Source organism: Arvicanthis niloticus, chromosome 2 (assembly GCF_011762505.2).
Source record: "Arvicanthis niloticus isolate mArvNil1 chromosome 2, mArvNil1.pat.X, whole genome shotgun sequence".
In the NCBI taxonomy this organism is placed as follows: Eukaryota; Metazoa; Chordata; class Mammalia; order Rodentia; family Muridae; genus Arvicanthis; species Arvicanthis niloticus.
This window is the reverse complement of record NC_047659.1, coordinates 35809060-36955732: the sequence shown is the minus strand read 5'-3', so window position 1 is coordinate 36955732 and position 1146673 is coordinate 35809060. Positions and strand designations below refer to the sequence as shown.

The 1146673-nt window shown below is 41.9% G+C and overlaps 7 protein-coding genes, 1 long non-coding RNA gene and 2 pseudogenes across 39 annotated transcripts; 7 read left to right on the top strand and 3 right to left on the bottom strand.

Annotated features, from left to right (window-relative positions):
- The first annotated feature begins 10075 nt into the window (after nucleotides 1-10075).
- Itgb6 (integrin subunit beta 6) lies at nucleotides 10076-130456 on the top strand. 3 transcript variants are annotated; one of them, XM_034493539.2, is made up of 18 exons: nucleotides 10076-10301; nucleotides 59771-59853; nucleotides 60426-60477; nucleotides 60989-61064; nucleotides 61760-61839; nucleotides 65186-65390; nucleotides 65932-66178; nucleotides 74199-74364; nucleotides 75687-75848; nucleotides 79003-79098; nucleotides 96036-96125; nucleotides 101349-101483; nucleotides 101656-102073; nucleotides 109202-109424; nucleotides 112571-112665; nucleotides 117355-117474; nucleotides 123537-123703; nucleotides 128244-130456. In XM_034493539.2, exons 4-18 carry the CDS (start codon nucleotides 61004-61006, stop codon nucleotides 128340-128342), a joined length of 2364 nt encoding a protein of 787 aa, XP_034349430.1. In that variant the 5' UTR covers nucleotides 10076-10301; nucleotides 59771-59853; nucleotides 60426-60477; nucleotides 60989-61003; the 3' UTR covers nucleotides 128343-130456. The 3 variants fall into 3 exon arrangements, with proteins under 3 accessions (XP_034349430.1, XP_076784929.1, XP_076784928.1); XM_076928814.1 differs by lacking the exon at nucleotides 10076-10301 and adding an exon at nucleotides 26117-26221; XM_076928813.1 differs by lacking the exons at nucleotides 10076-10301; nucleotides 59771-59853; nucleotides 60426-60477 and adding an exon at nucleotides 60733-60881.
- Nucleotides 130457-166163: 35707 nt separating this feature from the next.
- Nucleotides 166164-288801, top strand: Pla2r1 (phospholipase A2 receptor 1). Of its 2 annotated transcripts, XM_034496575.3 has the most exons (30): nucleotides 166164-166426; nucleotides 188649-189029; nucleotides 192550-192723; nucleotides 200731-200904; nucleotides 207303-207416; nucleotides 207950-208090; nucleotides 216866-217060; nucleotides 219300-219457; nucleotides 223941-224039; nucleotides 227086-227198; nucleotides 235399-235562; nucleotides 250930-251132; nucleotides 254132-254277; nucleotides 256759-256843; nucleotides 260244-260376; nucleotides 260904-260939; nucleotides 261426-261583; nucleotides 264401-264465; nucleotides 265166-265269; nucleotides 267360-267496; nucleotides 275038-275155; nucleotides 275817-275947; nucleotides 276595-276742; nucleotides 280674-280912; nucleotides 281644-281812; nucleotides 283252-283392; nucleotides 284393-284509; nucleotides 285839-286015; nucleotides 288190-288222; nucleotides 288328-288801. In XM_034496575.3, exons 1-30 carry the CDS (start codon nucleotides 166309-166311, stop codon nucleotides 288615-288617), a joined length of 4461 nt encoding a protein of 1486 aa, XP_034352466.1. In that variant the 5' UTR covers nucleotides 166164-166308; the 3' UTR covers nucleotides 288618-288801. The 2 variants fall into 2 exon arrangements, with proteins under 2 accessions (XP_034352466.1, XP_076784926.1); XM_076928811.1 differs by lacking the exons at nucleotides 260244-260376; nucleotides 260904-260939; nucleotides 261426-261583.
- A 33058-nt stretch (nucleotides 288802-321859) lies between these two features.
- Ly75 (lymphocyte antigen 75) lies at nucleotides 321860-454812 on the top strand. Of its 3 annotated transcripts, XM_076928809.1 has the most exons (39): nucleotides 321867-322017; nucleotides 328917-329294; nucleotides 333729-333899; nucleotides 337575-337739; nucleotides 343635-343745; nucleotides 344818-344958; nucleotides 346629-346820; nucleotides 347677-347834; nucleotides 349240-349350; nucleotides 349866-349954; nucleotides 350084-350253; nucleotides 353625-353824; nucleotides 355198-355340; nucleotides 363641-363722; nucleotides 365354-365422; nucleotides 368676-368793; nucleotides 371091-371126; nucleotides 371888-372063; nucleotides 373132-373199; nucleotides 373474-373556; nucleotides 374175-374314; nucleotides 375800-375905; nucleotides 376318-376478; nucleotides 381924-382053; nucleotides 383553-383779; nucleotides 386852-387017; nucleotides 388941-389108; nucleotides 390863-390979; nucleotides 393435-393629; nucleotides 397431-397657; nucleotides 399057-399225; nucleotides 400933-401082; nucleotides 403416-403538; nucleotides 405151-405318; nucleotides 432065-432175; nucleotides 445640-445756; nucleotides 446617-446787; nucleotides 448358-448384; nucleotides 454333-454812. In XM_076928809.1, the coding sequence occupies exons 1-39, from the start codon at nucleotides 321924-321926 to the stop codon at nucleotides 454530-454532; spliced, it is 5628 nt and encodes a 1875-aa protein (XP_076784924.1). In that variant the 5' UTR covers nucleotides 321867-321923; the 3' UTR covers nucleotides 454533-454812. The 3 variants fall into 3 exon arrangements, with proteins under 3 accessions (XP_076784923.1, XP_076784924.1, XP_034352594.1); XM_076928808.1 differs by lacking the exons at nucleotides 432065-432175; nucleotides 445640-445756; nucleotides 446617-446787; nucleotides 448358-448384; nucleotides 454333-454812 and adding an exon at nucleotides 407468-409305 and having other exon boundaries at nucleotides 321860-322017; XM_034496703.2 differs by lacking the exons at nucleotides 321867-322017; nucleotides 328917-329294; nucleotides 333729-333899; ... (29 more) ...; nucleotides 403416-403538; nucleotides 405151-405318 and adding an exon at nucleotides 418513-418748.
- On the bottom strand, nucleotides 425382-426479 carry LOC117702733 (uncharacterized protein C14orf119 homolog; annotated as a pseudogene).
- A 2660-nt stretch (nucleotides 454813-457472) lies between the features above and the next one.
- On the bottom strand, nucleotides 457473-497372 carry Marchf7 (membrane associated ring-CH-type finger 7). The gene is given in 11 exon segments (XM_034494142.2): nucleotides 457473-458754; nucleotides 458756-458769; nucleotides 461311-461359; nucleotides 462907-463020; nucleotides 465527-465636; nucleotides 469723-469895; nucleotides 471471-472569; nucleotides 474074-474241; nucleotides 476637-476832; nucleotides 477566-477730; nucleotides 497137-497372. Coding segments are annotated over 10 exon segments (2121 nt in total). The 5' UTR covers nucleotides 477719-477730; nucleotides 497137-497372; the 3' UTR covers nucleotides 457473-458709.
- Nucleotides 497348-788649, top strand: Baz2b (bromodomain adjacent to zinc finger domain 2B). Of its 15 annotated transcripts, none has more exons than XM_034494127.2 (40): nucleotides 497348-497481; nucleotides 539076-539174; nucleotides 576719-577066; nucleotides 623706-623747; nucleotides 690269-690415; nucleotides 694585-694635; nucleotides 710914-711102; nucleotides 716140-716304; nucleotides 717130-717323; nucleotides 724311-724511; nucleotides 724716-725111; nucleotides 730239-730839; nucleotides 732739-733026; nucleotides 734313-734373; nucleotides 735176-735284; nucleotides 744760-744970; nucleotides 746887-746979; nucleotides 747092-747153; nucleotides 752883-752948; nucleotides 754370-754435; nucleotides 755911-755955; nucleotides 756196-756222; nucleotides 757443-757508; nucleotides 761266-761406; nucleotides 763058-763312; nucleotides 764198-764412; nucleotides 765724-765798; nucleotides 767306-767549; nucleotides 769306-769368; nucleotides 770295-770439; nucleotides 773900-774552; nucleotides 775073-775346; nucleotides 775518-775673; nucleotides 776198-776358; nucleotides 780421-780731; nucleotides 781119-781254; nucleotides 784948-785094; nucleotides 785995-786260; nucleotides 786361-786504; nucleotides 787223-788649. In XM_034494127.2, the coding sequence occupies exons 5-40, from the start codon at nucleotides 690271-690273 to the stop codon at nucleotides 787374-787376; spliced, it is 6576 nt and encodes a 2191-aa protein (XP_034350018.1). In that variant the 5' UTR covers nucleotides 497348-497481; nucleotides 539076-539174; nucleotides 576719-577066; nucleotides 623706-623747; nucleotides 690269-690270; the 3' UTR covers nucleotides 787377-788649. The 15 variants fall into 15 exon arrangements, with proteins under 15 accessions (XP_034350018.1, XP_076784910.1, XP_076784917.1 ...); XM_076928795.1 differs by having other exon boundaries at nucleotides 497358-497481; nucleotides 539073-539174; nucleotides 732739-733030; nucleotides 734317-734373; nucleotides 756196-756228; XM_076928802.1 differs by having other exon boundaries at nucleotides 497363-497481; nucleotides 716146-716304; nucleotides 732739-733030; nucleotides 734317-734373; nucleotides 756196-756228.
- A 14297-nt stretch (nucleotides 788650-802946) lies between these two features.
- Nucleotides 802947-831228, top strand: Wdsub1 (WD repeat, sterile alpha motif and U-box domain containing 1). Of its 3 annotated transcripts, none has more exons than XM_034493820.2 (11): nucleotides 802947-803152; nucleotides 806771-807189; nucleotides 808291-808475; nucleotides 811916-812008; nucleotides 813426-813519; nucleotides 819523-819556; nucleotides 820917-820957; nucleotides 821036-821142; nucleotides 822042-822218; nucleotides 825350-825490; nucleotides 830966-831228. In XM_034493820.2, the coding sequence occupies exons 2-11, from the start codon at nucleotides 806792-806794 to the stop codon at nucleotides 831121-831123; spliced, it is 1428 nt and encodes a 475-aa protein (XP_034349711.1). In that variant the 5' UTR covers nucleotides 802947-803152; nucleotides 806771-806791; the 3' UTR covers nucleotides 831124-831228. The 3 variants fall into 3 exon arrangements, with proteins under 3 accessions (XP_034349711.1, XP_034349710.1, XP_034349709.1); XM_034493819.2 differs by having other exon boundaries at nucleotides 802948-803141; nucleotides 822039-822218; XM_034493818.2 differs by having other exon boundaries at nucleotides 802948-803152; nucleotides 822039-822218.
- Nucleotides 831229-838249: 7021 nt separating this feature from the next.
- Tanc1 (tetratricopeptide repeat, ankyrin repeat and coiled-coil containing 1) lies at nucleotides 838250-1073006 on the bottom strand. 11 transcript variants are annotated; one of them, XM_034494291.2, is made up of 28 exons: nucleotides 1072861-1072999; nucleotides 1060732-1060807; nucleotides 1036928-1037035; nucleotides 983518-983597; nucleotides 959210-959398; nucleotides 928881-928985; nucleotides 915803-915933; nucleotides 914609-914795; nucleotides 900882-901145; nucleotides 895423-895545; nucleotides 894439-894720; nucleotides 893095-893246; nucleotides 890526-890757; nucleotides 888786-888952; nucleotides 886674-887281; nucleotides 880596-880704; nucleotides 879537-879659; nucleotides 868513-868749; nucleotides 866269-866454; nucleotides 863860-863938; nucleotides 850584-850717; nucleotides 849106-849229; nucleotides 848225-848400; nucleotides 846613-846745; nucleotides 844803-844894; nucleotides 842747-842893; nucleotides 842068-842168; nucleotides 838250-841247 (listed from the first exon to the last, which is right to left on the bottom strand). In XM_034494291.2, the coding sequence occupies exons 4-28, from the start codon at nucleotides 983576-983578 to the stop codon at nucleotides 839819-839821; spliced, it is 5571 nt and encodes a 1856-aa protein (XP_034350182.1). In that variant the 5' UTR covers nucleotides 983579-983597; nucleotides 1036928-1037035; nucleotides 1060732-1060807; nucleotides 1072861-1072999; the 3' UTR covers nucleotides 838250-839818. The 11 variants fall into 11 exon arrangements, with proteins under 11 accessions (XP_034350182.1, XP_076784902.1, XP_076784901.1 ...); XM_076928787.1 differs by lacking the exon at nucleotides 1072861-1072999 and adding an exon at nucleotides 1063864-1064345; XM_076928786.1 differs by lacking the exon at nucleotides 1060732-1060807 and having other exon boundaries at nucleotides 1072861-1073006.
- Nucleotides 1045183-1045588, top strand: LOC117702990 (protein MIX23-like; annotated as a pseudogene).
- An 8162-nt stretch (nucleotides 1073007-1081168) lies between the features above and the next one.
- Nucleotides 1081169-1093633, top strand: LOC143441141 (uncharacterized). The gene is made up of 4 exons (XR_013108364.1): nucleotides 1081169-1081315; nucleotides 1084051-1084229; nucleotides 1091061-1091128; nucleotides 1093462-1093633. It is a non-coding gene; the product is annotated as an uncharacterized LOC143441141 (long non-coding RNA).
- Nucleotides 1093634-1146673: the final 53040 nt, after the last annotated feature.

Genomic DNA, 1146673 nt, shown 5'->3' with positions numbered 1-1146673 from the left:
CTCACAAAAATCAATAGCCCTCCTGTATACAAATGACAAATGGGCTGAGAAGAAATCAAGGAAACAACGCCCTTCACAATAGCTTCAAATAATATATAAAATGTCTTGGGGTAACTCTAATGGAGCAAGTGAAAGACCTGTTTGACAGAAATTCCTAGACATTGAAGAAAGATATTTTTAAAAAATCAGAAAGATCTCCCATGCTCATGGATCGGTAGTTTAATATAGTAAACATGGCCATCCTACCAAAAGCAATCTACAGATTCAAAGCAATTTTCAAATCAAAATTCAAATCAAAATTCTAACATAATTCTTCATAGACCTTGAAAGGACAATTTTCAGCTTTATGTGAACACAAAAATTCAAAGTTAGCTTAAACAATCCTAGGAAATTAAAGAACTGTGGGAAGAAGCACTCTACCTAATTTCTAATCATGCTCCAGGGGCTGGAGAGATGGCTCAGTGGTTAAGAGCACTGACTATTCTTCTAGAGGTCCTGAGTTCAATTCCCAGCAACCACATGGTAGCTCACAACCATCACAGGCATCAAAATGTACAACAGAGCCATACTAATAAAAGCTAGCATTGTGTGGTATTGCACAATACCAAAAATATTAATCAATGGAATTGAACTGAAAACTCATATAAATCCACACACCTATGGACACCTGATTTTTTTTTTTTTATAAAGAAGCCAGAAACTGGAAAATAGACAGCATTTTCAACAAATTGTGTTGGTTAAACTGGATGTCTACATGTACAAGAATCCAAATAAATCCATACTTATCAGCCACACAAAGCTCAGCTCCAAATGGATCAAAGACCTCAACAGAAAACCAGATATACTGAACCTGATAAAAAGGAAAGTAGGGAATAGCCTTGAACTCATTGGTATAGGAAAAGGCTTTTGGAACACAATGTCATTAGCACAAAAGTTAACATTTAATAAATGGGACCTCATGAAACTGAGAAGTTTCTGGAAAGCAAAGGACATCTTCCTTTAGACAAAGAAGCAGCCTACAGAATGGGGAAATAGTTCACCAACTACATATCTGAGGGCTAATATCTAAGCTATATAAAGAACTCAGAAAACTAGATGTCAGGGGTAAGGAGAGATGGCTCAACAGTTAAGAGCACTGGCTGCTCTTTCAGAGGTCCTGAGTTCAATTCCCAGCAACCACATGGGGACTCACAACCATCTGTAATGGGATCTGATGCCCTCTTCTAGTGTGTCTGAAGACAGTGATGCTGTACTCACATACAGCTATAAATAAACAAATCTTTTTAAAAATCTAGGCATCAAAAAGTCAAATAGTCCAATTAAAAATGGGATGTAAATCTAAACATAAAATTCTCAAAAGAGGACATTCAAATGGCTGAGAAACACTTTTAAAAGGTTTAATCTCATTAGCTATTGGGGAAGCGCAAATTAAAACTATTTTGAGATTTCATCTTACATCCTTCAGGATATGGAATAAGAACATTCATCCATTGCTGGTAGGAATCCAAACTTGTACAGCCACTAAAGAAATCAGTGCGGCAGTTCCTCAAAAATATAGATATTGATCTACTTCAGGATCCAACTATACCTCTCATATACCCAAAGGATGCTTCATCCTCCCACAGAGACACTTGCTCAACCATGTTCATGGTTCTACCCATGATAACCAGATTACTAGAAACCACCTAGATGTTCCACAGCAGACAATAGATAAAGAAACTGTAGTTCATTTACAATGAGGCTTTACCCAATTTACAATGAGGCTTTTCCCATGAGAAGCCTCAAAGAACCCAGACTGTTGTGAAGACCATAGGTTGCCCTCCACAAAATGATGGCAAGTTCTCATTGCTAAAGACAACACCCACACAACTCACTGAACATGGAGATGTCCATGTTCTGGTGCCTTCATAGAGCCTTACATTCTAGTGTCTGAAACAGGAAGGTCCCCTGCATGCTATCAAAAGAAAAATGTAAACACTAAAAGGGAAATTCAAAAACCAAGTCAAGCACAAATCCTTTGGTTGACAATATTGTTCCAGCTGCAAGACACACCAGGGCAATGGTGAAACGAAGCTTGTGTGAATTAACCAACCAGGATCTGAATGGACTTAAGACCCACTCCATGCTACGCTGCTTGGGTGACCAATAACCTGAGACTAGCTAGCTCAGAGACCTGGGGTAAAACCAAATTCTACTTGTCTGAAAAAACAAAAATAAAAACATACAGCAATGAGATGACACCTAACGGCATTCTTCCATACTCACAGATCAGGGTCTTCTTCAGCCACCATCAGAGATGTTTTTTCCTACAGTTGATGGGAATCAATACAGACACCCACAGCTCGACATTATGTAAAGAGAAAAACACTTTAGGAACACTGGGCCCTAAATGAGATTTCTCTATCAAATTCCTCCCCTAGGGGCCCAGGGAACCCTGTGGAGGGGGTGAGGGCTGTGGAGTGTAAGAGCCAGAAAACAAAGCTCTCTAAATCAGCCTGAGCGAACTCACGGGGACTGAAGTAGCATGCAGCACAGAGCCTGCCCCGGTCCGTGTCAGGTCTTCTGTGGATATATTATGTCTTCCAGTTTAGTGTTTTTAAGGGATTCCTGAGTGTGCACACAAGTGGGTCTCTGATTCTTGTGGCTTCTCTAGGACCCTCTTCCTTCTGTTTGTCTTATTCAACTCCAAAATGCTAGCTATTTCCCTTTTTATTTTATTTTTCTCCCTCAGAAGCCTATTTGTTTTCTCTGTTGTTGTTTCCAACACAGGGTTTTGCTATGTAGCCCTGGCTGTCCTGGAACTCACTTTATAGACCAGGCTGGCCTCTTGTGTGCTGAGATTAAAGGTGTGCACCAGGAATGCTCAGTGCCTGTTTTTGAGATACGGAAAGGGGAGTGGCTCTGGATGAAATGTGAGATGAGGAGGAAGTGGGAGGAAAACGTCTGAAATGTCTAATGTCAGAGGCCTTCCATGGGGCCTGTAATCACCTTTCTATCTTTACTTATATGTGGGGAGAAAATGGTGCATTAACTTGACTTTTCTTCCTGATTCATCTTGTGAGTTTGGCCCATGGGCAGCAGTTTTTCTTTAGATTATAACAGCATTTGGTTGACACTGAGGAAGATGGAAATTTATTGGGGACTTTCAATGGAACCTATCTGTACAGCTGGTAGATGAGACCAGGAGGAAGCAAAGGGTGACTCAGTGCAGATGGCGCCCCCCTGTGTTTTCTCGGTAGCATAGCAATTATGACTTAGTGCCTCTCCTGTGTTTTCTCGGTAGGACAGCTGCTAGCTAGAACAGGCACAGAACCCAGGTATAAAAACAGAACTTAACCCACAGGTGACTTAGATCACAAAATGCTAAGCCACTCTCATCAAGTGACACATAGTAAATTCAGTCCATACCAATATAAAGTAGGCATATGACCTTAATAAGACAGTAGAGGCGAGAATGGGGAAAATATGGAACAATGTTATTTCGTGTTCCATTTTTTAAATTGTTCTGTTTAATTATCACAAAGTAGTGATTTAGTGGCCTACACATATGACTTACAAATATGTGTTGAAAATACCTGCTTAAAATCTTCAGCTGACTCTGATGGGCTATTAAAACTTAGAAACCACAGGGTTTGCAGAAAAGGAAGAAAGAAAGGAAGGAAGGAAGGAAGGAAGGAAGGAAGGAAGGAAGGAAGGAAGGAGGGAGGGAGGGAGGGAGGGAGGGAGGGAGGGAGGGAGGGAAGGAGGGAAGGAGGGAAGGAGGGAAGGAGGGAAGGAGGGAAGGAGGGAAGGAGGGAAGGAGGGAAGGAGGGAAGGAGGGAAGGAGGGAAGGAGGGAAGGAGGGAAGGAGGGAAGGAGGGAAAAATGTCTATGGACATCCAAGTTTTAGGTCTTCACAAATTATTCTATATTCAGTTTGACTTCAGAGAAAATAAAAAAATGGAATGTGAGGGCAAAGAGCCTTGCCAGAGTCAGGAGTGTGTACATTTGGTTGACTGCCACCTCTCAGAGCATTTTAGAAATATTTGGATGTAGTAGAACTAAGGGACCACCCACCGGTACAAAAAAAAAAAAAAAAAAGCCTTCCAAAAACAACAGGGGTCAAAATGACGGCCAGTCCCTCCCCATTTCTTCATGCTGGCCAGGCCAGGCTGGGTGTGACAGTGATCTTGTCCAACTCAGCTTGCATCTCAAAGGCATTCCTGAGTGTCATATTGGGCAGGAACCTTGGAAAAGAATGTTATCACAGCATGCAGTGCTTGGAGTTGACAGGAAACATTCCAAGCAGAGAAGAGCCACGCAGACTAGACAGGGGAAAGGCCTGGAGCTGGGATCCCTCAGCGTGCCCTTTCTCTGATACCTCCAGCAAAACAAGAGCTCAGCCTCAGGCAGAGCTGTGAGCTGTATACTTACTTATTGCCTGGATTTTCAAGCAAATGGCTATAAAAATACATTCATGGAGCCGAGATCTCATTATCAATAATAATTATTATTATTATTTGAAAGTGGAAGCTGTTTCCCAGTTGCTGCAGTTTTTCAAGATTTCCCACTGATTACAAATGGAAGGACTCGTAGAGATGTGGCATCTCCACGAAGGTATCCTGCTATCTCTATTCCCCTCGAAGGCAGGGCAAGTCTAAACCACCATCTTTGCCATGCTGAAGTTGTACCAAAGTAATTTCATATTCCTGTACAAGCCTCCAGATGACAGAACCCTTGAATAAGGAAACTAGCCTCCTCTACAAGGAGCAAGAAGAAACTGATGATGTCAGCAAGGCACTTCCTGCTACCCACATGCTGAACCATATCTTTGTAAATTAAATGCCTGTCAGTTGTTACCACTTGGCCATTTGTTTTGCTTCTTTGACTATCCATCGGGGCGTTGGATAAATCTTGCTTTTGAATCTCCTGGTTGGCTCACAGAAGACCATCAAGGCACTAAAAGTCTCTGGGTAAACACAAGTGCTGTGTCCTCTGTACCACAGCCACACTGTGAGGAGGAGTGTGAGCAGCTCTTGCCTTTTTCAGGACTGTGGATTCCAAAATGGGTTTACCCCTTTTCATGCCAGCGAATAAGGGAGCAGCCGAATTGTTCTCCCAAGATGATCTTCAAAGTGCACAGAGAACATTTGACATCCCCCAGGAGGTATCCTCTCTTCCATGTTTTGCCTCAGCCTTTGGCAAAGTCTGTCTGCCTCCTCACCCTTAAGGGTGACACATTCCTGTAACAGGTGATATTTAGAATACAGAGCCTGGTCCCTCTTGTTCATGGGCAGCCACCATGTTGCTCCTTGTTGTGTGGCGCTGGCTCTGCCAATCTACCACACTGTCCACAATGCTCGGCTGAACCCCAGACAATACCCCTCATCCTTGTGGTACCCAGTAGAATGAAGACTCTCAATGCTTAAAGATTATCCAATGGATTTATATATTTGGAAATGCTCAATTAACAAGAGGCCCACATAATTAGAATAGTTACCCAATATCTAACCTTAGATATAAGTTGCTACCCAGGACTGCTCTCAAACTGTTGGCAGCCGACTCATAGCAGAAAGCGGCTATCAGCTTTGCAGCCATCTCGAGCCATATACCCTGACATGAGACTTATTTTTCAACAGCCTACAACAGCTGAAGCACACTCTGATATCCCACATATTTTGTTTTGTTGTTTACTGCCCCCAGCTGCAAGGCAAACGTGGTATCCATGCCTGCAAGGCATGTGGTGCACTGCTATCCACGCCTGTAAGGCTTACGTCATATCCACACCTGCAAGGCACGTGGTATCCATGAGCTTACAAGACACATGGCAAAAGCGTATAAATACCCCAGATTTCCCTTCAATAAATGAGACTTGAGACTTGCTCAAAACCTCTGTCTTGTCTCTATTCTTCGCATCTCTTTCCCTTTATTCTCTCTCTCTCTCTCTCTCTCTGTCTCTCTGGCTCTCTCTCGCTCTCTCTCTCTCTCTTTCTCTCTCTCCTGACCCGCAGAGTGGTCCGGGACATTTTGGCCCACAAAGCCGGACAGTACTTTGACCCCCAATGTGGGGCAGAGTGGTCCTCAACTTCAAACCATCCGTCTTCCTCCTTCTTTCTCCTCCCCTTCCTCTCCTTCTCCCCTCCCAACTCCTTACTCTGCCTACCTTTTATACAGCCCAATCACCAAGCTTTATTGCAAATGTAGCAGTAGCAGGAAGTTATCCTGCTACACACACACACTTTTGTCCAGCTCTCGTTTTTTTAAGAGATAAAGGTGAAGTCTTGATTTCTTGTGACTTGAATCACACACTTGACAATTCCAACAGGTTCCTGGGACTTGAGGCATGTCTGTCATGTTTTATGGCTGGGGCCCGTTTCCATCTTGGCTGAAGAGCTGAGAGTGGAATTTTAAGGATGAATTTCCTTGTGTTTAGTAAGCTAAAGTCAAAAGGCCGTAGTCTGCTTTCCGATATGCATGAACAACTTCCAACGGGACTTACTCATGTGTATCTGAGTTTACCTAAAACACTCACACTCTTAGGCACTATTAAATAACATACCTAAAAACAAAACAAAAAACAAAAACCCAACCTTTTAAAAGTGCATATAGAAGAATATAGAAGGATGAAAAGGTATGAATAAAATAATCAAAACTGTTTACTCTTTTGGGTAGTGTTTGGTTTTCAAGAAAACAATTCCATTTGGTCATTTTTCATCTCTAGAGCAACCTGTCTCTTCCATCCTTACTCCATTCACACCTCCACCTCTCTGAGGTTGTCTTGAAAGGCTCCTTAGACTGGCCCCATGCTGTTACTTAATCGCTGGTGTGGTTTGGTAGAACACAACAAGTCTGGGTTCAAAAGAAGTAAGACCAAGTTCCTTTCTGACAATAGCTATATGGACTTGGGCAATGTGGTAGCTAGCCATCTATAAACTATTGGCTTTGCCATCATATAGTATTAAGAATTCAAAAAGGATGGATGTTCAACCTGTCCTTCTAATTTAAAACATGTTCAGATTCTTAAGGTTATTATGTGCCCTCCGTAGAGAGCAGATATTGGATGTGGGAGGAGATTTCTCAAAAGAATTTTCTTTCATCAGTTTAAAAAAAAGTGTGTGTGTGTGTGTGTGTATGTGTACATGCACACAGCATACACACATACACACACACACACACACAGACACATACACACTCATACAAACACACTTGTTCCTAGTAATAAAAATGGAGGTAGTATAAACAAATGTATCCAACAATGATTGGAGGACACTATGAAGCAACTCCTTAGGAAAGCAAACTCCCAATGAATATTGATAACAATGGGCACTGATTGTGTCTCTTTTGATCCAACATATAAAAGTTTCCTATAGGAAATTTAAAAAAAAAAATAAAGTAGAAAATAAGTATAGTAAACTTTATATAGAGACTTTTAGAAAGTGAGTGTTTAGGACTAGAAAGATGTCTCAGTGGTTAAGAGCACAGACAAGGTCCTGAGTTCAATTCCCAGCAACCACACGGTGACTCACAACCATCTGTGATGGGATCTGATGCCCTCTTCTGGTGTGTCTGAAGAGAGCTATAGTGGACTCATAAATAGAAATAAATAAATCTTTTTTTAAAAAAAAAAATGAGTGTTTAAGCTCCCTGCTACATATTTCTAGCAGAATGATACTTAAGTTAAATTCTTGTAATTTTAGATGTAGGTCCCATTTTGTAACAACAAAACTATTAAAAATACTGGAAAGAAATAAAAAAATTTTTTTCAGTGTTTCAGTTGTAAATGTTATAAGATACTTTGCATAGGATTCTATGAAGTATTGGATTTTTGAAGTATCATACCTTAGCTTAAGAAATATGTTTCTTAAATAACTTTCTAATTAATCAAAACTCTACCTCACCTTTCCCTGAAAGGAAAAAAAAAAAAAAAAAAAAAAAAAAAAAAAAAAAAAAAAAAACCAGTATGGAGACCCGTTCCTGGGTGTTTTGATCTTATTTTTGCATCCAGCTATCTCTAAGTGCATAGATATCCAGGCTAGTGCAGTTGGCATCTGTTCAAACAACAAATGCTTGGATTTAGCCCATGAGTGTCATGAGGCGCATCATCAAAGGAGCATTCAGTCACTGCACCCCTCAAACAGCACAATCCCTGTCACTTAAGCCTCAAGAATGTTGAGCAGCGAGTGACCTGTGTCCTGGTAGGAGAGCCAGTGTATGTTTCCATCAACTGGGCTGAGGGCGGGGATGCGGGGGATGCAGGAACGATGAGGGATGAAGTTGGTACACTCAGAGAAGATGGCCATATTCAGAGAAAGCCCATCCCATCCTCATGGGGCATTGAAGTCTAGACAAAAAGGAGGCTGCAACAAATAAAGAGCATTTATTAATTAATAAAAGTGGAATGAAACCCACAAATGAGCAGGACGGTGTGCACATGTGGCCTTTTAACCCCCTTGGAAGTAGCAGTACCTTCATATGAAAGCCAGCAAGAGTGGAGGTATCTGGTCATATTCCATGAACAATTGGGGAAGGAGGACTGGACGGATGCTGATGTTCATGTGTTGTCTCTGTTGTCAGCCCAGGACTCCAGAACATGGAACGGTACTTCCTACATTCAGAATGTTTTCCCTCCTCAGTTAAACCTCTCTGGAAATACCCAAACGTACATGTCCAGAGGTGTCTCTCCTGGGTAATTCCAAATCCAGTCAAGATGACAAGAAAGATTAACCTCCACAGATAATTTTTTTTCCTATTTCAGAACATCCTATGGCTCACATGTGGAACCTCATGCTCTGTGAGGTGGAGTCTTTCACCTAGGCAAAGGAAGGTCCTCTAGGTCAGGGCATATTTCCCAGGAAAGGAGCCAGACAGACAAGAGTAACGCTCCTGCGGCAAAACTGGAATCAGGTTTTGAATTTCAACTGGAAGTGTTTTCTCATACCTGAGTTTATTTAAAAGGCCAAATATGTGCTTCTGTGACAGGAAATTAAAAACCCATTAAGGCTCCCAGACTCAGGAGAGATGAAAGGTGGTTAGGAAGTCTCCTCGCACTTAGACCCTACCCGGCACACACACTTCTGATGAATAAGCTCAGATGCTAGGAGTTTTTCTAAAATCCCACAGCCAGTGAAGTCTGGATTCAAATCCAGGTCTCTCAGCTTTCTCTGTACTTGCTCCAACATTCCTCAAACCCTACAGAGGTTGCACGCTGCTAAACCATATCAACATGCCCACTACATGTTCAAACAGCAATGTAGCATGACTCAGAGGACTTTGGAGCCAGAAATTTTAAATCCTAAATCTCAGGGGCTGTGTAGCTCTGGCCAGCTCAACTAAGTCCTCTGAACAGCGGGTTCATCTATAAAGCAAGGACTATATGCTCTATCCCACGACTTTAGGATGGAAAATAAATGGACCAAGGCACATCGAGTGCTGGGGGAAGTTCTTGGCATGCCACACCACTTTCTTAGAGACCTGAACTTTCAACTTTAGCCTAGAAAGAACGGTCATAATAATTCACTCTTCTTGACAAACGCTGTTTGGACATTTCTGTTCTCAGCTGTGCCTCGCCAAAATAAACCTAATCCAATCTGGCCCAGTTACTGCTTGGCACCATTTTGAACACTAGTCTCATCAGTTGTTATTTTCGGTCTCTGGTTTACCCAAACAGGACATTTTTAGAGAGTAGTGAGCTTAAATCTAAGCTGCCAATAAAATAGATTTATCTTGAAAACAGCAGGGTCCTTCTGAAGGAATGTCAATATAAATACACCCAGGGGCCAGGGATTCTCCGCAGGCATTGTCACTGGCCTGGGTATGTGCTCAACTATGAACTCTCACCATTCTATTTTGGGGGAGTTCATGTCTATATATGTTTTACCAACCCAGCCATCAGCTAGGTTTGGATGTCCTTTAAGGGTGAATTTGATCCTGTTTCACTTCTGGTCTCCCTCCAGAGGAGCGAATGCGCTGGCATAGCTCTGCCATTTGTCAGCCAGAAGTCTGGCTACACATTTGCTCGTCAATCTAAACCTAACCTATTCTCATACGCGCACTGGGGGGTTTGTGTAAATCAGCCAGGCGCCCTGTCACTCACCAGTAGTATCTCTGCCTAGCGGTGTACACCCACATGCCTTTATGAAATGTCTCATTATGCCGGTGGAAGAAATAGTCCCATGAATGTGCTTTTTCAGGGATGGTGAAAACAGAATGTTTTAAGTCTATTCACTACCACAAGGATCAATGGCCCTTCTGCCAAAGTCTTTGCTCACGGGTACAGTAACGCATGTCAGCACTTTCTGAGATTAGAGGGTCTCCCGTGCAAGGTAAGTGGACCAAGTTTTCTGCATGGCTAACAAATGCAACCTCCTTGCCCCCTGCCCCCCCTGCCCCCCCAGTATTAGAGCTGAGTGTTTCCTGTCTGGCCACGGATCATTACAGACCAACTCTGCTTTGGGGATTCCTAATGTCATTTTGACTTTCTCAGCACTTAGGAGCCCATGAGTGTGACCCCAGGGTTTGTAAAAGAGCAGACCCTTTATTAGCTCAGTGTGCTTTATTGTGTCTCTTCCTACACTTAGACCCACACGTGCTTGAAATGGTTGCTTCAAAAAATTTGTAATAGTCAAAGGACAGTAATTCATATATTTATATTCATTTGATGTTTGGTAATATGTTTGGTAGCATGCTTTAATCATTAATTGGTTGGTCTTTTTAAAGAATATTTTAGGATGCTTGCTTCCCGTTGTAATTGTGATTTAAAAAAAAAAATGGATGATGAGACTAGATTTCATTGGTTCTTTCTAGCATTTCCAAAAGGCACAAATGACTGATCAACTGAGAATTTAAATATGTGTGTGTGTGTGTGTGTATACATGTCGGCAATGACATGCCAGTTAGGCAGGACCAGTTAACTTCAGTGTCTCCAGGTTATACAGTGGTGTTTTAATGTCCAGCTAATACATGAAAATCATGGGAGAAGTGGAAGTAGAAGGATTGCCACTCCTGGCTACTACAGAGCACGTTTTATTTCTGTGAGTGGAAAGCCGATTGTCATTGCCATTCACTGTGAGAACTCTAAGTAAAACCAATACTGCATTTTTAAAAAATTCAATATCTGTGAAAGGTTATTCATCTAAATAATGTATCCCCTAAAATTAAGGACTCTCAGACGTAACTATATTGTATTGGCTCTCAAAGTGTCTAAAATGGACAGAATATAGATTCCGTTTAGAGAGCATTAACTTTTTCCTCACTGCTGTGGATTCTAAACAGCTACAGCGGATCATAAGAGTTTAATACTGAATTCCAACCATGAAGTCAGTTGGTCACACTATAGGTATTAGTGTCTGCTTAAGTAAAATTGTGTGTCATAGTGAAATACAAATCCTGGCTTCCTGGAGCAAGCCCTTCCAGGGTAGCCTTTTCTCTCTTACTTCTGCCCTCTAGTGTTCCCAGAATGAAGTGCAGTCTCAAAAGTTCAAATTAGAAATATAATGGTATTTTTGCTGTCTCAGAATTTTCCCCAGACACTATATATTAAAGCAAACTTACAGCTAGATGCGCTGACTAGGGCATTATATGGTGGCAGGAAGTTTTCATCTGAGGATCCAAACCCAGTAGAATCTCAATCCCATCTTCAGACCCCTAAAGAGCCATTGACTTTGTATCTAGTTCTTAAGGTTTAAATCCCTCTTCTGCTTTGAATCCTTGCTTCTGAGTTTGCTTCTACCGTGATATGCAGAAACGTAACTGGTACTAGTAACTAAGGCATGCAATCAGGCACTGCTTTGACATGTTCCCCAAGGGAAAAACTTACATTCTGATTCTTTTAAGTTACCTAGGAGGTTCAAGGTTTTAAAATTTGACTCTAGAAAAAAAAAAGTGACTGATTTCTTTTCAGGCCTTCTAGAAAGCCCATGCATATTGACAGTCACAGAAGCCCTGAGTCAAACTCAAGGTCTATCCACGGGAAACGATATTGCTTTGATGACTTTTTCTTTACTGAAAACAAAATATGCTTCCAAAGCTGTCCATAGCTCTTACTGCTGCTGTGAAAATCAGCCACAGCTGATTACGAATGCTAACAATAGACCAAGGTCATCTGGGGACCTCTCCAGGCTGCTCACGTGGCTAGTACCCACGCCTAGCCACGGTGCCTAGATAGCCCTGCCACGCTAGCTAGGCCAGCCAGGCCAGGCAAGACTGCTATTTTCAGTTAGAGTTCCTAAGAGAAAGCCCTTGACTGCCCTTCAGGCTGCTGGCATTCAATTTGATATTCAGTCATTCTGAAATACTGTCTGTCCTATGCGTGATGACGTCTCTGGCTCACATTGTCCAACCTTTAAGGAGAATCCTCCAGCAGGTTCACAGGTATGTCATATTGTGATATTAAAATGAATCTTTTGTGTAACAGAAGAAAGCTCACCCACTCATGGCTCTGCTTCATCAAATTGCTTCACTTAGTGCCTGTGTAGGAAGCCTCAGGCTGTTTCAGACTCCCTTACAGGCCTGTGGTTCCAGGCTTCAGCCACTGCCAGGCCAGGCCTTACCCATGCAGATGGGCTATGGTCTGCTGGGGTCCTCTCCCATATTCGTGTCATTACAGGTCATCCTTTCTCCATGCCGCCAAACCCACCAACATCTGAGGACCTGATCTGGAATTATAACCTAGGTCTACTTTATAAAACAGGTTTGGGATTGTTTATCCCACTGACTGGGGGAGCTAAAAGATTAACTAGGCATTCTTGGGAGTGAGGAGTTAAATCAAAACGTGGAGGGAGCAAGGGTGTGCTAGGGGCTGGTGTTTGCTGCCTTGTGAGTACAGCCCAATGCGGCAAGATTTAGAAACCAAAGGGATATGAAGACAGAGACAGTAAGCCAGGGGTGGTGGTACTGTATACCTTTAATCCAGTCTCTCAGGAAGCAGAGATAAGCAGATAGATCTCTGTGAGTTCAAGGCTAGCCTGCTCTACAGAACAACTTCCAGGCCATCTAGGGCTACACGGTGAAACCCTGTCTTGAAAAAGCAAAAAAGCCGGGTGGTGGTGGCGCACACCTTTAATCCCAGCACTTGGGAGGCAGAGGCAGGCAGATTTCTGAGTTCGAGGCCAGCTTGGTCAACAAAGTGAGTTCCAGGACAGCCAGGACTACACAGAGAAACCCTGTCTCAAAAAAAAAAAAAAAAAAAAAAAAACCCCAAAAAACAAAAAAAACAAAACAACAACAACAACAAAAACAAAAACGAAAAAGCAAAATCCAAAACAACAAGAACAACAACAAAACCAAAACAAAAAAACAACAACAACAAAAAAAAAACAAACAACAGAGACAGCTACCATGTGCACCTCACACATGATATGCCTTCAGACTCGCTCATTTAATGTCCGTACACTTGGCTCATCTGGGCAAATTCCCAGCGTCAATGAAGGGTGAACCTGGAAAACTCGGCTTCCAGCTCTGTAACTAGCATTCGTCCTCCCACGGCTGTTCCTGGTGTGTGTGATCTAGCCCTTTTATCAGAGGCATCCAGGAAGGCTGACTTGGGGAAATTGGCAGACTGAGCTGGCCTTCTAGCCTTGCACAGGCTTCCTGTGGTCAACTGTAAGGCTAGGTAGTCACTATGAACTCAGCGTGGAACAGATGGGTGGGAAGCAAAATCTAGCCTCCGATTGAATTGCCCAGCAATTTGATTGCTCGGTATAGCATGTCCTATTCTTTCTTTCTTTCTTTCTTTCTTTCTTTCTTTCTTTCTTTTTTTTTTTCTCCTTTCAACCATCATTTATTTGCTCAAAATTCTTGGCAATTTGGGTTAGGTATAGTGGGTGTGGTTCCTTTGTAGGTCTCTTTTGGGTCCAAATTATCAGTGCAGGCTGAGGCTCCTGCATACACACGTCATGGAGAACAGGATGTCTGTTGACATGTGTCCTCAGCGGTGTGGCCCCACAAGTAAGTTTGACCTTATTTTCACCGTTGCCTCATGGATACACTGTAGCCGTAGCTGCAAGCCTCGGGTACGAGTTTGTACCAGTTTGCTAGAATCCCTTTGTCACACAGTCCAAAGTAGAATGAAGGAGCAGAGATAGATGGAAGAGTCCAGAGTGGCTGCGGTATACAAAGGCATGGGTTAGGGGCCATTTTTCAATCTACTGCAGAGACCATCTCAGGGCTGTCTTTCTGAAGCCAACATGTAAGTCTGAGGAGGTCTCTGCCTTCCTTAACAACCACCACACAGTACATGACACTCTATGTACGTCTGACTAGACACTGGGGAGAGGGTCCTGTCTGTCCTGATGAATGCTGAATAATCCCTGTCCAAACATTCTGTAGTAACTGATGAGCCCCTCAGAACTTACAGGAATGAAAACACAAGAGTCCAAAGAGCTCTAAGGAAGAGAAACCGCAACACGCCCTGTGAAGTGCAGGCAAACACAGTTGCAGAAAGTATTGAAGATGCAGGACATTACTGGGCTCCATTCTTACTCGGCAATGAGGCAGTGTGGCCCACACGAGCTCCCTCCCCTTAGCCACATGCCTGCCAACTGAATGCAGTCCTCATTGATTCCTTCCGGTATGTTCAGTTACCTCAACTACCTTTTAGAACTAAATGCAAGTGTTGGTTACCATTTGCCAGGCTCTTAACCCATTGTGTAGAACTGAGGACAATATGCTAGTCTCCATTAAAAATGAGAAAACTAGAGACACATTAGCAGGCTCTGAGCCAGTGAAGGAAAGAATATTCATACATGAGAAATATATGCGGAAACTGTATCTGAATAAAAAAAAAGGAGTACATTAAAGATGCTATTATATAACAGTGCCATCCACTGTCCATCTGTCCATTCACTTCCTCGTTTCTTCCCTCACATTGTCTACCCAGAATTCAATAGTCATCTGAGTTTTTTACTCTTGCTGGATGAATACCTTATTTCCCAAGCCAAGTCTTGAATAACCTGAAAGGTCTTTCTTCTTGTCACTCCCTGCACTCTGGGTAAAGTGGAGAGGGCATCAGTAAATATCTGGCTGATGAACTGGAAGCTTGGCTCGGAGTTCTGGAAGAGAGCACAAGGGAAGGGGAACCCCTTCTTCGTTTTGCCTGAGCCAAATGGCCAATTGACAGCTACTCGCTGCATTTTAACCAGTGACAGCTGGAGTTTGCGGCTTGCATCCCGCCTTCTCATCCTTATTCTATCTGTAAGGGCAGGAAACAGAAGGGCACCACACGCAACAGTCACAGACACTCATCAAAGACAAGCCACTGACGTAGAAACTGAACAAGAAAAGGCTTTCCAGGCTGGCGATGGGAGTTACAGTCAAGCGCATGCTCAGTAGCCATCAGCCGCCTCTGCCTTATTCTTTGTGGGTGAGGATGGAGAAACAAGTCTCCTTCCGTTTTTTCAACAAATGGCCCGTTTCTGGAAGACACGGGCAAGTTAGTGGTGTATCAGTCAGTGACAAGTCCCGCTGTGATGATGTTGGTGTGTCACGCTAGGGATTCTACCAGAAACCCCGCCTGGCTCTTCTCCATTCCTTTGTGGAAGACTGGAGTCTTATACCCGCAGGAGCAGCCATAGCTGCTTCAAGGGGGAGGCAGTCTGGAAGAAATTTCAGGGTTTCAGGACTCAAGTCTATGTGAGAAGGTCAAGTTTGCTATTTAGAACCAGGACATTCTGTCTAACTTGACTGTGGAGAAAGGCTTCAAATAGACTTGGGATTAGAATTTTGGACATCTAATATAATAATTATGACTTTTATGCCCATGAGAGTTAGCCCATGGTCTCAGTTCTGACCTCTGAGCATCCTCTAACTCTGAGAGGCAATTTTAGTAATGATCCAGTATATGGACTGTAATGTAATTGTATCCACTGTAATTTCTCTTTCTCATCCTGAGAACAATTATTTGTGACTCCAATAGGAAATAACACAAGGTCCTTCTGACCAAAGGATATTGTGGAAAAAGCTGGATCTGTGGGCAGGGTCCAGGTGTAGGTCCTACATTTTAATGACAGTGTGAAACTAGGCAAGTACCTTGACCTTCGGGGCCCTTTCCTTCTTTTTCTCAAATTAAGAAAAGTTATTCATTAAAGAAAAGGTGGAAGTTTTTTGTAAGGTATTAACAGGGCCGAGGGCTGAAGAGATGGCTCAGCAGTTAACAGCACACGCTGCTCTGCCAGAGAACCCAAGGTTCCTAGCACCCACAACAGGTGCTTCACAACTGCCTGTAACTTTACCTCCAGAGGATCTGACATTGTCTGGCCTTTCCAGCATATGCATATACATCATGTTTTTAAAATGACACAGGCATATACACATCAACAAATATAAGAAATCAATTTCGAGTGGCTGAATTAGAAACGGGGCTCTAGCCTACGGTCCGTTGCTCTAATAGAACAACTGAAGGCAAGTAATTTATAAAGGAAGGAAGTTGATTTTGATTCCTACTTCTGGAAGTCCAGCTGTGGATATCCGTTTAGCTTCTGGAGAAGCTCTCACCCTGTTCCATACATGTCACATAAACTGACACAAGGCCGGGACACTAGGGGACAGTCATGATGACTAGTGAATTCTTAGGACCCACATTAATCCCTTCAAGACAGTAGACCTGTGACCTGATTACCTCTCTTTAAGGCCCCCACCACCTCTCTATACCATTATGCTGACAACTAATCTTTAACCTGAGTTTAGCCTGGGACCAACCATAGCTAAACCACAGCTATATCACGGTGCAGGAGAGAACTGGCCAGAGTGACTCCACTAGCAGCTGCAGACTCAAGGCTAGAGCCTGGGTCTAGTGACAGCTTCTCTTCCCTACCTCCAACCCCCAGCAGCAGCTGGCTGGTGACTTCCCTGTGCTCAGGCTTACTCTTGACCGACACTCTGGACACTCTGGAGCAGAGCACAGCAGCTTAACGCTGTCTGCCTCTCAGGGCCCTTGGCTGTGTAATGTTCCAGCTTGGACCAGTTTTTGTTTTTGTTTTTGTAACTCTTAAAAAAATGTATAAACACATGCCAGGGCCCACCTGGCATTCTTCAATAGAAAGGATATAGAATGGGAAGCTATGGCCTGGTGGCTTGGCATGGAGGTGGCAAGGGATGCTGCACTTCCTGCATCTCCGCCCAAAGCACTCTGCAGGGACCTGGCCAGGACACTGATGTGTGATTCCCCTAAATGCTGTTGAATACGTCTCCCCACTCTCTCTCTCTAAGGTGCTCTCCCTGTCACATCCCCCCACGCCCCAGCATCACTCCGCAAAGCCCCTTATTCTGAGGACTGAGGAAGAAGAGTACGCACCCTTAGGGACATTGCTGAGGAAGCTTATTCTAGAAAAGCCTCATTAGTCGCATCCTTCCTAGGATCCACTCCTAACCACTAGGAAAGGAAAGCACCCAGAGGACTATTTAATGCAGATCACACTCTGTGCTTTGATGATTAGCATTTGGTAGACAAAGGAAACAACTCACTCCATTCAGTGTTTGAGTAAAGGAGCAGCCATTACACAACGCTTGTGAGTGCATGCAGGATGAACACGCTTGCAGGCTTCACACATACCTCAGATATGCTGAGGTGTGCCAGCCGACTCCTTCACTCTGTGAATACTTACTGAACTGGCGATCGTGCTTTAGGTTCTGGGAATACAACAGCAAACAAAACAGGTATGAATCCTGGCCTTGAGAGCTTGCAGTTTAACGGGAGGAGGAGGCGGAGGCTTAACAATAGGCAGGATTAATAAGGGGAATAGATGATGTGCTGTAAAACGAGAGAGGAAAATGCAGCAGGACAAGAATGGGGAGAGGACTCTCCTTTGCATGGCATATGCTCATTAAAGTGGTGACATTTTAAGCAACGTGTAAAGGGAAGAGAATGCACGTGGCTGTGAAATTAGGTTTCACTTAGCCAGTGCAAAGGCCCTGATGCACAGGAATTGCAGAGGGTCGATGAACAAAGGCAGAAATGAGGATATAGAGGGAACTGTGGCCAGTTGGGTAGGCCCTCAGAGACTGATGTATCAAGTCTGCATTCTTCTCCAGGGTTCTAGGAACACACAATGACACAACCCATCTTAGGGTTTAACAGGGTTCCACTTTGGCATTTATGGTGGGTTCCATTGTAGTTCAGATGAGACCACAAGTTCACTTGCATTAATAACAGCCACTTCCACTTCCTTCCTGGAAGCCACTCGGGATTGTCAGCCTTGGTCAGCGCCCGCTTAACTCTGCTGTGCCCGCTGTCACACATTTCTGTCTCCCAGGAACGAAGTCCTTTCTTCACATCCCCGTGGATCTCAGGAGTATATAGAGATGTCCAGAGAAGATGAGTCCCCTCATTCCCCCTGCAGACTCCCAAGAACTCAGGCTTCACCTAGCAAGATACATTAGCACTAATTAACGAGCTTCTTTCAGTGTCTCTTCCCTGTGATTAATTCTGGGTCAGAGACAGAAAGCCCGTTCCATTATGGTTCTTTTAAAAAATTATTATTATTCAGGCTTCTAATACTGGCATGAACTGCGGGTGAATTTCTGAAGTCATGTTCCCTAGCTGTCACAACGAGTAATAGGAAAATTCAATTTATAAAAAAAATTAGGCGAGGCAGGAGAGGCATGCTTTTCGGTCTAGAACAAAGAAGATCAATCCTGGCACAATGGCAGCATGACATTTGTGGACTTTGAAGATTCCAGGCTTCCTCTCCATTAATTAGAGAGAATCAAGAGTTCTGCTGGTTAATTATTTGCAGAAAATCGTGCGCTGCAAAAGCAGATGCCAACTCTCTGCAGCCTCAGCCAGCTGCAGCTCCCCCATGGTAATTAAGTACTGTGTCAGCCCCTGGCTACATCATCCTGTTGGCAACTATACACTCAGATGGCCACTTCCATCTACCACCCACTCCAGCCCCAATCAGGCAGAAGTGTGGTCATGTGCTAGACCAGCGCATTTTCTAGCACAGAGTTATCAAGTTAATGGTGCTCTGGATGGATGGCACCCACACTGGTAGATCTTTCAAATGCCAGCCACCATAATAAATGAAAGTTCAAAGTCACCCACTCTCTCAAAGAGTATGCTCAGTGGGTTAAAAGATTATCATGTCATGGCCAGTGGTTTCTCTTGCAGTGTTACAGTGATAATACACTGTGTTTATGATTTATAATTTAAATACACAATGATATATTGATGCTAAAAGCTAGGTTCCTTTTCAGTTGGGAAAGTAATAAATGCTCACTACATCAACAGTAAGTAATGTGGAAACAGGTAAGGTACAAATTGTAGTTTTTCTGTGAGCCTTCCCATCCCAGCCTCCTGAAATACAGGGGTGTCTTTCTAGACTGCCCTCAGGCATTTTTCCCACTAGTCAGATACTGACAGACAGGGCAGACACACATCCACGCTGCTTTTCTGTTAGTCCTCCTCAGCTTCTCTGGGTCTCCAAACCCAGCAGCAGATGCGACATCAGGCCCAACTTTGGAGTCTTGTTAATGGCTCTGATCGTGTGGTGTAGAAATGCAGAGACACTGGCATCTGCTTGGATGATTTGAACATCCAAGAGAACAAGAGGTAAATCCAATAACACCACTACTGGGTGAGCAATGTGGCCATGAGGCCAATCTTTTATGAGAGCACGCATAGTGCTGGGAAGAGCATGGAAGGACATTAACCTCATAAAAGCCACCAGTGCTGTGCAAGGCAACAGATGCTTGCGGTCCACTTGCACCTGCTGGAGAAACAACCAGGATACAATGTTACCACTCCAGAAATAGACAGCTCCTAAACTCAGCCCAAGCTGAGCCTGAGCAGCTTCTACCACAGGCAAGACAGCAGACAGCCCAGAGCCGAAACACTGAATCTGTCCTCTTCATCAGTTTCTTGGGGAATTTATCCAAAGGACCTCAGAGCAAGATCTAGACTGACCAGGGTATCTGATTGGCATTTAGAATCTTCTGGCAATGAGGCCAGTGGCTGCCTTACAGGGTTTTCCCCAAGGACCCAAATTGCCTGGGGTGTTTTGACATATGTTGTCACAAAGGCACTTGGGTCATTTCACAGCCCAGTTACTGAAAGTACTTTAAACTCTTTCTGCAGGCAACTAAGGTTGCAATGTTAACCTGGCCGACCTCAGATATGTTCTTAAGTTACTCAAGGCTATCTCATCCAAAATAGAAGTTTGTAACTCGTGCTCTGCCTGCTGGACTGTCTCTCTGACTAGAGATTTCTCTGTGTGTGTGGGGGGGGGGGGGGGGAGGGGATGGGGGAGAGGGTGTTGTCAGTGTTCGGATGGCCCATACCTGGCTGGAAGTGACACAGTGGTGTGAGCCCCGTTCTGTTTCTCAGCACTTTTGTGTGGTATCTGCTCAGGATTGGATTATTTGTTGGTGGTGAGTATTTTTTGTGACACAGGGCATGATTCTTAGCTTCATGTGTTCACTTGGCTGGGCTGGAACACCCGGTTATTTACTTAAACCCTGATCCAGATATTCCTGGGAGGTACTTTGTAGCTTTTACTGACATCTGCCATCAGCTAACTTTAAAGATTGCCCTTGATAGCCTGGGTGGCCCACATTCCTTCAATCAACTCAGGCCTTTAAAGCAAAGAGAAATCCCCACTCAAAACTATAGCACTAGCACTGAGACTCCAAGCTTTCTAGGCCCCTATGGAGTTTGGATTGGATGGCCTCAAGAACTGGATAAGCTAATTCTTTAAAACAAAACAAAACGAACAAATAAACCCAAAACACCAAACAGGCAAACAATAGAAAGAGAGAGAGAGAGAGAGAGAGAGAGAGAGAGAGAGAGAGAACAACACCATGCCCCACCCTCGCCCCTGCCCTAGGCCTCTATGTTTCTATCTAAGCTCACTGGTTATCTGTCAGAGAGCCCCGCCATGTATGGATAAACCCCTGCAAGTCATTCATCCCCTGATCTATGTGCAAGGCAGTGTGCTAAGTGCTAGGTGTAATGACTGAACATGCAGTCCCTGGTCTCGGGCAGTGGCTTAAGGCAGGAGGCATCCAAGGGCAACGGAACACGTTTGCCAAGTGTCCAGAGTGTGTAGGCTCTGTGATGCTGAAGGGTGAGGAAGCAAGACCAGGAGAGACACACCCTTGGGAGGAGAAAGGTGACTTTCTCCGGAATTCCCCTTTCTGGTGTGACAACATCTCTTCAACATGACCTCACTTCCTCTCCCAAAGGCGTGGGATTTCCCTTCAGCCTGGAAGCTTACGGAGAGGCCTGGTTTGGTTCCTTGCTGAACACAAACACTTAGAAGAGGCAGGGTGCCTAAGAAGAGGACTCTCGTTGCGAAGAGTCTCTCGAAGTGCCACCTTTCAAATTGGTTTCTAAACTATGTTATCTTGTTGTTTTAAATTTTTATTTAAAAAGAAATACAAAGAAAGCAGCGAAGAAACAAGACCATCCGAACTGTTGAAAGGAAGGGAAAGTTTTGTTAGTCTTTCAGGGAGGCAAGTTCGTACAGGCTCCACCAGGCTAAGACTGGCTGTCACCAGGGCTTTCTTTCTGAGAAAAACATGACCAATCCTTTCCTCTTCCCATGAGATGGGCAGATAGTGGCAGAAAGAGAAGAGCGAGCTCTGGTTAATCACCAAGACCTGTGTGTGCTGCCATAGTTCAGGCAAAAGGGACTGAGTCCACAGGGCACGCCCTTGGTGCATGGAAAACAAGAGTCAGTTTCCTCCCGGAGACTCAAAAATTTTCAGTTGCTATAAGACAGTCTTAATAAATACAATGCAAATCTATAATGAGTCTGATTTACAGATCACCTCCTAGAGTTTTGAAAGACATTATCGCTATTCTCCGTGGTCCTAGAACCATTTCAATTTCCAATTAGAAGCCCCATCATGGCAACCCTGTAGTTTCCATGATTTCAGAGCAGTTCTTGTCTGAGAACTTCCACAGTCTGCCACCAAATTATCTCTGCAGGAGCATGTTTTCTCCAATCTCTCAGGGACTCCCTCCCACCCATTGGCCCACTACAGGACCACATGAGTGATAGCTCTGACCAGATTGCTAAAATCCCACCCCAGCCTCCTTTCTCCTATACCCACTTCCTCTTCATCTCCCTCTCCCTCAGTCTGAGCTGACCTTTTGTAATTCAGGTGTAACGTCTCTCTACAAGTCTGTTGCTCTTCATAAGACTATAAACTACGTAAGATCCTTCAGAGCCATGACTTTTCCCCTCTGCAGCTTCTGCTGCTTCTATGTCACCAACATAAATATAGAAGGTGCAGCTGTTACAGCCGACATCTGGAGAAGCTGGTGGTTCTAATGGAGTCCTGGGCCTAACCCAGGTGATCTGACTTAGATAAAAGCCAGCTCATAAACTGCAGTTCACGTATTATAGCATACCACAGTCTAAACTCTACATGGGCATTTCAGTTGATCTTCTAAAATATTCTGAATTATTGTTTAGATATGAACTGCACAGTGTGAAAACCCAAGGCTCAAAGAGGGTGTGGCAGGATAGGAGGACTGCAGGTCAGACTGGCTCTGCTGGCTCCACAGCCTGGCTTTTTCTCATCCTTTCCAGGTGCCTCCAAACATATACTGGGGACTGAGCCTTACTCTGGGTCCATGTGTTTCCCAAAGGAGACTCAGTCTCCACAGCACCAGCCCTGATGCCCCTTGGAAGTCATGAGATGGCAGACACATACATCCATGCTAAACATCTGCCAATATAGTTTTAGGTCTTGCAAAAGTTTCCTGTTTTCACAATTCAGATATTCATCCATGAATTGCAGTTGGGTCCTCTGCTGAAAATTATCCACCTACTTTTTTGGGGGGCGGGGCAGTCCATCAGCCAGTAATGATGCCCAGCATGGTGGGGGGCAAGCCAGGTGACCCTATTTGTTCCCCCTTGAGGGGTTGTCAGTGATGCAGACACCTGGGAAGGCTCTGCCACCCACCACTACTCCGGCTATGTACTAGCCATGGATGACACTGCCATCCAGCAGCCTTCGTATTGAAGGCATAGACAACGAGGGGGTCAAGTGGCTTCATGCTTCAGCTTTTCACATTGCTAAAGCTCAGACCAGTGCTTTATAAAATAAAGGGTGGTGGTGGTGGTAGCTCACAGCTTTGGAGGCTGAAAGTCCAAACTCAGGTGAGAGACCCTTGGGTGGCCTCAAAACCTGGTAGATAGCATCACCCAACTCAGGTTATACTGGTACAGCCAGCAGAAGAGAAGTCATCAGGTGGGAGAGACTGAAGGAGGCCTAGGCCCCCTGGATATCAGCCGCACTTGTAACCAATCCAGTTAGAGAACTAGCTGGCTCTTACAGGAAAGTGAGTATAAATAATGCCTTCCCTCTCCAAACACAGAAACTGATCCTGTGTTGATGAGCAGTTGGGTGAAGGGCTTTCCCCACAATCCTTCATTCTCAAAGGAATCCCTGCAAAGGAATAACTATATGGAAGTCTTAATAGGTATCCCAGAGAGTGCTAATGGGTCCTATGACAATTTTTTGTTGCTATCAGGAATGGAAAGATAATGTAGAGAGAGACTACTTACTACCAAGGTGAATGAGATGTCAGTTACAACTCTTGCTCCGCAAGGTTGCCGAGGGCTTTGGGTGGAGCGCTGCATGGAAAGGGCCTGCTGCACTGTGCAACAGCCAACAATTACAAGGGTCCATGTGCCGTGTACCATCATGGTAGGGTTGCCAGAATCAGCTTGAAAAGGAGAGATCTGGGGCTGTGAAAACTTACTCACCACTTTAGTAGCTATGGGAATTTAGTGGACTCTTGGTCTGTCTATAGTAGGTATAATGGTTTGTATATGGTTGACCCAGGGAGTGGCACTGTTAGGTGTGGCCTTGTTGGAGGAGGTGTGGCCTTGTTGGAGGAGGTGTGGCCTTGTTGCAGGAAGTGTGTCACTGTGGTTGTGGGCTTAAGACCTTTCCTCATCCTAGCTACCTGGAAGTCACTCTTCCACTAGCAGCCTTCAGATGAAGATGTAGAACTCTTAGCTCCTCCTGCATCATGCCTGCCTGGATGCTGGCCTGTTCCCACCTTGATGACAATGGACTGAACCTCTGAACCTGTAAGCCTGCCCCAATTAAATATTGACCTTATAAGAGTAGCCTTGGTCATGGTGTCTCTTCACAACAGTAAAACCCTAACAAAGACAGTGGGATTGATAAGGGATGGAAAGTGGAGTGGGATTTGGGTCCAGTGTGTAAAGAACACACACACAGGTGACTGTACTTGCACGGTGGTGTATATGTCACTGGGTATTATCTCATCTCTATGTGCGTACACCATGATGCCTTCAGCAGGTCATTCCTCAACTTATGTATTTCACAAACATTCTTGTACATCTTCATCATGCATGAAAATATTATATAATCACACTCTGCAGATTTGAAAGTTTCAAATATATATATATATATATATATATATATATATATATATATATATATATATAATGATGCCAGGTGTTTTTCCTGAAGAACACCACAGACCATTTAACATGTGGAACACACTCTTGCTGGAATCTTTCCCTCACAGACCTGCTTCCAGGACCAAGGGCACCAGATACACTAGGAAGCACTAGCTTCAGTTCTGGAAAAAAGTTATTTAAGCTCAAGTCAAGGAGACTGTCTAGCTAGTTGTAGGAGTGTGAGCACTTCAGGCAAGGGGACTAATAACGGAGGAATTAGAAGGGGCTTCTTGGTGCTGCTGGAAGTGTTCAAGAGCAGAAAGCAAAGCCAGGCTAAAAAGAACTTGGCAGACCTTGCCCATGGAAGACAAAAGTCACACTGCTGTGCGTTAGCAACACCCACAGATCAATTAGCCTGCCACTCAACACAGCAGAAGGGAAGGTAGAACTCTTAGCTCCTAAGATGTAGAACTCTTAGCTCCTCCTGCATCATGCCTGCCTGGATGCTGGCCTGTTCCCACCTTGATGACAATGGACTGAACCTCTGAACCTGTAAGCCTGCCCCCACTGCTTCCTTTCTCCTAGCTCTGATGTCATTAAACACATAGGACACTAAAGGTACCATCCTGCATGCAGTAGACCTGGTGAACCCAAGATGTCAGTGCATTCACATATAGCGATGGGGACTGAGATGTGTAGGAAAGAGTAGACCTCTGGGTGGCAGGGAACGGGGGGTGGGGGGGAGGCACTTCAAGCGGATAACTAATAATTGAATGGCATCTGCTATACCAGACAGGAGAAAGAAGGGCATTCCAGGGACAAGAGTCCACCAGCTGAGATGACACTGTTAGAGGGTTGGGACAGTTGCACCGTGAATTTAGTCACAGTGTGTAAAGACAGGGGAGGTATTCTTAAGTTAGATCGGGGGAGTCTTGGAAACTTTAAAGGCCATCTGGCAGTCTCCATCCATCTATCCATCCATCTGTCTGTCCATCTGTCCATTCATCCATCCATTCATTATCCATAAATAATTAATGAGCATCTTAGTCAGGGTTACTGTTGCTGTAATGGAACATTATGACCAAAAGCAAGTTGGGGAAGAAAGGGTTTATTTCACTTTCTCTGCCACATAAGTCAGAACAGGAATTCAGAGCAGGGACCTGGAGGCAGGAACTGACACAGAAGCCACGGAGAAATTCGACTGGCTTGTTCCTCATGACTTTTTCAGTCTGCTTTCTTATAGAACCCAGACTATCCCCACCCACAATGGGCTGAACTGTCAACCATTAATAAGAAAATGTATTCCGGTCTTGCATACCTAGAGCTGGATCCTATGGACGTATTTTTCCCAGTTGGGGTTCCCTCCTCTCAGATGACTTTAGTCTGTGTAAAGACAAAGCAAAACAAAATAAAACAAAACTAGCAAGCACAATGAGTATTTTCCAGTGCACCAAACACTCTTCTACTGAATGCTAGGTACTTGAGGCTAGAACAGCAATACAATAGACATACTCTCATCTTTACAGAGCTTATAATTCTGATGTTGAGAGGAATAATAACTAAATACACAGTCAGCATCAGGTCATGGTAGGTGCTACCACTCAGGGACGGTAAAGAATGGATTCCATTCCAGGAATGGGGGACCAGGGATGGCTAAAGGGCAAGCAGGCATGAAGAAGGATTAGGTTCGATGAACACAGGAACCTGGGAGAGTTCCATAGCTGGGTTTTGAGCAATGAGGCAGTGTAGGCAGGGTGAGACAGCAGCAGATGGAGAGGATGGTGCTCTCTGGGCCTCTGTAGAAGTCGAAGCCTTATCCTACTGTGATTTACCCTGTGGGAAGGAGTGTCGAACCTGCCCAGGTAGGAGGGTTACAGAGCGAGAGGACATGAGTTGTGGTTGAGGGCAGTGTGCAGAAGGAAATTCTACATGAAGGCAATATGCCTAATTCTGATGGACAAGGGGCTTTCTTGGCGGGAGTAGGAGTCTAGGACCTCGTCTTCCTCTTCTTCCTCTTGCTGCCGTAGGTGCCTCCTGGAAGGGGACCCCTGTGGAACCCTCAGCATACTTGACACTGGGAAAGTGGCTTGGGATAGCAGTGTGTAGGATTGCTACAGACACTGCATATAGGACGGGAGTCCAAGGCTCGGGGCAGGAAAGGAACAGTATAACCGGGTGGAAGGAATAAAGCAAACAGCTAACATGGGCCAGTGGCTAACACTGGTGGCTGACACAGGCTGAGAAAAGCAGAGCAGGTAAGGAGGAGGCAACAAAGCAATTTGATACTTGGGTTTCTGGCTCTCAGCTCTTGTGTGTGGACTGGCACTCTCTGTAACATAGGGTGAACTCTGAGTACTTTGAGATTTGGGAGGGGTGTTTTCATTTGGATGCATGGTCTAGATGGAGACGAGGAAGGCAGAGAGCAAGTTCTATTTAGTGCTTGTTTTTGCAGGAAATTGCACCCAGGACCGTATACACAATAAGCTAGTGATATCTTCTCGGGCTGTATTCCCAGCTTTTTCTGTGTGATGACCGAATATTATCAAATGGTTGGGCTGGATTTCTGTCTTCTTTTCCTGCTAGGCATATTTATTTTATTTTTAAAGATGGAGTCTCACTATGTAGCCCTGGGTAGCCTAGAATTTGACACGTAGATCAGATTGGCCTCAGACTCGGAGATTCACCTGCCTCAGCTTCCAAAGTGCTGGGATTAAAGGCATGTACCACCATACCTAGCTTTCCTTCACACTTTTTGTCTATAGTATAACCTATCATATATCTTCAATAATTCATTGTCTACCCCTTTCAGGATACAAACTATGGGAGCAGAAACATTTTCCCATTGTATAGCTCAAACACAAGGAAGAGTGCCTTCAAACTTCAAAGTCTGGCTGACACTGTTTGGTAGCCTGTGGTCTCTTGCTTAAATGCCTACATAGAGAGGAATAAAATACCTTATAAAGAAAAAAATTTTTTCCTTCAGAGAAAATGAAACCTTTCTCATGCTCTTCAGGAATATTTGGCAACTATCAAAAAAAAAAATTCAATAATTTCTTTTTTGATTTTCTTTGCTTAGATTTTTAAAAATTCAATGTTATAATGGCTGAGATTTGGGAATAGGATCAATACAAGTATGGCGGATGTTTTAGTAAGTCTATCTTTCCTATGGACCCAATAAGGCTATATCATATTGCACCATGTTATAATGGAGTTGACCTCCTCTTAGTAAGGTGAGCTTGGAGGTCCTCGGAGCCTCCGTGCTTTAGGTGTAATAGGAGCAAACCTTTGGGGAGCTGGAGACGCTTTGATCTTGCCATCTAGATGAGTCACAGAGTTGGCCTCCTGGGACTCCACTTCTTTATCTTTTGAGCGTGAGTGATACTGCTTGTTCTTCTGACCTCACTAGGCAGTTAGCAGGACAGATAGCATCTCAGAAATGAAGCTACTCATAAGGATTAAAAACTCTAGACGGGTAGAATTTAGAAACTCCCAAGCAGTTACATCTGGTCATTTCCACCATGTTCATAACCTAGGTAACAGGAAACTTTCACCTTCAGACAGCACTCAGGAAAGTCACAGGCTGATGCAAAAGAAACAGGATCACTCTGGGACTCGCAGTTTTCTGGAATCACTATCAATAACATAAGTGGGCAGGCTCAAATCTGAAGAGCTCTAAAAGCTGTGTTTGCACAAGGAGAGGCCAAAAGGAACAAAGACCGTGTTGAGTGAGTGCTATATTTCTTATCTACGTTTTTCCCCCCTGACTAGATAAGGCCTTGTGCACTTTAGAATTGGTAAAGGGGGTACAAGCATTCAGCATATAACCCAGATCAAAATCTTCCTGTGTCAACTGCAGAATAAGGAAACATTCTCCCAGAGGGCCTGACTCAGGTAGCTGGAATGCAGACCTGTCTATAAATAACCCAGGTATTCGGCACTCTTATTATTTTTTTTCAGCCTGAGTTATTTGGGGATTTCGGTTCACTCTAGTAAATGATTAGTGCATGTCCTTGTAGAATAAATACTGTGCTGTGAAAGGAATTCATGAAGGATGTCAGCCATCTGTGCCATTCCCCTTGTCAGCCGGAGACCCATAGGCATGCTTCATCTTTTATTCTGAGACCCACCCCCCTAACAATGTGCTCGCCAAGGATTCCTCAAAGGCAAACCCAACTGACCATTGTTTTACTTAAATGGTGGTCACAAAAAGCAGGAGCTTGATGTAGCTGTCCTGAAGGATAGACAGTGTCGCTCGGTGAGCACTAGTCCCCATGTGACTCTACAGCACATCTATGTAAAGAGGGGACTTCCAGCCTTGAACACGCCACATGTCAAAAGCCAGCAACTGCCAGTCCAGTTTACCACATACCATCTCACCAAGCAGGCTGAGGCTGGGTCCCACACGGAGTCTCAGGCAGACTTTACAATTTACAACTTTACAGTGTATGTTCATAGGTTGTACTTCAGTGGGGTTCATCAATAGGGAAGCAGGTCCTCAGACACCCATGTGAACTCAAGGGGTCTGGCCTTTGGGCTCAAATTGGAACAAGTCAACAACTAGTTGGAGCTTGATAGTGTCTGCTACCTTTGTCCAAAACATGGAGATTTCTGTTTTTCAGTCTCTCCCACTCTTCTCTGGTCTCCACCTCCAGCTGGTGGTGAAAGGTCCAGGACTCCCCAGAAGGGAGGTCCACTTAAGTCACAGGATAGCACGCACCCAAAGGACACATGAGAGACCGTCTTGCTGTAAAGTACATGAGGTGGTTTATTAAATCAGAGCTCTGGGCCAGCCCATATTCCCATATCTCACATAGGGGATAGAGGGACTGACCCCGTGGCTCAGAGGTCTAGTGATTATATATGGGTGGGGTGGGGAAAAAGCAAACTTTGCACAGGATTGGTTGTTTTACTTTTTTTTTTTTTTTTGAACACTAGCAGGCCGTACCATGGGGGCAGGGTGTAGTTCCTCCCTTGGCCAGTCAGTTTCTGGGATGTTCTTAACAGGCCTTTGTCTTGTAACTCCCCCTCCTCTGTAACTAATTAGATGGGCCCAAACCTGCTGGCAGGCACTTTTAACTATTTAGGTTAGGGAAAGGGCCCTGTTATTATTATTAGTTTCGGCCTATTGTTTGAGGCTTGATTCACATTCACCTGGAATGTGTCCTGGGGGTGGTAAAAATCTTATATTCAGTTCCTCGGTCTGGAATCTGCACTTTTCTGCCCAAGGTCTAAGGCGAAAAATCTACACATATTTCATAAAATGGCCTTTATAATTTTTCACTCTACAGTGGCCTCCTCCAGATCTCTGTGGCCACTGGCAAGTCTCAGTAGCTGGTAGACAATACTCCCTGCTAAGAAAGTTTTCTTTAAAATCTGGTGAAATGGAGATAGATATGCAAATAACAGAGAGAGTGGGGGAGGTGAGAAGAGAGTTAAAACAAACACAGAGGAAGGGGGAGAGAGGGAGGGAGAGAAGGAGGGAAGGAGGGAGGAAGAAGAGACAGAGAGACGGAGACAGAAATTTTCATGCTAGCATGAAGTGGATGAACAGAACACCAGAACATCACTCCCCACTCAAGAAGCCATTAGCTCCTGACAGGGGGAGGAAACTGGAAGCCAAATGCACCTCTGGAAAGACAAAAGATTAGGCAAGGCAGTTCTGTCTAATGGGAAGATAACAGAAACCCCAAACCTGAGCCAGATATGCAAATGAACATTTTCTAGAAGTCAGGCCATAAAAAAGGAAAAAGAAACATGAGATACTTGAATTTCATTTGGACCAATTAAAAATGATTAGGATATATAATGTCCCCTTTTAAAGGTGGTCACATTAAACCTTTAAAATTCAATGCATAGCTGATACTTGCACATCTCCACTTAGACTCCTCACCTCTCATGGGCCCCGTGGTTGGTTACACATGGCAGTGGCATACTGAACAGACAGTAGAAGGGCAAGAAATGGTTGATCAACTTAAAAGTTTTGCCTAGGGATCTCCCAACCACTTTGGTGGGGTTCAGAAGAGAGGCACCCTTATTGAGTCCTAATTCTGTGCTATATAAAAATTTAATAACTTGTTTTATTGTAGCTTAGGCATCGTAGCCAAATGGTGGCTAAAGGGTAAATCTGATGACCTGGGCTCACGATCTTGCCTCAACTCCTACGGCCACTATTGTTTATGCTCAGGGCATTCTCAATCTGCTTTTTCACCTCTCAAACTCAGAATAACTGTCTAGCTTAAGATGCTTGGGGGCTGGGGGAGGGGGACTGGAGAGATGGCTCAGCGGTTAAGAGCACTGACTGCTCTTCCAGAGGTCCTGAGTTCAATTCTCAGCAGCCACGTGGTGGCTCACAGCCATCTGTAATGGGATACAATGGCCCCTTCTGGTGTGTCTGAATTGAGGAACAGTGTACCGATATACACAAAATAAATAAATAAATCCAAGAAGAAGAAGAGGAGGAGGAAGAAGAGGAGGAAGAGGAAGAGGAGGAGGAGGAAGAAGAGGAGGAGGAGGAAGAAGAGGAAGAAGAAGCAGCTATTGTGAGATTTATAAAAAATGCCTTATGAACTATAAGTATAAAAATTTAGCAAAAGGCAGGTTAAGTGTATATGTGTTTCACAGTGAGCTGGGTGCTTTGCTGCTGTATCTGTCTTCACACTTAGAGTGCTCTGAATGGCACTGTTATCCAGTCCTTGCAAGGTGGGAAACCAAGGCTTAGGAAATTAAGTATCAAGTCACACAAACGGAAAGTAACGGAACCAACCTCAACTTTGAAAATAGGTTTGCTTTTATTCATAACAGAGAGAAGATGAATCTAAATGTTCGCTCTCTGAGACATTTTCATATTTTAAAGATGAAGACACGGGGACTTTGTCATTGTAAGACCATACACATTAACAGCCAGAAGAACTGCTAATTGGGCACTAACCATTCATTGTGGTTTTATGTCCATTGAGCCCTCTTAGCTGAAAGTATCTCTTGACCATTGAGGCTTTTGGTTTTGTTCTGACAGAATCTCACAATGTGGTTCTAGCTGGCTTGGCGCTCACTCTGTAGACCAAGCCTAGAACTCACAGAGATCCACCTGCCTCGGCAGTGCTGGGATTAAAGGTATGTACCAGCACACCTGGCCTTAGGTTAATTTTAGGGTCTCAGATAAAAAGCTAATTCTTGAGACTGGGCCTTTTCAATGCACCAGACTATGGGTAAGTCCTTAGCTATGGATGATGATGGTACTTCAGCTGGCATGAGTGTAGTCCTCAATTCCTCTTCAGATTCCCTGGGGAATCTTTAATGAGATCTAGCTCCAGCCTGACTCATGCAGATAATAAAATAATGATAAAATGATTATGATTCCATAACAATACAATACAGAGTACAAGGTGCTATTGCCCAATATTGCTTCTACCTCAGCAAAATGAGTCTACATTTTTTTTCCCTGTCTCTGCCAAATCTTCTCACCAAGTAGCCTGATTGGTTGCATGAACACTTTAATGCTTCCCAGTGCAGTTCCTTGGTGCACACTGCTCCTGTTTCCGAAGTGCCTTGTTCCAGAGTGGCCCCCAGTCATCGCTCATGGCCCTTCAGGGATCATTCCTCTAGGTCAGGTTGATTACCTCAGGCAGGAGCTCTTCTGACCTCCAGCACGTATTATCTCACATGCCACCTCATCCTGTCATCAAACTACTTCAGAGATTTTGTTGTTGTTGTTTGTTTGTTTTTTGTTTGTTTGGTTTTTTCAGGGTTTCTCTGTATAGCCTTGGCTGTCCTGGAACTTGCTCTGTAGACCAGGCTGGCCTTGAACTTAGAAATCTACCTGCCTCTGCCTCCCAAGTGCTGGGATTAAAGGCATGTGCCACCACTGCCCGTTTAATCCAGTTACCCAAAGGATCCTTAAAGACAAAGCTTTTGTGGCTACGTGTTTCATCCAATGGTGTACTTAAAACATTTTATTGACTAAATACATGGATCTACTTCTGTGTAATTGAAGCCGGGTTCATAATAGACATTTGAGATATTTAATTAAATAATCGTGGGGTCTGAAAACTGCACAGAACAGTTCTCTTTGAGGCAACAAAGCTTTGTCATGGCTTGAAGATCTCTAATCATCTTATTCTCCCATCTTGGCTACATCTCTTAGACCTCGAACGTGAGTTACTCGGTCTTCCTGGATTTCAATGTTCTCTTTTACACCTCTGCTTATGAGTACTAATACTGCGTGTTATTAATATCCTCAAGCAAGAGAATGAGTTACCCTGCAAAGCCTACGCTCACAGTGATTCAGAAGGCAATCAAACTATATGGACACCAAAAACCTTGGCCCCCGGTGAAACTGAAAAAAATGAATTGAGAACGGTAACGCAGCCCTGTGCATCTCTCCTCATTCAGCAAAGCAGCACAGAATGTAGAGAGGCCATGAGGAAACTCTTCATGCCCTCGAAGCAATGAGTAACCATGTGTGAGTAAAGATGAGGAGAAGAAAAAAAAAAAAAAAAGAATGCTCCTGAGCCTAGCAGGCCAGGGGAACTCGCAGTTCTGGGAAAGAGGATCATGACATAGACTTGAGTCACTTCTGTGCTGTTTGTCAGTAAAAACCCCTAAGGGACGGTGTGGACTTTAGAGATAACTGCATGATGACATTCAGGGATTTGTAAGTTCCTTGGACTCCCAGAAGGTCCTGTTCTCTCTTCTCCACCCTTTCTCATAGAGTTGTGAAATTAGCTAACACAGCAGGCTCCCTTTGGAGTCTGGGTTTCAGGCCCTTAGAGAGTGGATCCCAGGTTTTCATGAGAACAGGTCCTTCCGGTTTATGCTTAAATAAAATGATTTAAGTTCTGATGTGAGACTACTATCAGAATGCATGCACACACACACACACACACACACACACACCCCAGTCGTCAGCCCCACCCTCAGCTGTCACCCTTGCTGCTTGCTACTGATAGTTCATCAGGGAAAACAAAACATTTGGTCATGTGAGTGTACTACACTCTCCTTGGGCTGCTTGCAAGATCTTTGACTTTCTAACATGTGGAATTAACTATCCTTTGCTCTTTAAGACTGTAATTTAAAATAGTTGAAACCAAAGGATTCATCCAACAATGAGGTTGGGGAGGGAAGACATCCTTTTCCTTCTCGTTGGACATACCACCGTCTAGACAGCTTGGTGACCACCTAGTCCAGAACACCTGAGCCTGAGCTGGCAGGAGCTTCTGGTGTCTGTTCTTGTCATGTAGAGATTCTGGGATCTTCTCTTTCTCCTTATGGGCATGTAAGTCCAGGGAGCCAGACCTGTGGAGGCCCCAAGGTTGTGTTCTCCATGATGGATATGACCACCCTGTACTACTTGCTGTCTTTCTTCCATTCAGCTGCAGCTGAGTCCTGCCTTGCCCTTCCCTAGACTCCATCCTCAGAGACTCCTCTGTCATAGTTTGAGCTGCTCCCAAACTACTTGCTCTCCATGCTCCTTTCTCTGGAACTCTTTTTCCTCTGAGCTCTGCCTGGTTGGATCTCCTTCAATCTAATTTTATCACTTCCTCAGGGATGCCTTCCTTACCTGGCATTGTGCTCTAAGGACTTATCTAGATACCCTTTGTTATATCACCCAAAATCAATTGTCTGCAGACAGTTTACTATTTTCTTATTGATCAATTTATTTACCACCCATCTTTTCCCATTCAGATATTAGCCAGAAAAAAAATTTCCTTGGAAATTATATATACCACTGTGGTCTAGGCTGGCCTGGGACTAAATGATCATGTAACCCAGGCTACCCTGGAACTCAAGATATAGCCTAGGCTGGCCTCAAACTCATAGCAATCCCCCTGTCTCAGTCTCCTGAATGCTGGAATGATTGGCATAAGCTGCCACACTTAACTCAATAAACATCTTAATGGTCAAGGGGCTACTGGATAATAATAAGTGCCATGGCTAGCAGCCATTCCACAGTATCTGTAGGGCATTAGATCAAGGTCTAACCTCTTACCACCCGGAATTGGCCACTTGCAGCAGTTATAACTTTCAACCTTTACTTTAGCTCATTCAGCTACCCTTGTGGAAAGCGTGCAGGACCATTTGAAAAGGAATCAATGGCCTTGCTGCAGAGACGCTGTAAGCTTCATTCTACCTAATGCTGGGAAAATGAATTCACTTCCTGGAGGGGCAAGGCTTTTCTTCTAGCAGATATACTGGGGGGTGGGGGGGTGGGGGGGAGAGAAATAAGACCCAGAAGCCTGGGATCCATCCAGTCTCAGCACAGCTGCCAGCGGGGTCAAGCAGTATCATCTTGTTTTTTAGCTAGTCAGGAGGATCTGGCAAGTGGGGGATGGGACCTAAGGAAGAATGAGGGCAGTTGGGGCAGGATTAGGGAAGGTGACCCAGCAGGACTTGGGCCCCAGCTGAGAGTAAAACCAGGGCCAGAAACCAAAGCCCAGCAGCTTTGGGATTCAAACTAGGAAAGGCAAGTGGGGTGGGTGAGGGTGCTTTTCCCAGCAGGTAAGAAGGTCACGGTTAGGGGAAGGAGGAATGCAGAGACCGCTGAGCTCTGCAGCAGGCACTTGGCAGCTGAGCCAAGGCTGAGGGTTAGCTTCATGCTGCTGGCAGATAGGACCTACATAAGAGATGTGTGGTGAGGGTTCGCGTGAGCTGTCCTGGTGCTCTGAACTGTGCAATAGTTTTAGCTCACTCAAAGCTTTCTCTCAGGTCACCAGTTCTCCATGTCCTCAGCACCCCAAAGCTCACGTGCTGATGGAAAGACTTAGCCCCAACAGAGGAACTGGGACACACGGTATCAACATAGTGACAGCTTCCGACGGCCAGCAAACTGTGAACAACCAAGATCTACAAACGGTTTCTGAGCATGTTCGATTCCTCCTGTGGCCTTACCCCGGAAGGAGAGACTTTGAGAAAGAAGATTCACGGAGGACTGGAGTTTCTCAGCTGCAGCAATCAGCTAGAAACATTTGAGCGCAAGTGAGGTCTAATTGGCCCCCACAGACTGGCGAGGCCCGGGGACATTTGGTTATACACCTGCCAAGAAGGCTCAGCAGACAGGTTCAGACTTACCCAGTTGGAATGCAATTAAGTATCAATGCCAAGGGGGAGCCAAAGGCAACAGTGGGCAGAACAACAACCCTGTTGTGGAGCCCAGCATCCCACAGGCTGTGGGCATGATGCTCCAAGCCCATCCCTGCTCAGCTTCTGCATTAAAATAGGCATAATTAATTAATATGAGCAGACTGTAATCGCTCTGCCGGAGGGCTGCAGTCTACACACATTTACAAAATATGGAAAAGAGCTTCCTTCCTATGGCACCGTAATTCCCACGGAAAAGATCAAAATATCTGTAGCAGTCAGGCTCCAGAGAGACTTGAGCTATGAAGTTATTATTTCAGAGTTAAATATGAACACATGTAACTTGTCTTTTATATTGTCAGTAAAGTAGTTTCCGAAAGGCGTATCAGAGGACAGAGGCTTTACCTTAGCTCCCAGTGTAGAGTGAAAAATTATAAAGGCCATTTTATAAAATATGTGTAAATTTTTTCGCCTTAGACCTTGGGCAGAAAAGCACCTGCCAGCAGGTTTGGGTCCATCTAATTAGTTACAGAGGAGGGGGAGTTACAGGACAAAGGCCTGTTAAGAACATCCCAGAAACTGACTGGCCAAGGGAAGAACTACACCCTGCCCCCATGGTACGGCCTGCTAGTGTTCAAAAAAGGTAAAACAACCAATCCTGTGCACCCGCGAGAAAGTTTGCTTTTTCCCCACCCCGCCCATATATAAGCGCTAGACCACTGAGCCACGAGGTCAGTCCCTCTATCCCCTATGTGAGATATGGGGATATGGGCTGGCCCAGAGCTCTGATTTAATAAACCACCTCATGTGCTTTACAGCAAGACGGTCTCTCGTGTGTCCTTTGGGTGCGTGCTATCCTGTGACTTAAGTGGACCCCCTTTCTGGGGAGTCCCGGACCTTTCACCGGTACAGTCTGGAAAGCCAGCTAGGATCTTGCACGTAGTAGGTACTCAGCATGTGTTAAGAATCAAACTGCAGCAGGAATTAAAGGCTTCTTCTGAACATGTGCTTAGCTCCAGGAGCAAAACCATGCAGTGTGCTATGACAGACTTGTTTACCTTCTGACACCCAGTGAGCTAGGTCCTGTTTCTTATCAGCCTTCTCAGGAAACAAACAAACACTACAATTATACAGCTGCACTGGAGACAAATAAGATGATGAAATGTCTCCACCTATGGCATGATTCAGCACTGTCCATTCTGCAAGAGTCACACATTTGGCATATTTATTGGGAGCCGTGTGTGTGTGTGTGTGTGTGTGTGTGTGTGTGTTCACATGTGCATGCATGATCTATGAGATGTGTATACACCTGTCTTTATATGCTAGGTTAACAGAATGGCAAATATTGTTTCAGTCTGTGGCCACAGGGGCGAGCATCACCCATGTCCCAGCTAAGCAGCTAGGATATAAGTTCTTAGGTATGCGAACTGTAAACTTAAGAATCACCTAAGGGCTTTGGGCAATGAGCACTTGTGTAGCCCTGTGAAGCAAGAGCTGTAAAAAGCGATCCTTGAACCGGTGCATGGGATGGGGGAGGGGCGAAACAAGAAGGGGAGGCTTTGTGACACACTGTTGCTGCACAGGCTACCTGTAGTCACTCAGAAGACGACCTATCCTTTAGGAAATACATCAGTCCTGAAATGGTATCCTACCTGACACCCTGACTTTATACTTGTAAGCTTTGTAATATTCACCTATCCGGGTGTTCTAAAATACCATCAATCTGAAGTGCTAAGAAGAACTTGAAGGTGGGCCTTGCTGGCTCAGTGCTTGCTTCGGGTTGGGAATGTGTAACGAAGCAGCCCTACTTTGAAAACAGGTTCTTTCCATCAACTGTTCTTTCTGAAATGGCAGTGACTCATGTGTCCCGGGCACATTAGAGCTAAAGGTGACTCATCAACAACACAAGAAATCCCTGTTTTGACCCTGAAGACACAGGTGTAGAACTCAAAAGTCAAGCCAGACATGCCAGGGACAAGCCAGCAGTCCTTAACACCCTCAACCAGAGCCGAGCCCTGCTAAGCTTCAAATAAATTTAATCCAGCTTTTCTTCCAGTGACTTTCATTTTTATTTATTACTACTCATTGGGCCAAGAGCAGAGTAGTCAAAACATTTCCGGGGATGCTTGAATTTTCAGGGTATTTACAGGCAGCCGGGAAACAGCAGGAAGAAGGGTTTGTAAGATTCGCATTATCAGACAGGCAATTTCCCAGCTCTCAGCTTTTGAACTTGATTTCAATTAAATAAATGTACAGGTGTTAATGAGACCAAATCTCTGAATCACAGGGGTGTTCGGGGGATGTTCTCATAAATCCAAATAAGAACCCAACCCCAAAGCATTGGCATCATTAGAGAGAACACTGCAGGTGGGCCTTCCAGACACTTAGTGGACGCCTGAGGGGGGGGGGGGGCACAGACCACAGAGGTCAGAAAGGATTGGATAGGTATGGAAGATGCTGGCACACCTAGTACCTGGCTACAAGGAGAGGATTTATACAGCATAGTGGGTTTTTTCAGTCACAGAGGTGCAGTATCCATGAGTGATTTTTTTTTTTTTTGAAAGAAACTTACTCAGCTTCAGACTGGCTATTGGTGTTCCTGTCTAAGCTAGGCTTACCAGCTTCAGTGCTAGTCACAGTGATAACAGTGGCTCTGAACTTGCTGTGTGCAAACTCCAAAACTGGCTGCTGATTTAAGAGCCATATCTGCACGCTTCGAACCAGTCCCTCATCTCATTTGCCCTCACTGTCCCCATACCATATTGATGGTTCCAGCCCTACTAGCTGATTTGCAGTTTCTGGCACACAAAGCCTCCTGACAGGCAACCCACATGCCCTCTCCTCCAGAGATGCTGCTTGCCTCTTGTTGGGCTTCTCCATTTGAGGTAGCTGCTTGACAGAACCACTGACTTTCCTAAATAAAACAGCAAATAGTGTCTCCTACTAAGCTAGTAACTACAAGGTGAGTGAATCAACAGGATCCCAAACTCCTCCAAGGTTCCTGACCTCTTGCTCCTCGGTTGTCTCTTAAACCTGGGAGGTTCCGAATGACACACACAAGCAGACTGAATTAGCCACACCTGTCATGCTGGAGTCCCATTGTCTGTGTTTGTGGTGATTAATCTAGTCTGTCAACTTGACTGGGGAGTGTCCCGAAGAGTAGCAAAGCACACTTCTAAGCACATCTGTGGGACATTTCCAGACTGAGGCTGGCTCTGAGTGCGGGTGTCACCACCCAATAGCCCGGTAGCCTGCCTTGGTGGACCAAAAGGAAAGAAGAGTGGTTCCCTTGGTATAGACCTTGCTTGTGTCTGCTTTCTGGTCACCCTGGTGAGCTGCTCTGCCATGATTTCCCTGCCGTCATGAATGGAAACCTTTTGAAGTGGGAGCTGAAACAGAGCATGCCTTTTTTCACACTGGTCTTCTCCGGCAAATGCCACGGGGCTGGAAAGTCTGGCTAACACATATGCCTGAGGAGCGAGCCCACCATCCTTGGCTACTATGGCTTCCTGCCTGGCTGCTGCTTCTATCTCTTTCCGTGAGCAGAAGAGCTCTGGAAGTTCTGTGGAGGAGAGCAGGGGGTGGCAGTGGTGGGGTCAGGGTGGGACTTTCCAAACATCCCACTGACAGGCTGCGAGGCAGTCCACTAGCTATTGGACACCTAAACCAAGAGGTGGTGTTTATCTACCTTGTCTATCCATCCAGTGACTCCAAGTTAGACTCTGTCCTGTTGAATAAAGAGGTAAAATCACAGCATCTCCCCCCATTCTGTCCCCTATGTACCCAGCTTTCTCCACACTCTTCCTTTCCAAAACAAATGAAAAAAATTGTTCTTGTCACTTTTTTTTTTTGTTTTGTTTTTTTTTGGTTTTTTTTTTTTTTTTTTTTTTTTTTTTTTTTTTTTTTTTTTTTTTTAACAAGGTCTCACACTATAACCCAAGCTAGCCTTGAACTTCTGGCACCTCAGATTATGGGCATGAGCCACCACACGTGACTAGAAAAGGCATCTCAGCTCTTATTGCTCACAGGAACCAAAAGATGCTCATGGAACTCAATGGAGCTGAGGGGATGATGGAGAAAGTGGTCTAAAGAGACCACTGGTGCGCGCTTCCTGCCTTTATGCAAATTAGATACAAAGTACCTTATGTATCAAATATCTGAGACAATTGTTATAATAAACGAACCTACAGTGCCAACAAGAGTTCTGTTTCCCCAAAGGTCCTGGCAGGCTATAATTACCTGGACTGAGTTTACAGCTTCCTCTCACAGAACACTGAGTAGTCGGTAAGTCACTAAGCTTTGAGCTTTTACTCAATTACAATATCCATCATTACCAGGAGCGCAATGAGCAAGCTGGCCCTTCTCACAGTTTTTACTCATCTGCAGATGACTGATCCTCTAGTTGCTCTCTAGATGTATGAATTTGGTACAAGGGTAATGTTATTGCCCCAGCCCTGCCTCCACTCACTCTCCAGGCGCACATCTGTTGTCTCTAGCCCAGAGCCAGCTGGAGGAAAGGGACTGGCCCAGGGCAGGCTCAGGCCAAGCCAAGCCTGCTCCCAACCAAGATTAACATTTTTCTCCTCTACTGAGGTCATATCACCCGGAGCCTGGGAAGGAGACAGACTGAGACCCCCTCCTCCCACATTCCACTAGGCAAGCAAATAGCGCAGGCTACAACATTAGACTCGCAAGAGGTGCCCAGGTCTGGAAACCAGTGGCCATGACAACAATGTACTTGTATAGTTCTGTTTTGCTTTCTCTAAATCCATTAGCCATGTGAAGTCTTAACTATTCTCATGCTAACAGAAAAAAACAAAACAAAACAAAACAAAAACAAAAAACAAAACAAACAAACAAACAAAAAAAAAAAACAACCCTGCAAGACAGAGAAATCAAGTAATCAATACATGACTAACACAAAGTTTATTGTATGCCTACTATGTGACCGGAACAGTGTTAGGTTCTCAAAGTGAAGAAATTGAAATATAATTGAGTTAAAGTATAAATGTCACAACTTCAAAATAGACCACAGTAAATCCCAAACAAGCAATATATTCAGGGATGTGGGATTCATATAGGACTGGCATTAGGACCTCAAGGTACAGTAAAGAGATTGGATCTTGAATTGAGTAGTTAAGAATATACAGTGTTTGTATCATCAAAGTTCCTCTGTGGGAATATGCAGATATTTCCAGCAAGGGAAAGGATATGCAGAGGGGTTGTTTTTTTTGTTTTTTTTTTTGTTTGTTTGTTTGTTTTTTTTTTTTTAATGGATTGTTGGGAAATAGGATAAAAATCTGTCACCAGGAAACAGTCTTCTGGGATAGCCTACACAATAAGTCAATGACAGACTGGGATAAAGCTCTGGGAGGCTCTGAAGAATACTAGGGTAAGGCCACTAGTTTTTAGATTTTGTTTTGTAGGTTGTGGGGTGTCATCACAAATTAAAAGTCCACCTGTAAGATCACTACAGGAGCCAGCTGTGTATGTCCAAGTGTGAGTACAGGCTAGGGAGATGAGACCACTTGAGCTCCTTGAAGTGGATTAAAGATACTGAAGTCACCTACAGGGGAATGGAGATCTTGATGGTGAGAGGCAGCTTTGGCTGAGGTGATAGAGATCATTCCATTAGTTTAAGATGGGTAACTGTCGTTTGTGGAGGTGGGCATTGAAAACAAGGAATTGTAAATATTATTAATTGTTTGCTCAAAATCACCCCGTTTTAATTTCCTGAAACAGATTTGTAAGATAAGGGTATAAAATTTGTTTTCCCAGGGGACATGATGGGAGGGGAGATTCTGTCTCAGAGAGTTAGAAAGTTTTGTATTTGCCAGTTCCCCAGCCCATGATGTGGTCTTCCTATTCTTTAAGAATGTCATACTTCTAATATGTGTGTGTGTGTGTGTGTGTGTAAAAATTTGTCCTTTTTTTCTTTCAGCAATACATCCATTATTCAATAGCAGAGACACAAGGCTGAATCTAGTGGTTTCCAATTTTGTGATCTTTTTCTTCTCATAAAGAGAAGAAATTTATTTGTCCCATCTAATTATTTAAAAAAAGACAGCAATAAAAACAAACAAAACAGATTTATTCAACAAAAAGCCCTTTTCCTGAACCTTGATGAATAAAAATGGTACTGTTCTCAGACAGAGGAGTGGGCACCCTCGCTGTGTACAATCAGAGATGTATACAAGTCAATAAGATGTTAATTTATCAGCTGGGCGCATGCCTTTAATCCCAGCACTTGGGAGGCAGAGGCAGGTGGATTTCTGAGTTCGAGGCCAGCCTGGTCTACAGAGTGAGTTCCAGGACAGCCAGGGCTACACAGAGAAACCCTGTCTCAACCCCCCCACCAAAAAATGTTAATTTATCAGCTGGTGTGTGGATATTTAAGTGTGAACTAGCATCAGTAATCAGTGGGTCATACTAGAGTGAAGGTAAGAAAGTTAAATAAAAAAGAATGAGCCCTTCTTTCATTAAAAGGTTTCTATTTTTTGTCTGTCTGTCTTCTTTCCTCCTTTTCTCTTCTCCTCCTCCTCTTCCTCCTCCTCCTCTTCCTCCTTCTTCTTCTTCTTCTTTTTTTTTTTTTTTTTTTTTTTTGATTTTCGAGACAAAGTTTCTCTGTGTAGCTCTGACTGTCCTGGAACTTACTCTGTAGATCAGGCTGGCATGGAACTCACAGAGATTCACCTGCCTCTGTCTCCAAGCACTGGTATTAAAAGTGTGTGCCCCCACCCCGACTCCCACCCAGCCAGGGGTTTCTATTTTCAACTTCAAAATTTTTGTCAGGACACATTTTTGTAACTTTTCAAACCTCGGGGTCTCTCTTAACTTTGTGATTCAGAAAGTTCTGGTAGTATTGGCCAAACTAAATATCACAGCGGGTCAAAAGTCAACTGCTTTTGGTTATCCTACAGAGAATTCAACAATTCAAGTATGTTAAGTAGGGAACAGTAATACAAAACCCCTTATGCTTGTGTGTGTGTGTGTTAAATATGCAGAGGCACTTCAGTGTTTCTTGTTACTTTTCTTTAGAAACGTTAGACCCTAATGGATGTGCAATACAAATGAACTGTGCCTGGAACTCACAGGCCTCAAGAGTTAAGGAATTTACTTATGCTAAAAAAATTTATTTAAAGAAGTTGACTACACCTTTCTAAATATGAAACACTACCAGCACCACATTATACCAAGTACTCTGTCCTACTCTGGAACTCCCTCAAAAAGGGTTTTTCAGTTTGTATAACTACTACCCTTCCCTAGACACCATTAACAATCTAATAAAAATGAAACATCTGTAAATTCTAAAATAAAATATACATCATAATAAAAGCCAACTAGTTACGGAAATATTGAAAAACAAATGTACATTTCTGTAACACATGCACTTCTTTAGTAGCACTGTGGATAACAGGTTCACTGCCAGCCCTAATGTCCTCTGTGATTTTGACAGGATGTTACGTGTAGACAACATTTTGAGTCCTCTGTATCAACTATAAAACGATGGGCAAAATACATTAGACTTCGCTTGGTGCCAGCTACAGGAACTGCTGTTTTAACAGCAGTTTGTTGTCATAATAGAAAGAGATATTTAGTTAGTTTCAAAGTAGGATTGTTGAAAACAGGATGCAATCTTTTCTTTCCTTCCAAAATCATAGCCCCAGTAAGTTCTGTCAGTAGTTAGCTGTCAGGTTAAATAAAAGCAGTTATGTTAAATTGTTTCTAGGTAAATCATAAGCTGTCAATGATTATTGGAGACTATACAAGCATCTACTCAGACTGAGAGGTGCATATCCATTGCCCTTTGAACTTACTTGATATATTGCATATTGCCTGCTGCCTAGGACGGTGTCTTGTGGGAGTGACTGTTTAATGCATGTCTGCTCAAGAAAGGAAGGAATGGAGAGGCAATGGAGTGGATTTAAGTTCTCTGCTTGCCCTGACATTCTAAGACTCTGACAAATGCAGAAGGAATTCACCCTAGCCAGCTCAGAATCCTGAGGCTGCCAGGAAAAGACCACAGAGACAGCAGAGGCAGTGGGTGGAGGAGCAGTGCAATGCAGTGGGGTGGAGACCAGCCTGGTGCTTAGTACAGGACTGGAATTCTGCCTCTCAGATAAAGATCCAGAACAGAAATCGGAAGTGCTGCAACCAGTGACCGAAGAGGCTATCCCAAGGGCGGGGAGCAGCTGAGCTGGCCAGCTGTTTTCCTGCAGCTTGCTGATCAGCCTGGGCAAGGGCAGGAAATGCATTCATCCTGCTCACTGGCTTGGTGAAGAGACCCTTTGTAAGCTTAAAGAGCTGTCCTCTTTTGGACAAATGTCCCTAGGAAAAAGTCTTGATGGAAGGTACCCTCTACCTCTCTCTCTCTCTCTCTCTCTCTCTCTCTCTCTCTCTCTCTCTCTCATGCACATGCACACACAAAGACAGAGAGACAGAGACAGACAGAGATAGAGACAGAAAGATGCTAGAGTTAGAACAGTCTTATAAAATTCCTAATAGAACTAAAAAAAAAAAAAAAAAAAAAATAGATAGAACCAGAACAGTAATGTTCACACAACAATAAGGTCACTGGTAGACATACTAACTAGTCACAGATGGGTAGCATGATTTTATTTGGGATATTCACCCAACCTAATACCTGTGTATTGTATTATACACAATAATAATCATAATAATAATGATAACAACAACAGCAATAATAACAATGACTCATTTTTAAACAGTCTTTCCATGCAGGTATTTTATCTAATCTTGTTTCATTTACTCCACCCAACAAGCCTATGTGAGTTACTAATCTCTGTAATGAGTTGAATAGTGGCGGTATCCAAAGGCTATGTCTAACTTTCTTATGTCTGTGAACGGAGTCTCATTTGGAAAATGGTCTTTTAGATATAAGCCCAGAAAAGATAGAACTAAGGATCTCCTTGAGAGGACAGCATCCTAGATCTTTTAGAGAGTCAGAATTTCAACGGCTGAGAGTCCATGTAGGAAGGAGATGCAGAGAAGGGAAGCCTGTGTAAAGGTGGCATCTGAGAGACACATCTACAAGACCAGGGAGCCAAGGGCTGCTGGGGGTCATTTGGAGCTACGGGAGCGGGAGGCTTACTGGGAGCCTCCAGAAGGAGAATCAATTTCTGTTTTATAAGCCTCCTGTGAGGGCCAGAAGCTCTTCAAGTCCCGAGAACCAGGGGCCTACTGTTCCATTGTTACAAACTCTCTATATGAGTGGTTTTTCTACTTCAGTGAAGCCACCAGGTCAGTTATGCATGCCACTCTGTCAACCTGCCTGCAGAACTGACAGAGAACCATGTGCTTCAACATGAAATCGCACCAGAAGGTAACAATACGTTAATGCACAGGTTAACCATACACTTATGCTGCTTGTATTTGAGGCCAGCATTCCCAATAAGGAGCTAGGAAGCTGTGGTGAGCTACTTATCCTCCATATGTGCCTCACCTGTTCTTCAGTGAAATGGGGAGAATCCACAAAAGGTCCTAAAGACATGACAATAAGTGTAATGTGACACGCTAAGAGGATTCATAGACAGAAAAGGGTAAGATAGAAACAAGGAAATCTGAATGAAGATGTCAGGGAACCAATGTACTGGTCTTGATTTCTTAATTGTAAAAACTACATTGTATAAACCAGAAGTTAATAATATAGAGAAATAGGGAATGTGGGAATGGGTTTTGTCAGAAATTCATATATGAAATCACTGAACTGAAAACATAACAGCAGACATCTCTGAGTGGGGAAATGTATGTCACCCTAGAGTATGATAAAGACTTAGAAGGTGCCCAGCACACGCTAAGTTAATGCAAAGGTTAACCATATGCTTGTGCCCAGACTGCTTGGATTTGATGCCAGTATTCTCACTAAGTCACTGTCAGCCACTGGCATTTCAGACTTATTTGCAGGACCTAGAATACTTCATGTCTTAAGACAGACTGTTGATTTTTTTTAATGAGATAAAAAATCATATTTGTGAAATAAATTACCTGAAAATATTGCTTTAATTGTAGTTTTGTCTCATTCCAAAGATAAGTAAAACTAAATGAAATACCTCAGTGATTCTTGGATATCAGATATTTTCAAATTGATGTCAGTACTACTATTTGCATATTGCTCAAAGGATTCAGATCTAGTTTGTCCTTTTTCTAAGGATAAAAATTTAAGAAAAGGAAACCTGCAAGTCACAAATATACCCTTGAACATGGTCTCACTTCCTCTTTGTTGTTGTTGGGTTTTTTGTTTGTTTGTTTGTTTGTTTTTATTTGTTTGTTTTTGAGACAGGGTTTCTCTATATAGCCCTGGCTGTCCTGGAATTCACGCTGTAGACCAGGCTGGCCTCAAACTCAGAAATCCACCTGCCTCTGCCTCTCAAGTGCTGGGATTAAAGGCGTGCACCACCACTGCCCAGCAAGTCTGACTTTTTCTTTACAATGACCAGTTACTGAATTCAATTAAAAAAACAAAAAAACAAAAAACAAAAACCACCCACATTATATCTTAAATTCTGCTTAGAAAACTAAGCAAAATAAGCTGTAGTGATCATTTCAACTGCTTGGAAGTCCAGTAAGATGGACGGACAGCACAGACCCTATATATTCACCTCGATTCCCACCGCAATGTGAGAACCTTCAATAAAAACCATGGCACTGTAGGAAAATGCCAAGATGAGACTGAACTGATGACAACCTTCAAAATTCAAGCAGTGATTGGTCACTGTAAGAAGTGAAGGTGCTCTTAAGAGAGCCGGGGTGTTTGTTGAGAGAAGAAACTAAGAATCAAGCAGAGTCTTCCAGCCTTGTGTGGCGAAGGCCACCAGCACCACAGGATTCAGATAGCGCAAGGAGAACAAGTATGAAATATAATCCAGCATCCTCACCTGGCAGGAGGGATCCGATTCTAAGAAGAGAAGGTGGTGAGGGAACTACTCTTCTGGATCCTCTGCAAATCAGATAGGTAGATGGATGGAAATGAGAACTTGATGATGTTGTGACTGAAAGGGTCAGGCTATAAGGACTGACACAGCAAACACTGGGATATTCTGTTTAGAGAGGGGGAAAGTAGTGAATAGCTTGGGGCCCGCTTCACAATGTCTGACCTTTCTAAACAGCCACAGTCAAGGCTTGGCTCTGAGCTGGAGATAGCTCAGAGGCCACATATGCACTATTCCTAAAATAGACTTGCCCTCTGAGCTTCTCTTAGAGAACTCTACCCCCCAGGAAGCCTGTCTGGGGAGTCTTTGAGGAGACAATGCATTCAGAAGACAAGAGTAAAGCTTCCTTATGAAATCTGACAGCTCTGTGGGCAACTTATATTGGACGCTGGGTTTTCTTGACAGTAGGCTCAGTAGAATCCCAGTGATCTCAGATACGGACTCTCTCTCCAGTAAAGCTGAGATTATATTAGGTGAAAGGGATCCAGGAATGCCAAAAACCACATGCTGACAAAAGGCTTTCCCCAGGAAAGCAGTTTCCTATTTAACTGTTAAACAAAGATTAACAATTTTCTTCCCTGTGGAGCTTTTTGGAGTGTTTACTAGATTAATGGGCACCATGACTTTCTGATGAGGGGATTTAATGGGCTATATTAAATAAACTATGGCACATTTCATCATGAGGGTGAGGATTAACAGCTTTCTTTAGGACACAGTTTGGGAAACCAGGTACTTCTATCAACGAAATTCATAAAATAAACCATTGTGTCTGTTTAAATCCCCTCCTCCTAATCTTGGGTTGCATAAAGTTTAGACCCTAAATCACTTCAAGACCAACTGATGCTGTCCAAAAGATGTCCAAAAATCCACCAACACCTGAGCTGGCCAAAGAACTGACAACCGTGTGCTTCATGCTATTGAGCCTTACTCTGTGAACACCTAAGATTTGTAATATTTCAATACATGGAAGGTACGTTGTTCTCACCCAACATTATACACACATCTTCCAAAATATTCACAAGTGAGAACTCTTTTCTCTCAGAAAGCATTGTTTGCTGTAACTTTAAAGTTTTAATGAACTTCTTGGTACAAAAATATTGTTACTGGGCATGCTGGGCACACCTGTAATCTCAGCATCTCGAGGATAAGGCAGAAAGATCTAGAGTTCAAGGCCAGCCTGGGATACACAACAAGACTTTAGCTTTTTTTTTTTTTTTTTTTAATCATGTTCTTACTTTAACGTTGAATTCCTATTGAGCCTTTGGTTGATTTATGCCTGGTTTCAAGAGCCTGTTGCTGTCTTGATGGAGGTGTTGAGAAGAGGGGTTTTAAATTAGGATAGAGAACAAGAGACAGGCCATACAAAACAGCCATTAGACAGCAGAGATCACAGAACATAAAGGTGCTTTTCAGACTCCCTCAAAGCCTCCCATAAATTGGGCAGTGGTAGCACATACTTTTAATCCCAGCACTCAGTAGGCAGAGGCAGGCAAATCTCTGAGTTCGAGGCCAGCCTGGTCTATAGAGTGAGTTCCAGGCCAGTCAGGGCTACACAGAGAGACCCTGTTTCAAAAAATCAGACACACACACATACAGAGAGAGAGAGAGAGAGAGAGAGAGAGAGAGAGAGAGAGAGAGAGATTTGAGTCTGGAAATATACTCTTAAATTCATTAAATTAGATGCCAGTTGCCTTGGCTTTTACTAGCCTCTCTTCCCTTCCTCCAGTGCTTGAGAAATGAATAGCTCAGTGGCATTTTGAGTAGCTTGTAAGAACAACATATGACTTAACCTGTTTGATGATTATATGGCCGCCTTACGTTCAGTTCTCTAGCCTCTTCCTTTGTGTGTAAGTGTATGGGTAGGATTCAATGAACCAGAAACTATCAGGAATCATAAAATGGCAATGGAAGTAATAAATCCTCAGTGGATCTCAGACACTCTGGCCACCATTTTTCCCACTTTTTAAAGGATAACAAGTTTTTGTCATCTCACAACTATATAAATTGTCTTTAAGGACAGAAGAGGTTTGAGTTTCTTCCATTTTGAATTTGTTTTAGCATAAGATTACCAACCTCACCTGCCTTATAGTGGTTTAATGAGGAACACATATATATTTACATAATTTTTAGTGTACATACTAAACAGATATTGACATATTAAGTAAACTTGCAGAGTATTTTCTATCAAAATTAATCCCTATTAGTCTACTAACACAGTCATGGAAGATCATGGGGCCAAAGGAATTTTTCAGATTTTGTTTTATTCTTCAGGTACTTGGGAAACTTCAGAACTGAAGACACTAGCTGATCTGACTTTTACAGCATGTGAACACTCTGGCCATGGAACTCTTGCCTATAATGTCTAGACTCTTCTAGCTCTGCCATGCAGTTCCCTTTGAAATGCTAAGTTCCTCATGACTCCCCAAGTTATTAGAATTTATCAGACCTCACCATGACTTTGATGATGGATGGGTACAACGTTGTTTCTCCCTAATCTAGAAAAATCTGTCACAGATGGTGAGGTTGCCTGGTAGGTCCTTCATAACCGTTCCAGCTCTTTTTGCTCACTTCATTTCTCTCCCAGCCATGAGCAATCATTTATACATCTGGTCAACCTTGGGTATAGATGCAGAGTGCAAACGCTCATCACTTTACTTCCACCACAATCCAAGCCAAGCACTCATCGCCTCTGGCTTCCACTGTTGAAATACCCTTCAGTGAGCTTCCTGGCTTCCATCCCTGCTAACTCTACCTATGGTCTGTGGTCTACTCAGACTGATCTCTTTAAAACACATCCAAGACTTCCCTAAAAGCTGCTGTTTTCATGCAAAATACAAATGCTGTTTCCTGACTGTGGCTCCTGGGCTCTTGGCTCCCTGTGGCCTGTCTTCCAATATAGGCTCATCCATAGAAACCACCCCAGCCTCACTTCTCTTCTCCCAGCAGTCTGGTCACAGTCTTACCATGGCAGCCATGTAACTCCTTCTTCTCTCTGGGCTCTGTCTAAATGACACCCTAGCAGAGACTTTTCTATGGCCTTCCTTTTAAGAACTCTCTGATCCTAACTCATTGCTATTTCCTTAGCTTTAACCACCCACCTCTTGTCTTTGTGTATTTATATTTGTCTCTCTCACTATAAACTCCAAGTGGCAGGTGCTTTGTCAGTTTTAATTTGCACTGTATTCCCAGAACAGTTCTCTGTGTGGGTCGCAATCTCAATAGGTAGCTGATGAATTAAAGAAAGAAGAAATAAACAAGAATCTATTTTTTTTTAACTCGGAATGCTTGGTCTATTGCAGTTTCAATAATAATAGATAATATAATAATAACATAATAATATATGTATGTATGTATTTCAAATCTATCTATCTATATTTCAAAATTGAAGAATTCTGATTCTTAGTTTGATTTATCATTTGGAATGAAAAGTATTGGAATGCCTATCATGTTTGCAAGCTGAGAATAAATCGTTTGGCTCTCAGTGTCTATTTGTTCATGTGAATTTCTTGCCATAGCAAACCATTTGGTAGAAAAAAAAATGGAGGTGGGGCAGAACTAGGGGAAAGCACATGATGAATCTCCTCAGAGGCCAGTCAAAATCAACTTCTACTCGTTGGGTTTTTTTTGGGGGGGAGTGAGGGTGGGGAGATCGAATCTTGAATTTATTTTACAAACAAAAAGCCAGAAAGAGCTCAGACTTCAAAGTAATATCTGATTTCTGAGGGGGAAAGCTGCTCAAACAGCCAGTGCTCAGCTCAGAGGGAGTGTCCCTGTGTGCCTGCTGGGCTCCAGAGTAAGCAGGTGGCAGGCAAGCACCAGGCCTTAGACATCTCCCAGCCCAGAAAGTTCCAGGCTGCACTCAGTGCCTGGCTGCCCACCAGTGGCTGCAGCTTCCCCTAAGAGGCCAAGCAACATGTTTTGTTTCATTTTGTTCAAGTGATTTGAACTAAACTTCAAACAGAGAAGGGCTAAGAAGGAGGTCCAGGATAGCAGCTTTGTCTCATTTTCAGTAGTGTAAAAGGCGCACAAGATGAAGAAAGCAAAGAACGGATGGGTATAGGTTGGGCCAGAGTAGAACAAGAAACCTCAGGACACAGAGGTATGTCTTAAAAACTCCCTTTTTGTTGATATCTCTTTTTGTGATACTCTTACAGATTCCATGAAGGTTTCTTATCTGCACAGTGATGCTGAGCTCTAGGGGTGGGAAAGGAAGTTGGGGGAGGGGGAAGTGACCTAGCTTCCAGTCTCTGCCCCAAGAGTAGCAGTAGCATTTGGATAGCTTCCCCATGTCTCAGTCTCTTTATCCAGTAAATGGGTGTAAAATCGCCTCTGTGGAACTTTTCTTTTTGGGTGCGAATAAGATGAAGCAAACTAATGAACTGTGTAGCTGGGTCTGGAATTTGGTAAGCATTCAATAACACTGGCTACAGTAGACACAAACTCTGAGTGAAGCAGATGGGGACTACCATGACATGGATGGAGTCTCAGCTCAGCCTGCCAGTTCACACAGGTTCCTGGAGTTACTTGGAACTGTAAGTGGCTCCAGATGAGGAGGGAGCAGATTCTAGGTAAAGACTTCTGGTGAATTGTCTGAGGTGATGCCAAGGAAAAACACAAACTGATCAAGAATGCTGCAGTATCCAAGCCTTTGGCAACTTGTCAAGACTTTCTTGTCTTATTTGTAATGAACAAATCCGTTCTTTATTTCCAGTTTTGTATTTCTTTCTTGGTGTTCCATAATTTCTGTCCCTACAAAAGCCTGGATCTATCTCAAAGCAGTATAAGTCAGTGTTCCCTGATATCCTGAAAGGTGAAAGTTATTTTTAGTTTATAATCTAGGTACTAAAGTGAGGAGATTCATCATCATCCCTACAGACAGACAGCAGGGCTTGGCAAGGCTGCGGTTTGATCCCAAGCTCCCTAGAGCTGACATTAAATTCTCCCTACTGCACCCAAGTTTCCCTCAGCACAAGCATCAGAAACTTAAAGTAGGCTCTGGACTCTGCAGGTACTTGAACACTAACATTCATTGCTCTGCCATTCACAAGAACCAAAAGCCAGAAACAGCCTAAAATTTTATTTCTAGCTTAATGGATCAACAAAATGGGTACAACAGAAGACCGACCACTCAGCCTTAAGAGACTGGATTCTGACACGGGCTATAACATCAATGAAAAGTCAGGACATTATGCTAACTGAAATAAGATGATCACAAAAGAACAAACAATTCCACAGAATGAGTCTTGAATAGTTAAGTTCAGAGATGAAGAACAGAACAGAGGTTTCTAGGTGATGGAGGCAGAGAAATGTTGTTGTCATTTAATGGTAAAGGTGATGAAAGAGGTCTTGAAGCAGATGTTGGTAAGGACTTTAGAGCTTGTGAAATGTACTTAATACCATTGTATTATAATTAATGTTTTATATTAATTGTACTTGATACCATTGTATTATAATTAATGTTTTATATTAATTGCCACTGGATATATACTTAGAAATGTTTCAAATGGTAGCTTGTTTGTCGCGTGTGTTCTACTGTAATTAAAAAATATATAACTCTTACCTCAACTGTATGGTCTATGTCAAGAGACAATTTTGTGCTTAATACATTGTAGACATTGTGCTCACAATGGCAGGACAGCAAGAAGTCTAAACATATCCCCCTTTAAAAACAATTTTCCTAAAAATCTTGAAATTCAAGACAAAAATATCCACTTCTAGATTCCGTGACTCTGTGTTACTCACACCCAAATGGGTCACAGACGTCTGCCAGCAATTCCCAGGCAGACCCACGCAGATGCATCCACAGCAGACCCAAAGACAACACCTTCATTTACACCCTCATCTTTTAACTTCTCACTATCAAATATTTTCACAGAAAAAAACAAATCAATCAATTAAACAAACAAACAAACAAACAAAAACACAAAGAGATGTGTCATGGGTACTTAAGTAAAGCAGATAACCAAGCTAGGGCCAGCCTAAGTCAGTGGTCATTATTAAGGCTCCCATGATCCAGTTGGTTTCCCCTTCCAGGTTAGCTCACATTTCCCAATCTAGGAGTATTTTCATGAGCACTAGGGCAGGCTACAGGTTCTAGATAGCCATTCTTTGATATGGATGAATGGCTGGGTCAAAGCTAAACACAGTGAGTCACACTAGTTAATACAGATTCCTAAAGTCAGAAACTTCCTTCTACCCCTTCCAAATAAAGACCAGCTGATGGCCTACCTCTTGGCTCATACTCTTTGAAGAGGGTCAAACTCTCAAATGTAGTCAGAGCCTCCAGGCTTGGCTCTAAGCAAATGCAATGGCCATGTTCTGTAAGCTTAACCACCCTGTCTGAAAGTGAAGACAGTATGGCAGGATCTTTGTAAGAAATACAAAGATTTAGTCACCTGCAATAAGTGCAGATTTGTTATTAAAGATTTACTGTTCCAGCAGAGAAAGGGTGCTTGGGAAAGCTAGGAGGAGCTGAGCATTAGTGAGATGAACCTACAAGAGCATCTGTGCCCACAGAAGCCTGGGTCATGACTTCCTCTCAGCGGAGTGAGCCTGGGGATCTGATGGCCTTTGTCCATGTACGTGGCTCTGTGCCTTTTACTACTGATGACCTCATTCTGATGCTCATCTCTGACTTGGTATTTTTCCTCTGCCTTTGGCTTCCACATAACTGTGGAATCTTTCTGACAGAGGCTTCTTCCCTCCAGCCTAATGAGTTCCTGCCTCTCTCCCTCTGGCCAGCTTTACCCCTCATTACAAGATTCCTGATCTCCCACCTACAGCTGCATATAGTATTTCCCCTATACTCACGCATTTATAGTTTGGCTTTCTAAGGTTCTAGTTACACACAGTCAACTGCAGTCTAAAAACATTAAATAGAAAATTCCAGAAATAAATACAATTTAAGATTTCAGTAGTGAACCATTCAGAGTAAAATCTTGCACCATCTCGTTTCTTCCCACCCAGGGCATGAATGACCCCTTTGTCAAGTATATCCATCTAGTATGTGATATTCAAGTATATCCATCTAGTTATATCTATCCCTCTTTGTTATATCAGCTTTCAGCTGCCATGGTGCTACTTGAATTGTATTCAAGAAATTCTTATTTTACTTGAAGAAAAAAAAAAAAAACCATGCCTTCGAAGAATACACATGGTGATGCTGGAACTTAGATATGCAAAGTGGAGCCATAAAGAGTTGCTTTAAGTAGAAAAAGTGATAATTCTCAGCATAGGGACAGAAAACTATTGTATGCCGTGGTAGCTAAAGTCTATGTTGAGAACCAGAATATCTGCAAAACTATGAGAAAGGAAAAGAAATCTGTGTGAGTTTTGTTGTTGCATCCCAAACTGCACCAGTTAGAGCCATGGAGTGTGTGCTTAAGACAGGGAAGTCATGAAATCTGGGGACTTATATACAGGAAAAATTATAGCACAGGGCATGATACCTTCATGATTTCAGGGACTGCCACTTGTCCCCTGAGGATAAGGAGGACCACTGTCTGAAGATACAGAGGGAAATGACCTGCTTGGCTAAGGGACAAAGTTTCCTTCAGGACACTTAAACTAGTGGGTTCTCTGCTTGTAGGATGATCAGGGAGGGCTGCATCCCTTCCCTTCTGAAGACACTGGGCACTGAATCTTCAGGAAGCAAGACCAAGCCTTCCCCATAACTTAGAGCTTTGAATACGACATTCAGACCACATCAATGTGGAGCTGGTGGAAGGGATATTTTCTTGAACCCCGTCCTACACTGTCTTCTCTTCAGTCCCTCCTTCATTTTCTGTTTTCCACATAAGAAACCTTTTGTCAGTTCTCATCACAACCCAAGCAGGAAGCATAATGTCCCCTTCCCCTGGCTGTATTCTGCACCCTCCCAAACAACCTATCTCTTCAGTGACTGCCCTGTCGCTGGTGAAACGATAGGCCATGAAAACACACATTCCATTACTCTGCCCCATAAACATAACTGACTACTTATGAAGTGCCACGCATTGAGCTGCTCACTGAGAACAAAAAGATTAACTAGATGCAATTCCGTTCTGCTGCACAGTAAGAGTTCAATAAATGTTCGTTATGTAAATTTATGCTAAAAAAACAAAAACAAAAAACACCCTCACAGTCTAGAGAGGGAGAGAGGTCAGTATTCAGAAAGTACAAGCAGCAGTAAGGGATACTCTGGACCATCCGTGGGAAATGAGAGACACAAGAGTCTCTCAGAGACCAAGAGCAGTGAGCCAAACTGGGCAGGTGGGAGGCAGACAAGGGCCTGCAGGCAGCAGGGGCCAAGTTGTGTGTGCCTGCAAATGGGGGACAGCATGAACACAAGAGGGTTACTATTGAGAACACAAAAATAAATATCCCGGGGTAATTGCAATTCTCCTGACCAGGATGGAAGTGTTTATATAAAAAAAGTCCAATACAATTCAAAAATACTCAGTTTCACAAGTCCAACAGGGTTTTCCCAATTTCCCCCCAGGACCTCAATGCTTGCATTTGATTGGAAGAAGGGCATGAAATACTGTGTGCTGCCCCCCCCTCACATCCCATTTGCAAGGGCAGTCACCAGAGCTCCTAATCACAAAGAGGCTGAGGAGTAGTAGTGCCACTGTCCTGTAAGAAGAAGAGGTGTTTGATGGCAGACGGAACCCCAGCAAAAAATCTAGAGACAGGGCAGTTGGAAAGCTGAGAAGACACCTGTGATGCCAATTCATCCACAGTGACTGACACTGACAAACCTGAGAGGTCTGAGAGTAGACAGTTCTGGAGCCTGGGATGCCTCTGGAGATGGGCATGAGTGTTCAGTCTAAGTCACGTGGGGCAACCTCATGGATGCGAGATCATTTCTCCCAAAGCAATGTTGAAAAGTCACATGTTTAGTGTGAAGATAGAGGTACAACTTGAAGAGATTGTCACAAACCAGGAAGAGCTGAAAGGCCTCTGGGGTTTCTATGTACTGCCAAGCCTGTCGTGGATTCCTGGGTACTGCCTGAGACACGATATGTTTGTGTCAGAGATAAAGGTCTTTATCGCTCACAGCCGAATCAATGGCCAGAGTGTCAGCGAGTTCTTTATCTATCTCTCAACCTCAGTTCTCCCAAGATGACACAAAAGGAAAGAGATGCCTACAGATGGTGTAGGCTGGGCTCCGAGACAGAAATCCTGGGTTAGAAGACCCAAGCCTTTCACAATGGGCAGTCAGCAAGCATGCCTGCTCTCTCTCATAACTTTGCAAGGCATAAGCACACTTGTCCCTTACTCTGGACAGAGACACAATCTGGAGCTTTCAAAGCCATAAGCAATTCCCCTTGGGCCTTAAAGAGACACTCTCTGTCTCTCCTCAGAAGCTGCTCACTTAAACATTCCTGAGGTGCAGAACTCTGCCAGCAAAGAAGAGTCAAAACATGAGAGATAGTCAGGGAATTGTTTTATAACAAGGACACTTCCTCCTTGGCAAGATGGAGTGTGTGTTAGCTGTTTCCTTTATTCTGCCCTCTTCACTGCTAGATCCAGCTAGGAGTGTGTGTTAGTTAGCAGATTGCTTTATTCTGTGCAGCCCCCTTCACTGCTAGATACAGCTAGGCTAGGCCCAGGGCTGTTCCTCACCCATGCCCACTTTCTTGGAGATCTTATTCAGACTCCTGTATTTGAATATCTTCAGCCCCGTAGCTGTTAGTCTACGATGATGTATCCAGTTCTATACTTTGTATTTTGATATCGGCCCAAGCTCCAGGTTTTGACATCTGGCTGCATTCATGGTATCTTCTGGGATCTCAAACAATCATATTCTTGATGCTTGTTTTCCATATGAAAGCTGCTTCCCCTAGCTAACCTCTCAGTCAAGAGCATTGTCCCTCAGGGTCTCTGGCCATAAATATTTTTTCCTTTCATATTCACATCTAATCCTTGAACACAGTCCACTTCCAAATCTATCCTGAATCCCAGTGTCTCTCTGCTCACATATCAAGAGCCTAGTCCTGACAAGCACTGTGTCTATCCCCATGGGATATCCTATTCCTAATGGGCAGTCAGCAAGCATCAGAAAAACCTCTCTTGACTTCCCTAAATAGGAGAGCCCACCCCTCTCACCATATACCCCTCAGCCTGGCTCGATGCATTCTAACATGCATGGGGCCATGGAATTTTTTTTTAAAGGAGGTGAAGCCATATCATTTCTTTTCTTCTAACCTTCCAATGAGATTTAAAACTATTTAGAATAAAATTTAAGTTCAGTCTCTTTTTTTATCGGTTATTTTGTTATTTACATTTCAAATGTTACCCCCTCCCCAGACCCCCCCCCCAAATCCCTCTATCCCATCTCTCCTTGCTTCTATGAGGGTGTTCCTTCATCCACCCACCCACTCCCACCCCACAGCCCTATCATTCCCCTACACTGGGACATCGAGCCTTCAGAGGATCCAGGGCTTCCTCTCCCCTTAATGCCAGACAAGGCCATCCTCTGCTACATATTGCAGCTGGAGCCATGGGTCCCTCCATTTGTACACTTTGGTTGGTGGTTTAGTCCCTGGGAACTTTGGGTGGTCTAGTTGATTGACATTATTGTTCTCAACTGAAGAATTGCCCATGGCTGAGAAGCACTTAAGGAAATGTTCAACGTTCTTAGTCATCAGGAAAATCCAAATCAAAACAACCCTGAGATTCTACCTCACACCAGTCAGAATGGCTAAGATAAAAAACTCAGGTGACAGCAGATGCTGGCGAGGATGTGGAGAAAGAGGAACTCTCCTCCATTGTAGGTGGGATTGTAAGCTGGTACAACTACTCTGGAAATCAGTCTGGTGGTTCCTCAGAAAACTGGACATAGCATTACCTGAGGACCCAGCTACACCACTCCTGGGCATATACCCAGAAGATGCTCCAACCTAAAACAAGGACACATGCTCCACTATGTTCACAGTAGCCTTATTTATAACAGTCAGAGGCTGGAAACAACCCAGATGTCCCTCAACAGAGGAATGGATACAGAAAATGTGGTACATTTACACAATGGAGTACTACTCAGCCATTAAAAACAATGACTTTATGAAATTCACAGGTACTAGATGGAACTAGAAATATCATCCTGAATGAGGTAACACAGTCTTAAAAGAACACACATGGTATGTATCACTGATAAGTGGATATTAGGAAAAAAGATCGGAATACCCATGATACAACTACAGACCATATGAAGCTCAAGAAGAAGAAAGACCAAAATGTGGATGTCTCAGTCCTACTTAGAAAGGGAAACAAAATAATCACAGGAGGTAGAGGGTGAGAGGAACTTGAGAGGGAGAGAGGAGGGGGAGGGTAAAAGAGGGGCAGGATCAGGTGTGGGAGGAGATGTACAGAGGGTCAGGAAATTGAACAGAGGTGTGTAACAATGGGGGATGGGGAACTGGGGGTAGCCACCAGAAAGTCCCAGATGCCAGAAAAGTGGGAGGCTCCCAGGAACCAAATGGGGATGACATTAGCTGAAATACCTAACAAGAGGAAGAGAGAACCTGTAGAGGCACGGCCCCCTGTTGAGAGATGGGGGTTACCCACCCTTCACAAAATTTTAACCCAGAATTGCTCCTGTCTAAGGGAAATACAGGGACAAAGTGTAAAGCAGAGACTGAAGGAAACGCCATCAAATTCAGTCCTGAGGATGTCCTGACCTCTGCCTCTAGATACAGTCATACTCCAGTCCCAGACTCTACCCCTTTCTCCTTTCCTTTAAAAACACCTGTTGGGAAGCTTCCACCAGCTTTGGTGCTTTGCTGTGTTTCCCAGCTCATCCAGGACTCTGTCAGATGGAAGAATCAGAAAACTCTCTTGACTTCCCTAAATAGGAGAACATACCTCCTTTACCATTAACCCAGCTTTATTACCGTCCACAGTCCCTTCCCTCACTGACCCACCCTAAAAATCTGCTGTCTGAAGAAAACACTTGTTTCGTTTTATTTTATTTATTTTCCTCACATAGCCTCTGCTTCAAGAATAATACCTTGGGCTGGAGAGATAGCTCAGTAGTTAAGAGCATTTGCTGTTCTTAGAGAGGACCTTGGTTTGTATCTTAGACCCACCTAAGACAGCTCACAACTGTCTGTAATTTCAGTTCCAAAAGATCTACTACCCTCTTCTGGGTTCTGCGGGTAGTAGGCACACAGTATATTTATGTATGTGTAGGCAAACATTTATATAATAAAATAAAAATAAATATTTTTTTTAATTTAAAGAACAATATCTGCATTGGGGAAAACAGTACAGAACTTTCTCAAAAACAGAAACTACCCATCTGGGGAGACAGCTGAGAAGACAATAGCACTAGCCACACAAGCCTGGTAACGTAATTTTGATCCCTGGAATCCATATAAAAGCTGGATGTAGTGGGGTGTATACACCTATAATCCCATCATGCCTGTGGTGAGATGCAAAGCTGGAGGCTCTCGGCCTGGCCAGCAACAGAAACTATGAAAGAGACCCTGCTTCAACAAGGAGGCAAAGAACCAACCCCCCAAAAAAGTTGTCTTCTTAGCTTCATGATATCACACATGAATACCAGCAGTTATTTACACACACACACACACACACACACACACACACAGGCACATCTACACACACGTGCATACACACACACACACAAAACGTGGTTGAGAACAAAGATGTAGCAAACAAGAGTATAGACAGAAAAGGATGAGAGGGAGGGATGGAGAGATGATGGTTACTAGGTACCAGGATGTCATTTGAGGAGGAATAGCATCTAAAATATAGCATTCTAAAACATAGCAAGACAACTTTGGTTGAAAATAGTTTATTATTTAAAAATAGCTGTCACAGAGGATTTTGAACATTCCCCAAAGAAATATATATATATATATATATATATATATATATATATACTCAATTTCATATATATGCATTGATATATATGCACTGATATACATTACACACACACACATACACATATAAACACACATATGTATGGTATTGATAGAGAACGTGTCTCTGGGGTAACAGATATGCCAGTGACCTGATCATGTTATATACAATTATTGATATCCCACACTCTACCCTAAGGATGCATTCAATTGTTATGTCAACTAAAAATAAAAGTATATCTTAAGAGAACGTATCTGGCACAAATGCTCAGAAAACATTTGCCGACGGGTTTTAAACCTGGCTGCAGTGTGTATCATAGGCAGAAGTCCTGGCTCCACCAGCCTTCAAATGCAGGCACACGTTTCACACAGTTTTCTTTCAGCTCTCTAACCTGGATTCTTGCTGAGGGAGTCTTTCTGTTTTCTTCCTGGGTTTTGTTTATGACAGAGTTGAAAACTGAATATAGGCTTCTGGAGAAAAAAAAAAAATCTGAGTAGCCTATAATTTGTTTTCTTCTCTTTCCAGGTTTCTCACGCTTGCCTGGAAACATACCTTCAAAAAGATAGTCTCCCAGGACGTGAGCCCAGACATAAAGGAGCCTGCCTAAGGTCAGATGGCTCAGAGTGACAGAGCATTTGATTCGTACCTGCTCACAGTTTCTACAAATCCCAAAGGTCCCTGAAGGGAGGGTGGGGGTGAGGGGGGGGCGAGGGATCCGAACCTCGAAGACTTACCTGTAGAATGTATTCATTTTTAGCTGTCATTTATATAACACATAAATGATTCCTATGTGTCAAGCCAGGAGCTGGAAGCCCTTTCTTTTATTTGCTTTACCTTGTTTTTAGTAATGTTTTGTTTGTTTTACCATCTTGGTACTTGATGGACCACAGGACCTTCCTTGTGCCCACCAACTGCTCTCCGTGGTCACCATCCTGGAAGAATGCCTGTAGAGACTGAGATGCAGAATCTTGGCTGCTCCTGTTTCTCTCTCTATTGTTTCTGTTGTGCTGAGGCTTTATTTTGATCTAGTTGATCTTCATATACAGTGCTTTTAATACACTTTCAAAAATAAAAATTCTAGGCATGTGGAAAATATCTCTTATATAATTCGATAGACAGTGTTTTGTTCTCCTTTGCCTAACTTCTAATTTGACTGTAAAATAATGTTTATATTTTTCAGAGCTCATTTCAATTCTCTGCAGAGGCTCTAACATGAAAACCAAAAATCTCAGGTATTTTCAGTTGTCTTTCTCTTTTTTTTTTAAAGCTTCCTTACACTTAGCTTAAGTTCTGGTGTTTTATTTCACATCCTTACGGCATTAAATTAAAACTGTTATGAAAGCCATACATTTAAATCGGCCTTTTGACAGCTCATTTCACTAAAGAGACTAATTTTCTCTAGGATACAGTGCAGCTAATAGAATTGACACACGTAAAAATGTCTCCTTCACCGAGTCTCCCCACCTTCCTGGGGATTGTACACCTGACTTCCTTATAAGGTGAATGAGGAAGTAAGCATGTTGAAGTTGCTTTTAAACACAGCTTTTCTGCTTTGCCTGTCCAGGTAGCTTCTGTTTTCATTTCAGTCTTAATGAAAGCTTTTGAATTTACAGCTCAAGTTACTTTTCAAAGCAGTGTAAGTAGTTTTACTTTTTTTTTTAATCACTGTAAGAAAGACTTTCCCGGCTTCCAGCTTTGGTCTTGTAACCCTGAAGGTAATTCATTTTTAATCTGTCTGCACAGTGAAAACTGAACCGAATGGGGATTGAGCTGGTCTGCCTGTTCCTGCTACTTCTAGGAAGGAATGATCACGTCCAAGGTAAGCCTGAAGCTCTCTCTCAGATATCGCTCTCATCGTATGCTTGACAAACTGTCATTTGGTTCAGAGAACAGACCGACAGTCGTCTTTCATTCGATCTGTCTGATGGCTCTCATGCCACTGAGACACTTTCACAAACTATAGGAGGCAGACGCAGGCATTTCCCCCGGTGAATGTTCTAGGTACAAGGTAAATAAATACAAAGGCTTCACGGGCATTTTAATGAGGAGGATTAGACAGCCTTTCTGAATAATGGGCGCTTGGGAGTGTCGTCCTGATAGCCACTTCGGAAGCTTTTCTGTTTTGTTGCACAACAAGGCCGCCCACCTGGGAGTCAATAATTGTGAGAGTGGAGGATTCAGAAACAGGAATGCTGAATGTATAAGAGAAACCTTTATAATGAGTACAGACAAGTTTTTGAAATTAAGCGGCAGGTGTTGAACAGGAGGCTAAATCCAATGATTCTGTGCTGAGCAGTTAGACACGGTTGTGGTCTGAGACACTGTTTACATGATGCAGATATTTCCAATGCGATAGGTCTAAGCTATAAACTTTGATGTGAGTTACTAGCCTTCGGAGGATTAGTCTCATAAAGTAAATTTTTATATAGCTTTGCTGGAGTAAGAAGGGTTAGCCCCATAAGCAGGATGAAGGAGAGTGCTTTAATCCTTGCCTGTTGCTGGCTCTGCCCTTAGGTGGCTGTGCCTGGGGTGGTGCAGAAACCTGCTCAGACTGCCTGCTCACAGGACCGCACTGCGCCTGGTGCTCCCAGGAGGTAAATCTCTGGCTATCACCCTGTTTCTAACGCTGTTTCCACATCCATTACTGATAATGTCCTGGTGAAAGCGCTTCTCTCTGTGAGTGAATGAGCAAACAAGATGAAGGGAGGGGCATGAGGCTCAGAGGATCAAAGTTGGATTCGTCTATACTTTGGAAACAACTCGCTGAAGGAAAAGATGTCAAATTGTTCTTTAAAAACTGAACATCCTTTATTACATCTAGACAATTCTCTCATTTAATTTAATTACTTTATTTATTTTTTATTTCTATTTTTGAGACAGGGTCCCACTACATAGCACTGGCTGGCCGGGCACTCACTATGTAGACTAGGCTGGCCTGGAACTCACAGATGTGTGGCTGCCTCTGCCTGACCAGTGTTGTGACTAAAGGGGTGCCAGCCATCTGGTTACTTCTCAGTTATACAGTCTTTCTAGCTGTTTGCTGTCTGGATAATTGGTGGCCGTGGAGATTTTGTCCACATTGAATGTTGATACAATGTAGTTGTGTTCCATCTGGGATCCTAGACGCATTGTGAGTCTGTGCTAAGTACTTCAAGAAGAGAAAACTATGATTCCGGTATCAGCCAATTCTTTTGCATAGTCATGAACAGAGGGGGCACAGTAAAGTTCTAAAGCGGTGGTTCGCGACCTAAATATAGGTCACAATCCCCATCCCTGTCTGGGTTGAATGACTCTTACACAGGAGTCGCCTAAGAGCATTAAAAAACACATAGATTTACATGACGATTTATAACAGTAGCAAAATTACAGTTCTGCAGTGTCAACAAAAATAATTTTCTGGTGGTGGGGGGGTCATCACAACATGAGGAACCCTATTAAAGGGTTGCAGCACTAGGAAGGCTGAGAACCACTGCTCTAAAGTATCCGTCCTTCTCTGGTCAGAGTGAAACTTGTGTGAAGTGTGGAGAGCGTGAGGACTACATAACAAGACAGACCAAGTCACAGCCTGCGCTGTGATGCAGAAAGCAATGTATAGTGCAAAGGATTCACAGTAAGAAAAAACAGCCTTGACTTTCTGGTTGTTTAAGTCCCACCCCTTGGAAAGAATCTAGGTGCCAATCAAGGCTTACAAACGCTAACAGCAGGAGCCAAGTGACATGCAAAGGGAAAGGAATCTAGACGCCTGGATCAGACCTGGGCTGTAACTATTAGTGTCCAAATTCCCTGTTTATTATGTATCTGTGGAGGGCTGTCTCACATACAGAAAGCATAAACCAGCCCGATCCTTCCCATCCACTGCCTTAACTGCTTAGGCCAAAAAAAAAAAAAAAAAAAAAAAAAAAAAAAATCAAGGCAGTTATTTTCTTTTAAGGTCAAATATGAAATGCAGGGTTGAGAATAGTCAACAAAGAACAAACGCATATACTCTTTGGACATAGTCTAGAAGACAATATTATTAGTTTCATGGCAGAGACATAAAATATTGTGTCAATCTAGAGTTTATGTTTACTTTGTGTGTGTGTGTGTGTGTGTGTGTGTGTGTGTGTGTGTGTGTGTGCTACCCATGGAGGCCAGAAGACAGAATCAGATCACCTGGAACGACACTTACAGGAAGTTGTGAGTTTCTTGACATGGATGATGGATGCTGGGAGCTGAACTTGGGTCCTTTAGAAGAGCAATAAGCATTGTTAGATGTTGACCTGTCTCTCTAGCCCACTAGAATTTGTAATTAAATTCATTTTTATATTGAATTTATAATTAAGTGTTTCCTAAGGTGATACTGAGGGTTTTATTTGTAGCTAGTCAAGCGACCATCAAGTTTTAAGGCCAGATCATTTTAGAGGCCTCTTCAACAATAAAAGCAGTCGTGAGTATGTTAGCTGTGGTAGACCGCTGTGTCCATCAGTGCAAAGGATGAGGAAAACTGAGTGTATACACGAACTTACAAATTGCTTCTCTCAGACTTTATTCTCTTTGTAAAGATGCATTTAGTATATTTATATGAGTACACCATAGCTGTCTTCAGACACACCAGAAGAGGGCATTGGATCCTATTACAGATGATTGTGAGCCACCATGTGGTTGCTGGGAATTGAACTCAGGACCTCTGGAAGAGCAGTCAGTGCCCTAACTGATGAACCATCTCTCCAGCTCTGCCTCCTCCCCAACTTTATTCTTTTGGCACAGGCTGAGCAGAGCTGATAGCTGTGTTAGGAAGCATTCTGAGGCCGCATGCAGCCAGTGTTTGCCTTTATTACATCATGGGAGGTTGCAGTTTGCCAGACCCAGGGTTATAGCTGTAAATCTGTATAGGTCTGATTGGCGGGTAACAAATTGTATTTTTGAAAGTCAATTTCAGAAGAAGTATAACTTTTCTAGTTTGTGAAAACAGTAATAATGACTTAGAATCCTAAGGGATAAGAAAAGACATGAGTATTAGTTTGGTTCTTACGAGGCACCAAACTGGCTTCCATGAGCAAATCACACACACACACACACACACACACACACACACACACACACACACACACACACATGTCCAAGGGCCTCAGGTCAATTCAGCTCAGGATCAGCTTTGCCTATTGGTAGCACCTGTTCTGTCCAGGCCTTGGCTCTGTCTCCCTACTCTGGGTACTGCAAGATCAGAGTTACCACATCTCTGTTGAGCCTTCCACCTCCCCACCTTCTTTCTGGATGGACCTGAAGGGCTGGGACTTTCTGAAATCCCAGACAGAATGCACACCTTAAAATCATCTCCTCTTTCAGCCTCCAGACCCAGGTGGTGGAGGGTGCTCTAAAGGACCTTGAACTAGAATCCTTTAAGACACTGAGCTTAAAGTCCTTGAGGGGTCAATTCAAATGAAGGAATGCTATAATTAACACACCATCCAATAAAAGCAGCAGAGTGCCAGACAGGGAGATGTTAGGTAGGAATCTACAGGAAACATCTCTCTGGGTTTGGTGACAGTCCTAGGCTAGAAATCCAGGAACCAGATATTCATCCTGAACAAATTCTCAGGAAAATATCAACTTTGGGAACTCAGACATTTAAAAGATATACTCAGATTACTGAAGAAATTTTATGACACGGGCTTTGGAAAAAAAACTTAGATGAATTAGACTGAATATAGTAAAAAAAAAAAAAAAAGAGGCTGAGGTTTATTAAAAAAAACAAAATTTCTGGCTAAATTCCCCAGTTATTCAGCTATCACAGAGCTCCATCTGCCAGTCACCCCCAGTCATGTGGAGGATGGGATGTCCCTAGCATGTACTTATTAGCATGTACTTATTTCACAAAGCACATAAAAATTTAATGTCTGGAATCTTACAAGGAAATGCAAATTTGTCTCTTTTTTTCTCATTGTTATTTTCCCCCTTTAGAATTTCACCCACCTGTCCGGAGCTGGCGTAAGGTGTGACACCCCAGTGAATCTTTTAGCCAAAGGATGCCAATTACCCTTCATCGAAAACCCTGTATCCCAAGTAGAAGTACTTCAAAATAAGCCTCTCAGCGTAGGTCGACAGAAAAATAGTTCTGACATTGTTCAGATTGCTCCTCAAAGCTTGGTTCTTAAGTTGAGACCAGGTATGGTTTCCTACTGCTACGTCTGTCCCTTGCTATCCAGTAATCCTTCTGGTACCCATCACACATTATTGGTTATTGGGATTTTCATTTCCCAATCTGAAGGAAATGGGGAATTGCTAACATGTCTCTTCGTCTCTTCATTGCATTCCAAATGTGTCACTGAAGACAGCTTCTCTGATGGTGACCATTTGAAGTCTCAAATGTCTACCACATTACTGCATATTTCTGCAAGGGCTGAAATATAGATTTAATCTTCCCTTTATTTGGTTCACCTTCTTCTAAAGCCGCACGCAGAAAAATGCAGCTTGTCTTCTATCTAAATGGATGCTACTTTTCCCAAGGAGATACAAGATATCCCAACATACATCTCCTTCAGTCCTTCAAAACTCACTGAGAGATTTGCATGGACGTATTCATTGATAAGTGATAGCACACAGTTCATGAGATTGCATGCGTCTTAATAAGGTCACACTGAAATAAACTAGCCAGCTAGCTCAAAATTGGTTAATTACAAAGAACTGCTGTGTTTACGGATTTGCAGGGGGTGAGCAGACTCTGCAAGTGCAGGTCCGCCAGACGGAAGATTACCCAGTAGATCTATATTACCTCATGGACCTCTCGGCCTCCATGGATGACGACCTAAACACAATCAAAGAGCTTGGCTCCCGGCTTGCTAAAGAGATGTCTAAATTAACCAGCAACTTTAGATTGGGCTTTGGCTCTTTTGTGGAAAAGCCTGTTTCTCCTTTTATGAAAACAACACCAGAGGAAATCACCAACCCTTGCAGGTAAGTGAGTGAACTCCCTGGCATCCCTGAGCACTGACTTGTATAGATGGAATCCACATACCCAGGCTGCTGTGCCAGCAGCTTGTTAAAACCCTGGCGTTCTGCCTCAAGATTGGATCTCAGCAATTCTCTGTGGCCGAGGTAGCTTCCAGCCAAGGTGGGGTCATCATAACTCCATGATCCTGTAGACCCTTCATCCTTTGCCAGGTTTGCAGGTCAGGATGGAGCCAACTATGTTTCCTGTTTATGGGCAAGGAGAGTTTGTCTTTCACCATTGACTACATAGGACACACATACCAGTCCCTCAGATATCTTCGGTTCTTAGTGACCACCACTTCCTAGGGCTATTTGAGACTAACCTACATTTTTTTTTTCTGAGTCTTTATATCAAAATAGCAATTTTTGCACCTTCCTCTGACGCATCTTGGGAAATGTGGCTTTCACTCATTGCTGACAGCAGCAGCCTTCACTGCAATTAAATTCAACAGGAAATGAGGCAGTGCCTCTGTTATAATATGCTATAATCAGACACTTAAAAACATGTATTATGCAGGTAATAGTCAAGGGCAAATTGTCTTGTGATGGCTTATCTGTACCATCAATGACATATTCAAAATCAAAGTATTTAATATTTTACTGGAAAAGAGCTACCAGCCTCTATACCAAATTCGCCATATACAAGATCTCATTCCATCCTTATAATGACGGTGGGCTAAAGCTGGTCTCCTGTGCATCCCGTGCTCAGAGGAAGAGACAGGGGACCCAAGAGGTCAGCAATTTACCCAAGGCCACATTATTAAGTAAAGATTTCTGAAAAGATCTGGTACGATCCAAAACCTTATCATTTTACTACAATCTCTCTCTGTCTCTCTCTCTGTGTGTCTCTCACTCTCTCTCATTCACACACACACACACACAGATATACACAATTTCCCAAATGTGTGTTCATATTTAATATTTTAATACATCAAAGGGAGACGTATATAAGAAACAAATGGTGTTATGTCAATTTAAAATAGTTTAATATAGTTCTCATAAGCCTGTCAGTGGTGGTGCATGTCTTTAGTTCTAACACTCGGGAGCAGAGGCTGGCAGATCTCTGAGTTCAAGGCCAGCCTGACCTATGAAGCAAGTTCCAGGACAGCCAGGGTTACACAGAGAAACTGTGTCTCAAAAAACTGACTGACTGACTAACTAACTAACTAACTAACTAACTAACAACAAACTAAGTAAATAAATAATACATGAAAAAAGAAAAGAAATTTAATTTAGTTCTCAACTTTAATCTAACACAATCCAAAGCAAATCCAAAGCAGTTTTAACTTGAAAGGAAATTCTTACTGATTATTATTCTTATGAATTGTGTTTGCTTGCAAGTAACAAAGACACTGGCTTAGGAGGAGAATTATTTCTCTCAGTTCAGGGTTAATTTAGCAGATACACACACAGGAATCCAAGGCATCCCTGCTGTCTGCTCAGCCATTATTGGTGCTTGGGTTTTATCTTCCTGGTCTAAGAAGACTGCTGGGGCACTAATCCTGTCTTTACTCCAGGAAGTAAGAAAGTAAAGTAAGCAGATCAATAAAGACCGAAGCTTGTCCCTCCTCTCTCTCTCTCTCTCTCTCTCTCTCTCTCTCTCTCTCTCTCTCTCTCTCTATATATATATATATATATATATATATATATATATATATATTATATACACACACAATGCACACAGGCAACAATGCTGCTTTATGAGATTTGGTAATTGAGTGTGGCAAGAAAATCCACATACCAGACTTGTCTTCCCCTCAGAAGGACTCTTCATGACCGAGTACAGTCAATTCTGCTTCCTCCGAAGCAACCACTTCCTAGTTTCTATTGCTTAGATTGTTTTTGCCTATTCTTGGACCTCATACAGATGTGAGCATGTGTAGTGTATACTCTTTGTGTCTGGCTTCTTTTGTTCAGAAAAAACATTTTTGGATTTCTTTATGATTTCGTTGTGCAAGTCAGCAGCCCGTCCCGCTTTGTTTTAGCACACAATCCTTATTGATCAGTTACTGTTTATTCCTCCTTCCACTGATGGACAGGACTGTTTCCTGTCTGTTGTATTGTTTCCACATTTTAGATATTGTGAACAATGTTGGTAAAACCACTTGCATATAAATCTTTTTAAAAATGTATTTTTTATTTCTCTTAGATGCATAGGTAGAATAGATTTGCTGAATTATCTGATAATTTTTAAAGTTTTTTTTTTTTTCAAGAAACAATCAGACTCTTTTGCAAAGTAGAGGTGCCGCCTTTTACTTCTAAGAATGGTTAGCAAGTGTTCTGCACGCTCACATCCACGGCACCATGAATTCGTGCTGTACTAGTAGCACCGGACTTATCAGATTGTCACTAAACAATCACTCCTTCTCATTTTAGGCATTGCTACAGGTTTGTAACGCTGTCTTGACATTGCTTTAATTTGTGTTTATTGATGAATGATGCTGAACATCTTTTCATGTGTTCTAATGTTTACATATGCTCTAAAAAACTAAAGCACACAGCCAACAATGCGGTTTGATGAGTTTTGGAAATTGAGTGCTAACGTCTCGTTTGGGGAAATACTTTTTCAAATATTTTAACTAGTTAAAATCTTTTATTGCCTTATTTATATTGTTTTATATGGGTTCTTTTATTTGATTGTATGTGAATGTTTTGTCTGTCCTTCCACCTCGTATGTTTAGTGCCCTTAGAGTTCAGAAGGTGGCATCAGAAACCCTGGAACTAGAGTTTCAGATGGTTCTGAGCCGCTGTCCTGTGCTCAGGACTCCTTTATACCCTTAAAAAATTAACACCTCTTGGGCCATCAACGGCCAGAAGTGCTTGCCAGACAAACCTAGCTCAATCCCTGGATCCCATGGTAGGAGAGATTAGACATAACACATATACACCAACAATGGAAAGCAATTAATACCTCACCCGTGTGTGGCATTGCCTGTTCTTAGCTCCAGCTCTCATTTGGCTGAGCCAAGAAGACCCCAAGCATAAGGCTAATGTGACCTACAAAGAGAGACATTGCCTATAATGATGTGACGATAGTGATGATGATGATAGTAGTGATGATGATGATGATGATGATAATGATATACCTCTAAGAAAACTCCAGTTTATGTGGGTTTTACCTATTAACAGTTACCTTGTTAGAATATAATAGAACAAATAAGGATCATTTTGTTGATTTAATAGTTATAATAATAAATACTGAATAATAACATATTTTAACAAACAATAACTAATTTCTCAAAAAAAATCAGCAAGTTTCTTCTCAAATAGAATGATAGTAGTTTACTTATTTGCAAACTTCTAAAGCATCTGGTTTAATGGGAGGCAACTGGATTACTATATCCACTTAGGCATTTAACCTTCTGCAGTGTTTTTGGTAAAAATCCACGAAGAAAGTCAAGCCTGACACAGAAATAGATTTGTCAAAGGAGACTCTCACCTGATAGCTATTTCCAATGACTGTGTTCCCTTCTCCGCTCTAACACTAGACTAAGTGACAGGTGACTCTTTCAGTGTAGAATCTGAAACAGTCTTAATGAACACTTCCTATTGTGTTACATTGCAGCCCACTGATCCGCCTGCATGCGAGTGACCATTATCCTTCATGATTTTGCAATGTGACACTTCCGTCATTTGTATGCTGTGAGTTCTGTGAATTCACTGAGTTACACGAGTGCTCGAGAATCCATGATATCAAGATTCACATGTCTTGGTATCACACACCAACCTTATCACATGTGTCTTGAAGGTCTGGAAAATGTTGGGAGCATTGTCAACCTCTCAAGAACCAAATGAGCAATTCCTCAATTCAAATATTCTAGGTACCTTGAATTTTGCTGTCGGCAGCAAATGCCAGCATTTGTGCTCTTGGGAATGACAGCCTTCCTTTGTTCATTTTTAAGAACGTGTCTGCCAAATATTCAAGTTGGATTAATTTAAGTTTAGCTGTCAATCATTTCTTAAGGTGAAAATGATGTTCCAGGAAAAAGGGCCAATTCGGCTCAATCATGCAAATGCTTCTTCCTCTCTGGATTTCATGGGCAGCAGAAGTGCTTTATGCAAACTCTCCATGTGTTGAAGAAAAACATGTATTCGGAGATGCACAGCTTATACGATTAGTGATTTGTAATATTCCCTCAAGGAAGATCAAGCGAGACTAGCATTTCCTCTTTTATTATGCCCAATGCTTCCTAAAGCCACCTATCAGGACATTGTGGAGCTTGATATAACTGCCTCAACATGTTGGAGGCCCCAGCCCCACTATTGTCCTCCTATTGGCAGTGGGCCATCACCCAGTAAAGCAAATGGCAGCTATAAAATGCAAAGATAAGAAAGCTGTGTGTAAAAAAAAAATCATTTCTGCCAGAAAAAGATAACTTTAAGAATATGTAAATATAGTCTTATTTTTATCAATATTTATTTTTAAAATTAACAAAATGTAAGTAGTACCTCTTTATATTGTGCCTTATAATTGTCCTGCAGGTCCTTGTGTACGTGTGTATTTGTGTGTGCTCTGCTCTGTGTTTATGATGGCAGTGGTCATGTCATCACTAGTAGGCCGCATTTCAAGGTACATCCATGCTTTATTTATTTTTATTTATTATATAATATTTTACTTCAAGATATAAAGAAACAAGTTAACTTATACAACGACCTTGGTGAGTCACAGAGTGCCGGCACCAAGTGAGAGAAAGCAGAGAGAGAATCACATGTCACTTGAATGGCAAAAACAGTCTGAGAGATGCAGTTTCAGGTCACAGTGCACATACCATAGACTGCTCTTGCTAATACCAGATATTATCACTCAGTATAACCCGGCAATGCAATTAAGAAATATAAAATGCCACCAGATTTTTAGAATGAAATTTCAGAAACAAATGATGCCCAAGGCAAGTATGAGATGCCTCTCAGCCATTAAAATTCGTTCTTATTCCCTTCCATGTTGATATAAAACAATTCTTCTTCATGTTTATATTACTCTTATAAAAGAAGGTCTGATTTTAGTGATATCATTAATCAAAACCGTTCTCTGTCCTTGGGTGCATGCTAGTCTGTGGGAAGTGATTCTGTGGGGACTGACACCACCTTTATAGCTCACCATGCCACACTGTTTAGCATTTTTAATCTCTTTCAAGTCCCACAACAACCCCGCCAGGTAGACATCGTGCATGGTCAGCACTTCAGTCTCAAAGAAAAACCTAGTGATAAAAGAAGAGAATTAAAATTGAATTCTGAGCGTTATAAATAAACATCACGAATCAGAAAGGACATAGAGAAAGTGGCCGGGAAACTCACACTTGCTCCAGTGTCTCCAAGCGGCTGAAATGCTGGTCAAACCTTGACTGTCTTGGGAGCACAGAGCAGAGCGGCACCAAGGCAAGTGTGGGCCACATTTCTTCAACGCTCTTGCCATCTTTCCAGATCCCATGGCTGCCAGGGATTCTAAAAACTCCCTTTGGCTGAAGAAGTAGAACAAAGATCAGAAGGGGGAGACCTTCATGACCAGAGCCTCTGTTCTGGGGATGGCTGTCTCAGGACATTGGAGCAGTGCCAGTCAGTGCTAACCTTCTACAGTGATCTTGTTTTTACGTTTGGGAACAGAGTCTGAAGTTCTTTCTACGCATGTCTACTAACCAAAAGATGACCATCTTCATGGACATCAACATTCTTGTCCTCATAAGATCCCCAGTTATTCAGTTCTGTGGACCACTCATGACTCTTGGTAATGATTGGTAATGATTGGCCTGCAATACACTGAACATTCCTCCACAAGGAGTTCGGTTCCTGTGAGGGTTTGTTTCAGTTAATATACTAACCAATAAGCACCTTTATTTTATGTGTATCTCGGTTTAAGGACATTTGATTTAATCAGTATTGCTGATGCATTACTATTTAACTGGAACATCTGAAAGAATTTCTACACAAAGTACATATAACAGCCTAGTTGCACTTAGGAACATTAGACAGCTTTAGTCGTCTTGCTTTATTAGTAACACAGTATTAGACATGTGAACCCCTTCAAACGATGAAATCATCAATAAAAATCAGAGAGAAAATGAAAAATAACCCAGATGGCACTAACAAGACTATCAGTGGGTCACTTGTCTGTTTGTGCTGTGTGTGCCTGGACTGAAGGAGAAGCAGTTCCTCACTTTGCTTGAATTCAGCTAGGAATTTGCATAGGGAAATCTTGTTTCCTCTCTCTGATCACATCCATGAATAAGAAAATGATATACACACTGGGTATAGGCAAATTGTTCAGCTACCTAGGAGGCTGAGGCAGGAGGATGTCATGTTCAACACGTGCCTGGGCTCCTCAGGAAGTTCAAACCCAGCCTCAGTTAGTTAGTAAGACCCTGTTTTTACCAAAGTAACAAAAGTACACACACACACACACACACACACACACACACACACACACACATACACACACACCTCTTGGGGTTTGGATATACTTTAGGAAGTAGGTGATTTGGTGAATTAAAAAAAAAAAATACAGAACCTAAAAATAATGAAGATCAAGGTCTACCTCAACTAGTGGATGTAGAAAAAAAAAAAAGCCTGCCTCTGGTAGACGACCTGTTGTTGGTGTGCTGACAGACCAGCTGTTAGACCTGTAGACAAGAGGCGTGGGAACTATGTGGGCTCCGTAGCAGTCAACCTGCTGTCCTAAGGCAGCACACCGCACTGTTGCTGGGGCTTCTCCTTGCTCTCTCTGTTCTTCTACTCAAAGCTGTAGAAGAAGTTCTATCAAAGCTTATCCTGCATCTGGAATGCTTAACACACACAGATTGCTAAGGCTGCCCTTCGGATTTCAACAGATGATCTGAAGTAGTGTACTAGATTTTTCATTTCCACCAGTGATCCTGGAGCCCCCAAAGTCCAAAGACAACCTGGGTCTATACCATCGGCTCCATTTTTTTTTTTTCTTCAAAGTAAAGCCCAAAGCAAAAAAGGGTTGAATAACTTTTCCGGATTTCCGTGCCTGGCGAGTAATTGGCTTTCAAACGCGCATGTGACTGAACCCTCTAGGCGCTCTCCTCATTTGCTGTGTTTCTTTGATGCAGGTTTCACCTACCAAGACAGTTTAGTTCTGGGCTGGTCTGCAGTGATAGTCTATCACTGTGGGGTTGGAAATATTGTTGCCTAGGGTTAGTCAACTTGGTACAGCTAGAGTCATTTTAGAAGAGAAACTCTCAACTGAGAAAATGTCTTCACCAGACTAGCCTGTAGGCAAGTCCTGTGGTGCATTTTTTTTTCTTGATAGTTGATATGGGAGCTCCCAGTTCACTGTGTAGGATGCCACCCCTGGGCCTGTGGTCCTGGGAACTATAAGAAAGCAGGCTGAATAAGTCCTGAGGATCAAGCTAGTCAACAGTGCTTCTCTAGGGCCTCGGCATCCATTTCCACCTCAGGCTCCTGCCTTGACTTCTCTGCGTGACAGCCTACAAGCTTTCTTCTTAAGTAGCTTTTGGTCATTGTGTTTTACCACAGCAATAGAAATCCTAAGACAAGAACCAAGAGCTTTTCTGCGGTCACTGGGCCCGTGGTAGACAGGGTTGGGAGCAGAGGAGGAAGGAAATAGTTCCTGCTATGGGATGACTCATGCTTGATAACAAGTCAATACCCAAGCACAAAGCAACGCAAAGCCGTTGTTATCAGGTAAATGTAACTTATCAGGTAGATTCTGGTTAGGTTGATAGGCGATAGGAAGAACTGATTCCGTGGCCTGGAATGAGGGTCTAGTGACTCAATTACCTGCTGCCCCAGTGCATGACAGTACACAGCAGCTTCAAGCAGATGTTGGTTAGTAACCAACTCAGAGAAGATGGCAGCCTCAGCTGAAAGATTAAAGGCCAAGTCACAGAGTGAGGCCCTTTATAAAATCAGTCATTATTTAAGGAAACGTTCCCAAACTATCAGATCTACTAACTGTACTAGATTGCATTTGAGATTATTATTTTTTTCTATATTCCTTTTGTAGTAGTATTCCCTATTTCTGCTTACCCACGTTTGGATTCAAGCACATTTTGCCATTGACTGATGATGCCGAGAGATTCAATGAAATTGTGAGGAAACAGAAGATTTCTGCTAATATTGACACACCTGAAGGCGGATTTGATGCAATCATGCAGGCTGCTGTGTGTAAGGTATGGTGTGGGGGGTGAGGGTAGGGGGTCAGTGAACCGTCTTATTAACATAAATCTCTGCTTTTATTAATAACTCTGCTTTGGAAAGTTAGCTAATTGACTTTCCTTTGATTACCATATTCCTACATTTGCTCTTTTTCTTAAAAGACAAGTTGTCTATTAAATAATTCTATTTTGTTGGAATGTTTACAATTTTTATACTAGGATGCTTTTATTTATTTGATTATTCAAATATCAGACATATAAAACATATTAAAATTTTGGCTCAGATTGGTTGTTTTTTAATTAACTATAGTAGGAAAAATTAAAAGCAGAACGTTAATAAACAAATTTAAAATAGTATACAACACATAGTTATATAACTTGGTTTTTTACCTTTTTTTTTTTTTTTCAACGCTGTGGGGCCTTTACATGCTAGGCAACCATGTAGGAACTCTACCCGTGAGCTACTTTTAGAGGCCGGGTTTGAGAATACAGCTGAAGATAAGAATCTATTGTTTTGAACTAATAAAATGGAGATCATAGGTCACACTATCTCTACAGCACTGCCAGGACTCAGCTCTTCCTTCACTATTGGAGGAGTACCAAGGAGAATGATTGTCTATCTAGACCTTAGTCCTTCGTGGGAAATACCGGGAGACAGGCAGGGCTGAAGCTCCCAGGAAGGCAGAAGGGTCAGGGAGTCAAAGGAGGAAGGAAAGGGATAGGTAGGTGAGGACAGACAGAATGACTTTTTGCTCAAATGTTTCCTAGACTTATATCAGTTCTGGGAAAGCTCTGCTGAAAACACAGATTGTGGCAATCTCAGTGGGCAGGACCCTGGGGCCATTTCAATCAGCAGCTCTTGGACTTGTGTTAGGTTTATAATTTTGAGGTGACATAGTTAGTAATATGTGCCTAAATGTTGGGTGACATTTTAATAAAACAGACTTACTTTATAACCAATTTGCATTGCGTTTAGCTTGAATTTGGAATGGCTGTGACCTTCCTCACCACCTTGTCTTATTCCCCCCCCCCACCCCCCACCCTCACTCAACATGAAGTGAGAACTGAACAATTAAGATCAATAGCTAGAAGTGGAGACAAACCCAACAGTACTGGAACAACTTTTTGTGATGAAAAAAAAAAAAAATCTGAAAGTTGTCTAGGAATACGCAAATGCTACAGGATTCCATGTCTCTAATAAACTATATGTTCTCTATGGATAAAAAGGCTAGAATGGCCTCTCCAGGCATTGCTCAGAATCCAAATGTGAGAAGCTTCATAATCCTCAGTTCGGGCCCGCCCATCTCCATGCAACCCATGGCTTCTTCTCACTCTAGGAAAAGATTGGCTGGCGCAACGACTCGCTCCACCTCCTGGTCTTTGTGAGTGATGCGGATTCTCATTTTGGAATGGACAGCAAGCTAGCAGGCATTGTCATTCCCAACGATGGGCTCTGTCACTTGGACCACAGGAATGAATACTCCATGTCAACTGTCTTGGTATGTAACCTTCGACGTCTTCAGTTTTCCAAGCCACAAGTAGGCCCACGCCGTGACAAAACTGCTATGAAGCCGTATGAAGTGACTCATACTAGATGAAAGTGGCATATTATTTTCTGCTTCAGGAGATAGAAATTGCTTTCTTTCACCTTACCTGCATTACAGTTGCCCACAGGAGCCAGGTGATCTCCACTAGGTAGGGGGTGGGCATATGTTGAGAGTCTGAACCTGCTAAGGCACAAGTGAGCCCAGATCCTCCCTAGCTTCTCAGAGACCCCGAGGCCAATGAAAAGCGGTGCAGGTAGCTCTCTATTCACAACCACGGTCCAGGTCAGCACAGTACCACGGAGGGCTTCTTGAGCATCATCAGCCTCAGTTCCGCCACAACCACGGTGCTGTTTGGAACAGCTAATCAAGTCCTCCTTGGTTGGTGCTTATTAACGAGTAGCTTGTTTCCAGTGGTTGAGAAATGCTGGTAACATCCTTCACAAAGAAAAAAACTTCACTGTTGTCAAACAAAGTAAAAATTTCAGAGGTCTTTGCCCCAAGTGGTCTCATCTGATCTTCAACAGGACTCTGTGTCCAACTGCTGCTTCTATTAATAAACCATGAGTCTACTATGCTTGGAAATGTCATTCCCTGTACTCAAGAAACTAAATTGCCCTTTAAAACCCAGAGAGCTCACTTTGACCTCCGCTAGGTCCCAAAGCAGTCACTTCTCATTTCTTTATTTATGGATGGCTTTGCGCCCATCTCTGTATGGAAATATGCTCACTCCCGTCTGCCTCGTGATGCTTTCCTCAGAGCCTGCGCTGGGTTCTTATCTTTGTTTCCTGACAGCTCAGTGGGTGCCAACAAATGTATGAGGTAGAATTAAAAAGCATCAACCTGGGCTGGAGAGATGGCTCAGTGGTTAAGAGCACTGACCTCTTCCAGAGGTCCTGAGTTCAATTCCCAACAACCACATGGTGACTCACAACCATCTGTAATGAGATCTGATGCCCTCTTCTGGTGTGTCTGAAGACAGCTACAGTGTACTTATATACGTAAAATAAATAAATAAATTATTATTATTATTTTTTAAAAAAGCAGCACCCTTTGAAAGTCATATTATATATATTTAACACAAGAGAAAGCATGGCTCAGAAAAGTTAAAGGGCCTTTCAAATGATGATTTATAGAAGTATGCATTGGAAGAAGATGGGGAAAACCCAGAATTCTAATGTCAATTGTGGGGGGGGGGGGGAGAGAGGCTATTCTATACAGGCTCTACTACTTCACAAATGTAAGCCATTCTTTGACCTAATTCTGGACTTCAACCTAGATTTCCCCCCTCTCTTTGAGTAGTTTTAGTCCCTGCACATACATGATCTCTAACTGCAGTATTTTCATGTGAGAATCCAAATCATTATTGCCATAGTTTATCTTTTAGTCAATGAGTTTCAGGAAAGGCTCCCGTTGCCATTAATTTATCAAATACCCCATAGTAGAGATCTCGGAACAAAAAGATCATAGAACCAAACAACACCCATTACCTAATATGTCTTTCTCAGTTAATAAATGTTTGGCTCAGTATTCTGAGTAGATTTCTGCGTAAGCACAGAAGCCATGGGCCATTTCAATCCCCCCGAATCCTTTGGATTTTTCCATGTGCTAAAAGCAAAGCCAGATTCCTGGGACCACCAAACATGAGCTGCTTCTAGCCTTGAGTTTTCAATAGAATTGTGAGCACTAAAGTAACAGATCTCACCCTGACAAAACACAGCATCCTATGTGGGCTGTGTGGTATGAGCCTGGTTCTGCATGAAGCGGTATACAGGTGTGCACCCATGGAGGTAGGGGAAGCACTCGAGGGCCTTGGGCTTTAGAGTGAAGGATGCTTAAAGTTTGGGCAATTGAAAAGCAGATGGCACTGAATGTGTCAGACTAAGGAAAAATTTTATTATCGGGTCAAGTGGGGGCTGGAGAGATGGTTCAGAAGTTAAGAGCATTGGCTGTTCTTCTAGACGATGTGGATTCAATTCCCAGCAGCTCCTGACTGACTGTAACTCCAGGGGAGCCAACACTTTCATACAGACATAAGTGAAAATAAATAAATCATTAGAAAAATAAAAATCTAAGTGCGATTAAAAAAAAAAAAGAAGAAGCACTCATAGCCTGAGTCACCAGTGGGAAGTTCCCTGGGTAATACAGAAAGAGAAACACCTTTTTCTCACCCTGAACCTTGCACCTAATGATAGTCTCAGACAAGAATACGCTAGCAGTCCTGAGAATGTAACAACGCCCTGCATCAGTGAACAGAAGGCTTCTTTACCAATGCTTTTCCTCCATTTGACGGACTACAGCCATGCCCATATTCCTAGTTTAATGTGCCACAGGCTCCTCTTTTCTCTGTGCCTCCCCTTTGTGCACCATCCACTTTGGGCATCATAGAGGAGGCAGGTGTGTTTCATGTTTTCTAGACTTGGAAAATAGACTCATCTGTAAACTTAATAATGAGTAATTTCTTTTATTTTATTTTTTTAATTATTCACCTTGCTTGGGAGTGAATGTGTCCATGGCAGAAGGACAAATTGTTTTCAGTCATGCTGTGTTTAAAAAAAAGAAAAAGATTGTAGGGTTGCACACCACCAATTTATGACAATGCAAAGGCAATAAAACCAACCTCGAGAACTGGTGTAGGTCTGTCTCAAATCAGACGGCCCTAGGAATTATAGTGAGCTATTTATCAGCACTCCATCCTGTCTTCAAGCTTCATGTTGCCTCGTCCAATTCCAGTAAGAGTTACAAGAGCCACCTCAGTCACATACATCATAGTCTACTCACCCCGCCCTTACATTCCTATCTGCTGCTGAGTGGCACTTGGGGAAGATAATATGGCACAGTAGAAGCCTTGAGATAAATTACAAGGGTCCTGCTTAGGAGTAAGATGGCATGGTGTGGCATACTGCCAGTCTGCTTTTAGGACTTCCCTGAACTTATAAGACTTGGGGACCATTCCTGAGATAAGAGAATAACACCAGTAATGTGTGTTTCCTGAGAACAACAGATAAAACACATGGGAATATCGACTTTCTCAACTGTGAAAGGAACATTTTTAAAATTTTACCTTCTTTTGTTAGGATGCTATTTTAAATCTATGTATTGATTTTAGGAGTATCCAACTATTGGCCAGCTCATTGATAAACTGGTACAAAACAACGTGCTACTGATCTTTGCGGTTACTCAAGAACAAGTCCATCTGTATGAGGTAAGCAAGTACAATCCGAGAGATCCCTTCAAGGAGATTGTGTGCCATGAAACTCTTCCGGGTAACTCTGTGACTCAAAGGGCATTCATTCACTGCTTAAATTTTAGATACCAAGCATGGAGACCAGTGGAAAGTGGAGACACCCATAGCAACAATGAGAAAGAGTTGGAAATGAAAGGTAGATGAGAGAGAGGGCAGATGAATGGAGGAGGGGGTCATCCACTGGCATTAAAAACAAGCATTTTGTCTGCCAAGGGGTTAACAGAGAACAGAGACACTGTTTGAGGGCAGTGACTGAATATTTGCAAACATAAAGACTCAAGCCAGAGGTGCAACCCAAGCTTTGGAGAGGTGGAAAGCTAAAAGGAAAACAGTTATTAATTTGGGCCAAAAAAATTTAATCACATGCCTCTCCTCCAATGTAATTGTGTTTGTAGTTTGGAGGAGGCACCAGTGTGTGGAGGAGAGCCTTTTATTAGGTTAAATGATGCTTACAGACCACCAGATAAACTGTAAAGTGCCTATGCAAATCTGAGATGTCTGTAGTTACTTTACAACCTAAGAGAAACAAGATGTCAAATGCTGTGTACTGAGATAACTGTGAGTGAGGATACAGAGATGCCTCATATGCAGCTTCGTAGAAAGACCCGGACTTCAGAAAATGCAGGCATTAGATGGTGATTTCTATGCAAAGGTGTCAGGTCCACCTAAATTCAGACTCTGATTCCCCATTCCTTTTGAAAGGACCTCTTAACGAGCTTGGTGATTTTGCAGGGCAAACTCCAATTATTTCCCAGAAGGCTTCGATAAAATGTACTCACAAGTCCAACTGGCGCAGACCGGGAACTTGCATCAGGTTCTATGGAAAGGATCCAGGAGGAGATGTTATCTTTCAGTTTTAATGAGAGGAGGGTATTGTAGTCCCAGGTGAGGGTGCCTTCTCTGCACTCAGGAAGTCCATTACGATGAAGCTCCATCCTCAACGCTTTTGTTTCTCCATTCACCTGATCTGGGCTTTTTTTTTTTTTTTTTTTTTTTTTTTTTTTTTTTTTTTTTTAAGTCTCCTTAGTGTGTGATACTGGTTTCCACTAGTTTTAAGTAGTAGAGTTGCAGTGAAGATAGATTATTAAATACCCTCAGTACAATAGTGAGTCTACCCTGCCTTTGATCCTAAAAGCTAACGTGAGGGGACCCAGTGGGTCACAACACCTCCTCCCCAGCAGGGCTGGGGCTTAGAAGCTGGAGGGGGAGCTGCACAGAACTTGCCTGCAAAATGGAGTCTGGGGACCACGATTGATGATCATGAACATAGACTCCCATTATTCACGTTGGAAATAGTCTTTAAGACTCACAACATTTAAACGCCTCCCCCAGTCTGTCATTAGGAAGACACAGGGGGATGAAAAATAACTGTGTGGCTAAATGGAATCTGTTGCATTCAAGTTAGTTGCACATGGTCCCTGGCTGCAGACAAAATGATCATTTCCAAGGAAAACACCAGATTATAGCTGCCTCTAATATAACAGCAGGACATTTGTTTTGTCTGCCTACTAATCTCATTAGAAGAAGAATTTATGTTCTGTCATGATCTGTAGTCTCTGCCATCCAGGTGCCACTAAATTCAAAAGGACGCTTTCAGAGAGCCACAACTCAGCAGCCCAGGTCAGCAGCCCACGCTATGACTGTGTCATTGTTCCGTTTTCCTCCTGATGGCTCATAGTGCCATCTGCATTAGAGGGCCAGGAGGCAGCTTGGTCTGCAGATAATGACAGCCACATGTTCTGACCTGAAGGTCCCACATAGCATGCAAATGCTGATCTATTGTTTTATTGATAACGAAAACAGAAAACAGGCCAATAATGGCCTGTGTTACTTTTCAATTTAAAACTCGTAGAACACACATTATGCGTGCTGGAGGCTGGGGCTACCCAGTATGGGGTGTACTTGTGAAATAAAGACCATAAGGACCAAAGAATCACTGAAAAATAAAGCCAGCCATGGGATAAATTAAGGAGCCAAGTGGTGAGATCTAATGGAAATTCCAGAAGGCAAATAATTTGCTTGAGTTATGCAGTAAGGATAGTTTTGTGCACGCACAGCCTGCAGGGGATGGGCGAGGGTCAATGGCGGCTCTGTCTTACAGCAAGTAAGATTTATGTTGTCCACTCATGGAATTCAGAAAAAATGACTGTTGTTTCAGTGAGCTGGGTATGATGCTCCGGACTGGTCAGGTTTGGGGGGGGGGGGAGGGCTGCTGCTGTGCAGTGTTGGAAGACTCTGAGCAAACAAAGGAAGGGATACAGTAAGCAGTTTTTTTTTTTTTTTTTTCAGTTTAGTATGACTGCATGTACACCCCAGACTCCAGCAAGCAGACAATTAGGAACAAACTTATTATTATAAATAGTTTCTTGTTCGTCCAATTACAGGGTCCAGGAGATAATGATAGATAATTGTCTGAGCACTAGGTAGTATATTATATCCAAGGACTAAATGCTATTTAAAAAATCAAGATTCGATTACCCAAGCTAAAGAAAAAAAAAAGTTTATACTTCATTCAGTCTGTTGTTTCTGAATGCTCACTCTTAGTTTACATTAAGATAGTATCAGGCTTAAAGTCTAATTGTCTAAGTTGAAGGGCCTTTCCTTCTTAGTGTAAAACAATTGCTACAGATCGGTATTTTTACTGTACCGTCAAATCACGTTATTAATTGCTGCATGTTATTTGCAAGGCTCTACTATATATCTGTATTTTCAAACTGTCTACAGATTGCTGGGAGGATAGACTGTGAAGGGCTAGCAGCAATGACAGTTCCGGGAGCTAGTGTTTATGGTGGGCTGCTGAGGTAATGAGTCCATCTACACCAGACCTCTCCAGGTCAGCCAGTCTACAGCCTCCCTCACTAATGTCCTGTGGTTACTAGGACAGAACGGCATGTCTAAAGTATGAGCACAGAGATAGAAACAGGGCCTTACATCTTCAGTGACCCCTTCCCTAAGAGACAGAAAGCTCTCAGTTACTAGATCTTTGAAGAGAATGTTGTCTTATATGGCTTTCTATTTAGGCCAAGCCTCAATGAAGTTGTTAAATGAATATAAAAATGCAATAAAAGTGGGGATTTAGGGCTTGGTGTGACAAATACTTGTCAGGGTTGAGGAAACCTGGGCACATAGAGCAAGTATGGGTCCTTGACCATCGCTAGGATGCTCTCCAGCCTAAGGTATCCCCGGACCCAGATGGCACCAGAGAGAAAAGCAGAGCCATTCCATCTGTCTCAGGAAAGACCTGCGGGAGAAGCTCTGCAGCCTCCCTTCTCACGGGGCCATAGCATGGAGACGCCCTGAGCAATTATCCACTGGCACACATTTGATCAAATAGCAAGTCTGAAGAGTTGCCGCGACATGCTGCAAGCCGTGTGTTCTTGCACAGCTCAGGATAATCACATCCTGTCTATAAGTGCCCATGTTTCAGGAATCAATAACCCTGGTCTTCTTTCTCCCTCTCTTCCTTTGACTATTCTTTGAGCTAGCCACTGTAGCAAGGGGGATCAGAGGTACAGAGAACTAGAGAAAGATAAAATAAAAATTGGACCTCCTTGCTGCCCATTAATTGGTTCAATTATAGTTTTGTTTTCTAATGTTCTTGTTGAAAAAGATCAAAACAATTTCAGTTCAATAGAAATCCCTTGATCTCTTTGGCCTCAGTATTTATAAAATAAAAAGACTAGGCCCAGATGACCTCTGTTTTAAACAGTCAGTGACCAGCCCCCGGAGCTGGCCGTGAATTCTGATGATCTCCACACAAATAGCAAGTGAGACTGATCTTAGGGTCTACTCTAAGAAGTTATTCTCCATCCTCTCAGTCTCATGTTATAATAGGATATTCCAAACTTGGGATTTTAATGCAAATAAAATCACCTGGGATAATTTTGTGATTATGTGACATGGCCATGGAGTTAATAAATTCTTCTCAATTGGAGCATAATATGGAAGATTTTTGATTTCTCCTTAATTGATGGTATCTAGGAACAGAGCCTGAGGAGAGCCAGCTGCCTACACTTTCCTCATTAACTGGAACATCACTCAAAAAGGGAGGATTTGGAAATAAAACTCATGTGCTCAGATTAGTGGACATCTACCGAATCAGGCTAACTAGTAAATCCCAACTCTGCCCCAAACCATCAATAGTCACTGTTAGGTAACACATAGGACTTTCCTCTTAAAGCAGCCAATGACTTGTACTCCAAACCATTAACATTAGAGAAGAGAAAGACACTGGTTTCTAATAGAGCCTTCATGAGATTCCCTTGTTAGGTCCTCTCATATACAAATAGGTGATCTTGTCATTACACAGGCTGAATGTCTGAGCACTAGAGTAACACCTAGGATGTCTAGGGTATCACTGGGCAATGATGCTGCCAAATACATAGTCTGCCACTCACTTATTCAGTCATCAGTTATCTCTTGAGCACCTCCTAGAGATGGGCCAGAGTATGACCACAAGAAAAGGGTACAATGTCTGCCTCAAGAAGTCTCGAACATCATTAACAGACTTGTAAGTCAATTATTAACCCACAAAAATAAGATGAGAGCACTGTAGAGAGCCAGGAGGAGGGGGGATGACATTCTTTGACAGACTTTTGCTAATGAGTTTGTATTTTCTCATTCAATCAGTGATTGTTCGGTTTTATTATCTATTCATTATCTTTGTTAGAAGAGGTAGCAGATTAGTTGATGACTATAAAACTGGTTTTGATGCCAACAGTAGCACAGTAGCACACCTGACCTTTTCTCTGGTGGGGGTGAAAGCTGAGGACACGGTGATGGCATACAGCAATGGCCGTGATGACACAGAGAACAGTGAGTGGCCACCTGGAGACTGAGAGTTTTGCACTCACTTTATCATTGAATCTCCATATATCACCAAGGATTAGCAAAGCAAGTTGTGTGGGACAGAATTTAGGCCCAGATAACCAGAGTCTGTAGCTGCAACCACTGGGAAAAGTCACAGTTGACCCCCATACCCAGGCTATGGTAGCGGCAGAGCACAGCAACTCATGAACACTAGACTGCCAGCCAAGAGCCTTTCAGTGCCAGCTTTAAACATCCCTGTAAAGGCACAGAGCCCGAGGGTGGGGCAGAGCTGTCTGACTCAGAAACTGGCAGAGAAACACTTTAAATGACAGTCCTTGAAGGCCAGGCAATCTTTGACCTAAGGTCCTTTAGTGTTGCCGTTAATTTAGGTGTATGGAGCAAGCTAAGGCTGTATAGACTTGAAGTATGCCCTGGGATTCTTCCCAGTGATGGAAAGAGGCCACATAGCTAGGAAGCATGATGTCCAAACCCGTTTCTCCATCTAGGATTCTCATTATTTCTGCTTCCAGTGACAGAAATAAAATGAGGACAGGGGTCAACAAAGGCTATGGATTTATTAAGTTGACACAATTTAAGCATGCAGAAAAGCAGGGTATGCATTGAACAGTGGCATGCCCACTACTAAGTTTCCCCAATCTAATAATGCCATCATATTGGCTCCCTCTAAAGAAGGAAAGCATCTCATGTGCAATTGCCCACTGACTAACCTCCGGTCTGTGTTCTCTGCCTTCCTTTCTGTGAGGCAACCGGGATGAACGTGGCATTCATCATTCTTACACTTGTTTTTATGCTATTAAAATATAGGTGCATCCATAACTGATTCTGTGTTAATGACATGCCAGCACATTTCACTGCGCACATTTAATTTCTCCCGTCTTCCTTTCGCTTGATTGAAGAACTGAACTCAATGACCTACAAGATTTAACAGCCAATGATTGATCCTGGGAAAGGAGGAATTCTAATAGCTTGAGGGGGACAGGGAGGTATTATATTTTCATATTGTGGTAAAAGGCACATATGATATAAACCTTTATTTTAATTCATTTTTCACTGCACAATTTTGTGGCCTTAAGCATATTGGCCTTGCCATGTTCAGCGGTCTGTGTTTGATCTAGAGAGATATCTGTAGTGTCAGGTGACTCCATCCACATCTTTCTGTAACTGGGGGCACTCAGTCCCATGCAACTCCGCAGCACTGTGGATGATGTCGCTGTGCCTATGTTTGCATTCTCCATCAGGGATCCACACATCTTTAAGTGAGGCCTTTGGGTACCAAGGAAGTGGCATCTTCAAAGTTACCTTTGTAGTTTGGACAACTTGCTCTTGTATTTGGTGCTGTCTTACCAGCAATGCACGATGGAAGCTAAGAAAAACCAAACCAAAACAAAACAAAGCTCCTCTTTTTCTAGCTACAAAATTAATGCAACATTTGCACAAAAGGGAGGGAGGGAATGAAATGCAGAAAAGCAGGAAAAAAAAATAAAAATCACTCATAAACCAAGCCCTCAGACAGAGCTAACCACAGTTGACATTTTAGAATAAGCTTTCCTTCCTTTTTCTTTGCATGTATTTACATATTTTAACATAATTGCTACTATACTGTACATATTAAGTATGTTCCCATTTTTAAATGAGTTTATATGTTTATAGTCTTAGAAAGGCATAAGAATTAAATTGTATGTGGTTATACATCAATCACTTTTATTAACAAGAATAACATTAGCTTGAAATCAAGGTTATCCTACAGCATTCTGAACCGATGGTTTTTATATTTATAGAATTTTTGGTTGTAAAATAAAAACAAACTGAGACACACATGGTGGCACAGGTCTGTATTCCCAGCTGAGTTAGAGGCTGAGGCAGGAGGGTCACAAGTTCAAGGCCAGTCTCAACAACTTTTAAGAGCTTGCCTCAAAATAAAAAAATAAAGAGGGCTTAGAGGTAGCCAGTGTCAACAAAGCCCCTGAGTTCAGTGCTTGATATTACCAAGAGTAAAAATAAAATAAAATGATGTTTGTTCCTTCCCACCATCAGCCCCTAAGCTGTACAAGTAAAAGTCACTTCTCTTCCAGCCTTACTTTTTCACATGTTCACGTGCTATGTGTTTTGTCTTTGTTTTTTGCATGGCCAAATTTTAACGTTTATAAACCCAACTAATTATTTTCAGTATGTATTTTCACATCCCTGACTGTGTCCCTGTGCTCGGGACTCCACTATCTGTGGACCCAAGTCTGCACCTCAGAGTGCTGTGTTATTCCCCTCTCTGCTTTCTCTGGTCATCCACATGGTTGTAATGGCTATTGTGTGTGTCACTGTTGAGATGGCCAAATCCCAATAATACATACAGGGCACTTGCCAACCACATGTAACAGTCTAACTGGTGTAAATGTAGTAAATTCTCTTCCACTCGTCAGGCACTGGCTTTTATACATTCAATGGAGCATCAACCCAAGAGGGCAAGTTAAACGATGGCCCACTGGACAAAAAGCTTGGGAGAGTTGTGTATTTTAATTGCATGCTCAGTTTTCAGAGAGAACCTAAGATGTGCTAAAAGGGCCTAATACTAACTGTAACAGCTGATTTTTTTTTTTTTTGTTGCCCCTACAATATTGAATCTTCAGAAAGTAAACAGAAAAAGTAAAGAAAAAAAAAAAAACCCCAACTTTTGAATTTGAATAGTTTGGGCATCCTTCATTCATTATTTCAGGGGCTGAAACACTTTATTTCATAGGATTGAAAATATTTTTTGTTCACAAAATGCAGAGTAGGTAGTTAAAATTGAACTTTAAATAAACAACAAATACTTTTCAGTAAAAGGCTGTCCCATGCAATACTGATGACATCTTAAATTAAAAAATGTTCGTTGCTCAGTGAAGCTCAACTATAACTTGTGTATTAGTTTCCTTTGTATCACTGTGAGGACAAATTCCTGAGGAAACATGTTACAAAAAGACAGAGTTATTCTGGCTGACAGTGTCAAAGGTTTTAGCCCATCATGGTGAGAAGGTATGGAAGAATTCCATGTTGTAGAAGCGTGTGGAAATGGTGTTCATGTCACAGAAGAGCAGGAAGCAAGAGGAGGCAGAAACCAGAGGCTGGCTATAGCCTTCAGAACCCCCTCCCTAGTGACTTACTTCAGCCACACTACACACCCTGTCCCAGCCGCTGCCATCTCCTACAGGTTCCACATCTAGACTCCACATCTAGACAGGTTCCATCTGCCAAACAGCGCCAACAGCTATAGAACAAGAGTTCAAAGCATGAGTCTGTCGGTCGGAGCCATCTAAGATTCAAACCGTAACAACTCAGCATGCTCTATTGTCTTTGGGAGCCTGTTAGTAAGGCTCAGATGGTCATCTAAGCCTTCTGAGTTATGAGCATACAACTCTACCATAGTATATGAAGATTCACGGGCTCCTGTTATTATAAAAATGGGTGACAGGTCATAGTTTGCTCATTCATTCATTTATTCATTCAATATTTTATGTGCTTTATACTTACCAAGCACTGGGAGAAAACAGAGACTAAAACACAGGTTCTGTCTTCGTGGGCTTAGTCTACTGAAGGGAAGTGGACAAAAAGTAACTACTGGAGAAATCACAAAGAGTGGCTTTTAAATGTGCTGCTGGGGGAATGGAAGGGAACGGTGTTCAGCAATGGAGAATAACAAGATGAAAAGACTGAGAGCTTTCTGTGGAGAGGATCTTCAGGGAAGACTCCGTCCAAGAGGGGTTGTGAAAGAAACCCCTCATGAAGAAAGTTGAGAGGCATCGAGAGAGGCACGTGCAAAGGCCCTGGGGAAGTAAACAACCCATACTCAGAATGTATGAGAAACAGAATAAGAACCTTCAAAAGTCAGTCAGCTTGGAGTGACCTAAGGTAGAAGGAGATAGGGTGAACAGCGCTGAAGGCAGGTCCACGGAGAGCGGGCACTCAAACAATGCCACCTTTGTTGCAAAGCAGAGACGCTTCCAGAAGCATATGACCGGCTGAATACTGAACACTTCATAGGACCCACAGAGCTAAGTCTTAAAGATATAATGTTCTTATTTTACAAGTCACAGACTATTGTTTGCATATGGTTCTCAATTGTTGGTGCTTATTAGACTGTCCTTAGGCAGCTTCTAAAAGCCACATTCTTGCTCAGGCCACATCCTGACCTGATTAAATTGACACCTTTGGACTCAGACACTGGGACTGGCATCTTTCCATTTCCTTTGTATATCCAACCAGTCTGTGCCTTATGAACACGCAGGCTCTGATTTGATATGTCTATGCCTCAGCCGTGTGTGACAAGCTCCAAGAAGATGCTGATGCCGTAATCCATCTATAGCACTTGGAGTGTGAAGGCTCATGGCTCTGTAGCAGTCCTTGCACACACTCTGCTTATTATCTTCTTGTCCCCTGTATAACCTTCCTTCCAGTCATTCTGCAAAGTTTTATTACCTGCCCATTGGTCTGCACAACACACAGGCTGTTACTGAAACCCATCTCCCCTTTCATTTTAAAAGGGCTTTCTAAAGCTTAGAGACCCTGGATGTTCACTCTGGAGCCAAGGCGTGCCCTCCATCTCTGAAAGCAGACTAATCTCATTCAGAGAAGCCATGAAGTGTCCTCGGTAACAAATGTTCTACATAGCCCCTCTGTTCTCAGAATCTCCACTCGGATGCCTGTGCGCATCTGTTTGTCTCGTAACAGTCTACACCATGGCTCCGTTCGTTTTTTTTCCTTATCACAGTGATTGCTCCAGAGTACTCATTCAGCTGTGTGCTACTGCTTCTGGCTGACAAGATAATTACATTCCGGGCAGACTGGGAGAAAGACAGGTAGTGCTCAAAAGTTCCGAGGCCGACTACCTAGTCATTGCTGGTACAGACTTCAAGATCAAGCACCTGATCTAATTAGCACACTCCCATCCTGCCTGCCTGCCTGCCTGCCCGCCTGCCCACCCGCTCGCTTGCCCAAGGAATGCTGACAATGGAAAGACTAAAGGCAATGCAGATATCATGCAACTCGGAGACAGACAGCCATGCCATCCTTTTTGCCAGAAACAATTACATGTTCTTCTTGGAATCTTGGGTGTCCTAGTAACAGAGGGGAGCCTAGGGGTAAATTTTTGCATAACACTGAGAACCCTGCATTTACGGATAATGAATATGAGAACCAGGGAAATAAAAACCCCACAAGAATGAAAGAAATGATTCTGTTCAACTCCAAAGCAGAAAGCCTTTGGAGTTGAACTCAGAATCATTTATGTAAGCAGGTCCAGGCCCCAGCTCTGGAAGAGTCACACGATTTTCCACAGAAGCAAGGCTTTACCACCAAAGTCCAGATAAATAACAGAGTTCTGGTTTCCTGGGAACCACGCCCACCCAGCCCCACCCCAGCCTTTCATTCCTCCCCACATTTCTTTTGCGCTGCAGCGTTTGACTTTGACATTCTAGCACTGGGTAGGAACATGTTTTAAGGTCTGAGTCGCTAAGCATACATAGAGGGCATTGAGATCTTGACTTTCTAATGAGACACCCTTGTTCATTTGCTCTTGGCATTTGTACCCATTCCTCCCACGGCATCCTAAAAGAAGACAGCGAGCATTGGCCTAGAGCCAGTCTGCCTTCACCACCTAGACCTCAGTGCCCGGGAAAGGTACCACCTGCCCTGATTCAACTAAAGGTGTAAGGCTGAAGTGAACAATGCATATACCCCTCTATTCTGCATCATGTCTCCCAGAAAGGTATCCAACTCCCATTACCAGAGACGCAACCTTATTGGGGACACAATTACCATGTATTACACACATGGACTCTTAATCTAACAGGAACAGTGTCCTTTTATGGAGGCACAGAGTGTCAGATGCTTGAGGCAAACACATCGTGGGACAATGGAGTTAGGGGACGGGTGTCTCTGGTGGCTCGGCATGGAGTGTACTTTCAGGTGCTTCTCTGCTGTCTGTGTGTCTTCTTTGGTGAGGTCTCTGGGAAGGTCTTCAACTCTTTTTAAAATAAGATTGTTTTCTTGTTGAGTTTTAAGTGGTCCTCATAAATAACAGAGCTCTATGTGATGCAACTTCTGTAAGTGTTCTCTTTCAGTCTGTGGCTTGTCTTCTCGTTCTTTTAAATTGTCTTGCACATATCAGAATTGGTTTTCCTTACACTTAGCTCATCTATCATCTGCCTTGTGGGTCAAATATTTTTTGGTACGGTAGCAAGATGTCATCACCCAAAGTCGGGACCATCTAAAATTTCTCCTGTGATATCTTTCATGAGATATGGTTTTCAGTCTTTCAAATAGGTTAGTAATCTACTTGGAGTTAAATTTTATGAAAGATGGGATGCACATACGTGCGTAGATTCCTGTGTGTAGTAAATGGTACTGGACAGTGGTCCCAGTACCATTTGCTGAGAAGACTGTTTTTGCTTCTTTGTAATGTTCTTACTCTTGGGGAGAGATTCATTGATTTTATTTATGTTAGCCCGTTTCTGGGCTTTCTGTTCTTTTTAATTGATCTATTTGTCGATACCATACTTTTTGAGTGCTGTAGCTTTATAGTAAGTCTTGAAGTTAGCTTCCTCTATTTCAGTTGACTATTCTGGGCTGTTTGCTGCGTCTTATAGACTTTAGCATCTGTTTATTGAGATCTACAAAATAACTTGATTGTACTTTGATGGGGATAACGTTAGATCTATAGATGGAATTCTTCCTTTGAAGTCGCACTCATCACTCTTTCTATGGGTGGTGATTTTTGTGTTCTACTTAAGACTTCCCCCTCCCCCCAAGCCCATGAAGATTGTGCTGGTTTAAGTGAGAATGTCTCCATACGCTCACGTACTTGAATACGTGGTCTCCAGTTGGTGGCATCATTTAAGGTGCTTAGGAGGTGTGGCCTTGTAGAGGAAGTATGCTACCTGAGAGCAGTGAGCTTTGAGAGCTTTGGGTTTCTTCCTACTCTTAGTGTGTATATGCTATGTGTGTGTTATAGAAGGATATAGGTTGGGGAGAATATCATTGGGAAGAAGTAAAGATAAAAATATGAGAAAAATCTTTGACAGATTAGATGAAATATCTGTGAGCAGATTAGATATGAACCAACATTCTTATAAATGCATTTCAGTAAACTATATTTAACAAGTATATTTTAAGGTCAGAAACACTGAGGTAGGCTACCAGCACAACACTGATTAAGTGTTGCCAAGATAAAAACCATGCTGAGCATAAGATAAAGTAGTGGTACCCGTGATATATTACTGAGGCTGCATAGAGAGGCGCAAGCAAGCACAGAGCCCAAAGGGAAGCCAGCAGTGGCTGTTCTAAGCATTGAGCTTTGTAAGTTGTTTATGCAACCTTCTAGTGGATATATGGAAAGTTGACAACTGATTTCATCCATTGAACAAGGGACATGAAGAGTGTGGCCACTAATAAACCATGGTCAATGAGCCTGGAGGTTGGTGAGGAGTCTTTGAGACTTTAGCAGGGTTACAAGAGGAGGATTTGTAAAGACCTAGGTTTGAGTCACCACCGTCCAGGGCAAAAAAGCAAGTCAGGATGGCCAGAAAGATGACAGTTAATACTAAGCTTCCAACTAGAACTCTTGAGAGTTCCTCAACAGGAAATGCACCAGAGCAGGAATGGACATCCTGTCAGGAGCTGTCTGTCCCTCGAAAGGCAGAATGTCAAGAGTCCCCCCACCCCAAAGCATAGACTGCTCACCAAGGTCCTCAGCCATTCTGTCAGGGGAGACAGGCACTCCCTGTCAGTACACAGGTGGCACAGGTAATCATACATTCCTCTGCCTCTTAGCCAAGCAAATGTGCCTACCTAAAACTGGTCTGACAGCTGTGCACTGGGCACCACGGAGTGTGGAGATGCTCTCTGAAGAGGAGGTCAGAGTGTGCCGTTATAAATTCGGGCACCGTGTCCTCTGATGGCTGCCTGCTGAGTGATCCCTCGCCACTTGCAAACGCACACTGTTAAACAAACAAGCCATCTTTTTTTTTTTTTTTTTTTTTTTTTTTTTTTTTTTTGAGATGAAAGCAGAGTGAACAAATAAATAAGAAAACCCAGGTGATCCAAAAGAGAGCATGCAGACAGGAACTCCTGGGAGGTGCAGCAGGGAGAATCCACAAAACTCTGTAATTAGGCTAATCCATGGGACGATAATAAGGAGTTTGTGGCCACACGTGAGACTTTGCATTTCTAATCAGCTCATGTGCCATCATGTCGCTGACACCACTGTCTTAGTCACAGGGCTCTAATCCATCAGCATGCGTGAAAAGCTTCTCTTCTCTAACTTCAAACATGTTTGACCACAACAATTTACAACACCACTTTAAGGTTTTAATGAAGGAAAGGCATTTGATAACATATTTACAATAATCATAACACTATAAAGATTTAAAGTGCAAGTTTTCACAGTGTTAGACCATTAAGCCAAATTGTCATGTTTCTAGTTAATTATTTGAAATAGTTTGGGGGAGAAATCAGCATCCAGAGATTAATGAAGAGTTTTCCTCCATATAATTGCCAGTGTCATCAATGGCTACTGCTACTGGCTGCCAGCTCCTTTGTACCCTGGCTCTAGTGGCAATCAGCAAGTGTGATTAACATTAACCACTTGTCCTAATAGCCAAATGCCAAATGTCATACCACATGCAGGATTGTAATTACACATTAGGAAGCGGATGGGATCAGCATCATTAGCCGAGAATTAACCCCGAATGCAGAGCCACTTGAACTGGTGCTTGCAAAAAATACAACATCTCATCCTTGGGGATACTAAAATGTCCTCCAAGAGTGACAATTCCGTACCCAGCTAAGAACCTTGAGATTCCTTTTCAAAAGGATCCAAACCTTTCTTTGTCTAGAACAAAGGTTTCCACAGATCAGGCAAATTTACACACATCCCAGCTCCACTCCAGCGGAATCCAAGTTCCTATGTAGGTATTTGCTGTTAACCACAGTCTCATGCTTCATGGCCCTTTGTGACATGTGTTTATTTGAAGAGGTGAGTCGGTGAGGCAGGGCCTTCCTCAGTTTTCACAGGCTTTCCCTTACTCTGGGAAATGCAAGGGGCCTTCTCCAACATGCTCTGATTGGAAGAAGTAAGATGAGAAGTGTCACCTGCCACCGCTGCCCTTGGCCCCCTTAATACTAAGACACAGCATCAAAGTGGCAGCAGCTGACACATCTGAGAGTTCAGATTTCAGCAACTTTGAACATGAACATGGGACTAAATGGAATGTTTCAAAACCCCCACTCAAAACTGAAGCCCATTGTTTCCATACTAGAAGTGGAGAGAGCTAGGGTTTCCCCAGATGCATACCCCTGACAGGTCCCTGGGGCCACCAGGTGCCTTTGCATTCTGACATTGGGCTGGCTTCAGGGCTTCTTTGCTTCTCTCCCTCCCCTGGGCCTGACTTCATATAGTCACTATTGGAATTAGTGATGACTATTCTAATCCAGTTCTGTGTATTTCCTAAACCACTTCAATTGTCTTTGGAATAAGAGAGAGTCTTAGTCAGGGTTATTATCACTACGACAAAACATCATGACCAAAAGCAACTTGGGACAAAAAGGGTTCATTTGGCTTATAAAGCCCATCACTTTAATGATGAAGTCAGGACAGGAGGAATGCTACTTACTGGCTGATTCCTCAAGGCTTGGTCAGCCTACTTTCTTATAGAACCCAGGACAACCAGCACAGAATTGGCAGCACCTACAATGGGCTGAGGTCTTCTGCATTAATCACTAATTAAGAAAACGTCCTACAGGCTTGCCTACAGCCTCATCTTATGGAGGTGTCTTCTCAGGTGAGAGATCACATCTTCTCTGATGACTATAGTTTGTGTCAAGTTGATACAACACTAGCTAGCACAGAGAGGGTGTTGAAATTTCCTTGGACCTATAGAGATGCCCTAAATGTATAACTTGATGGTGTTCTATGCCAAATTTTGGCTTCATCATCTGATTTCATGACCTAGGAATGTAGAAAACCACAGCTGACAGTGTTATCTCTTGTTACAGTCTAGCATAGTAAGGCTGCCTAAGAGACACTGAGTCCAGATTTAAATAAATAAGCCAGCAAATGAGTGTCTGGCTGCAACTGAGGACTTAATAAGAAGGTGAAAATATTTTAAGGCAAATACAAGGACTGGAAGCAACACAGTTACAGTCCCTCGATTTGAGAGTGGATTGTGTAGCTTTCTTTCCCTTTATTCTTTCCTTCCTTTGTTTTCTTAATTTTTGTTTTACTGTGGTTGATTTTGTCTTCTCTATGTGCCAAGCTGGCCTGGAACTTGCTGTGTAACCCAAGATGGCCTCAAATCAACAAAACTCCTGCCTTGACCCTTCCCAGGGTCATACAACCTGAGGCGTTTTCCACCATGCCTGCCTTCTCTGTGGATTCCAAAAGACTTTGATGATTGTAGAATTGTAGTTACTATTGAAAACATAACTTCATTTCCTTAAAAAGAAATAACACCAATATATTCTTGGGAGTCTGTTTAAGAAAGTAGGGATCAACAGTGTGTGCTTTAGAAAACTCTCCACCTGGGTTTTTGGAGATGGCTCAGTCAATAAAGGGGTTTGTTCTGCAAGTCTGAGTACCTGGGTTCAGATACCCAGAACCCAGCAGTAACAAACAAACAAATGAGGCCTCTAAGCAGCAGCAGGCACCTGTAATCACAACACTGGGAAGGAAAACCAGAAGAATCCCTGGAGCTTGCTAGCCAGCACAATCCAATCAGTGAGGTGCAGGTCCAGTGACACACCCTATCCAAAAAATTAGGTGAAAGGGCTGAGGAGAGGGCTCCTGAAGATCCCAGAATCCACATAAAAGCTGGGTGAACACAGCAGCTTGCTTTTAATCCTAGCAGAAAGAGAACTATTTAAAGAAGCTGGGTATCCAGAACAGCCAAAATGGCAATCTCTGAGTTCGATGAGAGACCCTGTCTGTGTGGATAACGTGGATAATGATTGGAGAAGATGCCTAACGTCAACTTCATGCCTTCACTCATACAATCACATACACCCCTTGCAGAACAATTCTCCCAAACTCATGCAAGCATGCATACACACACACACACACAAAACAATAAATAAATAAAGGTGGAGAATAGTAGAGAAAGACACTCAACATTGACCTGTAACACACATACACACACAGACACACATAGACACACACAGACACACAAACCAATAAATAAATAAGATGGGGAATAGTAGAGGAAGACACTCAACATTGACCTGTAACACACACACACACACACACACACACACACACACACACACACACACACACCAGAAAACTTAAGAGAGGATAATAGCCAGCCAGCTAAAGAACTTCTTCCTTGCAAAGCTTAATCTTCCAGCCACACTCCAGGCCTAGAATGCTTAACTAATAGTGGAAGTCCTCCCGGGGTAGAAAGGACATCCCAGGAGAAGTGATGTAAGTAGAGAATTCAGACTGGCTAGGATCGATTCTAATGAATCGTGATGCAGGTAGGAACAATTCCAACTAGTTCCAGGACTTATCCTAGCAGAAAGAGAACTATTTAAAGAAGCTGGGTATCCAGAACAGCCAAAACTCCCTACAGGGCTGCTCATCACAGGCAGAAGCAGAGAGTTAATGGAGAGTTGGAGAGTTAATAGCTAGAGTGCAAGTGTTCCCTCCCTTTCTCCACCAGCTGACTGCTCACTAAGAGCTCTAGACCCAAGTACAGTAGCAACCTCATTCCTTGCTTGTCTTCATATACACCAAAATGTGGTTTCTGCCACACTGGGAAAAGAAAGGGACATTCCTGAAGGCCTGCCCAAAACTTCTGGGCAAAGGGTGTTACATCAATATCATTAGGACTTGAGACTTGACTCTGACATGATATAAATCCCAGCTGTGAAATATGACAAACCTAGATTCCCCAGTGGCAGCTTAGACCCACCTGTAGCCTGCTTTCCTGGGGCCGGTTAAACAGAGGGTACCACAGACAGCAAGCTGAACTCTGCCCTTAGCATTTCTCAGTTATTGTGAACAGTCAAATGTTGACTTATTTCCTGTTTTGTTCTGTTTACAGAATTATGCAAAACTCATTCCTGGAGCGACCGTGGGACTCCTTCAGAAGGATTCTGGGAACATTCTTCAGCTGATCATCTCTGCTTACGAAGTATGCTATTTCCCCTTGTAAGCAGTTGGCTCCCTTTACAGCACCTCATTGCCATCCAGACACTAAGATGTAGGTAGGGAACCCCGCTTCTGTTTGTAGAAGGACTGCTCATCCAAAGAAAGCCCCTCTGCATTCATGCAGGTAAATTTTTATTTACTTATTTCACCCATCTTTCCAAAGGGAGTAGATGGTAGAAAAACCAAAGACCTCCAAACTGAGGTTGTTTTACCATAATAACCCACAAAAGCATGGCTTCCAGGAAAACTTTAGTACAACTGAAAAGACTCTGAGTCATGATTGAACTCCTCTCTGCTAAACAAACAAACAAACAAACAAACCAAAAACAAACAAATCAAACCAAACCAAAACAGCATAGATTGCCAGTGAGTTATGTGGGGATCTAACTCCACAGGTTCAAAGGGAGAAGATGAAACACAAAGAAAACTACAAGAGTTGACCACACATCCAAATGCCAAAAGCTCCTCAAGCGCTGGGTGTATCGGGTCCCCTATTTTGTATTTCCATCGGAGCAGAGGCCACTGTCTAAGCTTCTTCCGATTGCTCTGATAAAACATCCCGAGAAGAGCAGCTTAGGGGAGAAAGGCTTGTTTTCCGCTCACAGTTCCAGCTCAGAGTCCATTGTGGTGGGAAAGTCACCGAGCAGGAGTTTGTCAGGTGAGCAACAGAGTAAGGCAGGCTCTCCTCTAACTGCTGCATACCGTGGCCAGCCTCTGCAAGCTCGGAAGCCTTGACGACTCTGCCCACTACAGCCTGGAACTCTGAGCAAAAAGAAACTGTTCATCTCTTAGGTTATTTTTTGTTATTGTTGGTTTTTGTTTGGCTGGGGTTTGTTTTGTTTTGTTGTTTTGTTTTTTGCCTTGACTCGTTAAGAAATACTGAGGACAGGCCTGGCAGTGAGTGGTGGCGCACGCCTTTAATCTCAGCACTTGGGAGGCAGAGGCAGGCGGATTTCTGAGTTCGAGGCCAGCCTGGTCTACAATGTGAGTTCCAAGACAGCCAGGACTACACAGAGAAACCCTGTCTTGAAAAACAAAAAAACCAAAAACCAAAAAACAAAACAAAACAAAACAAAACAAAAAAACCAAAAGAATATAAGCAGTGTGATATTTGACACCACCTCACCAATTTCAAAACTTGTGCAACAATGTAAAAAGCAGTCTACCCTTCTCAAGACTCCATTTTCTTCAGAGAATGAAGTCCAGTGGTATCCACTAAAACTGTACTCCCTATAACAATGATCAGATATTGCAGTTTACTTAGCACTCATCAAAAATTAATCACCCTGTCAGCTCATCCTTAAAATTCTTCCAGTCAGAAAGACCTGTCAACAAAACACACACACACACACACACACACACACACACACACACACACACCATGCCTCCACTTTCTCATGCACTAATTAAAGTTCTAATGTGTAGAATCAAATAGAATCACAAATAGAATCCCTTCCCTGGATTATAACGCATTCCATTTTCTTTAGTTTTATACTCTGAAAAGTGTTGGCTGCTAACCACTTCAAAGAAAGTAGGCAAACAAGGAAACAGTGGTTGCCATCCTGTTTGCCAACCCCATCCACGCCCCTACTTGCTCTGTTCCAGGGATTGTCTCACTTAGAATTTCCAAATTGCTCATACAGTTTACAAGGTAGTTAAAACCAAGCCATTACACATTTGAATGGAATTTTGGGTCTTAATTTATTGCCTCAAAACCACCAAGGACTGAGCCGGGAAAGATGGCTCAGGGGTTAGGAGCACTGGGTACTCTTGCCAAAGGTGTGGGTTTGATTCTCCACACCCACATGGCAGCTCACAACCATCTGTAACTTCAGTTCCGGCGAGATATGATGCCCCTTCTCTGGCCTCCACTGGCACCGGGCACACACAGTGTGCACACATACAATGGCATACACACACACAGTATGCACACATTCACAGGCATACATACATAGTGTGCACACACACACACACACATAGGCATACATACACACAAAACACTCATTTACAGAAAAGAAAATAGCAAGAAGCACCCACTGATTTGCTAAGTTACATTATTCTGGAGTTCTTGTTGAAGCAATGTGATCCATGAGGTGACATGTGCAAAAGAATGTGACACTTGTTTAGTAATATTATTTTTTATTCTCTTATTCTTAAGTGCATTTGGAAAAGACTTTTAAATAGAGAAACCCATAGACAGCGTTTCTTCTTTAGACAAGAGAGAGGGGGGAGAGAAAGAGAGATGGAAAGAGAGAGAGATGGAGAGAGATGGAGAGAGAGAGAGAGAGAGAGAGAGAGAGAGAGAGAGAGAGAGATTGAGAGAGTAATGGGCTTATGATTAACTTCTAGCAAGGCAGAAGCAACTTGTGGCTACAAACATTAGCTAAATGTTTTAAAATGCTATTTGATATAAAAAAGGAAAACACTTAAAACTGGTTGTGTGCCCACTCATTAATTTCTTTCCTTCCCTTACTGCATACGAAAGGCTACTGAAGCGTGGCCCTGGGGGATTGGCTTTTCTACTGGAATTTTACCTCTAGGAAGGAATTCATTTGTGTTCTTTGCCCAGCCTTGTAGAAGATGCAATAATGATGATGATGATGATGATGATGATGATGATGATGATGATGATGATGGAATGATGAGAAAATAAATTTGCATTTATATCCTTTACTTGGGAAATACACATTATTAATATTCCCAGTAAAATTTGCACACTAGTGCTCAATTATCCCAGTGCTGAGATTCCCATCATTTAGCTTAGACAATGCCACTCACTAGTTCCTGTTGTCACCAGCACACACATTCCTTTTCTTTTCAGCTTCTGACTCACCCTGCCACTCTCTCCAGCACTACTTCCCCCTTAATTCTTGCTGATTTTAGCATAACACACTTTGGAGAGTTGTGACAATAGCTTGTTCAATAAAGCACTTACCTTGCATGCATGAGCACTTAAGTTGGATCCCAAGGATGCACACAGGAAAGCTGGCACAGGACAGACACACTTGCAATCCCATTGTGAAGGCCCAGACAGGCAGATCCCTGGAACTTGCTCGCTAGCTGGCCTGGCCAGCTTGGTGAGTGGAGGCTAATGAGAGACCCTGACTCAACAAACAAGATGGGTAGTCTCTGGGACCAACAGCAGAGTTGTCCTGTGGCTCCACACCCACGTACACAAATGTGCCCTCGTGTGCATATATACTCTCATATATGCACATACTAGACTTTGGAAGAAATAGAGTTATTGTCCCATGCAGTGGGCAGAATTATACTTCAGAAAAAATTGAAGCAAAATATGCTTTTACCCTGCCAAAATTGAGGAAAGGGGATATATGGTAGAGTACATTATACCCCCAGTATCATAGGTATATAGATGATAGATGATAGATGATAGAAGGTAGATAGATAGATAGATAGATAGATAGATAGATACATACATACATACATACATACATATACACACATACATACACATACATATACATACATACATACACATGCATACATACATACATACATACATGATACACACCAACAATAAAATAGGTATGAACTCAAAACCTTTTGGATGAATTGAAATATAATTCAACTTATAATATTTAAGTGGTTTTATAAGGTTTTATTGTTTGATATTTTTGTTTTGTCTCCTTATATATGTTATAAGTAACCAAGGAATAGAAAAGGCAAGTTGAGAACCTTTCAGAACAGAAATTCAGTCTTATCCAAGATCCGACTTGACACTTAAGGCATAATAATTCTCCCTCAAAACTTTAAGGTACAATTCCTCCCACATACCATACTTTAAAACCTCCAAGATTTTGGGGGAACTGGATATATAAATCATTGTTGAGTAACTGGGGTGGCATTCCATAGGTCCCATGTTTAATCCCTACTCATCATGTTAAGAAAACAAATATAGATCCATTTTGTAATTAGTGGGGTCTTCACAGCTGTCATGTGTCAGGTGGCAATAACGGTATTGTCTTCATCACAATTGCGATTATTGCCATTTCAAATCATCACATGCATTTTTGCTTAAGTGTTAAGTGTAGTAGCTGTTGTGAGATATGCTTGCAATTTTTGAACTATGACTGAACATTGAAATGGAAGGTTATCTCTGCAGAAATGCCCCCAACAAAGCAGCAGGATATAAATTTGATATCAGTGAAGCAAATGTTCATTGCTAGGGGATAAATGAGATTCTGCTCTCCTCCCAGAGCAGCATGGGCTGCGCTCTGAGAACCAAGAAGCAGTGATGCATACCAGTAAAGGGTACCGTCATCATAGCTGGACATCGGTGTATATGCACCACTGGTACATAAGCAAAGGCATTGACTTTTTGATACCAAGCTATGCAACCCAGGTCAGGAGAATTTGCTGAAGGCTTCAGAATGCATGAAACAACTTGCAGGCAATAATTGACTCCTATCTGTCACATGCTGTGCAAAAATACCTTCAGAAATATCATCATAGCTTATTTGCCATGAGATAGTGTATCTCAACATTGACAATGTCTGAAAAATATATATTTAATATATATTAATATATATCTATATATTAACTATGTATATATTAATATTCTAGTAATATACATTTTATATAGATATATTAATATACATATTTAATATATTAAATATGTATATACACACATACATATATAAGTATATATACATATATATGCACATAATATATACAAGTATATATGTATATATACACATATAGTGTATGTCACATATATAGTATACATATCACATATATATCACATTCTTGCTTGATTAATGAAATGATGAATTTTTATATTTAATTTAGCTTTATTAATTTATAGTTGTTTGGTTTGTCCGTGTGTGTATATCACATGTACATGCATGAGCACACTCACATACACCAGAGCATGCATGCACATGGGTGTTGGTTCTCACCTTTCCTCTTGTTTAAGATAGGGTCTCTTGTTTCTTGGTAATTCACTGCTACCTATGCCAGTAAGCAACCCAGGCTTCTCTTGTCTCTGCCTGCCAGCACATCACAGATTTGAAATTACAGACTTACAGTCCTGGGACCCTCTTTACATTGGGTTCGAGAATTAGAACAGGACCCCCCTTCCCCCCCCCCCCCCCCCCCCCCCCCCCCCGCATCAAGCAGTTTCTTCTTCCGGCTGGATTTCTTTTTACTTATGACTTCACTTAACCCTTTCTTGTTTACACTAAAGGAACTGCGGTCTGAGGTGGAACTGGAAGTATTAGGGGACACAGAAGGACTCAACCTGTCTTTCACAGCTATCTGTAACAATGGCATCATCTTCCCACACCAAAAGAAATGTTCCCATATGAAAGTCGGAGACACAGTAAGTAGATCCCCAATAGATCTTTAGAAACAACAATTAGATGGGCCGGAGGCTAGCTAGCTCAGCTTGCTGGAGCTGGACTTGTTGGCAAAGCCAGTCTCCACCAGCCTTGACTCAAATCCTGCAGGTTACTGGATGGAGGAAGCAGATAAACCAGCGTTTCCTTTTCCAGGCATCCTTCAATGTGACTGTGAGCATATCCAACTGCGAGAAACGAAGCAGGAACCTTATCATAAAGCCTGTGGGGCTGGGGGACACCCTGGAAATACTCGTCAGTGCAGAATGTGACTGTGACTGCCAGAGAGAAGTAGAAGCCAACAGTTCTAAGTGCCACAATGGGAATGGCTCCTTCCAGTGTGGGGTGTGTGCCTGCAACCCTGGCCACATGGGTCCTCACTGCGAGTGCAGCGAGGATACGGTGAGCACAGATTCCTGCAAGGAGTCTCCAGGTCACCCCTCATGCAGCGGAAGGGGTGACTGCTATTGTGGGCAGTGCGTCTGCCACTTGTCTCCCTATGGAAGCATCTACGGACCCTACTGCCAGTGCGACAACTTCTCCTGTCTGAGACACAAAGGCCTACTCTGCGGAGGTAGGCTATGGGCTTCTCCAGGCTTCCCACCTCTTACAAGGCAGCTGTTTGAGCCTTTTTGTTTTTCATTTCTTCTTCACATTCCTGGGCTTAGCAGTTGTTCTGTAAGTATTTGCTGGTGGCTTCAGTGGGTGAATCATTAGAACTGGCGTAGCTGGATGGTCTTGCATTTGTTGTCGTTTCTAACATTCCTGTGGGGTCAGAGCCCTGTCAACTGAACTTACGTTTACATTATATTTAAATTTCACTATTCCTTCAAGTTAAGTAGATAAAAGTTGGAATGTTGCCTCTCTAGTTGTCGCCCGGATTCCACAAAACCGCCTATGATCTGAATTCCACTGTCTGTCCGACCTCTTCTACATCAAGTTGCTGGGTTTGACCCGATTCTTGCATCTTTTATGTTGGAAAAAGTAAGCTAATAGAGATTGCCAAAGGAACAGAACCAAGAAGGCACAGAGATACTGAGTAGATCTGAGAGCCTTCTCTCCTCTCTCTCTCTCTCTCTCTCTCTCTCTCTCTCTCTCTCTCTCTCTCTCTCTCTCTCTCTCCTCCTCCCTTTTCCCCAACTATCTCTCCCTGTCTGTTTCTGTCTCCCTCCCTCCCATCCTCCCTTCTTAGATTCACAGTCTTCCTCTCTCAGTCTCTCAAGTGTTTATATTCCAGACCATTGCATCATGCTTAGCCCCTTTCTAAATGCTACTAAATCTAGTATGTTAGGTACGGGGTCGAGAAAAGTTAGAACACATACAAGATAAAGCCTATGGAAAGAATGAAAGTAGAAAATAGCTTAGAATTTCTTGAAGTTTTCAAGAAAAGTTTAATATTTTTATAGATGCTTTTATGCATATAAAAAACGATATACTTTAAGATTATACTATAGAAGCCAAGTGTGGTAGTGTATTTCTTTAGTCTGAGCACTTGGAGGCAGAGGTAGCCCAATCTGAGTTCGAATCCAGCCTGTGAGTTTTAGACCAGACAGTTTTACATAGTAAGATCTCCATATCTTTCTCAAAAACAAAACAAAATAAACATAAACAAACTAAGGTAATATATTACAGATGCTAGAAAGATGGTTTTGTGGTCAAGAGTACATAATTGTTCTTTGGGGGAGTTGAGTTTGGTTCCTGTACTCTTGACAGATGGCTTTTTACCATCTATAACTCCTACTTCATGGGCTCTGATGCCCTCTTCTGACCTTCATGGGCTCCCAAACATTTGTGGCATTCACTGATACAGACACATATACATAAATAAAAACAATAAAGTTTTAGGAGCTAAAGAGATGGCTTGCTGGCTAAGAGCACATTCTTCTCTTCTGGAGGACCTTAGTTCAGTTTCTAGCACCATGTCAGGGGACCCTCAACTGCCTATAACTCCAGCTCCAGAGGAGCAGAGCCTATGCTGGTACCTGCACTTGTGTGCACAGACACATATATAAAAGTAATGAAAATAGTTTAAAAGTAAATCTTTTAAAAAGAGGAAAAAGAATATGCTATGTTAAACATGACTCAAAATATTCTGATACACGTATTTAATTATAACCTGTTCCAACAGGAAAGACAAATATTAACACAGTTTTAAATGGTATAGACATAGTCCACAAGTGAAGCATGAACTGCCTGTAGACTAAGCCCAGACACCCTACTTATTACTGGATGTAAGCAGACATCTTATCAAAACACAATGGCATTATCTTTGCAGAAAATTAAGCAAGTTATATTTCTAAACCACTGTGTCAGAAATGTATAAAAGAGAATAATTTCCCCAGTGCTTAGGAGGTTGAAGTGTGATCAGAAGCAGAAGGTCATGTGACAAAACTTTTTTTAAAAAAAGAAGATAATAAAAAGATGAAAGGAAGAAACCTATTTTTAGGAAAAGGAAGGAGAAAAGGGAGGAAGGAAGGCTAAAAGAATGTCAAGTGTTTTAAAAAAAGACATGGAAGCATTTATCCCAAAGAAAATAAATTTCTTTTCCCTTTTCATTCAAAGATTCACTTTCTGATTTCAGTGTGTGTGTGTGTGTGTGTGTGTGTGTGTGTGTGTGTAAACCCACATCAATGTTTTTATTGGATTTAGGCAGGACACGACCTGTAGGTGACAAGAAGCTAATCAATGGCAAAGCCACCATCAAATCATAGGAAGGATGTAACTGCAGAATCTCACACTGCCTTTCTAGTAAAAACGCATGTTCAAAAAAATGCTTTCTGAAGGTCCCAAGTCTAATCTAATCTAATCTAATCTAATTATCTAATCTAATCTAATGGCATAGATATCATCCCAATATTCCAGCTCCAAAATTCTGGATAAAAATACCTAAAACAGCCAGAATTGCTAACTAATGTGCAATTCCCCCATTTCTTTCTTTCTTTTTAAAAATATGTGCAGGATATTGGGAATACACTCAACCTGTATATCATATAGTTAGGAAGGTCAGACAGTAATACTGCTCTTCAGATCAGATGCAGGAATCTCAAGAACCTCTGCTTAGAAATCTCTACCAGTGGCAAGTTCTTTCACACTTCAGCAAATGTAAAATAATAATAATAATAACAACAACAATAATAATGTACAGCCTGTAGCCTTCTCTTCTAATGTACAGTAAAAGTAACTACAAATCCAGTCAGGACTGGTGGAGTAGCCTCCCTATGTCTGGGACTGTGCTCAGTGCAGGGATGGAAACTACACCACATCGTGAAGAGATGCTGTCCTCCCAGCTGTAATTTGCCAAACTTACCTAATATGCCACTCACAACTTGCATGGATCTCACTTACTTCACCAGTCACATCCTGGATAGCATGGCGTCTTTTCTGAAAAGCTTTTACCCCGATGTTCTTTGTCATACGGCGTCTTTCATCCATTTGTAAGCACTCAGAGATAGAAGGCTCCACTGATTTTGTTTATCCTCTCCCAAATTCCATTAGTCTATTTTGATTCTAAGAGACTGGGAGCCATACCAGCCAAATGGTATTAGAGGAAAGCTTCTTGTGATTATGTACTTAGAGCTATTTTCCAGTGGCATTCCAGAAAGATCTGTCCCTCTGAAAAAGGTAAATGTTTCTAGATCTTGGGTTATCATCTTGCTTCTGCATGAGTCTCATATGAAGGTGCTGGTTTGGTGGCATGAACAGATACTGTAGATAATTTGTTGCCCAAGGACATCAATTGACACCTTCAGTGACCTAGCTGATGCTCCTAGAAGGCCAACAGAGTAGAGGGTTTCTAAGCTCTGAAAGGTGTGTTTTATAATTTTGCTGTGACAGTTCTTCTTTTTAATGTTTCAGGACAGGTTTTCTAAACTTCTGCCAAGGAATTCTTGTGTGCAGATATATATTGGGAAGCCTCAGGGCACCTGGAAGTGCACATTTATGCATCGAGTTAATTTTCAGAATAAATTACAACCTAGAGCTTTTTTTCCCTTCTGTAGATGTTTTCCCTTTCCTGAGGAAAGAAAAAAGAAAGAAATAAAGAAATAAAGAAAGAAAGAAAGAAAGAAAGAAAGAGAGGGAGAGAGGGAGAAAGAGAGAGAAGGAGAGAGAGAGACAGAGAGAGAGACAGAGAGAGAGAGAGACAGAGAGAGAGAGAGAGAGAGAGACAGAGAGAGAGAGAGAGAGAGAGAGAGAGAGAGAGAGAGAGAGAGAGAGAGAGAAATTGGAGTTTTCAAGATCACTTACACCTAAAAATTAATTCTTGGTTTTTACCCAAATAATTTACTATCCTTAGTTTTTAATTCTTTGGCTCAATTATGAATTACACAGGCTATGAAATACAGCTAAATGGTCTTACTGTCATGGGTCCAAATAAATTTAGATGCATCTTGAATCTGAAAAGTACGCAATTAAAGTACTATTCCATATAGAGAAACCCCATACACACAGAATACCAACACATCCCAGGAACATTGAGGATTGGAGCTGATGGAACATTGTATGAAGAACTCTTGCATTCTTGGTCTCTTGAGGCCCAGCCACAAAGCCAGAAATATACCTAACTACTTGAACCAAGTCTGCAAGAGAGACGGCAGTCTTCCATCCTGTGGCGAACTCACCAGCATCTTCCATGAGTGAACTCGCCAGCATCTTCCATGAGTGCAAGCATGCATCATTTATTTATTTTCGCTTTGTTTTAAATAAAAGTATAGAACTTTTATCCCTGATGACTGATTTTGCTTGCAAACTCTTACTCCAGATAGCTTTTAGAGATGATTCTACTAGGTAGGCCCTGTGGAGCTCAGTTATGGGCCAGGCACCATGGTAAATATGGGCACATGTTAACTTAGGTAACTGTAGATTTTGCTGGAAGAGCAAAGATGTGTGCAAGAAGCCTTAATGTGTGCCATCTTTTTCTTTTCTTCCTGAAGGAAAGTGTTTGTAAATAAATACTATTATATAAATACTATTTGTTTGGAACACCAAACGCTTGTTATAATTCTAATGGCAAGCACTAAAAAAATCTATGGAGAGGATACTTATCTGAAACATATTACCATCTGTAGAACATTTCATAAGCCATTTTGTGGCCTGATCCGAAAGGGAGCACTGCTCAGCCATCTGCATCATTGGCTCTGCCCTGTAGAACTACTATGGCATCACCTTCTTCGTTTCTCTTTTCTGGAATGCATGCATGCAACTTCTTCCTTCTATCTTTATCCATCCGAGTGTCTAGGCACCTCCTCCTGCATGCTGAGTCTGCTTTGGACACAGCGTTACTTCCATCTCCCTCCTCCTCTCCTGCAAGGAGCCTTTCCCCTGTTCCTGTTTTACAGGCTGATGTCTCCAGAGCTTGTGGGTGGTCTTGTGCTCTGACTGCTTGCCCTAGATGAGCTGATTCACGGCCACCTTACCTGAAGCCTTTTTCTAATTGATCCCAAGACCCTTCTCTATACTTTTCAACAGCTTACTAAGATGCCTAATAGTCCTTTCTCCTCCAAACTCAACAGAACCATAGAAACTCACTGTCCAACCCATCCAAAGCTGATTTTCCTTTTCTGCTTCAGAGTCATTCATTCATTCATTCATTCATTCATTCACCAAGTGATCTCCACTTTATGGCAGGTATTAGAGAACAGCAGTGACCATGAGCCAGCTTCTACATCAAGTCAAAAGGAAGCCATGCCACCAGAGGGCTATCCAGTCTGTTGACCTGTTGAGAATTCCGTCTCTCTTTCTTCATGCTGTGCTGTTACCAGTCTTGCCCTACCCTGAGCATTTCAGCTTACATTGCTTATCAGTTCATCTCTGTTCTCAAGACTGCTGCCATGGGTCAGGCCTCTGCTCCTACGAGATTTTGCAACTGCCTTTCCTGCCTCTCATTTGACCTTTCGGTGATGCCAAGATGTCTATACACATACCTGTCTGTTCAGGTCACTGCTTCATGTAAAATTTCATAAGCTTCTGGGAAAATATTCTTTCTGTAGCCTGTGGGCTTTTCATCGTCTCACTTCAGACACACTGTGGACTTTCCCATCTCCCCTTTGTCACAGACATCTGCACCACTGCCTCTGCGTTGCAAGTCTACTGTGTTTATTGTACACTAGTCCATCACCTCCTATGCTTTTCTCTCTCTGAAATGCATACAACTCTCTTCTCCCAAGCCCTATTTACTTTAGAAAGTCTTCCACCTTGCATCACAGACTCCGCATGCTATATTATAGTTAGCGCTGGTAGTGATAATTTGCCTGCCTCCTACACTGGAGGATAAATTCAGTAACCTTGTGCTGTCGAATTCTGCATCTTTGTGGCCAAATGCACTCAGGACTGGACAGATAATTGACTCTTAGTTTCCATTACCTACCACATTCTAAAGCTAAAAATCAACCCAAAAAATGGTGAATTAAATTAGGATTATTATAATTTGCCCCACTGGGAATGGGGGGGGGACCTCCCAATTGCTTTCTATCTTTCCTGGAACTAAGACCAGGGTTAGGTAGATTTAGTGATGAGCGATGTTATCTCTAAATTCTTTCCAGAGGGTGGTGGCTCTGCTTGCTATTGCTATTACCTTGGCTGATCCTACTCTCTGCATGGAAGGTCTATTATTCTGTCTATTACTGGACATCTTCCTGTCCAGTAAACTCTCTGGCACAGAGTATATGCTCAGTTAGAATCCACTGAGTAGTGAATCTGTCAGTGTTAACGGGATAGCTAACCAAGGGATGGAAAACTAGAATTTTTCATGTAGCCACACCACTGGAAGTAGATTTTTATCCCTTTATTTTATAAGGGAGTATTTTTCAATTCTCCGGTGTAGGCATAAATTTTTTGCAACCTCCTTTTAATAAGGGAAGAAACTGCCAGGCTTGCCAACCAGCCTGAGGCAAAGCCATGGAAGCAGCAAGCTGCCACAGGAACCTCACGAGCAGTTCTTGGGCGAGTTTTTCTCAATGTCGGAGTTACCACAAGTTGAGCTCAGTAACTCTATGTAAGGCTAAACAATGCATGAGTGTCTTTAGTGAAGAATAGTGAGGCGGAGCAAACCAAACCAAAGCTCAGTGCTCTTCTCCCACTGTCTGTGGGGTCATATTTATTCTTCTTCATCAAGCATCCTTTCATGTATCTGCTATATCCAAACATCCTTTCACCTGTGTCTGCTTCAGGAAAACATTCTTTCACGTGTTTGCTTCTTGCAAGACATCCTTTCATCTGTGTGCCCCAGGAAGCCATCATTTGACATAACTAACTTTCCAAAGAACTAGAAGTTTCCACTTTACTTCAGCTTGGGTGATATAGACGGATGGGTATCAATCCATGTCTGTCCTCTATCTCCATCCTAAAACCCAATGAACAAAATTCACCAAAGAGCTCCAATGGGCTTGTCTGCATGGTCTCATTTTGACTGATTGTTTATTCCATTTGCTGTAAGGGATTTTCAGCTAGGAGACAATTTAGTAAATACACATAGTCAGCAACATCTCTACCCCATCTGTTTCTCTGTCTCTCTGTGAGTCTGTCTGCCTCTCTGCTTCTCTCTTTGCCTCCTGCCTCTCCTGTCTCTGCCTCTTTCTTTGCCTCTGTCTGCCCCACCCTCAATCTCTGATAGTGTTTAAAGGTACTCAGAGAAGAGAAGATATTCACCAGCCTGGAAGTGGTTTGGGCCATAAGCAACGTTGTGTGTGTTTTATGTTTTTTACAGATAACGGTGACTGTGACTGTGGCGAATGCGTGTGCCGGGATGGCTGGACAGGCGAGTACTGCAACTGTACAACCAGCAGGGACTCATGTGCATCTGAGGATGGAGTGCTATGCAGTGGGCGTGGGGACTGTGTCTGTGGCAAGTGTGTCTGCAGAAACCCGGGAGCCTCAGGACCCACCTGTGAACGCTGTCCTACCTGTGGCGACCCCTGTAACTCTAAACGGTAATGTCTCTACTTCTTTATTCTCTTCTGTGGCTAGCTTTCCGTGCGATCAATGTTTGAATGACATCTCGTAAACTCAAACCTCTAATTGTGTCATCTGGGTTTTGGTCCCTGGCAGACATCAAAACTCATAGCCCAAGGGCCCCAGTCATCCTCGGCCTGGAACGTCAGCCTCTTACCTGCCTCTTTCTGGGTCTTGATTATCCAAAACCACCATGTCACATTTCTCTAGTGGCAGCTGATGTCCCAGCTGATAGTATCAGCTGGTCTCTCAGTCGAATGCCCTGGAGGTATCCTGCTGACACTCACAGGCCGTCAGTATCTTTTCTGGGGAAACAGACAACCATCTTCTGTAGACCCATCTAGGCTGACTATGCAGGATTTGTCCCCATCCTGGTAGACCAAAGGAGGCAGAAGCAGGGAGACAGTCTTAGCTTTCACTTCTCTTCACAATGCACCCTGGCACTTCTGTGTGGTTATCATTATACACACACACACACACACACACAGTGGTTTGTTTGTTTGTTTGTTTTTTTTTTACAATACTAAGACAATAACAACAACAATTAAATACACCCATATGTTTCTATTAAGACTGATTTCTGGTTAGCAGTTTCACTTTACATAGTTGGAACAATTTTTGTAGTTCTGAAGGTGGCCTTCACATGACTATTGCAGGGTTGTATCATCTCTGGTAAGCAGTTAATATGACCGAGCAGCCCATCCTTTTCATTGACTTCGATTCCTGGAATAATGACATTTGCATTTCTGTTGTAATCGAGGGAGAAAGTCCATTTCCCTCAATGGTTACCCACCAACCAGGTGTCAAAACTTTCCTGTCACTGTCCCTGGCAAACTGAGACACATGACAGAGCATGGAGCTTGATTCACAGGACTTAGATAAAATCAAATATAAACTTTCCACTGTAGTTTGGACAGAGTGATTGCCTAGCATCCATGAGTCTCTGGTTCAATCCCCAACCACCAACAAAAAACAGTAAAGTTTCTTCAAGATGTTTGTCTTAGTTAGGGTTCTACTGTTGTGAACAGACACCATGACCAAGGCAACTCTTAGAAGAACAACATTTAATTAGTAATAGTTTATAGGTTCAGGGGTTCAGTCCATTATCATCAAGGCAAGAATATGGCAGCATCCAGGCAGGCATGGTACAGGAGGAGCTGAGAGTTCTACATGTTCATCTGAAGGCTGCTAGGAGAAGACTGACTTCCAGGCAGTTAGAATGAGAGACTTACAACCCACACCCACAGTGACACACCACTCCAACAGGGCCACACCTTCTAATCCTGCCACTCCCTGGGCTGAGCATATACAAACCATCACAATGTTTCTTTCATTGCTTTTCTATTTCATCTCCTCTGTAACCATGGTTTACAAGATGTGATATTAACAATTAAAGTTGTTCCAGTTTGGGAACCAGCGTCATCTACTTGCTGTTGATGCTAGTTTTGAGATGTGTCTGTTCTTTCTTTTACTCAGACACATGCTCATTTACCTGACAAGTATTAAGCACTTGCTGTATGCCATGAATGGTGTCAAATCATATGCATGCAGTGAAACAGTTACTGTATCTACCTTCATAAGTGCTAAGGGCCTAAGGGAAAGATAGGATTTTATTCTTTGCCTATGTATATGTATATAGTGTGTGTATGCACATTTGCATGTGTGTAATACACATGTATGGTTGGTGCATGTGTATGGGTGTTATAGGCCGGGAGTCGTTCAACATCAGGTTTCTTCCTTGATCACTTTTCCCTTTATTTATTGAAGTGGGGTCTCCAATTCCAGATAATCTGGCCATGGATCCCCTGTTCTGCCTCCTGAGTGATGGGATTACAGGTGGTTGTCATACTTGCCTGGTTTTTATGTGGGCTTTGGGGATCTGGTCCTCACACTTGCATGGCCATCCCCTAATCCCATTTTTTTTCAAGTAATTAACAGAGATATGTGGGCTTCCAGCCACAGTGGGGATGTAGAAGATGCTATGGAACTACAGGGCAGGGGAGACCAGCATTGCTGGGGCAGTCACAGTTAAATGCACAAAAGCAGTTTGAAGAATGTCTACAGTATGTTCCAGGCCCCCACCCAGCCTGCCCAAATATAAAGCAGCTTCAAACAAGACTTGTGCTCCTATTCCCACATGGTTGCTGATCCAAGCCCTGCCTACAGAACAGGGGTTCTCAGCCTATGGGTTGAGATCCCAACAGGATCACATATCAGAAATATCATATATTTATGTTAGGATTCATAACAGTAGCAAAATTACAGTTGTGAAGTAGCAACAAGATAATTTGTGGTTGGGGGTCACCACAGCAAAGGGAGTCCAGCTTCAGCTGAGATCCACGGGCATGAGGGTCTCAGGCCCTTTGAAGACTGTCCTTTCCCAAGGCATGCTGCGTCCCCACAACAAGAAATGTTTGCAGATTTGTCCTACTCCAAACTGAATCTATTTGTAAAGTTATTTGTAGCACAAGATTAATTCAAGACCTACATTTTACTTTGGTCTACAGACATCTTTAAAGTAGTCTGGTTTCCTTGTATCCTTGGAAATATACTTTTCTATAAGCAGCAATCTTTTATTTAGAAGCCTGAATTAATGAAGATCTGGGTTATCATCCTAAGCTTTAAGAACCTACCATCAAGGCTTATACTTATTCAAAAGAGTAGCAGAAAATTGAATTTTAGAATCGTCGCATTTGACATATATTGAGAGCACTCACCATTTGTAGAATTCCTGCCGAGATGTGGATCATTTGTGTTAAGAAATTCATAACTTTGTCTAGACTCTAATCATATTTATGGATATAAACACTCCCTTATGTTGAAAATGTGAAATGAAAATATAGCTAAATCAAATACTGAAGTATTTTTTTAAACCAATCAGAAGCAATCACTACAGAAAAAACTGATGATAGATAGAGGCTGTTATCAGGGCTGACTTGGGGGACACTGATTATGGAGTTGAGATCAGAACGATTTAGCATCCTCCTAAAAGATGCCACTCAGTCTTCTTTCTGAAAGTATCAAGAGGTCAATGTCACCAGTGAGACTGCTTAGGGGAAGACATGCCAGCTGCTTCCTGTTCTCCGCCAACATGAGCTGACGAACTCTGTTGTCCTGCCCGCAGGAGCTGCATCGAGTGCTACCTGTCTGCAGATGGCCAGGCCCAAGAAGAGTGCGAAGACAAGTGCAAAGCCACTGGTGCCACCATCAGTGAGGAAGGTGCTCCTTGTCTTAAATCGCATAGTTCTTAAGAGGCAGAAACTGAGTGAGTCGGGGGACTCTTAGTAACCTGACTTCACTTGTAGCAGGAGCTAGACACCCAAGTTCCCTGTCTCCATTTAGGGAATTAATGCAATTTCTAAAGTTGAAGAAATGATGAGCTGAGGAACAAGCAACTTACAATCATGGCTAGTCTATTGGTCTCCGGCTTTGTTAGAGAGTTCACCTCTGTTTGACAGGGGCAACTGCAGAGAACTCTACAAGGCTCTATTTTCCAAACTACTAGGAAGAAAATTGAAAAAATGGCTGTTAGCGCCCACTGGCAGCCTGAAATTTTCCTTTATCTCGGGATTGCCTTATTTCAAGATAAGATAAAGTCTGAAGTAACAGTTGGCCTAACTGCACTTTTCAGATTCTGGAAGTATTCTGCTCAGTAGCTTTTACTTCTAGCCTCACAGCCATAGGCATTACATCACCATCCTTCTATCCCAGACTCACAGCCATAGGCATTACATCACCATCCCTCCATCCCAGCCTCATAGCCATAGGCATTACATCACCATCCCTCCATTCCAGCCTCATAGCCATAGGCATTACATCACCATCCCTCCATCCCAGCCTCATAGCCATAGGCATTACATCACCATCCCTCCATCCCAGCCTCATAGCCATAGGCATTACATCACCATCCCTCCATTCCTCACAGCCATGGTCATTACATCACCATCCCTCCATCCCAACCTCACAGTCATGGGTACATTACCATCCCTCCATCCCAGCATCACAACCATGGGGACATCACCATCTCTCCATCCCTCTGGACTCATTCTCTAGATCCAAGAAACCCCTTTTCTAACTGATAATCACATTGAGCTTCCATTTTTCATCTGTCGTGTCTAATTATTTAAAATGAGCATCTAGTGGCAAAGACTCATCGCAAATATTTAACACAACCGTGTTATAACTGGGCAGGAAAGGATAGTATGTGGCCTGTAGGACACATGTATTGAATGGATGGAGTTGGAATATGGAAACTAATGTACTTCCAAAATAGAATATAGAAAGACATTTATACGTTTTTAAAATACTTTGTTTCAAAATTGTTGTGAAGCTACAATTGAATTCCTGGGTGTGGCAGGACACCAGGAGGGCTCATAAAACCCCTTGTCTGTGCTTTTCGGGTGACCGCAGATAAATATGCCAAATAGCAGCAAGTGGAATGAGAGGCCGTGTGCTTTGTCTGACACCAAAGGTGAGCCACATTAAAGCACAGAGAAAGAGCAGCATTTGTGGAGTGTCCACATCAGTAACTAGTTCGCATCTCGGTGGGTCCTCCAGGCCCCTTTCACAGCAGTGGGGAGATTTACCAGCTGTCTCTGCGAAATGAGCAGAAATAGCAGAAAATGCCTGCAAACGACTAAACTCAGTTCCCCAGCAACATGGGAAATGCAGTGTGCTGGGGAGGCATGTCAGTCACGGAGGTGTGAACTGGTCAGTCGCCGCCCACCGTGTCTAGGTTCACAGTTTTCAGAGCAGATTGTCAAAAATGCTTGAGCTGGAGAGGAAGACTAGCGTGGGTGGCATTTAGAATATCGATGTTCTTCTTTTGTATTTGAACAAAGTATCTTTAAAAGAGAAGGATTAGTACTACGGTTTCTAACTTGGAAAATGAAAATAACCAGTGGACCAGTCACCCTCTCCAAACAGTAACCTGGACAAACCTGAGTGAGAAGTGATTTGTCTGACTGTGACTTTAAAAGGCACCTTTCTAACAGCCTCTAACGTCACTGTCACAGCACTCTGAAAAGATGACATCACATTTGCTCGGCTTAAGGTCTTTTAGCACCTACTTTCCTCTGCTAAGGACATGGAGCCATACTGTATAACTCACAAACTCACCCACCTTGCATGGGCGATGGAGGTGTGGTGTGGTGGGGGATGGGATGGGCACATCTGTCTTTATTAATTCTGTTTTAATCCAAGAGTCGTGCTTCTTAATTTATCCCACTATTCCAGACACTCAGATCATTGTTGCTCAATGTATGTTCCACCAAACACCGTCTCTGAGAAGTTCAATGAACTAAATCTTACACAGCCATATCTATTTTGGAAACGGGAAACTCAGGATCCCAGGGCTTTGCAAGTCTTCAGAATTGCTATGTACATTAAATTAAGCATGAGTGTGAGTCACCAGGAGAGGCACTAAAGTGAAAAAAAGATTCCCAAATTTATCTCCCCATAGAAGCCCCACCCCCAGCCCTCATCACCACCATCTTCTTTGGGAAACTGTTTACTTCCAGGACTTTAAGCTGATCGAAGAGCTGAAAGCTTAAAACTCAGGACTGTGAGTCAATAGTACAGACACTCATGTTTTCTACATTTTCCTTGGACCTTCCCAGACCTGCATCTCCACCTCCACCCCTCTATCCCACACTCCTTGGCGCTTATATGTCTTCCTTCTCTAAGCACAATTCCCCTGGCTGCCTGAGATCTTATTTTCCCTGTATTATTCAGTGGCAGCAATTCAAGTCTCACAGAGGAGGGGGCGGGGAGCGAGAAAGAAAGGGCCATTTTTCTATGAACAACAAAAAGAAAACCTTAGCAGCTAATTATGCAAATCGTTCGTTGAACATCCGATGATACTATTTCAACACCCAAACACTACCAAACAGGGCGTGTCTATCCTGCAATGGTCAAGAAAAGTAATTAAAGCACAAGGGGGGAGTTGTGGCTCAAAGGTCAGGTCTGTAGTTCCATTAAAACTTAAATAATCCTGGCCAAGGAAAGTAAGCCTCCCTATGCTTCGGCGTGGCTATTTAAAAGAAAAGAAAGAGGCAGGATTAATATTACTGTGAAATGAGGGTGATAAGCCATCCACATACTTTCAACCTGGAGTCTGATGTCCCATTACGGGAGTTCAAGAGAGCTGTAAAGCTCTCACTGCTGTGGCCCACGATGAAGAAAGAGATGCAAAATGCAAAAGCATACTGCCCAAGATTTCATGAATCTGAGTTACTGGAGTGGAAGGGAGGCAGTGGTGAAGGTCATATAAAAAGGACCAAACTACGGCTTCAGTAAGGGTGCCTGCCATTTACCCTCAAACACATGGAATAACCCTCATCCGGTTGCCAAGTATTTCCCAGATCTTTTCATCCAAGGCATCCAATTAGAATGCTTATTAAATCATCGCTTAATGCCCAACTCCTGTGCGTATCACAGACTCTTCCATTAAAACACCTCAGATAGGTTCCCAGAATTGGTATTTTCGAATTTCCCAGGTGAGTCAGATGGCCATATGCATATGGAAATGACCAGACGAGGGTAATTTGCATTTTAGTCCCCAATATTCATATGCACATAAATAGATGCTTCTAATGAGTCCGAAACTAGTTAGTTCACGTAAATCTATTGTACAGAATCTCATTTAGAATGCCGAATTGATTATTTACTGGTTCCTATTGTCAGGAATGATATAAGGCATATTAGTCACAGGTCCTATTGGGTTTTTCTTTTAAAAATTAAATGCAAGGATGACAAACAATGACAACTTAAATTTCCATATTTTATGATTAGCATTTCTGTGCCCTAAATAGCCCTAGATGGGCTGTTTTTATTTTTCTTGTAAGAACACACATATCACACACACACATGAATGAATTGTATCGTATTGGCATCTTTAAATCTTTAACATCTTAAACTAATGGGAAAAAAAAATCACAGTCTAGGAAGAGTAGGTCCAAGATTACCTGGGACAATTTGATTTCCATAATCTGTCTTTGCACACTAATATTGGCTCATATAGCATAGGAGTTTAGATTAAATGTTATTTTAATTACAGGTTTCTGAAAAACTGCAATAATGTCATCAAAAAATTCTAATTTAGAATGAGAATTATGAAATCAACTTATTTTGCTTTAATTCTGAAAATGCTAGATAATTTTGGTAAGGGTAGCTGGGACACCATAATTTTTGATGTGTGTCCTAGGAGTTTAAATTTATTATTAACAATTATTATCATGAAATTCATGTCTAACTTTTGAATAAGCTTCACGAGGAAAAACGTTCAATTTGAGGAAGGGTTCACCTTCTTGTTAAGAAAGAGGGTAGGCTGAACGCCGGACAGCTTTATCCTGGGTTCCTTCTAATCTGAAGTTTCTCTTTATCCTTTGGGTCTCTGAGCTACATGACACCTCTGCCTCAGTTTCCTGATATTAATTTCTTCTCCCCATGAAACAATGCAAAGCCTGAAGTCCTGGCTACTCCACTGTGAGAAGCCCTCTGTACTAGCATCAGTGTCTACAGTAAGCAGCAGTGTAATCTAGCCATTCTCCCAGATGCTCTGTGCTGAGAGGACTGTACAGGCCCCTCATTACCATAACCAAGGCCATTCTACTCCCCAGGCAGCTGTGGGCACCTGCTTCCAGCTACTTTCACTCTATTGAAATCTGCCTCCGTCAGATTGATAGGTAATTTTGATGGTCAGTCGTGATTGACCACATCTGGAGCCGTTCTTCTGGAACATAAGTAAAAACCAAAGCTCTCACTTGGTGGGAAAACCCTACACCTTTCATTTCCCATTCAACAGTATTGTAGATTCTGATTTGCATATTAAACTCAATACCACTTTGCTTTAAAAATTATCCCTTTTGAAATCTCATCTAACCTAATGAATGACTCTTTCATCTGCAGATTTTTCAAAGGATGCTTCTGTCTCGTGCTCTCTACAAGGAGAAAATGAATGCCTTATTACATTCCTAATAACTACAGATAATGAAGGGAAAACCATCATTCACAACATCAATGAAAAAGGTGAGTACTTTGTGCTCCATTACCAATGTCAAGTGATACCACCTGGTTGAAGGCATCCAGAAAGTCACCTGAGGTAACTTGCCAAGAAAGACGTTACAAAATTTGGGGTGAAGTGCTTCTCCAAAGGTTGAAAGATCCCATTAAAGCCGTTGCTGTGTCCCCATGTCTTTTATTAAGATGAGGTAACATGATGACTTTAATTTGGACCAGGCATCACCTCCCTGGAAGCTACCTCCTGGCATTGTAGAAAGGTTAACCAAGAAAAGGATATACTCAACAGGTGTGTCTTTTCAGAAAAACTAGCAAGAAGGACTATGATGGTATAAGCTTGGCCCAGGGAGTGGCTCTATTAAAGGTGTGGCCCTGTTGGAGTAGGTGTGTCACTGTGGGTGTGGGCTTTAAGACCCTCATCCTAGCTGCCTGGAAGCCAGTATTCTACTAGCAGCCTTCAGATGAAGATGTAGAACTCTCAGCTCCTCCTGCACCACACCTGTCTAGATGCTGCCAAGCTCCCACCTTGATGATAATGGACTGAACCTCTGACCCTGTAAGTCAGCCCCAATTGGATGTTGTCCTCATAAGAGTTGCCTTGGTCATGGTGTCTGTTCACAGCAGCAAAATCCTAACTAAGACAAGTTTAAGTGGTGGTTCAAATACTATTTTGTTGTGCAACCAGTCTCTGAGATTGTGGGATATACTTGTCTTCCCAAACTTCTTATTTCCTCATCTGTAAAATGGGAACAATAACGGCACAATCTTTTAAGAGGTGACTCAAAGAATAAGTAGACTAACAGGGAATGTAACACGTGTGCCAAAAATTGTCCTCGCAGCAATGGCCATCAGTGACGATGTTGGATCAGGAAAGACAAAAGACAACAAATAAGGATGTGGCCATAGAGGATGGCAAACTGCCAGGTCAGCCATCATACACCTATTATCCCAGTATTCAGGAGACTGAAACAGGAGGATTGCTTTGAGTTCATGGCAGCCTCAGCTCAGTGACACCAGATGAGGCCAGGCAGGGGTCCATTGCTTCTGTGCTACTGTGGGTTTTCAACCCTGTCAACACATGGAATCAGTTTCTATTCCATCTCCACCCCAGTAAAGGATGAGTTTATGTTACATCAGAAGAGAAACAGTAGAGAACTTAACTTTAAGAAGCTTTCAAATTGTGTGGGTATCTGACACTTCTGCAGCCTAAGATGATGCTTGTATCCTGAGTCAGCAGGCCTGTGGGCACCTAGTCTACATTCTTTCTTTCTTTTTTTTTTTTTTTTTTTTTTTTTTTTTTTTTTTTTTGCTTTTTCGAGACAGGGTTTCTCTGTGTAGCCCTGGCTGTCCTGGAACTCACTCTGTAGACTAGGCTGGCCTCAAACTCAGAAGTCCACCTGCCTCTGCCTCCCAAGTGCTGGGATTAAAGGCATGCGCCACCACCGCCCGGCCCTAGTCTACATTCTTACAATCTAATTTAGCACAGATGCTTCCAGCTCTCCTCACAGCCACTGTGCTAACAACCTTAACTGAGTTCTGAGACACTCACAGGTACCTTGAATTTTCTGTCTTTAGCAATGACCTATCCCTCCCTAAAATTTCCCCGAATATTAACAGATGCATTTTCAGGCTTCATCAGACTTGGGTTTGGCCCAGACAACAGCACCACATACAGGGTATAAAGAGTTTTGGTGTTGGTACTTGTTTTTCAGTGTGCTGGTAAATGTTAAATCCTGATTTTGAAACCAAAACTATCCAGTTGATATCACCCTAGAGGTTGAAAGCCCAACTAATACCAAAATATCTGCAAAGTAGGTGTAAACCTCGTGTTCTAATCAAGAAAGTGATGAGAGAAACATCACATTACTGTTCCAAGGGCAAGGCAGCTGGAGGTCAGGCATAACCCCTGAAATGTGGGGGTGACTGTAAACATGGTTTTGCTGCTTGTGGCGGGGAGCTCCTGTTGACAGGCACTTAGACACTCCATGTACTTGATTCTGAGCTATTCGAACACAAAAGGCATCTTGCAGCTATCAGTTAAGAAAACAGGGTGACCCATGCTCTGTGAGACCAGATTACTTCATAAGACAAAAATCCTACCGCCTTCTTATCAGCTTTGTAAAGTCAGCTTCTCCAGCTGCACCCCAACAGTGTGTTTCTAATTGCCATAGTGACTTTAGCGTGATATTCTGAAATCAAAGCTACCCCTCAAAATATTGATCCTATTGGAAAAACCTACCCCAGACAACAAAGCCGCTTTTTGTAGAAGGCCTTGCTTTCAGTGTGCAGGCTTTTGTGCTTGACTGGTTTGATTTTTTTTTTCCTTTCTTGTCTCTCCCCATCCACACCCCCACCCTCCACACCCATGGAACATGCCTTCAGCTGAGAAATACTGTATTGTTCCTGAACTGTTGTCTGTTCTTTTATTCTTGGACACAGTGTGAGTGACACACCATGCTTCAGATCCCTCACAGATGTCTGACATCTGTGTATATAGTATATATCTGTGTATATATACATCTGTGTATATAGCGTCTTCTTTATTCCTATTCTTTTGTAGTAATGGAAAGAGAAGAAAAAGCTATCTCACTGAGATTTCACTTTCTGATCTTCTGTCAGGCCCAAGGATACCTCAAATCCCCATTTCTGGATAGGCCTTCCAGAAGCTCCAAGGTGGTAGCCTACTCCCAAGAAACTGTAGTTTCTTCCTTCTGCAGCACTGAGACCTATGGCTCTGAAGGTAGACGCTGGGAGAAGGAAGGAGGCCAAATGAAAAACCAAAAAAAAAAAAAAAGGAGGGAGAGGTTAATGATTGCCAGCACCCTCTAAGCAAATTGAAAAGGGAGCAAGCTGGTCCAGGGTGCTCACTGTTGCTGAGGATGCAGGCACCGACAGGCCATCACTCATCTTCCTTCTTCTATCTGGATAGAAAGTCAGAGCCTACAAGCCTACATGCCAGAAGTAAAACAGACAAAAACAAAGACAGCCGAGCCTTCTTTGCAGAAAGAAGCCAATCACATAACTTGGTACAGGTTGAGCTTGCACGATCCATGCCCTTGCCTTCTGGGAGACACAAAAGGGAGGGGAATGCATTTGTTGTCATGGTCCCTTTGTGTATGGGGCCCTTACTAGTCCACGTGTTTAGTTCACATATCAGTCATCATGTTTTCTATGTGCTGATGTCACCGAGTATCCTCCACAACTCTATAGAGTGAGTATCAGTATTATTTTTGTTCTGCAGGTGAGAAAGTCAAGGCTTGGAAGCAAACACATCGCTAGGTCCCTCAGTGATTGAACATACATCTGTTTGCTTGAGGACCTCGAACAGCCTGGCTTTGAGCCCAGGCTCTTAACCACTGTAATACACTGCCTCCCACTGGCTACACAACTGTAATATATCTGAATCTAAAAGATGCCAGCATTGTCCAATAGGGACTGTTAGGTGAACCCTATCTAAAACATAACACTTCCTAGAAACCTCATTAAAAAGTCAAAAGAGATGGGTGAAGTTCAATTTCTTCACCACAGTCTCCAAAATGTTCTCATTTCAACATGAAATCAACACACACAAAAAAATCAAGGTGTTCTATATTTCCATGCTTAGACTGTAAGATAGTTCTTTAATATTTGTAGCACATCCTGATTTCGAAGTCACATTTCCAGTGCCCAATAGTCACGTATGGTACAGCTAACTGCTTAGACAGAGCTGAGAATTAGATATTCAAAACCTCAGCATCAGGTACAGCAGTGGCTCAACCTGACAGGCAACATTACACAGAGGAGTAGAGCTAATCCTCTCCTCCCACCTAGGTTTCTGTCTTCAGTGACCAAAGGAATCTGGAGAGCCTGAAAAGTTAAGAGTCTGTGTTCTGATACCTACCTTGGAACTTGGGCTAAATCTTTTCTTAAGAAATTCACAGAATCCAATGAGCCTAGTTTTTAAATGATTCTCTCTCCTAAGCCACGCCTCCCTGTTGATTCTCTACCTGAACACCCTCCTGATTCACCTTCCAGGTGTAGGTCCTAGCAAGCTACATTCTACTGAGACTAGGAAAATGCTCTGCCCCTGCCCAGATATTTCTTGGCCAAAGATCTAGCTGGATCAGTGTATTTTCTCAGGGACACAGCCCTACTTTGTTTGCTTGCTACAACGCAGCCTTCAGCTCTTGGCACTGTAGTAAGTAGGCCACTAGCAATTCTTATCTCTTCATAATGTCCTTATAGGGTTTTCTACCCAGGAAAAAGTGTGTGAGACGAGGCATCACGCGGTTAGCGGGTCATTAGTCCCCTTAGATTCAGGTCTGAAAAGCCAAATAATCCAGCCTCAATGTTCAACTCTCCCTTATTAACTGTCTAAGAGTAATATTATAGAGGCTAGGCTAAGCCTCATTCTTTTCTTCCCCAGATACTGCCAGGTTTTTGTCTCACCTCTGACGGAGGATGCAGATATTTAATGATCTTTTGATGTGGAATTTCTTCCCAGGGAAGCAAAAGAAGGACTTAATTATAATGCTTCATTAACAGAGTCATCATCTTGCACACACTGCAAGGATGATCAGTTGCCTTGCTGTCAACAGAGGAAGGTGCTATCTAACTGCAAAATTATGTTAATATCATCAATAGAGCCAAAATGGCCTATCATGGAATCTTCAAGTTGAGCCTGTCTAATTCCCTATACTTTCCTGATCATAAGAACAACTTAGATACTGTTGATAATGTATAACCCGTGGTATTACCCAAGACTTTCTGAAACAGAATATCCTGGGCCAGGGGGAGGTCTAGGAGGCTGTGGTTTTGATAAGCAAGACCACCTCAGCATGTTTCTGTCTAGGCAAGCAGTCCATACTTCCAGTCCTTGGTTTGGGTCAGGGTGTCACTGTGGAGCTCAAGTTGGCCTTCAACTTGCTTTGTAGCCTAGGCTAACATCAAACTCCTGCATCTGAATGTTGGGATTGCAGGCTTGACTAACCAGGCTAGATTAATAATTTTTAATATAATCCTGAGACTGTTCACAATTCAAGGAGATTCTTGACAAAATAATTCTATGTACCAAAGTAGTTGTGACATACTCAGAAGAGATTATTTTGGAAAATAAAATGTAGTATTTTTATGGTCCTTTAAATATTTCATGTATATTAATTGCCACTTATTAACATTTTAAAGTCAACCATCCATCTATAGCCAATTTTTCATATCTGCAGGACATTTAGGTCCAGATCCTTCTGTGCCAAAGATACCAAAACTTGTTAATACCGAAGGTCCTTATATGTACCTAGAATTTACACACATCTTCCCATCTACCTGAAATCATTTCTAGGTTACTTACAAAATGTGATATGAGAGCTGAAATGTAGCTCAGTAGGTAGAGTGCTTGCCTAGCGTGTATGAAGGCCTGGGTTCAATCTCAAGCACTAATCCCAGCATCCCAGCACTGGGGAGGTAAAGGCAGGAGGTTCAGATGTTCAAGGTCATCCTTGGCTATAGAGTTTGAGGCCAGCCTGTGATGGCTATTATTTAGACAGACAGAGAGAGAGAGAGAGAGAGAGAGAGAGAGAGAGAGAGAGAGAGAGAGAGAGCCAAACACAATATAACTGTTTGTCTCAATATTTATTATACTTACCATTTAGAAACTAACACCAAGGGGAAAGACAGGGCGTGTTTAATAAAGACATATTTATATTTTCAATCCATAGTTTGTTGGATCTCTGTATACAAAACCAAGAATATACAAGGCTGGTTATAAATTATTTTTGAATTGGTTTGAATCATTTGTTTTACCGAGAATAAATACAAACCTATCTTTAAACAAGTAACTCAGGTTTAGAAGAAAAAAAAATCCACCAGACAAGAAGGTATCAGTGTTTATTTCTATAGAATATATTTGAATAGAAAGTCCAATGAGGAAGGTCTTTCCTTTCCATGAGATGGCATGCAGCTTAGCAGGAGAAGAATTATCCAGTGTCCTGTGCTCTGGGTTCAACCCCTGCATCTCAGTGAGGGGTCAAAAAGCCTTCTTACAGCAAAATACTCATAGTGGCAGCTTCTAAAGATTATTTCATCTGCTCCCACAGACTGCCCCAAACCTCCAAACATTCCCATGATCATGTTGGGGGTGTCGCTGGCTATCCTGCTCATCGGTGTTGTGCTACTGTGCATTTGGAAGCTGCTGGTATCATTTCACGACCGGAAAGAAGTGGCTAAATTTGAAGCAGAACGATCTAAGGCCAAGTGGCAAACGGTATGTGAACTCGGGAGACCTGATGAGAATGATCAGGGACTCAGCCACCCTCTGTAGAGTTCAGACGTCACGTCTGCGATCGCTCTCGGTGAAGCCCCAACAACAGCTTTGGTTTCTATCTTGCTTAGAGAACAGAAGAAGCCATTGTCTGGACCCGGGTTGTTCTCATGATATAGGTGGGTGGGGTTGTAACAGCTGAAGAGGCTCATGAAACTCCAGCTATGGTGACTTGGTGCTGTGATGGAGGCAACCTTCTGAAGTGAAGCATAGGCACTGTATCTAAACATTTCTGTAAATTGATTGTGTTCTCTCTAATGGGATAATGTTCATGGATAGCATGACAGTTCATGCCAATTTCCATGGAAATACTTGTTACTGATGTATAGATTCAAAGTTGACAGGTCTTTTCAAATACCAGGCAGTATTTTCTGAATAACATAAAATTTAAGTAGCTACAAGAAATAAACCTCTAAATATGTGTGTTCAATAGACATAATTTAAATGTCGTCTCAGTAGGCAAACAGAAAACAGGACTACAATTTTCAGTGTGTTCTTTTTCACAGGAGAGATAATTATATTTCCAGAGACCCCTGGAAACAATTTCATGGTTTTAATTTCATCTCTCAATCTCTAATGGTGTGTCTAGCTATCTAATAGCAATTATCTTACACCGCTGATTCCAAAAACAGTGAGCTCACTGGAGAAAATGCAGGCAAACACAACTGTGCCTTTGGGTTCATCTGCCTAAATAAATTGATGTTAACACTATTTTCCCTAAGCCTATAGCAATATCCTCAGTTCTGAAAGCAAATGGAATTTTCCATTTTTTGATAATGAATGTTTATATTTGGGGGGAATGATTTCAAACTAATCATAATGTACATCACAGGATAAAGGCCAATAAAGATTGTAATCGACCTTATCTTTTGAGTAAAAACCATAATAAGCAAATGTGATCTGTGGGCCTTCTTTGAGTCCTGACTTGAAGAGTCCAACTGTAAGATTATATTTTTAAGACAAGTGGGAAAAGGTTGATACACAGAAGATACTTGAATGATAGCAAGGACGTATGTTTAATTTGATTAGGTATGACATAGGCATGGTCATTTACAGAATACATACATATCTGTACTTTTTAGTGCACCAGACAATTATGTAGAAGTAAATGTAAATGAAGGTAGGTTTGGGGTTAAAACTAATTTAGACAAAAGTTTGAGAGCTCCCAATGCTTTGGTACCTGTAAAGTTGAGCCCTGATTGTTAATTTATTCTAAGAACAGCCTTTGGTTGAAGCTTCTGAAAATAATAAGCAGGTATTCTGATTCTGCAAGCAAACATGTGGTTGTTTTGTGATGCATGTCTACTAACCAGCATATTTTAATGTTCTCAGACACAGGCATGAGTGCTGGAAAATGATTAATATCTTTAGAATAACGTTTTAATTAACAGTTAATTTCCTCCAAAATGTGAATTTTTCTCCCTCAGGAAGCTACACATGACTGAAATTCAAATGCCAAGGTTTAGCCATTTCTTCATCTAAAATGGGACAAAACCACGCATTAAACAGATAACAGCATAAATGGAAAATATTATTCCCCCGCTCAATTGAGTTTCTTTGAATAACAAATGTTTGATGTTCCCGAGTAGATGATGACTAGGTAATAATTATTCATTTGCATGCAAAAGAGGTTCAATTCAAAACTTCAGTGCAAATCTCACAAACATATCCTCCTCCTGGGACAAATGTATGCTTGGTGCGTACATTTAAAGGTCTTCAATTTAACTCATTTAAAAATCTAAAACCTATTTCTTCTCAAGGGATGAACTCAACTGATCTTTAAAACCCAGTGAGCTCACCTGACCCATTGGACCCCTGGGATGCCTAAGGGGACAGAGTTGAGAACAGATCCTGGCCCTGACCTTCTGAAATATTTTGTCAGGGCTATAAAGAAAGGTTATCTTATATTAAGTTTAAAAAAAAAAAAAAACAACAAAAAAAAAACAAAAAAAAAAAAAAAAAAAAAAAACTCTCAGCAATTTTCTTCTGAAAACACAAGTGAAAGATATTTAAATTCATCTTTAATTAGATTTTTTTTCTTCTTGGATGACAAATTATTAACTTGAGACAAAAAAAAAAAAAAAAAAAAAAAAAAAAAAAAAAAAAAAAAAAAGGTTTAGCCTGACATTTCTAGAAGTCATGGATTGATTTTGTTCTATGCTAAACAAATTGTGTCTGCAGTTGGCAGTTAGGTGATCATTAAAAAAGGTGTAAGTCATGATGGAGCTTTCTCGTTACTGCTTCTGTTCAAGCCTGAAAAATGTGCCAGAACTTTGCAGAATCCAGCTATAAGCCGTGGCCTTGATATTCAGGGAAGTCCACCTGGTCACCTTATATACTTAGAAACTGGCCTTGTTTAAACGTAACCTAAGTCTGAGTCTCAACCAGACATCCCACAAAGAGAGGTCAATAAAGAATAAGGACGACACTGGCCACTTCCCCTCCTGCTCCTGCTCACAAAGCCCAATGCTAGCATGCTCTCCTGAACTCTGACCATCAGCTGAGGTCAGTCCCCACCTCCTTCCTTCACCTCTGTAGGAATGCAGACTTGTTTCTTCTCCAGTTAACATCTCTTCCTACTTGAGTGGGCTCTTGGTCCATTGAACCCCTGCAAGGGATCCCTGAACTAGTCCAGATTAAAGGAAGAAGTTTAGAAGTAAGTGAGACCTGCACAAAAGTAGATAAGCAACTAGCTACAAAATAGCGTTGTATTGCCCTGTCTCATGAACCTTGAGTCATTCCCTTTAGAATTCCTATAAAATCTATTTTGTGGGGTTACTGGGATGCCTCAGTGGGTAAAGCATGCAAGAAAGAAAACCCGAGTTCATCTTCTTACCAACCATGTAAAAGCCAGATCCTGCAACTCCTATGTTGGAGTGCTTGGAAGGGGCCAGATCCTGGGGCTCACTAACCAGCCAGTCTAGCCAAAACAGTGACCTCCACAGCACCGAGAGCACATGTCTCAAAGGGAGTGGGGGGGTGGTGGAGCAATAGAAGATACATAGCATTGGCCTCTTGCCTCCTATACATGAGCATGCACAGGCAAGCATAGCTGCATACCCATCTTAACACACACACAATTCCATTACATATGTAGGTTCATTTTAATATGATTGACAGATATGGGGTAGGGCCTATGAGCAAGTACTAGCCCTGCAAAGACCTAAGCTGGCCTTGCTCACACTCATTTGTTTTTCCTATTCCATATCCCCTCCTCTCCCTTCAGTCCAGGCTTCAGCCATCATCCCTGCCTGCACCCCATGTTTTTTAATCTTGCCTCTTTAACTGATGACTTTATCAATAATTTCTAGTCCTTAAACTTCATAAAACTTCTTTTGAGTTTTATTGCAAACGAGACTTTACACCTACCTGAGACCATAGACATCTGTATTTACCTTTAAAGGCTCTTGCTGCTCGGGGCAGCTGGATTGACTACTCAGGTTTCTGTTAAGAGTGCAGACAACACAGTGAGCTGTCCTTCACCCACCAGGGAGCTCTAGCCTGGGAACTACTAGTTTTTTGCCCAGAGATGGCATCCGTCCTTCTAAAGTCACATGACCAAGAGCACTTGGTCAGAGGTTGGATCACTGGCTCAACGCAATATAGACATAGTTATAGGGGCGATTCCTGCTCAGAGGAAGTGTTACCACAAATCTGAAGGCAAGGGTAGGTGAATTTGCTGATAGCAAATACAATTTTGTTAAGATGTAGATGATCCCTGGGGTGTTGTAAACTACATCCCAAAAGTCCCATGGTAAACCAGGCACAATTCCACCAAAGTTCATTCTGGAGAACCACTAAGTTTATTGGGCTTTTTCACAGAGTGCAGGAGAGGGGTGACCAAGAGTATGTGGGTACTCCTTCCGTAAACAGCCTTGGAGACTGCTAGCCAGCCAGTCTATCCAAATGGGTGGGATCCTCCCACCTCCAGTATAGGAGGCAGGTGTGTGGGTGCTCCTCCCACAAACCTACACACAGCCCTGGAGAGCTAGCCAGCCAGTCTAGCCAAGCAGATGAGCTTCGTCCTGGCCCCACCCCCACCCCAGCCCCAGCCCCATTAACTCTTTCAGAGCATAAGGTGGAGGGCCAGTGAGCAGAGCTCTGAGGGTAATAAACATTGTGGTCAAACCTGCTGAACTCAGTTTGCTTCTTTGGACCTCACAGTAGAAGGTAAAAACTGGCTTCCAAGGTGCCCTCCACAGGCATGCAGCAGCACATGAACAACCTTCTGCTACATGAGTTAGTGTAACAAAATTAAAAGTAATAATCTTAGAGATATACATACACATGTACCACACAATAAATAAATGAGATAAAGGCGAATAAAATGTAAAATTTATCAAAATAAATTCAAATATCTTCCAAGATTGAGCTTGACTCTCCAGTTTGAACTGTAACACAAATGTTTTAAGATATGAAAACGGCATACTAACAAAATGTATCTCCTTTTCTTTGAACCGTTCCCCTCCCCCACTTTCTTTAGGGAACCAATCCGTTGTACAGAGGCTCCACCAGCACTTTTAAGAACGTGACCTACAAGCACAGGGAGAAGCACAAAGCAGGCCTTTCCTCAGATGGGTAGGCAGCCGTCCTTCAGCCAGAGAAAGTCAACTCTGCTTATGTTAAAGGTTATTGCACTGTATGATTTGTCTTTCTTTGTTGCTTCAAAAGGAGGTTGACTTAAGATAATAACAGGTCATTCAGAGATCAATCATTCAGGGCATGAAGGTGAGACATCGTGTGCAGGTTGGAAATAATCAAGAAAAGAATATCCCAAGCAAAGAGGTGAAGTCAAGATCGTTTGAAGGATATGAACTCTGTTGCATTAATGCCTCAAAAAAAAAAAAAAATCATCAAAATGATTCCCGGCAACTTGATTTGCATTTGAAAAATGTTCAGAATTAGAATCTCATTTGCTTCCTGAATCCACCTTCCTAAAGTCTTTGTCTCCAAAATATCCCAGAGTCCTTATGGCAGATTATTCTAGACTTGCAGAAAATCTCCTATTTCCTGAAGGAATTGTTTCTTTGTTTGGTTTTGGGGGTTTTGGTTTTTGGTTTTATTTTTTTCTTTTGTTTGCTTTGTTTTGTTTTGTTTTGTTTTGTTTTTACAACAATCTGCCCGTCTTTGCCTCCTGAGTGCTGGGATTAAAAGCATGCCACAGCATGCTCAGCGATCTTAACTTTCATGTATGAGAAATGAGAGTCTGGTTTCCCATCGACTGAAAGAATTCAGATCTCCCAGTCGTCTCCCAAGTGAGAGATTGAAAATTAAATGTTGATCATTGTCATGGGCTTGAACACTTAAGAGTCATGGATACACAAGTATTTTGTTTCAAAGATGAGGAAGGGGTAATTAGGGTTAGGTTATTACATTGCTAGTAATACTGAAGATACGGGTCCTCCATGCTCAATTGCCCTCTGGTCCCTACGTTTCCCTTCTATTATCCCATATTTCTCAATTATTACACTCAGCTACAGTCTTCAAAACTCCACAACTGTCAAACAAAAGTGTCCACTTAAAAATAATCACTTTAAGTTATTCGCTTATCAATAAGAGTTTCAGGAATAGAAAAGAAACCTGGGGTAACAGAATGAAAGGTCACATGGCTTTAGATCAAATGTGTCAAGACTGTGGAAGTCCCTCATGGAGTCTGCCCTTCCTGTAGGACATTTCTATCCCAGATTCACGGTGACCCAGCATGGACATCCCAGCTTCAGGGGGTGAACATGCCACCCACTTGCTCTAAAAGGTAAGACCACTTACAAAATCTACACAGGCAACGAACAAACCAGTAGCAGATTGGAGGGACAGTCTCTAGAGAGTTTCAGTCCTTATGGTTACTGTTGCATTGCAAAGCACTTTTGATCTCACTGGATCTCCACAGAGAAGCTGAGAGGATGGGCAGGGGGAGCTGGGTACAGACTCTCAATCTTTGTTCTCTCTCCTGCAGGAGACTCTTTTGTCAGTAAGATGATAGAAGGATTGTATTAGTTATGGTATAACTATCTTAGTTTGAAAGTATACTGACACAAAACAAATAGCAGGTAGGTCCCTGGAATGTGGGCCGGTTGCTGTATTTTTGTGCAGTGTGTATTGCCTTAACTGGGTATTAAGGTGAAGCCACTCCCTAGGTGAATGACTCCATGTTAGTGGAGGCTTCTGCCGCTGTCCGTTGAATTGTCAGCTTGGTCTCAAACCTCCTTCACTCCTGCCAGATAGGAATGTGTACGTTTTCACATCATCTAGATTCTTTCTATTCTGGTTTTTAAATAACTCAGGTAAACTACTCAGTTAGGGCGTACACAGGTAAATTGAAAAGAAAAATCTCAATGAATCTCCTTTGGATCCCTGAATGGTCCAGGACCCTGGAGTCTGGAGCAACCAATAGACACACTCCCAGTAATATGACGGCACTGCCGCCGCTACACGGGACTGTTTGTGCAGTTTTCTGTTATTGCTGAAATGGGATTTTAGAAAATAGAAGTTTCTCTCATGTGTGTATCAGGAAGAATTTGTTCTTTCTCTAATTACCGTTTTGACCCACCAAGGCAGGACCTTGAAAGGGCCAAAACATTAACAGTAGTGCTTCTGTTCACTGAAGAATTGTTACATGAAGATGAAATGGTTGTGTTTTTTTAAAGTGGTTATATTGTGTTTTGTGTTGGCATAAATAAATGTAATTTAAACAATGAACACTGGTTGGATGATAATGCCTTTTATTTACTTGGTGCAAACCCTTTTCTTACATTTCTGGATCTTTCTGTAAATTACTCTGACTTGCTTTGGTGATTTCGGTCAAGAACCAAGGAGAAGAACAGAACATTATCCCACATTTGATAAAACCAAGTTCTTTAGGATTGGTGTTATGGGTTTAAATATTTCCCCTGAATACTGCCCTTAAAGAACCATGTCTTAACCCCTAGACTGTAAAATTACAGATATAATCTTAAAGAGGCACATAAGTTTAAATGGGGTGACAGTGAGAGGCTCTAATCCAGGTGACCGATGTCCTTTTGAAGAAGAGGGGAGAGAACAAAGATGAACATTTCATGGTACAGGGAGAACACTGCCATCCATAAACCAAGGACGGGGACTTCATTGCTTACTTATGGTCCTTTTTATTTGTACCTATAAATGTCCCATATGGGTGAAATGGCAGTTCCACCCTCAAGGTTTTTGAGGAATGCCCATGTTCCTTTCTATCTTGCTGTAAAATGTAAATTCTCACCATCATCTGTTCCCTTTCTCCCACATTCACACCAGAGTTTGGTGTTATTTTTTCTTTATGGTAGCTAACATGACTATAGTACGGTAGACTCTTAGTATAGTCTTAGTTGTTGCTTGTACTTTTAAGCTACCTGCCTTTTACTCTGCACTCTGGAGCCCCTACCAGCCTTTTCTTTTGTACTACTCACCTTTGGTCTGGGAGGAGACCACACTACCAGCCCCCTCCTGAAACCCTTGACATACACACACAGTTTGTTATTTTACAACTTGCCTTCTAGGGATAATGGCTAGGCATTACTATCTCCTGCCTGGAAAAGCTTGCCCTTGCCAATTTATTGTCTCCGTCTCTCCACATGCCCTAAACTTCAGTGGCTAGTCCCACCTAGCCCCTGCCAAACATCTTTGACCACCCGCCTGTGGCAGAGGCCACAGGCCCCAGCTCTCCCTGAGATCTCACATGGTTGCTGCATTCTTCTTCCTCTAAAGCATGGCAGAAAAGCCCCTCTCTCCTTCCTTGTGTCTGCCTTTTTCCTCCTGGAACCCAGAAGTCCCACCTGTATCTTCTACCCAGCAATTGGTCCCCAGTCTTCTTTACTGCCAAATCAAGAACCAATTGGGAAACAGGACTTTAACATCAGAACCACCTCCTTCACTTAGTTTATATTTTCATGGTGACTAAAGATATTGAACAGTTTTTCATATATTTATTAGTCATTTACATATCATTCTTTAGAACTGTCTATTCACCTTATTCTTTCATTTATTGATTTAGATGATGTTGTTCTCTCTCTTTCTGAGTTTGTGATGTGTGTGTGGAGTATGTGGTATGTGTGTGTGATGTATGTGTGCATATAATGTATGTGTGTGTGTGATGTATGTGCATGAATGTGCATGTGATGTATGTATGCATGTATATACACATAAAGCCAGAGGTCTACATTGGGTATCCTGTTCAGTCAGTCTTCACCTTGTTTTTTGAGACAAGATTGCTCACTGAACCTGGAGTACACCAGTTGGCTGGACAAACTGGCCAGCTAGCCCTGAGATCCTTCTACCATCGTCTTTCCCCATACCCTACCCAGCACTGTGCTTACAGATACACCACAATGTCTGGCTTTTATATAAGCTTTGGGGATCTGAATTTGAGTCTTGATAATGCGCAGTAAACACTATACTAACTGAGCTATCCTCCCAGTTTGGGTTCTTTTAATCAAATTTTTTGAGTTCTTATATATTCTGGATATTAATTCTGTGTCAGATGAAGAACTAGCCAAGACTTTCTCCCATTCTGTAAGATGTCTCATTACTTGACAAACTATTTCCTGTGTTATGAGAAAGTCTTTTTAAAATTTCTTGCAGTCTCATTTGTCAATTCTTGTTGTTTCTTGAGTTCTTGGAGTCTCTTTCAGAATGACTAGATCTTTAAGTGTTTGGCTGCATTTTCCTCTATTACTTTCAGACTTTCTTTTCTCAGATTAAAATCTTTGATACATTTTGAGTTGATTTTTGTACAGATAATATTGAGGCTTCATTCTTTTTTTTTTTTTTTTTATTTTGAGGCTTCATTCTTATACATGTGGATATCAAGTTTTTCCATGATTATGTGTGGAAGAGGCTGTCTTTCTCTCACCATGTGTTTTTTGGCATCTTTGTAAAAAATCAGGTGGCTGTTCCTGTAGGGGTTAATCCTGTATCCGATACTCTCCTTCCTTGGTCTTCCTGTCTGCTGTGACAGAGCCATGTGGATTTGTTACTGTGACTTTGCAGTGTAACTTGAAATCAAGTGTGGTCATAGCTCCAGTCGTTTTCTTTTTGTTCAGGTTTGCTTTGTTTATTTAGGGTCTTTTATGCTTTCTTGTGAATTTAGAAATTGATTTCATTGCTTACATAGATGGCCATTAGCAGTGTGTTGTGATTGCATGTGGCAAGACACCTTTTTCCTTTACATTAATTCTGCCACCCGACTGAGCAGATCTTGGGTGGCAGCTCTGCCCCCAATCTCTAAGAACCCTAAGGAAATCTCTAAGAACCCTGAGGAAACAGGGCTCCCAGGGCTCTAACCTGGGCAGCATCCTGTCTACGATTGAGCACTGAGCAGATTCTGGGCCCCAGCGCTTACCCCAGTAGTTACGCCCACCCCACAAAGTTCTGATATAACCAAGATAATAGGAAAGACAGGCTCCAGTCAGGGACAAGGCAGATAGCACTAAGGAGATACAGATGGCAAAAGGCAAGCGCAAGAACGTAGGCATCAGTAACCCAGGGTACTTGGCATCATTAGAACCTAGTTCTCCCACACTAGAAAGTCCTGAATTCCCCATATCACAAGGAAAGCAAGATTCAGATTTAAAATCACTTCTAATGATGATGATAGAGGACTTTAAGAAGGACATAAATAACACTCTCAAAGAATTTGAGGAGAACACAGGTAAACAGGTAGAAGCCCTTAAAGAGAAAACACAAAAATCCCTTAAAGAATTACAAGAGAACACAACCAAACAGGTGAAAGAATTGAACAAAACCATCCAGGACATAAAAATGGAAGTAGAAACAATCAAGAAATCACAAAGGGAGACTACACTTGAGATAGAAAACCTAGGAAAGAAATCAGGATTCATAGACACAAGCATCACCAAGAGAATACAAGAGATAGAAGAGAAACTCTCAGGTGCAGAAGATACCATAGAAAATATCAACACAACTGTCAAAGAAAATACAAAATGCAAAAAGTTCTTAACACAAAATATCCAGGAAATCCAGGACACAATGAGGAGACCAAACCTAAAGATAATAGGTATAGATGAGACTGAAGATTCCCAACTTAAAGGCCAATAAATATCTTCAACAAAATTATAGAAGAAAACTTCCCTAAAGAAAGAAATGCCCATAAACATACAAGAAGCCTATAGAACGCCAAATAGACTAGACCAGAAAAGAAATACCTCTAGTCGCATAATAATCAAAACACCAAGTACACAAAACAAAGAAAGAATATTAAATGCAGTAAGGGAGAAAGGCCAAGTAACATATAAAGGTAGACCTATCAGAATTACACCAGACTTCTCACCAGATACTATAAAAGCTAGAAGATGCTGGACAAATGTGATACAGACCCTAAGAGAACAAAAATGCCAGCCCAGGCTACTATACCCAGCAAACCTCTCAATTACCATAGATGGAGAAATCAAGCTATTCCATGACAAAACCAAATTTACACAATATCTTTCCACAAACCCAGCATTACAAAGGATAATAGCAGGAAAGCTCCAATACAAGGAGGGAAATTATACCCTGGAAAGAGCAAGAAAGTAACCCTCTCCCAACAAATCCAAAAGAAGATAGCCATACAAAGATAACTTCACCTCTAATAACAAAAATAACAGGAAACAACAATCCCTGTTCCTTAATATCTCTTAACATCAGTGGACTCAGTTCCCCAATTAAAAGACATAGGCTAATGAACTGGATACATAAACGGGACCCAGCATTTTGCTGCATACAGGAAACCCACCTCAGTGCAAAGACAGACTCTACCTTAGAGTAAAAGGCTGGAAAACAATTTTTCAAGCAAATGGTGCTAAGAAACAAGCTGGCATAGCCATTCTAAAATCTCCAGCCCGAGAACACAAAGGGGTGGGAGGACTCATGGCTCCACCTGTATAGGTAGTTGAGGGTGGCCTTGCCAGGCATCAGTGGAAGTGGACAGCCTTGGTACCTGAAAGTTTGGATTCCCTGGTGTTGGGGAATTGCAAGAGCAGAGAGGCAGGAATGAGAGGATGGTAGGAGCACACCCTCATAGTAATTGGAGTGGGGGAATGGGGTAAGGGGTTAGGCATCAGTGGAAGTGGAGGGCCTAGGTGCCCAAAAGTTTGAATTCCCTGATGTTGGGAAATTTGAGAGCAGGAAGGCAAAAATGGGAGGATGGTGGAAGCACATAGAAACTCCCAGAATTATATGGATTAGACATGACAGAGGCAAGCTGCCAGAAGACTAGATTCCAGAATTCAAACAAACAATTATCTTGATACTAAAATTTGTTTTGAGAATTGTATATTGCAGAATACATAGCCTTGGTGTATCTACTCATCAGGCAAGCTGAGTAGACCTGCTCAAACCTCTGATGGCCTGAAATTCCAGCTGGACGCAGTGAAGACACAGTGTCAGAGGCTTATCAATTTACTCTTCCCCTAACCCCTCTTCTAATATCTCAACACCCATAATCAGCTTGAAAAGGTTAATGAAGAGTTGGCACCCCTATTCCCTGGGCTTGGGGACTGAGGTGGTTAATATTGGGCTGTCTTTCTAGGGAAAAGTAGTGGTTTTGTTGGAACAGGGCGGATTAGCTAGGTTTTATTGCATAGCCATAACCTACTGGTAGAAATATGTATAATTGTTATTAAGATGAAGTTATAATTTCTTAAATGGTACAAAATTTACTTTGATTTCAAATTTAAGGTTTTCATTGGTACGAGCTTCTTATTAATATAAAAGTGAAATGAATATTGTTACTATCATAGGCATTTTGCCTGTATAACACATTTAGGAATACAATGCTTAGACCCAGTCCTTCTTTAACTTTTTTAACTGATTTGGGATGGTTAGCCTGTGAGTTAAAGGCCTATAGCAAATTCATGGCTTTGGGTTTACTGTTAGAGTGTTTTCTATATTTTCTTTAGAAATAGCTGAGAGGAGTTAACAGACAATAGTACAGATTGCTTTACATAAATAGTTGGTTTTCAAAACATCAGAAATCCACAGAATTGACGTTACAAACATTTCTGTATTAATGTTCATTTTGATTAGAGACCTATCTGCTCCTGACAGCTTCCTATCTTGGAATCTAAGAAGAAATTGAGCATCTTTGGAGTTATTCCAATTATGGTGAGTCAGCCACTAGGCAAGAATTGCCTCTTTCCATCTACAAACAAATCACTGTCCAGAAAAGGACACACTTGCAGAATAGTCGACTGATTATATATCTGCCAAGGCAGAGTAATCATCCCTTAATAATTCTGCATCACTAGATCTGTCAGATGATCCTGGGCCAGAAGGCTGAAGATCAGATGCTCCAACATTCTGTAGTATAGGGACTGTCCAGGTGTTCAGCGGTCTCTATAAATTGGTTATGTTTTAGAAGCTCTGCTTTGTGCTTCCCATAATTTCAGTTAACTCAGTCATTCTGGATTTCTGATGGGGTTGAAAACTTATAGTCTCATAGCCAATCCCAGCTATTTACTTTGAGAGAAAAGATTTGAGAGGATGGTTTTCAGCTGACATTCATTCTAAAGCCAAGAAAAAAAAGCTAAGTTCAGAACTAAATCTTTTATTTAGGAGAGATGACAGAGGTTCTACTTAGTCAACAAAATGATGGACTGGGTATTAGGTCTATCTTGCACCTTACTGACATAAATTGGTATAGTTATGCTTTAACTGTATTTTGAGAGAAAAGTTTTAACAGGAAGGGTGATATGTAGGAGGAGCTAAGGTGGGAGGAGTAAGGAGAGGAGGAGAAGGAGAGGAGAAGGAGAGGAGGAGCTAGGTGATAAGAGAGAAAGAGAGAGGGGGGCCAGACATGGAGGCAAATGTTCACATGTCTCCACCAGTCAAAGATAGTTGATATATCTAGGTTGGGTATTAGGTTACACTTCTGATTGATATTGAGCATTACCAAATTTATAAAGCCATTGGTTAACATTAAAAAATTGTATAAAAGCAAAAAGGAGAAGGGGGTATGGGATAGAGGTTTTCTAGGAAGGGGAAATGGGGGAAAGGAGATGGCATCTGAAATGTAAATAAAGTAGTCAATAAAAAAAAAAAGAAAACAAAACAAAAAATTCTGCCAACCCATGAGTGTGGAAAGTCCATCTTCTAGGTTTTTTTGTTTTTTTTTTTTTTCTTCCTTCAGTGTTTTAAATTTTTCACTGTTAGAAGTCTTTCAGTGTCTTGGCTAAGTTTATTACTAGGATTTTAATGCAATTATAAATGCAATTGTTTTCCTGATTCTCTTCTCAGAATGTTCATTATTGGTAAATAGACATACCAGATTTATGAATACATGAGTACAGAGAATTAAGAAGAAGACAAAATGCTCACTAAGTCAAGATCAATCTCTCTCTCTCTCCATTCCTTAAAAAAATACAGACAAAAAATCAATCAGAAGTAGTTATTTCTGAGACATGCTATTTCTTTTTTAATTTTTTTAAGATTATAAGTTCATCATTTCTTCTTTCTCTTTTCTTCCTCCAAAGCTTCCCATATGTTCCTCTTTGTTCCCCTTCAAATTCATGGCCTCTTTCTTCTTTAATTATTGCTCTATACATGTGTGTGTGTGTGTGTGTGTGTGTGTGTGTGTGTGTGAGTGTGTGTGTGTGTGTGTGTGTGTACCTAAATACAACCTGCTCAGTCTATATAATGTCACTTGTATGTCTCTACTTTCAAAGCTGACCATTTGGTATGATATATTAAATTGATGTGTTCTTCCATGAGGAAGACTATTTCTCCTTCTCCTGGATTCCTTAGTTGCCTGTAATCTTTGTCTAGAACAACAGGTTTGAGGTCTCATGAACTTTCCCCCAACACATGCCTATTGGTGTCATCCTTGTTCAGGTCTTGTTAAGGCAGCCATGTTGAGACTTTATGAATGTAGCTTCTGACATTTCTAGGAGACAAAAGTCCACAGTGAGCTCCCTGTTCCTCTGGTGCTTACAATCTTTTTGCCTCCTATTCTACAGTGATCCCCGATTCTTAGGTGCAGAAAATGTATCAGTTGGGACAGGAATCCACAACTCTGTATTTTGATTGGTTGTAGTTTTCCATAATGGTCTCTATCTGTTACAAAGAGAAGTTTCCTTGATAAAGGGTGAAGACTAAACTTATCTTTGTGTATAATGATAAATATTTAGTCTATAATTAGGGACTGTGGTGTTTGAGTAAAGAGGCAGTTGTAGTTTTTCCTCAAGGATCCATGAGTTTGAGAGTTCTGGTTAGGTTTTCAGTGCCAGGCATGATTTCTTTCTTGCTGAGAAGGTCATAAGTCCAATTAGAAAGTCGTTGGTTACCAGCAATGTATGTGTGTCACTACTGTACCCTCAGGGTTAGAATGCTAAGTTAGTCATTATTGTAACTCATAGGAATCATTTCTGGGTAGTACTGTTGGTTTCTTCCCTCCTTTTGAAGCTGGCATAGTGCTTTTTGATACCATGAAAAATAGTCTTCAGAGAAGAGGCTTTCCAGTCAGTACAAGCTCAAGGGCCTCTGAGTCCTGTGACTGAAGTACATGGTGTCTTCCTTACTAGGGGTTTATCTTCTACCTCTGCAGAAGTATTTCTTACAGATTAAAGCTCCAAATGCTAGAAACTAATACCTGCTGTTATTTTGAATACCACTTAGAAAGTATTTTTCTTCTTAATTTTTCCATCTATAAGATGGTAACCATATTTGCCCCTTCTAGTTCCCTTTAACCCTGACACACAGTAAATTAATTCAGCAAATATTTATTTTATGCCTACTATATGTCCATTATTCTCCCTATGACTATGGATATACTGTGGGCACTGAACAAAACAATCTCTATACCTATGAGGGAGATAATAATACACAAGTAAGAATGTGGTATTGGGACAATAGACAGATTTCTGCTTATCTCAAGTCTACTAGGCCTCACCAGCCTCCCAGGTCCCAAATGCCACCATCCTCTTTGTAGTAAAACCCGGTTGCAGCAGTTCCTATAACATGTTCAGAGTAGCTTTGCCAGATGCTGTGCTAATGGACCACATAACACAATAAGACAATGCAGGAAAGCTAGCACCCAAAGGAAGCATGAAGATACCCCAAAAGTAGAGATAGGAAGGAATCAGAGCTGAGCCACCAGCAACAGTTTCTGGGACCAAGGTCACCAGGATCCTACAGCAGCATTGTGTGTTTGCTATCTCTTACTCCTTCCCACACTAATCTTTTTCCCTGGCATAGCATCTCCAAATAAAACATTAGCATAGAACTTTGCTGCAGGCCCTTGTTTTATGGAGAACCTGAACTAAGGTAGCCTAGCAGTTCTGAGAGCAATGCAGAGCATAAGACAGGACATAAAGCCATCCCACGATGTAGGAGAAAGCACCATCAGCCACAGTTCAAATTTTTGAGCAAGGACCTGTGTAAGAAGAGAGTGATCAAGTACAAAGGCCCCAGGGATCAACACCATCATACTTAAGAAAGAACCAGGTGAATTGGGGGAAGAAAGAAGAGAGACCATGTGTTGAAAAAAAAATGGAACCAGATGATTCAAATGGACCATTAAACCAAAACTACTATTTTTTGGATGTGATGCTTTTTTTAAGCTTTAAAATTCCCCAGTACTATTGCTCAGTGATTACAGTCACAGAAACACAGTTCAAATTAAATGCCAGATCAAAAACAAACAGTTCACTGTTGTTATTTAAGCAAAATACTTATCACACAAGGTAACCTGGTCCCTACTCACTATTGGACCTAGGAATTGACTACCAAAGGCTACATAATAACCTCAAAAATGACTAAGTATTCAGCTATCTTTCTTTTATTTTCTAGAGAAGTAATGATCATGGTTTATTTGGGATTTGTCGTTGTTTTAGTACTAGGGAGTAATGGCCATGGTAACTTTCAGAGGCTCTTGTAAAGGACCTGGCTAATGAGGAAATCACAGCTTTAAATGGAGAATGCAGTGCTAGGCCAATATGAATGCTATATTACTGAGCCAATGACAAGAGACGAAAGAAATAGCTTGTTTGGTGGGGGTTGGAGAAGTGGTGGTAAATTTAGGAAAAGGAAAGAAAAAAAAATCCTGCACAGGGGTGATGCTGAGAAGGAAGCATGGGAATGAAAGGTGGCTGTCCACTTATTTTTAATATACTCATTCTTTTGAGACAGTTATCTCCCGAGGACCCTACTCATAGGACCACCATCCTCTTGGTAGTAATATCCAGCTGCAGCAATTCCTAGTCTATGCTCAGAGTAGCTTTGCCAGCCCAGCCAGCAGGTCTAGCTCTGTGATAAGAGCAAAAAAGCCAGCTATCTGGGAATCTCGGTCCATGTGATGACTCTCAACTCCTCTTTAACAGCAGAAACAAGTGTTTCTTGAAATATTCTTCTGAACCTCCCACCCACAAATAACATGTCTGACCCAGAATAACCTTCCTGATTAAATGAAAGTCTTTTGATATATTTTTTTTCATCTTTCAACTGTCTATTTCTTCTAGAACTTCTTTCAGGCTCATGGCACGACAGAAGCTATCCCACTAACAGCAATGTTTAACCACTAAAGAAGGATGACCTTCAAAGCCTTTACTTAAATATTAACACCGGCTGGGGTTGTAGCTCAGTGATAAAATATTTGCTTAGCATGACCAAGGCCCTGGGCTCCATCTCTAATAACCAATTTCTTCCCCAAAATGTTGATGATTCATAAATATTCTGTATCATTCTTATAAATCTAGATAGAAAAATACACCTAGAGAGGAAAAACCAGTACTAAACAAAATGTAGTAAGTAGGAATACTTTCATTAAAACTCATTACACTGCTACAACAGATTCAGGTCAACACAGCTCAAAAGCAAGAAAGAGTGTTTGTGGTTTCGCCATGGCTCCCTTGACAACTCAGTTGGCTGGAGAAGTTCTGACACTAAATGCAGCAACTCTGCATGCGGCTCATACCAGAAGGGTGTTAGTGGTTGAGTGGACCATGGACCAATACGTTGGACGTTGGATTTTTTGCGTTGCAGACTACACAGGGCTGCCTTTGTGCTGGTGACCTCCCATGCAAAAACACTCTTCACTGAGAAAAGACTGGGCAACCTGATCTGTTTTACTCCTTCTCGCTGGGTTACACAACCAGCAAGAAAGAAACTGTAATCCATAAATCTTCCATCCCAGAAGCTTTCCTGTAATTATGTACTTAGTGTACTGGGAAAACAAGGACACAGGTTTGGACAGCTCACATTCTTGATAAGGTGTCATTGATAAGGACAAGATTTAACAAATCCCACAGAGGATCTTGGTACCTTTGAACTTTTGCAGTTTGCAAGAATGAGTTATGTGAAGAAATGTATTGCTCAGATATTTATTGGGTTAGTCCTAAAACATGTTGACATTTGTGGTTTGCATGCCAGTTGGTTGTATTCCAGGTCAATAGCTGCAAATACTATAATGAAACCCTATTGTTTGTCAATAATTGACTAGTTGAAAAGTCATGCCTATTTCTTTTATCCAGTTGACTTCGAGATGGGAGTGTGTATATAGAAATAAACATGTATGGAAGCAGAAGCTAAGAAAGTTAGAGAGATTTTCCCAGAGTTACTGAGTCTATAAATAGCTAAGGTGGGACCAGGATCTGAATCTGAATATGCCTGCAGACTCTTTAGTCTTCAGTGCCATGTTATTCTGATAGCCACAAAAATGGGACTCTCTCTCTCTCTCTCTCTCTCTCTCTCTCTCTCTCTCTCCTTTTGGCCCTTTGGTGCATGTGGAAGGTGTTACTCTTGAGCTGCTCTGTGGGATTTGTCTTTTAGCTCTTCTGGTTGCAATAATGGGTCGATGTAGACCTAACTATAGGATGATCATGAAATCCAACTAAGAAAATAAAGGCCTTTGCAGGTAATTGGTCATCTGTTAAGGAAATGGGGTGTGGGAGTGTCCTGCCCAGATCTCATTTTATAACCCTGCTTTCCACTCTTAAAATCAGACAAGGACAGGACCTCCGCACTGAACTTACATTTGCCTATCAAGTTTTCTTTCAGTATAGATGGAGGCTCAGATTGTTCTGGAGGCAGGGATTTTATATGGTATGTGAGCTACTTTTCTGTTGCTGTGATAAACTACTATGACCACAGTAACTTCTAGAAGGAGTTTATCTTTGAAGGGTAAGAGTCTGTCATGGTATGCAGGCATGTCAGCCAGAGTTGGAAGCTGAGGGTGCATCTCTTCAAATACAAACAGGAAGCCAAGAGAACAAACTTTATGTACCTGGGGGCTTTTCATCTCAAATATCACCTCCAGTAACATTCTTCCTGTAGAAAAGCCATGTCTCCTATACCTCCCCCAAACAGCACCACCAACTGGGGACCAAGTGTTCAAATACCAGAGACTAAGGAGGACTTGCTCATTCAACCAGTACACATGGCAGGAATCTACTCCGAGCTGCATGAAAGACAGGACATCCGCATAGTGTTTTATGTTCAAATGGATGGAATTGGTTGTCTTAGGAGATAGTCCCTACCTATACCATCATGCCTCAGTTCCTATGCTGCTACCCTAAGGCCTTCATAGCTCTGCTTCAGGGCCTGGTGCCAATGGAAACATGCTCTGAGAATCTGTCCTGCTTCACATGAGAAGCTGAAGGGAAGAGTGAGCAATGTACCCAAACCAAATGTTCCTCTTTGATGGTTGATGGACTGGAAGAGACAAACATGGGTGGGGGTGGGAGTTCATAGTAAATATAACTAGAAAAAAATGATAGGAATTACATATTAAGCTCTTCAATACAAGTCGTTCTGAAGCCCCTATCTTTACTTTCTCTTGTTCTGTCTTCCCAGGACTACTGGAGACAGAAATGGAAATGGATCTTTTCAAGATTTTTAATTACTAGGTGCTAATTTCTTTTAAAAGATTCTTTTGCTTTCCTTTTGCTGCTGTGGACACAGCCACGAGTACACTCAGGCTTTGAGAGTGGATTGCCTCTAGTGTCCTCTGCTCTGGTGAGAAGAAGGTCTGGTTGTACCCCAGTGACATCAGTGAAATCGCCAAGGCAACTCTCCTCAGCAGAGCTAGAAAAAGATCGAAGACCAGTTGACCATCCATGGGCCTGAGACCGTCCACTCCATGGCTCAAAAATGATAGAAAACACCTTGGGTCCATAGAAGGGAAAGCATATGCACTTAAGAAGGGCATAAGACATGGCCAATGCTCCAACACCTGTTAAAGTGACTCAGATGAGAAGGGCACAGATAGATCCTGTGTATGAGGGGACACAGTGAATCTAAGAGATTGACCACCATGTGTATCATACATAACCTGTACCTGAAGATGAAGCAGACTGTGTTCAAAACAAGCAGATTCTCATAAACACAGCCACACACAGAAGGCAGACAGGCATTGCAAGAAACTCTTGTTTGACCATTGCAAGCTGACTAAACACAAAAGCCTTACTCTAAGACTAAGAAAGTATGTAAACCCATGAAGAAAGCTTCCTGGCCAAGAGAGAGGAGATCATCAAGACTCTGCCCTCGAAGGAAGAGAAGAAGAAATGAAAGCTCTCTTCTCATGTCTGTACACAGTGGCCTCAATGACAGATCATGTGCATTAGTCATTAAAATAAAAAAAAAAAGACTTTGATCAGGGTAGGCGGTAGGGAGAGAGAGAGAGAGAGAGAGAGAGAGAGAGAGAGAGAGAGAGAGAGAGAGAGATCAGGGTTTTACTCACTGAGAAATGGCTCAGTGGGTAAAATACCTGCCATACAAGCATGAGAATCAGAGTTCCAATTCCCACTTGAAGGCTAGGTGAGGATGGAGGCCATCTGTAATCCCAAGCAGTCTAGAGGCAGAGCCGGGGCTCCTCCATTGGAAGCTGACTAAACAGAGATGCCAAGCTGAGTTCAGTGAGAAATTCTGCTTTAGTATATAAGACAGAAAACAATCAAATCTGACATCAGCTTCAGGCCTCCATGTGCCCAAACATGTCAACACACACACACAAACACACACACACACACACACACACACAAACACACATACATAGAATGAAATGAAAATAAAAGATCTTTTTAGTCTGTATTGTGTAAAATGCATGAATTCAGGTGTAACCACCTTTATGAAATGCCTTACAAGATTTTTTTTTTTGGAGCATTTTATACTATCAATAAACTTAATGGTTATTTTTATCATCTCCATGATTAACAAATATTTTATTAAATTTTTTCATGTTTCTTATTTATTCATTTCCTTCTGCAAATGACTATCTTCCCACAGCTATTGGCTTTCTAAACATTATAGTGGGATAATGAAAGTTTAAATTAAGTTAAATGTATTTTTTTGCTTACTTTCAATATATTAAATAACCACCTCATCAATTCAAGAAATGTGTCATATTTTAGAACCTTTTTTATGAAGAAGATAAAATTTGAGAAAATAGATATAAACAGCAGAAGATTGGAAACATTGGGCATAATAAAAGATATGAACTTGTTATCTAGACAAAAAAGAAAATATGCAATGTTTTTCTCTGAAGCTTCTTTGGTTTTAGTTATTTTGTGTTCAGTCTATGCTTGATACAATCAAATCTAATATTCATTTAAGAGATAACCAACCCATACTTTAATAAAAAATCTGTGATTCATTCAAAACCCAAAATGGTCTCAGTTGCAGAGCAACACAGAAAAGCAAGCACACATATAATTTTTATGCTGTAGTTGTAAGTCAACTTTCTCATCATACAGAAGATCATTTAATATCCTAGGCCTAAAAGGAACTGGCATCTGGTTGTGAATACTGATTGTTTCTTAGTGCCACACACTGAGAGGGACACAAGGGAAAAATAGCAACCCAAATGGATACCTGGCTCTGTGTTCTGTCTCCAGCCACTCCTTAGAGTCACTGTGAATTATATGTGAATTATATGGGGGCATTAAAGCCTTTGGCATAATAGACTCAAAGTGTTAGCTGCATTCATTATCTGAACGCACCCTATGTTCACCCTGTTAGAAAAAGGGCAGAAGACCTCAGGTTGGGGATTGGGCAAAAGAGAAAGAGGGAGGTAAAGCAAAAAACAAGAAACTGGAAAAAAAACAAACAAAAAAAAAAAAAACAAACAACAAAAAAAAACCAAAAACAAAAATCATGAAGCATGTGAAAAGCACTAGCTAGAAAGCTCTTGAATACTGCAAGAGGCTTCAAACCCTGTAAGTATCCACATATAGTGAATGCTGTCTACACAATCTAGGTCAAATGTTTAAAATACCTTATTATACCGCTGGCTATTAATGTTCAGAAAGTTTTGGGACTTCAAGTGTGGACATGTTGGCTATGACAAAGGAAAAACAACTTAAAGTCATGTTTCTCAGATGAGTTTTTATAGATTCTTGGAGGCCATTGCTCAGTTTTAAGAGTAATTGTGCAACAATGCATCTTACTCAGTTCTTTCTCTGGCTAGTCTTCCCAGAGGGACAGCCCATAAAACAAATCACAGACTCTTCTGAGAAATGGGACAGTGCTGAGAAAATTGTGGGGGACAGATTAAAGGAATGTAGGTCATAAGGACCCACAGGCAAAACTGATAATACCGATGGAAAGCAGATAGCCACAGCTATCTATGGAAATATAGAATAAAAGGGACGGAGTTCAAATTTGGGTTTTTTTTTGTTTGTTTGTTTGTTTTTTTAATATCTAAAGTTCAAGCATAGGAGTCAGGCCCAGTTCAGACTTGTGTTTAGCCCTTCTAGAAAATAATAGCTTTTACTAACAATCAGGGACTCACCTGAACAGAACTCACAAGTCAAAACACAGAAAAGATTTAACAAAAAAGTCACACAATCCCCACAAGGAATTCAGTTACAGGCCAAGGACCAGGGGAAGTCCTAGCAGGTGGAGTATTTTCATCACATCCATGGAGGAGTGGGATGGCTTAGGTGATACAGGTGTGCTTATGACCTAATTTAAGCACAGCTGACCTCAATCTGGCCCATAAAATGGAGACACACCAACCTTAGATGTGGAAATAAAATTTATTTTATTATAATAAATAATATTTATTTTATTAAATTTTATTTATTAAAAATAAATAAAATTTATTTTATTATAATAAAATTTAGAACATAAAAAGCCAACTGAAGTGCAGGTTGACATGATGCAAGTGGTCATCTTTGAACAGATGGCTGAAGATCTGGAACCCCACAAACAGAAGGGAGGCGACTAGGAGAAGGCTGAGATATTATCATCCAAAGATAGTATTGATGTTCATTGGCTGACTAGGCTGAGGAGAGGGGATCGGTAGAGAACAGGTGGTCTTCATGGGGCCTAGGAAAGGGAAAGAAGCCAAAGGCAAGACTTGGGACTGAAATTTAGTACAGGAATCAAGGCTTCATTGGTTATACAAAAATTAATTAAGAACATGTTGCCATATTGGCAAAAAAAAAAACCATTTGAACACCTTACAGATGCAGAAGCATTATTTGGAAAAATGCAACATCCATTCAGGATAAAATCTCTCAGCAAACTAGAAATAGGGTAGAGGGGTCTAGGGGAGGAGTGTTAAGTTAGTGGTGAAAGGTCAGGTGCCTGTGTTATCAAGTCACAAATAGGACAATGAATATCCATGTTTAACTACTTCCACTCTGTAGTTTTTAAAGGTTTTAGCCAATGTGATCAAGCAGAGAATTCAATGAAGTCTACAAAATTGCCATAAGGGGAAAAATGAGTAAATTTAGCAAGATTGCATATAGGATTTATATACAAAAATCGATTGTGTTTCTATGTACTGGAGACAAATAATTGAAGACTGAAAATTTGAAAATCAAAGCTATTCACAAAAGTCGGGGGGAAAATCTAGAAATAATTCTTACAGAAGATGTAAAAAAAAAAAAAAAGCTGGACACAAAGATGCTAAATAAGCTAAGAGATGCCTTGACATCCCATCATTCGGGGGGGTCTGAAGAACGCAGATCAAAAACTGGGGACAGCCTTGGGAACGTGATGAGAGACTACTCAAATAAAACAACAAACCAAACAAAGACATAGAAAACAACCTGTGAAACACTGCAGAGAAGAATTAAATAAATGTAAATAAATGGATAGGTCTCCCTTGCTCATTAGAACAGAAGTTTTAGTAGTGTTAAGACACCCTTTTATCTCAGATTGATCTATAACCCAATGAAATCTCAATTAAAAATCCCAACAAGCTTCGGGTAGAAACTAACAAACTGATTCTAAAATTCAAACAAGAACACAAACAACCTAGAATAGCTAAACAATGAGATGAGTGTGGAGGGCACCATCTAGAAATAGACATACACCACACATAAACCGTTCTCTCTCTCTCTCTCTCTCTCTCTCTCTCTCTCTCTCTCTCTCTCTCACACACACACACACATTTGTTTTTGTTTGTTTGTTTGTTTATTTGTTTGGTTTTTTTTTGAGACAGGGTTTCTCTGTGTAGCCCTGGCTGTCCTGGAAGTTGCTCTGTAAGCTAGGCTGGCCTCGAACTCACAGAGATCTGTCTGCCTCTGCTCCCCCAGTGCTGGGATTAAGGCATGTGCCACCACTGCTCAGTTTTAGATGGCTGATTTTTAATATGATATTTTATTTACTCTGAGAATTCCACACATGCACATAATGTAGTTTGGCCATATTCACTCCTCGCTTCTCTTTCTAGACCCTCACATACAACTTCATGTCATTTTTTTTGAAGCCTGCTGAGTCTAGCTTGTATTTTCTACACAAAGTTGAGCATGCAGCTGCCCACTGCTCATGATGAACCTATCAGACATGGCCCTCAGAGAAAACTGACTCTCTCTGCCCTAGGAGCCATCAACTATTACTCCTCAGCTAGGCCCCAGGGCTCAAGACTGCTCTCTGTTAATCAGACTTCAAAGGCCATCATTAAGTAGAGGCAGGATGGTCTGTTCAGTACGTGTGTCACAAACTTTGGGGAGTCATATGAAAAATGAAATATATATATATATATATATATATACACACATATATATATATCATGTACATGTATATATATGTATATATGTGTGTATATATATGTATATTATATATATATGTATATATGTATGTATATATGTATAGATGTATATGTATGTATATATGTATGTATATATATGTATATATATGTATGTGTATATATATATATATATATACCCCAAATAAACCACAAACCTAACGGTAAAGCAGTTAAAAAAAAAAGCCATAGGGGGAAATCTTTACATTCTTGGGCTGAAGAGTCCTTAAATTCAAAAGTATAAACGATAAAAGAAGGAATGCATAAACCATACTTCACCAAAAATGAACAACAAACTTACACTTTTCAAAAGTTATAAAGAGAAGAGAATATAAAGCTATAGACCATGGAAAATGCTTTCAAATTATATATCAAGTAAGGAACTTATATCCAGAATAAATAATAAAAAGTAAATCCCTTCAGAACTCAGTGAAACAACCCAACGGACAAAAGGAGGATTTTGAACAGATAACTCTAACAAAGATAAATATATAACAAATGACTACATGAAATTGTCTTCAAAATCATTAATCACTAAAGAAGTGTGCATGCAGGCCACAGGGAAATATCACTATGCACCTAGCAGAATGGTTAAAATTAAGAGCACGAGCCACACCCAGTGCTGGCATGTATATTAATTTCCTAGGCCCCCTCTCACAACCCATGTCAAAGAGGGGCTCAAACAATAGCATTAAATTGTCTCACAGTTCTGGAAGATGGCAATGCAAGGAAAGGGGGATGTCATGTTGAGGGTCTCCTGAGAGCTATGGGGGAGCCTGTTCTGAGCATCTCCCAGCTTCTTTCTAGTGAGTTGTGGGTGGCTGTTGGTTTCCTTTGGCTTATAGCTGCATCAGTCTCAATCTCTTACTTCATGTAAACTTGAGGCCCCCCTTTTTGCAAGTCTGTCTCTGTGTCCAAGAAGGAGAACTTCATTTTGTGTGTGTGTGTGTGTGTGTGTGTGTGTGTGTGTGTGTGTGTGTGTGTTGTATACTAAGGGTTAGCTGTCTACCTCAATCCTAGTTTTGAGTTGAGTCCCTCTCTGACCCTAGACCTACAGGGATCCTGGGTGAATAGATGTATGGTATGGATTCCGGCTTTGTGTGGATGTTTAGGACTGAACTCGGATCCTCATGGGTGCACAGCAAGCACTTTGCCAACCATGCCACCTCAGCTGCCTCCCAATTTGCCCTTTTTATAGGATATAGTCATACTAGATTATGGATCTTTGAGTGACTTCACTGTAACTTGAGAAAAGACCATATTTATAAACTTGCATTAATGGGTTCTCAGTGCTAGGACTTCAACATCTTTGGAGGGACACACTTCAACCCATAGAAGTAAGGGGAGGAGGGGCAGGAATTTTCATACACTATGGGCAGGAATGTAAAATGGTACCACTTTGGAATATGATTCAGCGATTTCTCAAAAAGTTAACCGTTAAACTCTATGATCGCGTCCTGGCACCCGTTCGCATTTGCTGCCGAAACGGTTTTCCATGTGAGGGTTTTTGCACAAGAATGTTCATAGCCACTATGTTTGTAATCACCCAAAGCTAAGCAGCACTCCAAATGGCCATCAGCAGAGGAGGAATGCATAAAACATCTGTAGTACACTCATACAACTCAGAAGTAAAAATGATTAACTAACCAACTCTTTCTGTCTACCCTCTGTGCCTATACTCTTAGGCAGTGGTCTCAACCTTCCTAATGCTGGGACCCTTGACTACAGATTCTCATGTTGTGGTGAGCCCTAACCATAAAATTATTTTCTTTGCTACTTCATAACCGCAAGTTTGCTACTGTTATGAACTGACCTGTAAATATCTTTGTTTGCCCGTGGTCTTAAGTGATTCTGGTAAAAGGGTCGTTTGACCCCTAAAGGGAGTCACAGCTCACAAGTGAGCTGCTATTATGGATTGGACCTAGAATCTTGCAAATGCTAGGTTCTTACTGACCTATGTCCTCAGTGCTTTTTAAAATTTTTTTTTTTTTGAGGCAGGCTTCACTAGGCTTTCCATGCTGACTCTGAATTCTCTGTAGCTCAGTCAAACCTTGAGCCAGTAATCTGTCTTTCTTAATGTCCCAAGTAGGTGAGGTCATAGGCGTACACCACCCACCTAAGAACAAATCATTGATGTGTGTAACAGCATGGCTGATAGAAGCATGCCAGAAAGAGTATTACTATATGAATGTATTCACATAAAACTCGAGAAACGGCAAGCTAGTCTATACTGGTGAAATAGCTGGATGATTGGCTGGAGGCCACTGTGGTGGGGAGGGGTGTGAGAAAAGGCTCACCCAAGAATACAGGGAACTTGCAGGGATGCTGGGTGTGTTGCTATCTTGAAGGTGGTAATGATTTCATGGATGTAAATGCAGGTCACAAATTTTCAGACCAAGAATTTATAGTTTAAATGAGAACCTATGCTTTAAATGTATTGTTTACTGTTTGTCATCAATAATGCTACAACAGAGGGCTGGTGCACTTTTTAATTTCACTAAAGATGTTGGTTTCTTCTTCTTTTTTTTTTCTACTTAATAGATCAGTCATTCTTTTAAAAAATGGAGATTACTGCCTCTCCATTAGCAAACTGGTTTTTTTTCCGGTCAAATATAAATAATGCCCTGATGCAGAGTGGCTGTATTGTATTGGCTGGTCATGAAGGGAAAAATTAAGTCATATTCATGGCTCCTGGGCCCTAAGCCATTCACACATTTTCTTACAAAATCTACACATGTGACAACACTGTGATTCCTACATATTCACACCCTCCCAGAGGATCCCTTGCACTTTGCACTCTAGCTACGTAAAGTAGGTTTGCAGAGTTCTTAGTTTTCTTTTCACCTAGCTTTGAAGATCTCCGATAGCTGCACTTAACTTTAATATTTAACCAGGACACGTGAAGACCTTTTATGTCCAAGTCTCTTGTCATAGTCCCAAAATGATCCGATGTCTAATCCACTCCAACTCCCTGACTCTGAACCTTAGTGTCCCGAACTGTTTGGAATAAAATTTCACCGAGTCACCAACCTTCTGAAGCAAGATGGGACAAGGGTAGACACATCACAATCTCTTTAGCTCCGATACCAAAGTCAAGTCTCCATCCAGTGAAAGGCTGTGACTGCACTCCAAGGGGAACACCTTGTGTCTGGCATTTGGCTCAGACCTTTCCTCATCTTACAATGACACTGCAAGGTGGCTCTTCATTGCTCCATGTGTAAAAGAGGGAAACTCAGCCTGGTCATGTGATTGACCCAAGAAGTACAGGTAAGATATAATTCTAAGAAGATAGTTTGGCATCCCATTCATTCCCTGCCACAATGGCCCAAGATGTCCTGAAAGCATTGCTTCCTAAAGTGGGGTTCCTGGAGCCAAGCCAGTAGCATCCTCCTGCAGTGGCCACACATCTGCTATGGCTTCCTATGCATTGTCCCACCCTAAACTCTGGGAGGTTTCCTGCTAATTCCATTTCTTTTCCATGCCCTAAGCATGAGCTGCTACCCTTCGCTATTGAGAACCCACCACAATCCACCCTAGCCTGCCCATAGAATCCATCACCTTCAGAGCTTACAAAAAGATAGTGAAGATATCGATATGCCTGATGTTATTGCCTGATGCTTCCTGAACTGGAATTCCTGGGGCTGAGGGACTGAGTGACTGCTGGTGGCCCTAGAAGCTCTGCACCATTTCTGGTCACTGGTAGAACTAAGCTCTACTGCACCTGTGTGAGCTTCAGAAACACATGAGGCTAGAGAGCATGGGTGAGTTCAACTTTTTCACTCACGTTGCCAAGCTGAGTACAGGAAGTTCCAGGTAGGGGTGGGGATGAGGGCATGATAAGCACCCAAGATACCCTGTGCACAACCAATCAAGACAGAGGCTTGCTTGGACTTCTGAAACATTTTTTTCTGGCTGAGCACCACGTGCTGGGAATGCTGTTAATTGAGTTAAATTGATACAGATTTCTGTTTGGACTATGGTTAAAAAAAAAAAAAAAAAACGCAAAAGCTCATTTGTTAATTTGCTGCTAAAACTGGCCTTCTGCCCAGTAAATTTTCACCTCTAAGTACTTCAGCAACTGTGGGCATTATGAAAGTACTGCAGTTCCTAAATCATAATATAAAATAATATTTTGAACACACCCGTAAGTGTTTAATAAATACTGGGAGAGATCTGTTAAGTATACATATTAAATAGGTTAGAAAACTTGTGTCTTATATAAACGAATATTTTCTTTCATCTATGTATAATTCTCTCTTAATGGGAGCTAATTATAGGAAGTTCGTGGGTTGTTCAGGGTAGGGCTTCAACCATATGCCTTGTGACCTCTTCCAGTGTCCTTATCAGAACAGGATGAATGTAACATTTGCGATTCCTTAATAATCACAGTTGCCTTTCACCAGCGCTCAGGACTCGCCAGGGAGTGAGTCATTTCCAGTGACCGTCGTAGACGTTAGATACTCTGTGACTACTATTTTAAAGGAGGAAAACTGAGGCTGGGCAAGGTGCAAAGACTGCTCACGGAGCAGATTCCCACTTAGCTGTCTAAACTTCTAACCACTACACTGCACGCACAGTACACATAAAGCCTGGTTCCCATGAGCCCTCTGTGAAGGGCTGCTGCTGAGAAGAAAGGATTTTGTCTGATGGCTTTTCTTCTCCACCCAATAAGACATCCCATCATACTCATTCTTTAATTTCCCAAAGATGCCTTTGTTAACTTTAAATTACAGCAACTCACAATAAAAACTACCTCTAGAACTGCAGTGTGCCTGTTACTGTAGTCACTGTTTGGGTATTAGTCTCCAAAGCAAGCCAAGGACACGGGCACAGCTATTGTTACTCTGACTTTACAGACAATTAACATAGAGCTTAATAACTTTCCCGTGTCACTGGACTAGTAAGCGATAAAGCCAGAACCACAAACTTGCAATCTTTCCCCCAGAGTCCCCTCTCCCTGTCACCACTAGTCTATTTGTGGTCATAGAGACAAGTGTTTCAAAATCCCAACTCAACCTCTTTCTCATGAACTCCTTCATCTCAGCCACATGCTTTTCCTGACTTGGTGATGTCATTCTGGAGAAGGCTACTGTCTACTTTCTCCCCTGCCTGTACCTGGGCACAGAATAGGGGTGAGAAAACACCTGAGCCGCTGTAAATGCCCAACACCACATCTCTCCTTATCCCCAGCTGATTTCCCTGGCTGTGTTCTCCACTCCTATTGAAGCCAACATCACCCACTGTGCCCCCCCACACACACACCTCAGGAGGAGGATGTGAAGGTCCCAGCTACTTTACAACATATGCCAAACATCTTCTCAAGAACCTTATTCTGAATTTTTGTTGATTTCTTCCTCTCTGGATCCTCTTCATCATTTAGACATGGTCAACAGGCTTGTCCAGAAACAACATAACATGGAGGAGACAGCTCAGTGGTACAGTGCTTGCTTCACATGCACAAGACTCTGGGTTCACTTCCAAGCACCTAAACAAACACACAATTAAATAATAAATAGACTACAATATGGGGTCGGGTTATAGTTCAGTGGTTAAGTATTTGCCTGGCATCTGTGAGGCTCTTTGTTGCATCCCTAGCACCAGAAAACAAGCAAATCTTCCTCAAGTCATACCTTACCTTGTCCTTAAGTTCAATGCATGAATTCATTGGCCTTTACAGAGGTTATGAAATTTGCTTTGAAGTACCTACCTCAAAGAGTGCAGAGTGCTCTATACCTACTCTCCTGTGACTCTAACTTCACCCCAGTCTGCTTCTAGAAGATGTCTATTTATCTATCTGCTGAGTAAAATTTAAAACAAATCTGGTCATAGTGAAACCATAGAGTGGCTTCCTGGTGGCTTTGGCACCAGCTCTTGTATTTAAGCTCTGTGCGATACTCACCCTGACTGCTGTGTGAGTTCCTCAAATGCATGGTATACATTCTCCCCTCTGCTCCCTCTGTTGGGGTTTGTGGTTATTACAGAAGACCTAGCAACTACTGGAGATGTCAGTTGTCCCCATGGTCATTACAAGCCTAACTTAATTCTAATCAAACTCAGATGAACTTGCCCAGTCCCTCCCAGCTCAGTTTTGTCTTTCCTGCTAGGATCCCATTCCTAAACCTAGACAATTAGTTATCTGATATCTGATTTATGTCGTTATACATTAACTTACATCCTCTGTGACTAATATAACAGGGCTATAATGTATACTGTCTTCTTTTGTCTAGTGTCATGTGTCATTCACTCAGCCTAATTTTTTTGAGGTTTAACTATATTACTGCATATATTAAAAGTTCATTATTTTGATTTTAGTGTGTGTGTGTGTGTGTGTGTGTATGTGTGTGTGTTTGGACACACCATAGTACACATATTGAAGTCAGTGGACAATTTGCAGGATTTGGTTCTCTCCTTTATCCGTGGATTCCAGGGATAGATCAGGCTTGGTGGCAAGTGCCCTTCCCCTCTGATCCAATATGCCAGCTTCAAGAGTTCATTCTTTTTTATTGCAGAGAAATATTGCCTTGTGTGGATATACAGTCAAGTGCACACAAATCAGTGACAGACCACATGTATGATAGGAGCCCTGTGATGGCTAATTTTCCTAATTTTCATTGCCAGCTTGACAAACTATGGTGTCATCTGAGAAGGGATGTTTTGATGAGAAAATGTCTAGAACATGATGGCCTATGGACATGTTCATGGATGATTTTCTTGATTGTATTAATTGACGTGAGCAGCGCTATTCCTTGTATTCAAATCCTCGACTGTATAAAAGTGAGAATGCAAGTGTTCTCTCACCAACTTTTGACTGTGAATGTGATGAGCTGTTTCAAGTTTCTGCTGTCTGGACTTCCCCACAATGATGGATGATAGCTAGAATTGCAAGCTAAAATAAGTTCTTTCTATATTAAGTTGCTTTTGTCAGGGTATTTTGTCACAGAAAATGGAAAAGAAACTAAAACAAGCCCCATAAAATGTCTCCTAGTTATATCACAGACATTTAGCTTGGTTATATTCTATAATGTTCACATAATGATAAAACTGACTAATGACACATTTCTCAGGGCATACTCCATGGTTCAACAAAGTACGACCTTACCAGTGTCTATTTCTTCATTCATTTGTTGATACAATTTTGTATTGTTTTTATTCTTTGATTATTTCTAATAAAGCTACTAAAAAGGACTAATGCACAAAGCTTGCATGAATACATGTTTTCATTATTTTTGAGCAAATATCCAGGAGCACATAAACTCGATCACGCAGTAGCTGAACTGATTGAATTATGTCCCCAAATCTGTCTATAGAGCTTCAGAGTATGGGGTTTTTGGCAGCAAGAGTCTTTGCAGATATAATCACTCAGGATGGAGCCACATCATGTCCGGATGCATACTAACCCAAATGACTGGTACTGTTATAGAAATGCCAAGTGAAAAATGCAGAGCCCCAGGGGAGAAGGCTAAGTGACAACAAATGCAGACATTGTCATTTACAACTATAAGCAAGTGACAATAGTGGCTGTCAGCAGCTACCTGCAACCCCTGAGGTTCAACCCTTTGAGACCTTGTACTTCAAACGAATTCCACATGTCATAGGCTAGCCTCTGCTATGACTAGCTATGACTTCTCCCTACCTCTTGCCCCCATGAACATGATCAGGGACTCCTGCTCTGTCTGCTCTCTATGGTAAAACAACTTTTTCGTCTGCCTCCCCAGACTTGCTGTCTACAGCACTGCACTATGTTCAGTGATATAGGGAGCTGACTTCTGTGGACCTGCTTGATTGCTGAATTCCTGTGGGGTTTGGCCAGTGGAAAGCCATCAGAGTAGGCAGACAATAGAAGCTCTTTGTTCAGTAAGTTTTTTCCCTGGCTGGGTCAGTTGTTTTCAGTTGGTCTGCTACCCTTCAGATGTCCCTATTCCAAGGACTCAGCTCTCAGTAGACTCCTTTCACAGTTTTCAACCCTGTTCTCTGAGGCCGAGCTGTAGAAATGACACAAGGTCCAGCGAGAAATGTGACACTTTAGTTAATTTTATCCCTTTTTTATTAGCTATTATAATTACATTTCAGATTTTATCCCCTTACCCTATTCCCACCACCACCCAGGAACCTCCTATCCCATCCCCCCTCCTCCTGCTTCTATGAGGTTCTGCTCCCACCTATCCCCCCACTCCCACTTCCCCACCCTTGAATTCCCCCAAACTCGGTGTTCAGCCTTCATGGAACCAAGAATCTCCTCTCCCACCAATGCCCGACAAGGCCATCCTCCCCTTCATGTATAGATGGAGTCATGGGTCCCTCGCTATGTGCTCCCAGGCTGGTGATTTAGACCCTGGGAGCTCTGGTTGGTTGGTATTGTTGCTCTCCTCATGGGGTCACAAACCCTTTCAACTCCGTCAGTCTTCTCTCTAACTTCTCCATTGGGAAACCCAATAGTTAGCTGTGAGCATCTGCCTCTGAATATGTCAGACTCTGGCAGACCTCTAAGGAGACAGCTATATCAGGCTCTTGTCAACATGCACTTCCTGACATCCACATCAGCATCTACCTTTGGTGACTGCACACGGGATGGATACCCAGGTGGAATGGTCTCCAGATGGCCCCTCCTTCAGTTTCTATCCCACACTTTGTCTCCATATTTGCTCCCTTGAGTATTTTGTTACTCCTTCTAAGTAGGACTGAGGCATCCAAACTTGGTCTTCCTTCTTCATGAGCTTCATGTGGTCTGTGAGTTGAGTCTTGGATATTTCAAGCTCTTGGGCTAATATCCATTTATCAGGGAGTAAATACCATGTGTGTTCTTTTGTGATTGGGTTACCTCACTCAGGATAATATTTTCTAGTTCCATCCATTTACCTAAGAATTTCTCAAATTCATTATTTTTAATAGCTGAGTAATACTCCATTGTGTAAATGTACCACATTTTTTTTTTGTAACCATTCCTCTGTTGAAGGACATCTGGGTTCTTTTCAGCTTCTGTCTGTTATAAATAAGGCTGCTATGAACATAGTGGAGCATATGTCCTTGTTATATGTTGGAGCATCTTCTGGGTATATGCCCAGGAGTGGTATAGCTGGGTCCTCAGGTAGTGCTATGTCCAATTTTCTGAGGAACCACCAGACTGATTTCCAGAGTGGATGTACCAGCTTGCAATCCCACCAACAATGGAGGAGTGTTCCTCTTTCTTCGCATCTACTATCACCTCAGTTTTTGATCTTAGCCATTCTGACTGGTGTGAGGTGGTATCTCAGGATTGTTTTGATTTGCGTTTCCCTGATAACTAAGGATGTTGAGCATTTCTTAAGGTGCTTCTCGGCCATTTGAGTTTCCTCAGTTGAGAATTCTTTGTTTAGCTCTGTATCGAGTTTTTAATAGGGTTATTTGGTTGTCTGGAGTCTAATTTCTTGAGTTCTTTGTATATATTGGATATTAGCCCTCTATCGGATCTAGGATTGGTAATGATCTTTTCCCAATCTGTTGGTTGCTGTTTTGTCTTATTGACAGTGTCTTTCGCTTTACAGAAGCTTTGCAATTTTATGAGGTCCCATTTTACAATTCTTGATCTTAGAGCATAAGCCATTGGTGTTCTGTTCAGGAACTTTTCCCCTGTGCCTAGGTATTCGAGGGTCTTCCCCACCTTCTCTTCTATTAGTTTCAGTGTACCTGGTTTTATGTGAAGGTCTTCTATCCACTTGGACTTGAGCTTTGTACAAGGGGATAAGAATGGATTGATTTGCATTCTTCTACATGCTGAACTCCAGTTGAACCAGCACCATTTGTTGAAAATGCTGTCCTTTTTCCATGGATGGTTTTAGCTCCTTTGTCAAAGATCAAGTGACCATAGGTGGGTGGGTTCATTTCTGGATCTTCAATTCTAGTCCATTGATCTTCCTACCTGTCTCTGTACCAATACCATGCAGTTTTTATCACTATTGCTCTGTAGTACAGTTTGAGGTCAGGGATGGTGATTCCCCCAGAAGTTCTTTTATTGTTGGGAATAGTTCTCGATATCCTGTTTTTTTTTTGTTTTTTTTTTTTTTTTGTTGTTATTTCAAATGAATTTGCAAATTGCTCTTTCTATCTCTATGAAGAATTGATCTGGAATTTTGATGGGGATTGCATTGAATCTATAGATTGCTTTTGGCAAGATGGCCATTTTTACTAAATTAATCCTGCCAATCCATGAGCATGGGAGATCTTTCCATCTTCTGAGATCTTCTTCGATTTCTTTCTTCAGAGATTTCAAGTTCTTGTCATACAGATCTTTCACTTGCTTGGTTAGATTCACTCCAAGATATTTTATATCATTTGTAACTATTGTGAAGGGTGTCATTTCCCTAATTTCTTTCTCAGCCTGTTTATTCTTTGAATAGAGGAAGGCTGTTGATTTGTTTGAGTTGATTTTATATCCAGCCACTTTGCTGAAGTTGTTTATCAGTTTTAGGAGTTCTCTGGTGGAAGTTTTAGGGTCACTTAATTATACTATCATATCATCCGCAAATAGTGAAATTTTGACTTCTTCTTTTCCTATTTGTATCCCTTTGACTTCCTTTTGTTGTCTAATTGCTCTGACTAGGATTTCCAGTACTATATTGAATAAGTAGGGTGAGAGTGGGTAGCCTTGTCTAGTCCCTGATCTTAGTGAGATTCCTTCAAGTTTCTCTCCATTTAGTTTGATGTTGGCTACTGGCTTGCTTGCTTTTACTATGTTTAGGTATGGACCTTGAATTCCTGATCTTTCCAAGACTTTTAACATGAAGGGATGTTGAATTTTGTCAAATGCTTTCTCAACATCTAGTGAGATAATCAGGTGATTATTTTTCTTTGAGTTTGTTTATATAGTGGATTACATTGATGGATTTCCAAATATTGAACCATCCCTGCATTCCTGAGATAAAGCCTATCTGATCATGATGGATGATTGTTTTGATGTGTTCTTGGATTCAGTTTGAGATAATTTTATTGAGTATTTTTCCATCTTTATTCATAAGAGAGATTGGTCTGAAGTTCTTTTTCTTTGTTGAGTCTTTGTGAGGTTTAGGTATGAGTGTAATTGTAGCTTCATAGAATGAATTGGGTAGTGTTCCTTCTGTTTCTATTCTGTGGAATAGTTTGAAGAGAATTAGTATTAGGTCTTCCTGGAAGGTCTCATAGAATTCTGCACTAAAACCATCTGGTCCCAGACTTTTTTTTGGTGGGGAGACTTTTAATGCTTCTATTTCTTTAGGGGTTATGGGACTGTTTAGATGGTTTATCTGCTCCTTATTTAATTTTGATACCTGGTATCTGTCTAGAAAATTGTCCATTTAATCCAGATTTTCCAATTTTGTTGAGTATAGGCCTTTGTAGTAGGATCTGATGATTTTTTTAAATTTCCTCAATTTCTGTTGTTTTGTCTCCCTTTTCAGTTCTGATTTTATTAATTTGGATACTAGCTCTGTGACCTTTGGTTAGTCTGGCTAAGGGTTTATCTATCTTGTTGATTTTCTCAAAGAACCAGCTCCTGGCTTTATTGATATTTTGTATAGTTCTTTTTGTTTCTACTTGGTTGATTTGAGCAGTGAGTTTGATTATTTCCTGCTGTCTACTTCTCTTGGGTATATTTGCTTCTTTTTGTTCTAAATCTTTCAGGTGTGCTGTCAAGTTGTTAGTGTATGCTCTCTCCAGTTTCTTTTTGTAGGCACTTAGAGCTATGAGTTTTCCTCTTAGTATTGCTTTCATGGAGTCCCACAAGTTTTGGTATGATGTGTTCTCATTTTCATTAAATTCTAAAAAGTTTTTTAATTTCTTTATTTCTTCCTTGACCAAGTCATCATTGAGTAGAGTGTTGTTCAGTTTCCATGTGTATGTGGGCTATCCATTGTTTTTGTCATTCTTAAAGACCAGCCCTACCTAGTCCATGGTGGTCTGATAGGGTACAAGGGATTATTTCAATCTTTTTGTATCTGTTGAGGCCTGTTTTGTGACCAATTATATGGTCTATTTTGCAGAATGTACCATGAGGTGCTGAGAAAAAGGTATATTCTTTTGTTTTCAGATGAAATGTTATATATATATATATATATATATATATATATATATATATATATATATATCAGTTAAATCCATTTGGTTAATAACTTCTGTTAGTTTCATAGTGTCTCTGTTTAGTTTCTGTTTCCATGATCTGTCCATTCCTGAGAGTGGGGTGTTGAAGTCCCCCACTATTATTGTGTGAGGTACAATGTATGCTTTGAGGTTTAATAAAGTGTCTTTTATGTATGTGGGTGCCCTTGCATTTGGGGCATAGATGTTCAGAATTGAGAGTTCATCTTGGTACATTTTTACTTTGATGAGTATGAAGTGTCCTTCCTTATCTTTTTTGATTACTTTTGGTTGAAAGTTGATTTTATTTGATATTAGAATGGCTACTCCAGCTTCTTTCTTGGGACCATTTGCTTGGAAGATTGTTTTCCATCCTTTTACTCTGAGGTAGTGTCTGTCTTTTTCACAGAGGTGCGCTTCCTGTATGCAGCAAAATTCTGGGTCCTGTTTATGTATCCAGTCTGATAATCTATGTCTTTTTATTGGAGAATTGAGTCCATTGATTTTAAGAGCTATTAAGGAAAAACGATTGTTGCTTCCTGTTACTTTTGTTATTAGAGGTGGAATTATGTTTGTGTAAGTATCTTCTTTTGGGGTTGTTGGCAGATTACTTTCTTGCTTTTTCTAGGTTGTAGTTTCCCTCCTTGTGTTGGAGTTTTCCATCCATTATCCTTTGAAGTGCTGGATTTGTGGTAAGACATTGTGTAAATTTGGTTTTGTCATGGAATATCTTGGTTTCTCCATCAATAGTGATTGAAAGTTTTGCTGGGTATAGTAGTCTGGGCTGGCATTTGTGATCTCTTAGGGTCTGTATGATATCAGTCCAGGATCTTCTGGCTTTTATAGTCTCTGGTGAGAAGTCTGGTGCAATTCTTATAGGTCTGCCTTTATATGTTACTTTACCTTTTTCCTTACTGCTTTTAGTATCTTTTCTTTGTTTTGTATATTTGATGTTTTGATTATTATGTGATGGGAGGTATTTCTTTTCTGGTCTAATCTATTTGGAGTTCTATAGGCTTCTTAGGTTAGGGAAGGTTTCCTCTATAATTTTATTGAAGATATTTACTGGCCCTTTAAGCTATGGGTCTTCACCCTCATCTATACCTATTATCCCTAGGTTTGGCCTTCTCATTGTGTCCTGGATTTCCTGGATGTTTTGGGTTAGGAGCTTTTTGCATTTTGCATTTTCTTTGACAATTGTGTCAATGTTTTCCATGGTATCTTCTGCACATGAGATTCTCTCTTCTGTCTCTTGTATTCTGTTGGTGATGCTTGTGTCTATGACTCCTCATATCTTTCCTAGGTTTTCTATCTCCAGGGTAGTCTCTCTTTGTGATTTCTTTATTGTTTCTAGTTCCATTTTTAGATCCTGGATGGTTTTGTTTAGTTCCTTCACCTGTTTGGTTGTGTTTCTTGCAATTCTTTAAGGGATTTTTGTGTTTCCTCTTTAGGGGCTTCTACCTGTTTACCTGTGTTCTCCTCAGATTCTTTGACAGTGTTATTTATGTCCTTCTTAAAGTCCTCTATCATCATCATGATAAGTGATTTTAATTCTGAACCCTGCTTTTCCTGTGTGAAGGGGTGTCCAGGGCTTGCTATGGTGGGAGAACTGGGTTCTGATGATGCCAAGTAACTTTCGTTTCTGTTGCTTACATTCTTGTGCTTGCCTTTTGCCATCTGGTTAACTCTAGTGCTACCTGCACTCACTGTCTCTGACTGGAGACTGACTGTTCAGTTATTTTGCTTGTGTCAGAACTCTTCAGGGTCCAGATGTCTCTGTGATCCTGTGATCCTGAGCTCCAGCTGCTCTGAGTATAGTGGCTCCTCTAGGATATCTCAGGATATGGTGTCTCCACAGTAGCAGACCAACTAGGTGTCTGCTGCTCTGGGTACAGTGTCTCCTCAAGGATGTCTCAGGATATGGTGTCCACTGCTCTGAGTGCAGTGGCTCCTCTAGAATGTCTCAGGATATGGTGTCTACTGCTCTGAGTTCAGTTGCTCCTCTAGGATGTCTTGGGATATGGTTTCTTTATGGGAGCAGACCAGGTAGGTGTCTGCCCCAGCCACAAGGACCAGGTGAGGAGCAGAAGGGGAGTGGTATTCCACAGGGGTGGGGGTTTTGGTGCCTGGTGGGTCCTGAGCACTCCCTGCTTCCAGTTGTTGCTCTGGGGCATAGGGTATTGGGAGGTTGTTATTACCTGATGCTCTGAGTTCAGTGGCTCCTCTAGGATGTCTCAGGATATGGTGTCTTCACAGGAACAGACCAGCTAGATGTCTGCCTCACCCACAAGGACCAGGTGAGGGCACTTTGGTTAATTTTTATTCTGACTTCTCTCGACCTTTCTTGCTGAGATCTTAATTCCTTCAGTGCTGAAAACAACTCATTATTTTTGTTCCTGACCATAGCCCGTGCACTAAGTGCGCTTTGAATACCCACATTTTCTTAGCCCATTTTTATTAACACAATTTGGGTTCCAAATGGTTTTCTCAATTTTCAAATGACTTCAAATACTATGCTCCTTTTAAACCCATCCCTTCATCCCTTATTGTCTTCCTTCCCTCCCCATCCCCCAGCCCAGACCCTCTCCTTCTTTTTCTTTCTTTTCTCCTTCCTTTTTATCATTCTTTGATAGTGTTAACAGTGGTCAGGGTCTAGACATGGTGTTTCTAGGTTCTGGGACTCAACCAAGATTGAAATAGAAGCTCATGCAGATTGAAAATTAGACAGAAAGCTTTGCTTAAAGCAGAGCAATGGTACAGATTAAAAAGGAATACAGCACAGTAACTGACAGCAAGCCACCCACTGAAGACACTCAAGGGGCCAAATTACAAAACTGGGTGGTGCTAGTTAGTGTGATGGTGAGCATTATGTTTAGAAGATAATTTACTGTGTTGAAAAGACTTGTAAGAACAAAATGTTTTTAGCTTCTAAGCCACGAGGAAGTTACATGTTAGCTAAGATGGATGGCTTCTCAGTGCAGCTGTGCTATTCTTAAAAACTGATGATTGCTGTAAACGCTTTCACTGCCTTGGCTGTTCTTACAAAATAATGAGTCACAAGATTCAGGGGCTTCCTGCTAAGTTTTACTCTCACATATCAACCACTTGTTTGTCTGAATGACTGAGGCATCTGCTGGACATCTGTTACAAAATCAAGCTCTGTCTGCACCTAACCAGGGTAGAGTTAATCTGTTCCCAAAAATTATAACTTTGTGAGTTTCACTTTTAAATTACTTAGACTAACAATAGTCAAGGACTTACCTAGAAAACTCTCTGGTTTGGTCCTGGCCAGTTTTGGTTTTGTTTCAATAAAAAGCCTCTATTTTACTAAAATTAAAACTCGAGTCCGACTGGTGAACCTGAATGATCCTAGGCACATAGCTTACTTACTACATAGAAATTTTTTCAAAGTCATTGCATCTTCTCATAATTCATTTTGTTTTAATTATTTGCACACTCAATTGTACATAGTCATGAGATGGTAAATAGGAGATTCTCCGTAAACATTTTACCTGAAGACAGTTTTGCCTTATTAACTCAAATCCAATTAGGTTTTCTGGTCTCCTGACTGGACAAAGGACTGGGCAACAGAACTGATCTAAGTTTGTTGTTGTTAAGGGAGGAGAAGCCTTTTTCATCGTATGTGTATGCATATTGTGTGCAAGTAAAGTCTCAAGCTGCCAAGTGGTTTTTATTATAAAGGGGTGTATGTGTCCACCTAAATAAAGTGAGGTGCCAGGATGCTAAGTTTATTCTCTATGTGTGCTTGCCTCAGCAGGAACTCTTGAAGTGCCTGGGAAGTGTGATGTCCTGGAGACTCAGAGAAGTAAAATATAGTCAGTTCTTTAAGGTACTCAGGGTCAGGTGAGACATACAAGTTAACAGATGATGGCCCAAAGTCAAAAGGATAAAAAAAAGATGTACAGAGGTCACAGGTGTAGAAACCTACCCGGGGTGTTCTTGGTGGGGGCAGGAGATAATCCCAGACATGCAGAGCACTGTAGCCTTGCTCTGAGTCCTGCTTGGAGCCTGCCCTGCTGGCCTGCTTCCTCCCGCCCCAAACACTCACAGCTCCTAGAGTGGATGTATACAACAGGGTAGACTGTGCTAAGTGCTTTGCAACCATTACTCATTTAATACATCATTCCAAACACCATCCCATAATGAGCTAATGTTTCTCTGACCCTTCAAAGACAAAGGTTTAGGGAAAGTCACAGTGCTGACAAGTTGCTCTCTCATTGCCTCAGAAACCTGAAATGGAATCCAGAATAAGCATAATGATTCTTCTTCTCAAAGGCTAAAAAACCCCACCCCAGATCTCTGTCTTGAAGCCGTAATGTTCTGGGAAGACATGAACAGGGTAGCTCTTTTCGAGTCTTTAATGTTGACTACGATATACAGTGCCATAGGCCAGGAAACTCTCCCCAGCCCTCTTCATTATCCTAATTGCTCTGAGGATGAAATATGACTTATTTCCCTCTCTTATCCTCCTCCTAGTCAGGGCTCTGCCACTTCAGAATATTTTTTGCATGGATCGGGAAAGCCTCCCTGCCTCATTATACAGAAGCTAAAATTGAGGCCCCAGCAAGTAAAAGACTAGCCATGTTGCCTGCTGTCCTAGGGTGCCTAGGACACATTGGATACATTGTGGATAAGAACAATGGACACATTGTTCCAGCAGGTCACACATCCTCTTAGATAAGTGCTTCATCCTAACCTTTGTTTCACACCACTTCCCATTTCAGCCAGCCTCTCCTTCCCACTGCCCATCACCCAGTCGTGGCATGACCGTGGCGTGACCATGGTGTGACCGTCAGAGCCCACTCCAGTTCCTCCCATCTTGTTCTCCTTTGGTCTTACTGCCCTGCTTCTCTCCAGAGATTAATATCAGCAACCAAGTCTGTTACCTAATTGGGCCACATGGATTGCACCTGCCTGCCACAACTGATGCCAGTCAGCTTAATCAGGGCTGAATCTTCCCACTATGGGCAACATTCCCATAGTTCTGTGGTTCAAGGCCAACAGAGAGAAAGTCGGGGTTGGTGATTGCAGACTGCGTGATCTGCAGTGCTCTCACAACATGCCTTCTCTGACTATTGTCAGGAAAGATGCTGATTTCTGCATATACCTCCATGCTGTAGACTCGAGAAGTACACAGAGTCTTCTCATCTTCTGCTCCAGCCTTGGTCCTTCCATTTCCTTCTTAGAGGACAACCAGACATCTTTCCTTAAGCCATGCACCTGATACCTCCAATCCCAGGACTTCTCAAGCCTCTCACTGTGGCTGAAGTATACACATCTTGCTAGCTCACAGAGCTCATTTATCCAACACTAAGGTTCAAGACTAAGCCCCTCTCTACCTCTGACATTCACTCCTGGATAAGTCTTGTAGGCAGAGGCACATCTCCGGAGTCTGGCACTGTAGTACCTGTAATTGTTGGTTTTGTTATTTGGCAAGAATACCTATGAAAGACAGGTCCTCCAAGATCCCACCACCTGTCCTCCTTTCCCCCAGGTTCCCTTTTGTTGTCTTCCCTCTCTTCTTCTGTTTTACCGGCTATGCCAAGGTCTTGCTTGGGCAAGGACCATGTGTATCCCCTATGTATCGAATGCTTCCAGTATAGTTAATGCTCATTACTTGGCGGGGAAGGTGGGCAGTTAGAAAGACTGCGACTGGTCACGGTTTGGGCAGGTTGATGTTTTGTGTTCATTTGTTGTTGTCTACTAATTTAGGGAGTAAGTTTTATTGCATTAAGCAGTAACCGAGATCCAGTCAGACGCCTTTCTGACTGGGTTCTTCAACTCTACAGTGTGGGATATTTGATTAGATGAAGATAATCTAAAAACAAACAAACAAACAAACAAAAAACCGGAAGGCTGGGGTTATTTTAAACGAGGATAAAGCTGGATACTGCTGATGAGTTCTAGTTACTCTGGAGCAAAGTTGGAGACCAGGTTGGGCCCCTAGGTGTCTCCTGTGCTCTGCATTCCAGAGGCGTCCCAGGCCTGAGTTCACCCTGCAGCCCTTTCCACTCATCTGCTGGCAGCTAAACCCTTGCAAATCCAGTAGGCAGGTTTTTTCTCATGGAAAGGACTAGCTCGCTCACCCAGGCTGCTGACGGCTGCACCGTCGTCAGCAGGTATTGCAGCAAACCCGAGAGAGAAGTGTGAAGGGGAGCCACGCTGCCGCCTTAGCCCAGCTTTCTCCTAACCCCAAAAGGTGGCAGAGTTTAAGCAGCACAGGGCCCGGCCCCTCTTCCTGCTCCCTCCCCAAGGCAGTGTGGGCGGGGCGGGGAAAACTCCGCTATTTGTGTCTCCACGCCCAGAGCCCCAAGTGTACACACTGTGGCGACAAGGGAGGCGAGTTCATCTCCAGGGCTCCGGGGTGGCGTGGTCCTCGAGAAGAGTGGTAGCTTCTTTTGCCTCCTGCACCCTAGTCCAGAGCAGGGGACACGGTTGTGGTCCCCGTGGGCGTCACCTAGCGTGCCTGATGGTGCAATGGTTAGCGATGCTGCAGCTGCTCTGGCTGCAGCTGCTGCTGCTGGGGGTTCACCAGGGCAGCGCCCAAGATTTGACTCACACCCAGGAACCGGCCCTCGAGTGGCGTGGTGAGTGTCCCCAGAGCCGAGGTGGGGGCAGATTGGCACCCGGGATTCGGGGCGGGAAAAGGGTAGGGATTGAGCAAGACAAGTAAGAACAAGGCCGAGTTTGTATTGTGGTTGCTTGTGCCCTGGCCCAGGGCAGATGAGACAGATACAGTCCGTACAGTCCCTTCCGCACAACCTCTTGGCCTCCAAATTAGGGCGCGGTGAGGGGCAGGGTCTTCCTTTCAAGGCTTGGGAACGTATGGGGCCTAGGAGAGTAGGAATAGCTTCGAAATGCAAACTTTACAAGAGTTGATTAAGAGGATCACCTCTCAGATAAAGCTGACAAGAAGATGTCTCATTTCATTCCCTTCCAAAGAGAGAACTTGGCTCATCGTGTGTACAACACTCTACAGATAACCCCCAAATAGGCCTGTCTGTTACGCCTCTTGGGGAGGCGAGGTACTGAGACCAATCTCTCAGTGGGGTGGACGGCGGTGGGATTTGTACAGACATTAGCTACCTTCTGCTCCTCGGTTTCTCTATGCTGAACAATGGATCTACAATATTCATGGAACCACTGAAAATTAAGTTTCACAGCCCCAGACACGTGTACAAACTGTTAAATCCAGCATAGGCTCTGTCCTGGGAATATGTTTGGAGGAGAGGCATAAAACAAGATGTAACCCGGTTCTTTGTTCTTTTATTTTCCCTTCAACAAATGCACACGTTTTTAAGAATCTCACACACACACACACACACACACACACACACACACACACACACATATGTGTGTGTGTGTGTATGTAAATATATGCACATATATATACATATATATATAATTTCTCAGTTGTACTTCGGAGCATGTTCCAGAGGTTTTATGTTCACCAAGGCTAAAACCACACTGGTTCTTCTTATTCTGGAGCAGCCAGAATATGCTCTTAGGTATTTTTCAGTTAAGTAAAACTCACTCTAAGTACACATGGGCAAGCATACTCATCCCACAGTTTGCCACTTTGTATCTTAGCATGGAGGTCTTGCCTGGGCTTAAGTGTTACAAAAGGGCAGCAGCTTGTGAGGCTAGCTGGGACTCAGCCACCGGAAGCATGATCCATGATCCTCCCAGTCAGGGTCAGAACCCACTGTGAGCTAATCCTTTCTATATTTGGCAGACCCAAATCCTGGGCTGAGATAGTGGCTAATGAGGCCTTCTTTTCCATAATCAAGGGCACTTTGAAAATTAGAATCACCAGCTCCCTGTCGTATTCTCCAGGTACAGCCTGCAAATCCAGAGCTCAACATCGTGGGCCCAGAGATTCTTCAGATGCAGGCACTGTGGTTTATGTGCTAAAAGTACAGACATTCTACACTAACTACCACGCAGACTCTCTTCCTGACCCCATCACCTACACCAGTGGAATTACAAGTGAATTGTAGACAGGCATGAAATCCAGTTTTTACTAGCAAAGAAGGGAAAACAAAAATATTCGTATTTGGGAAAAGAGTGGAGGCTTTTCTTGTTTCCTACACCCTAGGCCAGAGCAGAGGACACGGTTGTAGTTCTCCTGGGGGGGCGGGGGTTAACCTAGCATGCCTGATGGTGCAATGGTTAGCGATGCTGCAGCTGTTCTGGCTGCAGCTGCTGCTGTTGCTGGGGGTTCACCAGGGCAGTGCCCAAGATTTGACTCACACCCAGGAATGGACCCTCGAATGGCGGAGAAGTAGACAGTGTCTACTCAGTCTTAGGGCTTCTAAGGTTGTGATAAACACTATGAGCAAAAGCAACTTGGGGAAGAAAGGGCTTATTTCATTCACTTCACAGATTACAGCCCATCATGGAGGGAAGTCAGGAGAGGATCTCACGCAAAACAGGAACCTGGGGACAGGAGCTAATGCAGAGGCTGGAGAAGAAGGGGTGCTTTCTGGATTGCTCCCCATTGTTTTCTTGGCCTGCTTTCTTAAAACACCAGCAGTAGGGACTGGACAGCCCAGACAAGGGAGGCACCATCAGTAAGAAGGTGGGCTCTCCCACATCATTATCAGTTAAGAAAATGTACCACAGGTTTGCCCACAGGCCAATCTTATAGGTGCATTTTCTCAACTGAAATAACCGCTCCAGAAATGACTCTAGTTTGGGTCAAGTTGACACAAAACTGGCCAGCAGAAGCAAAGTTTCTATATTCAAGTGCAGGAACCAGGGGACAGCTATGATGTGCGTGGCCGTGTTTTGTGACACCTCCATTTCTCTTTCACTGCCTCCGCACTACTGATTGATTTACCTTTAGCCATGATTGGCATCCCTTCAGAGGATAATAAAATCACTTTAGTTGCATACTCACTAAGAATAGATTTATAGCAATACATAACAGGTTCCACACGCAATATTGTTCTGTGCATTCAGGTATCCCAGCCCTGGGAAGCAAACATGTTCTGCTGTTTCCAGTCATACATCAGTAATCTTTATGGGAAATCAGTACATGTTGTATCATATGGCTGCAGAGATCACTGAGCTTCAGGGACAGCCTGGATATGATATTTATAAGACCTTGAATGAGTTACCTAGTCTCTGTGCCTTATTTGTAAAACATCGAGCCTTATAATGGCATGTGTTGTCCGTTATCTGCATGATCTTCATGGCATCTTATTCCTCTGGCCATGACTATTCTGATAACCCTGTGTCCATCATTTCTCATCCTCAGCACTATCTTGCTGGATCCTGTCCTCCACTTCCATGTTGACTAAACCAAAGGCCTTTTGTGGTTGACTTTCCCTCAGTGAGTCTTCTAGCATGTGCTAAAATGTGCTAACACCACTGTTCTGGTTAGTTCTCTGATGCTCTGATCAAAAGTGTCTTGTGAAGGAAAAAGTTTATTTGGATTCTACACAGGTCACAATCCATCACTGAGGGAAGTCAAGGCAGGACCTCAAAGCATGGACCATGGAGGAACACTGCTTGCTGGCTGACTCATGCTCATGCTCAGCCTACTTCCTTATATGGTACAGCGCCATCTGTCCAGGAAATGGTATCTCCCATTATGGGCTCGGCCCACAGTTATCTAATTATCCATCATGAAAATGCCTCATGGACATGCCCACAGACCAATGCAATAAACACAGTTACTCCACTGAGACTCTCTTTTCAAGTGACTCTAGGCTGTGTCGAGTTGTCAGGTTGACCACTCCAGATACTGGGAAAGGGAAAATGAAGAGGGAGCAGGGCATCCTGGGAGGGAGAAAGGCAATGTTTTTGCTCAAGGAAGTTAACTGAGAATAAACACATGTGAAAGCACATCGAAGGCTAAAAGCCATAACTGTAAAAGTGGCTCTGATCAAGGCAGGATGAGTGTTTCCTCCCGCGGGGTCGGTTCCCCAGATGCACAAGTGTAATGTGCTCCGTGGGACTGAGGTGGCTCTCCTGGACAAGTAGCGCAAAGAAAAATGAGAGTGTCAGTGTCTGTGAGGTCAATACCTTGACTATGGCTCCTGCCTAAAAGAAAGCAGTGAAGGTGGGTGAAGGGAAGAGCAGTGAGTAATGGCTGAAGACCTCCCTGGTCTCTCTCTGATAATGGTATGTGCTCTTTCCCTGTGAAGTTTTGGGCCCGTCAGAAAGCAATTCCTGAGATGTCTATTGGAGTGCGCATTGTTTATTTAGGAGGCAGTTCTAGGAAAGCATGGTAAGGGGAAAAGGAAATGAGCAGAGAACGGAAGAAGGCCACTATGGGCAACCGAGGCTCAACTTCACGGGTCCCCATGAATTCTCAGTGGGCCCACAGATGGACAGAAAGCCGTGCTGTTTTCCAGCAACCTCCCTCCCCTTATTTATTGTCATTCCCCAGACATTCACTCTTGGGTGCTTCTGGCCTGCCTGAAACCTGGGTAGAAACAGAATCTGTCGGGTGAGTAGAACTTGTCTGCAGGTGAACACACACTGGGTTAGAGACCGTGAGCTCAGCCAGCAGCAGCAGCAGCCACATACCCCTATACTTCGAAGATAAAAATGAGAGTACTAAATGGCACTGTTGCCGAAAAAGCCAAGAGAGACAAACACAGACATGCAAACAACTGCAAAACAGAAGAGTAGCTGTTAAGACAGCGGGCAATGAGTGGAGGGCTGAGAGGAGGGACTGACCTGAGGAGCTGGAGGCCCGCCAAAGGGCTCTCACTGTCCTAAAGGATAAGTAGGGAATTGGCACATGGGAAAAGGTAGTTAGGGCACCACTCATATTTTATGTGACAGCCACAGAACCAAGCATCAGCCGCTGTCAAAGTTCAGTAAGCTGAAAGTTCCCGATGAGTCTCTTTTATGTGCAAAGAAAAGGGCCTGTTAAGGTCACTGGGGCAAGTGTGGGGCACATTGTAAGCTCTACAAGCATCTTGTGGAGACTCAAAAATACTGGCCACGGGGATGAAGCAACATCTGCCCCGTCCCATACCCGCTCAGTAAAGACCTCATCTAGAAAGTTAAGGTCGAGCTAAGTCAGTCTTAGCAGGAAGCATCAAGTGTGAATTTTAAAATATAGTTACTTTTTTTTCTTTTAATATGAGTAAGCAAAAGGAGACAAGAGAGATTTGAGTAACAGACAAAGGGAATCGACAGTTGGGGAAATTTAACCATTCTGGATAGTGGCGCCGAACATGATAGCTCTCAGGGCTTACTGGGACTATGTAGTCGCAGGAGCGGTCATGAAGTTGGACAGGAAGTGAGAGAGGAAGTGAGAAATACTTGAACCACGAGTCAAGAAGCCAACTGGCTAGAGCTGTACTAGGAGCCAGAGCAAAGAACCTAATATTCACAGAAATACTTCCCACCACAACGCACAGCAAATGTGGGATATATGTTTAACTAAATGTTTCATTTAAAAGATGCCCTTGCTCAATATATCACACTGTTTTTTCCCTACTCTATACTCTTTTGTCTATTCTGTTATAGTGGTTATGATACTAAATTCATTCCATGAGCTATATTAATAGGCATAGCCATCAGTAGACAAAGCACTAGGCTAGAGTATTGACGTATCAGTTTAGAAGTTACAGATTTTTCAGATGAAGAGAACAAAGAGGAGCCTGCTGTTGCCAGAATCATCCAGTGAGGAAAAGTGGTTCAGGGCAGTAAGCCCCAGTGAAGGAAGAGAAGAGAGACCGCCACCTGGGAGAGCTTTCAGGGAGACTGAGAATCTGGAGGGAGAGCTAGGGAAAGGGTCGGAGCTCTGACGTTCTCCCATTGTGCCATTTCTGATACAGAGGTTGAAATGTCTACTTTCCCGATCCCAGTAGTTCCCAACACTGGAGAGGACTCTGTGCCAGTTTACATGCACCCACAGTGAAAATCAGCACACCGAGGTAGTAATTGGCAAAATGTACTTTTCTCCTATGCCATATATGAAACGTGAAGTTCCATTTAGCCCTGGGATGATCAATAGGTCTTCTTACTGTCTGTGAGCCTTGCTCTCAAATCCCACATGTACAAGTGAATATTTTCATAAAGCAAAAATGTCCAATGTATTGGTTTACACACTGTTCTAGGCAACTCCTATGTCCGTAAGCAATATGCCATTCTTCTAATCTGGAGATTGGGGATTTAAACAAAAGCATAACCAGTCTGGTTTCAGCTGTTTCCCTGACCACAAATCACCCAACCCTCTGGACTTCATCTCTGTCCGTGGTCTCTCAGCATCTCTCCCTCCGTGTTTTTCTTGTTTGCCTCCTCTGATTGGCTCTTTACTGCACTCACTTACTTTGCACATTAGCATAGATTTCCAGTTTGCCTGGTCCTTTTAACTCTTTTTTACTGGATATTATACTGACATTTCAGATTTTATACCCTAATCCCATTCCCCCCACCACCCAGGAACCCCCTATCCCATCCCCCCTCCTCCTGCCTCCACCAGGGTGTGCCCCCACCTACTCCCCATTCCCACCTCCCCACCCTCGAATTCCTCCCCGCTCAGTGTTCAGCCTTCATGGGACCAAGGATCTCCTCTCCCACCCATGCCCAACAAGGCCATCCTCCCCTAGGTATACAGCTGAAGTCATGGGTGCCTCTCTTTGTGCTCCAAGGCTGGTGGTTTAGACCCTGGGGAACTCTGCTTGGTTGGCACTGTTGCTCTCCTCATGGGGCCACCAATCCTTTCAGCTTCTTCAGTCCTCTAACTTCTCCACTGGGAACCCTTGATCAGATCAATGGTTAGCTGCAAGCATCTGCCTCTGGATTTGACAGACTCTGGCAGACCTCGAAGGAGACAGCTGCATCAGGGTCCTGTCAGCATGCACTTCCTGACATCCATATCAGCATTTATCTTTGGTGACTGCACATGGGACAAATACCAAGGTAGAATGGTCTCCAGACAGCCCCTCCTGGAGTTTCTGTCCCACACTTTGTCTCCATATTTGCTCCCTTGAGCATTCTGTCACTCCTTCCAAGTAGGACTGAGGCATCCACACTTGGTCTTCCTTCTTCATGAGCTTCATGTGGTCTGTGAGTTGAATCTGGGCTATTTCAAGCTTTTGGGCTAATATCTGCTTATCAGTGAGTAAATATCATGTGTGTATTTTGTGTTCTTTTGTGATTGGTCTGTAGTTCTCTTTCTTTGTTGGGTCTTTGTGAGGTTTAGGTATGAGCATAATTGTAGCTTCATAGAACGAATAGGGCAGTGTTCCTTCTGTTTCTATTCTGTGGAATAGTTTGAAGAGAATTGGTATTAGGTCTTCCTGGAAGGTCTCATAGAATTCTGCACTAAAACCATCTGGTCCCAGACTTCTTTTGGTGGGGAGACGTTTAATGACTGCTTCTATTTCTTTAGGGGTTATGGGACTGTTTAGATGGTTTATCTGCTCCTTATTTAATTTTGATACCTGGTATCTGTCTAGAAAATTGTCCATTTAATCCAGATTTTCCAATTTTGTTGAGTATAGGCCTTTGTAGTAGGATCTGATGATTTTTTTTTGATTTCCTCAGTTTCTGTTGTTTTGTCTCCCTTTTCAGTTCTGATTTTATTAATTTGGATACTGGTTCTGTGCCCTTTGGTTAGTCTGGCTAAGGGTTTATCTATCTTGTTGATTTTCTCAAAGAACCAGCTCCTGGCTTTATTGATATTTTGTATAGTTCTTTTTGTTTCTACTTGGTTGATTTGAGCAGTGAGTTTGATTATTTCCTGCTGTCTACTTCTCTTGGGTATATTTGCTTCTTTTTGTTCTAAATCTTTCAGGTGTGCTGTCAAGTTGTTAGTGTATGCTCTCTCCAGTTTCTTTTTGTAGGCACTTAGAGCTATGAGTTTTCCTCTTAGTATTGCTTTCATGGAGTCCCACAAGTTTTGGTATGATGTGTTCTCATTTTCATTAAATTCTAAAAAGTTTTTAATTTCTTTATTTCTTCCTTGACCAAGTCATCATTGAGTAGAGTGTTGTTCAGTTTCCATGTGTATGTGTGCTTTCCATTGTTTTTGTCATTCTTAAAGACCAGCCCTACCTAGTCCATGGTGGTCTGATAGGGTACAAGGAATTATTTCAATCTTTTTGTATCTGTTGAGGCCTGTTTTGTGACCAATTATATGGTCTATTTTGCAGAATGTACCATGAGGTGCTGAGAAAAAGGTATATTCTTTTGTTTTCAGATGAAATGTTATATATATATATATATATATATATATATATATATATATATATATCAGTTAAATCCATTTGGTTAATAACTTCTGTTAGTTTCATAGTGTCTCTGTTTAGTTTCTGTTTCCATGATCTGTCCATTCCTGAGAGTGGGGTGTTGAAGTCCCCCACTATTATTGTGTGAGGTACAATGTATGCTTTGAGGTTTAATAAAGTGTCTTTTATGTATGTGGGTGCCCTTGCATTTGGGGCATAGATGTTCAGAATTGAGAGTTCATCTTGGTACATTTTTACTTTGATGAGTATGAAGTGTCCTTCCTTATCTTTTTTGATTACTTTTGGTTGAAAGTTGATTTTATTTGATATTAGAATGGCTACTCCAGCTTCTTTCTTGGGACCATTTGCTTGGAAGATTGTTTTCCATCCTTTTACTCTGAGGTAGTGTCTGTCTTTTTCACAGAGGTGCGCTTCCTGTATGCAGCAAAATTCTGGGTCCTGTTTATGTATCCAGTCTGATAATCTATGTCTTTTTATTGGGGAATTGAGTCTATTGATATTAAGAGCTATTAAGGAAAAATGATTGTTCCTGTTATTTTTGTTATTAGAGGTGGAATTATGTTTGTGTAAGTATCTTCTTTTGGGGTTGTTGGCAGATTACTTTCTTGCTTTTTCTAGGTTGTAGTTTCCCTCCTTGTGTTGGAGTTTTCCATCCATTATCCTTTGCAGTGCTGGATTTGTGGTAAGACATTGTGTAAATTTGGTTTTGTCATGGAATATCTTGGTTTCTCCATCAATAGTGATTGAAAGTTTTGCTGGGTATAGTAGTCTGGGCTGGCATTTGTGATCTCTTAGGGTCTGTATGATATCAGTCCAAGATCTTCTGGCTTTTATAGTCTCTGGTGAGAAGTCTGGTGTAATTCTTATAGGTCTGCCTTTATATGTTACTTTACCTTTTTCCCTTACTGCTTTTATTATCTTTTCTTTGTTTTGTATATTTGATGTTTTGATTATTATGTGACAGGAGGTATTTCTTTTTTGGTCTAGTCTATTTGGGGTTCTGTAGGCTTCTTGTATATTTAAGAACATCTCTTTCTTTAGGTTAGGGAAGGTTTCCTCTATAATTTTATTGAAGACATTTACTGGCCCTTTAAGTTGGGAGTCTTCACCCTCATCTATACCTATTATCCTTAGGTTTGGTCTTCTCACTGTGTCCTGGATTTCCTGGATGTTTTGGGTTAGGAATTTTTGGCATTTCATATTTTTTTTTTCGACTGTTGTGTCAATGTTTTCCGTGGTATCTTATGTGCATGAGATTCTCTCTTCTATCTCTTGTATTCTGTTGGTGATGCTTATGTCTATGACTCCTGATCTTTTTCCTAGGTTTGACATCTCCAGGGTAGTCTCCCTTTGAGATTTCTTTATTGTTTCTGCTTCCATTTTTAGATCCTGGATGGTTTTGTTTAGTTGCTTCACCCATTTGGTTGTGTTTTCTTGCAATTCTTTAAGGGCTTCTACCTGTTTACCTGTGTTCTCCTCAAATTCTTTGAGAGTGTTGTTTATGTCCTTCTTAAAGTCCTCTATCATCATCATAAGAAGTGGTTTTAATTCTGAATCCTGCTTTTCCAGTGTGATGTGGTGTCCAGGGCTTGCTATGGTGGGAGAACTGGGTCCTGGTGTTACCAAGTAACTTTGGTTTTTGTTATTTACATTCTTTTGCTTGCATTTTGCCATTTGGTTAGCTCTAGTGCTACCTGCACTCACTGGTTCTGACTGGAGCCTGCCTTTCCAGTTATCTTGCGTGTGTCAGAACTCCTCGGGGTCCAGATGTCTCTGTGATCCTGTGATCCTGAGCTTTAGCTGCTCTTGGTAAAGTGGCTCCTCTAGGATATCTCAGGATATGGTGTCTCCACAGTAGCAGACCGGCTAGGTGTTCTCTGCTCTGAGTGTATTCGCTCCTCTAGGATGCCTCGGGATATGGTGACCCCTGGTCTGAAGTCAGTGACCTCTCTAGGATGTCTCGAGATACAGTTTCCAGATGGGAGCAGACTGCAGCTGGGTGTCTGCTCCAGCCACAGGGATCAGGGTGAGGGCTCCATTTAACTCTTTGTCATTTAGCTTCTCATCTCATTTCCCATTGGTCATTATCTTAGTAATAAATGTCACCCAAAACAGGTTCTAAGCCAATGACCAGAAAGGTTAAGTCACTTAGGGAGCCCAGTTGTTCCCTCAGTTCCTCTTCTTTGACCATTTATTTATCTTGAGTGTCCTGAAACAACAGTGCTTTTGTGCTCTCTCTGAGCTCACCCCTAGCTAGCGAATCCTCATTCAATCTATCAGAGTAGCAGATTTGAGATAACTCTGTACCGTTCCTTCCAAAAGCTTTCAGAAACTGTCCTTGAAAGCTTTTTAGATGTTCCCGCACATAGCCGAGAACATGCCATAAATCGTGGCTTGAATTGATGGAAATAAAAAGAAATATTATACTTTAAAAAAGTGAAACAAACCAAAGAGCACCTTATAAATACTAGATTAACTACAGGATTTCTATGAAGTAAAGCCACTCAAAAAAAAGTGAGCTCCGTGGTAGGCCACTAAATAAAGCAAGAGCTGTCTATGTTTGTGAGTGGTCACATGACTTGTTAATTTATGATACTCTCCAGACTACTGTCATTCCAAAGAAGTATGTTATTAGTTGTTATTAGTATGTTATTATTATGTCATATTATTAGTATGTTATTAGTATATTATTAGTTGTTATTAGTATGTGATTAGTATGTTATTAGTTATTAGTTGCAATTAGAAATTGCAAGGACGAAAATAAACAGGAATTGAAATTCAGTGAGCACTGTCTTTTCTCACTGCCCTTACATTCAAAAGTTAAGATTTTGTTTTTAGTTTTATTAATGTTGTTAATGTGGAAGTGATCCATGTGACTAAGGATATCCCCATCAGGAGCCTGTGATGCTAGCACTAGAATGAACCCCATTCTGCAGTTGGGGAATCCAAGGCAGGTTCTCTCTGAGTCTCAAGCATGTGTTCTGTAGCCTGATGGGTTCATTTTTTCTCCCACAGCACTAACTTAGATCAAAGAAGATCAGGGAAGGATTCATGGGCGTGAACCCAGCATAGTTTCTTGAAGTTCCATATTCAGAAACGCTTCCAACATAGAGTTTAGCCCTATGGTCCCAGGTCCTAAGTTTTATCTTTGAGTTTATATGCATTATGTAAGTCTGATGGACAGGGGAGAACAAAGCAAGGGCTCAGGAGTCAGTTCTCCTGGCTTTTTCTCTCTGGGACAGGTTCCTGACCACGCCCTCCCTGGTACATCCACATGACCACTGCTGCTACCCACTTGGGGTAGCAAGCACATTGCTTGGGCCCTGAGAGTGGACTGCCCACTGGCCAGCAAACTCACCTTGTATGTTAAGAAGACTGAGAGCTGATCACCTATGTCCAATCTAGATACTAAGTGTGTGACAAGTGTATTATGGGATTGGAAATGTGATCCTTATGGGCCTGTGGGAAGGAGAGCTGTTTCTCTGTGGCTAGTTGGGGACACATGTTTTCATTTTCGCACTGGAGTCTGCAAATCATGTACTATGAAGGACAATATACTAGTTACTTTTCTATTGTTGTGATATAATACTATGGCCAACGGCAAGTTAAGGAAAAATGACTTTATTTGGTTTTATGGTCTCAATGGTGAGAAAGACATGGCAGCCGGAGACCAGAGCAGGAAACCACGAGATCACATCTTCAACTTTAAACAAAGGAGAGAGAGAGCAACCTGGAAGTGGGACACAGCTACAACCCCTCAATACTGGTCCCCAGTAACATGTCTCCTCCAGAAAAGCCACTGCACCCTTCTCCCCCCAATAGTGTCACCAAGTGTTCTAATACCTGAGTCTGTGTGGGGAGACATTTTTTATTCAACCTTCATAGGTAGGGACTGCTACATTTTGAAATGTGTTCTCAACCTCCAATCATATGGTAAAACCCTAATCCCCCAGCACCTCAAAATGAGAACTTATTCAGGAAAAAAAAAAAAGTTTCTCCCTCCCCAAGGGAAACAAGTTAAAGAGAGTTGGTTAGTCTGACTCTAACCTTATAAAGTGGTGTTCTCATAGTTAAGGGAATTTGGGGTGAAATATGTATAAAAAATAGAGATAGGAAGAGAGTCAGGAAGGTGACCTAAAGCAAATGGGAGAGGCTCCTTCCTTCCCAGACTTAGAAAGGCCCAACCCCCCCCCCCCCAGCCTCACCCTTCAGCCTCCAGAAGCAGGAAAAATAAATAAATTTCTGTTGTTTAGGCCACTCAATTTGTGGGGACTAATAAAGATATAAACAAATAGGCCACCTTAAACATTGTGCTGTATTTGCTTTCTAAAACACCTACCTCAAGTTTGCATTGATTTTTAAACAGCCACGTTCCTAAAGCAGTTCGGGATAGACAGCTCAGTGTTTGCCTTTAGAGAGGCCACGTGGTATTTCCTACTGATGGCGGAGCTTTTTCTGTCTGCTTACTAAGTTCAGTCTGTGTCATTTCCCCCAGGGCTTTCACATGCAAGCATTTGGGTAAGGAGTTTAACATGTCCATCTTACCATGTCCTGCCTTCACTTGCTTTCTTGTGACTGAGCTGGTATAGTTTCAATACACACAGGGCCCATAAGAAAAGAACAGAATCAGAGTGAACAGTGAGTTTTTACCCCAGCGATGTCAGCTGTGTACTTTCCAGTTAAATGAAAGCAAAACGATGCAGGGATAGACTGAGAACGAAAAGGACAAAACATGTTCCTTGCTCGTTTAAATCTTCATAGTAAGATACAAAATTATGGCAAAGAGCCCGCCTGAGGGGTGGGGGTGGGGGTGAGAACGGGCCTGGATGGCTGAGATCTTCAGAAGCAGTCTAAATGGTTAATGCACCTGCAGGGGTTGGTAAGAGGCAATTTGAAGCCTCACACAAGTGTGCCAGTGGGGCTGATTAAGCCGGGTTTCATTTTTCCCCACTTGTGACAAAGGGTATTGTGTGCCTCTTAGAGAAGCAGTGATTTGGGGAGATTAGAGAAAAAAGGGAACAGGAACAAGTAAAAGATTTAGCAGGAGGGGACCCATGGGCCAGGGGAGGGGGTGATAATTCAGGGTCACAAGCAGCAGGAGGCTAAAGACACCTCAGAATCAAGGACATGCTAGGACAATAGAAAGAAAAGGAAGCAGGACAGGAGGAGTTTTGTGGCTTGGGGTTTTTGGTTTTATTTTTACTTATTTATTAATGTATGTATGTATGTGTGTGTATGTATGTATGTATGTATGTGTGTATGTGTGTATGTATGTGTGTATGTATGTATGTATGTATGTGTGTATGTGTGTATGTATGTATGTATGTATGTGTATATGTGTATGTATGTGTGTATGTATGTATGTGTGTGTGTATGTGTGTATGTATGTGTGTGTGTGTATGTATGTATGTATGTGCTTTGTACTTAAGTAACTTTTTAGTTCATTAATAAAAGACAATAGACAGGAACCTAAGGACTGTTAAAGGTACCCAAGTGGTTTGAGATAAAATGTACACTTTCAACAGAAAGTTGGACAGGAAGGTCTCCCTCCCTCTTCTTTTGTGTATCTGTTCTTTGGAGGACCAGGTAGAGGCCCTTGCTGTGAGCATGGGCAGTTTCTCACTTCTGGCTTACAGAATCCTAAGGAAGAGAGCCAGATTTTCTATCACCGAGGGGGCAGGGGTTGCATCAACACCTTACAACACCCCTTTGTGCTACAGAGTCAGAATCATGCAGCTGCATCTGAATTCCTGTGTGTACTAAACAGGGCTGAGGACAAATCTAAATCCAGGAAGCTGATAAAGGGATTACATCTCCAGAGAGAAGCTTCCCACCTTTAGACTAGTTACAGGGAGATGCAGTCCCCACTAACCCCTGCACTCTCCTGTATTCAAACAGGAATCAGGAATCTTGTCAGAGGGGCTGGAGAGACAGGTTAACTGCTAAGAAAATTTCATGAGCAAGCATGAGGGACTGAGTTCAAATCCCCACATGAAAAGAGTCCGGTGTGGTTGCATGTGCTTTTGTAACTCCAGCACCAGGGGAGTGGGGTGGACAGGAACATCAAAAGGATCACTGGGGTTTGCTGGCTTCCAGCCTAGCTCCAGGTCAGTGAGAGACTCTTTCTCAAAGGAATACACTTGAGAATGACAGAGTAGGACACCCAATTCCTTTGGCCTCCATGAGTACCTGCACACACAAGAGGGCATGTGCACATGTACACACGTGTACACACACACACACACACACACACACACACAGACTCAAAGAGAAGCTGCAGGCTCCCTTTGAGGCCAATGGGTGATATCTGAGTGGATGGACTAAAAAGCCTCCAACTTAGGGAACTGGGAAAGGAGACTGACATTGGGCACAGTTCACAAGCTGTGACTTTTTAATAGTTTGTCTTAAGCATTGCACTAGATACGAACTGTGCACTGGCACTTTCTTTGCAGGGCCCTTGACACTGAGCACCACAGAGGCCAACTTCCTCATGGTGTGACCAGTTGAATACTCCGTACATGCCAACAGTGCTACCAGAGCATAGGACTGCTTTAGAATTCTGCTTGGTTACTTGCTACAAGTCGTGTTTAGTAAAAGTACTAAAAGGTAGTTGAGAGACAGAGAATTAACAGTTCAAAACCCGCCTAGCCACTCTATATCTTCAGGAGGTTGCCTCTAAGGGAAGAGCTGTCTAAAGCAGGAGACACTAAAGACAGGTAGAGAAAACCAGGAGGGTTCCAATGGAAGGGCCTTCAAGCGACACTTCCTACAGGTGACTCCAGTTGGCAGTAGGGGGAATCACAGCTGTACTTTAACTCTTGTTACTGCACAGTGGTCTGGATTGGGTCCATTTTCTCTGGTGGTTAAAGAATTAAAAGCCAGGTATAATCTCTTGTGTGATAGGCAACAGCTGAGAAAAATCTCAAACAGCCGTCAGTTGGTGAGGAAAGACTTTTATCAGGAGTGAGGGGGCCCCTCGAAGCAAGCACACCAAGACCCTCCTCAAAGCAGAGAGTCCTCCTTGAAGGCTGGAGCTTATCTAAGTCTTTGAAGGATCTTCTGCCCTTAATTTAGGGTTGGTCAGTTTGAAAAAAGACACTGTTAGGTAAACATGTCCTCATTCGCTTTGAACTTGATGGGCCAGTCCATAACAGAGGCCCTCCTGGCTGGGGGCAAAGGCTTTTGTTTCATAGTGCCACGCTATGGAGAAGCTAGCTATCTTGAAGGTTGACCATCTTTATTACATAGTCCTGGTCCATCTCCCTATCTGGCTGCCTCTCAGGGAATCTGTCTAACTTCTAGCCTCTCACGCTGACCTCAAGGGAGTTAGGGAAAATGAGGTAGACATTTGAGTCCATGAAGCCAAAAACTTTGCTAGTGTAAGTACCTGTGGATGTAAACATTCTCATCTGAAGGGGTCTAAGAGATAGTTTACTCTGGAGCTATTTTGAGTGACCACGGCCCCAGGAACACAGATTTAGATAACTGCAAATTCCATCTTCCAATATGGAAATGGTTTCACGTTTTTGTTTTTTTTTTAATAGTTTTACAGGACAAAGAAAGTCACATATCAGGGAAGGTTTAAAATACATTGGTGGATATGCCAGAGAAATGAGGGATGCTATTCTATAGGCCCAAGACACATCCTCAGCTCTTGGATTGGTGAATGCTAGTGTTGGGCTAAATCACTGGCTTCTAAGAGGTTTTTACTTAATATCTGAGGTGTTAATTCAGATACAGAGTGGAGCAAGGAATGGCTGTTCCAGAAGGCTAAAACTAGCCCAAGATAAAATAATTAGCCTCTGAACTACAAAATTCTAAATCTCTGCACAATACTGAGATTCCATCCAGTCCATCAGTCTATGCAGAAACAGAGACTTACCCCCCAGGAGCTGTTTTGTTCACAGCCAGACACAGCTTCTTCTCAGGAATCTCTGTTCATTTGCACTTCCAGAATCCTCATGTAACATTCAGCATTTTGTTGCTGCAATGAAATAGCCAAGGCTGTGCAGTTAGAAAGCAACTTATCTCATTAAGTTCACAGCTCTAGAGGTTCACCAGTGTTGTGTTTTATAACAATAAAGAGAGAAGGAATATTTGGTGGATGTGTAGTCAGGTGGGGGTGGGGGGGAGGGTGTGTCTCTGCAGGCCCAAGCTGAGGTATCCCTTCCCCCTGAGGAACCAGCCACACAACAGTATGTATAGAATAGAGTTTATTCAGGGCACGGGAGGGGAGTTGAAAGGGTAGTAGAGAGAAAGGCAGAGAGAGAGTAGAGGAGTAAAGGCCAGCCATGAGCACATGAAAAGAGAGGGAATGGGAGAAGAGGACAAAGTGGGAGCAAAAAGACAAGAGAGAGAGAACGTGGGCAAGCATCCCCTTTTAGAGTGCCTCAGGCACACTTGACTGTTGCCAGGTAATTGTGGGGCGGAGCCTATACAAGATGCTAACAACCAGCGCAGCACCAGCATCTGCTCCGGTTGTAGTGAGATCACTAGGTCACTGCAGATGGCTTCATAATGGCAGAAGGAGAGACACTGGCAAGTCAGGAAATCACGTGAGCCCTTGGAAGACACACTCATCCCATATCCATGCCACAGCACCTGCCTTCCATTGATAACCCAATTCTGCCATTTCCTCCCCGCTAGTGGTACTCCCTGACTTGCATGTATGTCTTCAATCTCCAATTCTGGACCACAGTTATAATTGTGTCCTCAAAGACTGTTCCTCAAACCCATTCATGTACCGCCTTGCTCCTCTGAATCAGAGCCTCTGAGGCAGGAGCTTGATTATTGGTCTGGGCACACAGAAAGTACACAACAAATATTTTCATTGACGTCTATTTGACTCTAGATCATCTTTGAAGCCACAGCCCCATCTGTTTCTTGTTCCAAAAGCTTCCTCTCATATACTACACTTAATTTTAAATAAAATTCAAGATCCTCATAGGATGACCCCAAAGCACAAGGAAGTCATTCTAACTTCACATTCTCCTGCTGCTATGATGACTATGCTGTCATCATTCAAAGGTTGACTGACTTCATTGTCTCTGAGCTTTAGTGGCACTCTCTGTGTCCTGGGTATGCCATTTACAAGCTTCCTCAGTTGGCCACCAGTGTGTCTATTGACTCATGCCCCTGCTATTCTGACACTATCTGACAAGCAGAGGCAGCTCTCCTCTCAGGGACCAGTGTAACCTGTGGTTACAAATATTAGGCACCTGGTCAGTATTTCTTGGGGGAAAATATGTGGACTGTGATTCTCTGATATTCAAGATCAGAATGAAGCCCTTTACCCCTGGCTTCTACCATGTTGGACTTCTGTGAGGTAAAATATAAACCTGGCCTTGAGTTATAAGTCACTTACTCCTGAGGGCAGCAGCACTGTGACTTAGATAGCCTTCCGTCTGCAGGTTCCCAACACGACACCACAACATGTATGTTGTTGAAAATTTCAAGTTGCCCACTTGAGCAATCTATTAATCTATCAGTTCTTCTTTCTAAATGTTTTGACAGGATGTATGAAAATAAATTCACAGTAGTGTACAGTCCTCAGTAAACTTTGAACTCGTGTCCTAAGAGAAAATTGGGTTTTTTTGGGGGGTGGGGGGAAGTAATGAATGGATGATTCAATTAAATAGTTTCTCCAGGCCTGTCTGGGCAAAGCTTGTCTCCCTACTGAACTCGAGTTCTACTCAGTGCTGTTCAGTTTATCCTCCCTGGGAGACGGGCAAGCACATGTCCACACATGCTCCCTACATGGGAGGCCATCTACTTCCTACCAATGGCAGTTGAAGGCTGAGTTAAGTGTCTTTTTACATGATCGGTTTTCTTGATCCTGGTTTTATTTTAATTACTTATTTTTTCACAGACTCATTTGGAGTGTAACTGCAATAATGTTTCTTCAGCACCGACAGGACTTCCTTCCTTCATTACATTAACTAAGGAAATTCTCACGCTTCCAGAATTCACAGGGACAGATAGTTAGATTAACAATTCCTTGGCCTCCAGGCCTGTCCCTCCCACACGGCTGGAACCAAAGAGTGCTTGCTGAATGAATGAGTCTGTGAATGTTCCAGCTGCAGTCATGAGAGCAGTACCTTAGTTTACTGAGTTTCTCACTTCTCAGAAACTCAGAAGCAGAGAGAGGGGACTAGTTGGCCTGTGTTTTAAAAGGATGTAAATTAGCTTATAAATTTCTTCAAGTAATCCATACCTCTTCCACACCCAAATTTGTAATTAGGAAGGAAAGAACATAACACTCGCCTGCAAAGAGATTTAGTAATTCTGGCAGTACTTCATTAATCACTTAATCACTGTTCAAGCAGAACTGATATCCTTGACATATATAATCAATCTTGATTCCTCCCACACTCGGTTTCCATCCTTTTTTAAACCCAGCAACTGCACGCACCAAGGATTAGTGCCATCTTTCCACATTACGGTGTTGTTAGGGGCAACTATTATGTGTGTACAGTAGCAACCAGAACAGCGATGCTTACAGTCGGTCTCTTTGTGGTCCACTGGAAGACTGTTTTGTTGTTAGTGAATTTGAGGAGATTGATGATGCTGCAGGCCAGGTAGCTCCCTGCCGTGATCCCCATGCTTTAGGCTAGGGCAGGAGGGAGTTCAGCACTAGCCTGTGGGACAGCAAGATTCTGCTTCTAATAAGTAGAGGGCTAGTTGGGCAGTCACAGAGACATGAAATATTAGGATCAGATTCTGATGTGACTTAATGGGAAACTGGCTTGGGTCCTTTGTTAGCTTGGCTTATTGAGAGGCAGCAAGTCTGTTCAGGTAGGTCAGCCAGATCTACTTTAAGATATGCACAGATTCGCTTTCCTGAAACTACATGCCATGGAGCTGTCATGGCTCCCAGAACTCAGCAGTGTGGCACACGCTAATCTAGTAGTATTTTTATACTTTGGAAAGGATTTTGGTTATTACCTATTATTTTGGTGATTCCACCATCCCTAATTCTACAACTCTTTCCCCTTAAATGTGTATTGACCTGTGTCTTAGTTAGGGTTTTACTTCTGTGAACAGACACCATCATCAAGGCAACTATTAGAAAGACAACATTTAATTGGGGTTGGCTTGCAGGTTCAAAGGTTCAGTTCATTTTCATCAAGGTGGGAGCATGGCAGCGTCCAGGTAGGCATGGTGCAGGAGGAGCTGAGAGTTCTACATCTTCATCTGAAGGCACTAGAAAAGACTGACTTCCAGGCAGCTAAAATGAGGGTATTGAAGTCCATGCCCAGAGTGATACAGGTACCCCAACAAGGCCACACCTCCTCCAACAAGGCCACACCTACTCCAACAAGGCCACACCTACTCCAACAAGGCCACACCTACTCCAACAAGGCCACACCTACTCCAACAAGGCCACACCTACTCCAACTGAATAGTGCCACTCCCTGAGCCCAACATACACAAACCATCACAATCTGGAAATATAAAACATTATTTTTTCACCTCAAATCCTGGTGATGTGCAATTTCTCTGTCCTCTTATTCATTCTGCCACCAATATACTGCTTGCTCATGTCATACATTTTTTTTTTTTTTAGTTTTAGTTTTTTTTCCCAGGTCTTGATTTTTATTACTTAAAAAAGTTGCATATTTATTTTGCTTTCTGACTCTGTGCTTGTGCCTTCAACACTTTGACAACGATTTTCTGCTCCTCAGTAAGGAATACACTCGGCGCACAGGGAACAACCATAGGCCCTGCTGACGGGCTTCTTTGTCTTAAACAATCTTATATGGACTTTGGGTCTCACAGCACGAACCCCTTGCAGTCTGCCTGGGCACATGCCACAGCTAGGTGCTTTCCCAACCTTCTTAGTGTAAGGTAAACAATCCTGTTGCCAGGGGTTCGAGACAGCTGGTTTTGTTAGAGGCTATACTGTAGGAAAGCCTATGACGGTATGTCAAACGCTGGACCATCCTGAGTGCCTCTAAGCACCGGCCCTGAGCTAGGTTGTGTTGTTGTTGTTGTTGTTAAGTTTCAGTATATACTTTACAGGCAGGAAGTGTGGAAGAACAAAACATAAAGAGTCTTAATAATAATTGTTTATGTGATTGAAAATATGAGACACGCATTTTTTAAAATCTGGTGCTTTGAAGAGTATGTGTCCTCTGTAGTCTCTCAGTATCCCTTTGCCCTCACTGGGTGTGATTAAAGCAAAAGTCAAAGTAAACATTTTACTATTGACAATGTTTTTAAAAAGAAAATAAGGCTTCAGCAGATGTTCAGAGTAGAACTCCACTGCCAGACCTATGGGTGTACAGTGGCCTCTGACACTCTGAATCGAGATGTCTGAGAAGTACTACAAAGTCATGCTTCCCAGGGTCTTCTTACTTGCTGTGGGAGTTTTGCATGGTTTATTTAAGAGACTGTCTTTCCCATCCTTCTGAAATTCATAGTGTACAGAGTTCCAGTTAAATAGGGAAAGTGAGAGACTGTCAGAGATCAAGTCATCAATCCAGAGATAAACAGCCAGTCTGTGGTGGGTCCACCTGTGTCCAGAGTTCTTACCCAGTGACTCTCTGTTTTCATCCCAGATGCATAAATTGAGGCCCAGTCAGTAGCAACCAGAGCTGGATACATTTGAATATGTACATCAGATAGAAGCTGAGCTACAGGATGATAGCAGTAGAATAATTATCCTTTATTGAAAAATTAATGGGACTGTGAGCTAGCTAGAAAGCAATTAGCAGATTACAGCAGAAATTAAGACTAGCATTCTGCCCAGGCATGAAAAGGTGAAAGGAAGGGTGGGAGGGGAGGTTGATGATTGAAATCCATATCACACTGATGAGGGGTGGATTTGATTTTGAATGGCTGTTACTAATAGCCACCCTGAGATGGCTTCCATTAGAAAAACAAATTTCCTGATCTAAATGAAATCTCCCCTAGAACCGTTCATTCTCCACCCACGCCATCGGCACTCCCTTCTCTTCTGCTCCGGTATATGTTAATCAAAGCATTTTCTGACCCCTAACAACTCCTCAAGCAAATGGTTATAAGAAAGGTTATCAGTTTTTAAATGAGGAATGGCTTTCACTGATACGTTGACAATGTTTTTTTTTAATATTGTTTATTTAATGTATATGAGTACACTGTGGCTCTCTTCAGACACACCAGAAGAGGGTATCAGATCCCATTACAGATGGTTGTGAGCCACCATGTCGTTGCTGGGAATTGAACTCAGGAAGAGCTGTCAGTGCTCTTAACCACTGAGCTATCTCTCCAGCCCATTGACAATGTTTTGGTTTTTTGTTTTTGTTTTTTGTTTGTTTGTTTTTTAACAGAGTTTTAAGTGACTTGGGTTGTTATAAGTCAGCTCCCAGTTAGTCTGATCAGTTTTGGAGGAAACCAAAAGAATTTTCCCCCAAGTGAGACACTAACCCATCAGCCCCATGTATTAGGAGGCTTGTTTGCACTGTTCCAAACCACTCTATGGATCTACCTGTCTCTGAAGTGCCTTTGCCATGACTCTTGCTGTCCTAAACCCAGTCATTTAAGGGAAACTAATAAGGTCCCCTCAGAGTTTTAAAGAATAAATGGGAAGTAGAATGGAATATGGGAGTTTGACTAAGGGGAGGACAAACGAACTTGTGGATGTGACAGGTGTCCTGAGATAAGGTCATCCTAAAGTCCAGCTGCCATGAGCTTTAGGACATGCTGACATGTCTGATCAGTGCCAGGCACTTACTGAATTTAGACCAGAGAACTAAGATAGCATTATTGTCTTTAGAACACCTGTGACAAAATGTGTGCATCGTTATGAAGTAGATGATTACTCAGCCACCAGGCAAGGGTTCTCTGGCTGGATCCTCCCAGCTTTTTCACAGGAGACTGATCCAAAGTAGAGAGACTCAAGGGAACAACCCATAATGTCCTGTGTCATTTTCTACTTCTGTCTCTGTGCTCCATGCATCATTTGTATCTAGGTATCAGGCATGCTCTTGATGCCACTGGCGGCATGCTTGCTAGGGTGCTCCTGATAAGAACATCAGTGGGTCCGCATTCACTCCCGATGAATCTAGACTGAAAGCAGTCTGCAGAAGCGATAAGTTCTCACCAGCACCAAATCCTATCTCAAAGAGCTGCAGAGAGGCACTTCTGTTGAAATCATTACCTCGTGGTTCTCTGCAGGGACATGAGGCTAGAGATGTTCACCTCAATGGCTCTTGAGTAAACTGTCATGTTCCAAACACTAAGGAATTTGTCTGAAAAAATAATAAATTATGGCCACACCCTGGACACCCAATGTCCCTCTTGTGTGTCACTGCTCTCTGTTTAAGTGTTATAAGAAGTCTGACTGTCAGGAAACCCTGGTCTTCCATGCCCAGGAGCCTCTCTGATCAGTGATCTCCCATTATTGCCAATAAGGACTCCTTTCTTCTGCTTGCTGGGAAACTATTTTATGCAAATGAAGACTTTCTGGTAGACTCTTATCCCTCAACTACAAAATGACTGGCAGCTGTGACTTATCACGGCTTAGATACACACACTGGGATCATCACAGCCCTAGCTAATTATATATGAAAATTGCATACCACGTCTTTCATTTATTCTGTTACAGATAAAGGAATTTTCATTATCCAGAGTGAGAGCCTAAAGACATGCATTCAGGCAGGTAAATCTGTACTGACCCTGGAGAACTGCAAGCGGCCAAATGAGTACATGCTGTGGAAATGGGTTTCTGACAACCACCTCTTTAATGTGGGAGCCAGTGGCTGCCTAGGCCTGAACATATCTGATATGGAGCAACCGTTAAGGCTCTACGAATGTGATTCCACCCTCATTTCCTTGAGATGGCACTGTGACAGGAAGATGATCGTGGGCCCACTCCAGTACAAGGTCCAGGTGAAGCATGGTAACACAGTGGTGGCAAGCAAACAGCTCCATAAGTGGATCTCCTACATGTCCAGTGGTGGAGACATTTGTGAGCATCTTCACAGAGGTAAATGCAGTTGTCAATGTATAGAATATGTAGTGTTTCATAAATAACTATATATTTATCTATAGGTAAATATATATGTGTGCATACATATGTGCATACATATATGTGAAGTATGACCTTATGTAAAAGAAACACGTGGGGCATGTCATGTTGAGACTTCTGGAAAATTTTAGTAGCTTCCTTGCTTATAGTAAAAGTAGTATTGAAATCTCGGAATGGATGCGCTAAAGAGATGACAATCTCAGAATTTAAAGATATCAAAGGAAAATACTTAACTAGCCTTGGGAATCAATACAAAGAAAAACCAACAAGAGAGGGGGGGGGGAACAAAAGCACACACCTTAAAAAGGAAAACGTAAGCACTGACAGGTATAAAGCACCCACACTTGGCACCGCTTCTCTGATTGTAGCCCCACCCTGGGGGCGTGTCTCTGGGGCATTCAGATGCCTTCTAAGCCTGGCTGTCATCCATATGACAGTCATGCTACAAGGTGCTGGAAGATAAATGAGACACTATTGTCAAGGGTTATTTGTTGCGCACCAAGCATGGATTGTGGGGAGGCATGATTTATAGGGGGACTTTCATTTTCTACAGTTCTGTTACTTTTTGGCATTTTTTTTTAATGGAAAAAGAATGGAAGATACAGAAATAAAGCTACATGGTAAAATGCTGACTCCCATGTTCTGTCCCTCCACAGATTTAGTCACTTGTACACTCATCCATCCTTCTGGCACCTTTTTTTTTTTTTTTTTTTTTTTTTTTCTTGAGCACTGACTATAGATCAGACACAGTGTGAGGCACTTGTACGGAGGCCAAGACAGACATGGTCCTTCTCCTCAGAGTTAGAAGTGTAGCAAGAAAGTCCTAAGTCCTAAGTCCTAAGGCAGGACCTTCTGTTGCTGATGTGAGTGAAGAGTCAGGCCCAAGACTAAGACATTTTTTCTGGGCTTGCATACTGCAATAAAGCAAGAGCTTTATCAGCGTGCTGACAACCACATGATTCTCAGGAAGAGCTTGATGCTTGCTTTCTGTTAGCATTTGAGCATTTTAACCTCTGCCCATACTGACAACACCCATGCTGTTGAGTGAAAAACAGGATACTGAAAGAGATAAAAATAAAATTCTGAAATATCTCGAATTCCTATAAAACTTGGCAATGTGCTTCAAACTCAGTCAGGCCCTTGTCAGTTGTGAGACAGTGTAGAAATCTCCATTGCTGACCCTCTTGTATAGATGAAGACCTGATGACTTCATTGACTATGGTTTAGATAGATGCCCTTCCCCCGACACCATCCTAGAACTCTCCAGCTGAATCCCAAGTGGCTTTAATTGCCACTATGGCCAAGGATGATGGATTTTTGCAGTACTCAAAGTCAACTCAAAGTTCTGCTCTGCATGGCCGTTTTGGTAAAAACAGGAACTAGAAACTGGTCAGGTGGGTTGAGGCTATGGTATCTGACTGATGAAGACTACGAGGAGATGCCTGAACACCTTGTGGTTGGGCAACTGGACTGACCAGTTCACCTTCCTCCTCTTACCTCAGCTCAGTTTCTTCCACAAGTCCTTCAAAAGGCCCAGACTGGCAACAGGATGGTACCTGATTTCCCAGGAGCCTTCCTGCTTTACAGCCCTGCCCACCACCACCACCACCTCTTAAGCCCTCACCTGTGAATCTAAAATCGGTTTCTAAAACTCTCTCTCTGTGATCCATGAATTTCATTCTTTGAATTCGGAAGACAAGCACTGTCTGAGAGAGCACTGGGTGAAAGCAGCTTTGCTGGCCATGTCCAAGATGCTAGCAACCCTAAAAGGACATTCCTGTTACCAAGGAAACCACAATATTGCTGTGGATAGAAGCTGACTCATTGGTTAGTCCACTTTGCTCTCTCCATTCTGACTGTCACAGTGTACCCAGTGATTTTTTTTTTTTTTTCTGTTTAAGAATGGAAGTCTGGTTTTGTCACTTTCTCATTTGAAACCTACCAGTGACTTCCCACCACCCTCAGAATAAAGATGGAAGTATGTAACAGCAATCTGAGAAACTGCTTCCGGGAGTCCACTCCCTGGAGTCTCCATTATTCCACAAACACTCCTTTCTTCAGCTCTTAAGACTTTATGTTCCTTCTGCAGGGACAATCACTTTCCCTCAAGCATCCTCAGTTACCCAATGTACTCACAAAGGTTTTACAACCATCTGATGCGGCGGGGGCACTACATTATACACATGATCTTCTAGTTCTATTTTATTCCTTCACGAGATTTATTATTACTCAAAACTCCATGTTTCTGTATTTGTTAGCACTTATTATTTATCCACCAAACCAGTTTGTTAGCAAAAAGCAATTTTTACAGTTCACTACCATATTCCCAGTGCAGGACATATTCAATGATCAATAAGTACTCATTTATTAACTTTAAAGGATTTATTTATCTTTATTTTATGTATGAATGCTTTACCTGCATGTATGTATGTTTACCACATGCATCCCTGGTGCCCACAGAGACCAGAAGAGGGCACTGTAGCCCCCAGAACTGGAGTTATGATGGTTTTAGCTCACCATGTAGGTGCTGGGAATCAAACCCAGATGCTCTGTAAGAAAAACAATTGCTAGAAAACATTAAGCCATTTTGCCAGGCCTCCTAAATATCTATTGGCTGTTGTGATAATTCTTTACCTGGGGAGACATAAACATCTACCCCCTACATAAGATCCCAATGACAAACCAACAGTCTTGGGAGACTACCAAAGTTAACTCTGAGGAAGCAATGCTTTGTTAGGCTTACTTATGCAACATGGGTGAGGGGGTATGACCTGGAGACCTGGTGGGCCAAAATCAGCCATACTGGAAGGTCTGTGCCTAACATGAAGGACAGTCCTACAAGGCTGCATAAATGAATTCCTTTCCTTTGGCCTTCCCCAGCCTATATATTCAAATGCCTCTGTGAGTCTCTCAGACCAGTTATACAAATTTGTATGCAAATGATGTGTGTTGGGAGGGGGGGGAGGGCAGCATGGCTAGATACTCAGGTGAGAGTCTTATGACCTTCCCCAACCCTTCCTTCTACCTGGGAACATCAACAGTTCATAGGCCCAAAGAGGACACTTCTGATGTGGTGAAGAAGACAGCTGTTTTGCTTACAGGACTGGGATCTACAATTTCAACCAAATGCAGGGATAGATGGCTATGAAACTGTTGAAGTCAGACAGTGAGGGCTGGCAAATACTTTAACAGAAAAACTTCATTGTGTTTTCCTTTTTATTTCATTCACAAATTTGCATGCTGCTGTGAGCAATAGCCATAGTAAACAGAAAGCTAGATAAACATAGGGGCAAACCATTTGCCACTGCTTCTGAAGGCCTGGCCTATCTGCACACACTACCTGGTGAGGCCCTAGGGGCTCGCAGAGCTTTTAACAAGTGTCTGCCTGGGGGGAGGCTTACTACCAGTAAAAATGCACTAACACTTTCCCCAGAAGAAACTGACACTGTATGTGACTGTAATTCCTTTTCTCTCCTAGATGTATACTCGTTAAAAGGGAATGCCCATGGGAGGCCTTGCATGTTTCCTTTCCAATTCAAAAATCAGTGGCACCATGAATGTATCCGAGAAGGACACAAAGATCAGCTGCTGTGGTGTGCCACCACAAGCCGCTACAACGAAGACGAGAAATGGGGACTCTGCCCAGATCCTAGTAAGAATAAATACGTCTCCATATGTCATGAATGAATCAAGGATGATTGGAAACTTACCTGTAGTGAAGGAAAAACACCAGGGCTGACAGGTTGATGTCTGAGTGAGCCTTCTGACCCCACCACTCTAGATTTTGATTTGAGGTTTGTTTTTGACTTGAAGAGGCAATTCTAATTCACAATCCTTTCCCCTCTACATTCAAAAGATGCCAACTAGCTCCTCTTCATTCCGTACATAAAAATGAAATTGTAATAGTCCGTGAACTTGCCAATGCCAGCTTCCCAGCAGGGTACTTTCAAACAACAAGAATGCAGACAAAAGCCATCCATCCTTCCAATCCAGCACCTCCTATGAGCCGCCATAATGTTTCTACATCCAGATGGCTTGTCTGGCCCACAGTCAAGTCCAGATATCAGCTGCCCCTTGGTCACCACAGTTACCCTCTTTACTCACCAACCACGAGGTCTCATCTTCAATTCTGACTTTTCCAACTCTTCCGTGTAGTCTTAAAACAGTTTCTCAAATTCTTAACCTATTTTTCAAGGTCCAGTGACATATATATATATATATATATATATATATGTGTGTGTGTGTGTGTGTGTGTGTGTATGTATGTATGTATATATTTAAAATATCACACACAATATAACAGCTACTTGTATGTTTTTTTAGGTAGTTCTTGATTACTTTTCTTTTTACTAAAAGATTTCCTGTCGTTTCTAAGTTTTGAGAGGTACTTATAGCTTCTGCTTTCTGTATTCTGCTTCTCTTACCTTGGCTCCTGAAAACCAGAGAATATGTCACCTCCTCTTCCTCCATGCCTGCCTCGCTTCCATGCATACAATAAGATACAACGATTAATAATTTTTTAAGTGTAAATTAAATAGCTAAGTCCCAATAGTGTGATTAAAAGTTGTCTGCAGAGTTATTTTCCAGTGTAAGAACCATAGGGTTCGGTAAATAGGAAAAAGTGGCGGTTTTTAATTTAGACAAACCAAGATAAGTCTAACTTCTTCTCAGCAGTGAATCTCTAGAAAGTGCCTCTGACAAAATAAATACCATAGCATTGCCTATTAGGATTATTGTGTTCAATCCGACAGTATATCGAAGACACCAAGAGCAGCGGGCGCTCAGTAAGCACACATGGGGACAGGCTATCACTATTCAGCACATGTTTTGTTTTGGCAGTGCTGGGTACTGAACCTGAAGGGTTTGTCAGGCCAAGGCAAGCACTCTGCCACTGAGCTCCATCCCTGTCCTTGCAGCATAGATTCCTTTACTTATGAATGCACGATTTAACCTCATCATGGCTGGTCCTACCACTAGACTAGGCATAGACAGTGGTGAGTGTTAAGAGTTTTAAAGCTTTGAATGTTCCCCTCAAAGATGGACAGTCTTGCTCTGTGCCAGAAAGTGCAGAAAATATTGGAGGTGATACACTAGAATTACCTGGGAGATGAGGCCCTGTGGTCCAGGATGTAGGACCCAGGCATCTGCATTTTTGACAAGTGCTAAGGTGAACCTGGAACATGTAATTCTTCACCAGGGAATCCCCTATGCAAGTTATTTCAGGCTTATTCTATCTACACACCAGGATGATGTGAAGAGTTTTTTTTTTTTTTTTTTTTTTTTTTTTTTTTTTTTTTTTTTTTTGGTTTTTCGAGACAGGGTTTCTCTGTGTAGCCCTGGCTGTCCTGGAACTCACTCTGTAGACCAGGCTGGCCTCGAACTCAGAAATCCGTCTGCCTCTGCCTCCCAAGTGCTGGGATTAAAGGCGTGCGCCACCACTGCCCGGAGATGTGAAGAGTTTTAAGGGCCATAAATTAGTTTAATTCTTATGGCATGTCCACAAGAACATAAACAAAGCAATTAGGGGCCAAAGGGTTTATTTGGCCCCTAGTCCCAAACACATCTACAATAAAGAGAAGTCAAGGCGGGAACCTGGAGGCAGAACTGAAGCAGAGGCCAGGGAGGAACACTGCTTACTGGTTTGCTTCTCATGGCTTGCTCAGTTTGCTTTTTTATACAACCTAGGAGCCCCTGCCGGGGTGCCCACACACATTAATCAAGAAACTGCTCCACAGACTTGTCTACAGGCCATACTAATGGAGGCATTTTTCTCAATTGCGGTTCCCTCTTCCCAGATGACCAAAGCTTGTGTCAAGTTGACAAACTGACCAGCACAATTTTCTTAAATTCTGTCACCCAACCCCCACCTCCCACCCCTGCCATTTGCAGCCAACTTCAGTTTCCCCCTTGGAGCTTGGTTTTCTTGAGCTTAGGGCTTTTTTTATTCCCCCAGGCTATTTGTTCAGCTGAGGGGGGGATGGGAGGTCGGGCAGTGCCAGGAGGTGATGGGGAGGAGCACTTCCTCAGCCCACTGGCTTCCTGCTCCTTGACCTCCCCACAGCAGCAGAGAACATGTTGATATGGTGTACATTAGAACCGTCTTTCTCCTTTCTCCCTTCCGTATTGCTTTCGGTTTCTGGTGGCCAACATAACTCAAAATGACGGGTCAAGGAATGCAATCCAAGTTGGCTGAGAGCCCTTTCCATGAGTCAACAAGTAGACAGGACACAGAGAGAAAGGAAACAAAGATTCACACTCCTGTGTCTCATCTAAATTTACAAGGAACATCTTTAAAATATCTGTGTGTAAAATGATGGCTGCTGTTAGTAAAAGTTGATTGTAAAGGAGCAAGATTTCAACTTAACACATGGACAAACATACTAACTCTAAGAGTGGAGTTAAACTCTGTTAGGAAATAGGCATAATGAGCAGGGTTCAACTCTGGCTTGTTTAGAGGCAAGTCTGGGCCGTGCCAGCTCTGTCTGGGTTGTATGCTGCCACACACAGAGAGAGAATTACATCTGGAGATATTTTTGGAATTCTATCCTCTGGGATGACCCAATTCACCCCAGGCTCTGCTCAGTTAATATAGTTTCAACCAGTAATTTGAATGATGAAACGGGATAGATTGGTACCAATCATAATCACCACCCTCACCAGAGTCCCTAAAATGGATCAACAATGTGTTATATCTCTCTTCATCAATAATTTAAAAAATAAAACAAAACCAAGAAAATGTGTGCTTCAAAGAATCCATCAAGACACTGAGAAGAGCAGTTAGGTCATTCAGTCCTTGCTCTGTGTGATTAATGCCCCTCGTTTTGTTCCCAGAACACTCACCACCAAAGATCTCCTTCAAATGGGAGAAAATATTCACAAGTCACTTGCCTTGTGGGGACACTGTAGCTAGAATATAAAAGGAATCTTGATTTTATGCAATCCAAAGGTCCCCAGGGGTGGTACCACCCCCAGTGAGCAAGCCCCTTGTCTTAGTTACTTCTTCTATTGCTGTGAAGAGACACCACAATGTGGAAACTTATAAAAGAAAGCATTTAGTTGGGGGATTGCTTACGGTTTCAGAGGGTGCACCTGTGACCATCATGGCAGGATGTGTGCAGTCAGGCAGCTGTGACAGTAGAGCAGTCCCTCAGAGCTTATATCTTACCTGCACAAGTGGGCTTTGAAACCTCAAATTCCATCTTCAGGGACATACCTTCCCCCAAACAGGCCACACCTCCTAATCCCTCCTAAATAGTTCACCACCTGGGTGTTGGATCCAAAAGCACTTCCAGTTCCCCAAACTACAAAAGGTTCTACAAATATCCAAAAGGAGCTCAACCTGAACTGTAGGGGGATTTCTGGAGGTTAGCTGTCTTCGTTCCTCAGAACTTGTAAAACCGGTTCCCATCTGTCAAATGGAGACAGGACTTTTCCCTTACCTCTGGGCAGAAGAGATGGATGGCTCCGTTGACATTGTGTATCAAAGCCCATACTAGCTTCCAGAATCCTCAGGATCATAAAATACCTGTTACAGATTTCAAAGTCCACACTAGCATCCTAGCTCCCCTCACCTCCTCCTCTGCCCTCAGTCCCTCCAGATAATGGGCTTCCCTCCCCCAGCTACTCATCTACCTTAGAACCTGTCTGTTCTCACCATATGCCCTCCATTCTCTGTCTCTGGTTATTTCATCTCCTCTCACAGAGAGCTCTGGTCATGTTCAGTCTACTTCTCTTTCTCTTCTCTCTTCTCCTCTCTCCTCTCTCCCCTCTCCCCTCTCCCCTCTCCCCTCTCCCCTCTCCCCTCTCCCCTCTCCCCTCTCCCCTCTCCCCTCTCCCCTCTCCCCTCTCCCCTCTCCCCTCTCCCCTCTCCCCTCTCCCCTCTCCCCTCTCCCCTCTCCCCTCTCTCTCTCCCCTCTCCCCTCTCCCCTCTCTCTCTCCCCTCTCCTCTCTCCCCTCTCCCCTCTCCTCTCTCCTCCTCTCCTCTCTCTCTCTCTCTCTCTCTCTCTCTCTCTCTCTCTCTCTCATCTATAATAAAAACTTTCCCCTTAACCATGACATGAAGCAGTCATGTTAGCAGTTTCTTTACTGTGACCCTTCAAATACTCCAGGAACCAAACATTCAAATATGAGAGCTTATTCAATCCACCATAGCCCTCCCGTGTCAACCATTAATCAAGAAAATGTCCCACAGACATGTTCACAGGCCAACTTTATGGAGACAATTCCTCAATTAAGGTTCCCTCCTCCAGCATGACTCTAGTTATGTCAAATGGACAAACTTCTAAGTATCATATTATATAATACATATTATTAAGAAGTAAAAGAAAAATGAAATACTGATACATGCCATAACATAAATAATCTTAGAAACATAATTTGAAGAGAACAAAGCCAGGCACAAAACAGCACATATTATATAATTTCAGTTATATGAAATGTATAAAAAGCAAATATATAGATACAGAAACTACATTAATGACTGCCATTGTAATACAATAAAGCTAAATGGGCTGGAGGCGGTAGGAATGAGGACCAAAAGGGAAGTGGGGAGTCAGGCCTCAATAGTGCTGTGTTTCTTCTTTATATAATTTAAACATTCTAAAACAATTATGATGCTTCCACACTCTTCTGACTATACTAAAGATTGAATTATGGAATTTCAATAGCTGAATTACATAGTGTATGACTTATGTTGCAATAAAAACTTTAGGAGATGGGGAATTACAGACAGTATGTGCATAAAAGTATATAGTTATTGAGATAGAAGGAAATAGCTAGGATAGGGAGAATAAATTAGGGAGATTTTTTTTTTTACTCTTTTTTAAAGACAAAAGATACTCAGCCATCTTGAAATGCATCTGGAAATGGGGTAACTGAGGCACTAAAGATTCAGGAAAGTGAAATCACTTCATGGCTTCAATGTGGTTTCTCAGAAAACAAAAGTGGGGTTCTGACCTACATTCACCAATTAACCTGTTTTAGACATAAGGGAAAATCTCAGTATGAGGATTAAACTGTTTACACAGAAGAGAAATTCTTAATAGAAAAGTCCAAGGAAGATCATAGAGTCCATGGTGAGAGAAAACGAGAAGGAACTGACCCAATGGCTGAGACCTTGTATGTCTAAAGATGTCTACAGTATTTTCTGGCTGATACATATATTTATAAATGAGTTCAATATTAAAATCAAAAGAAAACAAGATTGTCACCAAACAATATTTAAGGGAGGGGAAAGTAGGAAGAGAAAGGAAAAATTTTTTAGGAACCACTTTGCTGGGGTACCTAGAATATCCTCATTGAAATGGAATCCTTCATCATTAAGATGAAATCTGTCATTGTTGCCTTTAGGTCAAATGGCCTGAGATGGCTAATACAGAGTAGTGTAAACCCTAGATTGGCCATGCTCATCTGGAATGACCACTGAGAGACACTGTAACAAATTTTGTAGCAGAAAAAACAAACCAAAACAAAACAAAACCAAAAAAAAAAAAAAAAAAAAAAAAAAAGCAAGGTGATTCCCTGCTCTCAGTTTCTGGATCAGGTCTGGTTTGGGGATCAAGGACACACGTTTAAAACCTGTTCCTGGTTGTAAAGCAGATGTTTCCTGAAACAAGCACTAGGAAAGACTGTCTTTAAGGGAAAACGTCAAAGCCCTTCCATAAAGCAGGTATGTCTGAGTGGCCTGTGATTACTTGAGGGTGGTAACAGGCAGAGGTTAGTCCTGGGGACAGGGTACCTGCTGCTCACTCCTGACATGGAGAAAGACCTGACAGTAAGTCTGAATTATAATACAGACCACAGCCATGCACATGATAAGAAAAGCTGTCACCCGGGTTCTGTTTTTGTCAAGAGCTGGTCCTGCCCTTTCAATGTGATCTGATTTCAGGACTTCCTCAAATTCTCCATATTAAATAGTTGCCGTGAGGGTTTTGTGGGTGATACTTGTGGGCTGGGTATGCATAGCCGGGGTATGTTAGATTTGACTTGGGTTTATACTATCTGTGATGAGGTCTAAGATTATATAATAGAGAAACTTCAGTCAAGTGTTTGCAGTAGACACTAACAAGTCAGCTCATTTACCACTCACATTTGTTTAACTCAGCTGTTAGAATTTATAGTTCTGTGCAGGCAGCCCTGGGTGCTAATCTCCAAAGGGCTGCTTCTCTCCATGGGCTGCTTCTCTCCATGAGCTGTGTTACTCTCCACATCTCTTTTGAAAGCTTTCAATCAATGCCATGCCAGGGGAACGTAGCCAATCTAAAATCTAAACCCAGTGTATTGTCCATTCCAGGAGAAGGCCTACCTTCCATCGAAAGCCAATGCTGGATTCCATCTCAATGAGAGCGTTCTAATTATCCCAGCAAAGTGGTTTCTAAATTTTCCCCTTTCCCCCACCTCTTTTTCCCTCCCCTCCCTTAAATGTTGTTTGGTGACAATCATTTTTTTCTGTCTTTCTTTAATACTGAACTCGTTTATAAACACAGGTATCAGGCAGGAAATACTGTAGGTGTCCTTAGCTGTAAATTATTTACTAACTTCCAATGAACTAATTTGGTTCTTGAAAAAGTATGCAGTAACTAGACATGAAATCAAACTTCAACATTTCTCAATGGAGTTATCTAAGTATTCTAGGTTAAAAAAAAAAGAAAGAACACACAAAAGAGATTTCGTTGTCAAGTCAGTTGGATGTATATCAAATTAGTATTAATCAGGTTTCTTAAACACAGGAATCTAGGAGTCTTCGATGTGGTGGTATACATGATGTATTTGTAGAAGAACCCTATAGACATTATGTACCAAACTGTCTTGGGAAGTGTCCTGACGTCACATTACTTTAAGGGCTATACTTGGGAAAAGAACAGTCTAGACTGTAGCACATTGCCTGTCCGTCAGTTATACATATGCCAAAATACAGGTGACATTTTCTACACTTTGTAATTGTGTGACTGAGTTTGTGTTTGAGAATTAGTTCACCTCAGGTGTTGGTTAAGAATTTTAGCAAAAGCACACAACTAGGCCTTTGTTTTCTGTCATTTCAATAAACTTCAAATTTCAGATCTATGCTTCATACTCTATTAAATTTACTTTTAAGCACACTATGAAATCTTGACTGGTGCCTTACAAGTGGATTGTGTTTCTATTTGTCTGAAAGAACTACTTAATGCTGATATCATTATCCCTATGCTGGGTGAAACTGTGTTCATGTTTGACACATATAGATACTCCATCACGTTCACCCCATCTTGGGAGTTTGGAATTAGAAGAGAAAGGGTTTGGGAACAGTATTAAGGAGTATCCTAAGAAACTATTCAATTCCCAAGTTTAACATGGAATTCTAGATGCTTGCTTATTAAAGAATCAAAATATTATTTCCAAAAATACTTCATTTCCATTTCTTTCTCTTAAAACTAACTTCTCTTATTCCCTTGGATGTATCAGAGACTCTTTACTGATCATTTCTTGAGCTTCCTGAGGTAAATTTAGAACACACTTAACCACAAGATATCAATGGAAGAGCAATGCATATTTCTCATAAAGACCTAGTCAAGGCACTGAAGTTTCGGAGCTTGCAAGCTGGAATCGTTTTCTTTAAATGCATCTTAGATATCACTGCAGAGAGAATACTGCCATGAGTGTTTTTAACAAACTTTGTTTTCAGCCTCTACAAAGGTGTTCTGTGATGCTATGTGGCAAAGGGATGGTGATTCACACATTTGCTACCAATTCAACCTGCTCTCGTCTCTCTCTTGGAATGAGGCACATTCTTCATGCCTGATGCAAGGAGGTGCTTTGTTAAGCATTAAAGATAAAGATGAAGAAGCCTTCTTAATGAGTAAGTACAGAAATGGTGCACACTGATAATAATGTAACAAAAAGGCTCGTGTGGACAATTCTGTTCTTGGACACACACACAAAAATATATCCTTAAAAGTGTTTTTCTTTTCTTAATATAGCCCAAATTCTAATTCTGAAGTTTAAAACCTTAATTTTGTGTGTGTGTGTGTATGTGTGTGTGTACATACACGCATGCAGTTGTCAGAGGACAATTTTTTTAAGAGTCAGTTCTCTTCCTCAAGCATATGGGTTCTGGGGATCAAATTCAAGTTGTCATGTTTGGTGGCAAGTGCCCTTACCCACTGAGCCATCTTGCTACCCCTCTAATCCCTAATGTGTTTTCTATGAACACTGTACCATTCTCTTTCACATCTACTTATGCTTCAGTTTTCCCCTTGAGGAAGGAAATTTGAAGCTATAGCACGTGACCCAGGTGAGCGACAACTGGTGGAAGAAGCTCCTCAACTTAAATACCAATTCTCATCACCAGCAGAATTTCGACATTCAATTCCATTGGTAAATAATGAAATAGTCTACTCGTTGCTAGCTTATCCATCATAATATCCAGGCCATCAGAGACCCTTTTGTAAATTCCAAAACTTGGAAAATTTTCAAAAGTGAAAGAATTTAAAAACCCACCTGCACATGTAAGACAATGGTATTTCAAAGGGCCAGCAGTGATGGAGATGAAAAACAGCTTTACTTTGTTCCCACATTAGGCTAACATGGTCTCTTTCTCTTAGAAACCTCCATTCAAGCAAAACTGAGCTTTGACAAAAAAGATAATTTTATGGATATATAATATGATAGTGTTGGAGATTTATTAAAAGACAAATAGATCTAAGATATAGGGTCAAAATAAAGTTTAGAAGTGGCCATTTCTAGTACGTTTCAGCCTGGAATGTGCTGTTTGGGGAGACAGCTTTCCTATGGCATCTCAGACTGATCTCCTTAAGGCAACAGAATGCCTTGACATTGGTAAATCAGAGCTCATGGAAATGTCCTTCTAGATAAGCTACGCTTTGTTTTATCTGATCCAAGAATGGGATGTAGTCAATGCTAGGAGATTTTTACCTTCATTTCTAATAACACTTATTTTAATAAACATCAAATAGGTCTTTGGCCAGAAAACAGAAACAAAGAAACTAAGATAAAATATAAGCTGTGTTTATCAGAGCAGATCAGCTAAGGAACTGCCAATGAAATCCACCAATGATTTAGTTGAGTCCCAGACAAGCCCCCATTTAGCCCATTCTCTACATCAGCCTGAAGGGTTTCCTGTCTGTTAGGAATCTCTATTCAGACAAACCCAGAGTTTGTTGCTCAATGAACAACAAAAAAAAGAATATATGGATATGGGAGGCCCAATATAAAGTAGAATTAAAGATTTTGTAAATGACATTTTTAACATGATCTTAAACACAGGGGTTAATAGAGAAGCACCCAGGAAAAAATAGGGTAGACCCAAACACTGATAACAGCTTCTCAAGAGAGAGTCTATCTAGTTATCTTTGCAATAAATATTTGTAGAATTTTGCTGGACTCAAGTTACATCTCTAAAGATTGCTCAGAAATCATTCTTCCCCATTTCAGAACACTCCTCAGAGATATAGTTTACACCAATGCTAAAAGTTCAAGAATTTTCTTTTGGGGCTAGAGAGACCAAGATGACTTAGTGGTTAAGAACACTGGCTGTTCTTCCAGAGGACCTGGGTTCAATTCCCAGCATCCATATGGCAGTTCACAGCTGTCTGTAACTCCTGCTCCAGGGGATCTGACACCCTCACACAGACATACATGCAGACAAAACACTAGTGTACAAAAATAAATAAATAATTTTTTTTAAAATGATATTTGTTTTTTTTTAAAAAATAATATTTCTCTGAATAAAGGTATAAGGTGATTTATGAAGGGTATGGTTTAGATTTAGGAGTGGGAGGAGAATGTGGGGAGCTTGAAGTTCTATATAACTTTAGGCTAAAGTATACACAATTTGTTCTTACATTTGACAAGGTAGCTTGAGAAAAAAAAATTATATTGTCTCCGTAAACAATTTTGGCCCTATCATTGGTCAGTGGTACCTGAGGTTACCTGTCTCCATCAGCAGGACATATAAACCAGACCTGGGATAAAAGGCTTCCCCTCCCCACCCCCCGTGCTTTCCCTCCCATGTGTCCATAATTTTTCCTATCTTTGTTTCCTGCCTCAGATAAAATTGTGAAGATGAGCTGGAAAGTATGCGTCTTCCACTTGACAAGGTAGTTCAGTGGGTAGAGGTGCTTCTTCACAGGTCTGATGACCTCAGCTCAATTCTCGGATCCCAAGATGTGGCAAGAAAGAAGCAAGTCCTAAGAGTTGTCCATCCCCCCCCCCCCCATGCGCTCACCACTGTATGCATGCACCTCCACTCACATATTAATATTTCTTTAATAATAATTAATAAATTGAAACATTAAGAACTATCAAATTCATTCATTTGATTGAGTTTCAGACACAATTTTTTTTCTCAAATTTTACATCACCTGTAGTTATTTTAGCATTTGAAATTCAATCATACAGAAAGAAAAGCAAATGGAAAAAAAAATCTGCCATAGTTCTACAATTTAGGGATAACCATGCTCTGCCAAAGCAAGTAAATATGCGGCAGACATGATGCTCTGGTCGCTGAGATAAACACCATGACCAAGAGTTACTTGGAAAGGAGAGGGTTTATGGGTTTATTTCCTTATATACTTACAGGTAATAACTAGTCATCACTGAGGGAAGTCAGGGCAGGGACTCAAGGACAGAACTGAAGGACATGCCATGAAGGAGTGCTGCTTCCTGGCTTTGTTTAGCCTGCTTTTATATGCCACTGAAGACCATCTACCCAGAGGTGCCACCACTCACAGTGGCCTGGAGTCTCCCACATCAGTGATGAATCCAAAAAAAGCCCTACAGACTTGCCTACTGGACAATCTGATGAAAGAATGTTCTCACTTGAGGTCTTCCTCTTTCCAGATGACTCTAACATGTGTCAGGTTGACAACCACAACAAACAAATCCTAGCCAGTAGTATCTATAGAGATCGGTAAAGTATAAAAACACAAGGTGCCTGTGCAGTCCAGGTACTATCTAGTACACAGACAAAAAAAGAGAGAGACTCCTGTTTGTATCTGAAGCCTGCCACCACTACTTGCAGGGTTACTCAAGAAGCGATTTAGCTTCTTGACATTTCAGCTTTACCCTCTAGGAAGTGGAAATAATAATAGTAGCTAGTTGGTGGTATACAATGTATCTTATAATGCAAGGGAAGCCTTAGGAAAGTGTCTCACATGCATAACAAACAGTGCCGGGTGACTTAACGGTGGTGTACACATTTTTATAATCTGCTTATTTAATTTACCTGTATGTGTTCCTGTCTATAAAAGTAGATCTATAGTTCTATATTGTGTGTGTGTGTGTGTATTATATGTGTGGCATATGTACATGAGTGTGCAGATGCATATGCCCCTGCACACACACTTGGAGGGCTGAGTAAGATGACAGGTGTCTTTCTGTATTACTCTCTGCCTTATTCTCCTGAGACAGAGTCTTTCACTGAACCAACGTTTCACAGGTTCAGCTAGGCAGGCTGACCAGTCTTCCTATATTTGCCCCAAAAGGTTGAGGCATTTTGATGTGGGTATTGAGAATGTAACTTCAGGCCCTCATGCTGGCAGAGTGAGCATTCTTACTCACCAAGGCATCTTTCCCAGCCTACATCTCATTTTAATTATTACCGAGTAACGTAACTTGCAGTAACATATCAATCTACCTTTGGAGTAGGCAGATAAAATTACTTTGATATTTGTTTGTCACTGTTGCATCCATTCCCACACATAGGTATGTGCTGTGTCCCAGCTACTTTATCTGTATTCATGGAATGAGAGTCACTGGATGTGAACAAGGCAGGCTCCCAGCTTTACAAAGCCAGAGACATCTTCCAGAACTGACTGAGTTAAGTGGGATCACAGGGACTGCTCAGCTTTCCTCCACAGCTCTGCACAAGTGGGGAATTACCATCAAAACTAATTTGAATGAATCTTCTTGGAGTAAAATGACAATTTCCCAAATCATTACTAATGTGTAATGAGTCTTGTGCAAAAGCTTGCACGCCGTTCATGAATTACAGTTGTTATCTATCTTAACTGCCGTGGTTCCTCATGGGAGAATTTGTACCTATTCATCAAACTTGAATAGCAATTTAAAAAAATAAGATATGTCAATGGCTTTTATTTAAACATTTCAATTCTATAATTAGGCTTTCGGGATTGTTTGGGAAAATAGAAGTCTATTCATAAAGACAGAAACTGTCCTAAGCAAAATATTTTTAGTGGTGAGATGAGTCTAACATCTCTTGCTAGTCGCCAAATTGTGAGATAAAGAATTATCTAGGTTGTAATAAATGGCAAGAAACATCCAAAAGGATTTAGTCCTGAGTTTGTATTCATGTGCTAAGGGTAAACTTATAAAGGCAAATAGACTAGGGCAGAGGGGTTGGGTTGGTTTTTTTTGTTTGTTTGTTTTGTTTTGTTTTTTTGTTTTTTTTTTTTTTTTTCTGATTGTTTGGACGGATGATTTTGTTTTGTTTCTGTGTGTGTACTTTTAAACACTAATTACAAGTTGTATGATCCTTTTATGTATTTTCGTAAGCACAATTGCATGGTTTTGAGTACAATGAGTAATTCTAAGAATAACTAATATTTGAATTATTTTATTTACAATATCACTTCTCCATGCCCTGTCAGTGAATCTTCCAATCCACCCTGACCTTATGGGAAGGTCAACTGATTTAAGAAGAGACTGGATATAATGCCACAAAAACTTGGATATGGAGTTCATATACAATATGTTCTATTTAGTCTTAAAGCACCTTTTATTTTTTTTTTCTAAAGTGACTCCTTGAACTTCCACTGTTGTATTGAAATGTCCAATTGTTGAGGAACAGCAGCAGACTTACATGTTAATACACTCAATCCTTGCCCTGATAACCACATAACCTGTGGTCCAAACTGAGGAGCTTGGGAGAGTAGCGGGGCTGCAATTAATTACTGTTCTGAAACAATAGGAAGGAGGCAAGCCCAGACACTCACTCTCTGGACATAACCTGCCTGCAATTTCAGGCTAGGTCCCTGAATTTACAAAGAAGACAGACAGACAGACAGACAGACACACACACACACACACACACACACAGAGAGAGAGAGAGAAAGAGAGAGACAGAGACAGAGACAGAGACAGAGACAGAGAGACAGAGACAGAGAGACAGAGAGACAGAGAGACAGAGAGAGACAGAGAGAGAGACAGAAGAGGGAAACACAAATAGAAACAAAGACAAAGACACACACACACACACACAGAAACACAAAGAGCAAAACAGAGAGAGAGACAGAGTCAGAGAGACACATGGAGAGACAGAGTGATAAAGAAAGAGGCAAGGAGAGAGAAAGGGAAGAGAAGGAGAGAAAGGGAGTGGGTAAATTATTTGAAGCACATGAATCAGAAAAATATGGTTCCCTCTTTTACAGAAGACATGTCAAAACAGCAATATCAGAGAGGGTCACAAAATTAGCCATTTTCACTGAAAGTCATTGACATAGGTTGTTCCTCCTACCCCAATTTTATTGTACAAGTAGTACAGGTTCATACTAGAAAAAAAAAACCATTTTTCAACTTAGGCACACTAAAAGAAAAAACATACTTATACAATTTCTTTGGTCACATTGTTCTGTGCAAGCATGTCAGTCCTGTTTATTTACAGTTTCCGTGGAAGAGACATGATCCGATTAACTAGGGAGATGCTGCAGTACTGTGTTTAGAAGCAGGGACCAGAGAACCACAAAATCCTCTTCTCAAGTGTGTGGGCCCCCAGGCTGAGTCCCCCGTGCCGAGGCCTCAGAACACTGGGCTCCCGCACTATGGCACTATGATGCTTTTCTTCAGACAGCTTTCAGCAGCTCTGCTTGGTTTCAGTTCACCCAGGGTGAGCACTTGCTTCCCTTCACTCTGTGGGCGTGGCCATGGTCACCTCTGCCTCCACCGTCTAATACTGGAAGTGTGTGAGCTGCAGGAAATGGGAGAGCCTCATATTCTGGAACAACACACCTTCCGATAGACTAGAGCGGGGCGTTGCTTATTGCTGTCTGCAGGTCTTCAGGAGTTGGCTGTGTGACTACAGATGGCAGAACCCTGCTTTGTCTCACCGAAGCCCCAGCATGGGGGTCATGACACCTGTTTATATCGTAGTCTGGCATTACCTATGGCTTTAAGACACGACGAAATAGCAATTCAAGAAAGCAGCGGAGCCTTGCGTTTGGCTTTCTTTTTGTGTTGTCTATTCGCTTTTCTATTGAAACGCCGTGATTTTCTTTTCAGAGCGGTTGAGCCAGGTAGCTAAAGAAGTGTGGATTGGTTTGAATCAGCTGGATGATAACGCTGGCTGGCAGTGGTCTGATGGAACACCACTCAGCTACCTGAACTGGAGCCAAGGTACCCGCGGCACCTAATGTACCTTCAACATGCGGGGAATGCTACAGACTTAGACATAGCAGTCCCACAAAAAATATCTTATTCTGAGAGTGGTTAATTTTTACCCTCTTGAGTCAAGTTCTCTTGGGTTACCCAGGAAAGCCTGGACCTCTCAGTCTTTCTGCCCTGACCTCTTCAAGTGCTGAGATTGTGGGTGTATGCCACCACACCTAGTGGTTTATAAATATTGTTTTATTCTTCCTGACTTCCTACAAGGCGAGCTTTGCAGAAGGCAAAAGCCAGAAAGATAATCTATTCAGTTAACATTGCAGGTCTATGGGGGTCAAAGATAGACTGCTGTTTTCAAAATAGCAACAAATTGTAAAATATTTCCTCTACTTTGATACAACAAAAGTGGCTCTGTAGTCAGGTCTAGACTTGAACTTCAAAAATCACAATCACAGTGAGTGTCCTGTAGGGGGCGCTACGGAGGCAAAGAGAAAGGCTACCTTCGGTGCTGAAATTGCATTTTTTTTCTGTGAATTGATTTTCAGAGGTAGCTCCTGGGTCATTTGTTGAGTATCATTGTGGAACCCTGAAGGCTGCCTCAGCTGCCTGGAGGAGCAGGGACTGCGAGTCTACCTTGCCTTATATATGCAAACGGTATCTAAACCACACTGCTCAAGAAATCCTCGGTACGTGCTCCTACAATCAATCGTCCTTTGGTTGTTGACATGTCCCCTCCACCCCTTAAAATTTCTCTATTCTTGCAAATAATTCATAATTGGGCCTTGGAAAACTCAGGTTTATGGCTATATGAATAAAAATGTATGTGACCCCTGCCATCCTAAAGTACCATACCTACCACAAATGCATTTACACAAAACCAGAGCAAAAGGACACCAGCCAAGTCAACATTTCTGACCTTTCTTCTTTTTAAAGATTTTCACCCTTCATCATTCCACATTAGAAAACTGAAGTATGCTTTCTTTGATAGTTTTGCGTTTTACTTGTGGGATTCCTCAAACTTAAAGGTAAAAGGAAATATCTTAGCAGTACTTTCTATTACATTGATTTTTTCTTTTTGTTCGCCTTTTAATATAATAATTGTACACAATTATGGGGTGCAATGTGCTTTGCTCCATATGTGTTTTGCAATGATCAGCATACCCACTGCCTCAAATATTATTATTTCTTTGCAGGGAGACCATACCAATGCCTCTCTTAAGGCTATTTCAATCTTACAATGCACCATTTAGACTCTGGCCACATGGTATGCAACAGAACTCCAGACCTCTACTGAAGTGTTTTCATGTGTCTACCACATTTCAGATTTCATATTAATAATGTGGTCTCCCCACTAAAATAATGAACAAAATTTGGGTTATAATTAAAACAAATAATACCTAGTTATAAGTTAGTATAGTCCAAGTCTATCATTCTCACTGGTTGTTATTCATCTGTGTGTGTGAGTGTGTACTGACATATATGTTGACAGTGTCTAGTGTATGTACAAGATGTATACATGTGGCATATGTGCACATGTGTATGGGTGTGCATACCCATGTGAACGTTCTGAGGCCAGAGGACATCAGGTATCCCGCTTTCCCACTCTGTGTCTCTTTCCCCTGAGACTGGGTCTCTTACTGAACCTGGAGACAGACTGGCAGGCAGCAAGCCTCCTCTCTCTGCAGCTGCCTCCCATGCTAGGATTATAGACACGTGCCTGACTTTTTCCATGGGCTCTGGGGATTTGAACTCGTATACTCAGGCTTGCTCAGCAATCACTCTTACCCAGTGAGCCATCTCCCCAGCCCTAATTATATCCATTTCTAATGTCTATTACCTCATTTAGCTTCTGTGGGAACTACTATCTTAACTTAAAAGTGAAAATAACAGCAAAGCCAATTTTTAAAGAATTATTATAAGATAATTAAAATCAGCTCTAGATTTTAAAATACACTAAATCATAATTTGTAAACATTACCTCTGCCACTTGGGTTCTAACTGTTTCTTCCCTCCAACGGCAGCTGTCCTGGCTGTGCTAGAGAACTGGGTGTGGTGTGAGATGGGGGTGTGTGGGTGGGAACAGTCACTCATAATTGTATGGAGAGATTTTCCCATCATTCCAAGCATTTGCTAGAATTGCTTGCGGCTGTTATGCATGTTTACTTTACTTTCTGTTCTGTTCTGTTTTTCCTTCTTTATTTATTCGTTTCTTTCTTCATTTTTTGTCTCCTCTTCCTCTCTCTCTCTCTCTCTCTCTCTCTCTCTCTCTCTCTCTCTCTCTCTCCCCCCCCCCTCTCTCCTCCATCACCTTTATTTTCTTCTGTTTGACTTGCTGGTCTCATCAGTGGATCTAGTTAATGAATTGGTTTGATCATTTACTCCAGTAGGGTCACACTATGTTTCTGAGCTGCCAGGAATCTTTTTTGCTAAATGACACATTAAAAAATGATAATAATAAAATTTTAATGTGCTCGAAGGGTACAGAATTAATGAATGTATAAGAGTACACATTGTTAATTTCAATCAGGTGGAGTATACCTATGACCTCAAATGTTAATCATTAGTGAAAACCTGCATGCTTGTTCCCAGTTTCTTAATGCTCAGCCCATCACTGTCCCCTCCAGCTCACTGTCACCCAGCAGTGGGTAGCTTCTCCTCACCCCTGCCCAGCCTATCACTTCTGTCACCCTACTTCACAGTCTACAAAAGGATGACAAGTTAAAATTCTAACATCAAAATCCACGAAAACGTCGTTACATTCCACATGAGAGCACGTGGTCTATGTCTCTCTGTGCCTGACTTAATTTACCTAACGTAATGATCTAGGTCCACCCTTGCTGTCCAAATGACAGGATTTCACTCCTATGACTGAATAATATTTCATTAAATATATTGTGCATGGTGTAAGTATATCACATCTTTCTATTGTTTGCTGAGTGTCACTTCGGTTGTTTCTGTTCTTGACTATTGTAAATAATGCCATGCCACCGCTCTAGAGGAGATGGGACCTGGGAGAATGGAGCTGACAAATGAATGGACTAAAGTCCCAAGCAAAAGCCAATTTATCCAAAGCATCAGACAATTTATACTCTGGGGGCTAAGAAAGGTCACCCGAGTAATGTTCTCATTAGTTTAGCTGTAGACAATCACAGAGACAAGCCACACATGGCAAAAACATGTTTTTCCATAGAGGCATAGCAAGGATAGTTTAACCCTTTAATTGAATAGCATCAGCAAGCAATGAGTGACCTGGAGTAAAGTCACTCCTCTCTGCTTCTCCTGGGAGGGATACGAAAACCATTCCAAGAATAATTCCGTGTTTCGAAGAAATTGAGGTCACAAGACTTTTGCCTTGTTTTCTTGGAGCTTTCTCACAAGCATTCAAAATTCTCCTCACAGTTCTCAGACCCAATTCCAACAGTGCTACAATGGACATAGGAGTCCAGCTGTTCTTCTGAAGTACTGATTTCATATGTAGAAGCTTTCTTGTTTGACAATACTCATTTGTCTGATACTACTTTCAATTGCTGTGCTTCAGAGTCTTCTCTTTCAAATGATCCTCACCCATTTCAATATCCTGAAGTACTTGCCCCCTTTTCTTCAAACAGTTTCATAATTTAAGGTTTTTATGTAAGTTATAAACTCATTTTTATTTATTTTTATTTTTTTATTTTTTTGCAAATGCTGAACACAGCCGATTTTTACTTTTCGATATATGGCCACTCCGTTTCTCCACCACTGTTTGTTGAAAAGGCTCCTCTTTCTCCAGTCTGTGGTCTTATAACTTACCTTGAAGATCATCTGCTGCAATGCATGGGCTCACTTCTCAGGTTTTTTTTTCCTGTTCCACTGGTTAATGAGTCTGTCTTTATGCCAATCCAATACTCTTTTGAATACTAGAGTTTTGTAGCATGTCCCAGAGTTAAATTTTGTTCTCTTCACCTAAAGTGGTTCTCTTAGTTGGGGTTTCATTGGTGCAAAGGGACAATATGACCAAGGTAACTCTTTATAAAGGAAAACATTTAATTGGGGCTGGCTTACAGTTTCAGAGGTTCAGTCCATTATCATCATGGTGGGAAGCATGGCAGCGTCCAGACAGACATGGTGCTGGAGGAGCCGAGAGCTCTACATCTTGATCTGAAGGCTGCCAGGAGACTGTCTTCTGAAGGCAGCCCTCAGGGGGTCTCTCTTCTGTACTGGGCAGAGCTTGAGAACCAGGAGACCCCAAAGGCTGCATACACAGTGACACACTTCCTCTAGCAAGGCCACATCTATTCCAACAAGACCACACCTCCTAATAGTGCCACTTCCCATGGGCCAAGCTTATTCAAACCCACCACAGCAGTTTTTACTGTTTAAGCGATTTACCATTCCAGACAAAGTTAAGGCTTGTGTTTTTTAGTTCTGTAAAAAACATCATTAGTATTTTGTTAGGAATTGAACTGATATTGCAAATCACTTTGGGTACTGTGAACACGTTGACAATATGATTCTTTCAATCCATGCACAATAAATAAATAGCCTTTCAATTTTTATAATTTCCTTACTCTTTTCACTGTTTTATAAACTTCATTACAGAGATTTTTCAACTCATTGGCTACATTTATTCCTAGGAATTTTTTCTTATTCTATTTTTCAGTTGTTGTAAACAGGTTTTACTTCTATCTCAGACAATTCACTGTCAGCATATAGCAACAGTCCTGACTGTTGTTGTTGTTGTTGTTCTGTTTTTCATGACACAGTTTGTCTGTGTAACATCCCTGGCTGTCCTGGACCTCATTTTGTCTTCTCCTCACTTTGTAGACCAGTCTGGTCTTGAACTCACAGAGACCCTCCTACCTCTGCCTCTTGAGTGCTGGGATTAAAGGTGTGAGCCACTACTCCAGACCAAACAGTCCTTACTTTTGATGGGCTATATAGAATTCAGTTATATTTCTAATAGTTTTCTGTGACAATTTTGAACCCTCTTTTCTGATTTGAATGCTTTTCCTTCTTTTGCTTGATTGCTTTAGTGACTGAGCACTTCAGGAACTACTGGACAAAAGTAGTGAAAATAGTCCCCTTGTAATGGAACTCAAGGAGAAAGCTTTCAGCCTTTCTCTGTCCAGTTTACACTATGAAGCATTAAAAAAAAAAAAAGCAATAAAGGGTTTCTGGGTTCAACCCTAAGCACCACGTACACCACCAGAAGGTAGAAGCAGGAGGATCATGTCATCCTCGGCAGGAGCACCAGGCCAGCCTAGACTACATGAGGCCCTATATTTAACACCACCACCAATAATAACACTTCACAATACTCCTGAATGTAGGCTGGAGGGAAGAAACGGAGAGGGGGCATAAAAAATATTGCCCAAAAATAGAACAAAATTTGATGGATATATGAAGGGAACTAAAAAGTAAAAGCATAAAAGTATAGGGAGTTTGGAAGAGACAAGACTGAAATCATGGAGGAAAAGGAGGAGCATCAGAGACACTTCTTTCCAGCTCCCCAGAAACTAGCCACTGCCAGTTACAAGCATGGAGGGGTTGGATGGCTGAACCTGAGGATTCTTGCTGTCTTTGGTTTTGTTGTTGCTAAAACTGGATTGGACAAGTGTTAATGTCTGCCCAGTTGTCTTTATAATGGGGGGGGGGGGAGTTCCTTTTCTGCAATACCAGTGGCCTCTGCTGGCCAGGCTTACCTTTGTATTCTGGGGGATGGGGGGAGAGTTCCTTCTCTGCAATGCCAGTGGCCTCTGCTGGCCAGGCTTACCTTTGTATTCTGGGGGATGGGGGGAGAGTTCCTTCTCTGCAATGCCAGTGGCCTCTGCTGGCCAGGCTTACCTTTGTATTCTATGACTTGGCTAAATGTGCTCACCCTCCTCAGACTCCTGGTGATAGCCCCTGGGGGGAGGGGCTAATCTTTTACCTGGTGGTTGTCCCCCAAGTGCAATGGAGTCTATGGGAAGATACCATAGCATTAGGAAGAGCACAGGCAGAAAACCCATCCTCACACATTACTTTTTGAGTAATGTCTTAGCTACTTTTCTACCCTGTGACAAAATACCATAACCAAGGCAACTTATAAAATAAAGCAATTAATTAGGCTTGCAGTCATTGGATTAGAGCCTTTGGTGGTATGAACAGCTGAGAGTTGTCATCCACAAACAGGAAGCAGAGAGGGCACACTGAGAATAATAGGAGGCGTCTGAAACTTCAGAGCCTACCCCCAATGACACATGTCCTCCAACAAAGCCACACCTCCTAATCCTTCCCAAACACTAACTAGGGACCATCAACTAGGGACCAAGCATAAATTCTAGGGGGGGCCATTCTCATTCAAATCACCACAGAGTTAGTGAGCCTGCTGGAGGGATGGTGTGGTGGGTATCACACCTTCTGGACTTCAGAATTCTTAGTCTCTACCCCAGTGACTCACGGGTGTTGGCTTCAGAGCTCAGAGCTGTCAAACTGCAGCTTTCACAGAAGTAGCTTTTAGTCCACCATGTTACCCAAAGTGCCAATGTATTCCTTTCCATCTCCAGTTTCACCTGAACTTTTTTTTTCCCTTAGTCTGGCTAAGGGTTTATCTATTGTATTTGGAGAATTCTAGTAGCTTATTTCAGTGACCTTTTGTAATTTTTAATATCCATGTCATTCCTTCCTTCTCTGGTCTTTATTATTCTTCCCCCCTGCTAATTTGGAGTTTCGTTTATTCTTGTTTTGCTGACCAACCCCTTGAGATGCAGCAAGGGAATGGGTGTGGCTCTGGGTTGCCCCAGCCATTTCTATCTCTCACAGCTAAGCAGAGGATTGATATACACTTCCTCATTAATGCCATGTTTGCTTGAGCCCATACATTTTGGCATATTGTATCTCTATATGCACCTGTTTCAAAAGAATTTTTTTTTAATTTCTTAACTTATTCTTTGATTTATTGCCTGTTCAAAAGCAAGTCGTTTAATTTCCATGAGTAAGTATAGCCTCCTCTTTCTCATTTTTGAATTCTAGTTTTATTGCATTGTGTTGAAAAAAAAATAGTTGATGTGATTTCAGTTTTTGTCAATTTGTTAAGGCTTGTCTTGTGGCCAGCCACATTATCTGTCATGGAGAATAATTTATGCCGATGAGGAAAATTGTGAATTAGGCAGCTGTTGAAATGTAGATGTATGTAGGGGCCATTTGGCCAGGGGTGCAATTTGACTTTGCAGTTGCATGGCTGGCTCACAGTGTGGACAGTCTGTGTATCACTAAATATGAGGTGCAAATTCCCAACTACTGCTGTATTGGAATCTCTCTCTTCCCTTAAGTCTGCTAATATTTGCTGTGTGTGTGTGTGTGTGTGTGTGTGTGTGTGTGTGTGTGTGTGTGTGTGTTTAAGCCTAGTAAGCTTCTATAAAGCAGCTGTTTTAATTTCCATAGAAGCTCTAGAAGCTCTCCCAGACTGATGACTGGCTAGTCCACTTCTAGAACCTTCTTTTGACTACTGGATGTAGGCATGGTTTCTTGAAAACTTCCAATACTTATTGTCATACAGCAGTGTCTAGCCACTTACCTTGCATTTCCTAATCTAATTTTGTTTGTGCCAATCTTTCTAGAAATGCTAATCTGGACGCTTGTTTTCTCTAAGCCACTAGTCACCAGATAATGCCAGATAAAGTCCAGTTTGCTAAGAGCTTGGTATTGGCACACTGTCACTCTTATCAGGCAGCAATCCAAGTCAGCTTTCACCCAATGTAGTTAGTATGCTGTTAACTAAGAGAGTATCTAGAGAGAGAAGTCTGCCCCCACGAGCCTTTCCCCTAGCCAGGTACACCCAGATGCATCACTCACTGTCAGACACTGAAGGGTTCTGCCCAGTTCTAGACAATAGACCTAAGACATAGCTATGGCGACCAGACTGTGCTGCGATAGGAAGCTCTGTGCTAGCTTTCACTCCCTGCCCTCTAGCAGATGGTGTCCTGACCTCTGCCTTGCCTCCTTAAGGCCATTATTGCTACAGTCAGCTTTCTGGCCAAATGCAAGACTCAGCCCACAGTTAATAGCTTTGTGATAGGAGTGCAGGGCTTTGTCTAGCACTGGGTTTCACCATGGAAGCCCTGGTGCTGGGTCTCAAATCTAAGACTACACTGAATTCAGTCTTCCTCCCCTAAGTAAGAGGAGTCTGTGCTGTGGGGCTTGGAGGTCAGAAAAGGATCAAAGGCTTGACACAGACCTCTTTCCTTCCTGCTGTCCTCACCGTCTTCCCATGTGGTTATACTAAAGGGGGCCACTATAGCATCCTGTCTGCCGTTCTTAGCTCTTCTGAAGAAAGGCTGGTAAAAATCAAGAGAGAAGTTTTGTTTTTTATTGCTGGAGAATGGGAATTGAGCCACAGCCTGTATGTTAGACCAGCCCTCCAACAGCCTCCAACAGCACCTCACTGGGCCTCTCAGGCTGCCTTGCAGGTCATGACACTGCTCCCATCTCAGACACTCCTCATTCAACTTCTTTCTTACATTGAGAGAACAGTTTAGAAGAGTGTTTTTCCTGTTGTTCACTGCTTTTGTTTAGGTTGCTAACCGTTGTAATATCTAAATGTTCTAACACCCTCTGACTGTGATTCAGTGGATGCAGTGTCCTAAAAGTCATTTTGAAAGAATGAATTGTGTCTCAAAAAGTAATGAAATCATACCTAACCACACAAGTTCCTGATATCAATTAATAAAATACCCCCAAATGCAGGCACCACCCAGGGACAAGCTCTCCCACAAGATGAGAACTAAAACCTGACCTACACACCACCACCGTCTCCCCAAGTGTCTAAAATGTCATGGCAGTTGACCCTGGGAAACCTGATTCAGACTTCCTATCCATCCAGCGTGATGACACAGATACCACAGTGACCTCAGGAGAACGATAAAATGAAACTTCATCATCTGTGTTCTAAAGGAAGTGAACAGAATTTGAGGGTCTTTTAGCTCCAGGATAAGGACACCTACCCTGTATAAAATCCTTGGAATATCATTTAAATTATATTTCATAACAGCCCTTTTATACTATAAGAACATTTTTTAATTAGGCAAACCAGTTACAGTCTCTCTCTCCTCTCTCTCCACTCTTTCTCTCCCTCTCTCTCCCTCCCTCTTCTCTTTCCCTCCTCTCTCTCCACTCTTTCCCTCCCTCTTCTCTTCCTCTGTCTCCTCTCTCCCTCCCTATCTTCTCTCTCTCTTTCCTCTCTTTGTTTATATGTATATGTTTGTATGCATGCATTTATATATGTATGTGTGTGCTGTGTGTGCCCAGTGCTTATGTAACAAAACAAAAGGGCTCCAGATCCTCTGGAACTGGAGTTACAGGTGGTTGTCAGCCACTATGTGGGTGCTAGGAATCAATTTTGTGTTTTACTTACTAAAAGTAATCATACTGGTGACTATATAAAGGTTATTGAGTAACACCAGAAGTAATTGTGCAAATGCTGTTCTTTCTGTTGATTTATAAAGAAAAGGACTCCTGGAAATACCACACCACTCACTGTGATCCTGACTGGACTCCCTTCAATCGTAAATGCTACAAACTTAAGAAAGAAAAAAAGACCTGGCTCGGGGCTCTGTACTCTTGCCAGTCTAACGACAGTGTGTTGATGGACGTAGCTTCATTAGCCGAGGTGGAGTTTCTTGTAAACTTCCTTAGGGATGGTGAGTACCAAGACCTATGAAATAGTATAAGTAACTACTATTTAATCAGAGTTGGAAAGAAGTTAAACTATTTTAAAGTGATAATTTATGGTATATACTTATATGTATGATGTATGTACTAATACATATGAAATATACATTCACACATATAGTCAAAGGTTTTAAAAAATCTACAGAAACACAATTCACTGGTCTTTTGTAAGTCATATATTCAGAAGCTATGTAATATATTTACATTTGCCAAATAGATAAGATATGTTTGGTTTTTTTTTTTCCCAACCTATACAACCCAACCTATACACTCAGGCTCAGGGAAACTTATGGAAGAAGGAACAGACAGATTCTGAGTGCCAGAGAGCCAGAATGTCTGCTGTGAGATGCTGCTTCTAGATATGATAGAGGAGTGACACTCACGGAATCTTAACAATATTGCTGGCTAAATAAGATCTGTGTAATGGCAACACCAGTTGACATGCCAATGAAGATAGGGGAAATCTCACAGGGCCCTAGATGAAGAGCTATAGCCAATTAATGGCTGCAGAGAGAGGAAGGATCAGTTTTCTTCACAGATAAGATGTTATTCAATCCCAAATGGTCGGCCCTAAACACATGCACCTACAAGAAACACTAAATGGACTCAGTAGATGATAGATAGATAGATAGATAGATAGATAGATAGATAGATAGATAGATGATAGAGATACAGAGATAGAGAGATAGATATATAGATGATATATAGATATATAGATGATATATAGGTATATAGATATATAGATATATATGTATATAGATATATACATAGATATAGATATAGATATACATATATAGATGATATATATTTATATAGATACATATCTATATAGATATATCTATATAAATATATAGATATATAGATGTATAGATATATACATAGATATAGAGATACAGATAGATGATAGATGAATAGATAGATAGATAGATAGATAGATAGATAGATAGATAGAGATAGAGAGAAATATAGAGAGATAGAGAGAGAGCTGGAGATATAGAGATATAGAAATATAGAGATATATAAACTGAATTTAAGAGGGAGTACAATGGAACACAGAATAGCCATAGAGGAGGGTAGAAATGATATAAACATAATACATTAAATTCTCAAAATAAAAAAAAAAGCTGAAAAAGAATCTCAAGGGGTAGAAGTCATAAAGCCATTCCTTAGAACTTCTATCTGAACCCTAAACCCATAAATCAGCTTATGGCTGCTGGACAGCCAGTGTGCTGTGCTCTGCGGAAGGTCATTTCTTAGGTAAATAATTTGACTCCATTTGGCTTGGTGGTTTTCAGGCTGTGTGTCATACTCAAGGTTCCAGGCTCCTGAGCCTTCCCTCTTCCATTCCTCAGAGCAAGCCACCCCACCCACCCCCCATCCCAGGCCCCATGTCATACATTAAACATGGAGTCTTCAAAAAAAAAAAAAAAAAAATCCTTGAAATGATGGCTTCATTTTCCAATGTTTTAAAAATAAATAAAATGAAATGAAAAAAATATCCCTAGGCTCTAGTTGGTGACTTTGCGATGTTAGGTTTTAGTTTGCAAACACCAATACTTCTAGGTCATTTTCCTTAATCCTTTGCATTTGGGATTAAAAGAATCCTGCAGTGTCCCCTCTATCAACAAGGACACTTGAAGCCTCTCTGCTACCTTGCTTCTCACTGCATCCATGAGGCTGTGAGGCTTTGTTTGTATTTCTGGCAACTCCACTGTTCTGTGTAAGCCTTGGGGGAGCTTCTTCTTGTTTTATTGAGAGAGGCTGAGAAGGAGGGAGAGAAGAAAAACACACATGTTACACCATGTTAAAAGCATTTTGGTGGTGGTGGTGGTTTTAATGTTTCTCTTCCAAAATCCAGTTAACCTCTGAACTTTCCTTTTCTCTAGGCAAAAGAAAAACTAGATATTTCAGGTCACTTTGCACACAGTAGAGGAGCCCACATTCTGGACTCCCAGAACTCTGACTCATTCCAGCCAGTGCCTGCTTTTGGTTTAGCTAATATTCTGCCTTCCTTAGAAGACCTATATTGAGCAAACCTGAATATTAGGGGAGGAGAGAGGTCTGACAGGTATTTTATAGTGAGTTTCAAACAAGCTTTATCACGTAAAGAAATAAAAAGGATCACATGTGAAAGAGTATAGCTTACTAATAACCTGCAAGTGGCACAAAAATGTGCAAATAATATCTTATAACCTCCATTTCTTACAGAAAATGCATCAGAAACATGGATTGGTTTGAGTAGCAATAAAATCCCAGTTTCCTTTGAGTGGTCCGGTGGCTCCTCTGTCACCTTCACTAACTGGTATCCTCTCGAGCCTCGGATTCTTCCAAACAGAAGAGAACTGTGTGTCTCAGCAGAGCATTCTGTAAGTTGATTCATTTGATCAGAGGTCAGTTTTGTGACCCACCTATGCTAGGGACTTCTGTCATGGTTGAGACCAAGAGAGACAGTTCCTGCTCTTCCCGGGGCTTCCATGACTGCTACAATGCACGTGATAACAGATATGATCATTACTCTGAGGAAAGAAAGGCAAAGTTGGCATTAGAGTTGGGACTTCAAACAGGAAAGGGGTAGGAAACCTCTCTGAGCAGATGGTGTTTAAGTTAGGACTTCAAAGAAGCAAAAACCATTACACAACAGAGGAAAATCATTTCTAGAAAGACACAAAGGTAGGCAAAGCCCTAGAGAGTCCGCTGCTGCTTCCTCCCCTAATGCCACATGGGCACACACTGGTCTGAAGGTTGGTGAAGATCCGACATTTTCAATAGCCACACACATGACCGTTAGTGTGATAGGACATGGGACAAGGGGAGTACAAAAATACTGGCTTATATACCAAGGTATATGAGCCATCACAAGGACACAGTGGGAAAACCTGACTTGAAAATAACTTTGGTCATAACGTACAGAATGTATTGGAGAGGACAGAACAGAAGCAGAGGACTCATTTGGTGGCTATTTCATGGCTGACTTAGATAGTGACTATGCCAAGAAAAGGACAGATTCAAAGTGTCTCAAATAACACGTTTCATTGCTCACTAAATTGGATGTGGAGGGATTTGTCTGTTTGTTTTTTTACTTGAATGAACACTACTTTGGTAGACAGAGGTGGTGTAGACCATCCTGCTGGAGAGATGAAGAAGAGGAAGGCTGGAGGGTTCCACTGGAGAGTGATAGTTTTAAGGCTCCCTTAGCTTATAAACACCTCTTTGAAGGCTATGGAGCAATGGCAAATCTCACTCTCACACGACTGGAATGGAGCTAACGACTTTAGCATTGTGCACTCTCCTGGGTTCCCATTTTCCCTTTATCAGAAGACATCAGCTTTTGCAGAAGTAACTTTAGTCTGAGCCATCTGAATAGTCTACTAAACATTTTAAACAAATAGCCTCTTTTTGCTCAAACAGCTGTTGAGAGCCCAGGCTGAGTTTAAGGAGGCTCCAGGACTTGATGGGTGTCCTCATTCTTTCTAGCCACAGGATGTGGTGTCAAGTTCCCCCCCAAGAAACAGCTCATTAAATGCTACTTAGTTAGCTTGACAAAATAATTGTAGCAACCAGAAAAATTCAAAGTGCTTACTTTTATGACACTTTTCACTTCTGTGTCTTTTGAGACGTGCAGAAACATGTGCACTCATAATTATACATGCTACCAGTGTGTGTCTGAGTGGCATTTGGGGAGGAAGCTGCTGTCATAGATGCAGCTCTACTAAAACCTAGCAGTTTCAGGAGTTGATGGTGTTTGAGGCAGGGGTTCTGAGATAATTAAGATGGCCTCATTTCCTATTGTCTGGTGTGACTATTTCATGTACCATATTTATAGAAGGAAAGCTAACATTTGAATAGGGGTTGTTTTAATTAGTGTATATTCACTATATACTTTAATGGGTTTATCATGACTTTTTGTTCAAGCTTTGACGTACTTTAACCATGTCAGACCTCATTACCCTGTCATCTCCTTCTTCCTGATACTATTCCTCTCCCTTTCCCCCAACAGTCCCCATCTTGTGAGTGTGAGTGTGTGTGAGTGCATGTGAGTGTGTGTGTGTGAGTGTGAATACATGTGAGTGTGTGAGTGTGTGCAAATGTGTGTGAAATGAGTGTGTGGGTGTGTGTGATGTATGGTTGAGTATGTATGTGAGTGCATGTGAATGTGTGTGTGAATGTGTATGAGAGTGTGAATGTATGAGTATGTGTGTGAATGTGTATGAGAGTGTGAGTATATGTGTGTATGAGTACATGTGAGTGTGTGTATGAGTGTTTGTGAATGTGTGTGAAAGAGTGTGTGTATGGTTGAGTGTGTATGTGAGTGCATGGGAGTGTGTGTGTGTGAATGTATATGAGAGTGTGAGCGTGAGTGTGTGTGAATGTATGAAAGTGTGAGTATATGTGTGTGTGAGAATGTGTGTGGGGGTGTGAGTATGTATGTGAGTTTGTGTGTGAATGTATGTGAGTACATGTGAGTGTGTGTGAATGTGTATAAGAATTGAGTGTGTGTGTGAGTGTGTGCATGAGTGTGTGTGTGAGTGTGCGTGAGTGTGTGAGTGTATGTGTATGAAAATTGAGTGTGTGCATGAGTCAGTGTGTATGTCTGTATGTGTGTGTCTGTGTGTGCATAACACCTAAATTCCACATAAGAGAGAAACATGGAATAGTTGTCTTTTTGTCTTGGTTATTTTAATTGTGCTCTCTAATTCCTGAATAGAGGTTAATTTTAAGAAAACAAGGACAGATACTGATATCTGTGCTGCCTGTTTTTGTTTTGTTTGTCAAATTGACACAAGCTGAAGTCATCTGAGATGAGGGAACTTCAATTGAGAAAATGCCTCCGTAAGATCAGGTTGTAGGGCATTTTCTTAATTAGTGATTGATGGAGAAGGACCCAGTCCATTGTGGGTGGTGCCATTCCTGGGCAGGTGATCCTGGGTTCTATAAGAAAGCAGGCCTTGCAAACCATGAGGAGCGAGCCCTGAGCAGCAACCCCATGTCCTTTGCAACAGTTCTTGCCTCCAGGTTCCTGCCCTGTTGAGTTCCTGTCCTGACTTTCTTTGATGATGGCATGAACATGTAAGGCAAATAACCCCTTCCCTCCTCAAACTGCTTTGGTCATGGTGCTTCATCACAGCAATAGTAATCCCAACTAAGGCAATATTGTGGCCCGGTCGGAACAAGCATGCTCTGAGAGATTTTGCAGCCCCTCCTCTTTTTTGCAGCTTTCAAACTCCTTAAACAGTAAGCAGATGGAACATAGAAACTAACATTTACTTCCATCAAGTAGATCTCAGTATGAATATTATTATTATTATTACATGAATAAGTAATGATTATCACAAACTTCACATAAATCTATCTAACACCTAAATTTAAAGGTGAGAGCTATTCATTCACACATCTTCCCAGCAGATACTAAGCACCTGTGGTATGCCTGACACTGTCCTAGAGCAGGCAGTGATTTTCTGGCAGGTTCCATGGAGAGGCCTGACACTTCTCTTACTGGTGAGGATGTCAGCCCTGATGTACTATTTCCCTAAAGGCAATCAAAGGACTCCATATCCCCCAAAAATCCTGAACACCAAAGCACAACCTGAAATTTGAGCTGAGTAGTTTTCATATAATGATCTGTTTTGTGTTAGGATTTCAAGGTCTTCTGGGAAAATGGTGTTTTGGTCTGTTTGATATTTTATTGTTATCAGTAAAGGATCTGAGAAAAGTGTTAGAACAGTGGTTCTCAACCTTCCTAACACTGTGCCTCTTTAATACAGTTTCTCATGTTGAGGTGACTCCCAGCCAGAACGTTAGTTTTGGCTACTAATATAAAACATAATGTAAATATCTGATATGCAGGATATTTGATATGTGACCCCCACAAAGGGGTCATGACTCGTAGGTTAAGAACCACTGATTTAGGCAGAAATATGAGAAGACCTAAAGGGGTCTGTATATGAAGAGGAAGCTGGGGCTGGGGAGATGCCTCCATGAGTATAAAGTACTTTCTCAGCAAGCATGAGCACCTGAGTTCTGATCTCTAACATACATGTAAAAACATAGGCATGGTGCCATGTCTGTAACCCCAGAAGTGGGGAAGAAGGAGACTGGCAGGTCCCTAGAGCTCACTGGCAAACCAGCCTAGCCAAATGGTCAACCCAGGTTCAAAGAGAGACCATGTCTCAAAAAATATGGAGAAAAACCATTGAGAATACCATGCAATGTCAACTTTTGGCTTACACGCATGCATGCACACTCCCAAACATATACATATCTGCATACACATGAACATGTATATTCACCATATATACACCAAGAAAAAGAAAGAAAGAAAGAAGAAAAGAAAGAGGGAGGGAGGGAGGAAGGGAGGGAGGGAGGGAGGGAAGGGAGAAGAATAGAAGGATGCCCTAGGCATGTCTGTAATCCTAACCCTAGCATTTAGAGGGCCAAGTTAGTAAGATTATTAGGCTGAAGCAAATTTAGGCTGTATAGTGAGTTCTAGGCTAGCCTGGAACTGCATAGTAAGACCTATTCTCAAAAAATAAAAATATTTGATTAATTAAAGAGGAAGCTTAATGAGGAAGGACATTGGAGTTGAACATGAATTTTGACCCTGAAGACAAGTCATGGTAGTTTCTGGGTATTCTCAGCACTAACCAAATTGCTTCCTCACTCGGGTCTACCCAGCTCTGGACTATACTCAAGCTGGCACAGGCAGGAAGCAGCTACCAGGCCTTTGTGTGAGCACGAAGGGTTCTGTAACACCACCCGACTGGGAACACACACTATTCACAGCTCTGCTCGTGACTAAGCAACATCCTGTCCAGAGTCCACTCATCCATCCTGTGACACTTTTCCCTTTAGGACGGTCGCTGGAAAGTGAAAGGTTGTAAAGAAACACTCTCCTACATTTGTAAGAAAGAAGGGCAAGTCCTTGCTGATGAGGACTCTGAATGTCATGCGGTGAGTACAGCGAGCCCTGCTGTGGGGCACCGAGACTACAGAAATGTGCCCACCATGGAGTAAAGGCAGCCCCGCTTCTGAGTGAGAATGTTCCCCTTACAAGTCAGATTTCCTCTGAAGGTATCAGAATGCTTTTCGGCCCTCAGAAGGACATGTCTTACTATGTTCTTTGACCCAAAAAAACAAAAAAAAAAAAAAAAAAAAAAAAAAAGGTAAAGCTGTAAAGGAACCCATCATTCCCTCTATAAACAGAACAGTGATCACGTGGTGCCCCATCTCACATGCGGTTCTCACAGTTCTCAGGTGGGGCGCCTGGGAGTATGGATGCATTCTTCAGAGGATGGATGCATTCTTCCACGTTCTGCTGCTGGGATCCTTCCTCCCCTTTACCCTTCTCAGTCTTAAATGTTGGCAATGAATACAGCAGTGTGCTGTATGTTACACAGGAAATGGATGTTCCGTGTAACTGAAAAGGTCTTTTCACATTCTTTAGATAAAAACCATCACTTTAGCTTTAAATCTAAAAGCCAGAATGTTTCAAGTTTCTTTAATGCATTTAATATTTTTGCAGGAATGGTTTATAATTCTGTCAGTTTTTAGTCTCTTAGATCTCTCTCTCTCTCTCTCTCTCTCTCTCTCTCTCTCTCTCTCTCTCTCTCTCTCTCTCTCTCTCGTTTCCTAATCCACTTATTTGTAGTCCAACTAAAGGAGTGATCCATTTCAGTAGAAGCAGCACTTTTCTCATTAATCAGTGTGTATATACATGAACCACCCGGCACACTCCAGCTGGACAATACTCATGCCATAGCCAACAGGCCACCAGACAGTCCATCTAAGGACTGCGATTCCTGAATTAGTTCCAGCTGAACACAGACCTAAAGTCTACCTTTCTGTGCCTTCCATGACAAGCCAGCAGGTTTGTGAGAGCACAGTCCAAACAACTGCTGCGCCCTTTAAACTCTTTTCTGCTTCCTTACCCAGCAAGCACCACTAGTATTTATAGATTCCACATCCAGAGATTATTCTTGAGTTTTGTGAGAAATTTCCCATGCTTGGCATTTTTTTTTCCCTCATTGCTTCAGTAAAACTTGCAAGTGATTGGTACACATACAATTAGTTTATGAAATGAATCCAGACGCCAGGCATGTATTAATACTCAGGAAGCTGGGGACGATGATAAATTTGAGACCAGCCTGAACTCTACAGCATGTTCCAGGCCAGCCTAGCTACATGATAAGATCCCGTCTAAAAGACAAACCACAATAAAAACAAAATGAAACAAAACAAAACATTGATTACCTCAAAGGCAAAACAGTGATTTTTATTTCCCACTGTGTCATTTTGGGGTGTTGGGCGGTGTGAGCAATGTTTCTATCTTATTGGCCAAAAACTATTAAATAAGAAGTACTTTGTCAGGATATTTTTTTAAATATCGGTCACTCTTCCTCCTGGCCTTCCAAGGACAGCCCAGTGGTACCTGAGGGGCTCAGCCTGGAGCTTTTCCTTTGCGGCCTCAGAACAGAACAACGGGAGGAAAGCAGAGCAGACCGTAGGTGAACGGAGGAGCTCTGTGGTTGGCTTGTTTCCCCGGGGTGTTTTTTTAACTGAATTAGCCAATATCTAAAGTGTTCTGCAATTAACCACAGAAATATCCTAGAAATCATCTTGTGTATGATCAAAAGCTGGTGATCCCTGGCAGAGCACAAAATGTCGAGCATTTAAACTGGTGAGGAAGCAAACATGGACAGACGGAGTCTGTGACTTCAGGTAGTATAGGAAGCAGAAGTAACGTCAGGTGTGCTAGAATGAGAATTGCCACTTCACTCTATGATTTTAAGGGAGAGACCCACCGTTCCAACGGCTGACAGAGCTACAAATTGTCATGTTCATCTAAGTCCCCAAACTTACATTCTTACTCCCCAAAGGACAACCACTTAATTTTGGTGAAAAAAATCGTAGCCATATATGTGTGTATGTCTGTATTAGGGAGCTATTTTTTACTTGGAAGCACTATGATCCAAACAAGACCATCCTGGGGGTTGGGGCTGTAGTTCAGTTGCAAAGGACTTGCCAAGTGTGCAAAGATCCCAGGGTTCTATCCACATCATAGGGATATAAGACAAAACAAAACAAAACAAAACAAAAACAGTTACTTTACCTGGACTCAATGGCTCTTGTTGTCCTAACTCCTAGGAGGTTAAGACAGAAGGATCACAAGTTTGAGGATAGCCCGGGCAACTTAGGATGTGCCAGGTTAGACAAGTGTGGGCTACCATGACTTAAAACAACAGCAGCGGCAGCAACAAAAAAGAACCTCAAAGTACAGAACTCCATAGAACTTCAGTACAGACCCCGCTGATCAACCGGTTAGCAACTCCACTTAAGTCCAAAGGAGCCCAAATCAGCTGTCGTAAAATCAAACTGAAAACCCCACCACACCCCGCCCTACCCGAGGCCCGGCTTCACTGCTCCTCCAAGATTTCTTCTTCTACTCAAGGTCTCTCCTGCATTTTCTCCTTTGTTCCTTGGGACAGCCATGAACATTATTCTTGCCCTCAGTCCACAGATGAGAAAACTAGATGTGGAAAGATTATGTGTCTTAAAATGCATCCATTATTTATAAATAGAGTGGCTTACTGGGGAACCCAGAATTCAAACCAATGAGCATCTTCCCTCCATGGTCAATATCATATTTTAACCCACACATCACAGCCATTTGAAAGAAATTCTGTGAACCTAAGAATGAACGGTGGCTCTCGCGTGAGTGTCCCTTTATTGATTTGTCTGTTTTTGCAGTATTTCCTCTTTATTTTCAGTTTTGTTTGATTTTAAGGTGGATATATATATATATTTTAATGTAAACTGAGTAATTAATTAAATGTAGACGGGGCTGTGACTGGTGGCAATTCCTGACGGAACAAACAGAGCTCTGTGAAAACAAAAATCTGAGTCAGAAAAGAAAGCCGAGCAAGTGGGAAGGAGGGGATCTCTGGGCATTTATCTAAGTCACATTGTGTCCTTAGTTTCCCCGTTTTTTCCCCCTAAGGGCTGGGAGAGACATGGCAGATTTTGTTATAAAATCGACACAGTCCTGAGAAGCTTTGAGCAGGCTTCGAATGGTTATTACTGCTCTCCTGCCCTTCTCACCATCACTAGCCGGTAAGTGCCAACTGGCTAAGCTGCCTCTGCTTTGACAGGAATGTACGATGGCGGACATCTGTCCGCAGGGCTTGCCCACATCTAAAGCATGTGTGCAGTAGAATATTAACTAATTTTGAATATTTACTGAGAAGAATTGAAATCTGGTGTCATTTCTAACGTGATTAAAAAAAAAAAAAAAGGCAAACACCAAAGTTTAAGGTAGCTTTTACTTTCCAAGAACGTTTGTTCATTGGTTATCTAGCTTGGTTAACACAAACAGGTATATTTGGGTTTGTCTTCTGTTTGTAAGGAGAAGAAAACGTCATGGAGCAGTTAGTGTGATGGTTAGAAGTTGTGATTTGTTTCACAGAAGAGGAAATAGAAGGAAATTGAAGGTGTAGCCACATGCTTCTTAGGGGTTTTTATTTAAACTTAGATTGCTCTGTACAGGGATGTCTTCCTGACACTATCAGAGAGACTATGCCTGTTTTTCCTATTTAAAATTTGAAGCATGTTACAAATGTGTAAATGGAGTAAGAAATCTCATAACAAAGATGTGTCCATAGCAATGCCCAGGACACTGAGGGCCGGGAAACTGACTCTTCCATGCGTAAGAACATGGGTAGGCTTCTTCAGTGCTTCCATGGGAAACTGTATCAGCAAAGTGGGCATCTTCTGTGAGTTCAAGGCAAACCTGGTCTACACAGTGAATTTTAAGCTAGCCAGGGCTATATTTGAGACTCTGTCTCAAAATAAACACACAGAAACACACACACACACACACACACACACACACACACACACACACACGGGCACAAGCACCCTGATCTCCCTACTTTGGAAATCCACATTCACAGCCATTATCATGGTCTTTCCCCTCCCACTTTCTTCTGTCCATACAGTGCTTGTGAATATGCTCGTGCTTGGAAACAAGACTGACACACAAGAATGGACTGGAGGTGGTGTTTGGTGGGCTGAGTGGCCCTCGCTGGGGTACAGCAAAGCTTGCTGGTTGTCAGTGTTATTTCTAGGTCTCCCTTTCCCTCTCAGACACAGCTTCCAAACAAAAGGAGCCTCTCTCTCCTCAGCTCCCCAAAGCTCCAAGAGCACTCAGGGTCACAGGTCTCCCAGTTAGAGACCCAACATTGGACATTATAAGGAGCCTGCTCAATGAGACTAGTTTCCTTATAATTTCATTGAAAACCTGGAGTCTAATTGCTTCGTCTTCTTAATATCTCAGTTTTCTTTTCTGTTGAATATTCATTGAGTGTCTATCGCTGTAACATAAGTTTCTTCCCTTGGGGAGATGTAAACAAGGGCTACCCCTCCTCCTAAAGTCCCACTCACAATCACACAATCACACACAATCACAATCACAGAGGAACACTCTGCTAAAGCTCATTCTGAGAAGGCAGTGAGCTCTTACAAAGCAGAGGTTATTTACCAGAACATGGAATATTCCGTCCCCAACAGGCCACACCTGGAAATCCTTTGGTCAGCAGGGAAGAGGGCTCCCAGGTAGCTGCCTTGCTGGAGCCTCCTCCCCCTCAGTCTTTCCAGACCTAAATTATCAGGCAGTATAGAACAGCTAATATTCAGATGAGGGTCTTGTGGCCCTCCTCACTGCTCTATCCCTGGATGTAAAGAAGCCCAGCTAGGATAACTCCTTGACTGAGTTCCCCAACATGGCAATTGCTTGGTTGGTGGGACAGTCGTGAAAAACAGTCACATTCTCTCTCTCTCTCTCTCTCTCTCTCTCTCTCTCTCTCTCTCTCTCTCTCTCTCTTGGTTTTTTGAGACAGGGTTTCTCTGTGTAGCCCTGGCTGTCCTGGAGCTCAGCTCACTCTGTAGACCAGGCTGGCCTCGAACTCAGAAATCCACCTGCCACTGCCTCCCAAGTGCTGGGATTAAAGGCGTGCGCCACCACCGCCCGGCAACAGTCACATTCTCATACAGTGTTAATTACTTTTCACAGTTATCTGTCTGGCCATCACGTGTGTGTGTGTGTGTGTGTGTGTGTGTGTGTGTGTGTGTGTGTGTATCCTCATATATATTCAATAGTTTATTAGAAAATTACTTATTGACTACCAATTTTGTAAAGGATACCTATTAAACATTACACTCTATTTGAAGAAACACAGGTGGTATGGCTGAGCCTTCTGCAGCATAGAACTGAAGAGACCAAACATTACAGACGTGAAACAAGTCAAGGAGGTGGAGAAGCTGAACGACCAGGCAAGGATGTAGCCTTGCAGGTTGCTAAGAGTGCCAACAGGACCCACTCCAACCCAGAAATCTGTTAGAATTCAGATCTCTCATAGTCTATCTGCCTCATACAACTGTTACTGAGTTTCATTTCCTCCAAACTGGATACCAGAGAATTCTATAAACATTTGTGAGTCTTTTGTTTGTTTGTTTGCTTGCTTGCTTTTGTTTTGTTTTTTGTTTGTTAGGTTTGTGGGTTTTTTTTTCTTTGCAAACTATATTTAGCAGCCAACACTTAGGGACAGTCTGACTCTAAAGCAGAGAGAGTATCACACAATTTAATTTTTTATGTTAATTTCAGCTATGTCTTAGTTTGGATTAATACTGCTATGAGAAAACACCAGGACCACAAGCAGCCTAGGGAGGAAAGCGTCTATTTGGCTTACATGTCTTGAGTCACAGTTCACTGAGAGATGCCAAGGTAGGAACTCAAACTGAGTGGGAACCTGGAGGTGATGCAGAGGCCATGAGAGAGCTCACACTAGCTTACTCCTCAAGGCTTGCTCAGCCTGCTTTCTAACAGCATCCAGGACCACCAGCCCAGGGATAGCACCACCCACAAGGGCTGGGCCCTTGACCTCCAGTTAAGAAGATGTCCTGCAGACTTTTCTGTTTACAGCCCATCTTCTGGAGCTGTTTTCTCAATTGAGGATCTCTCTTCTCAGATGACTCTAGCTTATGTCAAGTTGCCATAAAACTTAGCCAGCACAACAAGCCATGTTGGCCCATCCAGGTTACCTTGTGCTGGCATGCCTCCAGTCTCCAATGGAGACAGTATGAGGCCAACGATGTGACTTCCTCTCAGTCAGTCAGCACCAGAACTCGCCTTCACAAACAAGAACACATCCAAGGCAGAGGCTCCACCATGGGACTCTCTGGTTGAGGAAAGTGGGTCCTCATTTCATTTAGACCCCATCAGGGAAGAAGCCAGGTGGTTATCAGTGCTGGAATGTTCTGCAGCAGGACTTGTCTGAGAAACATGGGCACTGTGAGGGAAGGCTTCTCAAACCCAGGAGCTCCGACTGACAGGCCTGGGAATCTCTGCCTCCATTACCGATGTTCTGTTTGAGTTACAGACTCTCCGTCACTCTGAGCACCTAGGCTTGTAGTTGTTAATTGGTTTTCCACAGTCTGCACAGTCAAGTGACAGGTTTGATGGGTGCAATTAGAACACCTGCTGCAAATGACTCATTTCTTTTGTTCTGGGGCAAACTGTTTCAGGTTTAGGACTTTTAAAAACTTCATTGTGGAATATAAAGGGGAAGAAAAACAGACCCTTCCATCTGAGTAACAGATTTTGATTTTTGATTTACTGGACTACTATTTTTTTGTTTTGTTTTGTTTTTTAAGAAAAGAAAGAAAAAAAGAAAGAAAAAACACTCTTCAGGTCTGGCCATTTTGCTTCTAGACAGAACAGGATGCAAAACTGGTAAAACTGAATTACAGTGATACTAGAGATTATTGTCTATATGCTTGATAGCTAAACAGATGAAGCATGAATCAGTCAGCCATACAAAGTTTTGTACAAAATAATGCAAATGATGCTTGATTTTTTAAATTTGCCCAAAAAAATGATACACTGCCATAGTTCACATTCTCCTGTTTTAAAAGCCATATTCTCTTAAACACAATTAGAATTAACTTGGTAAAATAGTCATGAAATAAAATGTACCATTGTCCTGATGTTAAGAGAGCATCAATGGTCTTAAATGCATTCACATCGCTGTGCATCCATCAGCACCATCTGTCTCCGGACCAAGGTTCTTCTTTCGACATCAAAACTCCATGCTCATTTAGTAATACTTCCGATTCTCCATCCCTGACCCACCCTCTGCTCCCAATGAACAGTTTTCTGTTTTCAGTCTCTAGAAGATGGACCATTCAAGGTATCAGATACAAATAGGACCATCTCATATCTGTGTTGCTACATGTGGTGGTCTGAATAGGTATGGCCCTTATAGATTCATGTGTTTGAATGTTTGGCTATAGGGAGTGGTACTGTTAGGACGTGTGACCTTATTGGAGGAGGTGTGGCCTTCTTAGAGGATGTGTGTCACTGTGGAGGTGTGGCATGGAGGTCTTAAATGCTCAAGCAACATCCAGTCTGAAACACATCCAGTCTCCTCCTGATGCCTTTGGATCAAGATGTAAAACTTGGCTCCTCCACCACCATGTCTGCCCGCCCACTGCCAATCTTCCCATGATGATAATGGACTGAACCTCTGAAACTGTAAGGCAGCTCTGATGAAATGTTTTCCTTTACAATAGTTGGTCATGGTGTCTCTTCACAGCAATGAAACCTTAAGTAAAACCCTGTACCTGGCTCACTTCACTTAGCGCAGTGCCTTCAAGTTTTATACACATTGCATCATATGTCAGAATTTCCTTCCTTTATAGACTAATATCCCATTGTTTGTGTGCACATTGTGTTTTACAACTTGCTCATCAACAGACATTTGGATTGTGTCTTAGCGTTTCCACTGCTATGAAGAGACACCAACACCAAGGTAACTCTTATAAACAGCATTTAATGGGGGCTGGCTTACAATTTCAGAGGTTCAGTCTATTATCATCATGGTGGAAAGCATGGCAGCATCCAGAAAAGCATGTGCTGGAAGAACCAAGAGCTCTACATCTTGAAGACAAGGCAGCCAGATGGAGACTGTCTCCCACAGCAGACAGCAAAAGGGTCTCTTCCATACTGGGTAGAGCCTGATCATAGGAAGAGACCTCAAAGCCCACTACCACAGTGAAACATTTCTTCCAACAAGGTCACACTTCCTCATAGTGCCATTTCCCCATGGGCCGAACATTCAAACCCACAAGTCTATGGGGTCCAAACCTATTCAAACCACCAAACATCACTTCCAGCACCTGACTACTGTAAATAATGATACTTTAAATAAATAAACAAAGATGGGTCCTTAGTTTCAATTCCTTGAGAATATAGTCAGAAGGGAGATTAGTGAATCATGTGATTTTATTTTTAACATTTTGAAAAATTGCAAGACTGCTTTCCATAATGGTTATAGCATCTTGTACCCCCGGCAGCACACAAGGAACCAGTCTTTTCACATTCTGGACTTTACTTCTTATCTTCCAGTCGTCTTCCTTTCTTCTGTTTTGATAATATTCATCCTACTAAGTATCTCGTGGTTACTGTGACTTTTATTCCTCTTGATAACTGTCAGTGTTAAATACCTTTTAATGTTTTTAATCTGCTTATTGGCCACTTGTACATTATCTTTAGAGAAATTTCTATTTAAGTCCTTGGCCCTTTTAAAACTTAGGGTATTTACTGCTGAATTATAAGAATTCTTCATGTAGTCTGTATATTAAACCCTTATCTAATATGTGATTGAACATAGGTTCTTCATTTTGATCTTTGATGTCCAAAAGCTTTTCATTGTGATGAGGCCCAGTTTATTTACTGTTTTATTGTTTGTCCCTCTCGTGTTGTATCCAAGAAACCATTACCAAACCCAATGCCATAAAGTGTTTCTTATCCCAAAAATTTTACAACGTTAGCTTTATCTTTAGGTCTTTGATCTGTTTGAGTTCATTTTTTTTTTTAACACAGTATAAGGTAAGGGTCCTGTTTTGCAAATGCCTATCTGGGTTTTCCAGCACCACTTGTTAGAAGAACTGACCTTCCATGTAGGATGTTCTTGGTGCTTTTGTTGAAAATAATTTGCCCGTGTATGCAAGGTTTTATTTTTGTGACTTCTTCTATCTTACTCCACAGATCTCCCATAAGTCAGTCTCGCAGAAGCACAACGTTGTTTTGATTACTGTAGTTTTAAAGTATGTTTTGAAATAAATAAATAAATAAAAAACCCTCCCAACTTTGTTCTTTTTCATGGTTGCTTTGGGGATTCAAGATCCCTTGAAATTGTACATAGATTTCAGAATTAATTTTTGTACTCTGCTAAAACAGATCACTGGAATTTTCAGTGACTGCATTGAATATGTAGTCCACTGTGTTAGTGTGGACAAGCTATTAGTAAGTTTTCTCAGTTATAAGTGTGGGATGTCTTTCTTTTCATTTTGTATATTTGGTATTTTTGAATTAGTAAACTGCAATTTTTGTTATTCAGTACTTTCTATTCATTATTTGTCTTTGTTCCTAAATATCTCATTTTGGAGAGGGTGCTATGATGAATGGAATTCTTTCCTTAGGTTCATTTTTGGATCATTTATTGTTAGAGATAGAAAGAGAACTTCTCTTGGTTCTAAGAATAACATATTGTATATACAGCGATCCTGATTTCTTAAGCCAGAGCTCAGAAAGAGAAAAAAAAAAAGTGAGCTTAGTCAGCAGTAAGTCTGAAAACATTCTAGGCCTAGATTAGATTGTACAGAGGCTAGAAGCTTCCAGGACTAGGCCTAGCTTAGCAGACTGAGGCAGTAAGCCTCCAAGATGACAATTAAATCAGGCAAATAAAAGGTACTTTTACAATTTAATAAACTAATGGAAGAACTAGTCACACCCTTGGACTTAGTAACAACACAGTAACTAATCTCTGGCTTGTAGCACAGCAATCCTAGGTAGCAGAGGGCATCATGCAGTAGTTCTTCTATTGTGACAGCACAAGCCAATAAAGAATAAGGAATATCACCACAGCATCTAGACAATAGTTAGCTTTATGCACCTTCCTCAGAGACAGGTATATGCAATGTTCTGCCTCTGAGGTGTTGCTAAAAGTAATGTTTCTTATTTTAAAAGTGTAAGATTTAGACTGTTGATAGGACATTGGCAGAGAGTATTTACTGAAGTCTGATGAAACCCACATGCTCTGCCAAAGCACTTCACTGAAATCCCCTGAGGTGGCTCTTAAGCACTTACTGTTCCACCTTTTGTCCTTCTGCCCTTCCCTCCCTGCTCCCTTTGAGTCTCCTCTTATTACACATGGTCTCCCTGCTTTTGCTCCCTGTAGCAAGTGAATAATGCATGCAATAAAAAGAATCCAAAAGTGAATGTTAAAAGTCCAATGCCCTTTCTCCAGAGGTTTCCCGAGTAATTTTACCAGGCCTTATATTTTCTTCTGACTCAGCAGATCTGGCCAGAAATCATCACCATTTAAGCAACCTTCTAATTTTATGTGCTTTGAAAGTAGTTTCAAACTAAGCTTTGAATTCAATGCTAGTTGAGTTTGGTATGCAGGCTTCATTTGCGTATGTGTGTGTGTGCGTGTGTGTGTGTGTGTGTGTGTGTGTGTGTGTGTGTGAGCATGTATACACAAGCTGTCTGCATCTGCTTTGGATGTATTTGTATTTGAAAGGAAGCATTGCCAACAATCATTGGGAGCAAATTCATTCAGCTGCTTGGGGGAAATGCTAGGTGGGCAGAATGCCTTAGATTTGTTGACATTTATCTTCAGTGAAAATACACATTTGGACACATTTGAATAAGCCAAAGACTCCATATGCCCGTGAACAGACTGATTTGGGAGGCATAGCATTGTTCCTCCATTCCCTTCTTACTACGCAAGTGTGGGGAGAGGGCATGTATGTGCTACATGGTAGAAAATGCACATTCAGAGAAGCATAATGTCATCCCTCCTCCCTTCTGTATCCCCTAACTCATGCATACATGTGTGGTGTGCAGCCTACACATAAAATAGACACCTTTCTCCAAGTAAGGCACTGCTGTGTGTGTGAAGGCTGCCATTTCACCGCAGAATCAGACCTGGACTTCGGGCCTCTGGACAGTTACAAGAGTTAAATCTCTAAGAGTCACATTCTCTACACTCCTGTCTCTCTGGCATTGCACTGATATTTAATGTCTATTGGCAATACGAAGGTCTTTGTGTTTTTCCTGGTTCTGTGTTCTAGGGAATTAACAAGAAATGCTAACTCAGACTCCATTCTGTGCACTTCATTATGCTTCAATGACATTTTTGATCGTCCAGAACCTTAGTATAACAATTTTCTTTTTTTTTTTTAAATCAAGATTCGAACAAGCCTTTATTACCAATTTGATCAGTGGCGTGGCAGAAAAGGACAGTTATTTTTGGATTGCTCTTCAAGACCTAAACAATATAGGAGAGTACACTTGGAAGACCGTGGGACAGAGGGAGCCGGTGCAGTACACACACTGGAACACACATCAACCCAGTGAGTAGTCCCCCTCAATACCAGCTCACCCCGCTCCCACCCTTACCCCTGCAAACTTGTTTCCTTGTCCCTGAATTTTCTCAACCCTTTGGCCATTTCTTCAACTTCTCCTTAATGTTTTCTTAACATTAAGTGTTACTATCATTAGTGTCACTAAACTGATCAAAACAGGTCTATGTAAGGCAACAAAGGATGGCCATTTTAAAGTTTATATGTATTGTAATGCTTTCAGGGATACAGCTATTGCTGCAGACCACACTTGCCTTAGTGTTTGCAAAGTTCTGTCCTCCTTCCATCTTTCCCTACAGACCCTCCTCATGGTCCATGAATCACAAGGGATTAACCAGTCTAGAATAATCCAGGTATAAGAAATGAGCCATCTAACCATTTCACAGTTGTGATCACTGGCATCCCTGGGGAATATAGGACCTTTACTGGAATCCTGTTCTAGTGTTGTCTTCATGGACTCCTGAAGTTCTAATATCAAAGCCATCAGCCCTATTAGTTCATCTAGGTCCCAGTGCACAAATTTGTGCCTGGTTGACCAGTTTCAGAGATGCTCATGGCTTTGGCCACATACTACAGTAGAACCAGTGTAAGAATAATTTTCGGGTGCTAGGGAAGCTTAGGTTGAAAGCCTAGACTATACATTCCTTCTTTATTTCAGCATAAACACACAAAGACTTGGTCAATTTCTTGTCTGTGATGTTTCATCAATACACAGGAAGCAGTAGATTTCCTCTGTATCTGAAGGAAATGTGTGAGAGGGCTCAAGCTGTATCCTCTCAGAAAGTCGTGGGATCTTTGTACAAATCTCTCGATCCATCCAGAAACCAAGCTAAAGAGTCTTTAGTAAACCAAAGAGAGATGAGTACGAGTGGAGTGTGAAATGGTATGAGACACCCAAGGAAAGGCTTACACAACATCTCTGTGATCCCGGCACTAGAGTGAAGCTGAAGCAGAAGACTCATGAGTTGGAAGTTAGCATGGTTTACATAGGAAGCTAGAGACCAGCTTGGACTATATAGAGATCATGTTTAAAAGGCTACATGATTGGGCTTTGTTTTGTTTTTATAGTGTGTGTGTGTGTGTGTGTGTGTGTGTGTGTGTGTGTGTGTGTCACAGAGCGTGTGTGGCATAGGATAACTTTAGAAAGATCACATAGGTTCCAGGTTGGCAGGGTTGGCAGCAGGTGTCTTTATCTATTGAGCCATCTTGCCATTGCCAGTCCTTCTCCCCACCCCTTCTTTATTTTTATTACTATTAAAAGTCTAGCCAGAGATTATTTCCTAATTTCAGCTCCAAAACAATAATAGGCAAAGTGTCACTGGTTTATAAAATTGAACGACAAAGTTGTCAGCAATTCTCACTGTGGATAACATGACTATACGTCGTGAGTTTCCCTGATCAGTTCCAATCTGTACCTATTATCTTGCATCAATTAAGCACACCTAGTTTTACTCTAGCCTTATCTGTTGAGATGAATCTATATGTGTTACATAGGTCTTTTAAGAAAAGAGAAGTACAGTAAGAAAAATGTAGCTGTTTGTCCTCTTCTTACCTCCCATCGCCAACACTGTCCACTGTTAACTGGTGTCATCCTATTGGTTTGTGTGTATGTGTTTACAGTTCTTTATTTCATATTTTGTGCACAGGTGTTTTGCCTACATATGTATCTATGAAGGTTTCTGCAAACACCATAGCTATCTGAGTGTCGATCCACAGTAGACAAGAAGACAGTTCGGTCCAACATGACTTAGTAGCCCATGTTGGTTCAAACTTCGAGAGTCTGAATCAAAGTAGTTTATTTTAGGCATATTTAAGTGCAGGACAATTTGGAAAAGGTTTCCCGGTGATAACCCAATCCCACATGCATAAAAAGCTTAAGATGTGATTACATCAAAACTCTTTGTAAAGTACTAGTGACCTCGTCCATAAAGATGAGTTCTCTAGATTAACTGAAGAAACAGGCTCAAGATAACGAACTAGGGAAGGACCAGTGTGCCCCACCCACATATACAGTGCAAAGGCCACCAGGCTACTGACTGCATCCACTTCCAGCCTTCTCGGCAGAAAACAGGTTACACATCTCCCCCTTTAAGAGACAATCCTCTGTGTTTAACATCCCTGGTTCCCCCAGTACTTATCTGTGAGCACAAGAACGAACATTCTTCCTACACATGTCCATCCATCATTTGCTTGACTGGTATCCACAGAAGGCAGAAGAGGGTTTCGGATCCCCTGTAACTTAAGTAAACAATGGTTGTGAGCCAGCACGTGGGTACTGGGAATTGAACCCAGGTCCTATAGAAGAACAGCCACTCCTCTTAAACACTGAGTCATTTTTCTAATTCCAGTCTTTTATTTTGTAACTTATGGTCTATTCTGAAGAACTTTCTAGACCAATGTTTGTAAGTCAGTACTTTCCGTATCTCAATAGATACTAGTTTCCAGCATGTCCGTTTTGAAAGGACATTCCCATTCAAGCCACAGCAATGGAAACACGTGGGATGAGTGCTGTATGAAATATAAAATACAGCATTCGAATGCTTAAAGCCAGGAAGATCGATAATGAGTTATCACAGGCCTCCATAGAGGAAGTACTGTTCCACCTCTAATAAAAAAGAAAATATAGTATAATTTGATATCTACGTAAATAGAATTTACTAAGTTTGAAAAAAATGTGGAGCCAAGGAATCATAGACAGTGCTGAGAGGTTTCTGTGATTCCAAGTAACTAGAGGGTAAGTTATATGGAGACAAATTGAGAAATATAGGGCCAAAGACAGTGAAACAACAGCTTAAATTTTTTTTTAAAAAAATTATTTATTTATTTTATTTATATGAGGACACTGTCGCTGTCTTCAGGCACACCAGAAGAGGGCATCAGATCTCATTACAGATGATTGTGAGCCATCATGTGGTTGCTGGGAATTGAACTCAGGACCTCTGGAAGAACAGTCAGTGCTTTTAACTTCTAAGCCATCTCTCCAGCCCCATAGCTTAAAATTTTAAGCTCAAGATTCTTCCCTTATTCTCTAGGTATGGGAAGCCTAGCAGTTTGGCTCAAGTAAATATTAAGATCAGAACTGCTTGGCTGTGGATATAGCTAGTGCTTGTCTAGCCTACATGAGGCTCTAGGCTCTGTCCCTAACACTAAAAATACTTATCTTCACTGAAGATGTTAGGATGAGACTAATAGCCACGAGAAATTATGTGGGGGATAGCTTAATATGTACAGAGTACCCACTACTGAGTCATACTCAGGGTGAGGGGATATTAAGAAAGTTACTTTCTCCATCTCTGTTTCTTTATGATTTAAGATAAAGGATTAACAGTGATAGTGTCTACCTTAATATGGTTTGTGAGGATCAAATGAGATTTTACAATGTCTGTTGCACTGTAATCTTAGCCCTTCTTATGACAATGTGTAATATCTCACTTAAGTCTAGAATAACTGGGTTAGCCTGTTAGGATTCCTCACCTACACACTCTAGATGTGTAAACTCTCAGTCTGGGATGGGCCAGCCACTTATATGAGCACTCTAGAGGACCATAAGACCCCAAAGGAAAGTCTGACTTAGTCTCTGTTTTTTTTTTAACACTTATAACCCAGCTTTAAATGTTTTTAAAACATTCCTTTAGACTGCCTGAATTAAAAAAAAAAAACATAGAAAGATTAAAGAAGGACATTTGTATTCTCTTTGTTAGCTACATGGTTTAAATAGCTGTACTTTCCAAAGACTTCCAGTTCCCAGCCCAGCATGTAAGAAGCTTAGAAGTGTCTATGCCAAAAATAAAAAATTGGATGCTTCTAATAATTCTTAGATCCATCAGAAAACCTCAGTCAGAGGACGAAGCCCTGCCCTCTAAACCAGCAGTTCTCAACTTATGGTTATAACCTCTTTGAGAGTCAAACAACCTTTCACAGAAGTTGCCTAAGACCATCAGATAACACAGAAACATTTTCTTTCGGGCGTTTCTTTTATTGAATTAGATTCTTTTTTTTCTTTCTTCTTCTTCTTCTTCTTCTTCTTCTTCTTCTTCTTCTTCTTCTTCTTCTATTATTATTATTATTATTATTATTATTATTATTATTATTACATTTAATCTTTTTTTACAGTCCGGTTGTTACCCCCTCCCAGGACTAGATCCCTTTTTCATACAATATATCTTAATTACGGTTTTCCCTCCCTCTCCTCCTCCCAGTTCCTCAACCACCTCACTTCCCGTTCACATATATCCCTTTTCTGCCTCATTAGAAAACACACGGTCCTCTAAGAGACAACAATAAAATAAAACAAGACAAGGCAAAGCCAAACACTTCAGAATAGGACAATACAAATAGGAGGAGAAGAACTCAAGCAAAGGCACGAGAAATATGTAGAGAACCGAAGACTCATTTGCATACTCAGGATCCCATGAAAACATAAAACCAGAAGCTATATAGATACACAAAGGACCTATAGGGTAATTAAAAGAGAAACAAAATTGAAAAATATTTTTAAAAGAAAAAAAGATCCAACATGACATCTGAGACCAGGAGCCTTCAAAGTCGGTGTCGAGTTAGTTTTCTGTTGGATATTTACTGCTAAACATGCAGCCTACCCTTAAGAGTAGTTTGTTTCCATAGTGACACTCCCTGGGAGAAAGCTAATCTTTCCTTTACATGTGGTTATCAATTATAGATGGATTAGGGATGGGGGCATGTGTCCAGACCCTTTCAGCTTTAGGACTCGTTCTAGTATAGGCCTATGTAGGCACCATGCATGCTGGCTCAGTCTCTAAGTTCATATGTGGCTCAGTCCTGTTGTGTTTCTGATGCCTTGTTTCCTTGGTGCCCTCCATGCCCTCTGGCTCTTATACTCTGTCTCCTCTTCTGTGGGGTTCCTTGATCCTTGAGGGATTTGATGAAGGTATGCATTTAGGGCTGACTGTTTCAAGGACTCTGTTTTTCACTTTGTCCATAAACACCAACTCAGTTCCAATGGATTACAATAATGTTACAATAGTGTCTGACTTGGTTAGTTATTATATTATAGAACCAATATCTGATTATAAGCAATCAGATATTGGTTAATTACTTCCAACCAATGGAGTTGGTGTTGGGTCACCATTGCACTAGCATATCTTGAGGCAGGATTGTAACTGGGTTGGTGTTTATGTTTCTCTTTTGGTAGTGTGCTGTTGCAGGATATTTGATCATGCTGTGAAACCTGAGATTGTGTTTTTAAAAATTGTCTCTAGTTGTGGTGAGGCTCAGCCCTTAGCACACACCTTTAATCCCTCTGGCTGGAATAATTAGTACACAGCTTTAATCCTAAACAATGAAGGTAAAATTAGTTTATTGAAGGGAAGCACTCATGTTTAAAAGTGTGTCTAGTTGAGTGGCAGACAAAGTGATGAACCAAAGAAAGATTTGACAGACTAGGATATGTCCTCACAAGAAAAGAGGAAATGGAAGTTACTTAAGAGGGAGCAGAGGGAAAGGGGGTAGCAGTTTTACCTGGAAAGTTTTTCAAAAACAGACTGAAGTGAGAATAAGCTAGACACAGGTGAAAATAGAATGAGACAGAAAATGAGAAGAAGCCAGAAGATTAGAATGAATTGCTAGAGTTAGTTGGAGGCCAAGCAGGAGAGGCAATTCGGGAGAGGCAGAGAGAGATTAGCCATATTGAATCTGTCATCTTGGAGAGTAGTTTGAGCCAGAATAGCTGAGCTGATCTTCCAGTCAGAGCTCAAAAAGAAATAGGAAGTGTGACCTTATTCAGTAATAAGTTTCAAAGGCTGAAAACATCCTAGAGCTAGATTAGATTGTACAGAGGCTAGAAGCTTCCAGGACTAGGCCTAGGTTAGCAGACAGGCAATATGCCTCCAAGACATCAGATGAATAAAAGGTACTTTTACAGTGTACAGAGTATCTTCTAGTACCAAGAACACTAACTCGCAGGGGTGAAAACTCTAGGTAGGCACCAGCTCACCTTCTCCATGTCCAGTGGGTTATATAGGGGTTGTCTTAAGCAATAGGGCCTTGTCAGCTTGTGGGGAACAATCTATAACCTTGGCAACAGGATGGGTTGTTTGGGGCTCCTATAGGACCCCTTTGGTCAACCGCACAGTTAGATACAACCCATGCCCAATACTGAAAGGCTCATTTGGTGACAAGGATGTCCAAATGGGGCTCTGTTTCCTCCATTATTAGGGGATTTAATTTTATTCACCTTCATAAATGTGTATATATTTTACAAAGCTTCAACTGTATTAGGTTTGCACACTGCTCCTCAATGGCCCTTCATTTTAGTTGTCTCTCCTATCCCCTCCCTCATCTTTTTCTCCTCTCCCACTCCCTGCTTGATCCTCCCATTCCTGCCCCCCCATCTTCCATCTACAGCTATCTATTCTACTTCCCTTTCCTAGGGAAATCTATTCGTTCCCTGTCCCCTAGTCCCTCTATATACCTAACATTTGTGGCTCTGTGGATTGCACCTAGATTATTGTGGTGGTTTGAATAAAAATGGCCCCCATAGACCCATAGAGAGTGGCACTTGTTGGAGTAGATGAGACTTTGTTGGAGAAAGTGTGTCACTGCAGTTGGGTTTCAAGGTCTAAGATGCTCAAGTCAGGCCCAGTGTCTCTCTCTGCCAGCAGGAAGATGCAGAACTCTCAGCTTCCTCTCCATGTCTGCCTGCATGCTGCTATGCTTCCCACCCTGATGACAATGGACTAAACTTCTGAACTATAAGTTAGCCCCAATCAAATGTCTTCCTTTATAAGAGTTGCCATGGTCATCATGTCTCTTCATAGCAATGAAATCCTAATTAAGACAGTTATCATTGATTTAATTGATTTAACATCTAAGATAAGCAAATACATATAGTATTTGTCTTTCTGAGTCTGGATTACTTCACTTAGAATAATATATATCATATATTATATATCAGGGGATATATATATATATGATATCATATATATATATATATATATATATATATATATATATATAGAGAGAGAGAGAGAGAGAGAGAGAGAGAGAGAGAGAGAGAGACAACTAAAATTAAGGGCCATTGAGGAGCAGGGTGTATATATATGTATGTATACATATATATATGTATATATATGTATACATACATATATATACATTTACCTGCAAATTTCATTATTTCAATTTTTTAAGAGCTGAGTAATAGTCCATTGTGTAAATATATCACATTTTCTTAATCTATTCTTTGTTAAAGGACCTCTAGTTGTTTCCAGCTTCTGGGTATTATGCATAGAGCAGCAATGACCATGGTTGAGCAAGTGTCTCTGTGGTAGGATGAAGCATCCTTTGAGTATATGCCTAAGAGTAGAGTATAGGCAGATGTTGAGGTAGATCAATTCCCATCTTTCTGAGGAACCGACACATTAATTTCCATAATGGGTGTACATTTGCACTCCCACCAGCAATGGAGGAGTGTTCCCCTTACCCCACATCCTTGTCCGCATGAGCTGTCATTTGTTTTATTGATCTTAGCCATTCTGACAGGTATAAGATGAAATCTCAAAGTAGTTTTGATTTCATTTCCCAGATGACTAAGAATTTACACATATCATTTTCAAACTTCAGATATAAAAGACAAAAGAGCCATAGTGAGAAAGCACCTTCCATGCCTTGGAGAAAAGATAAGAATTACTTCTGACTTCTCAGAAATCAAGCAGGCAAGAAGGGAGTGTGCGAAATCTCTGGTAAGGAAGGTGGGAGGGAAACCCCTAAGAGTTCTATGCTCTGTGAAATTATCCTCTGACACTGAAGGAGAACTATTTTTACATGATAAGAATTGAAGGACATTTTGCCAGCTGGCCTTGCCTTTGCAAGGAAAATGATATAGAAATGCAGGCCTGCATTTTCTCCTATAAATGAAGCGCCTAACAGAGATGAGAAGGAGCTCTGGGTGACTGCAGTGCGTCACCGTGGGTTCACCAGTTGTGACAAATGCGTCACTGTGGCATGACATCTATAGTGAGGGAGACTGTACAGGTGGCAGGAAGGGGTTGTATTGGGAATGTTCGCCATCCTGTTTTACTTTCTGCAGACCTAAAATTGCTATTTTAAATATTTAGTCATTTTTCTTTAAATTCTGATTTTTAAAGATACACGCAAAGTGGCATTACAACAAATTGGGTGGTGTGTCTGTGTGTGTGTGTGTCTGTGTGTGTGTGAGAGAGAGTGTGTATGTGTGTGCGCGTGCGCGTGCACGTGTGCATGCATTTGTGCACGCATTGCTTTAAGGACTCTGTTGACGTCACACAGCTCAGATACAGGAAGCAACACGGCCGGTGTTAAGGAGCAGTCCCCTCGTTCTGGGTTCTGAACACCACTGTGTCACTTTGTGTCACTGCGCCGTCAAGAAGGAGCCATTCAAGGATCATGTCTATATCCTGGGATTTTGTTAGGAGTGTCTATACCTGTCAAAATAAATTAATACATTTTGAGCTGACGAAATTTTTGGTTTTCCATGTTAACTTCCTCGGGGCATATTTAGATGTCTAAAATCTGGAAATGAAGCACAGCGCCCTGTCATTCATAAGTTTCTGCTGTAATTTATTTGAGTGGCATTACTTTCCTCTCTTTTCCCTGAAGCAAAAATAACGCTGTGATGCTCAGCGTGGCTGTGCGCACTGACTGACACTGAGTAAATTGTCTCTGAATAAGATGAAAATGTAAATTGTTTCTGGGGAAAATAGCAATATAAAAGGCCCTGTGTTTCCCCTTTCCTTTTAAATTGCAGCTTGTAGAAACACCACCTTAAATCACATCTCCTCTCCTGCCTGTCACAGAAGAATCCATTAGCTCAGGCCCCATGGCAGACTCTTAATCCAGCATAAACTGACTACCTAAATTGACCACTGAACAGGGAGGCAAAGCTTTTTATAAACTCAGCCAAGGCTGTCCTTAAGGTATACCTTCAAGATGAGCAACCCTTGATGATAACACAATTTGACCATTTTTTATACTTTGTCTTATGTTCATTAAATATTATAATGAACCATTAGCTAATAATTGAATCATGCTCAATGTTGTTTCAGTTCTAACCTCAGTCCTGTCCAAGTTTTTTCTTGAAACAATCTCAGACGTCAGAATATTTCATCCACAAATATTGCAATATTATAACTAAAATGTAAGGACTTCCCTGTCAAAAACATACTACAAAGATCACATTTATAAAGAAACTATAACTCTTTAATATAATAAATCTTTCAGTTAATGCTCAAATATCTAAATTAGATAGATAGATAGATAGATAGATAGATAGATAGATAGATAGATAGGCACATATATATTCTAACTACTATATAATATATTTAAGGTTTATTTGGATCAGGATCTAAATCACATTTACATAGTATAACTGATTAGTAAAGTCTCCTAAAGTTTGTTTTAACATCTAAGTTTGTCTATCCATCCCCTTTTCCTTTTATAGTATATTTACTGATGTAAGAGGGTTATTCATCCTATAAATTTTCTAAAGTCCATGCCTCATTGTTTAAGCAAAGACCTGATCAATATTGAGATTTATTTTACTTTAGAAAAACTACTTCTAGGTGGTTACTTGTTCTGTGCAGAGTATCAGAATGTTCAATTTTCTCTTTGTGACAGGGAGTTTTTGATGATCAACGTGTAGATTTGTTGATTTGGCAGAGTGCAGTTTTGTTGTTTGGTTTGGTCTGGGGACTAAACTCAGGGTCTTTTCCTGATGAGGAAGGGTTCCCCTAACAAACTACATCCCCTGGCCTATTCTAAGTGTCTTAATTTAGAGCCAGGATATTTCTGTAAGAAAGCAGCTCTTTGCAGTGAGTGTTTTGTTTGCTTTGTGGTGCAGAGGTTGTAGGATAGCCAGCATAGATGCTTCACACATTTCTCTTCTGAGTTCCCAAAAGGATGATTTCCTCACTCGTATTCTCCAACAGTGAGCAAAGCAAGGCTGAGGGGCTCCTCCAGCATCACTGTGAAGTAAGCACTTTAAGCATTGGTCTACCTCCATTCACTGCAACGGTTCCTAATGCTGATGTCCCATCTGTTGGATGGGAATGTCTTCAAGGATGCAACCCTTACAGTCTTCCACAGTATCCTTGCTGTCGCTATGATCAGATGTGAATTCCTGTGCCACTTCATCAAGAAACCCCGGGTTTTCTTTTAACGGGAAGTAATATAATTTCCACATAAATCTGGTCATAAGGGGGCTCACTGAGAGTTTGTTCTTGTTTATCAACTATTTCCTTGGACATGTCTGGGAAATGTGTTGCCTGTGTGTTTGCTTGCACTGCATGTGTGAAGATGAGATGCTTTTATTGGGTTCAAACCCATACTTTCAGTTTCAATCCAGGACTACAGGGTTATTGCTTAATTTGTCTTTTATCTGTATTTTCTTTTATGCCACAATTCTCAAGTCTCTGGACACCAGGAAATTCTGACATTTTTCTTTTTTAAAAACAGCAAAATTACTCCCCCAGCCTTAGTCTTTTGAGAGAAGTAGAACATTGTAAAACACTAAACATGGATTTGAACCACACTAGCCATTGCTACTGATTAAAGAGAGAGAGAGTAATGCATAGAAACAGAACTGTTCTTTGATCTAAGAGAACAGATCCAGTAAGTGGAGACATCTCTGCAGGGGCAAACAGGAGGTTGTCTCCTAGTTAGATGGTACAAAACTTTTCCAGGTTAAGTGTGTGCTTCAGATGTGTCCCAACAGATTAAAAGAACACTTGAGATCACTATTTCACAGCATTCTGTAACTTCAGCTCTGCATCAGGACCATTCCTAGATCCAGGGTATCTGGGCCCTAGTTCTTCCAAATCAGTTGAAACCTGCCAATTAAGGGCAACTGAATCCCAGCAAAGCCAGACAGACTTATGTGCTTAAAGGTGCCCTTCACAGAGTGAGAACTAGGAAACCTGTCACATCAATAAATCATGGTCAGCATGGTCAAGCTTAAGGCTCCTCTGGGTTTTGAAATGAAATGCCATGTACTGAACACGTGCTCAACCTTGTTTCTGAGCACATCTCCAGGTTTCTTCATAGCCAAGCAAGGTAACCAGTGACAGGACTTCTTCAAGGGAGTCTTGTGGCCACACAATGAAAAAACCATGCTGTGTCGGGGGTACCAGGGGTTGGTTGATACATAGGGCATGAACTTAGTGCAAGAGGAGGCTTGTTCTCAATAGCCTTTTCAAAACACTGACCAAAAGCAGCTTAGGAAGTGTAGTGGTTTGAATAGGTATGGCCCCCATAGACTCTCGTGTTTGAATGCTTGGCCATAAAGGAGGGGTGGCCTTATTGGAGTAGGTGTGGCCATTTGGAGGAAGTGTGTCACTGTGTAGATGGACTTTGAGGTCTCCTATGCTCAAACTCTGCCCAGTGTGGAATCAGAGGCCCCCTCCTGGCTGCCTGTGGAAGACAGTCTCCTCCTGGCTGACTTCAGATTAAGATGTAGGACTTCTCCAGCATCATGTCTGCCTGCATGCCGCCATGCTTCCTGCCATGAGGCTATGGACTGAACCTCTGAAATTGTAAGCCAGCCCCAGTTAAATGCTTGTCTTTATAAGAGTTGCTTTGGTCATGTCCCTTCACTAACTAAGACAGAAGAAAAGTGTTTATGGGGCTTCCATGTTCCAATCATAACATCCATCATCAAAGAATTCAAGACAGAAACCTGGATACAGGAACTGAAGCAGAGGCCTTGATAAAACGCTGTTTAATGGCTTGTTCGCTCTGGCTTGATGAGCTTTCTTTTACTGCCTAGGTCTACTTGTCCAGAGATGGTACCATCCACAGTGGGCTGGGACCTCCTGCATTAATTAGAAATCAAGAAAATACCCCCCACAGACATGACCACAGGCCAATCTGATGGAGGAAAGTCCTCAGCTGAGGCTCCCTCCTCCCAGATATGTGTCAGTTTATGTCAAGTTGACAAGACCTAAGTAGTAACACAGGGACCATAACCTCAAGGGAACTTGTTCCTCTAGCATCTGTGTACACGTCTCTAGGCCTCCCTACCACCTCACAGTCAGACTCTGATAAGTCTGATTTCCAGGCCAGGATCAAGTGCTCTAAGTCTGTGGCCTGTGGCAAGTCAGCACATCTTTGTGCCTTCGTTTTACCATCAGAAAATGTTTCCACAGTCTCCACCTCTGAGAGTTTTTTGAAATTAAACAGCAGAAAGACTGCATAAAGTGGCCAACACAGTGCTAAGCAGATTGGGGCATTCAGTGAAGTTTATCCTCCCTGTCCTGGAAGCTTTGTCTTGCTGTGGAAGAGGGGAGAGGGGAGAGGGAGGGGAGACAGGTAGAGACTTGAGAAGTGAGAAGGGAACTGAAAGCAACTCAACAGACCAAGTCAAATAACTCTCTAGAGACGCCATGGCCCAGCACAACTCCTTCCTTCCCCGAGACCACAATTGGCTTGATTTGGTCAGCTTATAGCTAAGGATTTGACCAGAGAGGTCAAAGTTGACAGTTTCCACAGTGCAATTCACTTCCTGTGAGTAGCTGTAGTCACACATGGGAACGTCTAGAATTACGAATTTGAATCTCGTAGTTACAGGAAGTCTTTCTGCTGGTGGTTTAGGGAGACGGTGATGGGGAGCAAGGTGGAATGGTGGGTCCAGAGAATGCATTAAAATGTGAGATTTGAGGTTCACCGATAGCGAGATGGATGGTATCTGTCCTTCTCCAATGGGAAGTGGGTTATCCAATGGAAGAGCAGTGTTTTGGGAGATGCCTGCCGCTGCCCCTTTTATCTATCCTTCCCTTATTATTTGGCTCGGCAAGCTTCTCCACAAACTGACTTGCAGATTCCACATTGTGTCTCCCTAAGCCCAGCATCCCTTTATTACACCAGTTTACTGCGGCTCTGGGGCTGAGATGCTAAAATTTGGGTCAAATGATACATTAAGTTAACCACTTTAGAATACCAATAACATTCCCGCAGCACTTTCCATCTTCATGGTAGGCCACAAACATCTCCTTCCTCACTAATGAAGATGACTTGAATATCCACAGTGTCTAAAACCATAGCTAGTTAATCACTGTCTAATGCGGGCAAGTGAGACAAAATGCCAAGCCAGCAAAAAAAGTATTACTGTAAACTTGCTGAGTCAAGCCTTTTAAACACTCTTGAACACACAGCAGAACTTGTGTCATAAAAAAAAAAAAAAAAAAATCCCAGTTTTGTAATGAAAATGCCCATAAGAAGTATAGAGATGGGGTTAGCTTTCTGTTTCACAGAGTCCGTGTTAATAATGATTTCACTTGATCTTCATGAAGACCCATGAGAAGAAAGGAGATTATCTATTTTCAACAAGACTTGTTGTGGTTAATTAATCCATTCAAATGTCGAGTTATTAAATATTTGTGCAAAGACTAGAATCCCAGACTTAAGGTTCCAAGTTAGAAATTCTTTCTAGAAGGGCCTCCTACCCATGCTCTGTGGTAAAGGAAAGTCCCCACCAGGATGCCTCAAAGGAAGGGTGGGGGAATCAGATGAGCTGTTTCCCACCAACTAGAACAGCCCAGTGCTATAGTATTATGTATGGGCCTTGCATCTGGGTTCCACAGTTCAACATAACTTCAGAAAGCACATACCTTTCCTCTCTTGCCTATGACCCAGCCGGGTTATGGGCCTCATCACAAAGTTACACTCACTGGACCAGAAAATGTTGTTATGAACTCCGTTGCTTACCTCCCCCCTGCCCCATCCAAACCCCATCTAAGTTCTAAGCAGTTGTCTGGGCCACCGTAGATGTCTGTTGGACTTTGTATGACTCTTCTTTGTTCGATGTAAGCCATGCATAGTGTATTTCGTACTTTACATCTGCTTGTTTCATCTTTGTGGGTCTTTTTGACCCATGAGCTTGTCTGTATACATAAGGACAATTCTAGCTACCTGATATCTGAAATAAAAAGTAGCCGTTTCTTCTAAGGGAAAATTAAACCAGATAAATACCTCCTTGTGCCAAACAACTACATAACCTTAAAATGCTTATATATCCAAAATTGTCACAAGGCTCCAGGTGTACCCACTCCTCCAGTGTCTCTTGATTTTTACAAGGCCACCTTGAAAACCCTTTCCCTTTTTCATCCTTCAAAACTCAACTCAAATGGCACCTCCCATAAACTCTTTGCTGACAGAGCTCTTCCGGCAGACTCTGTTGCTCCTTCTGAGCTCTCTCCCCACCCCTAAGGCCTTTGAGCAGACCCTATCCTGTATCCAGGCATGTTGTAGATGCATCCTTTCCTATAGTTGTTGAATGTCAGATTCGTTTGATTTGAGTGATCAGCCTGGACTCAAGGGGGAAAAAAAAGGAACAATGGCAATGTTCCTTGAAGCAACTGGCCAGACCAATCTCTGGTCTCATCCAGTTTTTAAAACAGGATTGTTTTCAACTAATATCCACTGAGGTGTGAAATGCAGGTTTTTAGTGGTCCTATAAATTGTATACATTTTGCACAAACTTAAGAAACTTCACTAAATGTAGACATTGTTTCAATGGGCCAGGCACAGTGGGTCCACACTTTGGTTTCAGGAGATGGAGAAAGGAATTTCACGGTTATGAGGCCCAGCCTGGACTAATTAGTAAAACCATGTCTCCAAAATCTTCATTAGGATTCTGAACACTTGTTTCTATGGAAAAGTATATTTCATGTTTAACACACACACAAAAGAACAAGTGAAGGTTCAGCTATAACTGAAGATGCTTTACCTCTAATATTTTACACAGTATTCACTGTGAGGTTGGTGTGCTCTGTGTCTCATTTAGAAGCCATCTCTCCCTTCATTTCCCTGATAGCTGCTGCTTCTCCCTTCAACCCCCTGAGATCCCATTTCAAGAGTTTATCTCATTTTCTCCATTCTTTCTGGCTTGTGGCTGAAGAGTTTGGGTCTTTGTTGTGTTTCTTGTCTGCCTTGAATCCATTATTCATGTGACTAGTTTGCCCTGATGCACCTTGTTCTCAGGGGATGAGCGCTCTGCACTTCTCATTGTGATCCTCGAAATGAGGTTTCCAGGCACGGGTAGGGCATTCTTCAGCTTCACACTGGAACTGCACCTCACTTCCTGTCATTCACCATCTGAGCTCAAAGCAGACAATGTCCAAATTTCAGGCTTCACGGCCTCTTTTCTCTCATGATCCTGTTTTCTGTTCTTCTCTCCAGAGATGAAGGGAAATGAGATAATTGTGCCAATGAGGCATCTTTTTTTCAAGTCTGTTGTTCTTCTCTGGTGCTTCATTACGATGTGTCAATTATCCAACACTCCAGAGAGCTGTCTTTGGAGCACAAGAATGCTATAATCATATTATACTAAGATGGCTTGTTTTTCTGCTTTTAGGCAATCGTGGTGGCTGCGTTGTTGTGCGAGGAGGAAGTTCACTTGGTCGCTGGGAAGTGAAGGATTGTAGCAACTTTAAGGCAATGTCTCTGTGCAAGACACCAGTCAAAACCTGGAACAAAACAAAGTTTGAAGAGAACTGGCCCTTTAACTCCTGCTATATGGATTGGGAATCAGACTCTGGTCTGGCTAGTTGCTTCAAGGTGATGTCAAAGCTATCTGCATATTCATTTGGTTCATGAATCCCACCCCCTCCTTTTTTTATTCTAAGCTTTTTTTTTTTTTCACAGTGCCTGGTACACAGCATATGCTCAGGCCCTATCCATTGCCTCTCTTCTGTGTTTATATTCCAAATAATTCTATTTTTTTTTTTTTAAATGGCAGCTATCCACAGAGTCACTGAAGGCAGAAATGCTATGTATCAGTTTTAATCTCAAGGATTACTTAGTTCTAAGTACTTAGTGCTATGCACTATGTAGGCCAGTTCCTAGAATTTTTGTACAATTTCACCTGCCAGAGTTCAAGTCCAGGATGGCAGACCACTCCCATAAGTCAGGCAAATCTACTTTACTGTTCACAGTTAGGCTGCAAGAAATAGTAGAATCCTAGGATCCTGGCAAGCTGATCCCTTGAGGCTCAGGACAGTTACCCAGGGTGGCAGATAGACTATATTCCCACCACAGCCCAGGGCTTGGGAAATCACTCTTTTCTGGGCTTTATGCCTCACAAACCCCTTGGGTCCACTGGAATAAAACACTGCAGGAATCCCTGTTCCGGGAGGGACAAGGACAGTTCCTCCTTTCCTCCGGGTGTTGCATTCTCAGAACATTCTGAACCAGATGTGTAATCACGAAGGAACAAAGTAAGGGCAGCCATGGTCATTTATGAAATTGTCTTTCTATAATAAGTACAAAGGCACCAGTCAATGCTGTCTATATTGCCAAGCATGTAACAAACAAAGGAAGCCAGCACTCAATAGGTATTAAAATTGTGTTGTTCTATACTGTTTGTAAGCCCACGCATAAAGTACTTGTTATGAAATAATTCTTATACTAAAGAAAGACTTTAAAGCCTGCTAGACACCTGAAGATCAAACAAGGTAATGCAGATGGTTGGTATGTATGTATATTTGTGTATGTATATATAAATATATACATATATGTTTATGTATATATTTACATATTTAAAGATATATATACATAATTTTCCTACAAGTTTATCTTTGTATTTACTTATATATTTATTTATTTATGTATATGAGTGCTCTGTCTCCATGTATGCCAGAAGAGGGCATCAGATCCCAATACAGACGGTCATGAGCCACTATATGCTCAGAACCTCTAGAAGAGCAGTCAGTGCTCTTAACCACTGAGCCAGCTCTCCAGCCCCTACATTTTATATATTTACATATATATAAATGTATATTTATATGTATACATGTAAATATTTAAAGCGAGAAGGTTTGGAGATTAAGGTGTTGCAATATTTACATATATATAAGGAGATATCTTGGGGTTGGGACTTAAGTCTAAATACAAAATTCATTTGTTTTACATACACTGTGTACACATGGCCCATAGGTCATTTTATGCAGTGTTTAGAACATGAAATGTTCTAGCCACTTATAACAGTCAGAAGGCAAGAATTACTACCACAGAAGTTTCAGATGTTAGAGTAGTTCATAACTTCAATTTCCAGATTAAGAATGTTCAGTTTATATGAGATGCATACATGATATACATGTGAAATCCGAAGAAATGTCTGCTTGCAAATCAGCTTTATATCTGTGGTTTAAACCAATTGTTACAACTGTCTTATTAGAAATACCCTTAAAAAAAAAAATTAGTCTTGGGTTTGGTAGTCTTCTCTTGGTTCATCTGATAGGGAGGAATTCTCCAAAACTGTGGGAAAAGTTCTTCCCTATCCACTGGGCACATCCAACATGGAGACAGACAGGAGCCCACAAACATTGCAGTAAGAATGTAGCAGGAAGCACAGCTGAATGTTCCTTGTTTAAATGTACACACTAGAAATCCCTACATAAAATGCATAAATAAAATGCATAAATAAAGGGCCCAGACACGACCTCATGGAGCAGTAAGTTAAACTTCAAAAATGAGTGAACCGAAGCCAGGATGATGAAGTGATTTGCCCAAGATCACAATTATTTATTGACAGAGTTGGAATAAATCCCTGGGTCTTGGGACTCCCAGTACAGTGGGTTTTTTTTTTTTTTTCTATCTGTCACCCTGACGTGTCAACAAATACAAGGTGTGCCTGATGCTCTGGTGGTGGATTTATGAATTTAGAGTGATTCAGGGAGAGGTTCCCGAAGGAGGCAAGGTTTGACATATAATTTAAAAGATGGAAAGGCTGTGCTTTGGTCCACAGAATTTGGAAAGACATTCATTCTGGTCTTGGCAACTCAGCCCAGTGAAAGCTGGCCAGAGATTGTAACTTGCACCATTAGAGGGTCAAGCTTAGTAACCTTAGTTACAAACAGTGAGGGTTCAGAGGCCCCAGACTGGGAGCTCTGGGTCTTTTGCCTCCTGCCAGATCTTAAAACAAAAGCAGATGCTCCAAAAGCAACTGCTTCCTGGTGCCACAACAGCTGATAAATGGCAGAGAATTTAGATACCATGGAGCTGCCAGCTCAGCGAAGAACCAAAGACCCTAGAAATAAACCTGTTCTAGGTCTTGGGCCTTGTTTATCCTTGCTTGCAATGGATCCAACAACGTCATTGTCATTCCTCGAATTCTAACTTGCCACAGGCAGACTGCCGGAATAGAAATGGATGGATTCTGGAAACAAGGTGTTCTGGGCCTGTGCCAGGTTATAGGTGTTCGACTTTACAGTATTCTTAATGTCTCTTGACCTGATTTTCCTTACGTATTGACAAACATTTATTAAGAGAAATCTCTATGTCTGTCATAAGAGGTCTAGTGAAAAAGACACCAAGGAAAGTAGAGGGAGCCGAAAGTCTTATAAGAACTGGACATGTTCTGGTGTGATATATGTTACTCCTTCAAATCAAAATTTCAATGAAGAATAAGAAAGGGGCAGAAGTCTGGCTCAGTGGAAAGAGTCCATGCTCAGTATGGAAGAAGTCTCCCTCTTTTCTGCCACATACCTCCCCCCCCCCCCCCAAAGAAGAAAGAAAAGGAAAACTCAGCAGCTTTGCTGTTTTGTGTTGCTCTACAGGTGTTTCACAGCGAAAAGGTCCTGAGGAAAAGATCGTGGAGAGAAGCTGAAGCTTTCTGTGAGGAGTTTGGAGCTCACCTCGCAAGCTTTGCCCACATAGAGGAAGAAAATTTTGTGAATGAGCTTCTACATTCAAAATTTAATTGGTAAATACTTACTAATTTTAAGAAGATTATAGTAAAAAATTGTCTCCTAATAGTGCCTGCTTAGAGATGAGTATCCCAGGTGGTTGTTTAAAAGATCAGTATTTGTTTCGCTTTTAAAAAAATAGCTAGTCACTGCTTGTGATAGAAATAATATTGTCCTCATAAAGTTTTGTGTTTGTATTGCACCAAGTTTACACTGCATAAAAACAAAGAACAAAGTGATCATTGTTTAGATATGAAAATCTTTTTTTGTGCCTTTGATCAGACTTTTTTTAGAGCTTTGCTTCCAACTGTATCTAGTGTGGTGGATTTCAACGTGTTGTCTGAGGATTCTGAGGGACTTAGATTAAATGGGACCATCTGGGCAGAGCTTTTGGTTCCTTGCTTGGGAGCCCCCAGAAAACACAATCCCATTCTACTGATAAGGGTTTTCTATAGATGAGAGTCCATTTAAGATTTTGTCGGGGAAGGGAATCCCAACAGCTTAAAACAAAATCCGAACCAGCTCTGTAATTGTAATGTGAAGAAACCAGTGTTCAACCATTAGTGTGCATCAGTTGTTAGAATGTCCGTACTCATGAAGTTATGGATGTAGTCTGGTTTTAATTGGTTGGTTGGCTGACCGGCTGGCTGGCTGGCTGGTTGTTTGGTTGGTTGGCTGGCTGGCTGATTGGTTAGTTTATTCATTTGTTTGTGGCCAAACCCAGGGAGGATATACTCTATACCACTGAGCTAAATTCCCAACCCTGTTAACTAAGTTTAAACTGGAAATAATCTAAAGGCTTCATAGGCTACTCCCATAAGTGAATGTGAACAACCATCAGATTATTCACCTTTAGTGTTTACAAAAATGATGCAGGTGATCTTAGAGTGGTTCCATATAAAAAGGATTCGGTGGAGGAGCTATTGTTATTGTTCTTTAAGAGGGGTAAGAAATATAGCATCAGAAGGATCAAATAAAACTAAAGAACAATGTACACTATTAGAAATATGCTATGAATCAGTATTATGAAGACTTCTAGCAGGAAGCACTTTCCCTACAAAATGGTTTTCCCTTGGAAATGAGCTTCTTAACAGCCCATGGAACCACGAGTTCCTAGGGGAACCACTGACCCAAGCCCTTGGTTTCCATCAGAGCCTGCATACTGGGCACCTTGGGACAGAGCCCTCTATGGCACCTCAGACTCTGTGAGGCTGGTATTGAAGAAGCTTCCTCATTGACTGGATTGCTTGTGAGCTCTGAGGGACAGCTTCCACTGTCATGCTCTGCTGTGTTTTGGTATTTTAACCCCTTGCAAGCCATGCTTACACATTCTGCCCATAGACCAGATCTGTAAACACTTTCCCTTTAAGATCAAAAGTAATGACATTCTTTCCGTCCATACTTACTTAAAGTTCGTAGTAGAATTCTGTGCCTCTTTCAAATTATTGATCTTTACCATCTGAACATGAAAGTTGTATGATTTATGCTTTATTTTTCCCCAGGCTACTGAAGGAATTCAGCTGTGTCAAATGTGTGTTATTTTAAAAATTACACAATTTAGGAAATTAGTGGAGAGAAATAAATATCAATTTGTCTTCTGTGAGCCAGTAGAACAAGGAAAACAAAGAACGGGAAAATCAGTGAGAATTAGACTAAATATTCCCAGTGTGAGGAGCGCGACACTGGTTCCTTGCCTGTGTCCTGGAGGTTACCAACCCTGGCCTGGCTTCTACAGGTCACCTTCATCTTCTTAGAAGTGTGACATCACTAGTAGCCACCCAGGCACCGGTGACCTCAGAGGCATTCCATTTAACTTGGACCTCTGTCCAAGTGAGAAGTGAGAAGTGACCCTGCAGAGTGAGCACGCTTCTCTGCAGTTAAGCATGAGAAAGCATCTGTCACGACTTCTGAGTCTCTTAAATCTTTAATTCTTCAAAATTATTCCCAGAAAATTATCTCAGTGAGATGGTTCGTCCTACAATTAGGCTTTATTGCTTGATTTATTGAGTACTCCACAAGCTGACATGTTTGTTCTCTGCCTGATAGGAGGGATGATGATTCTCTGTGAAGCTTCTCGCCAAGTCTAAACCAGTGGTGACTGCTCAAGTTAATCTTCCATGGCCCAGGCTGATTTGCCTCAGAGTTATTTGTGTTGGAAACTGGAAGAAAAAAATAGTCCCCAAACTTTCTGTGTCCCTTTTAGTAAATAGGTATGATGGGGATCACTTGTATAAAACACACAAACAGTTGATAAAGTATAGGTTTATTTCTCTCCCCATGAGCTCCGAGCAAGCCACACAGGAGCATGTGAGTCTAAACGCCTCCCCTCATTTCATAAATGCAGGATTTTGCATGTAAAAGGATGCCCAATCCGTTTATGTCTACTTGCCTGATCCTGCCAATTAGCATGGGTTCTTTCTGTTCACCGTCCCACAGAACCTTCCGTCTAATGCTGGGAATAAGATTGGAAAGAACACCCTTGTTTCTTCTCTTCCTAGGACCCAAGAAAGGCAGTTCTGGATCGGATTTAATAAAAGGAACCCATTGAATGCTGGTTCTTGGACGTGGTCGGACGGGTCTCCTGTAAGTCGTTTCACACTATATTCTGGAGATGTAGTCGAGCCAGGTAGTTCTGAACCAACTCAGTACAAAAACTAAGAGAACCTGGAAGTGGCTGTAGCACTTTGGGACATTTGCCCTAAGCCTTGGCTAAGACAGTGATTGTTCCACGGTCCTGAGAAATCTCCAGTGACCATACTGTTCTGAGGTCCCTATATTTCATCCTGAGAGGAAATCCAAATCTCCAAAAATACTGCCTTAAACTGCCTCCCATGATCTTTACAGTAATACCAGACTTCTAAGCCACCCTCCTTTCCTGCAGAATGCTGGACTGTGTGAGTACGTGGCCTTTCTTCATGTCACAGTGAGAAAGAAACTACTTAGTAGCTTATGAGAAAGCTTAATGGAAAGAATGCTTGCTCTGTACCCATGAGGACCTGAGTTCAAATCTCCAGTACCCACATAAAGAGCTAGGTGTAACTACATATAACTCCAGCATCCAGGAACTGAGACTGGTAGATCTCTAAAACTTGCTGGCCAACCAGCCTGGCCAGAATGGGGAGATCCTGGTTCAGTGAGAAGATCCTCTGTCAAAGCCATAAGGTAGAGAGGTCAACATAGAGAAAGACACAGGACACCATTCTCTGGTCTCTACCTCCCCAACACACACACACACACACACACACACACACACGGGGGGGGGTGGGGGGGAGACAGGCAGAGAGACAGAAAGAGAGACAGAGAAAGAGACAGAGAGAGAGAGAGAGAGAGAGAGAGAGAGAGAGAGAATTTTTACTCTATCTCTGAAAAAGGACAAATGCCATCAGCCTTAGAAATAGCTCAGACCAGGTAGTTCCAGAAGAAGCAGAGGCTTGCTTTTCAGTCCACCCCATACCCACAACCTCTGGGAACAGGAAGAAGGACCCGGATGGCCCATTGTTTTTCCAGGTGCACTAAGGAATTCTCAGATTTCTATCAAGGTGACAAGGAAAATTACAGGACACAATTTCAACTCTGAAAGGAGGCGGTTAGAACCAGCCTTCAGGGACCATTTGAGACAGCTGCTGTTTCCCAGACCTTCTTAGCAGCCTGTGCCAGTGGACAATAGAGCAATTAATCCACATAACATATTACACAGGGTAGCCAGGATCTGCACACAGGTTGTCCCACTTTGTACAATACCAGCAGCCAAGTATGGATAAAGACCAACTTGGGAGGGCGGGGGGGGGGGAGCCTATTCAGAAGACAGAGTTCAAATTCGTAGCTGAGAGGAGATTTAAAAGAAAAGAAAAACAACCAAACAAGAAAGCCTGTGTGCATCTACAGGGAACAATAATAACAGAGAAATGCTAGTTTAAACATGATACTAGCCACATTTTCCATGCCAACATTGCTTCTGTGAAAAAGGGTGTCAAGAATAAAGAGTGCAAAGAGACCGAGAGAGGATTTAGATCCCTCAGCTCTGCCCATTTCTTTTGCTAAAGAAGAAGCTGAGACCCAGAAACGGAAGGGGTGCTAAAGCCATTTTGCTCTTGGGAAATGAAATGTAACACATAGAAGTGGAAATACTTTGCTTTAGTCACACAAACTCACTCATAACAGAAGGACAGACAATTTGCCTAAGAACCAAGAAGACTAAGTGTACTGGTGTACTGATGTGCTCAGCACAGCCCACTGGACAAAATGAATTATAACTTATAACTCACGTGGCTAGAGAGACCCTGGATGAGTTGACACGTACCTTTGTGCATAGTTAAATAGTTCAAAGTGGCTTCAAATCATATATATATATATATATATATATATATATATATATATATACCCTAATTTCATCTACTTTTCTGTCAGGTAATCATTAAATAGTTGAAAAGGTTTACACCTCATTTAAAGGCATCTGTTGTGGGAATTTTCTATACTATGCTGTCACTCAAAACAATGCTAGTTTTTCTCTGGAGCCAGGCATGGAGTCACATTTCTTTAATCCCAGCACTTGAGAGAGAGAGGCAGGTAGATTTCTATGCGTTTGAGGCCAGTCTGGTTTATATCGTGAGTTCCAGGCCAGCCAACATTAAGTACTGAGACCCTTTCTCAAAAAACTAAAACAAACAAAAAGACTAGCTCTTAGACTTTAGTCCTTAAAACATAATGCTTAGCATTTAGTATAAATGCTTAGCAAATAAATGGCATCAAAGATGATACCAAACTCTGGGACATCCCTGAAACTCCAAGCTTACCCAAGACCCCAGGAAACAGTTGTCTTAGTCAACGTTCTATTGCTGTGAAGAGACACCATGACCACAGCAATTCTTATAAGGGAAAATATTTCACTGGAGCAGGCTGGCAGTTCAGAGGTCTAGTTCATTATCATATGGCAGAAAGCACAGTGGCACACAGGTAGACGTGGTGCTGGAGAAAGAGCCAAACCTTCTACACCCTGATTGGCAGATAGCCAATCAGGAGAGAGAAGCCTCCCAGCCTGGCTCTGCAACTGAAACCTCAAATCCCACCCCAGTGACACACTTCCTCCTTTAAGGCCACACCTACTCTACCAAGGCCACCTGTCCTAATTATTTCAAATAGTGCCACTCTACGAGCCTATGGGGGGGGGGTGCTATTCAAACCACTTCAACATTGCAAGCTCAGAATGAAGTGTACATCTGATTTCCTCTGGAGAAGACAATTGTGTGCTTGTGCAATTTTGCTTGGGTACATCTGCATGTGTGGGGAAGCCAGCAGTCGATGTCTTTCTCTGTCACTCTTTATCTTTTTTTGAGGCAGGACTCCCCAACTAAACCTGGAACTTAATCAGGCTGCACTGGCTGGCAAGCCCAGGGTCCTTACCTTCACTTCCACAGTACTGGGATAGCAGGCACATACTGACTGTCCTGTTGGATTTTTTTTTTCTTAATCTTCAATGTGGGTGCTTCAGATTGCGCCCAGGTCCTTATGCATGGCACAACAAGGTCGTTACTAGCTGCCTTATCTCCCCAGCCCCTCATGCCTCTTTGTAAGAAACAAAAGAAAAAAAAAATGTGAAGTACCCATTAGCTTAGTGTTTACAAATGTGGACCACTCTTACCCTGGAATGACAGGCAGACACTTCTGAAGATCCCTCTGAAGTCCCTTGAGCAGCAGTCCTCAGCATTCCTAACATTCTTACCCTTCAATACGTTCCTCATGCTGTGGTGACCTCCAACCATAAAATGACTTTCCTTGCTACTTCATAACTGTAAATCTGCTACGGTTATGAGTTGTAATGTAAATACCTGTGTTTTCTGATGGTCTGTGAAAGGGCTGTTTGACCTCCAAGGGGGGTTGCAACCTCCAGGTTGCCAACAGTACTTGCATTCATGGGTACCTTGAATCTTCCAAAACTCCTTTTGGGGGATCGTCATTAAGGAATAATGAACTTCGTCTGCCGCAGGTTGTCTCTTCATTTTTAGACAATGCTAATTTTGAAGAAGATGGGAAAAACTGTGCTGTGTATAAGGCAAACAAAACATTGTTGCCCTCGAACTGCGCTTCCAAACACGAGTGGATATGCAAAATCCCAAGAGGTACAAGCCCTTTGCTGTATGTTTGCATTTTAATGATACCCAGCAGCCCTTTCTCAAATGAAGAGTCCCAGAGATTCATAATCTCAGCACTAGAGCCCCGAGCCACACTGCCAACACCCTGCCTGATGAACCTAGCTATGCTAGCTTAGTTAAAGCAGGGGTCACAGTCAAAGTAGGGGCGACAGCGAGATACCCTGTGCCAAGGTCACCAGCTGACAGTTCGGGAGTAAGCACAGATAAAAGAAATATCCCTCTGACATCAAAAGCACACAAGAGCGCTGCACTCTGTGTAGATGCACCCAGCACAATGTCTCACTCGCAGTAGCCACCAGCAAGTGTCCATGTCCTTGCTTTAGGACTCTGGAGATGCACATTCTAACTCTTCACAGAGTCTAGACAGTACAGAATATCTGTCCTTAAACTTATGTTTTTGAAGGTGAAGAATAGTGTGGTTAGAGCTGAGGGAGTTCAGAAACTGTGCACCTGTGCAGAAGTCTCAGGTAACATGTTTTGCTTTTGCTCTGCAGATGTGAAACCCAATTTTCCAGACTGGTACCATCTTGGTAAGGGCCAACTTGGCAATTCTCTAACTTCTAAATCACTCCACGAAGGAGTTAATATTAGTGCCTTATCCAATCCTTCCACACACCCATGCTCTTATATATCAATCTGGGACTAATTAATTCAAATCATCAGATCAAGAAGGGCATAATCAAAGTAATAGGTACACTCACTACTCATTAAGTAGGGTTGGAATTAACATCATGCCTCCGTTTCACGGCATAGTATTTTAAAATACGGATCTATTCTTGACCTATGAAAACTGGTGAAGGAACCTCAAGTGGGGTAGACTAAGAAAATAAGTGAATTATAAGTGTGTGCACATGCACATCTGTGCGTGTATCCACACATACTCACACCCATTTTTTAAAATGCCAAATGACCACATTACAATTTAGGAGTCAATCTTAGCCCATGCTCCTTCAAGTCCCCCTTACATCTCTTGCTTGTCCTGAGAGCGTCCTCATGATCCTGTGGTTTCCTTGCAGATACGCTGTGGCAATTCTATCAGAACGCTGAGTATCTCTTCTACGCCCACCCCGGGGAGTGGGAAGGCTTTGTATTTGTCTGCAGCTGGGAGGGAGGTGACCTACTCACAATTTATTCCACTCAGGAACAAGAATTCATCCTCCGAAAAATCAGAGAGGTACATGAACGCAAATCACTACACAGAATTCAGTTTACACCTTCTTCTGTCCTTGGCGGAGGCAATATTTTTAAAATTTGATTCTACACATTCAAGTCTCCATAAAAGTCATGGCTTTTTTTTTTTCAGATTGTTTTCCTTCTGACTATACAGATTAATAGAAAATGATGGAGATGTGGATTTGTTATGTCCCTCTGTCCTTTGACTTCGGTTTGTTCTGTAAGAGCAATGGTGTTAAGTCAGATTTCATTTAGTGAGAGTCACTCTTCACTCTCTGGGCTCCATTTCACTAGGACACTAACTCCACTTGTGAGGGCTTGATGATTTAATCACTTATCAGAGGCTCTCATTTCCCAACATGTTGTCTTGTGAGTTAGGATTTCAACAGAAAAGCCTGGGGAGGGGGGGAGACATGTACATTCAGTGTGGCAGGATCTAGCTATAGATTTCCAAGCAATATTTATTTCTACCCACAATTGGTACTTTTGGTTGTCAGTAGTATGGTGATATTTATGGTGAGCGTTCGCATTTCACAAGTAAGACATCTCATACCTAGGAATATGCTTGCCGAGTGGGTGGATGCAGGAGAACTCACTAATTCTAGGATGAGGAATCAAACTCGGCAAAGGCGATACCGCTCACTTTTGAGGCATACCCATGCTAAAAACTTCAAAAAGTTAGAATAAGTAATTACTTTGAAATAGCAGGTTTTCATATCACTTTTCTATGAAGAATAATAACTAGGACTGTGAAAGGCAAAAATAACATTTATTTGGAGTGTAGAAGAATTTAATATGAGATGAGAAGCTGGGTACAGTTTTTCTAACAAAAACGATTTTTCTTTTGAAGAATGCTTATGTTTTCTCTCCCTCTCTGATAACATACCATGGGGTGTTACAGTGAACTTTGAATATTTCTCTTTTCTCCAATCCTCTTTTTCTGATCAATGATGAAAAAAATTAAAAGTTACAAGCACTTGAGAGTCAGAGGACATGATTGGCTCACCAATCACTTGTATCTGTGGTCTACAGTATTTGCATTTTTAAAACTGCAATTCACTATTTTAAGTTTTGTGTTTGTAAACACTTCCAAAACTATATATCAAATCTACTACTTCTTAAAAGCTGGCAGTTTAAACCCTTAAATTAATGCCCTTGCTCACTTTGGTAGAAACCTAGAAGATGACAGATTGCCTTTGCTCTAGAAAGCTGAGTAGAAGAACATTGTTGGTTTGTGTTTCTAGCTCACTGGAAAATGAACTTCCACATCAGTTAACCGTAAGGTTACTTGAGCATAACTAAATGTAGCTGATTTGCGAAACGCATGCAGTCTTCTTTCAAACACCTATATTAGGTTTCAGTTGTTATGGCTGCATACCTAGCTAACACTTAAAATACTCACTTTCCATACCGGGCAGGCTGTTCTATCTGGGCACCTTTCAGTTTGTCGCATGAAGGTCTCTACCACATACTTCAGTAAATACACCACTTAAGATACAAACATCGTAACTTCCCCTTAAAGTTCCGAAGCGGGGACAATGAGTGGTCAGGCCATGATTTTGACCACTGTTGCCCATGATGTGATAAAGTTGTTCTCTTCCCAGTGCATCCACGACCAATTGCAACAGAACCGTTCCAGAGTTTGAAAATGGGGCTCTGAACTCACATGTGGGAACATGCCCATAAAACAGTTCCTCGGGGATCTCCAATTATAGTGGTTCCCTCTTGCAGCAGTCTCAAATTGCTGATCTGGCGGACAGCCATGCTGTTTAAGAAGTAAAAGTATACTTGTTTCAAGATAAGAACGTTAGCAAGCTATCGGGTTCTATTGCACAGCGGCTTGAAATTCATATGGAAATAAATAATGTATCTTAAAATGTACCCCCATGCCTTCCCAAAAGGAAATAAAGGTACAAATTTAAATACATAAGGCCTTAACATTAATAGGGTTTTGGCATATAAAAGTTAATTTGAATTTTCATACACATACAGAGGGAGCAGATACGCCATCAAGCACACTGCTCGGGAAGGCTCAGTGAAATTTCATCTGTCCCTTCCGCTTTTATGATTAAGGAGAAGGCTTCAATTTCCTGGACCATAAGTCCACCATTATATATGCTGTGCAGTGTGCACATGTGTGGGCACCTGCATGTCCTTGTTTTTCAGTTTGATACTTCACTCTGCTTAGCCTGAGTGGTTAATAATTGGCTGTAGATTAATAAAACGGATAATTTTCTAGTTGCCAGACGTTGGAATTCTCTGTCTCTCCCTCTGTCTCTCTGTGTCTCTGTCTCTGTCTCTGTCTCTCTCTCTCTCTCTCTCTCTCTGTGTGTGTGTGTGTGTGTCTGTCTATCTCAATGTGGGCACTGTCTAAAGGTTCACAGATTAATATGCCTACACTCTAAATCTTTATTCTGTTAATGTCTTTGTACCTTGTTTGTCAAACAGATGTGACATCTGCAGTGAGCTTCCATAAATCACGGAGAGAAGCCACTAATTATAGTCAGGAGAAGCACCCGTCTCTCTTTTATGTTACGTGGCTTCTTACAGGGTTAGAAACCTTGCCTTTCAAGTCGAATGAAACAGAAAATATTTTCAGTGGTTCACTACAGTTCTCTTTCATAGTGAACAGGGAGTGCTTTGGAACAATTCAATTTCATGTTTTCTCTAAGCACTAGCCCTTAGTTACTCTTTATGTAACCGGGCAAACTCATAGTGATTAAAAAGCCAAATCGCATCTCCATTGATCCAAATACTGAAGAGATGTAAGCGAGAGCAACGAAGTGCTGACATTTTCTCTCTTCCTTCCCTTCAATAGCTGTCAAAGTATGGTGTGAACTGGTGGATTGGACTTAAAGAAGGGCGAGCCGGACATCAAACTCAGTATGAACCAAGATTAATCTGTCTGTATTTAACATCATTTGACAGGTTGTATGTGCCGAATGATTGGACTGGATTTTGATCAGTTCGCTGGGTAGCCCTCACCTGTTACCCTTAACTTACAAACTGTAATTCTTCTAACAAAAGGCATGAGTGCTTTTCAGTTCAGTACCAATGGAACCATCACCAGACTATCCAACAAACATACCCATTCCCCATGCAGGCTTCTGCCTGCTCTATTTTGTGTGTGTGTGTGAGAGAGAGAAAAACATAGCATAAAGTTAACTTTTAGAAAACTTTGTGAGTACAGTGCAGTATTAACTACTGGTAACAGGGTGCATGTGAGCAATTAACCAGATTGAATAAACTATTATACTCTAAGTCCATACCCCAGAACCACAAGGGTGGATGCAGATACTGAACATGCAAAATGAGACCTTAACTTATTTATTTTTTTTTTTAATTTTCCTGAGGCTGGAGAAATGGCTCAGTGCTTTAAAAAGCACTCGCTTCTCTTTCGGAATTTCATTCTGAGCCCCCACACTCGGGCGGCCCCTAACCTAACTCCAGCTCAAGGATATCTGACGCCCCCTTCTGGTCTCCACAGGCACCTGCACACATGAGGCACAAATATACACAAACACAGTGATACAACGCACGTGTTAAAAAAAATAATAATAAATCTCTTTAAATTTTACTACAGGTGGAGTAATGGGTCACCCATGATATTCCAGAACTGGGACAAAGGAAGAGAAAAAAGCGTGGATAGCCAGAGAGAGCAATGTGCCTTCATATCTTCCATAACAGGTTACATCACATGTCCGTGTTTGGGTTTATAAACTGCAACCACCTCTAAGGCTGCCGGTCTCCTCTGTGTGGTTATTTTTGTTTTCTGTTGATTGTGTACAGTCTCACTAGTTGTCAGGTTTCTGGAAGACCACTCATCCTGTGAAATTCATGCAGCCACGTGCCTATAAATAACTTACAGTTAAGTCCTCGAGAGCCGATAGAACCCAAAGGGAGCCTATGGAGACTGTTACAGACACACACCTCTGGCCCACATAGTGGTTCGAAACTATCTGTAACTCCAGTTCCAGAGAGTCAAATGTCCTCTTCTGACCTCCTATGGGACTAGGCACACGCATGGTGCACATGCATGCATTCAAAACAATAAAAATAAGTATTTTTAAAAGACAAGCATGCATTTCCCTATCAAATATAAACAAAAGAAATGTTTCTTGTCCCCACCCAAAACAATTAAAAACAATTAATTTGGACAGATATAATGGGGGGGGGAAACATGCCTTGTAAATGCTATTCTCTGTGAAACTTCAGTGGGGAGCTATTTCTTCATACAGCTCCACTTTTCTATTTATAAACTAGCAGACACTTTAATCTCTGTGAAATTTACTTCCGTTTTCCCTCACATCTCACATAAAAAAAAAAAAAAAAGAATCCCCTACATTCAGAGCTGGAGAGATGACTCAGCAGTTAAGGGGTTAAGGTACCCAGGTTCAAGTCCCAGCACCCACATGGAAGCTCACAACTGTCTGTAACTCCAGTTCCAGGGGATCTGGCACCCGCCTCACACAGACATCCATGCAGACAAAACATCAGTGCACATAAAATAAATAGTCTTTAAGTAAAACACCTACGCTCAGTTCACTATGTCATTCCCGTCATCTCCAGTTCTAATGATTGTTCATCTTAGAAGAGAGCCTGATCGCACATTGGATTCAATGGTACAGTGAGCCTAAGACTGGCTTCTGTATGTTCTAAGAACAGTGCTGCCTAGGCTGAGCCAAGCCATACTGGGGTGGGGGTGGGGGAGTGAGAAGAGGAAAGGAATGGGGGGAGAAAGGAAGGAAGGATGAAAGAAAGAAAAACAACAAGGAAAAAACATATCCATAACTAACTTGGTCAGGAAAGAAAGAAAGCAAGAGGTAATCCTCTGTGGGCGGGCCTCTGCAGAGTTAGGAGAAAGCTGTAGTTAATCTGCTTGCTTTACCAGCAGGTGTCACAACAGCCTATGGAAAGGGCTGTTTGCAAGAACTGGGGATCCTTGTCACAATCAGAGCCCAGCCCCACCTTAGAAGACCCAGTTTTTACTCCTGTTCTGATAAAAAGAAGCTAAACCAGCCTTGCGCTTGTCAGCTTCTAGTCAGGCATTTACTTACACGTGTCCTGTCACCTCTCCTCTCGAATTGCACCCCTTCTAAATTAAAAGACAGTTTGCAGGAGGCTAAGAAGTTGGGGATCTATCTTACAGAAGACAGGTTTCTAAGGGAGTCGGTCTTATTTAAGGGTCAAGACTGAGAAATCCTCCTTTTTGAGAAGTTCCTGATTTAACCTTTCTACATTAGTATGTAGGTTGAGAATCTTTTATCAAGTAAGATAAGAAGTGTTTTTGGAGTTTTCAGATTGGGGATGCTAAGAGGGGCTTTTTTTATATATATATACCAGTTTTAGAATTTAGATTAGGTATATCCAAGCTGCATCTTCTGAAGACATTTTATAAAGCTTAAAAATGTTTTTAAAATCTTTATAAATGACAATCTTGGAATTGTTTCCCCTGTATACTAGAGCTGGATACTTAAAAGCTATGAAGGTTTGTTTTGTGTCTCACGTGTGAAATATTCATAGGACTTTAATCCTGTTTCAATTTTAGCATTTGTTTACTTTTGTAAAAAGTTCTTGTATTACATTCTAATTACTCGGGTCTCACCTTGCCCAGGTTAAGTGTCACCAGAGATCTCTGTAATTAGTAGTTTGGTTCAGTTTCCAGACTTAAAAAATAAAATACAAAAAAACTCATAGCAGTCATGAAAAGGGAGCCATAAGAACTTGGGGGGAATTGTCCTTGCTCGTGAGACTTTCTGACCTGTCTCCTCCTGCAGGGCTCTGGGGGACTGAGAACTGTTCTGTTCTTATGCCTGGCATCTGCAAGCGAGAGAAAATATTCGTCCTCGAGAAGGAGAAGCGACTAACACAGCATGGCACGTGCCCCGAGGGGTGGCTTTATTTTAACTATAAGGTAAATTTCTAATTGTGAAGTCATCTTTGCTCTCTTTATTGAACTTCAATTGAAAGGTGATTAAAGGTGAGGGTAGGATTTTTTTTTTTTAAGCACCAGTTATCTGAGGGACCTGAGATGTCACTATCACATCCTAATGGTTTCAGAAGCTTCCCCTTTGGGAGAAAAAAAAAAAAAGATTTTGTGTAAGACGGCCATGCCTCCACACCTTGTCTTTAGAGGCAGTTTTACTAGTGATGTCTTTTGAGTCACGGGTTATGATGTGTGTGCTTGTCTGCAGTGTGTACACATGCATGTGTGTCTGCATGCCCATTTATCTAGGCCCTGCCTACAAATAAACCATACATTTAGAGGGTCCACACTCCATTCCCCTCCTCCTCCCTGCCCAGAACCAGCAGGCCTCCACCTACCTGTAAACAGATGAACTAATGTTGTAATTTGGTCAGGGTCATCTTGAGCCTCATAAAGCTGACACTTGGTGCAGAATTCAATTTAAGAGAAAAGGCTTGCCAGCAGAGACACCATCACCCAGGTTTATGATTTCTGAAGCCGCCTTCAATTAAGGTGGAAGGTTTTGCCTCTGCTCCTTATGTTTTGTAATAAAATAACTTTATAGGCCTTGGCTGAAAGTGATTAAAGCAAATCCCAAACTGTGGTTGTTTAGCTCTTAGAGGATTAAGAAATGAGATGGTGTCATAATTTCATACCCTAACGTGAAGTTGTTCTTCGATTGTGGACAGACAGTTTTGAATCTAAGTGTTCGGTCGCACCGGCTGGTAAGATCTTCTTCAGCATCCTAATGTCACTGTTAACTCAGGCAGGGAAGCCACCTGAATTCTGTACATATATGGCTAGTTATATATAACTAACTTAATTAGGGTGAAATACACACACCACAGAATTTTCTACCTTAATCGTTTTCAGTGTGTGGTTTGCATTGTTGTGTAGTACAGTCCGTCTCTGAGTCCTTTTTCTTCTTGCAGAACCAAAACTCTCCATTCATTAAATAATAATAATATCCTATTCTTTCTCCATCACACCCTGACTCCTGAAGAAATGGCTCCACTGTTTTTATTTCATGCCTCTCTGAGGCACGCTGTATAGGCTTGAATATATACTTATATTATACTTATATATAGCTTGTATAGGCATGCTGTATATACTTGAAATCATGAAGTATATTTATTCTTTGATGACTGGCTCACTTCATTTAGTGTGATGTCACATGTAACAGGATTTTTCTTTCCTTTTTAAGGCTGAGTAATATTCTATAGCATATGTGTTACCAAAATCTTTCCCAGGGGGTGATATAAGTCATATCTACCCCTATTCCTAAGGTTCTCAAAGACAAGCAAAGGTATTATTCTACAAAAGTCACTGAAGAACCATTTGGTTTGTTGGTTTCCTTACAGAACATAGGTGAAGGGTTGTTTATGGGAAAGTCTTTACCTAGCAGAGATGGTGACGTAGCCACATGGATGGGACCTTCTTCCCCTAGTCTTCCCCTTCCTATATACCCTAGCCCCTCCCCCAGGCCACATGCAGTTAGGGAAGAGTTGTATACAACAGATGGTATGAAGCAGCTGGATGAACTCATACTTGGATGAGGGTCTCCTGACCCCTTTCCTCCCAATGAGAGTAAACAGACCCAGCTGGGATAATCTTTTACAAGGTGCGAAGCTGCACTGAAGATGGCAGCTATTTGACTCAGGAGACAGTCCTATGCAATACGTGACTACTCTTTGACCACCTACCTATCCATCTACTGTTCTCACTTGGCCGATTGTACTGGGCAGTTTTATAAGCGTTTCTCATTTGACTAAGTTTTTAAGATATACAAAGTTATCATTCCAATTTTTATGTAGGAGAAGTCAGAGGCTTGTATAATTGTGTGACTTTTCTAAAAATACAGGTCAAATCAAAATTAAGCCTCGGGCTCAGTGTGTAAAGCACTTGGCTAAGCAAGCCTGACAACCTGAGTTCAGAGCCCTAGAAACCATGTAAACAGCAGATGCAGTAGTACACATGTATCTGATCCCAGCACTTGCTTCTACCTGGGAGGCTGGGGCAGGGGAAGCACATGGGCCATTTATTTTGTTTACGTGACAGTGAACAAGAGAGATCCTGTCTCAAACACGGTGGAAAGCAAGGTGTGAACCCAAGGAGTTCCTTTGACAAGACAGGTGTATGACCCTCCTACAAGCACACACAGGAACACACACACATTCACACACTCCCCAGCTTCTTTTCCCTGTTTTAAAGGTTGTATTAGATTTACTTTTCGAAGAATTGTTATTATTAAAATATCAACACAACTCAAAGCAATCTACGGAACCAATGTAGTCTTCATGCAGATTCTGCTGGCATTTTTCACAGAAATAAAAAAAAATATGCTACAATATACATCAGTGTATGCATTTCCAAGTCCCAGTTTTCATTCCCTTTGGAGATAAACCTAGAAGCACAGTCACTTCTTGTTTAGCTATTTGAGAAACCGACAAATGGGTTTTCCCAGCAAATAAACAATTTTAATTGCATATAGAAGAGGAAGTTTCATTCATATACTTTTTGGGGGAAGATGTTTAATTAAATCTTTGTCCATGTTTTAATTAAATCGTTTGATTTTTTTTAATGTTGAATTGTAGGAATTCTTTCTAATGTTATGTGTAGTGAATTCCTATCAGGTAAATGATCTTTACCTCTAATAATTATAATTATGTTCTCCCTTGTAATTATAATGCCCTCTGATGCACGCAGCTCTATAATTTTGATAAAGCCCAATGTATCTGCTTTTTTTTTTTTTTTTTTTTTTTTGCTTGTGCTTTCGGTCTGACACTTAAGAACACAGCCTCAAATCACGTATCATGAATACTTTTCCCCTACATCTTCTTCTATATGATTTTGGCTCAGATTTGGGGGTCTGATTAGTTTCTTAAGGCTATTAGAACAAGTGCATCCCAGAATTGGTAGTTATGGACAGATACAAACAACTGCCTATCTTATCTCAAAATTTTATTTTAAAACAGAATCAAAAGGCAAGTGTTTGTATCTTGAACTTACACCAGGTAGCTGGAAGGAGTAGACAGAGAAGCAGAGACTAAGGCGCCATGGTCCTTTATGAAGGTACACCTTAATTTCTAAGGCTTCTCCTTAGATTCCACCTCTTAAATGTCCACAGTATCTCCCAGCATGGCAACCTGTAGAGGAAGCCTTTAGGTGAGGGTCTTTCTAAGAACTGAGTAACTTTGATAAAGTTCCATTTATAAGTGAGGTGGGTTAAGAAACCATAGGGGCTGCAGAGATGGCTCAGCTGTAAAGAGTTTGTGCTGCCCCTGCAGAAGACCCAAGTTCAGTTCCCAGCACCAACATGGGGCAATTCACAGCTACAAACTCTATTCACAGCTATTAAACTCTAGTTATGGGCGTCTGACACCCTCTTTTGGACTCCTTGGGTGCCTGAACTAACCTACACATATTTAAAGAGTAAATCTTTAAAAAGGAAGAATCACAATAACCAATAATAAAATAAAATGATTTCCTATAACAAAATTAGGGAGTTACTCCCTCTCTATTCCTCTCTTTCCCATGCGCAGATCACAGGTTGCTCTTCACTTCCTCCTCTGTGGGTAATTGAAACTGATAAAGTGGAAACTATGGCTAAAGGGACCAGTGTTGATGGGTTAATCAGATGCTCTAATGCTGGTGAAGAAAGGATTGTTGCTGAGAGAAGCAGCCAGCACTGTTGGACCATTCCCCCCATTAACTCTTAAAGCTATAGAAAGGAAAGTGGAGGATACATTCTGAGCAAGTCTCAACACATTGTGGGCCAGGAAACTTTCTCGCTTCTTTTGTCAACTCTTTCAAGGACTGATTTTTATTACTTTAAAAAACTCAGCTGACAAGTCAATCACCTTCTTAGAGTTTTATAAGAACAAGATATCTGGAAGCTAGGCGTCCCTGTCCCGTGTCTCATTAATCTTCTCCATGTTTGATGAAGTCTCCTAATGATGTATGAGACGCCTGACACTGTGTCACCCTAGGAAGAGTCAACAGAGCCAAGAGGGAGGTCTTCTGTATCCTTTCTTTCTCTTTTTCTCCTCTCCTGTGTGTGTGTGCATGCACACATTTTACATATTTTTATTCCACACCCTGGTCCAGTGGGTCCTTTAGCAGCATCTAAGGCAAAGGTGGGTGAGAGAGTAAGGTTGTTTCAGCCATAGGCAATTAATTATTCCATTAGAAGAAAATTAATTATTCCACAGAAGGAAAACTGAGAAAAGACCAAATTTGAAGGAAATATTATAGATTCTATTGTCAAATGTTGACTAGAAATTATTTTGAAACACAGTTTTATTATTCCTAGCTCATTTGGAATATAACAGGCCCTCCTTAATTCACAATTACGATCAGAGATGCATAGAACTCAGTCACATTTTGCAAATTTGTCGGAAGATAAGTTAAAAATCAAGGTTGCCATCCTTCCTCCAGCTGTTCAGCCTCAATTATTAACAAGACTGTTTCAAAGAGTGTTAGTAAATATGGTCTATTATAAAAAAAAAAAAATAAGCCTGTGGTAATAGAAGGCCGTACTTCCACTGTCAAACTAATAAATCCTGGCTTCGGGAAACATGTAAGGTTGTGAGGAGAGAGAGTCTTCCTGCAAAGAGTGGAGCAACCTGAGCCAGCAAGAGTCACTGGTATTTAGGAATCGTTCATTAGTGACTGTCTGAATACAAGGTGAACTCACATTAAATGATAAGACTTCCCAATAATTAGTGTGTGCCACTCTCTGGGATTTGTAATTAGAAGAAAGAAGCAGAATAAAAAGGAACAGATAAAAGGGTGGTTGTTATAAAAAGGAAACACCTTTAAAGCCAATTCTGTTTCTTTGTGAAGCAAACAAGAAAAGGATGTGCAGGGGGGGAGCTGGAAACCCACCCCTCTCTTGATCAGTAATGCAGCCCACATCAGTTTCTGGGTTTTAATCCTAAAAGAGAGGGGATGGAAGCCCTGAAGTCCAAAAAAAAAAAAAAAAAAAAAAAAACAAACAACAAACAAACAAACAAAGAAAGCTCATCATCATCATCAGAGCTGAGTTATTGCCACTTCAGGTTGGATAATTCTTTGTTGTGGAAAAATGGTGGGAATACAGTTGTTCATGGCAGTAACTGGCAGCATCCTAGTCTCCGACCGCATATGTCCCCTAACAACTCTTTCTAGACTAAGAATAACTAAGAGTGTCCCTAGACTTTGTTGAAATATCTCCAAGGGTAAAAATCATGCCCTAAGAGAGCTGCCATGGTGACTCTAGAATGCCTGAGCTCCGCCATTGTGCCACTGATTGCAGGGAGTTGGGCTGCATAAAGAGAGCTGAAACAGAAATCCTGCAGGAGGTCAGAGAGGAAAGGGCCTGCTGCCTGTGTCAGTGACAGAGAGCACTGCCCCCAGAATGCTGCTCTCCTCCAGGAAAGGAAGTGTGGTGATCTCAGTAGAGAGTCTATACCTACTCGTCTGGAGAAGCATCTGATGGGCACATTCACAAGTGTGCTCAGTTCAGGGTTTTGGTTTAAGAAGGAAAGATAATGGACCCATTTCTGGACCTGCTCCACTCAAGATCATAGAGTAGTTTACAAGGTTAAGGTAGAGGATGTGAACATTTCTGGGCATGTTCAGTTCAGTGTCACGCAGATAGAGGACACAAATACTGGTTCGATGTTGTAGTGAGAGAGACAAGATTACTCTATGTGCCCAAAAGAATGGGTTATAGTTCCTCTGTGAGCTTAGTAATCTTGACTGATTTTTCTTTGTTTTTAAATGCTTCCATGTCATGGAAGTATATGTACAAGCGCTTACATGTATGTAAGTGCACAGGAGTATATAGTTGCATGTCATCGTGTCCACAGTGGTGTGGAGGCCCGAGGTTGACATTGGTTTTCTTCCTCAAATGTTCTCCACCTTATGCATTGAGGTGGGATCTGCTAGCTCTTCTACTGGCCAGCTTGCTCCAGCAATCCGCATCTCCACTTCCTGCTTGCTGGGATTACAAGTAGAGAACCCTGGTGTCACCTGGCTTTTAACTTGAGTCCTGGGGACCCAAATTCCAGTCACCAATGCTTTTCTGGCAAGTATTCTTCCACTGAGCCATCTCAACAGCCCTGCGACTGCGTTTGTCTTGTTTCCCCAAAAATGTTTGCAGTGGAAAAACTTTTTAAAAAGGGAAAGACACTTAAATGACATTTTAATGGAACAGTTCTGCTCAAAAGTTCCTGCCTTTCTTTTATCCCATGGATGATCTTTAGGGATTGTCTCTGGTATGATGCCTTTTGGCAGCTAACCATCTCTGCTTTTATGGAGTCATGGTGGTTGAGCAGAGGTGATAGGTGACAGATTAGAGATGAGAAGATAGAGGAGTAAGACACTATTCCAAAGAAAGACAGGAGAGCTAGTGTGCTCTCGCATTTGAGTTTCTGGGTCAACTGAGGTTACTTTGAAATTCTCTCCATAGCTCAATCCTGGGCTCAGAGCTGCCAATGACTAGGGCTGGCCATGTTTTTTGAGAAGAAAATTGTAAAGAGAAATTGCCAACACTGGATGGAATATCCCCTGAACAGAGTCTCCCCTACTTCTCTGGATCCTGTCCTGAAGTATTAGAGCCTTGATCTTCTTTCTCCCTCTGACTTACTCCAGCTGTCTCTAGCATGTTTGCATTTATTGAGCAAGATGGGCACACTGGAGCAACTGTGCCATTCATTCTGATTCTTATCCTATCTCATAGTAAGGAAATCCCTGTGATGATACAGTCACAGACCCACAACATGGCTCAGTGGGCAAAAGCACTTTCTGCACAAACCTGATGGTCTGAGTTTGACCCCTGGACGCCACAGCAGAAAGAGAGAACTGTCTCCTTCCAGTGGTCCTCTGACCTTCATGTGCGTGACATGATACAGAAGTTTTTGTTAAAGCAACCAATCTCATTGTGAGAATTCAGCCTGTATTTCTGTGTTCCATTTACCGTCGGTGGCGAAGTTGGTTCCTCAGTCATCTTTGTTTTTCTGTCTTCTTCTCACCTCCCTTACTGTTTTCTGTAACTTCCTGTGTGCTTTCTATGAAATGGCTGGCTTTGAGCTTCCAGTGAACTTAAATCCTCCAGGTCCTTTCATCTCTCACTAAAGCGAGAGATAAAGCTTAGCTAAGCTATTTCTTTCTTCTAAGTCCCCTACTGTAAGGCTTGCAGGCAGACCGGCTCCTTCTTAGGAAGAGTGCTTTTCTCCACTGAGCAGAAGGCACTGCTGTGACATTCTGCATGACAAACACACCCCTGCTTCTGCTTCAGCTCAGCTTCATGAGAATGAGACAAATCACTCCGCCCCAAAGCAGTGTCTCTCCTTGCTTCATTAATGCCTGCAGAGCAGGCAGAAGACAAATGAGTTCTCTGCCTAAGAAAATTATCATTTCCGAGGCTGACCTTCGGTGTCTTTGGTAAATTGTTTTAGTTCTCGTAGAACAGTGCAGGGATGAACACTTTGTGCTGTTATTTGCAGTGCTTCATGGTGACAATTCCCAAGGATCCACAAGACCTGAAGACCTGGACAAGTGCTCAGGAATTCTGCACTGCCAAGGGTGGGACGTTGGTCTCCATCGAAAGTGAACTGGAACAAGGTAGAGTCGGAGGGTTTAGCCAAGCCAAAATGGCAACCACCATTCAAGTCTTAAATCAAAACAGCACCTCAAACTTGCATTCACAAATCAGCACTTACAGCAATGTATTGCTAAGACACAGGAGATTTCAGTCTGAGCATCAGGGTTTTGGCCAAGACATCTGTGAGTCAGCAGGCTGCCTAGAAACTTCTGCCCTTGGAGGTTTGAATTAGATGGCTGCACTGAAAAGAAAAAGGACTCAACATGTCCTCTAAAATAGCTAAAATAGTTTCTCAGGGACATCGACAGTAGTTTCATGATAAGCTTTTTAAAGATCATTTTGAGTTCAGCCTATACATTTAAATTCGAAACTTGGGCAATTATATATCTCTGTTTAAATATGGTTCTCGAATCCTCCTTTGTTTAAAACAACAGTAAGTAAACACTGGAAATTGTTTTGCTAATGATCTGATGAAATCTCAGGTTATGCAGCTCGTTTAGGTCAATTTAAACTGAAACCCAAATGAAAGGCGCCGCGTCACAGGAACAAAGTACGGAATTCCTGTAACGGGTGCATAATGACATTTGCTGTCATTTACATATAACCATTTCTATGAACAGCATTTGATGACAACCCAATGGCTTGTGTGGTATTATTAGATAATGTATTTCTCTTTTCCAGCTTTCATTACTATGAATCTTCTCGGCCAGACCACAAATGTGTGGATAGGGTTACAAAGTGCTGATTATGAGAAATGGGCGAATGGGAAGCCTGCACTCTATTCTAACTGGTCTCCGTCTGATATAATAAGTGTAAGTTTCAAATTTACGGCCAGGCAGTGGTGGCGCATGCCTGTAATCCCAGCACTTGGGAGGCAGAGGCAGGCGGATTTCTGAGTTCGAGGCCAGCCTGGTCTACAGAGTGAGTTCCAGGACAGCCAGGGTTACACAGAGAAACCCTGTCTCAAAAAAAAAAAAAAAAAAAAAAAAAAAAGTTTCAAATTTACAAGTTATCAAATTTCAAGTTATCGGGGGGCAGGGTTTACTGGGATTGAACCCAGGGGCTTCTTCACTTTAACAATCGTGCTGTGATCTAAGACCCTTAAGATTTATTTTTTGACATCATTTTAACAAGAGATCATATCTGAGACTTATTGACTAAAATTTCTTTCTTCCCATATTTTGAAGCTATACATTTGTATTAGTTCACTGGTCACATGTTAATTTTTTAATAATGTAACGTTATAACAATTTCATGAGTATCACAAACACAATTACACTAATCATCATGATGAATATTTATCTTGAAGGCTATGAGGAGACTCTGGGTTGGTTTATTAGATGTAAATAAGAGAATAATGGGGTTTTACTTTTTAAAATTATGCCCTAAATAAAGATTTTCAATGTGACAATAATGTTACATGTTACCATATTTTTATAACATATGTATTTTTTTAAAGATTACAAGTTATAACACCACTGAAGCTCAAAAGCCCGTTCCTCTCTGTGCCCTAATGTCAAGTAATCCTAATTTCCATTTTACTGGAAAATGGTATTTCGATGACTGTGGGAAAGAAGGCTATGGATTTGTCTGTGAAAAAATGCAAGGTAGGAGATCACTGGGGCTTTATTCCTTTCATTTCCGACCTTTCTTCCATACCTGTTGTCTGCCAGCTTTGCTGCTAAGAACATGAGTGTCTTGTCCCCTGTATTTAAGTCTATTTAACCACATACCACCACCACGACCCCCCCCCACACACACACACATGTTGTAGGACTATGACTTTCAGCTGAGTTCTCAGGACTGCAGAAACCATCTAGCAAACGACCAAGTTTATACAGTAATCCTGGGACCATTAAACAGCCTTCCTCCTGTGTTCCAGGACTGTCTGTACCATTTTCCCACACTCTGATGACACTAGATTTAATAAAAAGAAAAGCACTTTTGTTTGGCTTCTGGTTCTGCTCCAAAGGCAAAGTGATGATGTCTGTTGAGGGCCATCTTCCTTCAGACTTCCAAGGTGGCACATTGCACAGCAAGAGACTGGCGTGAGCCATTCTCTTCCCTCTGTCCAGTTAAAGCCACAAAGATTCATCGTGGGACACTACAGCCTTACCGCCCTTCAAAGACTATGTCTGAACTTCACAACCAGATGATGTTTCTACCCACTTAATACTTCATAGTGAGGGTTAAATTCTACCATGTAACACTTTGCAGAGTACACTACACGAGATCTAAACATAAACTACTGTGGCCATTTTTTGTTTTGTTTTGTTTTGTTTTGTTTTCAATGAGACATTTATTAAGGAATTTTATAATACATGATATGGACAGATAACACTGTAGATATTATGAAGCCTCCAAGAAAAATGCCCTGTTACTGTGGCTATTTTTACAACTCACCCAGAATACTGGAAAGAAAAAAAAGAATACTTAACTTATACCTGTAACCCTTGCATTTGGGAGGCTGAAACACACACACACACACACACACACATACACACACACACACACACACAATCTTGTCAAGTTCAAGGCTAGCCTGGGTTATATAGTAAAACCCTGACTAAAAACAAGAACAGCAAAAGTCCTAAAAATAAACAATTCACATTCAATCCTTTTTCTTAAACTCCAAAAATAGTTTTATGGCTAAATAGGATGTTAAGTGTGTTTCTAGATCAGGAAAACTCCCTAAGGATTCCCAGAGTGTAATGTCAAAGCCATCTGTGATAGCTTTACCTCTCTATAACAAAATATCTGAAATAACCAACTTATTAAGAGAGAAAGTTTGTATCAGAATAGCAATTTTAAGGGTTCTGGCCCATGATTTAAGCAGACTCATTGCTCTGGGGCTGTAGCCAAAGAAGAACATCATGGAGGGATCAGGAGGCAGAACAAAGCCACTCAACTCATGACTGGAAGGCAAGAAGTACGGAAAGGGAGGAGTCTAAGCTCCCACAGTTCCCTTTACTGCAGGCCCACGGTGACCTAAGACCTTCCATTGGGCCTCACCTCTTAAATGCCTCATCAGCTCAGTGACACCACTCTGGGGACCACACTTTGGACACCCAGACTTTGGAGGACCTTTAAGATGCTAACTAAAATGTCACAGTGTCACAAATATCCAGAGAGACGAGATTGAGCAGTGTGGATGTCCCAGAGTGACCTTGAATAATAAAAATAGCAAAGACACCTCTTGCTTTCACTACCTGCTGTGTCTCCCTGTGCCTGGCACCATGCTTTGAGTTTATGTGCATTATGCCATAAAACCTTTAGGATCATTCCAGGAAATAGGTCAAAGTCTTCCCATTGTGTAGATAAGGAACTTCAATCTTGAAAGCAGAGTTTCAGTTAAATGTAGTAATTCTTTTTCTGCAATGTTACAACCTCTTCTCAAATTTACCCACTGATTACTTTCTCCATCATTGGGGACAAGCAATGTAGACACTCCTTTGGTGACATTGCATGTCAGAGGGGGGGCAGGCCTACTGTCTGGCCACACAAGCTCCCACTGCACCTCTGTAAACGGTCAAATGATTTATCCTCTATGAGCCTTGATTTCAATTTCTATAAAATGATGTAAGAACTATTTTATATGCACCTATATACATAAAGCTTAGCACAGTTCCCAGCATACGTTTAGCAAATGACAGTTTTTAAAAATTATTCCTGAAAAATATTATTAAACTTTAATCCTGGTTTCAATGAACACCCTACATTTTCCATATAAATATATGCTTATATTGGGCTTAAGTCAAAAATTACTACGTTCCTGAAAGAATAAAGATATATAAGTAGAAAAAGATACAAAGGCCAAGGAAGATTGCTCGGTGGGTGAAAGAACTTGCCGTACAAGCGGTGTGACCTGAGTTTGAATCCCCAGGACCCATGTAAAGGCCAGGTGTGTGGCGAAAGCCTCTGTAATCTCAGGAGGAGGACAGAGACAGGAAGACCCCTGAAGGTCGCAGACAAGCTGACCTGGCAGACACAGCAGAAATGCAACACCACAGACCTCGACTCAAATAAAGGGAAGAACCTACATTCATCACTGTCCCCTGACCTCCACATGCATGCCATGGTGCACACAGGCTTACATTCACATGCAAATCTATGTACATGCATGTGCACACACACATACACACATGCACACACATACATGTGTACACACGTGCACACACACACACATACATGAGCACACAGCAGTGGGGTTGGGGGTGGGGAGCCAAGACTGGACAGTTGGAAGTAACTCAGTTTCCATAGATATTTCTTCTCCAGCATAATGAATTACAAAGCCACATTACTCAAAGTTGGGTGTGTTTTGTTTTGAAACTTGGAAGGATTAATTGCACTGCAAGAAATTCCTAATGTAAAAGTGACAGTATACCCCGGTGGGAGGAAACAAGAATTCTCAGTTACATTAATTGTACTAATTATCATTTTAAAATAGGACTTTGGTATTATATGGATTTTGTATAACTAACTGTAAAGGAGGACCATAGGCCAGCAAACAGACTTCCAGGAAAGAACACACTGGTGACAAAGTACAGTCCATCACAAGCTAGCTAATAAGGAGGCTCACTTTATATGCGTGCTTAGATTTTACGTGTGTGCTTTTTAAATTGAGTAACAGTAGTAACAAAGGCAAAAGGAAACTTCCCACTTTGCCATTTTTATCATGGAGAACGTGACCAAAACAGGATATGGGCATCAGGGCCAGTATTTATCAAGTGTTTGATATGCCCAAGACGCAATCGCAGTGAATTCTACACACCCCTCTCTAAGGAAGATCTTATCAGTTCTTACAGACCTGAAATTTGAGCTTTAGAAGGATTAGTTTTCTCCAGGTCTCTTAGCCAGGTAGGGTCAGGGATGAGATAAATCCAGGCCTTCAGACATTTTCATCTCAGCATGACCCTTAATAAACCCAAAACCACTTACTGATTTTAGTTTTCAGCTTAGTATGCAAGAGAGATGCAATTCACTCTAGATCGGGTAGGGGAGAAAAGTTTACCTTGTTTTCTCGGTTTTGTTTTTCTAAACTCTGCCTGTTCTGTAGCTATAACATGATACAGGACAAAGAAGACAAATGCATATATATTAAAGTGAAAGTACACATACATACATAGAAAGAGAGGGGGCAGAGAAAGAGAGAAAGAGAGAGCAAGAGAGGGTGAAGGAGAAGGAGAGGGGGAGAGAGCACTACGTGGAAATGGCATAGCTTTTTAAACCTCAAAGCCCCCAATAATATACCTCCTCCAGCAAGCCATACCTCCTAATTCTCAAATAGTTCCACCAACTAGGGACCAAGCAATCAAATGTATAAGCCCTCAGAAGCCACTGTCACTCAAACCGCCACAATGTCCCAATTCCCTGGCATTACACACACTTCCAAATGTAAAGCCATTGTTTTGAATTCATCACTTCTGGAAGAAAAACACTGGTCAGTGTTGATGTTGGTGACAAAGATGCTTGTTAAGTTTGAAATCCTCCTTTCTACTCCAGATGCCACAAGTGATTTGGTTGATGTTCTTGTTCCAGATACCCCTGAACACGATGTAAACGCGTCCGATACATATGCAACCCCCAGTACAGTAGAATACGGAAACAGAACTTATAAAATAATCCGTGGTAATATGACTTGGTACGCAGCAGGAAAGTCCTGTCGGATGCACAAAGCAGAACTGGCCAGCATTCCAGATGCGTTTCACCAGTCCTTCCTCACGGTTCTCCTCAGCAGGCTGGGATACGCCCACTGGATTGGACTCTCTACTACAGATGTAGGTGTCCTCAGTCCCTCTGATCATCTTTGCAAAGTTTCTGTCTACTTCCTTAGTGATACAACCACTGAAATCAGCATGCAAAAACAATCTCCAGACACAATAGTAACATTGAAAATTTTCAAAAATTAGTTTATACAAAAACTACTGGGTTTTGTTTGTTTGTTTGTTTGGTTGGTTGGTTGTTTGGTTTTGAGATTTTGGTGGTGGTTGTTGTTTGAGAATCCCAAGGCTATAAAACAAGAGTATACATCTTACTAGGATAAACATGCACTTGCCTGATTCCTTGGGGTCCTTTGAAAATTCTCAAGCATCCATGAGTACTGACTCATTTATGCAGTGAAACACATCTCAAACTCAAGTACCATGTTTGGGTAATTTATTAGATTTCCAGAATCTCTATTTTAAAAAAAAAAGAAAAAAGAAAAAACAATTGCTGCTTTCTGCTCAGAGACTTTATTATTAATTAATTCATTACCCTTGAAGTATAACACATAGAATTCTGTTTGTGTGATTTTGATTTTTTTTTGTTTTGTTTTCTGTTTGTTTTTTCTCTTAAAAACAAGAGTATTACATACTTGAATTGATGAAAAATAAACTCTGTTTCTTCCATGACCTCTGATTCTTCTGGAAAGCAGGGTAAAACTTGGAAGAAATGGGTACTCGGGTAGTACTGGGTGATCCCAGCCACAGTCTTGGCAATGAAATGATGCTTCAAATGTCCTCTGCAGAATGGTCTGAATTTTGACTGGTCAGATGGCACCAAATCCCCTTTCACCTATTGGAAAGATGAGGAGTCAGCCTTTCTTGGTGACTGCATCTTCGCTGACACCTCTGGACACTGGCATAGCACAGCCTGTGAGTCATTTCTGCAAGGTGCCATTTGTCACGTACTCACTGGTAGGTGCGATTCTATTCAACCCCAGGTACGTGCCCTATGTTACTGCTGAATGCATGACTGTGCCCAGCAAAGATTACGAACATGAGTAATGAAAAAAAACATCTCAGCTTTCAGGAAGCCTACAGTCTCTCTGGTCTATCATATAAAGACAAATACCTGTCATGCCAGGCATGTCTAGAAGATGAGTCGAGAGAGGAATTATCAAGAAAAGAAAGCACTGTGTGTCCTTCTGATACTGTCCTCCCCACCACGGTCTGCGGTGTAGTCAATAATTATCTTGTTGGTGTTTTTAAAAGCATCCTATTTATTTGGGAAAAGATGGAAGGCTTCTTGAAGGACATGACAGTATATGCAGACAGAACATGCAGAGTGGATAGGAGTGACAGGCAACAGCATCACAGAGAAGTATTTGGAAGAGAGAAGCTTAGATAAAGACAGAGAGGTACGGGATGGGAAATCCATGCGGCAAAGCTGGTGTTGAGTTTGCCAGTATGACAGGTTGGGGTAAGAGAAAGATGGAAAGTTACATAAGAAAGGCATGCCACAGCTTTATGGTGAATCTGAACTATGAGGGTTTATGTCTAAGACACATCTGATAGATTATTGAACAAGGAGTGTGGTGGTGGCAGCTGATGCTGTTAGGACATTGACTATATGCCCTACCCCACACTTTGCACAATATCCTATTTACACGAAGTTCAGCTGGTCCAATCCCTTTACTGACGATGAAACTTAATTGAAATCATTCAACACATTTCCAAGGATCCATCTATCAACAGTGCCCTGACCAGAGGTTCTCTCTTCTCACCCTCTGTGACGCGTTTACCCCATTTCCCCAGCTCTCTTCTTGTTGCTCTCCTATGCTCTGAGAGTTTCCCCCTCTGATTTCCTTTTAAATCTCCCATTTCATAAAGTTGCATTAGTCACTTACATTCTGGATACTATTACCTATAGCACACATACTTTGCATGACTGCAGATGAAAACAATTCAGGATTAGACACAAGTGATGCATGTAGGCAGGTATATACAAGTAGGGGCTTTAGACATCTGTGACACTTATCCTTGCATAGGACACACATTATACGTTTAGACATCCTTTTTTCCAGCGTCATTCAGCTACCCCTTCCTCTATGCAGTGCGTCTTCCTGATGTCCCAACTTTAGGATGACAGTAGACAGCCACCTTCACCAGGCAGCACTCAAACTGACAAAACACTCTTTACCCACCCTTCCTGTTTAGGTAAAGAGTATTTCTAACAGAAATGCAAGAAGCTAACCCTAGTCTGTAATCATCATCAAATCCAGTCTTTGAGGTATCCTGATGAAAATCTTAATGCACACATTGGTTCTGGCCTTTCATGGAATGAGAAGATAAGGGTCATCTCAGTCCATGAGCCCAGTCTCCAGCCTGAAACCATACCTGGTTTTTCTCCATAGAAACAAAGGCATTCGAGCACCCAGCGCTGTGCTCAGAAACATCAGTTCCCTGGGTAAAATTCAAAGGTAATTGCTACAGTTTTTCTACAGTCCTGGACAGCAGGAGTTTTGCGGATGCTCATGAATTTTGCAAAAGAGAAGGTAATTTGTCTATGATGCTAAAAACACTTTCATGTACTCTCGACAGCTCAGTAAACAGTGTGCTTCCTCACACGCTGATTATCCAGTAACTTTAGGGGCCACGAGAACTACTGAAAAAAAAAGAAGAAAACTATTGAATTTGCTTATTAGGGGGACAGCTGTTCTAAGCAGTTCAAGTTCCAGTGCAGATTCTGAAAACCCAAGAGGGTGCCTCAGTGTGCAGCTTTCCCACAAAATTCCTCCTTCTGAAGCTGTGTGCATTATGAATTTTTAATGTTCTCTAAACTAGCCCATCGGTATTCTAACTTTTAAATGAAAGCTTGTACATTTTTATACTTAAATCACAAATCACATTTTAGGTGGATGTGGTAACACGGGGCCTTTAATCCGAGTACTCGGGAGGTAGGGAATGAGCGTTATGAGTTTAAGGGTAAAGTCTACATCGTGAGTTCCAAGCCAGCCAGGGGTACATAGTGGGTCCTTGCTTTTCATTTTGTTTTATTTTAAATCACCTTAAGAGTGTGTGTGTGTGTGTGTGTGTGTGTGTGTGTGTGTGTGTGTGTGTGTGTTTTGATACCAGTTGTCTTTTTCAACCAGTCTCCATTCTGTATATTTGAGTCAGAGTCTCTCTCTGAACCTGGCCGGCGACCCCACTGGACCCTTCTGTCTCTGCCTCCCCTCCCCTGCTCTTTACCTGAGTCCTGAGGAGCCAGACTTGGGTCCTTGTGTTTATGCAGCAGACACTTTAGTGGCCAAGCCAGCTCCTCGTCCACTCAATCACTTTTTAACGATAACAGTCAGGAGTTGGGGCTCCAGATCAGTGGTGGAGCTCTTGCCTACATGGCAAGGCCCTGGAGTTCTAGCCCCAGCCCCAGGAAGGGAAAATGTGTATTGAGTAACAGGACAATTGGTTTTCAAAGCCAGAGTTTCACAAGTAAGGGCTCAAAAACATGTCTGAGTCCCATTTACTTTGCTTATTGTCCGCGTGTCTGTTTTACAGGATCTAATCTTCTGACCATCAAGGATGAGGCTGAAAATTCATTTCTCCTGGAAGAGCTTCTTGCTTTTGGGTCTTCTGTCCAGATGGTTTGGTTGAATGCTCAATTTGATAATAACAGTAAGTGTTGAGGGTGCAGAGGAGGTGCAAATAAATCCGCAGTCTCGAAGGCCTCCGGGAGCCACAGAACTCTTCTGGAACACATTTGCTGTGGAATATAGTGTGAACCCTAAAGCCACCCCTCCCAAACAACACAAATGACCAGTTGACCTTCATGCGGACACGGAAGATGCTTGCTCCAACTCTCTTCCCAGGCTTAGTCATGCACAGGCCAGCCACATTGACTTGAAAACACCCCACTTTCTCAAGTGTTTGTCACAAAGCACAATGGAATGGGGGAGCTGTCCCAATGAACCCCTGTGCTTTTTGAATCCTCATAGGCACCAGTGTTAGTAATCGGAGGCACACTATTCTTTTCTTTATGTAACTGATGTTATTGGAAGGTACTTGTAAAGAAAAATATTTTAGTTGGCATGGAGAGAGTGTCTCCGTGGTGCAGGAGGGTGGGTAAGGAGCCCATCCTTGCAAGGAGTATATCAATCCTGGACACTGGATTTCTAGCTGATGGCAATAACCAAAAGCAAGCTGACGTGTAGTTCACTTTATTGTTAGTTGTAAATTCTTTTCAGACACCTTGAATACCACACACACACACACACACACACACACACACACACACACACACCTTATTAACCATATATGGACTGAAGTTTCCCACTGAACCACTTTCCATATAATAATGGCTTTAGGAAATGAACCTTTTTGTTAATGGTGTTGATGTTAGGATTTCAAGGGATTCTATGCATTAATTTTGTTTACTGTGTGATTTACTTAAATTGGTTAAAAATTTGTGAAGTGTTTTAAAACTCAAACCAGGACACTAAGAAATAATATATATATATATATATATATATATATATATATATATATATATATATATATAATCTCTAATAATAACTATTAATAATTTCTATTTATATTATAAATTATAATTTCTATTTCTTAGTGTTATTATTTCATATATATATGTATATATATGTATATATATATAAAAGAGGGTTGCACAGGAGGCAATTTAAATGGATACATACCTTTTTTTTCCCCCATACAAGGTTTTGTTATGTAGCCCTGGCTTCCTAGAAACCTCTCTATAGACCAGGCTGGCCTCGAGCTCATAGAGATCCACCTGCATCTGTTTCCCAATTGCTCTGACTAAAGGTGTATGCCACCACTGCCCGGCTGGATACATAACTTTTTGATGTTTTATTCATGAATATACTTATGGAATTAAACGTGTCTCCTTAAGTTTGGGGTCTGCTTTAGGATTTATCTTAGTCTTAGATTGGTAATCATATACTTAATTCATAATAAGTCAGCACTTTTCCACAGACAAAACTTTAAGTTGGTTTGACGGAACACCCGCAGACCAGTCTAACTGGGGCCTTCGACAGCCAGACATGAACCACCTCAAGCTCCATCCGTGTGTTGTCCTGAGGATCCCGGAAGGAATATGGCAGTTCACCCCATGCGAAGACAAAAAGGGATTCATATGTAAAATGGAGGCAGGTGTGTAAAGGGAGAAAAAAATTCTTCATATTGATTCTTCCCTAGTTAATGCAGACCCGCCACATCAGAGCACTTTTCAGATAGATTCTGGCACAATCATCTTGTTCTATGTCACATAAGTCAGAATGTTTCAGCTCCTTTAAGATGAAGGGAGAAAAAAAAAATCATTAATCATACAGATGAAATAAGACACACAGCTTACACCAAAAAGCTGGGCTGTGCTATGAGGAAGTTTAGGGTCATCTTTGGTTTTAGGAAATATCCTCTGTTTGTTTGGTGCATTTGTTGTGGTTAAGTAGGTGTAATTCTTGCCTTGTGAGTAGATTATGCCAAGAAGGTCATATGTGAGTCCATCCTGAGCAATCCAGTTTATGGAGATGGAAATTGGTTTTAGAAAGTGAAACCAGAAAATTCTAGCCGTTTGCAAACAACAGCTGAGGCTTCTGAGCTAGCCTGCGGTGAGAACCATTGGTGTTTATAATAATCAAACAGTTCCTAGATTTTTGCAAGAAGGAAGGTTGGTGTACCTCTGGGCTCCTGGATAAGGTTTCAGAGAATTAGACAGAGTTCTGAAAGGGGTTGGGGAATGGTTTAGAGAGCTGGAACAGAGAAGGAAAGATATTTTAGACCAAAGGCCCAACATTCCTAAAAGCAGCCATGGAGAATGCACTAGACTGGGGTACCCTAAGCATGGCGGGAGTTAAATTGACCAATGAGGCTGGATCCAGTGCTCCACTAAAGAGCTGAGATTCCCAGTAGACACCCACAGTGAGATACGCTTACTAGACGCAAGGGACAGCATTCCTGATTTGAATGAAGGGACTGAAAACACGGGGAGAAGAAGACTGACTAGACACTGGCAAAGAAAGAGAAAAAGCTGCCAGTGGGAACCGGGATACTTGAAACCCCAAAGAGTAGCAACATTGTAGCAGACATAAGGTTAGCAGCGAGCCCATATTTTCACTGCCATAAAAGCATCAAGAGCAAATCAGAAACACTACATACACATCGATGTTCAATTTTAAAATATAGCAACTTTTCAAGGTCCTGGAGCAGTTCAAACATACTCATCCTATAGGTGAGAAAGTGCCTGTCCAAACAGGCTGCACAGAAGACCAGATTTCTTTTTCTTTTGTTTGTTTGTTTGTTTTTAATGTAGCTTTCTGGAGTAGATCTACTCCGTTGCTCAGCCTAGCCTGGAACTCACTACAAAGTCCAGACTGACCTCAGATTCCTAGCAACCTTCCTTCTCTAGCCTTGCAGGTACCTCTACAGCTCCATGGCTCTCTCTGGATCCTTTTCTAAACCAAAAATTGCAGAGGTTGGTGCTTGAGATAGTCTTCTCAAATGAGAAATGCTCTTACATTAAAACGCCCTAAAACAGAGACTGTCACTTTGGAATGGAGAGTCCATGTATTCCTTTCCAGGCTCACCGGAATCACAGATGTAAAGGTGTTGACTGTAAAGATGTTACACACAGACAAGCAGGGCTTTTATTGCTGGGCAAACTCTCCATCAAATCCCAACGAAATGATGCCTTCCTGTTAGTAAGGAGCGTGTCTTACATATATCTCTGTTGTGATAGTGCTCAGACTATATGGAAACCTGTTGGCTTTAGTAAATGGGAAGGAAGGAGGGAGGGAGGGAGGGAGGGGAAGGGAAGGAGGAAGGAAGGAAGGAAGGAAGGAAGGAAGGAAGGAAGGAAGGAAGGAAGGAAGGAGAAAAAAGCACTTGTGTTATGAACACCAATACTTATCAATATAAATGGCTCATGGGCTGGCAATATGTCTCAGCTGATAAAAGCACTTGCTGCAAAGCCTGGATCCAAACACTGGAACCTACATGGTGAAAGGAGAGAACCCACAAGTTGTCATCTGACCTATATACACACATATACCATGGTGCATGCACTGTGGCATAAGAGCACTGTGCTCTCTCTCTCTCTCTCTCTCTCTCTCTCTCTCTCTCTCTCTCTCTCACACACACACACACACACACATACACACACACAAGACATGAATGAATGACTATCAGAGCGCCAATAAAACATCATTCATAAAAACAGTCCACCAGACATGGTATATGAGTAACAGTCTGATTCCTGCTTTGTTTGAATAATGACCTAACTTTACTGAATTTAAAGAAATATTTATTTGTTTATTATTTGATTTTAGACATCCCAGCTATAACAGCACATCCAGAGAAAGGTAGGTTTGGAAGGGAAAGAATATTTAGATATTTCTCAGAATTAATAAGATAGATGGCAGGCATGTGACAGTATCTGTTCTCTGTCTTTCTTTGTCTTCCTCCAGGACTAAGCCACAGTATCGTTCCTGTCACAGTAACACTGATGTTGATAGTAGTCCTGGGTATTTTCATGCTTTGCTTCTGGATATACAAGAAGAACAGTGTCGTTTTCCAGAGACTCACGGGGTCTAGGGGTCCTTACTATCCTACGCTCAGCTTCAGCACAGCACATTTAGAAGAGAACATTCTCATTTCTGAGCTTGAGAAGAACGCCAATGATGAAGAAGCTAGAGATTCTCCAGCTATGGGGAGCAAAAGAGGCCACAAAGGGCATCCTGTCTACATTTCCCCTTAACAAGATGCCACTATAATGTGAATTGCCACCTCTGTTTTAATTTATCTTCAAGCACTGATTTTGAATTTTAACCAAATCAGATGGGATTTAATGTATTCACTTCCTTTATCTGTGGCCCATTCTGGAAAGGGGCACTGGTTATTATTTTAAAAGACAAGAACTATTAAATAGAATTCTCAAACCAGTCTGGTATACATTCAGCATATAAGTACATTCAATACATTAAAGAAAAGGGGGGCTGTTCTCACTGAATATGACGGGAAGGTACTTCTGAGAATCAATGCTTGTTTGATTCTAATTCAACCATTTTTTAATAGCATGACTTGGGAAAATCCTACATTTTAAACTTCAGGTTCTGGGCCCCCAACTAATACTTTGGATGACATAAAGTTTTCTTAGATCTGATTCTCAAGCTAAATGGGAGAAATACCACCCTCTCCTAAATATGAAGATCTCAGTAGATAGACACTCTCAGAAACAACCACATGGTTTAAAATGTGCCATTAAGCCCTCACTTGTTATTACCTTGATTTAAAGGTGTAACTCAAACTTAAAGAGAAAAAAAATGAAGATCTGAATTATGCTCCCATTAGAACCAAACTAGACAGAATGTTTTAAAATACTAAATAAAATGACCCTGGAGTAAGTGTTTTAAAATAAACTGTCAATTCTGACTATCTCTTTTTTGTCTTGGATTAGTTGATCCCATTAGTTGGTTAATAAGAATTAAGAGTATGATATTTGGGGCTGGGAGACAGTTCAGTTGGTAAAGTATCTGCTGTGCCATCTTAAGGACCTGAGTTCAAATCCCCAGCACCCACATAAAGACTAGGTGCAGTGGTGGACATCTGCAACCCCAGCTCTGGGATGAGTATGGGAAAAAAAAAAAACAGGTGAGTTCCTCAAGCTTTTTCACCAGCCATTCTAGCCAAATTGATGAATTTCAGGTTCAGTGACAGATAGTGTCTTAAAAAGTAGCATAGAAAAAGACATCTAATGTCAGCCTCTGGCCTCTGCATGCCCACACACATATGTGCATGCACGTGCAAATTAAAATTTTAAGGTATACTTTCTGAATATTAAATAAGTCACAGATTTGATATTCCTCCATTTATTTATGATAAATAAAAGTGTCTCCATAATCAACATTGAGAGGTTACTTATCATATAAGTGTTTACTGAATGTCCTATTAAGACAGATTTTCTGTTTTAGCATCAGTCCTGGGGTGAGCAAGTCAGGGTGGTTTCTATGCTCATGACACATTATTACAGGAAAGCGATCTATACATAGATGACAGGAGGTGACTATGAAAATTAAGTGTGATAAGCCCTGTGATAAACACGGGCTTGCCTCAGTGTGCATTTCAGCCAGTACACTCCATGGCCCTGGTGCTACCAGGCACTAGTCACAAGGGGGCGCTCTGAGAAAAAGTATGAATGTGTTCTACATAGCAAACTGGGATCATTAGCAGTACAACCTGAAGACTAGAGTCCCTGTGGACTTAAAATGAACACCGCTTCCAGTCACAACTTCTTGCTGCTACTGTTGTGTAGCTGACACTCTGGGACATTCGACTCACATTTTTTTTCCAAGTCGTAGGACTTAACTTTTAAAAGAACATTATATTATGTGGCAGTTGTATAATTATGACTCAAAAGAATGATTGGCTTGAACTAACCTGACGGTATAGAAACTCAATTTAAAAATCTGTCAAGTGAAATTAAAATTCCTTTCATTATGGTGGATTTGATGAAGCCATGATCAATTAGCCACCCAGTAAGAGTATAGAGTCACACATAACAATTTGACAAAAGCACGTCATTGCAACTGTGGTTTTGCTGGAAGAGATAAGATGACTTGTCAAGGCTCTGTTTTGAGATCTGATATTGAGCCTTCCCTGCAGCCTGTCCCCAGAGAAGAGATTGTGTACTCCATCTTCTCATTGCTGAAATTTCAGAAATAAATAGTACTAAGGGCCTCGCTTTTTTCACAAATGAAGCCTTTAAAATCCTTTTTACAGGTCTGATTTTTCTTCTTTCATTAATTTAAAAGTATTTTCATACAGTATATCTCAATCATATTCTTTCTCCTCCCAGGTCTTTCTCATCTCCTTCCCTCCCAACTTCTTGTTCTCTCTCTCTCTCTCTCTCTCTCTCTCTCTCTCTCTCTCTCTCTCTCAACAAGAAAATTAAACTAATGAAATAGTAAGACAAAAAGAAAAAACCTAAACAAGACAAAAATCACACACATAAAACAACCCTTGACACTCATTTTGTGTTGGCCAACTGGTTGATATGCCCAGGATTACTCTATTGGGGAAAATTGATTTCCCTTTTCCCAGGAGCTATCAATTACAAAAAGCTTCTTGGTTAGGAGTGGAATGCACATTTATTTTTAACCAGAACTTAATTTCTCATTTATTTATTTACTTACTGTGAATTGGTGTTTTGCCTGCATGTATGTCTCTGTATAAAAATGCCAGATCCCCTGGAACTGGAGTTAGAAGCACTTGGTGGTCATGCGGGTGCTAGGACTTGAACCCAGGCTCTCTAGAAAAGCCCCCAGAACTTAATTTCATAGCTATATCATAAATATACTTAAAGGTAGTAGGATTAAAAACTCATTCGTGATTAATATTCACCCCTTTAAAATATATTATTTTGCTGAAGGGTCTTTGACCCTGGGTTGATCAAAATTTTACTGGATCTTGAGACTGCTCAAAAGTTAAAATATGTCTATATGTAAGTTTTTTCCCTGTGACTGACCTGAGTATCTTTTGAGATTCCCAAGGATTGGAAAGTCTTGAGTTCTTCCCATTCTAAGAGCTTTCACTCAAGTTCAATCTCTGATTATTATTATTAGATCTATACCTGAATGGTCTCTTTAGATGAATGTTTAGTTTTGAAGTCTCTTCACCTCTTTAAAATGGCCAAATTAATATATGGTTGATGTCTGGATATCCAGAACACAACCAAAGGAATGACATATATAGTTACCTTTACATTGTGGATAAATCCATATAAAGTCACTTTTTATACTGACTCACAGTTGATACTGGAGTGAAACAGAAGAGGCAAGTGGATCAGAAGAGACAAATGAATCTGGATTGCTCGTCATGTCTAACATTCAAATATTAACTCACATGAACAATTTCAGTATCATGCCAGGCATTGTATGACCAACATAATCAACATGTACTGTAATATAACAGCACACGTTCTAAGAAACTAAGGGTAATTGAAAATTAGAGCCTTTAAATGTTCTGTGCACTTTAGAACTATAGACTTAGCAACTGATAGCTCTCTTTAACCACAGTGGAACTCTGAGGCTCCTGGAGGGAGACTGCATAGCATTTACAATTTCATGTCTGATCTTATAGTTCAACATAAGACAACTGAAATTCAGTCTTGTTAATTCTTTATGTGGTGAAGCACAATCAAGCCATTTGTACGTGGTTTTTACAAATTCAGCTCAAAAGATTCAGGCTCAAAGAAAGTGCCAATGTTGTAGGCATACCTGAAAATAAATATGTAGACCATGTGTTTCGTTTCATAGGTCCAGCTCATTATTGTTAATACGTCTTCAGTGTTTTTTAAAAAAGAGCCAACAAAAGTGTCCAAACGTGAAGTTCTGGGTAAAGAAGTGAAAATCTGCACATGCCTCTAATCCCTGATGAGGGTCCTAATTGCAGAAGAGAATATCTCACTAAAGCCAGAAATTGAGCCCCATGTATGCCAGTGACCTTCTCTTCTCAGAGTTAATTAATACGAGCACTCGCTTCTTGCAGGGCACTTTGCTGTAATTTAGAACAAATTAAGGGAAAAAAAATCACTCAAGTGCTGTTTTACTTCCCGCCATGAAGTGAGCGTGATGGACCAGATTTAATGCATCTAAAATATTATCATCCGTTTCCTGAATTGATGGAAAGCAATGAATACCAAAATCGCTTTTGGAAAAGTATCCCAATCTAGGTTACTTCTAATGTTTCCTATTAATGAACATTGAGTTTCAAAATTAATAAATGTCACCGCTCCTATTAAGTCTCTTATTTACGTTTGATTCACTGTATGCGTTCCTGGATATTTTTTAAATAGTTAAATCTTAAAGTTAATATGACAACCAGTTCAAGAATCATTTTTGTTTCCTCTTGCCTCTTCCCCACCCCTGAAATTACAACTTCATCATCCCCCCCCCCCCCAGTGGTTTGTACCTTGCCTGGAGCTCCTCCCCTCCTCTCCCACCGCATGAGGGCGCGTCCCCAGTGGCTGTTTGAACTTTAACTTCTTGTAGGTGGGGCTTCATGGGAGCTGAAACTCTAAATCATAGATATGATTAGCTCTCTTAATTAATCAATTGCTTAATGCTTAATTAATGATTAGCTGTCTTTCCCAGTAGACCCTGGAACCTGCCAGGGGATCTGTGGAACAGAAGGAAAAACAAGGGAAGACTCACAGAAGTGGAGTAAGCCGGAAGTGAGCTCGGGATGCGAGAGCCACACTACAACTGAGCCTGGGGAGAAACTAGTTGGCTTTGGAGCAAGCCTTGATAGGTAGTGTTTACTCAAGCCACCCCCACAGGGAGTGCTTAGACAAGATGCCTCTGATGTGACTCTCACTCCACTCTGAATGGTACCTCAAAAGAAACAACAAAACTCCTAGTCTCTGCACACTGACCAGGAGTTTATGGGATGGAGAAGCTATTGCCTCCGACTGTAGGGAGGGAACCGAGAGCTTTGCGAAAATGGGGCGGACAGTAGAAGCTCCCTGGCACCGATAGTGTATTGGTGGGGGGGGATATTTTATTTACATTTCAGATGTTACCACCTTACCCCATCCCCACCCACCCCCCCTGCCCAGGAACCTCCTATCCCATCTCCCTCCTCCTGCTTCTATGAGGATGTGCCCCCACCTACCCCCCACTCCCACCCCCTACCCTCGAATTCCCCCACAGCGACCAGCCTTCACCGGACCAAGGATCTCCTCTCCCACCTATTCTCCCCTACATATACAGCTGGAGTCATAGATTCCTCCCTACATGGTCCCAGGCAGGTGGTTTAGACCCTGGGAGCTCTGGTTGGTTGGTATTGTTGCTCTCCTCATGGGGCCACAAACCCTTTCAGCTCCTTCAGTCTTCACTCTAACTCCTCCATTGGGAACCCCTTGATCAGATCAATGGTTAGCTGTGAGCATCAGCCTCTGAATATATCAGACTCTGGTAGACCTCTAAGGAGACAGCTATATCAGGCTCCTGTCAGCATGCACTTCCTGGCATCCACATCAGCGTCTACCTTTGGTGACTGCACATGGGATGGATACCCAGGTGGAATGGTCTCCAGACGGCCCCTGCTTCAGTTTCTGCCCCACCCTTTAACCCTCCCCAAAGAAGATTAGGAATAGAAGGCGTAGAGAGGAAAAAGCCCGCATCAGCATGTTAATGGTAAATGAACAGTACAGACTAATTATAGCTTGTTTCTGCTCCCACGTGGGGCTTTATGGAGGGCAGCCACTGAACTTTTCCCATGTGTTATTACTCACACTGCATATGATGCAGTGATACCTGACTCAGCTGTGACCTCACAGAACTTTTTTAAAAAATCAATTGTAAGAAGGGCAGGCGTGATCATTGGTAGATACACACTTAGCTAACACATGTATTTTCTATATTAGAACACACGCAGATGTGTTCACTCGTCTTTTGATGTAAGGACAACATCCGTCATTATACCATTCTTTGTAGTTGGTCTAATCAGGTTTTGTCCATAATCATCTGCTTCACTGTCGCTAGCAGGTAAATATTTACTGATGACCGTGGACCTGTTTGAGCACACCCTTTAAATCTCTGTAGTTTTCTCCCATATCCTAGATTCTCTCGATCAATAACAGAACATTTAGATATTCATTTTTTAATGCTTCACAAAGCTCTTGGTTTAGTTTTTATAAAAGAACTCCCATAGCCCCATTTTACGTTTCGGAATAAATCATATGTAATGTACCAAGAACCTGGTACATCTGGCGTAAGTGGGTTGGTGAACAAACAAGGCAGCCGGTGTTAAAGATGGGAAAGAATCAGTGGGCACAGCAGCAGAGCCACACCGTATTGCACCGAAGCCTTGGCTGAGTGAATGCGGTAGTTAAGTCCTTAGCTTTTGGGGTTCCGTGGTGCCTGAGGTTTTCCTCTAGATACAGGGAGAAGGCTTGGCTCGGAATGTAAACAAGCCAGAAGATGGAGACAGCTCCAAGCTACCTGTCCAGAAGATAACTTGAAACCTCTCTAGGAAGCGAGAATATGCTGATGAAGCAGACGTGAACTCAGAGGAAGCAGGCCCAGACAGGGCATGCGCAGCAGCCTGAGGTGTGGAACCAGGGCTTCTGAAGGCCAGGCTCTCTGCGACATTTGGGATTTCAATTCTATAAGGACATCCTCTGGTGAGATGGATGATCTATTAGGCTCGTCTTCTGCTGTGAGCATAATGACTTCATTTGTTTTATTTTCTTGCCTGCTAGTTAGAACTCCATCCTGAGGATGGGTGGGTTTGCCTAATACTGAGAAAACATGTGATCTCCCAGGCTTTAATTCTTAGCATCCTAGAAAAGTGATTATCTTTGCTAAAACACAAGCCAACAACAAAAGCCAGCAAAGGCTTATGGTTGCAATTAAATTTCACCTGGCTTACACAGAGGTATTGATTATGTAGATATTCTAGTCTTAAATGTCTTTGTGTGTGCGTGTGCATGTGCGTGCGTGCCTGCATGTGTGCATGTGCGTGTGTGTGTGTGTGTGTGTGTGTGTGCATACATGTATGTATGGGGGGTTGCATATGCACACATACTTGTGGAAGCCAGAGCTCAAGCTTAGCATCTCCTCAGTCACTGGTTTTTGTTTTTTTTTTCTTTTCTGACAGGGATGCTCAGTGGTTTAGGCTGCCAGGCCAGAGAGAATCAGAGCCCCGCCTGTTTGCTTCTCCCCAGCTCTGGGATTATAAGAGTATACCATCACACTTTCCTCCCGTTTCATCTTCATTTTATTTTTGCACAGGTTCTGGGAGTCGAACTCAGGTCTTTATGTTTGCAAGATTTTACCAACTGAGAGCCATCTCCCCAGCCCTCATCTTAGAGTCCTAGTTATCTGTCAGTACAGTTGACTTCATGGTGTCATCCTCAGGCTTGAGTATAGCTGGCTCTGTTGGGGCCATGGTAGCGCTGTCACGGTGCTACAGAAGAGAGGTATAGGCATTATCGGCTCATCGGAAAGGAAATCTAGATCCCAGTGCTGTGACTTCAAAACAACCATGCTCACTTAACTGGCATAGCCGTCACACCCTGATTTTAGTATATCTACCTCAGAGACTTCGGCTGCTTAACTAGAGTCAGCCAAGGCATTATACCCCCTTGTCTCAGAACACAATCTGTTTCTGTGACACAGGAAGCAATCCCTGAGACCAATGGCAATCTTTGGGATCAGGCCTGCCCCTACAGTGTCTTCTTTCCTAGAAAGTCATCGAGCCTTCCTAACGGATTACCAGTTCTCATCCTAACCACTTCAAGATAGTATTTAAAAGATCACAAACCTGTTGGGAACATCATCTTACAGGTGACAAAAGTAAGACAGAAACACTCCGTGTCATAGGTAATATGCAGCTGGACACATGGCAGGGTTGGAATCGATTACAGCTCATGATTCCAGTCCTGAGCTCTCATCAGTAGTCCACGCTGCCCGAAGGATGACTGATGTCCAGAGCACAGAGCAGAAGGCTGAGGTCAGCTGGAGTCACGTGACACCCCGGAGACAGTAAAAGAGAACTTGTTATTTGACCAGGAAATCAGAGAAGAGCAAACAGTCTCCTTACTTACCTCAGACTCCCAGGGAGGTAAGACTGTTGCAATTTTGCTTTGGAATCCCAGCTGACATTTGGAACAGGGAGGGAGTGCCCAGGAAGCTCTGAAATCAGGGTGTTAAACAAAGAAAAGCAGGGCGGTGGGATGGGAAACCCAGAGTGAATCTTGTGTGTGATAAAACTTTCTCTGAGTTTAGCTGGCACAGTAGTGAGGCATGCCCATTTCTGTCTTGGTCTGTACGCCTAGAAACTGATACACTCCAGGAAAGGCAGGTGAGGCTGCATTCCATCTTGACTACAATGCAAGATGATCGGCTCTGAAAGTTACACAACCTCAGGGAACAGAGAACTTTAAAGGAGTGCTTTTTACTTGTAGAGAGGAAAGCAGAATGTGGCAAGTCGAAATCAAGTCTGTAGAAAGAACACTATCAACCAACCAAACCCCTCAGAGCTCCCAGGGACTAAACCACCAACCAAAGAGTACACATGAAGGAATCCATGGCTCCAGCAGCCTAAGTAGCTGAGGATGGTCTTGTTGGTTATCAGTGGGAGAAGAGGCCCTTGGTCCTGTGTGGGCTCGTTGCCCCAGTGTAGGTGAATGCCAGGGTGGGGAGGCAGGAGTGGGTGGGTGGGTGGGTGGCAGAACACCTCATAGAAGTAGGGGGAAGGGGAATGGGATAGGGGCTTTTGAGGCAGGGACTGGGAAAGGGGATAACATTTGAAATGTAAGTAAAGAAAATATTCAATAAAAAAAAAAGAAATCAAGTTTGATCCTAATTGGTCGCATTTATAACAGATATAAATGAGGATTTTTTTTTTAAAGCATCACCGTTGTTAAATTTCTCCTTCCTAGCCTTGTGTAAGATAGCTTTTTTTTTTCTCCCAGTCTACACACCACCCTTCCACACCGTGCTTTTGTTTTAGGGTACCTAAATAGAAAGACTCCAACCAACCCAAATAAGTCAAACGGAGTCCTCCTTAACAGGCAGTGGGACTGTCCTGAGCAGATTAGCCGGAAGCAGCCTTGACCTCCAGTTGGTTTGAGTTTTTAAGTTTTAAGGTCAAAACGCAATTGTGACCCATACAGCAAGGCAGCTCTGGACATTACAAGCAGGTATTGTTTACAGAGGTGGAGAGATAAAAGTTACCTGGTTATGCAGTTAACCTTTAGCTCAAGGGTCACATTGTATAGGAACGAGGGGGCAGGTCCAGAGACCAGTTTACCTTAGGAATTTATGTCTGATCTAAGTGACCAGAGACTGAGATGCCCAGGATAGTTTTAGCACTTAAAGCATTTTTAGGAATACTTTCATGAGATGGAATGACAACGCTTCAGAAGCCTACTACACTATGAACCACAGCCATGTCCCTTAGATGACCTGGTCCTGTGACTTCAGTTAGGTCCAGCCCAATGGCGGCTAGGAAATAAGAATCAGTGATGGAGCCAGGGAAGTGAAGTTGGGTCTGTGGATTCCCTAACTCCCGTCTCACCTTCTGCAGCCCTACGGAGGCCACATTTTGTTCTAGGCCTTCTGCCTGTCACTTGTCTGCGCCACAGGAATCCCAGGTCCAAGACCACCAACTCCACAAGTTTATCCAGGCCTGGGATGGGGAAAGTTCTCCCAATGTGGAGATGGAGATAAACTTTAACCCCACACTTTTACTAAGCTGTTTTCAACTACCACTCCCAGTGAGCAAGTTCTCCCGGGGAGCCCTAAGGACAAGCGTGGGTGCCGCTTTGGATGTTGGAATGGTTACTATTTAGGAGACTGGATTCTCTAGGAGGGTTATCTTTTTTTTTTTTTTGTATGAAGGTTTTCCAACACAACATAAAAAACTCCAATTAAACACATGTTCAACTCTACTGGACTCCAAATGCAAGCATGGCAAATCATCCCCCAGTAAACCGTATTTGAACTCAAATAAGAGTGGACACCGTGGAGGGAGGAAAAGGTTATTATCAACTCAAACTGTTAAATTATACTTTCATGACTGAACACAACTGTAATCCATATTATTATTTTAGATTACACTATAAAATGCAGTCATTTATCGCCTTTCCAAAACCGAGTGGTAATATATTACCAAATTATCAAGGGCCCTTTAATAAAGCTCTTGAATTTGATTTATACTGTATGATGTAGCTTATCCTTGAGAATGAGCCACTAAAAGGTATCCTTAGTCTTAAACCTAGTGACATAAAATCTCCCTCTAATCAGCTGCCAAAAACCTTCCGCTTCGGTGCTTTGTTGACACTGGTGTCAGCAGGACATTAAAGCTTCAAGCTTTTTATGTTTGATCAAATACCAACATTACACTGAAGCAGAAGAATGAATTCAGAGCAAGGCTTCCAAAAAACCCTTATAGGCCTCCCTCTTCCTTCCTCCCCCTCTCCCCCCCCCCCAAAAAAAAAAGGTCACTTGAATCAGAATTTGGTGACAAAAGATTCTGTGAGTGTTGGAGGTAAACAGAGTGACTGGAGAAACAAAGGAGAGACAAACACTGAGCTGGTCTATTCTAAAAATGTCAGCCATGTCTAAGACTGTGGGATGAAACCCTGCCAGGGAGGGAGCAGGCGACCTGGCCTCTACTTCAGAAGGGGGACACCAGACAGGCCAAGAGTGTGCCCCAAGCTCTCAGCTAGTGCTTGGGGCTTCTGGAATTACTGTCAATCACACCACACACTGTAGGCCTTTCCTGAAGGAAATCCCTCAACGACAAAGAAATAAGAAGCATCCAATGTTAGACAGGAAAAAATTCTTTTCTCACCTAACTTTAGTTCCCCCCCCCCCCGCTGTGTTCTAAAACTCTCTGCGCCTTCTAAAAGAAACTTTTTATTATGCTGCCAGATTCACAAAAGCACTCAAAGGAACAGATTGACTTTTCAGTGTCTCAGAAATCATCAGGAAAATGTCAACAATAAAAACAATGCTCTGGGGAGATTATTTACACACAAGAACTCAAACTACTTAGACTGCTTTCTATGCAGTTGGCATAAGTGCTGACTTTGATCATCTTTTTTTTTAAACCTGGTTCTCTCTCATCCTTAAACACACACAAGCACAGCTAAATGCAACCTTACTTCCCCCACAGTAAGGACACTCACTGCTCAACCTTGGAGATGCCTACCGCCACCACTATGTCATTGATGAGAGCTGTCAGCTAAAGATCATATGAGGGGTCTTTCTCTGGCAAAATGACCGGAAAACAAATATCAGCTGCTACTTCAAGGTGAGAGAAGCTGAAGAGAAATTGCTGAACATAAGAAAGCACACAGTGACTGGGAAAGGGGGCAGGCATAGGAGGGGCCTGCTTTGGTTTGTTTGAAAAATTATGTGCTAGTGAGTTGAAGAAATAGAGTTTCTTGTTGGTGTTTAAAGCCACCGTCTTTGTAGAGGTTTGTTTCCCACTGGTAATTAACATCAACCCAAAGATGTCAGCACAGCACAGAGTCCAGTCTATAAGGGTGGCAGAGGAGGACACACAGGCTGGCACACACTGAGGGGCCGGGATTGAAGGACTACAGCATTCCTTCTAGTCGTGGTGAGTTCTCTAATACACGTTTACAAATTCCTTTTCTGTTGAAACTAGAAAGGGCTCCTTTTTGTGCAACTCAGAGCTCAGGTCATACAATTCCACTAGCATTGTCTCTGACATGTTGGGTCATCCTCCCATGCAACAGATCCCGGGTACTGTATTCTTTTCTCCTCTTGAATTCATCCATGAAAATGTGGTTGAACTGAGATGTATGAATAACCCTGGAGCAGAATTTAAAAGATGATATTGGAATCGTGTTCACTTTAATTAAAATAAATTCTTCATCACTGTTTTTATTCATCAAAGTCAATCCCTGTTAGTGAAATGAGTATTTTAAAAATTGTAGCATATTGTATGTGAATAATATAAACACCCTGCCTGGTGGCTGGCAATGGAGGTGCCCACCTGTGGTAACATCACTCAGGAAACAGAGGCAGGAAGATTGCTGCAAATTTGAAGTCTTGTACACATAGCAAGTTCTAGGCCAGCTGGGGCTCTATGGGAAATGCTGTTGCTCATGTGTGTGTGTGTGTGTGTGTGTGTGAGAGAGAGAGAGAGAGAGAGAGAGAGACAGAGACAGAGAGAGAGACAGAGAGAGACAGAGAGAGAGAGAGAGAGAGAGAGAGAGAGAGAGAGAGAGAGAGGGAAATCTTGCCCTGTGCTTTAGAATAAGATTGTGTTTCTTTTTAGGGCAGCGGTTCTCAACCTTCCTAATGCTATGGCCCCTTGGGTACAGTTCCTCATATTGTCATTTCATAACTGTAATTTTGCTACTGTTATGAACAATACTGTAAGTATTTGATATGCAAGATATCTTATATGTGACCCCTGTGAAAGGGTTATTCAACCACCAAAGGGATCGAGACCCACAGGTTGAGAACCACTGCTCTTACTCCAAGTGTGCTCCAAGAAACCTGCCCTGTCATCTGAGACCTTGTGAGGAAGACTCTCAGATCATCACTGAGAATGACTGAGCCAGAATCTGCCTTTCATCAGAGTGCCCATGTGACCCTTGTGTGTACTGAAGGTTGACCAGCCTTTTCCAAGGGGACAAGGTGGACCTTACAGAGGAAGTGGGACCAAGTTGTTACTTGGGTTTAACTAGAGAGAAAGACACCTCATATAATGAAAATATCCAGAGCAGGGGTATGAAGATGGGGAAGCACAGGACACCACAAGAGATCACGCAGTGGTTTTAAACCCTACACATAGGATAAGCAACTAGGGAGTAAGTTAAGAATGAACTGTGAGTGGTCACATGGGAGAGTTTCTACATTAACCCAGGGCTACTGGAGCTACAGGAAAGGGCAGGTGAGATGCTATGTACTCTAATCAAGTTCATTCAGTAAGCAACTAGAGACAGGAGACATATGGCAGTTGTTCAGACAAGAACTAACAAGTACTAACAAGTACTAACAGTGTAAGTACTAACAGTGTGAGGAAAAGGAAGTGTTACAGGTTACAGGGCAGGAAAAATAAATAGAACATAGGGACTATTTATTTGGCCAGGGATGTAAGGGATGAAGGAGGTTGAAATTTTACATGAAGAGTGTTCCGGCAGGAAGAGAGAAAGAGTGGTTATCGGGATGCAAGTTAACATATCTGGGTTAGTCTTGCTAATTTTGATATCAGGATCTCATCCTGGGGATGTGCACTTGATAACGGGAGATTAAAGCAGTCCTAAGAGAGAAGGAGAAACGTAGAAAAAGGCTAGAAGAAATGGTCACAAGGGGATGCATTTTCCAAAGGAGAGAGTATGGGTGTAGGCAGGCAGGCAAGAGAAGAATGTCCAGAAAACCTTCTCTTAGGAGCGAGAAAGAAAAAAAATGTGCTGGCCACATCTCTTAGGAGCAAACCACAACCCCCAACCCCAGCTCTTGCACCCCTGGGCAGAAAAGGGATTTGAGAGGACAGAAGTGAACACTAGAGAACAAAGATTAGAAAATGAGAAGGGGGGTGAGGATGATGAAGATGAAGGCAGCTGTGAGCAAGGACAACCTCAAGGAGGCCACAGAAATGGTTTGTTGAGACCATCATGTCTGTGATGGCTGCAGGGGGCGGGCACATCAGGGCTGATGCTACACTGTCTGCCTGAGTTCTTGTTTCATCTTCCTCCAGAGACTATTTCTGGTTGCCCCATACGAGAGTCTTGGCTGGTGGGATACCAGTTGGAGTCTAGTACTTTAGCAAGAAGGGTGGGGGGATAGACGGAAATGAGAACAGAAGAGAGAAGAGGAGGGGAAGGGGAGAAAAAAGGAGAGGAAAAAAGAGAGGAGAGGAGAGGAGAGGAGAGGAGAGGAGAGGAGAGGAGAGGAGAGGAGAGGAGAGGAGAGGAGAGGAGAGGAGAGGAGAGAAAGAGAGACAGAGAAGAAGAGGGAGAAGGAAGAGAGAGGAGGAGAGAGAAGTCACAGCCTCCATCCACACCCTCACCAATTCTGCCTATCTTCCCACTACTTCCTCAAACAGAGACAGGTCAGGACGTTGACAAATATCCACTAAGGCAAGGAGGAAGAAAGGCAGCAAAGAAATCCATACTTCAGTCTCATGGGAGAGGAGAAAGGTGTGATCACATGATCACTATATCAAACAGAATTTGGATGCCCAGGAGGATGTAGCAAAGGATGGTTCACTGTTAGCAGCTGAAGTCAGTCCAAGGGTGAGAAAGTAAAAGTCAGACTTTAAGAAAATGGTAGAGAGGCTGAGTGAGCTGACCACATGGTCTGTACTTCAACTACCCTTTCTGAAATGTGGAGGACAGGGCTGGGTGGTGGTTCAGAAAAGGTGCTGCCAGTGTTCTTGTTTGCCTGCTAGCATTGGATGGTAAGCCCTTACTGCTGAAGACACCTCACATCTAGGTCACTGAAATAAGACAAGTCAAGCTGTAACTGAGCTGGGAGCTTCCTCCCTACCTCATACTGTTGGGAGCTGCTATACAGGCTGCAGGGGACACTTGAATGAATAGTCATGTTCATCTGTGTGTTGTGTGTGATAACATTGACTATCCAAGCAACAGGGGCACACTGGACAATCATGGCATGGCTTTCCAATTGGATCTGAGGCCCACTCCACAGGAAGGGACTCATTTCTGTGACTGTAAACCTAGTCAAAAACCTACAGCTAGGGGAGTCATATGCCATTGTATGGAATCCACTGCTATTTTTCTACTAACTGGGAGTAAAGTGCTTCTCAAACTTGCCTTCTAAATATTGTTTGGCGCCCATGTAGATTAATACTGCTGTCTTCTGTGATAAAAGGGGCTTGTTTTCTAAGTGGGCAGCAGTTATTAGATGGTCAGGTGCTACGACTTAAGATGACTGTTGAATGGTGACCCCTAAGTGGGACATCTATATCAATACCCAAAAGACTCAGGGAACATCGTAGAAGTGGAGGTGGGAGGACTAAGGGAACTGATGAGGCAATGGAGCATTGTAGAGTGGCATCTTCCAGGCACGACATGGCTTTGTGCTCTTGAACTCTCCGTGTCTGTGAGTATAGAAAACACTCATGAGATTGAGCCTGTGGATACTCTATCAGAGAAGGAACGTGGACCATGAGGCTAGTCTTCCCCGAGGATAAAAATGCAGTTAGTGTTGGTGCGAGGAAGAGACATTTTCCTCAGTGGTAATGTACCCACACATTTTGCCCATGTCATAACTACAGCCTGCTGGGGTTCACTCTCAGAGCCTGATCCTCTGGCCTTCCAGCAAGTCTACAAACCTATGAATAGCCAGAGGCCTGCCTCCTAGGTAACAAGCTGACAATAAGACCATCACACAGAAGAAATGATCAGAAAGGAGGAGAGCAGTGGAATGGGGGCAGGGAAGAGACAAGAGATAAAGTTATGGGGGGGGGGGACACACAAATATGATGACAACACATGTACCTGAAATGTCATATTATAACCCATCATTATGTTCAATTGAGCTGAAATATACATCGTTTTAGAGCATGAAGGTAGATACAAGAATCCATAAGTAAGGTTGCCCAGGACAAAGGGACATTTGATTGTATTTCAGACCAGTGTGCAGGCAAAGGCAACTGAAAGTTCTAGGTGAAAGAGTGAAATCTGATCCTAGCCAGTGCAGGAGGAGTGTCTAATTAAAAAATAGGGATGGGTGGAGGGATGGCTGTACCGGAGAAGGGCATGGGGACAAGAAAATCCTAGAGGGGTTCGTTGATTTGGTTTAGCTGATGTGAGATATTATCTCAGGCAGATATTACACTGGAAGCTGCGGCATGCACAGACATGAACTGGAAAGGTCTCATGGTTTCTGTGAGTTGATGAGCCAGGGCCCATTAGATTAAATGACGGCTGGTGTTCATTCAGCCTCAAATGTGTTAGCGCTTTAATATTTTAAGCTGCAAATATCAATACAAACAAGTGATGATTTAATAAGACCAAACAAGATGCACGTTGTTATGGGAGTTTGGAGCAGAAAACAAATGCTTGTAGCTTCAGGGCTTCAAGGACATGGCTGAGTCTTGAAGGACAAGGAAACAAGAAGACAATGCATTCTCTCCCTCCCTCTCTCTCTCTCTCTCTCTCTCTCTCTCTCTCTCTCTCTCTCAACACAAACACACACACACACACACACACACAGGGTGTTAGAATAGACAATTATATGACTTGGGATATAGCTCAGTGGTAGACAGATTAAGTCGCATTCACAAGACCCTGAGTTCAATCCTTGACATCAGAAATGGAATGAAATGGATGTCTCTATTCATCCCCTTTCTCTGAGTCTTCTCCATCTGTATGACACAACTGTCACTCTACAATCTGAGTCTCAGAGTTGAATTCCATGTCCATATTCCCTGACACTTCAAGTAAAGACACAGGGACGTGGATTAGGTTTGTCAGATAAGCACATTTTCCTGGGTTCAGCAGGGGCTGTCACTACACCAGCTCTGTGGTGTGATTTTTGCCTGTGTCGTATCTACTACCTGCCAACGTTCATTCTCAGAGCCTGGCTGTCTACCCTTCCAGCAATCCTGCAAGCCTTCTGAAACCCTTTAAGTAAATTTCTTTGCATTTTAAGTTAGTTAGCTTTTCTTACGTTTGCGTGCAAACATTCTGACTCATAATAGTGCAGCCACAGGAAGCCCACATTCTAGCTTCAAGGAAGAACTAGGCAAATATTAGCCATGGCTGTCAGTAAAACATTCCCCTCCCCCCCCCCAAAAAAAACCATGCTAGATAAATAGTGGTTTGGTATAGGTGGTATAAGTGGTATACCCAATTGGCCCTGTCTCTGGAAAGCACAGAGGAACAAAGGTGAGGGGAGCCTCTGATGGAATTCAAGAAATAAAAGATGTGTGGACTACAGAAACCACTGTTAGAAACTTGTCCTTCTGTATCCCAGGTGGAAATCATGAGTGGTCTCAGCCAAGCTCATTCTTCTAGTATTGGCAGCTCCGCCATTAGCAGCGTGGAAGTACCCGAGTCATATCAATTCTATTCCCCCACCTCCTCATCTCACACTTCCTAGGCTATGGCCTGACTCCTACTCCACAGAGAAAATAAGGATCAGAAACTCGGAGTTTTCGTGTCTTCTTGCTCCCCGGGTCAGATCCACACACGCATGCATCCGAAGCTGCCTTTCGACTTGCCGCCTTTCTCTCTGTAGTGGAGGAGGCGGTCTCTTCCAGCTTACGACTTAACCTCCACGTATGTTCCTAATCCTGTGTGATTTCCTTATAGCTCTCTCATCGCCTCTCTTGCCTAGTTACTTCAAAGCATTTTCCCTCTCTGCCTCTCCATTCTCCGAGTGAGAATAGTCAACTCTCACACATTATGAAAATATTTTTTAATGGTGATAAGGATATAAGTACAGAGGCTCCTTCCTTAACTGTATCTGCACCCTTTGCATCTCCACCAGCTTCACACTGGCAGGCACTGCACACTACTCATCCTGTGAGACAGTCAGCCCGAACTCAAGCTCCACTAGTGTTACTTACGTAGCTGTGTGACCTAGAGCACTTACCCTCTGTATCTAGATTTGGAATAGTCATACCATCTAAGGGTTGTATGAAAAGTCCTTAGCACAGTGGCTACAGGCAGTAGGTGTGGATTGATGTAACCCATTATCATCTACGCCCCCAACCTCTGACACAGGCTGCCTTCCCTCTACGATTAAGCCTGCCCCACCAAGGCTTCCGCTCGCTGACTTTCATGTTGATAAAGCTGATGAAGATTGTTTTTAATATTTAAAACAATAATTTATTTAATCTCCTTGAGGTGTTTCAAGCTGCTTACTCCTGCCCCTAAAATCCAGTATCCAAAGTGGGACACACAAGATGATTGATCCACTTGGTTGTAAGAAAAACTCACAACTCCTACTGACTGAGAGATGAAGCTTTATGTATCACTCAGAAGGAGAAACAAGAGATGGCAGAAGGGGGCTTGCTGCCAAGGCTGACAGCAAGGCTGAGTTCAATCCCCACACTGTGGAAGAAAGCTCTGATTCCTACAAGTTGTTCTCCAATCTCCACATGTGTGCTGTGGCACACACATTAATTAATTAATTAATTAATTAAATGTGTAAAAGGACTCAAGAAGGAAAAGCAGAGCACATGCCTATAATTCCAGTAGAGAGAGGAGGTCAGGAGTTCAAAGCCTGTCTGAGCCACATCGAAAGTTTGAGACCAACCAAGGCTATGTGAGTCCTTGTCTCAAAAAGAAAGGGAAGACTAAGAGAGAAAAACTTCTTTCACCTTTGTCTAAGTTTACAAATTTACTTGAGCTTACAGGCAGTGGCAATATGATCATTGTGACTAAGCTCTTGCATGCGCGGCCTCTGATGGCATCATTGTAATAAGTCTCTAACAAAATGGGGAAATATGCATCTAAGGAGGGGATAATATATTTTGTCCATGTCTAAATTTTTAATAAATTTGTTTATTAGTAATTGCTATGTGGGTTGAAAATATATGCATATAATATATGCATATGTGTGCATATATTATATGCATATATATGAATATGTTGATTTGGTACAAAATTAAACAGGTATGGAGATGACTAATTTAGACCATGTTCCTGCAAGTGATGGTCTCTTGTGGTTTTCTTCCCATGCTCTGGCTTTTTCTCTGTAGCTACCTTCATGCCTCTTCTTTATTCTTTCTCTGACATGTTAGTACTCCCCAACTTCTTCATGGTTTGGACACTCATGTAATAATTTTATTTCCTCTGCATGAATACTGCTTCCTTAGTTCTGAAGGGATTGGTGATTTCTTTTCAGATTATATTTACATCATCCCCCACCCCCACCTTGTCCTCCCTCCAAATATTCCCATATGCCCCTTCTCGTTCTATTACATTAATGGCCTCTTTTTTCACTAATTGTTGTTACATGCCCTGCCTGGGCTTCTTCCTATCCACCTTGGCATGCCTGCCATGGTCCTTGTTCAGCTCCTCATTAGGTATTCCTGTCAGCGAGACTTTATGGATGAAACTTCTGGCATTACTAGGAGACAGAATCTCACAGAAAACTTTCCTCTGGCCCTTACAATCTTTCCTCCCCTTCTCCCACAATGTACCCTTAGCCTTAGGGTCAGGAGTTGATTTGTAGATGTATCCACTGAGACTGGGTTCTACAACTCTGTATTTTGATTGGTTCTGGCTTCCTGTGATGGTCTCTGTCTATAGCAAAAAAAAAAAGTTTTCTTAGTGAAGGATGACAGGTATCTGTGAGCATAAGGGCAAATATTTAGAATGTAGTTAGGGATTATGCTGGTTTAGGAAAGTGGCGGTTGTAGGTTCCCCTTCAAGATCCATGACTTCACTAGCCCTGGAGATTTGGCTAGGTTTCCAACACCAGGCATGTTTTCTCTCTTGTTGAGCAGGTCTTAAGACCAGTTAGCTATTGGTTACCACCGCTGTATGTGTGCCACTATTGCATGCTTAGAGTTACGGTGCCATTCTGGTTGTTGTTACAGTTCATAGGTGTCATTCCTGGGTAGGACTTTTGATGGCTTTCCTCCCTTGAAAGCCTGCACAGTGTTTTCTGATAGCCTGAAAGCTAGTTCTCAGGGGGAATGAATCCAGCTCAGGGACCTCTGGGCTGAAACACACGATATCTGCAGTAATAGGGGCAACCTCCAGGAGGCAACCAAGTGATATTTTTATCTATATGATGGGTGCCTAAAATTTATCTGTTCTGAAAAAGAACTGATCTGCCTTTACATCCTCCAACTCCTTCCTGAACTCTTTGTCATAGCTAATGGCTACAGCATTTGCCAGTTTCTCACTTAGAAGCCTGGGATTATCTCCATGTGCTATGATACTTTTCTTATAGCTGTAGAATGTCACCTACTCTCCCTTTCCACTGTTACCACTCTAACTTGGGCACTGGCTGAAACAGATAATATGTAATGTTAAAAGCCAACAGCTGAATCTACAATGTAAAATCTAAATGAAAAAATAATTTGCATCATTAGTTTATCATGCTAGAGTTACCAAGATAATCAAAATGGCCCCAAACAAAGACATCTGCTGTTAGGAAGAGTGTGCCAGAACTCAACACAATATTGTTTTAAGCCTATAATTACCTGGGATGCTGAATTGATTTTTTTTTATCTTATAATTTGGTGTCTAGTGACTTAAGTATCTGACTGTTAGAGAAAATCCCATTACTGTTTGGCAAACGATTCCAGACTGGATTGATTAGCCATGAAATGAATGCAAGCACTCTGTGCAGTTTAAATATGCACTTAATAGTTTAAATATGAGACGACAATGACAGCTTTCCAAATAGTGCTGAAATTCTAATGAGCAATTCACCAGCATCTATCAGTGCAATCCTGACATAGTAACGTTTCACAACCATTCTCTCCCATTCCGTTTGTATCTCAACTATATTTTTAATTCTTCATTGTGACACCTCTCGGGGACAATAGACTATCACAAGTATAGACACTATACTAGTTAAAACTACAATGGCTATCAAGAGATCACTGACTACTCTCCTCTTCCAATGCTTGCCATTTGAATGGGGACAATTCCTTTTTAGGTGGAGGCCATAGCAAATTGAGGCAACAGTTACGACAAGTTGAGGAACCAAAAGTGTTGTCTGTATCCTGTGTGGAAACATCAACATGTTATTTGCAATCTCGAAGCAGTATTTTAAATAGGAAAGATATACACGTTGGAAACAAACCCATGAAACTTAGCTTCAATAGAGAAAATACAGACACGAATACCAATATGCGTGTGTGCGTGTATATCCCGCCCTCAAACATATAAAAGCTCCAGAAATTCACCCATCTTACTGAAAGCAATGGGAAACTGAATCACACTTTAACAATATCCCCATAGTTTCCATTAACTCACAGGGGAGGTCTGACCACCCATGGGGAAGGAACCTATTACAGCTATTTACAAGGTGGCAAAGAGACACCTTTATTTATTATTGTGTTCTGTTTTATTTTTTTGAATTGTTAAGTACATTCTGCAAACTGCACAAAGTCACCTGGTAAGTGATTTATAGATTAAATTATTTTTTTCTATAAGAATAACAAAACACTTCAAATTTAATAGCTATATAACTCACAGAGAGATATCACAGTACACCGTCAGCACTATAAAACAGCCAAACGACAAATGAAATCACAAAGCTTACAGGTATCTTAGAAGAAATCAAAGTCAGAAATGCTGTTCGGGTTTTCTCTCTGTTGCCACAACCAAAGCAACTTGGGGAGGTAAGGTTTTCTTTCAGCTCACAGGACACAGCCGTAACGCAGGGAAGTCAGGGCAGGAACCTGGAGGCAGGAACTGAACTGGAAATCATGGAAGAATTCTGCTTACTGACTGGCTCACTCCCAGGCACATGTTCAGTTACCCTTCTTTTACAGTTCAGGCATGCATGCCCATGGATATCACCACTCACAGTGTGTAGGGCCTTCATGTATCAATCATCAATCAAGACAATTCCCTACAGATATAACCAAAGGCTGATGGAAGACAATTCTTCAAAGAAGGGCCCGTCTGCCTGGGTATGTCAAAATAACAACAAAACTAGCAAGGGCAGATAACCATAAAGATGCTGCCTACATTCCCTGTGGTGATGTCATAGAACACAGTGGTCCAAGCTAATACCCAGAATGGATACTGGAAAAGGAAAGTCCCATATCCATCAATGGAACAGGTGACAGTTTTTATTTTTACTCTTAGATTGGTATCCATCATTGACGGGCAATGCCTCCCTCCCTGCACTTGGCTCAGTAGGTGAAGGCGCTTTAACCAAGACCTGAGTTCAATCCCTGGGTCCTACCTGGTGGAAGAGGAGAAGTGACTCTCTCAAGATGTCCTCTGTCCTCCACACACCTGCCCTCCATGTACCCTTCTACCACACACTAACTAAGTAAATATGATGGAAAATTAATGATTATGCCAGGCAATAGAGAATAAAAATGTACATCTTTGTGACATCTACCACAGGAATTTATGCACAAAAGAAACCCTATAAGGCAGATACAATTTTAGCTGGTGGAATGAAGGCTGGCTTTATGTGCACTTCAAGGTAAAGTCAGATGGCCCAAAGACAAGGCCAGGGACATGATGTTCTTATCCATTGAGAAGCATTTTTTCTGAGCACAGGTTAAGGCAAGCCCCCCAAACCTTAGCATTTTCCCTCCTTTGTCCAACTGTCTTACAAGAGAAGCAGAAAGCTCGATGGTGTCTTTTTCTTACAAAAGAGAGTAATTAATTTCTGAAATGCTTCTCCAAGCTATCAGATCTTCATTAGCACCGCTACCACTAATGTTCAGACTTCTGTTATTTCCCTAGACCTTTATAAGATTCCTGATTGATCTCTCCATCAACCTCCAATCAAATTGCTACCACTCTCAAACTAATATTATCTCTATGAGGTTCTCATTAAGCCACCCTCTCCACTCAAAAATCTCTAATGAGACTCAAGCAATTACCAAGTCAGGCACATCTCCCCCAGCTAAGCATTCAGACCGATGAAAAAGGTGGCCAGAGTTTAAAAAAAAGAAAAAAGAAAATACCATGTTCACGAATTCATGAAAGGAAGACCAGTCTACTCCAAATGCAATTTCCCTCCAAATTAGTCCTTAAATTAAACACAGTTTCAATGAAGGCAAACTGGTTTTTTTTTTATTAAACTTGACACACAAATTCAAAATTCATAAACAGAAACAAGAGGACAAGAATATTAAAGATAGTTAAGGAAGGGAAAAATAAATCAGGTATAATATCTCATCTCACCTGAAATTGAGATGATTTATTCTAAAGATAGAATGTGGGCCTGGAGAGATGACTCTGTAAGCATAGGGTATTTGTTTGGATCCACAACACCCACACAACAAAGCCAGGCATGGCTGCTGGCAATGTTAACTGCAGCACTAGGGAGGGGCAGAGACAGGAGGATTTCTGGGGTTTGCTGGCTGCCTCACCAGTTTGAAGTTCAGTGAAAGACCCTGACTCAAAAGAATAAAATAGACAGTGATAGAGAAAGATACCCAACATCCTTCTCTGGCCTCTGTGTACACACAAGTGTGACTGAATGTGTGCATGTGAGCATGCTGCACACATGCATGCAGCACACATGCATGCACACACACATGCAGGCATGCACACACACATGCATGCATGCACACACATACACACATACACAAAATTTTAAAAGAAGTTGCAAGTCATGCTTATGCAGTGAGCTCAAAGGCATCCTGGGCCTCATGAGACTCATTCTAAAAATCAACTTGAAAAATAAAGATATAATGCACAAAAATGTTTTGTAACTACTGGTGCAAAGATGGAAATTTTTTAAATGAAGCTATATCGAGAGTCCTTATATTGCCCTATAAATTTTTGGGTGGGCTCAATACAGCATGGGCAGCAGCACAGGCAATATGGAAAGAGTGAATTTGGTATACTTAACTAAGATAAAAATATTATCTCTATTTCTCACCATATAGTCAAATATATAGTAGGCACCACAGTCTAGGGAAATGAAAATCTAAATGTGTAAAGGGGTGAGCAAAATAATGAATATCAGCTCACAAAGGTGGAAACATAGGCAGTAAACAGGAATGGGAAACCAATTGTTGGCCTCCACATAGGGTGATGGAAACTGGGAGCTTAAGTTGGTATAATTCTGGGAATGACTGGCAGCCTTCCTTCATGTTTGTCATGAAAATATCCAAGCATCTAGTTATTTCTCACCTACTTGTGTATCCCAGAAAAAAGAAAAGAAAAACCTAACATGTGCTCCCAAAGAGTCAAATGGTCACCAGTTTATTCATAGATTATTCAAATAACAACGTACCTTCACTGTCTTACATGATGTGGGCTTCCTTTCCTCCCCATCCTTTGGGAGTAAAGGTAATGAGGTGTACCAGTGGGAGGGACGGGTTTAGAACCCTCAAACGTGTCCTTGTACATAAGCATTTCGATTAAGAGAGAAGCTTCTGGGCAGCCTTTCCCTGACTTTGGCTTATCACTCTGCCACTGGTCAATCACCTAGTGTTGGGCAACTGGATCTCTCTCTGTCTCCTTCCCTGAGCCATATTGCTGCGATCTCTCTATTTGATAACAGGAGCATCTGTGGGAATTAAGACATAAGATAGCCACAGCCATAGCTTTAGATTGCTTACTTTATGGTAGACAATGCATAGCTTGCAATAATTGTATAAACTACATGTTATTATCTATTCTTTTACAAATGAAAAATGACCCGGATTAAGTCTCTTGCCTACCAGTGTATCTGGCCAGTTGTAGGGTTGGCTCAAATACACAGTCATCTAACTTCAGAACCTGCAATAGAAATAGAAACCAACTCAGCAAGAAGGAATACTCCCGGTACCTACTTCTGGTCTCTAAGTAACATTTTCTGCTAAACAGACAAATGGCTGATCTCAAGTCTGGGACAAGAAATGCACAGACAGTGACTGAAACGTTGTCATCCAAGTCACAAAGAAGCTGTGAGACTCCCGTGGCGGTTTCTCCCCTGAGTAAGCGTGGGACAGGGGCAGCATCAACCACTGCAGCAAGAGCAAGGGATCTGAGACACATCGAGTGTGTTTAAGCAATGAATAAAATATTAAAACCCATTGTTCACCTTTTGGGGATGCTGTGGGACCACCTCCTTACTTTCAAAATATATAAATAAAGGGAAATAACTAACTAATTTTATCTATAACCTTGTAGATAAAAGTTTCCCAAAGAGAAAAAGTCTCTCCTTAAAGAAGCATCCAGGTAATGAATGAAAAGTTATGGAATATCTATATTTTCCCATTTTTAACAGATGAATAGATTTAGGTCATTTATCAGGGCTGATAATATCATCAAATGAAGGGGAATGATGCGTACCTCCTGACAGGATGGCACAAAACATATGAAATAGTATTGCTAAAAATAAATTGAATTTAAACCTCCTAAGCCCAACACTAATTTATAAGAAATAGGAAGGTTAATGGCACACGCTGAACACTACAACAGCAGGTGCCCAAGATCCAAACCTCAAAGCCTTTCAAGAGCTGGCTTCTTTTCCACACAGTGAGAAATGTTTAAAAACAAGGTCCTTAAAGATAAAAAGATACTTAGATGTAGCAACTAATTTTAACTTGTAGAAATTTTATTTAAATTCTGAAACCCATTGTGAAAACTAAACAAGGCTCTTCTAAAATAATTGGAGATGTGCAAACATTGAACAGATACTTGACAGAATCAATGCTTTATTTATAAACTTTGAGTATGTGGGAGTGCGTGCAAGTGTGTGTATGAGTGTGTGTATGTGTGTGCTTGGTACGTGGGAGTGTGTGTCTGGTATGCAGGTGGTGTGTCTGTATTATCTGTATATATGTGTGAATGTGTATTATATTATGTGTGTGTATGTGTGTGTAAGTACATGTGTGTGCAAATGTGGAGGAGTGTCTTTATGTGCGCGTGAGTGTGTATTAAATTGTGTTTGTGTGTGTGAATGAGTGTGTGAGTGTGTGCATGAGTGTGTGAGTGTGTGTATGTGTTTGTGTGTGTATGTATGTATGAGTATATTGAGAGTCTGTGTATGTGTGTAAATGTGTATATGTGTGAGTATGTGTATATGTGAGTATGAATATGGTGTGTGGGCATGGTTTTTGGGTGTGTGTGTCTCTCTTTATGTGTGTGTATTAGATTGCGTTTGTGTGTGAGAGTGTGCATGTGAGTGTGTGTATGTGTGAGTGGTGAGTGTGTGTATGTGTGTGAGAGTATGTGTGTGAATGTGTGTGTGAGGAAGTTTGTGTGTGTGTGAGTGTGTGAGTGGTGAGTGTGTGTATGTGTGTGAGAGTATGTGTGTGAATGTGTGTGAGGAAGTTTGTGTGTGTGTGTGTGTGTGTGTGTGTGTGAGTGAGTGAGTGTGTGTGTGCAAGTGTGTGTATGTTTGTGAGTATGTGGTATGCTGGAGACAGAGCTCCTGACTTGATATGTAAGTACTCTACCACTGAGCTACACTGAGGCCCAGGACTCTTCACCTTTCGTCAATGCATTCTGACATATTTACAGATGAAACACTTTGCCTCTGAGATTGGCTTCAAACTGATCTGTCAGGAACAGAGTGTATCAGATAGTAGAGATGAAACAAAGGCAGCCTGCGTTTGTAACTGTTGAAGGGAGGTTCTGGGAGCAGTGAATTCATAACACCATTTTCTCTTGCTTTACTGTAGTTCTTAAAATTATACAGTAAAAAAAGCTAAAAATAAAAAAAAAAATTTAGAGAGGTCACAGGCCCTAGAACAGAATCAGTGATGTTCTGCTAAGTGACACTCTGTCAAACTGACTTCTACATATCTGTTGGTGCGCATATATTTGTGCTACTCTGAGCCGTAGCCAGAAAAGCTTTTTGCAGTGGATGGTGCTGAAGGCAGAAACTCATACTGGGTCAAAGTGATGAGAAGAAGTGACTGTTGAATGCTGGTCCCAAGTGGGGCATGTGTATGACTTCCCACCCCAAGGTTTAGTGAATATTTCAGAAGGGGTGGGTAGAAAGTAGGAGACAGAGGACACAGTGGAGTTCCATGAAATAGTGTCTATGGAAGTCGAATAGCCATTGTACCTGGGGACTCACACAGCAGTGGCCACCTGCACAAGATTGGGCTTTTCAACAATCCATCAGGATGGGAGGGGCTCATGAGGTCCCATCACCACCTGGGAAGCTAAAGGCAGTTAATTGTTGTTGAGGGTAGGAGCCAGTGTGTGTGTGTGTGTGTGTGTGTGTGTGTGTGTGTGTGTTATACACATGAAGGTAGTAACAAGAAGACAAGAACCAATGGTGATCATGATAAGTACAGTGATGTCATCATATATTTCTTGGTGCTAACATTTCTTAGTTAGAACCCTTATATCAAAATATCTCAAAAACAAAAATCAAGCACTCAGCATTATTAAACTTCTTCTGACCTAAGAGGTTAAATGGTCTTAACCTTGTTTCTGGCTCTCTCTCTCTCTCTCTCTCTCTCTCTCTCTCTCTCTCTCTCTCTCTCTCTCTGTCTTTCCCTCCTTCCCTCCGTCTTCCTCTCTCTCCCTCCCATCCCCCCCCTCTCTCATGATAAGGTTGGAAAAATATTTTTTAAGCACGATCATTTTCCCTAAAGAACCAAGACTCCTGGGATTTGACTGTTTATCCTCTTAAGTGTTGTTTCCTTGAGACAGATTTTGATGGTGAGTTCAGTTAGGAGAGACGTGCTTCCAATTGCAGACATAAAAATTAAACACACCACCCCACTTCCTAGCTCCCTGCCAAAACAGAAAACATGTGTCTGTCAAAATCAAAAGTTAATACTTCATCACTTTTCCCCTATCCAGGAAATTTTCTATACCTCTGAAATTGCTTTTATTATTATCATCCATGGCTTTCATATGTGCAACACATGCTTCTTAGAAAATACTAACCATTAGTGAGATATTGTTCTAACTAGAACACATTAGTAATACTTGAAATCATGCTTGAAATACTTGAATCATAAGTATAGTGTTCTCTTGATCTGGCCCATCACTCTAGGCCCTTTTGCTCGGTTAGGTAATTGGCTTGAAGGCTCTCTAGCCAGCATTTTTGGGACCTCCTAACTCCAGGAGTACATATCTAGCCTCTGATGCTTCTTGTATTCACATGGGCTACTGAATTCTTCAGGCCTCTGTTTCTTAGTCTAGAAAGCAACAGACCCCAAGATCTATTGCTCTCTGTAATTCTACAATCTTTGGTGTCCTTGCATGTTAAGCTAAGGAAGGTGTGGGTCTGTGTTCTTAACGAAGTGATTCTTTGTTGGAGAATTCTACAGTTTAAAACTTATTGAAGGAGGTTTTATTTATTTTTTGCACGCATGTGTGTCTGAATTATACCCTTATACTGGACCTTTCTGGTTTACCTACATCTTGAGTATAATCCTCGAGAGATTAGTTATGATCCAGAATAAAGGCAGATCTTCATTATGAAGGTGCCGTGGGAACTGTTTAAAATGTATTTTTAAACCAAACCCTTATCCAAATCCCCTGGGTCCTGCTTACGGCACCTGAGACCCTCTGTGGGCAGTTCAGATGCAGTTCACACTGGCTTTTTTATTACACAAGTAGTCATGCAGTTGGATATTTTTATATGGAGTTCTTCTTTTAATCTTCCTCCTCTTTCTCCTCCTCCTCTTCCTTCTCCTCCTTCTTCCTCCTCACATCTCAATTTTAGATGCTGTCTTAAGGAACTACTCTGTCCTGCATTGAATCAGTATTGTGAAGGTCCAGTAGAGCTTTGAAACATCCATCCTAAGTGCTTCAGCAGAAGAAAGGTAACATAAGGAAGCAACTTGTTACAGAACTTTCTAAAACATATGTTAAGGAAGCTCCCTAAACAGCATCAATTAGAAGGAGCTACAGTTATCTATTAGAAAAGAGGGCTAGGACTCACGACTACCCTGTGGGAGCTAAAGCCTCAGAGATTGGACCACACAAAAGGAGCAGAAGGTGTGGTAGCAGAAGTTTGATGAATCACAGAGTGCAGATCCCAGATAAGAGCTGGAGCCACAAAGAAATCCCAGCCCCAGTTAGATAGATGTCTTCCCACAGAAGAAGGGAAAAGAAAAAATACCCTTGCCTCTTCTGCTCTGCCCTCACCTCTTCTGAGGAAACCCCATTGGCTGAATCTAACCAGCAGGCAATTGGTAAGAGAGTCAAAAATTCCATGTAGCCTCTTGGGATTCAAACACAGAAGGGCACAGAATGGCTCAGGGAAAACAGGCAAACAATCTGCACAAAAATAGAGGGGAAAAAATCCAAGTAACCTCTAAGCATAGGAATTATATGTTCAATCTCATCAGTATTTAATTAAGGAAACACAATATTAACCCAGGAAAGTTTAAATGTTGATGACTGCTTAGCAATGGGAATGCTTATCCACAACAATGAGAGAGCAAGTTGAAGAACACACTGGCCACGTCTGACAGCGGTGATGTTGAGCACATCCTCGGCTCTGAGAGTTCTGAGTCCAGAAATACACCCTCAGGAAACTGAGCAATATGCACCAAGAGACAGCTATATTAGTATTGTGGACAGAAAACCCAGCTGGGGACTACTCAGATGTCCACCAACAGGACAGTGGATGGCATGTCTTTGATTCTTATAACAGAACACCAAGATGAATGAACTACAGAGAGACACCATGAAGGTCACAGGCATAATTTTGAGGGAAAAAAGGAAGAAGAAAGAAAGAAAGAAAGAAAGAAAGAAAGAAAGGAAGGAAGGAAGGAAGGGAGGGAAGGAAGGAAGAAAGAAAAGTATTAAAAGAACCTTCCTCAAAATGATATTTACAGAATTTTTTAAATTTTCAAAATTATATGCACTCTTTCCAGTCTGAGTCATACATCCATGGCAAAACTATAAAGAAAAAAACCACTGGAGAAGATAAGTTGGCTCAGGGGATAAAGGTATTTGCTGCCAAGCCTGATGATCTGAATTTAATTCCTGAAAGCCACAGAGTGGAAGGAGAGAACTGACTCCATGACTGCTGCAGTTATGCACACATGCACACACACGCACATGCACACACATGAACACACATGGGCACAAACACACTCACACACACATGCACACACTCACATACAGATGTACACACATGCACACACACACGTGTGCACACATGTGCATGCACACATTCACTTCATACACATGTACACACACATGCACACACTTATACACACACACACTCACACACTCACATTCACATACACACATGCACACACACACATGCACTCACGCATGTACACATGTGACTACAAATTAAATAAAAGTTATGAAAGAAACACCAGCCACCAGGAAAGGGATAATCAACTGGGGTCTAAGGTCAGTGGTGGAACACATGCTGAGCATGTATAAGGCCTTGAGTTCAATTACGAACACTGAAAAGAGATTGACTAAAGATAGATAAAAAAAATTCAGAGGAGTGGTTACCTCTGTGCAGTAGGAAAGGTGGACATGACCAGAAGAAACCCACAGTGCATAGACTATTAATTTTGAGGCACAGAATATTTTGTCATGAAAAGCAAGACTTTAGAAGACCCAAGGGTTCGTTTCTCCTCCTCCCTAGTTGTTCCTGGAAACTTATTTTATTGTACTTAATTAAATGTTATCTCTCACACTCAAGCAAGGTTTTTTTTTTCTTTTTTTTTTTTCTGAGATTGCCTCTGATATCTTCGCTTGTGGTTATTAACCTTGGCCCAGTTATCAATCCTTCATGTTACATTAGCCTCCACATCTGCAGAAAGAGGGTAGCAGAAATGCCTGCTTCATAGGGCAATTACCAAGTTGGACTGACTATGAGGAATGCTTAGCCCAGTGGGCTGGAAGCCAGGGGTCTGCAGATACCACACCAATCTCACCCTTGCTCTTCATACCATTGCCTTGGCTGGAAGTGTCCTTTCTCTCCGCTGCTCTTACTGACTTGACACAGCCACCGGAGGACATCCAGTCCAGTGTCGGAAGACCCTTCATCTTGCCCAGACTCTTTTCTCCTTCTTTCAAATATATGAACTCCTGTTGTCTGTACCATTTTATAAGACATCTGCTATCATTCATTCATTCATTCATTCATCCAGGAAACCATGCCAGGTACTCCAAACTTAGAAGTCAATCATAGTCACAATCACTTCCCCATGGCACTTGCATTCTGGAGGGTGGAGGAGGAGGAAGGAGAGAGAAGTGAGGTGGAGAGAAAAAGAGTGAAAAAGGAAGAAGAAAGGGAAGAGGAGAGGGGGGAGGATGGACGGGAGGGAGAGAGGGACAGAAGGGGGAGGGGGAGAAAAGGAGGGAAGAAGAAGGGAGGGAGGGAAGGAAGAAGAGAGGGAAGTAGAGAAGGAAGAGGGAGGGAGGGGCAGAGGGAAGTGGGTTGACAGACCATAATTATCTAATCCAGATGTGTCAGCTTCTGTCAGGAAAGGGTATGGGATGTCTGGGAAACTTGTTGCAACAGAAGGTCATCTATCCCAATCATTCCAGAAAACCAGATTTTTAAGAGAAGATGACAGTAACTGAGGCCTGAAGGATATAGCTCCCTCTAATGTCACCACCAACAATATCTGTTGATGTTTTGTAACCTCAGCAGCATATCCGCGCACAGGGACGTAAAGGGATAAATAGCATCCGGGGTTAGCTGCTGAGGGAGATGAACATACACTATTACGCAGATATTTGAAGGGAAAAATCCGAGGGCCTTTTATAGACGGGTTTAATAAAATGTGAATTCTGATCAGAGAGTTAAGAAAAGGATGGAAATAAGGCAGGGAGTGTGGGGTATCCCAGCCCTGCTGTGGAGCCACAGAGTTATTACTCTAGCACTCAGGAGTGTAAGGTAGGAGGTTTGCGAGTTCAAGGCCAGGCTGAAATGCATAGAAAGGTTTCGTATTTTTGAAAAGAAAGAAGAAGCACTTTCTCTTTCTTTTACTATATAAAAAAAATCATACAATGTATTTTGATCATATTTTTTCCTCCCCCAGTTCGTCTCAGCTCCTCCTCACCTCCCCTACTCCCCCACCTTTATGTCCTTTCTTTCTTTCTCTCCCTCTTTCAAACAAAAGAAACAAGAAACAACAATAAAAACAGAAACAAAAAAAAAAGCACAAAGCAAACAAACAAAAACTAAAAATCAAAATCATCAAAAGTTCAGTAAAACAAAGCACACACACACACACACACACACACACACACTCACTCACAAATGCCCAAACAAAGCAAAATGAAACAAAAAGTCCACAGAAGTGCCTCGGAGTTCATGCTGTGCTGGCTAAGTACTCCTTCCTGGGCATGGAGCCTACCCTGGAGTACAGTTGATAAGACTGGTGACACTCAGTTGGAAAAGCAGTACTTTGAATGTGAGTTTGGAAGAGACTGGACAAGACAAGACCAGTTCAGACAAGCTGATGAAAAATAGGAGGAAGGTAGTATGGGCGTTAAAGAGCAAGGGTCACATCGCAGAGGGACTTGCTTTATCTTAGATGCAGTTTTCTTTTGGTGGTCATTGCCTTCTTTGAAACTCTCCTGAAAGCCTTGAACCCTTCTCCTAAAGTTAAAAGGTATCTTTGTAAAGACAGCCACCGCCTTCGAGGAGCTTCAAGTCAGGTGGGCTCCAAAGGAAGCGCTTTGCAGCTGCAGAAGCAGCAGGTGCTGGTACTAATGCTTCCTACTGTCTGAGTCTTATCTTCAAAAAAGAAAAAACACTCCCCCCATTCTGTTCTCCCCTCCCACCCCTCACCTCTCTCTCAGTTAAACTGAACCACCAAGCTCACTTTGCATCCTTTGTGTCTGTTCTGTCATGTTTTCTTCCCTTATCCAGAACCCCGCCCATCTTTCAAGTTCCAGTTGATCAGTTACTTTTCTGGATGCTCTGTCTGATACTCCTGTGCACTTTGCCCAGAGTTGCTGTGTGGGTTTCATCTCTTCCATAAAGGCCAGAAGGCAAAGATGCTTCTCTCGCATTTAGCTCGAGGCGAGCCTCATTACTGTGATAAACGCTCTCTGTAGCCACTAAATGCAAAGGCATGGGAGGAAACTGGAAAGGATGAGTTTAGAGCCACCTGGGCAGTTGGAACTTGGAAAGTAGATCTAGACACATCCTAACGGTAATAGCCACCTTTGGGGCACAGGGATGGGAGCTATCTCAAGTATATATCCTCTACTCAATAAATATTTTAAAATATAAGACCTTCACCTCTAGGCAAGTTAGCTCATCTGGAACTTGTCCTATTTGTAATGGTAGCATTGTCCAAGGGACGGAATAAATGGGCCTGAATTTCAGATTCTGGGTACAGACTTTCACATTTCAAATAGATTATTACTACTACTAGACTGTTAAAGAAAAAGACTCTGCAAAGGTTCCTGTTAAAACTCCTTAAAAGTGGTAAAATTGCTGGAATAACTGTCACTTTTAATGTGATTTGACAACTTCAGGTCAACCCACAACGTGCCTTTATTCCACCTTTGTTCATACTTCCAAAATGACTACGATGTTGTTAAACACAACTGAGGTCTTTGGCTTGACCACAGGCACCACAGATCCAAGCGTGCACTTTCCCTCCTCTGTAGAGACCATGGTTGTGTGAACATTTTCAACCAGACGCCCTAGCTCACTGCCTTGTCTCCCTACTAGGAAGAACAAGTGCTAAACTGACAGAGCCGCACTTCCCCAAATTTGCTTAAGACGAGGGGGAGAGGACCCCCATACCCTGTGGTTTTCCTGTGCACTCTTCCAGCCTTCTGGAAGTCCCCGGCCCTCGCAGATGTGTGGGTGGGGGGACTCCTGCACGCCCCCGCTCGGCCGGGGACCGAAGCGGAGCTCTGATTGGCGGAGAGCTTCGGGGGGCGGGGTCTGCGCACCCCAGAGGTTGCCCCAGAGGCGTTGAGAGGCCGGCGGGGCTCACCCCTGGAGCCGGTGCGGGCAGCAGAGGCTTGGCACTGGAGATGGGGACGCGGTGGGCCACCCCGGGCCGGGCGGCTGGGCTGCTCGTTCTGTTGCTGAGGTCCTTCGGGCTTGTGGAGCCTTCGGAGCGCTCAGGTAACCAGACGGCCTCGACGCTGCTGCTCTGAGCATTTGCCTCCTCCGGGTCGGGTCGCGATCGCCTTGCTCTCTGTGTCTCTGGAGCAGACAAGCGGGGATGTCTGGCCTAGGAGGGCAACGGGCGGGGGCGGGGGGACGGGAGCATGTGGTGTGAAGGGACCCTAAGCCTAAAAGAGGCCCACACCCCTTTCCCAGAAGCTTTTTCTGCCCCTTGTTCCTCTACTGTCCCCTGAAATCATGCTTCTCCGGGATTCTCCACTTCCACTTACATCCTTGTCGCCCCTTGGAGGCTTGGAACCTCCAGGAAAATGATGAGACTTCACCCACACTGCAAGGACTCCCAGCCATCACGACTTCACTGTGCCCACTGAACAGGAGGAAAAGGAAATCAGGTCCTCAGAAGTCAGCCAGGAAGAAGGATTAGGATGCCCTTCCCTGTCACCTAGAGCAGAGGCGCTTCTAATCTGGTTATTACTTCCAAATTCTCCCGAACTCAAACAGCTGGCCCCAAACATAAGTGCAGCTCACTTCCTGTCAGTGAGGAAAGGATGCCTTCTCTAAAGCTCACCGGTAGTGCCAGCACCACCATCCCTCTTAGCAGTTAAATTTTTGCTTTTGCTTTCTCTTTTTGCTTCAACAAAGGGTGTGCCAAGGATCTTTTTACTTAATTGGGCTATACAAACGGCAACCTACGGGCATTGAACATTCACCGGCTACTTGTGCTATCTCACCAGCCATGAAGGAAGAAAAGGTGGTCCAGATGGGTTTTAGGAAGTTCTGAGTGTGCCTCTTGCTTTCTTTGGAGCTAAGCTTAGTTACTCTCTCATGTAGACTGTGTCCAGAGTTATGGGAAGAGTGCCCTGAAAGAGCGGGTGTCATCAACCTACCCTTTAATGAGTCCTGTCTTGACCGACTTTTCTCAGTGTTCCTTTGACTTTCTGCACTGGACCCACCAAAGAAACTATTAATAGTAAAATCTTTTATTGATAGGAGAGCTAAATTCTTTCTGTTGCGCCATCCAAGGACAGAAATCTACCTGCAGCAATTTCCAGCAGTAAGCATGTTAACTTCCGGTCACTTGTCTCTTGGTTTACATCTGGAAGTCCTGTTTTGCTTCCTTCACAGATTTTAAGATTTCCTTAATTTTCAAATGTCTAGGTTGGGTTTTTTGTTTATCGTCAACCTGACACAAGCTACTGTCATCTGGGAAGAGGAACCTTGATTGAGAAAATTCTTCCATCAGATTGGCCTATAGGCAAGTCTATAGAGGGCCCAGCAGACTGGGTGAGGCCTCCCCAGGACAGGTTGTCCTGAATGGTATAAGAAAGCAGGCTGGACGAGCCATGGGAAGCAAGCCAGTAAGCAGCACTCCTCTCTGGCCTCTGATTCGGTTTCTGCCTTAAATTCCTGCCCTGACTTCTTTCAAGGACTAATGCTGTGAAAGTGTAAACTGTAATAAACCCTCTCCTCCCCAGGCTGCTTTTGGTTGTGGTGTTCATCTGACTAGAACACCACCATCTCCACAGTCCCCATCCTGTCTCAGGGCCCCAAAGCAGAGAGTGTTAGGCTTAAGTTTGTTCCCATAAAAGTGTCTCCACAGGCATTTGTATCCCTTCTTCCTCACTTCTAACGGCTGCCCTGGGTGGCACTCTTTCATCTTCAGGCCAGGCTTGTAGCCTCATATTGGGGTGAACACATGAAGAGGTTTGAGGGTTTTATATTCTCTCTCTCTCTCTCTCTCTCTCTCTCTCTCTCTCTCTCTCTCTCACACACACACACACACGAAGAGGTTTGAGGATTTTATTCTCTCTCTCTCTCTCTCTCTCTCTCTCTCTCTCTCTCTCTCTGTGTGTGTGTGTGTGTGTGTGTGTGTGTGTGTGTGTGTGTGTGTGTGTGTGTGAAAGCCAGAGAAAGGGGTCCCATCTCCTCCTCCATCACTCTCCACCTTATACTCTTGAGACAGCGTCTCTCACTGAATCCCAAATTCACCATTTTGTCTAGGCTGGCTGCTATGGAACTCCTGGGATCTACCTGCTTCTGCTTCATAACTGTGGGGTTGCAGGAATTCAGGGCCATGCCCCCACCTTCTCTGTCTCTCTCTCTGTCTCTCTCTGTCTCTCTGTCTCTGTCTCTGTCTCTGTCTCTCTCTCTCTCTCTCTCTCTCTCTCTCTCTCTCTCTCTTTAATTTAATGTGGCTGCTGGGGTTTTAAACTCAAGTCCTCATGCTTGACTGACAAACACTTTTACCCACTGAGTCATCTCTCTAGCTCAGAATTGGAGTTTGAGCTTCTAACTATTCTATTAGCTTGTGTAGTTGTGGGTCAGATTCAGGGTGCTAGATTCATGGTATGCGCCGTGTCACGTGTATGCAGGGAGCTTGGGCAAGCCAGTCCTGGCCACCCAATTGCTGAAAAAGTATCTCTCTGTTCTTGGGGAGAGGCCAAGCTTGCTTTTTTTTTTTTTTTTTTTTTTTTTTGCTTCCTTGGAGATCTAACAGCGTGAAGCAATGTGATCCTTTAGGGCAGCATTTTTTTCAGCTTGGGGATTGGGGATGGGGGGGTCAAACGACCCTTTCAAACGGGTTGCCTAAGACCATCAGAAAACACAGATATTTATATTATGATTCATAACAATAGTGAAATTACAGTTATGAAGGAGCAACAGAAATAGCTTTATGGTTGGGGACACTATACCCCGAGGAGCTGTATTAAAGGGTTGCAGCATTGGGAAGGTTGAGAACCACTACTTTGGGGATTTCTGAGCGTCTCACCCACACCATCCAATCTGGAATTATTTGCTCTCTGATGCCTGGTTTACCGCCATGAATTCAGTTGTCTCTTCAAGACTTGTTTTGAGCAGCAAACCCACACTGCTGTGTCTCTCCTTCTATAGCTGTATGTTCTTTACACTTGACAGAGACTACACAACACTTAACAAAGTAAACCATAGAGATTCCCTGGGAATGATTGCTGCCAGCATCCTTGTTCTCTCCACTTCCCCGTGCCCTTTTCCTTCCGGTGGGTCTGTAGTTATAATTGATAGATGCTCATAACCAGTTTCTCTCCCAAGATATGCAGAGTTCTTTATGCAGGACTAAAATTTGAGCCTAGAGATTGGACAATAAGAAAATGTTAAAAGAGATGGTTTTCTTTGATAGAAATAAGAATGCAAAAAAAAAAAAAAAATCATTTCCAAGCCAGGCAGTAGTGTCACATGCTTTTAATTCTAGCACTTGGGAGGCAGATGCAAATGGATCTCTGTGAGTTCAAGGCCAGCCTGGTCTACAGAACAAGTTCCAGACAGCCAACATTAGGCAGAGAAACCCTGTACTAACCAACCAACAAAATGTAATTATGACAATGTTCTTTGGCTATTCCCCTAAACCTCACTAAAGTCTTTATATAAGATGAAGCATGTTTAAAAAAAAAAAAGACTCCAAGACGTGTTCATCTTCTTATCATCAGCCTCTGCCCTTTAGATTTGTCCCAAACACAAATTTGGAGGCGAATGTGAAAACTCTATTGAAGATTAGTGCAAAGACGGAAAGTGGACAAGATATAATATAAAGCTAGGGACGAAATCCAGCTTGGGTCTTGGAAAGAGCTCGGTGCAAAGACACTGCCCTAACATGCTCGAGGCACTGGGTTTGATGCATAGCACCACAGAAATATTCACCAAAATTTGTAGTTACCTTTCCAAAATGCAGTACATTTCTCAGGTCGTTTATAGGCCCTTATAAAATGATTTTCTAAATAAGAAATTATTTTTAGTTTATCAGTTTTCCTTCCCACTCTTCAATCTGCAGTCCCATAATGCCAGGAAACAGGTAGACTGAAGAGCTATTTATTGCTCAGGGCTAAGGATGATATAGAAAACTGTTATGAAAGAATAAAACTCTCCCACAGCAAATATATTATTATTTATTAATACTTACACATCCATTATACATGAAAGCTAATGACAAGTTTCTTACATTATTAATAATGAATAATTGTCCTAAGAAATCTCACTGGTGTGAGTATCAAACACTGATATGGATTACATACACAGTTCAAGCACAGGTTTATTCTGGCACACATATCTACATTCAAAAGCACAACTTACTTAAGACACTTAGACTCCTCCTTTGCCACTCCATGCTATGCCACATGTCACTGTAGTCTGGTTCCTACCAAAATGCTAAGCCCACAAGTGTCCTGGAAGTACTGTGTAAGTGTAGAAATGAAAAAAAAAAAAAAAAAAAAAGTAAAACTTTCTTCTGTCAAGTGTTGACAAAAGAGGACTTCTTGACTAACTCCATATGTTTGTTATAAATGAAATTAGAATGACTTCAGATGCTACTAACAGTACAGTGGTATGAGCTAGTACTGTGGCTGTCTGCAAGAACAAGCGATAACTTGGGCAAAGGTTCGTAAGACCTGGGGAGCCAGGACACTGTTACCTGGTGAAAGCATGGCAAGCTAGCTCTGGAATGGCTTACCTGCACTCCACAGCTTTCATCTGATATTAGGGATTCAAGGACCCTGGGAGAGGACGTAGCTTCCCCCTGTCTTCCATCGAACTGGTAATACGCATAGGGCTTCAGTCTAGGAACTCCCAATGCTTTCCCAATGCTCCAATACTGGCCCTCCCGCCACATGAGGACTTAGACCTAACCTACCGAGTTTTATGGAGAATCCTAAAAAATGTAGAACTTCAAAAGAAAGCAAAGCTTCTGCTTGCCCAGGTAACCTGTTCAGGGTCAAGAGTCATAGAGCTGAGTGTCCAGGAAAGACCACGGAGACTACAGGGTCAATGAGAGGAATTTGTCAAGAAGGGCGAGTACCACGTGCAACAGACGTCCCTTATCTGCTGTGGTTTGTGATACTTTGGAGATGTGGAAGACAGTGGGGGGAGGGGAAAGAGTAAATCAGGTATTTGAGGAGCGACTGACTATGTTGGAGGAGAGCGTTAGGGAAGTGTTCCTTTTGGCTCACCGTCCTCCCCACCTGGGACCATCAAAGAGTGAAAGAGGGTGTCAAGGAAGAAAGAAAGGACAGCTGCTGCTGCACCAACCCACCTAACAGCAGCTCCACACAATTTTTTTTTATTTGTGTGTATGTGTACATACACGGACACTGCACACTACACACCAACACACACACTACCACTAAAGAGGTCAGCGGACAACTTTGGGTGTTGGTCCCAACTCTCTACCTCATTCGAGACAGGGTTTCTTTGTTGTTTTCTTTTGTGGGGGGTTTTGTTGTTTGTTTCCACCATCTATGCCAGGCTAGCTGACCCATGAGCTTCTGGGGCCTCCTGCCTCTGCCTGCGTTTCCCGTGGGAACATTAGGATTGTATACCTCAAACCTCACATCAGCTTTTAAGTGGGTTCTGCAGATTCGGAGTGAGTTCCTCGGGCTTGCATGGCAGGTGCTTTCAACCAGCGACCCAACACCCTGTCATCCTGTGTGGTTCAAATTTGAAAGCAGAAATAAGTAACTGTCCCCTTAAGGGTTTCTTTGTTGTCTCCTATTGCTTTGTCTTGCTGCTGCTACTTGAAACAAAACAAAACAAAATTCCATCCAATGTCCACGTGATCAGATAGGATTTCGTAGCTATGACTTACACTGTGAAGTTTCCCATCTGGCCAATAGTGCCTGGCATGACAACCTTTAACTCTTTAACCTGTGACTTAAGAAAATTTCCCCTGTTTGCAAACCCAGTGACTGTGAAGCTGAACTCAAAATGAAAACACCTTTGTGGAACCAGAATCTTGAGCGCTGTTCTGCTGAACTCCGGTTCATTGACAATGCCTGTTTAAGCTTGTCTAAAATGGTCCAGCCTTCTGCTCATCAGCATGACCATCTAGGCCATGGGTTTTTTGGTTTTTTTTTTTTTTAAATTATTACTATTTTGTAAAAAAAGCTGGCCAAAGTATTTCACTGTGCTTTGCTGCAGTGCTGGGAGATCAGTTGAAGAGGCATCATCTCTAGTCCTTAGCTTCCGTGGGTTAATTCTCATTTTCTCTTGCTCACACATACAAGACATTAGGCCTGGTAGTGCAGGTTATTCCTGGAACCCAGTGTTTGGCCTCCTTTGGGTGATTTACTTGGTGAATTCCCAGCTTCTGTCTCTCCTGGCGGTGCTGCAGTGGGGCTGGCCACAGGTTCCCTGCCCTCAGAACCCAGATCCTCTATTTTCTCCTGTTTCTTACCCCCGGTTTCTCTACTCCTGCCTTCTCGGAAGTTTTCTCTCCCTTTACGTACACCTTTCACGGAAGGTTCTGGAGAAGTGGTTTGTATGTAGATTCCCCCTTGGCATGGCCACAGTCACCTGTGCTAAGCCAGAGGAACATAGATCCCTGCCTTTACAGTTGGTGAGGGGGAAGGAGCTGAAGTGAGAGCAGATTCTGATGGTCTGACCACTGTGCTGTGGAACCAAACTAGCAAGACAGAGGTGTGACTCAGGATAATTTTTCACTGGCCACAGGCCATTTGCGGAAGAAAAGGGAAAAAACTAAGTAGCTGCTCTATGAGCAAACCAGGGAACCTTTTAGGGACCAGCAAAATCACATACACACTCTCCTCTCTACTGACATGGATTGGCACATGCCAGCATCCTTACATCCACAGTGTGAAGTCGGTACAGCCTTACACAAGAGAAAACCGAAGCACAAAAGTTCAATAATTTGCTCTGCTCTCATAGGTAGCACAGCAGAGGCAAAGTTCGGGCCCAGACAGACTGGCTTTAGAGCACATTGAGACCCTCGCTCTTTGTAGAACTCATGAGTTTACCAAACCCAAGAGGGAGTGCAGTCCAGGGTTAATCAGACTCTCCTCAGCAAACAAGCAGGAGCAAGGTGCATTCGTCACGTGATGTGGAGTCCTAAAATGTCTTCCCTTACTGTCTAGGCCTAGGTAATGATCCATTCACCATCATCAATGAAAACACTGGCAAGTGCATCCAGCCTCTGTCTGACTGGATAGTGGCACAGGACTGTAGCGACACTAAAACCATGTTATGGAAGTGGGTGTCCCAGCACCGACTCTTCCACCTGGAATCCCAAAAGTGCCTTGGCCTAGATATTACCAAAGCCACAGACAACCTGCGAATGTTCAGCTGTGACTCTAACGCCATGCTGTGGTGGAAATGTGAACACCATTCTCTGTACACCGCTGCCCAGTACAGGCTGGCTCTGAAAGACGGATATGCCGTAGCCAGTACCAATTCGTCTGATGTCTGGAAGAAAGGAGGCTCCGAGGAAAACCTTTGTGACCATCCTTACCACGGTGAGTTACCAGAGAGGGACTTTGACCCTTTTGCTGTAATGTGTGTTTCATTTAAATGCCATGCCCAGCACGGCTTTGCCCTGGAAACCCGACCGGGGTGAGGGAGCTGTGTGCAGTCTGATGGAGTGGCACCAACTACTGCAATAAACCAGAACCTCAGTGCATTTATTAAGTATAGTGCAGGGAGAGTGGTTAGCAGGTCCTGGAGTCAGGTCTCTGTGGGTTAGCAATGTCAGGCTGTAAACATCCAGAAGGGAGCTGCAGTTTTTTACACACACTGGTCACTGGTTGGTAATCACTTGTACTTGGGCCATATCTTTCTGAGTCTGATCCATATGGAGAAGGCTTTGCGTGGTTCCTAGACATGGCTGTTCACTTGTTGGCAATGGACATTCATTCACTCGGTACTACTTCCTCGGCTCCCCACAACTGAACATGCATGACTCAGTTTAAATAAAGTCACAATGAGCAGTCACTGTAAGCTATAGTCTTACCACACCTAAGGGTACCCCACCCTTCCCCTTTGTAGACAGGGCTAGAAAAGCTTAGGTGTGTTATCAGAGGTCACACAGCCTTTTGGTGTGGTAAACACAGGACTTGAATTCCTATGCCTTGTTTATTTACCTCCTATGATGTAATTTTGAATGCTAGGAGAGAGGAATGCTATGCTGACAGGAAATATTTCATATAGGCTAAAGCCACATAATCTAATAATGTTGACTGAACCCTAAATTTAAAAATATAAGAAAGAAAAAAAGAGGTGGTTTATTTTTCATGCCTAGAAATTTTAATAGAATAGAAATATTTTTGAACATCTCACGGGTTTTTGTAATATTTTCATCTTTGGCATAGGTGTCCCATGTTGCTCTTTGTATTTCTGATTTGACATTCTAACTGTGAAGTTTTCTTTGGCCATTACCAAAAGCAAGTATATGAATATTGTCATGGTCTTTGTTCTTTGTTCTAAATTGTATAAAAAAAAAAAAAAAAAAAAAAAAAAAAAAAAAAAAAAAAAACCAGCTGGGCGGTGGTGGCGCATGCCTTTAATCCCAGCACTTGGGAGGCAGAGGCAGGCGGATTTCTGAGTTGGAGCCCAGCCTGGTCTACAGAGTGAGTTCCAGGGCAGCCAAGGCTACACAGAGAAACCCTGTCTCGAAAAAACAAAAATAAAAAAAATAAAAAAAAATAAAAAAACAAAGAAACAAAACACTTTACTCTTTGAGAATTTAACACAATATATTTTGATCATTTTTTTACTGCCAACTCCTCTTAATTCCTGCCAGGCCCACTGACACCTCCCCCCCCCCACCTTTTGAGCTTCCAATTTGATTTGATTTGATTTATTTATTTTAATAACTCATCGACTCTACTTTGTGCTTCCCATGTAGACCTAGCTGTGGGACCTTCTTCCGGAATGTGCTCAGCCTACCGACACAACCTTAAAGAAAACCAACTCTCTTCCATTGATGTCAAAGCTCCTCAGTTAAGGATGGGGGTTCAAAGACCCCTTCCCAGTCCAAGCTAGTGTGTTAGCTGGCTTGATCTTGCACACATCTTATGCAGGCTCCCACAGCTACTAGGAGATCATGAGGAGGGTGGTCCTGCCATGTCTATTAAACAAAGTTCACTCCCATGCTCCCAGACCTCTAGCTCTTTTACAGTCTTCCCATTCCCTCTCCTAAGATGGTTCCTGGGCCTTGGGAAGGGGGTGTGGTATGGGGGTTCTGTTTATGGCCGAGCACCCACTTGTTCTCTGTGCTTGGCCAGTTGTGAAGTTTTGTGTTAACTACCTCAACCACACAAAAAAAATTTTTTTTTTTTAGTCTGAGATGAGGTCTGAGAGCTGAATGAATCAACAGGTAGAGAGATATAAATTTAGATGGTTGTTTTTATATCATGTCTATTTTGTAGATAATAGTAGTAGGTCCACTCCTAGGGCCTGTGAGATCTCCAAACATAGGATCTTGACCATATATACATACCAGGCGTGTGTTTCCTCCTGTGGAGTGGTCCTTCAATGCAAGTGGGAGTTGGTTGGTCATCCCCATTGCATTTATGCCACTGTCCCATCCATGGTCATTTCTTGCCACACTGCTCATCATTGTAACTCACGGCATTCACAGCTGGGCAATGCTGTTGCTGACTCCCTCCCAGTCCCAGCAGACTGGAGAGCATCTTCCAGTACTCTGGAAGCTACCCAGCAAGGAGAAAACGTTCTTGTCAATACCACTTGATTACTCCATGTCCTGTGACCAGTATGTGTAGTATCTTCAGTATTAGGGTCTCACCATCAAGTTCTGATGGGCAACCAAGAGCAGTGTTAATAGCCTGATTGTTTGGGGGAATCTTTGGGACACCTCTGACCAATAAGTTGAGGGGAAGTATACTACACTTGGCAGTGGGACTTTCACTTAGCAACTTATGGCTTCTGGGAGGGGCGTTACCCCTGTGTAGGGTAACTCCAAGTAAATTCTTGAATATGAAACAACAGCAAAGGACAACTGAGAACAAGACGCTTCTGTTAGAGCATCGTTAGCTGCCTGTATCCATCATGGCTGTTTTTGCTCACTGGTTTACAGTATGCTGTGTGACACAGAGAACTGTGACAAACCATCTTTGAGCCATGGGTACCTTGAAACCTGCAGAAGCAGTGACTGGTGTAAAGTTGTTGGCAGGTGTCAGTGACTACTCCAAGAGGCTGTCCTTATCCCCGTGTTTCGCCATGAGCCACCCAATGTGTCCTTAACTACTTCTCAAAAGTGGGAATTTCACAGACAGCTCTGATCTCACAGGCTTGTGGTGAGGAACAAGTAGAGAAGTGTGTCTGAAATCACTTTGCACACAGAAATAAAAGGTTATAGAAAACCCTGAAGGTCGCAGCAGCAGCAGCAGCATTGCATCATGCTCTGGGATTGTCCTTCTCAGTACTCTCTGTCCTAAGGAAGGGAAATTGGTCATGCGCCTTGGGGACTTTTTTTTGACGTGGTCAAATCTGAAACCTATGTGATGAGCAGGCTTCTTATAAAACAAAAGGTCACCACACTCTTTAGCAGAATCATTCCCTTGAAAGCCATTTGTGTGGCATAGGGAAAGAAAACCAATGACCCACAAAGATTTTTTTTCTGCAGAGAAGCATCCAGATGATTCTTACTTCTTTTGCACTGCTGTGTAATACCTTCCAGACTTAAGTCTCTCACTTGGGCCTGTGAACACTTGAGGATGATGAAGGACATAGACAGAATTCTATGCTATCTCAAGCATCCTTTAAAGCAGATCCTTGAGTCTTTCTGAGGGACTCTAAAAGCCCAATGAAGGTTAATGAGATCTGACGACTGTGCTCTCCCTAATGGCCATTCTCTCATCGGGTAATAACCAGTTCTGAAGAAATTGAAGCTATATTTAAAAAGGTGACAGAAATAGATACACGGTTAGCTGCTCTATAAAACACGTTTTCAAGAAGACGGTTATTGACATACTATTGAGCACTTCCTCTGGAGTTCCCAGGCATATCTGCTTCCTGATAGTTTCCCAGTGCCTCTCTGGGGACCAGAGAAAACTACTAGAACAAAAGCTACCTCATTGGTCACCAGCTTCTCCCATGACTGCCCTGTTAAGGCCAATTCTTTTTCATCACCTGAATTGCCATGTCCTGACTCGCTCCACGCATCTACTCAGGGATCTAGCAGCTCTCGTCCTTCACTTCTTCAAAGCCACAGTCTCAATTCTGTTGGGCAACAATAGCCTTTGTCCATCTCTCTAATTGCATAAGTGGTTTCAGAGCTGACACATATGTCAGCGATGCAGGTTCACATAAAGAAATGGAGGTGATTCTAGCTGGGCTGCTTTGTCTGGCCTCAATGGAAGAGGATGCGCCCAGCCCCACAGAGACTTGATGTTCCAGGGTGGAGGGATGCCCAGAGGGACTCGAACTTGCTCAGAGGAGAAGGGGAGAGGAAAGGGTAGGAAGGATTGTGACGGGGACGGGGGTAATGGGAAGGATGTAAAGTGAATAAAAAAGAAAGAAATGAGGTGAATTGAATCTCTGTCAAGATACCCATTTTGAGGAAGTACCTAAGTTTTCTCCCCCTGCTGGAATCAGTCTCCTCTTACTTGATCAAGGCGGGGTCTTTCATTGCTTCCTTACATCACAGGAAAGAAACCTTACACTTTTGCTAAATACACAGTGGACAACCCTGGAGTTAAGCACTGATGGCCTCAGTTCGAAATGCAGAAACTATGCTTGCAGGAAACTCCAGCATTCAAAGTACAGACCAGAGCAGTCTGTCTCAGTGCTCTCTCCACAGTATATAGCCCGCTTAGATGTTGTAGTTCATAAGTGAAACCAATGCTCTTTCTTTAAACATTATAGAAATGAGCTACCCTGAGATGGCTGTTCAGCTCTGAAATGTCCTCTTCTTCCTCCCCATCCCACAGAGATATACACCAGAGGTGGGAACTCCTATGGAAGGCCTTGTGAATTCCCTTTCTTGATTGGTGGGACATGGTACCATGACTGCATTCATGATGAGGATCACAGTGGGCCATGGTGTGCCACTACCCCAAGTTATGAATATGACCAAAAGTGGGGCATCTGCCTACAACCAGGTATGTATGGGCTGGTGAACTATTTAATTGAAGAAGAGAGCAGTGTTTATAGGAGGGGAAGGGGAAAAGGGGGAGTTTAAGATGACTTGATAAATCTGCAGCCGATATCATCCTAGATAAGGAATCTGTGTTTGCAGGACTTCTTCCCTGAAGTCTGGTACAGCTCTGAATTTGCCTTGAGAAGCTGGTCAAGAAGAGAAGCAGGACTGTTTGTGGAAGATGGGATTGGGAGAGGGCACTGGGGAAGCTCAGCTACACATCAGGGGAAAGTAGAAAGGTGGGAAGTTGCAGCTTCAGGAGAAAGTGGGGCATGAGACACTGGAGCTTGACTAGAAGGACATCACCTTTGCGAGTTTCCTGAAGCAAACAAGAGCGACAGGTACAGAGGAGCTGAGAAGCCATATTTAGGATTGTGACACTTAAAGTAGATTTGTGCCCTGAAGCCAAGGCTGGAAGAGAAAGAGACACATGCCTTTGGCCCTCCCCGAATTAGTGACAGTGTTTGCTCCACCACGCCCATGTGTTGATCAGAGTATGTTTTCGAGTTGTTTCTCATTAGAAGAAAACTATCCAGGGTACTAAAACATTCATTCCTCTTTATAGAAATGGGCAGATCCAAGGAGTGCTTGTGTTATGGTCTGGTATAAAACAGAGAGAGTTTCTTAGCAAATGGGAAAGTATTACAAAGAAATCACAGTGACTGGCATGTGGTACATGCTAAGGAATATTGAACGACAAGTGTGATAGTTAACTCTTGTAACCTCAGCACTCATGAGACTGATCCTGGAGAATGATGAGTTTCAGGTCAGCCAGAGCTAAGAAGTGTGAGAATACTGTCTCAAAGAAAATTAATGACAACAGGTTGAAAGAGCCTATTTTAAAAAAAGAGAAAAAGAACTTCAGATGTAAATAATAATAGTATATGACCTCTTGTCTTAGTTTGGCTTTTTACTGCTGTGACAAAACACCATGACCAAAAAGCAAGTTAGGGAGGAAAGGGTTCATTTGGCTTACATTTCTGTATCACTGTTCACCATTGAAGGAAATCAGTACAGGAACACAAACAGAGCAGGAACCTGGAGACAGGAGCTGATTCAGAGGTCTTAGAGTGGTCTTCTTACTGGCTTGCTCCCTGTGGCCTGCTCAGTGTGCTTTCTTATAGAACCCAGGACCACCAGCCCAACATAGCACCACCCACGTAGACTGGGCCCTCCCCTATTCAAACACTAAGTAAGAAAATGCTTTACAGCTCTTTCTTGTGGCAGATCTTACAGCAGCATTTCTCAATTGAGGTCCCCTCCAGTCCGATAAATCTATCTTGTGTCAAGTTGACATAAGACTATCAGAACCCCACTCCCAGTATCAGGCACTGTTCTAAGCCTTCAATATCTATTATAACCATTCAGCACCCATAGCAACTACAGAAAAGCATAGTGAGGCCCAGGTGGACCACATAGTTGCATAAGGTCTTGAAGGTCCAAGAAACCTGGCTGTAAAGCCTTTGCCTCAAATGGCTCTACTCTCCGGCCCAGAGAAACGGCAGCCTGGTGGTATAGTATGCTGATCCTTCCTTAAGAGAACCTAAGCTTCTGACCAACTTGAAGAAATTAGACAGGGACAATGATTCCACACATCAGGGTGCACCAATCCCAGTTGGAGTGTTTGTTAAAACAGAGGGGGTACCTCCAAAGGTTCTGATTCATCGGTTTTGAGATGGAGCCTGGGCATCTGTAGTTTCATAAGTTCCCAGGTCATTCTGATGATGCTGGTCTGAGGACCTCTCTGTGAGAATTGCTCTTCTAGACCAAGGCCCAGACTTTTTAAACACCTGAGATCTAGTTAGAAAAATTTTTAAAAAATACACAGTGTTTGCTTCTTATAATTTATAACAAGTGAATTGTGTCTAAGAACATAACTGTTTCTTTTAACTCTCACTATCGCTTGGGTCAGAAATTTCAGGTTAGAATTTTCTCAGGTCGATAGAAGGTCTTGCCAGGGTCAGACCACATTTATGCGAAGGCTGGTGGGGAGGCCAGTATTCCTGATGCTCGTTCTCCAGTGTATTTACATGCTCTGCCTTATTGCCTTGTCTGGAAGCTGCCTGTGTGCCTAGTTGCCTTCTTGGGCAGGGGTGTTAATGCATTCGTGTACCTACCAGAGTTACTTTTTATGAAAGAAGGCCGAATTCTCAAATCTGAGGTTTGCTAAGCCCTGGAGGTAGTGTGGAACAGCAAACACACTGCCACCCCACTGGAAGCTTCTAGCTTTACAAAGAAGATGCCTTCACTGGTAATACGAATGTGCCTGAAATTTACCCTATTTTTCCTCTACCAAGTGGCATGATCTCTCTTGCTGTATATGCTACAGAAGACTGGGCAAGATGCAAATATTCCATTCAGAAGCCACAGAAATGAGGGTGTTCTGGTTGTACCATTGCCACAGACACCTGTGGGTCTTTGCCCCACTCTATGTATTCAGCAGTGGATAAAATCATGAGTGTACTATTTGGTGTGTAACTGGTAGTGGAAAGCCCCCTTGAAACTCACTGGATAGAGCATTAGGTAATATGATCCAGACTAAATTGGTTTTCCCTCTTTCTGGGATCACATAGGAAACTGAGTATATTTTGGACCAATTCAATTATCTCAAGATCTATATAACTGAATCATGGTACAACTTGAAGGTTCTTTATTTGAAAGACACATTTATATATCATATATATATATATATATATATATATATATATATATATAATACACACACACACAATGGAGCTGGGGACAGGGCATTAAGTAGGTAAGAGTGCTTGTTACTGGCACTCAAATTAAAAAATAGAAAGTTAGACATAGTTAAGGACACCAGCCAGTAACCCCAGTGCTATGGAGGTTGAAGACAAGAGGATTTCTGAGGTTTGCTGGCTGGCAACCTAGCTTCAGGTTAACCAATAGATCCTGTCTCAAGGGGAAGGAGAGAGATCCAGCAAAACACCTGATGTCTCCCTCCTGTCTCTGCTTGCACATTCACACACCAGCACAGGAGCCTGCTGCCATAAACATGTGCATACATACCACACTCTCACAGAGCATACACTATGGACCTTCTGTGTTGTACACTCATGTTTCTATGCCTATATGTGCATATGTAATGTGAGTCCTATATGCATATGTAATGTGCCCCCTACATCATTCTATTCATGTAGTCGATCATCTATTCAAATATTAAGGAGAAATTTGGGCTGAATTTCCAAAATAAAGAAGTCACTATGCTCTGTAGCTTAGCCATTTTAACAGCATCTCTATGCATACAGTGCTTTCTAGGCAACAACCCATCTTTACCAAGTTCAAGTGAGCTTGTTTTACATTGGCCCAGTGCTCCACATCTGCATATATTGAGACTTCTTTCTTCAGGCAAAGTGCATGAAGGAACACTGATACAAACATGGCATTGTAGTTGACAAGGCATGGAGGGAAAGTGGAGGTGTTTGCCCGCTCGAGTCATTTGCTATGCTCTGACTTCCATTTCAGTGAGTAAAGAAATATGCTCCATGCAGTGACAGCCTCCCTTTTGGCATGTCCTAAGCGGATGTAAATTGAATCGCGATCTTGTAGGCACTCCAAGTAACAGAAAACATAATCTCCTTATTTTATAATCACTCATTTATCTCTTTATCAACAGAAAACGGCTGTGAAGGTAATTGGGAAAAGAATGAGCAGATTGGAAGTTGCTACCAATTTAATAATCAGGAAGTTCTGTCTTGGAAAGAAGCTTATGTCTCCTGTCAGAACCAAGGAGCTGACTTACTGAGTATCCATGGTGCTGCAGAATTAGCCTATATTACGGGTAGGTTCAACTTGCCTGTGGTGGAGCAGACAGCTGGACTTGCAAAGATGCTTTCTTCTTCTACAATGTATAACCAGGCATGCTCTTTTGATAATATCCTTTCTGGCCCTCTTAAAATCTAAGCCTCAGCATTGAAGCCTACAAGGGGAAAAGGGAGGGGGGAATTGAATGTAAGCATAGTCCATGTGTTGAAATGCGTCTCATGATAGAAACTTGAGGGGAACCTGCTTAGAAAGCAAGTTAGGGCACAGGATGCAGTCAGTGCCCTAATCCCAAACGGACAGAATGGGGAGGAGAGGGCAGAACGCTAAAACCTCTGGACACCACAAAACAGAGAATTTGAGGAAGATAGAGCAGGTAGTGAATCATGCTAGCTGACCTCAGTGAAAAGTCTTCATAAGGGAGTGGAAGGCTCAGGGGCAAGGAGAGGTTTAGGGTTTTCTTTTGATGTTTTTAAAATAGTGTATGTATGCACACATGTACGTGCCTGTGTGTATGTGTGTTTTCGTGTGTGTGAAAGCTGTAGAAGGGCATCAGATCCTTTGGAACTAGAATTACAGACTGTTGTGAGTACTGGAAACTGAATACAGGTCATCTGCACCCCTAACCACGGAGCTGAGCCTCCGCCCCCGGAAGGAGTGTTAAAAGGCATGCTTAAATGGACAGGGGAAAGCACACATGGCCTCAGCTCTACACAAAGAATTATAAGCAACTAAAGAGTCTTGAGAGTAGGAGGCAGGAGCAGTCCTCCCAGAGGAAGAACACACTAACAGGTTATCCAGTACCAAATGGTCACCCCTGAAAGCATCCATACAAGCAACAGTATACAGGATGCATTTTTGTATTTAGGTGTACATATATAGCATGCATATATATATGTGTGTGTGTGTATGTGTGTGTGTGTGTATGTGTGTGTATGTATATATATATGTATATATACATATCAATACACACATATATATGCATGTAGGGTCAATCAGTGGAAAAAGAGGCTGTGAATTTACAAGAGAGCAGGGAGAGGTGTATGGTGCAGTGTAGAGGGAAGAAAGGGGATAGGGGAATGATGTCATTGTACTATTATAATCTCAAAAAAATAAAAGAAGCCATTTTTAAAAGAAAGTCCTAAAGTAAATGAATAGCAAGGATATGCAGAGTAGATTTTGTTTGGTTTTGTTTTGTCTTCAGAGTAGTAGAAATTCAAAATATTATACACATACATATATACATATACACATACATTAATATTTATATAACCATATATACATCATATAATATTTATAATATATGATATATTATGTATTTCATTAGTTATATACAATATATATTATGTATATGATGAAAATATCATTCCCCCAAAGCCTTTGATTTTAACAATCAGTGATTGATTGACACTGGGAATCTATTTCCAGAAACAGGTGAAGAGGTGACCCCTTTTGTGAGTCCCTCAAAATCCTAAAGAGTTTTCTTTTTTTTTCTGCCTGTCTTGCATCTACTTAGTTATATATTTTTTTAAAGTTTTATTGTTGTTGTTAATTCATAGATGGGGTGACAGATTCGGATTGTTTGTATTCATCATATGTAACTGAGTTTCTCAGGACCTAAAACCAACTGGAGTTCCCCTAAAACTCTGAAAAAGACCCATATGCCCTGTGCAGGAACATTTCCTAATTTGCCTTCACCCTGAGAATTTTTCCACCTTGAGCTACGTGACCTGCACCCCCATGGCTAGGATAGTTCCAGGTTAGGGTGTTTGCAAGTTAGGGCAGTTGCAGCCTTTCTGATGCAGCTGAAGAGTTCTTCTGTGGCTCAATTTAGGCCTATGTTATCAGGCTTATCATCACTCACTGTGGAAGAGAAGTACACAGTCAAACCTGGACAGAGGTCTCAGGGGCAGCCAAATGTGCCTCGGGAAATATTTATGAACTATGTACCTGGCATGGGGCTAATATTCAGAATTTGTAAGGAACTCAGAAAACTCAATAGCAAAGTTTGACCAAACAAGAGCTATAGGCCTAACTAGACAGTTGTAAAAACCCACAAAACTAGTCAAAGATAGGATAGAGTTTTAAATGCTCAAAATAACTAACCACTAGATAAATACAAGCCAATGCCACAGCAAGATATCACTTCTTTATTATTATTATTATAATAAATGCAAATGAGGACAAGAAGAAGGGAGAGCGCTTACACACAATCAGGAATACTGTAAAGTAGTATAACCATTGTGGAAGTCAGTATAGGTTCCTCGGAATATTAAAAAGAGGACCATTCAGCAGCTCCTGTATTAGGTGCACAGCCAAAGGGAAGGAAAGAGCATGCCAAGGAGATACAGAGATACCCACTCTGCCACACTGATGGCAGCTCTACTCACAGTGACCAACATAAATAACCAACAGCCATCGACAAAGATTTCTACCACCCAATGAGGTCAAGAAAAACTGGCATATACACAGTGAAAAGACATCCTAGCGTTTGTGACAGTTCAGGCATAGAAAGAGGGTTGCCACAGGCTGTCAGTCATATGTGGGGTCTAAAATCCTGACCTCGTAAGAGCTGAGAGGAGTGGGAAGGGAAGGCTGAGGAGAGCAGCAGGAAGGGAAGAGAGGGGCTTGGGGAGAGGTCGGTCAGTAGGTACAAAGTAACATTTACAACTGAATGGTGGTGTTCCATTGCACAATAAGATAACTGTAGTTGGAAGTCACACACTGTCTATTTCAGAACAACTGGAGAGGACTTGGACTGCCCTTATCACAAAGAAAAGATAAATGTTTAAAGTGATAAGCGTGCCCATTTCCCTGGTTCGATCACTATACGGTGCATCAAAGCTTCACACTGCCACCCACAAACACATATGGTTACTATGTGCCAATTAAATACAGACAAAAGACAGAAAAGGAATAAAGGACTTGCCTGTTTCTTTAGTCCAGGCTCTCTACTGCTGACCATCTGCAAGACAGGCAAAGTCTTACCTGAGCGCTAAGTAAAGAAAAAGCCCAGCTCTTGACGGTCCACATAAACTGTCGCTGTCCTTCATGTCCTCCTGTGCCCATTCTGTCTGTCCTTCACTTAGAATGTGCCCATTTCTCATTTACATCCACGGGTTGCCAGAATGGTAGAAAACTTAAATTCTTTAATTCCAGTGATGTCAGTACAAACTACAAAGACAGTAAGGAGACGAATCAGGGTCTTTAGTTCAAAAGATACCATTGTGTAAGTCTGTCCCTGCCTGCAGGTAACCACAGGGTTATACTGCAGTAATTACTTCCTATGAGGGGCTATCTGAAAAACCTTCACGGGAAGGATATGGCTGAATCTGTAGCGGATGGGAAGGAACTCCTAGTATCCTGCTTGAACCACGGCAGGAAGGTGGAAATGAAAACAAACAGCCTTCGAGACATCAGGAGACATGGTTAAGTCTGGAGCACCAGAAAGACTTCTTGGCTTCCAGGACTTCTTTTGGAATGCTGGGAAACCAACTCCTTTTACTAACAAGGGGAACTGTGCCTTAGATTGAGGCTTCAATGTGCGCTCGGTAGCGGTGCTGGCGGCTGTTACAGGAGCTGATGGGGTAAAAGAGAAGGAAGAATCCGAAGTTCTTGCCCAACCTCCTCAAGGCTTCCACACAAACACAGCTGCCCTCTCCTTACTTAATAAAGCGTCTCTGCCATCTACTTCCTGGAGGAAGGTGGAGCCGACTTTACGTTCTCACCCACATACTTCCATCTGTATCCAGATCATGCTCCCACCAGCTCCTCCGAAAGCTCCTCCTTTTCCCAAGACCTTTGTGTCTTACCAGCCATTCTTCCATCCTGATCACTACACTGACTCTTTCATTTGCCAACACCCTGTGTAAACATCCACCATTGAAGATATGCTTATTTCTGGGTCCTAGGAGCCTGTCTCCTTTCTTAACGAAGCTCCTTTGCAAGTCCCCAAAAGGCCTGCTTTACACGTTTGGCTTCTAGAGTCGTCAGGAAGGCAAAGATTATGTATAGTCAAAGTTTCTCTTGGAAAGTCCTCATAGTCTAAATATGGTTTTTCTCTGTGTAATCCCTATAGTCTATAATACATACACATAGGTACCTTATAGGGACATAGATAGGGACATGATGTAATAACATACATATTTTCCTGTGAGTAATTAGGAAACTGTTGTTAAGTCATTTTCAGCTGAAAATACCCCAACAAATTTATAAAGGTCCCCATCTTAATGTTTGTCAACCTCCCCTTGTCATTCATAGACCGTTTCATCAGTTGCTCTGTCTCTTCTACCTGGCCTTAATTAATTTTTCAAATTCTTCCCTCACGGTCTTGATAAAGTCTTTCTTTCCAGATTCATGACCTCCTGGATGATGATGGTTTAACTAATGTCTTAGTTAGTGGGGGTTTTTGTTTGTTTGTTTGTTTGTTTGTCTGCTTGTTTGTTTTTTGCTGTGAAGAGACATCATGACCAAGGCAGCTCTTATAAAGGAAGACATTTAATTGGGACTGGCTTACAGCTTAACAGGTTCAGTCCATTATCATCATGGTGGGAAGCATGGTGACATGCAGACAGACATGGTGCTGGAGGAGGAGCTGAGGGTTCTACATCTTAATCTGGAGGCATCCAAGAGGAGGCTGTCTTCCACACTGGGTGGAGCTTAAGTATAGGAAACCCCAAATCCCACCCTCATAGTCACACTTGTACTCCAACAAAGGCGACACCTCCTAATGGTGCCACTCCCTGTGGGCCAAGCATCAAACACAAGAATCTACAGGGGCCAAACCTATTCAAACCACCACAGTAAAAATCCTTACGATCATTTTTATTTTCTTCATGTTTTTCTCCATTATGTACAGACCCATACAAGCATGGGCACAACCATATTTTGTATCCACATCAGGTAACTAGTCTCACTGTTGAAATTATTTATACTTCTCTGTCCCCTTCCTTCTCTTCCCAATGGTTTTAATTATGAAATAATAAGATTGTATGATATGACTACAGGTGTGTGTGTGTGTGTGTGTGTGTGGTATTTGTGTATGTATAAAACTCTCATATCTAATTTAAACACACAACATAGTAGAGTCATGAAACCATTCCTATACATATTTCTAACCCAGAAATGCTTTTCTGTTTGAAGGGTCCCCAGATATTCCCCTCTGCTAAACTAAACTTTTTATGAGGGCAATACTTTATGGGTTTGATTTTTATATTTATAGATCTGGCAAATAATATAGGCTTTATGGCTTTGACCTGTCAGATTGGAATACAATCAGATCTCAAAATCTAGGCACAGGATGGAAACTGCTTTTGAGTAAGCCTCCTGCGTAAGGATTGAAAATACGTAGTGAAACTGTCACTCAGAAAATTCTATTACCACGGGGGTGGGGGGGCGGAGAACTGGACATTTGGAAAGCAGAATTGAACAAATTTATTAGACTTTGGCCTTCTCAAAAAAAAAAAAATGAAGTTTTGTTGTCCATTAACATGACCTGCCTCTGTTGTCTAGACATCCCCCATAGTGAGATTCCTGCTTCAGTTAAGACCTTCTGGTTTTTTGACTATCAGTTAAAAAGAAGTTTGAATTAAATAATTTTGTCATTGTTAAAAATTATGTAATTCCATGTATCTCTACGTGTGTGACTGTGTGTGTGTGTGTGTGTGTGTGTGTGTGTGTGTGTGTGTGTTTCTTGTGCTTTTTCTTTGGCTCTTTTTCTTCTGTTTGTTGTTTTGTCTTATTCTGGTTTCTTCATCCTGAGTTTTATCATCATTATTTTATATACTTGTTTTTGTGAACTTGGGTGGGTAGGGAAGGGGGGGATCTGGGAGGAGTCAGGGGAGGAAAAAACATAACCAGAATATATTGCATAAGAGATCTATTTTCAATTTAAAAAATTATATAATTTGTACAGGAAAAGAAGACATTGCTAGAATCGTTTGGCTTGGGCTGAATCAGCTCTATTCTGCTAGAGGCTGGGAATGGTCAGACTTCAAGCCACTCAAATTTCTTAATTGGGATCCAGGTAAATGCTCTTCCCCAGCAATGTATACAGAGTAAAGGCTTCAAAGCTAGGAATTTTTTATTCATCCAGAGCTTATAAAAGTTCCACGTACAGTCAGATCTCATGCTAGCTTCTTCAGAATTTTTTTCTGACATTCTTAACTGTGGTATTATTTTAGCCAAGTTAGCCATGTTGTAGGCAATGGAGCATTTGCTCCTAGGCTTTAGAGCCCCCCTGCATTTTAAAGTAATAACAGAATAAACCCCACAACATGGCCAGGAATCATTCTACGTTCCATAGAGTCCTGACTCCCAGTGCTGCACTTAGCCTGCAGGTTGCCTTTAGTGCAGAAAAATCCCTTACTTCCACATGGTACCACCCAAACACCAGGAACACAACAGATATAGCTTATTACACAAATAAATACATCAACGAAAATAATATTCTGTTTCACCAGAAGCTTTCTACAAAGAAAAAAAATGAGGAAGGAACCTTTTGAAACCTAAAATCTGATAAAGGCAAAACCTGAATAATAATGTGAATGACAGGGTTCCTTCCACCTACATAGAAGAGAAGTGCATTGAGTATTATAAAGCAACCATGATGTTTTCGTCAACGAAATATTTTTATTAGTAAACAAGGTGATACTCTACTGAGTCAAAAATAGACTTTGCGAGGCAAGTGCCCCACTACTGAGCTGAGTCCTAGTCCTTAAGTTAATATTTAAGGTCATAAAGGCAGAAACGCACAATAACGTTTCTGTCTGGTAAATATTTACCATAGAGTAAATTTAATATGCACTAAGAGGCTCTGGCCACAGGTGTGCACGGTGGAAGTAGCTCTAGAGCAGAGACGGGTTCGTTTCTCTGCTGTGAGTTAGCTCTCGTGGATCAGAATGTCCCCCTCCATCTTGTGTTTCAGAAGGACAAATGAGCGTGTCGTTGTTGCTTACAGCGGCCTATAACTTTTCAATTTAGTTGAAAGTTTTAACCATACCATGAGCCTCCAAAAAGACAGGAAATCATGAACTTTGAATAATTTTAAGACTACTCTGGCCCTAACCTCCTTCTGCCTCCTTGAAAATCTTTTTAAGGCACACCTGCTGCACCTGTGATTGGTGGGTCAAGCTGTGCAAGAATGGACACAGAGTCCGGGCTATGGCAAAGTGTTTCCTGTGAATCTCAGCAGCCTTACGTGTGCAAGAAGCCACTGAACAACACGGTGGAGCTCCCAGGTGTGCCCCTCACTTCCCCACGTGTACAAATAAGGCCAGAGTTTTGTGAAGTAGATGCATGCCAGATACCTACTTTCCTTTCCTTCACTGGATACTGCCAATGGCTGTTTGTTTATTTGGTTTTTTTATCCCCAGAACTTATGCTAAAATGCCATGGTTGTACATGTTTGTAATCCCAGTGCTGGAGGTGGGGGGCTGGGCAAGGCAGGAGAATCTTTAGGGTTGACTGTCCAGATATATGTTATATGTCTACAAATCCATGCCCAGATTTTTACAAAGGTGCTGGGGATCGGAACCCAGATTCTCAGGTCCCTATGCTTGCAGAGCGAGGGCTCTTACACATTAAGTCATCTCCCCAGCACTGAACTCTTATCCAAATAGGAATATAGAGCAATTTAAAAGGTATTTACATAGAATAATACGGGGAAATGTCTTATGATAATAGAAAGAAATGAACATTTATATTCCAAGTTACCGAATGTCTCCCATACAACAGAAAGCGTAATAGAGATGCCACATGAGGGAGAGAATACGAGAACTGATGATAGAATAAATATCTTGAAGTCGCCATTATTAAATAAATCATGGTGTTTCCATAATATGTGCCTATTACAATTGTGCCGGCAGGAAAATTCAAAAAGCAGAACAAAATGATATGCCTACCTGTCAACTGTAACTTTGTGAAAATATGCTTTTGTGGCGCTAAAGGCTAGAATGTGTGGTTGGTTGGTTGAGTTCATTTACATGTGGTTTTTCTCTCTGTTTCTTTCCATAATTGAAATATCCCATAGTAATAATGATGCCATTTAGAGCCAAAGTTAATTGAGTTATTATCTTGCAAAAACAACAACAAAAAAAAAAAAAAACTCCACATTTTTAAGATGACTGTGTTTGCTTGTAAAAAATAAATGTTCCAAGAAGGTCTGGGTAACTGAAATAACAAAACTGCTTACTAGTTTTGCTGACGAGAGTAATAGCCCTTTGTCTCTGAAAGGTTAGACTTCCCTTATGCACTTCATCATGGTCTGAGACTCACTGGTCTTTCAGAGCGGATGAAGGTGTCTAAAGAAGCCATTCTGTCCTTTCTCTGCCTCCTTTGCTGCCATCTCTCGAGGGTGTACTAAACAAATGCCACATCCCGCTCCTTAAATTTCTACCTGCCCTTTATTCAACAATCAGTGTTAATATGCATCTACTTACTCAACAATCAGTGTTAATATGCATCTACTTACTAAGCGGTCACACGAGAAAAGAAGGCTTGTGTCTTACTAATCTCTGACACGTGGGTGGGGGTGGCCTTCCGAATCTCAGACCTGGAAAAGGTGGTCCAAATCTGGCCTATTCCACCCCTGACTTCCACTTGTTAAGACTAAAGTTGTTCCCTTCCCCGACTGTGTCATGCCCCTTAAATAGTTTTGCCAGCCATGTGCCATATGTGTCTCAAAATAAGGACATTTTATACCTGAATCTCCTCAGGAGTTCTTATAATGCCAGATATGTAGTAAGCACAACATAAAATTCATGTCACTCTGATAGCTCATATCATGTCTCCCAGTTTTCCTGAAGCTTGTGACTCAAGAAAGACATTTACAGGGCTGTTGATTCAAAATGGATCTGTCATTACTAGAATATAAATCTCTGCTTTCTCCCCCCACCCCGGCCACCCCCAGATGTTTGGACGTACTCAGATACCCACTGTGATGTGAGCTGGCTGCCAAATAATGGCTTTTGCTATCTGCTGACAAATGAAAGTGGTTCCTGGGACACAGCACAGTTGAAATGCAAAACCTTCGGCGCTGACCTCATCAGCATTCACTCCTTGGCGGATGTGGAGGTGGTTGTCACGAAACTCCATCGAGGGGGTGAGCCTTTTTGTTTTGTTTTAAACATCTAGTTTTAGGGGTCTAAAGCATTTCAAGTCTCCCCATTTTCAGTAGGAGAGGCTTCTAGCCTCCCCAGTAGGAGGAGCACATCCAGGGACCTTTCGGTGGAAATAGGCGTGTCCCAGGCCCCGCCTTGTCCAGTGCTGTAACTACCACATGACGTTTGAGCTCCTGAAAGGTCGTTAGGAAAAATGAGGAACTGAAGTATCACTTTTGTATCACCTTTATTTCTCTGCATTACAGTTTAAATGGCTGCCTCTACCCAGCGGCCACTATTTAACTAGAAACTCTCCCTCTGCTCATAGTTATGAGCTCATCTTCAAGTTCTTCTAAAAATCTACTTGATGATCGTTTCACTTTTGTGATTATCTGGAACTAGACTGAGAAACAAAGACATCCTAGGTCCCACCCTCTTCCTAGAGGCAGGCAGTGGAGGTAACTGTTCTGTGCCAGCCGTGCGCTCACTGCTTCCCACGTGAAGACAGTAGCCATTTCAGTGCAACAGTGGACAAGAACTATTTCTAGTTAGAATATCTATGGCTGTGTTTATAGAGTTTCACTAATACCCATAAAGCAGAGTTCATGTACAGCAGTTCTGAGGGGCACTGAGCTAGCTGACCCTAAAGCAGCTCTTCTCCCTCTGTGTACTGTGTGCAGTATGAGAGCCATTGCAGGCCTGGAGACCCACCCACCCTACTCATCAACATCCTTAGTAAGCGACTAAAGAAGACCTCGAAGCCCCTCGAAACTGCCTACCAGCACATAAAAGTCAGTAACACACATATTATAACATACAACAGAACAAAATCAAACAAAGAGAACACTTTTCTTTTAGATGTCAAAGAAGAGATATGGACAGGCCTTAAGAACACAAACAACCCTGCTTTGTTCCAGTGGTCGGATGGAACGGAAGTTACCCTAACGTACTGGAATGAGAATGAGCCGAGTGTTCCCTACAATAAGACTCCCAACTGCGTTTCCTATTTAGGAAAGGTAGGACACCTCCTGTAGTTTATTTATAGCCTTTTTTGTTAGCGCTAATAATAATATTTCATTTTGCTAGGAAAGGGATTTGTGTGCAAACTGAGAAGGAAGAGGTAAAGTCCTGTAGATTGTCATCCTGATAGTTGATCGCTGAGTAAGCGGTCTGCTTGATGTCTGAGCACCCATTGCAGTCTAGAAAAGACACATGGACTCTTTAGAACTTTTGTGTCAAATGGCCTGCTTCCTACAAGGATCCAAGTCTCCATCAGCCTTTTTGCTCATTATGATTGATGTTTGGCAGGTAACCATGGCTCGGTCTGAGAGAGTCTGTCTTTTTATGCTCTGATTAAGTTTTGAATTAGTCATGATTTGAGGCTAACTGGAAAACGTTTTTTAATAGTTCAGTTTTTAATAAAAAAAATTTAAGTGGTTTTCAATATTTATATAAAAAGTTGGGATAGATTTGTTCAGAAAAAAAAATTATCTTCTCCTGAGATGTAGCTTGCTAAACAGTCATTGAGCATGCTCTGGTTAGGAGCCTAAAATAGGCTATATCATGCACAGAAGGACTTTAACACTTTTTTTTAGTTTTGTTTACATCGCTTTCCTATAGGCAGCTGTCTCTCCTGGTAATCAGGGTGACTGTTACCCAGACATCTAGGAGACTGTAAATGGAAGCATCAAACCGATTTCCTATTTAGAAGTGTCCGATCGCAAAGACGTGACTTAGAAGTGTCACACTCCGTGCCCTACTTTAAAAGCCAAGATGGCTCGGCGCATCATCCAAAGTGAAAGTGAAGAATGAAGGGAAGGCTTAACTACACAGCCTGCCTGAATTCAAAAGTGACCCTGGTGACAGTCAAGCCACCAATATTTACTTTCCAGAAGCAATGCAACTTAACCAATTAAGCAAAATCAATTTTATGTAGCGTATTTGAAAGAGACAGTTTTGATGTCTAGACTGGAGTAGAGTTAAAGGAAACCTTTGACTCTACACTTATTTGGCAGTAGCTCTTGTCACCCCCATCATACTTCCACAGATGAGGAAATGTAACCAGACTTTAGTTGATGTCTCCCAAAGATTTTAATCTGTGAACAAACATCAGACAGGTCACAAAGAAGCACCTAGAATCCCGGCAGCTTTGGGAGGGGTTCGTCTCACTTCGACTGCTTGTCTATGTGTTCTTTGGCTGTTTTATTGTTAAGCTTATAAGAAAAGAAACTTTGTGCACACTGTGTTGTAGAGATGGCAGGCTCAGACACTGCCTTTTCCTGACTCCCATAGTTACTGTGATTTAATTCTAAATGTTTGGCAAATTATTTGTTTGGTAAGGATTTGGTTGTTTTTTTTGTTTGTTTGTTTTTTGTTTTTGTTTTGTTTTGTTTGTTTGTTTGTTTGTTTTGTCTTTAAAAGTTAGGTCAGTGGAAAGTCCAGTCCTGTGAAAAGAAACTCAGATACGTATGCAAGAAAAAGGGAGAGATAACTAAGGATGCACGGTCTGATAAGCTGTGTCCCCCAGATGAGGTAGGTAAAACACCTCTGTTCGTTCCTGGAGCAGAATTATCCCTCTGTGGTTAAAGATGATATCTAAGCTTAAACGATTCAAACTTGGAAAGTGAAAGTACTGGTTTCTGTTCATACGTTTAAGGAAAATTGAGAAGGAGGAGAATCATAACACACAGGTGTTCTTACTGAAAGAAAAAGCTCACCTATTCACGAATTCCTACAAATATGTAAATATAACTACTGTCCTCAATGTCAGTAGTTAGATTTCCTCCAACAACAGTACTCTTCCTGAAAACTAATCCAAGCAACAGCTGCAATAGGGTGAATCAGGGAGAAAGGGCAAAGAACACAATGCCACATCTCAGTCATGTAGCGGTCACGTGACCTGTGAAACCGAGCTCCATCCTTCCCAGGTGAGGACAGTCATGTCCTCTGCTTCTTCGGGTTAGCCAATTTTGTCAGAGTCAGGGGGGTTGGGGGTGGGGAAATCATGAAGTCTCAAACCTTGTGATGGTGTTCCTCTTCTGATTTAGGGCTGGAAGAGACATGGAGAAACCTGTTACAAGATTTACGAGAAAGAGGTTCCTTTCGGAACGAACTGCAACCTGACCATCACTAGCAGGTGTGACCATCAGAATACACGTAGTAGAAAACTTCTAACTGACTTTGCCTAAACAGTCTCCTAAGAAAAAAGTGGGAGGGAGAGGGGCTTTTCCTTTCAAAACCTGTGAGAATGGTTTGTCCTCTGTAGGTTTGAGCAGGAATTCTTGAATGACATGATGAAGAACTACGACAAATCCCTCCGGAAGTACTTCTGGACCGGCCTGAGAGACACCGACTCCCGAGGAGAGTACAGTTGGGCCGTTGCTGGGGGAGTAAAGCAGGCTGTGACCTTTTCCAACTGGAATTTTCTTGAACCGGGTGAGTGTTTTATGAAGGGCTGGCAATGCTTTAAGACAGAGCTGACAGGAGGGCGTTGGGGTAGCGCTAAGCCCCACACTTTCACGTGGCACCAGATTTGCAGTTAGTCAGTCTACAAAGCTTGCTTGAGTCTGACTATTCAGGTTCCCCCCCCGGCAGACATAAGCATCCAGAAGGCCCCGTGGCACTAGGGACAGAGAAATGCAGCCACAGGAAGAGTGATTCACAGGGCGCCATGACTTAGCATCGTGCCAAATCTACCTGTGGTTCTGATTTTATGGTTTTTTCCCGAAGCTCGTTTGTGCTAAGGTGAAAGGCGGAGTGGGGAGCTTAGGGAAGCAGAAGCCATTCTCTTGCTTCGGATTGAGTAAATCTACTCTACATGCTGATTTGTTAGAGAGTAGTATGCTCATAGCACCTGGTTGCAGTGATGGACTGGGGGCAGAATGTGCCCAGAGAAGGATAATATAGAGAGAAAGATAAGAAGGCAGAAGCTCAGCTGGGCATGGTGGCACACACCTTTAATCCCAGGACTTAGAATGAAGAGGCAGGTAGAGCTCTGTGGGTTCGAGGCCAACCTGGTCTACATAGTACGTTTCAGAAAGCCAGAGCTACATGGCCTATAGGGGAAAAAAAAAAAAAAAAAAAGCACAGGCTCAGTAAAGCACAGAAGCCCTTGCTAACCAGATGCTTCACACTTCACACACACACACACACACACACACACACACACACACACACAACCGAAAAAACAAAAACAAAAAACAGATAAGCAAATAAAACAACAACACACAAAAAAAAAAAACTGAAGTGACATCAGTGAGTTCTGCATGATGCCCTGTCGACACCCACTTCCTGACAAGGTCCGAGAGGAGAAGGGGTACCATCCCTTCTAGTTTAGATTTGAGAGAGGGGTGGCATGGGGGAATGCCACCAAAGGAGTGCCAATTGCCTGTGAGGAAGCTCTCATTTGTATTATAAAGATGCTGCCTAAATTTTAAGAAGCAAAGTGGTAGACCGTAGAGTGGCGAACCACCGCATCTCTCCCGGGCGTGCCTTCACCTGTGCGTGGGTATAAGGGCGTCGGTGATGTTCAGAACTGGAGTCTGTGAACCCACAACAGAATCAATGCTTTCTTTGTCTCCATTAAATTCATGTGGATAATCCATTTCCAGAGCAAATGCCCGACTACCCAGAGCCAGCACCAGCACCATAAGTGTGAGGGTTGGGTTTATTTTGTTGAGTTGGGTTTTTTCTTTTTTTCTTTTTTTAGGGTGGGGATGTTTTACCCCCTCTTTTAATGTAAGTCTCAAATAAAATTTAAACATTTCCCATGAAGTATTTTACATTTTTTATCTATCTCCTGACTTCATCCTGCAGAATTAAACATGTATTTGAATTAATCTCCATGAGAAAAAATTAGGAAAGCCATGTAAGTTAGCATTTGTTTCTTTTTTGTAAGAATTATTTACTTATTTTATGTATGAATACACTGTTGCTTTCTTCAGACACACCAGAAGAGGGCATCAGGTTCCATTACAGATGGTTGTGAGCCACCGTGTGGTTGCTGGGAATTGAACTCAGGACCTCTAGAAGAGCAGTCAGTGCTCTTAACCACTCAGCCATCTCTCCAGCCCTAGCATTTATTTCTAAAGTTAGTTCATCTTTCTTCAAACAGCCCCAAGCATTGGTCATAATATACCATGGAAGCCACAAGAACCAATGTAGAAGTTCCACCTGGTTTTAGAGCTGGGAAAATACAGGCTTCAGTGGTTTGTTTAACAAAACATACCTGGTTATTGATCAGTAAAATCCATATCTCCTGACTTCCAAGCCAATGCTGTGTAGGCTGACTTGTTCAAATAAGATAGGAGTCACAGGTCATTCTGCTTTCCTCTTTTCAGATGTCTGATATTTTCTTGTGTTGATATAATGTGATCATTAAGATATTTCTCTATAGCACGGAAACTGTTACTCTTCCCCTCTGCCCATCTCAGACCAGGTGATAATGATGTGAAAAGACACTTCCCATGGCCTTCTTCCCGGTGGATCCCTGGGCTCAGGCCCAGCTGCACCTCTCACTACCCGTGAGCACGGACACTTCATTCCATCTGTGTTTGAAAAGATCTGATCATACAAACTACCTTTGAGTGTTACGAACAAATAAAATTTAGACGGCTGTAAGCCGAGTGGTGAATAAGAGTGTATATTCACAGGCTCCTTCTACTTTCAGTGCCATAGCCCTTCCTGTAGATCTGACTCTGGGAAGGTTTAGTTTTGAAGTTTACTAAATAGCTTTAGGATTTTCAAAGCTGTTAAGCTACACGGAGCCACTATCCTGAGCCGCTATCCTCAAGCATGGCGATTTCCCACATTGCCCTGGAAGCAGACTGCTTGAGTTCAAAGCGAAGGCCAATTCTTGTTAAGTGTAACCTTTAAGAAGTCACTTAGTCTGCCAGTCTGCATACTGGGTGCTATATGCTGGGATCTGAGGGGCTCTGGGCGGGCTGGAGAGGCCAAAGAGTTGCAGCTATCCGAGGGGAAGCTGGAGCCAGGTGGACTGCAAGGGTCGGGTGGCTAGGGGCCAGTGTTGGGGCCACCAAGCAGGAAGTGTCTGAGGTAGTCTCAAACACACAGCTGGTTGGGCCAGGTCAAGGTCCAGCGGCCTTCGGGAGAGAATACTCCTCCCTGGAGATAAGACAGGTCTCTCAGATGGTCTTTGGTGAAATAGCTCATACACTTTATTCCTGTGGATAGGACCTTATAAACATCTGGGGATGAGTTGGGATCTAGAGGCAAAAACTTCCTATTGGCTTGGTCTGGGATGATAGGGATGACTGTAACGTGTGGAAAGACTTCAGGTGCTATCCCTACAGGGCTTATTGTCACAGTCTTCTCAATGGGATGCCATGGCCACATGTTCCAGGACAGGAACCTGGTCAGGAGTAGATTTAAATGCCTGCCACTCTCCATTATGAGAATTGCCGGGCTTCCTGAATCTGTTTGACCTTGCCAAGTTTTCTGTCTGGTGGCCCGGTCCTCTGTCCCACATTCATCCTCACTGTACATCAGTTCTGACAATAGAACCCATCTGATAGGGGTTACTTAACAGGTCCCTGTAGAATGAAACCCCATGGCAAACACTTGTGTATGATGCCCGCTGCCCTCCTTGCTATTCTCAGCATCCCATTTCTTCCTCTCTCTCTCTCCTCCACTGTTCCGCCAACTCTCTCTCTCCTCTGTCTTGGCTCAGAGCAGATGTTTAAACTTTGAAATTTTTCATTTTTGTCTATGGCCTTGTGCCACCCTGACAGCACCTGATCTCCTCTTTAAGTTTTAATGTTTAATTAACCTTTCCGACCCAACCCCAGCGTCTCCAGGTGGGTGTGTGGCCATGTCTACTGGAAAGACTCTTGGCAAGTGGGAAGTGAAGAACTGCAGAAGCTTCCGAGCACTTTCAATATGCAAGAAAATAAGGGGACCCCAGGAGCCCGAGGAAGCAGCCCCCAAGCCTGACGACCCCTGTCCTGAAGGCTGGTACACTTTCCCATCAAGCCTTTCTTGTTATAAGGTAAAGTAGTGGTCTCATTCGACCTGTCCATGGGGTCATCTCTCTGCTATCCTTGTTCATGTCATTGTACAAATTATGTCCCTCCCTGTAGGCACACAGTCCCTCACACCAATGTTTGGGAGCATGGCGTCCTTAGCAAAGCATCATGGGTTTCTGGTGTCAGACAGCTCAACTCTTATCCACGTCTTGCCCTCAAAAGCAAGACTAAAGCCAGAGTGACCTTTCTCCCATGCTTCCTTCCCTCTGAGAAGTTGGGTGACCTGCAGCATGCTGATATTGTATGCAGGATTATCCTAAACCCCTAATTCTTCTTATCGGATTAAAATTCCTTCTTGTATAGTGAGAGCCAGTTCTTGTTGGGTTAAAAAACAAAACCAATTTGGGGTCTGTATCTTTCATGTAGTTCCATAAACAAACCTTTCAATACCACTCTCAAACTCCAAGGTGATCACATGTATAGATCTCTAGCTTAGGGTGTGACAGACAGGCTGTGAGTTCTGCCGGAGTTTGGTCAGCTGGCTGGGCTGTGATCTGGTGTCTGTCACCCTTCACTCTAGGGTTCAGGCTAAAGGGTGGCACCTGTCAGATTGTTTCTTCTCACGGTAAATTACTGAAGCCCAAGAAGAGGAGCCCAACCAAGTTGGTGTATTTCAGGCCTCTAGCCTCAGCATACGACATGGCCAGGCCCCGTGTGAAGGGAGAATCTTATTCCTCCTACCTGGAGTCATGGTTAAAGTATGATTGAATATATGACAGGAAGCTGAAGAGTCATGATCAATAATCCAACAATGGTGTTTTGTCTTCTCTGCCTGCTCCCCTGCTGCCTTCTCTGTTTTGAAATAGCTAGGCTCTTTTGGCGTAGCGTTAATCATCACAAATTAAAGAAACAGTCAAAAGTGCCAGGTTTTGATTTGGCACCGTCTGTCCATGTCCACACACCCATTTAGATAGCACGTTGATTGTTCCTGATCAGAAGGCGAACCCTGTTCTTCTGCAGGCTTCCTGTTTGATGCTCAGAATTACACTGTTGGCACATTTCTTTGCAAAAGACTACTTGCAGAATGTTCCTGGGTACTCTTTCAGCCTTGACTCTTAGTGTGCTTGCTCTTCAAGGTCCTAGGTTTGCAGATACTTGTTGGAGCAGTTCTCCAGCCTGGCTAGAGAAGGCTACTCACCTGGTGGTGTGGCCATCGCTGTGTGAGCCTCTGGTTCACTCTGGGCAGAACTTGTCTTGTTTGCTGTATGTACATTTAGCTGTGCTTCCATTTCCCCTGAAGGAATTCATGTCAGAGACCCACACATTTGATTGCAATCGATAAATCTATGAGTGTTTTATGATTATTCCAGAAGAACAATATTCTGTTTTTATTAAGGTGTTCCATATAGAAAGAATCGTAAGAAAGAGGAACTGGGAAGAAGCCGAAAGATTCTGCCAAGCCCTTGGAGCGCACCTACCCAGCTTCAGTCATAGGAGTGAAATTAAGGACTTTGTTCATTTGTTAAAGGAACAGTTCAGGTAATATTTCTAGAATAAGTGGTTTTGAGCTAAGCCTGATGTCATTTTGGTATTCAAGTTGTGATTTAGCATCTCAGGGGCCATTCACAGTCCAGAAGCATCCAGCACATTACTGCGAAATACCATAGAGCTTCAAAGCCAACCGAGGGATAGTCCGCCCCCTTTGTGTAGCACACCCAGCAGCTGGGATAAGAAAAGTGTGGCAAAAGTGTGGAGCAAAGACAAGGAGAGCCTGGGAAGATGCCAGAGGGGAGGGAGTGTGTCTGGTGTAATCAGGGCAAAAGCCATGAAGGAGGCTGATTCTTGAAAGGTACATGGTGTTTTGAAAGGTAAGAGAGGAGAAGGAGCCAGAGAACACAAAACAGAAACAGAGTTATGAGAAAAGAGTGGACAGCCAAGGAGCAAAGAACAACAGAAAGTGAGAATGGAGATGAAAATGGAACGGCTTGCTAATCAGGGAAGATGTTTGATCCTGAGGGGGTGGGGGGAAGTATCAAATGAAGTGAGTCTTCAAATAGTTTCGGCTGTGAAAAGGCTAGAAACCAGCCCTATGTTCCTGTAGACGCACACGTGGATAATTGCACAGACAGGGCCAGGATGTGGGTCAGAGGTGGCATGCTCGCCTACTGTCTGTGTGCTCTACGTTCTATCCCCACGAATGCAAAGAGAACACAGACTGGATACTCTCAGGTACTAGTTACTCAGTACCTGTTACTCTCAGTACTAGGTACTCTCAGGGCAACTAGTTAGAAAACTACCACAATGGCCCCCGTGGAAGCCACATGTAGTAAGGACAGTAAGAAAGGAAACTATCAAAGTGGCTATGATCATTGTGGTTGTAACATCATCATGGAAGGCTTTTCTGACCTGATTTTCCTGATGCCTCTCTGGACACCATAGAAAAATATGTAGGTCAGCTGATGCTTTTCAGTCATAGGGATTAGGGGTTTCAACACCACAAAATTACTTCTTCTTGACTTTTCTGAACACTGAAAGGTGTTTGTTTGTTTAATCAAGGTGTATTAGGATAAATAACTTTTTTAAAAAAATACATGAACATATTCTAGTAAATGTTTTCTCTATGACTGTGAATCCAACAAAAGCCCTTTCCCCTGAAATAAAAGTTTACTAGAAAAATGAGAAAAATCTAACCAGCCTTGGTTTTTTTTTTTTTTTTTTTTGCACATCATTAACTATAAAAGATGTGTGAAGATTGGTATCTAAAGCATATTAAGGTAGGAGACACTGGCTATGTGTTTAGTTCCCAGTTAATTTCATTTTTGAAGAGACTGATCTAAACTATGTATATTGCGCCCTTTGAAAAAACATGCCAAAGCCATACACGAGCTCAGATGTGAATTTAAAAAAATCAAGAACACTCAAAAAATAAGTAATTTATTATAAAAGAATTCAAAGCAAGAATATAGTAGACTTGATAGTTAATGTATTAAAGTATTCCTCTTAAAATAAAAAAAAAAAAATGTGTATGGGGTATATCTGTGCCATGGTGTGTGTGTGTGTGTGTGTGTGTGTGTGTGTGTGTGTGTGTGTGTGTGATGTGTGCACTCGCTGAGTGTACATCAGAGGACAACCTTCAAAGCTCACTTCTCTCCTTTGACCCTCTTGAGGCAGGGCGTGTCTTGTTCCTGGCACACTGCACACTCTGGACTAGGTGGCCCAGGAGATTCCAGCTATTTTTCCTGTGTCCACCTCCCATCTCAGCACAGTATAGCTATGGATGCATGCCACTGCATCTAGCTTTTATAAATGGCTGTTGGGGTCAAACTCAGATCATCAGACATGCTTGGCAGGTGCTTTCATCTGCTGAGCCATCTCCACAGTCCCTAAAACCTTCCTTTATTGTATTTTTCTCTTTAATAAATAACGGGTTTTTAACACACTAAATAAAAACCGGACTACAGAAACATAAAATAGTTGTGAAAATATGAAGGTATGATAAATTGCTGTCTTTTTCTGGAAACCGTATTTTAGAAACATTTAACATGCAGTAGAGTTTAAGAGTACATGCCCATAAATCAGACATATAAGGGGAGGGAAGCAGTGTGATGTACATGTGGAGAATTATAAGAAATGAAATAACGAAAGATTAATCTAGCATAAAATAAGATGGCAAAGGCCCAATTTGTACATTATCAGTTTTGATTAAGTCCAAGTTACAAATTTGTTCAATAATGAAATTCGATTCTGTTTTGCTAGAAAATACATAAAACAAATCTGTCCATTAGTGCTTGCCCAGCCCTGAGATTCTAGTATTGCCATCCTAGGTGGAAGGAAACCCAGAATGTTTTAAAATGGAGCATTTTGGTAGAGTAATTCTCTTTAAGTTTAAGGGGAGTGGTGATGTTTTGAGTACAGAGTGTAAGGGGCTCGCCAACATGGGTGTCACTCAGTTGCTATGTCCATGGCTTATTACGTTTTGATACATATTGCGTGCCTGTGCTGTCTGTGTGGTTGTCTTATGTTAACTCAAGCTAGATCATAAGCTAGATATTATAATAGGCACTGAAACTACATCTAGAAAAATGCCTTATCCATTTCTGGCTTAACATATAAATATATCATGTATTTGGTATGTTTAATTGCTATATAAATCTGTATTGCATTAGAAATGTAACACTGAAGTCAGTATCTATTACAATTAATGATAGAGCACTTTAAAATGCATTCTCATAAAAGACAGAAACAGGAAAGGATATCTATTACTGTTACTGCTGAGCTATTTTGTATATATTAAGATATAAAATGTTATTATGTGCAAACATATTGTCTTCAGAGAAGAAAAAGAAAGATTATAAAAACTATAAAAATATGTTATTTGCATTGGAAACTAGTCTGCAAAATACATAGAAATAATCAATGGGTATTACATCTAGCATTTTGAGTGATTTTTAAAATATTCCATTAGAATTTTTGGGTTTTTTTTTTTTTACCGTATTTCACAGGTTTGCTTTATCATAGCCTATACATACATACATACATACATACATACATACATACATACATACATGGGCACGATGACATTTCCTGAAATCAATCCTAGCGTTAGGTGATGAGGTAGCAAGAGGATCAGGGATTCAAGGTCACCCTTGGCTACATAGGGAGTTTAAAGATTGAACCCTGATTTTCATGAACACTAGGCAAGCGTTCTATCATTGAGCTATTCCCGACCCTCCTCATTTTTCTTCTGAGACAAAAGTCTCATGTAGCTCAGGCTGACTTCATTGATTATCTATAACCCATTTCTGAAATCATACTGATTAACAAACTTTAAAATTCCACTGATCAACCTGCTTATGACATTGAGAAGAAAAACCAAAGCCTTTGGTATCTCGTCGGATCAGAGAGGTCCTTGTGGGAGCTGCCTCCAGAATATGACCCATTAAATACACTGCCAATCTTACCTGAAGTTTGGATTTTGAACAAGGCAACCTAATGAGATCACAAGCTTCAAACACACACGAGCTTGTGTTCACACCTGCACTCGTGCGTGCGCTGCACACACACACACACACACACACGGACTCATACACACTATCACACCATCACACTATCTAGGTGAAACATTCTTAGAAAACATTTACAGAACAAACTCTCAATCCTATGCAAGGAGTTACTATCTCCAGCTGGAACAGGAAGCCATGGATAAATGCTGAGTGACAGATATATCTGTAGATATTTGAGAGGATCAATTAGTAGAAAACTGCCATAGTCTTACATGGTAGAAATAGCCATTCAGAACATCTATGGACAAAGTAGGTCATACAGGGAGACAAAGCTGTGTCAAAAAAATAAAAGGCTACTTTTATTGATTTGTTATCTTTTCAGCACTATTGAACACCCTCCTTAAAAATTGGTATGCGTTCATACATAAAACTTAGAAAGTATGTAAAAAAGTAATGAAGAAAATGAAAATCATTTCAAATATTGCTTATAGTGGAAATTCTCTCCATTTTCTTCCATTCCTATACACATTTTCATAAAAATGAAAAATACACTAATTAAATTTTTTTCTGTCTGCAAGAGTAATGCATATTGAAGTTGGAAAATAGGAAAGTGTAGAGCAAAGATAAATAAATAAATGAACAGCCCAATACCGTCACCTGTAGGAATTTTAATTGTATACTCCGACCAGCAGGCTGGCAAAGGCCAGATTAAGCAGGCTGTGCCATCTGCTTAATAAGAGCTCCATTATAAAGCTCAGGCCTTGTTTAGAAAAAGTGCATTCTTTAAAACCAAGATGGCCACAATAGTTGAAAGGAAAGGAAGGAAGCAGGGTCATTTACACTAGAAAATGATTATGAAGTTCACTCCTCTAACGTGTTAACTTTTATTACTGGAATTGATCTTCTCAGCAAGAAGCCTGCTGCCCACCCCAAATCTGTATCACTTGCCGCGGAGTTAAGACTGATGACTGCTTTATTTCTCAGTCGAGGTTCTATATCGCTGTTTGGATTTCAGTTTTAAAAAAAGAAACAAAGATTCATGATACACCAACTCATTAAGGCTCTTGGACCATTGCGACTCTTGACGGCATCCCAATGGGAAACCATTGTGGAGCCAAAATAGCCCTGGGCTTAGAGAAGAAAGCCTTGTTTGCGGCCATTGCAGAGGCATAAAATGGCTTTAGATATAAATCTAGGCTTTGCGGACTAAGAGCCCTCATCAAATAGTATTTATTGGGGGTTGTAGCTAAGATACTGTTTTCCCTAGCAACCAAATGTTGCAGGAAATTGGGCTGAGAGTCAGAATTTTAACACATTTACACTTACTAATCCTTTCTGCAGCGTCTCCACGTAGCCTTAGAACTATATGCTTAGTGTGTGGCGTAGAAACAGTTTAGAAAAAAAAAATGGGAATGTTTCGTTTTGATCTGATTCCCCAGTTATGATCAAGAACTTTTCTCTCTCTCTCCAGCTTTCCTGAAATCTGCATTAGCAGCAGTATGCAGCGAGTAATGTAGTTTCCAGCTTATTCTTTCCTTTATCTAGCAACAGCTAAGGAAGATAAAACTGAACAAGTTGTAATTCAGAAGTTACTTTCTCCTCCACTCCCACCCCCACACACACACCACACACACACACACACACACACACACACACACACACACACCATGAGTACCTACTGTTCTCTGTGTTTATAATACTCCAGGGAATCCCTTCAAATGAAGATGAAAACTAAATTCAGGGTAGAAATGGAGTTCATTCTCTGAAAGTAGTGATGATCAGAGATATTTTAGACAACTGAGCAAAGTCTATAAGAAACCACCCTCTAATCGTCAGCAAAGGACTCAGAAATAAACTTTAAAGCAGAGAAGTTTGTCAATTGGAAGATGGAGAACAGCTGGCTAAGAGGAGACTGGTGAGAGGCCCCAGGAGCCATGGAAGGATGGGGCAGACAATGGCAAAGCCTGCGGGTATTGGGTAGCTGTTTGAATCTAAGCAATAGGTGCGTTTTGGTCTTTCTTCCTAAATGAACTCAAAAGCATATGTTAGGGAATTTCTCAGGAAAAACTTGGAAGAAATAGTTATATTGTCATATGAGTTTGAGGGAAAAACTTAGACCAGGCTGAAGGGTGACCTGTGTGTGGTCACTGTCTAGACCCTGTGGTTTAGGGACTTGTGATACAGCAGGAAGGCTGTGGGAGAGCTGAGAGGCAGCTGACAATTGGAAATTCCTTATAGCTGCTGAATTTAAACTGGACTTAATTGCCTCCAGTAGATTTTATCTGGTCTGTGAACTGCTGGTTATTTTCCACAAATCTAACAGCATAGCAAATGTTGTTATATAATTCTTATTCTCTAAGTTAAACAAGTTGAAAACATGAGAAAATACTGACTGATATTAAACTATTGGGGAACGTTAAGAAAAGGAAATCATGTGGGGTTTTGTTGTTAGTTTTTGCTGGGGGTTTTTTGTTGTTGTTTTGTTTTATCTCGTCTTGTCTGTCATAAGATCTTGCTGTGCAGCTCAGGCTGAGCTGGAACAGGCTACCTAGCCCAAGTTGGCTTCACACTAGTCATCCTTCTGCTTCTGCATCTAAGTGCTAAGGTTATAGGTGTGTGTGACCACGACCAGCTGCAGTTACTTTATTAAAAAGTAAGAAGGTGGTATAAAGTTAGGTTGGTACTTCAAGTGACTAAAAATTGCATAAAAACATTCAGGCTTATACTTCTCAGTAACTTTATAGCTGTGCATTCCATATATTCTGTATATTCTATAAAACTAAATAGTACCAATTATTTTTGCATTTGGGTCCTACCTCTTCTGAAATACATATTAATATTATATTTATGTATATATTATATATGCATGTATATATTTTATGTGCATATTACATATGTGCACAATATATTCATATTGTATTTATGTATACACAATGTCTACATTTTATATTTATATATGCATATGTGTATATATACATATATGTATATATAGTTATATTATATTTATGTATATGTTATGTATGCATGTATATGTGTATATGTGTTGTCCCAACACAAAGTTAAATTAAAGGGATAGAATTTGGCTACTTATTTAAGCCTAAGAAGTCTAGATTTTAAGGAATGTTTTCTGTTGAAATTAGAGTCAGAGGAAGGTTTTGCAATTGGATCACTTGTCATATACATATATGCATATACATATACATAATACATATATTCCCCGATAGAGGGAAAGGTATCACTTGCATGTGTGTTCCTGACTTCATGTTTGTATATATTCATCTGTGAGGCATCTAGCTGCATTCTTCTGGAACATGGTAAGTGCTTGGATTTCTTGCTCCAAAAAAAAAAAAAAAAAAAAAAATATATATATATATATATATATATATATATATATATATATGCCATCTTTTGAAGACTTTTTCCTCCAACCTCAGGAAGTATTTGTACACTGCAGTCCTTTGTGACCTCTCTAGATGCTGTAGTTTGATAATGTTTAGACTTTATATGCTTCATTTGGTAACTCCCATGGGCTCATATGTATCATGTCTCCTTGGCTGTGATATCTTCTGTTTGACAGGAGGCATCTGATCTCATACTTCTCTGTGGCATCACTATACCCAGATCAATGCTATAACTTAGAAATATAATGCCAATGGTATTAAATATAATCGTGGAAGCGTTTTTTTATTTAGATTTTTAAAAATGACTACTTGCTCACTTTAAAATTACTGGAAAATGGGAATTAAAGTATTTTTAAATTTTTGTTTAGTAAAATTTTAACCAAATAGCTTATTTTGTATCATAAAGACATTTGATAGTGCTATAAAGACTGTGTGTGTGTGTGTGTGTGTGTGTGTGTGTGTGTGTGTGTGTGTGTGATGGAACCTAGGGCCTTGAACATTATAGGCATTGAACTACATCTGTAACCCCTAGACACTTTTTTAAAATGCCATTGTTGGAGCTGGGAACATAGGTCACCTCATCAAGAACCCACACAAAGCCCAGAATCCAAGTGCCAGCACCGAATAAGACATGGTGTCTCATGCCTCTAATCCCAGCCCTTAGGAGATAGAAACAAGAGGATGAGAAGTTCAGGGTCACTCTTGACTGCACACAGGGAGCTCAGGACCATCTTCAGCCACATGACCCCCACCTCCACCCCATCTCAAAAACAAGACAAGCAGCCGGAGCAGTGACTCGAGGTTTAGGGCACTTGTCGATCCTACAGAAGACCTGGCTTTGATATCCAACGCCAACATCATGGCTCACAACATCCGTAATTCCAAGTCTAGAAAAAGAAGACGGGGCGGACGGCCATTATTGCCACTGACTCTATCTGAAAATATTGCCTGGTAGGAAACATTACAGTAAGAACTTATAATGATAGTGGTTTCTGTTCAAAATCCAAAGCAGAATAGATCTTTTACCTTTCATATACAGAAAGTGACTTAAAATTTAGTTTTAAACATGTGGAACCTTAGGCCGGGCAGTGGTGGCGCACACCTTTAATCCCAGCACTTGGGAGGCAGAGGCAGGTGGATTTCTGAGTTCGAGGCCAGCCTGGTCTACAGAGTGAGTTCCAGGATAGCCAGGAATACACAGAGACACCCTGTCTCGAAACACCCCCCCAAAAAATGTGGAACCTTGTCTATGGCTGCTCTGGGCTAAGGGTTTGATTTTTGTTTCTTTCTTTGTGTAGCTTAAGGTTGTCTTTCCTGTTGGTTTTGAACTCATACACATACATGTCTCAGTCACTTTAGACATGAGAATGCTAAATATGTTTATCAAGTATTGTCCTAAACTTCTAATACTGCCTCCTTTTTTTTTCTAACATAGTGGGCAGCGTTGGTTGTGGATAGGTCTGAATAAAAGAAGCCCTGATTTACATGGGTCCTGGCAGTGGAGTGACCGTACACCAGTAAGTTATAACATTCATGTTGGGGAAAAAAAAAAAAAAAACATGGGAAAAATGTTTCTTTCAAATTCGTTGTTAAATAAAACATCTACATCTAAAATTTGTATGGAACTATGGAAGACCCTGGTTAGCCAAAGAAGTCTCCACCACAAGAACAACTCTGGGGATGTAGTTCCACCAAAGTATATCATTCTTTCTGAGAAAGCTACAGAATATTGATACTAGCGTGCTGAAACATGATACTGGGACAGATAGAGGAGGGGGAGAGGTTTGTCAAAAGATACAGAATCTTATTTAGATAATCAATAAGTTCAAAAGATCTATCTATTGTTGTGCCATATGGGACCATAGTTGACAACCGCACCCATTGTGGTAGCTGTCTGAGGAAATGCATATCCTGACTAAGTTCACTGGCTCGAAGTGTGTGCTCGTTAAAGCACTGTTAGGACACGAGCAGTTTCACCTCAATTAAAAAGACAAAAATCCATCTACAAACCGTGACATCCTTAGAATTACTCACACACACATGTGTTGAAATAGAAACAGATTTACTTACAGGGTATGGGAAGAAAGACACAAAGTATTCTTCTGTATTAAGCATAATAATACTCAAACTTGAATAATACTTGAGTGTTTACCTTATCTAAAGAGAGGTATTGCATTATATTTCTTGTGTGTGTGTGTGTGTGTGTGTGTGTGTGTGTGTGTGTGTGTGTGTGGCTGTGTGGCTGTGTGGCTGTGTGGCTGTGTGTGTGTGTGAATGTGTGTGTTTAACTTATTGGACTTTTACATGTTGCCAAGCTAGCATTACAAAATGTCCCTAGATATCAAAATTCTCACAGGAAAAAATAGGTACAAAATTTAGTATCCTAGGGATAAGAATTTCCTAGCTTTTCTTAGAGATTTTCTTTTTTCTTTTTGGTTTTTATTAATTGAGTTACGTATTTACATCTTGATCACAGCTTCCACTCCCTCCTCTGCTCCAAGTCCTTCTCCCTTGGCCCCCCTCATCCACCCCTCCTTCTTTTCTCCCCTTTCATGGGAGGCCTCCCATGAATGTCAACCAGCCTTGGCATATCAAGTTGCAGTAAGACTAGACAGTCTTCTGTTGAGGCTAGACAAAGGGATCCAAAGGCAGGCAACAGAACCAAGGACATGATTCTGCTGCTCCTGCTGTTAGGAGTTCCACATTGCAGGACACTTCTAAGGGCCCATTTCCCAGAGACTGTGTTATTTATGTCACTTCATTCTGTGTTCTTGCTAAATGACAGCATCCATACTTTTGTTTTCAAATTGAGGGATAGCTGAAATTAGTTAATCAAATATACCACATCTCAAATACTTTTTTTTAAAAAAAAAAGCTCTTTAAGCTGCTGATTCTGGCTCTGGGGGTGATTTGATGCCCCACCAACCCCACTTCTGAGACTGTGGCTTCCTGGGAAACTAAGGACATTTCTGTAGTCCCTGAGCCCTCTCATGACTTGGCATCCAGATCGTTCACAAAGTCAAGTCTGAAAATGTTTTCTTTCTGTGGCCAATGAGCGTGCTTGGACTATTAAGGCTGCCTAAACTGTTTGGAAGTTGCAAATATTGTATCAGCCTGCGACGTTCTCAAGGCTGACTTATCTTCTCAGGTATCTGCTATGATCATGGAGCCCGAGTTTCAACAGGATTATGACATCAGAGACTGTGCTGCTGTCAAGGTTAGTACCAACTGAAAAAACAGTATTAAAAATAAAATCCAAGGACTGCCATTAGAGCTTAGTGACAGAGGTCATGCTTAGCTTGTGTGAAGCCTTGAACTCGCCCCTCACACCACACCCAAATCTGGCATCATGTAAGGTCAGGCAAAACATCCCTAGAATACCTTCTGGTCATGCAGTGTGATGCCAACAGTGGTGGAAAGCATACCCAAGCAGTCTGACTTACACTTAATTTAAGAAAATAAAATTTATGTTCAAAAGCCACAGCTTTATCGTCATTATAGAGTAAGGTACACTTCAAGAGTGGGCTGAAGATAGCAGAGGAAAAGTCAAAAGGGGAAGTGTCGCTAAGATTTGTCCAGAAAGAGTAGGGATTTGGCCTTGGTCTCTAAGGATGGATAGAGTTTCTGCAGGGGCAACAGGGCAAGGCTTGCTAACGGGCAGTAATGCAAGAATACAATGGAAGTTTGATTGACAGTGAGAAGAACAGGATGTATCCAGTTTTATTTGAAATAATACTAAAAACGGTCCTTGGAGGATGGGGAGATGGCACAGTGGTTTAGAGTACTGGCTGCTCTTCCAGCGCTGTGGACCTGGGTTTCCACCTGATGGTTCATCACTCCAGTCCAGGAGATGTGTTGTCCTCTCTGACCTGCATGGGTACCAAGCACTCCGGTGATGCAGAAAAATGTGCAAGTAGGACCCTCACATACATTTAGTCAAATTAATTTTTAAGAAATGTTGGAAAATCAGATTGCCATCAAGTTAAGGTGCTTGGACTTCTGCGAGAGTTTTTGTTTGGTTGGTTCAATTTGGTTTATTTTTGATGGGAACAGGATGTTTTGAAAACTGAGAAAGGATAAGGTGAGCCAGGGTGGTGAATGTGAGCCAAGGATGTGAGGAAGATTTATCTTGAGAGATGTTTCCAAGATGCAGCAGCTAGGACTAGACGATATCACAGGCACATGAGGCGTCTTGTACAGAATCCATTCGCTTATCCATTTCATAAGTGATGGGTCTGGGAGGTTCATCAAGGTACTAGAAGGTAACAGTGATTGTGTTCTTCACAAGAGTCCAGCAGAGCAAGAGATAGACAGTTCAATAAGCTCTGATACCATTGGCTAAGGGCTCCAATAGGCAAAAGAGAAGGTATAGACTATGAGGAATCATTATAAGAACAAAAATGATATTGGTCTTACGATGGTAGTTATGGATCCTTTATGAGCCAGGCCCTGGAGTAGGCACTTAAATGTATACAATCTTGTGACATAGGTGCAGTTACCATATCATCAACTTGAGAACGAGATTCCAGCTTAGATGTGTCAGAAGTAAAACTTAAACCCACACAGGTTCAGGCCCATGATATTTCACCACTGTGCTATTTCCCCATGTCCTAGCACATCTGTCTCCGTGGCTGGACCTGGCTAAGGTGGTAAAGGAATGAAGAAAAGACAGACACACAGACATACAGACACACAGACACATATACAGGCTGGGAACAGGAGGACTGGTGTCTCTGCTGGAGAAACCATGGCACCCCGGGAGTTCACATTGTTTATTATGTAGACTGAGAGGCAGGGTTTTTACACACGGCTGAACAAGGAGACAGGCTCAGCTAATCCAGTAGGAACGGCCTCTGAAGGCAAGCAATCAATCCTCAGGCTGTAAATTTCCAAGGGAAAACGCTATGGCAGACATTTTCTGCACGATCAACATCTACGTCCATATCCCCTGGTGAAGGCTTCAGGAACCTTGGCATGGCTGCCATGTCAACAGCACACATTCCCTCAGGGCTTCACTCCCTCCGGGCTTCCTCTGCCCTCTATTCTACTGGCAAGTTATTCATTGAAACAGACAGAAAGCTGGGTACCATAGTGCATACCTTTAATCCCAGCACTCAGGAGGTAGAGGCAGGCAGATCTCTGTGGGTTCAAGGCCAGCCTGGTCTACAAAGTGAGTTCCAGGACAGCCAGGAGAGTAACACAGAGAAAACCTGTTTCAATAAAAGAAAGAAAGAAGGAAGGAAGGAAGGAAGGAAGGAGCAAGGGAAGGAAGGAAAGAAGAAAGGAGAAAGGGAGGGAGGGCAGGAGGGAGGGAGGAAAGAGGCAGAAGAAGCAGTGTTTTTCAAAGTGTCTGATATATTATGATTAACTAGTTAAATATAGCATAGGTGTAAGAGATATGTTAAGTTGAAATCTGTAGATCAGGGTTGAAAGGGGGAAACTGAATGCTTAAAAAAGCAAAAGGCCATGAAACAGTTTTGAGGAAACCACAGAAAGTAAGAGAAAACAAGGGATGAAGAGATATGTGTGTAGAACCTTCATCCCATAACCCAAGAAAGGATCAGAAATGTGAGGGGGATACAAATGAATATGAAAAGAACACTGTCTTCAGGGTAACTCTTCTCCTGAGCAGCTGTTACCACACTGGTTCACTTTATAGTATTTACAACTCAGCACAGAGAAGTTAACGTGCTGTTCAGAATTGTCTACAACACAGACACAATAAACTGTAATTAAAGGGTACATAGACCTACACATATGGAGAGATTTTAAATCTACCAAAAATAAAACAAATGAGTAGAAGAGGTGCCATCTAGGACCTGGTCTCCTGTCCAGAGATTCATGCCTCTCTCACCACAATACTCATAAATTTGGCCTTAAGAGAAAAAGAATCATAAAAGTGATGGAGGCTCCTCCCAGCTTGAGCCTTCACTGTTCCTTTCTCGTCCTAATCACACATCTTACAAGCGGAGTAGCAGCACCAAAGCCTGAGCCTGCACTGCTGGGCCCAGGGGTCACTGGCACTTTCTGATCTGCTCTGTTCTAGTCTGGCTTGGCTATGACTTTACTTGGATACAAACTTGAGAAGTACAAGATACTCAGCATATAATGTATACTAGCACAAAACTGTCCTTCTACAATACAGAACAATGAATGCATGCATACAAGGAAAAGGTTTCATTGTAATTTTTGAAAGAAATGGGAAAAATGTAAAATATAAAGTTTCATGTCAGCAAAAAGAGGACAACGATTACCATTTTGGACATAAATTCCACCTTTGTTTCCTTTGTCACTTGGAAAACCCTTGCCCAAGCTGTTAAGTTACTTTTTAACGTTCCGTTTCTGCATCTGTTCATTTTGCAAGTGTGGTAGGTGCTGGAACTAAAGAAGAGGTGGAGGCCATGACTTCCAGCGTTTGGAAAGAAATGCAACCTTTTCAGAATATTCTGCCATTTTTTTCCACCCCTTAGGTACTTGACACACCTTGGCGAAGAATGTGGCATCTCTATGACGATTGGAGGGACCATGCTTATTCAAAGCCTTTTGCTTGTGATGCAAAACTTGAATGGGTGTGCCAGATTCCAAAAGGCAAGTCACTGCTTTCCCAACTTTGAACACTGTAAATGCTGGGCCAGGAGGTATTCTGGGAAAAATGAAGCAGTAGTGAAGAGATCAGGATTGGGCAGGCCCTTGTAACATTTAGAAGCAATTTTCAGTGAACTCCAAGATGCTGATAGGTGATGTAAATTCAAATTCAAGAAACCCATTGAAAATGACAGTAGAGCCTGCAATGATAAGAGAGAAGAGAGGGAGGGAGGGAAGGAGGGAGGGAGGGAGGGAGGGAGGGAGGGAGGGAGGGAGAAAAAGAAGGAGCAGGGTGGAAGAAGGAAGTCAGGCATGGTGGTATGCCTCCCAAACTCAGGAGACTCTTACTCAAGTCTCAAGAAGTCACGGCCACCCAAAAATCGCAAGACACCGTACCTGGATGCAATCAGCAGAGGTTTATTAGGGAGAGTTGGCCAGCCAACGGTCAAACTGCTTGCCCAGGCAGGAGCAGATTTTGACAAAAGACCAGCAAGCTGAGGGGCTTTTTATAGCATGGGGTGGGGAAAGGGAGGAATTTTTGCGCAGTTACACATGATTGGTTGCTTTACAATTTTTGAACATCAGCAGGCTATACCAGTCAGTGGGGGCGGAGGGCAGTTACTGTAGGCGGAAGCTTATCTAGGTTAGCAGAGCATCTAGTTAGACTTAAATTACAGCTTTCTAGAACACTGGGAAGACCTCAAGTGTGTGTGTGGGGGGGGAGTAACCAAGGAAACATAACATAAAAATAGTAGAAAATACACTTATCTTTTGTAAGGATGTAACCTCGCACAACCATTCATCTTGTGGTCAGCCAGTTCCTGGGACCACCCAGATGACTTGCATCTTTCTTTGTAGTCAGGAATGTGTCTTCCTGCTTTGGGCCTTCCCCACCCACAGGTGGGTTCTCTTCCCACCTGTGGGTGGCTTGAGGAATGTTAATCCAGCAAGTGTCCTCTGGTTCAGGGATAATGTACTCTTCCCGGAATGTATCTCGGGGCAGTGAAGGCCTGAAATCTTACATTCAGTTCCGCTTTCTAAAACTTGCATTCTTTTGCTTAGGTCTAGGGGTAAAGAAAAAGCCTGTATATATTTTATAAAATGGTCTTTATAATTTTTCACTCTATGGGTACACACCTGTAGACTAGCACTTAGATTTCCAGACTTGGATTGCCTGGGCTCCATAGAGATACCTTGTCTTTGACAAAATTATAAACAAGAAACCATGCACAGTTTTGACTATCTTCCAGCACTCTTCTTGAAAACTATCCAAAATGAATAGAGCTGTCTCACCAAAAAAACTAAACACACTTGATGTGTAGGCAGAGCTTTGAGGAAAACCCGATGCTTTGGGTCCCAAGAACACATGAAATTAGGGCCAACAAATTTACCCTATAATTTCTAAGACTAAACAAAGTATGTATTTGTTTGAAATCGGTGTGACTGCAGCTGATATGAAGTGGGGTGGGAAGCCACTGGAGTTCTGTGAGGACCATTGCTCAGCTTTTGTGAGTAGAGACTCCTTTTTACAGAGTAGAAACTGGAGGCTCTGGAGTCAGGGATCTGATCTAGAGTATGGCAAAGGCAAGGTGTATGTGGACATCTGGCCAACCAATGCCAAAGCCCAGAATTCTACAGAGTATGCCATATTTCCTGTTTCCATCCAGAACTCCTGAGTGACTTTCTTACTTACCTCTCAGCTTGGTTTGGTCTTCTTTAAGAAGTCACTGCTACACCATTGCACGTTTCCCAGCCCCATCATAGGAAATGGTGAAAATCCACCGCAGGTGTACAGACCAGATATTCAGGCTCCTTTAGATGCATTGTTCCCTTGCTGCACTTCCCTTGGTGCGGGTATGTGAAGGCTACAGAATCTCATTTACTATTTTTTGCTTTCCATCTGATGGCCATATTTTTTTGTGTGTGACTTCTTTAATACAAGCTAAAAAAACAGCTAAAAAGTTGTTTTTTCTGTTCTCATCATGGGGATTGAACCCACGGCCTTGCATATTCAAGGCAACTACTTTACCATTGAACTGCGTACCCCAATGCCAGACTACTAGCAATACTTAATTAATATTCGATAGGCCTGCCTTTTTTAAAAGGTCAGTACTAAAGCAAGTGTTAGTATAAACCCAGAGAAATCCTACTCAGATGTTTCCAACTGGAAATGAAACAGTTTGATCCAAAATGAACAAGTCTCCACAATGCTTCGCATGGCTGCCTACTTGTCTCCATTTACAGGATGCATGCTCTGTGATCCCGGACTAACCATAAGCCATTGCTCTCTTCTCACACAGGTAGCACTCCCCAGATGCCAGACTGGTATAATCCAGGTAAGTTGAGCATCAGAATTTAGCCAACTCAACTTGGATCCTTTGGGATAATGAGTGTAGTTTGTTGTTAGTTGATACTTCTCATGCTGTCTAGTAAAATGCCTGCAGGCAGCAGAGGTGTCATGTGGGTGGGATGGGATGAGGTAACAGAGACAGCACTTCCTCCTCTGAGCACGGGATAGTCTAGCCACAGGTCCAGAAGTCTTTAGATTGTCACTGTCAGCACTTCTGCGGGCCAGACAGCCAGAGTTCTTAGTGGGCTGCTGTGTTAAATTAACTGAAACAATCACATTTTAAAAGAAAAGACTTTTTGTCTAACAACTTGGAAGTTTCCTCTGGTAGCCTATAGTGTTTTAGCCTGTAGTGATAACAATGCATCCTTAAACCCCGGCAGTGATACAATACATCCTTAAATGTCTGTAGTGATACAATGTATCCTTTACAAGGAGCCTGTGAGGTAATAAGCCACTAGCCTCAAGATGGCTAGACAATGAAAGAGAAAAGGGGGGTACCAGGGTCACAGTCCAGTATAACCAGACTTCCAGTATAACCAGTGTTACTAGGCCCTCCCTGTTAATGGTTCTTCTACCAGTCAATAGAATCTTGGGCAGGGAAGCAGCAGACCTTGGCGGGGGGGGGGGGGGGGGGGGGGGGGGCGGGAATCATTTACCTATAGTAGTGGTTACTGATTCATTTTGAACACCCCATGCTTAGCCATTTGTGTTTGATTATCACAGGTGTAACTCTGTTTTCTTCTTTAGAGCGCACTGGAATTCATGGGCCCCCAGTTATAATCGAAGGAAGTGAATACTGGTTTGTTGCTGATCCCCACTTAAACTACGAAGAAGCCGTCTTATACTGTGCTAGCAATCACAGCTTTCTTGCCACGATAACATCTTTTACAGGACTAAAAGCAATCAAAAACAAAATAGCAAATGTAATATAAACAAATGCATTTTGAGATTTTTAATTCTTTTTATTTTATGTATGTAGGTATGAGTGTTTGCCTAAACTGTGTTCCATGTTCATGCACTACCTGCAGAGGCCAGAAGAGGGCAACCCCTAGAACTATCCTCTAGAGCTGTAGTCACAGCTGGTTGTGAGCTCCAGTGTGTGGATGCTGGGAATTGATCCCTGATTTTCTGGAAGAGCTGCCAGTGCTCTTAATGACTGAGCCATCTCTCCAGCCAAACAAATGCATTTTAATTCTTTATATTTACATTTATTTCACATATTATTTACATAATATTTCTAAAGTCTATAAACCGGAAATCTTAGGCATGCATGGTAGTATATGTCTATAATCTTAGCCTTTGGAAGGCTGGGACAGCAAAATTGTAAATTTGAGCCAGATCAGCCTGAACTATAGAGCAAGACAGACAGAGAAGAGGTTGGGAGAAGAGGGTAAGGAAGGAGGGAAGGATACAGGGGGAGAGGGAGAGAGATTAAATTCTCATACAAAATACAGTTTGCTTCATAGAATTAAAAATCATGCTAGAAAGGCTAAAGAGAATTGCTTAATGTACTAAAATACAGGTGACTGAATCAATTTGATAGATATGTATCAGTAGAGAATATAATCTTTGTTCATTATTGTTTTTTTTAAGCTTTTTAACTTTCTGTTTCTATTAGTAGAAAATAAAATTAAATCACAAAATAGCCTTTGGGTGAGAAACTAGTATTAAGGTTTATAATTAACAATAAGACACTATATGCTCAATTAATATATACATATATGTATATTTGTATATATATATATATATATATATATATATATATGAATGGTTATAGCAGTCATTTTCTGTATCCAAAATATGACCTATGGGTATATAGAGTAAGATATTATTTTTGATGAAAGGTTCCAGTATATATTATTTTTTGAAACCAAGTAATGGAGTGTTTGGAGATTCCTGTGGTTTGTGGTTACAATAAAACAGAATACTTAAATGAAAAGTGACCTAGAATATCCAGCACATGTAAGGATGGGTGTGCGGTTTCTTTTCAGATATCTGGCGATGAACAGAAGTGGTGGGTGAAAATGAGCGAGAATCCAATTGATCATTACTTTCTAGGGTACGTAACACCTTAGATACCAACGCAATTGATCACAAAAGAAGCAGTCCTGTTTCCCTGTGTGAGGAGATTACTACTTCTAAACAGTTTTAAACATAGTCCATCTATTTGAGAAACCGAGTTTCTCTACATGTTTGGTAGAGTGGTTTAAAAATGATAATGTTAACATACGTTGATAATTAAGATGATTGAGAGTAAAGACTAAGAAGACGTGTAATTGTGCTGCAAGTTCTCAGATTCCCTCCCCCCCCACCCCCCCCCACCTTCCTTTCAGCTCTCCGCGACGCCTGTGGTACCGTTATCCCATGACGTTTGGAGATGAATGTTTGTACATGTCAGCCAAGTCGTGGATTCTTGGTAAACTTCATTCTGACTCCCCCATGTTGACCGTGTATCTGTGAACTTCATATTCAGTTACTGCCTAAATCTGTCTTCCTTCTGAGTAGTTTCTTCTTAATTTACCATTGATGACAGTAGCTCAGATTGCCAAGAGAAGTTCTTTCTAATGTGGATCTTTTCAGTTCTTTTATCTTCAAGCTATTACTTTTAGACTAAGCTTAGTGCTTTCATAGTTGATTAAGTGGACAGATAAGTTTGCAGGGGTGAACAGGCAGTAGCTGTGTAACCCCTTGTTAGATGTCCCTGCCAATTCTCCTCCTGTTTCAGCCCCTTTCTCTGGCTTAACATATGGTTGCTTTATCAAACATGTAATTTTTACAGGCAATATCACTATTGTATAAACCTCTTGACATGAATAATAGTAGAGGCAGAAGTCACCAGTAGAGACCAAGAATATATATTTAACTATCAGGAATGACTGCTTTAAAGAACTTCTCTCAGGGCAGAGGGTAGGCTTCAGATCATCCCTAGCACCAAAAACTGTATGGTAAAGGAGCCTATCTTTATTAGCCGTTGTTTTTTAAATGCACTCAATGAAAAATTCTCATCATCACAATCCCAGCTCTCCCTTTTCAGACTTAAGTAAACGAGCGGACTGTAATGACAAGTTGCCCTTCATCTGTGAAAAATATAATGTATCTTCATTAGAGACATATAGTCCAGACCCTGCAGCTAAAGTACAGTGCACTGGGAATTGGATTGCTTTTCAGAATAAGGTAAGAAGAGATTCGTTGCACTGTGCCAACTATGGTTGTTTTCCTGCTGCTTAGATGACCTGTAGTAGAAGGGCAGCCTCTCAGATGCTTCTCTGAGACAGCCTCCCACGTGGTCTCTGTTACCAGAAGCACAAGTGGCATGAAACTCATTTCTCAAGCTGGGATGCCTACAGGCCTTTGTATTTTATTGTTCCCAACACCAACATTGCTGCTGTTGACATGCCGATTGCTTTCCCCCGGCTGGTCACTAACCCCACAGCCTGGGGAAAACTGACTCCACTGAAGGGCCCTGCTTTCTTTCCCCCTTTAAAGGAGAAAAAGCTAAGTAGCCTCTGTCAATCAGCTCAAGTCAGAGACCACACAGGTGCTACAAAATACTTAACCTTGACTTTGCCCACACGGGGAGATGGATGATGCAGGAGGTCTGGTGAATGGTGAGTTCTGCACTTGCCTCTTTGGGATGCATGAGCCTTACTGCTGTGTGTGTTACACATTCATTGGGATGCTAGGAAGAAACTGTCACCTAATGTTAACACGTTCATTCTCTCACTTAGAAGAAGTGTAGAAGGATATAGTCTAGGCTGGTGTGAAGATCCCACAAAGCCTTCAAGAGCAGCAAGCTTCTTGTTTTTGCCCTACCATATTCAACACAGGGCATCTCTGTTACGGAGCAGTGGAGTCCTTCTGGGGTTGTTTCTGGAAGTCACCCAGTGACTTTGCATGACTCACCTTTCTTTCACCATCCAGTCTATAAAAAGGCCAAACACAATTGTAGAATGGTTCAGGGAACACGGTTTGAGACAAGCTGTCCCACCCTAACCTGTGTTCCTAATCACAGAGAAAGGAAGAGATGGATTTGCCAGCAGAAGGGCCTGCAGTCAAGCAGGGGCCATTTTGACTTCTGGATTGGGGGAGGGGCAGCAATGTAGCTCTATCACTGAGCCTTGTTCTCAGCCATGTTTTGACTTAGAAAAAAAAAAAAAAAAAAACATAGGATAATTTTTTTAATTCCTCCAAGGTGCTGGGACTATGCTGATTTGCATAGTGACATAAACTTGAATTAAAATGTCCTACCCAGAAGAAAAGACATGCATCAGGTATTGGGAGCGATGAGTAAGAGCCTTGACTTTGCTCTCGGATAGAACAGACTCGGATAACCACTTCGCCGCTCTGCAGTTACCTGGTGTCTGGGTCAAGTTGCTTGACTTGCCTCAGCTTTCTCATTTGTTCTGAGAGTTAAATGAGACAAAGAGATGGCTAACTGAATACAAAAACTGCAGAGCGAGTAAGAGACACGCGATGACACGTGTAATAAGTAACATGAGAACACTTCACCACACGTTTTTTATTGGAAGTATAAATTTGAAGTCGCATTCCTTTGCACGTCTCACATGTTGACAGGATCGCACTAAAGATGAGGCGATTCTGCTTCTGGGGTTTTCTTGTGTCTGGAGTCTGAGGCTCCCTCTGTGTCTCTGTTTACAGTGCTTTCTAAAGGTCAACTCTGCGCCCGTGACGTTTTCTCAAGCAAGCAGCATTTGTCATTCCTATGGCGGCACCCTTCCCTCTGTGCTGAGCCGGAGTGAACAAGGTACCAGAATCTCTGGGAAAGTGTGCCGTTGGTTTGTAATGGGGATAAACTAGGTCCTCAGCATAGCTTGGAAAGTGCTGTGTGCTGGAAACCTTGCTTTGTTCTGATTTGAGAGCCAAGTTAGTTTTGAGAGACTATGGGGAGTTAAAACAAAATCGTACAGTTATACTACGTTCCGATAGAGAAAGCAAAAACCGATACCTTGATAGATAATCCAAATGCCTTTTTACTTTTTTGCACTTGTGTGTGTGTGTGTGTGTGTGTGTGTGTGTGTGTGTGTGTGTTTACGTGCACATATGTGAAGATCAGAGAACAACATGTCATTCCTTTCTACCATATAGGTTCTGAAAATCCAACTCAGGTCCTCACATCTCTGGCCCTAACTGCTTTCCTAAAAATTTCTTCTTAACAGATTTTATTATATCCTTGCTCCCGGAAATGGAAGCCAGTCTATGGATCGGTCTTCGCTGGAGTGCCTACGAAAGGATAAGCAAATGGACAGATGACAGAGAGCTGACCTACAGCAACTTTCACCCACTGCTGGCCGGTCGGAGACTGAGCATACCAGCAAATGTGAGTGAGTTGTAAGTCAGTCATCTAGTGAGTGATGAGAGATGCTTGAGTCTCCAAAGGTTACTAGATACAGAACAGAAGCCTAGGGACCAGGAATGTGGCTCAATCGAGTACTGTCCAAGCAATCACAGATCCCAGTGGTTATCTCCAGCAGCACGAATAAACCAGGCAGCATGGTGCAAGCGTAATCCTGCACTTGGGAGACAGGGCCAGGAGAGTCAGCAGCTCAGTCACCCTTATCTATAGTGTATGTTTGAGACCAGTCTGGGATATATGAAACCCTGTCCCAAAACTTTTTTTAAAAAATAACAGAAAAGAAATAGCCTAAGGCACAGTTCCATTTATAAGACAGGCAGCTTACTTAAGAAAGCTAGAGTTGGGGGCTGGAAAGATGGCTCAGGGGCTAAGAGCTCTGACTGTTCTTCCAGAGGTCCTGAGTTCAATTCCAGACAACCACATGGAGACTCACAACCATCCATAATGGGATCTGATGTCCTCTTCTGGTGTGACTGGAGGCAGCTACAGTGTATTCCTATACAGAAAATAAATAAATAAATCTAAAAGAAGGGAGGGAGTGGGGGAGGGAGGGAGGAAGGAAGGAAAAAGCTAGAGTTAGGAGTAGTTTCCGAAAGCTAAGGAGTCTGGACAGAGGGTGACACCGTGGGGTACAAGGCTTCTTTTTAGAAAAGAGCAACTCCTCTAACACTGACTGGGGTGACAGCTGTCCACTCTGCACATGCACTCAAAACTCCAGACTGCACATGCTAACTAGGTGGCTTGCAGCTCAGTAAAGCTCTGAGAAGCACAGCCTCCAAGTGGGTGGGCCTGGCTTTCACAGCAGCAGATCCCCTGGCACTTAATTCACAACCTGTGTCCAGAAACCAATATAACCAATATAACGTGGGGACATGAGCGCTCCACCTCGTTTTCCCAAAACAAAAAGACAAAACAATGATGGGTGATAAGCCAGGCATGGTGGCACATGTCTTTAATCCCAGCACTCTGGAGGCAGAGGCAGGTGGATCTCTGAGTTCAAAGCCAGCCTGGTCTACAAAGTGAGTTTCAGGACAGCCAGGACTACAGAAAGAAACCCTGTCTAAAACAAAACAAAACAAAACAAACAAACAAACAAACAAAAACCCTATATGTGAAATGGCATAGATTTTATTTCTGGATGATATTATCAATAATAGGGAAATAAGGCCTATGGAGGGGGAAGGGCACTGTAGTGAAAGCAGTTCTACAGACATCTTGAGATTGTCACAGCAATTAAATTCCTGATGAGATTCTGTCCAAATATTAGGGGAAATACGACCCTTCTGTCTGTCACCTAGTTTGGAAATGTGGTGTACAGGATCTCCTCACTCACACTTCTGCCTTTAGGTCATTGTGAAATGTTATGTAATTCTAGCTTCCTCTTGACTGTCTTACTGACACCCATAAAGCTGTTGCCTGGGGATTTTTGTGTGATTTTCCTTTTCCCCATAGGCATCGGTATCAGTTACTTTGGGGTCAGGGTAACTGCAGGGTCTGAACTCTTTAGGAAGAAGGTCTATTGTGAACCCTGGTTTCAGGTTTCTGTCCATGGTGGTGGGAGACACTGTAAAGCAGAGAAGTCCACATTGTACTGGGCAGGGGTGAGGGGCATTGCTCTCCGGCTTTCTCCTCTCCAACTTTACCACTCATCACCCCCTTTTATAAGGTGTGGGCCCTCAGGCATGAAATGGTACCGCCCACATTCAGGGTGGGTCTTTCTCCTTAGGGTATTTCTCTATGAAATGCCCTCACAGGCAGCCAGAGAGGCACCACACCAGTCCTTTCCTTCTTGTTTTTGGTTGTTTTGTCTTGTCTTGTATTGTCTTGTCTCGTCTCGCCTTGTTTTGTTTTGTTGAGACAGGGTTTCTCTGTGTAGCCCTGGCTGTCTTGGAACTTACTGTGTAGACCAGGCTGGCATCAAATTCCCTGATCTAACTGCCTCTGCCTTTAAGCCCTGGGACTAAAGACATGCACCATCACTGCACAGAGGCTCCACCAGCTTTACTGGTTATTCTGAATCCACTAGTTAACAGTGAAGATTAACATGCATAGCATCCATCTTGGTAAATTTCTTACCACTTCTCTAGATTTTGTAAGTAGATCTTCTGGGGATTCCTAATTAGGTCATCTCTAATCTACGTAAGATGGTGGGTGACCCTGTAGCCTCTATAGCCTCTCCTCTCTTCTTCTTCTTGTACTTCCCCACACTTGCTAGGACTTCCAGAAATGGGGATACAAAGGGAATGATCACCACCACCGTAGACTTGATGGTTAGGTCTGGGGGTTAGCAGACCGACCAACCACTCTGCAAGCTTTTGTTGGTAACTTTGTGATGACTATGATGTAGCGTTCTGTTACAGGAGAATTTCCTATTTTCAATCAGGAAGAAGCATTAGATTTTCTAAACCTTGTTCCTATCATCTACAAAATATCACCGAGTTTTTCCCATCGGGCTGCCTGGCAGATGGCAAAGCACACGAAGAGATTACATTTCAGACACCAGATCTACTTGTTCTGAGTAGATTATTATTTATACCAACTTAGATTTGTTAGCGTTTCATTTGGGAATGCCTGCATCTCTGCTCATCCAGTTGATTTTTATTGTTGTTGTTTTTTAGGGGTGTTTGTTTGTTTGTTTGTTTTTGTTTTGTTTTGTTTTGTTTTGAGACAGGGTTTCTCCAGTTTTGATTTTTTTAAAGCTCTGTTACGATGTTTTTCTTCCAGTCATGCTGCCATCACAAAGTGACGCGTGCAGCTTTCTGTCTTGTCCCTGTTCTGGAATCATGACCCCACCGGTGCTAATGAAGGAACTGTGTACACAATACCAGACTCCTCCTTAATGATAAGGAGTCAAGGACCCAACCTCAAGGCCTCTGCCCGGGTTCAGGGTGCCTTTGGAAATTTATTTAGATCTTTCTAAGATCAATTTCCCACTCTTAAGTTCCAGTGCTATCATAGAGTCAATATAATAATTGGATAAACATCATTCATTTTGAGTTTTACTCCAGTACGCATAAGTATTTTTCAAAATCCACCAGTGTCAATTTTCAATTTTCTCTAGGCGTACTGGCACATTTAGGGGTTTGATGTTTCTCTATGAATAAAAGAAGTCATCTGTACCACTGACATTCTGAAGTGCATTAAAATAAATATGTGTATGGTTTTGCTTTTTAATCCTTGTAACTTAGTGGTTGTGCAAAACAAAATAGGGCACTGTGTAGTTTTAAAAAGAACCCATACTAAATCCGACTATTGTGCAGGCATCAGCAGTCATGCCTAGCCCCACCCCCACTCTCCCATTCCCTGCTACTCCCCCACCATTTCTCAGGGGATCCACTCCCTGTGGCTGGCCCACAGAATGCGAGCTACCACTCACTCAGCTCCCCTTAGCCCCGTGAAATGAAAATACTAGGGACTTCTATTATACCATTCAGATTTATAACAGTAAATCTCCAACCCCAAAATGCCTGTGCAAGGAACACAAAACTCAATTGATGTAAATATAAGCTGCACACCTAGATTGGGCAAATATACTCTATTGCCGGTCTATGAAATCCCTAGCTACCTGCGGCTCCTCCAGGCCATGTGAGTCTGCTCCATCTTCAACCTCTTCTTCCTCCATCTTCTTCCTCTGTCCTCCGTCTCTCTCTTCTTTCTCCTTCTCCTTCTCTCCCTTCTCTAAAACTTTCAGCTTCGCCTTTTCCTTCTACTGTCCAATTACAGGCTCTAGCCTTATCTGAACAATTAAGATTTCACCTGACCTCACCTGAGTACCTGATCTACTCCTCGTAGGGGCACCCCTTTTACGGGAGCAGGAAATACAAACAGCAATCCACAACAAAATAGGATGTCTGTCTTTGGTTCTTTGCACTGTCTCCAACATCCAGTACAGTCCTTTACTTACAGTGGTCAATACTACATCTATATTTTTTTTCTATTCTGTTTTTTGTAGAATTATCCAGTTTCCCATGTTGAATTCTTCATTCATTTTTCCCCTTTTAAAATATATTTAATAATGCATCTTTTCTCTATATAAGTTTTGATCCTATCCCCCTTTGATTATTTCTCATTATTTTCTATAATTATTTCTGTTTTCATTTAACAGTTATTTAGTGATTTAACTTTTTAATCTGTCACTCCTGGTCTAATCTTGTCTTTCTGTGTGTGTTTTTAAACATATGTTTATTTGTTTTGTATACATGTGTACATGCATGTTTGCATGTGGGTTTGTGCCACTGTACATATGAGAATATCAGAGGACAACCCGTGTGAGCTGGCTTCCTCTTTCCACCATGTGGGATCCAGGTGTGAAACTCAGGTAGTCAAGCTTGGCTTCAAGCACCTTTACCTACTGAGCCATCTTGCAGCCCCTTTTCTTAGTATTACATGCTGAACAATACTAGTTATAGAACTACATCTCAGTGTTTTTATTTTAATATAAAGGTTCCATAATGAGTAATGTAGGAGATGAACTTCAAGGCAAACTTTCTAGTATGCAGTACAGTTAATTATGATAAAATGTTTATAAAGGGGCTGGAAAAATGTCTCAGTGGGTAAAGGTCCCTTGCCATACAGACAGGAGGACATGAATTGATCCCCGAGCCTACATAAAAGACAGATGTGTAGCACAAGCCTATATCCCAGCACTGGGGAGGCAGACAGAGGGGAAATCCCTGAGTCTTGCTCTCCTGCTAGTCCAGTTGAGTCAGAGAGCAGCAGGTGAGAGACCCTTGTCTCAAAAATTACTGGAAATTTTTGAGAAAAAAAAAACAATATCAACCCACTTACTGTGAATATGCAGCCACACACATGCTCGTGAGATTACACCCAAACATGTACAGAGAGAGAGAGAGAGAGAGAGAGAGAGAGAGAGAGAGAGAGAGAGAGAGAATATCCACAGCTATTGAGTGAGTTAATTGTCTTTTGCTTAGTTGGGTTATCAAGACTGACTTCAGAGAGTTTAGAATTCCCATAGTTGTTTTTGTCCTGTTTCTAACAGGTTTTCTTTATATGTTTAATAAAACTATGTACATCTATGTGAACACTTTTTCATTTCTAAAGTTAACTGCCTTTTTCTAGACCCCAAATGTTAGTCATGTTTTTGTTTTTGTTTTTGTTCTTTAGAAATTCCAATGTAAGTTCTTTCATGAGTTGTGTTGGTTCTTTCATTATTGTTGTTTTGTTTTGTGTAGTTTTTGGGGTTTTGTTTTGTTTTATTTTTTGGTTAGTTGGATGGTTGGTTGGTTGGTTGGTTGGTTGGTTGGTTGGTTGATTGGTTGGTTGGTTGATTGGTTGGTTGGTTGGTTTGTATAGGGAAGAAGAAACATGAACTTAAAATCTAAAATTTTCTTTCAAGGATCTTCAGAATATCAGTCCCATGACTGTACTAATTTTTGCCTTTCTTTTTAGTTCTTTGATGATGAGTCTCACTTCCATTGTGCCTTGATTCTTAATCTCAAAAAGTCACCACTTACTGGGACCTGGAATTTTACTTCCTGTTCAGAACGCCACTCTGTGTCTCTCTGTCAGAAGTACTCAGGTATTATTAATCTCACCGGGCAACAGTAAGATCACTACCACCATTTTTGAAGCAAGCTTTATTAAATACTGGCCAGGAAGATGGACACTGGCCAGGTCCATACATAGGATTTCTAGATAATAGCCTCAAAATAAGAATATGTACTTCCTGCCTTTGTCCAACAGGGGTCGAGAACACATCCTGATGTACTTCCTGCCTGTGTATCACCCACCTACATGTGATTAAGCACATGCTGTGCAGTTGGTGCTACCAGCCTTGTTTATAAAAGTGAAAATATATGGCTTGCTATCTTATATGAACAGCCCCCAGCATTCAGGAAGTTATTTTGGACAAGTGGGGCTTACAAGCTATTACATGTTAGAGGCATATTTTTGTTGTTGTTGTTTTATAAGTCTCTTAAGCACAGTAATTAAAACTTAAAACTTAACTTTAGCCTTCACAGTATCATCTGTCAACTAGATATCTACCAATCTTTATGCTGTTAGATACATAGGGTTCCTTTTGCCAAAAGTCTTAACAATGAATTCATATCATTTTATAGTTATGTAGCTTACATTTTTAGCATAGATAAGTTCATATTGACACAATAAGGCAGATTATCTCATAAAGACTATGTTTTTTCCCAAGTATTATTGCCACAGTTAAATATAAATATTAAATCTATGGTGGAAGATGTTAATAGCTGCCTAATGAACGTCGTAGTTCAATACTATAATAAGCTAGGGTTCAATGTTCTTTCCATTCAGACACCTTGAAGATTTTAGTTTCTATGTGAAGAAACTTGCAGTACTATACAAGCACTGTTGAATTCAGCTGACAGGGATGATAGGCAACTCTACGGATGAAGCAGTCTGCACCTTTCCATAGTCATGTACTAGAAACCACCTACATTGGGTGGCACACTCCTTTAGTCGCAGCACTTGGGAGGAAAAGGAAGACGACTCTGTAAATTCAAGACCAGCCTGATCTACGTAGTGAGTTCCAGGACAGCCAGGCTATATAGTAAGAGAGAAAAAAAAAAAATGAAACAGAAACCATTCAGTTTTTTTTTTTAAATAATACATTGCATTAGTTTTAATTGACCATGGTAAGGTTTTAATAAGTATTTAAATAAAAGGTTTTATTACATAAGGCACATATGCCGTGTACCTTAGCAAAGCTTTTCTTGATAAGTTAATCTTTGCCCTTTACCCCACGCTCTCTAATGACTTCCTTATTCAGATAAGAACCCTAAAGCCGTATGTACCTCCTGGGTGGCTTCCTCCTCCTGAGTGAAAGCAACTAACCGAAAGTGTCCTGGTTTCAGAAATGGGAAGTTCCAAGTCAGACATTCCACCTAAGCCATTCAGCAAGATATGTTTAAGTCATTCAAGAAAAGGCTAAAATAAATAGTCAAGTGATGTCTGAAGTAAACCGGGAAGGGGTGAAATCTGCCAGACCTCCATGCCTTTGCACAGAGTGTGGGAGTAGCTGCTGTTCTTATTTTCTTTTACAAATAGAAACTGAAGCCGAACAGCCCTGGGAGAACACTTCGGAAACTGTGAGGTATCTAAACAACCTGTACAAAATCATCTTGAAGCCCCTGACTTGGCACGGTGCTCTGAAGGAGTGTCTGAAGGAGAGCATGCGGCTGGCAAGCATCACAGACCCTTACCAGCAGGCCTTTCTGGCGGTGCAGGCCACTCTGCGCAACACCTCCTTCTGGATCGGACTCTCCAGCCAAGATGTACGTTTCCCATTCCTCCCGTTAGCTCCTCCCGTAAACTAAATGAAAGCGGCATCTTAAAGTCTTATGCACTTAACTCTGTGAATGTCTATGTGCATGTCTTTTGATTCAGGTGAGAGACTCATTGACCACCTCTTTCTATTTTTCTTTGTTGACTGAGCTAGAATCAGAAGTTGTCAGGTCTCTAACACTAGTAGAGTTTGGTGTGGTAAAGTGCAGAGAATTTTCCATAGTTTTTTCAGAGTTAACAGAAAGAAGTTAGAGCACACAGGCAAACAAGAGACCCTGTCTCAGACAAGATCAAAGGTAAAGACGAGCACCAAACATTGCTTAGACCTCCATAGCCAAATCATGGCACATGTGTGCCAGTGCATGAACACTTACACACACAGACACATGGGCATCACACACCCAGACATGTGCACATCTCACACACAGAGACACACACACACAGACATGCACACATCACACACATATCGACATGTGCACATCTCACAGATACATATATACACACACACATGCACACCGCACAAAAACACATGCACATCACACACATACCTACACACACACATCACAAAACACACAGGGATATCACAAACACACATACATCCACATATCACATACACTACATGCACACACCATACACACTTAAAATTGTAAAATATAATAAATAAAAAAAAGAAAAACTAAAGTCACTTGTATTATAGTTACTGTTATCAAGGTGTGGTGACTTCATACTTGTAATCCCAACACTTAGGAGCCTGAAGCAGGAGGATTATCATAAGTTCAGTGCCAGCCTGGGCTATAGAACGAGTTCCAGGTGAGCCCAAGCTGTAGAGTAAAATTTTCACTGTTTAATGGAAAGTCAAAGTATCAGAAGTTTACACATGGTTTAGTATTTTACTGTGTATTCTTGAGTTACTGTATTAAGGATTTATTATTAAAGCAGTTAGAGTCATGTCTCATAATTTTCCTCATTTTCCACTTAATGATTGTAATATTTTCTTTAGTCTATTTTCTATTATTATTACTGTTATTGGTGGTGGTGGTGGTGGTGGTGGTGGTGATGGTGGTGGTGGTGGTGAGGGTGTGGGGGGGACACACATGTGGAGATCAGAGGACAACTTTGTGGAGTCTGTTCTCTCCTCCCACCTTTTTGTGGGTTGCTGGGAGGAAACTCAGCAAGTGTTCTTCCCCCTGAGCCATCTTGCTAGCCTTTCTCTCTTGACAAGTGGCTCTCTTTCCCTTCTCCCTTATGTTACGTATTATGTGTGTCTGTTGTCTATATGTCTTCATAAGCTGCCTTAAGTCTTTCCAACATAACAGGATTGTAACATTGTCTATCAAAAACAATTGAAGATTTTTAAACAGAATAGAAATAATGTAGAAATAAAAATTTGAGTAACATGTCCTTAGGGAAGTATAGACCAGGAGCATGGCTCCTGGAGTTATGAGGACAGTTGTTTTTATATACATTCAGAAGGAAATTGACGTTGGCCTGAAGTAAAGCATGCTCACTGTATCTCAAGTATAGCAATTCTGGGCTGCATGAAATCCAGAGCAGGATCACAGCATGGGTCATTTAAGTATGTAAGACATCCCAAAGTCAGTGATTGGGACAGAGTGATGAAGTATGACTCAGGACACTGTAGTGACTGTCAGGAAGGAGTAGGGGAGACAAGTCCTCATGTGAGAGACATGTCAGAGAGAGGCAAGGATCCTGGCAGTATGCTTGTATGGGAAAGGACATCAAGGGACATCAAAGGAGATAACGCCCACTGCCCCTCCTTACAGCCCTCCAGTTCTAAGAACAGAAGAAGGAACAGGTTTTCCTTATGCAGCTAAAAGCCTGGTGTTAGCATGGAAAAGCCAGGTTCAAATCAAGATCAATGAAAGAGCAAATGTTAAAAGCTTAGGTATTTATAGTCTTGATTTCACATTCAATACAGAGAGGTGGGACAGGAGGAGTTGTCTGTAGTGGAAGGAAGCTCCAAAGGCCATTGCCAGGGGCTGGTGGCAAGTGCAGCACAGAGGAAGAATGTAGGACAGTGTCAGCCAAAGTGTAGAGAAAACTATGTTTCCTAGCGGGCAAGATTAAAGCCCCACAGTGGCTTAGGGATTCACTGGTAGAGTAGTTGCCTAACACCCATGATGCCCTGGATTCAACCACTAGCATTACGAAAATAGTGAAGCATTTGGTAGTGCTGGGTTTGGCCGTTTCCTGGTTTGAACCTTCCCTTGGTCCTCAGAAAGACTCAACCCTTTAATGCAATTGGGCCAGCAATGGTTATTAAGGCCTAGTGCCCTGGTGGTACCAGGGAAAAACTTCATAACTATCCTGGAACTTCCATGTCAACTACATAAAGCCGTTCTCAAGAGAGATGGGTGATCAGGTCTTGTCAAGTTCTAAAGACAAGTGTTTAGAAGATTCTAGACTGATCTATAATACTGAAAGGAAAGCTGCCTTGTTCCAAAGACCAGTGTGAGCAGTAGTGTAAGATGCATGGGCTTGAAGAGTCGGGACTAAGGAATGAATGTTTCTGTAGCTCTGGGTACCAGCCTGCTCCTGGTTCTGCATTTTACACTAGTCTAGTCTTCTGTCTCAGCCACTTCACAGATGGAGGGCTGGAAAGTTGGAGGGTCAGTTTCACTAATCAAAAGCTTATAAGTGATTGGACCATGGTTGACAACAACACAGGCTCCTTCCTTTCTGTTCTTTCTAGTATGCCATGTTGTCTCCAGAGTATTCCATACACAGAGTTGTCCTTACTCCACCTGAGATTTCTGGTTTCCAACAAACAGTTCTGATGTCTGAGAACAGCATTATAGTTAGGACCAGAGTCTAGGGTCTAACAGCCTGAATGGGGTTCCAGCCGCATTCACTCTTAGTGACCTGTGAAAGGGCCATGATACCAAGGCTCTCTCAGATGGTTGTCACAAGGATTCCAACATTTAAGGCAGTGCTTGACACAGTACAAAATGCAACTAATAATTATTTGATATCCTGGGTTAAAATAATATAAAAGAGATAATGTCAATATTGACTCTGAAACGAATTTCTCCACCTCATAGGATGAACTCAACTTTGGTTGGTCAGATGGGAAACGCCTCCATTTCAGTAACTGGGCTGGAAACAATGAGCAACTTGATGACTGTGTGATACTAGACACGGATGGATTCTGGAAAACAGCCGACTGTGATGATAACCAACCGGGTGCCATTTGCTACTATCCAGGAAGTATGTGAACTGCAGCTGTTTTCACGCCATTACTCATCCCCATAGTAGAATTTTACCTGTTTGGTTTTGCAAAATTAAGGGATTATAAGAAAATCATTATCATGTCCTTTTTAAAAATGTATTTTTATTATGTGTATGGGGTGTTTGACGTGTATATGTATGGCGTGTCTGTGCACCATGTATATGCCTAGTGTCCATCAAGCCAGAAGAGGACATCACATCCCTGGAACTGGAGTCACAGATGTTGTGAGCCATCATATAGGTGCTGAGAATCAAACCAGGCCCTCGGGGGGAGCAGACATCTCTTAAGCACAGAGATATCCCCAGTTCCCACCATAGTCATTTTTTCCCAACAGAACTGGTGCAAGGATTCATACTCAGAATTATTGATTACAGATTGCTTTGTCCTTAGTTTGGAGTTTGTCTTTTGTATATCAGCTGACTGTGTTGATTGACATTGATTGACATACACAGTCCCATCTTCGCTTCACCTCAAGACACCTATAGTTTTATTTACAGTTTTATTTATATATAGTTTTATTACTTACAAAGCTAACTTATGGGGACTCTTTCTTAATTAATTCTTAACATCAACGACTAACATCTCAAGCCACTGTTAAAATTCCAGGTATGGTGGCACATACCTTTAAGCTCAGAACTCAGAGGTGGAGCAGAAGACTGGCCAAGCCAAGCCGAGCCCAGCCAGGGGTGCCAGGCAAGCCCCTGTCTCAGAAACAAACAAAGGCTCAGTGGATTATGTGGAGTCACACACGCTTGAGGCAGCTCCAGTCAAATGGGAATTTAGCACACTACCCTGCAAACAAGGACAAAACTCAACCACCAGGAGATGGGCTTCAGACACCCAGGTCTAGGGAGTCTCAGGCAGGGAGTTCTCTATGAGTGTGAGGCCAGCCTGGTCTACATGGGAAATTCCAGTCCAGCAAAGGCTACATAGCAAGACGCTATCTCAAAACACAAAAATAAAACAAACAAAAATCTCCGGAAACCAACAAGAAAACAGAAACCCAGAGATGTGCCCTGTGCCTGTCCTTGTCCTTTCTGTCTCTCTCTGCCTCTGCACTCTGCTCCTCGTCAACTTTCTGCTTTCTCTGTGCAGTAGCGGTAGCGGAACATGACTGCTCCCCAACTCTCTCTTCTGCCTCTCACTGGAGTGAGTGAATGATGTCTGAATCCCACTTTTCCAACTCCAGGATCCAATGGGCTCAGCTGAGTCAAATATGCAATCCCCATCCCAATCAGGGGTCCATGTCCCTGTGTTTGTGATAGAAAGAACACACTATTTCTGAGACAAAGGGATTTGTTGCAAAATGGGAGAAAAACTGCCCGATAGTCTCTAAGACATAATGAATCTGTCTGGGGTTATTTTGAGTTTAGCACCCTCTTGAGTATAATACTTTTTCATAGAATAAAAAAAAAATCAAATATTATAAAGGCCATTTTCTAAATGATACTTCTGTTTAATTTTGTTAAAAGAATAACTGTTTCATTAAAGTTATTTCATTAAAATTAGAGATATTAGCAAGCAAGAAATGCGAGAGTGAATCTCACGGTTACCATTAGATACCTGTTGTTAATTAATATGTTTATAAAGTCCCTCTGAGGAGGCTCCCGGCCCTTGACATTTAATAAGACAGGAAGACAGAAACTCGTGTAACCTAAAAACACCTCATTTTTTTTTCACATTCCTGCACTCCACAGCAGGAGTAAGAAAATTATGTCAAATAACTTCCTCACCACCGAGAGCCAGCATGCTTCGTGCTACATTCAAGCATAAACAGAGCGAGGCTGTTACTTCCTAACTTCCTGCGTATTCCCCACAAATCAAGTCTAATGACTGTGAACAGGATTTAACATTTCCATCTGAAATTAGAGTTCTCACCCTTAACTTTTTTTTCCCCCCAGATGAGACTGAGGAGGAGGTCAGACCACCAGACAGTGCTAAATGTCCGTCCCCCGCGCAGAGTACCCCATGGATACCGTTCCAGAACTCCTGCTACAATTTCATGATCACAAAGAACAGGCATAAGACGGTCACTGCGGAGGAAGTGCAGTCCATGTGCAAGAAGCTGCGTAAGTAGGCTCTGCTGCCACCGTGCATGGGACACACTCACTCTTCACATCACCTGCTATGACGAGCCATCCCCAAGTAGCACTGGTGACTAACTCTCCTAATTCTCACACTAGAGAACAGAAAAGTGGCCCTCGAGCTAGACTGATGGAAGACAAACAGGTCACGCCGAGTGGCAGGAAACTCACTTACACCACTAATTGGAGCCATGGTCAAAGATATTGACCTTGGTCTCGGACCTGGAGGAATTCCCAGTAAAACCCTGAGGGTTGGTAACTTTTGAATAGTGGAACAGAAGGAACCATGAGCTGTGTGCAGAGGTCCTACGGAAAATATTATGTCACTATCCCCCAAAGTGTGCTGCGTCTTAAGAGCACTTGTTTTTAAAATAAAATGAAGATAGGGTACGGTTTGAGGAACGCTAGACTATATACCCTCTGTATCAAGTACATCGAGAGTTCTTTAAGAAATGCTGGCATAACATATGAACTCACAGAAACTGAGGCAGCAGGTACAGGGCCTGGTAGGGTCCTGGAGCTGAAAGAAAAATGGACACACGCTCCCAACCCTAACCCGTGAGTTATCTGATTAATAACCACTTGCAAATGAAAACTTAGTTTCTCTAAGGGAGTCTCACTGGGGAAGGCAACTACTCTTCAAGGTAGACTGCATGCCCAGCGGTAGACAGCCAGCAAAAAAGGAACTCAAAAGCATCTATGGAGGTCCTCGTCTCTGAATGCCATGCAGGGATTTTTCTTTTAACTGTTTCTTAATTATTGTTTATTGTATCTTTTTATTTTTATTTACCCTTCAGGTCTTTTGTATATAGATCATGGTTTCTGGTTTTGTTTTTTATGGGGTTCCTAAACATGTGAATGAGTGGCATCTGTATCTCTTTCCTGTGTGTTTTCTTAGGTTCTTATCCTTCTGTTGGTTTTTATTCTGTCTTATTATGTATAACTTTATTACTATCCCTTAGATGCCTGTTCGTTTTCTAATAAGAGACAGAAGGGGGTTGTATCCAGGTGGGAGGGGAGGTGGGCAGAAACTGGGGGGAGTAGAGGGAGGAAAAACCATAATCAGAATATAGTGTATGAAGAAAAATCTATTTTCAATAACAAAAAAAAAATAAAATAAAGACAACAATAAAAAAAGAAACACTGGCATAAATGAACCAGCTTAACTCTGTATTTAGTGCTGCCAAATGTTTTATCCGTGTGTACTATTTCTGGGAAACCCCTTTGATATTTTTTCTGAGCAACTCATTTTGGAAAAACTAACTTTCTCTAACGCTAATGTAGCAGTAATGTCTAAGGAAGAGATAGGCCTGACTTACTATAGCCCATTATGAGGTTTAGAAGGAAATGATGTAATCATATTTAAGTTTAAAATTATGATAAAGTTTTGTTTATTACAGAGTAGTCTCTAACAGCATCCCATTAATAGCATGTGGCTTAGTGCCACCGGAAAGTGAGCTTTAAATGAGGGAGACAAAGTGGATGCCTTAAGTTCTCTGCTCAGCCCCTATGCTATGAGCCAGATATACAGCAGAACGTTTGAACACTGAAAGCGCATACAGTGTGTGTGTGTGTGTGTGTGTGTGTGTGTGTGTGTGTGTGTGTGTGTGTTTCTAGTATTCCTATACTATCTAAGTTTTAAAGGTATAAAACTGGGGAGTAGAACTTCCTAACTCTTTCAACCAAAACAGTATTCTGTACAAAGCAATTATTAAAACTGACCTCTTTTATTTTGACAGATTCAAAAGCACACAGTCTGAGTATTCGAAATGAGGAGGAGAACATCTTTGTTGTGGAGCAGCTTCTGTACTTCAATTACATTGCCTCCTGGGTCATGTTAGGAATAACCTATGAAAGTAAGTGGTAATGCAGGTTATTCGGCTAGCACTTCATTATAACCTATTTATCACATTGCAGAATACAGTCCTTTAGAGAATATGTTTAATGATACACCAGCATGTGTTATATATTTAACCCAGCATGTGATAATACCAGTAAAGTTTTTGTGTGTCTGCTCTGCCACTGGCACAGCCTTATCCCCAATCTTAGAATTATATGGTGAAGAGTAACTTCGCATCTTCACTCTTCCTTCTGACAACTCAAGACTAATTAAAAATGACCACAGTCTTATATAAAATCACCAATTGGTGTGAGAAGAACAAACACAGGGTCACATTTCTATTAATGCTGCCCCTTTGGGTTTATAGTATTGCCTTAGGGTATGTGTATGGCAAGCAACAGAAGAATAGCATTCAGAGTCTAACAGTGGGGTGGGATATTTGAAATTGGATTAAATACCATGTTTCCAAAGTATCGTGGATATGGACAAACCTTAAAATCCTGTGTCTAATAGGGAGTAAATGAGACCAATTTAGAAAGGAAATTAGAGGTATCCTGAAGTTCATGGAGGTGTTGATATTAGGGGGGAAATCAGTCTGTAAGCATGTCATGGAGGGTCTGGCATTTCTTTGCTTCTCAACCCTAGTAATAGACACAGCTCTTGAGCTCCCAAAAAAGAAAAATCCAAATGGACACAGTAGTAGACCAAGCTGCAGAAACTGCATTAGAGCAAAGAAGGAAGCAATACACCCTTTAGAGAAGGAGCAGACCCAGGCCTAGTCCCAGCAGGCCATGGCTCCTGGCTCTCCCTGCCCTGTCCTGTGCTTCCCCTAGAGTGGGCACTTTCGGAGCTGTGCTTCCCCAAGAAGCCCTTTCCACCAGAGTTCAGTCAGTCAGTGTAAGTAGATGTGCAAGATGTGGGACTATGTATAAGAAGTTATGTATTCTTAAAATTGACAAGTTTTCTAGGGTACGGTGCTCAGTGCTTGTCCCTCTGGAAAGGATTGTACAGAGCAGAAGAGGTCGAACTTAGGTGTAAACACTTGAATTTTACTTTCTGGGAATGGAATGCATATGACACAAAACCAGAAAGGGACTGTCTGTCATATGGGGAGGGAGACCAACAGGAGTGGCACAGGGGGCAGATGGCATGAGGATGACATCAGGAAGCCATTGCCTTCTGTGCTAACTTAGAAACTTAGTGAAATAAATTATATCTTCTTGCGTACTTTGTCATGGTATTATCAGAAACAATTGAAAAATATATTCTCTATGAAAACATCTTCAGATCTGAAGACTCCTATTAAGTTGCCCTAACTTCTTTTATCAAATGCATAACTAACAAATTCTTTTACTAAAGTATATGGACATCTGAGGAATGTATCTGAGGAATGTATAGAAAGTTCTTTTAAGCAAGTGGAGTTTAAATGTAATTCTTACTAATCTAATTCATATCTAGGAATCACTATTTTTGCTTATTTCAAAATATGTATAGAATATACAAAGTTTGGATTAATAAAGCTTTTTTTTTTTTGTTTTTTTTTGGGTTTTTTTTTTTTTTTTTTTTTTTTTTTTTTTTTTTTTTGAGACAGAGTTTCTCTGTGTAACTCTGGCTGTTCTGAACTCATTTATGTTCAGGCTGGCCTCGAACTCACAGAGATCCGCCTGCTTCTGCCTCCCGAGTGCTGGGATTAAAGACATGTGTCACCATGCCTGGCTGTGCCATCCGACTTTCAGTAGTGAAGCCATGAATAGAAGATGGTGATCAAGGAGAGAAAGGAGCAGGGTAGTTGGGGTGTGTGGGTGATGGTGACATAATTTTTAATGACAGTTTTTCAGACTCCTTATTGAGAAGCATTCCTTTGTCTACTCCAAGGCCACACTGAAAACCTGTGTTTCTTTTATGTGTACTCTAGTTTTTGCTCTTACATCTACATGTATGGTCTATTTTGAGTTAATTTTTTTATTATGGTGACAGCAAAGAGCTCACATTCATAATTTTTTATGTGGATAGCCAGCTATTCAGCACTGTTTGCTGAGAAGCCTGTTCTATGCATTAAAATGAAATGTGTTAAAAAATCTTTCATGAAATTGTGAAATATGCACAATTGTGTCCAGAGGAAATAATTTCTTTTATTAATTTTATAAGAAATGGAAAAAAATTTTTTAAATGTTATAGCCATTAATGTTACAGTTAAAAGTATATGTAAGAAAATGAATATTTGATGAAGAGTAGCAGGCTATTAAAGACTGGAATTATAGTTAAAAATTTCATATCATAATTTACATTTTCAAGTTAAATGAACACAATTTACTGTTACATTAGAAGATATATTTTAAAGGTATAATTAATCACACAACCTTTTAGAAGGTATGGAAAAGAGAAAATAAATCATTGATTTGAAATACTAAAATCGAAACTGAAATTTTGATTTAGACCCTTAAGCATAGAAAAATGTGTTTCTTTCCTAGACAATTCTTTGATGTGGTTTGACAAAACTTCATTGTCTTACACACACTGGAGAATGGGAAGACCGACTGTGAAAAATGGCAAATTTTTGGCTGGTCTAAGTACTGATGGCTTCTGGGATATTCAGTCCTTCAATGTTATTGAAGAAACACTTCGTTTTTACCAGCACAGCATTTTCGCTTGTAAAATTGAAATGGGTAAGAGTCTTAGTTACTTTTTTGTTGCTGTGATAAAATACCCTGTATTGTGGGGCTTTCGTGACTCCTGATTGGGGTTTTTAATTAACACACAGAAACTTCTCGATAGTTTGTATGCCTTTTGCTGAAGGAGTCTCTCGGCTAGCCCATCTAAACTTATTCTAACTTCTCCACCATCCCATCTCCACACGAGGTTCACGCTGCCTGCTTATAGCTCCGTTCTGTCTCTCTTCGGCTCTTTCCCAAGGCTCCCTTGGCCTCCCTGACCGGAAGTCCCACCCCTGTACTTCCTGCCCCAGCTCCGGGCAGTCAGTTCTTTATTACACAAAAGCCACATTCCAGTTTCAACCAGTCAGCAGCAAGACAACGCTTTATCCATCTCTTAGGTTGCCTTAAGTTATGGAGGGTTACCTGACCTTCATCATCTTTGGGCAGATGAAAAAGGGCAAGCATTTCCAAAAAGAAAACGGGTGATGGACCCGTGATTACAATTCCAACATCCTGCCAGCAATTAGCTCTCTGCCAGTACAGCAGTCAACAATTGAACAATTGAACACACGGGGACACACCTTCATACAATATAAGGGAAGGTTACCCCAACAGCACTGACAAAAACAACTTAAGAGAGGAAGGATTTATTTTGGATTATAGTTCTAGGGGATGTGGTCAATCATGGTGGGGAAGACATGGCAGTAGGCAGGGGTGGGGATTGATGGCAGGAGCAGGAGGCTGTCACATTGCCTCACAGAGAAAGTAAACAGGAAGTACAGCAGGACTATATAGCCTCCAGCTCACCCCAGTGACCCACTTTTTCCAATGAGGCTCTGCCTCCTGAAGGTTCTACAACTTCCCCAAACAGTGTCATCAGCCCAGCGGGGACATTTCATACTCAAACCACAGCAGTAAATCTGAGACTGTGTGGTCTCATTCCAGAGGAGGCCGTAAGAACATTAGTTCTGCTAGTGACATACATGTAACATCATGCATGTCTGCAGAGCTTGCTTTCCATTTAGTTGCACACACGTGTGGAACGGCAGAGGTTACAAAGAAACCAAAACCCTGGCCTTTGCAGTCCTGGTCTCAGACGATAGGGAAACATTGCTGGTGAGACAAGGTTAACTTTTTTATCCTTTGGAGGCAAGACTTAGATTATTTGGTAAACATGGCGCTCAATGAGAATTAGGAGGTTGTACTTCATAGTTGAGTCTTGAAAGAGGGATAAAACTTGAAGAAGAAGAAGAAGAAGAAGAAGAAGAAGAAGAAGAAGAAGAAGAAGAAGAAGAAGAAGAAGAAGAAGAAGAAGAAGAAGAAGAAGAAGAAGAAGAAGAGAGAAGGGAGGGGGAGAGGGAAGAAAAAGAAGAAAAAGAAGGAGGAGGAAGAGGAGGAGGAAGAGGAGGAGGAGGAGAAGGAGAAGGAGAAGGAGAAGGAGAAGGAGAAGGAGAAGGAGAAGGAGAAGGAGAAGGAGAAGGAGAAGGAGAAGGAGAAGAAGAAGAAAGAAGAAGAATGTGCAGATAGAATTTTGACATTCCAGGCAAAATGCTTATCTTACAGTCTTGTCTAATCCTTAAATAAACCTGTTTTGAAATATAAATTATGTAAAGTTCATTATCAGCTTAAAAATTTTATAATGATCAGCCTGCCCTAAGCCCTCTGCTGAGGTGGAGCCCATGACAGGGACACCCCCGTGGACCGTCTCTGCTCCAGGTGGAGCAGAGCAATGTGCTAGAGACCTGCCCCTCCAGTGTTCTTGTCTAGTCAGTCGCTCTGAGTTCTTATATGCTCTTAAGATGTTAAGCACCAGTCTCTCCTCCTAATGTCTAAGTTTCTCCCACTTTCTCCTTCTTTGTCATTGAACATCTTATCCTCAACTGTGTTGTTCTCTGTATGTCCAGCTAAGAATTGGTAGGTTTGTTTGTCTTCTTCTTGCCAAGATGGTTTCCATCTTTTAATAATACACTTTAATACAATATACATTTTACACTAGATTTAGATTTGCAGAGAAGTTGCACAATTAGAACTGAAAATTCTCACTACCCCACAACCAGTTTTCCTGTTGCTGACATTTTTAGTATTTCATTAGTGTGGTACAATTATCACAACTAATAAACCAACATTGATAGTGCATAAGAATTGACCAAAGCCTGGCATCATTCATATCCCCCCAGTTTGGGGCAGTTTTTGTTTGTTTAGGATTTTTGTTATTGTTGTTGTTGTTTGGTTGGTTGGTTTTGGTTTTCAAGACAGGGCTTCTTTGTATAGTTTTGGCCATTCTGGAACTTGCTCTGTAGACCAGGCTTGCCTTGAACTCAGATATCCAACTGCCTCTTCTTCCCAAGTGCTGGAATTAAAGGCATGTGCCACCAAGCCTGGCCTGTATCCCCATAGTTTTTACTTAGTGTTCTTTTTTATTCAGATATTTATTCAGGATACTGCATGAGACTCAGCCATGTTTCCTACTGTGAGGACATCTCTTACTTTTGATGACGTGACAGTATTGAGGTTATCTGGTTGTCTTATTTTCCCCGTGATTGAACTGTGATTTTGAGTTTGGGAGAAGGTGTCATTTTTACCATAGCCTATGAATGACAGATCAGCATCACTGCTGATCTCTCTGGTCAAGGCCGTGATGTTAATTTCTCAATTGTAAAATTACCGTTTGTCTTCTCTCCATGCTGTACTCTCTATAAAGATGTTACTAAGCAGAGCCCACAGTGACGGGAGGAGAGTGCTATCCTCCATCTTTGGGGTGGCATAGGATATCTATCTATGTGATTAGTTGGAACCCTGTACAAGATATTTATCCTCATTTTAAAATGTATTCAGTCTTTTATTTGTACACTCATTACTGTAGCTTTGTTGTTCAGTTACTGGTTTTATTTTTAGAAGTGTGTGTGTGTGTGTGTGTGTGTGTGTGTGTGTGTGTGTGTACGCCCTCACAGGCACATATATGCATGACTAGGAAAGGACAACTGTGTGGGGTTCATTCTCTCCTTCCATGTTCATATGGGATTGAACTCCAGTTATCAGGCTGACACAGCAAATGCTTTTACACATTGAGCCATCTCGCCAAGCTTTAGTCTTTCTTTTTATTCTTTTTTACTCTTTATTCTTTTATTCTTTAACTACTGTGGACTCTTAGGAGTTTTATACATCAAAGCCAGTGGTGTCTGTCTCTAATCCTAGCACTTGGGGACAGACAGGAGTTTCAAGAATTCAGAATCAAAAATTCAAGGCTAGCCTCAGCTACATAGTGATTTTATGGCCAGCCTGAGGCACCTGAGAACTTGTCTTGAAAACAAACAGACAGAAACTGGTACTTTGGATTTTTATCCAAAACATTACACAAATCACTGACATGCACAGAACAGTTCATTCCAGTTTAACCACAAGAAACTCCTTGGACTCCAGTGTCCCTGTGGGAATTCCATCATCTCTGTTTTGGTATCAATTTGCTTCTTTTCAACATGCCCTGACTCTGGCTATCTTCTTTCACCTTAGTCTTTATCTCCCCTACACTGCAGACCTGATTTTTTTTGTCAACCAATATTTCTGCTCCCCTCCCCCCCCCATGCAGGTAACTGTCTCCTTTACAGTCAGCCTCACATGTCCAGGTGGTTAATAACTTTGCCATCATGTCAAGCATTTTTTTAAGTCAACAAGACAACTATAATATTTAAGAGCCTTTTATATGTGCTGTGAAGATGGGAAAAGCCACATTTGCGTTTGGCGTCTCTCGTGTTATTGTGTTTATGTATTTGAAGCGTTCCACACTTACCAGCCCTTTTATTTTCGATGTTATAGTTGACTACAAGGACAAACACAATAGCACCCTGCCACAGTTCATTCCATATGAGGACAGCATCTATAATGTTATTCAGAAGAAGGTGACATGGTATGAAGCATTGAAAGCATGCTCTCAAAGTGGGAGACAGCTGGCAAGTGTTCACGACCCAAATGGGAAGCTCTTTCTGGAAGACATTGTGAACCGTGATGGATTCCCTCTCTGGGTTGGACTCTCAAGTCATGATGTAAGTCTCATTTTTCTTCCAGAAATTTTCCAAAACTGTAGCTTTGAAAATTAGAGATTTTTAGCCTAAGATACTAAGTCAAAATATAATAGTGGGTTAATTCCTACTGGTTTCTTGCCTTTTATAGCATGGAATAAATAAAATTATAGAATGCAAGTGGCCCAGCCATCTCAGGGGTTCAGTGGGTTAATAACACAACAGTCATTTATGCATTAGCTGATAGTTAATGAGTTATTTAAACTTTATAATCCTATTTCCTCATCAGCAAAATTCACTAATGGCATTTTCTTTCATATTTTAACACAAAATAACATATAACTGGCAATGAAAAATTCTTAATATGGTCAGGACCTATAGGATGAAAAGGTCTTGGATTTGGGAGGGGGGACACAGGAGGAGTTGGAGAGGGGATGGGCAGGGCTGGAAATGATATAAATACGGCATCCGGTTTTGACATTCTTTTTAAAAAGATCAATATGTTGATAACACACTTTTGGTATTGTTATTTGGATTCTGTATCTATATGTATGTACTTCTAATAATATCTGGCATACCAAAATAGTCATCCATTGAGTGCTACAGACCTAGTTAAGTAATCTTTAGAAAGAATGGTGAAAAATAAAAGGAAGAAGAGAAGGATAAAGGAAGGGAGGGAGGGAGGGAGGGAAGGGAAGAGAAAAGGAAGGAAGGGAAGAAAGGAAGGAAGGGAGGGAGGGAGGGAGGGAGGAAGGAAGGAAGGAAGGAAGGAAGGAAGGAAGGGAGAAAGAAAGGGTGCCATAAGTTCATAGATTAAGCAAATATTGTAAGTAGTCTCCTCATGTCCTGCTCCTTGGGGATAGTTGCCCTTTTCAGCCTCTGCTGTGCAATGGCCTCTGTAATGTACCCAGACACAATCCACAAAACTAAGGCACTCAGAAAACAGTCTTCAAGGCCAGGATACAGCTCAGTAATGATGGTATTTGTCTAACAGGTGAGCCCTAGGTTCAATTCCCAGCACCACAAATAATGAAAAGAGAATAGTGTTTAACAGGATATGATAATGTTTCAGAACAGTGCTTAAGAACAACATGAAGATTTTCAGAACAACAAGGTATTTGAGCTCTAAATCTTTAATTATGCTAAAGGGGTAAATGGAAGCCATTTGTGTGTGTTTCATAAATCCAGCCTTTAAGTAAACCCAGAGACAGAATAGAGTGACACTGCCTCTAAATGTAAAGTCCTGTTTGTTTGGCCCCAGATTACTGTATCAAAAGCAAGCCTCCAACGCTGCAGATAGCCCTATACTTGCAGTATTATGAGCATGTCATCAGCACTCAGCTCCTACCGTGTGTGCACTCTTCTTATGTTCTTTCTCAAGTCGTACATCTGAGCTCAGGGTGTCCACACTGTTCCCAAACAGGGAAGCGAATCAAGTTTCGAATGGTCCGACAGCAGTGCATTTGACTACATCCCATGGAAGAGCCTACAATCTCCCGGAGACTGTGTTGTCTTATACCCGAAAGGAATTTGGAGACGTGAAAAATGCCTGTCTGTTAAGGATGGTGCTATTTGTTACAAGCCTACAAAATGTAAGACTTGATTTTGAAGAACTGCATATTTACTGAAATCTGATATAATGAACGTACATCATTATTTAATGAACATGTTTATAGATTTAAATAAGGCTTGTCCACAAATTGTATAAAAACACTTCCTGATTTTTTTGTGATGGGTATACAATTCATGTATCATGTCAGGGAATTTGTTCTCAAGAACATTTATTATATCACAAGTTACATTTTACTTCAGAATTTGAAGGGTTTTTTGGTTTTGGTTGGTTGGTTTGGTTTAGTTTGGTTGGTTGGTTTTTTTTTTGTTTTGTTTTGTTTTGTTTTGTTTTCAAGACTGGGTTTCTCTGTGTAGCCTCGGTTGTTCTGGAACTCTCTCTGTAGACCAGGTTGGCCTGTAACTCACAGAGATCTACCTGCCTCTGCCTCCTGAAGCTGGGCTTAAAGATGTGTGTCATTACCAACAGGCAAATCTGAAGATTTTTGCTTTGCATAGAAATGAATCCCACAGGCTGTGGTGTTCCCTAAATGGCATCATCAGAACCAGCTCCTCAGTTGTTAGGCACAGAAGGAAAGGAAATGTTAAAGAAAAGTGTTGGAACACATGATATACAATAAAGCACACAGAAACAGGAAAATATCCGTTGGGCTCATCAACTACTTTCACAAAGTGGTAAAGGCAAGAACTGTCAGGTACCAGCTCCTTCCTCCAGTATCACCGTAAGGAATTCAATGGATGTATTTGGTCAACAGCAGTGGGGAAACTCACCCACTACTCCACCTGTTGAACTGGCAGGGCCTTGGGGAGGGGGAGCTCAAATAGGGAGCACTGAAAGGATTGATCCTGACTAACTAACAGAAGTCAGAAGTAGTAGGAACTAGTCAGCCCAAGGTTCTTGGTTTTGTTTTGTTTTGTTTTTCTGGAATCACAGAATCGACAAATAAGAAAAATCCCACCCACCTATGACATGCAAAAACCACAGGGAGAGGCTTAAAGTAGTATAGAAGGAACAACAGAGCTGAAGTCTGGGCTCAGCTCCCACCTGGGACAAGGCCAGAAATTTGATTCAGATGATCTGTACTTAGCTGCTCTACAGTTTTGTGTTCTTGAAAGCCCTAAGAGCCCTAAGAGACCCAACCTTCACTTCCTCGGGCTTCTAGCCTTACTCAGCTAAAACACAAAACAGGTTGAGTGGAAACCAGAAGAATCTATAGGAGCTTTAAAAAGATAGCATCCTTTGATTTGAGAGAGAGTTACAAATTGACAACTTTTTATTTGTGATTGTGTCTTTAATGTCAGTCTTTGTGTGTCTAGATAAATGGTGGTTTACCTTTTCACACTGAAAGGGAAGCCAAGGGAATGGATTTTAATTATTGGTTCAGAATACTTGCAGGCCTACCAACGCCTGTATCTGCTTTTGCCCCAGTCTGTCTACATGTTCTAAGCTGGTTGAATTCCATCCTCAAGGGAAAGCACTTCCCCCATCTACCATCGAGGTTTTGAAACGTATTCCAAACATAACTAGATTGTGTATCTGTAGGGCCCAGACTTGGGATTTTGATGGTGTGTCTGAGCTACAGGCTGCTTCTCCACATGCACAGGTTTCATGTGGGGGCATTTAATGAGGTTTGAGGGAAGGATTTACTTTCCTGTGTGCAGTATTACAGCTGTGTCTAACTTTTTTTTTTTTTTTTTTTTTTTTTTTTTTTTTTTTTTTTTTTTAACAGCTAAAGAGCTGTCCTCTCGTGCACAATCATCAAAATGCCCAGTGGCAAAGAGGGAAGGTGCCCAGTGGATCCAGTATGGGGGTCACTGTTACTCATCTGACCAGGCATTGCACAGCTTCTCAGAGGCCAAACAGTTGTGTGAAGAACTTGGTAAGTTAAAAGTCACTTGTTTTCTCTTGCCGAGATAACTTAACTCTTCACAATTTTTTGCCTTAAGAAAATAATGGGGGAAAATTACCATATCTTGGAAAGTGCTTTAAAAGCATTTCTATTTTATAGTAGCGTTACCACCTTATTGTCCGATAGTAGGGAAACAGTTAAGTATTTTACGCATAAGATCTCAATGGGATTTTTGCTATAATCATTTAAGATGATTGGTGGACTGAGGATACTGCTCAGTTGGTAGACCTATGTTTGTCTAACATCTGGGTCTAACATCTGGGTCTAATACCAGGGCCACATATACTGAGCTGTTGGTACATCCCTACAGCCCCAATACTTAGGAGGGTTTGAAGGCAGGAGAGTCAGAAACTAAAGGTCATCCTCAGGAATATAATTTCAGGCTAGCCTGGGCTACATGAGACCAGGATGTTCCCCTACGTATAGGTAAAGCCTTAAAAATAATAAAAATGAGAGTGAATACCTAAATAAGAGTAAACACATTTAAAGTAAAAATGGAAAGAAGTAAAAATGCTAAGTGATCTATTAATATTTGAGTATTTGAAGCAATAACACATGAAAAACGTTTAGATAAACTGAGATGTTTAGAAAAGGGGGTCAAGAGGCAAAATATAATTGACTCTGTAGTCCATTACTGAGTTTTTAATATTAAGCTTGGCCTAAAGAGGGTAATTAAATCAACTGATCATGTCCATCCATTCTGAATAGGATTGTCCCACATCTTAAGAGCCTAGATAAGGAACAAGACTTTAGACTTCAGATGTAGCCATTTCAGGAAAAAAAAAAAAATGTTCCAGTGATTGACTACCTCCTGTGAGGGACCCATTCATTGCCTTCAGTCATATTATAAAATGACCTCTAAGAAAGTCACCAATGCTATCTCAAAAATCAAAGCTATTTAGTTTCTTCCCTGGGTAACTATGCAGATAGCATTTAACTCATTTATTCTACTAACTATTGTATAGCTGTTGGCTGCTTAGAACACATTTTAGTTACTGCTTAAGTGCATACCAGGAGCTGTGTGTGGGAACCTTGGTGTGGTGTCCACTTTACACATGATGGGAACTATTAGAAAATATACCTATATGTTTACATATGTGGTCTGCCTCCCCTGCCTGAGGGAGAAGATAAGACCCGCTGTGTAGATGCAGCGTGTAAGCGGGTCAGGTAAGACATTTGAGCTGTTGAGGTAGACGGCCTTGTTCATTTCCCAGCTCTCACACACTCTCCTTAAGCGATGCTGTAGAAGGCATAGAGTTGTTTCTCTTCCTAGAGAGAGCACTGAGAATGAAAATAGTACCTGAGAGTCCAGAACAGTTGGGGGCAGCTGTAGGAATGAATGAAGTGGCATGAAGTTCGCACTTGTAGCACAGCGCCCTGAAGATGAACTCAAAACCACTCTTCTTTCAAAGGTTTCAGTCACTTTCTTAAATTCTCTAGCTGGCTGGCTCTGTAAGCCTGGGGAAATCACTGCATCTTCTTGACTCTCGGTTTTCCTCTCTGTGAGAGGCGATGATACCTCTGGCATTATCTCCTAGATTGCATAATGGTAGACATGTTCTATACAAGGCAAAGCCTCTCTTTCCTTTTAGGATGGATTTCCTAGATTACTTATTCTTTATTTCTATCTATCTGACGTTACTTATAACGCTGTTTTCTGTATGTGTTTAGGAAACATATTAAGCTTAAAGAATATTAACTGGTTCAATCCTCTGTCATTTTTGGGAACTCAGGCTGGTTATGAGCAGTCACAGTTTTGTGTGAGATACCATGGAAGGAGGGCAGGCGCTCCCTCAGGTCACAAGCCAGGCTTCTTTCAATTCTGTTTTAAACAGAAGCAAATTTAAACCTAAGTTATACAAAAATGCTGTTTTTGAGGCAAGTCCTAGAAATACATAGGTGGCATTTTATTCATCTGGTCACAAACCCCAGATGTCACAGCCAGCTGCTCAAACACAAAGGCCTTACTGATTTGACACTTCCACAACAACAACAACACTGCCAGATACTTGTTTCTAAATTATAAAACTTCTTCATGCAAAATTTAAATTTAAAAATGCTTCTAACTTCTTTGGCACTTTCTTTGCGGGAGCACATTTAATTTTTAACATAAATGCCAAAAGTTTAAAGATATTCTCTGAATGAAGTTTCAATTTCCCAATGGTCTCGTTCACAACAGATACTGGTTTTTGGTTTTGAGTTTTTTTTCCCAAAGGGTCCAGTTCAGAATCACTCACTCGGAGTTGCATTCTTTATATGGTTAACATGGAGCTAATCAAGTATAATTTGTTTTCCTCCAACAGATCATTCGGCAACTGTTGTCACCATAGCAGATGAAAATGAGAATAAGTTTGTGAGCAGACTGACGAGGGAGAATTACAACATTACTATGAGAGTCTGGCTTGGCCTGTCTCAGCATTCACTCGGTACGTGACACATCTGTGTGCTCAGGGCGCAGAGTTCTGAGGTGGAACGTGGAGGCCCAGACCTGTACTCTAACACTCTGAACAGTTTCACGGTAGTTCAAAATTAAGTCTTCCCAGTGACGGGTTTTTTTCAGACACGCTGAGTTAAATCTAAAGAGAATTTGTGGAAGAACTTTTCGGTAAAGAACAGATGCAGGGTTTGAAAGATGAGGAGGGAATGGATAAAGAGTGAGTTACGTACGTAAATTTGATAGTTTGTTTCACACTTTATGGTAAATCGAATATTAAATAATTAAATGTCAACTCTAAAATATCAAGTAATCTTCAAAACAATGAGTGCACTCAATATTGGCTGTCTAAATGGATTATAAATGGTGTTCGCACACTCATATCACACTGTGGGAAAACAAAAATGGGTTGGGGAGCAGGCCTGAGCCCTCCTAAGCCCCTCCTCCCCCAGTAGCATAGTTTTAATGACACATTTTCTTAAGGAATGGAGGGATCTCTGCAGATCTAGTTATCCCACAATAAATATACAAGCAAGCATCCTGTATCTTTATCAAACACATGTACCACTGTCTAATAGAACGCTCGATAAAGAGGAAAAGGGGCTCTTGAGAAATGGCTGAGTGGCTAAGGTTGCTTGCTGCTCTTACAGAGGATCCCTAGGGCTTTGTTTTGTTTTCTCCTGTACCCACATCAGGTGGCTCACAACTGTCTATACCTCCAGCTCCCATAGGTCTGCATCCATAGACACCTGCACTGACGTGTACAGAAACATACACCTACCCATAATTTAAAGTAATAAAAATACATCTTTTTAAAAAATGAAAATATTCTATGTCTCATTGTCCAAGCAGCAGTTACTAGCCACATTGAACAGTTTGCCTGTTGGGAGTAGCTAAGGGCTTAAAGGCTTTTGTTTATTTTTAATACATTTCACTGTATGTGTACATGTACATGTGTATGTATTTATATATAGGTCAGAGGTCAGCAGCAGATATCTTTCTCAGTTACTCTCCACCTTATTATTTGAGATAGAATTTTTCACTGAGCCTAGAGCTCACTGATTCAGCCAGGGTGGCTGGTGAATAAAGCCGGGGGATGCCCTCTCTGTACCTCACTAGTGCTGGGTTCATAGGCATGTGCCATGGTGCCCGGTTACTTTACATGGGTTTACAGGGGATCAGATGCATACCCTTGTGCAAGCACTTTACTGGATGAGCCATCTCTACAGCCTGTGAGGTTTTGTTGATTTTTAAAAATAATAGCATTATATAAAACAGTGGTTCTCAACCTTCCTAATGCTGCAACCCTTTAATACAGCTCCTCATAGTGTGGTGATCTCCAACCATAAAATTATTTTGTTGCTTTGTCGTAACTGTAATTTTACTACTGTTATGAATCATAAAGTAAATATCTGATATGCAGGATATCTGATATTCAACCCCCAAAACAGTTGTGATTCCCGGGTCGAGAACCACTAATATAAAATAACAACCTTCTAAGAAAATGGGTTATCTGAACCTCATGTGTTTTTTGGTTTGGGGGTTGTTTTTTAGCACTGTGATTAGTAGCAATAAATATAACTGCTCTTATCATTTGTCTTCAGATCAGTCTTGGAGTTGGCTCGATGGATTAGATGTGACATTTGTTAAATGGGAAAATAAAAGTAAGGCTGGCGATGGGAAATGTAGCGTTTTGATAGCTTCCAATGAAACCTGGAGAAAAGTTGAATGTGCACGTGGCTATGCAAGAACTGTCTGCAAAATTCCTCTGAGTAAGTAGGCAACCTGTCCTTACGGTAGCATTGAACAGAACAGGCCAAGAAGTAAATGGAGAGATGTTCTTGTAGCTCACTGGGAAAGCCCAGGCTTAGTGAGCATGGGGCCCTATGCTCAGTCAGTACTTCCAGTAAATAAATAGCGCATCTGTGTGCTTGGTTTTTACCCACGTGATCTTAAGTGTTTATAAAACATATCTCAAATGTTCATTAAATCAGAAGTGTTTTAATGATAGATATATAATATGTCTAGAATTCCAAAATGAAACTGTTAAAATAGCCAAATTCTGTATAAAGCTCCTCTAACTAAAAATGGGAGCTGCCAGAGAATTGGGGAAGAAATTGCTTTGAGAATGTCCTCACGGTGTGTTTTATTTTACGGTTTCCCTGTGTAGAAGTGTGAAGGTCTGTTTCCCGTTGTTGCTTAGAGAAGCAACTTGTGGACAAAGGGCTGCCCTTTGGCTTGAGCAGAGGGACAGAGCCCCCTGGTGCTGGGGAGGCATGGCAATGGGCAGGCAGAGCAGCAGCAGCAGGAGCAGGAAGTTGCCTGGTCACATTCCTATCCACACACAGAAAACAGCAAGCAGGACAGAAGTGGAGTAAGGCCACGCCCTCCAAGCCCCCCCATCCCCAGGCGTAGCTCCTCCAGCAAGGCCCCGCCTACAGAATGTTATGTAACTTTCCCAAAGGGGCACAGACTGAGACAGGGAGTCCAAATGTCTCATTCAAACCAGCACAACTAGTTTGCTGTCCTATAAAACTTTCATAATCAATTTTGTTTTTTTTTTGTGTTTTTTTTTTCATTTTTTTTTTTTTTTTTTTTTTATTTTGAGGCAGGGTCTCACTATGTAGTCCTGTCCATCCTGGACCCACCACAATGTAGACCAGGCTGGCCCTGAACTCAGAGATTTGCCTGCCTCTGCCTCCCCAGGACTGGGATTAAAGACATGTGCCACTACACCTGGCTATAAAGAATTTTAAAACCACCTAAAACTAGATCTAACTATTTAAAATATTCATGGTATCTGTATGAAACTTCAGTATGAACTTTAGTTTTTATCATGGATTGATACATAAAACAACGGTAAACATATTATTGAGCTTCATTTATGGAGAAAGGCTGTAAACCTTCCACATTAACATTTTAGAACAACTAACGTAGGCTTTCCATTTTGGTATATAACTATTAAAGATAACAGTCCAATTGCATGGTTTCCATCTATACATGCGTTGCTTTCTGTCTTCCATGATGAAATGCATCTGAGCAAGGCAGATCAGCTACATGTTATCACAGACTTTCCAGTTCAGAGAGGAAGATGGCTTAGTGACAAACAGGTCAAGTTTTTCTTTGAAGAGAAGAAAATAACAAGTAGTTAGAAACTCCGTGTGGTAGAAACCAAATGATGGTTATTATGTATGCTCTGGGAAGGGGGTGGGGGTCAACCAGTAGAGACGTTGAGGCTAAGTTCACAAAGGTCAGTCCCAACATGCTCGGGGACAGGCATAGCAAAGAGGATCCCATGGCAGAAGAAGCCACTGAAACTTAGAGAAGAGCTGGTGCCAGGGAGGCAGAGACCCATAGTAGGGCTGCAAACAACGGTCAAGGAGTCCTGGCTCTTTTCCAAGTGGAGTGGAAAGCAACTTGCACATTTGGAGGACAGTGAACAGCAATAGAGTGATTAAAAAAAAAATTACAGGGAGATCACAGTTCTTGTGTTGGCCGTTTTGAGTTAGAAATAACAGAAATCCATTATGGGAAAGTACATCTGCAGCTGAATATATTCGAGAGACGGATAAACAGCATAGGGGCAGCGTTTGGAATCCGGAGTGAGTGGGAAGGATGTAGCTTGGTGGGTGGGGTGTTTGCCTAACCTGTGCAAAGCCCTGAGGCCCAACACCATTAGGTGTGTGTGTGTGTGTGTGTGTGTGTGTGTGTGTGTGTGTGTGTGTGTGTAAAGAACAATAATACATATGTTAAGCTGATCTCCTAAGGAAGGTGGTAGAAGGGAGAAGGGAAATTCTGTCCTGGCTATGAACAATCTGTAATTTGTACAAGGCTTTGTGTCTTACACATAGTTTGCCGAATAGAATCAGAAACAAGGGTAACTTGCATTTCTCTTACAATGTCTCAATGTCTGGATTCCAGGCCCGGATTACAGAGGCATAGCCATCCTGTTCGCTGTGCTGAGCGTCTTAGCGCTCATCAGCGGACTGATTTGGTTCCTCTTGCAAAGGTCCCACTTCCGCTGGACAGGCTTCTCCTCGGTTCGGTATGAGCATGGAGCCAATGAAGACGAGGTGATGCTCCCTTCGTTCCACGACTAAGTTCTTCTGAGTTTGTTCACTGGCACTGGATGTTCCGGAAGCGAGATGAGCCACTTAACATTGTCCTGCAATCAGTGTTTACTATGTTTCTAAGTAGAAGTCGCAGCAAATGCGTTCAGTGGGTGAGTTGCCCAGGTGAAGCCCTAACCTCCAGCCGTGCTAATGAGTCAGTTGCCAGAGCAGAGAGGACTTAAAGCCAAAATGGATGTTCAGATTGTTTACAGAGAGATAAATTTAGCTAATGTGAATTTTCTCTGTAAGAATGCAGTTGCTAAGTAAATATGTACATATTTTAATAGCATTTTAACAGCCTCATAGAAAATTAAAACTGTAGACTCCACATCTACCTTTTATGAGCATTTGACCAAATGCAAAGTTAGTACCTCAGGCAAAAACTCAACTATAAATAAGATTGATAACGCTTCAAATTAGCATTGGGAAAAAATATAAAATAAGGCATATTTTTTACACAGAAAATGGAGCCTCTTGGAAGATGTTTCTTATATTATTTCAAAGGTATTTATACTGGTACGAATTAATTGTTACAGTTCTGTTTTTAATTACTTATACTCAGTGGGTTTTTTTTTTTCTTAAAGTTAATGTTTCCTAAAGTTGGGAATGTTACTGTTAAATTGACTAGGCATGCTGTATCAGTATGTCTGCGTGTGATAATTTTCTTTTTTACAAGGGTCCAATTACAGATGAGACTTAAACTTGCACAGTTTATGTATTTCACATAGGAGATCAACCTTTTGTTGGTGGTGGCAGAGTGTTTTGTTTTGTTTTGTTTTGTTTTGTTGGTATTTTGGTGTGGTTTGGTTTTTGAAATATGGTTTCTTTGTGCAACAGAGACCTGGCTGTCCTGGACTGGCTTTGTAGACCAGGCCGGCCTCCAATTCAGAGATTCCCCTGCCTCTGCCTCAGGAGTGCTGGGATCAAAGGCTGTGCCACCACCCCCAGCAGGCAGCATATCACCTTTTGATGAATGTATTATGTTGTTGCCTTTTTACCTGAACAAAAAATAAAAGTGATCTTTGAATAGTGTTGTTTGCTACTTCTGTATTTGAAACAATGACAGTTTCTAAGCCAGTGAAACTCAGAACTCTGTGATTCATGTGGAAATATTTAAAGCTTAAATGATTAGTGACACATTATTTTGTGAATATAATTTCTTTTTGAACACCTGGAATATATTTTTACTAGTAGTGTCCAATAAATATGGTGACTGTTTTATTCAGTGTTTCATATTTATACTTTAGAGTATTTTTGTACAAGATCCAGATTTATTTTGCTTGAGGTGTTTATACTATCATAAAGTTGTAAATAATTTTCTAAGACGGTTTTAATGTAATCTACAAATTTCCTAAAATATTTTTCTTGAGGTTTCTTTTAAATAATCACTAGGAGTTTCTTCAAAGAACTAAACGAATGCCATGTAACCACAGATGTGATTACAGCTGCTGCCATGGTAAAGTTGGCTTGACTTTTAGAACTGTTGGAGTTGACCCTGGCGTGCAAAATCATCTCTAAATTATATTTGATTGTATCCCATAACTAATAGGATGAGAAAGTGTCCAGCTATTGCAAATTAAGGTATTATTTAAAGACTTCGTGAGCACTTTTTAAAGAATAAATCTTTGTATCTCTAAATGATTTTAATCTCCTTGGCTCAGTGTTCCTCTTTTGTGGGTGGGGTATGTGGTGTGTCTGTGTGTGTGTGTTGGCGCGTGCACACACGTGCACACATGCAGCACATGTACATGAGTGTGAAAGTGATCCAAGAAGGACATCAAGTGTTTTCCACTATTGCTGTATGTCTGCTTATCTTGAAAACTGGAAGCTTGCCGTTTTGTCCAGGCGAGTTAGCCAGCAAGCTCCAAGGAAACACTTGCTTCTGCCCAGAAATGTTAGGGTCTCAGACATGCAGTCATGTATGTCTCTTCAAATGAGTGCTGGGGATTTGAACTCTGGTCCTCATGCTTGCATACCAAGCACTCTTAAAGAGTCATTCCTCAAGCCCTCAATGTGGCTCTTAGTATCTCTCAGCAGTGATTCCATCTGTGTTATATTAATCTTGCATTCTTTGTGCTCCTCTTAGAGGATCCTGTGTTCAAAAGCACAGTTCCAGGGATCCATTAGATGGTGAACTTGAAAGGCCTTCTCAACAAGGCCAGAACTGCCCCCTAGTGGTTCCTTTCCCCATTTCTCAGTCCCAGCTGTCTCAAAAACTTATGACTACCCTACTCATTCCAGCCTTCCCTGACTAACCCAGTTACTGCATAAGGTCTGTTCAAATTTGTCTCTTAAAGCCAGACCCCTAAAAACACAAGTCAGTAGAGCCAATAAAATCTCATAGAGAACAAATGTCAAAACGATCCTAACAGTCCCTCACTTCTTCCTCCCTTTCCCCAGCAATTCCCTCCCCCTTCCTCAGACAGTCTCTGGAAATTCTCCCTACCAAGTGGTTGCTGGGTTTACATGGGGTTGGGGGGGGGGGGGGGTTGGGGGCAGGAGGGATTTGTTTTTGTTTTTGTTTTGGCTCCATTTGTGTTTTCATTTGTTTGTTTTAAGACATGATTTCTTAGTGTAACCCTTTCTGTCCTGAACTCTATAGATTAGGCTAGCCTCAAGCTCAGAAATCCACCTACCTCTGCCTCCTGAGTGCTGGGATTAATGGCATGCGCCACTATGGCCAGCTAAAGAAAATGAGAAATAAAAACAAAAACAAAACAATTTTTTTGGCTGTTATACTTTTAGTAAGCCCCATGCCTGACTCTTGCTGAGATTTCCCGGAGACTGTTGGAGATCCCTAATTTCTCATCTTAGGCTGCTTTTAACACTAAGACCCTCTTGCCGGAGCAGAGACCTCATTGCTATTAGTTAATGCAGTAACTGTATCCTGCTTAGGAAGAGAAATTTGAATTTTCTCTCAAATGAAAGGCTTTATAAACTAAGTCTTTATGAAAGCACTATGTCATAAACACAAACAAACACATTTGTGTCAATGCACAATGTCAAACTGGATTAAATATTAAATCACAAGACATAGCAGTTTCGATGGCAACAGTTTGCTAGACATTTTCTGCTTCCTTCATAATTCTGTTTGAGGCAAACATGTGTTCATATATTGCAATCACAATTTTTTTAAAAATTTATTTTTATTATTCGTATGTATTGGATTATGCACATGGATGCAGGTGGCTGCAGAGGTTGGAACAGGGCCTTGGATTCCCTGGGCTTGGCATTACAGGTACTGTGTGCTTTCCAGATGATGCTGGGAACCAACCTCAGGTCCTCTAAAAGGGTAGCACACAACCTCTAAGCCTTCTCTCCAGCCCCTGAGCTCTGTTTGTTAACATGAACTCTTAAAACATCTGTCACTCATCACATAGCATATCTACATGTATGTATGTATGTATGTATGTATCCTAGGTTTTTGTTCTGTGCCCCTTCCGAGTCCCCTCGCCCGCAAGAGAGACACGGGAGGCAGTGTTCAGGTAATTACTACAACGAGGCTTTATTCTTGTATCAGCTGAATCGAAAGACCCCAAGCCCGGAAAAGGCACTGCTTATATGCACCCTAGAGTGGCGTGTTCACTTCTGATTAGCTGTTCACTCATCACCCCATATTATGCCCCGGGATGGGCAGTGACTTGGCATGCTTTCGCCTCTTGCACCTGCGCAGTTTAGTTGTTTACTTGTGGGAGTACCGGATGCCAGCGCCATCTTATAATGGCGAATGTTGTCACTGCTCGCCGCGGCTCCCTACAGGTTTTCACGGTTGAGAAGAGACCACAGCAACTCTTATAAAGGGATAACATTTAACTGGGGCTGGCTTACAGTTTCAGAGGTTCAGTCCATTATCATTATGGTGGGAAGCATGGCAGAGAGAAGGCAGACATGGTGCTGGAGGAGCCGAGAGCTCTACATCTGGATCCACAGGCAGGAGGGAAAGATTGTGTGTCACACTGGCCAGACATATATGAAACCTTAATGCCTCCCTCCAAAGTGACACACTTCCTCTAACAAGGTCACACCTCCTAGTAGTGCCATTCTATAAGTAAGTATTCAAACACATGAGACTATAGGGGCCATACCTATTCAAACCACCCCATTCCTCTCCCTGGCCCCCCACAGGCTTATAGCTAGCTATAACATAATGCAGAAATCAGTCCAATTTCAAAAGTCCCATAGTCTATAACAGTCTCAAACTTGTTTAAAGGTCGAAAGTTCAAAGTCTCTTCTGAGATTCATGCCATCTCCTCAATATAAGCCCCTGTAAAATAAAAATAAAAAAACAGATCACATACTTCCAACATATAACGGCACACGGTATGCATTACCATTACATATGGGAGGAGAGGGAGCACAGTGAGGAAATACTGGACCAAAGCTAGACTGAAAGTCAGCTGGGCAAACTCCAAACTCTGCATCTCCATGTCTGATGTCAAAATGCTCTTCAGATCTCCAGCTCTGGTTGACTGCAACACACGTCCTTGTTATCAGCTTTCTCAGCAGGTATCCCATGGCTCTGGCATCTCTAACCTTGTGTGGTATCTAAGGCAATCCAGGCTTCACCTTTATAACTTCATACAATGGCCTCTCTGGGCCTCCATGTGGGGACACCCCTGACACATGCCTGGTCTCAGTGACTTTCCTTAGTTGAAGCGGGAGACTCCATAACCCTTTTCTTCTATCCTTGACTCTAAAGCCAGGATCACGTGTCCAAAGCTGCCAAGTTCTGCTGTTTGCTGAGGCTGGAACATCGCCAGCTTTCTGTTTTACACAGTGTGGACTAACTTAGAGGGGGAATCTCAACAGCCTGGTCACAACATGAAACTGACGATCTGTACACTCGACTACAATTCCCTGCGTATCCGATTAAAACATTCTCATTATATCTCCACCCCCACAAACTGTGTGTTCATACATTTCTTTGTTTCTCCTGAACTAAGCTAATCACAAGTAGAATTTGAGAAGCTCTCCCACTTTCCCAACCAGTTATATTTATGCTAGTTAATATGAAGTAGGCATCATTTTGGGCTCCAAACTAGAAACCCAGAAGTCACCCTCAAATCCTCTGCAATCATCTTCCTAGTCCAACAATGTTCTCAGTTTTATCTGTACTTCTGACAAGGCGGGACAATATTGCCAGTCACTGACTGTCTTATTTCAGGTCTTGGTCATTTTTCTCCCTGAATCTAATGTAGATTGATAATCAGTCCTAGGTCAGGTTGATTTCCCCCGGCCAAGGAGCCTTTTACTAGAACATAGCCTCAAGGTGGTGTTTACGAAAGAACAGAGAGCTCAGACAGGAGAGTATGGCGATTGGGAAACCGTAAGTGAGACCAGCCAGTAGAAATCCAGTAGAGTGGCGCCAGAGTCCCCAGGGAGTGAGCCAAAAAGAAAGAATTTAGACATAGGAAATGTGAGATTTTGAGAAATACAGTATTATGAGAATATATTCTGAGAAAGTTGTTTGGCAAGTCTGGTAGAGATAAGCCACAGAGGGAGAAGGCTGATCCATAGCAACTTTGAGGCTTCCTTCCTTCCTTTCTCCTTCCCTCTCTCCTTCCTTCTCTCTCTCCCTCCCTCCTTTCCTTTCTTCCGCCTTCCCTCCCTTCCTTCCTTCTGAAAGGGATGGAAAGTAAGGGTTTGTTTCTGCAGTGCTGAGGACAGAGTCCTGGGACTCCCTTGAGCATGCTACACAGGTTCCGTTACCACTGAACTACAGCCCCCTGCCCTTGGTTTATTTGGACAGGGCTACTATGGCCTAGGCTTATCCTCCTGTGGCAAACCCCTTATCCCCCTGTTCTTAACTAATTGAATTATAAACATGCAGCACCAGGGCAAGTCCACGGGTTCAGAAGACAGGACGGGGACTGGGTGATGGTGGCTCACGCCTTTAATCCCACTACTCAGGAGGCAGAGGCCGGTGGATCTCTGAGTTTGAGGCTAGCCTGGTGTACAGAGAGAGTTCCAGGACAGCCAGGGCTACACAGAGAAACCCTGTCTGGAAAAACAAAACAAAGCAAAACAACAACAAAAAAGAAAACGGGAGGAGGGGAAAACCAGTCTCATAGAACAACTGATGCAGAGGAGATGAGAATTATCAATGGAAGACACTTTTTGGAGAAGATGAGACAAGAGAGTTGGTTCTCAGTTTACAAAAAGAGGAAGTGGGTTTGCCTAAGATGAGGAAGCACGTCTTCCTCTCTGAGGCTACAGAAGAGCTGCAGATATGCATTTGAAGAAGCTTGTCTTTAGCTGGTAATCAGTGGCCTCTGTTTTCTTGCTCAGCAGGATGCAAGACAAAGCCTTAATTCAATGGCAGTAAGAATGTATTTGGGATATACAATGAGAGGGATGGGAGAGGACAATAAGGTAAGAAGAAGAGGATTGCAGAAGAGACTCATGGGGCCCTGATGCTCCGGTAACAATTGTTGGGAGAATGGACTTTCTCTTGTGGTCCTTAGTTGTTGCAATATGGGGGTGGAGGGGGAGACTGAAGACCAAGGAAACTCAGGCTGAGAGCTGGGTGAATGGTGCAGCAGAAGAAAGGGATGGAGGCCAACAGGAATAAAAGAGAAATGGAGAAAATGTGGAAAATAAAGGTGAGAGATGGAGCAAGACCAGGGGGAGAGAAGGTGCAGAGAAAGAATTAAGGCAGGACTTATAATTAGAGTGGAAGATGCAGAGTGATGGGTTTCAGTAGGTGATACCGTCTCCCACAGAGGCAGTAAGTAATGACGTCTTATGTCTTAGCGTGGAAAAAAAAACGAGGCAGAGTGTACCAGGGCTACCTAAGGAGAGAATGTGCCTTTCTCTAATGATAAAACAAAAACCCCAACCGAAGTAGGTCACAGCTTAAATTAGATCAACTCATTAGATCATCGATTCTCTCCCATGTCTAAGATGTCTTTGAAAATTAGTTGAACATAAACCAATCCACATTTTTTTTTTTTTTTTTTTTTTGCAGTTGCCAATTAATCTCTACTCAAAACATCCAGCAGCGGCAGGGCGAGTTCCTTGATACCTCCCAATATTCTGGGTTTCTGGGTTCCTGAATGAAACACACACACACACACACACACACACGAAGCCTTATATTTTAATATGTCTTAAACGGCTTAGTGGCCGGGCTGCCCCCAAACCTTCGCGTAGCTAACACCTCCCCTCTGATATTCCTGAGTTATTACTTACTAAAATCTATATCCCATTGTTGTTGCCCTAGACACAGTCAGGGGTGGGGGCCCTGGAGCCTCTCTTCCCAGGCTCTTATGAGATTGCTATGCTCTCTCTTCTTTAGCTCTCAGGCCTGGCAGCCACTCCTTTCCTGGCATGGCAGCTCTATTCCCCCCTCCACTCCACCCCTCACCTTTCTCTCTGTCCCTTGCCCAGGAAATCCTAAAAGTCTCACTTCTGTCTCCCTGCCTAGCCATTAGCTCTCAGCAACTTTATTTACCAGTTAGAACCAACCAAGGGCAGGGACCCTCAGTGTCTTACAGTACAGATTCACATGCAATTTGGGGGACCCAATTAACATAATACAAGCGTTAGACCACATCCACGACACACATTAATAAATATGAAAAGGTGGCAGTGAAGAGAAGTTTGTCAATTGTATGATTCCACAGAAGTGCTGTGTAGTTAGGGGGCAAAAGAGCCCAGAATCAAGATGTTTCCATAGTTAAAGAGAATGCTTTTGGAAAAATTTGCTTTCAGTGTTTGTTTAACATATGAACACGTTACTGACAACTTACAAAGACTGAAAATAAATAATGAGCAGAGTCTTGAAACGTGTACAAAGAGGCTGAGCTTGGAGTGCAGTGAAAGAAGTGGCCCACGCTGTCACTAGCACTTCACGGTGGCCCTAAAGGTCCCTTTGGCCCAATGCATTCTCTATGCATTCCCACCAGCAATGGGCTGCTGCTCCTTAGCTTCCCAAGTGCATAGCTTCGTAATCCTCACGTTCGTTGGCCATCCTCTAATGACGTGACAGGGGACATCTCTTCATATGCTCTTTGCTGTCTGCTTATCTTCTTGAGTAAGAAGTCTCTTCCAGCTCTGCCTGTTACTTGTTTGCTTTGTATTGAGTTTGACTTGATTTTTTTTCCCAATAAGTCACAGCTTGTTGGGACTTTTTTATTTGTTCATCTTATGTATATGAGTACACTGTCACTGTCTTCAGACACACCAGAAGAGGGCATCAAATCTCATTACAGATGGTTGTGAGTCACCGTGTAGAATTGAACCACTGGTCATTGAACTCAGGACCTCTGGAAGAGCAGTCAGTGCTCTAAACCACTGAGCCATCTCTCCAGCTCCTTGACTTGATTTTTTTATACACCAATGATATGAGGCTTACCCAAGAGGCCTTGCTTGCTCTAGTTCCTTTGCCAGTTCCAGAACCCCACCCCAGGTTAAGTTATAGCTACACCATTTATAAAAGCATAGTTTGAAGAACTGGCCTATAGTCCCAGCACTTGGGAAATACAGGAAAGGGCCATGAGTTTGAGTCCAGAATGGCATGCATAGTCCTTATCACAGACAAACAAAATGGGCTTTAGAAAATATTTCATTAGTTCTTTGAGAATTCCATACAAGGTGTTTAGGTTATTGTCTAAATTAGGGTTTTTATTGCTGTGAGGAGACACCATGACCAAGGCAACTCTCATAAAGAACAACATTTAATGGGGGCTGGCTTACAGGTTCTGAGGTTCAGTCCATTATCATCATGGCAGGAAGCACAACAATACCAAACAGGCATCGTGCTTGAGGAACTGAGAGTTCTACATCTTGTTCTGAAGGCAAACAGGAGAATAACTAACTTCCAGGTAGCTAGAAAGAGGGTTTCAAAGCCCACTCCCACAGTGACACACTTTCTCCAACAAGGCCACGCCCCTCCAACAAGGCCACGCCTCCTCACTGTGCTACTCCTTGGGCCAAGCATATTCAAACCACCACAGTTCTATTCACTTCTCTGTCCCAGTTTCTCTCACACCCATCCACTCTTCTCCCTTTCCACCCAACTTGTAGCTTGCTTTATTTCATCCTTTCCATCAAAGCCCAACTGGAGTTGCCCTACTACTGTTCGGAGTGAAGCATGACATAGACTGTGGTCAACCAACTAGAGGGCTGAATCTTTAAAGGAAACTAACTTTCCCTTTCTCTGCACTATCAAATGCCAGTAACTCCTCATCTTGTGAGAGTCTGTGCCCAGCTGGCCCCCCTGTGGTGGGATTTTGTCTGGGTTGAGCTTTTATACATCTTATGCATGCCATCACAATCTCTGTGAGTTTACATGTGGTCTGCCAGGTTGTGTCTGGAAGACAGTTTCCTTGATGCGCTCCACCAGCTCTGATGATTATTATCTTTGTGACCTTTCTTCCTCAAAGATTCTTGAACCTCGAAGGGATGGGTGTGATATGCAAATCCCACTTAGGGTCAAGTCCTGCACGGTTTCTTATTTTCTGCACAATGACCAGAGGGAGCTCTCTATTAATTGCCGTCTACTGTAAGGAGAAGCTTCTCTGATCAGGGTTGAGAGATACACTTATCTATGGGCAAAGCAGTAAGTGTCTAGGATAACTTTAATACTATGCTCATTGAGCAGAATAATAGCATTGTATTCCCCCTTGGAGACTGTGATCTAATTAACCACAGGCTAGATCCAATCACAAAGTGGTTGGTTACTTTTACAACATTCATCCCACTACCACAGCAATAAGCATATCTTGTTGAGCCCATCGTTGCTGTAGCTTGCAAGGTTCATATCTGGGTGAGATAGAGGTGTTTGCTGTATACACGGACGGAGGAGAAAGAAGTTTTTCCTCCTGCATTCGTGTGTACAGCAAGGACTTCCCAGGGCTAACTGGTAGAGACGGAGCTTCCAAGTTAGTGCTACCTGGATTTTCCAAGTTATCTTACTCAGCTATGTGGTGTCTTCAGCAACGGGGGCTTGCCAACAAGTTCTGAAGATAGCCAAGACAATAACCTGTGATTCTTGGGGCTTTATGAGATTCCATTGGCAGCAACTGAAGAAGTACTCGTTCATGGTACTAGGGTTTTATTTGCTAGGTTGAGGTGTCTATCCTCTTTCCCGCTTGTAAGGTAACTCTGTTAAAATTTTCCTCTCTCCCTCCCTCCATCCCTCCCTCTTTCCCTCTCTCCTTTTCTCCCTCTTTCCCTCCCCCTCCCTCCTTTTGTCCCTCCCCCTTCCCCTCCCTCCCTTCCTCTCTTCCTCTGTCCTTCCCTCTTTCCCTCTCTCCTTGCCTCTCTCCCTCCCTTCCTCCCTTCCCCCACCATAGCACCCCCCCCCACCCCACCCCCGCCCCGTGGCTTTTTCAAAAGGCAATGTTAGCTGTCCCACCCTGTAGTCCTTCCTTTAACTTGGGCTTCCATGTCCGGTCCCAGTTATTCTCCTCTACTCTTGATACAGTAACTAGTTGCAGAGAACTATTTTCTGAGAGACATAGTCCACTGGGAGGGGATTGTAAAACGGGAGATTATGGTTGCTGACATCAGCTTCACCAAATAATCAAAGTCCGTCAATTTTTGTCCCTTCTTGTATGACTCTTGCCAAAAGGACACAAACAACTCTACCGAGAAGAAACACCAGATGAACCCAAATGTGCTTGTTCCTGGATTGGGTCCGAGAACAGAGATAATTGTCAAATGCCACAAGACCTGTGGATTAGTCAACAGTGCTCCACCAATGCTTGTTCCTGGTTCTGATCCTTGCACTGATGTTATGTAAGATGCTAACATTTAGAGAAGCTGCCCCCCCAAGGATTACGGGAAATTCTATTTTTGCAACATTTTAGAAAGTCTGAGATTATTTCAGTTCAAATGGGAAGTTTATCTTTAACGAAGAGAAGTTGGAGTCTGCGGCGTGCCAGCCCGTTGGGGATCTGAGCCTCCCAATAGTGCGACCCTGGGCTCCACTCCCCCGCCTCGAGTGGGAGGCGTCGCGGCTGAGCTGGGAGCTCCGCGCGCCCGACAAGCACCGCCCCCGGCCGGCTCTCCCCGCCGCGCAGTCATGCCCCACTCAGCGCTGTCCTCGCTCGTGCTGCTGAGCCTCGCCACTGCCATCGTCGCCGGTAAGCCGCCCCTGCCGCGCCCCGCGAGAGCGCAGAGTCCCCTCTCCCACCGCAGCTCGCACGCCTTACCCTCAGACCATCCCGCACCCATCTCTCTGGCTAGGTGGCTTCCGAAAGCCAGATCCGGGGCAAAGGCCAAAGCCGAGGAGGACCCCGTTTCCAGAGTGTCTGCATCCTCAGCTCAGACCCCCTAGACGGCTAGCTAGCTAGAGGGCAAAGGAACTTAGAGTCCTGCAATGGGTGGCAGCAGGAAAGGGGTGAGGCCTGGGGGCGGAGGGAGGAAACAGGCCCTGTCCCATGGCTAGTGGGCAAGTTGTTGAAACAGGAAAAGAGTTCAGCCAAGTAACCCCTGCCTCAAGAGGGAGGAAAAGCCAGGCTTGGATCCCACTACAAACACTACGGCTTAGAGTAACCTCTGGTCAACTGATATGCAGTGACATCTGAAAAATTAGACATAGTTAGTCACTTGCAAAATGACCTAACCCCCCTCTCACCCCCCACCCCCGAGGAACACGGACAATTCCACCGAGCTTGTGTTTTTCTTTAAACAAGCTTTCCGTGGAGGCACGTCAAAAATATGTTAATGGGGAAACCCTGGGGGAGATTTCCTTCCAAAGAACACTGCCAATCGAACCTTTCCGAGAATGAAAGCGCAAAGTAAGCAGCAGCTAAGTGGATACTTGTGTGGGCTTCGGTAACGGGATTGCGCAACAGATTTTTTTTTTGCCTCCTGGATTTCGCTGCATTTTAAAATAAATTTCTGTATGAAGCCTGCTGACAGCGGGGGGTATTTTAAAAGCCCTGGGTGTTGAAGACCTAACACAGGGAGCTGCTCAGAGCTTGCAAAGCTCTTTCTTTCCCTGGGTTCCTACAGAGCTGCACGGATGACCAGTTAGGTTGTCCGCTGCCTCTCCGAGGAACAGAAGCAAGATGTGCGATTTCACACCGTTCCAATTCGTACTTTAATTTTGTCTAAGGCTGGACTAGAGCTTCTGCGAAGTCTGGACCAACTCTGAACTCTTTCCTTAGGCTCCCCCTCGTTATCTGGGACACCTGAACTCCCTCTTAGCTCTCTCTCTACCGTGCCAGACTATTTTTTTTAAAAAAAATACTTCTTCTTGTTGTTGTTGTTGTTGCTGCTGCACCGGTAAGATGGCGCAGTGGGTAAATATGCTTGTTTTGCCAGCCCGGTGATCTTCGTTCATTCAATACCTGTAACCATGTAAATATGGGAAAGAAAAGATGCCATAAAGTTATCTCCATAGGTACACTGCGCGCGCACACACACACACACATGCACGCACGCACGCACACAAAAGCATACCCACACAATGATAGCCAGTTAAAAAGAAGAAAAATACATTCCTAGCCAATTTGGAAAGAGAATGAGTTTCTAGGTTTTGGTATCGCCTGTGAGGTTATTCTGGACACTGAGAGAGGACAAGTTTCATAAGGTTCACTTTTTTTTTGTTTTGTTTTGTTTTTGTTGTTGTTGTTGTTTTGTTTTGTTTTGTTTTTGTTGTTGTTTTTCGAGATAGGGTTTCTCTGTATAGCCTTGGCTGTCCTGGACCTCACTCTGTAGACCAGGCTGGCCTCGAACTCAGAAATCCTCCTGCCTCTGCCTCCCAAGTGCTGGGATTAAAGGCCTGCGCCACCACCGCCCGGCTAGGTTCACTCTTTTTAAAGTCTGGTCTGGATTCACTCTGACCGCTTCTCTCCCGTCGGGAGACTTTAAAGATTACAGTAAAAATGATCCAGCTCTTCCCACACTAGTTAGCCACCCGTCTGCCCTCCGGTGAGGTGGAGATGGTACTTCAGACGGCTGTTCTTAGTATCAAGCGAGAACTCCATCTTTCATACCTATTACAAGCCGGGAAATCCTGGTCTCCTTCCCTTTGCTCTTATTGTAAAACATGGACGGTATTGCGTCAACAGAAAACGTCCTGAGCATGCCATTCGACGGGCTGTCCTTACTGAGCACATTTACATTCATGATGGGGAGAGCTTATCAAGAATTAGAATTAGCTGAATGGCAAGACCTCAACACACAAAGAACCTCAGTAATCTAGCACAAAATATACATTTAATGCTGAAGTGGAAATCGCTCTTATTTTTTTTTTCTATTACGTTGGAGTGTGTCAGTAAAAGTGAGCATGTTGGTTTTGTTCTTTGCTCAAAATTCACAATGGCTATAACATCATTAAACTTAAAAAAGGATCCATGGCAGACTTGTATGGAGCTTTTTTTTTTTTTTTTTTTTGGTTTGGATTGGTTTGTTGTGGGTGCTGTTTGGGGATCTAAGCACAGATCCTCATCCTGATTCCCACTGGGCCACCTCTCCAGATCTAGAGCCTCTCTGTAACAGTGCCCTGGCTTGCCAGGATGTGCCTGGGACTACTGGATCAGTGACGTCTTCTGAGTGGTATGGGAGGAGTGAATGTATGTTCTCCTTCTGTGCCCATCCTGTGGGGCGGCATCTAGGCCTTGGATTTCGAGTGGCTGGTACCTGCAAGTGATGGTTTCGGTGCCCCTGCCTTCTTTCTGATGTTAACCCTGTTGTTAACTGAGTTTCTTCACCCTGGCCTTGTAGGAACCTCAACCTTCTGTTTCTTCGACATAGGCTGCTTACCTACTTGTTGGTGTGGTTATCCTTCCCCTACCACTTAGATCATCAGTGTCATGTGATAACCCAAGGCCTTCCCAAACACCTCAACTCTTGGTTACGGCTCCGTGTTTTATCTTCAGGGTCTATATGCTTACCCATCACTCATCTTCCCAGGAAGAGGCTCTTTAACAGCCGGAGCCTTGCTGTCTTGAAGAGCTTTGTTTTATAAAATAAAATGTAACGATGTGTCATTACATTTTATTTTATGATAAAATGATGAAAAATGGGATAGTTTTAAAAGTAGAGGGGTCAGCTGTATCATGATTTTTTTTCCCAATTATATCTTGGAACTTATAACTGAATTCGAAACATTTACAACCTTTAAATCCATCAAGGTCACTTTTTCCTGCCATTGTAAATGGAATTCTATTTCAGGGGACAGTATCTCAAATTAGATGTAAGAATGTTTTTACACAAACAGGTGAATTCACAAATAGTTATTATTTTGGGATTGCTTTCATTGTTGAGAAGCTTTTTAAGACTTTGCTGCTGTGTTGAAAAAAACCAATGCTACCACTAACGCAATGTGTTCCACTCTGCATGGCTGTGTAAAGTTACAGACCAAACCCACATATCTAATAAACGTATATGGCTGAAAACTCCTATGGATGGTTTCCAGCATGCTACTGCACAAATCCATTTGGACAATAGGAGTCGTATTTGGCTTAAAACAAGGTCAAGAAGAACACTGTCTTCTTGCATCATCTGCATCTGTGTTAGGTACACGATTGCTTTCATGAGTTATTTTAGATTTTAAGGAGAAGCCAGGAGATTTGATCCAAAAAAAAAAAAAAAAAAAAAAAAAAGGACCAATGGTGCCCAATGAGAAAGGGACAGATGACACAGTGTATCAGTGGATAAGTATCTTTGAGGCCAAAGCTAGAAGTGGAGACTAGGAAGAGTGATGTAGAAAAAGGACCAGGTGTCAGAGAAGCTTACGTCCCCTGGGACTCGGCAGATCTTGAAAGCTGTGTACAGCCATAGAACCTGTGGTTGGCTGATCATTTGAGATTCTCGCTCCTGGATTCATTACACATGTAGTAAAATAAACAGCCTCATTGCCCTCTTGTCTTGCCATGGTTGGCCTATGAAGTTGGTGAGTGAGTGCTAGCAAGGGAGCAGAGAGTATTACCAAACCTGGGTTAGTAATAGAAAATTACCGTAGAAAATAGGCACGTGATTGTGTTCTCGTGGGGATGCTTTTCATTCACCTTAGCACGTGATACATTTATCACAGTACATAATCTGTATGGAAACTTTTGGATACACACTGACCTGTAGCATCAAGGAGAGGTTTCCTTTTTACCAGAGGTACAGCTGATGCTGAGAGGAGCCCAAGGAGAGGGCGGCTGGAAGTTCTGGGTGTGTCAACACTGTATGTGTCACTTGTAGACGCTTCTCTTTTCTTCATTTTAATCTTGTCTTCCATCACAGAAGCCTTGGGTTTCCTATTTGCTCTATCTGACCTCAATCTCAAGTCTTTAGCACTTTGAAGTACCTGTGATTGACAGCCTCGGAGATGTTCCTGGAACTTCTTATCACCTGGTGTTCACTTGCTTGCAGCTCACTTCCACACTACATAGGGATGGCCTACTTAATTGTGCTGGCTGGTTTTGTGTATCAAATTGAGTGCGATGCAAATGGATGCTCAAACGGCTGATAAAACACTATTTCTGGATTGCATTAGCATTTGCGAATGTCTCCACTGAACCACTAAATGCTGAGATTAGCGTTTGTGTCTGGAAGGCTTAGTGAAGGACATCTCCCCTTTTCAGCCTGGGCTGGCATCATCGAGTCCCTTGAGATAGAACAGGAAGACTGGGGAAGGTCGAATTCCTCTCCTGCCTGAGCTGAGGCATCCATTACCTTCTGCCTTGAACTTGCTAGAGGCACACCTGGCTCTCAGGCTTTGGGGCTCAGGTAAGGATTTATATCATTGTAGCCCCTCCGTGACCCCATCCTCAGACTTTCAGACTAGCATTGAATAACGCCATCACATGTTCTCCAGCCTGCTGATGATAGATCATGAGTTGTTTTGTTTGTTTTTTCATCCATAACTGTGTGAGCTAGATGGGTAGATGGGTAGGTAGGTAGGGCAATGGATATATAGATGATGGATGGATGGACAGACGGATGGATGAATGGATGGATGGATTGATAAAGAAATAGATGATGGATGCATAGATAGATAGATAGACAGATGGCACATATTTCTTATATTAGTGCTGTTTCCCTGAAAAATTCCAATACTGTAGCTAAGAGGATGTTTCAGAAATGACTGAAAACCAAGACTAGATTCTGTAAAGCTTTTCTCTCTTGCCCTGTACCACAAATCCCTAACAAGACCTAAATATCTAACAAGAGTAACTTAGTGAAGCATGCATTTTGGCTCACAGTTTGAGAGCCATTATGTGGCAGGAATCTGTGGCCATGGCGACAGGAGTTTGGTGTTGCTGCCTCTCATATCTCGGCAGATAAGAAAACAGAGAAAAGACAGAAAGTGAGACCTGGTCATAACCCTCAAGCCACTCACTTCCTCTGGCTAGGCACCACCTTCCAAAAGTCTCACAATGCTCCAAAACAGAGCCACAGCTGGGGCTGAGTCTTGAAACACATATGTTCAAGCCAGGACATTCATACTTGGGTTTCCACTGAGCAACTTCTAGCATCCTTATAGAATTAACAATCCCAACGAGGTTATAAACTACAGGCTGCAAGTCCCTGTAATATTGTTTTCAGTGTACTGAGGCACAATGTAATTCTCGTTCGTAAAGGGAAAGTAGCAAAGAAATACGGGACCAAAGCAAGACTGAAACTTCACAAGGTCAATACCAAACCTGCGGCTCCATGTCTAGCAGCTGGAATGCCAACATCATGGCATCATCTGGGCTCCAGCAGGCTTGGCTAGCACTGTCCATCCAGCCCACAGCACAGATGACTGTTCCCTTGGATCACCTTGTCTTCAGCTTTTGTTGGTAGATGTTCTGTGTTTCTGGCATCTCACCTATCCTAAGATCTCTAGTGCATCCTAGGTTTCACCCTCGTAGCTATATATACCAAGCTCCAAGCAAGGAGTCTGAGCCTGTTGCACATTGCCTGGCTCTGGCAGCTTCGTGCAACAGTGGCTCAATCCCCCACAGTGTTTGCCCTTGTGCTTGCATCTTGTGTGTCTACAGAAACAGCACCACATAGACAATGGCGAGTTCCACTGCCAGATGATATCCTCTTGAGCCACATTTTTGGTTTTTCGAGACAGGGTTTCTCTGTGTAGCCCTGGCCCTGGAACTCACTCTGTAGACCAGGCTGGCCTCGAACTCAGAAATCCGCCTGCCTCTGCCTCCCAAGTGCTGGGATTAAAGGCAAGCGCCACCACCGCGGTTGAGCCACATTCTACAGTAACCTTTCTCTATCCCTGTCCTGATGAACACAACAAAACACTTCCAGCTGCCCAGAATGGTTTTTTGTTCAGGAGCACTATTTCAAGTTTTCAAGTGAAAAGTTATTGGGGTTTTTTTGTTTGTTTTGTTTTGTTTTTTTGATCTAGTTTTTATTTTGATACCCTCTCCCCCAAGTGAACAGTTTACTTTGTGAAGACGCTGCAGACCAGCAGCAGAGCAGGAACACTTGCCACTAGCCCCAAGGCTGGCGCCTACGCTTTAGAGGGGCTGCTCTTGTTTAATACTCATCTGATTTTCATTGCTGCCTGGAGTCAAACAATGTGAATAACGAGTAATTATTCCTTTCTCTCACTTTTCCTTAATTTAAAAAAAAAAAAAATCATCGCCAGGAAATCACATAATTCTTCTTGAGTTGGGTAAATGTGGCCAAAGCAGCCACATCTGGGCCAGCTGTAGGCTTGAGTTACAAGATACCGGTTCCTTTTAGTTACAGTAACAAAAGCAGTCATTAAATTGAGATTGAGACATCTCCTGTAAATAATCAGAGCTGGTAAAGTGGGAGAGAGTCCAGGTGACATACCGCTAGGGTAAAAACAGTGCTGGCATTCAACGGGAAGTTCATGCAAAAAAAAAATTTTTTTTTAAAGGTAGGGTCTCACTTTGTAGTGCTGGCTGGCCTGGAATTTGCTAAGTAGACAAGGCTGCCTCCTGGGTGCTGGAATAAAAGGCAGACCACTACCCTGGCAGTCCAGGTGAATCTTTACTTGCACTGAATCATCACTACGGTTATGGCCTTGGCTTGAACACGTGTCATTCTCTTCTTGATCTGAATGCCTGTCAGTCGTTACTAGCAACAGCAGCCACCCACCGCTTGGTAAAACTTCGCCATGAAATCTTGCTCACTGACCTCCAGCTGCCTGACTGCATTCCCGCTCAGCCCAACCTCGAAACCACTGATCCAAAAGAAAAACACTCAAAGATACAAGGCGGTTGATTTGCCGCAGACACACTGAGCTGTTTCAGACCATCCAGCAGTGGCTGTAGCTTTCTCAACACTGCCTTAGCTACCAGGTCTTGTAGAAAATGTTCCCACTGGGGACCTGACCAACTGGAAGCCAGTGAAGAATACACTTCATCTCCTGGGAAGTGATGTAAGACGTTGGAGGAGGGGAAGAGCTGGCAATGTCATCAGGCACTGAAGGTAACACAGAAGGGAAGCAAGGTGGCACCGATGTGGAAGACGATTCCAGTGACATCCTCCCATTTCCCCTCGGAGGGCGCCCAGAAATCACAACCGTCCTTCAGCTCCCGCCCCAACTCCCCCAGTCTCTTCCATGTTTCCTAAAAACCCTCTCAAGTGAAAGTTCTTAAAACCTGGTTTGCATTGTTATACCCTAGTGCTCTTGGAGTAGGGGGCAGAGTCTTGTTTTTACAGCATCTTTCTTACTGTCTCTGTGAAGTGTGTGTATAGGAGGCAGGGCTCTTGGATCACACGAATCTCATGACCCATTAACCGACACTACATCTACACCTGCCTTAATCTCAACTTCCAGCATCCTCCCTCCCTCCCTCTTTTCATTACCAAACAGCACGTTTTTTCATACCTGTTGGGCTTTACTTCCTGCTCACTCTCACTGGAAATCTGGCCAAGAGCAATCAGCAGTACAGCCATACTACAGAACAAACCAGCCCGTTAGGGTTTAATTCCCCCATACAGGTTTTCAGTACAAAGGTAAACTGAAGTCAGTTCTTTTGCCAGACTTCTTTACAAGACTGGTCCCTGAAACCTCATGATCCCAGCCTTCCTGTCTGTACATCTTTCCTCCTAACTCCTACTGGGCTCACCCCTTAAGCTCAGCTTACAGCCTTCTAGGGATTCTCTAGCCCCCAGGTCCAAATTCTTCCTTCTAAGAACCTATGAAATATGGTCAGGTTTCTCCCAGAAGTAACAATGACTCTAATTCTCAGGATTAATTTGGTGAGTTACTTTTCTCACTGCTGTGACCAAATAAATACCTGATCAGAACAACCTAGAGGGGGATTTGGTTCGGTTTGAGAGTATAGGCCAGCATGGCTGGAAAGGCATGATGGTAAGTAAGGATGACGCATGACTCTGATAGCGGGAGCATATGGATGCTTGTTCGTTCCTGTGGGCCAGAAAGCATAGAGGGGGCAGGAAAGGACCCACACAAAGCAATGCCACTTGCTTGAGAATTAAATGGTCCAAGCCCACAAGTCAATAAAAGGACATTTCGCTATCAAATCAAGACTTATAGGGACTCCCCAGGATTACTGCGGTGGTCACCAGCCACACCAACTTACTCTTAGGTGTACCTTCCAACAGTCCAACTGTAGTTGAGTGACTGCAGCCCTAGCCAGCACATTGACTGCATCTGCATGGCAAAACCCCAGCCAAACAACCCAAGAAAGCTGCTGCTTCCAGTTCTTAACTGGAGACACTAGAAGAGGCGGTGTTTCTTGCTTTAAGATGCTCACTTGTTAACATAGCAGTAGATTGCTAATACTACTCCATCTTAGATGGGCAGCCTCAATTTGACAGAATCTACAATTACCTGGGACAGGATCCTTTGGGGATTATCTTGACTGCATTGACTGAGGTAGGAAGACTTAATACCTATTGTGGGTGGTCCCGTTGGTTCTTTTACTGGGATCCTGGGCTGAGTAAGTAAAGAAAGGTCTGAGAAGTAGCATGGATGCATGGCCCTCTGCCTTCTGACTTGGATGCAGTGGACTAGCTTCTTCCAGCTCCTGCTGCCTTGAGTTGATTTCATCAGAATAAGTGTTTTATCACAGCAACAGAAAAGGAAGCTAAGACACTATTAATCTGTTCTTTGACTTCCATTGCTTTTGTGTGTCTGTCCCCACTAAATTATATGCCATAAGAAGACAGGGTTCTTCCAACCCTTTTGCTCACTGTGGACTGCCCAAGCACCTAGGCTGGTACTGTTTTCATCCCGGTTCTTCAAACAAGCTAAACTGGAACAGAGAAAGGCGTAAGTAGTAACCCTGAGATCATGTTGGGAGTCAGACTTTCCCTTCCAGGCAGAGTGACTTTGGTTAAAGTTGCTAGCCCAGAGCCATGTGTCACCTCACTCCTAATGTGTGTTTCTCTGGTTTGTGTTCCAGATAGCAGAGTAGCTGTTACTAATGTTATAATTAGATTAAGATCTGCTGACTTACTGTTAACAATCAAACTGTAGAAATAGGTAATACAATATAAAACCATACCGAATGTGTCCAAGACTTCAGATAGTAAAGGTAGCCTCTTTTGAATGAGAATGTTCGGCTATGGGTCTTTGTTGTTTGAGACAAACTCTTTTTAAGTAGCCCTCGCAGGCCTGGGGCTCACCTGACCTCTTGTATCTTATATGGTCTTAACTCTTAATACTGTTGAAACAGCAATAAAATTTCAACTAATTTCAGCATGAATTGTGGGGGTAGACATTAGAACCCTAGCATTCTCCAGTTCAGCTCTTTCTAGTGTGAACCATGCAGGGAAGGCTCAGTGAGACATTGCTTGTCATTGCTCTTAGGCTGGAGACTAGAGGATGTGCACATGTTCACCAATGAAGTGATGGATAAATGCATCCATAATAATGCATTTATGAAGTGATGGATAAATGCATACATTATATAGAAACGAGAACTAATAACCCACAGATACAAACAACAAAACAAGTGAATCTCATAAAAGAAACATTTATCAAAAGAAGCCAGGCACAAGAGTGTTTCTGATTTCCCTACTGTAAAACAAGAAAAGCTAATCTCTGGTATTCCTAGTTAGGACATGATTTCATCTTTGGAAGGGGCCGTGACCAAAAAAGGGTTAATATTCTACTTTTTCATTTTGCTGATGATTTGTGGGGGTGTATTTTTCATTTTTGAAAATTCACCAAGGTCTATAGTTACGGCTCGTGCTTTTGGTGTACACTGTGTTCCATGACAGGTGTACGTTTTAAAAAGTGTACTAGCGAGGTGTTAGCACTGGCAGTAAGGTCAATTTAGATAAAGTTGGAGATATCGAGAAACTAGTGAGTTTCCGAAAGGAACAGATGAACTCAAGGCAAAGCATTTGAAGATGATGGAAATAAATTAGCATATGGAAGTGAAGAAGAGGTTTATTCACTTAGCCAAGTATTTGAAATCCTTTGTGTAGGTCCCTGTCTATGGGGAGGAATGCAAGAAGAGCAATTGTGGTTGATAATAGCTACATATTCTGGGAATCTTGCTTCATATTAGAAGTTGTGCTGTGTGCTTGACAGGTCTTATCTATCTAATGTTAACAGCAATGGTCCAACTGTCTTAGTTAAGATTTATATTGCTGTGAAGAGACACCATGACTATACCAACTCTTATAAATGATACCATTTAATTGGGGCTGGCCTACAGTTCAGGGGTTTACTCCATCGTGATCATGGCAGGAAGCATGAGGGCATGCAAGCAGACATGGTGCTGGAGAAGGAGCTGAGAATTCTACATCCAGATCAGCAGACAGCAAGGAGGTGGGGGAGGAGAGAGAAGAGGGAAGCAGAGGAGAGACTGGGCCTTGCCTAAGCATCTGAAACCTCAAAGCCCACCCCCAGTGACACACTTCCTCCAAGGCCACACCTACTCCAACAAGGCCACACCTACTCCAACATGGCCACACCTACTCCAACAAGGCCACACCCACTCCAACATGGCCACACCTACTCCAACAAGGCCACACCTACTCCCAAAAAGGCCACACCTACTCCCAACATGGCCATACCCCATGCCACTTGCTATGAGTCTAGGGGGTGCATTTTCATCCAAACCACTACACACACAAAATAGACATTCATCCCTTTCTCCCCAAGGAAACACAGGAAACAAGATAAGCTGCCCAAGATGAAATTCTTTCTGTTCTAACGTCTAATGCTTGCTCTCCCTGCTCCTTTACATTGTCAATGGATGGTCGCTTACAAGAGAAAGATCTGTGTGGTATGATTGCAGGTGAAAGCTGGAATCGACTCCAGTGCTGATATGGGAGGGGTCAGGGAGCTGATACAGAAAAAGGCTCTGGTCTTTCCAGGATGAAAAGATAAAGAAAATATTCATGGCCTAGAAGTATATTTAAAGACATAAAAGCCTTTATTTCATTTTAACTTTTAATTTCAATTTTTTTCCTGGTCTTTCAAGACAGGGTTTCTCAGTATAACAAGCCCTAGCTGAACTGGACTTATTTTGTAGATTAGGCTGGCCTCAAACTCACAGAGATTTGCCTGCCTCTGCCTCCCGAGTGCTGGGATTAAAGCCGTGTGCCATGACTACCCTACAAAAGTCTTTTTTAAAAGGCCAGGCATTCATAGGAGGAGCAGAGATGGAGGGTAAAGGGGAGGACTGGGTGCTTCTTCTTGGAAAGAGAAGGCTCCTGGCTACTCTGGTACAAGCCTCCCACTAACTGCCTTGTTTTCAAGCCCACTCAGCTTTCCTCCTGTACAGATCTGTCATCCCCTCAGTCTTTCTGGATGTTATTGCTTTGTAAATCTTAGGATCATGCCGCCAGGTTGTCACAATGTGTAATAAAAGTGTTTATAGAACAGTAGAAATGGGGCTGGCAAGATGAGATCAGTGCATAAAGGTGCCTGCCACCAGGCCTGAAGACCCAGCCTGAAACTATGGACCTCCATGGTGGAAGGAGAAAGATGAATCCTTTAAGTTGTCCTCCTATCTCCACTTGTACGTAGGCATTCATAGTTACACACACACACACACAGAGAGAGAGAAAGAGAGAGAGAGAGAGAGAGAGAGAGAGAGAGAGAGAGAGAGAGATAAAAATATAGTTTTAGGTATATATAGGCAGCAGCAGGAGACTGTATTCTACAAGGGCAGGGCCTGAGCATACATATGAGACCTAAAAGTCCCATCTACACAGTGACACACTTCTTTAACAAGGCCACACCTCCTAATAGTGCCACTTCCCATGGGCCAAGCATATTCAAACCACCACACATGATATGAGAAACACTTTCCTTTCTTGACTGACTTCAACACTTTCCTTTCTTGATTGACTTCTGCTCACCCTTCATCTTCCAGAGAACTGGGAAATAATCTATTTTGGTGGCAGTGTTCTCTCTGCTGTCAGAGGTCAAAGTTAAGTACTAGTGATAACTTATGTCATATCTGAGCTCAGTAAAATTAAGAATGTTGAATTAATTGAGATTAATGTAGCTGGTCTCTCAGTTCTGATCTTTATAGGGCTGTTTGCTTCTATTCCTTTATATTAAATTATACCACATACAGAATTTAAAAGTAAAATGATATAGGTAAGATCTTGCTGATTTTATGTCCACTGAAATTAATAAATCCCCTTTTGTTCCTCCAATTTGTTTCCGTGAAATCAAGTTCCTACAGACTTCTTTTTGCATAGAATGCTAACTGATGATATTCTGGGTCTTGGCTTAAAAGTTTTGTCTTTATAATGAACAAAGAAATCAAGGTAGAGACAGAGATGTCTTTCCTAAACAGCAGGAGCAGAAAAGGTAAGGCTCGTGGCTTCATAGACTTACAGAATCTCTATTAATAAGATGTTAAATTAAGGTCATACAGGGCTTAAAAAAAAATAGCCTAGTGGGAGAGCAATGCCAAGTATACATGAATCCCTAAATTCAAATCCTAACCATCCCCCCCAACACACACACACAATCACACAAAGAAAAAAGAAAGAAGACATGAACATCAGTCCTGTTTACTTGTGTAACCTGAATATTCACATTCTAGATATGAGTTCTTGCAAAAAGAATTTGAACAAAAAGATTTTGCAAAGTTTGTAAGGCTTTTAAAATTATTATTATATATTATGAAGATAGCCTCCAGAGGCTTATTATGTAATTTACGTAATATTTTATTATATTTATATATAGGTTACTATGATTTCTTTTAACTGTGTTCCAAGAATTGATGGCACAAGCTTTTAGCTCTGACTAGTTCATTCCCTTGCAGGCTGGTTGGCTTCCTGATGGTGCTTAATTTGTGTGTCTGAATGGCTAAACATTCAAGAGACAGACTTATCACCACACTATGAAGTCAGAAGTGAATCACTGGCACATTTTTTTCCTACATGTAAAAAATAGAGAAAAATGAATTCATTTACACTGGTTGATCTGTTGTTTTAACAAGGAAAATGACTTGTGCGTATGCGTGGACTTTTTAATATTCAGTACCCTTAGCATCAGGAACTCATATTAATAGTATTTTTTTTCCCCAAATAGACTGCCCTTCGTCCATCTGGGTCCAGTTCCAAGGCAGCTGTTACACTTTTCTTCAAGTAACCATCAATGTGGAAAACATAGAGGATGTCAGAAAACAGTGCACTGACCATGGTAAGGAGCTTTAAAAACAGTGTTCCTAACATCTTTCAACTGTGTCCCAAGAATTGATGTCAGACAGTGGAAATAGACATATACTCTCTCTCTGCTTGGAAGACAGTTGCTGGATGGCACCCCCAAATCAGAGTGACAGAACCATAAAGCACACCATGTCTGTGTGTGCTGTGACAGTGTCACCTGAGGGACACTGACTGAGGTGGCTGATAACCCAGAGTGATGGTTCTCAACCTCCCAATGCTGTGACCCCTTAATACAGTTCCTCATGTTGTGTTGACCCCAACCATAAAATTATTTTTATTACTACTTCATAACTGCAATTTTGCTACTGTTAGGAATCATAATGTGAATAAATACCTGTGTTTTCTGATGGTCTTAGGCAACCGTGTGAAACTGTCAGTTGATGCCAGAAGGGGTCTCGACCCACCGGCTGAGAACCACTAACCTAGAGTGAACCTGGTCTCATCTGTTCACTTCTCTCCAACAGAGGACAGGCTTCAGGATTTCTTGCACAGAATGTCAGGTGTGGAATGGGAAGGAATGAGGAACTTTTTTCCTAAAGAATCTTTTACCCAAGTTTCCCAAATTGCTTTTTTAATTCTACTGACCCAGAGTAACACACACCACCTTAAACAGATGTCAGTGACCTACATCTCCACGTGTTGCTCGCAACATGTACTGTGTGGGTGATGAATTGCTTTCAACTGTAGCTTTTTTCATCAATGATATTAGAACTAAGTGTGCAATGTCTCTCTCTCTCTCTCTCTCTCTCTCTCTCTCTCTCTCTCTCTCTCTCTCTCCCTTCCCTGCCCCAGTCAGGAGACATAGGGAAGAATGTTTAAAATCAGAGCTATCCATTCAACTTAGCTCATAAAACCTTGAGGACATGGAGAGTCCAAGGCATAACAAGATTGATTATACTTTTTTTTTTAAAGATTTTATTATTTATATGAGTACACTGTGGCTGTGTTCAGATACACATCAGAAGAGTACATCAGATCCCATTTCAGATGGTTGTGAGCCACCATGTGGTTGCTGGGAATTGAACTCAGGACCTCTGGAAGAGCAGTCAGTGCTCCTAACCACTGAGCCATCTCTCCAGCCTAATTATACTTTCTTAAAACATTTATTTTATGTGGGTTTTTTTTGGTTTGTTTTTTGGTTGGTTGGTTGTTTGGTTTTGGGGGACAGAGTTTTTCTGCATAACCCTGACTGTCCAAGAATTTGCTCTGAAGACCAGGGTACCCTCAATCTGCCTGCCCCTGCCTCTGTAGTACTGGGATTAAAGGTGTGTGCCACCACTGCCCAGTTCTCTTTTTTGTGTATTAATGTTTTGCTTGTGTGTATATGCATGTGCACCACATGTGTACCTGATGTGTGACAAGGTCAGCATCAGATGTCGGGTCTCCAGGAACTGGAGTTACATATGTTTGTGAGCCACCATATAGGTGCTGGGAATCAAACCCCATTGCTCCACTGTGTTCTTAAATGAAAGTTAAATTTAAACAAGCTGAGTACTCAGTATGTAAACGGCCTGATTACATGAATTCAAATAACCTCAAAGCATATAATTAACTTGGTTATGAGGCTAGGTAAAAGTTCAGTTAGTGAGCGTAGACAACAAGTATTTTCTGGAAAATTCATTCCCACCGTATACCAAGTCTTAAGTACTTCATAGTTCACATGGCTTTACCTATCATAACAAACCTATCGCTATCATAATCATAACCGACCTATTGAGCTATTTATTTTTTCTTCTTTATTAAGATTAAATTCAGGTGTTTGTTCCAGATCACACAGATTAATAATAACAGAAGCCAAGATTTGGATCCAGGTCTGTGCTTGCATTTGCTTGTGTGTGCTGACTTGTCCTTGAACTGTCTCTGGCTCCTTCCCCCTCCCCCTCCCCCTCCCCCTCCCCTCCCCCTCCCCCTCCCCCTCCCCCTCCCCCTCCCCTCCCCCTCCCCTCCCCCTCCCCCTCCCCCTCCCCCTCCTCCTCCCCCTCCCTCCCCTTCCCCTCCCTTTCCCTCTCCTTCCCCTCTCCTCCCCCTTCCCTTCCCCTCCCTCTCCCCCTCTCCCTCCCCTCTCCCTCCCCCTCTCCCTCCCCTCTCCCTCCCCCTCTTCCTCCCCTCCCCCTCCCCCTCCCCTACCTTCCCCCTCCCCCCTCTCCTCTCCCTCTCCTTCCCCCTCCCCTCCCCTCCCCCCTCTCCTCTCCCTCTCCTTCCCCCTCCCCTCCCCCCTCCCTCCCCCTCTCCCTCCCCCTCCCCCTCTCTCCTCTCCTTCCCTCTTCCTGTCCCCTTCCCCTTTTTTTTCCTTCAGGATGGCCTCTCTTACAGTCTTCAAAGATGACTGCAAACAAACTTCCTAACCACTTACTTACACCTTACAGTCTATTTGCCCTCCTCATGACTCTAGGCTGGCCTTAGTGCCTTGCTTGCTCAATTCCATGTAACTTCCGGAGGACATCTGAGGTCTAGGCCTTAAGAAGACTAGTAAATTTTCTGGAAAGCAAGAGAAGAAATTGATTCAAGAAAGAGGAAGTAATTAGCTGTGAGGAATGCTGCTACCAGCTCAGGGGGGTAGAGGTCAGGATCTCATCCTTGGATGCCCCGTTGTGGATGTCATTTATGATTTACACAGAACTCCCTATGCAGCCCAGAGCAAATTCCTAACTGAAGCACATTCAAAAAAAAAAAAAAAAAAAAAAAAGCAGCAGGAAGAAAGGTTGGGAAAATGAGTATAGATAACCCATCTCTTGCTGAAAAATCCAAAGTCGTCAGAGGCAGCAATTACAGAGGACCAATTGTGTACAGCAGGGATGAGTTTTAAGGGGCAGGAAATAGCATCAGCTTGTCTTAACCCTTAACACAGTTCTACAACTTACTGACAATATCCACTTACTGTAAAACAAACAACCCCCTCCGAGGGATTCCTAAAAGCATAGTTGATGCCTGTTACATATCTTGGCAAATTATTCTCTTTGTATTCCAATTTCATAATATGTAACAAGTTTAGATGATTTTAATAACAAGCAGACAGAAAGTCCCATAAAAGCTCCAGCCAGCTTTGTTGTTCATGTCTGTGCCGTGCTGAAGACGGAGGAGAGTGTCCCGTGGGTCCTCGCCTTCCACCTCGCTCCACAGGGTCTCTTGTTATTCACTGCTTCATAGGCCAGGCTAGCTGGCTGTGGGCTTCTGGAGGGTTCTGTCTCTACCTCCCGTCTAGCCCCAGGAATACTGTGGTTTCATACGTGGTCTGTGGCATCAGTGTTAGTGAGTTCGGGCATCTGAATTCAGTCCTGATGTTTGCGTAGCAAGCATTTCACCCACCACACCATCTCCTCGGCTCTATAGTTCAAATTTAACAAGCAACATTTAAGACAGGCTCTCTTGCTATTTACACAGGCAGGTAGGTGTCAGCCTTCCAGTAGCTGGGACTACAGACATAATCTCACAGTCTCAGCAAAATGTCTTATTTAAAAAAAAAAAAAAAAAGACTGATTTTCATTTTTTCATTATGTGCATTGTCCAGGCTGGCCTTAAACTCTTTTCTCAGTTTCCTGAGTAGATAGAATTGCAAGCATTTGTCATAGGACCTCAACAAAATTTCTGTTGTTTTGAGTGTGCCCCCCCCAACCCCGTCCCAGCCTGCCCCTGCTACCCTGGGTGTCCTGGAATTCACTCTGTAGGCCCAAGTCCCCACATATGCATGTGCCTCACCAGTGAACTGCTTAACCATCCTTTGTTAACGGTGTGCTTGGAGTAGAGACAGCTTATGTGTCTGGCTCTGTCCCAAAAGACAAGCTTCTGTTACCCTATCATTGTTTTGACATTCCTTAGCTAAATCTAAAACCACCGGACCTCAGGGTGAAATGTGAGCTGGTGGGACTGGCCTTTAGTTCTTTAAAGGGGCTTTTACTTCTGTGGTAGAACTAAGAATCCACTTGATCACCACCCTCTTTTCAAACTCCCAACTCCATTACTTAGAAAGTCCCTCCCTGCCTTTGATCCCTGCACTTGGGAGGCAAAGGCTGGCAGATCTCTGGAAACTCCAGGCTAGCCTGGTGTGGTGATGCCCAGCTATAATCCCAGCATTTAGGAAGCAGAAGCAGTATGGTTGGGGTTTCAAACCAGCTGGGCCATCATGGTGAAACCCTGTCTCAAAAATAAATAAATAAATAAATAAATAAATAAATAAATAAATAAATAAATAAATAAATAAATAAATATAAGGGCTAGGGGCATATTTCAGCATTGAACTCAGAGTTTAGTCCCCAGTGTCACTGGGGGAAAAGTGAAAGCAGAAACAAAAGCCCACCATGATGGCTGGTTTCAGTCATCAACTTGGCTGGATTGAGGGATGCCTAGGATATTTGGTAAGTGACTTCTAAGGATGTTCATGAGAGTGTCCACAGGGGAGAAAGGCCTATGGAACCACAAACTATGCAAGCGCCCACCCTGGGAGTGAGTAGGTGTTATCTAGTCAGCTGGAACAAGTAAGTTGAAAGGACAGAGGGACAAATGCCCTCCCCCTCTTGTTCTCTTTCAAAAACAGATGTGGTTGCTGTATCCCTTGGACCTGATTCCAGCCTCTTCTGCCTTTGACTCTGGCTCTCACACTACTGTTAGGAGTATACCCGTCCTTCAGCCCCAGATGAAGGACCTGTCCCCAAGGCATGTTCTCCTGTTATAAGTTATCCTGTACTTAGCCAATATTAGCTTCCCTTGGCTCTCCAGTTTGCAAATGGCCGTTATAGAATTTCAACCTCTTTGATCATGTAAACCAATATAATAAATTCTCTCATTAAAAAATTAAGAATTAAAAATAAGAAACACAATTTCCAAAAAAAAAAAAAAAATCACGAGTAAAACATTTTGAAAGACTATAACATTTTCTACCTATATTTAATTAAAATCATATTCATTATAGAAAGGAATAAATGGATGTATAGCTTTATTGATTCTGTTGAACTAGCACATAGCTAAGTGTGGTTTTGACAGGCTTTCATTGTGTACGTAGGCTGGTCTGGAGTGCTTGATCCTCTTGCTTCAGCGTCTTGAGACCTGGGATTAAAAGTGTATACCAGGGGCTGGTGAGATGGCTCAGTGGTTAAGAACACTGACTGTTCTTCCAGAGGTCCTGAGTTCAATTCCCAGCAACCACATGGTGGCTCACAGCCATCTATAATGAGATCTGATGCCCTCTTCTGGTGTGTCTGAGGACAGCTACAGTGGACTTATATACATAAAATAAATACATAAATCTTTAAAAAAAAATTTTAAAAAAAAGTGTATACCAAGGGGCTGGAGAAATGGCTCAGTGGTTAAGAGCACTGGCTGCTCTTCCAGAGGACCCAGGTTTAATTCCCAGCACCCACATGGCAACTCACAGCTGTCTGTAACTCCAGTTCCAGGGGACCCAACACCCTCACACAGACATACATACAGTCAGATGCATATAAAATAAAAATAAATAATTTTTTTTTTAAAAAAAGTGTCTACTAAGACCTCCTGGCCACATTGTACATAAACGTATTTATTTCCCCTGGGAAAGTTGGTAGCTATTAAATGATGTTAGCATGTTGGCTTTGAGCGAGGGGGTGGGGAGGAAGACACAGTTTCCATTATACCAAGTTTATTTCAAGGAAAGTGAGCAGAATAACAATTTTGCTAGTCTTAAGAGATTTTTTTTTTTTTTATGAGCTGTCCTCAAAAACCATTTGTAGTCTCTACAACTGTTTCAAAACAAGGTCACACATAGTCTGGAAAGCCCGGGCTGGCCTCCAACTCTCCTCTGACTAATGACCCTCCTGCCTGCACCTCCCAAGTGCTGGGCTTATAGGGGCACACAGCCATGCCTGCCTGCTACTGTCCTCTTCCTCGACAATTTACAGTAGTTATAGTAGACATAAACACAGACCCCAATAACATAAACTATACTGGGGGTTGCAAGCCGTGAGAAGACATGATCCTGTGTCAGCTCATTGTCAAAACCTCTTGACCCTTTTATTACAAAATACAACCTATATATTTATCAGATAAGCAACTGTTTATTTTACACAAGCAAAAATGGCACCTGACTGGCTTCCTGTATGACTCGAATGTATTTTAGCGAATTGGGTAAAAATCGATTTTAAAACACTGGGCAGTTTTGCGCCCTGACTTTTGTTACTTGTTTCGAAGTCTGTGAACTCCTGTCGGGCTTCTTGTTGAAGCAGGGACCCTATTTGGGAGTTTTTAAATTGGTCTTGTGTTTAAATGATGTCTTTTTTCTGAGTTAAACGTGGACTGTCTTCAGGGCTGGGGAAACAGCTCAATGGTAGCGCTCCAGCCTCCGATGAGCAAGGTCATAGGTTTAATCCCAGCACCCACCCCACCCCAAAACATAAGGTCTTACTGATTTGATTTTTTTTTAAAAGCTCCTCATACATTTTTAATAATCCTAGCATTTCTTTAATAATCTCAGTGACTTTCACTCTACAAATTCCCATTTAATTGGCGAATTAGAAACTTAGTATTAGTATTCTTACTTTGGTCCACATAGTGTTTTGTTTAGACTCATGGGTCACTAGGCTTTCTGTTTTCTCTGCTACGTATGAACAAAGGGCATAAAGAATACTAGAATACTTAATTTGGAAAAAAAAAATACCATCACACAAAAGTCCTATCTTAACCCTGTCGTGGGGGAGGTTGCAGAGAACTGTATTTACCATTCTTCTAAGGCTTTGCGCTGACTCTATTTTGGCCAGTATTATTCATTTAGTAAAATAACTGAATAGAAATGGTAAGGACCGATGAGATGGGCAAACGGGAAAACGTACCTGTTCATCATGCAGGCCCGGCAACCGGAGGGCTGTCTCCAGAACTCATGGTACCCACAGTGGAAGGAGAGAACCAGTCCCAGAGTTGTTCCCTGTTTCCTACCTCCACATATGTGCCATAACACATGTGCACATACTCGTACACAGCGCTCTCTCTCTCTCTCTCTCTCTCTCTCTCTCTCTCTCTCTCTCCTCTCTCTCTCTGACACACACACACACACACACACACACAATTTTAAAAAATAAAAAGAAAACAATTCAAACTAAGCTGAAGTCTGCTCCATACACATCTATGTGTGGTTACATTCACTTTCGATTTACGTTTTGTGAGAAAAGGGGCTATGGCATTAGTCATAGTGAGAAGCAAACTATCAGATTAAATCTCATTAGGTGGTATTACTTAATAATGTGTTGTTAAGAAAAAATGTTTTGCCTGAGTACGTACATTCCTTGGGGAGTCAACTGTCATTTTAAGAAAAGTGTATCTTATTTGCCACATACAATAATTTAAGTCTCTATAGAATTTAATTGGATTATAGTGCTTAAAATACTAAAGTTCCATTGGCTGCAGAAAAATCAAAGAAAAGGAAGGGGAAAGACTCATTTCTGGATACTGAAGAATCCGCCTGCCTCCATCTTAGGCTTAAAAGCCATCGTCTAGTAATGACAAACTGGGTCCATTCATGTTTGAGATTAACCCTTTGTTTCTCAAGAATTAGACAACGGTCCACCTGTAACTTTAACTTTACAGTCAGATTTAGGAATGGAAATCATGTCTGTGTCTCAAGAAGTTGCTTGTAACCATCTTGCAACACTACCTTTGTTTCCAAAACTTCCACGATGACCTGTTGCGATGACTACCTGGGTCTTTGTGGCAGAAGTGACTAGCTTGTTATGATGTCCTGTTCCTGTAACCCCATCTATGTTGTCTTCCAACCCTCCCCCCCCCCCAATTTGGAAAACCCCTACCTCCAAACTATTAAAATCTTAGTCTTTCTTACAGCCAATTCGGACCTCTTGAACCCCACCCTAGGCAGAGGCAGCCCACGTACACAAATAAAAAAGCTTGCTTTAGTTAATTTGCTCCCTTTATTTAATTTGGCCACGATGATTTGGGTTGGCCTTTCTTCTCCCATCCATTGGGATTAACAATGCCTCTGTACTGACTGGTTTGTTTGTTTGTTTGTTTGTTTTGTCAACTTGACACAATCTAGAGTCACAAGAGAGGAGGGAGCCTCAATTAAGAAAATGTCTCCGTAAGATCCAGCTGTAAGGCATTTTCTTAATTAGTGATCAGTGTGGGAGGGCCCAGCCTATTGTGAGTGGGGCCATCCCTGGGCTGGTGGTCCTGGGTTTATAAAAAAGCAGACTGAACAAGCCATGAAGAACAAGCCAGTAAGCAGCATCCTTCCCGTGTCCTCAGCATCCGCTCCTGTCTCCAGGTCCCTGCCTCGACTTCCCTCAGTGATGAACAGTGACATGGAAGTGTAAGCTAAATAAGCACTTTCCTCCCCAACTTGCTGTTTGGTCATGTTTCATTGCAGCAATAGAGACCCTAAGTAAGACACCTGTATATGTTAAATATTTCTCCTGAGGATTTTTCTAGAGTAGCAGTTTGGTTACACTTTACCAGTAAGTACTAGAGTAGATAGTTATAAGTACATATGGCATTTACTAGACAGAAAGTGGTATCAGCTGGCCCTGATTAAAAACAAACAAACAACAAACAAACAAACAACAAGGAGCTGGAGAGATGGCTGAATGGCTAAGAGCACTGGCTGTTCTTCTGAGGACCTGGGTTCAATTCCCAGCCCCAACATGGCAGCTCACAACCATCTCTGACACCCTCATTCAAACATACATGCAGGTAAAACACTGATGTACATAAATAAAAATAAATTTTAAAAACTATAATTTTTTGTAGGTTGCTGTTATAACATTTATTTAAAATATTGCTATAGGTTAATAGAAATAGTAAAGAATCAAAGAATTAAAATGCAAGCTATGTACATAAAATCCCAATTAAAATTCACAATCACTAGCTAAGAGCTAAAGAAAGACACTGAACTCAATATAACAAAATATTACAAAATGGTAATTTTTAGTTATCAAAACTGTGTTTTGATTTCATATCAAAATATGAAAAATTTTTCATATTTTGTGTCCCTTTATCAGTAAAGACAAAACTTCTTGAATGTTATATTACATATGAAATAAGAAATAAATACACATTATAAACTTGTAACAATAGCTGAAAATGTAATATGTGTTTCTCAATAGGCAATCGGTGGGATATTGTCGTGTTTTGATAAGAATGGTCCTCATAGGCTCATATTTGAATGTCTGCTTCCCAGTTAGAAAGTAATAGGTGTAGCCCTGTTGTCACTGGGGATGGACTTTGAGGTTTCTAAAGCCCATGCCATTCTCAGTCAGCTTTCTCTGTCTCTTGCTTGTGGATCAAGAGGAAAGCTTTTAACTACTTCTACAGCAAATGCCTGCCTGCCTGCTGCCACTTCCCCCCATTGATGGTCATAGACTCTAACCCTCTGGAACCACGAGCTCCAAATTATACGCTGTCTTTTATGAGTTGGCCTGTTTATGGTGTTTTGTCAACACAATAGAAAAGTAAGGAAGACATTAGTTGGCACCAGAGAGTGGGTTATCATTGGGACAGGCCTGACCATGTGGGTTATTTTAGAAGAATATAGACTTTGGAACTTTGGACTAAGAAAGCAGTTGGATGCTAAGAGGAACTTAAGAGGTCATCCTAGTAGGTCCTGGAAGACACTTGTACCAAGAGCAATGTGGACTGTGGAAGTCTGCCTTAAGAGATTTGGGAGATGTACAATATTAGCAACAATGAGCTAGATGTCTTGTGACAGTTTGGCAAAGAATGTGGCTTCTTTCTCTCTTGTCCTAAGAATATGCCAGAAGCTAAATTAGAAAGCTTAACATACCAATTTCATTAGCAGAGGAGATTTCAAGGCAGTCTAACACTGACTTGGTCACAGGGTTATTAGTAATCACTCTTATGCAAGTCTACAATGAAAACAAGTAAGCAGGGCTATATATATATATATTCGAGATGTAAGCTCTCAGCAACTGTTCCAGCGCCATGGCTGGAACATGCCTGATGCCACACTTCCTCTCACTGATAGCCATAGAGGCTAACCCTCTGTAATCATGAGCTCCAAATTAATTGCTTTATTTTATAAGTTACCTTGATAAAGTTTGAAGAGGAAAAGAAAAACACCACCAGGAAATTCAATATTGGAGAGAAGAATTGTGCTGAAAGAGCTAAAGAGAGGTTTGATGTGAACCAGAATAGAGAGAGTGCTTCTCTCAGGGTGAGAACGGACCCAGCTAACCCTCAACTTGGAAAGCAAAGGCCTGAGGGGTTTTCTTATCCTAAAGAGCAACAATCAAAGCTTCTGTGCATGTAGTTCAGGGAGAGGACCAGGCCCCATCCCAATCGAGTAGCCAACTTGGCAGCATTTGCTGTGTGGTTCCGACTTGAGTCATGAAAGATGCACGCGTTTGTAATTTTCCTCTACTCCACAGCGAAGGAGGGCTGCTGAGGCCGAGTGAGTTGCAGGAGAGTCCCTGCACAGAGGCCCTTAGAGGTCATTGCTTGAAGCTGTAAAATGAAGCCTGGATTGCATCGGAGACTCTGGGATGTAGGCGGTGCCAGGGTGGTGGGAAATCTGCCAAGAAGAACTGCATGCAGGGAGTAGAGCCAGCCCAGGAGAGAGGCGTGTGTTGCAGTCAGTAAGGCTGGAAAGGGTAGAGCCTCTCAGCCCTTTGGAATCAGACACAAAAGTACAGGATTTGGAGTGAGCCCTGCTTGGCTTTGGTCTTACTTCAGTCCACTATTTCCTCACGATGCCCCATTCCTTCCGTTTGGAATGATGTATATTCTGTGCCATTGTATGATGGAAGTATGGAATTTACCTTTTGATTTTACAGAGCACGCAATTAAGAGATTTCCTTGAGTTTCGGAGGAGACTTTGGACTTTGAGACCATGCTGAGACTGTGACAAACTTTGGACACTTTTGAAGTTGGACTAAGTGTATTTTGCATTATGATATGACAAGCCTGTGGCAATCAGGGAGTGGTAACTTCTTAGTAGCTTTTTGGTTTCTGTGACAAAACACCATGGACAAGTTAACTCATAAAAGAAAGCATTTCATTTGGGATCTATGGTTCCAGAGGGTTAGTCTAAGACCATTATCGGAGAACACGGCAGCCGGCAAGCAGGCAGAGCACAGCAGCAGTAACCGAGAGCTTACATCTTAATCCACAGGCAACAGGCAGAGAGTTAACAGGGGATGACATGGTCTTTTGAAACCTCAAAGCCCATCAAGTGACACTTCTCTTCTAACAAGGCCACACCTACTAATCCTTCTCAAACAGTTCCACCAGCTGGGGACCAAGAATTCAAATATATAAGCCTATGCAGGGAGGGGCTTCTCATAGCTTCACCATAGCTATGGACGTACAAAGCATGAAATGCCTGAGAGATTAAGAAGGTGGATTTAGAAGGCCTTGCTGTATTCTGACTTTAACAGTGCGACTTCATTTTTAAAAGCCCTTTCATAATCACACAATAATTGTTATAGAGTATTTTAAAAAACATATGAAAATAGTTTTTAAAAATCAGTAAAACCTAAATTGGACCACCCTGAGATAATCTTTAATATTTTGGTAACTATAGTCCCAATCTGTTTTTTTGGGGGGGGGGTTGGGTTTTTTTTTTTTTGGTTTTTTTAAGACAGGGTTTCTCTGTGTAGTCTCTGGCTGTCCTGGAACTCACTATGTAGACCAGGCTGGCCTTGAACTCAGAAATCCGCCTGCCTCTGCCTCCCAAGTGCTGGGATTAAAGGCGTGCGCCACCACTGCCTGGAAGTCCCAATCTTTCAATATCCTGAAGGAGCTGTAGTGATCTTGCCTGAGAAAAGCAATGTGTGTCCAGTGCAATGTGTGACTTATCATTGTGCCTATTTGGAGCGGCAGCTAATGAGTAACACAGAAATGCTGTGAAGGAATGCTCAGAGAGTATGTGCCTTAGGTCTTACATATATCACCAAAATTTTTCCCAACAAATTGTTCTAATTTTTCTGATTGCCCGTATTAATCAGTTTTTAGTTTTCTATACCGAATGCTAAATTGGCTAGTCTGCACATCTGAAAGTTTCACAAAAGTTTCATCTTTCACAAAACTGTTACTTTTATGTTTTATGTGGATGTATGTTTATGGGAGCCCATCCACCACGTGCACACCTGTGTTCAGAGGATCTTCGGGAGTCGGTTCGTGCCTTCCACTTCACAGAGGCAGGGGCTGTATGATTTCTGCTGCTGCACTTCATACTCCAGGCTAGCAGGTCCACACACTGGCAATCAGTTCTCTGGTGTGCACCTCCCATTTCTATGTAGGCATGCAGGGATTACAGATGTTACCACATCTGACTTTGGATGAGGGTTGATGGGATTGAACTCAAGTTGCCAGGCTTACAGGGTTAACTAGCACTAGCTGAGACACCTCCCAGCTCCTAAACTTTCGTTTTCATACATTTCTTGTGTTACATTTTTTTTATGATAAATTGACTTTTTAAACACTATTTCTCTCTTTCTCTCTCTCCCTCTCCATTTTTTCAAGACAGAGTTTCTCTGTGTAGCCCTGGCTGTCCTAGAACTCGCTCTGTAGACCAGGCTGGCCTCAAATTCAGAAGTCTGCCTGACTCCACCTCCCAAGCACTAGGTTTAAAGGCATGCACCACCACCACCTCACTGAATACTCTATTTTTTTCTAAAGTGTTTGCTTTTATCTTATAAGAGTCTGCTCAGTTTCTGATTTTCCTCTTTGATAATATTGTGGTCTACAGGAGCCACAGGTATGGAGGTCAGAGGACAACTTGTAAGAGTCAGTGTTTTTTGCTGTAAAGGAACACCATGACCACAGGAACTCTTGTAAAGGAAACCATGTAATTAGGGCTGGCTTATAGATCAGGGGTTTAGTTCAGTATCATCATGGTAGGTAGCACACAGGCAGACATGGTGCTGGAGAAGTAGCTGAGAGTTCTAATCGAGACCTGTGGGCCACAGGAAGAGAAGAGCCACTGGGCCTAGCTTGGACTTTTGAAGCTTCAAAGGCCACCTCCAGTGACAGACTTCCTCCAACAAGGCCACGCCCCTAACCCTTCTCAAGTAGTGCCACACACTGATGACTTAGCGCTTAATCAATCATAGGAGCCTACTGAGGCCATTCTTAATCAAACCACCACAAGTATGTTTTAAGAAACCATTCCTGCATATGCATGATACATGAGTTCAGGTCTACAGGAGCCACAGGTATGGAGGTCAGAGGACAACTTGTAAGAGTCAGTTCTCCCCTTCCATCATGTGGGTCCTGGAGATGGGACCCAACAAGGCTGGGCAGCAGTTGCTGTCACCCTGCTGAGCCATCTAAGCTGGTCTATGATGTACTTTGATTTTTGGACGACAGACTTTTTCTCTTCTCTAGTTACCCACCCACGTTCCTGCCTACTTAAAAACACGTAAAGGGAAAATATAATTCACAGTCTTTACATACTTCATGATTTCAATTGATTCTTGAAGTTGCTTTTCTTTTACAATTATTTCAGGGGCAGATATGGTAAGTATACACAATGAAGAAGAGAACACATTTATACTGGACACTTTACAACAGCGATGGAAAGGCCCAGATGATCTCCTGCTAGGCATGTTCTATGACACTGATGGTAAGTGGTGTTTGCCCTGTGAGGCATGACTGGTTGGTTTTAATGTTAGTAAGACATAAAATGTTTGGTTCTTTAATTCCCTAGACCAGTGGTCCTCAACCTCCCTAATGCTGTGGCCCTTTAATACAGCTCCTCGTTGCGGGGATGCCCAGCCATAAAATACTTACTGCACAACTGTAATTTAGCTACTGTTAGGCTAGCCTCGAACTCAAGAGATCGGCCTGCCTCTGCCTCCCAAGCTCTGAGATTAAAGGAGTGCACCATCACCACCTGGCTATAAATTTTGTTACTATACAAAACTACAAAGTCTATCTATTTTATAGTATCTATATAATTTATATAGTAGTATAATATGTAATCATACAGACTGTGTATGTACCCACAGACATAGATATTAGTTTCATTTTTTTAATGTATATGACAAGTAGACTGTAGCTGCCTTCAGACATACCAGAAGAGGACATCTCCCATTATAGATGGTTATGAGCCACCATGTGGTTGCTGGGAATTGAACTCAGGACCTTTAGAAGAGCAGTCAGTGCTCTTAACCACTGAGTCATCTCTCCAGCCCTAGTTTCATTTTTTAAAAGTTGTGAAGGTTATTGATATTTAACTATTTTATGTTATTTCACCAAAATGTTTTTCTTCACAAAAAAGTACCTTTTCCAGAATCCCCTTAAAATCAATAATACCCTTTGATGATTATATATAATACGATATAGTGTTCCTTCTACAATGTTTAATCCTACAACCAAAAATTAGACCATTAAATATGTTATTAAGTTCCCACCTTTAATGAAAATATCTTCCTTTGGGTCTTAACACCTTTGAAAACTGTCATCATGTTCCTTAATTGACAGATGCAACTTTCAAGTGGTTTGATCATTCAAATATGACATTCGACAAGTGGGCAGATCAAGATGGTGAGGACCTAGTTGACACCTGTGGTTTTCTGTATGCCAAGACAGGTGAATGGAGAAAAGGAAATTGTGAAATTTCTTCTGGGGCAGGAACACTTTGCAAAGCAGCAAGTAAGTCTGACTGTCTTTTCTCCAACCTACAAGGAACGGGGAACACAGGGTTAGTTTTGGATACATTTCTTAGGCATACTATGTCTTACAAATAAAGGGATTAAAACCTCAGAACATAGCATGGGTGTGTGCTAGTCTCTTGAAAGTCAAGTAATTCTTTTACATTTCAAAGGAGGAGCCAATTCATGTGAAGCAGACACAATTTAATTCTATGTGCCTAGTCTTAGGAGTTCCTAAGAGCTCATAAATTTCTTCAGTGTTTCAAAAGAATTTCCATATTCTTTTTGCCTGTAATCTGAGAAGTAGTAAAGAATAATAATACATAATCTTAAAATAGTTACATACATTACTTTACAAAATGTATATATGTTTGTTTATGTAAACAAAATGGTATTAAAAGTTACATCATACTTCATGATGTGTTCTATATTAAAATATATTTATCTGATTTATTAAAGTTTATTTTAACAAAATTAACAAGTTCTACAATTTTCATGTTATTTGTTAAACCTTGAATGTAATTTGTTCTAACATTCTGAGTAACTATTTTCTCAGTAAGCAAATGTAAATACTTAAAACATAACTCAACTGGTCCCCAACTCAGAGTAGTTTCATAGAAGCAGCATCCCAACTTTAAACGCTTCTGTTTTCTTTTCTTTTCTTTATGTGTACGGGTGTTGTGACCTGGGGCTGCAGAGATGGCTCAGTGCTTAAGATCACTGCTGCTCTTCCACAGGACCCTGGTTTAATTCCCAGCACCCACATAGCAGCTCACAACTGTCTGTAACTCCAGTCTTGGGGAATCTAATGCTCTCTTCCGGCCTCCAAGGGCATCTGTGCAGAGATGTGCATACAGGCACAACCACCATATATAAAAATAAAAATCTAAACACCATTGTCTTCTGACCTCTACACTGTGGTAGGCAGATGCTCCCCCCACCACTACCCTCATACACACACATGCAAATTGCTTCTTGTCATTTACTGCGTTTGAGAGCGCCATGATACGAAACAAATACTAATTCAAGAATACCAGAAACAGAGGCTGGAGAGATGGCTCAGAGATTTTAAGAGCACTTGTTGATCTTGCAGAGGACCTGGATTTGGTTCCCAGCACATACACAGCCAGTCCCAGGCATTCTGGATATGTCTTCTAACCTCCACTGGCACTGGGTATGCAATGTATTGCATGTGCACCCACACAAAACACTCAAACACATATATGAACTCTCAAACTATTAAAAACAAAACAAACCACTGAGCAATTCCACTGGTGTTTAATTTTACATGTTTTCTACAGATCCACAACGAGAATTTTTTTCTCTCATTTATTATCATATTTTGTGACATGCCTTTATTCTTTTTCTAGTAACCAAGCCAATGCATTTGTCAGGCCTAGATATCTGATTTTTAAAAAGTAAGTTTGAAACAGGCAAGATAGAGACTTGATGATGCAATAAAGATGGGGATATTAACCTCATAGATTATCCATTTTAAAGAACTGTATATAAAGTAAATCTTATAAGACATCCTTAAAATTTTTAATTTTGATCTTCCTTTTGCATTTTAGTTCCATATGACAAGAAGTATTTATCAGGTAAGTAAGATTCAAATCTTAAAATTTCCACACATTAAAATACATATTTAAGGGCTGGAGAGATGGCTCAGTGGTTAAGGGCACTGACTGCTCTTCCAGAGGTCCTGAGTTCAATTCCCAGCAACCACATGGTGGTTCACAACCATCTGTAATGGGATCTGATGCCCTCTTCTGGTGTGTCTGAAGACAGCTACAGCATATTCATACAAATAAAATAAATAAGTCTTTAACAAAAAAAAAAAATACATATTTAAGGGCTGGGGAGATGGGTTAGCAGTTAAGAGCACTGACTGCTCTTCCAGAGGTCCTGAGTTCAAATCCCAGCAACCACGTGGTGGTTTGCAACTATCTGTAGTGGGATCTGATGCCCTCTTCTGGTGTGTCTGCAGAGAGTGATGGTGTATTGACATAAAATACATAAATCTTTTAAAATGTAAGTTAAAAAATCCTGTAACACTAAACACACACATTATATAATAATATATAATAATAATAATAATATATAATAATATATAATTCTGACATGTTAAGTAAGATACAACTGTAGACCCACTTAAAAATATTATATAACATAAAGAACTTTAATCAGAATATAGAAAAGTCTCTTAAAGTAAGATATCACATTTGGGGCTGGCAAGATATCATATTAGAGAAATGGTTCAGAGGTGAAGGGCACTGGCTGCTCTTCCAGAGGACCCAGGTTCAATTCCCAGTACCACATGATTATCCACAACCTTCTGTGACTCCAGTTCCAGGGGATTTGATGAGGTCTTCTGGCCTCTATGGACATCAGTCATGTGCATACTTCATAAACATACATGCAGTCAAAACACCCATACACATAAAATAAAAAATTAAATTTAAAAGACAGGACATTTAAGGTAAATTATGCATGTAATGACTGCTTTTGAATAATGTCTTTTTCTGTGGAATTAATGTTTTTGTGGGAAAGGACTATACACTGTTTAAAGGTTTCACTTCGTAGTTGTAAGTACAGTTCATAAAGAATATTTATGTTAGCCTTTAAATGCATTCTTATGACTCAAACCTGTGTTTGGGTTTTTGTTTGTTTTCAAGACAGAGTTTCTCTGTGTAACCCTGGCTGTCTTGGAACTCACTCTGTAGACCAGACTGGCCTTAGAACTCAGAAATCCACCTGCCTCTGCCTCCCAAGTGCTGGAACTAAAGGCGTGTGCCACCACCTCCTAATTTAAATGCAGTTTTAAAGAGGAGCATGATTTAAATTTCAAACCATATATGGCAAACACGGCCCCCATCTGCCTTTCTGTATCCTACCCTTAGTGGGCACCATTCTGTGCAATTTTTTCCTTAACTTCTTTTTTAAGCTGGAGAAGGATGCAGGGTATGCAAGAAGTTGAAATGTGACTTACTTTGCCTCTCTTATTCATGAATAGCTTAGTGACTTTTTTCAACTCAGTATCTATATATAAATTAGTTGGTCTGGGTTCCCTGCCAGTACTTAGATATATATTAACGAGTGTGAAACTTCCACTTGGTTGTTTCCATATATTTACTATTATAAACAATGCTTCAATAGATCAGTCACGGGGCTGGAGAGATGGCTCAGCGGTTAAGAGCACCGACTGCTCTTCCAGAGGTCCTGAGTTCAATTCCCAGCAACCACATGGTGGTTCACAACCATCTGTAATGAGATCCGAGGCCCTCTTCTGGTGTGTGTCTGAAGATAGCTGCAGTGTACTCATAAAAATAAATAAGTCTTAAAAAAAAAATAGATCAGTCACCTTGCACAAGTACACGTTTATCTAGAGGCTGCAACATTGAAAATAGAATCTGTAAATTTGATATATTGGTCTTGGTAGAGAGTTGTACTATTCTGCATTCCCAGTAGCAGTGAGTATCTGTTGTGAAAGTTTCTGAATTCCATCAATTAGTTACTTTTAACCTTTATGTCATTAGGTATAATTAATAAGGCAACATGCACTCTTGAATGCCATTTGATTCAATCCACCAGTAGAACCTGTCAGTCAAATTGAGATAGTTGATATTCCCACCAGCACATTCTCATCCTTCTCTCTAAAGGTCTATTTCACCACCCAGACACTGGAGTCTATGTTGTTATCAGTTGTACAGTTTTGTTGCAATGTCATTTCTAATACATGTGCATTGCTCATCGATTACAAATACTTGGCCTTTATACCCTTCTCTAGGCACCCCTGATTAGTCACTGTTCTATGACCCCCATGAATGCAATTTATCTGGCTAACTTCACTGGACACTTCCTCCCTACTCCAATGCCTAACACCAGAGTTCTTGAACTTCACTGAAGTCTGTATTCTGTGGATTTGTGTTTGTTTGCTGATTCTTTGTCTCGCTGTGTAGCCCTGGAATTTTATATGCAGATCAAACTGGTCATGAGCTAACACTGACCTACCTGCCTTTGCCCCTCCACTCCCAGTTACATCATGTATTTGTCTGGTTTTCACTCTGGAACTTTATGTTGATCTGTTTACATACACCCCTCCCCCCACTTGCTTAGCTATATGTTTTATAGGCATTTGCCATGGCTTTCTAATGTTTAATTTCTACTTTGGAATGAACATGAATAGAACTATCTATAAACATTCTTGTCTTGACCAACATTCTTAAAGTATACACCCCCAAATGCTCTTATGTCTTGTAACAGTCATGTTTAGTTAGAAACCATGTACATTTTCAGTGGCAAAGCTGTCACACTGCCATTAGTGAGGCACTGTAGTTCAATGTGTTTTATACTCACAGGATGGTAGAGTCCATTCCCCTGCCTTCTGTCATTCATGTAGGTGTATTTCTTATTTTTCTGATGTTAAGTCTTTCTATATTTTCTTTTGTGAAATGTTTGGTCAAATCTTTTGACCACAATTCTACTAGGTTGTTCCTACTGATGGGCAATTTTTAAATGAACTTTATATAAGAGCCCTTTATATATAAAACTTCCTTCATGCTCAGTTTCTATTAGTTTGCTATAATACAGCTATGTGAATTATCAAAAACTGTGAGTTACACCCTCAGTTTCCTATAGAAAAACAAAGGATGGCATTATTGTAAAAAAAATCCACATCACCCTTATTATCTGGCTATTAACAGAGAAACAAAGAGACAGTGGCTACGGTTAGCAGTGATGTGCAGAAATTACATTTGTGTTCTAACATGGAATATAAAGATGGCACAGCCATAGTAAAGGCAGACATGTATCTACCCAAGAAAGGCTGAGCCTCCACACACCTGTATTCATAAGATTATATTCATAATTGCAAAAGGATGAAAGTAACTCGTGTGCATATACCGATGGATGAGTAAAATCTAATATCACTCAAACCCAATGGGAAATCCTGACACATACTAGACACATGTCTAGAGGACACTACTGCAAGGCATTCATAAAAAGGCAACTGTGTCCTTACATTTGGTACTCAGAATAGTTAACTTCATAGACAAATCTGGAATGATTATACGTGTTTTTATGATGTCAGGAGCTAGGGAGAGGAGAGTTACTGAGTTCCAGCCCAGAGCATGTCTGTACAGGAATGGCAGAGACAGTCAACTTGACTGTACTTACTTTAAAAACAAAGCTAAAGGTTAAGCATGCTTGGAAACATGACAACTAACTAGCAGTTAATTTTGAGTTAGGGATTGAGTTGTGATATAGAAGCAGTTTTTTTTTTTCCTCAAAACCTTGTATTAGTCAGGGTTTATTTCAGTGGCTTCTGGGCTATGGTCCAGCTGGCCCAATAATGGCTGTCCACCAACGAAAAGTCTAGGAATCCAGTAGTTCAGTCCACAAAGCTGGACGCTTCCAATGGTCCTTAGTATACACTGGAATCCCAGAGGTAGGCTCTATTGCCACTGAAGGAACAAACTTGTCAGCAAGAGTGCAAGAAAAGAGCAAAAGCTTCTTCCACATCCTTTATATGGCCACCAGAGAGTGTGGCCGAGATTAAAGCTGCTTCTTCCTGCTTCAAATCATTTAGTTAAGAGAAAATCCTTGACAGGCGTGCCCAGCCCCTTTGGTTGTTTTCAGATTTCTTACAACTGTGTAGCTGTTGCTTTACTGTGTAGATATATATTTTCAACAAAGGAAAAAGATTATGTTGTTGACACTTTTGGAGAAAAAGAGCAGACGGGTCTATCATAGATCTCAAAACCGTGCAGAGAACAATGGGAAAGTCTGCACATATGGTTTGAGCATAATACTGTAGCAAAGCAGAAAGATTGGCAGGAAAAATGTCTGATGCATTGACAGGCTTTAGGAACACTGAGTTGAGGCGAGGAAAACAGAATTGGAACAGCAGTTTTAGTGAACAAGTTCTCTATGCAAACAAAAGAAGGCCTTCTTGAGGATGTTGTGGGGAAAGTGTAAGGCCACAGGGGGATGCACTTAGTGTGGTAAGCACACTACCATGTTAGCCTACCAGGTGATTCATAAAAGGTTACTATAGATAAACCAGGATAGCTAGATCTCAAAGGATTACGGTATATTACACAGGAGAGAAAGGCTATCCGGATGAATACAGCATCAAAGGATTGGAGCTTTTGTTGTTGCTTATTAAATCAATTTGGGCAACGTGCTTAAATCGTGCCCAGAATCAAACTCTACAGAGTAGACAATGAATAACTTGAAACTGAAGACTTTTAAATGATAGGTTGTAGTTCACAACTTTGGGGGAAAAAAACAAACAAGTTTTTAAAGTACTAGTCAACAAAAAGCCTTGTAACTCACTCACAGGCCACTTGCAGAATGTGAAAATATAGACGTATATACTGTGTCCCATCTAAATGCTTATACTTAAACTAAAAAGTTCTTTAATTTTGGTTAAACATGTGATTATATACCTATAACAATCCTAAATTACCTTGTTCTTCCAGCCTAAAAATTACTGTTTCTCTAACTGCTGTGATCATGTCACCATAATACACCTGATTATGTTACTGCACACCAACAACAGCCTCAGTGTCCACATGGGAAGTCAGATAGTAAACATGTTAAGGCAGTGTGAAATTAATGAACTATGCATACTATTTGAACTAACATTTCATTAGTCTTGTCTTGAGACATACACTTGGTAACTGAAGATGTCCTTTATGTTTTTGTACTACTGTTTTTCTTTCCTTTACAAGACATGTGGCCAGGTGTATCCCACTTGTCCCTAACCATTTTAGGTCCCACTTTAAGAAGCACCAATTGAAGTATTTAATATTATATATAAATAAAATCCATCTGCAGTGATGTTGTGAATCATTTGAACCCTTTATAACAGATGGTACGTCTATCATCCCACTTGCTCATTTGTTAAACTGCATTTCTATAGAAAGATCCTAAGAGTGTTGAGTGGGCAAGAACTGAAAGGCTGCACACATCTGTAAACTTCAGAAACCCACAAATACAGTGCTACTACTTTAAGAGAAACAACGCAGGCTACTGCACCTCTTAGTGCCACTTCTGTGAAGCAAATCACTAATATCAAAGCTAGATGGACCATCAGGTCCCACTTGATGGTCTTGTTTAAGACCACTCGTTGAAGAGAACAATAGATGTGAATTTAAAATCTTGGTTCAGTAAGAAAAGGGGGGGAAAAAAAAGGTGTAGGACCACAGAAAATGAGACTCAGTAGAACACAGAACTGAAATGTTTTAATTGAAAGTTTCAAGTATGGCTATTTTTCTAACAAATGTGAATAAAAAAAACAAAACAAAACTGTATACCATAGTATGCACATGGAGGTCAGAGGAAAACTTGCAGGGGTCAGATCTCTCCCTTCTACCACATGGACCTGGATTATCAGGGTTAGCAATTACTTCTACCCACAGAATCATTGTGCCTACCCAGGAGGTTCAGTCTCAGTAATAAATAATATGTAACTTTTTCTCATCAGTTGGGTAATTCTACATATAAGCAAACATGTATACCAATTTCCTGAATTTTTTTCCAGATAACCACATTTTAATATCGACTCTGGTGATCGCTAGCACAGTAATTCTGGCAGTTTTGGGATCGATCATTTGGTTCCTCTATAGAAGAAATGCACGCTCTGGCTTCAGCTCATTTTCACCTGCTCCACAGTCACCTTATAGTGATGGCTGTGCTCTGGTGCTTGCAGAAGAAGATGAATACGTTGTTCAGCTGGACTGAGAGTTTGGAAATATCAGACCAGCATATTGAATACTTTGACAATAATTCCCTGTGCAAGATTTTCATATCAAAGTTGCCACAGAGAACTGAAGCTTTTATGATATTCCTTATAACAATATTTTCATGTATTCAACGCGACAAAACATTAACCTGATTTAAAGAAAAAAAAAAATACAGGTTTCAGAAAAGGAGCAACCACAGATTTAACTTTCAAGTTTTCTTAAGTAGTTTTCGTTTGAGTAAATGACAGCTCCAAGTACAATAAAGCCGGTAAAGCGCAGCTCACTGCCTGGTCCTCTTTGTTACATTGTATCCTTTAGCAATCTCCTCCTTACTGAGACCACCCCCATCAAGCTGGACAGAGCGGGGTGTATAAGGAGCTAGCTGTCTTAATGGCTACCGTGATAATTTCTTTGGTATTTTCCCCTGTCAGAGGAAGACATTTTACAGATTTTGATACTCTATAATCCACACTTGTTCATAGTTTCATCCCTTGTATAGACCATTTGGGACAAGTAGTATTTAGTTATAATCAAATATGTTATAGATCCTTTAAAGGAAAGACTGCAGCTCTAGCTCCATCATCATGGAGATGATGGCCAGCCAGGTTAACCTGTGTGTCCCTTGAGCAAAGGTTTCCTAGACCACCCTTGTGTCTTTTCCTATACAAGGTAGACTCATTTGACTACGAGGGAAATTGCATCTTTTGATGGCACAAAACCACATGTGCCAAAACTGAGGGAGACCAAGTACAACTCTAGAAATGATGTTTGTGGTTTCTTTTGGCACCCTAACACTTTTCAAGAGTAAAACTCACGAAAGCATAAGAATGGAAGACTCATTTCCTCTGCAAGCTTTATATTTCAAAAACAGCCCTGGAAAATACTTATGTTGACCACATCAGAAATATCCCTAATCACGACTAGTGACACTAGTTATTTCAATACGTTTTTGAGACAGTCTATGTAGCACAGGGTAGCTTCAAATTTGCATCCCATCTGCTGAAATTACAGGCATGATATAGGTCATGATAGCTAATGGCACCAACCACAAACTGGTGATAATCTGCCAAGAGACGTGAGACTCTAAAACAAGAAATGTTGCACTAGTTTACACTAGCTGTAAGCATTCTGTGAGAGGTCTGTCTTGCTGACTGGTATTCAGAGTGCTGTCAGGGAGTAGTGGCTGGCCATTCCCCCCACTGGTCTGTTAGTACCTGGTATCAATCCTATTACCTCCCCAAAACTGATTCATGTGGCTATGTAAGTTAAAATTAAATGTATCCACTCAATTACATTAGCTGCATTTTAAGTGCTCAAATCAGTTTGTTATTACCATATGGAGCAGCATATACTGCAAAACATTCCATCAAAGTATCACCGAGCAGTGCAACTACAGAATCATCCTTTAGACAAGTACTACTACATGGTATTCTAAAAATTCACTTTAATTGATGTGTGATTTCATTTTTCAACTGGTATAGAGGAACCTGGTAGTAAATGCTAAATCTTAAATTATCTGTATGTTCAGGTATGCTGGTGTAACATTAAGTGTGCAGGGCAAGGGGGACAACCTTGATGTCATTCTTCGATTGTTGGGTTTTGTTTTTTGAGACGTGGATCTGTTGCCAAGTGATTTCTAGATAGGGATCTGCCTATCTCTGACCCCGACAGCACTGGAATTAAAAGCACATACCATGTGTCACAAAGATGACAAAGCAAATGAGCTGAGGGTCATGCTGTGCTGACTGAGCAATCTCCCTGACCCCTCTCTTTAGATACTGCGACACTTACCATACACAGGTAGAGACAGAGGAGCCTCTGAGCCATTATTTACTCTGCTTATTAGCCATTATCAGACAGCCTTATTCAGTGTGCTCAGAATAAAGAAACTGCTATTTTCTCCACACTGTTGCTAACCATCAATGGCAGTTAGAACCGGGGAAGAGGTATGGAGGCCAGGTCCTGGTACGCGCCAGGCAACACCACCATGGTTGAGCTATATATCACAAGTCCTGACAATGTATTTATTTCTGGATAGATATGCATACACAGAATAACATTTTAAGCTGTTTTCATTGTTTAGTCTCTTGTTTAACTTAAAACCACCAATGACTTTCTCTTTATTCCATTTTATCCTTTCTTTGGTGTGTGGTGTATAAACATGTGTATGCAGGTACATGTGCAAAGGTCAGAGCAGCACAGATATGGTCACTCTCTCAACTGAATCACAACCCCAGTATTCTTCCCAACTTCACTTCTCCACAGCACTGGGGTTTTACAGGCACACAAGGCCAACGCTTGGCTTTTACATGGGAGCCAGAGACTGAACTCACAGCAAGCATACTCTCTATGGATAGCCACTGCCTCTCCCAGCCCCACTACCCATCTTTAGATGGTCACATTTTAGCACCTATCAATCAGTGGCTAACAGCAAATCATGTATGAATCAACTGTAGAACATTTTTTTTTACCATGTCAGCATTTTGTAAATTAAGATCATTTTCATAATGAATTTTATAAAAGTACTTAATATTTCAAACTCAGTTCCTAAGGACAGAAAATATAAATTATTCTTAAATTTTGTGCTTTTGCTTAAGACAATGCACAGATAACAAATGTTGAAAGCATGTTCAGCAGCTGAAGAGATGGCTCAGGGTTCCATTACAAACACTTTTAGCAATTCAGCTCCCAACCATCTCTAACTACAGTTCCAGGACATCCAAAGCCTTCTTTCTCTAGCCTCCAAAGACACAGCATGGGCGTGGGCACGGCTCAGAGTCATATATGCAGGCAAAACACTCAGATATACAATAAGCTTAAGAAAATACTTCAGAACCATTGTATGAAATAAAAGTTGAAATTTTAATTAAATTCTTTCCTAAAGGGTTTAGAATTTCTCATTGAGGACCAGTTTAAAAGAAAAAAGTTCAAACTAAAATAAATCAATCAGTATCACTTTATTTCAAGCCAAGGTTTTACATTAACACCAACAAACTAAATGTAGGCAAACTTTTCATTCACATTTGACAAAGTACATGGTTTCTACTTAGGTTTTGAAAGTTGTTTGCTGCCACAGTATTGGACTGATCTGAAACCACCTGCAAGTGTAAATGTCTGTCCTAAGGGTGCTGACAGTGGAGATCATTACGCAAGTTTACACTGCTCAAGACCATAGTGCAAACTCATTGATGTTGAATAAGTAATTTGTTTTGCAAAGGTAGTGAAAAATATTAACAATCATCAAATAAATGCTCAGAATTATCAAGGAACACCTAAAAATGACCAGGATCCAAATAGGTTATTTATATTATATTTCTCTATAAAGAAGTGACAACACTAAAAACACATTGAAAACCAGTGTTTTAAACTTTGAATGTGGGCTTTAAAAAAATATTCTGTTAACTTGAGATTTTCAGTAATTTTTAACCAAGTATCATTTGACTGGCAATTCTGATATAATTTACAGCTGTAATATTCCTGAAAGGAATACCTACATACCATGGCCTATCAAATATAATCTGCATTTTTGCAAATCAATACAAAAGTTATCCATCATTACTACATCTTTTACATACTTTTTTCTTAAAAATTAGGTTTTATTGCTAAGTGGATTTAGAATTCAAATTAAATCTGGAAACCTAATGTAATAATGCTCTTCAAACTTCCCATTCTTTAAAAAAAATTTTTTTAAACACTGGAAGTAAATGATTATCAAAATGTGGCTGTAACTTAAGGCATTTAAAGAGGAAAACTAATTAGGTGCCATTGGCATTTTATTTCAAAAGTACATTTTACCTGACCTTTTTTTTCACTAGCAAGAGACTAATACACAAACATTTTCCATAAATATGACTACAGTAATTGTAACACAGAAAAAAGTTGATGAGCATTGCTTAGATATTTAAAACAAGGTTAATGCTTTCCCACTCACCCAAAGAAAAATGCTTTTGATTACATATTATAAACATGAGATTTGCTGGCCAGTGTTAAAAGGTCCAGCTCAAGAATTTCAGTTCAGCAATACTTGAGAATGAATATATATTTACATTTATACATGTATATATATTCATTTTATGTATAGTCAATCTACTAGACATTACCCCATGAAATTATTCATACGTAATTGCCAGTTTTAATAAACATGTTCACAGATCATCAATTTGTCTTAAATGAAGTTAGGCAATATCAAGCATTCTGTTATGGTCTCCATCTTCTTCAGAATTCATCCTCTGAAGCTGTTGAGAGAAAAACAGGATGATCAAGAATGATTTTTAAAGGGGATGATAATGATTTGTAAACATGAAGCCAGAACAGCAATGACTTGTAAAACAAAAATCCCAATTTAGTATATTGTTTGGTCAAAATGGTAAGTTATCATGATAGTGTTAGGGTGGTCTGATTGTGGGTGATACCCATTCACAATGTCCCCACCCCCCACTTCTTTTTAGATGTTATATAGTTTCCATATAATGAAAATGCTTAAAAATGTGGTTTAAGAGCATCTTTTTAAAAATGTTTTCTGAGACCAGCTTGTGTTCATAATAGCTAATGATATGTATATAAACATACACCAGAGGAAAAGTGAATTTAAGGCAAGTGCTCTCACACACCTGAGTAGAATCTGGCTTATTACCGCTGCATGTTTGATGCATCCGATGAGAATGAAAAAAAATGTACATAGAATAACAGGTTATGGATGTTCTTGCAAGTTACATCAAAGCTATGTCTATACAATGCCATGAAAAAAGCTCTATTGAATAAGGTAAGCTTTATATAGACACAGCCTAACTTAAAATAATCGGATTCAGAAAAAAAACAAAGCAAACCCAACAACAAAAACCCTGCTGTTGAGATCATCCCCATGTCTCCAAACTCTCAGAAACATCATTTTTGTAACATTTCTGACCTCAACTTATTCATGGCCATTAGTCAAACAAGCCCAGGTAATAAGAAGCTATTCGTTATATAATCTGCTTTATATGTTAGGAAAAAAAACTAACTTCTTTCAGATAAACATCTAACTAATCTTTTCACTATTATCAAGGGCAGATAAGCTTAATGTAAACCTTATGAAGGTTATAAAGTTAAAAAAAAAAAAAGCAAAAACAAAGACCACAGTGAACAGTAATTCCAACTGGCTTCTTTACTCTAGGATACTCGATCAACCCAGATAAAGAGCAGGAAAAACCATGTTAACATTATAACTGACATAAACCCTGGTGTTAAATCCACATCACAGATCACACTGAAGGGACTGATTCCATAGGACAATACAAATTCAGCTAGTTTTCAGAATACAGAAATACTATAGTAATCTGAGATCCATTCGAGGCACTGCTACCATCCATTGTTAGCTTGTGTAATTTTACCTCCATATTTCTTTTCTCTGACATATAGGGGAAAAGACCATGCTATATTTAAGAAATTATGTTTTAAATGGGAATATTTTTAAGTGAGAAATCTTAGGGAAAAGATAATGAAACAAATGGCCACAATATCTACCAAAACAGAAATTACAATTTTTAGAAACAAAAGATAAACTTTTGTATTAGCCAATGAGGTGTTTTAAGTTTTGTTTGGTTTGTTTGGTTTTTTCCAGACAGGGTTTTTCTGTATAGCCCTGGCTGTCCTCCCAAGTGCTGAAATGAAAGGTATGTGCCACCATGCCCAGCTCCAACAAAGTATTTTTATGGAGGTTATAAAGTTAAAAAAAAAAAAAAAAAAAAAAAAAAAGCAAAACCAAAAAACACAGTGAATAGTAATTCCAACTGTCTTCTTTACTTTCACAGATGATTAAAAAAAAAAAAAAAAAAAAACCCTGAAAAAGTGCTGTCTGAATTTATTTCAAATTCTGTTAAAGCCTAAAATTAGTACAGGTGTAACAATATTTCTAAAAGGCCAGGTCTTAAAATATCTAAGGAAGTAAAAGGTTTTGATGAGAATTGAACCCTTCTCAAACTATCTTCAAAGTATGCCAGCCTTCTAAAGGTAATAGTCTTAGACATCTTCTAGATTCAGGTATTCTGCAGACAGTAAGTGCATGACCAACATGTAAGACTACACTGGAATGGAAACTTGTTGCTCTGATGAAGAGTGAATAGTAAATAGGTACGGATCAGATAGGTACGGATCAGATGAGTTTAATCTTTCCCAGAAATTGTTCTAAAGCCCATTCTGCCCCTGCCTGGCATGAAGCCCGCAGATGCGCTGTACATTATAGACAACAGGCTGCACACCGCCTGTGACTTGGGCTTATGTGTCTTCTTCACTTAAGAGCCTGACAATGTGCTCCTAAAACCTCAGCTGCCAATGTGTTAAAGGTCCACACTGTAAATAAATGAAGAACAAACAAAACCTTTTTCTTATGGGCTCTGGCCTCTCTTCCTTATTTTCCTGGTACCAAACACAAGACTAAAGAAAATCTTTCATGATCTGAAACTAAATAAAAAGTAAAATTTTTTCATATATTAAAAATATAAGGCCTTAATGGATATGATTTAGTAACTGTTTTCCTTGTAATCATAAATAATAAAAATCAGTGGTTTATTTAAAATATTAGGTTAAAATTACCTCCTTCCACACCTTAAACATAATTAAAAAAACAAAAATTTAAAAAACTTAATTCTACAGTCCAACCCTTATCCAAATCAATAATCCTATCAGCCTAAAGCCAAAGTTCAATTTGGTAGAAAAGAATACACTTAAAAGTTTTTGTTCTGTGGGTTTAATTTGCAAAAGTACATTCAACAAGTCTGGGGAGGGAAAATTCCACCTACTTTCGAGATCTTCCATATGTGCCTGAAGAGTTCTTGCAAGGTTAATAAACTAGAAACAATGCAGAAAGAAATACAGTAGTTTAAATGTTGCAAATGGATCTAAAGAGAATCAGTATAGGAGATTTATTTCTACTTAAGTCAAACACCATTTTAATCCTTTAAACAATGGTCTTCCCCAACAACAAAAATTAAAACATTAAGGATATATCCTATTGTGCTCTATATAGTCATTTTTAATCATGGGGAAAACAGACCAGTATCACGAAATTGGGAGAAAATATGAACAAATAATTGTACCCAATAATACTGTCTTCCTAACAATTTCAAAAAAAAATTATTATAATCAAGGAGTATGGGGGAAGAAACGTTTTCTAGGCCCAAATGAACTGATGTTTGCCTGCCTAAACTTGATAGTTGTACAGACGTATTACTCAATGCTTGTATAATACTAAGAATGACTTCTACTATAGCTTTAGCATTTTCTAATTCAATAGCTTTACTTATATGCCTTATATGGTTTCTTCATTCAAAAAAGTTAACACACCATTTTAGACATCATTTTATATTAACTCCAGATAGCAGTATGACTTCTGAAGTACTTAAAAACAAACAGAAAATTTAAGAACATTCATAATTACAGCACATAAGTTTTTTAAAATTCTTAATGTAAGTAACTATCAGTTGGGTCACTTAAATATCCATATAATAATGAAGTATAAGAAAATAGTAACTTGTATTTTAAATTTTGAATTTACTTTCATATATGGTAATAAAAAACTGAAAATGTGCTATCTGAATTTATTTCAAATCCTGTTAAATCCTAAAATTAGTACAGGTGCAACAATACTTCTAATTTCTATTAGCATTATTTAGAATAGCAACATGCATTTTGTATTATACTTTTTATCATATTAAGATGAAGACATTTCATATTAACATGAATTCTAAGCTTTATATACTTAAGAATTATAAAAATGGTTAAATTTCACACAATTTACCATATTATGAACACATTTCAAGATAGGAAGCGTTCAGAATGTTGCAATAAGACAGCGATACACAAAATGGTCAAAACAACAGAGTGTAAAAGTTTCTTTGGATTCACTGAGCAGTGATTACAAATACTTAACAAAAAGCTAGCTTAAAGGTCCAGTTACTATTAAACATTATTTACAGTTCTTTTCTTAGTTGGTAATATCATTAGTGTAAGGGTAGCCCTCTACAGGATAACAAAGAAACACTCTCCCATATTCTTTTGGCCTCTGGCACAACTTCATGTTTCTAAGATGTGATGCTAAGAGTTTTTTTCTATACATTAAAAATAATGCATTTTTCTTGGTATTTCTAATTCTGATCCTGTTTCTCCTTGAAATATTTCACTTTCAAGAGCTGTACAACAGCTTCTTTCTTTCTTGCCTATGACAAAATTAGGGTGTTTGTCATAGAAGACAGCACTTTCCTTAAATATAGACTACGCTGTTAAGACATATTTGAAAGTAAGGCCTCCTCTAAAGGAATGAGGGGAGGAATATGATATGAACACATAAACAACTATATCGTACCCTCCCATCTTTCCCCAATGCCAGTACTACTTACTCGGACACGTGTGCTTGGTTCAATTGTATTTCCCATCATATCAGAAAAGCTTTGTTCACACAAGTGCAGTAAGACAACTAGGTAGAGACCAGAGCTGATAAACTCATACTCAGCCTTAAATGGGGAAGCAAAGAGAAGAACAGAGAATGAAATTAGGATTGTGACTGCTAGTCAATGTTTACTGATAAACTTAAAAACAAAAACTGTATTCAGACACAGCTCCTAGAAAGGTAGTCATCTATTAAAATATCAGGCTGCCTTACACAGGTTGTATCTTTCAGTCTATCTTCCTCTAATCACTTATATAACTTTGTCTTTCAAATCTTTTCCTGTGATAACATATTTTAGTTTTCTATATAAAACTCCTTAACAGATTTTCTTTTACAAATGACAAATAATTGTTTCAGTTTAATTTTTAAAATTATTGCACCTAATTCTGTAATGTGCACTATAATTTAGATATGTTTCCTGTAATCCAATTAATTAAAAGGTAACAACACATGCAAACACACACTGATATTAGCATCCCTTTTTTTTTGGTCATGTTGGGAATAGAAGACTCAGAAATTCTAAATAGTTTCAAACCTGTTAAGTATCCTCCTCCTCCTCATCTTTTTGTCTTCTTGCCTTTTTGGTGGTCCAGGAAAATGAACTTAGGCTCCTAGGAATACTAGGCTAGCACTTTACCAATAGAAACACAGCTCTGAACACAAGTTAAGATAGAGATTTTAAAACTCCAATCGGTTCCTTTAATTTTTACAGTGAAGAGGTCAATTGTACCTGCTTTGAATAATAAACACATTTGAAATTTAGAATTGAATGCTAATATTAATTCTAAAAACTGTTCATCAAATTCTTGAAATTAAATCTTTAAATGTTTAATCATTTTGACATTTTAACTAAAAAGGAAATCATGTATCAGAGAAAGATTTATTTTAGTTTTTTTTTTTTTTTTTTTTTTTTTTTGCTTTTTTTTTTTTAAATTTATTTACATGGTTATACTGGGCATAATGGCACAGACCTTTAATTCCAGCACTTGGGGGAGTGAGGGTGTGACAGGTAGATCTGAGTTTAAGGCTATCCTGGTCTATATAGCAAGTTCCAAGTCAGCCAAGGTTATGCTATGAGACCCTGTCTCAAAACAATTCAACAACAAAAACGTTTCATGGTTATTATCTTGCAAAAGATAAAATTTAAAAAGGAATAAAATTATATTAGTCACTTAAAATTAGGATTACTCTAGCCACTAGAATCCATGATTCACATAAAATAAGATAAAGCTAAGACTATTATTGCTTTACAATGACTATACCTAGTTGTGTAATACATCTCCATTATGTAAAAATGCAGTTATTAAAATAATTAAATAAAAATAAATACTTTAAAGAGAAAATGTGTGACAAGAGGTGGCCACAGAAAGTAGGTTTCTGACTTCTCCTGGTCTAAGACAACAAAATATTTATCTGTATCATTCCACCTTTACCTACTCTTTAAAATACCAATATTCAGGGGCCTACACAGATGCCTCAATAATTAGGACATCACTGTACTGAGTGAGTTTCATTTACACAACTACCTCATTAGGGAATGAAACATTCCAAATGGCAATATGTAATACACCAACTAAAGTTTCATTCTTCTGAACAGTGATTCTTAAACCTGGACCTAAGCAATTACTTTCAGGTATTAGTATTAGTGCATACTAAATTACATATAGAATTTATATTTGTATGCAGTAAGTCCAAGGATTTTATCAGATTTTTCAAATAGTCTGCTTATCTCATATTATGTTTTCAGAAGACTTATTTATATGTATGTAAATTTGTAAGTGGATAGATGTGCACATGAGTGTAAGTGTCCTCAGATATCAGAGTTGTGAGCTACCCAACAGCAACATTAGGAATAGAACTCAGGTCTTCAAAAGGCTGTTCACAAAAGTACCTTATATTGTATGATTTCATCAACATGAATTATCCCAAGCTGGAAAATCTATAAAGTACAACAGACAGGCAGTAATGGCGCATGCCTTTAATCCCAGTGCTTGGGGGGCAGAGGCAGGCGGATCTCTTGAGTTCAAGGCCAGCCTCATCTACAGAGTGAGTTCTAGGACAGGACTACACAGAGAAACTTTGTCTTGAAAGCTCACCTAACCAATCAACCACCCACCCACCAACCTAACAGCACTGGCAAGCAGATACCAGGGACTGAGAAGCAAGCAAGGAATGGTTGAGAAGTGGATTTATTTTTGTTTGGGTGAAATCATCCTCATACTCCCCTTGCTTCTCTCAGAATTCCTTCAACAAGGAAAAAAAACGAGGTTGTTTCTTCCAACTAGATCATTTAACCAATACAGGAGAGGTAAGGTTGGCAATGCCTACTTTGAGCCCAATTTCCTAAACTTTTATTAATTTTTATGTTTATTTGTGAAGCCTGACAATTTATCTTAATTTAATCTTTTATTTAAAGGGAATTTTCTAATGAAATTATAAACTTCTCATCTCATGAATTATAGCAAAAATATTATTAATTTAGGTTTTCTGACCATGACTTAATCTTTTCTTCAAGAGCTGTCCTTTAAGCACACAACAGACACTTACCAAATTAGGCAAAATATACTAACTTGTTCATTTGCATGAGCTCTATGTAGTTCATGAATATCAAAATCCTCCAGGTTAAGTTGCAACTTCTCTTTACAGAGTTCACAGGTAGTTACAGCCTCTAATGAAGAACCTAACAAAAATCAAATTGCAAATAGTCAAGCTTTTCTGTTCTAAGCTCAAGGTTTAAAATACAGGGGGCAGAAAAGCATGAAAGATGAGATTAAAATACTGCAATAAACAAATAATATATGCAAAATTAATGAGATGCAATGACAAAAATATTCTATGTGGCATTCATGCCTCTACCCATCATTTAGATACCCTTTTTAAAATCCTACATATTCATCCATCCTGTAATTATACAATGAGGCAAGGGAATGTCACCTGTACTTCCTACTTCCTCCTGAAGTATGTGGACATGTTATGAAAGCTATGTTTAATGATCGAGCATGTCAAATCCTATTTACACACTCAGACTAGTATTTTTGGTATCAGAGCATACATATATAGGTTCCATTTGTCATCTAAGCAAAGTACCTGCTCTGATGACTAAAAGAGGAAAAAAAGGAATCCACCTTTGTCCAGATAAAAGTAGCTTATTTCAACAAGTAGCAGAATTAAGTCCTCATACATTTTACAACATGGCTCAACCCAAGATATGCTAGTAAAAATATAAAAGAAAAAATATCTCACTATTTCATTTTTAATGGCCCTACCAAAATATGCAAATCTAAAAAGGCCAACAGACCAAGGTTATCAAAATATCAGGTATTGAGAAGAGGGAGAGGAGCAGACAATTAACAGTCTACTGACTACAAACTTTCTATCTTGGGTGATGAAAAACTTTTGAAGTAACCACTGAAAATTACACTGTACAAAGGTCAAAGTGGTTAACTCTCTCATACACACAGTAATTCTATCACAATTTTTTGGAAAAAAAAAAAATTCTGTTCTGTCACACTCAACACTTGCTTACCACAGGCCAGTAGCTCCACATTAGTAGGTACTCAGATGTAGGCTTTCCTACTACTTGGGAATCATTAGATAACAACTGAAATCTGTCCTAAAGTTAAGTTTCATGAGTAGCAGTGAAGAGAGGTTTAAATTTAACCCCACTCACAATCTCTAAATGAACTTGCACAAATCTACAACCAGAGACATTGGAGATTGAGAAAAAGAAGGGGAAAGGTGGAGGAGATCACAGCACAGACACTTAGGCAACCATAGGCATATGTCATTGGAGAGCTGTGTGTTCCTTCTGCCAGAGGTAAGGGCAATGACTCCTTCTGGCAGATAAGAACTGGTTTCACAAGTTCCTTAGGAATGCTGGCTTCTATCAATCAGCCAGCAATACTCTCATAGTTCAGGTTGAGCTCATCTCTGCCTTTTGGAGTTTGGGAACTGGGAGTTTCCTTTGCACCTCACAGAAAGAACCAAGCTGAGAAACTATGCTGTCCATTTGCCTGAGCTGTACGTGAAGTCATATTTTCATCAAATTGTCACAGACTATTTAGTCACCATAATGCTCCCAGAAGAATACAATAGAACTGACAGCTTCCTAGTCTCCAGCATATTTTAACACCATACTATGACATTACACTGATATCCTTACTCCCTTTCTGATATAATTCCCACAATCAAAATCTTGTGCTTTAATTTCATTCATTAGCAAAGGAGCACAATGTATTTCAATCTAGACCTGTGTCAAAGAACCAGTAAACCACTCTTTAAAAATACATGTGTTTCATTTCAATAATTTTGGCAGGGCTGAGTATTAAAAAAAATTCAGGACCTTACAAATTAGAGGTAGGTACTCTGCCACTAAGCCGCTTCCCCCATCTCTAAAATTACATGGACACTAATGTTACATAACAACCTTAATTATCCATCCCAAAATGTTATTTTCCCAGCATCTAATGACCTGCTAACCTATTCTTCAATTAAAGATCTCCTCTAAGAAAATGGAAACACTTATACACAGGTCGTACATTTTTTACCAAAGCACAGATAACACATGTACCTACACTAGCTTCCTGGACATGAAACAGCTCTCCCCCTATCCACCTGTACTTCAGATGCCTTCTTTTGATCCTTTTCGTGGATTTCCCCCTCTACAACCCAACAGCTTCTCAAAAACATGCTCAAACGTTTCCCTACCTCAAAATAAATATGTCTTTCCCCGGTCCCATATAATATTCTAATTTGCTACCTTGTATCTCAGCTGGGGGGGGGGCACGATGAGGTAATCTCCCTTTAACATACATATTATCAATCTTATCTTTTCACTTATAAAATCTGTGTGTATGTATTATATGTATGTTCATGTGTATGCACATGGAAGCCAGAGGCTAACACTGGGTGTCTTCCTCCATCACTACCTACCTTATTATTATTATTTTTTAAGATTTATTTATTATATATACAGCAGGCCAGAAGAGGGCATCAGATCCCATTGCAGATGGCTGTGAGCCACACCATGTAGTTGCTGGGAATTGAACTCAGGACCTCTGGAAGAGCAGCCAATGCTCTTAATCTCTAAGTTATTTCTCCAGGCCCTACCTTTATTTTTGAGCCTGTGCTGTGTCTGTTACTGAATCTGAAACTCTTCAATTTAGCTAGACTAGCTGGAAGTCCAGTGCTATGACTGGGGCCATGCTAGGCTTTTACATGGGCGCTAGGGATCTGAACTCAGGTCCTCAAGTTTGCGCAGCAAGCACTTTATCCTGTTAAACCACATCCTTAGCTCATTTTGTGGGTATCATCTTAAGATTCCTCAATCCTTATGGATGGTGAGTTAATCATACTCACTTTTATACAATTATTTTGGCTTATTCTCACCTTCTTGCCACTAGTCTGACTGGAAGCTGTTCCTCAAATTTAATCATCTTGGGTGCCCCAGGGATTTGTCTTAGCCCACTTCCTTGATACCTTGTCTTCTCTTTATCTTTCTTTAACCTCAAAGCTTCCAGCATTACTTATGGTACTATTGTGATACTGGAAACTAATTTTGAGTGCTCCTTCTGAAATGAGGAGGCTTGTCTAGCTAACAGCCTATCTGATGTTTCTGTGTAGTTACCTAAAACAAAGTGCAAATATAGTACACATCCAAAATATAACTGAGTTACCCTGTCTCAATCTAAGTTTATTTCCAGCATTCTTACTTCAGTAAAAGGTCTAGTCTCGAAAGGTAAATGTTCCCTAGTCTTTGTCACATATAATTTCCTGACAAATTTCAAAAAATTTACCTCTAAAACAAACCTATACCATCCCATTTCTATAAAAACTACCAGCAATACCACGTGGTAATTATCAATCACCAACTCCAGCAAGTATTTTGAGAATAGATTATGCTTGGTTTCCAAGCTACAGGTCTGAAATCTATTCTCCAGAGTAGACAATCAAAATGAGATCATTTCAGCCAGGTGGTGGTGGTGCACACCTTTAGTCCCAGCACCTGGGAGGCAGAAACAGCCTGATCTCTGTAAGTTTGAGGTCAGCCTAGTCTACAAAGAATTCCAGGATAGCCAGGGATAGAGTAACTCTATCTTGAAAATTCATAAAACAAACAAAAAGATTATTTCAATTTTGCTTCCTTCAGTGGCTTCCTATTGTACCTAGATAAAAACTTAAGCTCTAACCCCTATTTTTCAAAGTCTTGCATGAGCTAGCCTCTGCTACTACTCTTATCTGTACAACTTACTCTTACACCACACTCTTATACTACAACTGTATCAACCAAACGGATATTCAACTATTAATTCGATGCCAGCTATACCATAACCACTCAGTTCCTTAAATAAACCTACATCTTTCTTAGTAGCTGCTCTCTCTGCTGAAATGCTCTTTTGTCTCTGAAAGCCAGTTCCTTATTATCAAGGTCTAAAATTAAAAGGTGTACCCTAAGAAAGGTGTTCCCTTTACAACCAATACCATGAGAACAGGTACAACAAAAGAATTCCCTGACAACCTGATAAATGACACAATCTTTCTCCAAATACATAGCTGCTAAGCGGTGAGTGAGCCTAACTCATCATTTAATATGGTGTACGATAGTATATCTCATAACCACTTGTTAAATTATAATTATATATAATATACAAGTATAAATAAATTTAATAATAAATTATAGAAGATTTGTTAGCTGATATACTTACAATATGTGTATCTCTGTGGAAAAAAAATCTGAAAACAAATGATCAAAAAGGGTGAATCTTACCAGAATTAATTTTGGCCTGTAACCACTTTTTCATGCACTCTTGATGGACATACTGCAGGCTCCCTGTGCACTTGCACGGCTCTATCAATAAATTGGATGATGACGCTGCTGCCATCTGACAGATTCTACATAAATCCCCTTCTTCTTCTTCATCAGAGTCCTCTAAAAGGAGGCTGAAAGAGAAGGCACGAAATTCAGAACTATCTTAATTCCTCCTAGATAGCCATTTCATCATACAGAATTTCAATCTTTCATTCTACTTATACGGAGTAGGGCAAGCAACAATGGGAGTGCCCTCCAGGTCCCTGCCACTGGGAAGACAATGTTGGCCTGAGTAAGCCCAGCTGCACTGCTACTCATCGTCATGTGCTTCTTCTGTTTTGAGAAATGCAACTTAAGTTCACCTTTTTCAAAATCACTAAGATTTTAATTATTGAGGTGTTTGTTTTAGGTTACTGAAAATCCAATAGTAAAAGGATTTTGTCAACTGCGAAAAAATTTTAAGGTTACTTCACAACAATCTTACTAAATCTTTCTGGTATCTATAAAGGAAGGATTTTAAAACATACATTTTCTATTATCCTCTATTTAACAGGCTAACATATACCATTTATATTTGAATTCACTTTTAACAAGTAAATTTTCTGTTAAAATTGTATTTTGTTAGTGTACTGATGGCACATGAAAGAGGCACAAAGTAAACCGACAGTGTTAAAGAAGAACTGTTACTGAAATACAACCTGGATACTGTGAGTCAAGTTAGCAAGACATTTACAGAAAGGAACACATAGACTGTAAGGTGACTTTCTGCCTTAGTTTAATCAGAAACATGACATTAAGCACAAACTATTCTGAAAAGCTAAACATTTTGTTTTGGATTTAACACTTTTCCCTTCATGTTTCAGGTATATTTTACTAAGCAGATCCAATATTTTTCTATGTGTTTATTAATCGGTCAAGTTTTGAAATTGAAATCCTCATATATGAGGCAAAATACAATAAACACACAAAATTGTCAAGATAAATGCTCTTTTTAAAACTGTATTACCTAGGATGTGGTATGGTGGTCTTTAATACATGTGGGAGACAGAAGCAGGGAGATCTCTACTGGTTCCAGGCCAATAGGGTTACATAATGAGACCCTATCTCAAAAACAAAAGAAAGCAAAAACAACCAACCCACCAAAACCAAAACCTATCTAATTAGACAGAGTGGTACATCTTTGTAAACCAGTCAAGAGCAATAAAGCCATCTTTGAAGGTAAGAAATCTAAGCTACATTTTTTAGATAGCTTACAATCAGAGGGAATTGCTACAATAAACAAGTATTAAAGCTAATATTACTAGGGGAGAGTAAATGTTTGTTTAAAATAAAAATGTGGAAAGTTTAAAATTAGAAAAATAGCACATATTCAATGTATCTTTAAAAAGAAAAATTGAGAAATAAAAAGTGGTAAACTAATTAATTTATTAAAGGCTAATACAGATTTGGTAATTTGCTACCATTTGGTTCTTTTTCCTAATTAAATTCCATTTAGCAGTACTCTAGCCATAGGAAAAGAAATTAATTTGCATTTGTATGTATCAAGATAAATTAAGGCATGTTACATCATTTCTTGATAAAATTCATGCCCCAGATTTTCCTTATGGTTACATTACCATTTGTCTGTAAGAAACTTTAGATAACAGGAGCTATTTTAAATCTTTAATCTGATCTAGTTTACAATGCATGTTGAATATTCAACTTACCTTTCTTTGATTTTCTGCAGTTTTTCTGGGTCTCTTGAAGGTGCACTTTTAGCTTTATCACTTTTCCCATCAGCTGAATTCCAACCTGAAGGAATAATATCTACAGTAATCATGACATTGTCAGTCAGATTACTGCCAAGTGTTGGCGGGACTGCAAACCGGAATAAGGAGCCCGGAAGAATCCCTGTTATTCCTGGATTTCTTCCACCCTGAGGCAAATCTGTTGTGGAGCCACCTGCAGAAGCACTGCTTGATGCTCCCGATGCTTGTGGTCTGTTGGCAGCAGCCCCAAGGGCGTCGCCCTGTGCTTCAAGATGGACTACTTCATTAGACTCTCGTCTGAAAACATGAGATCTAGGCGGCACATCTGACGTAGATATTCTAGAAGACTCATCTCTTCCCTCTCGTCTCCTTCTAGAGAACAAAGGTGTGCATCTATTTCTAAGTGAGGAAGACAACCATGGTCCTGTATTTCTACTTTCTGACTCTTGATTAAAATGTTCTGCATCTGGTTCAGAGCTATGATTTTGGCTGAGAGACGACAAACCCCATCTTCGCCTGAGGAATCTAAATCCCTGAGATGTTTCAGATGCCCTGCCATCATTAACTTCAGAAGATGATGTTCCGTTATTCCGAGACTGTGAAGTCAGCGTTCTTGGAGAAACATAATTTTCAGAACTCAGTGATCTTGTATTCAAGGAATCTTGACTAGATCTTCGTGAAAAAAAAGTAGATGACATGCTAGAAGCTATCCGTGACAGCAATCTTCTAGTTGTACGCCTACCTTCATTGTCAGAAGGTTCTTGAAATGGTCTCTGGGATGAACCAACCCTTTCTGAATTGCTTAAAGTTGGCGTTTCATTTCTACTTGAAAGATATGAAAACGCAGGGTGTGAACTGTTGCGAAAAGATGCTGATTGTCTTGGAGAAAAGTGGGATCTGAAAGAACTTCTACCAGAGTCCCTAGAACTTGGTGCTGTCTGATGGTCAGAAGGCAATTGGTGATTGGTGGATGATGAATTCAACTGTAAAGTGTTCACTGCATTCTCTTTTGGCCTTGCTCCCTGTGAATATGAAGAAGGAACTCTTTCTTGAACATCTATTTTTGAAAGAAGGGAAGGTAACCAATTATGAAATAATTTAAGCATTATTGAATGCATTTATTGACTCCTGCCAAATTGAAAGACTAGGGTTTGAAATGAATACTGCTATTTTATAACTAATGATTTTGAATATTATAGGAAAAATTTACTTCTGAAGTACTCCCGAGTACAAACTCAAAACAGAGTACTACAAATTCAAAACCAAGGTATGAAAGCTTACACAACAAAGCTGATGAGGCAAGTTAAATGCATTAATGGGAAATGGATACTGACATACAACTTTAGGCCAAGTAATAAAGTATAATGATTAAAAAAAATAAATTCCAGGAAAGCAGTTCTGAGATTCTTATTCTATGCAATAAATATGAAGATTATCTTACATAAATGCTATTGCCCATGTAATTTCATGAACGCCTTGCTAACAGGTAAGAATGTCTAGCCCTTTAACACTGGCTTGGAACTGTGCTCAATACAGGCCTCTGCTAATCTGCAGTTTCAAAAGCAGGGCAGGGAGGAGGAACACTGTCAGCACTTGGGTGGCAGAAGGAGGAGGAACACAGGCTCCTCTGGGTTACAGGATGGCCTTGCCTCAAGGTCAACAAGATAAAAATAGACCTCCTTAAGTGGTTGTTTCAACCTGACTGGAGATAAGAAACATTACTCTTTTGTGAAAAACACTTTCTATATACCCTGTGTAAGAGGTACATTTAGTACTACTAATATATGAAGACCAGCAGAAGAATAAACTATCAACAGGCTGAGTCTATATCCGCTCTGGACCAAAGCCCACTCCTACATGAAACCCTTAACTCTGAGCAGTACTCTTCTGTTAGTTACTTAAATGTGATCACTTTTGAAAACCATAAGTTTATGTACAGAGAGAAAAACCATACATTTCAAAATGTAATTAAAACCAAGACAAACATACAGCTCCACATAATCCTTAAGACGATGAGTTCAGGGGATAGAATGATGGCTTAGTAGTTAAGAGCACTAGCTTTTTCGGAGGACATGGGTTCTATTCCCTGTACCCACACGGTGGCTCACAACCATCTGTAACTCAAATCTAGATGGTATGTCACGGTATTGTCCTCTCTGGGCACTAGGCACACAAGTAGTGCATAGCCACACATGTAGGTAAATACACTCATATACATAAAATAGTTAAAAAACAGTGCAATCAACATATAGTTATTCCATAATTCAACTAGAAGTACACACTAAAACTGTTATAGACAAGTCACGCTGTCATAATTAGCTAGTAAAACTTTATTAACATGTATAAAAATTTTTAAAGCAGACAGAATCCGAACAGTCAAGAACAAGTTTTAGACTGTTAATATTTTTTAAACAAAGACACTAAAAAGCATTTAACAGTTCTAATATCTCCATATGAAATTAAAATTCACTCTTCATTTCCTCCATTGGAGTCTTATTAATGACACAGGGAGCATTTATAATAACACATAAATTATACATAACAATATGGTTTGTACATACATGATGAAGTTGTGAAATCACCACTTCGGTGATTATAATCCATAAGATTGCTAATGGAGGAATCTCTTCTCCTCTCCAAATCTCTCCTTTCTCTCATCAAGTCTGTTCCAAATGAACCAAGTACCATTGATGAAGATCTGGGAACTTGACTATGCCTCCAAGAAGGATCTTAAAGTAATAGAAGTTTTATATGAGAGGTTTTCAAGGTTTTTGAGGCTCAAAAATCTTTAACAATACAATGAAAGCAGGAATTATCATTATAGCTATTCCCAGTTATATAGCTATAATCACAAGCCAAGTTTAGCACAACAAAATCATTTACTAATAAACTATTCATCTCCTAAGTATCTTCCTGCTCAAACATTCTTCCTTTTGGTTTTGAGAACCTAACCCAGGATCTCAGATATGGTAAATCTATATATGTTAAACATTAAATCACTAACACTGTAAGCCTATCCTTATACATAAGCTAAATGTCTCACTCTATTCCGCCTGCCCATGCACAGTGTAATATTATGTTAAAATAATTATAGATTTAAAAATGCAAACTTCCGCCGGGTGGTGGTGGCGCACGCCTTTAATCCCAGCACTTGGGAGGCAGAGGCAGGCGGATTCCTGAGTTCGAGGCCAGCCTGGTCTACAGAGTGAGTTCCAGGACAGCCCGGGCTACACAGAGAAACCCTGTCTCGAAAAAACAAAAAACAAAAAACAAAAAACAAAAAAAAAAAAAGCAGACTTCCAAGGTACAGAACACTTCATATAAGAGATGCCATAAACCACCAACACCAAAACCATGGTAAGGCACGGTGGCCCTAATCCCAATACTAGGAGAGAAAAGCAGAATCAGGCAGACAGATTTCTTTGAATTCAAGGCCAGCTTGATATATACAGTGAACTCTAAGCCAGCCAGGGCTGCATAATAAGACTATGCCTCAAATAAAAATTAAAACAAAGCCAAAGCTATTTTTATATGATAATTAAATTACAGGACAAACAAATTTTATCACAAAAAAGGTTTTTCTCCATGCTGGAAACTGGACTTTAGTGCTTGCGAATTCTAAGCATATGTTGTGTGACCTTCAAAAATATTTTCACTGCCACATTTCACTCATTCTTTAAGAATTAATCTATTTTTGCAACGATATTCTGAATTTTATTAGATATGATATTACTTAGAAGTAAGCTAAAATTAATTCTCAAATATACTGTCCACTCACTATTTGCCTTGAAATTTTGTTTCTTCCTTTTCTAGCTTGAGACTCTTTCCCTGAGCAGTTTTTCAAGACAGGTTTCTATGTATATAACATACCCCTGGCTGTTCTGGAACTTGCTTTGTATACCAGGTTGGTTTCAAACTCAGAGATCCACCCAGTGCTGCCTGGGTACTGAGACTAAAGTCGCACTCAACCTCCTTTCCGAGCTGTAACAATTCCTCTATGTTGAGGAAAATCACTCAGTGAGTTTAGTGTTACACTTTCACATAGCGTAAATCATATCTAATAAAAACGTCTGCAAAAATGTGCCTACAAAGTTGCGGTCAGCCTGCTCTGACCCATCTCTCTGCTTTCAGCAACCCTCAGAGGTACAATGTCCCCCCCTCAAAGGTCCTGTCTATTAAAATGAAGAGGAATTACTCATATAATTTAGTTGGTAATGTACAAGCATTTTAATCTTGTCTACAGAGTGAGTTCTCGGAGAGTCAGGACTACACAGAGAAATCCTGTCTTGAGAAACCAAAAAAAGGCAGGCAGGAAGAAAGAAAACTCATTACCATGAATTCTGTCTCCTTTTACAACTTTAGAAATTGTCTAACATTTTCCTGGAGGAGTTTCAGTAAGGAAGACTCCTGCTCCTCTAACTAAAGATCCCTTTTGAACAACACACACTCATAAACCTAAGTGTGCAACGTAAGGAAAGCAGTCTTGCCATTCCTGCACACTTAGTATGCGGTAATCATGACTTTCTCATTTCTTACCTCGAGCTCTTAGCTTCCAACTTTTTAATTAAGTTTCCACATTTTAAGAAAAGCATTATATACTATATTTATCAGTTCAAAAACACATAAGGAAATGCCAAGGAAATGCTTAATGTTTATTAGATGTGGCTTTCACAGGAACACTTTAAAAACTTCTCTTTTAAAATACCCAACAGAATGGTCATGATCTTCACCAATCTGATTACTATATACTAATGTTAGGGCTGAGAACAGTGACACATGCCTTTAATTCACACACTAAGTTCTAGACCAGGCAAGGATACATAGTGAAACCCTGTAGCCAAAAAAACTACACCAGAAACAAAACAGTTATTCTACCTAATTAAAATCTACTAACATTCTGTATGTAAAGCAAAAAGGCAAAATAAAGGAGTTGATTTCATTTTGACCCACCAATTTAAGGTAAAATTTTAGAAACTACTAAATTTCCAAATCCACTATTGTATAGAAACTATTTAATTCAAAAACTTAAGAATCTCGGGGGGGGGGGGGGGGTGTGTGAGGGGGGATGGCTTTGGTCCAAAACATTCATAAAGTGATTTTAACAGAAACTGCATAGATTCTTACCTGATACTGTATTCAAACCACTCCCAATATTTCTCCCCGCTGAGGTAGACGCACAGTTTGTACAAGAAAGTTTCGGTCTCTTTGAATCATGATCCCGCTGCTGGTTCTGTGATCGTGCTCGTGCTCCCTGAGTTATCTCAGATTCACTGTACCAAGTAGACTGATATGGTGATGCAGATGCGGATGCTGACGCAGACTATAAAAACATTAAAATAATTGTTATTTCTTAGATAGTTCATAGAAAATAGTAATATTTAAACAATCAAGTTCAAGGCTGTTGGTGATGTGGCTTCCTTAAAAGGCAGGCGAGATGGTTGTGCCAGGGATTAACCCAGTCTCAGAACCTAGGATTACACTAGTACTGAGAAAAACCTTGAGACAGACTGTTTAATCACCCTAACATTAAAAGCAGGATATTACCAGCTTTTTTGTTGTTGTTGTTGTTTTTGTTTTGTTTTTCGAGACAGGGTTTCTCTGTGTAGCCCTGGCTGTCCTGGAACTCACTCTGTAGACCAGGCTGGCCTCGAACTCAGAAATCCGCCTGCCTCTGCCTCTCCAGTGCTAGGATTAAAGGCGTGCACCACCACTGCCCAGTTTATTACTGCTTTTATTCTTACAAAGTCAAATTAGTATGTATTCTGATTGAAAGAGGATACCTACCATTTCAGTATTAAAGTAAAAATAGTTTACTTTTTGTTTCCAAATGCAGTTTTTGAAATTTAGAAAGTATTTTATACAAGACTATAATCTCTTATCCACAATTGAGAAGTCTCCAAATTCTGAAAATTGTTAGCTATTTATTTTGTTTCTATTTTAACAATTTAAGATTGTAGGATGCCTCAGGTGCAGCTATTTAAAAAAAAAAATCTAATAAATGTACCCATAGTTTTTTGAATTTGACCACACATATATTCAATTTAAAATACTACCTGATATTCAGAATCCAGTCTAAAGGAAGAGTCTCTAGAATGATAGGAATCATTTAAACTGGTTCCTCTGTTTCCAGACACCATCCTAGCACTTAAAGAACCAGAAGGTTGAACAGAAATTCTTCTTGGAATCCTGGAAGGTTTAGACTCCATTCTTAAGGTTTCCTGTGAAACACAAATTTGTATTAATTTTATTTGAGAAGACCTGCAAGTACCCCCACCCCTTTCCCCCTATATACAGCAACAATTTATTCTGAAAAGGTTCATTTAGCTTGAAACATATATTAGGTCTCATTAATGAGAAAGCAGCCATTCAAGAACTGCCCCAGTCCAGCTTCACAGGTAAAGGTGCTAGCCTTGCAAGTCTGGGAGCAGATCTTTCCAGAACACACACCTATTTATAGAAGGATCATACTCTCACAACTCCTACAGTAAGTGACAAGAGGCATAGAGATGGGAGACAGAGATAAGAATTACCAATTCACCAGAAGTTCTCCTATCAGTCGGCCTGGAGTACCCAATTCATTTGGGAGACAAGATGGAATACTTGCCTCAACAAGGAGGGAGGAAAGAAATGACTCCAGAAAACTGCCCTCTGCCCTCTATGCATGAAGGTACAAAGTCAAATTTAAAATTAAAAGAATCAAATAGTCAACTTTTTGCAATACTACTAAACTGTGAAACTCTAACCTCTTTCTCCTTAAAGGCAGATTTAGTAGCATCCAATCAAGATTTCTTACTGCTCATTTAATAAATGTTCACATAGATCTGTCTTCCAACGCCTGAACTTTTTCTTCACATACATTTGTCCTTGACTCTCACGCCTTCCTTCTTAATATGCACATCTTTTAATAAATATACTCTCACATGCCTTTGTATACACCTGGGAAATCTATACATTCCTTATCTAACTTTTGACAATCAGATTAAATCATCTTCTGTGTAATTCTACTTTTCACAGGGTTTTATTAAGACATCATTCTACTTTAGACTTGTTATTTGTTTACCAGTTTATTTCCCTTCCTCAAAAACAAATTTCTTTAAGTCAGGATCATTAAACACCTCTAAATCACTGCCTAAAATATGTAAATGTCCTGGCAGAAATACAGACCCTTGTGATTCTCTTTCTGGCTCTCAGAGAGCCCAACACCCACATCAGATGGCTCACAACCACCTCCATCCAGCTCCAGGATATCTATCTATCCATCCCCCTTCTTCTGGCCTCCAAGGGCAACTGCACACACAGGCTCTGACTCTAACAAAGTGGAAAATAGGTACTTAAAACATACACGTAGAAAATCTTAACAAAATAAATATCCGAAGTGTGACACATTCCTATACCTGTATCCTAGCATTCCAGAGCCTGAGACAAGAGAAGCAAGTCTCAACTATACAGGTAAAGCAAGTCTTCAAAAACAGTGTTTTCCTCTCATTTACTGCTGACATGATCTCTTAATTATAACACACATAAACGCAATAGCTGGTATTTACCAAATATCATATGGGGGTAAGGAACTACTAATTATTCATTACTCATCTCCAAAACAACACTGTGAGATACTTACTCTATTAGCTCAACTTTGTAAGAAAACTTGCTTAAAATTATTGAAAAGTAATATTTTAAGTGAAGTGATCTGTAAAATACATAAACCAGAAATGGAACTGGTTACATGTGACTTAAGGAAGTGGCTCAGTTGGTAAGATCCTTGCTGTACAAGCATAAAAACCCAAGTTCAGTCTCCAGCACTCACATAAAAGAAAGGATTTAGGAAGGCAGACACAAAGAAACCTGAGAATCTGCTGCTGGAAATCTGTAACCTCCAGGTGCAATAAGGTAGAATGCAATTTTGGAAGACACCTGATGTTGACCTCTGGCCTCCACACATACATGCCCCTACATAAACACATACAAAACAACCAACGCACAGACACACAGACATACACACACACCCTTAACTAAATACTGTTCATGTAAAATGTGGAACTGAGTATTTTTCACTCTTATAGATTCATAATTAAGTTTCTAAATTTTCTTCAGAGTATATGACATAGAATAGCCATCATTAACTCTAACAGATCTTTACCTATAAATATATCACATAACACAAATTCTGACTGGCTCTAAGAACACCCAAGACAGTAACCACCACTGAGACAACAATCTTCAATCTTTTTTTTTCTCTCCTGTTTGTTCTTAACCTCAGATTAACTGTAACTATACAGCACAACCCCTCCAAGAACTTTGCATCCCAAACTACGGGAGAAAGTCATACCTAAAAGGTTGTTTTCCAGAAACACTGAACAAATCAAATATAAGTTACTTTGGTCAGCATAGAAACATTGATCATTTTCACATTTTCCTGTAATTTGTGCAGACCTAAGTAAAGATTAGAAGTACATGGCCCACATTCTAGAAGCATCCATTTTCAAACCAATGCTCAAATGAGGAACCCACTTGTCTGATATTAAGATATCATCTCTTGAAAATAGAATTCACATAAAAGACTACTTTAGAACAAAGGATAAGATGGTCACTGAAGCCTGGTCCAACTACTTTCTAATAATGTTGGTTTGTTGCTAACAAAGTTTTCTTTCTCAGTCACTCTACCTCAAGCCACTGTCTCCATCAGAAGGTAGCAGAATAAATTCTTGTGTGATTCCAGCTTCATTTGCTTAACATTTGTGAGATTCTCTCATGCTAATGTCTCATACTGCATGCCACTGCATATGTGTACATATTAATTTTCTTATTCTGTCAATGGAAATTAGATTGTCTCTTATTACCAACACCATTTATACAAGGATACTGCCTTTATAAATCGAAAAACCTTGTGGGCTGGCAAGACACCTGAGATGGTAAAGTTCTTGCTATCAAGCATGAGGACCAAGTTCAAGCCCCAGAATCTACAGAGTGAAAGGAGACTCACACAAGCTGTCCTCTGGTCTCCAGTGTACCTGGGCACACACAACCACACAAATGTAAGAGCTGGAGATATAGCTCAAAGGTTAACAGCATGTATAAAGAGTCCTCACATAAGACAGTTCATAACTGCCTGAACTCCAGCTCCAGGGCTCTCTCTCCCACATACCTGCACATAACTATCACCCCCTAACACACAATTAAAAATACTAAAACTTCTTAAAATTAAAAAAAAAAAAATTTTTTTTTGAGACAGGGTTTCTCTATGTAGCCCTGGCTGTCCTGGAACTCACTCTGTAGACCAGGCTGGCCTCGAACTCAGAAATCTGCCTGCCTCTACCTCCTAAGTGCTGGGATTAAAGGTGTGCGCCACCACCGCCCGGCTAAAATCTTTTTAAAGTTAAAAAATTTAAAAAGTTTTTTTTTTCCTAGGGTAGGGAATCTATCTTTCTGGAGACAGCCACATTCATTAAGACTACAAAAAGGAATCAAGAGATAACAAAATAATCTCCCTAACTTTGCATTACCAACTTAAGATCAAAACCTGTTTTACCTCATTCTGCAAATTAGAATTCAGGCAAATACACAGAGTCATTTCACTACATGTCTGATGTGCCGCTTAGATTAAGACTGCTTTACTAAAACATTTAAACTTAAGAAAGACAAAATGTCACTTTCAGCATAGTCTTGATAACTTACCAACTTTTGTATTAATTAAATCTTTCTACTTAGATTTACAACAGAATTTATTACATTAATATTTGTCTTTAAAACTATCAGATAGTGACATTAAAAAGATGAAGAGAAAGCAGGGCAGGCTGTACCTAAGTTACTCTATTTTACAAACCTGCAGTTTCCCTTTTGCTAGGCTGTTTTCGGTATAGGTGTTAAGATGAAACGAATAGGTAAACTGGGTAGGTAGATCGCCATATTGGATACACAGAATGGGAAGAACAATTCCCATACTACATACTGCCTAACCATAGAGCAAGACCTAAGAACTTATTTATGTTAACAAAAATTGTTATTTGTGAACTTACCAAAATCAATCAGGTATACACGTACATATCAAATCATATCAGAAATACCAGGCTTTTAGGTGTATCAAAAACACCAGTCCTGATGCAGCCCTGACCTGAAACATAAAAGGAAGGGTACCTAAGACCGTGGCATAGTGGCAACACCAACTTGCTATCATGACTTGTGGTACTTATCATTCTGGAGATGAGCAGGACTCTTCCATGCCCTGTTCTCATGTCTACCCATTTCAGAGTTAAGCTAAGCTAAATTAGGCTGGGTTAAGCCTAGTCATGGGATCCTTGCCTAGACTGCACATTAACCCCTTTAAGTAGTTGTAGTGACTGCCTTTTAGTATCATCCCCTAGTCTTCACTGTCATTACTGGCCTCTTTAACCCTTTCCTGATGTTTCTGTACTTGCTGAATGAATAAACCATGAAATGTATAATCAGGTGTTAACAGAAATTACTAAATAAGATGGGAATGTAATAAAGAACTGTACCCTTCCTCCAGGCTGCCAGCCTGTCAGGCTGAGCAGGCCGGAACACACGGTTTACTACTAGAGACTGAATAACAAAGGACCTGAGAAGCTGCCTGCATTGGAGACCAGCAGTCTGCCACAGGAGTCCAGTTGAATAGATTGCCAGCTGAGCTTGCTTGATACACCTCCGGCCCAGATTAAGGATACCCCTCACCCACTCTGCTGAGCTGAAGCACCAAAGAGACTCTTCTTGTGGGGGTGGTGTCTCCCCCTTTTTATTTGATGGTCTTACATTAAACTTTGAGCCTCGATCAGAGAACTTTGTCCTGGCTTCATCTCTTCCTGCCCTCCTACCCTTCTCCCATTCCCAGCCTCTCTTACAGGTGAACCCAGTTCAAATGTGGCTGCTGGCAGCTACAAAGAACTTGTGAAATCAATGGTAATCAGCAAAGTAAAACCAATAAAACCTAAGTAGCTTTCTGATTTATTATTAAATAGAGGCTGTGAAAGAACAAAAATGTTGGTCTGTTTCTGGCTATGACACAGCAAATATCAGATAGTCTGTAACAAGTAAGAAAAAAGTAATATGTCAAGTATCTTATGATACAACTAAGACTTTCCAGCAAATGAGAAGAGTAATAGCAATACCAGATGTGGCTACTGCAACCCTATCTACTGGGAACTACTGGGAACAGGTTATCTTTTGCTCATCTTTCATAAAGCAAGAATAAGTGAATCAAATCTTAAACTGTTAAAATTACTAAAGAACATTAAAGGCAAGAAACATCATGGCTTGTTTGTTTGGATAATCTGAAATAGGAGAGTCCAGTAACTCAGCAGAGAGAGGGTGGTGCTATGGTCTAGGCACCTGGAAAGAGCTGAGAACTAGAAACAAAGCATTCAACTTTATAGTAACAGAACAAAAGCCTGGAGATACAACACACCAAAACCCAAACCAACAACAACAAAGACATCTCAGCAACACAATTTCTATGGAAACAGTATGACAATTCCTCAAGAATAAAAGCAGAATTTTCATAGAAACCCAGCAATTCCACTTCTAGACATACACCAAACCAAATCAAACCAAGGTCTTGGAATATTTGCACATACCAATCACATCAGTATTGTTCACAACAGAGACCAAATGTTATCAATAAAGGAAAAAACAAAAGGTGGTGCATACGTACAACTCATTGAGATGGCTCATCGGGTAAAGGCAGCTGGTGCCAAGCTGAACAACCTTAGTTGGACCTCTGGAATCTGCATGGTAGAAAACCAATTGCTACAAACTAACTTCTCTGACCTCCAAGCATATGCTGTGGCACACACATGCCCATGGACATACAGATCACCCAAACACTAAAATTAACTAAAAGGTAGTTAATGAACACCTTTAATCCCATCACTCAAGAGGAAGAGCAGACAGATCTTTTCAAGTTCAAGGCCAGCCTGGTGAGTTCCAGGACAGAGATACACAGAAAAGACAGAGATATACACTTTAAGACCCTATTCTCAAAAATTCAAAAATAAATGTAAACTCTCAAAAAGCTTTAAAGGGGGCATTCTGACCTGTGAAGCAGCCTTGAAGAAATTACACTTGGAGAAATAAGACCAACACAAGACAACTACTATTGTATTATTTTACTTAAATAAAAATAACATAGTCAAAATCATAAAGATAAAAAAACAGTAGAGTAGGGCAGTGACCAAGAGGAGTCAAAGTCAAGACTTACTCCTTCAAAGTGTGTACAGATGAAAAGATAGGCAATGATAATGGTTATACAAAATCAACTGTATTCTTAAACACAATTAGGATGGTAAGTTTTGGTCATTTTGTCTTTTTTTTTTAAGAGCTGAAGACCGAACCCAGGGCCTTGAGCTTGCTAGGCAATCGATCTATCACTGAGCTAAATCCCCAACCCAGGATGGTGTGATGTCATTTCACTACTATAAAAAAAAAAAAAGTGAGAGAAAAAAGATGATGCATGAGGCTAAAAATTCCATTTAATTAAAAACTTGTATTTAGAGAGACAGAGTAGTTGGGAGTTATAACCAGAGTTTGACCTCTGGTCTCAAAGTGTGTATTTGGAGAAACAGAACCTCATATTCTTCCCCAGCTCCTTTTGGGTGGATTCGGGACTACCCACAGGCACTACTCTCCTCAACTACTACCATAACCATTTTCCGTATATTTAACTGATTTTTAATACTTTTAATATTAAAGCTAATATTTTAATAATCTATTTTAAATTTTTAATAATGTATAGACTTGATATTGAAACCTAAAGTCTCTTTTCTGGTCCTGTGTCTCCAAATATTGTCTAGAGACTTCTAATTTCCTATTCTTAAATCACTAAAAACTGTAAGAGGTCAGGACAGAAGTGATGGCTCAGCAGTTATGAAGGCTTGCTACTCTTGCAGAGGATTTGAGTTCCATTTCCAGCACACACATGATAATTCACGACCATCAGCAGACATGTGTGGCATACATACATATATGTAGGCAAATATTCATGCACATAAAATAGACCTAAAAATTTTAAAGCAGAAACAAACAAAGCCAGAAGTAAAATTTCTAAATAATAAAACATTTGGAACACTCCCAAACACCTAACTTGCTAAGGCCCCGAATGTAGCTCAATATAAGAATGCTTTGCCTGGCATGTATGAGGCCCTGTAGGACCCCTAGCACAGAAAGGAAAGGCAGGCAGACAAAAATCAACCAAGTTCACCCAAACTATCTGTCTCCCAAGTCCATTAACTATATAAAAGACAAAAATAAAACAATAATGACCATAAAAAGAACTTATAGATGATATGAGAAGGAAATTGTGGAGAAAAGGTCTGATTATCATCCTCAAAGGGCTCAAAATAAGACATGTAAGAATATGCAACAAGGATTGTAAGAGTTGTGAAGATTCTAAATGTAATGTATTTAAAAATAAGAAACACTGAAAGGGACTAACATAAAAACTGAAACCAAAGAAACATTACTCTTCTCACTGCTGTGACTAAAAAAATAAAACAACAGAAACCACTGACAAGAAGCAGCTGCAGAGAGGAGGGAGGCTATTCCAACTTACAGTTTAAGGGATACAGTCTACCATAGTGGAAAAGGCTCGAAAAGGCACAGCAGGAGATACAGGAGTGAAGAGAACCTAGGCAAGCCTCAGCAAGGTGCCACTTTCCAGAGGTCCCACCACCTTTCTTTTTTCTTTCTTTCTTTCTTTTTTTTTTTTTTTTTTTTTTTTTTTTTGGTTTTTTGAAACAGGGTTTCTCTGTGTAGTCCTGGCTGTCCTGGAACTCACTCTGAAGACCAGGCTGGCCTCGAACTCAGAAATCCACCTGCCTCTGCCTCCCAAGTGCTGGGATTAAAGGCGTGCGCCACCACTGCCCGGCTGTCCCGCCACCTTTCAACACAGCTCCAGATGAGAACCAAATGGTCTAAACAACTACAACAAATACCTAACATCTTGCCACTAATTCTAGGGCCTAGCTACTAAACCCAACAGACCCAGAATAAAAGTGGCTTACTGATTTGTTTACAATATTCTAATGACAAGGACTGAAGCTGCTAGTTTGTTTTGACATGAGGTTAGCTATGTGGAGTACTTACCTTACCTGACCCTTTCCCACCTATAATGTAAATTCTAAGCACCCCCCCCCCCCAGGCTTTGAGAGTTTTGTGGGGCCAGTCAGATGGCTCAGTAGGTAAAGATGCCAAACCTGACAACCTGAGTTTGATCTCTGGGACTCACATGGTAGAGACCTGTCTCTCTCAAGTTGCCCTGACCTCCACACGTTTTAAAAAAAAAAAAATCAATTAATTTAAAATATTTTTTTAAAGGCAACTGTGATTATCTGGGAATGAAAGTATGCTTCTACTTGAATGACTGCTAATATTTAGTCATAATAGTATTAAGAGGCTACTAGATTTTATTATGCTATAAGATGGAAGAATTTAAGGAAAAAGGAGAATGATAACAACAACAAAAAAAAAGCATGAAAAACATCCTGTAGAACTACTGTATGAAGGTAAACAAATCCTAGGGGGGAAAATAATATGGGGGTTGGGAGGACAAGTAGGACCAGAATGAAGGGTGAAAGGTAGGACAAATGACTGATTTCCTTCTAAGATGCACATACTTCATTTACCTAGAAAAGTCTAAGTGTATCATCTACAAACTCAGGATTACCCTGACAAGTTAAGTTTGTCTGGAGACAAAGCATCACACCATAGAACTCTGGCTGTTGGGCCAGGCGGTGGTGGCACACACCTTTAATCCCAGCACTTGGGAGGCAGAGGCAGGTGGATTTCTGAGTTCGAGGCCAGCCTGGTCTTCAGAGTGAGTTCCAGGACAGCCAGGACTACACAGAGAAACCCTGTCTCGAAAAACCAAAAAAGAACTCTGGCTGTCCTAAAACTCACGCTGTAGACCAGCCTGGCCTCAAACTCAAGAGTTCTGCTTGTTTGTGCCTCATGAGTGCTGGGATTAAGTACTAATGCCCATATATCCACCTCCCAGGATACTTAAGTGCACACACTTTTTAAACTGCAGCTATTGGATAGTAAAGGCTACAGTCACCTAACTCAGAAACCTTCCCACCACCTGCTTTGTCATTTACATGCATATTTGCTAAGTCCATACAAAATTATTCACTACAAAGTAAAATTTTGCATTGGAAATTTAATGACATATCTGGAGAAAAAAATTCTCATGATCACTGACATTTGTAAGTTTTATCAATGAGTCTTCAGCACTAAGAAGAGCGAGCATATTAACAAGCAGATGTGTTACTTTTTCAAGGTAGCTACAAAAATATGAAATGTAGGACCGTTTCTGTGATGAGGATTTTGAACTGGAAGACAACATTCAATAAAAGATATAAGTCTACAACATGTTTTTTAAAAGCACAATGCTTAATTATGTCTCCCATAATTTACTGTGACTGCATTCATACCTAGTTCTTAAAGAAAATAACTTAGCAGGATACCTGTTCAAAACAAACCTCATGAGAGAAGGCAGAGAGTCAGAGTCCTTTGAGAGATATAATTTGATACTGTATGAAACTATTTTTGGCAATGCTGCTACATAAACTGATTGAATTTTGACAATGTAGGTATTATGTGAAAACTTATATAATTTGGTTGCATAAGTTGTAGGTCAAAAGCACAAAAAATACCAATAAAATAAAATGTGGTCCTTGAAAAACATCTACCCAACAAAGATCTAGAAAGCATTTTTTAAAAATTCATTTACTTAATAGATTTTTATGGAATGCTTACTACGTGCTGAGCATATTAATTTTTTAAAAGGGAATGGTAAGTTGAGCAGCACATTAAGGATTTGTAGTCTGGTGAAGAACTATAAGGGTTAAACTCTGTAAGAGAAAAGAAAAGACATAAGCAAAAATAATATCGAAACATAGTGCACTTAATTTGTACACAGTACTTGTGATTCTAATGCAACTTTCAGCACACTGATGGTACTTTGAAGCTCACAAGAAGCTCCAGTCATGGGAAGTCTACTAGAAGTCTGTGCTCATGTCCCTCAAAAACAAGCAAGCAATGACAGGTATAAGGGACCACATTTTCCGATCTCTACATATTGTTCTGAATGCAGAAAGATCATACTGAGCCACAAAGCCATTACAGTCTTAAGTGTCTGAAGTTGTCACTTTATTGAACTCTCAACTTTCAAGATGAGGACTCTGGGTAAAGACTCTCTGTAATACTATTTACAGAATCATCTATATCTTTTACTGTGTCCTCACTTTAAAGCATCTTTTTTTTTTAACAGATTTTTAAAAATTTATTTTAGGTCAGGTACGGTGGTGCACACCTTTAATTCTAGCATTTGAGAAGCAGAGACGGGAGGATCTCTGTGAGTCTGAGGCAGCCTAGTCTACAGTTTCCAGACAGCGAGAGCTATATGAGACCCTATCTCAAAAACTTAAAAATAGCTAGCTAAATAAAATTTTATTTATCCTGAGATATAAAGCCATTTTAATAGTGACTGATAAATGTACCAGGAGTTACGTGTACAATTTCCATGTTGGTATATTCTGACAAATCAGTAGCTATCAGTAGCTTGCTCCAGCTCCTAACAAAGATTAACTTTCTCTTGCTATAGATAAATCCTGGAATCTTAGGGAGCCCTTCAGAGCCCTCTACAATTAGTTCATACTTTTAGTGGTCTGTCATATACTACCCAAAGGGTCTTTACACACACACACACACACACACACACACACACACACACACACACACACACACAACAGGGAAATAATCTTTAAGTCTTCTTTTAGTCCGTGTATAGGCCTAAAAAAAAAATCTGTCATCACCAGATATTTTTTAAAAAAGATTATATATATATGAGTACACTGTTGCTCTCTTCAGACACAGCAGAAGAGGGCATTGGATCCCATTACAGATGGTTGTGAGCCACCATGTGGTTTCTGGGAATTGAACTCCAGACCTCTGGAAGAGCATTAACCACTGAGCCATCTCTCCAGGCCCCATCACCAGATATTAATATTTGAAAATTAAATCTCCATTAGACAGTTGTTACTTACCAAGTTGCCTGTTAAATACATCTTGTTAACAATGCTGTATAGGTCTACTGTAAACCATTAGAAGTTTGTGAGATGATTTTTAACTTTAGCATTAATCACACAGAGCCTACCTACACTTGAGAATCTCAAGAACCCTATTCAACTTCCACACCCTGAGAAAGTACACGTTGGAAATAAGCTGTTGTTAAGGCTAAAAAAAACCTTGAGTATCTACAAAGACCTGTATTGATATAAGGTAGAAAGGCTAGCAGACAGTGGGGAGGGGCTAAAAAACCCTCCTGGCAAAGACCTTCTACCAATATATAAGGGAGAGCTCAGCTGGCACAAGGGACAGAGGCTTACACAAAATCTGACTGCACTCTAGACCACAGAATAGATGGAAGACAGGAAGAAAGGCAGAAGCAAAGAACTCCTCACCTCTCCAAGACAATGGGGCACAGAGAGCACACCTGAGATGGGAGAAGCACTGGTAAGATGGAAAACACTTCCCTAAAGATGATTTTGCTCCAATTAGTAACATGCAAAAGCAGTCTACTGCAGAAAAAGCCCTTGAGACCCCTCTGTGGTAAAGGACGTTAACAACTACTGAGGTTGGGGCCAGCAGGAAGGCACATGCCTCCAAGCCTACAATCTGAATTTGAGCCTCTGGACCTACATAGTCCAAGAAGAGAAGCCATTCCCACAAGCTATTCTGACCTTCACATGCAGTCTGTGACTCGCCTGCACCACACACACAAAATAAAATGTAAAACAAAACAAAAATCCCTGAGGTGAGCACAATACTACTGAGAAGAAAGCACACAGCCCTCCAGTCTCACACACTAAGGACAAAGCAGTGGCAGTCTACTGCTGGAGGAGCTTCTAGGCAAAACACAAGCTAAAGCAACACTATCCATTACATTTATGCCCTGGCAGAAGTAGAGCACACAGATACAAACTAGGATAATTAATATTACACCTACTTAGAAGGCTGAAAATGGTGATTACAAAACCCTCCAAATGTGGGCCAATGAGAAGACTGTTCAATCCCCAGAATCCACATGGTGGAAGGGAAGAACTGGCTCCCACAGGTTGTCCTCTCATATGTACACAAAATAAAGTTTTAAAAAGAAAACTAACCTCAAAATGTTATGGAAACACTGATTTCAAAAAAAAAGATGAAGATGTCACAGAAATAAATGAAATGATCTTTTGATAACTTAAAGCAGAAAAAAAATCTACAAAGATATTAAAGCATGTTTAAGAATAAAAGCCAGAAAATGTTATGAAGTGTACAACTCAAAGCACAGAAAAGGAACCAGGCAGAGTTCGCAGAGTAACTGCGGATCTCTGCAGATTATAAAAGCACTGGGTACTCTGCTCAGGCATGTGCATTTAAGAGTCTCTCCTTCCAATCTGTTATAGAACTTTCAGAGATAAAATAATTAGTATTCCAACAAAACTCTTATCTGTTTAGCATTAATAAATTCACTTATATAACCCCTGCACTTTCTGTGATACTAAAAGGAACTTAAAAGTGGGTTTCACTGCTTTGTGGAAGCCCAACCCGAACTCTATAGGAAGTCAATGCTATAACATTTAGAAGCTACTCAAGATTTTCAAACAAGCTCAGTTAATAACAAACAGAACCCCCCCCCCTAAGCTGGCTAGGCAACCAATCAAGATATGGGAAGAGAATCTGGCTCCAAGACAGTCTTGAGGACCCAAATATAAGGCATGAAATATGAACAGAAGGCAGATTTGATATATATATAACTTTCAAAGAAGAAAACAAATGACCTAAAAACTAGAGGGAGAGGAACATGAATTACTCAGTAATGCTAATTAATAAACTAATGAATCTTAATGTTTTCCTTTTTATTCCAGGGGATTGAGAACAAGGAGCAAGAAAGTACAAAGTAAGATGGTTTTAAAGAGCAGGGGCAGAGAGGGACAGATGCTCAGCAGTTAAAGATGCTTCCCAGCATCCATATGGGGCAGCTCACTTCAGGGCCTGGCACTCCTTTCTGGCCTGCACTGGCAATCAACATTATGTGCACAAATATACTGACATACACAGTATGTATCATAGGAGGGAGAAGCTGTATGGTAGCACCTATGAAACGGCTTACTGGGTAAAAGTACCTACTGCCAAGTCTCATGATCCTAAGTTTGTTCCATAGAAACCACCTGATGGAAGAGAAAAATGACTTTTCAAAGTTGTCCCCTAACTTCTACATGGGTACCCACATATATACAGGCACATAAACATTTTAAAGATAAAATTTTTTTTAACTGAATAAAAATCAACAGTCAGGCATTGTAGTGCAGACCTTTAATCCTAGTACTTAAGAGGCAGAAGCAAAAGGATCTAAGTTTGAGGCCAGCCTTATCTACCCAGTGAGTTCCAGAGAGACCATGTTGCAAAAATAAATAAATGAATAGCATAAAGTAACCACAAGTCCAGATGATGCTGTTAACAAAGTTCTGAAAGGACAGTAGGGCAGTGCAGGCTCGTTCTTATGTCCATTTTTATAGTCAGACGCATACTGTCCCTTTGCTTTCTACCTATACCTTCTACTTGGTCAGCCTTAGCACTACTCTTCTAAGCTATCTTTAATAGTAAACTCTGGAGTATAACTGAAGCCTTGAAAGATAATGCATGCCTATAATCCCAGCACTCAGGCTTAAAGCAGGGAGATTCTGAGTGCATGGGCAACATGGCAAGACTTCTATCAAAAACCAAAAACCAGGAGACAAGGAGACGGCTCAGTAGTTAAGACTTGCTGCTTGCAGACTGGAATCCAGAAACTCACACCAATGGAAGGTGGTTCACAAACGCCTTAACTCCAGCTCCAAGAAACCTAACCCTCTCTTCTGGTCTCTTAGACATAGAGACATGCACAGACACAATATAAAAGGGGGGGGGGGGGGTGTAATAGAAAACATGTGAAGAAAAAAAGTTCTGTGACCTGCTTATGGAGACCATTGTTTGAACCCTACCACTGTCAGTGTAAAACTTGGGTTTTCACTTAACCAAATTAGGAAAGCTGTGAATTTACAAAGCAGAGATGTAAGCAGCACAACTCAGAAGTAGTTGTTTTTCTTTCTTTTTTACAGTACTGGAGACTGAACTTGGATCCTCACAATGCTAGGCAAGCACTGTACCACTGAGATCCAGCCTTAAACTATTAATTTTTTTTTTTTTTTAACAATTATTTGAGTTAGGCATAGGTGGTACATGGCTTTAATCCCAGCACTCAGGAGGCTGGCTGACTTCTGAGTTCAAGGCTAAAGTAGTTGATGCTCAAGGCCAGCCAGAGCAGTACAGTGAGACCCTGTCTCAAAACAAACAAACAAACTACTGTTTTGGCTCAGGTCTCACTAGGTTGCCCAGAATGGTGTTGCAGCTGTGCTCTTTCTACCTCAGCCTCTAGTTGGACTAACAAGCTGTGCCACACTAAGCCCGACCCCAAGGTTTGATTCTGCTTCCTCTATCACTCTGCAGATCACTGTGTCCTAATAATGTCACAACAGTTTCATTCAGGTATGTCAAGTAATATAGTAACAGAGTAGACACAAACCATAATCCTAGAGTAACAAAAAAGATCCAACCCATCCACATCAGCTGATGTTGTTGTCTCCTACAACTAAGTCTTTTTATGCACTTATTAACAAACTTAACACATTAGTAAAATTCATTTACCACTTTCTTTCCAAACCAAGATACTGAAGTTTTGTAGGAAATAAACTGACCACTACCTAATTTCTAGCACACACCAAATTCAAATAATTTGTAGAAAAATGGTACAATGTAAAATGCTTTGAAATCTGTGTGGTATGACTCTGTATTTAATCTCTCTAATGCTTAAATTTTTCACCTACAAAATGATACTGCTTTCAAAAGTGTATTCTGAGATTAGCTGACACAGCACATATTGAACAACTACTAGATTTTATGAAATAATACTAACAGAGGTAGAGGTAGGAATTTCACATAAATAGCTCAAAAAGTATATTGGCTTTTTTTTTTTTTTTTTTAAAGTTTTGTGTATATGAGTTCACTGTCACCGTCTTCGGACACACCAGACAGCATCAGATCCCCTTACAATGGTTGTGAGTCACCATGTGGTTGCTGGGAATTGAACTTAGGACCTCTGGAAAAGCAGCTCCAGTTCTCAAGGCTGAGCCATCTCTCCAGCCCAGCTTTCTTTATTATTTAAAATTTTCCTTTATCATATACTAAAGACTTTAAGAATCACTCCGGGCTATTCACAATCCATCTTCTACAAAGAAAGTTCTATAAATTTAGTTACCATGATAATATCTCCACAGTTAGAGCACTTACTGCTCTTGGCAGAGGACTGGATTTGGTTCACAGCACCTACATGGCAGCTCAGTCATCTGTACTTACTCCAGGTTCAGGTGATGTGATGCACCCTTTTACCTCACTAGACTCCTACACACACACACACACACACACACACACACACACACGGTGCACATGTATACAGCCATACACATAAATGAATAAATCTTAAAAGTGGGGGTAAAGCTAGGGCTATAATCTCAGCACCAAGTAGAGGCATGTGTATTAAAAAGTCAAGGTCATTCTCACATATGTAAGACCAGTTTGGGCTAGAGACCCTGTGTCAAACAATAAGTTGGGGTGGGGGTGGGGGTTGTTCAACATGTAAAACATTTTCTGCTCAAGAAAGACCTAAGATTGGATCTGTAGCACCCATATAAAAAAGCAAGTTATGGTGATGAATATCTGTGCTGTGAAACGAAGACCCAAGACGGGAAGATGCCAAAGACTAGCTCACCAACCTATCCCATGACCAGTGAGTTCCTGGCTCATTTAGAGACTGTAAAGACTTATCTCAAAAAACAAGGTGGAGGATGATAGAGACACTCAGATACCAGACATTGACCTCTGGCTCCCACACACAGAAGGGCTTGAGAAACCACATACATATGCATATACAACACATACACAGAATATAAATAGCTGTTTAAAATCTTAACATCTACAAAGTAAATACCAAAATGTGCTGTGCTTATAAAGACTAAAATGAGGTCACAGTCACAAAATAGAGTGTAGATCACTTGATATGCAGGACTTAAATTTCCTATTAAACTCTTATACATATAAAAAAATAGGAAAAATTAACTTCCACATACCAATCAACAATGTTAAACAAATTATCATTACTCAATCAGACTTATATACTTACCATTTCTTATATTAAATATTTTAAAGCAACTGCAATCATGGCATTTTAAAGAATGTACATTCTTACAATGATCTAAATCTGTGGCAAATAAGAAAACAGCTACTACTTTCTCCCGAACCTTAGTATGAATATATCTTGCAATGCCATGATGATGGTCTAGATAGGACACTGCCAACTTCTACTTTTCTACCCCTTAAATGTATATGTGTATTGCAAATGATACTGCATGATTTGAAAGAGTCCAAAGAGGTCTTGTAGCTTCCACTTTCCTTCCTCAAATGCTACTCTGAAACATCACACCATCAAAGATCACAGAGTATCAAGATCCAAATATCAACCAACACCACTTTGAGGAGAAGCTAAATGAGGCCAAATGAAGCTCTTTGAGACATAGAACTTCTGGGGCTTTTTAGAAAAACCTCTCTGATACTTAGCTATCACATACTTACAGCATTCCTAATATTAATATCTTAAGGTATTTTTTTTAACTATTTTTAAAGGTGAAAACTTAGCATCTTCACTGGAAAACATAAATGATTTTGTCTATCAGTTCTACAGCACGTAAAGATAACCTATTCCTTTTGAAATAAATTTACTCTTTAGGTGATACAATTCAATCTTCATTCAGCAACTGCAAACCAATTTAGAGTTCTTCAAGCAAAGTCAGAAATACATGATTACTAGCTTTTACAAGCCTAGCCTTTTTACAGCTGCTGGCAAAACTGGGTGCAGGGGAGTAGGTGATTTTAAAACCTGCTGTTCAAACTTATCTAGTCTAACCAGTAGTCAGAGGAAATATACTTGAGAACGGGTAAAACCAGCTTTGGCCACATTAAGTTCATGTTAGTGTAGAAAAGTAAAAATCACAAATATCAAATCTTAGTCAACTGTCAAATTATAAAGCAATTTTACCGTTTCCACCTAGTTCTTTTAGAGTCACTCCCAGCAACTTTACTAATAATGATACAACGTTGAAAAAACATTAAAAAAAAAAAAAAAGGTAAATGAATTACCTCAAACAGAGTTCTCCTTTAGGGATCTAACAACTTCAGAAGGAACTCATTCATGTTTAAGTTGTGATCTAATGTGGCCCACTGTGGATCTAGAGTTTACTAGCTCAGGACTTAATTTGTTGCTCAAAGGTGTGGCTTGATACAAGCTTATACACTCTACTTAGGTATTCCCAGGTTTTTTACAGACACACACAGAAGAATGTGTCAACAAGATAATCTAAAGATAATTGTACTTGGGTACAACTCTTTCTCCATTCCGAGGCACTAAGCTTCTAATGCTTTCCTCAGTCTTCCCTGCTAAGCTCTAGCCTTCCTTCACTACCTTCCCACCATGGGGAGCCGGCACCTCCTTAACAAAGCACGCCATCACTGCAGTCCTCGCCCAGCCTCAGTTTAGCTCAGGCACCCCCTTCACAGTTTTCCAAGCCTAAGCCTACTTCCCACCCCACAGGGCCTCTGTACGGTATTTACAGGAGGGCAGTCAGCGCTTGTTTACTCGCTGGTCTGATGACTAAACTGTGAGTTGTAGGAAGATGTTGCGTCAAGCTCATTCCTGCAAAGGGAAGCTCTAACCTGGTAACCAAACAATGCTTTCTATTACTTAATAAATTTTCCACTGTACATTACTTTCCTAAAATATATGAAAATGTGGATACAACAGATGACAGAAGTGTGTTGAGATGGATATGGAACTAATAACATTTGTCTGCATAAATGCCACAGACGACTTATGTACAAGTTGATTACCCAAAACCTTCATGTACAACACAGAGAAAAATCTGTGAAGTGGTAAAACAATTCTCCTTATTCAAGACACCTGGCCTGGGTTGAGGTGTCTTAAATATAGCCGAGAGCACAAATACTTAGCATGCCCCAAGACCCTACATTGCATAAGACATCCGACCCATCATGTAACTGAAAATAAGATATTGGGGTGGGGCACTAAATTCCATTATATACATATATGAAACTGTCAACGAATGAAGAAAAAAAATCTATGGGCATGGGGAAAGTGGGGAGGGGAGGTAGATGGTGTACCAAACATTTAGGACAACTAGAGCTGTGTGGTGCTGTTGGATCTGGTGGCACACTCCAGCAATCCCAGAGCTCCAGACGGCTTAGGCAAGAAGTTAAGAGGTCAGTCTGGATAACATCTTGAGTTCAGTGCCAGCATGAAATACAAAGTAAAAACCCTCTAATACATGAAGCTATGGGGACACAACTCACAAAGTCCAAGTTTTAAGGTTTGGTTTTTGTTTTGTTTTTTTTCTGTCCAGAATGCTTGATTATAAACGGGTGATAAATTCCTTTTGTTTGTAGTCATTAAAAATCCACAGTACAGGTATTGTGCCCTGTTGTGTGCCTGCTGACTGTTTCACACACTAGATCATAAAAAAAAAAACAAAAACAAAAAAAACGGATTCCAAGAGTTGGGGTAACTCATCTCAACTAGGAAATCTGAAGAGGTTAAAGAACTATGGCCATAGCGATGCCAAGGGTTTGGGATCCCATTGCTCCTGCCTCACACGCACTGGAGCTCCTCAAAGAAAATAGTGACCCCATTTCCGGTTATCTTGTGAAAAATACATAGAACCTAGCTACCTCTCTAGTAAAAGAACCATTGTTTAATTTGTAAATTAGGACGGTATCTCGATACTCACCCCTTCGTTCTGGATACAAAAGATGGGGGGTACAGAAGAGAGTAAGAAATGAGGACATTTTAAAAAAATAAATAAAAACTACAGAATGGCGTGTGACCCGAGGCCCGCTCTTTAAATTGTTTCCACACTGGTCGTGACGACGTGTTTATGACCCACACGGATTCTCACCCCCATATACTAAGTACCATCTACTTTTGCAGGGAGGAGGAAGGAGGGTGTTCATTGTAGTGGTTTCGGTGTGTGTGTGTGTGTGTGTGTGTGTGTGTGTGTGCGCGCGCGCGCGCTCTTCACTACGCAGTTTCTTCAAGGTGAGGGAGCATTTTACTCGTCACACTCTACGTGTCTGGAGTCGGTCCCTTACACCCTCTCCGCCCCGGTCTGAATCAGAGGAGCCATCCTTTCTGCCTCGCACGCCAGTGTCACGCCACTCACGGTGCGGGGCCACGGAGAGGCCTACCTCCACCTACTCCGAGGGGCTGGGAAACCGAGCGGAATCCCGGGTGGGCCGACCCCGCACTACCGCCGCCCGGCTCCACCGGCCGCCGCGGGTCCCCGAGGGACACGCACCAGCTGCCCTCCCTGCCCCCAGGGTCCCGAGGTTGGGGGAGGAGGCCGGCACTCCGGCGCTCCCCTTCCCCTCCCCCTCCCCCTCCCCCCCCGCCGCCGCCGCCGCCGCTCTTTACCCTCTTCCACTTGGCACTCCGCAGGGAGTGTCGCGCTCGCCGCAGCCACACCGCCGCCTCCTTCCTCGCTGTGCTCGGGTCCCGGGCTACGAGCAGAGAAGTCGGCGACGAAGCACAATGGCGGCCGCCCCTCCGGATGCGGCGCAGAAGTGGCCGCCGCCGTTGGCAGCCCCGCCCTTCCTCCTCCCCCGCCCTCTGCGCGCTCTCGGCCGGCTTCTCGCGAGAGCGGCGGCGCTGCGGGGGAGCCGGGAGCTGCGGGCGGGCTAGACGTGCCCCGCCGCGGGGTGGTGCTCTGACTGCGGCAGCCGTTGAGGGCCGCCTCGGGGGAAGCTGCCAGGCGCCACGGTAAGCGGCCGCGGCTGGTCGGCGACGTGCGGGCGTGCGGGCGCCGGGAGCGGCGCGGGAGGCCGGCCGGGCTGGTCGCCGCCCGGAGTGCGAGGGGCTCGGCGCCCGCCTCGCTCCCGCGCCCGCCGCGGGCCCCAGCAAGGCCCGCCGCTCCGGGTCCCGCCCGGCTGGTTGCGTGGGTGGATCTTGTTTTCTCTGCGCTTGGCAAGTGGCGCAGTGACTGTTTACGGAATGGAGTCCAACGCTGCCACCTCCCACCTCCCCCTCGAGCCTCCCTGGCGCGTCCTCCCTTGCCCAACCTTGTAGGATTTGACAGCTCGCCCTCCACCTACAGCCTTCTGATTGATTCGTACACCCTGCTGGCAGTTTCCTTGGAGTAAATAAGTTGTAGTGATGGGGTATGTTGACGATCACTTCTGAATCTTAAAAATCGGGCTTTTAGAGCTCTGGCAGCGCAGCTACAGGTTTTGCAGCAGACATCCACTTATTTTAGAAAGAGCGAGGGAATCTGTGACGTAGTCTGGTGAATACGAGAAGAAACTTTCAAAACCACGGTTAATATGGTAAACTAAGGTGTAAATGAGTCCTCTAAGAAATGCAAAAGAGTATGGGAAAGCCACAAATGATGTGGCGTTTCAATGATGGACCAAACACAAGTTGTTTAACGGTAAGTTCTTACTGAAACTTGGAAGCACAGGGAGGGCACTTGGGTTTTTAAGTGAACCATTTGATTTAGAGGTTTTTGTTTGTTTTGTTTTTAAGGATAACTTGGATCCACATAAATTCCATTAAGTGAAATGCCATATATGTGTATATATGTATGTATATACATGTGTATATACATATATATATATAGGTTTGTCATTTCATCTGATCAAAGAAGTAGCAGTCAGTAATTATCTCTCTCATTTATCCTCACTCATCACTGTAATAAATTTTAGTACAAACTTAAGGGTTTTGGTTTCTTTTTTTTTAATTTTGTTAAAGTTGACACCCAGGTGTCATCCTTTTAAGGAGTAGTAGACAAAATGTCAGGTAAAGGATAGAATTGAGTATAGATTACTTTTGAGGAGATTTAATTTGTCCTTTTAAGAGAAATAATTGTTCTATTCTGTTTGGCCATATAACACCCTTAAGAATCAGAATTCATGGGTTCAAATCGCAGCACTTCGTCTGATTACCTTTGTCTTCAGCAATTCTTTAACGTTGCTGAGAATTCCTTAACCCAGGTTTCTTCCTGTGGATTTGGTGCTGCCTAAGCTTCATGGTGATGTTGAAAGGATTAAATGAGGTGATCTGTCAGTTCTTAGAACATAGCAAACATTCCATAATTGTTAGCACTTATGTCATGTGTCTAAGCCACCACTTGGCCCTTCTGGAACTTAACTTGGTGTAGATTCCTTGAACATCTTTCCCAGTTTATTTTGTGTTAAGAAGATCAACTGCACCATTTTCCTGAGCTAGAGTAGACAAACGTAGTAGTGGGAACTTTTCTACAAAACCCCTAAATCTGACAAGGACGGTTCGGGTTTTGGCAGATTATGGTTTCATCTCCTCTCAGTATGAGGATACTGAGGTGAGTGTGGTATCACCTTCCTATTTCACAGAGCTTTTGGGTGTTAACTGTTTAAAACTGTTAGAGTTATTTATCTCGTGTGTGTGTGTGTGTGTGTGTGTGTGTGTGTGTGTATGTGTGTGTAGGGGTGCTTACCACTAGAGCATTTGTGAAGGTCAGAGGGCAACTTGTGGGAATGGGTTCTCTCCTGCTATGTGAGTCCTGGGGAATCAAACTCAGGCCGTCAGTCTTTGCAGCAAGCTCCTTTACTTGCTGAGCCATCTCACAGGCTCCAGATTCTAACTTTTAGTTAATGCTAAGTAATAGCTAAAAAAAGAGAGAGACAGAGAGATTGAGATTGATTTACTCTCTGCTATGAATTATTAAGTAATTTGTCATTGTTAACAAATAATTATTGAAATTTGTTGTGTTAAAGACATGTTATGCTTTACTAGGAGTTCTGGATATAAGTAAGTAAAATAGTGACTATATTTTCCAAAACAATAATCAGAGCAAAGGATTTGATAGCAAGCATCTGAAATCAGAGTTCCTCTAAAACTAGACCCAGTCCCTTTGGTTTGCAGCGTTCTCTCACTTAGCCCTTTGATGATCTGTCTTTATGACTGTGGCTCCTTTCTGAATTCAAGTGTCTCGACCTCTTGCCAACACTGTTTCATTAGTTTCTATTTCTTTACTTCTCTAAGACAGTGTCTTAGTGGCCTTTTAGTCACTTCATCCCTCTGCCATATGAACTTGTCTGTCATCTGGCCGTGGTCACACAGCCTTGATTCTTGGGCTTAAGCATTGTTATTGTTTAATCTGCTGGATTACTTAGAATTCTCTTTCAGGAATCACTTTTCAAGTTACCCATTTTGCTCTTTTCATCATTATACCATAAAACCTTCTTAGGAGCACCTGTACTCATTCTTTATCGTCGAGAAGATGGGGTGATGTTAGCTTTCGGCAAATTGATCATTTTCAATTATCAGTTATCTTAATCTTCTGACAAACAGGTTTCTTCACGATGAGACAAGTATTTACAGAACCTTTTTGGGATACCAATTTCTTCTAAGCTGAAAATCTTATTAATCCCTAGGCTAGAGAAGGGAATCTGGGGTTACCAACTAACTTGACAATCTACTATTTAAATTTATAGGTAGTGCCTGGCATGGTGGCGCACACCTGTAATCCCAGCACTCGAACTCAGGAGGCGGAGGCAGGAGGATCACAAGTTCAAGGCCAGCCTGGGCTACAGAGTTCCAAGCCAGCCTGGGCTATGAGACTCTGACTCAAATAAACAAAAAATAATAAAAATAAACATATAGGTAGGTCCCATTTTCTAGATTAAAGATCCCTATTTGTAATAAATGTTACATGAAAGTCCTGTGCTGTACATCTTTGGTAAAAAGAATTCCTTTTGTGCCAAAAATTGTAACCCTTGTATTTAACGATTTCACAAATTTTTAATTTTTCTCAACAATTTCTATTGAAAAAGTGCAAAATTTAATAAATGAATATCTAAAAAACATTCCTTTAATTGACTTCTGCTTTTTTTGGCAGCAAAAAAATTTGCTCTCCAAAGGTAATATTGAAAAGCATAAGAACGTGTGAAAATGGTGCCAGCCTGCAACCCTGACAAACTGCTCTCATGCTACAACTTCAGTATAGGCCTCATTCTTAGAAACTGCAGTCACTCACAGTTGTTCCAGACTCTGTCCTATCGAACATGACTTCCAATTCATGGACCACAATTTCCTTTTACACTGCTTAAAACCTAGAGTGTGGGGCTGGAGAGATGGCTCAGTGGTTAAGAGCACTTGGAGTTCCCAGCATCCACATCCAACGTCTCACAAGTGTCTATAACTCCAGCTGCAAAGCATCTGATTCCTTCTTCAAGCCTTCGAGGACACTGTATTCATTTGCACAAGCCCTCATGCTGACATACATATACATCTAATTAAAAATTTAAATCTTAAAAAATTAAAATGTGTTTAGTGAAAGCATCCATCTCTTATTAATGATACAACTAGGGTTTGGAGAACTTGGGCTAAATCTCACCCACCAGCTGTTACTGTAAATACTTTTAATGGAACAGTCATGCCCATTAGTTTATGTATTGTCTATGTATTAGTCAAGGTTCTCCAGAGAAACATGGGCAGTCGTATACCACACATTATCTGTCACTTACCAGGAGATTTACTTTAAGGGTTGGCTAATACGATTGTGGTGCCTGACAAGTTTGAAATTTATAAGGCAGCCTGGCACATAGATTCAGAAGTCTTTGACAGTCTTGAGGGAGAGTTTCCTCTTTCCTGGGAAACCTCAGTCCTTTTGAGGCTGATTGGATGAGGCTCATCTACACCATTGAGAGGAATCACCTGCACTTAGGGCTAGCAGGCTAGCGAGGTGATGCACAAGCACAAACCTCCTGCACAGCATCCACCAGCTAAGCATTGACTGCAGAACTGGGTACTGAAGTCAACGCCATGAGTTTAGCATCGCGTGTGTATGATTATTTTCTTCCTACAGGATCAGAACTGAGTACCTGAGACAATACTCTCTGACTGGTCCTGTATTCATAACTGTTCTTGTTGTGGAGACAAAATACCTGACAGAGGTAACTTCTGAAAAGAAGAGTCTATGCTGGCTGACTAGTTTTATGTCAATTTGGCAGAAGGTGGGGTCATTTTAGAAGAGGGACCCTTAATAAAGTGCTCCCTATCAGGTAGGCCTGTGGACAAACCTGTGGTACATTTTCTTGATCAATGACTGACATAGGAAGGCCCGACTCAGTGTAAGTGCTTCCATCCCTGAACTGGTGTCCTGGGTGTTGTAAGAAGGTGTTGTAAGGAGGAACAAGCGAGTGAGCAGTGTTCCTCTGTGACCTCTGCATTGGTTTCAGCCTCTAACTGTGACTTCTCAGTGATGGATTGTAATGCAGAACCATAAGCAAAAATTCTTTCCCAAGTTCCTTTTGGTCATGGTGTCTTTTCATAGCAGTAAAAGCCCTAAGACTGTAATCTGGTGTTACAGTTGGCAGTGGTACTTTATTATGGCAGGGAAGGCATGGTGTCAGGACAGTGAGGAGGCCCATCACAGTGCATCTGCAGTCAGGAAGCAGAAAGAAACAGTGGTGCTCTACTCAGTCCCTTTTCATTAGATGGGGTCCCCAGCCTATACAATGATGATGGCTCCATTCAGGATGGGTCCCCAACCTCAGGTAAACCTATCTGGAAATGCTTTTTAGGTGTGCCCAAAGGGCCGGCTGTCTCATTGGTAATTCAAAAGACAACCTAGCTAACAATGAAGATTAACCATCACAGGTTCTTTACAGAGAATCTGCAAACTTCTAGAGGGAATCACAAAACTAGATTAAATAATCACTGTTCCTGTAATATAGTCTAGATAAGCACATACATACACATATGCAAACACACACACAGACTTCATTGTGATAACAAGAACACATTTGCCCTCCATTGCCTGTTTATACTTCAGGAGGCTGGAAGCAGAAGCAACTACGGATAGAGTTTCTGTGGGTACTCCCTCTGAGAAGTTTGGTTGCATCCCCCTTCCTAAGTTTTTACTTGAGTTCTATATAAACTTTTATGTATGTATACATGTATGTATGTATGTATGTATGTATGTATGGTGATTAGCTTTCATTATCAGCTTGATACAGGCTAGAATCACCTGGGAATGATATGTCAGGGGTTGCATAGATTAGGTTGGCCTGTGGAGAACTTTATTAATTGAGTTCATTAGCATGGGAAAACCCACCCTAAATGTAGGCAACAGCATTTCCTGGGCTGAACTCCGGGTGGGATGAAAAGAGAGTTGGATGAACAGTAGCATGCGTCTAGTGATCTTTGCTGTCTGCTCTTGACCGTGGATGATCCAGCTCCTGCCACTGGGACTTCCCTGCCATGATGGAATGTAACCTGTAACTGTGAGCCAGAGCCCTTCCTCTATTGAGTTGTGTTTGTTACAGTATTTTGTCATGGTAATAGGAAAACAGACTAAGACATTCATGCACATTTGTATATAGATACGTTTTAAAGTATATAGTAATTATGTCTCACATCCTAGGTGTTTTAATATAGACTTGGGGGGATCTCTCTTCTTTCTTTCCTCTCTACCTTCTGCTTTGTAATCTGCCCTCCTGCCTCTTCTGCTTCCCCTGCACGTTCTGCAGTCACACTGAGAAGCTCCTGTGTGTCCTTCCACTGTTCTCTGTGCATGACCATGTAGTCATAAAAGAGGAGGTAGAGTTTTAACAGGATAAAATTTAACCTTGGATCTTAAGGAACTGGGGAATTGTCTACTGGGAGAATATTGCCCTAAGGTCAATGAAAGTACCATAAATTAATAAATACGTAGTACAATTAGTAGATCATGTTTAACTATTAAAACTAAACAACATGTAGAAATTTAATATAAATTTTACTTAGACATCTTTAAAAATAATCTAGAATACCCTATTGTGTGAGATTGAGAAAATGTTTATTCTGTCCATTAGTATAAAAAATCCTGTAGTAGAAATTTTTCTTTTTAAAAATTTCCTATATATGCATTTAGTACAGCATCAGACTTATTTTTTTCTTCAACAATTCAGCATAGTTTATTTATTTTTATGTGCATTGGTGTTTTGCCTGCATGTATGTCTGTGTGAGGATATTGGATCCTCTAGAACAGAAGTCACAGACTTGTACATAGATGGACTTTGGCTACTTTGTGGGTTCTTCCACCCTCTCAACCCCCAAACACTAGATAGAAGAGAGAATAGAATAGAGGGGAAAGGGGATGTAATCATTAGACTACTTCCTGTTGATAAGGGGCATCTTGTTCCTTGGGGCAAATTTGAGCTTCTCCATTAGGATACCTAATTTCTTCTTGTTGTTTCTTCTTTGCACACAATAACCAACCACCAACCCACCCCTTGGGGCTCTAGCATGTACATACCCTCAGAAAAGTCCCCAGAATTCCAACCATCAGACAACTGCAGAAACTATCTGCAGCTGGCAAAAATCACACCCCTGCTAGAGCACGAGGCAGCGGCTGTAAACAGTCTGAAGCAGCCCCATACCCCATATCTGGGATTTAAACGAAAGCATATTCTTATGATAGTTCCATGTTTTTCAAAGAAACCAATAGTCCAAAATTGTCACTACAGTTGTGAGCTGCCACGTGGGTACTGAGAATGGAACCTGGGTCCTCCCGATGAGCTGCCCGTGCTTTTTAACAGCTGAGCATCTCTGAGGCCCTGAAAACTTCTCCTTTAGTATTGTTTATAAATTGCACCTCTACTGTTTTAGGGAAGTACCATAGCCTAACTCCAGCAAAAAATGTGTGTGTTAAAACTTTTTTTATAAGAAATTGTTTCCCTGTGTTTACTTGTGTGTGAGTGACTATGGGTGTACATGAGGTCAGAACACAACTTGCAAAAGTGGGGTCTCTCCTACCGTGTAGATACTGAGGATTGAACTTAGGGCATCGGGCTTGGTGGCACACACCATTACCTGCCTGGGCATCTTACCATGTATGTGCTGAACTGTAATGGCCAATAAAATCATATTAAAAACTGGAGACTTTGGAAAGTAATTAAATCAAAAGAGTGAAGCTCCCATGGACAAGGTCAAAAGCCCCGATAAACCACTTGAGGGCTGGATATAAGGTTGGATGGTCCTGAGGCAAAATTAAGTTAAATTAAATTAAATTTCCAGTTGGAGACAAGCCTGAATTATATTGTAGGACCCTGTCCTAAAACAACCAAAAAGCATGGGGGGGGGGGGGTTGAGGGGTTACAGGAAGTGTGAAGGAATAGATTTACTGTTCTACTGTACCACTTAAGACAAAGAAGACATAGCATCCCTCCCTATTGGAGGACACAGAGCTCCTCTTGGAAACAGCATAGCCTCTACCAGATACCACACCTCTAAACACCTACATCTTAAACTTCCCAGGCTTCAGTAAATTTCTAGTATGCATAAACTTCTTAGTCCATAGTATTTTGTTACAGCAGTACAAATCTAGTAAGAGAGGTAGCAGATTGTAGCTGAACGGCCAGCTTTTATTTAAATAATGAATTGCTACTATCTATAAATACTAGGGCTTAATAAGAAAGTAAGACATGATTGAACTATTTTTATGCTACATCTTTTAATACCAAGCCATTGAAGTATGATTTTTTCCAATAATTTAAAAGGAAGAAAATAATACTTAAGGAGTTGGGGATATGGGTCTTTTGGTGTAGTGGTTCCCTGGCATATTTGAAGCATGCATGGTTTAATTCTCCGGACAGTACAGAACTGGGCCCATGGTAATCCATGCCTGCACCCCTAGCTGTTACACCAGTGCTTGGAGGAAGTGGAAGAGTCAGAAGGACAGGGTTAGTCTAAGCTACATGGTGAGTTCATGAAACACATGAACATGACCTTACCTAGCAAGGAAGGGAAGGAAGGAGGGAGGAAGAGAGGGAGGAAGGAAGGAGGAAAGGAAGAAGGAAGAAAGGAAGGAAGGAAGGGGGGAAGGAAGGAAGGGAGGGAAACACTTAAAAACTTTCTTAAAGATTTTTAAGTTATGTATGTACATATGTGTCTATGACCGTATATGCATGTGAATACAGGTGCAAACAGAGGCCAGAATTATATTCTAAATATTTTAATAATTGCTCATTTTTTTTCAGATGTACCACTACCCCTTTTCCCCACAAGAATTACATTTTAAAATCTTATACATAAAAGACAGAATACAACATTTAGAAAAAGTGTGTAAAACTTCCTCCATAGTATTTGCATTATCATAACTACCTAGGCTATATTCTAGAAATACACTAGTAATGCCAAATCTTACGGTTTTAAAATTCTTTTTCCTTCTGGTGCTATGGTTTGAATCCAGGTTATCATACATGCTAGGCTAGCATTGTACTTCTGAGTTTCAGCCCAAGCTCAAAGCTTTTGAAAAGGATATTTATCTAAAAGAACCATAGCAGGCTATTTACCCTTATATTTGTGCTTTACCTAAGATAAATGTATAGATAATTTTTAAATTATTTTTATTCTGTGTGTGCATGTGTGGAAATCAGAGAGCAGCTTTGAGGAGCTGGTTCTCTCTCTCCTCTGTGTGAGTCCTGGGGATTAAGCTCACATTGTCAGGATTGGTGTCTGAGGAACCCACTGAGGAACCTAACTAGTCCTAAATTTCTTGTTTTTAATTAAGCATGTACAGATATGCCTTTGTGGGGACACATGCACGCAAGCTAGTGCCATGGAGTTCAGTAGAGGGTGGTGGATGCACAGGAACTCGACCACTGCCTGATTCAGAGGTTTGGAACCCAACTCAGATCCTCTAGAACTATTTGTACTCTCACTGAGCCATCTCTCCACCCCCTTTAAATAATTTTTTTTTGTTTTTGTTTTTTCGAGACAGGGTTTCTCTGTGTAGCCCTGGCTGTCCTGGAACTCACTCTGTAGACCAGGCTGGCCTCGAACTCAGAAATCCGCCTGCCTCTGCCTCCCAAGTGCTGGGATTAAAGACGTGTGCCACCACTGCCTGGCCCTTTAAATACTTTTTAAGCTTTTAGTAAATTGATTACTTTAATGTGGTTAATAAGACATGGAATTTTAGAACTTTATGTATCATGTGCTATGTCCTTTGCCTCCATCACTGTGGTACACACACCTTCTGTCTGTTTTTCATTGACAGGTTGAACATTTTTTAGAATCAATTAAGTGGTTTCCCTTAGTGACAGTATTAACAGCTTATCTATCTCACACTCAAAAGAACAATTGGAAGTCTATCACAGTTTTATTACTTGACATCTTCAATATTTTAGAAAATTTTAATATTCTTTCCGTTTGTTTTTTTTTTGCATTGTAATGCCATATAAATAAATGTCTCGGCAGCATTGGCTTCTCCAGTGCAGTGAGGAGCTGTGCTCAGTACAGTCATGTGGTTTCACAGTAGGGATAGGTTCTGAGAAGTACTTTGTGAGGCAGTTTTATTGTTGTGCAAACATTATTTACTGAACTTGTAGGCAATGTAATCTTATGAGACCACTGCGACATACAGAGCCTGTTGGGAAACATCATTATGTAACACATGACCATAAATATAAAAAGAAAACCTTTAAAACTGCACATTATAGGCTTGGGATGTAGTTCGGTAAAGTTTTTGCCTGGTGTACAGGAAGCTGTGGGTTTGGTCCCCAGCACCAAGTAAACTAAGCATGTGGCACGGGTCTAATGCCAGCACTCAGGCAGTGAAGGCAGGAGGTTCTGATGTTCAGGGTCATTCTACATCATATAATGTTCACGCTGGAGCTGCATGAGGCCCTGTCTCAATAAATAGAGAGCATGTTGTAATTGAAAATGGTATAGATAAATAAGGTTTTAGGAATTCTAAGTTAATAAAATTTATTGACATTTTGAATGAATCAAATTGTAGATATGGTACTAAAGTTTGGGCAAGAAGGGTTAGGCCTCAGAGAAGAAGAAAGCAAGAAGAGACCCTCTAGGTCACTGTTCATCTGAGTGCTGAAGCAAAACAGTACCAGGTATGCACTGAAATTTACTGTATGCTCTATAAAGAATAGAATTTGGAAATTCAAGATCTGTTTCTAACCCTATTTTTAATAGTATCAGCTTTGGTGTGGTTAAGCCACCTTTAATATTGATTTGCTGTATAATCCAAAGACATCCGGTAGGATGGGTATGACGGTCTCATAGGAGAACCTGTAGTTACATGTGATCACCCTCTTTGAGGAGACTGCATATGTCTGATTCCAACCTGCATTGTCTGTTCTGTCAGCACATGCTACTTCTGATGTCTAGGATTACCAAAGAGCAGTTCTGCCTGGCTCTGGGCACTTGGTGTGTGTTGATGGCCTCACCACACTCATCATTGTATTGACATTTGTATTCTGGTTGCTCATGGAAACTTAAGTGGTAATTATCTCATAGCATTACCTATGTACTAGTCTGTATATGATGGTAAAACATTTATTACTAAAATAGCTCCAGTTCAAGCTTTAGTTAATAGCAACTAAAAATTTTAAGTTATTAGTGCTTTGGAAGAAGTTTTTTAAATATGTAGGTTTTAATTCCTAAAAACTGTTAAGTGGGAAAGAAAATATTGATTCAGAGGATCATTAAAATCACTCATCATAATATAAATGTTATAAGAAAAGTTGAACATTCTGAATATAAGAGGTATCAATACTTTATAATAAAATATTTATATTAGAGAGAAAACAGACTATTTTTTAGTACTATATAATAGTATTTGTTAGAATGGTCTAAGTACTTTTAGAGTATGTGAAGAAGTAGTAGTTCTTTGTAAAATAAAATGCTTTTAAATTCTAGGGATTGGATCTAAGACTGTGCATACTGGGCAGGCAATCTACCACTGAGCTATGACTCTAGTACTCTTTACTAAATAAAAAATAATAATAAGATTTATTTATCTTCAGACACACCAGAAGAGGGCATCGGATCCCATTACAGATGGTTGTGAGCCACTATGTGGTTGTTGGGAATTGAACTCAGGACGTCTGGAAGAGCAGTCAGTGCTCTAAACTGCTGAGCCATCTCTCCAGCCCCTACTATAATACTTTTCATGTTAAAGAGAAATAACAGATTTTTGAAAATTGGGTTTTTTTAAGATACCATAGCATAAACCCTGAGGCAGGAGGATTGCCATATGAAGCCAGACTTATGCTATATAGTGAGTTGGCTTCAAAGCAAGACTTTATTGCAAAGAAAAACAAAGAACTTATGTAAGCCAGGTCCAGGTCCCTTTGTGTAAGCCTATAATCCTAGCTACTCAGACTCTACCTGCCTTACAAAGTGAGTTCAAGGGCAATTTGGGCAGCTTGCCTCTAAGAAGGACAGGGCATATAACTCAGTGGGAGAGCACTTTCCTATTGGTTGACAAGTCTAGGATCATTTTCCAGTGTGAAGGGAGAGAGGGAGGAAAGGAGAAGGAGTCAAGGAAGACACTACAATGAGTGTTCTGGCATGTATTATTAATTGTAATAAATATTGGGCAAAATTACAGCTACTTTTCATGAAGTCTTTTTATTCTGACAATTCAGAAAAATACTAATTAAACTTTTCAAAACTCTCATGATAGCTACATATAATTTAAATAATTAGATATTTCATATGGAAAAAACAAACCTGAGAGAGTCAAAGTTGTTTATCTGTGATCACTTAGTATTTAATTGATGGAAACTAAATAATTCCAAATTCCTGTTAATCAAATATAACTCGTGTAAAACAAAACCAGTGTAGTAATACCTAAATTGAAATCCCATAATTTATGTTTTTAATATTTATTTTTAACTAATGCTGTGTATGTGTGCAAATGTGTGTCAGTAGACATATGGACCACTGGTATTGAATCCCCTGGATCTGTAGTTATAGGTGGTTGTGCAAAGCCCAATGGAGATGCTGGGAGCCAAATACTAAGCCCCTAAAGCGTAGCAATTGAATTACACATCTTTAATAAGTATTCTAATATAATTTCTGTTAAGCACAAACATAGTTATATGAGATATTCGTATTCACTTTTAACAACGTGGCCTTTAAGTTGATTATGTGGGTTCTTTTGTTGTTTGTTTGTTTGTTTTGTTTTGTCTTTTATTTTTTGTCAGGGTCTCTCTACATAGCTCTTGCTGTCCTGAAACTCACTTTGTGCACTAGTCTGACCTCAAACTTAGACAGATCTGGCTGCCTCTGCCTTCCAAGTGTTAGGATTAAAGGCCTGGCTGGGCTCTCTTCTTCTAAACACGGGTCATAAAGGACAGAATTGTTTAAGACTGTGAAACACTTTCTTAAATAGACGTGATGATAAACTCTTTATTAAACTTTACTATTTAAATAAAAACAATTTTACTAATGGAGAATCTTAAACAAAAATAGGTAACTCCTCTTGATTAGAGGAATTTTGGAGCTGGAGAGATAGAACACCTGAGTCCAATTCCTAGACCCATATAAAAAAGCCTGCTTAGCACATGCCTGTAATGCCAGCCCTCTGGAGGCAGAGGCAGAGTTTCAAGTTCAAGACTAGTCTGGGCAAGTATCTTTAAAGGTGGAGGATTGACCTAGAGGGTGTGGGTCAGCGATAGGGTCCTAGAGAACAGAAGAGTAAGTTAAATATTCTCTCACTGCCTCTTCTGATCCAACTAAAGAAAGCAGTTTTATGAAAGTGTTGGGCATTCTAGTTGTACTTGTTTTCAAACACAAATTTCCCATGTTTCCCTGATAACTTTAGTTTATACCTTTCCAAAAGACTAGTTACCAAATAGTGACAAAGTGAACACAGCTTCAAATGTTATTGTCTTTTTAAGTAAAACAAAAGATGAAGCTTAGAACTGTGTCATATAGCCTAGCTTCGCTTTCCCCTTGATTTAGTGTTTGCATCTCTTAGCCAGTATTCTCTGAGATTTGCAGTTGAGCTCAACATATTCAAGCACCTTGATCTTTGTAGTTTTTGCCTTTTCCCAGAAAATCAGCTGACTTGGCAGATGATGGCCATGCTGCTGCCACTGCTGTTACTGTTTTTTGTGTGTATACAAAGAACCCTTGCCTGGCTTGTGCTCTGTCTTTGTCAAGCTATTGGATGCTACACCTTATAGAAAGCCCTAAAGGCTTTAGGGACACTCAGTATATTTGTAGAACTGTCTACATAGAAGAAGCAAATCTTGAACTGGTAAACTCTTACCAAGTCAGTCTTGGTCAAAGAAAACATGGCCAGCAGCATCTTCAGCTGTATTGACTAATTTTAAAAGAAGATAGAAAGTGAGAAGATGTCACTTGATGGGAACTCCTATTATAGCTGTTCCCCTTTCCTCCCCCTCAACAAAAACAAAAACAGGCACAATTATAGACTCACAGACCCTTGAACTGAAAATAAAAATATAAAAATAAACATTTTTATTTTTGGTAACTGGTTTCTTTTCAAGAATGCCAAGACATTAAGGAAAGAAGATATTTTAAACAATGCAGAGTAGAAAGAAACTGACATGTAAAGAATGAATTTGAGCCTCACACCTCACATTGTAAACATGATTTACAGTAAGTAGAAGATGTACGTAGTCAGAGGTATAATAGTGCTTACGTAAAACCTTGTGGGAGATTGACATGGGAAGGCTGCAAGGTAAGGGCAGGCTGAGCTATACAACAAGACTGAAAAGAAGAAAAAACAAAACAAAACAGGAAACCAATCAAACCTTGAACAACCCAGCAATGAAGAGAGAAATAACCTAACTTTAAAGAAAAGATTTAGGTAGACAACCACATAAAAGATACTTGACATCTTGGGGATGCATTTGGGGAATGCAGATCAGAATGAGATATCTTTCATATAGGAAGACAATAAAAAGGTAAGTGTTAACTGTGACATGGAAAACTGGAACCATAGTACATCTTTATTGGGAATATAAAATGATGTAGATACTTAGGAAAACAGTTTGTCAGTTTCTCAAAGGGTTAAATATAATTACTGAAAGGCTCATTAGTTTAATTCCTATAGATGCCTATGGACTTAAGAAAAACTTAAGAAAATAGACTATGTGTCACAATGGATCCAAAATAAAAATACCCGTAGTATTATCCGTAATAGTTCCAGATGCGGAAACAACCTGTGCTCATTGACCACCAAATAGATAAACAATCATTTTTAACTTGACTAGATTCAGAATCACTAGATTTAGGACACACACTCCTAGGTGTGTCTTATAGGGCATTTGAATAGAGTTTAGCTGAAGAGGGAAGAGTCACCCTGATCCTGGGAATGACATCTCTAGGCTGGCGGGGGTCTTGAGATGAGTTAAAACAGGAAAAAGAGGAAGCCAGCTGAGCATTCTTTTCCTGTTCTCTGCACTGCCGAGGTATGAGCAAATTCTCACTTGAAACTGCAAGCCACTCCTTTTGCCATTTCTTCTCTGTCATGGTGAGGTATATCCCTAAACTGTGAGTTCAAACAAATCCCCCTTTAAGTTGCCTGTTGGGTTTTTGGTCATAGTGGTGAACAGAGTAACTAAAGTAGTCTGACTCAGCCAGAAAATGGAAGTTTTGCTACATGCCCTAACATGGAGAACTCTTAAAAAAATGTCATTATAAGTGAGAAAAGTCAAATATAAAAGGCCACTATCCAGAGCATACCAGTTCATGAAGATGGAAACAGATCAGTGGTTGTTGGAGACTAGGAGAAGCCTGAACTCTGTAGTAGAAACAATGATGACTAGTAAGCACGAGTTTGCTTTCCTGGTGGTGATGACTCTCTCCACCTAGATGGCAGTGATGGTTTTATGCATTTGGAGATGTGCTAATTGCACTAAAATTCACAAATTACATGATATGTGTTTATGTGGATAGGAATGCTTTTACAAAAACTAAGTTGACTTGGTAGCTAGAAGTCCAAGATAAACATGTCATAAGAGTTGATTTCATTCTGAGGCAGTTTCCTTGTTTCCATCTTACTGTGTGCTTGTGTGATTACCCTTCACTCCGTGTCTTGCCTATGTCTTCACAGATTCTTAGAAGGAGAGCACTCATATAGATAAGGCCCACCCATACAATGCCTTCTGTCTTACCCACTTCCTTTAAGGCCTTATCTAATTCAGCCATGTTCTGAGGTCCTGATGTTAGGATTTCCACAAATGAATATGGAGCTGAGAGATTCTACTCCACATTCTACTTTGCAACATGACCTTAAAAGATTAATGTTATGATGTATGAATTATATCTCAGGTTTTAAAATACGAGACTCAAGCTGAGAATAGGTCAGCGCTAGAGTATTTGCCTAAGCATTCAAACACACTCCTTGGCTAGACTCAACTTTGAGAAATAAAACAAAAGCCTTAAATACCTACATTATAACTCTTCTGTTAGATGCTATGAAACTCAAGTGCAAAAGGTAATTTCTAAGCTAAACTGGGAAAACCTCAATTAGCAACAAGGAAAATATAAAACTAAATAATAACTATATCAAGGAGTGTACAGAAATTATTGTAGAAAACTTTAGTCAGGCAGTGGTGGTGCATGCCTTTAATCCCAACACTTGAGAGGCATAGGCAGGTGGATTTCTGAGTTCAAGGCCAGTCTGGTCTACAGAGTGAGTTCCAGGACAGCCAGGGCTACACAGAGAAACCCTGTCTCAAAAAACCAAAAAAAAAAAAAAAAAAAAAAAAAAAAAAATTGTAGAAAACTTTAAAACATATAAAATATAGAAAACTGATTTGAACTAATAAAAAGATAGTTCTAATTTATAATTATAATATTATGTATATAGAACTACACCACAATTTGGCTTTAGATTTCTATATGTGTGAGTGTGCATGAGTCTTTTGGCTGCACGTATGTATACACATGTTGTGCATGTTTGGTTCCCACGGGAGCCAGAAGACGGCATCAGATCCCCTGAACTAGATAGAGTTACAGGTGGTTGTAAACTGCCATGTGGGTGCTGGAAACCAAATACACATCTCTCCATCCCTCCCCACTCCCCTACCATGACATCCTTATGACACTAAACAAGTTGATAACAGAATTCTTGTTTTTAAAAATATGTAAGAATACCAGGCATTATCCCATGCATACATGAATGGTTTACTATGTTAATGAATGAAAAAATATTTTCAGACTCAGAATTTTCCCTCTTATCTTAGACACTAACTAAAAGGATACTAACTAATCACAAAATGGAAGAAAAGGCAGAGGACTTCAGAGTGAACACATGTCCTTACCAAGTTGCCGTTGCTCTCAGCAGTGCAACAAACATGCACCCCGGTAGCATCACTGACAAGAGCTCTCCCCAGAGACAGTCCTGCAGGGTATGTGACATAAAAATAGACATCAGAACACATTAGTCACACACAAACCGGGTGATACTTCATAGTGTCAATTAGAAAAATCACACGTTGAAATTAACCAGGCCCACAGTCTGTACATCAGTGGGCTGCTGTGTAGTCAACCTAGCCATTTTGGAGCTGCAGAGATTTACATTGGGTTTTGTGGTTTCACTACTGAATATATTGTCAGTACTTATTTAACAGCAAAACCAAAAAGTCTGTTACAGACCTAGAACTAGAAAAACAAGTTAACTTTAAATCCCCCTTTACTGATTGACTTTTATTGAAAAACATTTTTCTTCATACACTATATTGTAATCATGCTTCCCCTCCCAGCTTCTCCTAGACCTTCCCCACCTCTTCTAGCCACCCAACTCCATGTCCTTTTTCTCTTTAAAAAAAACAAACAAACAAAAACCACAAGTGAAAACCACAAGTGAAAGAAAGTCAAACACATACAACAACAGATCCCACAAAAACATAACCTGAAATCAAAATACACAAGCAATACACCAATTAGACAAATTGGAAAAGCCTATTTTTTCTCTTTGCAAACAGATGCCAATGGCAGATAGCTTCTTGGTAGGGGTGGGAGCCAGTAGCCACTCCCACTTCTCAGCACTGTCACCCTGTCTAGCTTGTTCCTGTGTAGGCCCTGTGCATGCTGCCACAGTCTCTGTGAGCTCAGATGTGTTTCAATCCCATCGTGTCTGGAAGAGAGGTCTCCTTGGAGTCCAAGGTAGAGAAGAAAACTGTTTCCTCTACTTCTAATGCTTTACAGCAACTGGTGTGCCAATAGTTTAACTTTTGTGTCTAGCTAAACTTAGTACCAAACCACACAGATCAATGGCCTGGTCCTACAAGCTTCATTCACCCCCTTCCTTCAGCTACTGTTACAGGTCTCAGGGCTCCTGTACAAAACTGTGGTTCCCCTGACTCTGTCTATATATTCAGTAGTTTGGTACAAGAGCTTGGAGAACCGAGGAGGACCATCTGTATCCTTAGCACAGGAAGGCTAGTCTCTGGAATTTGCAGCACATTTTTCCTCCTCCAGTATGCAGATGCTCATCCTGAAAGTTCTTTTCTAAACCCCTTCATTTAGGGGTTTAATGAAGGAGCTATTATATAGGCATGATTATTTAAATATTGACCAGTGTGAATGGTTCAACCTCCAGCCCTTCTTCCCTCCTCATAGGTAGAGAGGTAGGACCAAAAGTCTGTACCATCTAATCACAGGCTTAATTTCTCTCTTAACCAGCTTCCATTATTAGGCTTTTCACATTATTAGCATAAACTCTGAGTTTGTTTATGAACAACAAAGCAATGCCCCTTCACCTAATTTTATTCTAAGAAGTCCAGGAAATTCCAAGAATCCTGAAAGCACTGTGACAGACACTAGAGACAAAAGTGAATTATTGTATTTATCAGAGTTGGAAACAGAGAATATCTGAAGACCAAGGATATAAGTCAGTGGAAGAGTATTTGCCTGCTGTGTTTAAGGCCCAGGGTTTAATCACAAGAGAAATGGAGACAGAGACAGAAGAGGGGATGAGGGGGAGAACAAAAGGGAAAGAGAGAATAGTTTATTTTTAAATTCTGGTACACAGATGGAAAACCATTAAAGAGTGCTCCTTTGGACAGAGGAGATGAATTTGAGGAGAGGCTGTGAGGAGAAAGGTCTTACAACTAAGTTCTTCATGTTCTTTTGAATAGTCTTTTGAAAGTCTAGAGAGCATCATTAACAAGGTCTGTGAAGCCCTGGTAATCCAGCATCCCTCCCCGCCCCACCCCCTGGAGTATAATGCTCTGATCCAGCATCCCCCACCCACTGGAGTATAATGCTCTCCCACCCTTTCTCACCTACTTCTGCTTGTTCTAGTAGCTGTAGAGCTTCCAGATCTGCCTTTAGCTCCCCTCCTCCCACCTTGCTCTAGTAGCTTCATTCTTGGGAGCAGGGTGGATGTGCTATTGTGCTTCAGTATGTAAGCCATATGAATCTCCACCATCCTGCCTCTTCTCCAGATTACAAATTCTAGAGTACATCTGCCTATAGTCTTTCTAATAAAGAAAAATTGTAGCTCTTTAATACTGTTATCAGCTGGGTTTTCTTGCTGCAGGTGAAATATTTCCTGTCAATTTTCTGTCCTTTTTGCTTTTAAGATTTCTCTCTCTTGCTTTATTCATATCAGTCACATGCCTGTTGTAAACTATGTGAGTATAACTGCCCTGTTTGATATACATGGGATGTTATTTTAGTCACTAATTGCATGGGAAATTTGGATTGTCACATGTTAAATACTGCCCCTCTACTATTCTAAACATAATGGCATAATTCCTAGAATGTTTATCCTGTCTCTGTATATTGTTACTTTTGGCTTTTTCTTTTCTTTCTGTTTTTCTTTTACTTTTTAAAAGACAGGGTCCTATCTAGTCCAGGCTATCCTGAGACTGTAGCTGAAGATAATCTTGGATTTCTGGTCCTCCTGTTTCTACTTCCAGCGCTGGGAACTACAACTGTTTACCACCTGGTTGCATGGTACTGGAGATGGAGCCCATTGCTTCACACACTCTGGCACGCACTCTGCCAGCGAGCACCACATTCTTACCTTAGGAGAGAAAATTCATCCTATTCTTGCCAGAAACAGTACTGTCCAATTAAAAGTGGTTTTCTTTTTTTCTCTCTTAATTACATTTTTCCTTTGTGTACATAATGAGCAACCATGTGCTCCAAAGGGAAAAATAAGAAGCACAACATTAGCGGGAGACAATCTGTCAGCCTCTTAGAAAGCTAAGCATGTGCCTCCCATTCAGCCCAACAATTTCATTCCTAGATACTGATCCAAAAGAAGTGATAGTTTTATATTCATGTGAAAAATTATACATTGATATTCTTATCAGTCTTTTTAATATTTGTCCAATAATTGAAATGTCTCTAAATCCTTCAATTTGTGAACAGTAAAAGTGTGGTACAACCATATTTGGAAAATTCTCAGTGATGTAACAAGTCACAGTTAGCCCTTCATGCTTGAGCTTCTGCGTCTTTGGATTTCACCTGTAGATAAAAGACATCTAGATACAATCAATTTTATAAGCACTATGCATCGACGGACTTATCCTTTTTCTCCCAACAATACAGTATAACAACTATTTACACACAGTTGACACTGTATTAGGAATTATAAGTAATATAATGATGTTTATAGTATATGGTAAGATTTGTTTAGGCTTTATGCAAATATGAACACTTGTGGATTGTTTTTAGTACCAGTGATGGTTTCTGATCTAAAACCTTCACAGGTACCAAGGAGCGGCTCTGAAAAGTGCAACGCTATGGGTAAATTTCAGGGACAACATGAGACACAAAAGAAGCCAGATTACATAGATTCTCTGCTGTGGCCTATGTCCTACCTAGGCTTGGGTTCTTAGCCCTGTTGACAGTATCAAACAGTATCAGAGCCTTAAAGCCAATCAGAAAGTGATTGCTTATTTCCATAATGTCCATACACTGTTGCATCATGGGCATATCTTAGCATGCCAATCATTGTTAGTATATAGTGCTCACAGGTGTAACTATCCATATTCATCGACTTACAAAGAAAACAGTTCAAGCATGTACTTATATACTAGCATCTAATCTTGGTAGTATAGAGAACAGGATAAAAACTGGTAGAATACTTTAGTACAATTGATTTCTTCCCCAGTGTTGCCCCTCCACCCCACCCTGCCAGCTCTTGTTTTTTCTTCTAATTGTTCACAATGCATTCACAATGTTCATAATGTGTTTTCTTTTTTATTTTTTGGTTTGGTTTGGTTTGGTTTTTTTTTTTTTTTTTGGGGGGGGGGACAGGGTTTCTCTGTGTAGCCCTGGCTGTCCTGGAACTTACTCTGTAGACCAGGCTGGCCTTGAATGCAGAAATTCACCTGCCTGTGCCTCCCAAGTGCTGGAATTAAAGGCGTGTGCCACCACTGCCCGGCAGGGCTGAGACTCTTGTTTGAGCAAATTTTCATCTCTGGTTTAAGAAAATATATTTGTAACAATCATTTTAATAAAATTAGTATAGCTTTACAGAGGAAAAATAATCACAATGTTCAATACTATTCTTAAACTTTGGCTCTATTGTTGCGTGATTGTTCTCAAGACTGAGCAAGACACACAGAGGGGAGAGTCTGAATAGTCACTCAGCCCCAGAATCCAGGAAGAAAGAAAAAAGAGAGGATGAGATGGCTACGATGTGTTGAAAACCCATTATTCGGGCAGTGGTGGCGCCTTTAATACCAGCACTTGGGAGGCAGAGGCAGGCAGATTTCTGAGTTAAAGGCCAGCCTGGTCTTCAGAGTGAGTTCCAGGACAGCCAGGGCTACACAGAGAAACCCTGTCTCAAAAAACAAAACAAAACCAAAAAAAAAAGAGCCTCAGCCCTTGTTATAAAGTTGAATTGCGCCTTGAGCACTCAGAGGCCACGCTCAGGCCTTACACAGCTAGACGTGTGTCCTGTAGAGGAAGTGGGGGAGGCACATTGTCATTTCCCTCTTAGGGCTCTAAGTAAGTTATGACATATGTCTGTGTTTAAAGGAAGTATGATTATTCAACCATTTAATTTTTTATACAAATAGGAATAATTGTCTTCTTAATGCTAATTTCTGAATAATCATGAAGTAATTTAGGCATTTAAATATTTATTAGGACTGCAGGTATAGATTAGAGTACTTGCCTCACATGCATCAAGCCCTGCATTTAATTAAACCCTCGGTACCACCAAAAAATGTATATTTAAATCATTGTTCTAAGAACATTATGTATAAACATCAGAACCAGGACACATACACACACACACACATATATATATAAATAGTAAACTACCTATATTTAAAAATTAGAAAAGAACCTAGGCATAAGTGTTTATGGCCACTCTATTTATAATCATCATGAACTTTAAACATACAAATGTTCTTCAGGGGCTGAGCGTGTAAATGAACTGTGACTTTAAGCTTCATACTGTTACATGCTTTGTCATGTAACATATAATGCACTATAGAATAATGCCAGAAACATGGAATGAAGTACTAGTACATTAAACAAGCATGAACTGCAAGAGCATAAGAAATAGAAACTATTCTCTGAACAGTATAATCCATGTGATTACACTTATAAACTGTTCTTGACAAGACAAATGTTAGCAAATCAATGGTTGTTACATGTTAAGATTGTACGATTCTAAAAACTTAGTCAGAAAAATTTGTCTGAAAAAGGACTTCTATATTCCGACTGATATCAGTTATAAACCTGTCCATATTGTTTGTATGTTTTGTTTTCTGTTTCTGTTGTTTCTATTTCAGGTTATCAAACCCTGGGCCTTGTGCACACAAAGCAAGTAGTCCACCATTTAAGGTGGACTTTAAATGCCCCTTAACAACTCATGTTTTTGAATTCATGAAACTATCTACTTACCCCAAGTCAATTTGGTTTTAGAATTTTAAACAGATTTTTAAAATAACATACAATGGTAATTTTGGTTTCAGTACCCTTATGAATATGCTGTGCAAAAGAATGGAAGGAAAATCATGAGAATTTGGGGGAAACATCTGAGAAACTATATGCAAAGAGAAATCAAACGGAAATGTAGGCTTAGCAGTTCACAGCTCAGAACTTAGATGTGCATTTTGTATTAGGATAGCGGTAAGATGGTCTGTATCTTTGACTCCATCACTGTCTGGTTAGGGGAACTTGATCAAGGAAATTAACTTCTCAGGTCATCAGATTATTTTTCTGTAATTGAGAAGACTGGACCTTATGCTTCTCAAAGTAAAATTCTCCCAATAAGCACTCTACTCAAATGAAGTTTGCTTTAGTGCGGAAATGTTTTAATTACTTGGCATTAAGTAACAACAAAACCCTAGGAAGATATTCCATGATTCTGTTGGTGACATAACATGGTCCTGCACAGACATCCTCTGGCTGTAATTGGAAAGAAGGCTATAATTGCACTCATCTTGTCTATGAAAGTCTGATAGTGTGATTTTATTGCCAGAGAGGTTCTTGAGTTTGGGGGATTTTGGGGGGAAGGGGAGTGTGTTGAGTCAGAGTCTTTCTACATCTCTCTGGCTGTCCTGGAACTACATACATTAGGCTTGGACTCACAGAGATATGCCTGCTTCTGCCTCCAGAGTGCTGAGCCTGAAAGTGTCTTCTTTTCTTTTTGAGACTATCAAAAATATTTTTGACACATTACATCATTTCCCCCTTCCCTTCCCATCCTCCAAACTCACCCACAAACTCTCCTTGCTTTCTTTCAAATTCATGGTCTTTTTCATTAATTGTTGTTACATGTGTGTGTGTGTATGTGTCTATGTAACATATATATGTAACTCATATATACACACACATATATATATATGCGTGTATATATATATACACACATACATATACATGAAACAGATAGATAGGTAGGTAGGCAGGCAGATAGATAGATAGATAGATAGATAGATAGATAGATAGATAGATAGAACCTGCTCAGTATGTATAATATTACTTGTATGTATGTTTTCTTCATTTTTAAATGTTTATTTGGAATGCTTTGCAGACCACTAGGTGGGGATATAAACAATATAGCACTGTTTCTTTTAGAATTTGCTCTAGAGTAACTTTATACAGCCTTCACTCTAGTTCCCAGAGAAGAGCAGATAAGGCAAAGGCTTGTCCATAAAGGCACTTGGTTTCTGTTTTTTAAATGCAGTGACAACCTGGATTTAGAGAAACTCAACTTCTGAAACTATGAAGTCATTTTTGCTTCAACAGTATATTGTGAAACCACAACATGACTTTGAGTGACTCCAGGGTCAAAATTTGTGAGGTGTTTTTATCTTGTGGGCTTTTCTTTTTTTTCTTTGTTTCTTTTTTTAAGACAGGGTTTCTCTGTGTAGCCTTGGCTGTCCTGGAACTCACTCTGTAGACCAGGCTGGCCTCAAACTCAGAAATCCACCTGCCTCTGCCTCCCAAGTGCTGGGATTAAAGGTGTGCGACACTACTGCCCAGCACTTGTGGGCTTTTCTTGATACATATTTAATTATATTAAATCAGAAAGATTTACCTGTTAAAAATACAAAGTATGGGGTTGTAGAAATGACCCAGTAGGTTAAGAGTACTTCCTACTCTTCTTGAAGACCTGAGTTCTGTTCCCAGAACATATTTTAGGTAGATCACAACAGACTGTCCATAAAGACTGTAACTGCAGTTCCAGGACATCCAGTGCCTGCTTCTGGCTCCCAAGAGTATCTGTACATATGTAGTATGTGTGTGTGTGCACATGCACACACACACACACACACACACACACACACACACACACAGTGTTCTTAAGATGATAAGTAGTAATTTTTTTCATTTAAAAGTTTTTTCAATGTATTTTCTGTATAGGGGTGTTTTTCAGCATGTATGTGCACCATGTATGTGCTAGTGCCTGCAGAGACCAGAAGAGGGCATCACAGTTTGTGAGCTGCCATGTGGGTGCTGGAAGTTGAGTCCTCTGGAAGAGCAGCCACTGCTCTTAACTGCTGACACCACCTCCCCAGCTCCTTCCACCATACACACACACACACACACACACACACACACACACACACACACACGCACACTTTGGTAAGGGACTAGAGAGATAGTTCACCAGTTAAACACCCTGGCTACTCTTCCAGAGGTCCAGGGTTTAATTATCAGCACCCACAGGGTGCCTCATAATCCATCTCTAACTGTAGTTCTGTGCAATCTGATGTCTGTTCTCATGTGCAGACATACATGCAGACAAAACGCCCATATGCATAAAATAAATAAATCTATAAAAGAAAATTAAATTTAGAAAATAGTTTACATTCTTGATACTTTTTTAATAAATCTATAGTATATTTATTATTGCCCCAGTTCCCACTCTTTGCCTTCATAGTTCCTAATCCCCTTCTCTTCCAGCCTGTTCCCCTTCCACCTTCATGCTTCATTTTCATTTGATGACATGCTGAGTCTAGTTAGGGTTGCTTACATGGACATGGACAGACAGGGCATGATTTACTGGTCAGCTGAAGACAATTTTAAAACCTGTGTTTAAAACAAGGAACATAGCCGGGCAGTGGTAGTGCATGCCTTTAATCCCAGCACTTGGGAGGCGGGAGGCAGAGGCAGGCAGATTTCTGAGTTCTGAGTTCAGAAATCTGTAGGCCAGCCTGGTCTACAGAGTGAGTTCCAGGACAGCCAGGACTACACTGAGAAACCCTGTCTTGAAAAACCAAAAACAAACAAACAAACAAAACCAGGGAACATAAAATTTGCTATTGTAGATGCTGTAGAAAGTTTACCAGAGAACACGACTTGAACATAAATTTAAGCCAATAGAAAATCATTGTTATCTGACTGGCAACTACACTGGGTGTTGGGGACCCCAGTGTAGCATCTCAGGGTAAACTTTTAAGCACAGAAACCATACCCTGCGTTGACATACTTGAGTTAGCAAGAACAGGTGATCAGAAGCAGACCCACATAGGCTGAGAAGCAAGGTTAGTACATTTAGGGATTTAAACGGATTAGGTCTTTGTTTTCCTTTTTTGGCAGGTGGTGCTGTGTTTTATGGCCAGAATGGTACTTCCTTCATGGTGTCACTTGTGCTAAGGTCTTAGGGCCTGTTACATTAGCCTTTTCTAAATCTATAACGTCTACATCATAAAATTTGCCCCTTTACCCTTTGAAACTAGCATGAATTATATTCATACCCATTGTCTAACAATCTGCTGTTTATAAGACTTTCATTATCATAACCGACACCTAGTGATAACTAAATGATACTTTCCTATTATCCCTGGCATCTGGTATACTTTCTGTTTCTATAGATTTGCAATTGAATTGTATATTTATTAGACATAATAATTATTATTATGTTTTTACTTGGATATAAATATCAAATATAATAAAATTATCACTTAGAAATATAGTATTGAGTGGCATATTAAAAAAAAAAAAAAACCTTCTTATCTATGAAACATTTAAAAAAAAAGCCAGCTGAGTGTGGTGGCACACACCTTAAGTCTCAGATCTAGGGAGGCAGACACAGGCCGACCTCTGAGTTTGAGTTCAAGGCCAACCTGATCTATATAGGGAATGCCAAAGCTATGTAGTGAAATCCTGTCTCAAAAAGCAAGCAAGCAAACAAACAAAACGTCATAGTTTAAGTTAGTTTACTATGTGTGTTACTCACCCTTCTAGTTACTTAGGCTTAAGTTATTTTCACAGTAAGAAGAGAACTAACAGTTCTTTAGAACTGGGAAGTGCTTTAGAACAAAGGTCAGACTATGTGTACACATATACACAAATACAGAAAATAAATAGGAAATATGTACAAGTTGGTAGAGCTTATGACACATCTTTCATTTTTAAAGTATTTTCCATTTGTTTAAATGTTGCAAGTCAAATATAAGATTTTTATTTTGGTTGTTTGAGACAGGGGTTCTCTGTGTATTCTTGGCTGTCCTGGAACTTGCTTTGTAGACCAGGAGGGCCTTAAACTCAGAGAACTGCTTGTCTCTGCTCCAGCGTGTACTACTACTTAATAGTTTAAAGGAGATTTAGGATAAGGGAAAAGCATAATCAAAATGTATTATATGATTTTTTTAATTAAAAATAAAAATTAACTGTACCAAATTTATTTTGTATACTAAATAAAATATCACTACCACTTCTGGTTTTTTCATTTATTCAGTAACCAGTTTGAGTGGGTTTTATTGTTTCATTTTTCTTTTTAAAAGTAAACATATTTATGTTTCATTAACCATGTATACTTGTACTTGCTCTTTCAAAGAAGACAGAGACTAGTCACAAATGCTTTTTTAAAAGATTTAATTTTATTTATATTTACATATCTATGCAAATATTTGCCATGAGTATGCTGGTACCTTTCAAAGCCAGCAGAGACCATGGACTCCTGTGGATCTGGAGTTAGACTTTGTGATATTGGTAGCAGAAACCAAGCTCAAGTCCTTGGAAGAGCAATAAAGCATGCCTAAGCCCTGAGCTGTTCTCCAGTTCCTTACACTTCTTATGCTTTTGCTTAGCTTGGATTTTACCTACCATGTCTGGGAAATGACTCCCCAGTTCATGGAAATCTTCACCATTAGTTTTACAGCTACATGATTTATTGTGCTCAAGTGTGTAGATATTCTATTTTAACTTCCCAATATATGAGGCATTAAGCTTTTCTAGTTCTGGAATTACAAGGAATGTAATTCATGACCTTGCCCATGTGTATTTTATAGGTATAAAAGTATTTCTTCACAGTGTATTTAGAAAGGGGATTGTTAGATAGAAATAACCACATATATCCTTCACTTGACATTCCTAAGCTCTTCTCTGTGAGATTTTATACTCCTAGATGCAGGAGGTAAATTCTTCTTTTCCTGAAGCCCCACAGAGTTTGTTGTTGACCTTTGAGTTTTTATTGGTCTATGAGGTGAAAAATAGCACCTTTATAAAGAGACTGCATCATGCTACTTTACATTTCTTTTAATGCAGTGAAGCTTAATATGTCCTCATGTGTCTAACAAAGAGATTTTTTATATTATTTTCTGAATCATTTGTAAATGCATTTTGAAGTTATTTTAGACCTTGATTTAAAAGATGGATACATTACAATTATTTAACTTTTTACCTGTGGTTTGTGCTACAGTTATTTTCTCTGTGATTTGTCTATGGGCTTATGGCATTCTTTATTGTGGGTCACTTTGGTTTGCTTTGAGACAGGGGCTTTTGTAATGCTAGGCTGGATTTGAACTAGTGACCCTTCTGAGTACTGATTACAAGTGTGTGCCACAATGCCTAATTTATGTCGTGCTTGCTGTGAAAAAAATTTCATTTTAATAGATCTTGTTTATCGTTCTTTTATTGCATCTGGATTTTGAGTTTTACTTATGGTGTTGTCCTTTTTACCTAAAATTAAAAAAAAAAAAATGTTGACAAAGCTGGGCTTTGGTTCAGTCTCAGAACACTCTTGTGGTCCTTCTGTAGCGCTGAAGGAAGGAAAGAGAAGGGAAGGAAAAAGGTGAGGGGGAGGACATGGAAATTAAGAAGAAGGAAAGGGGTGGGAGAGATGGCTCAGCAGTTAAGAGCACTGGCTGCTCTTCAGAGGACCAAGGTTCAACTCCCAGCACCCTCGTGGCAGCTCACACCTGCCTGAAACTCTAGCTCCAGGGCTTCTGACATCCTCACAGGGAATGGGCAGGATATCAGCATGAGCTTGCTTTCCTTTTCTACCTACCTTACTTCATATTTTCCATTTATTCCCTCGTCCACTTGGGGGTTTTGCTTTTTGGCTATGAAATTTTCCCAGTATTCTTTATTAGAAGTCTATTTTTCTCCTATTCTTCATGGATAGTACTTTTAAGGCATACTAAATTTCCAATTCTATGCTTATATACATTTCTGGACACAATCTCTCTTATAGTCTTCTATCTGTTCATATGTCAATGCCAAAATATTTTAACTATAATAGCTTTCTAATATGTTTTCATGCCCGAAATATCAAGTCTTCTTCATTTAAAATAGATGGTTGTTTTTACTCTATGTGTGTGGTTGGTTTACTTGCATGTGTGGGTGTGCACTGAGTGTGCACCTATTAACAGGAGAGGCTGAAGCCGCGCTGGCTCACCTGGAGTGGGAACCAGAGGCAGCTGTAAGGGAGCTGGGAACTGCACCCATGTCCTCTGCAGGAACCTGTTCCCTACCACTGAACCATCTCCCCAGGCCCAACTTTTCTTTCTACTGCTTCTTTTTCAGGGTATTCAGCTACCTATGCATACTTACTTAATCATTCTAACTTTAATATCAACTTGTTCAGTCTCTGACCAGACTGGTTATGAATTAATTTTACTGGAATTTATGTTTTACAAATGCTGAATCATTCTATTGATGAATGTAGTATAGTTTTACATTCTTTCAAAAATTATATTTTATTTTCAGGTATATTTTATTTTATCTAGGTAATTTGTCTTTTGTTGTGTTTTGAGGCCTAGAATTCAGAGATTCATACATACTAGCCAGACTCTAGCACTGAGTTTGTTGAGCCTTTCCTTACCTTTCTCATTACTGTTGATATTGATTTTCTCCTCTCCCTCTCCCTCTCCCTCTCCCTCTCCCTCTCCCTCTCCCTCTCCCTCTCCCTCTCCCTCTCCCTCTCCCTCTCCCTCTCTCTCACACACACACAGATACACACACACACACACACACAAACGAAACAAAAAACAGAGCATTATGCATAACATAATACGCTAGCAAGTGCTCGTCAGCTTAACTGTATTTGCAGCCCTTGGTTTTCTGAGGCTGTGTCTCAACAACCTAGCCTGGAGCTCACTGTGTAGGCAGGCTTGGAGCTTGTTTTGTTTTGTTTTGTTTTCTTCTGCTTCTACCACACCCAGCTTCTGTTATTATCTTAGAATTGTTTGCTTGTTGACTTATACAAAAATGCAAAGATTTTTTCATCCCAAATATATACAGTACACAAAGTAAATGTAACTGATGACAATTGGAAGACATTTGTAATGTATATCCTGTAAATTAAGGCTCTCTTTCCCCTGCTTGATGTGTTCAGAATCGCTGAAAAGATTTAAACTTGGAACGATGTGAGTGAAGACCTAGACATAAGAACAAACTTCAGATAAAAAAAGAAGTCTTCAGGGGCTGGAGAGGTGGCTCAGGCTCAGCGGTTAGGAGCACAGACTGCTCTTACAGAGAACCTAATTTCAGTTCCTACTGTGTGGTTCCAATGGCTCACAACTGATGGTTGTAACTCAAGCTCTAGGGGATCTGCTTCCTTTTTCTGGACCTCATGGACAGGCACTTACAGGCATAAACACACACACACACACACACACACACACACACACACACACACACACACGGGGAGGGGGAGAGGAAAGGAGGGAAGGAGGGAGGGGAGAATGTGTGTGTGTGTGTGTGTGTGTGTGTGTGTGTGTGTGTGTGTGTTAGGGTGAGTTTCTTTCTATGCAGTTTCTTTAGATGTAATTTGTGACATTTGTAGAGGAGGACCATCCGCACTGACTAGTGCACACTTCAGAGAGGCTAGCATGGGCCCATCTGCTCAAACTTCCCTTTTCTGCAATCTCTGCCTTGCAAATAGTGCTCAGGGTCAAAGTTTTTAGTCATAAGGCTCAAGGGTTTCGATGCTGCTCTGTTAGCATGCAATGATCTGTGGCTAGCAGCTTGAGATTCTTGTATAAATTACTAAATATGGACTAGCCATATTTCCTAGCCGCTTACTAATACTGTTCCCTTCACAGGTAATAGAATAGTTGAAAATCATAAACAGAAAAGTGAACCGAGGAAAAGTGAGATACAGACTCAGGCTCTAGCTGTGACTCTCTGGGGAAGCAGAAGCCAGGGAATAAATGAGGTAGCCCTGGGGGAGGGGGCAGGGGGGAACCAGACTGGCAGCCCTACCCACAGAGCAAACCTACAGTTTTCCACAAGCATTAAAACCATTGGAGGAATTTAAATTTGAATTTGGTGTAATCATGACCTCTCCTGAAGGATAGGCCATCACTGGAGAAGATATCCATAATGTTGCTCCACATATCTTAAAGGGCTGTAGCTAGATGCTGTGTTAAAGTGGTCCATTCTTAGAGAATAAAGTGCTCTTGGAGACCTGAAATCAATAGCGTCTATGTTGGTGGGCGGGAGATGACTACAGAAGTAGCCCCAGAAGAAAGGTCAGTTGTTTTACCGTGCTTGGGCTCAGCTGGGTTCTTTTTATTGTTTGCTTGCTTGCTGGAGACAGGTTTCATTATGTAGCCTTGGCTAGCCTGGAACTCACAGATTTCTCTGCTCTGTCTCTGATTAAAAGCTTGTGTTATCATGCTTGTTCCCAGGTTGTTGGCCTTTTGTCCAAAGAACTAAAAATAAAGGCTCACAGAAATTTGCAGGAGTAGTAAGATAATTTCAAGATGAAGTGGTAGCACAGATAAGAAAAGGATATATGTCAAGTGTGACCATGGGCCATGTGACCGAGGGTACTCAAAGGCCCTGATGATTGTTTGGGGCTTCCTTTTATGGGGTTTAAGTGATTTCTAAGGTTCTCTATTTTGGTTGATAGATTGGATCATGTAATCACTTTTCTACTGTGTGTGTCCCCATAAGGCATTAGATTTTAATCTTAAACACACTCTTGTGTAGGCATAAGATGGTAAATAGGCTTTCTCCCTAAAAGTTCACTTAAGGACACAATTTTGCATTAATATACAAGCACCCAAAACCAGTTCAGACTGGATTGCCTCTTCATTCATAGTACATTTGAAAAGGAACAGTCTATGCTTGGTTGTTGTTAGGGGAAGAGCAACAGATCATTGTCCAGAAAATAGGCAGCTTGATGTAGGTGGGGGGGGGGGGTTCACTTGTTTGCTGGGAACATTGTTTGGAGTTGGAGACGTTGTTTGGAGAAAGGTTTGTGTTGTAGAAAATTTGATCACACTGTGAATCCCGAGATTGTGTTGTTTACTGGAAAACCCTGCTTCTAGTTGTGGTACAGCTCAGCCCCTAGTAACACATCTTTAATCCCAAACAATGAAGTCAAGTTATTTTGTAGAATGAAGCACCCATGTTTAAAAGTGATGTCTACTTGAGTGGCAGACAAAGTGATGAACCAGAGAAAGATTTGACAGGATAGGATATGCCCAACTCTCATGAAAAAAGAGAGAGAAGGGAAGGAGGCAGGTATACAGAGAGAATAAGCTAGACACGGGCGAAGACAGAACAGCCGGGGAATGAGAAGGAGCCAAAAGATCAGAACAGATTGCCAAAGTTAGTATGAGGTCAAGCAGAGCAATTCAGGAGAGGCCAAGAGAAGCCAGATTGAATCAATCAGCATGGAGAGGAGTTTTGAGCCAGAACAACTGAGTTGACTAGGTAGACAGAGATCAGAAAAAAATAGAAAGGGTTGAGTTTATTGAGCAGCAAGTCTCAGATGCTGAAAACATTCTAGGCCTAGATTAGATTGCATGGAGCCTAGAAGCTTCCAGGACTAAGCCTAAGTTAACAGATGGAGGCAGTAAGCCTTGGAGAGGACAAAATTACTTCAGGTAAATAAGAGATACATGTAACCAACCGTTTTGCAGTGCATATAGGTAAAGAAGCTGGTCGGCCAAGACCATAATTAGAAAAGAGAGATGTACATATCTCAGTCCAAGTGGAGTCCCTGGTTACCAAGCTGTGTGTGCTTGCCTACTTCAGTCGGATGCATACACATTGAGAATGTAAGGCAGCAGGGCTCAGGCCACTCTGCTGGCAACCTCCACAGCCTAAGGAGTTCCATTAATCTTTTAGTGACCTCAACTCGGGCCAAATTGGGATTTGTAGTTTTGATGTAGGAAAAAAATTTCAGGACTAGCCAGTATGAAGCAGAGATTTTTATTAAAGTTTTTGTTTGTTTGTTTGGTTGGTTGGTTGGTCGGTTGGTTGGTTGGTTGGTTGGTCGGTTGGTTGGTTGGTTTGGTTTTGGCTTTTCTGAGACAGAATTTCTTCTCTATGTAGCCCTGTCTTGGAACTTGCTCTGTAGACCAGGTTGGCCTCAAACTCAGAGATCTACCAGCCTCTGCCTCCTGAGTGCTGGGATTAAAGGCATTTTGCATGTGCCTCTACTGCCCCGCTTCGTTAAAGATATTTTAATATAGACTTTAAACATGTCAGCAGAAAAAACTAAGAATACACGCTAGAGAGCATGGCTATGGGCTTCAGAGAGTCGCCAAATTTGCGTGTGGGCACAAGGGGGCGCTGTACTTGTCTCAGTGTTAGTCATATATGCCCTTCTGGTGGTTCGCAAGGTACATCTTTAGGGTCACAAAGAGGCCTTGTTTTGTTTTGTTGTTTTACTTTTTTCTCTCTTTAGATAAGTAATATTATAAGGCGATTGAGACATAACTTGAATGGAATTGCAATCTCATAAATTCTGGAGCCACGAGGGCTACACAATGGGCTTAGAACATGTCCTTTCCCTACAAATGGCTTTCAGGTGAGATTACTAGAAAACTGCAGATTTATAGCTAAGAAGGGAGGAAGACTCTAAGTGGTTGTTAATTGTGCTACAGTGCTTGTATATCTGAGGGAAAGAGGCTTCATCATGATTTCTGAGTTAGGGGCTCTGCTCTGAATGTCTCCCTGTCTTGCCTCAGAGCGGTAGTCATTTCCGCCTCGTTCCCTACACCAGGTGATTTACTGCTGGGTGGGACCGGAAAGTTGTAAGTAACATTGGCAGACAGAAGTCTGATTTCCCGAGTTCTCCTTCATCCTGCAGAACTCTGCTGTTTGTTTCTCTGACACACTTTAGACGACATCTATTGGCTGGGACCTTCGCCAACTCTGGCTGCATAAAGTCAGTGGTGTCTAGGGGAAGTGAGAACCTGCTGGACCCACAGGCCACAAAGCTAAGTGTGACCAGCATCACGTCCTGGTGTGCAATAAAGGAAAGCATCTGTAGTGAGCGCAGTGTGACAGACAATGATTCTTGACCAGCCTTGTTACCACAGCTGTTAGGGTCAGAGCCTGACCCCACCATGGCTCAGCCACCCATCCTCCAGAGGCCGATTAAAACACTCATACACAACATAGTTAAAAGCAGAAAAAGGGAATTTATTGTATGTAGCCACAATTGTATGGGAAGAGGAAGAAAGGTGTACTAATCCATCCTTCAAATCCATCTTCAGTTTCCTGACTTGCATTTTTGGTGTGTGTGTGTACACTTGTCCATGTGCACTTGGAGTCCAGAAGGTACTGGGAATGGAGTGTCTTTCTCCATCACCTCCATTTTATTTTTTGAGATGGGGACTTTCACTGAAGCTGCAGGTCCCTACGTTGGCTAGCCAGGCTTCGGAAATCTGTCTGTCTCCACTTACCACCCGGAGTCTAAGATCTCACCATACACCTAGGCTTTTTGTTTTGTTTTATGTGGGTTCTGAGGAACTGAGGTTCTCATGGTTGGGTGGCAACCACTTCACCAACCCGGTTAGCCAGCTTGCCAGCTCAGGCTTAAATTAAAATGAAAGACAAGGGTGTGCATGACTAAGCACACTGGCCAAGGTGTGGTCATGTTCATCACTGCTTGGCTCCAGTGAAATGAAGTGGCTTGATTAGTTGTCAGAACTGTGCGAAATGAATAAATACCTTGCTGAGAAACAAGCTCCTCCTGTGGTTTTCTTCTCACAGGATCAAAGTCCTTGGAAAATTCCAAATTTCTTGGGACTACTGTTTTCAATAGTATGATGGGAAGGCACCCGTGTCTTTAAAATGTTTTCATTCCTGCTGAGATGGCTTGAGCCTAGGCAAAGAAACAGCCTGAACAGACAGAACAGCAAAGGACTCTATCTGGCTTCAACACTCACTCCCCTAAACCCAGTCCTGGTAGACTGAAAGCAGTAGGTGATCCAGGAAGAAGCCATTCCAATTCTAACTTTTTAACAATTGACTTTCTATATTTAAAGTATCTCTAAACTTTGTTTGTTTGTTTTGTTTTGTTTTTGGTCTTTTTGAGACAAGGTTTTTCTATGTAGACCACGCTGGTCTCAAACTCAGAGATCCACGTGCTTTTGCCTCCCAAGTGTTGGGATTAAAGGCATGCACCACCACCACCATCACCATCATCACCACCACAACTGTTGAGTATATTCTTAAGAATTCTGTCTGTTAAGAGACAAAACCTAAGAAACCAAGGGAGTGAGTGACAGTCCTAATAGACACACTGAAGACATTGAAAGTATGTGTAACTGAATCATAGCAGGAAAATCTCAGATTTTAGGAAAAGAGTTCCAAGTAAAAACTGACAACCTATTTATAAAGACAGGTAAGCATGTAATGATTATTTTAAGCACAAACAATAAAAAAACTGACAACCAATACTGCCATGTCTCACACTTATCTTTCAGAATCAATCAAGAGATGGCATTCCAGTATAAGTACAAACTAAATTAATTCACAAGGAGTGCAGGAGCATTGCAAATGTACACTTGAGGAAATGTTACACACAAGAGTAAGGCAGGGTAAAGCGTTTGTCTAAGAAGCCCTAAGCTCTGGAATCCACAGCGCTGTACAAATCTAGGAAAGGTAGTACATGTCTGTCATCTCAGCACTTAAGAGGTGGAGGCAGGAGGATCAGAAATTCAATGTCGTTTTCATCTGCAAATCAAGTTCCAGGCCAACCAAGAATATATAAAGCCCTGTAAGAAAAAAAAAAAAAAAAAAAAAAAAGGAAAAGGAAAGATGGAAGGAAGGAAGAAAGGAAGGAAGGAAGGAAGGAAGGAAGGAAGGAAGGGATAATAAAAGAAAAATAGCAAAGGCTGGCCATTCATAGAAGAGGAAGAAAATCACACATCCACCCAGGAAAGAATGAATTTTATCTATTTAAATAGCATATCTATTTCAGTATACCAGTGAGCCCCTAGGATGTGTATAAAAGAAAAATTGAGTAGCATTCAACCCAGTTAGGAAAACCATCAACAAAATCACAGGAATCAGCAAATACTTCTCAATGTTAACATAACATAAAATGGTTTTAACTCTCAAAAGATGCTGACTAGCTGATTGGATTAAAAAATAATTTCGAGGGACTGGAGAGATGGTTCAGTGGCTAAGACCACTTATATGCTCTTGCTGAGAAGCTGCGTTTGGTGAACGACCCACATGGTAGTTCACAACTGCCTGCACCTCCAGTTGGAGGGGATCCTTTTCTGACCTCTCAAGGCTCCTGCACATACGTGATGCACAGACACATACTCAGGCATGCATGTGCATACTCACACACATTAAATAGTAAATATAGTTTCCTACTATTGATTATATGCAAGAAACATGCCTCAATGGCAAAACACACATAGACTGAAAATAAAAGGGTGGAAATAATATTAGAAGTTGAAAACAGATACTGTGGTGGTTTGAATGAGAATGGACTCCATAGGTTTATGTTTGAATGCTTGCACCCAGTTGGTAGAACTGTAGGAAAGATTAGGAAGTGTGGTTTTGTTGGAGGAAGTGTGTCATTGTTAGTGGGTTTTGAGGATTCAAATGCTCAAGCCAGGCCCAGTCGCACTCTCTGCCTCTCTCTGCCTCTCTCTGCCTCTCTCTCTGTCTCTGTCTGTCTGTCTGTCTGTCTGTCTGTCTGTCTGTCTCTCCCTACAACCTGCAGATCAGGATGTAAAGCTCTCAGCTTAGTGCTTCAGCCTATCTCTGTCTGTTTCCCATTATGATGGTCATGGACTAACCCTTTAAAACTGTAAGTAAGCCCCCAATTAAATGCTTTCTTCTATAGGACATACTTTGGTCATGGTGTCTCTTCACACAGTAGAACAGTGACTAAGTCAAATATTGACCACAGATTTCTCAGCACATGGGAAGCCAAGGCAGGAGACATTCTCTGAACTGGAGACCAGCCTTGGGTACAGAGTGGTTTCTAAGACAACCTGGACTACCAGGTGAGACTCTGTATAAAGAAAACTCACAAACATCAGTATAGTGACTCGTGACTATATCCCAGCACTCAGGAGAAATCTGAGACAAGAGGAATTCCATGAGGATTGCCATGATTTTGGTAAACCAGAAAAAAAAAAAAAAAATACAACAAATGAGACCAGTTTTCCTGATGAACACAGATAAAAGAATTCTCAATAAGATACTTGCAAATGAAACAAGGAATTTAACTTTGAAAATCTTGCAACATGATCAAATTCGTTTCACTCCAGATAGTCAGAGAATATTTAACATGTACATAATAGTAAATTTAATTCAGCACATAAATAACAACCAGAGACAAAACTCAACAGGATCATCTCAATAGCTGAAGAGATGGCCAAAACAGAATGTAGCATCCTTTATCATAAAAGCTCTGAAGAAACTAGGCAGAAAGGGAACATACCTCAAGATAATAAAGACTAAATAGCACAAACCGTTAGCCAACATGCTAAACGGGGATTTCCTCTAAAATTGGGAGCAAAGTAAAAGTGCGTTCTCTAGGGCTGGGAAGTTGGCTCCCCTGGGAAAGCTGCTTGCCACACGAGCCTGACAACCTGAATTTGATCCACAGAACCCACATAAAACGTTGGATGCAGCAGCATGCATCTGTAACCCCAGCATGAGATGGGAGCCAGACATGGGCGATTTGGCTGAAACTGTGAAAGCCAGCTAGCTCTCTTGCAGTGTGCATGCAGTGAGAGACTGTCTCAGCAAGGTACGAGGAGGGAACCTACTCTTCAAAGCTGCCTCAGAGCCAGGATGGGTAGCACATACTTTCTTGCTAGGCAGGTGGATTTTTGTGTATTCAAAGCTAGCGTGGTCTACACAGGTTACATAGAGAGACCCTTTCAAAAACAAACAAACAAACAAACAAACAAACAAACAAACATTTGGGAGTCTTGATACTGTTGAATTGTTAGGCAAAGTAAAGCAATCAGGGAAGAGAAGGAATTAAAAACAACACCTGTGAGAAGTCAAAATCTTCGTGCTTGAAAATGATAGGCTCCAGTGGTGGCGCATGCCTTTAATCCCAGCCCTTGGGAGGCAGAGGCAGGCGGATTTCTGAGTTCGAGGCCAGCCTGGTCTACAGAGTGAGTTCTATAACAGCCAGGGCTTAACAGTGAAACCCTGTCTCGAACCCTGCCCCCTCCCCCAAAAAAGGAAGAAAATGATAGGCTCCTGTACTTCAGAAGTCTGCAATCTCTACCAGAGGCTTACAGGTGTAGCTTCCTTGCTGGAATTCTTGCCTAGGCCTCGGGATTGATCCCTAACATGCACTAGCTGGAACAGAGGTCCGAGGCTCTATTCCAGTGCATGGGCTGTAGTAACAAAGATTAGTAGTTCAAGGTTATCTTTGTACACATAGTGTGAGGCCAGCCTGAGCTACATGATATTGAGTCTCAAAAAAAGCAAAACATTTCACTAGGGAGTTATTAGATCTAATAAATGTTTAGCAAAGTACAAAATATATCAGTGTACAAAAAAAAAAAAAAATCATTAGTTTACTATGTACCAAATATGTGAGAAAAGGGAGAATTGACAGAAAACACTACTCACAGTAGCCTCACTCTGTAGACCAGGCTGGCCTCAAACTCAGAAATCTGCCTTCCTCTGCCTCCCAAGTGCTGGGATTAAAGGCGTGTGCCACCACCGCCCAGCTTTATAGAGTATTTTAAAGTGAATAAAAACAAATACGTAAGTATATATGTATATGCAAAAACTGGTGAAGCTGAGGATGCAATTCAGTTTAGAGCACATGTTATCATAGTCAAGGCCCTGGGTTCAAAATAAACAAAATAAACAAATAAACTTCTGGAATATATTGCTTAGAGTCAAATTAAGAGATTTATATACATATATTTCAAAAGAAGAAAGCCCCCAGCCTTCCCCCCCCCCAAAAAAACCAGTGATCTAGAAACCTACTCTAAGATATGAGAAAATCTGCAAGATACATTCATGGAAAATAGAAGATAGAAATCATAAAGGTAAAAGAATTACTGCACAGTGTGAGGGGTGTGGTGTGAGGGGGCACATGTCAAATCCCAGCACTCGGGACACAGGCAGCAGATCTTTGTGTTCCAGCTGGAGCTACAGAGTTTCAAGCCAGCCAATACTACATAATGAGTCAGTTTCTCTCTCTCTGTCTCTGTCTCTTTGTCTCTCTCCCTCTGTCTCTCTCTCTCAAACAAAATATTTAGTGAGGAAATATTTTAACCAGAATATACTAAAAACATGAAGTAACATGGTCATTTATGAGGGAAAGAAAGGCTCAAATAACCACTGTACAAAGTGAAGGAGACACCATTACAAACCTCAAATGCATGAAAATAACACAGCATTATTGCAACATATTGGGAGTTTAGCAGTAATGGATAAATTCAGCCTACAGATAGACGGTTATTTTATCTCTCTGTTGCTAATAATGATTGAACAGACTTGTCACGTTCTGATTATGTCACTACTACTTAGGAAGAAGGGTCAGGGTCTTTAAAACTGTTTTTAGAAAATACAATACAAGTAAAGCCTGCCAACTTGGGATGGGACTGTGATGCTGACACCAAAAACTGGCAATTACAGTTCAGAACTGAAAAGAAGACCAGTGTAGTGACAGAGGCCTGTCATCTCAGCAGTGTGGGAGGTGCAGGCAAAAACTGTACAGTAGAATTTGACATCTCAAAATAATTTTCAATAACATTCATGTTGGGAGCATTTGAAGGACTTTATACCCACAGGACTTGTGGACAAAAAATAAATAAATAAAATTAACCTTCCTCTAAAAGGCTTTTAAAATTTATCAAATAAATCACTAAATAGAAGCTGTTTTGGTTTGTCATCTCAGAATAAGAACACCTAGCAATTAAGACAGTGATACAAGAAAGAAAAGTTGACTAATGTTTGTGTGTTAATGTGAGGGGTCCCTGCAGGTGCCACGGCATGCAGGGAAAATGAACCTTGAGGAAGTGAAAATGAAAACTCGGTTCAGCCCAGTTTGGTCAGCAGGCTGGATCAAACTTCTGGAGTCTGATGCCAGGAGATTGGGTCCTTGCACATTTAAATACAATATAATTTGGAAAAACATTTGCAGGTGTAGCACAATTCCCAGTGCATAAGGAAGCATAATTTATGTTGAAACTCAACTCAGGGTATGTGCCATTCCTGCCAGGAAGATGGGTTCTGGAGATAGGGTATCTGTACTAGCTTAAGGGCCTAAGGATGGATCTGGCATGGTGTCTGTCATACAGATAATGTAAAGGTCTGTTGGGATATTAGCCACCTTCAGTCCTGGTGGTAGGAGCTTGGGAAAGCCTCTGGCTATACAGATAACATAAGGGTCATTTAGACTACTTGCCATCACCCCAGTCATGGTTGTGGAAGCTTGACATGGCCTGACCCAGCAGAAAACACAGATCACCACTCGGCTAATCACTTCCAATTCCCAGCCTTCTGGATGGAAAAACAGGAATTTCCTCCTTTGAGGAGACATACCTGTGTGATTAACATTTCTGGTTTCCCTGGTGATCTGTGGGTGCCAGGACCTTCAAATGCCCCCAACATTAATGACATGGAAAATTATTTTGAAATGTCAAGTTATAAAGTGATTATTATACTAAAAAACAAAACAACAACAAAAACAAAAAGCATGTTTGCCGGGTAGTGGTGGTGGCACCACACACCTTTAATTTCAGCACTTGGAAGGCAGAAGCAGGTGGATCTCTGAGTTCGAGGCCAGCCTGGTCTACAGAGTGGGTTCCAGGACAGCCAGGACTACAGAGAAACCCTGTTTGGATAAACAAGCAAACAAACCAACGTTTTGTGGGACTAGGGATTTAGGGCAGTTCATGGAATGCTTGCCCTGCATGTGGGAATCCTGAGCATGGTTCCTCGCAGTACACTCACACAGGAAGTGAAAGAATAGTATGCGTGATTTACTTCAGAAAATCTCATGAGGCAAGTAACAGATAAAGAGAACAAGAACAAGTATGTTTCCTACTATCTGATATTATTTTAAAAGGATAAGTAGGGGTTGATACTACCATTTCTATTATTCATAGTCCTTCAGAATGTATCTAATAATTCTTAAAAATTTAAAGATAAACCAAATACTTTCTTGTTAAACCAGAGCAATTTTGGTTGCTGTATCTGAGATACAGGAGTAAGATGTATCCGTAGGGGCTGGAAGGATGCCTCAGTGTTAAGAGTACTAGCAGAGGACCTGAGTTCCTTTTCAGCACCATTATAGCAGCTCAAAAACACCTGTAACTTCAGCTCCAGGGGCATCTGATGACTGCATTCACACACAGGTCCACATATACACACAATTAAATAAATCTTACACATAACTAAATACACATTACTTAAAGTAAATCTTACAAAAACAACACAAAACTAGGAGTAATTACTTCAATAAAAAGCATCTGGAGCCGGGCGGTGGTGGTGCACGCCTTTAATCCCAGCCCTTGGGAGGCAGAGGCAGGCGGATTTCTGAGTTCGAGGCCAGCCTGGTCTACAGAGTGAGTTCCAGGACAGCCAGGGCTATACAGCTATACAGAGAAACCCTGTCTCGAAAAAACAAAAAACAAAACAAAACAAACAAACAAACAAAAAAGCATTTGGAGGCTTTTTTAAATGGAATCTGCTCAGTGGTTAAGAGCACAGGCTATACTAGAGAACCTGGGCTCACTTCCCAGCACCCACATGATGGCTCACAAAGATCTGTAACTCCAGTTACAGATCCATTATAATCTTCCAGTTTCCAAGGACACTACACTACACTCATGTGGTACACATGCATGCATGCAGGTAAAACACCCTTACACTCAAAATAAAAGACCTTAAAAAAAAATCTTTAAAAGAAACTGGGAGTAAGTGTTTTGGTAGAGACTGCTTTGTTGACCTGAGACATGCTCAGTGAGATCATTCACCAAGTCTAATGGTGCCTCAATCCCCTGAACATGGACAGTCCTCTGACCCCCACAAGATCCCAAGTAAGTGTGATAAAAATAATGGTTTGTGTAGAAATCACAGCGGAACAGTTGTGGAATGTAAGTTTCCAATAGACACACTAGCTACTGTGTTCCTCTTAACAAAATGTATAGCCCACACCAGATGAGAGTCCTAGGGAGGCTAGCAAGCACACCGTGAGCAGTGTCAAGTACTGTTACGTTGCTAAGGAACTTCAGTGACCCAAGTAAATTATGAAAATTAACTTGCCAATCAGCTCTTACCATTAACACAGATAGCTTGTAAGTGAAGAAAGTAGATACCAATGGGGCCAGATGTAGAGGATCTACCTGGTAGACAAGACAAAGGACAGAAAGGTGAGGCGAGTTAGGTACAGTTTAGAACTGGGAGGGCTATTCCTGGGAAACGAAGACTAGAAACATTATCGTCTGACACTTAATGCAAAGAAATCTGGAAGCCAAACAAAGAAATACTTTTCTTACAGAAGACTAATACTTCAAGTGCCAAAAGTTCATTTTTCTCAGAAAAAAAAAAATGTAGATGCCAGAAGACAATAGAATATCATCTTAAAAGCTGCCACAGTAGATAAGTTAGACCTGGATTCCATGTCCAGTGGAAGTATCCTTCAGGAATAATGACAGAATTAAGTCAGCTTTATAAATGGGAAACTAAGAGACGTTTGTCTTCAGCAGATCTGTGCTACCAGAAGTGACGATGGAAGTCCCTCCTGTGAAGAGGAAAGGACACTAACAGCGCGTGGGTCTTCAGGAGAACGGAGGTCAGCAGACATGGTAAATATCTGCTTACAATAAAACATTGTTTTCATGCTTCTATTAAAAGATGTATGGCTAGCTAAAGCCTAATAGCTCCCTAGAGTTTACAGTGTACTTATTGCCTGCATATATAATAATGTTAATACATAAAACTGTTAGAAAAGTCTGGGTGCAGTGCTGTATGCCTCTAATTCCAGCACTGAGGAGACAGAGGCAGGAGAATCTCTGTGAGTTCGAGGCCACCCTGGTCTACATTATTGAGGTCCATGACAGCCAAGACTGCACAGAGCGACCCTGAATCAAAAAGCAAAACAAACAAACAAACAAAAAACAAAAATAAAACCCATAAAAACAAAACTGAATGAACAAAATCAAACAACAAAACCTTCTATAAAATGACAAGAAAATATACGACATGGGAGGAAGTAGGAAAGATCTATATGCTTTCGTGATATCTGTTGACATTTTACATAAAAAAAATAAAAAAAATAAACAATGTTCTAGTTGAACTCTGAAAGACTGAGTTAGGCTGGCTGGAGAGAGAGCTTGCTGGTTAAGAGCACTTGATGTTCTTCCAGAGGACCCAGGTTCAGTTCTCAGTACCTATAGAGTGGCACCACCCATCCGTAACTCCAGGTCCAGGGGATCTGATACCCTCAATGGACACCAGTTATATATGTGGCACACACACATCATACACAGAAAATAAATACATCAATTTTTTAAAATAACTGAGTTCGCTGGGTGGTGGTGGCGCACGCCTTTAATTCCAGCACTTGGGAGGCAGAGGCAGGCAGATTTCTGAGTTCGAGGGCAGCCTGGTCTACAGAGTGAGTTCCAGGACAGCCAGGACTACACAGAGAAACCCTGTCTCGAAAAGAAAAAAAAAGAAAAAAAAAACCCCAAAAAATAAAAAATAAAAATAAAATAACTGAGTTATATATTATAATTGTAGAGAAACTACTAAATAATACAAAGAAGTATAGTTAATGAAGCAATAAAATTTTTTAAATGAAATGCTAAAAATAGTTGAATTTTCTTTTAAAATTATATAAGAGGAGGAATAAGAACAACTACAACAGAGTTAAAAATTAGACCCAAATGATAAAATTGAATAAATCTAATTAGATCAATAATTACCTTAAATAAGTACTTTAATTTTAAAGAAATTGTCAATACAGATGTGAAGAACATCAAATACTGTCTATAAGAGAGCATAAGCTGGGCTGTGGTGGCTGGTGACGCACATCTTCAATCCCAGCACTCAGGAGGCCGAGGCCGTTAAGTTCCAGGCCAGCCTGGTTTACAGAGTGTGTTTTAGGACAGCCAGGGCTACATAGAGAAACACTGACTTGAAAAAACAAAAATGGAAAAGATAAAAGACCAAAAACAGTATAAGTATAAAAAGCTTACCTTTGTTAAATATGAAGACTAGCAGCCAGCTGAGGTGGTGTGCGCCTGTAATCCCACCATTTGGGAAGCGGAGGCAGGAAGATCAGAAACGAGTTCAGGGTGAACCTTAGCTATAGCAAGATCCAGGATAGTCTGGGCTGTCAGACCTGCAGCCAGCTAACAATAAAGTACAAGGAAAGTAAAGGAATGGACAAAGTGATACAAGGCAAATGCTAAGTAACTACTATATGCAAAGAAAAATGTCCTTAGGAGTGCTGAGTGGTTTTAAAAGCCGAGGGTAAGGTCAGAGGTAAACAGTGGTGTTCTGACATTAAAGATGCATGCTTTATTGTGAGGGTGTAATTGTAAGTGTCTGTGTGTATGGGCTGTCATCTTAAAAATACAAAAACAAACACTTAGGTGGCAGTGCAGTTTAACATCCTCGATGGAAAACAACAGGGAAGACACGGCAAATAATCTTGGGAACCGCCTTGATCTGAATACCGCATCCTACAAACTGTAAATATGAACTTCCTCCATGTACACGTGGTGTGTCCTAAAGGAGCATAGTCTTCTCATATTACATATTCATAGTACCACAACAAAATCAAAATAGTATCTAAAAATAGTGTTAAGCAAAATAACAAATATTGTAAAATGTAACAACAGACTACTAAAGAGATTAGAGAAAAAAGAAAACATCAAAAGGGAGATTTAAAAAAACTACTTCTAGGGCCGGGCGGTGGTGGCGCACGCCTTTAATCCCAGCACTTGGGAGGCAGAGGCAGGGGGATTTTGAGTTTGAGGCTCTGAGTTTGAGGCCAGCCTGGTCTACAGAGTGAGTTCCAGGACAGCCAGGGCTACACAGAGAAACCCTGTCTCGAAAGAAAAAAAAAAAAAAGACTTAAAAGTCACTTGTAATTTCTATATACTGATATCGCACTATTTATTTGTGTGTATGCTTGTTTGTTTATTGCAGGTGGGAGGTCCTGGGGTGGAGCCCAAGCTGTCATATACATGCTAAGTATATGCTATAGTCCCAACCCCTAGGTTTTGTTTTCTAAAATTGTACTAGATAAATAGCAGTTAGGAATAAGATTTTTATTTATTTATTTTATTATTATTATTATTATTTTTTTTTTACAAAAAAGGGACACACATGCTCTTCTATCTGGAAAAATGTAAACTTTGATCATATCTTTTTACTATATGTACTGTTGAAGAGAGAATAAGCAGAATTTTTTAAATAACCCAAAATAGCAGATACACCATGTTTATGGTTTGTAATACTCAAGATTATTGAGATGCTACCTCTAACCAAATTGATCACTATAAAAGACACAGTCTCAAAATTCCAATGGGGAATTTGAGAGACTGTGGTAACCTGATTCTAAAATGAATCTGAAAATTTTAAGACCAAAACCAAGAGTAAGCCATGCGGTTTTAATGCTGCGTGCCATGGGTATTGGGTTTCCACCCAGGGTGCCTAGGTAGTTCAGTGAGGATATGCAGAGTACAAAGAATAGATCTTTCCTTGCAAAACAAACAAAAAGTGACACAAAGCAATAGACTTAAAGTTTAAACTATACACATTTAAGTTTAAAAATATTTGCAATCTTCAGATGGGAAAATGATTCTTTATTAAAATAAAGGATAAACCATAAGAGAAAAAAATGTATATTAAGTTCTTAAAAATAGCAAAAAAAATTTCTGGCCTTTGAAATTTTCTGAAGAAAATGATATAAGTATATGCTTTAGAGGAAATGTTTGAAAGTGAACATCTAAAGGGTCTTGTTTATAGAATGTAGAAAAAAAAAATCTTGCCTCACAGTTTACTTTTTTTTTTTTTTTTTGGTTTTTCGAGACAGGATTTCTCTGGGTAGCCCTGGCTGTCCTGGAACTCTGTAGACCACCAGGCTGGCCTCGAACTCAGAGATCCGCCTGCCTCTGCCTCCCAAGTGCTGAGATTAAAGGCGTGCACCACCACCGCTGCCCACCCGGCACCTCACAGTTTACTAATCAGAACAAAATGAGTCACACACACACAAAAAAAATGGCGGCTCTTGTTCCTTTCTTGCTGTCTTGGGCTCTTGCTCCCTTGATCTTGCCCCTCCATTCCCTTCCCCTGGTCTCTCTTCACTTGATCATGGCTGGCCTCTGTATTCTCCCCCTGCCCCCCTTCCCTGCCTCTACTACTCTCTCAACTGCCCTCCCTATACCCTGAATAAAATATTTAAAAAAAAAAAAGTGTGGAAATTTTGCCTAGGCATACCACAAAAAGAGGCCATGTAAATGGGTAAATAAAAAATATACTCAGCACTGTTAGCCACAGAAAAACTTAAAAATGAGAACACGTTCATATTCATTAAAGTTGTTGCAACTAAAATGATGTCAGCACTGAATGTAGTTAGAATGTGCACCAGCTAGAATGTTCATACATACTGTGAACATGTAAGATAGAACAACTTTAGGAGCTGGCTTGAAAGCTCATTAAAATGTAGCAATAAAATGTTTGGCTCTGCAGCTCGGTGGTAGACTACTTGCCAGCATTTGAGGCTTTGGTTTTTATTCTGAATATGTGCACAGATACAACCTAAGAAAAATAGATACCCTGGGCTTTTCAGTAAGAGGAAGGACAGAAAGAGATGAAATGCTGATCAGTGCTCCACACAAAGGAACCCTGATGATATCGTGCTAAATGAAAGAAGCCACCATAAAAGGCTGGATTTGTTGGTTCTGTTTATATGAAATATACAGAATAAGTACAAAATAGTTTGGTGATTTCTCATTCTTAGGAGAAAAAGGAATAACATCTCTTTCATGGTAAAGGAATAACATCTCTTTCATGGGTATGAGATTTAACTGTGTCATAATAAAAATGTTTTGTGATTAGGATTGCAATTTCATAACATTATAAATGTACTAGATGCCACTAACTTGCTCCCTTTAAAACGGTCTGCTTAATTTTTGCCTGTGTGTGTGTACATGTGTGTTTTTGTGTGGCCTTGCATGTCTAAACATAGAGCCTTGTGCATGCTGGACTGTGTGTTCTACTGTTAAGCTGAACCTACAAGCCTAACATGGATAATTTTGTATTGCATGAATTCCCACATTAAAATATTTGCAGAGACAAGCTCACAACCAGACGCCTTTGCACAGTAAATGAAATCAGTTACAGGCCTGAGTCGGTATTGCATCTGGTTACCCTTGTGGAAGAACTAGAGTGCCTGCTTGCTGCTGACGGGAATGCAAAACTCTAAAATCACTCTGGAAGACAGCTTGTCGATTCTGTACGAAATTGGACATAGGCCTGAGGAGTTGGCTGAGTCAGAAATGTATTTGCCACACAAACATGGTCTGTGTTTAAAAACAAACAGCATGATCCAGACATGGTGGCACACACCTTTAATCCCAGCAATGGGGAGGCAGAGGCAGACAGGTCTCCAAGTCCCAGGACAGCCAGGGCTACACAGAGAGAAGCCCTGTCTCAAACAAACAACAACAGCAACACAAAACAACAACAAACAGCAAACTCACACAAGAAACCCAGCCTAACAACAAAAAAAACCATACCTGTATTCCCAGTCAGGGTACAAGGTTGGGTGGGGGTGGGAGGTTGGAGTCGGGTAGAGTTGGGAGTGGGGTGGCACAAATACCCCTGAGCAGCTGGCTGACTAGACAATGAGCTTCAGGTTCAGTGAGAAACATCATCTCAAATAAAAAAATAAATAGATAAAGTGGAGAGTGATGGAGGAAGACATGTCCTGTCACCCTCTGGCCTCCGTATGCATGTACATATGCATGCACGTGCATCCATGCACAGACACACACAAACAAAGCCCCCCCCCCCATTTAAACACAAGCGAATCACATGATTCCAGCCATTCTTCTCTGAGGAATTTGCCCAAGAATAAAGAATGTTTGCTCAGGCAGACTCTTGTATTCTGATACAGTGATTTACATAGAAGCTTTATTTTTGCTCTCTCAAATCGGAAACATCTAAAATGTTCGGTATGGAATACATGAATATAGAAATTATAGACATACAGTATAAACTTGACACAGTAAAGCCGAAGCATAAAATAATCCTGCTAAGTGGAGAAGCCCACCCACTTTTATTGTATGATTTTATTCCTAAAATACTAAAAGTCAGGTTGCATGCCTGTAATTCCAGCACTATGAGCCGGCTGCTGAAGACATAACTGACTGAGATACTCTAAAAATAGAGAATAGCCCGGAGGTTATGGTGCACCCTTTGGGGGAACTTCGTGGGCTGGAGGCCAGCCTGGTCTACAGAGGGGTCTCAGAACAGCCAGGACTATAGAGAGAAACCCTGTCCTGGAAAAAACAAACAAACAAACAACACTGAATAATCCTCAGTGAGTTAAGGTAGAGGATTACTTGTCGGAGGTCAGGTGGGAACAGTGAAGGAGAAAGAGTTACAAAAGGAGTAAGAAACTAACTTGTAAGGCACTGGAGAGATGGCTCAGTGTTTGAGGGCAGGCTGGTCTGTCAGAGAGGACCTGAGTTTGGTCCTGAGCACCCAGCTCACAGCCAGCCCTAGAACACCTGCACTCATGTGTGCACACACCAGCACACAAACAGGTACACATGTTTAAAATAAAAACAGCTTTTTTACTTAAAAACTTTTTTCATACATTTTGATTGTATTCTTACCCTTCTCCAACTCCTCTCATCCCTTCCCATACAGCTCCGTACTCTCGCTCTTCCTCTCTCTCTCTCTCTCTCTCTCCCCCCCCCCCGTGTGTGTGTGTGTGTGTGTGTGTGTGTGTGTGTAAAGAGAGAAAGAAAAAGAAAAGCAAAAATGGGAACCAAACTTAGCATAAGTAAAAACAAAGCAAAACAAAAAAGACACACACACAAAAACATGGAATCTGACTGCCCGCCTTTAATTCCAGTGCTTGGGAGGCAGAGGCAGGTGGATCTGTGTGAGTTCAAGGCCAGCCTGGTCTACAGATGAAGTTCCAGGACAGCCAAGACTACATAGAGAAACTTTATCAAAAACAAAACAAAACAAAAAAAAAAACAAGACAACAACAACAAAAACAAGCAACAACAACAACAACAACAACAAAAAAAAAAAAAAAAAAAAAAAAAAGAAAGAAAGAAAGAAAGAAACAGAGAATGTGGCTGAGCATAGACGTACAAACCTTTAATCCCAGCACCTGGAAGGGAGAGGCAGAAAAACATCTGTGAGTTCAACACCAGCCAGAGATTCTGTCTCAAAGCATCTGCAACAAATGAAAATGTGATCCGGAAGAAGTAACTGTATAATATTTCTAGCAGAATAGTTTATAATAGATAAAAGATAGAAACAATCTGAGTATCATCAAATGAAGAGAAACAAATGTGTTATACTCATACATGGAATATTACTTGTCCATGAAGATGAGTTAAGAACTGATGTACAGCCGGGCAGTGGTGGCGCATGCCTTTAATCCCAGCACTTGGGAGGCAGAGGTAGGAGGATTTCTGAGTTCAAGGCCAGTCTGGTCTACAGAGTGAGTTCCAGGATGGCCAGGGATATGCAGAGAAACCCTGTCTCAGAAACAACAACAACAACAACAAAACCAAGAACTGATGTACATGGTTAGCAGTCAGAATACTGGTGAGCGATATAAGCTACACTTACAAAACAAATGGCATCTGATTACACTCATGTGACGCTAAGCACCATTAGATTTTTAGAGCAGAGAGTAGAGCAGTTAGTGGAGTTATTGCTTAGTGAGTATAGCCTTTCTATTTGAGATGATGAAATCTCTTCGGAAATCAAAAGTGATAATAATTGTATAGTGTTGGTAGTGCTTAGTGCCACTTAAGTGCACTGTTAGAAATGGTTAAATGGTATATTTTTATTTATTTTATCATGAACTAATATACAAAATCATAGTATAATGAACGATATGACTTACAGTTATATCAGCTAGAAGCAGTTGGCCATTCCACTCCACAACAAAACAAAACAAAACAAAAAAACATTGAGAAACTTATTATTCCTTAAAAAGAAGCATAGTTCAAGACAATTATGTTGAGATTTTGTTGTCTTCTTATATCTTCTGTTTCTAGGAAGTTGGTGAACCAAGTTTGAGCTGTAGAGAGAGTTCAGTGGTGGGCCACATGCTGAGCATGTGTGAATGTCTGGTTTCAGTCCCTATGACCACACATCTAAAAAACAGAACATGAATGGTCTCCTATTGGTCTAAGTGTCATCTGTCCCCTCCAAAGGCTTAAGTATTGGTATGCAAATTGTGAGAGATGGGACGTTTCAGAAGTGATTACATCATAATGGCTCACATAATGATTGGATCAATCTATTGATGAACTTAAAATTTGATAGTACTGGGAGGTAGGGCCTGACTGGAGGGCATGGATCACACATAGCAGCTTTTGAAGGTGTCTCTTGATCGTCTCTCTTCCTTTCCATACATAGTCTTTGCTTTCTGGCCAAAAGGTGGGCAACTTTGCACAGACTCTTTTTGCTTCGATGTTCCGTAAGACTAAAACCTGGCAAATTAACCTGGTCATGGTGAAAAAGACCTGTAACCCCAGCACTTGGGAGGTGATGCAGGAGTATCTTAGACTTATGAACAGCCTGGGCAGTGCAGTGAGACCTTATCTCAAAAACCAAATACCACCACTAAAACAACACCAAAAAAAAAAAAAAAAAAAAAAAATTGAAGTAAAAGAACAAAAACACATTTTACAGATAAAAAATTTTATAGCGAATAAGTTACATTTCACTGAAAGGCATTTTCTGAATGGTATATTCCCACCAATCCTACCTAACATAGCTATTCTCATAAATGTACTTGGGAAAAGAGAAATACACAAAACAATACAGAACTGAAAAGAGCACAAGAAGAGGCTATGGGGGCTTGGCAAAGGAGTGCCTCTAAGAACACACCCGGGATTGATTGTCTAAGGAGAAAGCCTCAGTAAGAAAACGCAAATCACATGCTCTCAGGGAATACAAACAGTTCTAGTCATTAGATCTGGGGCCAGTGAAGGGCTCAGTGGGTGCTTGCCACCAAGCCTGATGACCTAAGTTCAATTCCTAGTTCTCACATGGTCGAAGGAGGGAACTGATTCCTGCAAGCTGTCCTGTGACCAACACCTCTGTTCTACATACACATAATAAACAAGTTTAAAAGTAATTTAAATTTTTGTATTGGTTATTTATTTATTTACATTTCAAATGTTATTCCCCCTTACCAGTTTCCCCTCTGCAAAATCCCTATCCCATCCCATCTCACCACCACCACCACCATCACCCCGCTTCTATGAGGGTGCTCCCCCCGCCCTCCCACCCACCCACTCCCACCCACCCACTCCCACCTCACCACCCCCTATACTGGGGCATCAAGCCTCCACAGAACCAAGGGCCTCCCCTCCCATTGATGCCAGATAACTCAATCCTCTGCTACATCTTTGGCTGGAGCTATGGGGTCCCTCCATGTGTACTCTTTGGTTGGTGGTTTAGTCTCTGAGAGCTCTGGGGGTTCTGGTTAGTAGATACTGTTGTTCTTACTATGGGATTGCAATCCCTGTCAGCTCCTTCAGTCCTTATGCTAAGTCTTCCCTTAGGGTCTCTTTGCTCAGTTTGATGGTTGGCTGAGAGCATCTGAGCATCCGCATCTGTATTGGTCAGGCTCTGGCAGAGCCTCTGAGGGGACCGCTATACCAGGCTCCTATCAGCAAGCACTTCATGACATCCACAATAGTGTATGGGTTTAGTGTCTGCAGATGGGATGGATCCCTAGGTGGGTCAGTCTCTTGATGGCCTTTCCTTCAGTCTCTGCTCCACTCCTTGTCCTTGTGTTTTCTTTAGACAGAAACAGTTCTTGGATAAAATTTTTGAGAAGTGTGGATGGCCCCATCCCTTACCTGGGGGCTGTGCCTATCAGGTGGATATGGTCCCTACAGGGTCTCTCTCTCCTCTGTTGGGTATTTCAGCTAATGTCATCCCTGTTGGGTTCTGAGAACCTCTTGTTTCCCTGGCATCTGGGGTTTTCTAGTGGCTACCCCCAGGTCCCCATCCCCGACTGCTACACACTTCCGTTCAATTTTCTGACCCTCTGTACTTCTCCCCCGACCCCAGTCTCCTCCCATACCTGATCCTGCCCCTCTTTTATCCTCCCAGATCCCTCCCGCCCTCTACCTCCTGTGATTATTGTGTTCCCCTTCTAAATAGGACTGAAGCATCTCGAAGCATCCGTATTTTAGTCTTCCTTCTTCTTGAGCTTCAAATGGTCTGTGAGTTGTATCGTGAGTATTCTGAGCTTTGGATCCAATATCCACTTATCAGTGAGTACATACCATGTGTGTTCTTTTGTGACTGGGTTATTTTACTCAGGATGATATTTTCTAGTTCCACCCATTTGCCTGTGAATTTCATGAAGTCATTATTTTTAATAAGATTGCATTGTGTAAATGTACCACATTTTCTGTATATATTCCTTTGTTCAGGAACATCTGGGTTCTTTCCAGCTTCTGGCTATTATAAATAAAGCTGCTATAAACATAGTGGAGAATGTGTCCTTGTTATATGTTGGAGGATCTTTTTGGGTATATGGCCAGAAGTGGTATAGCTGGGTCTTCAGGTAGAACTATTTCCAATTTTCTAAGGAACCGCCAGACTGTTTTCCAGAGTGGTTGTACCAACTTGCAATCCCACCAGCAATGGAGGAGTGTTCCTCTTTCTCCACATCTTTGCCAGCATCTGCTATCACCTGAGTTTTTGATCTTAGCCATTCTGGCTGGTGTGAGGTGGAATCTCAGGGTTGTTTTGATTTGCATTTCCCTGATGACTAAGGATGTTGAACATTTCCTTAGGTGCTTCTTAACCATTTGAGATTCCGAAGTTGATCATTCTTTGTTTAGCTCTGTACCCATTTTTAATGGGGTTATTTGGATCTCTGGAGTATAAGTTCTTGAGATCTTTGTATGTATTGGATATTAGCCCTCTATTGGATGTAGGATTGATAAAGATCTTTTCCCAATCTGTTGGTTGCCATTTTGTCTTATTGACAGTGTCCTTTGCCTTACAGAAGCTTTGTAATTTTATGAGGTCCCATTTGTCAATAGTTGATCTTAGAGCCTGAGCCATTGTTGTTCTGATCAGGAAATTTCCCCCGGTGTAGATGTGTTCAAGTCTCTTTCCCACTTTCTCTTCTCTTAGATTCAGTGTATCTGGTTTTATGAGGAGGTCCTTGATCCACTTGGGCTTGAGCTTTGTACAAGGAAGTAAGAATGGATCAAGTTTTATTCTTCTACATGCTGACTACCAGTTGAACCATCATCATTTGTTGAATATGCTGTCTTCCCACCCACCCACCCACCCCCACCCCCACTGGATGGTTTTGGCTTTTTTGTCAAAGATCAGGTATCTGTAGGTGTGTGGGTTTATTTCTGGGTCTTCAATTCTATTCCCGTGATCTACCTGTCTATCTCTGTATCAATACCGTGTGGTTTTTATCACTATTGCTCTGTAGTACAGCTTGAGGTCAGGGATGGTGATTTCCCCCAGAAGTTCTCTTATTGCTGAGAGTAGTTTTCACTATCCTGGGTTTTTTGTTACTCCAAATGAATTTGAGAATTGCTCTTTCTAACTCTATTAAAAATTGAGTTGGAATTTTGATGGGGATTGTATTGGATCTGTAGATTGCTTTTGGTAAGATGGACATTTTTACTGTTAAATCTCCATGAGCATGGGAGATTTTCCGCCTTCTGAGATCTTCAATTTCTTTCTTCAGAGACTTGAAGTTCTTTTTTTGTTTGTTTGTTTTATTTTGTTTTGTTTTTCTTTTTTCTTTTTTTTTTTTAAGGATTTATTTTATGTGAGTACACTGTCACTGTCTTCAGACACACCAGAAGAGGGCATCAGATCCCATTACAGATGGTTGTGAGCCACCATGTGGTTGCCGGGAATTGAACTCAGGTCCTCTGGAAGAGCAGTCAGTGCTCTTAACCACTGAGCCATCTCTCCAGCCCCCTGGGGTTTTTTTTTTTTTTTTTTTCCGAGACAGGGTTTCTCTGTGTAGCCCTGGCTGTCCTGGAACTCACTCTGTAGACCAGGCTGGCCTCAGAAATCCGCCTGCCTCTGCCTCCCAAGTGCTGGGATTAAAGGTGTGCGCCACCACTGCCCGGCGAGAGACTTGAAGTTCTTGTCATACAGATCTTTCACTTGCTTGGTTCGAGTCACACCAAGATATCTTATATTGTTTGTGACTATTATGAAGGGTGTCATTTCCCTGATTTCTCTCTCAGCTCATTTATCCTTTGAGTAGAGGAAGGCTACTGATTTGTTTGAGTTAATTTTATATGCAGCCACTTTGATGAAGTCGTTTATCATCTGTAGGAGTTCTCTGGTGGGATTTTTGGGATCACTTAAGCATACTATCATTTCATCAGCAAATACTGATTTCTTGACTTCTTTCTTTCCATTTTGTATTCCTTTGACCTTTTTTTGTTGTCTAATTACTCTGGCTAGAACTTTGAGTGCTATATTGAATAGATAGCGAGAGAGTTGGCAGCCTTGTCTAGTCCGTGATTTTAGGGGATTACTTCAAGTTTCTCTCCATTTAGTTTGGTGTTGGCTATTGGTTTTCTTTATATTGCTTTTTATTATGTTTAGGTATGTACTTTGAATTCTTCATCTTTTCAAGACTTGTAAGATGAAGGGGTGTTGTATTTTGTCAAAGGCTTTTTCAGCATCTAATGAGATTATCATGTCGGGTTTTTTTTTTTCCTTTCGACTTTGTTTGTATAGTGGATTACATTGATGGATTTCCTTATGTAGAACCATTCCTGCATCCCTGGGATGAAGCCTACTTGATCATGATGGATGATCATTGTGATGTGGTTTGCAAGGATTTTATTTAATATTTTTCCATGGATCACCAAAAGGGAAATTGGTCTGAAGTTCTTTCTTTATTGGGTCTTTGTGTGGTTTAGGTATCAGCATAACTGTGGCTTCATAACATGAATTAGGTAGTGTTCCTTCTGTTTATATTTTATGGAATAGTTTGAGAAGTATTGGTATTAGGTCTTCTTAAAAGGTTTGATAAAATTCTGCACTAAAACTATCTGGTCCTGGACTTTTTTTGTTTGTTTGTTTGTTTGTTTGGGAGACTTTTTATGACTGCTTCTATTTCCTTAGGGGTTATGGAACTGTTTAGATGCTTTATCTGATCCTGATTTACCTTTGGTACCTGGTATCTGTCTAGAAAATAATCCATTTAATCTAGATTTTCTAGTTTTGTTGAGTATAGGCTTTTGTAGTAGGATCTGATGATTTTTTTTGGATTTCTTTGCTTTCTGTTGTTATGTCTCCCTTTTCAATTCTGATTTTATTAATCTTGATTAATCTGTGCCCTCTGGTTAGTCTGACTAAGGGCTTGTCTATCTTGTTGATTTTCTCAAAGAACCAGCTCCTGGTTTTGTTGATTTTTTGCATAGTCCTCTTTGTTTCTACTTGGTTGATTTCAGCCCTGAGTTTGATTATTTCCTGCTGTCTACTCCTCTTAGATGTATTCACTTCTTTTTGTTCTAGAGATTTCAGATGTGCTGTCAAGCTGCTAGTGTGTGCCCTCTGCAATTTCTTTATGGAGGTACTTAGAGCTATGAGTTTTCCTCTTACTTACTGCTTTCATTATGTCCCATAAGTTTGGGTGTATTGTGCCTTCATTTTCATTAAATTCTAAAAAGACTTTAATTTCGTCACTGATCAAGTTACCATTGAGAAAAGAGTTGTTCAGCTTACATCTCTATATGGGCTTTCGATTGTTTTTGTTGTTATTGAAGACCAGCCTTAGTTCATGGTGATCTGATAGAATGCGTGGGATAATTTCAATCTTCTTGTATCTGTTGAGCCTGTTTTGTGACCAATTATATGCTCAGTTTTGGAGAAGGTTCCATGAGGTGCTGAGAAGAAGGTGTATTCTTTTGTTTTAGGATGAAATGTTCTATAGATATCTGTTAAATCCATTTGGTTCATAACTTCTGTTAGTTTCACTGTGTCTTTATTTAGTTTTTATTTCCATGATCTGTTCTTGGTGAGAGTGGGTGTTGAAGTCTCCCACTATTATTGTGTGAGATTCAATGTGTGCTTTGAGCTTTAGTAACATTTCTTTTACAAATCTGGGTACCCTTGCATTTGGGGCATAGATGTTCAGAACTGAGAATTCATCTTGGTAGATTTTTCCTTTGATGAGTATGAAGTGTCCTTCCTTATCTTTTCTGATAACTTTTGGTCTTATGTTAATTTTATTCGATATTAGAATGATTACTTTAGCTTGTTTCTTGGGGCCATTTGCTTGAAAAAATTTTTTTAACCTTTAATGTTGAGATAGTATCTATCTTTGTGACTGAGGTGTCTTTACTGTATGCAGCAAAATGCTGGGTTCTATTTACATATCTAGTCTGTTAGTCTATATCTTTTTATTGGGGAATTGAGTCCATTGATGTTAAGAGAAATTAAGGACCAATGACTGTTGCCTCCTGCTATTTTTGTTGTTAGAGATGGAATTATGTTTGTGTGGCTGTCTTTTTTTGGATTTGTTGTGAGAAGATTAATTTCTTGCTTTTTCTTGGGTGTAGTTTCCCTCTGTGAGGTGGAGTTTTCCATCTATTATTCTGTATAGGGCTGGATTTGTAGAAAGATATTACTTAAATTTGGTTTTGTGATGGAATATCTTGGTTTCTCCATCTATGGTAATTGATAGGTTTGCTGGGTATAGTAGCCTGGACTGGCATTTGTGTTCCCTTAGGGTCTGTATGACATCTGCCCAAGATCTTCTGGCTTTTAGAGTCTCTGTTAAGAAGTCTGGTGTAATTCTGATAGATCTGCCTTTATATGTTACATGACCTTTTTCCCTTACTGCTTTCAATATTCTATATTTGTTTTGTGCATTTGGTGTTTTGATTATTATATGAAAAGAGGAATTTCTTTTTTTTTGGTCCAGACTATTTTTGAGTTCTATAGGCTTCTTATTTGTTCGTGGGCATCTCTTTCTTTAGGGTTAGGGAAGTTTTCTTCTATAATCTTGTTGAAGATATTTACTGGCCCTTTAAGTTGGGAATCTTCACTCTCATGTATACCTGTTATCCTTAGGTTTGGTCTTCTCATTGTTTCCTGGATTTCTTGGATGTTTTGGGTTAGGAGCTTTTTGCATTTTGCCTTTTCTTTGATTGTTGTGTCAATGTTTTCTATGGCATCTTCTACACCCAAGATTCTCTTTTCTATTTCTTGTATTCTGTTGGTGATGCTTCCATCTATGACTCTTGATCTCTTCCCTAGGTTTTCCATCTCCAGGGTTGTCTTTTTTCTGATTTCTTTATTGTTTTTATTTCTGTTTTTATATTCTGGATGGTTTTGCTCATTTCATTCACCTGTTTGGTTGTGCTTTTCTGTATTTCTTTAAGGGATTTATGTGTTTCCTCTTTAAGGGCTTCTACCTGTTGATGTGTGTTCTCCTGTATTTCGTTAAGGTATTTGTGACCTTCTTAAAGTCCTCTATCATCATCATGAGATGGGATTTTAGATCTGAATCTTGCTTTTCTGATGTGTTGGGGTATCCAGGGCTTGCTGTGGTGGGAAATCTGGGTTTTGATGGTGTCAAGTAGCATTGGTTTCTATTGCTTATGTTCTCTGACTGGGGCCTGTCTGTCCTGTGAACCTGTGATCCTGTGATCCTGGAGGTCTCAGAAATCCTGCAGGACAGACTGCCTCTGGGTGTGGGTAGAGTGGGTGGAGATCCAGAGCCTAGGTCTGCTCCTGGACTCCAGTGCCAGCCTAGGCTCCTGGACCTGTCAGAAGTCCTGGGGCATAAGTTGCCTCTGGGTATGGTGTGTTGGGAGGACAGAGCAGAGGCTCTGCTTCTGGGGGCAGGTGCAAGCTGGGAGAAAAGTGTGCTCTTACAGTCCTGCCACGTTGTGCGGGAGTTGTACAATTAAATTGTTTCCCACAATCAATTGAGTTAACTTTGGATGCACCAGAGCAAGTGCAGCTATAGTTGTGACACATGTTGGCTAGCCCTTTGCTGCAAAAAATATGGCTAATTTGTGCCAACCATCAATATTTAGAATTCATTAAATCTAAAGAAAATAGAGACCTGAGTGAAACCAAACTGTTGGCACAGTTTAGCCATGTTCTTGGGTATACTGTGTCTCCTATCACCAAACAATGGAGAAGTGTGTGGGCATCCAGGTATCTTCTTCTGTGGTGACATAAGAGAGAAGTCATTTTTATGCTGGAGGACTTTGGCTTAAGGGCTCAAGAAGGTAAGCTGTTCTCTAGATATATTAGTCAGGAAGAACAGAACTGACAGGATGAATATCTACACACACACACACACACACACACACACACACACACACACACATACACATACATAAATTAGAGCAGCTTACAGGCTGTGGGTCTTGCTATTACAACAATGGCTGTTTCCCAACAGAATCCTGGAGTTGATCACTAAATGGGGCTAGATATCTCAGGTCATCTTCAGTTTATTTTGGAATCCTAAAGAAGTGGGTCTGTGGTGGTGTGAATCAAAATGACACCACGAGCTCACAGATAGTGGCACTATTAGGAGGTGTGGCCTTGCATTGGGGGATGGGCTTTGAGGTTTTTGAGAGACTCTGTCTCTCTGCAGCCCACTGATCCTGGTATATATAAGACTTTCAGCTCCTTCTTCAACATCATGTCTGTCTGCATGCCACCATGCTTCACACATGATAATAATGGATTAAGCCTCTGAAGTGTTAGCCAGCCCCAGTTAAATGTTTTCTGTTGTAAGAGTTGTTGTGGGGGGCTGGAGTTATGGCTCAGAGATTAAGAGTACTGGCTATTCTTCCAGAGGTTCTGAGTTCAAATTCTCAGCACCCACATGGTGGCTCATAACCATCTATAATGAGATCTGGTATCCTCTTTTGCCCTGTAGGCATACATGCAGGCAGAAGGCTGTATATATAATAAATCTTTAAAAAAACAAAATAAAAACAAAAAAAAACCCAACATTGTGATCATAGTGTCTGTAAACAGCAGTAAGAACCCTAAGACAGGGTCCTGATCCCATAAAGGAATGCCTCAGCAGCAGGGTAGATGAGCTTGCCAGTGAGAACAAGAGCAAGCCAAATGCAAAAGCTTCTACCATGCCCATTCATGTGGTGTGGGCTGTGGCCCAGACTTCTCATTTAAAGTGGGGTTTCTCACCGTAAATGAGCCAATCAAGACAATTTCTGACAGGTGTGCTCAGGTGGTTGTGGATGTAGTCAAGTTAACAAAAAGAATTAGCCAACCCTCTAAATAAGGTTTTAATCCTGAGTAGGACAGTGATGGTTTGAATGTGGTTGGCCCATGGCACTCTTAGGAGGTGTGGCCTTATTGGAGTAGGTGTGTCACTGTAGGGGGTGGGCAATCAGAGCCTCCTCCTAACCGAGTGAGAGCAAATCTAGCCTTCAGATGAAGAGGTAGAACTCTCAGTTCCTCCTGCACCAACTGTCCCTGCCTGGACTGCCATGCTACCTTGATGGTAAAGGACTGAACCTCTGAACCTGTAAGCCAGCCCCAATTAAATGTTGTCCTCATGAGTTGCCTTGGTCATGGTGTCTGTTCATAGCAGTAAAACCCTAACTAAGACAAGGACCATCGAGATCAGATGGATAACCTGAAAGGTTGGGTTTCAGTTCCATCCCTGGGACCCACTTGATGGAAGGAAAGAACCAACTCCTAGAAATTATCCTCTGACATATTCATATATGACATGCCATGTGCACCTACAAATATGTGTACACAAATAAAGATTAATGGATTAAAATTATTTTTAAAAAATCTGGTATCACTATTGACTCATGATCTGTGTTGGCATGTTTATTGTGACTTCCTGAGTCTCTCTAGGAAGGCTTCAGGCATTTCTTCTGCTTCCTGAATTACTTGAGAAAGCTTAGAGTAATTTAACGGTTTATTGTGGATTCATTTTAAATCTTCTAAGATACGCTTTTGTTTCCATCGCCCTGGGGGGCAGTTCTAATCCTATTCATGGTCACTCAGGGGGGACTGTGTGCCCACCAGTGTTCTGTCAGTGTCAGTTAATCTTCTTGATTTGTCTTCTACATTCTTTTCCCATAGAGTTTGGCAGCCTATAAGATTGCAGTCTCTTCTGTGGCTGTTAAAGTTTAGTTAAAAATTAGCACGAGAACCTGCAAGATGGCTCAGCAGCTTCGGGTGCTTGGCACCAAGCCTGAAGACCTGAGTTCAGTTCCTGTAACTCACATTGTAGAAGAAGAGAACAGATTTCTGCAAGTTGCCTTCTGACACACACATATACACAGAGAGACACACACATACATAAGCACACACACATGCACACGTGCATGTGTGCTCGTGCACACACAGTAAAAAATGTAAGTGAAAAAATTTAAGGTATTATTTTTAAAAAAGAATTAGCATAATATCTCTTAGTGTCGAATTAAAGGATTGGGCTAGTCCCTAGAAAACCTCTATATAGTTATTGGGGTTTTCTGAGAATGTACCCGGGTGAATTTCTTTTTTTTTTTTTTTAAGAATTATTAATTTTATTTATATGAGTACACTGTAGCTGTCAGATGCACCAGAAGAGGGCATTGGATCCCATTACAGATGGTTGTAAGCCACCATGTGGTTGCTGGGAATTGAACTCAGGACCTCTGGAAGAGTGAGCAGTCAGTGCTCTTAACCTCTGAGCCATCTCTCCACCCCCCACCCCCCACCCTCCACCCCCCAGGTGAATTTCTAATGTCTTACATCTTGGAGGGAAAAAGCCTAGGTGTTCCTTCAGGCCCAGGTGTGCCTCACTAGGGTAGAGGAGATGGGTATAGGGCATCTGGGGTTTGGGTTCCCTGGTTTGGACAGCAAGGAGACACTGTATTTCTTTCCTAGAGGGAGGCCTTTCCCCATCTTTTGGACTGTTTCCCTGCCTAGGGGTGTAATTAAAGTTTCTGGGTTACGTTGTAATCATAGCTTGTGTTTATGAATCCATGTGGCATTTTTGCTGTACAACTGGTTTCTCTCAAAGCAAAGAAAGCCTGCACATAAGTAACCTCACCCCTTGCTCCGTCCTCCCAATAAACAAGTTTAATGTAAAGTAATGTGATGTAATGCTTCGTTTGGAGGCCCCTTTTCTCTATCTGCCAACTGATAGGCCAGACTTGATGGCAGAAAATCATCAGAGGTGGCTGTAGGGGTGTCTGGGGTCAAACTTAAGTATTCTTTGGGAGGAGTGCAAGTTTAAAGCAAGCTTTATTAAATATTAAATACTGACCAAGAGGTGGAGTTTAGTCAGGACTATTCTCTGGAATTTCCAAGCTGGAATGGCCACTTAAGTATTCTCAAGGGTACACTGCCAAGGAGCAGGGTTCTGACTTGTTCATCTGTAAAATAGCAAAAGAAAAAAAGCATCCTTGAGTTCCTTTCTGTAGGTTCCAGTCAAAGAATCCCTGGACCTCTCCTCATTTTTAACCACAAGAGGGCCCTCTCCTTTGCCTTTGGAGACTGTAAGAGGGGCCCCAGGCTAGGAACTGCTTCTGGCCTTGCCCTGTTGTCTTACTGGCAAACCATCTGAAGATCAGAACGCTTGGGCCTTACGCTCAGATTCTCTAATTATATCTGGATAATATTATTCTTTAAAATTTCCTGGGCCAATAAGAAGGGTCTCTGTAAGAGGCTTTTCAGGGTTGCTGCTATCAGGGAAGGGTATTTGGCCTCAGAGGTGTTCAGATGAGAAGTCAGCCTTTAGAGTTGAGGAAGGACAAGCATGAATATCAGGGTTTTGGGGGGGGGGGGGGAGTTTGATTGTTTTGTTTTAAAGCCATTAACAGAAACCATTCAAGCATAGGTCAGAAGCCTATTTGGCCCAAATTCTATCATTACTTACTGGGGAGTCCAAGGGTAACCTTGGGTTCCCCATTGTCAGAGTACTAAGTAGCTACTTAATTTTTTTTTTTTTTTTTTTTTTTTTTTTTTTTTTTTTTTTTGTCTGAGGGTAGATACTACCATTCTGTCCATAGTTTGTATGGTCCATGTTAATGGGACCCAGGATAAAATTTGGGTTATTTTATTTGGTTATTACAAGTTAGGGCCAGTTAATTGTCTTGTTTTCCATTGCCCTTGGAGCAAGCAGGATAGTTAGGGTGTATCAGATCAAGAATCTGTTAAGAATTCGATTCTTTAAATTCTTTTCTATTATCAGAGAAGAGAAGTTTCTCCTTGGCTCTGAGTCACACAGATCTCTGTGAGTTCAAGGGCAGTCTGATCTACAGAGTGAGTTCTAGGACAGGCAGGGTTATACAGAGAAACCCTGTCTGGGAAAGGAGAAAGGAAGGTAGGAAGGCAGGAAGGAAGGAAGAAAGGAAGAAAGGAGGGAGGGAAGAAGAGAGGGGAGAAGGAAAAAAGAAAGGAAGGAAGGAAGGAAGGAAAAGAAATCACCGGCAGCCACATTTCATGCGCTCTGAGCACTCTTAGGTCTGTAGGACTCCACAAGAAAATTCATCTGAACCTATGCAGGCCACCCAGTATAGAGGGATATGTCCTGTACACCAGAGGAGCGCTTCAGAAGGAAGGGACATCTTCCTTCCAGATAGCTATTTAGGCAGCTGGGGTTGGCTTTCCACCAAGAAGCTTTCAGAATTGTTTCCACCATTGAGAGCTAGGAAGATCATATAAGTTTTTTGTCATAGTCCTGAGAAAATTCAGAGATCAGACAATGAATTGAGAGAAGGCCTTCTTACAAGGAAAGGCGCATGTTCAAGTGGTGATCACTCAGGCATTCTCAGGACAAGGAGCTTCCACCACGTTTGGGGAGCACATCTTGTGCACATACTTAGACTTGTAGGAAATGAGCACTTAACAATGTAGGCTTTCATTGGGAGAAGGAAAGACCTGCTGAAATGGAGCCCACTGTCTGCTTACTGGCTGGGGTACTTAGAGGGGAGAAAGAAGTGGGCAGGAAGCAGCTGAAAAAGTTTCTTTTGGGGGGGCCTGAGGTTGGCTATTGCTAGGGGTAACCAAGACATGTTAGGTTAAAGATCCTTGGGTGATTATAGACCTGTCTCCTGGCCTACATGCCATTACTGGGAGTTGATAGCCCAGAGAAGACAAGAATCCAGAGAACAAGTTATTTTAGTTTTAGGAGCCTAATTACTTTAGTTTTTGTAATTGTCATTGTCAGAACAGAATGAAGGGACTTTACAAGATGTCTCAGCCATGGGTAACATCAGGCATTTGAGTCTTAGCAAGTGAAGAAAGGTAGAAGGGAAGTTCTGAATGGTTTCTTTCCTTGGGAGTGTAAATCCCAGATGCGTGATGTAGGGAAGCCAGATGCACTCTGGGTGTCTCTTACATGGGACTAGCTGGAAAGCATGTGGGACTATCATTTTAGCTTGGGACTTGTGGAGTAGAGAAGACATGCATATTATAGAGTGGTTAAAAAGGAAGGATCCAGTGTGAGGGGTGGGACAGTCCTTACCAACAGCAAGGACAAAGCTGATTTAAGAGTGGCTCAAATCAAACCATTGGCTTTTTTTTTTTTTTAATCTAATGGAGCAATTAAGCTTCTTTGAGTAGCTTTTATACCTCTCCCTGTGTCTTATTTGTAATGGTAATGTGTGCATACAGCAGGAAAGACACACAATCTGCCTCTCTGAGTTAGCAAATCATCTGGGGCAAAGTGGTTGTCCAAAGTCAGTGTGAACCAATAAGTCAATCTAATGACCTTTAGTGCTTTAAAGTCCTTACCTGAAGTCTCAAATAATTATGCCCCTGACCCTAGGACTGTTTATGACATCAGCACTGGATGCTCTCCCTCCGACTACTTCACTTGGTGCCATGGTGCACTACAACTCTGTGATTACTGCAAGAAAATGGGAGAGCAGTAACGGGAACGAGGGCTTCCACATAATTATAGTCTCATTTGAGAGGCCACTTGATACCCATCTATACTTTAGAGACCTCAGCCTTACTCTGCCTGGAATTAAGAAACTTCAAGGTCATTAGGCACAAAGGAAGCCATGCTCTAGAACTAAGTTTCATTTGGAGGGAAGGTGGACCTTTGAGAAAGGATAAGAAAGGACTGAGTCATAGAGTCCAGTAACAGGCTGCCGAGAGAGTGCTGTGGGTGAGGGGCTGTGGCTTTGGTTCAGCTGAGCCACCTGTTAGCTGCCTTCCTGTGTGGGTCTAGTAGTTACGTTTTGATACAGAATAATTTAATAGCAAACTTTGTCACAAGTACCTGAGGTACCCTGAAGGGAGGAAATGTGTAACACATCCAAGGGGTATGTGATTCCTGAGGACTGGTAAAGGTAGTAAATAAGACCTTGGCCCCAGGTATGTGAGAAGACTTAGGGTCTCCTGGGGCTGTCTGTATTAAAGCAGCTCATTTACATTAATGGGTCTCTAGTGATACTGAAGTCAGCTCCAAAATTAGTATCTGAGATCAAGTATTTGAGTTAGAAATAAAAGGAATCCTTGTCCCCTTTGTTGGTGTAAGGGTTACTATATCTCTGTATGAGAAAAGTTTGTTAAATACTGTCCAAGATCACCTACCTCTATTACGGTTTGCAAGGTTTCCAAGCACAAATGGCTAGATTCCCAGGTGTGGTTGCTTGGTTGTGTTACAGGTGTGGGTTTGAGTCCCAGGGTACCCACTGGAGTTGCCAGGTTCTCGTGCCTTAAGACAAAGAATTTTTACCAAAGACACATGATTAGAAGAATTAGAGACAGTGTATTAAGAAAGAAACAAACTCCTGAAATGGGAGTGGGTTAGTGAGCTAAAAGACAGCATGACTCAAAAAGCCACAGTTGCTCCCCCCCAACCCCTCCCCCCCCCCCCAGTGGCTCACATCTTTAATCCCAGCAGGCAGGAGGCAGACACAGGTAGATCTGTGAGTTTGAGGCCAGCCTCTTCTACAGAGTGAATTCCAGAACAGCCAGAGAAAACCTGTCTGGAAAAACAAACAAAACAAATAAAGAAAAGCCACAGTCCCTTATAGGGTATTTACTTAGCACTCTCTGGTGTTTATATATTGCAGGCTTTCAACAAACAGGCTGTTTGTTGTATAGAGGTCAGGTGGGGAAGGGTTTCCAGTCTTTGCCAATTGTCTTCTTTCTTGTTAATGATGGTGCTTCTTTTTCCAGCCTCAAAAAGCTGGTCATATTTTGGCCCGTAAGTATGGTTTGAGCAAGGAGGACATAGACATTACTCCTTTGTGTTTGGGAGAACTGGGGTAATGTGATAGGAAAAACATTAGCTGAAGAACTTGAGTGAAACAGTCATGAGTGTAGACTAGACTCAGTGGGCAGCAGGGAACTCCATTAAAGCACTCTAGGAGTGCACAGGGGTTTGCAAAAATAAGGTGAATTATCTCAGTGATGATTCCAGGACCCCCAGGTAGAAGCTGTTGATTGATCTAAATTCTAAATGCCCACTTTTATGTTTCCTCATGAACAGAAGGTTGAGACCTTCCATGAGGTTATAAGTTTGGTCAAAATTGTTTTCTGTACCCCCAAAACCGAAAAGCAATAGGTTTTATTTTAGAGGAATGAATTCAAATGTTATTCCACTTAGCTTGACAGCAGAGAGTATACAGTTCTCTTTACATTAGGATTATCAGAGGAAATAACTCATCTCTCTGGGACCATTTAAATTATAAGTTCCTTGGGGGTGGGGGGTCTCAGTAGCTATTAAGACTTTTCTTTTTTTTCTCCCTTCCCAACTCTTTTTCTTCCTTCCTTTCTTCTGTTCTTCCCGTCCCCCTCTCTTTCCTATTCCCCATTCCCTTCTCCCTCCTCCCCACTTCCCTCTTCTCTACCTTCTTCCCTCTGTCCTCCCTTCATTCCTCCCTCCCTTCTCCTTCCCCCTCCTTCCTTCCTCCTTCCCTCCCTCCCTCCCTCCCTCCCTTCTTTCCTTCCTTCCTTCCTTCCTTCTTTCCTTTCTATCTTCCTTCCTTCCTTCCTAACAAGACAAAGGTCTTCCTGTATAACCTTGGTTGGCCTGGGTACTATCTTCCTGTTTCAGGCACATAAGTGTTATGACTGCAGGTGTGTGTCAGTATGCCTAACTGTGACCTTCTTCCCATATTATAGCTCATTGCATCTATCCTAGATTGCCTCAATACCTGACAATTTCTTGGTTCTCTGAGTCAAAAAGTAAACATTTAGGCAGGAAGGGCCCCTACATAGCATATCTAAAAAGCTAAATTGTAAGGTATCCTTAGGAGCTATTCTTATTCTGGGAAGGGACATGGGTAGCAATTTTAGCCAAGACTAGAAGTTTACTGACAAGGTCCTTTTAAGGGTAAGATTAGCCTTCTTAGCCTTCCTAGATGGTTGGGTTTTGCATGCTGCATGAAGCTGATAAGTGATAGCAGTTGCAGTGGAGACCAGGGAGTTGTTTTTGCTGGGAAGGAAGATTGCTTACTACTCTGTAGGTAACTAAGTGCCTTAGGGAAACCCTGTTCCCTCTGTTCTACAGAATGCCTCCTCAGTCCAGCAGGTGAAGATCTGAGTGAGCCTGTTAACCATTCCTCTCCTAAGTATCTTTGCCTCCTTGGGACTGAGCTAGAATCCAGCCTTGGTCCCTCCCCCCCCCCCCCAGGATAATTACAGTAACGAATTGGTTAGAATCACTTCCCTGACGGTTCCTGAAAGAACCCTTCCTGATAAAGTCTTGAGAACAGAAGTGTCAATTCCTAGCATTCCTGGGGGGAAGAATGGTGGATATTACTCTCTCCCACCGGCAGCTGTTGGGAGCAGTAGTTTTTCATCTAGGGTCTATCATCCTTCTGGCTTATTTTGATGACTTCTTATAAGAACCAAACTATTCCGTCTTGAAGATAAATTGGTTCATGCTCTGTTTTATTTTCTTGGGATGGTAAAGCCATCAGTACTCCGTCCCATGAGGTAGTTTTCCTCAGAGTCTTCCTCACTGCCCTGCCTACAAAGTCATTTCCCTTAATTATATTAGTATCTCTTTTTGTGATAACCTTTTCATTGGATAGCAGTTGATTCTAATGTCTCTTGAATTGCCTGTAAGGAGGAGGGGCTCTGTACCATGTTGTTATTGGGGATTTTTGTTTTTCCTCTGAATAATTCCCTTTCCTTCTGTATGGCCACATGAGCATGTGAGGTAAGGAAAGCCTACTTAGCATCTATGCACTGATGTGTTTTCCCTAATCTCACCAAAGTGCTTAGCACTGCTGGTAGGAATGTAAGTTTGTATAGTCATTTTAGCATACTGGCTGTTTCTGGAAGAAAATCCAGCTAGTCCCACTTTATATATCTCCCTAAAAGATTTGAAATAGGAAACCAGAATATCAAATCCATTGTGCATTCATGTTCAATTCAGCACTGCTAATAATAGTCCGAAATTATAGAATCAAGCCAAGTGTCCACTAGCATTTTAATGAATAAAGAAATTGTGATATGTATATACAGTGATACATACCACCTTAAAAAAGAAATTGTGTTGAGACAATATAGATGAATCGGAGAACTTTATGCTAAGTGAAATTAGCTAGGTACAGAGAGAGAATGCCACATTATCATCACAAATGCAGAATGTAAAACAAGTGAACACAAGCAGAGAGTAGACTGCTGCTGATCAGAGGCTGAGGCTGGGGGGGGGGGGGGAGATAGGTCCAAGGTACGACACCTCAATTAGACAGGAGAAATGTGCAAGGGGTTTCCTTTGAGGTATTGAGCAGTGCCACAATATATTAAACAAGAATGCATCATGCATTTCAAATGGCTTATTGTGAATTGAAGTGTTTTCACTACCAGAAACGATAAGGATTTGAAGTGATATATTAATTAGTTGGTTTAGTTGTTCTACACTGTTTTCATAAAATCATAACATCACTTGTAACCTATTTTTAATTTAAAGCAATTTAAGCATATAAAATATTTTAAGAAAATGTTGGGCAAGCCTAGGTAATGTACCTGAGATCCCATCATTTAGAAGGCTAAGGCGGGAGGACCCTGATTTCAAGGCTAACCTGGTTTAGATACTAAGAACCTACCTCAATACATAAACAAAATAGAGGGGTTTTGTTTGTTTGCTTTTTTGCTCAGATTTTGTGAAAAGAATATAAACATTCTCCAGAGCTCAGGAAAATAATACTCTTAAACTCATGTAGAAAAATACTTTATTAAGACATACTTCATAACTGAAAGATTTTCCCCCTTTGTCTTTTGGAGACAGCGTCTCACTACAGTTATCAGACTAGTCTTGAATCCCTTGTCTCAACTGATTCTCCCACAGTCTCGCAAATAGCTATTAATAGAGCTGCACCACTATGCTTTGCTGGATTTAGAGGGGTTTGGTTTTGTTCTCTTGTTTTTTGGATAACTTTATAAAACTGCTGTGCCAACTGTGTTGCCAAATCCAGCTGTCAATTTCACTCACTTTGCCCACTTTGTCAGTTGAAGTTGAAGTAATACAAAGTAACTATCCTTGATGGTCTTGACCTCCCCATCTCTCTCCTCTCCTCACTGAGCTCACCCTGTAGGCAAGGATGAGCTTGTGCAAGTCCCTTCAGGGCTCCAGGGACTAGACCTGATTGGGGCAGCAAGGGAAAATATATACATAGAGACACGTATTTAAAAACTTGGGATTGGGTAGACTGGGCTCTCTGCTAGGGAAGCTACAGCACCTGGGAAGTTCACCATAATTACCATATAGAGTTGTACAGCAGGCAGGGTTGTTGCTTAGAGCTGAACAAGGAGGAGGAATTATTACATGAAAATAAACAAGGCAGTGTTTCTATATACAGCTGAACATGGAGTAGGGCTTTGCTACTCTGTGTAGGAGCAGCCTCTGGAGAGGGAGCAGTCTTCGGGCCATAACTATCCAGGGGACATAAACTATGGTGGACAATTTCCACACACACTGTCAACACCCACATAAAGGCCTCGAGCAAGGCTTTGCATGCCTCTGAGTCTCACTTCCACATGTGGGTGCTTTGCCGGTTTCCCCTGAGTTTGAGGCTGTGGTCCTTGACATGGCTATTCCTGTGTTAACAACACACACACCCACTCAGGCCTTCAGACACTCAGGGCTTCCTCTCCTCTCCACAGCCGTTAACTTCAGTTCTCTTGTTTGCACCTCCCAAGGTATGAGACTGGATGTGTGTGCTACTGCCCTCGCTTTATGTCCTGCTGGGGTCAAAGGCCAGTGCCTTGCATGCTAGGCAAGCAAGCACTGACCAACTGAGCTACATCTCCAGCCTCTGTATTTTACAGTTAGTTTCTAGAATATTTATTCTAGACTTTGCATTCGCCTTACTGGCTACTCTGTCTCAATATCCTGTTTTAGTTTTTCTACAATTTCTAAATATTGGAACACCAAAGAGTTTTGCCCATTCATACTTTTTGGCGATTGCAACTATTTTACATCTTTATACTAAAAGCAAAGAACTCCCAAATTTCTCTTCCAGCCTGAATCTTTTTCCTGAAGTCCAATTTGTATATATTAGCTTTATTTATGCTTAACATCATCACATGGTTGCTTTGCTTACTCCTATCTCTGCAATCCACTGATCTATACCAGACCCCGACTTCACTATCTAGCCTGTCTGTTTTTGCAGTCTGCCTATGTAAATAAATCGTCAGTCCTCTGTTTCCTGGAGACACAAATCTATTGAGCCACCATTCACTCGTTTCTTCCCTTTATATTATCTAGGCAATCCACCAACGGCTCTTTTAACTCTACTTTCAAGAAAATTTCAGAATCTGACCACTTGCCAATACCGCCATCACCACCGTCTTAGTCACTGATCTATTGCAACAAAACACTATAAACCATGTGGCTCATACACTATATGCAGGTCTTTTTCACAGTTCTGAACGATGGGAAGTTCAAGATCAAAGACATCCAACGAAATTTGTTGTCTTGTGAGGGCCTGTCCTCTGGTTCAGAAACAGTGCCTGCTCACTCTTAGGTCATGTGGTGGAAGGTCATGGTGATGGTGGAAGGGCAGATGTGCTTTTTTGGGTCTATTTTATAAAGATGCTCAACTACTATTAATGAACACTTGGCCCTCCTGATTTAATCACAGAAGCTCCCAAGCTGTCTAAAGGCTCTATTTCCTAATACCATTATTTTAGGAGTTAGAATTTCAACATATGAATTTGGAACACATGAACCTCAAGATCTGCCGTCTGGTCCCAAGCTTCCTTTGTCCCTTATTTGCTGTTTTGAGGAACTTCTATGTGGTCTTACTTCTAGTCTTGTTTTGCCACAGTGTTTCTGCCTATCCCTCTCTCCCTCCCCTTCTCCCTCCCCCTCTCCCCTACCCTGTGTGTACAGATTAGGGGCCAAAAAATGTTTCATAGCAGTGAGACGAATTCTGTAGCAAACCCCAGCCATTTTTATTACCTCATTTCTACCAGAAATCAGACAATAAAGAGATTTTATTGAAAACTAACTAAAGCCAGTGTTCAATGGTGGCACACGCCTTCAATCCCAGCACTTAGGAGGCAGAAGCAGGTTGATCTCTGAGTTCAAGGCCAGCCTGGACTACAGAGAGAGTTCCAGGACAGCCAAAAAAAAAAAAAAACAGAGAAACCTTGTTTGGATAAACCAAAAAGAGAAAAAAGAAAATCAACTAAAGCATTCTGTGACAGTTAACTGGCTATGTGAGTTTTATGATACTACTGCATATTTTATTATTTATAGAGTATATTACAGTTCTTTTGTGTCTGGAAAATTTACAGTTTGTATTATGTTTTTAAGGTCAGAAATTACCAATATGTATCTGCAGGGAGAAAGGACAAATGATAGCTCTTGAGGAATACACAGTCCATCTGACTAGCATTCATACACATCTGGTAAATGTGATATGTGGGGTTTTTTTTTTGTTTTTTGTTTTTGTTTGGTTTGTTTTTGTTTGTTTGTTTGTTTTGTTTTTTGTTTTTTGTTTTTTTTTGAGACAGGGTTTCTTTGTGTAGTCCTGGCTGTCCTGGAACTCACTCTGTAGACCAGGCTGGCCTCAAACTCAGAAATCTGCCTGTCTCTGCCTTCCACGTGCTGGGATTAAAGGCGTGAACCACCACGGCCCAGCCATATGTGATTGCTACTTGAATAGATATAGTAAAAGGAAATGAATGCACAGTAGAAGAAACTTATAACCAAAGTTATAAGAATTGCTTTATGAACACGTCCATGATATGAATATTCCCATCTCAGTGTTTCAACCTACCAGTGTGACGTCTCTGAACAGCGTTGGGAAGACACAGGTGCCTCACTATGTAGTTATGGAGGTTTGAATAAGAATGGACCCCATAGGCTCATCTATGAATATAGTCCCCAGGGAGTGACACTGTTTGAAAGGATTAGAAAGATTAGGTATGATCTTATTGGAAGAAGTATGCCATTTGGTGGTGTGTGGTGAGGTAGGGTGTGGGCTTTCAAAAGCTCATGCCAAGCCCAGAGTCTCTCTCTTTCTAAGGATCAGGATGTAGCTCTCAGATTCTTCTCCAGTACTTCCCTGCATGATGCCATGCCTCCCACACGTAATGATGGTAATGTGTAACAGAGCCCTGGCTGTCCTGGGCATGGTCTGTAGACCAGTGTAGCCTCAGATTCACAGGTGGAGACCTGCCTCTGACTCCTGAGCTGAGATTAAAGTCATGACCCAGCAAGCATGGCTCTCATTTGCTTTATTTATCAGTTCTTAAAATGAGTTGGGGCTGCGTTTTTAGTGGAGGAGTGTTTCCATATTATGTGTATGAAGCTGTAAATGCCATAGATTCCAGCACTGCAAAAAGAACAACAGCAATGGGCTGCTCTTCCAGAGGACCTGGGATCAATTCCCAGCACCAGCATGATGATGGCTCCCAGCATCTGTAACTGCAGCCCCAGGGGACTTGACACCCCTACTCTCCTCCTCTGACAGAGACGTACATGTGGGCTAAACAGCCATACACATAAACAAAACAAACAGATACAAAAAGAACAGCAAACCCCTAAGAAACAAATGAGATGAAATGAGATGATCTTGCTATCCTTTTTTTTTTTTTTTTTTTTTTTTTTTTTTTTTAATTTTTCGAGACAGGGTTTCTCTGTGTAGCCCTGGCTGTCCTGGAACTCACTCTGTAGACCAGGCTGGCCTTGAACTCAGAAATCTGCCTGCCTCTGCCTCCCAAGTGCTGGGATTAAAGGCATGCACCACCAATGCCTGGTGATCTTGCTATACTTGATATATATATATATATATATATATATATATATATATATATATATATATATATATTGTCTGCCATTGCCAGGCGGTGGTGACCCATGCCTTTAATGCCAGCACTTGGGAGGCAGCAGCAGGCAGTTCTCAGGGAGTTCCAGCCTAGTGTAATTCTAGGACAGCCAGGGTTACACAGGGAAAAACCCTGCCCTGAAAAAGAAAACAAAAAACCGGCCCTCATAGGTTCATATTTGAACTCTGATTCTACAGCTAGCAGCAGTGTTTTAGATTATACCCTTAGGAGTTTGGGCTGACCTTGAAGAAGTAGATCTATCAGTGGCAGGCCCTGGGCTCTATATCCTGGCACCACTTCCTGTGTTGTCCTAGCTTCCTGTTCTGCTGAAGTGGCAGTAGCCTGGCTTCCAGCATGCATTCCCTGCTGTGATTGGCTATATCCTATGATCCAGAGAGCCAAAATACACCCTTCCTCCCTGAATCTGACTCTTTTGGTCAGTGTAAGAAAGGTAACTAATATAGGTCTTTCCCTAGCTAAAAATGTGAGTCTGAAGAAAAATACTTGCTATGATTTGGTCTATTACTGTGGCTTGTAATGATATACACTGTCTCATGTGGCCAATGGGAGATGTTCATATTGGTCTCCTTAAATTGGCTCCCAAGTCCTCTTGACAAGGCATCAACAATTGTTAATGGTTTCCATATGTATGGAACACCCTGTGTGGCAGGGTGTTCTAAATTCATCCTAAGTATTTCTGCCCCAAACTTGGAATCAGCTCTTGCTTCTGGGAATTCTCCCAGGCAGATGGTGTTTAGACACTGTCACCTGAGTACTATGGCGTGTGCTGGCTGAAATCACACTAGTCCCCTCTTCTTGATATTTACAGTGGGTGCATGCTAAGAAATAGGCCGTTTTAAATATAAACTATAGAATGAGTTCATTTTAAAGCAGAACAGATTTTCATGTTTCTCATCTGGCCCACATCAAAGGTTAATTTCCCCCAAACACCTGCTTATTCATTTGCTCATTCCCAGACTATGCATGAAGACCCCAAGGGCAGTAGCACAGAGACATTGTTACTGATAACAATAACAGTTCATTGTTATTCTGAGATTCTTTTTCTTAGGGTACTGCTGGAGGATTGTATTGTTACAGAATATGTTTAGGCTGTGCTTACTTGGTGCCTGCTTGGCGCTGAATGGGGGAGCACATTGAGCTACACCCCAAGCCTTCATAGTGTTTTTAAAAGACATGGCTAATTCTTTTCTGTACAGTTTTGCCGACCAATACAAGTTTGTCCTTTCACGGAGTGTCTTTTCAATACTCGATTCTCATTTGATTTCATATAGTTCTCCAACCATGTTTACTGAACAGATTTCATGAGAAAGTCACAAACTTGTTCTGTTTTTGTTCTTTTGCCACCCTGCCCTGCCTCCTCCTGGGTAAACTTGTGTTTGACTCTTTAATGTTTCATTTCACTTGACAAAAGCCTGGGTCAAACACAATGGTGGAGCGCATGCGCAGTTCTCCTCTTACCTGCTTTTTGGTGCAGTGTTTGCTCCAGTTTACTGTTAAGTACTCCTTGTCACATTAAGTGGCTTTTCTGAAGAGGCCCGTGGTACTCTGCTGTGGCAGTGCAGTGGGTCATCCGTCCATTACCCTACAGCAGACACTTGCTTTATTTCTGAGCTTTTTCTATAATGAGCTGAACTTATATACCCATTTTCAAAATTTTGACTCAAATTTCTGAAAGTGAGATTTGCTATTCCGAAAGTGCATAGGGGTGTAAACTTTGTTAAAAGCTGTAAAATTCTTCCATTGTTGGGGCTTTCTTCTTTATTTTGTACTCAAGTAAACTAAAATGTAAAAATGGGGTGTGTGCCATCCCATTTCTCACAAGAGCTTTCCTAAGAGGCTGTTCTGAAAACTTAGAATTTATTATTTATTTATTTATTTATTTATTTATTTATTTTTGACAAACTAATGGATGAGAAATAGTATCTGAGTGATTTAATTTGCATTTCTCATTATACAAAGGTTGCATTTTTACTTAAGAAACACTTGCATTTTTTTCATGTAAAACCTGTCTTTATCTCTTGCATTTTGCTGCCCAGTTGTTTTGCTCTGTGTCTAAAAATACTCATTTTATGTCAGGTTATTAGTTGTGTGTGTGTGGCAAAGTGCATTTCACAGCTCATCATTTATGTTTTTACATTGCTTTTGAGGGTGCCCCCCCCTTTTCCATAAAGTTTATTTGATGTGATGAAATTCAGCAGTCTTTCACTTTATTGTATATGACTTCTACATGGATAGGAGGGTCTTCCCTGCCTGCAAGGGAGTCCCTTAGAGTTCTACACCACAAGATGCACATTTTATGTGGAAACATCTGATCTCTCTGAAAAATGATTCTCGGAAAGATCGAAGTTTATCTTTTTCAGTGTGGAAACTCGGTGATTTAAACACTAAAGTCTGTGTCTGCTGTGAGACACACCTTTTATCTGTGTTACATACATGTTGTCACTTCTGTGTCTGCTGTGAGACAAACTTTTTATCCATGTTACATACATATCGTCACATCTGTGTCTCACTGTGAAGCACACCTTTTGTCTGTTACCATACATGTTGTCACTTGAGTCGGCTTTGCATCCTTGTTACTTATGAACAGCTAACTTATAAATGCTTCATAATAATTCAGTGTCTAGTCTGATTGCCTCGACTCTGCTTTTTTTTTTTTTTTTTTTTTTAAAGCTTTCTTTTCCTCATGAATGTTGCAATGAGTTTCTGCTTATGGTAGTTAGTTACTACAAACACTTTTAGAGAGGAAGTCAAGCCGGAGGAGGCAAGGTGAGAGCCGGAGAGGGAAGAAGAAACAGGAAGGAAAGAAGTCCAGCACTGGGGAATCTTTGTTCTAAAGTTGGGTACATACATTTTGAAGATTTATACTTGACTTTGGTGGCTACCATTAAAAGAGCTGTGGAACACAGTGTTAAACTCTGCCAACCGTCTTATGACTGACATTTTCCTACACAGCCTGGACTGTAGTTAGTGACTCTAGCTTCGACCCAATTCCCTAAGCTAGAAATCCCCCTAGCCCTCCTCCCACTCACTCTTCCCCTTAATTCTGTTGTCCTTTAGTCACACTGAAAATTTGCCCCAGATTATCGGAGTTTAAGCCTCCAATGCCACTGCCTTTTACAGAGTTCTTTGTGAATTGTTTATTTCACTGTATTTGCTATTAGTTATCATTTTGATATACAGAGTCTTGCTGTATAACCCATGCCAGCCTTAGACTTGTGGGACTCTCCTTCAGTCTCCCAGTGCCTGGGATGACAGGCCTGCACCGCTATTCTAACCTGAACAATCTCTTGATACTCCAGCCTATCATTGTGTTAGTATTCCTTTAAACCAAGGTCAATCATGTTAACCCTTTATTAACATTTGCTGGCTCTCAGGATCAATCCCCCCACCTTACCATAAAACCTCAGCCTTTCAGTATCAGACCACAGCCCTCCCTTACAGCCCCTTGTCAGGCCCTCCATCTCTGTCATTTCTTCATTCTGCACACTGAATGCCCCTATGTAATTGCATTTCTTTATTTTATATCATTATTTTACTTTTTCAAAATAAGGTTTCTCTGTGTAACACTGGCTATCCTGGAATTCACTCTATAGCCCTCACTGGCCTTGAACTCAGAGATCCAACTGCCTCTGCCTTTCAAGTACTTAGTTTAAAGGTTTGCTCCACCACAACCCTTCTTAAGGGCATTTCCCAGCAGGGGGTGTGTAAACAGTGACTCTTGAGTTTAGAATACCTCTCTTCCCTCAATCCCTAACCTCTTTTGTCAGGTAAGCTCTTCGAATGAGATCCCATTCAAATGTAGTCTTTGATAAAGCCTTTTAAGCCTAGTCAGAATTTAGTAACTCCATTTTTAATCTCACAAAACTTTATTGTGTTTTTATGAAGTGGTTTGTCTCTTAGGAATTTCGCACTTTCAACATCAAACAGAAAATGAGCTCTTCATGTTTTTTGCAGCTTCTCACGCAGTGCATAGCATACAGCAAGCACTCAAGCATAGCATACAGCAAGCACTCAAATGTCTCTTCCGTGAGTGAAAACAAACTGTGCTCCACTAGCAATTGGGACAGAAACAAGATATGACCTGGCTGGCTCAGTGCACTATAGAGCTGTGTTCTCACTTTCCTACTACTGCCACCCTTACACACAGTTCCTTATGTTGTGGTGCCGCCAACCATTGTTAGTTTGTTGCTACTTCAGAACTGCAATTTTGCTACAGTTGCAAATCATGATGAACATATACTTGACCCCCAGTGGGGTCGGGACCCACAGGTTGAGAATCAATGCTACAGTGCGCGTCTCCCGGTGTGTGTGTGTGTGTGTGTGTGTGTGTGTGTCTGTGTTGTTGTTCAGACAAAATCCTTACTCTTTTCGGAACCACTGGCAGTATTCATAGTAGTAAATTGGATCTCTCTACCTTGGTCCTTAAACCAGTTGTTGCTTTATGGAAACAAGTACAACCCTTTATAGTTCACAGTAGTGCATAATTAGTCTGTGTGGCAGATAGACAGTCCACAGAAGTTCAGAATTAAGATTAGAAGAGACTGCTCCATCATTAAACCCTCTCACAGCTGTGCACATGGTTAAGTGCTGAATTAGGTGATCTCAGGTGGAAGACAAAGTGCTGTGGGAACCGAATAATTTTATAACTATCGTAATTATTTTATCTGATTTTTCTCAACTCTTGAGTTAATCAGTGGAAAGATCAAAGAGAAAACCTGGAGATGGGATGACATGATCGCCACAAGAAGCAGAGCACAGCTTTGTCCCAACGTGTCAGTGCTGGAGTACAGCCTGAGGTTCCTGGTGCTTCATTGCTTTAAAATATCCCTTTGGAAATACAGGCTAAATTGTCCAGCATGGTGGCGCATGCCTGTCATCCTAGCACTCAGAAGGCAGAGGCAGGTGGATCTCTGTGAGTCCCATGCTAGCTTGGTCTACAAGGTGAGTTCTAGGACAGCCACAGCTATGTATAGAGACCGTGTCTCAAACAAAACAGAGAGAGAGAGAGAGAGAGAGAGAGAGAGAGAGAGAGAGAGAGAGAGAGAGAGAGAGTGTGTGTGTGTGTGTGTGTAATATTGGATAATGAATTGCTTTCAATGACCAAATAACATGAAAGGACTCAAAGCTATATTTTAATATAAAAATGAAGTTTTTATTGATAGGAAAAAATAGAAATTGGTTTAGAATTTTGGGTGTCAAATATTGACTTACATTAAACTTTATGTTTGGTGGCAGTTCCTGATTATACAAGAAACTCTTGATTATAAGTTTTCAAATGTTCTGAATAGACATTAGTATAAAACTCTTTACTATAACCACTTCTTAGGTCCAAACTTTTTAAAGAGGCTAAGGCTCACTTTGCAGCTCAGTGTCACACAACCAGGAAAAAGACAACTTTTTGTTGCTGGTGGCTTCAATGTAAATTTCATGTACACACTTTTAAAACATTTTTGAACTCTGGTTCTATAATCATTCACAGGAATGATACTCTTTTTATAGTAACTAGTTGATTATTATGTAGACACATATATTTTTCTTTATGATGTTTCCATAATTTAGTTACTATACTTCCCCCCATATCCCCCCCATAACACACTAGAAGTCAAGCAATGTAAATGACATATCCTTATGAAACCCATTGTTTAGGAACCGACTTAACATCCATAGACTACATTTTACTTTAAAATATTATAAAAATACATATTTGGAAGGTATTTGCATGACATAGTTAAGCAGAATAACATTCTGGGTTGTAGAAGTTCTGGTTTACCAGTCATCTTTGTTTAAGGAGAACTGCATCTTAAGAGAACTCTGAAAATCAAGACAACTTGGAAAGCAACCCCCTTCAGTAACAAATATTGAAATACCAACATTCAACTTTATATGCAGAAATATTGGTAAATTCCATTTGAATAAAGACCACCATTATAGAATAATATGTAACTTTTTCGATCTGACTGAGGATCATAGTCTACATGCTGCCGTTCATATTTACATTTTAATCTATGTTTATCTGGACTTTATTAGTCAATTCTGAGACGGTGGAATTGGCGACCTGGTCATACATGTGTAGAGCTTGGCCTTGGAGTTAATTAAATATGAGTTAATAATATATTGTAAGAGAATTATTGTCTGTATTATAGTTATTAGGTAGTTACTGAAATTATAGTTTGAAGGAACGCAGCGCATGGCAAACTCAGGATTAAATCATACATTTGAACCTTAGGCCAGCTTTACTATAGAGACAGTTTGCTGCTAAAAGAGAAATTGTATGTCATTGAAATTAAATGCTTTTCTGGGGATGGAAGATTCCAGTTTTTAATGAAATTACTGAGTGTGGTGTAGTGAAATGATTAAAATCTGTATTCCGGGAATGTGGCAGGGGAAAAAAATCAATATATGCTAGCACAGCTTTCCTGCTCAATGTGAACCCTAAGATTGAAATAAACTACTACAAAAATAATAATTAAAAACATATCAGCACATTAATTTATTTAGCATCAGTCTCCCGAGACATCATCTTCACTAATTTTTAGCATACATTACTATGTAATGAGCAGCCGTCTTTTCAGATGCCCCTATTAGACAGCAGCACCGCTGCCCTTCCCCCACGCTCCTGCCTCGCAATCATTGTACTTGCACTTATTATGTTACAAATGACCGAGGTAAGGCTGACATTCTCAGTGCATGCAAAAAGACCTAGTCTGCCAGCTTTTTTTTCCTTCCTAATGAAGCAGCTTTGTGAAATCTCCCCATGTGTTAATACTAATGAAGATCCTCCAGCACAATTAAAATCACAGCCAGTGGTTGAGGAGGAAACATAAAACAATAGCATCTTTTAAGATACATCTAGCCACATATGTATGCATAAAATAATATATGGTCAAATTATTCTCCGATAACTAAATTTTTACTTGGTCTTCATCCTGAAAACTAAATTATCTAATTTGTAATTACATAAAGTTTTTAAAATGTTTATTGTGTTCTTAAGGGGAAAAAGGACACCTTAATGATTTTTTAAAAAATTACCTTTCTTTCTTCATGGGTAATAACGTGTACAAGATTAAGAATTTTTCTTTTTTAACTGGTTTTTAGGAGGCTGCGGGTACACTGTTGGAGGGAACGGGGTGTTCTTTACCTTTAGTTTAACTTGATTGGTTGAAGGGACTTGGGGAGTGGAAGGTTAAAAATTGAGACAGCCAGCTGACATTCTGGGGCTCTGATAGAGCACAGCACGTTTAGTTGGTCTTTTAAAGTGTTTAGTTCTTACATTTAAGCTCTTTTTTTTTTTCCTAACTGAAACTAGAAAAAAAACGAGATTACGGCGTGCAGATTATACAAATAACTGTAAAAGGACTTACTGCTTAAACGTCTTTCATTTGAATATTATTTTGACTCACACCATGAACATCACAACCAGTTTAATTCGTCCATGGAAAAGCATTAGCAGTTTACCTTGAGATCGCCTCGCGCCCCGCTTTTTTGAGCCCTAGCATGCACAAATTCTTGGCATATTAATTTAGTGTGTAGGTTCCAACACAATTCCTAGTTTACAAACATAAAAGTTGGTGAAGATGGCTAATCTATGTTCCCTAATAGTCGGTTTACGTTTTTAAAAAATTAAGTATTCAGTTCTGTCCCCCCTCCCCGCCCCCCGAAAAGCAAAACAAAACGTTTAAGTTTCTTAACTTTTTCCTGGGACGAGGAGCGGAGCAAACTCAAAGATACAGTATTCTTGGAATGAAGAAGCAGCCCCCTCCCTTGGCTCCTTTTAGAGCTGATAGGTCATTTATTATTGGAACTGAAATGGTATAAACAATTCTCTCGCTCTTTTTCCCCTTGTTAACAGCAACTTTCATTGTTAGAGAGAGGAGAGAGAGAGAAGCCTTGTTGGTTGACGTCACTTGGTTCATGAAGCCTTCGCCTAGAAGTGAAGCTGCTGAACAAACCTTGAGAAGAATCATCTCCTGCTTCAATCTGCTGCTGGATAGGAACTAATCAGAGAGAGAGCGGCGGAAGACGGGGACGGAGGGAGCCAGGGCTTTCGCGATCACGGATCTCACCTCCACTCCAACTCCCTAGACTTTCTTGCAGAAATTATCAGAGAAATAAGGAGGCGGTGGGGATTCCGAAAAGCTTAACCCGCACCCGGGAAGGGCGAAAATCCCTTCCCCCGCAACTCAGTTCGAAAGTGAAGGTGAGTTTGAGAGCCGGGGTGCGAGGGTGCGGGAGAGGTGGGTTCCGGGCGGAGAGCGGCGGCTGCGGGCTGGAGCCCTCCCGAGGCGCCCGCCGCTGTTTACCCGCGCCGCCCGCCCGGTGTGTCTCTTTGTTGTGCGGGCTGCGACGCAGCGGTGGCTCTGGGGTCCCGACTAGAGTCCCGGGCGGAGGGCGCGGGGCCCTGGTCCCGGGCGGGGGGGGGGGTGCGGGCTCCGCGGAACGGAAACTTTGCTGGGAGTGCGGGCGCGGGCGCGGGCGGCCGGGCCTCGTCCCTCCATTGTGCCTGCCGCCCTTGCCGCCGGCCTCGCGGCGTCGTCCAGCCCGGCCCGCTGCGGCGCCCCGCGGGGCAGTTCCCGAGGCGCCGGGCCCCGGCCGCCTCCGCCTCCGCCCCCGGCCCGCAGCCTCGCGCCCGCCGACCCGCGCCAGGCCGCCGCGGCTCCGGAGCCGGGTGGGGTGGGGCCGCGGCCCCGGGCGGCGGGTACCCGGCGGCTCGGCTTCGGGCGGGCTTCGGGCGTCCCGGGGCCGCGGCGGCCTGGCGGGCTGGGCTCCCGGTCCTCGGTCTCCGCGCCCTCCCCCGCGACGCCCCGCTCCCCTCCCCGAAAGTAGTTCCGCGAACCCCAGAATTGGGATCGGGAAAGGCTAGGAAGTGTGCCGAGACTCGGAGCCGGCCCCGCGGGGTGGGGGCTGCCTCCTCTTCCCCTCTCCTCGGTGTTTATCTTTTGTGTGTTGTTTCCTTGTAAAGAGAGAAGCAGCTGCAGTCCGTGGCCGAGTTGTTGAAATTTATCCCTTTGTGTATATTACAATATCCTCCATTTTTCCCCCTGCCCTCTAAACAACAAGCGTTTCGCCATCTTGGGCAATTTTTATTCCCAAGTCTATCTCTCTCTCTTTTAATTTTTAAGGAAAGGGAAGAAGCCATAGACATGCAAAAAGTGTGCCTGGATAAGACTCAAAGTTAGGAACCGTTCAGGGGGCCATGTGACGTCATGTAAACTTTTATCAAGAAAATTTCCCCAAAGTGGTTTTTTGTTTTCCTCAAAATTGTTTGGTTTTTCGGAATCCTGTAACTTAAGAGTCTAGTGATTAGTTGTGTAGTTTATTTTTTGTATTTTGCATTCAGAATGGAGCTCAAAACCCTCCATGTTTGGTAACAAGTGGAAGATTATTTTTTTTAAAAAAATGATTGAAACTTTTACTATGCCACTTAGTATTCACCTAGTTTTGTGCACGAGGGTTTTCTTTAAAATTTCAAGTGTATTTGTACAATATAGTTCTTTTCTTGCGAGGTTCCACAAAACTAACAAATTGAGCTTAGTTAATATTTATGTATACACTTGGGGTATCTACCTCCCCTTTTATAGTTGTGTTCTCCTCTTTCCTGTTATTTACATTTTAAAAGAACTATACAGAATATCAGAATATTCAGATTCTTGATACTTTCACATCTTAGTAGTGAATATTAAAGTCAAAGGGTTGGCAAAAAATGTAGCTTAGCATATAAAAGGCAGAATGAACTTTAATAGATAATTTACAATCTTTTGATGTAATCTTTATTAACCATCATAAAAATAATGATTAAAAACTACAATTTAAATTTTTTTGTGTAAAATAGTTTTTCACCTTACAAAAAAAAAAGTTGAGCTGGTCACATGACTCTACTTAATGATACACTCACTGAGGAGTATATAAATAGGCACAGTAAATTGAATGGGAAAGCGTAATTCTGTCTCCAGTAGTCATTTTCAGTCAGCATATTTACATCTCTTCTAACAGGGACGTGAAACTGTCTGTATTTAATTTGCATTCTCTTTGTCTTCTGGGTTGGGGAAAAAACATTGACTACAATGAACTTACAAAAAAAAAAAGGTAATAGAAAAATTCTAACTACATTAAGGAGATTGTCTAATATTGTCTAATATCCGAAAACTTCTATTGTAAATGGTATTTTTTGAGTGTCTGTAGAATATTCTATGCTGTTGTCTGCTATTTTCTCAGAAATTTGCTGTGTGTAAAATGCTACATAGAAATCTTAATGGAATTGAATGTCTGCTCTTCAGTGAACTGTAGGTAGGTGAAAAATGTTTAAATAGTTAGAAGCACATAGACCAGATGGCTCTAAATTATACATGCAACAAAGGACTAGGAGATTTGGCAGATTATAAATGGAAGCAACAGAGGATAAGCAGTTTAAGAAAATGGTAGTTAAGTCCGTTGCTGTCTCACACCTATTGTAAACACTGCTGCACAATCAATAATTTAGATGACACCACGGCATTTGTGTGTCTCAGTAGAAAAGTAAGATTTTACAAATATTCGCAGCAAATGCTGAATGTAAAATGTATTTAAGCGATGGTGACAAGATTTTTATTTTTTAGGAAATCAGGTTGTGTGCTTTTAAAACAGGAAGTTATTTATCAGAACTTAGTATGTTCATATAATGGTTTTCAGAGAAATAGGGCTAGGTACATATTTTAAAATCTAGATAATGCTATCTGAAATGCTGTTGGTTAAACTAATACATTGACTAGGCTAAGCTGATACATTCACTCTTTATGTTAGTGAAAATGGGGTCTTAGCAAATGCATGGATTACAACACTGTCGCCTCATTTACTAAATAGTGTGAGTTTGAAAGAATATATTTTAGTTTTCATACTTGAGTTTTGTACATGATTTGACTTGATGAATATAGTTTACTATTTATTTATAAATGTAAATATTTTGTGTGACTCAGATCTTTCTGGAAGAATCAGAGTATATTTAGCTTTTTCAAAAGAATAGAATATCTTAAAAAGTATTGGACTTAGCAGAAATGTGCCTTTAGTGTATATAAGCCACTCATTCAAAATCCACATACGCTGTAAGGGAAAGCCAGGGCTTCTGAACGTGTTCCCCTTTCTCTCATTTCTTTGTTTGCATGTTTATTGTAGAGTTGCAGTGTAAAGGAGCAGATGTTTTGCCAAACATCCTGATGTGTTGCTTTTTCTTATGGGAGTGCATAGCTGCTCCTTCTGATGCATCAACTTGACAGCTGGTTGATTTCATGGAGCTGCTAAGAAGCCATTAGTGGTGTCATTGAATTGAGACAGAGCAGTCACTCCCAGCTTGAACTGCAATTGTTAATGTCTTTGTTGCTACTTTTGTGTTACTATACAAGATGTGGGATACGACAGTTGCACAGAAGTTCAAGGTTTCTGTCTTATCTCCTTGAGTAAGTGGAAGGTAGTACATTAGACCTTGGTGACTCATGGATGTAAAGATTTCATACAAGAGAGGGGTTTGAGATTGTAGTTTCAGAGTGATTGAACTAGTCTTTCTTAGAAAACTACTTTAAAAAAGAAAGGAAGCATGGCATAACGCAGACAAAGTCATAAAGTGGTATTGACCCCTGTAAGAAATGATGTAATCAGGGTTCAGTGAATTTTTTAATATACTTAATTTCCTGAGGGATTAATCGAATTGTCTAGTAAGTATTTTAGGAGGTTTTTTTAATTACAGAAAATTAAATATTTTGAGTAATAAAGTCTTAAAATATTGTGGTTTATTTAGTAAATATTGGCTCATTTGGCTTAATGTTTCTTTAAACTTTTACTGTGGGAGATGATCAGAAAAGAACTAATTATTGGAGAATAGACCATTTTGCTTGTAATTTTCTAACGAGGCCAAAATTCATAAGACTTTAAAAATTTATAAGACTGTGTTCTAAATTATTCTCCTAGTAGCTATTTAATGATTTTCTTAAACTAAAATCGTGCTTTTGTTGTGGAAACAGCATTCTGTTTGTTTCAAGAGGCAGGGTCTTGCCCGTAGCTTCTTGCTGGCTTCCACCAGGGTCTTTCCTTGGCCTCCTGAGGGCTGACATCACAGGCTTGTGCCACTTCTACCTGTGGCTTCAGATCACCTGTGACTTAGTATTCCAACTGCATCGTTATCCTGGTGGTGCCCAGGCTTTGTACTTTTTATAATTACTTGCATAGTTTTGTTGGTAGGAAGAGAAACAAGAAGGGACAAAGGGTAAGAGTAAAGGCTGATGGTCACAGCAGACAGGGGTATTGTCAGAAAACTGCAAGAAAAGAAAACAGCTGACGGTGGTGTCAGAATGCAGTGTATTTTATTATTTTTGAGACCTTTTTAATCCTAATATTTATTGATTCCCCCCCCAAAGTTCTAGATCTTAAAGTTGAATAAAATTTAAGAACTCTTAAGAGTATAATTTACTTAAAAAATACATAAAATATAAAAATTGATCATTGGAAGACATAATTTGCTGAAGTCCTATTAAAAAAACCTCCTGTTTAAAAAAAAAAAAAAAAAAAAAAAAAAAAAAAAAAAAAAAGACTTCCTATAAAGTGGTGGTGCACGCTTTTAATGCCAGCCCTCTGGGTCTCTGAGTTTGAGGCCAGCATGATCTACAGAGTGAGTTTCAGAATAGCCAGGGCTACAAAGAGAAACCTTGTTTCAAATAAAACAACAGAAAATGACTTCCTTCATAATATGAGCAAATTTTCAACTTGTATGACACACCTCTGAGTGATTCTGGGATTATTTCCTGAGATCATAAGTTTATGGAGTCTTTGCTTTGGGGGAAGTCATACATTTCTGTCACTAAAGTTACAGTTTATTTTGAGGCAATACAACACCCTAGTCTTTTTGTATTGTAGCCATTACGTTCCTTAAAAACCAAATCATTCTCCTGAATTAATCTGTGTGGATATCATTTTAAAAGAAGATTCATTTGTATTATTTCTAGTTATGTGTATATGTGTGGGGGGTGGCAGTGGGATTTTGTGCAGGTCCCTCCCCAGAGACCAGAAGAGTCAGATTTCCTGAATCTGGAGGTACAGGCTCTTTTGAGTCACCCAGTATAGGTGCTGGAACTAAACACAGGCCCTCTGAGTTGCTGAGACATCTCTCTGGTCCTGTAACTAGCTTCTGAAGAAATATATTTACTTAACAGGTATTTGTGTCAGGGCAGATAGTCACACAAACCAAATTATGGTGAATTGAGTTATTAGGAATTATTTAGCCGGATGGTGGTGCCGCACGCCTTTAATCCCAGCATTTGGGAGGCAGAGGCAGGCGGATTTCTGAGTTCGAGGCCAGCCTGGTCTACAGAGTGAGTTCCAGGACAGCCAGGGCTACACAGAGAAACTTGTCTCAAAAAACCAAAAAAAAAAAAAAATATTTAAAGACGCTCAATGTCAGAGGTTGTATAGTAGTAACAGCAGGTCCTCTGCTTTCCAGTAGATCTCAGCATGATACTGTTAAGGGAAGGCAAGTCTGTATGAGTTTAAACTTGAATTCACATGTCTTTGTGTTACCCACGTTGCTTTGAAACTACGGCTGGCTAGGCTTGATGGTGAACACCTCTAATCCCAGCACGTGGGAGACAGAGGAAGGCAGATCTCTGGATTTGAGGTCAACTTGTTCCAGGACAGCGGGAAAGCCAGGGCCACAACAGAGAAACCCTGTTTCAAAGAACCTAAAAACAAAACAAAACCCAAAACAAAATAATACATGGGTAATAAAAATATTTCATTTGTAAAAACAGAGAGAGTTATAAAATATTGGGAACATCTGCTGGAAGCAGGAAAATTAAATGAATTCATATGATTTTTAAATCTGCCGTGAGTTTTGTTTGATTTGTGACAACTCAAGAGTATGAGCTATAAAATACTTAACAGTTAAACTTAAAACGTGCTATTCATTATGAAATTCAATGTCAGTTAAGCATCTAGTTTTTAATAGGTATTTATGACAGTATGAGGTGAAATAGTGTTATCATATTTTGTTTTTATTATATATTTTTGAAAATGAAGTTGTTTTAAAAAGACTTCTTATATAAGGCTTTACATGTAATTTGGCCTTTGAATAATGTCCATTTAAATAAAAATTGCTGAGCAGTGAGGATAACAACGAAGGTAACATATAGATATGAAACCTTACTAATTTTGTTTGCACAGTTTGTAATGTAAGAAAGACGTACATATGATTTGAAGATAGGTTCTGCCCTGGTACTTCACTTCTATGTCTACATAATTGTGTGTGTGTGTGTGTGTTTTCTTTTTTCTTTTTTTCTTTCCACTTTGTGTTTTCTCCTCTTAACACTTTCCTACAAACATGCACTCATTAATCAAAGACCGTGCACTCCTGCTGAGGGCAGAGAGGTTCATCAAATTGGCAGTCAGCTTGGTGTAGAGAACGGTGTACTGAAGCTCTTAACTCACTGGGACATAAATAAATCTGAGGTCTTTGTATGCAAACCCTGGAGGTTAATACTGTATAATTCAATGTCCTGTCTTTGTTTTTATGATTGATGTTTTTAAATGTTTCAAGCTTAGTGCAAGTCTTCTAGCCTATCTGATTGGCTATGGTGAGGAGGCATTAGGTTGTCAGAAGGACTTTTGAGTATGCTGCAGAGATTTTTTTTTTTTTTTTTTTTTTTTTTTTTTTTTTTACCCTGCAAGATCATTGTCATATTGTGAGCTGTTATAGGAATGTACCAATGATTGACATTCCCCACTGTGATAATGGACCCAGTGCACGAAATGCCAATAGTTTGGTCCTATTTGTTCGGAAGCTTACTGCTATTTGTATCCTTAACAGAGCTAACATGGAGAACAAGCAGAACTACTGGGATTTCTCGGTAGACATGGTGCTGGGATTCAGCTTTAACATGAATTGGTTGCATATTCATAATTTAAGAACAGCTGGTTACAGCAAGCACATAGTCATTTGCAAGCTATTATAAACCATTCCACTCACATGGAGGCTGTGCTTGGTGATTTTTTTTTTTTTATTGATCTACCTGCATTTAAAATCTAGTCACTGCTGCTACAGAAGCTCTTCAGTTTAGCTGTGTTTGCAACACACAACAGCTTCAATTTTAAATAATCTATTTAAGCTGTATTCTGAATAAAATGAAGGACCTTAGAATGAAACAAGTACAAAAGGTTGTATCATATCTGCAGAATATTTTAATTTTGTCTAAAACCCAGCCAGCTACCTAAAGAAACCTAAATTATACAACTATTAAGATAGTAGATAATAAGACTTTATAATTTTGTCCAGATAAAAAACCGAGTCGATTTTACTTAAGAATTCTGTTGTTTACTAATAATTTAACTAATAGTCACAAATAGTTTGAGAAACAATAGATTGCTATCGGTTACTTTGTAAAATAGTACTTTTAGCTCATAGGTAGTGTAAAAACAAGATGAGAGGCGGTTGACTGGACTTGAACTGGGTTAGAATAGTGTAAAGCTGTGCAGCTGCTCTAGTTTTTGGAAGGACTAGTGAGTGGTCTGTTCTGCTTTGAGGGGCTCTCACAGGCTAAAAGGTTTCTGTTAATCCGGCTCTCACAGCTTCCTGAACATGGTTGTCACTTGTGACTATAAGCAGAGGAAAGCAAACAACCTCAGCATCCCAAGCGTCTATAAGAGTGGGAGGAACCTGTGTTAAATGCTAGTTAGTTTATCCTTCTAGGGATGCCAGGGAGGAGCGCATTGCTTTGTATATGTTAAACACATCCATGAGGGATGCGTGGTGATGCAGTTGTCCAGAGCTTTCCACAGGATGTGGTAGTGTCTTCACACTTGAGCTTGCGTGCACAATGATGAAGTAGGTCTCACCCTTTGAGGTGGAGAAACAGTCCTAAGAGTGTGCTTTTTACTCTTTCTTGGCTTCGAAAATGAATGGATATGTTGGAAATATAACAGAATACATGGCCAGGTTTAACCTAGCTGATAGTAGGTTGTCCTTTTTTCTAAATTATAAATCCAAAGGTTATTAAAGGACACTGTGTTACATTTTAGTTTTGAGTTACAATCTTTATGCAGTTAAATTGCCGTTGCTGAAATTAGTCATTTTGTGAACTATTCTATGTCCTTTCTTTGCCTTTGGACAGTTGTGCTCTCAGATATTTCTCTGCTCCATAGTCTCATCAGTGAATAAGCAGAGGAAAGAAAAGGGTTTTGTTGTTGTTTTGTTTTGCCCTGGGATTGCCCCCAGGGCTGTGGGTGGAGTAAAGGCTGTAAGAGCCTGGCTTTCTTCCTCAGATTCAGTTTTTCCTAGACTTTTCATTGAGATGAAGGGTTGGAATTTTGCCTTCCAGTTCTCATCACACAGGTGATTGATTGTAAGGAGCAAAGAGGAAGGATGAGATAAGTCAGTAAAACACAAAACTTAGCATTCTTTTGAAAAGTGAGTGGACTCATCAGCCACAAGAGAATTTTTAAGTAGTTACTATGCTGTGATTGTTCTAGTAACAATAAAGGAAGAGAGGAACAACTTTACTTCTCCGAGTTTGTTTTTGAGTGCTCTGTTTAAGCACTGGTTTGGAAAGCTACAGAGAGCTCAATGGACGTTCAGAACAGAAGCCTTGGCGATGTCTACAGGAGTACAGCGCTGTGCAGGCCGGGCTGTCTCAGTGTGTTCTGAACTCTGCTTCATTCCATGAAAGAAGCATGGAATCCCAGGATTCCTACAGCAAGATGGGAGATGGAGACAGAGAATCGGGCAGTGACAGAAACAAGAGAGACCCTGCCTCAAAACAAGGTGGAAGAAGTGAACCAACTCCACCACACACATGCCTGCATGCATGACTGCATTCATACACATAATACATCCTTTTTTTGTTTTTTTTTTTTTTGTTTTTGTTTTTGTTTTTGTTTTTGTTTTTGGAGACAGGGTTTCTTTAGACCTGACTATTCTGGAACTCGCTCTTTTAGACCAGGCTGGCCTCGACCACAGAGATTCAACTGCCTCTGTCTCCACAGCTCTGGGATTTAACCACTCCACCTAGTTTACACACAATAAGTTTTTGAAAGATCAGAATAGGAGAGAGATGGCTTCTGGTCGGGATAATTTCTAAAGTCTCTGGTTCAGGTAGCACTGAATTAGTGGAGAAAAGTGAATGAACAGTGGATACTCAGTTGTCAGAAAGTATCCAACCAAAGGTTGTCTGTAGGAGCCGAGCCTCTGTTAAGCAAACCCATCAAAGCTCCCCTACTGGGAAACGTGGGGGTAGTTGTGCACCTAACTGAGATTATCTCAGTTTAAACCTTTTTCACTAGGAAGATGATATCATGGAAACTTTCCCTTCTTCCTCAGCTTTCCAGGTTGACTGGCTTTCTCTGAAGAAAGCAGGTAGTGAGTCAAGGTATTCAGGAGCGTGATTGTGCAGGGTGCTAAGCCACCGAGCAACAGCAGCCTTTCCTCTCACAGGTGTTTTGGTCTTTTTATGATGACAGAGTTCCTCCCTTCTTTTCCCTTCTCTTCTGCTTTTGTCAATTTTTTCTTCTTTTTTAATCTACAGTTCGTACCTGCTGTGAATAGTGAGCACAGTGAGGAATGGAGACACAAGACCCTTTTCTCCCCTTGGTGGTGACAAGCTAACATTCCAAGGGAATTTGATGGCACTAACTTGAGAAATGTTTCTTTCTTTTAGGCAGACTAGCTGAGCAGCCCATCATAGCTACCCATAAGGACAAAAGGCAGCAAAACGTAATCCTTACTTTCAGTAGCACCAACACAGAGTTTCAATAAAACCAGAAATCCCATTACAAATAGAGAACACAAGGGCCAGTGAGAGACTCAGTGGCTAAAGGTTCCTGTCACCAAGTCTGATTACCTAAGTGTGATCCCCAAAAGCGACTCCTTTAAGTTGTCCTTTGACCTCTCTCCATGTACATATATACATACATACACGCATACAAAATAAAACAAGTAACATGTAATAAAAAAATTAAAAAATAGCATTGAAAGTGGAAAGAGTAATCAAATATTCCAACACAAAGGTACAAAAAGGTCTCATACATACTCTTCATCAGTTGGTCAAGGTGGAGATGACAGAGCTTGGGGCGAGGTGACAGCTCTGTTGGGGGCCGACTTTTAGCAGAAAGCGGCTATCAGCTTTGCAGCCATCTTGAGCCATATACCCTGACATGTGACTTGGATTACAATAGCCTACAACAGCTGAGCACACTCCGATAATCTTGGTTTAGATACCTTGAGGTTAAAGGTGTGTGAGATTAAAGGTGTGTGAGATTAAAGGTGTGTGAGATTAAAGGTGTGTGACTTAAGAGTATGACTTAGAAGTATAGAGATCAGAGTTAGAGACAAGACCTAAGGGCATGATTAAAGGTGTAACTTAGAGGCGTGGCTTAGAAGTGAGACATATAAAAGGCAGAGACAGAACAGATCAGAATCAGACACATCAGACATTAGGGAGACACAGAGGAGAGGACCAGACACAGCAGAGAGAAGACAGGTAGCAGGCACTTGGAAGAGAACTTGGAAGAAATAACTTGGAACTTGGAGGGACTAGGAGCTAGGGACTAGGCACTAGGAACTCAAGACTTAGGACTTAGACTGAAGAATAAACAGGATTGAATTACACTCTGTCTGGTCTGCATTCTTCGAGTCCGTCCTCACTCTCGCTCTTGCTGAACCCCCGACCCGCGGACTGGAGCGGCAGCTTGGGCCAGGATACAGTGGCCGACCAAACGTGGGTTGGCCCGGGCCTCAACATTTTGCTTGGGCCTCAACATTTTTGGCCACCCGAACGTGGGGCTAGTGTGGACCCCAACACATTTTTGGTGCCGGAACGTGGGACTAATGCGGTTCCCAACAAGCTCTAGTTTCTGGTCCTTCCAAAAAGTCTCTCTGTAGCCGTTGCCAAACCCACAAAACTACAGGAGTGTGAGGGAGCACATGCAGGAGTGTGAGGGAGCACATGCAGGAGTGTGAGGAGCACATGCATGCAGGAGTGTGAGGAGCACATGCAGGAGTGTGAGGGAGCACATGCAGGAGTGTGAGGGAGCACATGCAGGAGTGTGAGGGAACACATGCAGGAGTGTGAGGAGCACATGCAGGAGTGTGAGGGAGCACTTGCAGGAATGGGAGGGAGCACACACAGGAGTGTGAGGGAGCTCATGCAGGAGTGTGAGGAGCACATGCAGGAGTGTGAGGGAGCTCATGCAGGAGTGTGAGGAGCACATGCAGGAGTGTGAGGGAGCACTTGCAGGAGTGGGAGGGAGCACACGCAGGAGTGGGAGGAGCACATGCAGGAGTGTGAGGGAGCTCATGCAGGAGTGTGAGGGAGCACACGCAGGAGTGGGAGGGAGCACACGCAGGAGTGGGAGGGAGTTCATGCAGGAGTGGGAGGGAGCACATACAGGAGTGGGAGGGAACACATGCAGGAGTGTGAGGAGCACATGCAGGAGTGTGAGGAGCACATGCAGGAGTGTGAGGGAGCTCATGCAGGAGTGTGAGGGAGCACTTGCAGGAGTGTGAGGGAGCACTTGCAGGAGTGTGAGGGAGCACACGCAGGAGTGTGAGGGAGCTCATGCAGGAGTGGGAAGGAGCACATGCAGGAGTGGGAGGGAGCACATGCAGGAGTGGGAGGGAGCACATGCAGGAGTGTGAGGGAGCACATGCAGGAGTGTGAGGAGCACATGCAGGAGTGGGAGGGAGCTCATGCAGGAGTGTGAGGAGCACATGCAGGAGTGTGAGGAGCTCATGCAGGAGTATGAGGAGCACATGCAGGAGTGGGAGGGAGCACATGCAGGAGTGTGAGGGAGCACACGCAGAAGTGTGAGGGAGCACATGCAGGAGTGTGAGGAGCACATGCAGGAGTGGGAGGGAGCTCATGCAGGAGTGTGAGGAGCACATGCAGGAGTGTGAGGAGCACATGCAGGAGTGGGAGGGAGCTCATGCAGGAGTGTGAGGAGCACATGCAGGAGTGTGAGGGAGCACATGCAGGAGTGGGAGGGAGCACACGCAGGAGTGGGAGGGAGCACATGCAAATGTTTTATGGTGTGTGTGAAATGGGAAGGTAGAAAAAGGCCAACTAGAATTCGGCTAGATTTCACATTTAAGGTTTTTGGTAGTCCAGGCTGGTCTTTTACTTGGCACTCTCCTCTTAGCCTCATGAGTATAGAGATTTACTTTCTTCAAATCAAGCGTCCAATGGCTCCAGTACCTTGATTTACATTTTTCATAGCTTTGTGAAATAATTTTTTCAGTTTCTTACAAATTTTCGGTTTTTTAAAAGAAAGGTTTGTGTGTTCGTGTATTTGGGTATATGTACGCATGTGCTACATGTGGGGGTCAGAGGACAACTTCAAGTGTCATCTCTTGACCCGAGTCCATCCTGGACAGAGGAGTGCTGGTTCACTGCTGCATACACAAGGCCAGCCTGCGCCAGTCTTCCAGGGGCTCTTTTGTCCCTGCCTGTCAGCTGGCCGTGGAGCACTGGGACCGCAGAGAATGCTGTGAGTGAGGAAGAAGACAATCTGGAATGTAAAGCAACTTGGAAAAGAATAAACATAGTAGCCAGGCCGTGGTGGCCCATGCCTTTCCTCCCAGCACCCGGGAGGCAGAGACAGCCGGATCTATAGAGCAAGTTCCATGACAGCCAGGGCTACACAGAGAAACCCTATCTTGAAAATCCGAACTTATCACATCCCCTTCCCCCCCCCAAGCAAAACAAAACAAAACAAAACAAAAACCCGCACTACTTCAGTCAGGATGCTGAATACTCAGACTTAATCCCGTTACACTTAGTGACTCTCCTGAGGAAATTCACATTTCAGACACACGTATAATTGACAGGTGTGAAATAAAGCCTATGTGAAAGATGTATATCAGAATTAACAAGCTTGTCTTCACTTAATTTTTTTTTTGTTGTTGTTTTTTGTTTTGTTTTGTTTTGTTTTCGAGACAGAGTTTCTCTGTGTAGCCCTGGCTGTCCTGGAACTCACTGTGTAGACCAGGCTGGCCTCAAACTCAGAAATCTGCCTGCCTCTGCCTCTCAAGTGCTGGGATTAAAGGCATGCGCCACCACTGCCCGGCTTTTTAATTTTTATTAATGTAAAGTCTATAAAGCACATGTGTTTACTGACAGCTTCACACAGTTCTATGATACACCTTGATATCTGGCTTTCTGTGTTTCTTCCCTCACCTACCTCTAGCCTTCCCACAGGCTCTTTCCCCTTCTACTTCCATGCCTTACTATTTATCTATTTATTTTTTAAAAAAGATTTATCTATTTTATGTATATGAAAACACTGTCTTCAGACACACCAGAAGAAGATATTGGATCTTATAGATGGTCGTGAGCCACCATGTGGTTGCTGGGAATTGAACTCAGGACCTCCGGAAGAACAGTTAGTCAGTGCTCTTAGCCGTTGAGCCATCTCTCCAGCCTCCTTATTTATTTAGTTTTAAAAGCAGGTTTCTCTGTGTAGCCCTGGCTGTTCTGGATCTTGCTCTGTAGACCAGGCTGGCCTTGACTTCTGAGATAGGCCTGCCTCTGCCTCCCCAGTGCTGCCATTTGCACCACCACTGCCTGATGTCTAACAATCAGTTTTATCTTTTCAAAGAGTCAGATTTGGGTTTTTCTCCTTCTGGTTTTGGACTGCTGATGTCTGTACCACCATGCCCAGCCCACTTCCATGCCTTCTTTAAGGAGTGCCTGGAAGTCACTGTGTAGGAATGGCCCTCTGATTCTCAGTCCTCCTCCCAGCCTGGCCTTTTGCCTGCGGGATTACAGATGTGTGTCATTCACAGCAGTGTCTCATGGCTTGTTTTACATCTAGATTCCACATATGAGTTAAACTGTGGTAATTCTGGATATAGTTTATTTCATTTAGTCTCAGTTCTAGCCACTTTCCTGTGACATGATTCTGTTCTTTATAACTCAAGAATGCATCATTATTACATTTATATACCACATTTCCTTCCTTCATCCAGTTTATTGGTGCGTATAACCTGACTATAGCAGATATTTAGAGTTCAAAGTTTGGCTCTTATATGTTGGCATTGATTCTGTGTGACAGAGGTATGGGTGGCTCTCGTATGTTTTCTGTTAGGTTTTGAGGAACCTCTGTGGTAATTTCCATAATGACTACTAATTTACATGCCTACCCTGTGTAGAAATCCTTTCCTGCAGCCTTGCCAGCCTTTGTTTCTGTTTGTTTGGTGAGAGACATTCTGACCAGGATGAGATAGAATCTCACTATAAGTTTGTTTGCATTTCTTTCAGGGCTAAATATGTTGAACACTTCATCATATATTCTTTATGTTCAGAGTTAATGTGGCTATTTGGAACCTTCTATGCTTCTGTGTGGATATTATGACCTTTTCCTATATTTCCTATATAAAGATGTCATTATGTTTTTATGGGAATTCCGTTATTTCTGTAGGTCACTTTTGGCAATATGGCGTTTTTGCAGGATTAATTCTCCTGCACATGGTTATCTTAGGTTCTTTCATCCTGCAGTGACATCTTTATTTTCTCTCAGTGTCCTAAAATCTTTATTGTCAGTGTCTTTTATCTGCCTGGTTATATTCATTTGTAAGTTTTTTGAGGCTCTTGTAAATAGGATTGCTTTCCTGATTTCTTTCTTGGCATGCTCAGTATTGGTATATAGCAAAGGCATGAGTTTTGTATGTTGACTTTCCAAGAGTTTTCTGGTGGAGTCTTCAGAGACTTTTTCAGTGTGGAACACTTGATATGCAATAAGGGATCATTTGATTCCATCCTTTCTTGTTTGTTTTTTCTTCATTTAGTGTAATGCTGGCTATAGGTCTGGTGTAGATGGCTTTTATGCTATTGACGTTTGATATTTCTGTTCTTATATCCTTCAGGGATTTTTTTTTTGGGGGGGGGTTGTTTTTTGAGACAGGGTTTCTCTGTATAGCCCTGGCTGTCCTGGAACTCACTCTGTAGACCAGGCTGGCCTCGAACTCAGAAATCCGCCTGCCTCTGCCTCCCAAGTGCTGGGATTAAAGGTGTGCGCCACCACTGCCCGGCGATTATTATTTTTTTTTTTTAAGTCATTAAAAGCTGTGGAAGTGAACCGAGTGGTGGTGGTCCATGCTTTTAATCCCAGCACTTGGGAGTCTGTAGAGGCAGGTGGATCTCTGAGTTCGAGTACAGGCTGCTCTACAGAGCCCTTTCTGGACAGCCAGGACTACACAGAAAAGCCCTGTAGGGGTTGGAGGACGGCCGTGGAATCCTTTTTTCTGTATTTATAAGATGATTGTATGATTTTTATCTTCCTGGTTCTATTTTTGTGTCTAATATGTTTCTGATTTGTATATGTTAAAACACCCTTACATCCCTTGAATAAAATTCCCCCCTCCCCTTTTGTTTTTTAAATTTGGCATTCATTTACTGGTAGATGTTCATGATATGTGTGTGTCCCAGGTGTCTATTTTTTCCTGCTGCCACGTGGGTTCCAGAGATTGAATTTAGGCCACCATGCTTCACAGTACATGTCATTACCTGAAAGTATTCATCTCACTGTCTCTGCTTGTCTCTTTTTGGTGAGTTGGCCTTGTTATTCTTTTGAGTAGATGATAATAACAGTAAAATTTTTTTTGTGAGGTGCTGTTTTCCTTAAATCTGATTCCCTGTAAAAATTTTAGAGATTTGGGGTTGAAAAGATGGCTCAGTGGTTAAGAGCACTGGGACCTGGCTCCGTTCCCAGCTCCCACATGGTGGCTCACAGCTGCCTGGAACTCCAGTTCCAGGGGCTCTGATGCAGTCTCCTGTCCTTTGCAAGCATGTGCATGTGGTGCACGCATACACTAAAAAATCCTTATAAAGTTAAAAAGATCCTTATAATATTCTTATAAAATTTATAAAATTTTATAAAATTGAAAAATCCTTATAAAATTCAGAAGTGAATTTTTAAATTTTGCTTTTTAGAGACATATTTTCTGTGTGTATCCTTGTTGCTGTCTCCTCTTCCCCCCAGTATAATCTTTTTTCTTTTCCTTTTTTTTTAATGAACGTTGACTTTAAAATAGTTAATTTAATTTACAAGTGCTGTGCTGTGTAAGACATTGATCACATAAGTAAGGGCAGCTCAGTGGGTGGGTTCTCTGTAGTGTGGGCTCCATGCCTCTGCCATCAGCGGCTTTGGAGTCTATGTGTAGGCAGAGAAGCCACCCGCCATTCAGTTCTGTGGTAGTTGCACTCAGTCCCCACATCAGACATTGAGAGCAAACTTCTCTCTTAGTCATGGTAAAAGTTGGGCTTCATGATTTCATCATAGACTAAAAACCTGTCCTTACTATTCCAGTGTTCACAAAATGTTCTTATTTTATCAATATATTTTGTTTATAAGCATGTATGATGCATATGTGTGAATGTGCACATGTGTGTACCACATGCAGTGTATATGTGGAAGCCAGAGAACAGCTTTGGGAAGTGGATTCTCTCCTACCACTTCAACAGTGGGATTCAGGTCAGTATGCTAGCAGTTCTTCCCACTGAACCACCTCACCAGGTTCAGTGTTGCTCTTTTGAAGAAACGGGTTTGCACGGTGCTGCAATCTGATGGAGACTTTAACTTTTTGTGAATGTTCTTTTGTCTACTGCTTCAGCCTAGTTTTATCATTTTTCCCATGTATAACCCAGAAATATCATTTCTTTCTTTTTTTGTTTTTTTTTTAATTTTATTTATTTTTTATTGGATATTATATTTACATTTCAGATTTTATCCCCTTACCCCATTCCCCCCATCACCCAGGAACCCCCTATCCCATCCCCTCTCTTCCTGCTTCTATGAAGATGTGCCCCCACCTAACCCCCCACTCCCACCTCCCTACCCTTGAATTCCCCCCACCCCCAATTCGGTGTTCAGCCTTCATGGGAACAAGGATCTCCTCTCCCACCTATGCCTGACAAGGCCATCCTCCTCTATATATACAGATGGAGTCATGGATCCCTCCCTATGTGCTCCCAGACTGGTGGTTTAGACCCTGGGAGCGCTGGTTGGTTGGTATTGTTGGTATGTTCTTAAGGTACTTCTCAGCCATTTGAGTTTCCTCAGTTGAGAATTCTTTGTTTAGCTCTGTCCCCATTTTTAAAAGGGTTATTTGGTTGTCTGGAGTCTTAATTTCTTGAGTTCTTTGTATATATTGGATATTAGCCCTCTATCAGATGAGAAATATCATTTTTAGTAGTGAACCTCAGATATGTAAGGCTTTAAGAGAGTGTTGGCAACTAGGTCAGTTGATAAAAGCGCTTGCTGTTCAGGTGTGAGGTCCTGAGTTCAAATCCTCCGAGCCTACATAAAATGTCAGGCATGGTCACAATGTGCCTTGTAACACTAGTGCTGTGGCTGGATGGAGGCAGAGAAGTTTCTCCCATTTAGCGAGACTTCTACAGAGTACAGTGAAGCTTGTTATGAAGACCCATATCAGTCCTTGCCTCCATGTGAGTGCATGAACACGCACACACATGGCATGCATACACATATACATACAATAAAAACAACAGATACATAGTAATGGAAAATCTAAACCCACATGTATAAAGTTTTTGCTTTTAGAGTTTGTATTGTGTAACCTTAAGCATATTCTCAGCATAAGTAAGATCTACTGCCTCTGCCTCCTGAGTACTGGGATTAAAGGTGTGAGTCACCATGATTGGCTTTTAAAACAATTTTAACTTAGAAATGTTCCAAATGACCTCTTATTTATAGAGGTATAATGTTCAGGTACAGCACAGTATTGATATTCTTGCTTGATTTTTTTTTTCAGTAAAATAAATATGCCTAAAGTTGATAAACCGTTTCAAGCAAAGAGTAGTGGCTAATACCTTTGGTAGCAGGTTCGTATGTGGAATTAGCTGATTTGTTTCTACCAAGCACGTACCAAACACAACAAAGCAAGCAAAACTGTTGGGTTAGGAAATGAAGCACGTGCTGGGGTTTCCCTAAAGATTGACCCTAGGAGCTCACTTATGCCAAGCCTGTGCTCCACCGCCCAGCCCTGTCCTCAGCACACAGGAAACTACATAGTTTAAAACTTCAGTAGTGCCGGGCAGTGGTGGCGCACGCCTTTAATCCCAGCACTTGGGAGGCAGAGGCAGGTGGATTTCTGAGTTCGAGGCCAGCCTGGTCTACCGAGTGAGTTCCAGGACAGCCAAGGCTATACAGAGAAACCCTGTCTCAACCCCCCCCCCCCGCCAAAAAAAGTAGTAATACTTATTAGTTTTGAGAATTCTTTGAATCTCTTATTGTGTTCAATAAAAAATTTCAATCATAATATCACTGTTAAGGTATCAATCATTAATAAGTTAATAATTAATGTAGTGGGCTTTTAACTTTAATATGAAATTTTAATACAAATGCAGAAATTGTAGAGCAAATAATAATAGTAATAATAAATATTAACATAAATAAAAAGGCTTACTAAAACATTCATGTTCTCTCTGGTGTGGTGACTTACACCTGGAATCCCACCCAGCACTCAGGATGCTGAAACAGGAGAATTGCTGTGAGTTTTGCACCATCCTACACTATCTGCATAGTAAGTTTCATGCAGCCTGAGCTACAGTGTAAGAATATGTCTCACAAAACAGAAAGGGAGATGGCTCAGTGGTTAAGAGCACTTTCTGCTGTTGCAGAGGACCTGGGTTCAGTTCCCAGTGCCCACCTTATCACTCAAAACCATCTGTACCTATAGTTCTGTTGGCACCAGGCATGCACATGGCATGCTGATAAAATTCAGGGAAAATACTCATACACATAAAATTAAAATCTTGCAAATAGAAAAAGAAATGCTACTCCAAGTTCAAAGCCAACTAATAAGTAGATGTTATTTTAAAAGATATGCAGTTTTTAAAATGAGTTTTATTCAAAAAGATTAAAATCTACAATTAGAAAAACAAAAAGGAAGGAAGAGGCAGAGGGAGGAAGGGATTCCAGTTCTGAGTATTAAATCTGACTTAGTCATATTTAAAATAAAAACTTTGTGAGTTAGAATAGCAACAGTGACTTCTGTTGAAAACATGCTTCCAATAGATACAGAAACACACATTTATTTAAGACGATAATGTTCTGTTGAGTATTTTGAGAGTCTCATGTAGCATCGTCTGGACTTGAATCTTTTTTTTTTTTCTTTTGCTTTCAGAATTTGTTATTGTTTTAAAGTTAGTTATGTATCTGTAGTTAATTCCTGGGTGATCTCTTTTTTTCTTTGTTTGTTTGTTTTGAGATAGGTTCTCACTGTGTAGCTCTGCCTTTTCTGGAACCTCCTGTAGACCAGGCTGGCCTGGAACAACAGAGATCCGCCTGCCTCTGCTGGCCAAGTACTAGGATTAAACGTGTTTTAATAAAAACAAACAAACAAACAAATTATTTCAGTCTCCTAAGTGTAGACAGCAGGGCCATGCTGATGACTGGGCCTGTGCTTGGGTTTTTATAGTTAGGAATTCACAAACCCAGGTTTTGTCCTTGAACCCAGACTCCTTTACTTAATGTCTGGCAAATGTCTCCAGTTCAGCCTGTCAGTGGGTTCTCTCCCTAGTCTCTACCTCCCACAGTTCTTGGCATCTTGGCTAGTGACAACTTTATTGTTGGCAACAAGAAGACCTCATGGTGGGTCAACAAGATCCCTTAGTGGGTAAAAGGCACTTTTGCTACTAAACCTGGTAGTCTGAGTTTGAATCCTGGAACCCACATGGTGGAAGCACAGAACTGAATCTACATACAGACTGCCCTCTGACCTCCACAAGTTCAGTGGATGCTTGATCCCTTCCCCAAATGAGTACATGAAATACCTTTCTTTTAAAAAGGAAACAGGATGGACATGCTGGTACACACCTTAAATTGAAACACTTGGGAGGCAGAGGCAGGTGGGTCTCTGAGCTCAAGGTTAGTCTTGTCTACAGAGTGAATTTTAGAGCTGGTATATATGGAAACCCTGTTTTGAAAAACAACAAACAACAACAAAATAGAAGGAAGAAAAATGTTATAGTTGACTCATTTCCCACACCCACATTTTCTTCCTTTTTGTATTTTTTTTTAACTGTTCTCATATTCCACTTGAATCACATCAACAAAGTATTTTGGCTGACCTTCCAAAATGTATTCACATTCTCACCATTACCTGCCACTTCATAGCCACATCGTCATCATAGTCATCGCCATCAGTTCACGATGGGGGCTCATGTAAACCCTCTCTCTGGCCTTTGAAAAACGGCAGGCCGAGAGATCCTTTTAAGATCAGAATCAGATCACCTGCCTGTGTGCTCCACCCACCCGATGCGTCCTTCAGTGACTTGGAAGGCTGGATGCAGCTGTTTCCATTGTTTGCTTCTCACAGCACTGTTTGTAGAGACTAAGATCTTGTTAAGCATTCCTGGCTGGCCTTGAACTTACTGTTCTCCTGCCTCCTTTGTGCTAGGATGACAAGCAAGTGTCACCAAGTCCACCTTCCTGTGGTTTCCTAATGTGTCTCCTGGCTGACTTCGCAATTGAGGCTAGCCCTGGTTTGTTGTGTCTGGTTTCAGACACAGTTTCCTCTACATTTGCATTCAGTATTCTTTTGTTGCTTTCAAACTTTTGTTCCCATAAATCCTTCAATACAGCTCCCCCTTTAACATCCTAATGAGAATTGCAAACTCTCAATTTTGCATGCCTCTATATCTTTTTCCATTTTAAATTTTCTTCTGATATTTGTTTCAAATGTACTGCGTGTTTTCATCAAGAAGGCAAGATGTCCTTTTCATTTTTGCTTACTATGGAGTAGCACTTAGACAGCAAGTCACGGAACAGGTATCAAATGCATTGTTTTATGGACTAGATGAGTTACATCTTACAAAATTTATTTGTTAGGTGTTTTTGTTGTTGTTGTTGTTGTTTTTTGTTTTTTTGTTTTTTTGTTTTTTTTTCAAGGTCTCTCTGTGTAGCCCTGGCTGTCCCAGAATTCCCTATGTAGACCAGGCTGGCCTCAAACTCAGCCATTTGCTTGCCTCTTTAAATGCTGGGATTAAAGACCTGAGCACCATGCCCGACCAGTAAAGTTAGTTACTGTCTTTATTCCAGTTGATCCTAAGCTCAGGAATCTTCCCCTCCTCCATTAGACAGTGTCTAGCTGTGTAGCCTAGGTTGGCCTGGAACTCAGTATCTTCCAGCCTCAGACTCCTCAGTGCTTACATTACAAGTGTGTGTCAAGATGTTAAGCTTCAGTGTTGGCATTACGAGTGTGGTCCACCCTCCCCAGCAATGCCAAGCTTCTTACGTGGCAAAGGCTGTGGCTTTTTTCTGTTGAGTCTGTTCCTTCCGTGTATAACACAAGATGCGTTGTACATATGCAGTTTATCAGGTAACATGCTTTTTATACAGATCACTCATAGCAAAACAACCTGTCAGAATATTTTCCTTTATGTGGTTTTTTTGGTATTGTTGCTATATATTCTATGTAATTACTTAATATTTTCTTGGGTTTTCTAACTATATAGGCAATTCATGAGAAAATTAGATAACATTGTTAAGTTCTCTTTGATTGAAATTTAATTATTTATTAATTATGAGTATGTAAGTTTTGCTGACTTTTTATTTTCACAAATAAGGCTTTTATGGTGGTCTTAGAAAGTATTTATTCTAAAAAAGAAAGAAAAGGAAGGAAGGAAAGAAGGAAGGAAGGAAGGAAGGAAGGAAGGAAGGAAGGAAGAAAAAAAAGAAAAAGAAAAGAAAGCCGAGGGGTGGTGGCATACACCTTTAGTCTCAATACTCTGTCTCTATATAAGTTCGAGGCCAGCCTAGTCTACAGCAGGTTCCAGGACAGCCAGGGCTACACAGAGAAACCGTGTCTCAAAAAATAGAAAACAAAAACAACAAAAAGAGAAAGTCTTTATCTAGTTACTCTAAGATACACTTATAAGGATTGTGATGTAGCTCTGGTAAGATCTCTTGCCCTGCATGTACAGACCTTGGATTTGGTCCCCAAGACTTCAGTGAAGAAAGAAAGGTGAATGTATACAGTGCTTCTATATTTTCTTCCCTTCTTGTTTTTATTACAAAAATATTTTTATTAGAAATGCTCAAATTATATCTACTTACGAAGTAACCTTATTCCCCACGACCTTGCCAGTGACTGTTGAATTGGTTTTTAATAGTCTGTTAGGTTGAGGATGGCTCAGGTAATGTGCTTGATTCACAAGGACGATGTGGGTTCTGGTCCTCAACATCCATGTCAGACATGTGTGTTAGTGGCTGTGTCTGGAATACCACTAGGAGGTGGGACATGAGGCTTTCCTGGGCTCACTGACCCTCCAGCCAGTGCCTGAGCTCCGGGTTCATTAAAAGACCCTGTTTCAAATAAGGATATGAGGAGAATAGAGAACGGCCCCTGGCACTGTCCTCTGGCCCACATGGACATGTGCTCTTGGGTATGTGCACACACAAGTTTGCTGTAGGTCTGTTTTTTTTTTTTTTAATTGGCTAATATGTATATTAATTTGTAGTTTACTTTTTCTACTTGTGCTACAAAATGTCAGTATGTATACAACAGTTTCTCATAAAGAGTACATAGTAGCACACCAACACTTTGAGAGCATTTCTTTATTGAGAACCATTAAATTTGTCTCTAAGTTTAGGAAACCAGAGGTTTATACAGAGTTAATTTTTTTTTCTGTGCATTATGGATCTGAAAGAGAATAAATGGTGTGTACAATTTTCTGAGTGTATTTCATTATAGAACTCTATGAAACTTTTTTTAATGGACTGTGTAATCTTTACGAACTGTCCATACCAGTGATCATCCTTTATAAGTATTTAGGACTCTTAGCAATAATCTTATTTATAAGGGACTGAGACTAGGCAGTGGGAAATGGGGGCTACAGTCCTGGTATCCTGACTCTTACTGTGTGCTGCCCTTTTAAAAATGTTTATTACATTTATTTGTTTGTTTGGGGAGGGGGGGATTTTCTGACTTCTTTGAGGTGCCTTTCAGATTTCGCGCTGAATTTATAAATGCAGGTAAAAAATTAAAAGGAGTTACATCAAATCTTAAACCTGTATAATTTTAAAATCTGAACTAAAATGCTTATTTAATTTAAAGCTTTCATTTAGGAATACAAAATATACATATTTTAACATCAATTCAATAACAATGTAGTTTCCTGAAGGAAACTTTTGATAATCCCACTGGTTTAGTCCAGCCCAAAGAAGCAAAGCTATTTATAATTCTTACTTGGAAACATAGTAACACTGTAAGTTTTTATAAAGATCTATACTGATGGTTTGTTTACTTTACACAATATAGTAAAATATAGTAAAATCAAATTAGATGACCATTTATTTATTCTGTGTGTTCTGTTTCTATAGTTTATTTATTTTGAATGCTCAGGAGGACATGGGGGCAGAGTCCCTAAGCCACAGACTAGTCAGCATTCAGTCGTGGGTAATTGTTTAACTTTATTGCCAAGTCATACATGTTATTGATTAGGCTTCGAAGGATAATCAAAATGCTGAAACACTCAACTTCAATAATGGAAATAGATTATGTATGTGCATATTATCCTGAAATAGAAAGAGATGTCCATAGGGAGACATAGCCCTCCCTTGTTTAGATTTTTTTTTTGATATTTAATTTCTAATTCATTCTTCAGTTTTTAGAAGCATTGAGATTTATCATAGTTACTTTCGATATTTGTAACTAAATCCATAGTAACACTCTCTAAGTGCCTGTATTTTACCCAAGATACTATGCACATGAGTCTTGAAGGCTGGAGTACAGCTCAAGTGTGGGGCTCCTGCCATCCAAACACACTTGGGGCATGTTTGCTTTTCTTTTCTTTTTTATTTTATTTATTTATTTATTTAGGATTTTTCAAGACAGGGTTTCTCTGTATAGTCCTGGCTGTCCTGGAACTCACTCTGTAGACCAGGCTGGCCTCGAACTCAGAAATCTGCCTGCCTCTGCCTCCCAAGTGCTGGGGTTAAAGGTGTGCGCCACCACTGCCTGGCTGCATGTTTGCTTTTCAGATCACTACTTAATTCAGAATTTTCTCACACAGTACAATTTTGTATGTGAAATATGTATTTCTTGCAGAGATGGTGCAGACTGCAGTTACAAAGCCATCGTGGTGCTGGGACTATCTGGGCAATACTGCAGAAGGGTAGCTGCACAGTGCTCGCTCAGGCATGACCATTCCCATTTTGGGGGGAGGGTCATCTTTTCATGTCACATGACCAGAGTCCTTCAATTGTGTACCTTTACAGAGTGTTAGACTTTCTAAGTCCTCTGTGCTTTACCATGTTACTCAGGTCATTTAATCTCTGAGCTTCAGTTTCCCTTTTTTACAGTGATATTTGTTCTTTGTCCTTCACTGATAAATTAGGAACTAATATGAAGACATAAATATTCATAAATTATAAAATCTCATTCAATATGTATATAGATTTGAGGTAGAAATCTGTATTGTCAAAGGCAGTCATGGAATTTTGCCAGATGATTCTTAACCACTGACTTCCTTTCTGTAATTAAATGCATATATTAAGCACTTCTGTGTATACAAACTCTCACTCGTATATAACACATACATAGAGCATGTCATGGTTATATAAGGCAAAACCGAAGACACTGTATACGTATTAAAAGCATTGCCCATGAGCAGTCTAAGTTTGGTATTTGCACAATTATGTTGATATATTGGGAATATATTCTAGCCAAATCATATAAATTTCTTTACTGAGGCTCAGATTTGTAGAAACCTAGGTAATAGTAGATAGAAAACAACTTTAAACCTGTTAACCTGCTCTGGTCACATTTTCCATCACCTGTAATACTGTTTTTTCTTATCAGATCTGAACAGCAGCAAATAATGAAAACAACACTGCCATGTAAGATTAAACCTTTAAGTTGTGAGGAAAATTTGACAAAATTTTCATAGCTTTTCTCTAACTAGTTAATAAAATCAAACCATTTTTACTCAAATATTGCATGTCAGAATCTGCATTTAAATTACTGTGTCTCAAGGAGTTGTGACTTTGGTTAATATGCAGTTGGATAACACTTTTTCTAGGACAAAGGATTCAAGTAGAATCTTTTATAAACATATACCATTGAATGGAATAGGGGAAATCTAGAATAACTGATTTTACAGTTTAATAATTGTTTTTCAGAGCCTTTTTAAAAAACTTAAACTACATTGCAAATGTATGTATGTATGTATGTATGTATGTATGTAAATAACACAATGAATGTAACTGCACGTACTACACACGACTCTAGCCTTTTACATGAAGTCATCAGGTGTGGAATTAACAATTTGTGGGCTCACATCGATGCTCAGATGTTTTGGAATTGGAAGCATTTTAGATTTGGGGTTTTCAGATCAGGGGCTGCTTAACCTGCCTTGCATTGTCTGCACTGTTTCCACCTTGCCTTTTCCAGAATCTTTGCTTTTCATGTTTATATAGTTTACTGTGTTTGTGGTGTTTTCACTATTATAATGTGTTTTAGTCACTGTTTTATTTCTGTGACGACACACCATGGCCAATGCAACTCTTATACAGGAAAACATTTAATTAGGGGCTTGCTTACTGTTTCAGAGGGGTGCTACATTTTCGTCACAGCAGAGAGCATGGCAGGATGGAGGTGTGTGGAGGGAGGTTGAGGAGGGGACAGGAGGGGAGGAGAGGGAAAGGAGAAGTGAAGGGAGAGTAGGAGGGGACAGGAGACTGAGCCTAGCACTGCTTTTGAAATCTCTGAGCCAGTGACACACTTCCTCCAAGGCCACACCTCCTAGTCCTTTCAAACAGTTCCATTCCCTGGGGACTAAGCGTCATCCTGTGGGGGTCATTCTTATTCAAACCACCCATGGTGAAAAGGGACATATATTTTTTAATTCATACAATGTATTTTAATTACGTTTCTCCCCTCACTCAACTTATTTCAGATCTTTCCCATCTAACTTTATGTTCTTTTAAAAAAAAAAAAAAAAAAATCCCCCAAAGCAAACAAAAGGAAACACCCCTCCCCTCACACACATACACACAAAAACCGGAAACAAGTAGATCAAATAAAAGGTCCACAAATACTATCATTCAGTTAATTTTGTGTTATCCAGCTGCCACTCCTGGGCATAGTGGAGCTTGTCCAGTAGTGGGTGCAACCCCAGTGACACTCCATTGCAGAGAATTAATTGATTCTCCTTTTGCCAGTGGGTATCAGTTGCAGATAACTTCTTAGGGGTCGAACCCCCATTTCTACTCTCCCATCTCAGTGCTGGGATCCTGTCTGGCTCAGACTTGTGCTGGTCTTGTGTGATTGCCATAGTCTTTGAGTTTATATATGCATAAGACTCTTGTGTCTGCAAAAGTCTTATTATTGAACTAGTCTTCTGCAGTTACTAAAGGGTATGTATCTCAAATTCAGTTGGTATCCTGCAATGATATGCTATTATGCTATTGACAAATTGATTTCTTTTATGGTTGAGCAGTTAACAGTCTATTAAAAGTGCCTGCAAGTTTTAATTTCTTAAGAGTCCCAAGTGAATTTGACATTATGAGAATTAAAATTTTAATTTGACTAATTACAAACTGGTAGCTGATTATTTCTATTTCTCTTATTCTCTGGTTGAATATCATTTATATCTTATTTGACAACTCTGCTCACAATCTCTTGAACCTATTTTTTTTTTAAATTGGGATTTTTCCTATATACATTGTAGAATATTCTTTGGAGATGTTTTTCTCATATCTTGTTCTTTCACCGTGACTAAACTGTCCCATGTCATTCTACAGAGCTCAGATTTGGGATTTGACAGTTGTGTCGCACGGTTGATGTTGGTGATGATTAGACTTCAGTTGGGCTCCTAGCCAAAAATCCTAAGTGAGTCAAAGGCCATGCTGAACAGAATTGATGATAATCAACACATAGGTTGATTTTTTGCGGGGAGGGGAGGGGGGTGACTTCAAGACAGGGTTTCTCTGTATAGCCCAGGCTGTCCTGGAAGTCACTCTGTAGACCAGGCTGATTTTGAACTCAGAAATCCTCCTGCCTCTGCCTCCTAAGTGCTGTGATTAAAGGCATCCGCCACCACTGCCCGGCGGTCTTTGTTTTTCCTTGCCTATAATGGGAGAGCTCCTTAAATTCATCATTCTTGACTGCTAACGTTGTCATGGTGAGTTTCTCATCCCAGTCCTGCTTTCCTCCCTTCTGATTACCTGACTTAGAGTTTATTAACCATGATGTAGAGTTGGATCTGGTCTTTATTGAGAAAATAATATAACTTTATAATTTTCATTCACTAATGTAATCCGTGTTTATAGTATTTAGAACACAGACTTGTCCTTATATTCTTCCAATAGAACCAACCCAGTTGTAAGATATTGAATAGTTAAAACACTATCATGTTTTCATGGACCCGACTTACCAGAACAGTTAGGTTTTATCTAGGTTACTGAGTTTGCTTTAAAGCTGCCCTAACTTTGTTTTTTCACTTTCCCTTTTCTCTTTAAATGAGAAACAATTCCAAAAGAATGAAAGAGAAAAGAAGGAATAAAGAACACATGAAACAGAAAATAACTAGAAAGATGGTAGCGTGAACCCAAATGCATCAGCAGTTATGAAGACTTTAAGTGACCAGTTAAGAGGAAATTGATTGTCATCTTGGATGAAATACAAGACATAACTTTATGCTGTCAAAAGAGAAGCCTATTAAAAATATAAAATATAAGTAGATTAATAGTAAAAGGGCATAAAGATATGCTCCTCAAATATTAGTAACATGAAACTGGAGTGGCTATACTAATTTCAGACAAAGTAGATATCAGAATATTACAAGAAAAGACAGGTATCAATGGTAAACAAATATCAGAAAAATTTAAGAACTAACACACATACCTTTAAAAAGTATATAAAATGATCAACTGTCGTAGTAAATTCGAAATCTGGTATAAAATCTCTAAAAAAAATATAAGTAAGCAAAATTATTTCAGGATATAAAAACCTCCTTACACAAATAACCACTAAGTAAACCGGGCAGGAAGTTTGTCTACTACTGCATGTGTGCACAAGGGTCTGGGAGCAGTCCCAGCGCTGAGAGAAACATGACACCAGCAAGGCTGTGTAGGTTAATAAATAAAGTGGACACCGTTGATTTGTGCCTCGGTTTGCTCTTCTCTCATTTAATAAGTTATACAGAACAATTATAGGGAGTACTGCTTGAGTCTTTTCCTCTCAAAACAAACTCTCTAGTTCTATCATAGCACCTTGGTGTCTATCTGTGTAAATCATTTCCAACAGTATCCAAGCTTGGGTCTCAGGCTGCTCCCATCGCAGTGTCAGCCGCAGTGAGCCGCCCTTACCATTTGCATTTCAACCTGGATGACTGCCATTGCAGGGTCCTAAGACCTCCACAGATTCAGTTATCTGCTAGACTGAGACCTTGGATTTAGAAAGTGCTACAGTTATTTTTGCCAGTTATTTTAATAGATCTAAATGAGCACCTGGATGAAGAGACACATAGGGTGTGATTCAAAAGGGTCCTGGGCATAGGGGCCTCTGACTCCCATGGCGTCAGGGTGTGGCACCACTTTCTTTTGGTTTTTAAATGCATGGTTAAATTATGAACTCCCATCTCCTGCTGTTGGTCTTTCTAGAGACTAACCACATCATGAAGCTGCCTAGCACGACCACTAGTCATCTCACCAGGAAGACCAGTCATCTAGTCACTAGTTGGTGGCATATGCCTCAAATCCCAGCACTCGGAAGGCAGAGGCAGTCTCTGTGAGTTGGAAGCCAGCCTGGTCTACAGGGGGACTTCCAGGACAGCCAGAGATACATAGGGAAACCCTGTCTGGAAAAACCAAAAGACTAGTCATTTCAGGATTACAAAAGAAGATAGATTTTAGGGGTTTTAGGACCTATGACTTAGAAACAGAAGAGTCCAAAGACTTTGCAGGTAAACTTGCTGTGGATCCTGTTCTTCCAGATTCCTTCAGATGGAAAGACCTCAGTTTGCCAGGGTCCCTTGTTGTATTGCAGGCTCTGAACTACATCCACATCAACATAGTTCTTGCCACTAACTATCCAGGGAGTCTGGTGAAAGCAAACAAACTGGCTTTCCCATTAGTGGGTTTGTTTTTGTTTTGCCTGCTTTGATTCTGCGGATGGAATCCAAGCCTTGGGCGTAGAAGAGAAGCACCCCACCACTGAAGGAAAAAGAAAACAAATTGATAAAAAGAATATTCTAGCTGGGCTTGGTGATAAATCCTTATAATTTAGTGGTTGGAGGCAGGAAGATCATTACGAGTTTGAGTCAAGCCAGTTCTACATTGTAAGACCTTGTCTCAGAAATGAAAAAGACCCCAGTAGAAAGCCCTGGCAAAATAAATTAGTGACTCAGTGTCTGAAGTATGTACAGCATCTTAACCAGGTATTCAGGTTGTATTGGTTCAGCCAGGGAATAGGAGATTCAGCCAAGTGCTGGAGGGTGCAAGGCAGAGGTTTAAAGTTTTCTGGAAGATGCTGCTTTTCACAGAGGGAACAGAGGTAAGAAGATAGAATGTTCTGGCCTATAGATGGAAGGAAAATGTCAGTAAAAACAAGGAGTCACTCTTTCCTCAGGGATGTGTATAGTAGAATTTCAAATTGAATACACTGTAGTTTTTATTTCTTATTGTTTTCTATGTAGTGGAATCTCATTAAAAATGTTAGAATGAAACTGTCTCTTTTGAAGAGTAAAATTGATTTTTAAGGAAGAGGATTCTCAGTTTTAAACCAAGGATGAATCCATTTCTCACACCTTTTTGTTATAGCACAGAGGGAGGTATTGACAATATCCTGTATGCTAGATGTCACGCACAGGTTCATATAGTCATCGAACTTCTGCTGTGCTACAATGTATTGAGCTAACACTTCAATTAAGGTAGACAAATAGAAACATCTCCCAGGAGGACTGACAGCTAATAATGGTCACTTTTTAATACATATTGAAAAATGACATAGCATGACAGGCCGGGCTTGGTGCCACATGCCTTTGGCAGGTTGGTATCTGTGAACTTGAGGGCAGCCTGGTCTACAAAGCAAATCCACGATAGCCAGGGAAACGGTGTCTCGGGGGGGAAAAAAAAAAAAAAGGAAAGAAAAAAAATATGATGATTAAGTAGTTGGAAAAGTTAAATCCCTTTTTAGAATGTATTTTTATGAGTACATATATATATTTTTAAAATTCTAACTCTTTCAATTTTTTAAATTAGTAAACATGGTTGTGGTTCAGTGAGACAATAATCAAGGCGCTTAGAGTGCTGAGGCAGGAGAATCATTTTATATGGTGTCATGAGCTGATTGATCATCAGAGCAGTTGGAGTGCTGAGGCAGGAGGATCATTATGAGTTTTGAGATCAAGCTTGGCTATATAGTGATTAGAGACTAGCCTGGACTACTTAGTGGGGGCATTGTCTTCAGAAGGGAAAACAAAGTAAAATAACAATTACTACATTTACATCTCTTTGTGTTATTTCCTGGTTGGTGAGCAGAAGAATAAAATCAGCCTTCCTGTACTTTTGTAGACTTTTTTTGTAGTGTCTTAGTGTACAACAGGAAACTAGAACACAGTCTGTATGTATGGCAGTGTGTGGCGGGTGATTTCATCAGCTTTGAGAAACAACCAGGTTCATTTTTACAAGTCCCCTCTCACTCATTTCAGAAACTGAAGAATTCCAGCGTTCCTGTTTATTTAATTTATGAGCAGTTTGAAGACAAGAAGTCATAGACTTCTTTTCGTTTGTTTCATCTCCTTATGGTTAGATTGGGAATGAGGTTATATGATTTAATATGCAATGTTTCTGTATCACAGATGGCATAACAAATACATGCTGGAATTAGAGGTCAAGACATAGGGTATGTGTGCACGTGCGTGTATGTAATGCGTGCGTGCGTGTCCATTTGTGTGCATGCAGACATGTGTGCATCTATGTGTGTGTGTGTAGAGATGGCTCAGTGGGTGAGGGCACTGAGAAGCCCTCCTGTTCAATCAAGAGAACCAGTGTTGGCTCCCAGATCCCACACCAGGTGCTCGCAGCTGCCTATAATTCCAGCTTCCAGGGATCTAATTCTCTTCTGATCTCCTTGGGCACCTACACATAGGGCATTAGTCATATAGACACACATCCATGAATAAAATAAAAGTAAATCTCTTAAGAAAAAGACACGATGTTTAGCCAGGTATGATGCCGCTTGTCTGTAATAAAAGCAGTTGGGAGGTGGAAGCAGGGGACTGATGTGGAGTGAGGCCAGCCTGGGCTACATAGCAAGACCCAGTTAGGCAAAGGTTAGTTTGTTATGGGGAAGATACCATTAGTTTACTGAGTAAATCTCTTGGTAGACTAGACACAGTAATAGGAGGACATCGTGGAAACACATGGGTGAGGAAAACCACTTGCTTATCTCCCATGCAAGCAGTGAATCTGAAATGAGAGCCACTAAAGTTCAGATACTTATCCGACTAAAAGTTTCAACCCATCACTATGTATCCCCTTCTGTCAGCAAATCCAATCAAATCATTTTAAATTCAAATCTTCCAATCAGTTAGGAAACTCAGAAATCCTCCTCAGAAATCAAAGAACTTTAACCTCGCCAGTCTGCATGAAGAACTGAAGAAGCTTAATTTGTATAGCTTACAGTTAACTTTATATAAATAATATGATTTCCAGTATTAGTTTATCTGGGGGACAATTTTGTTGTCTACCTTTGTGAAGTGAAGATAAGTAATATGCTATTGTTTCTCAATCTCTATTGATTTTGATAGCTTTTCATGTGATACAGACTTTTAATAGCTAACTATTTTTTTCTGACAGTTTGAAGTTTTTGTTACCTTTCTATAAATATCATTTGATTATTGATAGGACAATATATCTAATGTGCGAGGGCAAGAGGATTTTCCAGGAGCAACACAAGCACTGGGGCTGCCTGCTTTAACAACTATGCTGTTTCTTTCGGTGGGGAGTAGTTACAACATGGAATTAACTGTGATCGGCATACATCAGTGTGAGTGACAACACTGCCGAATCACACTTTGAACTGATTAAAAGGTAGATTTGGTTTGTTGAGACAGGGTTGCACCGTAGAACAGCTTGGCTGTCCTGGAACTCCTTTTGTAGACCAGGCAGTCTCTAACTCTCAGAGATCCACCTGCCTCTGTCTCCTGAGTGCTGGGATTAAAGGTGTGTACCACTACGCCTGGAAAAAGGTGAATATTTATTTCAGTAAAAGGCATTGTGACTTTAAAAATTGAAGCACACAGCATCCTGGATATTTCAGATCTTATCCTTGATTTACAGTGATAGGCACCGTAGCTGAAGCATGTCATTCTGGCTGCTGAAGTGCTCAAGCATTGGACCATTGATTCCCTGACAGAAGTTAAATCATCTGATATCAAAATGCATGGTTGTATATTGTGCTTTTAAGATGTTTGTCCTGTCCCCACAATAAACATGACAAGTAACATTAAAATGGAAGCTGCACCGATTATGGTACATGTAAAGGCACATGCTAGTCGCCAGGACATAGGTTATCTCGACATTGTCTTTGATACCAAAATTATTTGGTCTTCATCTTATTTTCTCTCAACTTCTTCAGTTCTCTTTTTATTTTATATATTATGTACCTTTGTAAATTGCCTCCTATCTGATAGCTCAAGGCAAAGATACAAAAAGATACAGTAAGTGCAAAAGGACCTTTTAATTACAAGGAAAAAATTGTAAATGTTAATTTGAGTAATGTACCTAAACTAACTTTATACTAATATGTAATTAGTTGATCATTTTTATAATTTCCAAATTCTTAACTTTTTTTCAGTCAAGAGAACATGGTGGAAATTGTATGTCGAGGAAGGGAGCTTAGAAGCTGATGAAGGCTTGTGTGGATGATTGATAGATGACGTTTGCTGAGTTACAGAATTAGGGAGGAGGAAAATCAAAATGTAGCAATGGGTCGATAAGAGGAGGACAGAGGGGAAGGCAAGGATCTGCTGTCGTTCCTGACTGCTGGCATCACTCCTGGTCTGGTGTGCATCCTAGCTAAGGCCCCTGTATGCAACCAAGCAAAAGCTGTGTGTGGCATTGTTTTTATTCCCCACAGCTGCATGTGGATCACTTAGAAGGACCTTACAATTACATCTCATGAGATATATCATTACATAATATTTTCAACATGACAGCCTCTATTATGAAATAATGTCTGTAAAGAAATTTTAATTTAGTTATCTATATGTGGTATATTCTCCCCAGATTCTCAGTAGTTCTCAAATAACCCTTTAACATCCACATCTTATATTCATCTAGTTTCCAGCAGCCAGGACAGTTTTGTGTATTTATTAGGTGCTTATTAATAATTAACCATGCTTCTGTAGCTTTGCATCATCATTTTCCTCTGCAGACAGATGTGCTGTCCTGGTTCGCTAAATACAGGCGTTTGATATTATCTCCTCTTGCAGGTTGCAGTCCCCCGTGTGCCCCTTCATGGGGGACTCTCTTACAGAGGTCCGTGTATGCTGCTGCATCTTGGACCTTTTCTGCTTTGTTACCTTGCGAATACCTTTGTCCTCATGATTCCAGGAAAAACATTGTCATGGGTACCATCAAAATCTGCCTTGCTGAATTCAGCTCTCCAGCGCTTCCCAGTAGTGTTGTTTTAAAATGTGTGTATCCTGCTGCCGTTCCTGTAACCCTTCACTTTATTATTTAGCTTGGTGAAAACCAAGCCCTTGATTTCTCACTACTCCCCCCAGCATCACTTCCGGTTCTGTGATACTTCTCCAGCACTCTGCATCTCCATGCTGGGTACTATAATCTACTCTGCGCCTGCCCCTTTGCTCCCGACTGCCCACTGAGCCCTGAGCCTCACAGCTGCTTAAATTATTCTGCATTATGAACCTTATATCTTGTTCAGAGACCAGATCCCATCAATTGGCCAGCACCGATGATTGTTCTGTGAGAGACATTTCCTTGAGCCCCTAACTTAGTATGTGTTTTGATTTTCCTGTCCCATCCCTGCCTTCCAGGTTATTCTTTACAGTGGTTAGAGTGGTCCTGAAAGGGAAGTAAAGCCAGGCTCACCACTCTCAGTCAAACATACCATGTGGGAGTGGGAGTCTATCCATTTTATTTGTTGGGGCTTTCTAGGCCTTCTTTGATTTCTGCTTCCTTTTCCTACATGGTTTCCACTTACTATACCAGCCCCAGGCATTCTGGTATGTATTTAATTAATTTATTTATGTTTTTAAAACACCAGGACTTCCCATGTTGAGGTCTTGGCATGTGTCCGTCTTCTCATCTGGAGTACTCCAGGCTTTATTCTGGCCACAAAGGATGCCTTCCTTGTCATTTCTCCCTGTCCTTGCTATTCAGCATCATACTTACACTGAGAACTCTGTAAAGACAGAGACTTGTCTTGTCCCTGCTTGCTACACCGCAGTGTCACATGGACAGTACTCACTAGCCAGACATGATGGTGCATGCCTGTAGTCCCAGCACTCTGGAGGGCTGTGAGCTTCGGTGCAGTGGAAACTGAAGGGTTCTTTGGAAAGTCAGTTGGATGGTGTTTTGCTGGGGCAAACAAGTAAAGGAATGTTTTGTTAAATTGGACACAGGTGTGAAAGGCTAAGGCCGACTCATGAAGGAACATTTCACTGAAGCAGACACAGGAGAGAGGATGTTCTCCCAAGGCAAGCACATGATGAAAGATTCTTTGCGAACAACACCCATGTATTGGCCTGCCTTACATTGTGTAGTTGAGTTGCACTTGTCGTGACTACAGACTTGGGCTGATTGGATGCACATGCTGAGGCAAGATGTGTGGAGGACACGTGACGTTTGGAGGGTATAAATAGGACTCCACAGAGGAATGGAGGCAAAGCGTGGCTTGCTGGTACAGCTAGCTGTGCAGCGCTTATGGGTCTCTCATTCTTTGCTGATCTTTGCTTCCCTGAGAGGGCCCCAGCAGAGAACTTCTCGTGGTGTTCCTGTTGGTCTCTCCTGCTGACTCGAGCCGAGGCTGAGGCCTGGCTGTCTCTGCTAGGTCATGTCACTGCTGTTGCTAACCCAACTCTGGTATCTGGACTGCTGGTGTATCTGTGAAGTATTTGTGACTGGATTGAGCTGTTGCTGCCTTCTAACCTGTGAACTGAACTGCCAATTTCCAGACAACACAGAAAGTAGTTGCTCCAAAGAACCTTTCTACTACCTCCGTATCCTTTCTTTTTCCCTACCTCTGGTGGGTGGTAGGCTACAAGGGTGTTAAAGCATTTAAGAACTATCATTAAGAATAAGGTTTGAAAAAAAATTAAGGTTATATTTCGGCCTTTACCTCAAATATTTATTACATCCAAGAAAAAGAATTATTGAATTAATGGTTCAAGGAGCAAATGAGTAAATTAGAAGCTTGTTTTAATGAATAAATTAGAAGGTTGTTGTAGTATGCTTTCAGTTGCTGTGACAAACACCAGGACCAAAAGCAAGTTGAGGAAATACTTTATGTTACAGTTCCAGGGAATCAGGCAGGACCATCAAGGAATGCTGCTTACTGGCTTGCTTCACATGGCTGACACACTTTGCTTTCTTACACAAAGATCACACAGTGCCCCTGCCCACCATGGACTCAGTCTATCAACATTAATCATTAATCATGAAAATGCCCACACAGACTTGTCTATAAAACAACTCCTCACCTGATGTTCTGTTTTTTATACTTAGTCTGTGTAAAGTTGACAAAAAAAAAAAAAAAAAAAACAAACCCTAACCAGTATAATGGTTTTAAGGTTGGTTTTCGATTATATCCTGATTTTTCACACTTACTAAAATCTTTGTTCCAACATAAACATTAAATTTATTATTGTAGCCATTTAAATGTGTATTAAGTAGGTTTAAGCATAGTCCTGTTCCTTACCAGACATTTTTCATATTCACAGCTGAAACTCTATCCCCATCAAACATGCCCAGCTGTTTAATTTCCATGTCTGTGAATTTGACTGTCACAGTAAGCTTGCCTTTTGGGACCGGCGTGTACCACTGCTCATAATATCATTAAGGCTCACGGATATATTTTGGAGGTTGTTTTTAGGTAGCATGCTTCATCAGTAACAATTTTATTTATTTCCTACACCTTTCTCTTATCTGTGTACCTCAAAATATTTTATAATTCCAAATAACTAAATTTCACCATTTCCCTGTGAAGCTAGTAGTTATAGTACAGTAAACCAGAGTCCTGCTAGATCAGCTGAGCACATCGTGAACATGTCACACGTAAGGACCAGAATTACATTTCCTTGTTAACCATAACCGTGAAGCCAGATCTCTTAAATAGCATGACATCATCCTACAGTCCTAAGTAGGGAAGAAAAAGACCCAAGCCTATAGTAGTAATTCATTTAATATTCCTAATTAGTCATAACAAAATTATTTTAATAGAAAAAGTATCTAAGGTACCTGCCTTAGTTTACCTTAGTTCTAAGTGTATATTTCTTTGGCCTGTGTAATATTAGGTTGGATAATTGCCCTGTTAGTCTTCCTAGCCAGCCTCTGAAATGGATTTTTCGTTTAGGTTAGAATAGTATTGTATTATTTTCTTTGCTGCGGTACATAAAACTTTATAAGAACTGAGAGCATATGTTGGACTTGTTCCTGGCTTGTTCAGATTAGGGTCTGTTTTTACTGTTACTGCTAAGGCTTTGAGTTCTGAGGGCCTTGTGCCTGGGAAACAGTACTGTGCTCCTGAGCCCACCCTTCAGGTGGGGGTTGTATGAGGAGAAAATGTCGGTTTGACCCTGCATGTGTTGATGGATTGCAACAGGCTTGATTTGATAGGAATGAACTGGTTTTCCATATCTAGATGATGTGACTTCATTTAAAGTAGTTCCTGACTGTATTGCTAACAATTGAATTCCCTGAAAAACCAGCCATTGTTATAGAGAAGAAGGTATAGCTGAAACAACATTTGCTTATTCTCAAGTGAGACGTCTGTTACTTCACCCAAGAGATTGGCTCACTTTTGGATGTAACCTCCGGAATGTTTCAGCAGCAGTTGGCATCGCTACCACCTCCTTCCTCTCCTGTGTCCATTTGCCTCCAAAGTGGAACTGTGAACAAGTGAGCTGGGCTTTTTGAGAAGTGCTAGTTTGTGTTGAAAGAGAAAGTGGTAAAGTCTGGGCAGACAGGCAGTGTGTGTGTAACTTTTAGTAAACAGTTTACTAAGTTCAGTAGACAGTTTTGCTTCATCTGGTTTCATGAACAACAGAAAGACGCTGTCACGTGGGTACTAGGCAAAAGTGTTATCTGTCAACATGGGAGAACTGTATTCTAGTGAGGTCTTGATCACATACAGCTTGTAGATAGAGTTCAAGAGACTGCAGTGTGTGTGTGTATCTTTCCAGAAAGGACAATGAAATGATTATTTGATACAGTTTACAATTTGAGGAACAAACCATGTACAGACCTGTAGTTCTACTTAAAACAAGTTACTTAGTGTGAGGAACTCGCCAAGAAAACCTGCCTGTGTTGCCCTACACTTCACTTGTAGAACCAGATGTGTTTCCTACACAAATCCATCCTTTAACTCTGGACATCAGCTAAATAATGACAGTTTAACTCAGTTTGGACACATGCTTCAGGTCACACAAGTTAAGGACTCAGTGTTGCTGACATTATTTAATCTCAAATCAGGGTTTCTACCCCACCCCGCCTTTGATCAGTCAGTTCCCAGACAAAAAAGACACAACTTTTATTTTTATGATTAGCCTTAACCAGCACTGATCTGGGAAGATGTCTACCATCTGTGCTATTAGAATCTTACTTCCCAATCAACAGTCTCATTTTATAACTTGCCATGTTCCATCTGGGCATCCCTTAACTCCAATTGGCCATCCCTCGTGGCCATGTTTTCAGGATTCACCCACCCCATGGCAGCTTCCTCCTCTCTCCACCTTCTTTACCTCTTATATTCTCACCAGGCCCCAAGCCAGGGAACTGGAGAACCCCACCTATCTTCTTCAGCTATTGGCTGAAGGCATCAGTATTCACCAATCAGGGTTAACTTGGGGAACAAGGTTACCTAGCAGTCACTTGGGTGTGCCATTTGGGTTATTGCAGACTCTCTCATCCCTGGGCATCTAGGCCTTGGAGACCAATTCTTAGCATTACAATACAAGCAAAAAACCACACCTCAGCAACAGTGCCCCCTCTTGAGATGGCAAATTCTGATCAATAACCTGTAAATTAGGAGTTTTCCTATGGTTCAGCCATTTGTCAGAAGTGTTCATAGAACTCAAAAAATGTTTTACTTACATGTACCAGCTTTTTAGAACAACATTCATGTATGTTCACATGTGTCTGTGTGTATATCTGTATGTGTGTATGTTTATGTCTGGGTAGGGAGGATGCCTGAAGAGGCCAGAAAAGAGCGTTGTATCCCCTGGAGCTGGAGTTACAGGTGGTGTGAGCGACCTCATGTGCATGCTGGGAGTGAAAGTCTGGGGCTCTGCAGACCAGAGGCACTCCTAACTATTGAGCACCTCCCTGGTCTGTTTGCCAGTTTTTATAAAGATCATTTTAACAGTACAGAAAGACAGCCAAATGAGAAAGAGCATAGGACAGTGTCTGGTGCATGTCTAAAAGGGTCTGAGCTTATGTCTCTGTGGAGTAGGGTTGAGCGTCCCTCTTGATAACTTACTTAGAAGTATATCAAATCATGGACATCATGGTTAGTAATCCATGTAGCACTCAATTTCTGGTACCTAGATTCTGAGATTTGGGGGAAGCTAAAGGTTCTGACATATTATTATTATTATTATTATTATTATTATTATTATTATTATTATTATTGGTGACGACCCCATTCTGAGGCTATGTAGAGTACTCTGTCCCATCCCTCAATTAGCATAATCCTAAGTATTTATTAACAGAGATTTGGAATGCGCAAGCCAAGATGGAAATTTTAAGAATTTTGAGTTTCCCGTGTGTTTTTTATTTTATCAGTGAGAGTTGGAATCTTGATGATGCAGTTTTTAATGTTTGTAAATAGATTGTATTTGTGCTTCGTTTTCCACCTTTGGTACTGTTTACTATTGAAGGAGATTCTCTTATGAAAAAATATTCTTAAGAAACCTTACTGTCTTTTCGTTTGTGGTTTGATCATATTGGAGGGGATTGAATAAGATTATCCCTTGATTTATTTCTATACTTTTCATGGGAGGGGATAGATAGAATCACCTTCTAGTTTTATGAGCAGTTCCAATCAGTGAACTTCTAATGATTTCCTAGGGACCAATTTTGAATTAGAGGTGTACTTATCCTGTTAGAAAAGCCCACTGAGGTCACCAAAGCTATAGAGTACCCAAGAAATAGAACTATGATATTGATGTTACTTTTGTTGATAAGGAATTGCTAACTAGCAGCTTCTAGCACACACAGTGGCTAACAATCCTCTGTAACTCCATTTCTAGAGCATTTGACACCCTCTTCTGGACTCTATGGGTACCAGGCATACACGTGGCACACAGGCATGGGCAGAGAAAATACCCATATAATTAAAAATAAATCGATAGCTTTGTATTGGGAAGCCTGTGAAACTCAGTTTTTTTCATCACTACAGTGAATAGTTGCTTTGATTCATGGAGTCAGTAATTGCCAGTTTTAAGGCTCTCTTCCTTTACCAGTTTCATTTTAGCCTAGCAGGGATTTGTTTGCAGCAGCAGGAATCATTGGAACTGTTGCCTTCGTAGCCCCTTTGAACCTTAAAAAGAAAGCACATTTTACTTTTGTGCTTCCTTGGCCTGCCATTCAAACTGTGAAGTCAAGAAGCACCCATTTCCTTCTTGTACTTTGTGCAGACTTGGAATTGGAGCCATACTCATGCAATCTGGTCATTTCCCTTCTTTTTCTATTTTGGATGTGTTAATGGTTCTGTTTGTTTGTTTTGTAAATTAGGAAGGCAGCTCCAACACTTTAAATAAGACCCAACCCCCACCCAGCAGATGCTCAGTATTAAAAAGTAGACACCAGAAACTACAGGCTTTCTAATCAGACTGCCAAGCACCATCCACTCTGGACCAGTTCAGCCAATCAGATCCACTGTTGACTTGTCACGGTTGACTCCTGTCACTGCCAGGGAGCCATCAGAACCTCTGGTTCTGAATGCAGCTTGCTTCATGAATTACTCTTTGTTCAAGTAAAAACATTATTGTGGCTGAAGTTAAGTCTTCCTCCTCCTCTTATTTTAAACAGATGTCCTCTGCAGAGATTAGCAACTAAGGTTGGTCTGCACAGCTCAGGAAATGGCCTGCCATTTGCTTGTTGCGTTCTTTTAATTGGTGCTATTTTAACACAACAGAACTTAGTGCTACCCTGCTCTCATGGCTTCTATCGATACTGTCTATATTTTATTTATGTTTGGTATTGGGATTAAATGTGGAGTCTTCGCCCACCTGGTGAGTAAGCCTAGCACTGACTTCCACTGGCACTCCACTCCAATATCTTCTATTTTATGTCTGTTTTAAACTGAGGCGTCAGGCTTCCTTCCTATGTACGATGCTAATTGCTTAGTTAAAAGTCTGCCTTAAGTGGGTGTGGTGGGAAGTTCTAAGTCCCACCTCTTGGAAGACAGAGGCAAGAGGATGGCTGAGTTCAAGGCTAGCCTGGGGTACATAGGGAACTCTGTCTCTATTAATCAGAAAACACAAAACTAACAAAAAATGCTCAACTTTCCATGCTCTTGAGAAAGGCCACTTTCTATCTGATATTACACAGGAAACAAATAATTTCTGGCAAATGAGGTTCTCAATGGCCAAGACTATTAAAATTGCTAATAAACTGCACTTTATTGTTTTCGATGTTCTGTTGAGAATTTTGTCCTTAGCATTGCGTAGTGAGGCAAAAGAATTATAGCAGCTTTACCTAGCAGAAGACAATAAAGCAAATTGAAACTTAAGTGCTAGGCAACAGTGTTGCAACCTGGAGAATTTTAAAACTCAATTCACTTGTGTATGGTGGCAGACTTCTGTAGTCCCAGCTACTTGGGAAAATCATTTCAGCCCAAGCCTTTACAGTTTAGCAGCATAGTGTGATATCATCCTCAGAATTCAACCAACCAGCCAACCAGCCAACCACAAAGAGCCTCCTTTCTCCAAAACTGAAGAATAAAGACTATTTCCCTTCATAAACACTATTTTAGCCAGGCAGTGGTGGCGCATGCCTTTAATCCCAGCACTTGGGAGGCAGAGGCAGGCGGATTTCTGAGTTCGAGGCCAGCCTGGTCTACAGAGTGAGTTCCAGGATAGCCAGGACTACACAGAGAAACCCTGTCTCGAAAAAACAAAACAAAACAAACAAACAAAACCCCCAAAACACTATTTTACATTACAGGTTCCTTTGTAAAATAAACATTTCCCCCCCAAAGGTAAACCTGATTATTGTTTGAAGATAAGATGAATCTTTTGAGGGACTGTAGAGATGGCTCAAAGTTGAGTACTTGCTCTTGCAGTGGATCTGGATTCAGTTCCCAGTACTCAACATACAATTCATAACTACCCCAGAGTACAGTTCTTCCCTCAGTGGGCAACAGGCCTGCTCATGGTACACATGCATACATGCAGGCACTTACATATACGCATAAAATAAAACTTAAAAAAAGATAATTCCTTTTCTCCATATTTGGGATTATTTTACTGAAATGAACATATCATACCCCACAGAATGGAGAAGGCTTCTTCTCTGATTTGTTAAAAATAGAGAAAATTGCTGGGTGGTGGTGGCTTTGATCTTAGCACTCAGGAGGCAGAGGAAGGGGCATCTCTGTGAGTTTGAGGCCAGCCTATTCTACAGAGCAAGTTCCAGGATAGCCAGGGCTAAACCAGAGAAATTCTGTCTCAAAAAACCAAGAGAGAAAGGGAGGGAGGGAAAGAGAGATGGGGTATATATTTATTAGTATTTATTAGTTTATTAGTTCTGGGGATTGAGCTCAGTGCCTTGTCTTTATTAAGCATCTATTGAGACCTGCCCACATCCCTAGGTGAAATAAAACTTGTTGTATTTAAGAGTATTATTTTAACTTGGTATTGGTATGGTATTAATATGCAGAAATGTATAATTGTGGGGCTATGGTCAAAGCTCAGTCAATAAAGCTCTCACCTTGAGTACACAAGACCCTGTGTTCCTTGAATGCCATAAAGAAAAAAAAGTGTACAGTTGTACCATTTGAAAGTGTAACAAATAATTAAATATTTAAAGTTTGCATAAACTTCCTTGCATATAATTGGACAAATCACACTACCAATAGTTTCTCCAGTAATGGGTTTCTACTTTTAAAAAATGTTTATTTATATTCATGTGTATATGTATGTCCTTCTAATCTGTCGGTGTACCACATTTCTGTGGTACCCTAAGAGGTCTGTGTTAAGTCAGTCTCAAATCCTTGGACAAATAGCTGAGGGGGGTCTATTGAACATATCAAAATGGACCTTGCCGCCAGGTTCTCCCAACATCCCTACCTGTTACAGAGTATAGATGGCATTACACCCGCCCCCTTCCCCCAGAGGCTCTTGACTATACAATCCAGCCATTTTGATTACCCGTTTTGATCTTTTTGCTTTCTTGGCTGCTGCACCTGGTTCCCCTCTCTCTTCTTTCCCTCCGTCTACCCGCTTCTCACTTGGTTCAGGGTCATGTCCAGACTGGACTCCCCTGGATGTCCCTGCCTTTGGCTATGCTCTCCTTTGTATCTACAATAATTGCCTATGATATCTACAATATATGTCTATAATAAATGCCTGTGATACTGGGGGGATCTAGTTCAGAGCTTAGGTATGAAACCCTGGCATCTTTTCTTATCAGAAAATAAAAGGAAAAAAAGGAAGCTTATGATAATTTTTAAAAATTTAGCTCATGTCCATAATCCAAGTTTGCAGTGCTTGAAATACATTAAACATGTGATTTTTGAAATTATTTTTCTTATGTACATCTTGGAAATAATTATTTATTTATGTCAATTCTGGGATTCAAACCCAAACCTTACACATGCCAGGCAAACATACTACCACAGAGGTACCTGTGAACTGGGATGTAAGGAGAATGAGGAGGAAAATAGAGGATTCAACATCAGGTGTGGGGAAAGATAGGAGAAATGGATGGATGTAGGACCATGAAAAGAAGACTTAGTCTCTGGTAGAGCACTGGCTTTGAGATAGCCGGAGACCCAACATACCTTAGACATGGTTTTCTTTATTATGTAGCCACCTCTTTTAAAAAGTGTACAAGATTTAAAAAACTATTTTTTTTTTTTACTATTTAATAGTCTATAACTATTGCTTTTAATGATTATGGGTACCATCAATATTTGTTTCTATGTTTAACTGGCTGGTGAATAAATAAGTAGATACTATTTCTTTCAGTCCTTTCAGTAGACATAAATATTTTTACTTGTAGATATGGAAAGTTACAGAACCTTGTCAAGTACAAGTTAAAGTAGCATACTGAAATGCATTATATTATTAAGAAAGGCCTGGCCAGGTGACACAGTTCAGCGAACAAATGTGCCTAAAGTCGGTCCCTGGGTGGTTTCTGATTCAGGGCAGAGTGAGAGTAAAAATGAAGGCAGTACATGATAATCTCTTGAAAAATGTTCATTAAAAATGACTAACAAGCCGGGCGGTGGTGGCGCAGGCCTTTAATCCCAGCACTTGGGAGGCAGAGGCAGGCGGATTTCTGAGTTGGAAGCCAGCCTGGTCTACAGAGTGAGTTCCAGGACAGCCAGGACTACACAGAGAAACCCTGTCTTGAAAAACAAAAAAACAAAACAAAAATGACTAACAATTGTTCTCTCACATCCATAGGTGAGAAACATGGATGTGCATTTTCTGAGCTTTGGTATAGGATCTCTGCCTTGTAGAAAAGTGCTACATAACCAATATGCTAGCTGAATTATATTTTCATAAAATAAAACATTACTTTTTATATGTATAATTTGAATACATTTCCTAGTTTTCACATGATTTTAGAGAGTTATCTGTTGCTTATAAAACACACTTGAGATTTTTATGAGAAGTCCTATATTTGTCTGGCTTTATTCTCTGGAGTCATTTTCAGTTCTGCACAGTGTTTTCCCTCATGCAAGTACCTGCTAAGTCATGTGTAAAAAATGTTATGGCTAAACTTCAGTTTTGATACTGTCAGCTTAGGGTTTTAATAAAGCATATGTATTTTAACATAGTCTTGTAATTTTTAAAAAATCAAAAATGGAGCATTTACTTTTATTTTTACTGAGTTATAAATATTCTTTCAATTTATTTACACAAATTTTATTACCTCTTCAGAATTGCAGAGTTTTATAGAAAGTGTATTTATTCTTGAACTAAATCTTTTTATTTATATTGATTAGATGGAGAGTAGTGTTTCCATGGGTACAGAGGAAGGGTATTTATGTCCACCTAACACCCTGGAAGGACAGAGAGAAATAACACCTGCTTGCTTTATTCATCACCCAGTTTAATATGGAAACAAATATTTACACCTGAAATTTGTTTCCAGTGGTAGTCACTTTTTTTTTTTTTTTCTATTTGAAAGACCTCCTTTGAAGGATCCTTTGGATCCAGACAAAACAGTAATGGTCTTCATCTGTGTGGCCTCTTGTGGTCTGCTTTGTTGGTGTAAGGTAGTTTAGAGGGAAGTGTTTTCAGGCTCTGCTTCCCTGACTCCACCTTACCATTTGAAGTTCCTCAGTACACTCTCCCTTCAGAGATTGCTCCTAACTTATCTTTGCAGTCTTTCCATGTTCTGCTTTGCGTCAGCGAGCCTATAACACCCCTTCTTCCTGTCTCATGGGTCTTATTTATAAGAATCCCTCAAATTTTGCTGGATATTCAGTTCTTTCCCCATTTACCTTAGTGAACCCATCTGCACTTTTAATTTGAGATAAATTTTATATGATTTATTTTTGAATCTTGGATTATTTTCTTTAAAAAATTTAAATAAACTTTATTGTAAAGAAAACACTTAGAAGAAAATGAAAATACACACTAAAATTAACCAGACTCAAAGTCTAGACAACTTAATGAACTTAACTATTGAAATGGAAGCTCAGAAGCGTCTCATTGAGGTTTACACACTCAGTATCGTACATTTTACCTGCTTGAGGGAACATCTCCACTTGAATGAGTGATAGTAGCACAGATCCTTCTAGCTTTCAAAACAAAGTTGCCATGCTCTCCTAAAACCTATTTATTTCATTGTGTAACTTGGGACGTTATGGTCTTTGCTGTCTTGTTAATTTAACATGCATTCCTCTCATATCCTGCACCGGAGAGGGCTCGGTGGAAGATGCTTCTGCCGTGTAAACATGAAGACCAGTGTCTGGTTCACAGAAGCCACATAAAGCCAGGTGCTGTAGTATTCACCCATAATCCCAGAGCACCTACAGTGTGATGGATGGGAGGTGGAGACAGGAGGAGAACTGTCCACAGCAGCAAAGGGCAAAGAGGAAATCCTGCCTCAAACAAGGTGGGAATCAAGGGCCTGACACTCAGTGCGTGTGCGTGTGTGTATGAGAGAGAGAGAGAGAGATACAGAGAGAGGGAGAGAGAGAGAGAAAGAGAGAGAGAGATTTTTAACAAAAGATTCCTTCTGGAAGTTTTACATCTTAACTCTCCAGACTCTTTATTATCCTACTGTAAATCACAACCCCCAGATTTCCACCACTCACTACCTTGTTTTGCTTTGCGTATTTCCCTCAGGTTGCTATGGCTTATTTTACTTAAATAGGCAGCAGTAATTTTAAGTGTTTTTTCTTTCCATCTGTAGCTCTCTCTAGGTGATGGTGTTGTGCTAGGTGCAGTAAGACCGCCATGACTCCCTGCTCTCTCACTTAGCAGCTGATAACTGAGCAGCTGCCGGGTTCCATCTATAGACGCAGTGCTCATGGGGGTCTTTCCTCAGGAACTTGTCGTGGGCTGTCACGGTGGCACTTGTTTTGTATTTTGTTGTTTTGTTTTATGTGCTGTTCACAAGTGTTTTGCCTGCATGTATGCCGGTGCACCACATGTATGCCTGGTGTCCACAGGCCATGACAGCTCCCTTCTGTATGGCCAATTCTCATATCTTGGTGCAAGCTTCTCTCTGAGTGTGTCATGAAGATTATTCATCTTCTGCTTTGTTTTTGGAGGCGAAGGAATTATTATGAGGATTTGTTAAAGCAACACATGAAAGCTATTAACCTTAAAACACTGACAGTGTGTTGTTTTTTAATACTAAAGCATTTAAGAGATGTCTTAAATAAAGCCTTGTTAATGAAGAAGTTTCTAGAAGGTCAGATTTCTCAGGGATAAACTGCAAGTCATTAATAGCTTAGGAAGTGGCTTAATGTACAGTTTCCCCTGGGTTCATGGCTTACACTGGATTCGTCCCGGTGATACTTTTAATCTTTGATAAGGATTAGCGTGTAGCAATTTCTTCTGTTTTCAGTAAATGACATTTTGACTGTGGGTTGGGCTACTATCGTAGAGGAGGTTTTTAAAATCGGTCCCTCTTTGTGATATATTTAAGACACAGTGATTCTTTCCTTGATGAATATCTGAAAATAAACAAGGCCTGTAAACCACATGTCCTATAAGTTATTTTTTAAGTAAATGGTTTTGCTGACTATGGACGAAGCCCACCCTGCCCCACTGTAAGCATCGGGCGCTTTGTTCCTGTCTGTGTCTTGCCAGGTTTGTGTTTCCTTCACTTTAGGTTGATTCAAGTAGAATAAAGACAAGTTCTAAGGAAATGGCTTCTGAAATGACTCCAGTGTGATTCAGCTGATTGCCAATTCTGTGTTTCTGTTGCAGGTTTCCCAACAGTGATGTCACAAGATTGACCACACTGACACAGTAAGACCAGTGACTGTTCAGCCTCTAAGTCCATTTGTTTCTCTGAGAATAAGAACTGAGTTAGAAGATGTTTATCAGTAAACTATCACAATCTCTCCACCAGCCACTTGAATGTTACATTTTCAGTGACACATATGTCATATTTCTAGGCATTTAAATACTTGTAAAATGCCTTAAAGAACTTTAAAATAATTTAAAATGAAAATTTAATTCACAACTAAAGTTATTACATGCATATTTCATTGTGAATAATACTGTCATTTTTTTTTCATTTTTTCTCAAAAAAAAAAAAAAAAAAACCAACCCAAAAAAGCATCTTTCTGAGTAATAAAAGAATGAGCATTAAGTAAATTATTTGATTATTGGATCTCCTTCGGCACACTCTCATAGAAGCAGTTGTTAGCAGAGGCGTTAAAATTATCATAAGACAGAACCATGTGCAGGTGAACTAGTAGTTGCGTTCAGAATTTCTTTTGGAAGTTGTTTTAGGTTTGCTGTTTTGTGCTGACCAGAGAAGTTTTGTTTTTCCCTGAAGGATTTCTGACTGTTTTGTCCCACTGATGCTTATGGAAGCATTGTTACCGGTCTCTTAAATACTTCCTTTCCTCTTCCCCTCCCTCCCCCTTCCCCTCCTCTTCCTTTTTCTTTCGCCCTTTGTCTTCACTCTTTGTTGTGCTAGGATGGAATCCTGGCCGCATACATACTAGGCAAGTGCTGGATCACCAAGTTGTGTCTATAGGGTTTTTTGTTTTGTCATGTTTGTAATGATCAGAATTTTATTGACCTAATTGAATATTTTACAACAACATACTAAAGCATTTTGGTGGGAGCTTTCTATATACCATGTCCTGGTTGTAATCAAGTTAAAATTATTAAGTAGTTAATTGCAGTTGTTCTAAATCCAAGAATTTCAGGAAGAGGCGATGTTCAGTCTTGTCAGATACTAAGTGGCTGTGGTTAGAAACTTTACTCTGTGATAGTGACTAGGCTGTGCGCGTCTCTCCACACCCTGCAGTCAGGAGAGGAGAGTGAACTGCAGCACTGACTTTGGGGACCACTAAGCCTGGGTCGTGTAAGCCTGGGATGATTTAGTCAAGAGAGTTGGGAGAAAAGGATCCAGCCAGCAATCTATGACATATCATGGATGACGTCAGGAGATGACATAGGAGTAAAGCTGTGGACTTTAGTATTGCAAAGTTAAGGCTATAGGCAACATTTCTATGTTCTATAACATACAAATATGTATTAAAGTAAATATAAAATATTTAAATATAATATTTATATCAATATATATATAATATAATAATATAAAATATTAAAATAAATATTTAAACAATTTTTAGGAAAAAAAGGAAATTACAGTTACTATTCTTTCCCTCTATACTACAATCCACACAGGTAATAAAACTGTTTCACTGTTTTTTTGTGTGTGTGTATGTGTGTATGTGTGTGAATTCAATCAAAAATGTGTGCGTGATCCTAAGTTCAGTCTTGTTAAAGTATTTTCCTATTAGAAGACATTTAGTGGCTTCCTGTTTCTTACTAGTTTATATCTGTACTCTTATTGGATATCCTGATTGACTCCTGAATACATCATAACATTCAAGGATAATAACGTAATATTGTATCCTATATGCATCACAAATGCTACATTACATATATTTTATGCCGTTTTTATATCATTATTTTTACATAGAATATTCTTTTATCTTTTCAACATTTAAAAATTACTCTGATGCAAGCAGATTTTTCTCTTAAAGCTCTGTGTATATTCAGTCATCTCTCTGAGGTCTTCCCTAATCATCCTGATTGAAAGTGATTCTCCCTAACAGTTTGGTAATACTTAATTTTTATTAGTTCTATTTTACTGATCATTTAATCTTATATTTTGGATTGATTTTGAATACATAAACCTTTCTACTGTACTCGGCAAGTGTTTGTTGGTAGTCATAAACATATTGGTAGCTAAATGACTTAGTATCTTTAGTTTCCCCTATATCAAAATTGAATGAGGATTTTAGCATGTGTAACTGAATAGGGTACATAGGAAGGAGGATAGGTTTTAGATTGATGTTGAGTGCAAGTAATGCGGTCACTGTGTGCTGCTCTGCAACAGTATGCCTTGGTACAGTCAACTATGAAGTGATGCATTGTGCCTATTTGAAAGGATTGTATGAATATTTAAATAGAATGTCTTACCTTTCTTGCTTGTTACTTGTGTTAACTGTGGCTTGCTCCTTCATAGACTGCTAAGAGGCATGAAATCAACTATAAAGACCTCCTAAACATCAAATTTTGTGATACTCACAAGTTATTATAGCCCTTGCATGTTTGTTTCCATAGGTTTCCACCTTCTTCTATATATATTTGTGCATGTCCCTGTATGTGTATGTGTACATGTGTGTTGGCGTGCAACATGTGTGTGAAGAAGCCAGAAGGCAACCTTGGTATCAGCCCTCAGGAGCCATTCACTGAGGTTTTTTGAGCCAGGGTCAGTCACCAAGACCTGAGGCCCTTAGGTTAGGTTAGGCTACGTAGACAGTGAGTCCTGGAGTTTGCCTTGTCCCTCTCTCCTCAGCCCTGGGATTATAAGTGCAGCTACCACATCCACCTTTTTTTCACGGGTTCTGGGGATCGAACTCAGGTCCTCATACGTGAACAACAAGCACCTTACAAGCTACTGTGACCTCCTCAGTCTCCGTATGTATCTGTAACATACGTAAGTTTATTAGAGTCACATACATCTCGGCCTTCCTGATATTTCACTTTCTAGCAAGGAGGCATTCAATTAGAGCTCCTGATAACAATGTCCTTGTATCTAAGAAAGGCAATCATGTTTGACTAGAATGCTAACCTCTAGGCCAAAATGAAGTTGAGGACAGTTCTGTGTGGACCTTGGAATCTGGATATAGTTGGAGGGGTGATAATGTGTACAGAATTTAGGAGCACATACGTGGGTCAGAAATGGTTATGGCTTCCCTCTGTGGTTTATGTAATAGTTGTAGTCTGTGCTAATTACTTAAAGATTCGGGCTTCCTTCCCTAGGAATTCTACTTAGATCTCAGGAGTATAAGAAGAAATCATGTTCCCAAAGCACTTAGCACAAAGGAGAGCACATACTAACTTCTTTTGTCTCTCATACACATTATCTGAAGTTACTTGCCCAAGATATTAATGATCTAGTTTTGTTTTGATATAGTTTGTATTACTGTTTTATGGTTACCCCGTAACTTGATTAAAAGTCTCTGCGTAGCATCTATACAAAGCATAATAGGACTCTTCCATTAAAAAGTTGTGTGTGTATGTTGGGGGGCGTGCCACTATGGCCATATGTTGGAGAGAGGACAGTATGTAGGAGTCAGTTCTACCATGTGGGGCCCAGGGAGCGAACTCAGGTCATCATGCAGGCTGCTAGCACCTTTAGCTGTTGAGCTATTTCACTGGCTTAGAATAATTCTCTTTCTTCTCAAATCCCCCTACTTTTTTTCTCTAAGAGAATATATACACTTTTATTTATATCCAGTTTTGTGTGCATTGAATGTCATTACAATGCCTATCACTATAGTGTTACTTGTATTTTTAAATAATCTTACTTAATATTTTACCATATACTTAATAATCTGTTATAAACAAGCTTTAAATAACTTAACTAGAGGGCCCAGAAAGGTGGCCCAGAGGTTAAGAGCACTGGCTGCTCTTGCAGAGGACCTGGGTTCAATTCTCAACACCTACATGGCAGCTCACAACTCCGGTACTAAGGCATCCAACACCCTCACACAGACATACATGCACGCAAAAACACCAATGCACATTTTAAAAATGAAGATAAATAAGTCATTTGCTTGGCAGTGGAGGCACATGCTTTTAGTCCCAGCACTTGGGAAGCAGAGGCAGGCAGATCTCTTGAGTTTGAGGCCAGCTTGGTCCACAGAGCAAGTTTCAGAGCAGCTAAGAGTACACAGAGAAATTCTGTCTCAAACAACAACAAAAACTAATGTTCCTATTAAAATCCCTTTTTTTCTTGGTAATTTTATTATGAATGTTACTTCAACTTTGTAGATCTACACAAATAGAAATCAATAACTTCATAATTGGTATTTAGAATAATATAATCTTACAGTGTCCCTATGATTAGAAATGTTAGTGTTAGGTTATAAATTATAATGCTATTTAGGCATCTGTCCCCAGATAAAACAAAAACCTGATCAGATTTGGCAGTAGCATGCACGTGCTGTCTCCTGCTCTCTCGCCTCTGAGTTATGTCCCTAGTATACCACTGCCTGCAACAGAGACGTTCTGTAAGGAGCAAACAGTGAGAGTGTGTGAGTAGTGGCTCCTGCTTGTGTCTTTGTTGTTTGAGACACAGGAATCTGTGTAGCTTTAGTTGGCCTGGAACTCACTGTGGAAGGCCTGGACTCAGCTCACAGCTGTCCTGTTTGTCTTCTGAGAGCTAGGATGATAGACATGATCTGTCCAGCTGAGTAGAAGGCATCCTCACAGGAAAGGGCGGGGCTTCCTCCTTTCTTGTTGAAATGTAGCAGCGGTAATTGGACCGTGGCTGGAGATGTGTGCTGAGAAGGGAGAAACAAAGGAAGTCTCCAGAACGTCCTGATGCACCTGGCTCACCCTAGCTTTTCACATCTACGCTTCTTTTCGTGTGGCAGAGTTAAATTTCTGTGTTGCATAAACTCCTGGTCTTGTGTTACCATGAATGGCTTAAGCTAGCTGTGACAAGTTGCAGGGTTTGTTTGTTTGTTTTTCCCTTGTTACTTACTTGATTGCTGTTATTTTTGGTAGTTTGAGTTTTAGGAGATTAGAGAAACTATAACAAGTCACTGTCTTTTCCAGACAAATCAAGCCATTCCTTCCTGGAGGTTCTGTAATCTCAGCTACCCAGGAGGCTTGATGGGTTATTCTGTGGTAGCCTAGAAGACAGGAATGGTAAGGGAGATGGAGATAGCTGTGACCTGCCTTACCCCTTCAGAGGGGAACAAGTAGTCTATGGAGAACTGGGCCATGGATCATTTTGTGATGTGTTGGCCACTAATCTGGCTTTATTTACTAAGGTCCTGCCAATCTAAGTGAAGTTAAATTATGAGATGATGGAGTAGTTTGGTAGAGAAAATTTCAGGACAGGAGAGCCAGGCTGGTGCTGAGAAGTCAGCTGTGATTTTTGAGGAGATCTACACCACTGTAGATAAGCCTGCTGTGATACCTGGGTAGTAGAGGTGTCCTGAGAACAAAGCCCCACATATACAAGGCTCCATTTTGTGAAGATCCAAATCTAAATGTACAGGAAGCAAGTCTAAGCTATGGGGGTTCCCTGCTCCTTGAAAGCAACTGCCTAGAAACACGTTTCTCTAGGATCAGCAGACCAAGCTAAGCTCAGCAGTAGTCCACTGGGCTGGGGGCATCTTGAGCTGAAGGAACTTGGCAACATTGTTCAGGTGGGACTGGTTTTTAAGGCACAACAAATGCAAGGTTGAGGGGTCTGGGCAAACCGCTAGACTAGGCACTGTATGTTAGGGTTAGAATTCGTACAGAGCCTCTGCACCTACTTTGTGAAGCCGTGAATGTGAAGGCTCAGTTGTCATGGAGACACCAGGTCATCAATGATGCTCAGACCATGCAGTGCCCACCAGGGAGAGTTGTGGGTATGGCGTGGAGCTAGCCCAGGAGAGCATCAACTGTATCCTAGGATGCAAGAGCTGGAGGAGTCCAGGCTGTCATAGCCATTGGAACCTGGAACATGACTTAATGAGTCCCAGATGCCAGGTATGGAACTGCAGGATTGGGTGTTTGACCCATTGGGTTTTGATCTTGCTTTAATGTCATTGCTCCTTATTGTGCCTGGGTCTTCCATTTTGAAATGGGAGTGTTTAATATGTCTTGTTATATATTGGAAATTTTAAACTTGTTTGTTTGTGGTTAGATGGTTTTTGGGTTTTGGTGTTTTTGAGACCGGGTTTCTCTTTAACAGTCCTGGCTGTCCTGGAATTAGCTCTGTAAACTTGGCTGTCCTTAAACTCACAGAGAGCCACCTGCCTCTGCCTCCCAAATGGTAGAATCAAAGGCGTGCATCAGCACCACCCAGCTTACTTGTGGTTTTATTTCATAGCAGCTCACAGTTAAAGACTTTGGCCTTTTAAAATATTAGTAACATAAAAGACAATGAAGACTTTCAAAGTTGGGCTGAATGTACTTCATGGGATGATATGACATAAGCCTGTGTGGACAGAACAGGGCACAGAATTTTTGGTCTTAAAATTGATGTGTTAGGGTGTCAAATCTTGAGGGGTGGACTTGTGATGGCTACCACTTACTCTCTAAAATCACTTAAGACATGTGAAATACCAGGCCTGTGAGATACTGACTTGGTCTTTCTTTCTTTTTCTTTCTTTTTATTATTATTTTATTTGTTTACATTTCAAATATTGTCCCCCTTCCTGGTCTTTCCTCCACGAACCTCCCACCCCTTTGCCTCTAAGAGGGTACTCTACACACACCACTCGCTCCCACCTCACCCCTCTATCATCCCACTTCTCTGGGGCATCAAGCCTTCACAGGATCAAGTACTTCCCTTCCCACTGATGCCAGATAAGGCAGTCCTCTGCTACATATGTAGCTGGAGCCGTGGACCAGTCCATGAATACTCTTTGGTTGGTGGTTTAGTTCCTGGGAGCTCTGAGTTGTCTGGTTAGTTGATATTGTTGTTCTTCCTATGGGGTTGCAATCCCCTTCAGCTCCTTCAGCCCTTCCCCTAACTCTTCCATTGGGGTCCCTGGGCTCAGTCCAATGGTTGGCTATAAGAATCTGCACCTGTCTCAGTCAGATGCTGGCTGAGCTTCTCAGAGTACAACCATACCAGGCTCCTGTCTGTAAGCACTTTGTGGCATCAGCAATATTGTCTGGGTTTTGTGTCTGCTGATGGGATGGATCCCACAGTAGGTCTGTCTCTGGATGGCCTTTCTTTTAGTCTCTGCTCTATTTTTTGTCCCTGAGTTTTCTTTACACAGAACAATTCTGGGTTAAAAATTTTGAGATGGGTGGGTGGCCCCATCCCTCCACTGGGAGCTGTGCCTATCTACTGGAGGTGGTCTCTACAGGTTTTATCTATCTCCCTGCTGTTGGGCATTTCATCTAAGGTCCCTCCCTTTGGGTTCTGAGAGTCTCTCACCTCCCAGGTCTCTGGTACATTCTATAGGGTACCCCCCCCCCAACTGCTACATATTTCTATTCATTCTCCTGGCCTTCTGAACTTCTCTTCTGTCTCTTCCCACATCTGATCCTACCCCACCCACTTTTCCCTTCCCCCTCCCTTTTCCTACCCAGGCCTCTTCCTCCCTCTGCCTTCTGTGATTATTTTGTTCCCCTTCTAAGTGGGACTGAAGCATCCACACTTTGGCCTTCCTTGTTAAGCTTCATATGGTCTGTGAGTTGTATCATGGGTATTCTGAGCTTTTGGCTAATATCCACTTATCAGTGAGTACTTACCATGTATTCCCTTTTGCGTCTGGGTTACTTCACTCAGGATGATATTTTCTAGTTCCATCCATTTGCCTGCAAAATTTGTGAAGTCCTTGTTTTTAATAGCTGACTAGTATTCCATTGTGTAAATGTACCACATTTTCTGTATCCTCTGTTGAAGGACATCTGGGTTCTTTCCAGCTTCTGGGTATTATAAATGAGGTTTCTATGAACATAGTGGAGCATGTGTCCTTGTTATATGTTGGAGCATCTTCTGGGTATATATGCCCAGGAGTGGTATTGCTGGGTGTTTAGGTAGAACTATTTCCAGTTTTCTGAGGAACCGCCAGACTGATTTCCAGAGGGGTTGTACCAGCTTGCAATCCCACCAGAAATGGAGGAGTGTTCCTCTTTCTCCACATCCTCGCCAGCATCTGCTGTCACCTGAGTTTTTGAACTTAGCCATTCTGACTGGTGTGAGGTGGAATCTCAGGGTTGTTTTGATTTGCATTTCTCTGGTGACTAAGGATGTTGAACATTTTCTTTTTTAGGTTCTTCTTGGCCATTCGAGATTCCTCAGTTGAGAATTCTTTGTTTAGCTCTGTACCCCATTTTTAAATTGGGTTATTTGGTTGTCTGGAGTGTAACTTCTTGCCTTGACCTTTCTTAATCGGTGTAGGAATTGTGCGTGTAACTTGAGCTGAGTAAGTGGTTAAAGCAAGCTGACCACTCCTGTGCATACGTTCATTGCTCTTGTAAGTGGAGATGCAAGTGTCAGTGAAAAAGACCGTTTCTCCCTTAAGTTGCCTTTAGCTAAGAAACTAGGATAGAAAATAATAAGTCGCAGTCAGTGCCCTGTTTATAATGAGTGTAATGATTAATTTTTGTAAAACCATCATGTAATACCAAATAGAAATCTGGTAGTTTCAAGCTTTTTTATGAACACGTTTGCTCATTTGTTTTGGCATCATGCTTGGATAAGGTCCTGAAGCCAAAGGAAGATTTCATTCTATCCATAGACGTGTCTGTCTACATTGCATTTGCATAAGGATCTCCCTAAGCTGGTACAAGCCATTCATTGTACATTTTTTCTTTCTTCAAAAGTGGTTTATGTACAACGGAAGTTTTATAACATTACTGTAAAACTCTTAGATGCCTTGTATGATTAGCTATGTGTTCAACTATTTCCTGTATTAAATTGTAGACCCTTTCTAACCTGGTGCAGGCACAGAGTATATTTTATTCATTCTCACAGCCCCAGTAGAGTATGTAATAGTATCTTGTACCTAGTAATAATCCAAGCTAATATTTGTACAGTGAAGTGGCCTGTGCTAAGTATGATGTAGAGAAAATACATCAGCCTTTTGCTTTCTTAGTGTGTTGATGATGTGTTGCATTAAATATATAGAAGATGGGTAAGGGGAGGAAGAAAGCAGGGAATGTCTGCATTGCTGAAGAAATAGAACTCTGGGCTTTGCACATGCTAGGTGAGTACGGAGTTAAACATCTGCTAGGATTTTGATTATTTTCAAGTGTACTGCTGCCTTCATTTAAGCTAAAATTAATACAAAGATTTTTGTTCCAGACTACCCTAACAAAGAAAATAGTGCAATAAAGCAAACAACCCCAATTTCTTGAGTTTCCTAGTGCTTGTAAGCTACATTTGTATTATTATGTGGTCTCTTAGCTATACTTTAGTACTCTCTGTACCAAAAGATGTTTATGTTTCATTTAAAAGTATTTGATTCCTTTAAAAAATGCGGTTATCTAATCCCTCAGGGCATCCTTATCTTTCTGCTGCTAAAGGGTCTTATCCTGACAAGAACTACAGGATGCTGACTGACTAAGGTGGTGGTCTGTGGCACCTTCTTCAGCTAAGATAATGAAGCTTGAAGCACAAGATTTCTCTGTAGCATCTGGTGCTGTTTGATAGCGTTTTCCCCATAGTAGAACTTTGAAAATGATAGTCGTCTCAGCCGTGCACTGCTTTACCTATTAAGTTTATGTCACATATCCTGAATCTTCCTTGATGTTAGAGCTGCCGGTAGGATCTTTCCCCGGAGGGGATTCAATCTCACTTTCTGTCATTTGCTCATTCATAACAAACAGTTCTTCATCATGTTTCATGGCAGTGTTGTAGTATTTGAGTTACGGTCCCCATGTTCTACTGAAACTCCATTGTCACTTTCACCAGACACCCCTGTTTGCTGCCTTCACTGAAATCTCAAACTGTAAAGTCACCCCTGAGGGCTGAAATCAACATCTCCCAAACTCTTGGAATTGCTGATATTTTGAATTTTTCCCATGAATCATGGATATTTTGAGTGAAATATAAAATGAGGAATCTTTCAAAGTATTTTTTTCTTTTTTGAGACAATGTTTTTGCTAAATAGCCCAGGATGAGTCCAAACTTGTGATCTGTTCTCAGCCTCCTGAATGCTGGGATGGTAGGCATGTGCCACTATGCCCTGCTCCTTTACAGGTTTCCAGAAATTCATTATCTGACTGGAGAGATGGCTCAGCAGTTAAGCCCATGACTGTTCTTCTAGAGGATCTGGGTTTTATTCCCACCACCTACATGGCTGATAACAACCATCTGTATCTATACACATAAAATAAAATAATATAATAATATTAATTACAAAAGTAATTTTCTATGGCAGATATAGTTTCAGTGAATGTCTTACTTTTGTGGTGATGCTTATAAGTTAAAGATCCCTCTTCTACTATGAGTTACAGAGTGGGTGTTGTGTGGACAGGCATGATAGTCCCACTGAGCTTAGCTTGCATTTCGTTGGGTAGCTCGTATCACCACATAGTAATATTCTTGTGTGGTCCATGCACATGTGTGCAAATGTGCCTGCCTGTATGTACACATGTAGAGTCCAGAGGTTGACACCCAGTGTCTTTCACTATCATTCTGCACTCTTGAGCCAGGGTCTCTTACTGAACCTGGAGATCACATCTTAGCTGGATTGGTTGGCCAGTGAGATGGACACGCCCCTATCATGGTCTACCTGTGTTTGCATCTTCATCCTGTATTTGGGTTACAGATGTGAATTGCTGAGGTTGGCTTTTATGTGGGTGCTGGGGATTTGAACTCAGACCCTAATGCTTGCACAATAGGTACTTTACCCACTGCATCATTTCCCCCACCCCACGTAGTAGTATTTTTAAAGGAATCACTTTCTGTGAGGAGTAGATCTCGATGGCTGTATTTATCAAACCTTTTAAGCAGATGTCATCCAGCCTTTTCTTCTTTTCACAGAGCAAAAGCAAAAGTAGACTTGGATGATGCTTACGGTTCCAGGGTTGTCAGACTGGTAGGTTAGCATTGGCTCCAGATTGCTAGATGAGCCTGCAATGAGAGAATTGCCCTGAACTTGTAGACCATAGGTTAGGTATTGGACCTCTCTTCTGATGTCATAAAAGCCACGAGGGGAACTTCTAAAGGAACACTGTTTTGTGAACAGCTACTGAGCTGGTTAGATTTTTGTCGACTTGACACAAGTTGAAGTTATTTGAGAAGAGGAAAATTCAGTCAAGAAAGTGCCTCCCTCCAATTGCCCTGTAGGCAAGGTCTGTGGAAGTTTTTTTTTTTTTTTTTTTTTTTTTTTTTTTTTTTGATTAATGGTTGATGTGGGAGGGCCCAGCACAGTAGGAAGACTATCCCTGGACAGTTTGGTCCTGAGCTGCATTGGAAGCTGTTTGAGCAAGCCATGGAAAGCAGCATTCCTTCCTAGCCTCTGATCCAATTCCTACTTCCAGGTTTCTGCATTAAGTTCCTTGCTTTGACTTTTCTTCACGATGGACTAAGAGCTATAAGCTAAAATAAACTCTTTCTCCTCAAGTTGCTTTGGACTGTGGTCTTTATCACAGCAACAGGAAACAAATGAGGCCAAGTTACACTTAGTGTTGTGGATGGCACCTTCTTCAGTTATCTTAGTTGCTCTGGAAAATTTGCTGTGCTTTCCACATCTGTATTTCATGCTTCACCGTCGCTGGTTTGGTAGGTTTGTCTGAGGGCGTGTGGCTGGGCTGCTTGCTCTGTGACAGTAGTCATCCTCTACAGTCACTGGAATGCCATCTCACTTTCCTTCAGGAACTTTGCCTCTGCATTCATAACTTGGCCATTAGACACAGAGGCTTACCTTTCTGCCAGACTCAGTTTTCAATATGCCTTCCCCACTAAGACTAATCATTTAAAGATGAGAGAGGTGTTTGATTCTTCTTTTTGCTTAAAAAAGTAGAAGTAATTGGCCTTCTTTCAATATTGTTGTGTTTCTGAAATTAGGAATACCCAAGACTGCCAAAGACCCAGTAGTGAAGCATTTAGGGCTCTCCTCACAACTGCCAGAGAAGGGTACATTGTCTTGGGGTTCATTTCTGTGAAGAGACACCATGACCATGGCAGCTCTCATTAAGAAAAACATTTCCTTGGAGCTGGCTTATAGTTCAGAGGTTTTAGTACATTATCATCATGGTGGGAAGCATGGCGGCATGTAGTCAGACATGATGCTGAAGAAGGAACTGAGATTTCTAGGTCCAGACTTGCAAACAGCAGGAAGAGAGTGAAACACTGGGCCTGGCTTGAGTATCTGAGACTTCAAAACCTGCCCCCAGTGACACACTTCCTCCAACAAAGCCAAAGCTACTCCAACAAGACTATTCCTTCTAATAATGCTACTTCCTATGGGTCTGTGGGGCCATTTTCATTCAAACCACCACAACATCCTAATATGGAAGCAGTTCACACTGCCTCAGGCATTATGAATGTAACCCAAAACACTGCTGTTCACAGATTACTGCAGTGAGTATAATAATAATGGTGATGTTAAGAATGTGAGGCTTAATAAAAATCTGATACAAACATTAAGTATCATTTGTATCAGATTTGATGTTTGTATCAAATTTGTATTACGTTAGAGAACTAACTGGTACAGCATTCTTTTTCAGCTAGGCTGGCTGGGCAGTGAGCTCTGTGGATCTACCTGTTTCCGACCACAGCGCAAGGCTGAAAGGCAGCTGTGCCTGGGGATGCGTCATGGGTTTAAATTAGATTTAAGCTCTACCCACTATGCTGTCTTCTTGTGCAGAGTGTTATCAGATACGGGATTCTTGGTTCAATGTCAATATTGTTTGTTTTAATTAGTGTTGCTAATTTTCTAGCATTGTTTTGTTTGTCTGTTTGTCTTCTGAGACAGGATCTCACCTTATAACTCTGGCTGGCCTGGAACTTGCTATTTAAACCAAGCTGGACATGAACTAACAGAGATCCGCCTGCCACTGCCTTCTAAGTGCTAGTATTAAAGGTGTGTGCCCCTGCGCCCAGCTCCCTAACAGTCTCCATTGCCTCTGGTCCCTGTGTTTTTGGGTAGAAATTAGCTGTTAATATTGCTGGGGACTCATCTTCATAAATTGCTTCTTTGCTTTTAAAACTGTCTGTTAGCTGGAGATACAGCTGTTTCTGTACTTGCCTCTCAAGTCTATAAGAACCAGGTCTCATCTCTCATTGCCTCTCCATCCAGCAGATCTCAGCATGTCTTGGTGGGGACCTACCTTTCTAGATGCAGTTTGTTGATTTTGTTGGATCTGTAGGTTTGTGTCTTTCCTCAAATTAGGGAAGATGTCACTATTCTCATTTCAAACACTGAGCTCTTCTCTCTCCTCCTTTGTACTTACCCACAACGATACATTGTTTCAGTTGATGATGTTGCAAGTTTATGGGCTCTTCACTGTGGGTTATGTTTCTCAGACCAGGTCTTCTTCCTTGGCCTTTGCTGGTTTCATTGTTTTTGCTTTCTTGCATCTTTTTTTTTAAAGTTGCATAGTGAATTTTCACACCAGTATTATTTTTAGCTTTATATTTTCTATCTTCTGCTTTTCAATTGGTATTATTTTATTCATTTTTCCCCTTGTTGATTCCCCTCTGTTGTCTTTGATTTCCTTTAGGTCTTCAAGCATAATTTAGAAATGTAATCTGTTACTAGTAGACCCCCCTCCCCCCAAGGATGTTTATCAGAGTTCTTAGGCTAAATGAAAGGATCCTAGATGGTAAGTTGAAGACATCTTAAGTAAAAAAAAAAAAAAAAAAATCTGTTTACTAGGAAACCAGGAGCTTGAAGAATAGAATCCTATGTGACTGTCATCTACAGAGCAAGGATTGCCCTTCAAATAACCAGAGATGGGTAATGCTGGAATAAGAGAAGACCTTGGTTTTTTGTTTGAAGCATATTGAAATTGTCAGTAACTCACACACATACACTAAATGCTAGAGGCTGCTCCCTTATGAACTCTCTCTGTAGCCCCCAATAACCTCGTTTCAGGACATAGTGTCTTAGGGGTACTGTTGCTGTGACCACATGACTACAACCAACTTGGCAAGGAAAGGGTGTATGTGGTCTATGCTTCCACATCACTGTTCATCACTGTTCATCACTGAAGGAGCTCATGACAGGAAGCCAAGTAGGGCAGGCAGGAACTGAAGTAGAGGTCATGGAGAAATGCTGCTTACTTGTTTGCTACACATGATTTGCTTAGCCAGCCCACCTTCTTAGAGAACCCAGGACCACCAGCCTAGGTTTCCCCTCCATAATGGGCTAGGCCCTCCCACATTAACCACTAATTTAAAAAATGACCTACAGGCCTGCCTCCAGCATGATCTTATGGAGGCATATTCTGTATTGAGACTGCCACCTTTCAAAGGACTGTAGTTTGGGTCAAATTGATATAAAACTAGCCAGCAGAAAGGATAAACTTGCTCAGATTAAGTGATGGTTAGATGGTAAAACTAACATCATAATTGATGAATGTGAGTGTTTGGCACTTGAGCCACTTTATTCCTAATACAATCAAGATGTGTAAGAGATTGTAAATGAGCCTGGGCTGGGCAGTGGTGGCGCACGCCCTTAATACCAGTGCTTGGGAGGCAGAGACAAGCAGATTTCTGAGTTCGAGGCCAACCTGGTCTACAGAGTGGGTTCCAGGACAGCCAGGGCTACACAAAGAAAAACCCTGTCTTGAAAAACCAAGAGAGAGAGAGAGAGAGAGAGAGAGAGATTGAGATTGAGATTGTGTTAGCACATACCTGTGATCTCAGCTACTCTAGAGGCTGAGTGGGAAGATCCTGGCTTTGTGACTGCTAAGCAATTTATGGAGACTTACTATTTCAAAACAAATGAACAAAGCCACCAAACCCCCAAGCTAAACAAGTTAAAAGCTTGAAGTTCCTGAAACATGAAGTTGGTCAGTGCCTTATTATTTCAACAGATAATTACTGAGTGCCCGCCAGTCACCCTACAGTCATCATTTAAAGCCCGTTTTCTATCTCTTTATTGCTTCTAAGTGAACAGAGGAACTCAGTCCACAACAACATCTCTTATAACAAAGACGTTTGATTTTCCCGTATGATTTTCTCTACCTTTCAATGTTTGTTATTGGAGGATAAATTATGAGGATGAATTATGTATCAGACAGTTTTCATGTGTTATTTTGTTACACTTACTAATATAAAGTAACAATTCCAGTTTGACACACTTAGGAAGTATTATAGCTAAGGTTTACATTCATAGTTTTTAATCAAAGACAATGATGTATCTATTATAATGTGCTCAATGTAAAACTAATTAGTATTTTAAAGGCTTTAGTATATGTATAAGGAAATTCAAACATAATGGTCAATAAATATTTTTTAGGTGTTTAAATGACAAATAGTATAATAGAAAAAAAAGGATTATAGATAAACTAATTTGTTATGATTTAACTGTCACTTCCAAAATTCATCTTATAGATTAATTTCCATTAATTGCCAGTTCAGACTATAAGAGGGGATTAGGTTATAGGGCACCACTCCCTTGAATTAAGAACTTTAACATGATAATTTAATTACAATGGGTGGGCGGGGAAATTTCCCTCCCTATACATACATATATTCCACAGATGATGTCTTCTTCCATATTATGATTCAAGAAAAAGCACGACAGAAGTACTCTCTACTGTCTTGTACTTCCAGCCTCCCTAAGTGTGAATTAGATACCATTGGCTCATCCTATTGATTGGAAAAAGCAGATGAACACATAGTGTGGCTCTCTAGGTAACTGTGAGTCACACAACGAAACCAGTTATATTCTACTATTCTCTGTTATAATATAGATAGTAAAGCGATAGATATGAAGCTGGATGCCACATGGAAAATGACTTGCTGTCACATACTTCCCAGGTAAGAATTAGGAGCCATTCATTAATTTAATCAGTAGTATGTTTGCTCTCATTCAGTCACTCCTTCATGCTGTTATTCATTTTACAGATATTTACAGAGAGTGTTTATCTCTGTCTTCTTTGTCCATGTATTTGTGATGTGGTTAGTAGGACAAAGTTCTTTTATCATTAAGTTCACCTTGGGGTGTAGAAGAAAAAACCAAATATTCTCAAATATTGATAAGTACTTCAGAAATGAGGAAGATGTGCTCCTACTTACAGGCAGTGGTTTGAACCTAGGGCAGTATATGCTTAAAAGTTAGAGTGGCCTCCTTGATAAACTGATCTTGCATTGAGAAATGAATTCCTGGGAGAGTCCAGCCACAGCAGACCTGAGGGGACGGGGCTACAGCAGCAATAAGGCAGGGACACTCTAAGTAGGGAGACTAGAAACCAGTGAATGCCACAGGAGGCAGTCACAGGACTATAGGGGGGTGGGGGTGGGGGTGGGGAGGGTAAGCTCAGGTGTAGAGCATTTTCCTAGCAAGTGTGAAGCCTCAGTGCAGTCCCTAGGCCATATCCTCTAAATGTGAAGTAAAGTATAGCCACTGGAAGGTTTCCTCTCCTTAGATTTGTATCCACCTCCTTGGTTAATGTTTAATGAGATTGTTTTATAGTTAACACTTTTTATATTAGATACTGTAAAAAAAGCAACTAATGAATTAGTGACATTAAATAATAATGATAAACCCTCAGGCTTTGTATGAATATATATTTTTGTCAGTATTTCATGATTTTGTCCCTAAGTTGTACACTTGTAGCATACTTAAGAATGTCCCATTATCTCAATTCAGTAAACATTGTATTCTTTTTAACTTGTTAAATTTAGAAAAGTAGAAAATAACACTGTTCCATTCTCTTGAAGTTTATAGTCTAGTGGAAACAGACATAAAATGAATGGAACAGGACCACTATATACCTTGAGAAAAATGTACGTAATATATCTTATGAACATTAAAAGATGGGTGTGGCCAGGCGGTGGTGGCGCACGCCTTTAATCCCAGCACTTGGGAGGCAGAGGCAGGCAAATTTCTGAGTTCAAGACCAGCCTGGTCTACAGAGTGAGTTCCAGGACAGCCAGGACTACACAGAGAAACCCTGTCTCGAAAAACAAAACAAAACAAAAAGATGGGTGTGGTGGCTATTCCTGGTTGTCAACTTGACTATATCTGGAATGAATTACAAAGCAGAATTGAAGGGCTCACCTGTGATTCAGAAATTGAGGCTGGAAGACACAGGCTTCTGACCTGGATTTTGGCATGGAGATCTTGAGGCACAGTGGCCATAAAAAGCTTAGGCCCAGACAAGGCCTTTAATCCCAGGAGATTGAGGCAAGGAGACCTCTGAGTTCAAGGTCAGTTTGGGACAAAACAAGTCCCAGATCCAGTAGTTGCTCAATCCCACAAGGCTGGTTGTTTCAGCTGGTCTCCTGTAGCAGTAGATTCCAACAGATGTGCTGGCAAGTAAATGCAAGTGGCAAAGAAATTTGAATCTTTTTTCTTCCAATGCCCTTATGTAGATCTCCAGCAGAAGGTGTGGCTCAGAATAAAGGTGTGTACCACCGTGGGTGTGGCTGCCTGCTTATAGCCCCACCCTGGGAAGGTGGAGACTGGGGATCTGAGAGCAAGCTGGCTAATAAAGTCAGCTATGTCAGGGAGCTCTGGTTTCTGTCCAGAAACCCTGCCTCACTTAGTAAGGTGGAAGAACGACCAAGGAAGGTCCACATCATCAACCATGGGGCTCCGTGTGTATGTGTGTCTGCTTTGTGAAAGAGGTACCAGAGCTAACACTTTTTGAACCATGGGTGCTGACACTGTAAGCTGTCTTTTGAAAGCACTTATGACTTCTAAATTTAATAAGTTTCCACAGATATATATTAATACACACACAGAGAGAGACAGATGTTGAATTGCTTTTTATATTAAAGGTAGAAAAGCACTTTCTTATAGTCAGTTCCTGATCCAGGATGCTCCCATCATAGTTTTTCAACATGTTGCAAAAGAAGCATGCATTCAGTAGAAACAACTTTAAATTTTGAATTGTGATCTTTTTCTAGCCTAGTGATATTCTTATTATGCTGGGCAATGGCAGCAAGCCCAGCTTATCAGCCCTGAGTTTACAGGGTAAACAGCTATGCCCTAAAGTGTGTGTGTCACAGTGCTCAACTATGATATTCTATAGCTTGCGTGTATTAAGTATATATATTTAAATTAACATTGGGTTTGCAAGATCATAGATGCTGAGTGTCTGTATTACCCCTTTCCCGTTTGTTTCCTTTTACCTTTCATTCTCCATACTTTTAAGTTGTTGGGAGTTTTGATGGTGGGGCTGGGGTATTGGGCATCTGAGCGTCACACACAAGGTACTGCAAATAATATAAACAATACTGTAAAAGAATTGCTGTTTGACCGGAGACTTTTTAGCAAATTTGGCCAATTTTTTTTTTGTTTGGTTGGGTTTTTTTTTTTGGTTTTTCAAGACAGGGTTTCTCGGTGTAGCCCTGGCTGTCCTGGAACTCACTCTGTAGACCAGGCTGGCCTCGAACTCAGATATCCGCCTGCCTCTGCCTCCCAAGTGCTGGGATTAAAGGTGTGTGCCACCACTTCCCGGCTCCAATTAGTTCTTTGAAAACATGATTATGTTTATAAAATGGGGCCAAGGAGACTTCTTGGTGCAATCATACAAAAAATAGGGCCTGAATTTTCTGGGATCCCACATAGGAAAGCGTGGTGCTGCATGCCTGTAGTCCCAGCCCTGGGACTCAGTTCCATGCTGCTGCTCTTCGTGCTTGGATTCTTTAACGTTTTGAAACTTCAGAAGGCTCAAGCCATCATGGCACCTGTATCTGTGGTCAGCAATGACAGGGATTAAACATTTGAATCTGATTGCCATTCAGTACTACACATGATGTATGTTTATTGTAGATATCCTATTGTTTCTTACTGGAGTGGAAATTTAAGCATTGTTATCCCATTCAAAAGTATGAACTTCTCAAAATATTTTATGAATCCCTGAGAGATGGCTCAGTGGTTAAGAGCACACACATAATGCTCTTGCAGAGGACTCAATTCAGGGTTTTCAACACCTATGGTAGGTTCCTATAGCCTCTGTGAATCCACCTCCATGGGGATCTGGTGACTCTGGCCCTGTGGGCATACCCACACATGTGCACAAAACCTCCATTAACCACTCAGAGATACAATAAAATTAGCAATAAAAATAAATCTTAAGAAAAGATTCGTATCATGGGTTGTGAGCTTCTTTAGGGCAAAGCTGCCTTCCCCACTCTGTCTGTTCCTGGTGTTGAGATTAAGTCCCCAGTCTTGTCTGCATAGTTGTTGCACAGACTGACTTTTAAAGTATCTTTGTAGGCATTGGTTATGTGTTCAACAAATGTTTAAACAGCATAATTTCACAATACTGTGGCTATTATTTTCTGTTTTCTGAAGTGCCATTTAGAGATAAGATATTAATAAATTTAGACTTAGGGACCAATAGTACATTACCATAAACAATAAGTCACTTATATCTTCCCATATATCATACACTGAACACTATCCAAAGAATTATAAACAGTTACAGTAACTCTATATGTGGGGACTTGTATGAAAGTTTTACCTAAAGAGAAGGTTGGAGTTGTCAGTTACAGTTATATGTGTATTTTGTAGCTAGTACTCTGTATTCTTAGATGTTTTTGTCTTAACCTACTTTACTGTGATCATTTTCACAAATTGTTACTGACTTACTCAGTAAAATGAAGTTTACTAGCTATGTTGGTTACGGTTTCAGTCTGGTAAGAAAGGTATGGTAGAGCTGGTGTCAGGAGGAGCCTCTAGTGGATGCAGGCATGGAAGTGAGAGAGCTAGTGCAGGACCCGGCACCTGCAACCTGCAGTCCTTACCCTCATGGCCTTTCCACCTGCTGTCTACTTACTGCCTTGCAAAAGTCTCCAGAGTCCTCCCAATAGTGCCAGCAGCCACTGAGCTGAGCACTCAGCAAAGGAGCTCATGGGGAACTTTTCGATTCAAACCTTAACACTAGTTATGTTATTTCTCAAATAAAATAAAGGCATATTTCAATCAGAAAGAAATGATTTGGGAGGTCCAAGATTTTGGGTAGAGGGACATGTTCGCCCCCCCCCCCCATAGGAACTTATCATGTTTGAGTGGGTAAAGCACTTGCTAATTTAATTATGTCTTGGGTTGAGTATAATGTTAATGGCAAATAAATACTGAGGCATTAAAAAGCTCTAGAGTATGATTTTAGTTATTTATCATCATACTCCTTAAATAAAATAAAGCAAGTTACTTGACATTAACCCCTATTTGTATGTTTCTTAAAATCAATTACATTCCTATCAAAATTAAAATCACAAATTGAAAATGTGTTTGGAATAAAAATTATTTCATAACATTATTTAAATTCTAACTTCATTTATAATAAAAATGATTTATTTCACTTGCTTAATACTTATGTCCACAAATATGAAGGCTTTTAAAACAGTTTTTATTTTATGTGTATGGGCATTCTGCTTTGCATATATATCAGCGTACCATGTGTATGCCTGGTACCTGCTGAGATCAGGGGAGGGTGTTGGATCCCCTGGAACTGGACTCTCGGCTGGTTTCAAGTCACCACATGGGTACTGGGATGTGGACCCAAGCCTTCTGTAAGAGCAAGTGTCTGTAGCACTGAGTCAGCTCTTCAGCCCCCAATGCAAAGTTTTTACTTGAAATTATGAGGAATCTTCATGCAAAATAACAATGTAATGTGTCAGTACAATTTTAATTTAACTGGGCCTCCCTTGTTAAATGAGGCACTCTGCTGATTTTTTTTTTTTTCCTGACAAAGCAAAACATTTAATTAGGGCTGGTTTACAGGTTCAGAGGTTCAGTCCAGTATCATCAAGGCAAAAACATGGCAGCATCCAGGCAGACATGGTGCTGGAGGAGCTGAGAGTGCTACATCTTCATCTGAATCTGCTGATTTTTAATTGACAAATTTAAGTGAGGGTCTCCTTGGCATTGATCACATTTAAAAGGCAGTTTTTTACTATTTCACATGTCTCCTCCTTTGTAAATCTACTTAGTCAAGTTATGTTTAAACACAAAGACTCTATTTCTCCTGACTTTTCCTATGGCCTCCCAAGGAGTACTTAAGGAATGTGTCCCTGCCTGGCAGCAGCAACAGAGCAGGGTTTGAAGTGCTGACTTGGCCTTTAGTGTTTGAGCCATTGTGTAACTGCATGCACCTGCTGGAGAAAAGTCTCTCCTAGGTTTCCTTGTTTTGTTTTGAAATAGTGTTTTCTCTTGGGTCTTCAATCCACCAGAATTAAGATTAAAAAAGAATGACCACCTCCATAACTTGAAATCTGTAGAGGAAGGAAGGTAATGCATTACACATAAAGCTGAAAGGTCTTAAGATGTTTTGTAAGTCAAGTGTTCCTTGGAGACACATTATGACATTATGTGCCACACATCTATTATGGCATAGACTGTGGCATTAGTGTCTTAATTCTGTATCTAGTATTCTTTTAATATTAGGTCATTTTCTTTTGGTGTTCTCTCTCTCTCTCTCTCTCTCTCTCTCTCTCTCTCTCTCTCTCTCTCTGTCTCTCTTTTTCTCTTTGTCTCTCCTCTACTCCCACTCCCCCCTCCTTTTCTTTCCCTCCCTCTCTCCCTCTCATATTGGTTTAAGAAGGATCTGCCAGTCAGTGGTGGTCCACACCTTTAATCCCAGTACTCCTGAGGCAGAGGCTGTTGGATCTCTGAGTTCCAGACCAGCCTGGTCTATAGAGTGATTTTCAGGACAGACAGGGTTACACAGAGAAACCCTGTCTTGAAAAACAAAAAACGAACAGACAAAAAACAGAGGGTGGGGGCATGATCCTGTTTCAGGCCTGCTAGCTACTGTGTCTAAAAGTCACCAGTTTCCACATCAAAAGAGGACTGACTCTTGGCATCTCTGTGGATTACCCTTTCTCTTCGGACTCCAGGCAGCCAGCCCAGCCCTGACAAGGACAAGTGATGTAGCTCCTTATTGCTTAAGGCCTTTATTTCCCCGTCCACCCCCACTCTACCAACTCCAGCTTATGCTTAGACCGCTCTGCCCACTAAGTCCTTTCTGTTTCCAGGATAATGTCTCCTCTTCTCACATTGTGGATAACACCTCCACATTAGCATAGCTGAAGTCATGATTTTTCTCACATTTATTTATGTTATTCTTATTTTCGTGGAAAAATCTTTTTCCACATCTATGTGTAGTCAAATGCTGCATATCCTGGAATAACCAACTCAGATTTTATTTCCTTTTGGGTTCTGGCCGAAAGGGAGTGTGAATTGCAAAATCTGGAATCAAGTGGCTTCTTTATCGTTTGACATCTGAACACATGGTGTTCTCTTATCGTGGAATGCTGGCGCAGGAAGGCTGTGTACGTCATTTCTCCCACTCACTTTACTCTCTGTAAAGTGACTTTCCTGGACTTGAAAGTATCTGGAGTGTTCAGGCCAGAGGTGTAAACAGATGCAATTCTCCTGACTCAGTTCCAAAATGCTTTCCATTGTGTTATACTTCCCCCACTGTAAAATGCCTGGTCAATTCAGGGGCTCTTTTATGAGAGATTTTATTATTTGCTTAAGACCAAGGACCTTGTTTTAAACTCTTCTGTAATCTCCTTAATAGTTGGCATGTCAGCAGATTTTAACTCTCCCTTTGTTTTGTAGGGAATACTTACTTTTGGGTGAGAGTGATGTTTCGAACCTTACATGGCTGTGTATCAGCACTTGGGAACCTGGAATAAGAAGCTTCTGACTTCAAAGCCAGCCTAGGTTATTTAAGTGAGACCTTTTCTGGAAATAAAAAGAGTGTGATCTTTTAAATAAAAGCACATATCCATTTTTATAATAGCCAAATGTTATGGTATATTTGTTTAAAAGGGATGGGGAAGCTGGCTTTGAATTTACTGTGTAATTGAGGGTGCCTTAAACTCCTGAGCCTCCTGTATCTACAGTGGGATTTGAGGCTTGTACCACCACCTAGTTTATATGCCGTTATGGATCCAAATTAGAACTTCTGTACATGTTGAATGAGTGCTTTACCAATTGGGCTATATGCCCTGCCCCAAAAGTCTTTAATAGTCTTGATAGTAACTATCTGTTTTTAAAGCTTTATTGAACACAAAATAGTGGAAAACAACAAAATATAATTTAAAAATTTTCATTCTATTTTGGATTTGGCTTGCTTGCTGTGTTAACAGCACTGACTTAAGTATAAAACTAGACATTACATTATTGTTGTAATGTTGTCAATTTCTAAGAAGATAAGCGATTTTATTTTAAAAATCAACAGTTTTGAGTGGATAGGGATTTACTGCAGGAGGATTTGTAAAGTATGGGTAAGGAAGGCACTGGATTCGTGGTTCTACCCTCCAAATGGTAGCAGATTTTATTAAATGACACAATTAATTATTTATTATTTTCTGTGCATCTATGTGTATGTTTTTATGTGCACGTCGTACCATGTGTGGAAGGCAGAGGACAAACAACTTGTGGAAATTGGTTTTCTTCTTCCGCCATGTCAGTCCAGAGGAATAACATGGATGCCATGGTGGCAAGGGCCTTTATGCACTGATCAGTCTCACCAGCAGGAAAATATGACAGCATTCTGTTGTTCTGGTTCAGAAGCCATTATTGAGAACTGCCTTGTGGAGTCTTTTGGGTTTTAAAATTTTACAAATATGCCTAAAATATTTAAGTAAAGCAACCAGAAGTGCACGCACTTTATAATTCGTTTGCAGCCCAGCATGAATGAAACTGGGGCATTAGAGGACAGCTTAACACCTCTGGGTGGATGAGGCGTGGGCTTCATGCCTGTGTGTGAGGAGATTCATCATCTGTGGTAGATGTATTACAGAGGTGACGCCAAGGTGAAAAGCAGGCTTGCAGAATGGTTGGAAATCATTGATATTCTAACTTGGAGGCTGTAAATGGCTCAGTGGCAGATGGAGTCTTTGTCAAGGAAGAAAAATGGCAGCTTTCTAGTACATAGATGCTTTGCTAGCCGCTCAGCACACAGGCTGTGACCTTTTCGTATTCAGAGACTTTTCTAGGCTCTAATAAATTGTCCTCCGTCTTTATTCCCCAAAAGTAGATAAATAGTAGTCATTACATTGGAGTCCAAATTGAGGTGTTTCATTATGAAGAAGCATAAACATGTTTTATTGTCTGTTCTTTAAGGGAGTAGGCTTTTAAGGGAATTTGCATTTCTTGTGGTCAGAAACCCTGAGTTTGTCAGTTGATTTGCAATATTAAAAGCACCTAATATAGTTTTAAAGTCTTTGTTTTAGGATAAAAGTATATTATAATTTGAAAGTATGCTAGAAAATCCTAGACCAACATACCAGAGTTTACAGATAAAGAGACCAAGTCTCAGGCTAGTGTATCCAGGACCCATTTTGTCAGTTTATTGTTAAGTCTGAAACCAGGACAAATGGCTAACTGAGGTGCCTATTAAACACATCAAAGCATACCTGGCCTTCAGGTCCTCCCAGCATCTCCTAGTCCTTACCTTTTACAGGGTATGGCTGCCATACCCAGCCTCCTTCCCTAACTCTTTAGCCCAGGGGCTCTGCTTCCTCCCCCCAGCTGCCCTTCCCTGTATGCTCCAGACATTTTTGTTACCTACCTAGCCTTTTTTTTTTTTTTTTTTTTTTTTCCTTCCAATTTTTTACCCTCCTGGCCTCTTGGTCTCTGGCCCTTCCCCTTTTCTTCTCCTCACATGGCCTGGCTCAGGGTTCTGTCCACTCTGAACGCTCCCAGATGTCTCTGGCCTCTGGCTGTGATCACTCTCATTCTACAGTAAACCTTCACCACCATACCTAGGAGCAGTCATGGCATCTGTTCTTATTCTTTTTTCATTCATTCATGACTCACAGATTGATAGATTTTGATTTGTTGTATGTATAAGTTACTTTTGATTTTGTAAATGCTACTTTAAGTAAAATTAAAAATATAATAGAAGGCACATACTTCATAATATCTGTGTAATAAAAGCAACTGTAGAGTCTTATATATTATTCAGCTTCAGGTTTTTTTTTATTATTAAAATCGCAGCTTTTATTCTAGCGTGGTCACTAGAGTGAACAAGAGTTTGTAGTTGTTGTACATGGAGTATGAAGTGATGAGCATCAGGTTTGTGATCGCCTAGTAAATATTTGTTTGTGTCCTGTGCTATGGAGGATTCATACAAGTCACACACCTGAAACGGACAGTTCACCCTACACCTTTTAGCTCTGCAACACTGTGGAAGCACTGCGTTTCCAGCAGTCACTACTTTAAAGTTTGAATTTTGATCTTTTGCTGGGCTAGCAATATATGGGAAGATACTCTTGGTGTAGAACAGCCAGAAGTGAGCCACAGGCCTGTCAGCTGTGAAGTCAGAAGGTTAAAAAAGTGGTGGTCTATGTTACACGTGTTCTATCATTTGATTTCAGTGAGACTATAGAGTATATTTCTGCTGACAACATTTCTACCTTCCACTGTGTTTATTAGGATATAGCCTGATTGTAAATTGAGTAGTACCCTTTTTGTATTGTGTTGACTGATTTGAGTTTTAGAAATACTGCACTTGATGTTAAAATGCTTAAACATTCTGTAATTGTGTTCTGAGATATTTCTGAAAAATTCTTGTATATGTCTATGAGAATTTATTTTGATTTTTAGGGGAGTTGTAAGTACCTGTGAGAGTATATTACCTTATAGAGAATGGTTCAGTTCAATAGCTAACGAACATTGGAAAGTGATGTTTGGAAACACCACACACCTGAAATCTACTATAGCACTTAGCAGTCTCTAGATTAGAGAGTCACGGATTTCAGTGAAGACAAAGGCCTTTGCGTTAGATGGTGCATGCTACAACTTCAGATCCAAACTGACAAGTCTGATCTAGTGTCTACACTAAGTTAAGGGAGAATGTCTACCATCAGATATACTAAAATCCTATCTGCATTTTATAAAGATAAGATAAGAAGTCTTATAACTGTTTTGAATAAGGGAAAATTAGAAAAGTTTGAGCTTTTCAAAATCCTGAAGACTTTTTAAAACAGTCATGCGTCATATATAAAATGTAGATATGAAAAATATGAGCCAGAATATCCTAAGTGAGGTAACCGCTCCGTGTGAATCTCCATAGCGACTTCACCTGTTACTATCATTATACTCAGGCAGGTTAAATAATAGTAACTGTGTTATTTAACAGCTGATTAATAAGTAGCTATTTATAGAAAGTGGTAAGGTTAATGACGACTGGACAACACAAAGACTCATGTGACTTATTGTGTGGGTAAAAGGCAAGATAAGGTTTAATTTGCTGGGTGACAGCACTGTGAAGTGAATTCAGGGCTGTAAGCGTTTTGCGGGGCTTTCGAGAAGCCTTGTAAGGTTTAATTAAGACCTGGAGAGTTCTATCTCTTTTAAAGCAGTTGGCCTTTTGCTGGGGAAGTCTCTCAGCTAGCTACTTACTATCTTGACTTGTGTTCTCACTACCTGATTCAGCGCCATAGGCCTCCTGTTTCCTTCTGCATCTGCCCGGAAGTCCTGCCCCCGTACTTCCTGGCCAGGCTCGGACCTTCAGCTTTTTGTAACACAAAACTCCACATTCTAGTCTGAACCAGTCAGCAGCAAGTCAACTTTTTGATGTCTCTTAGGGTCGCCCTTGGCCACCGAGAGCTGTTTCACCTTTACAATGGCAGCTCTCTTTTTATCGTTAACAGATGGAAAACAGGTGATGGGTCATAGAAATGACAATACTAAAATCTTGCCAGCACTTAGCTCTCTTTTAACAATTGAAAATACAGGGACACACCTTCATCCCAGCAAGGTCTCCCAACTTAAGTGCCTGGTGCTAGTTATAGAGCAGTCATCCAAGGCTTTTCTAACCAGAAAGTGGTTGAGTTGCGGGAGGATGCAGGAGGACCAGTGAGTCAGCAGGATGGAATTCTGTGAGTGACCAAACTAAAAAGGGAGTCAGAGAGCTTTTATATTATTTGGGTCTTGTTTTGTTTTTGAGATGGCGTTTCACATTGTTGCTTTAGCTGGCCGGTAACTCATTTTTGTAGCATAAGCTGGCTTCAAATTCATGACAGTCCTCTTGTCTCTTCAGTTACAGGCATGAGCCATCATACCTGATTCTTTTTGTTGTCGAACCATTGTTTTCCAAAGTAATTTTGCTAGAACATTGGTTGTGTGGAGCGTTAAATAAAACGAAATTTCCATGGTTAAGTAAAATTGGGAGAGTTAACATTTGACCGGGCACACACCTCATTGTTTGGAAAGGCAGTTTGGAAAGCTCCGATTGGAAGATTATGAGTTTGAGGCTGTGATCCTGTCTCGAAGAAGGACTAGAGGGAGGGAACTAAGAAGGAAGAGAAGCTCTGTGAAGGGAGGGAAAATGAAAAGCAGAATTGTAAAAGAGGCTTCAGTTCATGTAGCAGCTGTCCCTGGGCATCTTTTAAGGTACTAATGTGTTTGAGAATTTACAACATATTTGACCCTTCAAAGGATATCTTATAAAATGCATCGCACATGCTGTGGTAGACACACGCCAGGCAGTACTAGAGGCTAACTACAGGTTAGTACAATATTTTCCAAGACTTGTTCTTGCACAGTGGCTTTGCTTTTCCTTGGCAGTCCTTGCAGCCTGCTCTTTTATTTAAACATTCTTCTTTTTCCCCACGATTTCTTCCTTTTCTTTCTAAATATTTCTCAAGTATATTCTCTATGATATTTAAAATCCCCTCGTGCGCGCGCACGTGTGCGTGTGTGTGTGTGTGTGTGTGTGTGTGTGTGTGTGCGCACGCGCCCGCGTGTGCGTGTGTGTGTGTGTGTGTGTGTGTGTTTTGAGCCAGGGTCTTGTAGTCCAGACTGCCTTTGAAATCTTCCTGCCTCAATCTTTCAAGTGCTGAAGTTCCAGACCTGAGCTCCCACGCTCAGCGGAATGCCTAAGGATTCTTGGAGAATTGCATGATGTGTCATTCTGCCTGTGGCAGTAAGCTGAGGAACTGATGCCTCCTGCTGAGCCCTGTTCATCCGTCTCTCAGTGATGATTTAATTGATACCACAGATCTAACTGGGTCACTCGCCTACCTAAAATCCTGCACTGACTTGCTGGCTCTGTGGATGCTCATGAAATCATTCATAAACTGTTCCTTTTATCTGAAGTTCTGCCTCAGCTTCTTGTACTTACTGTTCCCTACATTCAAAATCTTTTAACTGTTTTAAAGCAGGTTTGTTTTTGTGTGTGTGTTTTAGTTTTTTAGTGTTTCGTGACACACCCTAAGTTTTGATTTTTCCGAGACAGGGTTTCTTTATGTAATAGCTTTGGCTGCCCTATACTTGATTTGTAGACCAGGCTGGCCTTGAACAAACACATCCTCCTCCCTCTGCCTCCTCTGAGCCTTGTTTTTTGACACAGGGTGTCACTGTGTTTGTTGCGCTGACTATCTAGAAACTTATAGAAATCCACCTGCCTCTGCCTTCTGAGTGCTTGGATTAAAGTGTGTACCACTGCACCAGGCTAATTTTTTATTTTTAAAAGTTCAGATGCTGGGCAATAATGATACACACCTCAGAAGGTAGACGCAGGCAGATCTCTTGAGTTCAAAGCCAACCTGATCTATAGAGGGAGTTCCAGGACATCCAGGGCTACACAGAGAAACCCTGTCTTGAAAAACAAAACAATCCCCAAAAAGTTTAGAGTAGATATCATCTACAGGAATATTCAAGATATTTCTGGGAAAATCAGGCTCTTAGAATAAATCTGATCAGAGCACTGAACACAGTGTTTTCCCTGCTTCCTACATCCTCCACTTTATCTTGTGTCTGATCCCATAAGCAGATACTGGAGCGTTGAGATTTGCTCAGTACTGGAACACATTCCGATGGAAAGACCTATTAGGTTCTATTTCTTTACTCATAAAACTGTTTGGACTATAGATTAAATTGTATAGAGTTGGAAAAATGGCTCAGCAGTTGAGGTGGTGACTGGTCTTCAGAGGATCTGGGTTCAATTCCCGTCACTCACATGGCAGTTCACAACTGTCTGCAACTCTAGGATATGATTCCCTACTTGTAGGCAAAACACCAGCGCACGTAAAACAAAAATAAATAGACCATTTTTTAAAAGCCTCAGAAAAATGTTTAAAAGATGTATAACTGAAGTTTTGAAAGGAAAACTAGAAAAGGAGCCCAAACTCCTTATAGGGAAACACTCAGTAAACGGGGTGTCATCAAAGTTATCAAAGTTAAAGACATTTACTTTGCAGAAGATCCTATCACGATAATAAAAGGTCCAACATGGAGTGGGAAGGGGCTCCTAGTTGAGAGTGATTGACAGTTGCTACCTAGCTACTGCTGAAAGAGTGTTTTCTTTAGGAGTGTGTCCACTGGCAGGCTTCCTGTGCCCCATCCCATGATGCTGTAGCAGCAAACTGACTCAGTGAAAACATAATAGGAATTTGTTTTAAAAGGTGATAAAAGGATGCTGTGAGGAAATATTTGAATGTGGTGTATCTGAGAATATCTAAGTTATCAAAGAGGGACAAATCAATACTGAGATTGTTAACTGTCTAATTAAAAAGAGAAAAGACATAAAATACTGTTTTACTTTGTAGATACATTCTGAGATTACAAAGAAATAATTTGTTTCCCTGGGCACTAGGAAAAGCCCAAAGTGACATTTCATTCCTCATTAATGAGAACAGTTGAACTAAAAATTAGTGTTTGGGAAGATGGCTCAGGGCATAAGAGCATTTGCTGTACAGGCATGAGGTCTTTAGCTTGAATCCTTCAAAACCATGTTCAAAGCCATGTGTGGTCATGCACAGCCTGTAACTCCAGGATTGGACACAATATTGGAAGACCAGGGGAGACGGGAAGACACCAGACATCCTCTTCTGGCCTCTTTGCACACCATTCCAGTGCACACATGCGTATACACTGCACATGTACAGCACACAGGCAAAGAGAGAAAATGGTTGATTTTAGTGACAATACCACATCCTGACATGAATGTTGAGAGACTGGATTCTAAGTGCATTACTGGTAGGAAAGTAAAGTGATAACAGCTTTCCTGTAAAACAGATTGGGCAGTTCCTCTGTCTGTCTGTCTGTCTGTCTGTCTGTCTCTCTCTCTCTCTCTTCTCTCTCTCTCTTCTCTTCTCTCTCTCTCTCTCTCTCTCTCTCTCTCTCTCTCTCTCTCTCAGACCCTCCCTCCTCGCCACACACACACACAGAGCAGTCACATTTCTGGGCATTAATCCCACAAAATACAAAAGCTTATGTACACATAGGAACCTGAACACGTCCATAGTAACTTTATAATACATCCAAACAGAAACACCCTAAAGGGTTTGCAACACGTGACTAAGCAGAATATGGTATATCTCTACGATGAAATACTAAGCAGTAAACAGCTAGTAAGTATTGATGCATACAACTATGTGGATCCTTGTCAAGTGTATTTGACTAAAGGAAATACTCCAGCCATAAAGGCTATTGTAAACCAGGAGTTGGTGGTGCATGTTTTAATCCCAGCACTCAGGGCAGAGGCAGGTGGATTTCTGAGTACAAGGACACCCTGGTCTTTAGAGGGAGTTTCAGGACAGCCAGGGCTACTCAGGGAAGTCCTCTCTCAAAAACCCAGGTAAGGGAGCAGGGTTATGAGTCCATTTCTGTCCTGTATAAGAGGGCAATATTACATATAACTATGTATAAGCCAGAAAACAGTTGTGGTTATTAGGGGTTAGAGGTGGCAGAGGAAAGGGCTTGAGTGTGACTTTAAAGAGTACTGTGAGAGACTTTTCTGCTAGTGTTGGTTTCAGTTGAAAACACGTGTGTAACTGCCTTGTTGATTTTGTCATGCAGTCAGCATATACAAGGTAAGTTACTAGGGAAACACTGGTTTATATGTGGATCGTCATTGTATCATCTTAACATTTTCTTGCAAGCACAGTTATTTTAAAAAGAAAATGCTTTTAAAATTTGCTGTCCTGTGACTTGAACCCAGGGCCTCAAAAAAGCTAGGCAAGCAGTCTACCACTAAACTATCCTCTGGCCTTATCCTAACTTTTTATTTAAATTTATTTAAATTGCCCAGTCTGGGCTTGCTATCACTGTGTTGTCCTGGAAGTCCTTGAAGTCAGAACCTTTCCTGTCCCACCCTTAGAGTAGCTTAGCTGTTCCAGGCCTATCTGGCAGGACTGGGTCGGATCTTCCTACTTTTTTTTTTTTTTTTTTTTTGGTTTTTCTTTTTTCTTTTCTTTCTTTTTTTTTCTTTTTGTTTTTGTTTTTTTGTTTTGTTTGTTTGATTGTTTTTTTTTTTGTTTTTTTGTTTTGTTTTGTTTTGTTTTGTTTTTCGAGACAGGGTTTCTTTGTGTAGCCCTGGCTGTCCTGGAACTCACTCTGTAGACCAGGCTGGCCTCGAACTCAGAAATCCATCTGCCTCTGCCTCCCAAGTGCTGGGATTAAAGGCATGCGCCACCACCACCCAGCACATATGATTCTTTATGTCCACATCTCAGAACTTTTTCCTGCTGAAGTATCTGTAAGTGGAATTCCCATGTGATAGGTCTCATGCAGTTTAGTTTTGTGTTGTCAAATGGCTATATCTATATAGATATACATATACATATATATATATTTATTTACCAGCTTATACTACTTGTGTCAAAGGATTTCTGGTTCACCATGTTAAACATGTGTTTAGTTCTTGCTTTTCTAGTTCCTATCTACAACCTGTAACAAAGTCTAACAAATTTTAACATGTAGTTTTCTATGGCCCTATGACTGAACTTACCCAGTCTCCTCTGAAATTGGAAGATAAGCAGAATCTCATTACTTAGTAGTAGATGAGAGATTTTACTTTTATAATGTTGTATATGTTATATATGATACATTTATTTTATATATTATATTTAATTTTTTTATTCTGATCAGTCAAAATATTAAAATGCATTTTAGTTGTATAGATTTAATATTCACCTTTTTGTGTATGTTTTTTTTTCAAGGCTCCAATTACAGTATCCTAGTTTTGCTTAAATTAGCTCAGTAGAGAAAATATCACACCATCCTTCTGAGAAATTAGTTTCTGTGATGGTGAGATGGCTCAGAGATTAAAAGCACTGGCTGCTCTTTTAGAGGTCCTGAGTTCCATTTCCAGCAACCACATGGTGACTCTCAACCATCTATACTGGGATCTGATTGCCTCTTCTGGCGTGTAGGTGTACATGCAGGCTGAACACTGTAAACGTAATAAATAAATTAAACAAATAATAAAAAAAAGAAACTCTTCTTCCAGTTTGTCCTACTTAGAACTCCGAGGTCTGTATGTATGTGTGTATGTGTGTGCCGTGGCCCATGTGCAGAGACCAGACCGGATGGCCTTCTCTTTGATCTTTGATGCTCTGGGGATTTAACAGATTGTCAGGTGTGGCTGTAGCACCTTTACCCATTGGCCATTTGCAGGTAACCCATACGACTACACTGGAGGCGCCTTGGTTTGTTTTTGTTTTGTTTTTAACCGTACTGGTCTTCCTGGCATTTTTATTTTTAGAAAAGTATTTTGCTGGTCTGGAGAGATAGCTCAGCAGTTAAGAGCACTGACTGCTCTTCCAGAGGTCCTGAGTTCAATTCCCAGCAACCACATGGTGGCTCACAACCATCTGTAGTGAGATCTGATGCCCTCTTTTGGAGTGTCTGAAGACAGTGGCAGTCTTCATATACATAAACTAAATAAATAATTCTTTTTAAAAGTTTTGAAACCATTTAAAATGATGCTTTTAGCTACTACTTTCCAATCTATTACAAAATAGTTATTAGCCCTTCTCTTAGTCCTTGCATGACTACAAATTTCAAAAGAGAAATCCATGTGAATGAGACTTTAAATAAGTAGGAGTGAGACAGTAGACTGGGGTACCACAAATGATTTATCACTGAATATTCTGTTTAAGTCTGGACTCATAAGGGGCTGTTGGACTGTCAAAAATGACTGGAATTGGTGTGTATTGATGTACTTCCTCATGGGAGTGGTTTTGTTGTTGTTGCTGCTGCTGCTTATTTGTTTGTTGATTGGTTGTTTTTTTGAGACAGGATTTCTCTTTGTAGTCCTGGTCTTGAACTCAGAGATCAGCCTGCTTCTGCTATGCTGGGATTAAAGGCATATGCCACCACCACTCACCTGTAGATTAGTTTAAGTGCATAGAACATTCTGGTTGGTGAGTGTGGGCTGACCCTGGGATTTTGCATTTCATCAAAGTAATTTCAAGAGTTTTGGCTTGTGGCCTACGTTGATGAATCCCTGAGTGGTCCAAATAGAAGTGAGGTTTCGAATTGCTATACTTCCTTTGTTTAGTTTAAACACTTTTGTTTAATTCTGTACAGTTTAACATTTTGTTACGTTAATAGAAGTTCATGATTTTTAGTAAATATTGACTATGTGTTGGTTATTGCTCTGTAGTTATGTGGTCATTTGTTTAAAACCATCCTTTAGGATTATCATATGATCAGTGTTATTTTGTTTGAATACTGGATTGAACTGCGGTGTTCAAGTGTGCTAAACAAGTGCTGTATTGCTGAGTGCCCCTGCTGCCTCCAGATTTTAATACCTCGGCAGCTATGAGACCGTCAGGCAGAAAGCTGAGCTTAATAAGTAATATCTATTTTTTCATTAATTTTTATGGTAGAACTAGAATTCATAATTACTCTTATTTATTTTTTTGGAAAGCCTCACAATTTAGACATTAATGTGTTTTTCTTGTTTTGTTTGAGACAGTCTTTCTGTGTAGCTCTGGCTATCCTGGAACTCACTCTGTAGACCAGGTTGGCCTCACACTCAGAGATCCGCCTGCTTCTCCCTCCTGAGTGCTGGGATTAAAGGCATGGAGAACATGCCCTTCTGACATTGTGATATTAAAATTTGAACGTAAACAGAGTTTCACTTAACTTTGGCTTCGGGCACTGCTTCACCCCAACTCCCAAAGTTATTGTGAATAAGTGGAAATCATACAATACAAGAGAGACTTTGAGCCACTTTTATTCACATTTGGTCTGCACCAGATGTGAATAGAGACTCTAGTACAGCTGCTTGGACAGCCAAAGGAATGGATAGCTCTGTGCTTAAAAACCTTGTACTTTAAAAGGGTATAAATTGATTGGGGCATTCATACTTCACGATTAATAATGCCAAATACTCTCATGACAAAATTATCAATCTTTGGAGCAAGTGTTCAGAATTACTTGTTTTTGACAAATGGGAATTAGTAATGAACATATGTAGGCCCCAAAGTGAAACATTTTGGGAGAAACATTTTTTTTTATTTAAAAACAGAATAATTTTCATGTTGATAGTTAATATACAGCTCTATATTATTGCATTTAGTAATTGTCAGTGGTAGAAAGTTCTAGAGGATTAATTAAAAGTGATTTAATATGCACTTATTGCTGTCTTGATTCGTGCGCGTTGCTCACACTGCACTGGCAGTGTGCATATGGAATTCACAGCGAATGTTGCTAACATTTCCAGACCAGATCTCCCCTCATCTCCAGAAGCAGCCCTGCTCTGTTTTCTCTGCCTGCTGCCATTGATTGTTTTTTTTGAAGGTACATTAACAGTGCTGATGAAGCAGTGTAGGTAGAGTTTGCATTAAAAATAAATGTGGGGGATAAGGATCAGGGCTGTGTGACATGAGAGGCTGGGTGTTCCTGTCCCAGCTGTAAGTTCTTCAGTCTAAAGGACAAAAACACCAAACAGGTCAGGGGTGAAAGGCCAGAGGAGGGACAAATGCTGCAAAAGGCAGTGGCTCCAAGGCCAGCTTAATACATGTGTGCTTCAGGTTGATGGTTGCTTTCATTAGCAGATCTCATTGTTATGCAATGTCTGTTCCGCTGCAGCAAAATGGATCTTGTACTCACAGTCCCGTGTGTTCCTCTTACGCTGCAGTTACTGGAATATATGTCTGGCTTTGGTTTACTTTACCATATTTTTAAGGAAAAGAAGGAAAAGTGGATTCTGTTGTTGCTGAATTTGTTTTTCAAAGGCCTTTATCTTTGTGTTATGGATGTTTTCTATTTTTGTCCTCTGTTTACAATTATAAGATGTTAAATAATGTAAACATGTTAATTATCACATAAATTTTAAATGAATAGAATATAAACTCAATTGATTGCGCTAATAATTTTATTAGCTGTGTAAGCATGTTTTCTAACATTTAAAAAATTGGGGTCTTTTTTTATTACAAAATATGGTAAGCAAGATTTGAAAGCTGCTGCTTTTTGCAATAGCAAAAATTGTATGTAGAAATAAGTACAGGTGAGACAAACTGTGTCAGAGGCTTTTGTTTGAGGTGAGCACTGAACAGCACTTCAGACAGGCTGAGGACTTCAGCCAGTGAACACAGACAGGCAAGGCTGAAGCTACAGAGGACACTGTTATCAGTGCAGTCATTTGGTGGCTTGACAGCTCTTTAGGAAGTCTGCTGGCTTGGGCTGCTGTTCTCAAAAATGGGCCCCATATGAGAACCTGGGTTTGTGTAAATACGGATTAGTTTTATAGCATGCAAGAACATATGTGATAATACCCGACCTTTTGTCCATTTACTTCCATCCTCACAATATCTCGACTATATAAAGGAAATAGAATGTTATATAAAGCTAAGTTGTGCTGAGAGTGTTTGCTGCATATTGACTTTCATTCATTATGAGCAATGTCAATGAAGATTTTCTAAGCTCTTTCAGAGTTAGTGAGGGGACGATTGTGGGCCCAATTAACAAGACTACAAGAGAGAGTCACCCTGGGTTTGAGGAAACTAGAACTGATAGTGAATGGGAAGTCATAGGATATAATGTTAACATCTTTACAAGGGAGAAAAAGACCCACCCCACTGTGACTGTTGGATTTGCTGTTACATATTTTCTGCACATGAAAATCAGTGGAGTATTGTTAAGTCTCCACTGTATTCAATCCAGGTCATATCAGTTGACATATTAGAGAGTAATGTTTGAGGGTTTTCTTTTTAAATAATATGGTCAGGCCTAGTCTTATTATATATTTTTATATAGTCTTATTCTTTGTTTTGCTGTCTTTCCGCTAGGGTAACAGAGGGAAAGTAACAGGGAATTAAGCCCCACATGTGCAAATGCAGATGTAGGTTGGTCAAGCTCAGTGTGGAGGTGGGTTTCTTTCCCAGAGTTAGGAATAAAAATCATCATAGACTCCTCACAGGCAGTTAAGTGGAACAAGCCCAAGAAAGAAAGGTCCAGTGAGAAAGGAGTTAGAGTCTCCAGTGAACCTGGGTTACATCCTAAAATCCCCCTGCCTTTCTGAAATCACACCTTTCCCTGAATGCCTAATCGACTCAGCCTACAGGAAAACTGAATTTAGAAAAGAGACTGAATTTCAAATATGAAATTGAAATTAACGAGGATATATAAAGATTCAGATTAGATACAGTACAATTCTTGGCTACATGACTCTAATAATGATAAGTCATCTTTTCTTGTTCTGTGACTATAGCTTGTACTGAGGAAATGGCAAAGGAAGGTGGGCATAGTCATTGTTCTAATTTCTGTAAATATGCTGAGAAACTTTATCTAAAACATAAAGAAATTTGTGTTAATTACGGAAAACTTTGGGTTTGTTTGTGAAATGGCATCTTCCGATGAGTGGAGGGCTTTGGAAATTGTCTGCCTACTTCCCCTGCAGGCTAATTTCAGAGTGATGAGCCTTGTGTCACTTGTTAGGACCCTAACCCCAGCCTTTCTGTGTTTAGCTACCCTGAACTGTGCTGGTCTTGCTTTGAGACAGTCTCTATAAGAGCCAGGAGGGCCTCCCACTCTACCCTCCTCTAGCTTCCTGAGTGTTAGCATTGCAAGTGTGTGTGTGTGTGGTGTATGTGATGTGAGTCTGTGTGGTGTGTGAAGTGTTTGCATGGTGTATGTGTGATGTGTGATATGTGTGTGGGGTGTGTGTGGACATGTATGTGGTGTGGGTGTGTGAATGTGAGTGCAAGCATTAATCAGCTCCTGTGTGAGGGTGAAGGTGAGAGGACCTCCTTGAGGAACCTGTTCTGTAAGTTTCAAGGGTCAGACAGGCCTTTGGTGTGAACCCTTCTCTCTCAGCATCCCACTGGCCCCTTCACACCTCTACTAAATCGCTCTCTAGTGTGTTAGGCTTGTCAGGGAGTGGGGATCTTTCTGAGGTCTTTACAACTCCCCCTAATTACAGTTAGCTGTGTTAAATGCACACTGTACAAGTGTCTGGTGACCCAAAATAAACCGGAGAGGAGGGACAAGAGCCTTTTGTAGTTTAAGTCTTTGTAAGTTACAGTGCCATGCACATATCACCTGCCCCTTTGACTGAAATATAAACCCTCTTCAAAATTACATCTCTGTCTCTCTCTCTCTGTCTCTGTCTCTCTGTCTCTCTGTCTCTCTGTCTCTCTGTCTCTCTGTCTCTCTCTCTCTCTCTCTCTCTCTCTCTCTCTCTCTCTCTCTGTGTGTGTGTGTGTGTGTGTGTGTGTGTTCAGTGAACATCTTGTGGGATGTCTTTCTTTCCACCTTGTTGGTTCTGGGGGTCAAACTCCAGTCCTCTGATAGCAGCAAACCTTCACTCACTGACTTGCTGAGAGTCACTTTGAATGAACCCAGTATCACACTTATTTGCTGTTTCTCTTCATCGTTTTCTTTGTCTAAATGTGAACTGTTGTGGGACCTAACACAGCCATGCACTTTTGAATAGTTGAAATAATAGTTTTGTCTTGACATAGGAAAACATAGCTTGTGTCTGTGTGGTGGAAAGTCCATTCCCCGTTTTCTCTGATGGACTAAGGACCATGTCTGTGTGCTCTGTGAAAATAGGATGTCTATGATACTGAATTTGACCAGGAACTTTAGCTGGAACTCTTAGCTCCTTACTCGTAGCATTCTGAAGAAAATTCAGTTTCATTGTTGTTAAAAGCATTAGTGATGTTAGCAACTGCTTTGTTAGTTAATGCGATTCAGTACCTCATAGAAATAGCACAGACCTCTGAGAGGCTGTCCATCTGGCCCAGAGTTCTCTGTCCTGGTGCTTTTGGCTTTTTTCTTATTGCTTTTGTTGTTGTTCTGGTTTTTTCTATTTTAGTACATAAAAATTTTATTTTGTAAAATGAGTTAATGTAAGCTTAATCGACACAACTTTCATGCTTAATATGCTTATATTGTTGTAAATGGTCTTTAATTATTCTTTGCAGTAATATTATTGAATATTACATTCATGAGTGCAAAAATATATTTAATAAATATAAGATTTTTAAGTACAAACTTTACAGATTTTTAAAAATCACCTAGACACTTTTAAAGTAGTACCTTCATTTTCATTTTGATGAAGTTAAGTATTTTGGATTTTGTAGTGGTAATTTAAGTGATAAATTTTTATGAATTTCAGAGTAAAGGGGAAAAGGAAAATTGTGAGGAAAAAACTAAGAACAAAGAAATGCAGTTTTCAAATTAATATTTCTTATGCTCAGGTGAATAAATTTTATTTTTGAAAAAGTTTAAAATGTAGGCAGTCACTATCTTATGCAAACTTTAACACATACGATATTTTTCAAAGAACGCTGTATATTTATAGTAGTCTAATAAAATTGAATCATACTTTGACTAAAAAAGTAATTTTAACTTTTTATTTTAACTCAGATTTCTTGTAACTACTTTCTTAAAGCAGTTGAAATTTAAAGGTCATTCTTTAGCAGGCTCATGAGCAGTTATTTATTTTATTATTGTTCACTTATAAAAACCCTTGTTAGTGTTGCCTTATTTTTACAATTTGTTTGCCAAAACCAATTTTTGAAACCTGCTTAAGGTTTGTTAGCATTCTTGATTGAAAGCTTGCGATCATGCGGGTCAGAAATAAACCCTTCCTTCAAAAGGAAGGAAGAGGAGTCTTCTCTTTATTGTAAGTTTTAATCTTAACAAAATTAAGAAAGAATAATTACCTGAGCGGGCCCCTTACCTGGCTCAGTGTTGTCACGTGAGCTCTCCCGGTTACCGGCGCGCTAAGTGCTCCACCTGCCTCTCAGTTTGTTTACCAGGAAATCAAGATGTGTAAACTGCAGGAAGTACTATTTGACCCTCTTCGACAGTATCTCATTACAATAATTGCTAATCTCTGAATAAGACAGCCATGTTTTGTGAGGGAGAGGTTGTGTTAGGTAGATTTTAGGTGTTTCAACAAACAGAGCATTGTAAATGCTTGCTTGGCTTGTGTTTTCATTATAGCGCTTGATAAAAGACATATTGTGACCTCTGGGGTCAGCAGAGCTAGGATACAATAGTAAGTATTCTTTCAAGCCTTTCAACTGAAAATACCGTGGCTTGCTGTGCAGTGCTGTCTCTGCTCTGAATCGAAAGGATAATGGCTACTTCCTGATTAAAGCCTCTCCACAGTAAGCTGCGAGTGTTGTGCTGAATGTCTTTCTCCTGCTAATGAGAGCGGTCGTGGGTTTCTTTATTGTGTATCTCTGTTTTTATTGATGAGCCTCTTTAGCATTTCCTGAACTTGAACTTACATTTAGAGTAGAAACTACTGTTTTAAGTTTGGAGGATTTTTAAAAATTGGTTAGTATTTCTGTTTTGTATTTTAAACCTATCTCAGGTACTTACTGTAGATTTTGATTAAAGAAACAAGCTTAAAAACATTAGCATGATAAATTGTAGTAAGCTGCCACTTGCATGGTTCTCCAAGCAAAATCCTGAAATGACATGTAAATCAGATTGTTTTCAGACCCTGTGGATTAATTCTAACTTATCTTTTCTATAAGAAATTTTTGTGTACATGCTGTCACAATGTGTTGACAATTGTTTCATTATATTAAATTGTTTTCTTACATTAATTACAAAGGCTTTGTGATATAAAAATGAACGTTAAGTGCTGAAGACATAAGAAGGAATAAATAGGCACTTAGCTTTAATCCTGGAGCTGGCGGCCACCCCATCTGTGGCCTTGGGACAGTCATTTAAACTGCTTGCCTTGTTTTCTTGTCTGCTATCCAGGTGCTTAAGTCAAATGTGTTTATTTATTGTAATACAAATGTAAAGAAAACATGTTTTATAAGATAATGTTTTATTATTATATTATTAATATTATAAAAAGCATAAAATGACTTTACAATGAAAATGATTATCCAATTTAAACAGAACTGTTTTTCTTAAACCTTCATAATCCAAGAATTATGGATATTCTTGGATACATGACTAACATAAGCAGAAAGCTGATGGTTAATTAGTAGGCGTCACAAGTATGCATGTGACTTTTCTAATATGAGCTTCTTCAGAGAATAAAAAAAATGAGTATAATTTATAGCTGTAAGTGCAAGTTACTTATGTATTATCATCCGTCTTTAATAATTAAGCTCCAGCAAGAGGTATTTTATGTAAGAGATAACATTTTAAAATTATCAAAAATTAATTGCAAATTCTGAAGAAGGCTATATAATCTAAAATTAAAAAAAAACATTTAAAAGCATTCTAGGGAAATAGAAATAGCTCCTGTTGAGAATTAAGGTACTTTCTTTTCATAACTCTCTTTGAGTTCATTTTATTTGACTTTATAGTTTTTAATATAAGTTATTGTTGTATTTCAAGGAGGTTCTTAATATTATGTTTTATGTCAAGTTATCAAGATAAGAATTTACAGCAGAGCCTCTGTTTCATTTTGTAATGCTAGGTAGTAGATGCCATTTATTGTTACATAGAGACCAGTGAGCTAATTTGCCATCTTAGATTCATGGTAATCACATTAGGCGCGGTGTCATGGCGCCCATTTCCATTGATGAAGAAGTAATTGTAGAGAATCTAAATAATGGGACTAAGGCCTTTTTGCCAGTGTCAGAGTCAGGTGAGAAACACTTGCAGAACCCGGAGTCATACTTTAAGACACTTTATATCATAAAGGTGCTCACACCTTTGGTTTAGATGGATTAATTTATCAACTATTATACATTGCCTCCAAACTATCAGACACTGTAAGAAATACAATTACCTACAGCAGGATGACAAACAAAACCCTTGTCTCTAAAATTTACAGTTTAATAGAAGCAGCAAAAAATTAGCAGGCCATTATAGTCTAATGTAATACCTGATACAGTGTGGTGAACACAACAACTAAAGGCTGTACAAGGTGATAGCCAATATATTGTTTTTATTGACATTCTGACGACAGAGCCTTAGAGAATGTTAGGCAATGTTAGGCAGGTACTTCACCGCCGAACTGTTGCAGCCTACTTCATTTGCATTTTGAATTTGCTTGTAGTCTGGACTATTCTAGATATATGGAAAATAACAGTAAATAAACATCCCAAAAGTTTACTTTTGTGTAACATATAGTTCAGGTGGAGATAAACTATAAAGAATAATTAATAAAATTCATAGCATGTTAGACAGTATATGTTACAAAAAATGAAAAGGGGGGAAAATACCCTAAAGGAAATGAGCAGGGTAATTTCTGTAGCTGTTCTGGTCTTAGGAAGGACACAACCAAGGTGGTGATTGAGCACTGACCAAAGTAATTGATGTGCATTCCTTTCGGGAGAACCTTCCAGGCAGAAAGCATGCCTGTTAGGCCCTGGAAATAAATGGAGGCCATTGTGATTGAAGGGAAGAGTGAGGAATGGGAGAGTAGGAACCGGTGGGTATTGGGTATTTCAGAAGTAAGGAGCGGAGAGTGTCATATGAGACCTTTCAAACTCAGGTGGCACTTAGTGGAACTCAGGCTTCTGCATAGATCTAATTTGTATTTTTAAAGGATCATTTTGTTGGCTAAGTTGAGAATAGACTTGTATTCATGGAACATTGTTTAAAGAGTTCTTATAGTAATCTAACAGAGGGAGTTACTTGGTAGAATTTAAACTCTGGGTGTTGAAAGATTAAACTGAAAAGATTTGTTGATGATGCTTAGAGATGTGAGGAAGAAAAGATGAACAGAAGGAATGATGTTGCCATCAGCTGTGTGAGATAATAGAAGTTTTTCTGGTGAACCAGGTCGGGGAGGGATAAAGAATCAGGACTTCACCCAGGAGATGACAATCTAAATTGCTATTGGAGAATGAATCTGACTTATCCCAGCCTAGGAGAAAAAAACACAGAGATATTTTTTGTAGGTCCTTAGTGTACCTTGTTGTTATCTTCTTTACATACTTACTAACTGGGGTAGCATCCAAACATTTGGGCAGAATTATTTCAGCCTAGACATCTTCAGTTTAATGTTGTATGCTGATTTAGTAATAGAAAGTAATAGAAAGTAATAGAAACAGTTCATTCAAACTTCTTACACCTTTCTTTAAAGTTTTCTACTTTATTATGATACTCTAACAAGTTTTGTTAAGTATAATTTATTTTAATGTTATCATATTCATTAAATAAGGTATTTAAATGATTTGCTTGGCCTTCAAAATATCTTTTAAAAGAGTTGTACTTAAATTATGTGTAATTTTTACATTTTTAAATAACCCTGCAGAGAATTAGAATTATATATTTTGACTGTTTCTATTTGGGCATAGAAAATGTTAACATACACAGTGAATGTCAGTGTGTTACTCATTTTAAAAGTATATATTTGGACAGGATTTTTTTTTATTATTCAGTCAGGAAAAATGAGAACCAAGTGGTTGCCTATGCCTAAAATTCCAACACTGAGGGTTTTGTTTGTTTGTTTGTTTTAAAGAAATATTACCTTAGAGTCTAAGGGCAGCCTGGGGTACAATTTATTTAAGGTCAGTCTCAGCTACAGTATGAAGAAGAAGAGGAGGGGCTTGGGACAGGGGGTGAGAGGAGAAAGGGAGAAGATTTTTTTAAAAAGGACAATCAAAAATTTCAGTGTAAATCTCGTTATTGTGCATATTAAGTAAGTCTTGTGAATTAAGTTTATTCTGGATTGATTGAGAGGTCCAGAAATCTTATATAGTTTCCTGGAATGTCTCCCCTTCCTGTTTGTTACTGAGAATCTCACTTCATGTGTTCGTGCTACTGTAGGACTGAAATTCATGTGGTTTTACATGTAGTGTATTATTAGCTCCTATTTTGACAACCTGAGCCAATACAAATGTACTTTGGCAAATAAAATCCAAGCAAATATTAAGTATGAGTATTGATTTGATAATTTAAGCAATTCACTTGGTGTTATAAGGAATGCATAATCAAATATTAAATGTCTTATAGTAATTTTTAAGTATCAGACATTTCAAAAAGGGCACAAGACTCATTGCCAAAAGAGTGAAATAGATAAAAGTATTTAGAGTTAATAGTAAGGGAAACCTGGTAAGCAGAATGCCAGAGGAGGAACTTTGTGGAGAATGGCCCAGAATGAGATCTCTGAGCACACACACACACACACACACACACACACACACAAAAGGCATCTAACTTTAAGTTTAAGAAATAACTTTTTAGAGATTAGCAAATCACCCATTTATAATACACAGTTTACTAAATTTGTTTTACGTCATTTTGGAAAACTATCATAAAATGTGCTATTTGGACTAGTGTTTTTTCAAGGGATTGGTTTTCCTTGCCGTCACTGTTTTTGTTTTTCTTGCCCGTGGGTGTGCCAGGCAAGTGCTCTACCCTTGACCTATACTCCCAATTTTGACCATCATTTTCTTTTCTTTGGATATAGAGTCTCAATAAAGTGCCCTGACTGGCCTGGAATTCAGCCTGTAGGCCAGGCTACCCCTTGAACTCACAGAGATCTGTGTACATCTGCCTCTTAAGTGCTTTGCTTGAAGGCTGTGCCATGATGTCTGGCTCTCGACCATTTGATGTGTATAATTCCATAGCGTTGGTTACATTCACAGTGCTGTGCAGCTATTGCTGTTATTTCCAAAATGTTCTTACCATCCAAACAAAAGTTCTGTAATCAGTAAGCAGCGACATCCCACCTCCTGCCCTCCTCTGTTCTTTGTCCTATAAACCTCTCAAGTGCACATCATACAGTATTTACTGCTCTTTTGGGCAGGCTTATTTTACTCAGCACAATTTGCCAGGATCATCCCTCTATAGCATTTCCAGAGCCCCATTGCTTTACACGATTCAATTATGTAAACAAAAAACAAAAGAAACGTCATCTATTCTGTATGTCATCCACTTGTCTGTTAGTGGATAGAATCTTTACAAGTCTCTGCTTTCAGTTCATGTGGTAATTTTATGCTTAGCCTTTTGAGAATTGTCAAATGCTTTAGTAGCTGTTCAGAAAAACCTTAACTGTATAGGCCTAGTATACTGTAGAAATACTGGCGGCCCGGGAGCTACTGCCCAACAGTTAAAAGTACTTGCTGCACTTGCAGAGGACCATTGCCCCAGCCTCAGCACCCAGGTCAGGGGCTCTCAACCAGCCACCCAGAACCCCTTTCTTTGGTCCTGTCTTGGTGGCCATGTGAGCATGCGCACACATGTAAACACAAATAGTAATAAAGTAAAATTTAAAAAAAATTATGGAAAAGATTATAACTCTCTGTATGTGTCACGTATTTTTCTTTGGAGAAAGAAAGAAAGAAAGAAAGAAAGAAAGAAAGAAAGAAAGAAAGAAAGAAAGAAAGAAAGAAAGAAAGAAAGAAAGAGAAGGAAAGAAAGAAAGAGAAAAGAAAAGAAAAGAAAATAGCAGCCAGCTGTGCTGTGTGTGAGAACTTGTTGGTGTGCTGCTTGCTTACAGTGGAGCTACCGAAAGTGAAGCATTCTGGTTGTACACATTCCCAATCTGGCTGCAGTTTTTCATAGGCTGTGGTGATTGAATTTGGAGTATTTAGTCCCTAAGAACTTAATAAAAAGAATACACATTGATGTTTCTGTAGGTAGTATGTTTCTGCCTGTTTTGAGGATTTCTTATATTTTTAGTTGCTTAATACTGAAAATGGGAAGCAAGAAGAAGCCTTTTGTTCTAACAACAAATTTCCCTAAGAGGAATATATAATAAAGCACAAACAACAGACAAGCACACGCACGTACAGGCGCACACCTACATAGGTTAGGGGACAACCCTGGGCATCATCATCAGGAATGCTGTCCATCTCTTTTTAGGACAGAGCCTCTCACTGACCTGGAGCAAATTATTTAGGTTGTCCTGGTTGGGCAGTGAGCCCCAGATAGTTATCCTCCTGTTTCCCTGTTTCCATCTTCCCAATACTGGGATATATATATATATATATATATATATATGCGCATGCAACTATGCCTCCAATTTCTATATAGGTTCTGGAGCTCAAATTCAGGTCCTCAGGCATGCACACCAACTGCTTTATCAACCAAAGCCGTCTTTCCTGTCCCCTCTTTTGTCAAAGAACCTGCTAAACCTTGATGGTTAGAATATCCACTTATATGGCTTATTTTGGAGAACGTGTGTGTGTGTGTGTGTGTGTGTGTATCCACCCTCACATAGTGTTTTTATTTTTATTTCAAAACATATGTACTTTGAGTTAGAAATTGGTTTTTTTTTTTTATTTAATTACCATGTGTATTACAATTACAACAAATTAAAGCAAAGGTATTTGGTTTATTTTATTCAAGGTACTTGCCTAGGTTGTTAGATGACTCTCAAGTCTGGCTGTATGTTAGAAACATCTGGTGGCTAGGTTCAGCAATATACGCCTGTAGGCCCAGCAGTTTGGGACTTAGGCAGGATTATGCCTTAGGCCAGTGTCTTAAGCCTGTAGACCATAGCAGTGTTCAGTGAGAGAGGAAAAAGAGAAGCAGGTTCGGGCGAGACTCGTTGTGTAACTCATTTGCATAATGTCACTTCTTACTCATCAAGATTTAAAATTAATTGATTGTTATATATGATAAACATGCCATTTTAAATCAAGTCTTATCTACTAAAGTGAATTTTTGAAAGATCATTGTATATGGACCTTGGCTTAAGTTAAGTTATATTTTCAAGTTGATCACAAGAATATCAAAGTATTCACAAGAAACTGCAAAATCTCTAGGCTTGAGCTTCGAGGTTTTTAGTGTATTTGTGCTTAGTGTCACATTCACATTTAAAGACTGTAGAACCAGTCTTTAATGTCATTCTTAAAAGTCAGAAATGTTCAGTTTGGGACTTACTAGCCACATGGGGCTTGCTTCCTATGCAGGTATTGCTGTGTGCATAGTGAAACATAATCAGGCAAGGCAAGTGAGCTAGCAAGGGTTTGCTGCCCAAACTCCCTGCCACCGTGAATCTGAGAAGTCCCTTGGAAATGTGGATAAGCAAATGAATAAGCAAAGCAAAGTCTAATTTCAAGGTTTTGATCATTTATTAAATCAAGAGAGGTGGGTGTAGCAGCACAAGCCAACCCACATTACATGGTGAGACTTTGTTTAAAAATTAAACCAGAATTAATATCCTAAGAGGTAGGTAGGTGTGTGTGTGTGTGTGTGTGTAGAGATAGTTTGGCAGTTGAGTGCTGACTTTCCTTCTAGAGGACCAGTGCTTGATTCCCAGCACCCACTAGGCAGCTTAGTCATCTGTAACTTCAATTCCAAGGGATCTGATGGCTTCCTCTGACTTCTGAGGGCACCAAATATACACATGGTACACAGAATATATGCACATAGAATATTCACATAAGTAAAATAAAATAATAAAATTGTAATTTTTAAATAAAAATTAAGAATGCCCAGAAAAGTCTTTTGTGCCAGTAAGAAGCTATCAGAAAATTTTATATGACATACTTTGTAGATCAAGTTAATTGAACAATAGGAGAAATATACAAATCAAATATGACATCTGTCTTAATGACTACGTATAGTGTATTTATACAGAGATCAGACAAAGCTTGGCTATTTGTTTCATCTTATTAAAGTTACTTGACTAGTTTATGGCAAGACCTGGCTGTCTTAGGTTAATGACTTTGGAAATAAAAATGTTTGGGACATGTCCTTGTGGATGAATTGATGATTCATTCATTCATTCATTCTTCACAGGAGAGTTTATTAGGTAGGTCTATGCGGCTTCCAGAGCATATAGTCAGACACTTACAAGTTTGACAAAATAGATCACATTAGTTAACAATCTATGTGCAGGAGACAAACAATAAATAATAAAATCAGCATAATAAAATAATATTTTTATCATAAGTTCTAAGAAGTGTTGGTGATGGTGTTTAATGTCGTGACTAGAAGTCTAATGATGAAATTGATGTGACAGGCAGTTGGTCATTTGCATGAAGTTAGCCTATAGAGAAGGATTTCAAACCCTCCTGAATTTTGTGATATTGAGTTGTAGTGATAGAGGAAAACTTAGGTTTAGCTATGTTAAAAGTGCGTTGCCAATGTCAGATGGCAGTAAGTACCTAGTGCCAAAGCTGGACAGAAAGCCAGGCTTCTGTTTCCCAGTGCTCTTTCTTACTTTATAGTAGTAGTAATAGTAGTCGTCATTTTTTTTTTTGAGACAGGTTTTCTCTGTGTAGCCCTGGCTGTCCTGGAACTCACTCTGTAGACCAGGCTGGCCTTGAAATCAGAAATCCGCCTGTCTCTGCCTCCCGAGTGCTGGAATTAAAGGCGTGTGCCACCATTGCCCGGCAAGTAGTCATCATTTAAGGTAGGGTCTCTCACTGTGCAGTGGAAGAGTACTTGCCTAGCCTGTGTTAGGCCCCAGTTTTAATCCCCACGCATGCTCTTTCAGAGGAGAGGCTGAGTTTTAGGTCATCTAGGTTGGTCTCAGACTCCCTATATGGCAATTCTGATCATCCAGATTTTCCTGCTTTCTGAGTGCTGGAGTTACAGGTGTGTGCCACCATTAATACCCAACTTCATTTTTATTCATTTCTGTTGCTTTTTGTTTATGATGGTTGCCTTTCTTTTTCTTTTCTTTTTTCTTTTTCTTTTTTTTTTTTTTTTCTTCTTCTCTTTTTCTACTTTGAGAAAAGTCCTTACTATGTAGGTAGGCTGTCCTGGAACTAGTTATCTAGCCCAAGCTGACCACCAACTCCCACTCTTCCTGCCTTCACTCCCATGCCTAGAGTTACAGGCATGCACCAAGCATCCAGATTGTTTCATATGATTTTGTTTTCTTACTTGGAAATAGGATGATGAAATATGGGTGGTCGTTAGATACGGTATTATTGCATTTTTCTATGGCTGGCTAATAGTGTGTAGAATTACCTAAAAGGAGTTGACTGCTTCAGAAGGATAGGAAAACATCAGCAATGATGAATTGGTTGTTGCTGAAAAGAACAATGAAGAAAGAACCATACTGCATGCGCTAATACAACAGCCACCATCGAGTAAGCACAAGGTTAAGTCATGCTTTTTGTCTGTTTGTTTGCGTTTTTATGGTTAGGGTGGTTGGGTTAACTGATGAAAGAGTTGTAATGCAGGATTACAACTGCTTAGTAATAGCTTTAACAAGGATGAGAAGACTTTCACCAAAGCAACCAGAAACACTGAAATTGTTGACTATCAGATGATCATTAAGGAAAGCTGGGGTCTTAAAATACAATCATCAAATAGAAAAAAATAATAAAGACAGTAGGTCTGTTGGCTCATGTCTGTAATCCCAGTATTTGGGAGGTTGAGGCAGGATTACTGTGCATTCAATACTGTGCATCCACCCTGGTAGGATCTTATCTCAAAAGAAAAACACCAACATTTTTTTAAAAAGGAAAATAAGGATGCAAAGTTAATGGAAATGACAAGAGACTAGGACAGAATGGGTATAGGAGGCTTTGTTCAGAATAAGCATCATGATGTGCAAGTGTGTATGACTCAGGCCCTTTAAGCATTTCATTTATTATTATTGTGTGTTGAATGGTACATTAGGTTAAATACGTAGACCTAGCTGATCAACATTCTTCCCCCCTAAACCTTGTTTTCATGGGTTAAAATCCTGTGACAAGCGTTCGATCAAGTTATTACTAATTTTAAACAGTAATAAAACCGCCGTAGATCAGAACATGTCAAACAGGGACAGAACCTTCTGCTCTTCTGAAGGCTGTATTGTCACTTAGTCTCTTCCTACTAAACCTAAAGGCCGCCTGTGACAAAGGTTTGAAGTGGTTCCTCTAGATCAAGAGTAGTGTGAGCGTCTTAGGAAAAAGACTCCTTGGCCTTCTGAGCAGATCTGCTGATCAGCATTCCGGATCCAACACTGGATCTGATCTGATTGGATCAGACAACAGTCACAGCAACTGTCTCATATCGTAAACAGCGAGACAACTCTGGGGAGGCTAGTCAGAGAAGCTGCGTGCAGACACAGGCATGCCTGGAGCCATGTCACCAGTGTTCTCAGCCCAGATTTCAAGAATTTAGAGTCACTACCGGTCTACTGATTTACACCTTTACAGGAGGCTGAAGCAAGATCACCAGAAGCTTGGTCTATATAGTCTGGTCTATATAGCAAATTCTAGGGTAGCCTAGGCTATATAGACCATGAACTAAAAAATGAAAATCAAGTGATAATATAGAATTGCTTCCCAGGTACTTCCCGTAACAGTGGTTAGCCTTCTCCTTTAGTGGAACAAATCTGCAAATGATGGGAACTCTATGTCCAGGTACAGGAGTGTAGCCAACACTGACCTGGTTTATGTCCAGGTACAGGAGTGTAGCCAACACTGACCTGGCTTAGGATCATTGTTGGGCCTTGTCTACAGCTACTGCAGTATTGCCATCATGAGAGAAAATAAGAATTCCTCATTGGAAAACTGGAATAATAATACCTGATTCACCTACTTCTCAGTTGGTTTTTAGGGTAAAGTGAGCATATGTGTGTATATTTTGAGATTTCAGTTTTAGTGCTTGTCATTTGTTTTCATTCAGATTTCAATTAAATCTTACAAGCTCAAGTCGCCACATTTCAAGGCCTCACAGCGTGGCAGAAAGCCACATCAGAACACTGCCTATGGGTTAACTAGAATTTAATTAGAAATATACAAGAGTAAGGAGAGAGGAACGAGGTTTGTCTGTGAGTCAGAATGTTTCTCCAGTTGGAGCCTGAAATGTGAGGCCTTTGCAAGCCTGTGAATGCCAGGGGACACATGGTGTGGTGGGCCGAAAGGGGAGACTCATTTGTTTGGGAGTAGGAAAAAATGTAGTCTTCTAATTCAGATGAGAGCGAGAGAGCTTTCTTGTCTTCACAAAGACCTGGAGTTTTTATTTCTATTATAGAGAGGTACAGGTATACTATAATACTTAAAATAAAAGGGTGACATTATCCGTTTTCTATCAAGAATTACTGCTTTAGAAAAGTCAGTGTAGCTAATGACTTTGAGGAAGAGGAAAGGAAGGAGAGATGGGGGCGGTTAGAGAGACCTTGCAAGGAGATTGCAGTGTTGACAGCAAATACTTCGGGATGTTGCCCATAGACAGAAGATAGCCAGGGGTGAGTCCATAGCATTGTGCTTCAGAGTCTGGAGCTTGCAGTTTCTTTTTTTAGCCCCAAGGCTGGTCATGTGACTGGTGGAAGGAGGTGGGGAAACAAGTCTGACAAGTGAGCTCCAACTAATTGGTTCCTAACCTGGGCTAAGAAGCCTTTTGTTTTGTTGTTTGAGTGACTACAACATGGTGGTGAAAGGTGAATTAAAGAGGTGAGTACCTGAGAGGGACTTGATTCCTGCCTCAGCATCTCCCTGTGTCTACAATCAGTCTTGAACAGAGTCCAGGATCAGGAGGGAATCAAGTCAAAAATTACATTCCATCAGAGAGAAATCCAAACGTTTGTTCTCGACAGCTTTATGGAAATCTGATTTACATATCATACACTTTACCACTTCAAATATCATTTGGTTCTTACTGTATTCATAAATTAGTGTAGCCATCAACACAATCAGTTAAAGTATTTTATCATCACCAAGAGGAGCCCAGTTCTTTTTTTTTTTTTATCATTTTTTTTTATTATCATAGGAACCCAGTTCTTAACGCTACTGAGCTCTGCGTAGAGCTTCTGTGTTTCTAGGTTCTTGGCCTCTTATTCAACGAGTTAGAAATAAGGGCTCACACATGTGCAGAACTGGCAAGACAATTTTATTCAAAGTAACGGGGTAGTGGCAGATTAGGAAAGGCTGTGGTGCCAAGATTAACAGTCACAGAATGAAGGTACTCAACGATGGTTATTGCTTAGAGCTTGGTTATTGCTTGGGACACGAGAGGAGCTTAATTCTCAAGGAGGATGGCCTGGCATGGGCAGGACTCTATTTGGTCGATAGAGGTTTTAATCATATGCATGCCCAATTATGTATAGTCAAATGGTGAGTTGGATTTTCCTTAGAAGTTTACTTGAAGACAAAATCAGATCTTAATTTGTTTGTACCCCAAACAGTTTAGGTGAGTTGGTGATCAGGTGGATTAGGAATATATTTGAATAGAAACTGTCTCGATTTGATTGTTCTTAGTGGAGGAAAAAGTTATCCCATTGTCCAGAGGAGTGCATGTATTCACACGCATGAATGCCGAGGAGCAAGGCAGCCAATTACATTCTTGGAAAAATATGGGTAACTGGAACCCGATGCACTCCAGGTTACTCAGTCATTTCCTCGGCTGAATCTCTACCTTAGACCCACCAACCAGCTCTCTGAATTTGTCTATTTTAGATAACTCACATTAAAAACCATGAAGTGATCATTTCTGACAAGAAAGCAAGAGAAGTTATATATTTGAAAGAATAAGCTAATGGATATTAATTAAAATTTATAGTTAAAGTGAGAATTATTAATGTCCAAAAGGAAATAACTTGGGAATTTAGGGAAATTACTGGGGGAAAAAAAGGAAAACTGAAGTCTGAATAAAATTTATTTTTGAATAATGAAGTTATAAAATTAAGAATGACCATCTAAGGGGAAAGCACAGACACTTAAGAACAGATTAAAACTTTGCTGCAATCTAAAGTTCACACAATGATTTTTCTCTTTGGCGGGTGAAATTGCCAGGGTGTGGGCCATCTATGTTTACCCGCAGGAGAAAGGTGCTTGCTGTTGTCAATCCTCTGGACATGTCACTTACCTTTGGTCACATTTAAGTTATAAACACATGATGTTGATTTATTGAGCTTTCCTGATCTTGTACCTTTCCTTTAGCAAATCAAAGCAGTTTTCTACATGATCATGACTAATCTTAGGAATAAAATGCCTAGCTGGAAGTATGCTAGGCCCTCCCTCTCGTATGAAGCTCTTTCAAGTATAATTAACCCCACTTTATTGATTTAGAAACTAAGTCTCAACCCACATTGCTGCACACTGTATAGCACAGTGAATTCGGGAAATAGAGAGCAGTAAAAAGTCAGAGTAATTAGCAGCTTCCTGGGTAGACGCTTAAGCCCTCTGTAATTAGAAGCTGGGGAGTTGTGACCTGGAATTAGTCAGATACAGCTGTAGGGTTAAAATGACCAGAGGAGGCTACTGTGCAGCTAGCTTTCTTCAGCCATCCTGGATCTGCTTCATCCGATACCAGTTGCCTCCACTGTTCGACCCCAGTGATCTCAAAGCCATGTACCTCAGGCACACCTGAGGGACGATGTGCACCGAAGATCCCTTGGCCCTCAAGACCCTTCCTGGGTCTATTGACAAAAAAGTTGGTGATAGCATCACCAAGGCACGGGTAACTGGAAAGGTCTGAAGATCATCGTGAAACTGACCATCCGGGACAGACAGGCCCAGATGCCTAATCATCAAAGCCCTCAAGGAGCCACCAAGAGAAAGAAGCAGGAGCATTAAACACAGTGGAAATGTCACTTTTGATGAGATTTCCAACATTGCCTAGCAGATGTGGGTGGCACCAACCTTTAGCCAGAGAACATCTGGAACTGTTAAGGTGACCCTGAATACTGAAGTTTATGGGCTGCAGTGTGGATGGCTGCCATCCTATGACATCATAGATGATGTCAGCAGTGACACAGGGGTATGCAAGCAAAAGAAGCAGCAAGCAAAAATATTAAAGGACTAAACTTAAAAAAAAGACAACAGCTGGTCTATCTGTATGATGGCGCAGAGTTTGGGCTGTGGTATGGGGAAACCTCTCTCAGATTTGTAAGGAGCCGGAGCACTGACGAGAAAAGGCAAGTGTGATGTGGAACTTGTGGATCCTCTGCTAGCCTCTTTAGGTCGCAAGGAAAATAACTTGTGGGAAAACAAGCAAAAGGATCAGTGTGTACCCAAAGTCTCAGAGAACAGAAAAATCTCAAAAGGATAGGTCTAAGGAAAAGGACCTGGGCTAAACCATGCTCCTAGCCCATCTGTGTTGGTTAGCTTCTGTCAGCTTGACACAAATTAAAGACTTCTGGGGAGAGGGAGCCTCAGTTAAGGAATTGCCCCCATTGGAGTGGCCTGGGGGCATGTCTGTAGGGCATTTTCTTGATTACTAATTAATGTGGGAGGTACCAGTTCACTCTGGAAATCGCCATCCCTGGGCAGGTAGGCCTGCACTATCTTATATACAAGAAAGTTGGATGGAAAGAAGCCAGGTAAGCCAGCAAGCAGGGTTTCTTCATGGATTCTGCTTGCAGGTTCCTGCCTTGGTTTCCCTGATGTTAGACTGTAGTCTGTAAACCAAAATGAACCCTTTCCTCTCCAAGTTGCTTTTGGTAGGTGTTTTATCACAGCAGGAAAAGCAGTGTAGCACACCACACCTGTCTAACTTGTTCTCTGGTTCACAGCCTTGGTTGTGGTGTCAGACAGAACTTGATTAAGTTATACATCTTTTAGAGGCAAGTAACAGGTGGTAAACTTCTGCAGCCATTATTTCTGTAAGCCATGCCTACTAAGGGTTTTTTTTTTTTTTTTTTTTTCTTCATTAGTGTAGGGGAGTAATGACTTCTGGAAAGCAAAGCTAGGGTCTTTTACACACTAAACTGAGTTACATGGCAGTCCTTATGTTTTCAACTGTATAACGTGTGATTTTCCCCCACTACTTTCTGAATGGAGGTGGATAGAAGTTATTAACTGGTTTTATGAAAACTTATCATTATTTGATTAAATGAAAATATGAAGATTTTTCCTTCCTGTAGAAATTAAAAATTATTGGGAATCTAGATAGATCAATATTTTCCAATGCAATAGATCATATTTACAATGACCCAGAATATTTTGGTGCTAAAAGAGGTCCTATTATATAGATTTCATGATCTCTTAAGGAATTATGGCTCACAACTTTTAATCTATTAATATAATACCTATGACTATTCAATAAATATCTTTCTAAGCCTAAATTCTAAGGTTGATAGCCATTGTTCAGATTGGTAGCCAGTGTTTTCTGCTTGTTTGCTTTGATCAGTGGGAAACATTTTCATAGCACAGATATGGACTGAGCAGATTGTATTTGTATTTTATGAGTACACACACATATGCATGTGTAACAACAATAAAAAAAGTCATGAATTTCAAAGAGAGCAAAGGTGGTGATACATGGGCGGCATGGAAGGACATAGAAGGGGAAAAGATGGAGTTATACTGTAATCTCAAAAAAAAGAAATTATTTTAAAAAGATTTAAAAAAAAAAAACTAGGGCTGTTTTGATGAAAATGTGAGAAATGATGAAATATGTAATTAGGATCCCTTGGCATTAACTTTTGAGTGTTTAGTTAAAATGGACATTTTATAAGTCAGCTAAATCTCACTTACTGAAGTTCCTTGATAATGGTCAAATACATGCACTGCAGAAAACATGCAGCACGCTCACGGCCTCAGTTCTGTCAAGGAGGAACTGCTGCTTCACGTGATTTCCCGCATTGTTTCTCAGGAAAACCTGACTAAGGCAGTCCCTGCCCCAAAGCTGCCAATCCACCCTCTGACAACCTTAGCCGCCTCCTAATGAGGAGCAGCTTCCTCACACACCATGTCAGCCGTTTAGGTCAGGGTGCTATTCAATAGTATTTTCAACAAGGATGTTGTTACAGTTATTAAACACTTGAAATGTTACTGACTCAGCTTAAAATTACTCAGTTTTAATCTCCAGTTTAAATTTATGCATGTGATTAATAAAAAGCCCTATTGGATAAAGCATAGTTATATATTACTTTTTGTTCTGTTTTTTAATGTGTTTTGTTGTTTGAGGCATGGTCTCACCCTGTATGTAGCCCAGACAGGCCTCAAATTTATGGCAGTTTTTTAGCCTTAGCCTCCCAAGTGTTGAGCCCATGTGTGTGAGCCACCACATCTAGCTATACATATTGATGGGTTTTTTGTTGTGTTGTTTTGTTTCCTGAGAGGGCAGAGTGTGGTGTTGCCCAAACTGACCTTGAACTGTATATTGAAAGTAACTCTGGAATTAAGATCATCCTGCCTTTATCTTGAAAGTGCTGGGGTTATCAGCCCCCACACCTGGTTTATATATTGAGTGGATCAAATCCAGAACTCAATGTATGCTAGGCAGGTATTCTACCTGCCGGCCACACCTCCAGCAGTACATGTTATTTTTAGTACACTGATTTGTGTTATTAAAAATATTTGCTGTCTTGTTCTGTCCTTAAATTTTGCAGTTAATTGTAAAGAAAGGACATGTTTTTAAATAAGTTGAAGGTATAGCCACAGAGAGTATTATTTGAAGTAATTTCTGGATATTATAGTTTAATTTTTATGTCCTAAAGGAATGTATTCTGGGCTTGAGAGATGGCTCAGCAGTTAAGAGCACTGACAGCTCTTCCAGAGGTACTGAGTTCAATTCCAAGCACCACATGGTGGCTCACAACCATCTGTAATGGGATTCTATGTTCTCTTCTGGTGTGTTTTGAAGAGAGCAACAGTGTACTCATATTCATAAAATTTTTAAAAAGGAATATGTTTTGGGGATCAAAAGTACTATGTTTATTGTGTTAGTGTTGCTACAGTTATTCTGAAGTTATTGGCTGCTGATTGTGACATTAACAGGTGGTGATGGATTGACCTCTAAAAGTATCAAGAACTAATGTGTGTGTGTGTGCTTGTGTATGTGTGTGTGTACCAAGATTTTTTGGCAGATTAAAAAATGAGGACTGTAGATATAAAAATTGATAAAATAGAAGTTTATATTTTGAGTTTGAACTGAACGTGTTGGTGTGGTGTTATTAAAAATGTATAGTTACTTTTGATTCATTTTCACAGACTTGAGAGAATACCAATTCCCCTGTCAGGATTTTACATCCTGATAATAACAACAGCAGAAATTGTTACAGTATATCTTAGCTACTTTTTTTTTTTTTTTTTTTTTGTTATAATAAATTTGACTAGCATCAATTAAGAGAGAAAGGAGAATGGTCCATGGTGTTCGGGGTCCCAGTGAGAGGAGCTTGAAGCAGCATGCCTATAGTCAGGAAACAGGATTATGGAGACTCGTAAACGCACTTCCTCTTTTCTACTCCATTACAATAGTTATTTAAGATGCATAACTAAGAGCACACATACCTAAGAAGCAATTACTGTGAGCAAAATGTTCCGAAGAATATAAGGCATATACTGGCTACTTTTTATGTTACCTTGACATAAACTAGAGACATCTGCAAAGAGGAGAGTTGGAAGAAGATTGCCTCCAACAGATTGGCCTTCAGTTGAGGAAAAGTGTCTACTAGATTTACATTCGGGCAAGATTGTGGTAGTTCTGGTCTTTTGTTTTGTTTGATTAGTGATTGGTGTGTGTGTGTGGACCCATTCCACTTGGGACTGTGCTACCCCTGGATAGGTGGTCTTGGATAGTGTAAGGAAGCAGGCCGAGCAGTACAGGAGGTGGAAGCTGGGAGACAGTAGTCCTCCATGGCCTCTGCTTCAGTTCCTGCCTTGAATTCCTGCCCTGACTTCCCTCAGTGACAGACTGTAAGACAAAGTAAATCCCTTCCTCCCCAAGTTGGTTTTAGTCATGATGTTTATAGCAATAGAAACACTAGCTAAGACATGTTACAAACTCAGCTTCTACTCATATAAGCATCCAGATTACATCCAAGTTTGTAACTGTAGTCAGATAAAACGTGCTCAGTGCAGTGACTGCTGGCGAAGTCTGACTTTTTCTGCTTTCTGTTGTCACTGTACCAAGGATGTGGGCACAGTGCCCTTCCTCTTGGTTTTGAGGGACAGGGAAAATCTGACATGTGTATGTAAGACAGGGGTAGGGAACATGAGAGACCAGTACAACAGCACTTAAGGTAAGGTTTGAGGAATTGAGTGCATGAGCCAGTAGGTGACTTCAGCCATGGGCTTAGTATGGTTGGAGAATATGCAGTTTTGAGGGGCTGAGGGCATAGCTTAGTGAGTTGAGCATGCACAAGGCCCTGGGCTCAGTGCCCAGCAATGCGGACAGGGAAAGGAAAGAAAGCACAGCAGTTTTGCCAAGGTCAGCACAAGAGCCCCAGCCTAAGACGTTTGTGGTTCTTTTGTCACTGTAAGGAGGAATAAGGTTGCACCATCACAACGATTCTTTCCTGAAGATTAGTTGATGAGGAGAAGGGGGGTGGTTAGATGACCAGTCAGGCAAGAACAAAACCGGAAAGAATAACATATGATACTAATAGTGGCTCTCTCCAGCACCAGATGGCTGCAATAGATAGAGAGAATTTGATTCGTTTTGGTAAGTTTTGGTTATGGGTAGATTAGACACATCCATATTAGTAAACTCTAGTATGTGAATGGATTCTGCCACTGTTTTTGGACCGCTGTAGTATAGACTTTTCTGTGAAATAATCTGCTTACCCTAAGGCTTAAAGTAGAAAGTATGACAAGAGAGAGATTTGATTACCTTACTTATAGGTTTCATTTTTATAGTTTTATCTGTTTTGATTCAAATTTTTTCTGCTATGAAGCTTAGCTCTAAGTATTCACAATATTCATAATATTCACAAAAAGAACTAAGAAAAAGGTTTTGCTATATATTAATCCCTAGTCTTTTTGAAACTTCGGAAAAAGTTACAAATCATACTCTGATATGCACTAAAATACCAAACAAGGAGAAAATGGTAGTTTAATTGAAACACTTCCATTACTTTCTAGGAACAAAACAAAACAAAACAAAATAGATATTTCTCTGGTTCTCTCCCCAAAGTAGTAGCCTTTCCTGAATGGTGAAGCTTGAATCCACTTAGTAAAAGGTGTACATTTAATTGAAAATTCCGTATTTCTGTCTAGAGTTCAGCTTTTCTTTGAGCTTATTCAGTCTGAAGTTTTCTCAGCTTCTTGTATCATCAAGTTTGTATGTTTAACCAAAAATGCAAACTATCCAGCCATTCTGTCTATACTTTAAGATATCAGCACCGTGTCCTCTGTCCTCTCCATCCTAGGCTATCACTGAGAGTGTTGGAACCTGTGTTATTCACCCGCATGTCGTCAAGTCTTTGCTGATAAATGTCTGTTCTCATTTTTTAGATTAGATAATCTACTGATGTCTCTTCAATTTTTAATGCTATTGAATAATTCAGTGAGCCCCCCCGTGTGTGTGTGTGTGTGCGTGTGCGTGTGTGTGTGCACACATGCACAAGTTCCATGTATATGCATATGTGTTTGTATATCTTACCTATACCATTTTTTATTTGTTCTTGATAACTTATGTAAGAATTAAGAATGTATGGTAAGGCTGTGTGGTAGTGGTGGTGCGAGCCTTTAATCCCAGCAGAAGCAGTTGATATAGTTCCAGGAAAGCCAGGGCTACACAAAGAAACCCTATCTAGAAAAACAGACAAAAAACAAACAAACAGACAAACAGGTGCTGTGGTAGGGCAAGATGTCCATTCATTACTAGAGGAAAGTTTCGCAAAAGCTGGGAGGAAATTGGCTCTGAACTATGCTATTGATTATTAAACAATGATATTGCCGGCCAACAACATAATGGACTGCTTTTGAAAATACATCTGGTCCTTTAGTGGAAAATTGTTTAGTGTCCTTGGCATTTTGTGATTCTTTTTGTTAATAGGGATTGAAAAGAAAGCTCTAGAGCTTATGATCATTTATGTACTTTGGAACTATTCTGAGAGAGTGCACTGAATGCTAACACTAGCCAACCAGGAGGTACTGTTGGATATGTGGTTGAACCGTCCTCTTAAAGTCTCTTAGGAACACATTTTATCTGGTCATCATCACAGGACATTTCCCTGTGCTACATTAAAAAACAATCAAACAAAACATTGTTTTTCTTCCCTAAGATATAGAAAGTTATTGTCTGTAATGCATAAGTAATATTTTTAATATAAAATTGGAATAGACCTAAAGCATAAGAATATATTAAGAAATAGCATGCACTCATAATTTTATCGCTCTGAGAAACCACTGTGACCATTTTGGAGAATTCTTCTCAACTTATGTATTTTCAATCAGTTTGTTTCTTAATACATTATCTATCTATCTATACATATCTGTATCTCTCTCTCTCTCTCTCTCTCTCTCTCTCTCTATATATATATATATATATATATATATATATATATATATATATATATATGGTTTTTCAACACAGGGTTTCTCTATGTAGCCCTGGCTGTCCTGGAACTAATCCTGAGACCAAGCTGGCCTCAAACTCTGATATCTACCTGATTCTGCCTCCCAAGTGCTGGGACTAAAGGTGTGTGGCACCAGTGCTTGACTGTAAATATTTGTATATATAATCGCATCAATAAATGTATTTTTTTTAAGGAGCTCATTCTACATGTTACTTATGTTCCTTTTCTATTTCACTTTGTACCACTAGAAAGAAAATAAGATTATTAGTTTTTTAAATCAAATCTTTGTTTTTTTATTCTCTGAAATTGTCCTAATATTTTTATGATCTGTTAGCAGCTCTTTTTTTTTTTTTAATGGTTAGGTTTTATGGACCACTGTAAGTATTTTAGAAGAAAAGGCTATATCAGAGGCTTTTATATGCCTCTAGGCTTTTCTTGTTATTTATTTGCTAAGCTAAGATTTATGACTGAACCACAGTCCCGCCCCAATTATTTTTTTTAATTGAGCTGACTTCCTGCACTGCTTCCCTTTTTATAGTCTTTAAACAAACAAACAAACAAACAAAGAAAACTAGTGTCTAGAATGAATGCGGCATTCTAATTGTGTCCTACCACAGATGTAACCAAAAGGTTTCTTGCGGAAAAAGTTGATGGCACTACCGCCATAGGCAGTGCACGCGCAGGCAGTTCTGCACACTGAGCTACATGGCCGTGCCTCCTCTTATGTTGTTAACACACACAGCTCAGCTAGGCAGCCCGAGCCAGACCTAAGTACAGATACCGCGGCCTGTTAACTGTGAGCCACACTGGTCATAGACACACACTTCAGACATTTTTGTATGGCAAGCTACGTAACCTTTCTATACCTATTATAAAAATTAACAGTTACATTTGGAGTTTATTTAAAATAATGAAATTACTTAGCATAGAGCCTGGTACAAAACCATTCAGCTAATAATGTTGTGATTGCATTGATAGGAAGGTTGAGCCAGCGTTGACCCTGGCAGTGGTTTTCCACAGTGATGTTATGTTTAAATTCACCTATCACCACACACATTTCACAGTAAATATATGCACATATGTGATTTTTTTTTATTTCTCTTTGAGGATTTTTCTAGTCTTGTATTTGTTATATTTATAGTTCTGTTTATACCAACCTATTTCATTGTTGAATTGTGCCTTAAGCTTTATATACTTATTTACTTTATTTACTTCAACAAACTCTCGCCTAGAAATGGTGAGTTCATTTTAATTCTTTTCAAATTAATAAAAATATGTATAATTGGAAATATTAAAGAGTAAACAGTAGACCCATACGGTTTTCATTTTAGGACTAGATATGAGGGTTTGAAGTAGGGTGCTGTCCCACAATGCATGAGGCCCTCCCTGGGTTATATGCCCCAAACTGCAAAATAAAGTAAAACTCATTTCTTGTTTATTTTTAAATCTTCTTGGTAAGATTGTTCAAGACAGCAGTCATAGTGTTTGCCATGATACGTGTGTTTAAACCTCCTTTACGTGCTCTACCAAGGCTTGCCTGGTAGCCAAAACTGCTGTATTAATAAGCCCCATCTGTCTGTGTGTCTATCTATAGTGCACAGGTCTGTCTGTGTGTCTGTTTATAATGTTGTGCCTACAAATGGAGGGTTTTGTGGACCATATATCAGTGATATCATGTAACTGTAGTGTTTTTATAGGATTTAAGGTTCTAAGTGTCATTGTTTAATTTGAGTATATATCTTTGTAAGTACACTATAACTGTCTTCAGATACACTGGAAAAGGGCATTTGGATCCCATTACAGATGGTTGTGAACCACCATGTGGTTGCTGGGAATTGAACTCACAACCTCTAGAGCAGTCAGTGACCACTGAACCGTTTCTCCAGCCCCGTAAGTATATGTATAACAACAGTTCCTGTATGAAGAATGGGTTTTTAGTAAGCAAGATGTAAGTACACTTGTAAACAGGGTTAGGAATCTCATCGGGGTCAGATAATGCTCTAAGTTATAGATCTCATAGTCTGTCACTGCTACTTTGTAGCTATGTGGAAGCAGTCACCATTAGTAAAAAAGAGATTGCTGGATCTTCGCTCTTAGTGACATGGAAGATAAATGTGGTAGCTATGGTGATGGAGAAAAGTAGACAAACTTCAAATTCATAGTAGAAAAAAAATGGATCTAATAGGTCAAAAGATGGACATGTTTGTGTCTTCTCTCTATATGAAGCATCAGAGTCATGGCTTGTGTGCGGGATCAGCTTCATGATTGAAGATCCATTACATAAACATTGCTGTCTGATTTGTACTTGCACCCCATCCAACCCCACGTCCATTCAGATTTATGCCATCTTGTACCAGTGGGTCTTTTCCCTTCTGGTTGAATTGTGGACTCTTTCTGGCAGAGCCACAGGTTTCTTTGATTGTATTTTGCTTAATTTTCATTTCTTACTTAATGTGATCCCCTCAATGTACTAGACTATATCTCCCATAGAATATTTGGAAAGGACTTTTTCAGCAACAATGAACCATTCTTCTTTCACTGATTTAACTGTCATCAATGCAAGAACATGGTAAAACATTAAAATGGAATAAAAATATGTACAGTGAAAGTGAATTCCCTCAGCCTGGACACCAAGCCTCTGGTTCTTTTCCTATAGTTAGCAGTTTCTCGTTTTTTTTTCTAGACACATTCTGCCAACATGCATGCATTGGGCACTATCTCCATTCCCTTTTCCTGAGCACAAAGGAGACCCTGCCTGTTTCCCATGAGAGAAGTGGAATATTTATTTTAGTTCATCTCTTAAATTGTGTACATATTTGATATAGGATTAAACAACTTCCATTAGATACATTGCTTTATTATTGCACACATAGGTTGGTGCTATTTTCTAAAACAGCCATGACTATTTCTGTTAAAAATTTAGTTGTATTTCTTAGTTGAACAAAGCTTTAGTCTTTTGTTTGTTCTTTGGAGTCTCTTGTGTTTGGATTAGTTAATCAGATATTGTCTGTCTTTATCTTTCAAATCTTTGTATCTTTGTTAGAAATCTCTGAGCTTAAACCCATAGATTGATTGTATCTACAGACATGTTCTAATCCTTTGTTATTATTCTCATATATCTATTTGTCTAGGATAACGTCTTGCCTACAAATATTTTCCTTCAAAGGAGTGCTTAATCTTTTGGATAGAAAGGATACTCTCTGAATAGATTATTTATTGAGTAATAAATATAAATGCCAGTGATTTGCTTTTGGATTATTTTCTCATTTTCAGGCCTCTTGAGGTCTCAAGTAAATTTTTGAAAGATTTATCAGAAACCTGTAATTTCGCATGGCATGCCTTTGGGCCATGGAGAAAACTCCCTTGGCAGAGTGCTTGCTGTGGACATGCCTGAGCTTGGATGCCAGTATCCACTTAGGGGCTTGGTCCTAGCAACATGTGTCTGTTACTCCAGAGTGTGGCTGGGGCTAGGGGACAAAGACAGATTCTGAGGGTTCACTGGCCAGCCAGTCTAGCCAATTTGCTCAGCTTCAGGTTCAGTGAGGAACCCTTCTCAAACAAGGTTACTAAGGTAAACATTTGACATCCATGGGTACTGTTGTGCTCAAGTACACCTGTGAAGACATGTATCTTATCGATAATCTCAAAAGATGCACCTATATGTGTTTTTATAATTTACCCCAGGAGAATATGCTAGGGAGGAAAATGATGTTCGCATAGTGCATTCACCTTAATCTTGTGATTTTATAGGCTAGTGTTTAGACAGAAAGAAATGTTGATTGGTAATGGTTCGAATCCCAATGAAAAGGATGTTCTTAAAGCAGACTCAGAATGGAAGGCAGGCTGTTACAGGAGCAGAGACAGATGGATGCTCTGCCCTAGTAAAATCTGAAAGTAGGCTGCTCCTATACATCTGGGTGGTTTTGTCCTAACAAGTTTTTCTTAAATTACTTGAATGAGTTAATTTTACTGATTCTTAAGTAGTGTGAATACTTCATTGAATACTTTTGACAACAGACTATTTTATCATCTGTGTTTGTATTATTACTTATTTGAAAAGTTTTATAATAAAAGTCTCTCTATAAAGACAACTATGAGCTGTTGTTCACTTGGAAGGAAAAGGGATGATATTGCAGAAAAGTACAACAGGCCCCTCTGTAGCCTGTCTGCCTAGCCCATGGGGCTAACACAGCCAGCATCTGTCTGGCTAAACAACATAAGAGCATGACACGGATAGATATGAACCTGTGAATACTACTGTGCATTTTGACACAAGCACTCTGAATATCCCTTTGGTTTCTTTTTATTCTCACCTATATTCAATGGTAATTATATAAACAAATTTTTGCTTATTAAGACAAGCCAGGCTGGGCATGGTGGTTCACACCCATAGTCCCAGTCTTGGAAGGCTGAGGCTAGAAGATTGCCAGGAGTTGAAGGTCAGCCGGTCTCTGCTGTGAGACCTCATGTAAAAAACCAAAACAAACGAAACAAAAACCGCCGGGAGGTGGTGGCACACGCCTTTAAACCCAGCACTTGGGAGGCAGAGGCAGAGGCAGAGGCAGGTGGATTTCTGAGTTCAAGGCCAGCCTGGTCTACAGAGTGAGTTCCAGGACAGCCAGGGCTACACAGAGAAACCCTGTCTCGGAAAAAAAAAAAAACAACCCCAAAACAAACAAACAAAAAACGAAACAAAAACCAGAAACCTAGATCCCTGCTAACAGTGATGAATGTTAGACCATCAGCATCCATGTGCATTTTCTTCTTTGATCTCAACATCTTTATGTTACTTCATAAAACTAACTCAGAGACTATGTAATGTTTTCAGTACCACAGCTAATGAACTCCAAGGCTCACACTTTTGCACACAGAAAACAATTGTTTTAAAATTGGTCCAGAATAATCTGTTTTATTACTAAAGTCTTTCTAGGTAAACAACTCATTTGTTGTTTGCTTGCTTGCTTGCTTGCTTGCTTGCTTTTTTTGAAATGAGAATTGGTGGGCTGAAGAGATGGCTCAGTACTTAAGAGCACTGATTGCTTTTCCAGAAGGACAGAGGTTCAATTCCCAGCACCCACGTGGCAGCACAAAACTATTTGTAACCTTAAGATCTGACATCTGACACACATGGAGGCAAACGTAAAATAAAAACAAATTATTTAAAACAAATTTAGAATTGATGAAAAATAATTTTTGAAGAAGGTGTTAGCCATAGGCCTTGGCCATATACCTTAGAGGCCATTTTTTCTGTATTTGACCCAAACCAGCTCTTAAACGTTAGTTGATTTAGCCATCATTAGCACCTCTGTCTTTTTCCTAGACATACACTGAAAACAAAGATTCTATAATAACATGAGATACATACCATACTACTTGCATTAAGGAGGTGATTGACAGCAGCACTGGGATTTGAAGAGTGGCTATTGAATTGTATAGGAAGCTTTTTAAAGTAGTCTCATTCAAAATGCTTAAGAGTGCCACAAGATTACCCTTCCTTTGTGTGATGTTTTTCCTATCAAGAAAAAAAATGTATGTACTTATGAATTCACTTGATACATTAACCTTGTATTTAAGTACTCTAAATTTCAAGATGTAATTGAACAGCTTTTTCAAGAAAATATGTATCTGTGTGAATTGACGATAGCATATAATACAGAACCTTTTTCTAACAAGGTTATAGGTGAGAGCTTACATGCGACGGATCGTAAATTCTCTAATAGATGAACACTATCTTTTTACTTCCTGTTGCTTAGTATGTAAACTTTGTGATTCTCATTAAAGTGGCCATGGTCTGTTAGGTCCTCATGTTTGAATATCACCATTTCAGTGAAATTGTAATCTATGTTAGATTTAACCTACAGCAGCAAATTGCATTCATAAGGATGCTAAGAAGTGATTTGGTCATTATAAACAAACAGTTCAAACTAGGGCCATTGAAACCATAGTGGAAACTTGGCTCTAATAAAACTCTAAAGAGGCACTCTTCCAGCATTCTCATTCTCATCTCATTCATTCATTTTCTCTCTCTCTCTCTCTCTCCTCTTCCTTCTCTCTCTCTCTCTCTCTCCTCCTCCTCTCTCTCCCTCTCTCCTCCTCCTCCTCCTCCTCCTCCTCCTCCTTCTTCTTCTTTCTCTCTCTCTCTCTCTCTCTCTCTCTCTCTCTCTCTCTCTCTCTCTCTCTCTCTATCTCTCTCTCTTTCTCTCTCTCCTCTATTCTGGAAATTACTGAGCCATCCTGACATAAGGATGCTTTTGTCTAGAGTTAGAAGATGAAGTTTGTTCAGATTGATATTTTTTTCTTTTCTCGCCCTCTCAGCCTCCCTCCATTTCTTTCTCTACTGTCCTTCCTCGTTATAGAGGATTTCCCAGTGTTGCTCAGGCTTGCCTTTAACTAGTGAACCCCCATCTCAGTCCCCTGAGTATTTGAATTTATAAGCATATACATCCACACTCAGCTTCTGGTGCCTTCTTCCTTTACCACGGTGGTTGTCAACTTTCCTAATGTGACCTTTAATACAGTTCCTCATGTTAAGGTAAACCCCCCACCCATAAAGTTATTTCACTGTTACTTCATAACTGTAATTTTGTGACTTATGAGTTATAATGTAAATATCTGATATGCAGGATATCTGATATGCAGTCCCCCCACATACCAAAAGAAGGTCACATCCCACAGGTTGTGAACCACTGCTTCACAATAATACAGAATCAGGTTGCTGGTGAGATGATGAAGAATCTTGAGAAGAATAAGAGTATTAATTTTTCCCAAGTTGATGACCTCACACACTTGCATAAAATTAGGCCATTTTGTAGATGCAGAAACCGTGCGATTCATTAAAGGATCTAGTGCACCTAGAATTTAGTTTGCTTCAAGCTGAGTTGCAGGAACACATGCCTGTAGTCCCAACTGTGAGACTGGGGTGGGGAGGAGAGTTCAAAACCAGCTTGGGCACAGCCCTGTCTCACAAACAAAATTAACACTGGTTCACAAATGTTCATCTCAGTTCATGTTCTATTGCTACAATATCTAGGACTGAATGATTTATAAAGTTGAGAGTTCTGAAGCCTAAGAAATAGGAAATCTGAGCAGCTCACCATGTGAGGTGGCCTCCCTGTAGAGCCACCTACTACACTAAAAAAAGGAGGGGTATATTTTTATAAGAATAAGATTATTTGCTCATTCTTGCCTGTTCTGTGAGAAAGGCATTGAGGACTTAGAATCTTCTAGGCCCCACCTCCTACTCTCACACTAAGGACTTAAGCCTTAAAATGAAGTTGGGTGTGTTTCAAGCCATAGGACTATTTTGTTCATGTTTCATCTTTCATTTCTAAATTGATACGAGACTTTTTAAAAGTAGGCAAAATGTATAAACATGTCTAATTCTTTTAAGTAATTCTGCCTAATACAGTGTTTTTCTTCTATCATAGATATGGAGTCTGGAGAACGGTTGCCATCCTCACCAGCCTCCTCCACTACACCGACGTCGTCTTCTGCTCCTTCTGTGGCTTCAGCAGTTTCAAAGAGCAGCCTTTCCACGGGAGCTGCTTCACTTAGCTCTACAGCCAGCCCATGTGGTGAGTATCCTTTAAACTTGACTTTAGAGACCTCTCCTTTCAGGGTCTGTATTTATGTGTAACACTTGAGTTCTGAGTAACATATTGTTCTTCTGACCTGTTGGATAATTGCTGGGATGAATGTGGGGTCTTTTTGCTTCATCTAGATTTTACTCTGGGACAGTCCTGATTACTCCTGTTCCTTGTAACTTTTCCCCAAGAGTTTAGTCTTAGCTTCATGATAACCATGTTTATGGATATGTAAGTGTAGTGTCTCAGTGCCATGGAAGAGGGAACAAAGAGAGAAGCCCTTGGTACTGACAGTTTTTTGCTTTTGACATTTATAATACTGTACTTCCTCTTTACAGTGAAGAGGTTTGGGCTGAGGGCTCTCTAAATCTCAGTGTTGAAGCCTTTGGTTCAACTCTAGCTTGGCAAAATACAGGTATACATATGTGTGGACAGACCAGCTGTTTGTGGTCTTCCCACCCAAAGATGCTTTAGAAGATCCTGTTCTACATAGTTCAGTCTCATCTGTTTTCTTGTCTTAGTTGAGTCATTGCATTAGCCCATGTGTTATCTGATAATTCTTTTTATTTAAAAATAAAATCATGGCATGACAAGGGGTTTCACCCTGTATCTTAAAACAGTTTGATCTCAATGTTTTTGATCTATAGAGAACAATAAAACAACTGTCATCTTTAAACTAGCAAAACCTCAAAAATTCTTTCATGGGTTCTTTGACAGCATTCTGCTGTTTCAAACGTTATCCTAAAGTTTATTTCTTTGTCATCTTAATCACTGACAGTCCTCATACAAATTCCTTTATGCTCTAAAGAATATATGTGGAGTTTGCTTTCAGACCTTAAACAACTATTTTCTGTTGAATCGATTCCTTCCCTAGCTCTGAAATTATACTCACTCATAACTTAGGCTGTTGCTATTATGGATCCTGACAGAGCAGTGAAACTCCTGGGTCAGAGGCACAGTCAACAACAGGAGCGTGGTGTGGCACGACTTCCCTCTGACATCCTAAGACAGTGATGGAGTGGGACTGTGAGACAGCTCTGGAGCACCATGCTTGAGAACACCATTTTAATCAGGAGTCAAATAGGTATCCTCTTTAAGGATGTGCAGGGGGTTGTTCTGTTTTCTAAACCACCTAAAGTTGTTCATTTTAAGTACAGTCCTGAAAAGTAGCTTAGGTCAAGAGAGCCAATGCCTTGCCTTCTTGGGACTTGGAGCGATAACATTTAGAGATGCTTAAAACCAATGGAACCTTTAATTTGATTGCCATAATTGGGACAAAAAAAGTATCATTGCAATGAGAACAATTAAGGCTATTGACATATATGTGTTTTATTGATTTTGTGAAAAAAGTATCATTTCTTTTCCATGAAGGAACTTTTTTTTTTTTTTTTTAAATAAACCACTTGAGTTTGAGACCAGCGTGGTCTACAGAGTGAATTCCAGAAGAGCCAGGGCCATACACACAGAGAAACCCTGTCTTCAAAAACCAAAACAAAGAAGCAAATAAACAAAACCCCCCTCCCAAACTCCACCTTTTCCTAAAAAATAATTTGGACAGTGCTCACCAAAATGCTGAATAAATTGGGTGTGTTAAATAAAATCAGCTAACTAATGTGTTAATAAAAGATAGGCTCTAAAAAAATAAAAAGCTCTTCACTGAAGGAAGATGTTCTTAAACAGTGTCTAATGGTATTAGCCTGGTGTTGCTGATGTAGCTTAGACTCCTTCCCCTTGGTCTAAGTGCTGGGATTCGGGGCATGAGACGTCACGTCTAATAAGCAGTGAGTACACAACAGAGATTGGAATGAGTAAGAGGCAGGCCGACAGGAGCACTCACTCCCACACTCGTCCTAGTACTTATACAGAAGTTCATTTGCCAGGAATGGAAAACAATGCTGAACTACCTTTTCTCTGCCCTGATCGTGGCAGATACTTGTCATGAGAGCTTTTGTATAGAACAGCACTTAATGCACACCATAGTCAGGCCCACAGACACGCAGATGCCTACCTACATACTGACTCCAAGGAAAAGCTGAGAGAATGACATTTAACATAATGGCATAAGTCAACCTTACAGAGTACATTTATTTGAGATTTTTAACTGTTTGACTTAATTTGTACCATAGTCTACTGCTTTTTCTTTTTGTCCATTTTTCAGGTAGATCCCTTCAAACAAATCTGAAATCAACAGCAGAATCTGTAAAACTGATAAACTAAGGCTGTTGTTAAGGACACACTAGGCATGCTTATCATTAAATGAACACATCATTATCTCAGTCCCTACAAATGTGAGCCAGGACAGTGTATATGAGGAAACTGCTGTGTTGATTTAGTTCTCAGTACTATGTTACACACACACACACACACACACACACACACACACACACAAATGTATGTATGTTAGGTAGGAATGTTTAACTATGATGGGAAAGCATGGAAACATATCATCCTCAGATCCTGAGGCTCCTGGTTTTAAGTCTGCCTCTGGAAGTGTGAGGCCGTTGTCTCGACTGTGTACCTCACAGCTTCCTGAGGAATGTCTATCTAGACAGAACAGCTCTTCAGACAGCCAGGGGAATGAGGTGAGCCAGAGTTGCATGCCAAGAGAGTGAATGCTTTTCTCAGAAGCCCCACCTAGAGATTTTCACTTAATCTCTCCAGAGTTGTGTGAGTGATAGCCTTGGCTTCAGGGAAGGACAGGAAGTGTGGGTTTAACCTTATTATGGTCTTTAATAAAATGGGGGTTCCATTAGGAAAAAGGGAAGGAAAGCTGGTGTGGTCATAGGTCTGTGGCTTTATAGAGGAGAGGCAGGAAGGAGGCCACGCTGGGAGTCGGCCATGACAGGATACTTAGAACCTAATATGCATGCACAAGAGTTGATGCAGAATAATGTAATGATTAAAGGCAAGGACTTTACAGTCAAACACTGGGAGATCAAACCTTGGCTTGTCCACTTATTAGCTTTGTGAATTACCTTTTCGTAAGGTTCACTTGTCTCATTTGTACAGCAGGATTAGCAGCTGCTTTAAGTATTATGATAAATGAAGTAATGACTGACGTATAGTTGATGCCTAGTAAATTGTAGCCATCATTTTTTTCTTATCTTTTATCCAATAAGAATCGTTTGGTATAGTGACAGTGCTCTCAGGTAACACTCCTGGCAGGGTGTGTCAGTTTGTAAGAAGAATGCAACCAGAGATGAAGAGGGCCTTCCATTTATATTAACATCCGTAGCTAGATACTTATATTTATTCAGCTGTAAAATGATGAGGGTCCAGGTTGAGGAGTACTGGAAATGGGGCAAGAAACAAGGCTCAGAGACGGCGGGTAACAGATTTATCTGGGATAGGAAGACTGCATGGAGGAATATAGAGAAAGAGAAGCCCTGACATGACTTGGCATGTTTATTGAAGGGTGATGTAATGAGAGATGTGACGAGGAGAGATGTATTTGTAAGGATACAGGACTAGGTTATCTTTATGTTTGTCATATGCCATTAGTCTGTTTATTTATATTCTGTGTTATTATTGGTAGAACATTTTAGTATTTCCAGTTTTTGCCCATTATAAATAATGCTGTTAAGGACATCATTATGTGTAGAAACTGATCCATCTCAGCATATTCTTCTGATTCCCGTGGTCTCACTTTTCCTGACAGCTGTGCATTACTCTCCTTATGCCCAGCACCTGGCACCCTCAGAGCTGGAGGTAATTTTGGTCAGCGGAGCAGTGCGTAATTGAGGTGCCTTTTCAGGTTTTTCTAAGACTTTTAGCTTCTGGGTTTCTTTTTTTAATGACTGCTTAGGGCTTTGGATCATATTTCTAATGAGTCAAATTTTTTCCTTGAGTATTTGTGAATTTTAGATATGAAATGCCTTTTAACTACATGTGTGGAGACACCTTTTCACCATCTGATATGTATATATATTTGTTCATTGTGCATTATCTTTTGATAATAAAACTTCCAACTTTGATGGAGTCAGTTTAAATGGTTTTACTTCTGGTTGCTTTTGTTTCTTACTGAAGAAGTCTTGCTTTGTATCCAAGGCTAAGCATATATATTTAAGATTTGACTTATTTCTTGGCTTAGTCTAATCTGGCTACTATAACAAAACACCACATAGTTGGTAATTTATCTGTACTAAAATTTGTGTTTACAGTTCTTGAAGCTGGGAAGTCCAAGATCAAGATATCGCCTGACTCAGTGTCTGGTAAGTGTCTTAAGTCTGTTTTGGTGTTACTATTACATGGTATTAGCTCAATACCTTTTAAAGTATTTTCTATGAAAAGAGACTTACATGGCATTTCATTCTGATCCTAAATTCTAAACATTATGGTATTATCTGGTGAATGGCCCTGACTTACAACAAACATGGCAGGGAGACAGACAGGGAGACAGTCATTTGGAGAAGGACCAAACACATGGTGCAGCATTGCTTTATACCAGTCTACTGTCCACAAAACCTAACGTGTTTTTGAGAACTAATTAATCACTTTTGATGGTGGCCTAATTGTCTCCATTAGCCTCTACATCTTAAAGACGAACCTCTTTTTAACATATTGAGGACTGAACTCTCAACATATGGAATTTTAGCGGACAAGCTGTATCTGACCTACAGCATTGAAAGCTTTTTCCTTAGAGCTTGTACGTTCTTGATGTGTCCTTTCTCATAGTAGGAAAAAATCAAAAGCAAGACAGTTTGTTGTATAGCTTTTCCAGTGGAATAAGGTTCAGGCGCTCAAGAAAAGTAAGAAGGTGGTAGTGTATGACTGTTCCTGTGGCTCAATAAACAAACATCTGTCCACCCCAGAGAGGGGAGCAACAGCAGACCCAAGAAACAATTCCACCTATCTTTAGCCCAGTGGAACATATTTGGGTTGCTTGTAGGAGTGTGGGTGAAGCGTTATTATAGGAACATGGCTGACTCGGTAGCTCCTGCACCATCAAAGTCCCCCACACTAGCATGATGATAATTCTTGAAAGCCGAATCCTTTGTGCACAACTTGTTGGCAACTCTGAGTACTGGAGATTCTATTCTCCCTATCACTGCTGCTTTTATTATCTTCTGGAGGAGTTTTATGAATCCTTTAAGTCTCAGGAGAACTCTGAACCCTGTAAATTCCCTTTGTTTCTTGAGTCCTGTGTGTGTAGGCGTTGGGAGGCAGTAGCTGCAGAACATAGTTCTTTTACTCTCTTTTCATGAGAACACTCGTCTATTAATGATATAGCTCTCCCATCGGAGTTCCCAAGTCCCTGCCTCACGATAGTCCCATAGTCTCATTGTGGTTCTGGCACGAGTGGGAGGGAACACCACCCTTCTCCTTTCTACTCCTTAGAAAAGTTCATGACTGTTAGGTACCAGGACAATGAGACAGACTGAGCTCGGGCTTTGGGTTTTAGACTTCTCACCTGTTGAGCTTTGGTTATAATATGTGTCAGGTCTGATAAAGATAACACAAATCACTAAGAGTATTGGAAGTAGACTAAAATTTCATCAAACTAATCAATCAGGTACTTTGAAAACTATTGAGTAACTGGCTCCCGTGACTCTTAGAACATTGCTGCCTAATTGGCTTGTTAAGGAGCTTACCTCTGATTCAGTTCACGTCACTTTACAACTGCTAGCCTCATGATTGTCTCACCTTACCTGCAGTCCAGTAGACTCTAGCCATCCCTCCAGCCCTTTCCCAAATAAGCAAATAGTTGCCTGGGCCCAGAGTTTGAGACAGAAAGATTACAAAGAGGAGGCTTGCTTGTAGTACATAGTAAGTTCAAGGAAGACAGCCCAGACAGCCTGCAACTGTCAGAATTTAAAAGGCCCAGTAATGTAGTTCATGGGTGGGGTGTGTGCTTGGAAAATGTAAGGGTTCAATCCCAGTCCTGAAGTGAGAAGGGTGAGATGGAAGAGGAGCAGGAGGAGGTGAGAAGAGGGGAAGAGAAGCAAACTTACATGTACTTACTTAGAAGATTCCCTTGTAATCATTGTGTATGAAAATGAAGTGTAATAAGTGCCAAACTCAAAGACACAGCTTTTCAGTCTTCTAGGAGGCAAATACTTGTGGTCTCCTGTACAATGATTACTGAGAGTTTTCAAGAACTTCATTTTTGCTCTGCAGTATCGTTACTGAGCATGTCTGTGGGTGTGAAGGGCCCCTACATCACCTACTTAACCAGTGTGTTCCCAACCCTTCTTTTCTCGAATACCACGTGACTCTTACTCTATTTTCTGCTAAAGTTCCTGCGTCCTGCTTTCTCAGAGAGACAGCACAGCACATTCTCTGCTCTGCCTTCAGAGCTGTCCTGCTCCCAGCACAGACTCTGCCAGCACAGACCTTCCTTCCTGGCCTTCCTAGCAGCTGACTACTGACCAATCTTTGCTTGCCTCTTAGGCTCCGTTATGCCCCTCTTAGTTTTTTTTTACTATTTTTCCTCATTTGTTTGTTTGTTTTCCTTTGATTTAGTTTCCTTACTGAATTTTCCTAGGTCTTGGGTCTGAAGTCTTTTATCTCGATTGTCTTTGTTTAAGTGTCCAAACTTAATGAAAACCGAATGAAAAACTGTCCAAATGTTCTCACATCTTAATTGTACATTTTGTATAAATGCTTTATATACATCTCAACCACAACAAACCCAAACCAGAAGTTTCCATTTCCTACTAAAACCAGTTTCTCTTCTATTCTTCCCCATTCATTTACATAGTAGAGCCACTGTTCCGGAAGTCCAGTGACTTCAACCATGATTTTTTTCCTCCACACCCACATATTAATCCCAGTGGTTCTGCTTTCAAAATAAAGCTATTTTAAAAGGTGGTATATCTTCTTTCTGGCCCTCTGTCATTTAAGTAGACGGCACCAAGCCCTCCCTCTTGTGTCTTTGCAGTTCCTCCTGACTGTCTCCACCTCCTTGCTTAGTCACGTGCAATTCATCTCTCTCACCTAGCGATGAAGGTGGTTAAACAAAGCTTCTCACTTTTGTTGCTTTCTTAGGTATAGTTTACCTGCAGTAATAACCTCAAGTATTTGTTAACAATTGGTTTTTAAAACTATGTGGATGGCTAGGGAGTTGGGTGGATCTGAGATTAGTTGCTGACGGGAAGTTAAGATGGCCAAAATACATTGTACAAAATTTTAAAGAGTTAATTTTTATAAAAGTCTACAAGGACTTTTAGAGCGTTCTGAGATGATTTGGACATTTAGACAGTAAATTCTTGCTTTGCGTTACTTTTCTTACTGTGTTGCAAAACTCCAGAATTCTATTAACACTGGAACACGAATATGATAAGCAGACAAATTTAGTTTATCCTCTGCAGTTCATGTTTGGGCTTTGAAATGAATGAAATTGTAAATTAGCACAAAGAGAAAGCCTGTGGGTTCTCATGTAACCCCAGGTTAGACCCTCTCTTGAGTGTTTGATCATCCATCTCCACCCTGGAAGGCGGGCCCTGCTCTCTGCCACTGTTTACTGTTTCTGGACTTTTATGTAAATGAAGTCATACATGCTTTTGTGGCGTGTGTCTTTCATAATTCTTTTAAAACATTTATATGATTATTTATATAGTAGCTCACTCTTTTATCTTACTAGTACTACTTTGTTTTATGACCATGCCAGAACTTGTGTAATCATTCGCTGGCTGACAGGTGAGGGAATGTTTTAGCTTGAGGCAATCACAAGGGTTCAAGTTACAAGCCCTTGTGTTTACACATGTTTTTATTTCTCTTGGGTAAATACCTGGGCTGGGGATTGCTAGAGAATATTCTAAGTATATGCTTACTTTGAAATTTGGCAAGTGTCTTTCTAAAGTGGCTATAACATTTATCTTCTACAAGTACCATGTAAGAGTTGACACCACGAAGTCAGAGTGCTTAGTGTGTCATTGAAGAACATTTTAAATCATTACAGTAGATGTATTATGACATCCATCTGGCTTTGGTTTTGAATTCTTTTGTTTTTTGAAATTAGACATAATTACATTGTCTTCTCTTTCCTGCCCCCCCCGCCCTTCCCACATGTCACGCTCAAATTCATGATCTCCGTTTCTTTAATTATTACATAGATAGTTTTAAATATATAAAGATATATGCTCAGTCCATGTAATGTTACATGTATGTTATAATTTCAGCTGTGGGTTCCTTGGTGCTGACTTTAATATGTATACCTCTGGAGACTAATAATATTGAGAAAATTTGCATGCACCCTCTTGTCATGTTTCTCTTTTCTCAATATATCTGGATTCATGCTGGGGCTATCTTGCTTTCCAACCTGTGTAATTTTTGTATCTCTGCTTTGTTTTATGAGCTTTTGCTGTTTGGTACAAGATCAAATAGAACTGATAACAGACATAGTTGACTTTTGAGGTTTTATTTAATTTAGTATTGATTTTGACACATAGTTGCATCTATTGAAATGCTGACACAGCCTTTGATTTTTATCTTGCTAATAAGGTGAATTAATTGACTAATTTTTATATGATAAATTCTTGTAGCCTTCAGGGATCAAATTCCAATTAATTATGTTGTATTGTTTTCTTAAAGCATTGTTGAGATTCTGTTAGGCAAACTGTATGAGTGAGTACTCATCAGGATTATTGGTCCATGGTTCTTTTCTTGTCATTCTCTGTTGCAAATTATTTGGGTGAGTCCCCATTCTTACTGTGTTTTGGAAGAGTATAGAATTTTGTTCACTTTTCTAAATGTTTGCCAGAATTCAGCAGTGAAGTCTTCTAAGCCTTGAGGTAGGTGTGTGTGTGTGTGTGTGTGTGTCTGTGTGTCTGTGTGTGTCTGTCTGTCTGTCTGTCTGTCTGTCTGGTGTAAACTTTGGTTTCATAAGATGCTAAGTCACAGCTTTACCTTTGTAGAATACTCATACTCATTGGTTCATCATGGTCCTACTTTCAGGATGTTTTGGTTTTCATCTCTAGGAGAACATATGCAAACAACACAGGTTATCCTTTTATTTAAGTGAGGTTTTATTGGTATAGACATTTTAAAAAACCATTCTAAAAATGGTTACCCATTATGATTTTATTGTGATCTGAAAATATTGATGCCATCATACCTTTCTGGTCACTACCTTCTGATAATGTTTTTAAAGAAGCTCCTGCTGGTCTTTGTGCATTTGAAAATGTTTGGATCCACAAAATGTTCAAGCAGAAATGAGTCTCTTGTTGGTGGTTTCCTTACTTTATGATTACCCCTCAATTTCAGCTGCTCTGCCTGCTGTGGACTCTGTAGCATGTCAGACTCTACTTCCTGAGCCAACCTTAAAAGCATTTACAACAAAGCAACATCCAATTAACAGATCTGCTGGGAATGACTTTGCCTATTTATTTATTTATTTATTTATTTATTTATTTTTATTTAATTTATATGAGTACACTTTAGCTGTCTTCAGCCATACCAGAAGAGGGCATCAGATCTCACTGCAGATGGTTGTGAGCCACCATGTGGTTGCTGGGAATTGAACTCAGGACCTCTGGAAGAGCAGCTAGTGCTCTTAACTGCTGAGCCATCTCTCTTGCCTTTCAAAAGTAGATTTCAGATATTCTCCATTGGCTTTGATCTCCTTTGGATAATTTTCAGTATCTTTAGATTGGTTTTAAGTGTGTGTGTGTTTGTGTTTGTGTGTGTGTGTGTGTGTGTTTGTCTGTGTGTGCACACACATGAAGCTTACAAGTGAAAGCTGGAAGTCTCCCTAGGTGACATTCCTTTCTATTTTGTTATTTGAGGCAGGGTGGTTTCTCACTAGGACCTAGGGCACTATGTTGGTTGTGCTGGCAGGTCAGCAAGTCTCCTGGGGTCAACCTTTCTCTCCCTTCCAGGGCACATAGCACTACACCTAACTTTTTACATGCACTAGGAGTCTAATTTATGCAAATATTTTACTGACTGAGCTGTATTCCCAGCCCCAAGTTGGTTGTTATATAGTACAGGCTGGCCCGGAGACCTGCTATGTAGTAGAGGTTAACCTTGAACTCAGAATCTTTCCACATCTATTTTCCAAGTGTTAGGATTAGAAGAGTAATTACCAGGCCTAGCCAGTCCTTTTCTTTTTACTTTTTTATAAATTAGAAACAATTACCATCTTGTATAGGATTATTGTGGCTGTTTCAACACTCTTCCAAAGCTATTGCTAACAAAGAAAAGTACTTTTCAATTTTTACTTTAACCTTAGGTCCCACATCCCAGACACTCCATGTCCATGTGATGGAGGCAATGTAAGCATCACATTCAGATAAGAGTGTAGTCACTCGTGGAGTGAACACATGATACAACCCAAAGTGAAAGAGATTTCAATGGGGATTTGTATTGGCACTAAGATAAAGGAAAGGAGGGAGGGAGGGAGGGAGGGAGGGAGAGAAGAAGGGTGGAGAGGTCCATCAGAGGGACTAGAGCCAAAAACTGGACAGAAGCTGCATATTAGTATTTAAATACAGCTCCTTCATCTGCAGCATCTTTCCCAAGAGCGTTTGAGATCTGAGAGTCATCAGATTAACTTTTCACATAGCCAGGCTGAATGAGATGTTTTGTATATTTCATCCTGTGTAATACCCAAGGTCACATACTGCCCTTCACCCTCTTTCTTCACGTTTGTCTGATGCTCTGCTCATTCTGATCTATTGTATTTCAGCCTCCTGACCACTTACTTCAAATATAAAACTTTCTTTTCTAGATCAGTATCTGAAGTATGTCCCCCATTTTGTCTGAAAAATCTTTCTGTGTGTGTTTTATTCTCATACTTGGCCTTGGGTTATCCAGAGTTGGTGTGGAGGTTAACTTTGCGTCCACTTGGCTGGGGATGCAGGATGCCTTGAATTAAGCATTATTTCTGAATGTGTTCATAATGTATTCTCAGATGAGATTAGCATTTGAATCTATGGGTTAAGAAGAGAAAAGTGCCCTCCCTAGTGTTGGGTGAGCATCACTGAGTTCCTGAGAGCTTACCATCAACTCTCCAGCTCTGGTGTCTCTATCGGCAGCTTTCCTGGTGGGCCACCATAATTGTATTTGCTGATTCTTTATAATAAATCGATGGTTCCTGCAGATTCCATGTCTCTGAATAATGTTGACTAGTACTGACCTTAATTATAGATGACTCCACTGATCAGAGTGGCTAGGTAATTGCTCCCCATTATCTCCCCCGAACCTATTAATTTCCTCCACAGCACTCTTTACAATGTGTAATCACATATTTGATATTGTTTTATCCATCTTTTCCCTATGTTTAAAGAGTAAGGATCATATCTGTTTTCTTCTGCAGAATGTGTTCAGTTAAAACCTGGCACAAAATGCATAAGGGAACTATCATTGAAAGAAAAAGAAGGAAAGTTAAATTTTGTGGGACTAGGACTTGAAAATTACATGATTAATAACAATCCTGTATAATGATGCATTGGATGTCTTGGCAGATGCCCTTGAGCGTCAGGAATGCCTAAAAGACACTGAATGCCAGGTTCATGTGAGGACTGCTTCATACCCATCCTCGGGCTTCTGTGAGGATAAAAACGTGGGCCATTGCTAGGGCTGCTGGTAAAGGCGAGGCTCACAGGCACAACTGTGAAACGTGTTCCATGGCTAAATGGAATCATGAAGGATCACAGACCTGTCAGTGCTCTGGATCCGACAGGCAGGTTAACCATGGAGTGATGGATGCAGATTTGATGTGCAGCACAAAGGTCTAAGAAAATAGCAGAACAGTGTGTTCTTGCTTTGGTTTCATTGTACTGACCATTTTAACTTGAATTATGGGCCAGGGAAAAGCAAGACATCAGGGAAACCCTCAGGTTTTCTAAAGATTTAACACAAGCATGTAAATAAAATGTTTCAAAGCAGGAGGATCTACAATTTTTTTTTTTCTTTTTTTTTTTTTGCTGTGGTATGTTCTGTTTTGATAATTTCAGATGACTGTAAATTTGAGCTGGACAGTAAGCATCAAAAATGTAAGGTATTGTAGAAAACTTATTTGACCAACCACATGCAGGTTTTTGGATTTTTTTGTTTGTTTGTTTGTTTTTTCTTTTAAATCAGATTTATTCCTTGTTTTCTGGTCATTTGCAGGAGAAGTTGTAAAAGGGTTGCCCCATTATTAAAGGCTCAAGGCACTCAAGATATTCCTGTCTCATTTGTTCCTAATCAGAGACAAATGCTCAGTGTGCCCGTGGATGGGGATGTGACATTTTACAAAGGCAGAATGGAAGTACCAAACATCCCAGCTTCTGCACAGTGTGACGTGCTCTTCGAGACTCCTACAGGAGTGCCACAGTGAGCACGCTGTATCTGTCATCATCAGAGGTCCAAGGCACGAAGAACACCAGCTGCAGCAGTAGAGTGCCACACAAGTCTGCTGTCAGCCTGCCTGTCACACCTCACAAAAACATGCATGTGAATTCCTTAATTGTGAGGAGCTGCAGACGGAGGTGCCTTGCTTGTAGGGCAGCGCATAGTGGGGCAGCACCTTGTGGGGCAATAAGGTGCTCAGGTCCTCATGGGCTGTTAGCTAAGTCTTTTTAATAAGGAGGCTGTTAATTTCTGCACCTTCACTCCAGCTTTCTAAGACAGTGAATCCTCTAAGCTACATTTTGGCTTTTCTGGTCTCTGTCAGTTTGGGCTCTTCTTTTCCTCCAGGCCATATGCTTTAAAGAAATAGAAAATCTAGAGGGATATTTTGATGCAACTCTCCCAGATGTAGCAGAAAGAGGTTCTCTCTTCTCAGATATGTTGAAGAACTTGGAAGGAGATAACAATCAATCAATCAATCAATAAGTCAGAGTTGGATCATCTGCTGCAAATTCTTGAGACACAGCCAGCTCCTATGAGATTACTTGGGCACCATCAAGGGAGTCCTGCTTGTTAAGTTCTTGAACAGCACTGACAAACTGAATGGTTTCATGAAGCTGAATCAAATTTCAGTAAATAACCCCCAGGTCTGGTGCAAATTGATCAGTGACCTCATTGAAGTAATGAGCAGTCTGTCATGCATTTCAGGGAAGCAGGAGAGAGGTCAGTGCTATTTTAGGGTCAAAGAACATCCAAGTAAGTCATCCTGCTAGCATTATTTGAATTTTAAAATTAAATTTATTTATATTTAGCATTATTCATACAGAGTATATATTCAGACTTATTAAAAGTATTTGTAACAGAGATAATGAAAGTATATCTTGATGTTTTATTTAGAATTCCTTCATCTTGTTTCACGTGATCCTTTATTCTTTCTGACTAATTAGGCAAGACTGTTTGCAAGGCTTAATCTCAAGGTCCAGCTAAGCAGCTGACGTAAGGCGGACTCTATAGATTATGCATGTATTTCACTTGACAGTACAAGGAACGCTTAACTGAATGACACCATCAGATGCTGCCTATTGGAGATCATGTCAGCGTTCTGGGGCAGTGCATCAATGCCATATTAGACAGGACTTCAGAGGGTTGCGTTCTGTGGTCTATCCTGCAATAATATAGTGTCCTAGAGAGTGTGCATCTGGTGGATGTCAGTTAGGGTTTCAATTGTTGTGAAGAGACACCAGGACCAAAGCAACTTTTATAAAGGACAACATTTAATTGGGGCTGGCTTACAGGTTCTGAGGTTCAGTCCATTATCATCAAGATGGAATGTAACTTGTTTAGTTTAGCACTGTTTAATACATATGAATAAAGTGCTGTTTCGTAAACATGAAAAAAAAATCATTTGACTATACTGAAGAGGCAACATTTAAAAACCAACCTGAGATGGAGTTTGGACCTTAGTAAAAGACTGCCAGGTTTCAAGTTTACCAGCAGTAGAGGGTCAGTCAAGGCTGCCAGAAGTCTTCCTAGAGGTTTAGTAGACACAGCAGGGTTTCGTTACCTACATCACACTGAAGGTGAGCATATGAGTCCTTTTCTTTGCAGTTGCTGTGCTAATTCTTAAGTCTTCATTTAAGGCTTTCCAGTGTCCAACTGTCTTTTCTCTCACTTTAAACTTTCTTTATTCATTTCTTTATTGTGTGCTTACACACACGTCCTCATGGCAGTCAGAGGATAAATGCTGGGAGTCAATTCCCACCTTCCACTCTTGTTTCTGCTGGCTCACAGGGCACGCCAGGCTAGCCATGCTGGGATTGCAGATGTACCTACCTATCTGTTTCATGGACTTCAGTTACTTGACTCAGCTCATCAGGCTTGCCCAGCAAGTACTTTTACTCCCTGAATTATCTTCTTAGTCTCTATCTACCTTTTCTTAAGTGAGGAATATTTAATGGGAGGTTGAACTCAAGAACCTAAGCATTTTTGGAATATTATATTACCTTTCACTAGCAGGACTTTGTAGTTTTAGTTGGAGACTTAGTAGTAAGTTACTGAAGAAAAATAGTATGTCCAAATCTGTTAAGTGATATTGGTAACTAATCCAGTATTAGGGGTTAGAGTGTATCTTCTTGTTACGAAGAAAAAAGATGTGTTGGAGCTCAGATCACAGTGCTTCGCCATGGCATGTTCTCTTACTTGGAGATGGGCTCTTACAGTAGTCTTCCAGTTACAAAGAAGTCAGTGAGTAGGCCCTTCTGGGCTGTGGCATGCCCTCATTCAAGACCTTTCCAGTGAGGACAAAGGAGACTACCTGAGGCTAGGAGAGAAGATGGAACAGATCCTTTCCTGGTGCTCCAGTGGTAGCCAAGGGTGCATGGCCCTGCCATCATCCTGACTTAGGCCTTAGCAGTAGTTCTAAGCATATTCTAAACCACCTAGCTGTGGTAAACTATGAAGACAGCACTAGCAAAGTAATATGCTCTGTGTGGTTTTGAAAGCTGGAATAATAGTTTCTATTCATTGTTGGAAAACAGATTTTCTTGTTTATTGAAGAAAAACTTTGTTTAAAATTATTCCCAGTTATTTTTTCCTTTTAATAATAAAGCAGTGTTTGAATGTTTTCAATGTATATCAGATATATGTTTTTTTTTTTTTTTAGCATTTTTAACTCCTTTCAGTAGATTTAATAAAAATGTTCATTACAAAGAAATTATTCTAACCTCTTAGATTAAAGTGGCACAAATTAATAGCTTTTTTTTCCCAAAGCAATCCATGCTTTTAGTGACTTGTTTTTCTCATAAATACACTGTTTGAAGAGAAATAGTTAACTTCACAGTGGAGAATCCTGGCAGGCAACATTTAATCTAGTGACAAAATTAACATCAGCAGTGCTGCAAAGAAACATGGGCCTTGGGTATCCACCTCAGTGATGTAGAACTTCTTCTGATCGTTACAAAACATTAGACAAACTCCAATCTCTGGTTTATATCAACTATTGAAGCACAAGACAAAAGTTGTAGCTAACTGAAGAAAGTTAAAAGCACAAAATTCAATGTAATAAGGGATTCTTGAATCTTGGGACAAAGAATAGCATTAATGGGAAATATGGTTAAAGCCAACATATTTTTTTTTTTTTTGCCTAATTAAGCTTAATTTCTTGGCTTTGAAGGTTGATCTATAGATGTATGTAAGATATTGGCAAAGGAGGGGCTATAGAAAAGAAACATAGGTATTTGTTGTTACTTTTTCAATTTTGTGATTATAATAAAATAATCTCGAAATAAGTACTTGAAAATAAAATTAAGTCAGCTTGGTTATGCTTGTTGTAATCCCAGGATGGAGACACTGAAGCAGAAAGGCCTTAGGACATTGCCAGTCTAAGCCACGTACTGAGTCCAAGGCTAGCGTGTACTACGTTATGAATTCCTGTCTCAAGAAAAAAAATAAATGAATGACTAAAATCTGTTGTAGTCCATACATCTTCTAAATACTAACACTTAAAGTTTGAGTGGCTCTGAATAAGAGAGTACACAAGTTAGATAAAGATCATTTGTGGAGAAACGCTCTGTCCACATGAAGTACAGAAGTCTTCTTGTTGTTTGTTAATTAAAGTTCAAATTTATATTTTCCTTATTTTGTGTTTCAAATACTTAAACATTAAAATGGTTAAGAATTCAGTGTATTAACTGATAATTGAATTATTCAATTGATAGCAATTTCAGTTATGTTTGTTTTGATCGATATGCTTCATTATTACTGATTTAAAGACCCATGGGATATATTTGAATGAATACCAGTTTCTAGGATTAGCAGTGCTTTACAGGTTACAAACCAGAGACTGATTCTGCAATGATGTAAATCATGTGGGCAGTATTAAAAGGTTGTAGACACGGAGCAGCAACTTTGAGTAGCATTGAAAGATCAAGAGCAGTTCTGGCATACAGAAAGGCAACCTGTATAGTAAGCTTTGATTGGGTTTTGTTGTTTCTATTTTTAAAGATTAGATGTTTTCCATACTGGTTCCTTATATCAACTATGTTTATTTCGACCTTTGGACTTTTCCAGAGTGGTAGGAGACTTTGCTCACAGGTGATTTAGGCTCAGGGCATTACTTTAGTCTATGTATTATTATTTGCTTCCGATGAGGTGGAAAGTCCTTATTGTTCACTGATAGTAACAAAAGTGCTTGGTAACTGTTTATAATATCATTCCTCATGACTGACATATTGGCATTTGCTTTCTGCTTTTAATAAATTTAAGTGTGTCACCTGGTAGACTTGAAAAGTTGTGCTAAAAACTATTCAGCTTATCATGAGAACCTTAGTTGTGATCTCCAGCACACATTTAACAAAAACAGGCATGGTAATGCACATCTCTGATCTGTGCCGGGGAGGTCAAGACAGGCACATCTGGAATTCATTTTCCACTAGGCAAATCGTAGAGTTTTAGGTTCAGTGAGAGAACCTTTCTCAAAACAAATGTTTGAAAGTAATGGAGAAAAAGTTAACATTGAGCACACACGTGTGCATGTGTTCCTGACCACATATATGAACATGTATACAACACACACACACACACAATGCAACACTCACAACATGAGAGAAATAATTCCCTTGTGAGCAATAGCTTCAGATTTTAAGATGGTTTACAACCACAGGCTTCCTCTTGGCCCTGGCAGCATTGGTGTAATCCTAACAGTAGATTTTTTGCTGTATAAAAAGATAAAATCTACAGTACAGATATTGAATTTGCTTATGTGACTAAATAAACTTCAGTGAAGACGTTATATTTTTAGTAATTTAAAGAGTGACTCTTGATTAGCTTAGCCTTTTAAAGGATAACTGCTTTTCTGTTGTCTATAGTAGGTACTGAGATCTTCATTAAGTGTTTTGCACAGAGTAAAAATTAAATAAATTTTTCCTTCATAGCTTTATATCCTAGTCATGGTATAATATAAGTAGATGTTGAATAATATAAATATTTAGAAGCATATTTGGGGAGATCCAGGGGGATATTTCTTGGGTAATGAGCAGTATATTTTAATATAGTAAAGAACAGATATGATTACATAAAACAAGTCACAGAGAAGAGTATATTGTCTCTGAGGTTCTGAAGTGCAAGAGAGAGTGTGACAAAAGTGCCACAGTGGGAGTCAGTCTGTCAAGTCCCTCTGTAACCTGACTGTCCAGGAATGGGGGAAGCACGAGTACAGGGAGAGTCCATTCCTGCACTCATGGGACTGGTCTGACACGGAGGAGTCCGTTCCCACTGAGATGCTCAAATGGTGCTGGTGTAGGAAGAGGGAACAGACAGGATAAAGTCTTTAAGAATGCTTTCATTTGTAGGAAGGAAAAGAAGACCCAATAAAGATATCACACATTCAGACCCGCCTTTTACAGCACTTTTTTTAATAGTTAAAAATCTTTTACTGTGATCAGATATCTTCTTGATTTTTAATTGTTGCTACAGGAGTGATAAGCATTTAGTTATTTTATGTTTTCTGCCTATGAGACTAAGATTTAGCTCTTTTGCTCATTCAAAATAATGAAAATAATGTCTAATTACATTTCATGCATGTTTCTTAAGCAAATATATTAGTTCTCATAAAATTGTTTTTGTCAGTTTTAGCCATCACTAATTTCAGCGCTTTCAGTTTTTCATAATATTTTGTGTAGTTTCGGGAGCTTCAATATGTTCAATAGTTGTTTTTTTAAATTAAGCCATGGCTACATACATATAGCCTGCAGGTAACAATTGAATCCTACTTGCTTTTTTTAAGTAGAAATGAGATGGGCCTTGCACGATATCTTTGTCAACAAAAGCAACATGCTTGTAAACATTAGGACTTGAGTTTAAGCTCCCATGTACTCATGTAGAAAAGAAAAAAAAATCAGAAACTTAGTGTGGTTGTCCAGCCCCAAGGAAATGGAGCTCTGTGGGTTCCGGGCCTTGTTGTCCCACCAGCCTATCTAGTCAGTGTGCTGCAGACCAGTGAGAGAGAGTCTGTCTTGAAGGAAATGGGGGACAATGCCCGAGAATGACACCAAGTTTGTCCTACAGTATCCTCATTCTATCTCAGGCACACACATATGCACATATATCATATATTTACTTATTTGTAAATAGTAATGACTATAGAGTTTACACAATTGGAATTTTGAGTTTAGCTCATTTGTCAGAAACATGTGTGCACACGCGCACACACACATTTGTAAAGAAAACGTTTGATTGGCACAACTGAGTCAAGAAGTTGATTTAGTTGGTTAGCACTAGAGATGGTGATTGTTTACTTAACTGTATTTGTTCCTCTTTTATCTGAACTCAGCTTCAAAGCCAATGTCTAGAATCCTTAATAATTCAGAAGTAAATTCAGATTTTAAAAAATTCACTAATTTTCTATTCTGGATTTAAACAATAAAACCAGATTGACTGATTAGAATGTGCACACAAGATTGAGTTTATAGCCACGTGTGGAGCTCATGCCTTTAATCCCAACACTCAGAAACCAGAGGCAAGCAGATCTCTGTCAGTTGGAGGCCAGCCTGGCCTACGTATCAAGTTCCAGGCTAACCAGGGAAACCCTGTGCCAGCATAACAAACTAATAAACTAACCAAGTGAAAAACAGAACAAGCCCCCAAGCACGGCCCCCCCCCCCAATCCGCTGGTGTCCTTCGCTGTCCTGTTGCCTTACAGACTGTGCTCCTATTGTGTTAGCGCTCTCTGGACTTTCCCACTGAGAGCAGCTATTCTTCACTGTCTGGAGCAGTTCCCTGAAGCCAAACTTCTTCCTTTAGAAGATAGACTTCTTCTCTTTGAATACTCTTATTTTAATAAAAATATTAGCATTATTTCATTTAGAAAACATAACAGTCAGTCTATGGGAGTCTTTAGGTCTGTCCCTTGTTCTCTTAAGAACAAGAAAATCAGAGTTAACATTTGATATAAACAGCTAAATGATAAGCAAAGGTATTCCCATTCATAACTCACTTAAATTTACTTCAGGGATTAATTAGTTAATTAATGAAAATGTCATCCATGGTCACAGTTAGACCAGAGATAATACAGCAGTATTGCTGTGTTTGAACACTACAGCTCAGTCGGATTCACAAAGTAGATGGTCTGCTTTCTTATGGAGTCCTGGGAGACCCTAATCTAGGGCAAGCCCTTGACTGATGTTATGCTGCATAATAACAATAATCTTGTAGTCAAGAGTTTCATTAATTAGCACAGGCTAGGCTTGAACTCTTTACGCAGCCCAGGCTGGTCTAAAACTTTGAATCCTCCTGCCTTGACCTTTTGAGTGCAGAGTTACAGATGTGTATCACCAACTTAAATGCAAAGTAAATTATTTTATTTAATTTATTTCGGTCCAGGTCTCATTAAGTAGTCCTGGCTGGTCTAGAACTCACTACACAAACCATGTTGTCCTTCAGTCACAGAGATCGGTCTGCCTCTGCCTCCTGAGCACTGGGATTAAAGGTGTGCCCTACCATTCAGAGTAAATTCTTTAAAGAACCTAGAATACTAGGTTTAATACTCTGTTTTCATAGGAAGAGGACAAAGTGTCCTTATTATTTCCTGTGAGTAAAGGAAAGATTTTTTTCTTGTTCTGCAGCTGACTACAAATGGGTTTGTGAGTTTATTTAGAAACGCCTTAGTCAGTGTATTAATTGTGCTGTCTTTGGCAGTATTTGACTACACTGGTAAAAGCTTCCTTGGGAATCAGGATGCTCTTCTCAACGAAATGTCAGACAGAGAACAGAACTTTGACTTTGCACATGAAAGTGATATCTCTGCCAAGTCTGATCATTTGAATGATTACTAAGTAACCAAGTTGGATATGTTTCATAGCTGTTTCAGTGTTAGATTTGTTTTTATTTTTCTCAAGAACAAAAGAATGTGATGTCAAATCTATGCACATGTATTGACAAACTGACTACTTCCTCAGTTCCAATACAAAAAATTATTTTCTTAGCATCTGTTCTAACTTCTGAAATTCAAACTACTGAGGGTCTGCTAGTCATTTTGAGTAACCTTAAAATGGTTTGGTGTTTCTAGAAACATTCTGTAAGGTTTGAAGAGAATAACTTAAAGAAGAAAATATAATATAAAAAATGGAATAGATATTTTTGTAAGCTTCATGAATGCTGAAATCAGGTAACACTCATCTGTTTTATCTAAACAACTTTAAGTGTGTTTTTTTCCCTCCCAGGACATTTATTCAGAGCAGCTGGGGATCAGCCGTTTAACCTGTCCACAGTGCCGAGTGCCTTCCCAATGGTCAGCCACCCAGGCTTTGGTCTACATTCAGCCAGCTCAGGGCATTCAGAATTTGGTGGTTTGGGGACACTTGGTACACCCACAGCCTTAGCTGCACATCCCCAGCTAACATCTTTTCCAGGTAAACAACCTTTATGGTGTTGAAGGAAAGGAGAAAAGCCTGAGAATGTCCAGGCAGTGTTTGTTATTAAACTGAGCATCGGAGTGGAATGTGCTAGACTCTGGGGGCACGAATTGGCTCCATTTTATCACATGCAGCAAACCAGAGCTTGATGTGTGTGCTAGGGCAGGCAGCACTCAGTTAGATGCTCACTTGTCATAGGACAGGGTAATGAAGGCGAGTGTTTCTGGTTCATTCACCAAAGTATTGGATGTAGAAAATGTGTTGTGAGTGTACAGTTTTAATTCTTCTCAGCTTTGAGTGTGTGTGTTCAATGTATATGTGTACATTTTCATGCGTCTCTATGTGTTTGTATGTGCTTGTGGGTACACATGTGGGAATATATTTGTGGAAGGCCAGAGTTTGAAGTCAAGTGTCTTCCTCAGTCACTCTAATGCTTACTTTTGACATAGGGTTTTCCCCTGAATCTGGAGCTCACTGGTTCACGAGACTGCCAGCCAGCCAGCTCCAGATTTCTGTCTCTGTTCCCAGGTGTGTGCTTGGCTTTTTGTACTTTGTACATGGGATTGATCTTGGTCCTCATGCTCTTGTGGCATGTGCTTAACTGACTAAACTATCTCCCCAGTCCCATTATCTAAGTTTTAAATCAAGTATTTAACTTGGTTTGGCAATGTTCTCTGTGGTAGAATTCTTTTGTAGCATATATGAGGCCCTGGGCTAGACACCCAACACTGGGAAAAAGTTGGCTTTACAGTCTGAACCTAGACTTAGGTTTTTATGTTTCTATACTTTGTTAGGAAATTGAGGCTCAATCTTTATTTTCTGTACTTTTTCCCATTTGAAAACTATTTCCAAAGTATATTTGGAATACATTCCCATGGCAGTTAGGCAGTTGGCCCTTGTGCACGGCCAGGGCCAGTGTGAGATGGGATTATTCTGAAGACTGGACTCACAGTAGCTGAGTCACACATATTTTTCTGAAAGTCCTGACTTAACTGTATTATGCAGTGATTAATGTTATCTTTCAATAAGGATGTTTGTTTTACTGGGACACCATTTAAATTGCTAGAGCTTAGTTCCACCTAGAAATTGACTTGGATTTAAATCTGGCCTTGGGCAAATCTCTGACCTCTCAGCCTTGAGTTTTTGAACCTGTAAACCTGAAACATTGCCTGCTTTCTAGGGCTACCTGAAGACGGGGGGAGACAAGTGTGTCTATAGCTGTCTACAATGTCTGGCACACATAATTAGTTCAGAATGTCTAACTCGCTATTTTTTCTGCCTGCTTTAATGGCTGACAAAGTATCTACTGCTTCTTTAAAAATAACTCAAGTATCTTTTAAAACTATAGAGAGAATATAGAAGTGGTTACTTGTATATTTCAAATATTATCTCTTGAGGCACATTATTTTTTTAAATTTCATTGTCTTGAAGAGGGGATGGTGGAAAAGTTTTGTGTGTGGACAGAGTCTTTCTTTACCAGAATAAGAAATTGAGGAAATTTCTTACTTTCCTCAATTTGAAATCTGGGGAAACTTTTCACTGAAAAGTTGTAATTTCATTTGAAATAATATACTTTGGTTAATACTTAACCAAATCTTAATAATTTCCTTAAGATATTAATAGGACCTAAAATTTTTCTCACTTTGTAGACCCTGGAACTCTTCTATCTAGAGCAGACTGGCTTCAAACTTACAGAGATCTACCTGCCTTTTCTTCTGCCTCTTGAGCACCACCATACCTGCTTGTTTGGTTTTTAACATGGTTATTCAGTATCAACAGCTACCTCCTGAAATCAAAGAGCTTGAAATAAAATCTAAATAGTTAACAGTAATTAGGGAGTTACTGATATCCTCAGTACTTTTATTATCTTGTTATAATTCTAACAACAAATATTAAAACCAAATATTGGAAAGATGATCAAATAAGTATTAAAAAAATAAGTTGTATGTGATGGTGCTTCTAAAATATAAAAACCAACCTAGGGCCAGCAAGACAGCTCAGTGGGGAAGCTTGCTGCCAAGCCTTTTGACCTGAGTTCAATTCATGGGACCCATGTGGTACACAGAGATAACCTAGTCCCTCTGGTTGCCCTCTGACCTGTACATACACATACATGTGAGTGAGTGTGTACATACACACATACAACAAATGAATGAAAAGTATTTAAGAACATCTGACAAAGAAGCAACATACTTCTTGAACCTACATAAGGTGTTCCCTTATTTGCCAGTAATGTTCTGGAGGAACACACAGCACTCTTATTTTATGCATTGCTGAAGGATAGGTTACTCAGAAGCATTAGTGGAAAAATATGCATATGTGTATACACTTCTTTGTAAAATGGGCTGCGGTTATGGTTGATTTTTAGAGAACCCACTTTTGAATTACACTTTGGTACAATAACTTAAATATATAAATTATAATTCAAAAGAGTAACCAAATGGAAAAAAGTCTTTTTTAGGAAAAAAGTCTCCCCATAAATACAAGGAAGTCACATGAAGATAGATACTATTAGCAATTTTAAGTGAGGTATAGTTTTTTAATGAAGTTTATATACATCTAAAGTACTTTTCATTTCAAAAAACAAATGTAAGCTTATGTATTGGATATTACTATAATCTAATTTTTATCATATATTGAAATAATATTTTATGAACTTCATTTAAAAATCTTTGTGTTTACATTCTAAGACTATAATCTGCGAAGTTTTGGGTTGTGTCAGGCTTTTGCACATATGAGTGATTTTAAAAATTCTGCCATCTCAGAGCTAGGTATGCAGGTAGTTGAGTGTAAACTTGGAAGGCAGAAGATCACACAGGTTTGATGCCAGCCTGGGCTAAATAGTGAAGCTGTGGTGCCAACAAAGCTACAGAGGAATCAAAGCACTGCAGAATCAGATTGGGATTCGGTGTCCAGTCTAAAATGTTAGCATTCCTCCCTGGAAATGACCACTCTGGCTGCTCAGCATTTCCTGGGATTTGGAATTTGCTTAGAAGTTCTCCTTGCACCTCCGTATGTTACTTTTGTTTAATATCTTCTGTTTGGTATGTAAATTATTTGTGGCTAACATTATTTATTTTCCCCAATTTGAAATCTGGGTAAACTTTTCACTGAAAAGTTGTAATTTCATTTGAAATAATATCAGGCATTTATCTTCAAAAATGGTGCTTTTCTTTATTTTCTCTAACTGATTGTGTGTGCTTGTCTCTGAGCTGTCGTCTCACAACAAACAGCTTCCCTATTATTTTTCTCTAGTGCCTGCTGTGTGCCTACTATTGACATTCCGGGGTACATTGTAATGTTTTTCTGAGTTTCATTACACCTATCACATTTGAATCTTGTGCTCTGACTACTTAGTTTTTAACCAGTTCTTTATGTCCAGCCTTAAAACATTGGTTAGAGGTATAAGCAATACATTATTGCTGGAGTCAGTTTTTATCAACTAAGGGGAAACTAAATTTCAAGCCTATGCCTGCGGATAAGAATGGGCCGTGCAGATATTCCCCTCCCCCAAAACGCACCCCTCCCTTTACCCATCTAAATGCATCTAGACTGTGGTTGAGTGACAGGAGTTTTCACACAGTGTTGTGGTTCAAGTCCCTGACTTTCAGGGTAGCATTCACTAAGTGACTGCCCCTGCAGCAATGGCTTTTGCAGTGTTTTGCTTACACTGTTCTTGACACCTCTAGGAATGGCAGTGACTGTGAATGTTTCACCCTTACATAATGAAGGCATGTTCCTAGAACTTTTTAAAGATCTTATAGTACAGTCTCCTGATACTATGTGGGTGTTTGCTTCTAATGTTCTTTATCTGTTCCAGTCAAAGAAATAATGCCATATTGTTTAGGAGACTTGTATGAAAGAGAACTAACTTTGAAATTTAGCAGGTTAGCCAGTTGAAGATTGTTTCCAGGATGTGGTATGAGGCAATACAGGACTGTTCATTGGATGATTACCAAATACCACCCACCCCCACCCCCACTCCCCGCTTTTTTTTTTTTTTTTTTTTTTTTTTTTTTTTGTCTTATGAGAAAGAGTTTCTCTGTATAACCCTGGCTGTCCCGGGACTCACTCTCCAGACCAGGCTAGTATCATGGAGATCCGCCTGCCTCTGAGATTAAAGTTTTGTGCTACCACTGCCTGGTCCAGCTCTCTTTTTAATCTATATTCTTTCTTGAAAAATGTATTTTATAAAAATTGACTTCCCCCACTTTTAATGAAGAACTACTGTTTGAATATCTGAATTTCATTCCATGATTTTTTTTAGTTTGGTTATTTTGTATGCCTAAAAAAAAAATCACTATCATTTGTAAATGAGAAATGTAAGGGGAATTTAAGCTGTCTTTATAAATTTTAAAGCTAGAAGCTTCAAATGACTAAATTTTTAATTAAAAACTATGTGTTTTAGAAGTTTTCTTTGAGAACTTTATTTCTTTATGTTTATATTTATTTACATATTTGTATTTTATGTTTGTATTTGTTTGGCTACAGAATTACTTCATTTATAAATACATTTGAGATGTGCTAGACTTATCTGATAATATTAATTTCTCCCTCCCCCCGATTTGTCAAAGCCAGATTGATACTGCATATGACTGGAGGAAAATTTTAAGAGGCTACAGATGTGAGCTTCAGGTCTAAATTCTTAGGTGAATGTGGACTTAATACTTTTCCTTTCCTTATTAACTTAGTAAATAGATGCTGTAGGTTATGAAGTTAAATGGTTCTTTTTATATTCTAAGTTTTTAGCTTTTTTTAAAATATATATTGTGAAAAACATACTTTTTGGCTTGAATCTAGAAAACAGTGAAGGGAAGAGTTAAGGGAAGATTCTTGAATCATGGCCTAAGGGATGAGGATCATACAAATTCAGATTACAGGTTCACAGCGAAAAGGTGCTCAGAGCTAGGTGATTTGAGCAGTTGTGTCTCGGAAGAAACTTGAAACGTTGCTTCTGGAATAAAATGCAACACATAGTCGCTGTATAGATTATGACGTTCACTCAGTTCTTCTGTTGCTCTTCTTGGTTTTGAGGTGCAGAGTGGTGGCGAACCACAGATGGTCACTCTCGTGCAGGAGCGCCCTTCTTTCCCCCATTACTGGGAATTCCACCACTGTTTGCTCCTCCAGCCCAGAATCACGATTCGTCATTCCATTCAAGGACTTCTGGGAAGAGTAGTCGAAATGGCCTTGAAAAAGGTACTCACATTGGTGCAAGTGAAGGACTGGAAACCTGTCCCCACGCCTCTTTGCATCAGTTTGGTTTTAAGAACATTTTTCCAGCCTTGTGCTAGATGCTTCTATATCATCTTTCTTAATCTTCATAACAATTTCATATTATACGTCTCCTGATTTTGTAACCAAGGTTAAATACTTGCATTAGGAAATACTGCTTATCCACTGCTGTGAATTACTGGGGTCTGAATGCAGTCCTACAGCTCTGTTCTCTGTATGTCATTGTCTCTTACACAAAACTCAGGATAGAATGCTGGTTCTCAGTTTAGCTTATCCAAACCACTACCCTCCTACTCTGTCTTTCTCTTAAATGATTAGTATCTCTGTAGTCTCTAAGTATGGTGGCTACAAGAGTATTTACACATTGCAGTGTTTTAACTAGCCCATTGCTTATTCACACTGAGTGTTTCTAAAAGGACAATGCCTATATTGTTTTCTAAACATGTTCATTTAACATCTGTGATAGTCACACAGTTTAATGTGTGTGAATAATTCAGTTGAATATAATGTGTTCATAGTGTTACATATTGGCCACTCTCCAACATACTCTAAAATTTTTTCTCCAACAATTCTTCACCCTTTTAAATAAACCCCTCTCAGGCCCATAGTAAGGATTAGTTTGTACCTTGTCTCTACGGTATGTACTGTGAATCTTTCGTGTAGAGGAGTGATATGTGACTTTTAGTGCTTGTCTTTTTTCACTCACAGTTATACATACACAACAGTACATCCTCTACTCCTTGTTTTGGCCAAATGCTGTCCCAATATATAAACCTGTTTGTTTTCAAGGTATGAATGGGTCAGTCAATGGAAACAGTGCAGCATCTGTACTCGGTGTCAGTACATCTGTACTATCCACTCCTGCTTCAAGTTCCATGGGACAGAATCAAAGCACAAGCTCAGGTGGAGGAAACCCAAAATGTCATCAGGAACAAAACAAAAGCCAGCCTGTGGACACCAGAGCCGACAAAATCAAAGATAAGGTAAGCTGGTCCTGAAGAACAAGTACAAAGTGGCTCAGTGTATAAGGAAAATATTTTAAAAGTCAAGCTACCAGAAATGTATATTTTTATAGTGTAGTGATGACGTTTGAATAGATGTCTTGGCTAGTTAAAACATGGAGGACCGAATGCATTGGATCATTAAAATTCCTCTTGCTTTTTGCATTGGGAAAAAAAAAAAAAAAAAAAAAAAAAAAAAACAGAGGACCTGTACAGATAATATAATTAGTAGTAACAGTTATGGGTCAAGCTTTTTGCTTCTTTGCATCATGCCACAGAGCTAGGCTTTAGCTCCAATGGAACTTTATGGAGACATGCCAGATGCCAGCTCTATTCTAATTGCTGTACATACGGATTTCAGTTTTCCCTGTGCATTTGGTGGGTGGTAGTACGCATTGGAAAATAGCACTAAAATAACTACTCTGTAAGTGGTTGAGTCAGAATTTGAAGGCAAACATGTTAACTCTGGAGTCTATAGTTTAGGGAAAACAAAGCTAAGAAAGCTTCTGTTATGGGAAATTTCATATAATCTCAATAGACCAATTATTCCTATACACCCATTATGCAGATTGAACAGTTTCCACACTGAGCTGGTTCTGTTTCTGTTTGCAGATTTATTGTCTCTGAGCACTAACTGCATTGTTTCATGCTTTGCCTAGGCCTTCTTAAGAGAGGGTCCTGGTCTTGGGTTAGGATCCCTGTAGAACCAGGCTAAGTTCTAGGCCAGACTGATCTACATCACAATTCCAGCCTACTAGAGAAACAGCACAGTAGCAAAGACCCAAGAGACTAGGGACAGTGTTCCTAGAAGAGGAGGGATTTTTTTGCTCCTCATTATTATTATTTTTATCCATAAGAAATAATAACATCCATATAATTTCTTTCTCTCTGTGTCTGTCTCTCTTTAAATTCTATGTGTATGGGCAAGGGGTGGTTTTTTGCCTTCAAGTTTGTCTACATGTGTGTAGTACCCATGGAGGCCAGAAAAGGGAGTCAGAGTCCCAGGACTGAGTTACAGACCGTTGTGAGCTGCCTTGTGAGTCCTGAGAATTGAACTTGAGTGCTCTGGAAGAGCGACCTCTGCTCTTGACTACTGCCATCTGCCCAGCATTAAATTTAGTGTTTCTTTTAGGTCATCTTGTCAGTGGGTTACTTCCTTGCCAGCTGAGGGCCTCTTAACTGGTGGTATCCACATAAACGTAGTGGTGTTCAGGGAATTCAACTTGTGTACATCATCTGGTGTACTTCATTGACATCACTACAGTTTATAAGCAAGTTTTGCTGAGTACCTTTCTAGATAATTTTTCTGGTACCCTAGCTGAAAGGATCTGAGTCTAGTTTCCCGGGTACTGTAGTAGACTGTGTTTCCTGTGTGCCAGGGCCTTGGCCTGTAAGATCCAGGGCAAGAGCTCCTTCTTTTCAGCAAGTCTAAAGCTTAGCCTTAGATGAATGGAGATCATGGTAAAGACGCTCTCCTTAACCCTACAGAAAAATGGCTGTGTCTGTATCTCTGTATGATTTAGAGGGGTGCCATTTATTGTTTCCATCTGACATCTTCTTTATTCTTAGAGCTCTGTTTGTTGGCTTTGTTTTGAGACAGGGTGTTTCTTTGTAGACCACACTGGCCTGGAACTTAAGCTTCTGCTGCATCACCACCTACATGCTGAGGTCGCTGGTGTATATTGGTTCAGCCCGACTACTTGAAAATTCTTTGTTACCCTTTTTTGTTCAGATTGCTAACATGGATTCTTCCTTCTGACTAGATCTTTTTGGCTATAGAATTGGTTTCAGATGTATGATTAGTGTATAATTTGCTCATATGGTAAATTCATCCAGATTCTAATCATTTCAAGCTTTTGACTTCCTTATTTACATAAAGCAAGGGAAACCCTGACATCCCAACTTCTAGGTTTTGTTTATCCAGGACATCTTCAGCTACATTCTACCTTTTTCTCTCTTCTTGATCTCTGTTTTCTTAGCAGTAAATAGATATTTCCCAGACTATAGTACACCCCCATAAAAGCTTGGGAAAGGTACTCTGGTGTCTCTAAGAAGCTGACTGAGTCTCATTAGTCCTTTCCAGGGCCCCAAACAAACATTTTTCATTCTGTTTCAAACACCACTGAGCACTTGGGCAAAGCTGATGGAAGAACCTCTGTTCTCTCTGGCGCTCTCCCCACCTGCTACTCCAGCCGCTCTTCACTCTTCGGTCTCCCTTAGGATCATTTCCAAGGGTAGTCCCAGCAGTGTAGGCAACAAGGGCCTGTTCTGAGCTCCCACTGGCCTCTCTGCATGTCACCCACTGAGGGACACATTGCCTGCTCTTACCTTCCATGCTATGTGATGCAGCTCTCATGCATTGTGTCAGTGGAGATCTGTCTATATTGTATTTCTAAAAGCCATTTGTCTATACCTTTAAACTGTGTCGTCTGACCTCATGCAAGTAGTTAAATGTGAAACCTAAAGTATCTTCCAGGTTCAAGGCATTGCACGAAAACCTTGTAGGGTGTGAATGTGAAAGAGCCGTTACTTTCTTTTCTTAGAGAGAAATCTGCACTGATGTTCTTAAACAGAACTAGCACTCCTCACTAAATCCTCTTTTCACATTGATGATGAGGAGCCCATATTGAAAGTTAACTACAGACATTCCTCTTTGCCAATGTACAGACAGATCTGAGGCACCATATTGGTACATGTAAACAACTCAATAAAAGTTATAATATACAGAGATTGACTATTAAGTTTTAATTAATTTTAGAATTTAATCATAATGTAAAATTTATGATTTCATATAATTTTAAATACTTTTGAGTAGTACATGTGCCAACATGTATTATGGTAACGTTGCTTAATTAGAGTGAACATAAAATCCTGCATTTTACTCATTATCTTCAAGATTAAAAGCTTGATAAAATTGCCTCATTAGCTCTTTTCATATATAGTGTGAATGAAATTTCTTGAGATATTTTGTATGTCCATCCTCGAGGGCGTAGCGCTGATCTTAGGCCTCCTCATCAGAGTCACTGATAAGTACATGTAGTTTGCCTGGATGGTGAGACCACACGTAGTTCTGACTGGAGTTTATAGACATACAGCCTGCTTGAAAATTATTTAAGGTTGGATATATTCTACTTTACAATTAGATAAATTTCTGTCCTGTGTAGCAAATGCCATCTTTTAAAAATGTTAGGGAATATAAAATGACAGAACTGCTATGGACAAAGTATGCAGTGACCCCCAAAAATTTAAGCATGAATTACAGCATTATAATATGATCCAGCCATCCCATTTGTGGGTGTGTGCCTCAAACATGTTAATTTTACATGGTAGCTAAAAAAGTTTGATTCTTTCTAAGTTTCATGTGCGTGTGCATGTGCGTGTGCATGTGCGTGTGTATCACATGTGGCCATCAGAGCACACTCTGGAGACTCGTTCCCCTCTTTCCACTATGTGGGTTGTCAGTTTAGCCCTTGACCAGGAGTTAGTGTTTAATGGGTTTAGTGTTTCGGTGTCACAAGATGAAAAGAATTCTGAAAGTGTCGTCTGATAATTATGTGCCAGTCTCAATGTACTTAATAGTACTGAGCAGTGGACTTAAAAATGTTCAAATGTTTAAATTGAAAGTGCAGATTTTCTGTGGCCAGCCTATGTTGTCACTCCTTCGAGCAGTATCTACTGCTCTCAGGGTAAATGGACTTGCCCTTTTCTGTTATCAAGAGCTCTCTGAGCAGAGGTCTCCTGGCCCACCCTTCCTTATCTGCTGGTGCTTTCCTAGTTGGCTGTAACTGATCTAGCTGACGTTCTCTTCTGAACATGTGCAACGCATTTTCAGTTAGTGGCTTCTCCATGGCTGTTCTTCCTGTCCTGCAGTGTTCCAGCCTTACATTTGCATAAGGGTGCTTGTCCTCCCCTGGGCCTCTGCTCACAAGGTACCTGGTGACATGGATGAAATCCTTGCCTCCCCTCTAGCTCGTGCTGTAGTGAGTGCTCCTGTTTTATAAACGTCCTTTACTCTCACAACAGTTTTATAAGTCGTATGCTGGTTCATGTCTCCTGTTCTCACTAGCAAATTTTCTCATGTCCTGAACCCCCAAAGATTTCAGCACCTATATTTAGCAGATAATAGTCTTGAACATGTCTTTGCTTAGTTACTGAAAAAAATAAAAGTATACAGTGATAAATGAACATTCACGAGGGTTCTAAAAAACTCTAAAATCAGATGGAATAAAATTAGTCATCTCTCCTTTAATCATTTTTATGAACTCAGGATGATTTTAAAGCAGTATTTGTGAAAGTAAAGCGACATTGCCTAATTAATTTGCAAATAAAGCACACACCACATTCCTAGGAGCTGTGGAAATGAAATTGTTGGTATCCAAACCTACTTCCGCCCTTCCTGGAGTGCCACTCTAGTTCTTTGCGCTTCTGCGGGGGTTGGGGGGAGGGATTGTCATCCTTCCTACACTGTCAATCCATGCTATGCAGTGAGCAGCTTATCGGAATCACACTGGCTGCTCATGAATGATGGTCTCCCTCCTTGTTCATGAATGGACTCTTATCTACCCTCCGGCTTGAGGACCTTCCCCACTAGAAGTATACAGGAAGGTGTAGAGTCCCCATTCTCTTGTTATCTTTAAAAATAAAATTGTGTGTATGTACAGTGAGTGTTGAAAGGAAATTCTCTGCCAGATTAGTGTTGATGCTGAACCCTCTTGCTTTCTAGCCCCTATTAACCCAGAAGTGGTCATTTCAGCTCAGATGCATAGCTTGCTGGCTGTGCTTAGATACCAATTACAGATACTGGCTGCAAAGGAGTTGATCCTTTGCCAAATGGTAGATTTAACATTAACAGTGTTTTTCCCCTTTGGCCTCTACCTTGTCTTTCTCGCCTTGCTATTCTTACACCACTCAGATTCAGTTTTCATTGCCCCAGAGAGGATGAAGCAGATGCCACAGGGAATGATGAGGTGCCTAGTCCCCTGTTGGAGGCCGTGTCTATGGAAGCCAAAACTGCAGCTTCTGTTCGGCTTTCAATTATAGAAGAATATTTCTGTCTTTTGTCCCCCAGTCCCCAGAGGTCATGAAATCTGTGTTTATGTGAGGACTGAAACTTGTAATTTATTGTTTTCTTCACTATTTCGTTCTCTGTCCGTAAATGCTACTGAATGGTAGGGATTGGGTACAGACTGTACATCATCCTGTTGCTGTATCTTCTCAACATTCCTTCCTCTCTGTCCTCCTATCAGGTGGCTTATACGATCGTTGTGTAACTTTTTATAGTTTGTCTCATGGTTATGTGTTTACACAGTATTCACTCCTTCTTATTCAATATTTAATATTCATACACTCCTTCCTATACTGTGTTGGGATCCAGTCTGTCTTCTCCATTCCTTCCTGCTCCAGTTTCTCCCACATTCCCCTCCCAACTCCATGTGTTTGCTGCTGTGTACTTGTGCTCGTATGCACTGTTCCCCATATGTGCTCCTTTCTCTCCTCTTCCCCTTTCTCCCCTCCTCCTCATTACCCACAAGTCCATTTCATGTTGCCTGTATGTGCATGAGCATATGATCGCCTGTTGGAGCATGAGTAACCCCTCACTGCCCACATCCCTAAGAAACGTGGCTTTGCTTCTCCCTGTGGCCGTCAACCACCAGCAGCTTCTCAGGTAGCCCTGAAACTACAGGAGCGCCTTCCCCATCATTTCTAGAGCTTTTGCTGGCTTGCTCTTCAGGAAGTCTTGTACATGTGGTAAGCACGGAAGACACTATTTCACTACAGGCATCTACCCCTTCTGATTGTTTCTTAAACATAATACTTCCTTTTCATATGAACTACATTATCCCTTTCTATCAGTTTTTAGTAATTTTTTCCAATAAAGCTATTTAAAACTATTTTAGAAATAGTTTTTCTTTCTCCCTATGTGAATTTTTCCCCCTAAGACAATTTTCCCTATGAAGCCCTGACTGGCCTGAATTCACTGTGTAGACTAGGATAGTCTGAAACTGATAGATATCCTCCTGCCTCTGCCTCCCAAGTACTGAGTTGATATGAAATATTTTTATAGAGGATTTCATTCCTCACCACTACTCCATAAATCTTTTGCTGTCTGCCTTGTCTTCTGGCTGTCGCTCAGAACTGTTTGCTTTTAGACTAAGAATCTCTTCCCCTCCTCTCTCTATATTAGACTACGTTTCACGTAGACAAAGATTCACTGTGGCATACAGTTATAGTAGGTGCCTGAAAACGCAGTTTGGCTCATCTTAGGTCAAGATTTGTCTGCTTACTTTATATCAAATCTCTGTCATTATTTTGTGAACTGCAGTTTCGAATGTTGCACTTCTGAAGCATAGCAGTGACGTAGGTAACTCTACAGATGTACAATATTTATATTTTAACTGTTCTACATGTAACAGTGTCTACTGTATTCTTATAAAGAATACAATTTGTACATTAAGCAACATAATAGAATTATAGGAGATTCTTTTCAGGTTACAAAACCCTCCACCTCATAACATTTTTAAATGAATTTTTTCTAAACAGATTAACAAGGCAAATACATTTGGTGAGTAGCCATGTCAAGACTTACACTTTATATTGACGATGTCCTGTTAGATAAGTTAGCTTATAATAACCCTTATGACATATGCTTTCTCTTTAGTAAATGGTGTTTTAATATTGAAGATATCATTTGAAAACTAAAAGAGCATGCCTTCTACTGAAGCCTGAATTTATTTTTATTTATTTATTTATTTTTTATTTTTTTATTTTTTTTTGGTTTTTCGAGACAGGGTTTCTCTGTATAGCCTTGGCTGTCCTGGAACTCACTCAGTAGACCAGGCTGGCCTCGAACTCAGAAATCCGCCTGCCTCTGCCTCCCAAGTGCTAGGATTAAAGGCATGCGCCACCATTGCCCAGCACCTGAATTTATTTTTAAAGAATCATCTTAACAAATAATGACTCTTTCTCTAGAAACCAAGGAAAAAGGCTATGGAAAGTTCTAGCAACAGTGATAGTGACTCAGGCACATCGTCAGACACCTCAAGTGAAGGCATTAGCAGCAGCGATTCAGATGATCTGGAAGAGGAAGAAGAAGAAGATCAAAGTATTGAGGAGAGTGAAGATGATGATTCTGACTCAGAGACTGAAGCACAACACAAAAGTAACAACCAGGTATGTTTCGAAGGCATGCAGAGCTCATGGCCAGTGCGGCCAGAGGCCTCCTCCCTGCTCCACACTCATTCTTCACCTCAGTCCTTCCATGCAGAACACTGCCTTCCTTTAAGGCATTTGGTTGTGTGTTAGGGAGCTTTGTGTCATGTCTCTGTCATTAGTGATTAGCAGAACTTTCTCAAGTATTTTTAAATTTATTTCCAGGTGCTATTACATGGTATTTCAGACCCAAAAACAGATGGACAGAAAGCAACTGAAAAAGCCCAGGAAAGAAGAACACACCAGCCATTACCTCCTGTGTCTGAGTCCCAGACGCACCCATCATTCCAGTCCCAGCAGAAGCAGCCTCAGGTTCTGTCACAGCAGCTTCCATTTATTTTCCAAAGCTCTCAGGCAAAGGAGGAGTCTGTGACCAAACACACCAGTGTAATACAGTCGACGGGATTGGTGTCCAATGTGAAACCTTTGTCTTTGGTAAATCAAGCCAAAAAGGAAACTTACAGGAAACTCGTAGTTCCTTCTCCTGATGTACTTAAAGCAGGGAATAAAAATACCTCTGAAGAATCTAGTTCTTTGACCAGTGAATTGCGATCTAAACGGGTAAGCAAAATACCACATACACCAGAATTTTGCTGCTAGAGGACTAGTGGGGCTAAGGTATACAGATGAGTTAGCGCATGCTCAAACATGTGGCATAGCACTGGGCTTGAGGAGAGGAGAAAAGGCTGTGCTGTGGATGTAGCTCAGTGCTGGAGACCCAAGTTCAGTCCCTACATACTCCCACACATATCTCATTACATCCCTGTTTCCTGGGCTTCTGAAATGCTACTGTGTCATCCTGCCTCTACCCCCATGCTCTCCTGTATTGACAGCAAGAGTATATTATAGTTGAAGAAGGCATGTTTTATAGTTATTTTGTTTAAAATTAACGCCTCTTTATTTTACGAACACTATGTTCTATGTTGAAGGAATTAACTCTTATACAATTTTCTTTTACTTTTAGAATTTACAGATTGTTAAGTGTAAAAATCTTTTATAAAAAAAAGTCCATTTCACCATTAGTATGGTAGTGTATTTCTATTGGTTTTAGTTTTAATTTTCTATGTCTGTGGTGTGTTGTTGGTATGCAGGTGATTCTATCTGTGCATGAGTACAGAGGCCAGAGGGAGACGTCAGATATGCCGCTCTGTCAAGCTCCACCTTATTCATTTGAGACAGCCTAGCACTAGGTTGGCAGCCAGCTAGCCCAGGGATCCCCAGCTCCTTCTTCGTGCCCTACCACAAGTCACCTTTTGACTTTATAGTATCCAACTTTTTTAAGTGGCTTCTGGAGGTTTGAACTCAGGTCCTTATGTTTGTACCTTAGCTGCTGAGCCATCTCTGCAACCCTAGCTATTGATATTTTTAAATGCCAACCTGTGTTTATCATATTACATCATATATTAATGTTATTATTATAAATGTTATTATATATATTATATAATTACTATATAATTATTATATATTATATAATATATTAAATATATTATATAATTACTATATAATTATTATATATTATATAATATATTATATATAATTATTATAATGTTATTATTATAAATGGAGCTATTAGCTCCATTTACAAGTGATGAACTTGAGATTTATAGAATTAATCTTCTATAACTCAATTAATTTAATAATTCGGTTCTTTATAGCAACTCTCACAGGACCACATTGCTCATTTGTGATGTAGTTCGAATCCAAATGATGGCTATATGGTACTAGAATCCTTATTTCTTTCTCATTTCTTTGTTTACATTTTTGTTGATTGTGTGTGTGAGTATGTGTCCAAGTGTATGTATGCATAAGCCCTAAAACGTGGTTCTCTCCTTCTACCATGTAGGTCCTGGGAATCAAAGTCAGGTTGTCAGGCTTAATGGCAGGCTCCTTTATCTGCTAAGCCATATCACTAGCCCTACAATTCTCATTTTTAACCATATAACAAGCTGTATTTTTTTCCAAAAGAAAGAAAGAAAAAAAGATAGAAAGAAAGAAAGAAAGAAAGAAAGAAAGAAAGAAAGAAAGAAAGAAAAAAAGATTTTTACTATGTCTTTATCATCAACTCTGATGATATTATGAACTGGATCAAAGAAACAAATGATCTGAATAAATTTTGAGATTTGAAGACAGATTATGCATTAGATCATCTGAGAAAGTTTAAGAAAAATATTTTATTAAAGAAATTAAACCGGAATCTGTTGTGGTAGAACTATAATGTGTGGCTTTTTCAAGCTTTCTTGATTACTGAGATGTGTAGCCAGATGCAGTAGCTACCAATCTAAAAATGACCAGTGATCCGGATATAACTCATAATGTATTCCTTAAACATAGCAAGTATTATCAACACCACACAGTTTCCTTCCTAGCAGCAATCTAATTAAGTTAAGAATTACACTATCTGGCTTTAAACTTTTATTAAGGTATTATTTCACTTTCGGATAAATGAATTCACAGAGCTATCTTATGAGTTACTTTTATTCCAAATAAGTACTTGCTTTTGGTTTCCTAAATGTTACTATAAATAATCCTATAAAATAATTCTCTTCTGAGGAGATGGCTCTGTGGGAACAACTACTTTCTGTGTAATCAAGACAACTGAGTTTGCATTCTTGGCACCTACATAAAAAGCCATACCTGGTCCATGCGTGCCGGAGACTGGAGGATTGCTTGAGCTTGCCAGTTGCTAGCCTAGCTTCCAGGTTCAGCAAGAGATGCAGTGAATCAAGCATAAAACAATAGAAGACCTCATTCGGTGTCCTTTTCTGGACTCTGTAATACAGTAATGTCCAAGTGTGTACATACATATGCATACCACGTATAAAAATAAACTGATTAATTATATGGTTACTGAACAGCTATTTATTAAATAGGTTACATATTCTCTTAATAAAAGCTAGGATCATTACACATACAGTCCTATTTCTATACTAAATCATGTAAAAAAAAACTCTAAGAGTCAGATTAAAGTCACTTGCTATTGCTGTATCAAATGAAAGTTCAGAGTTGAAGGGGTTTTAAACAAGCATTTTAATTTAAAATGTATGGTTTTACTCTATAAAGACCATTCTAAAAGTATACATAAGTTATTAAAATGATAATAATTAATTGCAAATAGTTAACAGACACTTTTTTCCTTTATATATGAATGAATGTCTTATGTGTATTTGTGTGTGCTGTGCACGTGTGCATGTATGCATGTCTAGTGCTTGAATAGGGATCTAATCCCCTGGAACTGGAGTTACATATGCTTGTAAGGTACATATGGATGCTGTGAACCAAATCTGCATTTTCTGCAAGAATAGCAAGTATTCCTAACCACTGAGCATTTCTTAATCATCTCTCCAGCCATGTGATTAGATTTGCATTAGATTCAGCTCTAAATAATGTTATCCACATACCTTATTTAGTGTTACAGAGCATCTTGTCAATACTTTCCTTGAAATAGTTTTCTTTATAGAATACTTTATAACATACGGAAGTTTGCTTATTTTTTATGACAGTCTCTTTTGTTCCATGCTACCTGCTATTAATTCTTTGGCCTTATCCTACTCTATGAACGTCTGACTTATTTTTTATCATTGATTCCTTCAGTGCTTACATTGGGAACATGTAATTTAAATTAATAAGTATAAATTCAATGTATATAGACATGGAGTAGAATTTGATAGACCGAAGCAAGTCAGGTCTGATCTGGAGAATATTTTGCATTTGCTGAAGCTTAAGACAAGGGACAATGTAGGACGACACCTCAGCCCGTCTCTCCCCGTATGACACGTGGGTGGTGGATGCTCTGAAACAGCAATTGTAGAGACTGTTCTTAGACCTTTTCCTAACATTATGTCTACTCTTAAGATTAACTGACTACTGTCAGTTGAGATAAATGCAATAATCTTTGTTTATTCCTGTTAATCTGTGGGAATAAACTCATGGTATGAGAGTCTTTAGAATTATAACAGGGGGCAGTTGCTGAAAATTAAAATACAAATGTACAGTGTCTGATTTCCTTTCACTGCACCATGTGACCCAATATTAGAAGGAATCATATATTAGTGAAAGGGTTATTATATGCTAGCTACATTCTAAGAGATGCAACACATTGGAGTTTTCTGTCAGAAAATTGCATCTTAGATTTATAAAGGTATTTTATCTGAGAATCATAGTATATACACCAAAGGGACATATTGAATAAACAACTAACACTTTCCTGGTGGTTTGCTTTTTGTATGAATGTAGTAGCATTTGTTTACAAAGAATTATTTGAGCAATGTAATTTTTCTCTGTGTTCCTGTTTTGGCTGTATTGAGCTAGAATGAACAGCATGTTTATTTGATACCCAAGGGCATTTGAAGAGGTGGGGTCAGATCCCCCAGAACTGGAATTGTGGGTGGTTAAGAGCCACCATATAAGTTCTAGGAACTGATCCATTGTCTTCTGCAAGAGCAATAAATGCTCTTAACCACTGGGTTATCTTTCCATCCTCTTTATTTTAGAAAGTTACAAAATAAGCCAGGCAGTGGTGGCACATGCCTTTAATGCCAGTACAGGTGGTTTTCCATAGTTTGAGGCCAGCCTGGTCAACAGAGAGAGTTACAGGACAGCCAAGGCTACACTGAGAAACCCTGTCTTAAAAAACAAAACAAATTAACAAAATATATTTTAATAATTCTAAATTATATATTATCTCAATTATAACAGTAAAATCTACATGTTTTTTATCATCAAGTAGTTCCTTTTCAAAGATACTTATTTTCTTATTATATATGAATGGATGTTTTTACTGCATGTGTGCCTGGTACTCAGGAAGATGAGAAGAGTTGGAGAATTGGAGTCCCAGAATTTGAGAATTGGAGGCAGGACAGTCAGGAGTTCAAGGCCAGCATAGACTAGCTACATGATACTCTGTGTCAACAAAGGAAAAAACAAACAAACAAAACAACTAGTTCATCATGGAATATCAGCCAGGTAGAGCACGGGAGGATGGAGTGAGGAATATTTTTGTCTGAGAGGAATGTGGAAAACTGCTGAGTGAGAGAGCTTGAAGTATGGACAGGGTTTCATGCTCCTGAAACAGTTCATGTAGACAAATGATTCTAGCAAAATGTGAGAGGAGGAAGGTGCCATGTGACTCTGGCCTCAGCAGTCACCCAACCAGCTAGAGAGCACGGCTAATGGCTAGCCATGAAATGATGTGCATGTAACTGAGTTCAGAAGGTTGACCGGGCTCCCTTGAAGCTAGTCAAAGAAAAACCAATGTAATACAAAGTTTGGGTTCATATTTACTAGGAGTTGGACAGGAAGAATTAACAGCATGCTCTAAATTTGAGCAATATTTCACAAAAGAATCCAAAGACAGCGTAATAGGCTCGTTGGTTTTGTGTTTTTGAGTTTTTGGAGGGGAAGGGCAGACAGTTTTAAGGCCTCAGGACTGGGTTATTGTGAAAATGAGAGCAGCAGTCAGGAGAGGGGATGGTCAAGAAGTACTCATGCTTAGAGTGGTTAAAACAGATGAGAGTGAATGCATAGCGCCTAAGCAAGGCCTGATAGCCCTGGTTGTTACTGACATTCCTTTCCCCATGCCTGGACGTCATGGTGTAAGTTTCTCTGGAAACCTGTGTTCTGATACTGACACACGAAAGCATTCCTTGTCTCCTGGCCTTCTCATTTTGTTTTTAACTTGTGTTTCACCAGGAACAATATAAGCAGACATTCCCATCACAAGTAAAGAAACAGGAGCCGGGGAAGAGCCTGAAGAAGGTTATTGCAGCTTTGTCAAATACGAAAGCAACCTCTAGTTCACCAGCACATCCAAAACTACCACTAGATAACAACCACCCTAATCCATTTTTGACAAATGCACTTTTAGGGAATCACCAACCAAATGGAGTCATTCAGAGTGTCATTCAAGAAGCTCCCTTAGCACTGACGACCAAAACGAAAATGCAGAGTAAGATTAATGAAAATATCTCAAGCAGCACCCCGTTCTCCTCCCCTGTCAATCTGAGCACGAGTGGGAGGAGAACCCCCAGCAGTCAGACTCCAGCGCTGCCTTCTGCCTCGCCCATCCTGCACAGTAGCGGGAAGGAGAAGCGGGTCAGCAGTGATGCAGCCCCGCTGAAAGCACACCATCACCCCCATCCGACGGCGTCCTTGGTGGAACAGTTTCGAGGAACAGATTCAGACATTCCCAGTAGTAAAGACTCTGAGGATTCGAATGAGGATGAGGAGGAAGATGATGAGGAAGAAGATGAAGAGGATGATGAAGACGATGAGTCTGATGACAGTCAATCAGGTTATTTTCTGCTTTAAATTTTAAAGTCTGTTTTTAAGTATACAAACCAGAAAGTTTTCTAAAAAGTTTTAATTTTCACACATGGAATCGCTGTCACTCACTGTTTTTTACAGCCGATAAAATTGGTACTGCAATTCTAAGTAAAATCTTAGATAGTAGTTCCCTGGCATTAAATGACTAATTGTAAAGTGTTGGTGCATGAATCAAACAATCTTATCAGGTTGCTGAATTTTCATTTCATCATGACCACTTATGCAGTGCACTTTTTATATTTTCAAAAATAATTTTAAGCCAGATGGTGATGACTCATGCTCTTCATCCCAGGCAGGCAGATCTCTGAGTTTGACACCAAGAGACCCTATCTTGAAAAAAAACCAATAATAATAACAACAACAACAACAGCTAGTAATTTTGAGCCACGTTAGCCACACATGCCTTTAATCCCAGCACTTGGGAGGCAGAGGCAGTTGAGTTCAAGACCCATCCTGGTCTATACAGTAATTTCCAGGACAGCCAAGGATTTATAAAGAAACTCTGTCTGGGGTGGGGTGGGGTGAGTGGGTGGATTATTATATTTAGAATTTTATTCAACGTGTTTTAAATATACCTTGTTCCTTTCTCTTCCCTCACCATGCCCCTTCCCTTTCCCCAACTTTCTGTCCATTACCCCTTTCAAGGCCAGTTAGTGCTGCCCAAATATTCTTGGATGTGTGGTTTATTTTCTTCTGCTACTTATAAAAACATTACTGGATAGCTTTAAAATGGAAATTTTGCACCATGATCATTTAAAGAACTAAAACCTTAAGTCCTTTTGATTTCAGAATTTATTAAGTAACATAGAGTCATGATCTTGTGCCTAGTGGTTTTTTGTTGTTGTTGTTTTGTTTTTTTTAAAATAGAGATTGCTTTTAAACTCATAAAATGAAAGATAACTTAAAATATAAATACAGAAATTATATAAATATGTATGTATTTATGTTTGTATGGGATTTGTTACTGATCTGTCAGAATTTTTGTTAGTAAAACTAATGGATAAGAAAACAGTCATTATACAATTTAACATTCTAATGATGAAAAGATCCTGAAAGGCAGTCTGTCTATATTCAGGACTTTTTAAAAACTAGATTTTATCGAGTCCCAGTGTGGGCAATAGAACCAGACCAAACAGTGCCACCTGGATGCTGTCTGGGCACCTTTATGACACAGTCCTGTGTTTATCCAGTCTTTAATCCAGTCTTGTATGTCACATGTCTAGAGGAGTATGTGCTAACTAACATGTGTATTAACTTCACAGACTTCACAATCAGAACAGACCTGCTTCCCTTAGCTTGTCTCTTGTCTTACCACAGTTACTTCTGTGAGCATAGTTTATGAGTCTTTCAAAGCCTGATGTCTTTACCTGAATTGAAAAACTACAACTAAGAAAGCAAAACCAGAACCAAAACCACTCCCTAGAAAACTATGTGTTTTAATTTAATACAGAGTCCCAGATGGAAAGTTGATGGTGGTTCCAGGACAGGGAGCTGAACATGGAGACTCTGTAACTAACCCTGGCGCCTGCCAGTGTCCCCTCTGCTACCCACAGTTTCTCCATTTGGTGTGAAGTAATTCCAAAAGCCCTAAGCAGAACTGGAGTATCAGTAGTACCACGTGGGGACTTTTTATGATTTAAATGTTAAAACTGATGGTTTGGAGAGAGATTTAAGGAACTGTAGTTTACACACACTTTCTTCAAATAGCTTATAAGCTGGTAATTTTGATGTCTTCGCTTCCTCTTGGGAAATTGCTTCCTTGAATCTTCAGTTGCAAACAGTTGCTCTGAAATACTCCCTTAGGTGCAAACTGCCTGTGCTTGGTTATGACCTAGTTATAATATACCAGTGCTTCTTTACTTCCCAGAATCAGATAGTAATTCAGAATCAGATTCAGAAGGCTCAGAAGACGACGATGAGAAAGACCAGGAGGAATCAGATAGTGACACTGAAGGCGAGAAACCTGCCGCGAACCTGACTCAGACAAGCTCCTCTGCCAAAAGCCCTCCCTCCAGTCTCACAGCGCACTCAGCACCTCACAACCTCCACATAGGAAGCCCCCCAGGCTCTGCTCCTGCTGCCCTGTGCTCTGAGTCCCAGCCTCCTGCTTTTCTTGGCACTTCTTCTTCCACACTCACTTCAAGTCCACACTCTGGTACCTACAGTTTATTTTTATCGATGTAATGTAAAAGTCAGACTGCAGTGAGGATTGCTATTTGCACAGGTTTCTGGATACAATCTCATTGTAGTCATATGTTGTGTCTAGATTTTAACCACTGAACCATCTCTCCAGCCCCCAAATAGTTTATTTATTTTTAAGTGCGTTAGTATTTTGCCCCTGGAACTAGAGTCACAGACAGTTATAAGCTGTCATGTGGGTGCTGAGAATTGAACCCAAGTCTTTGGAAGAGCAACCAGTGCTCTTAACCAACATCTAGATTTTAAATTGACCAAGAAACATGTATTTTAAAAGATTTAATCCATTGCCTGATATTTTAATTTTCCCTTTGATTTCTATTTTAAGATTATAATTAATGATTCCTCTTGATTTTTGAATTCTTTCTTTTTTTATGTTCATCCTTTATTTTAGACTTGGATTTTTTTTGTGCTTTATATGAAATGACTTGGACAATTAAATGCCTACATACTCACTGTAAAGTAGCGTAAATCGTATTTTTGAGTGCATGGCATTCTTAGTAGCATATGATCCTTTTACATAGTTGATTTGTCTACAGACTTGTCGGCATTCTCCATTTCACAATCCAATATTGATACTCTTTATTCTCATTAAATATCTAAGAAAGTATGGGTTTGTGTAGTTAAGTATTTAACTACTGTTTTGCTTAGTTTACTCTGATTGACACTTTCTAATCTTTGCTTTTATTTGCTTTAATAAACAAGCATGATGCCCTACTCATTCAATATATGTTGCTATTTGTGAAACCTATATGTTGCCTTTAAAATGCACATAATAACCACAGTCCTCTTCTGTGTGGCTTTAATTAATTAATTAAAAACCTGGTATTGTTTGGGGCCATGGATCTATACGCACAAAGTAATTAAATTGTCTTTAAATATTTGAGCCAACCTTTAAAATTTGTAGCAACTATCTGAAAAGTCATAGACTTCCAAATAACACAGTGAATGGGTTTTTGAAACATGGCATTTGTCCCTTCCCTCCTTATTGGCTCTTCTGCTAATTCTAAGTAGAAGGAAAGCTGCAGGGTCACTGCTGTAGAGAAAACCCAGTGTCTGATATAGGCCAGAAGGGGGGAAACTTGTTTTCTGTAGTATGCTCAGTTGAAAAACAACCAGAAACAATGCAGTTTTCATAAATATATGAATAATCTCTCATTAAAACATTTATAGAACAATTTCTGAACTGTCAGACAGCTGTCCTTTACACTGAGCATTTCATGTTCTGCTTGACTTTTCTTAAAGGTACATCCAAACGAAGAAGAGTGGCGGAGGAGCAGGAGCTGCGGATCCCTCTGGACTACGGGTAGGCACAGGAGGCTTTCCCTGTCAGGCCCTGCGTGTTTCCACAGACGTGCTTTTCCCTTCTCGCCTCTCTACATAGTTATTGATTAGAGAAGAAGAGCTACAAGGGACAAAATGTTGACTTCCAAGAAAACCGAAAGTATACCTAATATGAAGGTGATGAAGTAGATGCAGGGTTCAGAAGGGCTCCTGTGACTGAACCAGGAGCCAGTCACATGCCAAAAGCAGGAGCCATAGTATCAGTAGGCTACCAAGACAAAGGACAGTGAAGGATGTCTGAACAGCAGCAGTAGTCCAGGGAGATTAGTTTAACGGGTTCTAGTTATGCGTTTAGATAGCGTGCTCGGGCCGCAGACACAGAGAGGCGTGTGTATGCTATGCGTTTAGATAGCGTGCTCGGGCCGCAGACCCAGAGAGGCGTGTGTATGCTATGAGTTTAGATAGCGTGCTCGGGCCGCAGACACAGAGAGGCGTGTGTATGCTCTCCACACTCGGAGCTTTCTGCTCTTGAACAACTTACGTGTATTTCTGCACTACTCGAATGCTTCCTTCCAGCTGTGATTTCTATAATACATGACAGTTGAATGTTTCCAAGTCAAGTCTTTAATTTTGTTAATGAATTTGTTAGCTTAAAAACTGTAATCCATTTAAATAATAGTTGTATTTGGGTTATACGATTGTGTGTTTATTTTTGTTTTCATTTTTTAATGTTTTCTGAATAGCGTGTACTTTTTTCAACTTTTTAAAGTGATTATCTTTAAATTAAGTATCTTATAATGCTCTTTTTTCCCCTTAATCTGTAGCTGGCAGAGAGAGACAAGGGTGAGAAACTTTGGTGGGCGCCTTCCAGGAGAAGTTGCATACTATGCTCCGTGTGGGAAGAAGCTTAGGCAGTGCCCTGACATGATAAAGGTAAACACTGTTCTCCACCTTCTGCGCATTTGCTTCTGATTGAGCATGCTGATGCGGATGGAAATGCACTTCTTTGTCAGATGGAGTTCCTTGTTACAAAGTGGTCTCTTGTGTGGGTCCAATGTGCTCAACCTAAATTGCTCTCTCAAATAGAGCCTCTTCATGGAATTTGCAAAACATTAATGTCTTGAAAGCTAGCTGCACATCAAATTAAGACCTGAGGCAGAAAAGCGTGATTTTTTTTTTTTTTTCCAGTATCTCAGCAGCAGTGACTGGAGTAATGGATGTGACAAAGGGCAACTTTAGTGTCAGTATAAAACTAGGAAAGGCTTCAATGGGCCACAGGACCCACCTTTTCAAGAAGTCTGAACCAGAACCAGTACTTTAACCTAAGTGAAATAAACCTCTCTACTCTAGAAAGTGACCTCTCGTAACTCACTCATGCAGTTAGACACACCATGTCCTGATGGTCATTCACCAAGACCTTGTACGGTCTAAGTCATAGAAAGCTTTGTTATAGTAGATGTTTTTCATATTCAAGTAAACTTTTCTGCTTATTAATTGCACCAACAATTTTGTACTTTATGCAAGTATAAGAAATCTGTAGTGTTAGAGTGAAGTTTAGAAAAACCAGTCTGAATAGGCAATTCATGAATGAGACATTGTAAAGAGAGTTTGGAAAGCCACGTGGCGCATGGACAGGATCTGGTCCATTTGATCACACCATGTTGTGTGATCCATTGTTACCTTTTTTTTTTTTTTTTTCTTTTTTTAAATTTGTTAAGTCGAGATCCTTTGTATTTGGTGAGTAGAAATTCTGATGTTTTATAGGAATTTACCTTTAAATCCATTATGCACATTTCTGAATATATCACCACAGTTCACATTGAACTTGGGGAGTTAAGTGTACAGCCTTATACTCATTCTCTAAAAATAACTTCCAAGAAAGCTTCCCTCACCTCTGTGATCTCTCCTTAGAGACTGTCCCTTTGCCCCTGACTTATATTTACCTGTAAATGTTTATCAACTTCCTGTTACCATTTCTGAGCCCCATTGACAAAGTCTCTGATTTAGGGAGTGGTGAAACGTAAATTCTTGTTAGCCATTTTCATTCGACTTTATTTATCACATACAGACAACAATATTTCTGCCTCATGATATTTTGGCAAGTTAACATGAGATAACATGCAAGAAAATGTTTCACATAGGTTCACATGCTTAGCAAAGTAGAGAAGACACTTCTTGATTGAGGCTCTTCCTCTTTGGACCAATTTTAAAGCACAGAAATATTTTTGTTTTTTGTTTCCTTTTGTTTTGCTTCATTTTGTTTTGGGTTTTTGAAACAGGGTTTCTCTATGTAGTCCTGGCTGTCCTGGAACTCACTGTTTTATTTATTTTTCAGGAACTATTATTTTCTTTGTTTAAAGGGAGGGGTTTCTTTCTTGTCCTAGACTTTAATGCAGGGCCTTAGATTGCTGAGAAGATTAAGCAAATCCTACCCAGGTCACATAGCCACAGTATAGCAGGGCTATCAGTGAGAAAGGGTGTGTGTGTCAGCAAGTGAGCAAGCAAGCCAGAGCCGAGGACTTGGAAACGTGCTTCTTGCACTTATACAGACCCTTTGCCCATTGTCCGAGAGTCACGTGCGCTGTTCAACTTCATTGTCTCCTTAGTGCTAATTTTATAAGACCACAAAATTGTGATTTTTTTTTTCAAATTTCTGCATATAAATGTATTTTTAGGGTTTCTTATTTGAATTATCATTTAAATTTAATTTTTTATTTCATCCCAGTTTGTCACCAGATTTCTTTTAGACTTAATGAGCTGCAGTGCTTTTTAATACACTCCCCACATAGTGATTTAATTAGTCACAAACATTTTGAAAGGCAAAAACATTTAGAAATTCTTATTTTTGATCTTTGGTTCATGTTTCAGATCTTTACTTGTTTTATTTATGACAGAGTCATCTTTATGGTTTTTTTTTTTTTCTCACTAGATCTTTGTTCTGAGAGGAAAGCTAATTGCTATTCAATACATGAAGGATTTTTGTTATTGTATCAATAATAATTAGACTTAATCTATAAAGCCTCATTACACAGAGCAGAATGTTCTTTGATATTCATTCACTTTTTATTAAACACAATCAGTGTTCCTCCAAATGCATGGTGTCTTGTTGAAATCAATTCCACTTAAGAACTTAGATGAGTTACTGAAGCTGTAACATGCTCAGCTGACAAATTTTCAGAGACTGCGCAGGGAAGATAACACAAATTCTGAGACCACTTTTTAGTTCAGAAGAAAATTAGTAAGTGAAATTTATCTTTAAGGTCCTTTGAGAGAGCTGTGATTAAATGTATACAATAAAATGTTTTACTTAATGAATTAGAAATGTGCATGCTTTCACAATTCTTAGAGGTGAAAAGCCATATATATTTCTTTATGTTGTTACTTATATGTTTAAGCATTGGAGTAATTGGAGATTTGTATAATTATGTAATAATTTTCTATGAAAATTAACAGGTGTTATAATTTTGTTAGAGTACCTGACATCAAGAATTTTTTTTCTTTTAGTGATGAAAACTGAGATGTAAACCCAAAGCTGTTTCATACCATTTCTCAGACTCGACCTAGGCTGCCCTCTGACATTGCCTTTTTGAACTCAGTCTCTATACACATTCTTTTTGACCACTGTTGTGTCCCAGGGGCTACCCATTGAGTAACTTGTAGGCATGATGTTCCTGTAGTTATAAACATTCACAAAGGACTTGATCTTTAAGCTCTTGGTTATTTTCTTCTTGGCCATGACAGTTATGTTTTGGACTTTTGGTCAGTTGCAGGCACTGTGGCATACATAGCAATAGGGATGGTCTGTGGTGTGATCATCAATTTCCTTTGTGATAAAGGTTTTGCACTGGTGTAGCATCCAACCAAGACCTATACTGCATTCCCAGATTTCCTGAACTTGTCCAGTTCAGCAGCCACCAGCAAGCACAAAGCAGGAAGGGAATTTGATTAGCTAACATTTTGGAGGATATTGTTTGGCACAAATGCACTCTTGTTACACAATAGTAATTGTGTGTATATATATTTGTAACATTATACAAATTGTATAGAAGTTTAATAGCTAATCTTATACTTTAAAAAAAAATTATATATACCAAAAGGAGCCTAGTATGGCATTATATCCCTAAAATCCCCACAGTCCATGAGAAAGAAGGAAAGATTGCAGATTTGAGGCAGTCCTGGTCTTCATATTGGATCTGTGTCTTAAAGCATAACAATAACAGTAAAATCCAAAACAGTGGGAAAAAAAAATATATCAAAATTGATCATGGCTTTGATTGATGGTAATTTCTGCTAGAAGATAATGTTTGAAGTAATAAAAATATAATTTTGTAAATTTGGCTATTTTTATTCAATATTCAGGAGCTTAAGATAGTAATTATATATGTGTTTGTCAATAGCAAACATTTGTTGAAAATAGTGATTGTGTATATTACAAGATAAGCAGTGAGAGCCATTTTAAGTGTGTCAAAATGTAAGTGAAGAACAACACTATAATAGTTATCTTTTAAACAACTAGAACAGATGTGCTTTATTCAGGAGAAGTAGGCTATAAAAGGAAGGAGACCAAACAAACTTTTATTCATTAAGCGTTCTGTCTGCGTCCACAGATAAGGTGAAAGCTCAGTAGGACCAGCAAATGGTTAGCCTTGTGCTAGCCAGATTTCAAGTGCTCTTATCAATTTTTCATAAAATCCCACCTTTAGGGGTGCTTGACTTCCTTTAGCAAGCAGTGGTGCTCTGAAGGTCAGTCTCTGCCAGTGGCTGCCTCTGCTCAATCTCTCACTTTGGCCTCCGTGCCAAGCTTGGAAAGGATGCCAGTAGATTTGTCTTTACAGAGTTCTGTTCCGTTGCATCATAAAAACGTGTCGATCCTTACGTTTGTCATCAGTTTTATTTTATTTCACTGGTTTTGGTTACCAAAGTAATAGAAATGTTTGTGCTGGCCCAGTTTTGGTAAGTTTGGAAGAGTTACTCCTTTTATCCACATTTACCTCTAGGAATATAGGAAGGCCTCACAGTGAGACGCCATAGCTGTTGACAAGGATTGTTTTCAAATGTCTGGTGATGCACTCTGATCAGTATTTGTGTGAACTGTAGTAGCTAAGAATAGCTTTAAAAAATGATTCCATATTATTCACTGAGTAAGTTCAGAGGCATTTAGGACATTGGATGTCTACTCTAATTCAGTCTAAGAAAAAATGAAACAAACAAAAAAACAGTAAAAAACTGCCTGGAAAGGGGGTGAGGGGAGAGGAAAGATGTACAGAGAAGTGAGTAGTCATGATTCAGAAACTTTCTGAGATGGTTTTTGAAGCATTCTATCTAATGGCATAATGCCATAAGAAAAGTAAAATGGGTTTCTTTCAGAAAACGGCCATTTTAAAAATCACTTTATAAGTATTTATGACAAGTTATGTCCCCAAATTTTCCCCAAAGACATTTTTTTCCACAAAGGAAATTGTGAACATGCCTGTTTCTGTAGAAATGGAGTAGAAAATATAAATTTGAAGAAAAAACTAATTTCAATGGAGAAACCAAATAGTTCATTAAAATACAAGTTACAAAGAAGCATCTTATTACCTGATGAATATCATACCAATCTGCTGGGTCCAGCTACAATGAAAAGGCAGTAAAAGAAGCCATTGTAATTAATGGGCAACACTTCATCTTAGGCACAATTATATAGTGATGATAATTATTTTAAATTAAGTGAAGAACTAAAGACTGGGAGTCAACAACCAGAGTTCTAATCCAGCTCTGCTGTTAACTGCCACCCCTGTACAACCTAGCCTTAGCACATATGGACTCTGGGAACATGACCAATCAGCACGGACAGGGTGGGAGTCTGGAGATTTATGTCAGTGATTTACCAGGTAGGATTGTAGTGCCTAAGCCCACATGTGGGGCTATGGAAGGCCATCCTGAGTCACCTTAAAGTCAGTTCTTATTTTCAAATCCTTTCTTTTCTGGACTAAACACAGAAATCACTCAGTGATCATGGATGTAATCATTGAGACAGCATAATCAAAGTGTCTTTCTCCACTCTGTTTAGTGGGTGGCACCCCTCTTCTCCCAGACAAGGCTATTCTTGGTCTTGAATAGCTGTTAAATGCTACTCAAAACAGTGTGTAGCACTGATGGGCTGTGTAGCTAGGAGAGACCAAGACTTCCCAGTGCCCTTCCTGTGAACTACATCAAGTTCAGTGTTACTTGGGAAGTAGGAAGCAACGGAAAAGAGACACCAGGCATAGGAAACCCCAACAGAATCTCACTTTTCATAATATTAATTTTAGCATTTTAGTTAAATTATAAGTTGTGAAAAATCTTTTGAAAAGTATTTGCTACATGTGCTTTGCTCATGTCCTGTGACTTTCTTAGAAGTTTAGCCCATGCCACTCAGTATCTCATGTCATGGCGAAGCACTAATTCGTATTTAATTCCCTCACCTGGGATGGAAATCCATATACCAGGTCTTTCACATCCCTCCCCTTCTTAATTAGACAGATGGCTCAAAACTTGAGCACTTGCTGCTCTTGCACAGGACCTGGGCTCAGTTCCCAGCATCTACATGGCAGCTCATAACCACAGATGACTCAAGTTCCAGGGGATCCTGCACCACCTTCTGCCTCTGTGAGCACCAGGCATGCGTGCAGTACACATATATAGGGACTGGCAAACATCCATAAACATAAAATAAGTTAAAAAAAATGATCCTTTTTCTTTTAGGTATGACATTCTGAGTACTTCATATAAGCTATTGGAAAGTAAGAGATTCTGAAAATGCACTTTCAGAGGGAAGCTTTTGTTTTGTTTTTAAGTTATTTTTAAGCTATTGTTAAATTTATTTAAAAATGTTTATGGATAAGTCTGGTAAATAATCTATTCGATAAATGACTAAGAGTTCTAAAATTGTCACAACAAATGCCTTAATCTAGATTTCAACCATAGACCTCAGTTAGCTTCCTTCCAAGAGACAAGGATGTAAGATGATAAAGACCCCATTCATGCCAGGTATGGTGTGGTGGAGCAGACCTTTAGCCCCAGGAGAGACAGATGGTTGAATTTGAAGCCAGCATGATCTACAAAATAATTTCCAAGCCAAGCAAACAGGATCCTCTGTGGGGTGGGGGTGGGGGGGTAGGGGAAACCCTCATTCAATTAGAAAGTACCAGCATCTCAAGTGTTAACTTGGAAAATCAGCTTTTGGAGGAATGGATGGAATTTTAGCTCCACACTAGTGTCTTAGTGATACTGAAGTAATTGTCACCTAAGTGGTGTGGTCCTGAATTACCCACACTAGTGGAGCTGACCCTCGAGGACATTTTTAATCTGCTGTTGTTCTGGGCCTGGAGAGATGGTTTCACAGTAGGATCACTAGCTACTTTTCAAGAGTCTCAGGGTCTGATTCCCAGCACCCAAATGATGGCTACAACCATATTGTAACTTCAGCTCCAGGGCATCCAGTACCCTTTGCAGGTACCATATGTGGTACCCATACATCAGACAAAACACCTGTTTGTGCACATAAAATTTTTTTCTAAAAAGATTTATTTATTTTATGTATGTGAGTACACTGGAGCTGTCTTCAGACACACCAGAAGAGGGCATCAGATCCCATTACAGATGGTTGTGAGCCACCGTGTGGTTACTGGGAATTGAACTCAGGACCTCTGGAAGAGCAGTCAGTGCTCTTAACTGCTGAGCCATCTCTACAGACCCCTTAAAAAAAAAAAAAAAAAAAAAAAAAAAAAAAAAAAAAAATTAATGCTGTTTTTTTGGACTGGAAAGATGAATTAGTGAGGAAGGGAACTCAGGAACCCAGGTCATGGTTGATGAAACGAGCTAGTGTGATACTCAACACACAAACATGGTAATAAGTAAGACACTTTTAAAGCTTAGAAACGCTGTGCTTTTAAAGCTTAGAAACGCTGTGCCTTTCCTCTCAGGGAAGGGATTCTGGGTATTTTACAGTGTACCACACAACACATACTTAGTCTGACTCTAAAAAGAATCCACGTTTGTTGTTTGACAGAATAGTGTTCCTACTGTGTATTTCCTGTATATGTTACTCATGTTGTTCAGTCTTCTTAAATGAAATGGGCTATACATTAGTAATGCCCAGAAAAGGGGTTGTAAAATAATAAATATAATCTTTGACCATCTCCATGATATCATCTCTTTTTATAAGTATCTTAAATCTTAATCATGAAAGATTATTTTTAGGAAATACTTTTTTTGTAAACCTTAAAAATTAACGGGGGGGGGGGGGGGGGGGGGAGGAAACAACGTTTTCTGCTAATGCTGGTAACCAAAAGCCAATCTCTCATGTAAGCTAACTTTTTAACTATAACTTCTGACTCACAAACTAGTTTACATGGACCAAGTATTAAGAACTAAATTTGATGTTCCTATAGAAGTGGTTACCAAGAGAGAGCCAAGCTCTAAGTTATGCTCTCACCCACAGCTATTTGTCTGTTAAAGAATTAAAGTTGTAATATAAGCCTGAGATCTCCTAACCATTCTTTTCTTGTTTTCTGAATCCCAAGAGTTGGGTGATACTATATCTAACACAGTGTATGCAGTCTCCTTAAAAAGTATTTGTTTTCTGAACTCCAAGGGCACAGATGTAAGCCAGACACCAACATACTCTCTTTTTTGACTCAAGCAGATTTTCCTGAGTAGCTTTAAAAGTAATTACATAACAATTATACTTGAATAAGAAAAGGTAATCATATAAGATCGTTAAATATTGGCTTGAAACAGATTTTTCTATTAATCAGATACTTTAAAGAGAATGCACAATTTTACAGACTCCTTAATATGCTTTCTTGTGATGCTGTCACAAATGTCACTTGTATTTATTTATTTTGTGATCTGTGTGATATGTGATGCCTAAAATTGTAATCATGAAGTGAAAACCTAACCTAACAATATGCTTCCCTCGATGGTGAGCACAGTCCACCTAACCTAACTGTGCTGGTGGCTTTCTTCTGATGTCGTATGTGGCCTGAAGTGCAGTCAGTAGAATTGTCAGTTCTGTTGACTTTATTTTAATTTTTAGGGGGAAAAATTTTAACATTCTAATTACTGAAGAAAGAGCTAGTGTTCGATACTGCTTTTAGCAAGCAGAAGTGGAATATAGACACTAGTTTTTTTTCGTCACAAGTTTGGCTTGATATAATTCTAAACGTTGTGATCAGTCATTCATCAACTTATATAGTTTATATGTACATATCAAAAGATATAAACATGTCTTTGTAAATCAGATAGAAAGTCAAAAGCATGTCATGTCACAGTGTAATAGTTTGGGGGTTGTTTTTAGATTGGATCACAGTTTTTTCCCTTGCTTTCTCTGTACCCGTAACCTCAGTGGTTTGGATCTGTGAGCTGTTATAGAAGGACAGTAAAGAGCTCTATGAGTTAGAGATGTTGTGAAGATCAAGGTGTATAATGCCTTCAGAGTGCCTGAAACAAAACCGGCCTTGTCCTGTGAATTTGTATCTATTTGCTTTCTACTCTTTTACCAAGTATATTTGTAATTAACAGGTTCAGTCTTTGTACTTAAATAGTTGGGTTTTTGTTCTTGATGTTTTCAAACTTCAGTATGTTTTACAATTTTCAGTTTTTTACAATCTCAATAGTTTGTTTGAATTGATTGCCATTTGAAGCTGATAAATTGATACACCTTTTAAAGTCTACTTAATTTTCCTGTATTATTCATTAGACTTGCCATAATTTGTTGAAGAGGCCAAATTATTGGTTGATTCCCTACAGACTGGATTTCATGGGTATTTTCAAGAGATGCTTCTCATCCAATCTTGCCTTTGAAGTTATGGTGATTAAATCTAGAATCATGATCAAATCAGGGTTTGCCTGGGGGGTAGGAACAAGATCACAGGTGACATGAACCTCCCCTCTGGAGCCTGGTATTGGCCAGCTTGTCTCTTTTTGATGTAAGGCAACCATTCAAGAGCAACTGTTATTTCATTAATAATTATAATAGGCTAATATTTTAACTTTCTCTTTCATGTATTAGCTATAATATTTATATAGGAGAAAGTAACCCTCAATAACAATCTATAGGGACGTCATCACACAAATGATATTTTCAAATATCTACCAATTGTGGTAATTATATTCAGAAATGATGGTTATGTTATGTCTCTGTATGCCTATAAATATAGATACAAATCAGTCTATATTTAATTAAGGTATACATAATTTAAATAAGAATATTAAAGTTATACTGTAGACTATGAAAAATTTCTAATCTAAATTTAGTTTTTAAAAGTTAAATTTAATATCAGCCTTATAAATTAAAAAAAAACTGATTTTGACTAGAATTTTTTATTATGTTGATTCTCAGTTTTGTTTTGAATATTCACTTCTGTAAATTATTCCACAAAAGGGAATGCAGTGGTGTCTTTTGAAAGAAGAGGATGTCATTCCTCGTATCAGGGCAATCGACGGCCGAAGAGGAAGACCAGCCAATCCAGATAGACCCAGAGCAAGAGAGGAATCCAGGATGAAACGCCGGAAGGGTCGCCCTCCCAATGTCGGAAGTGCGGAATTCCTAGATAACACAGATGCAAAATTACTAAGGAAACTGCAGGCTCAAGGTAGGGAGTGCCCACTGTCTGTCACTAATGGTTATGTGGAAATCTAATAATCATCCTTCTGTTAGTTTTGAGTTGGGAGTGGTTGACAACTGCTCTCAAAGGAAACAGGGATCCCCGCAAGTTAAGTGGAGTTATTTGAGTGCGTATTTACTCACCCAAATACTTACAAGACTTACAAGAGTCTTATTTACTGATTCATCCTCTCTGCTGCACTACATTTGCAAAGCGTGTTGTTATGCTGCTAATTAAGACTTGGACAGAAAGGAATCAACCCACACTCGCTTGGCACACGCCCTAAGTTTGCATAGCCTTCCTACTGCGATAATCTTTTAACAGCGCCCAACTCCTTGAAGTGTACATGAGACTACATCAAAAATATGTGAATCTGTGAGGTAAATTTTGAGTCAGAGAACTCTGGTTACTGATAAGTAACCCCAGATGAAGTCTGGGCATGCATTTTTAGAATGCTCAAGTGGTCAATATATTTTAGAATGTCTGATGAGGGCACCAGAGAGTGTATTTATTAAGCTTAACCTTTCCCAAAGTGATGGACATGTACTTATTAGTGAGCGTTATACTTCCATTGTCATAGAGCTGTTCCTGTGACACAGGAAGACTCACATAAGCTGGGTGTGCTGCTGTGGGGTCTGTGCTATTTTGTAGAAAGGCAAAGCCTCTTTGGGCTGTCTTAAGCTTCTCTTGTGTAAATGTCTTGAACATGTAAAAATATTTGTACAGAAAAATTACAGCTTAAATTTTCAGTTAAAATTGTTTAAATAGCTATCAGGATTTTGTGTCTTTACAAGAATTGTTTATCTCTATAACAAAAATTAGAAAACATACATAAAATGTAATTCTGTTCATTGTAAATACATCATAATCCATGGAAAAGGCTCACAAAACAAATTACTTTAAAAGCAAGCTCTTATTCTCACTCATCATGGATTGTCTTTCTAGAAATGTGTGCACACATGCGAACATGTAAGCCTCAGTGTTTCTGAAAAGCTTCTTCCGAGGCATACTCTACGAGTAGCACTGAATAAAGCTCTCTCGTGTAATAAAGCTTTATTCTTTCTCTGCTTTAATATAGTCAATTGTTTAATGTTATTTTGTTTATATTAAGACACTCATATATTAAGAGACAAGCATGAATTTAAACATTGAAGTTTTAAAAATTGCACTTTCAATTATTTTTTCTCTATGTGCACACATGTGTGTAAATATATGCGTACAACAGCACATGTGTGGAGGTCAGAGGACTGTTTTCTAATTACATGTACTTTTCAACCTAAGACCAAGTTAAGTCTTTAGTCTACAATTCAGAAAAACAAATCCATTCAGTTTGGAAATATTAAAATATTAAAATTTAAATATTGAAATGTATTTGTCTTGTTATTATTATGATACTCTTCTAGCCGTTCATTAGCCGAGGTGGCTTTATGTGTCAGTTTAGAGGTGTTTATTTCTATGGTATTTACAATATAGGAGATCTTTTGCATAACTCAGAAAGTTTGAATGCCTGTGTTTTCCAAATCCTGAACATTATTGGGAGCTGGGAGTGTATTTTATCTGTTGTTTTATCTTCCAGTAGCACCTATAGTTTGCTCCATAAAAACAGACACTAATGTATGCATATCCCCCGTGTATCCACATCCTCTGGGTGCTGGGCCTTTCCAGGAGGGGAATGAGCACCTTTTCTACCAAACTGTTCTCCCCCCTGGTCTGTGTGTGTGTGTGTGTGTGTGTGTGTGTGTGTGTGTGTGTGTGTGTGCGCGCGCGCGCCTGCCCAGCCTTCTGAAGCACTGCATTGCTCATGGAGATGCAGCAGCAGTTTAGTTATTCTTTGAGAATTAGCAGATAGCTAAAGTTGTCAGTAATACCCTTTGAAATTTGTTTTTGCTTTTTTTTTCTTCCAGAAATAGCCAGACAAGCAGCACAAATAAAACTTTTGAGAAAACTTCAAAAGCAGGAACAAGCACGGGTTGCCAAAGAAGCTAAAAAACAACAAGGTAGGATACTTACATACATGAATTTGAAAGGTGGGAGCTGGGGATTCCTAAGAGGCTGCCCTTCCTCCTGTGTTTCTGGGATGACAAAGCATGCTTTGGTTCCTCTCAACAGCAATAATGGCTGCTGAAGAAAAGCGGAAGCAGAAAGAACAGATGAAGATTATGAAGCAGCAGGTATGTTCATGTGCTAGGGCGTACTTCTAAACAGGCCTTCCCTGTGAATCTCTGGTACATGTGCAAAGATGTGTGTATGTGCATGGGTCCCACTGGGATCTCCTATGCAGTTACTGTTGGGCGTACATGTCTGTCTGTTTAGAAAGGTGACACCTTCTGTTACTTAAGGTTTTTTTTTATTTAAAAATTTCTTACAGATTTATTTATATGTAAATGAGTATTTGCCTGCATGTATATGTTGTGCTATGTGTGTGCCTGGTGCTCACAAAGACCAGAAGAGGGCATGCTCTGTCATTGGCATTACAGATGGTTATGAGCCATCAGTGGGTCCTGGGACCTGAACTTCTACAGAAGCAACCAGTGTTTTTAACCCCTAAGCCATCTCGCCAGATGTTCTCATCCTTGCAAAGTGAACACTACTAACTGAGTCATTGTAACCCTCTTGGTTTTATTTTTACATTTTAATTGTATTTTAGAGTTTTATATACTAGTGCATTGAATTTTCATTACACCTATTCCTCCTTCCTCCCCTCCAATTTCTCCCCTGTCTTCTTCCCACGTGTGTGTATGTTATGTATATGTCATAGACATATATAGGCATATATACACACATACACACACACACACACACACATGTGATATCCACCTTTCTGAGTCTGACTAGTGCTATTCATATGTGCATGGGTATAGCATTGACTTTGGAGGCACAGGCCACATGCACAGGGGGCTTGTCCCTAAAAAAAATGGAGTCTCCCTCCTTTGAAAGCCACTGGCTCCCTATAGCTCTTAACTAAAAGTAAGGTCTTGTTAGCTTTTTCCACACCCATGCTTGGATGTCAACTGGTATGGTCTTGTAGGCAACCCTATTATTGAGTTCCTTTGATCTCTAAAAGAAGCTATTTTGATGCAGTCCCCTGGTGCACTGGTTCTTCCCTGATGACTCTGAGTGGAGTCATTGTCATAGACAGGGATGGGCACTACAGTCTGCAGTGTGACCGGCTGTGCTTTTCTGTAACTGCCTCCATATAATACAGAAACTTTTTTTTGAGGGTAAGAGGTGCAGTTGTTCAAAGATAAGTATTTAGAAGGCAGTTGCATACTGTATCAATTTAGCAAAATGGTAACAGAGCAACCCAGCCTGGAGAAGGGTGCCCTCTGCAGCAGCAGTGGTACCCAGCCTGGAGAAGGGTGCCCTCTGCAGCAGCAGTGGTACCAATTGAGAGTAACTGTCTGGTTACTGTCTGGTTCAACTGTCTGGTTCAACTAAGACCCATTCAGTAAGTGGGAACTCAGGTCTGGGAATACACACACACACACACACACACACACACACACACACACACACACAAGCTCAAGACCTCATTGATAGAAAGGTCATAGGCAAACCTCCAAGAACTTCCCTCATTATGTAAGTAACATTTATAAATATTTCAGTATTCTTGTAGACTTTGAGTTCAAGTTGGTACTCTGACAGATTTTTGGATTTTCTATCAGTGGAGAGGAGATACTGTTTGAACATCCAAGTTTTAATAGGAAATTTGGCTGTTTAAAGCATGCACAGGATTAGTGCCAGCAGGGTGGCTCACCAGGCAAAAGTGCTTGCTGCACAAGGTTGACTTGATTTCAACCCTTGGAAGCCACATAATGGAAGGTGCAGGTCAGTGTGGGCCATGTGCACCCCACACCTATAGCAATGGCCACACAATACATGTAATTGATTAAAATTAAGTAAATAGTAGACATACTATAGTAAAAAAAAGTAAATCTGTGTTCTAGAAGACAGCTTACCCTCATTTCTTCTGAATGTTCTCTGAGAGTATTTCCCACAATCCTCTCGTATCTATGTGGTCCCCTCCTTTCTACTTTTCAAAATTAATTTTGGTAAAATGAAATAATTTTCAAAATTGGCAGATTGTGAAAGGCCAGGGATTACTGTTAGTCCTAAGTGGAATCCCTGGCGTTACTATATACGAAGCTGCTAACCAGATTGTGTGGCTTGGAGTTGCCGTCCTCATCTCTAATGTTTCCTCCAGAATTAACTAAAGAAATGTGACCCAAGTGAATTCCTATAGAGTTGGAATTCAAAAGTTTCTAACTGGGGAACCCAGAGTTAAATGTGGGCTCTGTTGCTTAATGATTTGTGACCCTGCAGGAATCTTTCTGCCTCTCATGTCTCTCCATTTCCTTTATTGTAAAGGAGATAAGAATGGCTGGTTAGTAATTGGGACAGTGACGTGCCCTATGCCTTCCAATAAATGCTATATTCTTGAAATATGCATATAAAAGACCATAATTAAAACGCATTTTACCATAATTTAAAATCATAAGTTATAAACTTAAATTTCTTCCTTTGTTTTTTGTGACTACCAGATCTTGTGAGATTAACTGAAAATAAGTAAGCTAAGTAATGCATTTATTAACTTAAAGTATTGTAAATCTTTATTTAATAGTATGTATGCTTATAGTTTATTTTTAAGTAGAATACTGCCATTTTGATATGCTTTTCATAGCTTCTTTGATTTTATGTTGGCCAAAGATATATCAGATTATCTTACCACTTTAGATTCAGCTTTGAGATCTTAAAGTCAAGTGCCTGGGATGTAAACCTTCACATTCTCCACTGCTAATTAAAATAACATTAGACTTCAAAGCTTTTAGCAACAGTTTTGCTAAATAATGACCATTTTATTTTCTCTTACTGTAATTTATGTTTGAGTCTAGGTGTCTCTGTATTGCAGAGGCAGCCTTGTAGCTTGTATTGTTCTGCATCTGTCACCAGAATATTTGAGATTTCAAATGTGTGCCACGTGGCCCTGAAATGATTGTTGCAAGTTAGCATTGATCTAGAATAAAATAGAGTCTTGTTCTTCTCATTCTTTGGATATTTTTTACACAAAGATTGACAAAAAAAATCACCAGAATATTTTTTCACTGTCCTTTTTTACTATGTAATTTGAAAAAACCTTTTGCAATTTCATCCATGCATTCTAGCTAGAGTAACCCCAGCCTGTCTAATCTCCTTCCTACCCCATCACCCTACCAGTCCTTTTCCGACATTCTTGTCTTTTGTTTTTACTGCATGTTTGTTTTTGTTTTGGGTTTTCTGAGTTTAACTGAGATGTTCTGTGTGACTAAGTGGAACCCGGTGCCATGCCTTAGTGGTTACACAGCTGATGACAATGACTGCCTCTTTCCCAGAATCCATCAGTAGCCAGATTCACTGATTGTTGACCAATGCTATCTCGTGTAGGCACAATACAGGCAGCTATAGCTGCTGCAAGATCATTTTTGCACTGACTGTGCTATGTCCAGAGAACCACATTTTGCAAACCTCCAACCCATCCCAGCCCTGCCAGTGCTGGAGACGGAACCCAAGGCCGTGCTGCATAAGCACCTGACCACTATGGGAGCTACATGTCTCCCAACTCAACAAAGGTCCTTAAAGCATATTTTTTTTTTTTGCAAGATTGTGGAAGCATCACAATGAAGTAGAGTGAGCACAGTCACTGGAATGTGAGTCAAATATGACTCTTTGTATCTAAAGTATTTGTGTGTTAGAACTCAGTAGCCTCACATTTAAAACAAGAATATAGTTTTAACTGATAAAACTCTTAGATGATAAACAAGGTGTATATATTTTTAACCATCTCATTACATAGGTACATACTATTTTAAGAACTATATACAGCTTATAAATGATGTTAGTCTTTATACTGTCATATTGTTTGCACATAAACATCTGAGTGTATATAATACATATTTGGCAGTTAAGGTAAAGCTTTAAACTTAATATACTTAAGCCCCATTACTTTAGTCTTAAGAGTCTCTACCTATATCTGCACATGAGAGAATGGGACAGTGCTTTTCTGACTTAAGAGCACCCCCCTTTAAAAGTCTGTGATTTACAAGAACAGAAAATGTTCACCAAGAATATGTTTCCTCCATGCCAGGAGGTGGCACACATGCCTTCACTTCCATTGGCAGGGGCCAACAGAGTTCAGGGCCACACAGAGAAACCCTATCTCAAAAAATAAACAAGCAAAAACAGTCAGCTTCTAATACAAGTAAATAATTCAAATACCATCCTGCAGTCCGTTACCAAGAAAGAACAAACCTATCTATAAATGATATACCATAATTTTATAATGAATTAATACAATTTTATACTCCAATAAATTACTTACAGGAGATAACCAGCATATACAATACCTAAAATAGTGGCTATATTTTATAATTTGACAGTCACTTAAGTTAATATTTTTGATTTTTAAAATTACCCTCATAGCTGGATGTTGGTGGCGCATACCTTTAATCCCCACACTCAAGGGGCAGAGGCATCATTAAAAGCAAACTCATAGAGTGTGATGAGTCTTCTGAATCAGATCATTGATTCCTCAAATTTCATGATTGCATTATATACTTCTGTATGGGTTCAATATGAGCGAGAGAGAGAGAGAGAGAGAGAGAGAGAGAATATGAATGAATATTCCTAGTAAAGCACAGCTTCAGACAGTACATCTGGAAACTGACAGAGAAACAACAATGACCATATATGTGTTGATGTGGGAATTCTAGAACAAATCTAATTTGAAGTAGGAAATGTCAGAGGTTTTGTTGTTATTAGGTATTTATTTCTATCCATGCCAATTTGAAACTTGCAAAAAGATCATTTCTAAATAAAGTCTCTGTCATTATAGCATATGGAGGTTTTTCTTTTGTTTTTTTTCGAGACAGAGTTTCTCTGTGTAAACCAAGCTGGCCCCAGATTCACAGAGATCCTCTTGCCTCTGCCCCTTGAGTGTGGGGATTAAAGGTGTACACCACCAACACCCAGCTATGAGGGTAATTTTTAAAGTAAAAAATACTGATTCTTGAGAGATATAGGAGCCATGGAAGACCACACATGTATGGAGAGCAGTCCTGGGTAACAACTTATATCTTAAGGTTAGATAAGGCTAGATATTGGACACACCTTTAATTGTGTGGGCATCTTGTTTATTGAGCATTACCAAATATAGAAAGCCTTTGGATAACTATTAAAATCTATATTAATTCTTAATGACTGTCTTAATGAGTGATTATAAAACATAATCACTGTTTTAGGTATTATAATGCTGGTTACCGCATGTAATTAATTTCTTGGAATATAAATTTGTATTAACTCACTATAAAATCATGTTACATCATTTATAGATGGGTTATTCTCATAGTTGAAAGCATTGTTCATACCATTTTGTCAACATGTAAACTGCATTTCAGAATTCCTAATGGCCTCATATACATAGTTATCATTTTAAAGCAATCTTTAAATTAATGACAAACTCACAAAGACATGCATATGAATGATTTCATAGAAATACTGTTTTTTTGTACAAGTTCAGTAAGTGGTATAACTTATCAGTAGCTTTATGTATTTTTTATTTTCCATATATTTCTGTTTTATTTGTAATTGCAATTATTTGTAAGTGCTATCTGGATATATAATAAGTTTATTTAGCTTTGTTTTATCTTCTCCATACTCGTCTAACATTTACAGCTTACAGTTATGGGGATCTCTAAGCTCATATGAATTTGGGACATGCAAATATTAGTTGTCTTGACAGATAACTAAATCGTGGATTCAGTAGCGTTTGCTGATTTGTTATTCATGTCTTAAGTTATCTGACTTCAGTTAAAACTTGTTACTTGAATGTTTATTTTATCTCAAATTTTCATCATTTTTCTTACAGGAAAAAATTAAGAGAATACAGCAGATCAGAATGGAAAAAGAACTCCGAGCTCAGCAGATTCTTGAGGTAGAATTCTCAATTTAACATAAGTAAGATGATACTCAAGGTCCTAGAAGGTCTACACTGCACAGGTGTCCCCATCAGTTCAAGTGACTACAAGCACTAAGAGGTCTCTTCAGAAAGGTGTAGGCTGGCATGGACCCTGAAGCTCTTCAGCAAGTCCACCCATCCTCCTGCTAGAATGCCAGACAAATAAAACACACAAACAGAAAAGAAAGCAGAAGAAGAAAGGGGAAGACCTGAGTGGTCACCGAGTTCATGGTGTTCAGGGTCAGGAAATCCCTTAGGGCACCGTTAGGTATTGTCTTTTGATTTAGAAACAAATGTTTATAAAAGTATACTTTTAAGTGCAGGAAACATGTCACTGTCAGGGTTCCTAGTGTTTCCCTCTTCCCTGAAAGCTGACTAGAAAGCAGTTGGAGAAAAGTCAGAAAAACTGGTACAGGACTCCAGTCCAGCAAGAGTCAACAGTTTTCAACAGCCTGTTTCCTAAAGCGTCGCTGGGTCACAATCTGATTATTAAATCAGTGCTAGAAACCACTGTCCCGTCAGGGACAAAACAGGTGATGTTTCATATCCTGTATTAAAACCCACACAGGTCTTGAAATTATTTCCTTCAAATATTGTGAAAATAAACCCTTTTATATTTTAATATTTGAAATCTTTCACCTTCAGCTTTCCCAGATGCTGCTTTATGGACCATTGTATGGCCTGATGTCTGCAGACCTAAGCTTTCTGTGTGATAGTTTTTCTCCTAGGAATACACACATACTCCTTCACGCAGTTTAAGTTAATTTTACAACTCTCAAATTTAAAACAAATAAACACCAGCTAGCAGGTATTTAGAATCTTCTAGATGGCGTGTGACTTCAGTTGGTAATAGCATGAGGCCTGCCACTGTCCAAGTACAGGCCCTTTTCCGTTACACAAGTGCTGAGTCCAAACCCAATAGACAGAGCTCATTACTACATTGCAGTTAATGTTTATGGCCAAATGATGGATTTCTTTATTTAAAATACCAAGCATTAAAGGAAATTTCAAAAAGTAGATGTGTATTTTAAGTGAGTTACTAATTTATTTTTGAAGATCTATTATTCATTAGTACCATTTTTTCTAAAATTTTTTTAGAAGGTAATTTTTTGAACAATTCTCCAAAATGCAACAACTGACAGTCAGTTTTTTTAAGTGCCAAGATAATATGTTATTTCAGATGTTTGTCAGTTTGTAGAAGAAAACTTGTTGTCTCGTGATTTTCAAGGGTGCTTATACATATTTTGGCGTTTATCTGTAGCCTGGAGACTATGTGCTGTGAGGTGGGGGTATTTGTGATTGTCTGCACATGTGTTAGTTACATGATCGTTTTGTACCTGGTGAGGCATGTCATAGCGGTGCTGTTGCATGACTTGAGACCTGTTTTGCATGCACAGGCTAAAAAGAAAAAGAAGGAAGAAGCGGCAAATGCCAAATTATTGGAGGCCGAGAAACGAACCAAGGTTAGTGTAGCTGAGAATCAAGAGTTTTTATTTTTAGAAATAAAAACTTCATTTGCATAATACCAATCATGAGAAAATTGTTTTCTCAAAACTACTATTGAAAAATGTGTGTAAATGTGTGCTCTTACTTGTATGTATATTTTTGTATGTTTTTATTTCTTAATGTAGGTTTTATGTGCTGTTTTGATATTTGCAAGTGGAAGACATCAATCAGAAATGCAAAGTACTGCATGGCACCTGGCTTTAAGTTTTGCTTGATAAGAGTGATCTCCCAAACTAGTGTATTGTCATTTGTGTTCATGCCATGCCCCAAATCTGACTGTCCCGCACAGCTCTGTCCATGTCCAGTGTTTCATTTGTTAAAAATAGGCATTGTGATGCTTGCCTGTGATGCTGACAGTCAGGAGGCTGGCCTAGGCGGCTCAGAAGGCCAGTGCAGTATCCTAGCAAGACCCTGTCTATAAATAAACAAACAAGTAAATAAAGAAACAGAAAACCAGACAGAGACAAAACTGCTAACTATCGCTGCGTTATATTACTGCAACATAATTTTGGGGGTCTTGTGATCATGATTCCCTGTCCTGTTCCTTCCCTGCTCAGCTCTTAATTTCGGCTGAGTGTTTATGGAGGCATCAGAGCCTGCAGGTACTGTAGGGCCCAGCACAGAGTTGCCCTGTAGAGCCAGGGCAGGGTTCTGTTGTGAGCTCATTTGTTTTTGTTTGGAGGCACCTTAAGTGTGTGCTTGGGATGAAGCAGAATGTATGCAGCTAAACAAAGCTGTCTTCCTAAGCTCTACCCTAACTCCAAGTTGCAATCATTTAAATATACAGTCCCTTACTTTGTTCTCTAGAATAAAGAATTTTCTTGATTCTTCTATACTCATTTATATTTACACTAATAAATTCATCTAGATTTTATCTTGCTAGACAGTAGTCAACAGATAACAGTCTTAGAGAAGTGTTTTGCATTGTGCCTCACACTCCATCCATCCCCTTGGGGCTGTACTGTGAACTGCTGGTGGATACACACAAGCACGTGCATGTGTGCACAAACATGCACCCATACTTAGAGTAGGGGAGGGCTTTAATAAGCTACTTTATAATTTGAATTATATTCAAATTATATTTGAATATGATTTATTGAGTAACTTAAATGTATGCTTTTTATATGTTGTGTTTGACAATCTATTCATTGAGTTCAGTGATTTTTGCTGTGGAAGTATATTGTTCAGTCATCCATTGAACTTTAAGTTGAGGTAACTACTGAGAAAACATCCTTGCTACAGATCATTCCGTACACTTAGTGTCAGGAAGCTGATTGGTAGAGCCATTGCAAGTTAAGAAAGTGAATGGTCAACTTTCTCTGTGGTTAAAGCTATGAGAGGGCTAAAAGTTTAGCAGGAAGTGAAATTTTTATTATTAGTGTGCTCTAAATCTCTCCTAAAAACCATATATCAAAAGTTTTTTATTTTTAAGGAAAAAGAACTGAGAAGACAGCAGGCTGTCCTTCTGAAACATCAGGTCTGTATGCGCACAGCCACACTGCTGTGGACAGCACTTCCTAACTTTGCTTAACTATTTGGTGGGGGGGAACTCTTCAAAAATACACTCTTTAAAATTTCTGATATAATTCTGCTTAAGTTTTCCCTTTATCTTACAGTTTATTGCCTTGCTTTGGTATTGGTGTCTTTTGGGGGTTAAATTTGGTTTTATGACTCTGTGATTTCTGTTTCATAATGTTGTGCCAACTCTTTCTGCCAGGAGTTGGAGAGGCATAGACTAGATATGGTATGGGTATGTTTATTTTTATACATCTAACACCGCATTGTGATTTGGTTGTGATATGGTTGTCATAGCAATGCATAAAGTGTAGCACTGGCTGCTGTCATATTACATACTGCTGCATGGCTTTACAGCACAGTGCATTGCATACATCTGCTTGTCTGTCTATAAAGAAGTGTGATACGTCTCTAAGATTTGTCATTGAATCGCATAAAACTCCTGTTTGAAAATGTATGTTACTGATGTCACATGGAAAGTTGACTCACTATACATTTAGACACCCTCATGACTCATATTCTCCCATCCTTGTAGATGCAAAACTGCCATTAAGTGCAATGGGAATTTTGAATCTGTTTGATGAGAGAATATGAAATATGAAATATATCTTGGTTTTATAGTCAATATTTAGAAATACCCCTTTGGGGGACCAAAGATATTGGATCAAAAATGTTGATTAAACATTAATAATATGAAAATTTTTCATTAAAATTAGTTACTAAATTAAGGTAATTCTTACCTTATTTTCTAACCTGGGCATTTTAGACTAGCATTGGCCCACGGCACAGCCTTTGTGCCTTTAAGCAGTGCATCAAGCATCAGACATCAGTAAATAGGAATATCATATTTCATTGGTATATATGTATGAACCATGACCAGTTTAACTTTTAATTCATATAAATACTTTTTTAAAATCTTCCTAATTTATTGGTAGATTATTGGATTTAAAAATAATTTTGTACTTGAAATTACTTCTAAAACCACGACGCCAAAGTGATTATGGATTAATTTCTACCTGATCTTAAATTTTACGAACCATACGACTTCTAGCACAATTGGCCATAGTCTTTTGTGGTTTCTTTGCTAGCAGATGTAAGGTAACTGACCTGTTCCAGCCAACCATTATGCTCTGTTCTGGCAGCTTCTGAGGAGCATCCCAGCTGACCATCAGTAAACCTCGTGTGCTGTTACACTGTCTCCATGCTCATTGCCTCACCTTGCTGTTGATCGGTTGCTCTCGTATCTGCTTTCTAAACCTGAACTAAAACATGCACAGAATGGCCATTCTTGTCTTATATTTAGTCTTTACCGTGACTTGTCTACAAATGCTAAACATGCTATACTGAGTTTTTGTTTCTGTTGTTGTTATTGTTGTTGTTGTTTTCCATTTGTAAACCACATCTTTAACTGGGGTTGAGTTGTTTTCCTTACTTTATCTGGCCTAACAGGAGCGGGAGCGAAGGCGACAGCATATGATGCTTATGAAAGCTATGGAGGCCCGGAAGAAGGCAGAAGTAAGTGTATTTTTCGAAGAATATTGCCTTAGAAATTGCCGTTTGTTTTCCTGAGATAATAGTTGTATTTGGGGGGAGTGCAGATTTGTCAGGCTCTTCTGGCGTCCTAAGCAAAGGAAGGTTAAAGTTGGCAGCCAAGTGCTGGAATGTATGGTAACTTCCCCACTGAGATTCTAAAGATCTTTCCCTCTCCCTCTCCCCCTCTCTCACATTAAAACAAGCAAAATGCCAGTAAGTAATGCTGGCCCTGTACTGCCATAGTCTGCCATAGTCTCTGTATACATCAGTCCTGTGAATGTCTATAAGACACTGGCTCCTTGAAGCTGTCCATCATCTCTGGCTCTTAGGACCTTTCTGCTGCTTCTTTCACATAAGATCCATGACCCTTGAAGGGGCAAGGTTTGATAAAAATCTTATATTTAGTACTTCTCAAAAGACTCATTCTCTGAACATTGTGCAGTTGCAGGTCTCCTTGCTAATTGCCATCTACTTCATGAGGAAGTTTCTAGCTGAGCGAGGCACTGCTCTGTGGGCACAATGCTGTACCATTAGGAGTCATTGTATTGCTATGTTACTTTACTAGAATAATAGTATTTGGTTTTCCCCTAGGCCCATGACCTGTCTAGTCTTCGGGGGTTTTGGCCACTTTAACAGTGCCAGGAATGGGTTCTAGGTTCCCACTCATGGTGTGGGCCTTACATCCAATCAGAAAGTGAATGGTTACATTTGTGCCCCTATTTTACCACTGCGTCTTGCTGGCAAGTTGTTGTGGGAGGTCTCAGCATTTGTAGCTGGGTGGTATTGATGGTTGTTTTTCTCCGTTGGTAGCTATAGTGTACAGAGTACCTCTCGGCACAGTGGATGCTAGGTATTCAGTGAAGCTTCTAGTCGTGCAGCAACTGAGCTTCTGTATTAAATGACCTAAGTTAGTGGTGTCTACACTAATAGGACACTCTGAATATAATGGGATAATAATATGATCTTCATCTTTAGTCTGTTTATATGATGGATATGGAGCCATCCCCTGCATCTCTAGGTTAAAGGTGGATTTTTTTTTTTATATGTTCTTAAATTCAGTTTGCAAGTATTTTGTCAACATTTTTGTATCTATGTTCATGAGGGATATTTTTCTATAATTCTGTCTTTTTGTAGGGTCTTTGTGTGCTTTTTGTATCAATATAGTAGTGTCTTCATAAGAAAGAATTAGTATATGTTTCTCTAGTTTTTATTTTGTGGAATAATTTAATGCGTATTGACTTTAGTTCTTTGAAGGTCTGGTAGAATTCTGCACTCTGTCTTGCGGTGGGCTCTTACTTCTTGGGAGAATTTTAATTACTGATTCTCTTTTACTAGGGGTTGTGGATATATTTAGTTATTTATTTGATCTTGATTTAACTTTGGTGAGTTGTCCATTCAGTTCAGCTTTTTCATTTTGGTAAGATACAGATTCTTAAAGTGTATTCTTAAGATTCTCTGAATTTCCTCAGTGACTGTTGTTAGGTCACCCCTTTCATCTCTAATTTTATTCATTTGAATCTATCTTTTTATTAGTTTAGAAAATGGTTTGTCAACATTGCTGATTTCTCTCAAAGAACCAACTCTTCGTTTCATTGATTCTTTGTATTTTTTTTTTTTTTGTTATTGTTCTATTTCATTGATCTCATGTCTAAGTTTGATTATTTCATACCGTTTACTCCTTTTGGGTATTTTATTTTATTTTTTTTTTTTAGAGCTTTCAGCTGTGTCATTAAGTTACTAAGATGAGATCTCTTCATTTTTACCTCATAGAACTTCATTGTATCCCACTGGTTGGAAATGTGGTTTGTTTTTTGTTTTTTGGGTTTTTGGTTTTGTTTTTTTTTTTCTTTTTTTTTCATTAAGTTCTAAAAAGCTTGAAATTTTTCTTCTTGATTCCTGTCTTGACACATTTTTCATTCAGCAGTGAGTTGTTCGGTCTCTGTGGGTTTCTATACTTTATGCTGTTTCTGTTGTAGAGATCTGGCATTAACTCATGGTGTTCAGATGGGATGTAGGGCCTTGTCTAAACAGATGCTGTTTATGGTCCTTTGTGTTCAGTATCTACCGGTCTTACTAAAAGAATCCTAACTCACAATACTATTGGTTTTCTTGTTTAAAAATCTACTTTCCATGTTTTTCTTCATATAAATAAATGGTTAATTTTTTAAAGCCTGATTTATATAAATTATTTTTTTTATTATTTTAAAGGGCCATTAGTATATTACAGAATTCATAATTTTTTTATAACTTTGTGTAAGTAATACAGTATGAAACACATTTGTTTTGATTACCTATCTCTGTAAACAAGCTTAGTTTAAGAAACATGAGAAAGTAAGACAAGCTTTTGAAATATTTGAATTATAAGTCTTTCTGGGTGATAATCATACATACCTTTAATCTCAGCACTTGGGAGGCAGAAGCAGGTGGTTCTATAAGAGTCATATCCAAACCACAGAATGTACTTGTCATACACAACTCATACTAAGGCTCTTGTTGTCCTCATAAATAATGGATTCTTGTCTTCAATGAGAAAGGTCCCACAAATTTTTTTGACTTCCAGAATATCTCCATTTTAAAAAAATAGTGTGAATTTCATTCTAATCTATTCTATAATTGCATAAACATTCCAAGCCACAACTGATACCCGATAGATATGAATGTCACCCATGCATATCTCAAGCATTCAAAGGTACCTTATCACTAGTGTATCTGTAAAGTGCGAATGGATGAGCTACACATGCCACCAGCTCTGGCTTTACATTGATTCCTAGGATTTTAACTCGGATCCTCACATTACACAATACTCTACTCACTGACCCAGTGTTCCTAACCTTCAATTGTTATTTCTCCTCTAAACAAATGAGACTTGTATTTCATCTGTTACATAGAGTAGTTTCTTAATTTCTTTCGATAGCGTTATCCCCTACATCAAAGATAGTGGTTTCTGTATATTATCCAAACATTGTGATGCTTTGCCATTACCTTTGTTGTTTGTGATGACAGCTAAGTATTTTATTGCAGATGCTCTGAAACTAGGTAATCACCCTTGAAGAGCTGCTTCTGCAAGTTTACACTCAGGTCCTCTTCTTACTGTAAACTCCCTGTCACAGCCTGCAGCCACAGTGTGCTGATACCAGTTATCTCCGCTTTTACAGATACCTTAATGCTCATTTGCCTTAATTGCCATAGATTTTCATACAAAGACAAAAGATCAAACAAGTTTTGAATAACAGAAGTCTTCACTGAATCTAATATTAAGTGTATATAGTCCTTAGATTTAAAAGTTTTTTGTTATATATTAAAGATATATAATATGATTACCAACAATAAGATCAGTTTAAAAATTCAATAGCTGACAGTGATGAAGGAATGGCTCAGTGGCTCCGAATGCATGCTGCTCTTGGAGAGGACTAGGGTCAGTTCTCAGCACCCACATCAGGGATCCTGTAAATGCCCATAACTCAGCTCGGGGCCTCTGAAGTGTAAGTCTGAGGGGAGAACCATGCAGAGCTACACAGACTTGCACACATGTGCAGACTTTTTAACATACCCAAAAGTTGAAATAATGTAAACAAAGCAAATCGTGTTTCTCTGTAGTTCTAAACTTGTTTCTAGGCTTCCTACGATGATTTTGTTCATTGAAATAATAATAATCTGATCACTGTTGAAATACATCCTCTAGAGTGTTTTCAAACACTTGTAAGGATTAAATGCTTGCGTGCATGATCTTCTCTTTAAGGAAAAAGAACGATTGAAGCAAGAGAAACGTGATGAGAAAAGATTGAATAAGGAACGCAAACTAGAGCAGCGGAGATTGGAGTTAGAAATGGCGAAGGAGCTAAAGAAACCTAAGGAAGACATGTGCTTAGCAGACCAAAAGGTGACTCCTGCCGCGGCATCCCTCCAGCTTTCTCACCAGATTCCTTTTCCAGAACAACCATGAGTTTCTAAGCCTAGGTCAGCTGTCCCTGTGGTGGCCATTGCCTCACTGAAAACTTGTTTTCATAGCTACGCCATAGAAACCTGCAAGGAAACGTCAGAGAAGCAGACATATTCCGTGGCTGTCTTACACTGTGCAGTCATTGAGACACAGAAAGGCTTGATGTCTTCACAGCTCATAGATACCTAAGTGAATTAGATTTATCTGTGAATTCTCCAGTACGTTAGCTGAACGTTAGCTGTTAGCTAACCTTTACTGGGAGCATTTACTACTTGCTTGGTACCATGCTGAGTACCTACATGAATCCCTTGAGTGACGAGTTTTGATCTAGCTCTCAGTAGAGTCCCATGGAGCTCCTATTTGTCTCCATTTATTGATGAAAAACAGACAAAAGAAGAAACTTGTCCTTGACTGCACAGCTCATAAGCAGCTGTGTGTTGAAGTCAGTTTGTCTGCTATGGAAGCCATGCCCCTGATCATCTTGAAATCCAAGAAACTCTGGCCTGCCATGGAATCTCCCATTTTCCCTCCCACAATCGCACAAGCAAACACAGCTTTGCCACGACCAGCATGATATGCTCTACTTGAGTAGAAATATGCTTAATTTTAAATGTAGCTAAATATGGTGCTTGTAGACTATATGACTATTGCGTACTGTCTCTTAACTGCCCCACATTATATCACTGTGCCTGGTCTATGACCGCTGCATGGATGGTTCTGCCATAGCCTTCTGTCAGCTGCCCTGGTTTGTCCAATATCCTTTGGTAGCATGCTTAATGCAAACATTTAGTGCCTTGTAGGGCTTGCACTATATGTGTGAGTCTGTATTCAGTTTAGTTAGCATAACTGCTTTAAGATAAACGTTAATGTAAACTTACTAGTTTCATGTGTTTGGATGTTTACATTTTCCTAACCAGCATGGGTCTTTCCCTGTAAGTTAGCCAACACACTTATTAAGCTTACAGTCAGCAGGCTTTTTAAATTCGAACTGGACGCTATTTTCTCTTTTCACTTCAATCTTGTGAATTATCTAAAATATACTTAGTTAAACCCAGAACAGAAGAGGAAGAAATTCTCTGGCCAGCCAGGTTAGCCAAATTAATAAGCACTGGGTTTAGTAAGAGATTCTGTTTCAAAAAATGAAGTGCTTACAATAAACTTGGGGAATGGCTGGTGGGATTTCTCAATGAGAAAGTGTTTGCAATCAAGCCTGGCAACTTGAATTTGATCCTCCAGAACCCATATGATAGAAGGAGAGAATCTGCTTCTGCAAGTTGTTCTCTGACTGCCACAGGCACATTGTTGCATGCACATACTCACATACACACAACACAGACAGACAGATAACTGTTGCACGCACATACCCACACACATGCAACACAGATAGATAGATAGATAGATAGATAGATAGATAGATAGATAGATAGATAGATGATAGATACATCTTTAGTAAGGTAGAGAGCAACCGAGGAAGGCACTTAGTGTCAACATGTGTGCATATACTTGAATTCATACATAATACTGTGTATACAAATAAAGTCCTGGTTTAATTTGTAAACCTTTTAAACTTGTCCCTGTGTTTTTCTTACAGCCCTTGCCAGAGTGGCCTCGCATCCCGGGACTTGTGCTCTCTGGAACCACATTTTCAGACTGTCTCATGGTGGTGCAGTTCTTACGAAACTTTGGTAAAGTTTTGGGCTTTGATGTGAATGTTGATGTTCCCAACCTCAGTGTTCTTCAAGAGGGATTGCTAAATATAGGGGACAGCATGGGTGAAGTACAAGACTTGCTTGTGAGGCTCCTCTCAGCTGCTGTATGTGATCCAGGTCTAATTACAGGATACAAGGTAAAAATCCAAACTATACCCAACCGTTTTAAGTTTGTACTCTCCGTGCATTTCTAGTTACCTTTCATAGTGCCAGAAGACTGTGTAGATTTCTCTTTATCTCATGTTTCCCTGTATGTCTTGGAGTTAATGTAGATTTATAATAGTTTGCAATTAACAAATGTAGAAGAATCTTGTTAGACCTTAAGAATATGGACCAGGCTGTCTCTCAGTTACTCTCCATTGCTCTAGCTATAGGCAGAATCCAGTCAATTTAAGGAAACACTCCAGTGATGTATGTCAAAAACAGAATTCATAATTTATGAAGGACTTAGAACTTGCATGCTTATTCTAAATTTTCCTTTGTCAGTTGCTGTGATAGGTCACGGTGTTGACTCTGTAGTGGTCAGAGGGACTCCTTGTTCCCAGCTGTCTGTCCTCCTACTCACATGCACTTTCAAGGGAGCTTTGCTCTAGATGAGACTGTAGAAGAGTGAGCTTCCAGATGCAGTGCTTTTCCCTGTATGCCTGTTGTTGACTTCACCTATAAAACATGTGCTGTGCATAAAAGGAGAAAATAGTCACGGTGCCTCTGGCCATCCTCACTCTTCCAGTAGTTAGAAAGCATCTGTGGAGACAAAGAATACTTGATTAATTTGATTGTCATCTGTTTTCTGCCTATGTTCAAGTTCTTCTTTGTACCTGAGTTAAGTAAGGGCTTAATAAGAGGACAGAACAGAGTGAACACTCAAATATTTATCTTATCATTTTGTCTGTTTGTATCTCCACTCCAAATCTGTGATAAAGTCCTATCAGTAACACCTAGAGAATTTAAACTGATATTTTAACATTATTTTTTTCATGAATGAATATGATAAACATTGATAAAAATGCCAAATTTCATAGGCAAAAACAGCTCTGGGAGAACACTTGCTGAATGTTGGTGTGAATCGAGACAATGTGTCCGAGGTTTTGCAGATTTTCATGGAAGCCCACTGTGGACAGACAGAGTTGACTGAGAGCCTCAAGACTAAAGCCTTCCAGGCTCACACTCCAGCACAGAAGGCTTCCATCCTGGCCTTCCTCATTAATGAGCTGGCGTGCAGCAAGAGTGTGGTGAGGTAAGTCAGTTCTCTCCTGTGTTGAATATCACAGGGAAACATACAGATTGCATATAGAAAATTTGGAGTTACAGACTAGTACCAAGAAAAAAGTCAGAATCATAAATCATCATTTAGAGATGGCCACCAATACTATATCAGTTTATTTCTATGTGCTCTATTGAAAACAATGATCATTCTTTATATATGGAATCTATAGTCTTTATGACCTGTGATGTTTAAGCATTTTGCTAATTTTTCATGTAGTGGAAATTTTGCTTTATTGTTTGGTATAGTGCTGGAATCCAGAACCAGTATAGCTGTCCAGAACTTCTCCTCCTTGACATCTTTGAGGATCCATTTTTTCTTAGAGATTCATAGACTGACTCAGTCACCTATTTGGTTATGTGCTACTGTAACCTGACATTACTAGCTTGTCAGTGAATTAGCTTATACCTCTTTTTAGAAAATATTTAACCTCATTTAAGATTCCAAGTTCATCTGGTACTCTAGTACTTTTTGTGAATAAACAGTTAGCATTTCAAGTTCTGGAGTTTCAGGTGCTTGTTCTTCATTTGCTTAAAAATTTGAATTATGTTACTTTTAGTCTTTTACCTTTAAAAAAGGCATTTGTGAGTGTTTGGTGCCATTAATTTGTACCGTTGGTGGGCATATTAAAATTTCTGTCCACATCTTAGCTATGGTATAGTAACATAATTGTTACTTACTTTTTGTCTTCTTTGGGAATATTTTCACGAATGTCCTAATACGTAGGCTTCGACTGAGGGACTTAGTTCACTATGCATAAGCATGATAACAGTACCAATGCTGAGTGGCTCTTCAGAACATTTGTACACACGGGCAAACTCAATGCCTGAGAGCACCAACGTTTTCCGTTTCAGAAGAATAAAGGCACCACTATTGTGTCACCACTACCCAGCACCACATTTTTAGTTTCCATTTGCACATGTGTAAAGGGGTGTTCCCTGTGCACAAGTAAGTGTACATACTTATATAGACATTCATGTATGTCCTCATTTCCAAGCTGAAATTGGAAATGATCACTCCTTAGATATATACCAACTACAGAATGCTGATTTTATGAGCAGTTGTGAAATGGTATTACAATGCTCTATTTTTGAAGTAGAAGCCAAAGGAAATTTCCTAATAGCAATATCGTAGCCAATGAAGACATGGTTGCTTCTTACAGTAAATGTGCATGTCGGCATAAAGCTGTGTAGAAGTGGAATGATGTTGTGTGTACCATTTTACCTACTAAACTATGCCTTGCATAAATGGATTTGATCTTTTCACACATTTTTGTATTGGCAGTGAGATTGACAAGAACATTGAGTACATGTCCAACTTGAGAAGAGATAAATGGATGGTGGAAGGAAAACTCCGCAAGTAAGTTCATGCAGTGCTAGGCTCCAGGCAGCCTGTGGGCTGGAAAGACGGAACTTTAAACCCTTGACCAGACTGCTTTATCTGGAAGAGTAAACTAATGATGAAATCTACAATTAATAAAACTTTGGTTCAGAGTCTATAGCAGACAAAAAAAAAAAAAAATAGAATTAGATTCAGTGAACTCACACTTCTAACATAAAAGAGGTCTTCTGCTTTTTCTCTCTGAAACTGAGCCACCACGTTTTCTACTGTTGTTGCTACCATATTGCTTTTGTCTTAACTGATACCTGAGACTATGCTTTTTCTTAATGAGTTTTTATTAAAACTGCCTCTACAAAATTTAAGAACAATTATTGAACATTAAAATTTAATTATTCTTCAGTCAGGAAGCAAATAACAGTACATTTATTAACTGTAAAAGAGACTCGTTCTCACAGCATATGATGTGTCCCTGTAGTCCCAGCATTTGGAAAGGTGAAGCAGGAAGACCCAGAGTTTAAGACCACCCTGGCTTATATAGTTGTACCCCTCCTCAAAGTAAAACAAACAAAGAGGTGGAACAGTTCTGGAGCTAGAAAGATGGCTCAGTGCTTGGGAGTGCTTATTGCTCTTGCAGAGGACCTGAGTTCAATTCCTAGCACCTACATGGTGGTTTGCAACCATTTGTAAATCCATTTCAGGACAGCTGACGCCCTCTTCTGACCTCTGTAGGCACTAACTACTCACATAGTGCACACGCATTCAGATAAAACACATAAAATGAAAATGAAAAAATTTAATTTTAAAAAAAATTATAAGATTAGTTTCTTGGCAGCAATTTGAACTAAAATTTAGTCTGGTACACAGTATAGAAATAAGGAAACACTGGGGACTGGAGAGATGGCTCAGTGGTTAAGAGCCCTGGCTGCTCGTCCAGAGGTCTCTAGTTTAATTCCCAGCACCCACATGACAGCTCAAAGCTGTCTGTAATTCCAGTTTCAGGGAATCTGACACCTTCACACAGAGAGACGTGCAGGCAAAATACCAATGCAAATGAAATAAAAATATTAATGAATTATTGAAAAAAAGAAATTAGGAAGTATCATTTGAACATTGTTGGTGTTATTCATCTCAGCTTCCAGAGTTTTCTTAGTCTACCATGTTCTAATTACCAAAAGGTAATTCATAGAGCTTTATATATTCCTTAACTTGTGGAAACATGTCTTAATTTTTTCTAATTGATTTTTTTACTGCCATTGATATATTACTTACCACACAAGTACAATTTTCTTCTTGTTTAAGACTCACATTATGATCTAGATGTGTCACTGCGTGTCTGTAATCCCAGCACCTAGGAGGCAAAAGCAGGAGAATCACAAATTTCTAGGCCAGCTGAGCTACTAAGACTCAGTTCAGACATCAAGTGTTGGTCATACTTAGTTAGACAGCCTAGCATCAACCTCATACAAATTATTATCTTAACAGCAACAAGAGTAGCTTTTTATTTTGTGTCTTTTGATGTTTAAAGGCTTAGGATAATACATGCCAAGAAGACAGGCAAGAGAGATGCTTCAGGAGGCATTGATCTCGGGGAAGAGCAACATCCCTTGGGCACGCCCAATCCAGGACGCAAGCGGAGAAGGAAGGGAGGTGACAGTGATTATGATGACGATGACGATGATGACAGCGATGACCAAGCTGATGAGGATGAGGAAGATGATGAAGATAAAGATGACAAAAAAGGGAAGAAGACCGATATCTGTGAAGATGAGGTAATTAAGTTCAGGTTTACATATAGGAGTGAACAGGAACAGCGAACCTGCCAAAAAGCAGCATGAAATTGAAGGTCATGGGCCTGTAATTTGAATTCAGTTTGTAACATTTACTTGCCCAAGTTTTTTCATCTGAAAATTTCCCCCTCTTCTTCTTCTCATCCTCCTCATCCTCATCTTCCTCCTCCTCTTTCTTCTTCCTCCCCTCCCACAACCAGGCTTGTCCATGCCATGCTCCCAGCCTGAAGGTGCTGTTGTATTTGTCTCTTAAATTGGTTTGTAGTAATTAAGGAACGTGGCTGTATATGGAAAGAAACTTGGACTGAAGTAGAGAAACTGGGTGTGGTTTGTGTGTGCAGATTCGTCTGACAATGGTCCCCTAGGCTTGTATCACCTGATAACATTGTTTGGTGTCTTGCTTTGTGTCAGTCTTCTCTATGATAACTCAAGTAATGAAATCACTAATGGTATGTTGCTGTGAATGGATCCCTGCTGTTAGGGACACATGGCTGTTGTCACCCCTTAAGTTCTCCCTGGAGCTTTGTAGACGGATTTTCAGATATTCTCTCTCACACGGCTGACACACCATGCTATACTTGCTCACTGATCTTGCCCTAAAGGTTTTTATCAGGCTTACTGAAAATGATGTATATGTCCGACATTAGTTTCTGGAAGCTTTAGTAGAAGATGCACACAGCACTGAATCCTCACAGTTAGTGAAGAAGTTTAGTTGCTTTGGGTTTTCTTTTTTCTCTTTTTAAGATACAGAATAGAGTGATCGAATGTTAATTGGTATGATAGGGAAGATGTTCACAGTGTGTGGAACATGTCCACGAAGAACATTTGGAGGAGCCAGTTCCCACAAGCATTCGGAACCCATTAGCTGAGACTTATGTGTTGGGGTGGACATGAGCTGGGGGGAAACATAGAAAAGAGTGTCTGGGGACAGCCACACCATGCTGAGAGCAGTGTGTTTTGGCATTGTCTCCTTATGAACTGCAAAGTTGGAGGGGTTACGTTTAGCTGGTGCATCACTGTTTTGTTACCTTATTCCAATTTTCTATTGATTGGATTGCGATTTTTGCTTTAGTAAATTCTCAAACATTTGCTTTGCTTGTCAAAAGATCTCTTTACATCAACACATAAGGATCTATTTGAGAGTTATATATTTTTAAGGGTTTGGGGTCTCTTACCCTTTTGAAGTTTCTTTTATCCCAGTTAGAATTCATATTACTTTTAGTTCAGATGTAACAACCAGAATAACTCTGTCCCTGGACTTTGGTAAGAAGTATATAAATAATAGATGATGATAAAACTATGAAAGTCTTTCCTCCTTTCTCTTCCATTCACTAGGTAGAGTCTTTTCTGTTGTACATGCATGAGTGGCTGTGGCTTTTGAAAAATAATGCTTTTTATTGCAAGAAATGTCAGGAAAAGATGCCCAAAGGAATATCAAAACTTAATTGACGGGTCCAGCCCTCACTTTTATCTTTAATAAGCACTACCATTAAAACAGTGCTGGGTTGGAGGGCACAGCACAGTGTTGAGATACTTATACAGCATCTGTAAAGCCCACAGCGCTGCAGACAGAAACAGAAAAACATCCTGTACATGCCTCGTCTACTACTTTATCTATAAATGTATGTGTGGGTCTGTGTTTGTACGTGTGTGTGTGAGTTTGATACATTTGTGTATTTGATGGTTAGAGAATGAAACTGTCTAGCAGGTAAATAACCCTGTGCTTTGTTATCCTTAGGATGAAGGTGACCAAACAGCCAGTGTTGAGGAACTAGAAAAGCAGATTGAAAAACTGAGCAAAGTAAGCGCTTCAGACTTGTGTCTGTTTTGTGTACAGTGTTCTAAAATCCACGTTGGATGGGGTTGGCTTTTCTGACTGCTAAGTAAAAGCACGCTTTCAGTAAGCGGTTAAACAGAATAACTCTGGACAAGTCCTCACATACGCCTCACAGGCTCAGCGCTAATGTTCGAAGGCTCTGAAGGCATTATGCTTATCCAAATTTTGAAGTATTTTTGGTGCTTCAGTTGTTACTTTAAAGTAACTTACTACTCAAATCTCTGTGTATTTCATAGTAATAGTTTGGTTATTTGTATATTTATGTGTAATTTACATTAGATTTATAAACTATACTTATCTATTTATTATTTGAAATTATATTCTGTATTTCAGTGTCATTAATACAACTTAAAATGAGTCTTTTTATAAGAAAAATGTGTGGAGAGGTTGCAATGATAATATAATTGCATCATTTCTTCCTCCCTCGGAGCCCTCCCTCCTTCAGACTCATGGCAGAACAGCTAGTTTTTAAATACTGTGAGATGCCTGTATTCTACTGTTTCATTGTTTAACCCATGGCTGTATGTCAGAAATTAGTCGTTGTTGACGAAGCATGTATGTAAAGCTAATCAAATGTGGGCACGATTAACTAAAGTGTTATTGGCAATAATACACTGGAATTGGCCTATTTGCCTTGTCTTAGTACTGTTGGATGGCATAAGCAATCACAGTTTGTTAAGAAGATCCTGGTAACTAAGACTTAGCGTTGAAGCCCTACTTGAACCTGAGGCTCTCTTGTCCTTGTTTGTGTTGGAACCATCCTTGTATTGGGAGTGTAACGTTTCCTCCTTTGCTGAGCAGTAGGATGGTGCAGTGAATGTAAAGTGTCTTTGTGGACCTGTGAGGCACTCAGTGTCTGTGATGTAATCATGTGGATGGCTTCTCCACAGCAACAGAGCCAGTACAGACGAAAGCTCTTTGATGCTTCTCACTCACTACGCTCCATGATGTTTGGTCAGGATCGTTACCGACGCAGATACTGGATTCTTCCTCAGTGTGGAGGGATTTTTGTAGAAGGCATGGAAAGTGGTGAAGGTAGGAACTACTGACTCCTAAATGGGATATTGTGTTTTCTTAAAAGCTTGTCACTGCTTCTGTGTCTATGTCCTTCCTTAATCAAGACTGCTTTATGACTGAGCGTAATGAATATTCAGTCCCTCTTCTCCTGAAGCCACCTCCACTGGTCTGGGCTTCCTTCATGCCCGTGGCTTTTCTTTTGCTGCCGAGCACATGTGAGTCTTGTACTGCAGGCAGCGACCCTCACGCCAGTACTCTTAGGAGTCTGCTGCAGGGTCTCTCTTCCTCTCAGTGTCAGACCTTGAGCCTGTGGCTTATGCTCTTTCCTTCACAGCAGACATCACCCTATCAGAATCGCAGAACATTAAGTGTCAGGTCTTCATTTCAGTTTACAATCTTGTTCATATTTGGGAATTTGTGAGCATCTAATTTTGTTCCTTGGGTTTTGTGTCACCACTCATTTTCGATATTTGATCTTGAAACCATTCCATTCCATGAACCACACGATCCAGCTTCAAATCTGTGTTTAGGAAAGCTGTTGAGCTCAGCTTCTCACAACACCCTAGCTTACTTAGTACTACTGAGTGTCAAAGTCCTGATAGGGCAGAAGGGTTGTGTCCACACTAGTAAATCCCAGGGTGTGGCTCTTGACTCATTTGGTACATAGAGGCTAAAACTTCTTTCAGCACATGTCTTCTTAAAGAGGCACAACGTTACATAAAGAACAAGCCATAGCCAGGCACTGTAGCTCATTTCTATAATCCTGTCACCTGAGAGTTTGAGACCTTGGGCTGTGCCATAGCAAGAACTGGGGAAAGAAGGACAGAGTCGGTCTTCTGTAGTGGGGAGAGAATTGATCAGCCATATAGGAGACAGTAGAAAGTGTAAGCAAAGCACTTGTTATTATGAACCACTGTTTTTAAATAAAAGCTTTGTGTAAACTCTCAACATCTAAGAGAGAGAGAGAGAGAGAGAGAGAGAGAGAGAGAGAGAGAGAGAGAGCGAGCGCAGATTGTGATCATTTCCCTTGGAGGAACACCTGTGCCTTTCCAGACACATCCTTTTTCTATACATTTTCTTTCTGACCCAAACATGGCTGAGGAGGTGACACTCTGTGAGGGGGAGCTCACGGCCAGCAAGGACTTGGATCAAGTGGTTATTTCACAGATTCATCCCTAACCTGTCTGAGCTGCTCAGAAGAATTAGTATGATCTATAGAATTAATTCCAATTTGAAGCTAAATTAGGAGAAGGATGTGGGTGCTTTCAAATGTTTATATAGAGACCTGGTGACAAATGATACACTCAGTGTCAGGCAGATGGTCAAAATGAAGCTCATGATGCCTCTTGCCATGGGATGCTCTCACTAGAGCTTCAGAGAGAATTAAATACCCCCACACTCTGAGGGACTGAACCTAGGTACCCTGTGATGCCACAGCAGCACTGTGACCGCACTATAGCCATGGCTCTAACTCCATCCTTCAGAGCCATCGCTGGAATACTTACTGAGCCATTATTTTATAGCAGCCGCATGGTAAGGAGAGCTTGTTGACTTGAAGTCCACTGGACACGTAAGGGGAGGATTAAAGATAGATCAGTGTGTTTAATGGTGAACGCTAAAGGAAGCAGTAAAGGACGATATTCCAAGAAGAGTCGGGAGAAACCTAGTGCACATCGGATGGTCAGACACAGCTCTTGGAGACATGAAGGCCAAGAACCAGTAGGTAGAATACTATCCTGCAAGAGATCAGTAAGGACAAAGGGCCTGAAGAAAAGTCTTCACACACTGGGAAGCAGAAAGTGGGAGAAAGGCCAATGGTGTGGAGATTACAGGGGTTTTCTGTTAGATCTTGTAGAATGCTGAGGCCTTAGTAAGGACTTGAGATTCTATCCTACATTTCAGAGGAGTTTACAGATTCTATTTATGCAGTACTACAAACCATAAGTAGTATACACATACACATATGTATACATACATGCATACAAACAATGTAAAATGGACGTAAACAGATGTGTCTCCAAAGAAGCTATTCAGATGAGAAATAAGTATGAAAAAGATGAACACCAGAAGCTAGATACTGAATGGTGTGTGTAACTTCTAGAAGGAAGCTATACATATGAAGAGTGGATTAAACATGACGACTACTGTTGAGGAGAAGTAAGGTTGAGAGACAGGCAGAATGGCTTTACACTCTTCATGACTGAACATTTTAACCTGAAAGGCTGTTGCTTTTATGATAGAATAAATTATTAGATTTATCATTTTAAGAGTTCTTAAAAACCATCTTTGGATCAGTCATAGAAGAAATAATAAACCACAATAGGATATTTATTCCACTAGTGATTAGATGTGATCCAGGATAGTTTTTTACCTCCTAGGTATTGGTGAAAACAAAAAAGTTATTGCTAGCATTCAGTTTTGTTGAGGATGTAGGAGAATAGCTGCCCTCATGTGTTTCTTGTGTGAGTGTATTTGGTGTACAGTTGATCCAAACTTTCTAGGGGACACTTGGACAATATGCTTTAAGAACTGTTAAAAGTATATAGCTGAAGTTGCATATTTTAAAGAATTTGCCCACGAAAATAGATCTGAAAAAAAATCCATACCTGAAAATACACAACATAAAAAGAAATGAAAATACACAACATAAAAAGAAATGAAAATACTTATTGTTAATAGTGGGTAGTTACACTCTGCTTGGTCTCTCAGCAGATCAGTCATGATGTCATCCATAGAATTACATAGATGTAAAAAAAATTTATGATGTAGTTATAGATTTATTGATATTTCCAAATGTTTATATAGTCTCAATTAATTTAAACAGCTAAGTCTAGATTGGGTTCCCTTTTTCAGATTACATAGGCTGAGAGGTTCACAACGAGCTTTCTTGGAATGTTATGCGGATCCAGTGGATTTTACAGTACAGACTTTGTTTTTTAATGATTGGACCTTTGTAGACTTTGCTGAATTTTGTGTATATGTGATTGAAGGACAGAGTTATGTGCTGTATGTGTGTCTGTGCCATGCATGTAGAAGCCGGAGGACATTGGGTGTCTTTCTTTACCTCTCTTAATTTTATTGCCTTCAGTTAGGGTCTCTGACTGAACAAGGAGCTCACTGTTTCTGCTAACCTGTCTTGGCTGCAGACTCCTGAGCTACTCTGTCTTCCAACACTTGATTTCACACATGCATGGTCACATGTGCCTGCTCTTTATGTGGGTGCACAGCAGACATTCTTACTGAGCTATCACCCCTATAGTTTAATTTTTCTAGAATATATACCAAGTGTCTAATGAGTGAAAAAATCCATAGAAAAGAGAAACATGCAAGATATAAGATAATGCAGAACTTTGCTTACACACACACACATATATGCATAATGATATATACATATATGATTTCGTGAATAATAAAGTTTAACTCCAACAGTGGTTTGTTGTGTAATCGCTTACTTTATTAGCATCTTTCACTTTTGTAGGCCTAGAAGAAATTGCAAAAGAAAAAGAAAAGCTTAAAAAGGCAGAGAGTCTCCAGATCAAAGAAGAAGTATTCGAGACTTCTGCGGATACTTTAAACTGTTCCACTAGAGATCACTGTGAGCAGAAAGATGACCCAAAAGAGAAAGATAACACAAATCTGTTTCTTCAGAAACCTGGCTCTTTCTCCAAGTTAAGCAAGCTTTTGGAGGTAGCTAAAATGCCTCCTGAGTCAGATGTTATGAGCCCCCCAAAAGTGAATGTTAGTACAAACGGGGGTCCACTGTCTCATCAGAACAGCGGGAGGCATCCACTGGGGAGCATTCCCTCAGCGGCAGCACAGAGCCCCGTGGGAAAGACAGACACCAGTCTGTTTAGCTCAGGCTCTGGTAGTTGTGGGAAGTTCTACAGCCCTCTCCCCAATGACCAGCTGTTAAAAACACTGACTGAAAAGAACAGGCAGTGGTTTAGCCTTTTGCCAAAAACACCTTGTGATGATACGTCCCTGACCCATGCTGATCTGTCCGCCACTTCGGTGACTCCTCAGTCTCAGCCACCATCTAAGTCGTCTTCACCGGCTCCAGCTACGCTGCTCGGACCCTCTTCTGTTCAGAGCCCCACTGGACTGAACCCATTTGCTCTGTCACCTCTTCAGGTTAGTAATGCTGACAAGACACACCATGACAGCACCTCACTAAACCGTTAGTGATCTTCACAGAGATCTTCCCATCACAGTTAAGATATTCTAACACGTCTGAAATCCGAAGCAGCCAGAATTTCTGTCACCAAGCTTCATTGTCACTGCTAATGTCTAACCAGTATCTAAGTTGACCTTAATATTCAGTTCATTACAGTTGCAGGATAACTAACATGTAATTACTCTTAGGGAACAGATATAACATGAAAGTTAACATTGTTGCTAATGTAGTTAGGTTTTCTCTAGTAAATATAGTTTCAGAATTTGAAAAAAATTTTCTAAACATTCCTCCACCTCTGTAGGTTAATTGGTATTCTGTTTTTTAAATGTTATGTTTTATTATTAATGTATCAGAGTTGCAGGAGTTGGTTCTTTTCATCATGTGGGTCCCAGGGACAGAACTTGGGCCATCAGACCTAGTAGCAGATACCCTTACCCCCAGAACCCTAATCTGAGTTTGAAATGTTTTGTTTTACAGGTGAAAAGTGGTGTGTCTATGATGGGACTTCAGTTCTGTGGGTGGCCTGCTGGTGTTCTCACTTCCAGTGTCCCATTTACATCACCCTTGTCTGGTCTCAGCTCAGGGTTGGGACTGCCAGAAGGAAATAGTAGTTCATTCTTGACTTCCAGTGTTGCTTCAAGTAAAAGTGACTCTCCAGTCCCTCCAGCTGAAAAGGCCTCCATAGCTCAGCCAGCAGCTGTTGAAGTAGCAAAACCAGTAGATTTTCCTAGTCCAAAACCTATCCCAGAAGGTAGGTATAACACTCTGATCTGCAGTCACTTACCGTATCTCGTGGTGACAGTGCCTCTTCTATAAATGTATCTGCAATGGATTTGTGTGGCTAAAAAATCCTGAGATTTGCTTTCTGCCACTATTTCCCATTCAAAATCGTGTAAGGCATATATGTACTGTCTTGACATAGAAATGCAGTTTGGTTGGTGGAGAATCATTGACCCCGAGGACCTGAAGACATTGCTCAAAGTGCTGCATCTCCGAGGGATACGGGAAAAGGCATTGCAAAAGCAAATACAGAAGCACTTGGATTATATTACCCAAGCCTGTGTCAAGAATAAGGACGGTATGTGCCCAAGAGATTTCTACTCTATCTGACTATGAAAATTCTTTGTTTTACCCTAAAATGTTTTCATATGTCTCTACATTTTTGTTTTTCAAATTATTTTTAATTCTTGGTATGGATATGTATATGCATAGGCCAGAGGTATTGGATCCCCTGAGCTCGAATTACAGGTGGCACCTAGTTTTCATGCTGGGAACCAAACTGAAGTCCTGGATGAACAATTACCGCTGAGGAATCTCTCCAGTATACACACACACTAGTACTTAGATCTTGCTTAACAGTGGCTAATTGCTTTTCTCTAATTGTATTACTTATCATTTTTAGCACCTATCCACATACCATCTTATGTGTCTTGGTGATTTCCTACTTAGCAGTGAACTGCCTGCATGTGCATAAGTACATTTGTATATCTTAAGGAGTTGATATACATAGGGTCCCTAGCATTTTACTTGTTTAGAGGAAGAAATCATTTTGTGGATGGGTTAGAAAAATAAATTTAATAGCTCATTTCTTTTCAAATGTAGTTGCTATTATTGAATTAAACGAAAATGAAGAAAATCAGGTAACCCGCGATATAGTGGAGAACTGGTCAGTAGAAGAGCAAGCGATGGAGCTGGACCTGAGCATTCTCCAGCAGGTAGAGGACCTGGAGCGGAGGGTCGCATCAGCAAGTTTGCAAGTGAAGGTAAAGCTGGCGTGCCATAAAATCTGTGGTTAGGATAATGGAAGGTAATTCATTTTGATTATATGTGTAGTAGAAGCTTTGTCATTGTACTAGATCTTTTTACATTATTTCATTTAATTCTCAAAACAGTCCTGAGTGAATTTCTCCCATCTTACAGGTAAGGAAGCAGGCTCAATGTAAATAATCCTCCAGTCATCACTTAAGTGGCAAAGAATGTGTGCAGACTTGGCTGTTTGAGCTGTATAGTCTCTGAGGTTTCCTACAGCTCCTTGTCTCTTCAGTGGAGTCACAGAACTCTTTTCTCGTGTGGAGTTCTTTACCTCAAGGGAATTTTTGTTTTCACCATCAGAAATACAATTTTCTCTGTAAATCTTATCAGAGTCCTACTGTGGTGTCTCATGGAAGACCAAGAATCTCCTTATTTATAACTGTGTTGCATGTCACAATTTTACATTGTACAGTTTAAGTTCAAAGGCAATACAGACATATTAGGGTTCGTGTTCTAACAAAGCAGACACACCTTGAACACATGTATGCAAGCTCATCAGTCTTTATCTGAGGGATGTGGCATGTCACAGCAGTGATCAGAGCTGAGAGAACAGAGGAAGGCTCTTCCTGCCACACGTGATGCTCAGGCTTAGAAAGAGAGCAGTGAGAAGGTTGCTCCACTAGGTAGCATCTGCGTGTTGACTAAACAGAGGAACCTGCAGAGGTTTCGAAAACTGGGGACTCGTATGTCACTTTACTTGCTATTTATGCTTTATTCAGAAGGAAAATGTACAGCATAATCCTGTCCTGCCCAATAAATTCAAATTTTGCTTCATAATTTTTCTTCATAATTAGTTCTGAAGGTCTCCCAGTTCTGTCGTTTTCCAGAGCTAATATGATATCCCTTTTTTTTTTGCCAGGAACATAATTACTAGCAAATGTATCACCTCCTCAAACTATTGTGCTGTAAAACAGCGTGTCTCCTCCTCCTCATCTGCGCGCTGTCCACATGCCTCATTCGTCTGGCATCCTCAACAAAGGAACTCTTCCACACAAGTTAATTTTCTGGAGAAGTGAAAATTATTCCATTTAGTGCCATAATTTTTTAAACATGTTTGTTGGATCCGTTAGTTTATGCCTTTCACTGCCTCCTTAAACCGAGAATAATGAATGTAATTTAAATTGTCTCGGTGACACAATATTACTGCCATGAAGACCAATTATCAGGCTGTGGGCCCAGGAAATGTCAGAGGGTTTTTCCTATGTACTGAGTATAGTTCCAGCACACCGTATCTTACTTTCCACACTCTGACTTTGCCCTCTCTCGGTTACTACTTGTTGTTCGTGTGGTTTTAATTTTCCTTATCCTTATTTTAATTTGCCAGTATTGACTGACCAGGAGTTGGAAAAGCGTGTCTCTCGCAAGTTTAGAGTGTGGCCTGGAACAGTCACACTGGGTGGCTTGACCCTACCTTATTGCTGGCTTTCATGCCAATGTTTGTATTAAAACATTTAGAATTCTCGGCAGCTAAAATGAGCGGAATTTGCTGTTCAAGTGGGGCGCCTTAGCATCCCGTTGTTATTAAGCTAGTTGTAAATGGTGCTATAATATTCTGAGAAGTGAATTATAATTTTATTAGTCTTGAATTGTCTTTAAGTGATGAAAAAGTGGTAAAAGTAATAATGAAATGTTTTAGTATCTGTTGAAGACTTAATTGTGTGTGTGTGTGTGTGTGTGTGTGTGCGTGTATTTTTCTTAAAAAGAAAATATTTTTAGCCCAAAGAGCTTGGCATTATGAAGGCACATTAAACCGTAATGTTGGTCTATAATATATTCATTTGCATTTTAACAATGTTGATGTTTTCTTTGTACATTGTAGGAAAGTCTGACCCTAGTCTTGGTTGTTGAGTATGCTAGAGTCCTGTTACTTCCCATCCCCTAGGTAGCTCTCCTGTCTCCTATTTGTTTTCCCTTTATCATGAGCCCTCAGAAGTAGTTTTTAAGGCCCTTGCGTTTCCTGCAAACCATGAGGATCTGTAGCCTCTCTCAGCTGTTGAGTCTGTAATTGTATATGGAGATGCACACAGGTTTGCATGGGATTTTCTGTCCTTAGTCTGACTTTGTCTCTGTTACATCTAACTGAACTGCTAGCAGTGGTTACTGCCCCACCATCCATAGACTGTAGTGAGTCTGAGCCACAGCAAAAATATCCCTGAACCTCTTTCACATACTATATTTTTCTGATTCGTTGCTGAACTATCAAAGCTAAAATTTGCATTTATTTTCATTATATTATTATTGTTAGCTTTATCTGAGTGTACTTTCCAGCATTCAGAGCTACTTTTGTCAGACTCTGTTACCCAAAACATTGTTTTGTTTCTAGTTAAATCTTACAGATTTATAGCAATCAACTAAGTTGTTCATACAGTTTTTTAACAGAACTAATCAAATGAAGCGCCTTTGGACACTGGCGCAAAGGGTCTTTTCTAAAGTGACACTTGACGTCAGTCATCTTGATGTGCATGTGCAACATGCGGCCTTGCCAGGGCCTTGCAGAGATCAAAGTACACCAAACTTACAGGTTTCTATTAGTTGGCAATGTTGCTTCCCTTTTAGAATGTGGAGGACTTGTTATAAGTTATTACTGTTTTCATATAAGACATTCCTGTATATCCTAAGTCCTTCTCTGCCTTAGCCAGGGCCTCATGCTTGCAGCCCACAAGGACCCCTCCTGTCTCAGCTTCTCATGACACTGGATGTGGCTTCCCACACTTCTTTTTTTTCTAAACATAAATATCCTGTTGAGATAAAGGAAGAGATCCGGTTCTAATGCAGAGATTAAATTAATACTTTCCAAAGAGATTTAATTTTCAAGGAATTCATTCTGTTTTTAATAATACTTTGGCACAGTAGCTGGTCTTTATCAGGCAGTAGATACTACATAATTGGATTCAATGTGTTTTTAGTTCCCAGAAAGCTTGCCTTGTGGTAGAATGGTAAGGTGTGGGCACATGGGTGCAGTCTAGTAACTAACCATAAGGAAGTATAGTCTCGACTGTGAATTTTAAAGAGTGGACTGGTTTCTGCTGGGTATTTGGAAGAGATCAGTCAAAGCCATGAAGAGTTGTGACGCATAAGAAGAAGCATGAAACTTTGTCAGGCAGAAACCAGGTGAATAGTGCAGTAAGAGGTGGGAACATGGACGGCACTGGGAACCGGAAACTTACCCTTTTAGAGAGGAGTGAGGCATGGAGTGAGAATGCAGTGTGGACGTCCGAGCAGGATGTGAGGAACTCGAATGGCAGCAGTTGGGAACTTGTTAAAGCGGGTAATCTTTGAACTGCAGACGAAGGATCAGTATGAACGCACCTGGTTATAAGACTATTCATTTATTCAACCAATATGAATATAGTGAGTGCCCATTATTTTATTTTCACTGTGCTGGAAATAAACAAGTAAAGGCTCACATGGCCCCAGTCCTCCTCATGAGACTTAAGGGAGAAGGCACAGCTATGGCAAGGCTGTGCAGCCTTAGGATCCCAGGGGAGCCTTAGGGGAAGGATTTCCTTCAGGTAATGCTTTCCTGACATGAGTGCCACAGAGCGAGTGGGCCTGTTGGGTGAAGACAGGGAAGCACTTCATGGTCAAGGGCAATTGCATATGCTGAGGCTTGGAGCAAACCGGAAGTGGGGAAGTGCTGGCTATGCAAAGTGCATGGGAGCAGTGGAAGGCATGCGGTCAAAGACCAAGAGAGAAGTTCCCAGGCCACCACGACATTCCTTTGCAATGTATGCATAGCATTCATGAACTGTTAGTCTAACCTTTGATCCTTTGCTGAATGTTACCACTAATGTAACCAATATTAATTTTCAGACACTTTTCTCACCAACTGCTTCTCCTTTTTTTTTTTTTTTTCTCCTGTTTTAACCTAACATTAAGAAACACCAGGTAAACCTTTTTAGTAAAGATCCTTGTGATCTACTGGTGGTTGCTGCTGAATTTTAAGTAAAGGTAACTCACCCATCTAGCATTGTCAGAAGAAACCATAATGACATTATTTTCTTGATGTATAGGGTTGGATGTGTCCAGAGCCTGCGTCAGAAAGGGAGGACTTGGTATATTTTGAACATAAGTCATTTACTAAGTTGTTCAAGGAGCATGATGGAGAACTTACTGGTGACGAAGAAAACAGTGCGCATGCACTGGCCCGGAAGAGTGACAACCCCCTAGATATAGCTGTAACCAGGCTGGCTGATTTGGAGCGGAACATTGAGAGAAGGTATCTGAAGAGCCCCTTAAGTACCACCATTCAGATCAAACTGGATAATGTGGGCACAGTTACTGTCCCTGCTCCTGCACCATCCATTAGTGGTGATGGTGACGGGTAGGTTATTGAGATTAACTTGACAAATTATTGTGCTTCTTTGCTAATTGGAGCCTATTTTCTATTGCCTGTTATCTATGTATCTTCTTGTATGTCTGTGATCCATGTGGATCATGCTATTTGCATGGTGCTTTGTAAAAACTTTTTTTTTTTTTTTGTTATGTGCATTGATAATCCTGCAAAGTGATCTTACATTTATCTGGTTGTGACTAAGCTTCAAGGCACGTAGCCAGTCTGTGCACTACATCAGATTTAGTTGCTTAAACTTTATACTTATTGGCTGTTACATGTTTTGTCATTGCTTGGCTTTCAGTGTGATGATTGTTTCACATTCAGTGACCATAAATGTGGCCATGACCTACTCAATTTCTCTGTATCTCAATGCAGAATTGAAGAGGATATTGCTCCAGGGCTCAGGGTCTGGAGAAGGGCCTTAGCGGAGGCGCGGAGCGCTGCGCAGGTAGCCCTGTGCATCCAGCAGTTACAGAGATCAATAGCATGGGAAAAATCAATTATGAAAGTTGTAAGTGCTCTTATTTAAGAAATACTATGACTGACTCCCTCTGTCTTGTTTTTTCCCTACCTCCAGCTCTTTCTTAACTATATATTACTCTATCATTACAATGATGTATACTGGACTTGGAAGTATGTTTAATTCTTAAATACCATATAATCTTACTTTTCCCTTACCTTGAGCTTTTTGTAGCAACCTGCCAAATCTGTTGTCTTCTCTATCTTTGCCCGGATTTTGTTTTGTCTTCTTTTAATGCTGGTTCATAATCCTAACAAGGTGCCTCACACTCTATATTATCATAATGGTTGTTAACGTAAATATTTTAAAGGCTGTTCACCCCTGCAAGCCCTCATCCACTGGCATTTCCATTGGGCCTCAATTGTTTTACCTCTCTATACTAATCGGAATGCTCAGTACAGAGCTCAGACTGAGTGTCTGCATCAGATGAGGTTGGCATAAACAGCAGAACTGTTTCTCCTGATCAGTAAACGAAAACATGTTTTTCATCTTTACCCACCTTGGTTGGTTATTGGATAGCAAGCATTCATTTTGTGCTGGTCACTGTGATGCCACATATTTAAAACAACAGTTACAGGTCACTTACTTTCAAACAGTTGATTTAAATCATGTAGAAAGTACCCTGTTACCTATTTATGTCCCATCCATAGAAATACTTATTAATGTATAGACTTTTATAAATCACTTTAATATTTGCTTTTGAATTAAAGAACAGCTTTAACATTCAAGTATTAGCCAGGCAGTGGTGGCGCATGCCTTTTATCCCAGTACTTGTGAGGCAGAGGCAGGTGGATTTGAGTTCGAGGCCAGCCTGGTCTACAGAGTGAGTTCCAGGACAGCCAGGGCTATACAGAGAAACCCTGTCTCGAAAAACCAAACCAAACCAAACCAAAACAAACAAACAAAAAAAAAACAACTAAAATTCGAGTATTTGAGATTTGTTTTCATGAAGAGCTAAAGTTGAAAATTTCTTTATTGAAATAGTCATTCCTAAGAAAAGAAGAGATTCCAATAACTCAGCCTTCCTTCCCCATAACCCAGCCTTCTTTCCCTCAGTTGTACTCTGGTGCTTGGACATCTCAAATCCTTACATGCAATTTGTACAAGTAAATTTTGTGTCTTGTGTTTTTTTATTTCTTCCTAAAGATGTATGCGGAATCTGAATCTTTTACAGTGTATCTAATTTTAGTAATCTGGATTTTACAGTGTATCTAAACTTAAGGCCTGTCCAACACATTAAATTTACCATAGACCTGAAAGCACTATATTTCTCTGAAAACTATTGGAAATATAATTCCCCTTAAAGTATTATTAAAGCAAGTTTAATAATCTTGGGCAAATGTATTTGTGGAAATCTAGACTACCATGGATAAAAACAATTAATTGAATTTACATTAAAATGAATTTTATAATTTTTTTTATCTTCCTCTGAGGTCATGATAATGGTCAATTTTGTTTTAAACCTAAACAAAGAAACCCACGAGCAGAACTCTGTTAGTGTACTTTTCTTTTATTGTTTTGTTTTTGAGGCAGGCTCCCTGTGTAGTCCAGGCTGGCCTTGAACTTGCAGTTCTGCCTCTGTCGCCCAAGAAGAAAAATGGGAGCCAGGCACCACCACACCTGTACCTGTACCTTCTCAGTTTGAAATTCATAAGCCTTCCCACATTAGTAATGCGCATGTATCACCATGTAATATAACCGTATCATAAGAGTCATTTAAAAAATATTCATTCCCACATTGCTTGCAGCTGAATGTGTGGCTCAGCGGTGCAGTGCTTGCCTAGTGTGCACATTGTCTCTGAGTCCATCCTCAGGACTGCAAATAATGGTGGCCTTAGAGTCCATGGTGGTGGTGGTGGCAATGGTGGCAGTGGTGGTGGTAATGAAGGGTGATATGATGTGATTTGCTGCTGAGAGACTAGAAGTACTTTTGTAAGTGGCAGTCCCCATAAGTGTCCTCACAATAAATTCAAACAACATGTTAAGTGCTCTGTATCCTTAAAAACAGTCTTAGCTTACCAGGAAAGAGGAAACTGCCACTAGGTAATTCTCTGCCTACATATTTTTTTGCTTTTATAGCAAAGGAGTTAAAACAAATATCAATATACATGAACTCACATCATAATTGTTACCTTTTACTGTGATTTTTTTCAAAAGGGCTAGAAGTTTTATATTTGACATCTTTTCTCTGAAAAGATTTAAAATTTTTAAATTGGGCATGAGATGTCGAGTAGACTTTGTAGTATTTCTGGTGTTTTTCCAGTAAACAGAAAATTATGTTCATAAATATAATTTTTAATATTATAGGTTTAAATAGAACCCTACACATGTTATTTCTGAACAAATGTTTTTGCGAGGGTTTTGAAAAGCATAGCATGGATTTGGTGAAATGCCCTCTTAAGTTACCCAGTGGAGCTGCTTTTGCCCTCACATACATGACTGACTGTGTTACTAATAGCATATCTGATGCATTTACTATAGAGTTCATACTTGTTCTTTTGACTAGGTGTGCCTTCCATTTCAGTTAGCTTTAAGCAATATCTTAGGAGACATACTGAGTTATATAAGGTTATTTTAGAGTTTCTAGCCTAGCATATAATGTGTTGGAAGTTAAATGAAGCAATTTTGAATTGTGATTATAAATACCTAACTGTTACATAAACTAATAACTAAGTATTTTTATTCTTGCTGGGCTATGGGCTTTAATCTCAGTACTCAGGAGGCAGAGGCAGGCAAATTTCTGTGAGTTTGTGGCCAGCCCGGTCTACGGAGCATGTTCTAGGACAGTCGGGGCTACACAGAGAATCCCGTCTCAATCCTGATTGCAGGGCACTTTCTATCATGACTAGAGCGAGACCTGACCTCAGATGACGGTCATGCTTGCCATGCTCGCAGGACCTCAGATGCTGTGCAACTTTTCCTCTCTCCTTCTGAAACTTTCTCTATTCATACTAAAGTAATTAGTGGTATTGCATGTTTTTCAATAAAAAAGAAATAATTATTTTTAGTTATAGAAAACAGGTTATGACTGTAAATTATATTCTGTTTTTTTTTCTTGGAAATAATTTTAAGAGATGCATTTTCTATATTTGTGGCAGAAATTGACTCTGGCTGATTTTCAGTTTCCTGTTTTAGACTCAGTTTTTAGTTATACAGCATAGATGGAAATATACAATCTAGGAATATCTTATTAATATATATAATTACACTAATAAAAGTTTCTGAGTTTTGGTATTAAAAACTATTCTCTCATTTCTCTCTCAGAATGAAACTAGTCTAACACTTATTTCTTTCTCAGAATATCGTAAGGACAGTAAGATAAGCAAAGATGAAACATGAAAAGTCCCATGCACTAAAGCTCTTCATTGCTTCATGTGCTCTGACATCATGTTAATGACATCATATGTTGATGTGTACATGCTTCTGAAGTGTGTGAAAGCATCCAACCTTTAGCTTTGTTTTATGCAGTGTATCTGAGATGTGCATTTACCACAAAAGATTGCTCGCCCGTCCGTCATGTGGTCCATATCTGTGTAACGAGAGATACATAGATGTGTGTGGCTATTCTACATTTGTTAGCAAGCGGAATGCTCATTACTACTATAAGTGAAGGGTCATGGTTTGCTAGCCAGCAGCTAGTGCTCACGGCAGAGGGCTGATCTTAGTGGTTTCCGTGTATTGTAGTACTGCCAGATCTGCCGGAAGGGCGACAATGAAGAACTGCTTCTACTCTGTGACGGCTGTGACAAAGGCTGCCATACCTATTGCCACCGGCCCAAGATTACAACCATTCCCGATGGGGACTGGTTTTGTCCAGCTTGCATCGCTAAGGTAAGAGTGGCGGGAAACCAGGTTGTTTAAAGTAGCAGAGTTTTGTGGTGTGTTTTGTTTAAAGATATAAATCACAAGGTTGTTCAGTAACACCACTATTCAATTCTGGAGCATTTTCTCAATCCCAGAAGCCTTTTTACAGAAATACAAACTTGTGTTTCCCAAGTCACCCCTTCTGTCACTCCAGTATTCCTCTGTTGTACCCATTGTGATGATCAATGTCTCCCTCCCTTATGACTTAACATATCAGTCACCCATTATTAGAATGATTGTGTCCTGCGTTCATTTGCCTCTCTCAGTAACTAAAACCATGCTGGAATGGCCGAGTAGAGTCATGGCTCTTTTTTCTCCCTGTCTTTTCCTGCGCTCTGAACCACAATTTGTAAAACTTTCTCGTCGCAAATACAGTTCATTCTTTATCTAAAAAATATTTTTTTGTAGATTTGATCACTTAAAAATCAAATTTCTTTGGTGCTTCTTGAGCTCATGTTCCCTCCCGTTTTTCTACCTTTGTGTCCCTTCAGCATCCCTGCTGACAACCCCCATGGTTCTGTTTTCAGAAATGGTTCTGTTTGTTTGTGCTGTGCTCTGAAAGGGCCCTGTGTATCTCCCTTGGTCAGCAGCCTAGACTGCAGGAACACTGGCTATAAGTTCTAACTGCCAACGGGGAGGCTGCATCTCCAGTCTTTTTAAGATAGCTTTTTTTCATGGTTTACTAGGTGTAACTCTTCTATTACAGGAGAAGAAATCCCCAGATCTCTGTCAAAGAATAGAATTAGCAATCTTCTAGCGCAGCACTGGTATTTCTTGTTGATCCTGTCAGACATTTGAGGCATGAAGTGTTAGAACAGCTGTAAGCAGTCACTTTCTTATACCCCAATTACTTTTTTTTAATTAAAGGCAAGCGGTCAGAGTATGAAAATCAAAAAAATTCATGTCAAAGGAAAAAAAACAAATGAATCCAAGAAAAGCAAGAAAGGAATTGTCACTGGGGACACGGAAGATGAAGATTCTGCTTCCACAAGCAGCTCACTCAAAAGAGGAAGCAAAGATCTCAAAAAGAGGAAGATGGAGGAAAACACTTCCCTCAACCTGTCAAAAGCAGAAAGTGCCACTTCCGTTAAGAAACCCAAAAAAGATGAGTCCAAGGACCTGGCCCTCTGCAGGTATCTTAGCTTGCTTCTTTTCCTCCTCAGTCACTGTGGCTGCGTATCTCTTTGGGGCCATGCTAAGGTTAGGTACGATCTCTGACATTATGTTCTTCAGTTTGATCCTGACTGAAATGGAAGCACACGAGGACGCCTGGCCTTTCCTGCTTCCTGTGAACTTGAAACTTGTCCCCGGCTATAAGAAGGTTATTAAGAAGCCCATGGATTTTTCTACAATTAGAGAAAAGCTAAATAATGGACAGTAAGTAATCCATGTCTATTCAGCAAACAGTGAGTATCGACCATGGAGGACAGACATATCATGAAGCATGTGTAGAGACCGTGGAAGCGTGATTCTTCCAGTGCATAAGGAATGCTTCCACTCTCTTGGAGAAGCTTATTTACACTTTGGATGAGGGTAACAGGATGCATAGGGATATGATTGGCCAGAGGAGTTAGGGAAGTAGCCGAGCTGTAGAGCCCTCCAGCAGGACTGTAAGAAGTCGGTAGTAAATGGGCTATGGGAAACACGGGGCAGCTGAAAGCATGTTTTTGTGGCTGTTGTGGTTTCACGATGAGGTCTTACTCTGTCGCCCAGGCTGGCCTCAGACTCACCCGCCTTTCCCCTTCTCTGCCAACCAAATGCTGGGATCATAGTTACGGACAGGTGCCTGCCTGTCCTGGAAAATACCTAGTTTTATGACCAAGAGAGCACTTGGTTTTTATGCTGACAGTCTTTAATCCAGCGTGGCCCAGAGCAAAATGACTGTGTTGCTTCCCTGGAAGGAGTTACGTGGGGGGAGTTACGTGGGGGGAGTTACGTGGGAGGAGTTACGTGGGAGGAGTTACGTGGGAGGAGTTGTAGGTGCTCACGTGCAGCTGCACTGCTCAGGTTAGCGCTCCTCGCCTTGTTCAACTTCCTTTCTCTGTGTCCAAGTCCACAGCCGTGAAAGCATCCATAACGATGTGCTTCCTTTCAGGTATCCCAACTTTGAGACCTTTGCTCTAGACGTCAGGCTTGTTTTTGACAACTGTGAAACATTTAATGAAGATGACTCGGACATAGGCAGAGCTGGCCACAGTATGCGCAAATACTTTGAAAAAAAGTGGACAGATACCTTCAAAGTGAGCTGAAGTTGTAATCTCCTTTTTCTCTTTTTTTTTTTCCTTTGAACAAGGACAAACAAGACCAGCGATGTGAACTGCATTCACACAGATGTGCAAGGCACATACATATTAACTTTTTTCCTTAAAATTGGTGTGTGTGTATGTATATATGTACATACGTGTACATGTGTACATACACACACATATATTTAAGAAGGATGAGAAGAATGACACCAGTCTTAGAGGCTTCACTCCTCCAGTCGAGACCCTTGGTCACTGGTTTGTGTGATTCATCAGCTAATTTAGGTAGAACAGGGAAGCGCACCCAAAGAATTTTCCAAGGAAAGGGTGTTCTAGTGCAATAGCAATGAGACTCTATCAACTCGCACTGAATAGCCAACACCAGAGCTCTAAGTGGGGGACGGGTCTCCTTTCCCTCTCAATAAATATCTATTTTTCATTTTTTTACTTTGTAGTTTATTTTTTAGTGAATGTATTTAATTTTATGAATTATTTATGATTAAACCACATCCAGAATCTTCGTTTTCTGTGAAAAGGAAGAACTAGAAAATTGCTTTAAATCTTGAAAATACAACAAGGAATGTTTTAAAATATAAAACAAAGCCAAGTTAACTGTTTACACTGATGTGCTCTGAAAGCACCAAAAATAAACTTTACTGTAGAGTCACAAGTACATTTATATATGAATATATATATGTTGCGCGTCACTTGTGTAGTTACATTGTATTTCAAGCCAGTGAAAATTGACGTGTATATATTGTTCATTATTGTTTATATTGAGTCTTGTTTTAATATGTATTATGTGTATATATTGTTTGGAGACATTATTGTTTATGCCTTAGAAGGACTGTAGCATTTTATCTGAGTCTGAAGGTAATTACAGCTAAGCAGCTTGTACAGTCATTATCCCCTGCCAACACTGTGGCGTCTCCCTAATCTTGGTAGTGCCTGCCTTTGAAACAGGGTGTAGGGGATAGTAGTTTTCCATTTTTCTATTTTGTTATATAATTTTAAGCCACCAGGGCCTAAATTAAAGTATAATCATTTGTATCCATGTGAAATAAAATCGTGACGATTTCCTACACACACAGTATTTTTTCATAGAAACACTTCCCTCCCATCTGCCTTGCCTCAGAAAGAAATTTAAAAGACATTTGTAACCACTGTGTTTTATCTACTGTGTGTTGTGGCCTGTCGGAGGCACATAGAGCAGAGTTCTTTTGTACCTATGTAAAAGTACTTGAAGTTTTATTTAAAATAAAATGTTGTGGAAAAGGTAGCATTCTTTTTTTTTTTTTTAGGGGTGTTATTTTTCATTACTATATACTGTGTACTCATGCAGTAAGAGTTTACAACTGGGGGTGGGTTTTTGGTGGTGGTGTTTTGTTTTAGTTTTTCTCAGTGAACATGCATTCTGCTCAAAAGGCATTTATTAATAAGTTTGGTTTTTGCAGTCTTAACGTGTGTATTAACTCGGAGAGCAGCAGGCCGAGTGCAGAGCCTGGCTCAAAGTCTCTGAGTTTTATGTGTATGTACGTCTCTCTGGACCTAGTTTTGCTTCACAATTTAAATATGAAAGCATTAGGATATGCGGAATAGCTGTTTATAGCTACGTAATCCAGCTGTCATAAAGGAAGTTGGTCATGTATATTAAGCCATGAGTTTATAGGTGTAAGTGTTGGTGGCCCAAAGCTGGATGTTGGGAAGCCACTAGTGAACAAGACAGGCAGCTGGGGATAGGCTCAGTGGCACAGTGTTCATTGGTCCAACATGAGGACCTGAGTTCAGATCCGAAGCACCCACATGTAAGCCACAAGCACAGTGGCACTTCTGTAACCCTAACTGTAAGGCGACACTGGAAAGCTCCCTGAGGCTTGCTGAGCAGCCAGCACGTGGCAAACTCATTTGTATCCTTGTGAGGTTTGGTGAAGGACATGGAAAAACAAGGTGGAAAGCTTTGATGAAAGCAGAGACTTAATTAACTCTCTCTCTCTCTCTCTCTCTCTCTCTCTCTCTCTCTCTCTCTCTCTCACACACACACACACAAAGAAAAGGCTGGACACACAAGGTGAGTTTGAGGCCAGACAGGGAGAGGGAGGCACTGAGGGGAAAAGGGAACAGGAGGGAGGGAAGAAAGGAGAGAGAACAAAGAGGAAAAAGAAGTATGATAATACACCAGGTGGACAGAGGGGAGAGGAGAGAAACAAGAGAGCCCCTCCCCCTATTTGCGTAGGAAGGGTCGGGGTGGGGGATGGTGATGACCATTGAACCCAAGACTTTGTGTGTGGTAGGTAAATGCTTTACTGCTGAGTTATGCCCATGGCCACTGCTTTTCATGGTAAAGGAAAAAATAAAAATTTCCTAAGGAAATATCGCTTGTTTTAAAATACTTTGAGCCAAAAGTACTTTCTTGAATCTCTTTAGTTGTCTGTGGAGCTCTCTGTGAAGATCCACAGTCATATAAATCTGTCTGTTTCTGTTCAGCCAATGCAGGGAGCTTGATGAAAACTGTCCATATGGAGAGAGTGAGGGGCTGCTGCACGGAAGGGGCTGTCTGGGGCGTCTCCCTCCAAGGGCGCTTTTCCGCTCAGGTTAATTTGTATGAGATGATATCACCTCCAGTTTCTAGGCCTCCCATAAGTGAGAAAAGACTTAAATCTGTATACATAAAACAGTTTTCTAAAAGCAAACATTTTCTCTCTAAAACACCACATCTGAACATGGAGGCACGCATCTGTAATCCTAATAGTTAATGACTGAGGCAGGATTCTGACCTCAAAGCCCACTATTGCTGCATTTGGAGACCAAAACCAAACAAGGAAGTGAGATGAGTGAATAGGATATCCTTGGAAGAAGGAAAGTTGGACACTGACTACCTTAGACCGTTGTCTTCGTTGTATAGCCACTGACGGGCAGAGGATGATATCCTAGGACTCCTACCAGGGACATGTTTACATGTGGGCTGCTTTTGCAGATGACTTGCTATGCTCACACTGTTTATTCTCAATAAAAACTCACCGTCATTCTCAGATATAAAAGAAAATTGTCCTAACCCAGCTGCTACCTACACACATCACGCTTCCAGTGTGACGCACTACTTAGCTCTAACCTTTTCTGACGTAGTACTAAGTGTTCTATACATTTTTAAGTAGAGAGCCTGCCTTCAAGGTCAGACTCAGGTGATCACCCAAATAGTGGCTAGCCAAGAATAGCCAGTCAATCCACGATTATTAAACCCAGATAATGTCATCAGTGTGAAACAGCAAATTAATAGTCATTGAGTTTGTAACAGTAAAGATTAACTGAGTGAAATTTTATAGGTACTCCTTAAATTCAAGAGAAAATGGCTACATACGCAAAATGGCCTTTTTCTTTTGAATCTACTATCAATTAGTTGCAAACAGTAATTTTATTCAAGAGTGTGAAGGTTTGTCCTGATCTTGACGTAATCCTCCTACCCTCTCTCCGTGTCCTCCAGTGTTGGGATTACATGTGTGTACCACTGCACCTAACCTGATATGTTAATATGCCTCTCCGCTTCACTCTTTTCTCCTCCCTTCCACTCTCACGTCCTTGCAGGAAACTCGAAGCCCCACCCTTTTCATCTGCTCCCAGCAAGGAAACCCGAGATGAATCGCTTGTTCATTATTATACATTTAATTTCCAGGCTTCGTTTCTCAAACGTAGATTCATTTTAAAGATCTCCACTTGAAAAGTACAAGAGATTTGTGAAGCGGGGGAGCTGAGGAAGATGACAAATGAGAGCGGGCATACATTTTTTGCAACCTACTTTATAAGGGGTCAGCCTCTCCTCTGGCCCACCCAGGAGAAGTATTGGAAGAAAAAAGTTATTAGGATGGGGAGGTGGGCCTGTTCAGCAATAGTTATTTGGGGGCAAGCACAGTCTTTGGCAGCAGTTCAGTCCTGTAGCAAACACCAAAATCAATTCAGCACCTGTAAACCAGTCCTCTCGGTAGGCAGACACCAGGCACGAACCAGCAGCTACAGTCCAGTCCTTTCAGCAAACAGACACCAGGCAGCTCTAGTTCAATCCTGATGAAACTGCCAGGCTCACCAACAGCCTGAGGCAAGGCCTCCGAAGCAGTGGCAAGCTGCCTCAGAAATCTCAGCAGTTTTGGGGCAAGTTTTTCTTAGTGTTGGAGTTACCACAAGTTGAACTCAACAATGCTATGTGAGGTGGACCAATAAATAACGTGTCTTTAGGCAAGAATAGCGTGTGTGTTTCATCAGTTGGGGCTGCTCACCCCACAGTCCGTTTTCTGCATATTCACTAGCTGAGGATCCATAATGATCTCCCACTGGAAAAAACAAAAAACAACAACAACAAAAACTTCTTTGTTCTTTGATGAGGCACAAGAGCTGCACTCTCTATGCTGAGCCAGAGTACAGGATGTTCCGGCCCAGGCTGGACCTCAAGGTTGGATATATGGGCGACTGGGTGAGGTCCTAGTGCTGGTTACTTTTACCCACTAACAATTTATCCCCAAGTTGTTGGATGTGTGCATGCTTCCCACAGCCTTGTCTCGATGATGTGTGGACAGTGAAAGCTCCAGCGTATACACCTTCCAGCCACAGAAGAGGATGCTAGTCTTGCTTCCCAACTGATGCTTAATATTTGGATAACTTTTGCTAATAAACTATCACAGATTTTCAAACTGGAATGAGGCTGTCCTGACCATCTCGGCAGCTCTGATACTTTTTTGTCCCATGTAGTAAGCAGATCTAATGGTAGCTGGTTTTAGAACTATGGAAGCTGCCTCTGCTGGCTGTTTTTAGCCAGTACTGGTAACAGTGAGTTCTGGTTAGGTGATGAGGCTGGCTTTGCTAAGAACATGTGCACAGGATCATGGTGAGGACTGAGAAATGATAGGTCTAAGAATTATAAGTTACAGTAATAAAGTGATAGCTGGCTGAATCCAGTTATAGGACCTCCTGGGAGTCCTATTTAGTATTTACATTTAGTAGTTATTGTTAATGTTTTAAACCTGGTGACAGAAATGGTAGCTGCTGCCCTTTGAGATTCTGTTGACCTCAGAGGCTGTTCTCACTGGATGCCTAAAGAAAAGCGTGCCGAGTGAGGATAGAGTGTAAGGAGTCCAGATGTGGACCTCTGCCATCCATACCTGCACATGCAGCAGAGCACAGCTGTGGCCATGTGCATGCAAACAGCATCTCTCAGACACGTTCAATTAATTTTCCTGGTTATTTCAAACATCTTAATTCCCTTGTCCACCAAAATGTGGCAAAAACTGTGTGAACCTTGACAGCATTGTGGTGTGATCTCCAGATGGTGACTTTGTAAGAGAGGAACACATTTCAGATAAAAAAAAAAAAAGTCTAAAAAGAATGAAAGAGAGGACTGGGACCAACTTTAGGCTCAGACTATAAGCAGTGCAGCTGGACCAAAGGAAATGTTTTCATCTGGATGCAAGCAGCATCATTTCTGAAGATCAATGAAGAAAGCTGGCCTTCTGTTCACCTTGGCTTCTACTTGAAGATGCTTGCCTGCACATAAATGAGGACATTCTGAAGAGAACACAAAAATGGCAGTGTTCAACTGAACAGATAGGCATCAAAATTTTCAGGGTACCAGGAATATGGCCATGCATGCCTATAATCCCACCACTTGGTTGGCCAAGACAGGAAGATTACAGGTTCAAGGCCAAATGATTACATACTGAGAACTTTCAGAGCATATTGTTCTTTGCGTCTTTGTTCAGAGTTAGCATATCCGTTGAAATTACACAGAGAAAATGTTAGCATGTATACAGCATTGGGCTAAGTATGTTATGTGTGCTTATTCGCAGGGTCAGCTAGCTGCAAGTGACTACTACCATTCTGTACTGTGAAGCCACCCTGAAGGACAGGTAGCTGCTTAGCAAAACTCTGCAGTGGCTCTGCAGTCTCCCCTGTTTTCTTCTAGGTGAATAATCTTCTGGAAATTATTTTACCAGGGCTTAAAAGTCTGTGAGAGTCATGGTTGCTACCTCATTAACAAAACCATAATGGAGCCTATCCTGCTGTAATGGATCATAACGGGAGGGCTTCTTTTCCAGTGACCAGGGAACCGTGCTCAGGTTTCCAGTGTCATAATACCTGGGAAGAGAATGACTGGCCTGAAAGACGATCTGTGCACCCAAGTCAACATAGAGAGCATGTGATGAAGCTGGGGAGTGTTTTTATCCAGATGCTGACAAGGACGGGTGAGCCAGCCCTTTGCAGTGAGATAGCCAACCAGGACGAAACCTTTCTGAATGGGGCACTCTCTCTTGCCCAATGCATATTTAACAGCTCGTTCTGCCCTTCAAACTGTTGTTTTGTTCCACAGAGCTGCTTCTGAGGAACTGAAATATCCCCACTTTCTTGATTATATTTTGTAATGCTGCCTCTTTAAAAATCCTGTTGAGCCACCTCAGTACAATTATGGATATTTCCAGAGTCATATGTTCATGGACATGCTCTTAGTGTATATGCAGACATTCTTTCGAGTTTGTGGGATTTAATTGTCTTTTCAGAGTTTCTGTGGGCATGAAGTGAGGATGCCTTCTCTTCAGCTAGAGGGAGTGCTGCCTCTGTCTTCTTACACTGTTCCTCAAGGGGGTGTGTCATACATATTTTGAGACCTATCATTAATAGAATCTGAGAAGGTGCTCAGCTTTTGAGTAAACCATGAGATCAGTGTCAAGACTGGGGTTCTACATATCATTTCAATTCAATTCATTGAGACAAACATTTGGTTTTCCAAAACATTTGCTTAGAAAGGGTTGGATATTATTTATTATTGTTGTTATTGTTATTATTACTATTGTCACACTTTGTATTGACCTATTCATCTCAACTACTGAATTAACTAGGAAGCTCATATTAGAAGCCCTTACTATAACTGTGAGCCTCGTCAACATGTCCCTGGGAGCAGGTGCACTCTACTCAAACACCGTGTAGTAAGACAGGATCTCACTCAGTTACCTAAGATGCCCTGCTAGAACTCCCAACAGTCCTCCCCAGTGCTGGGCTGGGATTGAAAGTGTGAACCCCCATACCTGACTAAAAAGTTTAGCTTTTATTTGTATAGATAGCTTGGACATTGTTTCACGAATTCTGCAGTCATGCTGCTTTTGGAACTCAGTGTTTGAATAGAGTGCATCCTTTCCAGGGACATGAAGAGGCTCGTGTCTAAAGCAAAGGGTTCTAATAAGAGCTTCCTGGTTAGTTTAGGAGTTGAAATGAATAAGTTACATACAAAGTAGGACTTTAGGAAACTTCCCCAGACTGATTTTCTCTGCTCTGTAACATTGACCACATTCCTCTTAAAGCTGGAGAACAGTACCATTAATGCCATGAAACCATAAACCAGTTTTTATCACTGTTCCTGCTGGGCTTATATTTCCCACGCCCCAGTAGCTGAATAGAACCGTGGGATAGACTAGCTCTGGTCTACAAGTTTTGAGGACAAGCATCATGCATTGGTGTTTACTATAGTTATTTTATTCCGTACATTTCACACTGCTTGTGAAGTTTGCACTGCTGGTGAAGATCTAGTTGTCCCTGGAGCATGTTCACATGACTTCTGCTCTCTTATTCTGACCAGCTACAACCAACGCACCTCCCACTACCTCATGATGGACTTGCATCATGAGCAGAAAATGCACTTTGGCAAGTAGCTGCGATAGCGGGTCCTACTGGGACTGCGTCATACCTCAGGGTATCTATCCTAACATACTAGCTAGCAAGCCACTTCGTAAGAAGGAAAAAAAAATAGTTTCGGTAGGGCTTCACATCCTGTTCCTCCAGATTTCTCTACTTTGCTTGAGGTTGTAGCTTGCACCTATGATCTCAGCATTCTAGAGGCTGAGGCAGGAGGATTACCTTGAGTTTGAGGACAGATAGAAATCTATAATGAAAGCAAAAACTGAAATGTATTTTGCCCTAGACTCAGGAGAGAAAGATGCAGAGATGCCAAAAAAAAAAAAAAAAAAAAAAAAAAAAGACCCAAGGAACTTTTGGGCCATTGTAAGTTTGTGTGAATATGTCTAAGAGAACACGCACACTGTTATCAAACTTAACTGTGGAAGACTATGCTGTTACTAGAATATCGTCATGAAAGAACGCTCCCCAGTCAACATCGTGTGGAGGAACCAGCAGGTACAGAAAAGGAAAGTAAGTGAAGCCCACCCAGACTAGGAAGAGGGACGTCAACCTCTCTGCTTCAGAGGACAATCTTAGGATACACAGAACACTAAGGAATCCACAGAAGAATATTGCAAGAGGGGAAAGGCCAAGATAAAAATTCAGTTGTACTTCTGTGTTCGTGTGTGTGTGTGTGTGTGTGTGTGTGTGAGTGTTAATGTGTGTGGGCTCTGGCATACATGTAGGAGCCAGAGGACAGTCTTAGGTGTTGGTCCTTCCCTCTCGCCTTGTTTGACACAGGGTCCCTTGCTGCTTGTGGCTGTGTGTGGCAGGCTTTCTGGCTCTCGAGCTTTGGAATTCTCCTGTCTCCATTTCCCATCTTGCCAGTGTGGCTTCTGGGGATCTAACCTCGGGTTCTCAGGTTTCCTCTGCAAGCACTTTACCCGTGAGCCACCTCCACCACCCTCTCTGTTCTAATAATAATAACATCTGTGAGGAAAATTAAAAGAATTCCATTAACAGTAGCACTAAAAAGAATAAAATATTTAAAATAAATGTAACAACATCCAGGCATGGTAGCACAGACCTATCATCTTTGCTGTTTGGGAGGCTGAGGCAGGAGGATTGCAAGATGATCAGACTTGGAAACTTAGTGAGACCTTGTCTCAACATCAAAAGTCGAAAGTGGATGAGAGTGGAGGCCTTACCTGGCATTCCTGAAGAGTGCCTAAGTTTAATTCCTAGGAGAGGCAGGATGAAGGAGGGACAAAGGAGAGACACAGGAAGGACCAGAAGGAGGATGAGCAGTGGGAATAACCTGTGACTTGTTCTGTTAAAACGATAAGACATTAGTGGAGTAATAGTGGCAAATTCCTTTGCTCCCAGAACTCAGGAGGCAGAGGCAGGCAGGTTGTTCCAGGACAGCCTGAGCAACACAGAAAAAACCTGTCTCCAAAATCCAAAAGGGGAGGAGGGTGCAAAAAAAAAAGGAAGAAGAAGAAGAAAGAAAACAAATTTAGTTGATGGGGGAAATGCCATTTTCACAGATTTGAAAGAATTGATGTTAAAATGACAATAAATCCTTAAATTTGTTTATGTGTTTCACATAATCTTTATCAAAATGTAAATAGCATTTTTATGAAAATTGGTCAACTGTTCTAATATTTCACAGTGAAGTGTAAGAGACGAAGAAGAGCAAGTCTTGAGAGGAGAGTGCTCTCATGACAGTCAGAGGGTCAGGCATAATTCTGAGATGGGATTTTGAAAATGGAGTCAAGACCACTTAATGGGTAAAAAAAATGGGCAAGGCAGATAAACTGGGCTTTCTGAGCTTGTACTTCAGAACTAACTAAGATGGCCACAGCCAAGGCAGACTAGCACCTGTCAGGGACTCTCATGCACTGCTGCTGGCTTCGTAAGACAGCACGGCCATTTTAGAAAGTAGTTGGAAAGTTCTTCACCATGTCAAACTTCTACTTACTGTCTGACCCAGAAAGAGTGCTCCTAGGTGTGTAGTCAAGAGATTTAAAAATATTACCACTCAAAAGCTTGTGCTCGTTTCTGCATAATAGTCAAGACTATGAATGCTACCAGCTGATCCATGGATAAAAATGCTGTGTGTTACACTGTGGAATTTCATTCAGTAATAAAGAGGAAGAAACACATACTATAGTATGTAAGAGCACTGAAAATACTATTCTGAATGAAAAATCCAGTCACGAAAGCCACATTATACGATTCTCTCTCCATGTAATGACAAGAATAGATAATGCTATAAAAATAGCAAGTAGGTCAGGGTATTTGACTAGAGATTGTTGCTGAGGGATTACCTTAGTAACATCTAGGGAATTACATTGTAACGACAGTTGCACAACTGTGAATATGTTAAAAACAAACTTTATATGGATGAATTGAGTTTATGCTGAATTGCAGGGTGTTTAAATGATATGATCAGTTAAAAGTATTAGGAAGTCAGCTGGGTGGTGGTGCACACCTTTAATCCCAGCATTTGGAAGGCAGAGGCAGGCAGATCTCTGAGTTTGAGGCCATCCTGGTCTACAAACTGAGTTTCAGGACAGCCAGGACTATCTGGCTATAGAGAAACACCTTAGTTAATAAATTAAAATAAAAAATTTAGGAAGTCATAGGAAAGATGGATCCTTTCAGAGCTGGCCCAGACAAAAAGAAAAATCATTTGGCACCTATCCTATATTGTATGACTAGGAAGCCCTCACCTATATGGATGAGCAAGAGACAGTGAGTGCACGGAAGACATCTTTTCTTTTGCCTTTTCTTAAATATCTTTTTTATTTTTGATAGTTTTATACATGCAGATAATGTATCTTGATCATATCCAACACAAACCCCCTCTCCTTTTTACCCTGGACTCTCCTAGTACTTCCTCCTCCCAACTTCAAATCCTTTTCTTCTTTTAAACCCAGACTCCACTTAGTGTTGCCTGCGTGGAAAATGGATGTAGGCCATCCACAAGAGCTTGAGTAACCCATCAGATGTCACACCCTTGAAGGAAAATGGCACCTCCACCCAACAAGTTGCCAATAGTTTCTTAGCTAGGATTAGAGTCTCATGGGGCCCCTCCTATTCATACTAGAATCCTGTGGAAGTATCATGCAGGCAGCCACAACTGCTGTGAGTTCATGTGCCATGTCGTATCCAGAAGACAACATTTCATGACACATCCTGCAGACTGTTAGGATTGTTAGGAAGAAATTTCTAGGTCATTTCCAACTTGATTTCTTATATCCTTCAATACAAGTGTGTTGTCTTGAAAGAGTTAAAAATCTTTTAAACTTTTCATAGATGGAGTCATAAGTGCAGATCAGCTTGTTCTGTGCTCTGGGCTCCAGGAAATTAGCTATCCATAAGACAAATTAGATGAGATAGGAGTTCAGAGCTGGGAGTTCAGGTCAGCGTGACCGAGTGCTGTGGATACCAGGAGAGTTTGAGTTGAGAGTTCTCAGCATGCCTGTACATCCTGGATACCAGGAACAAAACTAACCATAAGATAGATTGAATAGGGTTTGAGCTGAGAGTTCAAGTTAGTGTGCCTGTGCACCCTGGATACCAGGAACTTGGCTGATTACGTATAGGCTCTTAGAGAATAGCCTGTTCCTTGTACCCTGTCACAAACTGAATAATGGACTGAATAATGGACTGGGACTTTCCACAGGTGCTCTCCAATAGCCCTCCCTTACTCCCCCTGGGTTGTGGTTCCCCCCCCCCCCAGTTGTGGTTTTGGGCTTTAAATTCTCTCTGTCTCCAAAGCCCCGGGGTCAGACCCCGTTGCCCCTGCGTGGGCTACAGGTCTTGACCTCAGTATACTGATTAAAATATACCTCTTGCTGATTACATCAAGTTTGGTGTCTTTCAGTTAATGGGTGGCCTCGAATTCCCGAGGCTTGGGTGAGGTCCTCCATTCGTGGGGGCCTTCCAGTTTCTTGAATAGTGGGGTTTCACTATGCATTTCTTCACAGTGTGTTCACCTTGGTGTTGACAGGCCTATTGTTCAGAAACAGAGTCCGAGCTCTTCTTCCTTGATGACTGGAACTACTAGTTGATCAGTTAATCTAACAGCACAAGTTAAGTGGAGGAGTCACTGAAAGATCAGTGTGTTTAGGTGTGAGGCAGGCATCCATGTACACATTCACTGTTTCTGGGCTGAGGATGCCACAGACCTTCTCTGGAGGCTCTTACGTAGTTGTCCCATACAAGCTGCTCCAGTGTTCCTCACCTTCAGTTTCCAGTTTGATTCTAAATATAAGTTGTTACCCAGGACTGTTCTTGAGACATGCGTGGCTCTTCATGGCTCCCACCTCTCTCCCACAGAAGACATTTAATCGATATAGCCTTTCATTGGCTCGAGAAACATTAACTTCACAGCCATGGCAGGGCAAGACTCTACCAATCTACATGTGTCAGAAATACAAACATTGCATGGTTTTCTTTGAATAAGAGAGTTGGATTGAATGCATTCCTTTGGAGCCTTAGAATGTTGGGTTGAGTCTCTTAATGTCTCCCTGTGATCTGCATAATAGGAAGACATTTGTATTCTTATTCTGGTCATGTGAATTTTGATTATATGATTTTGTTGCTGGGATGTTTTAATTGTATTCTTTAATGTCATTGCAGAACCTCTCGTGAACAAATGTGTTTGTAATACTTTAGAGTAGTCATAAGACTAGAAAGTGATTAACTCTGGATATCAAATGGATCTGAGTTGATTTAATTGATTCACTGTTTTGAAACACTTCAGAGTTTTCTGGGGCAAAAAGAAAAAAAAAAGAAAAATTACCTCTAACCTCTGTTAATTAAGAATGACCCATAAATGCCTAGTCCCACAGTGACTTGATGTATGTGTGTGTGGGGTGAAGTCTGATATCCAGAGAGGGGCTTCCCCTTCTCAAAGAGGAATGGGGGGAGTTTGTGTATGAGTAGGAACTGAGAGGAGAGGAAGGGCTGGTATTGGGTTGTAAAGGGAATAAATAAATAAATTTAATAATAATAAATGACTCATATTAAAGAAGAGGGCTGCATACTGGGAGTTAAAGGGTTAAGGGGGGAGCATGAAAAGGGGAAGAAGAGGTCATCGGAGAGTGAGTTAACCAAAACTAAAGATGTATGAGAAGCCTTTTGAGAAACTCACTAATTAGTAAGCTAATTTCAAGTATAGCTTTTAAAAGGAGTTCAAACAAAGACTGCCTGGATGGTTATTGCTGCTACTTGAAGGCATGGGTGTAAGCAGGCATTGTAATGTCAGGCTTGACATCCCTCCCTCTGAGTCACTGCACGGGGACACCACAGAGTTCCCCAAAAAACTGCAGTGATTGCCATTACTCTTGGCTGTCCACTATAACTATATGGTAAACACCCGGGAATAGTTCTTTAATTTTAAAGTCAATAACTATGAGGTTAAAGCTTCAATTATCCCACTTGAGGTAGCATATGTGGTTTAATGAGAATAGCTCCCACGGGCTCATGTATTTGAATACTTAGTCTTCAGCTGACTGTTTGGGGGAGTATTAGGAGGTGTGGCTTCACTGGAGGAGGTATGTCAGTGGGGGCCTTGTGCCATTGAGTTAGCTCTCTCTGCCTCCTGCTTCTGATTTTGAGCTCTTAGCTGTTTCTACCACAGAACCCTTTCTCCACCATGGAAACTAACCATCTGACACCAGAAGCCCAATTAAACACTTCACTTAAATGGTTAATGAAGAGTTAACCATTGGCTACCGCACCTAAAACTGTTCGAGCAAGCACTTCAGCACTTTGGGACATACAAGAATTAATCTGCCATGAAGACAGGGCCTGGCACATGGTTCATGCCATAAGGGTGTTACCAAGAGGTGGCAGGTCTTCTCCCTGGTCCTGACTCTTTACTGGAACTCAGCCTGGATGGACAGATGGGGCCTTCATTCCTCTCCATGTGGTCTGGACTTCCTCAGAGTTAGGTGAGTAACCCCAATGCTGTCTTGCCTTTCCCAGCCTACTAATGGAAATGATACTTGAGGGGGTCCTAGCATCCCACTCAGGCCCAGGGGAAGCACTTGCAATGGTTTGGATCTGGAATGTACCCCAAAAGTCCATGTGTTAAAAGCTTGGTCTCCAGCCCCTGGCACTTCCGGGAGGTGGTGGCAGTGAGAGGTCTTCAGATCAGATCGTAGAGGACACACCCTTGATGCAGGTAGTAGGATGCAGCTCTTTTCTGCTTCTTTTTCACTTTCTGTCCATGAAGCTGGGATTTTTGCTCTGTCAAGAACGTTCTGGAGGTGGGCTATTACTCAAGCATGGAGATCATGTGGTTGAAGTCAATGGAAGGCTCATGGGTGGTGGCAATATCCACTTTGATGCTGCTGAAGCCAATATAAGACCAGAAGCCAATATACCAAACTTCCTCCCCTTCCCTGACTCTTACCATCTGATCTCAAGCACTCAGGTGGTGCTACAGAGGACATACCTGTCCATCTGTCCAATTGGGAGGAGCAGAGACCTAACTCTATAAGCTTTTCTTTATAAATTATTCCTATTTGGCATGATATTTTAGAAAGTCTTTCATGTCCCGAGGTTTTAGGCATGAGACAAGCTACTAGAGAGGGCCTGCTTCTCCTACACTACCTGTCCCTTGGTGAACGTGCTGCAAACAACGGTTGTTTGTAGGCAGGGTCTATTAGTCGCTTGTCTAATTGCTGCGACACAGCAAGAGCAACTTAGGGAGGGGACGTTTCATTTTGGCTCACAGTTCCAGAGGATAAAGAGCATCGTGACAGGGAACATGGGCAGCATGACTTAGGGATGACTGGTCACATCGCATCCAAGTCAAGAAACAGATGAACATTGCCGCTCCTTCTCATTCAGCCCAAGACACCGAGTGGGATGGTACCACCCACAGTTAATGGCCTTCTCTCCTCCATTAACCTAATCAAGAAAATCCCTCAAGTCCACATCTAGAAGTTTGTTTCTACAGTGATTCTAGATCTGGACACACTGACAACATAAACCATCACATAGGTTTCTTTCATAGATTTCACTAAAAATGATTACAACCAATCAAATTGGTGGAGATGTGCTGCATCCTTGCAAGGGACCTAAAAGGAATGAAGACATGACAGATACATGGGATCACATGGTCTGGGCTCTCTCATGGAAAAGGCTGTAGAACCCTGGGAGCCTAGCCTGTTTATTATATACAGAGACACAGAGACGGGGTTAGAGTTCAACATAGAGTTGAATTAGGGTGGCAGGGTTTATAGTATATAGCTGAACTAGGAGACAGGCTTAGGATCAGTCTCTGTAGGGAGGCAGACTTCAGGCTGTAAATATCCAGGAGGGCAAAGCTACAGAGGACATTTTCTGCACATCGGCAACATTAGAACTTGAGACAGGAGGGATGGTTTTTCCACTCCCACGGATCTAAGGCATTGGGCTCCTCGATATGGCTATCCCCATATCAAACAGAATACACATTCACCAGAGCTTCACTCACTCCAAGAGACAGAAAAAGATAACACTCAAGTCTGACAAGAATGTGGAGAGACAGGCACATATCACATATCACAAACCATGCCTCTCTGAAGAGCCATTGGGCACTTGGTATGTAGCGTAGTTCCATTTCTACTTAGCTCTGGATGAGGTTCAGAAGTGTGGATAAAGGAGCTTAATGTAACATTCTTTTCTGTGAGCAAAAATGTTGAACTACCATTCGGCAGCATGACATAGCTCCATTTGGATCATTAAGCAAAACAAAACCAAAACCGACCAAACAAAAAAACCCAACATCCAGGTAAATTCCCACAGCCAGTGCCTATAGGGAAACGCGCTCCAGGCTGCCGCGGGCGCGCATGTGCGGACGCGGGGTGGGGCCTCGCGCGGCTCTCTGGGCACCGCGGCCACGCCCACCTCAGTTCGCTAACACGTGATCCAGTGAGCTGGGCTCTACCCTGTGAGCAGCCCAGCCCAGCCCAGCCCAGCAGCGCAGCCCAGGGCCCAGCTCGGGCCAGTGCAGCCTTCCTGGCCTCAGAACCCAGCGGGTGCGGGCGCCGGACAAGCGTGACCTCGTCTGCGGGGAGCTGTGCGGGGAGGAGCCGCCTGGAGGCGGCACTCTCAGTCCGGGTGCGAGGGAAGTGAGTGTGGGCTGCACGCCAGGTGGCGTTGGGGCGGGGACAGGACCCGGCCACCGGGTGGGTTGTGGTCACTCACACCCCAGTGGCCTGCCAGCTCGCCCGGCCTCCTGCGTGCCGTGCGCCCGCCCGCCCGCCGGAGCCGGTTCGGAAAGTCTCTCGCTGCATTTGCACTCTGGGGATTTGGACCGGCTCCAGAAAGCTCCATCCGAGCTTGTTTTCCTAGAACCTGCTGGAGTGTTCCTCCTTGTTGTTTCGTTTTGGTTTTTTGTAAGGCTTTGATGGGCGTGGAGGGAATAGCAGCTGAACTTTGGGAAGAAGTTGAAGATGAGAACATTTACTTATTTATTTGTGGAGATTTCCGTAAACTAGATGAAGAGAGGAGATTGCGCATTTTACAAGTTGAGGTCACATCTGTTTCTTAGGGATGGTTTCAGCCATATTATTAATGGTTTGTTGGTTTTCTGAGACTAGTTAGGTAGGCTTTACCTCCTTGTTTAGCTGAGGGTGATCCTCCTCCTGCCTCTGCCTCCCTAGTGTTGGTGTTACAGGCTCACGCCACGATGCCCGGCAGTATTTTTTAAAATTATACCGTTTTTTCCACGGATAGATTTTTGTTTTGGAAGTTTTACTTTCCAAACCATTTCATACTAGGTTTCATATATAACATTTAAAGGCAAACGTAACTATATTTGGAAATATATTCAACGGAGTCTTATTTGAGCACGTTGGGTACCCAGCACTGCCTGACATGCTGTGGTTGCAGAAATAAGCAATATGGACGAGGTGCCTACTTCGCTGTGGTCACTGTCAGTGGGAATGCACACTGGTGCTGCCACTGTAGGAGTCAATATGAAGGATTCTCAAAAAACTAACATACGACCTAGCCGTACAACTTCTTAGATGTCCAGAGGTCTAAGTCCTACCACCGAGATACAAGCACATCTGTGCTCGGTACTGCTGCATACTACAAGAAATGGAACTGGCCTAGATGACTGTCATCAGACAGATGGATTTTTTAAATCGGTGCATGTACACAATGGAATTTTACTTTGCCATAAAGAAAAAATGAAATCATGATATTTGTAGGAAAATGGAACTAGAAATGACCCTGTTAAGTGAAATAAGCCAGACTCACACAAATGCTGGGTTTCTTTCCTAGATCCCGAACTGCTATTTATTAGTTAAATTCATTCTTTGACGATGTTAAACACGTACATAATGCATTCTGACTACCCTCTCCTTTACCCTCTCTTGGCTCCCTACTCCCATCCTCTGGTAACATCCCTCCCTCTGTCCCTGCAAAACACTTTCCCACCTCCCGTGTCTTTTTGTATCATGATCTCCTGAGTTTTACCTTGTGGCCATAGATTTAGAAGGATTCATTTGAGCCTGGTGGGCTCAGCCATGAATACACACTGTCCCCCTCTCCCAGAATCTACCAATGGCCGGTAGTTCAGAAGTAAGAAGTAGTGCTTCATGAACCATTCCCCTGATCTCTGTCTTGGCAGGGCCAGTCTTGTGCAGGCCCAGTGCAGGTAACCCACGGTTGCTGGGTGTTTATGATTGCAGTGGCTGTGATATATGTAGAAGGTGGGATATCAAAGCACTTCCTCTGTCCGCTGCCTTTGAATTCTTTTTGTTCCCTAACCTACAGTTGTTCCCAAGCCTTAGAAGGGATGCGGTAAACATCTTGTTTAGGGCTGTTTCCTCAGCTTTCCTTAGTCTCAGCATCCGTAGTAGCCATGAGACTCTGCATTCACCATCCATTGCAAAGAGAGGTTCCTCTAGGGCTGAGAGTAGCATTTGTCTATGACTAAAAGCATAGATACTTAGAAGGACAGTTTGGGAGGGCCTCTGGGGCTTCTCTGATCAACAGTTCCCATGGCAGTGTGATGGTTCGAGTAAGAATGGCTCTCTTAAGTTCATCTGTTTGAATGCTTGGTCCCCAGTTGATACCACTGTTTGATAAGGATTAGGGGATGTGGCCTTGTTGGAGGAAATGTGTCACTGGGATGGGCTTTGGGTTAGCTTTCTCTCTGCTTCATGCCTGTGGTTCAGATACAAGCTCTCTGTGACTGCTCCAGGGGCATGTCTGCTTGCCTACTGCCATATTCCCAACATGATGATGGGTTCTAATCCTCTGGTGTCACCAGCCACAATAAAGTCTTCCATAAGTTTTCTTGGTCATAGTGTCTTCACCATGATAGAAAAGTAACAAAAATAGGTGAAGTCCCGCATATCTGCCTTCAGAGCTTTTATATTTTTCAATGGGATTTCCGTGATGCTTGGTACACCCTTCATTTTGGTTAACCCCCTTCCCTCATCTTCCCGGCCCTCCCAGATTAAGTCTTTCTGCCCCAGTATTCAAGCATCTCTGCTGTATACTGAGTGGCCCATGAGACTCTACTCTCTAAAGTCTCCCTGTTCCCAGTGTCCCTTGTCTAGTGTCCTGGCTTCCACATGTATTCCAAGTTAAACACACAAGACTGAGGAGTTGAAGATAAGATTCTGGATCTTAATTCTTAGAATTGTGTCAGGGTGGGGATGAAGTTAGACAGGACGCCATGAGTGCAGAAAGCTCATGGGATGGTGAGGAAGTACTAGAATGTGTGTGACGTGAGGCCAGAGACAATGGTTAGGAGCACTGGCTGCTCTTCCGGAGGACCTGTGTTTGATTCCCAGCACCCACATGACAGTTCACAGTTGCCTATAACTCCAGTTCCAAGGCCCTCTTTGGGTCTCTGCAGATGTTGCATGCATGAAATACAAACATACATAGAAGCAAAACCACTCATAAACTACACACATACACTACACACTACACACATACATACTACATATATATATAATATATATTATATATATTGCACATGACCTGAAGACAGAAGGCTGTTATTTCCTGAGGGAAGGGGTCCAGAGATCAGGGAGGAGAGTGGAGAAATTCAGAAAGACAAACTGAATGAAAATGTCTTGATGAAACCAGTAATTATTAGAAAACAAGTCTAAAAATTACCTCAGAAGAAATACCAGCAACACCAACGATTTGTAAAATGAAATCAGTAAATATTGCCGACATTTACAAAAAGGAATCAGACTGTATGTTTTGGTGAGCTATAGGGAGGAGTTTGGATTTTAGGTTTTGAACTGTGTTTCTGGATCGCGTATGGTCTGGCCAACTCGGTTCCCTTAGCATTTTGGTTTCCTCGCCTCACATCTTTTGTGTCTTTGTGCAGACCACGACAAGTCAGCTTTCAATACAGCTACATTTTGAAGGAGACTTTGGGGTTTCCCCCTATCAATAAATCAATTGCAAAGCAAATCACCTTGGCTCTCTTGTGTGTGAAAGGAGCAGCGGACACAGTTAAAAGTAGTAATGTTTTTGAGTTGACATTAACAGGTCTGAGGTAAAGCTGGTTTTTAGGCTCCAAAGGGTTCTCTTGGGTTTTGTTGTTGTTTGTTTGTTTGTTTGTTTAACCATTGCCTCCAGATTATCCCAGGCAATAAATTGTCCTTAAAAACGAGAATGTCGGTACTTTTGTTGGGTAGATTCTTTTACACGGACTTGGATTTCCCAGATTCTTAGGATGGCGTGTAACTGACTGGTTTAAAAACCCGCAGGCTGCTGACTGCGTGAGGAACATGGTGAAACTGATTCACACACTGGCGGACCACGGTGATGACGTCAGCTGCTGCGCCTTCTCCTCTGCCCTTCTGGCCACCTGCTCCTTGGACAAGAGCATCCGCCTGTACTCCCTAAGTGACTTTGCTGAACTGCCGCACTCACCACTGAAGTTTCACACCTATGCCGTCCACTGCTGCTGTTTTTCGCCCTCGGGACACGTTTTGGCGTCGTGCTCAACGGATGGTACCACGGTGTTGTGGGACGCGCACAGCGGACACACCCTGACCGTGTTAGAGCAGCCGGGGGGCAGCCCTGTGCGCGTTTGCTGCTTTTCCCCAGATTCCGCCTACCTGGCATCAGGGGCTGCCGATGGATCTGTTGTTTTGTGGAATGCACAGTCATACAAACTATATAGGTATGGTGGCTTAAACCCTGCAGGGCTTGAATCCCGTTAAGATTAAATCTTATTTTTTTATTGTGGTAAAATAGACATAGTTGACCCATTTAGCTGAAATTATTAAAGTACTCTAGAAACCATAACCTCCTCTATGTTAACAGTTGAAATCATCTCATGTCCTCCCTGCGTGGTGTCTGCAGAGCAGGCGTGTTGGCTGGGCAACGACGGTTGCTCCTTTGTGGTCTCAGAGCTGAAGAAAGTGATGCTTTTAATTGATGTTCAGGGGTTCACCTAGCTTAACCCGACTACTCAGAAATGCGATGTCTCTCTCTTTTTTAGAAACGGACGCCTGGCTGAGGAGGGTTTTCCACTGGTGAGGTGTGCTTTCCGCCTCTGTGGTGCAGTGTCCTTCCTCCATGTGATTAACAGCACTTTAATTGCCCAGTTCTTACCAGTTTGTTTTCTTACATGAGGAACAGTGTTGCCAAGGGCAGCACTTTTGAACTGTCTTCCCAAGGGAACAATTGTGCACATGTTTTTTTTTTCCCATAATTTGTTTGAAGATGAGGCACAGAAATTGAATGTGGTTTTTATCCTAGTAGCATGTCTTTTCAGTAAGAAGCCAGTCTGTATGTATATTTTAAGGCCATTCACTGTTAGGCCTTTTTTTTTTTTTTTTTTTTTTTTTTTTTGCTTGGGAGTTTTAATGTGATCATATTGACTTACTATGAAAATATAAAGATGTGAGATTGTAGCGTGGATCCCTGTGATCCAGGCTCATGGATATCATCTAATGTGTTTAAAACCTCGCTGTACTCTGTAAAGAATGTGTCATGCTGGGCAGTGGTGGTGCACGCCTTTAATCCCAGCACGTGGGAGGCAGAGGCAGGCAGATTTCTGAATTTGAGGCCAGCCTGGTCTACAGAGTGAGTTCCAGGACAGCCAGGGCTACACAGAGAAACCCTGTCTCAAAAAACAAAACAAGAATTCGTCATTGTGTAGCATCTGATGCTTTGTTTCATAGGCATCAGTCACTCCTGGTTCTGTCATTTCTAAAGGGACTGTAATAGAAAGACAAAGCCCCTGAACCTCACATCCTCCTTTTTTGTTCTGTTTCAGGTGTGGTAGTGTCAAGGATAGCTCATTGGTGGCCTGTGCATTTTCTCCTGGTGGAGGCCTCTTTGTCACTGGCTCCTCTGGTGGGGACTTGACAGTGTGGGATGACAGAATGAGGTGTCTGCACAGCGAGAAGGCGCACGATCTCGGGATCACCTGCTGCAGCTTTTCGCCACAGCCTCTCTCTGGTTGGTCGCTCACTCTTTAAAGCATGGGATCCCTGTCTGTAAATCCTGACTTGGTCCTTTGAGTTTCCATTTCACCGTTAGTACTGACGGTCTCTCCATTCTATTTCGGAGTCATCCTTCTGTCTCTTATCTTTTTAGATCAGAATGAATCGTGAAGAACTCTTATGTGAAAAGTTTGTCTTTTTAAAAAGTCTGTATAGGACAATTCAGCTCCTCACAGTAGATTCAGTGGCATAGTCTTATCTGTTGCTTTTACTGTCTCTTTTAAAAATTAAAATTGAGGTAGACATGGGAAATTTATAAATTCAGAAAATTTATAAATTGGGGAACTAAAGTTGCTAAGCAGCTTGCTGTGCAGGCCGGGGATATGCTTCTGGGTCTCCAGCACCACCCAGCAACCCAGCAGAGGCGCGTGTGCTCCTGTTCCCAGCGCTGAGGAAGCAGAGTCAGGGGCTTGCACAGGAGCCTAGCCAGATCAGCAAGGTCCAAATTGGGACTGATAGAGCTTTTTCCTCACAGTCTGTGGGAAGCCACCCAATACTGACCTCTGGCTTCTATGTGCATGTGCACGAATGAACATGTACACCTAACACATTTGAAATAGAAGTAACATTTCACCTTTACTAATTTAATCTTCCAAAACCTAAGATGTTTAACAACATAACTCATTTTTTTTTAAAGATGAGAAAAGAATTCCTGGTTAAACTAAACTGTTGGTTTAAAATTGAGACATTGGGTAGGGCAGTTAGCCTTGTTTATTTTCATTGCCTATGTTAAAGGAGAAATTCGGCCTCTGCCCTCTCTAATCTTGTCATCAGATCGGAGGTATCTGTGGCAACGAAGGAGCCACAGGAGTGAATTACTTATCCCAATGGATGTCTGTTGAATGATAATAGATACAAATTAACAAAACTAGCCCTCCCCCCACCCCAACCCATAGGAAGCCTTTAAAGTCTGGTATGTGTATCATAGGGTTCAGTACCCACATCTATGAAGCTAGAGGCAGCCCTGGCACAGCAAGAAGACAGAATGGCTTCTACATTCTCCCTTATTCCAGAGGCCTCAGTGATTCAAGTACAGTGAAAGTCAAATTTCAAATCCCAAAGCACAGTGTATAAGTACCTGGCTTCCAAAGCACTGTGTGTAAGTACCTGTCTCCCAAAGCACAGTACATAAGTACCTGTCTTCCAGAGCACTGTGTGTAAGTACCTGTCTCCCAAAGCACAGTACATAAGTACCTGTCTTCCAGAGCACTGTGTGTAAGTACCTGTCTCCTAAAGCACAGTACATAAGTACCTGTCTTCCAGAGCACTGTGTGTAAGTACCTGTCTCCCAAAGCACAGTGTATAAGTACCTGTCTCCCAAAGCACAGTACATAAGCACCTGTCTTCCAAAGCATTGTGTATAAGTACCTGTCTTCCAAAGCACCTGTCTCCCAAAGCACAACATAAGAACCTGTCTAGCACGTTGCACCTAACCATAATTGAAATGTAGAAACCCAGTCCTGGCTTTACACTGTCTTATCATGCAGCTTCTTCCATTCCTTGTATTGCATTTGTTTTGAAAGAGTTAAAAAATTTTAAACCTTCCACAGATGGAGTCAAGAGTGCAGATCAGCTTGTTCTGTACTCTGGGTCCTAGGAAACTAGCTATCCACAAGACAAAATAAATAAGATAAGAGTTCAGAGCTGGGAGTTCAGGACAGCGTGACCAAGCGCTATGGGTACCAGGAACTAAAAACTGACTATAAGATAGATTGAATAGGGTTTGAGCTGAGAGTTCAAGTTAGCGTGCCTGTGTACCCTGGATACCAGGAGAGTTTGAGTTGTGAGTTCTCAGCGCGCCCGTACATCCTGGATACCAGGAACTTGGCTGATTACGTATAGGCTCTTAGAGAATAGCCTGTTCCTTGTACCCTGTCACAAACTGAATAATGGACTGGGACTTTCCACAGGTGCTCTCCAATAGCCCTCCCTTACTTCCCCTGGGTTGTGGTCCCCCCCCCCCCCCGTTGTGGTTTTGGGCTTTAAATTCTCTCTGTCTCCAAAGCCCCGGGGTCAGACCCCATTGCCCCTGCGTGGGCTACAGGTCTTGACCTCAGTATACTGATTAAAATATACCTCTTGCTGATTACATCAAGTTTGGTGTCTTACAGTTAATGGGTGGCCGAGAATTCCCGAGGCTTGGGTGAGGTCCTCCATTTATGGGGGCCTTATAGTTTTTCAAGTACTTTCCCTCTGGGCCCTTCACCTAGTGGACACTAGAGCTTGGCTGTCAAGACTGCTTGATTAGATGAAATCTCTTCTTTAACCTTTTAACATTTTATGTATGTTTACTAGGTTTTATTTTTATGAACCCATTCTTCTGTCAAATCTCTACCCACTTTAATTAAGCAAGTCTTTTGGTGATTGTTTTGGTTATTTTATTCCCAGGGTGGCTTCTAACAGACAGGAAGCATCTCACTCAGTTTTGTGAGTGGGTGAGATGCTTTAAGGCATGCACTTGATGAAAAAGAACATTACACACACTAACTAGACAAGGAAGTTTTCACTTTTGCAAAAGGGTCTGCAGTGACTTAATCCAGGAGAGCAGGCACACCCGGGTGGGACGATCCGATACCTACAGGAGTGTGTGTGTGTGTGTGTGTGTGTGTGTGTGTGTGTGTGTGTGTGTGTGAAACCACCTACAGTGTGAAATGGCATCTGTGCTATTAGGCAGCAGCTGGAAAAGAGCTTCAACGGATGGTGTCAGTATCTTGTTACCTCCACTTATTCAGGGACTTAGTCTAGTAGATACGTAATGAAATTCTAAAATCTCGAAGAAAATGTTATCTAGCGACTTCTGAGATGCCAGCTTGATTTGGTTAATTTTGCTAAACTGTGTAATATTTTCCAGCAGATCAGCTGGATTGATATGATTTTATATTTATGTAATTCAAGTTTTCCTCTTGGTCAAATCAAATGGAAAATCAATTATTATTATTCTGTGTGCATTACAGCAGGCTTTTAAGAATTGGTACTTCAAAAGGCAGTTACATTGGGCGCGATTAATCATCAACATTTGTAAAATAACTGAATTTTATAATTTTTTTGCATTAATGGAAGCCTTGTAACTTCTAAAATTTAGTTGGAAGATATTCTGCTTTCATGGCTAAATACTGGCTTATTTGATAATATTATATATAATATTGTAACATATAATAATATGTTAATAGAACTTTGAGCCTAAAAGGACTTTTTTAAGACATCAGCTTTAAAGTTATAATCCTATATAATACATAAGAAATTCTGTAATTATTTTATTAGTGTCAGCTAACAAACATTCCTGGTTTCCATGCCATAAATGAGTCATAGCAACAGGTCTCAGTATGACCAACCTCTTGGTTTAAATGGTTTACCAGTTCTTCGTATCTGTTTGTGTTTTCTGCTTTGCTGTTTTAGGTGGAGAGCAAGGCCTCCAGCTTTACCGATTGGCGTCGTGTGGTCAAGACTGTGAAATCAAACTCTGGGTTGTTTCTTTTAACCATGTCTTAGGTACGTTTTAACCGTCTAAAATGACTCTTGGCCTACATAAGACCCTTACCTTTTTAAAAAATTCTTTTTAACTTAAAATACTCTGGATATTTTAAATGATAGTAAAAAACCTGTTTTAAGAACGTTTTATTAAGTTGGATGTTGTGGCACACACTTAAAATCTGAGTATTTAGGAGATGGAAGTGGGAAGATAAGCAATTCAATTCCAGCTTCAGTCTGTTTTTTATGTGTGCAGAGAAAGCCTCTTTAGACAGCATGTGTCACCGTCTGCACCTTACTCTGCTTTATGGTATCACAGGGCACAGACAGGCCTGGGCCCTGGACCCTCTTATAAACCCTTCTTTGTATGAGTTACACAGTCACTGGTGACATACAGCTGACTTCTGTCTGTCTGACTGTTGAGAAGAACACTTGAAAGCTCACCCTGTGTTCTGGAATTTGTCACTGTCTTAAGGTTCTTACTGTTTTCCCAGGTTAAAACCTGTTTGTCCTGCTTTGAGCTTGAAGCCTTTGTTGCTCTTACAACCTTCCTGTCTGGCACGGATGTCACCCATACCCCATAACCTCTTACGGCTGTTATTATATGTTGACATCACAACACACAGAGTTCTGTGTGTTTACTTTAAAGAGAGTTGTATTTATTTTTAGTAATTCTAAAAAAACATAAAAAGGATTTTATAGTCATTTTGTTTGTTTCGAGACAGGGTTTCTCAGTGGGCGGAGCTGGCCTCCAAGGGTGTGCGCCACCAGTGCCCTGCTAGGTAGATGTTGTGGATTTGTAGAATGTGTAAGTTACCAGTGTTGTATGTACATTAGACAAAATGTTTGGTAATGTTAGGTTTTACAGAATATAAGCATGTGCTATTTTTAAGGCTTTTAGGCAGTTGGCCAGCCTATCTTTATCTTATCAGGCAGATAAATTGCGTACTCTTTACACATTTAAAAATGTTAGTGATTATAAAATTGTGCCAGCCTAGTGTTTGCAGAGGATATCGTTTAAAATAATCTGTCATTGGCAACACTGATTGGATTTAATGGGTTAGAAGAAAAAAATTATTATTGGAGCGTGTGTGTGTGTGTGTGTGAGTGTGTGTGTGTGTGTGTGTGTGTGTGTGTGAGTGTGTGTGTGTGTGTGTGAGCGTGTGTGTGTGTGTGTGTGTGTGTGTGTGTGTGAGAGAGAGAGAGAGAGAGAGAGAGAGAGAACTCAGGGCTACATATCCAGCTATTACTTTTTTTTAAACTTTCTCATAAAACTATATTATAATTGTCTGATTATCTGAATGGATACCAAAGCTGCATGAGGATCTTTATGTTTTTGTCTTTTTGTTATTCACATTATTAAGTATATTAATGAAATAGTATTGGCTTAAATTGTAGTCATAATCCACTTACTAATTTCTCTCCTTGTTAATTACAGGCTTTGAATTAAAATATAGAAGTACACTAAGTGGGCACTGTGCCCCTGTTCTGGCCTGTGCTTTTTCCCATGATGGACAGATGCTTGCATCTGGGTAAGCTATCTCTAATTAACCCGTTAATGCTTCTAGAGCAGTTCTCTGTTGTTGGTGGTTTTATTACATTCATCTGTTTGCACGTGCCATAGTATGTGTGTAGAGAGCAGAGCACAGCTTGTACGAACCGGTTCTCTCCTTCCACTGTCTGAGTTCCAGGCTGGGGTTTGAACTCAGGTCATCAAGCTTGGTGGCAATCACCGTTACCTGCTGAGCCGTTCCACTAGCCCAGTGTTTTTTAATCCTTTCCTATACTTCATATTTGGGGTCTTCTGAATTTTATCCATTGAGTGGTATAGTTGCTACTTTAGCATGGTTAATTTGTGTTCCCCCTACCCATCCATCCCTCTGCAAACAATAAGGGTAGAAATTCATTTTGATTTATTTATTTATTTAACTTATGTTTTTTTCAAGACGGGGTTTCTCTGTGTAGCCCAGGGTGTCCTGGAACTCACTCTATAGACCAGGCTGGCCTTGAACTCAGAAATCCGCCTGCTTTTGCCTCGTGAGTGTTGGGATCAAAGGTGTGATATATCAAAATATATCACAACAACCACCTGGCTCGTTGTGATATATTTCAGCAACAGATTTTTTCCCCATGCTTTTTCTAAGGTAAATTATAGGTAAATTACACCCATTTCCAAGATAATTCAACCTTGCTTGCAGCAGACAGGCTTGGGCAGCCTAGTCTTTGCAGAGGATATCATTTAAAATAATCTGTCATTGGCAACACTGATTGGATTTAAATGGTCTCATTGCTTGGGATGTGATTCATGTTTTGCCTTCTAGGTGGTGCTAAAACTTTAGTATGTGCTGTTCTGTACACTCACTTTAGTATATGTGGACTTAGTTTTACCTTGCTAGGAGTTTCTGTTTAGACAGATGGGGTGGGGATCAGGGCAGCAAGCTCTCTGGGTGAAAAGCAGAGAGCATCTGGAAGAGTGGGTTCTCTCCTTTTTCCACATGGGTACCAGGGATTGACCTCAAGTCCTCGGGCTTGGCCACAGTCAGCGTTACCCCCTGAGCCATCTGGCCAGACCAGAATGTACTGGTTGGCTGAAACTTGCTATGCAGACCATGTTGGCCTTGAGATCTTGGTGTTCACTTATCTGTACCTCCTGAATGCAGAGATTGCACGGTGTGAACCACAGTGGCCAGCAGTGCTAGGAATCCTTCTGGCTTCCTAAACCTGTGGAATAATGTTCCATCAGTTTTTAGAAATTCTCATGTCTCCTGCTGTTGCCTTTGTCCCCTTCTCCCTCTCTCTAAGATGCCCGTCAAGTGCAAACTGTATGTTCTAACTCTAAGTGTTGTGTCTTTCAGCCTTTTATATTTTTGTTTTTATTTTTTAATTTTTTTTTTTACATGTATGAATGTTTTGTCTGTGTAGTACATGTGTGCCTGGTGCCCATGGAAGCCAGAAGAGGGTGTCAGATCCCCTGGGACTGGACTTACAAATGGTTGCGAGTCACTCTGTGGGTGCTGGGAATCAAAGCAGGTCCTTTCCTAGCTTAGCCAGTGCCCTTAACCACTGAGGCTGTTTCTATCCTTTTATATTTCATTCTTGATTTCTCCTTTACTAATGCTTTCTTCAGCTACTGTGCTACTTAAAATTTTTTAAATTAATTAATTTTATGTATATGAATGTTCTGTGTTGTGTTCCGTGTGCATATGTCAAATGCCTGGAGCTGGAGTTACAGAGAGTTGTGCTCTCCCACGTGAATGCTAACAGTAGACCTCAAGCCCTGTGGAGGAACAGCCAGCGCTATTAGCTGCTGAGCCACCTCTCCAGCCCTGCTGTACTGCATTCAGTAGTCTCCCAACTTAGAATTTTGCTTAAACTTCAGTTCTGAAGTTTCTAGTCAGCTTTTTTTTTTAAAGGCTCTTTTGACAAATTTTACGGTTTCCTATTCTCAATTGGAACATTGCTTTCAAACCTTTATTTTATGAAGCTTTATTTGAACATACACGATTGGTTCAATTACTTCATAGTCTTTTTTTTCTTCATAAAAATTTTATTATAGTTTGACAACCTAGCCTGTTTTCAAATGAAAACAAAAGATATGATTCCTTTGTTGTTTAGATTAAAAAAAATTCTTAGACACTTCCATAAGACAGGCTTCATCTTCCTTTGACACTAACTTTTAAGATTTATTTTATCTTATATACTTATGTGCATGAATGTGTTACTATATTAGGGTGTGTGCATGTGACTGAAGGTACCGAGGACACCATTGGTGGTAGAAAACCCTGGTAATGGTGAGGGTTCTGGGTGCTGAACTCAGGCCTTCGGCAACAGCACTGTGCCATCTCTCTGGACCCCACTTGACACTGCCTCTGTTGTCTTTTGGCAATGCTAGGAATCAAACTGAGCACCTTGCCCATGCCAGGCATTGTTCTCCTGCTGAGCTAACCCTGGGATTGACTCATTTTGTTGTTTCTTTGGAGAGTGGGAGGAGCCTTGCTTCATTGCCTAAACATTCTTGGAATTCAGTATGCATCATGGCCAGAAAAGCCTTCTGAGAAAATTCATCCGTCTGCCTTTGTTTGCAATATTTACTGTTTTGAAATGAAATGGCATATGATTCTCTTAGACTTAATATTGTCTGCTGTGTAACTTTACAGATTCCGTAACAGTGAAATTGGATTACTGCATTTGTCTCCTTGCTTTCTTGTCTCAAAAGCATGTGGCCAAATTCAAATATTTGGGTGCACACATGTGGTGTACGCACACAGACACAGACATCTACACATAATAAGCACATAAGTAAATAAGTAAATAAACAATAAATCCGTGTATTTAAGAACAAACAAACTTGAGAAGTAGGAAGGAGGGGACAGCAGAGCAAAGCGCAGGAGGGTGGTAAGCCACGCCCCTGGGTTCTCAGAGACAGCCCACAAATGCTGTGGTCTAAGAGTGGAAGAATACATGGATTTATACTGTGACAACATTTCTGGGAGGCAGTTATAGGAACAGGGGCCCCTAGTGGATCACAGGGGGCCAGTTTGGGGGGATCATGCCTTGCATGGGTCATACCACTCCATGGCCTCTCCTATAGCCCAGAGGTTCTTAACTCGTAGGTTGCAACCCCGTTTGGAAATCAAATGACCCTTTTATAGGGGTAACATATTGGCTATTCTACATATCAGATACATCACAATTCATACCATTAGCAAAATTACAGCTATGAAATAGCAACGAAAATAATTTTATGGTTGGGGTCACCACCACATGAGGAACTGTATTAAAGGGTCTCGGCATTAGGAAGGTTGAGAACCACTGGGCTAGAAGCTTGAGCTTCTGAAGCCCTAGAGAGGCAGTGGGTGTGGCTGAAATGGAGGGCTGGGCTGGCTCTCTTACCAGCCAAGCAGGATGGAACTCAGTAAGATTCACTATGATTTAATGACATAAAAATGATACAGTATTTCTGGCTTATGAGTTTAATGAACTAAAAAGTATAATAGCTGAAAGAATTCAACAATAAAAATACTCTTTTGAAAATATAGCACAAATATAATTCTGAATAAATAACAATATTTACTTGTGTTGTAAGCAACAAAAATGTACAGTTCAACCTATATACAGTGTATGAGGTAAACATATCTTAGTAGAATGGAAACAGTGCCATACATTATAAAAATAGATTCTTCACAGAATGATTTTGTAGGTAAAAGTCTGCTGGAAGGTTTTTAATACACAGAAAACAATTAAAGTTTTTACTTTAGTCATTATGACCAATTTTTTCTTTTAAATTATATATAATTTTCATATATATATTCTATATGTGTGTGTAAGCACACATTACCGCGGGGTTTTTTTCTTTTGGTGATGCTGGGTCCTGAACTTAGGGCTCATGCACATTAAGCCCACTCTCCACCACTGAGCTTTCCGTGTTCCTGGCTCTGCTACTAGATCTTCTAAAATATCTCTAAGGCTACGGCAGTCTAACACACATGAAGGCTTATCACAGCAACTCAGACTAAAGCCAGGATATTTGGGCTCCTAACTTCTACTTAAAACATCTGGTTCACAGCTGTTGAATCTTTTTCCCAGGTCTTCTGGTTCTTGCCAAACAATCAACCAAACAATCACATTTGCCACTATGGGGTCTTGTTCATATCAAAAAATAAATATTGTTCATCAAAAAATATAAAGCTGGGTGCTGTGGCACTGTGATTGTAATTCCACTACCAAGGAAGCCTCAACAAGAGGATTGTGAGTTTAAAGCCAGCCTGGGGTTACAGAGTGAGCCTTGCTCAAAAGACAGAAACAGCAAATTCTTTGTTGACCCTGGATTTATAAAGGAGAGCTCAGAGTTGAGTTTCCTGTCCTGTCTGAGGAACAGGCTAATGGACAGAGCGATTATGTGAAGTCGAACACGTATGTGTGGCTATCTCATGTGCTGATCACTCTGCAAGGAACATGCTCTGTAGGACGTGGGGATTTGTGAGTCCTAGCTCTCACAGTTGATGTTCATGATGATTATGCTGGGGCCTCGTAGCTCCCTTCCTTTCAAACCACAGGGGAAATGCTGCTGCGGCTGTGTCTTGTTTCCAGTTCTCAGAGCTGTGTAGTTCTCTGTCACTCTTTGTTATAGTGTGTCGTTCTTAGGTGGCTAGCATTTCATAGCATACCGTCGCAATTTTGAATGCTTCAGGTATACGCTGTTGCTCTAGGGCAGTGGTTCTCAACCTTCCTGATGCTGCAGTCCTCGAATACAGCTCCTCATGGTGTGGCAACAAAAATTTATTTTTAGTAACTTTGCTACTGTTATGAATTGTAATGTAAATATCTGCTATACGACCTCTTGGGGTTGTGACACAGGTCACAGGTTGTGACACTGTTCTTGGTCCCACCCAACTGTTTTTTTGGATACTTTTGGTTCGTTTGGATATACAGAGGAGTGAGCAATTGGAAATTATAAGTTGGTGAAATACAAGTATTTAAGTTCTTAAAGCAGGCTCCTGGGAGAGAGAGGGGTGGAAGAGTGGGTGTTAGGAGAGGAAGGTTTCATATGCACTCAAGTCACCGGGAGACAGACTGCAGGCCTGAGACAGGGAGACAGTGGTAACCAATGCGCAAAGCAAGAGGAAGTGTGCACATACAGTGGCTCAAAGGCAAATGGATGGAAAAGAGTGAGATCCTAGGTTGGAATCTATAAGCAGGGATGGGGATAACGTGAAAAGTGGGAGAATTTAATACACTTAAAATACAGCATGGCAATCCTGTGTATCTCTGGGCTTTACATCCATGGATTCAGTTAACCACAGATGGACATTACTGGGAAGAAAATTGAACCTGTACTGACATGTACAGATACTTTTCTTGCTATTCCCTAAACAATACAGTATAACTATTTATATAACATTTGCACTATGTTAAATGTGAAAGCAATACAGGGAAGAGTTACAGTATATGCATGGTGTCTGTAGGCTGTGGACAGACACATTACCACGTTATGTATGGACCTGAGCACATGCAGATTTTGTTATCTGTCTGTAGGACCGGGAGTCTTGTCGAAGCAGGAACTCAACTTTATTGCATCAGTGTCTTGTTTATATAAACTTGGAACATAGGGAGGAGGAGTTTTGGTGGGGTGAGATGACGTAGGAGGCGGGGAAGGGTGAAGGAGGCTATGGGGTGACTGACAGGGCCAATGGCAAAGCTCTACATCAGCCAAGGGGGGGGGGGGCGTGCAGAGGCAGGGCCAAAGGGGTCTTGTTGAGTCACCCCTGTATGGAAGTGACTAAAACAGGTCTCAAAACTCAAGCCAGGCTTAGACTCTCCCACAAGGCCGTAGAAACTCGAGGCTGGCTCGGGTTTGTCCACAAGGTCCAAACCAGGGCCAAAATCGGGCCCAAGAGCATTGTTTTAAGTTTGTGAAGACCTTCCCAGTGCCTGGCTTTGCAGAGATACTTGGGTGTCCCTGCCTGCTTCACACATTTCATTTGCCTTCAGGCCTGATGCCAGCACTTTTCACCATTGTTTTCTCTTTTTTTAAGGTCAGTGGATAAGTCTGTCATCATATATGGTGTTGTAAGTACTTCAGATCTTCTATGTGAACTATATAAATTGTTTATGAGACAACTGCACTTCAGTAGTTATTTAAAATATATATTTATTTAAATATAGATATTTATGATGCCAAGAATATAATATACATTCTCAAAAATGCTGAAATAGTAAGATACTTGGAAAAACCTTAGATATTTCAATAATGTCTTTATGATGGAATTTTAAATCTAACCATAGAAAACACAGAGTAAGAGAGCACCAGTGTCCAAAAATTCATCTTACATGGCTTCCATGCAGCAGGGTGTGGTTGAATGTGGTCTGCCAATAGTTCTCAGGATACAGGGTGGATTTAGGGGCCAGCATATGCAAGTAAGTGACCATAGCCTTGGACAAATACAAGTTTGGGGTAGATTTATATGAGTAAATGCCTGAGTATAAATAAAAAAATGGAAGTTTTACATCTCACCAAAAGAGTAGTCAATGAGAATGATTTTTGAGAGAAATTCGGTGTTGCCTAGCACATCACTGACAGGGTTCAGGTGTCAGCCAGGCCAGCCAGTCGCTGGAGGCATAGGTCAGCAGAGTGTGGTAGCAACCAAAGATTAGTTCCCGACACAGGAGTTAAAAGTCATTGTACATTCCTGCAAAAAATTGGGAACACTCAAGGAAACAGAGCTGTGGTATTTTGAGTTACGGGATAGTTTATATTCACAAATAGTGCTTTTTATCCATAAAACATGTACTACTCCTCAATAAATACACCTGTCCTTACTGTCTTATCTCGGAAGAGCAACCTCAGATGAGAAAAATGCTTCCATCATATTGCCTGTGGGCAGTTCTGTCACCCCTGAGGCCATGGTGCTAGAAGAAAACAGGCAGAGCAAGCCATGGAGAGCAGGCCAGTAACAGCAGTCCTCCACAGCCTCTCCCGCCTCAGCTCCCTTTGACCTCCCTCAGTGGTAGACTGTGATTTGGAAGTGTAAGCGAAATAAACCCTTCCCTCCTCACGTTGCTTTTAGAAATGGTGTTTTATTTACCATGATAGGAACCCTAACAAGGACAATAAATACCTGTACATCTATGGCTGCCTACATGTAGTCAGAATGTTGACTTTCATTCACTGATCCTGCAGTACGTATGGATCGGATACATCTATACTTGGTTTGTTATGTGGGTTTCTATTAACAGTCTTGATCAAATTGGCAAATGTCAGGGATCCCTGTATAGAAAGCTCTAAGTCTTAGGGATGCCGGCTCTCCTGTTGTCTTTAAGTTTCAACAAGTTAGTTACTAGTAATGCACTCAGCATGTGGACTCTGGAAGTGAGGCACCATCCCCAGCCTGTCTCCTGCCTGAGTAACAGTTATTCTGTTGTCTTTCAGGGTACTCAGAGTGTGCTGCACACGCTGACTCAGCATACCAGGTCAGAAGTGAATCTCACTGTTTTACTATGATTAGCAAATTAGCCAGACGCTATGTAACGGCTGTGTCCATCACCTAGGTATGTTACAACTTGTGCGTTTGCACCCAACACTCTCTTACTTGCTACTGGTTCGATGGACAAGACAGTGAACATATGGCAGTTTGACCTGGAAACACCTTGCCAAGGTCAGTAAGATGACCCCATCCTTGTTTGTTCTGTGGTGCTCTCAAACCCAGGGCCTCCGTCCTGCAGTCCACGTGCTCTCTGCAAGTTACAGCCCCAGCCCAAGCATTGGGCGTCTCTAACCCATTTCAACACTAATCAGAAATCTTGGTACTTCTTTCCTTTTTGTGGTCCTGGGGATTGAACCTGTGGCCTTGTGCATGCTAGGTACATGCTCTACTCAGAGCTATACTCCCAAGCCTAAACTTTACTAAGGCCTTTGGTATGCTCTTCATATGACCTTTCTCAACACACCAATTTCAGTATACATTGAAACTAATGTTAGAGGGTCCCTTGTCTGAGTGGTATTAAATGCTTGCATGCACATTCTCATGTGTCACGATGCCCATGGTTTTTACATTGTTTACATTTGGAGCCTAGTGACTGTAGCCTGAGGACAAAATAGGAATCACAGATTTCCCATGCTGGCTTTCTTCCTCAGCCTCATGGAGAAACGAAGGCTTACAGCTTAGGAGTTTCCCTTTCAACACTGTTGGCAGTAACTATGTGGTATTCTGATAAAGATGATAGAGCAAGCCGAGTTTCCCTTCACTGGAGGGAGGATTATATAGTGAAGAAAAACTGGACTAGAAGTGTAGGTCAGTGTGGCTAGCATGCACCAGGCACCAGATTTGATCCCCAGCACCACACACACACACACACACACACACACACACACACAAATTGTCTTTCTGCAGTGAAGAAGTTCCTAAAGAATAGCATTTCCTGTGGCATTTGCTCACCACTGTAAGATCTACTACACTGCTTAAAAGGAAGATAAAACAGCACAAGTTCACAGTGGGGATGTCGGGAGAAGAAGCGTGTGGTTTGCCACTCACTTGGCCTGTGTGTTTTAAAGCAGGGAGCATGAATGATCAGCTGAAACATTTCGTTGAAGACTGGTCAGAGGAGGATGTCTCAATATGGCTTCATGCTCAAGGCTTGGAAGACCTCGTTGGTATTTTCCGGGTCAACAACATCGATGGGAAAGAACTATTGCACCTCACAAAGGAAAGTCTGGCTGGTGATTTGAAAATTGGTAAGGATAATGGAAACCGGCAGTCTTCAGAGTCTTAGTGAGGTCCCTGCTGACAGGCTTAGCTGCTTGCGGTTGGAATTATAATTTTTAGAAACTTATTAAGTTTCTAAAACTTAAAATTCTAAACTTAATAATAATAAACTTATTATTATTAAGGATTGATTATAGTTCAGATCCTTAAAATTTACTTTTCAAAACAGTCTTTGTGTGTGTGTCTAAGTTCATGTATATAGGTATGCTGCATGTGTGGGTGGGGCACAGGGCACCCTCTGTTGCTGCCCAGGAGCCAGCCACCCTGTGTTTCTGTGACAGGCTGTGTCCTCAGTACAAAGATTATTAACATGAGCCTCCATGCCTGGCTTGTCACATGGGTTCTGGCTGTTGAACTCAGATCCTCATGCTTTTGTGACTGAGATACCTTACCAGTCAAAATGACTCCCTGAAGTGAGGTTTACACTTGGCAGTGGGCTGTGTGCGTGTTTGTGTGTGTGCATGTGCGTGCTCATGTTCACAGAGTAGTACAGCCATTACCACTACTTAATTTTGGAACCTGTTTATGAGTACTCAAAGAAATCCCATCCCTTATTTCTGTCCCTTTCTTTCCAGTGTTTGGAACCAGTATTTTGTGTGTAAACCCACTTGTCATTGACATGTTATATTAAGTACTCGGTACATGTGACCTGTTCTGTCTATCCTTTCTCCTTACGATTGTCATCAGTTGGTAGAATTCGGGACAATGCCGTGTTTTTAGATGTAACAGTACTTCTATGAACATGAAGTTTTGGTATGAATGTCTTTTTTCAGGTTTCTTGTGTACCTATTCAAAGTGGAATTGGTGGATCATGGATGATTCTATGTGTGACATTGGAGGGGTTGTCAGGCTGTTTATTATACAGTCCCACCAGCACTGGGGGCGGGCCTGGTTTCTCCCCAGCACCTGTCTCCTCTTGTTATTAGAACCATGCAGCAGTTGTGGTTTCTCCTTTAGGTTTTGGTTTGCATTTCCTTGTTGACTTAGGTTGTTGCCTTAATGTATCTGGGTTGCTATGGCAACATCCCATAAACTAGGTAAGACAAGAAATTGATTTCTTCATTCTGCCAAGTCCAAGATGAAGGCACTAGCAGGTCTGTTGTCTAGTCAGGGCTAATTTCTGGCTTATGGACAGTACTTTTCCCACTGTACCTTCACCAGGTAGAATGGATGAGTTCACTCTCTGGGATCTCTGCTGTAAGGGTTCTAATCCTGTTTGTCCCCAAAGCCTCACCCTTTAACAGCACTGTGTGATTTGCTTGTTTGCATACTTGGTCTTGCCCTAAGGCTGGAAAGCAATGGTGACAGGTTTCAACACGAATATTCTGCTTCACAGTTTGGGAAACAGGCAAATTCAATAATTTAGAAGCAGATTTAGAAAATATGTTCACTGGAACATCTGGTCCTTCATATCACTCTGAAATATCAGATATTTTAGTATTATATATCAAGATCTATGTAGCTTTGATCCTCCTGCCTCAGCCTCTCGTGGACTACATGCGTGCTACATACCCAGCCATTTTGAAGGGTGTTGAAATGTTTTCTTTTTCTTCAGGATAGAAGTTAACTTTTAATCTTCAAATGGTATTTTAAACTACAAAAAATTTTCTTTAGTCTTGAATTTTAAGAAAAGCACACTTTTCCTTAAGACAGTAAGTTGGTCTGAGACAGAATTAAAGTTAGAATTGAAAAGAAGTAGAAAAGCTACTGGTAGCATACGCGCTGATATTTGCTTTTTACATGCAGAAGTGTTTTGCCTGCGTTTGTCATTGTAGCTTGATCTCTCAGTTCCTAATGCCCGTGTACAATCCAGATCTGCTAACCATTCGGGGTATGGGAGTAGCCATGCGCTATAAAGCACCGTGGGGTGTGGTTGTCCAGAGGTAGCGTCCACGGTGGACACAGCAACTATTGCTAAGAGGCTGAGCACTGTCAAGCCCCTTGTCAATAGGCCTTTTGTAAATGTAGGAAAAGGGGCCTTTAACATGCTTGAGTCTCTCAATATAATATTTTAACCAAAGTTAAGCCATTTTCTAGTTTGCCAATGAAACCTTCATGGTAAGATCTTGTCTCAAAAGCCAGGTTCTCAAGAAGGGTGAATAAAGTGTGCCACCATGGATGCATTCTCAGCTCTGCACTTCACCTTCTGCCTTCCAGCTCTTCCATTCAGAGTCATTGTTTCCCCTAAGCACTAACTCCTTATGTCATGCATTTGTACAAGGAGTATCTAGCCACGATGCTGAGATGTTTTAAGGATCTGTGAATCTGTGCATTTGTGAATGCTATTGTCAAACTGTTAAGTATCAAGTGTGCATGCTAAAGAGCAAGAAAATCAATTTTGGACAGAATTAGCAAAGCCTTCAGTCCAGTCAGTAGACTTGTGTGCACACTGGCCTCGGTTCATAGCCAGGCCCTTGGAATACTGAGCAGTGCCGTGGAGCTTGGAGCTTGGAGCTGATAAGGTTGGAGAAAGTTCAGATGGCAGGTGCAAATTAACTGGGTCAGAATTCCTATACTGAAATGAATAATCATACATTTATAAATAGGAGTGAGAGGATTGTTTGTTTTTTACCAGAGGTTTCACTTTTTGATCTTTTCTAAGAACTGATAAAAGCCCAGGAGACTCTTTTTTTTTTTTTTTTTGTCATTTTCTGGGTTGCTAGGGTCCAGATGTGTCCTCAGCATTGACGTGCTCCGCTCAAGTACCCGTCTGTGATGCTGCAGGGGGATGGCAGAGCTTAAGAACTGAGGTGCAGCGGGATCCAGTTATCACAGTGGTGTGGCCCTGCAGAGGACACTGGGGCTCACTCACCCTCCCTCTCCCTCTCTTGCTTCCTGGATACCAAGAGGCTTCATTACTGAGTGTTCTCACTGCAGTCCCCTGCCTCGAGACAGGCCAGGTCCCCTTCACCGTTTGGCTGGTCTGAGAATCGTGACTAACAGAAAGCTAACAACCACTTACCGACTCAGTGAAAGCTAATGCTGACAGTCCATGCATTATCGACCTTCACAGCCTTAAGTTTTGAAAGTTCATCTCCCCCCCAGTCACAGTTCACTACAGATGTTCCCCTGCAGCCTAACGTAAAGGATGTTCTTTTAGAGTCTCTAGGGCTGCGCAGCAAAGTCCTGAGGAGTATTGACGAGCTCAAGGCCAAGATGGATCCCCTGTCTTCCGGAATCCCCGATGAGTTCATCTGCCCAATAACCAGAGAACTCATGAAGGACCCCGTCATCGCATCAGGTATGTGGGGGGTGGGGGGGGAGTGCGGGGCTCAGGGTGTGATGTGCTACCTGGAGGACAGGGGAACACTTCTGACAAGCTTGTAATTGGGCCGTGTTCAGAATTCCCAGTTTGTTCCTCTTAAGTGGGTTTTTTTTCTCTTTTTTTAAAAAAAATCATTAGATCCAAAGTAAAAAAAATTGTACACTATATATTTTGTAGTAAATAAACTGGGCGTATGTATGGAATTGAGACAAAGTGATTAAGCTTTGAAATTTCACTTAAGTTCATGTGGCTCTCAGCCGTAGAGACTGACTGCCTGTGTTGTGTGTTCGTTGTTATGCATGTGCAGGTATGCGTGTGCACACAGAGGCGGACATCGGGTATCCTTCTGTCACTGCCTGCCTCACTCCCTTTCTTCCCTCAGTGGAAGCCTGAGACTTATAGATGCTTCTAACTGATGTATCTTGTTTTACATTTTACACCAGTGAATTATTTTGTATTGCTGAGTAGTGTTCCATTGCACTAGATATACGACGATTCATCTATCTGCTAGCAATGGGCTATCATGTCTGAAGCTGCCGTGACAGTCACGCACAGATCTTTGTCTGGACAGGACTCACTTTCTCATGATAGAATATTTAGCAGTGGAACGTGTAGGTTGTTTACTAAGTGCAGGTTAAAACTGCCCAATGTGTCTCTAGGTGGATACACCATTTTAAGTTCACAACTGAGAATTCCAGTTTCTGCCCATATTTGCAAACATATGGTGTTGGGGTTGTTCTAATCCTGAATCACATCGTATGGTTAATCCTCTCCGTGCAATGAAGCATCTTTTCTTTCTTTTTTTTTTTTTAAAGATTTGTTTTATGTATATGAGTACACTGTCACTGTCTTTAGACACACCAGAAGAGGGCATCAGATCTCATTACAGATGGTTGTGAGCCACCATGTGGCTGGTGGGAATTGAACTTATAACCTCTAGAAGAGCAGACAGTGCTCTTAACCACTGAGCCATCTCTCCAGCCCAAAGCATCTTTTCATATGCCTCTTATATCTTTCATAATATACTCTTCAGCCCTTTTTTCATTTTCTGTTATCAGTTTGATATTCTAAGTGTGTCTTCTGTAAGGTAATGTATTGTATTTTCTCTATGGCGTCTTTGAAAAAAAGATGTTTGATTTCAGTGGAGTCCACTGTACCATTTTTCATGTTGATTCATCGTGGGTTTTTTTTTTTTTTTTTTTTTTTTGTTTGTTTGTTTTTTTTTTTTTTTTTTTTTTTTTTGGTTTTTTGAGACAGGGTTTCTCTGTGTAGCCCTGGCTGTCCTGGAACTCACTCTGTAGACCAGGCTGGCCTCGAAATCCGCCTGTCTCTGCCTCCCAAGTGCTGGGATTAAAGGCGTGCGCCACCACTGCCCGGTGATTCATTTTAACCCTAAGAGTCTACTATCGCAGGTCTGACTGCTTTGTTTGTTGTCTGGAGTCCCCACACTGGGGAATCATACTGCCCTTGAGTTGCAATCCACTGAATGGATTGCTGTGTGTTGCTGCAAGGCATTGATGTGGCATCTATGTGTTCTTGCTTGCTCAGGGCACACTCTTCTTGACGGGCATTTCCATAGGAAAATGTCAGCTGTATTTCCACAGTCTTTTCCACCTTTCCTCTTGAGCCTGTCTAGACAACCTTCACAGCCTGGCCTGCTAACACTGCTAGCTTCTCACTGAGGCTGTACACAAACCAGCTATTGAGTCATCTCTGGGTATCGCTCTTAGCATGCAGACTATCAGCACATATTCTGGAGCCAGGCTGCCTGGTTTCACATCTCAGTACTGTTATCCATACCTGTGTGACCTTGGAAAGTCCTCCTGATTGAAATCAAGGTAAGCTTGTGACATAGGTGGACTATAAGTCATAGCTCCTTTATAATGAAGTCTATCAACTGTATACCGAGTAGTACATTTGTATTCATGGACTCGTCGTTTAGAAAGATGTTAAGAGGGTAGAATCTGTAACTCCTCAGTGTTAACCCTGCAGGGAAGCTGTCCCTCTTACAGATAGCTTCATTCAATGCATAATGGAACGAGAAGGTTTTAGGTACACTTATTTTGCTTTCTCTCTAGCCATTAAAGTCTAGAAATGGGAAGGTATGAACTAGGACATTGGGACTAGGGCTAGCCAAGCCTGGTGACCTCAGTTTGACCTGTAGAGCGTATGTGATGAAAAGACAAGGTCACTCCTACAAGTTGTCCTCTGACCACCACTCGAACTCTACTCCCACACAAAGTAAATACAGTAGAAGCGAGAAGGGACTGGACCATTGAAGATTCCAGGAGCTGCTGGCAGTGAATGTGGTTGTGCATGAACTCTCATCAAAGGTCAGAGGACAGCTCTGGTTTTGGTTCCCACCTTTCACCTTTCATGAGACAGGGTCTTTGTTCCTCAGCTCTGTTGAGGATGACCAAGCTTCTGTGGATCCTCTTGTTTGCGCCTGTCTTACTGCAGGAGAACAGCCCTGCCCTACCATCTGGCTCTCTTGATGTGCATCCTTGGGACCCAGACTGGGGCTTCATGCTTGCACACCACGCACTTTACCCACTGGGCCATCTTCCCAGGATCTCTCCAGAAGCTTTTTATTTTAGAACTTTTCTTCGTTTTGTGCAAAGTTTGGAGTCCTTAGGTCCAGGCTGGGAGTGTATCTCAGTGGTAGATGACTTGCTAGTTTTATCAGGCCTGCTGGGTAAGACCCTCAAACCCATCCGCACATGAAACTTGAAAATGTAGAACAAACAAGAAAAAGTTTTTCCTGGTGACCTGTTTGAGCTCAGTTCCCTGTCATTGAATTTTACTTATGCAAATCTAAATGGAAAATCACCAGTCATTCCTGTACTCAGTTGTCTGTCTTCAAGGATTTGAGGTGTTCTGGGAGGCAGTGTGGACCGTTTGAAAGCTCTGGTCCTCTGAACCCGGGAGTTCTGTTTTGGGATGAGCTTTGGTAGGACAGCTTGAAACGTCTGATGTAAAGATGTGTGTATGCATGCTGACGTTTGTGAATACACGTGTACATGTGTGACACTAGATGACATTTTCCTCAACCTCGGAAACAAGCAGCGTCTTCCTCCAGAGTAGAGGATATGAAAACTTACTGATTTAGAAAAACCATGTAATAAATATGCTTTGTAGGGGTATAGGAGAAGGAGGATTATTAGCTAGGATATGATTTATTTATATTATAAGTAGGATCCAAATGTACACTATCTTATAATGCCCTTATTACAAAAAAAAAAAAAAAAAAAAAAAAAAAACCCAACAGTGTAGCTAGTAGGTCAAAAGAATTCATAAAAGCCATTTCTGTAATGAAAGAATTTGTGATCCACAGAAATCAAAGAAAGAAAAAAAAGCTCACAGTATAATCCACCTGCAATCTGAAACAGGACCGCTACAGCTAAAGCAAGGGGTTACATCCTTCTTGTCTGAAGATCCATAATCCAGATCCCAGGAAGACATAAGAATACTGTTTAAGTGGACTAGAGAGATGGCTCAGCAGTTAAGAGCACTGTCTGCTTTTTGAGGGGACTGGAGTTCAAATCCCAGCATCTACATGCAGCTCACAACTATCTGTAACTCCAAGATCTGACACCTTTACCCAAACACGAGTGCAGGCAAAACACCAACGCACATAAGATGAAAATAAATTGTTACTATTATTATTAAAAAGAATACTGTTTAATACCACAGACCTTGCTTCTCTGTAATGTGGCCCTCACAGTTGCCAACAGCAGCTTCCATAACGAAGCTGCTCCATACGGTGGGAAGAGAGGTCACAGTAACAGAGTTAGTCACACCTCTGACTAAAACTGTAGCGGGCAGAGGAACGCGGGGAACAGAGCAAACGGAAAGTTTAAGCTTCTGTCTGAATGCAAAACATCCAGAGATATTCTGTGTAAGCATAACCACAGTGGTTGACAGGAGTTTTTAAAGGTCCTTTACCTCTGCTAAAATACACTTAGCACACTTCTCCATGTGGCCTGCTGGCTCTGGAATTAGTCGTCATGGCTCTAACTGCAGGGCTCTGGGTAACGTGAACTGCACGTGTTTGTCAGTATTCATTGTCATGGCAACGAGAGTTCAACAGATGCAGCTTTAACTATAAAATGGAGGCTTTTCTTGCTCAAACTGTTGTTATAACTCAACATCTGATCATTAGAAATGGGCAGGGTGTCCCATACCTGTAATTCTAGCAGTGGAGAGGCAGGGGGATTGCTGTTGAGTTTGAGGTCAGCCTGGGCTACATAGTGAAATCATGTCCTTTAAGGGGAAAAAAAGGCAAATAGTTGAATAAGCCTTCTTACAAAGGGGCAGTATGCGCAGTGTCGTGGTCACCAGTGAGATGGACGTCAAAGCCACATGGCAATTGTATTAACTAATGGCTTAGTCGCAAACAGTAGGGGAAAAGAAAGAACTATCAAAAAGTTGGGAAATAAATGCTGGCAAAAGGGACAGAAATTGGAGTCTTATTTTGTTGGTAGGAATTTAAAAAGGTCTGGCTGTTGTTGAAACAAACTAGGCATTTCCCCCAAAACATACAACGTAGTTCTTTGGTGTGTACCCAGGTTCACAGGGGAAGCTACCCTTAGACTGGAAACAGCCCAAATTTGCTTGTGTCAATAGAAGGGATACACAAGGCACACAACTGTACAGCAGAATGCCACTAGCCATCCAGACACAGGTGGAATCAGAGCTGAGGCACACACCATGGTGCAAGGCTTGTGACACTCGCATGGGCAGGCAGGAGGATGCCGAGGCCAGGCACGATTTGGAGCTGTTGCAGGTGTTGTGGATTTAGCACAGAGAGAAGCAAGCCTTCTGCCCGAGTGAGAACAGGACAAGGTCAGCAGTGAACATACTAGTGTAGAAACTCTAAGGTCACACGCACCCAGACTGGCCTCCTCGCCTGAGGCTGGGCTTACAGGTTTGTGTCCCTTTGCCCACCTCAGAGATCCCAGGCTTCACGTGTGTGAACGCAAACGGCTTAGCAGGAGCGTGGCATAAAGCTGGTAGTGATTTACTTCCTCTGTGCCACATCTCTTTGTGCCGTCTTTCTCGTGCTGTTCAATACACTGAAGGGTCGTGCCCAGTTACTCCTCAGGCTCTTTGCTCCCCTCATTTTCACCAAAATTTATCTTCACAACCTGCTATCCCCCTTTTCAACCACAGTGTCTGAATTTGAACAGGGTTCTGGTCTCAGCTGCTGTGTTTCGGAGAAACAAGGTAAGTATACGGTGGTACTGTTCCAGAATAGTGCTTCACAGAGCACGGGCCAAGCTTAGCATGCCTGCAAGGCTACGGGCCAGCTGCTGTGGCTGGCGTATTTTGGACACGGTACAGGCAAATCTCGGTGACCATTTAACTCACAACACAGCTGGCCTGAGTGAAGTCATCTTACTCATCCCGATCGCCGCTCTTCACCTGACCTAAGCAATGTGCTTTTTTCAGATGGCTACTCCTACGAGAGAGACGCAATGGAAAGCTGGATCCACAAAAAGAAGCGCACAAGCCCCATGACAAATTTGACTCTTCCCTCACTGGTACTGACCCCAAACAGGACTCTGAAAATGACCATCAATCGATGGCTGGAGACGCATCAGAAGTGAACCTGTTCACAGGCATCGATACAGTTTCAGTGATGCCCTTCAGATGATCCAAAATGCTAAGCGGCCATTACAAAGGCAAAATAAAAGGAAAAGACAAATGTTAAATTCAGTTACTTTTAAAAACTAAGTTATGAGCAGGGTGGTGGTGGTACACACCTTTAATCCTAGCACTCAGGAGACAGAGGCAGGTGGATCTCTGTGAGTTCCAGGCCAGCCTGATCTATAGGGCTCTTTCAGGACAGCCAAGGCTATACAGAGAAAAAAAAAGTCAATTATCTTTAAAACACAGATTTATATAGCTATTGTCATTGCTATTTCTGTAAAGGTGAAAATATTTTTTTTTTTTTTTTTTTTTGCAAAATGAGAAAATGTGTAGAAATAAAACTTTACTATGACTTTAAATTGCAATGCCGACGTGTGTTCTTATTAGGTGTCGGCCATCTACTCTAGCATCCGTATACCCTGGGATAGTCTAGGTTCTGTGGATGGTTCCATCTTGGGGAGCAGTCATTCCATAATTTTCAGTAACCTTGATAAAAGAATTTTGACAAAATAATTGTAAACTGTTTAATAAGCTGAAAACAAATCACTCTGGGCATGTTGAGTAGCAATTTTGTTGTATTCTAAATTTGTATAACAAAGATTTTTTTCCTCCATTGTTCAACCTCAGAGTGAGCTAGGTCAGACAGTCCAATTAACTTTGCTGAAATATGCTTCCTTTTAAAACTTGGGAGTTTTTACATTCTCACATACTGGGCTTGCCTGTGCCCAGGAGTTAGCCTGGTACCTACTGCACCACCAGCACCGAATCTGTATCTATACATAGGAACTGAACTTCAGGAACGCTGTCTATACTGACCATTCAGATGCCTGGCTAAAGCCGTTCCCCAGAGCAGAGCCGTCAGCTGGAGCCGTACTACAGCAAAACCGCCAGGGCGGGGAGCAGAGCCCTGTCTCTGGCCTTTATCCTCTTAGGTCCTCAAACACTTGTAAAGTGTATAAGAACATTAAAATTAAGAAACAAAGCCATACTCTGGAAATCCTAGGTATGGATCTGTCAGTATCCATGGACTGGCCAGTATTTAATAAAACCTCTTATTTATTAAAATTTATTCATGGCCATATTGGTGCATTTGTAAATGACCCCAGACCCATAACAAAACTGGTACCAGAGAGCACTTTCAAGATGCAGCATCAAATTACATTAGACAAGGGTTTATAAAGGCAAAATTTACAAGTCATATGCTTCCTGCATGTGTGTAATCAGGCAAGCACTCATGCTGATGTCTTCCTGCATACATGTAATCATGCACATACCCCACCAAATGCAGTTGAGCATACATCCTGCCTACATGTAGTCGGGCAAGCAAGCTTGTTTACAGAAGGGGAAACACCTGGTTTGTACAGACCAGGCGATAAGAACAGCCTCCAACATTTTTTCATCCTTGGGCAAGTGGGACTTACAGGTTAGAGGCATTTTTTTGTATTACAGTTCTCTTAGCCACCGTAATTTTAAACTTTTAAACATAATGTTTACCATGAGAGAGATTCTTTTTTTTTCTCTAAAGGTATCTTTGCCTTCATCTTAAATGTTGTTTTTGTTTGTTAATTTATGGTTCTGTTTTCTTGAGCTAGGTTTTTGCTCAGTTGCAGTTGGCCCTGTACTGGCTTTGTGGCTCGGGTTGACTGGAATTTGCAATCCTCCTGCTTCTGTCTCCTGAATCCTGGAAGTTTAAGATGTGCCACAAAGCCCTGCCCCCAGCCTCCTAATTACTGGTATCTCTGGTTAGGCTAATCAAACTTCCTTTTTTTTTTCCCCCTTTTCATGGCTCTGGCTCACTTCAGATTAATATTCCTGGCTTTTTAAGACAACATTTTAAGGTTTCATTTCACCTCAGTGTGGTGGCACAGGCTTCTGTCTCTGCAGTGGCAGGTAAATCTCTGTGAGCTGAGGCTAACCTGGTCTATACCGGACCACCTTTTCAAAAACAAAACAAAAAAGATTGTATTTTATTTCATTTTGCATTTTTGTAAGTGTCCTAGTGCATTAGAAAGTCAGAAGAAACGGGTCCCCTGAACTGGAGATAAGGTTGGTTTGGGACACTATGTAGATGCTATGGGTGGAGAATCAGGAATCTGAGAGGTCTGGAAGCCAGTTTTAGAAAAGGGTGTGTTTGGCTCCAAAGATTTTTAGATTTTCTGGTACAGGTGAGCCTTGGTGGCATCTTCCTGCAACTCTGTGTTTTGGAGAGCAAGGCAGGAGGAGCCTGAAGGTCACCTTTAGCTACAAAGCCTGTTAAAGGCTAGCTTAGGACATGTGCAAGCCTGTCTCTAATGAAACAAAACACACAAATCAACCAAGCAAAAATGTTAGAAACGACAATGGAGAATTGCTGCCTGACCTCCTGGAGGTTGTCACCCCATGGAAACACCACTGAGTCTACCCACAAGCAACCTGCAGAGGTGATATCCAGCTTAAGGTGACACACATATATCCCTGCTTGCCTTTTTTTTTTTTTTTTTTTTTTTTTTTAATGTGCACTGGTGTTTTGCTTACATGTGTTTCTGTGTCAGGGTGCCATATTGTCTGGAACTAGAGTTACAGATAGTTGTGACTCACCAATTGAACCCAGGACCTCTGGAAGAACAGCCAGTGTTCTTAACCACTGAACCATCTCACCAGCCCTAACTTTGTTTGTTTTTTTGGGGGGGACAGGGTTTCGCTGTCCTGGAACTCACTCTGTAGACCAGGCTGAACTCACATATGCAGAGCCTGTAACAGGTTACCCAACCTAGTGCTCAGTAGACTAAGGCAGGCAGGTTCCCATGTATCTTCAACTAGCCTGTCTAGTCCAAGACTCCCAGAGCAGCCACACTACTGATACTGCTCCTGAGCACATCCCCAACAGATGTTCCACCTCACTACAAGGACATGTGCTCCACTGTGTTCGTAACAGCTTTAATCTTAATGGCCAGAAACCAGAAACAACCCAGATGTCCTTCAACTGAAGGATGGATACAGAAAATGTGGTTCATTTACATAATGGAATACTATTCAGTTATTTAAAACAAGGACATCATGAAATTTTCAGGCAAATGGATGGAACTAGAAAATATCCTGAGTGAGGTAACCAAGACCCAAAAACACGAGTGGTATGTACTCACTGATTAGTGGATATATTAGCCAAAAAATACAAGATACTCATGTTACCCCCACAGACCCAAAGAAACTAAACAAGAAAGCCCAAACGGCTTGAATCTCACTTAGAACGGAGAATAAAATAGTCACAGCAAGCAGATGGAGGGAGGGAACTGGGAAAGGGGAATGGAGGTGTGTGTGTGTGGGGAGAATGGAAATCTGCAGCTGGGGGTGGGGAGAATCTCTAGGAAGTCCCAGAGACCTGGGATGGGGGAGGCTCCCGGGATCTAATGCAGGTGACCTTAGCTGAGATGCCTAACATTGGGGATATAGAACCTGAAAAGGCTCCTGTAGCCAGGCAGGACCCCAAGTGGAGGGATAATGACACCAGCCAAACCACCCACAAAACTTTCAACCCAAAATTTGTCCTGGCTAAAAGAAATGCAGGGACAAAGATGGAGCAGAGACAAAGGGAATGGCCAACCACTAACTGGGCCAACTTGAGACCCATCCCATGGGCAAGCACCAGTGCCTGACTATTCATGATACTGTTATTGCTGACAGGAGCCTAACATAACTATACTGAGAGGTTTCACCCAGCTGCTAAAACAGATGCAGATGCCCACAGCCAAACATTGGACGGAGGTCAGGGACTCTTCTAGAAGAGTTAGAGGAAGAACTGAAAGCCCTGAAGTGGATAGAATTCCAGAGAAGGACCAACAAAATCAACTAACCTGGACCCACGGGAGCGCTTAGAGACTGAGCCTCCAACTGAACAGCATACACAGGCTGAACCAAGGCTGCTGAACATATGTAGCAGACATGCAGCTTCGTCTCCAAAGCTGTTGCCCGTGGAATCCATTCCCCAAGAGGGTTGCTTTGTCTGGTCTCAGTCGGAGAGGCTATGCTTATCCCTGCAGAGACTTGTGTGTGTGTGGTGGGGGAAGGTGGGAGGGAAATACTGGGGGGAGGGGACTCTCAGAGGAGAAGGGGAGGGGAATGGGGAGAGACCCTTTGGTGGGGAATGGTTAGGATGTAAATAAGTAAATAGTCCTTGTCTGAAACAACATGAATGTATGGGTGAATATACAAACTAATAACTGAATGAATTTTTAAAAGCCTGTGGAATGGCTCAGTGGGAAAGTGTTCTACCATTCATGCAGCACTATGGAAAATAAGAAATTAGAAAATCTTGTAAATGAGGGGCTGGAGAAGTGGGTCAACAGTTAAGAGTACTGGTTGTCCTTCCTTTCAACTAAGGTTCCATTTGTCACTCCAGGTCCTGGGAATCCAGTGCCCTCTTCTGGCCTCCACAAGCACCAGAAATACACAAAGCAAACAAACTTATTTCAGATGGGTAAAATACTCATATAAATAAAATAAACACACCTTAAAAGTATTTTCTAAATGAAAAGCATTGTGGACATTTAATCACTAGATTGTCCCAGTCTGCTGTGCATAAATAAAATACTGCTTAGAAATTGAAAAAAAAAAAAAAAAAGAAAGAAAGAAAGAAAGAAAAGAAAAAAAGAAAAAAAAAGCTGGGTGGTGGTGGTCCACACATTTCCATTGGGTAGCAGAGGCAGGTGGATCTCTAAGTTCGAGGCCAGTTTGGTCTACAGAGTGAGTTCCAGGGCAGCCAGGGCTACACAGAGAAACCAGCCCCCCCCCCCCCAAAAAAAAAAAAAAAAAAAAAACAAAGAAAGGAAAAGAGATAGGGGATAAATGATGTAAATACACCATTTACTTTCTCCTATTTCATAAACACACAGTGAGTGAGTTCCTTTACAGAAAATTGCCAACTCTAGCTGCCAAAACAATGTGCTTTCTTTGTAACCACTGCATCGGGAGCCTCTGGACAGATGCAGAACTGTATTTCTTTTGTTTTATAGGCAGACCCCTTCCTTCCTCCATCTATTATTGTAGAAGGTCATATATCTTATTCTACATGATTTACAGTTTCATTGTGAGCAAAACAGGTAAAAATTGGTTCTACAAAGTGGTGCTTCAAATTGCAATCTGGAGAGAAATTATTTATAACATTTTTTTTTTTAATTTAGAAGAGAGTCACCATTAAAGCATCTCTCTCTCTCTCTCTCTCTCTCTCTCTCTCTCTCTCTCTCTCTCTCTCTCTCACACACACACACACACACACACACACACACACACACACACACACACATGATTGCTGGAAGGTTGGTTAGCTTTTTACATAAAAGGTAACAATCACTGAAAGTCCCTGCTAGAAAGAGAAATTTAAAAGCATTTTATTTTATTTTTTTTTAGATATCTTAGGTGCTCATAAAGCAAAAAGCCTGAAAACTACTAATTTTCCAAGTTTAGCACTTTCTATATAAACAGAAGATGCCAAACAACTCCCTCCTCAGCACCTAAACCAAGACCACATCAGTGGCAGGGTCAAGACATGCCCCCTGCTGGATGCTGTGGGCCAGGGGCCCAGTGCCTCTGACCTGGAGCTTCCCAAGGTTTCACTTCTTCCCTGGATAATGAGCATGCACTGTCTTTACCAAACTAAATCAGAAGTAATGCTGTCTCTCCTCACACGCTGGCTGCAGCGGATGGTCGAGAACTGTCAGCCCTACTCTAGCCCTCCTGGCCCGTTCTTGTAGTTTACCTTTGAAATAGTCTTGAGGTCTGGAGATCTTAGGCGTGTAAGCAACATCACCAACAAAACAGCTACCTAGCCGGGAGGTGGTGGCACACACCTTTAATCCCAGCACTTGGGAGGCAGAGGCAGGCGGATTTCTGAGTTCGAGGCCAGCCTGGTCTACAGAGTGAGTTCCAGGACAGCCAGGGCTACACAGAGAAACCCTGTCTCGGAAAACCAAAAAAAAAAAAAAAAAACCACAGTGACCTAAATTAGTATTGAGCTTCAGATTTCAAGCTACCCTTTCCTTGACAGCTGCCTAGGGAAGGAGAATCTTCCGGAAGGTGTTTCCAGTGGTGGGTTCCCTTGCTCCACGGAAAGCCCCACACCCATGCATGTCATACACAGCATTAACTGCGCTTAAGTTATTCAAACCAAACCAAACCATGGAGTTCCGATGGCACGTGATCGATAGGGATGCAGGGGCGCTGGAGGAGGAAAACTGGAGGAGTGGTCATATACACATGTATGGAATTCTCAAAAAAAGTATTTTTAAAAAAATACTTCAAAGGAAAAAAAAAAATCCAGAAACGTGTCAGCAGTGATGAGGGAGATCTCACAGGACCTCCTCCTCTAGATGAAGAGCAATTAATGGCTGCTGAGGAAGAGTCCATCTTCTCCAGGGGCCAGCTCCCCGATGGGCTACCAGCCCTAAACGCATGTACATCCGAGCAGTATTAACTGCAGTCAGCAGGTTAGGTTGTGTGTGTGTGTGTGTGTGTGTGTGTGTGTGACAATAACTGAAGGGTCATGAGTTGGAGCGAGGGCGCTATGGGAGGAGGCCCTGGATGGATGACAGGGAACCATGGAGATAGTGTGAATACAGTATGCATATGGGAAAGTCTCAAATTTTTTTGAATTAAAAATATAAATATAAAAATACTTCAAGTAAGAATTTTATCACAATACAACCAAAACAATCTCTGTTCTTACATGGTTTGAGACAAATCTGTGGGCATAAAGACAGATGGCTTCAATGGGAAGATACTGCAAATGTGCTAGAAGACAGAGCTGTCCTGTGAGGGCACAGCGTGCTGGCAGTTAGTGTACAGATAGGTATCTGTGGCCAGAGAGACCACAAGTCCACATTGCTCGCCCTGTGCTTTTTTTCTATTTAAGGAAAAATCACTAATTATGAGACTGGAGTACTTTGGAATATCTGGAAGCTCCCATCTTCTGAAATTAAAATGAAACACGTGCTTGTTAGTATATTAAACATGCTTTTTACTATTTAGGGTGACATTAAAGCGGGGCAGAGAGCCGTCGCCGGCAGTCGTGTCCCTGTCTGCTTACCTGCTGAGCAATGAACACCAACCCACTTGGAGTAATGGTTTTTATTCCATGTGGAAAAGTACAGTAGTTGTGCAGAAACAAACTACATAACAAAGGAGTAAGACTTTCACAAATATTAAGGAAAACAATAAATAAGCCATTGTAATTGGAGCGGAGCTCAGAGAGAGCTTATAAAACCGACCTGTCTGTACAAAGCACTCGACACACAGGAACAGACACACTGAATGACACTGCAAGGTTCCTTTTCATACAAAACCTTAATGATGATCACAGGGGCACCGTGGGCGCTCACGTTTAAAACAGTCTGCAAAATATAGAACTTCCTTCTCCCCGATTCTAGAAAATACACTTCATATCTCAACATATAAAATACTCCCCCACCTCTCTCAAACCAGCATTTGAACATCTTCCAATAATACCACTTTCATATAAAAATACCTTAAACCAAGATTCATTCCTGTACCTTATCTTTACACATGAAAAATATGTCAGCTTGGATTTAAGTAGCACCTCAGAGGTGTCCATACAAATGAGATAAAGTGTCGTTGCGGGTATGCGGTTACAAGCCGTGATAACGCATCGTTCAGTGCGGTAACCAGCATAGATGGAGCTTACGAAGAACATGCAGAGAGATGGCGGGGTTCTGCTGTCGGTCTTTAGATTAACTTCCTTTGAGTTATATTTACAAGCCTGAATAAAACGGGCTAGCTATTCACACACGTGACAAGAAAATAATGGGCTGCAGAAAGAAATCAAAACTGTCACCCAGACCTCAAAGATCCTGTCTGAACACTGTCCCTAGAGGACATTAGAGGCTTGTTTTCGGGGACCGTCACTGTCCAGAACACTTTTGGAACCTGTTAGGGCTAGTTTGTAGCCGCCACTAAGAGTGTTCGTCTTGGTACTTTTGCACAACTCTGACCTGGACACCATCCAAAATTCTAGCTAGCCTGTTCCCTCTTATCAGCAACACTGTGACGCAGAAGGGGGCTATAAACATACTCTACAAACGACCGTATCATGTTTGATCCGCCAGGATGGCAATGATACTTGGATGCGCCTGTATTTCGCTTACAGGAGAAAAGTCACATTTATATCCAGCTAGAAATCACTCAGGTTGCAAGTTTTACACATATGTAAGGACAGGCTTGACTTAAGGGGTCTGTAACTTAAAAGAAAAAAAGCCCTCCCATCTTTTCCAGAATATACTTCCAGATATTTATGTCAGGAGTTAAAAACTTTTACCAGTGGACTTTTGTTTTCTTCTCTAAGTATGTGTGCTTTCACACAGAGCAAGCCAAATGATCTCCTAAGAGAACGGTATCGGTTGATGTCTTCTTGGCAGCCTTTAAATCGCCAGAAAGAAGCCGACAACAGTTTTCAATGCTGTTTAGTATTTCTGTTTATGGCTGACTTCTAGCTACTTACTATAGTTTTATCCTACAGTTTTAATATGTCAATGGCATCAGATCCACCCAGGAGGTGGAAAATATGGCTAACATGTAATTTTTTATTATGAAAGAAAAAAAAGACATTATTTATTACCACGAGCCAACAGACTGCACTCCAGATTCTACACAGGGGTTGCTTAAGGCTCACACATTGGACTCTATGAACGACCGCTTTGGTTTCGCTGAAGTGAGGTGGCTCCTGTGGGCTTCCGTACTGACATGAAGTGGCTGCTTAGAGATGCCCTCTGGGTAGAGATGAGGAACACCCTTAGTTATCCTGTTGTCTTGACAGAGGGCTGGAATTTGGCACTTACTTTCTTCCAGCTCCTTCACCTGAGCCCCATTGTGGACGCCCATGCTCAGGGGGGACACCGAACACGGTTTGGCTTGACTACAATATCCTCCTGGCTTGAGAGTGGCTTTCTCAGAGCTAGACTGCAGGCCAGCTGCAGTGGCGGTGTTTGTCAGTAGCCCCTCTGCCGCCGGGCAGTGCCAGGAGCGGTTCGGAGGATTGCTTTGCTGCTGGAACCTGGCGGTCTTGTCCATGATGCCCATGAATGGAGTGTTGCGGGGCCTGTGTTCCGCAGTGCCACCTTGCACCTGGGTTGTACCTTTGTCTCTGATTCGAGAGTCTGGTCCTTGGACCTTGAATCCGTCTGAAACGCTACTGCTTGAAGTCAAGCTACTGGTGGAACTTGACATCTTTACGCTGCTGGATGGAGAGCCCGAGGAGCCCGAGCCAGTGAGGGAAGCCGGGTGCCGCACATCGCTGCAGCTCACGGGTCCACCCTGGCTTGGAGGAGCCATGTCCACGGCCACAGAGGCATGAGCCAGGAGCCTCTCAGCAGCTTTGACTTTGCTTGGTAGAGGATACGCAGGGCCGCTCTCACTGCGCTGCAGCTGGAGGCTCTGGCTAGAGCCCAGCCGATCCCCGAAGTGACCACACCCAGTTCCTGCAGCGAAGGGGCCAGTTCCCTCTAAATGCTGGTTTCTGCTCGCTGCAGGGGCTGCAGATACTCTACCGGGCATCGGGCTTGGGGGAGGGTTCTGAGAAGAGACCTGTATTTTTGTGTTACTGTTTCTCAGGCTAGATTGCCCTGAACCCAGATGTTGGTTGGTCTTCACTATCTGTGCCTGTTTGGTAGGCTGCATAACCAAGCCTGGCTGAGCCACAGTCTCTCTCAGGGACTTGCTGATCCCTGTCCTGCTCTGTGGGGACGCTGGCCTGCCTTTGGCCTGTAATCCCTCTTGAAGGTTGCGGATATATGGGGAAGGGACAGATGGTGGCGGCTGGGATCTGGGAGTTGGGGAGATGGACTCTTCCTGTGAAGAGGTTTCCTCCTCTTCTGCCTCCTCGATGGGGAAGTGGTCCTTTAAACTAGCGGCTGGTGCCTCCTCTTCATTATCCGAGTCATTGGATGGAGCTGGCAGGGGACCCTGCTGTTTTTGCTGCTGGTTCCTCTGGAGTTGCTTGCACTCTTCTTCAACACGGGCCAAAAGCCTCTTGATTTCCTGATTGGTGGGGCAGAGTTTCACAGCCTCCTGCAGGTCAGCCAGAGCCGCCAGGAACTGCCTTCATAAGAGAGCATAAGATGATTAGAAGCCGTGTGCGAGCCTGCTCCAGAAAGCTAGCTGTCTCAAAGGGAAAGGGGTGAGGTCCACGTATGTGCCGGTAAGTCCTGGTTGGCCCAGAGTTGCTGAGCCAAGAACAGGGCTGCTGCACTCTAACCCAGGGCTTTGTGACCCTGGGTCTCTGATCTATCTATAAAGACTCCAGGGCAAAGGGGGCCAGAATCCCGCTCACAGAATCCTGTCCCTCTAAACACTGGTTTCTGCTTGAGGCCCTCTCTGGCCCTCATGTCCCTTTCTTTCCTTCCTTCCTTCCTTCCTTCCTTCCTTCCTTCCTTCCTTCCTTCCTTCCTTTCTTTCTTTTTTTTCTTTTTTTGCCCTGGCTGTCCTGGAACTCACTCTGTAGACCAGGCTGGCCTCGAACTCAGAAATCCGCCTGCCTCTGCCACCCAAGTGCTGGGATTAAAGGCGTACACCACCACCGCCCGGCCTCATGTCCCTTTCTAACTCAAGAGTCCAGACATAACCTCTTCTGCTCCTGTGTTGTCCCTATTTGTTCATCTCATACGAGACAAGACTATCAGCAGGTGTTCTGTGTTGGGGTACGGTGGGAAAGATACTAGAATGTCAAGAAAATGAATGTTAGTCACTAACAGTAACACCCACGACCCACGACCGTGCCTCTTGGAAGCTACTGGTTTCTACTGGAAGGAATGAGAAGTGTCTAATAACTCTGATGAAGGAATACACTCTCAAACTCAACTAGCAGTTGTGACCTCCCAGAAAAATGCCCCAGCAATCAGGTGGGTGACCCCAGACAGTACCTGCTGTTCCTTTTTGCTCTCGCCCGGGCATAAAAGGCTTCATAGGATTTGGGTTTCAATTCCAGAGCCTTTGAAGCAAATTCTTCTGCCAAGCCAAAGTCCTGGTGTCAACAGGTAAATAAAGTCAGAAGCAGCACTGAGAGAAAGGGCTGTCTCTAGGAACTCGGTCCTAAGGGGAGTAGGGCCCTTCGGGGGTCCTGGGGGCAGGGCAGGCACATCCCCTTACTCCACCCCTGCCGCTGTCAGTTTAAGATAGATAACTACCACCGTCAAAGTACAAGTTGACCATGACTGGCTGTAAACTGGGAGTATTTACTAAGCAAACCCAAGGGTCACAAGGCAGGTCAACTGTAATGGACACATTGTCTTGGACTTTTCTTGAACGTGGAGAGAAAAGGTCCTGGACTGTTGATAACACTGGCAGTCACAGCTAGCAGGGCCGGGCACAGCCTGCATTTGCTGTTTTCAACTGAAGCAAAGCAAGTTCAACCTCAGCACATTCTGTCAACCTCAGCGCTTTCCATCAGCATTCTGTGAGGTGGACAGTGGCTGTGACCTGTAAGAGGTCTCTGAGAGCAGCAGGCCCCCATGGCACCCCAGTCAGATCCATAATCACAAGACTGGGCCTGGCCTTCAACTACTGCCAAAGAACTGGGAGGGACAACAGCTCCCAGCTTACGTTTGTTTTCCTTCGGCACCGTGACAGATTGAGATAGAGGGAGACTCTCAGTTCATTGAATGGCCTCATGTCTTCTCCGAGTCCTTCCCGAGGGAACTTCCGTAAGGCATACTGGTACCTCTGGGCTGCCTCCTTCATCTTCCCTTTCTAGGATTCAAAAATCACATACAGTTATTCTTTCCCAGAGGCTCTAAGATGAATCACCATGCTGAAAGACCTTCATGTAAAATCTTCACAGCACATGGAAAGGACTCGGATGACTAGGTGTCTTAGTAGGAACCAGGACAGTGACCAGTCTGAACAATCTCAAACTGCATCGTCCTCACCGGTTGTCACCCAGCAGGCAAAAAGATGGCTCAACAAGAAGGTATTTGCGAACTGCAAAAAATAAATCGCTAAGTCTCCATCTTCTGCATCCAATTATCGTCTCACATCTAATTTCAGTGTTATTTCAAGAACCGTGTTTCACCGAAATACATTTTAATTTCAAGTATAACAGAAACCAGATGAAAAAAAAATGCTGTAGTTTCTAAGGCAGCTGGCGCCTCATGGATAAACCTGCAGCTTGGTGTAGAATAATAATTTTTCCTTCAGAAGCACTGAAGAATTGGCTTTAAAAATCAGAGCCACACACAGCACATCACTCTCAAGGCTAAAGCAATCCATTTGCTCAGTCAGCCTCGCTGCCCAGCAGGAGCTGCAGCCTGTTGGAAATGGCTTGATATTTCTGACATAATTACCTAGCAGAATCCATATTAAAACCACTTCAAAGCCACAACAATACACGCCCTGAACTCAATTTCCAACCGACTTCAAGCTGGGAACCCTGCTGGGTCATGGTATATGCCTAGTTATTTGTTACTATGAAAAAGCCAGAAAGAAACAAGAACATAGCAAATAAAGCTACCTAGGAGTGAAGAGGATTAAAGCAGTCATAATCTTGGGTCCCTCCCCCATACTCTTAATTCTACCTAATTACAGGTCTTGAAACAATAGTCACCTATGGAAATGGCCTACGCATCTACCTAAGCCAGGTGTGGCCACCCACCACTCACAGGCGTGGATTTACAGTTTTCCTGGGGCACAGACACACTCCCTTGCCTGTGCATATAGAACTCACGACTAGCTCTGAACCAGCAATGGCAGGCTAGTCTCCACAGACTGTGAAGCCTGAAGCTACCCACCATGGATCTAAACTGATAGCTCTTTGGAGGAATTTTAAAGTCAAATTTATGAATTTGTGGGCCTTATTTCCATTTCTGGGGGAACATGAAAAAACTGAGAAAATTAACTATCTCTTGAGTAACTGAGAATATATTACTTGATTACATTAAATAAAAATATCACTAAGAGTACTTCAAACTCCCAAATTTGTAGAATCAAGAACTGAAAGGTAAAAGGCGGAGTGTGGGCATGTGGGGGTAGGGGGCACGATGACACTGAATGGTTTTAATTTTCTTTTTAAATATTTATTTATTTTGTATATATTTGTATGAGGTAGGCACAGGCATGACCACGGGACGCATGTGGACACTGAGGACAACTTAGAAGACTCAGTTACCTCCTTCTACCAGCAGGGCCTAAGATTCAGAGTTGAGCTGCCAGGCTTAGCAGCCAGCAACTGCAGTTACTGCACCATCCTCTCTTAAACACTCTTTCCTTCTGTAAATGCTTCTTGTTGTCTTTTGTTATGTACCCCCTGACTAGGTCTAGGGCCATCACCGGAACTTTGAAAGGCAGGAAAGCCAGGAAAGCCAGGTAAGCCAGGGGACCTTCCTGTTGGCTATGCCAGCTGACCCAGCAGTGGCTCTTCTTCATGCAGTAGCTCCCGCCTGGAGTATTGGTAACTATTGTCCTCAAGCTCAAAGAGAAGTCCTTTCCCATTAAGATCCAGCTGTTTGGACATCAACAGGCATCTAGACAAGAGGTCATGCTGGAACGTTTTGGGACTTCCATTCTTGCAAAGTTACTGTCCTGCATGGCTACAGCACCCAATAACAAACTGAGGGGCAGCCCCAGGTCAACAACAGCAGCACAGAAAGACAAAGCCACTTACCTTGTACATCACATTTCCTTCCTCCATCAATTTCTGTAGAAGTATAATTAGAATATCAGGTTTGGAAGTGGCCATCGCCCAGGCGGCATTTCCTGCAAAATAAACATGCCATCAGGGTGCTTCCCAGAGGAAGCAGCTTTCTCCTGCAGCCTCCACACTCCACGGTATGCACTGCAGGGACTCACAGCAAGGCCTGTGCTGGGCTGGGTCTCAGGGCCTCTGGCAGCAGGGTGCTAGCAAGCTGGGAAAAGCTTCTCAACTATTTTATGCCACGCCAGCCTCCATGAGGAATCATTGATGCCACAAAAGCTTTCCTTACCATTCTACTGACAGAAACTAAGGTGCTTGCCTTCCCCTGACAGCATTAACCCCTCAGAGGCTCCTTCCTCGTTCCCTGCAGCACCCAGTATGGCAGGGTGGGAAGCCGCTGTCCTGAGACTCCTGCACCCTGACCTTGGTCTACTCTGAGGTCCTAGCTTGGGTCCCCTGTCCTGTCCGTGTCCAGCTTCTCTTTTGGTCTACACTGGCTACAGCCTTCCTTCTCTCTAGCCTCTAACCTAGCCTTGGGACACTGCTAGTCACGCATATGCAGTCTGCCATGTACTATGACCCTGGGAGGCCACTGAGCTCCCGTGGTTTTTTTATCTTCAAGTAAAAAGATGGCATCCCCACCATTTATGTACAGGATCAAGGTAAAAACAAGAAACTGCTTAATATGGGACAAACTGTTTTCCATGTAGCCCCAACTACTCATGGCCAAAAGGCCTGGAGAGTAAACAAAACCAGGGGCACTTTGGTAGTTTCTGCATTTGTGCAGAATCTATGTGATGCTCTCCCAGCCATGTGTGGGCCTCCACATGACCCCTAGTTAAGGCCCATTCCTGCTCCAAGGACCTCCTCAGTGTCTCCATCACAGAAACTGTGTGCACTGGAGTCATCAGCGTGTACCGTGGACTTTCTCATCAAGCTGTTATTGATAATTCTACCCATCTAGGCCTCTCTGAGCTACTGATGCTCAGCCCACTTGCAATTAAAGTGGAACTTAAGTGTGTCCTGGATGAGAATGATCTTCACAGGCTCATATATTTGATTGGTTGGGCTCTAGTTGGTGGAACTGTTTGGGAAGGATTAGGAGGTGTGGCCTTGTTAGAGGAGGTGTGTCACGGGGGTGGGGGTGAGCTCTGAGGCTTCAAAAGTAGATCTAAGCTCTCAGCTACTGCTTTAGTGCCTGCCTGCCTGCTGACATGCTCCCTGCCATGATGGTCATGGACTCACCCTCTGAACTGCAACTCCCCAGTAAACTCTTTTTTTCTGGTTGCCTGGGCCATGCTCTCTTCACGGCAGTAAAAAATTAAGACACTAATACTTCCTGATGTGAGTGTCCAGTCCATTCATGATCCCAGACTGTCTTTCCTCTTTAGCCTCTCCTCTCTACTTACCTGGAAAGAATGTTATAAGCTAAAGGCCAGCAAGATGGCCCAGCAGCTAGAAGCATTTGCCTCCAAGGCTGGGGACCCATGAGATAGAACTAACTCCACTGAACTGTCCTTTGACCTGTGTGTAACTTGTATTCATACACACAATATGTAATTTTTTAAAAGAAGAAAATCATATGCAGTTTCAGTTTTCTGGATGTCTGTGATTGAATGAGACATGATACAGAAGAGAAGGAGTGGGAAGGCAGAGAGAGGGAGTTAAGGGGGGAGCTTGCACACTCTCCAGTCCCTTAGCAGATACTCTGTAGGTCTTTCAGGTAAGATGCCAGAAGCCAGCCCTCTGGCTCTGCTGAATGGAAGTAGGGTTCACTGACCTAGTTTGGCTCCTTTTCTAAGCAGGGTAACCACTACAGCGGTGTTTCGACAACCGATGGCTCTGTCCAGGGGCCGCATCCCACTGTGGTCCACATGTTCTATCACAGCTCCCTTCTCCACCAGATACAGCACCTACAACAGCAGGGACAGCAGAAACCTGAGCAACAGCCCCTGCCCAGTTCTGCCTTCTGACCATGGGGGTACCAGTCTTAGCTAATACCCACTTGAGATGTCTCTGGTCATGGGGGTAAGGGGCATGGAAATAAAACTGATGTGACACCAAAGAGAGGCACTTCAATGATGAAAATCTGTCAACTGTCAGCGATGTCAGTGACAGCTATCAGTGATGAGGAAGAAGCCCACAGGCAGACAGGTGTGTGCTGAGGTGCACAATCTGTGCCTGCCCCTCCTGTTCACCTGCAATTAGCAATGGCTTCTTCCATGAGCCCTGGCTTGCTCCAGACACAGATTCATACAGCCTGAGGTCGTGTGCTGATGGGGTGTCCTTAGGAAGTTAAAAGCAGAAAAACTGCCAAGGACAGTGATACATATCTGCCATCAGGGTATTTAGGAGGTAGAGGCAGGAAGACCTTGGCTACAGCTTGAGGCCAGCCTGGGCTGTGTTGAGACCTTGTTTTTCAAAACCATATGATCTGGCAAGTGCATTTCTGAGCATATCGCCATAGACAGAAAGATTGAATGGGGTCTTTTAAGAGATATTTGTCCAGTGATATTTCTACTGATAGATGGATAGACATGGCATGGCATGTTTCTCTCCAGGTCAGCCTCTTATCAGACACATGGGACTATAAAAGCAGAGTCCCTAGTAGCTCCACAATGCTGGTGACTGTAGAGCTCTGGGATGTACAGCCTGGTGAAGGTATGGTGTCTGTCCTAGAAATCTTAGTTTATAAATTAAAATCATAACTAAAAATAATTTAAAACAATTAGTACATTATAATCTATTTGTTCAAATAATGCTTTTTCTTAAGTGAAAGTGGTTTCTGAATGACCTATGGAGGAATTTTGTTTATATGCATCACATGATAAAATAAAACCATGAATGCAGCAAACATGTTCCCCTCCATGTCTGCAGTATATGTAGGGGTAGTACATTTAGGCTTTTAAGAGTGCATGAAGACTGGAGAGATGGCTCAGAGGGTAAGAGCACTGGGCGCTCTTCCAGAGGTCCTGAGTCCTAGCACCCAAAAGATGGCTCAAAACCATCTACAATGAGATCTGGTGTCCTCTTCTGGCCCACAGCCATATGCACACATGCAGATATAACATTGTATACATAATAGATCAATACATCTTTTAAAAAGAGTGCACTGAAATCTTGACTAACAGTCTTGGATTGAACTGCACATAACAGAATTATAGACAACCAAAAAGACCCCATATACCATGCGGACATGTATATATACAGACACAGTCCATGTCAGACACAGCTTTTCAGGGTGCTAAGAACCAACTTCCATTGACCCATCCTGCACACAGGAGCAGGTACACTCACGGTAAGTGCACACACAGAAGCAGGTGCACACACCAGAAGTTCACACACACAGGAGCAGGTGCATACACTGGAAGCGAATATTCATTGGTACTCACAGTCTCTGCATCACCATAGAAGGCTGCCAGGTCTAAGGGAGTCCGGCCGTTTTTGTCTGTCTGGTCTATCTCTGCTCCTTCTTCAACCAGGTACTGGACCACTGCCCTGTGACCCTTCAGACAAGCCCAGCTCAGTGCTGACAGGCCCTCTTTGTCCAGGGAAGAAAGAGCAGCACCTGAGAAAAGAGTCCATTTATAACTGGTGGGCAGAGATGAAGGTGTCCTAAAGAGACACTTGGGTCCCCCAAACTACTCTCAGACTGTGTTGAACAATGGGTCCCAAACAATGGTCGTTTCCCGAAGAATCTCACGCTGAGAGAAGGAAAAAAAAAAGCACCAGGCAGAGGGAGAACTTGTCTTCCATAAAGAGATTTTAGAGTTTTAACAACTTGTTGGAACTCCTAAGAGGACAAGATGGAAGGCTAGACAGTGAGACAGTGATGGGCCAATGGCGAGTGGGAACACACCTTGACCAGGACTGCTTAGGTGCACATATCCTTGGCCCTTGAGTTAAACGTGTATTTCACTTCAGGACTCCAAAGATGGACTTGAGGCTGCTGGATCTTTGTTCCTCTTCCCACTGAATAAATCTCCCTTGTCTGCTTTCTACTTCTAACTTGGTTCTTTTAAACGGCTTACTCAAGAGGGGTATAGGTTGCCCCAAGACTAATGACACATTCACAGAACACGAATAAACCCAGGCTGCTGAGGGTCCTCCATGTTAACCTTAGCAGGTCTGCAGAGCTGATGGCAGAGCGTCCTCACCAAAGCTGAACCATCAGCACCTGGGCTGTATCATACCTTAGAAAACATCTAACGGGGAAGCCCGAAGTACAAAGTTCTTCCAGCAAAAGAAGCCAGTGCACTGTAACACGCCATACCTTTAGAGAGGAGAAATTCCACAGTGCTCAGGTGTCCTTCACAGGCAGCCACCATGAGAGGTGTCCGACCCTGCTTGTCACTTAGGTTCACGTCGCAGCCACGATCCAAAAGCAATCGGACAACCTGAAAGAAGCACTGAGATTCAGCACCAAGAAGCCCATCTCTCTACCACAGCCACCTTCTCCATCTTTCCCACCAGTGTCATGATACAGGGGGCCCAAACGATCTTTCTACTGTATTCATTTCAATAATGCCTTTTATGTATCTCTCAATATGCCCAGTTATTATAAGTACAAGAATCATATATCAGATAGAAATGGTAGTGGGACATGCCAGTCACTGCTAGGTGACAACAGGATAGCCATTGGGGGAGAGGTGGGGTTAACTCAGCATAGGAAGGTGCCGGTAAATGCCATTAATGTTCCAAACTGATTCTGAGAAGCACAGAGCCCTGTGTATCTGGAGTTCTGCAGAGACAGCTCCAACCAACCAGTTACATTCATCTAGAGATGGAAGGCAAATACTGTGCCATTCTACGAGACTCAAGCTTCCTCAGACTTGACATCTGTAGATGATACTGAGAGGGGACTACAGTTACGAGAGAAGGGGCTAGGGCAGGAGAGTGACTTTGAGCCCTTGGTTATATGCTTTGCTAAGATGCAGCACAAGGGGATAGCTTGTCTTCAGAGGACAAATGTTAGCAAAGCTTCTCGAAGCAAATTTTCAGCAATGGCAATGTGCTTTCTGCCATGCATGCTACTAATACTGGGGAGAAAAATCAGAAATCCAGGAAGGAGTCCCACGTACTCCTTGTGCTGGAGGAAACCACTTTATCCGTTGAGTCAGTCTAGAGGTTGCCTGGGCACATTACCTGCCTGTTGCCAGAGGGGCAGAAGTAGTATAATCCCATGTTCTCACTTCATTCATCAGCAAACTCCTCCCACCTTCCCCGTGAGTTAGGAAACACAGAGACAGGCAGAGGGTTAGTCACAGGCACCTATTCTGTAATGAGTGGCTTTGAAGTTGTTTGTGTGCACATTCCAGGTGTAACAGGGCACTGAGTGCGGGCAGAGATGTGGTCACTGATTCAAAACAAAGGAAGAAGCTGCTGGACAAAGATGCCCTGTTCCCTTGAATTAAAGATGGCGTAAGAATGGCTATTCCAAGAAGCACCCCCACAGCAGCCCTCTTTCAAATATGTTGTACGAACACACTACAGAAATAACAGCCGCCACAGTGAACCCTCCTCCACTGTAATTCAGCCCTCCTGGAGTAAAGAAAACTACTGTGGCTCTGGCATGGCTGTCAGTCCATCTGGCTGACTGTGTGTGTCTGTCATGCTGGCCTCTGAGAAGCAGTCACAAGGACATGGGAAGAAACCAGGGAGGAGAAAGAGCCTCAAGGGTCACAGGTGGTCTCATTAGTGAACCCCATCCCCACCCACTGCCCCTGAAGCATCCAGGGGACCCCTGGGTACCTGCCAATGCCCCTGGCGGGCTGCACAAAACAGAGGGGGAACCCCTCTCCTGTTGGGCCGAGATACGGCAGCTCCACGCTCCAGCAGCAGCTCACATATCTCCAGCTTTCCTCGCCCAGCAGCGGCAGTCAGCGCTAGACAGGGAAGGGTAGACATGACCATCAGTAGGTACAGTGCTAAGGCCTCGAGCGTCTTATCACCTTCAGTGAGTGTGCCCCCTCCCTTTTAACCTGGGTAGGCTCTGTAATACCTGTGATCCACTGAGCACAGAAGCACTACGCTAATGTCCAGCCCTGGGTCTCTGGAAATGGGCAACTTGCACTGCACTGGAAGCCAGCTGCCGAGTTGTGAGGCAGACCGAGCATCTCTAGGGTGAGACTGATGAGGACAAAACTGACGATACATGGACTTGACAGCCTAGTGGACAGCCAGCACTCTCTGGCTAGCCGTGTGTCAGCTGTCCTACGTAGGTCTCCAACTCAAGTCAAGCTACATCACCTAGAGCTATGAAGGCAAAGACACCTTAGCAGCCCTTACTATGCTTTGTATAAACCACAGATTCACTAAATTTGGGTTCTGTTTTGCTCAACAAGAGAAATGATAAAATCGCAGCACAGTATTTCAAAGACAGACTAGTGTTATACCTCAAAGCTGGTTTCTTAGCCTTGAGTCTATGATTACAGAGGGGCTGGAGAAATGGCTGAGCGGCAAAGAGTGCTCACTGATCTTCCAGGAGACCCCAGCTCAGTTCCCAGCACATACATCAAGCTGCTCCCAAACTACTTGTAACACCAGCTCCAGAGGATCTAATGCCCTTTCCTGGCCTCCACAGGCCCCTCATTCCTGCGGTATACACATACAGAGACAGAAACAAAATTCAAAATCTTCTTCAAATAAAAAGAATTACTGAGACAATCAAAAGCAGATTGCCTTGCCAGAACGTCTTTGAACAAGTCAGATCCTATATCATAAGAGTAAAAATAAGGTGCTGGAGTGGATGCCACTGGGACCCAGTGGTGAAGCACAGCTCCCGTGGGAAAGAGCACTCACATGACTGGCAGTGCCTCAACTCACCTGCATCCTGGCTTCTGCTTTGTCACATGAACTATGTCCAAGAAAGGACAATAGCAGATGTCAGTGACAACCCAGGCCAAAATAACGGCTTTTCAGTGGGGCAAAGAGGCAGCGTGGCTCTGAGCCGCACAGGACAGATGCTCCCCAGAAGGGGGCGACCTGGGGATGCTCGTGGTGCCATTCCCACCTCTGCTTGGAAGACTGTTTTTAAATAGATCCTTAATTTCCAGCTGCCAGAAGATAGCAGTATTCCCACGAACGGGTAGAAGAGGAAGACTTCTCAACTACAGATGGGAAACAGAAGAAACCAACCCTGCACAAAAGAGCAAGTCAGTGCCAGTGATCACATGAAAGTGACCGTCCTCTGCAGCAGCCCATGTAACTGAGAGATGAAGATGCACAAGGGGTCACCCACCCCTCATGGGTGGGAATGACCGCAGGAGACAGTAGTTGGGAAACAGGTCAGGTGAATGCACCCTTGCGTGGCAGTGCTCTTCACATGGCCTCAAGCTGGACACTACCCACACCGCCGTCAGTAGTGGGAATGGCCAGTAAACAATGTTGCCATGTGGTGGGACATTTACACATCTATGAAAATACATGCCCCACACCTAAACACAACTCAGCAACACAACAGACCAGTCTTACACACTCGACTCAGTGAGTAGCAGAGAACACTGAGTAAAAGCCCAGATTGCAAGAACGGTCTGGAGAGGGGACCTCGCACACTCCTTTTGGAAAGAGTGGGACCTAAGGTCAGCCTTGTCATCAGAGCTGGGCACTTGGTGATGAGAACCTCAGAAGCCTGTGTTCAGGGAGGCTGCTTCCCATATACACACATGCGTGGACCTGTCTCTCCAGATGCTTCCCACACAGCTGCCTGATGCTTGTTCCTCCTGGGGCCCTCTATGCATACTATGCCATCAGAGTTGGCTCCTAAACCTCTGCCCCCTGCTCACAGCTACTCCAGCGTCTCCTACACATGGCCCTGCTGTCTGAGGTTAACCATGACACAGGCTGACAGACACAGATACAAACACATACACTGCAGACCAGACAGCAGGTTCTGATACTGCTGACATCACCCGAGTCTCACTCCCAGCCTTGTGCAGGAAATAAGGAATAAGGCAGGAGCTGTGGGAGGGAGCAGATTACCAGGAAAGACTCATCTTGGCGGCCTAGCATCTGAAGCATAGAGAGACAGGCCAGTTCTCATTGTGTTTCTGGTCACAAGCCTGAGGCATGAATGCAGACCCTACAGCCAGGGTACTGTCTGTCTTTCAGTAGCTTCCTCATGAGTGGGTGAGCTTCCCTAGTAGCTGGGGAGGTACGAGGCATTCTGCAGGCCTGGCTCCACCAGACTACCCCCCCCCCCCTTTGCTCATTGTGAACTCCTCTGCGCTCAGTGACACGTCTGCTTCTTTCTCAGAAAGTAGGTCAGCATACCTCTCCAGGAAAATGTATTCAAGGGATGCTGTTCTGACTGACCTCAAGTCTCTTGATTTTGCAGTGGACAGCACAGCAGGAGTGAGTCAGGGGACTGGAGGAGGCAGCAGCTTGGAAGCTGACACCAGCCTTTTCAGGCCTGACCGTGAGGACTCGTGGGCTAGCATCTGCTGGCTGTCAACATGTTCCATAAACAAAGCACAGCACATCCTAACAGCATTGTCTCAGCATCAGTGGTAGAACACTGCTCCAGGAAGGAAGACTGCCCCCTTTCTGCTCTCCAAGGAAGTGATATAGGAATCAATGCCTAGCTACAGGCTCTAGAGGTGGGGGGCGGGGGGGGGGGGCGGGGGGGGGACAGCACAGAGAATGGTCCAGGACTCAGAAGACTAAGGGGTTAGAATGGAGCAGAGTGCTCCAGCATACAGGGGTTTCTGGATGAAACAGAAAATACTGCTCAGTGTATTCTCTACATTCAGCCAAGAAAATTTCCTCATTTGCAGTTATGTGGTCAAACCAGGTCAGACTTCAGACTTATGTGAAGAGCCCTAAGGAGCATCAAATGTTTAATTCAAACGTTTAATTTCATTAAATATACCTTAACTATTGAAAAACTGAATAATAAACACAATGTCCTCCACCATATCTACTATGACTGCCTCTTAACACCCAGAGGCCACCGAAGCACACTCAGATGAGTGACCAGAGCATCAAGCCTGTGGTTGTTTGAATGTGAACAGGTCCGACAGGCTCACAGATTTGAACACTTTGTCACAAGAGAGTGGCATCATTTCACAGGATTAGGGGGTGCGGCCTTGTTGGGGAAGTGTGTCACTGGAGGTGGGCTTTGAAGTGTTCAAAAGCCTAAGCCAGGCCCAGTGGCCCTCTCTTCCTGTTGCTCATGGATCCAGATGTAAGACTCTAGGCTACTTTCCAGCACCATGTCTGCCTGCACACAGCCATGCTTCCTACCATGAGGATAACAGACCAAGGAAGCTTCTGAACCTGTAAGCCAGCCCCAATTAAATGTCCTTATAAGAGTTGTCATGGTCATGGTCTGTTCACAGCAATAGAACACTGACCAACACAATGCCAAAGGGCAGTCTTTCAAGTGGTTCTTCAGCTTATTAACTCAAACAAGTTCTTAACTCTGTGTGTGTGTGTGTGTGTGTGTTATGCAGGCAGGTTCCTACTCATAAGGAGAAGACATTTAAACCTGTGTGTGTGTGTGTGTGTGTGTGTGTGTGTTTTCTGTTATGGAGACAGGCTCCTGCTCATAAGGAGGAGAAGACATTCAAACCTGTGGTGTGTGTGTGTGTGTGTGTGTGTGTGTGTGTGTGTGTGTGTGCGCGCGCGTGCTCGCGCGCGTGTTATACAAACAAGTTCTTGCCCCTAAGGAGGAGAAGACATTCAAATTCAAACCTTCACATAAACTTGAACAGAAAGATAACCACTCAAGTCAGTTTTATGTATTGATGAACTGTGGTAAAGGCAAAGAAGCCATCTTGCACTCACAAAAAACCAATGGCCAAGGTGGTCCAAACCAGATGAGAGTGTAAGCCTGCTCCCACTGTTGTTGCAGGGAGCCCCCAATACAGTCTGTTCCTGAGCAGTGATGGTGGTGACTGCTGAGAAGTGAAGCTTGCAGTACTTTGCACTGTAGAAGATCAGAGTATGCCACACCCACACCTGCCTCCGGCAGGCAGAAAAGGTAGCTATACTGAGAAGCTCAGATGCCCCAAGAAGCTCTGAGTATAGGTGAGCTGCCCGTTGTGTGTGGGAAGCTGACATCTCTGTGGGAATTCTCCCTTGACAGGCACCTCTCCTCTGTCCAGGGAAGACCAGAGATGGATTCACTAAAGAACATCACAACTTGTGGCCTCGCCCATGTTACCTGTGTCTGTCCCACAGCCCACGCAGAGGCTGAGTCAGAAGCCTGGGTCTGAGCAGCCCCCGTGAGCTATGCTCATTTCTCTCTCATGCATACCTCAGCCTCAAAGGCAATGACACCGGCGAGCGGCTGATCCAGCTGACGTGCCTTTTGTTATAGAAGTCTGTCTCTACCCTAGGGGTCTTGAAGGATATAAAAATTGTATTGTATTCTTCTCCTATAATACACATTATCTCAACTGATCTTGCAGGAGCCCTCAAGTGGTCATGAAAGATCTTGGTGCGAGCTGCTGCTCTGGAATTTTCTTCCGCTCAGAGACTCTCCTCCTCCTTCCATGGCTGACCCCAATTAGGAGGAGAAGGGAATCAAGGTGCACAGGGACACACACATGTGTATGCACACAGAGACACAGGAGTCCACGGGAAGAGACGAGTCCAGTCTAGCATTTGGTGAAACTGGATGGTCCACCTGCTAAATACGCCCCTCTCTCACTTAGTGAAGAAGCGTCGTCACTGTGAGAAACGGGGACTTTTTAGTCAGAACCTGGAATCTCCGTTGCAGCTGCTACTGAAGTCTTGACAGTAACATATCAGACAGCCCTGAGCTAAAAATAGGATTTGTGTGTTTCACCAGCCAGCAGAGAAGCCGGAAGTTGGAGCAGCTGACAAGCTGACAAGCGTGCCCTGCCAGGCCTGGCGACAGGGTCGGATTCCACCTTCTTCTTTCTTCACAGCCAATTTGATTTGCTGTGTGCTTGTTAATGCAGATCTTTTGTGTGTGTGTGGGGGGGGGGGGGAATAAGAACCTGTCAGCACCAGTCCACTTTGCTCAGTCTCAAACCAGATCAGGTTTTATACAGGAATTCCTAAGGAGACACTGCTGATGACAGACATCAGGCCACTGGCTTCCTCTTCTACCCAGAGTGAGTATTTTTAGCTCCATCACCAAACTCCCCAGGCGAGGATGCATCTCAAGTTTCAGCAGCCTCGAGGACTTCAGGATACCATATTCCCATATTCGGAAGCAAAGAGAGCTACAACAAACAAACTCAAAACAGGCTATGCTCAACTCAAAACAAGCTATGCTTGGGAATTCCAACCATCCTGCTGAGAAAGCCAACCTCAGCCCCAGCTCTAATGAGGGTCAGTGAACTTGGCTTGACCAGACAAAAAAAAGGAGTGGGAGTGGGGGTGGGGTGCAAAAAACATGACCAGGGTGGGAGAAGAGACATTGCTGCTTTGTGTTCAGCCAATAAAACACAAGGACATGTGAAACGGGAAAGGCCCCAATCCATGTGAACACAAGGCACTGAAGCCAGACACAAGTGCTTTTACTTGGCAAAAGTTTAACAAGATATCATCTGTGTGACTGAATTATGGGAAAAAAAAAAAAAAAAAAAAAAAAAAAAAAAAAAAAAAAAAGCACATAGCCTACCCTGCCAATCCTGCAGGCTTTCACCTTGGCAGCGCCGTCTTCTGAGTATGAGCAGATTCCTCACGGCAGATGTTCACTTTAAGAAAAACCTAACTGACACTCAGCCATCCAAGCTCATTGAAAACCTCACGGAGAAACACTTCTTCGCACCATAAAATGGATCATTTGGCAGAATCCTTTACATATTGAAGTTCTCCGGGCAAAGATTTGATTTAAAAAAAGAAACAACCCTCAACTGTCAGCTTGCTGGGAACACAGTCATTTCATCGACGGGGCTGTTTATGAAATGTTATAACCGATCTGTCACTCAGGCACACGAGGGTGTGCCACTGCAGTGGTCCAGGGCAGCTCAGCCTGAGGATGAGAACTAGCGATTGCTCATTATTTGCTTCTTGGACCTGACCTGGGGAGACTTGGAAGGCAGGTGGCAGAGGCCACTCCTCCAGGCCAGACCTTTCATACACTACATATGGAAAATACAAACTGACCTTCATGTCTAGCCAGGAGCTTTTAAGCGAGAATCTGCACCTGCTTTATTGGCCCTGAGGTCACCATGAACAGAATAGCCCAGTTTAGTTTACAAGCATATCTTTGTGCAATTTATTTCCATGATATACTGTCCTTTCCCATTTTTATTAAAAAAAAAAAAAAAGGAATACCAATTAAAAGTAAACAGTGGGGGGGTCTCAGAAAGGTCACCTCATTGTGGCTGAGGTAGAAACCAGTAGATTAGAAGGATTTGTTTCGTGACTTGGGGCAAGAGGTAGAACTTTGTGTAGCTCAGTTCCTTTAACCTCATGCAAGTGCATTTGCATGATCTCAAATGTGCTCCGTGGGATTAAACAGAACCTACCTGTGGTAGTCTACAGTGCTGCGCACCTCACAAACGTTCAAGAGCTATTACATGTGGCTAGAGTTATGATAAGTTAATATTACTAAGTGACATACCAAATGTCATCCCTCCAGCCCCACTAACCTACGACACGCTACGCCGTGTGTGAAGAGCGGCTAGCTTTGCTTATCCATAAATCCATTCATACACAAGCAACTCCTGGGAGGCAAGTGCTAGTCTTATCCGTTGCAAATGAAGGACATAAGGCCCAGAAAAGCTCACCAGCTTGCCTAGGAGCACGCAGAAGTGGGAGTGTGGATGCCACTTGAACTCCTGGCTCCTTCACTGTTGCCTCGAGGCGGTCTCCTCTAAAGACAAGGAACTCACCAAACAACTGCCTGTGGGTGTCCTTAGAAGGAAAAGACCAGGACAAGATCCTGTGCTCCCTAAGGGCTACCAAGCTCTCCCATGGACAGTACGAACAGCATGCAATGGCTGGATTCCCTTCTCACTCTGACCACGGGGCTCCTGAGACCAGAACAGCAGTCCATCCTAGGAACACACCAGTACTGCTGTGCAGCACGTGCATGCGAGCTGTTACATGGATCTGAGTCCTGCCTCTCTTCTGCCCCTATTCTGATATTATTTCAACTAGGCCTTGGAAGTAATGTATGCTATAAATAACATAAATTCAACGGAAACACAATTTCCTAAAGTACAGATGACATTACTCCTGCTTTATACGCACCTTGCCCCTCTAAACCTGTATGAAGACCATAGCGCTGAACAGCTGTCACTCCTAAAGCATGCTGAGAATGTTCACACTTCAGATAGATCCAACTACTTGGGCCAAGATGCCGAAGGCGTGCCTAATGTCACCAAGGGTATGAAAACATGTCTCACGGTCTGCCTTTCTCTCCCTAATATCTGAGTACAAGCTGAGCTGGATAGAGCCCTGTGGGGGCGGGGCATCACAGTGGGCGTACGAGAAAAGGGGGGAGGGTGTGTCACATCTCTGGGAAAGTGTTTTACACATTCTCAAGAGACCCCAGAGAGTATTGGACACGTGCCTTTACCCCCGTCTCTCATTTGGCCTTGTGCTCTGAGGGGAACAAAGAAAGAATGAGTGTCCTAAATCCTCAAAGTCAAAACATGAAACTCTTCAAAAACGCCAGCATAGCGCTCCAAGTCTTAGACCTTAGAGCATGGCTGACTATGAAAACACCCCACACTCTGGAAAACTCACAAATCTGAAACATTTCTGGCCCCAAGCATTTTAAGTAAGGTATGTGTATTTTTAAAACTTGAATGTGTAAGGACCAAACTGAACACAGCAAGGTTAAAATATAAATTCTTACTAAAAGCCTTCCAATCCACCTAAAGACCAAAGATCAAATCCAAATAGACAGGCAGTCATTAGTAAATAATAAGGCACTCTACTCTGTTCTTTGTGTTCTGAGGCACCCATCGATAAACAGGCAAGCTGATAAATAGGCTTCCATGGCCCCATAAGCCTTAGACATATGTCCAAAAGTCACAGAATGGAAAGGAAAGTGAGTCCACAGAGACCAGAGGGACACCTGAATCACAAAGGATGGAACACTTGTCTGCTCTGTGACCTTGTGTGGAGGAGGGAGGTCTATGAATCCACTCTGCCCTACAACTGGGGGCCTGGAGACACAGCACCGCCTCCGACATGGCTATACCTGGGACAGAGGTGGCCACATTCCACCCAGAAAGAGCCAGCGGTGAGGTAGGACTAGGAACCTCATGCCTGTGCATACTCCCTAACCCAAATCTCTGACTCCACATACAGAGGAGAAGACTTCGCTCACCTTAGGAACAACAGAAAGCCAAGTATCTTGAATAGCTGTGGCAATGGGAGCCCATTATGCACAGTGACCGAACTTGTTCATTTACAAAAATAGCACTGACTCAAAACAAAAAAACCTGGCACTTCACACAAAGCACCTCAGTCAGTCTTAACCTAGTTTGATGGGACATGCTGGGACACCCCCTTTCAAAAATTAGGAAAGCACAGCCCTCAGAGGCAGCTAACATGCCATAGTCTCACAGCCTAGGATGAAGGGCCTCTGAGGATGCAACCAAGTCAATATACAGCAGCTAGAGAGAGCAGGCAAGCGCCAGGAGAGGGAGATGTCATAGAGACAAGGGGAGAAGATGTGCAGGAACCATGCCTATACTACAGGGAATAATACACTCAGCAGCTGGCCGCAAACGACCCCGCCCACATACACACGCATGTACACACATACACAGAGCTGTGAATCCAACATGGCAGACCAGGACTATCACCAAACAAAATCGTGTCACTGGTCCCTTGCTCTATCCCTATCTACCAAAAACTCCCAAATAATTCTACAAAATGAACATCCGCTGCCTTACAGCTGTGAAGCTTTCTTTTGTTTTCGGTGTTCTCACTTGGTCAATACCCACACAGCAAGCCCTAGATTAGCCCAACATAGTCCACTCCTCTGCTCAGCAACCACAGGTATGTATGTAACTGATAGTACAAGCGGCTAACACTTCTACCCCTGGAGAAATTCCCCGGGCAGCACTAGGCCCAGAAGTCACATGAGAGTAATACAGGAATTCAGGTCCTCAGAAAGCCCACAGCGTGTGGACCACAGCTTCTCCTCACAAAACAGCTCGACACTCTCCAGGAACAAAGTCTCTGAAAACAAGGCAGATGGGTTCCACGAAGGAAAAGCCTTTGCTCTCAGAGAGCAGACTGGAAGATGAGGACCCTGCTTCCATCTAAACAGCCAGAAACAAGGTGCAGACTCACGCTGGACGGAAGCCTGAAGTTGGGAACATGGTCTGTCAATTCCCACAGCACAGCATTAGGTCACCAGTTAAGTGTCCCTGGCCGTTTTAGCTTGGGTTGAACCACATCAAACAGTAACTCAATTCAGTTGGGACTCTGTGGGAGCCAGGACTGAGTCATCATGGTTGCGGAATGCTGAGACAGACAATCCAGGCATCAGATGGGCTCCTGCCATGTTTTGGGCTGCCCCAAACCTGTGGGACGATCTTCATCTGACAGTCTGTGGGTGGCACAGCGGCGGTCTCATTGGCGGTGCAGTTTCTGCTAACAGGTTGGACTCACTCTCCACTGAAGATGAGGAGGAGAGGAGAAAGAAAGAGGAGACAAGGAAGGAGGAGTGGGGGTAGGAAGGCTGTAGCTCAGTGCTTATTGCAACCACAGAACTCACTCTGGAGGGCTTGTCTCTAAACACCTCCCAGACAAGAAGCAGCGGCTCTTGAAAAGAAAGGGTTTCTAAGTAAAGCCCTCTGCTCCCCAAATCAGCTGGTACTTAGGAGTTTTCTAAAACCTATGGGTTCATCGAAGTACTCAGACTATACACCATTTTAGATGAAAGTCTCTAGAGTCTGTAATAAAGCTCTTGCCCTTCTGAGGCAGCTCCTCATGAAGACACGGGAGGACCGTCAGCTCAAGCATTAAGGCCCATGCCTCCTCCCGGCTACCCCTTCCCTTCAGGTCTCTCCCTGGCCTTTCTGGCTGACAGTGGGCATCACGCCAGACAACTTCCCCGCTTTCAATCAGTAGGGGTCGTGGTGCTCAGATGTGGACCCTGTGAAGCAGGTGCACAGACCCTGCAAGAGTCTGTCCTGACAGTGGGAAGGACTTTGTACAGGAGCTGGTGCTCACCCCTCAGCATCTCACTCCTGTGATAGCAGATGCTGAGTGTCAAATAGGACAGAGACACTGCACCCTTCAAAGCTGGGTAGGTGAGCCTGAAACAGATGTGGAGACCACCTGTATAAGCCCACCAGCCAGTATCTTAAAGCCAAGTTGTTTTCAGCTAAGTCTACACTGAGAAGACTTGTAAATAGATACAAGGGTGGCAGGAGAAAGAATGAGTGCATTCTCCATACAGAGCACCCGTTGTTCCATATAAAGCACCTTCCCACACCCCACACAGGAGTCATTTCCTGGATCCTGGCCTATCCCGTGGCCAATACACAAAAGACATTCTGGGATGTTCTGGACACAAAGCACTGTTGAGAACTCAAGAATGAGGGCCAGGCAAAGCCACCAAGCGACCACTCTCACTGCTGAGAATTCCAACTGTGAGGAGGACCAGACAACATGTGGGAAGCACCACCCCACACTCCAAGGAAAGGCTGGGGCTCTGCTGCTTAGAGGGCGCAGGTAACAGAGGCTGTGACTTGCTGGCCTGTGAATTACTGTCACTGCAGGGACGTGCTAAGTCAAAATCCTGCTCACCACGCAACTCATCTCTCATTCCCACACCTGTGGAGTCAAGTAGAGCCCCATGGCCAAATCCAAAGCACAGCTCTCAGCTTCCGGACAGCCCGCATGCAGTCAGGCCCAATATTTGCTGATATTCTCTCATCTAAGTCGTGCCTTGCGAGGTTTCAGGCTGCTCCTCTGACATGTGCAGGTAGGTTCCAGGCAGTGGTCATCAGGGATGGAGGAAGCACACGACTCCTGGAGGGCTGCTCTGTCTCTTTAAGCCTGATGGACAGCTGGCCTGGCTATACTTACTTTATTTGTTACAACTTCAAATTCTCTCAATAAAACTCTTGGCTTCTGGGCATGGTGGTGCATGGCTACATAATTCTGACACTTAGAAGGGCGAGACAGTAAGACTGCACAAGTTAGAGGCTAGCTTGTCCTACATAGAGAATTCTAGGCCAGCCCAGCCTGTCTCAAACATAAGGAGGACAGGTCAGTGCCCTTCCTCAGCTTCTTGCCTACCCCTAACTTCTCCAACTTCAAAGACCTGGGACTGCTTGGAGTGTGAGGCTCGAGTTCCAACCAGAACTTCAGCCAACCCACCAACCACTGGGCCCTGGGGCAAGACTCACACTGAGTCTGACTCCAAACCCTACTTGAGAGACTCCTAGAGCTAGTGTGTTTCCTACTCTGGGCCTGCTCACTAGACAACCCCCCCACCCCCGGCATGGAGAAGGAAGGTGGGCACAAATGTTCACCCCGCACCAAGAAGCCATTTGCAACCAATAGCTGCTGGAAGAGGGAAAATCCATTTTCTCCAATGGAGTGATCCTGGGCCTGTCAACCGCACTCCAGGGCAGTCCTCAGTTGGCCAACACGATTGGATGTGCGTGTGCGTGTGCGTGTGTGTTTTGCTTTTTGTTTCTTGAGGGACAGAATGAGCATGAAGTTGGTGAGGGGTGGTCCTGGGAATGGGCAGGGAAGGAGAATATGACCAAGATACTGCATGAAATGCTCAAAAAATAAACAAAAGAAATAAACCCCCAAATTAAAAACCTCTTGGCTGTTTAAATTCACCCAAATCCCTAGTAATGACAATAAGAAGTGTTTTCTAGGCCATGGCATCTGAAGATTGCTTGTAAGGCCTTAGAAGAGAAGGCTGAACAATTCTGTCTTCTCACCAGACCCATGGACAGCTGCAAAGAGATGAATCCCGTGAACAAGCTCAGTGTTTGGAATCTGGTGAGTCTGGTGGGAGTACAGCTCAAGCTGATACCTAGACGGTCGGTGGTGAGATCCTGAGGCTTAGTGCTCAGTCCCATTAGCCATTAGACTTCCGACTCTCAGAACCTAGGAGATGATAAATGTGTATCTTTTTTTTTTTTTAAGTGAGAAGTCTTTAATTTCTCAAGTGTCTCATCAGACATCAACCAACTGGCAGAATCTCAATGGGGAGGGGACTGATCCACACCATCTGGAGTCCTACACTGTCTCTGTAACTCACGCCATGGCTCACTCCTCCTTCAGTCCATAGCAAGCCATAGGAAGCCAGCTGATGGTGGCTTCCGAGAGCCGGCCATGTGGCTCTGAAGGGCAGGCCTGCTCTCCCACCAGGAAAATCTCTGAGGCTTCTCCCAAGTGTGAGCTAGCTAATAAACTCTCCACACCACCATCTGTTCTGTTAGAAAATAACCTAGAAGAAGTTAGAAACAAATCTGTGCAAAAGAAATAGCAACCACATGCACCACGCACAGAGCCGGGGAAAACCTACCAAGCATCTTTGTTACAGCTGTCGAATGGAAAATTTCAAAGCAGCAGTATCTTCATTAATCTGAATACTAATCTTTCTTCCCACTAAGTCAGGCAGACCCCTCTACCCTGACCAACAGAAAGGGACTTTGGACTATATTAAGTATTTTACATGGGGTTATGAGACCTGAGTTGCCTCATTCCACAAGACAGAGTCACACTTTCCCTACTGAGCCATCTTGTTTGACAATGGAACTGCTACCTGGCTCCCTTGGCCAGGCTTCAAGGAAGGATGGGGGGGGGGGGGGGAAGAGGCAGGCTGGGACCTGTGCAAACCTGAAGCCTTACTAAGGCATTTCCATCAGATGTTCCTCAAGTGAGCGGTAATTGCCCGTCTGACTCAAACCCAGTCCCTTTCATTGCTTCTGGGGAAGTTTTACTACTCACTTGGCAAGTTTAAAAGGCTTTAGACTCCAAATGCCTTGTGACAAAATGAAAACAGGAATACACGCATCACCAGTCACTCTTAAGACGACCCAGGCCACAGTAGGGTTGGGACATCACGCACGCTGCCTCTGACTACAAACACTGGAAGCATAATTACCTGTTTCTCCCCACAACGTGTCGGTGCTGTTGACTTCGATTTCATGTTCCTCTGCCATTCCCAGCAAGGACTGGACTACCTGTCAGACGTGGCAAGGTGATTTAATGAGCTCTCAGAGCAACGGGTGCTTATTATAGCCCGTATATCAAAGGAGAAGAGTGTTGTTTTTTAACCATTATTATCTTGTGCTGCACAAGTGAAGAAAACATAATGCAAACCATTTCCTGGCATAATTCGTATGCTATTCACACTTTCACTGGGGAGAATTAAAAAATACAACAATCTCAGGGAATTGCAGCAACTCTGTTCAGGATTACCAGGTACTCAGAATTCTAATGAATTCCAACATGACCCAAATATGCCAACGTAATCAACAAAGGGTCCAGCAGATCACATAAAGTGCAGCTTCTGCATAAATCACCATTAGGCCATTTCTCCACGCGGGAAGAAAACAAGGTGATATTTTCTTTTTATGATGAAAATTTTCTTTCAGTATCGTTCAGGTGATTTTTCTACTGACAGCACTGTTCTTCTCCCTTCTGGGCATCTTCCTGTTAAAAAGCACAGCAGGTCCCAAGCTGGAGGCAAGAAAGCTTGCCCTTGGGGAGATGAAGTATCTGTGCCCTGGACCAGAGCCAGCATCATCCTGAGTGACAGGAGACTCAGACAAAGCCATTTTCCAGGCTTCCAGTCCGTACTGTTTACAGTATGCGGACTGGGTCCATTTCTAATCCTCGGAAGCTCCAAGCTCCGTAAATAGCAGGAGGAAAATCAAAGGCCTGGAAATGGAGCAATTTTGTAGGTGTACAGTCTGGGTGTAGAGTCTGCTGCAGACCTGGTGCAACCACAACATTCACAGATTGGACAGGAGGCATCTGGGTCAGAGGAGGGAGTAAAAGGGAGGGGCAGGGCAGCAAGTACACTGAAGACTGGAGACACAGCCTTAGCTAGGAAGGCAGTAGCTTCTAGAAGCTAGCAAAGCCATAAAGGCCCTCTCCAGGAGCCTTCAGAGAGAAGCCTGACCTCTTCTTATCTCAGTTTTAGATTTCTGACCCCAAGATGGTGATTGTGTGCTGAACATCCGGCCATTGACTCCAATGGCATTAGGAAATTATATCCTCTCCAGAACCTTGATTAAGAAATCTAGCTCTTCTGCTTGAAATGGTTGTTGTGCTGCGGCAGGTTCTGCTCATTGTTCTGAAGGCAAGCTCCTGAGTCGGGTACAGGACTTAAAAGAAAGAATCACTTCTAAACATGAGGCATGTGCACCATGTGTGAGTGTGTACCATGTAGGGGTGGGTATCATGGGTAGATGTGTATCATGTGCAGGTGTGTATCATTTGTGGGTACCATGTACAGGTGTGTATCATCTGTAGGTGTGAACCATGTGTGGGTGTGTATAATGTGCGGGTATCATGTGTGGGTGGGTATGCACCATGTGTATCATGTGTGGGTGTGCATGTGCTCATGACTTCCCAGAGATGACTGTTCCCATGTTGGAGCCACAGATTCAGACAGATGGAGGAAGAGGGAGAGCATAGTGGCTCATGGCTGTGATTCCAGCATTTGGGAGGTAGAGGCAGGAATATACAGAGTTACAGAAACTAAGACAAAAACGAGAGGAAAACACCTGCGTTTTCAGATATGTGTATTTAACACTATCATTTATGTATGCTAAATATTAGCCAGCCAGCAATATATGCTTATATGTTTATCTGCCATCATGTGTAAGTGCCAAATGCCAGCCAGCCAGCACGGCATTCAAATTTCAGTCATTTGGGGAAAAGAATATTACCAAACATTGGCACCTCCAATTGCTCAAAGACAACAAAGAATGAGAAACACCAGCAAAAACGGGAGCAAACGTTATTATATTCGCAGCCAAGGCAGAGAACCAGGCCAGCTGATGATGATTAAATCTTCAAACCTAGAGCCAGTGACATCCAGAAAGAAGTGGAGTGTTGGATCTCTCCTTCCGTGTAGCAACTTCAAATAATGAGCGTTCATTCTCACAGGCTCTCAAAGCACCCAAGCTTGGTTTTTAAAAACCCTTCCAACAATCCAGAATGATTTCAGAACTAGGGTTTCATGTGACTGTAGTCTAAAGGTTATAGGGACAAAAGAAGGAACTGAAGGGGCCAGGAGGGAGGAGCCAGGTTAGGTAAGAGCGGACAGGGGAGGAAGTGAGAACAGGAGAGACTGAACGCCCACCAGAGCTCTTGAGGAGAGCATTCTGCTCCCCATCTTGCTCACGGCAAGGACAGCGGCACTAGAAGCGCCTCATTAGTCAAGGTCAATTCTGAAATCTCCATTTCCTTTTGTTGCCTGTGGCTCTCAACTTAGAAGGCTGTGACCAAACTGGGCCACAAAACCTCATGTCTTGGGAAGGAACCCCAAAGCCCCACTCACCGAGCTGTGTCCCATGCTGGCGGCTGCTGTCAGTGCCTGCTGCAGGGCTTGGCTCTTCCTCAGGGTGCCAGGCTGGGGAGGGCCTGCTGACCACTCACAACTCAGTAGGTACTGGAGAATGTCACTGTGGCCCCTCAGCGCGCTGTGGACGAGTGCACACTGGCCCTTCTTATCCAAGTGGTCCACCTTGGGGTAGAAGCAAAGGCAACAGTGAGCAGCCATCCCCTTTACTCTGGGAACGCATGTGTCCTGAAGGCGACATGCAAATGCATGCTACAGCAGAAGAGCAGGGGCTCACACTCCAGCTTGTCTTTCTAGACAGCACTGAACCCGTGACTCCTTTCATTGTGATAAGGGCACTAACCCAGGCCTCAGGTTATCTTTGCAGGACTAGTAACCACAACCGTCTCCTCACACAGGCATCTCTCGGCAAACTGTGTGAAGCTCACAGACTGAACCCTCAGGTTCATTTTTGGGATTAATAGTATTTTTGATTTATTTAGGGGGAATGTTAGTTGTATTTGGATATAAGACTGCTATGGCTACTGAGACTTGAGGCTCTAATTGATTAATTTTTAGCTTTTTGATTGTAGGGCTTTTTATGGAGTTATTTGTAATGTATTTGCTTGATTATTATAATGAAATTGAGTTAATTGATTTAGGTGGAAAGCCCTATGCTTCCCAGTGGGGTACTTAGATGGAGTATTTTCAGGCTGCTCTGAGACGTTGAGATGGGGGAAGGGTTGGTCACTGAAGCAGGGAACCAAGGAAAGGAAAGGATCTATAGAATAAAACACAGACCTATGGAAAGGACAGAACGGAAAACATGCAGGGAGGTGATCTGGGGCATCCTGGCTTATAAAGGAAAGACACAAAGCTGGGAGATGTCACCGTCAGAAGAAATGTGTGAGTGTCACATGCCTCCTAAAGGCCTGACGCTGGCAGGCACTCCTGAATTCCTTATCTAAGTGAAGGAGTCCCAGGACCAAGGAAAAGAACCCAAAGCCCAGCTCTGACATGTTTGCAAAATTAGGGGCATGCCTCATGACTTGGACTCTACAAAGAGTCCCCAACATGACAGCAAGCCTCTTTCTGCAAGCTCTCAGATGTGACAGAGGCAAACTGCTGGCCTCAGAAGAAAGCTAAGAGATACCTGGTATCCAGAAATTGGGGCATATGCCACATAGCAATAAGGCCAGAGCTGAGGTACGGTGTCCCAAATGCTGGACTTACAACAACAGCAACATTTCTGTACCTCCTATAAGCCTACGTAAACTAACTAGGCAAAAGACAACTAACAGTGCTTTATCCACTGTTATTCAGCAGGCTCGTTTGCCTGTGAAATGCTATGCATCTCACTTCATCTAAGAGCCTGGTGGTTCTACCCTAATGTGTCAAGTAGCAGAGTTACCATTATCTAATGGTAACAGCAAGAGGCTGGTGAAGGCCCTCAGGGTCACGGGATTCCAACAGACAGATGAGAATTGTGGCCTTCAAAGGCCCAGTGTCCCAGGTGGGAAAAGGAAAGATGAAGTTAGACAGTTCCCACAGCTCAAGCACAGGACTCCTAAGAACCAGGGAACTCGAGGGATTGTTTGAAAACAATCATGGAATGGATTCAGACAAGAAGGGGAAGATGGGGTGTGAGGTAAACATTTAAATTGTCACCAGGGCTGGCAAGATGGCTCAACAGGGAAAAGTGCCTGCTGCCAGCTTTGAGTCTCAGAACCCATGCAGTAGAAGGCAAGAACCAACTCCCTCCAGTGCATTGTTTTCTCAACTCCTCATAAGCAGCACAGCATATACGTACATGTGCACACGCACGCGCATGCACACAATGTAGGAAAAAGATTTCTGAAAAAAAAAAAAATCTTCCAAACAATTGTGATGCCATGTTAGATTCTAGAATAAATTCAGGATAGTACAACACATGTATCTTCTCTACTAGGAACTGCCCAAGTTCCTCCAAGTAATGGAGACCAGAACATGTGGCTAACAGCCAGGAACCTGCCTCATACAATATCGAGCAAAGCAATAGCGTAGGCATACATGGCTACCTGGGCTCCTACTCAGATACTGGGTCTTTTACACTGATTGTATAATTTCTCAGATCACTGCACCTGACAAACTGAAGTCCCTGAAGCCTGGCCCAGGGGCCAACAATCCCAGTAATGACAGGAAGATATTTTCCACCCCTTCAGACACCCTGTTGTCACCCTCCAGGTCAAAACCATGGCTGCTTACCCTTGCCCCCTTCTTGGTCAGCAGACACACCAGCTTCATGTGGCCGGCAGCAGCTGCATAGCACAGCGCGTTCATGCCGTTCTCCGACATCCCATCCAGGCAGGCGCCAAATTCCAGAAGGAGAGTGACAACTTCCTCATGGCCAAGGTGAGACTGGACACACAGGATGGGGGCATTGTTTAACACTTCCGTTCTGTAGTTCACGTTGGCCCCTCCCAAAATCAGGAGCCGGCTCACCTGTTGGGCAATGACCCCCAGAAAGATTAATATCTCATATGTATGTTAGTTTTAACACACCTGGGAAGCAGGATGTATCCGCAACCTTCCAGCTTTGTCCTACTGGATCTCAAGCTTGAGATGCACCAGCAGGAAATGCATGCATGTGTTTCCTGTACCCTCAGGAAATGCATGCACACTCACACATGCGGGTCTTCACTAGGAGGAACCTGCCAAGTTTCTCCAAATCATGGGAAAGAGAACTGCATTGTGATGCAGCAGACCCACTTCCAGGGCTGCATCCAACATGAAAGCAGAATCCTCAAGAAATGAACACAACACGTTCACATCAATACCATTCACCAAGCTGAGATGTGAAAGTCAACCCCAGGGCCCACAGATGACAGGTGGACAGAGATGGACATGCCACCAGTGGGGAACTCAGACTTAGAAAGGAATTCACCCATGGAATGCTTTGGCAGAGATTAATATAAAATACATTAAATAAACAAAAAGACCAAGATCACATGACACTATTAAGGCTGTACCCAAAGTGATCACATGATACTATTAAGGCCACGGTGGTCACATGACACTATTAAGGCTGTAGCCACAGTGATCACATGATACCATATGGATGTAACCAAAGTGATCACATGACTCTATTAGGCATGTACCCAAAGTGATTGAACAAGACATAAGTTGAGTGTAGCTCCCAGACAATGGTTAGAGCAGAAACAAGAGTGTCTAATGACTAGAGACTGACCAAGTGAAAAGTTTTAGAGATTACAACATTAAATGAGAATATACGTCACTGCCCTGAACAATTAAAAATGGTTAAGGTGTTATATTTTCTATTATGGATTTTTAGTTCATCACAAGTGAAAGCAAAATGTTTTCACGTACACAGTACCCCCTCCTCCCTTGTCACCTACACTGAGTGGTGCACTTCTTTAAAGAAAATATTTATTTTGACTTTATGTGTATGGATGTTTTGCCTGCATGTGTGTCCATGCCTTCACATGCATGGCTGGTGCACACAGAAGTCAGAAGAGTGCATCAAGCCCCTATCACCGGAGTTAGGAATGGTTATGAACCACTACATCGGTGCTAGGAATAGAACCCAAGGACCTTACCAGAGGAACAGATGCTCTTAACCTCTGAGCCATCTCTCCAGCCCCTGGGTGGCACATTTTTAACAGTGGTATTAGTGTAGGGGCTAGACCTGACAAGCCACCAAATAAAGAAAATTCATTATTTTAACAATGAAATAATAACCAAGGATTAAATCCTTAATGAGATAAAGCCAAAAGGAAACATGAATAGTCTCTTTTCTCGACAAGGAGGAGATAAAGCGCAGCAATGTCCGTGTGTCCTGAGGACCGTCAGCTCTGCACACTGACAGCATGTCCTCTGCTGCTCCTACTGACTGCTGCACACAGCTCCGCCTTAGTTAGCAGGGGGCGTTTCTGATCTGCACATATTAAAATGAAATCACTGAACAGATGGACATTTCTAGCCACACTAATCTCCTTCACATCTCCAGATTTTGAGGAAACAACCCACGGCACTTTCACACCTAGCCGGTCCCTTTCAACAGCTCCAACCCACGGCTGTCCAACCCTGCCCTGGGAAATCCTCAGGGCTGGCCACTAGATTCGGAAAACCTCGGAGACCTGTCATCACTTTGACTAGAGTCAATTGGGGATCATTAAAAGACACAGGAAGGAGATGAGCACATACAAATTCTGGGTAGTTTAGTGCTCTGTCCATAGAGCAGCAGACAGAATATTTACAAACTATTCCAAGAGATTATTACTAATAGTGGGGAAACTACAGCTCCCAATGGCAATGCAATAGGGTAGAACCTAAAGTATGAAATGTTCAGGTGTCTCCATGCTGCTTAAGCTTCAGCTCCACAAGATGGCGGTCCCCAGTGCTCTCTCTTACACTCTTTGCAGGGTCATCCCCTTAGTGTAGGTCCCCCGGTCCCAGCAACTCTGAACAGAATGTTTGTTCTACAGACAGCAAAGGCTGTGTCTTATGGGTCTCTTCTCTAACAACAGACTCCCAAAGTGAAGTCCCCATCCTACTTCATGATAACTCCATTCATGCATGGACTCCAAGCCCTCTCCATCCCTAACACGTTCTTGTATTCTTAGCTTACTGCATTGGACATTGGTTCTAAAACAAGTTCACCAAGAAGAGATGCAAGAAAAAGCTCTTCTGTAGTTAGGGGCAGCACACACGATGGGTCTTTCTCATCACTGGGCCTGTTGGGAGCTGACTTCTAGCAGAAAGTGGCTATCATCTTTGCAGCCATATTGGGCCATATACCCTGACAAGAGACTTGTTTTTCAACAGCCCACAACAGCTGAGCACACTCTGATAAACATCTAGTTTTTCCCACATATCTTGTTTTGCTGTTTAGTGCCCCCAGCTGCAAGGTGCACATGGCAAAGTGCCTTCAGCTGTGTTCTCCTGCTTGTCGACGGCTGCAAGGCACATGGTAAAGTGTATAAATACCCAGAATTTCCTTTCAATAAACGAGACCTGATCAGACCCTCTGTCTAGTCTCCATTCCCACTTACTCTCTTGCTAGACCCTGTTGACTGACCCAAATGGACCCGATCACTCTGGCACTCAACGAGAGGCAGCAAGAACGAGAGACCCAGTGAGGAACGTTACTGGAAGAAGGGTCGACCGAAAATTCAGAAATGAAACAAAGGTGATCACTTCGAGAATCTGCCGCATGGAGAAAGGTAAGTCATAATAATGAAAACGGGGCAGGAAATAAGTAAGCCTGAACTCAACTCTCTGTTTTTGTTTTGTTGTTTGCTGCTCACATGTGTTGTCTGCTTTTGTTTTGTTGTTTGAATGCTGTGTTTCATGTTCAAAAGAAAAAGAAACGCATATATCCAAAATTAGAATAGAAAATACGACCAAAGGTTGATGACAATCTGTCAAAGCCAGATTGTGCTTACCTAGAGGAAGAGGCAGCCAAATATTATGGCCCCGAATGGCCCTCTTCCCAAAGACCCCCCCCCCCAATGTGCCTCCGCCTCCAGATGCTCCCACTATGGGGATGGTGGTTGTAGATCCCAGAAAGGAGTTACAGGACAAAATTTCTCTCCTTAAACAACAAATAGAGTTAGAAAAAGAATATCAGGACTTAATTAATCAGCTATAAAAAATTAAAGACAGGAAAGATGTCTCGAGAGGGCAAGGCTAACTGCGAAAATCTCCCAGGTCCTCCTGTTCCTCATGTCCAAAGACAGTCCCTGTCCTCTAGCTTTAGTTCAACAGAGGAGGGAGAGGCTGAGGCTTTCCCTGTATCAGAGACCAGAGACGCTCAAGGGGTTGCTTGGAGACATCATACAGGGTTTAGTTTTCAAATCATTAAAGAATTAAAAAATGCAATGTCACAATATGGCGCCACTGCTCCTTTTACTCTTGCAATCTTAGCATCTGTCGCAGAGGAGTGGCTGACTCCTGGGGACTGGAATACTTTAGTGAAAGCAGTTCTTAGCAGTGGTGACCATCTTATTTGGAAATCAGAGTATCATGAGAATTGTAAAGAGACAGGAGAAATATTCAGGCAGGCAATGCTTGGTCCTTTGATGCCTTAGTAGGAGAAGGGCAATCTGCTTCTAGTGATAACCAGATGCAGTATGACCCAGGCTTATTCGCTCAAATTCAAAATGCAGCCATGAAGGCTTGGCATAAACTCCCGGTAAAGGGAGACCCTGGTGTATCTTTGACAGCAATCAGACAAGGTCCTGATGAACGATTTTCTGATTCTGTTCATCGATTAATGACAATAGCAGAGAGAATTTTTGGTAATTCAGAGGCAGGTGTAGATTATGTAAAACAACTTTGAAAATGCTAATCCTGCCTGCCAAGTAGCCATTAGACCCTACAGGAAGAAGACAGACCTTACTGGGTATATCAGACTCTGTTCTGACATAGGGCCCCTCCTACCAACAGGGCTTAGCTATGGTGGCTGCCATGCAAGGACATTCAGTAAGAAATTTTTTGGCAAGTAGAGACAAAAAGGCCTGTTTTAAGTGTGGCAAGTCTGGACACATTGCAAAATATTGCAAAGCAAAAAATGAGTTAACCCAGAGACAGCCCAGAAAACAGCCTGGGCTTGGTCCACATTGCAAATGTGGAAGGCATTGGGCTAATGAATGTAGGTCCAAGACAGATGCACAAGGAAACACCCTTTCCCATAATCAGGGAAATGGGAACAGGGTCCAGGCCCAGGCCCCAAACCAACACAAGTCAAAACAGGCTTATGGGGCAGTCAGTTTCATACTAGCAAACAACAATCCCTTTCAGAACTTAGTTGAGCAACACCAGGAAGCACAGGACTGGACCTCAGTTCTGCCACCCACACAGTATTAACCCCATAAATGGGACCTCAGGCTTTACCCACCGGAGTATTCAGACTGCTCTATTCAAATGTGTTTGGCCTGATAGTGGGAAGAAGCAGTGCTACCATGCACGGACAAGAAATTTTTCCTGGAGTTATAGACTATGATTATCAAGGTGAGATTAAGGTTATGGCCAAGGCAATGCATAGTATAGTCACCATTCCTACAGGAAGGAGAATAGCTCAACTATTGTTACTTCCATTGTTCCCTACTAATCACAAATATAAGAATCCTAAGAGAGGGCATCAAGGCTTTAATTCCTCTGATGCATACTGGGTATAGCCTACAATTAAACAAAAACCTATGATGACAATTTGGCTTGATGGAAAGGCATTCCAAGGCTTGGTTGATACAGGGGCTGATGTGACTATCATAAAACAAAGTGATTGGCCCACCACCTGGCCTCTGACCCCAACTTTAACCAATCTAAGGGATATTGGCCAAAGTCAAAACTCACAACAAAGCTCTAAGGTGCTGACGTGGAAAGATAAAGAAGGAAATACAAGAAATATACAACCCTATGTCATCTCAGGCCTTCCCATTAATCTCTGGGGCCAAGATCTGTGATCCCAGTTGGGATTGATTATGTGCAGCCCTAATGAAGTAATAACAGCTCAAATGATAAACTCTGGATTTTCCCCAGGGAAAAGATTAGGAAAAAGTGAAGATGGGATTACTCATCCTATTGAGGTCCATGGTAACACTGGAAGAAGCTGCTTGGGGTATTTTTGATGGGGGGCTATTGATTCAGCTGTACCCCTAGGGCGTTGTGCCAATCCCATCACCTGGAAGGGGGACTCGCCCATCTGGGTGGATCAGTGGTCTCTAACCACCAAAAAATTACAAGCTGCTCAGTTTGCTAGTGAAAAATCAATTTGAAAAAATTAAAAAAGGGGAATGGTACCCTACCAAGGGATCCTCCAGAAATTTGAAAATTTTTAACTTTGGATTCTGAAGGAAAACCTGCTGTAGATAGATTTTGGCATCCTGATACCAAAAAGAATTTTGCAACAGTCCTCTGGAAAGACCCATTAACTGGAACCTGGAATGGGCCAGATCCAGTGCTTATCTGGGGAAGAGGTTCTATCTACATATATTCCCAAATGGCAGATGCTGCACGCTGGCTGCCAGAGAGACTGATTAAACAAATAGACAACAACAAATCCAGGGAGGAGAAACCCCTTGAGAAACTTTCTTTTTCTTTGCAGGAAACATAAAGATGCTTCACAATTGCCTTCAAACTGGAACAAATCAACCAGCATACCTGACTTGGGAAATTTTCAGTGTGGAAGGAGACATCACCACCTGCACCTCCAAGGTGGCTCTATTGGACTCTTGGTTCCCTGACTTATGATTTAGTGGGGTACATTGTTTAGACCTAGGAGAAAACCCATTACCACAGCTGTCTTTTGGGGTTTAGGATTGACTAGGGAGGGACAAGGATTTCCTTACTTGTTTTGTTAAGATCAAAGCTATGATCAGTTCTGTACTTCTATAGATTTAGATTTAGAAAGAATGGAATCTGCTATATCACATTTGTAAAATTCATTATCCTCCTTAGCTGAAATAGTGCTACAAAATATAAGAGGCTTATACTTTTTACTCCTCCGACAGATGGAGTTGTATGTTGCCCTTAAAAAGAGTATTGCTTTTATACCAACCATTCAGGCATTGTTAAGTCTCTTGTTTCTCAGGTCCATGCTGCTCAACAGACTGATGGCTTTTGTATGACAACAGATAGACGGTATTCAAATGAAACCCATACAGGTCCGTTATTACAGGCTGGAAGTAGGGGACTCTAAAACCTCTGTCATCAAGATTGATGAGGATTAACCCCTAACTTACATGCTAAGCTGGATAGTCAATGACAGGTAAGAGAACACTTCAAGACCCTTGCCCCTAACTGGGAGGCCTCACCATCCTAAGACAGTAGCTCAACCAAATAACTGTTGAGTATCTAAAGACAGGAAAGGGAGGCTGGGGTCCTTTGTTCCGACCTAAGACAGTCACGGTTTCTGTTAAGTTTTCCCAGCCTTCTCTTTTGAAAAAAAATTTAAAAGAGGGGACCTGTTGGGAGCTGACTTCTAGCAGAAAGTGGCTATCATCTTTGCAGCCATATTGGGCCATATACCCTGACAAGAGACTTGTTTTTCAACAGCCCACAACAGCCGAGCACACTCTGATAAACATCTTGTTTTTTCTCACATATCTTGTTTTGCTGTTTAGTGCCCCCAGCTGCAAGGTGCATGTGGCGAAGTGCCTTCAGCTGTGTTCCCCTGCTTGTCCATGGCTGCAAGGCACCTGGTAAAGCATATAAATACCCAGGATTTCCTTTCAATAAATGGGACTTGATCAGTCCTTCTGTCTTGTCTCCATTCCCACTCTCTCTCTTGCTAGACCCTGTTGACTGACCTGCCAGGACTGGGGCCAATACTTATCCACAAGGAATGGTAAGTCACACACTGTAATGAGGACACCCTGCCAAATCACCTGGCCACCTGAACATCAGCCTGGCTATTTACATCATTAGAAGAACCATCGTCATTGTATGGCCAGGTCAACAACAACCCAGTCTCTTCCACTGTTAGTGAGCACTTAGAGGTATGTGTGTGTGTGTGTGTGTGTGTGTAGAACACAGAGAAAAAGGCACTCAGAAATGTGAGAATCTAGCAAACAAGCTGACTGATTCCTACAACACAGTAAAACAGGTTCACCGCTCCCTAGAACACCACTTGACTCAAGTACAATCACAGAGGCATTTCAAGTTTGAATAAAAACAAGGATTTAAAAAAGAAATCCCTTTTGAATAACTATGATCAGTATGGAAAAAAACAAATAGCATTATGCTGAGGAAATACTTGGGAGTTTTATAAAGGCCTCAGAAATCAGTTGAAACAAGATGTACAGACACACATAGAGACTCCTAAGAACCACCACAGGACAGGCAGGGATAATGTGTGATGATTTTGCTGGCCAGCTACATGTTCCCTCCCCATTAGCCCATCCTTTCCTGATATACAAGAACCTAAGGGGCGGGGGATAGGGTAAATGGTCTAAATAAGTGGCTCTTAAAACCGTCTTCAGTTTTTTTAGTGTTTCTGGTCCCTCTAGGAAGTGAGCAGCATCTCCCCACTCTGCTCAGCATGATCTGTTTGGAAACCTTGGTGGAGGAGTACATGCAGCCCTGTACTGGAGGAGTGAGTGCATTCAGCCCTATACTGGGGGAGTGCATTTGGCCCTATACTGGGGGAGTGCATTTGGCCCTATACTGGAGGAGTGCATTCAGTCCTATACTGGAGATGTGCATTTGGCCCTATGGTGTGTATCTAATGAGACTCTTGGAGAGTGTGCTCAGGACGGAGGCTTTCTCACCTATTTACACTTAGTCTGCTTTGGTGAAACATGAGTTTCTTTTGCTGCTACTTTGCTGTATTCTCACCACTTAAAACCCTGCCAATGTATAGATCTTCCTTTGCTCACTGTTCTTAACTATGGGCACACTTGATGTCACCCAGAGCTCAAAATTCCAGGTGCCTGGGTCCCAGCCCGGAGAATCAGACTTTCCAGGGCCTGGGGATCTGGCAACCCAGCTTCCCATGAGAATGGGCTTGGCAGACAGGGCTGTAAAGATACCAGGTAACAAATGGGCCTGCAGACACACTAGGGCAAGCTTATAATCAGGTCTCTTGCCATCCTCTGTGCCCCCAAAACCTCAGCTCCCCAACAAAGAAAAATAGGAACAAATGCACCATTGCCTAGGAGACTGAAAAGATTAAAAATGAATGTCAAAACAACACTCCATTCCCTACCAAGTCAGGGGAAAGGAAGGAAGGAGAAAGGGAGGGTAAAGGAAATAGAAAGACAGAGACTGACTTAGCACCACACCCAGGATTTCAAAAAAGTTAAATATTAGTAACTACTGTTGCCACCACCCTTTTGTGGAGTCTTCAGAGTGAGGTCCCTGGAGACCTATCTCCCACCTACATTGTCTTGTGTGCACCCTATTCTATCCACAGCACAGAGAGGCAGGCTGAAGGCCCTTACATGAGTTACAGCTACCTTCTCAACGTTCCCAGGTGCCTTCAGCCTAGTGTAGTCACAGTTTCCAGAGCCAAGAGGAGCAGCAATAAAAACAACTCACCTGGGCACATAAGACATGCCAGGCACTTTCCCAAGAGCTTTTGCTGCCAGCTTTCTGATCACTGGGAGATGGTGTCTTTTGTTGTCTCTATTTTAGAGGTGAAGACTCAGAGGCTCTGAGTGGGTAGGGCAAAGATAGCTCAGGACACAAAGCTAACTACTGTCCCTGGAGCAGCAGGGACACAATGATTCATCCTATACACTCCTGCCCATCTGCAGGAGACTTCACAGTCTTCACCACAGAAGCTCTCTTTAGCAAGGCCACCTAGCACTGGAGACACAGAAGGGTAGTGGAGCGGCCCCCACATTGAGGACCTGGAGAAGTGCCAGCCAGCTCAAGCTGGGGACCAGCACATTGGAGGCTTACAGAAGCGGGGACATTGAAAAGTGAGTTCTTTTTGATTGTGAAGTACAATCTCCCTGAGCCCAGCCAAGCAAAGTCAGGCCATGTCGATGCCTCATACCTGGCCTCCTCTCCTTTCAGCTGAGCAAAACACCAGAAGCCAACCAAATGCTCCCAAATCTACGGGCAGGGGCTGGCACCAGCCATATGACAACACTTGAAGAAACAACCAGCTGGGCAGGAGCCTAGAGGCTGGAGTGGCAAAGATGCCAGTGGGCCATGCAGGCACAGGCTGGCATGACCCTGGCCCAGTCACGGAGGCCACAGGGCTGGCCATCATCAGCAGGCTTCTGAAATTACCGAGCCCTCATTTTCAGAGCAAGTCATTTTAATTTGCCGAAGTGGCAAACTGCAATTATTTTCAAAATGACATTCATTCCTGTATGACAACAGTTAATACTCTCTAAAAACAGTTCCTTAATTGCATGCATAATTTTAAATGACTGTAATTTGTTCAATATTCTGTGAAAACCGTTTTTTCCCTCATCAAAGACTTACAAAGACAAAACAGGAAGATAATGAAGGGACTCGAGACTCCAGAGCCAAGCTGTGTAAATCTCGGGATGGTAGAGGTAGGTAACACTGGAATTTTATAAAGCGAAGTAAAAACAAAAGTGCATTCCAAAGAAAGCAGACAGCCTAGAGAGGAAAGCCTTTTAGTCCACAATCTTGAAAACCCATGTTCAAGAGAGAGAGTGCTACTTCCCATCCTCCCTTCTCCACACTTACAGCCCGTGTAAGTTAACTTCTGCGCCCATGAATTCATTAAAGTATGGAGGACAGACACTGCCAGCTTATTCCTTCTGTTTTTATAATTTATTAATTCTATAGATAAGCCAGAAGCTATACTGCTATAGTGAGAAAGATAACCAATGTTATAGTAACCTCAACTTGATTTCTTCTAAAATCCACATGGAAAAAATTTCACAACGCAGCTACCTTTTTGTGACGTCTAAATTTAGAGTCATCGCACTTTGGGAAAAGCTCCATCTGGAATGCAAGGGTTACCTGGGACAAGGGGCAACAGTGTGAATAGCTCTTGCAGTACAGAAATGGTTTCTGGCCCGTCTACTTAAGAAAACCTGCAGGCAAGGCTTAGTCAGGAAAGAAGCATTGAAGGCTAGTCACCTACAGGGAGAGACCGTGTGCGGAGTCCCAAGGAGCACAGCTCTACTGCAGTGTGAGAGTACCCAGATAAGAGCAAAGCTAAGCCCCACAGCAGAGAAGGGAGGCCACTGGGACACAGGTAGCGTTTCTAACCTTATAAACCCTATCTGTATTCACCAGAGGCAATAGACTCTCTTACTCCATACCAAGATCCGACACTGGCCAGCAGGGTTCATCCTCCAGAGACACCCACTGCTAGGTCCTCCCTGGTACCCACACTCCTTGGGCATGTGATAACCTCACTTTTCAAACTCAACAAGGACAAAAAGAAGGCAGAGCACCTCTAAGCAATAGGGAAGGCTCCACAAGTCCACACTCTAGAGCCATAGCTGAGGGAAGTGTTGAGAGTGCCATGCTCAACAGCAGGCATGCCAGGATCCAGGACTGCTCCCTTGTCTCCATCTCTAGTGCATGCAGCCCCTTTCCTGAGGTGAAGTGAATGTCAGATGCCTGACAACTGAGTCAGGCTTCCCCTTATAAACCCTATCTCTATATAAACCCTATCTGGGCTCACACAAAGGCCCCATCTACCCAGGTCTCCCTGCAGCAGCAAAGCCAGACCTCTAGGGGGAAGTGTGTGATATGGAGGGGAAGTCAGGAGCCTGGGCTGGCAGGCTGGCAGAGGAGGAATAGACCAGGTCCCTGTGCAGAGGGCTGCTCACCTTCACATTGGGAGTATAGAGATTCCTGAGGGAGGCCAGGGCAGCAGACAGCCCCTCTGTGCTATAACCGATCCACAGGGCCTGCAGATGGCTTGAGGAGACTCCAGTCTTCTTACTGAGGCCCTAAAAACAACCAAAGATGCCTGTGAGTGTGGCATCCCAGCTGAGCATCGGTCCGACAGTGAGTCTGTCCAGCACTCTGCAGAGATACACTGTACAGAGAGCGACTATACAAAAGGGCACCTCAGTTGGTGAGCCGTAATGGAAGGTCAGGAGATCACAGGCCCTGCCAACTATATACCCACAGGGAGAGAGGAGGAGGGAGGGGGAGGGAGGGGAGAGGAGGGGGAGAGAGAGGGAAGAAACATATATATAAGGAGAAAGCTTCCTTTTGCAGAAGGAAATTAAAAAAATAATAATAAATGATAAAGTTAGAGAGAATCACCATCTGTAAGTCCTAATGAATGAAGGGGTCTAGGCAGTGGTTAGTAAAGGTTGGTGGCATTCCAAAAGAAGACACAAGCTCAGAACCATGTCTGCTGATGTAGAATATTTTCACCACTGTAGTCTTAGTAATTTGCAAGTGGAAAAAAAACCAAGAAAACAAACAAACAAACAAACAAACAAATGTTCCTCAAGCCCAATAAAGGCTCTAGACCAGCAGTTCTCAACCCGTGGGTTGCAGCCCTTTGTGAGGTTGCCCAAGACCATCAGAAAATACAGATATTTACATTACGATTTGTAACAGTAGCAAAATGACAGTTATGAAGTAGCAACAAAATCACTTTATGGTTGGGGGTCACCACTCCATGACAAACTGTATTAAAGGGTCACAGCATTAGGAAGGCTGAGAACCATTGCTCTAGTCAGGAAATCTAGGGGTAAAGGGTACATATCAAACGTCACTTTGAGAAACAAGGAGGATATCTTGTTTGATATGTAAGGATATCTCAAGTGGACTGAGCTCTGGTTCTTTGATTTGTAATGCGCAATAGGAAATGGATGCAGGGCTCATAGACTGTCTAAAATCTTTAAACCACAAATCTCCCCACACCTCACCTTGAAAATGTGTGCCTTCAGGATGTGGTGGCCAAGCTCCATGGTCTGCTGGCGGTTCAGCTTGCTTTCCTGTCGAGAGAACATGAACGCCAGTAGAGCGTGTCCGTTCCTAGGACAAGAAATACAAAGGCTCATGACAAAAGATTCCATCCTTCCACACCACAGGCCCTCACATGAAGACATCTCACTGTGCCCCTCTGTGGGAGGCAGCATGAGTTCAGAGAACATTCAGGCTGCTAACGCTTTATAAAGAGGGCAAACCATGATTATTCTGCAGTCATTTGCAGGGCCTTTTCTGGGGTTCCCTATCTCTGTAGGTGACCCGTGATGCCTGACTTCTCAGAAACATCACTGTCTGCTCATCACGTTCACTCTCTCACCACCTGGATTTTTTGTTCAAGCCCATCACAAAAATGCAAACTGCATGGCATTATGTCACAGCTATAACCAGGATGGCTAGCAAGGTGCCCAATTCTAAGCAGAAACACCAGGAAGAACTTACTTGATGAACATAGGGAAGGATGGGACACAATCCTCTGACCTCAGGCCTCCCCCACTCCAACCTCACACCCCATCATCCCCAGTGGAGCATAACCTGCAGAAGACAGGCCTGGCCTTATGGGGGGAAGGTAAGAAAAGGCAGGCTCTGAAGAGCAACAGCTCCCAAGGGGTAGAGGCTAGAAAACAAGATGGAAGCCACGTATTTCAAACTCACACAGAACAGCCTGCTGGTGCCTCCTAAGTACTGACTGGGGTTAAAGGCATCCCCCAGCTAGTTTGTACCAGGCTACAAAAATCAGTAGGTTTCTATATACTAGTAGCAAACCTGCTAAGAGAGAAACCAGGAAAAACAATTCCATTCATGGTAAGGAGGTGAGAGCCCTCTGCAATGAAAATTAAAAGCCACTGAAGAAAGAGACTGAAGATACTAGAAAATGGAATGTCCTACATCTAAAGACTGGCAGTATAACGTTATTTAAACGGCCATATTATTGAAAGTGATCTATATAATCAATGCAAGATTCCCTATAAAATACCAATGACATTCTTGACACAACTAGAAAAGGTAATCTTAAAGATTCATATGACAATACAGAAATGTGGAAAATCCAAATACAATCCCAAGTAAAAAGCGCAATACTGGAGGCACAATATTTAGCTTTAATATATACTAAAGAGTCATAGTAACAAAAGTCAGGATGACATCGGAATAAAACCAGACACATAGACCACGGGACCAGACCAGAGTCCCTAGGAATAAACACTGTGACTTCAGCCACCTGATTTGCCAAAAACATGTGCTCAAGAAAAGGCAGATTCTTTAACAAAGGATGTTGGAAAACATCCACATGGGTTTGTTTTGTTTTAGAAAAAAATGGAAATATATATATATATATATATTCCTGTGCAAAATTTAATCCAAATGATTAGAAACCAATGTAAGATCTGAAAATTCGAAACTTCTAAGAAAAACACTAAGACACCTACATAGGCAATGACTTTCTGAATCAGAGTCCAATGTCTCTGCAAACTGCAGCAAGCAGCAAAGAGCAGACAGACAGGACCGTGAGAGTAATGTCAGTGCAGCAAAGGAAAGCATCCCTGTGTGAGAAGACAGCCTACAACAAGGGATCCTTGCCAGGTACTCAGCCGAGAGAGAATTAATATCCAGAACATATCAAGAACTCAAAAACATTCACACAAAAGAACAAGAAATCTAATCATCAAATGTTCAGATGAACTGAGCAGTATAAATGGCCAGTAATATTAAAAAAAAAAAAATGTTCATTTTTAGCCACTAGGGAAATTCAAATAAAAAGGTACTGAGAAACTATCTCATGTCAGATGTTTATCATCAAGGAAGCGAGGCTGCTGCTGCTAAGGCTTGCTTGGTATAACGCTTGCCTAGCATGCATGAAAACTCCTGGGTTCAATCTCCACCGTGGCGGAAGAGATAGAGGGGCACACATCCGTGATCCTGGGACTTAGATGGTTAAGGAGGATCTGATATCAAGGTATTCTTGATATTTAATGTGTTTAAAGCCTGATGACCTAGGATACATGAAACCAAAACAACAACAACAATAATAATAGAATAAATGCCAGTCAAGAGGGGAACCCTTACATATTTTTGAGGTTGTACAATGTAGGCTGTACGAGCCACCATACAAAGCAGTATGGGAGTTCCTCCAAAAATGAATTCTTGTGTATACACCTTCAAGAATCAAAGTCAACATACAACAGAGATACCTTCCAACCATGTTACCACCACACCCTTCACAATAGCTAAGTTATAGAATAAATCAGTCTTCATGAGGTACTAGTTAGCTTATGAATGAAGAAGCATGGTACATAATATGTATAGTAAAGTACTGTCCAGTCACAAAGAAGAATAAACTCATGTTATTTACAGGAAAGAGGCTGGAACTGGAGTTCATCATGTTAAGTAAGCCTGTCTCAGAAGGACAAGTGTATCAGGCTTCTGTCATATCTAGAAGAAACCAGCATGAAACGGGGAGAAGGCCTCTTGGGGGGGTGTTAATGAGAGGGAAAAATAGGGTAGTGGGAGGGACTGCATATGATCGAGATACATTAAATACATATATGAAAGCGTACAATGAAACTATTACTCTGTATAATTAATTCCGCAGCTACAGATGGCCCCACTGTGGACGACAACAGACTCCAGTGGCCAGCCCAAGGGTTTCCAGGGCTCTCAGGGAAGCACACGGCTTCCCACCTGTCTCAAGTCTTGTTGCTGTTTCTGTGCAGCCCCCACACTACTCTCTGACGACTGGTCCTCTCCAGTCTGCTCATGCCCCACACGCTCCACTTCAGATCCAGAAACCAAACTAAGCTATTTCCTTCACCCACATGACCTTGTGAGTGTTAGCATGCCCTGGCTGCTTACATGAGGACAGGGCCTCAACAAGTTAGATTATTTGTCCAAGATCAAATGGCTACTAACCAAGAGTGGGCAGTCTTTCAGACTCAAGAGCTTGGGCTTGTGGGAGAACAACACTGGGCACCCCACCCCCCTTTCAGGAGCTCTCAGCAACTGGAGGGGACACATACCACCATATTGAAATTCAGCTAGTAAAAGCCTGCAAAGAGGAGATGTGGCGACAGAAACAGGAGGCAGCTCCAGCCTGAAACAGTCCAACTTCCCTTCCTTTGAATTTCCAGTTCTCTCTCCTTATGGAATACAGTCTCAGTGACGTTCCCTACAAGACCCCAGTTTCCTGCATCACTGAACGCAAACCACAATGTCCCTTCTCCTCTCTGTGCCTCCTTCCAACCCAGAAGGAAGGGGTCTCCTGAGGATGCTGGGCTAATTTCTAATAGCCCCCTCCAAACCCTCATTGCCCTCAACCTCTCTCAGTATCTCCAACCCCCTTCCCTGAAATCCTCCTCCACATCCCAAAGTGCCAAGCTCCCCATGCCAAGCTCCCTCACCAAGTCACACCACACTTCTGTCACTGATATTCAAGTCTACCGACTTCTCCAACCCTGCCCCTGGAGAGAGGTTCTCAACAGGCTCAAACTGCTCAAAAGCCAGCTCTGACTTGAAAAGACCTGATCCACAACTCCTACCTTTCTACCACTTTCTGCCATATGCCGGCATGGCAGACGATAAGCCCTGTATCCTCCCACTCTGGCCCACAGGCCCTCTACTCCCCAGAACCTTCAAGAGCTCCCCAGAGAAAACAGCTAAGAGGTCTTCTCTAACGCATTCTTATGTTGGCTCTTCCCAGTCTTCCACGTCATGACAGAGCTCCAGTCAAACTAGATCTACTGTTGCCAGAACACATCCTGTGCTGCCTCTGATGGCTCTCCCTGTCTGTTGTAGCTTGTTCTTCCTATTAGTGTCCTATATCCTTTTCTTCCTCACGTTAACTGCATGGAGAAAATAGTGGAGACTGTTCTAGATTATGAGTTCTTGGGAAAGGCTAAGGAGGTGAGAAACCCAGGCTATGGTGGTCAGGGGGTTCTAGCATCACACTGAGATTTAAAACTGCATATCTCCTTTTTAGTTTGTTTATTTTGTTCTTGTTTTTCTAGACAGGGTTTCTCTGTGTAGTCCTGGCTGTCCTGGAGCCCTCTCTGTAGACCAGGCTGGCCTCAAACTAACAGAGATTCAACTGTGTCTGCCTCCCGAGTGCTGGGATTACAGGTGTGCACTTTAATCTACCTGACCTGTATATCCCCTTTTAGAAATGTTTGCCACAATCTTTGAGGCACCCTTGCAAAATGAAAGACAGAAACTAGGTGAAGGAAAAGAACAAAGCAAAGGGCACGAATGTACTCAACTTCCGAACTTAACACAAAGCTCTAGTTATCAAAGCAGCACGGTAGAAGCGTAAAAGCCCACAGACGGGTGAACACAACGGTAAGCTCACATTCTTACGGCCAACTGCTCATCAACAAAAGTGATACTAACATACAATGAAGAAAGAACTCGCAATTAAGTAGAAGAGCTTAAAACTGGCGCTGGGGAGATGGCTCAGTGGTTAAGGGCACTGACTGCTCTTCCAGAGGTCCTGAGTTCAATTCCCAGCAACCACATGGTGGCTCACCACCATCTGTAATGGGATCTGATGCCCTCTTCTGGGCAGATTGAGCACTCTACACATTAAGTAAATAAATCTTAAAAAAAAAAAAAAAAAGAGTATAAAACTAAATACAACTTTCACCACTTAAAAAAAAAAAAAAAAAAAAAAAACTGCCTCAAAAATGAAGACTTAAAAATGTAAGACTAAGCTATACAGTAGAAGGAAAACAGGGAAATCTTGACGGCGTTAGAATGAACAAGGACTGCCCTGGAGAAGACCTCGAAAGTTGGAAACAAAAGCAGAGCAGACAAGTAGGGCTGAGGAAAGAGAAGTCAGCGCAGGGGCAGCCTATGAAATGGGTACATTCACGAGACGCTATCCTCAGGTCCTGGTGACTACTGTGTGTCTGTTGTTACTGTTCCTGGAGCAGCCACCACACTCAGATTGCCACCATTGGTCAAAAGCAGCAGTGGTCAACGATGACTACAGTCCTTCCTGTTCTACCACCAGCCGCCTACACTGTGAGTCTCTAGATGGTCTTTGTCCCTGCAAGCCCAAACTGCAGCTGACCTTCCTCAAAAATGATCTCTCCGTGTAATCTGGTGAGCAGTGTCACGGCTCACCCTTTGATGCCTCTGGTGATCTGCTTTGAGTCGCCAACCTGCTGAGCTAAACCAGGTCTGAAAGATAATAAACCCTGAGTCCAGTGTCACCTTAAGGAAACAGCCACATTACTGAGCTATACCCATCATTACTGGTCAGGAGGGTGGTGGCCATGTGGCTCTCAGGTACTCACTGGCCACTTCATTTCTAGATCCAATTATCTGACCCAGTGCCCACCAAAGTTCTGAGGAGACAACCCAGCAGCTTACCAGCCCCATCACTATAGTGTGAGGCGATCCTGATCCAGAGAAAGCAAAGATGAAGGCTAGACAGGAAGAGGGCTTGAGAATGGCCACAGCCAAAGGCCCTTGGAGCTTCTTGACCTCTCACCTATTCTGCACTAAGAGGCAGGCAAGCAGGCAAGCTCGTCCCCCCACCTTCCTGTGGTTTGAGTTGTAAGAACTGCATCCTGCCGGGCCTTGTCTGTGAGGAGACAGCTAACTGGATTATAGGGATCCCCTCTATCCTCACACATTTGTGCTATGTGGTCAAGGGCAGTCAGGAAGTGGCAGGGGGTTAAGGATCCAAGACAGACACCCTCCCACCGCCACCCTTCCCCTGGCTTGCTATTCCCTAAAGCAGAGACATATTACCCATGTATGGCCCTGCCATGCTGGTGGTAGGAGGCAGATCAATGAAAAAAAATTAGCAGAGGAACTAGCTCCCTGGCACCGGTCAGCTTCCCTTCTACCCAAATACACTGGAAGTGTCCTGCTGTTTCAGCAATCAAAGGAGGGAAGCTTTGTAGAAAGGTGTGGATTATTTCCACTCTCTCCTGACCACATATGGGAAATAAGCAACCAAACTGCATAGTACTTGGTACTCGAATCCCTGTGGGTGCCAACGGAAGCGTCTGCTGTACCTGGGCTCGCACAGGAAGGCTGTGCTTTCGCCATCCGCTCTCCACACCAGCCACTCTCTGAAGGATGGGTGGCAGAACATGCGGGTTTTGTCTCTCCTCTTAATGAGGAAGCAAGAGAGGGCCTCCATCCTCTGCTGGAAGTCCTCCCAGCCCTGCTCGCCTTGGATGTGGCCGGCATTGATAGCCTGAAATATCTGCTCATCCGTCATGGGGTGGAGGGATGCGAGGGCCACGTTCAAAATGGGAAGGGCCCGGTCAAAGGCAGACTGGGTCATGAACTTCATGTTGCACTGCAGCAAATAAAGCTCGGACAGAGACACGGGCACCACCTTGTAGCTGGCACTCTTGATGACAAGGTGGCCCCGCTGGAAGAGGTCCAGTGTGAGCTTGAGGTACAGGTAGGATCCAAGGCTCCGCAGTACCAGATGGCTGCTGACTTTGCCGATGAGGGCAGCGTCGGCCTTGCCATTCAGGGAGATGTTGCTGAGGATGTCCTGGCTGCTGTGGACCCTGTGTTGGACATACGCGTGCAGGTCACTGTGAATGTCCTTGTTGTCTGGAAAGTCGTCTAAGGAAAGCTTGACAAATGGCAGCGCGCTGATGATTTCCTGGGGAGGGGAAACAAAATCTCGCAGTGTTAGTCTGTTAGTCCACAGAGTTTCCCCTTTCCCTTTAAACCAGGCTCGCTCTGTTCCCTTTCAAGGAGGATTTTCGTGGATTACGGGGACTCGTTGTTTTGTATTAAAACACGTAATAGGATGAGGTACAGATAAAAAGCTTAAGTGAAAGAAATCCCGGTGCGAGATAGGATCTTTCCCAAAGTCCCCACTGAGGACTCTGAGCCAAGTGAGCCGAGGGAGGGGCCCAAGGAGACAGCGGCAACCAGGCCACACCAACAAAGGGGTATCGAGACCCTGCAGGTGACCTGATACCCATAATCCCTGAGCAGCTGCTTCTTAGAACAAGGGTAAACACAAGCCATCACTGCACATCTAAGAGCACAGCTAGACACTGAGATAAGAAGTGCCCTCTCTGCATCAGGTACCGGAGCTGTGTAACCCTACCAGGAAACTGGAGACTTCCTGCTCCGCCTGTGCCCTTGGACAACAGGCAGCAAAAATCACTGCGTGCTCCAGTACAGCATGTTCTCATTTTAAAAGAATTTTAAGCATTCTTTTTTTTTTTTAAAAAAAAAAAAAAATTATTTTGTTGTGTCTGCATGTCTGTGTATCAAATGCATGCCTGGTACCCACGACGACTAGGGTGCTGGATGCCAGGGAGGTAGTTATGGTGGTGGTGAGCCACCAGATGGGGGCCAGGAAGCAAACCCAAGTTCTACAAAAGAGCAGCCCATGTTCTTCATCACCAAGCCATCTCTCCAGCCCTAAGTGAACTGCCGGCTGAATCTGAATTGCACAGGTCACCGATGTTCATGCTCCTTTATTTCCAAGATAAGGTCTTAACCCCAAGAAACAATTTAACTTCTCACTAACATTTCTGAAGCGCATGCCATCTTTAAGGTAGTAATGGCAGGAAGAGGGTAGTGGACAGCCGCTTCCATTTTGCATGGAAGCTGATCTTAGCACTGGTCAGCACAGGAATGCAGAAACCAGTTCAAGTTGTAGCCCAGCTGCTAGATGACGCTGCTTAACGAGAGAAACATGACTGAAAGTGTATGACCCAAAGGATCATAAAGGTAAGGGTGCCAGTAAAACGTAGGTTTAATGGCAAGTCTGAATAGGAAAAAGAAATGAGCATGACCACCCAGTTCCATGAAATAAAACAACTCATATCTATTAACAAGTGGCCCCCAAACCTGTAGATCCAGTAGGTCATTTGGCCAGAAACCTCAACTGGCACACACTCCACTACAGTAAGCCAGGCTTACACACTGCCATTTCAGAGGGATGGGGACAGCGCGCTACTGCTAGGATGCTTAGCTGACACTGTGAGACTCCTTGTGCCTATGGGACTCTCTGGACTACTTTTTCAAAGTCTTGATAATGGTTTTCAATTCAGTAGCCAAATGGGCTCTAACACTAGGCCAGGAGCACTTGCCGCTGTACACTTGGGATGTGGGAACTTGGAAAGGGGGAGGGGGTATTTTGTCACCTGAAAATTTGCTCTCACAGTCACGATCAACTTCAGCCAGGTGGGGAATTTAGGAATAATTTTGGCAATAAATGAAGACAGCGTATCCCCATAATCAGGCTTATGAAATTCAGCTTCATTCAAGCCATCTATCAAGATGATATATTCCTCTTCTGGAATTTTCTGCTCTAAAAGATGAAATAATTTTTCCAAATTAAGAAATTATACGTTTCTATAACATGGCACCACCCAGTGAATTTTAACACACAGCTTAAAGTGTTAGCAAAACCTAAAAAGGTTTACATATGGCAGAAGACATGTTTTCAACGAAGCATATTTCCTATTAAATTTATAATGAAAAACAGAGCACCGAGCCAAAAGAAAACCAATTCTTACAAAACAGTTTTCAGAAACATATTGCATTACAGACATTAGCAGGGTCTCAATCTTATATATAATACAGTGAGTTCTTCATAAACCTGGGTAACCTGCAGCCAAAGTCACTGACATGCAGACTGTTTAAACCTGGAACCAGACAGACACCAGGCCCTTTGCTGGAACCCCTCAGCTGCCTGACTCCAAAATCGGAGGACCCCGCGCTCCCCACACTACCACCACGGACCATGTGGTCGGAATCTCTCAGTGGTGAACGTGCTGTTTCACAGACTCCCAGAGTCCTTCACACAGCAGCCTAAAGCTAGTTTCCTATTTACTAGCAACGGCTTTCTGCTCAGGGCACAGAGCAAGCACGACAGCCATTTCAAGCCCTCTTTCCAGTATCTTCTAGCAGAAGATGCTTCGTAGATGGGTAACTCAAAAAGGAGCAAGGTAAAGGGATGGAAACCTTATGGATCAATGATGTCACTGACAATCCTACCTGGGAAGGGGAAAAGGGGGAAAACTAAATGAAAACTCCTGGAAATGGTATTAGATTTAGATTTCAACTCATCTAGTTGGGGGTTGGGGGAGGGGAGGGAGAAGAAGATGTTGAAACAATGCACTGGTTTCCTTGCAGCCTGGAGTGTAGACTCTTCAGTGTGTATTACCTACATGGATTACTGCTATGTGAGAGACCAGAATGTGCCACCTCAAAATGTGGACAACTGTGATGGAGAAAACAAGGAAGTAAGTTTGGGCAGCCCCCTGCCCACCCTTTTAGCTTACAGCCAGAAGACTTTCTACCAGGAGAAGGGAAGCAGAGTGCAGGATCCCAGAGAAGCAGAGAAGTCTGGGTATCAAAGCTTACAAACTACTCACAACTAGCATTAATCTTCTGGTGGATTCATCTTCCCAGGTTCCTGCCTCTGAAGGTCCAAGCTGTTTCCTGTTTTCGTTCTGACCTCTTACCACTCCTAAAAGTTACTGCCCTTTATTGAAGATCCTTCAGAAGGTAGAGTCTTAAAGCCCTGCTCTCAGTAACATCCATATCCATGAATGGTAGGTGTTAATGAGCTCTCTTGGCTCTGTTATGTCTACCACTGGCTCATTTCATAGACCAAGTGTCAAGGCTTCGTGGACAGTACGTCTACTCTTCCCTACAGTTACAAGGCTTCCTTAGAGCTGCTCGGTTGTTGATTTCATCCACACCAGAGACACTGCATTGGAAACGATGCCCCGGAGGACAGATGTGGTGGATCAAATGTGTATTGAGTCATCCACATCCTGTGCCTGCCACCCCAGGGCTAAGCTGACCACCCTTCAGAGGGCCACTTGGCCATCGGCCTTTACTGGGAAGGCAGCCCCAAGGCTTGTGGTAGGTACCGTTTCTTAGGCTTGTAAGTGGCTCCAGGATGCCCCTCTTGAAAGCAGCCACGGGATCCTGCACACAGGAGCGGAGGCTTAGCATGCTCTGCAGCTGGGGCTCCTTGATCAGAAGGTCTCTGTAGGCAGCCAGCTGGTGGGACCGGCACAGCAAAGCTGCAATGCTGTGCACAAACTCAGGTACCAGACACGTGTACGTGTTGTCAGCCTGGCAGTAATGGTAGGCCACCACCTACGGAGAAGGAGAGACATCAGCAGCACCATCCCACCCTCTCCACAGCTCTTCCATGAACTCAAACAGGAACACAACCGATTCTTCCTGAGACAAGACACCGACCGAGTGTCTATTCCCTAAGACTGAGTCACTGACTAGCTTAATTGATATTTTTATTCTGTTCTTCACTGGTTGTGATTTGCTAAGTTCTCAGCAGACTATTAGTTGCAGGCATAAATCCATCTTGATTAACACAAAATTTAGGACGACCGTACTCTGTACTGAATGTAGATTAGTAAAAGTCATTTATAAAACCCAATGCCTAGTCTGGCTTAGAGCACTTCCAAGCAAGCCATGTTCCCAGTGCTGCCATCTGCCCCGAATTTTCGTTCTCAAGAACAGCAACACCCTGAGGGAACCCTCTGCTTATCCAAAATGCATAGGATCAAGTTGGCGGGTAGGAACCCAAGCTGTAAAATTGCAGCTGCTGCATCCTTCTGACAGAAGCTCTCACCCCCTCCCTTCATCCACACTTCTTCAAGGGATGTTATAGAGACATTCAAAGGGACAGCAAAGCAATTACCAGATATGTGCCTATTACAGGGGCACGAGGGGAGAAAGGGAAGAGCTGCCAACAAGCTGCAAGGCTGAGGGGGTTCCCTCTGTTAGACAGATTGGCAGCAGCAGCAGGTTGTCTGTTAGATACCTCTCCCATCTCTGCCCCAGCAGTGCCAGTGACGGAGCTCTTGGGAACAGGAGGTGTGCTTTACAGGAAAGAAGAAAAGCTCTACTACTCTGCAAATGAGGATGAAAGCAAGAAAGTGAGTGAGAAGCGAGGGAGGTGTGAAGGTCAGCACACACTCCTGTGAGGCTGTGAGGCTTCTGTGCCTTCTAGAGGGGTTCAAGTCTCCACCAGCAAACTCAACTCTGCAGCTTCTGCAGCGACTGGCTTCAATGCATCATGGAGGCCTCGGATGCAAGGTAAACTGTGTCAACATGACAATGCAGTTCGAGATCTGCACAGGGTCCTAAGGTGATGGCAGACTCTTAGCAAGAGACAAGAGTGTGATGCAGCTTTTCTTAGAGCAGTGGTTCTCAGCCTTCCTAATGCTGTGGTACTTTTTATACAGTTCTTCGTGTTGTGCTGACCCCACCCATAAAATTATTTTCATTGCTACTTCATAACTGTAACTCTGCTACTGTGTGGAGATAGAGGTTTGCTAAAGGGGGTCACAGGATGAGACCCACTGTCTGTCTTAGGGTAATTTAGAACCATATTTTCTAGTTTTGATTAAATCTACCATTAGACCTTAGAGAAATGCTCACTGCCCTTCAACTTCTACATAAACTGAAAAGAGCAGAAACCTCGCAAATCACCATAATTTATCCAGTACATTGCGCATTGTCCTGTACAATGTTTGACGATAGCATCTTGGTAACACAAAGCAGGCCATGAAATCCAACTGCAACCACAGGTAGTTTTTAAAAATCTGAATAAGGTTCATTTAAATCACAGGACACGCTATAGGACATAGGCTAAAGACAATTCAGTCACACCTTTGCTTCTGTGACAGCCGTTATAAGATAAGCCTCTTACTGTGGGTCACAATTACAATGTTCAGAAAAACTACCCTACAAGGGTAGCTTTGAGGCCAGCATCCTTCATCCCAGATCACCCCTTCAAGACCAGAGGACTGCTCTGAATCAGTCAGATGACTCCCTGTGCCACAAGTAGCTGCCTTCTGGGGGCAGGTGACAGTGGGAGAGGGCTGGGCTGAGTGACAGGTCATCAAGGCAAGAAATGCGACTGCTTTCATACAGAAAGGTGGCCTATGAGCCAGTGTGGGACAGAGCAGTGGAGGAGGAATTCAAAAAGATCCTTGATTATGATGCACTTAGAGACACCGTCAGCCAAGGTTTTTTTACAACCTCCCAAGAAAGCTCTGACCGAGGGTGCAGAGGATGCACAGGACCCCAGGACCCAGGGAACAGGGTACAGGCAGAAGTGGTCTGGGCCAATCTGAAAGCTTCTCTTATCTCCAGCTTACACAGCAAATGAAAGGGCATGTGCTAGTGCCCTCAGGTGTGCAGTGAGCACACAAGTTCTCCTGCTGCCTTAAGGAACCCTGAGCTTGGTTCAGATAGACATAAACCCTCTGCTGTTGTCCTTAGGACTTATTCTCATTAGAGCCTTTTATTTGGAGTGCTCAATCGTACTTTATCAAGAGCTACACTACACTTCAGCACCAAGCACTTGTTTTTGTTTTAAAATCCCTTTTCAAACTCTTTTTTTTTTTTCAATGCCACACATGTAAATCTCTATCTGGAAGACCCTATGAATGGAGAGCAGGTTACCTTAGAAGCGAGGTTTTTCACCGCATCCTCTCTTGGTCTCTGGCTGTCAGCAGTACTGGGCCCAGCAGGTGTTCTGGCTACACTGAGAGCGCTTGTGGAAGAACTTGGTGAAAGTAAGGGAGTACCAGCAAGGTCCTGGGTGGGATCTGAGGCTGGAGAGAGAGCCACAGATTGGACATCAGCATGTGGTATAACAAGTGTGGAATACACTTCTGAATTAGTCCCAGACAAATCTGAATAGTAATGAGCTAGCATAACTCAAATGAGGTCTGGAATGAGCCTACCAACTCTCCTCCCCTGGAGAGCTGCCTTCCTAGGTCACAACTTCTCTTCTGGTTTTAAAAAAAAATATGCTGGGCAGTGGTGGCAAACACCTTTAATCCTAGTATTCGGCAGAGGCATGCAAATGTCTGAGTTCGAGACCAGCCTGTTCTACAGAGTGGGTTCTAGGATGGCCAGGACAGAGAAACCCTGTCTCAAAAAAAAAAAAAAAAAAAGAAACAAAACAAAAAAAATCTCTTGTTCATATTTCAAGATATCTTCTTTGTACTAATTTCACTGCACATGACAGAGTCAGGGAAGCCAGGCATCACCGGTGGTGTGCGCCTGGATCTCAGCACTTGGGGTAGGGGATGAGGCAAGAGGATCTCAGGTTCAAAAAAGTCCTTGTTCACAGTGAGAACTCAAATGTCTAGCTATTCTGTCTCCCATCTAGATTAGTCTTTCTATTTTTGGTAAAGCTAGCAGAAAAGAAAAGGCTATGGTAAACAGGATATAAAAGAATTCTGCATAGTATAAAGGGAGGTAAACTAAGAGCATGTGCACACAGATGCACGCGCACACGCACACGCGCGCGCACACACACACAAACACACCAAAAAAGAAAGAAAAATGCATTAAACTCTATCTGCCTTGTTTTTCCAGTAGTCTGAGCACTTGGTTTTAAGATCCAAATTTCCCCTAGCCACTTGATCAAAATACTCTGTATTAACATAGCCTTGCATGCAAACCCCCTTTGTGGAAAGAGGGAGACAAGGATTCCACATCAGAAGGATAGAAGAAAGCTGCCATCAACCCATACCATAGCTAATACACCCCATAATGATGGGAGACCCCTCTCTCTCCCCCTCCACTCAAAAAAAAAAAAGCACAAAATGAAACGTCCCATCCCACTACTATAACTAGAAGTATCCAGACAGTTCACATAACCTATGAACTTGGATCCAATACAATAGCTAGAACAACTTACAGAAAACTGTTAATTCCTGTTTATTCAAACAGCAGTTCCCTCTATCTATCTTAATTTAATATAATAAGCCAGGTGAGTATCAACCATGCACATACTTTTGGGTGACAAACTGGGGCTGCTGGACGCAATCTGTCTCATGCGGCTTCCATGACAGCTCAGTGCCACCAGCTTGGAAATGATGGCTGTCTTCCCAAATCCTACATTTCCCACGACCACGGCTCCTCTGTTCTCTGCCAGTTCTGTGTTCCTCAAGTTTTCTTCTATCTGGTGAAAGAGCCAATCTCTTCCCACAAACACAGAGTCAGTCGTGATGCTTGGCACTTCAAACAGCAAGGGCTTCAACAAAATCTCCTGTGGTTTGTAGGGAGCAAATCGTGCTTCAAAACAAACAAACAAACAAACACGTTAGGGGAACGTAGTATCACTTAGGATAAAAAGAAACATATATCCAACTTGGTTCTATAAATCTGTCTATAATAATTTATTCATTTTTTGTTGTTGTTCTCCCAAGTATCCTGTTACAATGACTCCCTGGTCCTTTCACACTTCCAAGTTACTTTCAAACATACAGAGAAAGCAAAGCAAAAGCCCCAATCATGTCAGGCTGGTTTATCTGAAAGCGCAGGGAAGTCTAGTTTCTTCTGCTCCTGCTCAGGTAAAATCCAAACACAGATTCCCAGATTTGAGGGCACAGCTCTACCTGGATGCAAGGGTGCCTTGACCACAGGCTACAGGTAGGGCATGTGACCACACAGCTATGCATGACACACAGCTACAGGATGTAGCTGATATGGTCTAAGAGACTGACAACAAGACAAAAATGCTCTGTGAGTGGCAACTATTTTATCACAGAATTATTTTTCCATTTCAGAAGTAATTTAATTTCATTACATGCTTTAAGCAGGAAGCCCCGAGTCCTCAGAGCTGGCTCCCAGCAGACCCTTCAGAGCCCATCATTTTTAAAGAACAGCACAAACACACCTCACATCACACTTGAGCACAGTTCGAAGCTGCTTACAGGACTTTCAGTGTTCAGCGGACAAGCTCATCAATGCAACATGGGATGCCAGAATAAGTACCTTTAACTTCCGGTGCCCTACCTCCAGCCGTATTGTGCCAGGGCAATCTAATTGATGTCCGGAGGGGAGCATTTCTCTGCCCATCTAAATAACTCAAGTCTTCCAATTTGGTAGAACTTGTTGCTGCAATATGAAAGCAACACTGAGTGTAAGGCCACACCTAAAACTACTGTAAGTTATAAATTACTAAATTACTAAGCACCCCAGCTCCACATTCAACAAAATTTACCTTGGGAGAATTATTTGTGCCAGCTCATGTTTCCGGCGTGACTGTTAACTTGAAAAATGGAAACAATTAAGACTACTCATTCTTAATGTTATGTTGATCTGGTTGCCAGGATTTACCATTATTCCTGGAAAGAAACTGACTTCACTATAATTTTTTTAATGGAAAAAAACAAAACAAAAAAAAAACCTTTGACAATCAGTGTCTTGCAACAGACCAGAACCTACTGCTAATACACGGATGCCATTAAGTTATTCTCTGCAGTTCTGGGCAGCTCCATGCTGTTTGGAACTCCAGTCTTTCTAATTAAATAAGCAGATCCTGCATGTAAATTCCACAGCACTTAGAACATTAAAGACTAGCTCTTGGCAATAAAAGTACAAAAACTGTCTTATTCTTCAAGTGTGTGTGTGTGTGTGTGTGTGTGTGTATAAAATATCTATGTGTATGTATGAAGTCAGGCATGATGGTGCACATCTTTAATCCTAGCACTTGGAAGACAGAGGCAGGTGGATCACCATGAATTCCAGGTCAGTCTGGTCTACATAGAGAGTTTCAGTCTAGGAAAGGCTACATATTGAGACCTTGTCTCAAAAACAAAACGAAACCAAAAAGAACCCAAAATATATGTCTATATAATAACTTATATTGATTATCATTAATTAATTATAATAAAATATATCATGCCATACAGTATATAACATATTATATATGTTACATATATATTTTAAATGTACTATCATGTTTATTTCTGATCAAGACAGTAAGGTTCACAGCATATAGGTATCTATTAAATAGCATTGGGGCCATTAATGGGTAAGCACAAAGAGTAATTCTAGGAAAAGTTACATTCCAAAGGCTGAGTCTTCTGAAGTCCTTAGGAGGACCAGGATGCAAGGTAGAGGAGTCAAACCGGGCAATGAGACTCTGAAAACCCTCACAGGCTGTTAGCAGCACTGAGCTCCCTGGAGCAACAGCGTCTATCCTGAACCCTTCACACCTCCTTCACCTTCCTGCTCACCCTCTTGTTATCCACAACACTCCTCATTCTTTCATTCGACAAGCACCAAAGGTTGAGGAGAGCCTCAGGCCTGACCCTCTTGCATAGCCTCCAAAAACAGCCAAGCAAGTGTTCTACCAACTGTCCCTCTCAGGCAGCAAGCAGCTCTTTCTGCATCTTACAGGTGCATATCCACTGCCGAATTACATGCTGTGCAGATTTAAGTAAGTGTTCTGCTCATGGTCAGAGACTATGTACATCTTCCACATTTGAAAGAGTCAGCCAAGCTGGCATGTAGTGTAGGCCTGTGACTCTAGTGCTTAGGTGATAGAGACGGGTGGATGGGGACTTCAAGCAAGCATAGGATACCCAGACAATATGAGCTTAGCCTGGACCTGCCTCAAGAAAATACTCAAGAGGATGAGGGGAGTAATTTCCTCAGGCAGGATTTTCAGATTGGCAGGTTAATCCAATGGCAGACTCAAGCTCCCCTACAGATCACAGACAGAGAGAAACTTTCTGCAGCAACTACAAGACCACCCCCAGCCCTCCAGGCTCCCTACATAAACACAACTTGAAATCCAATCCTAGGTTCATGCCCGAGGCCTGGATTCCCAGCTCCTTTGGGGTTCAAGCAGAAGGCACCACCACAGCCAAAGTCCATAGCTCACTTCAGAGCCAGGGCTTTGGTTCTAAGGAATACAAAGACGAACAGAGTTTCAAAAGGCTTGTTTCCCCTTTCCCTGATCCCTTAGAGCATGACATTCACTTTGTTCTTTTCTGACAACCGAAAAGACTACACACACACACACACACACACACACACACACACACGACTATAAAAGACATTGACATCAGAGCACTGGTGGGGTTAGGGAGAGCCCTTATGTGTGTGACACGGACATAGGAGATGAGGACACTTCAAGTGTCTCTGTTTTCAGATTTCCAGCCACCAGTGTCTGTACCAGAGTTCTCAGCAGGGTAGCCTGAGCAATGGCACTGTACATGGCTGATTCTACACTTCAACTGTAGCCAAGAGCTGGAGCTGGCATGGGGCACACTTGGGAATCCCAGCACTCAGGCGGCTGAGGCAAGGGGTCATGAAATACTGTTAGCCTGGAGCTACAAGGTAAGACTCTTTTTCAAATGATAAACAGACAAGATTAAGCTGAGCTAAAAGCTTCGGTATGGCAGGGAGCACCAGCTGCAGTGAGCTCTACTTCTTAGGACATTTTTGAAGCCACCAGGACATCTGAGATGAAGAACAGTGAGGGAGGCCTCAGCTGCTCAGTCACGAGCTCAGGAGCCACGAGCTTAGGAGCCACACGCTCAAGCACTTCCGTCCAAGTGATGAAGCCATTCTGCTCCCTTCTACAGATTCTCAGGTGTTAGTAACAAGAGCCAGGCTCATGTCCGTCTACACAACAAACATCTAAAATGCTAATACTATTCTGGGCCAAGAGAAATCAGAGGTTCAATAATTTCATACTGTAGAAAACCCACTGCTACCATATCTGTGACTAGGCCATGTACACAGGCACCCATGCAGGCACACGTCTGCACAAGGAACTCATTTCAATGCCCCATAGGAAAGTGCTTAATGGAGAGTTTTCTCCTAAGCTAGGTAAACAGCGGCATGTGCTGATGCCCTAACTTTTGGGCTAACCTACCAAAGGGACATGCCAGTAAGTTCTGGATAATCACCATTTAGTATTTCAAGAAAACTGGAACTCCATTGGTTATTGTGTTTGTTGCTTTTCTGGAGTCTCTGTGGTCTCTGATTCACTCAGAAATTGTTTTTAAAAGATTAGACAAGTAGTTAAAAACAGAGAAATCCCATGAGCTGGAGAGATGGCTCCGTGGTAAAGAGCAGTGGCTACTCTTCCAAAGATCCAGGTTCAACTTCCAGCTCCCACACAGCAGCTTACAACTGTCCATAACTACAGCTCCAAGGGATCTCAAAGCCCTTTATGGCTCCCATGGACACTAGGCAGACACACATGGTGCACAGAACTACATGCAGGCAAAATACCAATACACACACACATGTTTTTTTCAATATAGTAAAACATATTGACCAACTTCTAGACTAGCCAAGATACAATTTTAAATGCTTCGAGGCTTAATTTTTAGTGAAGAAAAAAAAATGTCCATGTCATTCCTTTTGATATAATAGGCAACACTTCAAATTAATCCAAATCTGAAAAACACCTTCACAATCTCTAATCCTAACCAACTTGGTTTTAGTCTTTGATTTAAAAAAAAAAAAAAATGACAACTCCTTGTTCTCTACATTCCTCTTCAGGAGACTGCGTAACAGGAATGGCCGGTGATCTTGGAGACTACCTTTGTCCCTTCACTACAGGTCCAGGTCCCATGTGGACAGCTATCGCAGAGGCCTGGCATCAGCTGTCACTCTTTAATCCATAGGCCAGCTTGTCTTCCAAGTGGCGCTCTGTATTGACATGAACGATAACAAGCAAGTACATTCACAAGATTTTACTACACAGCCCATCACATTTGATTTCAGTACTGAAGCCGAGTATTCGCCGTCTGCAGCCTGCTCACACCTGCTGGCTAAGCAATGCTGAGTCCAGCTCACACAACTGGACAGGACTCTTTTCTACAGTCTTGAAACATGTTGCCGTCCCCTTGGCTGAAGGTGGTCAGTGAAGAATCTACCAGACTCTTCACTTGTTAACAGAAGCACAAGAGGGGACAACTGCCTATGTCTGCATCTGGTTTACAGTATATTTCAAGAGCAAAGTCATTAGGCCACAGAGTCTGCTCCAACCCAGAGGTAAACCCCACTGTTCTAAGGAGATCTAGCTCAAGGGCACACGCAGGTGATAACAGGTGAGCCCAGCAGAAACCAGACACTCTGCTCTTTAATCCAAATAGTTTCTGAAGACATCAGCTCACGTGCCCTCTGTGGCTTTGCAAAGCTGGAGACATACAAAGAGCTTCTAGCAGGACACTTCCCCGCCCACCTCTAACTGAATACTTGCTAAAAAGTAAGTTTCCTAATAATACATGCTAAAAAGTAATAATACATGCTAAAAAGTAAGTTTCCTAATTTTAAAAAAGATTGGTTACCCTACAATGACTGACCCAGTCATCGTAACTAGGTAACTACAGCCTGAAACATCTTGAGTACCACATATTATGCTCCCAAGTCAGTGATGGGGGCGGGGAGCTTTGGGAAGAAATCACCTGTCTGTACACATAATGCTCTCCACTACCTCTCCCTGGCAGACAGGCCAAATCCCTCTTCTGGAACAAGGCCACTTTGCTTCCTTTGAAAGTGAATTAAGAGTTGTACCTCACAACTTTTCCATTAAGGCCATTTATTTGCCAGCTGCTTCAGAGTTCCAGCATTAAAAAAAAAAAAAAAAAAAAAAAAAAAAAAAAAAAAAAAAAAAAAAAAAAAAAACACCCAACAACAGGCAGAATGACCTAGCACATACTGAAGGAGCAGCATAAATTACAGAAAGATCTTTTTGATGCACAAAGAGTCAGCACAGTAGCGAGGGGGCCATTTTTAAGCACTAGGCTGGATACAAAGAATGACCTGAACAAGTACCTCTTCAGAATGCAGCCCCGGAGCAGGAGCATGGACAGGAAGGACCTTCAAAATGCACAAGAGTGCGGCTACCCGCACTCCTTCCATATCCTTGTTTGAAGGTGGCCCATGGGCCCGCCCAACTCTCGGCCCATGCTTGTGTGTGTGTGTGTGTGTGTGTGTGTGTGTGCGCGCGCGCGCGCGCGCATGGCTCTGTATCTAGCTGCAGCAGCTTGCTCTTGCTCCCACGACTGCACACACTTTCCCATTACAGCTAAATTTTACAGAAGCATGACCTCCCAGCTGCGATGGGCTTCAACTATCCAAAACAGAGATTTAAAGTTGAATTAGAAATCCTTTGATCTGGTGATCAACTTCACTTTCAATTAATGCCCGTTATGTCAAGATACAGTAAGAAGTCATAATTCACACATGCTTAAAAGAAACACTAAGGGCAGACTTACTGAACTCCCCCCACCTCACCTACAAAGAGCCAACATTACGAATCACAGATTTACAGTGGTACAGAGTAAAAGGGGACCATGTGTGCTTACGTTGAGTACACTGAGGCCTATGGGAAAGATCACACAGCTGGCTTGTGTCTAGATTAATCTTCTGGGTAAAGAAATGGAACCCAGGATCTGAGGGCTTCGGGAGAGGCATGGCCTTACCTGCGACTGAGTTGGGCCGTGGCATTATTAGCGAGCTGGAGCTCTGAGAATAAGGGACCGGACCATCTCCAGCGGAGGATTCCGCCTTGGGCAGCACGCTCTCTGCAGACCCAGTAGTCTCTTCTTCTGCCACTGGGGAACAGTTATCCGCCCTTCGGTCATGAAGCACTCCCTTCTGAACCCCTAACCGTAGGCTTCCGTCCCGGTTCCATTCCAGACTGGAGCCGCTCCGGTCGTCATTTTCTGAGGAACTTGTGATTGTGGCTGAAACGAGAGATCGAAATACTTTGAAAATACTTTGAAGGAGTCTAGGCACAGCTGGGACTGCTGAGAGTTACACACACACACACACACACACACACACACACACACACACACAGAGCCCTCCCCAGCACCAGTGGAAAGTTTTCTGGTCTACACAGATTTTTATCAAAGTATATTTCATACAATGTATTTTTGTAAAATTAAAAGAATGTTGCTTATCAGGGGAAATAAACTGCTAAATCACTCTACAGGAAAGGGAACAAAAACTGATAGGAAGATAATGAAAAAGCTGTCAAAACAGCTGAGATTTAACAGTGAATCTATATGATTTGGAGATAATGAATCTTCCCTTTAACCAAGATGAATTGCTCATATCTCATTAAATTCCTCTGAATCCTTAAACACCCAATCCCACCAAATATTTGCTGGGGAGAGACACAGGTAACACAAGAGCTACAGCAGAAAAGATGCAGGATACGGAAACAAAGATGCAATTTAAAGTCCGAGAATCTGATCCTTGAAACTATCAACTGTAAGGCAGGTTCAGCGAGGTGCAGAGAGATCAACTTGCCTAGTTTCATAACAGATGGAAAACTTGGTAGGACCAGTTCAGGGAAAGGACCAGAACGGGAAGGTCTGCTCTGGTTTTAGAATTAAAATTTAACTTCTATCTAAAGCAAACCAGAGCTGGGGATGGGGGTAGGGGAACAGTAGAGGGGGAAAAAAAAAACAACCTAAAAACATCTATCTAGGTAAAAGCACAGAGGAATATGGGAAACTGAAGCCCAGTACTCACCCTACACAGCAGCTATAGGTAAACAGACGCTCCTAATTTCCAGACTGTCTGAGCAATACTCGATACCCTGTAACCACAGGTCACCTGGCCACTCGTACGGCCCCAACTATTGACCTAATGCTGCCTTGTGTCCTTGAGGATAGGAACCATGCCCACTAATGCTCCACTTGGATCCCAGCAGCCCAGGCCTCTGAGCGGGATCCTGGCAAAGAGAGAGCCGGCCAGAGTGCACGCAGATTCAGCTGCCTGGGGGGAGAGCTTTACCCACACACTGTGAAGAGCACACTGTATCAGCAACTGGTAATTAGCCTGGAGACTCTCATATCTAGGACCAAAAGGACTGAATGGCTTCAGTTTTGAAATGATCTTGAAGGTTTAGCAGACAAACGATTTCCTTGCTGTGGCCACACCCAGGACACCTTGTTGCTGCAGCCTGGACACACTGTTCTCTAGTTTCTTCCTATATATAAGCCCTTTTGACATATGGGAACCTTTGTAGTGTACCTGCCTGAAGTTGACCCTCTCCATTTCTGGACAGAGCAGTGGGGGGCGGGGCATGGTAAGTGCTCAGTTAATATTTGCTGAAATGAATACATGCATGTATGAATAAATGAATGAGCAATTAATATTTCAGTTCCAACTGCAGCAGGCACTGTATAGTGACCTCACTGTTACCTGCTCAGGACCACTGGCCTCATGCCTATCCAGAAAAAAAAAAAAAAAAAGCCAGTATGAGTGGGGTCTGTTTCAACTTGTGGGAAACCAAGACTATGATTCCAACATTCCTGCATGCGCTGGCAGCAACACCCCATGCCTCCATCTTTCTGGAATCAAGCCAGCCTTCACTGTGTTTTGAAATGGCCGGTTTACACGTAAGCAGAGCAGGCGTGGTGACTCTTCCCGTTGTGGAAAGGCTGCTGCGGATTTGTAGCAGCAGCTGACATTCACTGGAGGTCTGCTATGTGCCAGAGGCTGCTAATGCCTTACAGGAACGGCTTAACTTATTAATGAGTTTATTGTTTATTTATGGGAATTCATTATTAATAGTAACTCTGTTAATAAGTTAAAAGCATAAAAATGCAACCAGTCCCATAAAACAAGTTGTTTTAAATCCAGTATTTGGAATTCTGAGTGCTTTTCCTGAGCCATCTTATAATGAGTTAAGTTTGCAAGGCTGCTCCAGCATCTAAATGACAGTGAGATAAAAGGGGAATGGAATGTCCAGACAGGAGGGTGGGGTGGGTGGTGGTGACACGCTTGCTTGGTTTCCCTGTCATGGCTATTTTATTGGTGGCACTTGTCCTTTAAAAAAAAAGATACATCTCAGGGTGAAATCCCTCAGTACCATGTGTTCTTCAATAAGTATCTCAACTCTAACTATGACCCTAAGAGGAGGAAGAAGAACCTAGATCACCCCACTTCTTGTGACAAGTGACAACACAGCAGACTTGCAGCCTCAGGGTTCTAAGAAGCAGCTGGGGACATCTGGAAAAGCCTGGGCTCCTTGGTGGCAGAACAGGCTGAAGGCTTAATTCTCACAGGGAGGGACAGGGCTTTACGTGGTGTGCAGGATGTGATGGGTGGAAACCCTCAAGTCCTGGTGGTGAGAGAAAGAAAAGTGGATGAGAGAAGATGTCCCTGAGCCGTTGACATTCTCCAGCAGAGAGTAGTCATTCTATTGCTTTTTATCTTGTGGTTCTGTCTGTCATATCTGAGACCCTGCACATCTTGGGGAAATACTCTGCTGCTGAGCTACACTCTGAGCTAGCCACTTGAAAGGGAGGCTAGAAAAGGCTGGGACTCGTCAGCAGGAGACTGTGATGAGAAAAGGCAGTCCACTGGCCACACTCAGCAGGGCACTGAGAGCCCTGAGACTCTTGAAGCCCAGTGGGATTGCCATACTACACAAACTGCAGGCAGTGGACTCTTAGCTCAGCTCAGCTACCACTAAGGAAGACCCTGAAGCAAACCAGTGGGGCAAAGAAAGGCCAGTGATTCCATTTTCCTTGTACACAAGAAGCACACCTCATAGGACAGGTAATGATTTCTAAAGAGAGAGAAAGCTGACTCTCATAATAAATAGTATACTGTTGCAAAAATATTCCAGGCGGACAGCATCATAAACTCCTTTTTAGGTGATTAACATAGTCACCTTGGAGAGTATGTGTGCATACACAGTCACACACAACTAGGACAACAGCTTAAACATAAAGACTTTATAAAAAAAAAAAACCCAACTCTCTACAGAATGGTTTGGAGAGATGGCTCAGTACTTAAGAGCATTTGCTGCTCTTCCAGAGGATCTGAGGCGAGTGTCACTGCCACGCCCCCATCAGGTAGCTCACAACTAACTGCCTGTGACTCCCACCTTCGAAGGATCTGATGCCTCTGGCCTCTGTGGACACTGGAACATATGTGACATGTACGCAGACATATACAAATTCAAAATGAAAATGTTAAAGTTATTTCTAAATATTGTTTGACATCTCCCTCCCACACGCACAAGAAAAGGGAGAATTTGAAATCGTCTAAGCACTCACAATTCCACCATTTCCAGAATTCCATTGGCAGCTGGCAGAGATGGCAGCCTCTGCTGACAAAAGCCTGTCTTCATCGCCCACCTTGTCTGAACCCACTCTTCCACCATGGACATAGGCACATGGGCCCACGTTCCTGTCAGGCTAGACTGTGCCCACAATGTGGTAAACAGTGCCTCAGGCTGCTCACTACAGACTACATACCTTCCTGAGATACTAAGGCACACACACAACAAGGATCCTCATGACAACCAGGAAGAGGTGCCCAGATCAGGAGCCCACCCCACTCTACAAAGTCAGGGACAGGCTTGGAGAGCGCTAGTGGTACATCCAATACCAGCTCCCTTTTCTGTGCAAGCAATGCGTTTGCAAGACCTCCCTGGCTTGCCCAAGCTAGGTATGTGGGAGGGGCTGCATAGGTGGCTGTGGCTACGGGAGGGTTTGCTGTCATTGGGTCATCCACTCAGTCACTAATGTAGTGGGTAAAGGTAACTGTCTCTCCTCGGCTTCAACCATCTTCGCCTAATCTCAGCTTCTATGTTGGAGGCACACTTAAAATTGAATCAGAAAACAAAACAAACAAACAAACAAAAACAGTGTAGGTCCAGAGCCAAGTATCTCACTAGGACCTAAATCACACTGTGGGTTTGAAAGAGTTAAGAAAATTAGACAGATCACAATGCAAAGCCATGCCTAGCCCATTGGCCAAGCTTAGGCTGCACATAGCAGTGGAATCCTCCTTGAGCTACAGAGGAAAGATGGGCTCAGAGGAAGGGTGTATATATGGACATACACCTAGAACAACAGTACCTTAAACACAAATGCTTTGGGATCCAACCAGGTCTCCACCCTTTGAGAACTAGCACTGTGGATTCTCCAAGCACATGGCACGGGGATGCATGTCCATCTTACAGACATAAACTCATGCAACCCTGATCCTCTTTTCCCACTGGGAACTTAGCATCACTCTCTGACCACGCGAAAGCAAGGAAAACCGCAGGATCCTGACTTCCATCTTCTGTCTGGTCTCATCTCCTTTGTCTGACTCGCACCCTCAAAGAAAACTCCTGGTTCACACACACATCTCTGAATGAGCACTGCCTATCCCTTCAGGAGCAATTAAGTAATGAGTATCCTTAAGAAATAACATGCCTACTACCGTGGTTGACATGCCCGGCATAACAGGGCTTACTTACTTATAGTGTGCCAGGCTCTGCTCCAAGCCCTTGTCAGTTCTTAGCTCACTCACTTCCCACACCATCCTCACTGACAGGAAAGCCCCACAACTCCTGAAGTCTCACATGCCTCAGAATTCAGTTCTGATCCTGCCACACAAAAATCTGGGACATGTAGCCTGGTGCATTGATAAAATATGTACATATACTGCTCTAGTTTATTTACTATAAAGCACATACCCCAAAAATATACATTATAAATGAGAAATATTCTAAAACAGAAATTACAGTTCTCTTTGAGCACCGCATAGGCTGTCAGTCATTCTCCACATTCACAGTCGGAGACACTGAGAGCCTCCGCAGCCCTTCCCTGGGGTTGGAAACATTTAAATAGGAGGTCACGGTTAAAGTGCCTCTTAAATTATTAGCACAACGATTCTTTCCCCTTCCCGGACAACCCAAGACAAATAAAGCAGCATTGGAACATCTGTTCAATACATGCAGGGAAGAGCTTCAAAGTTAGAACATTACAGCAACGGATTAAAAATCAAAGAGGAAAGGAAGATAATGGCTATGAAGAAGGGAAGAAATGGGCTAAAAAGAGACATCCAGCCCTTTTAGCACCTTCCTTGTCCTGACCAAAGGAAGGTCACTGACCACTCCTGAGATAACACTTCAATCCAGCAAAGGAACTCTGAGGCTGAGAGTCAAGGCAGCTCCAAGTCAAGGCAGCACTGTAGCAATTCTCTAGGTCCCCAGACAGACAAACTGGACCAACACCTCATACCAACAGTTGCTCAGGATAGATTCCAGAGCACAAAGGCAATGGCTGCGTAGCTCAATTCTTTGTGGCATCATCTTTCTGGCCAGGTATGCAGGACTTTACATCTCTCGAATCCCCAGCCCCAGGCCAACCCCACTACACACTAGCAAAGACCACACATAACAATAGTTCCTGGCTCACCTGCTCCCAGCTCCTAGTATCTATTAGTTCAGCAAGGAGAAGGTGCCCTAGGAAGAATGCAAGCTACCCGTCCTGCCAGAGGGAAGGCCTGGATGGGGCCCTGGAAACCTTCAGCTCCAGGGACTGTCTGGCTTCTCCTCCTGTACAGCCCCAGAATGGCAGCCTGGCACTTCTGGCTAGCCCTGCCCTTTGGGTGTTGTGCTGGGAACCCTGTGCACTGGATTGTGACAGCCAGGTCTCTGTACCAGATCTCCAGCTCAGTACTCACCCCGAATTGCGCAAGGTATGCTTTGCCACAACATGCAGCAAGGCCAGGGACCCAGCCGCAGTTCTCAGGTACATTCAATCAGACCTTTCAATTGTGGAAATACCTGAAGGAATGGCTGCAGCCAGGGCACTGTGGGAGGGAGAGGACTGGACCCGCCTCTCTCAAGGAGAACACTGCCACAATTAGATCTGGCCTGGTAAGGAAAGTCTCTGGAAAAAGTCTAAAGACCTGGATGTGACTTTTTCTACAAGTTACACAGTGCTTTGGTAATGCTCTGAAAATCTATACATGGACTGCATCCCCAATGGAGCTTTTGGCACACTCAAGTGATGCCCCAAAGCTCCGGACTCCTTTGAAAAGGGCTCTCAGCAAACAGTGGTTGGTATTATTATACACCTAGAGCAAACACCTTTCATGGGAGAGAAGTCCACTCAGCCGGTGTCAGAACGAATGATTTCATAGTCCCATAAGGAGACAGTTTTGAAAATAGATTCTGTGCCTTACTTTTTATTGTCCCAATACTGAGCAAACATGTTCCTGGCACACAGCAGGTACCCATACATGTCTGACAGTACAAACAGAACAGCCTGAAAGACCCAAACACCCAGAGTGACTGCTGTCAGTGCAGATGCTGCTGGCTGGAACCACCAAGGATTTCTCCCCATATTTACTATGTCACCAAATCATAAATGTAAAGACAAACTTCCCTTCTCTACCCAGGAGATTTTAAAAGGCTTCTATAATTAACGATGATTTTTAAATTGCAGGCAATGTAGCAAAATGACTATTAACACAGATTTGAAACATTCTAAATAGTTATTACCAAATCAATTTCAAAGCATTCTAATTTGGGGGTCGGGGTGGGGGGCAATACAGGTGCAGCAGGGCAGCAGTAGTATAAAATCAAAAGGGTGGGACTTATGAGTTGAAAATGAAAAGAAAGTACAATTAAATTACTGTATCTGATCACCCCCTGGAGATACAGAGTCACAGAAATGAACAGACTAAGGGCTACCTCCAGAATCACTTTCATTTCATAACTCTGGGAGGAGGCAGAGAGTCAACACAAGATAAAAGTCAGTCCACGATGACTTCTTATTGTTCTAAGCAACTGTTCACAGAAGCAAATGTTAGCACATCCCACCGGGCCGGCGGAAGCGAGGTACGGCCCAGGGACCCCACGGCTTAGCACGAGCCATTCTCGTAAGAGAAGTGTTTCCATGAAAGTATTCCCATCAAAGCTTACACGTGCTCCCCATTTCTAAATGAGGGAGAAAGGGGGACAAATATCGGCATCCCAGGAAAGCAAAGGGAGAGAAACAGACAAAGAGCTAAGACTGGTATTCAGCGACTACAACTGCACTGCCTGGGATGTGGTAGATCCTGTGGTCCAGATGGGGGATGGAGGTGGGGACTGCACAGAGCTGACATACCATCTGGGAGAGACACACAGAGTTGGGGAACAAACAGGACCATGGCACCGAGCCCTCCAGTCTTCCTGGCGTTTCCTCAACATCATCTCTCAAAAGCAACAAGTGCAGGATGCTGCAAAATACTCAGGCAACTGAGAACCTGGACAGGCCAAAGTACACAGTGAAGAAGGGAATGGAAGGGAAGAGGCTTTGAACAGCCCCACCCTCAGCCAGAGTGTCTAATGCTTAACTTGAAATCCTTCTGCCTAGTATATCTACTATTAATTAAGAGGAAGAATCTTTATAATGTGATGTGGTATGGTTTGTTTGTTTGTTTGTTTTTAAGTCTTGGGGCAAGTGAGACAGCTTACTTGCTACACAAACCTGGCAGCCTAAGGTTGATCCCTGCAACCCCATAAAGACAGAAGCAGGAAAGTGACTCCATTAAGTTGTCTTCTGACTGCCACACCAACACTGTAGCACATATATCCACAGGCACATCATACACACACACACACACACACACACACACATACATAGAGGCATACACACACACATGGACATATACATACACATACATACATAGAGGCATACATACACACATGCACACATGGACACGTACATACATACATACAGGCATGCACACATGCACACATGGACATATACATACACATACATACATAGAGGCATACATACACACATGCATACATGGACACGTACATACATACATACAGGCATGCACACATGCACACATGGACATATACATACAGGCATACACACATGTACACATGGACATACACATACACACATACATACATACACACATGGACACATACATACATACAGGCATACAGGCATACACACACGCACACATAAACATACACATACATACAAACATACATACATACAGGCATACACACACATGGACATATACATACATACATACACACACGCACACATGAACATACACATACATACATACAGGCATACACACACGCACACATGGACATACACATATGTATATATTTATGTTGGGAATTGGTTCTAATGTTTTGTCTTAAATCAGTCCTTGAATCCAGACACTGAGGGTCCCTGCCCCCAGCTGCCTTTGATTGGTAATAATGAATTGCTGTACAGCCAATGGCTGGGCAGGGAGATGGAGAAAGGGGAAGGAGAAAAGAATCACCATGATGGAGGAGCAAGAAAAACAGACTTAACGGTCCACCAACATGTAAGATTCTAGGAAAGTGGCCCCAGGGGCCATTCCCCCATTGGGTCTTGGGTAGCAGAGATGAAATATAGATTTTAAAAGATGTTAACTCCCGATTACTGAAGGGGAAGTGTGTGCCTTCTGCAGTGGGTGGGTGTCTAGAAGTCTTCAGCCATTGGGCTAGTCAAGGCACAGCAAACCCACTGGAAAGCAGATTAACTAATTCACCACATATTTGTATGAATGAAATTCTGGTAGAAAGGCCAGGATTAATTTGTATTTCTTCTCCTCAATGAGTCTATCTTGACTTCCTAAGTGAAAAATATATTTTCTGGAAAAAAGTATGTACACTTAAAATATTTATCATCATTTGGACATAAAAATCAAACAATTACAATTCAGCACATGCTTTAAAACACAGTATTGCTAGAAATTTTTTGAAGCTCAGATTAGTTTATATATATTGCATTACCATATATATAATACATTCTGTATTTATTATTCAAATGAATATATATAGGCTTTTCCCTCTAAAGTAGGATTAACACAGATTACAATTCCATTTGTAACAGTTGGAAGCAACTTAAAGGACTGTCAGTAAGAAAACAGTTTTCTCAGGCATAGAGGAAACACCTTTGAAGCCTATTTCTTTATAAAAGCTTTTCTTTTAAAGCAAGTGACTAAAAATTGTTTTCACTGTGACTGGTACAGCTGGGTTCACATTTAGCAGGTTTTCACATTGCAAATTTGAAAATCAGACACTCACATCCAGGTAATGCCGATGGTTTCAGTAAGTAAAGGGTAAGTGCCAGAAAAACTTTTCTTTAAAATAAATAAAGGCTCTCGTAGAGAATGCAGTTAATCCCAGCGGTTTAGCCAGTATGTCTACATGACAGAATCATTGCACTTCTAAAGACTTTAACATCGGGGAGAACCTGAACCTCTTGAAATAGGATAAAGCAGGGCTTCCTTCTAGATCACATGACAAAGTTGAAAAGGGGCAGGGAAGTTCATTAAGCCCTGGTCTCCCAGAGCAAGGATTGGAAAGGGGCCCGGTGTGTTCTAATGGCCACTGGCCCCTTGCTAAACTGTGGAAACCCAATGCAGACACGGTACCTGTGATATCTGAGGAAGCTGCCTGGGCATGTGGCTGCACAAGCTTCCTCTCCCTGTGTCTGCTAGGCAGAGCGATTCGGGTTAAGTGTGATCAGCATGCTGGAAACCAGCCGAAGTAGGAAGAGGAGGCTGAGGAATTCTCAAGGACAGGTTGGCACTTTTTGAAATGTCCCCTAATGCCCTGACTAAACTGTGCTCAGAACACTGCTTTGAGCCCTGTGCTGCCCCAAGCACACAATACCGAGGAGGCCTGTGTCTTACGCAGCCAGCCCCACCACACAGTCTTTGCCATTCAATGCTGGCTGCCCTGGTTCAAAAGGCTACCCCTACTTAAAGTGGAAAGTTAAAAACAAAAAAAGCTGGTTCCCCTCTCCTCCAGGTCGTGTGTAATTTGGAACATGGATCCTCTCCACATTCTACAACTGTGCTGCCAGGGCTCCCGAGGTGGGAAAAGAGGGTTCATTCCACCTTCATTTCCACCCACTAAGATCACAGCGTTCAGCGTTCTTAAGTCTTTTACTTTCTTAAACACCTATAATCCCCAAGAACTGGGACCACAGGCTGCAGTTCATAAACTCAACAACTTCTTCAGAACAAAGAAAACACGTCGCACCCCGGCAATCACAGAGCCACAAATACAGCACCCATACCTGTCAGCTCGGGCTTGGGAACCTGTACAGCTTACAGAGATTGCAGGAGGAGACTGCTCCTCCCCTCTGGACCCACCACTCTGGCCTCTTCAAATACCTGCAGCTCAAGTCAGCCCAGAGAGGAAATTCTTGCATCTATTCCTTCTCCTCCCTACCACACCTTGGCAACAGACTTTAGTGCCACAGGTCACATAGGAGAGAACAGAGACATGCCGCCATCAGCACAGCTTCTCTCATCTACTGAGGGCCTTGGCCTATGCAGTGCAAGCCTGGTTCCCCAGGAACTGGGGTCTCCCATCCCCCACAAGAGACTGCTAACCCCCTCTCACCTTCCCACTTTCAGGTCAATACTTTTGGCTCTTCATGCATAGCCAAGTTAAGGAAACATATTGACCAAAAAGCAAAGGGCACTGTGGATGACATAAACGGTCCTCTGAGCTTAAGACACCATGATATTAAAAGTTTTAATGAACCAACTCAAAATCAAAATCCCGAGTAGTCTTTATAAAGCAGCTACACATTTCCTGCCTCAGTGCCACTGCAGAGTGGCAGCATCTCTTTCCTCAATATCTTCTTCCTGGCACTTGGCTAAGAACCCAGAGTTGGAAAAACACTGCCCCCATCCACATGGAGCCAAAATTACTAAGTACTCTGAAGGAAATCACTGTGGTGCCACAGGAGCATATAATACGGAGTCTGATCAGCAGAGATCAGGGGAGATTACAGTAAATCAAGTGTTAGTTAAGAACCTCCTGGCAACTTCAGCTTTCACTGGCAGTGCAGAGAGCTAAGCGAGCACCTTGGCTTTTCTGTATAAACGCTAGCAGGGGCTGGAAATGTAGCTTAGTTGTATTTCGCTTGGTTCACACGTACAGAGCCTGTGTCTGATACCTCGCATTGCAAAATAAGTCAGTTTCAAAGTTTCAGCACTGCACCTGAGTGAGAGAAAAGCAAATGGCAGACGGTGGTTCTGTTCCTGAACACGCTTGTACACGTCTGACCTCCAGCCTGAATGGCACCTTTAAAACACACAATGCCAAACCTAGAACTAACAGTAAAGATGAGAAGTCCGGTAGCAGTGGCCAAATCCTTGAAGGGAGATTAAATTCTCCGAAGGACATGGCATTTCAAGAGCTAAGGAAGTTGTGTGGTTACCACTGAATTCGAATCAAAGGCCTGTCTTGTTGAGGAGGGCGCAGAAACAGAGCTCAAGAGAAGCTATAACACAGGAAGAGCTTGTTGAAATGAATTCATAAAGCAGAAGCAGAGTAGATGAGAACGCCAACTGGCTGGATCAGCTCAGTGAAAGGCCTTGAAGCCGGAAAAAAGATAAATAAGTAAGGATTTTCGGTAAATCCTCCATTCATACAGAATTCCCCAAATCAGCTCAACCACAGACAGAAGCACGCAGTTTGATGCCTAAGCATGACCTGGCAAACGTGGGGAAAAATGATGATTTCAGACTGGTGAAATATAGCTCGTGGTGATGGTGACAGTGTTCTAAGACCAGCTTTTAAGGACAGGTACATGGTTTTGAACATACTAAGAGTTAACAGACAGTTTAAGTGAGTGAATATTATATGTAGATTACATTTTGAAACTGCAACAAGTGCAACAGAAAACAGATCTGTAACACTCCAGATCCCACCGAAATCAGTGGAAGATGCCCCTGGCTGAAGCTGAGTCCTTCCCAATACATGCAGAGCTCTAAGCGAACCCACAGCCTGACCCCAGTACTCTCTTGGGGGGGATGTCTTCAAAGTATGAACTAGATAAACTCATGATTTGTTGTTGTTTTTTAATTATACTTGGATGGAAGCACAAGTGACCGGAGAACACGGAGTCCAGAGGTCTATTTGACTATGCATTAATGTGGATACAGAGCTGATGAAAAATGACACACAACGGTCCCTTAAAGACAGAGGCATAGCCCAGCAAAGGGAAAGCCAGGAACTGTTTAAAAGAGACCCACTGTGACAGCAACAGAATTGTAGGTGCAGAAGGCTTGAGTGATGCCTTGGAGTCCCACCCGTCTGCACTGGTCTGCTGGCGGAAAGCAGACAAGCTGGATCACCACTCAGACACAGCTGAGCAAACCTGCCGGATCACACGAACAAGCAGTCAGGGCTGGGATATGGAAACAAACACTGTCAGAGTCACTGGAGTCTAATATCGCACAGTGGGTCTACAGGCTAATGAATTAACCTGAATCCTTGATTTTCTAGATAAGGAAGTGTGTGAAGGAGTTAATGTAATATTGCTCAAGCCAGTTAGAATTAAGTCTTCTTACCCTCAGCAGGACCACAGCTACCATGAGGCCCAGGAAGGCTTTCTTAGAAAACCCTGGCCTCACTCTTCCAGTCCCAGGTGCTGCGGGAGCAGCAGGTTATTGTGCGGCCATGGGCAAAATCCAAGAACCACACCACACACAACCAGTCCCGCAAATGACACAGAAATGGCATCAAGAAACCCTAGTCACAAAGATACGAATGTTTTAAGGGGGCTGACCCCAAGTTTCTGAGGAACATGTGCTTTGCCACGAAGCACAAGAAAGGCCTGAAGAAGATGCAGGCCAACAATGCAAAGGCAGTGAGTGCATGCGCATAAGCCATCAAGGCCCTTGTGAAGCCTCAGGCCATCAAGCCCAAGATGCCAAAGGGCCCCAGCCACAAACTCAGCTGCCTGGCTTTCATCGCTCACCCCAAGCTCGGGAAGCGGAATTGAGGCTACATGGCCAAGGGGCATAGGCTCTGCCAACCAAAGCCCAAGGTTCAAACCAAGGCAGAGGCTGCAGCTCCAGCTAAGGCCCAGGTTTCAGCTTCAGTCCAGTCTCCCAAAGGTGCCCAGGCCCCTGTGAAAAAAAAAACCCAACAAAACAACAACAACAAAAACAAAAACTCTGACCTCAAACAGTGACCAGATCCCATGAGAAGCAGCATTCAGAAAACACAGGTCCTATAGGTCATCAGGCGGGAGAACAACCTTGAGATTCGACTGTGAAACTGCTTCAGATGCAGGGATTTCATTTTACCCTGCTATGGTGCCCTAAGGGAACCTGATGCCAGGAAGGTGGGAGGGTTTTTGTAACTTCACAGGACAGGTCAGATAATGTTTCTTTTTGATTTTTCAAAGAAAAAAAAATACAAGCGCAGCGATATAAAATAAACATCGAGAGAAATACAGAAGCTGAAATCCATTCTCTTGGCTGCAGGCAGCCCCGAGCAGTGAGCAGGGCGGGGTCTGCAGTTTGACCTTCATGGACCACTCAGGAGGTGGCTATGAGTGTTCCGGCTGTCGTGCATCGAGCCATTACACTACCAGGCAGTGCTTCTTACCTATAATCCCACTGTCCTTGCTTTCCAGGGTGGAACTGGGGCTGCTAATGGTCTCACAGGGACTTTTGTTGGCTGCCGTCTTGCTGACACAGCTATTCAAGGTTGAGCAGGGGCTATCGGTGCTGGGAGAGGCGGTGCTGCTTGTCAGCGTGGAGCAAGGGCTGATGCCTTGACTCAGGGCTGTGCACTGCAAGGGGAAGGGAGGGAGGGAGGAGTTAACATGGCTTACACGGTATGCTTCAACACATGGTTTTGTTTTGGACGCCAAAATGATGAAACTTCAACACGAGACAAATGGAGACGTGTTTTTAACTTCTGTAGCTAAATAGGGACAGACACGATTTTCCAAATGCTAAAAGAGCTGTGTCTTTGTTCTGGTGGCCTCCTTTGAGGTTTCACTAAAAGGGCAGCCTTAGCAATACTTCAGTGGGAACACAAATTCATAAAGCAGAGATGGCCAACAGGCAGACTTCCTTTCATTTAAAGCCTGCAGAAGACAAATGGGTTATTTGACCTCTGTGCGGGAAACCTGGGGACCGAGTTTCTATAATGTTTCACAAGCACAGCAGCCTGACTCTATTCCTGAAGATTTATGAGCTGTGTGCTCAGGAAAGGAGACTGGTGACCACTGCAGTCTCTGTCAATACCTCCCGCCAGCCAGGTCTCCTCACAGAGACCCTGGGCAGAGGGAGGCAGAAGTTCCAGCCCTTCACACTGCCACTTGCACACTCAGAGGTGGCTGGGTCCCCTGAGACAGAGCGTGCCTCCCTGAAGGAGGAAACATTTGCTTCTCTCCCATTTTGTCTCTACCCCATCTATCAATATTCTCTTCACCCCACTGACTTACCAACCCCCCAACCCCAACAGCTGAGGGAGCACAGAAAACCGTACAAAGCAGTCTATTGAGAGGAACAGAGCTCTCAAGACAGAAGCAGTCGTATTACACGACAACATGCAGCCAATATTCTCTAGGCCATGGCTGTAAGGTTAATATGGACATTTTTCTTAAGTTCTGATCCCTTCTGTTTGTCCTTAAGTATTTCCACCACCATCCCCTGCAGAGACCCAGAAACAAACTGCTGTAACAAGTTTCAAAGCACAAGAGCCCAGAACTCATTTGACCAAACAATAATGTGAGCCCCCCTCCCCCCACACACACTGGTAGGAAATGCAGTTTTCTTCCTCTGGCATTACCATGGCTTCATTTTTGTCCTCGATGGTTATGTGTGTGGCGCTTGGGATCCCTTCTCCCAGTAAAAATCCCAGCCTTGTCAACAGTTCTTGAGCTGCTGGTGAACAGCTCGGTTCATTATCGGCCTTTGCTTCTGGAACAAAGAGAGAAAACAATGAAGATACCCGTTTGGGGACTTTTGGCCTTGCATCTGGATGAGCTTGCACTCCAGCTGCCTGTCTGGCACTTTGGTGCACCCTTATAAGATGCGCCGAGTTTAACGGTGCTGCCTGTCCTCCGGCAGCATGTTCTAATTAAGAGGCCGTGACAGGTTGAGAAAACAGTCACAGAGAAACTCCAAATGCAAAAGGTGAAACATTTAATCTGAAAAAGAAGATTCCCCGTGTCATTATCTGATAGCATTCGAGTTCCTATGTCACATGAAAAGGGTACCACGAGAAGGGTTTCTGCTTCACCTTATCCTCACAGAGCACTATACCCAATGCCGCAGGAGGCCAGCATTAAAACCCAAATGGCATGCTGCAAAGACCCAGGAGCGGGAGGACAGCTATGGGCATATATTCCACAGCAGTGAGATTCAAAACCCAGTTCCCACTCAGGTGCCAGTTACAAGAATCCACCTGAATCAGAGATAGTGAAAAAATCACGAGACAGAACCTAACGCACTGCTGTTCATGGCACATGAGAAAGATTCTTAGCACACTGCGAATGAGGATAGGAAGCATGGTGTCTCTCAGGCCAGTCATCTGGATTTCTGTACTGGAGAGAATGTTCATGTTGAAATTTACTTAAGCCCAAGGGCACTTAGATTTGTCAATTATGGCTGACAAATAATTATTTTCGACATTATTCTATCTCCTTTGTCACAACTTAAGGCATCCGTTGGGATGAGATTATATACAGAAGCTAACCATGCTTACCGAAGCTGGAACTCAAGAACAGTTTGTGACTCTCGAGACAATTACGCCATGTTTTGTTTGCTTCAACTTGTCAAGACATCCAGACCTACACATGCTTGAACCTCTTTTGCCAACATGTGGAAATCGACAGATGGAGTGGAGGAGAATGAGGGCGGATAGCAGCCATGCTGTGAGCTAACATCACCACCACCATGCTCAGCTCTAACTTCATCTTTCGTAAGCAACTGCAAAGTGTACGTGGGCAAAACGTTTGTGAAAACCATATGGATCTACACTCTGCCATGCCCTCTACCCAAAATGGCAGCTGTGAGAGAGACCAGGCTGGTGACATCATCATGAAAGAAAAAGGTACACACCACCTGCCTGCTCTCGAAAACCTCCCTGTTCAGGGCATGAAGACTGTTTGCAAGGCAGATATTTTTTTAGTCACTCTAGAACTACAGTGTTGAGACCGTTCTGTGTCTAGAGCCCTGATGTTTCCAGATCATTTGGGTTAAACTCATAATATCCGTGGGCCCATTCCAACACAGGTGAAGGGAAACGCCCTAGGGCAGGTGAGCCACACCCCTGCCACAACCCTAGAAAAAGTCCCTTCCCACTAGAGACTTCAAACCACACACAAATTCTTAAGGGAGATGGCACTTGGGAAAGGAGGGGGGAAACCAAATCAAATCAACACAACCCAGGCACACCCAAAGGCTGAATCCAGAAAACAGGTTCTATAGGTTCTCCCTCTACCCCTCAACCCCCACGCCCAACCTTCATCCTCCAAACCTCACCCTTCTACAGTGTGCTTCAGGCTTAGACAGCTCTTATCTCAGGTGGCAAGATGACTGGGGACGAGATGAAGATAGAAAGAGAAATAAATGGGTGCAGGGGCAGACCTCAGCAGCTTCTCTACTCCACACCTCTCTTTCTTTCCAAAACAATCTCCACACTGCTGCACCACTGTGACTATGTCCCAGCCCCAGAAAGTCTAGCTTCTGGTTCAACCTGAAACACTCTGGGGAAAAAGCCAGAAACTCCACCCTGTTGGCAGCTGGTATAGAGGCAAAAGCAGCTATACATGCATGCTTGGCTGCTACAAAATTTACCCTGTTGACAAACATAGCCTATGGCTCACTTGGGACTCATTTGAAAGTTCTAGATCCTGTGCAGGATCTGTATATGGAAGAGGGACATTACTGTTCCTTGGCACAGTCACTGCAACCTCTACACTGAACCTGCAGATAGATACCCCAAGTTTTCATGCAAGAAAAGAGAAATCCACAAAAATCTAAAAACAACAAGTCGGGCAGGCATATAATCTCAGTACTTAAACTGAAGGAAAAGGACTGTTGTTGTAGGATTGAAACCAGCCTCGGCTACATAGGAAATGCAGGACAGCTAGGGCTTCACAGCAAGACATTTGTCAAAAACAAAACACTACAAAACTACTCATTCAATCTCCATGTTCAAATGAATTGGAGAACTGTGGAACTCCAAGCTTAATGGCTGAGTTGAAAAGACATATTGAAATTCATGTTCCCTGTTCAACCTCGGTGTAACTATTACCAAAGTTCTAAAACTCTACTAGGGCTGAAGATGAAGAGACACTCATTCTTTTTTTTTTTTTTTAATTTTTATTGGATATTTTATTTACATTTCAGATGCTATCCCCTTTCCCTATTCCCCCTCCCTAGAAAACCCCTATTCCATCTCCCCTTCTCCCTTTTGCTTTTATATAATTTTTTAAATGTTAATCAAAGGCTTTATAAGTTTGGTAATGCTCAATAACAAGATGCCCATACAATCAGAAGTGTAACCCAATACCCAACCTAGATATAGCAACTATCTTTGACTGGTGGAGACACTCGAACATCCGCCTCCATGCCCCCCTCCTTCCCTCTCTCCCACTCTCCCTCCGCTCTCTCTCGCTCTCTCTCTCTCTCTCTCTCTCTCTCTCTCTCTCTCTCTCTCTCTCATCACCTAGCTCCTCCTCTCCTTTTCTTCTCCATACTCCTCCTCTTCCAAGACACGCATTCTTTACGTCATTTTGCATCCATAACATCACCAGAACTTCATTTCCTCCAGAGGCTTCCCAACTGTTTTATTTATTTCTTTGAGGTACGGGGACACTAATTTTTCTAAATTTCATGTGAGTGACCATCTCCTTAGAAGGTCCACTTCAGACTGAGCTCCTTGATGCTCACTAAGCCGTTCCTCTCTGGCCTAGCTCACAGCATCCTCTTTACCTGGTCTTCTACTCTGGCAGAGTTACCCCCGAGTGAAGAATAACAGTGCAGTCTGGGAGAGCAGAGGAGTCTGGAAGCCCACACTGTGCTGCTCCACTGTGTTGCTACGGTTAGGATTTTCCTTGAAGCTGCTTTGTGTTCCAGAGAGCTCCAAACTGCATTCTACTGGATGTTTCAGGACAAAGAGTCGGTTCTCATTCATACAGCTAATATTAGCTCCTTCATCAATCATGGGGATACTTTACCCAATATCTGTGGAATAAGGACCAGAGGGGGAAAATACCTACTTTCATCTCATGTGTCCCGGATTTAAATATGCAAAGAATGGATGATACACGGATGTAGAACTGAGAGAACAGCTGGCTTCAGATAACCGCACTAAGTAAATGGACAGCGATGCTCTCCTCTCATCAATAACACCCTCACGGAACCCTCAGTAAGGCACCACTGTGGAAGGTTAGCCCATGAGGAGAGTGAAAAAAGAAGATCACGGATCTCTTCCCTTCTGTGTCTCTTAGCAATCGACACACAGAGTACCACGCATTGAAGCAAACATCAAAGAACAGTCCCTGCGCTGACTCTCTCTGACGGCCACCATCAGGTCAAATCTTTGGTGTCCTTCACAGTCCTTTTCCTTCCCTCCCTGCCATCTCGGGAGTCAGATAATTCCTCTGTACCAAGGCTATTATTAGACACCTCTTCTGGTAATGACTTTCTCTCAGAACTTCAAGTTCCTGATTGCTGACGTGGCCATACCCACTTCCTGTAGGATGTGAACCTCAAAACCAGCAACATGTAAGAAATACCTTCCAAACCACAGGATGGTTAGCACCCCACCAGCTTTTCCAGCCAGGCTGCACTTCTCGGCTAGCGTTTGTTTGAGTTTTTGGTTTCCCACATTCACGTGTATTTTCAAATGTGCTTATATTTCTCTCCCCCCCCCGCCCCCCCAATATAATTGGTTATCATTTTCACGGTCCAGATAGCTTCTTCTAAACTCACTATTCCAGGAAAACCTCTCCGTTTTACTGTGCACACCAAACGTTCTCACTAAGACCCGCACTCACTGGTTCATTTCCTAGATAATCTTCCCCCTCTCCTTAAAGCAGACACTGTTAGATGCCTGCTGGACTGTAGCCTCATTGCTAACGGAGTTCTTCTCTCTCCATCTTTTGGTTAATCCAGCTAAGATTGTCAGTCTTGTTTGTCTTTTCAAGAACCAACTCCTTGTTTCATGAGTCCTGGTGTTGTCTTTCAGGCCTCTGTTGCATTGGTTTCTATTATTCCTTCCTGTCTACTGGGTTTGGGTTGGCTTTGTTTCTGTTTCCCAGACTTTTGAGGTCCATTGTTAAGTTACATATCTAAGCCCTCTCTGTTCTGGGGCTCCTCCACGGTTCTTGGTGCTCAGTACATAGAGAAGCAAGCCTCTTTCTCATCTTTGTTCTCTACAGGGCACTGGCTATTGCGGACAACTCCTGGTTACTCACTAGCTATGTGACCTTGAACAACTGAAGCATACAAAGTTCCTAGGATATCTGCTGATCAACTGTGTTAAGTGAGATGGGCCCTGGACCAGACATCAGGCCCTTTTCCTAATCTCTGGCACTTCTACCCACGGTCTACATCTTGCTTAACTTCTTGTCCTCTTTGACTGCTACTACAAGCATTTCAACTTCTTTTTTTGTTTGCTCTTGGTTTTTGTTTGTTTGTTTGCTTTGGTTTTTGAGACAGCGTTTCTCTGTGTAGCCCTGGCTGTACTGGAACTCACTCTGTAAACCAAGCTAGCCTTGAAATCAGTGATCTGCCCGCTGCTGCCTTCTGAGTGCTGGGATTAAAGATGTGCACCACTATGGCTGGGTTACATTTTCAATTTTTTTCTGGCTAATTCTCTTGAGCCACTGCGAGTCCCTCCTTACTTCCCACAGTCAGTCTTTTGTGAACAGATCATCTATGTGCTAATTCACTGTTTTTAGGCCATAACATTAATGCATAGCTACACACACGGGAGCTTTACGCTTGTCAACTCGTCAACTCATTCACCTCCATGTTTTGCCTTCGTTCACCCCCTCATTCAACCTGCTATGTTTCTGGCTCTGTCAGTGCTGGGGAATGAACACAGAACCGAGGACTCTCTGTCCTGCTGAGCTGCAGCAGCCAGCCCTGGGATGGAGTCCTGTAGAGCTATAACCTCAGAAACAGAAGACCCTTTTAAACTAAGTGTGGCTATTCTCTTTGTCACCAATGCCTGACAAAGAGCAATTTCTTAAAGGTAAATCCCAGCGCAGACTTTAATGGGTACCAATTAACTGTCTGTACTCTGGTCCTGTAAAATCCAATGATCTGTTTTATGGTTTTTGTTCTGTTTTGTGTTGGAGAATTAACCCAAGGCACTGTGCAAACTAAATGGGCTGGCACTCTACCAGAGAGCTACCCCGCAGCCTGCTCCTGCTTTAAAAGGATCATTTACCCATGCGAGATTTTTGTAACATCATAGATTGGGTCAACTGGGAAAATGCTGGTTTTGCAAACCTTAAAAATGTTGGCACATTTTATTACACAATATCATACCATCGTAATCATTAATATTACATGAGCTCTTAACTGAAAAATCCCGAGAAGCTACCAAGTGCAATGTGACAAGAGCCAAGTTCCCCAAAAAAAACTAACTTTCATTTAAAAGGCCGAGCTTCAGAATGATGACTGATGCGTGAGGTGTCTTTCTGTTGTTTCGTTTGTTTCTTTAATTGAAGTGACAGGCTCATTTCCTGCTCATTTCATCCCTTTGGAATAAAGTGTGTGATAAATGCGCAACTGTGAACAACCATAGTTTGCCAATCATTATTTCCAATAAATGTAATGTTTCATTTGAAAAGCTGCTAGTCTGGCTTGCAATTCAAATGATGGCAAAACACTTTACGGGAAGACAGCTATCAGACAGCGCGGGTGGAGAAATGCCTTGTGCAGACCTCCTACTTCACCATCCAGAATACTAAGAAGATAGGTACTCAAGGGTTGGGACTTAATAACACTAATTATTTTCAGTGTCTTATCGGGGGAATGCTTGAGTGAATGTTCAGTCCTGTGGCAAGCACGAAGCACTGAAGGGTATCAGGATGCTCAAGAGGCAATATCCTGCTCTGACAAGCAGTGTTGAAGTTCTACTGAGGAATAGTTACAGAGAGTTGTTACAGAGAGTTCCCAGCACCACTGTTCTGGTTTTCTGTGTCACTGTGGCTGTGACACAGTACTGAACAAAAGCAACTCAGTGGAGGGAAGGGTTTATGTTGTCCTTCGGGTTACAGCCAAGTACTCCAATAAATGTAATGTTTCATTTGAAAAGCTGCTAGTCTGGCTTGCAATTCAAATGATGGCAAAACACTTTACGGGAAGACAGCTATCAGACAGCGCGGGTGGAGGGAAGCCAGAACAGGAACTCAAAGCAGAAATGACAGGGAACACTACTCACTGGCTCGTGCTTAGCTGGCTTTCTTACACACAGCCCAGGACCACCTGCGTAGGGACACCACCCAAAGTGGGCTAGGCAATCCTATGTTGATGAACAATCAAGACAGAGAGGCCCGTGGGCCAATCTGATCTGGGCAGCTCCTCAATTGAGACTTCCTTCTCAGGTGACTGCAAATACACACCATACAAAAGCAGGAGGGGACTTCTTAGAGTTTTATAGCAGGAGGTAGGCTCAAAAAATGGTAATGAAGTGAAAATGATGAAAATTTATCATATGCATGTGTAGAACTGTCCAGGAGTAAGTATCTACTTAAGGAAAAAAAAAGTTTGACCTAATAAACACAGACAGGAACTGAGAGACACTTTAGGTCCTCAGCCCGCATTATGAGAACCTGTATGAAGTTGACCACTACATTCAAGAAAAGCCCTTTTCTTAGAAATTAAAAAACAAAACAAAACAAAAAACCCTATAGCCATGCCCCTCATGCACCTTCATTTTCTCAACTTCCTGAGGGTAAAAAGGCAGCTGCCTTCACCAATGCTTCCTTCTCCACTTACCTGTAACTTCATTCATTCACCTCCAGTACGCTCCTGAAATAGCCCTACTAACTGCATCTTGATGGCGTACCTCCATTTCTATTAACTTTGCACACTATGTCCTGCAAGGTGGAGAGTCGTAACCACCACGAGGTACATGGAGAGAGAAAGCATGGTTTCTCATGCCCGCTCCCCGAGCATCCTCTCTCCCTGTTACAGTATCTTTAAAAAAAAAAAAAAAAGAATTATTTATTTTATATTTGTGAGTACACTGTAGCTGTCTTCAGACACTCCAGAAGAGGGCATCAGATCTCATTACAGATGGTTGTGAGCCACCATATGGTTATTGGGAATTGAACTCAGGACCTTTGGAAGGGCAGTCAGTGCTCTTAACCTCTGAGCCATCTCTCCACCCCTGTTACAGTGTCTTAACAAAACCCCAAGGCTGCTCAGCAGTGTCTTCTCGAAATAGAATGATCTTTCTCCTTCTATCTAACTCACTTCATTTGGCTTCTAAGACAAAGGGTCCCTGGTTTATCTGCTGAGCTTGGAGCTTAGAGCCCACTATGGGTCCCCAATTTATCTGCTGAGTTTATAGCTTGGGGCCCTCTATGATTTTCCCACTCAAAGTTCAGCACTTTGACTTATTAGCTTTTCTGCTATCCCCAAGGGACAACCTCTCTAAAACAAGCTGCATCAAACAGTTGAGGCCCCTCATCCACGGCAGTCACCTCCACAGATTAGGGGTCATCGGTCTCTTCCTCTCAGGGCCTTCACCCATCCCCTGTCTCCTGACACTGCTCTACAGACTATATTTACCCCTTTCACTCTGGAAACCATTTTCTCAACACTCTCCCCCATGCTAGCCACAACCTGCTCTTTCCAGCTGTTCTCTTGCCTGATGCTATGGCTTGAATGTTTGTAAGTCTCCCTCCCATTCCTAACCCTCAGTGTGATAGAATATGGGGCCTTTGGGAGATGATGAGGGGTCCAGCAATGCACAGCCCTCCACAATGAGATCCATGTTGCATATGAAAGAAGGACCCAGTGATCCATCTCTGCATCATGAGGTCATAGCAAAAAGATGGCTACCTGAGAGCCAGAAAGGAGCCTCTTTGGAAAAGAAATCTGTAAGCCTTTACCTTCCAGGCCTCAAAAACTGTAGGGAAAAAAAAAAAAAAAAACTCAGTTTCTGTTTTGGATAAACTACTGAGGTAAGTAGTGTTTCTGACACAGGAGCCTAGCTAGACTACCAGGTAAATTCTAAAGCACAGAGCATCAGTTAAGCCTTCCCTGTGCTCAGCATCTTGACCTGCTGAACTAGCAGTTCACCACAGTTTGTATTCAGTACCATTCCTTCTCTGAATTACAGTCGCTTTGTGCACAGGTCTTTAATCCCCTACTAGACACCAAAGCTCAACGAAGAGAGGACCCCATGCATACTTGGTAACTCATTTCAAACAGCACCTAGCAAAGGGCTTTCACAAGTGAAAATCTACTGAAGGAAACAAAATCAACAGCTCCTCTACTCCCAGTCCTTCTTCCTCTGGGCATGTGCTAGGCATGTGCTAGGCATGTCCACTTCAACACTTCCACCAAAGTCTCAACCAACCATTAGAACAGGTGCACTGGCGTCTACAACACTGAAAATTAAAGACACATCAGGCTGGGGGTTACTTTCTTGGGAAAGGAAGGAGACTATAAATAGGGGAAATACAGTGATTTTTTTTTTAATTTCTAAAACTAGGTAGGGAACAGACAGATGCCATTATTCTTCAGGTCTCTTTTCCTCTCTACATCATTTCGAATGTAAAAATAATTTAAAAAAATAAAGGAATCAATAAAATACGACCATACACATTAATCTCAGAAGACGCCCTCTACTCTTCATAGGATAGTTTTTTGCTTAATTAAACTGCTACTTCATGTTGTTTTATTCTTGGTTTGTCTTGGCTTTTAAGACAAGGTCTTAGTATGCAGCCTGGGCTGGCTTGTAACTCACTATGGGTTTAAGGGCTAGCCTTAAACTTCCTCCCTACAGGACGCTTACATTACAGTCATGCACCGACCACACATCTAGTATGTGTGTTACTCTTCTCTGCAAACCAAACTGCTGAGGAAGAGGGTTCGTCCTATCTTGAGATGGATCACAGAGCAACGACTCATTAGGAGCTTTCTCACGCCTCCCTATCTCAGCATGCCTTGCTAAATGATTTAGTAAAGCAACCCTAAGTGAAATATGGATGTTCCTAATCCAAAGAAATAAAGCGATTTATTGCAGTTTAGTAATCCCCTGTGATTCCCCTGAGTTTCCTTCCCCTATAGAGGAAGAGGTATTGTTTGTGGGGCTCGGGGAGGGACGAGCTGAGCTGAGTTTTAATGACAGGATGCTTACAAATAAAGGGCCTGTTCTACTTGGTGCATAGGTTATGAGGACCATTTGACAGAGGAGGTAGGGGAGGAATGAGAGAAGTATTGTTTCCTCCATCCATTAAGTCACTGTTTTTGCCAGAGTAAAAAAAAAAAAAGTGTGTGTTTCAAACATATTTCAAAATATTAAAAAAATATATAGTACGACTTTCCTCACAGATGTTTACAGGCTTGTGTAAACTTTAATAATCCAGCTCTTTGCTTATCAAACGTTCATCTGGTTGAACCTACTTCCCCAGTTTTGTTTATTTTAATAAACAAAATGTATATGCTCATTGGTCTTATTTTTCTTTTGACTTAAATTCCAAACAGTGGGAAGAAAAAAAACAAGAATTAATAGAGTTGTGTGGCCATTAAAACAAAACAAGGTGTCTAGGAGAGTGTAGCTCAGACATTTGGAATAAACTGATATGCCGGGCAGTGGTGGCGCACGCCTTTAATCCCAGCTCTTGGGAGGCAGAGGCAGGGGGATTTCTGAGTTCGAGGCCAGCCTGGTCTACAGAGTGAGTTCCAGGACAGCCAGGATTACACAGTGAAACCCTGTCTCAGGGGAAAAAAGAAAAAAGAAAAAGTAATAAACTGATACTGCACAAGTCTATGTAAAATTTCCAAGGCATCTCAGGAGGAGCTGTGCTCAATCGACTGTTAATCTGCTGGATACTGCCATGTTACTACTGATAGCAGCCGGAGGGTCACAGACATAAATAGGGGCGCCCCAAGGAAGCATGGGAGGCAGGAAGGTCAAACTTTCAAGTGGAACTTGAGTGACGATGCTGATATTAAACTCTGGGAATTAGAGTTTACCCATCATGCTTCTGTACATGCTAGGCTTATTATTCAAAGCTTGGTTGGTTCCACTCAGCATAAGTGTCCACTTTAGGTTCAATGATCTGGATGTAACACTTACACTTTGATATGGCAGTCTTAATTAACTCCCTTGAAACTTAAAAGATTCCAGGAGGATTACAAATCTCGCCACCCTTGGTTAATTGTCAAATTCAATTTCATTAGGCAACTGCCTTGCCATCAGCCAACAGAGTAAGTGCTGGGGTTTGTGCCACATCGTGGCTATCTCTACATATAAATATGTACCCAGAAACACGAACCATACCACTGTCTCACACCCACAAAGAGGAACACACCTTATTTCTTGGGCTCTCATCTGCAACCTATCCAGACTGTGATTTGGGTCCTAATGGGGTCTGAGGAAGCTGAATCAGACAGCTGGGATCTTAGGAATGAGCACACATGCAAGTTTTGGCCACTCTAGCAAGACCAATGGCTGCTCGTGAGTTTAGCTTGGCCCAGAGTCAAGTATACACACACCTCCTCCTGCCAGGAAAGGCATCCAAATCTGCCTCAAGCCAGAGGAGAAAAGTTGACAATGAGAATTATTTGTAACCACTTTTCTTAGTCCAATAAAAATTCTAAGTCTGTCTCCTTGTTTCACATCAGAAGAATCCAACATAGAACCCCATGAATCCTCCTGATGGTATCCACCTAACACAGTCAAAACTCCAGGACTTTAATCAAGCCAGGACTACAAAGCCTTTGGTCAGTAGAGATTCTGGTATAGGGTGACAGAATTAATCTGAATTGAGTATGATGACCAGTACTCACATTTGAAGAATATTTCTGTTTTCCCTTCAACACATAGGAGAAAAACAATGTGGGGAAGTCTTGCTATATATGTCACAGGCTCTGTTAGGTCCAAAGTGGCCCCCCAAAATGGCAGTGCTGGTGACAAGTTCTAAACAGGACTTTGGCCAGGTAAATAGAAGGATTTTTTATTAGGTAGACAGAGGTCTAAAGGGGAGGGGTATTTACCAGGAAGTTCCTTTAATTTACCCCAAAGGGGCAGGGGCATCTAGCTATCAATCAATTGAACAGCCAGTGTCAGCTCAAAGACGCCACCCTGATGACTGTCATACAAGATCTGCTTGCTTCTGTGCCATTTGACTCTTCTCTCTGTGCCTCTCCACCTGCCAGAGATAGTCTTAGTTTGATCCCCAATAAACCATCCTTTCTATTCATGGAGTGGCCAGTTCAGTGGTATCCCCGAGCCCTCACAGCCATCTGACCTAAGGGGTCACTAACATGAACCCTCTACCTTCAACACATACACCAACTGCTTTGTTTCCCTAGTCACAAATCTTCAATGCAAGCTCCTTCTACTACAGAAATGGTACCTGGACCCAAAGAACAGGATGGCCTCCTCATGCCGACATCAGCATCCAGTTCCTGTCCATCCTGTACCATCTCCCTTTTACCTATCCCAGCTTCTGGGGTTCATTTCCAGGTATATGTTCAGCATTATGCACTCTACTGTCCAACCATACCCTACCTCCTCCCGTGCCTCATCAGACACAGAACGCACACAGTGGTTATAGAAGGAAGGGGTCTCCATCCCCACCACAAGGGAGGCAGATGAGGGCTGGCTGCAGGCATTCCACAGTAGAAATCTGGCTGAGTGTTCTCTCCATGGGTGAGCATCTCTCAGTGTTACAAGTTATTAGACGCTTGTGTTCACACAGAGGACAAACCGAGCTTTTAGAGGCTAAGAGTTTTACTCTCATGTTTGTGGAAGGAAACACACTACGGGTTTAGAACATTCTGTGGACCAATCAAATCCTAGACAAGAGCAAACAAGTAAATTCTTGGGTCGATTAAAAATAAAGAAACTATCCAGGCAGTGGTGGTGGTGCACACCTTTGATCCCAGCACTTGGGAGACAGAAGTAGGTGGATCTCTATAAGTTCGAAGCCAGCCTGGTTTACAGAGTGAGTTCCAGAACAGCCAAGGCTATATAAAGAAACCCTGTCTCAACAAACAAACAAACAAACAAACAACAAAAGCAAACTATTAGTGAGTCTTTTAAACACTACAAGCATTGACATATGTTATACTTTTTGACTTAGAAGTGGGTATGGGGTGTGATACATTAATTTTATGGCAAAAAGAAAAAGAAGCTTCAATCAGTTTGGATTTTCATTTCTTTGTCCCTAATCCAATCCCCCCCGCCCCCCAAAGAAAATCACAGATGTTTAACTTTTAAAAAGCTTTCCAAAGTCACCATGTGTTCTTAAGTGAGTTTGTCTAGTGAAAGTCTCAGATTCTCAGCCAAAGCCTGCTCTTAAATATTCTGGAAGAGCAATGTGTTTATATAAAACAAAAACAAAAAACCAAAGTCAACTGGCTTTGCATGTCTCCCGAACCCAGCAAGGTCAGAATCCAGAGGACACAAGACCCAACCCTTAAACAATCCAAATACACCCAACTCAACTATTCCTGCCACTTGTACACAATTTCAAGAATTCACATTAGCTAAACAAATCTCTGTCAACTGCCCAAGGGGAAAAAACTTCCCAAATACATTTGGTTCAGCGAAGCATTCTTGCAAGAGACTCTCAGGTTTCTTTCAGAAATGGAGAATGCTACTTACTATGCACAGTCTTAAGGGAAAGAGGCAGACATGGTGGAAAAGGTACTCTTACCAGTCTCACTGGGCTCTGAGGGCTTGGAGCCGTCTCTGAACGGGATCAAAACTGGATCTCCTGGCACCCTGGGGCTTTCCACATACTTGGGCTTCCTGACAGGACCTGCAGAGGGAAAGATCTGACTGTAGCTAATTTTTTCCAGATGCAAACAGAGCTTCAGAACATACAGTGTGTGCCCTTACCAGGACCCAAACACACCTTCCTCCCTTGAACACACAGGCTGCTGTCAGTTCAGAGCAGACACAAGAATGTCCAGTCTAGTCTGCCAGAGGAAAACAGGGTGAGCTCCATTTGGAGAACATAAATTCTGACTGAAACTGAAGCCACTCTCCTTCGCTGCAGTTTCCATGGTTGTCCTTACTGTGTGACAAATAGGTGATTTTGACATGTTCAGATCTACACAGTGGTAAGGGCTGCTGTTCTACTGAGATGCCATTTTCCTCTCCCTGGGATACAGATGCTTTGGTTGCTTGGTATCTCCAAGCCAGGAGTTGTGAATTACAAACAGCTGGCCTCAGTATCAACATGCCGAGCAGCCACTGAATGCAGGCCTCTTATCGGGCTGATGACGCATGGCTGCTTTCTTGGCAGCTGAAGCAGCTGCCCTCAAGTGGGTGTGGCCAACAGTCCAGCACAGATCTGGGAACTAGGAATACTGAGAGTCTTATTCCCTTCCCCCAACCAAAACTTATCAGAAAAAGCTGGCATTTTCATTTTATTTTTGAGTCAGGCAGGCCTAACTGACATCCATCCTCCTGCCTCAGTCTCTGGAGTGATTATAGGTATGTACCACCATACCATTAGGATTCTTTATAATTTTATGTTTTTTTCCCCCCTCCAGAGAAAGCTCTTGGAATTCTTAATGAGACTGAATGGAACTCCCATTCCCTGCTGCTGGAGACAAAGATGCAGGCACTCTGGAAAACAGCTTAGCAGTTGTTCAACAGAGTTATCATGTGGTCCTGCAGTTCTACACACATGTGGATATAAGTCCACATAGAAACTAGTAGACTGTGTTCACAGAAGCATGATTGCTATAACCAGAGGCCCATCAACAGATAACACAGAATACTGGAATACTAGGAAAGGAGAAGAGATGAAGCATCTATTCATGCTGCAACATGAATGAACTTTAAATATGTTAAGGCTATATCTTACATGATTCCTTTCAACATGTAATCTCCAATGTAGGTGAACCTACAGAAACCAAAGGTTTGAATGGTTGCCAGGGCTAAAGATATGCCAGCTTTTTGGGTAATGAGTAATGGGATTCTTTGATGGGTAACAAGATGTTCTAAAATTAGAATCCAGCAATCATTCATAACACATCTGCGCACATGCTAAAAAACGACAGTTCTGCACATATCTGTATAGGTAAATTGCTTGGTCTGTGGACTAGACATACAGAAAAGTAAAAAGAATGCCTATTTGCACCACCTAAATAGCATTTTGGTTCAGAATCACCTGTTTGACCTTGTTACAGCTTGCACAAGGTCACAGAGAAAGGGTGGTGAACACCGCTCCAGACAAGCTACAATGCCCGTCCTCTAACCAGCCTAGGCCAGTGCCGCCGCCCCCCCCCCCTTGCTTCATCCTCACATCCTGTGAAAGGGTGATACAGACAGACTCTGAACAACCTCCTGTCTATACATCTCACATGTCTGAAAGAGCTTGCTCGAAATATGGCTTATGGTGAGAGATGCTGCCATCTAAAGGTTTACTGTAAAATCATCTATATGCCTAGAAAAATAATCTAATTCTAGCCAGCGGTAATGCGCTGTATCTAAAACAGGCTGTGTTATCAGAGGAGCTTCTATTTGGAAAAGGATGCTATTCAAACCTTAGAACACACGATTACAAATGACTAAGTATTTAAGTACATGGTTGCTTTAAAAAATGATCTAACTCTATCAGAAGACTTTTTTGAATTTTATTATAATGGTTACAGAAATGGAGAACCATGTTCACAGTCTAAGTGGGGACTGATGCCTGTACAACAGCATCCAGATCGTGTCTAATATGTCCACACTCAAGATGCATAAGAGGGAAAACAAAAAGGCTAAAGCATTTGACAGAAGAACAGAAACAGCAAGGTGGCCAGAACAGGACAAAGAAACAGAGCTGGGCACATGCGAGCTAAAAACTATTCAGGCTTTGGGTTTTCCCCAGCTCCTTACAACAGCAACTCGGAGTGCAGCTATCTTGTCTCTTACAGTTAAAGGGCAAAGAGGCAGCAAAGCCTCTGATTACAACTGTCTGATGATATGTAGCTGTTACAGCTTCAGCCTTACCCACTCACTGCTCCAGATAGATACCCTGCCCTGCTACCCAGAACTCATCCAAGCTCAACAGCAACAAATCCAATGATCTAGTTCCAGGCTTCAAGGAATTTACCCAATATCCCCTCAAAAACACCCTCTCTTAACAGTTCGGCACTTTCTTAAAATGTAGATCACTCCCCAGGCATAGCAAGTGGTTACTGTGAAAGGTGGGCACAAGGAGCCTTCTGTCACTCAGAACCTTCAGAAGCCACCCCCATCAGTTTAAGCCACACCCATATGCAATGGATCCAGGCCTGGAGCAGCAGTCCAGTCATCTCAACTCAACTACTGGAGAAGCAAAGCCAGGATAGCAGGTTCAAGGCCAACAGAGGAACTTCCTGGACAGCCTGGGTAACTTAGTGAGGCTATCTGCAAACACAAAGTAAAAAGAGCTCAAGGACACACCTTACTAGACCACTCACCCGTCTATCACATGCACAGCCCAGGTCAATCCCTCCTTCAAAGTCTTGCTTACAAGTTCCTGCTTGCCAATACGAAGGAATCAAGATGTTAAAAAGAAGATCTGGACACATCTAGGGTCAATCACCGTTCAATCACCTCCTTTCTCATTTCCCTTTTATTCCAGTCTCAGTATGCTCCCGGGGTTAGGAGACAGACAGACTGACAAGGCTCTTACAATGGGGGCAAAATTCATGAGGACATGGAGCAGACCAATTTGGTTTCCAAGCATAAACAACAATAATGCTGAATATGAAAGAAGACCTAGAATACAGTGAGGTAAGCCTTTCATCACCCACTAAGCACACATCTATGCATTCAAGATGTGGGAAGAACTAGTAACCTGGGGAGAAAAGAAGAATGTTCACCATTTTTAGGTCAGGAAACTGAGGTTCAAGTTAAACCCAACAATTTGCTCCAAGCACTGAGGAACTCACACAGCTGCCTGTGCAGTTCTGAAGCCCAGGATTTGAAACTCCACTGGGAATTCTAGAGCGAGAACAGGGAATTCAGTGCAGGTAGCAAAGCTTTTATTCATCCTGCGTGTCCCTGATGCCCCCTAACTTTTACTAGCAGCAGAAATATTAGAACGAATATAAACAACTGTTCTCCAGCACGACCCTTTTATTTAAATTGCTTTTCACGAACAGCTGAACCGCCGACGCTGTAAAACAAGATACATTTATAGGCAGAGAGGTTTTATTCTTGCCCCAGTTGATCGTTAGAGAATTCGTGCACACTTTATATCAAGCAAAGCAGATGAAGGCTCGTTTGCCCTCTCTCCCTCGGAAACACCATTAAAGTCGCAGTAAAGGGATTAAACAGAATCGGCGAGGAAAAAAGCTGGCTACAGGTGAGAACCAGACTTCTTTCTGAGGTAGGGAAGAGAACTCACGGAGCAGAGGACGAAGCAGAACAGAAAGCTAAGGGGTCACAGAGCCTCAGAGTCACAGACCAGTCAGAGAGAGGGCTCGGTGAGGCCAGGTTAGGCCTTTTCCTGAGCCAGGAATATTTCTTCCCTGATCCTGGCAGATAAGTTTATTTCTGGGAAGAATGAATTCAAAGCCCCCGAGACGTGTAGTGTTAAAATGAAAAACTAGGATAAAAGAATGTTATGTGCATACTAATGTGCCAAAGAGATACATACCACCTACACTTTACTCTGCTGTGGTAAAACGGACAGAGACTGTGGACACAGGCAGGATGCAATGTAGATGGCACGTCTCTGAGGAAGCTCAGACCTACCAAGTACCGTAGCTAGCAGTCCCGACCATCACACTGTAGCACAGCCTGAATGTGCATCAGTAGTGTAGACCCTCAGCACACAGCCATATGTAAGTAAGGATATGGGGGGCCCCAGATGGATTCTATCGACTAAAGGCCCTGCCCCACAACTCATTTAAAAGGACTAAGGTCATACAGGGAGGAATAAATACCTCCAGAAAGAAAATAAGCGTGTACTACGACAAAGAGCATTCAGTCAGGAATGTGTCAGCCAAGTAGGCTGCAGCTGCAAAGTGAGGACAACCGAGGCCATACTAGTGCGGTCACCCTCGCTGGTCTTCACCCTGAATGGCCATCTACTAAACCATAGCAACAATGATCTGGGTACCATCCATGCTAAAAGTCACTCCAAATACGGCAGCCAGACAACTGCGGACACAGATTAATACTGAAAAGCCCATTTCCCTTAAGTCCCAGCACATGTCCACGCCCAGCTTGTTTAAAACAAAACACTACACTCCCCTCCCCTTAAGTACTGACGGCTTTAAAACAAAACAGCTTTTCCCCTTACACAAACCAAGAAGGGAAGACTCGAAGCAAGTGCCCAAAGAGTATTGCACTTCTGCTTTCTCTGTTTTAAGGCAAGAGCTCCGAAAAACACGAATGTCATTTTCTGAGTGTGAGCTAATGTGTCTCCTTGGCCAGATGCCTCTTCCTGGCCACTCCTGAATGGTTATCCCTGACGACCACATCAAGAAGCTGTCCATCCACCTTTAGTGGTGTTGCTACAGTGTGGTCTGAGGATCTCAGGATCTCAGACCATGCTTCAGTAGCAAAGGGAGACCCATAAAGACCACAGTGACCTCCCTGCTCCTGTAGGCTAATAAGGGTCTGATGGCTGTAGCCCAGCCTGGTCCAGATTAAGAAGCTTAAGGTAATGAATGGTGTTTTCTTTGTTGTTGTTGTTGTTGTTGTTGTTGTTGTTGTTGTTGTTGTTGTTGTTGTTGTTTTAAGCTGGGTCACAGTTGGCCCAGGCTAGCCACATGTAGCCCAAACTGCCATATAATAGAATATACAATTTACCCAGGCTGACCTTAAAGAGCACAATCCTCCTGCCTCCACCTACTAAGGGCTAAGATTACAGATATACACATTATATCTGGTAAATGGCCTTTCCTTGATCATAAATTAAACTTATTCCATATGGGTTCTATTTATCTATTTATTTTGGCTTTTCAAGATAGGGTTTCTCTGCATAGGGCTGTTCTGGAACTCACTTTGTACTCCAGGCTAACTCAGAGATCAGCCTGCCTCTGCCTTCCAAGAGCTGGGATTAAAGGCCTCTGCTACCCTTGCCCCGCCTGCCGGCGAACTTTAAACCTCTTTCCCTATACCAATCTGCTTTCCTCAGCTCTCTATGTGCTAAAGAAGGGACTCTCAAACTGATAAAGGACCCTCAAAAATCCAAGGAAACAAAGAAAAATGTGCCAAACAGAAGATACAGTCACAAAGTTTCAGGCACCAAGTGGTCAGAGCACAGCAGATGCTCTCAGCTGCTTTAATCCCAGAGAAGGGCCTGGAAGGCCTTGGCAAAGCCACCCTGGTGGTTGCTATATTGTGCAAACGGAAGGCCCAGCCTTGCCCCGCTCAGTATTCTGTCTCTGCACGCATACACTCTTCCCAGCGGCCAGCTTTCCTACTCTTTTGGACTTTTTCACCACACAGCTACTCTGCAGCTTAGAAACTGCCTTATAAGGAATGTTTTTAAGGAGAATAATAGAAATAAAGCAAGCTGGGCTTTATCTCCAGGCAGTGAAAGAGGGGAGGGTGGAGGTTACTCCTCATTTCAGAGTGTTTCTGTTAAAAATAATTCTGTGTGTGTCTGGGTACGCAATTATTGGGGTGAGGAATACCTGAGGTTACCTACTGCATAGCAGCAAAGGTCCCCTCAATTTTATCTGGGCTCAGTTTTCACCTAGTGTTGGAAGATGGGCACGGGATAAGAAAATCAAGCAGGCTAAGGCGTCTCTTGGCGGGAGAGTGTTCTTCTTTATTTCTACAGCAAATGTTTTTCAGTAGCAAATTCAAATGGCAAACCACAGTGGGCTACTCCTCTCAGTCTTGAGGGGTTTTTGGTTTCAATCTTTAAGGAACTGGTTCGGGACAGGGTTGGAAATGGCTCAGTGGGCAGGACACTTGCTGCATGCAAGCATGAGCGCCTGTGTTCTGATCTCAACGTTCACATTAATAAAAACAGGTATGCCCATGGGTACGCGTCTGTAACCACAGCAGGTGCGCTGGGGCTTACTAGAGACCAGCCCAGTTCCAGGTTCAGTGAGAGACCCTGTCAGTTCCTGTCACAAAGGAAGAAGGGAAGAAGGAAGACTGTGACAGAGCACACACCTTTTCTTAGAAGCAGAGTCTTGAAGTCTGGACCTGGCTATGTAGACCAAGCAGGTCTCCAATTCTCAGTGACCCTCCTAAGTGCTGCAATCAGAAGCATGCACAGACATGGCACCTGGCTGCTCTTTCTTTTTGTTGTTGTTTTAGTTAGTTGGTTAGTTCGTTGGTTTTTATAACAGGGTCTCACTATGTACCTCTGGCTAGCTTCGAACTCACTGTGTAGACCAAGCCTGTGATCCTAGCACTTTGAAGGTAGAGGCAGGAGGCTGGAGAGTTCAAGGCCATCCTTGGCTACACTGTAAGCTCAAAGTTTGTCTGAGCTACACAAAATCCTGCTTTGAAACTGTAAAGATGGTGGCAGGCAGCAATAACAGTTAATAAAGCCCTGTCAGCTGAGCTGGATACAGAGACCATCAAAGATACCTAAGGCCCTCTCACACAGTGGACAGACCTTGCAGAACACAAACACCTTCAACCACACAAAAGAGGCAGCTGCTGACAATGCAGAACAACCTAACAACCTAGCTCCCGTTCTGCTGGTGAGACTACAAAATGTTCAAGTGCTTTCAAGAATAGTTGATGCTCTCATACGAAATATATCATACATATCATATGATCCTGCCAATTCCACTCCTAGGTCCCCAAAGTCCAGCCTCAAGAGAAAGGAAACATGTGCATATACAGAAGCCAGTGTGTGCACAGTTAGAACAACTTCATTTATCACCACCCCAAACTGGAAACTACCAAGTGTCTTCCACCTAGCAAATGGTCAAGATATGGCACGCACATGCAGAGGACTACTTGTGAAACAGGTAGTAAAAGTTTGTTGATGCCCACTATGACACGCATGAGTCCCAAGTGCACCCAACCAAGAAGCCGAACTCAAAAGGCCATGTACTGGATGATTCTACACATCACCTATGAAAAGGCAAAATTCTGGGTTGGGAGAAAGACTACGGGCTTCCAGGGCTTTGGGGTACAGCCGACTATAACGGAACAGTATGAATATACTGGGATGAAGAACTGCTCTCTGTCTTCACGCAATTTCAATGCATTTGTTGAGCCTGAGGCTCTGTGCCGAGAGACGCCCCCATTTCCTCTTCTCTCTTTCCTTTGGCAAGGGATGTGGACATATCCGCACAGTAACTTAAAGTGTTCACGAGGCCTTCAGGTAATGCTGTGTTACAAGTGTGTGATAACATAAGACACGTCCATGATCGAGACGCTTGATTTCTAGAGGTCTTCAGAGATTCGGGGGTTAGGATAAGATCCCTGAGGTAAGGAACCATCTGGAAGTATCCAGACAGGTCCCAGATACATGCAACCTAGTATGAGAAAGGAGGGAATAAGACTGTCCTAGGTTATAAAGACAGAAGTAGAGAGCGGAGCAATGCGGTAGGAAGCATGTAGACCCACCGGAAGCTACAGAAGGTAAGAGCTCTCCTCGACAAGGACTCTATGGACGGCTGCCTGCGGCTCAGAGAGATAGGGTATCCGAAGCTGAAACCACCAAATTGAGATAATATGACACCACAGCCCCAGGGAACACCTATTCTTTAATACCAATACAGGAGCGTCGCTTTGCCCGACTCCTTCTAGCACCTCCCCCATGAGGGACAACTTCCAGTGACCACGGTACCTATGAGTAATGTGGACTGTGAAAAAGGAAGGGCAGTAAGTGTCTTGTTTCAACTGTTATGTATCTGACTGCTCTGTACTCGAAGCCAACTTTAATCCTGACATAATAACACACATTTTTCAGTCCTAATCTCACCTCTCCTGGGTTGAGTTTACCAGCTGTCCTACAACCTAAGCAGAGCTTAGAACTAAATGAAGAGCTGAAATAAACTCAAAGAAGCAACACGGCTGTGGTATATTTAGGAACAAGCTTGTCACTTCTGCCAGAACCAGGGAGGATATCTACTAGAGAATTCTAGTCTTTAAAAAAAGTGCAGTGAATGGAGTGACTGAGCAGCCTGCAGGTCCTGCATGAACTGTGTGAGTCTCAGCTTGGGATGAAATTCATATTAAATATGATTTTTGAATTAATTAATAAATGCAAGACTCAGAAACTGGATTTAAATGCTATGGAACCTATGCTCTAAATTGTAACTAGAATGCACTGAAAAGCAATGTAAGATTCATTTTAGAGATTAAAGGCTTGTCTTAAGATTGTCTCTCCACCTGGTAAGGTCAAGCCTTCCTTTCAAAATATTAGTGGAAGAAAAGGGACTCAAACTCCAAGTTCCTCCTTGTCCTCCAGCTCCTACCCAGGTGGCAAGGCTGCCCACCATGCATCACTGCCCATGTCCTTGAAAGTACAAGGCAGATCACTGCTGTGCTGTTGTTGGCTGTGTGTTGAGGAAGCACTCTGGCCTCAACCACGAAGCCATCGCTGCAGTCAGGACCTTACTGTATATGGTCAATAATCGGAAGTGCAGACTAGGCTTGTGTCAGACAAACAGGCTTGACTGTGAGATCTCTGAAAAAGCACACACCTTCTGCGTACTGAAACATCTGCAGACATCAGGCAGTGATGTTCTGAGAGGAGCTGTTAGTCACTTTGGAGTCTAAACAGCACGCCTACTGCCATCGCCTGCAGTGACCCAGACCGCTGCAAACCCCTCAGCAGTAGGGCTGACTGTCAGTGTTCTGGGTTCAAGACAACAGAAAGAAGGATTTCTAGCCTGAATACACCACAGTCCAGGTGCCTGTGGGACTTTTATTAGTGAAAGCTGCTACAATGTATCTGATCGTCCTACTAAAGCTGAGATTACCATCAGGTTGAGAATGTCTGACCTTACATCTATGCTTTCAAGGTGTGTATGTATGTGTGCACAGGGTACCCATGCCTGGGCTCATGAAGAGGCCAGGAGAGGGCACTAGGTCCCTCAGAGTTGGGGCTGGAATTAACAGGCACTTGCCAGACAAGAGTGTGTCCAAATTCGTGTCTTTGTGAATGAGCAGAAACCACTGTTAATCCCTGGGGCACCCATCCAGCCCAGGTTGCTTTCTTTTCTTTTTAGGACAATGATGACTAATCTATCTTTTATCTAAACTTGGTAATAATAATATAATTAATATATACCAAAATGGTGACCTCCCTTTGAAAAACAAAACTAATTTTCTTTTTAAACTTGCTGCTAGAACAGTTAAGAGTTACAGAATTTAGAAGAAATTGTCCCTGGAACACTCAATATTTACCACAAGGTGGCGCTGCTCCAATGTCAGTTTCAGACAAAAGCCCTGAGGCTTGCTGAGAGAGGTTTCACCACCATCAAGGCAAGAAATGATTGCTACCCTAAGCAGTATAAAGTCCTGGATGTTTTTAAGGTTTTGGGTAACACATATGCGCTTAGCAGTTACACTAAGGAATTCAGTCTCAGAGGTAACAACTTCCTGCCCTTTGTACACTTGGCCTAACAGAACAGAGCCTAAACAGCATACCCACATAGGCAGGTCTTTAGTTTCACAGAGAGCATGCAAAGGCATGAATACTCCTAGTTACACAAGGAAAATTCTGAAAGTCCATGCACACTTAAATCTGTACTGGAATAAATGAACGGGGAAAAAGGCAACTATCAAGATACAGATTTATATAGGCACATAGGTATATAAATACAAATTATATAGGTACTCCATGTTCAGAAGTGGTGAGCTTCACTCCAGCCCGTACAGGTGGGCTTTGCACAGTGACCATGCAGAGAATAAAGTGTGTTCTTTTTGTGGTGGATGGAAACAGGGAGGGAAGAAGACAGAGTACATTCCGTGGAGAAAGTGAACGGCCACAACCTTGGCTGGATGATTAAAATCAACCAACAGAGGTGAACTACACTGTTGGTACACACCTACGGCTCTGTGGGATGAAAAAGCCACCTCAAATTCCTAAGTCCTGGCCCATGGTGAGAAAAACATCAGACACGTTGCAATAAGCAGGCACTCTACAAAATATCATACCCAAATCACTAGGGTCATCGAAACAACGAATGTCTGAGAAACTGTCACAGTCAAGATTATATGGAGACGCCTTTAATCTCAGCAGAAGCAGGCTGATCTCTGAATTTGAGGCCAGCCTGGTCTGCAGAGTTCTAAGACAGTCTGGGATACAGAAAGAAAACCTATCTCAGAAAACAAAACAAAACAAAAACCAAACAAAGGAACAAAAAAGTATCTATGGAGACATGATCTCTGAACGTGATATGATAATGTGGACCAGAAAAAGAGAATTAGAGATGGGGGGAAAACCCCACAAACACAGACTTTAGTAGGTTATCATTATTGGTTCACTAATTATATTAAATGTATCACACAATGTTCTGTGTTAATGACAGATTGATTGTAAGACATATGGAACTTCTTTATACTGTTCTTTCAATCTCTCTATAAATCTAGAAATACTCCAAAATAAATACTTATAAAAAAAATAAAGCCAAAGATCACCCAAGACTCAAACAGTAAATGGCGGGTGCTGTTGGATGCAGAAGCGCCTATTCGCATGGCGGTGTGTGTGGCCTTGTAGACCCACACGCTTAGAGGACGCAGGGGAAGCAGAAAAGCTCAGCTCCACTGCTGGCCACGGGAAGGCAAACAAACAGCAGTGTGAGCCTGTGTCTTTTGTGCCAACCAGAGCTCTTGAGAATGATCAGGTCTAAGGCCACTGTCCTCTCTGGGTGGCAAGCCAGTGAGGTAGGATGGTGAGCCAGGCTTTGAAATCAGAGGTGAATTCAAGTGCTAGCCAATTACTGATTGGGTGTGTAACCTCCAGGAGAGCCTAAGCTCCCAGGGCTAACCTAACCTCCCAGGGCTCTCCACCAACTGTTGATGGGGTTGGTACTTACATCTGGGATTTAAAATGTGTGTACTGAATAAATTCTAACTCTCCCATCCTAAGTGGTAAAAGTCAAGGAAAACCACGGTCTAGGCTGAATGAGACCACCGAGTACTTTCGTAACTGTGTGCCAGACTACAGCAGTGACCATCTATCTACATATTGTCCATGGCTGCTTTGTGTCACAATAGCTGAACCCAGTGGTTGCAACAGAGATCACAGTAGCCTAATGGAGCGCCTGTCTGGCCCATGGCAGAAGATGGCCAACTCAGGTCAATTGGTGTATTTCCAAATGCTAACAGAAACTTTTCATTCCTTATCATACTTGACCTTCAACATCCTGAACTACCTTCTTCCTCAAGGCCAGAGACCTGAGTGTTGGTTCTGTATTCGGACTCCCTTGTGTTCTGCACAAACAGGGCTCCACAGGAGACCCAAAGTCCCTGGCACGCTAAGTCATGTGAGTGTACATGGTAGTGAATTACACCACAGCTACACCCGGCTTCCAACAGAAACAGCATTCCTTAGACTTAGCATCTAAGGACCAATTAGTGCCTTGGAGTTCTTATTTTTCAAAAATGTAGGAGTCCTGCCCACCTTAGAAATATAATAAAAACTGTATGGGGGGGGGGGTGTAAAGGTACAAAGAACAACTTTTTTTTTTCCTTCCAAATCAAAACTCACCCTCAAAAACCAAACTGAAGCTCTGGCAAATTTCCCAACTGGCTCTGCCAAGACAGAGATCCTCCAGCTCTGGACTGCTAGGCAGAGGCACGGGCAGTGTCTCAATGGTGATCCACTGATATCCCAACTGCTACGGCAGCATCATGTGTGATGCCGTGATGTGGCACACTGTCCCTGCCCTGAGCCACTGTCTATATTCTACCCCCCCCCAAGTTCTCATGTGTAAATATGTAGCTGCCACCCAGTGTTTCTCCTGACATTTTCTCAGACCGACCTCTGCCTCACTGCATTCTCTCATCACTGCAGAGAATGAAGCCGCTGTAAGAGTTCCAACCAGTCTCAAGTCCCAGCTGGCAAGCAGAAAACAGACACTGCTCGAAACCTCAAACCTCTTTCATTCCGCTGTATAAAAACACTCAAAGGACATTACTGACAAAAAAAAAAAACAAAAAAACAAAAAAACAAAAAAACAAAAAAAAAACAAACAAACAAAAAAAAAAAAAACCAAAAAAACAAAGTAACAAAAAACTTAAATCCTCCAGGCTCCGTGGCCCAGCTGCAACTGTTTCCATCTTCCTGGCTAATGTTCCTTGTCCCCGCTATTCTCAGGCTCCACCCACCCTGGCACTGACTCACTTTTTCACCAGCCTTCTCGCCATCAAGGGGGCTGTTCCATGGTCAACTAGATGCCCCTTAGGAGCTGCAGTTTGCCATGGACCTCATCTAAGGACCCCTTCCAGCTTCACACAGGGATGTCCAAGCTGCTAATCAAGGGACTCTCACTCTTTTTCTGTCAAGCCCTGCTAACTGAGGTTGAAGTCTGACATTAATGGAAAGCCATGAGCTCGGGGCAAAATGGATGACTCCCTTTACCAGCAGGGTTTCTCCTTCTCTGACCTTCTCTGGAGAGCCTGAAACCCCTAGACCCTGCTGAATGTCTCATAGTCTTGCTGAAATTATAGGCTCCGCTTTCTTTCTCCTGATAAGAGCCCATTCAGCAATCACCTGGGATTCTTCAAATGCCTCGCCCTACTAATGAGGCATCTCAGTACCTTACCTTTTAGTCAATAACATGTACCCACCCTAGAAATCCCCTCTACCTTCCCCAAAACGTCCCTTGATTTACCCCGAATAAAGTTGATCCCTATCTCTGAAGCTGGTCCTTTCAGTTCATACTCACTGTCCGTCCGGAACTCTGTTCATCGACTCTGCCCCGTTTGTCCTTTTGGGCCAGTAGCCAGTGACCCCAGAGAGAAGGGAGACCTACATTTTTCCACACGGTCAGCCCTCTATAGACTCTTCTGTGCCTTCGCCATCACCAGTCTCTCTCAGTAAACGGGGTATTCCTTAGAGCTTGGAGCCGAGTGTTTATTTCCCTCTATGTCTCCCTCATCACTAGCCCAGAGCTCACACAGCTAACATTCAGAAAACCCACATGAAACAAATGTTTATGGAAGCTCATGAAGCCACTGAGTGAAAGACAGACTCAAGGAACTCAGAGTGCCTCTGTGGCCATTGGGAAAAATAAACATCATCACCAGAGAGCCACCTCCACAGTGTCCTCTTGTGATGAAAGAGATCCTGACTGGTACAGTCTAATGAGTCCAGGAAAGCTGGAGCAGAGAGAGAGGGACCTTTGAGCACCTCATATAAAAGACACGGTGACTAAGAATCTCCAGGGTAAAAGAAAAAAAAAATGGGATGTCACCCATGGAAATAAAGATTTAAAAACACAAATAAAAGTGTGATTCTCTTAAGCAATCTGCTACAAGTTTCTTCCCTGCTTCGGAGCAAATTCATGGGACATTTTATTTTTCACCTTCCGTCTATGGCAGGAAATCTGAGGGCCACTGATACTAACTGATCATCACAGCCTTCAGAGGACAAGTAAGGCTCTGCTTTCCCTTCTTCAACAGTAAATTGCTTAGTAAGACACCAGAAACTCCAAGAAAAAGAAACAGGGGCGAGAGAGATGACTCGGCAGTTAAGAATGCTTGCTGATTTCCTTAAGACAGGAGTTCAAAGTTCTAGCTCCCATTTCAGGCATATCAGGGGAGTCTGTAACTCCAGCTCCAGGATATCCAATGCCCTCTGTTGGTCTCTTTGGGTACCCATATGATATTATGTATGTGTGTATGTGTATGTATGTTATGTATGCGTGTGCACATGCACAGGCGTGTGCAATGCATACAAATGCACATAAACACGTGTTTTTTCTAAATCTTACAACCAGAGAGTGTATTGTAAAACCTAAAGACAGTGAATATCAACCCTCAGGAATTGGTTTCCTGGATTTGACACTCATATCATTTCCTGTCAGAATCTTCTGACAGCTGAGGCTCAAGCAGCCATCTGAGGCACCTTTCAGCTTGTTGTTCCTGCAGTGTGGCTCCCACTTCTCCATGCTTGCTCACTTACGTTGTCTTGGTTCATCTTCATCGCTTTCAATAGAAGTGGCCACAGGACCAAGAACAAACAAGCGTAAGGCACTAGACTGGGAACAACACATGCTACAGGAAATGGACATCAACTCAGCGGCTGGCAAGACGCGTCTACAGAAGCTATAGATGGCTCAGCTGGCTCCCAAGGCCATGGCCAGGATGTTTAAACACAAATGCAAAGTGAACAGGCTCAACATCCACAAACCCAAATCTTCGGTAACAGTTCGGTTTAGAAGTCCCTGCATTTCAACAGCACTGTCTTCCTAGTCAGAGATGTTAAATGTTTTTTTAAAATGACATCTGAGAGACCAACAATGGCCAGAGAGGGCAAACTGTGTGACCTCTAGGACCGGTTTGATGTGACATTCACAGCTTTTCTCCAGCATGTTCTGGGAGACAGCACTTTATAAACAGCACCTGTATTCTCCCAAAGGGAGGGGAAGGGAGAAAATATATATATATATATATATATATATATATATATATATATGCACACACACACACAGTAGATGATTTATTGTCATTTCTATATAGAGGTCAGACTAGTAACTTGCAAAGACATAGCACTGCCAAGACAAGGCCTTGGAACTTGAACCCAGGTCTGCCTGCCTGGACGATACAAAGCCTGTGTAACAATTTCTATTAAAGCAGTAAAAGAAAGGTAGGGACAGAATACAACAGTTCATATTCACCTAATACAGACTATACCTATGCAAATTTCATAGCCACCTTTAAAAAAAATCCTCTCGTTCCAAGCAACTCTTTGCATGCACACACTCAAATGTATACGTGAATGCATAAATATGCATTCAAGTCTCAGAGTATATACATCTGGCTCTAATAGAAAGTGTGTGTGTATGTGTGTACATATATACACACACACACATATATATACATATATATATGTATATACATATATGTATATATATGCAAAATGTTTTCAAGAAAAGAAATTCCTATTGTATTTTTAGTAAAGAGCTTGGGGTTGACAGTCATTTTCTAATTGGCACAAAGAGAGCTTCCCAGCATACAAGTGTTTTATCCAGAGTCCTCGAGAAACACTGTCCTGCCCAAAGCAGCAGTGTCCCTAGAGCTTGTTGTACTATCAAACACCACCCTCCAGTATTATGGTGGAGTCATAACTAGGGCACGATGACCTCATCTGCAGCCTTCTGCACCTTCTTCGTAAAGAGAATATGCAGCCAAGTGTGGCAGTCTCATTTGCTGGTCCCTCAGCCAGGCTCTGCCCCCACATGTCCTGTACATGACAGGATTCTGGTGTACAAGGTACATGTTTCTGCTACACTGTACAGACTCTCTACTCCATCTGGTACACACCCAAGTAAACATCAATCTATTTCGATGACAGAAAAAAATAACAGTGGTGTCATCTAGAGACAGTTTGTTTGTGAGTGGCTGGCTTCCATGAGCAGAGAAGCGATTTCAAGCCAGCCAACGTGAAGGCTCCCTCTTCAGTACCGACCTGATCATTTGGCTGCTTTAAGGAACACCACTGTGACTTTCTCCTATGCACAGCTCCAAACACCAGGCAACTGCCAGCTTGACTGCACTGCAGGTCTGCTCTCATTGCTGAGTGAGCAAAGATGGATCACTGTGGCGTTATACAGTCACCACCACCTTCTGGAGCACTGGCCTCTCATGTCCGAGAACATATGGGGACTGTCATACATTCCAAGGCAGGACATCACTAGGCACTTCTGCCTTACCCACATTTCCCCCTTTCTGCTGAGCCTCTTCACTCCAATCACCAGTTCCAAAAGATAGCTTCCTTCACCAGGCGGTTACCTTCTTCCCCCCCCCCCCCCCCCCCCCCCGCATATTATTCACTTCCCACAAGTCACGGGCAAAGCCAGAGGCTGTGAGTGACCCCAGGAGCTGGGGTAGAGCTGGCTACACTACGATGCTTTTGTTCCCTAGTCACAGGAACAAAGCCTTGCAGGTGGCAGAGCCACACAGGGAGATGACACACCCTTGCCAGAAGTCAATAGATCTAAGGATGGAATCCCACTGGAGGGCTGGCTGAGGATGGAGGCTCTGGAAGACCAGACCGAGCCTGTGGGGATTCTGTAGGCCATCGAGCCAAAGGAAAGGGAGATGGAGGTGAGCTCCATACAGTAGGGTTCCCAAGGAAGTTGCAGCACCATATCTACCCATCAGTCTCTAAGCTAAATTTGGCTGGCCCTGTGGCACAGTCAGCTCAGGCTGCTATAACAGAACCAAACACTGAGTAGCTCAAACAACTTATTTTACATAACTTGGAGAATAGAAACTCTAAGATAGGGAACTGACTAGAAACTGTTGGTCTTCTCATGGTGTCTGCATATAGCTGTGGCGTGGCCAGCTTCAGTCTCTTTCCCTACATATATAAGAACACATAATACTGCCACAGGCACCCTGCTCTCTCCAGCCTATCTGTACTTCATTTCCTCCCCAATGCCCGTTTCCTAATGGCAGGTCATCACAGCTTACTATTTCAGCATGAGAATTTAAGAAAACACATTCGAGACCACACCTGTAAGAAGGGTACCAGATCCCCAGATCCCCGAGGAGAAAACACCTAGAGCCTGCCCCAGCACACCGTGCTGTGAGGCCCAAGTCTGGCCTGCCTGTGACTACAGCAACTGCAGACAGACAGCACCAGTGAGGCCTTTCCCCTCTCAGGTAGGAGGACCACTCCACCCAGACCAGGGCTTTTGGTGGGAAATTTATCCTCCAGGCTTTTTTCAAGGTGATGCATCTGCCTGCACTCAGCACCTGTGATCGGCAAGGCAGGCTTTCCGATGAAGGAAGTAAAGAGAAAATCCAATTTCCTCAGAGAAGCCGTTCCTAAAGAAAGGATGCCAGGTGTGGCCCAGCCAACTACTCTGGATAAGTACATACTCCCAGCAAGGCTTCCTGGGTGCGGTGCTCACTGTCCTAGACGATGAAGGATATGGGGCTGGATATGTAGCTTGGGGGCAGAGCATCTGCCTAACCTGTTTGAGGTTCTGGCTTCCATGTTCAGCTCAAAAAGAAGAGGAAAGAAGAAAACCCTGATGAGACTGGAGGTACAGGTTACTAGCCGTATTTGCTTGGTGTGCATGACAGGGCCTGAGTTATTGGAGGTGAGGGTAGATCACAAACTGTGTCTGTAGTAAGCTCTGATGACCTGCCATTAGAAAATTGGTTTTGGGGAAATAATTAAACATAGGTGAGCCTAGCCGGGCAGCATGGTGCACACCTTTAACCCCAGCACTTGGGAGGCAGAGGTAGGTGGGTCTTCATAAATTCGAGGTCAGTCTGGTTTTCAGAGTGAGTTCCAGGACAACTATATAGAGAAACCTTGTCTCAAAACACAAACAAACAATAGGTGGGCTTGTGACAGTATTATATGTCCTTATATGACTAAGGAAAGAGACTAGAGCTGGTTTTGCAATTGCCATGTGAAAAAACTATGAGAAGGAAGGCATGCTAGTCTCCACAGTCTATTTCCTTTGGGGAAAAAAAAAAAAAAAAAGTCATTCTGTCACCTTCATTTCCCAGTTCCCAGCTTTGGCTACTCTGCCTTCAACACAGCCAGCCATTCTGACCCCCTACCAACATTCCCATTTCACAACAAATTTGAGGATTCAAGCCAGAGTACCAGCCTTCTCTGTCTGTTCCTACCTCACGCTAACACTCATTAATGTCAGAGACAGATAGAACAGCTCCCTCCAGCCTCTGTGATTTCTAGGTTTCACTGTCAATCAGCAATAATCAAAAAAGATTCCCACCGTCCCCACCCCCACCTATTTTCTTCGAGGCGAAACATTCATTTCTGAGCATGGCTCTGGGCTTGTTCCAGCCGCCATCTGACACAGCCACGGGGTGCAGCTGAACTGCTATACGTGTGCCTGGCTAGAACCTCCAGCTCTCATTGACTGCAGGCAGGAGGCAGGAAACAGGCAGCAAAACCTTGAAAAGCCTAGGGAAATGAGAGTGTGGGCAGAGCAAGGGGACACGGGTGCTGCCAACAGACCCACACTAGAGCTCACCACCTACGAACAGCCCAGCCTGTAGGGGAGGCTGGACCTTAACTGTCAAGTGTGTGGTCTGGATCGATACAGCAAAAAGTTATGTTCAAAGCTTTATGAATGCAAGGGTACACTACTTCTATATTGCTTTTGTGTCCATTGGTATTTTCAACTAATCATATGGAGCTGGAAAACATAGAACACCGAAATCCTCCTCATCCAGACAGTGTCATGCCAGGGTCCCATCAGCAACATAAAGAAAATGACTGGATCCTGTTTTCAGGGCTCCCAGGTGGGGCGGGATGGGGGTGGGGAGAAATGACACAGACACAACCAAAGACAGGACTCCAGTCCTCCGAGGAACTCATGCACTGTGAGAGAGGTGACATCGGGTCCTGGCAGAAGGAAACATGGCTCGTAGTGTTTGGTGCAGTCAAAGGCTACTCCTCCCAGAGTGGGAAGGAAAGACTAAAGGAAAGCTGCATGGAGTGAGATCAAAGTTGTACCTGAGTTCTCTCTGAGAAATTCTGACCTAGAGCATGAGAATGAGCAGAGCGGGGGGGACACGATTTGGTAAGGGCTGGTTTAATGCAGCAAAGATGATCAACCAAAGACCAATCAAGGAAGAAATAGTTCTTTCAATAAACAGTTCAGAGGCAAGTGGTGTCCACATGTGAAATAATTTGCCACACTTCGCAACCGTACATAGGTTAATCCAAAATGGACTGCAGATCTAAATATTAGGGTGTGGAAATGACAGAGAGATAGATAGATCCCTCTCTAGGGAGAAAGAGAGCAGAAAGCTAGATTAGGTCACAATGGCATCACAAGGGTTGAGGCACATGAGCTGGACAATATAAAACATGTTCTGTTTGAAACAAAACTGTCACGGCAGTGAAAAACAAGTCAGAGAATGGAAGAATGTTTGAAAATCATATATGATAACTAATTTATGTTCGGGAATATTTAAAATGCAATAAAATGTAAGACACGAGTTTATATACACTAGGATGATGAAGTAAAGGATGAACAGGGTTAGAGGCTGTAGGCAAAACAAAAGGCCCACTCCACAGATGGGAACACCAAGTGGTGCCGTTACTATAAAAGGAACTCGGCAATACAGTAACAATAAGCAATAAGCGTAACACAGAGCTACGGTTAAGGCCCACTGGTGCTAATACTCCGTACATAGGCAAGAACAAATAAAAACAAATATGCACGTCAAAGTTAAAATACAAAGATGTTCATGGTGGCAGTATTCAAAACAGCCCAAAGGAAAAACAACCAACTGTCCATAATGGATAAGCAGAATGTGGTAAGTAGACACTGCATGATTTTATTTGTTAACAAAACCAAATGGTGTAGATTCACACCACAAAGCATGCTCCAAAATCACGCACTGCAGACCCCATCTCGTTATGACGCTAACTGTATGAAGTGCCCACAGTAGGTAATCTAGAGACACAGAAAATGAAGTGGAAGTTGCTCGGGGCTTGGGGGCAGGGAAGAAAAGCCGGGGGACAATGTAGAATGATTTAATGAAGTGAAGTTTGTTTGGGTATTTTTAGGTGAGGTAAATCATGGTCTAAAATTAGACCATAAGCAATGGCTGCAGTCTTGTGAAAATGTCTTACAAAGACTGCACTAGAAACTTTAAATAGTAGAATTATGTGGTATGCAATTATGTTTCAATAAACCTGTTTTTTTTTTTTTTTAAATGCAACAGGATGAATTACAATGGAAAAAATGTATCAATTTAACTTTAGAAAATTAGAAACTTCTGTGAGTCATAAAACCCAATAACTTAATTAGGTAGAAAAGTGGACCAAAACGTTTTGTATTACATTCATGACTGACAGCTCTAGCTGCTAGACAGGAATGCTCTTCCACAGCTGGTTATCCAGACCCTCACTTGTCTAGCGTTAGGGAAAGTGGGAGAGTGTGTGACTGCTATTTTGTGCACCATGGAAGAGAGGGAGGAAACCAGGTGTGGTGGTGCATGGTGGCAATCTCACAGACGGGCTGAGGCAAGACTGGGAGTTGGAAGGTCAGCCTGGGCTCCATAGGAGACCCTGACAAAACAAACAATAGAAAAGGCAAGAGTAATGGTTAGGAGGGACAGAGGAATAGACATTACAGACAGCCAGAGACACAGACACACACACACACACACACACACACTTTTTAAGGTCTCAGTATTGCCTGACTGGCCTTAAGCAATCCTCTTGACGCAGCCTCCTAGGTAGCTGACACCACTGATGTGTGTCACTATGCCTGACAATATCATATGCTTTGTGTATGAATAATTCTTTGTCAACTAGTATCTCTAATATTGGAAGTTAATCACACACACACACACACACACTTGCCCTCATTAAAAAGGATTTACATGCAGTAATCGTATATTCTTCATCAGTGGCTGGCAACTTGCTATATATTAGCATTAGTCTGGAAGCTAAAGAAACAAAACTTTAGCCACTCCTCATACGCCTTAAATCCCAGCTCTAGCAGAGGACTTGGTGTGCTGGTCTTCTTTGGATACTCCTGGAGCAATTTGTGGGTGTAACCAAATGACATACATGAGTTACAAACGGAGAAATAGGTGGTCTCAGGCCCTTGAACTCAAAGCGGAGCACACACTAGCTCTGTGTGTGAGCACACATTTGTAGAACAACAGGAAACGTGTGTGTTACAGTCACACCTAGTCTAGGTAAGGGACAGTCTGCCTACTCCTTGGAGAAGGCTAGCACACCACAGCTTCCAGGAGGAAACGAGCACTGTTCTAGTCGCCGTGGCAGAGGGACATGTCCCTGCTGAAGGCTGGACCCTAGTGGTAGTCTGAGGCACTCAAAAGGAAAGCAGGGGTAAAGGAAAAAGGAAAAGTGGCTGTTTCTGCAAGGCGAAGGCGGGGCTGTGTGCCCCCTGCCTTATTCTCCATGTCCAGGAGCAGCCAGCCTCAGAGAGGCACCTCACCATCTCACCACCTCACCATCTCACACTGTGCTCTCTTCTGTGCGTGAACAGAACATTTACCCTCTCCCCACAGCTCCTGCTGCGGCAGTATATGGCAGATGGGTACTACTGACAGGTCGGTAACTCGTACAGATTTCAGGCATGTTCCATGAGTGTGGGATCTCTGCTTGCTTTTCTTCAAAGAACTCTGAGCCAGAAGCTGTTCTAAGAGCCCTCCCAGGTCCAACCATCTCAGAAGGCTCCATGGTCTCCCAGAGCCTCTCCAAGCATCAAAGACAGTGAGCAGTTACAGATGCAACTGGACGCCAGCTGAATGTTTTTCTAAACATGAACTTGATCTGATTCAGCTGTGATAATGCCCCCAACTCTGTACCCTGGAAAGAAAATGGAAATGCCTAAGAAGCCCAGGCTGATGGGGAGTTCAAAAGGGGAGGATTACAGAGAGACCCTTCCACCACTTTAAAGGTCTCAGCAGTCCATGAGTAGCCCATACAGAATGCCTACAAGCACCGTCTATTTAGATATTTTCCAGAAGATGTTAACTTCAAAAAGAATCTCCCTCAGTGAACTCTGAAGCGAGTATAAAATCAATACAACTTTCTGGAAAGTAACCGGTCAGCATGCAACAAGATTCTTCACAAATGCCGGCCATTTCATTGAATAATTGCATTCTAGGAATTGCATCCTTGAGGAGGTATCAGATGTGCATAAAACTTACCAGACAAAAGTATCAGAAGTTCTGGTGATAGGTTACACATCAACACGAATGGCTTACTGTTAAATGGTACGCTTATAGGCAGGGCCTTATGCAGCCCAGGCTAGCCTTGAACTTCTGACTATGCTATCTCTACCTCAGAAGTACTGGGCTTATGGGTATGCATGGATTCTTGGTAAGATGGGAAATGATACATATTGTGATACATATTACACTACAGTTTAAGAAAATTACATTAGGAATTACTAGTGAAAACAGGAAACATTTTACGTCATGCTACAAGGTTTGTCTTATATGCAAACAAAACATGCCCTTACATGCCCTGGGATTATACGCATGTCTCACCATACATGGCTACAATTTCTTTAAATGAAAAACAATATAAATATTTAGTTGGAAGCTAGTTTTAAAATCAATTATAAAATATTGAAACAGCAGACAATAAACCTCAAGTTCCTCAAGAAAACTAGGCCTGCAATATGATCTAAAACAGGAAAAAGGGGAGAGCAGGAAAGTTCTCTGTAGGTCTCAGGTTTATGTGCTGTAGATGAGGGCAGTGGGCATGTGGACCAGTCAATGATGTAGCTGCTATTCAAGCACGAAACAAGGACATGAGTCTGAGTCCCAGTGCCATATTAAAAAGCTAAGCATAGCAGTGTGTACCTGAAGTCCCTATGTTGAGAAAGGAGAATCCTTGGAGCTTGCTGATGACCAAGATGATGGCTGTCTTAGATGAATGGGAAAGCTTTGGGGACAGTGAGAGAATCTGTCTCAAAACAACCAAAGGTGGAAAAGTCAGGTGTGGTGGGGCACGTCTTTACACCCAGCAGTCAGGAGGTGGAGGCAGGTAGATCTCCAAAGTCTGAGACCAGCCTGATCTACCTGGCAAGTTTCAGGGCAGCCAGGAATATCGTGAGGTCCTGCCTCAAAAATAAAATAAGGGGGAAAAGCAATTGGGGAAGACTCCCAGGATCAGTCTCTGACCTCTACACGCACGTATAAATGTATATATGAACACATAAAACAATACACACATACAAGCAAAACATATGAAAGTGCCAGCAGTAGTTCTGACTCATGGGTGGGATTTCCAAGTTAAGCAACACGCTTGCAGAGGAGGGTAGGGAAGCCTTGGCAGACATTAACTCATTGTCCAGGAATCAGACGAAGAAGATGACCTCTGCTTCATAGCTTGCCAGGGTTTTCTCTAAAGAAATAGACAGCAAGTGGGGTTTGTACAACCACCGTAACAACTATGACAGATGTAAGACACAAGTAGAAATAGCCAGTGTTCTCTAGTCTCCCTGCCCTAGCCATTACAAAGGGGTGATATAGGGCAAGGATCCTTAGTCCAAGGTGTTCAGAACCCAGAGTGTTTCAGGTTTTAGAGTATGTGAATGTAACTGCTGACATATGGGAGGAGTGGGACCCACATGAAATGGATTGACGTCCGTGTGTACCTATAGGCACGGTCAGATGGAAATGTATGTCACACTTTCAGTGTGCCTGAATTTTGCCCACAACCAATCACATGAGGTTGGGTGTGATGTCCTATCAATTCTCAAAGCCAAAGATACTGGAGCATTTCAGACTTCCAGATGAAGGCTGTTCAGCCTCTACTGCCCCCTGTCATCATTTTCTGTTGTTTCCATTACAACATTTCTAAGGCTGCTTCTCATCCATGCCTAATCCTAATGGAGCCATGGCGATCTGGGTCAAGCCTGCGGATATGAAAGAGCTAATGACATTACAAGGAAGAAGTCACAGGAAAGGCCGTTTTCTCATCTCTGAAAGACAAAGCAAAGATACAGGAAAGACACTGGCAAATCACAGAAGCTCACAAACAACCACAGAGATAGATACCTTAATGGGTGTCAATCCTTGCTTGTGCTTATAAAATGGATCTACCAGTCAGAGTAATATGGAAAAGAGAAACCCAGAAAATGGAATGTTCTGGCAAGCAGAGGAATAAAATACATACAGACAGAGAAAGGCTGTAGAAGGGTAAATATAAACAACTGAATATGGACTGGGGGCTGCACAGATAGCTTGGTGGTAGAACCCTTGCCTAGCATGAAGGAGGCCCCGTACTTCCAAAAGTACATGATAAAAACAAGAAACTCAATCACATAAAATTTACATTAACACAAAGTTAGTGACATCTCTGTTTGCTTGTTTGTTTGTTTGTTTGAGATTGTCTTGCATCGCAGCCTTGGCTAGCCTGGAACTCCATGTAGCTAAAGCTGGCCTTGAATTTTTGTGCCAGCCCTCCTGCTCATGACTTCCATGTGTGGCAGTTAACAAGCTGGAGCTACCCACGCTGGCTTTAATATTATCCCTGGCCTACAGTTCCCAGGACCTAAGTAGTTATCAATAGCATCAATCCAAACCTTCATGAATAGAAGCTGTGTTGATAAGGTGCTTTATTACAGACACAGCAGTTGACCATGATGGAATAAGAGTCCCAGTCTGACAGTTTCTTTTCTCCCTTTTAAGCTATCTACTCCAGTAAGGACAGAGCGCTGCTCTTTCCAAGAAGAAAGTAGTCCAATGTACTCAGTTCACCACCAAGTGGCTGGCTGGTCATCCTGAGAAACGGTGCCATATCTGGGCTGAGTGTTGGTCTCTGCTGTTGGCAGCAGCTCTAGCCAGGTCAGCCTCAGTAAGTGGACGTGCATGTTGTCAAGCCCATGCATGATTTACCTCTCTGCCTCCATGGCCACTGTGTTCATGGACCCACTGGGAGGGACAGAGATGGCCAGGGAAAGAGGTGTCCAGAGAACAGTCAAACTGTCTGTCGATTACTGGACTCTACTCTGTTGGAGTCACCTTTTGGTAAACATTTTTGTGGGACACAGTATTTTTGCATGCTTTTCCCGCCAAAGAGTTCTATCCAGTTACTTCCTTGTCTTAATTCCTTTCCAAATGCTGGAACAAAATATCGTGACTGAGTCAAGTCAACTCATAAAAGGAGAAGTTTTAAATTTGGGACTCAGTTGTAGAGGTTTATGACCCATACTGGTGAGGAGCCGACAGGCTCTGGAGCAGTACCTGAGAGCCCACATACTTGTTTAACAAGTAGCAAGTAGAGAGAACAAAATGCACTCAAGAGGAAGAGACAGGGGGATCTCTGAGTTTGAGGCAAGCCTGGTCTACAAAGCTAGTTCCAGGATAGCCAGGGCTACACAGAGAAACCCTGTCTCTCACACACAGACACACAGACACACAAACACACAAACAAACACACAGACACATACACAGAGAGAGCAAATGGAAAGAAAGAAAGAAAGAAAGAAAGAAAGAAAGAAAGAAAGAACAAAAGAAAGAACAAAAGAAAGGGAAGGAGGGAAGGAAGGAAAGGAAGAAAGGAAGGAGGGAGGGAAGGAAGGCAGGAAGGCAGGAAGGCAGGAAGGCAGGAAGGCAGGAAGGCAGGAAGGCAGAAACAAAGAAAATATGTAAGTTGAAACCTCAAAGCCCATCCTCTGTGACAAACCTAATATAACAAGGCCACACCTCCTAATCCTTTCCAAACAGTTCCAACAAATGGAGACCAAGCATTCAAATAGAGGAGGCTTTGGAGGCCATTCTCATTCAAACCACCATATTCCTCAAATGTCTTTCTCACCAATTTTCCAGTCATGCTCTTTCTAAGTTCTTGACCATCCAGCCAATCCATTGGCTACAGTCCATCATTCAGTAAAAAACTGCATATCTGGCTATTCCTCCATCCAAGCAAAATAGACAACTACATGTACTCCCTTATGTGATAAGCACCATCACACAGTGATGAGTTTCCACACAAGCAAATAAAACAGGTAAGTGATTTGGGGTGGGGGGAGCTTCTACATTTTTTTGTTTGCTTGTTTTGTTTATAAAAAAAAAAAAAAAAAAAATCCTGCTATGTGTAGCCAGTCTGCTCTCAATTCCAAAGTTTAGTGTCTTTTAAAAGTAATTTCATGAGAGGCCCACACCTGGGCAGGCAGAAGACATGGAGAGGTCTTGCCATGTGGGCCAGCAGGCTGTACTACAATGAGCAAGTACGTGCTGGAGAGATGGGAGAGAGAGAAGTGGAGAGGTTTATGTGCTATGAGGAGAGGAGAAACTGGAGATGCAGTGGGGGTGAGAAACAGCCCGATGTGAGAGGCCTGCACTGCCTGAGGTCATGTGATGTCTAGGCATGTGCTGCCTCCAAGGGCCATGTCTGGTTCCCTGGCCCTAATACAGCAAGGGTCTGTGACAATGCCAGTGCCCCATGTTATCACCTAAGGCCATGTGGACCTCCACAGTCTTGGCTGCTACCTGAAGGGATATTTTTGTCCAAGGTCTTTGCTAAGCTAGCTCTGTCCCTCACCAGCCACTGTCACCAGCAGTGATGTGCACACTGGAGAGCTGGCCCTGGTGGAATGAGTATGAGAAAACTGGAAGGCTTGAATAACTCAGCTATCACCCAGGCTCAGATCAGGGCTTTGAGTTGGTCCATCCCAACATCTACTCATCTGTGAGCTGCTGGAGCACACGAAGAGGCTGGTCCTGCAGATCCAAAGCTGCAGGATCCCCACGACACACTGTAACAACAGGATACCCAAGAGGAGTCTCAGTGAGGATCCAGTGTTGATGGTATAGCAGAAGCCAGGGGACCTCAAACCAGACCAATGATTCATTGCAATGAACATTTGCAAATGAAGCTGTTTGGGCAAAAGAGTGTATCATGTGGCACACTGTGACATGCTGCAGTTTCCACAGAGCGATGGTTTTGTTTGTTGTCTGTTTGTTTGTTGATGTTTTTGTTTTTTAAATTTCTTTTGGGGTGATGTTACAGGGAAGGAGGACAGATATGGATGGACTGGGAAATGAGTGAGATTGGGGTGCATACTTTGAAATTCACAAGGAATCGATAAAAAAAATATGTTAAATAAAAATGCTACTTTGTAAATGTCACAAATCATAACAAAAGTTGGCAAGGTAATTTGAAAGCTGGATCTGAGCAATAGTGAGGGAGCAGAGGTCATAGAGAGAAAGTATGGGCACCAGAAGATGGAATGGCTCGTTATCCTTGGAAACTGCAGATACACTGTATTTACTGTATTGTTAGTAGCAACAGGGCTAGTTTTAAAATAGATGGGTATTTTTAAAGCCACTGCATGTTCACTGCCATATGTCAACCTTTTTTAAAAAATTAAAAAGGGGGGGGGGCAGGTAAGGCATTCTGAATACTTTTCCAATAATATGATTTAAAGAAAAATGCATGTTAGCAACTAAGAAAATATCATTTTAGGTCTTCCGAGTCACTGCCATCTCTACCTTTCATTCAATTTTTTAACTTAAAATTACTAAGATAATAATGCCAAATCATCACTGTGAGACACTGATTTGCTACATGGGTTTGGGCAGTGCACAGAAAACTGCTCTGCTAGCACAGACATGCTTAGTTGAACAAAAGCATCTAAACCGGAAGGCATTTTCTTGAACCCATTAAAAGACTGAACATTCGGGAAGACTGCTACATCTTTCTGTCTATAAGACCAACCACAAGAACTTAAAAATAAATTTCATCTTTATGAGAGTTATGTCTCAAAGCCAAATCTCATATTGGTCAGGGTTTCTCTCTGCCCATATAATGAGAGTCCTCTGGAAACTCTTCAGGTCAGTCACATTGCCCAGGTCCACCTGCCAAGGCTACCGAAAGCCCCATAGAACAGACACTGACTTTGCTATCAGTAATAAACTTATGTCTAAAATGTAGTATTCCCTAGGGGCTCAGGTGATCCCTAGCCCCAAGGCAAAAGCAATAGCATCTCATAGTCTGAGCAACTGAACATGGTTCAGTATGTCAAATCTCTGTGCTTGGCAGCCCCTTTAATTGAGGTTCATAGTAAGATAGAGGCTCAGAATCATCTGTTCTTCATAGGTATGACATGCTTGGCTAAGACATTTTGCTTGCCCTAAAGCATCACTTCTGTGAAGTACACCATGTTAAAGAAGAAGAAGAAAATAACATTTTTCAGTGATACTTGTAAAATTAAGTGCAGGAAGGTACACTTAATTCAGGAGTAGATGTTGGGCCACTGCAGTAGAATTTTTCAGTCAAGGAAAGACTAGGCTCAACTCTGAAAGTTGCACAGCCAAGTAGGGATGATGTACAGCCAAGGTACAGGGTGACGGTTAGTAAAGGAAAAAAAAAATCACAATCAGAAACCAGGAGGGGAATTCTGACTTCACTGAGCTAACAGAATTTTTGCTGCAGTTAGGTCATGTGATGGGGCCATGGGGGGAGGGATGGTGGCAGAGCTGGGGGTGGGGATGAGACTTCCTCGTTAAACTGACCGTTAACAGGTCTCTTGGCTAAATCTGGATTTGTTAAGATGGCCTAGATAGGTCTGGGAGAGGTCTCATGCATCTAAATGAAATTTGGCAAGGCAAAGAGTTTCTGTTGATAAACTCACTAACCTGGGGTGAACAGACAAACAACACAGCTGAGTTAAAAGAGATTGTGTGCAGATCCTAAGGACCGTCATTCCAACCAGGGTAACCTAGCAAGGCAGGCCCTGTGGGAACCACGATTTGCAGGAAGAAAAGACATGAGATATGGCAAAGAGTGTGGCAAGCAAAGGACATTCCAGGAATACTAAATACTGATAAGCAGGTCAAATTCCTTGGCACAGGAAATCACTTCATACCAAAAAAGTTCCCAATTTCCAGCTAATGACTGAACTGTAAACAATGCTGTCCAAAATAAGAAAGTTCTGGAACAATGATTCGGAGACTCAACCAAACTCACATCATCATTTCACACATGCAACGCCTCAGGGTTTCCCCTCTTAATTTTACCCCACATAAAATTCAAACACCGACTACAGGACTCAAAAATAATGCATATGTCATTCCAAGTTAACACAAATATTTAGGAAACCAGAAACTAATTAATTTCATAGCCCCAGGGCACAATTTAGATGAACTTTGAATATGTTCCCATGTAATTGAGAAGAATTTTCATTGGCACATGATCAGTGGGAACCCAAATTATCCTGCCTTTTATAAGCAAATATTTGGCCAATTTAAAAGAATATCAAAGAACTGCTGGGACTCCAGGGACGAGGACAGGAAGGACTTTCCTCACATCTGAATCCCAGCCTCTCATGGTCAACCGCCGTTTGTTTTTGCTCTCAGTATGGGCAAGCACATAAAGCTGGTAATGACGAAAGGAGTCAAGATCCCTATACCAGTGAGCCATGGCCCCTGCCCTGTTACAAGCCTGAGTCTTCAGCAGAAACTAAACTTTATAGCTCTTCCAACGTTGGATGATGTCAGCAAGTAAACACATTGGATACATAAGGCTTGGTGGTGATGAACAGGCAGGCTGTTGTCAGTGATACTGGCCTTTATTTATAACTTTAGGGGCTTCTTGAATCTCTATGAAAGTCTATCCTGGGCAGCTGCTCATCAGTATACTTGGAGGTGGACCGACAGACAGGTGGGTTGAAATACTTGCGTTGTTTTCCCTGGGGGCAGCAGCAGTTCAGAGTACCTACTGTTCTTGCAGAGAACCTGAGTGCAGTTCCCAGCACCCATGTCAGGCAGCTCACAACCACCTATAACTCCAGATCCAAGAGACCCAACAACTTCTTCTGGTCTCTGAGGACACCTGAATTTACATGTGCACATACACACAGATGCACAAACATATATGTAGCTAGAAATAAGTTTTGAACCCCCTTCTTCTAAAAGTTATTTTAATATTGAAAAATATTCTCCTAAAAGATTAGTTCTTCTTTTTTTTTTTAAACTTATTTATTATGTATACAGTATTCTGCCCGCATGCCAGAAGAGGGCATCAGATCCCTGTATAGATGGTTATGAGTCACCATGTGGTTGCTGGGAATTGAACTCAGGACCTCTGGAAGAACAGCCAGTGCTCTTAACCTCTGAGCCATCTCTCCAGCCCCAAGATTAGTTCTTCTGAGATGAGATCTCACTATGTTGCCCAAGCTGGCCTGGAAATCCCAAGCTCGTGAACTTCTGCTTCAGCTGTTTTAGGTGCTGGGATTATAGGTATACAGGTATACACCACCACACCTGGCTTTCCCTGAAGATTTCCTACATGCACTCATCTTGATATATACATACGTATGATACACACACACACATATATATATGATATATGGATCATATATATGACACAATTATACATAATTATTTGTGCAATATATCATACATAATTTAAATAACCAATATAGCTTGTGTAGATACTGGGATGCTTTTTTTTACCTGGAGATTTTTTGTTCGATCTTGACTGTGTCAGGTGAGATTGTCGAGGCAGCAAAGGTGATGAAGGAAGAGACATAGAGACCCCCTTGGCCAAGCTCACACGGTATGTGTCTTCTGTTGTGGACAAACTGTTCACAGGAGACTCACCACTGGAGGATAAGGCAGGTGTCTCGAAGCCAAAGTCACCTCCTGGAGTAAAGAAGTGATATCTAGGTTATACCACACATGACAAGTTGATAAGACTTTAATTTGGAAGAGCTACATCCTTAGAATATAATTCCCATATATCAGATATTCTGAATTTCTTTAAATGATTTCTGCTGATCACTCTTGAACTCCATTGCCTGTAGGAGAACTCAAGCTTTACTACTGAAGCATCAGTGAACTCTGCCAGGAGGGCCTTTCTGTCCCACTCAACTGCTACACAAAGTCCAAAGCCAGGAACTCTCTGGACTTCCAGCCCCAAGTCTGCTTCCTCCCATATGGGGATCCCAATGGAAGACCTGGACTGCACCCACAGGGCTTCCTGGCCTCAATTCTCTACCCTCCTGAACCCCTGCCAACCCCAACCCATCACACTGCTCAAAACTGAGCAGGTTCCTTTAGCATGTAACCCCTAAATGGACCTGGGAACAAACTAGCACACATTATGAAACCAAACTTTCTAGAGTAAGCAGATCCTCCAAAAACACAGAGGATGCAATTATATTGTACAAAGAATACAGGAATACAGGCCTCGGCGGGGATGAGCCTCTTGGAGAAGAAATGTAGCCAGTTACATGCACTCAGATGATACCCTTTGCTCCTATCTGCCCCTCCCCCAACTCGGCAGCCCCACCCAAAGTCACATTCCTCAGAATACACCAAGAGGCAACTAAGGACTGCAAAGAAACTTGAGTCATCACTCCATAGATTACAAACCATCTTCAAAGCTCTAAATTATAGACAGTAGAATTCAGAGGAGACATGTAAGTTTCCCATAAGCAAATTCAGTCTGTCTGACAAAGGCTCTCCAACTAGTCCTTGCGCCGACTTCCTAGCTACAAAAGAAACCCAAGTACCACACTTGGGGTTGGGGAGATGAAACCCCTAAGATGTCTAGCCAGGCAGGCGCTAATTTTTTTTTTTCCAGATCTCTGCATAAGGCCAGAAAGGGATGTGACCCCAACCGCCATTATTCATGCTGCATTGCTGTGCTGGCTTTTCACATGGGAAGGACTGTTAACCCTGCCCCAGACTTGGGGAACATGCTGAAGCCTGGGCTCCACAAGCAGCTCAAAAGCAGTGGGCAAGTTGGCAGAGTCAGCAAGGTCTCTTCAGCCTCACCTGAGCCAACTGCACTCAAGCATTTCAATAAACCAGAGACGCTAATAAATTACCACTAACTGCCTAAGTCACTAATTTGAAGAAGGAGGAAAAGCACAATTACTAGCCAGTCCTCACTAGAATCACAAAAACACTAAAGGCAGGTGACCAAGACATTCTACCCCTAAGGGAGGAGGGTAAAGAGGAATTAGTAAAGGTCCCTCATACTGTCCAAGTGAACAGGAGAGGTCCCTGCCTTGGACCATTACACCCCTGGACTCTTGAAGACACCACTTCTTGATATCTGTAACCAGCACATGAGACTACCACTTCTGTGGCTGCCAATGAAAGGCAGAGCCAAGGCTCTGCCAGAGCACTGCCTCCCAAGAGGGTTGTAAGCTTACATCTCAGAAGAGATGAGAGCTGAAAGGCAGTTACTTTCTCAGTCTCAACTAGTTCCACGACCAGACCCCACTGCCATTTGGTTCTGTAAGCAGGTACAGCGCCTACAGGATTTAGGCAAGTAACAACAGGAGTGAGACAAGAACATGTAAGTAGTTACATCCCGCAGTTACCGAGGATGCCAGAGCAGCAAGCAAGGCTGATTTTTTCATGTTTTGAAGAGAGCTACATGGCCCCATGTACTACCTAAGTCACAGACTTGAGCTGTAAATGGCAATGAGATAGCCCAATAGGCCATAAGGAATAGTCTCACTACCCACTCTGAAAGATTTCTGGCCTATATACACATGAAAACCCAGACTTCCAGTCCCTTACTTTCGGTTGGAAAAAAAAAAAAAAGGAAATACACACACCATCACCAGAAACTTTAAAAGTTAAGCTTGATCCTGAGAAAAGGGTTACTATCTCAGAGACCGAATTTTCTAACACAGAACAAGAGAAATCAGGGACTGGAGTGCAGATTTAAAGCATTCCCTAATCACAAATTCTGCCCATAAACTTTGTTTGTATCAAACAAAGCAAATATTTTCATTAACTGCAAGTCTGTAAGACAGAGCCTTCCAAAGCATGCCGAAGCCATGAGGACCCTCAGCCTTGGGAGCAGCTGGGCTCCAGCTCTTTGATTTTATGTAGGCTGCAATAAATGGGACTTAGAGATGGGGTTTGGGGGAAGGGGACATCTATTTCAGCTTGACTTTGCCATCTCCTGACAGTATCTGTCCCAAACATGCTGTTCTGTTTGGTTTTCCAGAAACAATTAAACTCCCAGCTTCCTTTTATAGGGAAGGCACAAAGCAGGAGAGCAGCTTTAGAGAGGAGCAAGAGGCATAAAGCACCAAGTGGGAGACCAGGCTGCTTAGAACAGCATCCTGGAGCCCGAGAGCTTAAACAGCACAGAGCAGCAGGTTAAGGTCAAAAGAAGCCCAGAGCATCTCATGACACCAAGGCCTAAAGTAGAACTCTGGTAAGAGCACACACATGAATGATGGGGTGTTCCAAGCAGTGGGGCATCCGAAAATCCCCAGTTCACTCAACATTCCTCAGCAGATGCCGAAAAGGGCTTCAGAAGAATTAAAGATTTTTCACTACAGCGACCATCGTGACTGGGGCATTTCTTTTGGCCTTGAGTAGGTGTTGCTTTAACTGCAGCCTACTTTATTCCTCGATCCAGTTAAGAACTAGGAAGCACACTTCAATCACGCTTCCGGTTGCTGTAGCAGAAAGGCCCAGACTGGGCAGGACAATGCATTCTCTCCAGGGTACAAAAGCCATGTTATCAATGACCAGGTTTGCCAGGCTCTCCTCCAACACTGGCGGGTGCTTCCCGTGGAACACTTAAACCCCACAGACAACCATATCACCTAGTGCAAGTTCATCTCAGAGAGTCCCCCGATCCAAGCACACCTCTCATAGGCCGGAAAGCGGGGCACCATTAATTGGGAGGAACAGGCAGAGCAGCTGGAACCTTCGCCCAACCAGCCTTCTCCTAGGATCCTAACACACTGCTGCAGTTGTTTTAAGGATGCTGGGAAAAATGGAGAACCCCAAAAGAAACACATTCTAAATGAGCTAAATATGTAAGGGGCAATGCAAAGGGGATAACAGTATCTTGGGCTCTGTTAGTTATATACAATCTACACACACACACACACACACACACACACACACATTTTTCCTATTTTAAAATCACTGATTTCCTGAATTCTAAAAATAAAAGATCAGGAAGGACATGGGAAATAAACGGATACTTATAAGGTCTTCTGTGTTTATAATAAATCAAAATTAAAATACACACATAATAAAGTATAAGAGTGAAAGCCATATGGACAAAGATAAAGGACTCACCAAAGAGAGTATGACATCTAATAAAGCATTATAAATCTGCAGAAATGGCTTTTGATAATAGTTCTTTATTTAACATCCCTACCAACTCTTAAAGACTTTGAATTTAAATTCACAATGAAAGAAAAAAAAAAAAAACGTGAAACTAGGAGATGAACATTTAAAGGTGGCCATGTGGAATGGTAAAGTCGGCACTGCAGATTAAAGCAGACACCGCAGGATTAGAGGCAGCTTTTAAAGGAGGGCACAGAAGGCAGGCAGATGAAAGCAGAGCCTATTTGAGAAAGGGTGGCCCTGAGAGTGGCAAGGGTGAGCTCAGACATTCAGGTAAATAGGTCTACAGAGGCAGGAAATAAGATTTCCATTTATCGTGCCATAAAGTGGCCAGGGAAGGCGGGGGCTAGAAGCTTAGAATAGAAAGAGAAAGATGTTCTGTTTATCCAGTTCCAGAAAACGGGACTCGGGTGATACATTTAACTAGGGCATTAGATGTATTATGGCGTCTTCTGTGGTTCCCGCCTCTGAGCGCACTGCTTTTTAAACATATTTTCCATCATAAGGTTTTATAACCACATAACTCATATATATTTACAGAAACCCAGCAAGTTGGGAAAGATTTCCTCTGCAAGACCCAGTGTCTTTTTTGAACCTTGTGAAAGGTTCTCTCTGCAATGGAAAACACTTTAAAGCATCTTACATGCCTGGCTTCTAGACCCAGCTACTGATTATTCAGTGTATGTTTTCAAAAAGAAAGGATAAGAGGATCCCATAACATATCCACACAATCATGACTAATTCTCAAATAGTACCACAGTACCACCAAAAACAAAAACAAAACAAAACAAAAACCACAAGAAAACAGCTGACCTGGAGGTTCTGGGGTCAAAAAACTACCAGCTAATGAGACAAGCAGGCCCTTTCACCTCCTCCATGGAGGTCAGCAAATGTCCTTATACTTCCTGCACTTTATCCTGAGACATACCAAGGAAACAAAATGCTATTTTCTCCCTGACTGTCCAAGCTTTTCTTTAAAACAGGCCACCATGGAAGGGCTACAGAGTTTTTAAAAATCTATGACCTCGGAAAACTCTCCATTCTCAGATTCTACAGAAGCATAGTTTAAAGAAAACGCTTTCAGGGATGCAGTAGGTGCCCAGACCGAGTGCCAGGAGCACCCCACTTCCTCACTTCATCTTCACAACCTCCCTACAAGTCCTAGTTCCCCTCTAGATGAGAGGATGGAGGAGCAGACAGGAGTAAGCAACGTGCCTGAGGGTACCTCAGGCAACCACAGGTTGCCCATCTCCCCGGTGCCGTTCCCCTTTCAGAAGGCTGCCTGCCGAGATACACTTTCTATATTACGTCATTCTGTGTACCCGATGGAGAAAACCAAAAATAGTGTATATATAGGTCTGCACGCAGTCCCAGGCCACCATGAAGAAAGCTGTTCCCTATTTTTCCAGTTCTGTGCCGGCTGCTTAATTAGTTCCAAGCGCTCCCGAACGTTCTGCTGGGGAGGCACCCAGGCCTCCTGATCATTAATTTTCCTTCAGTCACACCTTATGTTGCTGTCACACAAACCAGGTACATCTGAAGCATAGGTGTTTAGTCATCAAGCACTCAAAATAGCATCCTTTCCTTTCACCCAGGACTGTACGTTCAGTAACTCTTGCAGCATATGGGCCTGCAGCTTCTGCAGCGAGACTGGTGGGTCTAATCTTCCAGTCTGGCCCAGAGGAAGAATAAAAATGTGGGTCAGTTGCAACCAACAGCAGCCTGGAAAGGTCTGTGGAATGCATGCAAACTCCTCACTCTACATTTCCCCGGCAGCACATAGATGCTTTCTGACCTCATCAACCTCCCCACTTCTTAGATTCTGAAGCTTTCAAGGCCTTGTATTGCTCTATCTGATCAGGGCAGCAGCCCCAACTCCTCTGTTCCGGGAGGAGGCCACGTGCTGCCTGGGAAGCTGTTCCAACCACTGAAACTCAAGTCATGGGCTTTAAGGCTCTCCCAGAGAGGGTAACGTAATCGATGCAATGTGTATCAGGGGTTTCTCTCGCCACTGGAACAGGAAGCTGGTCAGGATCTAAGATGCTTGTGTTCTGGTTTTTAAAAGGGAAAGAAAAACCAGAAAAAGAAGTGGTATCTGGGACTGTTAGATATCTGTAATCCCAACACTCAGAAGGTTGAGGTGAGAAGCCAGAAGTCAAGGCAAACATGGGAAAGAAGAAGAAGAAGAAGAAGAAGAAGAAGAAGAAGAAGAAGAAGAAGAAGAAGAAGAAGAAGAAGAAGAAGAAGAAGAAGAAGAAGAAGAAGAAAGACGACGTCGTCAAATAGGCGAGAAGAGAAGGAAAAAAAAAAAACATAGGAAATGACCACTAGACCACGTTTTCAGTATTTAAAAACATATGTTTCCTGGGAGTGTATGTGTATATATTTATGCTCATGTAGTATGTATACGCAACTCTATGTATGCAGTGTACATGTAAACACTCCTACTGTTTGTGAATGGAGGATCTCTGGATTCTGTAGTCACGCCTGCATCTGGAAACAGGATGATAGGATGTAAACAGCTGGGAGCACGGGCAGAGGTTAATCCATGTATATGGTTGACACCCTCTATGTATATGTTTGATGTAAATATTTATCTTTATACTCCCAAGGATAGAGCTATGTGTATATGTGAAGTTAAGTGGGCCACCTGCTATGCTCTCCCTTGGGAAGTAAGTGAAAGGAAGCTCCATCTCACAGGGTTTGTGCTCACAGACACCTGCATGTGAATGCCACCCAGAGGTGACCAGTCTGCACTTGGCAGGTTGCCATGATGCAAGGCAGGAGGAGCAGCAGAAGGCCATCACCAATGACAAGTCCTTTTTACTGTCTCTGTGCCAGTTCCAAGTCAACAAGCCTGTCCCTAGCAGGGGGACAGCCAGCTGACAAGATTGGGCAGGGTTGAGGTGGGATGCAGGTGAGTAAAGCCTGAGTCCTAGACTGTGTGTAAAACTGCACCAGGCACGTACATATGCAAAGCCTCCCTAAAGCCCAGTAAAATGTCTGTCAACAAAGAGGCAAAAACCCCCAAACAGGAGATAGCTAGAAAAACCATAGCAATCTAAAAGACCATGCTGGAACATTCTTTATTGTTGCAACAATCCGTGGCTTAACCACACTCCAGTCAGCAAGGAAACAGAGTCCCTACTCCCACTACTGAGGCTACTTTACCCCAAGTCTCCCAGCATGAACACTTCCATTAAACAGGGCCCCCTTACACAACAGGCCTCCCCTGGAATTATCAGGTAGGAAGAGCTGATAAAGTATAGCATTTATTATCAATGAAAGGAAAGTATCTTTTTCTAATGATTTATTTTATTTTATGTGCATTGGGGTTTTGCCTACATGTACATCTGTGTGAAGATGTTGGATCCCCTGGAAGTGGAGTTACAGAGAGTTGTAAGCTCCCATATGGGTACTGTGGATTGAACTCAGGTCCTCTGGAAGAACAAACGATACTCTCAACCACCGAGCCATCCCTCCAGCCCCCGAGAAAGTGAGTATCTTTAAGACTCAGAGAAAGAGAACTGAGAACACCATTCATAAGCAGCTGGGCACCCTGGCGGAACATGGAGTGGCTGGCCTAGGCTGGTCACGATCATTTAGTATGCAGCACAGACTAGGATCCACCACTGCTTTATACACAGCACTGAGAAAGAGCAAAGGCTCAGGAGAGCTTTCCTAGGCCAGAGAGGAAAAAGGCAAGAAAAGAACGCTTAATGGTACAAGAAAAGATTACAGGTATGGAGCACAAAAGATGTTTCTCAGAAGAAACCTGGACACGATAAAGTCATTAAAAACAAAGCCCTGTTCTGACAAGAGGAATACAGTTGGTAGGACCCATTAGGTTCTATGCTGCTTCACTGGAGGAAGACACAGTCCTAGTGTCACCTGGTAAAAACTTTGTATTGAAAGCTTTAGAAAAGATTGTCACAGACCAAAGTATGTGTTTTTGAATGTGCACAAAGCAGAGGACACTGCAAAGAGCCAGAACCCAGTGGTGCCTGGGTATTGAACCATTCTAGAGTTGTGTAAATGAAGGGACCACAAAGCAGGTGACTCAAAAACAACCAAAAGTTAATTCCTTACATTTCCAGACCTAACAGTCCATAGTCACAGTGTGGAGCAAGGTCACGCTACCTCCAGCGATGAGCCAGCCCATGGCTATTTCTTCATCTCTAGCCAGCTATCTCTGATGTTTCTTGGTTTGAAGACCCAGCACTCCAACCCTGCCTTCATCAATCTACAGTGCTCTCTGTCCATGTGAGTCTGTTTGTTTGAAATAGGGTCTCCCTCTGTAGCTCAGGCTGGCCCAGAACTCACTATATAGCTCAGGCTTGCCTCAACCTCCCAAAACCTGGAATTACAGGTACAAACATCATTCTTGACATTGTTGCAACCTTACATTGTTACAATCTTTCTTAGGAACCCCAGGTATCTGAAATTAGGACCAACCTAATTCTATAGAGACCTTAATCACATCTGTAAATACTGTATTTCCAAATTGGGTCATTTCCGCTAACACCATGTTAAAGGCTGGGGCTCCAACATATCTTTTGCAAATCAATGCTCAACACGTCACTCTCTCCAACATCAAAAGCCAGAAGTAAAAAAAAACAATAGCTGTATCTAGAGAGACCCGCTAGCATGATCAGGTCTCATAAAGCTGAAGCAACTTTGCAATTGTATGTCATATCAACTAAAAGCATTCAGAGACACTCCCAGACTCAACACACAGTATATGTATTCTTTTGGAGAGGAGAAGAAAACATTACTTCAGAGAGCCACCTAAATTAACTACAACAATGGAGCCACTACGGTTTTACAAACTCTGTATATATAACCTACGCCTTGTAACACTTCAGCCAACTGTCCCTTTTCATCCCCTACCCTTTCAGGAAATGTGGTTTTCAACCATACACTTCACCTCTTAGTGAAAAAAAGAATCTGAGTGACAACTTAAAATAATAACTGTAGCTGTCAGAACTTGCTAACAGCAGCTAGCATTTTACATGGTCAGGACACTGGGCAAAGGCCACAGCACAAAGCCTGGTTTTGGTGCCAATGAACAAGTTACGAGAAAGAAAAAGAAAACCGTTTGCCATGTGAGTGGCATTTTTAAAAGCACGTGGAATAAACATCTAAGCCAGTAAACACAATGTTTTATACACTGAATGACAATAACAGCAGAATGGGATGCACAACCAATGTCTTAGATTTCAGTAACGTGGTGGTGGTGGTGGTGGTGGTGGTGGTGGTGGTGGTGGTGGTGGTGGTAGTGGTGGTGGTGGTGGTGGTGGCTGTTCTTACAGCTTAGAGGAATGGATAGGTTTCCTCTTCCTTGGCTGCTCTCAGTCTGGCCTGTATTCTGGCAACGTTAGGACACGAATGTTTTACAAAGTGTACTTGATTTTCCAGCACATAGTTACTTCAAACAGAAATTTATACCCATCTTCTTTTACTTCCTGGGGCTACCCAGTAAAGCTATCTCCCTAGATAGTTACCAAAAAGGAGGGCTACTTTTCCTCTTTCTAGAAGCTTCCAATCATAACTATTATGGACTTCAATCCACAGGCTCAGACTTGTCCTTGTGCAGATAACATGCCTGACCAAACCTTACTGCTTGCTGTAAGACGGTCTATCCCTACTCATTGTTCTTCAGTGATGTTCCAAACTGGCTTCTGTTTGCCTGTCAGTTTTCCCCATATGGACACAGGGTCTCCCCATGAAGACCAGGCTGGCCTCAAATCACCCCCAAAACTAAGATTAACATGTGTTAACCATAACCCAGCTGTCTTAGTCCAATGTCTTTGCCTTCAACTTACAAGCTCAACCAATGAATGCATGCATTCTTTACCTAATGTTAAATTTCCTTAAACACAACCCAAATATACCTTCTTAATTTAGAATAACACAAAGAACCTGGTTTTTCCCACCAAACCCTCTTGTGGTTGACATAAGAAGAGGAACACAGCGCCATAGACCTCACAAATATGTCATTAGTGTTCTGAAACCAGGCAGCAAGATAGCCTGGAACGGCCAGTGCCTTTAGGATATCCATCCTTAAGCCACTCCTGCATCTCATTTGTATGCCTTAGCCTTAGGACTCAGTCCAAGCTCACTGACTCCTGGAATTCACATCAAGTGGGTATCACAGTGACACGTCGGAATTTGTAGTTATGTGTTAATTATAAACGTTATGTCTACTGAGTGTATCTGAACTAAATGATTACATTTGCTGGTTGTGTATGTGTGGGAGCGGCTGTGGCACTCGGGAGACAACTTGCAGTGACTGGTTTTCTCCTTCTGTTATGTACATTCTGGGAATGGAACTCAGGTCCTCAGGTTTGGCAGCAAGTACCTTTACTGCTGAGCCATCTTGCCAGCTCCCACTAACAATGATTAAGCTAATACTCAGTAAGTCCTTACTCACTGTGCCAGACATCTTATTAAACACTTTATATACATTTGTTTATTCGTCTTAATCCACTTAAAATAGATGCTTCAACTTCTCCTTGTTCCAGATGAGTGCACAAAGTTGCCCACAGACTAGAACCCCGGCTGCCTGACTCTAGTCACGACTCTATTATAGTGCCACTCTGGCTTGCTGGCCCAAGTAGCAGATGCCCTAACCAAAGTGCACACAGAGCATGAAGAACTAACTGTGCAGTGCCTAAGAAATTCTATCACCCACAGATCATTTAGCAAGTCGTGTTTCTCTCAAGGATATAATCATCAGGAACATTCTGTCACATTGGACATGATGACATTTTGGGGGTGGAAAAAAATAAGTAGAGGGAAAAAGGGTTTTGGAACAATATCATAACCTGTTACACCACCCTCACTAACTACTCAGTCCCAAACTCTGGCACTTCCATCAGCAAAGCTCTGTGCCAGCAGGCTCACCACAAGAGAAAGGACAAGCATAAAGGGAACTGCTGCTCTCTCTGACTTCAATTAAAAGAAAATTTCCTTATATGGAAAATGGGATCATAACATGGCAGGGGCTGAAGGGTAGCTTAAAGTTTCTAGGTAACATGTAAAGTTTCTCAAAAACAAATAAACAGCAAAAACCATTCAAGGGTAAAATGCTTGCCTTGCAAATGTGAGGATCTGAGTTTCCTCCACAGAACCCACATTTTAAAAATGTTCCGAGACATGGTAGTACACTGGCAATCCCAGCCAGCACTGGAGAGGCAAACATCCCTGAGCTTACTGGCTGGTAGACCTGGCCTACCTAATAAGCCTCAAGTCAGTGAGAAAACCCAAGGTGGGTGGTACATACCTGAGGTTGTCCTCTGGCCTCCACATGAATGTGCACACACATACACACCTCCAACATATAATATACATTTGAAATGGCACTGCACAACCAACTCTGTTCATTTTCCAGAAAGAGAACATATAAATTGACTATACATGTAACTATTTAACAAAGCCTTCTTCAGGCCCACTCTGAGGTATACAGATTAGGGGAGAGAACAAGATGCCTCAGCATTTCCTGTTTTGTGTCTTTTATATTCTATATACTACATCCCTGCTCTGCACACATACACACACACACACTCACTCATGATCCATTTTCAAAACAGCAGCTTCAATGATATGTCTGGTAAAATATCTTAGCAACAATGTCAACATTGTCTCTCTGCAGCTAACCTTATTAGCATTCCACTCTAATCATGATTTCTCAAACACAAAATGGATTGCAAGTTATTTGCTTCATTCGTTCTTCCAGTATGTCTCTGGGGGAAAAGCCCTCTGACATCACGTAAATTGAACAGCTAGATTATATTCACTAGCTACTCCTTTCTGTGTATCTGACTTGCAAGTGTAAGTATGTGACTGAACAAATGTTGACACAGAATCAGCATAAACACAAAACCAAATGAAATACTCTGACAAATTGCTTTGATCAAATCACACGCCTTGTTATTCCGTAAAAGAACCCTTTAACTTCTGTACTTGTGTATCTGTATTTAAAGTTCATCTTTAGAAGATTGCCAAGAACAACACAGTTTGCTAGATAATAGTGGAATCCATTTTTCCTAAGAGTTTTTGAAGTCACACATGCAAAACGTTGCATAACTAGTTGGGGTGTCCCTGCAGTAACACAGAAAGAAATGTCAGTGGACCCACAGCTCTGATCACTCCCACAAAGGTGCACATGTGTGCTCCTCACCCAGTCATTTCCAAGGTGGCACTGAGTAGGTCTGGTGGAGGCCTGGCCATGGCTAGGACTCACAGCACACACACACCAGTTACATGAGAGCCCGGTTCCTGTAACGCTGAAGTGAGCTGTGAATCTTGTGCACAGTACTTCAGAAGCACAGACATCTTTGCAGACTCAGAAGTTTCTTGTTTCCCATCCTTGAGTCTAGGCCTCTGTGACTCCCTCCCCCTCCTCCCACCTCCAATCTCTTAGCAAACACATGTCTTCCCAGACTGTTTACAGCAACTGTCCCTGCAGCAGTCTGCTAAGGGCATGCCTAATAAGCAACTCCTTCCTCCATCTGCACCAGATGGAGTGGCCAGGGTTGGGTTGACCACAGACAAGCGAGCTAATGAAACAATGTCTCCAAAGTGCCACTGGTTACCAAAGTCTGAAGGAAGAGTGTCCAGAGTCAGAAAAGCAAAGAGCCCAGAACCCTACACAACATGCCATCAATGATAAGAGCAAACATTTCTAAGATGCTTACTATGGCCCAGACATTGTTATAAGGACTTTTAACTGATTTACTCTTCAACAATCTAGAGAGAATACTTGCCCCTTGGTATTGGTTAGGGATTGGTTCCAATATCCCCATTTGATCTTAGGATGATCAAGTCCCTTATGGGAAAGGGCACAGTATTTGCATAAAGCCTACATACATTCTCTTGTATACTTTAAATCACAGCCAGATGTTAGACAATACCTAATACAATGGAAATGCTATGTAAATTGGAAGGCATGCTGTATTATTTAGAGAATACAAGGCAGAACTCTGTGGTCAATGTTCATGTAGCTTTTTCCTGATTTTTTTTTTTAAGTTTAGATTTTAAATATTCAACAGGTCGGCTCTGTAGAATTTCCTCCCCATCTCAAGACACAAAACTGGAAAGATGGTGAAGCTCAACAGCTTAAACTGGGAATCAAAGCCAAGCACCCAGATCACTAACCTTAGGGGCAGAAAACCCGGGTTAGTTTGCCTCTACAGCTTAAGAACCATGTCATCTTTATATAGTTCAGAATGGTTTCCCTTCTGTGGATCTGGGAATCGAACCCAGGACCTTGAGCATGCTAAGCAAGCACTCTACCACAAGGACACCCCAGCCCTTACACTAGTTTCTTGCCCTTCCCATTTACAAACTATCTATTTCATTAGTAAACATGGGCATTCAGCACATCACATAACAGTGTGCACTGGAGAATAACTTTTTCATAAGGACCATCATGTATTCTCCAGAGAATGTGCTTTCTGATTAACTGTGGCTCACTTCCAGATTTCTTTAATACCGTAAGAAAATGAAATCTCATCCCCGTGCGCCAGCATCTTCACATCAAAACACATGGTATAAGCTTAAAGACTTGCATGAGTATACTTTATTTCTTTGCTGACAGCATCTCTCAAGGTCAAAGGTGCTATGAGGGGGCTCCTTTTAATCTTACCTAATGTTGACATTTTCAAACAAAATGAATTGCATTTGACTCATCATGGCTAACATAATTTATCTTTATTGTATAGGCAAGAAAACTAAAGGTTCAAAGAAAAAAAAAAAAAAAAAAAAAAAAAACAACCTGTTCTGAGAAAACTATTAAGGTGCCTTCAAACTTGGAACCGAGAGGCTACCTAGGTGCTGGTGGGGAGACTGATTTTGTTCTTGGTTTGCTCCTCTGGTTTTGTTCTCTGCACAGCCCTAACTAGCCTACAACTTACAATCCTACTTCAGCCTGGCTGGAAGGCGAGCTGGCACAGCCCTTAACTCCCTTCAGTATGATACTTCACTACAACAAAAGATACCTGGCCTCCTGCTTGGAGAGCCTAGCCAGCCACTGTAACAACTGAGCTCCTAAGAAGGAACCAGCCCTCCAGAGGCTCCTAAGAAGGAACAAGCCCTCCAGAGGCTCTCAGCTTCAGGACCTTGGAGCTGCAGATGCAGGTCAGAGACGGATGCAGTTCTAAGACTTTCATTCATGGCAGCAGTGAACTCATGCACAAAGTGGGGGAAGAGAGCTGGTCCCCTCAAAAAGTGATCTGTAATCGCAGTCAGTTTTTAACACAGAACTTAGAGACTTAGTACAGACTTAACCCTACCAAACAGAAAGGGTGACTTAGATAAATCTTTTTAGGCTTTGTAATTCAAAATTAAACATAAGACATGTTTGCCTTGCTTAAAACTTTAGCTGGTGGGCTCTCAATAATTAAACACTCATTAAATTATTAAAGCAGCCACTAAACCAAAAAGAGAAAGGAGGTAAACAGGCAGAACAAAGAAACAAATTTTCATTATTGACAAAAAGTCATACAATACTGTGTCACAGACGAGCTTAAATGCTTCTAAAATATTAATTGAAGCCTTCTCATAAGCCACCCCTAAGCACAGAGCATGCAAGTCTTTTGTGTAGGGTCACAGAACTGGTAAGCTAGCTACACAGCCACAATACAGCCCCAGACAGTATGGTTTCAAATGGCCAATGAACATACAAACAGTGCTGAATTCATACATTTAAAAAAAAATCATAATTGAGATGCTAAAATGGAACTTTCCAGATCATCAAAGATTAAATCATTCAATGACAATGTTGGTAAGTATTTCAACAAACACATTTTCTAATATATTGTTAGTAGACTTATAAATGTGTTCCCTGTTTGAAGGGTGTTTCAGCAAAATAAAAAAAAAAAGTACATTTTTAAAACGACTTTAAAAAAATTCTTCTCACCAAAGCATAAGCGCATATAGAGAGATTTATTTCAGAACTGATTTGTAATATGGCCAAAAAAAACAATAAAACTTCTATTTTAAGATAGGTTCTCATTAGACCGCTCAGGATGACCAGGAAACCATTATGTAGTATAGCACAGGCTCTGAATTCACGTTGCTTCTCAGTGCTGGTATTACAGGCATGAGCCACCGCCAGGCTGCAACTTCATTGTCTATCAATGACTGAAATAAATCACAGTATACTTGCCAGACATAGTAGCATGGTAGCACAAGCCTTTAGCCCCAGCACTTGGGAGGCTGAAGCTGAAGGACCTGTGTGGCCCAGGAGCTCAGGATCAACAAAGCAAATATCCTGTCTCACAAGGGAAGAAAAGGAAATGCGACAAATACAAACTGGGGGCCACACCGGGAAAGAAGAACCTGACTGAGAAGCCCTTCCCCAAACCAACGGAACAGGGTGCGCCAAGAAAGTCAGTGAAAAGGTATACAGGAGATACACAGAGAAAGGACTCAACTGCAAAAAGGTCCTAACTTAAAGCAGTAAGATAACCTGCAGAATTGACACATTAGTGAAATTCACAACATACTTACAACTAGGGAGAAGCAAGCAAACGCCATGCACCTGTCACTTACATATACGACAACCAGTTCCGAATTTCTAGAAACAACTCACAAAGAGCACCAAGAGCTCCAAACCAACACATGTCTCCTAACTCTTGACTGCAGTCTGGAACCTCCCTTCTCCTAGAGCCAACAACTCATACACACTTCCAGAGGGCTTAACACACACACACACACACACACACACACACACACACACACACTGATGGAGGAGGGAGGGAGAGAGAGAGACAAGTACAAACAACAACAACAAAAACCCCTCAGTATAGAGGTACAGCAGATACTGAGCAGCTTTTGAAGACTAATGGGGTGGCGGTGCAAAGGAAAAGAAAGTAAAGAAAGTACCTTGAATTTTTTCCCCTTCATCTTTAACTGATTTTTCCAATTGGACATTGCTCTAAAAACCCATATTTACTCTTGATTTTTATTACTAGAGAGTCATGGTCTTTGTTAAGACAAAGCCTCTCTATGCAGTCAAATTGGCCTTAAACTCAGCCACCCTCCCGCCCCAGTCTCCAGAGTACTGGAATTACAAACCTGTACTGCCACACCTAGAAAGGCCAAGTAAAATTAACAGTGACTGCACTCTGACTACAAATTTTAAAAACATCTCAATCAATATTTTTATAATTAGAAAATAATAATAATAAATAAAGTGAGGGCAGGCATGATGAAGGCACTTGCCACCAGGCCTGGTGACCTGAATTCAATCCCCAAAGATGGAGGACTGACTCCCAGAGAGTTCCCTGACTTCCATAGGCATGACACAGCACGCACATCATGCACAAACACAAGTCAATGTAAAAGAACTCCTTAAAGCAGTATGTGTTAAGAAACTATCTCTAAAATAGGTTAAATAAAACCTTGATAAAAGTATATTAAATGATAAAGTACAGTAGGAATTTAATGGACAGCAGCTTATTTTTTTTTCTTTAATTGTACCCAGAATAGTGGTGTGTTTCATCATCCGTGAATTATGGCATTACACTTCAAGAATAATCAATTGTTGTGGGCACTCTGTGTCCTCTCCAAAACTCTTCCTCTGAAGCTGTCACATGTGCAACATGCGGCAGTGTTTAGAGATGAGACTCTGAGAATCAGGTGACTCAAGGGCACAGTCCTTGTTAGTGTAGAACACACTTCTAAGAAGGGGCCCCTGACAGCTTGCTGCCTCTCTACAGTACACGCAGGCACAGCTAGAAGGTGCCTTCCACCAACCAAGGAAAACCCTCAACACACCCTGACATGCTGGGTCCCTGATCTCAGATTTTCAGCTCCCAGCATTGACAGAATAATCGCTGTTTTTTTTTTTAGCCAGGCCATCAAAGATGCTCTGTTATGGTGGTTGAAGCAAATTAGGAAATGCACTATCAAAAATCAAAATATATTTTGCATCTGGTACTCCGGGAAAATATTTTCTAAAATATCCCAAAATAAACTTAAGTTATCTAAAAACTATCCTTCTGCAGAGACAAAGCCCCCATTGAGGATGCACTGCTGTCCAAACTGCTCAGGCTGGATAAGTGGAGCCCAGCACAACCAATCAGTAATAAGTGGAGCCCAGCACAATCAATCAGCAGTAACTCCCACTCCAACCTTAACCTACAATCAAAGTCAGGCTCCTGCCCTTGCTGGTCAGCCAGTCCCATGATCTACAAAAACTCCAGATAATTCTAGCACCTACGTCAGTCTGCTCTCAACTGCCTGTAACTCTAGCTCCAGGGGTCGTGACACTTCTGGGTATCTTTGGTGCCCTGGGACAGGCATCATGTCAAATCTAACAGTGTCAGTCCTCTCACATCACCTTAAATATGAGCAACTTTTGGCCATTAAATTAAAACGAGCTGGTGAGACACTTGTTTGATTTTGCTCCTAGGACTATACTGAAAACCGGTAAGCTCAGACCATCCTCTGTTGAACATTGGTCCACCTCAAATTTTCCTCTCAGAAACTACTGGCCAGTAGGGTGAGGTGAATCAACTTCTCCACACTTTTGCAAAATGGAAATAAAAACTTGGAATTTTCTGCCAAAAATGCCAACGGCTCACATGAAAACTAAAATATGGAGATTTTATGGGATCACACAACACACTGATAAGGCTCTTTGCAATTTTTTTTTTAAACAGAAAATAAGTACCTTTTGTAGAGGGGGGAAAAACTGAAATGAAATTCAATTTGGTAAACAAAAATAAACATTTTTAACTGGGTTTCTAATTTATCACTTCTCTATTGAGGTTAAACTTCCTTTTGTATATATACACATCCAGCAGGGCCTTAAGGAAAAGCATAGAGAGCTTTGCTTCACCCTTTAAGATGATTCTAGCAGGAAGTGTCTTCCTGGAGGTTTCACTGTCCATATGGAGTGGGAGGTTCTGGGTGATCGCCTTCCCTTTCTCTCCAAGCCCAGAGTTTGCTCTAAGAATGCATCATATAACAAACAGGAAGCTCATCATGAAGCCACCATGGCACATGTGTGCAGGTGTCCAACACATGATGAATGTTCCACACCTGCTCCCCTCTTCTTCTAATGTATTCCTATGTTTCCGGAAAGCACAGGGAAAGCGACCAGAGGATGGAGGTCAAAGGTCTTCCAAAAATAGACCTTCATGAATGAGGATGTATTAGAATAAAGTCATCTATCAAGAAAAAATAACCACAGACTTGCCTACAGGCCAATATCCTGGGGGAGAGGGGGCATTCTCTCAATGGAGGTTCCCTCTTTCCAAATGACTCTAACTTCTGTCAAGCTGACACACTAGCCAGCATGGCAGCTCACATCTAGAATCCCAGTGTTGGGGGCAGAGGCGGGAAGATGGCAAGCTGAGCCTCCTAACAAGTTTAAGGGTAGTCTGGTCTGAACCTCTTCTGTTCTTTAAGCTTCCAGTTTCCTCAAGAAAGAATAGATGAATATCTAGCAGAAACTAAGTGCCAAGCGAGGTAAAAAGAAATTCGAATTTAAGCTTGACATTATCTCTGTAAGGAAGTTGTGCCCAAGTGTCATGTCAGTTATTCCAGAGATGATCAAGCTGAGATCTGAATTTGTGATCTCTAATTTGAGTGTCTGGTTTTCATTTCTTTGTAGACTGTGTGTGTCTGTAGAAAACAAAGAAAACCACTGAGGCCAGAACCTAGCAAGCCCTGAGGAACAGGCTCCATCCCAGTTCCATTCTGGTTGTAAATTAGAGATTGATATTTTGAACAGTCACCCAAATGTTCCGGCAAAGAGAAATGCATTACCTTTGGAAGGAATTGTTTCTGGTCATTGTGTTGCTTGAGAAATATTTTATAGTCTCTTAACAGAAGATACCAAATAGCCACATCTCAACAATACAGTCTCTGCACCAAATTCCTAAATAATAGTCCACAGCCGCAGAAAGCAGGCTACGGAGCACAGAATAATCAAAAGCAGCTTCATGTTTTCTGGATAAAACAAAGCGTCGTTTATATTAAGGCATTTTAAAAAGGTACCACTGAATGCCAGGACGCAGCCTGGAATGGCTTAAAATACCACGTTTAACAATCACACCAATAGCTTTTAAACTTTAGAGAGGATAACAGCTTCCTTTTGCTTCGAATTCAAAGTGATGAAACAAATGCAAAACAAAAAAAATTAATTCAGTACACACACAGGCTTAGAAACTATTTTCTGCCTTAATTAATACAATTACAAGTGTATTTAGCTAACCACCTGGGTTTTAATGATGGAAAAGGTGAAGGCCAAAGCTTCTTAATAAATTGCTCCAAAGTAAGCCCACTTCCTTAACACATGCACACACACACACACACACACACACACACACACACACACACACACACAGAATACTACTAGTAAATGTTCACTTAGCTTTGTTCTTCTAATACTTCACACAAGTTCTGATAACCAGGAAAGTTAGGTATGGCGTGACTCTATGCATTCAAGATTGACAAACTGCTTAGAGAAGGATACAGGCAGGGAGAGTGCCCAGTCCCCTCCTGTGGAAGGCAATAGATCTTGTCTAATACTTCCACAAGGAGGCCAAAATCTATGTTAAACAAAAAACAAAAAAACACATTACCTACTGTGACTGTTAATTATATTAAATATCAGATAAAAGTATGTTTCATTTCTTGACAGCAAGAAAAAAAGCAACAAAAACTGATCTGAGCCATCTGCTTGCTATGGAGTGCTAGCTGTTATCATGAGCTACACTAAGTATCTGCACTTATCAGTTTGGAGGGGCAAGAGACCTTCTCAATGATTCTGACTTAAGAATCCTCAATCATGTGCGTGCTGGTGAGAGGCAAAATCCACCCTGCCCCATAGACACTAAAAACCTCACATACAGTCTTCCAGCTCTGATGCGGCTAAAACCCAGGTGTGTGAGCCAGGCTCGGCCAGTTTACAAGCACTTGCCAGTTTCCAACTCTCCCTGCCTAATCCTAAGCATCTTCTCTTCCAGAAGAATTTTTATATCTATTTTATACTGTGTTAGAAAGAATAAACATAGGATGTTTATGGAAGTCAAAGTGTTCTATTTGAAACTACAATAAATTTCTCTGAACCACTGTGTATAGACATCAACGAATCAGCCCTGATGTAAGCTGTCTTTGCATTACTGTAATTGTCAGTATGACACCAAGTATGTCAACTGAAGCACTTTGGTGTGGTTGTTGATAATAGGAGAAACCATGCATGCATAAGGAAAGCTGTCGTACCTCCAGTCAATTTTGCTACAACCTAAAACTACCCCTTTTCAAGAACTTAAAAAAAAAAAAAAATCCTCAAAACCAAAAAGCTGTGGTTAGTACAGGTTTAGATTAGTGATTGAAATATATTTCTAGCCCCAGGGTTTGCTCCCCGGGACTACAAGAATCAATAGCAAAGGTGGGCTTTCACTGGGGATTAGGTAACTATACAGATAATTTTAGGAGAACTAGTCTAAGATAATAAATATGTGTATACCCACTCAGCAATATGGTATTTGTTTTTATTCAGTCAAGTCTTGAATCCTTCTATAAAGCTTTATCATTGATTTTGATATAAAGCTTGTTCTGCGCGCCTCCCGTGTCCCCTTTCACCCGTGGTAGAGAGACACGAGAGATGGAATTCGGGTATCACCACAGCGAGGCTTTAATCTGTATCTGTAGACGAAAAACTCGGAAGGGGCAAAGACAGGAAGAGGCACCGCTTAAATACACCCTAGAGTGACGTGTTCACTTCTGATTGGCTGTTCACTCATCACCCAATATTATGCCTCAGGATTGGCCAGTGACTTTGGCGCGCTTTCTGCCTTTGCAGCTGCGCAGTTAATTGTTTACTAGTGGAGAGGACACGATGTCCGCGCCATCTTGGAATGGCGAATGCTGACAGGCTCACTGTGGCTCCCAACAAAAGCTTGCATATATTAGTAAAGATTTTTGCTATTACAACATGGAACCTTATTCCTTTTCTCTACAGAAAAGAGGCTGACTCGCCCTGATGGTTCAATGTGCATTCTACACTCTTGTTAGGTTCAGATCTAGTAACAGATACACCGGACTATAAAATATAGCAGTTAGCTAATTTTATTAACAGTTTAATAAGAGTCTCATGAAAATCACATGGTAAGATAGGTCAAATGAAATCAAGAAACACGGTATAGCAGGTGGCAAACCTCTCTGAAGAGCTTTGAGATAAAGATGGCACCTCATGTGCATGTTTTAAATGAAGACTCTAGCATGTAAACAAACAACCAAAAGGGTGTCTTAGCCTAACACACCCTTCTACTGTGGCGAAATACTGACTTTGAAAGTTACATTTCTATGCTGTGTATGTGTATGTGCATGTGCACATGTGCTCGAGAATGAGAGAGCACACATATGTGCATGTCCACGGGGATCCACACATATGGAGATGAAAGGACAACCTTCAGAAGTTACTTTACTTTTCCCAGAATGTGTGTCCTAGGGATCAAATGCAAGTCATTCTTCAGGCTTGGTAGCAAGTACTTCACCAGCTGAGTCACCTTGCCAGCCCTTAATTTATTTTTGCTCCCACAGACCTAGTTCAAGGTCAAGAGATAGATAGGTGTGGCTCACATTTACAGAAAGAACCGGAACAAGGACAATGAAAGCACGTGCCCCCCAAAAATACTTCAAAGTTTTGGAAATTTCATTTCCTAATATGTCTTTCTATATACCGGAAACTCACTTTTTACCCATCTACAAGCGTAGATAAAAATGTGTAATCATTTTTCAAAAGAATTTTGCTAATGTCAGATTTCCCCTTAAAGGGATTCAATCTCACAAACCAGGACATACATATAACTTGCTAAATTTGTTTTCCAGTATGAGGTAGATACACATCCTACATTCTTGTAGGGTCAGAAGTTGGAAGCAAAGCTCTTCGATACTTCTGGGACAGGGCTGGGGAATACAGCCCAGTAGCAGGCTGCTCACTAGTCGGTGATAGCCCTGGGTTGAATCCTTGGTTATGGCTGTGAGGAAGAGCCACTACTATTTAGGCAGATGTGGTGGCACAGGACTATAATCCCAGCAACTGGGGAGCAGAGGCAGGCAAAGCCTAAAACTCAGGCTGGGCTGCATGGAGAAACCCTGCCTCAGAAACGACCCCAAAAATGAAACAAACAAATTTAAAAAACACTTTAAAAAACACTCTTCTTCTCAAATTTCTGAAAAACATTTAGTTTCGTTTGAGTTCTCCTAACTCTAACTCAGTCACTCTGTTTCCAAATTTTCAAACCATGCTCAGCATCAAATCAAAACAAAAGAAATCTATTAGAGAAAATTCTACAAAGGATGTGAAAAGCTCAACTCAGTTTTTTGAACAACTATTTCCTAAATGTGATGACTATGAGCTCAAGTACACGAGAATCTCCTTCTGTCCTTATAATAAAGATGGCCTTTAACTGGGAACAGTATTGCAAACCCTTTCCATACCGACTGTTACCCAGTCTCTCAAGTGTCTTGGGCCAGCTTTAATGTACAGAGAGGCTCAGCTAAGACTTACTTAGATGATGAGAGTTGGCACAGAACACAGCATAGAAGTTGCCAGGTTCCAAGTATTTATCCAACTCTTTTCACATAACTTCATCTGGATGTAAAATTCCAACTGCTTTCTTCTCAACACAAGACAACCAGGTTGGAGTTAAAAGAAGAGGGCCCAAACCACACAGATGCTTAACACAAAATGTTCCCATTACATTTTCAAGTTGGTTTGCTCTAGTGAAATCCCAGGCATGTTGAGCCTATTATAAAGACAGAGCTTAGACAAAGCAGTAGTTACTCTTAAAAGGCCAAAGGGACTTAAACCCCAAGTCCCATGTTTTGAAACTGGAAACCTTTCAAAGGCAAAGTGTGCTCACTGCCTGGCCTGCCTGGAAGGCACAGGTGCTAGGTGTCATTTAAACTGCTATTTTCCATGATCCTGGCACTGTGAAAGAGGAGGGTCTTTGCTGAGAGTTTGTTACTCTATAGGGAATTTGGCTTGAAGACCCTGGACCTGGGAAAGTGGGGGGTGAGGGGGGGTGGGTACCTATTTGCTTGGCTGCTCCACCCAACAGACAGCTTAGTTCACGCTAAAAATTACAAAGGCTTCGAAGGCAACAAAAAAAGTCTCTAGAATTAGTATCAGATGAGCCAAAACTTTGAAAAAAAATTTAACTGCTTTCAAAAAAAAAAAAAAAAAAAAAATGAGAAAGACATTTTGGCCCTGACCCAGCAGAGGATGAATGTGCCCCTGAAAAGAAATTATGTGAACTAAAATCTCTCACCATAGTAACAATTCTAATTAATTATTCAAAGCTAGGGGTTGGTTCTCTAAGGTTATGAGCTAACTATGCCACCTTCTGTTTATATCATTAGTTTCTTCTGTTCTATCTGTTTACCCAGGCATTAATGAGAAGTGTAAAATGGGGTCCTAACAGCAACCTTGTACTAAAGGCTTCACTTTTGAGGTGAGCTTGCCACTTTGCAGGCTTGATTTAAGGAATAATTAGTAATAAGTAGAAATTATATCTAGGTCCCACATAACCACAATATTCAGAGGTCTGCTGAGCCCCTTATAAATGCATGGAAACAAAATAACAACATATAAGGCCTTTTGGATTAAAAATAAACCATAATTGGTGACACTTCAGTGCCGTGTGTACTTATTTATAGTTCACCAGGAACGGAAGCTGAAACATTACTTGACATTGAGTCATCTTAAAAGGAGCCCTTTGCCAACAAGAGAAGATTTAACTTGAGTTTAAAGAGTGGGTTGCAGGGTGACCGACCCTACAGGTAACACTTTAACTGTGGCTACAAGTACACGATGCATAGCCTCTCTGAGGAAACTGGACTGTAAGGCTGACTGGTGAGCAGCCTCAGAGGAGGTGACCACATGGAATGCGGCGCTACTAGGGTCACGATGGCCAAATATGCACCAGAACACTGCAGGCGGTGGAGGAACCAAAGCCAGATTAAGTGGCTCTCCTTACACCGAGTGAGCAGTCTGGCATGAAGTGGGTCTCCACCTGTTAGGAATAAAATTTGATACTCAAAACACAAGGGCCCGTCAGGCAACAGTTGGTCAGGCAGAAAACTCAACTCCATGTGGGACAAAGGAAAGGGCTGTCTAGAAATCAAATTCCTCAACACGAACTGCTATCCTTCAATGTCTTTAACTTTACTTCTGGATCAAAAAGACTTATTAAATTAAGAACCCTTCATCTTTGGTGCAAAATTCAAACTTAATTTCCAACATTGTTTCTCATTTTTAAAAATGAATACTTTTTTTTTTTTAATTAAAGGGGGAGGGTTTGGGTTGGCTGGAGAGATGCCTCAGAGGTTAAGAATACCAGTTGCTCCAAGTTCAGTTCCCAGCACCCACATGCTTGCTCACAACTGTCTGTAACTCCAGTTTCAGAAGCCCTCATGTAGACAAACCATGCAGACAAAACAGCACCGAACATGAAATGAAAGTATATATTACAAAACACACACACACACATACAAAATCACTCAGAAATATAGATTCTTCACAGCCTCCAGGATGCGCTGAGCCTGTCTGCATCCACCCAGCCTGAAATGGTGGAACCTCACGCCCATCACTGCCCACCGTGATAGCTCAGTGCACATACCTGCTTCCTTCTTGCTTCCCTTTCCTCCCTCTCTGCTCTTCTTCAGCACAGCCTTCAGCATTTTCAACACTCCTTTGTCTCTAAAGAGAGAAGGAAGGGAGTTAAACGTAGGAAAAATTGGGAATGTCATTTGCATGTTGCCCGCATGTGTAATCCAGGCTCAGAAAAGATCCCTTAAGATAACATAGGTCCCTTAGATTTATGTTACTTCCCTATGAATAAACATGTGGTGGGAAACAGTAGTAGAGACACAAGGACTGCTTTATGGCATTCAATGGTGACATCAGAGGCTCACTGTCATGTTATAAAAGTTACAACAGCCTCATGCAGCGCATTCCTGGCATTCCACATCTAATTAGGGTTACAAGGCTAAACCTGGGGCCAGCACTAGTAGTAAGATATTTGGCATGGTGATATACTTTTGTCAGCCCTAATTCAGAAAGAAAGAGGATGGGGGGGGGGGGGGGGGAAGAAAGGAAGAAAGGAAAAGAGAAAGAAAAAGAAGAGAACATGAAATCGCAGAGATGAATAAGAAAGAAGCTACATGGTTAGCAGAAATGTTTTACAGGTGCCACTAATTATAAACCACGAAAACCATTTTGGAAGGTTACTGGTTTGGAACATACCTCACGAGCATTTGCAAACTAAATACAGATGGAGCACATTTTAACCCCGATGCCAGGTGGCCCAATTAAACAGTGCATACTCCCGTACATTTTTACTATATATAGTTATGACTTTGGGAAGGAGATGAGGGGAATGGGTTGTGGATTGCTGCTGAGTCCTTAAAAAAAAAAAAAAGAACCAACTGCATTTTGCGGGGGGGGGGGGGGGGGGGGGGGGGGTGGTGGTACAAAGTTTGTTAAAACAACACAATGGCCCAGGATTAAGATGAAACTGGAAACTATCTCTACAAGAAACAATGAGACTATTGTTTCCTCAGGATGCGCCAGGGAGAAGTCAGAAAGCATTGCAAGCAGTTCCAAAACCAACAAGGATGGAGGGAGAGGGGGGACAAGGGAAGGTGGTGGGAGAAACTTCTACCAGGAGAGGAATACCACACCTGCCTCCCTAACTTGAAAGCTTCAGGTGGCCTCAGTGTGACAAGGCACATCTCAATGCTCAGAGTGAAGCAGTTTTGAGGGGCCCTTAGAGAAGGATAAGGACTCTCAGGGTGTCGCCATTCACAGAGCAACAACGTAAGCAAACAGAGTGACCGTACTTATCATGTGGTCCAAGACGGTATTTATTTTTCCAAGCCTTTGTTTTTACCAACGAAGAAACAGAGACCCGGGGAGACTTGACTCCACCCCCGGGTCACTCAGCTAATTAGCAGCAGGGCAGATTCCGAACTTGCAGGGTTCCAGCTGCTCTGCCTCCCTTAGAGGGCTTGGCATCCTCCTCAGTAGGCTGACAGAGCCTCTCCTCTCAGATCAATGAAAGCTTTGGGCAAACAAACAAAACTGAAAGATATTAGGAGGATAATATCCAGAAAGCCATAATGGGTATTAGAGTTAAATCTTTTTTTACAAACAAGCCTTTACACACAAAAGGAGCATGGCTCAGGCCCAATCCTGCCTTTGAAATGCTTCTCCAATCTGCATACAATCTTTCCAGGTGGGGTCCTGTGGAACCACAAGTTTCTCCTGACATCCATGCTTTCAAAAAATGTAAAGTGATGTGGTATTTTTTTAAAAGGCCACAAAGGCCAGACATGGTGGCTCACACATGTAATCACAGTAGTCAGGAAGCTGAGGCAGGAGGATCACCAGTTTCAGGTCAGCTAGGATTACCCAGCAAGACTTTTTCTAAGGACCTTTTGTTTGTTTGTTTGAATTTAAAGAAGGGGAAAGCAAAAATAAAACAAATAGATACCTAATAGGCAAATCTTCAAATCAAATGTGGAGAGTCATCATTCAGTGAAGACTATACACTTTAAAAAAGAAAATGTGCACCTTTGTCCAGCACACAGGTGTAATGCCCAGAATTAACCTGTAAACCCAACCTGCCCACGAACTAGGTTAACTTCCTGGAATGCTGGGAATTGTAGTTCTTGGGAAATAAAGCCTCATGGGGAAACAGGGTGGCCTATAGATTTGCCCTCAGAAGCCCCTACAATACATGGCTTAAGGCCATTCTCAGGTTAAAAAAAAAAAAAAAAAAAAAATCCCAGGAATGGGCCTGACCAAAGTCCATCTCTTGGTCAGTATTTAAAACTTAATAAATGCTTGATTCAAGTTTGGCCCAAATTGTAGAGTTGGTGTTTCTGGCAAGGAGAAAGATTAACACAGGAAGCACAGGGACCCTGGATCTGTGGCTTACAGAGTGAATTCCAGGACAGGTAGGGCTACACAGAAAACCCCATATTGGAAAAAAGTAAAAAAAAAAAAAAAAATACAGGAACGCCAGCCGTAAACTTGTCCTAGGCCCCCACATATGTTGTGGTGGCTGTTGGGGAGGCTTGTGCTTGACCCTCTGGCCATCTCAGGCTTCACTGAGTCCACAAAACTGCCCTTACTGAGCCACCGGTCACTGTTACTTTGCAGCAGAACTACCATGCTACAGAGCAAGGTCTAGGTGATACTGATTTTTGGCTCCTCATCCCAGACATCCAGGCGGCCTGTGCTGGGAGTTCAGCTGCTCTTTAGGCTAGTCACATCTTCTGTGTCAACGGTGTTAGCTATAAGAGGCTATCAAATATCTACAGTAAGTTTTTCTCCTTGGTTCGAACTCTCTCATGAACAGCTGACTTGGGGGAAAGTTCAAACATAATGATAAAAGCTGTACAGACAATGACTCAGAGAAATAGATGATATAAGAAAACAAAATAAGTATCCTGCCACTACCACAGCATGTGTGTATATGTGTGTGTATGTGTGTGTGTATGCGCACACACACACACACACACACACACACACACACACACGAAAGACTTCCCAGCAAAATTCTGCAATCAGCAAAAATCCAATTGAATCATGCAAAATCATTTGTGGATGGGAGGGAGAGACCATAGCAAACCAGGCTAACACTGCATCCCTTAGGTCAGCTGGCATACCTGACTGCACCTGGGTCTGTATATACACACACCTACAGACAGCTCTGACAAAAGACACCATTACCTCAAGAGCCGAGTATTATTACATGGCAACATGACAGAATCCCCACCTTCTTGTCATTCCACTCTCACCAGGAAGCACCTCCTAACCTGGCTCCTTTCTTGACCCACCACCAGTGACACCAGTCACACAATGGCCTGACATGCCGGCAGACATGATTCTGGGCATAAATTCGTAAGTGGATGTTCTGGATTTAAACAAAAGCTTGCCTGAGCTTTGTTTTAATGGATGCTATTTTCCCAAGTCCCATCCATTTTACACAACAGTGTGTTTCCTGACTCCAGTGAGAAGATCAAGGTGAGTCTGGAGAAAATCTTTGACGGCAAAGGCATCAGAAGGCAGGAGCTCTGAGAATGCACCCTCTGTTCGTCTTGCAGTTCCTTCCCAGTGGGCATCCACTGACACTTCCCTCAGACACCGTGAACACTGACTTGTCATGAACAAGAACCAAACACAGATGACCCACCTCCAGACACAGAAATTCAGACCCAACTGAAGAAAGATTAGCACACTGAAAAGAAATCTGCCAGAAACTCTCAGGTTATTGTGGCGCAGCCATGCACGCTACAAGGGATTAGGAACAAGTGTTCTAAGGTAAAGCACAAGCCACGTCCATTGTAACTGCAAATATCATCATAGACACCAAAGGAATGGGAGCAGCTGGCCAAAGAGCAGCCCTCAATTTTTGCCTTGTAAAACTGGAGCTCCCGTGGCACAACATGGAACAAATTTATGGTCAAACTCCTTTAATATCAGCACTTGGGAGGCAAAGGCAGGTGGATCCAAAAGCCATGAGTCTGAGGCCAGCCTGGTCTACAGAGTGAGTTCCAGGATAGGCAGGGCTACACAGAGAAACCACACTTGGAGAGGGGAAGGGCTCTTTTTGAATTGCACGCCTGTAATCTCAGGCCTTGCAAAGCTGAAGTAGAAGAATCGCCATGTGTCTGGGACCATCTAAAGAGAGAGATCTTGTCTCAAATGAAGAGGAGGAGATAGTGACATATTTCAAAGCCGTGCTTGGCAGATGTAAGGTTATCCAGCTGGAAGCCTGAACCAAGAGAATTCTAAGTTTGAGACCCACCTAGACTGCATAGTGAGATCCTGAGGGCAGAGATAGAGAGAGATTTCAGAGTACAGAAATCATCTCTACAACTTTAAGTTAGACACTTTTGATCTGGGATGTAGTACAGTGGTAGAATATTGGCCCAATATGGTAAAGGCTCTGGATTCCATCCCTAGGACCACAGGAGGGAGGGAGAAAGATAGATAGATAGATAGATAGATAGATAGATAGATAGATAGATAGATAGATACTAGGTAAATAAATAATTTTGAGAAAGAGATTGTAAGGCAAAAGTATCCTCTCTCTTTCTTCCTCTTCCTCCTCCTCTTCTCCTTCTCCTTTTTGCCTCCTACAAGGTGTCATGGCTCAGTAACAGATTGAAAGGAGAAAAAAGGTCTTATGTGACCTGAAAGTATTCCCAAATGAAGCCACAAAATGGAGTTTTTAATGCTTAGGTTTAGTATTAACCAATAACAGCAAATTCTGAGGCACACAGTAAGCTCTATTTGTCCAATCTTCCTGGCCCCCTATGGGGGCAAGATCTTTGGAATGGGGGTCTTAGTCAGATATGGATATGCAAAGTTTGGAGTTTGCCCAGCTGGATTTGGGTCTTGTTTGGTCCAATATTTTCTCAGTATGAGACTTTGGAATGGTAATGTATATCTTGTGATGTTTGAGGTAAGGGATCTGCTTTTTGATTTTGGCTTTATAGAGGATTATGGTTAAGTGACTGAATGAATCTCAGAAGAGACTTTGAACTTTGGACTTTTAACATTGTTGAGACTGCTATAGACTATGGAGACTTTGGAAGTTGGACTAAATGAATTTTGCATTATGTTGCGTTTAGGTATGGCCCCCATAGACTCATGTTTGAACAAGCCTATGGGGGCTAGAAGTGGAATGTGGTGGTTTGAATATGCTTAGCCAGGGAGTGGCACTATTAGGAGTTGTTGGAGGAAGTGTGTCACTGTGGTGGTGGCCTTTGAGACCCTCCTCCTAGCCATGTGGGAGACAGTCTTCTCCTATTTGCCTTCAAAACAAGATATAAAACTCAGCTCCTCTAGCCTTTCTGGATGCTGCCATGCTTCCTGCCATGATGACAATGGACTGAACCTCTGAAACTGTAAGATAACCCCAGTTAAATATTTGCCTTTGTAAGAGTTGCCTTGGTCATGGTGTATCCTCACAGCAGTAAAACCCCAACTAAGACGCTATACTATGAAGGGAGTCAGAGTCTCTCTGGAAGGTCATGGCCAGGCTAGTCTGCTGTCTGTAGTAATAAATAGAAGATCTATCTCAAACAAGGCAGAAAGTGACAACTGACAATATAGATACACAATCACACATACGCATGTACATCATGTATGCTTACAAGCATATGTACACATAAAAAGAAACAAACAAAATGCACCAAAATTCTCTCCAAGTTAAACTCATCATCAAAGGTCTCCCGTTTGGTATTTCTCCATTAGTGCATCAAGTCTTTGGGACTAGACACAACACCCTTGTGTTATACCACAGAAATTTTGCACTGCATGGTACACTACCACCTGACATAGAAAAGAACATCCAAAGAAATCAAAGAGAAATTTTCAAAAGAAGGTAAAATCCATCACAGTTGTCAATCACTACAAGTCATGGACTAATACTGGCTCTAAAGGGCTTGCTTCCGCAGTGGCATGCGTTCTGTTTGTGTGGCGTTGAGACAACTTCCTAGCAGAGGGCAGGGACTAGGTTTATTCTTTAACAGATACAATCAGAAGCCAGAACACAGGCTCTGCACCCACTCTGCTCTCAATATTTGTTGACAGATTTAACCAGACTCACATGAGCTGTTTCCTCCCAAGTCAAGCAATTAACCAACATTTATGCCAGTTTAAAAATGGACAGTGAACATTCCAATATACTCTCACCTGCAAGGAATGCATCAAAACTCACAGAAATCCTGAATGGCACCAGGCGATGAGATACCTGCAAAAAGCATGTTGCATTTCCTAATATCCCTTTACATCCACACCTGAATTAACCCGAGAACGTCAGGCCAGTTATCCCCAACACCTAAACTCTTATGCTGTACACCTTACAATTTAAGAGGCATCTCCTCCCCACCCAGCTGATCCACTCAAACAAAACTCTCTGAAGATGCTTCCTTTCTTTGGTCAAAATAATGTGCAGCTGAAGAGATGGCTCAGCAGTTGGGAGCATTTGTTGCTCTTGCAGAAGACCTAGAATTGGCCAGCTGTAACTCCAGTTCTAGGGGATCTAACACCCTCTGGACTTGTGAACAACAGGTATGCAAGTGGTACACATACATACAAGCAGATAAAACATTCATTCATATAGCAGCTTAAAAATGTAAACCAATAAACATAAAAATAAATGAAACAAGATTAATACTATTTACAAATGAAATACAGCAATTCATGGTGTGTGTCTGAGTATTAAGAACTGTTTTACTTCTGAGAAGGGAAAAATCCAAAGCATCCTTCATGTCAGTAACTCAAGTTTTAAAGTCCATTCAGTTCTGACATGTGTTGGGGAGGCCTTAAGGGCTTATCTATGTATTAGCCACATTCAGTGTTTATCAAAGGAAAGGGGAGGTAGCAGTAGGCCAGCAGCCACCTACAAGATATTAAATACAGAATGATTCCAACAGGAGACAACAAAGCAGAGGAGAGACCACAGGAAGAGGTCTGCTAGTGGTCCAGGAACTCATGAGAAACCCGTCATAAGAAGTGTCCCGAAAGCAAGAACACATCTACATCAATTGAGAAGTACCAGGAGGTTGGAGAAACTCAACTCTTGATGAATGGATACTAAAATTCCAGAGTTGCCTCCTCCACCCAAACAGAGGAACCAACAATCCTTATAATGCAGCTATGAACAAGTGACAGAATTTCTCTGGGATTCAGAGACTTCACACAAAAAAACATTAAGGCAACAAGAAAGGATCTGGAACAAGAAAGAAATGAATTGTTTTTTTTTTTCCCTCAACATGCACAGTTGGAAAATATGGAAAGTAGGCTGTATCCTCTGTAGCACACCTTTATTCTACAAACTGAATCTCCAATTGTATTATTACTTACTTGACTACAAATTAGTTTCACCTTTAAAAAAAAAAAGATTTAAAATGACATTAAAAGCTAAACAAACTTATAGTCATGATGTAAATTTTTTTAAAGTTTCAAGGCATTAATTTAAACTCAAATGTTGAAAAAACTAGGGATGGAGAGATGGTTCAGTGGCTAAGAGCACTTGATACATTAAGTATGAGGACCTGAGATCAAATCCCCCATCCCTACATAAAGAAGCTGGTGTGATCCTACACTTCTCTAACCACAGCACAGAGGCAGAAACAGGATGATCACTGGAACTTGCTGGCTGTCAGCCGGGCTCCAGGTTCAGTGAGAGACCTGTTCTCAAAGGAATAGGACAGAAAGCCATAGATCAGGACACCCAAGATTGTTCTTCTACCATGAACCTGTGCGCGCGCGCACACACACACACACACACACACACACACACACACTCCCTATTACAGTGAAATCATCTGCAACCTTATTACAATATCCAATCCTCCTCAGTATTAGAATTTCAAGTTGCTGGAAAATGACTGTGTTCTCTTTGTTTACAGAGAGTTTGCATCTCATCCTGATAATTACTTGGACAAAGGAAACTGCACTTTTGGAGGTAAAGGTGAACACTCCACTTCCTTTGATGTACAGTAGCTTTTTCCTACTGACCGAGAAGGAATCTGTTCGGTCCAACTTTCAACAGTGCCTTCCCCAACAATGGCCGCACATTCCATTTCCACCAATACATTTTTGTTGATAAAAAAGAAAAATACTCAACTCTACAAATTCCCCACAGCAGTCAAGGTTCCTTACACGAGGCAAATGTTTTCAAGCAAATAATTAAGGCTGTTAGAGAACAGACTGTACAATGATTGGCAAGTCTCCCCCTCCTCGCCCCCCAGTTTTGACTCATTATTTAAAAATTCTTCTGGGACCAGGTACTACTTCCCAAATGTATGGTCAGAGTTCTCGGGTTCACACATGAGAAGCAGATCTGTTCTCCATCAGCCCTTAAAATCAGTGGCTGCAAGACGACTTTGTTTTGGTATTTCAAATATGCACACAAAACAGATCAGGGCAATGACAGAAAAGCCAAAGTCTGAAATCAATGCATTCTTCCTCAAACCAGGACATGTTCAGCTCTAGAAATAACCAAGGACTGCATTCCTGTGAGGCCAGTGCAAAGGTGGAGCTCCTGTCCTGCAGAAAACCCTGCTTGCTCCCAAGATGTCCGCTCTAAGCAAACCTGGCCTTCACCCAGGAGGCAGGATGCTCTTACCTAGAACAGCGGCCGGCCGTGTCACTCTTCCTGCACAGATATCAAGGTCTCTTAGAGGAAGCAAGCCGATGCAAACCCCATCCGAGAACCTCCTTCTCTTAGATACTTTTCCTAACTTTATTTTATTCACAGGCCTGCCCTGTCCCGCAGGCTAACACAGCCTGCATTATCAGACCCTTCTCCCAACCAAGCAGCACGCATTTTCTCATTTCAACATCAACAAACACTTCTGAAGGAGCATGATGTAACTCTTTGTTTAAAAAAAAAAAAGGGGGGGGGGGCTGCTGGAGACATGGCTCAGCAGTTAAGAACGCTGACTGATCTTCCAGAGGTCCTGAGTTCAATTCCCAGCAACCACATACTGGCTCACAACCATCTGTAATGGGATCTGATGCCCTCTTCTGGTGTGTCTGAAGACAGTTACAGTGTACTCATATAAATAAAATAATAAATAAATAAATCCTTAAAAAAAAAAAAAAGAGTATCATGTGTGGGGCTGGAGACATGGCTTGGTGGTTAAGAGCACTTGCTACTCTTGCAGACGACCTGGGTTTGGTCCCTAGCACAAACATCAGGCATCTCACAACTTCCTATAACTCTAAGTCCAGGGAACCCAACACTCTCTTTTGGTTTCAGTAGGTAGTCACATGCTCATACACATATACACATAAATAATAAAATAAAATATCTAAAGACTATCATTTTTTGTGAAGCTAGCAAATTGAATATGCTCATTTAAAATGCACAACCCTAAGCAATGGGGCGACTGACCCTAGGTCTCTGAGGTCAGCAAGTTGCAGAAATGGGGTTACAACTAGATTTTCCCAACAGGAGCAGCAACACTGAGCTGATGTTGAGGGCTCAGATATCCTAGGTTGGGCATGATGAGTCCTCTGAAGAAAACAGCAATGGTGGGCCTCACAGCAAAGGTGTGACCTTTGTCCCTCCTTCCTCCTGCTCTCCAGTCTTCCCCAAAGTCAGCCACTGATGCCAGCATCCTTTTCCAAGGTGGACAACAGAAACTAGAGACTCTCCTCTCTAAAGCAAGCCAAAAAGTCTAGCATCCCATATCTGCACCTTCCTATGAAGGAACTGGCCATAAAGTCACTCTATGGCCAACTTTGTCTCAACGTCTGTTAAATATATGTTCCAGGGGGCCCCTCCCATCTGGAGCTGGGAGAGAGGAATTCTACACAGAGAACCCAAGAAGGAAGTGAACATAAAGGCCTCCTGGGTGCTCCTCCTGGGTGCTCCTGCTCTGTTTCCAGCAGATCAGCCCCTACTGTCCATTACACAGCTCTGCAGTTCATCGTCAGACTTAAGCATAAAAATGGACAGTTCTCACTGAATTCGGAGGACTGCAATTCTGAAGGACCTTACGACACAGGACTTTCTGTTTTTCTCTTGTACTGCAATTGTGATGTTTTCATATCCCTAAGGGCTTCTATAAGTTCCTATCTCCCAACTTCTCATTTGTTGAAGGATATGTCACACATATCCCTAAGTATCTGCCCTGTGCCAACCTTCACGGACAAAGTCAAGTACACTTCAATGAAAGAGAAAAAACAGCAATGTTGACAACCACATCAGGAAGCTTAACCAGTTTACACCTCTTTTCCTCCAGAAGGAAATAAAGTGAGAAAGGTACGAGAATAACCCTGTGGAGGAGGGGAAGACAAGCATGAGACCATAGGATAGCTGAAGAGCTCTGGTCACCAAGCACAGGTGGAAGACCAGGCCAGGACCACACTTCTGCCTTGGAAACTCAACACCAGCAATATCCACAGCATAGCACAGGGCTAAGTATCAAGTGATGGGAACACCTCCACAGCAGCACCCACACACAATCAAAGCTGCACAGCGTGGGGGCCCAGCAGTCACAAGACCAAAAGCCCCAGATGTCCTGGGCCTTGAATAGGAACCAGAGTCTTGGATGAGGTCTCAGTACCTCTCACAGAGCTTTGTAGAGGATGGGGCTCAGGTCACAGAAGTCTTCTCTGGAGATCCAATTCCCAACCCTCTTCAGCTCATCTCCCCATAAGTCATCTCTGAACGCCAGCCACTCCTGCTCTTTCCTTTCCACCAGCATCTCAACTTGGACGGAAGAGCTACAGTCTCCCTCCCGAGCCAGCTGCCCCATGTTGACAGGCGGCCATCAACTCCCTGAATAAAACAGAAGAGGCCCAGACACAAATGAAAGAGCCATGGCCCCTTTCGCCCAGCTGAGGGGAATGTTGCTTCCTGACCCCCTGGCTGACTAAAGTTCAGGTCACTTTCACCGGTGGGTGCAGCAATGTTTGAGAAGAAATTATTTCTTGTTCACATTCCCGCTGTAAACCACAGTAGTTGACAAACCGTCACGGTAAAAGGGGACCATCTCAGAGAAAGGCCATGGTATGGGCGATAAGCTTTTAGTATGAAAAGGAAAGAGACCTTGAAGACATTCTTCAAAAAGTGTTAAAAGGCACTCAGTCAATCAACGCCAGCTGGATGAAGGCTGGTATTAGAAATCTAAAGAAATTAAATTTTTTAAATTGCACTGCATCTGGCCTCAAAGTGAAAAGGGTCAGACAACTTCAAAGATGCCCCATGAAAGGCAGCCATTCATTACGGAAAAATCTCTTGCTTATGTAGCTGACAGAAGAATCTTTCACTTAATGCCCCAGAATAAAAGACCTCAAAACTCCCTCTTCCCCTTCATTAGAAACTGGCAATGACTACTGACGAGCTTATAACCTCCACATGCCCTAATTTTATTAGGGTGGGTTTTTTTTTTAATTTGGTTTGTTTTTTTCATCAATTTATTTTGTGTTCATCAGTGCTTTGCCTGCATGTGTGGAGACCAGAAGAGGATGTTGTATCTCCCAGAACTGGGGTAAGAAATGCTTGGAAGCTGCCATGTTGGTGGCTAGGGATTGAACACGGACTGGAAGAGCAGCGGCCAGTCATCTTAACCACTGAACCATCTCTCCATTCCTGGAGACTAGAGTTCTTAACTCCTTCTTAGTGTTTTTTTGTTTCTTTCTTCTTTTGGGTTTTTCAGTTTGAGATAGGGTCTCTCTATTCAATCCTGGCTATCCTCGAGTTTGCTATGTAAATCAGGATGGACTTGAACTCTTTAAAGGTATATACCACCACACCCAACCTCACACCCAACCTGATGGTTTGTTTATTTTTTCCTGACCTCTCCCAGAGTGACTCTTTTTTTGTTTGTTGTTTGGTTTTCGAGACAGGGTTTCTCTGTGTAGCCCTGGCTGTCCTGGAACTCACTCTGTAGACCAGGCTGGCCTCGAACTCAGAAATCTGCCTGCCTCTGCCTCCCAAGTGCTGGGATTAAAGGCGTGCGCCACCACCACCCGGCTCCCAGAGTGATTCTAATATGCAGCTAGCAACACTTACACATGTGCTGGGCTCTGCTCTTAATGTGTTGCATGTACAAAGTCATTTCTATTTATTCTTGGCCACTGGTGCTAAAATTCCTTCTCTGGATGTTGTGCACATCCCCTGCTTCCTCCTAAGTTCCCAACCACAAACCAAAGTACAAATCTATCCCAAGTTCCTCCCCCACCCCACCCCCGTCCCTGGGGGGAGGAGGGGACCAGTGAGAATATTGGGCTGATGAGTACAGGTGACCAGAAAGTAGCTGCACAAGATAGTCTTCATCCTGCATGGATGCTGGCTTCCTCTGGGACACCCCAATGAAACCCCCTTTTCTGAGTCTTCTCTAACCCATATATTCTAGCCCCTCTTCCAGGCCATGAAAAGAGGCCATAAACAATTAGACAGAATAGCATACAAGTGGCTGGGAGGGGTGGCTGAATACCCAGGCGACTTTCCAATGACCCTCCTCTCCCAGTCTTTCCTAGAATCCAGGAGGAAATGTCAACAGGTGACCCGTGTGACTATGTTTTAAGTAGGCCCAGCTGTTCTCTCTCATAGGTGTGATGGCAGTTTGACTTGAAGGATAGGACAGTCCCTTAGAACGTCCATAAACATTTGGTCAGAGGAAGCCGTCTTGGGCTGGGCAGATGGCTCAGTGGTTTAAGAAAACTGGCTTAAGAGGGTCCAGGTTCAATTTCCAACAACCATGACTGTCTCTATCCCCAGTCCCAGGTGATCCAACACACTCTTCCGGCCTCCAAGGACCCATGGTACGCAGACATTTATGCAGGCAAAACACCCATACACATAATTGTTTGAAAGCAGTTTTTGCCAGGTGGCTGTGGTGCACACCTTTAATCCCAGCACACAGAAGGGGGAAGCAGGTGGATCTCTGTGAGTTCAAGGCTAGCCTGGTCTACAGAATTAGTTCCAGGACAGCCAGGGCTACACAGAGAAACCCTGTCTCGAAAAACAAACAAAAATAATAATAAAAATAAGAACATAAAAGGCAGTTTTAAGGGGGACCACCACCAGAGCCAGGCAGATCACACAGACAGATATGCTAGATTGCCATATTTCCTAACTGACCCCAACAACTACCAATCGGGGAATACCCGAGCTCCAGAAGATTAGAAGCCAAAGAAAGCCAAGTCATGTCAAGAAACAAAGGTCAAACATACTAAGGTGTCTTGGTTTTTTTGTTTGTTTTTTAATGTCAAGAAGTCCATTAACAATTATTTAACAAATCCAGTCTCAAAGTCCAATGAGAAAGACAGGTGTCAGCCACAATGGGGATTTCTAACTTTCTGGTGTCATAGGCTATATTTCAGCAATCCAGATCCTCTACTGGAACAGTGATTTTTGAATATTTAAGTAGAAAATACAATTGCAAAGAAAACTAATTGTATTGAAACATAATTGCCAAAAAAAAAACTTTTTTAAAGCAACAGGAGCACTAATATGTCCTTAACACTTAAATAATTTGAGTAGAAAGTCTGATAAGTCTGGCAGTTTTTAAAGCAAAGATGATTAAAAATAATACTCTGCACCCGGCAGCATCGTACGACGAAGTCCGTAACTTCTGTGTGTTAAAACCTTACAGTTTTATTGCTGGCTTTCATGACTGAAGCAAAGCTGGGGGATACAGAAATTAATTGCCACTGCTCCAGCCACTCAGATCCAGTTTAGCCAATGATTCCAAAGCTTACAGACCCAAGCGACCTTTGCTAGGACTCAGGTACCTAAAATTAAACAAACGGTAACTGAGTAATAACACAGTAATCTGCCAAGGCAGACACACACGTTGGATGCTTCTCATCTTCACCTCAGATGGCATCCCCACACTAGTTTCCCAGTAGTATCAAAAGGCCCAGCAGTGGCAAATCACTGACTGCACCACACTCACCCAGCCTGGACTGCTGGAAGGAGCCCACCATTCACATAGCAAGACAACACACAAAGCTGGAAACACAAGTTCATATGTGAGCCGAATGCTCTTCTTCAACTGCACTGCTGGCTTTACTGTTTTCTATGTGTTTACTTACTGTTGGGGGCAGGGAGGATCTCTCTATAGAACTCCGGCTAGCTTGAACTCTAGATAGACCAGACTGACCTTGAATTTGCAGCAATCCACCTGCCTCTGCCTTCTGAGTGCAGGGAGTGCACCCCCACACTGTGTTGTCTCATTGGTTCTACATTGCATTTAGTCTGGTAACCACCGTCTGTCAGCTAACTACGTTGGGCTTCCCAGGAAGGGGGTTACCCAAGGCTTGCCTCTCCTGCCCACCACTGCCTAGCATAGAGTTGGGTCGCTCCCCTGCTTCACACCCTAAATCAGGAGATCCCGGTAGAACGATAACTATGATTCAAAGTCTAAAATTCACGGACTCATACTGGGCAGCGCCAGTTTCTCATGTTCTCTGGTAATTGAGACGGCTTTTGTTCGAGAGACTTGAACTACAGCAGCAGCTGCTGCTGCTGGAGCACCATGCTTTTCCGAGATTAATAAAATTACCTAAGTCTGGGTCCCAGTGTCAGCTGCAGCAGCGGCCAAGCTTTCCAGAAAAGATGCAAGCCTTGGACTATGCTAAAAATGCTGGGTAGTGGCTCTAAAATATCTGGGCAGTCAAATCCGATGCAACAGTAAAACCACCCCAACTAAATCTGAATCAAAGAGTTTTAATTTCTCTGTGTGTGGAGACAGCAAACATTATTTTTAGGAGTCCCATAAAATCTTAATCAAGCTTGTGTATCTGGGGCCTAGAGGTGTAGCTCAGTTGGTGCTTGCTGGGCACACACAAAGACCCATTACTGGACAAACAGGGTGGATGGCACAAGCCTGATCCCAGCACTAGGGACATGAGTGACAACAAATCAGAAGTTTGCGGTTATCCTTGGCTACATAGGGAGTTTGAGTCCAGCCTGGACTACATGAGACTGTATCTCAAAAACAGAAACAAACAAGTAAGAAAAGAAAAAACAAACCTATGTAGTTCAAGTTTTAAATCTCAAGCCATGTCCCCTTCCCCAGTCCACATATATATGTTTTGGTTTTGGTTGTTTTTTTTTTTTTTTCCCTCGAAACTCAGTTAAAGATTCAATTGAAGCCCTCAGTAAGTCTGCACCGAGACTAACCACTGACTCTGTCATCACGTCTCTGAACATGTATGAGGTGTATCTTGTACATCTCAGAAACAAGATGGGCATTGGACTGAGCACTGTGTGAAAACACAGGCACGCATGTGTTTCTCCATACCCATCCAGTGTGAACACACACACATCACATCGCACTGGATGGGTATGGAGAGTGTGATATCCAGCAACCAATTTCCCAAATTAGAGTGTTCATTTGTCTTATGAGACAAAGTCACTTCCTAAATGTCAGTGTGTGGTCCACATGCCTTCCTTTAAGGAAAGAGAGAGCCCAATTAGAGCCCAGTGGAAAACAGGGCACATGTTTCTTCAGTGACTCTGAATTAGGGACCACCAGTCTGAAGTTGTTCTACTTAAAATGAAGATGCTGTACAGATGTACTTGGTTTCCAGTCTCAACGGAACATCCCTCTGGTACAGCAAACTTTGTCAGCAACAAAGCTGGGATAGAGAATAGCTTGTTAAGTAGCCAGATCTTGGTGCAGTAAAACCAAATCCTTTCTGCCTGTTCATAAACCCCATGAGCTCATGTTTCTAGGTTCTGATCATTCTTTGGAAAGCATAAAATCACACTCATCTCCCATTTAGATTCCTAACAGACCCTGCTCTAACTGTCTCTTCACAGGTACTGTAGTAAAGCCAGTAGGACTCGATTCCACAGGCCCGGCTACGGCCTCGGAAACAGCTGCTGTGGAAACATCCACAGACAGCATCTTCAGCTCTCACCACAAACCAAACCAGAGCTATGTAGTTCATCTCCAGACAAGCAGTGAAGTGGAGGCAGAACCTGCTCCAGGTCAAGTCTTTGCTCTACCCACTCATCCCTTCTCTCCTGGGGATAAGTCACCTCTGAGACCTCTGCCTTGCACAAGGCCTTAGAGCAAAAGATAAAAGGCATACATGCACATGGAGTCTCCAGTGCTACGGCTGGAGGTTGAAGATAGCATCATTGCAAGACCATGGAGCTGCTGCTATAACCAGGGTCAATGGAAACCTACGTCACATGAACTCTGGAACTCATTCCCTGCAGAATAAGCAAGCTAAATGCCCTAACTCCAAACAGCCCACCAGCTCAGCTCTTGATGTTCTCCTGTGTCCCCTGAGTGAAGCCACCGCTGCCTCTGTATAGACAGCTCACAGATCTGCTTCTCCATTGTTCTGCCAGCACTACAACCACACTCCATGGACCAATCCCGGGAAGGTCGACCCAGCATGTCCATCCCTCGCCCCACACCTCCAGATTCACTCCCTGGAACTCAGGTTCCTGCTCAGAGTTCCCCGCTGTTTTTATCCATCAGAGTCAAAGTCTCCGTGTCTTAATGACCCCCTCTTGCTTATCTCCTAAACAGTCAGGACCAACTCTCCTCAGTTCTAGCTCCTCCTTGCTCCTCCCACCTCTCTCTAAAGCCCCTCCCCCAAAGCCTCCAGGCTCATTCTGCTAGCTTTAAGCTAATGAGTTCATCAGAATCACCTAGAGGTACTGCTGAGCCAGACTGCTGGGATCCAGCCCTGGAGTGTCTGCTTCCTGTGTCTGGGGCGCAGCTGAGTTTCCAACTCTAATGACCCCAAGCTGAACACGATGCTGAGCTTCTCAGGGTCCTCCGAGGACCAGACTGCTGCAGACATGCCTCCCTGCCGTCACTGTCACTGAAATTCCCGGATCATTTCCTCACGGAGCAGCGCAGCCCTTATTAAATCTGAAATCTTCACTTTCTAATAACCAAGTTGTCTCTCACCAAGAGCCTACAGAGAACATCAGACACATGATCTGTCAAAACCACCAGGCAATATACAGCATCACACCCAAATTTATAGGACAATTTCTGTAAGGCGCAGACTTTAAAAGCTAACTTCAAAAATCTCACTGTAACAAGCTGGGGCCCTCTTCTTAATCAACTGTTTTTACCAAAATGTAATAAGGAGGGAGTGAGAGGGAAAAAAAAAAAAAGATATGTTCTCAAAATAATGGGGTGGGACGAAAGCAAATAGCAAACAGAGTGGGATTCACTTTGGTACATCACAAACAGAGGAAAACTTGAGCGGGTTTGGCTTGAATGCGCCTGCCCTTACCTGCCTATCCTGAGTCTGTAGTTCACACCTTATTCTGCTCCAAGAACAGTTTCCTAAGCACTAATAACAGAAACCAGCTCTGTGGATACTGTCGTAATACATCAAGGTCTTCATGTAAATCTTCCCTGCTTTTAGTGTCTACACATGACTGATGGAATCACTGTGAACACCAAAAATCTGGGAGGGTTCACTATCTTCACACACTGCCATTCATAGAGAAGAGAGCTTACCTGTTGGCCAACTACCAGCTCCCACACACTGCCCCTGGGCTTCAAGCAAGGTACCTTCCCTCAAGCCATTTAATTCTCATGAGAACCCTAGGAGGAAGAAAAGCCTGTCCCACCACCCTTCTCTCAAGCATCGTGGTTACAACCCGGCTCTGAGAAGCCCAGGGTTGGAATCCAGAAGAGGCTATAGGTAGCATAGACCACAGTTTTCCCAAAGTCACATCTTTACCAGTTCTGAGCTGCTATAACAAAACACCCAGGCAGTAACTTACAACTGAAACAAGTATATCGAGGTCAGAGTTCAGGAAGCTGGAAGACTACAACTGTATAGAAGCATCCAGGGAGACAGAGCAGAGGACAAGCCAAACAGCGTCCGACTTCTAACACATTCTTGTGGACCAGAGCCTGTTTCTAAGACCTTTGCTGACTGCTTTTTACAATGTAGTTATTAAACTTCCTATTGCTTGTCAATGCTGTCACATGGGGGCCAAGTTTCAATATCAATTTAGAAGAGGGCAAACCACATCCAAGCCACATGAACTTTGGAAGAAAAGAAGATATATCTTGGCATATGAAAACATGAGAGAGACCTAGCCGCTAACTCAAACTCAAATTACCTGACAGAACTCTAAAATACTGGTGTTGTCGGAACAAAGTAAGCCAGTGTGGGTGGATGCCAAAGGCCAAGGCTTTGGAGATTGACAGAGGGTGACCCATAGGTTTGAATCCCAATTCCAATACACTTTAAGGGGCCTGTAATCTTGTGCCTATCCTCTCTGAACCCTAAATTCCTCTTATAATATGTAATTCTAAAATGTCATGAAATTAGAATACTGTTGACAAGTGCCTAGGTTAACTGTCCCGTATGTTTGGTATGAAATATGACAAGAAACATTCTCAACTAGCTCCATTATACTTTCTTCAGATCTGCCTACACGTTCTAAAGCCTGGAACCGTTAAGTGTTGTCGAATGACTTTAAAATCTTTTTCAGATGGGTGTGGTGGTACACACTTGTTATCTCAGTACATGGGAGGCTAAAGCAGGAAGATTGCTGGGAGTCTGAGGCCAGCTTGAGCTACATTAACAACCGTGAGAACAGCCAGAGCTTCCTCAAACTTCAAAACATATCAAGACTCTGATCTCCCAGAAAAGCTTCTCAAAATACATAAATCAAATCATCCTTTTCTTTTTTACTTATAATATTAAACTATTATATTATATTTAAAATGATAGTGCCTAATTACTAGCCAAAAAAAAAGGCTTGCTGAGGAGGAGGAGAAGAAAGAAGAAGAGGAGGAAGAGGAAGAGGAGGAGGAGGAGGAGGAGGAGGAGGAGGAGGAGGAGGAGGAGGAGGAATTACAGATTTCTGGCTTTAGAGACAAAGTCACTGTAGAACCATTCACCAAAATGGAAAAGCTGACGGAAACACTAGGATTACAGCTCGGGAGTGGGACAGGAAGCAAGAGATAATTAGGGAGGAGATGAGTTCAGATGTCCTGAGGTAAAAGTCCCTATGAGTCATGTCTTGGAGAAGGGTCCCAGGGGCTGAGATGAGGATGAACTCTGAGAGACAGGGTTGGGGGGCGGGGTCTTGTAGGTGGTGGCAAGCCTGGAAGCTTTGACATTCCCTAAAAGGGCTGAACCGGATAAAGGAAACCCAGCAAGGATTAACCTGACCTAGGGAAAATGAGCATAGAAGGGCCAACAGAGGAGGAAGGACAGTCATGAACCTGCAAAGGAACACACCTCCAACGAGAGGTGGTCATGGGCACTGCTGAGAAGTCCTGTCAATGGCTACAAAGTGACTAGAGGTCTCCCATCAGAGTGTGACCTCAACAGGAGCAGCTTCTGTTGAGGCAATGAGAACCAAACAACAGGCTACCTGCGAGGTCCCGCCTAAGCCATGAACTTCTCTAACTTCAAAACTCAAGTTCACCATTCCCCCAAACCAAAAACTTAATAAAACCTCAAATATTAATGGGTTTCAAAGTCTTCTATCAGATAAAGGAAATTTGCAAAAGAGGGACATATGTTAAAAAACATAAAATAGGGCCAAGGAGATGTGGGTAGGAAAAGGCACCTCCCACCAACCCTGACAACTAGAATTTCATCCCTGTGACCCACATGGAAGGAGAGAACCAACTCTCACAAGTTGTGCTCTGATCTCCACAGGTGTACATGTGTACACCCATGTGTACACAACACACACACACACACACACACACACACACACACACACACATATGTAGCTCAGCCCAGAGAAGGAGAAATAAAAAAAAAAATCAGCTAATTCTGCGGCACACCAAACCTGAGCAGAAAAAAATGATAACTGGATAAATACATTTCCAGCCCAGTATGCCTCAATCACTATTTCAGTGAGACACCCCCCACCCCCACCCCGGAGGAAACTGAGGTTACAGTGAGAGACTCCATCTCAGTATGCAAATCCCTGGAAGAAGGCCACACCAGCAGATTCCTACCTAGATTTCTAAATAAGCTAAGTTTTGCTGAATTTTGCAAATTAAACTTCAGTGTTCTTTTTCTGAATTCTGTGTGCAGTTAAAATTGTAGAAAATGTTGTTGCCATGTGATTTTAGGTTAAGACCGTGAAACAATTCGGGATATATACTACGGCAGAAGGGAATGTTGGCTTGGCAGCGTAAAGTGGTTAAACTAGTTAGTGAGGTTCAAAATAATACCCTCAAACATGCTCAAGGTGAGAAGGTGAGAAGGCGGTTTCCTGTCTTCAAGTGAACACTCGTATTTAAGTATCTAAGTGTTAATGTAGCAAAGGGAGGGCTTGACTATTTGAAAATTCTGAGATGTATCACCTTAAAAAACGGCTTGTACTCTCTGTAGATGCCACTGAATCTAAGCAGGTGCTGAGGTGTTCTGGCCCCTAACATGGCATGTGAGTACCAGTCTCATCGAGGACAAGCACATGTCAATCACCTGTTGTTAGGTTTTCAAGAACAAAAATGTAGCAGGGTTTCATCCTAACCCAAATCCTAATTCACCACACCTCATTTTTAACCTTCACCGAAGACTAACATGCACTCTCTGCCACATTCCTGCTGGGAAGATCTACCTTTGGGCAAGACTCCCCAAATCCGGGGTAGCAGTGCAGCCACTGTTCCTGATAGATTAGCAGGGTGTGATAGAACGGTAAGTGCAGAAAAAGAATTCCCACTGGCAAGCTACACGGAGACGGTAGCCGAGTGTACATAACAGGAACACATGAACAGGTTTTGGAGCCTTGATCCTCGGCCTTCTGGAGAAGTATCACCAATACCCAGAGAGAGAAATCTAGGTCAGTCTCTGAGGTCCCTAACCCACCCCCCCTCTGGTGAACATTCTGTGGATAGCCATCCATGCCTGTGAGGGCATCTGAGCCTAACTGGCAATGTTCCAAGGCGCACTCACTCAACATCAGGTGACAGACCCACCCCCAATCATCATTTGCTCTTTAAGAGAAGGGATGCTCCAAGCTTCCTGCATGCTTTGTAATGGAGATAAGGAACATAAGTAGAAAGGAAAGAAGAACGGACCTGGGTTCAATCCTGGAATCCACATGGTAGAAGAAAAATAACTCCTGTACTGTGCAGGTGGTGGACCATGAGAGGAAAACTGGTAAGGTCCAGCCAAAGATTTGAAGCCCCAGAGACCCTGAAGGGATGGTAGGAGTTTTGCCTGCTCCCAGGACCAGGCCCCTGTCATGCAGCCACAGCCCCTCATAAATTTGTGGACATCAGTCATGTAACGCCCCAAGCCCTTCCACTCATGCTAATGAGATACCTAGAAGCATGGAGGGCTTAGCCAACAAGCTTCCCTTCCCAAACATTCCTCCTTGCAAAAGGTATTTAATTTAATCTCAGGCCCACCCTGAGAAGTGGGGTATGGTTTTACACATCTACTTCCCACCATGACAATAAACTGTTTGGAAGAAAACTGTGTCTTTTCATCGAGATCTACCATGGGAAGCCATGGAGAGCCTAAAGAGCTGCAGCCTAGTCTCCTATAGAAGGCCTCTCTGTGCTCTCAGCCACAACTGTCACCTAGCCTGCTGCCATCAGCAAAGACTATCCCCATGAGACAAACAGGAGCTCCCCTTTGACATGCCCCCCCCAAAATCCCCTCCTACCACTACCCCCCATAGACGCCATCCCCAGCCTATAGGCCTCAACTCCATTGAACCTGAGGTCACAGGCCCGGGGAACCCTGAGCCTGCTCTGGCTTTCCCACGTCTCAGATTGGGCTTTCCCACCCCTGTAGCAGTGTCTCCACCTACCTAATCCTGAACGCTGGGATTAAAGGTATTTTCTTTTTCTTTTTTTCTTTTTTTTTTTTTTTTTAAAGATTTATTAATGTATGTGAGTACACTGTCGCTGTCTACAGACACACCAGAAGAGGGCATCAGATCTCATTACAGATGGTTGTGAACCACCATGTGGTTGCTAGGAATTGAACTCAGAACCTCTGGAAGAGCAGATGGGGCTCTTAACCACTGAGCTATCACTCCAGCTTTAAAGGTATTTTTTATCATGTCTGTTTATTTCAGGACCTGGGAAACAAACCCAGGACTTCGCACATGCTGAGCAAGTATGCTACAAACTAAGCCACATCTCCAAATATGAAATGGGCATTTGTTTCACAATTTACAATAAGACTACAGTACAGGAAAATCCCGGGTTTAAATCCCGTCCCCTGAAGTTGCTAAAACCACCTAGAAAATTCTCCATGAGACTCAGCGTGAGCAGAAACACAAGAAGTGAACAGGGTAGTCTGCAGAATGGGCAGGAGTCGTGCCTCTCCAACTGAGATGACCCAAAAAGCCAGCCTATGAGGAGTGTTTGCTGTAAACATTCCTTTATGTGTCACCTGGGAGCAGCTCGAAATTAAACCTGACAAAGTTTTCTTGGGGACCTAGGGGCTGGAGAATGACAGCAGAAAAAGAGACAGTCGATCTACCTTTATTAAAAATCTGAAGCCAGACACAGTAGTGTGTGCCTGTGGTCCCTGTCACTCAAGGAAGCTGAGGCAAAAAGGGTCACTTGAGCCCAGGATTGTAAGTCAACAACAAAAGGAGACACTTTCTTAAGAAATATATGACTAGGGCCTGGGGATGTAACTGGGGATGTAGAGTGTTTGCCTGGCATTGCTCAAAGTCCTAGGTTTGCTCCCCAGCACCACACACAGGGTATAGAGATACATGCTTAGAATCTCAGCACCCCAGACTGATCAGGAGTACATGGTCGGCCTAGGATGAGAGGCCTAGTCTATAAATAAACAAATAATCTGAGACATTTTAATCAGTTATATTCTGTGTGAACAAAGCCAATACATTAATCAACATATGTTAAATATTTTTAGAAGGAAAGTACTATACTAGATATGTACAATAACCCCCCAAAAACCTTCCAAAATAAGCATAAATCAATTAAATTAGAAAATATTGAAAGAATGTACTGAAGTTTCTTCACTATTAGTGAAAATGTTTTAATTGTAAGGCACTGATTTTTTTTTAAATTAAGTTTGTTTTTTAATTAGAATATGCTTCATTTCCTAAACCATCAACATTTTCAGGACCTGCCTGCATTAGCGTGCCTCCCAACTCTCTCACCTGGCCTCACCCAGGCCCTTGCCTGCAACAGAGAGTGACTGTCTTACTCACACGCTGGGCACCTGGAAAGTTCCTCTACAGAGGCTGACCGAGAAGCCTGGCAGAAAGAACCAGAAAATGGCAAGCCTATGTCAGTATACTTACCCTAGGGACAAGTAACACATATGTCCTGAAAGCAGCCCTGGGCTCCCTGAGAACCCCCGAGCAGTAGAGACAGAGAGGAAAAGACAAGGGCACTGGAAAGAGCAGTGTGGCTCAGAACTTCCTTCCCAGCTCCACTCTGGACACGCTTCAAGCCCCTGCAGCAAGTACCAGCAAGGCTGGAAACAGCATGTTCATCTCCACTACCTCGGGTTATTGTAGGTTTACGGCCCAGTCCGCAGTGAGGTGTTTCCAGGAGTTAAGGCAACCTTGGGGATCTGAGTCCTTCTGACCTCTCCTCCCCAGATTTCTTACCTCGGTCATAAATCCCAGCTTTCCTCAAGACTCACCATTCCTAAGCACATGGCTCAGGGGCCTTAGTGCTCTTTCTGGCTTTTCCTCACTCTGAACAGCCTTTCTTCTACTAGGTGTTATTAGTCATCCTGCATGCCTGTCCCACCCCCACAAGGCTTCCTCTGTACCAAAGACAACGCCCCACCACCACCCGCCCTGGTTAGCATCAGTGCCATCTCGCCTGGACCATTGGTTTATGGAGGGCTAGTGTGACCTGCCACCACCCGACTAGTCCTCTAAAAAGCATAGTCAGACACAACTAAAGGCAACTTCCTTACTAGATTCTAGAGGGCTTCCAGGACTGACTCAGCCTATTTCCTTGTTGTTACACCTGTTCAGGAAAAGGGTGATTCCCAAGGGTACTTTCCACACTCACAAACACTGACAGCCAGGCGCAAGTCAGCACTCTCGGGGACATACTGCTAGGCTTCACTGCCAGGAAGGACAGGATCGTGTGGAGTAACAACTGGGGCAACCAAATCACCTTGGCAAGCCACAGAGTACTAATAGGTCTGTGCGTGTAGAGACTTTCCTCTTCCTTTAAATTGGTTTAATGAGGAGCTGGAAACCAGGCCCCGCCCCCATGCCCACCAGGACTTCAAAGATGAGAACAGAGCACAGGAGCTGTTCTCTGAGGGGAAAGCAGGCACTCATCTGGGGAAGGTCCAGTCTCCTCCACCCACTTCAGAACCAACTGGGTCCTCGCTAGTGCAAACACAAGGGAGAACCCTCCAGGGGCCAGGTGGTCACCCCCATACCAAATATTTACAGTTGCCTCAAAAAGGCCTCCACTCGTGCTCACGTTAAGCAAATGTCAGAGCTGTTGGGTATCCCAGCTGCTCCTGCAAGGCCTTATCACTGCAGGACAGCACCACCTGGTGAACAAAGGCTCCTATGGCCAGGTGTCCTAGTGTGAGTCCCCACCCTCCCACCCCCCCCACCCCACCCACCCTACCCATTTAAGGGGATCAGCCCTGAGCACCTTCCAGCAGCTGCAGACTGGCATAGCACACCTCCACTGAGAAGGCACACTTCCCATGTGTGCCCTCCACTATTGGCAGACAAACATCAAAGGATTGTCCATCGGTTTCCACACCAGACAGACCATAGGCCTGAGGCCCTCAGACATGTGTACCCTTCCAATTAGACCTGCAGCAGGTTATGTACACAGCACACTTGTTCTCTGGCCTCTGCCCCACGAAGAGCAGCCCGCCTGTACCACTGTTTCCGGCAAGGCCAGCGAAAACATCCTTTCTGAATTTGAGAGTACAACAAAGGCAGCAGTAGAAATTACAGAGGCCAGAGGGGAAGGCGCTTCCTTAGAGACTGACAGTCCCTACAGCCTGTTTTTGTGGCGATGCGATCACAGAGAGCAGATCCTGTATCTGGTCCTACATGGGTCTTAAGGCTCTCCGCTGTAATTATGGTCAGGAAAAAAGAGAGACCAAGGAGACCAGAGAGCTCTGCGCGGTACTGGAGAAGTCATAACTATAGCCGGACTGCCTATAACTATAGTCGGACTGCCTAATGTACTCCAACACTCAAACAAAAGCTATGCCCTGAGATTTCTAACCCTCAAAAAAAGATTAGCCAAAAAAACAAACAAACAAACAAACAAAAACCCATAGAACTTTCCTCTAATCTGTTTCAAATCCTCACCATTCAAAAAATCCTTTCAGTACACAGAACAGTATTTATACCCAATTAAGTTTTTTTTTAAAAAATAAGTATCATATAATATTTTTCTATAAAATATAGTTTGATAAAAATGCATCAGTCCTGATGGGACTTTTATGAACCCTGAAACGAGTCTAGGGAGACTGAGGACTCTACCCACACTTTCCTAACATTTAATTTCCTAAGATCTAATTTCCAACTAACTTCCTTCTTGGCTTGTTTTTACTTTGGTTTTTTTTTTCAGGCCAGTGTTTCTTATATATCCCTAGCCGGCCTGAAATGCCCTGTGTAGACCACCATACTGGCCTCAAACAGTGAACCTCCTGCTTTTGTCGCTCAAGTGTTTAAATTACAACCACAATCCACCACACCCAGCTTTCCAACTAATTTCTTACAATGGAAGGATGGCCTGAAGGTGCATGCTTATAACCCTAGCACTCAAGAGGAGGCTGAGGAAAGGTCCAAGGCCTGCCTGGACCACACACAGTAAGCGGAAGGCTAGCCTGGGGAACACATCAAGACCCTGTCTCAAAATAAACAGTAAATGCTGGGCTGCTGAGATGTCTCCATAGGAATATGCTTGACGGACTATCTGGAAGCCTGAGTTTGAGCCCCGGAAGCCACATAGAAACTCCACTAAGCTCTCTCTGACCTCCAAGCACATACATGGCTAGCATGAGAGCACACGCACATATTTACTTATTCTTCAAGTAAAAAATGGGTTGGGAATAGAGCCCAATGGTAGTGCCTGCTTAGCATGTGTGAGGTTGTAGGTTCAAGCCCCAGTCAGTATACAAAAGCCTTAATGCTTTTGAATAGAATTACTAGGGCTTATCTATTGCTCACCACTATCTTCCAAAACTGAATAGACTTCAAAGTTGTTTATCCAACAGAAGTAGTCATCCAAAATCCCACTTTTTTTTTTTTTCCTTTCCAGAATTATCCTAAACCCGGCCGCCTCAGACCATAAAACAAAGAGTATTGTACATGTTCAAGAACCAAAGCGTGTCATCACTGGGCCCATGGGACAGACCCAGGACTACGTGGGGGGTTCTACAGCTCTGAATAACACTGACTAGAAGCCAAAGGTGCAGAGGTTCAACAACAGGACAGAGGCCACAGTTCATGAGGAGGTTCAAGTCACACTCAAGTGCAACCAGGGGGAACAGTACCCCAGACCTAAAACAAACCAAACAAACCAAACAAGCCTGGGTTTATGTTGTGCCCTGAGGGCTTGAATAATTGAGCTTAATAGAAACCAGGCTTGGCTCACAGGGAGGGAGGGAGGAAGGAGAAGACCTTTGTGGGAATTCCTCTGGTTTTTGAAGCTAGGGGCAAAGGACTGTTTTTTTGGTTTGGGGGGTTTTTGTTGTTGTTGTTGTTGTTGTTTGGTGGGGGGCCCTTTATTGCATTGCCCATACTGGTCTCAAACTCTTGGGCACAGATCCTCCTGCCTCTGCCTACTCTGTACCCAGAACAACAACAGGCTGGTGACACCAAGCCCAGCTACAAAGCATATTAGTTCCCATTTCAAATCTTGCAAAACTTTCTTTTCTCTGAGACAGGCACCTTGCTATCACCACAGGGAGATGGCTTTCCATCCCAAACACCTATTCGAATTTCCTGGAGAGTTTTCAAAATTCTGATGTTCAGATGAAATAAGGGTTACAGGTTTAAACATTAGTGTTTCATCAGCCTGACCTACTGATTCTCCTAGGTAGCCAGGATTGAGAACCACTACCACTACCCCTGACCAACTGCCAGAGTGTTTACTTTGTCCTTTTGAGGGTGGGTGGGGAAAACTTACACCTTAGAGGAGTTGAGAAGAGGAAAAACAAACAGGCCTGAGGAAGAAGTGAGAAAGGTAGAGTAATGGTAACTTCTTCCTCAGGTGATCACTAGGGTAGGTGCAAGCTGTGGCCCCAGGGAGCAGACAAGACCAGACACAGAAGGGGCCATTGCTTAAGACCTGCATAAACTGTCACTAAATCTGGTTGGCAGACAGGAGATAAGGGTGAAAGGCAGCAATTCAAAGCGATCTGTATGGAACACTCCCATCCTAAGCCCTTCAGAGGGAAAAAGCCCTTCAGAGGGGAAAAGCAATTATGCTTATGGGTGCAATGTGGGAAGGGACAGCCAGCCCCAGCCACTGCTGACTGCTGTCACTCTAGAGGGTTCCTTTAGCTCTCTACCTTCTACCTGACTCTGTTCTACTTGGATGTCTCTTTCCTAAATCCTTTTTCTCCTGGGGGGGGGGGGGGGACCCCTCACCTTAGTCATCTTTTGTCAGTGTTCCACACTTGTATCCAGAGTGACTTGGTCATTCTCAGGGACCACAGCCAATCCTCAGTGCTGGAACCCAGGAGTCTGCATCTCAGTCACAAATCCTGTCATTCCTCTGAAGTGAGTTCCCCAGATGAGCTGTTCAGCCTCCCCCCTCACAGGGACAACTTCCCAGCGATGGTTTCATGAACTGCTGCCTCTTCTCCTCCTGGGTCCTCTGATATCCTCCCTCGGTCTCCAGTGTAGACTGCATGGCTCTTTCAAGTCAAATGCCACTTGGATCCCAGCCCTCTCCATTCCAAGTTCCTGACTCACATCACACAACAGGAAACCCGGATGCGAAGCTGTATTTCTTCTAACTGCAGGTTTCAGGTCTGCTAATTCAACCTGCTAAAAACATTCTGATGGCGAAGTCCATGCCATGGCTCAGAAAGTCTCATGGATTTCCAGAACACTGGACTATCAAAAGGCCTTTTCCTCAGGCTTGAGCTGCCCTCTATCCACTGCCTCACATTCCAATAAAACGTTCATTTTTTTTCCTTTTCATGATACAACTGAATTGGGCACAGGTGAGAAAATACTGTTGGTAAGACAATACTAGGACAGCCTGACAGGCCACAAGCTGTAAACTCATCCAGAGGACAGCTAGGACCCTAGTAACATGGGAGCTTTCGGAGTTGCCACAACCAGGGACTAAGTTCACCAGAGTCCAGCCAAGAGGTCCCAACCTCCACCTCCTCCCACATTCAGCCTTCCAGCCAATTCACCTCCTTTGGGATACAAGTCTCACAGGAGGGAGTATCTGGTTTCCCATGCCACTGGTAATTAAGCGGGTGGAGAGACTGTTAGATCAAGGCACAATGACAGCCCTGAGAAGTTAAGTCTGACAGAAGAAAACACAGTTTAGCCTTTCAATTCCCCAAAGCACCCAGGGACACCAAAACAACACTTTCAAGACACACAAGGACTGGCTCGGAAAGATGACCCTGGGTACCACAAAGATGACGAGGCCAAACTCTGTTTCTAAGACCCAAGCATCCTTGAAAACAAAATGGGGTCTGTAGCCAATTGCATTGTTCTGTGTTTCTGTAAACTCCAGGACCCCTGACAGCCCTTTTCAAAGTCAGGATGAACCACTAGGCACTGCCATTTGGATGTGGAATTCCCTCCAGCTCCCCCCACATCCGTCATGCCCTCACCTACCTTTCAATAAAGCCCCTCACCAGATTCTGGGCTTGTCAGAGTACAGGGCTCCAGTGTGGGGTAGAAGCCACGCCCTTCCTCCTTCTGAATTACAGCTAAAGCCTGTAGGCTCAGTCAGCTCAGTCATCCTGAAGTCCCGGGGCCTCAGGAGCCTGGGGAAGGCAGCATTTAAATGGGTGTGTTTTAAGATGGTCTTCCATAGTCTGTAAAGGTATTGTTTCTCCTGCTTTGAGGTTAATGAGTTGACATAGCAGGGCTCTGCAATCAGTGAGGCAAGCCGCTAACTACCTTGGGATGGAACCTGTATGGAATACAGACAGCTGAGGGGATTGCCCTTGCTCAAAAAAAACTGAGAACAGACCTACTTGATAGACAACAGCATTCAAAAGCACTGAGTTGTTTTAGGTTTAATGGAGAAATTACTGTAGTTCTGTAAAATTAAGGCTGTATACTTAGTTTGAGGATTTAGGACGGGGTGTACTAAACAATTAAAACTATTAACTACAAGCAAGGAATTACAGTGTAGACTATAGTACTGGGTCTTAGAAATCTGAGGCAGGAGGATCATGAGCTCTGGGCTAAAATAAAACCCTATCTCAAAATGAGAAATAAAACCCACATCTGTATGTATATCTGAAAACGTAAGTTCTCAGTATTGTTTCAAACTTATTAAATATGATTCTTACACTCAAACCCCAGTCATTTATAATGCTGGCCAAAATGACTGCCCAGGGCACTAAGAACCTCTCAGCTGAGGTCCAGGCAGCCAGGATTTCCAGGCCTGGTCTGCTGTTTTCAGAGTCTGCATCCCTCTCTTCCCACAGCCAAGTCTCTTAACCCTTGGCCCCACCCATCCCTTCCTGGCTCAATCCAGTGGGAACGTCTGCACTAGAGATTTAAATAGCCCCTGGCCCAGTCACTCTAGTTAGCAACCCCAACCCTGTGTCCGCTTCCTCTCTTCCAGTGCACAGGCCTAGCCCACCCTCTACCTCAATTCTGATAAGGAGCCAGGGACTTTCTCCAGATAGCCGGTTAAGTCCCCTAGAGTTGAGATACTGCCTTGCTCTTGATTTTTGTCTAGGACTCTGGCAGTCACTCTGAATTCACATGGCCACAGCAAGTTAGGGGACAGAGGGTGTGTGCCACCCACCCCCATGGACAGAGCCCTCAGGACCATTCAGGCCATTCACCCTATTCATCCTGAAGATCCCTGCCCGTCTCTTCTGGAACAAGGACTTCCTCCCAGTTGCAGACAAGGCTGCTGTCCCCACCCCTGGGCAGGGAGCTCCAGGCCCAAAGCTTGGCACTGATTAGGAAATGACTCATCACAAAGCACTGAAGGGGCCGCTGGCTATGGTACAAGTAAGTCATAAGACCTGGATCTATCTGGGGGGGGGGGGGGAGGAAGAGGAGGAGGAAGGATAAGAAGAGGAAGAAGAGGAGGAAGAGGAGGAGGAGGAGGAACTGAAAACTAAAATCCTAGCAACAAAATGGAAGAAAACCATTTTCCTTGTGCTGCTGAGTACTCATGCTGACCTTGGGTGAGCTGAAGCCACTGCACCCTAGCCCGCTAGTTCTAAGGTAAAAGCTGAAGTCAGAGACATAACAATGGCTGTGTGGGCAAAGGAGGCCAAAGAGGAAGTCCCAAGGACAGTTCCAAAGCTAACAGTTACTGGCCACAGGTGGCTGAGGCAGCAAAATTCCTACAAGTTTCAGGCCAGTCTGGGCTAGGGATTGACAACCTGTATCAAAACTAAAACCAAACAAGAAAGAAACAAAAAGGTAACAAGTTCCTTAAATCAAGATATTAGACTCACATACAATCTGCACAGCGGCTAACACCTATAACTACAGCACTGGGGGGAGCTGAGGCCGGAGGACTGCCATGACTTTGAAGCCAAGCTCCAGTTACAGTGTGACCTTTGTTCCCCCACTCCACATTTCCCCCCCAAAAAAAAGAGAAAAAGAAAAGAAAAAAGCTAAATAGACCATTCTTTTCTAGACAACGAAGCTGCCATCCAACTCCCTATGTACAAAGATAGATAAAGATATAGATATATAGATATACACACATACACACACACACACACACACACACGCTTATCAATATTCTGAAAATTGACGTTCAAAACTAGCCTGCTGTGCTGCCTTACACTTGAAAACAAAGGAAGCATAGTCACTGCTGTGTTCTAGGCAAGGCTTATTTTGCAATCTCTATTTCCAATGCACTTGTATGGTGTTCTGCTTCCTACCTGTAGAAATACCTTTCCTCTCTCTGTTTTATAACTCTACTTTTGATCTTGTTAAAAATCCAGAAAACTCAACCTTGCAATTTTTTCAGTTGCGGAATGAAAAGTATACAGAGTCATTTAAAACATGAAAGCGCATCAACACTTCCTCATGACACAGGGAATGGCTTCCTTTACTGTCACATTCTCTCCCAAATAATTCCCTAAGTCATTGGTCAAAAATAAGGCCTCAGTTCAGCATGACAAACGGCCATCTTGTGATAAACAGAGTGAATACATACAACCTGTACAGGGGCCTACTGGCAAAGAGGTGGTTCTCTGGCCAGAAGAAGAGAACCCACTACTACCACCATAAGCCATGAGAAAGACACAATGAAGCCACTTCAAACCTAAAAGAGTGACAGAGAGACAGGAAGAGAGAGGACAGGGGAATGGAGAGGGAGAACCGAAATCAGGATGCTAAAACAGTGTCTGCATGCAGCATTCGCAATAAGCATGCTATAGAAGCAAGCTTGACCCATATCGACAAAGAATACATCAATAAAACATAGTGTGTCTATACAATGAAGTATTATTCATCCTTTAAAAGGAATAAAATTCTGGGCTAGGGATTGTATCTCAGCTGGTAGAATGCTTGCCTAGTGTGTAGGAGGCCCTAGGCTTCATCTCTAGTCACACATAGAGCAGGTAGGATGATGTTACCTCTAACGCCACCACGGGGGAGGTGAGAGCACAAGGCCAGCTTGGGCTGAATGAGACCCCCGATGTATCTAAGAGTGTGTAGAGGAGGGATGTGGAGAAGACTCTTCAGACAGGATGCATCATGACTAAACCCTGAGTACACACTGCTAAATGCAATACACCAGTTACAGAGGAGTCAAGTGCTACATGGCGTCACATGTAACAGTACGGTTGGCTTCAAGCTCAAGAGACAAGAGCCCCTGCTACATTTGTTTCTGTTTTAGTTTTAGAGTGAGTTTTTGCTTTTAGGGTTTTGTTTTGTTGTTTGTTTTGCAGTAAGTAAGAAGGAAAAAAGAAACAAAACAGGCTTGGGAATTCAGATCTAACTAACCAAAAAGCAATGAAATCGGTATCCTAAAGACAGATTTTCACGTCCAGGTTCTCCACGCCTTCAACAGCACCCGACTACAGGCAAAGCAGCAGAGCTCTGCAGACAGTTCAAGCTAAGAGTGTTTGAAGCTAGCATATAGGACAGAGAGGACAGGTAGAGCATCAGGAAAGGCAACTGAGACCCAAGCCCAGGGGACCAAGCTGAGGCTCGGCCTACCCCGCCTGCCCCCATCGCCCTTAGTCCTATGCTGTGATAAAACACTGACCAAAACCAGCTTGGGAAGGAAGCCATTTATTTGGCTTACAGCTTACATCATCCAGGGAGGCCAAGGCTGGAACTAGGGGCAGGTATCTGGAAGGATGGACTGATGTGCAGTCTGTGTAGGAACTCTGCTTACTGGCTTGCTCCTAGCTAGCTACTTTTCTGATACAACCCAGGACCACCTGTTTAGGGAATGGCACCACCCACAGTGGCTGGGCCCTCCATATCAGTTGCTAATCAAGAAAATGCCCCCAGAGACACGCCCACAGGATGATCCAATGAAGGCAATCCCTCAGTTGAGGCTCTCTCTTGCCAGGTGACTCTAGTTTGTGCCAAGTTGATAAAAACTAACTACCAGAGCTGTGTACATCTAAATTGGGGCCCAAAACTGACCCAAGCCAAGAAGACATGCTGGGGGACAGCTTTCAAAGGCTGAAGCTGTGCTGTGACAGAGAGCCAACTCTACGAATGCTTCCAAGTCATCAGTTAAACACTGAGAAACAATAAGCAATGCAAATCAGTGGAACTGGTCAGCAAGCAGGAGGGCTGAGGGGTGGGGAGGCACACGGGCGAGCACACACACACACAAAGCACACACACACACACAAAGCACGCACGCATGCACGCACACACATACACACATACACACACACACACACACACACAAAGACATGACAGATAAGCAATAAGGCACCTATGTAAACACCTCCCCCTGAAACCATTCTGGTGGTAAAAATGATCTGAAGAACACCAGGTAGACTATAAAATACTTGTAAAAGGAATACAGACATAAACAAACATGCTATTAAAATAAAAGCCATTGTCTTAGTTAGGGTTTCCATTGCTGTGAAGAGACACCATGACCAAGGCAACTCTTATAAAGGACAACATTTAATTGGGGCTGGCTCACAGGTTCTGAGGTTCAGTCCATTACCATCAGGGCAGGAACATGGTACTAGAGGAGCTGAGAGTTCTTTCTACATCTTGTTCGAAAGCAAACAGAAGACTATCTTGCAAGCAGCGAGGAGGAGAGTCTCAATGCCCACCCCCAGAGTGACACGCTTCCTCCAACAAGGCCACGCCTCCAACGGTACCACTCCCTACAGGCCAAGCATACTCAAACCCCCACAGCTATACTCAGGAAAATGTGGTCTACAGAATAAATAAATCCTTTAGATGATGTGCTGTAGTTGGGATCTCAAACGTCCCAGTGGCCTGTGCGTTAAAGTCTTGGTCCTCAAGATGGTACTGACAGAAGGTGATGGAACCTTTCCAAGGTGAGGTCATGCTGGGGACTCTTTAGGACACTGGGGGCATGCCAGTGAGAACTGTGGGAGCCCAGCCTCTTTTCAGCTTCCTGGCCATGAGGTGAGAATTCTTGCTTCTGCCATGGTAGGCTGCCTCTTCATAAGCCTGTAAACTTATTCTTGTCCTGGAACCTCCAAAATGGTGGGCCAAATAGGCCGATGTTTCCTTTAGGGTGGCTATCCCAAGTATTTCATTATAGCAATGGAAACCGGGACTAGGGAGCAGATGAGCACCAGGGGGTCATTCTCATTCCACCATGCCCAAAGCACAGGGATAGGAAGCCTTGGCCACTGGAAATGAATACTATTCATAAGTAAAATCACAATGTAGAAGATTTGTTTTAAATTGCTGGGGTGTAGAAAGGAGAAAGACACAAGCCAAAGGTTACAAGTTGCAGTTATACAGGATGAGTAAATCTAGGGATCTGTGGTGGTTTGAATAGGTCTGGCCAGGATAGATTCACCCGTTTGAATGCTGAGGGAGGCGTGGCCTTGTCAGAGGGGGCGTGGCCTTGTTAGAGGAAGTGTGTCACTTCGGAGGGTCTTTGAGGCCATAAATGCTCAAGCTATGCCTAGTGTAAAATATCCAATTTCTTTCTGGGTGCCTGTAGATCAAGATGTAGAACTCTCAGCTCCTTCTCCAACACTATGCCTGCCTGGACGCTGCCATACTTCCTGCCACGATGATAACGGACTGAACCTCTGAAACTGTAAGCCAGCCCCAGTTAAATGTCCTTTAAAATGTCCTTTATAAGAGCTGCTACAGTCATGATGTCTGTTCACAGCAATAACGCCCTAACTAAGACAGGACCTAAACAGCATGAAGACAGTTGCTTATAATAATATAATACACACTGGTAGTTTTCAAAGGACCACTTCTTAGGTACTCTTATCGAAAGATCACAGCCTGAGAAACACATTGCTAGGCAATTTCATAGCGGTGCAATCAGCAGGGTGTGTTTGGAGAAACCTAGTCATACTGTTCAACCATGAGACGTGCTAAAGGCAGGGTACAGAAGGCTGCTACAGGCATAGACACAGCATACTGCATCACAGAAATGTCTTTATAAGTAGAACATTCCTTTTTTAATATTAAAGTTTCCTATAAAACAGTATGTTGTGCATATCCAGAGTCCCCATGAGCTTTTACATTTCTACATCAGTATCACCACAGACATATGAGGTGCACTGTGCTACATACCAGCTATGATGCATCACTAAACAAAAGGACTATTTTTCAACACCATTATAGTCTTCTGGGACCATCATGGTATATGCGATTAGCTATAAACCAAACATGGTCACAGAGAAAGTGACTGCAGATCAAGCTTCACAACGTTCATGCCAAACAGGCAAAAATAAATAAATAAACAAATTACTCAAAACATCCATACGAAACTGCATATAAGCTCAGCAAAAATGTTGGTGCCTGGAGCTGACCAGTGACTATTTACACAGACTTAGTTACAGGCCTCATGATTTAGAGCTTTGTGGTAACTCCAGTATTGACTTTTTAAATCTCCGGCATAAGTTTGCTACCCCAATCCTAGCCGCTTCACCAAACTTCACAGAGCCTCGTACTGCATCTGGAATATGCTCATTCCTCCTTGACAGCTCCTGTTCACCCTCTGACAACCAACGATAGGCTACGAAGCCTACGCTACAATGGACGCTCCACTACAAAGACAATCTGCTACAAAGAGCAGGCTTGTTTCTGTTTGCCATGTGCTCTCACTAAATCCCTTTCCCCTCGCTCTGAAGCCCCTGTGACAGACATTATCTTCTATTTGCATAGAAAGCCATCTGTCCTCCTAGACTGTGAACAAGGAAGGGAGCTTCATTTGTTTTATTATTATCACATACCCAGGATGTGGTCTATACTATGTCACCTGATAAATATTTGAAACACAAACAAGGCCTAGCTAGCCTGGGGTTATTACAGACAACAAATGTCTTGCCAATGGATAAGGAAGCCTTTCAGGTTGTACGAAATCATCCCAAAGTGGTCCTGGGTGCTTTTTTTTTTTTTTTTTTTTTTTTTTCCCTTCATATATACAGTCGCTGACTTATGGTGATATGACTTGGGAACGTTCCCACTACACGATGGTGTGAAATCGATACAAATGAAGAAGAAACCATAGTTGGGAGTTAGATTTGGCCTCTTTCCCAGGCTCACAGAATGCGTTCTCTCCATGCTGGGCAGTGCTGAGACCCACAGCTCCCTGTCACATGCTCATGAGGTCAGCAAGCACCCAGCACCCAGCATTGCCAGTGTTTGTAGGTATCGTGTTTTGTAATTTTGCATCCCATTGTGTCTACTAAATTACTCACCTGCGTGTCTACAGGAGACACTCAACATTCCATTACAAAACGGGCCTGCGTTGGATGACTTTCCTCACCAAAAGGTTACTGAAGTGTTCCGAGTATGTTAAAGGCAGCGGGGAGCCAGCATACGGAGCTATATAATCCCAGTGCAGCTAGCTCTTGGGAGGTTAGAGCAGGATAATGAAGATGCTAGTTGAAAAGCAACAGTACAACCAAGGCAGACTAGGCTAAGCTACCTTGGTAGGTCAGCTGTATTAAATGATCACAATTACAATCTTTGCTCTACATCACTGGTTTATCAGGCTATGATCCCATCAAAAGCTGAGGGGCACTAGAAATTTCTCCGACCTTCATAGCAATCTGTGAAAGAGCACTGAGTCAAGAAAGTTTTCTCAAGTTCAGCCATTCCTTCTATTTTAAATTCAGCTGTATTCTGTTAAATTTAAATTAAATTAATTATCTTGGTTCACGGGGATGGCTCAGTGGGTACAGGCACTTGCCATGCAAGCCTGGAAAGCCCAGGTTAAAAAAAAAAAAGAAAAGAAAAAAGAAAGAATCCACTCCTACCAAGCTGTCCCTGTGACCTCCATATGCATACCACAGCACGCACATCCAAACATGCACTGTGCACACACACGCATACACACTCAGTAATAATAACAATAGTTTTCCTTTAAAATGATCTTGTTCTAAATGTCTACATTAAATTTGCAAATCAAGTTACCTTTCTATGATTTTAAAGGTATCCACAAAAGGTAGACTGCCCTTGTCTTCAAGAAAATAACTTCTTTACATTTGTTTATTGTATGTGTGTGTTTGAGCGTGTGCGTGTGCGTGTTACACCATGTATGGAGGCCTGGGGATTGGGTCTCTCCTTCCTCCTCAATGTTGACCCAAGGAATTCAGCTTAGGTTACCAGTCTTGGTAGCCAGCACTTTTACCCCTAGCTATCCTCTCCATCCTCCCTCCACCTACTTTTGGTTTTTTTGAGACAGGGTCTCGTAGTCCCTTAAAGGCTGCCCTTAAACTCAAAGTGTAGCTGATGCAGGCCGTATACTCCGGATTCTCCTGCCTCTAGCTCCCAAGAGCTGGGATTAAAAGCAGGTGCTGCCATAACCAGCTTTAGGAAGCTAACTTCTTTAAAAGCAAAGTGATTTTCTGATGAGTGGAAAGGATGCAAGCCTTGCCTCCCGCCTCCCACTGCCGAGCTTTGAACCCACTCACATCTACCAAAATGTAGGTCAAAAGTCCAGTTTCTGATGAATGTAATGGTTACTACTCCGTTACTATAGGAACTGCTTGTTCTACGCTAGAAATTATCCTTATATTCTCATGTAAAATATTACCTGAGGGTCCTAAGTTAATGAGATGTGGGCTTGAACAGCTCTCTTTTGGGTGGGGAGTGGGGTGGTAGGGTGGAGTGGGTTGAGACAGGGTTTCTCTGTGTTGCCTTGGCTGTCCTGGAACTCAGTCTGTAGACTAGGCTGGCCTTGAACTCAGAGATCTACCTTCCTCTGACTCCCAAGTGCTAGGATTGAAGGCACCACCACCTGGCTGGACCTCTCTTCTTAACTACAGCAAATGCCAAATTCAAAGCACCTTATAAGGGAACAATATATAATCAAAATCCACCTTAGTACTCCACCTTATCTTAGCCACAAGACAGAGAAGCAAGTCACATTACTACTAGCAGACTAGTGTGGTTTTAACGTGCGGATCTCTTAAACTCACATGGTGGCACAAAAACAATATACACTACAGGATCCCCTCTGGTCCATAGTTTCATTTATCCTTTGTCAACTATGATCCAAAAGGATTAAATAGAAAATTATAATTCATAGGCTTTTACATTTAAAAAAAAAATTGAGAGGCAGGGTCTCTTATAGCCCAGGCTAGCCTCAAGTTCATTATGTAAGGAAGGGTTGAACTTCTGTCCTCTTTCCTGTCTTGACTTCTGGATTGTTAGACTTACAGATATGAGCCACCGTGGCCAGTTAAAACAGGGCTAGGTGTGTGTGTGTGTGCATGAGGCCAGCACTGACACTGAGTGGCATAATACAACCATCTACCACCCTTCCAGAATGTGAATGACCCCTACCCAGCACATCCCTGAGACATATGCTGTCTGCCTATTAGTCTTTTGGTAGTTGTCTGCATACTCAGAGCTGAGGTTACACTGTTAGCCTACGCTTACTTGTTTTGTTTTATTATTAGTCACTGTTAATCTCTCCTGTGTCAGTTAAGCTTTGTTACTCTAGGTCTCTGGATAGGAGGAAAGCGTAGTGTATACACAGGGTTCAGTCTTCTCCAGTGCTTCAGACATACACTCAAGACAGTACTGGGAGGTTACACATCAATAGGCTTCTCTTGAAAACAAGGGAGCCCTGAGGATAAAGGAGGCTACTACTTTAAAAGGTGGGCCGGTGAGGAAGGGATTAAGCCATTGGGACTCTGATTTAGGGCCCTCATTAAAGAGTTGAAGGAGTACCCTAATGCCCCCTTGCCTGAAATGGAGCAACAAGCTGTCATCTTAAAATCAGATGACACCAGACAGCAGGCACCAGAGTTATAGATTAACCGGGCCTCAGAACAGTAAGCAATAAACTCTTCAGTTTTATCCTGAAAAATTACCCAGTCTTCATTATTTCGTTTAGTAACACGAATGAACCAAGATATAACCATTTAAAATATCTAGACATGGCCGGTGGCTCTGAAGCTGTTGACGTGAGTGAGAACGTATAATTACACCCGAACAAAGTCTATGTGGCTATACAGGCAGTAAGGGTCCTGATGGCCAGACAACCAGACATTGTCTGAATGACCTTGGACTGGTGTTTTAGATCAGTTGGCCTTGAACAGTTTCATATGCAAAGTCAATAGATTCAAGTACACACGCTTAAATCCTTCCCATTCTAGTATTCAATATAAATTTGCAAAAACTCTTAACTGGTGGAGTCCACAATGAAAGAAAGAAGGCATGTGAAACATAATGGTTGGCTTGCAGTAACCATGTCATGAAAGCTAGCAGCTGGTAGTAAAAGGAGGACAGTTGGGTTTAGAGGCGTTACACACTGCATACATTTGAGTCTCTTTGGTGAGGTACGCTTTTTCTAAAAGAGCAGGGGGGAAAAAAAAACACTTTAAAGTCCTTTTTTTAAATCAGCACTGCTAAGAAGCCAAATGAAACAATAAATTATGAAGCTCTACATGAAAGGATACGAGCCTCTCAAAACCGACTGGCTTTGTTTTGTTTTAAATTAGACTTTCAGTGAACTCTTGGCAGCACTGGGAAGGAACTGTGATTGCTGTGAAGACTCATCATTCAACACATTTACTGGAAACTGCTATATCTAAGTTGCAGCTGAGGGTGCAAAGAGCAGTAGGATTCTCTCTCCCTAGGGCTCAGCAACACAAGCACCCCGGGGGTGCAAATCGTCCTAGGTTCTGGCTAAAGAAAGGTTATCTGAAACCTCTGGAGCAAAAGCTTCAACCTAGTGGGCCCCAGATATGCTATCTGGAGGCATGCTTTGTTTTGTCTTTAGCTGAATTAGGCTGTCTGGGCTTAGCAATTAGGAGGTCAGAAGTGGGAAAGGGGTTCTAGCTTCTGTTGAAAATGTGCAAGGGCCAGCAGTACCATGCCTGTTTCTCCTCTCAGCGGCATGGAGGGTACTTGCACACCTGTACCAGGGCAGAGGATCAGAAGCCCTCCAGGGCTGCCTTGCCTGGCTTCCCACGGTCCTGTCTGCTGCACCCCAGCATTGTCGAAGCACCACGGGCTTTGGAGCTAGAAGCCCTATCTGTCACATACAAGTCAGGTCATTATCTGAAGGACATGGTTCATATTTCCAACTTCAGTGTCCTGTAGGAAAAACTGAAATATTCCTGACTGGATCTTCCTCACCCGGCTGGTATGAGGGTTAGAGTGTTATTACCTGCAAAGAGCTTGGTCTGATATGCAGTGACTGCCCCATAAATATTAGATGCTACTACCTTCTGGCCCTGAAGGCGTGGGTTTCAGATTTCTGTCTCAAAACTTTAATATTCCACAGTGACCTGCCAAATTATTTTATGATTTAAAAAACAATTGCCTATGGTGAAAGCTGTACAGATATAACTTAGGGATGACTAGAGGCGCCAGACACAAAGGGACAAATGCATGACTCCACCATATGAGGTACCTAGACTCAGCAAATTCACACAGCTTCAAAGCAGATAGAGGTGAAGGGCACTGGGGGCAGGGAAGTGAAGAGCTATTGTTTAAAGGATAAAAAAAAAACCTTGTCTTTGTGCTAGTGAGAAAATCCTAGAGATGGATGGTGGTGCTTATAAAAACACCAATTCATTTCGTGACATCAAATAACCTGGAAAGGATTAAAACACAAACCTTGTGTTGTGTCTATTTTACCATAATGCTTTAGTTTTATTTATTTATTTTGCTGTTGTTTTGTTCTGAGATATGTTCCAGGCAGGCATCACCACACCACACCCAGAATTCATTTAGCTTTTGGGTTTGCTTTTTTTGTTTTGGTTTGGTGGGTTTGTTTGGTTTGTGGGTTTTTTTGTTTTTTGTTTTTTTTTTTTTTTTGCTTTGTTTTGCTTTTTCAAGACATGGTCTTACTACGTAAGCCTTGACTGGCCTGGAAATTGCTATGTAGATTAGGTTATCCTCCAATTCACAAAGATTTTCCTGCCTCTGCCTCTTGAGTGCTAGGATTAAAGGTGTGTGCTATCACACCTCGTAATTAAAATGAAAAAAAGAATAACTCTGGTCTATATAATTTGATCTGCAGCAATTTGCGGACATTAAAGTATTATAATTCCTAAGACACTCAAGTGAACTATAAATTTATGGCCTCAAAAACCACATGTCACATATCCTGTAATAGTTTTGAGGGAAGCAGTACTAAGTACTTTAACAGCTGTATTTCACAACAAAGCCTTTCCTTTGGATCCAGGTTGTTGTGGGAAGGAGTCTGTAGCAGACACCTTATGAGGTTGAGTAAGACCAACCTGTCTCAGCAGCGGGCTGTTGTGTTTTCTCTCAACAAATATACAGAAAGGAGGGCTTCCTGCCAGGTACCACATAACTGGTGCTCTGAACAGTGAGGTGCTGAGCAAACCAGACATAAAGTCTTGATCCATGCCTTTTCTATGACAATATTCAAAAGGCAGTTGTAAGCAAATACAAGGACAGCTGCAAATCACCCAAATTAGTGGTAGGGTTTTTTTTTTTTTTTTTTTTTGCTTTGCCTTACACAAGGTCTACTCAAGCTGGCTTAGAATTTGTGATTCTCCCACCTCAGCCTCCCAAGTGCTACCATGCCCAAGGTCTTTAAATTTCTACATGCTAACCTTTCTAATAAACAAACAAGTGAAATAAAAACTTAAAATTACTTTAAAAACTAGAGTTTGCTCACATATATAAACCAGTTATATCCTGTATACATGATATATATCCACAATCTTCCAACCTGAATCCACCACAAATCTTTCTTGGAAGGTGAGGGTAGAGGACAGACAGGACTTTACTTGTAGTTTTGACTGGCCTGAAACTGGCTATGTAGCCTAGGCTAGTCCTGAACTCACACACATCACCTGCCTTTGTCTCCCAAATGTATGTATGAAGTATACACCTTCATACCAGGCTCTAAAAACATTCATATCTCTCTATCTTTCTCTCCCTCCCCCTCCCATTCCTCCTTCCTCCCTCCCTCCCTCCCTCCATCCCTCCATCCCTCTCTCTCTCTCTCTTTCCAAGTTACTATTTCTCTAGCTGTTCTGGAACTTGCTCTGTAGTCTGACTTCCTTCTGCCACCTGAATGCTAGTATGGTACACCATCAAGCCTGGTGTACCACATTTATTTCTTTACACTGACAAGGGGAATCACTGCCCATGATTTTATAATCTCGAATCAGGCAGACTCCAAGGAAACACTTCTCTGCACACAGAGATTTCTTAAATAAATCAGTGCCTTTGCGGCATAAACGATTCTTTTAAATACTAGTAAAATTCAAATGATGTGGCACATCGTTTATCTTCTAAATATAGCACAGTGAATACCTATCTGTCTTGGTGAGAACCACATGGCACCTTCATTCCATGGCTGCCTGGTCTGAAGGCACCGAGATCCTATCCTATGTAGCTGCATATTCTATGGGAAAAATCTTGAAACAGTGATCATTTTCCTCTGTGAGGACACAAAACATAAATAAATAAATAAATAAATAAATAAAATCTAAAGATGCAAACAGACTAAAAGAAAAACTATCACAAAGGACCCAATTTATCCTCTTTAAAACCAATGTGTACATCAAATGATAAGTATTTTTTCTACTCAACAGATCAAACAGGAAAAAAACAAATGTTTAAAATTCATTTAAAAAAAAAAAAAAAAGCCAGCTTCAAGCAAAGTTTCTGCCACCTAAGATATAAACCCCCATCTACCAACCAGCATGGACAAAAATAAAGAATAGAGGTTTGTGTTTTCTGAGGACAAATCTGGCCTTCTTGCCCAAGCTGTAAATGTTACCAAATGTTTGCTAAACAGTGAGGAGAAGCAAAGAACAACAGGACAGGGAGCCCAGAGCCCTGCCATTGGGGCTGGCAGGTCCTTCCCACTGTGAATGCTGAAGTCCTAAGGCACAGGACCTCATTTAGAGAGAGAGAGTAGCTGGTGGTGGTCTGATCCAATGTGATTGGTATCTAGGATAGGCACAGGAAGAAACCAGGTGGTCACCTAAAAACCAGAGAGGCTTGGAGCAGATCTTTTTTCTTTCTCCAGGCCTCAGAGGGAAACAGCTCTGCCCACACCTTCATCTCAGAGCTCAGTCTTCCACAACTAAGACAATAACTTTCCGTGGTGAAGGCACACAGTTTTGTGGCACTTAGCTGTAGCCACGTGCTTGCAGGCCTTAAGTCTTAGCTCCAGCTGGCAAATTGCTGTGCACGACTGCACTAATACAACGTCTATGCGACCCAAACTTCAGGTGCTCCTCCCATCACAGGAAGGTGAAGACAATGTGGACAGGGCATCCCAGATCCACAAGTATCAGCGCAGTTGCAGGCACAGCTTCGGGCTCTGTGGGGCTACAGGACAAATCTCACTCTCTGCCCTTTCCTGCAAAGATCTCACCACCTCATTACCATGGACAACAAATAGGGCTCGGCTATTTACCACATCACTATAAACCATGGCAAATTATGAATGAAAACAAAAGTTTTGCTTATTAATCAACAACAGAAACTAAGCCCATTTTTAAAACAGGATTCCCCCCCCCCAACATCAATGGTAAGTCTGTGAAGTTAGACGCACTAGAATGGGGTATCCTGTCTTTCCCTCTCGGGACACCCTGTTACTGCAGGGAGATGATGCAATGCCCTGATTTGTCCACCAAACAATATAGCATGCCTTCAATATGTCAGCCTGTTTCATCTCCCTAAATACATAATTGATTTTCCAACATTTTATGCTCCAGTTACCACCCGAAAGCAGACTGGGACAAGTTCATATTTCAACTGCTTCCTCCTTTAAGTACAAAAGGAGTGATCAGAACAAGTAATAAATTGTTTCCAGTTTTTCCTGGGGAGTGATTCGCTCATGACTTCTGGTTTCTCTGTCACTCACATACACAATTCCTCATGCCTACAGCCTAGCTACGGCACGCATGACCTGGCTACAGAGAAACCAACACCAGCCAAAGACTTAGTTTTTATTTAAACACTGATAGGCTAGCCACTGACATTCCTCATGAAACAGAGTTAGGACCAATGTCAAACAAAAATTAAAAGTTTAAACTTGCCTTTAAAAAAAAAAACTAGAACTATATATTTAGGTCACTTTATTTTTAACCACAGTCTTCTAAATGACCTGAATATCCTAACATCCATTCTAAATGACAAGTTTTGTAATTCTTATGAATAATTTAGTTGAGCAAACTTGCTCTGCCTGGTGCTGGATAAAAATGTTGCTTCAGAAATTGACAAACCAGTTGTCCATAATATATTTGAGTTCTAATATTTTCCATTCATACTAGGGGGAAAAAAATGAATGAAAGAAAGCACTTTAAAACTGGGTCTCTGACTCAGTGGAGGCTTCATCAACATCACGTCAGGAAATGTCAAGGTAGTTTAACGTCCTCAAAGCATGTGTTTGCAGGCAAGTACAGAGAGGCATCACCATTATCACAACCACACACAATGACGTTACTTCCTAGTGTCTGAGGTCAAATCCAGGGCCTCACATGTGCTAGGTAAGCACGAGACCACGGCAACATGCGTCCTTGGTGCCAATAGCTTTCCTAAATACTGAGTAAGACATACCAAAATATTCACTTTGACTTATACTAATCAAGCCACAGCACTAGCCTTGATAGCAGTGACGAGGTGAAGGGTTTATACAGCTGTTTTAATCTGACTTCACTTTTTCAAAAGCTTGTACCTAACATACAAGACAACATTTACCCAGAACATTGTTGGCTTTGGGAAATAGAAGAGTATTTGTTACAGGGAACTGGAGTCAGTCTGGTTCCTCTTTCTTTCATAGAGAGAGCACCCTTCCAGCTCACCATCTGGGTCTCTTTCTTGGATCCCAACTTACAGAAGCCTTGGTAACTTATTAATTCATGAAACTTGGGAACAAAAACTGAGAGGTAGGAGGAAGCTTGTCCCTCCGTGGCTGCCACGCTTTCTCCTTAAGCACCCACGGCAAGTCCTGGTGGTACAGCTCGTGGCTGCGTGAGCACGGCCTCCACAGAGGCACACTGATGTCCAATGTGGGCAGTGAGCAGCCTTCCTATAGCAGAACTCGCCTGGCTGGGGAAGCCTAATACTGGTACACACAGAATTTACATGTGTCCTCCAAAGGCTGTGTTGGAAACTTAATCCCAGAATCCATATGCTAATACTATTTGGAGAAGAGGTTTCTGGAAACTAAAATAAGTTCAGATGAGGTCCTCAGGGTGGAGACTTCATGACGGCATTTGAGAGCTCCTCATAAAAAGAAGAGACGTCTAGAGTGGTGGTGGTGCAAGCCTTTGGGAAGGAGAGGCAGATGGATTTCTGAGTTCAAGGCTAGCCTGGTCTACAGAGTGAGTTGAGTTCCTGGACAGCCAGGGCTACACAGAGAAACATTGTCAAAAAAAAAAAAAAAAAAAACACCCAAACTGGCAAACTTGCTTTACCTAGCATGAGATACTCTTGACTATTTTCTTAAAAGGTTTATTCTGATTTACATGTATGTATGTATGTATGAACATGAGTCCACTTATGTGCACTTTATATGTGCACCATATGTGTGAACTACCTGCAGTGGCCAGAAGAAAGCACTGAATCTCCTGAAAGTGAAGTTACAAATAGGTATGAGCTGCCTGATATGGGTGCTGAGAACCAAACCCAGGTCCTCTGCAAAGCAGCAAGTGCCCTAAACTCTGCTATATCTCCAGCCCCATCCTTTGCTATGTTCTGATGCTGCAAAAGGGCCTTTGCCAGATGCCAAGCAGATCCTTAAAGCTACGCTCTTAGTGACTACCCTCTAGGGACCATGAGTTGAATAAACTTATTTATAAGTTGCCCAGTCTTGAGTATTTTGTTATTGTTAACAAAAAAAAAAACTAACCAAGATAACATAATTAAAGTAATAACAATCTTCAAAAATTAAGATACATTTTGAAACTGTATTTCTATTCAATTGAAACTTTTAAAAGGACAATTTAAACTCAATGTGCCTTCTCCCTCCCTCACACTTTTTTAAAAAAAAAAAAAATACCAGAACTGTTTCAGAACTTCAAAAGGGAAAACTAGATTAGGATTTACTGTCCCTCTACCATCACCCCAAAAAAATGATTATAAGAGAGCATTCAAGATCTTGCAATCTTTAAAATTTTGACTTTGGTCTGAGAGTGTATCTCAGCAGCAGAGTACTTGCCAGCCATGAACAGAACTCAGGTTTCACCCCAACATTGCAAACGTAAATAAAAATAAATGGTCTTACATTTATTTTACTTTGTAGCCATCTGTGAGAAAACAGAAGAAAAAAAAATAGAATAATTCTAGTCCCCAAAACGCTGAATTAAAAAACAAAACCCCTCAGTCAATACTGACAAGGAATCAGGAATCACCCTTTGTTATGAGCAGTATGACCACTGTGTCAATGTGCCCCAGTCAGCCAGTCACTAGTGAACTTGTCTGTGCTTGTGAAACAGGACCAGTGACAGCCTGACCTCATGGGTAGCATAGAGAGCACGGGAAACAGAGCTGCAGAGCTGCAGCACACAGAGCAGCGGGAACACACGGAGAGGGCAGCTAAATTAAGCAGGCAGTGCTCAGTCCTCTTCCCTCCTCATCTACTCAGAATGGATACATCCACTCAGGACACAGCAGGGGGTTCGAAGATTATTCCAATAAGCCTTTCTTCTGGTTTGGCCTGAAAGAATGGAGGCCTGGTAGGAACAAATGACCTGCCAGACATCACTCACAGATCTTTTCTTAAGCCCTTCATTTCTAGGAGCACACAGTCCTTAATGCCATCCCCTTCCTTGAAATGGGATTTGGCAGATTATAATCTGTAAATTGAAGTCTTTCTTTACTGTACAGACATGATGAGGCCAGGCCCCTGTGGGGCTTTCAGGGCCTCCCTTCAAAGGATGAGGCTCCACATGCATGCACTGTCCCACTGGGAATCAGCATAAATTGTCCCTGACTCAACCTTTCAGTGAGGCAGGCCTCTTCACTCAGGGCTACCTAACAATCCCACGCTAATTTTATCAGTTTCTACATCTGTCAACTTTGAGAGTTCTCAACGACTGTGTCATAGTTCCCAGACCTAAGCCACAAACACACCAACTAACTACCTAGTAATAATAAATAATAAAGTTAGCTCATTCCCTCTTATAAGCTCTGCACAGTCCATCCTTCAGGAAGTTCCTGGAGGAAAGGAGGGCATATTTGCAACTGCCGTTGATTATTGAATATCTGCACCTATTTGTACCCCCATTTCCTTTTCCCATCAGCTGTGAAATACTTCTGCCAGACTGACTCAAATAATGCTTAAATACCTTATTTGTGGATAGTCTCTAAAACCCCACAGCTACTGACATGCTGTCAAAATCCCTCTTTCTTTTCAGATCCAAGTACACTGTTCTAAATCCTTTCAAATAAGAGTGGGGCTTTGGGCAATCTGTCATTTGCCACCTCCGCCTGCTTTTATTCCTTTTAATAGCAATACTCTTGAATTCCAAACCTGCCTGAAATCACCAACTTATTTCAAGTCACACCCAATCCCCAACAGCAAACTCCAGGTAATCAGCTAATGAGACATCCATCAAGCCACATGCCGACCACATTTGGTCTAAGGTGGTTTCTGGTACATACAGGATTGCCCCCCAAGTCACGGGAGACAGTTTCCTTTGGTGTCTCTGGTCATGCCATCTTCTGAATCCCAGAAACAAGTAGTTTTTGGTGTGGTGGTTTGATCTAGATGAGAATGTCCCCATAGGCTCAAATGTTTGACTACTTGGCCCCCAGTTAGTAACACTGTTTAGATATATATAGGGTATACATAGGTGTGGCCTTACTGGAGAAAATATGTCCCTGGGGGTAGGCTGGAGGTTTTAAAGCACTATGCTTGCTTTTCAAGTCTAAGCTTACCACTTCAGCTCACACGGCTTTGCTCTGTGAAGGTGGACCCTAACCTGGAACTGTAACGCTCAACCCTTCCTTCTATAACTTGTCTTAGTGGTGATGTTTTATCACAATACGAAAGTAACTAAAACACAGAATCTCAAAACTGTTTGTTATAAGAATACTGTAGATCATTAGTCGTAATTGACCAGCAAGTATTCCACAAAAGAGGAAGCATCCCCCCGCCCCCCAGCTGGGTTCCTGCCTCCCCAGTCCTCAGCCTCTGTCCACTCAAAATTCACCAAGCCCGAGTCTAATGCTTTCGCCGTATGTCCACTTCCCAATGGTTTAACTTGGCTTCTTTATCACTCCTTCCAAACCTATTCTTATCAAAGAACTGAAAGACTTCCCAAACTAAAGGCCATTCTGCATGCCTTGTGTATGAACTATACTCTGCAGTCCGGTGTCAAGCATTCCCAGCTATGAGAAAATGATCTGACCATTCTGACAGCTTTAATCCTTAGGAGTTTGGTTCGTGGTACCTTAGCAATACTCTTGCACAGATGGTGGGGGGTTTATACCCCAACTTTCTGCTTTACCCACCCCCCACCCAGCCTACTCTCAATCTGCTTGACATCTCTGTCAACTTCTCATCCACACACCACTCCAGAAACTAGCAAACCCTCCCTCAGAGAGTGCTGTGTGCTTCCTCTTCTGGATTACTGTCATTCTCACCCAGATGTCTCCAAAGTAGAGGGTGGGAGGTGATCTCCAAGGGTATCCAAAAAACATTGCAACTTCTGATTGTATTTGCCTCATTCTTTTGTTGCTATTTTTGTAGATCTTAAATGCAAACAGCTTGTCACTAAGCAGATATATGACTGTAATTTATACCTACACAAATGCTGCAGGTAGAAGCAAGGATTTTACTGATGTCAAGAGTGTTTCAAGACTACTGTCTTGCCAGTCACCGTGGCATGCACCAACAGACCCAGCTACTCAGGAAACAGGTGCAGTAAGATTATTTGAACCCAGCAGTTGGAAGTTACCATGGGCAAACAAAATAGCAAGATATTGCCTCTTAAATAATATAAAATAAATGCTGCTGGACAAATGGTAACACTTTTGTTCCTAAATTTACATGGTATATGTACTAGTTACTTTTCTGTTGCTTTGATAAAACACCATGACTGGGGGCTGGAGAGATAGCCCAGAGGTTGAGAACACTGGCGGGTCCTCTAGAGGACCCGGGTTCAATTCCCAGCACCCACATGATATGCAGCCCTCACAGCTGTCTGTAACCCCAGCTTCTGGGGATCCATCCCACCAAGCATGCGTGTGGTGCACATATCTGAGCAGATCCATCCCACCAGGCATGCATGTGGTGCACATATCTGAGCATCCAGGCAAAATACCCATGCATATAAAGTAAATTTAAAAAATAAGAAATTTTAAAAAAACACCATGACCAACAACAATTTACAGAAAAAAAAAAATGGTTTATTTTGGCTCAGGGTTTCAGAGGGCTAAGAGCTCATCGTGACACAGGAGTTATGTGACAGCTGCAGGCATAGTGACCAGAGCAGGAAGGAAAGAGATCACATCTCCAACCACAGACATGAAGTAGAGAGAGGGAACTGGAAATGAAGAGAGCTATAAATTCCCAAAGCCCACCCCCAGTGACACACTTCTTCCAGGAACGACACACTTCCTCCAGGAAGGCTGCATCACCACCCCCAAACAGTGCCACCAACTGAGGACCAAGTGTTTAAATTCCTGAGCCAATGAGGGGCATTTCTTATCCAAACTATCATAGTGCTCCATAGACGATTCCGAATAAATCAATGTATCATAGGTGGAGTTATAAACTGCATTATATTCATATATTTTAGACAGCAACATAACCTTCTTATTCCTAGTCATTTCATTTCTGGCTTTCCTATTACATAGTTAAAATTACTTTTATTCAGACCTGATAATCAATATATATATTGATATCAATATATATATATATTATTGATATATATATATGATATATATATATTGATATCAATATATATATTGATTATAATCAATATTATATATATATATATATATATATATATATATATATATATACACACACACATATATATACACATACACACACACACACACTCAGACAGAGAGACAAACAGACAGACAGGGTGGACAAAGAAATGACTCAGCAATGAAAAGCACTTACTGTTCTTGCCCAGGACCCAGTCAGTTCTTAACACTCACTCAGTGGCTAACAATATTTGTATCATTTGTAACTCTAGTTCCAGGGGATCCAATGCCCCTTCTGACCTCCAAGGGTTCCTGCATGCATGTGGTGCACATACGCACACTCAAGTACATACACAGACATATTATTTTAAGTATGTGTGTATTATTTTAAAATTAAAACAATCAGTGAAACAACTCTTAAAAATAAGTGAATAAAGTAGACAAACTTTCAAACTCGTGAAGTAGTGTTTATAAAATATATGAATTGTTCTAAGTTTTTTTCTCACTAATTGCTTTTGACTTTTGACACTTAAAATATATAAAATTGTGTTTGTTTTTCTAGAAATATTAGGTTTTTGTTTTGGTTTTCTAAACAAGGTTTCTCTGTGTAGCCCTGACTGTTCTGGAACTCACTCTGTAGACCAGGCTGGCCTTGAACTCAAAGATCTACCCTGCCTCTACCCCCAAGTGCTGGCATTAAAAGTATGTGCCACCACCGCCCAGCAAAAGGGAAACTCTTTTTTTAAAGATTTACTGAATGGGTGTGTGTGCTTGAGGATGTGTACTGTGCACATGCAGGTAACCTTGGGAGGCCGGAGAGAGCATTTATGCTGTAGAACTGGAGTTACAAGCCGAGCTGCCTGACATAGGTACTGGGACCCAAACACATGCTCTCTCTGCAAGAACAGCAGATGTTCTAAACCACTGAGCCGTCTGTCCAGCCCAGTGGTCCTCAACCTTCATAATCCTATGCACCTTCAATACAGTTCCTCCTGTTAATGTGACACCCCCAGCCATAAAATCATAACTGTAATTTTGCTACTGTTATGAATCATAACGTAAATGTCTGTGTCTTCTTCTAAGGGCCTTAGGCAACCCCTGTGAAAGGATCATTCCATCGGCAAAGGGGTCGCAATCCTCAGGTTGAGAATCACTACCCCAGCCCCAGAAAAATACTTTTTATAAAACTTAGGATTCTTCTATACTCAAGATTAGGTTGTTTTTATGTTTTCAAAATCTTTTCCTTTCTTAAAATTTACTTTTATTATTTTTTAATTATGTGTAGAGTCCAGAGGAGAGTGTGTGACTCCCTGGATGGAGCTGCAACTACAGGCAGTTGTGTAAGCCGCTCTTGTGTAGGTATAGAGAACCTAACACACACCTTTAAGGTCAGTATGGGCTCTGAGCCCCTGAACTGTCTCTCCAGCCCCTTTGACATCATTTTCGGTGAAAAGGTTCTGCAGACAAGCCATTATCTCTGCTGCTTGTCTACCAATCCTCACCTCTAACCATGCCATGCGGCTCTGAACAGGTCAGGCAATGTTACCTCCTTGTACCATCACAGCCATATTGAATTCATTCTGTGTCAGGAATGTTCTTGGCTGAGAGATACAGGCTGAGGATACTGAGATTCACAACAACAAGCAACAAAGTCCTTTTGCAAAAGCCTATTAAGAAATCCCAAGATTAAGTCATTATAATATTAGCCCTGGGGGTGGGGTGGGGCGGTGCCTGAAATCTAACCCAGAGGCTCATCCATGCTAGCTAGGTAAGTGTATCTTACCACTAAGTTATAGCCCCTAAATTAGCCACAATTATTTTACAAAATGAAGGACTACTTTAGTAATCATTACTTTAGTCCTGTTTTAAAAGCAAGTTTCACCAGGCCCCTAAATGTGTCTCAGCTGGTGAAAAGCAAAGGGGACTGTTGAAAACAGACTCCACATGAACCCAGATACCCTCCACCTCTCCTTGTGGCAACTGCTCTACAGATCCTGCTAGCCGCTGGGGGGTAAAACATCACAGCCAGAAACAAAGCCTGGCAAATGACTTTTTGATGGACGGCATCCCACAGAGCTCTGTCTGGATCCTCAAAGCGCTTTTCAATGATGCTGACGAAGGTCTGTTTACACCTGGAGGTTACAGCTGACTACTGTACTGCGGAGAGTCTGACAGCTGCAGAATTCAACTGCAGTGCAACTTAATCCCTCACAAAGGAGCGGAGGAGCGACACTGTTCATTTCCAGGCTGCCCTTGCAGGACCTGCCATGAGCCATCTTCTTATGTATTCAAAATGATTATATAATCACAGACTTCGTTTGCTACAGTCACCATCGTTTCACAGGAAGCGCCCCTCAGACAGCCCCACCCCCACCCCCAGCACAGAATTTAAAAACCTCCAACCAGGAGGATAAATGACTCCTGCTGGGTCCAAAGAATACACATGAAAGAAAATGATAAGAGCAACTCTCAAGGGAGTACATCCCTCATAAACAGATTAGGTGCCACCATAAACAACCTCACTAAATCCAAGTACCCGAGACATGCTTGCACCTATACCAAGAAACATGGACCACCACCACCGAAGTCTGGACATGCCTTAGTCATTTCAGGTTACAACCTCGAAAGCAGTCACAAGAAGCTGGTAACTATTCACTTCCTAGTAGATTCATTTCATACTATTCTGCCAAAAAGAAAGAAAGAAAACCTAGGTCGTGAGGTTGACTGCGTGCAAGCTGGGAAAGGCTGGTCGTGATCTGCCCTCTCACACGGGCTTTGCTATTAGCAGCAGAGAAATATTCAGGCCGCCTCCTCCCTATGTGGATGCATCTCCATCCAGTGTCAGGTTCTTGCCTGCAGACGCAGTGGGTCCACATCTGTCCCCAGGGAAGGTGGCAGGAAGGAGGTACAAGAGCAGGAGACAGGAGGCCAGGCTAAGCCGCTAATTATTATGAGCAGAGTCCTCAGATCCATCCTGCCCAGCCACAGGTCCCAGTCAGAGAGGAATCCCCTAGAAACATGGGATCTGGAGTTAGCACAAACTCCCACACACTCTATAATCTAGTGTGCACTCCTGGACCCTCTGACAGTTCTATTGTAGCTGTATTCACTAGAGACATTGGAAGCCAAGCTGTGCCATCACACTTTGACCCATGTGGTCTCATTACAAGGCCTCCTCCCATCTTCCTGTCTTCATCAGGAATTGTTCTTACCTCTACTAACACCCCCAGCACCCTGCAACACACACACACACACACACACACACACACACACACACACACACACACACACAGAGTTTCCAGAACCTTCTGCTTTTCAGCTCTCTGAGTAGGGGTAGGAGGATCCCACCGCACCAGCTTCACCACTTTCTAAATGTGCGACCTCAGGCAAATTGTCTAATCCCTTAAAGTCGGGACCCTTCATCTGTGCAACAGTGCTGACCTCAGCCCTCCAAATAAGAACTAGATGAAAACAATGCAGAAGGCACTTAGTGAAATCCCTAGCATTCGTTCACAGATTTGCTAAGTGCCCACTTCGCAAAGGAGAAGGTTTTGTGACTGGCAATGACTGTTATTCCCTTCCTCCACTATCCTATTTTTGATCATGGTAAGGCAGAAACAAATTTCACCATAAACAAGCCTGCAGTTAGCTGAGTGACATGGATGCACACACACGGTTCTTGGCCATCATTGACAGCAATGTCTGAACAGAGCTCTTCCACTGGCCACGGGAACCCTAATCTCTGAACGTGAACTCTCCCGCTCAGCTAAGGAAGCACCAGCTCCAACAAAGGCCTGGACAAATGGAACTTCGCCAGCCTACTTCCCCTCATGTAAAAACCGCCCCTCCTTCAGTGCTCCCCCATGCACAGTCATATCACCATCCACCCCAATCGGAAGCCGACACCTACCTATCTCTGGTATCTTCTCATTCACCGAGGAAACGCTGTACGGTGGCCCTTAAGTCTTCGTTCTCTCTCCTGTCCTTTTCCTGTATGTCTGTGCCCAACAGTCAGCTCCTACAAGGAACAAAAGCACAGGGGACAATCTAGATTAGAATCCTATTCCATTTCTGTACTCACGGTGTAACCTGGCGCTGTTTTGTCCCCTCCCTGGACTTCCATGGTTCCTCTGTAGATGGGGATGAACCATTCGTGGTGCTGTTGACCTACCCAACACTTGAAAACACTTAGAGTTGTGTCCAGCACACAAAGTCACAGTGGCTGTCATCCATCACCCCCACCCCCAGATCCCCAATCTATCTACCAGGCACACTGCAGTCAACAGTGTCATCCAAGCTTGAGCTTCCCACGAGTTCCAGTCCTTCCAGCAGACACAGCCCCTCACCCAAGGTCCTGGCTCTTTGGTGGCCCTTGAGTTGTCCAGCTCTTCACACTCAGACCTCACAGATTGCCCAGTCATCCACCTCAGTCCCCTGGCCTTTGCTTTCCTCATTCTGTCACAAGATGAAGATCAGACCAGGACTCGGCTTCTCAGCTACATCCCAGGCCAAAAAGACCACAGAGAGACAATGTGTGCAGCCCAGAGACACTGGAGCCCTGGAATTCTCAGACCCAGAAAAGCCCTCAAAAGACTAAAAAAAAAAAAAAAAAAAAAAAAAAAAAAAAAAAAAAAAAAAAAAAAAAAAGTCCCCTTCAATTGTCCTGACAACTGCTCCACACTTGTCACCACCCTCCACCCAGAAGTGCAAACCCAGCAGGTTTGATAGATAGCCTCCCAGCCTCTCTGTTCCTCATCAGGATTCAGCCACAGGCACTGCCCCAAACTTTACACTTTGATTCTAAACCAACTTTTCCTGAGACCCTCTTCTAGGTCTTGACCACTGTGCACTCCTATTTATCCCTACTTAGACGAGAAGAGCACGCCTGCCTGGGCTCCTGGGTCTTTTCAGGTGTCTCCCTCTGCCAAACAAACCTCCATCCCTCACCTACATACTCCCCTGAGATGCTCCACAAAACTCATCTCCTCCAAGAAGCCGGTCCTGACCCCTCCCCTCCTCCTGCCTCTAACCCTCTGCACTCGGCTCCAAGAACACCTCACTATTTCCTCCTGATTGTGTCTCTCTACCAGGGCACAGAGCTATGCCTGGCACAGTGTGCCAATAACTGCTCCATAAATAAACCAATGGGTACCGCAGACTCTGCTTTTCAGCTCTGAAATGGTTTATTGGGATGGTTTGTTTCAAATTTCAATTAAGACTCATAAACCAACCACTCATAGGAGATGCTGTACGTTTTCTTTCCCTGAATTCGATTAGGAAACATCCCCTGCCCTTGCCTTCCCAGAACAAATAGACTCCTTTGTTGGAGGGGGAGAAACGAAAACACTACTTCCTCAACAAAAACTGAAAACAGCAAAAACAGCTTATAAGGGGTGGCCAGCTGACACAGGCTTAAGAACAGTGGTGGGATCCAGAGGGGACGTTTACTTTGGATGACTACTGGATCACATCACACACTATACAAGAAAGCTGAGCACAAGACTCCATCTCAGGGCTGTTTATAAGGCACAGGGAGGAAGAGGAGGCCGTTAGCTGCAATGGAAATTTCCTTCTTTTGTCTGGTTGTACTTCTGGTATGCCTACCACACCAAACTCTCAATAGTGACTTATGACAATATCATTTATAGGAAATGATTTCAAAGGGCCCAGGGAGCTGCAGATGGAACCCGGGGGGGCCCATCTGTTTAAGGATGAAAGCATAGCACACACCATTACATCACCCTGACCTTCCTCAGTAACTTCCTATCTGACAAAACCTAGATGTTTGCTCAGTCAACAAGATATTTGTGTTTGTCTCCAGCCTCAGGCTTTGGTTCCTGATTAGTTTTAAAATCATTATGCACCCAAACTGAATAGGGCCACTGTCGGCAGCTGGAAGGCCACCCTCTGGGCACAGCCCCAGCTCTGTGGGCTTCGGGAGTGACTGCTGTCCTTTCTGCATAACTGCAGTCTCTGATGGTTCATCTTCCCGCCCCCTTCCAGAGTTGAAGTCTCTTCTTGGCATCCTCTTTCCTCAGACGACCCCAGAAAAGGGAAGAAGGGTGCAGCGAGACCTCAGGCTCTCCTCAGACAAATGCTGTAGTGTAACACATTCCAACTCAGGCATCCTACTGCCTCAGCTCCTATCTTACACCACACCTTCCAGCCTCAACTCCAGGATAGCTATTATTTTCTGGTCAATCACAGACCCTGGAACATCTAGTGTTCACAGGTACAGCTCCATGTCAGTCAAACATGCTCAGGTGAGCACAGACAACACCTTTTGTTACTCTACGACACAACAACAAAACCTATATCCTCTCAACTCTTCATCCTCCGCCCTCCACAGGGCACAGCCACAGATGGAGCACCCACTACAAAGTGCCTAGAACCTCCTGAACAACCAGGCAAGAGAGGAAGGGGACTAGTGATATCAGGAGGGAAACAAAATGAGAGCTGGATGAGACAGAATACATTTCATTACATATATGAAAATCTCATAATGAAACCAACCTACTATTATGTATAATTAATATGTACTAATAAAAACATTTTATAGAAGAAATTATTCTTTAAACAGGCTGGGTGGTACTAGGGGAGGCATACGCACTGGCACTGACATTTGCAACTTTAAAGTACTTTCTAAAATAAGATGGGTTGGTGGGCAGCTATGTAATAAGTCAAGAGAGTCAAATCTCAGTTGTAGAATGTGGATGAGGAGTTGTCTCTCTCTCTCCATTTCCAGTTTCCCATCACTGAATGCTCTCAGAATGAGACAGTTGGGGTGAGTATTTAAGCGTCTGTAATCATCAGACGTCATCTGGGCTACTCTAGATTTCCCTCTATTCTAGACCAGGGTCCAGGGTCTCACATTGTAGCTATTTGCCCTCTGCCTCCTGAATCTCCTCTGGTATCTTAAGAGTTTTTCTTTATTTCCTCATCTTTTTTTTTTTTTTTCCATGATCTTAACAGTGTCAAGGAATACTGGTTGGGATTTTTGTAAAATGTTCCTCAATGGGGTTTGTCTGGCTTTTTGTTCCCCCAATATAACAAGAGTTTATTTAGGAAAAGTGTTTCATATGAGAATGTACATAACCCCACCCTACACCATAGTCAATGATGCCCTTGGGAAGGATGTAGGTCCTCTGCCAAACTCACAGCTATTGTTGAGACTCTTTCCAAGGCTTCTAACATGATGCTGTTTCCACGTGTGACCACCACTCCCATGTGACTCTGTGCTCACCAGCTGTCCTCTCCACATAGTCACCAATCACAGGAGTCATATAGAGACCAAACCCTCGGTGTTCCCTATACCTGCCTGCCACCACTTAACCTCAGTGATAGCGTCCTGTTACATTTCTTCAGTGCGGAAGGGTGAGCCTAGCTCATGATGACACCTCAGCAAGCTCAATACAGTGGCAAAGGAGTGGATGTGTCTGTCATTTGTTAACGGCTGTCGTGGGCTATGGGTTTGGGGAGATAGCAGGTTAAGGTTCTGCGATCACTGTATGTATACCCATGCTGTCACCGGATGGCTAAACCCCAGGTTAGCTCTCCCTTCTCATCGTCTGCCCTTTAGAGGACTCACAAACCTCAGCCTCAGTCTACCCTCAGTGAGCAGGAGGAGTGGGAACTTCAGCCTTAGGCTCCTGAAGAAAAAGGTATCTGCAGCAAGTATTTGAAATTCTCCTCTAAGAAAGCTCTTTCCTGACTGAGCATAAATCCATGTCCTGTGAATACATATATTATGCTTTGTATTATTATGCAGTACCACACTATTTATTTTGTTGCTAAAGTTAGCTCTGGCTGTTAAGAGCTCCTTGAGGTTGGCTCCTTCCTCCCTTCAACATGCCCACATCCTTGGTTTTTTTTTCGGAGCACTTCCTCATCTTCTGGCCACACAAGATGCTGCAGATCTATAATCATGCTTCCCGAGGAGTCACTGGAGAACTGGCACCAGTGGAGTGGAGAGATGGATGTGTCTATTACTAACAGAGTGTCAAGGCTGAGAGGTCCTATCGCTCCCGTGTGTGCACCAGCCCATTTACACAAGCTTACTAATCAACAACTTGTGGATCAGGATTTAGCCCAACCCAAGTCCACACCTGGGACTCCAACATCCCAGACTTCTCCCTTGCTTACATCACACCACCTTAACCCCTGTGCATATACAATGGACTCCAGATCTGCTAACCCATACCCCGTGAGAAACTTTGCCGACTACAGTGCAATGTGTTTACCTTTCTTTTCTACTTTAGGCCTTCAGTGTCACTGTCATACATACACCCCACCCTCATAAACAGCTACTGCCTACTGTCTGATCTGAATATACTCAGTTCTTCCATGCCTAATCTAATCAGAGTGCTGTGTACACATGTTCTGCCTTACCCATAATGCTACGACTCTTAGACTGAGGGGCTCACCTGGCACCCAGCTCAGTTCATGAGCACAGAATTTGCTCAGATTATTAAAAAGATAAACAAGCTACACAGATTTAGTCATTTTATGTTAATTTAATGACGTTTAATAGTTGGAAGACATTCATCAAAACTTGGAAGTACGATTTATCGAAACACCTAAAATTCTGTAATAACAGTTATAAATTTAACATTACTCCTAACAGATTAAAGAGCAAATTACACATGATGGTTGGGAATCATTTGAATACATATTGGTATGTGATAAAAATATACCACACTTGTGTACAAAAAAAAATTATGTAGCTAAATAACAAAATAAGAATAGCACACCATTTAGCATATGTCTGAAAAGGAAAACACTGAAGGACACATACCAAGTTATTTTTAACCTCCCTTCTTCCTTGTCCTTAAATTAAAATTAAGGAGCATGTTTGCCACGTGGGAAACAAGTGTTGATCTCAACAAAGAAGAAAACCAGCCCAGTGTTGCACACCTTTAAGCCCAGCAACCGGGAGGCAGAGGCAGGTGGATCTCTGTGAGTTTGAGGCCAGCCTGCTCTACAGAGCAAGCTCTAAGCCTATTGGGGCTACAGAGAAAGAATCTGGAGAGAGAGAGAGAGAGAAAGAGAGAGAGAGAGACAGACAGACAGACAGACAGACAGACAGTCAGTCCAGGGCAAGGAGAGGCAAGGGCAAGGAACAAAGAACAAAGGGCCAAGGGACATGCCCTCAGGTCTACTGTCACCTAGCAGGAACATCTCAAAGGCAGGACATGGGTGCAATGTTGCTTCCTGCAGACAGCGAGGGTAGAAATGGGGGCTGTCTGGACAATGTCCTAAGAACAGAAAGGATTCAATGAAGGCAGGGAAGGGAAGCATCCCCCGGCCTAGAAGATGTCTCATTATCCACTCCACGAGAACCTAAAGAAGACCACAGGCCCTAGCATCAACAGGGAGCCCTTCACCTGCCTTCTGCCCATGCCCTGGGAGGAGAGAGAGGATTACTGTGTGGGCAAATCTGCCTCCAGCAGATCTAATAAAGCTCAAGTGGCTGATACTGGGATTAAAATTTTTACACTGGAATTTATACCCCACCCCCTACAAAAAGTGCTTTGTAACAGAAAGGGCCCCAATCCACAGTAATCTTCCCTCCTGCAGACAGCCTGATGGAAGTAAAGCCAATAAACCCCCATTTTCCAGTCATTCCCAGTGTATAACACTGAGCCCAGCAGACAGCTATCTCTAGTCCCAGATCACCTAGGACTAGACAAAAATGAAAGCCAACCACACATACAGGCACGCGCACACACACTCTCACACTCACACGTGGGCTACCAACACAGGGAAATTATCCCAGCTGTGAGGGCTTGGGAAGAATTGGTATGTGCTGACTACTTAGCTAGACAAGGCAGTGTGTGTTACATGGGCCATTTCATTCAGTCTTCACAACCATCGAGACAGGGACTAACCAGTAAACAGCCACTCAGAGCTCAATGCACAGGCCTTGAGTTCAACACTCCTCAGCACCCAGATGGCAGCTCACGAGTGCTGCTAACTGCAGTTCCAGGGGATCTGACACCCTCTTCTAGCTTCCAAGGGCTCCCACATGCCCTTGGCATGCCCACACTCATGCAAACACACACAATTAAGTAGAAACAAAGCTTTGAAAGGCATCGATCAGACTGGATCCTTCCTCACGGAGCAGTCATTTTTCTTTCAAACTCACACATAATACCAAAATCTCAAGGTTAAAATCTAAAGCACAGGCAAACATGGCAGCACATACCTAGAATCCCAGCACGCAAGAGGTGGACATAGATAGAGCAGGAGTTTGAGGCCAGCCTCTGTTTCACAAAAGAATAGTTCAAAAAAGGGGGCATACCCTGTTTCAAAAGTAAAAAAAAAAACTAATCAAAAAGCATATTCTCCATTCCCAAAGCACTAAAGACAATACCTGTGAGATGGAGGCAGGAGGATTGTAAATTCTCACGCAGACTGAATTATACAGGACGACGCACCGAACAAAGACAAATCTCTGATGGAGGCAGACATGGAGATGTTGGTTCCTCTCCAGGAAGGACTGACTAGCCCAGTCTGCATTCTAAATGCCATCATCCTCCTAACCTTCCCACCTAGCTCTCCCATACCCTAAGAAAGACTCAGTTCCTCAGTTAATTACAAAAATAATTAAAGTAATTATTTGATCTACAAGCCATAAAGTAAGAAAGGTTAGGCCCGGTTCTGCCAGCTTACAGTGTCTGAGACAGGCTCTCTGGTTAACAGGAGGTCAGTATGGTGTGTGCTCCACTGGTGCCCGTGGGAAAGCTCGGCAATTTAGCATGATTTCATCTTTTACACATTCATTAAGTGACTGAGAGTGATATGGATATGACACCCAAAATACGGCTGCAGGGGACCACAATACCTCTGCACACATTCTGAGTGCATTATTCTGAGAAGCTGTCCTTCTGTAAACATTCGGCATCTACCCAGAAAAGAGACAAAAAGCTGCTCCCAACAGCTGTCATTGTTTCAGAGGCTGACCTGCATTAGAAGGCAGTCTCCATTCGCCTGAGGCAACCTCCCCCACCTACTGGAAGCCCCCATGCCTGTTTTGCTAGTTAGCATCAATGATCTAGCTTTCTTGCTTTGTGATACAGATTCCTATGCCTGTCTACATAATATGGATTCCCCCTGCTAATCTGTTCTGGATCAACTTGACTTGTAGCCCAAGCCAAGAGTCTAAGGGGGTGAAGAGAAGCCAAGTTCTCTCCCCTCCACCTTCAGGCACTTACTGCAGACACTCAGAGCATCATCTGTCAGAGCTGAGCGCCCTGTCCACACTGCAATTCAGGACAACAAGACAACTCTAAAGAGAATTTTGGAAATTAATGTTTAAAAATGTAATAAGAGGCCGGGTGGTGGTGGCGCACGCCTTTAATCCCAGCACTTGGGAGGCAGAGGCAGGCGGATTTCTGAGTTCGAGGACAGCCTGGTCTACAGAGTGAGTTCCAGGACAGCCAGGACTACATACTACACAGAGAAACCCTGTCTCGAAAAAACCAAAACAAAAAAAAAAAAAAAAAAAAAAAAAAAAATTTAATAAGAAATGTTAAGGTAAAACTTAGGAAGAAGAAGTTTGTTTGTTGAGGCAGGGTCTCACTAAGTAAGTAGTCCCATCTGGCTTCAAACTCAGAGACCCATCTGCCTCTGCCTCCTGGGTACCTGAGACTAAAGGTGTGCACCACCATTCCTGGCTAAATTCATTTTTTTTAAGACTGAGAAAAATGTTTTGTCATTACTGAAACATAGAATTATGGAATATGTAACTAATAACAAATAGTACAAAGTCATTCTTAAAAGAAAAACTGTTTAATCCTACCAACCAAATATCATCCAGATTCTGTGTGTGTGTGTGTGTGTGCACACACGAGTGCGTGCACGTGCATTACCTTGGCATATTATATGTGTGTAAAACAATACATAATACAACAGCTGGTGAAAAGGCTCCACAGATGAAGACACCTGGTGCTAACCTGAGTTTGGTCCTGAAGACCCACATGGTAGAAGGGACTAACCCAAGCAGGTCGTCCTCTGGCCTCCACACGCACTCTGTGGCACTCACCTAGTCACACACACGCCCTCAGCCACACAAAAGATAAAATAAAAAAAAATGTAAGATATGTAATGCATACTTTGAACAAAATAAATAAATGTAATGCTATTTAATAAAACTCCCAACCCAATATGGTGGCGCCCAGTGGCGGCGTGAACTGTGAAGAGTTCCCTGAGTTCCAGGAATTACTCAAGGGAAAATTGATGCCAGCCAAACTGTAAACAGCTGTGTGAGTCTCTGGTGGCAGCTCATGTCAGTGGGGACAGACTTATAAAGAACTATTTAGCCCAGGCCTCACTCAGCAGCAGTAAAACGTCTCCGAGGAGAGAGGGGAAAGAACCTGGATGACTTAACATTATTAAAGCGACTTAGAAAAGAACAAAGTTGAAATGAATGCAGTCAGAACTAAATGTCAAAGAAGTAGTAAATGACAGGGGCTGGAAGCTGTTTGATGAACAAGGCCGAATTCACTTCAAGTCTCCAAAACATGAGTAGAGAGAGAGGATTTAAAAAAAAAAAAAAAAAAAGATCTGGTCATCTCATCGCCTGAGCATGACAGATATCAGCAGTGCTGGCTTCTGAGGGTGGTCTCTGAGCTAGCAGGCCAAGGCCTTTGGTTGATCAATTCAGTCTAATTCTCATAGTTATAAAACAGTCAACTGATATTTTTATACTGATTCTGTAAAAAAAAAAAAAATGCTTTGTAACTATTAATTTTCTGAAAGATAAAATAAAACTCCAATCTCTAATATATCCCAACAAATACTAAAAACCTCAGTACCAAAGCCTACCTGTGTGCACACACACACACACAGACTCATACACACACACACAGACTCATACACACACACACAGACTCATACACACATACACAGACTCATACACACAACCCATACTAAATAGAAATTTATAAATTAGTCACAGTAAGTGATTAAAAACATTAACAGTCTATGGATTTTAATGCTGAAGAGACATTATAACTGCAGCAACTCTTATACACATTTAATTGGGGCTGGCTTACGGTTCCTAGGTTTAGTCCATCATCATCATAGCGAGAAGCATGGCAGCATGCAGGTAGAGACACCGCGCTGGCAAAGGAGCTTTGAATTCTGTATCTGATCCAAAGGCAGAGGAAGACTCCCACATTAGGCCTAGCTTGAGCATATTAGACCTCAAAGCCCGCCTCCACAGTGACACACTTCCTCCAGCAAGTGTGGAGTGACACACCTACTCCAAGAGGCCACACCTCCTAACAGAGCCACTTCCTATGGGCCAAGCATTCAACCATGTAAGTCTATGGAGGCCTTTTCTAGTCAAACCACCACAATAACAATAAAACAATTACAACACTACAATAAAAGTTTGTGAATATGTCTGTCCCTCTTGAAGGAATCAAGGTAAATACTAGGAATTTCAGATCCTGTTGATGGTGACCTTCTGAACCACAGAAACGACAATGATGGATAGAGGGGTACCTGCATGGATGCTTTTCACCTCAACAGTACACAGAAGACACTTGCCCCTGTCACTCCACTGAGCTTCCTCCTGTCTGGTCCCAAAGAAACTCAATCCAAATGGCTAACTGTAGTACCTATTTAACAGAGCAAAGCACAGGCTGGTGGTGAGGCTGCTCAGTACCTGTGGCTCTCTCAGCACGGTTCAGCCTGTCCCTACCCTAAACCTCTCCAGCCTGCAAGCTTCGCTTTCTTTCCCCCAGCTTCTGGTTCCTATAAAACCCTGCCATCTGGGCCGTGGGGCTCTCATGGTTCTTTTTGTGCTGCAGATCCTCTGCTCTGGGTTCTTCTCGCTCTCTTAGTTCTCTATACCCTATGGTCTTCTGTCTTCATCTCTTCTCTGTCTCTGTCTCTCTCCTCCCTTCCTACCTCCCTCTCCCTCCCTCACCTTCTCTCCCTCTTCCCCTCCCTTTCATGGCCCAGTTCAGACTGGACTCTTCCAGATGTGTCTTGAACTCTCCTTCATATCCACAATAAAAACCTTCTTCTCAACCATACCTAGGAGTGACCATGTCCTCATTTTCATTCACCACCACCACCACCACCACCACCCCCTGCATAGAGCTGCCTACTCGCTCTAGCTTGGTTGTCACTGTGATAAAACACTCACCAAGAGCAACTCTTGGGAGGAAAGGGTTTACAACTGAGGCAGAGGCAATGTAGAGACACTGCTTACCCACAAGCCTCCAAGCTCATACTCAGATACCCTCAGTACAAAGCCCAGCCCACCTGCCCAGGGATGGCAGAACCCCCCTACATCAATCAGTAGTCAAGAAAATGCCCCACAGGACAATCTAATACAAGACAACTCCTCAACTGAAGGCCTCTCTTCCCAAGATTAGCCATCATACTACTGATGACGTATTTTTCATTACTATGATAGTAGAACATACTGTAAGCATGACATGACATGTTTGTCTTCAGGCTCCTTGTTGTAACAGGTTTCTCTCCAGGCTCCTTTTGAAATGAACACGTTCCCGTCTTTTTTTTTTTTAATAATAAATAATGTGGTAATCATCTATGTGATATACATGTGTGCAAGTGTACAATTATTTCATTGGCATAAGCTTCCAGAACCAGAATTTCCATTCCAATGATTTGCATAAATACACTGACAGGTTGCCTGCAGATCTGTCCCCAACTGTCCTTCCAACACTGGAAGATAGTTCCCAAGTCCCCATCATCCTTACTAACATGGGGACTCTTTTCAATCCACATTTCTTTTCACCAGCATTCAGTGAGCACCATCCACATGTCAGGTCCCACCTGAAAAGCTCTCCAGTGACTGTGGTTTCAATGAGGATGCTCCTTATAGGCTCGTGATTTGAACACATGGTCCCCAGTGGGTCATGCTGTCTGGAGAGGTTTAGGAGGTATGGCCTTGTTGGAGAAAGTATGTCACTGGAGGTTACAGAGGGTTTTAATCCAGCAACATGGCTGCTCTGGCAAGGGATTACATCCAAAGACCTTCTAGGTCTATATGATAAGGCTGGAATGCAGACACACCCCGGACTACAGCATGATCTGCCTGGAATATAGACACACCCTTAGTACACAGCTTTAATCCTTAACAAGTTTGTAGAAGGAAGCAGCCGGGCTGGAGAGATGGCTCAGTGGTTAAGAGCACTGACTGCTCTTCCAGAGGTCCTGAGTTCAATCCCCATCTGTAATGGGATCTGATGCCTTCTTCTGGTGTGTCTGAAGACAGCACTCTGTCTTCATCATATAAGTGTACTCATCATATAAGGAAGGAAGGAAGGAAGGAAGGAAGGAAGGAAGGAAGGAAGGAAGGAAGGAAGGAAGGAAAGAAAGAAGGAAGGAAAGAAGGAAGGAGCAGCAGCCATGTTTAAAAGTGACATCTAATTGTGGGGCAGACAAAGTGATGAATCAGAGAAAGAGTTGACAGAATGAGTCAGAGATAGGATACACCCAACTCTCATGAGAATAGCACAGGAAAGAGAGGATACTTAAGAGTGGGGAGGTGGGGGATAGAGGTAGTGTGTGGTGTGTGTGTATGGCAGTTTTATGAAGACCTGTTTTACAGAGACGGGTTGCAAAGAAAGAACCAGCTAGACACAGGTGGCAACAGAACAAGCCAGAGAATGAGTAGGAGCCAGAAGAGTAGAACATATAGTCAAAGTTAGTATGAAGCCAAGCAGAGCAATTCAATCAGAAGCAGAGAAAAGCCAAATTGAATCAGTCAGCTCAGCTTGGAAGATTAGATTGTATGGAGGCTAGAAGCTTCCAAGCCGGCCGAGTGGTGGTGGTGGTGCCCACCTTTAATCCCAGCACTTGGGAGGCAGAGGCAGGCGGATTTCTGAGTTCAAGGCCAGCCTGGTCTACAGAGTGAGTTCCAGGACAGCCAGGGCTACACAGAGAAACCCTGTCTCAAAAAAAAAAAAAAAAAAAAAAGAAGCTTCCAAGCCTAGGCCTAGGGAGAGTTAAAACAGAGAAAGAAATGCTCTGGGCTCAGCCCAAGCTATGTATTTGCACATCTTGGGTATGGCTCTCAATGTATCCCATCATCTGAGGAAACAGAAGCAGTAATTAGAGGAGGTCGACTCTGAGAGTCTAGACTTTAGGCTCCAACACCCTTCCTAGTGGCTCTCTCTGCCTTGGGCTTTCAGTTTACAGATGTAAGCTCTTAGCATTCTGCTTTAGCCATCATGCCTCTCCACTCTGCCATCACCAACCCTGAAATCCCTCTGAAACTGTAAGCTAAAATATATGCTTCCTTCCTTAAGTTACAGGGGTCATGGCTGTTTACCACAGCAACAACAACAACAACACAACTAACAGTTCTCAGCACCTGTGGAAATAGGTGCTCAAAAATACATCATACTTGTGTAACCGGTCACACTACTCTGGGACAGTATGGCCCAGATCCATGTGACTTGTTCAAGGTCACACAGCTGGTCAAACATGCTGCTGGGGTACGACCCCTGTTCATCATCTCCAGAACAAAAGACAGTTCTTCAGCTTCTCAAAAACAAAACAAAACAAACAAACAAAAAAAAAAGTCAAAACCCTGGTTCACTCATTCTTCCTGCTGAATCATCCTTCCACAGTAAAACCTACTGAAGGCTCCGATTTCAAGGATGACGCAAAGGCTGCTGGGCTAGAGGTCAGGAGAACACTTGAGTCCGGTGTGTTGCATGTAGCTGTTTTCCTGAATCTCCTCTTGGCTGAAAACTGCCCAAAATAGCTCCCCTCTCTACCCTTACAATGCACTGCAAAACCTGAAATGTGCATCTATCTATTCTTTCCAGAGAACCTGCTGAGCTCTTTCTCTGTGCCCTGATTCTGAAGACAAAGACACCATGCTGGCCCCAAGCATCTAGAGAGAGATGAGCAACAAGGCCAACAGCAACCTGACTGTTCGAGACCCAGACACTAAAAAACCACCATCAACTAGCCCACACCTGGGAAATCTGTGACTCCCTCTGAAACAAAAGCCCCTAAGTCACCCCGACTCAGGCTTGGCTACAACTGTGCTTCTCAAGACCCACAGAGGCTTGGAAGGAAGGAAATCATGACCAATGCCTTGAACACATAATGGCATTCTCTCTCCCCTTTCCCAAACTTTACAGAGCATCATTTAACATTTATAATCCTTAAAATATTTTAATTGCCGGGAGCACAGATGGAGGCGTGATTAATTCTGACTGAAATAATGCATGTAAAAGGTGGAAGCTAACCCCTCCCCCCATGAATGGTATTATTGTCAGAGCACGAAGTAACCTAGAATTATGCATAATAACATCACAGACTGCAGCGCAGGTTATTTTTATGTTATGCTCTTGGTTTCCAGCTCACCTGATAATGTGCAACATTAATCATTTCTTTACAGTATTTCCTCTAACTCTTTAAAAAAAGACAAATGTTAAAACACACACACACACATACACACACACACACACACAGCTGAAAGTACAAAGGGGCCTGGAAAGGCAAAGCTTTCTCCTGTCCCAGGTTCTTAACGTTTGGGTTGTCTTATTAATCTTTGTAAATGCTCCATTTCTGTTTTAACCAGGAGTTTACACGTAAGCACTACTAACATTTCATTCGAGGCACTGCATCTTAATCCCAAACCGTCCTCTCTCATTGCCAGCCCTGACTTCTTCTTTCCACTGTGTTTCTAAAGCCTATGGCCAAGATCCAACTTCTCCTGAACTCTACCTAGATCCTCACTGGCCAAGATCCAACTTCCCTACCGAGATCCCCACAAGTCTCTGAGTGTGGGATGCACCCCCCCCCAACTCCTCATGCTCCCAGAGAGGAGTCTATTCTGCTCCTGCTGCACACTGGTGTCCCTGTTGCCATTACTTACAAAGAGATCTTGACCAGTCCTCTAGACAGATCCTTTCTTCTTCCTTCTGGGTACCTACCCATCCATCATTGATTCCATCTTCTCATCCGATCCACTCCATGCTTCCTGTTCCCACCCAAGTTCAAGATACTATCTTAACATGCAAGAGTCTGACTGGCTTCCTGGCCTCCGTTCTCCCTTCCTACCAATCTAACACAAAAGGAAATTTGGCCAAGTCCCTCCCCATAAGTCCTTCAGAGGTTCTACCACCTACAGAATCAACTCAGTTCTTCAGCAAGGTCCAGGAGACCCACTGATACACATCAGACTCCCACATCAGGACCACCTTCTTCCTGCAACCTACCCATCCCTCTCAGATCCATTTGAACTCTAAATATCTCCATCCACTGTTCATGCTGTTGCTTTGGCTACAGCCCATCTGTGATGGCTAATCTTAGTTAACAACTTGACACACCTGGGCCGAGGGACCCTTAGTTGGGGAATTGTATTTTATCAGATTGGCCTGTGGGTGTGTCTTTGGGGCATTTTCTAGATTGCTGATTAATATAGAAAATTCCAGGTATCACCATTCCTAGGCAGGTGGGTTCAAGGTATAGTGGTCATAAAGAGGCAAATGAGAGCTTTGCCATTGATTTGATAGTGGGGCAGCCCATTAGTGAGGAGAACCACCTCGTGCTCATAGTCTGATGGTGGGGGTAGTGACCCGGGGCACCCAAAGGTGTGTATAAACATGGACAAAGAAAACAAAATGGGGGCATGTGGCTACTGTGACCTGCAGTTAAAGCAGCACCATCACTAGAACTTGGCTACATCCTTGTCCTCTGACCCCTACAGAACATCCCCATGTCAGTTGTGTTAGTGTGAGGTCCAGGCTTTGTGTGAAAGGTGGCCTTTGTTATGAAGAAAGGATGCTAACACCATTTTTTTTTTAAAGCACCTGAAGGGGAATCTGGCAACATGCCAGTAAACACCCTTCCTCTGTGGTTTGAGCTTCAAGCTCCTGCCTTGTGCTTCCTCCAAGGCGGCTGTAACCTGTAAGATGAAATAAGCCCTTTCCTCCTCAATCTGGCATGGTGTTTAGTGCAGCAACAGAGAAATAAACTCAGTTCTTAGTCTTTCCAAAGATGGTTTAGGGGCAAACTTGTCTTGAAAAGTTTCCAAGAGTCAGCAAGCTCTAGGGAGAGGAGCCTCTCCTGAACTCTGCTCCTCATCCTAGGTCCTGGCACCTAAGCTCCAACTCTTGTCAGCCCTGCCCACAGACTTACTGTTCTTCCAAAACAGGGACCACATCTTCATCCTTGTAGCTCCCAGACTTTCAAACAACTCAATGCTGTTGGTTTCAACAGGAGCACACCCTATTCCAGGTGTCCTGCATAAATATTAGTTCTCATGAGTACAATGATCCCCCACTTCTACACGGAGAAACTGAGACTCTAATATTAATAAACATCTGCCAGGGCATTAAGCAGATGAGGAAACTTGAAACCATATATATATATATATATATATATATATATATATATATATGTGTGTGTGTGTGTGTGTGTGTGTGTGTGTGTGTGTATACAATCATCACTCCTTAAATTTTACTGTTCTCTTGTGTATTTTGAAGCTTGAACTATAAAGTCCTGAATGTAAGAATGAGCTCACTTATGGTCAATCTAAGGACATTGTATTCCCCACCCCCAATGGTCAGTCCAAAGCAATCTAGAAATGACAGCAAAACAGACAACATATTAGGAAAAAATTTTGTAACCAGCCCCCACCCCACAACTGTGCTTTAGAATACCCAGGTAGGAGCCTTGGGGAGGGCTATTCAAAATCCAAATGGCCCACCATCTTAAGCAGCTACAGTAGCCCAGCTTAAGCCCACCTGTTAGCTCTCCCCATATTCCAACTCTATCTCCCCAGACCCCAACTCCACAGGATCTATAGGTCTGCACTACTCACTACAATGAATCTTTGAACCAAAACCCCGTAGGGATCTACAAGTTGATCCCTTCAGCACAAACAGAGCAATCCCTGCAAATACCCACTGGGGAGCCGGTGACAGAAACAGATAGGGCAAGAACACAAAGTTAGTATCACAGGGGTGGAGGTGGGAGGTCATGGTTCATGGTCATCTACAAAACGGGCACAGTGGGTGAGCATGGGTGCTAAAGGCCTGTGAGGAGCTGGTTAAACATTTAAAGAATAAGTACTTGACCCCAAGCCTGGCACAAAGTAGATGCTCAACTGGCATCTTCGACATGACTGAATATCAAGCAACCAAAGCTTCTGCCTGTCCTTTGCCAGCCAGAATGGAGACGACGGAGCTGGCTGCTGAGAAGCCCCGTCACGGAGACACAAAGTAGTAATGACATTTAGCCTAAGTGGGCAGTCAGAGAAGACCTGTCTCCCTCCCCAACATGAGAATAGCCAACAAGAAACTAATCTGATCTGCAGCGCAAAAACTTGCTGGCTACGAGAACCAAAGAAGCAAATGTTAACTGTGAGCAACCAGATGCCTACAAAAGACAAAAACCAAAAAATCCAAACCCACCATCTATTCCATGTAGCCAGAGAGCTGCACACAGCCTGGAGATTTCCTCCCAGTTGGGGGGGCGGGGGTGGTGGTGCCAGGAGGCAGACAAGAAAAAGCAGCACACAGTCAGCCCTTTATCTACTGCCGGCAGAGTAACAGACCCTTAGGGTCCCGAGACAGATACTCGAGCCTCAGCCACCTCCCACCATTAAGCTGAAGTCTAGGACTTCACCACACTCCACTCCCAAAACAACCTTCAGAAGCAGCCACACCTCAGATCCCCAGAGAGCAAGCCAGGAAGCTTCGAAATACACTCAGGTCACTGGGACCAGGGCACTGGGTTGGGGCCTTACCACAGTCACCTGGTTTCAAAACCTCAACTTGGCAGAGCTGCACATGACAAAGAGGGCAGGGACTGGATGTCACTAGACATAAGCCAATGTATAAGTGGTGGCTTGACTTTAACACTCAGATTTCAAAGAGCTGGGTACTTTCTGGTATTTGGGGGGATGTAGAAGAGACCAAAACCAGTGACTTGTGATAAGGAACCAAATTCAGAGCCTTTGTTTCATGCCAGACAAGCACTCTCCAGTCTACCCTGAGCTTCACACCCAGACTCTCTCTGTTTAATCAGGAACAACCTAGGCCATTCCTGAGCAATTTAACAACCCCAGAATATATAACATCCCTCATTCTCTCTACTTTCCAAAGGTTCCGAAACTCCTCCAGCTATTTTTTTTTTTTTTTCTAAAACATGGACTTATGTAGCCCAAGCAGGCCTAAAATGTACTATGTAGACCAGGCTGGCCTCCAACATAGAAATCCACTTACTTCTCTGCCTACCAAGTGCTAGAATTACAAGGCCTATACTACCAACATCAGGCCTTCAACCTCTTTTATGTAAGCCAAGAAAACCAGGAATCTAATTTCCTAGAAATCTCTTTCTGAAAGTCCATTGACAAAGCAAGGCAAAGTCTAATTTTGAGGGCTTGCTACTTTTGAATGTTAATCCAAAAACTTTTTAAAAAGAGCAACCTTGGCAAAATTCCATATAAATGCACACAAGATGCTAAAAATAAATCACTTTTCTAGGTGATGGGGTTTTTTTTTAAACCAAAGATCAACACCATATGGTTTAATGAGCTATCAAAAGTTCCTGAAATAGAGACTGGGGAGATGGTTCAGTCAGTCAGTTAAGTACTGAGGAGACAAGGGTTGTTCATGGGAGCTTATTGGCCTCCAGCCTAGCCAAATCCACAGGTTCCAATCTCAGTGAGACACCCTGTCTCCAAAAACAGGACAGGATTTCTTAACAGGTAAGGGTGTTTAAGGAAAGGTAAGTAAGAAAGTATAAACTGTGTTCTCCTGAAGTCTAAGCTTTCTAGAAATCAGAAGGGAAAGGGTATTTCTTCAAATTCCCAAATGGACAGTTTTCCAATAAAACAAGGCTCACAGCAAACACAGCCTACAAATGAAGGTTCAGCCTGGCCCTAACCTGTCCTCTCCATGGCACCTGCTGTCCCTGCTGACTCTTCTGCCCACCTCTGCCTTTCTCTGAGTTCATGTCAGCTCTGTGGACTCAATGCTGCCCAGTTCATGAACTGCTAAAAAAGGCAAGCTGCATCTTGAAAACGCAGTTTGTTAAGAGTGTTTCTGGACAGCCTGTTCTAAGAGGACTTGGGTGACCGTGGGTCTGTTTCCCTTCATAAAACCATGAGCTCAGTCTTAAGTGTACACTCAAAGGTACTCAGCAGCCCTCAGTTCTCCTCCCACGAACTCCAGCCCTACCTGTCATCTCTCAGCTGACCTACTTCAAAAGCCCAACAGAGCGAGCGCCCTGCCACCTATCTGTCCCCACGCCAGTCTCCTGTCCTCCGTACCACTGCTGCCAAGGCTTCACTCCCAAACACAGATCTGATTACATCATCTCCCAGCTGAAAGGCCTTTGACAGCTATCACTCGCTTGCAGGAGCAAGTCCACACTTCTTGGTCTGGCATGCAAGGCCTCTGCAATCTGGCTCTCTCCTGTCAACCACCCAACCACTCTAACAAATGCCAGGCAGTCTGTTCTTGAACAACCCCCCAAGCATGACTTGTTTGCATGCCTCCCAGCCTCTGTTCATGGTGCTCCCTTCATCCAGAAAGCCCACCCTCCCACCTGGCAAAATCCTCCACAGGCTTCATCTCCTCCCTCTGCTCCCTGATGCTAGCCCAGAACCAACACCTCCTCTTCCTCTGCCTCCTCTTCCTCCATCTCCTCTTCCTCCTTTCTCCTGATGCACTAGCTCCTGGTCACCTTCCCCTAGGAACTGTGTGTGCTCTACTGCATCAGATGGAGACACAGGCCTGGACCTCAAAAGGGCATGAGAGCCCTCAAAAACTACTTGTTGGCTGCAAGAGCCAAAGACCATCTATCAAAAAACTCAATACCAGGCATGAGAAGCCCTCTTTTGAGTTATTGGTCAACATTGTCCAAGAGACTCCCAAAACAGCATAGGCTACTGCTATTGGTGCTACTGCTATTGCTACTGGCTACCCCCAGGGGTGGAAAGTAAGTCCCTATTATTGTAGACACCATGCACTTCAGGCCTTAAGGCTGCTGAGCTGGAACTGACCCGAAAGCCTCCTCCCTCTTTACATGGTACCAGAAGGCCCAGCTATTCAAGCTCCCAAAGGAGGGAGGCAACCAAGAATCCTACCCAGCTATGATATATATGAACCATGTGCTGGCTAATTTTATGTCAACTTGACACACGCTATTGTCATTGGAGAGGAAGAGAGCCTCAGTTGAGAAAATGCCTCCGGAAGAAAATGACTCTGGCTGTAAGCAGACAAACCTATAGGGCATTTTCTTAATTAATGACTGGTATGGCGGAGTGGGCCTGACCCAACGTGTGTGTGGGGACACCCCTGGGCTGGCTGGTGGTCCTGGGTTACTATATTAAAAACAAAACAACAACAACAACAAAAAAAAAAAATCACAGTCAATGTAAGCCAGTAAGCAACACTCCTCCATGGCTGGTCCATAACCTCCCGCCTCCATGTTCCTATCCTGACTTCCTTCAGTAATGTACTACAATGTGACAGTACAAGTCAAATAAACCCTTTCCTCCCCAACTTGCTTTTGGTAACCCTAACTAGGCAAACCACATAAATGACCACCAAGACAAGGCAGCACTTTCGTGGATAACACTTTATCTGCGAGACTGGCTGAAGCGATCAACGGAGGAAACAATGGAGGCTGAGGAAAGTGAACTCTCTATAAATTCCATTGGCTCAGCACCTGGTTCTCCATCCTTTTAGATATGACATCCCTCCTCCTCCTCCTCCTCCTCCTCCTCCTCCTCCTCCTCCTCCTCTTGCTCCTCTTCCTCCTCCTCTTCTTCCTCCTCCTGGCCTGAGTTCCAGACTGTGAAGCTGATTGGTGGAAGAGGGCCCTCAGGCTTAAACAAAAGATTCCGAAAGAAAAATATCATAGGAGAACTTTTAATAGGAGGAAAGTGTAGCAGGACATAGGTATCACTGGGGTACTGAGTTCACTCTCAGAGAATGAGAACTCCAGGGCAGGAAGCAATGTGAAGCCCTTGTCTTACTGAGTATTCTCACAGAAGCTAGATCCAAAGCCAGTGACATAAGACCTGGAGACAAGCTGCAGAAGATCAAATCCCACCAGTCAAGACACCCTGTCTCTAAGGAGGCTTCCTCACCCCACCCCACCCCACGCCCACTTTGGCAACTCTCTGGGGAAGCCTTCCTCCTGGCTGGCAAATGACCTGTAAATAAACATATCCGCATGACTGGAGTGTGGTATGCCAAAATGCTTCATGTAAATAAAATACAATTCACTGTTCTGAACCACAGAGCAAAACACCATCAAAGTCCAAGAAGCCTCTCATGTTCTCCATCGCAGAAGGAAAATGGACTTTCATAAAAACCAGACAGTTACTTAGCAATGTTCCTATGCCAATAGTAAAATGCCACTTTGGGTTGGCTAGTTCCTTCTCTCCCATAAGCCACCATCTAGAATTACCCTGCATGTCTGTTCAAACTTTTTTTTTAATAGACATCTAGTTGTGTAAATATAAGCCAACCACCTTAGAGATTAGTATGAAACCAAGTTCTTATTTGGACTTCTATGAAAAGAAAAATCCTAAAATTAATAATTCCTTACCCCTGAGCTGAAGACCAAACCCCTTAGAGTGAACCCTTCGCTGCTGAACTAAGTCCCCAAGCCCTTTAAATTAACAATTTTCAAAACACTCCAAACAAATGGCTTAGCTAGGAGAGGTGCCTGCCACCAAGCCTGAGAACCTGAGTTCAATCCTGGGGCCCACATGGTAGAAATCGAACATCTGCAAGTTGCCTTCTAACCTCTGCTCTCACCCTGACATAGGCACACTCAAAAGTATAAACACACTCTCACTACATAAGATGTAAAACAAATAAATTAAATTTTTTTCATCTAACAACTTACCTATCAAGTTGAACTTAAAATATGAGCCCATAAGAAGAGAGAAGAGGCATGTCTTGGGTACCTATGAGCCAAGCCTGACAGTAAGCAGTTATAGGGCTTACTTTTGGTCCTGGCACAAACTCCAAGAGAGAGTCATTGCCATCCTCATTTTACAAAGAGGGAAATAGGTCAAGTCTCCTACCACAGCTACACACAAAATTCATACAGACAAAAGGTTATGATCTTATGGTTGTGGGCAGAGGGCACTTGCCTAATGTGCACATGCTCTGGGGTTTGATGCTCCTTGCTAGCAAAAAAATGAAAAGAGGAACTGGGCACAGAGGCACACATTGAACTCAGGATGCTAATCTGGGCAACATAACGAGACTCCATCTCTAAAAAACAATAGAGAGAAAACGGAGTATATATGTTCATTTGCAGTGTTGTGCTATAGTTATGAAATACCTAGTCTAATGAAGGCACTTCACTTCACAAAGGGCAAATTTTAATGTATAAAACAGTGTATAAATCCCTGCCAGCTAAGGGATTAAATGTAAGAATGTGCTGGCAAAGGCTTATGAAGGTTGCCATTCATCATATAAAGCCACTTTATATGTGGTTGTTATTCTTCATTAACACACAAAATTCCTTTAAGTTTTCCCAGACATAAAAGCACTCAAAAGGCTAAAGAAGGGGAAAAATTTAGACGGCAAATTAAATTAGCAAAGTCAGCAAGGATGGGAACTTTGGTTTATTCATCTGTGTTCGCCAGATGATGTGCACATAAATTTGCTACCGTGAAAGCCTCCTCACATTTTTGTTCTTAGATTGGCCTGAGCATTTGTCAGCAAAGGCTTTATTAAAACCTGTTATCTAGTAGAAATAAAATTGATGTGTATCTCTAAATTATTGGGCAAACAGAGATGAGCCACACCATACAATAGTTTATTGAAACTACCTTGTCGTTCTGAATAAAACCAAACGTGTTCAACACCAAAAACGCTTAGAAGACATATGCTATAAAGGTACAGTATGCTGTTAGATCACCCAGGTCTCCAGGCCAATGACACAGTACAACTCATCACACCTGGACCAATTCAACTTCACCTCCTTGACGTGCTAATAACAGAATCAATTCTAAAGAGATTCTAAGACATTATTTCCTTTCTTTTAAGCTACTTCTTATGAGTTACTAAACTTAAATGCTGTTCCCAAATCAGGGGAGTGGAAACTAAACAAAGTCCTTTTTTTTTCCCCCAAAAGACTTTTATCCTGACTCTAATTGTTCCTTTATTAAATTTTTATTCAGTGTGTGTGTGTGTGTGTGTGTGTGTGTGTGTGTGTATACACGCCTCTGCCGTGGCTTGTTGATGAGAAGTCACAGGACAATTTGCAGAAGTCAGTTCTCTCCTTCCACCACGTAGGTTCCAGGACTCGAACTCTGGTCAACTGGCTCAACAGCAGGTACATTTATCTGCTGGCCGTCTCACCTGCCCCTAATTACACCTTTAAAACTGGCTTCCAGTTTATAGGAAATATCGGGACAAAGCAACAGCATAAACGCCAGCACATGGAAACAATTTCAGGATATGAGATAATCTACAAGTTCTTTGTTGAAGAAAAAAATCATTAACAAATGACATCTAAGGGACAGTCGGATAACATAGAGATTATTGTTAAGTTTATGTGATAATGAAGAGGTTTTTTTGTAGTCCTTAGAAATATCTACTAAAGTTTATATAAAGCAAAATTACATTAACTGGATTTGCTTTAAAATACCTGACAAACTACTCAACCACTGTTGTTCTGTGTGCTTTGCAAAAACACAAAATAAAACAACAACAAAAAATAAAAAATCCTACAGTTCCATGTATTTGCAAAACATAAATATTACCATTTGCCTTCTAAGAGATCTGAGCATAAAACCTGGGTATTCAAAAGTTGCAGAATTTTTAATAACTTACCTGGGTTTGGGCTGAGAAGATTGCTCAGTGCTTGTCACATAAGTTTGAGTATTAATTAGTCTTCAGAAGCCCGGAAAGAACATAAAAGCAGGTAGGCATGGTGGCCACCTGTGATCCTATCACCCGGGACACAGAACCAGGGAATCCCGGTGGCAAGCTTGCTAAGTTGGCTACTCTGAACTGGCAAGTGCTAGGTTTAGCAAGAGATCCTAAATGAATAAAATAGGGTGATGGAGGAAGACACCTGTGGTGTTTAGAGTTCCAACAGCCCCTAGGTTGTGTGCCTGAATACTCAGGCGCCAGTCTGTAAAGCTGTCTGTGAAGGATTGGCAGGTGTGGCCTTGGTGAAGGAAAGCGGTGATGGGGCAGGCTTTAAGGCTTCTAACACCTCAGCTATCTTGTGCTCTCTGCTTCCTGCTGACAATTAAATGTGAGCTCTCAGCTGTTCCGGCTACCACGCCTCTGCTCAGCCATCATGGCCTCTAATCCTCTGGAACTGTAAGTCTAACTAAACCCTTCCTTTTCCAAGTTGCCCTGGACATGGTGTTTTATCACAGCAACCGAAAGCAACTAATTCCACACCTAACATCAACTTCAGGCCTCTATAAACGTTTGTTTATACATATACATGTGCACGCGCAAACACACACATACACACACACACACACACACACACACACACCTGTTATACTTTGCTTGACCCAGATTTTTGCATTTATTTAACTCTAGAACCCTTTCTCCCTGTGGTACCTAAATTTTCTGAAAATTAGTTTCTCATGGAACCCACTTGGGAAATTGCTGTTTACTTAGACAAATCATCCTGTAGGAAGGTTATCTTAAGTCACATGCAAGTCAAAAACCTCAGACAAGGCAGGTAGAATATACCGGTACCCACCTGCAATCCCAACCTTGAAAAAACTGAGGCAAGTGAACCTTGAGTTCCAGACTAGCCTGAGCTGCAATGTTGGTCCCTGTAACAAAAATAAACAAAAATCAAAATTGCATGTTGGCAATCTAAGAGCTACTTACCACTTCTGTGTCTCTTGTATCTCTAGTTATGTTGCCTCTGACACGTTTAAGTTTGTAAATCTCTACAATACTAAATTCCACGGCAAACTTGGCCTCCACGGTGTTCAGTCTTACTTCTATTCATTTTTTTTTAATCCACAGACAAACCATTTCAAACTCATCCAGACTGCCTAACTACATTTAACTTTTCAGTTTCCTTCTATGTTGAGGTATTTCCAAAGAATATCAACACCTCTCCAAGGAACTGAGTGAAATACCCATAGAAATCAATCTCCTGGGTACCATTTAAAGTCTGCCACCACTTACAACAGAGGCCCTGATTCTCATCTTTATCCAGCAGTGTCCCACATAATAAGCAAATAATACCTGGCCAACTAAACTGCCAGAATATCACCAGATCACACATCATGCCCACTTCCCCAGTTAAATGTTTTATAGTCACTTCCAACTTCTACCTGTACTTTTTCTCAGAAACTGCATCTCATTCCCCTACGGGTGCCCTCTGAAATGTATGGAAATATACTCCAAAGGAAACAGAAATGGCTAACAAAGACAGATGAGATAGAAGCCAACTCCACAAGGAAATGATCAGAGTTGACACTTCCCCTGCCTAGGAGGCCATTTACAATGTTCCAGACACTTCCGTATACACTCTGTCATCTGACCCTCAAAACTCTGGAGGAATCTGTTTTTCATCATTGCAGCACCAAGTATCTAGCATAGCTCAACTTGAAAGCAGACAGCTTGTCAACCCTCAATTAGCCTGTCCATGTAAGGAATGTGAGCTGAGCAGTGCAGAGGCCACCAGTCCCAACAGGAATGCTCTGGCCAGTATCACAGAAGTATACAGGACAGTCTCCCAGGACTGTCGCTGGTAATTACAGATGGCCAACCATCCCACAGGCATTTAGGGTCTTCCTACATATCCGCTATGTATGGTGGCACATGCCTGCAATCCCATCACTTAAAGTTGGAGACAACAGGATCAGGAGTTCAAGACTGGCTGCAGCTATTTATTGAGTTTGAGGTCAGTCTGGGCTGCATGAGACTTTGTTTTTGTTTGTTTGTTTTAAATAAGATTAATGAGATAGCTCAGCAGATAAAGGCGAAAGGGGGCTTGCCATAAGTCTAACAACCTGAGTTTGATTCTTGGTCCCCCACCGCCGTAAGAAGGAGAGACTAAGTCCCATAGGTTGTCCTCTGATCTCCATACATACACAGTGGCATGTGTATCTCACACACACACACACACACACACACACACACACAGAGCCCAAAAGATCTTCATATACCTAACCCGCTAGGTCCCTGCCTAGGATTGTCCAATTGTTTTTTGGAGCGTCATCCACAGAGCTTCCCATTGTTGCCCATGTCCATATTCCCACAGGAACGCAGCACACTGTGCAACTAAGTACTTTTAAGAGCACACTAAAGACCCCAGAGCAATCAAACCACAATGGGACAACATCTCATACACGCTATAACAGCTGTTCAAAAAATAGTGATCACTAGTGTTGCATACAAGGCTATGGAGACAGGGGGACCCTTTGCATGCTATTAGTGGCACAATTATTACACCCATTACAGAAAACAGCCTGTAAATTCCTCAAAAAAAAAAAAAAAAATCAAAATAGAACTACTGTGATCCAGCAATCCCCCTTTATGCTTACAATCAAGAAAATAAAACCAGAGTCTTGAACAGACATCTGTACCTTCATGTCCATTCCAGTACTATTCCCAATAGCCAATATGTGGACTCAACCTACATGTCCATGAGTGGGTAAAGAAATACATATATAAAAAAGAAATTTTGTGTGTGTGTGTGTATGCATATATATATATATGTATATATGTATATATATGTATATATATGTATATATATGTATATATATATGTATATATATGTATATATATGTATATATGCACATATATAATATATAGTGGGGTATTAGATAGCCATAAAAAGGAAAGTATCTTATCATTTTTTACAATATGCATGTGGCCACTGTGATAAATATATTAAAGAAGTTAAAAGTAAGCCAGGCACAGACAAATACTACTGCAACCTCAATCATTGTATGTGGAATGAGGTTCAGGCTGGGCATGTGGGTGGCAGAGATAAGTGGACCTCTATGAGTTCAAGGCCAGCTTGAGTTTCAGGAGCCAGAGGTATATAGTAAGATACTGTCTCACACACACACAAAGTCAGGCAGTGGTGGCACATGCCTTTAATCACAGGACTCGGGAGTCAAAGGCAGGGGGGGATCTCTGAGTTCAAGGCTAGCCGGATCTACAGGGTGAATTCCAGGACAGGGCTACACAGAGAAACCATGTCTCAAAAAACAAACAAACAACAGCAACAACAAGAACAAAAACCACACCAAACAAAAAGAATGTCAGATTCAGAGGCGAGGTGGTGTAGGTATTGTGTGTGTTCATTTTAGGACAACTAAACAAGACACTCAATCTTTATTTCCAACACACACACACACACACACACACACACACACACACACACACACACAGGCACAGGAATGCACAGAGCTGTGGCGTATAAGTGACTTGTATAAGTGACTTGGGTTTGTGTCTTGGATCCTTCTTAACCCTGATGTGATACATACACAGCTCTCTGTTCTCTCAAGGTCGCTAATCTCTGGAAGTGGTAGAGTCACCCAGAATACTTGGTGCACAGTGACAATTAAAAACTGTAGGTTCTGGAGCTGGAAAGAGATGGCCTAGCCATTAGGAGCTCATGTTCTTGCAGAGGATCTGAGTTCAATTCCTGGCACCCACATGGCAGCTCACAACCATCTATAACTCCAGTTCCAGGGATCCAACACCCTCTTCTGACCTCCACAGGCTCCAGACATGAAAGTGGTGCATATACATACATGCATGAAGGTGAAATACCCAGACACATAAAAACAAATAAATCCTTTTAAAATTGAAGAACTTATTTTCTGCCCATATCTTTATTCCAAAGCTGATAAATAATTACCTTTTTTATTTCTTTTAAGTGAGGCAAGGCAAGACCCCTTCCATCAGAAAGCTTAAAAGCCATCAGCAGGGCAACCAGGTGAACAACTTAATTATAAAAAGCAAAAGGAGAAAAACATTTTAATAAATGCATAGGCAATGTGTCAGGACGATTAAGGGAAGAGTCACTGTCATGTGGAGAACAGAGAGAGGCAAACTTCATGAGGAATCCTTGTTTCTTTGAGCTGTGTGGTAAGGATGGATGAAATTTCAGATTGGGGGAAAGAAGAGAGGAAGAACCTTGTTAAAGGCAAAATTAAACATAAGGGACTAGACAGTAAAGAGTCTTATCAGCTTCAAGTAAAATGAGGAAGGCCGCCACCCTCAACTGTCCTCAGATCAAGCAGTGCTTCCAATTGCAAGTAATGAGGGGGAAAGGGGTAAGCAGAGGGACCAGAGGGAGGTTCAGTGGCTAAGAGTACACGCTGCTCTTCCAGAGGACCAGGGCATGGTTCCCAGCACCCACATGGCCACTGACAACCACCTGTAACTCCAGTTCCAAAGGATCTGACATCCTCTTCTGGCCTCTGTGGGCTCTTGCACACACATGGTGCATATATATGCCCAAAGGCTCACACATATACATTAAAAAAATAAATCTTAAAAAAAAAAGCTTCATTGAAATGACTTAAAGGGTATTCCCAAATCTTCTGTGATGACACAGACCTCTCAGTAAAAAAGATTAAACATATAACCCAAACATCGTATAAACTGTATATAATGTATGTAGAATGAAAAGACTAGTGTGCTGGGTGTGGTGTGCAAACCTTTAATCCCAGCACCCAGGACGTAAAGGCAGGTGTATCTCTGAGTCCAAAACCATCTTGTTCTATAGATGGGAGTTCCAGGACAGCCAGGGCCACACAGAAAAACCCTGTGTAGTAGTAGTGGTGGTGGTGGTGGTGGTGCAAATAAAGAAAAAATTCATCATACACCAGAATTAACCAATCAGACTCAAAGTACATTTCAATGAACTTTTTTTAGAGATCGGGTCTCTCTACATAGCCCTGGCTGCCCTGGAATTCACTACGTAGACCAGGTTGGCCTCTCGTTGATCTGCCTGTCTCTGCTTCCCAAATGCTAGGGTTAAAAGTATGGCCCACCACACACACGGCTTAGAGTGGCCATCTGGGATGGAAGGGTTGGAGTGCACACTGGATTTTATCTTTCACTTATTGAATGTATTTTTATGCACTTATACTCTGAAAAACAATCTACGACAGAGTTGAAAGTAGAAAAATACAAGTTTCCTTTCCTAACGCAGGCTGTGATCTGCATCCAGTAGGCCCTCACTTCCTAGCACTTAGCCTGTCTTGTTCTTTTCTACGTTACGCTGTACCCACGTGGGCATTTGTCTACATGTATGCACATAGTACTTACTAGATTCCACAAACATATGGCTTTTCCTAAGAATCTAAGGAGACTTAGATTCAATCAGTTAGTTCCTTTTTAATTAATAATATAAATTGATATGCAAATCTTGTGCCAACCAATCCAAGCCAGTTTCCTAACCACTCCATAATAAACTCTTCTCCTTCCTACGGCTCATTAACTCTACTCCGAATTCGTGCCATTAGGGTCTTTCCACACTTCCTTTCCAAGAGCCGTTAAAGTAGCTTCCATTCTGAAGTAGCCAGTTTAATTAAAAATCGATGAGGTAAGCCATAAATCCATGTAAATGGACAGAGTTCATCTAAGGCAGTGGTTCTCAATCTGTGGGTCCTGAGCCCCTAAGGTGTCAAACCGCCCTTACACAGGGGTTGCCTATCAGATATCCTGCATATTAGTATTTGCATACAATTCATAACAGTAGCAAAATTACAGTTAGGAAGTAGCAATGAAATCATGTTATGGCTGGAATCACCACAGCATGAGGAACTGCATTAAAGGGTCGCATTTAGGAAGAAGGTTGAGAACGACTGATCTAAAGCAAGAAGAGTAATTAGAGTACCAGCGACAACCCCACTATATTATAAAATGCTTCTCACACAACCTGAGTAACAGGTGCTAAGCCGATACACACCCAAATGCAAATGTTACATATTTACCCATATGCAAATGTTAGTAAAAAAAACGGTTTTGTTCCTCCCTTGAGAAAGCTCTGCTTTTCCTTCTCTCCCATTCTGAATAATCTGGCACATTCTGCTTTGGTGATCACTGTCTTACACGTTCTCATAAATATTATTTTCCTCAGAGACGTTATAAGTCACGGTAGCTGTAGGGCTGGCTAATTCAGCAGCTGAGAAGAAGTCACTGTGGTTTGGGGTACCTTTAACCTCTGTAGTGTGTTAGAGCCCTCCAAACCTCATGGAATGCTACAGATATGCAAGCCATAATCACTATCACAAATCTGCTCATTGATTAGTCACTGACAGCAGGTGCGGTTATACTGAAATTATCTTCACTCAAGATCCCTGGGGCAGGAGACACCCAGCTAAACCATGAATATGTGGTCAACTGAAAAGTAATCGAAAGCAGATTTGTGGCTACATGGTGATGGCACAGGCCTTAACCCAGTACTTGGGAGACAGATGCAGGCAGATCTCTGTAAGTTCCAGGCCAGCCCGGTCTACAAAGCGAGTTCCAGGATAACCAGGGCTACACAGAGAAAACCTCTCCTTTCCTATGTCCTCCACCCACCCTGCCCCCCGCCGGACTCAATCAATCAATCAATCAATCAATCAATCAATCAATACCAGCATCATGGTAGGAAGGAATATTGTGAGCTTTTTATAGCCTTTACAGTGGATCATGGATGAACTTAAGCCTGGGCAGAACCACCATCCAACTGAGGCCAGTTCTCATTCCAAAGAAATAAACTGTGGTTGGTCTATGTCACAAAAAGCAAGGGAGGCCAAGACACAGGAGGTGGCTCTGTGCATAAAACTGTCGCTGTGTGCTTAGGACAATGAGAGAAGAGCTACTCTTCTTTTATTTCCACGGATTTTTTTTTTTTTAAATTCACACATTTAGTTCCACATCAGCAAGTACTCAATAAACATTAATAATTGATGTTATGAATCTCAAGTAATTTAGAGCAAAGCCTGACAATAAGAGAGGATCATAACAGACTATTCGGGAATCACGGCCAGCTCCAAATTCTAGAAGTAATTCAATATCCTCCTTAGACGAATGGCTATACACGAAGTGACGAAATCCCTGTAGAATGTGGCCAAGTCTATGCTTTCCAGACTACAGGAGCGTATGTCAGGACATTAGGAATGTCCACACCCTATGCCATTGGGTATGCTTTTAAGGCCAGCCAATACCACTTCTACAGATCTATGCTATGCTGGCCAGCTTTTTGTTTTCTTACTCCCTGTGTCTTCCAGCCACAATAACCTCCGCTGTGGGACACTGTGGTCCACAGATCCATCTTGTGGGTTTAATGGGGTCTGCCACCTGGAACTCTTCTTTGGCCAACCTGGGTTCTTTCCACATTTCTCTCAGGTTGGCGCCAACAGCAAAGACGCAGCTTCCTGGTGGCAAAGGTTTTGGAGCTACAAGGAGACACCAGAGTCTGTGCAAGGCCACACCTGAGTCAAAGGACTCTGATAGTCTAAAGGAGATTTCTGTCCAAAGATATCAAAGGTCAAAAGTCAATCCTTTGGTAACGGTAACATATGCCATGGATTTAGTAACCAGCCATTAAAACAGAGCCAGAGAATGAACACAGAGAATGCACGTCTGACATGGGACACAAGAAAGAGTGTGTCCCATGAGCATATACCGACTCTAAACCACACACAAATGCAACATACGCATCTTTGATTTGTATGATGTCTTTCATGTGTTAAAACTATACGTCACATAATGTGCCACTTTGCTCCAGTACAGTCTTTGTGCAAGAAGGCCACCCACAGTTGACAGTTTCTTTCTTCCACTCTTCTCCACCCCTCAGGGGCAATAAGCCAATCCGCCACAGGTGTGTGACCCTAGGTACGCTGGGTAAGGCAGGAAAGTGCTGAGTCACCATGGTTCTGTGAACATTCTGGGTTCACATCTGTCTACAATGAGTATTAGCCGGGAGGCTTTGGAATTAATAAATTCTCTCATGCTAATGGCAAAATCCATGCTGAAATCCATGGTCTGTGTCCTGTCTCTGCAACATTTGTCTTGCCCTTGACATTTCTGTCATGGGATGCTTCTCTCTAGAACATTCTCCTCCATCACCCACACTCACGGAAACCCTTAAAGACAGCACTCACTCTACAAAGACAGCTAACCAGCAACAGAGGCAAACAAACCCAGAACCCCTTTCACTAACAGCAGGATCAGGCCGCTAAGAGCCTTCTTCATGGAAATCTGCCACCCCGATTTCTGTTTTCTGTGACAGCCTTCCAGCTCTACTAGGAAATGATGTTTCACAGGGTCCTCTTCTGCTTTCACTTCTCAAGGAAAGGGCAACAATGTCAGACTGGCCAGTCAGTGAACAGACACTAACTAAGGTATCTTCTTCTGAGTTTAAACACCATTTCAATTAATACTTTGTAAAGCTATTCCTCTCCAAGAGTAAGTTTTAAGAGCTGCATCTGAAGCCTTGAATTGTGTGTGCCACATACTTGTAATCTCAGCACACAGCTGGGGAGGGAGACCCCAAACTTGAAGCCAGATGAGGCTACACAGTAAGACCTTCTGGCAAAACCAAAACCAAAGGGTATGGCAAAACCATACTCTTTATATACATGGACAAGTTCCTCATCGTAAAAGAGCTGTCTCAATGGTTCAAAAAGGGCTTCCTGTGCAATACTGACAACCTGAGTTCCATTCCCAGATGCCACAGTAGAAGGAGAGAATCCAGAAGTTGTCCTCTGACCTCTACACACAATGGCATGTGCGTCCATGTTCACAAATGCAAGCAGATCAAATGATAAGTGAAATAAAAGCTGTAAAGGAAAAACTGGTATCCTAGAATATGATTTTATTTTTTGAGCCCGTTAAAAGTTCATAGACAAGGGGTATAGCTCAGTGGTACCACATGTGTTTAGCATGTCGGAAAACTTGGATTTGATCATCACCACTACCAAAAATACAAAGAAAATCCTGCCCCGCTTCCAGACTGAGGGCACAGCCACACTTAGCACTACTAAAACCGCAGGCAGGAACACAGCAAACAGTGAGAATGGATCACTGCAACCTACTACCCCTTCACCAGGAGCATAAGAGGAGACCTATGTAGCATGGGAAGTGGCTCACAATCAATCTACACACTCAGCAGTGGGAAGGGCTCAGGACTCCATGAAAGGGATATTCAGACAGGCTTCGTGCTTAGCCTGACAGAAGCCAGGATGAGAGGTAAATGGTGTTTTCATCCTTATGTTTAAGTTGATTTGAAGCAGATCTCCTCAAGAATGTCAACACTGATACACATCTGAACTATAAATCATGTTAGACCCTAAAGCCTACTTGATAAAAAAAAAAAAAAAAAGAAAGAAAGAAAGAAAGAAAGAAAGAAATTGAAAGTAAACAAATGATTAGTTGGAGGTATATGACTTTCTGAAACTCTTCTATGGAGAACGTTTAGTTATTGTTAGAGAGCTGTCTTTAATCCTTCCTATCAAAGCAGAGATATAAGCCCCAAGGTTCTGGAACTAAAATAACCATGAATGAAACACTGTGAGAAACAGCCACACGTTCTGTTTGTCAGGCTTCAGCAAGTTCACAGGTGACTTGCATGAATCAAAAGAGACAGAGGGCAAGGAATGGGGAGTCAGGAACCTGCCAGGCTCAAGTTCAACTCTGTCACAGGTGACATCAGGCAAACTGATCTAACTTCCTGGGCCCTGGCTTACTCAAATGAGAGGTTGAGGGATAAAATATGCAGTGAAGCCCTTTATGATTGCTGCTACAGTGTTCAAATACTACAGCATGGGCTCCAAAATTCCTAGACTTCCTCAACTCCTGAAGTCACGAGGGAGCAATGTGATTCCATCTCAGAGATGACCATGAGAAAACTAAATCCCAGAAAGACTTCACAGCCCTATAGACCAAACGCTTCTGTAAACTGGGAGCGAGGTGGTTTTACACCTAAAACAAGCATTTAAAAGACAGTTCAGAGCCAGGTTTGGTGGTGTAGACCTTTAATCGCAGCACCTGGGAAGCAGAGGCAAGCTGATCTCTGTGAGTTCAAGGGCATCGTGGTCTACATATGTGAGCTTCACCACAGCGTAGCCTAAATAGTGAGCCCCTGTCTCAACCAAACTCACATACAAACAAACAAACAAACAAAAACCCCAGTTCTGAACGAACTCATTCTAGAGACTAACACAATTCCCCCGTGTGTGTGTGTGTGTGTGTGTGTGTGTGTGTGTGTAGCTGTAAACTTATTTACGAACACTCGTGCTTGTCTCTTCTACACATTTATCCCAATAGGTTAAAAGTTAAAACTGAAGGTTCCATGATAAAAATTTTAAAAAGTTTGTTCTTCCCTCAACAAGGCCTCATATACGTAGGACAAGAGCATAAACCTAATTTTTCTAACTAGGACATTCTTGACCTAACAGAAATAAAATCTTTACCGCTGAGTTTGAAGTGCCTGGTAGAAACAGACCTAACCACCTCCCAGCTACTCTGGAAAGCCTCGTTATAATATGGATTAGAGCTCTACTAGCCCAGGGACAGGGCTTTTAATGTTCTCTGGAAGATAAAGAATTAATCAGCAACCCAGAAAAGAAGTTGTCTAAAAATGGATGATTTAGTCAAAGTAATTCCATTCTCTCTAAAACTGTGCCCTCGATCGCCAGGCATCAAAACCCCACAATGGCATCAAATAAATTGCATGTGGTTAAAGAGACAAAATGTTCTTCTGGCTGTCATGGGAAGCAGAAAAGGGCTGACTATGAATCAGTTATGTTTTAGCTCCACGATGAACATGAATTATGATGATTTAGACATTCTGGTGGTTAAACCAAAAAAGCAAGAAAATCAATACTTTTGTGTTCCAGCAAAAGTGAAGTTTGTGGCACCAGAATTGCAAGATGGAAACATGGAAGTGACCTTAAATTCATTTCTGGACTTTCCCACCTCCACCAAAATCAATGACACTATTTCCCATCCCTCACTGTTCAATCACAGTCGCTGGGGGAGCCTGGAAGCAACAACTTGGCTGGTAAGAAAAAAGGTCTACGAAGGAGTCTCGAACACAGGCAGACAGACACCAAACTTCCTTTGCTAGGCATACTTTTCATTGTAAAAGCACCAAGATCTATTTATGATGCTTTTTGATTGACACCCACAAGCATTCCGGCTGACACGGACTTTGCAGATTGTAGGGAAGTCCCTATGAGCTCTTTAAGTAGCTCAGATGAGCAAAGCACTCAGAACAGTACCATAATGAGCACCTCTCAGGCGCTCATAAATTCTTTCATTCCCAGCAATCAAAAAGCAGCTGTTAAAATCCAAGACTCTTCCCAGTAGCAGATCTGAAATACCTCCGGGCTGCCCAGAAAAGCTTTACAACGGCTTTCTTCTCTTCCTCCCTCCCCCAACCCAGGAGTGCCAGCCTGGCAGGATAAGGATGACCCAGGAAGGGGGTGTGGGGTGGAGGGGAGTAGCGGGTCTGGTGTAAACAGAGACGCAAGACTCCCTTCTTTTTCACCACAAAGAAAAACCAACCCTCTGTGCCAGCCAACCAGGTTTCTCCTTCCCTCCCCCAGCACACTAACTTTGGTAGTCTGATGAGTCTGGCATTTCCAGAGTTCGCGACCTCAGCCACCCTGAGCCCGTTCCTAAAAGATTTTGAACCAGAAGCTAGCGGCGTCTGAGCTCCTTTACAGGTTAAGACTCAGCCTGCCTTTACCTTTTAACCCGCCAGGACGCTACTCCTGGGGTCAAGTTCAAGATGAAGGTGCCCTCCTCACCTCCCTGAGTTCACTCTACAGGAAACTGTATTACTCAGACCAGTCCCACTACTCCAGGCACAAGGATCTGGGGCTGCCAAGCCGGAGCCCAGGCAGCCTGAAGAAGATTGTCACAGCTCGGCGTCCTCCGCCCTCGGCCGCGGCGCCGCATTTCTTCTACCTGGCCACGGCCGCATTTCCTCCCGGAGCCTTTACACAATAAGTCAAGTAAGTTTTGGGAACGCCAGTCCAGAGATCTTGCAGTCTGAAAACACGCTACACAATGCCCAGGGCTTCCTTCCCCGCCAGCCGTTCCGGAAAGCGGCCGCGCCGAGCCCGGAGGGCCCCCACACACACACCCAAAAGTCCTCCAGGAAGAACCTGAATCCTCATAATGCCTCCAAAGTAACTACTCGTCGTCCCAAGGGCAAGGGGACTCGCAAACTTGACACGACCCTTCATTTAGCTGGCACCACTAAAAGAAAAAAAAAATTCTCAAGATCTAATCCTAAATCATCACCCCAACACCAACACCACCAGGGAAAGAAACTGGCTTGCATCTGCGAGCCGCAGCCTGCGGGAGCGAAGCACACACTTTCAGCTTACAGTGGGCGATACGATTTTCCCCGCTGAAGTTCGCTCGGGAACTTAGCGACCCGCGCACGGCGACACTCGAGACCCCGCGGTGCCAGGCGCCCCGCCCGCGCGTCTCCCCCGGACACCCAGGTGCCCGGCGCAGCCCAGGCCCTGTCTAGCCAAGCGACCGAGGAGGCAGGCAAGGGCCGGCTGGGAAAGTCCTGCGCGCCGCGTGATCCCAATGTCCCCCCTAGCCCGGCTCTGCTGCAACCCGCTCCTCCCGGAGCGCAGGAAACGGCCTGCACCGACTCCCCGGCATCGCCTAGCCCCAGGCCGGGAGATCCGGCGTGCCCGCGCCTATTCCCGGAAAGCTCCCGCTGGGCCCGGCGGAGGAGGAGGAGGAAGCGTCCTGAAACTTTCCCACCAGCCTCGCTCTCGTTTCCCGGGCTGCTCTCCGGGACCCTTCCTTCCCCGCCGGCTCCGGCAACTGAGCCGGCTGCGGACTCCCGGGGGGCCGGCAGCGGCGCCCGGGCAGCGAGAGTTACCTGCTAGGAAAGTTTCCAGCTTTCGGCGTGGTTCCCACCCCGGGGGCCGGGCCTCAGGGCGCGGCGGGCTAGGAGCTTGGCGGCTGCGGCTCCTGCGGCTCCCGAGCCGGGCTCCCGCAGCTGCCACCGCGGAGGCAGCGCTCCGGCCCGTCCCCGCGCCTCGCTCGGCCCACACCGGGACCTCATTGGCAGCGCGAGTCCCCGCCCTTGCGCGTGTTCCGGAAGGCACCTTCCCTGTGCGCGCCCGCCGGGGCTGCGCCTCCCGCGCCCCTCCCGACCGGAGCTGCCCCGGCTTTGGGACCCGCTGGGGTGCGGCACGCCAACTTTCCGCCCGGCGCCTTCGCCCCTCCTCACCCAGCATGTCCTCTGCGGGAAGCCAAGCTTCCCCAATGAAGGCTGCTCCCCCGGGGCCTCGCCTGGACCCCTGCGGGACAGGATCAGAAGTGTGATTCGCTCCCTCTCCTTTTTTTAGCCATTTTAAAATCAGTAAAGTGGCCCGGCCTTCGGTCTACGCGGCTCTCTGAAAGCATCCGAGGAGGACATATGGGAGCAATTAGCCAAGCTGAAGTTTCCGCGGATGCCTTAGGGTGGCTTTGTTGGCTTTTCTTCCCCTCGCTTAACTAAACACAAACAAATACACTTTCTTGTTCCAAAATGAGCTGAGAAAGATGGAAAGTGCATCTCGCCCACTGCACCTTTTTCTTTCGGGAAAGTTAAGTTGGGGGTGCTCCGGGATCAGTGACTGCTCAGGGTCGGGGATCCGCTGCCTCCTCGAACTCTTGTGGCTGGCGGTACTGTCTGGGCTAAGTACACTGGCCAGCGGCTAGCTTCCTTGTCAGGAGGAGGAGTCCTGGAGGGAGAACGGACAAAGATGCTATTATTAAGTAGGCTGGTGGCAGTAAATTAAACTCCCTAGTTCCCAAAATGTTTTTTTGTTATTCCCAACAGAACAAAAGTTTGAAAATGGCCTAGGGAACTGGGAGACCTGGGTCCTCCTCAACCTCCCAGGAATCCAGGCAGCCAATTTATATGTAGAAGGCTCAGCCCTCTCTAGTCCCAAAGCCCTCTGGACCCCCTTTCTTTGCAGAAGGATCAACTCAAAATTCCAACAGGAATTGCACACAGGCCGCCCATCCGTGTAAGGAGAGTGAAGAATACAGAAGTTGCTATAAATGGGTTTATTGGCAACCCCTAACCTTTGCTGTGGCAAAACAGCCTTTAAAGACAACTGTGTTTTAAACAACTTTCCCTATAAAAACTTCAACCTCACGTAGAGCTTCCCAATATAAAGATAGCTGCTGGAATGGTGTTCGCATTTAAAGTTCCTGTGAAAAGTCACAGGAAGCAAAAGGACGCTCGATCTCTCCATAATAAATAAAAGATGGCTGAAATGTGCTGGGTATTTTTCACTTGTATATTCAAAGGCCTGATTATCACTATATTTATATTTATGCAGCAAAAGTATCCCAGCCTTTACTCAAGCAAAGCATGACATGAATATTCAAAGAAAGTAACTGCTTATGGTAAGCCAGGAAGGTTACAGACACCCCCTCCACTCCCAATGCCTGGTTGTTGAAAATTAGGATGGTGTCTGATTAACTTCTCTTGAGATACATGTGTAAAACTGACCAGTCTTTCAACCACAGATAGCAAAGCCAGACTAGAACGATGAGACAATGACCCAAACAAAAGACAAAAGCTCACTAGTCCAGTCTGAAGTACTAAGATGTAAGAGGACACCTAAACACTTAAACAGGTCCGGGTCCTGCTTCTGGATTGTTTGTAGTGGTTTAGATGGGTAGATAGTCAATGAAATTCATAAATGTTTGCAGATTCTTCTTGGACTATCCTTGATTATCTTTCCAACGTTTAATAAAATTGCTTAAATTGAGCTTTGAGGACAATTAAGTTTCTTCCTCTCTACCCTCACTCTTGCCTCAGTAACAAGGAGAAAAAGCACAGAAAATCAGTATGCTAATTTCTTGCATCATCTTTAGTTTGGGTTGAAAGGGTTTGGTTTTAGAGTTTCAGAAGTCAAGGACACTGAAGTAATTTCATCACCGCCTGTTTGGGGATGCTTAACATTCTACGGAGGCCGAGAGCTAGCAATCTAAAATGTGTACACAGAAGGGCCCTGTTTCCCCTCCTTCCTGTAGTATTTATATAATCCGAACTACATGTCATTAAGCACCATCGGATCTCCCGCTTTAAATGGCTACTATTATATACAGTATGTAGTACCACCAACATCAAAGGTGTCTTAAGCTGTGGGTGAAAATGATACATGTTAGAAAAGTCAAGGCCAAAGGTAAACAGAGTTAAAAAAAAAATCTTGAGTGAGAAGAGGGGGGAGGGGCTCATGAAAATCTGTTGTGTAAGGACAGCTGGAGACTTTTCTAAGCATCTTAATATATAAGGTATTAGCTGAACACAGGTTCAAACAATGAATTTCTGTACTTAACATCTGCTTTTCCCTTTAAAAAAAATAAAATAAAAGGTGCTTTTAGTTGGTTGTTTACCAACTTTGTATTTCTGGAGGCTCAAGAATCACTGCTTCCTTTTCTTGGGTCTCTCTCCACAAACCCAGTTTTAAAAGTTCACGAATTCCCTGTATGCTTATAACTGGAGAGAGAGAGAGAGAGAGAGAGAGAGAGAGAGAGAGAGAGAGAGAGAGAGAGAGAGAGAACAGTAGATTGCACAGATATTATGTGGCACACACATTCCTTAACTATACATGTGATATACTGGGTTCCATTTTTAAAGTTTCTGTCACTTTGCCAACAATGTAGCTTTTTCTCAGCAGACTGAAAGAAAACAGCAAGTATTAAACTGGTTATTTTACCATACAATTTACTGCCCAGGGCAATGGACTGAGGAAGGCATGAGAAAAGAATGTGCTTTCTGAGTGTTAGTGTACGCCCCTTGGTCAGATTCCTAAGTACTTCTATTTTAAATCAATCCTCAGTTAGGATCCCAGCCAGGGTTTATTATGGTATGCATAGTATAGAACACACAGTAAGAAGTAAAAAGTTTTTTTAAAACTTAAATACAAAAGCCAAGATGAAACTTTAAATTTTAATAAGGTAGGAAATCCAAACTTAAGCACACACTTCTCCTTCGGAGAGTCTTTTAAGAGTCACAGAACTCACTCCTCTCCCTGGTTTAGTTCGTTTCTCCTCTGCTTTTTAACACTCTGAGAAAGAAAAGAAATAGAAAGACACCCGGGAATAATAAAATAAATTGGGTATCGTTGGAAATCAGTCGGGAAAAGCAATGAAATGGAATACTCCTACAGAGTCCCTCCATGTGCAATGACCCATACTCACACATGTTTGCTAACGCCATGGTCCTACCGGCTGATGGCAAACAGGCATCTGGGGATACAGGAATCCATTGCCTTGCTCAGTTAGCCAGGCCATCAAATTAAAGGAGTTACAAGACATATAAACCCCTCAGGTCTAGTGCATGCCTTGTAATGTTGTAGGACCTCATCCACTATGGGATAGGCAGTGAATTATTGAAGCTGATAAGAAGTCCAGTGAGGGGAGAAAATAGGGGAAAGAGATTCAGGGGTCCACGTTGCTGTATAAGATAAGGGAATGGAGCTGGAGAGGTGGCTCAGCTGGTAAAGATATCTGCCACCAAACTTAATGACCTGAGTAGGGTCATCCCCGGGACCCACAGAGAAGAAAGAGAGATCCACCTCCCACAAGCTGTTCTCTGAGAGTAAATAAATAAATGTAATAAGAATTTGAGACTAGCTGAAGTCCTGGGAAAGTCTGGCTTAAGATAACATACCATGCAACTAATTGTGTTGCTATTGCTGTTGCTGCAGCTATGTAACCCAGCGCTGGCCTTGAACTTCAGATCCTCCTGCCTCAACCCCCCAGTGCTGGGATTACAGCTTTACATTATCACACTATCTGACTCATATTTTAAAGGTAGATTTATCCAAATCTTCTGATTTTTACGTGATCTGAAGACAGAAACAGAATTCTCCTATTTCAGAAAAGGTGAGGTAATGCAGTTGGGCACTATTCCAACTAACATTCAGTGTATCCTCTTATGATCCTGTACAAGTAGCCTATTAATTTTGAGTAGTAAAGGTATATTTTACATCTCCTCCTTAGGAATATGGCTTCCCCTTTTTGCCAAGCATTGTAAGAACCGGCACTGAAGTCAGAATCGTAACATTTGGGTTCCTGTTCTGGCTTTTGCCGTGTTTGTGATTATGGGCAATTCATCTAGTCTCTTTTGGCCTGGGGTTTTAGTCTACAAAAATCAGAAAAATGTAGAATCCCTGCCATACAGGTCCATTCAAAGAGTAAACGAGATAAGATTTATAAAACCTTCATAAATGGGAAAGTAATCTGTAAAGGTCCATTTTTTAGTTAATAAACAAGGTGTTTTTCCTGTCTTGTCACCAGAAACCAGGATGCTTGGAATAATCAGAACAATGCAGAATGCTCACATCTGCGCTCTGAAAAAGAGTGACTTAAAAATGATTCAGTAGTAGATAATAACACCAATTAAGTTCTCAGGGTCTCATCTGGGGGTAGATTGGTAGTTCTTGTCTCAAAAACAGTAGCATGCAGGAACCGTTTACAAAAATATGATTTTCTTTCATGTTAGTGCTAAAGAGGAAAAAGTATAGTATACATCCCATACTGATGTACCCCATTTTAGGCAAATTAATATATAGATTGTTTGTTTGTTTGTTTGTTTGTTTTGAGACAGGGCCTTATCATATAGTCCTGGCTGGTCTTGAACCCCCTATGTAGACCAGACTAACCTCTACAAAGAGCCACCTGTCTCTGACTCCCAGGTGCTGGGATCAGAGGCATCACCACACCTAGCCCAGAAACTCTTTTTTCCTTGTTTGTTTTGTTTTATTTTGGTGACAGGGTCTCACTGTGTAGCTCTGGCTGTCCTGGAACTCACAGAGACCTGCATGTCTTTGTCGAGATTAAAGACATGCATGAACACACCCGGTCTTTGGCTTGGAAATTCTTAAATAATATGTTAATGTAGAGGGAATGTTTCCTTTAAGAAATCCTAGCTGGAAATGTTTGCAAGAGCCTTACTATCTCCTTTATATTACTTATCAATGACTGTCCTTTCAGTCTTCTGAACTAGCAAGCCTGAATGCTAGTGAGATTATAAACTCGAACCTCTACAGTTTCGTAAGAGCAGGTGTTCAGCAAAACTGGTTTGCATCTGAACATGGTGGTGTTCATTTAGAAGACTGGCATTTGGAAGGCTAAGGCAGAAGAGTGGCCATGCTTGAGGCCAGCCTGGGACTTTAACTGCCTTGTGTTACTGAGCACAGTGGCACAAAAGTCATCACCCCAGCCCCTGGAAGTTAAGCCAAGAGAACTGAGATTTGAAGTCAAGCCTGGGCTAAACAGGAAGAGCTTGCTCAAAAAGGAAGAAAGGAAAACGCAGGAAAGGAGGGTGTGAGAGGCTGCACGTATAGAGCACTCGACCCAAAATAGAAACTCTACTTTAATGATCAGTTTGCTGTTTCCACCTTGACAGTCTCATAACCCAACCTTGAAATGGATGAAGGCTGCTGGTATTACCGGTGAAGATAATCAATTAGATAAAACTGGAAAGTTTGGTTAATAAAAAGACAACGTATGTAGTACATACGTTGTACATAGTACAGGCAGTATCAACTCACATGCTAAAAGGAAAAGTATATTAAACAGGATTCATAGACTTAGAAAACCATTTTAAGCTACTATTCACATTTTAGGGATTAAACATTAACATAAAATAGTATAAGAAATGAAATAATTTTGGCACTGAAAATGTAAGTCTTGGACCTTCTTTCTGCCCATGCAGCAATCTTATTAAAGCTCTAAACACCTTAGAATTGACACAAACACCAACTCTTGCTTCTGTCTTCCTCATGTGTGTCATGTCTGTTTCCATGGCTATAGCGGGAGGCATGTTTGCCTGAGAGAAGATAGGATACTGTAATTATCAGGAGATATTAAACCAAGCTTCATTAAAGGAGTCACCGTTACCTAGAGCATCTGCCCTGAAAACCAGCTGCTTGGTGAAAATGGATTTGACTACTTCGCTTTAGCTAAAACCCTGCTACCTTTCAATGATTTCCCAGCTCTAAACCTCTTTCTGCGTTCACAGCTAATCTATTGCTTCTTGCTCTTCTAGCTTTTCAGTGGCTTTGAAAAGATTACCTGAAGGGAAAGAGATTACTGGTACAATTACAATAGAAACCAGTTAAAACAAGATGTCAGGGACCCAAAATAAGACAGCAATCCCTGAGCGTTAAAATTAGATGGTGCCCTCTGCCTCTTCATCTTCTTTTCAATTTGCCATGCCCCATCCCACCCCTGGGAATCTACCCAGATATTAAAGGCCTAAATTTTGTTGACCAAAGAATCTATGGAGGGAGGTCTGATCTGGAAAGCTGTGTTTAAAGTATTATTCAAAAACAAGTGGCGTGCATAGAAATTAGATCACTCGTATATCACTCCTGGGAATATGCAATGACATCACTTCTCTGAAAACACAGTTTGAGAGTTCCTTTAAAAAAATAAATAAACTATCTAAACATATAACTACCGTTGAACCCAGCAATTATACGTGTGGGCATTTATCCAGGAGAAATGAACACTTGATTTCATAGGAAAGCCTAAAGACAAAATGCTCATAACCGCTTTATTTATAATGGATGAGAACCCGCGCCTGTGAAAGGATGAATAGTCCAAGAAATTAATACATACATGAAATAGTGTTGCATATGAGTTGTATTTATCTCTAGGCAGTTATGTTGAATGGAAAAAAAAATTGGCCAAGCTGGGTGTGGTGGCTCATTGCCAGGGCGAGGAGACCTAAGCAAGAAGACCCAGTTAGTGATACCAGCATGGGCTTCCTGCTGAGCTGAGTTTGAGATCAACCTTGGTTGTTCAGTGAGACCTTGTCTCAAAAACCAGTGACAAAGATGGAAGGGAAGAGAAGAAGGAGGAAGGAAGGTGAATCCAAAATACTATAGGATCTGTTTAAATAACCTGGAGTGGACAGACCTATAGACAGACAAGAAGGATCACTGCCCCAGGCCTGTATAAGGGCAGGTCAAAGAGGGGTGGTTCTAATTGGCAGCAAGAAGAGTCACACAGTGATAGCATCGGCATTGTGCAACTGTCAATATCCTTGTAAGACTTTACTACATATTTGACACAGTTAGGTAAATAATGCAGGAAATGACTGTTTTATATCACTATGTGCATATTGATAATCTTTACTGAGAATAAAGCTAGATGCACAGAAGGATTTTTTTTAAGTATCATCATTTTGAATGGCAAATACATAAGTAAAAAACCCAAAACTGTATTCAACTGTTAGTTAAAATACAGCATCTAAAGATGGCACGACAGAACATATCTATAATCCTAGAACTTAGCCTGGTTTGCATCAAGTTCCAGGCCATCCAGGACCGCACAATGAGACCCTGTCTCAAAATACCACTAATAGATTAATTAATGAATTAAGTGACTAAAATATAACATTCCAATGACCAAGAGAAGAATAGATTATTCATAATATAGTGCTATCGACCAAATGGCAGATCTTACAAGCTAGCAATAGGATGTCTGGTGACTCTTCCGCTAGACTCTAAGTTCCACAAGGACAGGAGACATATCACAAGATAGAGTACCTGTAAACCCTGTGTCTACCTCAGTTACAATCAGCTAGTGAGTTGCTCCAAACTTGGTGCTGTCATATGATATTGGATATTTTACTCACAAATCTGAGTTTGGCTGGGTCAGTCAAGCTGTATTCACTGAGAACTATTTCTGCAGTTGAACTCAGAACATGGTGGGGTGGGGTCTGGGAAGAACCAGACAACTGAGAGCAAGAGAGCTATATATGTGGACATTTCTAGCTGTCTCATATTTTCCCCACATGATAGTCTCAGCATAGCAAACCTATCACAAGGCAGCAGAAGGCTCCTGGCATGAGTTCCTGGGGCAACAGCAAGAGCAGCATCCCCTTTAAACCTAACTTAGACATTGCACAGCATCCTTCAATGCTTGGGTTGAGAATCAGTGTCCTCCTCAAAAGACCTGGGGGCTTTACAGACAAGCCTGATCCACAGTCCAGCTCTCCCTTACCTAGCAGGAGTCTCAGGTAATGCGACTTGTTTTCCTCGGCACCCAGAGGTGAACTATGCCATTCTGGAAGGTAAGCGTCTTTACTGGGAAAGCATTTATCAGGATTAGAGACTGAGTGTGAGTTAAGAGGCAAGACATTAGAGACAAAGACCGAACTGTTCCGAGTGTGTCATGGAGACGAGTTTGTGTTTGCTTCTGAGGAAAGGCCCTCTAAGGCAGGAGACTGACTAAAAAAGACCTTTCACTCCAAAGTGTTCCCTACGGTGTTGGATCTATAGGCCGCTTTACAGATGAAAGCACCTCTGTTTACAGTAAGTCTGTTTCTAGTAACACGTTGCTGCTGTGTAGTCCGGGCCCTCTTCCAGTCTCTGAAATATTTTGAATGAGAAGGATTTTTAGCTACTTTGCAATGTGATGGCCTATAGTAAATAATAAATAGGAACAAGTGTTACAATTATTGAGCAAATGTTTAATGCTACACATCTTAATAAAAATGACTGCATATTGTTTGGTATACCAGGCTTGGAAGACAGCCTGAGAAAACTCAGCTCTGGTGAACTTAACTAGTGACAGTATTGCTAGTTTAAGTGGTAAGGGCATATAGATAGGGCAAACTTAGAGACAGGACAATCCTGTAATTCAGCAAGGTCACCTGGATTCATCTTCTTGTATCCTCTCTCTGTAGCTATGTATTATGTTAACTTTGCCCTTTATTCTGACACTGGTTCACCTGGGAATTGGATGGGCCTGAACCCTGCAACCAGGATGTATTGGAAAACACCACATCTGTGCCTAAAATCTGTGCCCTGTTATCACTTCATCTGGACAATCTGTCATCCACTGTCTAACTCTAAGCCAATGACAGTGAGAGACAAAATGGGAATATAAGAGAGCATGCTGTTTGACCAATTCAGACCTGGCCTCCTCTTCCTCTGCCTCCTCCTCCTCCTCCTCCTCCTCCTCCTCCTCCTCCTCCTCCTCCTTCTCCTCCTTCTCCTCCTCCTTCTCCTCTTCCTCCTGGTATGTAGGAACTGGTTGATTTGCACTAAGGCAAATGGGTTACAAAGGAGAAGGAACGTTCTCCAAGAAATGCCTGATTAGGTAGAGCAAACCAAGAGATCTCTACAACTGGGAAAGGTGGGGTACAGACATAGTTTTTTCAGTCTATAAAGGGAAATTAGGAAATCTTAGACAGGCATGTTCCTTTGATTCCAGCTCTCAGGAGGCAGAGGCAGGAGGAACTTTATGAGTTTGAAGCCAGGCTTGTCTACATAGTGAGTTCCAGGTCAGTGTAGGAGGAGCTAAGGTGGGAGGAGTAAAGAGAAGAAGAGGAGGAGAAAGGAGAGGAAGAGGAAAAGGAAAAGGAGGAGCTAAGAGAGAGATGGAGAATGAGAGAGAAAGGGGAGATGGAGGCTGATGTTCGCTTGTCTGTAGCAGTCAATGGTAGTTGGTATATCTAGGTTGGATATTGGGTTACACCTCTGATTGTAAGGTTATCTTGTTATTGATCATTACTAAATATATAAGCCTTTGGATAATCTAAGCATTAGAGTCTCATCTGTACCGAGCCTATGTGGTTGGAGGGATGGTCTGGGCGCTGCCCAGCCTTGCAGAGACAGCATGGAAGGTTGGCAGAGCCATCTCCCACGCTGGCGTCTTGTGGGTGGCAAGGCTAGTGTCTCTAGTTGGCCATTTCTAGCTGCTGTGTGCACGTGGCCTTTGGCCACACAACATGGCAGCTGAGCTCAGCAGAGCTGCTGCAGCTTAGACAGTCGGATTAACCAGAGGCCACAACAGGTCAGCCACAGCTAGAGAGAGAGAGAGAGAGAGAGAGAGAGAGAGAGAGAGAGAGAGAGAGAGATTGTCTCCAACAAGAAAAAAGTGAGAGAGGAAAACAAATCCCCCCAAACAAAATCAAAACAATAACAAGTTATTTTTAAATAACTGACAGTTTTTTTTTTTTTTAAAAAAGGGTTTATTATTTTCTTTTTACTTATTTGGGTGTTTTGCCTACATGTATGTCTATGTACCTCGTGCATGCTGTGCCAGTAGCAGTTGTTGGGTCCCCTGGAACTGGAGTTACACATGATTGTGAGCCACCTCTTGAATGCTAGGTATTGAACCCCAGAGCTTGGGAAGAGCATTCAATGCTCTTCATCACTGAGCCATCTCTCCAGTCCCAACATTTTGTTTAAACCACAATTCTAGAAAAACAGGTTGGCATCACTGATATAATAGGAAGTGGCAGAAAGAGAAACAGGACAGATAATAGGTGGATGTAAAATGAAAAGTTGCTGAAGGGGGAAACAAAGCTAATTTTCAGGCTCTTCACTCAGTAAGAAGAGGACTCTGTTGTTGTTTCTCTCAAGACATGAATGGCGCAGAGGTCTAACTAAAATATTTATTAGAACCAGCAGTAAACAGAACAAAGACAGAACAATTGACAGTAAACACCTTTGTCGAAAGATGGACAGGAAGCCAGGCATAGTGGTACATGCCAGCAATCCTGGCACTCAAGAGGCAGAAGCCTGAGGATTGCTGCATGTTTGAGGCCAGCCTTGGCTACATAGTGAGTTCCAGGCCAGCCAAGTTAGATGGGGAAGCTCTTTCTTAAAAGAAACTAACAAAACCAGGAGAGACAAGAAGGAAAAAAGGAAGGAAGGAAGGAAGGAAGGAAGGAAGGGAGGGAGGGAGGGAAGGAGACCATTTTCAAAGACAAAGCACTTGATATGGAAAAAAACATAGTGTTGAGCCAGCTGAAATCAGACAGGGAAAGGTAGCTACCCCTGAGATTAATAAGGAAAGAAATCCAGGAAGCAGGTGACCAGGAAACAGGTGGTAGAATGGGAAGGAGGGGAAATCACTACAGTAGCACAGACCTGCACTTCTGTCTTATCTCTGGGAGAGCCTAAAAGGATGCCGGGAATGCCAGGGAGAAGGTATCCAGAAATGATGTCACTTCTGGAGATACTGCCAAAAGGAAGGGAAGTGTGGCATCTTCTCCTTCCTTTTCTAATTACTATTGGCACCTTCTAATTGTACCTAGTTCGGAGCCAGCCAGAAGTGAATCCTGGGAGATGTAGTTTGCAGGGCCCCAAGCCCCAGCATTATGAAGTTGGCTACAGTAGAGCTGATATGAAGCGAAGAGACACAGATAAATAATTGGCACGTGTGGTGATGCTGGAAAGTGAGTTTATGTCTGCACTGCTGATGAACGAGCAAGAGGTGAGTAGCTTTTTATAACCCTGACAAAGACATGGCCCTTTGGAGAGCATAATCCTTAAAAATAACCCAACGGCAAGGGGGGAAAAAGAATCTAAACAAAAATGTGGGAAGTGGCATCATTCATAATGAAAAACAAACCGCGCACCCCACAAACAAGACATGATTAAGCAGACCATGCTGATCAATGTAACAGAATACAGCTGACAGACAACCCCCAGAACACATGTTTCCAATAAGTCTGAAAATGTCTACGTAAAATAAGGTTAAGGGGAAAACGTTGAACCCAGAACTGTTTGTCTACTACACTAATGACACCTGTGAAAAAAAAAAAAAAAAAAAAAAAAAAAAAACCACCCGAGTATATTAAGAAAGACTCCAGGAGACAGAATAACGTCACAGGTTTGGAGTATCATGTTACTTGGGGGCTTTTCTTCTACGAAGTTGCCTAAATGCTTAATTAAAAGAGAAAAGTAAATGAGTTTTTAATTTTACTTTAGATGCCAAAACGGCTGGAAATGATGTGTTTCATATTAAGCTGCTTTGAAGAGAAAAGAAAAACCAAAACCCATTCACATACACGCACTGAACAACCTGGCTGACCGATTCCACATAGCACTTTTTTACAACTCTTGGCATTAATCACTGCCATGGCCTCAGGCCAGTGTCCAATTGGTCTGGAGATTTTATTTTACAACCTGAGAACCATGGCTGGCTCCCAGGGCCTCTGCTCTCCTGCCCCGAGCCAAGCCTTTCTTCTTGTTGCTGAACTTCATGGATTTTACTGCAGGCCCAGGAGCTGTTAAAGTCAGCTAAAACAATGAATGAAGATAACAGGCTGACTGCAGACCCCCCTGCGTTGTGATGGTTGGATCTTTGTACATATTTACTTATTGCTCCAGCATCAGCTGGTTCTCTTCATGAGCTATAGTGCCTTCTACCCTATCTGAAACACACCCCTGAGGCCAGAAGGGACATACCTTCTGTCTGCCCCTCCCCCACTAAGTCGCTTCCCAGATCTTTGATGTGCCCAGCTTCCTGGACTCGTGAACTCTCTCTGGCAAGCTAATCCAGATGTCACAGCTGCCTAGGAACGAGTGGAGAATGTGGTTACAGTAGGGAAGAAATGACGGAGTAACTGCTTCCCATGGGGGCCGGCTGGCAGATTGCCCAAGAGACCTTGGCCATGCCTTGGGCAGGCTCTCAGTGCAGTGGATTAGGCAGCCAGGGGTTTAAAGGAGCAGTCTCTAAACTTGACCAGCTTTCTGTCTTTGTCTTTTGTGACTACTGGAGGACCATTGTCCAAAGGAGGGTCCAACTTTGCAATTAGAATTTTACAACCTAGCATTTGTATGGCCCTGCCTTAGGTAAGCCCTTGGCACCTCAGTGATTTTTGTTTTGTCCCCTCCCCCTCCTCCAAAACAAGGTTTCACTGTGTAGCCCTAGCTGTCCTGAAACTCAGTCTTTAGACCAGGCTGGCCTTGAACTCACAGAGACCTACCTGACTCTGCTCCTCAAATGCTGGGATTAAAGGCGAATATCACCATGCCCTGCCTGGCACCGCAGTTTTTAAGGTACATAATGGGAGGATAGCAGTAAATAGTTCCCAGTTTTATTGCACAAGATCTGAGACTAGGGCACTTACAGTCCCCTGGAAGATATTGCTAGCTGTTTACCTGTCCTGCGCTTCCTTGTCTATAACAGAAATAACATGTTTCTTTTGTTTGCAGTAGCAGTGTGCCCAGATCAAAAGCACTGCCCCTTTATGCAAAACAAAAGCAAAAAGCATGCCTTTCATCTCGGCACAAAAGAAGCTGAGACTGGATGAGTTCTGAGACTGACTTCCAGGCCACAGGGGTCTAGAAAATGAAACTTTATCTCAGACAAACAAACAAACAAACAAACAAAGGAAACCCCCTCCCTACCCCAGGCTTCCTTACAGGTATATCTTCTAGTGGCTCCCCAGTGAGAGGCTTCTAGGAAAGCAGTAGATGCTGACAGAAAAGGAACATTCAGTCCCTTGTTCTCCTTCACAGTGAACTCTGCCCACCTCCAGACATCTGGGTTTTTTGTTCTTGTTTTGTTTTTTTGTTTATTTGTTTGTTTTTTTAAAGACTGAGTCAATACTATAGTCCAAAACTGGCCTAGAACTCTGTATCCTGCCTCCCCTCCCAGGTCCTGGGATGACATGCATGCTCTACCACACCAGGATGCCAGACTTCTTATCTAAGGAGAAGGAATTCCACCTAGCTATGCTTTTATGCCCAGCTTCTGTCATCTGCAGCTCAATGCAATCCTGGTCTGAATACTTAGCATTTCCCTGCAGTAAAAATACCTGAAAAAAAAAATTCCCTTTTATTTTTCTGAAAAGTCCCTTTAATAACATCATGATCTCATAATATAATGGCATCAACTGTCTTAAGAGTGAGCAAAGAGGTTCCTAGTTACTGTTTTGAAACTTAATTATAGCTAAGCCTGTAAAAAACCTTATCAGTTATTAACTGGGACTGGCAAACTTTTCATTATTCTTAGACATTGGTTGTAAACATTAATTGAAAAGGAACTGGGCAAGAGTCATGAATGGTGGTACATGCCTATACATCCATCAGCTGGGAGAAGATGAAAGTGGAATGAAGAGTTCAAGGCTAACTTCAGCTACATAGTGAATTCAAGGCCAGCCTGGGCTACATGAAACTCTCAAGACCCCACTTCTACCTACGGGCCCTACAAGGAAAAAGAAATAGAGTTTGGTATACAAGGGTGAAGGAAATAAGGCATTTAAATACTTTAGCTGACGTGATCTTTATTTCACTAGTTAAACTTTATTTTCAGAAATGCAATGATCATTTCCAAGAGATATTGTCTTATTTTTAATGTACAAACATACTGAGCTGGTGTCTCTGGCATTCAGAAATATTTTCTAAAAGATTTATTTATTTTATATATGTGACTACACTGTTGCTGTCTACAGACACCCCTGAAGAGGCCCTCAGATCCCCTCACAGATGGTTGTGAGCCACCATGTGGTTGTTAGGAATCGAACTCAGGACCTCTGAAAGAGCAGTCAGTGCTCTTAACCTCTGAGCCATCTCTCTAGCCCCCAGCAATATTTTAATAAATTAAAAAAAGTAAGGCTAGAAAGAAGAGTGGGGAAGATATGTCCTCATTTCTCCAAAGAGTTAAAACCAAAGTACAGAACAAACAAACAACAGACAAAACAAAACAAAAAACCCTAGATGGTTTCTCGATGCTTTCCTGATCAGGATTAGTCTAAGACACAGGAAGCAGTTTACTCTCTTACCTCAACTTTCTGAAAGGTGGCGGGAGGGAAAGAAGAGCCTAGCTCCCTCGCCAGAGGAGCACAGTCTAGCTTCAGTCAGGGAAATATGGCTTCTTCATCTTACCAGAGCAAAGGCAGAGGCCCTACCGGACACTCCTGTGAATTGTTTCTCTCGCTGGCTTTTTACACTCCGCTTTTCAGCAAGAAAAAAACAAGGCACCATAATTACACGCAGAAAGAACAGCATCCAAGTGGCTAAAGATGAAATTGTTTCTTGCTCATTCCTCTGGTGCCTTGTGTGGCAGGTGATACACATGCCTCATGGGAACTAGGAACCCAAGCTGAGGGAGCCATCTCCATCTTGCCTGTTACCGGCCGAGGGTAGATGGTTGGTGTCATAAGGGCTCTGGCAGTGTAAGTATATGTTGCTTTTGTTATCTTCGGATTAGCAGGACCCAGCTGCATGGTGCCAGCAACCAAAACTGGGCCATGAAGTGAAATCCTCTTATGTGGCCAAAAGGGGGCGCCAGAGGGAGTGGGCGAGTGACCCTAATGACTATCCTGTGAGGCGGTATGTCCCAGCATGTATATTCCCTCGTTCTTGTAACAGATTCTAGCACTATTTAGCTTCCGTTCCCAGATGAGCAGGCCAAACAATTTGAAAGGAATTCTCTCTAATATGAAAATTTGTTTCACTTTCTTAGGATTTCCTCAATAAAGTTTTTCCATCACTCCCCTGGTCTCCTAGTGTAATTTGTTTAATTGCCGACAGCTTTGGGAGTAGGGTGGAGTAGAGGAATGGCAAGTAGAGATTAAATAAGAAATCCAAGCTGGGGGTGGTGGTGCATGCCTATAGTTACTGCACTTGAGAGATACAGGGGTTCAAGGCAAGCCTCAAGTTACACAGTGAGTCCTAGGCTAACCTGGGATATGGGAGACCCTGTATCAAACTAAAAATGAACAAACAAATAAGATGAGAGATAGGTAGGTAGATAGATAGATAGATAGATTAAATCAACCTGGCCAAGGATCCAAAGCTAATCACAAGAGCAGAAACAAACAAACAAAATCAACTAAAACAGGAATTTGGAGAAAGGCTGCTAGAGGTGCCAAGTGGGTCATTCAGACAGGGCCCTGAAATTGAGAGGCGACATTGTTCTATTTCTGTTCCTCAAAAGCCTTGAGTGATCACTTCCAAAGTCTCCTGTTACTCAGGATGGTGGCCAGTTTCATGAAAGAGCTCTCTTGGCTGTGACCCGGTTTTCACCGTCCATCCCTAAGTAGCGTTTGCAGTTTGGAGTTCATTTAAAGTATTATGTATGTGTTTTTAATCATTGCTCCGAGGATAGAAATTCTGAAAGGAACCGGTGTTTTGAAGGGAAATATCTGCTGTGGCACCTCAGGGAGCAAGTCTCTTTAGAGGTCTCAGGTGGAGCATGGTTGAGAACCACTGACTGGCTTCTGCCAGAGATGTAATTTTGACTAAGGAAAAGAACGAACCCTTGAGCTTTTTTTTTTTTTTTTTTTTTTTTTTTTTGAGACAGGGTTTCTCTGTGTAGTCTTGACTGTCCTGGAACTCACTCTGTAGACCAGGCTGGCCTCGAACTCAGAAATCTGCCTACCTCTGCCTCCCATGTGCTGGGATTAAAGGCATGTGCCACCACCGCCCAGCTACCCTTGAGCTTATAAAATGGGGTTTTCACCATGATGTACAACAATTAGTATGCATAATCAAATGGTGTGTTCACTAACTTTGAGTGTTTGGCTAGTGTTCAAAGTGTTGATATAACTAGAGTTGGCTTTCTGTAAGTATATTCTAAGACAAATTAGAAATCTGATTGCTAAATTAAAAAAGCTACTTTTAAAGAAAATTTTACCTAAAGATTCTTACAGCAGCATCTACCTGCCAACAGCATTGTATTTGGAATGGTGGTGTCCTGTCTCATCTCTAATTAACTCTAATTTAGCAAGATTTGTGTGAGTTATAAATTACTATTTTTCCACAGCTTCTCGATTTTTTCATATATATATAGATATAGATAGTGTGTGTGTGTGTGTGTGTGTATGCACGCGCTGGGCATTGAATTGAATTGAAAATGCCTCAAGCATTTTTTTCTGTGGGAGACTTAAGTGCATATTTGAAGCATTCCAACTAAGAAACAAACAAGAAAGACATCAAAGGGCCAAATAAATCCACAGAAGCATGGCACTGTCCAAACCAGCCTATTCCAAATCTGTCTCACCCTGTTTGCCCACTACCATCATCCAACAGGGACCATAAAACAGCCCAAAGCTGAAAGCCTGGTGTTCACAGTAAAAGTAGAGTGGCTTCTGGGAAAGTTCTAGTGCTTTTAAATGTCAGCAAAGGGGAGTGGGGATTGATGTTGGAAGAACTGTTTGACGAACAGGTTGTAAGTGTGTCCAATGGGTGTCGGGTTCCTGTCTGCACACCATTAAGCCTGAATGCTAAGGAATGAACCCACCACTTGGGTGGCTAGCTGGAGTGACCATGACTGGAACGGCTTCCAGCACTTGGGCTGATGATGTAATTCCAGGAGAACAATTACTTCAGCTTTTCAGACAGCTGGTCTCCGTCTAGATTCCTTTGTCTTAGCCCAGCATTCTGTTCTTAATGATCTCTCCCCCTCCCCTTTACACGCCTTCCTCCCCTGATGGTATCATTACATGCAGAAGATTGCAGATGTTTCATTTATATACCAGGCAAGATTAATATTTACTTTAAGCGAAATCGGCCTGGTGCGTAAAACCCATCTAACAGTGCATATAATACCCAGAGAAGTCTGGGGTTTTCAGCTTTGGTAAGAACTGAAGAATGCAAGTAGGGGGCGGGAGAAGTGATGGGAATGTTTGCTTCAGGATGCATCAGTCCCCTGGTACCATTAGCTCAACAGGAATTAGATGTAACTATGAGTAGAGGAAGTCATTAAGCCAATGGCATTTTTTCTAGAAAATCCTTACTATACATCCTACCTAGATTGATTTGCACAAAGAATACAAAGGAGAGAAAAAAAATGGTTAAAATGGAGAACATGATGTGAGGGAGGACAAATACTGGCCGGCGTTCTAATAGACACAACCCAAAGGAGGGCTACGGAGGCCAGGAGAAAGCAATTTCAATTAGTGTCGTGACTAGTGCCATTGCCACTGAGCAGAACCACCAGTTGAATGACTGACTCTCTAGGGGGGGAAAATAGCCAAAAGGGGCTCTTTGTCCATTGTGAACATAAACGCAAATGTTTGTGCAACAGAGAGAAATGCCCTTCTGTGGTTTCCCCCTCTTTAAGTCAGGGATGACTGAATAATATCCAGCCAGAAAAACATAATAGTGATTGATGACTGGCAATATATCATGTTTTATATCACCAGGAACAGACATATATTTTTGGCCTATTTCTCTACATATGCAGTCTCCATGATCAGTAGGTTTTTTTCTCATTCCCCACTTCATCCCACTTCATCTATCCCTCTTTCTCTTTTTTTCCTCTTTTGTTCTTTGATTCTCTTTCTTTTCTTTTTTTTTTTTTCCAATATAGAGTTTCACCGTGAAACCAAGGCTGGACTTGTGACCTCCTGCCCTGATCTCTGAATGCTGGGGTTACAGGTACACACTTCCATACTTAGCTCACAAATGTTTAAGAACTATGTATTATTCTGTCTGGGTTCTTGCAAATGATCAGCTAATACTTTTTCTTAAAGTTTGCCTTTCTGTCTTTTTAAGATTAATTATCAACATGTGTATGTGTGTGTGTGTGTGTGTGCACAGACATTTTGGTGGTTTGTCTGGTGCTGTTATATAGTCAAATGCTAAACACTGGCCTCCAAGATCACCATGGTTGCAGTCCAGGTGAGCAGGTTCTCACATACACCAAATGATGTTGTATAAAATATGTTCTACATATTCTCTGACTGGTTAAATAAAAGCTGAGACAGTCAATTACTGGGAAGACTAGAGGTAGGCGGGCCTTCGGATACCAGGCTGCGGGTAACAGGTAGGGACCACAAGGAAAGAGGGAGGGGGGAAGAGAAGGGGAGAAGACGATGGAGAACCAGGAAATGGCCTGATGGAGCAAATCTAGCACAGACAGGTCAACTATTGACAATGACTGGGAAAATGCAGAGCCAATCTAATGTAGAAAAGTAGTTTAGGGGTAATTGCTTAGTAATCATGCTAAAGATTAACTAAACCAATAGGACCCTGCCTCAATTATTGGGGGGCTGGCTGGGTCGTATTAAGAACTAGTAGAGTTATTAATTATTCTAACAACACAGACACACAAATGCAAATTTTAAAAATAAAATATTCTTCCACTATCTTCCTCACATTCATACTGATTTTAGATATCTATTGTTGATTTAAAAATTAGCCCCAGAATTTAGTGGCTTAACAATATATTTCCATCCGTTTCTATGGATCAGGAATCCGGAGGGGCTTATCTCAATGGTTCTTGTACATTCCCTGCAGGGGTAGCAGTCACCTAAAGCTAGACAGGGTTGGGAGATCCACTCCTGAAATCGCTCTCACGAATAGGAAGTGATAGCCACTTGTTGACAGGAAGAAATGGAAGGTGGCTCCCTTAGAGGAAGTGACCCAGAGACAGAACCAGGAGGAAGGCTGCCATCTTTCATCACTTAACCCTGGGAGTTATACTTACACTCTCTGTGTAGACCTCTCACTTACAGTGAGAAAAAAACTAGGCCCCACCCAAAGGAGTCCTGAAGTCCTTATGGACATCTTTTTAAGTTGTTACAGGCTGGGGTAGTGGCTTAGTGGAAAAGTGAGTGTTCAACTTTGCTGGGGCCTTGAGTTTCAACCCAGTGCCCTAAGCTCCAACTGAATGTGGATAGAGTTCTATGAGAAAGTGCTTGTCCCCCATACTCAAGGTTCCAAGTTTGGTCTCAAAAACTCACTCCATTACTACTACCAAAAAACAATGGTAGCAACCAAAGAAAATCACCTTAGTACTTGTATTTTTTTTTTAAAAGGAAAACAGCAATATTATAGTGGACCTTTCTCTATGTATATACAGAGTGTGATATGCATATATCAGTATATATTATATACATATATACTATATGTCTAATTTATAGGTAATTGCATTACAAAACTTCTTTAAAATGATATAGAACGGTCTGGTGGTATTCTAGTATCTATTCCTTTGTTCTATTTGTTTGATGAAACAGTGTCTTGCTCTATAGTCCTGATTGGATGTGAACACAGTGTGTAACCCAAGCTGGTCTTAAACTCTGTCATGAGCCCACCAGAGATGACCACTCAGGTGTAGTTTATAGCCAATTGAAAGTCTTTATTCCAGCCTGTTTGACCCACACCTAGGTATTGGGGGAGGTGAGGCATGTGCCCATAAGATAAGCAGTTAGCTGGGACATCCTGACCTTTGTATCCAAGGATAGAGCTGGGTAGTTTTTCATGGGATTGTCCATCAAAAAATTCTAGTTAAACCTGAAATGGCCTCAGTAAGAATACAAGATGGAGGAATCTTTGCACTGTCTCGCCCATCACAGTGGCAATACTCCTGTTTCCTAGGATTTACATGAGTATGCCATATGTCTTAAATCTTTAGATACCGCCCTTTCCCATGAGGTTATATGAGGCTAGCTCATGGATATTTGTTTATTTCATTCATTTCATTGTGGACTCTTCCCTTGGAAGGTTTTTAGTAAGTAGTATCTATCTATCTATCCATCCATCTGTCTGTCTATCTCTCTATCTATAGCTGTATCTCTCTCTCTTTCTCTCCATCCCATCATCTCTTTGAGTGTATGTGCTTGGTATATGTGTGCATTTATATGTGTATGCAAGTCTTTGCACCCACGTAGAGGTCAGAGGTTGATATTGAGTAAATTCCTTTCTCTTTCTCTTTCCACCTTGATTTTTGAAACTGGGTCTCTCACTGAACCTTGAATTTAATATTTCAGCTTGTTTGGCAAGTACTCAGCAAGTACCTAGAATCTGCCTTGTCTCTGCCTCCCACCTCTGGGATTACAGGTGAGTTTTTGGTTTTGACTTTTAGGTGGGTGATGGGGATCTGAACCCAGGTGCTCATGCAGCAAACTCATTGTTTGTCTCCCCAGGCCTGTTATTTTTTTGAATAATTTCCTCCACTATTTCTCCTTTCTCCCTCCCTCCCTCCCTCCCTGCTCCCCTCCCTCCTTCTTTTCCTCTTTCCCCTCCCTCCCTCCTTTTTTCCTTTCTAAATCACCATGCCTGTTAATCAAGTGATAGCCCTTGGAGTGTGCCCTTTAGCTCACCATATATGTGCCTTGCAGACCTAGGAGCAAGAGGTAAGAACCTGTAGAGGGCACCCTGGGGTTCACAAGCATGTACTGTTTCCTTTCTTCTTCCTCCTCCTCCACAACCTGCAAGAGAAATACAGCCAGTCCTCTTCCTAGACATTGGGAGGGAAGCTCCAGGAAGGTGTGCATCGTTCTTGTTCTGCCGAGCCTGAGCCACGTGAGTGGCCTGATGGGCTCCAGCTTGAAGGCTGCCGGTGAGAACTGCAGGGATCCTGCTGCTAGCCTGGCATTCCGCGTGGAGAAAGGAGCGGAAGAGAGATGACGATGCTCCGAGAGAACAGATGGGCTTAAACATTTTTTAAAAAGTGTTCTCTAAAGTTAACATTTTTTTTTATTCTGAAGATGATTTTTTTCCTTTTTAAAAAGCCCATTTTATTGTAAAATATTAGCACATAGACAGATAAAATTATGTAACGTAATGGGTTAGTTATAAAGCCAAACAATATGTAGCTACTACTAACGTCAATAAAAACAAAACAAAACAAAAAACAAACAAACAAAAAAAAACATTGCTGGCTCTCTAGTAATCTCTGCCTGGGTCCCCTCTTCATCAGAAACACCATTCATTTAAATGGTAACCACAACTTGATCTTTTAATCATTATTTCTTTGCTCTTTTAACTTTTTCATCTAAAATATGGACCCTAAACTACCCTATGCTTGCTTGTTCCAAAGCTTACTACAAACGGGATCACCCGATACAAACACACATCGGCTTCTCTGCCTGGATGGCTCATTTATTCTCATTCCAAGGCTACAGCAAGTTCGCTGTTAGGAACAATCTTGCATATGACTCTTACCTAAGGTGTGTGCACATACATTTTAGGGTACTTGACTGTAGATGATGGGTAACAAAATCTTTTTGTTGCCTATAGAATGTTTTCCAAGTGGATTCCACATATATATTGCTACAAGAAGTTGAGGGGATTTCTCTTTGCTTCATGTCTAAGATAAGACATTTTGGCCAGGTGCAGTAATATGAATGTATATTACCAGCTACTGGGGAGACTAAGGCAGGAAGATTCCTTGAGTTGGGGAATTTAAGACTAGCCTGGGAAAATAGTGTTATTTCGTCTCTTGGAAAGTAAATGAATAAGCTGGGCAGTAGTGGCACACAGCTTTAAACCCAGCACTTAGGAGGCAGAAGCAGGTAGATCTCTGAATTCATGACCAGCCTGGTCTACACAGTGAGTTTGGGACAACCAGGGCTACACAAAGAAACCCTGTTTTAAAAAAAAGTAAGTAAAAACTTAGGATTCTTCATTTTAAGATTAAGATGCTTTTGTATGGAAAAAGCCCCTTTAAAAACAAAGGAAAAAACTCTGGGCATGGTGGTTCACATCTGCAATCCCAGCTTTAGAGACAGAAGCAGCAGGATTTGCCTTAAGTTTGAAGCCACTCTGAATAACATAGCAACAGCAACACCGTGTCTTAGATGAAACAAAATAAGATAGAAGAGAGGGAGGGAGGGAGGAACGGACAAATTGTTCCTTTTGCATGTTGTCATACGGCAAGATAAATATCTGGTTTTCCATTTAGAAACTTCTGATTTTCCCCTGAAATCTTTCCGACCACAACAGCTCAAATGATGAGAATCACCATCCTACAGGATGTGCTGTGGATTGTCCCTTCTTTTCTGTTTTGATATGAAAAATATATGTAGTATATAGAGGACCTAGCCTCTAATTCAAGAAACCTCTAATGAATCTCTCTCTCTCCCCCCTCTCTCCCTCCCTCTTCCCCACTCTCCTTTTCTCCATTATCTCTCCCTTCACCAGGTTTTGTTAGCCCAGGTTGTCCTTAAACTTGCTATGTAGCCAAGGCTAGATCCCTGACCTCCCCCCTTATTCTACCTCCAAATGTTAGAATTTTAGGAATGTGCTATCACATCTGGCCATGAACTCTCTGCTAGTATTTATGTATTTGTGTAGAGTTTTCTTCCATTGGATAAGAGTGGTATTGTGGCCACAGTAGTGTGGTGTATGAGTTCTAAGATCAGATCACAAAAGATACTATGGCATCAGGACTGCTCCTTTGGTCCAGGTGCTCTGAGGAAAGTCAGTTACCATGCCATGAGGATAGTATTTCGGCCACATCCACTGAGGATGTGGAAAAGAAATCAGTAAGCAGGTTGCATTGAATGATGAACCTTTGTCTCAGTCAAATACTCCAATGACTTCAGTGCCCCAGTCTTTGAGATTTCCAGCTAAGAACCCCAGAAATCATAGCAACGAGCTACCCACTCCAGCCCAGTGAATTCTTAACTCATAGAAACTATAATGCATTGCTATATTGTTTTAAGCCACCACACTTGGGAGTGACTGTGGCTGGAAACGCAGGGGGTTCCTCCAGGCGGGAAGTTAGGCACTGAGGCTGCGGCTACAGTGGCTCATTAAAGGCGTTCTCTACGGTTCCTCACTGCACAACCCCAATGACACCAGAAAGTCCATGAGTTTTACAGGCTTTATTTTCATGGCGGATGTAGATGGATCAGAATGTGCGCACCCCCATGAAACCCAAAGCAGACCTGAGTTAAATAGGGAGGAGAGAGGGGGAGGGGCTGGGGAAGAATGCTTAATTGGCTCCGCCCTCTGGCCTTCAGGCATCTCATTAGTATGTAAACCTCTCTAGGGCCTGAGGCCTGTGACTGATGGCCATAGACCTCTCTGTGGGAAGAGAAGCTGTGGAAGGCTGAAGCTAAATGAAAAGAACTAGGGCCTGGGAGCAGAGCCGAACTCTTGCTGTCCAATAAGGGTCCAGGGTTCCAGGCTTATGCTCAACTAAGCGCCCAGCTGTTTCTCACAGTACACCACCCCACAGGTGACGTAATATGCAAGGGTTGACAGTTGATTCATCATGATGCTCACCTAGAAGGCATTTGGACTTAAGTATTTGAATGGTTGAACAGCATTGCATGGGAAAGCTCTAGTAGAAGCATTCTGGCTTCATGTTTTCTGAACTGGAGCAGGCCTCCAAATGGAAGTACAGGCTTGGAAGTAGACACGTTAGAGGAATGCAGTTAAGCAGATACCGTAGAAATGCGACCAACAAAACCCAGACCAGAGGAGGCTACAGCCCAAATGACCCTATTTCTTCAACTGATTGACTGAAGGGGAAAAGCTAATATAACGCGCGCCTCCCGCGTTGCCCCACGCCGTGGACGAGAAAACACGTGAGACGCAATTTGGGTAGTTACTGCAAAATGAGGACTTTTTACTGTGACACACACGTGGAAAACTCGGAAGGACTCGAAAGGGCGGAAGGGGCCTTGCTTAAATACAGCCTAGAGTGACGTATTCACTTCTGATTGGCTGTTCGCTCACCACCCAATATTATGCCTCGGCATTGGCAGTGACTTTGGCACGCCTTTCTGCCTAGCAGCTGCGCAGATAATTGTTTACTTCTGGAGAAGACACGAGGCCAGCGCCATCTTGGGGTGGCAGATTATACCACCGTTAACAGCGGCTTCCTACAAGCTAAGATGGGGGAACCTATTAAAAGACCCTTAAGAGGTAAAATAGGTTTGCCTTTTCCCCAAGAATTGCTGGCCTTCCCTGTGGAACAGTCTCTCTTCCCCTGCCTCTGCTGACCTCTGCTGACCTCTGCTTCCACCGTGAGGTTGGGTTTGATCGAGAACACATGAGCAGATGTGAAGGTGGCCACTTTGGAGCAGCCACAGCTTCCCAAGTCATTGTGTGTTTCAACCAGTCTTCCTTTCCATCTGCCAGGAAGTGGCTTGTCCCAAATAGGGGCTGTTCCTTTAGCTGATGGCCAAGAGTGAAGAGGATGTGGAGGTGACTCACCGTGGAAATTCATGTGAGCAGGAAGTCAACCCAGGCTGTTGGAGGCCTGATTTCAGCTTTCTGCCACCACAGCATAACATAATGTACTCTGAGTTATACAAGTGATGTTGCCAATTTAACATATGATCCTTACTAGAATCCCAGCTTAGGAGGCAACTGGAGGAACTGGGTACTAGATCATGCCCTAGTTTGCTTCCCTGTTACCGTGATAAAATACTAAGGAAAAACACTTTGTGGGAGGAAGGGTTTATTTTAGCTTAGTGGCAGTCCATTCTCTAGGGAAGCCAGGGCAGAAGCTCGAGGCAAGAACTGAAGCAGAGAGACCATGGGCATGGGGGGGTGGGGGATGCTACATACTGGCTTGCTCCCCTCAGATTATCCAACTACCTTTCTTATATATAGCTCACCTGCCTAGGGATGGCTCCACCCACAGTGGGCTAGGTGCTCCTCCATTAGTTAGCAAATAACCTGGGGGCTGGAGAGATGATTCGTAGGTTAAGAGCACGGTTTGCTCTTTTAGAGGACCTGGGTTCAATTCCCAGCACCCACATGGCAGCTCACAACTCTCTGTAACTTGTGTCCTAGGGGATCTGACACCTCACACAGATATACATGCAGTCAAATCATCAATGTACATAAAATAAAAATAAATTATTAGAAAAAAGAAAACAACCCACAGACATGCCCATAGGGCAGTCCAATGGGGGCAATTCCTCAGCTGAGGTTCCCGTTTTTTTTTTGTTTTTTTGTTTTTTTTGTTTTTTTTTCAGGTGTGTCAAGTTGACAATGAAAGCTAACTCTTAACAGATGGTGGTAGAGAAATCGCTATTTATTTTTAGGTGTTTTGTAAATTTAGTTCAACATTTTTTTATCTGTGTGGTACTAAGAACAGAACTTAGGGCCTTGGTGCACACTAGGCAAACACTCTCCCACTAACTCATATTCCTAGCTTCTAAAACATGTTGATAATGTTGCAGGAGCAACAAGGGTTAGCAACAAAGTTGTTATAGTTTGAATACATGCTGCAGCGGGGAAGGGGACGACTGTGAAGTGCTTACTGTGGAGCTGGGCAGCGGGCATGAGCCGGTTTATCAAGGTCTTCTGTTTTAGTTGCTATTTGGGTGCTTTTATACTAAGGAGTTAAAAAGCCGGGCTTTGTGGGCATGCGCCTTTGATCCCAGAATTTGGGCGGCAAAGGCAGGCAGATCTCTTGAGTTCAAGGCCAGCCTGGTCTACAGAATAAGTTCCAGGATAGCCAGGGCTACAGAGAGACAGACAAGAGAGAGAGAGAGAGAGAGAGAGAGAGAGAGAGAGAGAGAGAGAGAGAGAGAGAGAGAGATTGATTTGAACTTGGAGTTAGTTGCTCCTTGACTCTCCAAGGGAGCAAAGAAAGTACGGAAGCTCGGGCATTTGTGAATGTCGGGGAAGCAAAGAGGTATCTGGTTCAAGGTTTAGGACTGAGACAATAAAACTGATTACCTCCTGTGAGAAGGATGTTTCCACAGGAACATTAGAACAGGTCAGGTCAATTATTGGGGCGTGGCTTGAACAGAGCTCTTTGGCTATCTGAGAAAAACCCTGTTTCCTATTCATGCTTATTGGTTAAAGCATCTGCTGTGCTCTCTCAACATAGGGCATTGCACTGATATTTGGAATTGGGACCCTTGCTCTTGCCCAGCAGTTCTCAACCTGTGTGGGTCAGGGATCAGATATCCTGCATATCAGATATTTACTTTATGATTCATAACAGTAGCAAAGTTACAGTTATAAAGTAGCAATGAAAATAATGTTATGGTTGGGGGTCATCACAACAGGAAGAACTGTGTTAAAGGAAAGTTGAGAATCGCTGTTCTCCCACCTCCGGGCCTGGGCATGATTTGCTTTGATACCTGGAATAGCTCACCCACTTGAAATGACAATAGGTTGTTTTCTGCTGCTGCAAAGTGCTCTGAGCCATTCCTAATGAAGCAGGCAAAGAAGATGGGCCCGAGTCTTCTTGCCAGCACCATATACAAGATAGTGACAGACAGACAGACCGAGTGCATCCTGACCCGGGCTAACAGGAAGAAGCAGAGCTTGAGAAGATGCCACTTCCCCGGTGTTTGAGTGTCAGCGTGCCTGATGCTGGGAGACAACGTAGACAGGTACTGAAGGGACAAAGGTTTGCGGGAGTTCTTTGGTTGTCAGCTCAGGCAAGAAGCACTCTCTGATTACCTTGTCTAGAGGATACAGGCAAAGAGACTTCTACGCCATCCTCCAAACCTAGGGTTTTCCTCTGGGAAAAAGGGCAGAGGTGTTGTGTGAGAGTAGGCACATGCACCACACCCAGCGGACTGGGATGGAGGTGAGAGAGCACGTTGAATCTTCTACCATTGATGTTTTGTGTTTATGATGGAAGTTTAAAACTGTTATAACCCGGGTTAGTGGCACATACTACCCCATCCCCCACCCCACTCCCGCCACGAGTAGGGAGGCAGAAGCAGGGTTCTTCTGTTTCAGACCATCCTGGGCTATGTAGCAAGACTCTGTCTCAGTATTAAATAAATAGCTAAAACAAAAATCAAGGGAACTCAGCAAGGTACGAATTTCATAGGAAGTGGGGAACAGCAAGTTTTTATGGCTATACCTTCCCTATACTTGCTCTTTTTAATAATCACAAGATATTTTTATTTTTCTTAATGGAACAAAAACAGTAAGTGCAAAATTCTTTGGCTCACACTTTTAATGATACATCTTACAGTTCAAACTAGACACGGGCTCCCTTTAACAAACACCCTTCTCGCTCTTTTCTCTTCCCTTCTTCCCTGCATCCCCACACCAGCTTAACTGAAATCAAACCGATGCACCATCCAGGACACTAAAAATAAATATCTATATTTTTCTTTTGATATTTCACCTGCTGTGACCTACTTTTAGTTCATTTCAAAAGCAAAGGACAGAGGTGTGTCCTCAATAAACAGGCCTGTGATCTCCATTTCACTGTTGGCCACACAGGTTTTGTCCTCCAGAGCAGAGACTTGTGTTCCAGGGCCAGCAAAAAGAAGAGAGTTGCTCCTATCGCGGCACTGATATTTCAATTCTGAAATCCCATTTGTTTCACCAAAAACCGACTCCTGTGAGGAGACTTCCTGCATACACTTCTGATATTAATGGGCTCTACTTATGCCGCTCCTGATATGCTGTGAGTCACATACAGAATGACTTCCAACACACCCACACGTCTGGAAGCACAGGTTTCAGTGACTATAAAATCAGGAGCTGTGAAGATCCCTTGCAAACAGCATTTATCAGCTGATGTTTTAATTATTCATGTTTAATGAAGTTCCTATGAATCTCTTTAAAAATTAGAGTCAAGGATTAGACATGCAGCTCCGTTGCTAAGGTGTTTAGCAATGAAGGAAACCCTTGGCTCCTCCCAACACTGTATGAACTAGGGTTGGTGGTCCCTGTCTGTATCCACAGCCCTCAATAGATCAAGGTCACGCTCTGTTATTCTATTGCTGTGGTAAAACACCACAACCCAGGCAACATATAAAGAAAGTATTTAATTTAGCTTAGAGTTTTGGAGGGTTACATCCCATAACGGCATAGTGGCAAGAACAGTTGGTATCAGAATCCACAAGGAGAAGGCAGAGAACACACTGGGAATGGCTGGAGTCTTTTGAAACCTCAAGCTCATTGCCAGTGACAACAAGACCTCTCCTCCTAATGCTTCCCAAACATTTCCACCAACTGGAGGCTAAGGGTTCAAACAGATGAGCCTGTGGGGGTCATGCTCGTTCACACTAACTCAGTTACATACCAGGTTGGAGGCTAACTTGGACTACATAAGGCCCCTGTCGCAACAAACAAAGTCAATAGGAAAGCTGTCACTTAAAAAAAAAATATGATGTTGGAATTTGAAAGTTTCACCAGCATCAAGAAAGTATTATTATTATTTAAATACTTCAGCTTAAGCAGTAAAATATGTGCATCTGTTTGAGAAGTTAGTTTTAATATGTACCCAGGAATTCTTAATTAACATTTGAAGTGTTCTAACTGGAATACACACACCAGGGAGTGGTTTGTTAGCATTACATCTCTCTAATGGGGACCCTGGACCTGGAATCTCTGGCTGTTCCAGCTCCTTCAGTTCTTCCTGTCTGGATGTAATTGGAGAATTTACAGTTTAGCGGAAGAGAAATTGGCCATAGCTGTTCCCTGGTGAAATGCTTGGTGCTGGGTTCAGTGTACTCCATAGACACTTCACTCTTCTGTGACTAGAGGCACTCTGGGGAAAGCCCAGGACCACACTTTATTTCTTGGTGTTTGCTTGGTCCTGTGCCTGCTCGTCTGTGCAGGACGATGTCCCCTGATCTGCTGGATCCTATTTTTGGACACTTTGGTGTCTAGTTTGCGTGAATACTTTCATGGGAGGTTCTGGTCAGAGCCTACAGCTTACAAGGCTCATTGGCTTGACTCTTGGACTTATTTGTTAGTCATTACAGTTGGAGGCAAAACTAACTATCATGGCCTCATCACAAAGCAGCCTTGGAGGGGACCTAGGTTTAGGCTTGAAGGACTTGAATTGTCAGGGGTCATAAGATGCTGTCAACTATGCACCACTAAGCTGGCTTGTGCCACTTAATACCTGTTTACAAATAGTTACCATGGAGAATATTTAATGAATAATAAGTAAATAGGAAGAGAGAACCAAAAAAAAAAAAAAAAAAAAAAAAAAAAAAAAAAAAAAAAAAAAAAAAAAAAACCAATCTAACCCTACAGATAATATTGAAAATCAGGAAGAATTCATAGGAAAAAACTTAAAACATTGTTACAGCAGTAGTAGAAATGTGAAAGCCTCAAAGGCCTCACTGTTCAAAATCACAGCTCTATGGAGACATAATCTCTTCCCCATCTCACCTGTGAGGAAACAGAAGCACAAAATATAACTTGTCCCAGATCATACAGATCTGGCCATTGTGAAGCCATTTCAGTCTAGGCTGTTTGGGATCCAGGCTCTACCTGTTTTAGATTATCAGAGATTCCCTTCTAGAAAATATCAAAGACTAGGAGCCATCCCATGAGTACACAGAGTTAAAGAAGACTGGATTTGCTATGAGGACTCTGATGACTGTTCCTGGTTGACAACTTGACTACATCTGGAGTGAATTAAAACCGAAGTGACTGGGCACACCTGTGAGGGAATGTTTTTCCTCAGTTAAATCATTTGAAGTGGGAAGAGGCACTTCTAATCCAGATCTTCGAGGTAGGAAGATAAACCTTTAATGCAGATCTTTTGAGGTGGGAAGATCCATCTTTACTTTGGACCACACATCCTGCTGGCAGCCTGGATGAAGGGTTTGGATGAAGGAAGCACAGATGCTCTCTCTCATTGCCTGCTTGCTCCCCCCTCACTAGCTCCTCCGTTCCTCCACTGGCACTACAACCTACTTCTTTAGAATTCGAGCATAGATTAAAGACCAGCGGAGACATCTACCCTTGTGGACTAAACAACTAGTGGATTCTTAGACCTTCCATTAGTAGGCAGCCATTGATGGATGAACTGGACCACAGCCTGTAAGTCATTCTCCTATATCCCCTTTTTATATACAGAGAGGTATTCATTGTATGACTAATACAAGGACCCAGAGGAAAACAAAGTAATTCTGAAGTTTTTCTTGGCATCTGAAAAGGCCCTTACCAGCAAGAGATTTCTCTGTCAAGCATCATTTGGGTAGCAGGCTTCTGTGATGAATTAAAAATAAAGACCTGTCACTTGGTTGATGATGTGTATAACAGTTTTCCTAGACGAAACGAAGGTGCTGAGTTTCAGGAGGCTTTGAAGAGAAAGTCAGGCAGCTCGCCTCTTCCTTTCCATTTTCATTGTTCCTAATTTCTTCCTGTCAGGCTCTACCACAAAGTTACTGACCAAAGAAAGCCACAGCCAAATGTTTGTGTTTGTCTGTGCTTCTCTTAGCCCCTCAGCCAGGGCCAGAGTGGCAAGGATCCAATTGTTTGCACAGGAGAACTTACCAAGGAGGAAGCAACTGGCACAGTCTACCCAGCACAGTGGCTTTCAAGCAGTTTGTCATCCAGCCTGAAGACACGGTTGAATGGCTAGCTCTACTTTGTGAGGGGGTTGAGAAGACGTAGGTTAGAAGAGAAGGCTCTGGTGGTAGAGCTGGACTCTAAGCATGGACATGAGAAGTGGTCATCTAGGCAGGGAGAAAGACACAAAGGTGAGCCTGAGAGCGTGCAGCATCCTAGTGGAGGGAGTGGGTACAGCAAAGGCAGGAGGTCATTAGAATCCTCTCAATGGCTTTACAAACACAAAGGCTTGCTATTGATTCTGATGATTAGCATGTATGAGTGCTATTAGCACTCTGGGGTTTTATTTTGTGTTTTTGTTTGTTTGTTTGTTTGATAATTTGGTTAATATATATATATATATATATATATATATATATATATATATATATATATATAGTGTGTGTGTGTGTGTGCGCGCGCGTGCACGCATGCACATGTGCAATATACATTTTTTTCAGTAGGATCTCTGGACTATATATTATGTAAAGCAGGAACTATGGAGGCTTAGGGGGTCAAAGGAAAGACTAATGAAATGTCGAGTGTGCTGGCACATAACTTTAATCTCAGCACTCAGGAGACAGAGGCAAGCAGATCTCTGTGGGTTCGAGGCCAGCCTGGGCTACATAATGAGTCCCAGTATAACTTGGACCTGCCTCAAAACAAAAGCAGAAACAATGAAAGGAGAAAGAGTAATGAATGAAGTAGGATCTTGAAGGTGTAGACTGTGTTCCAGGCATCTACGTGTTAAAGGACTTCAGAGAATTTTTCTCCAGTGTAGCATGCCTGTCACGTTCTTTTAACCAGAGAGACACAAGTGTTGGTCCTATTTTCAAGTTTGTGTGGGTAAGGGAAATTTTGGAAAAACCAGGAAGTAATTATCTTGTAGAAGTAAGGAAAGTTTCAGGACAGAGGTACCAAATCCAAAATTGTATGTTTATATGTATGAATATGCATATACCTTCATACATAATGATATAAAAATATGCCTAAGCAAAAAGGACAGTAGAAGGGCCCAAAGAAATGCTCAGTCTTCAAAGTGCTTGCTGTACAGGCGTGAGGACCTGGGTGTTGAAGTTCCCGACTAGCCTAGGCCTGTGGGGTGAGCAGAGGCGGTGTATCGCTGCTGCTTAGCTCAGGCTGGCTCAGGCAGTCAGAGCCAACGGCCCTGCCACCTACAAGACACCAGTGTGGGAGATGGCTCTGCCAATCTTCCACGCTGTCTCCACAAGGCTGGGCTTAGCCCAGACCATCCGCCATCCATGCAGGCTAGTAGAAAATGAGACTCTAATGCTTAAATATTGATTAATGGCTTTATATGTTTGGTAATGCTCAATAACCATATGCTCATACAACTAGAGTTGTTTCCCAATTAGCTAACCTAAATATAAGTTGTTACCCACAACTGCTCTCCATACCTGCGTGGCTCTTCATCCTCCTTCCTCTCTCTCTCTCTCTCTCTCTCTCTCTCTCTCTCTCTCTCTCTCTCTCCTCTTCTTCCTCCTCCTCTTCCTCCCCTTACTCCTCCTACCTTAGCTCCTCCTACACCTGGACTCAGAAGCTATGTAAAAAAAAGCTGGGCACAGGGATTCACTGTAATCTTAGTACTGCAGAGGCAGAAACAGAAGGATCCCTAAGCTTGCTGGCCAGACTATCTAACTTAATTGATGAGCTTATGATTCAAGGAGAGACCCTGCCTCAAAAATGAAATTGGAGAACAACTGAATAAGAGAGCTGATGTTGACCTCTGGCCTCACCATCCACATGCATGGCACACTTGTCCATGTGCCTGTGTGAACATACTCATGAGCACACACACACACACACACACACACACACACACACACACACACAGAGGAAAAAAAGGATAGCAAAACATATGCTAAAATAGCCTTGATATTATTGTCATGTGGCAATGTTGGTAATGGTTGGTTTAATAAAATAGTTTTTAGAATATCTCTCTTAGTCTATAATTTAAAAGTAAAATTTGAAAGTTCTAAATAACTAGGCTAATGTTACAAAGACATCAAGTTGCATAAGAACCAAGAAGAGATCATTGACTTTGGCAAGTGGGAGGCTACTGGAGAGCTTTGGTCAGGGTGAGGAGTGGAGCAGAAGCCAAATTGCAGTGGTTGCATTCAGTGGATTGGAAGGAAGAAGCAAAAGCCAGTATAGACCACTAGTCAAATGGTTTGACAGTTAAGGCAAAATTCAAAACTATTATTGATTATCATCATCATTATCATCATCATCACCATCACCACCACCACCATCATCACATCATCATGAGGTAATAGTCACACTTTAAAGATTGGGTACTATAGAATACTAAGAATAGTAGAATAGGGGCTAGAGGACTAGCTCAGGGGTTAAGAGCATTTGCTGCCCTTACAGAGGACCAGAGTTCAGTTCCTAGCACCCACATAGTAGTAGTACACAACCATATTCAGAAGCGGGTATCCAACACCCTCTTCTGATCTCTGTGGGTACCAAGCACACACATGGTGCACATACATACATGTAGGCAAAAACACTCATACACATAAAATAATCTAAAAGAAATTGAAAAAAAAAAAGTAGAATAATAGACCCTAAAATCTTACCGAAGCCCAACAATGTTGTTTGGCATATTTGTTGAGTGAATATTTCCTCTGAATGTTTTGCGGTAACATTTTCAGGTGAGAATCATTCACATTCTTCTCAGTCATGGACACTAAGGCTCAGAAAGGCAAAGTGAGTCTGGACTCTAGGCACTGTAACAGATCACCATGAGGTGTTTTTCTCCATAGGACTTTGTAGCTTCTTGGAGCATTGACGCACATTTCCTGGCTGCTCCCTCCGCCCTGTAGCAGCAGTGACCAGCTAAGGGCTTATCTGGTGTTCTATCATGTCCTGAACAGGTTTCAGCCACAGTGTCTAAAATCTCATTGTACCTGCATCCTTACATCATTGTTAGGCCTGCACCATATGGAAGCAGACCCGAGTCTTATTCATATTGTTACTCTCAAATCCAGAATCTTTCAGGTACCCAGGATAAAGAATGTTCTTAGGAAGAAAATATAGCAGGAGATGTTTAGGTATAGTGCTGACACAGTTTTCATTCCCATTCTCTGCCTCTCTCTAGTGTCTTCCTATTTCTGGAACCGGGTAGGCTATTCTATACCTAGACTGTCACCAAGTAAGAATAACACAGGAATACAGATGTCCCATTTAGGGCTGAGTGTTCCACATCCTTATTCTTTGCACCTTGACCAGATGTGGTCTGTGTGCTAATCAATATCTAGTGTGTAAAGACAATTCTCTGATGAGGGCTGAGGGATGTGCTAATATAATGTGCTAATCTGTGGGTATAATGCTAAGGCATGAAGAGTCAGTTTAATACTATGGCCATTTAGAAGAATAAAGGTAATGGGTTCTCCCTTAAGGCATATAACCTGTCAAGCCACAGGTTCTATACCACATACACCACCAGCAGCAGCAGCAGCAGCAGCAGCAGCAGCAGCAGCAGCAGCAGCAATCAAGGCTCAGAGATCATTGTGGGAAACATGGCAGGAAAAATTTTAAGAGCTCAAGGCTGCCGATGACTAACAGGAAACAACGGGGCAATTGTTAATATGCATTTACATCGATTGTGACAGCATGTGGTCAACCTATGCAAGCTAAAGCCAGCCAAAATGGAGAGAAGGGATGGGTATGAAGTTCTGCCCTAGCTGAGGACATACTGACAATTGATAGCTGCTGGGAAACAAACAGTTTTAAGGGTGTGACTCCATGGTAGGCTGACCATACTCCAGTAGATGACGGCAGAGCCCAGAACACACAGGCAGCACAAACTTGTACTTAATGGATTTAAAAAGAAAGGAAAAAAAAGGACGTAAAATTTGGTGGCCGAGAAGGGAAGTGGATCTAGGAGGAATCGGAGGAGGGATGAACATAATCAAAATATGTTGTACAAAATTCTCAAAGAACTTAAAAAAAAATACCACAATAGAACAAAAGCCAGATTCCTGGCTTTTGACTTTGAAACATTTGGTGAAGGATGAGCAGCCCGTTTTAGGACTGGTTGAAAGCAGCATTGCCTGCTCATTACTGACTCCCTGTTGGAGAGCAGAGCTAGGAAGGGAAAAGAGAGGAAGGAGCAAGTGCCATGAGTTCCCAAGGATGAGCTGCACCTCCCAACCCTGCTGAACCATTCAGAGTTTGTTAAACTGCCCCAGCCTCAGAGGTGGATGGGAGACCAGGGACTCCTATAACGGAGAATGTAATGGGCGCACGGAAGGTCTAGATAGTGTGTGCCGGAGATCTACCATGACTCATCTCGTGCACATGATTTTCAGTGTTCTGGTGGCCATATTAAAGAAAGTAAAAGAAGTGGAAGTAATTTGAATAGCACATTTACTTTGTGTATGTGTGTGTGTCTCTGTCTGTGTGTGTGTGTGCATGTGCATGGATGGGCATGTGCACACTTTCTTTAATGGAGGCCTGACTCAGGTTCTCACGCTTTGCAGGCAAGTACCTTACTTCCTGAGCTCTCGCCATTCCTCATAATACAGTCTATAAGAATGTAACCAATATATCCCAAATATCACTTAGAATATAACCAACAAAAATTATAATTAGCATACTAAGTTTTGTAATAATAATAATAATAATTATTATTATTATTATTACTTTGAGTCAGAGTCTTGATAGGAAAACCAGGCTGGTCACTAACTCAGGCTGTTTCTGCCTGCCAAAGTGCTGGGATTTGCAGACAGGTGCTACTATGTCTAACTAAGCTTTGAAGTTTTTGTATCAATCTAGTATGCATTTCCTACTCATGGAATAGCTCAATTTAGGCTAAGTCATAGTTCTGTTGTTTACTCTGGGTGTGTGTAAGTTGTATTAGACATCACAGGTTCATATAGACTAAACACATTCTTAGAAAATTCTTTTCTTTCACTTTTTAAAAATTGGTTATAATATTTACATTTCAAATTTTTATCCCCTTATCTCATTCCCCCCACTACCCAGGAACCCCTTATCCCATTATCCCATTTCCCCTCCTTGTGCTTCTATGAGGGTGTGATTTTCCTGTTTCTGTTAACATAAATTGCCTCCTAAATTTCTAAATCCTTCCATTTGTGTTATTAAATCTCCTTTTTTTTTTTTTTTTTTTTTTTTTTTTTTTTTTTTTGTTTTTCGAGACAGGGTTTCTCTGTGTAGTCCTGGCTGTCCTGGAACTCACTCTGTAGACCAGGCTGGCCTCGAACTCAGAAATCCGCCTGCCTCTGCCTCCCAAGTGCTGGGATTAAAGGCGTGCGCCACCACTGCCTGGCTCTTTCTTTTCTTTTTCTTTTTTTCTTTTTTCTTTTATTTTTCGTCTTTTTTTAAAAATTGGGTATTATATTAACATTTCAGATTTTATACCCTTATCCCACTTCTTCCCACCACCCAGAAACCTCGTATCCCATCCCCCCTTTTCATGCTTCTATGAGGCTGTGCCCCCACCTACCCCCGCCCCCACTACCCCCTCCCCACCGTCACATTCCCATATCCAACAGCTAGTCACTATATATGTATATATAAATGTTTATACATACATACATATATGTGCAATGTATATATACATATACACACATTATACACACACACACACACACACACACACACACAATGTATATATACATTGTAATGAACTTGAAACTTCATTACAAGTAAGTATCCACCTTGGTAGAAAGATACAAGGTCTCAAAACAGAAGTTAATTTCTCCATAGAAAGATGAAGGTGCAGGCATTTGGTGTGCTGAGAGTCAAGCACAGTGCAAAACCAACTAAAGGCCATGAGTGCATTTACTGTTGTAAGAGCAGTAGCTGGACCGCTTAGGATTTTGTTTGTATTTGCCTGCTGCCCCTCCCATGACGACCACAAAGTAAAGAATTGTGGCTTTTGAAAAGGCCAGTGTCAGGTTGGGGTGTAGCTCAGTGGCAGATGTATGCACAGTACCTGAAAGACCCAAGGTTCAAGTTGTAGCAAAAAAAAAAAAAAAAAAAGATATAAGTAAAGACTTTTTAATGCAAAAGAAGAGCTAAAGGTGGCTTTCTCCTGAATAGGTGAGCAACCAATAAAGAATGCTGACACAGCCGGGCGGTGGTGGCACACACCTTTAATCCCAGCACTTGGGAGGCAGAGGCAGGCGGATTTCTGAGTTTGAGGCCAGCCTGGTCTACAGAGTGAGTTCCAGGTCAGCCAAGGCTATACAGAGAAACCCTGTCTTGAAAAACCAAAAAAAAATGTTGACACACTGTACTGATTGGATCTTAATTTGGATTTATATTCTGATTTGCTATTAGATGGGTGGTCATTTGTGTGGTGGTGTGGACAAATATTCTCCCCTTTTAGCACTGAGAATAAGTGTTAGGAGTAAAATAACATGCTACTTTCAGGTGACTGTTCCTAGCAGCATTCTTTATATAGTAGCCAATTATCAGTCAACAGATGGACGCATAAATAAAATATGGCATACCGGAAGAATCAGTTCCAATCCTGCCAGGTCAAGGAATGATGTGGGTGATTTATGGCACAGCGCGGCTGAGCCAAGCGAAAGTTATTCTGAGTGAAAGAAGCTACTCAGAGGTACTTTCTAAGAACAGTGGGAGATTCTGTTTCTATCCGATGTCCAGAATAATAAATCTAAGACACCGTCAGGAAGATTAGTAGTTCTCTGGGTCGAGGGGGATGCGGGGACTAAGAGCTGGAGCGATTTTTAAGTTTTCTTTTAAGGGTGATGAAAACGTGAGATTCATGGCGCTGATGCTTGCACGTATCTACTACAGGAAAACGTGGACTTGTACAGTTTAAAGGGTCTGTAAATTTCCGCTTCGACTACACTATTTTTAAAAAGTTGAAAAGAATAAAGTCACTGGCAACGTCTAGTGAGTTGGGGTCCCAAGGGTAGAGCCACCTTAACCAGGACACAGGGGGCACACAGCCATAGTCAGCCAGTCGCACGTTATCTAAAGTTTCCGCATCTTGTATACAGAAAGCAGAATAAAGATTTCCCACGGTTTCGTGTTCCCACCAGGTGCTGTTTGCCTATGGATAGCTTATCTTGGTTCAAAGTGACCCAAACCTCCTTGCAGACTGAGAAATCCATCTGCAGTCCAACTCCTTGGTGTGATATCTAATAGGATACAAAGCTTTAGCTACATAAATCTGACGTATACTAGGGGAATTCATCATTCCTTGTAAAGGACTTTCCACAGACTTTTCATAGGCTCCATCTGTAGAGTATTAAAAAGTTAAATGAATCCCCTATTGATTCAAGACAGAAAAATATTTATTTGCCCAATCAGCAACATTCGAGACAGGGATATATAAAGCATTACAAAATTTTACAAGAGACACGGGGTTGTTTTTAGAATGTATGCCCAGGGGGATTCCTTTTTGACTCAGCATTTCAGCCTGTAAAGTGGGATAATGGATGTAGAATACTCTTCTGTATCTGCTTCCTGCTGACATTAGGATGTTGCAAAATGTCTCAAGAAGGCCTAAATGCTAGGCATAGGCTGGGCAATGGGGCCTTTATCAAAGACATCTGATCAGCTAATCTAGATGAAAGACAAGAAGCAATCACACTGGCTAAACTGAACTAGTTTAAGTTTAAACATCAGCCTTCAGCAAGTCCGGAATTGAGCAGCTCCACGGTGATTCCTGGATGGAGTCTGTCAGTCAGGGGAAAATCTGCTGAGACAAGTATAAACTAGGAACAGAAATTAAAATTGCCTCGCAATTTGTCAAATGTAAGAAATCCCAATACCAAAGAAAAATTTCATTTTCAAGAAAAGACAGGTGTACTTTATCTAGAGTCAATTTGATTTGTGACACGTGGTTCCACGTCTTAGGATCCCTAGGAGCCTTAAAGCTTATGTTTACAAAACTTTAGTTACAAAGAATATACATTATCATTTATTATTGTATTGAAATCTGTGGTTTAGAAATTTAGTTAGCAGGTGTCTCTTATACACCTACAAATATGCAGATCGAACAGAGATGGTTTTAGCATGATGAGAAGCATCTTTAAGTTTATATTCAGAAAACAACCAAAGAGAAATTAAAAACTTAAGCTTGTAATTGGATTATAAACTGCGAATGTTTCATTAACGTATCAGAACTCTATTAATCAATGTTAAAATTCTGAACTTTGAATTAACACCTTATAATTTTTAAATAAAAATCTAAGTGAACAAAAACAAGCAAACAGAAACCCAGGAATAAATATGGGAAACTTAACGATGGTTAAACTGGAGGGCTGGCTGTGCAAGGGTGTGCTCTACTCATTTCTTTACCTCTGTAGGTTTGGATCTTTTTAGTTAAAAAAGAAAGACTATTTCAAGGACCTGGTATGACATTTAAGGAGCTTAGAAGTTGCCACTATGTTACAAAAGCAAGCCAGGCATGGTGGTACATACCTTTAATTCTAGCACTTGGGAGGCAGAGGCAGGTGGATTTCTGCCAGCCTGGTCTACACAGTGAGTTCCAGGAAACCCAGGACTAAATAGTGAGATCTGGGGGATGGGTGAGGGGAGGCAAGTTAAAAGCTAAACTGAAGAAGAAAAAAAAGGAAAATAAACAACAACAACAACAAAAACCCATCAGCACTTGAGAGATAGAGGCAGGAGAGCAGAAGTTCATGGCCAGCCTGGGCTACATAAAACTGCCAAGAAAAATAAAAGAAGGGAGGGAGGGAGGGAAAGAAAGGGAGAAAGTGGGCTAATCAAATAACAACCCAACTCTCCATAAGAAAAGTAGAGTCGGGATAAGTGCTAACCCCCCCAAAACTGGAGTCACAGATAGGTAAGTACAAAGAACTAACTCATTTACCTACACAGAAACTGATGAACCTCTGGGGAGCCAGAACGTGACAGAGCATGACCTGAAGTATATGTGGTGGCTTACTGAAGCTTAGTCAAATAGCTTCAGTGCCTGAGTCACAGGGGGAAGCCTGAGAGCTCCAGTGCCCAGGTCAGTCACAGGGGGATGCCTGAGAGCTCCAGTGCCCAGGTCAGTCACAGGGGGAAGCCTGAGAGCTCCAGTGCCCAGGTCAGTCACGGGGGAAGCCTGAGAGCTCCAGTGCCCAGGTCAGTCACAGGGGGAAGCCTGAGAGCTCCAGTGCCTGGGTGAGTCACAGGGGAGCACCACACAGTAGAGATCCCCCTGCAGGAGCCCAGGTAGTCCTCCTGTGGAGAAAGAGAAGGAAAACACTGAAAGCCCCAGAACACTCTGCTTTTTAGGAGGAGAAACTGTTTTATCAGAGCCTTAACTACATGTGGGAAAAGGAATACTTCACTCCAGCTCCCTTTAGTTTCCCACGGAGGAGCAGTAAGCACACAGCTCCCTCCAGTCCTCTCCAGGTATGGTGTCTTACCAAGGGAGGGATGAGGAATGAGGAATGGTAGAGATGCTATGGCTCATGGATACAGGCCATCAAAAGACTGAGCCCTCATAAGACCATGAAGATACCCTGCCTTTCTACTGGAAGATGTACTAAAGGCATCTAAAGGGAGACACAGTTTAAAGAGATAAAGTGACAGACATCAGAACCAGAGTCAGACATGACAGGAGCACTGGAATTACTACGGAACAATTCTGTAATAGTGTGAAATATAACAAAGGACTAATGGAAAAAGTAGACCACATGCAAGAGCAGATGGGCAATGTAAGTAACAGGCTGGAAATTCTAAGAAAGAATAAGAAAGAAACATTGGAGACCAAAGACAACAGTGATTTGTAGATTGACAGAGCAGATGAAAGGCTTGAGGAGAGGAAAACAGAAACTTCCAAAAGGAAAAGTGAGTAGAAAAGGACAGAAGAGGGTCTGGAGAGATGGCTCAGCAGTTAAGGGCACTGACTGCTCTTCTAGAGGTCCTGAGTTCAATTCCCAGCAACCACATGGTGACTCACAACCATCTGTAAGGGGATCTGACACCCTCGTCTGGTGTGTCAAGACATAGCGCTCACACAGAACCGTGGAATAACTATAAAAGGTATAATCATCTGTAAGAGGAGTATCAAAGAAGGAAAGGAAACAATAGAGAAACACTTGAAGCAATAATGACCAACAAATTAATTTGAGACCAAATTAATCTCAGACACCAAACCTCAGGGCCAGGAAGCTTAAACAATGGCTAAAGATGAGCCAGGTTTGATGCCCAGGATCCACATGATAGGAAAGAACTGACTCTGTAGGTTGCTTTCTGACTTCCACACACATGATGTGGCCGCATGTGCATTCCCCACTCCCATACACACACAGAAAAATAATGCCGGGCAGTGGTAGTACACACTTAATCCCAGCACTCAAGAGGCAGAGGCAGGCAGATCTCTGAGGTCAAGGACAGCTTGATTTACATACAGAGAGAGTTCTAGGGCAGACAGGGCTACACAGAGAAATACTGTCTTGAAAAACCAAACCAACAAACAGAATAAAAAATGATAATGTCATAAAAATGAAATACCTGTAGTATGTTCAAATTACCAAAGATAAAGAAAAAAATAGGTCAGGAAGCCAGATGCTTCTCCCTGTAGAGAAACAGACAAACAAACAAAATTGGTTATTTATAAGTAAATCTGTGTGCTTACTTCAGCCGTGCACACACATGTACTAAAATTGGAACAATACAAAGAAGATTATCATGATTTTTTCTGTAAGGTTGCAGTGAAAGGAGGTTTTTGAAAGTAGAGGGGAATTGGCTGGAAGAAGTAAGGGCATGAGCAGAGGTGGAGAAACTGGGTGGAGCGATGGGAGGGTGGACATGATAGAACATGTATGTGAAGGTCACCGTAAACTCATTATCATGTGTATCTAACATAGTCTAGTGAAAACACGTTTTTTTAAAGACAGGGTCTCACTATATAACTTTGGCTGGCCTAAAAAAAAAATTCAAAACAACCAAATGTGACTTTTCTTTTAATTTATTTTATGTGTATGTGTGTTTTGCCTGGATGTCTATCTGTGTACCATGTGTGTGCTGGGTACCCATGGAGTCCAGGAGAGGGTATCTGATCCCTGGAGTTACAGATTGTAAACCACTGCATAGGTGCTGGGAATGGAACCCCGTTCTTCCGTTAGAGCAGCCAGTGTTCTTAACCACTCAGAATCTCTCCAGCTCTAAAATTGGCTTTGAAAAACTATGCAAGCGGAGAGGGTAGCCGAGCGGAGTTCTTATGTAGTGCTGGCTGTCCTGGAACTCTGTAGACTAGGCTGTCCTTGAACTCACAGAGATCTGCCTGCCTCTGCCTCTTGAGGGCTGGGATTAAACCCCCAGGCTTATTTTTAATATTTTATTGGGGTTCTTGTTGTTGTTATTCTGCTTTGGGTTCTGTTTGTTTGTTTGTTTGTCATTGCCCTTCAGATTCTCACACTGTAGCCCAGGCTGTCCTGGAACTCAAAGCAAATCCACGGCCTCAGCTTCCCTAGGGGTAGGATTACAGGGGTGGGCCACCACACCCAGTTTACAAATGTAAAGGAAGCAAAATCATCTCTTCAAATTTGTAGAATCTTTATTTATGATTGGCAAAACTTGAAAACAACCAAGATGTCCTCCAGTCAGAAAATAATTGATTAAAAAAAAACAAAAAAACAAACCTTTGGTCACATCCTGATAATGAAACATTTACTCTAAAAAGTATCAAGGTATGGGGTCAGAGATTTATGGTCACCCTTAATGGGATGGAGAGAAAGGACTGCTTCATTCAAGGAGCTGAGGGCAGCCCGGGGAATGTAGGTAATGAGCTGGTATCATGCTGCCCCTGCTGCCACCGACGACGACGACAACGACAACGACGATATCAGGCTGATACCTGACCTAAGCTGTTCCATACTATATAAAACAGTGGGGTTCCCCCCCCCCATCATATCCAGCCCCAAGATATTCCATTTATAATGAGCATTTGACTCCATTTTGAGAACAGAGGATGACTGTGAGCCTTGCTGGACATGTAAACAACACCATTTGTCAGGCACCAGCCACAAGGCCCAGAATGATAAGTAAGTTACTCTGAAGAATAGAAAGACTGTCACCTTATAAATACATTGAGGTGAATCGGACTGTAGGAACATCCGGCTGTATTGAAATCATATCCAGAAAACCAAGGCCAGCAACCGATCAAACACACCAGACTGAGAAAAGAGTGCTGTCCTGAAACACCTAAACCCTATTAAGAAGACACAGCACTGTGATAGCAATGATCTCACTACCCTGTCATGTGACCATGGTCAGCCGGAGAACGCTGACTATCTGAAGAGCTTCCGCTCAGCCTGTCTTACTGTTGATAGGACCTGTTCCAATTGCTGTCTTGTCCATCTGGAGCTGTTTCCTCCTGTCTGTTTACTCCCCAGGCCTGACCTTCCTTCTCCTCCTTCCACGTGACAAAACTTTCCTGAAGAGTCACCACACCCATCTACTCACCCCAGACAGGGACCCAAAAAAGCAAAAAAAAAAAAAAAAAAAAGGCTTGTCAAAGTCAAATTTGGTGAGCCAATGAGTAGGGGTTACTTACAAGAATATGGGTGAGGAGTCACTTACAGGAGCAGAAATGACTCAAAGACAGCCTTATTACCAAGGCCCACAACAGCATAGGTGACTTTTCAAAAGCTGAGAAACCAGTAACACACTACACAGCCCAAAGCCAGCTCAGCAAGTTTGAGAGTGTCCTTTCCAAGGGACTCTGGTCTAAACCTCTTCCAGACAGCTCAGCTGAGGTTTGCTCAGTCCAGGAAGCTGATCTTTGCAGCTCCACTTCCTTGGGTCTGAGAATGACTCTACGCTTTTATTGCTTACTATGACAGGGAGGGGCCTAGTGAATCTGGTCAGTTTCAGGGACTTCCTGGAGGTGTTTTTGAATTGTTGATTTTCCTGCTTGTGGAGTTTCTGCAGAATGGAATGTTTTAATCTCAGAGGAAACTATTCTATGATACTCTCACCACCTGCTCTGCGCTTAGCTCAGACCCTGCAGCTAGACAGCAGCAGAAGCTCCTCCAGGAGATCTCTAGTCAGTTCATTTATCTTCTGCCCACAGTGGGTTATTTTGTTTTTGTTTTTTGTTTTTTTTTGTTTTTTTGCACCTCTATCACTGTCCCTTCAGCCTCTCCAATCTCTTTGAAACTTCTGAAATCTTATGTGGCCTTTTAAAAATAATATATTAATTTTTTAATGTGAATGAGTGTTTTGTTTGCATGTATGTCCATGCTCCAAGTGTGTGCATGCCTGGTGTCCATGGACTTCTGAAGAGAGCACTGGATCCTCTGAAACTGGAGTTGTGGACAGTTGAGAGCCACCATGTAGGTGCTGGGAATCAAATCTGGGTCCTCTGGAAGACAAGCCAGTTCTCTTCACCTCTAAGCCGGCTCTTCAGCCCCTGCTGTGCTCTTTTACCCTTTTCAAATGTTCTCGAAGCTACACATATACATATAAACAAAGAAATTAATATATTTACTCTTTGATATACAATGTGTGATCGACAGTTAGTATTAAGAATTAAGATTGGGATAAAAGAGCTTGCATTTGCTTCAGCAAGGCTACCAGGAAAGGAAGGGCTACTTTGGCAAATGGGGGTCAACAGAATCACTGTAGATTGTGATTGTGAATTGTCATTCAGTACATTCTGACGTTGTAGGAAGACACAACTATGTCTGTCTATGTTTGTGACACAGCCACTCAGTGGCAATGACAATAATAAAAGTGAGTAAATGAATGAAAATAAGTAGTGATCTATAAAAAGACATGGTAGAGACCGGAACGCACACCAAGTATGAAAAAAAAAAACAGACAAAAGGATCTGTTCTGGGAAAATCCACTGTGAAGACGGTGAAAAGATTATTCTTCATCATACCTCGGGACTCTGGAGAGAGTGCTATGGGAATCCTAATATAAATTATGGATAGTGAGTGATATGTCAGTAGAGACTCAGTATAATGGGTGTAGCACACTGTGCTGGAGAATGCTGATAGCTGTAAAGGGTGTGTGTGTGTGTGTGTGTGTGTATATGTATATGTCTGTGTATGTCTGTGTTTATGTGTGTCTGTGTTTATGTGTATGTGTGTATATATGTGTGTATTTGTATGTGTCTGTGTATGTATGTGTCTGTGTGTATGTGTGTTTGTGTTTGTGTGTATGTGTGTATATGTGTATATGTGTGTGTATTTCTTTGTGTGTGTGCCTGTGTATTTGTGTTTGTGTGCATGTGTGTATGTGTGTATATGTATTTGTATGTGTATATGTGTGTATATGAATATATGCATATATGTATGTGTATATGTGTGTATGTGTGTATATGTGTGTATGTGTATATGTATGTATGTATGTGTATATATGTGAGTGTATATGTGTGTGTATGTGTCTGTGTGCATGTGTGTGTCAGGGATTGTGTGGGAACACTTCTTGCTTGATTTTGCTGTAGCCTAAAGTTTTCCTGAAAAATAGAGTATTAATCATGTTTAGGAGAGCTGTGGTTCCAGTGTAGCACCTGTGTCCTTCAGGATCAATTTGAGAAAGCATAGATCTTTGCTGTTACTAACTCTAAGAAATAAAAAATGATTAATTTCCTTTCTTTTTGGGGGTGCTTATGCTATAAAGGACTACTTAAGGACTAGGCTAGTTTATTTCTATAGCTATTGATAGACTTTCTGGATAGCACTTCAGTGATAAATGGAGGATGGACTTGGAAGCATTTGATAGCAAGGATTGTTCCACTTTCCAGGCTACCACATAGGTTCAGGGAGCCCTGCCTTGGACTGGACAGGATGGGCTACAAGAAGTGCAGGGAGGGAGCTGGAGCAACAGCTCAGCACTTGTTTTTGAAGAGGACCTAGGTTCAATTTCCAACAGCCACATGGTGTCTCACAACCATCTGTTACTCCAGTTCCAGGGGATCTGCTACCCTCCTCTGACCTCCATGGCCATCAGGCATACAAGTGGTGTACATGCATACATGTAGGCAAAACAGTCATACACACCTTTAAAATCTCTTCAAAATACAGAGAATATATATATATATATATATATATATATATATATGAATGATTTCTGTTGCTGAGAGAAAACACAACAAGCAAAACAATTTATAGAAGGAGTTAATAATTTGGGCTTACAGTTCCAGAGGGTTAGGGTTCATAACAGCAGACATAGCATGGCAGTAGGTAGCAGGCATGGTTACTGAAACTGAAAGCTGACAGAGACCATACTTGGAACATCAAGCAGAAAGGAGAGAGAGAGAGAGAGAGAGAGAGAGAGAGAGAGAGAGAGAGAGATGTGTGGCTTTGCAAACTCAAAGCCCACCCCCAGTGATGTGTTTCCTCTAGCAAGGCTATGCCTCCTAAACTTATTTAAACAGGGCTGCCAACTGGGGATCAAGTATCCAAACAGCCGAGCCTATGGGGGACATTCCCATTTACATCACCACACCAGGAAAAAAAAAATGATGGCAAGTGTTTACCTTAAAGAAGTATGCTCAACACTTCATCTCCAAAGCACTACAAAAAAAGAGAAATATTTCCAGTCCCTTATAAAAATATATTTGAAAATATTTATCAGTACTAAATCCAATGCATTAATTAAAGTCATGCAGTAATAAAAAAAAAAAGCTAGTAATTATACAGTGCTTACTATTTTCTTCCATACAATTGATTCATTGAATCCTTATGATGTCCATTTAAATTCAGAAAGGGGTGTGTGTGTGTGTGTGTGTGTGTGTGAGAGAGAGAGAGAGAGAGAGAGAGAGAGAGAGAGAGCCACTACTCTACGTGGCAGAGCCAAGTTTCTAGAACCCTGCTCTCAACTAGATGAAGAAAGCGGCTCCCCCTTCCCAATCAGAGGCCACCAGTACCTTCCAGAAGACCTGTGAGACCTCAAGGAGACTTTCTTGTGTCAGCTCAGTCACTTTCTACTCTCTTCTGATCAGTGTAGTGTGGTATGTATTTATCTTTGCTTTTAATAGACATGTATGTACCTTTCTATTTAGAGTAGTTTTCTTATAGTTAGCTCACGAGTTAACTATGAGTTGCTTTTTGATCCACCCTCACAGTTTTTGTCCTTTAGTAAACACAGACAACTGATATTTAGGAAGCTCATTGACATGCGTGCATTAATATCTACCATCTTTGTTATCTGCCTGTTTCCACTTTTCTTTGCCTCTGGCTTTGTCTCGTCTCCCACCCTTCTGTCCCTTTATTTCATTTCACAGGTTGGAATGAGCATCGCCTATGATTCCATCCCTGTTTTAAAGCAGCAGTTCTGAGACTGCCTTTAGATGATCCCCCCCTCCCCCTCCCGTGGTTCCCTCTGAGGCATAAACTGTGAAGTCCTCAGGCGCCTTGCAGAGAGGCACAGGCCTGTTACATTGCCACCTGTAAGTCCACACACCCACAAACAAGGGGCCTCTGATTTACTAAGCTTTCCCTGCTGGTCCTCAGAGCAGTTAATCTTCTGCCCCAGGCCAGAGCTTGACAGCTCCCAAAGGTCCCATGAAGTACTCTTTTCAAAGTAAAATTCTCAATCAAGTAAATTTGAAACAGACTTGGTCCCCGTCCAGGCGCAGACTCCCTGGCCTCCCCCACTCTCAGGCAACAGTGGGCGATACTTCACTTCCTGGGTTTTTTGAGTCCTCTGGTTCAGACTTAGTTTTCCTTCAATAAAACAGTGATTTAAAAGCCCCACTCTTCCTGTTGAATGTCTGTGCCAGGGAACAACCATTCTGTCTCCAATGTGTGCAAATTTCAACCCCGGGCTGTGTGAAGCTCTCAAGAGGGGCGATATATTGGATAGACCGTCTTTCTGTTCTTTGGTGACTATTGCCTTTAACCAGTTACAGCTATTTTTTTTTATTCATCTTTTATTTCTTCACTTAAAGATGTATTTTGATTCCTATATTTTGACTTAGCTTCTCTCTAGACATTCATGTGGTTTCTTTTCTTAAGTGAGTGTTAGCGGTCCTTACCTGCTGGTGCTCAGGGGGGCGCTAGTGGTCGCAATGACCAGGAAGAGTGTCTCCTGTTTTGTGAACCTGCGGGGGGGGGGGGGGGGGGGGGGGAGAAGAAGGAAGGGAAGGGGGCAGGGCTGCCAGAGTACAAGGGATGTAGTAAATGTCTAGGATCCTACAGCTTTTGTTAACAACTTCATTAGAAGTCTATTGAGAGGCAACCCCCTCCAACCTCCCCATCCCCCACTCCCCATCCCCCACCTGCCCTTACACCCCCTACATGTCCGTTTTCTCACTGAGTGCACTGGTATGTAAATTATTAATGCTGTTTCCTCTAGACACACAATAGGGATGCACTTCCTTGCTCTTTTATAAGCGATACCGCACGATTTTGCTTGGTTCTATGGAACATGTGAAGTGCCGTGTGTTCTTTCTAGGTGAAAACCTAAAAGCGCACTGGTTCCTCAGCCTTACTTTCCATCCCTGGCGAGGCTATGGAAGTAAATACTGAGGCTGAGTCTCCATGGCCTGGGGTTGAGTGATGGTGGCTAGGAGAGCTCCCGTGAGGCCTGCAGTTAACAGTGAAGAATTGAATTTTTAAACTTGAATTATTATTATTATTACTATTTGTGTGTGTGTTATGTGTGTATGTGTATATGGGTGTGGAGTCAGAGGACAACTTTTGGCAGCTCCTATGGTATTGAACTCACGTTGTCAGACTTATGTGGCAAGTACCTTACTTACTGAGCCACCTGGCTGCTTCAAAAATGAACTTTTGCTGTGTCAGTCCCTGGGTTGTTTGTTCCTGCTATCCAGCACTTCTTAACGGATAAAACTCAGAGCAATTAGAAATAATGCAGACAGACAGTGAATGTTTGTCGTGGGTACAAAAGCTAATATCCACCCTTTGATCTAATGGGGCAATTTCAAGTCATTTTATTTGTGCAGTAAATGTATCCTGAGGGCCCACCATATATAAAGTACTGAATAAACGTCATGGTAGCCTGTTAGCCCAGCGGAGGTAGCTGGTATTTTAGGTTAGCCTGAGCTACATATTAAGATGCTGTTTCAAAACAAAAACAAAAGAAACAAACATCAAGCAACACTACTAGAGATTAAAAAAAAAAAAAAAACTGTATTTGATGAATTTTAGGGCTGTGGTTTTTTGTTTTGTTTTGTTTTTGTTTTTGTTTTTGTTTTTTTGAGACAGGGTTTCTCTGTATAGCCCTGGCTGTCCTGGCACTCACTCTGTAGACCAGGCTGGCCTTGAACTCAGAAATCTGCCTGCCTCTGCCTCCCAAGTGCTGGGATTAAAGGCGTGCGCCACCACTGCCCAGCTAGGGCTGTATTTTAAATTAGACACTAAAATTCCAGATAATTCAAAACAGCCCGAAAGACTAAGTAATGAAGACGCAGAGCAGATGGCTTCTGTTTCAATTTCACGTTGCCGCTGAGCCTTTCCCAGCTATAAAGTTACTAAAGGATAATGTTCCCAAAATAAGTAAACTCATGACTCTCTTGTGGATGTCAAAGATTTTATGTCATTTATTATTTAATGTGGAAACTAGAAATGCATTACAACTGGTTCAAAGGAGAACCCAAAAGGATCAGTTTTATGTGGAGCAAAAGAATGTTTAAATGCATTTACAAATGGATGCAAGGCTGGAGTTTTCATTGGCTGTGCTAGTGTGTGAAGTGGTAGGGACCCCTAAGTGATTCAGTCACGGTTCCACCTCTGAGTCGATTGGCACACAGCACATGGGAATCCTTGTGGGGTGCTCTCGGTTACAGAAAATTGAAGATTTGGAATTTACAAATTACAGAATTATAAGACAGTTTAAAGTAAGTGAAAGGCTAGATTCAGATAAGTCAAAAGCATGCTGTACTCAGTGCCGTCTTCTGTTACTTTTTCCTGAGCACACCATGATTTATGTTAATCACGAGCAGACAATAGACTGGTGATGGAGGTGGAGGTGACACACTGGTGGAAGTGGTGGCACACACCTTCAATCCTGGGGGCAGAGGCGGAGGCAGCTGAGTCTACAGATCGAGTTCTAGAACTAGGACTATACAGAGAAACCCCATCTTAAAGAAAGAGAGAAGAAGGTGGAGAGGCAGGGGAAGGGAGGGAAAGAAAGGAGAAGAGAGGAGAAGAGAGGAGAAGGGAGGGGAGGGGAGGGGAGGGGAGGGGAGGGGAGGGGAGGGGAGGGGAGGGGAGGAGAGGAGAGGAGAGGAGAGGAGAGGAGAGGAGAGGAGAGGAGAGGAGAGGAGAGGAGAGGAGAGGAGAGGAGAAATCTAGACAAACTAGTTTGGTTTCTTTTCCCACATCAAAATTTAGTGAATAACAAAAAACTCACAAGATACAATTTAATTGGCAGCAATTTGCTAAGTAGTCCCAATTTCTTTGATAGTCAGTAAGATAGAAGTTGTTTTATTTTAATCTTAACTATTAATATTAACTCAGATTAGAAAGGTAAATACAGATGTTTATCATCTATGTATGTATGTATCTATTTATCTGTCCTTTCCCCATCCTTTCACACTCGAATGCACACACACACACACACACACACACACACACACACACACACAGAGTCTTTAAAGGGTTAAATATGCCTCAGCAGAGTTCCAAGAGCTTCAAGGAGACCTAGCTAAGAGGCAGAAGCAGGAATGTAATAACAGCAACTCAAAACATCTTTTTGCACTGTGCTCACATAATTAACTCTGATGGAGGTCTGCAGGAAGCTACAGAGTCAGGCTATTGGGGCACAGGCTGAAGCCTGTCCCAGAGGCAAGCTGAACTGAAGAAGTAAACTGTGGGACTCTGGAAGCTGTAGAGGCTCAGATGGACAAATGGACAGATAAAAGGATGACAGCTCAGGTAAGTCATGTCCAAAATGGGGACTGAAACTTTGGGATGGTTGGTGGTTCTCTGCCTATTGGTCCCTTGATACACAACGACCCTTGGTCATATAACAGGTTGGTGTGGCCATTGTAGAATTAGGTGTCCTCTTCTTTATTGGGGCCACATAAAAGCATTATCCCCTTCCCTCAGTTTGGTATATTTTATAAGTTTTCCAGTCTGGGTTTTTTTTTTTTTTTTTTTTTTTGGAGACAGGGTTTCTTTGTGTAGTCCTGGCTATCCTGGAACTCACTCTGTAGACCAGGCTGGTCTCAAACTCAGAAATCCACCTGCCTCTGCCTCCCAAGTGCTGGGATTAAAGGCATGTGCCACCACTGCCCGGCCAGCCTGGTTTTTCAAATTTGATGATAATTTTATTTATGTGTGTGTGTGTGTGTGTGTGTGTGTGTGATGGTCAGAAGATATTTTGTAGAAATAGATTATTTTCTTCTACCAGTTGGGTTTTGGAGATTGAATTATTCTTGGCAAGTGCCTTTCTTGTTGAGCTATCTTGTCAGCCCCTGATATCATCTTTAATATCTCCATGTGCTTCTACAGTTCCAATTTATTTTGATAAGTTCATAAAGTGGTACCCTTTCTATTTTTAGTAATATGTTATTTATCACTTTGTGCCTTGAGGGTGGTGCCAGACAGATGGTGCTGTCTATGTGTCCACTAAGGTGCAAAGTCATTCTCCGAACTCAAAATGGAGTCAGATGCTGCTTGTAATATGAAACCTCTTAGTACAAGGCAGTCTTGACAAACAGTTTTACATAATAAGGGGTCACTTAGAACAGGGAACAGATGATTTCACCAAATTAGTCTAGGTTTGAAGAGATGGCTCAGTGGGTAATAATGTTTGCCAAGAGTGGCTGATGGCTTGCATTTGGATCTCCAAAGCCCATATAGAAGCCAGAAGGTAGAAAGAGAGAACTGACACCCAAGGTGGTCCTCTGACCTCTACACATATGCCAGAGCAGAAGTGCCCACAGGGAGAGATGTGGGTTTGGAGATGTGCATAAAGGGAAATACATACTTTTAAAACCAGCTCTTCAAAACTCTCCTTGTAGAATTGTCAATGAGCCCCTACTCGCTCTGTTCCCTCCTCCTCCTCGTGATTCTGTCAGAAGAATTCAGATTCGACACACGGCATGAAGAAGATAGGCAGCGTTTATTACACAGTGCAGCAAGCTGGAAATGAGTCACGGCTGAAGAAGCCATGTGCTAACCTTCATCATAGTCAGGGTCTATCCTCTTCCCTCCATCCCTCCGTCCGTCCCTCCATTCTCCATCCCTCCATCCCTCTCCCTCTTCCCCTCCTTTCTCCTGTCCCCCTCCCCTTCCCTTCCCTCCCCTCTCGCTCTTATTCTTTGAGACAAGTTTTCTCTGTATACTCCTGTATGTCCTGAAATGCACTCTGTAGATCAGGCTGACCTCAAACTCAGGGATCTGCCCGTGTCTGTCTCTGTTTGCCGGGATTGAAAGTGTGCCCCACAATGCCAGACCCTTCCCCCCACCCCATCCCCACTAACAGAGCTTGATATAGCTTAGGCTGGCCCCAGACTTGTTGTGTAGCTGACGATCCTTCTGCATTCACCTCTGACATGCTAGGTCCACAGACTTGCACCATCACACCTCGCTCATGTAGTGCCAGAGATTTGAATCCAAGGCTTTGTAGAAGCCTGGCGTCTTCTCTACCATATAAATTTCATTCCCTGCTTGGGATTTGTACTATGTCTGAAGTCTGCACAACGAAGAGCTTTCTTTAAGAGGTGTGTTCCTGCCCAGGTGATCAACAGGCCCATTTGGACTCACTCTTTGCAGGAGGGGAAATGAGGTGTCTGGTACCTCTCTCTTTGGGTAGCCTCAGGCTAGATAATGATCTTGTAAGGTTCAGATAGTTATCTGTTAAGACCTTTAGGGCCACTAGAATGTCATGTCTTCACCTAAGATCAGAGCTGAGACTCAAACCCCATTTGTCTTTCATTCCTGGTTTTACAAGCTGTTGATTATGAGGGAAGGGTCCATCCTCAGTGACCTTCAAATCTGCCAATACCTACCTAGGTAGGCATCTAACAAAATGAATCCCATAAATGAAAAGCCATAGTAAATGAGTAATGCTATTGTCTCAGTGCTTGGGCGATGGGCTATGAGATCTCAGCTAGTAGACTGAGTTGCTACTAGATCAGCCATGTTACTCTTATTCCATAGATTAGAAAACAGATTTATCTGCCCAAGGTCCCAATACCTAAATGAAAGTCTTATTCTAAATCCTTCAACATTTTAAATAAAAGATGACAAAATTTTTATAAATATTAAAACGACAGTAAAATTGACATTGTGTTTATATGCAATCTGATGAATTATTACACATGTATTAAACCACACCATCACAACCACAGTCTAGACACAGAATTATTCCGCCGCCCAGACACTCTGCTAGATCTTCTGCTTTGTACTCACGCCCTGTCCCTACATCTACCAGCCAATGGTTTTGACTTTTAGGAATATTAAACATACTGAATTGCAGAGCGTGTAACCTTTAAAAATGTGTTTAAGTAATAGACTCAGAGACTTGTGAAAGTAATTCAGAGCTTCCAGCACACTGCCCCAGGTTCCTGTTCAGCCGGGAAGTGAACAGTGGCATAAGTCGTAGATTTTACCTGAGTTCACCAGGATACCAGGTACTCACTGTGAGTGAGTGTGCAGCTGTAGATAGCTGTGTCACAGTGAGAGGTCACCCACCATCATGATCTCGAGATAGAACTGTCCTGTTATCACAGACTCCCTTGTCTGCCCCTTTGTAGTCACATCTGTGGACTTTTAACATTGGGAAGCCTTTCTCTGTGTATTCTAAGCCTCTTTAAATATAAATTACACTTATTTTTTATTTATGTGTGCACGTGCCAAGGTGCCTGTCATGAACTGAAGGACAGAGGACAGCTTTTGGGAGTCTGTTCTCTCTTACCAGGCAGGTCCCAGGGATTAAACTCTGTCAGCAGACTTGGCAGCAAGCACTTTTATCCATCAGCCCCAAAGCCCACTCTTTTTTTTTTTTTTTTAAGATTTATTTATTTTATATATATAAGTACACTGTAGCTGTCTTCAGACACAGCAGAAGAGGGCATCAGATCCCATTACAGATGGTTGTGAGCCACCATGTGGTTGCTGGGAATTGAACTCAGGACCTCTAGAAGAACAGTCAGTGCTCCTAACCACTGAGCCGTCTCTCCAGTCCCCCCAAAGCCTACTCTTAAATTTTTAAAAAATTTAGTGTGTGTGTGCGTGTGTGCGTGTGTGATATCTGTGTAAATAGGCATGTGAGGACCACTGCACTTGTGGTGTGTCAGAGGTCAAAGGACAACTTGGTGGAGTCTGTTCTCTCTGTCCACCTTTGCATGAGTTCTGGGGTGAAACGTAAATTGTCATACTTATTGTTGCAAGCACTGAACCATCTCAGCAGCCCAGGTTTCCCTGTGTAGACTTGGCTGTCCTAGAACTCACTCTGTGACCAGGCTTGCTTCCAACTTACAGAGATCCACCTGCCTCTGCCTCCCAAGTGCTTGGATTAAAGGTGTGCACCACCACCTCCTGGCTGATCTTATACATTTACTGATACGATTATACATAGAAAATTCAACAAAAGAAACAGTTCATATTTTTGCTATCACTTTTTATTTTGTTGAATGAAAATGACCCTACCACGGATGGAGGGACTGGTTAAAACTGCTGCATCACTGGTGTCAAGTGTGCCGCGTGGCTCAGGAGGTATTTTGGCATCTTCAGACACCAGGAAGTAAACCATAGCTTGTTTCTTAAAGTGCATTCAAAGTCTCCTACAGCTGTTGAACCAGATGGCAGGGATTCAATTGATCATCTTCCCTCTCTACTGCTTTTTCAAGAACCATGTTCTCAACAGAAAGGATGAGGTCCATCTTAAACCTCTAAGGATAAATACCATGTAGTAATAAACAATGTGAAACAGTTGAAAATGAGATATATCAGATTAAAAAGAAACGAAAAAAAATTTTAAGGGAAATTAATTTTCTAAACCTATGAAAATCTCAGGTCTTCAACTGGATACTTCTTTCCCCAATCAACACTATTTTTAAGATAAGAATAGCTACAGGTGTGCTGTCTCCAGTTCGTGTCTACTTGTTTATAAACAGAAATAAATTTTATTCTTAAAGCAGACAGCTGCTTTACAATGTCCAGAATACTGTTTAGCCATTTTGGTTCGTGGAGGGCTCTGTCCTCTTGTTACCTGTCCATTTCTGCTTTGTACGTTGTTTCTACGTTCAAAGACACCCCAGCTGCTTCCGGTGACATGCCTGATGTGCAGAAGCAAGTACCAACTGCTGACAGCAAGGAACACCTTTCTCTCCCAACTTTCCTTTTCTCCCCAGCTCTTCTAATGTTTAGCCTGTTTCTCTACGGAATTAGAATTAGAAGCCAGGGTGAGGCCTTAGCCCACTCATCACCATGAGTAAATACACACATCACTGGTGGTTCTTGGTGGCTTTGCCCTGAGGTTCACAGACATGGCCACCAGTGATCAAGGTAGGACACTGATGTAAGCAGAATATTCTCCATTTCCTCCTCCAGACTGGCTTTCCCCGTCCCCACATAGAGTTGCCATGTTTAGCAAATGAAAATGCAAGGTGAGGGTCGAGACAGGCTTGTCTGACCACCTCTTTCCTTTTATGGTGACTGAAGGTTCTCTGTGGCCTTCTGTGGCGGCCATGGTTCCCACAGGCAGCCGCTCACACTGTCATGCACTCATAGTACCTGTTTCCTACCCTACAGCTAATCCCAAGGCGTGACACCATTCTTTCCTGGTGTTCTTTTAGCCCCACACTGAAAATGGTCCCCTCCTCAATGCCTCATTCGGAAGGGCCAGCTGTTCCTTGTTGGATCTCTAACTGACTCAGAGTTGTTCTGACTACCGGAGAATACATATTTTCTAAAAATATAAATTGTAAATTGAACTATGAAACTATCAATTTACATAGTCTATGGCTGTGTGTTTATGAAACTTCAGGGATGCTCCAGCGTAGTTTGTAAATTGGAACACTCCTAATATCTCTAGTGGCTCCACTCACTATTGGACGTAATTTTCAGTGAAGCCTCTCTCTCTCTCTCTCTCTCTCTCTCTCTCTCTCTCTCTCTCTCTCTGTCTCCATTCTTCCTTCCTTCAAAACAAGAGTCTTGCTATATAGCTATCTGGCCCAGAAATTGCTATGTAGACCAGGCTAGCCTTGAAATTGCCACAATCCTCTAGACTCTTCCTCCCTAGTGCTAAGATGCAGGCATGCACTACCACACCCAATTTTGCAGTAAAGATTTCTATGCATTTAACAACTCCCTTGTACTTTCTTCTTGGAATATATGTAAGTGCTTGATATTTATGGCATCTAGTCACTTCATTTATTGACCTTTCAAAATGATATATATGTATATACATATATGCTTATATATGTCTGTATTAGTTTCCTTTTCTTGTCCCCAGCATTTATCTTAATATCACAATATAACACAGTCCAAACTTAAGGCTCACAGGCTTAAAAAAATTTAAAAATTTAAAAGTCCAAGTTCTCTTAAAAAAAAATCACAAGACTATTAACTGTGGTTTCCTGTAAAATCCAAAAATAAGTTACATATGTTCTTATTCTAAGAAGGAAGAACCAGAGCATGTTTACAATAAGATCAAACCCAAACCAAAACCCAACAGTGTAAATAACTCAGTGACTGTCTAGCATTTGGGATTCACTCATGATCTTTTGGCTTCAAAGGCTTGGGCAGTTCCAGTTCTCTAGTTCTGACATCCAAAATACACATAGTTCTCCTCATAGGCTCCATCAACCCCAGTCCTCACTTGCTGCTATACTTGGTGACTATCTGTGGTGGCTGGAATATGCTTGGCCCAGGGAGTGGCACTGTTAGGAGGTGTGGCCTTGTTGGGGTGGGTGTGGCCTTGTTGGAGTGGGTGTGGCTTTGTTGGAGTAGGTGTAGACTTGAAGGAAGTGCGTCACTGTGGGGGTGGGCAATGAGACCCTTCTCCCAACCATGTGGGAGCCAGTCTTCTCCTATTTGTCTTCTGAACAAGATGTAGAACTCTCCTCCAGCCCCATGTCTGCTTGGATGCTGCCATGCTCCTGCTTTGATGATAATGGACTGAACCTCCGAACCTGTAAGCCAGCCCCAATTAAATGTTGTCCTTATAAGAGCTGCCTTGGTCATGGTGTTTCTTCACAGCAATGAAACTCTAAGACAGAAGTTGGTACCAGGGACTGGGGTATTGCTGTGATAGACCTCACCGTGCTTTTGTTAGGAAGAATATGGATTTGTGAACTTAGGAAAGCACTGTAACTGCCCTCCAAGACCCTGTCATGCCTTCAAAAAAGTACCATGTGGGAGATTCTTAGACATTATTTGCCAAGTTCTGTTGCCAGTTTGGTGTGCTGTCTTGGCCCCCACCAGATGTAGTGTTCATGTCCTAACTTTGAGGAAAAAGTTCCCAGAAGATTTTGCCTCAGTGAAGCTGACTGGCCTCTTATAAACCACAGCTGATGTTTCGGCTCCAGCTAGTGAGCATCCATTATCCCAGTAAGAAAGAAGGCTTCACAGATCCTGAATTCAAATATATTGCATGAGTGACATTGGTGGCGTTTTTAAGGAGCTTGCAAACGTCTCTCTGAAACTTTACAAGCCAGGCCTCACTGTCTACACCTCTCTCAGAGTGTTCTTCTCTTCCAGCCTCCCACAGAAACAGCTCATTAAACTCTGAGAACTCAATATCTTTTCCAGCTTATGATTCTAAACATTTCCAAAAACCCTCCCCCAAAACAACATGATCAGGTCATGATGGAACATTTGAAGGCTGGAAGTCTGAGACTGGATGCTAGACTGGCCAGCTCCTGGTAAGGGTCACTTCCTGGTTGCTAACTGTTCTTAGGAATAAGGAGAAGGTGCAAGCAAGCTCTTTGGAGCTCTCTTCTTTTTTCTTTTTCTTCTTTTTCTTCTTTTTCTTTTTCTTCTTCTTCTTCTTCTTCTTCTTCTTCTTCTTCTTCTTCTTCTTCTTCTTCTTCTTCTTCTTCTTCTTCTTCCTTCTTCTTCTTCTTCCTTCTTCTTCTTCTTCTTCTTCTTCTTCTTCTTCTTCTTCTTCTTCTTCTTCTTCTTCTTCTTCTTCTTCTTCTTTTCCTCCTCTCTTGTTCTCTCTCCCCTTCCTTCCCATCTCCCTCCCTCCCTCCCTCCCTCCCTTCTCTCTCTCTCTCTCTTTCTTTCTTTCTTTCTTTCTTTCTTTCTTTCTTTCTTTCTTTCTTTCTTTTTTCTTCATGTATATGAGTACATTGTAGCTGTCTTCAGACACACCAGAAGAGGGCATCAGATCTCCATTACAGATGGTTGTGAGCCATCATGTGGTTGCTGGGAATTGAATTCAGGACCTCTGGAAGAACAGTCAGAGATCTTAACTGCTGAACCACCTCTCCAGTCCCTGGAACCTTTTCAAAAGAACTAATTCCATTTTGAAGGCTCTACCCTCACGTTCTAATTATCTCTAAGGGGCCCACTTCTAGAACTTTGGGGGACATGGCTTCAAATTTGGGGAAGATATAAACATTTGGTTCATTGCAGTATTTGACAACTGAAGAATAACAGTGAAATACAGCGGTCACGTGATATACTGATAGTCAGTTGTAAAGGGCAAAACAATCAGGTTAGACGTTGCCTCTCTCTTTAAAGCATCTGTTTCTGGTGCCTGTTGTCGTTGTTTGTTTGTTATTATATGTTCTGTAGCATTACTTGGCCATTCAAATCATGCCTGGGTAGTTTTTGACTGTTCCAAATATATATATTTTTTTACAACTAAGAGAAACTGTATGGGATGATGTAAAGCACATTCATAGGGAAGTTTTTCTTTTTCTTTTTGTTTTTCTTTTTTTTTTTTTTTTAATTATTTGTTTTATTTTTTGAGTATACCGTAGCTGTCTTCAGACACACCAGAAGAGAGCATCAGATACCATTACAGATGGTTGTGAGCCATCATGTTGTTGCTGGGAATTGAACTCAGGACCTCTGAAAGAGCAGTCAGTGCTCTTAACTGCTGAGCCATCTCTCCAGCCCTGGAAGTTTTTCTTAATTTTTATTTAATGTTAGGCTTAAAGAAATGTCTTGAAAAAATTTTACATAGTATTATTGTGTTGTGTGCAAGATATGAGTTTGTGAGTTTGTGGGTGTACATACAACATAGTACGCATGTGGAGGTCAGAGGTCAATTTTGTGGAGCTCGTTGTCTCTTTCCATCTTTCCATAAATTTCAAGGATTAAACTTGGGCCATTAGGTTTGCTCAGCAAGTCCTTCATTCACTAAGCCATCTCACTAACCCTGATACTAAGAAATCTAATCTGAAAAGATGGTTTAGAGGTTAAGAGCACTGGCTGTTCTTCCAGAGATCCTTAGTTAAAATCCCACAACCACACGGTGGCTCACAACCATCTGTAATGGGATCTGAAGCCCTCTTTGGTGTGAATGAAGACAAAACACTCATATATAAAATAAATAAACCTAAAAAAAGAGAAATATCTAATCCAAAGAAATATCTTCATGTTAATTATCTAGTTGTTATTAATTATATTTTTCTTCAATTCAAATTATTGGGAACATTTAGGAATATACTTTATTACATTATTTAGAAATCACACTCACAAGAACAAAATATTTTTATAAAAATAGTAGGCCCTTTTGAAACGATTGATAAACATTCTAAAGATAATTCTAGAATCTTATTGTTGAAATATTATTGCTAAGAAATATTCTACAGGACCAGGTAATTTTGTAATTTTAGTTTACTAATCTCCATGGGTTTTCATCATATTCTCTTGATAACTGTCAAAAGAAATGGCCCCGGATTAATACTTTAAAAATCAGTGAATCATTAAGACATATCCTTTGGAAGTATTTAAATGTACCTTATATCATTTCCTCTGTCTAATCAGAGTTGATGTGTTAATACCCACCGAAAGATATATATTTCTTTAAATTACCTTCCTATAATCAGTGGTCTTAAAATAAACATGTACTTATACATCAAATAAACGGAAAGACTATGTACCCAAAAGCCAGAACAGTGGCTGTCTGGAAAAATGGAACTGGGGCGGTCTTTCTGAAGTCTGTATATGTTTTCATTGTGCTTTGTTTGGGTTTTTTTGAGACAAGGTTTTACTGTATAGATCAGGTTGGCCTCAACCTTGTGTCCTGCCTCAGCCTCTGAGTGCTGGGAATACAGGTGTACCCCACCATACCTGGACCTCTGAAGTCTTTTCTGATACCCTCTGACTGTTACCATTTTTTGTGTAAGTGCATGTGTGTAGGTGTGTACATACATGTAAGGGCAGAAATTGATATTGTGTTACTTTCTCAGTTGGTCACCATTGTATTGTTTGAGACAGGGTCATTCATTGAACCTAGAACTTACTAATTTGGCTAGACTAGCTCTCCAGTAATCCCCAACCCATCCCTGCAATTGTAGATATATGCCATCCTGTCGGGCCTCTCCATGAATGCTGTGGACTGAACTTGAACACTTCTGACTAAAATTTCCCAAGCCCTCCAAGTGTTATTTTTTGATATATGTCATATGTCCGTGTGTGTGTGTGTATGTATGTATGTTTATATGTTGTGGTGGTTTGAATATGCTTGGCCTAGGGAGTGGCACTATTAGGAGGTATGGCCTTGTCAGAGTGGGGATGGACTCACTGGAGGAAGTGTGTCACTGTGGGGGTGGCACTGAGACCTTCCTCCTAACTATTTGGGAGCCAGTCTTCTCCTAGTGGCCTTCAGATGAAAATGTAGAACTCTCAGCTCCTCTTGTACCAAGCCTGCCTGGATGCTGCCATGCTCCTGCTTTGATGATAATGGACTGAACCTCTGAACCTGTAAGCCAGCCTCAATTGAATGTTGTCCTTAAAAGAGTTGCCTTGGTCATGGTGTCTGTTCACAGCAGTATAACCCTAAGACAGAAGTCAAATTAAAGAAAGAGCCATATTAGTAGATTGACTCTATTTAGATAGGTCTCCCCATTTCTTTTTCTCTGCCAGGAGCTGACATGGACTATGCATGCAACATGGCCAAGTATGACGAGATTGATTTTGTTGTTGTTGTTATTAGTATTTTGTTTCTAAGTCAGATAACAAGCTGATTCTCTGCCAGATGTACCCTGGTTTTTCTATTACTTTTCCAGTCCTTCACATACAGACATTACACGCAGAAGACAAAAGTTCTGCAGGTAATTCACGGCAGAATCGAGATAGAACTGTTGATATTCATTCTCCATCCCTGGCACAGAATTAAAAAAAAAAAAAAAAAAAAAAAAAAAAAAAAAAAAAGTCCTTAGAGTCTCGTTGGACAATGCTAGGTCTCTCCTGATTTTCAGCCAGTGCGTTAGTAAGTCTCTTCAGTCGCAGCTTGATCTTTCATGGCTTTAGTTCCACATGTACAGAGTTAACCAGTTGCAGATGAAAAAAAAATATTCAGAGAAAATGTACTCGTACTAAACACATTCAGATCTTTCTTATATTGTTCTAAAAGCAATGTAGAACAAGAGTTATTTATATGCTATTTATTTATACAGTATTTACATGTTACTTGGTATTAAGTACTGGGTAATCTAGAGATGACTCAGGCATGTCGAACCTGTGCTTCACAGGCTACAACAGCTAAGGACAGCAATGAATGCGGCTCAACACAAAACTGTAAACTTACTTAGAACACTGTGAGACGTATTTGCATTTTCTGGTACTTGCGTGTGGTTCTGGAGCATGGGCTTTGTAGATGACAGCGTTGTGTGGCAATGTCAGGAGGGTAGACATCACTGATGCAGAGGGTGGATATAGGTTAGGTTTGAAGACCATGCCATTTAAATGAGACATCCATACCTATGGATTTGGGTTATATGTGGAGTTTCTGGAAAAGTGGCCTATGGGTACTGAGAGAAGGTTTATCACGTACAAGGCCATATATTATGGGCCTCTTATCATTTTCACCCAACTCTCCACAGTTAGGTTGCTTATCTGGGGACAAAGGTGGTGAAGACAACTGTGTCATCTCCCAACCACGTAGCTCTTGTCCCTCCCATTCCTCTTGCAATGACGCAACCAGAGCAACCTTTCAAAACAGAAGTTTTAATAGTTTCCCACTTATGATTAAGAGTGTGCATGTGTGTGTTCATGTGTGTCTATGTGAGCATACACACTCATGCATGAACATATGTGCATGTGTCGTGGCACTCATGTGGGGAGGGGCTGTCAAAAGACAGCTTCCAAGGCTTGGTTCCTTCCTACCCTGATAAAGGTCCCAGAGACCAAACTCAGATTGTTAGGCTTGGCAGCAAATGATTTTACTCCAGTGTCCTGTCTTGCTGGCCCTCTAAGTCTGGTTTGTGAGGTTTAATTTATGTACAGGAAATCAGCTCTTTGAAGGTATGAAATCCTTACATCCTTTGTAGGCAAATCTTTCTCTGCCCAGAGCCTCTGACCCCATCTGTGTTTTGTCCTATGAATCGTTCTCATAGCCCATAAATGGAAACACCCCCACAGTAGGCTGGTTTCCTTCTCTTAGCACGGTGGATTTGAAATATATTCATGCCATTACATGTATCAGTTCTTGGTTCTTTTTATTGCTAAGTTATACATACAGTTATAACACTGCCCAAATCATCAATGCAGGTTGCTAGGCATTTGGTTTGTACAAAGCACACCTTCATTTCTCTTGGGTGAGTTTATAGGTATGGGACCACTGGGCCCTAGGGTAGATGTGTGTTAACCTTTCTTAGAAACCAAGGCCGTTGGGTTCTAGTAAAGGTGGATGGACCATTTTACCTGAATTCCAAGTGCTCTGTACTGCCCTCAGCCTTTGACACTGTCACTGATTTGGAACTCCATCCAGTCTATCGTCATTGCGTTTCCCTAATGACTAACGACTCTGGGAATCCTATCACATGCCTACATTCATATCTTTTCTTCAGTGAAGCATGAAAACTTGTTTCCTACAAAGAAAAGGAGTTGAGGGGCTGGAGAGATGGTGCAGCAGGTAAGAGCATATGTTGCTCTTGCCATGGACCCGGGTTCAGGTCCCAGCACCCTAATGGTGGTTCATAATCATCAATAACTCCAGTTCAAGGAGATCAATGCCCTCTTCTGACCCCCACAGGTACCAGAAATACTTGTGGTGCATAGTAGTATATGCAGGCAAAACACTCATACACATAGAAATAAAATTTAAAAATCTTAATTGAAATATAAAGTGTTGCCTTATTATTGAGTTGCCCCGCTGTCTGAATTAAAAGTTCTGAATAGAATTTATATGAATGTAGCTGAAAAGCATTCAGGAGAAAATATATATACATACACATACATACACACACACATATATACATATACATATTTACATACTCTTATGTATATATACTGGACCACCAGTACATCCTGGATGACATTCTCAGATTTTGTATTATTTCCTCAGTTTCATGTGGCTCTAGTGAAGGGATGAGCAGTGGTGTATTAGACAGTCCCCTGTTGAGTTGTTTGTAATAATTTCCTTTTCCTCCTATAGTTGGGAATGAAATCTAAGCGTGTCTATTCTTTTAAAGATAAACTCATTTTTTGTTTTATGCATTCCTGGTGCTCTCCAGGGCCAGAAGAGGACGTCGGATCCCCTGGGACCGTAGTTAGAGATGACTGTGAGCCACCATGTGGGTGCTCAGAAGTAAACTCAGGACCTCTACAAGAGCAACACACTTAACCACTGAGCCATTGTCCCTCCAGCTCCCAGATCGCTATGTCATAAAGCTCATATATACACATCTTCCGTTCATCTTAAAGCTACCAGAAGGGTTCGTCTAAGTCCTGTTTGTGGGAATGGAAACTTACTGTGTGGGAAAGAAAAGAGGAGGGTTGGGATCAGGAGACTCTAATCCAGGTCTACATAATTCAGTCTCTACCTGCCAAGAAAGATGCACAAAAGAGCTGTGAGGAGCCTTCAGTTCATATTCTCTCTCTCTCTCTCTCTCTCTCTCTCTCTCTCTCTCTCTCTCTCCCTCCCTCCCTCCCTCCCTCCCTCTCTCTCTCTCTCTCTCTCTCTCTCTCTCTCTCTCTCTCTCTCTCTCTCGTGTGTGTGTGTGTGTGTGTGTGTGTGTGTGTGTGTGAAGGTCTCACATGTAGCTCTGGCTGGCCTAGAGCTCACTACTAAGACCAGGCTGGCCTTGAACTCAGAGATTCTTTTCTCTTGCCTCCGGAGTGCTGGCTTAAAAGACGAGCAGCAGTACATTCCTCGACCGCAACGTTCTTTCTTCCTGTTCTCCCCGCATTTATTTTACAGCAGATGTCTCTTGCTTATATTCGCACGCCTTTGCTTCTGATCTTTATCTACTGGGAGATGTTATGATCTGCATTTCAGTCTCACTAACAGTTCATGGAGTTCGCTCTTCATAAGTCCCCCTTTTGATCATCGTTCACGCTCAGCTAATTTGCTCGAGAGAAGAGCAAAATCCCGGGAGGAGGTTAGCAAGGAGGGCGCAGTTGGCACCGGCTCTTGGACAAAGCGTTGTTCAACTTGATCCTTCTCTTCTGACTCAGAGGGACGTTTAGCATGGAACAGGAGCTTCTTTGATATTTGATATTTAACAATCTCATTCTTTCGTTGTTTTCTTAGTTTTAAAGAGCTAGGCTGACGTTAAACAGTGATAAAAAAAAAAAAAAAAAAAAAAAACCAACAACTTTTCAATTGCTCAAGCAGAGGAAGGTAAAGCTGAAGAAAACCACAGCTTGCTTGCTGACCAGTTCTTAATTTAACCCACATCTTACCTTTTGGTATTTGAGACCTTTTAAACTCTAGACACAGACCTGGGGTGTGTGTAGTTCAGTGGTGGGGTTACCTCCCAGGGGTGAGGGCATGGCTTTAATCCCCAGCACCAGGGGAAAAAAATTTAAAACAAACCCCATACGCTCACTTCTGTGGTATCTTGTGGGTTGATTGTGCTCAGGAAGAGGTCCTTGTGAAGTATTTCAGGACTCTTCCAGGCACCCGCTCCTGGTTCACGTCTCCCACACAGGTTATATTCCGCCTTGCTGTCAACAGAATCTACGATATTTTTCTTTCCTTGGTGTTTATTTGAAGGAGCCATCTTGAAGCACATTCCCCAGGCCCAAGACGTAAACCCTGCATGACTGCTTTGTTTGACTTAATGAAGATGTGCTTTGGACTCACCTCTTCCCTCAGGCCTCACCTTTGCCCTGAGAGAATGTCAACCCCTGAAATTTATGGGAATTCTGACCTGTGGGGCCAGGAAGTGCATGGGACCTGAGAAGGTGGATAGGAGGGGGATTGGGCCCCAGTGGGAGGCACATACCTGCAGCTCTGATTTCCACAGCATGGTTTTTAAACTGCAGAGGTGGGTTATTCTGGAAATAAACTTAGCAAATGAATGTCTATTTAAATGACTTCTTCTCGTCCATACAATTTAATTGGAGGAGGGAAAAAAGACCTGATACAATCAGTACACCTCTAGTCGCTGCACGTGTTCAGTCAGACAGGATGTCACAGTACACGATCTCTTTTAGGCTGAATTTTACTGCAAAATAATTTTTTTTTTAAAATTTCAAAAGACTAATCTTGCCATCCCTTTTAAGCTACAAGGCAGAAGGCTGAAAGAGGCCTTAGAGAAAAGCTCTGGATTTAAAAATATTTTTAAATGGTCTCATTGAGAAAATTTTTCAAATGAAGAGTCACCCTCGAATGAATGAGCCAGCGAATGCTGTACCGAATGATGTGGACGCAAAGAAGAGAAGCCATTCTGTCGGAACAAAATGCAGCCTGCTTTGTTTGGGAGACAAATCATTCTTGCAGCCTGTTTGGAAATGTCACTTTTAAGTCAATGAGAGTTGTGTTCCGGTAAGAGGGGATGTGAGACCCTATTATATTCACGAAGATGCTGTGTTTTTTTGCCTCTGAATAGTTTCCACAGTGCATGGAAATTCCTGTTTTGGGGTGGGTGGGAATGAGGTCCCTTTAATATCCTAAACTGTTTTCAGGTTTTACAAAGTACTTCAGTTGCCACATTTAAAGGGCAGACATGACCACAGTGGAACGCCAGCCAGCTACAGAAGTTCTGGTTTTGTGTGTGTGTGTGTGTGTGTGTGTGTGTGTGTTTTAGGCAAGCCCTGTGAACTCTTAACATGGTGAAAACAGAGTCCTCACTGAGGTGCTTGTCCTCTGGAAGCCATCCAGGGCTTTCCATTTTCTCTGGCTCTTGGTGACATTACTACTTACTGGAGCTGAGTCCTGAATGGGCATAACCAAAGCAGTGGCGGTGTCCAGCACAACAGGCAGTTTAGAAGTCAGTTACCTGGGGAACGCAATCCATTGCCAAGAAGTAACTTGATTGGCTGGCAGTTGTAGGGCTCCCGGGCAGTAAGAGCCATGTGACCCTCTTGACTTTATTTGTCCCCCCCCCCCAAAGGATCAGTAAGCTCACAAGGCAAATTTGCTTTGTTGAAAACAGTGTTCACCGTTTTAATTACTCTAAGAGACAGGCAACGGTTCGGCACTCTCAAACTCCTCGGATGGATCTAGTAAAACATCAAGTAACGGGGTGGGGCCGTGGGGAGGACATTTTTATATGAACTACGTATGACCTTTTAAGAGACAAACAGCCTCTAAGGAAACAGAGGAAGTAAGCCTGCATGGCAAGGAGCCAGCCTTGCTTAAGGACAACTGAGACCGTGACAGCAGAGAGCAGGGGAGGGAGGAGCAGACGCTTCCATCTTTTCGTCTGTGAAAGGCAGTCCAGAAATGGATGAGGGCTGACGTCTGGTACTCAGCCTCTTAGGAGAAACCTGGAGATTTTGAATGATCCGACCGAAAGATCTACTTCCAAAAAGGGAGCGTGTTTGTTAGGAGCAAAAGGCATTGCTGACAAAGATGAAAACTCTCCATATACCTTTCCAGTTTGGTATTCAATCTCCATGAAACTTTAAAGCTTAATACGTTTTCAGTATGTGGCCAGTGCAGGAGTCAGAACCAGAAAATACATTTCATATCGGTATTTCTCAACGGGCCTTTAAGGTTAGCAGTAGTGTAAATGTGTTTCCACATTTTTTTTTTGGTCACAAATGTAATAATAATATCATTTGTCATTGTAAAAAAAAAAGAATATTAAATATAATACAAAAATATACGTTACATTTTACTACGTGCCAGGCACTGCACTAAGTATTTGTATATTCACGCTTCAAGCAGTTGCCAAAGGATTGATCTCCTTAGCTCTGTTTTACAAGTGAAAAAAAAACTAAGCTGGAGGAGTTGCCCAAATTACCAAGATGTTTACCTTGGAGAAGACCGTATTTGGGTTTTGGCTGTATAACCTCTAATGTGTTCAGCTTTACGGAGAGTGAACCCAGAGCACGTGCAATTTTAATTAAGTAGAGCAAGGTTAACAGTTAAACAGAGAAGCAGGTGGGAGAGATTACTTAGTGGTTAAAAGTTGCTCTTCCAGGGGAGTCTCTGGATCCACCACTCTCTTTAATTCCAGTTCCAGGGGATCCATCACCTCTCAGGCCTCTTTGGACACCAGGCACTTTAAGGACACTTTAAGGGAAGATGAAGAAGATAAGGGTTTCATTTACCTTTAAGGGTAGATGAAACTTAAAACACAGGCAAGTTGAGCCTAGACGCACAGCAATTAATGTCCAAGACATCACAGAGAACATACCTATTTCTCACAGTGTTGAGAACAAGCATTCTGTTTTCATTTTGGGTTTTGAAAACGTGAGGCCTGAACTGTTTTGCCTAAATTCTTCATTGTAATCAAGTGGCTGTTTATCACCTGGAGACCCCGTCAAATTCAGGGCCACTGCATATGCTTTCGCTTTTGGTTGGTCTGTACTGCCCTCTAGTGGTTGATAGAAAACACTCATTATAATGTCGGATGACAAAGAGCATCTTAAGATATTCCTTTTAAATCTACAGAGCAAAGGTGTGTGTGTGTGTGTGTGTGTGCGCGCGTGTGTGTGTGTGTGTGTGATTGCATTGGTGCTTTTAGTAATATTTGGTTGAGAAAAATACACAAGGATTAAAAGCTACTTGGATTTAGTATCTATTATATGGATGCGCTCTTGTTTTCACTCATCTCAATAGTTGGTGCAATGTAGAAATCAAGGCTATGATTATGTCTATGCTCACATGCTTGCAAACACACACACATGCATGTATGTATTGTCTGTTACCTGTGGACCATATGTGGAGATGTGTTTCTGGATGTTGAAACTCACACATTAAGTTTTCCCTTCAAGATCCTTTAGATAGGTCAACAAATACCCATGTTGGACCAGCTGTAGCCAAAACACTTAAGCTTCAGTGTTGTTGGTCAAAGACTGCAGAAAGGAGTTTTGGAGAACACTGTTAACTCTGAGGAATCAGAGCATCCGGAGGTGGGTCTCTCACAAAAAGATGCTGCTCTAATGTGCCAGGAGAAATAAATGCAGGCACATTTGAGTGCTTGGGTCATTCACCCCTCCACCCTCAGCCAGTGACTCATTGCTTGGAAAGAGTCAGGTCCAGTCAAGATTTATTGCCACTTAGCTAGCTATTTGCCTGATTTTTGCAAAAGAAAATCTTGAGACATTTTAAGGAAACCCAGAAGGACTTTATGATGAACCAGGACCCAGAGAAGATTCTTGAGTTTTGTTAGCCTCTTTGTTTGTTTAACAGCTGCATGCTGAAGTAGCATCATGGATAGTATTAGAACCTTGTTCTCATTGTGAGATGAGATTTTTATGAATCTGCCAACCTCATCCTGATGCTTAACCTTACTTAGCTAGTTTGGTATGTATTGTTTCCTTGGGAAACTTTGCTTCAAACTGAGCTGACTATGCTTTGCTTAGTGTGAATAAAGACAGCGGTGCTGTCTACCTACCATCTGAAGGTCCATTTGGGGCATTTTTTTTTTAAGGGAATGGAATTTGTATTTTATTAATTCTACATTTATTCAAATATGAAGATGAGTGATATATTTAATTATAATGTTTAATATACATGTGGCAAAACCCTTTATAAAAAGATGCAGTGACTTTTGAATTGATTTTTTTTTTTTTAGAAATAGATTTTTCATTGGAATAGAATTACATTTTCCCCTCTCAGTCCTTTCCAGGTATCCCCCCTCCAACCCTTCCCACATCCCTCTTAAGGTGACAGCCTTTCTTTCTTTTATTATTACTGTTATGTATGTATGTTTATGTGCAAATATGTATAAATACAACTTGCTGCATCTGTTTTCATTGATAGCATGTATATGGTTTCAGGATTGACCACTCTGCTTTGGATAATCAATAAGGGGCCACATCCCTGGGAGAGGTTATTTTTTCTCTTCTTCTCCCACCAGTCTTTTTTCTTTTGTCTAGGAGGTGAGACACCATGAAATTTCTTCCCTTCTGTGTTAATATGGCCATTAATATTACCATTGTCCCTGTCTTGCTTATGCAGCTAGAAAGACGGTCCCTGCAGACTTCCTGGAATTCTTGCTCTTACAATCTTTCCACTTCCTCTACTGTGATGTTTCCCTAGATGCAGAAAAGTGTGATGTAGATATACTCGTTGGCCTGGGCTCCCCACCAACGGGATCTCTGTATTGTATCCTGTTGGGGGTTCTTGTGATGGTCTCCATTTGCTGTAAAGAAAAGCTTCTTCAATGAGGGGCAGTAGCTATACTTACATCTGAGGATTTGGATCCCAGATGAGGGAGAACATAAGGCATTTGTCTTTCTGAGTTTGGGTTAAAATATTTCTGGGACTAAATGAAAATGAAAACACTATACAACAAAACCTCTGGGATATGTTAAAAGCAGCTCTAAGAGAAACCTTCATAGCTCTAAGGGCCTATATTAAAAAAATCAGAATGAGCTCAAATAAATAACTTAATAATGTAACTCAAGAATTTGAAAAAAAAAATGTTGGGCAGTGGTCATGAACACCTTTAATCCCAGCACTTGGGAGGCAGAGGCAGGCAGATCTCTGGGTTCAAGGCCAGCCTAGTCTACAGAGTGAGTTTTAGGATAACAAAGACTACACAGAGAAACCTTGTCTCAACGCCCCCTCCCCAACCCCCCAAATTTGGAAAAACAAGAACAAATCTAAACGCAGTGGAAAGGAATGAGAATTAATGAAATAGAAACTAAGAAAGCAACACACAAAAAAAATCAATGAACCTAAGACCTGGTTCTTTGAGAAGATAAACAAGATAGACAGATCCTTGGCCCAACTAACCAAAAAATGAGAGAGAGGATGCAAATTAAAAGAATCAGAAATGAACAGGGAAACATTACAAGAGACACCAGAGAAATACAAAGTATTATAAAGGTATACCTTAAAACCCTTACTTCGTTACATTGGAAAACCTAAAAGAAATGAGTTAAAACAAGAAGGACAAACAACCTAAACAGACCCACAACAAAGGAAGGAACTGAAATAGTAATAAAAGGCTTTGTATTTCTGACAATTCTTGACAAGTTTGTTCAAGTTAAGCACTGAAGATGGAAGCTATGTTTTTCATGGCTGTAATAGGTTAAATGTTGCTGTAAGTTCTTTCCCTTCTCTTAAAAAAATCTAAAAATATCAATATGGGGGGGGGGCATACACCTTTAATCCTAGCCCAGAGGTAGGAAAGAGGCAGAGGTAGGTGGATCTCTAAGAGTTCAAAACCAGCCTGGTCTGTGCATCAAGTTCCAAGGCAGCCAGGACTATGTATTGAGAGCCTGTTTCAAGCCACAGTCCCCCAAACCAATATGCTTTTTGTCATGCAATTTTTTTAACCAAAACCTTTAATTTTTTTTTTTTTTTGATGTTTTGAGACAGGGTTTCTCTGTGCATCCTTGGCTGTTCTGGAATTTGCTCTGTAGACCTTGAACTCAGAGATATGCCTGCCTCTACCTCCCCAGTGCTGAGATTAAAGGTATGTGCCACCACCACCCAACTTAAATTTTTAAAAAAAATGTGTTTGTTGGTGTGTACACGTGAATACAGGTGCATGTGGAGGTAGGTCAAAGGCATCAAACCCTCCCTATCCTCACACCCTGGGAGCTAGAGTTCTAGGCAGTTGTGGTCAGGCCTAACATTGGACCTAGGAATTGAACTTGGATCCTCTATGTTCTCTTAACCACTAGGCTATCTCTTTAGCTCAGTGTAATTTTCTTTTAAAGATAGGAATTCATTATGTAGCCCAGACTGATAGCCAGGTCTTCTGGCTCTGCCTTGAAATACTGGGATTTCTGGCATGTGAGATAACATCCAAACTATGCTTAAAAACAAACAACCTTGCTGGGCAGTGGTGGCGAACGCCTTTAATCCCAGCACTGGGGAGGCAGAGGCAGGCGGATTTCTGAGCCAGCCTGGTCTACAGAGTGAGTTCCAGGACAGCCAGGGCTACACAGAGAAACCCTGTCTTGAAAAACAAAAACAAAACAAACAACAACAAAAATAACCCTCCCAACCCCCCAAATTCTTATTTTGTCTTTTTTTTTCCCCACTTACTTTATTATTGTTAGGTCTCAGGAGGTGCATATGTCCAGAAATGACAGTCTTGGCTTAGCTCAAGATGGATCTCTGGTGGTTAGATACACGAAAGCATTCCTCGGGAACTTGTGAAATGGGTTTTCATTAGCCAAAAGGAAAAGGGTTTTCATTAGCCTTGCCTCTGGCAGAAGAGACATATGGCTTTCATTGACATATACCTGTGGTTGCCTATCGAAGCACATGGCACACGCTGGCTCCAGCCTCCCTCAGTCCCCACCCACAAGTACTTGTTGTGTAGTTCAGAGCCCCCACACATTCTGTCCTCTCTTACTTCTACCCCAAACTGCCAGGCCTGTTCCAGCTAATGGGCTTCCTTCCCCCAGCTACTCACTTCCTTATAACTCATGTGATTTTTTTCCCCCATGCTCTGCTTCCCTAGCTCTGGCCATGTCCAATCTGCTGCTTTTCTCTCTGCTCTGGACTGTTCCAATGTCTCCGTAAGTTCTCTCTCTCATCTACAGTCCCCCATCCCCAGTCATAGAGCAGCCATTTTGATAATTTCTTTACTTGACTCCTCTCAAATAATTACATTGTTGATTTAGATGTCTGCTAGAAGCCAGTATCTTTACCCAAAAAAGGCTAGAGATACAGCTCAGAAATTAAAGGGACTTGCTTCTCTTCCAGAGGACCAGGTTCAATTCCAAGCACTCACAAGATAAGCTCACAACCATCTGATCCCAGTTACAAGGGATCTGATGCCCTCTTTTGGCCTCCACAGGAACTGCATGCATGTGATGCATGACACACATGCAAGCAAACACTAGTACACATAAAAAAAAATCTAAAAAGCCAATCTTAGTAGCAGAGATATCAGAGGTAGGGGTGCTTTTGAAGTTTGTGGGGTCTGGTTTTAAGGTGGAGCTTGACTGATACTGGACCAAAGTTCATGATTTTATAGCCATTAGTGACTACAGTTGAGTTAGGATTTTGAAGTGGGTCATCTCATCAGAAGGTAAATTGTTAGGCTGGGCCTAGAGTTCAGAGATAGAGCACTTGCCCATCATGAACCAGGCCCAAGGGATCTATCCTCTGCACTATAAAATAAATCAAAGCCAACAAGTACACAGTCATTTGATGATCACAGTTGAACTCTGTTGCCATGGGGAAATGCAACTTCCCCAGCATCAGAGACTAAATGTGGTGTGTAGTCCTCAAATGGACTTGTTAAAGCTCTGATTTTCAACATGGAAGTGGGATTTGGAAGGAATTAGGCTTAGATGAAGTCATGTGGGTAGGACTGCTACCCTGGGGTTAGTGTCCTCATAAGAAGAGGGTCAGCAGCACTTGGGATAGCAGACCCTACACCTCACTTGGGCATCACAGTAGAGATGTGGGATGTAGGTGAGTGGGCTTCAAGGGTGAGTAGGAGTGAGTGCTGACAAGTGGCATGGGTAAAGGAGAGATCCCCATGCCCACCCCTTGCCACCTATGCCAGGCAGGAGGGCTGGCCCTGCCCCTCACTTGCTGCAGCACTTGGGAGAGTGGGCCCTGTACCTCACCTGGGCACCAGGATGGCTTTGGTTGTAGGGTTGCTGTTGAGCCACCCCTGAGGGCATGAGAGCAGCTGGAAGGCTGACCAGCTCAGATGCATCTCAATCCCAGATCCAGGGCTTTTGAGTTGACCTGCCTCAGCATCTATCTATCAATGAACTGCTGGTGTACATGCAGGGTCCTGTCCTATAGACCCAAAACTGCAGGATCTCCATGATACAGGGCAACAACAGGATATCCGAGAGGAACCCCAGGGAGGCTTCAGTATCAATAGAGTAGCAGAAGCCAGAGGCCTTCTACCAGACTCATTGCAATGAACATCTGCAAACAGAAGTGTGGACAAAAGGGTAGACTGTAGAACACACCGCGGCACACTATAGCTTCCACGGTGAGTTTTTTTTTTTTTTTTCTCTGTTGTGGGGGACGTTGCATGAATGAAGGGCAGATATGAGGGGAGAGGGAGATGAGTGGGAGTGGAGTGAATAATAAGAAATTCACAAAGAACCAATAAAAAGTTTAAAAGGGGGGGGGCAGACACCAAGAAAGGTCTCTTGATATCAGAGTGAAGAGGCATCCAACTGCAGGGTGGGCAAGAAGTCCCTTAGCACAAACTAAGCCAGGGTACCTTCTTCTAGAATGTTCCCATCGCTAGGATGCTGAGAGAATGGGTGTGATTTAAGCCACTTGGTCTAAACTATTTTGTCATAACAACTTCAACCAACAGAGACACTCTGGTGAGGAAAAACTGAGTGTCTATTATTTGGATTTTTTATTAAAGGATATTTAGCTTTATTTTCCTAATTAAGCATTTTCTGAAAGGCAAAGCCTTTTATGTTAACATTGATGGCGGTAAGCAGTGTGAGGTATCAGTTCCCAGCATACCCAAAATCCAATACAAAACCTCTACCTCTTCAGTTTGTCATTATTAGTTTTAGAAAACAATCTTACTGTATTGATTCATTCTGGTTATTCTATAGAGGCCTTCTAGAAAAA

What these genes read in the sequence shown, in the direction of transcription:
- Itgb6 (XM_034493539.2), top strand. Translation starts at nt 61,004, where the DNA reads ATGGGGATTGAGCTGGTCTGCCTGTTCCTGCTACTTCTAGGAAGGAAT. An exon ending in TGATCATCTCTGCTTACGAA is followed by an intron (nt 96,126 to 101,348) that starts GTATGCTATTTC and finishes TTTACACTAAAG; the next exon opens with GAACTGCGGTCTGAGGTGGA. An exon ending in GACCCCTGTAACTCTAAACG is followed by an intron (nt 109,425 to 112,570) that starts GTAATGTCTCTA and finishes TCCTGCCCGCAG; the next exon opens with GAGCTGCATCGAGTGCTACC.
- Pla2r1 (XM_034496575.3), top strand. Translation starts at nt 166,309, where the DNA reads ATGGTGCAATGGTTAGCGATGCTGCAGCTGCTCTGGCTGCAGCTGCTG. An exon ending in CACTGCTCAAGAAATCCTCG is followed by an intron (nt 208,091 to 216,865) that starts GTACGTGCTCCT and finishes TGATTTATAAAG; the next exon opens with AAAAGGACTCCTGGAAATAC. An exon ending in CTGGAACACACATCAACCCA is followed by an intron (nt 235,563 to 250,929) that starts GTGAGTAGTCCC and finishes TTCTGCTTTTAG; the next exon opens with GCAATCGTGGTGGCTGCGTT.
- Ly75 (XM_076928809.1), top strand. Translation starts at nt 321,924, where the DNA reads ATGGGGACGCGGTGGGCCACCCCGGGCCGGGCGGCTGGGCTGCTCGTT. An exon ending in TTGTTAAAGGAACAGTTCAG is followed by an intron (nt 355,341 to 363,640) that starts GTAATATTTCTA and finishes TTTCTAACATAG; the next exon opens with TGGGCAGCGTTGGTTGTGGA. An exon ending in TGACAAGAAGTATTTATCAG is followed by an intron (nt 448,385 to 454,332) that starts GTAAGTAAGATT and finishes ATTTTTTTCCAG; the next exon opens with ATAACCACATTTTAATATCG.
- Baz2b (XM_076928795.1), top strand. Translation starts at nt 690,271, where the DNA reads ATGGAGTCTGGAGAACGGTTGCCATCCTCACCAGCCTCCTCCACTACA. An exon ending in CCGACAAAATCAAAGATAAG is followed by an intron (nt 717,324 to 724,310) that starts GTAAGCTGGTCC and finishes CTCTTTCTCTAG; the next exon opens with AAACCAAGGAAAAAGGCTAT. An exon ending in TGAAGATTATGAAGCAGCAG is followed by an intron (nt 747,154 to 752,882) that starts GTATGTTCATGT and finishes TTTTTCTTACAG; the next exon opens with GAAAAAATTAAGAGAATACA.
- Wdsub1 (XM_034493819.2), top strand. Translation starts at nt 806,792, where the DNA reads ATGGTGAAACTGATTCACACACTGGCGGACCACGGTGATGACGTCAGC. An exon ending in TTCGCCACAGCCTCTCTCTG is followed by an intron (nt 808,476 to 811,915) that starts GTTGGTCGCTCA and finishes TTGCTGTTTTAG; the next exon opens with GTGGAGAGCAAGGCCTCCAG. An exon ending in GGACAGATGCTTGCATCTGG is followed by an intron (nt 813,520 to 819,522) that starts GTAAGCTATCTC and finishes TCTTTTTTTAAG; the next exon opens with GTCAGTGGATAAGTCTGTCA.
- Tanc1 (XM_076928786.1), bottom strand. Translation starts at nt 983,578, where the DNA reads ATGCTGAAGGCTGTGCTGAAGAAGAGCAGAGAGGGAGGAAAGGGAAGC. An exon ending in GGGAAGCAAGAAGGAAGCAG is followed by an intron (nt 959,399 to 983,517) that starts GTATGTGCACTG and finishes TCTTTACTCCAG; the next exon opens with GAGGTGACTTTGGCTTCGAG. An exon ending in ACGGCCCAACTCAGTCGCAG is followed by an intron (nt 895,546 to 900,881) that starts GTAAGGCCATGC and finishes TTCATATTGCAG; the next exon opens with CAACAAGTTCTACCAAATTG.